Genomic DNA, 1,138,921 nt, shown 5'->3' on the forward strand with positions numbered 1-1,138,921 from the left:
TCGCATGACTGAACGTCTATAAAATCTGCTTCGAGTTTTTTTTTTTTCTTTTTCTTTCTTTCTTTCATTTATTATTGCTTTGACTTAGGAGCTCAACCATTCTTCTCTTAAAGGCAGCCATCCCATGAAAGCAATAAATGTTGCATTTTGCCTTCAATTTTATTTCTTATACAAATTTGTTTCAGTAATTACCGACAAGGCGTATCGTGTTTCTGCATGTGTTAAACGTGCACAGAATCGTTTCCAGTGAGCTCACACATAACGTGGATTCACCTCTACTAATGCAAGATAAAAAATGTGATGCTTAGGAAATGGAGGCCGTAGCCTGCTGAACTGCCAAGTCAGGGGGGGTCTTACCCAGCCCAAGGGTTTTTAAAGGTTCCGAAGTTCGATCTGAAAAGACACCTTGTGAGGAGGAAGATGTTCTACTTTGTTGGCAAAGGCCCTGCCAAGAGGGTTCTTTCCCAGCCTCACCCTGCTGTGTTCTCCCTGGATGAGAGCATTCAGAGCACTCTCCCCTGCTTACCATAGTTGGCTGAGCCCCATAGAAGTCAAGCCCTGAGATAACCGGCGAAGATATGACAACAAGTGGACATATTTCCCAAGGACGGGGGTTTCATAAATGCAGGAAGGTTAGCACAACCACTGGTGTGAGGGGAAGTCAGAGGACGTGATCATAGTTCATGGGAACCAGCAATGCAGGATGGGCCACATTCAATTTAGTTTCCTTTGCAGGCTTAAAATAGAGCCATTGTAAATTATGTCAGTCTTTCTCAAATCATGAAAATGATTGTTAAAAATGTCTCAGAATACACAATGTGCATTGTTGTGTGGCTTTGATGTGTGAATGATGAGAGCGTATGATATAATGCAAATTAAATAATGGTAGAGCAGTCACAGGCCTTTTTCCCCAAGGGGGGAGGGGATGAAGGTAAAGTTGCTGGTTGAGGGAGAGGCTGTTTTATTTTGCTTCGGTGCCTACGACTTAGAATTGTGGAAGTGGGCTGAAATTTGAAGGGGGCTCCTGTTACGATTCGTGCTTAAGACTCTATAATTTTTAAGATTCTGTTAGGGTCGTGTGTGGGTGGGAAATCCGTGCGTGCTGGAATTTGGACTTTCCTATAACTATTTAAATACACAAATATGATGCAAAGCACTATGCAGTGGGGAGGACAAACTATTTAAATATATTTATATATGATCTATTTGTGCTGCCTCAAGACATTTGTCAGGTTGGATGCCTTGCTTTGGAATCTAGTGAAATGGGGATTTCTGTGTTTGGAGCGCCCAGATTGGTACCTCCAACGACTTTTCCTGGCTTCCTAATTGAAATTCTGGGTAAAACCAATTGTGATACTTGCTAAATTCAGAAGCAATTGCCATAAAGCCTGAGATTCTTTTTTGTTGTTTGCACACAGGTGAGGTCTGCCATAAATCCTATACTCAGTTTTCAAACCTTTGTCGTCATAAGCGCATGCATGCTGATTGCAGAACCCAAATCAAGTGCAAAGACTGTGGACAAATGTTCAGCACTACGTCTTCCTTAAATAAACACAGGAGGTTTTGTGAGGGCAAGAACCATTTTGCGGCAGGTGGATTTTTTGGCCAAGGCATTTCACTTCCTGGAACCCCCGCTATGGATAAAACGTCCATGGTTAATATGAGTCATGCCAACCCGGGCCTTGCTGACTATTTTGGTGCCAATAGGCATCCTGCTGGTCTTACCTTTCCAACAGCTCCTGGATTTTCTTTTAGCTTCCCTGGTCTGTTTCCTTCCGGCTTGTACCACAGGCCTCCTTTGATACCTGCTAGTTCTCCTGTTAAAGGACTATCAAGTACTGAACAGACAAACAAAAGTCAAAGTCCCCTCATGACACATCCTCAGATACTGCCAGCTACACAGGATATTTTGAAGGCACTATCTAAACACCCACCTGTAGGAGACAATAAGCCAGTGGAGCTCCAGCCCGAGAGGTCCTCTGAAGAGAGGCCCCTTGAGAAAATCAGTGACCAGTCAGAGAGTAGTGACCTTGATGATGTCAGTACGCCAAGTGGCAGTGACCTGGAAACAACCTCGGGCTCTGATCTGGAAAGTGACATTGAAAGTGATAAAGAGAAATTTAAAGAAAATGGTAAAATGTTCAAAGACAAAGTAAGCCCTCTTCAGAATCTGGCTTCAATACATAATAAGAAAGAATACAGCAATCATTCCATTTTCTCACCATCTTTAGAGGAGCAAACTGCGGTGTCAGGAGCTGTGAATGATTCTATAAAGGCTATTGCTTCTATTGCTGAAAAATACTTTGGTTCAACAGGACTGGTGGGGCTGCAAGACAAAAAAGTTGGAGCTTTACCTTACCCTTCCATGTTTCCCCTCCCATTTTTTCCAGCATTCTCTCAATCAATGTACCCATTTCCTGATAGAGACTTGAGATCGTTACCTTTGAAAATGGAGCCCCAATCACCAAGTGAAGTAAAGAAACTGCAGAAGGGAAGCTCTGAGTCTCCCTTTGATCTCACCACTAAGCGAAAGGACGAGAAGCCCTTGACTCCAGGACCCTCCAAGCCTCCAGCAACACCTGCCACAAGCCAAGACCAGCCCCTCGATCTAAGCATGGGCAGTAGGAGTAGAGCCAGTGGGACAAAGCTGGCCGAGCCCCGTAAAAACCACGTGTTTGGGGAAAAGAAAGGAACCAACATTGACCCAAGACCAGCATCGGATGGTTCCTTGCAGCACGCTAGACCCACTCCTTTCTTTATGGACCCTATTTACAGGTAAGGGTGGATAGGAGACGGTTACACGCGGACGTGTGTACGGAGGGCAGGTTTTACATCAGGAAGCTTTGGCTTTTAACAAAGTGTTTTTGTGATGATTAGAAGGCAGAGAGTAAAGTTGTTTGATCTAGTGAATTCATTCTTTATTCAGGAGGTCAGCTCGTTAGGTTTGGACTTATTTTTGGATGTCTCTGAATTTGGGGTTTTGGATGAGGCCCACAGAGTCCTTTCCCTTGACAATAACTGTATTTTTAAACACATTTTTTAAGTGGAAAATATGGGAAAGCCATATTTAAAGCAAGTTGTCAAGTGGCAGAAGAATGAGGCTCCTGAAGGATTAATGCAAGTATGTGTGGGTACTTAAACGGGTCAGGAGATTTGGAATGAGATGGGACATAGAGCAGCGGGAGTTTTCTCTTTGTTAACCTACCAAGACGTCCTTAGTAAGTACCGTTCATATTCAGTTTCTAAATAAATCTCCCTGGAGCCCAAAGTGAATGAAATATTAGTCGCAAAAATGTCTTGTATATAATGTGAATGGTTGGTTGTGAAAAACATGTCTCTGTTGATACCTTCATCCTCCAGTTTTCTTTGACGCACCCAAAAATTTTAGGGAGGGAAACATATATGCTTAATAAAAAGCCTCTTAGGCAGTATTCAGTAAAGCTCCCTTGACATTCAGAATGATTTAGTTTTGAAATGCCAGCTTTCTTTAAAAGTATGAATAACAGTAATTGTGCTTATCATGTTTTTCAAACATTACCAAGCCTTTTCAGATTTACTTTCTCACTCAAGTCTTGAGCATTGTCAAGAAGTAATGGAAGGCCTGGATCATTGTTGGACTTGTTTAAGATGAGACTATTTTCATATTTTTGCCCGATTCTCTCTTATAGACAGACAATTTTGGGCTAGTCTTTTATTCAACAATACTTACTGATTCCTATTACTTAATAGGAATAAGAGCTGCAAACCCTTCTCACTGAAAACGACTTTTCTGCCTCAAATTATCTATAATACATTAACTAAGAAATAGTGCCGGTATGTGGAGGGCTAACCTGACGTGAAGGAGATTGGAAAGGACAATGCAAAAATATCTCAGAACCATTGGTACCATGCTTGGGTGCTCCCCCCCCACCCCCAATTATTATGCCATGATTCCTGTGGTAGTCCCAATAAGAGAAAGGAAAACAGAACTTCCATATTTTGTGAGTGGGTTGCAGTCACATGTTGCCAAAAAGGGTGTATTTCCAACTCCGTGATCCACCTCAGCCCTTTGTGAAGATGATTCCTTAGACTTTCTTTCTTAGGCCCTCCGGGCAGCAATGGGCTTCCAGTTCCTCCACACACCCATTACTCCTAACCGTCCTCTTGCTTAGTGGAGACTCAGTCTCCTCTCTGCTATTTCAATCTGAATTAAGGCCTTAGGCCTGTCATTTTACCAAAGTCATGAAAGACCTGAACACCAGTTTTTGTGGAAAGGCTGAGTTGAAATCTCAGCTTTCCCGTGTCTCAGAATTTTTTTAAAAAAATCCATAAAATGGGCATAAGAGGACCTATTTCAATAACTGAGAGAGTGTTTGCAAAACAGAGCATATATAAAATTTCAAGAAGTGGTAGCTGTTTTTTATTAATTTTGATTCTATTTTTAAAAGCATACTTACTGCACAGTCCTTAAAAGAAAATTACCAACAGTTGGTAAAAAAAAATAATAATAATAATTTCATCCACAATCTCATTTCTTGTACTCTTAATGGAAAATAGAATGACAAACATTTCTAAAACGAAAGGGATATGCAGATAAGTTTTAGACATCTCTGCTCCTCTTCCTTTTTCCTCCACCCCCTTTGGCCTGCCCTGTTCATCAGCAGTGGCATCCGAAAGAAGACGCCTATATCTCAAAAAGTAGACAGCAGGGTGCACAGTATGCTTAGAAACACTCCTGCTGGCATTGGCAAGTATGGGAGAAATATAATGAATACCCAGGGGAGCGCTTTCTTGGTAGAAAAATGACTTTAACTTTCAAACTGAACTCTGTCCTCGTGATTTCAAAATCATCCAGCCTTCTTGTCCCCGTTTGAAATGGAAAGGTACAAATGTGTGACCAACGCCTCTGGTTTCATGACTCTTCATTTTTTATATTTCCTCACTATTGTTATTACTGGTCATTCAATAGGATTTTGTCATTATAAATAGGACCTTCTTTCTTTGAGTGCCTACAAGTGCCATGAGTATTCTTCAAGAACTGAACAGATGTCTTTATATTTTTATTAGTGTGCTTCCTAGAAACCTACCGTTTGCTTTATTGTTAGCTGTTTTAAATGTCAGTAATTACACAGTGATTGATATATGAGACTGATTCATCTCCAAAAACTAATTTTAACCTTTCAGAGTAGAGAAAAGAAAACTAACTGACCCACTTGAAGCTTTAAAAGAGAAATACTTGAGACCTTCTCCAGGATTCTTATTTCACCCACAAGTAAGTATTTTGAATTTGAGACTTCAAGCTTGTAAACTAACTTGTTGATCCTGAAAAGCAGGTGCAATGAAATGAAAGAAATCTTGAGAACATTAGGATTTCCTATGACGCTGGTGTGGAAGGACACAGGAAATTCTAGCAGAATTCAAACCCAAACTCTTTAAAGAAAAAGAAATTAATGTATGTGTAAAAACAACATGTTTTGGGTGTTAAATTGTTGTCTGCGGTTAACTGCTTATTGAGCCAAAGTGTATTTTGGAGTGAGCAAAATTCAGTTAAGAAAATAAATATTGAAGTTGTCCTTTGTGTTTAAAAATGACTGCTGGTGAGAGGTAGATCATACTGTGACTCGTCCCAAACTCATGAAGGGCCTTCAAGTTCCTTTAGTGCTTAGATAAAAAACAGGAAATGAGTCTACCTGACAAGTTGTTACCATAGAGGGTGAAGGAATTTATCTAGAGACCATTGGGCATTCCAGCGAAGTTCTGTAATTGCACAAGAATTTACCACAATACACAGAGCCGTTTGCTGAATGGAGCTGTGTCCATTTATCAAAATATATACAGTTTCCCATTGCAGGGAGAATGCAGAGTGGTGCCATCTAATGGGTTCATCCCTATGGCCTTACATATTGGGTTATTTTTAAGAACGGTGTTTACATATCAGTCAACATGCAGAGAATTGTATTGAAAGACCAAATATACAAACATCCTAAATGTGTTTTTTTACCTGATATTTTGTTTTTTATTTCTGATTTTTTTTTTTTAAAGGATGTAAGCTCTGGTCTTTATAGATGGCAAGCAAATTTTTTCTGAAAATGCTTAAAATCAGTGAACTAATTGATTCTGTTTCAATATATTCAAACTAAAAGTTATGCTCCTCTAATAAAATTGGTGGAATTTTATGCAGTCTTAAAGGAAGTTATGAGGTAATTAAATTATCTGGGGATATGATTCTCCCTGCCCCTCTGCTCCTTCTTCAAACTTTTCAAGTACTTCCTCAAAGTCCTGAACAACAGAGTATGAGAGTGGAGAGGTACATCTTCCAGTTAGATGGAGAAATCGATCATTGCTCAAAAATTCTATTTCAAAGTGAGAAAATATATGATTTGGTATTAAAAGGGTTAGAAATGTTCCAGTTAGTATGCATTTTATATAGAAAGGCTAAGGAATGATATTATTTACATAATTACTTTATGGAAAAGAAAAGTTATAAAATAGGTAAATGTTTATCAGGTACTTACAATTTTACATTTAGGTTGATTCAAATTGCACTTTTAGGCCTCATGGGCTAATAAAGCTGAACATAACATGCATTTTGTGTCAGATATTGTACAACAGATGTATCTTTCTTGATAGCTTACTTTCTAATTATAAGAAACTACTCATGGGGATGCTATAGTTATATACGTTTAGTTATTTAGTTACAGTAATCAAATTCTCTCCATATTCTATTACCTTTAAAATCTGGCAACTAATCACTTCTAAATTAAGTGCCATGGGTACATGGTATCACGGAGGGAAAAAGAGATTGAGATTCAGGATCCCTGAGTGACTCAGTCTACCTGGCTCTTAGTTCCTTATCTGTAAGATGAAAGAGTTGGCTGTAAGGTCCCTATTGTTTCTGAAATTCAAAGATAAAAAAAAAAAAAGAAATTCAAAGATTTCTAGCTTAGCCAAAGTAAAGTTTTGCTGGTTCATAAGATGGGCAATCTATTGTCTACCAATAGCACCACATGTGCATTCAAGTATTATAGTATGTAAAAAAAAAAAAGTGTTCTAGTATGTACTTACTTTTAATAAAATAATAGAAGAAAATCTATTATCTCTTGGTATTTCCAAAGCGAATGAAGGATCACAAAAGGTGAGGCATCTGGACAGTGCTTGGGGCATCTGGACAGCCCTTGCCTTGCAAACATGCCTGCAGGAGCGCAGTGGCAGTGTATGCCTCCTTCCCACGCCAGACTGTCGTGTCTTGGTGGAAAGGACTGCCTACTGCTGCTATTAGAACAGGACCCAAGAGGGATAATCAAAATATTTAGCACCTTGTACATCATGAATACGGACCGATCGGAATGCACTCCTGACGTTCTGAAGCAGGATCTTGAAAGTCCTCGCAGCACCAGTTGTTAAAGCTGTAGTTGCTGGCTGGTGGCTCTCTGAAGGGTCTTTTGAGATGTGGCCAGGTTGGTAAGAGGACAGTTCAAGGTTCTTGGAGCAGAGGCTATTTGCCAGCTACTGCAGAAAGATTGTATCGTTTTTATAACCACCGTGGCTGTTTTTTGTGTGTAATGGCTGTATATCACTGGGGTACAGATGAAATAACAGCTGTCACCTGGGATAAGCTTGGGCCACCGAATTTTCCTCAAGCCTTCAGACCAGAGTCTGTTCTCTCAGAAAATCTGCCTCAGATATCCTAAAGTTTCAGCAGAATTCTTGTTCTTTCTAGCACTCAATCAGTTTCATTGTAGCCTCAAGATCCACTTTCCCATAAAGAAACACAAACAGAGACAAGCTGTGAGGATTTGGGGCCAGAAATAAGGTGCTTTAGGACTGGTTTTACTGCTTATTAGCAAAAATGCTTAGGTTTTGAGCAAAACAGTTCATCTCTCTGTGCCTTCTCTCTGCATGCTGGGAATACCCCGTCCAGCCTTACCTGCATAGCTGTGAGGGTTCACGTACAATACGTGGTATGACCCCTTGGGCTTGGCAAGTGGAAGAACCTAAATGAAGAAGAGCTTTCATTGTTGTTGAATGCAGAAATACTCCATTTCGAATGTGAAGGAATGTCAGTAAAATACTCTCACGCCATCCCCTGAGCCCAGTTTCTTTGGCGGAACTACACCTGTATCTAGAAGTACTTGGAAAGATGCTCACTGTGTTCTTGGCACTGCCTCATTGACCAGCAGTAAGGGTGGCACAGAGCCGGAGGCCGAAATGGAAGCCCTTGCCTCTGCTCCAGGGCTTGCCATGATTTTGTAGCTAAACAAATGCTTGGATAAGACCATTCATTATTTCATTTTGCATTTAAAGTACACTGGAGCAAATCATATGGTCCCTCTGGGGCTTCTGAATCTTTGTCTTCCAAATGGGAATGATACTTTCCCTATGTATTTCTGAGTTATAATAATAATATCATCACCATAGAAAGGAAACCACATATTCTTACTGCTTTAGGGAAAACATAGATATAGGTATAGAAAGTCTTGGTAGTGGTCTTCTCTAGGCAAGCTTGATTTTAGAATTTGTGTGTGTCTTTGTATTTCTACTCAGTATGTTCCTTCCCAGGGCACAGTTCCTAACTAATGAAAGGTGAAAACCTCAATAGATACTTAGATATTTATTGATTTTTTAAAAATTATTTATTTATTCATGACACACACACACACACAGAGAGAGAGGCAGAGACACAGGCAGAGGGAGAAGCAGGCTCCATGTGGGGAGCCTGATGTGGGACTTGATCCCAGGTCTGCAGGATCAGGCCCTGGGCTGAAGGCAGGCGCTAAACCGCTGAGCCACCCAGGCTGCCCATATTTATTGAATTTTATTGGAAGATTATTAGGCCATCTCGCTGCCTCTTGGAAAAATATTGTGTGTTTTTAGAATCTTGTCAAAAATATCTAGAAGATATAGGAACACATACAAAATTAAAAGACAATTGCTGTGTGTTTTTTTTTATTTATTATTCTCATGATCTAAATTCCTCACTTAATTCAATTTTTTAAAGAAGTATGCTTTCTGTGTCAGGCCATGAGAGGACTATTTAGATTTCTATTTTTCTTTTATAAGTAAGTTAGTTTAATATAAGGTAGAGATAAGTATTATAGAGGTTCTTTCTTGATAGATTGAAAATTGTTTGTAGAGTCTTGGTTAGATTACAATTTTGAAAAGGAATGATAGCCACAAGGAGGTGAGACGCAGGGAATGGTGTTCTGTGATCTCTAGAATGTCCATTTCATTGGGTACTTTGCATTTTAGGTCCTTGGCATTTACATTGATGGCTCATTTGAGCTGCCCTAGAAATCATTTGGCAATTGTGCTGTCGTAAAACTGGCTTTTCCTCCTTGGTTTGATTTTCCTATACTCTAAATATATTTTGGGTGGCTAATACATTTTATTTCCAGATGTTTGGCTTGTACACATCTGCAAAAAGACTCTGTTTTACCTCTGTTTCTGTCCTTTATTCATTCATTTTTATTTTCTTCTTTTTAAAGTGTCTGACTATCCTGTTAGTATATCCCAAAAAACTGAGAAAAAGTTAGTCTTTTTCCAAGTTATCATTTATATATATCGATGTAAAAATCAGTTAAGTCTTTTGTCCTTCATCTTCTATTTTGCTTTCGACAAAGTGTTTCTTCTTGTTAGCTTTCCTCCACAATGAATCTTTTATCCTTAAAAACTGTGTATCTTCCTTATTAAAGATACCATCACTTATAAGGGCAAGAAATAACCCATGTAACCAAGCAAAATGATAATTTTAAGGATACGACATTTGTGCTTCCTGGAAGAGTTCACCTCCCAACTCACTGAAATTTTCCCCAGTGATTCTCGTCATAAGCCGACATAGGTAGCTATACGTTTGTAGTTGTTTTCATTAATGTCCTTCTTGTTCTGACCACTAATGGTCTGAATCCCATGCTAATAAAAGTCAAGCAGCGCATTTCCAAGTACATTACTTTTTTTCTTACCCAGTGATTTACGTTTGAGTAAATATCTTCTTCGTTATTAATGTTATACAAATGCAAGAGGCTAGACTTTTTTTTTCAGGAAATTACTGAAGTTGTATCTATTAAAGTTTAGGACTCTCTTATTTTGCAGTGAGTAAAAACAAATAAGGAAGTATCTACTTCGCTCTTTAAGATTTGGTAGTAGGTAATGTTTAGCTTTCTTGGAAAAAAAAGAACATTCTGGTTTATAACCTTGATTCTAAAATTTAATTTAGGTAAATGGAGGAAATCCAGCAGTGTTATAAAAACATTTAATTTTCATTTCCAAAGCCTTTACTCAAGGTACAGTTACATGATAAGCAAAAATGACAAAGTCTGTATAAATGTTAATTTCTCAAAGGATAGATTGCAATAAAGATACTGATACAGAAGTAATTTTTTGTTTTTGTTTCAATTTTGCTCCCAGTTCCAACTGCCTGATCAGAGAACTTGGGTAAGTTTCCTACTTATATTTTTGACTAAAATAATGTAGCATTAAAAGGAAAACAACTTATATTATAAAATGCTGTACAGACATGAAGAATTCTGAGCCGCCTTCCATTAAATGACACGGCTTCAGCAGATCGTTTTCCAGCTTTGTCAAGTTGCAAAATACTTTCCGTTTTAATTGGGCATTTAGTGTGCTATAAATTGTTTACAGAAAGAAGTTTATTTTATAAATTTGACCCATTCCATGTAATTATACCTTGATGTAGAACTCTTTCGCGGCACTTGGGAGCATGTTTGTTAAAAGAGCCTTCGAAATGGGTCACTAAGTGGAAACAACCATTATTTGGGGGAGCCTGTATCAGCATGTTAAAGATGCTTTTGATAAGGCCTTCAAAAGGTTAAAACCTGAACTTACATGTAGACACAAGCTGACATTGGAATTCACATCCGTATATCCCAGGGCAGAACTTAGTTCTGGCTATTTGGAGTAATAAGACTAAATGTTTAAAAATCCATATCTAACCAGTGAATGAATCTTTCAGCCTTGGGTCTCACTTCCTCAACTTTCAGTTCTTATTTCCAGATACAGTCAGTTGTCAGGTAATAATACCGGGAGACAGCTCTATTTTTTGCTCAAGACACAGAGAATACTGCTTATTTTGTTTTCACTCTCAAAGAAAACTTTAGGTCGATGGGAATCCATATAAATAACATGTATTATAAAATTGACTCTAATTATATATACTTTTACTCTTTCATTCTCTTCTTTACCCAGGATTATTCTGATTCTGAGATACGGGTAAAATCTTGGAATGCAGTTCAATTCTTTTTGTCACTGTATAATTAGATATAAATTATGTTACGTTGGAGCACTGTAGCACTTACTGTTTCCTCTGACATTAGATTTTCCTTACCAGAAATTCCTCCGTTTTCTTTCTTCCGTGGAGTATGTGATGAATTGTGATTTTTCTCATTTTGATAGACGTTTAAGGATTAAGTTCATTTATTTCAAAAGTATAAGGGAAGAGAGGGAGAGAGAGAGACTTCCTTAGACAAAGTTGTGCAGTTGATGGAGTTGTGCTTTGATTACCCTGGCTTGTGTTTCTAGTGATATTTCTAGTGTTCCTCCCTGAGTATCATGCCTCCGGGTCCTCCTCCCTTCCAAGGTGGAAATATCATTTGACAGTACCTATGTGGCTGGCTGCTTCTTTCATAAGGCGCTGTCCCCTACATATATGTCCAATGGTTCTACCAGTTTACAAAACCAAGTCAGATTTTAGGTTTGACTCCCTTTCCTTGTATCAGATGATACAAGGGTACAGCAGTTGCCATTGCAATGTTTTGGAAACACTTCCATTCCCTGAATCATAGGGCTTTCAGAGCTATGACTTCTATTCGTATTATAAAACACAGATATTAGTGGGAGCTACTAAAATACTAAAGTTTATCATTTTTAGTGGTAAACACATTCTAAGGGATTGGATAATCATAACTGCTGAATGTGATACATGGAATGAGATGGCCGTAAACCATGAATACTTACTTCTCCCCCAAAAGGCCATGATTTTGAGATTTCTCAAGATTATCAAGTGAATAAATATAGAAAACTACCAAATCTACAAACTTTCCCATCATAAGTTATTTATGAGAAGTTAGTTGTTTTATGATAAAGGCATGTGTAATCTAATTTGTAAAACATTAGGTCACATAATTCATGGTGCCATTGGACATATCATTTCATATAATCAGATTGTCACTTTAATGGTTTTAATGAGAAACTTCTTCATGTCATCAATTATTGGCTGCCAGATAATAAATGTTAAGCTAAGTGCTTAGGACCCAGTTGATGATATCTTGCCTGCTGAAATGTTTTTAAAAATACTAACTCTATTTGACTAGAGAGATAGCTGCATTTTTTGGTAGGATCTAGGGAATTCTGTCTAAATATTAGTTTGCGTCAGTATCAAGTTAATAGCCTCTTGGGGACTGTAAGGGGTACAATGACTTCCTCTTCCAGACATCTGGCTGCAGATACCATCAACAACTATTATATATATAAATAAAAATTACTGTTCCATAGGAAAAAAAAAACCTGTCATTTACTGATCAGAGATTAGCCTGTGACATTAATAGGACACAGGGCAATGCATTTCTAAAATATATGATCTAATTTTTCCTCCTTTATTTTCCCCATTCTCAGCAAATTTCTTTTTTTTTTTTTTTATAGCAGTACACATTGCCCTCCTCATTGGGTTTTTCATAATTGAAGTATATATGTAGCTAGATTCTGTTCCATTTATCCCAATTCGTGTTGATTTTTAAAATACCAAGCCAGACTTTAAAATGAATGTCAAAACTTGCTGCTTCTCCTGTAAAATGCCTGTCATTTCAGGAACAGCATCCTATGAGTCAGCCCAGAGAGTGAGAAAGTTAGGGTTTTGACCCAGGCACTAGATGAAGCTCATCTTAATCCAACACCTTCACCGAAAATAGAGACAACAGACTGTTGTTGGTCACAGAACTGCTAACCCACCCAACTGGCAGATGTCGGAGCCACTTCTGTCTGTCCTAATGGGGACACTTACTCTTTTCAACTGAGGTCAAGTGCGATGAGAGCAAATCTTTTGAAGATGAAAGGGAGGGTTCAGTGGTGGCTTTTATGTTCAGTGGTTGCCAGCTGGACAGAGAGTACTGCACGTGTGTGTGTATGTGTGTGTGGTGTTAATAGCTACCCTCGGCTCACTTCCCATCTTCCTTCTCTCCCTTTCCCTCACTCCTGTTTAATCCTCTTTTCCTTTGACACTGGAAGCCAAAGGTGGGGGTGGCTATTAATAGAAGCATTCGGGTCACCCCTATTCTTTTGCCTATTATCTTTTTTTTTTTTTTTTGCCTATTATCCTTAAGAGTGTCAGCGTTTAGTTATCAAGCCCATCATGTATTTTCTTGTTTCTTGATGGTTTCCCCAGATCGGAGTAGTTTGCGGTAATGTAATCGCGGCAATCTTTCTTCAAAAGGAGGTATTAGCTACTACTAAAGCAAGACACATTTCTCAACAGCCAATTGCTCTTAAATAACTTGAAGGACTTGCAGTTTATATGTGCTAGAGATGAAAGGCGAGAATAAGAGTCATGAGTAAGCTATTTTCCATATAAAAGGCAAAGTGTTTCTATAAGATATATCGCCGCAGGAATCTGAGTGTGTCAGCAGGGCGGACACTCCAATGATTTAAAACCGCTAGATAATGAAACTTTACTCAAATATTAAATGTACATAAATAAAACATTAATAATCATCACCCATGCACTTACTATTCTTCCCAATAAATGTATGCGATCATGACCCTGACCCTTGCTTGTTTCTGCTAATCAGCTTGAAGGCCAGAGGTCATTTTTCACTCAGACAATTTATTCCGCGGAGGGTGGAATATCGAAATGATTTTCTGCAGGAAACAATTAGAAGGAATAAATGCAAATAAAATAGTATCATAAAATATTTCTGGATTGATTTTTAATAAATAAAACCCAAAGGAAGATGAAAATGCTAATGCTCCAGCTAGAGGGGGATAATGACCGTATTCTGCAGGGACAGAGTTTCCGCCAACCTCTCTGAGCAGCATCATCATTCCATATCTCTGCCCTGTGATCAGTATGTGTCAAAATCCTTCATAGTGACAAATGTGCTGTCCACTTGCATCTGTGGAGAATGTTTTAGCAGCTGAGTGATTATGAATCAAACCCCTGAGCTTCGAGCCCCTACTGCCTCCCAATGCGTTCACATTTGTCGTCTGACAAGTAAATGTATCTTGACTTTCCTCTGAGATTTTTTTGCACCATGTTTGATGAAAGACATTTGGCAAATTGGCAGTGGTACCCTGTACGTTGCAATTTGTAGCTAGCATTAGGAGTCTGGGCATGAAACGAGAGGGCAGGCTCCAGGCTCTTATGTTCAGTGTTCCCATAAAGGGAAAAGGAGAGCGCTAACTATAACATGAATAGTCATTTGAAGAATCGGGCATTTCCCTTCGTAAGAACCGAATCGTCGACAGGCCACCCTGTTAAGATTTTGCTTCACCGTAAGGAGTCAGTGGCATTCTGTTCGGCTGCCTGGCCACGGAATAGAACTTTCCTGAATTTCCCTTTTGAGTGGGAAGTGTTGCCTTTTATTTCTAACCTGAGCTCGTAAAATTAGGCCTTCAATTCGGTCCTGCCTTCTCATCAGTGAGAGAATCATCATCCTCTTGGGTTAAACAGTTGTTCAAATGTGCAGTTGTTACCATTCTTGTCCTTGCGTGGAGTCTCCCGGTCTAAACCCCAACACCCACCCACCCCCGCCCCAGCTCTTCGAGAAACACACAGAGTGCATATAGAGTGCAAACACCTTTTTAACGGCTTTCTGAGCTCTCCAGTGGCAGAGTGCCTGAGAACCAAATAAATAATGGGTGAGTTGATTTAACAGGATGGCCTGAGAGTTTGCTTTTCTACTTAAAAATTCAGTAGTAAGCAGCTTCCAAATAAAATACGAGCACTAAGGAAACTTAACATTTTGGGAGGGTTGAAGGAAAGGAGAGTCCTTCTCGCTGAGGACAGTAAGGGTCAAGCTGCCTTTCAAAGTGGATGCCATCCTCCTCCGATCGGGATCGTCAGACACATGGGCAGGTGGACAGAAACTTGAAGATTGAAAGCAACATAAATTAGGTTGTTTGAAGGGAAGAATTAGGCGGGGTAGTTTTGGAAGATTATTTCTCCGAGAGTGCGGTTACCCTAACTACTGTCCTTATAGAGCCCGTGCCAAGTTGTATTACGTGAAGTCATGATGATATATCATGAACTGCCTTTCAACTCAGTCTTTGTCCAGGAAAAAAAATGAATATTTCATCAAAATTCCTTGTATATGGTACCATTTAAGATTGTCGCACATCCAGATATTAGGTTAACCTAGTCTTAGGCAAAACACCTCCTAGACATTCATTTTTTTCATTCTGCTCCCCACCCCCCCACACACACATTTGGCTTAAACTCTAACTTTGGAACACTTGATGTGTTTCATGCTGTGAGTTCCTTTTGTGGGATGCCACGCTTCCTATGGTTTTTACTACCTAGGCAAGGTATGCAGGACCTTCCCCTGTGGTGTCCAGTTTATTCTTAATGTTCATAATGTAGCACTAATGTTGTCTCTTAATTGAATAACAACAATCCAAGTTGGTTTTATTTTCGCCCCATGTATTTCATTGCTCGGATGTATATCAGATTATGATAAAATGGCCTAACCAAGTTCTTATGAAGAAGTTCACCCAGCATTTTACAAGCATGGTTCTACCCTCGTTGTTTCCTAAATCGACGAGTCCTTTTGTTGTCTAATATTGGGACACTACCACCTTTTCCTATAGTCCACTGCATTCAGCAGAGTCCATGCTTCCCTTTTCTTAAGGATTTCTTGGTTTGCTAGAGATTAGTACAGAAGAAAAGAAGTCAGACTGGTCCTTCATGGTCTTGTGCTCTTGCCTTCCAGATGTCAGCTATTGAAAACATGGCAGAGAAGCTAGAGAGCTTCAGTGCCCTGAAACCAGAGGCCAGTGAACTTCTGCAGTCCGTTCCCTCCATGTTCAACTTCAGAGCGCCTCCCAACACCCTGCCGGAGAACCTTCTGCGGAAAGGGAAAGAACGCTACACCTGCAGGTGACTGTGGAGCGCCGTATGGCCGCCTGTCCAAAAATCCCCCCTCTGATTTCAAATGGCCCTGCTGTTTATTTTGGAAATTATTCCCAATTGGATGATTAATAGTGACCCTGATAGATCTCAAGCACTTCAAAGTACTCTTTATTTAGGGAGATATAGAAGTAGTGGTTTTAAAAAATTATTACTAAATGAGAATTTTAGCGCAGGCCATTTGGTTGTGATAAATGAGGTTGGAAACAGGCCAAATACTTGTTTCACTTTGATATTTATGAATTTTCTTTCACAGTTAATTATTTTCATCCGAAGGTATAATACTACTGTCTTCAAGCATACATTTATTAATTGTCATGGCATTGAAGAATAAGGCCATTAACAAAGGACGAATAAGGTCGATAAGTGGAGAAAGCTAGTTAATAAGTTTCTTGTTACCCATCAGTATTACAGCAAAGCCTGGGGTTTTTTTTTTCTGTTTTTTTTTTTCTTTTAAATAAAATTGTGCTTATGATTTCTGAATTGTCTTCAGAAATTTGTGGCATCTGACTCAGGCATATCAATTTATCTGCTCTTTGGAAAATGTGTCACTTTCTTTCCAGAAAAGCTTTTATAGGAACATACCTTGATGGATGAGGTCTTCGGATCTTGTCTGATCTGATACCGCTCAATGTACAGAGTTGTCACTGTGGCTAACATGTAAAATGAGTTGAAACATTTGAAATCTGTTTACATCAACCCAGAGTCACGGACTCTTGTCATTTTTTTATCCCCTTGTCTGGTTCAGTTTTGCGACTCTAAAGATACAGAGTTAATAAAAGAGGCGCACGGGGGTCATCAAAACTAAAGTCTGTTTTCATAAACTGCTTGCTTATGCGTGAGCAAATTCAACCAAATCTCATAACACAGCCTTTTTTCGTGGAGTTATTTATATCTGTAGAATGGCTTTGTTGCAAATGTTAAATACCAAAGACATGTGAGTTCCATGCAAGATTAATTAAATCAGGAATAAAGCATCTGGCTTCTACGCGGCTTGAGTGAAATAAAGTCGATTGTGCTGACTTTCTCTTATAAACATCTTTCATAACAGATACTGTGGCAAGATTTTTCCAAGGTCCGCGAACCTAACACGGCACTTGAGAACCCACACAGGAGAGCAGCCTTACAGGTTTGACAATGATTTTTACTACATATCTTGGTTAATATTATAGTAGTTAGAGTGGATGTATTGCCACAATTTTAAAGGAGGCTACTTTTGTGCATGTCTGAGATGTCTGTCCTTTCGATTTTGAGTCAAAGAGTTGACTAATGGCTAAGATAAAAATTAGAAGAGTTCTAATTTCTGAAATCAGGGCTTCTGACTGTTTAATTGTCTAGCAGGATCTAGGCTATAATAAGCATTTGAGAAATGTTAGCCACTTTAAAAATTAATATTATTATTACTATTATTTGAGAGAGAGAGAGAGAGGTGGGAAGGGGCAGAGGAAGAGGGAGAGAAAATCTTAAGCAGGCTCCATGCCCAGGACGCAGAGCCTGATGGAGGGCTCGATCCCACGACCCTGAGATCATGGTCTGAGCTGAAATCAAGAGTCGGATGCTCGACTGACTGAGCCACCCAGGCGCCTTCATTTTAAAAAGTATCTGAAAAATTATTTTAGTGCCATCTCTCTCTTCTCAATAATTGGTGCTATATTAATTGACAATATCATAACATCACAGCCTCTCTTTCTCAAGTCTTAAGTCTCTGCTAGGAGTTGACAAGCCGTCTATAACTTTGTTTCCCCAGTATAGCTAAGTCATTGTCCCCAGATTCCATTAAGAGGTTTAAGGAATAAACCTTAAACCCCGAGAGGAAGAAGACGATGTGGAGCTAGGGGTAGAAGAGATGAAATAGAATATATTGTAGGAAGAGGAACAATTCTGCCAACAATTTCTAAACTACCTCTTCACTTATGTTGTTAAATGTCAAGATTGGCCACGTGACACATGAGATGTGTGTCTAACTTTAATATATTATTGTTTGTTAAAGAATGAAAGTTATCAACATTCTCTTCAATTTTAAAATATAATCTACATTGTTTTATGTGCACTGCTTTGCACATAGTGTTAGGTGCTCATAAATATTTTTTAAAAGAATAAATGCTATTTATCTTAAGCCATATCGTAATTTCACTCTGCTTTGAAACTCTTATGCATTGCATATGTGTAAAATTATTTTTGTCTGCACGCTCACTTTTCCTATTAAAATAAATGATTTCTTAGGTTTCAAAGACTTTTCTTTACATATAAGACGAAGAAAATGGGCAGACCGATGAATGCTCATTTGAAGAGAATTGAAATTTTAAGAGAAAACTAGAGGGACTTAAGCTCAGAAAATAATAATGTGTTTTCTTAAATTCTTTGCTTTCCTACATGTTTTATAAATCACTAATCATAAGTGATACTTCTACCTTATATGTAATAGAATGGACTTGACATAAGTCTCAGAGAGATATAAAAATGGAAGCTGTTGGTGATTTGCCTTTTTGAGAAAATTTCAGATCCCAGGAATTTTGCTTAAGTGGAAGAAAGATTTCAACACTTAACATTTTATTATAGCCAGGGATCTGATATGCCACTCTACCATGCTCATTTTACTCTGAGCTTGAATCCATGGTTTTATTCTACCCCATAAATGGTATGTGTATTTTTAAAAACTCAAGCCAGGATGTTGGCATAGCCAGAGATCTTAAACAATTATTTGTCTAGCTCCTCTGTTTTACAAGTGAAGAAATTCAGATGCACAGATGTTAATTGCCTTCTGTAAAGCCTGGTATTAAAAGATCCAGAATTAAAACCCAGACTTGGGGCTCCCATGTCAGTTTTTATCTCACACCATGATCTCAAAGACTCCCATGACCCCTGTGTTTACATCCAAATTCTTGATAGGGTATTGCTCATGATTATGTTATGTATTCATTTTAAGAATTTTTGAAAGTTAGACTCGTAACTACCTACTGATTTATTGGAGCAGAATGGAATGATTTCTTTATTTAAGAGCACTCAAAGCTTTTGGCCAGGATATTAGCGGAGGAAAGATACAAAATAATAGATGCTTATTGTCTAGAATGTTCTTATTTGCCGATTTTATTTATATTAGAGTAGATGATGCCTATTAGATTCGGAAAAGCCCCTTTGCATACAAGCAGAAAGTTGGAAGCATGTCAAAGACAAAAAATCTTTCTAATTCATGTTGTATGAATGCTGTGAGTGAAAAATGTTTGGTGGCAGTATAAGTTTTCTCCAGCAGTGTTTTCTAGGTGGTTCTGCTCGATACAACACGATAGTGCTAATTGTATCATTATCCTCATTGTAGTGGGCCTTGGGAGTCAACAGTTATTACAGAGAAGGTCATGACTCAATATACATTTTTTTCGAAAGCAGAGGCTAAAATATTACAACGACTATGAATGTGGGGTTTCACACGTTTTTCAATTAATATTATAAGTGAGGAAAGTTGAGGAACCTCATCATGCGAGGGCAGTTTTTTAAGGGGGAAAAATTAAATCAGGCCTTGAGTCGGTTTATTGATACTATGCCAAAGTAACTAGTTTAACAGATTTATTTTCCCCACTGAACCAACTAGACTTCTGGCATCACGTGGAGACAGCCGTAGAAACCCAAACACTTCGAGTGGAATGGGGTGATTTTTGATGTAGAGCACTTGAACCACTGAGTCTACATTCAGAAGTGGGAGGAGAAGGACCCTTCACATATGGAAGAATAAGCTAAAGATTGTCTGGCTGCTAAGTTAGAAATTTTCACTTAAAAGTTGTCTAGAGAAAGGTTTTTTTTTTTTTTTTTTTTTTTTTTTTTTTTTTTTTTTAAGCAACACACATACCAAAAAGTCACACAAACAAATAACGAAAGCAGTCTTGTCTTTAGAATGCGAAAGGAGGATAACCCCATGGACTACCCCACTTTTCTTCTTTATCCATAAGAGCTGGGAAGTAAGGGATATGGTGGAGGGAGTTACATTTTTATTTATGATTAAATGAGAACTTCAAAATAACTTATGATATATATTTTTTTAATCACATGGAAGGCAGAAACAATTAGCCAACCAATAATAAGTGTTTTCCTGGAAAACAGACCTGGTTCAGAAATGCCATGAACTCTGTAAGAACAGAAATGGAAAACTGGCGGCGGGGGGGGATTGGAAAAGCAGAGATTAATGAAGACCTTTATTTTATTCCAAAAGGAGAATTTGGTGCCACTCTTACTTTCTTTTTCTTTCTTTTTTTCTTTACATTTTATTTATTTATTTGAGAAAGAGAGTGCGAGATTGTGGGGGGGGGGGCATGGAGAGAGAGCAGGAGCAGAAGGAGAGGGAGAAGCAGACTGCCTGCTGAGCAAAAAGCCTTACTTTCTTTTTTTAACCATTTAAAGATGGGGGTGCCTGAGTGCCTAAGTCAGTTAAGTTTCTGATTTTTGGTTTCGGCTCCGGTGGGGATTTCAGGGTCCAGGGATTGAGCCCTGCAGCCTCTGTGCTCAGTGGAGAGTCTGCTTCTCTCTTTCTCCCTCTCCCCTTACCCCTCCCCATATGCACTCTCTCTCTTAAATCAATCAATCGTTTAAAAAAATACAGTTTAAAGGTTATCAGAGTAAAGGCTCTGGGGGCTTGTAATCACTACAGATTATGAAAATCACTGTCTTTGGTTTGTCATAAACTACTCACTTTGCCTCAGTTTTAAAAAGTCTGGAGTTTACTGCTCTTTTTGAGAAAATAATGGAAGTTCCTGTAGGATTTTCAATTGAGAAAGTGAATTTTCTAACAAACTGTTTAATCAGACTCTGAAATTTTGAAATTAAAAATGATCTTTTTACTTTATTTGAAGAATATGTGAATTTGTTTCATGTTTGTTTACAAAGGACTTATTGGTATTATCCTAAGCAGAAGATAAAACATGCTAGTATTTATTAATGTCATTGATTTTGTGAGCTTTATCTAAAACATGAAAACTAAATGGCGCTAATAAATTTGGGAGCAACCAAATTGCCAGTATTTTATTATGGCTTTTCCTAAAGTCATGAAAAATCTTTAAAGCAAAAGGAATTGGAATTGAAATCTTGACTGTGCAAATAATGTTCTTGCCTAGGCCTTTTCTCTAAAATGTTTTATGGGTGACAATTTTGGATATCTGGCTGACTAGTCTTGAGAAATATCTTTTGATTTGCTTGCAAATATTTTCTCTGTTTATTTTTCAGATGCAAATACTGTGACAGATCGTTTAGCATCTCTTCCAACTTGCAGAGGCATGTTCGTAACATCCACAATAAGGAGAAGCCCTTTAAGTGTCACTTATGTGATAGGTGTTTTGGTCAACAAACCAACTTAGACAGACACCTAAAGAAACATGAGAATGGGAACATGTCTGGTAGGTAATCAATTGTGTTATGAGAAGATGGCTTAATTTTCTTACTTTAAAAGATAATTGTGAATAATACTGCATATCAAGTATACTTTTTAAAAAAGAGATAATTGTGATCTTTCTTCTCTCCTTCTACTTTGAGACCAGAGACAGATCCTAAAATTTACAACATGTTTCCCTTGAGATTATAGGGTGATGTGACTGCTGAATAATATACAACTCAGGACCTTATTTGGATTGTTTTCACATTCTCCTGGATTCATCTCGATGGGTAATCTCAAACAAAGAGAACCATAACGCAATCTCATAGGAAACTTATGAATCAGGATTTCCTAAATTGCAGGGAACAATCTTTCCACCTATACAGAATGGGGCTTCCGGGCATGGCAGGATTTCTCCAAAGTGGCAGCCCCAAAATACCATGCTCCAAATATTAACTTAGAAACCATGGCTGCTTTTGCAGAAGTCCTGCAGTTCAGAGAACAACCCCAGGGTAACTTTTCAAAGATTAGTGATAGAAGATTGTTGACATGATCAGAGCAACCCATAGCGAATGATAGTGGTGTGTCGTTCAGGTCACAGATTCTGATGTAGAATTAAGTTAAAAGTGGCAAAAAAAAACACAAAACAACACTAGCCTTGTTCTCATTCAGACCTGCCAGCACATAGTTAGCAGAAGAAATGGTAGTTTTTCTTGCCTTCGCTTCTAAGAGTTAGATAATAAATCATTAATTAATATTTACCAATTGATGTATGTGTTTGGAGCCACCCTGTGCAGCCATGATTTGCTTCTACAGAATCTCGAAAATGACTTGGAGGCAAGGGAGGGAGCAAGCATGGGATTCAGGGAAAGAGATTTCAAAAACACTAAAAAGTTGAAGCTGTACAAAGTAGTTGTTTTTACCTAAGAAAGTTATTTTATTATAAATCTTACCTCCCGCATACAGAGCCATATTGCTTACGATCTTGAGCAGCTATGACATAGAACTATATATACTGTTCATTTCCCTCTAAGCCAAAATTCAAATGATTGTGGTCTAAAGATACCAGATTTTAGAGACAGAAATTTAATTCAATGTACAAAATTGGCCACAATTTCCAATCACATGCACCCTTACAGCATGTTCCCCTAATTTTTCTAATCAAAAGTATTTTGGGTTTTTTTTCTGTTTTTTTAAAGATGTATTTATTTATTCCAGAGAGAGAGAGAGAGAGAGAGAGAACATGAGTGTGCACATGTGGGAGGGGAGTGGGGGTAGAGGGAGAGGGAGAGAAAATCTCAAGCAGTCTCCTCGCTGAGCAAGGAGCCAGTTGTGAGGTTTGATCCCAGGACCCCAAGATCATGACCTGAGATGAAATCAAGTTGGCTGCTTAACCAACTGAACCACCTAGGTGCCCCTAATCAAAAGTATTCTGGAAAATAATTGAGTTAAAAATGTAACATGTCCAAGTTCAATACTTACTTGTTGACCCATTATAACTTTATTCAACTGAGAAGTGTTCTCACCTCTCATCTTCATCATCTAGACCATTAGGATGAACCGTTAGACTGTAGATATCTTGTGGGAAAGATAAATGGCTCAAATCAAATGGTGTAAATTTGACCACATCTAAGGGGTTGATAGTTGTTTAAATTTATAAAAACCTTAACAGTCATCCTTTGATGAGGTATTTTGATTCTAATTTTACAGGTAAGGAAGCTGAAGATCATCCTATAATCGACAGATCCCATATTGTCCTCTTAATGCTGGCCCAGCTCAGACTCTGGGCTGGTGTGTTGAGTCTACTCAACGCCTCACCCATCAAACCAGAATACGGAATTTTTGGCGTGTGTTCACAGTCTTTATTTGGGAACGTGCTTTAGCACAGAAGCAATAAATACATGCTGACTGCAGCCAGGACTGAGTATACGGTTTCTTCTGGCAGCATCTATTTAAGGCTTCTTTATAATTGGCCTCACCTTGCTTCCTTGTTATATGAATGAAAATATTCTCATGTCACAGTGGGAATGGGAGGAACCTGTGGGGGCAACATCTTTGGGAGACCGTACCTCATGATGTCAATGGTATGAAATATTCCCCAGGAGACTTTCATTAGCAAGTATGTGGTAATCTGGGAAGACTTTGGCCTCCTAAAGTTACCATTAATAACATTCAGAAGAGCCTGTTTTAGGAAACAACGCCGATCCAATGAGGGAGAAACAAGGTTCAAAGTAAGTTGAACACCACGAGTAGTCTTTTCACCAAGGGCTCTCTCCCCTCAGGTACAGCAACATCATCGCCTCACTCCGAACTGGAAAGTACAGGCGCAATTCTCGATGACAAGGAAGATGCTTACTTCACAGAAATCCGTAATTTCATTGGGAATAGCAACCACAGCAGCCAGTCTCCCAGGAACACAGAGGAGAGGTAAAGCTGAGTTTTTCCTTTTTTTTTTTTTTTTTAAATTCTCTGATTTCTGAAATCAGTATGTTCCAGATAGATTTGCTGTGCTCACTTTTGTGACACTAAGGTGACCCCTGCCACCGATGGCTGGCATTTCTTTAGTGCAGACTAAATCCTAAATGCTCTCCTAAGCACTTTACACATATGAGTTAATTTAATGATCATAACAGCCCCACGAGGTGGTGACTATTACTATATGATTTTATCAGGGGAGGAATGGAGATATCGAAGGTTAAATATCTTGCCAGAGGTCATGCCAGCAATTAATAAATGGGATTTGACCTGGGCCATCTGGTTCCAAAACCCAGACTCTTACCACTGTTCTGTTCTGCTTCTCTTGATAACTAATTAGAATATTGTATCAAAACTTGCCAAGCAGAGGGAAAGCCAGCACAGGGATTCAGTTGATTCAGTAGTGGTTACAGTCACACCTCATGTGTTTATGACGGGTAGCCTGTGACTCCAAGTACCTGTGGGGGGATCTATATCCATATCTACATCTACATCTACACACTTGTGTATGTATATATACATACCTATATATAAAATGCCTATTGAATGTCATTTAAGTATCTTTTTTACCTAAAAAGCAGTTGAGACTTCTTGATTCAATTCTGTCGCTACCTATATACTCTCAAGTGGATATTCATTAAATTCTGACATATTTGTTTCAATGGGTGTGATCCTCCTTGTTTTTAGTGACCCGGTGCCCTGGCCACCTCTTGTCAACATCAACATCAAGCATATATGGGGCTTAATTCATAAAGAAAAACTTTTAATGCTGCTGCTAATAATAATTAACACTTATCTGGTATTTACATTTTATGCGATGTTAAATGAAACATTATTTTACCAAAAATACCAGATCTCATTTTTCTTGTTTCTAATTAGGTATCTGATGTTGAGAACTGAATTTTTTTTAACATACCTACCCTACTCAATTAGGATGTTGCGTAGCCGATTGTAGTATCACGTGAAGTTAGTGAAGGCTCCATTACGTTTCATCACACGGGTACTATTGTTAATGTCCTCTATTTTTTCATGCTCTTAGAAGTCAAGTAATTGTTTTAGGTAGTTTTTAAAGTAAGCCAAGCTTCAAATAAGCATAATTTCCCCAGATAACAAAATTATATGGCCACGTCTGTTCTTCAATGTATATAGAAGTGTATTTAGGGGGAAAAGGAGAGAAGATCTCCTAGTTATTACATGACCCTTCCTGGGTTCTAGGAAGTCTGCTAAGAGCTATGACTTTGTGCAGTTGGATATGTCTTCCTCTCTGCTTGCCCATTTGTGTGTGTGTGTGCATATGTGTGTGTGTAAAAGAGAGAGAACGGAGGATGAAAGATGAGCAGATGATCAGAAGTACAAAGTACTAGGAACAAGGAAGCGAGTCACGATCTTACATTTTGATAATGATATTTACACGATACAAATAAGAAATGTTGAGCAAAAACCACCATTTGGGTTCTGAGATGCCTTTTCAGATTTTCTAGTACTTACTTGGAGATTTGTGAGCCTGCATGTAGCTGCGACATCTGGCTTCAACATGTCCAAACAGCACAGAAGTAAGAAGATTGAGTCATTTAACTCCCCCCTCAACTCCTATCGAGGCTACTTTTGATGAATAATTTATCCTCCATAAATTGCCACATTTGAAAGCATAATTAACAAATAGGTTTTCTTAATCATGTTGGCTTTGTTACTTTTGGTTTTCATCCATGCATTCTTTTGTTCTTCTACTTTTTCTTTCACTTTTAAAAAATAACAGTTTCAATCCATTCAAGCTAGCAAGTTGGCAGTGTATCTGGAAACTAATAATTTATGTCTGTGCAAAACATGTTTTCATCATTTTTTGATAAAAGTGGTTAAGAGACTGGCTGTGTAAAAAGATTAATAATGATAGTATGACTTTTTTTTAAAATACGACTGTTTTTAAGATTTTTGCTATGTGCATCTGTGACACCCAACATTGTTTTGTTTATTTATTTGCCTTGGGAAATCTGAATATTAAATTATACTCATTTTTTTTTTTACATGGGAAAGGGATGAGGTACATTGCTGATACCCCATTATGCTGATCTCGCATAATCTGAGAAATAGTTCCATTAAATGTGAATAGCATACGTTTCTGTAGCAATAACTTAAATTTCAACAAGCTTTCTGAACTTGGGGAAGTGCCTTAATTTCCCAGGTCATATATCCTTAAAAAGAGGGGGTTAGGAGGAGATACTCTAGTCCAATGCATTTGTAATCAAGTTGGAACTAAGTTAATTTTGACTTTTAAATATTATAATGAAACTTAAATTCAATTTTTACATTCCTTTTTTCAAAAAAAATATTTTATTTATTTATTTTAGAGAGGGCACAAGCATGGGGAGGGAGGGGGGCAATCAGACTCTGTGCTGAGTGTGGAACCCTACGTGGGGCTTGATCTCACAACCCTGAGATCGTGACCTGAGCCAAAACCAAGAGTCAGGTGCTTGCCTTACTGAGCCACCCAGGCTCCCCTCAATTTATACATTCTTTATGTTTATTTTAAAACCTAAGAAATTTGTCCTACTTTTCTCAATGCTCTCAAATGTGTTAAATTGGGACTTCTGTGTAACTAAACTCTTTTTTTTAAGTATATAATTAAACTTTTGAAATGCATAATACTATCTTTGGAACCCCCAACTAGAGTATTACAAGTGACTTTTAAAATATTTAAAATATAATAAATATTCTTCTGTATCACATCAGACATGCATGCTAAGTAAGCTTCGAAAGATATTTGCCCAATTGCATTTTTAGATAACTACCCACCTCAATGTTCTTCTGGGAAACAGAGAACTTTTTTTTATATTCAGACCCTTAAGGATAATTTGAAGACAGTACAAATAAGTGAGCTCTCAATCACTTCCAAGTTTGAACAGGATGTCTAAGTGGCATATACCACAAATGTCACCTAGAAATATCAAATACCGGTAGGTCCCTGGGAGCTATCTTAACATTTTCGTTGAAACTTAGATTCACTTTAGGCATGTGTGTTGAGGTTTTTGTCAGTGTTGTTCAGGGATATGAATTTTCCAAAAACCTATTATTTTAAATGGTGGGCACTTCTATGATAATTAGGTAGCATTATGTAGAGAAAACACATGTATGCCTTTTATATTATATATAATGATATCATTTATCAGGCAAAGGTCTGATAAGAAATAGGAGCCTGAGACTGTTTTTCCGGTTGTGCCAGAAGCTCCATTTATCCTCTGAATAATCACCCAATTATTTTTTTTCTTTATTTTCTCATTTGTGAGGTTACATTATTTTCCCATGGCTGCCATAGGCATAAACAATAAAATTGTGTTATAAGAGTGCTGAAACTCTAAACTGTTGTTGGGAAGACATGATAAGAGAACAAACTGCACGTTTAAAAATGAAACCAATCATTGGGCCTGTTTCTTTTTTTATGCTTTTGAAAGAATGAACGGCAGTCATTTTAAGGATGAGAAGACTTTGGTGACCGGTCAGAACTCAGATTTGCTGGATGATGAAGAAGTAGAAGATGAAGTGTTGTTAGATGAGGACGATGACGACAACGATATTACTGGAAAAACAGGAAAAGAACCAGTGACGAGCAATTTACATGAAGGAAACCCTGAGGATGACTATGAGGAAGCCAGTGCCCTGGAGATGAGTCGCAAAACGTCCCCAGTGAGGTGAGTGCCTGGGATGACATCAGTACACAAGCAGGAGTAGATACATATATGGGTGTAATTCCATTAAGGCAGTATTTCAGGATGTAGGAGTTGATGAGTAATTAGCCATAAACAGTAAATTTGAATTAGCAAGGCATATTTAGTGGATGAATCCTGAATAGGTGAAAACAAGGTAGCCATCAACATAATCCACAAGAATACAAATGTGTCGGTGTTTGTGGAACCCTGATTGACCTGAGATGGGAAGTTTAAATGAAAATCAGTTGAGTACCCAGACATTTATTTAGACTCTACCTGTAAAACCCAAAGGAAAATAGAGATTTCGACATTATCTATTTCATTCAAAAATCTGGTGTGTTATCAGCCAAATATTATTGAGATAAATTTCATTAAATTTGGTATATATGTAATCTCTATAGGTAGGTTTTTAAATGGAAAAAACTAACCAAATAGTTACGTTCATAGGAATATTTTCATATGGATAGTGGATGCTCACTGAATATTATTATCATAACTGGCTTTATTTTAAATGGAAATTACAAACCTACAAATTGCGTCTCCACAGCATTGCTGACTCCACATCATTGACTTTAACTCTGCATCTTATATATACAATTGCTTTCGTTATGAAAAATCTTAAAACAAGTATGTTTCTAAGATCTAATATTTGCGGACACTTTAAAGAACCCAATAACTGATGCATGCTTCTTTTTAACTGCAACTATAATATGAAGTTTGACAGCTGTATCGATTCCGATGAAAAGTGATTTGGTTGGATAACAAACTGAAGAAGGAAAAAAAAAACCCTCTGTGCTTTCCCATTGGTTCATTTTAGGTATAAAGAGGAAGAATATAAAACTGGACTTTCTGCTCTAGATCATATAAGGCACTTCACAGATAGCCTCAAAATGAGGAAACTGGAAGATAATCAATATACTGAAGCTGAGCTGTCTTCTTTTAGTGCTTCCCATGTGCCGGAGGAACTTAAACAGCCGTTACACAGAAAGTCCAAATCACAGGTACATATTTTCCTGCAGCACAGCATCACGGTGACAGTGTGCCTCCGACGCCAAAAGGCAGAGAGAGTCTACCTTGTCAATATTCTAGAATCCGAACAGGTTCAGATGCTTTACTCAAAACGTTCATACCTTGACCGAATCCCACGTGGTTAACCAATACAGTAATGAACATGGATGCACTCTGCACAGAAGCTTCCATGACAAAACTCCTCCTCCAGTAACCTTTCCTTTATTTTGTAATTCTCTTACTTCTGCAGAGATAGTCCATACTGTTTGCACCTATTTCTGTATTAGTTCAGAATGATTTTCTAATTGCTTTGCATCTGAAATTTTTGTCAACCAAATATTGACAAATTATCTGTCAATGTTTTCAGACTGCTGGAAAGGGAATCCTGCCCTCTGTTTTTTGTTTTGTTTTGTTTTGTTTGGTCCCTCACTGTACGTAGTTGATTAACAAGTCATCTGATTCTAACATTCAGGAGCAAACTGAGGATCAGAGATGAAACGAGTTGCCAAAAGTCTACAGCAACTTACCAACAGATCTGGAAATGAAACATATTAAGTTTTAATTGAATGAATGAATGAATGAACGAATGAATGGTACTCAAGTTCCTTGGGCTCTACGGCATTCTGTGGAGATGAAAATAAATCCACTTAAGATCCCTAAATGCCAATTAAGAGAGCCTCAGTTCTTTTATCGTAAAATAAAGGAAGTCGGTATTTTCCACTGATGTCCACACTCAACCAGATTGTTCGTTTCATTCAGGCCAATTACAAAAAAATAAATAAATAAAAAGAGGAAGAATGGAAACTTTCTGTTATTACCATATTTTTTGGTCACGTTGGCCCAATTGTTTGATCTTGAGCCCATTTTGGAGGTAGCCTGACATATCAAACCATGTGACTCCATTGGCTTGTACATTTGGAAATGATTTCCTATTTGGCTGAGATGTTTTGGGCTACTCTTAGCAGCAAATGTGGTCGTCTCTCAACTAAGGTGGGAAAAGCATTGTGCCAGTGGGATAATACAGATTTTTAAATATCAGTCAATTCAGTAAAACTCTTAAGATACCCTCTTGGTAATAGGTAAAATGAATGTTCTTTGTGAGTTGAAGTAAGAAGCAGCCAGCCTCAGCACTGGAGTTGCCAGCTACGTGAACTTGAGAACATCATTTCATGGCTGTGGGTATTGTAGAGTGGGGTGACTGGAGGACATATCTAAGATCCCTTCCTACAGTATGAATCAATGGGGTTAAAAATTAATTGTTCAGTTTCTAACATTAAAAGTAAACTCACCATCATAGACATCTCGTTTTTACCTGGACATAACCATTAGAGGTAGCTAGTTTTTTTTTTTTTTTTTTTGAGCCTTTGGTATCCCATTCTTTCTTCCTAATTTATCCGAGAGATCTTTGGGGATCCAGGCTTTCTTTGCTTTTTTTTTTTTTTTTAATTTTTTTAATTATTCCACCAAAATGCTTATAAGACACACTACCTAAAAATTCCTGAAATTGTCAGCAGTGATTGAAAGCAGAAGGGTCAGAGAACCTAGAGATAATAGACGTGATATATTTCAGTACCGGCCTTGTGACAGCAAGTCCCATCAGAAGAAATACTAGCGTTTTGCACTCCTAACTCATATTTTTCATGTTACTTGATCACGTTATATATATCAGTTTAACAAATGGTCAGGCCTTTTGGCAAACTGACTTTATTTCATGAGACTTTTCATTCATTCATTCATTCAGTTGTTCTTAACTGCCAGTCCCATGTGCAGGGCACTGATCTTGGTGAATGCAAATGTTTATTCTGATTACCAAAAAGCAAGCATTCTGTATTTACCATTTTCTAGAATCTGCATAGGGACAGATGATTCACTCAAAACACTCACATATTTCCTCTGTGATTTTTATATTGAATCCAAGATAGTTGAACGATACAACAGCGGCTGCATTCTGCATAGAATCCTCTTTGAAAAACCCTATCCTAAAAATTAATTTCACGCTAATAGGTACTATTTATGTCTGGCAACCTATGTTAGTGCCTGTAATCCCTCATAGCCCTTGGAGGCAAGTTTTCGTTGTTATGATCACCATTTGATATAAGGAAAGTGCCCTTGAAAGGCTAAGCAACTTGCCCAAGGTCACTAATTGAAGGTCACAGGTTTGAAGGCAGGAGTCCAAAATTTTCTGTGTATTCTTTTTCGTTTTTTTAATACTGGAATGGATTCTGTTAAAACCCTTTCAGAACATTCTTTATCGTGATCTCCACAAGTGGGTACATAATAAAAATAAAGTTCAATGCTCACCTCACTCCTATTTGAAACTCCTCAGAGAACAAGGACTGTGTGTTGTCTATCATTGATTCCCTAGGACCTAGCACAGGGCCTGGCGTAGAGTAGATGCTTAAGAAATATTTGTTATATGTCTGTTGAGATTTCGTAGAGGTCCAGAAGGCAAATTGCATACATAAAAGTCAAATGTGTACATTTAGAGCAATGACCCAGCAAATCAGAATCAGCCCACAAGGGCAGATTTTCTAACTGAATGCCATGATTACGGAAGAAACCACAGATTGGCCACATGTCTCAGCATGACTCTCAGAGATGAAATTCTGCTTAACAACAGAGGCATTTTGTCTTTGTTTACAGACAGTGGAATGTCTTTGGCAGGACTTTAATGATTCCACTTCAGCAGCATTTTGACAAGCAAGTTTAGCAATGGATGAGACCAACAATAGCAAATCAACAGTGAAAAGTTCACTCACAAGTCAAGACCAAACATTTTATTTGAATATTTTACTTGGCAGCAAAGGAGGGATTCTCTGAACAGTTATTTTGAATTGACATGATAATAGGGAAGAAAGAGCACTTCTTCATAGAGCACCGCCATGCCCCTTCTGTTTGGCAGACACTGGAGTACAAGTTGGTTAGAACATTGTTGGGTCTTGTGTTTTGTTTTATTTTTTGGTAGGGCTCACTTGCTCTACCTTAGCTTTCAGGGTCTTTGGGTGTCTGCCTTGAATATTTCGAATGCGGAGGGAAACCAGAGAAAGGACATTGGATTACAAGCTGGGCACCAAATCAATAGTTGTACCTCAGCCCCCTCCACTATCGAGTCGAGTGACTGGGCAAGGGGTGTCACCTTCGGTGCTCTAATATGAAGTGCACGAGTCAGTGGGACTGTGGCCTCTACTAGACCCCAGTGCCATCAAGGCAGGTCTATATCCTCTCCATATTTCCAGTTTCAGTCGTGAGCATGCGATAATGTTTTTGGAGAATTGAACAAGTGCATGAACAGTGGATGGAAGAGCGTATTCATGCTTGGGCAAGGGGGTGACTCGTGTTTCTCAGTGGAGGCCCTGTTGACATCTTTGGTAGGACAGTCATTTTTTTCCCCCTGTAGAACATGTACCTTTGTAGGCCCTAGACACTGAAGGCCAGCAATAGCATCACATCATTACAACGACCAAAAAGTGCCCCACGCTTTTCCAAACACATCCGTGAGGGACGCTCCTACTCCGAGTCCCTTCTCCTCCCTAACATTCACCAACAGCACAGTAGCCTTCAAATGAAAAGTGATGTTTTCCAGCGCCACTTACTGAGTCTCTCCTTTTTACCCCAGGCATATGCTATGATGTTGTCACTGTCCGACAAGGAGTCCCTCCATTCTACGTCCCACAGTTCTTCCAACGTGTGGCACAGTATGGCAAGGGCTGCAGCGGAATCCAGTGCCATCCAGTCCATAAGCCACGTATGACATTACCAAGGTCGACCAGAGTGGGACCAAGTCCAGTAGTAGCATGGCTCTTTCATCTAGGACTATTTAAAAGACTGCTGAGCAGAATGCCTTAGAAACCTGAAGGGTCACCCATGGAAAGTCTGGTGACCTTAAACTGAATGCTTAAAAAAAAAAGAAAAAAAAAAGAAAAAAGAAAAAAAGAAAAAAGAAAAAGAAAGGAAAAGAAAGAAAGAAAAAAAAGAAACTATTTATTCTCGATATTTTGTTTTGCACAGCAAAGGCAGCTGCTGACTTCTGGAAGGTCAATGCGACTTCACGTGCGATTCGGTGAGAATGAGCAACTTGCCGGGCAGGAGGCGCCCCTGGGTTGGCCCTGCCCTGGGCTGTGGGGGGCGCGAGGGCTATGGGGAGGGCGGCATTGACACGAACGAACACTCCATAGAAACTGAATTCTTTTTTTGTCCAGGATCACCTGACACATGATTGGGAACAGTTGCTTTTAATTAGAGATTTAATTTTTTTTTCTCTTTGTTAAAGTTTTATGTAATTTAACCCTTTGAAGATGGAAGTAGTTGGATGAAATGCACACTCGATTGATTATTATAGAAACTGATAACAGGGAGTACTTGTTCCCCATTAACTTTTGCCTTCTTAAGTACATTGTTTAAACCTAGGGAAAAAGGGTATGTGTATATTGTAAACTATGGATGTTCCAGCGCTCAAAGAGGTTAAGTCAGTGAAGTAACCTGTTCATCACCAGTACCGCTGTACCACTACACTAATAAAATGTTTGCCAAATCCTTGTAATAACATCTTAATTTTAGACAATCATGTCACTGTTTTTTAATGTTTAATTTTTTTTGTGTGTTGCGTGTATCATGTATTTATTTGTTGGCAAACTATTGTTTGTTGATTACAATAGCACTGTTCCAGTCAGCCACTACTTTCCGACGTCTGAGGCACACCCCTTTCTGAATTGCAAGGACCAAGGTGACTCGACCTGTGTATGGGAGTGCCACATGGTGTTTGGCTTTTCTTAACATTCCTTTTTTGTTGTTGTTTTGTTTTCCTTCTTAATGAGCTAAATACGAATAGATGCAACTTAGTTTTTGTAATACTGAAATCGATTCAATTGTATAAACGATTATAATTTCTTTCATTGAAAGCATGATTCTTCTGATTAAAAACTGTACCCCATATTTTATGCTGGTCGTCTGCAAGCTTGTGCGATGTTATGTTCATGTTAATCCTATTTGTAAAATGAAGTGTTCCAGACCTTATGTTAAAAGAGAGGTAAATAACAGACTGTATTCAGTTATTTTGCCCTTTATTGAAGAACCAGATTTGTTCTTTTTTTTTTCCTTTTTGTTTGTTTGTTTGTAATCTCATTTTGAAATAATCGGCAAGTTGAGGTACTTTCTTCAAATGCTTTGTACAATATAAACTGTTATGCCTTTCAGTGCATTACTATGGGAGGAGCAACTAAAAAATAAAGACTTACAAAAATGGTTATTTTTCTCACTGTGTGATATTTTCTTCTTGTGCAATTTTAGTTCCTCTTAGGGATCCAATGATTTAAAGATATGATGTCTGGGGCTCTGATGCCCTGGTAGATACATGGAATGTAAAACATGTGTGTACATTGTTTTTGAGATGACATAAGGATAGACCCTGACCCACAGGGAGTTGGGATAGCTCTGACTCATTCTTCTGAACTTTCTCCGTGTGGTGCAAAGTCAGGGCTCATATGCAACACTGCAGGGTCCTGGGTCTTGCTCCATGTCCACAGCATCCATTTGAGTTAGGAATGGAGCAACCTACCATTTTTCTACTCAGTTTTACACAGTACATCCTAAAGGTTGTTCTGATTTTAATTTTTGTTTTTAATTCCACAAATGCTGTTAACTGATTCATAGAACAAAGCAAAACAAAAACCCTTTAACTTTTCTATATTCTTTCTACGTCTTTGTCCACATGCCGAATATCAGTTTTTACAGTTATAAGCAGAGTGTAGACATATTGTTGTGTTTTCTTTCTTTACTGTGACCAAAAATAAAGGCTTATTGTTACAAATTCTTCAAATTAATAATTTAGCAGTTGCCCCATATTCCATCAGGTTTGGTGTACTATAATTTCTTCAACTATTTCAAATTTGTTGAAAACTTAAGCTTTCTGATATCCACTAATATAAGCAATGGAATTTTAATTTTGATGCACAGAATTGTTTCTGTGTGTTCATATATGTACATACAGGGTTGAAATGTGAGGAGGGGTATTTCCATATGGTAAATTCTCTGGTTAGGAAGTAATTATGAATTTTTTTTTTTGCTCCTTAAATATGATGTCAATTGTTTTAGAATATGAGAATTCCATTTTGGCTGAGTATAGAGGTTCTAACAAGGCTTGAAGAATAAATAAGTATGACATGTAGAAATAGGTCCAAACTAATTTCTCCATTCATTTACTCATTCGTAGCCACACTGCCAGATGCAAAGAGAATCTCCTCACATTCTTTCTAAATAAATGTCAGTAGTATAGGAATTAAATATATACAGTATAAATGTTGATTTTTTAAATAGAAAGTATATACAAGAAAAAACATTCAGGAAATCTAAGCTATAAATGTGGTCTATAAAGAGGGAGAAGAATCTAGTAATGGGGACGTAAGGAAAGTGGAGATCTGGAACATACTGTGCATTTTTCTTTCTTTTAAAGAATATACCTATAAATTTTGAAGCAGTTTGAAACCTCTTAATGCCACTAAATTCTTGTTAGGCTTTGAGCACGACATTTCAGTTGTTTGCTAATACTTAGTCCCTCCAAATTCCAAAAAGGCTTTCAAGCCCTACATTTCTACTGTTTTTTCCATTCGTTTCGCCAGCAGTCCTCCACCACGTGCCCCTATGGGGACTGGTGAGATACTGTGGAGACAGTATTGGATTTGGAAACCCCAAGGCCTGGGTTTGAGTTCTGGCTCCACTGCTCCACTGGCTCTGAGGTCTCAGGCAAATCACATAGCTCTCAAAATCTCATCTATGAAACCAGGATAATAATATTTGCTTCTGCTGCTACTGCACTGGGTTTCTGTGAATGTCAAAAATCAAAACACGTTTTTGGAAATATTTGGTAAAAGTTCTGCACATGCAAATCATTTTATAATTTTCCTAGTTGTGATTAAGGACACATATGCATATATCTATACATATCCACATACATATGTGTGTCTGCAGACCCACAAACACAAACACTATGCTAACAGAAAAACTTTAGGATGTAACAAATCTACTCTAGATTATAGAGAAGTAGACAGGGACGTTTTCTAGAAAAAGTAATGAGATATTTCTTAATAAATATGCATCTTTGAAAAATAAAGCTCAGTCCTTTGAAAACATGAGCTATTCAGTATACTAGTTGAGAGCTCTCAAAAAATTTAAGGACAGTTAAAGCATATTCAAAGAGCAGTCATATTCATATTTTTATTTTCAGATAATGTCCACCAACCAATCTTATTTCTGTACAGAATAAACGAGTTATCCGTCTTTTAACTGCCTGTTCTGTCAAGGTCTTGCTGGGAATGTGCACATCCATGACCTCAGTTGGCCATCACCGTGGGCCTGAAGTAGGCAGCATTTCTCCTGTTTCACAGATGAGGAAACTGGAGCTTGGAGAGTTTAAGGACCTCACTCAGAGTGAACCAGCTGGGAACTGGCTGGCTGAGATTCCAAGGGTGTCTGGCTCCTTGGCCTACTCTCAGTCAAGGGCCTCAGACCTCTTGATTTAGGCTCAGCTAACGAAAATCCAAAAAGGAATGTTCCAAATCAAAGAAATGTGCCCACAGAGAGTAACGCTGTCAGAGATGCAAATGTGCCCGGGAGACATTTAGGCGTCAGAGTGTTGGCTGTAAAGAGTTTGAAAGGTGAGTGCCAAGCACTGCGTTCCAAGCTTTTTCTATTCAGGTTATCTCAAGTCAGAACCAGCAATACCAGTGCTTTTTTTGAACGGTCCTAAATGCTTCCTTAATGAGAGAAGAGCCTTAGTAATCTTGTTTGCAAATTCGTAGCAGGTGGCTTGAGTTTCCTCCTTACCCTTTTGGAAAAAAAATGATTTACCCCAAACCTACATTTTGCAATTATTAACATGGAATGAATTAAGCCCTTTCTAAAATGGTTAGCAGACTCATCATGAGAGAAAGCAAATGTAGAAGCAAGTGTTGTTAAGAAGTTTGGAGAGCCAAAAAAAAAAAGAGGAAGAAGAAAAGAAGAAGAAGAAGAAGAAGAAGAAGAAGAAGAAGAAGAAGAAGAAGAAATAGAAGAAGTTTGGAGAACCAGCCAGCTCTTACCCAAGAGATTTAGGCTGAGATTAAATTGTCTATTACATTTCCCAGAACCCATTTCTGATTATAAGAGACTGTCCTTGGTGCAACATATATTTAGAAAAAGGATGCAGGATGGCTACTACCAAAAAAAAAAAAAATTAGAAAATAACAAAGGCTGGTGAGAGGGTGGAGAAATTAGAACCCTTGTGCACTGCTGGTAGGAATGTGAATTGGTGTGGGCACTATGAAAAACAGTATGGAGAGTCCTCAAACAATTAAAAATAGAACTGCCTATGATCCAGCAATCCCACTTCTGGTCAGATACCCAAAAGGAGTTCAAAGCAGGGTCTCAAAGAGATATTTGTACACTCATGTTCACAACAGCCAGAGTGGAGACAACCCAGTGTCTATCAATGGACTAATAAACAATATGTGGTATATAGATACAATGGAATATTATTCAGTCTTTAAAAAGGAGATTCTGATATGTGCTTATCATATGGATAAATCTTGAGGATATCATGCTAAGTAAAATAGCCATAAAAGACAAATCCTGTATGATTCCACTCAAATGAAGCACCTAGAATTATCAAATTTATAGAGATAGAAAGCAGAATGGCGATTGCCAGTGGCTGGGGACAGGAAGGAATGGGGAGTTGTTTAATTGATACAGAGTTTCAGTTCTGCAAGATAAAAAGAGGTTCAGAGTTTCGTTATATGACAGTGTGAATGCACTTACCACTGCTGAATTGCACCGTTAAAAGGGTTAAGAAAATATATTTTATATAAGGTGTTTCTTACTATCATTACAAATAAAATAAAATCCTGCTCTACCTACAAGTTTCTTTAAGCTGAAAGAATCTGTTTAACTCAAGCAGAGAAGCAAATTACCAGGGAGAGAGAAAGCTGGGGAATCAGGCCTAGGACATAATCCAGAACGAGTCAGTGAGGCACCTCTTAGGCTGTTATCACCAAGATGAATCAACTACCACTATATTCAGTCTTTCTTGTCACTCTGTGTCCAGGTTAAATTTCTAGGGATAGGCCATGAAATTGGCCCTACTCGAAACCCTACTTGATCAGAGCACCATTAAATGCATCTAAAGGTATGGGGCACAAAAGGCCAGTTCCCATGTAACTAAATTGAGAGACCCCTCACAAATAAGTGGGAATGAATGAAGGATTTCAAAAACAATTAATCTTCATACCACTTGATGATAAGAAAACTAACCAATATGTAAGGAACAATATTTTCAGGGATGGACACAGGATTTGGTAACCTTAAGCGTCATCAGAGGGATAACTCGACAGCATGTACAAAATTAGGACTACTCCAGAAAATTGAAGGATGTACAATCCTCACAGGAATAATTGTTCCAGAAAATTCTTCACGTGAAGATTATTGTTGTTGTTGTGTGTGTGTGTGTGTGTATGTGTGTGTTTAATGCTTCAATCATGACTCCTGTTGACAGTTTTACCAAGATTGCCAATAAAATTGTAGCCAAGTAGCCATGGGTTAACCAGAATGAAAGCAGACTGATTCATAAAAGGATTTGCAAACTTCTATGGGATGCATGCAATAATCGCAGTCAGTAAGAACCCGAAGTGTTTGAATCAAAAGCACTTAGTAAATCAATGTCTAGAAAGGAAATCAGAAACCATTCTAAATGTTTAAAGCAGAGAGGGATTTAAGGCAAATGGTTGCGTTAAAATGCACTAGAAGCTCTGAAAGAGCAAAAGGAAGAATAGAATGCAAACCAGAGACCGGGATGTGGCCTGCGCCTCTCCCCTCTTCTCCCCCAGAGTCATGGGAGCATAGCTAATGATGCCGGTGCAGCTCATAATGCGCCTCCACTGTGGTTGCTGAAACCTCTGGTGCTGCCACTTAGGGAGTCAGCCTTCCTGCTGTTTCTCACTTCCCGCCAGTGCCTTCCACCACACCTCAATAGAAGCCAGCTGAGGAATGAGCTTTACCAGCATCCGGGCCCCAGTAAAACAGAGGGACAGTGGGGATGGTGCTACCAACAGACCATATCTGATATAGGACCAGCTAAACTGGACATACGTACTAGATTAGTGGAGAAATCCTCCGCTAGCTTCCCATTGGTCTTAGAATGGCTATCAACATACCAACATGGCCTCCAGGACCCTCCAAGACCCACCTACCTCTTTGTGCCTACCTCTCTACTCTGGCCCCACTTGCCTGCCTCAAACATGCCAAATGACTCTCAGTCACCAAATTCAACTTCACTTTTAAGGATTTCACACATGGCAGTCTGTAAACTTGGAACACTCCTCTCTTGTCTCTCAATGGGGAACCACCCCACAAATGCATTCTTAGTTGATTAATTTACTCTTCAGATTTTAACTTACCTGTTACTTCTTCAGAGGAACTTTTCCTGAAACCTCCTACTCTCCTCTGTCTATTAATGTAAATGAGCAGTCCTGTGGTAGTCTCCCACCAAACCAATTATTACATGTTTCATGCACCTGTTACAGTTTGTAACTATATTCATAGCCATGAATAATTTAAGATCTCTCTTCCTAAAATCTTAAGATCCATGAATGTACTATGTCTGCTTTGATCAGTGCTATACCTCCAGTGACAAGCACGGAGTACGGCACAATGTGACTACTCTATACATTTTTTTTTCTACATACATTTTATTAAATTAATGGACAAATAAATGAGTTGACTGAAAGGATGCATATCACACCAATGTCAGCGGTTACCTCTAAAATGGAAGTTGAAAAACTAATTTTTTATACTATGTGGTTTTATTTTAATGCTTTCAATAAGAACGCATTTTTCTGTTTAAAAAAAAAAAACATCTTTTTTGAATATACCTCTTGATTAGGAGACTCCCAATTCTAAGAATTCATCCTGAAAAGCTAGTTAGCTTTACACACTCATATTTGTATACATGAATGTTCATTAAAACGTCAATAATCAAAAGTTATTATCAGCATAGAAGTCAAACAAAAGAGACATGTGGAGGTCAACTGCTGTGTTTGCATGCCCATGGGTAAGAACCTGGACAGAAAGTCCTCACATATGAAATGAACAATCAAGTTATGGTTGGCTGAAACATTTTACTAGTTGGTAGAATTATGCATGAATTTTATTTGTCTTCTGTCTTTTTCTTATTTCCATTTTTACATTATCTAAAAATGAATGTGGTACTTTTTTAAATAGGAGAAGCATTATTATAAAAGCAAGCAAAAAACTTTCTTGCAAATTAAGTAAATAATACAAAGAGAACAAAAAAGAGGTCTTATCCAAGAGAGTGACGTGGGAGAGTTGATTGAGGTCAACCTGCCCAAGATACAAGTGACAACAGGAAGATCTACAAAGAGTAATGATGGTTTTATCCAAGGTCCAAGGTCACACAGCTGGTTGGAAGTCCAAACCCACTGCTTTCTGGAACACTACGGTGTGAACCATCATCTCAGGAGGAGTAGGGTATGAACACAGTGGGGTAAAATCCTGGTGTTTGACAGGGAGCTTGGGCCGAGGGTTTTTATAATGAGTTCAAGTGTTAGATTACCTCCAAATATGTTCAATTCGATACCATGCCCCTGGACCCTATTTGAACTTGTTTTTAACGTGATAACAACAACAAAAAAATATCTTGAAGGTAATAAAGTTACAATACACACTAAAATTAAAGTTACAGTACCTGTTTCCCATATATTGATTTATGTTTATTTCATTTCAATTTGAGACTCTAACTACTCATCGGAAATCGGGCTCCTCGAACTAAGTGAATGGTGATGAGCCCATATAGGCAAGAAAGGAGTGGTCAAAGGCATCTTGTGTCAAAATCATGCTCCAGTTTGACATCTTAGAAGACAAAATTGACTTTTAATATTTTCTCTACATTATTGCTCTGCAGGATAACATTTTGGCTTCTTCCAGGAGCATCTTTAAATCAGAGTAAATAAATTGGAAGAACAAAGAATCAGAGATTTCCCCAAAGAAGCAAAGTTAACAAGGCTAGCAGGAGGCCAGCTAGTGTCGTGACCTTGTCAAAAAATATCTCCTCACCTCCACCATTAAAGTCATCTTGGTCTATATAGTCACATTCTTTTCACGTGAGGTAAGATTTTTCTAGAAGCAAGGACATATTAAGTGATTTCGGTCAGTATCATTGTGAATTAGTGAATCGATCCTTTTCTCTGTGGTAGCAAGGGGTGGGGATATTTTCCAAAGAGGTGGGAGTGGGGTGAAAACAGAAGGTAAGGGGACAGATTGGAGGCCCTTTCTGAATGGAGAGCCAGGGTCAGCTGAATCAGAGAGGGTGCAGCAGTCTGAGCATTCTGTTTACCTGGGAGGGGAGAAGGTGCCAGAAGGGCAAGTGGAGAGTGCAGGCTTTTTTGTTTTGCTTTGCTTTGTCAAGGACCAATTCTTGCATCAAAATTCACTTGCTAAAAACAAAAGTTGTGAACTAGGGTCTTCCATTGGACAGATTAGAAAGAAAATAACAGAAGAATAAATTGGGAACCTCAATGAAGAATTTTTGATAAATAATTTATTGTGATAGCAGAAATATTCAATTAGCTCTCTGTTAACTTCTTTTGAACAATAACAACAAAAAATATGGACAAAGACTTGTAGGGGCACCTGAGTGGCTCATTTTGATAAGTGTCTGTATTCAGCTCAGGTCATGATCCCAGGGTCCTGGGATCCAGCCCCAGGTCAGGCTTCCTGCTCAGTTGTTAACTGGGGAGTCTACTTCTCCCTCCATTTTGCTGCTCCCCCTGTTTGTGCTTTCTTGTGTGGCTCTCTCTGTCAAATAAAAAAAATAGTCTTTTTTTTTTTAAGGATAAAAACTTGCATTATTTAACTCTGAATTTCTTCAAAATGGTCTTTTTGGAAAAGCATCCCCCTGTTAGTATTACTAATTTAGTGCCCATCGTTATATAAAAATGGGTGACATTTTCCTTATTGCTCTTTTGTGTACTTGAAATCCATACTTTTCCTCTTTGCATTCTTTCAGTAAGTCCAATACATTTTGCAGAATTAACTAAAAAGTAGTTTCTAGCTCTATTCATTTTCTCCTAGAATGCCATCTAAAGATATAAAAAAATTAAAGAATAATTAGGGAAAATGGGATTTTTTTCTATTAATGTTTTAATATTCAGAAAAGATTCAGAACTATCTCCTAGGCTTGATTGGCTACCACAGGTTTTGCAAAGGCAACAGCAACGCCGAGAGAAAAGTAGAGCCAAAAAGATGGGAAATCTTAGCATTTTTGCCACAAACTAGCTGTGTGATCTCATGGAAGAACAGTGGTTCCCAAATTTTAACCATTATCACTACTTTTTCACTATATCTCTATACCATCAGTATCGTTAAACTTAGCATTTTTCCATCTTGATTCATTTTTTTTCTTTTAAGAGGACATGTCAATAGAAAGCTACTCTCCATAAATACCACTTAACCATAAAAATAAGCACAACGAAAACCTATAATATTCTTAGATTTTAACAAGTTACTTGCTGTTGACATATTGCTTCTGGAGCATACTGAAAAGCATACATTTCTTTTTAAAAAATATTTATTTATTTATTCATGAGAGACACAGACTGAGAGAGAGAAAGGCAGAGACATAGGCAGAGGGAGAAGCGGGCTCCTCGCACCGAGCCCGATGAGAGACTTGATCCCAGGAACCCGGGATCACGCCCTGAGCCAAAGGCAGGTACCCAACCGCTGAGCCACCCAGGGGTCCTGAAAACCCACACTTCTGCTAGAGATGTCCACATAACTAGTTCCATCTAATGAATGGAGAGAGAGGTATACATAGCACTTCTGGGCCAAATAATTTAACAACAGTACTTTCTATTTTCTTCCTCTGATGTGGCAAAGAAGAAAGCTGTAGGATTTACCACCTGCAGCAATAAGATAGTAGAGCCTCAGCCCTGGTTCTTCAGAAATAGTGGCACAGACCTGCTTCCATTCTGAACACTACTACATCCAGTAAGGTACGAACTTAGATTAAGAACTGTACTTTGGGGGATCCCTGGGTGGCGCAGCGGTTTGGCGCCTGCCTTTGGCCCAGGGTGCGATCCTGGAGACCCAGGATCGAATCCCACGTCTGGCTCCCGGTGCATGGAGCCTGCTTCTCCCTCTGCCTGTGTCTCAGCCTCTCTCTCTCTCTGTGTGACTATCATAAAATAAAATAAAAAAAAAAAGAACTATACTTTGGGGACACCTGGGTGGCTCAGTGTTGAGGGTCTGCCTTTGACTCATGATCCCAGGGTCCTGGGGTGGAGTCCTGCATCAGGGTCCCCACAGGGAGTCTGCTTCTCTCCCTCTGATTATGTCTCTGCCTCTCTGTGTCTCTCATGAATAAATAAACAACATCTGTAAAATATATTGATTAGCTCAGACATTGAGACTCCAGTTGTCTTAACCTATTTTGATTAAGACAACACTGTGGCCTGCCTAAGACTGTGGTGTCTTTGTCTACTTGCTCTTTATTAAAAAGAAGGAATATTTGGAATTATGAAAGATGATAGAGAAATATGAGCTTTACTTTGAGACTTTATTCTTGAGAATAATAAAAAATTTAAGAATAATTAAAATAAGAACGATTTTCTTTCATCTACTTCAAATCTATCCCTATGCCTTGAAATACACTGGGCAAAATATGCTCTCATTGATCCTTATTTCCCTGATCGGAGAAATAATGGAAAATAATGTTACATGACATCATACAACGTAGCACACAGATATTTTGAACAGCAAGTATTTATTTTGCGCTGTTCTAGGCTCTGGGGGACATAGGAAACAGAACATATCTTGGCTGAGGCAAGCCTCCGAGCTTATGACATTCATGTAGAGACCTGAATGGTGGAGAAAAGTCCTCCATGAAGGAATGATCGAGGTGAGCTGAGTAGCAGTTTAGAAGGAGCATGTGTAAAAATCTTCAGACACCCTGATATGAGAGCAAAAGAATGGAACTGAGGAAACCAGATAAACTAGGGAAAAGAAGTGAAGAAGTGTCTCAGTTGGATTATGTTTTAGAGGGAGAGTCAAAAAAACTTACTGATGGTTTGGCCTATGGAGTTTTTTGAATAGTATCTAAAATAATAATTATCATTTATTAAATTCTTAGTATATATTTAGCACTAGGATAATGCTTTTATTTCTTTTAACCATCACAGTAATCTTATGCATGAGAGAGACAGTATTATCATTGCCACTTTATCACCTGGGAAACTGAAGCTAAAGAGGTTAAGAAATTTACCCCGGATTAACCATTAAGTTCAAAAAAGAGCTGGGAACCCACCCAGGTATATCTGACCCCAAAGGCTGTGAAGTCTATCACTTTTCATTCTGACGACAAGGGATGCTATTTCACTTTTCCACCGAATAACCAGCAATTACATTTTCTATATCAACTGAATCCTGTTCTTTGTGTTTTGAATATTTGGAATTTGCTCATGAAGACAGCCTAAGATATCCATGTGCTTAGGATTTTGCCTGTGTAAACAGAATACTTTGCAGAGGAATGCAAGGGTTGAGGGTTGCATGAACAGCCCAGCTATGCAGAGTAGGATGGATGCCACTTAACTTTGAACAATTACTCACATATGTCTTGAGCATGAAAACTATTTGTTGGTTTCCTACAATTATCCATGGAACAGTGCAAGGTTCTGGGTCACTTCATGGTAGGTGGTTGCTTTCCAAACAAAGTCATTTCTGTGTGTACATGGGTTTGTGTGAGCACGAGGGGGCAGGGAGGGAACGAAGAGGGGCAAATGAAAAAATAGATGGATTAGAAGTTCACTAGTGGCATGTGGCACCATCAAAGTTGGCTTTACAGTTAATTGCAGCAAAATGTGTTGTAGTAAGAGGAAGTGCAGCACAAAATGGTCTGAACCAGACACATATAGATAAGGATTGTAGCTCTGTTATGAGCTAATGCGTTACTATGGAGGGGGATATAGTAGTTATTACATAGCAGGGGAAAGGAGAGCAAATATTTGATGCATATGAAGAGTTTGGTACATAACCCATGTTCAAGTAACAGTAAATGGTCCTATATTGAGTTTCACTGCAATCTCTCCTGGTTTTTTTTCTTTTTAATTTTTGGTTTTTTATTCATCTTTTTGCATAGACTGTATCTGCTCGTGGTAAAAACTCAAAAGTTATAAAAGAAATTATAATAAAATATAAATTTTCTTTCTTCTCTTGTATCCAAGAGAAAACAATGGTTCCCCTTCACAAATGAATCCTGTTATAAGATTCTTAATTATCTTTTCAGAAGACATGCATATTACTCCTTTTAGTTCTCCCACAAACGGTAGCACACTACATACTCCTGGATCTTTGAAATTTACTTTACCTTAGAGATTGTTGCATACAAGTTCAAATAGAGTTCTCTTCTTTCTTTTCTCCTTTTCCCTTCCTCTTTGTCTTCTCCTTTTTCAAGTATGGAATATCCCATTTTATCATAATTTGATCAACCAGTTTATTTGAATAAACATGTAGGGGTGTATCAAATATTTCACTGTCGAGAACTTAAATGAATATCCTGGTAAAAAGTCACAAAATGGCACGGTCAAAAAGTATGAGCATTAGATTCATCTCTAAAGTGTTGTCATCAGTTTATATTCTCATCATTGTTGATGAGATACCAAAACAACAAATAATACAATATTTTGATCTTTACCAATCTAAGATGATAAAATTTGTTTGTTTAAAAATTATTAATTTTTCTTTTTATGTAAAGTATGTTTAGTTATTGATTCCTTTCTTTTGTCTAGGTTTTTATTGAATTATTGGTTTTGTTTTCTAAGAAGCTCTTTAATTAAATCAATAGCCTTTTACTTGAGATATTAATCATAATTTTAACATCATTTGGGATCTTCTGTTTCATCTTGCAGAGATTATTTCTGCAGTGAAATTCGTTGATGTTTTCTTTTTTCTTTTTTGATTTGCTCATATGTAGATAGAAATTCCCATTCTAATTATTTTTAAATTTTTTTTGTTCCATCCAGATTCCTTTTGTTATAAGGGATAACATAGGGACTCAATTTAGTTTTCCCAACACCGTTTAACAATGATTGACCTTTTTACAACTGACTTCAAATGCTATCTTTTCATATAGTAGATTTCTATATGAATTTGGTTTATTTGGGGGCTTTTACTCTTTCCAGTAATCAATTGAGAAGCCATTAACATGCTATTTTAATCAATATGGCTTTTTAATAAATTTTATGGTAGGGTCAGAGTTATTTTGTACAATCGTGTGAGTTGCATATGGCTCATTTTCAGAATCATTTTTTACGTAAACTATAGGGTTAGTGAAGGTACCTTACCTCTCACTTGCAGGAATTGTTCAGGGCATAGCCAACACAACTAATGAGCCAATCCCATGCAATTTTTTTAACTTTTTCAGAATTTTCCAGCCATTACTGATTGCTTTTTTCTTTTTTTGAGGAATTTTAGAATCAGCTTTTAGAATTTCAATAATTCTTATTGGCCTTTTTTTTTTTTTTAAACTGGGACTCATTCAATTCACAAATTAATTTAGAATTGACGTCTATCTTACACCATGTCACAAATTAAAATCAAATCTAGGTGAATTGTATATCTAAAAGTAAAAGCTAAACAACAAAACTTGACATAACATATAGTTGGGATATCTTCATGACTTTAATGTAAAGAAATTTTCTTAAGTGGGATGCAGGGTTCTAACTGAAAGGGTAACTGGTTAGAATATTTTGTGCTCAGAATATATAATGCACCAATAATCTAATCAATAAGAAAAGGGATGGACAACCTCAATAGAAAAATAAGCAAGAGAGTTAATTATACACTTCACAAAAGATGGTATTTGAATATTCAATGGCCTCAAAAATCAAGGAATACAAATTAAAGCTTTAATGAGATAAACTAAAATTTAAAAGACTAACTTTATTAGGGGTTGATAAAACCTGGAGCAATGATAAGTTTCACATGTTACTAATGGGAGCACAAGTTGGTACAACCATTTTAGAAAATTGTTTAGGGATGCCTGGGTGGCTCAGTGGTTGAGCATCTGCTTTCAGCCCAGGGCATGATCCTGGAGACCCGGGATCCAGTCCCACATCGGGCTCCCTGAATGGAGGCTGCTTCTCCCTCTGTTTGTGTCTCTGCCTCTCTTTCTCTGTGTCTCTCATGAATAAAAATAAAAATAAAAATAATAATAATAATAAAATAAAAAATAAAAAAAGAGAATCATTTAAACATTATCTATGAAAACGGAGTACAAATATTTCCTGCTTTTTGAAAGTTCAGGTTAGGCCACTTTGCTTTTTCAAAATACCTACATTAGTACCTATTTCTGCTAACTAAAAGAAATCCAGAAAGGATTTTCCGGTTTTACAAAAAAGGTGAAAATTGAATAATGCTCATTGTTTGTTTTGCAGCGAGCCCTTATAGAGGCAGCACACACCTCCAGAAGTGAGAGTGGCACCAGCAAGCTCCTTCCTTAGGAATTACACTCAGCATCTCAGCATCAAGCTGCCATAGCTTTGCACTGTGTGAGCCTCTTGCTTTATCTTGATTTATTTTGTGCATTTGTTACCAAGAGGTGTCCTAAAGTATCAGAAAAACCTAAAAGCCTTTTTGAGTCTGCGAATGTTAAAAAAATTTCCAGTACAATTAATGGTAATTGCTTTTTTGTTGTACTTCATTTCAGCTTACAAAAAGTTTTATAGGAATGCTCTACCTTCAGATAACAGGGGCAACCAGTATATGCTGTTCCTCATGAGTCAGCTACTAGACAGAAATATGTACACATATGTATCATAATTCATGTACGAATGTGTTCACAGCGGCATTATTCATAATAGTCCAAACTGTAAACAATCCAAGTATCTATTAGCAGTAGAATAGATAAATAGACCAATGACTGTGGTATTTGTAGATAGGTAAATACTATTTAGTGTTTAAAATTAATGACTGCAGCCACACGGGATAACGCATGAATTTCATAAAATATAATTTTAAGAAAAAGAAGCTGGATGCAGGGCACCTAGGTGGCTCAGTTCATTAAACATCAGACTCTCGATCTGGGCTCAGATCATGATCTTAAGGTCCTGGGATGGAGCCCCACAGTAGGCTCCCCACTCAGCAGGGAGTCTGCTTGTCTCTCCCTCCCTCTGCTCATCCCCCCCACTCATGCTTTTACCTTTCTCTCTCTTTCTTTTCATAAATAATTAACCTTATAAAAAAAGAAGCTGGATGCAAGAGAACACTTACTGTATTATTTGATTTATGTAAGTTAAAAAAAATGGGCACTACTGTTTATTGATAGTAGGAATGAGACTGGTGGTCGCTTTTGTACAGGAGGGAAGGATTCATGACATGGGAAGTGGAAAAAGTGACTTCTGGGTGCTAATATGTTCTATTTCTTGACCTGGGTGATGGTTACAGGGGTGCAATCACTGTATGATGATTCCCTGAGCTAACACTTATGATACATGTCATTTTCTATTTGTGCATTAAAATACACATATATATGGGGCACCCAGGTAGCTTCAGTCGTTTCAGTGTCTGCTTTTGGCTTGGGTTGTGTCCTCAGGGTCCTGGGATCCAGCCCCACATTGGGATCCCTGCTCAGCAGGGCAGCCTACTTCTCCCTCTTCTTCTGCCCCCTTTTCTGTTCATACTCTCTCTCTCTCTCTCTCTCTCTCTCTCAGTGAGTAAAGTCTTTAAAAAAATTTAAAAGTAGATATATATGTATTCATATATACACATATAGTTAGGTTTTTACCTTAATCTGCTTATTATGAATTATTATTAACTTTTAAAAGTCAAATTACTTTATATATCTTATAATAAATATTTTTTAAAAATCCACTGGCCTCCTGACTGTCTTTTTATGTTTTCACATGCACATCATTTTAACTCCTTTAGGTGTTTAAATACTCATTTATATTATTTGTAAAGAATATAAACTATATTATATAAACTATAATTTATAAACTATAGTTCATAAACTATAACTAGTTTAAGTTTTAGATGCTTTTCTCAGATTCCTGCTATGGAAAATAAGAATTTAGCTTTCCCATATAACCTCTCCATACTTTTTCTTCCTATCTTCCCAACATAGGTTTATGACAATTACTAGATACCTCAAAACTAAGGGCTGAAAAATTATGATAATGAGTATATTTTATATATGCCTATATCAATATTACTCATAGCTGATCCATGCATTACATTTTATTTTTATTAACTCTTTTTTTTTTTCCTGGAGTTCATGCTTACCCTAAGGTCTCTAAATTCTCTTCTAAACTTTTAAAATCTGTTCTGAGAGTTCTTACTACTGATTTTTTTTTCTAATTAAACATATACATTTTATACATTCCCTCTGAACTTGTTTTTCGTATTTATTAAATTCTGAATCATTTAACTATTGTCATTATATTGAAGACTCCTCAACTGGTTATAGTAGTGTACAAACTCCACTCATTATTGTTCTCTCTAAAACTTCCTTCCATGATGTTTCCTCTATATTTTGGTTTACTGAATCATCTTATAGAGCATCCTTCCTCTCCCCCCAGCTGCCTCGTGGAACCCAAGGCTGTCAGTTCCTCCTCACTATGTTCTCTTGTATCTGATCCAGCACCTTGGTGCTCCTTTTGTCTTGCTGACTCTACATTGTTCTAGTCCTTTTTGTCTCTGGTCACTTAGCTGGATGATCAAGTAGACTTCTGTCTGATTTCCCTGGCTCCAGTCTGTCCACACTCCCATCAGGCCTTCATCAGTAAGTTTATTTTTTCAAATCACATGTCTGATCTGATCATATATTTTAAAGACATTTACAATGTCATGTAAAAAAAAACAAAATAAAATATGAGATATAATGGGGGAAATTTTTGTGATATCACGTTAAAGTGAAATGTCAAAAACAGAAGTGCGTATATATAAGTTGTAATGAAAATTTTATAAAAGCATATACATTGGAAGAAAACACATCCAAATGTTAATTGTATATATAAGGCCTGGAGGGATTTGTGCATCCCCCAACCTGCATTGAGGAAAAATACTCAGTAGCATGAAATTATCTATAGGCAGAGGCACAAAACTCCACCCCAGGAAGTCTCAAGGTGCTTCATAGACACCAACATGAAGCCTACAGGGTGTGTAGTTCAGTGAGGCAGACAATGGAGGGAAACACATTCATGACAAAAGAGACAGCAGTTTAAGAGTCCAGAGCCATGAGAAAGAATGCCGGGTTCAGGGAATTGTGAAGAACTGTTTGGATAGGGAGCTGGAAGCAGCTGGGGAGGAAGTAGCAGATGAGGCTGGAGGAGTTAGATGATCCAAATCCCTAAAGCTTTGTGAAGACTTTGGATTTATCCTGTAGGTCATCATGAGGAGCCACTGAAGAGTTTAGCAGTGCCAGAATGTGACCTGATTTAGAATCCAGAAAGCTCTTCCTAGGAGAAAAGACTGCAGTGGTCAAAACTAGAAATTCATGAAACAATTAGTTCAATCGTTCTCAAGCTCTTGTAATTGTTATACATAGTAAAGGAACAAAAAACGAACAGCAAAAAAACAAAAACACACCCCCCCGGAAACAAATAAAATCAATCAAACAAAACTTAAATCAATCAAACAAAACTTAAATTGTAAATCAAGTGTAATACTCTGATTCATAGTGTATATATATATATATATATATATATATATATATATATATATTGGTCTTTGTCTCCATTTCTGGCACAGAGCTCCTAAAACCCTTGGAATGTCCTAAGTGATGAGAATGAGAAAGTCTTTTTGTTATATTAGTGAGGAGACTTTAGGAAGCACCTAAAGGTGGGGCCTGGTTGCCCATGGGGCCAACTACGTGATTAGAGGGTTGGACTTTGTGGTTCTACCCCCTGACTTCTGGGGAGGGGAGAGAGGCTGGAGGTTGAAGCAATTACCAATGGCCAATGATTTAATCAGTCGTGTGTATGTAATGAAGTCTCCATAAGAATCCCAAAGGACGAGGTCTGGGGAGCTTCTGGGTTGGTGAACATGTGGATGGATATTCGTGGAGAGTAGTTAGCTTGGAGAGGGCATAGAAGCTCCGTGTCCTTTCCCGGTACTTAGCCCCACACATCGTTTTCATCTGGCGGTTCCTAAGTTATATCCCTTTGTAATAAACCAGTGATCCTAAAAAGTAAAATGTTTCTCTGAGTTCTGTGTGCCGATCTAGCAAATTGATTAAACCTGAGGAGGGAAGGTCCCTGAAACCTATGATCTATAGCCACTTTGTCAGAAACACAAGTCCCAGCCTGGACTTGTGATTGGCATCTGAAGTGGGGATGGGGACAGTCTTGTGGGACTGAGACCTTAACCTATGGGATTTGATGCTATGTTAGGGTAGGTAGTGTCAGGATGGAGTTGAATTGTAAGACACCCAGCTAGGGTTAGAAAATTGCTTGGATGTGTGGGAAAACTTCCCCTCACCCCAAAACACAGAGTGGAATTAAGTATTGTACTAGGTAGTGCATATAACCTATATATCTGTACATATGAATGCGCAAATACACAAGTATAAATGAATCAAAGTTTCAATAAACAGAACTTATTTCATGTACTTTATCCTGATATTTTCTTTTTTTAATTATTTTTTAAAAGATTTTATTTATTCAGGAGAGACAGAGAGAGAGAGAGAGAGAGAGAGGAGAGAGAGAGAGAGGCAGAGACACAGGCAGAGGGAGAAGCAGGTTGCATGCAGGGAGCCTGACCTGGGACTCAATCTTGGGACCTCAGGATCACGCTCTGGGCTGAAGGCAGACGCTAAATTGCTGATCCACCCAGGGATCCCTATCCTGATATTTTCTATTCTGTTTTATTTTATTCATTTTTTAAAGAGTTCTGGCCCTGATCCAGTACAATAATTTGATAACCACTAATAGGTCTCATTATAGAGCATGATAACTATTGAACTTGGGGGGGGCGTATTATAATAATCTATGGGGGAAAGGTGAATATGTGTCAAAAGCTAAATATATCCTGAGAACTGTCTGTAAGAATGGAGAAAAGGGACTGTAGGCAATTGGGATTTAAAAAGCAGTGTCAATAGTAGTTGGTGAAGGATTAGATATGACACATAAAGAAAAGAATATTCATGAATAATTCTATATTTTTGTTTGAAAAACTAGGTAGATGGTAATGCCATTTGTAGAAGTAAGGAATGTAATAGGAGACAAGTGTGTGGGGGTGAAGAGTGAATAATTAGTTCAATGTTGGCCATTTTGAGTCTAGGGTGCAAGTGAGACATTTAGATGATACTGCCAATGCAAAGAATTGTCTGGACACAGGAAAATGGGTGTAGGCTGCGATACGGGAAAAAGGTTGAATGAGAAGAAATTTAAGTTTAAGGACAGAATTCTGCGAAATATTACCATTTAGATGAGTGATGACAGACTAGATACCCAAGAAAGACAGCTAAGAAAGGGCAGAGACAAAGGGGAAATACAAGGAGATGGTTGTGGGATGCTGAGGAAGGAGAATCTGGAGGAGGGATTGGCCAATAGCATCAAATGGAAAGAACTGGAAAAGGATCACTGATGACTAACAATAAGTGTTGTAAGAGAGTCGTAGTTATAGGAAGCCAGTTTACGGTAGCTTGAGGCGGGCCACACTAGCAGGGCCCAGGCAAGAGTATCAATGGAGGCAAACATCCATACGTCTTTCTCTGCCAACCTTCACTCCGTGGCCACCCCTTGGCCCTTGGGGTGTGCCACTAGTAGTATGGGCTGCTCTCTAGAGCGCTGACTGGAGAAGCACCCCCACCCACCCCCGTACACACACACACACACACACACACACACACACACACACAAACAACAGGTGAGCAAAAGCATATTTATAGGCTCGGGGAGAGAAACTAACCTTGGGGAAGCAACTGAGAGCTTGAAAAGAGGGTGAGCAACTGACAGATCAAGTCCCTGTAGGAGATAATAGGGGTCAGGATGCAGCACACAGCTGGGACAGGAAGAGGCCTTGGACTCTACAGGAAGGGAGGGAAATTCTGGATACAGGTTTATTTATAGGTGAGAAGGAGTTTGATCCCACTCACACTTTGTGCTTTCATTTTCTCTGGGAACGGGGAAAGAGAGAGTGTGGTTAGGGTTGAGGGGAGATGAGGAGAGCAACCCTGATGAATAAATATAGTTGCTTTTCTAGAAAACTCTCCATTGCAGGGGCAGGGAAGGGTGCTCAGAGATGAGCGAAAGACCACCAAGTGGCCGGCAGGGCCAAAAAGAATTTGGAATAAAAGGATTCCAGGTTGCTACAAATTGCATGACTGTGGGATTTTTCTTGGCCGTGACGGAACAGGACACATAATGTTCACTACAAGGTACATTCAGGATCCTGCTCAAAGGAGGTTTGGTGAAAATTTAGTGGGTAATTACACGATTATTTTTGAGATTTTTCCCTTAATATCAAGTCACAGAAAATGGAAACGGAAAGGATCTCCTTCCTCTCCCCTGGCAAGACGACTTGTTATAAGGGACTCCAAGAATGCATGCCTCATTTCCAAAGTCCAGGGTGAGGGAGCGATCTCCACTTCCCTTAGGAATTATTTCATAGCCTAACAGTTATTGTAGCCAGGAAGCTTATTTTTTCTCTTCCTGATATTTAGTCCAAATTATATTCTTCTTAATTTCAACCTATTATTGTTAGTCATTTCCTCATGGTTAACTTAAGAATCTCTATCCCTTCCTGGTATTTGCACCTTCCAAATATTATGTCGACTTATCACCTGACCTGGTGATAACTGTTTAAAAATATACATTTTTGGCTTATATATAGGATGATGGTTTTACATCCTATAAACACACCGTACATGGATGTCTAGGGACTTGAGAAAATACACTTTTGTGTGAGTGAAAATATGTAGGCCATATATACCTGATATATGTAATTACAATCTTCATAATCATTCATTTTAGATTTGCCAACTTGCACATGTGGAAATGTTCAATTTGTAATGTGATTATAACACAAAAACAAAGCATGTTTGATACCTGTGGCTTGGTCGTTTCATGGTAAGTGCAGAAAATTTGAAAAACCATGTTACATTTCATATTCCCGGCCAAGTCAAACTCTGAAAGTAGCTCTATAATTCTTGGGGAATCTCTTTAAGCAGACTTGTGTCAAGGCCAATTAGAATCCAAACAGCCTTTTTCTAATTGGGGTGAGGTATGCAGCTGAATAAGTCTGTCATTAAGCAAACCCCTTATAAAGGTTACAACTCCAAGGCAAACCTCAGCCTCAGGGCTGAATAAACACAGGAGGGTAGGAGTGCAGCATTCCACGACTGGCACCTTCACCCCATGAACCCCGGAGAGGGGGGGTTTGGATTTTTCTCTATGCCAAAGCCATATACTTCTCCCTCCACCCTCTATCTTTTCTCATGCCTGGCAAAGATATAACAGAATGCAAATGCAAACTTTCCATGAGCTTTTGCTTGATCAAGAAGCCATATTGGTTTTTCTTTTGGGGATAAGAATTGGGAATGCTATAGAACTGGTTCAATTTGGGGTAAGTCCATGTCTGCTGTGACATTTTTGGCTTATCCCAGTTTGAACTCTTCTTTTTCATACTTCTCTTCTCCTACATCTCCTCCAGTCCCCAAGCTCCAGCCAGCACTTACTATTGCCCTTCATGGAATATTATACATGCAAGTCCTCTTCTTTCTATTATCTATCTATCTATCATCTATCTATCTATCTATCATCTATCTATCATCATATATCACCTTTGTTCATGCTATTGCCTCTGATAGCAATACTCAGCCATTCACATATCTCACAGGCTTAGAAGTTTGTTGTTCTGGTTCAAAGCCTGACTCCATCAGCTATAGACTGTGTGATATTGGGTAAGATATTTAACTTACCTAAGTCTTACTCTCCTCAATTATACTAGGTTTATTTTAATATTAACCTTACAGTTTTTGTAAGCATGGGAAAGATTAAATTATTATATACTAAGTGACTAAGAATAAGAATAAGAATAAGAATAAGAATAAGAATAAGAATACTTAATCCTGTGTCATAGGTTGGGGTCTCTGAGAAAGAGAATTGAAAAAACGATTTGTATGCAGGAAATTTATTGGAAAGTGAAGTTTATTAGGAAATGTTCTAGGAATCAATACCTTTGGGAGTGAAGGAGGTAGGATTAGTGGCAAGGAAATGTTGAACTGTGACGCAATAATGACAAGGATTTCAGCCCCTTTTCTGTAGAGCTTTGGAGTTGGGATGACTGTGAGAGTTGTTCCAAATTGTGGCAAGAAGGATGGTCCTTTATATTCAGTATCAGCTAGTCATTGGACAAGGGCTGATTCTATGAAGAGAACATGGTCTTGGATAAGGAGGCTCCATTCAGCTGAGAGCAATTTCCAATAGAAGAAGGACTGGATAATTAGTACTGAAGTGGGAAAATATGTACAGCCCATCACAGCATCCATAGAGACCAGTGTTGGCATTGCTCAGATCTGGGAGTAGCTCCTTCCTGATTCTGATGGGCATGTTTTCCTGGAGAAACTTAAAAGAAGAATGTCAGCAGGATGAACTACAGCTGCTCCTGCTCCATCTGGTATTGAGGCAGCACTGATATTCATCCTCTCCCACCTCTATCACGTCTTTAAGTTCCCTTAGCTAGTACATATGCTATCCTGGGTGACTTACCTTGTGGGAATGACCTGGACTCTCATCTCTCAGGCCTCATCTCAGAGGTCCTATCTCACGGTCACCATGCCTTTCCCAGTCTCTGCTGTTTAACTTCTTTTAGCATCAAAGTTGGCAAGGAATTAACAAGAGACACCCAGGTAGATTACATGAGCACCAAACATAATCTTCTCTGCCCTTTTTGTGTGATGGCAACCCTCTCTTCCTGATAATCAGGGCTAATTATCCCTGATAGCATAGTCCTCTCTTTTCTTACTATTGGTCTCTTGATATGACAAGGCCAAAATGATGGGGCGCCAGCAGTTCCCTAATAAAAAGCACTTTCCTGTGGGAATCAGGGCCTTTAAACTTACAGGTATGGAAAGCACAAATTCCCCAATTTACTTGTTATCATGGTAGTGGGGCCATTCCTATTTCTACTCCTTGCAAACTCAGGAATTCTATGTATTGAAGACAGAACACCATATAATAATCATTGACTTAGGCTAAATAGTGCATGAATGAGGATGGTGTTCCATCCTCCAAGTGCCGATCTCCAAGCTCACCCTTTCATTACTCTTTCATCATTCTATAAGGCCAGCCAGGTGGTGCAGTATATGATATGACCAGTGTATTCCATGGTCATATGGCCAGTGCCATACTTCCTTTGCTGTAGAGTGTCCCTTAGTCCAATGTGATGTATAGGATCCTGTGTTAGTGATGAAACTCTGCATACCCTCAGCTAATGGTGCTGGTGGAGGCTTTCAACCCAAAAGGCAAATCCACACGTAGATTATTTGTTGATTTGACTCAAGATGAATTGCTGCCCCCTTCACTGTAGAAAAGATCCATTATTATCAACTTCCCACCAAAATTGTTCCCCTTGAAACATGGTGCCATATAAAGGACTTACGTTGGTCTCCACTGAGGGCAGTTTGGATGTTCGGCAGTGGCAGTGGCTAGGTCAGCTTCAGTAAAGGAGAGCTCTTGTTTTTGGTTCTGTGTAGAACCTCCATTTTTCCCAACAGCTAGTCCATTCATGCATCTATTGTGCAAGAACTGGCGTTGCTAATGATAGGAAGGTTGATGTCAACTGACTGAATCATTCTTTCTACTTTGTTGTTTAGGACTCCTACTGTGGCAAGTGTCTTCCAAGATATTATGTGATACAAAGATCTTCATACTTCATGACTGTTCATGTTAATTCATCTCTGTTCCTTTTTCCTACAACTTCCTGTTCCTGACTTGCCAAACTTTCTCTGTCAGGTGCCAGAATAACCAATCAATTCGTTTATAAGGCTGTCCAAGCATGATTATTTACATTTTCATACAAAGTGAGTGATCTGGTGACCAAAGTCACCAGGTCCACTGCCCAGAGCTTTTCTCATTAGGAGAATTTCCTGTTACCACTCTTTTTTAGTACTACTCATTAGTGAAGCAGTAGTATAATTGTAATTCATTTTCAGCATACAGAAACAGCTTGAACCAATCCATCCGTGAACCTACCAGAACAATTTTCCTCCTCCCTCATTGGGTTGTAGGGTACCTCCCTCCTCTTACCATGTGATCTCAGGTAAGAGCTAAGTATATACATAGGCATGTACACATGCTTAATACCATGGGGGGTGGAGGTCTGGCTGTGTGCTTATGTAGTTTTCTTGTGCCCTTTGGTTTATGTCATTACAACCCTAAATGTATCAGTTCCATATTATAATAAATTGATGCCAGACCCATCTAAACTTATGACTTGATAAGTCTAGAAGAGCCAGTTTTTAGTAGACAGTTCTGATCGCCTGTCAATTTATGTACCATGGCCAGGTATCTACTATGGCCTAATAGCAAGCCAGGAGTTAATATCCAAGAGGTACAAAATTCTCATTTGCAAAATGGCATTGCTTTACATCAGAACCCCAAGGACCTGCACTGTGATATTCCCACTGGTGTTTGCCATAAAATTCATATAGCATTTCTACCCTCCACAGACACCTCTCTCTCATAGGGTCTACAGTATCACGTGGCCCAACAGGCAAGGCCACTTGGATTGTGACTTCTATGGAACCATTACCTATTCTTGATTTATTCAAAGTGATCAAACTTTTATGTATCCTGGTATTTGAATTAGAGTAGTGTTTCAAATGTAGAGTATGCTACCTCCATAACCCAAAGAGGCCTACAATGCTATTTGGGTTCCTTCTTACTGGTGGGAGGTATGAGATGCAGTAATTTGTCCTTTACATTGGATAGAAAGTTCTGATGTGTCCCAGAGTGCTGCATCTCAAAACCCTTTTTTTTCCTTTTTTTAAGATTTACTTATTTATTTGAGAGAGAAAGAGAGAGAGAGAGAGAGAGAGAGAGAGAGAGAGAGAGAGAGAGAGATTGAGAACAGGGGGAAGGACAGAGGAGAAGGGGAGGGAAAGAGAATCTTAAGCAGACTCCCAGGCTAGCATGGACTCTGATGTGGGGCTCGATCTCAGGAGCCTGAGATCATGACCTGCACTGAAATCAAGAGTCAGACACTTAGCCATCTGAGCCACCCAGGCACTTCTCAAAATCTTCACTAATACAGCAGATCTCTAAATCTTCATTAGGTTTATCTCCAACCTGGAATGCATGTGGTTTATCAAGATGTCCACTGTATTTACCACTTCTTAATCATTCTGTCTAATTCACATGACATCATCAGTATGTTGGACCAATGTGATTTTCTTTGGAATATCTATATGGTTGAGGTCCTTTGGGCAACTTCTTTGATGGGAGTGGGAGAGTTAACATAGCCCCAAGGATAAGACTGTACATATATACTATCTCTGTCTCAAGTGAATGTGAACTGATCCTGATCTTCCTTTCTGATAAGATTAGAAAAGAATGCATTTACCTGACCAGGGGCTGTATTCAGTACACCTACAGCTTTATTAATCTGTACTAGAAAAAATAGCATATATGGCATGGCAACTACAAGTGTGGCTACTACTTAGTTGAGTTTCTAATAGTCCATTGTCATCCTCCAGGATCTGTGCCCAGTTTATGAACCTGAGCCTACACCATTCATTTAGAAAAGGTGAAAAAAGGGGATCCCTGGGTGGCTTTGCGGTTTGGCACCTGCATTTGGCCCAGGGCGCAATCCTGGAGTCCCGGGATCGAGTCCCAGGTTGGGCTTCTGGCATGGAGCCTGCTTCTCCCTCTGCCTGTGTCTCTGACTCTCTCTCTCTATCATAAATAAATAAATAAATCTTTAAAAAAAAGAAAAGAAAACATTTCAACAACCGTTCAATATGCTCTCAGTTGCTCAACAACCTTGGCGCTCATTGTAATAATTATTCCCACCTTGCTTCTGTTATACTTTTGACTCCTATCATCCCCACAGTTATCAGGGAGCACAGTTCTATAGAAGTATCTATGTGATCAACATGACCTATAGAGGACCGCGTCTACTAAGCTCCTCAGCAGTGCTGGTTCCCCTCTGACCTGTGCCAGCCTCATCATCTTAGGAAATAGTGTCCTCTGGCCTTCCCACGAAATAGCATGCCCATTTCTCCTGGCCATTTTTATTCCTTCTTCCTTGTCTGCCATAATAGCCTGGTAAATGTACCTCACTTAGCGGGCCATCCCTAGCAACAAATTTCCAATAGCTATCTTCATGGAATACAATTTCCATTTCCCAGGGTTGTGTGCCAGGGTTTTAAGTCCTGTTTAATGGTAGAATGTTGCTATATTAATAAACTTTGGCTTATCCAAGTTTGTATTTCACCTTCCTCATCTAGCATCCTCAGGACCCTGTCTTGGGTACATGCTGAGTACATGTTGGTTAGGCCCTACCATGCCTTTAAAATATTCTCTTCCCTCCCTTTGCATACTCCAGCTCTCTGGATTATTATCTCTGGATTATCCAACATTATCTCTGGATAATGTTGAGGTTCAACATTAGTTGTTGGCTTAGAGGACATAGCAGAAGGTTGATCCTGAGAGAGGATGGGATGTCCCTACAAGGTAGACACCTTCGCATCATTTTCAGGCAAGGGAAAATTATTAGACTTGAATATGGGGGGTTCAAGATGATGTGGAGATTTAAGGTGCATTCATTCATCAACCCTGACATCCCTATCCCAAGTCTTAGCATCACACTGCTTCCCAACAAGGGTCCTGACCTTGGTAATGCAGACCTGCCGTGTTTAAAAATGGAATCTTTTTGGGAGCTTTGTTATTCTTATTATTAAGTTCTAGGCCTGATCCTCACCTTTCCTGTCTTCTGGCTGCAGGAGCCAACAATCTCTTTATATGTTTCTAGGAAGACCCATTTATTTCCACACTTAGTTTCTAAGTGGTGAATGATCCTGGTGAGTCTTTTCTTTCTTTTCTTTATTGCATCCATTGCTTATAACAATAGCCATACCATTCGATAGTTCTTCATAATTACTTTTTTTTCTCAGTACCTCTCAAATACCTTTTGTTATATTGCTTTCTATCCTTATCTGTACTAGTTATATAGTACAACAAATTATCTAACACAAAATTACTCTCCACATTTAGTGACTTAAAATAGCAATAAACATTTACTATCTCCCACAGTTTCTTTGAGTCTTGAAATCAGGAATGGCTTGGCTTGTTGGTCTCCGGCTTAGGGTTGTCATGAGGTTGAGTTGCATGTCAGCCAGGCCTGCACTCAGGTGAAAGTTTGACTGGAGCTATAATATTCACTTTTACGTGGCTGGGAAATTATTGCTAGCTGTTGGGGTTAGGCTGAAAGGCCTCTCTAGAGAACTGCTTGGGTATCCTCAGATATGGCAGCAGACTTTCCTCAGGAAGAGTGGGTTTGAGATACAAGGTGGAAGCTTCAATGCATTAGTAATCTAGCCTCAGAAGTCATACACCATCACTACAGCAATGTTCTATTAGGCATATTGGTCACCTTGACTCAATGTGAGAGGGAATTGCATAAGGGCATGGATATCAGAAGCTGAGGATCACTGGGGGCCATCTTAGAGGCTGCCTATCACAACACCTTATTTAAGTTTATTAAGAATGGATATTTTAGCAGTTGTACCCTTACTGCAAGTCAGGGCTCATTGATGTTTTTATCATCCTTGATGAGGTCTCAAGGTCAATTGGACAGCAGTGATCTAGCATCAAATTTCTATTTTTGAACCCAGATGGAAGATAAACAGGTAATGTCTGCCTATCATCTCCTTCTCTCTCTCTTCCTCCAGAATTTGAGTACTTTCACCACTTCTTTTACTCTTGTCAAAGCTACCATGATATCCTGAAATAGTCCCCAAGTGGCCTCCTGATCTGAATTCCACTACCTCTCCATGCTTCTCTCTGAACATGCTTCTCTTGACTCACTCCTCTCTAGCATAAATGTCACCTTAACAGACAAGCCATCTCTGTCCATCTCATCCTAAATATCACCTCCTAGCACTCTCTATCTCCTTATTATAAGAGGAAACCTCTTTTCTCTATATTTTCTCTTATAGCACTTGTCTCCATCTAACATTTATTAAACATGACATGCCTTTATTAAACATGACATGCCTTTATGTGCTATATGTTCATCTTCCACACTAGATTAAAGGTGGGGTTTCTTTCAGACTCTTCCTCTCCTCGGTCCCCAAAACGGTGCCTGGTGTACAGTGAGCACCCCAAACATATTTTTCAAATAAATGAATGAATGGATTACTGGCAACTTCTTAGTGTTATCAGCTATTGCATTGATGACCTTTGTTAGACATATTTGCAGGTTCTGATTGAACCGATGTGAGAAGCCATAGGACTCTATTCTGCTCAGAACTGTCTTTTCTTGAGTTAAATTTGGCTTGAATTTTAAGACAAAAGGCAACATTCTGTTTTCTAAGTGGCCTGATTTCCTTTTGCATTAACATCCATTTTGGAACACTTATTGTGCTGTGACCTTTGCTCTTGCAGAGTCTATTGTTCGGCTTGCACCAACATAGAATCCCTTGGAATAAAACAAAAGAGATTAAAAGGGATATCATATCACCCCCATTTTCCATGGTTTCTTTTCAACTTTTGGCATCTAGATTCTCACGTATTCCCCAGACCAATCTGATGTGGGGATTGTCAGGCACCTTGTTCTCTCCATGATCTCCCTGCCACCCAGCCTTGTTGTTCCTAGGTTTATACCCTGGTTGTTAGAGGAAATGAAGCGAGGCAAGGTCACCAAAATTGACTTATTCCTTGTAAATTTCTTTGGTAGAATTATTCAGTGTGTGATACATGAGAATCTTAGATTTCCTGTTGCTTTGAAATGTTTAAGTTATCCAACTTCAAATAATATTTACCTATTTAGACATAAATCTCTGTAGTGGCAAATCTACAAAGAAGTAATATCAACTTGTGCTTCAGCTTTGATCCAAAGTCTTATTCTTGTGTTTTATGGAACATCTAGGATTTTCTATAAGAGATTAGTGGCTAGGAGCGAAAACACTATTATCTTATAGGTCAACTTCAGAAAAAAAAATTTTTCCCCAAGCCAAACTGTATCCAGCTTTATTAAAGATATTTTTCATAAATGATCGTGGTATTTCAGACAGAACATGGGCAGACAATCATTAGTAATATGTAACAATTTTCAAACTCCCTTCTTCACTGAACTACCAAAATCAGAAAGCCACTCTAAACCCCAATGAAGTCTCCACGCAATGCTCTGAACAGGGCAAGTTTAGAGGGGTGGTTGACAGTTCACATTTAGCATGTGGTTTAACAACTTTTCACAAGCCGACCCTAACTTTCAGGAAATGAAATGAAACTGGAAGAATTACCAATCTAAAGATCCACAAGCTAAAAAAGAAACTTTTGAGGGATGCCATCTCCATGGTGTCATACTGCAAAGTCCAGATTGCCTGAAATGCTGGAAGGCACTTTGTGGGGGTCAGATCCCAAAAGGTTTCTGGATTTAAGGGAGTGTAGTCTATGCTGAGGGCAGAGAGGGAGAAGAGGACATAAAAAATGAATTTTAGTTTTTCTACACTACAAAGCATCTGTGCCAAGGTGGCTAATGTGTGTCAACATCCAAGAGTCCCTCCTTCTGAGAACTAAGAGAAAGTTTCTTAAAATTAGAAGGAAAAGGTGTTTTTTCCCCATTATCAGTCCAACTTCGGGGGGATTCTATTAGTGGTAAATGCCTTTCCCCCAAAACAAAATTGAAGTGTTCTGTGTGCTAACAACATAGCCATTGTACATTCATCTACTGGAACCAATTAAAAAAACTGAAAGCAAAATAAAATCTTTAACAAATCGAAGTAGGTTACTTACATATTATTTTTTCAATGAGACCTTCTCTGATAACAGTCTTTGAAACTATGCTCAACCCACTCTGAACTCCCAATCGTCCTTTAAAAAAGTAAAACATAATTCTGCATTTTTATAAAACTGGATAAAAAGCAGTAGTTCAAGCCACACAGTCACCCGAAATACACAGTTATCAAAAATGCACACACTTCTCTTGGCATCTCCAGCCCCTTCAGGTTTTCTGTGTCTGGTCTGTTTGGCATCTCCATTTTCTGCAGTTATTCCCCTCCTGGCCAGCATCAGCTTTCCCCTTTATCCCTTTGGGCACCTTCTCTCCCTTCTTTGCAGGGGCCTTTTTAGGATTGGGCTCTGGCTTTGGAGGGGCAGGTGTCACAGATAACCTTGCAGATTTTCTCTATGGCACATCCTTCACCTTGTCTGTGGAATCCTTCATGTCAGCCTTTCTCTTGGGCATAGTGGCTGCAGCTGGCAGGACTAAGGCGTTGGACTCTGTGATGACGTGGTGTGAGTTTCGGTCGGTCATTCTTGTCTCTTCTTCACACTGTTCCAACTTCAGAACTTTTGAAATTTTACAAAATTTGGCCAAGTCTGGGTAAACACTTCAGTGTTTTCATTCTTTTTCTGTTTTTGTGTATTTATATTACTAGAATGTAAACTTCATGAACATAACCCACATAAAATTTTTATTGCTTTTCTTGTCGGAGAAGAAATAAGCTAACACTTTTAAAAATATGCTTTTGATTTTAGGACTTTGCACAAAGTATTTTGCTTTCCCTAATCATGGTCATAGATTTTAAGAAGTGTGAAGTTTTCATCTCTGAAAATGTAAGGCAATTAGAACTTCACATTTTCAGAATGCCTGGTATTAGATCTAGGCTTACCGTTAATTCATACCCTCCTCACGTGTTTATTGAGTTATAGTCAATGTCATGCCTTGACAGTATTAGCAGGTGTCCTTATTGGTCTTATGCTCTGAGGTCCTCACTGATCTTATTTTCTGAGCCAGACACGGAACTAGTGAATTCAACCAAGTTGAATGTTACAAAAAGAGCAGTAACAGTGTGTCATGGGGCAAACATTCAACAGAGTGACCACCGTGAAGACATAATATTTAATTTAAAATGTGAAGGCTGAATTGAAGTTATCTAGCCTAAGGGTGGTAGAACAAAGTATTCCTGGTATAGGAAGTAGCAAGTTCAAAAGTCTTGAGGGGATAGAGAACTTGGTATATTTCCATTTTTTTTAAAGTAAACTCTATGACTGGCACGCTGGGAGCAAGTAGCAAAGTAGTAGATGATGAAGTCAGAGAGATTAACAAGACCCAGACTATACGTAAACGCTTGAAGACTATTTGATTTTGAACTTAGAGCCTGATAAGTCTTGCTTTAAGTAAGGAACGACATGATCAGAATTGGTTGGAAAAGTGGCTCTAGCTGCAAGGGAGAAAATGGGGTTAATATGACCTTGGGAGACAACTTAGGACACATTTGAAATATTTCAGGTGAGAGACAATGGTGACTTGGACTAGGGTGGCATGAATAGTCTCTGAAACAATGGGTTATTTGGAAGATAGAATTGCCAGGACCTGTTGATGGATTGGATTTGGGCGTTGAAAGAGATAGTGTCGTCACGAATGGCTGAAGGGCTAAATGGTGGGCATGCATAGTAAGATGAGAACACGAGGCTGGATAAAGGGGAGTGTGGTCAGTCATCTACTCTCTGTGATCCAAGAATTCACACAATTTCCCTCCCAAATCTGCTTCTTATGCTGAAATTTAAAAGCAGAAAACCTAGAAGTTAGAAAGATTTTACAGGTAATCTTCCCAAGGTATATATGTGCAGGGGGATGATTATCCAGTCTCTGTTTCACTGCTAGCAAGAAATCATGTTCTAGAAATACTGCTGCTTATCCATCCTCCCTTCTAAAAGAATTTACTTCACTCAGCATAATACCCTCCAGTTCCATCCACGTTGAAGCAAATGGTGGGTATTTGTCGTTTCTAATTGCTGAAATATCAGGAAGGGAGACAGAACATAAAGACTCCTAACTCTGGGAAACGATCTAGGGGTGGTGGAAGGGGAGGAGGGCGGGTGTTGGAGGGGAATGGGTGACGGGCACTGAGGCGGACACTTGACGGGATGAGCACTGGGTGTTTTTCTGTATGTTGGTAAATTGAACACCAATAAAAATTAATTAAAAAAAAAAAAAAAGAATTTACTAGCCTGTCCCAGCACTTGGCTAAAAACCTTGACTATACTGGTAACCAGTAGAACCAACCCACTTAGCACAACCATTTGAATTAGGTTTGAAAAAACTGGGTTCAAGAGGCTCCAACAAAACTCTTGTTGGAAGAATTTGAACTATAAGGCCCAGAAATGACAGAGATACTGTTGGATCCTGAAACACTAAGGGAACCTTGAGATGTTCATAGAGCGGTCGCTGCAGCAAGCCAGGGCTGCATGCAAGTTGAAATGAAGGAGAAACCAGAAATTTCAAGGATCAATGCATTCTTCACTGAGAAGAAGGTGGTGAATTTAAAGAGACTGTGTGCGGTTCTGGAAAGAAAGAAATGGAGAGAGGAGATACCTGACACTGTTTTGGTTTCCAGGAAGACTAGTTGCACTGACTGCAGTTGAGTTCTATCAGCATCTCCTTATTCTCTTTTTCTTCCAAGAATCGCACTTTTTAACAAATATGCTAGGGTGGGATTTTGTTCATTGCAACCATCTGATGCCGGTCTTTGATAGTCTCACAGAGAAGAGTGTTCTCATTTTTAACAGATCCAGTGTAAACAATTTTTTTCCTATACATTGAGCTGTATCTTTCTTCCTGCAGCTTCTGGCGTCCCCAGAAACCATGCTGAGCAGTCTAATTCCTCTACTGTACCCCTGTCCACTGAAGAGGGGGTGCCTCCCCTCCAAGTCTTCTCATCACAAAACGTCCACAGTTATTCTAAGTGTTCCTGACACTATTTGACTTTCGGGCCTCTCCCCTATTCCGTCATGCTCATCTGAACACCTTATGATTTGCCAATCCTTTTTAGAACAAGGAGCCCAGAACTGCCCAGAACACTTCATGAATGATTCGACAAGCTCAGAGCAGCGTAAGGCTATAGCCATCCATCGCAACTTTGCAGTTAACTAAATCCCTTTTTGGAAAATTTCTGGATTTGAGTTTTGGTTTTGTTTGTTTGTTTGTTGTGTTGTGTTGTGGTTTAGCAAAAGTGAGTCTCTAGAAAAAATACAACGAGAAGATAATTCCTTTGGGTTAAGACATTGTTGATTGGTAAAATAAAAGTACCCTTGTATGTCGCATGGCAGGTAATGACATTTAGTTGTCAGCAGCTACTCAAACCTTAGCTTTTGTCTTTCCAGTGGGTCAGCTGATACCTCCCTATCAAAATGAAATGTTATACGCTTGGAGAGAGGAAAGAGGATTCCCGAGCCAGAATCCATGCTGCCATTCATGGAAGTTGGAGGGGAACTAAGCCGCTCAGTTGCTGCAAGCCCCCCATCCGACTGGCTGACTTTGCAAGAGGGATGATATGAGGAAGGACAGTAAAGGAGAGGTAGAAAGATAAAAAAAAAAAAATAAAAAATAAATAAAAACAAAAACAAAACAATTCAGTTGAGGGTAGCAGTTCACTGCTGCCAAGGCACTGTCCACGGTTACTTTGAGATAGCCAGCTGCCGTCTTGAGATTAGTCCAGGGACTGGAGAGGAGAGGGAAGGCAATGTCTGTACTTCTGGTCATGCCTGGCTGCCATTAATTAAAGATTTTTTTCTAAAAATTTTAAAGATCTTTAAAATTCCTGTGGTCGTGTGTAGATCTGTTGGTCTCTGCAGCCAGGCCTCACTAACTGCTACTACGCAGCCCCCCTCAGTACTTCAGATCGTGACACTTTAATATCAGATCCCCACAGCTCCTTATGAAGGAGAGTCAATGACTGACTGTTAAAATACATTTTCTTTTTGAGTGTGTGGGAAACTAAGAGGCAAAGTGAGAAGGCTTTTTTTTTTTTTCCATAGTTATAGATGACTGCAGGGGCAGAGCCAGAAATAGACACCCCTTTTTCATACATAGTTCAATTTCCAGCCAGGCCGAGCCCTGCCAATTGCAAACTGATCCGGTGTGTGCTGGCAATCCAGCCGCATGCAGTAAGTGATCATGTGCCACGCTCTCTGCAGAGACGCATGAGCCTCCGCATCTGGCCAAGGTGGCCTCTGCTAGTAGACTGGCTGCTGGACCGTGGCTGGAGCTAAAGGAAATCCAGGGTTTCTCCCTATCTTTCTGGGTCAACTTGCCTTGGGGGGTGGGGGGGGTGGCACCAGTGCTCTGTTACTAGAAGAAATGGAAGTGCACCTTCTCAGGTCTGTCCTAAACCTTCTCACGTCTTAGAGACACTCTCTGGAGCTGTAGGTTTCATAAGGTTACAATGCTTAATCTCAGTAGGGTTATCAGTCCTGTCATGTATTATAAACCCTCCAATCAAGGCAGTGGGAAACAGTGCTTCTATTTAATACCCGGAGAAATGGTGGAAGTCAGCGATTGATACCAACACAATGATGGGAAAAAGTGTCCAGAGGTGCTACTCACATAATCTCATTTTACAGCATCTTGAAAATTCAATAGAAAGGACTCCACTAACAATACCATTACACACTACTGATTATTGTTCTCAAATGTTCCTAAAGCCCTAAAAGCATAACTTAACAATAAAAATGCTCTATAAATACATCCCAACAATGTACGCAACTGTATTTTTTTCCTTTGAAAACAAAAGCACGAGTGTTAGTCACAAGTCATATAATTTTACTTTAGTAATTTCTCAGCTAAAAGTGCATTATCATTTTCTAAACATTATAAAATCACAAATGAAGGAGCTATTGCTTGACATCGGAAAGTATTTCCAAACAATTTAGAAAAGGTGGAGAATATTGCACATGGGGTGATTTGCCTACTTAATATGTGATCTTTCTTGGGAGACATTTTGTTTGTCACGAGCTCTATGTTTTTTTGCAAACGCATTGGGGGAAAAAGCAAAACGTCCTTGCAAAAAGCATTTATAATTTTCAAATTTCCTGCTTCAATGTGTCAATAATTCTTGGTTTTATCTTTTGCCATTAAAGCTTTTGGAATAAGTATATTTTTCAAATGAGTTAAAATTGTAGGAAGTTACTACTGTATCCTGTCCAAGAAACAAAAAAACAAAACAAACAAAAAGTTGAGAGCCATACATGCAAAATATGCTTCAGCCCTTGAAAAAAAATTTCAAACTGGTTTAGAAAAATATATTTTATGCTTCCTGTTTGTGCTCACACCATGGAACGAGGAGGGGATACATACCAGTCCATGTTACTAAGAAAAAAATACTATTTCCCCCCCAAAATCATATTATTTCACCTCATGATGGAAAGAACTAATTTATTTTTTACAAATAAATGTTTTTTACTTAGCAAGTCAAAATTAAATTACTAAATTAAATTACTAAACTATCTAACAATGCTAATTTTTTAGTTTAAGTTTCAATTTCAAATTACTTTAATACTATTGATAATACCAAACTATTAAGTGAGGAACATTCTTAAAATGATTTTTAAAACAACTGGGGAAGTCCATGTCCTTTTAAATAATTCATATTTATATCAATACTCATTTTCAGAGTATCATGGAATTCCTTAAAATTTGCTGACTTAAAAATATAATGCAAATTAAAATTTAATAGCAATTTAAAAATAAAATGTACATATTTAATTTTTAATAAGTGTTCATATATTTTATGTTATTACATATTATTCTGTGTCATTGAGAAATCTGGTGTGTTATTAAAATGTGTCTAGAATATTTTTTCAAAGCTGATCAGGAAAGCTTTCTAAAACATGTTTCCTGCTAAGAATCTGAAATACTACCACCTTACATTTTATTCAAATACTTTTGAAAATGATTATTTTCGGCTATCTTCCTAGATGGTGATTTTACATATTTCAGTCAGATTTGTTTGCAGTTTTCATAAACAGCATTTATTGGAGAACGCAAGAAGCATCAGAAGAGAAGTTTTAACTCCCTCAAACACAGTAAAATGATCAAACATTTGGAATAGAAGTAAATTGTAAAAATGTGTCTTAACTGAGACGCTTTGCCCTAAGGAACCAAGCCTTTGTGTTTGATGGTTCTTCCATAAACCTGAGTTTATTTTAAAGAATTGATCCTTTTAATGTTAGAAAGTTGATGGGGAGAGAATTCCACTCACAAGTTTTTCCACTAGACACTATAAAATTCCATCACAGCCCCTCGCGTTTTTGGCCTCGGCAGGTGAACCCCACAGCTGAATATTGCCAGATCTTATTTTGAAAAATTGTGTTGTGTCTACAGGATGCAAATCATCTCATGAAAATTCAAGTCAAATGGAAAGCCTGCTTTGGTCCTGGGTGCTCCACTGGAGTTGAACAGTGAGAAGACCAAAACTCCAACGGGACATGAAGAAATTTATGGAAAGAAAAGACTAAGAAAAGTAAGGAGAGGAGGAGAGACAAGAATAACAAGAGAAAGCAAAGAGAGCTAGGTTTGATCTGGAAAGACAGATTCCGTGACATGCTGCTTCATGCCTTTCCACGCAAATGGTGTTGCCTTCCCCATAGCTGGTCTACAACCTATAATATACTCTATGTGATTACCCTTGTTGGGAATATTTGATGGTTGGTCAATTTTTCAGTTTCTCATTTTTTCTCTAGCTAGAAAGCAATGTTTTAATGCTTTTCTCTTTGCTAAAGAAATTAAGACTGTCACATATCAATAAAGAATGCTTTTCTAAACCAGGTGTTTGTACATTTAAAAAAAGATACTAGAGTAAAACTTTTATTAACCTGAAAAATATGGGGGGGGGGCAGACTTTTTAGAGAGCTGGATCATCCTTGATGACTCTTAATTATGTAAAAGCTGGACATTTTTGTTTACACCTGAAATTCTTACAATGCAACATTATTCTGTACTCTTTATTTATATTTACAGACACTATACCTACCTAAACTCTTATTTTATATTGGTTTACATTAAAACTCAAATGAACTATGTATTCACTTTACTATAAGTTAATGTGAAAAGTAAAAGCAATAAGGAACTCTATATCAATAGGAGGCTTATGTGAAATTCCGTCTTGTATGTGCTTTATCTTTCTCAGGACAATGGTTCAAAATCAGCATTACAACCAGCAGGAGAAGAGGAGAATTACAAACTAAGGAGTTCTAAATAATTCATGGATGTGCATGGAAATAATGTTTCAAAACTCAAGTCAGAAGCAGCTGCAGGGGGAAATTTTTTTTTTTTTTTTTTTAAGTCACAGTCAACAACAGTCATATTATTTCAGGTTAGCTCACACCATTGTGTGCCTTTACAATGCAACATTTGTACGTTTCCATTGGTTTGGGAAAGAAAATTTAGAAGACTCAAAACACACAAACAGCAAATATAAAGAATCCTTTCTAGTTCTCCCAGACAGTATGACTCAGTAGTAAGAAACACCATTCTGCTTGCAAAATCTACTCTAAAACATGATTCTATATTTTCAAAAGTAAATCCAAACCTTGGCCAAATCGTTTAGGCGAGTAAGGCCCCCTTTCACAAAATAAATATAAAAATAAGACAAGTTATTGTTCCTGTTTCTTCCCCATTGTTTATTTCACAAATGCCCCTTATCTTGACATAGGTTTAAGATAAGGGTCATTGGAGACACTTGACAATAACAGAAAAACCACTCATTATCCAGGTAGGTCATTCACAATTCTAAGATTGAACAATGATGTGGAAGCAAATTATTTATTTTGCATAATATCGAAATCAGAAGTGTGAATGTAGCAATGGAAAAAGGAAAGTAATCAAAACTATTTGAGGATAAACATTGAAGTAAAACAGGATATTCTTTTAGATCTCACTTGGAAAGAAGACAACTGATAACCATATAAGTGGAACCATTCATCCTCAATTTATTTAGATTGGTTTTGCTCCAGCCCCCTTTTCATGGCAAGAACTCATGTTCTAGCTCCCTGGACTCACATAAAGATAATATTTATAAACATATTTACTGGATCGAGGTATAAAGGAATCTAAATTACCCTAATATCTCAAATAAAACAATAGGTCATAGTGACCTAAATGCTTTATGGAAATAATGTCTGTGATATTCTAGATGAAGCAATACATTCTTGAAAGTAACTTTTAAGTTAATATTTTAAGATTATTTTTGCTAAATACTGTTATTAAGTGAAGATGATGTTGACCCTGTAATTAATTGGGGTAAAACAAACATTGTCCATCCTTAACTTTCAGGAAAGAACTAGTTTCTTTTCTCACATAATGAAAAATTTCAGGTTTGTTTGTTAATCTCTCTTCGACAGTGTATGTTTGACCCTTTTGAAATCATGAGGTTACAAACAGCATATTTTGAGGTTTTTAAGAGATCTTGAACAGATTAGGATAATTTATCTTGTTGAATGCTAACATGAATTATAATATTTTAAGTAGTGGTTATTCCTAATCAAGATTTCTTTAAATTTCCAATGAAGATTTAGCTAGATTGCAAATAAGCAGAGTCAGAACTCTTTAAGTACACACCTGAAGTTGCAATTTTCCTTTTCCTTTTTTTTTTTTCTTTTTAAGAGTCACAGGTATTGTTTCCTGCTTTTACTTGTTATCAGTTCTGATACCCCAAAAGTATCCCCATGCAGTTGATTCAAATCGAAGCCAAACATTTCATGCGGTCTGTGACTTCGATTAATCAGCTCTCCCATAAAATTACAATTTAAAAACAATGCCAACTGCCGCCCTTCACATTGTAGTTCACAGACAAAAGCCATAATGTAACATGACTTGGCAATAGAAGCATGGTGAGTTGGGGGAGGTGGATTTGATCCCGACTTCATTTGTATTTTGACCATCTTGTTATCGACTGGCTCTGTGTTTTCTAGCCTATTATTAGCTAATACGTGCACGACACCAATGAGCCACCTGCACCTCCTTCTTTCCTTTTTTACCATGTCTGGGTTTTCTGACCTTTGTATTTCTCAGTCCTGGGGGTTCTCTCTCAGCTCCATCTCTGGCAGTTTATGGGGAGAGTGTGCCGCGAATGAGATCTACAGAAGCTGCCCTGCGCGTTTATTATCACATGAAAAACTCACTTCCATTTGCACAAGGGCCAGGAAGATCCAGGAGGTTTCATCTCCTCCACTAGCTTTCATCTCTCTGCAGCAGCTGTCTGGTGAGCTCTGTGGTGAGATCTCATGCAGGATCTGAGAGAAAGTGTGCTCTGATCAAACTGGAGATGTCAACTCTTGAGTGCAAAAGTGAAAAGTCTGCCTTCCAGACATAGGCGCAAAGATCGGCGAATGACCAGCTACGCTCTGCCAAAAATCAGAAAATGATTTTGAGTTATGTATATGTTAATTTCCATGTATCTCTGGCTTGGTCTGAGAAAAGTAAACATGTAAAAATAGACTATGCATAAAAATACATATATAAATAAAAAATGAATGTTAATTTTTCTGTTAGCACTTTTTAGAAATTGGCTGACAGTGGGTGATAACTTTAGATTGGACTCCACTAACTGCAGCGAGCAGTGTTTTGAGGCTTTTGCAGACAGAAGAGCAGGGACATAAAAAAAATGGTTATTTGGTCAAATATTTGGTTTTAAAAAGAATCATTTATTGGTCTAAAACAAATGTGAAAACATTCAAGGAAATAGTTACATATTCAGAAAACTAGTTATGATTGGGGCGCTTGATTCAGTGAGACTGGAGACTTTTTCAGCTTTGATTTTCTTTCTGGTTAGGCTTCAAGGAGGGGGAACTAGAGCTACTTCCACATTCTCAGAAGTAGACTTACCTATTTTCTGCCCCCGAAGATCTAAGAAATCATTCAATTATTCTGATTATATTTAGTGGTTAGTAAGATTTCTTTCTACTCCAGGTCTTAAACTGTTGTGTGTCTTTTTAGTTGGAGCTTTAGCTCATGAGCATCCATTATAGTTATTTCCTGCCCCCCCCCCCCGCCCCATTTCTATTTTCTAATTGTGTTCATGAAGCAAAAGAAGGGAAGGCCCTTTTTGCCCCTAAAGAAAGCTGTAAATTTTGAAGTCTGTTTTTATAAATTCTCTCACATGTATCCAGTCACTATTTCTCATCAATAGCATATGTACAGATACAACAGCCCACAAATGTGTCTGATTATTGGGCCATCAATTTCACTCTTACCAAATAAAATAGTTTGACTTTATTATTTACATGATTCTTAAAATATGTAGGCCACTGACCACACAAATAAACATGTGCTTTTGGATCAGTAGAAAGCCTGGTGTTTATGAACAGCGTTCTTTGTATTTTTAACAATATCTGGCACATATAAGCAAAACTCTTTACTGAAACATGGAGCCTGGATATTTGTGTGCTTCGTGATCTATGCTGGGCAGGGGCCCCAACCTCTGCTCTGTAGCAGACCAGAGTACGAAAATCTGTTATTGCAGTTTGACATTTTCTTTGCATGATTAGGTCAGTTGGTAAGTCTCCACTTTGCAGTTCTTAGAAGCCCAGATTTCCTGTTACCATGCAATGTGGTTCTGATTACAGCCGTACTGAAGCCCAGACGTAGTACCTGTGTTCTGCAAGCACTTCCACCTCTCATTTTCCATGTTAACATGAGCAACTTATTGACCCTATCCTCTTCTTTGCCTGCAACGGTTGGGGAGATTGAGAACCCAAGGGGTCGTAGTGAGAAAACAGAAGGCCGAGTGTTACCCACATTCCAGGTTGTGGTACAGTGCTCCTGAGCTGGAGAAGAGAACCGTAAGGAACTCAAAGCAAAAGTGTTTTTCTCGTGGAGAGCCATGGCTCATCTGTTTTGTGCTTTAATTCTGACTGTCACCACAAGTTCAGCTGGTGAGGCAGCATGAATGATCTTCCAAAGGAACACCTTCATCGACCGTGCAAGCCTCCAGTCCTACCCAATATTGCATGAGGAATCTGGTCCATGGCACTTTCTCTGCTCACCTGACTCACACAGCTTCTTGCATAAGCTTGCATAAGCTTGTAAGCTGATGTAGACAGCCTCGGAACTCACCTCCTGCCTTTCACTCTCGCTCCCCTACCTCCCCTTGCTCACAGTTGCCTGAATTTTCTTTCAAAAACGAATGCATTTAAATAAGATTGCTCCTCTCCTCTGCCAGGGTCCTCCACCGACTTCTCGCTGCACTCTGATCAGCTTTCACACTCTCCTCTGTGACTTCAAAAGCCTGACATGATCTGGGCTGTGCCATTTTCCTGACCTCAATTCTTACCACTGTCCTTTTTTGCACACTGCATTCTATGCAACAATGGCTCTCTCCCTAATTCTGCCTTGAAGCTTTTGAACAGGCTGTTCCTTCTTCTCAAAAAAGGCTTTCCCTGCCTCATCACACTACTGACTCCTCATTCAGCCCTTAGATCTCAGCTGACCCATCATGTCACTTAGACGACTCTTCCTGGGCCTCTGATCTACAGAATTCTTTGAGGGAGTCTCCCTCCACCATCTATTTTATTTCTTGGACAGCCCTCACTACACTTTAATATTATCTAGTTGCTTCATTGACTTACTAGTTTACTTTTTGTCTTCTTATAGAGGAACCATGTGCTTCCTGGAGAAAAGGGACTTGATCTTATTTTCTGTGGGCTGGTTGCTTGGTGCGGCAAAGCCACACAATACCCTTGTTGTTGGGTGGATGGATGAAAGACCAATCACTGAGTTTATCTAAGTCCACTCACCAGAAAAGGCTCGGGACTGGTTTCAGAGTCTTAATCTACCACAACTAACTTGGAGCACATTAGTTTTCATTCCCTTGTTTCTACACTTGTCTTGATTCTCGCCAGGGTCTTACATTCATTTAGTTTCCGTCACTCTTATTCATTTAGTTTCTAGTAGCACCCAACACAGGCTAGGGATTTTATGATTGTTAGTAGAACTGCAATCTGACATTTTATTTTAACCAAGATGAGCAACCTCATATTGCCATGTAACTTCTTAACTCTGTTAAAAAAAAAAAAAAGAAAAAAAAAGTCATTTTCTAAACATAAAGAGAGTAAAATTAGTAACAACGTTCTCCCTGTTTTAATGTCAACACTGTACACTTCCAGGATTCCTGAAATGTGAAGGGTAAGCAAGCTGAAAGATAAAAATAATACTTGGAGCTTTTATAGGAACATCTTTCAGAGAGGTTTTGCATATTACTGTATCTGTTTACATGGAATTTCTTTAAGGAAGTGTTCTTGCATCTCCTTTTTGAGACAGGATTAATGTTAGGTGACTCACCAGAAGCCCTGGTGAGCCAGTAGTAAAGGAAGTACCTGTGTTTCTAATCTCCCCCCTCCCCCCCCACCCCTCCCTGCTCTACCTTCCTGCCCCTTTGCTGTTTGAATGTTTTTGCTATTTGATTCCCTTTGGCTTTTTTTTTTTTTTTTTTGGTTCAAATTTACTTTCTCGTTTTCAACGCATTATTTAAAAGCATCCACAAACAAAAGCAAGCCCTGGGAATGGAAAGAGAGTGGTATTTGGGGAATAGGAAAGAAAGGGGATGGGGAGAGACTGTGATAAGAATCAGGAAATCTCAGAACTTCAAGAAACCTCTTCACCAATCAGAGCAAAGGCCAGGCCAGGGCGAGGCAATTCCTTTTCAAAGGCAGCCGGAAGGAAGACCGGAAATGACCAGTGCATATACTCATCATTTATGGCAATGCCTTGCTTCTGAACCATTCCATGAGCCACACCCCTGAAGATATTTAAAAGCTCTGGCTATCAAACACAATTTGATTGGCTGCTAAAGACTTATTTTGAGACGTGATGGATAAAACAGAGGCACTTAACTTCCTTTTCTGCTTTTACATCTCCATGACACATCTTTTTCCCTTTTTCTAGGAAGGATAAAATGCACTTTTAAGGGGAGGTGGAGTCATAGCAGACCAACAAGGGTGGCAACGACGCCTGTTCTGATTTCACCAATGAAAACCATAAAGTACAACTAGTGGGCAATTACTCAGAGCGATTTAGGCCACTGGTGGTAAGCTGGGGGAGGACTCCCCCCCACACCCCCACACCCCTGCCCCCAGCTGCTTTGCCTTGCTCCCACTACCACAGCCCAACTCTCAGTTCCAAGTATAGGCAGGGAGAAAATGACAAAGCCTTGAAATGTTAATTTTCAAAGGCATCTTGTGGATTTTTTTTCTTTTCATCTGGAAAGGTTCAGGAAACACTGTGAAGAAATAAACATGCAATTGGGGAAAAGGGCTTCTTCCATGCTAAGAAAAAAAAGAAAAAGAAAAAGAAAAAGAAAAAGAAAAAGAAAAAGAAAAAGAAAAAGAAAAAGAAAAAGAAAAAGAAAAAGGAAGAATAAAAAGATGCCGTACTGTGGGGCTTAGAGAGCGCAGGGGTTTATTTACTCCCCTAATTCCTCTACACCATTCAGGACAGTGCACTGAGCCTCGGTGAGCCTGTTTCCATCTTTTGAGAATAATATTTATTTTGAAGTTTGTTTTGAGGTCTGATCTAGTACTAGGTTCATAGGAGACAGTCAATAGCTGATAATTTCAAAAATCATGGAGGCCATTTGAACAGGGTCAAAAACAAAGAATTGCTAGTAGCTTAGAGTAGGAGACACAGTATTCTTCTCCAGGTCTGCTGTAACGGGAAAGCTACCACTACATAGGAGACCTTCAACTGTACAGAGGCCACATTCAGAAAACGAGAAACAAAAAACCCTTTTAAAAGATATCTCATTGTATTAATTGTAGGTTAAATATGTGTCTGAAAAATCAATAATGAGAATATGAATTTGCGTATCTTAGGATATCCAGAAAAAATGATTTGGATGTCAGGTTACTGGCTTGTTCATGGGAAAAAGGGATAAGAAGGATCTCTCTCTAAAAGCAAGGTTATTTATGTTATGAAGTCAATCATTGGAATGCTTTTTATTTTTTTTTAAACTTTCACCCACTTATATTAGCAACATACAGACACAACCTGCATATACTCTGGTAGCTTGTTATTATGTATTTTTCTTTCCTATTATTAAGGTAACGTAGATAACCTAGATCACGTTTTCTTACACTGTTTTCACTGCAACTTGCTATGTGAAGAGTAAACTTCAAACTTCTTACAAATTCACTAAAACAACCTCCAAGTTTTTCTAAGGATTTTTTTTTTTTTTTTTTTTTGCCAATAATAGTAGCTTTTGGTATTTTGTCTTTTACTGATTTATAAGTAACGTGTGTTCATAGATTAAAAGCAAACAGACACACAGGCAGACTCTATAAGAAAGTTCTATAGAAGTAAGGAAACATCAGCTATGAGCCCATTACTCAGAGATAATTGCTTTCTGGTGCTTATCATCCAGACATTGTGTAGTCGTTCCCAGTTTGTTCCGAAATGAAATCATGCTATGATGTTTCAATCTCATTTTAATTTAAAATACACCACAGACTTTCAACACCAGTAATCGTTCATTTTTATTTGTATTATATTTAATGATTTACATAATAGTCCATTTGTATGGATATACTCGAATTTATTAAAACAATTTTCCTTTTGAAACAATTTAAGTTTTCTTTCTTTCTTTTTTTTTTTTTTTACTATTAAAACCTATAATTGTATTGTCTGTTTTCATAGGATTAATTCCTAATAGTGAAATTTCTAGGTCAAAGGAAATTCATATTTCAAAAAATTTTTTGGTATATATTTTCAAACTGCCCTCATGAGAGTTGTTCCTAGTGTTTGGAAGTGGCTTCTCTCTCTTGTGAACACTGGACATTATAATTCTTTTTAATCTGTGCTTATCTAGTAATAGAAAAGTACCCCACTTTAATTTTCATTTCTTTACTGTTAAGCATGAACAACTTTTTCATATGTTTATTGGGTGAGATTCTGCTTCTGTGAATTGCCTATTCATGCCCTTTGTCTATCTTTCCACTGGCCATTCATCTTTTTTTCAGCCTGATTCTTCGTAATGTCTTACATATTGGGGCTATTGCTGGTCATTTTTTAAATTAATGATTTTTAAATTCATTTTAACAGCTCACAGCATCTGGAATCTCAAGTAAAAAATGGCACAAGTTTGTATGGGGAAAGAAGGGTGGGGGCACATCAAGAAATAGGATGGGCCTTAGGGAGAGATCCAGGGTATCCAAAATATTATTTGAAATACTAGCTAAATTGCAACATGAGAGAGTTGGATTGCACACAAAAATATATTTCCTAATAGTTAACATTTTAAAGTGTTGGCCAGATTCTAGAGCAGGATGTCAAGATCTTCCTTCGTGGGACTTTGCAAGTGGGTTTCACACCTTTTTGTCTGGCTTGCATAATGCAAAAGGATGGGCCAGATGACTGCTCAAGATGTGCCTTTGTCCAAAGTACTTATTTTCTTTTATTTTTCAGATATAAACTTGAGATTCGTAAATGCCTTAATCCCAGGCTCTTTTTAGTTATCTTACCAATGCTATGTATACTGTCCTTCCTAAGAAATGAGAGATTCTGAGCCATATTTCCAAACTTGAGAACACATAAAACTAGCTCTGTGTTTCACTTCTTCCTAATACATAAAGAATGACTATGAGTCATCTTCCTAAGCTTTAATTTCTTACTGCTCTCTTGTGGCCATTCAAATGAACTGTCCAGATTTTTTTTTTTCTTAACAGATCCTATAATGTTAATAATTTTTTTTTAATCAAGCACAATCATCAAATTTTGTCTGTGTAACAAATGCAGAGTCTCTGACACTTGAATATCGAGGTCACAGAATAATTCTTCGTTTTATTACTGACTACTTGCTGAGATGGGGTTACAGAATAGGAAAGGCCTGCAAATTCCTTCTTTTTATTTCAGTGAAAGCAACCGCATTGTGATTCATCTATGAAGTCATCAAAAGGCTACAGATTGAAATAGTTCTGGCCATTCTGAAAGTAAAATAATGCAATTCCCAGCTCCTTCCCTTACCGTGGCTTGGGAATATTGGGAGGTTCTAAGTTCAGTCATTATAATATAAAACAGTCTTTTTGTGGGAACAAATAATTCACAGCTGGCTGAACACTGGAGCACAGGTAAGACACAGCTAAGCATGAACATTATTCCGTTACACTTTGGCCATGTGATACTGCACGTGGGTAGACAGGGTCCAGAAATGGCAGCATCAGCAGGCTTCAGGAGACAAGATGAATCAAACTGGCTTAGTAGCCCAGACCAGAGCATCGTCAGCAAGTTATGATGTTGTCCACTCCATTCGTCTCCCATTCCTATGACCACATCTATTCAAACATGGCAGGTTTCAAGTGAGATCAGTAGCTACTCTGCCATAATTAGCATATATATATATATATATATATATATATATATAGGCATACCTCATTTTATTGCACTTCACAAATACCGTGTTTTTGTGTGTTTGTTTGTTTTACAAATTGAAGGTTTGTGTCAATCTTAGATCTGACTAATCTTTGGGCAGTATTCCCCACCCCCCCTCCCCACAGCATTTGCTTACCTTGTGTCTCTGTCACATTTTGGTGATTTTCCAATGTTTCTGACTTTTCCATTATTATTATATTTGTTCTGGTGATCCGCGATCAGTGATCTTTAATGCTATGATTATAATTGTTTTGGGGTGCCATGAACTAGGCTGGTACAAGATAGCAGACTCAATCTGTAATGCTGTGTGTGTTCCAACTGCTCCACCAACTGGCCGTTCCCCCATTTCTCTCCTTCTGCTCCACCTCCCTACTCCCTGAGACACAACCATATTGAAATTGGATCAGCTAATAACCCTACAATGGTCTCTAAGCATTCAAGTGAAAGGAAAAGTCACAAGTCTCTCCCTTTAAGTCAAAAACTACAAATGATTGTGCTCAGTGAGGAAGGCATGTCGAAAGCTGAGATTGGCTGAAAGCTAGGCCCTTGCACCAAACAGCCAAGCTGTGAGTAGAAAGGAAAAGTTCTTAAAGGAAATTACATAGTGGAGACACAAATGACGAGAAAACAAAACAGCCTTATCGCTGAGATGGAGAGAGGCTGAGTGGTCTGGACAGAAGATCCAACCAGCCACAACATTGTTTTTAAGTCAAAGCCTGATTCAGAGCAAGGCTTTAACTCCCTTCAATTCTGTGAAGGCTGAGAGAGGGGAGGAAGCTGCAGAAGAAAAGGTGGAAACTGACAGAAATTGGTGCAGGAGGTTGAAGGGAAGAAGCCATCTCCGTAACAGACAAGTGCAAGGAGAAGCAGCAGGTGCTGATGTAGAAGCTTCAGCAAGTGATCCAGAAGGTCTCACTCACATAATTCATGAAGGTGGTCACACTAAACAACTTTTCAGTGTAGATGAAACAGCCTTATATTGAAGGAGATGCCATCTATAGCTTTCATAGGTAGAAAGAAGTCAAAGCCTGGCTTCAACGCTTCAAAGGACAGGCTGCCTCTCTTACTAGGAGCTAGTGCAGCTGGGGACTTTCAGTGGAAGCCACTGCACATTGACCATTCTGGAAATCATGGGGCGCTTCATGCTAAGTCAACTCTGCCTATATTCTATAAGTGCAACTGTAAAGCCTGAATGACAGCACGTCTCTTTACAACATGATTTACTGAATATTTTAAGCCTGCTGTTGACACCTACTGCTCAGAAAAAAAGGTTCCTTTCAAAATATTACCACTCACTAACAATGCACCTGTTCATCTAAGTGCTCTGATGGAGAGGTACAATGAGATTAATCTTGTTTTTATGCCTGCTAATACAATATCCATTCTATAGCCTATGTATCAAGGATTAATTTTGACTGTCAGCACTTTTAAAGAAATACATTTCATAAGACTATAGCTGTCATTGATAGGGATACCTCTGATGGATCTGAAGGAAGTAAACTGAAAATCTAGAAAGGATTCGCCATTCTAGATGCCATTAAAACTTTTGTGATTTATGGAAAGGTCAAAATACAAACATGGACAGTTTAGAAGAAGTTGATTCTTTTTTTTAGGATTTATTTATTTATTTGAAAGAGAGAAAGAGAGAGAGAGAGAGAGAGAATATCAGGAGAGGGCTAGAGGGAGAGAATCTTCAAGCAGACTCCCCCTGAGCACAGAGCCCAATGTGGGACTCAAACTCATAACCCTGAGATCATGACCTAAGCCAAAATCAAGAGTCAGGTGCTTAACCAAATGAGCCACCCAGGTGCCTCATGGGAGAAGTTGACTAACCCTCATGGATGACTTTGAGGGGCTCAAGACTTCTGTGGAGGAAGTTACTGCAGATATGCTGAAAATAGCTAGAGAGAGTTAGAAGTGGAAGCCTGAAGATGTGACCGAATTGTTGCGATCTCATGATAAAACCTGAAAGGATGAGAAACTGCTTCTTGTAGATGAGCAAAGAAAGCAGTTTCTTGAGACAGAAGCTACTCTTGGTGAAGATGCTGTGAAGATTGTAGAAATGAGAGTCAACTATTTAGAATATTACATACACTTATTTGATAAAGCAGTGGCAGGGTTTGTTTGAGAAGATTGACTTTCATTTCGAAAGTTCTACTATGGATAAAATGCTATCAAATAGCATCACATGTTGCAGAGAAATTGTACACGAAAGAAAGAGTCAATTGATTTGGCAAACTTCATTGTTGTTTTATCTTAGGAAATGGCCAGAGCCCTGCCAGCTTTCAGCAACCACCACCCTGACCAGTTGTCTGCAATCAACAAAGCAAAACGCTCCACCAGCAAAAAGAATATGACTCACTGAAAACTTAGATGATAGAATTTTTTTTAACAATAAAGTGTTTTTAAATTAAGGTATGTCCACTGTTTTTAGACTTAATGCTATTATATAATTAATAGATAGTTTAAACATAACTTAATGTATAGTTTAAATGTAACTTTTTTATGTACTAGGAAACCAAAAAAATTCATTTGACTCATTTTATCACAATATCTGCTTTATTGTGGTGGTCTGGAATTAAACTTCCAGTGTTTCTGAGGTATATCTGTATTCATGTGGCTAATTCTTCTGTAAATTGAGGTCCATGCTATTCCAGACGTGATGCTATAGAAACAGAGATGGACTCAGAGCATCCAGAGCTAGTGACTTCAACCAGTGTATACTGGAGCAGCATCTCCATGACAGGTGCTAGGAATACAAACAGTAACCACCTTCCCCAAAGACATAGTCTCCTAGTTTGCAGTTTACTGTAATGAAACATGTAATCCATGAAAGAATGTAAAACTACAAGCACAGTAAATTATACAAAGCAAAGAAATATGGACAGTTTATCTGGTCAGGAGGATTAGAAGAGGTTTCTTTGGGAGTGTGATGATACAACCAAGATGTCAAGATGAATAAGAACTAATGAGGCAAAGAGGAGAGAAAAGGCAGAAGGACCAGTGTGTGCAAAGGTCCTGCAGTGAGGAGGAGGAAAAGAAAATGTTAATGAAATGAAATAATAGGCAATGACTTGGCAGTAAGAAAGCAAGAGGAAAAGTGAAATGATTTAAAGCTGTTGGGGTATGATTTTGTGGACTCAGTGAAGGCGTAAGTTTGTCTTTATTACAAAAGTTTAAGAAAGACATCAAGATGCCCTAGGTAGATAATGTTAGGATTTCCTAGTCTTTGAAAACATTCTTGATGAGCAGAGAGTGGAGAGACAGGGATCAGAGAGATGAGAAGACAGCACGTTGAAAGCTATTGCCATAGTCCAGGTGGGAGATAACAGGGGTATTGATGGGCTGTGAGGAATACCTGCATCAGAGGATATGGGAGGTATGATCTTCAAGGCTTAGTAATGAATTGGCTATTAGAGGTGAGGGTGACAGAAGTCTTCTGGATCATTCCTTGGAGTCTAGCTTCAACAACACACTGACTCCTGGTTATATTTATTAATAACAGAATGCCAGAAGGTGACCAACTAGGGGAGAAACACTGAGTTTAGGTCTTGTGTGAGATATACAAGCAGAGATGGTGGGAAGGTGGGTGGATATGTCAATTGACAATCCATTGGGGCATCTGTCATGAAAATACATATTTGAGTGAACTTGGTATCTAATGTGTGAATTTGATGAGATTTCTGAGGATAGAAAACTAATAAAAAGGATGGATAGGGTAAGTGAAACCTGAAGAACTTAAACATCTATTTGTTAAGTTAAAAAATAAAAGAGAGACTCTGCATAGACAAGTGAGAAAAATTATTGGAAGGCATTGAGTAAAATCATGGGAACATGGTGCCACAGAGATCAAAGGAAGATTAGGACTAATGAAGAAAACAAATGGTTAATGTACCAAACAGCTTAGGTAACAATAAACAATAACAGCTAACATCTGCTGCCTTTCAGATGTGTCAGACATTTTCTCCAGGTTTTGCAGATATTAACTCCTTGAGGCCTTACACCTGTACTATGATGTAGATACTATTATTATCCCCATTTTATGGAGGAAGAAAGTGAAGCACAGAGAGGTGAAGTCTCTTGCTTGAGATCACACAACTAGTAAATAGTCGAAGTTAGTAGTCACACCAGGGTTCCCTACTTTGTTTGCCATTATGCCGTTGTGCTTTTCCACACATCGACGATAGAGAAAAGGTGTCTTTGACTTGTGATGTGAAGGTCAATCATGACCTTACTGCAAACTGTTTGACTGGAATGATAGGTCAAGGCCAAGAGCCACACCGCCATGGATTGTAGAGTCAGGCCAGGAAATGCAACATGGGTGTTGCATTTAGATACAGCTAGACAAGCAGCTATTGAGAAGCATGGCTCTGAGAAATATACTTTGAATCAGTCTCCAGATAGAAGCATGCCAGTGGGACTCTTATGAGGCCGGTCAATGTTGGAAGACTCCAAAGACTAGGAGTCATCTCTATCTGGGTATGAAGCAGGTGTTCTGAAATGTACAGCCTCTTAGTTCTATTTTACAATGAGACAGAAATCCCTGGGTTACTCTGATATTACATTTCTGAAGTTAAAAATTATTTTTTTGCAGGGTGCCTGGGTAGTGCAGTAGGTTCAGCATCTAACCCTTTGTTTCCGCTCAGGTTGTGATCTCAGGGTGGTGGGATGGAGCCTCCCAATGGGCTCCATGCTCTGAGGAATCTGCTCATGGATTCCCTTCTGCTTATGGTCTCTTTCTCTCAAATAAATAAATAAATAAATCTTAAAAAAAAAAACACCTATTTTATTCATCTTATTATTAATCTTATTCCCAAACTCCCGCACTTATTATGCTTTATATGTAGCAGAGAGAAATGGGGGCCTGGGGATAGTCACCCTGGAGTCAGGGAACGCTCCCTTGTTCTCTACTGGCTGTGACTTTAGACAAACCCAAGTCTCTTGGTTCTTTAGCTGTAAAAGAGGAAAAAACAGCCCCCTCTCAGTATTGTCGGTAAGGTTAAGAATAAAAATACTTTGTGAATGACACAATTCTATACAAATGTTAGGAGCTACTATGACAAACTGTTATTGAAAAGGGGGAGGAAGGAGAGAAGCAGAGAGTGACCCCGGCTTGAGAGTTTCACCATACTAGAGGGCATCTAAGCCTACCAAAGACTGTGGGCACATGGTAGATGGCAATAAATAGTTGTTGGTGAATTAATTGATTTTTCCACTTGAGAAGGGCTGGAAACAACAGCATGCATCCACTGGGGTCAGAGAAAGATCACCCTGACCCTTGCCTGAACACCATTCATGTGGGCACCATGGCAAATAGGCAGGGGGTGAGGGAATGTCAGGCTAGCGGTGGTGATAGAATAGGCACTTAACATAAATATTTGTTGATTGATTGATTGAACCGGGCATATCATCAACATTGCAGCACAAAATGTTTCGACAAGTGATCTTATGAGACTTTATAGGAATAAGCTTGCCAGCATTACGGCAGGCAGACATTTCCTGAGCAGTCACACTGCAGCGCCCCCGATGAATTGCCCACCAGTGCCAATTAAATGTAGTTGTAGTTAAACCTTCAGGGTGGTGGAAAATGATCTTTAGGACAGCTTGGGATTCACTGGGGAGTAGCCAGTTCTACAACGCCGTAGTTTCACACGTAATTTGAGCAAAAGGTGAAGGAACATGAGAAAAGTTGATTGATGTCTTCAAGGACTAGAGATGCTTCATGGAGGGCAAGTCTGAGGCTTAAGTTTTTAGAAACAATGAGACTCACAGCTCTTTCAGACATCACACAAGGTCCTCTGAAGTTTTTCTTCAAGCGTACATAACTTGTTAACATATTTTTTTAAAGCATTAACTTTTCAAATGAACAAAACAAGTAAGAGCAACAAGAACAATGACCAACACAGCAAATGAACCAAAGGGAAGAGGATTGCAATTAAGAAAGCGTCTGTGTCTGTGTTTGGGTCTGCAGGACCTGATCGTGTTAGTGCGTAACTACTGAGAATGCTCCTCATCAAATCTTTAGAGGAGTCAGTCCACACACTTATCAGTCCACACACTTTTGCGTCCTAGAACAGGACCAGATTTCCCTGACCGTGTCCCAGATGTTTCCAAGTGTAAAACCACAGGGATGTCTGGCAGGATCAGGAGCTAGAATAGGTCAAGGTAAACCATGAGGCTTCTGTGGAGCTGCTGGTAGAGGGACCTTGAAGGAAGGATATTTCTTTTTACCCTTTCCCTTAGATACACACATGCTGTGTTGGCAGGGGCCCTTGAGATAGTTGCTTTTTGGAGCCTAGTGTCTCACTTTGTGCAGACTCCACTTTGCAATGGGACTTTTTCTCTTAGGACATAAATTGTCCACTAAATTAACTTAAGTCTAGAGACCTGAAATTAAAAGTTAGATATAGCAACATTACACCAGTTGAATGTAAGACTAAACGTCGTTTGAAATATAACTGTAATTAGTTTTAGAAATAAAATTTTAAAAGCCTAGTATGTTACGGATACGTGGACAGACAAGCCCCTAAATGCCTTTGCCAAAAATCTATCACTATACCTGGGGGGGGGGGGGAGGCATGAAGACAACATCCATATCTCTTCTTGTAGGTAACTGATGCTTACCTGGAACTTTTATGTGCTGGAAGCCACTGGTGGAATTGCTGTTTCATCCTAACTGGAGCTGTTAAATACAGCCCCTTGGGACGCACAGGCTTTCAGAAAAACAACTCCATCCTTCTCTTCTAACAACATCACCCTTTGCTTTGCTCAGTCCTGAGATTTTTCTCTTAGGCTACAGTCTCCCTTTTGCCCCCAGCTAGCTTAGCAGTGTTAAATTTGACTCACTCTTGACTAACTCCTACCTGGTGATTCCACATTCTCTGTATAAATGCGCCCTTCTTTACCTGAAAGGGAAAACCACCTCTACATCCATTTTTAAAACCAGGTAACTAGATGATTGATCACATGCATAACCAACTCTTAATGTCAGCTCTGACATAGACTGTGTCATTTCTTTTCCACTTAAAACAAAAAACAAAAACATAAGAAAATGGGGCACCTAGGTGGCTCAGATGGTTAAGCCTTTGCCTTCGGCTCAGGTCCTGGGATCGAGCTCCCTGCTCAGTGGGGAGTCTGCTTCTCCTTCTCCCTCTGCCTCTCCCCCTGCCCATGCTCTTTCTCCCAAAGGATTAAGTAAAATCTTTTAAAATTAAAAAAAAAATCCAAAAAACAAAAAATCATCAGAATGAAAAATGAAATGATAAGAAAACGGAAAGAATGATGTTATAATCCAGATGGCACTGAGTTTGCTTTAATTAACAAACAAAAACACTAGTAAGCAATGGTATTTTATTATCACTAATCACTGGGGACACACACTTTGCAATCTATTGCCACCATAGCTGAGTCCAGTTTCCTAGGACAGGTGCTCAAGAGGGAGGTTTGAATTAGAATGAAAAGTCAGACCAGCTGATAGGCTAGTGTCTCTGTGCTCACCACCTCCTTGTGTCTCTCACCTAGTAAACCTCAAGGAGCCAGACTGAGGGGCAAAAGCAAGAACTCTATCTATGTGGGCTGTGCAAGAAGGAAGAATCAGTCAAGGGAGGGTAACAAGAATTCAGGCAGACTGACATTTTCATGCCTGAAAATGTAGCCTGGCATCATTAATTTTAGTTCATTACTCTTAAAGTGTTATTAAATTATTTTTCTAAAGAAAAATGTGCTTTAGTGAATAACTTTAATCTATTCACCCTAATTATAGTTGTACCAAGAACTCTGAATTGCCACTAAACGCTTTAGTAGTACTTTTACTCTCATTCCAAACTATGCATATATACAAATATTAAATGAATATTTAATAGTACATTCTAAACTGTACCCAAATTCTACAGATGCAATAGTGAGCAGAGTGGTTTCTGTCATCACAGAGCTGACATTTTTTAATGAGGAAATAGATGATGTAAAAAGCAATTATAACAAAGTTTTGTAAGTGTAATAGAGGGTAAATTCCAGGTGCTAAAGGGGCAAATAGCAGAAGGCACCTAATCCCATCAGCAAGAGAGGGTCCCATGACTCCCGGGAAGACATTATAAAGGGTCAGAGGGTAAGGAAGAGAGTTTCAATCAAATAGGATGCCATATGCAAAGCTTCAAGACACAGGAGAGATGATGCATGCAAGGAACCAAAAGAGATGATGTGTGCCTGGAGTCAAAAATTCAGCATGGGAAGTGGCAAGATTAAGTAAAAATCCAAGATGTAAGACTTCTAAGCCATGCTAGGAATTTGGATTTTTCTCTAATGTCGATGGGAAGCAGGTGAAAACTTACACATGTGGTAAGAGTAAATCTATATTTTAGATCACTTGGACTTCACGTGGAGAATGCAGGAATTCCATGCTATCCACATTCTCATGAGTGGAGCTCTCTGGTGTGAGACTCAGATAAATTTTTAGATAAATTTCCACTCTCCAAACTTTTGCTAATCACTGTACCAGACAGAGTCAGATAACCGAATGTCATTCCTATCTAAGCTCTTGCTGTCTAGACTTAAGAATCAAATCCATTCAGAAAATAAAGAATATTTGTAAATTTAAATGGGATGATAATGGAGGCTGGAGACATAATAAAGGTAGTAAAAGGGAAGTGACCTGAGGATAGAGATATTTAAAAAGCATCACTAATCCATGGGATTAGATTTGATATGGGGGGACATCAAGAGGGATAAAGGCAGAATGAAGGATGATAAACAACTATACTATGGTGATAAATATCACAGTGTTTCTCCAGCTATGATAGGAAACAAGAAAGAAGGAGTGGTTTTCACTGAAATGGAGTTTGGGGATCATGAGATGTGGAATATTATAAATTCTGTTTGGAACCTACTGAATCTAAGATGTAAGAAGGAATATGATGTGGAACTGGCCAGTAAACAGTTAGATGTTTGAGTCCGAAGCTAAGCAAAGGCATCTGAAGACACAGAATTTTTAGTTATTGGCTTAGAGGGTGGTGGAGACTTCTAGTTGTCTACTAAAATCCATCCTCCCACCCCCTGTTTTCTCTGATGTTATGCACAACTAGAATCCACATTTCCCAGCTGTCACCAGGGAGCTGTGTGGTCATTTGACTACTTTCTTACCAGTGGGATGTGAACAGATGCAATGTATGCAACTTCAGGCCATTTGTTTAAAGAATAGTCTCTGGCCCTGACCTTTCTGAAGACCTGAAGCTTAACAAACACCTAGCTTCAAATAGCAGACAATGGCTATACAGATGGGGTAGGGATGCAAAGCAGCAGAATAAGAGAAGCTGGGTCTCTAAGTGATCACGCAGAGCAAAGCTGCTGCCATCCTGGACCTTGTCCATCTTGACTCTTAGGAGAGAGAGATAAATCTAATTTTTTAGGCCACTCTTTTTCAGCCCCCCCAGTAGCTTAGCCTTTACCTTAAAGGATAGAGATGGGAATCCTGTGAGAGTATAGATATACCAGGGAAAAGTGTAGAGTAAGAAAAGAAACACTCTATGATAGAACCTTACAGAACACCAACATTGAAAAAGTAGATAGACTTCAATCCTGAAAAGGAGGGTGATCAAGTGTAACATAATACAGGAGGACGTCAATGGGGTCTATCTCTTCATAAAAGCTTGAGAAAGAATGTTTCAAAAAGGAGAGTGGTCACTAGTGTCAAGTGACACCAACAGGTCAACAAAATAAAACCATGGGGTAGAATTTGGGGATTTACTGTCAAGGAGGCCACTGATGACCTCAGTGAGAACAGATTCAGAGGAGTAGTGGTATGAATAGATGGCAGAGAGATGAGGGAATGGGGATTATAAATGCTGGCAGGATTTTAAAGAAATCTGGTGTGTCAAGAAGCAGAGGAATGGAGCCATAATTAGAGATGGAAGTGGGATCAGCAACTAATTGCTAATATTTTCTGAGTTCTTAGGAGGGGTCAGGTAGTATGCTAATCTTTACACATACTTTCCCATTCAATTTTCACAACAACCCTGTTAAACTGATCTATTTACTGAACACCAAGGCTGCAAAATGTCAAATAACTGCCTGAGACCCCACTAAGTTTTGGAGCACCCTTCATCGCCCTGTGCTACAACTGCTGGTAAAGTGGCTCTGAGATCTTACATGTTTGTGTGTGTGTGTGTGTGTATGTGTGTGTGTGTGCATGACACTTGGAATCTTCCTGCTTTAAGTATTCTTGCTGACTGCAAGCTGAATTTTAAAGTTAAGCCCAACAAAATGGTTAAAACCAAGGCAAATCAAATCATTTGCTCCGCCCCAATGAAAGCCAGAACATTTCTACTTGCTTCAGTCTCTGAGTCCTGGCCGATTAAAGAGTATGCTCTCAGACATCCTGCATTGATAATGATCAACATGATTTGTTAGTCACAACATGAATTTAGAGTTGGTTAAGGGGTTTATTTGAAAGTGCTCACCCTGGATGCCAACATTAGTAAGCTTGCTTGTTTGTTTAAAATAAGTACCAAGGGATCTAAAAAAAAAGAGCTAGGAAAACATACAAAAAGGGATTTCTTGGAAGTGGTGAGGGCCCCCTTGCTGTTGGCAAGATCATGAATTTATTATGGAATTTGCAGTTATGTGATTTCTTCCAACTTTTGGTCAGCCACCGAGGTGAATATGATGGGAAGGGCGGTGGTTGGAGTTTTCTAGGCTTGGGCTTCTGCCAGTAGATGATGGAACAACAATGAGCAAAGAATTTAGGATGTTAAAAACGGAGGAGTTGAAATGATGGGTCATGGGATTTAAGCTGTGTAGGAAAGGATATGGGAGAGCTGATCAAGAGAGGGTTAAGGGCTTTGAATGTAAGCTTCATGACAGGAGACATCTTTGACTTCTCACTTTACTCCAGGAAATCTAATGTCTAGAACAATATAAGGTACCAAGAGGGCTCTCATCACTATTTCTTAAGTGGCTGAACAATGAGACTAAAGACGAAAGTATCAGAAATAATTAAGCAACAGTCAGAAAATAAGAGTTCTGGGTCAAATAATTAAATATGGTCCAAATTTTCAATTTAGGAGCTAGAGTAGCTTCAGGTAAAGATTAAGGCTCCAGCTTTACAATGTGGTGATGGGCACCTGAGGGCACTGCACAGGAAAGGAAGTCACTGGAGGTGAGGCCAACATGCAGAGAGCTCAGGGTTTCTTTGGGTTGAACACACGTCTTTCCAGGCACTCAGAATGATAACAGAACCCTTGGAAAGGAAGAGAATTGCAAGCCCGGGTGCCAAGGCAATCAGTAAGCGAGAGGGAATGATTAGAAGGTCTGCAGGCAACACACTGCGAAAAACAGAGTGGTATACAAGTCAAAGATGAAAATTCCAGCTAGCTTCACTTAATAATAATAATGGTTAATGTGTTCCATTCACCTGGCAAGTGGCTGACAATGGATACTTTATAGTTCGATTTACCTGTTTTTATGGTCTAAAATGAAATATTGATTGCCCGTCTGGAAAATTATTTCATTCTGTGCCATATGACATGAGTCCTGCTTTTTTTTTCTCATATGCCAAAGTTGGATGAATCGATAAAGGCAAACTTATTTGACGGCGATGATCTATCAATCAATAAAGAAGCCTCAAGCCAGTTTATCAACATGGATATTGTCTAGTCTTTGAGGTTTTGATATTTGTCTAATGTGCTCACAAATTCTTATAATTCATTATTCTTTCTAGATAAGAATTTCTGTTTATTCTTTGCACTCGTTGCCACGGCATGCATGATTTCTTTGCAACGACATACATGTCAAATATCTTGTGTTGGTCATTTTATTTTTTACTCTTGTATATTGTTTACTTGTTGATGGAGTTTGAAATTAACTTGGCTTAAATTTGACAATGATAATATTCCCTTTTATATGATTAATTCTATTTTAACAAGATGCTAAATATTTTGCTGCATGTCTTTCAAGTCAAATTTATCTCAGTTTTTAAATAATGTCCAGAAACAAATAAAGATCATGGATTTCTTTGTTTTCCTATCTGGAAGAGAAAATGGAAAATTGAGGCTATCACACCAAGAACTTAGGCTATTTCATTCAAAAGTGTGTTTTTTTTTTTTCATCTGTGTTACCTGTGTATTTAATTCTCCTTTACTTTCACAGAGTGTATGGACCAGAAATTAAAGACAAAGTTTCTAATACTTTGGTTAGAGAATGGGTAGAAATGTTCTAGCATTTGTGATGTGTAGAATGTTTCGGAGCCAAAAAAGTATTAACAAAATTCTTTACCTTGATTCCCAGGAACAAGAATTTAAGAACGGAATCCAACCAATGGGTAGACCATTTCAGAGAGTGTTTTCATGCTCAACTCTTGATTCCCCTGTCTTTGTGAAGCTGAAAGTCACCAGACACTATTTGAAAGCTTGTTCCACTATTCTCGATATTCTTTTCTTCTCATTATTTCAACTATGCTAGTCAAATGAGTTTCCATGGCCCTGTCCTCAAAAGTTGTACAGGGCATGATGGCTTGTTTTGCTTGGCAAAATTCTCTAGAACGTGATTCATTGTCTGCAGGTGATTCATGGTTAGGAAATTAATTCTGAACTCTGCCAGTGATTGCGGTTGATTAAAGTCCAGAAGTCCCTGCCGTCTATTCACTAGCACTCTTTGTCAACTGGAATATTTCTATAATAAAAAGGGCCGAAAGTAGATGTGCTTGATGCATGGAATTTACATGCGTGTTTGCATCTTTTGAAAGAGCTACTCAAGCCTACACAATTTTAACACTTGGCATGAAAATCATTCTAAAAGTGTCTGACTGAATGAATCACATTTTACAAATAAATATCTGTCAAATGGTGCAATTACTTCAGATCCAGTCATTAAGCAATAAAATAAAGCAGTAAATAGGATACATCTGCTGCAAAGTGCTATAGAAATGCGAGTTTCCTTCTCAAGTTACTTGTCTTTTAATATTTTAGCCTAATTGGTGGAATGATTCACTAGAAACATCAACCATTCAATGTAATCATGGCACCAAAAAAGGAGGGGGGAAGAAAGGCTTTCTAAACCAGTCAATAGGACAAGAAAAAAAACACCCACTTACTTGAGCACAGAAAGCAAAAGAAGGGGATGGGACCTAAAGCATTCCTGCTATGTGCCATTACGGGGAGTGTTGTGAGGCGAAGGACCACACATCCTTTGAGAAGCAATAACAGCGTGTGAGGTGCCATCTCGTTACCTTCTGTATCAAAACAGCTGTGTACATGCAAAGAGAGCAAATCTAGGGAGATTGCTATCTTTGTAAGTCAACTGAAATGCAAGTGTTTGGTTTTTCTTAAACGAAGAAAGTAAATAAATAAGCAGGGGAGATAATTAGCTTCATAATTCTCTACCGCTCTGGTGTTCAGTGGTACAGCGTTCACATTCAAAGTCAACGCCCAGCAATGCATTAGGTAGTTATAATTATGATCTACTGACATATGGAAGGACATCATAAAATATTAGGCTTTCTTTCTCCAGTCGTTGCCCTTTCTTAGTGAATAATTATAAAAGGGACAAAAAAATAGGAAACCTCTGAAAATTCAGTTTGGTGAAATCTTTAAACTGTTTGTTGGGATTAGATTATGAAGAGTAAGTTTCCGTTGTAACTTCAGAAAAAATAAACAGAAGAAATTAAAATTCACACCTAATGCTATCATTCAGATAACTAATGTTAGGGCCTAAGCATCTTGGGCCTTTCCTACATTTTTCATTGTATATTACTATGCCCAGACCTAAAGAGAGTGTCTTTATTTCCATTCTCTCCCTTGTACCTCTGTCACTACCACAAAAAGAACATGCTCGGGCTAGCCCACTGTACTAAAAGGATGAGAAACATGTGGAGCAGAGCGGTTCCAGCCAATCTACAAGCCTACAGTGGTGCACAAATGCAGGAGTGATAATTAATGACTGGCTTGTTTTGGGTGATTTGTTATGCAGCGATAACTAACAGGTGCAATATGCATATTATAATGTCCATGAGTATATATACACAAACATAAGTGTGTATAAATAACATATATTTAGGCAAATCAAAACTATAATGTCCTTTAGTTTGTTGTGTTTTTTTTCTTTTTTAATAAATATATGTCCACCCTTATCTCAAGTACCTGTGAAATTCCTGAAAGCAGATACTGCTATATACCAGTGATGCGCCAGGATCTGGCCCTATTGTTAAGAACTAAACAAGTATGCAGAGACTAAATGAAAAAATTCAGTATCATCAGGACACCTGGGTGGCTCAGCGTTTGAGTGCCTGCCTTCAGCTCAGGGTGTGACCCCGGGGTCCTGGGATCGAGTTCCGCATCGGGCTCCCCTCATGGAGCCTGCTTCTCCCTCTGCCTGTGTCTCTGCTTCTCTCTGTGTGTGTCTCGCATGAATAAATAAATAAAATCTTTAAAAAAATGTTCAGTATCATCATTTTAATGGCTGCATTTTATTCCATTGTATACAGGCAAATATCATGGTATTTCCAACCGGTACTCTATTTTAATTTTTGTTAAAACTCTTTTATAGACATACAGTTTAGAGCACATTTGTTCTTTCTTTTCTCAGGAAAAATTCCTAGAAGTAGAATTTGGGGGGCAAATATGTAGAAAGGACAGCTGTTTAAACAAAAAAAATTAATCAGCATCTTAGCAATCATAATTTGGCAAAATGTTTTTTTTTCTTTTTCATCTAACTTACTTGATTCATAATGTGGCCCTTCTAGTAAAGTGAGACAAAAAGCAGTCTCAGATTGTGTGTGGTGCAAGGAAAATTTAAAAGTGGGCATCTTTTCCCCTTTAAAAAAAATAAAAACGTTGTAACCACTTCCTATAATCTATGATTTTCTCTTTTCTGCTTTTGAGGCTTCCTTTCATGTCTGGTCAAAAAAGGTTTATGTAAGTTCTACTGTGTGTGGGGTAGTGGGGTAGCTTCACCCACCAATCTCTTCTTTAAAGGTGCTGCTCCTGGGGACACCTGGGTGGCTCAGTGGTTGAGCATCTGCCTTTGGCTCAGGGTGGGACCCTGGGATCCTGGGATGGAGTCCTGCATCGGTCTCCCCACAGGGAGCCTGCTTTTCTCCCTCTGCCTGTGTCTCTGCCTCTCTCTCTGTGTCTCTCAGGAATAAATAATTAAAACCTTAAAAAAAAAAAAAGAGGTTAAAAATTCCAAGGATAGAACTTGTCACAGGCAGGAGAGTGGCCACCTTACGTGCTCATTGTCTAGCTTGAGAAGACCTTTCAGTTTGGACAGGTTTTAGAGCAAAACCCAGAAGGTTGATGAGAGGGACAGAGAACTTACTAGCAGCCGGAAGAGAGGGTCGGGGCACCCTCTCTATTGTGGAGAGACTTACACCCACATCATTGTACTGAACATAGCCTTTCAAATGGGCCCTAATTATGTCTGAACCTCTTCCTTCCTCATCTCTAGGGATCATTCTACAATGCAGACTTCACAGTGAACAAAGGCACTTGCTCTCGCACTTTCTGTGTAGCACCTATTCAGAGTATAAAAGGCTTGTCAATCCATGGTAATGTTATTCCTATATTTTGCTAAGCACTATATTTATGATAAAACATAAATGATGGTAGGCTGACAGATTTGTTTTTAGCACAGACACTAGATTTTTAACTAGTAAAATCGGCTGACGATTTGTTTTAATTGATGTGTATTTCTGTGGCTTAAAAAACTGTTGTTGGTTGTTTTCTAAATGCCACTAATTTCTATTTTAATGCTGATATTATTTTCAGTTCAGGGCTGTAGCTGAGGAAATATAATCAGAAGAATTTAATTCTATCTTGAAATAGGTATGCAGTTTATAAGGTTCAGAACGGGGGGAAAAAAAGAAGGGGTAGGTTTCTTTTAGTTTCAAATAACTGTGATTTTGGTTCATTCCTGATATGAGATTTGTCTTGGGCTAACTTGAATGTAACCCCTTTTAACAGGGTTGAAACATTTTCTCCCGATCAGAATTTGGTTCTGCACTAACAATAGAAGCTGAAAGGATTTCTAACCATGCCGTACCCCCAACACACACCTACAAAGAAGTCCATGCCTTGTCACTCTTGTATGAAGTTGTGTTCCTTGTAAGCAGTCTAATTCAAACCAAAATTACAGTTGGAAGTACTGTGCTCCAGTAAAGATTTTCCCATTTATCCACAAACTTCAATTTAATAATAAAAAAAAGCCACCGGATTTTGAACAAATTAGAAGGGGAAAATGAAAAATAATACTCTCTATTTATGTTGGAAAGATTGGAGACATGATTCAGAGCCTACCCTCATCCCCTCCCCCACAAAAAAGACCAGGTTTATATATACATTCAAAATTATATGAATAATTGAGCAATTATTCGGATATTTGGCTGATATATTCAGACATATTACATAAAAGTGTTTTGGTATTTTTGGGTTTGAATCATTGAGGTAATTGAACACCAATTCACTATTTCATTTTGCCTCTGTGAGTGTAGTAGTACCTTAATTGTAGTCTAATTTACAGGGTTTCTGTTCTTCCATGGACACTTTAAGAATACTAGATTTCAAATCAAGAGACCTGGGCTTGATTCTCTTTCAGCCATATTAGCCTGGTGAACTTGGACAAGCACTTTCCCTCATTGGGTCTGTTTCTTGATCTAGAACAAGACTACACTGCATACCCTACATATTTCATGAAGTTGAGAAAAGGCTAAATAACATCATAGGAAGAACCGTCATTTCTTGGTTATATGTGATTTATCACATTTCATTTTCACAGTAATCACAATGGGTAGAAGAATTAATTGATGTTTAGAGAAATTAGAAACTTTGCAAAGTCATATAGCCAGGACTGCACAAAGCCCCAGACTCAAACCCCAGACTTGGATTCTAATGCACTTGTTATATGGTCTCTCTAATGAGACAAACTCCTGCACATACACGAAGGATTATTTTTTGTATGATCCTGGTAAGTGCAGTGAACCAAGCAACCTACAGTGGGTTGGGCAAACTTCTATACTGGTGGGTTTTTAAAATTTATATATTTTTCACCTTTCTTCAGCAATGATTCTAGGACACTTGAACAAATGGCTCTTAATGGTGTCGCTGTTGGGGCCGTAGCCATATGTTCATGAAGGACATGTGAAACCTGTTAGCTTTGGCACCATCATCAATAATAACTTTGCCATTTCCTCGGCTTGGGAATCAATCCCTGGGGTTGGATTTGCTAACACCAGCATGAGGTCCCTTATCTAATCAGAGCTAGACCTAGCCATATTTCAGTGCATTTGACAAGGAATGATGTAATGGTCTTAGTTGAAAATGAGATATGCATTTGACATTTGAATGTCACACAGTAATATGATTGTCAACTGAATTGCCAATAATAGGTTTAGTAAAAGCAAGCTTTAAAATAGGGTAATGGTTTTACTCTAGAGCTTTTTTCTCCCGGTCACCGTTACGTACCCACACACATGTATATATGTGTTGACACACTTATATACTCACTTATCTATGCAATAATAATGATATGCCTGTGAAAACAACCAGGTTGTGTCTGCTTTAAATGTGGAGAAGTTACTATTTTTCCACATCCAAGATTTTCCCACATACTGATGAAAAAATAAGAAATCTTCCTGTTTGGATTCCAGTGGTGAGAATTTCCCCATATGTTCACCATCTCTTTACCCTTTAGATATTCCGAAGGCAACAAAATAGTACATTCCATCCTCTGTAAATTTCCACCAAGTTTTCTCATCACAGATAAGGATTTTAGGTTAGTTAACCAGAATCCTGTACAAAATGTAGGCACAATAGGCTAAAGGTTATTTGCATAGCTCAAAAAGAAGAAATATTTGCAACTAACGCAGAGAATATTTGACCTTCTAGAAATAATAGATAAGGTATAGTATATAGCACAATTCCATGAAATATAGAAATGCTACATATAGGCTAATTTTACATTAAACTATTGCTAGGAAAACTGCAAACAGAGGTCAATCTTTGACAGATCTAAAAATACAACCATGTGGATCAAATTTTCCAGTCACAGCTTCATCTCTGCAGATTTTCTTTCATTTGTAAAAATCTTGCTGTTTCTGCAGAGGAACTGATTAGACTGTCCACTTTAGTGCTGAGCAATGTATTTCTGAAAATGAGCTTCAGCCTGCAACAATGCAGTCTATTTGCTGTGTGTTTTTTAATCTATCCAAGACCAGCTTTTTAGGCCTTAACATTTCAGATTTGACAATTTGCCTTCGGCATAAACTTTCAGTGGCAGCAACTTGAATTTTCACATAAATGGTATTCCAGTTAAGAACTATATCTATATAGCCATGTCATTGGAACACACACTTTTAAGCCTCTTCTAATGATTAACATACATTTCCATGCATTGCTCTCACTGAATTTTGGCTTGTGCCTCAGTAAAAGTGAATAATATTACCCACTTTCACCTCAACTCGTACAGTAATGCTTTAAAACAACTGAGCTAGAAGAAGATGAAACAGATCTTGGAATATTTTACAAAAATCCCTTAGAGAAACTCATTTTATCAAAAATGCAGTTTTCCATTAGGACCTCAATCACACACGAAGTGACTTTGTTTTTCTACGTTTTGTATTGCCAGTTTAGCAATTTAATGCACTAGTTATGCTAAGACACTGTTGGAAAAAGGCTTTGATTAAAATATATGTTTTGTCCCCTATCATTAAACAATGAAATGTCTGAAATAAGTATATTTTCTAGATCATTGAGGCTTATTCCATTAATTGCCTAATTTTTCTGTTAATAATTTGTGCATGTTTTGGTAGAATTTTCCTCAAAAACTTCTAATTCAATGGAGGCCAAATGTATTAGATGCTTATTGTGATGTCTCCCTGGCTTATAATTTCCAAGTCTGGGCGTGGTCCTAATATACAGGTTGGTCATTCAGAGACCATTTTGATTCTATTTGAACTCCTTCTCAAGGACGCAACTGATTGGCTCACTGTTCAACACTTGAGCTAAACTAAGTAATTGGGGTCCTTATTCATGATTTTCACATAGGACTAAGACAAGACAGTCCATGGAATTTAGAGTGATGGTAGTAGTTGCAGGAAGTAATGCCAAGGTACTGCTGGCAGGCAGGTCATCCACAGCGTAGAGAAAGCCAGTCTTCAGTAGGAGAAGATGACTCTGAGGAAAGCCACAGTAAATAGAAGATGGAAAGAAAGATTCCTGGGCAAGACCAGTCATTTTGTCCACTTGTCTCTGAGGCTCAGCTCTACCTCTGTCCTTCATGAGGCTGGAAAAGTAGCCTTTGGATAAACTTCTTTTATTGTCTAAGCTAGTTCCATTTGAATTTCTGTCATTTGAAACCAAACAATCCTGATACCATTATCACATATCTGTATTGTCCGCAGCTGATTCCGGCAAACTTCTGAACCATCACAGAATACATCAAAGGATTTTTATGTGAACCTCAATCAATGTAATTTTCTGAAGCAACAGGAGCAGTTTACATGAAATTTTTCCTGAAAAAATGGTAATGGCATTGATCTTAGACATAGCATATTGAATACACCTCCATATTTTTTTTCCTTTTTTTTAATTTTAATTTTAATTTTTTATTTTTTATTTTTCCTTCCTTTTTTTTTCTTTTAAAACATTTACTTATTTATTTGGGAGAGGGGCAGAGGGAAGAGGGCAGAGGATTTCAAGCAGACTCCCCAGTGAGCTCAGAGCCCCACTCAGGACTTCATCCCATGACCTTGAGATCATGATCTGAGCCGAAATCAAGAGTTGGATGCTTAACTGTCTGAGCCACCAGGTGCCCCTACACCTCCAGATTTTCTTGATGTTGTGGAGCTTGCATACTCAAATGAACTTCAGTTGCTGTACTCTTCTAATTCAGTGACATATTCAAGAGCTTTTTGAAATAGGAGACGTTGTTTGTAGGCACACTAACCGGCCCCAGACAGCTGTGCTTTGTAAGGTATTCAATCTGATTTACAGAAAGTCTCTGTCATTCCTTCTCTGACTTATTGTTGGCTCTCATTTCCTGCTGTTAGAGAGAGGTGGTTTGAGAAACAACACAGCCATTGGAAGAGGGATCTAGGTTGGACAGAATGTGTACTCTTGCTTTCTAGCTGTTTGACCTTGGGTGGTTTCTTTCAATGTCTGACCTTATCTCTTTTCTTACAAAAGGAGAGATTGGCTTAATAGTAACTTTTTTCCTAAAGAATAAATCAGATAATATATATAAAACAATATCAAGAATTCTATAAATGTTAGGTCATTTCTGGCAACCACTTCCCCCCACTTCTAACTTACTACTTCTAAACTGTTCTGAGCTAGGAAAACAAATCGGAAGATATGGAACCTGAAGGTGTTTGATTGTGATTAAAGGTGACTCAGTTTTTAAAATCACTTTGAAGATTAAAGTTTATCAATTAAGAACCACTAAATATATTGAGTACTCTCTATAAAGTCCCCATCACATGCTTAGACAAATGCTTCCACAGCAAAGTATACCTATTTGTTCATTCTACCCTTGGACAGCTATGATTATTAGATAGTTTTACTCACATGGAGATCATTGCAGACTAGAATTGGTTCTACCTAACAAGCCACTCAGGTGGAGGTGTCTGTATTTCTTTATTTTTTTTTTAAGATTTTATTTATTTATTCATGAGAGACACAGAGAGAGAGAGAGAGAAGCAGAGACACAGGCAGAGGGAGAAGCAGGCTCCATGCAGGGAGCCCGATGTGGGACTCAATCCGGGACCCCAGGATTAGGCCGTGGGCTGAAGGCGGCGCTAAACTGCTGAGCCACCGGGCTGCCCAGGTGTCTGTATTTCTACATAATGATTATTCAAACATTTGAAGGATACTGTCTTATCCTCAAACCTTTAATGTAGATTAGAAATGTCTACTTCTCTTCCTTTGTCTTTTTTAAAGCATCTTCTCAGAATTACTCAGGTTATCACTTTTGAACTAATGCTCAGAATATGTTATCTGGGTCATTTGGAATAGAATCCTATTTCTCTCAGAGCAAGCCCCAGATTTCATTTTTGATAACTAAGTAGATAGCTCTCACACAGAGAGATATTTGTATTCTGAATGAGATCATTATTAATGAACCTAAGCTACAGCCTGGTGTGCATCCCATGGATCAGTTAGGAAATTTTGTTGACTATCAATCAAAACTTGATCTCTTTTAATTTTTCCACAAATACATATGTACACACCGATTACAAAATCCCTTATCTTATCCCATATTTGTACTTTTATGTGATTTTCCAAAATTACCACATGGTTTTGTCATCTCAGTTATAAGTGCTATTAGTATGAGCTGGACTTACTTCAGACGTGTAGGATGTGATGTGTTCTTATAATCGTTACTATCATTTTGATCTATGCTAATCTATTCAATTCTTGTTCTACATATTTCAGTCTGCAAAAATGTTTACTTGCAGAGAACTTCTTTTTCTATGTCATTTATAAAAATTGCTCCAAGTAAAGATCCAATATTTTCTTGATTGCTTTTATTTCAATATCACTGAAAACTAAAAAACTAGATTTGATATCTTTTCTGTGTGTGTTTGTGTGTGTGTATTTGCATTAAAGGTCGAGTCATTTAGGCCTTTAACCTGAATGACCAGTGTGAGGTTTTAAGCCAACTATAAAAGATTAGAGGGAACACTCTCCACAAAAGTCCACCCTCAGTTTTGATAATTTGCTAGAAGGATCTCAGGACTCACTGAAAGTGATTATATTTCTAATAATGATTTATTACACGGAGAGGATATAGATTTAAAATCAACCAAGGGAAGGAGGGCATAGGATGCTAAACATGGAGCTTCCATTGTCTTCTTACTGTGGACTCAGAGATGCATTACTTTCCTAGCATTCATGTTTGGCAATATACATGAATTGATGACATATGGAATATTTCTAGCCAGGGAATCTCACTAGACATCTGCCAGGATCTTGATCTTGGACTTTCCATACTCCAGAACTGTGAGGAATAAATGTTTGTTGTTTAAGTTATCCAGTATATGGCGTTCTGTTATAGTAGCCCAAGCCGACTAATATATTCGTTTTTCCCTATAGAATATGATATATAATAGCTAATCAATAAATATTTTTGGCATAAATAGATTAATGTAGACAGAAAACTTCCCTTTGTTACTAGGATCTTACTATTTTTTACATTGAATTTGCCTTATGTGCCTTTATCATTACTTCGAAGTTCAGAGCTCATTTCACATAAACTAGATTTCCATCTTCTCCTGTGAAATCAGAATCCCAGACAGAGTCCTGACTGGCAACAATTATTGAAACTGATGAGTAGCCATCCCTTTCAGACTGGACAATACCTCCAAGTTCATCATATGATATTTTCTGCTTTCTATTCACTTTGTGGTGGTCATTCTTCCCGATAAGCACAGGTTAGTGATACCCTTCTATGACAAGCGATTCTGGCCTATTTTCAGGTTTCAGAGATAGCCTCACTGGAGTAATAACCAATCATAATCCATGTAGAATAACAAAATGGGAAAAGGAAATGCATTTTTAAAAAGACATAAAATTGTGCTTAAGAATGAACTCAATAATATATTGACAGCATCAACATAAATGTAAAATTTTATTGAGAAACTGGGTTAGGTTGATTTTGTATAAATATATGTCATACTCCTGAATGCAAATATTATAAGGTAGTGAATCTCCACAACTAATGTACAAATTTAAAACAATTTCAATACAATGGGTCCTAAAACTCCTATGGAAGAATAAATAAGTGAAAAGCAGCAACAAAAAAAGTTATGAAAGAATGAATATCGAAAAGAGCTTTCAAAATTAGATATCATCTTTTTAAAGCTATAATAATGACACCCTGGCATGATACTAATATAAGGACAGATGAATTGATGGAAGGAAGTAGAAAACTGAGAAAATGATCCAACACACACTCAACACTTTACTTAACTATGTCTGGTCAGTGAATATCATATGATGAAAAGTGAAATTCAAGCCATATTTGAATGAACATAAATGTACTGCTTTGCATATATAAGTCAAATAAGAAGGATGAATAAGTAGCCCAAGATTACCAGAGAGAACATGTGCTTCCTATGATAAAAAAAAAAATCCATTTTACTCAATAGGGAAGAATGATTTAATCAATGGGAAGGAGGAATGGCATAATTTGTTGATTAGTTAGAAAATATACACTTTTATGTCTACTTCACAATATTTATTTAAAAACTGCAGATGGAATAAAGTGTTAAAATAATACAGCTTAAACTCATAAAATCAGTAAAAATGTACAGATGAAAATCTGATTTCTTGGTAGAAATGAAAAATAGACAACCAAATTAGAAATGTTAATGAATTCAAAAGCATAAACTTGAAAAACTATTCTCATAAAATAAATAAAAAAACAAAGGTGAACCAGTAAAAGTAATTGAAAAATAAAGTAAAAATGAAGAGCAACTGTTCTTATTTATGTGGTACATTATAAGAGGAAAATTGTTAAAAGAAAATACCAAGCAATTCACTAGACAAGTTATAAACAGTATAAGAAAATCTACATCACAAAATATCAAAGAAATACATATTGAAATATTAATTTAAAAAGACATTTCACATGCAACACTGGCAAAGATAAAAAATGATAATAATCAGTATTGGCAAGGGTGGTGGGAAATGAGGACAGTCATAAATTGTTTTTAGAAATGTAAGATAACATAGCTTTTTAGAGGGTAATATGGATGTGATATAACAAAAGCCTTACAAATATTCACACATTTGAGCCAGCAAGTTCACTTGTAGGAATGTATTCTAAGAAAACAATTTGAGATATTGAAAAAGATTTATGCTCATTTTGTTCTTTGCAGCATTGTTTATGCTGCCATAAAAATATTCAGCAATAGAAGTATGGTTAAATAAATTACGGTCAGTGAACAAATTCAATATAACCATGAGAAAGTGAGTTGAACAAGTAGAGTATAACCAAAGTTTCATAAATAAATACATACTGTTGACCCCTGAAAAACACAGAGGTTAGGGGTGCCGACCCCTGTATGGTCCAAAACCCACGTGTAACTTTTCACTCCCTAAAAACTGAATCTCTAATAGCTCACTGATGACTGGAAGCCTTATTGATAACATAAACAGTTAATTTACACGTTTCACATGTTATATGTATTATACACTATGCTCTTACACTAAAGTAAACCAGAGAAAAGCAAAGGGTTTTAAGAAAATCATAAGGAAGAGAAAATACAAGAACCATGACAAACTATATAATGGCATAAAGAAAGATACTATTTTGTGTTATACTCCAATAAATCACGAACTTTGACCATCCCCATCTGGCTACTCCTTAAAATAAACCTTCTTCAATGTCACTAAACACTCTCAGAATCTACTAAAATGCACCAGCCGAGGTTGAGTACATAATATTTCCAACAATGACCATGCATTTTATCAGGGAGAAGACGGATTCTCAATCTGCGGGCTTTTGCCTTGAACACAAGAAAATTTTTACATAAATACCCACTTCTTTTTAAACAGAAGACACATATTGCATGCAAACTGAGACCTCCCTCTCACCTTGTAAGAGGAAAAAGTGATGGACAGACAGGTGCAGATCAATGATGGAGTATCTTGAGCGCTGTCTGGTGCAACTGCACTTATTACGGGCACTTATTAATGCCGCATGTTCACAAGTTTTAGGAAATTAAAGAATGAGTTAGAAATGAAGGGGATTACTACAATGAAAGGGCATCCAATGATGCTTTAAAGTGACCCTTAAGGGAATCCCTGGGTGGCTCAGCCGTTTAGTGCCTGCCTTTGGCCCAGGGTGTGATCCTGGAATCCTGGGATCGAGTCCCACATCAGGCTCCCTGCATGGAGCCTGCTTCTCGCTCTGCCTGTGTCTCTGCCTCTCTCTCCTCTGTGTCTTTCATGAATAAATAAATAAAATCTTTAAAAAAAATAAAAGAAGGAAACTTGTTGTAAATCCTGAATTAAAAAAAGATTTAAAAAATAAAATAAAATAAAAAAGTGACCCTGAAAAATGGCTGCCTCTCCATAGGGAGTATTTGAACCATGTGCTCAATAGCGAAGCACATGACTCAGCATTTAATTAAAAAACTAATGTGATTAATCTGAATGTTTTTTGATAGCAAGAGGAGAAAGCGAAGTCACTTAACTTGTTTAACCCTTATTAGTTGAGTGTTTTCTATGTGAAATGCATCATGGCAGTTTCTGGAGGTCTGGTGAGGAGGTGAGGAAGATGGAAAGTTCTTTGCCCTCGTGGAGCTTGTAGTCTAGAAGGGGGTATAGGTTGAAAGATTCCAAAAAATTTCTCTGTGGTAACTGCTTGGACTGAGGTTCTGGGTGCCATGGAAACACAAGACAAGTCAAATGGTGGCCAGAGGAGGTGATGTCTAAGCTGAAGAACTGCAGGATGAGTAAGAAGCAAATAGATTGGGGAGGTTCAGACAGAGGGGCATGGGGATTGAGGACAGGCTGAAATGTCCACCGTTCCCAGAGGTGGACAGAAACATGCCACACTACTGTGAGAACTGAGGACAATTCTCTGGCGGAGGCAGAGTTAGGATTGTAGGGTAAGCAGGGCAGGTGATTGCTGGCCTTATACACCCATGTAAAGCGATTAGGACTTACTCCTGTCGGCAGTGTGGGGCTGCTGGAAGAGCAAGTGACAGGTCAGATCTGGAATTAGATTACGGTGGGGGGCAGAGGCACAGCTGGTAGGCTGTTGCTGTCCTCCCAGAGGGACACCATGAGGCCTACAGGCCGTGGAGGCAGAGCAGATGCAGAGAACCAGAAAGATTTCAGAGGTAAAAAACACCATACCAGGTTAACCTTGGATTGCTGAGGAAATAACACTGACTCAAAGAAAAAAAAAAATCCAGGGTTCTGGCTTTGGCATGCAGAGGTGAGTCAGAAAACAAAACAAAACAAAACAAAATAAAAACATAATACATGGGGACAGCTATGATGATGTGAGATCGGATGAATTGAATTTGAAGACCTCGTACGATATCCACAGGGAAAAAAAAAAAAAAAAAGACATTACAAAAGACAGTTGAAGACCTCTGAAGACAGAGGTTATAAAAAAACAAAAGAAAATTGAAGGTCATATAATTTCTTAATAAACAACCTTTTCTTCTTCACTCCTCAGTACATGTGTTATAAACAAGAGAGCCTAAAGAAATGTTCCCTTAATTGGCTTTGTTGGGGCATAATTTACATACAATAAAGTTCACCAAATTCGAGTGTACAATTTGATGACTTTGGCACGTGTACACAGTTGTGTAGCCAGCACCGCAACCCTGACACAGAACATGTCCATCACTCTCGAAAGTTCCCACACAACCTTTTGTTCTCACATTGCCCCCAGCCCAGCCCAACTTACCACTGATCTGCTCTGTGTCACTCGGTTTTTTGTCTTTTATAGAATTCATATAAGTGATATCATACAATAAGTATTTGGTTTATTTCAATTTACTTTTGAAATTTGTCCACATTGTCATGGGTATCAGAAGTTTATTCCTTGTTATTCCTGGGTAGTATTCCACGGTATGGATATACCAGAGGATGGGCATTTGGATTGTTTCCAGTTTTTTACTATTACACATAAGATTGCTATGAATTTTTGAGAACAAGCCTTTCTGTAAACATGTTTTCATTGCTTTTGGCTAAATATGTAAGAGCAGGATTACTGGGTTGTATGGTAAATGCGTTTTAACTTAATAGGAAACTGCCAAATTGTTTTCCATTATCAATTGTGCATTTCCCATTCCCATCAGCAATGGATGAATGTTCTAGTCGGTCCACATATTCCTGACACATGCCTTTACGTTTTAGCACATTCTACTATGTGATATATCACTTTGATTTTCATTTGAATTTCTCTAATAATTAATAATCGTAAGCTACTTTTTGTGTACTTTTTAGCCATTTGTAAACTTCTTTTGGCAAAGTTTCTATTCAAACCTTTTGCCAATTTTATTCATCTTTCCTAAGTCTCCTCGTGGGGTTGTAAGAATTTTTATATATTTTCAATATAGAATATATATTGAAATATTTTTATTTTAAAAACTCTGCAGATATTTTCACCCATTCTGTGGCTTGCCTTTTCATTTTCTGAACAGTATCTTTTAAAGTGCAGTTATATTTTATTTTGATCTAATCAAAATAAATTCACCTTATTCATTTTTCTGTAATGGCTTATACTTGTGTTCCATCCAAGAAGTATTTGCTTTACCCAAGATCACAAATATTTTCTGTCTTGTTTTCATGTTAATTTTTATAGTTTTACTTTTTAACAGGTAAGGCTATTATCCATTTTAAGCAAATGTTTCTGTATAGTGTAAAGTAGAGGTCCGGGTTTATTTATTTATTTTTTCCCATGTGCCTATCTAATTTTTATAGCACAATTTGTTTAAAATACTATCCTTTTTCCAATTGAGTTACCATAACGCCTTTGTCAAAAATCAATGGACCAGGTGTACATGTATCCATTTCTGGACTTTATTTGTCTATCATTGCTCCAATTCTCGACAACTGTAGCTTCTTAATAAACCTTGGTACAGGTAATATAAGTCTTTAAACTTGACCACTCTTGTTTGCTCTAAATCCTTTGATGTTCCATATATATTTTGAAACCAGCTTATAAATTTCCAGCAAAGAAAAATGTGCTTCTGTGATGTTACTTGGGATTCAATTATACTTATATTTCAATTTGTGATAATTGCTATCTTAACCCTGTTCAGTCTTCTGATCGATAAGCATGGTACGTAGCTCCAGTTTTTTTTTTTTTTTTTTGGCTCTTAATTTCTCTCAGGAGTATTTTGTAGATTTCAGTGCACATATTTTCATTATTTTGGTTAATATATCCCTACACTTTTTATTATTTGAAAATATTGTACATGACATGCCTTTTAAATTTTCATTTATAAATATTTATTGTTCATAAAATGTGATATGTTTTCATATGTTGAACTTAATTCCCTGAAGCTTGCTAAACTCGCTTATTAGTTTTAATAGCATTTTTGCAGCTTCTTTAAGGTTGACTCCGTAGACTACTTTAAACTATTTTTTTCTATTGCCCTACTGCATTGGCTAGAGTCTGCAATGCAACAATGAATAAAATGAACAGAGAGGAAATATTTGCCTTGTTTTCAATATTTGTCTGATAAAAGCAATAGGTTGTTTCCTTTTATCAGGTTGAGGAAGTTGTTTTCTAGTTTCAGTTTCCTGAGAGTTTTTATTATAAATAACTCTTGAATTTTACCAAACATAAAAACATCTTAATAAACATTTTTCTGTATTAAGTCGATCACATGGGTTTTCTTTTGTATCCTATAAATATGATGAATCACTTTGATTGACTTTAAAAAAATATGATGAATCACTTTGATTGACTTTAAAAAAAACATTTGCATTGTTTAATTAAAACCCAGATGGTCACAATCTATTATATTTTGTATATATTCCTGAATTTTACTTGCTAAAATTTTGTTAGGATGTTCATGAGGCTTAGTGGTCTGTAATTTTCATATTGTCTATGTCTGTTTTGATACCAGGTTGATATTGGCAAAATAAGGTGAGAAGTACTTCCTCCTCTTCAATTTTCTGGAAGAGTTTTTATAAAATATATCATCTTTCTTCTTTATATTTTTGGTAGAATTTACCAGTAACATTATCTGATGCTGTAGTTTTATTTTGTTTCCTTTTTTGAAGGAAGGTTTTTAACTATGTTTTCAATTTAACAAATGTAGAGCTATTCAGGTTATCTGTTCTTCTTCAGTGACCTTTTTATTTTTATATTTTTAATAATAAATTTATTTTTTATTGGTGTTCAATTTGCCAACATACAGAATAAAACCCAGTGCTCATCCCATCAAGTGCCCCCCTCAGTGCCCCTCACCTATTCACCCCCACCCCCCGCCCTCCTCCCCTTCCACTACCCCTAGTTAGTTTCCCAGAGTTAGGAGTCTTCATGGTCTGTCTCCCTTTCTGATATTTCCTACCTATTTCTTCTCCCTTCCCTTCTATTCCCTTTCATTATTATTTATATTCCCCAAATTAATGAGACCATATAATGTTTGTCCTTCTCCGATTGACTTATTTCACTCAGCATAATACCCTCCAGTTCCATCCACGTCGAAGCAAATGGTGGGTATTTGTCATTTCTAATGGCTGAGGAATATTCCATTGTATACATAAACCACATCTTCTTTATCCATCATCTTTCGATGGACACCAAGGCTCCTTCCACAGTTTGGCTATTGTGGACATTGCTGCTAGAAACATCGGGGTGCAGGTGTCCCGACGTTTCATTGCATCTGAATCTTTGGGGTAAATCCCCAACAGTGCAATTGCTGGGTCGTAGGGCAGGTCTACTTTTAACTCTTTGAGGAACCTCCACATAGTTTTCCAGAGTGGCTGCACCAGTTCACATTCCCACCAACAGTGTAAGAGGGTTCCCTTTTCTCCGCATCCTCTCCAACATTTGTGGTTTCCTGCCTTGTTAATTTTCCCCATTCTCACTGCTGTGAGGTGGGATCTCATTGTGGTTTGGATTTGTATTTCCCTGATGGCAAGTGATGCGGAGCATTTTCTCATGTGCGTGTTGGCCATGTCCATGTCTTCCTCTGTGAGATTTCTCTTCATGTCTTTTGCCCATTTCATGATTGGATTGTTTGTTTCTTTGGTGTTGAATTTAATAAGTTCTTCATAGATCTGGGAAACTAGCCCTTTATCTGATACATCATTTGCAAATATCTTCTCCCATTCTGCAGGTTGTCTTTTAGTTTTGTTGACTGTATCCTTTGCTGTGCAAAAGCTTCTTATCTTGATGAAGTCCCAATAGTTCATTTTTTTGCTTTTGTTTCTTTTGCCTTCGTGGATGTATCTTGCAAGAAGTTACTGTGGCCGAGTTCAAAAAGGGTGTTGCCTGTGTTCTCCTCTAGGATTTTGATGGAATCTTGTCTCACATTTAGATCTTTCATCCATTTTGAGTTTATCTTTGTGTATGGTGCAAGAGAATGGTCTAGTTTCATTCTTCTGCATGTGGATATCCAATTTTCCGAGCACAATTTGCATTTTAAAGGAATTTTCTTCTTTTTAAAGATTTATTTATTTATTTGATATATATATATATATATATATATATATATAGAGAGAGAGAGAGAGAGAGAGAGAGAGAGAGAGAGAGAGGGAGAGAGAATCTGAAGCTGACTCCACACCGAGCACAGAGCCCGATGCAGGGCTTGATTTCACTACCGCAAGATCCTGGCCTGAGCTGAAACCCAGAGTCGGATATTGAACTGACTGAGCCACCCAGGCTCCCCTAAAGGAATTTATTTCATCAAAGTTCTAAAATTTATTGGCACAAAGTTGTTCCTATGTTTCACATGTCAGTAGAGTCTATCATGATGTCCTTCCTCCCTGTCATTTCTGACACTGCTCATTTGTGTATTTTCTTTTTTCTGATTAGTATGGCAAGAAGTTTGCCAATTGTATTTTTGTTTTCAAAGACATAAATTTTAGTTTTATTTATTTCTCTATTCTTCTTTCTGCTCTTTCACTGATTTTGGCTCTTATCTTCACCAGACTTTTCTTCATTTTTACTTTGTCTGAATTTTCTCTTCTGTATTCAGTTTCTTAAAGTGCAAGCACAGATCATTGTTTATAGATCTTTATTTTTTTGGAAGCATTTAGAATGGTAAATTTTCCTCTAAGTAGTGCTCCATGTAAAATGAGCCACTTGGTAGTGGTATTCAAGTCTATGACACTACTAAATTTTGTCCACTTTTTCTATGAATTACTTCGAAAGAGTGTTGAATTCCCCCCAACCACAGCAATAAATTTATTATTTATCCTGTCACGCTTTTTCCCTCAGTTACTATTTCATGTATTTTGAAGGTTTGTTATTAGGTACATACACATTTAGGAGGGTGTTTTGTCTTGTTTTTGTTTTTGTCCTCTTGATGAATTGGTCCTTTTAGTAGTAATTTTCCTTATTCTGAGGTCGATTTTGTTTGATATTATATGGTCAGTTCAGATTTTTTTTTAATTTGTGTTTTCATGGTCCATCTTTTCTCATCTTTTTACTTTTAATATTGCTGTATTTGTATTTTTGATGGTTAATTTTCTGAACCAACTTGATGGAATCACAGGGTGCCCAGATATTTGGTTAAACATTAGTCCGAGTGTATCTGTGAGGATGTTTCTGGATGAGAGTAACATTTGAATTGGTACACTGAATAAAGCAGATTGTCCTCCTCAATATGGGTAGGCCTCATCGGATCAATTGGAAATGTAAACAGAGTGAAAAAGGAGAAGAAAGGAAAAATTAACTTTTCTCTGCCTGTTTTTGAGCTGGGACTTAGTTTTCTCCTGCACTTGAACTGGATATTGTACTATCAGTTCTGAGTCTCAAGCTTCAGACTTGGATTAAAATTCTATGACCATCACTCCTTGGTCTCCAGCTACCAGATGGCAGACTGAGACTTCTAAGCCTTCATAATCATGTGAGCCAATTCTATCTATGTCTATATCTATATCTACATCTTTATCTGTATCTATCTATATCTACATCTATATCATCTATATCTATATCTGTATGTGTAGAGATCTATTTTATATACATATGGATATATAATATTTATTTGTGTATGCTTATATATGTTCCATTGGTCTGTTTCCCTGCATTAATCTTGATTAATGCAATAAACTGAATTTCTTGTAGATAGGATATAGTTAGGTTTTGCTTTTTAATGCAATTTAAACCTCTCTCTCGCTATCTTTTTTTTTTTTTTTTTTTTGGCAATGAATTTTCTGTTTCCTTGTCTGAAAATATATTTTAGCTAGTAAGAAAGTTGATAATTTCCTTCTTTCTTTCCAGCCCCTTCCTTCCTTCTCTTAAAAAATTTGCTTCATTATCTTCTGGCTTGCATAGTTTCTGACAAAAATTTTGAAAATATTTCTATATTTGTTCCTCAATATATGCCGTACCGCGCACCTTTAAACCACTTTTAAAACTTTATCACTGTTTTTTTTCTTTAGTAATTTGATTGTGATGTGACTTAGCATGCTTTTATTAATGTTTATTTTGTTCAATATTCTTTATACTTCTTATAAGGGTGGGAAGATTATTTAGATCAAATTTCAAAAAAATAGCATTATTTCTTCAAATATTTTTCTTAGTCCTCTCTTTCACCTGTCTCAGATCCAATTACATTTTTATTAGATTGCTTAGTATTGTCTCATATGTCACTGATGCTTTCATCGTATTTTTCAATCTTTTTTGTCCTATATGCATTTTGGATAGTTTCAACTGATATGTCTTAATAGTTTCTACCCCTTCAATAATTTTTTTCAATGGTCTGTTGCTCTATTTTTTTCTGTAGTGACTAAGAGGCTGCCAATTTGACCCAAATAATTTTTGATTTAATGTTCATTTTTCATCCTCAGAAATGGTCTTTTTCATATCCTTAATTTTTCTTTTCATCATACTCATGTGTTTTTCTAACTCCATGAACATATGGAGCATATTTATAACCATTTCAAATGCTTTTCTGGTAATTCCCTTATCTCTGTCATTTCTGGACTATTTTTTTGATTGATTTTCTCCCTGTTAGAAGTGATATTTTCCTGCTTATTTGCATGTCTAGTAGATTTTTTTTTTTAATGGATGCCAGACATCTGCTAAACAATCCGTCTATTGTTGCTAGCTGGATTATATTGTATTCCTGTAAATAGTGTTGGGTTTTGTTTTAAGTTACTTGGAATCAGTTAAATCATTCTGAGACTTGCTTTTAGATTTTGCTAGAATGGAAGCAGAGGAGCCTTTGATCGAGGGCTAATTCACCCCCACCACCAATGCGTGGCCTTTTTGGGGATTCTACAGTATTATTGTAACATAATGCCTTTCCATCCTGCCTAGTGGGAACACTTAACTACTCTCAGACTGGTGGGAGTATCAGGAATTGTTCTCCCTACTACTTTCTGGTGGCTCTTTCTCTGAACTTCGATCTATCGTCTTCTCCCAACTTGCACTGATTAGTACTTAACCAAAAACTGAAGGTTGCCTCTGCAGATCCTTGGAGCCCTCTCTGTGTGCAGCTCCCTCCTTTCTGGCATTCCAGCCCTAAATTCTAGATGCCTTGGCCTTCTGGAACTGTTTTCCCAGTTTCCTCAACTTGTGCTTTTGGATTTTTCCTCCCTGATTTGCAGCCTGAAAATTGCCTCCAGGCATTAGGCTGGTATGATGGCATGGTTCACTTTGATTCCCTTTTCTGGTTCACTTTGATTCCCTTTTCTCAGAGATTATAGTCCTGTGGTTGTGCTGCCTGTTTTTCAATATCTGGAGAAAAAAACATATGTATATATATATTTTTTTTTCTCCAGACATATATAAAACACACACACACACATATATATATTATATATAATCCAGACATATAACACACACACACACACACACATATATATATTATATAATCCACTTGATGAGTGGATTATAATTTAGGATCTAACGTGACAGGGGAAGTGCTTTGTAATCTGTGAAGCTCTATGCAATTGACAATGTTGAGGGATGCGGTAGGGATGGGGTGGTGAGAATGTTGTTGATTGCTTCAGTTCCATAACTGTTCAAATAATAAAACTATGTTTCAGAAAGATTTAACTTCAAAAAAATCCTGTGAATAATAATAATAACACATACTCTGGGTCTTGTATGTAAGCAAACATCCTTATCCAAGCTGGTTTTAAGCAACGAGAGGATGTATTTGCTCGTTAACTATGAAGGCCAAGTGGCCAGCCAAGCCCAGCTAAACAGAGTTCCAACGCTGTCAGTGTTCTCTCTCTCTCTTTATGTCTCTGGCTCTCTTGCCTCTGCTGCTCTGCTTCCTTCTCAGACTTTCTCCAGGTGGCAGCAAGATGATTGTTGACAATTCCACCTCATATTCCAACAGCTTGGCAAAATGCGTAGACAGAATGAGTCTTTCAACAATTGCTCTGGCAGAAAATTTCTGAGTCTTATTTGGGTGATTTTCCCATTTCTGAACCAATCATTGTAACCAGGAAAAAGTGATATTCTAATTGGCCAGATCTCTGAAATCAGGGACATTTTATTAGATAATGGGGATTCAAAGCTCAGTAGGATATGATCTTTGATCTTCCAGTTAATAAAGTATTTACAGGACACGATGAGTCACAAAGGAAGTTATGGCTAGTTCTACTCAATAATCAGAATACCATAATGTTTTCTGCTTTGGTATCTTTTTTTTTAAGATTTTATTTATTCATGAGAGACAGAGAGAGAGGCAGAAACATAGGCAGAGGGAGAAGCAGGAGCCTAATGTGGAACTTGATTCCAGGACCTGGGAGTCACGCCCTGAGTCAAAGGCAGATGCTCAACCGCTGAGCCACCCAGGTGTCCCACGGTATTTTCTTTAGTATCCTTGCTTATGTTATGCTACTTTGTCATATGGATAATAAGAAAACAGGCAACAGGTAAGCAAACAAGCTTTGACAAAACAATTCTTATAGCAACAGAAAAAACACCAAATCACTACACTCCATAAATTACATGACTATAAAGGAAAAGCAAAAGTAGCATTAGCTCATCTCTGTCTCCTCACTTCACATATAGCATGCTTTAGTGATGCTTTTTGAATACTCCCTGATGTTATTTTTGTTCATGTCATTTCTCCCATACTCCACAGTTAAGTACTGGAAAGCAGAAGACTGTGCCTTTTTATCTTTGGACTCTCATAAGTCATGACATAACACCTCATCCATATTAGGAGCTCAACGAATTATTTGCTGAATGAATGAATGAGCAGATAGCTAATTATATAAGGTATGTGACGTATCATTCTAAATGCTTTACATGTATTTACTCGTGGCATCCTCCTAGCAATCCTATGAGATAGATTCTACTTATACCTCATTTTACAAATGAGGAAATTAATACCTAGAGGGCTTGTTACTTACCTAAGAACTTGTAGGTAAGAATGAGACTTCAAACCCAGGCAACCTGGTTTCAGACTGCTCCAGCTGCTGTCTTATTTTATTAAAAAACAAACTTATTGAAATGCTTTATTAATGAATAAGAGTCAAAAGAGAAAAAAATGAACGTTGTACATCTGAACAGCAACAGCAATTGGTCACCTGTGACAGAAACAGGAAGATTACAGTTAGCTTAAGAGTGTTATCCATTAACTGGATGAGTCAAGTGATGATGCAAGGGAAAACTTGCAACGGTGGGCTAAAGCAGTCATCTGAGTGGTTGTTAGTGTTGCACAAGGGCTGAGAAATGATTCCCTTTTGTTCTTAGGAAAGCATGTAGAAATAAACAACAGTAAGTGACAGTCTGTTTCAACTCTTGATGATGCAAAGAAACCACATTCTGAATTCAGTAGACAGCAAATCACTTGACTCATACAATAAAGCTTAATAAGCCTGGTTATCGTAGAGGAACCTCGAGGCTTTAACAATAATAGCAATAAGAACATCATCAGCATGAGCACGGGACCACCGTTAGAGCCACCTGGGACTACCACTTGCCACTGTATTTGGAGTTATTTCTTATTGCTTCTGTCTTTGATCTATGATTATTGCTTTGATCTTAACTTCTACAACTGACTAGGTTACGTCATATCTAGCCAGTAATCATGGATGGCGCCAGGAAAAATTGCAATATGAATAGTTTCTCTGTGCTTCTTTAATCTCTTTTTCTTTGAGGATTGTCTTAGTGTACTCTTGCCTCAAAATAACTGAAACCCAGACTTAAACTAGTTGAAACAATAGTAAAATAATTTTACTCATGTTCGAGGAAGGTTAGAGTTAGGACAATCTTCTGAGCTGCCAGTTAGCTCACAATGTTATCGGAGATCTAGTTTGTTTTTATCTCTCTGCTCAGATAGACATGATGTTTCTCTCAGGCCGACTTCCTCTTGGTCACAGAATGGCTGCCAGTGGCCATTGCCATCTTTATTCATACAGAATGGGTGAAAGACTCTGGCTACCTGTGACAACATCTTGAGAAATAAAGAGAATATAGTATGTGGAAATAAATGACTGTATAGGCCACAAAGTCCTTGATTCAATAATGAACACAATGATAGTTAAATTCATGAACCATAAGTTGCAAAGTTACCCAACGAAAAACTTTAGTGAAGGAGCTTCTGACATAAGATTTTCAGAAAATGCAAAGCACTGGATCAGGCATATGGGGGTAGGGAGAGATAATATTAGGAAAAAATTTATAGACCTGTTGCCATAAAATTTAAATTTTAACTATAGTTAATCTGTGGATAGTTATAAAAAATGTTTTGGCCTATTTTGAGTGAATGAGTAGAGTTTTCCTATGATAGTCAAGGTTCATTTTAAAGTAATCTTCTAACTAATGATTTGAATCATTGAGACATTAGTCAAAATGTTGTTCAAATTTGTGACAGAGAATTGTGTTTGTTCCCTTAATGCAGCAAACTCGTTGATATTTGAGGTTAATTTTGCTCACCGATGTTGTGACACATGAATGATACCACACTACTCCTCACAGCAAATCAGTAGGTAAGGTTTGAACATTTTCTTATTGAGTCAGGAACTTATTTTGAAAGCATTTCTCTTCATGTAATGGAATGCACAACTAACAATTAAAATAAATGACTCCAACAGATGAGTTTAAAAACACATTGCAAAATCTTGTTTTTCCATATCTAGAAATCTTCAGCACATCTCTTCTCACAGATCATTAGCTGCACATCCACATGCACACACAAGGCACACGATTTTATTAGTATGCGATAAAAAATTGTTGTTTTTCCTATCCGATATTATCTTTGGTTTCCAAAACCTTGGACTGAATGAGATTGCTTTTACTTCTTGGAGTTTTATTAAATGTTAAAGATCACATAAAAAAGAAGAGTTGCAACATTCAGGGACCTTACCATCTATTTCAGAAATAGGTGAGTAGTTGATAAAATTGTAAAACTGGGAATAGTCAATCCCACGTTCCGTGCCGAGACATTAAGTGCCATAGGGAGCACTCCCATAAAGGAGTTGTGCTCAATGCAATCTAGTGTCTCATTGTCTCTGAAATTCTCTCCAGCCCAGGAGTTTCATTCACTAAATGTCCAAAAATGCAAATAATGACTCGTTTATGTGGCATTTGCATCTGGATTCATAAAAAAAAAAAAGAGAGAGAGAGAGACTTTTAAAATTGTGTGTTGAATGTCTAATCAGAGTTAATGTAAAATAGCGATGATTGGATCAAAATCTAAACAGTGGAGGGAGACATTCTAGCAACTTACTGTAAAGACACTGGGCATCAGTGAGAATTATGGGTTTTATAAAGTAAACATAAAATATATAAAATCTAAATGTAAAATACATAAAAATATTTGATATTCCAAATTCTTTATAATTCTGATTCTACATTAGTTTATGTGTGTGCTGTCATTATTTTTAGGAAATAAATTCATACTTCCAGAAGGGAAAAATCCGTTAGCTGAGAGAGTCATATGCAAAACTGTCCATTGATGGTATCAGCTCCTCCTGAAGATGAATAAGAGCATAGTCTTTGCTCTCAGAAGTTTATAATCTAACGAGGGAGAAAACAACGAGGCAGCTGAAGTCACAGAAAATAGTAAAAGGCAAATCACATCTTTATGTGAAAAATTTTACTAATTCCAACATATATATATATACATATATATATATGTATATATATATATTAAATCTAATGTAATTCTTCCATGATTTGTTTTACTTGCTTAATTATAGACATAGGCTACACCAGGATATTCTTGAGCCTGGGGAGTATTTGATTTAATAGCTATTTTCTAATATTTATTTCCTCTCATGAGTCTCAAAATTAATCCCACACCTAGGAGTTAGGGAAACTTTAGAAGGATTTCTATTGAAACTTCAGAGGAAATTCTTCAGAGGATTTTATACGCACTTGGCTCTTAGGATCCTCTTGGCCCAATCCTTACTCCTACCATGAGCAAAGGTCAAATAGAACTATTGTAAACTTTTCATTAGAGCTTGTCCTGTCTTTGACATTTTATTTATTTATGTTTAAAAATTTATTTATTTTAGAGAGAGTGTGAGCAGGGGGAGGGGTAGAGGGAGGGGACAAGAGAAACTGCAGCAGGTTCCACGCTGAGCTCAGAGCCTCACCTGGGGCTTGGTCTCAACCACCCTGAAAGCAGGATCTGAGCTGAAACCAAGAGTCAAGCACTTAGCCAACTGTACCACCCAGGGGCCCCTCTCTTTGACATTTTAAATGTTGCTATGAAGAGGTCTGGATAGAAATTCTGAAAAAAAAATATCTATCCTAGACCCTGCTGCAGTCCCCCTGAAACCTTGAGTTGGCTTATAAACCAAAGGAAAGGAGAAAAAGAAAAATAAGGGAAGTAAGCAAGCATGAAGCGAGCAAGTGCTTTGGAAGGTGAAAAGGTCTATTTTTTTTTTTTTTTTTTTGAAAAGGTCTATTTTTTAAATTTGCTTTTAAGATGAGGGAAAGAAAGGAAAAGTCTTTGGCTCTCCTGTCCAGATCCCACCAAGCAGGGGAGCTCATGGTGGTGGCGTGGTGGCGGGGACTGTACAGGACTCTGAGCGCTCCATCCTGTGCTCTAACCACTGCACTGACATTTCCTGCTTAGTTTTCAGAAATACATTTTATCGATCCTACACTTGCTTGATATATAAAACAAATTTCATAAACTTAAGACCCATATAAAAATAAAATATGATTTATCAGTCAGAAGAATTTCCTGACCCAGGATGCATGGCATTACCTTAGGAACATACCCCAAACCACAGCATTTCTCTAATGGTGTCTTTTAAAAATTCCTGACCTCCCACCACTTCTGCTCTCACAGATTTTTCCTGTTTTAGCAGTACTCTCATCCCATCAAACAGCTTTCAGTGGCGTTATTTATTTGGGTAAAAATAACAGGAGTGGAGATGAGGGACCCATCAATTCCAACATAGACAGAAAAAATGACTGAAATTATCTGGCTGTGGAGTTACTTTCTTTTTCACTTCATAAAACATCCCCAACATTCATCATATATCAACTTTCTGAGTGCATTTCAACGTGGCCACCATGTTTGTCAGTTCAAAGAACTTGCACAGCCTTGTCTGTTTGTCTGAAGCTGCTGATGGTGCCTTCGGTTTCACTCCTGGTCTTCTGGCTCCCCAACAAGAAGCAGGCCTTCCCCATAAGTTCCCACACCCGTCTCTGGCTGCCCATTCCCTGGTTCCTCAAGCCAGAGCCCTGGGAAAGAGCTGCTCAGTGGGAAAGGGGTGGGGGCCCCTTTTGGATACCCTGGTACTGGTACTTCCAGCCTGGTATGAGCATCTTCCAAGGAGAAATCTGAACAAGATAGACAGCTGGACAGAATGGGTAAAGCACTGGTCTGGGAGTGACCCCAGGGGTCTGAGCAATTACTTAGCGTCTCTGACTCTCCATCCTTTCCCCTTATGAAAAGCAACAACAATGGCACACAAGCCCTCATTCTCACCCTGTTTACTTCACTGATAAGGTAGGATGCGTGACTGAATCTCATGTGTGGCAAAATCTTTTTAAACTCTCCAAGACATCACACATCATCGGCTCTCATTAACACGGATATTCTGAACACGGTTAAATGGGCTGCTGGGGAGGTAGCCTCCCTGAGTTCAGCTACATGGTTCCCTTCCTTCCCCACATCCTACCCACTGCCAACCACCTGCAAAGGCAGCGTATGATGTGGGTGGGTATCTACGACAGGAAGGCTGTTACCTACTCCCCCACAACACAGTTCCTAATTAAAACAAAATCCCATCTGTTAACATTTCCCTCTTTCTTCCTCCTTTCATCCGTGGGGGTTATTGTGATAGTTGGGATCCCGGTGGTGTAAAAAGAGTCATCCCAAGGTGTTTCTCTAGAAGGAAAAGAATCAAGACATCTGTGTATGACGCACTAAGGTAGTCATTGGCAACCTCCCTTCCATTTCCGGGTTGGCTCATTGTTTACCTAATTGCCAGTAATAATATTTCATTGTGTAAAGAATGTTGGCACCCGGGGCCCAGGTTGCAGTTTATTGATGGCTCAGAGTTTATGAATTGATGCCCTCAGCAGGTTGCTGCCCTGATGAATGGCAATTACTGTGGCTCCCACAGAGGCAATTGTAGTCAGAGCATTTACTCCTTTCAAATAATTGCCCCTGAGAAGTTGAACAGGTAATTGTAACATCTGAAAACCATGCTTTTGGCTCCGAATCAAAGAGTATTAATCTCCATAACAGAGGTGTTTTGGAATGACCCAAAAGAGTTGTTAAAGAATGGTCTCCAGAGTGTTTAATTTTAAGATGAATTGGAGAAACCTTAGCAAGACCCCCCCCAACCTTCCGAGCGAAAATTAAAATGTTGTAAAGACACCCAGATTGTCGTTAGGGGTGCCCACCTTTTTGAAGTTATGATACTCTGTGGTGATTGGTTGATTTTGGACTTTATGCCTACCATTACTCCTCCTTAAAATTCTTTAAAGCACCTTGCTCCAGCCAGGCTAACCTGCCCATTAACCCCTGAAATGTCGTGTTCACTCTCACCCTAAAATATTTGATTATACCACTCTTTAATGCCATTCAATAAATGTGCACCATAAAAAAATGGCAAAAGGTAAAATTATATGAAATACCATTTAATTGTATACTATGATTTAGGTGGATTTAATTAATTACTAAAGGCCCTTTAATGCAGAGCACTAAAATCTTAAAATCATGCATATGTCTTCTTAAGAATCCAAAGGTTACCTTCTACTCTAGTTATTTCTTTAGGGTTTCTACTCTGTTTATTTTGGTGCCATGGGAGAAATGGGAAATAGCCACATATTACAGTTTATTTGTTTAAACTTCAGTTTGGGGGGAACTATTGCACACATGGGAAAGAAATACGAAGATACTAATCCATGATGTTTTGATGGAGGGAGGGGAAGAAAAGAGCATCAAGGAAGAATGTTAAGTGTAGAGTCACACCTACAGCTTGGAAACTTTTGTGTGAAATAAAGGTCAGAAATCTTTGAGAGATGACGGTGGAGGAAAGGAAGGAAATAAGAAAAGGAAAAAAAAATCCAAAATATACAACGGTATAGAAAAATCATAAGCTAGTTTTTAATTCTGGAATACTTGATGTTTAAACGTTTATTCTTCTCAAATTTGTTGGCAGTAAACCCAGTGCGCCGAAAACAGCCAGGTATCTCTCCTTCAAGGCAATCTGCCCATCGTTATTCAAAGTGCCAGAGGTTTAAAAAGTGTCTTAGCATCATCATATTTCAGACTGGTAAGTAATGCCAAAAGGAATGATTAGAAGACTTCAGATTAAATTATGAGTTGGTTCTGAAACATGAAACAATTAGAATAAAAGCTATAAAAAAGTGATTAGGGAAGTACATATGGGATAAAATTATGAACATGGGTAAAGTCATATATGAAGTAATTCTATAAACACGCACACACACGTGAATGCACGACTAGAAGGAGCTAAAGGATACCAACATGAAGATAAACTTATCCATACAACCAGAGACATAAATTTCCTTAATCTTGATTTACCTTAAGGTTTAATACTCAAGAGTTTCCATCTTACATAATCATGACCTTGTTCTGCTAATTAGATTATTGGAACTGAGAGTTTTATAGGCTTATAGAACAAGACATGAATTTTAGAGACCATGTATTCCAGACGCCTGCCTTGAGGCAGATAAATATCTGAACCAAGGATGACAAATAGGTTTTAACTTAGAAACTAATTCCAATCCATTTGTGGTTGACTGGCTAGAGCAATGCATTGAGGTGAATTCTGAGGCTGAGTTTAGCTCCAAGCGGAGGAGTACTGAGTCTGATTGATCATGTAGAGTCTAAATTGCTCAAGTCCAGGAATAAGAGTCCAGACACATATTGGGATGGAGGCTGGCCTTTACTGCTATGCATTTGCCCTTCACAGTCTAAACTATGGAGGTAAGAAGAAGGTAGCATACAGTGTAAATACTCAGGACATATTCTGGGGCGTAGTTACATACTACAGAAATATTTCACCTGCATTTTCTTTTGCCAAAATTGTCCTTCACATTTTAGGGGATTTTTAAAATTGGCTTCTATATCTTGAGGAAATCTAAAAGATTTCATGTCATAAGCTTCTTGCCCTTCATTCCTTAAGGTTTGGGAGGTCAAAACAAAGAGGAAGTGCAGAAAATGAGAGACACTGGGAATGGTGGGCGTAGTCAATGGCTATCCTTTACTTCAAGCTCTTGTCATTCAGATGACTGCAGTCACTTAAGGCCTCCACCTGGTTCATGACTTTTTCCATAGCTGATTCTACCTAAAGCTTGGTTAAGCCTTGCAACCACAGATGGTAAGTATAGTCATTTATCCTGACTGCAGACTATTTGTACCTAATGGTCACATAGCATAATTAAAAATTGTTCATACTAAAGGTGTGTCCAGTTCATTTGCAGTTGGCTTTACATGATCCCAACAACCTCTGTTGTTTCCAGTCCCTTTTTCATAGAGGCTCATCTCTTTGGCATGATTTTCTACTACAATTTAAAGCAATCAAAGAACATTGAAGTGCTTTGGTGAGTCTACCGACCCTGAACTATTCTCTTTCTCTTCCAGTGGCCTGTTCATTCTTTCCCTGTGTCCTCTCTTTGTTCTTTACCTTCCACCTTCACTCTAATGCTTCTGTTCATAAATTCAGCAAACATTCAGTGATAATTACTTTTAATTAGTTAAAGTACCAGACCCTGCAGTGGACATGTTTTTATACTTTCTTTTGGTTCTTCACAGCACTCAAAAGAATTCAATATTACTGTCCTTATTGTATCTTTGAGGAAATTGACAATCAGAGATATCAAGTAATTATTCACTATCACATGGTGAGGGGATACCCAGATTGAGACTGGAGTTCAACAATCCTCTTTTCTGCGATCCTCTTTCACTTACAAATCACTGCTTACTACTGTGACATCGAGGGGCACCTGGGTGGCTCAGTGGTTGAGCGTCTGCCTTTGGCTCAGGGTGTGATCTGCGGGTCCTGGGATCGAGTCCTGCATCAGGTTCTCCGCAGAGAGCCTGCTTCTCCCTCTGCCTATGTCTCTACCTCTCTCTCTCTCTCTGTCTCTCATGAATAAATAGATAAAAACTTAAAAAAATATATTGAGACATCTACAATGGCACACAAGACATTATCCAAAATTTTATGGAACTTAAAAAATTAGAAAAACATCTAGTTCATTATCTAGTTGTTTCATGTCCCATATCTATCCAATCATATATATCCATCCTGTTCCTTATTACCAGCACCAATAGCCTGGTCCTGCCCTTATCATCTCATGGTTGGGATAAAAGTCTCTTCACTAACACCCTAAACTGTGTTGTATTCTTTCTTTTATGTAATCTGCCTGCAGATGTTTTTTTCTGCTCAAAAACCTGGAGGGCTGTTTTACCTAGTTTGTCAAGAATCACTTAGGTGGGTACAATAGCAACTATGTGATTAATTACACATATTATTGATTTGTTTATATGCTATCCATTCATTTGGTAAGTAATCCTTGAGAATGAAGCCCATATTGGGCTCTGTCAAAGATATAAAGGAGAATCATTGTTGGTAAAAATGCTGTTGGAGAAATGAGAAGAACTTAGTACTAGACACAAAGAGCTGCAATGCAGAACCAAACATAGTCCTGAAATAAGAAAGGTGGAGATTAAGAGTTTCTGAAGGAAAACAACTGGATCAATCAGAAATCGTGAAGAAAAGAGGTAGCATCTGAAGTAGACCTGAGGGGAATATGTTTCTGGCTTGTGGAAATGATACAAGAGGCTGAGAACACATTGTTAAGGCACAGCCATTGGAGCCATGGGGGGTGTTGGGGATGCTATGCAAGCCATGTGCTGCGAGTTGCTGGGGCATAGACTACCTTCTGCTCTGACTCCTGAGTCACAGTGGGTGGATGCTGGTGCTGCTCTTTGTCTTTGTAATACTCTTCCATCTACTCGATTCTGGCTTAGTTTCGGGGGTTCCCTCAAAAATTCTCTCTCCCTCTCTCTCTCTCTTTCTCTCTCTCTCTCATTAGACCACACCTAAGGTCTTTCCACACTCTGAAGAGTTTGGCCTCATCAATGTTGCTATCATTTCTGTGTGCCAATTGTCTAACGGAATCGGATTATAGTCTCTCCAAGGTCAGAAATCCATTCTTTCTAATCTCACACAAAACAGAGCCTAGGGCTGTGCACACAGCAGGCAGTCGGTAAACACTGGATGATTTATTGAATCTTTAGTTATAAATAAATGAAACTGTCCACAGATAATATGGTTAGAAAATGTTAAATGAATGTTTCAGATTTATCCCAAATTGTTAGCCATGGAAAAAACTAAACATCAATTTAAGAAAAGAGATGACCTTTCTTAAAAAGTGCTGGGTACACCCTATTTCTGTTAGAGATATTTCTCCAATCAAAAACACTCATGTTGGACACATATTGTGGTATGTATTTAGCTTTGAAGATCTATCTTAAGAAAGTAGTGGGGGGAAAAACCCTCAGTCATTTCAGTTTTAAAGCAACATTTTCGATTTTATGTTGAAATGATTCATACCTCATTACCTACTTAGACTGAGTAATATGCTTTCTAACCAGAATTATTTCCATAAATATAAAGAAGTCTATTTCATCTTTCCCCATTAAAATTCAACTTCTTTTATTAGTGCAGAATTATCACCAGATTAAAATTTAGAATCTAAAACGGCTGATAATTTACACACATTCTTTTATTGAAATCTGCCTATGGGATCACCTTGGCAGAATTAAACTCAACCAGTTAAAAGAATAACTTCTGTGAGAACTGCCAGAAAAGATGAGAACCCAAATTATATACACACAACATGGACATGGAGTGTCCAAGCTGACCCAGCAACTGAAAAGTTTCATGATTCCTGCTGAGAAAATTAAATGAAGAGCACTGTGTTCCTTCTCTGATTTATGCTTAGTCTGATATTGATTGTTGCCACCTCCTAAGAATGTGTGTAACTCGCCCAGAGAATAATTACCTCTGCTCCCCATCCTAGCAATCTGCTAAATCTTTTCTCATGTGAGAGAAAGTTTTACCAACTACATATTTAATTTTCAGTTTCTCCTACTGTTATTTATAGTTGCATGCATATTTTTGTCCTCCCAATTCAACTGTGACTTCTTTTATGGCAAAAGCCGACATTTTTCTTTGTATGCCTATTCGCTCTGTCACAGTGTTTTGAACAAGGTTTATTAGTTTTTGTAGAAACGGTAGAGGATGAAATATAACAACTTAACTTATTTTTTAAAATGTATTTCTAGTAAAAGTGACAATTGTTTTCTTGTGGGTTTTTTTGTTTGTTTGTTTGGTATAATTACCAACTAAGTCAAATATCTCAAACCATTGTCTATCTAGAAATGTGGCCCAGGACAAGATCAAACCATCGTACATGGCACAAATTCTAGCTCATACTAAAAGTGCCTATTACAGAACACACACTGTTCAGTTGTTGAGCATACACATCCAGCTGTTGGATGTATGCCTGGATCCAAAATGCTCAGTGAGTTGGAAATTATTTGTTGTGTTTGAAGAATACTGCCTTTGGTTAAATAAGTTGGGTTTTATCTCTTGAGAACTCTACACGTATACTCTAAATTTTTTGGTAGATTGCTGTTCCCATGGCGTAACGACATGGATCAGATTAGAAGTGTGATACCCCTTCAGCGTTCCCCCCAAAACACAGTTAACCTTGAGCTAAAGCAATCTTGCTGAATCATTGATTGAAGTTCTTGGCACTGTTCTTTTATACCTTCGCTTTGACCTTGCAATTTTGTGGAAACTCCTTCTGCCCTCAAACTCTATTCTAAGACACTCATATTAATAAGAATATGTATTTTTCTCACACAGGCTGGTTGCCACATTTAGTCAAAATTAATTAAATAGACACACGCACAAAATCACAGGTAGTCTAAGGTGGCTTAAAATATGCGAGATGATACTAAACATATGTACATACAATTCAAGTTTTCTTTTATTTATTTATTTATTTATTTATTTATTTATTTATTTATTTATGATAGTCACAGAGAGAGAGAGAGAGAGAGAGAGAGAGGCAGAGACATAGGCAGAGGGAGAAGCAGGCTCCGTGCACCGGGAGCCCAATGTGGGATTCGATCCTGGGTCTCCAGGATCGCGCCCTGGGCCAAAGGCAGGAGCCAAACCACTGCGCCACCAAGGGATCCCCACAATTCAAGTTTTCATCACAAACTTAGTGCCAAATAAAGCACATCTCTGTGAGAAACACTTCTTAGATGTTCTAACAAAAGAGTATGTTTTACATATAGAATTATGAACTTTATGGGGACAACTCATTATAGAAATGATAGAAGAGTTGGATATTAAAGAAGAAGGATTTTTTTTTTCCAGGAGAGAGGGGTAGTTTAGGTATAGGGATGTGCATGAGCAAAACCAGTGAACGTTCAGAGTAAAAACTTAGAAGGATTCTATTAATTACGTTGTATAAACTATGGCCTAAAAGTTGAGGGAAGACAATGGTGAATAAAAAGTGTTCACCACCATTATAATCTGTAGGAAAAGCGATTTAAATAACTCAGTTATAAAAATTAAAAATGGTGTAAGTGCGCGGTCTCTATACAGGGTGAAAATATTGTGGGACTGTAGAGAAAGGAGAGAACAGGGTAGTAACCCAAGAAGTGTTCTCAGATAAGATAGAATCTGAGCTAACACTTGAAGGAAGAGTAAGAATGTGAGAGGTCAAACCAGGGGAAATTCCAGGGCATTTCTGGGAGAGGAGAGAGGGAGAGTGAACTGAAGCACACAGAGAACGTTCGCAGACCATCGCAGATGCCAGTGAGACAGGAGAGTGGGGCTTTTTGGTGGCAAGGTAGGGATGGAAGGGGCAATGTCAGTGAAAGCTGGAAGGGTGGTTTGAAGCTGAGTGGCAGAAATGTTTGAGTCCTGGATTGAGGACCTTTGTCACTGGGATGAGACGAGAATGTCATGATTTGGTGTGTGTCTTGAGTTCAACAAAACCAAACTTCGAGAAATTTGGGGGTCATCCATGATGAGTGATTAACTGTCATTGTAGGCAGGAGATAGCAAATGATTGTGTTCAATGTGAGGAGACATGGCTGAAGCTGGAGGGCAGGAAAGCCTTTCACACAGGGAGAGGGAAGGAGTAGAGAAATGGGAGATTAAGAAAGCACTGCAGGGAGACAGGAAAGAGTATCTTGCACACAAAATTTTCATTCTTTGAAAATATATATTCAGACACATTGCCAGGGAATTTGGAGCACTTTGGCCTGCTGGACTTCAGCAAAGACCTGGAATACATGCTAAGCAGCTCTTTGAAATGTTGAGATGATATAGGATCCTCTACTCCCCTCTTCTTTATCTTCTCCTTCACCATGTCATCATCCAACCCAAAGTTCTTTATTCTATGAATCTATGATGTCACCCTCTACAACCTTTCCATACATAATTTTGTAACAAACCATAAAGGATAATTCTGTACAATAGCTGTTCAAGGATGTCTGAGTGGCCTGTCCTTGTCAATATGAAGGACAGGAAATGACTAGAATGGTATTCCCAGTAGTACTAAAAGAAATTTCTTTTAGATCCACAAAATGTATTGATCTAAAATCTATTCTTTAGGGTACTTTGATATCAAGCTAGTAATTTATAACCCTATTATGTTAAATCTTTTGTAGACATTTGCCCGTTTATTGACATATTTTAAAATTTTTCTTAGTATTAAAATTTTTTTTCTTATTGTATGATTTACCATTTTGATTCCCAACATTGGTAATTAGTGCCTCCCCTGGCTGATCAGTGTTGCTTTATTGTTACTAACTCTTATTACTACTTTTAAAAATAATTTTTGCTTCTGTTGAATTTCGCTGTTGCATCTTTTGTTTCTATTTCATAAATTCCTGCTCTTATATTTCTTCTACTTTCTATGGTCTTTCTTTCTTTCTTTCTTTCTTTCTTTCTTTCTTTCTTTCTTTCTTTCTTTTTCTTTCTTTCTTTCTTTCTCTTTCTTTTTTCTTTCTTATCTCTTTTTGAGATGACATTTAGAAGTAAATTTTTCAACTTTTCTTCTTTTCTAATATATGTAATTGAGGGTATGTATTTTTTTCAAAGCAGGACTTTAGCTGTTGCATTTCACAAGTTTTCTGATATTTATAGTGTTGCTACACTTTGAAAATACCATTCCTTTGGCTTCTGACCTTCATCATTGGTTATCTGTTATTTTTACTAACTTGTAAGGAATATGTCTATTTTCTTTGGATTACCTTAAGATACTCTCTTTGTTTTGTTTTGAACTTTGTGATGGTCCTATGTGTTGTTGTTTCCATATTTATTGTGTTTGGAGTTCATAGCACTTTTGACTCTACTGAATGACATTTTTGTTAGGATTTAGAAAATTCTTTTTTTCTTCTTTTTCAGGACTCCAGCTACAATTGTGGTAATTTCCTCCCTCTTTGTTCTCTACCATGTCTTAAATGTCTTTTAGGTCATTTTCTGTTTCTGTTTCTTTGTATTATTGTTGTTCTTTTATATCTTTATTTGGCAGGGGGCAGGGTGGAGAGGAGAAAGAAGGACAAGCAGAGCCTGACATGGGGCTCGATCTCACGATCCTGATCCCACAAATCAGGGCTTAACTTATTGAGCCACCCAAGTGCCCCTCTGTTTTTTTTTTTTTTTTCTCAATTCTTTTTTTTCTCTACATGCTTTAGTCTGGATATAATTTTATCTTTCATTTCTTTCTTTTTTAAAAAAGATTTTTTTTTTTTGAGAGAGAGAGATAGAGAGTACAAGAGCCCACAAGCAAGAGGAAGGGGCCAAGGGAAAGAGAGGGAGAAGCAAGCTCGCCATTCAGCCAGGAGCTCAATGCAAGGCAGATCCTAGGACCCTGGGATCATGACCTGAGCCGAAGGCAGATGCTTAACTGACTGAGCTACCCAGATGCCCCTAATTTTCTTTTTCTGATCTGTCTTCCTTTTTTTTTAAATAAAGATTTTATTTATTTATTCATGAGAGACACAGAGAGAGAGAGAGAGGCAGAGACACAGGCAGAGGGAGAAGCAGGCTCCATGCAGGGAGCCCAACATGGGACTCGATCCTGGGTCTCCAGGATCACATCCTGGGCTGAAGGCGACACTAAACCGCTGAGCCACCCAAGCTGCCCTGATCTGTCTTCCAGCTCAGTAGTCCCCATCTCAGCTCTGTCAAGTTAGATATTAATTTGATCTATTGTGTTTCTAATTGCAATTATTGTATTTTTCACTTCTAGAATTTATAATTTATCTTTTTTTAATAATTTATCATTTTTGGCTTTCAATTCTATGCTGAAATTCTTACTATATAATTGTTTGAATATATTAATTGGTTATTTTAAGGTTTGTGCTTGATAACTACTATTGTCTGGACTTTTTTCAACTTTGTTCCTCTTGCCTTTTTTTTTTTTCCCTCCTTATTTTTGGGTCATATGATCTTGTAGGCAGTTAAGATAAGGACAAGCCATTTTAACCCTATTAGATGAGTAGTCATGCTAAGGCCCATCTAATTCCAACTTACCCCTACACCTAAAGTGTGGCCCTCTGGGGTGCCCCAACTGACAGTCAGAGGTCTTTTCTAGGACTCCTTGTTGGTAAGCCCTAAACTTCGATTTTTGCTATCCAATCTTTCCAGTCTATTCAGCCTCTCCATCTCTTAGCTTCTTGTGATCAGTATACAGTAAGAAAAAATCATCCAGGACATTGGACTCATCTTTTTACCTCTCTGCATTTTTGGGGGGAACTTCTTTCATCTTGGAAATAATTTTCAATTTTATTATCCTTACTGCCTTAATAGCTATCCAATTCCTAAACATAAAAATGTATCTATCATATCTATCATCCATAATTTATCTACCTAATAGAGATAGAAAGATATATTTGTATGTCTATGTGTGTCTGTGTGTTGTCCAGTTTTTATTTTGTTTGGTTTTTCTTTTCCTTTTTTTTTTTTTTTTTTTTTTTTTTGGTGGGAGGATTCATCTACGGTAGCTCAGTATTACCAGACTATTAAAGTGCCTGATATAAACTCCTAAATATTCAATTTGTTCAATTAAAATAATTTTGTAAAAATAATTTGCCGGAGGTTCTGACATCCAATGTTAACCTTGAAACTCTATCATAGAATTGGTTGCTCAAAACAGAAATCAAAAAGAAGGTAAGAGAGAAAAGAAGAAGATGAAGAATTCTGCAAGAGAAAGTAGAGGCAGAGAAAGAAAGGAGAAAAAGAGGAAATACCATGGCAGAGATGAGTCAGATCATTCCAGGTCTCCAGATCAGTTTCATTCTGAGGCTACCTTTGTTTGTTTGTTGTTTCATTTTGTTTACGTTATATCTCTTTTTTGTCCCTGTCACTTCTTGTCACTTCAATCAACCCATCTGGTAAGTTCATGGCCAACCCAGTCACTGGATGCAACCCACGGTGCTTCATTTAGACTCTTTGTTGGCCTGTAGATCTAGGGCATATATTACCAGCACTTCTTGTACTTACTCCAGCTGGAAATGGGGAGTGAATGCTCTCCTTTTTCCCTCCTCCACCTCTGACCCTCCTTTAGGCCTTTCTTGGTGTTCCTGGCCATCTGCCTGACATCCAGAGTTGCCTGCATTCTGACAAGACAGAGTGGCTCACCTAGCTTCAGAACAACATCAGAAGTGCCAACACAAAGTAGACCAGATACACTATCCAAAATACCCCTCCGTGGTTATTCCAAACCAGGACGAAGCCAGGAGTTGTTCCAAAAATATATCACTATATTTTGGCCTGAGTGTCACTTCCCCACTTGGCAAGCTAGGGCTAGAGAAATTGGAACAGAGATTTCCTGTTAGCCTGTCTTATATTCTCTCCTTTCAGATATACATCTTTTACTTGTCCCATCTCTAGTATGACACAGTTGCCTCAGCTTTTACAATTATTTATAGCGTATCAGAAAGGAGCAGAAGCTCTACATTTTGTCTTTGATCTGCCCCAGAAGAATTTCAGCCAAACTGTTCCCTTCACACTAAACAGATGTTATTCAGTGAATAAATGATCAGCTCAATGAATATTCACTGTATATTTGTACTTTCATATCGTGGTTCACAGAACTCCCTCACTATATGTATTTTCTCTTTTTCTTGGCTTGGTGCAATTGTCCCCATCCTTTGGGGTCACCTCAAATCCCAAATCTCAGAGTGTCCGATCCCTATCCCAGTCTGCTCAATGTTTTTTTGTCAATCAACTATTAAAGCAGTTAATTTTTTGTTACTCATTGTGGTCAATCAAAAAACTTCCTTTAATGAGTACCAAACCATTTTATTGTAAAGATACCTTGCCTCTAGAAATAGATGGGAAGTTCCTTTGGAGCAGGAAAACAGCCTCCTCTTTTAATCCCTGTGTTGGGCTCCTGCCTGTAATTTACAAAGGATTATCCTCTATTTAAGATTGTCTTTCTTATCCTCAAAACCACAGTAGGGCAGAAAAGTAGCCTTATTTCAGTTTTCAAAGCGATCAAAAATTGAAGTACGGGAGCGTAGGTGATTTCTTCAAGGCCATATCCTTGATAAATGAAGAAGCCAGACTAGAACTAAATATTCTTACTTCAAAGCCAGTGACCCTTCCACTACAGCATATTCTTTTCCACTTTTTAAAACCCCTTTAAGCGTCCGATAAAGTCTTTCATGAGCTGTAAGGGCTCCATGAAGAATGAGTGGATAAATGAATAGATAGATGGTCTTTTCAACTCACCATTCAAACACCTAGTTAGAAATATGCCTAGTTGATATTTGCTTCAGAGTAAAAGAAGGAGTCTTCTGAGAGGATGGATGACATATATAAAGACAAGAGCATTAATTGTTGAGTGCGTAGATCAACATATGAGCATGGATCATTGTAAGAAATAACTAGCAACAACTAAAAGTCTCAGTGCAAACGATGGATTCCACTGTGTCATGTCAATATTTCTAAGTTTTGAATCAGACTGTTCACAGACTTGGGTAAATGGGCTCATTTACAAACGATCACCTTCTGCTCTTGTGCCTTAATTTACCCTTAACTTATTTGGATACACTCGTGGGCTGTGCCTTGTGCATGGGCACACTTGTCGACATCCAGAAAGCATCCAGATGACACAGTCACACTGATGGCATGATCAACTTCCCTGACCCAGCTCTCTGAGGGATGCTTTGAGGCATTTTGAGTAAGTTCATACTGCATGAAAAGAAGAAAAGTTGTTTTTGCAGCCTGAGACCAGATCTTCCAGGAACTGGCTTCTCCAGTTCCTGGAAGGTTTTGAAAATGTCAGACTATCTGTACATTGCCTTTCTGAGGGGTTGGTAGGGATTGCAAAGTATTATCACTGCCACTAATTTACTTTTCTGACAAAGAAAGGTTGTACTTAAAAATGTGGAAAAAGAGAAAGAAATCCTAATGATAGGTTCTTGAACATTATCAGCATTACTGTAAATTAGCTTTTGTGCTAGAACAGCCTATTTGGTGCCAGGAACAATTCTAAAGCTTTACAATACAAAACGGTGAGGTTTTAACACAATGCGGTCTAGACAGAACTTGTGCGACAATACAATCAAATCATTACTGTAAAGTTAAAAAAAAATAAAAGATGCAAAATTGCTTTTAATTATTTCTTGGTGCCAGATCCCACCCCTCTAAACGAAGCTATTTTTCACTGTTATTTCTTCTGTCCCAGAAGATTTTTTTTTTTTCAAGTAACTACCCTGGCCACAGGCAGTGATTTAAAATACTAGGGTTGAGGCTACAGTTTTACTTGTGCCCAAATTCAGATTGGCCATCAACTTTTCAGCTCAACTCTGCCATTGCCAGTTCTTCAATATACCTGTGTTGGGGAATTTAGACCCACAACGCTGCCAAGACCAGGGCCAATTGTTTCATAAGTTGGCAGGCTGGAGCTCTGCTGCAAGTCAGGACAGTGTCCTAGCAACCAAGTGACTCACCTCTTAAATTATCTCATTATTCTCTTACCCTAAATTGGGAGAAAGCTCATAATTTCCTTCCAATATATTTTCCTGCCACAGTGTAGTTTCTCTTTTAATTATATGCAGGAAAGAGGTTTTCATTGTGGTGGTGGCTTTCTTTTCCTTACCATTCAGGGCCTTTTAAAATAGAATACATTCTTCAATGAGTATATGTGTATATACACATATACATACACACACACATACACATATAAATTAAAATTTCATCTGTTGCTTCCTTTAATCTCTATTTTTTTTTAAATATACATTTTTTTTTTGTTGTTGGTTTAGGACCAGTTCCAACTTCCAATCCCCAATTTAGATTACATGCTCTGAAACTAACTCCAAACATTTACTGAGTTTGAAGGTCACAGTGCTATTGATTGATTTCTACTTATAATGTATGTTGTCCTAACATGAGTTGTGCTTTTTTCTATAACTTTGGGCTAAGTCCAAAAATGCAAGGATCAAAGCATCTGGACTTGTTGCTTTCATGTTTGGCATATAAAGGGGCTGGCAGTCACCAATGTGGTCTTGGCTGGGCCCTACTTGTTTTCATTCTCTGATGTGAAACAGTTGGGAATCACAGACCCTCCAACAACTAGAGTGGACTCAATAAAAATTGGCTTAATAATCTGCCAAGCATTTGGAAGTGCCAGTCTCCACAGTTTTTCAGCAGTTATTGGCCATGACATGTTTCTTTCTCTTTTTTTTAAGGAAAGAATTTGCTGTGAAATTAGTTTTGAGATCAACATTTGAAATAGGTAAACTATTCATCTCAGTAAACTGACTTTATCATCTTTGATCTCATTTAGTTCATTATTTTACATGTTCTATTTTTCTGATGTGATGGTTTCTTTTATCCGTTTGTCTGTTTCTCATGAAAATCAAACATGGAATACAACAAATCACGGCGAGGGCTTAAACATTTGACCATTCTATCGAAAGTCCACTAATTTAAGAAAGTTATCTAGTCATTTTAAACTTTCCAGTTATTTAGATATAAAACATCCCTTATTAAATAATTGAAATTTGACTCCAGTAAAAAAAATATTGAACATATTTATAAAGCACTATCAAAATGCCAACATTTATTTTGATTAGAGCGAGGAATTTTCCAAGTGGATTTTTACCTCCATTAAACTCCAGGGCAACGCTATTCTTTGCATTGAATTTTATTGCTATGAATATATTTCAAAAGGTGGAATTGTTAGCCAAGGCTTGTAAATATTTTCATTATTTACAAATTTCATTTGTTTTCAAACTCATCATCCATTTTTACCTTTCTTTACTGCCCTGCTTTCCACCAAAAAAAAAAAAAAAATGTACTTAACATACATTTGCTACAGATTATTAAGATATTCCAAAAGAAGGCTGTGCCAGGATAAATTTACTAGCATTGGAGATGAGGGGGAAAGGAGCAAAATTGGGAGGGTACATTAATATTTTTGCAGCTAAATTAGAGTCCTAATTTGAATTTGAACTTCTTAAGACATTGCAATCAGAAAAAAAGGAAGCAATAATAAGTTTAAAAATTAGAAAAGAAAAAATATTATGATTATTTGTTAATCATGTGTGTACTTTAAAAGTTTAAGAAAATGAATTCAACAGCTTCATAAGGAATAAATGCATTTGTTAAACTTGTTGAAGAAATGTTAATATTCTGAAATCATGCTGACGGATAAAACGGCATGTTAAAAAAGACAATGCACACTCTTTTCACAATGATAAATTATAGCAACTCAGAATGAATATAGAAGAATAAATTAACAGGATGCATAAGATCCATAAGAAAAAATCATACGATGCTACTGAGGAAACAAAATAAGATTTAAATAAATGGAAATGTTTATAATATTTTCAAATAGAGAGAGACAGCATCTTGAAGATTGTTCCTTAATTAATCTATATGTTTAATGTTAAATTCATAAGAAAATAATATTTTCTGGAAGCAGACATGCTGTGTCTAAAGTTCATGTAGAAAAATAAACAAGCAAGAGGAGGAGGAACCATTCTGTAAAATGAAAATAACGAGGGACGACGCCCAATGTTAAACCACATTATAATGCTATAATAATTAAAACAGTGTGATGCTGGCACATGACTAGACAGGTTGATTAATGGAATAGACCTAAAAGGCCAAAAATAGACTCAGATATGGATATGCATTTGGTATATAAAGGTGGCATTGCAAATTAGTAAGGAGAAAGGGTTTATTCAATAACTATGTTGCAACAATTGAGTAAAGACCGGGCAGAAAATGAAGTTGAATCCCTACCTCACATGCTACATCCAAATGAATTCCTAAATGCATCAAGCACTTAAGTCTGGGCAGCTCGGGTGGCTCAGTGGTTTAGCACCGCCTTTAGCCCAGGGCCTGATCCTGGAGACCCGGGATCAAGTCACACATCGGGCTCCCTGCATGGAGCCTGCTTCCCCCTCTGCCTGTGTCTCTGCCTCTCTCTCTCAATCTCTCTCTCTCTCTCTCTGTCTGTCTCTTTCTCTCTGTCTCTCATGAATATATAAATAAAATCTAAAAAAGAACCCCACTTAAATCCATAGGAGAATGTTTTTATAATCAGAGTGGAGAAGGGACTTTTCAAGTCAAATGTGACTCTAGAGGCCACTAAAAAAAAAAAAAAAAAAAAAGACAAACTCAACTTCACAAGTGGAAAAGAATTCTGCATAGATTAAATTTTAAAAAAAGTAAAATACAGAAAAGCTAGGAATCCATAAATTATATAAAAATAAAGGAATTGTGGGGCATCTGGGTAGCTCAGCCAGTTAAGCATTGGACTCTTGATCTCAACTCAGACCATGATCTCAGGGTTATGAGATCCAGCTCCTACAAGTCCTGTGACAGCCTGTTTTTTTTTTTCCTTCTCCCTCCGTCCTCCATGCACTCATTATCTCTCTCTCTTAAGTAAGTAAATATTAAATAAATAAATAAATAAATAAATAAATCATTTTTTTCTCACCTATGAGTATTCCTTTGAATAATTAGGAAAAAATGAACGCAATGAAAGTGAAGCAAATAATGTCAGACACTGTGGGTAAGGAGAAAATAAATGGCTATTTAACAAATAAAAAAATTTCCAACCTTATTTACAATGACAGAATTTTAAATTAAAACTATATGGGGATAAGCCTTTTACTTTTCAGTCTGAAAAACAAAATCTCAAAGCTTGATATGTCTTAATAAGAATGTAGCAAAACCTGCTTTTTCATGAATTGATGTCAATAAACTGGAACAATTTCTGTGGCAAGCAATTTGACAATACCCAAACTTGTATAGCCCTTTGACCAAGCAATTCTGCTTCTAAGAATTCATTGCACAGATATGCATGTTCATGCACAGAATGACATTACCTCACTAGTTACTGCAGAACTGTCTTTTATCAGAGCATTAAAACAACCTAACTGGACTTTAGTGGGAGGCAAGAAATAAATTATACCATATCCACAAAGTAGAAGATTATGTTGCTGTTAAAAGGATGTAGTATAAATTAGGAGTTTTACTTTTCTCACACAGAAGCTGTCTAGTGCTATCGCACTGACACCATTTATGCCAGCAAAGATCCAGGCTGCTGCTTTCTTTCTTTCAATTTTCACTGTGTGACTTACCACTTACTTATTACAGATGGTTGTCCATTTTCTTACATCTTAGTGATATTGTAGACAGAAAGAAGTGGAATTGTGTAATCTGTAAGGTTCCAAAAAACATTCCTAGAAGCCCGATGAGCTTCTGCTTCCCTCTCATTGGCCAGAGCTGTATTGAATAGCTGCTCAAATCACAAGGCATCTTGGAAATATTGTGTTTTAGCTGGGCATATATTTACCCAGAACAGATGAGCTTCCATTATATGGAAGGAGAGATTGTCGGGGATTGGGCAGAAGTGTGTGTGTCTGTGTGTGCACTTGTGTGCACACATGGATGTGTCCACATGTGCATGCACCCGCCCTTGTGCACCACATGTATGCAGTGGATATGTATGAGGAGAAATAAGAAACAGGTGGTTTTAGCTTCCTCTTAGGAGGAAAATAAAAAAATAGGTATCAGTAGAAATCCCTTTGGTTGTATAATCTTCTATAATTTTTGAATTTTGTACTTCAGACATATATTTTTTTCTTCTCTTATCCACTTCATTTTGCAGCCTCTTCTTTCTGATATTTTAGTTTTTACAAATTTAACCTAAACATTTTATGACTATGTGAATAATAAATTCTTACTATCAGAGATTAGGAAAGGAGATAAAGGATAAAGAAGGAAAAGATAACTCCAATAACTCCAACCTCCAAAAACTATGGTTAACATTCTCATATCTTTAGTCTCTTCTCTAGGAGATATTTGTTCATGTATGGAGATTATATTACATGAATAATTTCATTTCCTAATTTTTCCTTAATGACATATAATAAACATTTTCTAGTGGCCACCAAACACTTTTATATATATATATAAATTTATTTTTTATTGGTGTTCAATTTGCCAACATATAGTTATTTATTACAAAAATATTTTAATGAAAAATGGTACCTCCTTTTAAAATGCTTTTCAATAAAACTCTTCAAAATTTCAAATTTATATAATTTTTTTTTAGATTTTATTTATTCATGAGAGACACACAGAGAGAGCCAGAGACACACAGGTAGAGGGAAAGCTGGCTCCCTGCGGGGAGCCCGATGTGGGTCTGATCCCCCGACCCAGGATCCAGGATCAAACCCTGAGCCAAAGGCAGACACTCAACTGCTGAGCCACCCAGGAGCCCCTAAATTCACATAACATCTTAATCAAATGCTTTAATATTAAAAGTGTAATACTACCATATAATTTGCACCATTATAAAAATCTATTAACCTCTTCATGGACAGAAGGATTTGGGGTAAAACTTTAGTTCTGTGGGCAGTATGGCTCAGAGGAAATTAGTGGCAATTTCTCTAGCTTCTATTTTCTCATGTACAACATGGAGATAGGGTTTTTGTTGGAACATTAAACTAGATAACGTATGTAATACATCTAGCATAGTACCAGGTGGGGTAAGTGTTTCATAAATGGAACCTACTATTTCTATGATTATCGTAATAATTACTATTCCTGAGAATATTCATATGAGGCTGTGTATTTTCTCTCTAAATAGTGTTAAAAGAAATGATGATATAAGATTGGCCAGCTTAGAAATAGTACAATAACAAAACTATCCTAAGGAACAATAGCTTATCTTATGTCTTAACCAAAATCTGAGAGCATCATAGTTTCTATGAATTTTATATCATATGATATGAGTATTTAAGTCACTGTAAAATGGATATATCCTCTATGTTGAACATTATTAATATTAGATTCTAGACACTGCATTCAAACAACTAGTCTTAAATACATTTCTACCATTTAAAAGGAAATTGAAGTTTCTGATTCAACTACAAATATGTAGACCTTAACTTTCATTGGCAATTTGTTGCAAAACCGACTTTCCAAAAAGTCAGGATGTGTTGAAATATAGAATTTAGTAGGCCCAAAGTTTAAATACCATTATCAGAATATGTCCCACAACTCAAATGCAAAAGATTATGATTGAAGAAACCCTTCATATTGTTAAAATTTTATACATAAAAGACTAACACCATTTATTAAGCAGTTGGCTCTCTTTTGCAATCTATTTCCCACAAAAGAAACAAAGATTTTTCTGTCTCCTGAAAAGACATTTTTATCTATAAATGTGAGAGAGGAAAATCAACTGAACAAGTAGGTACCTGGTGACCAGGGAAGCTCAAACACTTTTGTCATCTCAGCAGCTGCACACTACACTCATCATATCTGTTCTTTTGGGGTGGGAGGGAAGATGAAACATTCCATGTCCTGGTTCTTAAAGGTGGCTTGCAAATAGTGAAAACTTTTTAAAGTTAAACATTTGAAAGCCAGGGGTCAAATCTACCGTTATAGTGTGCCCCGTTCAATATTTAGCACAGTTGACTATTTTAGGATCTTACTGTTTCTCTTTTTTAATTAAATATATATTGAACTCGAAGAATGTCTAATATTGATTTAATTCTGCAAATGTATGAGGTTTCAGAAATCTTTGTAAATCAACCATATATTCGAAATTCCCACTTCCTTTGGGAATTGGAAATAGCATTTCTAATACATAAGCAAAGGCAACTGAAAGAAAGACATTTGATTTACCCCAAGGCTCTTGAAATGTTAGTGTCACAGCTTTAAAAAGTAACAGAATTTTAGTCAGTTGTTTAGAAAGGTTGTCTTTAACTCTTGGCCAAAATATGCAAGTCTTGCAGTTTTCCAAACCATTAACTGTATCAGCAACACAGATACATGGGGAGGAATGCTGAAACCACAAGGGGTTGAATATGTTTCTTTGTGCTCCCTTACCCGGTGTCCTTCCCTAGCATGGCTGTGTCTTCCACATTTCAGTTTTTAAGATGTTCCTTCCCTTAGCTTCCCCCCTCCTCATTCCAAAGCCACGCTGGGGAGGGCTCTGAAGAGGGGAGGGACTGTGGTAACTACAGTGTGCCCCAAGCCATAGGAAAGAAGCAGCTAAATAATGATCATTGTGAGCTTTCTATCTTTGCATACTAATACTGATGTGTATTGTTGGGTTTTTTTTTAAAAGATTTTATTTATTTATTCATGAGAGATGCAAAGAGAGAGGAAGAGACAGGCAGAGGGAGAAGCAGGATCCCTGGATCCCTCCAGGGAGTCCGATGCAGGACTCCATCCTAGAACCCTGGGATTAGGACCTGAGTTGAAGGCAGATGCTAGGCCGCTGAGCAACCCAGGTGCCCCAATACTGCTGTTTCTATAGTAAACATTGTGGCATTCCTTTCAGATTCTTCTAGTAGGTAAATTTTAGGATAGGAAGCATTTCTTTCATCATTTCTTCAAAGCACCAGCAAACTTTTAGGTTTTCACAATTTGCACATATAATCCTTGAAACGAAGAGAGGTACCTCAGTGAGAGAACATATGTGAGAAAGAGGGAGGGGGCCGGGGAGGGAAAAGGGAAGAAAACAATGTTAGGTTATACAACTCTTGTATCCTTAAAGACAGCTTGGAGACATGGGAACCATATGTGAATTTTTAGCTAATAAAATAAAATGCCAAAATGTGGTGGCTAAAGCTATTGCACCCAAAATGTAATTGGACATATGCTCATTTACTTGCTTATAATCAAAACATTTAAAAAAAACTGTTTTAAACTCAGGCTAGGTGTAAGTATTGGACTAACTTGATTTATGTAATTATCTCACATGGAAAGAATGCATTTGTGCCATGGTGTTATTATTCCATTAAGAAAAGTAAACAATGTATAAGCTGGAAGAGATAATACTCAAGCAAAACCAAAAAGTTCCTATTGCCTATGTTGAAAAGAGGAAAAGAACTTATTAATTTCACACTGCAACTATTTTCCAGTGAACATGTTATTTGGCTGGTGTGCTTGCTGTAGATTTATCATGTTCACGCAAATGAATGTCAGTCTGTTTAGGTAATCAATGCAAATTTCATTTCGTTAGTCAAAAATAACAACTTTTACAAGTCTGGTGAAATTGCCAGAATGTCAGGCTTTGGTTGCTAAACTCAGTTTATGTATGGCACGGATCTAAATTTCTCATATGAATTCATTCAAGAATACCAAAATAGGTTTGGGTTTCCCTTTTCCAAAGGCCCTTTTTGGTTGGTCAATTCCATTTATTCACTTATTTGTTGGTTGATTAGTTAGTTGGTATATGAAGCACTTAGAAAAAAGCAGTTATTAAAAAAAAAGATACAATCCTGAAATAGGTTATATACATAGACATTAATTAGGGATTAAATATGGTAGAAAAAGCAAGATAAAAATCAGATTTTTAAAAAGTTAAACAATTACCAGAGATAATAAGAAATTTGACTCAATAATGAAGAACTATTTACATGTTTTTATTATCTCAGAAAACATTTAAGTAGGAACTTTAAAGGAGACCAGATGACAGAATTAAATGGAGAAAGTTAAAACTCAAATTTCCTTCCTCAAAACAAGGCAAAGTAAGAAACTAAACAAAGACTTATGAAATATGTACAGATGTTTGCAAAGCAACTTTTCAGCCCATTTAAGAACATAATCCGACCTGAGAAATGGTGGTGGGACTTGACAGTCCACCGTGCCCACATGCTTCTATCATGTCATGTCATGAAACATCTAAATATATGGTTGGCCAAGAATTCACAAACTATTTATAATCAATAACTTCTTGAGCACTTATCCTATATTTATGATACAAAGAATTATTACAGGGTGAAGTTTGTCAGCAAAATATTTCGGAGACGGTAAGTTGGAAGGTAGATTGATGAGAGGCCAGTGGTGAGGAGGACATGTCCAGGATGTGTGACTGTGGAAGCACAATCGTAAGGCTAGAGAAACAATGCAGATCTAGAAAGAGGAGCATCAGGAGGCTAGAGACAGACGTGCATGTTTGAAGGCAATGGTGGGACGCCTGGGTGGCTCAGCGGTTGAGCATCTGCCTTCGGCTCAGGGCATGATCCCACAGTTCTGGAATCGAGTCCCGCATTGGGCTCCCTGCTTCTCCCTCTGCCTATGTCTCTGCCTGCCTCTCTCTCTCTGTGTCTTTCATGAATAAATAAATAAAATCTTAAAAAAAAACAATGGTGAAAATCGAGAACGTTTTAAGGTGTTAAAAAGAAAAAAAAAAAGAAATTCTATTGAATTGAAATCCTAAAATAAAGTTAGTACTTTAAATTCTGTATTGAATTTTAAATTGTATCACATTTGTGTTGAATTTTAAAATCAATACAGAAGCTTTTAAATACATTTCTCATCATACAGCTGGCTAGACATGAGGAATAAGCAGCAGGGGGTTTATAGAAAGAAGACATGTAGACTGACTGTGAGGGCATGTATTGGTTTGTGTCAGGTGTAGTGGAAGAAGGGACTCTGTGCTCTATCGTGCAGCCATTGAATTAGAATTGTGTCCTCATGGCATCTAGAGCACAGAAACTCAACTGCTGAAGAGTCAACTGGTGGACTGGAAAAAATATGGATCAAAATAACTTAGGAAAAAAGAATCACAAGATCATATCAATGTAGAGCAAAGCTGAAGACAACAGAATAAGAATGAAAATGAAAAGTAAGTTTATTTATTTATTTATTTTTTTTTTGAAAAGTAAGTTTATTTAAAATACCCTTTCTATAAAACAAAATCATGTCCTTAGGAACAGAGGGGGAAAGATCCTTATTCAATATTGGAACCAGCCTTGGATTATCTGTATCATCTCTGAATTTAAAATGAAAAAGGGAGTAGGTCTTCCTAAATCAACAACCAGTGACCAGTGTGTCAACTCTAAAGCTCCAACAAGAAATCCTCAAAGCATGTTCGGTGTTTTTAAGCCAAGTTTACTGATTGTTGTTCAAACTTCCAAAAACAAGCCTTGAATATAAATGACATATATTGAAATATATAAATAACATATATAAGTATATATTGAATTCTTCCATTTACTAAATGTTAATTATATGGCAGGTCAATATGTCAGGTGACCTAATTATATCATACTAGTTAAGAATATGAATTTTCTGGTCACATTACCTACATAAAAATTCTAACTTTGTCATCAGTAACTTTGGTACCTTCGGCCAGGTGTCCTTTCTCTCAGTCCCCTCATCTTTAGAATCCAAATAATAATATTTGCTTCATACCTCAAAGGACTGTGGTTAAAATCAGTTGGAATATTACAAGCACGATGCTTAGAATACTGGCCAACATATAATAAGCACTCAATAAGCAATACATGCTAATCCTCACAATGCTACAAAGTCATGAAAATTGAAGCTCATAGATTTTAAGAATTTTGTGCAAGTTCATCCATCTAGTTAGTGGCCAGGCTGGGATTTTAACCCAGATGCGTCTGACTAGCCGGTCTTCACAGTGCTTCATTAGTTCGTATTCACAAGCTGGACCTCTGTCTTACCCTGCAATTGGCCTACCAGGTGTTGGGACACAGAAATGGGTGAGCCTCACAGAGCTCCATTTCCCCCACCCCCCGGGGCACAAAGACTGTCAAACATTCCTTACTCTCCCCTGACCTCTGCAGAATTCAGTGAACCTAATCTACAGATCCAAAAACTCAACTCATTAAAAAAAAAAAAAAAAAAAGAGAGAGAATGAAAAAAAAAGTTCAAATTTCTTCAGAAAACCCAGAATGGCTCTTCAGTTTGTTTGTTTGCTTAGGCTCATGTAACCTCCCAAGGAAAACATTTCAGATTTTGGAGAGAAGTTGATTTTTGGTGCTAAGAAAAAAATGACATGATAACTGGACAGAGCTGGCTCCAGAGAGGGCAACAGCGTATAAAATCATGAGACACTTCAACCATCCTGTTAAGGTTAGAAAAATCCATTACCAAGTTGTAGAAGGAAAACAACTTGCGGAAATATCATCGAGGGCCGACCGTTTCCAATCACTGGTACTCCATTCATTATATGCTTGAGTGGTTCCAGGAACAACAGAAGACCGTGCACTGTTACAATGCCAAGGACAAGAAAGGCAACTCAGCCTGTCGGGCTGACTTCCCCTCACAGCAATCCGAACATTTCAGGCTTCGCTTCCCTTGCCCAGATGAGTTAGTCACTAGGGAAGTGAAGCCATGGCCAAGGACTCCTTTCTCAGAGAAGACTCACTGCTCTCTTGTGAACTGTCGCCTGGTTGCACATTCTTCAGGCCTAGCACACACAGGCTCTGTTTGGAAGGCACTAGAATGATATGGCAATCCATCTTCATTCTGTCTTCCCTTGGTTCTTTAAGAGCTTACAGCAGGGGACCACTATCTTCATACAGTACCACTAATTCTTATACTACCCCCTCCAAAACTGTCGCCCTGTTTAGATAAGGAAACAGACACTCACGATATTAAGCTTAAAGGAGCAATTGCCAGCCAGCAAAAGAAATGGGGCTTGTACCCAGGTCTGTAGAGTTCTAAAACCCATGACCTTCCACACAGCAGTTTAGCATGGTTCGGTAGGATGAAAAATGCAGAGTCCATAGTAGAGTGTAGGAAAAAATAAATAAAAATTTTATTGGAGCAAATCTCAAAAATTGGTGCCGTTGAAAAAGTGGAAAATTTCCGTGAGGAGAGCGTCTGGGTAAGACAGAAAAAAGAAAGAAAGAAAGAAAGTTTGTCTAGTAAATATTTTATCACAAAAGAATGGGTGGGCCAAGGCAAGATAGAATTTCGGCTTGCCTGGGGGGTCCCATATATTAGCTCTAAGCAGACAAATGGTCAACAGCCAGGATGAATAAAGTATGCAGCCGTAATGAAGCATTATTTTTAAATTCCTATTTGACATGCTGATTCGTTTGTATTCAATTCAGACTTTCAGACTGAAATAGTCATTTTTGCTGGGCTTAAGCACACACATCCCAGACTTACTTTGTAAATTTAGTGATTTGTTTATGAGTTAAATTTATGGTGGGACCTTAAACTTGGTGGAGAATCTTTAAATATTAAGTCTGGGTACTGTTTTGAAGTGAAGGCCCTGATATTAAGACTATATTATTTCTAGGTACCCAAACCACACATCCAAAAATAAGAAAGCTAGTTGCATAATCTTGAAATGGCATTATTTGATTCACATATTTGGCAATGATTGCTTAAATATGTGAGAGACTTTTGTAAAAAGAGTTAGCAACTGGAGTTTATCACATAGGGGTGCCTTAAAAGCTCGCCCCCTACAGTGTAGCCCAGAGCTTGTATTAGATGGCTCTGTACTCTGTGTGTGTGGGTGTGTGTGTTTGTTTTTATTTTTTCGGAGAGAGAGATGGGGAGGGGCAGAAGGAGAGAGAGAGAGACTCTTAAGCAGGCTCCATAACCAGCATGGAGCTCCACTCGGGAGCTTGATCTCACAACCCCAAGTTGGCCTTTTAACCCACAGAGTCCCCCGGGGCGCCCCTAGATGCTTATATTCTTATCACTGGTTCCAGATTGAACCGTGGTTAATTTGTCCCTTAGCATTTTTGTTCTCTAAGAAAATATTGTAACTTAGAATAATAAATTTGGCTTTATTGATTCACTTTCTATTTTCCACTCTTTGTAGGGTTTTGTCCTAGTATCTCCAGCTCAAGAAAGAATAAATTTATGCAGGGCTTGAGTTAGGGAACAGCTGGTATTGAAAATGTTTCTCTTCTTTAAGCCCTCTCCCTTTCTTATCCAAACAGAGAAAAGACAGATCTGTTTTTTCCTACTCAAAAGGAGTGGAGTGAAATCCAAGTCCTCCAAAAAAGAGACGGAATGCTGTTCTACCTCACTACTCACTCTTACTCCAAACTTTAACTTTTGGACTCACATCATTTTTAGAATGTTAAGCCATTTTTCAAAGACATTAGACTCCCAAGAGGTAGGTGAGGATTAGTTCCAATTTAAGCAAAATTTAGACACATGGATTTTAAAAAACAAAACAAAACAAACAAGCTGGATGCTCCTTTTGTCTTCCTTTTTAGACCACGAAGTTACGACATTGAAAACAAACCAGAGTGTTCACAGCATCGCAAACTGCACTCCTTCCACCCTCCAGTCTTTCGAAAGGAGGTTTGGGAAGACATGAGCTGTTGAGAAGTTGCCAGTTAAGAAGTCAGTTTGGAAGCCACTTTAAACCAAAGTTGCGTAATCAGAACTGTTGGTCTTAAGTATGTGTTTGAGTAATGTATTAAATGGCATTAACATGGACAGTAAAACTCTTGCATTATTTTCTTCCCTGGAGGCATATAATGCAAAACTTCATTGACTGGAGCCAGTTTGGTAAATGGGGCAGAAAATGCCTGTAGAACTGATGTAATGTTACAAAGAAAGCGGAGCATAAGATGGCATATAAACTCCTAATGGTATTGTTTCCTAGATTCTCCTTGTGCAGCAAAGTGAGTATCGTTGCTGCTTTTAGGGGAATAGCCCGATTACAGTTAAGGCACCAATGTATACGCTGCCTGGCACACATATGACTATGGGGCACAGATTAGAATTCATTTCATCGAGCTTTAATTTCATGTTCAGCCCCTTAAAAGTTCCATATCTTTTAAATATGCTGCCAGCAACCTGTTATCTGGTATAATGAAAAGCAGTGTAACCACTCACCAAATAAAATCCCATATAAAATCTAAACCTCAGTTTCACTTTTCAGGCACTGGTTTCATTGCTTCTTCCACCCACCCCTTTCTCTCTGCCAGAGCCTCTAATGAGCAGCAACTCTGGCCAAACCCTGCCAAGTGTGAGCAGGTGGGTTTGATGGGATGTGAAATGTAGTTTGCCTCTAACAAGACTACCATTCGCTGGCAAGACCACATGGATATTAGGCAGAGAGCGAGAAAAATCTAAGCAGATGTTTACCAATAAGAATGAAAATGAAGCATACCGTTCAATAATACTGCATTTGAATAGTGCTCCTTATACGTCACAGCACATTTAAAGAAATATCTCTGCTAGGATTTCTTTTGTACTTGTTAAGCGTAAAATAAGTCGATTTCTAGAGAGAGGAACACAGTTCTTTTCATCTTCACAAAGCCCAGAATAGCAGAAGATGTTTGGATGACATAACCATCCATTCATCCTTTCATTCATTATTTTCAAAAAAAAAAAAAAAAACAACTGAGAAATTCCAAAATAATTATTTCTACTTATTTGGTAGACAAACCAGTGACCATAACTGTGAGGTTTATGGAACAAAAACAAGATTATTTATCGTTACTTTGATTTGACTATCAAGTAATTTTCTAACAGAAAGACCTAATATTTTCATAGCTAATACCATATATGTTTGGTTTAAATTATGCTCTATATATGTTATGAGAAGAAAGAAATATGCTAAAGGAACTCAAGGCTGAATGTGAGAATCAAAACAGATGACGTGATATGGAAAGCATTTTGAAAGTGGTGAAACATTTCACAGACTTACAAGCTTATTATTATCTTTAGAGGTGAGATGGCGTAGGGGAGAGAGTGGACAGAGGGGGAAGTCAGGTACAAAAACTTTGCGACTAGCCAGTGTGTGGAGCTGTGCAGGGCATTTACCCTCTTAAAGACTTAGTTTCTGGTTATTTAAAAATTCCCTGTAATAACTGCCCCGTCCATCCACCACCCAAGCTTCTTGCGAGAGTCAAATGGATTTGAAATCACTCTTTTGAACTGCAGAGCACAATAAGTAATTTAGAAATTTGTGAAATGTGTTCTTGATTATAGTCACTATTGAGGAGAACTACAGCACAATTTCAGAAATAAGGAAATTTCGGGAGCCCATTTTATACAAATGCAGGAAATCAAATACTTTAGAAGCTTTCGTTTATAAATGTGGTCTGTATTAATAAGAGACTATCCAAAAAAAAAGAGAGACTATCCAATTAAAGCCTTTGGACCTAGAAGTATAAACACAAATACAGTTCACAGATTTCTTAATTGACTTGCTATATTGAAAATAGCCACATCATTTTTTTTAACTTACACTTTTCCTTTTAATACAAAAGAATGTGTAACGTATACATTACAAAGTGATATAAAATACAATAAGAAATATGTTATTAAGCCCAAGAATGTGCCCAACAATGATGAGCCTACAAACAAGGATGGAAGTAAGAATGTGTATATGAAATGGAGTCATGGTAAAAATAGGGGAGATTCTTATAAGGGTTTAACTGAAAAGAATTAATACTACACAAGCGACGACTAAGACTTCCCATATCTTCTCTATCTGCAGTTCACCCTTAAACAACATGGGCTTCAACTGTGTGGGTCTCCTTTTATGAGGGTTTTTTATAGTACAGTACTGCAAATATACTTACTTTCTCTCCCTTATGATTTCTTAATAATGTTTTCTTTATTCTGGACTATTTTACTGTTAGAATACAGTACATATCGCATAGAACCTACCAAATATGTGGTAATGGACTGTTCATGCTATCAATAAGGCTTCTGGTCGCTGGTGGGCTATTAGTAGTTAAGTGTTGGAGTCAAAAGTTCCACGCAGATTTTCAGCTGGATCAGCACCCCTCACCCCCACATTGTTCACAGGTCAACTACCTTGTGTTGTCAAATTCTTAGTTTCTGCAATTGAGCGGGTACAACGATGGCTATCACATTTCATCTTAATTTTCATTTCTCTTATTACTACTGAGATTGAACTACTTTTCATAACTTTGCTTACTAAAAAAATCTTTCTTTTTGTGAAACTTCTGTTCATATTATTGCCCAGTTTCCTGTAGAGTAATAGTATTGTTGACTTAGGAGGTTTCTTTTTAATATCGGAGGCAATCATACTCTTCTGTTGGTCATAAGTATTGCAAATATCTTCTCAGAGCTTGTGACTTGTATTTTTGTATTTTCATTTTCTTTCGAGGCACAGAAATTGTTAACGGAATCATAGTCATCAATCTTTTCTTCGTGGTTAGTGCTTTTATGCATTATTTAAGAAAGTCTTCTTTACCCTGATTTCAGGGTGATCTCTCCTATATTATTTTGAAAAATGCTTACAGTTTTATATTTCATATGGAAATCTTTAAATCATTAGCTTTAATATGATGAGAGGAGGGCCCTAATTTAATTTTTTAATATAAATTGACTTTTTAAAGCTACGTTTATCAAATAGCCTTTCATTTCCCCAGTGATGTGCTATGCTATATTTATCAAGGTTTCTTCTGTGCCTGTTCTTTTATTCTGTCCTGTGGTCAATCTGTGTATCCACTGTGCCAATACCGCACTTTCTTATTTATTAAGGCTTTATCTTAATATTTAATATCCAGTAGGACAAATCACCCCTCTTTATTCTTCCTCATGAATAACTTAGCTAATGTTGGCTCTTTTCTCTTCTCTGCAAATATTAGAATCTGATTTAAAAATCCTACATAAAACTTAGAATTTTAATCAGAATAGCATTAAAGCTATAGATCAGTTTGGAGACGTTTGATATCTCTATAACATTGACTATATCTAACTAGAAAGTATCTCTCCATTAATTTAGGTGTTGGTTAAATTATTTGAATAAAGTTTTAAAATATTATTACATTATGTCTTGCACATCTTTTGTTTGATTTCCCCCGAGAGATTATAGCTTTTACTACTTTTACAAATGGCGTTTAAAATTTTTTTCTGAGTTTTGTTGCTACTCTAAAAATATTGATTACTGTATATTAATTTAATATTCTGTTAACTTGGTATGTATAGTCATATTATATTCAACAACTCATGTTAGATTCTTTTGTTGTTGTTTCTTCCTTTTGGTGTCTTTAATGTTTTTTTATTTTCTTAGAGGACCATCAGGGATGGTTGAGGCTTGCCTCTAGCCTAATATAAATGTAATAAATGTAAATTTTTGTAAATACCATAATTGTGCTTAAGAGGAATGCATATGTTATAATTTAGGGTATAATCTCTACTATATCAAATTTATCAAAACTTTCACATAAATATATATATTGTATCTGATCAATCAATCAATCAGGTCTCTTAAAATAAATAAAATAAAATAAAATAATATCTTTTGCTATCAGCCTTTTTAAATCTTTATGCATTAGGGGTGTCTCATAAATTCTATATAGCTTTATTTCCTTAATTCTATTGGAATTATTTGGCCTTTGACAAATTATAACTATTGACATATTAGTTAATATAAATTTTTATTTTTATATTCAGATTTTCTATCCTTTTTTCTCCTGTCTTGTCTTTTATTTTTTTATTTATTTTTTTTCTGTCTTGTCTTTTAAAAATTGATTGGTAGAAGTAGAAATTTCTATTATTGTTTTCTGTTTTTCTTGCCCAGCTTTGGACTTTGCAATTTTTTTGACAGATTTTACTTAACAAAATCTAAAGTTAAACAATGTGTTAATTCCCACTCTTCAACCAGAAACATCTTGAATAATGTGTCTTAACCAGGTCTAGTTAGTCTGTAGTCCATATAATTTCTTTAGAGACATTTATCTAGGTCTCACACAAACCAATAACACATGCTATATCATTTATTTTGAAGAATAAATGAGGAGTATTATGGCCTGAATGTTTATGCTCCCCCCCAAATTCGTATGTTTAAATCCTAATCCCCAATGTGATGGTGTTAGGAAGTGTGGACTTTGGGAGGTGATTAGGTCATGCAGGTGCAGCCCTCATGAATGGGTCTAATGCTCTTTAAAAAGGACCCTAGAGAGCCCTCTTGCCCTTGTCTGCACTGTGAGGATATTGAGGGAAGAGGGCCATCTATGATCCATGAAGCAAGATCTCACCTGGTACTGGACACCCTTATCTTGGACTTGCCAATCTCTAGAGTTGCAAGAAATAAATGTTTTTTTGTTTTGTTTTGTTTTGTTTTAGCCACCCAGTTTATAGTAGTTTGCTGTGGCAGCCTGGACAGACTAAACCTAGAAGTGAAAACATGGTGTTTGCTTGAACTAGGATCCTTGGCATATTATAGTATAGATCTGGAGATTTTAAAATAAGGGTTCAGATTCTGGTTTGACACTTGTTATTTGACTTTGAACAAATTCCTTGCAGCCTCTAAGTCTAAGTTGTTTCTGTTAAGTATGGTGGGAGCAATATTATCTACTATGCAGTGTTAATTTATTTGTTCACTTACTAATTGGTAAATATTTATTTGAACTAATATATGACTGATCTTGTACTAAATATTGAGTATGTTGTGATAAACAGAATGCACTTATTTCTTGCTCTCATAAAATGTCTAGCCTTGGAAATACAGAGTTAGAGGATCATACAGATAACTGAGACAAATTCTCAGAGTAAATTGATATGCAATAACAGGCTGTTTCATGATATTGTATATAAAATGTATGGAATTTTAGTGAGCATGCAGTAAGCATGATAGCGTTTTTATGAGCAATAATTTTCCATATCCTTGAAGTGACTAACTTATAATTAATATGATAATACATAAAAATCCTAAACTATGTGTTATAGGCAGTATATTTCTCTTTTTTTAAGATTTTATTTATTTATTTATTTATTTATTTATTTATTTATTTGAGAGAGAGAATGTGTGCATGTGTGGGGGCAGGACAAGCAAACTCTGCACTGAGTGCAGAGCCTGGGTGCAGGGCTCAATTCCATGATACTGAGATCATGACCTGAGCCAAAACCAAGAGTTGGACACTTGACTGACTGAGCCATCCAGGTACCCCAAAGCATTATATTTTTCTTAATGTTGTAAAAAAGCATTGAGATTTGAATAACAATCTGTTTTTTCAAAAGTAGAAATCAGTGCATGATGATATTAGTCAAATAAACTTTCACTAATATATTTTTATCATTTCCATCAACAGTATAGAATTGTATTCTCTACCTTTTCTGAAGGAGCATTTTCATGTCTAAACTCTATTCATAGTTTGCAGAATTTATTATATTGTTTTTTAAAAAGATTTATTTATTTATTTGAGAAAGAAAGAGAGCCCAAGGGGGAGGGGTTGAGGGAGAGACAAAGAGAATCTTAAGCAGACTCCTGCTGGAGCCTGATGTAGCGTTCAATCTCACAACCCTGAGATCACAACCTAAGCTGAAACCAAGAGTCTCGCCAACTGCACCATGTAGGTACTCCTGTTTTATTGTTTTTCAATTGAGCATTGCCATTTGTTCATTAAATCATTCAGTAAATATATATTATTAGACGTTTAGTATGTATCACATATGTGTTATGTTAGAAGTCATGTGATAATTTGTGGTGGAATTTGAGAACTGAGCAGTTAGGAGGTAAAGGTAGCCCAGAAAAAAGGAATATGATATATTTTATGCAATTTATCAGATTGAGTCATGCTACTTTGTTTTGTTTTTATTAAAACAGAATAGAAATAAATTAATTCATGTATTCATCACACATTTATCAAGTGTCTGCTATGTGTTAATATTGCCCAAGGTTCTGGAAATACAAAAATTAGTAAGATACATTCCCTGTTCTGTTAACTGTTAATTGGGAATTATTGATGGGTGTAACCCAGTGTGATTTAGAAGATAAATATAATCCGGTAGGATATTTAGGATACTTTATTACAAAGATCCTAAAATACTTTTCAGACCAGGAGAAATGTGTCTCAACACAATGCACACTGTTTTATTCTGACTTTTTTTTTCCTCCTGTAAAAACCAGTCTAAAATGATGTGTTAAAACCATGTGACAGAAACTTGTCTTTGCAAGGGACTTGAGAAATATGCATTATGCTTATGACTTGAAAAAAGAAATAAAGAATATTTTAAAATATGATACTTCTTGGTACATTCAGTATTTTGTATCCAATTCAACCAGTACAACCTCGAATTTATCTATGGTTTTAGTTCACACATTTTAAAGAAATAAACCAACAGTTTTTCAGGGCAAGGGAAAGAACTCTCTGTACATATCAACTAGGTATTAGAGCTTTAAAGTATTAGGAGCCAAATCCAGCCTAGTCATGGCTTTATTTTTCAGGAATTAAAATTCACTGGAATATTTGACACTCAGCATGTATCAAGTCCATCCCTTAAAATGAAAATGATTGGCTGACCAACTAATAATTGGATGGGCCTAACAGTACAAATAATGACTGAGAAGACTGAAGAGGCCAATCCGAAAGGGTAGACATTCAACTTACAATTATTTCTTGAGTTCTCTGCTCTGCATATATGTAATGAAAGTTTTGCTACCTTGTGTTTGTTTTGGATCTAGCCATATATGAGTTGTGGTTCTTTATGGAATCAGACAATTAACATAATAGCCTTAAAAAGCTTTTAAATTAGGAAATTAGAGGATTGATAATGCAATGACTGTAAGATATTTTGACGTTTTAATTTCTATTTTCATTAAAACTACCTACATTTTTGTCTTGGTTATTCTATTTTTTTTTCACTAAAGATGGGAAGTTTTACAGAGTCAAGGAGACCTAAACCTCTTGTGGCAGTTTTATTTTCCTTTTAAATGAAGTATTCATTATGGCTAGAATTGGTGGCTATGTAAATATAATACTTTTACTTCTTATTAAAGTAGGGTACATCAGGAAAGACTCAACAGTTCTGTTTTTTTGTTCTTGTTTTTCCCCCCAAATGCTATTTGAAAACTCCAGGATAGTCAGAGTCTAGATAAAGGGATTTAGTGAAATAGATTTCAAATTGAGCCCCCAATAATTTTTTCTAACGTTAAGCACCCTTCCTCATGCCAAAGTAACACTAACAACAATAAAACAAGTTTTAATTAAAATGTTAATAGCAAAAGACTGCAGATTCCTGAGACCTGGGTGTGAGAAATGTAAGAATACAAATCTGAACATATGAGAGTTTCTAGATGATACCTTAAAGATTTGGAATAGTCTTTCACCTTAGAATGAAAGATGTGACTGAGACTTACTATTTTCACCAAACTGTCCATTTTTCTTTCCTAGCCAGGCAGACTACATTTCCCAGCCTTCCTTGCAATGTTATGTGGATAGAACGAATGTGAGCCATTTCTGGAATTGGCCTGTATACTCTTCCTGCCAATAAACCTTCACTCTGCCTCTACATTGTTCCTCTCCATGTGAGGGCTGAATCTTGAGAACTTTAAGTACCCAGAGGGGGGCAGAGCCACACAAGAGCAAAGCCACAAGAGAGAAGTTTTTCTTTGAAGGAATGCCAGACATTTTTTTTTTAATTTTCTGATATATTCTTTAATCGAAATGAGAAATAATAAGAAATAATAAGAAAATCAACAACATAATTTTTAAAAAGTGGACAAAATATTTGAAGAAATAGTAAGAAACAATAAGAAAATCAACAACCTAATAAAAAAGTGGGGAACATATTTGAAGCAGATACAACAAAGAAGATATACAGGTGGCAAATAAGAACATAAAAAGGTGCTCCACATCGTTTGTCTTTAGAGAAATGCAAATTGAAATAATAAGATACTAGTCACATCTATTAGAATGGCTACAATTAAAAAGATTTCACAAACCAATGTTGACAGGGATTTAAATCAACTACAACTCTCACACACTGCAAGTAGGTACACAAAATAGTACAACCACTTCAGGAAACAATTTGGCAGTTTCCTAAAAAGTTAAACATATAACTACCATGCAATCAGCAATTCCACTCTAGGTATTTTGTCAAGAGAAATTACAGTATATGTGCACATAAAGATTTATACATAAATATTCATAAAGCTTTATTTACAATAGTCCAAAACTGAAATAACTCAAATGTTCATTAACAGGTAAATGGATAAATAAATTGTGACATATCCATACAATGGAATACTGAAATAAGCAACAATATTGGTTGAAAATCTAAATCAACCCAGAACATTGCATTATGCTGTTGTATACCTAAGAATAAACTTTTATTATATTAAGCCCTAACATTTGGAATTGGTAGTTAGCTTATCATGACTAATTTGAAAAGATTCCAAGAATGAGAAGCAGAAAGGCTTCCATCAACATTCTAGAATCCGTATCATTTATGGATGTTAAGCATGGATTGAAAGGCTATAAAAATAGGTATCTGCCCTAGTTAATGTCAGAATTGAATCATCACTAGAGTGAGAATTCTTCCAATAACTTTTTTTTAAAAATGGGAATATTCAGGGAGAGAAAATGTGCTTTCACTAGGCCATTTTCCTACATAATAGGAAAAATGGGAGTAACTTCAGAGAAAAGTATGATGTTTGAGAAAGGAAGAATACTGAAGAAGCAGGAAAAAGGTAATAAAAGCCAGGGAATGGCAAACACATCTTCTTCACTTATTCTGTTCAGGGAAATGGTGTCAAAGGTAATGGAAAACATATGATCTTTCTAGTGTTCTTGGCTCCATGAATAATGGAAAATGGTTTTGGGTGATGGCATCATTTCTAACAAAGTGGATTATGTCACTTGATTACTGAAAATCTCTTGTATTTCTTTTGTGATATTTTTATTCTGACTTATTTTGCATTCATTTTTACAGTAAGGTATTATGTAGGGACCCTAAGATATAAAAGTGAAAAAACAGTCTCTCACTTCATGGAGCTTGCAGTCTGCTTATGGAGAGGGAATCACACACATAAATTAGCTAGATATTTAGGTATATAAATGTAGCAATGTAATTATAACAACATAAAAGAACATAAAGGGTGCTCTGAGTGCTATATTGAAGGATGCAGAGTCACAGGTAGGAGAGAGAAGGCCTCTGTGATAATGCAAATTTTCAGTCTGAAAAAATAGTGGATTAGGCAGATGAAACAGGAGAAAGAGAGGTGAATTTAGGTGAGTGGAGAAAGGAGACAGACAACACTCAAAGAAAGGAACCAACACATGTACAAGTGTACCAAACCTCTGAGATGGGAAAGAGCATGCTCTACTCAAGAAACAGAGAAGGACAAAGAGAATATAGGGTGAATTAGGAAGAGAGGGCAAGACATGAAGGCAGGAAGGAGTTGGATCACCCAAAGCATTGTACGCCCTTCAAAGATTTTGAATTTATTGTGACAGCAATGGGAGATCACTGAAGACTTTTAAGGGGGGAACTGCATGAATTGTCACGGCTTTTACAAGACCACCTGTCTATGGTGGAGAATGCATTTGAGGGGAAAGTGTAGAATAAGGAAGATTTCTTTAGGAGTTATGTCTGACGTCTAGGCAAGTACTGAGGGTGATTTATACCAGGATGATGGCAAGGGAGACAGAGAAAAGTCTGCAAAGTCAAGATGATATATTTAGGAAGTGAAACCAATAGGAATGATCAAATGTGAACATTAAAGGAGAAGGAGTAGAGAAGGCTGACTGTCAGAATTCAGATTTTAGCCACTCATGGTTATTATTATTATTATTATTAATTATTATATTTGCATTTCTTGTATTCTTTATTCTCCCAGGTAAGCTTCAAGATAAGAATACTTTTTCCTTTAATGTTAACTTTTTAGCACCTAGTCTAATAATGCAAATACAATAGAAGCTTAGGATGTTGAAAGAATCAACGAATGAATGTATATATGCCTAAATAACTGAATGCATAGCATTTTGAATATTTAGTTCATAAACTACAAACTGAAGTTTCTAAAAGTGATTTCAATCTTTGAGATATTAATTTATATCTTTTATCTCTGTATTATTCTCTTTTTCTCCTCTTCATTCAAATAGACACCAAGGCTCTACATTACATCATGCAATAGACATTTGAGCAGGTGAATTATTTAGTAAATTCTAAATCTTTTTTTTTTTTTTTTTTAGTAAATTCTAAATCTAAACACAGAGGCACTGAGGTTGAGTTCTGAAGAGGCCATGCAGGTGGGGGCTGTGGACTTCTTAGCTATACCCTGTGAATTGTTTTCTCAATGACTGCACTTCCCAACCAACATTTTAGAAACTTTATCACATCCCTAGGGACAGAAAAATCACTCAAAATCCTGTGGGTAAATTAGCATTCCACCTGGTGTAATGGAAAATAAAATAACTTTTTCTAAACTCGGGTTTTTGGCCTGACACTCATATCTTTAATATACACTTTGTGACTGAGACGGTGATAGTTAATTATATTTGTCAACTTGGCTGGAGATGGTGCCCAGATATGTGGTCAAACATTATTCTTGATGTTTCCGTGAATGTGTTTTTGGATGAGATTTACATTAAATTGGCAGACTGATAAGCAGATTGCCCTCCATAATGTAGGCAGGCCACATTGAGTTGAAGGCCTATATAGGACAAACAAGAACAAAAAACAAAACAAAACAAAAAAAACCCCTGACCTCTTGTGAGCAAGAGGGAATTCTTCAACAGATAGCCTTCAGAGCCAAACTACTACAACATTGGCTGTGTTCTGGGTCTCCAGCCTGATGGACTTTGGACTTGATCAGCAGTATGAGTTCTTCCCTGCATCTCCAGACTGCTGGCCCACTCCATAGTGGTAGACTTGCTGGCCTCCATAATCATATTTGCTAATTCCTTAAAACAATATATTTCATATATATACATATTTATATGAACACACATATATATGAAAAAATACACACTGAAATATTATTACCAGTGAGCCATAATACAAAGCTACAACCCTCATAAATTTAGTCATTCTCTATGAACAAGAAAGTTAAATTAGAAATAACTAACAGAAAAATAAATAGACAAACTCCAAATATTTGTAAAATAAACAACCACTTCTTTATATCCTATGACTCAAAAATAAGCCATAACGATTACCTTTAAATAAATGAACATGAAAAAAGGTATATCAGGGATCCCTGGGTGGCGCAGCGGTTTGGCGCCTGCCTTTGGCCCAGGGCGCGATCCTGGAGGCCTGGGATCAAATCCCACGTCGGGCTCCCGGTGCATGGAACCTGCTTCTCCCTCTGCCTGTGTCTCTGCCTCTCTCTCTCTCTCTCCCTGTGTGACTATCATAAATTAAAAAAAAAAAAAAGGTGTATCAAAATTTGTGAGGTGTAGCTAAAACTGCCATTAGAGGAAAAACTATAGTCTCAAAAGCTCCTGTAAAGAGAAGAAAAAGTTTCAAAATCAATTATCTGAGTATCTACCTTGAAAAATATAAATAAAAGAAGAGAAAAGTAAACTTAAATTAAGCAGAAGGAAGGAAATAATACACATAATAGCAGATTATGAAATATAAAGAAATATAAAACAGATAAATATATAATAGCAATTAGACCAAAAGCTAGATTTTTTTTAAAAATCATGATAAATATTTTAAATAATTGATAGATCTTTAGCTAGAATGATCAAAGAAAAAGGGATACACAAATTACTAACATATGGAATTCAACAGATGACATCATTATACATATCAAAAGGATAATAAATATTACAAATAACTTCATGGTAATAAATTTGACAACTTCAGTAAAACGGACAACTTCTTTTAAGATTTATTACCAAAACTGACTGAAAATGTAGAAAATCTTAACAGTTCTATATTCATTAAAGAAATCGAATTTGTTATTAAAAACCTTTAGGTTTTTAGGGCAGCCCCCGTGGCTTAGCGGTTTAGCGCCGCCTTCAGCCCAGGGTATGATCCTGGGGACCCCGGATCGAGTCCCACGTCGGCTCCCTGCATGGAGCCTGCTTCTCCCTCTGCCTTTCTCTCTCTCTCTCTCTCTCTCTCTCTAATAAATAACATCTTTTAAAAAATTAAATAAAAACCTTTCCTAAAGTAAACTCTGAACCCAGATAGTTTCCCTAGTAAATTTATGCTCAAAACAAGACTTTTCAAGAAAACTGCAGACCAGTACCCTCACAAACATCAACACAAAAATGTTTGACAAAATTTTAGCAAATCAAATCTAATAATTTAAAAATGGCTAACATCATGTAATATAAATTTGTAATATAAATTTGGTTTACCATTTAAAAAGCAATCAATGTAAATCGCTGTACCAACAGAATAAAAAAGAAAAACCATAAGATCATCAAAACAGATGCAAAGAGAGGTGGGTGGGGGAATGAGCTACATGCGTGATGAGTATTAAGGAGGGCACTTTTGATGAGCACTTGCTATAACATGTAAATGATGAATTAATTATACTCCTGAAACTAATATTACACTATATGCTAATCCACTATATGCTAACTAACTAGAATTTAAATTAAAACTTAGGGAAAAAAAACAGATGCAGAAAGGGGCACCTGGCTGGCTTAGAAAAGCATGCAACTCTTGATCTCAGGGTCATGAGTCTGAACCCCATGTTGGGTATATAAATTATTAAAACAAACAAACAAAACAAAACCAATTGCAAAAACCCCCACAAAACCTTTGACAAAATTCCATACCCATTAATTATTAAAACCACCAAAATTAAGAATTGATAGCAACTTCCTCGACTTGATATAGGGCATCTAAGAAAAATCTATGCCTATCAACATACTTATTGATAAAAGACTGAAATGTTTCCACCTAATATTGAGAACTATCACTATTCAACATTGTACAAAAATGTCCAGCCAGTTAAGGGAGGGGGGAAAAAAGACAAGTTACAAAAATTAGAAATTTATAAATCTGTTTTTTTGTGGCATATTCATAAACCTAGAAGTTCATAAGGAACCCAAAAATTGTTGTTAGATCTAATAAGAGGGGTTAGAAATGAAATACAATATTAAGATGATAAAAAATTAATTATATTTCTATATTCATGCAAAAACAAAATGGAAATTGAAATTAAATGGTGTTTACAATACGATTGAAACTACAAAGTATTTAGGGGTAAATTTAATAAAATATGGGTAAAATACTTTGTACTCTAGAAAATATAAAACATTTTTTAAGAAAATAAAGACCTAAAAAATAAAGCAATTACACCATGGTTTAGTTGGAAGACTCATTATTATTCAAATTGATACAGATTCAACACGATCTAAATCAATATTCTGGTGGGCTTTTAAAAAAAGAAATTGACAATCTAGTTCTAAAATCCATCTGAAAAGTCAAAAGACGTAGCATTGCCAAAGGAAAGAAAAGAAATGTTAGAGAGCTTACACTATCTGACTTCAAGGCTTACTTATTATAAAACCACAACACCAAGACATAGTATATTGTTGTAAAAAATAGTAAGTTCAATGGGACAAAATAGATTCTAGATATAGACGTATGCATAGATGACCAATTGAATTTGAAAAAAGACGCCAAAGTTATTTAATGGGGAAAGGCTGGTGTTTTCAACATACAGTGCCAGAAGACTGGACATCTCCATGGAAAACAAAAACAAAACCATTAATCTCATCCCTTAACTAAGCCACATGTAAAAATTGTCCCTAAATGACAATACATTTAAATATAAAAGCTAATATAAAAATTTCTAGGAGAAAATTTTTGTGACCTTGGAGAAAGCAAAGCTCTCTTAAATAAAACACAAAGAGTACAAATAATACAAAGTTGGTAAATTCGACATCATCAACATTAAAAATTGCTCTTCGAAAGTCACTATTAAAAAAATGAATCGACAAGCATGGGCTGGCAGAAAATCTTCACCGTATATATCTGAGAAAGACTCATTGTACAATGCAATAATATGAAAATAAGTCCAATTAAGGTGGTAAAAACTTGAGCAGATATTTTACCAAAGATATAGAAATGGCAATAAGTTCATGGAAAAAATGCTCAAGCTGGGTATATATTCATATGCAAAAGAATACTTAAGCCACAAGGAGATAATATCAAACATCCAATCAAATGGCTAAATGAAGACAATGCCAGGCATTGGTGAGGGTGTGGATATGGGGATCCTGGGATCTCATATGGTGCTGATGGGAATGTAAAATTGTGCAACCCATTGGAAAATATTTATAAACAAAGGGTTGTAGAAGGGGAGATGCAAGGGGGAATAGGATAACTAGGTGATTGGCACTAAGGAGGGCACATGACGAGGTGAGCACTGGGTGTTCTACTATATGCTGGCAAATTGAATTTAAATAAAATAAAGCATTGAAAAAAAGTTTCTTGCAAAGTTAAATATATACTTACTATATGACTCAGCACAAGCATACCTAGTCATTTCCCTAAGAGAAGCAAAAACATATGTCACATGAAGACCTGCCATAACGACATCATTCTATAACCGGAAATCAAGTGTCCAACAGGTGATTGTAGTCTGTACAAAGCAATACTATATAACAATAAGGAATACATTCTTGATATGTGCAATAATGTGGCTAACTCTGAAAAACATTTTGCTAAGCAAATGACACCAGAAACATAGAGTTCATACTATATGATTCATTTTATATGAAATTTTAATTCATAATGGTAGAAATTGGGTCAGTGGTTGCCTAGGTCTGGGAGTATGTCATGATTCACTGAGAGGGCACAAGACAATATTTGGGATGATAGGAATGTTCCAAATCTTTATTAAGGCAGTGATTACACAGGTGTATATACCTTTAGGGACAGTTACATATAGATATATACCCTTAAATTGGTGTCTTTTATTGTATGTACATTATACTTCAATGAAGCTGATTTTTGAAGTAGCTCTCAGTTTAAAAGAAAGATATATGCACAAATAGTACACTAAATGATCAGATGTTGGATTGTCCCTAAGATCATAAAGGGGTTACTCATTATAAATTTCAGCAGCTATGTCATTTGAATCCCTGGTTTTAAAATTATTCTTTTTGGAGGCACCTGGGTGGTTCAGTGGTTGAGCCTCTGCCTTTGGCTTAGGTCATGATCCTGGGGTCCTGGGATCGAGTCCCACATCAGGGTCCCCACAGGGAGCCTGCTTTTCCCTCTGCTTATGTCTCTGCCTCTCCTTGTGTGTCTCTCATGAATAAATAAATAAAATCTTTAAAAAAATAAAATTATTCCCTTCAAAATTTAGGTTTAAAAAAGCACAAGACCCATGAACCCAGGCTTCAGACTTAGCCCTGTCTGTGGACTCAAGCTCTAGACCCACTCCTGTGCCAGGTTGGTCCCCATGAACCTGGGGTGCAGGCCCACCCTTGTAGACTCAGGTTTCAGGTTGGTCTAGGCTCCAGACCCACACACCAGCCTGCCCCAGTGGACACTGATGACAAATTAGTCCCCATGGACTCAGACACCAGACTTGCCTGCCCACTTGTTCACGGGCTCTGGAAGTAGGTCTGCCTACCTTACCCTACTAAAGCCAGTCTATAACAATTAGAAAAGGTGACTATTTTTCAAATACACCAATTTCAATGCAAGGTAACAAAAATCACAAATAATCAGAGTTACATAGCATTATCCAAGGAACCAAATAATAACTGACTCTTAAGAAAAGGAGATCTGTGAACTGCTGCAAAAGAATTCACTATAGTTATCTTAAGGAAGCTCAAGAGAACACGGATAGACAAATGACATCAGGAAATAATACATGAAGAGAAATGAGAAGTTCAACAAAGATATAAAAATAATGAAAGCAATGAAACAAATTCTGGAGCTGAAAAATGCAGTGATGGCAATGAAAAAAAAATAGCAAATTTCAACAGAAGACATCAAGGAGAGGAAAGAATAAGTGAGCTCAAAGACAGATTGCTTGTAATTACCAAGTTGATAAGATAAACAAACTGACAAACCTTTAGCTAACTTAAGAAAAAAGACAAGATATACATACATATATATATATATATATATATATATATATATAATTATTGATGAAAGAGAAGACATTCCATTTATACCACAGAAACAAAGGATCATGTAAGATTTTGTGTCAACAAATTAACATTTCTCTAAAGAAGACGTACAAATGGAAAACAAGTATATGAAAAGTGCTCATGTCACTAATCATCAGGCAAATGCAAATCAAAACCACAAGGAAATATTACCTGCTAGAATGGCTATTAAAAACAATAACAAAAAAAAAAAACCAATAACAACAACAAAAAACTAAAGATCAACGAGTGCTGGTGAAATGTAGAGAAATGGGAACCTTGGTACATTGTCCATGGGAATGTAAATTGATACAGCCTTCATGGAAAATAGCACTGAGGTTCTTTAAGAAATTAAAAATAGAAGTGACATATGATCCAGCAACCCCACCTCTGGGGATTATTTATCCAAAAGAACTGAAGTCTTTATCTTGCAGAGGTATCGGTACTCTCACATACAGGTATTACTCACAATAGTCAAGATATAGAAATGAAATGTCCATTGATGGATGAATGGCTAAAGAAAATGTGGTATATTAAGACAGAGTAGAATATTTTTCAGCCTTAAAAAAAAAGAAGCAAATCTTGCCACTTGTGACCTCATGAATGAATCTGGAAGACATTTTGCTAAATGAAATAAGCCGGACAAAGGAAGACAAATATTGAATAATCTCATTTATGTATATGATTTTAAATAGTCACACTCATAGAAGCAAACAGTATAATGGTGATTTCTAGGGACTATGGGGAGGGGCAAATGAGGGGATGGTCAGAGTTTTAGTGATATAAGGCAAAAAATTCTGAAGGTTTATTACACAACGCAGGGCCTATAGGTGCTGTACTGTATATTTATCTTAGTCTGTTCAGGCTGCTGGATCAAAACTCCACAGACTGAGTAAGTCACAAACAGCAGAAACGTCCTTCTTTCAGTTCTGGAGGCTGGGAAGTTCAAGATCGAGCTGTGAGCATGGCTGCATTCCGCTGAGGACCAGAATCTTCCTGATTCACAAGGGGAGTGGAAGGGCTTCCTGCTACATCCTCACATCTCACAGGAGGGAAACCGCCAGGGAGAAATGTGGGATCTCTTTCATAAGAGCAGGAATCCTCTTGATGGGGGCTCCACCCTCATGACCTCATCACCTCCCAAAGGCCCAGCTCCTAATACCATCCCTTTAGGCATTAGGATTTCAGCATATGGATTCGAGGGGAGACACAAACATTCAGATCCTATCAATACCTAAAATTTCCTAAGAAGATAAATCTTGCATTAAGTGGTTTTATTTTGTTTTGTTTTTACCATACCACAGAAAATGGTATTTATAATGATACAGAGGCTGGGGGGAACCAGGAGTGATGGATACGTCTATCTACGGCCTTGATGGTGGGGATGGTTTGTGCTTACATTCCTAAACTTATCGAGTTGTGTACGTTAAATATGTAACGTCTGCTTAGAATTTTCTCTCTCCTCCTCCCTTTGACCCTCCCTGTTCCCCTCACACTCTCTCTCAAAAGAAAAAGAAAAAAAATGACAACCATGGGCCAGTTATTTTGATAAGATCATAGTGACAGAAACTACTAGTCTTTACTCAGCTTGGGATCTCTCTTCCCTCTCACCTAAGTCTTTTGACACGTGAAGGGAAGATGGCAGATGACATCCACATGAGAAATAGGCCTGAGAACATCACACCGTCTTCTAAGATCCTTACATTACGGTGGTAGGTACCTGCACTGGGTTCTTTGGAGTCAGGAACAGAATACAAAACAGAGATCTCCACTCACCCAGGAATTATGTGCCAATTGACCTCATTCTCCAAACTGGTTCTTGTGGCCTTGTTTTTCTCTTCTCCAGATGTGGGTGACATCACCAGACCCTTGTTTTGGTTAGTAAAATGCACTATCAGCTCTTACTTCTCCCACAGTCATATTTACGAGAATTTAGGGAAATTTAAAAAAAAAAAGATATTCATCAAGAGAAGGTCAGCAATGTTATTTCTGATGACTTGCACAGCCCTTGCATTAGCCTGCAGACCGGAAGTATGCGGAGACTCAAGAGCACAGAGTTGACTCCAGCAGTTTGCAAATTAGGCAAATTAGGTTTTTGACTCCAGCAGTTTGCAAATTAGGCAAATTAGGTTTTTGCCTCAGTTTCTGAGCTTATTGGCTGTGTGATCTTTTGAAGCCTGCCCCATCTTTCTGGTGACAGTTCTAATATCTGCCTTCTAGTATTTTCTGAGGATTCAAATAAATACAAAATGTGAAGCACTGACTATAGTTCCCCGTACACTGTTCAATATATAGTAGTTTTGATTATCATGATAATCAAATTCTTATTAGGAATGAGGACCCCTGACCTCTACTGCCCATGGACAGCTACAGCCATGGACAATTCTTAACCTTTATGTCTCAGTTTTCTCCTCTCTAAATTGGAGAATAATGTCTCCCTATCTGATGGGATCATTAAAAGGATAAAGTGTGAAAGAACTGTCATTATTGCAGTGGTTGACGCGGAATGTGCCCAATTATCCTGTTTGTTTTAGGAAGAAGACTGAGAGTCAGAAAAAAGTAAAAATTTTAAATAACCTCTTTTTTTTTTTTTTTAATTGGGTGAGAGAACATTTTGGAGAAGAGACTGTAATTGCATAACCGGATGGAAAAGTTGTTTAGGACAAAGAAGGTGAGAAACAGGATTCTAATAAAATCAGAATTTAAAATCATGGATTATCATTAAAGTATGAACAGTATCGAACTCCAGGAAACTATTTCTTAAGACTGCTAGGAAGTGAAACTCAGCTTGGTTTTTTTGGCCTACTTGAACACACGCACACACACACACACACACACACACACACACCATGTGCCACAACGTGTGTGTGTGTGTCTGTGTGTCTCAATTCCATGTGATTAAGCAGCCTTGTTTCTGTCATTTCCAACATGCCACCGCTTCCCAGAACTTGGGAGGGCTCTGAGGAATAGGGATCCCCGATTCTCAAGTGTTCCTCCTTGCATAACTCTGGTTTTTGAAGAGGTGCGCCAGAGGTGAAGTGCACACTGTGTCATTTCCAGGATTTACGGGGAACTAAAATGCTTGAGTCAGAAGTTGCCAAGTACACATTTCATTTTGATTTAAAAGACAGTTAGTGCCTAAAATTGAAAAGAACGCAAGCGATTATTAATGAAAATAGGCAACAGGAACCAAGAGTTGAGAAGCAAGCCCACTTTTACATGCAGCTGATGATGCTGACTTGCAATGAGGTGGCTAAAGCAGGCTCCTGAGAAAATGAGAATCAACTTTCTGAACTGACAGCGTTCTGTGACTGAGCTGGGTCTTCTTTGACGGTGAAGAGGCAAATGGGGCATTTCTACACGTTGCTGGAAAGATCATTTTCTCTAGCTGTACCATAAAGTTCTGTTCATACTCCGGACTTCAATGCCACAATAACTTGGCAAGAAGCTACAATGGCTCACAAATGGATGCTTATAGAGGCATTTAAATTGTCCAGGCTTCGTTGCAGCTTGTACAAAAAGAAGGGGTGCATGGTTACTGTAAATGTGGGCCTTTCCATTGAATGGTGATATATAAGACTGATGACTAATAAACATACCCTACATGGGAAACATTTGAGTGATGACATCTTTTTTCTTTCACCCTTTTAACTAGCCACAATGGCTGGGATTTTACTTAAGAAATATATGGGAAACAGACTAAGCCCCAAGGCAGATCACCCTGGCAGCTGTAGAAAGAGCAGGCTCTACTTTCCCATGTATGTTATCTGCATTTTTCTATCATTTTAACATCCGCAGGGAGGTCGGCTTGGTCCTGTGCATGATGCACATTGAATGCCTGAGTCTGGCAGACAAATGCAGCTTCCTGCCATGAGGGAAAAGAGAGAGGAGCTCTTCGGTTGTGGCCCTGAAGCCCCTGCCAGCAGCCCCATCCAGGCCGTCTGGGTTTTCGGACAAATGTACTCACAAAGGTTCCCAGTAATCTTGGCCACAGATCATTGTTAGGCCACCCTTATTCCTGTGTCCCCGACAAGGAAGATGCTGGTATTTCCTTGATCCTCAGGAGATTCATGACAATCAAATGACAAGATAATTGTGATCTTGCAAAACATAAGGAAAAATGCAAAACATCAAGCTATTGGTTAATGCCACTGTGAAACAAAGTAAGGAGTTCTTTATACCTTCTCCATGTGATTTGTTACGTTCAGTTACCTCATTTTGCCTACAGATATATTTCTGGTTGCAAAATGAGCCTGGTTTGCCGGTAGACTCTATCGTATCACTAAGCATGTGTCTACCCTTTGGTCTACTCTGCTTTCTCCTATGTTTCTGAGATTTTCCAAGATTTTTCTAAAGTAGTACATGTAGAATTGTCCCATTGTTTTTTATTGAGACATAATTTACACACAATATTGCATTAGTTTCAGTTGCACGATATAATGATGTGATATATGGTACATTGCAGAGTAATTACCCAAACAAGTGTAGTTAATATTCATCACCTCACATAGCTACAAATTTATATTTTCTTATGATAAGTACCTTTAAGATCTACTTTCTTGAAAAAAAAAAAAGATCTACTTTCTTGACAACTTTCAAATATATAGAACAATATTGTTAACTATGGTCACCATGCTGTAGGAGTTACTAATCTTATGGCTGGAAGTTTGCACCTTTGACTACTTTTCCCATTTTCCTCACCCACCACCCCCCGCCTCTAGCAACCACCAATCTGTTTTCTGTTTCTAGGAGTTTCATTTTTAAGATTACATATGTAAATGAGGTCATACAATATTTGCCTTTCTCTTTGTGCCTTATTTCACTTAGTATAATGTCTTCAAAGTCAATCCATGTCGTAAAAGGATTTCTTTTTTTTTTTTTTTAAGAGAGACTGAGAGCGCACACACATTAGCAGGGGGGGATGGGCAGAGGGAGAGAAAGTGTTAAGCAGGCTTCACACTCAGCAGGAAGCCCCACATCGTGCTAATTCTGATGACCCTGAGCTCATGACCTGAGTTGAAATCAAGAGTCAGATGCTTAACTGGCTAAGCCACCCAGGTGACCCAGGATTTCCTTTTTATAGTTCAATAGTATCCCATCACATATATATGTGATACATGTGTGTATGTGTATAAATAGATATATGTAAAGCATATATATGTATATGTGTGTATATATATATTTTATATATGTGTGTATATATATATTTAATTCATCCATCAACAGACACTTAGGTTGTTTTCATGTCTTGGCTATCATAAATAGTGCTGCAATGAGACGAAGGTACAGATATTTCTTCAAAATAGTGATTTCATTTCCATCAGATATATACCCAGAAATGGAATTCTGAATCATGTTATTTTTAATAATTTGAGGGACTCTATAATGGTTTCCATAGTGTCTGCATCAGTTTGCATTCCCATCAACCACATGGGTTCCATTTTCTCCACATCCTTGTCAACCTTTTATATCTCTTGTCATATTGATGACAGCCATTCTAACAAGTGTGAGGTGATATTTCATTGTGGTTTGGATTGAGTTTTCCTGATGATCAGTGATATTGAGTACCTTTTCATTTACCTTTTGGCTATTTGTATGTCTTCTTTGGAAAAAATGTTGAGTTCCTCTGCCTATTCTTTTTTTAAAGATTTTATTTATTCATGAGAGACACAGAAAGAAAGGCAGAGGGAAAAGCAGGCTCCCCGCAGGGAGCCCAACGTGGGACTCGATCCTGGGTCTCCAGGATCACACCCTGGGCCAAAGGCAGGCGCCAAACCACTGAGCCACCCGGCTGTCCCTCCTCTGCCTATTTTTTTTTTTTTAATTTTTATTTATTTATGGTAGTCACACACACACACAGAGAGAGAGAGAGAGAGAGAGAGGGAGGGAGGGAGGCAGAGACACAGGCAGAGGGAGAAGCAGGCTCCATGCACCGGGAGCCTGACGTGGGATTCGATCCCGGGTCTCCAGGATCGTGCCCTGGGCCAAAGGCAGGCGCCAAACCGCTGCGCCACCCAGGGATCCCTCCTCTGCCTATTTTTTAATCGGACTTTTTTGTTTGTTTTCTACAGGGTTGTAAGAGATTTTTATATTTTGGATATTAACCCCTTATCCATATATGATTTGCAAATATTTTTTTCCCACTATGTAAATTGCCTTTTCATTTTGTAGATAGTTTTCTTTACTGTGCAAGAATTTTCTAGTTTGATATATTTAGACTTTTTTATTTTTGCTTTTGCTGCCTTTGCTTTTAGGGTCAAATCTAAAAAATCATTACCAAGACCTATGTCAAAAAAGTTTCCTGGGGATCCCTGGGTGGCTCAGCGGTTTGGCGCCTGCCTTCAGCCCAGGCCGTGATCCTGGTAGTCCCGGGATGGAGTCCCGCGTCGGGCTCCCTGCATGGAGCCTGCTTTTCCCTCTGCCTGTGTCTCTGTCTCTCTATCATGAATAAATGAATAAATAAAAATTTTTAAAAATTTCCTTCCTTTGTTTTATTCTAAGAATTCTACAGTTTCAGGTCTTACATTCAAATCTGTAATCCATTTTGAGTTGATTTTTGTCTATGGGGTCAGATTGGAGTCCAGTTTCATTCTTTTGCATGCGGCTTTTCAGTTTTCTTGACACCATTTATTAAAGAGACTGCCCTTTATTATGTATTCTTAGCTTCTTTGTCATAAATTAATTGCTTGTGTACATGTAGGCTTGTTTTCGGGCTCTCTATTCTGTTCTATTGATATTTGTGTTTGCTTTTTAAGCCAATACGATACTGTTTTATTACTATAGCTTTGAAAGATATTTGAAATCAGGAAGTGTGGTGCCTTCAGCTTTGCTCCTTTTTTCCTCAAGAATGCTTTGGTTATTCAAAGGTCTTTTATAGTTCCAGACAATTTTTGGATTGTTTGTTCTATTTCTGTGAAAAAAATGTCATTGGAATTTTGATAGGGATTGCATTGAATCGGTAGATTGCTGTGTATAATATGTACATTTTAACAATATTAATTGTTCTAACCCATGTGCTTACAGTATCTTTTCATTTATTTGTGTCTTCTTCAATTTCTTTCATCAATGCTTTATAGATTTCAATATATAGATCTTTTCACCTCCTTAGTGAAATTTATTCTTGAGTATTTTTTCCTCTTTGATGTAGTTATAGATTGTTTTCTTAATCTTTGTTTCTTCCCCCTTAATCTTTGTTTCTGATAGTTCATTGTTAATGTATAGAATCACAACTAATTTTTGTGTATTCATTTTGTATTCAGTAACCTTAATGAATTCATTTATTAGTTCTAACAATTTGGAGGGGGGAAAGGGGAGGAGATTTTTCTATAGAAAATTACATAACTTGCTTACTCCTATTTCCTTCCATTCTTGAATCTAAGTTAGATGAATCTAAGCACACAGACAAATTATTCCAATTTTCTGGATTCTTTCTGCATCTTGCTTTTCTACTACTAGAATCCATTTTAGAATAAAGAAGAGCATATATCTATGTAAAATCTGGTCTTTCTAGGACCACGTTATTATTAGGGAAAGGGAGGGAAATATTTCTTTGCTCAGATATTCAGTCCTCTTATATCACCATGAATATAAATAAAATATGCCCAGACGTCTAGAGTCTCTCAAACTCTCGGGGCCTTATTATTTTACTTTCATTATAGACTATTCAAGGTAATCCCAGGGTCAGTCTTCTGAGAACTGAATGGAAGATGTTGAGATCTGCAAGACCCAACATGACTAGCAAGTCATTTTTAGGACTAAGTGCTAATTCCGCAGTCAAGTCAAAGAATAATGCTGCCCCTTCAGTCCTTCCTTTTATCACATTTGTTGCTAAGGGAAACACGTGTTTAGAATCAAGATTGCATGTCTAAGATATCTAGGATGATGTAGAAAAAGAAATTATAAAGTCATAAAGTTAAAAGCTCTTGCTCCCTACTCTCCACTCCCCATCTCCATCCTGCCCAACTACATAAACATTAAAATACTATCTAGACATACTTCATGGTGAGCCTTAAGAAGGTATGTTTCTATTGGCAACCAACTTCCTTAAACATCACTGCACACCGATCAGGAAAAAAAAGACCAGGATTGATGAAAACACAAAGGTAAGATTTGTTCTAGATGATTTATTCTTCTGTAATTTCTTCCAAGAGCCCCCAACCCTCAACACACAGACACACATACAGACACACACACATACCCCTTTTTCCCTTAAATAAATAATGAGCGTTGGAAGTCCTTTAACCTTTTTTTTTTTTTTCTTATAGACATCATTCTACAGGAAAATAGAGACCAGTGTATTCGGTAAGTTTATATAAGTTCTGAGAAAGGAGTCACTCTGGTGGAGTTTCAACCCTCACTGCACCAAGTTTCTTTATGGTGAGTATGACAAAGGGCAGGCTGTGCTGCAAAACTGCCAGCCGTCTCTGTGTTCAAAAACCTTCTCTCACTCTTCTTGATTTGACATGAAATATTAAACACCAGTTACCAGCAAAAAGTTATTGAACACAGATGTCCACTATCACTTTCAAATTGCTAAAGTCAATTTGGGTTTATATATTTTCTTTGCTTTAGCATTCGCATGCAACACAAATGTTCTGTGACAGTAATGATTTCACAATATACCCTTTCAATTAGGGAAGCACATCGTATATGTGTTTTCATTTTTAAAATGCCTATGTTTTTCATTCAAAGGCTCTGTGTCCCCACTAAAAATGGGACCTCGGATCGAAAAATAAACAAAAAGAAAGAGCTCCACCTACTGATTCATTTTAAAAACTTTTTTTCTGCTCTCCTGTTGAATTGAAAATGCTCTTGGCACAACGGGGATTTTGTGTTTGTAGCTCAAACTGGTTAAAAAAAAAAAAAAAAGATACGGGAGTTGCCCCCACGGAAAGGAATAAACTAGAAAGGAACTCTGTCTCTGGAACTGAAAGAGCCTCCTACCCCCACATTTTCTGTGCCCCTCAGAAGCCCTAATTAATAAGTCTGCTTCAGGTTTAGTGGTCCCCAGGGATATGGGCTAACTGTGGCATTCCCTTTTCCTGGATTTAACAGAATCCCGACGGGTCACACATTTTGCTCCACTACAATAATTGTATTCATGTCATTGACTGTTTTTTTCCTTCTGAAGGACTTGGTGGGCCCTCTTTGAAAGGATTTACAGGGCCCCGTCTCCCACGGGTGAAACTGGAATTGTTTAGCACCTACCATACTACTCCCCTGGCTCAACCACTAGACTCAAGTGATTTCAAAGAGGAAGTGAAGAAAAACATCCACTGGGAACCTGAGGGTAATTTAAGGAGGCCAAGAGTAATTACTTGAGGAGGAACTGCTGTGCCAGCCTCCTGGGGGCAAGGGTTGAGAGAGGCAGCTGGAACGGTGGCTCTCTGTGATGTTTGCCAACTCTCACCCTGTTACCTCTGTCGCTGAGAAGCTTCCAGAACCATTTTTAATTCCTGCCTTGGAGCTTCTTTTGAGAAGGGTATGTTCCCATGAGTCTCCCATTCGTGTGCCAACTCAAGCAGCTTCCTGGGGACACAAACAGATATGACTTATTGGGGGAATATCCTGGCTGCTTTGAAGGGTCATAATGTTCTGGGTTTTAGGTACCCACTGCTTCCAGCTTGGACCGTGCTTCCTGTACTACAGAATTTCTCTTAAGATGAATAAACACCGACTGTATTCATCTCATATATTCGAGCAGTGGCTATAGAAAATATTACCAATGGGTAACAAGATGATATCTGGAAGCACACAATGGAGTAATTTAGATTAAAGTCTCCTACCTTTGAATCTGTCTGTTCAGTCATGCATTCCTATAGACATGATTAACTAACCATAAGACCCAGGAATTCAAAGTCTGAATAGAAAATGTCTATTCTTCCCCCAAATGAATCACACATCACCTATCACTGCAGAGTTGCCAAACTCTATGGTTTTCTTGTCAAACATAAATTCAATAGCTGACCACAGCAAGGGACAGAAATTTCTTATAAATCAAATGACTACATACATTAGAGGGAGATGCAGGGGACCCACTGCCACATTTCAGTCAATCAAAAATATATGTAATGAGTGTCTACTGTGGTCAAGGTACTGTGCTTGGTGTTGTGCGGGTATTTAATGAAATATAACCTGGCCCTAACCCTCAAGCAAGGAAACACCTACCTTACATTGCTGCTCTGAGGATTGTATGCAATTACCTAATACAGTGCCTGGCACATAGTGGGTAATAGGTAAATGGTCACTAATATCATTCCTAATAATATAATATTTAGGTAATATTTAATACATAAGTGGAAGAGATGTCACATGATGGCATGGTTATCAAATGGTTGATTCAGATGCTAATTGTGCTGAGATCAACAGAAAGGGGACTTCTAGAGTCTAAAGTGGGGAAGATAGTTTCACACAGATGATTTGAGCCCTAATGGTAATTTACCATTTTTGGAAGCTCATTCATGTCCAGGCAGTGGACATCATTGATTACAATTGACAATTTTATCTTTTTTTTTTTTTTTTTTACTTTCACAATGAAATGATGTATATATAATCACCCTCATTTTACAGGTGAGGAAATGAGGTTCTGGGAGGCTAAGTAACAAACTTCATGTCACAAAAGCCTGACGCTAATGCTTACAGTTTCTCTACTTACTCAAATGGTGGCTGTCAGAGAATTACAGACTGTTGGAGCTGGAAGGAAATGTAGAAACCATTCTGCCCTAATTGCTCACCTGGCAGATAAAGAAGCAGAGGTCCAGAGAAGAAAAGTGATTCACACAAGTTCACACACCTAACCAGTGACATTGCTGAAATTAGAAACTGAGGCTCTGATTCCAACTTGGTGTCATTTCCATTATTTTTTCCAAGTATTTTTCAATATTTATCCTAAGTCAATAGCACGTTTTATATACAAATATAAAAAAAATTATCCTAAGAGAAATCTTTGGTCTCCAAGTCAACTTTACAAACCTCCCTCTCTGCTGAGTAGGTACTTAATGATTTCCTGTTACTGAGAAATCACGCTTCACCTCACATTCTACACTACCCCATTCCACACACACACGCATGCACACACACACACACCCTCAAAATACACATACTCTGTTTTTATTCAGAAGAAATAATGCAGGCTGAGTTTATATGCACACTTGAGGCTTCTATTATTATTATTTTTATTATTTTTATTTTAGAGAAAGCATGAGAGGGAGGGAGAGGCAGAGGAGAGGGAGAGAGAGAATCCCAATCAGACTCCATGTTCAGCGAGACACAGGGCTCAATCTCCTGACCCTGAGATCATGACCTGAGCCGAAACCATTAGATGGACTCTAAGCCGACTGAGCCACCCTGGCACCCCTTGAGGCTCCTTCTTAAGCCCAGCCTTAATTGAACCATTCTGTCCTCAAACTCATCTTTCAGCAGGACTTGGAGCTAGTCTGTTTCCTGGGAACTGTATCATGTAGGACAAATATGGCAAATATCTACTAATTATAGGTGCTATGGTCTAAATATCTATGTTCCCCACCCCAAATTTGTGTTAAAATCCTAATGTCCAATGTCATGGTATTAGAAGGTGGGGCCTTTGGGAGGTAATTAGATCATGAGGATGGAAGTGTCTGGAATGGAATTTGTGCTGTACAAAAGAGGCTCCACAAAGCTCCATAGCCCCTTTCAGCACATGATGACACATGTGCTATGACCCAGAAAGAGGGTCCTCACCAGAAGGCAACCATACTGGTGCCTTGATTTTGGTCTTCCCAGCCTCCATAAAGAACTGTGAGTGATAAGTTACTGTTGTTATAAGTTAGTCTGTCATGTTATAGCAGGCTGGATGGAGTGAGAAAATAGATATTAATAATTGATTACAGGATACTTTCTTTTTTGGTTCATGGGGTGGTTCCAAGATTGATCACACTGCCTATCAATCAGAGTGTTAGTGCTATCCCTGATTGCAGGTTCGTCTTGGTCTGATATGATCATGCTGCTTTGTATCCCTCTTTTATTTTCTGTTACAGTGCTCTACTGATTTCTAGAGTTGACCCAAACATCAAATCAAAAGAAACATATGACACTGCAGTAAGCAGACTCTTTTAATATTGGTAAATACAACAAAAACTCATAATTGCTCTTTCACTTCACTAATTCAATTCTTTTTTTTTTCTTTTTTGAGAGTTCAGTTGTTTATCATAAAGTGAATACTTGTGTAACTGTCACCAGGACCATGAAATAAAATACTGTCAGTGCCTGGGAGACCCCCTTGTGCACCCTCTTTCAATCATTCCCTCTCTCACACAATTACCAATACTTTGAAGGTCCTGATACTAATTTCCTTCTTTTTCTTGATACTACCAAAATATGCATTGTTAAGAACTCTGGTTTGTGCTATTTTTAAACTTCATTTAAATTGAATCATACACAGTGTGTATATATAAATATAAAAATTATGTATTCCTTTATATATAATACACACATGCATATGTTACAAGTATGTATACATGTGTATGTATAATATATAAAGGAATAAATGATTTGTAATATATTATTAACTAATAATACATTATTAATACAATTTTTTTTTCCTAGCCTCTTTTACTCAACATTACATCCATTCATTCATGGTTATGCCACAGGTTATTTAGCCATATCGTTGAACGACATTTTATCCAGTCTTGACTATGGTAATAATGAACATCATGCTATGAACACTCTTGTACATGTCTTCTGGGACATATGTTCTTCATTATCTTGAGTATATATCAAAGAGCAAAATTACAGGACCATAAAATATGGTAACTCTAGTAGATATATTTTTCCAAGGTAGTTGTAGTACCATCCAATACTTGTATGTGAGAATTCCCTTTGCCCCCTAATATTTATTATTATTATTATCATCATTTAAAATCTAACCATTCTTTAGTTTTAATTTGTGTTTTCCTAACTACTAATGAAGTTGAATATCTTTTCATATATCCCATATGTGATGGATACTTGCTATCATTGTGTGTGTACATGTAGTGACTTTTCAGTTCTCTTGTCCTTTTTTTTCCTATTAGGATGTCTGCTTCTTCCTTATTTTTGTGAGAGTTCTTTATATAATCTGGAAAAAAGGTCTTTACTAGTAATAAGTGTTGAAAGCATCTTTTCCTCTTGATTTTTTAAACTGTCTTAATGGTATATTTTGATGAATAGAAAAGTTCAATTTTAATATATAACCTCCATTTATCAATATTTTCCTTATGTTAGTACTTTTCCTTCTTATTTAAGAAACGTTCACCTATAGGGGCACCTTGGCGGCTCAGTCATTTGGGTGTCGGACTCTTGGTTTTGTCTTGGGTCGTGGTCTCAGGGTCGTGGGATCAAGCCCTGCATTAGGAGGCACTTAAGGATTTTCTCTCTCCCTCTCCCTCTCCTTCTCCTCCTCTGTATGCTTGCTTGCTCTCTCTCTCTAAAAGAAAAAAAAGAAATTTTCACCTATTACATATTATAAATTTATTCTCCTATATTATCTTCTACATGTTTTATTTTACTACCTTTTACATTTAAATCTATAATATATATGGAATTCATCGATGTTTATATATAATGTGAAGGAAGGCTAAGTTACTTTTGTTTTTTTCTATACATATAGCCAATTTTACAATATCATTTGCTAAGACCATATTCCCCACCTGGTGTACATCACATGTCCATATATACACCAGTCTGTTGACGAGCTCTTGATCCTATCCATTCGATCTACTTACATCTTTATAAACTAATACCATGCTTTCTTGATTACTGTAGCTTTGTAAGTTTGACATACAGTAGAGCAATAACCAGCATTTATGGTCATTTACAGAGCAGATGACTGTAGAAAATGCACAAAAGGAACATTAGAAGAAAGTTGAAATTTAGTAGATGCTTGAGCATCCAGAGCTTAGTCCTTGGACCACTTCTCTTTTCTGCCTCCTCTTACTAAGTCATCCCATGTAGTCTCATGGTTTCCAATACCTGTATGCTAATGGATCAAAACTCTCTGCCTCCAGCCTGCACTTTCTCCCTAAATTCTGAATCTAACTTTCCAACATCCTACTTAACACTTCCACTTGAAACTATAATCGCATCTCAAATTTAACATGCCCAACGCTGACCTCCTGACATCTGCCTCTCCACATTAAAGTTGTGGCTCCTTCTGTTGTCATTCTCATCTCAGTTAAATAATAATTCAATTCCTTCATACATGTTGACAATGTTTTGTCTTCTCTCTCTTTCTCACTTGTGACATCCATTGCATGAGGAAATTCACTTCATCCTTCATGAAATTATATCCAAAATTAATAACTTCTTCCCACTCCACTCTTGACATCCTAGACACCATCTTCCCTTTCCCCGATTGTTGCAATAGTCCCAGTCCCTCAGCCTCTCTGCTTCTGCCCCTAGTTCTCTGTAATTTATCTTCTACCCAGAAAGCATAGTTATTTTCTTATTATTCCCCTTTTCAAAAGCAGTTCAATAGATTTCCACATTACTCAATGTAAAAACCAAAATACTATGTTGAACAACCACCTAGGTGATCTGGATCCCTGATATCTCTCAGATTTCATCTTTTATTATTTTTCCCTTCATTCTCTTTGTTCCAGTTACCTTGATCTGAAACATGCCAGGCATGCCCTCTCTTTAATGCTTTCACATGAACTATTCTCTCTGCCTGGAATATTATTGGTTGTCTCATTGCACATAGCCACATACTTGAATTTCTCATTTCTTTTAGTTCTTCACTTTTAGATTGCCAGTGGAGAGTTACCTTCTCAGTGAGATCATCCCTGGACATCTTATCTAAAATTTCACAGTCTGACATCATTTCATGTTGTCTTCCCATACTTTTTTTTTTCTTAGCCCTTAGAATGATTTAATATGCTCTCTAAAATAATGCATTTTACTTACTTATATTGCTTAATGTGTGTCTCTTTGAAGCCATGTGATTCAAAGCCCAACTGGAGGAATTAGCCTTAAAAACGAATAATAGCAACATAGCTGTTATAACAGGTTAGGGAGATAGGATAAGTGCCCACATTAGTGGAGTCCATAATCTACTTCATTGATGGTGCTCCTGACTACCTGCATATTGTTGCCAAAAGGCTTGACTAGGCAGATTTTTTGGAACTATGTTTTGAAAATTTCTATATGATTGATCAGTTTTGTGTTTTACAATAATAATTGAACACTTTGTCTATTGAACATGGTTGGAAATAGGGCACATGGAGAAGTGGAATGGGACCAAGAAGAGAGAAATATGCATATCCAAATTCAATGTATTTGTATTTATTTGAGCTTAAAAATTCTTGTCAGTTTAAGAAGTAGCTGGACGTTATGTCTGTAGTTTAGCTGTGATTTTGTCAACTCAAATCCTTTGGCCCTTTGAAAGGATCAGTAGTTAGTTAACTCCAGGATCACTTGCAGTAAATAGCAGTTACAGGCTTATAAGAAAATATAAATACTATCCAAATGCTTCCACTTTCATATAGTCACACAATAAGTGAAGTGATTTCCTAGATGAACAGACATTTAGATTTCAAAGACTATATTTGTTATGAGTTAAATTGCATCCCTCCAAAGAATCTTCAAAGTACCCGGTACGTATGAACATGACTTTATTTGAAAACGGAGTCTTGGCAGATGAGCAACATTCGTTGGGGTTATTGGGGTAGACCCTAATTCAATATGACTAGTTCCTTTATAAAATGGAAATCTGAGCAGAAGCAGACACACACACACACAGGGAAAACCATGTGAAGATAATGACAGAGATCAGGGTGTTGCTTCTACAAGCCAAGGAATGTCAAAGATTGCCAGCCGACCACCAGAGTCTAGGCAAGATGATTGGGACAGATTTTTTTTCCTCATAGCCCTCAGAAAGAGCCAACCTTGCTGGCCTCTTGATCTCAGACTTCAATCTACCAGAACTGTGAGACAATGTTTTTGTTTAAGCCACAGTTTGTGATACTTCATTATGTCATCCCTAGGAAACTAAGACAGTCCTATTCTTTTAAAAACAACTATCATCAAGACAGTGTGGTACTGGCACAAAAACAGACACATAGATCGATGGAACAGAATAGAGAACCCAGAAGTGGACCCTGAACTTTATGGTCAACTAATATTCGATAAAGGAGGAAAGACTATCCCCTGGAAGAAAGACAGTCTCTTCAATCAATGGTGCTGGGAAAATTGGACATCCACATGCAGAAGAATGAAACTGGACCACTCTCTTGCACCATACACAAAGATAAACTCAAAATGGATGAAAGATCTAAATGTGAGACAAGATTCCATCAAAATCCTAGAGGAGAACACAGGCAACACCCTTTTTGAACTTGGCCACAGTAACTTCTTGCAAGATACATCCACAAAGGCAAAAGAAACAAAAGCAAAAATGAACTATTGGGACTTCATCAAGATAAGAAGCTTTTGCACAGCAAAGGATACAGTCAACAAAACTAAAAGACAACCTACAGAATGGGAGAAGATATTTGCAAATGACATATCAGATAAAGGGCTAGTTTCCAAGATCTATAAAGAACTTATTAAACTCAACACCAAAGAAACAAACAATCCAATCATGAAATGGGCAAAAGACATGAAGAGAAATCTCACAGAGGAAGACATGGACATGGCCAACATGCACATGAGAAAATGCTCTGCATCACTTGCCATCAGGGAAATACAAATCCAAACCACAATTAGATCCCACCTCACAGCAGTGAGAATGGGGAAAATTAACAAGGCAGGAAACCACAAATGTTGGAGAGGATGCGGAGAAAAGGGAACCCTCTTACACTGTTGGTGGGAATGTGAACTGGTGCAGCCACTCTGGAAACCTGTGTGGAGGTTCCTCAAAGAGTTAAAAGTAGATCTGCCCTACGACCCAGCAGTTGCACTGTTGGGGATTTACCCCAAAGACTCAGATGCAATGAAACGCCGGGACACCTGCACCCCGATGTTTCTAGCAGCAATGTCCACAATAGCCAGACTGTGGAAGGAGCCTCGGTGTCCATCGAAAGATGATGGATAAAGAAGATGTGGTCTATGTATCCAATGGAATATTACTCAGCCATTAGAAACGACAAATACCCACCATTTGCGTCAACATGGATGGAACTGGAGGGTATTATGCTGAGTGCAGTAAGTCAATCGGAAAAGGACAGTGTATGTTCTCATTCATTTGGGGAATATAAATAATAGTGAAAGGGAATGTAAGGGAAGGGAGATGAAATGTGTGGGAAAAATCAGGAAGGGAGACAGAACATAAAGACTCCTAACTCTGGGAAACGAACTAGGGGTGGTGGAAGGGGAGGAGGGCGGGGGGTGGGGGGGAATGGGTGACGGGCACTGAGGGGGACACTTGACGGGATGAGCACTGGGTGTTTTTCTGTATGTTGGTAAATTGAACACCATTAAAAATTAATTTATAAAAAAAAAAACAAAAACAAAGTGTCCTGAAAAAAAATAAAATAAATAAAAACAACTAGCGTATAAATAAGATTCAACTTGTGACCACAAGAATTTAAATCTAGTAAGATTTCTAAGGCTGATAAGTCATTTTAATAAACTTTCCAATTTAGAACAATTTTAGACTTAAAAATTATTATTGATTAAAGTGTACACTTTTACTCAGATTTCCTTAGTTTTTACCTAGTGTCCCATCCCATCCAGGATACCATGTGACATTTAGTTGTCATGTTTCCTTATGCTTCTTTTGCTTGTGACAATCTCTGAGTTTCCTTGATTTTGACGACTGTGATCATTTTTTAGGAAGACCGGTCAGTGTTTTGTGAAACATCCCTCTATTGGCATTTGGCTGATGTTCTCCTCATGATTAGACCAGGATGGCAAGTTTTGGGAAAGATTAAAGAAGTAAGGTATTGTTTTCATCACATCATACCACCAACATGACATCACTGCTGATGTTAACCTTGATCATCTAGCTGAAGTGGTATTTATAAGATTTCTCTGTAAAGTTTTTTTTTTTACCCCCCCCCCCTCCGCCCGCCACACACACACGATATCTTTGGAAAGAATTCACTATGCACAACCAATACTTAAGTAATGGGGAGTAATGTTCCACCTCCTTTGGGGCAGAGTTTCTGCATAAATTATTTGGATTATTTTTATTTATTTATTTATTTTTTGCAAAGGAGAGTTGTCTCTTTCTTCTCTCCAGTCTGTGTTGTAATTATCTGGGACAGGTATTTCAATACCCTGCACATAGAAGGTAACTTAAAATTTTTACTATATAATTTATCTTAAAAACAAAGCAAAACAGTATTAGCACATTATCTATAACAAAGCAAGGATCCTGGTCCAGATAAATAGAAATAATAATATATACTTTTTAAAGGTTTCCTCTAATCATATGGTCTTAATTTTTCTCCATTAAAGCATGTATTCTCAATTACCAAGAGCATGAAAATTTGTTCCCAATTACAAAGAAAATTTATTATTGGATCACAAGATGTTTTAACTTCTTCCATTGTCACATGGAGGAATTTATGCCCTTGTTTATGATACTGACCCAATACTGCCCTTTCTTCACGTTTATCTTCCTCCTGAGGTGGAATACAGGATAGAAAAGGAGAAAGCTGTGAGTTTCCCCAAAACAGCAGACTTTTTCACTAACCATAGAGTGTACCTAAGTCCAGACATTCCAGATTTTGCATTTCAAAATATGGAGATCCACTCTTCATCTCCTTTTTCAGATAAAACTAATAAAGTGATGTTATGGAAAAACTCATGCTTCAAGGACCCCAGTAGAGTATACCTAACGCATTAATGTTATTAATTCAGCAAATATTTATGGAAGGCTGGCCTTAAGCAAGGCACTATCTTTGGTTGTGAGGAGAGAGCAATGAGAACATATAGTTAGGTCTCTGTTTTGATGTAGTTTTAAACGTGAGGGAGAAGACCAGCGTTGAGTAAGAATTAAAAGTTTGCTAGGTCACATGAAGAAATTCAGGATACTGTGAAGGTATAAAGCATGATCAGTTAATGGGTGATGGACTAGTTAATTTATTGCAGAAAAACAGAAGGTTTCTTTGAGAAAATTATATTTGAGCTCATTTCGGCAGCATGCATAGGAGTCAGGTAAGCATTGGGAGTCAAGTTGGGGATGATTATCACATTAAGTGAGATAGTCCTACTTTGTGAGAGCGTTAGGTTTCTCCTAATGCTTTACCAGAGACAAAGAAACTTTAGAAAAGATCTCAAAAAAGGCTCACCCTAGAGTTCAGAATATTTTTGGAAAGCCAGTTGAAAACTCCTTACCCTGGACATTTATTATAAATAGTTAGGGACAACTCATCCTGGTGTCTTCTCTCCAAAAAACTCCATGGAAATAGCAACAGTACAATAATACATCCATAATAATGATTTACAATAGCCAGGCTCTTCTCATGCAAATGGTAAAATTGTGCGGTTGTCAGGAAGTTCGCTACAAAGGCAGAAAAAAATCTGAGGCAGCAGTTTCCCCAAATGTGGTGACAGCCTAGTCATAAAAGAATATACTACCTTATTGTTATGAATATATTAATCATTCCAGTGGTTTACTGTGAATATTTTTTACCGTTTACAAGAAAACATCTGTTAGAACTAGATGAATGATTAGCTGCAAAGTATATAGCAATTTTATTTTTAAGGATTGCTTTCTAAAGTACTCCCATTTCACCGTTCACTTCATTCAGGTGCATGTATAAAGATATAGGAGGTCATTTCCAGAATTTTCTGGGTCAGTAGAAGCAAATTCTTGAAGAGGCTCATAAGATAAAGCTTTTGCTTCTCTCAGAATTTGAGTACTTCTTTGAGATCACTCCATCCCACTTTCAAAGAGTTCTATCCCCACTCCCTGGCCACTTTCTAGGACTATCTTCAAGGTTAATGTTTAAGTGTTAATTAAGCCTAGCCATCTCTTAAGAGATAACTAAGTAAACAGGCTAGCCTTGATAACAAGGTTTCTAAGACTGGACATAAAGGAATGTTAATGCATCTTTCATAATGGAAGCAATATGTTTATAATCTTAGACTTAAAGTAACTATGGTTACAAAGCCTTGTGCTGCCTCACCTTTACTTCATTCCTTTCACTGCGGATCCACCTCTGTCATCAGGGGAGAGTCTCCTTGGCTAATGGCACTCAGTTTGTCACCATGAGAATACAAAGATTAAATACCTTCTGAATAGAGAGCACAATTTTTTTTTTTATCTGCTTCAGAAGCGTCTTTTCAAAAAGGAAGACTTGGTCAACAAAGAAAGAAGTGTTCTCAGTTTAAACCAACTCTCAAAATAAAAAACATTGGCTTTCTATTGTACCTGAAGTGCTTTGTTATCAATGATTACCTAGCAAGTACAACGTCTTTAAACCCATAGTCCTGATGTTGACTAAGTGCTTCAAAAAAGAATTTCTGAAGATACTTAGGGTGAAAGGGTCAAAAAAAGAAGATATTATCAGGATATAATTTAGAATACTGGATTTAGGATGAATTGCTACAGACATCTTCTCAAAGAGCGTTAAGGAAATAGGAAATTGCTCAGACCATAACATTAGAAACAAAGCATTAAAAACAAAATGTATATATAATCTATTTTATAAAACAATACAAAATGTATAAAGATGAAAGGAAGTACATGAAAACATAAATGGTGGTTATTTCAGGGGTTAGATTATAGGTGATTTGCCTCAATAAATATATATTCTTTAAATAATCATGAGAGAAATAGTAAGTTTTACATAGTAATCTATTTTAAACAACTACAGCTTTGGCAATTATGAAAAATACTCACTTAATTTGAGACACTTTCAGAAGAGATTGGCAAATGATATCAGGAGCTGGGAAAGCACTGACAATTTTCCACCTGGAGAAAAAAGGAGTAATGAAACATGAAGACTGGCTCTAACCATTTGTAAGGCTCCTCAGGTAGAGGAGTATCAAGACTAGAAGTTTTATGGAGTCAGCACTTGTCTTAATTTAAGAAAGACCTTTCTAGCAATCAGAGAAGCAATTGATATTCAAAAAGAAGTTGGATGGATATCAGACATACAGTTATAGCATTGATGTTGAGTGAGGACTAAGACTACGGGATTCTTAAAGTCCTTTCAACACTTGGAGTCAATTACTTTAAACATTGCTAACATATTTGCCCAACACTCTAGGGGTCAGAAGTCTTAGTTTTTCTTTTCCTCTTTTCTTCTCCCTACCTCACTCTCACTTTCCTTCCATATTGACAAAAAATGCTGGATTGTCCAAGGACTCACTGGGGCAAATTGCCCTTGGAAACAATGCTAAAGGAACAGTCAATTTCTTGTGATAACACTTCTGATTTTAATAGACTCAGAAATTACATAATATAGTGACTTGTCTAATTTACCACGATGTATCAATAATGTACCATAAATAGTAGGGTGGAGTTTCCTTGTCTTGGGGTTTGCAGGGCTTAAGAAAAATCACAAAGGATAAGATGGGCTCAGATTTCTACAACTCATCTCATTTATACATGACCCATATTATCCATTCTTATCTCCACTTCATCAATTTCCATACCATCTTACTCAAATATGGCCCAAGGGATTCTGTGACCAAGCTTACCAGACATATCAGTCTCCTATTCAGGCTGTCCCTTGTGCAATCCCTAATGAGTGTGACATCCTCACCTCTCTTTGGCTTTAGCTTGGCAGGAAATATTTTTGTAATATCATTCTTTTAGGAACCAAACAGTATTAGAAATTTTGTTCCAAATACCAATAGCCATTTTTCTGCTAGTAAAAATAGCAGAATATATATATTTAGAATCCTGGGCAATTTAGATATTTAGGAAACTTATTCAACTCAAAGGCATAAATACTAGAGGATTGATTTAGCCCTTTGGATGTGTTTCCTTGATATATAATAAAAGTGTGATTTTTTTTTTTTACTTTTACTCTGGAATATAAAGATATGCCATAGAATGGAAAACTGTAATTCTTAATTATCTATTTTCTGAGAAAACCTCTAGTTTCAAATATATTGTGTTCAACTTTCCATGGCCACTTCCCATATCTTGATTTTTTATTTGGGAAGTACTGTCCTATACAAGACAGTATTTATAAGAGACTGCAGACTCGCTCTCTACAAGTGTATAAGGGCAAATGCAGACTTTCTCTCTACAAGAGTAACTACCAGAAGAGCTATTGCAGGAGTATTAGGAGAACTAATATACGCACCTCTTAGTCCAGATTTCTGCACTAGGTTAGAATGTGTTGTTATTATTATTGTCAATGGTATTGCTATTAAGAGATTTAGACTAAACAGTCCAGGTTCCACTTAAATTTAATGAGAATCTATATGGTGCAGGTATTGCACTCCATTTTTTTTTAATCTTCTTGGTAGCTTTGAATCTTCACTTCACTTTGTCCTCTGTTCAGATGAAGGATGGCCTAGATGGGTGAAGTGTATTAAGAAAGACACTTGGGATGAGCACTGGGTATTATCTAAATAATGAATCACGAAATTCTCTTCCTGAAACCAATATTACACTATATGTTAACTAACTAGAATTTAAATAAAAACATGAAACCAAAATAAATAAATAAATAAATAAATAAATAAATAAATAAATAAAAAATAAAATTCATTACTAGGATAAAATAAACAAATAATATAAAATATTAGGTATTTTGCTTGAATCACACAGCTATTCCCTCTTGGGACAGACATGTTAAACCACTGTCTAAGATACTCAGTTGGTACAGGACACACATGACATTCAAAGTCATGTTTCTGCAAAATTCTCCATCCTGCTGTGAAGAAGAATGTTTTGAAATATTAAGAAACATATCTCAATAGTGATAAGTTCCCAAACCTCTGATTGTTTATGATGTATTGGCCTTTACATGATGTACCTCATCATTAATCATTATCAGTAGAGGTCCTTCCTTTGTTAACCATTAAATCCTATGAATGAATTATATTTCAAGTAATTCTATTAGTAAAAAAGGGAACAAAAACATTGATAAAATGGAAGTCCAGAAATGGAGACAGAAAATATTGGCCAAGAAAGAAGAAAGAACAGGTGTTTGCCCTTATCCCACACTTCTTCAGACTAGAATATGGAGGAGCAACACTCTTGTTTTTGTGGAAATGTGCTAAAGAAAACAGAAAAATCTAGCCAAGTTGTGCAGTGAATCTCATGAATATATAGAGAAGTGTTTACATGTCTTGAATTGAGAATGGAATTCTAGTCCCCTTAGACTGTGAGCCAGATTTTAGAAGGCCAGTATAAGCCCACTTGCATTGTCTAATCATTCTCTCTTCTGGGAACATTCTAATTTAGCTAAAACCAGGATTTGGACTTGGCCTAGCTATAAATTAAAAGAATACTACATGGCTATGCAGTTCTGCTCAAGAGTTTATTTGCTCTTACATTAAAAAATAACTCAAGTCACTCTCAATGGATTCATTAAAAATCTGATTTCTCCACTTTATAGCTATTTTGCCTGGCAGATGGGATCTGGTTTTTTCCTTATGCTGCATTTTTTTGAACTAAGTATATATGGTGGGATAGCAGTATACTCTCCCGCCAACAAAAAAGCCACATGCATATTTCAATAAAATCACATTATTTGGCATCTACTGTCCACATATGTTCATTTGGCTATTGCTAGTCCAAGCCAATTATAGCCACAAGGGAAATGAGTGTTTGAAATTTAAACAAGGAGCTCTAAATTTTGTAAGAGAGAAGAGGCCTCCTGACAGGTAGATCAGTCTCTAATTCATTTTTAATGCTGTTGACAATTCCATAAATCATTGTTTCTCTCCATTATGTGCCAGCTTCTGTGCTGTGGAAGTTGGAAAAGAAAACTTCTCTATCCTTTTGGGTGGGGGTTTGGGCAAGGTAAAACTCTTTGAATGATCTTTTACGGATGAATAATTCATTGAGTAGAGAATAAAAGGGATTTCAAACAGAGGGAATGGTATGGAGGTGTGGTAAGTTCAGGGGTAAGGAATTCTTCGATGTGGCTAGAAGGCATATGGTGGAATGGATGTAGAAACGTAAGTGAGAAAGGTATGGTAGAGATGATGGATTGCCTAGTGCAAAGAGCCATCATCAAAAGTTTTTAAATGAAGAATGTAAGCTCTATCCCTGTGAGTCCTGAAAAAAGAGTATTATATTCCCACAAACGTGAAAAGAAAACCTAATGTCCTTGTCACAGCAAAGAATGTCTGTAACAAATGTCTGAAGTTAGGTGGACAGATAAATGGGGGCAAAAGTCACCTGGAAATACTGTTGCAAGCAAAGAACCAAAGAATCCAATATCTTAGATTACTCAAAGACTTTTTTTTAATTGTGATTTTTAAGAATCTGATTGAGAACCCGGGGAGAACAAGCTACAGGTGAAATTTGTGTAAATATTTTTTGTATAAAGTCAAGGTCAGGGACACCTGGGTGGCTCAGGAATTGAGCGTCTGCTTTTGGCTTAGGGCATGATCCCGGGCTCTTGGGATTGAGTCCCACAATGGGCTCCCTGCAGGGAGCCTGCTTTCCCTCTGCTTGTGTCTCTGCCTCTCTCTCTGTGTCTCTCATGAATAAATAAATAAAATCTTTAAAAAAAAGTCAAGGTCACCCAGAGATACCACTTGTTTATTAATTTGTTATGTACATGTCAAAAAAAGAATACACACATGCATTTTGATACAGCAAAATAATGGTGGTTGAAAATGTGACTGATTCCATGTGTCCAAATCAGCATCTGGAAAATGAATGCAACCTTATTTGAATTTACTAAATTTTAATTACTTCTAACATTTTCAGAGATAGATTTTCAGTCTATATGGTAGTATTTTAGAATGCTTGCATAGCATAGTCCAGAGCTTGGCCCCCAGAATCAGGCAAACCTGAACTCTGTCCCACTTAGGAGCCATAGGACCTCTGCAAGTTATCTGATTGCTTTAGGTATCAACTTTTTCAACTGTTAAAAAGAAAAATCAGATGCAAACTCATATCTACCAAGTAATTATTTTGACGATTAATTAAATTGTTTGAAAAGTGCTTATTACAATGTCTGGTGTATATTAAGAAAGTGATAAATGTCATTAACCAATTATATAATTATTTTCATTACTCAAAGATAAACGCACACAATCAGTTTGAGAAAAAACATCTGTTAAAAATACTTTATCTACACACTGAGCCAGTTGATTCAGTGCATTTTGCGTGATTAAATAATGATGTAAAGGATAATAACATATATATAATACTTTAGTGTCTAAGAAGTATTCCCTCATGAACAAATAATTTGGCACCAATCCTGTGAGTTACAAAAGATAAAATATTCTTATTGCTTACAAAGAAGAAAAAAAAAGAAATCAGGATGAAACAACTAAGAGAAAAATACCTATAAATGCAAGAACTGACAAAGCAAAAAAAAAAAAAAAAAAGAGAGAGAGAGAGAGAGAGAGAGAGAAAGGAAAGCCTTTGAAAAGATTAAGTTGTCACAGTAAATACTTACGAATAATCAGAGTGGAAAAGATATCATATCAACCAGTGAACTGACGTTGTCAAATCGAATGATGGGGAGCTAACAAATATCAGACATATTTAACCTTTTATTTTTTTATAACTAGCTACTGATTTCTCAAGTTTAAACAATTCATTCCAAAAGTAATATTTCAGTTACGCTTATGACTCTTCACATACATCATCACAAAATATCATAAAAACATTTATTTAAAATAAGCATGATTTTTATGATACATAAGTTGGTTTAAAAAAGTACATGATTGAATATAGTTTTAGGTTCCCTATTTTTTAAAAGTTACACATTTAGAGACTGAAATACAGCCACCATATTTACCTATTATTTAAATTATTGATCCATAAGTTATAATATAGACCTTCAAGTGACAGTTCTCAAACTCTATGATCATGTGGTGAAAGCATAAAGAAGGGTTCCATCATTTAGTTGAATATGGCCAGTCATTTCCAAGTTTTCACATTTGATTGGATTTTCTTTTTAACATTTTGATCACTAAAAATTCTCTTTTAAAAAATTGATGTTCAAGAATTTTTGGCTCTGACAAAGTGAATGTCCAAGTTTCATAAAATATGTATTGATAGAATTTCTTGGAAAGGTGATTGTGCCTAAATTGAACAGTTAATAAATTTTTGTGGTTATATATTCATGTTTAAGATTTTTGTTTTATGTACCTATAATAGAGTTATGGTTTTCTAAGCAGTATTGATTCCAACTCATGTAATATGATTAAATAATGCAATAATTCAAATTCTACTTTGAATAGTATGATACTCAGTTGTTCTGCTTCCTGGTCAAAGTTGGTTTGCAAAAGTTCCATTGCTTTAGAAGTACATACATATTCAGATCATTTTTATTGAATTATTTAAATTTCTCTGAATTCCTGAGTAAGTAAATACAAGGCAGTATACTTGGTTAGTTAAATTTTTACAGAAGAGATGCATTGGTATCTCTGGGGTTTCTATCCCGATTGTCTCGCACCATGGGGGAGAAAACGTTAATGCAACTTTTCCTTATGGGTACAAGTGTGTGTATTAACCAAAAATATTTCTTAGAAGTTTCTTTGACATGTATAAGATTAACTTAAATGAAGTATTCATGTATATGTGGCTTAAATCTAGGAATTATACTTATCGTTCATTACAGAGATTGGTACCAATGACAAAATAAGATAACTTAAAATTTGTAGACTAAACAGCCTTTCAAAATATAAAATTTGAATAATATATGCTGAAGAAGATATAAAAACCTTTAAAATTCATATTATTTTTCTTGAAGTGCAGTGAAATCATTAGTACCTCTGATTGGCTTCAATTCCTTATATGTGTATTTAACTATTGCTCCCAGATAAAATGTGAATAACCAAAAAAAGGAAGACACTGCAAGTTTGGAAGTTCTGTGATACTACAGTGAAGATTCAAAGGGATCTGTCAAGCAAAGTTCACTGACCCTTCCAGCCAAAAGAATTTCTCACATGTCTCAGAAAAGGCAACCATCAGAAAGCAAAAGATGAAAAACAAAACAAAGACTTTCTTTGAGCCTCAGTTTCCTTGCCTGTAAAACTAAAAGACTAGAGGAGCTTTAAGCTATTTTCCAATTCTGTCCTTCTATGATTCCAAGTAATGAAAGATCCTCTACTCTGTTTTAGTGTTGCTGCCTTGTTTTGGTTGCTTTTCTGTAACATAGGTAGGTAATGGCATCTCCAAGTATGAATAGAGGGTTATTTTATTTAGCCTGATCCCATGTGACCTGATTCATACTACTATTTATTAGTTTTAAAATTTATATATATGTATATATATATATGTATTTTGACATACATATATATATATATATACATACATATATATATATATATATCAAAGTCACGTAGTACTGGAGGTTTTTGTTAGTGAGAAAGATGATTTTTCTGAATATTACACTGTGTACATTCATTTGTAATAATCTGGGATTTTAAGTAGAATTTTAACCAAAAATGTCTTAAATATGTAATCCAAAAGGAAATTTTCCATAACCTTTTACCAACAATATAAATAGGTCTGTGTGTATGTGTATATCCGTGTGTGTGTGCATGTAGAACTGGAGATAATTTATGTTAAGCACTTAATAAATGATATAAGGATCATTAGCAAATAATACTTAGATCATAATAACTCTAGTATTATTAGAATTTACACACTTCAATTATGACATGACAACAACTCATGTAACCATTTAGTAATTCTCAAAAAGAAATTATATTCATTCCAGTGCACTACTAAACATTCTCTTTGGAATTTTTAAATCATTTAAATAATCCCCAGGGGTTATTCAAAATATGGTATGTAAAACTACTATAAAATGCCCAGATGTTAGTAAAACTTTGGTCTTTTATTTTCTAATACATATTCCTATAAAAATTTTATAATATTTCATTTAAAAAATACAATTTATTTCACATCTTCCTAATTGTCCTTAATGTTTAAAAAAGTATTTACTCAATTTCTCATATTAATCAGACAAGCAAGAAAGGAAGACCTCTGTAAAAGAGCTTTATCAACATTTTACTTTGCATTTCCAAAGCTCCATTTTGAGAAATATTTGTTGGCTCACAGAAAATCCATGGGAAACTATAAAGTAATATAGGCCTTGCTCAGAATTCTCTCAGGCAATTACTAGAAACACCATAAAAATGTGTGATCAGGGTATCTAGACCAAGGATGTTTCTAAGGGATCTCTCGATTATATATTTATTCCCATTTTTCATAAATGGTCTTCTTTGGAACACTAGTTTTTCAAAACACTCCTGAAGAAAGGAATTCCTAGTTAAACAATTTGGAATTCTTTGCATAATCTTTCTACTGAAATCTCACAAGTCATGACAAGATATTAGAATTCCTAACAAGTATTGTATTAGAGTCTACTATTTATTTCTGTTTAAGAAATTAGACACCTAGAATTTCTTAGCTGATGGGGCTGTTTTTCACTCTAACATGCCAGCAGTTCTCTCTCTTGCCCCCTTTCTCCTTGCTAAATGCTATGAATCTGCATCCCATGGAACACTCACTGGGACATGCTGCTGGCGGCCTCAAGGCTTTGGGAGCCTTTCCACCATCGCTTTGGTACTATGACCACCTCAAGGCCAGAGTGCAGTCCAGGGAGCAGGTATAGAAAAAGGGTACAAAATCTCAGAAATTCATGAGGGTTGTTCAAAATGGAATTACAAGTTTGATTAATATTTCATCGAGCCAAATGAATTTGCTGACTGTGTCATTTTTTTTCTTCAGTATGTTTAGAAATACAATATAGTGGATGAGCTACAACTGTGATAGACATCATGAAAAATGATTGGTCTTCTTGTCACGGGATCTCTCAGAAACGTATGATTGCTTATTTATTTATTTATTTATTTATATTTATTTATTTTTATTTATTTATTTAGTATGATTGTTTAAATGCGAAAAATGCCTTAACTTCAGAATGCCCTGCAAATAAGAAGAAACTTACAAGAAGTATACTTTGAAATAATCAAAATGTTTACAGAATATGAAGATTTTCCTAAGGACAGGCAGTACATGAGTTAAGTCATTTAAGGAGACCAACAGCTTGCACTGAGAACACTACAGGTTACTCAGTTGGCATCAGTGACGTCTTCCTATGTTAAAAGAAATAATCCTTGATGATTCTAGCAAAGCAATGTGAATGTACTTAATGCCACTGAAGCTTAAAAATCATATAGACGGTAAATTTTACACTGTATGTCTTTTGCCAAGCTACAAAAATAAATAAATTAATTAATTAATTAATCAATCAATCTTGTTTTAAGGCACCACTAAAGTAGCAAGATATTTTTTTAATACTCGAGAGAATTACTTGCTTTGTAATAAAATCCTATCCTTAAAAACATCTAAAGCCCTCCTCTATCCCTGGTAAACACTCTCTTGACCAAAAGAGAAGGCAGTGGTGGATGCTGAACAGATCCAACAGCTGTCAGAATAAAAGAAATACTCTTTTCTTCCTCCTACTTCCACTACCGAAATTCCCATGCCATTACAGTTGCAAACACAGATTTGAAAGTAGACTTCCATTTTACATGGTAAAAAATAATACAGTGTTCTAAAAATGTAAAATGGTATTTTACAAGTTTTTTAAAAAAATATTTCATTTCCTGTAGTGGCATTAAGAGTAAAACCTACCGTGTAGATTTCAAGGTTAGGTGGGATACATTTGACTTATCAAAGTGTGTATTAATATAGAAGAATTAACCAATTTGTGAGAAATAGACTTAGCAAAGGATTAGTGAACTATAAAAGGATTGATGAACTATAAAACTCATTGCAAAGCTAAGAATGTTGAAAAACCATTGCTCGTGTTGGCTCATGTCATCTACTAGACTATAAGTTTATGAAGACAGGGAACACATCCATCTTGTTCACCACAGGGTTTTTTTTTTTCATGCCTTTAACAGTATCTAGTGTTGTAGACACTTAATAAATATTTTTGAGGGAATTAGGAAGTTCAAGATAGAGTTAAAATACAGAAAGTTGCTTTTTAGGCAATGGTTAAAAAGTGACACTAATGAAAGTACTTCTCAGTTAATAAATGATTCAAAACATCACCAATTGAGCATTTAGATATCTAATACATCACAAGTTCATTATTCATGTTAATCCTTTGCTACCATATCCATCCAAATCCTACATATGGAATTTTATTCACAAACCAATACTCTACATTTCAAGAGACCAATATTGTCAACACTTAAGCACTTAATATTCAATTTTTTACATGAATCTTTTTGTCTGAAGGACTTTTGCTGAATTTTTCTCATGAAGTCCGGGCAATAAGATTGTACTCCATAGATATCCTTATGTCCTTTTTTAAAAAAGAGATTTTATTTATTTGAGAGAGAGAGAGTGAGCAATAGAGAGAGCATGAGTAACAGAGAGAGTATGAGTGAGGGGTGGGGGGCAGGAGAGGGAGAACAGATTCCCCTGCTGATCAGGGAGTCCTCTTGGATCCCAGGACCCTGGGATCATGACCTGAGCTAAAGGCAGCTGCTTAGTCAACTAAGCCACCCAGGAGTCCCTAACCTTAGGTCCTTTTTAAGTGGATGCATTATTATTAAACTTTCTCTGTATTTGAAAGATATCCAATGGGAGAATATTAATTAAAATGTTGATATTCATTATTTAATTTAATTGATATCCTTTGAAATTCGAGCTATTTATACATAAACATTAAAATGACAAATCATCAAATGATGTTTCATGTAATCTTGATAAAGATTTAGAGATTGAAAGAGTATGTATTTGGAAGATTGTAAAAAAAAATAGGTATCTACTGCTTTTAAATGTATTTCCTGGACATTAATCATTGGATTTTGTGTTTTTTTATTTAGAAAAAGTAAAATAAAAGCAGGAAAAAAAGAACATAGTCTCCAAATGATTAGCTAAAACGGTCAAAACTTTGGAATCACTTTGAAATCTATTTTAAAAGCTCAGCTACTTTGATTTTTTTTCTATTATAGAAACATGAAAAGTTATTTCAACTGAATGGCATACATAACTCCTACAGTGTAGACAGTTGCTATTATTTGTTCACTTCATCAAAATGCTTTTTTAAATTCTTGCTACATCTGTATTACCAGGTCCTGGAGAAACCAAGGTGAAAGAGGCCCAGGAGAAGCCAAACCCTCTTTGCTATTTCTAACAAAGGAAATGCCATTCTTGCCACTAACTCTTGGAATGATTTCCAAGTTCTCTAAAAATAATTTAACCTGTGTCAAATAGCTGTCTCATCTGGAAAACTCAATAAATGAGTGTAGAAGTTAGAAAGAGTAGGGGAGGGAGTTAGGTGTTAAACTGAAATGGTATATCCATTTGAGATTGAGGCATGTGAGATTGAAACTCCAAATTAGCCAGCACGCTTCCATACATCTGCTCACTTTTCTTTAAACTTGAGCTATATTATTGCAGAAAAGCATAATAATCCCCACTCTGATCTTGCATTTCAAGGGAAAGAGCCTGAGCCATTACAGTGCAAGCACTTTTATGAAAGGGTATTATGGGTGGATGAATTTCTTTTAGAGTCAGTACTTCTGCATTCAAAGGGCAGATTATACAGGGAGGAAAAATGACAACAGTAATATAATCATTTCTTCCCAATGACAATGACTCTAATTTGACTGTGGACTTTAGCTTAAAGAAGGTATGCCTAGTAAATCATGCTTTATTTTAAACAGTAGTTAAATTCTTTAAAATTTTGTGCAAATTATTTCTTGGAAGCCAAATCACCCTTCACTGTACATGAATAGCCTTTTTTTAGGTAGAAAGCTCAAGTAAATCCTTATAAAAGTAAAAAATAAAGCCTTATTTATTTATTCAGAAATGTGGGTCAATATATGTTATTTTCTTAATTTGAAGCATTCTAACATGGCAATTATTAAAAATGAATTTTAAAATTCAGCTATCTGATTTTCTAAATCTAAAACGGAATTTTCTTGCTATTAAATTATTTAAGATAAACATTTATTAAATATTGGTCCACAGATGAAATTGCATTGCTTGTAGTGATTTTCATACATCTGTCAGCATCCTCAAGTAGAAGGACTGGACAATATTTTGGAGGGATGACTTACCCTATGACTATTAACTTTCACAGGGTACAGCTTGAATCAAGATTCTTCAAGGTGGCCAAAGGTAAAAAGGAAATGTTTCAGAGTTTAAACATTTCTCTATTTTCTTTTTTTGATATGAAAGACAACTTGAAACATTGTTGTAAAGAAATGAGGCTACAGTCATTTGCATTTGTTCCTGTTGACTGTTTTAAGGAGGAAAGTGAAATTCAATTTGTCTAACGGGTCATGTGATGGTGCAAGTACAGGCACATGCTTTGACTTTGCTTGCCCATTCTCCTAATTTGTTTTAGACCTTGGGGTGGGAAAAGGGGTGAAAGAAGATAATATATGGACCGCCTGACATTTGCCAAGAACTGTGCTTAACATTTACACATGGCTTCTCATTTATAAAAAGTTAAGCAACATATAAGGAAACAAATTTAATCAAAAGAAATCTTACTTTTTTTTCCCCCTGCCAAATCTAGATTTCTTGTCTGTCTTAATAGGAAATAATATCTCTAGTAAGGAAGAGAAACATAGTTTCTTGATTCTTTTCTTTGTAATCACTGTTTTTTTAAGTATCAAAATAAAGGGAGTCCAGCAGTGGATGGCAGCCCAAGAGAGAATAATGCTTTAATATGTCTTATTCTCTTTGCAGGTCCGATGGGGAAGCTAAGAGAAGCTTTAAAAAAAATCAAGGAAAATGAGCAAGTACTCAGAATACTCATAGTTTTCAACTGATTTGTTATAGTTTAAATGAATTTAAATAAAAACATAAAACTTTAATTTTAAATACTGCAGGTAGAGAAAAAAGGTAAGATCATCACGGCTCTTTTAAGATTAAATCTTAAAAAGTTACTTATCAAATCCTTCATGTAATTTAAAAATATCAAATTTGGCATGGCTGCCTATTATAGATAAGCCATATATCCGTTAAATGCACTGAGATATAGGAAACATTAAGATGAGAAACCATACTGAATTGATAATGCCAAGAATTTTGTATAAATCCTTCAATCAATTCTATCCTAAATAAGTTTTGGGTTAAAAGCTACTCTAGGAGTACCTGAGTGGTGCAGTTAGTTGGGCAGCAGACCAGACTCCTGGCTTTGGCTCCAGTGGTGATCTCAGGGTACTGATCTCAGGATCATGAGATGGAGCCCCATGTGGGGCTCCATGCTCAGAATGGAGTCTGCTTAAGAGTGTCTCTGCCCTTCCCCTCTTTCTCATACTCTCTCTCTAAAATAAATAAATAAATCTTTGGGAAAAAGCTACTCTAGGCATTATGCATAAGTCAAATATCTAGTTATGCAATTTTAATATTTTCTATTTTTATCTCAGTAAAGCATGGATAACAGGAATAACATTTCCAATCAAGAAAAGTGTTGTTTCTAATGTGAATTAACCAGCAGTTTGAAATTTTATTTTATTACTTTTATTTATTTTTCATTTTTTAAGATGTTATTTGTTTATTCATGAGAGATACACACAGAGAGAGAGGCAGAGACATAGGTAGAGGGAGAAGCAGGCTCCCTGTGGGGAGCCCAATATGGGACTCAATTCCAGAACTCTGGGATCACGACCTGAGCCAAAGGCAGATGTTCAACCGCTGAGCCACCCAGGCATCTCACCAACAGCTTGAAGTTTTAGATATTCACTAATTACTTGAAGTCAAGAAATACAATAATATTTATCATTGGATCTTCCTTGGACTTATCACAGGGCTCATGTTTACAAATGGCTGTAGAGCCAAACTGAACTGAATGAGCAATCTGGGTGAAGATTACCAATGTCGATTAAAAACATGATTCCCAGCAGGCCCTACTATTTGGGAATTCTGTGTGTCCCAAAGCTGGCTAGGAACTTGTCTTGATCCCTTCCACTCACTTTTTTCCTGTCTGCTGACCAGTGATGGGGAGAACACCACTAAACATTTTGATGATTCATTATAAGTGTGCACGTCATATTTTTACACTGATTTTTATGTGGCTAAAGTCTTAATAGTCTCCCACACCAAAAATCATGTTTGAAATTCAATACATTAGCAATCTGAAGCAGACTTAGCTGTGAAGCAGGATACTGAGAATAAATAGATGAAATTCTAGACATTTCTAAAGAGGATCCAGCTACTTAATAGCCACTGAGGTCTTCAGTGAATAGGTGTGAATATCTCAGTGCAGTCCAACCTGAACTGAAAAGCAGTTCTTACTTCCAAATTTAAATACCGCCTGTGCATATAAAAAAAGAGAGAGAGAGTTTTATTTATTAGTCCAAAATGTTACTATGATTGGGATCTTGGAAAAACATTCCCTATTTCTTGGGCATGTTCTTCAGCAAAAGGCAGTTGGGAAGGGTAGAGAGAAAGGAACTTATACTTGGAAGCCATAAAGTTGAGACGTCCTGTTTTTCACCTCACAACAGGCGAAGTTGGGCTGAAGATAGTTGAGTAAGTACATTTCTCTGCCAAAGTTAAGATGATGAACCATGGGTGAACCCTGGCAAAATTCTATTCACCCACTGAAAAGCTGTATTTGGTTGTTCAGGATCGTCCAAATCATTTTCCTCACAGGTTGGGCCCATTCTCTTCCAGGGGCAAGTGCAGCTCCCATCACAAGGGGTACGGTGAACTCTGTGGATACAGTGGCACTTGGGAGCACCGTCAGGTCCAAACTGGCCTGACCTGCATCCTGGGAGGGAAAAAATAAAAATAAAGGCAATTCCAATATGCTTTTTATCACACAGTCTTTTTACTACTGTTTCTTGGAACTGAATAGGATAATGATAGACTTGTAAAGAATTCTGGTTAACCATGTGGTATCTTTTTCCCATGCTAGAATGTTATATAATAAAAGTAAGGACTTTAATGGAAAACAGGAGGAAACTGGGAGTGTCAAGGAAGGTAGTGACAAAATTGAAAAGAGGAGAAGGTAGGACAGCAACGTACAGTTTTAAAGTGCCTTCTCAGAATTAGATTATTCAATAGAGCTTATAGCGGTGGCATTCTGAGGGAGCCAGGGAAAATGGATTAGTTGTCTTGAGGTCAGAACAAGGCAACACTCACTCAGAATACACAATATATGAAATTTGTCTTTAAGTTGAAAACACAATTATTTGAGCTTATGTTGTTGAAAATGAAATAGCTTTAAATTCAACTCTTTCATCTCTTAAAATATGTCAAAAGGACCATAGATCCCCTGTGTACCCAACTCCGCAAAATCCTGCTATGTGTAGTAAAGGGATATAACTATCTTTAAATCGAATTCCATTGTGCTTGCAACGAGTAGAGAAATAAAGGGAAAGGATTAAAAAGTGTTAGCTTCATCAAAATAACTAAACATGGACTAAAAGGAGTGCCACAAGCATCACACCCCAGTCTGGGTGCTTGGTGTTAGTCTGATATCCGACAAAGAATTAGCAGAGAATTAACACATTATGTGAGTTGAGGGAGAAAGCCCCACCTAGCCCAGCCTGTGGAAACAGAAAATAGGTTCATATTTCCTAGTCACTCAGGCAAGATGAAAATTAACTCAATTTACCAATATTTAAGGACTAGAGAAATTTAACTTGCAATAATAAAGTTGCCTGGCTCTATGTGGTTTATAATTGGGGTCCTAATACATTATTTCAGTTGGTCCTAACATTTACTTGTGAGGTAGGCAAGGCTATGAGGCAAGCTCTCTCATTTAGAGGCAGATAAACCAAGGTTTGGGATAGCTTGAGAAACCTTCTTAAATGTTATATCCCAGGTAAATGGTAGGACTGGATTTCTAAGTTCTCATCTATTGCTCATTACTCATTCTGCACTATTGTGTACAAAGACAAGGTATCAAGTGTATGTGTGTGTGTATATATATGTGTGTGTGTGTATGTATATCTATATACATATATATATGAAAATGAAAATAAGAAATTAGAAAGCTGGGGCACCTGGGTGGCCCAGTCTGTTAAGCCGCCGGATTCGTGGTTTCCACTCAGGTCATGATCTCAGGATCATGAAATTGAGCCCTGAGTTTGTCTCCGTGCTCAGCAGGGAGTCTGCTTGAGATTCTCCTCCCTTTCCCCTCTCCTGCCCCCATAGCTTCTCCCCCTGCTCCATGTGCTCTCTCTAAAATAAATAAATAAATAAATAAATAAATAAATAAATAAATAAATAAATAAATAAATCTTTAAAGAAATAATAAAAATAAAAATAAATTAGAAAGCTGGAAAAGAGAAAAAAGAAAGATGGAAAAGTGGAAAAATTAGAAAAATTATAAATGTGTGTAATATATAATACACACATATAATTATAAATATGAAGATACAGGTATGACAGCAAATTCTAAGTCTGCGGGCAAAATTCTGTTAAACATTTCTTTATTAAAAAAAAAAAAAAAAAACATTTCTTTATTGCCTCAAAATTCTCTTTGCTGGGTTTATCACGAGCAGTTGGATTTTTTTCCCTCTCTTGGACAATGAAGATAGGTTAAGAGGTGGTTTACCTTTCTTGTCTCAATGAATTAATGAGTTAGACTTTAACTGTGGTGTAAATGGAGACTTGGAAATCAATTTTGCAATTAGTTACTTTTACAGAGCAATTCAACTCCTTCCTAAAGGTACAACGGGTAGGTAAAGGAGCCTTGGAGGAGAATGCAAATGCTGCTCTGAAATGAATCTCTTCTTTAAAACTTCAAACTTTATAAAATAATTTTTAAAAATCTGTGTCATTTCAAATTTAAACTAACATACCTACTTCTGCCCAGTGTGTGGGAGGATTACTTGGTTTGGTGGTAAGACTTAGTGCTCTTGTTTGAAAAGGAGTTATGAATCAGGATCTCTCCTGCGCGGTTCAGAATCTGATTTTAATTTATAAAAATACCACATTTTCATGTTAATAATGATGTGTATTTAAGACATCTGTTTGAATGTCTGCAAATGTTAATTTACCAAGAGGGTGGGGAAATAATCCAATAAAAAGCTGTTACATTCTTTTATGAATTAACATTATGGCTGTTTAATAGGGCCTTTACCAGAGTTCAAATTAAAAGGAGGTCTTTTATCTTTATAGTGCCTGCATAGACACAGCTGCTCACAGTTAATATCACAGATGAACTGTGCCTAATTGAAAATAAAAATGCAAATAAAAGACCCTGTAGTACATCTGTGGAGGCTGTGTGTACCCCCAAAGAGCCCATGACAAGAGGGGCCTTGAGGTGACCACTGAGAATGGACACATTAATACGCATGATCTATTGTCACGTGGTAATTTATTTGGGGGATGAAAGAGCCTATGTGATGCAAGAATTTAGTCCAAAAAAAGTCCAGAGAAGTGAGCCTTTAATTTCCAGCTTCTCCATCAGTTCTCTTGGTTTAGTGCCTAGTTTTAGGCCACTGCTGAGTGCTGTCCAAGAGAATTTTCTGCAAAGGCAAAAATGCTCTATACTGGACTATGAAACACAGTAGCCACTAGCTCTGTGTGGCCACTGAGCACTTGAAATGTAATGCCTGACTGAGGTGAGTGTTATTTTATATTTTTCAAGAGTTTATTCATTTATTCATGAGAAACATAGAGAGAGGCAGAGACACAGGCAGAAGGAGAAGCAGACTCCCCGCTGAGCAGGGGAGCAGGATCAGGACCCAAGCCAAAGGGTGGTGCTCAACCACTGAGTCACCCAGGTGCCCCCCCTTGGGCAAGTTCTTAATCTTTTTGTGCTTTAGTTCTTTCATCTATAACATGGAAATGGTGAGAACTGTAAAGCATAAATTAAAGTGCCCAGCATATATATGCATTCAATAAACACTAGTGATTTTCTTCAGTATTTAGATGAAACCACAAATGCTACAAGCATTCTTCCTTTACGGAGCATTTCATTGGTGACATGGGTACTGTGGCTTCACCAAGATGTCATGTAGATGTTTATTCTGACATATTTAGTTTAGGTATGACAAGGTTCAGGTACTTTCATCTACCATGACTCCATGAAGAATGTTGAGAAGCCAGGATTCCTTCATCAAAAATTTGCTAAAGACTATCATATGCTAGACCTTGTCCTAAAAGGCAAATAAAAGACTAATAAACACTGATTCAGTTCACAAACTTATGGTACCGTGAAACACAAGGATTAGATATTTAAATGAAGAAGCTTTGCAAAAAAAAAAGCAGTGTCCAGATCCATTAGCTCCTGAGTTGAAAGATTCCATAAGGTTCCAAGTCAGTCTATACCCCCTGACCTTATTGTACAGGTCTGTGAAAAGGGAAGAAAAATGGCTAGTAAGGCTAGAACACTCTTGATGAGCTACTGAAAGTTCCTTATTCTGGCCTATGTATCAATATTCACACATACAGTATCGTCCACTAATAGCATCACCCAAAATCTGCAACCAGACTGCCTGGGCTCAAATCTTGGTTCTGCCACTTATTACCTTTCTGTGCTTCAGATTCTTCATCTGTCAAATAGGAATAAACAGCAACAACCTCATACAGTGATGGTAAGAATTAAACAAATACAAGCAAAGTGTTTAAGATGGAGCCAGGCATTTTAAAAAAGTAGCTTTGCTTGCTATTTCTCAGAAGCAAGGTGGGGGTGAGGGAGACGGTGCTGGGTAAGAAGCACTCTCCTATAGCCTGGGAAGTTACTGTGGTTTTCTCAGCTATATTGAAATTCCAAATTACATAATCATAGATTAGTGCTGGAAATGATCTTAGCAATACACAGCTTCAACTCTTCTTTTTGGCTGTGAGGAAAGTAAATTCTAAGATTAAACACTCTACTTTGGGTCATAATCTGGGGCAGGGTCAGTCCTTCAGGGTTATCATGAAATGAATAAAACCTTTTCATATAGTAAGCATCCATGAAGTCAAATAGCAAGAGATGAGTCAATTCAATATACTTTTTCCCCTTCTTAAGACAGTCCCCGAAGAGTTAGCACTTTACATTCTAGGTCATTCTTCCTGCGGGTGGAAAGGGAAATAAAGGATAAATCTCAATTTACAAAGATAAGTGGGAGCTTGTTCCCAAGAACATTATCTGGATTGTACTCTAATTGTCTTAATTTTAATTATTTCTCTGAATATGTTTTATGATTGGAGTGTTTAACTGCATCACTCTGAGGTACTTACAACGTGCTCTCTCTTGGTTGTGGTGCTGGTTTGGGGAGCCTGTGATATAATACCTACATACTCCAATTAATCATGCTAAGGCAAAGTGCCAAGCAGTGGTGGGGCAATGTTCTCAGTACGGAAATGTCTATATATCTCTGTGTAACCCATGAATCAGGGACGTCATGAGGTGCCTTGGTTCATACCAGTATCACATCTGGCTCCGGTTTTCCCAGAACCATGCTCCAGCTACTAGGTGGCAGGATCTTTCTCGTTCACAGTTACAAAGTTGATGGCAATTGTCTCCTAAACATTCCAGGGGAACACTCTACCAAGGGAAGAGAAATGCTGAAAATTTAACCCTTTGAGCTTTCATTGATGCACCTAAATTGATATTTAAGATACAATTTCCTCAAGTAGCAAAGTGGGATGGTAAAATTATATTGGTTGGTCAGAAGAAGAGAGGGAAGTTTTGGAATTCTCAGAAAGAAGCTGTATTGTATATGTGATTTCACATCAGGTCTTAAAATGGATTTATTTTGACAATGGTTTATATCTGTTAGAATGTGTGCAAGGTTTTGAAGATAGGAATTTTAAGGAAGGAGACTGAGTCCACCGGCTGTGTATTTTAATATTTTCCTTATAATGAAAAAAAATATTTTCCTTAAAATGTTATTTATTTTGTATCTCTTCAGAAGACTGAAAGCTTCATGTTTTATATTCCCAGATTTTAATGCAGAAACAGGCACATAACAAGTGCGCATTATCAAATCACTAAATAATAAATGAATAAAGGATGGATAAGAAATATCATATGTAAGACTCTAGTGATGTGAGGATATGATATGGGACTAATATATGAATCTTTTTTAAAGGCAATAATTATAGTTCACATAAAGTCAAATTATTACTATCATATCATCATCATGGTTGTAACCATATGGATAAGAGTGTACATAATAAGTGATAAATTGGACTTATAGTTGTCTACTGAGAACTATGTAGTTTGGCACTGTTTTTGGATTAGGTTGACCAGTCTTTTAGGATTTTACAATATTTCATACCAAACTGAGTAGCCCGAATTTCCACCTCTTATCCCTTCATCCACATTCATGGCTGCCTCTACTTTCTTGTGATAAATGCCTAATTCCCATCTTTAAATGGTTTTTCATAAAGCCCTTGTATTTATTTCAATACCATTGAATACAGTACAGCCTTTTAAAAACATTTAAGAACATATTTTTCATTCAGAGGGAGGTTCTCTGTCCATTGAAGACTAGCAGCTTAGTCTGCTTTGAGATATTAACCAATTTCATTTATGGGAGGCAAAATATTTTGATGAATCAGCAGCAAAATCAGAAACAACTACTATATCAACACAGGATGATTTCCTGTCTCTTTAATGTCCAAGTCAGAAGTTTAGGTGATTATTCCATGTTTTCAATTTGAGTTTACATTTTTGCCCTCAGAATGAAAGATCTCACAGTCATGCAGAATTCCCACATGCCTAAAAATGCCCCGGCCATACCTTTTTCACACTGGCTGCCATGGAAACCTGCTGGGCAAATGCACTGTCCACCTGCTACATCACAACTGGCTCCATTTTGCTGTCACGGATGTGAGCACAATTCAAGCCATAAAATCCAGAAAGGCATGCTAGAAAATGGAAATGTCAAAAGTGTATTTTGGTTTTAAGAGTAAGTAAAGGGAAAATTAAAGGACCTGCTCTAAGTCATTTTTTTTTCCCCAGGACCAAAGAAGGAGATGAGAAAAAAGAATTGGAAAATAAGAAAAGGTTATTAGGACATGAATATTGACATTATTTTAGTTATATAGGTAAATGAATATATGAAATGCCATTCTCTATAAGTAGTCTAGAAAAAACCATAAGAAATTGTAAAACATCTTCAAGTAGATAAAATTTACTTGCTATGAGGTGCTATATTCCTACAAAGACTTCATCAAAGCCCTCTAATACCCTAAGTACCAAAATGATGTTTTCAAACTTCAGATTCAGGCTAAATTCAGTGAGAATGTTTTTTCAATTAAATTAAGTAAATAAGAGTATCTGTGGAGGGTGATTCATATAGCTCTTGATAGTTGAAGTCCTGGAAATGTATGAATGTATGACAAAGGTGAGTAGGAGAAAAGCAGGGGAGGAAAAGAAGAGGGAGAAAGGGAATAAATGAGAATATGGTGTATATATAATATATAGTAGGTTAGCATATTATGAGGAAGTTAAGTTTTAAAGTCAGTGAAATTTAATATTTGGAAAATTTCCTTAGATGGACCAAAAAGTACAATATAGAATTTTTTTAAGAAGTCCAGTATAACCTGTTTCTCTTCCAGAGTTGGAGATGATCAATATTTTTGTGGTGGAACATCCGAAGAAGTACTTGGTTTACATTTAGAGACTATGTAATCCAAGCAAATGCATTTCCTTAAAGGCTAAAATTGTCATCTGCCCAGAGAGCTGCTCTGAGAGAAGATTTGGCCTGAGAGAGGTGTGTGAGAGCTAAGCGTGACTGCAGAGAAAAGATTGCCATTTCCTATCTTGAGTTTTCTTAAAGGCTAGGCTTACCACTCAAGAATGGGAAGGGGATGAAATTCCCTCACCCCTCAATTATCCATATTCCATCTCCCTCCCTCCCTCCTTCCTTTCTAGAGCTCTCTCTCCTCTTTCTTTCTATCTCTGTGTCCTCCACCCCTCTTCTAGAGTTGGTTTTGCCTAGACTCCATGTGTATGACACTTGTCCGGTGTGCACGAAATTATTCAGCATTAGGAAAAACTTATAATCAGGAAGAAGAAAAAGAAGGTAAAACCAGAAAGGGAGGGACGCCTGGGTGGCTCAGTGGTTAAATGTCTGTCTTGGGCTCACATGATCCTGGAGTCCCAGGATTGAGTCCCATATTGGGCTCCCTGCATGGAGCCTGCTTCTCCCTCTCTATCTCTGTGTCTTTCATGAATAAGTAAATAAAATTTAAAAAAGAGAGATAAGGAAATTTTATATAATATATATTTTCCATTTTTTGATAGCATGATAACTCTTTAAAAACATAAATAACAGGGACACCTGGGTGGCTCAGTGGCTGAGCATCTGCCTTCAACTCAGGGCATGATCCTGGAGTATCGGGATCAAGTCCCACATCGGGCTCCCTGCATGGAACCTGCTTCTCCCTCTGCCTATGTCTCTGCCTCTCTCTGTGTGTGTGTCTCTCATAAATTAATTAATTAATTAATTAATAAGATCCAGTGTAGGGTTTCTTCTGTTTGTTCTTATATAATCAATACTGAAAACACAGAAAAAATCAACTATTCTTTTTTTTTAATATCTTATTTAAATTCAAGTTAGTTAGCCTATAGTGCATTATTAGTTCCAGGGGTAGAATTTAGTGATTCATCAGTTGTATACAACACCCAGTGCTCATTATATCAAGTGCCCTCCTTAATGCCCATAATCCAGTTACCCCATCCCCCCCCCCCCCCCCACTCACCTCCACTCTCACAACTCTCAGTTTGTTCTCTTTGGTTAAGAATCTCCTTTGGATTGTCTTCCTCTCTGTTTTTATCTTATTTTATTTTTCCTTCCCTTCCCGTCGGTTCATCAATTTTGTTTCTTAAATTCCACATATGAGTGAAATCACATGGTACTTGTCTTTTTTTAACTGGCTTATTTCACTTAGCATAATACCCTTAGTTCCATCCACGTCGTCGCAAATGGCAAGAGTTCATTCTTTTTGGATGAGTAATATTCTATTATATGCATATATGTGTGTGTGTATATATATTATATATATATATTATCACATCCTCTTTACCCCTTCATCTGTCAGTGGACATCTGGAATTTTTCCCTATTTTGGCTACTGTGGACATTGCTACTGTAAACATTGGGGTGCATGTGCCCCTTTGAATCATTATTTTTGTATTCTTTAGGTAAATACCTAGTGGTGAAATTGCTGGGTCATAGGGTAGCTCTATTTTTAGCTTTTTGAGGAACTTCCATACTGTTCTCCACAGTGGCTGCACCAGTTTGCATTCCCACCAACAGTGTAAGAGGGTCCCCCTTTCTTTGCATCCTCACCAACATCTATTGTTTTTGAGTTAATTTTAGCCATTCTGACCAGTGTGAGGTGGTATCTCCTTGTAATTTTGATTTGTAAATTTTGATTTGTAAATTTCCCTGATGATGAGTGTGATGTCAAATATTTTTTCATATGTGTGTTAGCCATTTGCATACCTTCTTTGGAGAAATGTCTGTTTATATCTTCTACCCATTTCTTGACTGAATTTTTTGGTTTTTGGGTGATAAGTTTCGGCTTGATAAGTTCTTTATAGATCTGGATACTAGCTCTTTATCTTATATGTCATTTGCAAATACCTTCCCCCATTCCATAGACTGCCTTTTAGTTTTGTTGATTCTTTCCTTTGCTGTACAGATGCTTTATGTTGATGAAGTCTCAGTAGTTCATTTTTGCTTTTGCTCCCTTTGCCTCAGGTGATGTGTGTAGTAAAAAGTTGCTACAGCTGAGGTCAAAGAGGTTGCTGCCTGTGTTCTCCTCTAGGATTCTGATGGATTCCTGTCTCACATTTAGGTCTTTCATTTATTTTGAATTTATTTTTATGTGTGGCATAAGAAAGTGGTCCAGCTCAATTCTTCTGCATGTTGCTGTCCAGTTTTCCCAACATCACTTGTTGAAGAGATTGTCTTTATTCCATTGGATATTCTTTCTTGTTTTGTCAAAGATTAGTTGACTATATACTTGAGGGTCCATTTCTGGGTTCTCTATTCTATTTCACTGATCTGTATGTGTCTGTTTGTGTGCCAGTACCACACTATCTTGATGAGTATAGCTTTATAATACAGCTTGAAATCTGGAATTGTGATGCCTCCAGGTTTGTTTTTTCCAAACATTACTTTGGCTATCCAGGGTCTTTTCTGGTTCCAAATTTCAGAATTGTTTGTTCCAGCTCTTTGAAAAATGCTGGCATTATTTTGATAGGGATTGCATTGAATGTGTGGATTGCTTTGGGTAATATAGATATTTTAACAATATTTGTTCTTCCAGTCCATGAGCATGGAATATTTTTCCATTTATTTGTGTCTTCCTCAGTTTCTCTCATAAGTGTTCTATAGCTTTCAGAGTACAGATCTTTTACCTCTTTGCTTAGGTTTATTCCTAGGTACCTTTTGGGGTTTGGTGCTATTGTAAATGGAATCAATTCCTTGATTTCTCTTTCTGCTGCTTCATTATTGGTATATAGAAATGCAACAAGCTCCTGTGCATGGATTTGATATCCTGTGATTGTGCTGAAACCCTCTATAAGTCCTAGCAATATTTTGGTGGAGTCTCTTGAGTTTTTTACATAGAATATCATGTTGTCTGTGAAGAGTGGAAGTTTGACTTCTTTCCTGATCTGGATACCTTTTATTTCATTTTGTTGTCTGACTGCTGAGGCTAGGACTTCTAGTACTATGTTGAACAACAGTGGTGAGACTGGACATCCCTGTCTTGCTCCTGACTCTGAGGAAAAGCTCTCAGTTTTCCACATTGAGGATGATATTAGCTATGTGTCTTTTTCATATGACCTTTACGATGCTGAAGTATGTTCCTTCTATCCCTACTTTCCTGAGGATTTTTATCAATAAAGAATGCTGTATTTTGTCAAATGCTTTTTCTGCATCCATTATGATCATATGTTCTTATCCTTTCTTTTATTAATGTAGTGTATCACATTGATTGACTTCTGGATGTTGAACCATCTTTGCAGGTCAGGAATAAATCCCATTTGGTTATGGTGAATAATCTTTTTAATACTGTACTGTTAGATCTGATTAGCTAGTATCTTGTTGAGAAGTTTTGCATCCATGTTCATCAGAGATATTGGTTTATAATTCTCCCTTTTAATGGGGTCTTTGTCTGGTTTTAAGATATTGGTTTATAATTCTCCTTTTGAGTGGGGTCTTTGTCTGGTTTTAGGATTAAGGTAATGCTGGCCTCATAGAATGAGTTTGGAAGTTTTCCTTCCAAAATCAACTATCTTTTATTTTCTTTATTTTAATTATATATAAAACTGGGCCCATAAATATTGCTTTGCTCAAATTTTAAAGTTCTCTAAATAATACTATTATTCTCCCAGCCTCTCTGGCTTAGAGCTTTAGAGCCATCTTTCATTCCTTCATTTTCCTCATCTCTATGTCCAAATCAATTGCCTAATACAGTCAATTGTTCTTCCAAAATAATCTTCTGCTCATTCATTTCCATTTTTATCCCAGTCTACATTTTTAAAATCCTAGACTATCATTAAACCTTCTCACATAGACACTACTATTTTTTGACTATTTGACACTAATGACTACTACTATTGACACTGATGACTATTTTTTTCCCAATACTCAATAAATGTACCCACTTTATATATTTGTTTCACTAAAGTGATGTCTCTTGTCTGTTGGTAATCTTGGTAATCTTCCTCAATAACCCACTGCATGCAGGATGAAATAAATGTATGGGCCTGAAATAGATAATTTTTCCTCTCTTGTACTCTTACTCCAATTGTGAAAACAAAACAAACAAATAAACAAAAACTACAAGATGTTTGGTTTCATACTTTCTGAGCCAAGAAACCACAGAGTAATTGGCAAGAATTCTAAACTTCAAAAAGTTAATAAGATTTATTCCTATGAAATATCTTTGCCAGAGCCTAAAAACAAGTTGGAAGACATGGGAACAATTTTAAACATTAATATTATTTCAGAAGCTTAAAAAATTCTTTACTTCTAAATAATTAATATTTAGAATATTTGTCAAGCTTTTGCCATATGCCTTAGTGCTAAGTATTTACATGTATCTTCTTATTTAGTCCTGATGATTATCTTTTAGGGATAATCTTTTATTCCTCATTCTACATTCGTTGACACTGAAACTTACAGAAGTTAATAGTTTACACATCTTTTATATGACAGATTTAGGCCTATAACTAACTCCAGAGCCTAAACTCATCTTAACTTGGGGCACTTGATGGGATGAGCACTGGGTGTTACACTATATGTTGGCAAATTGAACTCCAATAAAAAGAAATTTAAAAAAAATAAATAAGCTCATCTTAATTTGTTAACTTGTCCATTAGGAATCCTTGATGTATAAAACAAATTATTGTGTAATTCTCCCTTTTCTTCATTTTAAATTAAAATATTGAGTCCAAATAAAGAAGTGATATAAATATGTTTAAGGAGAACTTGAAAGCAGATTTTTCAGAGTTCAGCCTAGATTAACATGAAATAAGAAGATTCCTTGTCTATATTTTACCTACAGGCAGCCAGAGGAAGGAGAATAACTTTGTTCAAAACATCTGGCAGCTGACTCCCCTGCCTGTGTTTACTCCAGATGATCATGGAACCATAGAATTGTTGTTTTTGGACAAGAGTTACAAAAAGAATGAACAAGTTCAATCACTGATTATGTGACGTTCGTCAGCATTTAGAATGGAAATTAGAGCTATGACATCCATTTTAAGAATATACATTATATAATTAACAGTTTACCTAATTTTATATTGTGAATGTATTATTTTATGATTTAAAGCAGTTTTTAAAGCTTAAAATTTGTCAACAGTATAACATGCCCACTCATTATCTCTGTTTACCATGTTCACAGTTCCTTCCGTGGTAACCTTAGAGGCACTCACAGTTTCCACAAAACCTATTGCAAACTCCACTGTTTTGGCATAAGCAATTAAAATGGCAGCGTGAGCCATAATAACCAGGATAACATTCTGGAAAAGAAACTACTAAAGCATTAGTTCTGGTTAAGACAACTGAATTTGTTGTAATGAGTTCAAAGACAGAAACAAACAGTGGAGTTGATAAAAAAAAAATAAAATAAAAGCAGATGAATCATTAACTAACTTAATCAAGACAAAAGCATAAATACACACTTTTTAAAAATGTGGAATAGCCATCAAAAAGAATAAATACAAAACTTATAGTACAAATAAATACAAAAACCCAAATGAAATCGAAAAGTTATAGAAGACAACTTACCAGAATTGTTCCTATTTGAGGTAGAAAACTTAGATAAGCTAATTATATGTAAAATAATAAAGAAAATAAAAAGATAGTTTCTGAATTAAAACGACAGCAACAAAAATCCCATCCGTCCTAGGTTTCACATGGAATTCTATAAACTTTTGTAGATGAGATTATCACCTTACTGTATACGCTATTCCAGAGCATTGAAAGGAAGAGAAATTTCAAACACATTTTATTGAGCATAACATTCAATTCCCAAACCTGGCAAAATACATAAAAAACTAGAGTTAATTTTACCTATGAATATTGATGCCAAGTTTGTAGAAAATATAAGTACACAAACCAACAACAGCATATTATAAAGTAATATATCATGACTATCATAAAAAGTAGTATTTATTCCAAGAATGTAAGTTCATTCAACATAGAAATTCATTAATAAATTCATCATATTTATCAGCCTAAAAAGAAAAGTCATATTATTATTCCATAAATGCAGAAAATATACTTGAAAAACAAATTCACTAGGTGCCTGGGTGGCACAATTGGTTAAATGTTGACTCTTGGTTTTGGCGGGTCATGATCTGAAAACACGTAACACATCCTGAAGTGGCAGATGTGTAAGTGAGGAGGCTATCTTCTCTATTCCACCCAGTTGAGTGTCCGGAAATCTTCAGCCCCCGGCTAGTATCTGAGAGAAGAGTCACTCACCTGAACCCAGTTAATCCTCAGAATCATGAGAGAATAATAAATAGTTTTAAGTCTCTAAGCTTTGGGATGGTTTCTTAAACATAGATAGATAACCAACCAGGTGGCAAACATACTATAGGCATAGTAAAAAGACAAAAGACAAATTTTCCCAAATTAAGGTGAATGATTCACAACAAACAGTTAATGTCTCATATAGATATGTATATCTGTATATACGCAGAACTTCTAATATTAGAGAAGAAAAGGCAACAACCCTATAAAAAAATAAGCTAAGGTTATGAACAATTTATAGGAAAAAATGTAAAAGATCCCGATCCATTAGGGAAGATGATAAGAATTTTCATAATAATAAAAATGGAATTAAAACTCCATTGATATGACATTTCTCACCAAAATTTTGGTTACATATTATTTTGATAAATCCGTGAAGAATAAAGCCATGAAGAAACAGGCATTCTGTAATTGCTCATCAGTAAGCAAAATGGTAAACCTCACAGGGAGAATTTTATAATACGTTGCAAAATTATATTTGTATTTACCCAATGACTCAGCAACTCTCGCATATGTTTGAAATGTTCCATATTAACAGTTTAAATGATAGAATCAAAAGTTAAAATATCCCATATTCCAAAATGCCAGAGAATTATCCAACTTGGAATTTAAAAAAAAACTAATATGAACATGATGGTTCTATTTTTAAAGTACTGCTGTTATTCTGATTTAGTAATCCCAAATATCACAAAATTGGTAAGAGTGGTTTTCCATGTGGGGCGCCTGGTGGCTCAGTCAGTTAAGCATTTGACTCTTGATTTCAGCTCAGGTCTTGATCTCAGGGTCATGAGTTTAAGCCTGGCATGGAGTCTACTTTAAAAAAAAAAAAGAAAGAAAAAGAAAAAAGCTATTTTCCACGATTAGAGAAAATATCCATGTTAAAAAAAATTCCCTAAAAAATAATCTTCAATGTTAGATTTAGAAGGGCTGTCATTTCAAAGTGTCTTTAACCTCAATTCCAGATGGGAAAACCATATCATGGAGAGACTATGATGTTCCAAAGGCACAGAGCATTGTATTAGGAATGCAGGAGTCAGCATATGGATCTATCCCCTCTCACTGCAAGGTGCTATCTTCCATGCCACGCTGCTAAATCTCCTGATGTTAGTTGAAAAGCACATGCATGTCACTTATGAATTTAAAAAAATTCATGGTGGTACATGATTAATTTTTTCTTAATGAAGTGAAGATGGGAGACCTCAGTTCCCAGAGTCCTCGTCTTTGTCCCTTGCAGCTGGACCCACTCTTAATGTGAAGTGGCTCTGTCTGGGCCCGCATCCTCCACTCTGCCAAACTCAATGCCTCAGGGGTGGTTGAGGGTCTTCGGTAGCATGCCAAGAAACTCAAGCTTCAGCAAATCTGCCATCCACAAAGGTTTCAGGCTTCAACAGAGCTGGAGGGGTAATGGGGTTTAGGTCTCACAAGAGCTCTTTCACAAAAATTAATACTATTTCAGGGGTTTAAAAGATTTTCACGTGGTATTCTGGTAACAAGGTAACAAAATCAATATTAACATAACATTTGTTTTATTGGATATGGAGTCATAATTATAAACATCTTGCATGAACTTATTGGAAAATAGACTCTTCGCAGGTCTCTACTATATTTTATCAACCAATGGTAGTATGTCCTAGATTTTTGCTGAATAAAAGAAGATGATAATCGTCTTAACTTTTTCACAATAATTTCCTGTCCATCCAAGACCACAGGTACTGCTTCCATCCACAGGACTGCAAGGTCCACCATTTTCACAGGTACATTTTAGCTCACAATTTGGGCTACACGTTGTTTGGGAACATCCTACAGTAGGAAAAAAAAACATATATATACCATACGTATACACATATATATACCAAACTGAATAAATGTCACATGAATATTTTTCTCTGTTTCAGATCATCGTAAGTATATAGCAAAAGCATAAGAAAATGTTCAAATTAAAGCAACTACTCAGATGTTACCTTAAGGTAGTAAGGACAATTGGTTCATTCATGTTTTCAATCACAATACACACTTTTATTGTGCTTATAACTACATGCTTGGTATCCTTTGGGAACTTGAGATGCCCTATCAAACAAGCAGAGGTCAATCCCAGATTGGCATAGGAGATTTTATATATTTGAACTCATAATTGATGAAGACAGACAAATAGTTTATTCCTTAATGTCTTTGTGCTGAAATCTGAAAATCACTTTAGCCTACAGTGGTGGGTGACACACACAAAAAGCACTGTGAGGAGGAGGTAAGATACAAGTGAGAAAAGCCAAGCAGACATAAAAAAAAAAAAGATGGCGCCTTCATCATCAGGGGAAAAAGACTGAATGGAAAGTGCCCCCAGTAGGAGAATAAACTCTACTTACATTTAGTTGCTTTTGCCATGAGGAATATGGGTCCAATATAGCCAGCCAATATGATTTTTTTTTTCAGGAAAACTCAAAATCCATACTTTATATGAAATTATTTAATCTTTGAAAGTTGGCAACTAATTAAAATTGTTTTACAGCACTGTGGAAGCCAAAACTGTATCAGCCAATTCAAACACATTTGTGGCTAGATTTGGCCAAAGGCCTGTCATTTATACTTTCCAGTTTATAGTATTTTTACATAATGATATTTTCCACATGAATTATCTCATTTAATGCTTACAAATACCCCTCTGATGTGGGTAACAGTATTCTTATTTACACTTGAGAAAACTGAAGTCTAGCAACTTAATTCTTTCTCAGGCTTAAGTAGCCAGGAAAGATAAAAACTGGGATTCCAAGCTAGGACTTCTGACTTCTCATCAACCATTCTTTCTATTCCAGCTAGTGGGAGAGACATTAGAGATTTTTTTATTTGCCCAAAGACATTGTTTAATACATAACAGAGTTCATACTTGAATTTAATCTGTATGACACTTTCTTTTCTGCCTCTACTTGACTTAACTTTAGCATCAAATAAAAGAAAGGTTTCAATTCTGTTTATTTAAAAGACAGTTACAACTGTATAATTAATGATGGAATCACCACTTGATTTAAAATATCAACCCACCAAAATTTAAATAAAATAATGAAATAAAATAAAATAATTTCAACCCGTATGCCTCTCTGGAGCCCCGCATCATGCTGTGTTTTTTCTCTTAACATTGGTTTTATTCCCTTTTAACATACACATAGCTCACTTATTAGTTATGTTCATTGTTCACTCTCTTCTCCACTAGAAAGCAAGTTGCAGGGCTGATATATATTTTATCCATATGTTCCATATGTTTAAAATGAGCATTGGCATTAAATAAATACTTTTGAATTGAGTGGATAAATGACTGAATATATCCAGAAATAGCCCATGCATAGTAAAGCATATATGTGTGTATCTCTCATCCTTTAACCCTTGTCTAACCCAAAAGGTTAATATAGACATGTAATATTGTGAATTTTCCTTCTTCTATAAATAATATTTCCCAAATTCTTCTGAATTAGTACACATCATAGACCTGCCACATTGTTTTTTATCAGGTGCATAGGATTTATTGCATATAAAAAGATTTATTTTACCACATCACTATTGGTGGGCAAATAGGTTGTTTAAAATATTTTGCTACTATGAGCAACACTGTAATGAATATCTTTGTGGAAGTCTTTATTCATATATACCATTGTATCTGTGGGGTAAGTCACCAGAAGACTTTGAAATAAAATAATTTTAATTAGTGACAGTATCAAATTTCCTTACAAAGAGATTTGTAAATGTAATAAGGATTACCAATGTGCCATTTTCTTTAGACAAAATAGTATATTATAAAAATCTAAAGATCTAATTAATCTAATTACATGCAACTTTAATTTGGATTTCTTACATTATGAATGATGCTTATCATCTTTTCATAAGATCTTTTGGTGTCATAGATTCTTTACTTACTAATGCATAAGAACACTTAGCTAATTAAAAAAAAAGTCATTTTTTTCCTTTTCTTCCATTTTTAAAATTCTGTGATACTTTGTATGTCTTTTATGCCTTGAATTTTTTTTATTTCTTTTAAGTCAACAGCATGGATTTTTTTTCTTTTATGGGCTCTGAATTTTTAACAAGATTTATAATATAGGTTTCCAAAACAACTTTTAAAAATATTAATTCCCAGAGTTTTTGTCATTATCTCTAAGTACTTTATACACTTGTAGTAATTTTGGTGAACCAAATTACTTCTATAAGAGTTACTTTTGTCTAGGTTGCTGGTCATTTGACTCAACATAACTTACTAATTAATTCATATTTTCCCTATGTTTTACTTTAGTCATTCCTCATTTTTACCTTAAATTTTTTTTCACTTATTTCATCACTCTTTATTTACTAACATAAGTATTTTGGAATATAAATTTTCCTCTATGTCCTGACGTGGCTTTACATAATGGGATATGAATGTCCTTACTGCTGCTTTTAAATTTCTAAAATACAGTTTTGTTTGCCTTTTTTGAGTCATTGATTATTTAAGAAGGAGATTTCAAAATGCCCATGTAGTATAGGGTTGTGGGATTTTTCCCTAGTAGGGAGTCAGTTTTGTTATTAGTTCCTGTTTTACTGCTTTATGATCACAGAGTGCCATAGATCATACACTTTGGAATTGATTTGCTTTCTTTTAAAATTTTTGTGAATATTTCATGAATATTTAAAAAGATAAAAAAATTTTAGGGAACAGATATAGATAATTATAGAACAGATATAGATAAAAAAAAATTTTATAGATAAAAAAATTTTAGGGAACAGATATAGATAATTATAGAACAGATATAGATAATTATAATTAGATATACTTTACTAATTATGTTCAAACTTCCATAGACTTATTTTTTTCCTGCATGTGTGTATGTAGTTTTATGTGTATGAGTTAACATAAATGAATTGTGTTCTATTGATAAGCTCTTGCTATTTCTCCTTGTATAGCTTATGGCTTTTGCTTTATGAATTTTAATGCTGTGTTATTGGTTTTATACATATTTGTGACACTTCAATCCTCATTGTCAGTTTTATTCTCTATTATTATAACTGCCCTTCCCATTAGTTGCTTGTTGCCATAAAATTTAACATTGTTTGATTTGGTATTATGACTACTGTTTATTTTTCTCACATGTGTTTTGTGTGGTTGTAACCCATTTCTTACTTTCACTTTATTTTGGAGTCTTTTTTTCTAAGCTAATATAGGTGCTATTTCTCTCTTAGTGCTTCCAAGAATTTCTTCTTTAGTTTTTAGAAGTTTAATGTTGATATGTCTTTTGCAGATTTCTTTAAGTTTATCCTGTTTGTCATTCACACAGTTTCTTAACGCTATAGGTTTATTTTCTTTTTGTCATTTTTAGAATGTTTTCAATCATTACTTCTTTAAATATTTTTCAGCCCTATTCTTTTTCTCCTCCACTCTGGGATTTGGATGACAAAAGAAATCTTTTTTAATAGTTCCACAGGTCCTTGAGATGCTCTCTCTCTCTGTCTGTCTTTTTTGTCATTTCTTTTCTTTTCCCTGTCTATTGTTTAGGTTGGGTAATTTTCTACTGTTTTATATTCAAATTTACTGATCTGCCCCTCTGTCCTCTCCATTCTGCTATTAATCCCATTCATTGAGTTGTGTTTTGTGTGGCTTTTTTTTTTCTTTTGACTATTACATTTTCCAATTCTCAAGTTTCTATTTGGTTCTTTTTTCTGCTTCTGATTCTTTGTTTTATTCTTATTCTATTTGTTTAAAATTTGTTTCATATATGGCCATAGTTGCTCATTGAAGCATTTTTATTTACAAAGGCTTATTTAAATTCTGATCTGATAATTTCATAATCAGTATTATCTGAATGTTAGTGTCTGTTGATTATTTTCTTATTCAGGTTGAAAGTTTCCTGGTTGTTGGTATGATGAATAACTTTTTAATGAAATGGGGATATTTTGAATATTATGATAGGAAATTCTGTATTTGCAAGGAAAGAGGTTCATCAGATAGCATTCACCACATATCCTGTAAGTGAAGGGGGGATAAATGTGCCTCATTCCTGCTGTGGCAGTGTTAAGGGTCAGGCTTTCCATGGGACCTCTCCCAGCACCTATCTGACAGAGGAGTAGAAGTGCCTCTTATGGCTCCCCACTCTCACCTCCACTGAGTGGCCTCATTGCTGTTTGATGGTTGTGAAAGTCCTGACTGTCCACTGGACCTCCTGTGACAGTCCCCTAGAATGAAACAGTGGTGTCTCTATACTGCTTGATGGGGGTAGAAGTTCACAGTCTCCACATAGTTTCCACTGACATTGCTAGGGCAGGGGATACATTCCAATCGGCCAGGGATGAAAGTCGCAGCACTTTCTCTCACACCATCCTGGTGCAGGTCAGGGGTACCTTATATATCCCTGTGGAGTCTGAAGGGCAGGCTCCTCACTTGGCCTTTGCTAGTGAGGTTGGAGTCAAGGATGCAGTTTTATTCTTTAGTGTTTGACTGGAGAATTTACCAGTTGTTGTCTAAGAGTTCTCTTTCTTGCTTGGCCACCCTTTAACTTACCTTTTGTTTAGAGAAACCAGGCATATCTTGGACTTTTTTTTTTCTTTTTTTCTTTTTTTTGTCTGTACCCATTGGCCTCCTAGGTTGCAGGTTCTCCACCACACAGCCCAGGATATATGAGTCAAAAAATGGAAACCTAAGGAAAGCCCCATTCCTGTTCCCTAGGTATCTGAAGTCCCTATAGAGTCTGCCTTGTTCTCTCCACATCAGAGATTCTTACGTTTGTTTTCAATATAGTGACTAGAATTTTTACTATTTAGAGGGAGAAATGTGGAAAAGTGAGTATATTCCATCTTTCTCTAAGTTAAGTCTTATAGATATAATTCTATAGAGATGCCTAGGGGGCTTAGTGATTGGGTGTCTGTCTTTGGCTCAGGGCATGATCTCAGTCCTGGGATGGAGTACCCCACAGAGCTCCCTGTGAGAAAACTGTTTCTGTCTATCTCTCTGCCGAGCTCTGTGTCTTTCATGAATAAATAAAATATTTTTTAAAAAGATATAATTTTATATAACTAAGGGACTCTTCTTTAGACAGTGAACATATTATTATATAACAATTAATTTCTTTATTTAGCATATATTGGCTCAGCAGCATGAGTGGTAATGGAATGAATATGTTTCTCCTTTTTCCTAATTTTTCTCATTCCTCTCCTCTACCTGATTTTAGTTGGCTGTTTTTATTTTTAAATTCTCAGCTCCAGCATTTTAAATTCCAGCATTTACCTTTATGCACTTAAACATGGTTATTGAGTTGTCATATTTAAACAAAATGTTTTGTCACAGATCTGTCCCTCCTTTTCTTCAATTTCTAATGAAGAAATACACTTTTCCTCTTCCATCTTCTTTCCTTCCACTTATGCCCATTTTGCTAAACTATCAAAATTGTTATAATATTAAATATGTGTATACTTATTATATCATGTGACCTTAATTCCCATATTTATTTTAAACTTAGCTCTAATAAAAATAGACTTAATACTCACTGATACTCTTTTTACCAGAGATTTTCCATTTATTACTTGGTTGCTCAAATTTATCTTCTACATTTTCTTCAAAAATATTTTATGGCTACATATCCTCAGTAACTTTTTATTATTAAAAATAGCTATTTATTTTCAGTCATACTATACTTGAATAATAGTTTAACTGTGTATAAAACACTTGAGTCAAATTTTTCTCAAGAACTTCATAGGCATTGATTAACCACATGCTAGCAATGGTTGTGATTATTGCTGTGAGCCATGAGCCAGACTGATTTTTTCCCCTCTCTATATATGAGATCTCACACTTTTTTTTTCTTTTATTCCTAGTGGAGTTTCCCCTTGCTTATGATCAATCTTAACTACAGTTTCCAGGGATAGAATGTATTCAATCTGTGCATCAGATCTTCTTTCATTTCAGAGGAAAAAAATCTTAAATATTTTATTTGAATATTTTCTTTTCCATTTATATATTTGCCTATTTGTATATTTGTTTCCACTTTCCTCAAGCTTCTTCTCCATTTACCTGGCTGTCACAGAAGCAGATTCAATCCTCCTATTACCTGTGTTCAATATGGTCCTCATTTATATGATGTGAGGTTTAATTTTCATTTCCACTTCTTTCTGAGCTCTGCCAGCTTACTTTTTCATTTCCCTTTGTTGTCTTTTCATTTATTCCATGAACCTTTGTATCTCTGCATTGCACTCACAATTTGTAGAGAACACTTTTTCATTATGTCCATTGAATTCTTGGAAGAAATTCTGGTTAATATTTCCATGTGCTCCATAGCAAAATTTTTCTGCTCTACGTCCATCTGCTTTTTGTTTTCTTACTCCTTTTCTCCTTTACCCTTCTTATAGAATTTGCACTAAAAGAGTAGCCAAAACTTTGAATGGTTTCATATATTGTTTCCAAAATGAGAGCAGGTTTTTTTTTTTTTTTTTTTTTGGTTTTTTTTTTTTGCATCAGGTTTTTGTTTTCACTTTCATCTTCTTGTATCAGGTTAGTTTTGTGTGAACCAGGTATTTTGGAGAAGGTAGTATGGATCTGAGGCTAGAAGAATTATTTCAGCTAGTTAGGAACCTCCTGGGCCCAGAGTAAAACTCCATGTGACACAAAGTTGTGGTCTGTGTGTTTCTGTGTAGGCTTAGCTTCCTTTAGCTGCAAGGCTACTTATTGCCTATAAATTCCCCTCTATAATAGTGTAGGGTTGAAAAGATGATAGGTCTGTGCTCTGCCTGGTTTTACCCCATTTTTCCTGCAGCTTTGTGATGTCCAGAAGGGTTTAAGGTAGCTCCTGCAGGATGCTCATGCAACCAACCCTTCTTCTTTTTTTTTTTTTTTTTTTTTACCAACCCTTCTTTTCTCTAACAAAAGGTCATTGGTTTTGTCTCTGTGTGTGCTATGGAGAGTGGCTTTCTGCATTTCATTTCACTGAACTTGAGAGTTCTTCTATTATGATTATTATTGTGATAATAATATGATTTAGAGCAAGAAAGTTTTGTAGTTTTAAACAAAGATCATGTTTTGCTTTCTGTCTCCCATTTTTCTTGCAGCTTTCAATGGGCTTCTGAAAGTTGAAGAAAACATAAAACTTTTCAGTTATTAGAATTAGACATCCCTAACACAAAATTTTAGGCAGTTTTACAAAAGTTAACTAAACTTATTTCAAAATTTGCTCCTAGTCAAAAGTATACATAAATTCTTCTTTGTTTTTGTTTTCAATTCTTGTTTACCCTCCAGTAGGCTATTTCCTATATGGCTCTATGAAAGTGTGTACTTTCATGTTATTAAATCCACATTTAAGAAGAAAGTGTTTTAAACAATGCCCATTTAATTATATTCCCTGGCACCAAATCGGCTTTCACAGTGTAGTTTAGTTAGTGCCTGGACGGACAAGGTGACCCTGCAGTCATTGTTACCTTGCTGACGCCTGGCTCCCATTTGGCCAGGTGGACATTGGCACCCTCCAGTCACCAGGTCACACTGTCCTGAGCCACAGGAACACTGCTGGACACAGTCTTGCCCATAGTGATCCACGGGACAAACTGCAGGAAAGAGCAAAACAAAACCAGATTTTTCTTATTAAAACGTTTTGCCAGTCAAGACTTTAAAAACCTTGTAAATACACGACCCTTTCTTTTAATCAAATAGGTTTCCTTGTCTTGCCTTCAGTTTGGTTTTCAACTTAAAAGGTTACTTTGAAAAAACAAAACAAAAAAAGGAACTGTTCAAATTGTTGCTTACTTAGTGCAATTTTGGTTGACATCAGGAATTCCAACCAAATATCTAGTGTCAAACACTTACATATATGATATAAATGACTCTTACAAACTCAGTGTTGCTTTACCACATGGCTGCCTCAGCAAATTGTGTGTGTGTGTGTGTGTGTGTGTGTATGCGTGCATGCATGTGTGTGCAATAATCTTGAATATGTTTCCTCTTAAAGTCCACTCTGGAATTTCAGCTTACACCTCCATGTATCAACGTAGAATCTATTATGCTCAGATCTCCAAATATCATTTATGTATTTGTTAATTTATTCGTAAGTTTATTTTTTATTTCTTAAAATCAACAGATTTGTTAAATTATCTTTTTAAATTATTACATTAATTAATATAAATTAAAATTTAATTTATTAATACATTAACACATTTATTACCTTGCCTCATTGCAACTTTATTCCACAAATTCATTGAGATGCTTACCAAAATACAGATAACCCTCAAAGATAAAATAAATATCTGTAAGAATCCAGTGAAGGAAAAAATATAGTTATAACATAAAAAATATCATAATTCTTTGAACTTGTGAGAGGTAGACTGCAAATTGGCTCTGACCTACCTAGCTGTCAAAGCAAAGAAAGAAAAGTACTCAAGTATAAGATCACAGCCTTCTGAAGACAAAAATACTCCTAATATTCAGGGAAATCAAAACTCTTGAAGATGCTTTGGCTTGAGGAAATTAAGAAATTTCTCTCAATGATTTCTTTGAGGAACAAAGGGGCCAGTTAGAACCTTCCTTAGGAGATGTTTATGGGTTGGCTTTAACTCAAAGACAACTTGGCTGGTGAGACCTCAGAGGCAGTATCCACTATGTTTCAATTTTCCACTACATGGAGCCAGGACTTTGTCTTGCTTGTCTTTTATCTTCAGAACATCAGGGTACTGAGGCAGGGTAATTAAAATTATTCTTATACAAAGAAGACAGAGCAACTATCTGCCTGGGCAAAATAAGCATTTGGATATCTTTAGCGCATAACAACAATGATCACAAACTTCGTTATCATTCTCCAAATGAAGTAATCTCAAGTTTGCAATTACAGCACTTCTTTCATTAAAGATCTATTGACAGTTTCTTTCACTCTTTTAGTTCTAAAGTATAAAATGCAGAATAGTGCACAAAAGCATAAATGCGCAGCTCAATGAAACATCACAAGTTAACATCCTCAACAGCAAATAGGTTGAAGAACGCAATATTGCCAGAACTGCCTCCCCATCATGCACTCGCCCATGCATTGTTTATCTACCCTCTCTAAAAATCATTATAATCTTGCAAACTGTCCAAATATTGAGGAAATGGCAAATCTGATAAGATCAAAATGTATTTGCTAAGGATATCCCTATAGAGCCTAGGATAGTGCATTTTTCAGGGATCTTTAATTTACATCTGGTCCCTTAAACTTTATGTCAATAGTTGTCTTAACGATGGGTAGTTAAGTCTTTACATTTTAGGGAACTGGTTACTTTTTGGTAAATAGGGGAACTACTTAATTCTGAGTTGGGGACCGCTGAGGGCAAATGAAATTGTGGAGCTTTACCCAATGAGTTTGACACTGGGTACACAGGCATTGCCAGTCCACTGTTATCTTATGGAACAGATTTTCTAATCCTGACTTGAGTCTAGCATTGCTGGGATATGAGATGTTATGACCAAAGGGTTCTCTTTGGCTGCCTTCACTGCTTCAGCTCTCAAACTCCTGATGTAAGTACTCCTCCGCCTAGAATGTAGGTCAGTTGGTGCTTGCTGTTACCGCAGTAAATTATTAAGTAATAATTGCAACAACACTTACTCTGTAAGTGCAGTTCTTAAGAACTCTACTTTAGCATATCCACTTTGTAAGTGGTAGACTGACTTACTTTGACTGCAGTCGGCCCCAGTGAAGCCAGGAGGGCAGTAACAGATGCCAATCACGGTGTCACAGCTGCTGCCATTAAGGCACTTACACATCCTTTGGCAATTTAGACCCTAAGTACCATTGGGCATCCTATTGAAGAAGAACAAAACCATATGTGATACTGTTACTCAAAGCTATCACTGTTTAAATTCATGCTCATAGACATGTGGCTAACTCAACATTCCAAATAGTTCTTTGGTATTTTCAATCAACTTCAAGCTAGTGTGGTGATTCAAGGCATGGACTTATCTGAAGAGATGAGATGATATAGATAGATGCCTTGGTAATAAAGATGGGGGCATAATGTTCTTGATGCTGCTCATTAATAAGACACAGGAAACTTTGAGTTTCCTTGGAGATCCGCCCAAGTGTTACAGTTTGTTTGGAATGATCTGGGTTTTAATACAAGTATAAACTCAAAATGGCATGAAGCATAAAGAAAGCATCTTCATTTTCAGTTAGTTTCCCACTTTCCTGCTTTCACCTCCATGGACGTATGGCCTACCATGATGACACCTGTGTAACAGATAGATAAATTTCCAGAATTCAAGACAAAGGGAAGTGAAACAGGACAAAGAGTAAGCTGAAGACCATCTGTGCAATGATCGAAAGACTGGGGATGTTTATTCAGGAGAAAATAGAGCTAAGAAGACAGAAATGTCTTCAGACATGAAAAGGCAGTCTTGTGGAAAAGAAGAAAGGCAGATTTTATCTCAATAAGGAAATACTTTTGAAAGAGCTGCCCAAGATTGGAATAAGCTTTTGTTTTCAGGAGACATGGCTATTCATCTCTGTAGGAGTTCAAACAGAGACAGGATAAGTATACAGTAGAGAAAATATAGAGGATATTCAAGTACTTGATTAACTTTGAAGCACTTCCATCTGTGATACTCTCCTATTCTATGAAATGTCTGGTACTTCCAAGTCTTAAATTATAAAAGTTTGAGTTTCAAGAGACCTTATGTCCATCTGGTTCAATTCTTATTTTAAAATGGTAAAGTCGAGGCCTACAGAATGAAGTGACTTGGAACATAGATTGCACAAAATTCTGTCACCTGTTAAACATCCTTATCCTTGCCACATATTTAAATATGAGGCTATAGAAAATTTTGAATAGGCTGTGATTTGAAACCTATATTTTTCACATATTAATGTTGTAGCTTTAACTCTTTTCTTTGAACTTCTGATTCTTAATTACCAATGAGGATAATAACAAAATCATGGTCCTGTTGTGGTGACTAGAATGAATAAGTATATCGCCAAACTTAGCTCCCGTGTCAGTGGTGGCCATTATTTTCATTAATGATGGCAGTATCATTGCAAGGGCTATGTAGCAAAACTCTTTCCCTGCCTGCTTGATCTGAGTCAAAGTGTTTGGTATTTGCCTCAGGTCTTTCCTCTGGGAATATCTTTTCATTTGGAAGCATCACTCTAAAAGTGACCAAACTAGACCCAATGGTACTTATTTCCTTCCTTTTATCTTGTGTTTTTATGTAAGAATCAGATAGTAAAGGAACATTTTTTAAAAGAGTATTTCACATGTAACATGTTTTTTTTTTAAGATTTTATTTATTTATTCATGAGACACAGAGAGAGGCAGAGACACAGGCAGAGGGTGAAGCAGGCTCCATGTGGGGATCCCAAAGTGGGACTCGATCCTGGACCCCAGGGATCACAACCTGAGGCAAAGGCAGAGGCTCAACCACTGAGCCACCCATGTATCCTCACATGTAGCATGTTTTAGTGGTAGCAGCAAAGAATGGATTTTATTGAGATTCAGATTGTTATCCCCATATATGTCCTGTCCTAAATCCTAGAGTGCTCACCTTGAGTCTCAAATCCAAAGAGTGGCTTCTTCTTTCTTCCTTTTTCTTCCAGTTTTAGAATAAAATTCTTCAAAATGGAGATGGAAAGCAAACCACTATAGTTATTCATACCGAAGGTTATTCCTGTGCTCTAGCTGTTGTATTTCTCTATGAAAAATGATAGCTTCACTTTACAGTGTCTTCTCTCATTCCCTCCTCCCAAGGAATGTCAGTTCCCATAGCTCATCATCTCTTCTTTGGTATATAACATTCATTAGTTCTCCTAAGAACTTTTACCCTCACAAAAAATTCAACAGAGCATAACTGAAAACAAGATTAGTGATTAAAAAGTCCTCATATCCTCCTCTCCTATTCACCAAAATATAAAATGTCTTTATGTCCATTTGGGTCAGACTTTTGGAATGCAAATTTTTATAGTTTTTTTTTTTTTTAGTTTTTTTAATCAATTCTATGTGTGATGCTTCAGAAGAATGTTTGGTTGATATTAGAGAAAATGCACATTAAGCAAGCTGAAAGTATGGAATCTGAAACAATGAAGTCTCGTGTGTACTGCTGGGATGTTGCTTCCCAAACGAAGGTTAAATTGCAATTTGATTGGTATGGAAAACTCTGTAGTCACATTGCTGTGAAATGAAAGCTGGTATGAATTTCTGTGAAAGTAAGGAAAAGAGAAACACCTGATAATATGAAATTCATGTACTTAGTGAGGAAAATGCCAAACTGTAGATGTAATCAGGATATAAAAGATTTATCAACTCAGTTTAAAGGGGAAAAAAGTTTACCTGTAATTATTTGATAAATTTAAATAACTGATAAATATTTCTATTATATTTATCAAATATGTAAATATAGGCAAATATGCCTATATTTTGAGATCACTTTCATATGAGTTGAAGTTACTTGGGAGACATAATTTCCATCTGACATATACTCATTTTGCCAACTATCTTAATGGTGGTTTTGTGTTTGATAGAATCCTCTTTTATTGTTCCTTCTTCACACACAGAAAACAAAAATCACCTGAGTGTCAGCCTTCAACTTAATTATCCTTTTGAAATTGGGACACTGAATCTTGATGGAATTTACCTACTAATGAGTATGCCATCTGTTGAAAGACAATGTGTGTATAATCTCTTAGCTTTGAAATTCATTAAGTTTATATCAAGATTACAGTATGTGTTTACAAAAGTGCCAGTAACTTTTTTCCCAAGTACAAGTTATTTACTGACAATTCCACTTTCTCTTATAATTCTGTAGCGATGTGAAGGTTTGACTTCTGGGATCATGCAAACATCCTTTGCTCAAACATTCACTGTATTTCACAAGGGAACACAGGCCCGGGACATAATGATTCCATTTGATTTGTTTGAGTGAAATTCGGTCTCCCTCCCTCATTTCCTAAAGTTTCATTTTGATCATTACTTGGCCTTTGCACTATCCTTTACACTGATTTCTCCTGGGAAACTTTGTTTTTCTGGCAAGGGATATTTAGATATTTCCCATCAAGCGATGCCAACTTTATCCCATCCGTGCACCATCCCTTCTCCTTGAAAGAGACTGATTGGAAGAAGCTGGGATATGAATACAGAGTTTTGATGGTTTAAATATTAAAGGTGACTCTATACTGTGATGATGTAAACATTTGGTAGTTTCATTAGAAACTTAGAACTAGCAAGGTTGTGACTATATATGGAGATGCTTAGCTAACAAACAAATAAAAAACATCAATGTGTTTTCCACAGTCTTTTCCCAGTATTTGACCAGGTTACTCACAAATACTAGCTACAGTCACACAGTTTTGCTTTATTCTTCAAAAGAGATGCTAAGATTTGGTCTGTCTGAATTCTTATTGCTACAAGCAATACAGGCAAGCTTCTACTGATGTTTTGATGTCTTCCTCCTGGCACAGGTGTGCTATTCTACGGCCCATGCTTCTCAAAACATTCTATATTAAGGGTGTTCTTATGAAAACTGTCAAAAGAACGGCCCATGATTTTTAGAGGACTCCAATGCCTTAAATGCTCTCAAAGAGAGTTATTATATATAGTGGGTATTACAGTTTGGAGAAATAAAATATTTCCAGGGTATGGAGTTACTTTGCAATTTCTCATTGGTCATAAAATACATAGCATGATGAGTTTCTATCCACGGAGCAGTTTTTTCCCCCCACATGCCATCCACAGGCTGAGACCAACCTGCCCATTATAAATTACAGACAAGTGGTGAGATCCTCCTACAAGGTTGTCTCCTTCCTCTGACCTCTGCTGAGAGAAAAATCTTGATTCTCCACTCCAAACTCGAGAACATGAAAGCCCAGTTGTTTTTGGCTGCTGAAACTTTTGCTTTTGAGCCAGCTACACCTTTTATGGATATTTTCTTGAACCCTTTTTCGTAGTTCTGTAATTACGGTGGATGTTGCCAAGGAAACTTTGCAGCAACTCCCAACCACGTGTTGCCTGGAGCTAAGCCCATCTGACTAGTCAGGGAGCGGTTCTCAGACTCAGCCTTGATTTTACAAGGTGGAGCTCCCCTCCTTAGACCAAGGTAGCTTGCCTTCGGTTGTGGAAGTACCACCAGATCTACGTAACTTGTTTTTTTGTTTGTTTGTTTGCTTGTTTCATATTAAAGATTTACTTATTTATTTATTTATTTATTTATTTATTTATTTGAGAGAGAGGGCATGTGCACATAAGAGGGGGGAGAGAGAGAGAGAGAGAGAGAGAGAGAGAGAGAGAGAGAGAGAATCTCAAGCAGACACCCGTTGAAGGTAGAGCCCCACTTGGGGCTTGAACTTATGACCCTGAGATCATGACCAGAGCCAAAATCAAGAGGTGGATGCTTAACTGACTGAGCTGCCCTCTATGTAACTTGCTTTTATTTTATTAAGATAAAATATCCTTGATAGCAAGAGGAAATTCTTCCTGAGAAATGTGACAGAACTGAAAGTGAGGAAATAACTTTCTTCCATTACAAGGGTGTTTGAAATTCACCATAACCAAAAATATAATTGAAATTTTATGAATTTTATATTTTAATTCTTCAGTTTAAAGCTTGTATACCCACAGCGGTTATGGGTTCCAGACAGAATACTAATTGAAACCACTTTCATACCTGCTTAATTGTGTTTTTGGCTGATAATATTTAAAATTAGGGCAAAGTGAGAAGCAATATTCAAAATAAATATTCTATGGCTTGTAGAAAATGAAAATCCATAGCTTGACCGTACGTCTATGTTTTATAGGTGGAAGGAAAATCCCAAAATCATCCATATACTTGCAGCATTAAGAGAGGAAAGTAGAAGGTAGTCTGCTACAGGAGCAACTAGGGAGAAAAGAGGAGCAGTGGCCAAGTTGGGGGAAAAAATGAAACTGAGGCCAGATCATTTTATTTTGAAACCTATAAAAAGTACATTATAAATAATTACAAGCTTAAAAATTAAGTAGCTGACTGAACATTTTAACATGCTCCTTGGGACATTTTATCATGTGTTCCCCTATAACCATTTTCAATGTAAAAATGTCCTAACAAATCAATATAAGGTGTTTGGTCTAGGGACTATCCTTTTTTATTACATAGCAGTGAGCCAACTGGCATTTTGTCCTTTAAGCAAGTTACTGTTTTCATTCCAGAATAACAATTTGTTTAATTTGATTGTTCCTAAGCAGATCCTGGAACTAACTTACTTTCTGAATCACTTTAAATACGTTCCCATCTGTTGTATATTGATTGATAACAATCAGTTCATATTATCTTCCTTCCTTCTTTCTTTCTCTTTCTCTATTCCTTGTCTTTTTCTTGGGGATATTTGGGCTAGAAAAGGCAACACAGGAGAAAGCGTTACACAAGAAAGCATATGGTTTTCAACCATTCCAATAAACATTCTCACAGTCAGGACTTGCTATAAATTAGAACCTTGAATTAACATTTGCCCTTTAGCATTCTGACTGATGACCCACCCTACCGGTGTCTCTTCGATAAATTACAACAAAAGCACAGAACACACTTCCAGAGATGACAGCGGTTTCCATGGCAGCCGGGCAGACAGGTACATCTCCCTGTGACTGGGTGACACTCTTCATTCTCAGCTGAACACTGACATACCTGTTTACAGTCCTTCCCATATGTGCCTGGTGGACAAACTAAGGGAAAGAGGAAATGTAAACCCAATGAATTAAATTTGTCTGTGTAAATATAGCTCTAAAAGTGAAAGCAGGGAAAAATTTATTAAATAAGACCATTGCCTACAGAAGTGCGCTGCCCTTTGGGATTTAGGTTTCATTAAATTTACTTGGGGATTACTTCACTGTTTGATTTTGTTTTGTTCAGTCAATTTGTGACCGACTGTCAAGGGCCGGCTGCAATTTTCTTGTCACTGAAGAAAATCATAGGGTGATGTCAGGTAAAATCAACTAAAATAATAGTATAATTCATGAGGGACCACATATCTGGATAAAGATATTTTTTTCTGGTGCAGCCGGTTTAAATTCTCAAGGTTGTTTCTCTCTGCACATTAGCATGTACTGTATTTGTGTCACTTGTCAGCTACTCTGCTAGGTTGTGCTGTTTTCTTTTTAAGGCCGAGCAGTAAAAGCTTTCCCTCCAACTTCTAAATAATATCATTCCATTTTGTTAAGAAAATAAAAAGGTTTCTGGGTATTTTTCAGCTTACAAAACGGAGTCAAATAGACATGTTAAGTTTCATGGTTGTGTCTGACAATAATTCAAACAAATTCAGTAAAAAGCGAAGTCCAACAATTCAGTTATTATATGTCCTGTCGACCTAAAATTGAATAATAATTTCTGGATCAACCTTTTTATTTATCACCCGAAGGGTTTGGCATCACGGAAGAACGAACCTGTTTGAGAAGGTTCTTCTCCCACTGGAGAAATTATTGACTGTTTTGTTCTCTGTGCCCCTGTTTTTTTGGCTGTCCTGTGTGCCTGTGGTGTCACTTGTTTGCTTAGCTTCCATTGTCTTTAAGTTCATCTTCCAGTTTTCTGTAAGTAAAAATAACAGGAATGGTAATAATTCTAACTTTAAGGGCTATTAGTGGCTTGCTTAGAATTAAGGACAGAGACTAATGAATTAATCAAAAAGAGGGTGTTTTTTTCTTCGTTTCTTCCTTTTTGACTGGGATATGTACAAATCAGAGAGCGGTAGGTGGACTCTGACTCAGCCTCTGAACAACTATTTAAATAGTCTGTTGTTGGGCTAGACATTCTTTTACCTAAGATTCACCGATTGTTCAAATATATATCAATAAAGCATTTATCTGGTATGCCAGAAAGCACATCTGGCTTTACTACCTGAAAAGTTTATTAACTTTGTTTGTTAATAAGTGGCTAAGCGAGAAGAACTGATCATGGCATTTCAGACATGACTGAGCATGCATGTTTGTGTACTCTTCCTTCCTTCACCGTGTTCGTCAGTACACACATGAGGGCATCACTCACATTCCACGGTGACGTGATGGAAGGGGGCTCCCTAATGGAAGTTTTTTCACATGGAAGGCTGACAAATAATCAGAAAAATCAAAATATGTTTCACCAGAGGCTTCCAATAACTTTAGAACCAAGAGCTGCAGTTATTACAAACTCTTCCCATCCCCAAGAAGACCTGTTTTTACCATCATGACTATGTGACGATCTGCAAGCATCCATTGAAGGGGGTGTGGTCTAGAGGAAATGGTGTGAGCTTTGAGTCAGGTTGGCCCAGAAATGTCAGTGACCTGATCTCTGGCTTTAACAAATTATAAAAGCTCTAAGAACCTCAGTTTCTTCTTCTGTACAATGGAATTAATAAATCCTATCTCACAGATTGTTGTAAGGAGTAGTTTAGTGGACATAGTAACATACGAGAATTTCATAGTGCCTCCATAAAATTTGTTTCATTTCCATTGAAACTTTTATATATAAAATCAGAATCAATTATTCAATGGAAGTGGTATATTTGGGCAAACGCTATGGATAGTTACATTCAGAATAATGAATGTATGAAACTTATAAACTTATGAAAAGGATATCTAATATTTAGAGATCATCTTCACATGTGTCTGCTATGAGGAAAAATTATTTTTTAAAGAAAATAATTTAAAACCATGAAAATCACATGCCATGAAGTTTCTGAAACACATATAGCTAAAATTTATCCAGATTCTCACTAATTGTTCAATGTTTTGAGGCTTCATAAACCATTCACAAATGCTAATCACTTCTCCATCCCAAGAGTTCAGGCACATCCTTACCTTTGATTCTTGAACTTCAGAGGAGTCAAAATCACAGAATATATAAATTATCTTCCTGTGCAAAACTGACCCCTTAAAGTTTTTAAAGTCAGTTCTCAAATGGATGTTTAAATGTCATTGAAAGAATTTAATATTTCTATTGCAAAGTAATAAAATGAAGATGGAAATAAAAGCAAGAAAAAGTATTCTAAATGTTACTTAAAAGAATTTCTGAGACATATTGTTGTATTTCTTAGATTACATACTCATTGTGAAAAACATCTATCAATTGTCACCTGTGAAAAAAATATGATTTTTGACTAAGACTTCAGAGAAAATCGAAATTCATAAAGCCTGCCTCGTATCCTCTGAAACAGAATGTGGGGTGCTAGTTTATTGCCTCATGTTCCCAGATGGACTACATTATGGAGCATACTTTCAACCCATCTTACAAGATGAGCAGAATTCTGGAATATTTTCTTTTTTTTTTTTTTTTTTTTTTTTTTTTTGAATTCTGGAATATTTTCATTCAACAAGAAATATTTTCTGGATACCTACTAGGTGCCAGTTCACAACAGTGAGCAAAACTAAACATCATTCTTCTACCTATAAAGCTTGCAATAGTGGAGAGATAATTACAATAAAATAACCATCAAATAAACATATACTTTAGAAATATAAGAGTGCAGGGTGCTGTGAGAGACCATAACATCAGGGACTCCAATTTAGACTGACAGGCATGGAATGGAGGGTGTTTAGTTCCAGATGTTCTCTTTGAAGAGATCACTAACTGAGATCTGAAACACTAGAGAATATATGTAGTGGGAGAAGGAGAGGGAAAGGGAGGGAAGAAAGAGTAAGGAGCAGTAAAATGTCCAGAGGGAAAGATCCAGGTACATATGAGATGCTGACACTATTCCTGAATGGGATGTTGGCAACAGTATGCAGGTATGTTAGACAATGGTCAGGTGTGTCTTATTTTAAGCATTTCTGTATTAGTTCCTGATGGCTTCTGTAACAATCACAGATTTAGTGGTTCAAAACAATAGAAACTTATCTCACAGTTCTGGAGATCAGAAGTCTAAAATCAAGGTGTTGACAGAGCTGAGTTATTTTGGAGACTTGGTGGGTGGGGGCATCTATTTCCCTGTCTTATCTGGCTTCAGAAGATACCTACATTCCTTGGCTTGTGGCCCTTTCTTCCATCGTCCAAGCCAGCAGCCTTGCTTCTTTTTTTCTCAGATTGGCTATCTCCCTCTTACAAGAACCTTTATGATTGTATTGAACCCACCTACCTAATCTGGGAAAATCTCTCTATCTCAAAATCTTTAATTTAATCACTTCTGCAAAGTCTCTTTTGCCATGTAAGATAACACATCCACAGATTCTAAATTTAGAACATGGACATCTTTGAGAGGATATTATTCAATTTACCAAAATCTCTGAATTCCCAAATGAATTGGGTGGCTTCTGATTTATTCCTTAGATACCATGGTGTCATAGAGGGTCATGTTTTCAACAAAACCTGATGCACAGTTCTTTCTAGAAATCAATACAAATATTGTATTTTAAAAACTATGTAAAATTTATATGAGGAAACTATCAACATATATATATATAATATATATGTTAATATACGTATAATTAATAGATCCAAAGGACAGCTTCTGATTTGAGATTCTTTGGAAAAAATCAGGACCCAGAAGTAACCTGGGAAGCAGTCTGATTACCCAGAGACATGAAACAGGAAGAAGAGACTTCTTAAGAGCTGAAACTCAGAAATGAAGGACTAACTGTAGAACACAGTTCTACAACCCAAGTTGTGGTTTGACTTACTAGTTAGAAAAATCAGCCTGGAAAATTTTATGTTGAAAATTTCTTGTTTATCTTGTTTACTAATTAGCCATCTGGAGCACTGGAAGAACTGGTCAAACCGGTTGGGAAGTTCCCTTACCCTACTTTTTCCTAGCTGAAATTATTCTGGGTGACCAAATGACCACAAAGCTTCTGCACAGTGGTTTCTACAGGAATTTAAGCTGATTCCCCATATTAAAGCTCCATATCAAACTTTACTGTTTGAATTAACCAGTGAATATACTAAAGAATGAGAATGGATCAACAGTGACTATTTTTTGGTTAGATAGAATTTATATTACTTTAATCACGAAGATATAAACTGAATTTGGATAAACACCCAAAGGATTTTGGAAAGGGGAAAAATTGTATTTTTGATTTTTTGGTTTCTCAGGCATTTGATTGATTTTTATTAAAACTTCTGGAGTCGGGCAGCCCTGGTGGCTTAGCGGTTTAGCACCGATTGCAGTCCAGGGTGTGATCCTGGAGACCCGGGATCGAGTCCCAGGTCCGGCTCCCTGCGTGGAGCCTGCTTCTCCCTCTGCCTGTGTCTCTGCCTCTCTCTCTCTCTCTCTCTCTCTCTGAATAAATAAATAAAATCTTAAAAAAACAACAACAACAACTTCTGGAGTCAGCTTTGCTAAGATTCAGGTTGAGACAAAGTCAATTACAGAGACAAGATGGTTAGCTCTGATGACCTCATTAACACTACACCTCGCATAGTTTTACTACAGGGCAAACTTTCTAATAGTACTTTTTGCTTCAAAGAAATAAAAACCTCTTCAAGGTGACTTCTGAAAGGTGATTTGTATCTTTACTATCCCTGCTAAATTTACAGATAAAATGAGATATCAACCGGAGAATTTAATGAATTTGTCTTTATTTAATTGTCCTACCTACTACCTTCTGTAAATAATCATTTTCTGTGAGCAGTATACCTGGCTGGCAAACATTTTATGAGATGGCATATCGAATTCAAGCCATACATATAAGAAAATGCAATGAGTTGACTTTTTGTTTGGAAATTTGTGACTGTCTTAGCATTTGACATGATGCAGAGTAACTTCTTGTAGGAAGACTCTGTGGAGCCTGGCAAATAGATACATTGTGCAGTCCCAAGATCATAGTCTCTCCACAGTGACAGTTACAAACTCCAAGGCCATCTACACCAGCACAGTGTCCTTGACAAGCTAAATAAGCATAAGCAGAAAAGTGTTTTATACTGTCAAAACGAGCATCCACCATCCCACTAGTCGAGAAAAAATAAAAAGCCTATGGCTCTCATGATGGGCAGAGAGGTGTATTCAAATTTCATCTAATACTTTGCTTCTCACAAATTGGGATTGACCTTCCATGGCTTATGACAGCATATTTTGCTCAGGTCTTTATCAAAGGCCTGGTGATAGATCAGCTGTCACCCACCCGTTCCTCAGAATGTCTTTGTATTAAACTAATGGTCCAGCAGAGCAGCCAGCCTGACAGGCAGGTTATTTATTTGCAATCTGGTAAAAGAACTGACAACTTCATTGTTTTAATTGTTCATTTTTCATGGGTTGATGCATTAGCTCACCCGAATCTTTGTGCCTTAGTCAGAGAATAAATATATGGGAGTCAGGGGATCAGAATGACTGGGTCCATCTTAAAGTTCAAGAAGCCGAGGATAGTCTTGGTGATGGCTGTGATTACCAGTGTCCCACAAGCATTTGGGTTTTTTTTTTTTTTCAGTCTTATCTCTGTTTTGCATCTCTTTCCTCTCTTTCAGGAAGACCTATGATGTCAGCTACTGATCTGATTGTTTCTTGAAACAATGTTCCTTGTTCTCACAGACTGTTAAAGGAGAAAGACTGGAGTGAGTCTAGAGTCTCTATGTCTCAATCAGAGTCGGGGGTGCCAGACAGAGGCCCCCAGACCTCAGCTATCAAGATGCCAAGAAGAGATACAGCTCAAGTCAGAGGCTCTCAGAATCACCAGGAAGTTTTTTGCTAAATAAACATGGCCTGGCCTCATTCTACAAGATTTGATTCTAATTCAGAGACTCTGGTGAGGACTAAGTATATATATTTCTAAACTCCTAGGATGCTGGCAGAGAAGCATTAAAGTAGAATTTAGATCGATGCCCTCAATTTATAGATAAGGTATCTGATAGATTGAATCACTTGCCCAAGGTCACAGCTATTTAGTAGCAGGGCTGAAACTAGAACCCATAGGTCCCCACCCTCAGATCAATGCCCTTTTCATTTTCTGCATCACATATCATTTTCCAGGAGCTATTTGAGACACACGTTGAGGAAGTCCTACCAAGAGCCAATTGCTAATGTGTCAGGGTACAATATGGAGGTGATCATTGGCACTAAAGGCTCAACTGAAATGCTGATCTTTAGAGAGCACAGGGCATTTCCACAGCCCAATAATAAGCATGAAGGGGATTCCTATTAGGGTACTGGGTCCCAAATTATATTATTACTTTACTATTCTTTCTTCACATTAACATTGAGAGTGCCTATAGGGCAGAGACAATGTTTGATTATTTTCAAGTGCCTCACATCTCACATAAACCAAGAACACAGAAGCTAGTCTATTATAAATGCTCGATGAAGGAAAGAACGAAAGAAAGAAAGAAGAAAGAAAAAAAGAAAGAAAGAAAGACAAGCTTCTCTAGCCCAATATACATAACTGTATGAAAGGCTGATCCTACACAAAAGAGAACACTGGATCCCTATATGGCATGTTTATATGTTCTCTTCCTTGTTAAAAAAGATATTCAACATTTATAATTATTTACAGGGTTCTGTGCTTGGTACTGGTGATATAAAATTGAACAAGACTAGTATCTGTTTGCGAGAACCCACAGACTAATTTAGGAAGACGTGACAAATTGATAGACAATAATCTGACAAATGCTACAAACATGTTTAAAAAAAGTTAAAGAATATTAAAGAAAATAGCTAACCCTATCACGAGGGAACTGGTGTCTCCTCAGAGAGGTGGCATTAGAACTGGGCTTAAAAGAATGAGTAGAAATTGCTTAGTCAGAAAGAAGAAAGTTAATGAATAAAGTCTTTTATTGAAAGTGATAGATATCTTTGCTTCATGGCTAGAGGGCAGGGTTTAGGAACAAGTACGATGTCAAAGAATTGTTGGCCCTTAAAAATGAAGTGTTTTCTATATTACATTGAAAGCTTAATCTGGTGCTCCTAGATGACCACAGAAGCACCATGATCAGACTGTTGACAATGTGCATGTGGGACTGGAGGATGGGAGTCGGACTGGGGGCTATCACAGGCATCCTAATGAGACAACAAGAGCCTGAATTTGAGATCTGAAAAGGGATGGAGATAAGGAAATATAGCATGATATATATATTTGTATATATATATATATATATATATATATATATATATATATATATATTTTTTTTTTTTTTAGGTAGATTAGATAGTACTGGCTGACAGATTGTTTAAGAGACCAGAGGTAAGGCTCTTTCGGTTCCTAGACATTTCTTTCATTGTTTGTTGTTTGTTTTTACCATTTAGTGTCTCTTTTCCAGAATGGTCTAGTATTCTCACATTTCAATTACAGAAGGGGTTAAAAATATGACACAGACTTTAGAAGGCCATAGCAAATAAGCAAATCTGAATCAGCATGCAGCCATTCTTAGAGTTTTGAAACCAGGCCTTTTCAGCTTATCTTGGCAATAACAGCACTGGCTGGAAAGGGCAGGCTGCCAGGACAGTGGCATCACAAGAACTATAGAATGTGGATACTCTGGGGGCTCCAGATTGGAAAGCAGCATGACCCTGTGGGTCAGAAAAGAGAGATGCTCCCAAGACACTGGGGCTGAGATAGGTTCTGGAAGTGAGTTCCACATGATTCATTTCTTTCAGGCTTGCTTTCTGAGTATATGCTCATATGGAGCACACTCCGTAAGGAAATATTCAGTGTTTCAGTGCTGAAGTCAAAGTGACGATGTTTCTTGTCAGAATGGACACCTTATATACCATTAGCAGTCTGGTATCGCGCTAGGACATTAACGATGACTACTGCCCTTTTGTGGAACTTGGTAGTTGCCATCTACTGGATGTGTGGATAGTATTCATAAATAGTTAGCAACAACATTTCCTCTTCATCAGTGCTCCAGATAAAAGCCAAACAATAAATCATAATTCTAGAACTTGAACATTTCAATTCAATGCTGATTATTGAAGAATTAAATCTATTCTGAAAACCAAGAGTTAGTTTATTCATATCTGCTTTTCAATTCTCTCATGTGTTCTGTTCAGCTGCTAAAAGGTGATAATAAATAGCACAGTAATATTATGGATTGTTGTGAGGAGGCTCTAAATGCTAGTAGATGTTCCGAATGCAGGAACTCAAGTTGAGGGAGAGAAAGAAGTTTGTAGACATAGGAGAGGATAAGAATGACCAGATAGCAAATACAAAAAATGAGTGTCTTGGAAGCCTGAGGAATGAGTCATGGTGAAGGAGCTGACATTTTCTAAGTTCCTGAAATGTGTCAGACCTCTTCTAAGCCCTCTCTACTGTATCATTGCCTTGATAGCTTTAACAACCCTGTGAGGGAACAACTATTATTATTTTCATTTTATAGAAGAAACTAAGAAAGTTAATGCGATGTCATTCACCTAAAGCTCTCATAGCCAGAGTCAGTACTGATAACTCAATTTTCTTAAACATGACATTATTCTTCTTCCCAGGAGTTACTACATTAACAGAGGAATATGAGCATATAGTACTGGTTTATGGATCCTTACAGAAGGACCTTTGACCTATTTTCTCACCTCATTTCACAAAATCAGGACAATACAGTGAGAAAAAATCTGGACTAAGCAGTTATCAATTCCTACCCATATTACTCTGGGAAAGTCACCTCCTCTCTGAGGGCCATATTGAATTTTGTCATTTCCATAACTCTACTAAGTTTTAAATTTCAAATACTTTTTATTATGAAAGTGATCAGTAAAACATCTCGAATGATGGAAATCTGTACACTCTACATTAGCATCATGTATAATATGTTGGTTATGCTGTATTTAAAACCACAGTAAATTATAAGTAAGATTAGACTGTATAATTTTCTGTGCCTGTATGAAGTGATTAGATACTAAGTCTGAGATGCTATGTCACCAATTTCCACTTTTCTCAAGATCCATAGAATTTAAAGGAGAAGAGTGGTACACAGAAAGAGGAACACCCATGTTCAAACTACTGAGTTAGTGGATTGCATAAATCATACATAATGTAAGAATTCTCCTTTGTAACGGTAAAGAGAGGTATCAGTATTATCCACTTAGGACTCACAGATTGGATGATGAGCAATATGGTGATTAGACAAAGAGGGGGCACTTACATAGTAAGCTAGAAACCCAGAAAGACAAAATTCTTGACTGTTCATGCTTCTGCTCAAGTGTGTTGATACTCTCTTAAATGCATATACAAGATAAGGTTTAAAGAATCCAGGGGCAGCATAATTAATCATAATTATTTCTTTTTTTTTTTTTTTTTCAGATTTGCTACCAGAAGAGAGGCAATGCTTTCTGATGATTATCTTAGAGTGTTAATTTTGGGCACCGACGTAAAATGAATCCGTAATGAAATTTTTCTTCATATCAACATTAAGGTCAATGAACAACAACAAATGATATTCAAATATAGTAATGAAACTTCTGCATCAGTGATCAGCTCAAACCCTGGCCTGACAAACAGATGTCTATTTGGCATCCTGAATATTAGTCCCCTTTTATCACTATAGAAAAATATGAAGCATCAAAATAGAAACACGAGGGAAGCAGTTAATATTATTTTGGACGATACAATAAAATGAAATAACTGTAGTAGAGTAACTAGATTCTTGTCAGTTCAAATCATAAAACCGTTGCTTTTAGGTCATGGCTTGTGAAAACAAATTCCTTTTCTTAAGACCAATATTTCAAAGACAGATACAAATATTCACTCATAAACATCTCCCAACATCTTCATCCACTCAATTTGCAGTCTTAATTCAATGCTTACAATGTGGCAGCCACTGAGTTTACTTAGAAAAAACTCAAAGTTGATCAGATCTCAGCATTTTCTCTATTTCAAAGTCATCACTCTGTCTGAATTCCTCAAGAATAAGAACAAAAAGATGTTTGAAGAAAATTGGCCCCTAACTTTTATGAATTGTTCATCTCAACTTCAACTATGTTAACTGCCAACTCTCCAAAACAAACTCCAATTCAATTAGTAATAAAATATTGCAACTCTCCATGAAGCTCTTTCTCTTCCTAATGGCAGTTTGCTTGGTCCAAAGTAAAGGACCGAAATGAACTACTTCATTGTAGCACTCTCTCCTTACATATTGTCCTGAATAAGTCACATTCCTTCTTAATAATCTGAAAGCATTTTCATTTGTGCCCTGGGAATGACTAGAAGAGCTTTTAATATTATTAAGTCTAGATCAAATCAATCCAGTCTAAATAGGGCAGGGGACTAATGCTTCTTTAACCACCCCTCCTTCTGACCAATTACTCACAACTATATTGGTGGCCTTGTTAGAAAATCCTTGACATCTATGATCAGAGGTTCCAGGCACAGGCCACTTTCATACATTTTGCTGACAACCTTTGAACCAAGCTGCCAAGTGAAAGCTTACCATGGTCTTAAAATCCCAACTGGTGATTCATTGTTTGCAAACAGAGAGACAGATTACCATTGTTAACTTGACCGTAGCCTCTAACTCCGAGTCAAAAATGCTTGAAAACATGGGCATCTTAACTAGAGCAAGACATAAATCAAATTACCTTCAACACCACAAAGAAATGAATGGTTGGCATCTTAGGAACTGTAAAGTGCAGTGAGTTTTCCTTGGAAGATGAAGTCGAGACGGATGACAAAGGATCCCATTACTTAATTGAGTCTAATAAAATATGGAGGAACAAACTTTGCCATGGTTTCAAATAGTCTGATGAATAAATAGAATAATTCCAAGAGCTTGCTAACTGCACAGTTCCTGGGAGTGAAGTTTTTCTGAGATTATGAGCAAGACAACAAAAGGGCACTAGCCAGTAGTAACATGGATAATGCTGTCTTAATTTCCTTGCCGCCACAGAATCCAATGAGTAGATTATATTGTTTTAATGGGTTTACTTGCAAGCTTTAGGGCGAAGCAAAAGTAGAGAGAGGGAGTAAAAAGGCTGCTACAGGGAGACAAGGGGAAAGAATTTGTTCCCGACAAGACAAACAATTTTGGTAAGTGAAGGAGGTGTAGTGAGGTTAGGCAAGAGCTAAGGCCAGGCCAAACGGATCATCAAGTAAGAATTTTATGAGCATGTTAAATCTCATCATGTCACAAGTTAGACTGCAATTTTATTAAATGTCGGCTGAACTGAGTTGAGGCAGTGTGTGTCCACAACCGAGGAAAAGGAAGACTTGGAAGTTCAAATCATAACAGATCATTATTGTTTTTGGTATATGACACCAGCTCAATTTTTTCCAGTGAGTTCTAGCTAGAAACTAGAGGTAACAACTAACGTGCATATCTAATTTTTAAAAAGGCTTATAAGATCCAGTTTTGAAAAACAGACTGTGTTAAAATTAAACGTTGAAAGGTCTAGTATTAATGAGTTAACACTGATCCTTATATTTTAGAAGGTTAAATTTATTATTTACTTTCCGCTTCGGATCTGGGAGGGGAGAAGCTTCTCTAACAGTCCAGAAATGTGTGACAATCAATATTTTTGCTCTCGATATTTCCCTAAAAATGCTGATTTTGCAAAACAAAATCTCTCTGGGAATCGTTCTAGACCAAAAAGCACTTTTCTACACAAACAGCAAATAAGTTCTTTGAGGATTCTACCCAGAATGCTCTGGAATTCAGTGTTTCCAAGAAAAGATGATACATCCCAGAAACGCTAGAGACATTTCTTCTTTTAATAGTTTGCCAAAGCGTAAGCTCTTGTGAAATCTGACGGTTTTCAACATTGGCACGAGCTAGTTATTTAGAAACATATAAGCATTTGTTTGGGTCTCTGGAGAATGCAACTTAATAGAAAGTGGCATACATGTGCCCCTGTGGACGCTAACAGCATGTGTATGCACCCAAGAGTACTGGCAGGACACATACTCGCCGAAGGATACAAATGCATTCATGCACCTCTTGCCGTGACCTCATCAACCTGCTGTCAAAAGTGCTGGTTGAAACATGAAAATTCAATAACTCACCTGGTTATTTTGCCTACGCTAACTGGTCTGATTTTTTTTTCCTTTTGAATTAATTGAGCTGATCAGCTGTGTTTGTGTTTTGGAATTGGGTTGATATCATCTTCAAGGATTAGAAATGTGTAGCTTCTTTCCCACCATAACAATTTAAAGATAACATTTGGAAAATAGACACTGTCACAATTCAACACTAAGTGGAAGAAACACTCACATTTGGGTATATGTTCATTGGCTGGAATTTTATTCATTTTAAACTGTAGGAATCTATTTAAAAAAAGAAAGAAAGAAAGAAAGAAGAAACACAAAGGTTAAAGATCAAAAGGTCCAAGTGCAATGCCCCAGTGGGGATGGGGTATATAGGGTGGAATTGGGGTATGGAATAGAATTGCTCTGTTTACCTCAATAGTTGCCTTTGGCTCCAACCCAGTCAGAGAGGCATCAGGATGTCCGTGAGATGGACTGACAGTGTAACACATCTAGTGGCAATTCGACCCCAGAAAGTCCATGTGGACAAGCAGAAAATGACAAATAACAAATCGACATCCCTCCCTCCCTCTCTCCCTTTTTTTTTCTTTCTTTCTCTCTTTCCCACATAGCTCCTGTTTCTCTGTACTGCTCCAGTGCCTGGTAAATGAACCAACTCTGTTTCTAGGCATCTGGACATAAACTTTTCTCCACTGGAAAACTTTTTAATATTTAAAAAAAATTTCCCCCAATTATATTCAAAAGGGTTTGACCCTCTGTCAAAGTATGCCTTACCTTTCTAATACAGAGCATGGAAAATTTTATGCACAATGTCTGTTATGGAAAATATACAACAATTTCAAAATATTCAGGCCAAAGGTTATTATGCACAACTGATAAGAAATTGCTACACACCTGGAATTGTATAATCCAAAATCACATGTTCAACACAGAAAGTTACAGCACAAGGCAGAAATAAATTCAAGTTTATCTACACAAATCTCTTTCCTTTCTGGTTTGTATAAATGCATTTTTATTAAATTATTATTTCTTAAAATAACATTCTCACTCAGGAATTCATCACATATACTTAACTCATTTTTCACACACACAAAAAACCATATCCATGTATATAGCTAACTCATTTTTCCTGATTCATATGTATTTTTCTTTACTAGCAATGTCACATTTTTCACGTTTATAAGTTGGCAGCTAATAATAACAATTCTGACTCACTTCACCAACTTTATTTCAAATATATTAGTTAATAACTAAAAGTAGAATACATAAGACAACCTAAAAATTTAGAGACTTCAAAATAAGAAATTATAGAGATACAGAAGTCACCTGATTATTCTCCAGTTGGAGTAGGGAACAGAAGGAGGGAGCTGTTTCCTCAATCAGTATCGGCTAGAGTCCAACACAATCCCATCCCCAGGAAAGCTGAAATGTGGATTTAAAAACATTCTATTCTAAAGCTTGAAGTATGGCTAACCAAAACCAAACCACACACACACACACACACACACAGAGAGAAAAATAGAGCAAACCACTAAATTGAAAGAAATAGTGATCCTCCTAGTACATCTAATGGTTCCTTGCCATTTTATTTTTCTACATCTGAAATTTCACATTTACAGAGCCAGAGATGCTCCATATAAGTAGGCAGAGAAACCACCTATAAAATAGCGTATGCTTGAAAATATATCTCCCGCCCACTATTCCCTAAATTATCCCCTTGAGAGAAATTCTCCTTTGAGTCTCTGAATGTTCTCTATTTATATGCACTCTCCACACCCTGGAAGACATATTCAACCAACATTGAAGCGCGCAGACTATCTCCCTTCCTGTGTAGATTACTGGGACAAAGCTAAACACAGCTAGGTGGAGGGTAGAAGGAGGAAAGAAGCATTCAGATGGGGAAAATATGGCAGGGGGAGGGGAAGGGAAGTAGACAAGCCTTGCCTGCTTCGCAATTTTCCAAGGTGGGCTTGTCCTTTGATGGGATATTTTTGGGTCCTGGAGGATATATGTGGCTATCACCAAAAGAACCAGTTTTCTGTTGGCGGAAAATGAACAAAACTGGTACAACAAACTAGCCAACTTTTGTTACAATTATTTTCAATCTGATACTTGGGTGTATATTTAACCCAGTAATAAAAATATTTTGTTAGGGAAAAAAATACTTGACATTTCAATTCTGGGCATTTTGTTCTTTGCTAAAAATTGAGAGGAAAGGGAGGGTGTTGTAGTTGAGAATGAGAGAAAAGAATGGGCAAATTGTGATAGATAGTCTCTAAGGAAAAGGGAGAGAAGCAGGCTGAGGAGGTGAAGTAAAATTCAGATAAGAAACTTCAACATTCCTCACTGAAGCTCTTTAACCTGAAGACCGTGACAGTGATGAAGCAGCAAGAATACTGTTCAAAGACTCATTCCCATCTCTTCATTCTCATCTATCATGTCTGCTCACTTCATCTTATAGAATTCTGTAACAAAATTTTTTCAAATGATATAAAAGTAATAGGGGAAAATTTGAAATATTTATTTAGATCACTAGCTTACGGTTTATGGAAACCAATGATTTTTTTTTTTTAACTATTAACAACTGGTTCTCCTGCTTCCATCTTCTGATAAAAATCTGTATTAGCAATTTTCAAGAGTTTATGTTTTTCAATTTTCAATTTCGTTCACTGGTTGAGGTTATCATAGACCTAAAACATTTTTAAAACTACTGCTGAGGTATTATTTTTCCTTTGACAGATTGACAAGACTGTAAGGTCTTACATACCCAGTGTTTGCCAGCGTCAGGGCTAAAAGGCTCCCTCACACATAGTGTAATTCTAAATCAGTGCCGGTTCTGTTGTGGTTGTGGTAGTAGTGGTGGTTTTTGGAGACAGACATCACTTGCAACATCTAGGTTTTAAATAAACAAGCCCTGCAATGATATTGCTGGGGGATTTAACTTACAGAGAAACTCTCACATCTGTGCAAAGAAAAAAAAAATGCAAGAAGGTTCACCACAGTCTTTTTAAAATAGAAAAATAATAAAAACAACCTAAAAGTCCATTTTAGGGGATTTAGTAACCAAATCATTCTAGCGGTTTACAAAAGAGTATTCTAAAGCTGTACGGAAAAGTCAGATATGTATGAACTGATAGGGAAGGATGACTACAGTCCATAGTTTAGTAAATAAACAAGTAAGCAAGACACAAAAATAAGATTTGGCGCAAACATATTTCTGTAAAAACAAAACAAAACAAAACCCTGAAGAGGATTGTTGGAAGGGGAAAACCGGCAATGAAGCTTTTTTCACTCTACACACCTCTGTACCATTATTTTAAAAAATATATATTTCTATTTTTCATATATTTATTATATATCTAAGATGTATAAAACAACAGATTTGAGAGTAAAATAATAACGATGTAGCATTTACTTTTTTTTTCTTTTCTTTTCTTTCTTTCTTTTTTTTTTTTTTTTTTGAGGCCTGGCCCAAACCCACTCCTGGAAAGAAGGAGCTACGGCCCTCTAGTGGAGAATTGCAACAATGCAGTTCTCTTAACCCTACTCCATCCCGCATTTTAAGGAAATCTCAACATCTAAATTCATTTATGGGTAGAACCAACTACAATTTTATATCAGGAAATATCACAAAACATACACAGTTCAATGCCCTTGAATTTAAGTCCTACATTAAAAATTCTGGAAACATCCTCTGATAAAATTTTAATCTATGATGCATTTTCTGTGTGCAGCACAGCACAGTACTCAGTTGCATTTCAGGGGCCCAGTCTGAGTGTGTCTGTTTGCTGAGAAAGTACATTTGCTAACCTGCACACTTCAGTCATAGGAAGGGCTGACTTCTGATAGTTGCAGAAGCTTGTTGCTGATTAAAAACCAATCCTTGCTCATGCCAATCTCTATGCTAGGATCCAAGTTGGCGACTGTCACCTCAAAACTGAATCACTGGATGTGAATAATAAAGGCACTTACTTTCATGGGCTAATCTCAAACATTTCTAACAAGAGAAACTATTTCAAAAGTATATATGGCTGTGTCAACCGCCCAATCCCCTCGGTCCAGTTGAAGGCGTGCAGAGTTTCCTGTCAACCTGCGCTCTGAAGCAGAACAGTCTCCAACCCGACCACTGGGCTTGCTCCACATTAAGGATCGGCTACCTTGGAAATGTACCGTCTCTCAGTGTAAAACTCCCCAAAGGGCAATTCAAATCACATTTAGAATTTCCTATTTACATTGCAACAGCCATGGCAGGAGTTTGAATGTCACAGTACAAATCTGGCACCAAATTCTGAGTGTGTTCAGCAGATTCGGTTTCCAAATTCACTTCACATGAGCATGTTTTCATCAAGTGCAAGGGGGAGGGAGTGTTGTGGGATAAGTTCATGTCTGAACTTCGGATCTTAACTCTTTATCGTCTTGAACAAGTAAACTAGTGTTTTTGCTCTTGTGAAGAAAGAATTGACCAGACTACTTCACATTGTAACCTTGTCTTTTAAGTGCTTGTGCAGGAATGCTATCAAGCAAGGACAGGCCACTATTATTTCCAGTGAAATCTCCCACGTGACAAAGGGAAAAACTAGGTTAGAACAGCCTAACCAGTAGAGGCAATTCCTGAAGAGGCAAAACTTTCTCCTAGACAAGCAATGAAGGTGGCTGATTAGTTTTCTTCCCCAAGCTGTGTCCCTGTGGTGGGGAAATGTATCAGGACACCATTTTTGTCTTCAAGTTTCTTTCTTTCCTTTTTTTTTTTTTTTATAGATGAATGTATAGGGGTAGATTTTTTTCAAAATAAATCATCGGATGTAGTTTTAAACTTTGTTTTGTGTACTTTGTTTTGCATCTCTTTGGTTGTTACAAAAAGCGATCTGCAAGGAGAAAATGTTTATTCCAACTGGACACAGCCACACACGTGCATACCGTCTTGATCTCCAGACCCCAAGTCTACCCAACTGGGGCGAACTTGAAAGAGCTCTTCCAGACCGAGCTGGATGGTCAACCTGGCAGTGGGCAGGACTGCTTCACATCACTGTTGTAACTGGGTTGTTGAATTCGCATCCACCCAAGGTTCCCTAAGTTCAGCCATGAATATTTATTCGCTATAAATGATGATATAATATATATATATATATATAAATGATGATATACTTAGTAAACGTATTACAATCTAATGTTGAAATGATTTCTTCTAACCTGTCTATCTTGAAGTTAGTTTAAAACTGAAGTGTACTTAAAGGCAATGTGTATTATCATACACTACTAGGCTCAGGGGAAAAAAAAAACTCATTATTTGGTCTTGACGTAGTTATGTAAAAAAATAGCACAGGCATCCCTTGGCTGAGGCTGCCTTTGAAAATTCCTGGATTGGAGACCTAAATGGCTCCCTTAATTTGCAAACTGATAGAACTCATTTGGGGCTGGGACTCCGGTGGTACTGGCACAGGAGGCACAGGGATTCACAAACACACTTGAAGAGAAGAGACCTCTCACTCTACGGAGGGTTCTTAGGTAGAAGAAAATAAGATGTTTGTTACTCACAGTCCGCCAGGGTCGAAATTTTTCCCCTTTCAAAATTTTAACTCTGTTAGAACACTTTGAACCAGTCACGTACTCTGGGTTTTGATAATACATTAGCATATCCTATTAGCATTTTAAATTGAAACTACACTTGCCTCAAGGACAAGGATAAATCTTTCTAGAGACCCAGAATTCAATGCATAAATTTTGCTTCATTTCAAGTGCCAAAACAAACAGGAAAAGAGAAGAAACGGCTCTTGTTATAAGCCAGCTTCAAAGATAGAAGCTGGGTACTTTGGAAGTCATATAAATTAAAATAATTATTACTTCTTGTAAAATCTTAGCGTGGCTTCATGTGTTATTCAGTGCCATCTTGTTTTAAGCCTCATTGCCATCTAGTTAAGGGCAATTGTCGGGCTGCCCTACTGTACACAGTGGGCTCCATAGGGTAATGAAGCAAGAGGGGACAAGGAATTGGATGGATTTGGCTTCCATTTTAGCTCTGCAAAATGAAGGTGACAATTCTTTCTGTACATTGTGCTGCCAGGTATTAGAGATAATGTTTAAACCACAGCTGGCCCAGGGCCTGGCATGGACTTGGCAACAGCAGCGGTGAGCAGCTTTCCTCCCAGTGGCAAGATGCTAAGCTAAGGGATAGAGGTCAAAGGCAACAGCCCAGAGCTGCCAGGAGAAACATATAAAACTCACAGAACTCACCCTGCTTATTCAAGTCCTAAACCTTCGTTGTTCATTCAAGCACAAGGAGTAATCCATTTCAGTGTTTCTCAGTCTTAGCTGATCTATAATCAGATTGTTCCCACAGGAAGGAGGGATTTAGCCACATTGCTCTTTATGTAGGGACTATAGCATGTAAGCATTGGAGAATTTATTGTAAATGGTCCTTTTATAGATCACACAGCAGATCATGTCACTCCTCTGTGCGAAGTCCTTTAGTGGCTCCCTCATTTCATTCAGCTAAAAGCCAACATCTTACAATGGCCCACAAGGACCTATGTAACAACCCTCTGCTTTTCCGATTTCATCTCTGTAGCTCTTCCGGTCTGGCTCTCCACTGGGTCTGGATCCACTGGCCTCTCACTGCTCCCGAACTCTCACTTGGACTCCAATCTTGCTCCTCCAGGAGATCCACTTTGACCACTTCTTACTGCTACCAACTGTTTTGTCTAGCCTGCATTCCCGATTCCATTGACTTTACCTCTTCTACTTTGCCTTTTTTGCCCAACAGTACTTATCACCTATCATACTACAGATGATACTTCTTTTGAGGTTTATTAACAGTTTTCTTTCACTAGAATGTAAGCTCTAAGAGGGCTGTGCTCTTTGGCAGTCCTTGGGTACATCCCAGGGTTCCCCATCAGTGCCTGGCCCACAGAAAAATGGGCAAAGGACATTAATCAACAATTCATGGGGGAATGCACTTGAAGAGACAAGGTATAGAAAGATGCAAAACCTCACTAGTAATCAGGGAGAGGCAAATAAAAATATTATTTCCTTTGAAAACCTGACATAAGCTAGACAACAAAGTTATGCAACTGTAACTCTCACATAACTGGCACACCTACTTCGGACAGCAATTGGGCATTATTAAACAAAGTTGAAGATGCAGTGCCCTATGCCCCAGCAAACCCACAACTGGTACAAACCCTACATAAACCCTGCCATAGGTACATAAGGCCACGGGCACAGAGATGTGTTTTGAAACACTGCTGGTAACGCTCAACAATTGAAAATAGCTTATGGGACTCTTGTTAGAAAAGTGGAGAACAAAGCTTCCACACGTTCACGCAGCAGGGGCCTTGTGAACACTCAGAAGACCCAGTCGACATCTACCAATACAAACTAACTTCCAAAACAACAGTTGAGGGAAAAGTCAGGTTGTAGGTTGAAATGTCCACCATGCGGTTATCTGTTGATCCAAGGCTGAACTTGACAAACTGTTACTGTCGCTAGCTGATACATGACTAACTCCTTCACTGTATGATGCTCTACACTTTGTGAAGCTCTTTCCTCCCTCAGTGTGGGACATTCCCGCTCACCCTATTTCTCAACTCTGCTCCGAGTTTGGATGAAGTTCTTGATTCCACCCCATTCACAAAGAATAGCAAGTTGTGTCTGAACTGTTTCTACCTTGGTGTCACATAAACAGGCTGGCTTGCGTTGACTATAGGGAGGGCTGCCCTAAAATCTCCAAAAGTTGCACACAATGTTCACATTAAATAATCTAGGTCATTAGAGTTCAACCATGACTTTTCTCAAGGGCTGTTTTCATAGACTTTATCTTGTTCCATGTGACATATCTCCAGCAATAGACCATTTTAGTTGTTATTTGCAGATACGGCTCTCAATTTTGGAGGAAATAGAACCATACTGTGGTTCCCAAATGCGACATTATCAGAAAGAGAATGAGATTTTTAGATATGATCTAAATATGTGAAGCTTTAAGTATAAAAACAGTTAACGCATACACTTTCTAAAATGCCAACAACTTGATTTGTTATTTGAAACAGGGCAAAACAACATATAGTTTTTAAATGCTCATTAAGACCCCTTAGTTTTCCTTTCAAAACATTCTGATTTTTTGTTAAACATCTTACTTAGGATGGAAATGACCAAGAAGCTCCCTGACTCCCAGAATAAGTTCTTCTCTTTTTAAATGAGAACATGTCCCTTTTATAGTAAATGTTGACAAAATGAGGTTAAGTTGGGTCCTAGACAAAAAAGATAAGAAGCAGCACTGTGGGGGCATCCCCAGTGGCTCAGTGCTTTAGCGCCACCTTCACTCCAGGGTGGATCCTGGAGACCCGGGATCAAGTCCCATGTCAGGCTCCTTGCAGGGAGCCTGCTTCTCCCTCTCTGTGTGTCTCTCATGAATAAATAAATAAAATCTTAAAAAAAAAAAAAAAGCAGCAGCACTGTGTGTATTCTTCATCTAAATGCCTCCCCTCACTGTAACTCCTGGTTAACAATGATTCTCATCTGACTTTCTCTACATTAGTTGTTAGCTGGGTTGGTTTCAGGGGTTATTAACTGAAGTTCACAAGTTAATAGTTAATCTCAGTGGTTTCATGACCTTTTTGGAGTTATGAACAAAAATGAATGTGCACCTATGTTTTTCTAGGGAGTCTTTCCATAGCTTGTGATAGATCCTGTAAGATGTTGAATATCCCCTCAATTTAAAAAAAGTGATTAAAAACTAAAAAAAAAAATGTTTTGCAAATTGGGTCATTGTTTTCAGCTGGGGTTTTTACAGAGTGCAGAACAGAATAATTCCTTGGGTCGGCCTCTGAGAGGTTCTCATTCAACCAAACTGTGGAAAGATTCAGGAATCTGCATTTTTAAAAGGTACTTCAAAAGATCTTGATGACACTGATTCAAAAGACACTAATCCACAGAATAAAATTAAGAGTTTTTAGTGTTGCCTTCATGGTCTTTGTCCCTAACTAATCTTCCTAGTCTTATTTTATCCATTAGTCCTACTGCCCTATAAAGCACAGATCATTCTTCCACTCATTTACTCCTGCATTCAAAGAATAGCTATCAGATTCATTATAGAGACCCTGTGCTGTACTTCAAAGATGCAGTGGTTGACAAATACGACCAGCTTTTCTTTACATTTTATCTCCTCCTCATTCACCAGGTAAGTGCCTATTAATCCTGCAAAATCCAGGTCAAATACTACTTGTGCAAACATTCTAGATCCTTTGAGACAGATGTCTTGTTTTTTGCTCAATGGATTCACAGCACTTTTTTTCAAACTTTAATTATACTTCCGTGCAATTATTTTTTCTGGTTCCTGTTTTCTGTGCTTCTGGTCAGGAACCTTGTAAGAATCTTAAACATATCCATCAGGCTTTCTTCTGTTCCAGTGCAAAATTCCCAATAATATTTCTGAATGGATGAGAAAAATATCACGTTTTCTTTCCTACCGAGAGTATATACATTTCAGTATGATACTCTTGAAACCCAAAAATCCCTAAGAAGAAAAGGTAAAGTATTCCTGTGGTCAGAATCCTAAACACAATGGTATGCTATGGGGAAACATACTTTGGTTAGGGAATCTTCATTAAACCTGCCAACATATCTGAAGAACTAGCCCCTCAAAAGAGGCTCTTATTGCACAGAAGGGTGGGGATACATCTACGCATTGGCCCCTGTGACTAGAATGGTCTTCAGCTCAGAGTGAGCATTGTTATCCTACCCACCCCCCACCCCCGCTCCGCCAGAACTAGTTGTCCTATCAGACAATGTTAAAGATATCATCACCAGGGGAGACACTGGAATTTTATTAGATTTGGAAAGCAACCACAAGGAAAAACCAAGAGTCCATCTAAAGTTGGTTTATCCTCAATGTCTTTGAGAAAATCTATCAGTTGTAAGAAAATAAGGGAGCATTTTCTGAGTCTTGGATGCAGTGACAACAGTGAGGGTCAAGCCAGAGAGAGGATACCTGGTAAAGAAAACTCACGTGGGGGACATCTGGAACAATAGTTGATCTTCTATTAATTCAGGAGCTATCTTTAAGCACTCCTTTCAGAGCCAGGAATTTTAAAAAAATATCATTAAAACATGATTTGGGTTCCAAATTCATGCCTGAATATATTTGTAAGCTTGATATTTTTGAAGTATTTTTTATGTTCTTAAGAAAAAGCCACACTACAAGTAATTTGTATCTCCTCAGTACTTTTATTCTATGTATGTTGTGACATTTGTAAGATTTAAAAATGTTGTGAAAGCATACTTCACATTAGTAGAAATATCATATATTTTCTTCTTAAAGTGTGGCACTTCAAGTGATGTACTTTTTGAATTCAGGCATCTTTTAAATTCTTGATCCCTATTCAGTTTGAAGCACTTCATTCCTGAATAGAGGATTTCCCCTCATGTGTTGAGATACGGATGTCCAAGCCTTGTATATACATATTTATACGTATAGAGATAAAAACGCACAGATGGAAATTACTTAAGTACAAGACATGTGCATGTGTGGAAGTTGCCATCCACAATTTTCCTTAACAGGTAGGTATGTTTTGATTTTTTAAATTAAACATGCATTTACAATGACACCCATGCTTAAAAATTGGAACATTTCATTAAAAAAAAACAACCTGATTTCTGGGATTTTCTTAAAAATGGTAAGTCCTGGCAGCTGGGGGTCAACCTTCTTGCTTGGACACAGTCAGTGGCATTGGAAAGCAGCTTGGTGGCCGACTTCCGTGACAGGGCAGGGAATCTTCCTACCATCCCAATATTCCCTAACATTTTTGGATCCTGAAGGATTTTCACATTTTTAACTTCTCTTCTTAAAACTGTATATTTAATACCAGAAAAAGTGTCTATATATCTAATATCCATTCATATCAGACTGCTGTTCCAGTATGCTCCAAAAATCCCAAAAGGCTGAAAGATTTATTCTTGATTGACTATAGCATTTTCCTTCAGGTGGAGTTAAGGAGGAAAGAAAGCGTTGACACAGCAGATGATGGGAATGGGAACCCTCACAGCTGTTCTGCTCCTTCCTTCCCAGGGGCATCTCCAGGGTACTGAGCAACCATATACATGGGAAGTCCTGGGACATTGCTCTTGCATCTTTCTTTGGAATTTTTTTCCAGCAACAAGGAGCAGGTGATGCTAAATTTAGCTCAATTAGGAAAATATGTGTTAATCTACCTCAAGACAGGTATGACTGTCTGTAACATCTGTTCCCAAGCTTTAGCAAGCATCAAAACCACCTGAAGGGCTTATTAAAACGCAGCATTCCAGGCCCCAGGGTTTCTGACTTAGTACGCGGGATGGAGCCAAAGATTTTGCATTTCTAACAAGTTCCCCAGGGATGTTGATGCTACTGGTGTGGGGACCTCAGTTTTAGATCCACTTGCCTATAGATACATAGAGAGAATTTTTCAGATTCCTCTGAACACTTGTAAATGCCAGATTTATGCAGAAAAGGTCAGTGAAGGTAGCACCTCCTAGCAAACATCTGGATGACATTCACTAGGCAGAGGCTGAAGCCTTCATAAATCATCCAGAATTCTTAGGATCATACCTATACCACTGACCAGCTCTATGTTTTCATTCCCCTGCCCTACCATCTACGGTAATCCACAGACTAGCTATGGCATTGTAACTAAGGATCAATGAATGAGAAAAGCAGAGATAATCATTAGTTTCTTATCATTTTCCTTTTTGTCAGAGGACCATTTCTTTTGATACATGTATTTTTTTTAATCGAAAGGAATCCTTAAAACCACATGGTGGCAGTGTAATCACATGAGTGACACTTGTCATGGTGCTGGAGTTGGGTTTCTGAACCCATTACACATCAAGAGATAATTCGGAAAGCCAAGCAAGCATCTGCGGTTTTGGCTTAACAATCATTGGCCCATAAAGTGTAAATGACAAGTTGTAGTCAGATACCTCTACAGAAAGCCTCCGTCGGAGCTTTCAATATTTTTACAATGCCTCAGACAGAATGCATCTTTCCCCTCTGCCGTTTCATAGTGTGAAAACAACTTCACAAGAACAAGCAACAGATCATTTCATGCATGAGCTATGTAACAAATTCAATCCAAAATAACTCCGGCTTCAGTTTAGCAAATTACTGGGTGATAGTAAATTTGCTTCTAGACTTTAATCATTTTTGAAAAGTGAATTTGTTTCTTCTCTTGCATTGCTTAATTTTAGATATACAACCAAGTAAAATTGAACTTTCCTAAATTTGCTTACTACAGTATCTACCTGGACCTTCTCATTTTATAGTGAGACTTCAACAGGAGAGGAAGTCTTTGGTGCATTTCGATTGATTGGCTGATTGACTATTAATCTTACTTTATAATAACTTACTTTATCGATATAACTAATAGAATATGAGGAGTGCTGGATTCTTAGGATAACAGGGTTCTGTCAAAGTGAAAGACATATTTCTCTAGTCTGCTCCCTGTCCTGAAACAAAATATTCTGAACTATCAGCAGAAATGGCAGGTTCCTGGTGGTGGCGGAGTGAGGGGTGTGGGAATGACTTAGTATTAAATATCACAAATGCTTCCTTACGTGCATCTTGATATGATGCTTCTGGTCCCCTGAGCAATGGGAACAGTCAAGTTAGAGCATTGCCAATATGATGATAGATAGGGGTCAGCAGAAGGGAACAAAGAACTTAGAAACTGCCCACGCAACACGAGGTAGAGTTCCAGTTTGCTGACAAAATATGCCTTTGCCAACAATGATAGGGCCTAAAACCATCAGCAACCAGATTGGAGCGGGAAAGGAGGAAACATCAGTGTTTCTACAAACCATCCATCCCTATCCATCCTCCTGAATATGTTAGGACTTCTCACACCACCACAGACATCCTGATTCTGGTTTTAGCGGCTGACCTCACATTCTGTATCAAAGAATACCCTCTGGGCATTCTAAATCAGACAAAAATACTCTCAGGGAAGTACACTGTGATGGAGATTGCCCCAAATTCAGGGATCTGAAGGGAAAGGTGTGCTAACCCAGAGAAAGACAAAATGATCTTCCCAAATGCAGACTACAGAAGTCATTAAAATGTTATTTTGAGGATGTAGCTATTGCTCTAATGTGGGTAACATGCGCTGCACTTTATTGCCACGCGTGTTAGGTGGAATGGGAGCTCAGAGAGCCCGCCAGCACTGCAGAGCTTCACAGTACAGCAACAGCGTCTACAGTTTCAGAGGTTACAACTCCCCGGGTCCTCGTTGCGATTGATGGGCTGCACACGGTGTTCAGAATTTCTTATTTGGCCCACATCATTTGAGTTTTTAACCTGCTCTCCTAGTCGAGCCACTCCATACTCAGCCAGCTTCTTTCATATGGTGTCCAAGTTTTAGTCTATTCCAGAATCTCAAGATTGAGTATTTCAAGGACAGGTTTTTTAAGATTTAGAAAAATTACACTCCACAACACAGTTTCATGCATACATTCAGCCATATACGGAGCCGTGCCTGTAGGTATGAGGTCGGTATTATTATACCCACTTTGGATATAAAGAAACCGAAGCTTAAGAGAGGTCAAGTAATAGTTCATTTTTCTGTCTTTGTTTCCCCTGCCTTCGGAGAGGTGTCTAATAAGAAGTTGCTGCAGACGAGGTCAAAGAGGTTTCTGCAAGTGTTCTCTTCTGGGATTTTGATGGATTCCTGTCTCGCATTTAGGTCTTTCATCCATTTTGAGTCTATTTTTGTGGATGGTGTGAGGAAATGGCCGAGTTTTATTTTTCTGCTTGTGGCTGTCCAGTTTTCCATTTGTTGAAGAGACTGTCTTTTTTTCCATTGGATATTCTTTCTGGCTTTGTTGAAGATTAGTTTACCATAGAGTTGAGGGTCCATTTCTGGGTTCTTTATTCTGTCCCATTGTTCTATGTGTCTGTTTTTGTTCCAATACCATACTGTCTTGATGATTACAGCTTTGTAATAGAGTTTAAAGTCCAAAATTGTGATGCCATTGGCCTTGGTTTTCTTTTTCAACATTCCTTTGGCTATTTGGAGTCTTTTCTGGTTCCATGCAAATTTTAGGATTATTTGTTCCAACTCTGTGAAATAAGTTGATGGTATTTTGATAGGATTGCATTGAATGTATAGACTGCTCTAGATAGCATAGACATTTTAACAATATTTGTTCTACGAATCTCTGAGCATGGAATGTTTTTCCATTTCTTTGTATCTTCCTCAATTTTTTTCATGAGTGTTCTATAGTTGAAAATAGAGTTACCCTACAACCCAGCAATTGCACTACTGGGTATTTACCCCAAAGATACAAATGTAGTGATCCAAAAGAGCATCTGCTCCCCAATGTTTATAGCAGCAATGTCCACAATAGCCAAACTATGGAAAGAGCCCAGATGTCCATCAACAGATGACATAACCATATATATGTATATATGGTTATGTCATCTAAAATATATATTTACACACACATAATGGAATACTACTCAGCCACCAAAAAAATGAAATCTTGCCATTTGCAACAATGTGGATGGAACTAGAGGATATTATACTAAGTGAAATTAGTTAGAGAAAGACAATTATATGATTTAATTCATATACGGATTTTAGGAAATACAACAGAGGATCATAGGGGAAGAGAGGAAAAAATAAAACAAGTCAAAATTGGAGAGAGAGAGACAAGCCATAAGAGACTCTTAATCATAGGAAACAAACTGAGGGTCATTGAAGGGGAGGGGATTGGGGGATAGGGTAGCTGGGTAATGGACATTAAGGAGGGCATGTGATATAAGGAGCACCAGGTATTGTATAAGATTGACATTAACAAGCTTGGTAGGACTCAATCATTATCCTTCTTATCTTCCGAACAATTATTTCTTCTTTCCTACATACTCCTTCCATATGAAGACTATAGAGGCAACAAAACTATTATTTTTGTCCGAGTATGGATTACAGGCAGTTTACAAAAAGTAGATTCTTTTTCCATGTAAATGCTATTTTTTAAAATACTGACACACACATTAGGACTTAAAGAATATTCCATATAATATTTATATGCATAATATGTACTAGCAATATGATGTTGGACAGTTATAATTTTATCAAAGTGCAATTACAAGGATTACTATATTAGCTATAATTCTTTTTGACAATTCAATCAAGCTTCAAAATTTTAAAAGAAGTTTATTAAGTTGCCTCATTGATTTTTTTCATTATTTATACTCTGACTATTAAAAAAAAAAGTTTTAAAATAACTTACAAAAAAGAGAGAGCCATAAAATGGAATCATTAAAGTAAGAATGAAAGAATAAGAAGTGGGGATCCCTGGGTGGCCCAGTGGTTTAGCAACTGCCTTCGGCCCAGGGTATGATCCTGGAGTCCCAGGATCGAGTCCCACATCAGGCTCCCTGCATGGAGCCTGCTTCTCCCTCTGCCTGTGTCTCTGTCTCTCTGTCTCTCTCTGTCTCTCTGTGTCTCTCATGAATAAATAAAATCTTTTAAAAAAATAAAGAATAAGAAGTATGTCATAAAAGGGACATGAAATTTGTGCCCAAAACCTTGGGTTAAAGAAAATAACTGTAAATAGACATGCTTTATTCATGAGTTTCCAGATAGCTAAAGCAAAAACAAATGAACGAATATAGTTTCCTAACTGATAAAAAAGAATACTAAGTTTTTTTGAAAAGACACTAATTTTTGTACTATTAAACTTAAAACGTTTTGACTTGTGTATGTGGTGTGAGGTAGGAGTAGAGATCCCTTTTTTCCCCTCTATGATTATTCAGGAGATCCAATGTCATGATCATTGCATGTTCACTGTACTGTAGGGTGATTGTTGTCATTTATCAATTGACTCTGTATGAAAGGGTCACTTTTCTGAACTTTTTATTATATTCCATTGGGCTACTCATCCATATTGAACCAATACTATATATTATCTTACTATAACTTTTATGTAGTAATTAAAGTTCTCCAGCTCTATTCTTATTCTTCAAGATTGTCTTGGCCCTTCTTAGATCTTTACTTTTCCAAATGTATTTTATAGTCAGCTTGTCAATTAAAAAAAAAAAAAGCAGAGATTTTGATTTTGATTGAGTTGGTATTATAAATCTGCCAATCCATGGCCATGGTATATGCCTTCATTACTTAGCTTTTTAAATTGCTTTCAATAATATTTTATAGGGTTTTTTTTAAAGATTTTATTTATTTACTCATGAGAGACACAGAGATAGAGAGGCAGAGACACAGGCAGAGGGAGAAGCAGGTCCTATGCAGGGATCCTGATGTGGGACTTGATCCCAGGACTCCAGGATCACGCCCCGGGCCAAAGGCAGGCGCCAAACCACCAAGCCACCCAGGGATCCCCAATAATATTTTATAGTTTTAAGTTAGAAACATTATACATCTTAATGTATAACTTATTTTTGATATTTGATATTCTCTAATCCACATGGTATCTTTTAAAAAATTGTTTTAAAAATTGATATTTGTTTCTGGTATATACAAATGCAATTATTCTGGTCATTGATGTAGTATCCAGTGACCTTGCTAAAGTTACCTATTTGTTCTAACAGGTAGGTAAATTCTTTTGTTTTCTAGACACACAATCAAGTTATCTAGGAACAATGGCAGTTTTGTATCTTTGCTTTCTGGAAGTCTTCTTCTTGAATTATTACGCTAGATAGGACTTAAACTGCTATATTGTAAAGAAGTGATAGCAGTGTCCTTATCATGTTTTGTCAATCTCAAGAGGGTAGTTTTCGCATTTTACCACAAAGTATGATGTTTGCTGTATTCATATTTTCATATTTTTAAAAACCAGATTTTTGAAATAGGTAATTCCTTTCTGCATTTGCTAAGAGTATATGTGTGTTTTATTATAATGAATGTCAAATTAATGATGTAACTTTCTGCATATAATAACAAGATCATATAATTCTGTTCTATTTTTCCCGAATACTATAGTCCATCCGCTACACTGATTTTCAATTGTATCTTTACTTTTGAATTCCTGTTATGAACCTCCTTGGGCAAGATATATTATCATCTATATATATATATATATATATATAAACATATATATAGGATATGTATAATATATATACAGATCCTAGATTTAAATGTGAAAGATAACATAATAAAGCTTTTAGGAAAAAACATAAGCAAATTTATACATGAGCTTGAGTAAGCAGAGTTCAGAAAAATAAAGAATGACAAATTAAACCATATAAAATTAAGAACCTCTGTTCACTGAAAAACATTGTTAAAGGAGTGCAACTGTATGCCACAATGTGGGAGAAGATATTTATAATACATATAAGCCTACCAAGGACCATATCCAGAATATGGAAAGAACTTCTATGGGCCAAAAATAAAAAGCAGGCAACCCACTTCAAAATTGGGCATAGTACTAGAATAAAGATTCACAAAAGAGAAAATCTGAATGATGATAAATATATGAAAAAGGAATAAATATCATTAATGATCAGAGGAGTGCAAATTAAAACCATAATGAGGTACCATTATACACAACGATGGAATGACTAAAATGGAATGCGCAGTATCAGGCATTTTCAAGGATGGAGCGACTCAAATATTACAAAAGTACAGATTATTATAAGCACTTTGTAAAACTCTTTGGTACCACCTTACTCAAGATAAAGGTCCATATAAGATGCCGGAATTCCACCACTAGGTGCATACTTACGAGAAGTGCACAGTATCCTTACAAAATATATGAAGGAATGCTCAGAGAGGCACTATTCACATTAGCCACAAGTTGATGACTCCTCCAGTGGCCGCTGGGGTAGCCAGCCTGTCGGATCCCTGATAGTCCCACCCTCTTGTAGGCTCTTCTCACGCTATAACAGGGCTGTGTGGCCAATAGACTATGGCAGAAGTGGTGGCATGTGGCTTCTGGGATTCCTCATCAAAGACTGGAGTTTCTCAGGCTCTCTCCACCCCTCCCATCCCCTCCTCTCACTGCCTCCTCCTCTCCTTCTCACTTCCTCTCCTTCTTCCCCCTCGTTACTCCGCTCCTTTCACCTCCCCCCTTCTCTTTCTCCTGACTGTTTTGGGGAAGCCAGCTGCCATATCAAGAGGAATACTATGAAGAGAGGTGTGGTGAGGAACTGAAGCCTTCTGCCAACAGACACATAAGTGAACTTGGAAGCAGTTTGCTTCAGTCAAATCTTCAGAGACTGAGCCTGGCTGGCAGTTTAAACACCATCTCATGAGAGTCCCTGAGCCAGAGATGCCAGTGAAGTTGCTCCCAGGTTTCTGAACCTCAGAAACCATGGGAGATAATGTTTGTTGTTTTAAGGTGCAAAACTGTTACGAATTTGAGGTAATTTGTTATGCACCAATAGGTAACTAATACATCTATCAATAAGAGAATGGAACATTGTAGAATAATCATAAAATGAAATACTAAACAGCAATGCGAATGAACAAACTACAACTATGTGCAACATTATAGATGGATCTTGAAAATATATTTAGTAAAAGAAACCAGATGCTAAAAAGTACATATATTATAATTTCATTTGCATAAAGATCAAAAGCTGACAAAACAAATCTATGGTGATAGAAGCCAAGATAGTGGTTACTCTTCTATGAGGCATGAAGGGGCTTCTAAGAATATCAATAATGCTCTACTTCTTGGTCTGAGTATCATTGACATGGATGTGTTCATTTTGAAAATTTCTCATTCTGAACACTTTTCTAAATGTATGTTGTAATTAAACAGTTTAGTTAGATTAAGAGGAAATGTATCATGATTTCAGTGTGAGGGTCTCTGAACAATATAATGAACTATTTTTTGATGACAGTTTCTTAAAAGTACAGAATCACTTTACATGTTGTCATTTCTGATACTGATTCTTGATAAAAACCAAGCACAAAATAGTGAATCACCGTACCATGAAGATGATTCTCTAGGGAATTAAATTAATACGGTCCTGGTATATAGTTTTCTAATAATCAAATTTAATTTTGAGATAAGCTTAGCAGTGTTTCTCAAACTTTAATATGCAGAGGAAATACCTAGGGGATTGACTTAAAATGGAAATGCACTGCCTCTACTCCCAGAGAGTCTGATTCAGCAGGATCGACAAAGGGCCATGAATTTGTATTTTTAACAAATATTCCAGTGCAACACTTTACAAAATACTGAAATAAAATTGTACACTTGTTTTTTTTTTGTTTTTTGTTTTTTTTGCAAACCTCGGCACATACTTGCATTTCAGAATTCCAAACAGAAACCAGTTTAACTGCGAATACACATGGTATTTGGTGGCTATAAAAGAAAAAAATTCTTCAAAATGGGGGAAGACAAAAATTAACGCTTGAATATAAGAACTCATATTTTTAAATGCCTTTGGAGAGTAAAAATGATATGAATTTAAAAGAATCACATATAGTCTACTGATTCTAATCTATAACTTCTGTTGCATGAGAGAGGTGATATCTATAAAACATATGCATCTGTTGTACAATTAAATGTCACTATAATGTGAACATCACCCCTGCTCAAAACGTACACACTTAAGTTGCACTCCAAGTGGCCAATTCTGAATCTTTAATTAACAGACACAAGTTGGAGACCCCAGAAACTTCAGTAAGATCACAGTGCTTTCTTAGAAGTTTATCTGTCCTATGTCATGTCCCTCATTACAGTTCGAAAATCTTTACTTGGCTGTGGAAATGACTCTGGCACGGAAAGCATGTGACTCTGACTTAGGGGGACGAATAAGCAATAGCTCTCAAAGGACAAATATCCAAGTAACCTGTTTTCATGCAAATATACTCATAACAAACAAAGTAAGGCAAAAGGAATCCTGAAGACATAAGATATGTAGGCAGAATTATTTATAAACTGTATTATTCTGAAACTGCCCAAGAGGCATCAGCAAGTCTTTAAAGGTCCCTTATGATCACTGTTATAAGTACTGCTGGAAATAACATACAGCAGTAATAAACCATGGGAAGCTACAGAAGCAGGCATACCATTTACTTTACCAAATGGGGTTTATTTTTCCTCTGTAGTCTCCTCTTAATAATATGAGCCCCAAAGTGAGATCTGTGTCTAGATTTACGAAGTCAGTGAAAATGGGGGAGGTCCCAGGTCCTTGTCGTATGCCAGCAACTCTGTAATCATGCAACAGCTTGCTGGGCAGGGGATGTGGCTACCTGCGTTCTGTCCATTAGCTAGGCTTGTTGCTGCTCATTAAATTCTTAATGCGGATGACAACAGTACAACCGATGGAGGGTTATAAATGCAGCTACCTCGGGTGCAAAATTATGGGCCAGACGTTGAGGTCCCTATTGCTAAGGCTATGGATTTTTCTATTAGAACTACCACATGAAGGGATGTATCAACTTGCTTATTAACATCTTTGCCTTCTATAGAGTAACTGTTTGGCCCCGGTGAGGCCGGTAACATCTCCTTCTCTGTTCAGTAACCTTTAGAATAATGGGTAATCGAGGTAATGCCTCAGAGTGCCAAAGAATGACAAGGAAGCTAGCAAGCATGGTGGCAGAAGGGGACTAGGGAATAGGTATGTATATATACAGACATACATCTACACACATATGCACATGTACATCCTTATTTACACGCATGCATTTATATGCACACATATATACATGTATATCCATACATACACACATATATACACACATATATAAGAAAGAAAAAAAAATGAAGAAACCCTTTCAGAACAGGCTATTTTAAAAATCAAGTCTCCCTTAAATAGAGAAATCATGTCAATATCCAACCGATGTAGAAATGTAGTAACTAGTGCAAAACGGCAATATGGAACAACTTAGTTATGATTCGCAAATGCTAACTTCACTGAGGGCTATAGATAATTCAAAGTCTGACATCTCGGGGACCCCTCGGTGGCTCAGTGGTTTAGTGCCTGCCTTCAGCCCAGGGTGTGATCCTGGAGTCCCGGGATCGAGTCCCACATCAGGCTCCCTGCATGGAGGCTCCTTCTTCCTCTGCCTGTGTCTCTGCCTCTCTCCCTCTCTGTGTCTCTCATGAATAAATAAACAAAATCTTTAAAAAACAAAACAAAACAAAACAAAGTATGACATCTCAAATTTGGCATATACCATGAGTAAAGGAGTTGGTACAATCCAGTACATGAGGGGCTATTAATATCGCAACTCGGAATCTGAGAAAGCAGTTGCTATTGATTAATTGCAAAAATGTCTCCAATTCTTCGCCCAGCCTTGTACCCCTGCCCTTTGCAATGTGACGTTCAGCATCTCCCTTCAACTAGTGGAGTTCATTGCTCTACCCCTTGCAGTTCGGCTGGCCTTGTGATTTGCTTTGGCCAGTGGACTGCAAAGGTGATGGTGCACCAGCTCGGAGCTTAGTCCTAGGCCATCTTGAACCAGCCAGCCATAGGTGACCCGCCAACTGACCACAGACACTGGAGAGCCCAGCTAAGTCTGGCCCAGACCAGAACAACTGCCCCGTCTACCCATGGACTCATGAGAGACAATAGTTACTGTTTTGTGTCGTTAAATTTGAAGACAACGTGCAACACAGCAATAGCTACACAATCTTGGCTGACATTATGGTGAATAAGTTACTGCTCTAAATAAAAGATTTTTTTTCACATTCCTTCCAGTTGTAGATTACAGCCATTATTATCATTTTCACTATGTCAGGTGAGGTGCAGTTCTCAGTACTTCATACAATCGAGTCCCATGTCGGGCTCCCTCATGGAGCCTGCTTCTCCCTCTGCCTGTGTGTGTCTCTCTCTCTGTGTCTCTCATGAACAAATAATTAAAATCTTAAAAAGAAAGAAAGAAAGAAAGAAAGAAAGAAAGAAAGAAAGAAAGAAAGAAAGAAAGGTAGTTCAAAGCATCAGCACCATTACAGGAAAGTGGTGGGAGTATTAAAAGTGATCCAAACATGGGGTGATGGGATCCAGATGAAAAGTGAGGTACATCTTGAATAGCCAAACTCTCTAGTAACCTTTCTATCCTCATTTGGCACTTTGAACTGAAATCAACCTCAAACGCTCAAGATGAGACGCATTTAGAAAAATGGCTAGTATCTTTAAATCATCATGAACAGGCATCAACTGGGACATTGGACCTAGAATTATCTTTTGTACATGAGCAAAGACAAGCATCCTAAAATTCTTTCTTCCTAAAAACCAAAACCTAATTGCTGAGCAGATTTTCAGCAAACCTGAAAACAACCTAGTATCTACTCCATTACATTATTTGAATTCAGACGATAAAAGAACCTATATACTTTTAAACATGGTCTCTCTAAAAACACTGGTGATCACAACATATTGGTGATCATAACATATTCTACAACTTGGAAGAGACTGTAAAATAATACCAAGACAAAAATATCTATTCCCTTGAACCCTGCAGAACTACTGTTTTGGCCTCCGGGTGGCTTCCAACATGAAATCCTCTTCATGGAGACAGAGGCAACAGTGGGGGAAGTCGCACTTCTTACTACTTTTAACCACAGTCACATGTGTTTCCATGGCCCTGTCCGCAAATACCAGCAACAGTAGTTGCAAAGAAACACAAAATTTAAATGAGAGTGAATTTCACACTTGAGGCAACAGGCGGCTTTACATTTGGATATGACATTCAGAGCTATGTTAAAATACTACTTTGCATACAGATTATTGAATGCTTTGTCTTGGAAACCAATTTGTGTTCTGTATGCCAGGACCAAGGGAGAACTGGCGATGCTGACTGCCAGAGTCCTTCATTTAAGTTACAGAATTCCAAGAAGAAATATAATTTCCCCCAAAGCATTTTTTTTAGAAAGGAAACCAGTAAACCTCTGAGGATTGAGTTACACCACCTACGATCAGAGTATTTTATCCTTTGAAAGACACAGAAACTATCATTTTCCCCAAATTGGTAATGAAATAACTATAGAAATTCGCACATTCATCCTAAATAACAGAGCACAATTCACCAGATTATCTTTTTTTAAAAAAAACTTAAAGTTCTTGAAAAGCGACGTCTGAATATTTACAAAAATTAATTGCTGTAATAAGAGTTACCGATTATTGAGGATCTATCACATGAAAACCTGTATAGCTGTTTTTATATAGTAACCTCACAACAATCTCTCAACAGAGATATTATTGTTATTCCAATTTGAAACATAAGGAAAATGAAGTCTAATTCACCGGAGGTCCCATTAGAAATACATTACTGATTTAAATAAACGGTTTTGAATTAAAACAGTTTAATGCTCTTTTTGTTTCCTTTTGTATTTATCATCATTCATATATTGCTGGTTCTATGAACATCAAAATCTGAATCATTTAAGAACCAAAGAGACTCCTCTAGACCTTTCTACCATTTCTCTTCTTTCTTTTCTATGACCTCACAGTTCTCAAAATCCCTCTATTCTTCATTTACATAACTGATTTTTTTTTAAAAAATCTATCTTCTTATTTCTAAGCTCTTACTGAGCTTAATTTTATAGTCATGCTCCATGAAAACAACATATAGATTTTGGATAGGGAAGACTTCATAACTCACATGCCCCTCACTGGTCCTCCAGTTCGTCAATTCTGTTACCCAAGGTTCAGGAGGTAACTTGCCTTCTTTGAGGACATCCGTCTGTACCAAACTTCTTTACCAGCATGTATAGTGCCATCCTCTTCTCATTCAAACACTGTGAGAGACATTTGAGTTCACGTTTATGTATATGTGTTTTCATAAATAAGAACTTAAGGTTAGTGAAGATGGCAGTGGTCTTACACTATGTGTTCTTTTCATAGCAGATACATTTTAATTCAGATGACTAAAAACCACTCAAACTCTTTGACCTCAAAGCTGACATGTAATTAATCTTTAATGAGTTATTAACATTCTTTGCAAAGTTTTATAAGGCCTTGCTAGGGATTAATAAAATTATTAAAATTTGAAAAATTAGCCCCGAACAGATGAGTGGGATATTTTACTATCTTGTCAGGTGGATAACGTACTTGAATACTAAGTGTGTGGGAATGTGCCACTTTATAAAGGATGACTTTTACAAACATTTGCATGGCACTCTTAAACTATTCATCATCTGATGCATAGTCTTTTTATATGTTTTCAACCGAATTGTCCTACTTTTCATTTAAAACATTTAAAACAGAAGAGTGAAAAAAGTGCATGAAATCCAAGAGAGCACAATATTAGGACTGCTCCATTAAATACCATGAAGAACACATAATTCAAGATTGATGGCAATAAAAATTTAAGAGACTAAATACAATTGGAGTTGGCTTCTTTACCATTTCAACAGCGCTGTGATATTGAAGTGGACATTATTGTTTCTTTTTGGAGAATTTTCCAAGTTTGAACAAGATAACAGATATGAAAAATGTTTTGTAAAGCATAAAAAATCAAACAGTTTTCAATCACGATATGACTACTAGAGGTGTAAATCAGACTACTTGAAAAACATCGTTAAAATTATAGACCTTCCTCATAGAAATGCAAACTCCTAAGTCTACCCTATATGGGGTAGGGTAGTTGGCACTATTGTTTCATATTCTCTCAAATTTGAATTAAAATTTAGCAACATACAGTGAAATCTACAATAAAAATACTCCAGATTCTAGAATATAATGAACTACAATTCCCTGGTAATAGCTAACACACATTACCCTTGTGGGAATACATAGGCAATTTCAATGGTATTACAGAACTTCTTCCTTAAGATTTGAAAAGTTTCAGATTCAGCTTCCAAAACACATTAATTATGTGGACTCTCACTAAGGTAGACATCCAGGAAGTCTGAGCTCTTGGCTGTTGTGCTAAAGTGAGGCACATTAAGTGGTGTGCAGGCTTCCTTCTCTTCCTTCTCTATATTCAGACAATTGATTAATGATGGCACAAGAACACAGTTAGTAAGATCGACTGTATCTTAAAATAGCAGAAGGATTCTTTTCCCCCAGTTTCTTGGGCCTGTCATTTTTACTATAGAAAAAAAGCAAATACAGATATCTCAGACTGAGATTCACCACTGTCTCTAAAGCCAGCAGGCAGTTATTTATTCCAATTTGGAAATAACTATTATGATCAATCAGGTATTTAAAATTGAGCCACTTCAGACTGTTGGAAAATTGATTAATACATATATTTCATTTGACTTTCCTTTCATATTCTATCTCCTTTGGGGCCCAAGAGATAGTCACAGACACTCCTTTAGTGTGGTCCTAGGAACTAGACCATTGGACAACTACAAATACAGTTAAGTATGGTTGTGCTGTCATTTGCAAACTGTCCTTAACATTGGAGATGTTAAAATATAAAGAGAACTGTAACTTAGAATACATGATATAAATATGGCATATGTGGACATATGTGTGAGAGAGAGAGGAGGAAGAAAAAGATAAATTAAAACTTGACAATAGAAAATTTCAATGAGCTAAAAAAGTTACTTCTCAAAGTTATCAGCACAATGATTTAAATACATGCTTTGCAAGTCTTATGTGAAAGCAAATTTCCAGGTATTTGTGTCATTTCAACATTAATAACTCTCATGGATCCTGAATCCTTTCTATCATGATTGCATTGGATCTGACTTTCTAGAGTGAGAGGGATTGAGAATGAATATGATTCATCAACAGGGATAATGCATCTTGGAGAGACAAAGAAAATTTTAAGCATTCTGTTGACAGAGGAGGGGAGAAAAAGCAGGTTGAACCATTTTGTTCCCTCCATTGTCAAGCCTTCTGTGTGAATAGTCTACAGGTGCTATCATGTGTGTGTGTGTGTTTTAATTACCAAATCTTAAGTCACAAATCCTTTGTTTTTCTTTCCTTCCTCCCCCTCTCCCCTTTTTAGGCAGTATATGAGAGTGACTATCTTTTCTTCTTGGAAGTCATCCTTTTTCTGAAATTGTCTTTAAGTTCTCCTATTTCCTTATCACCTTTTTCCACCTTTCTAAAGCAGGAGTAACAAACACAGGTCCCTGAAGCCCAGGCAGGAAATATATAGGAGTAAATAGACGGAGTCTCAGCAGGTGAACACCAGGGAGTGGTAGGGACCACGCCCAACTGGAAAGTGCCTGCCCCACCCAGAGAGGTAGACGCTAACTAAATGTAGCTATTTGTGCCCACACAGGAATATGGTCCCAGTGTTCCCACATCTGATTTTTAAAAATATTGAATCATATGGTAAAAGGAATTTGCTTGCCACTCAAAACACATCTGCAAGTCAAATTTAGCTCTAGGGCTGCCAGTTGTAACATCTGCTCTAAGCAAATCTTGATCTCATTCACTGGCTTCCCCTTCTGTATATTCCTCTAAATGTAGGGTATTTATTGAGTTCTGCTCATAGTTTCCATAGCTTTTGTCTTTAGTGTCTTTTTCTTAGTTCTCTCTTCCAATCAGTCTCCACATTGATGGTTCTCACACCTGTACTCCTGCTTCTGATCTTTCCTTTGAGTTCTTAGGATCTGATTTCCCAATAAATGATTATTTATGCATATTCTGCTCAGCACATCTCAAACTGTATATACTGAATCATTGTCAAGCTCGGTCATCTTACATTTTCCACATCTGTTTACTGAAACATGTGATATATAATATATATTTAAAAATTTGTATTATTTAATAACTATGTTATTTTTGTTTATTAGTGTATATATTGTAAATATATTTTACATATATGTATATATAAATACATATATAAAATACATATAAATATAAAATAAATATATTTTATGTATTTGTATATACAAATACATATATTATACATACAAATACATGTGTATATGTATTTTTGAAAGCTAGCATCACCTAGTGCTTAAGATCAGTCACTGGAGTCAAACTACTTAGGCTCTTATCCTCACTTACTATGTGGCCTTGGGCAAATTACTTTACCTCTCTGTGCCTCTCTTTCCCCATCCAGAGATGGGGATAAAAAAAGTACCTATCTCACAAGGTTATAGTGAGGATTGAAAAATTGACTAGATAGCAGGATACAAAATAGAATTTTTTAAATTGTCCCAATTTGCAGAACAGACTTCAATGTGTAGTAGGCAATTTATTCAGGTTTCACTAAGGGAGTGTTAGTGTAGTTTTATGATTCTTAGCCTTTAGGTTACATTGAGGGCATATAACAAGTGCTATGGATTAATCTTTAAAGACTGGTAGAGATTTTCTTTATTAGCCTGTAACTCACTGAATATAGCCATGTGCTAAATGCCCTTCCAAAGGTGTAATATGTATTAGCCTATTAAATACTCTTAAGAATATGATAAGTCTTTTATTAATTCAATTCTAAGGATGAGGAAACTAAGGTAAGTAAATACATATCTAAAGCAACAAGAGCCGAAGTGGAGAAGCATAGGAGGTCAGGTGGTCTTCCCTGCATGGTACAGCATGTTTGGAGTCGTCAAAGAATCGTTGCTTTCCTTGTCCGCTCTCCATGGAATGCTTTCTCTTTACCTTACGCCCAGTGTAGAGATCTGAGAGAGAACACTCCAGGAGCTTGAGATGTGCCTTCTGGAAAGGGGTGGGCGGGGGCTCATGAACTGGTATCAGACTCATATCTGAAGATAAGAGACCAGAGAGCAGCATTGCCACCAAAGGCAAATTGCAGGAGCACCTTTCCCACAGACTAGCTGCCCACACCATAGAGGGCATCTTGAAGAGTGATCCACCAAGAAAAGGGTGGAAGATGAGAACAGGGTCAGGACAGAGTGAAAAGCTCTACCCTTTCTCTCATGCCCATTTCTAAGCTTGAGTCAGGTCTGAGCTAGCAAGGGAACAAGTTTAAATTGGTCTGAGCTAGCAAGGGAACAAGTTTAAATTGGATTGGGAATTGAAGTTTTGATAAGAGAACTATACATTTAATTGGGTTACGCAGTAAAAACTGAGAGTGACTCGAAAAGTCTTGGGATCTTTCTGGGACCTCATCTAAGAGCAAGAGCAAAGAGAAATGAAATCACAGAGAGGCTGAGCAGAGCACGACTGCAATGATGTTCTACACGTCATGGCTGAGACCACATTCAGCTAATCCTCAAAAACTTTTAGACACTTCCTATTTATTTTCAAAAGAAGGACTGAATCCCCTAATGTGTCATCTGGGGCTTTTCATCCTCTAACCCTATTCTATCCCCTTTACCTTTATCTCCCATCACAACCAAACTAAATCCAGTCATACTCCATTCCACACATTGCTCTGCCTGGCATAAACTTCGTATCAGCCAATTATTCAGATTTTTACTCACCCTTTAGGATTTGGCCAATATCTTCCCTCTTTCATAAAGGCTCAAGGATTTCCCTTAGTGAGATTAATCACTTCTTCTCACACATCTATTATCTCATCCTCTCTTGAATATATAATTAAAATTAGTAGTTTATACAACTCTCTCATCCACTAAATTGTAAATGAATTCCATGAGGGCAGGAAGACATCTTATTTTTGTCTAGTATCCTATACAGCACTTAGCAAATGAGGCATGTATATAGGAAGTACAACAAACAATAACACAATTAAAACATAATGCGTATTACGGCCTGAGACCTTTCCCATTTTCAGAGCATTTGCAAAATTCTCAGGATGTCTACAGACCTTATGCAGATCTTTGTAAGATTTTTGCTTCAAAAAGAAACAATGATATCCAGACACACTGGTATCAAAAAACAAATTAGAAAAGAACTCATTCCACATGTCCGACTGCTCCTTATATTTAAATATTAAACAATTACAGTAGTGGAATGAATACATGTCAGATAAGTAAAAATAAATATTCAACCATAAGTAGATGAAAATTCCAGAATACAGTGGACCATGAGCTCAACTAACAATGCACAAAGGCTGTGTGTGTGTGTGTGTGTGTGTGTGTGAATGAAAGCTATGTGTATTGGAAGTGTGTGTTGGAAGGTACAACTTCTGGAGGACTCACTTTGTAGAAATAAGAATTTATTTTGTATGTTGCCAGATATTCAACTCCAGGCTTGAGAAGCAAGCCACAAATGTAATCATGGATTACCGTAGGCAGCTAGCCAGCTATATTTACCAACACACAAGGAGAATTTTAAACAGTTAGATTGGACAGTCCTATGAAAACAAAAAGGACGGAGACCGCTTAGCATCTGCAGAAAGCAAAGGCAATTCCTCGGGTCATTATTTATGTTAGATGATGAACAGGACTTATTATAGGCAGCTTCTGACTTACAGCATCTGTCATCAGGCTGGGTCCAGTTGGACAGGCAGGTACCCTGGCGAGTATCAAGGTCCCACGGAGAACTATCATTACTGATGTGGTGCAGCAGGCGGCTTGGGCTGTAGAAATAGGTCGGACAAGCTGCATGCAGACACACAAAAGCATTCTCTCTCCATCGTTAAATTGAGCGTAAACTGGCATGGCATTTGACATTTCAACGATGCTTTTAGCTATGGCACTCAGTCTTTTTGAACCTACAGGTGTGGGGCCAAAAAGAGAACACTCTAGTCAAACTTCTTGACTATCTAGAAATTTAGTTGGCTTGGAAATTAAATATTGGATACAATGTTTAAGATCAATAGCTAGTGTCTCATTTTGTCAATATGTATTGTTGGTATGGACTTCACTGATAATCTAGTCCTCGATTACTAATTACTTGGTCTCAGACAAGTTCCCTAATTCTTCTAGATTCAGCTTCCTCCTTCATTAAAAAAAAAACGGGATAGTAATAGTACTAATCCATTTGGTTGTTCTGAGGATTAAATGAGTGAATTGATGAAAAACATGTAGCACAGTGAACATAGAGTGGGCACTCAATTAGCATGAACTTTGAGTAATATATTTTCACTATATTGCATACGCCTATATTTACCACATAGTGCTGTTATTTACCACACATTGACTTATATATTATTATATAAATATTTTGTATTACATATCATTGTTTAGTTAAACTCCTTCCTTTCATATAAGGAAACTAAGAGCCAGAGTTATTTATTCACTCTCTTAAGGTGGCTCTGCTATATTTAAAAGAAAAGATTGCATACATTAAAAGTACGTACAGAAAAAAATAATTCTAACATCTTGAGAGGAAGCTAAAGAATTATAAAAACTTCATTGTCTGGGGTTGTTAGTCTTCTAATCTTTCAAAAACGCTTCTTCTGCAAAGTACTTTCACAAATGGAATAAAGACCAATGAAGCTATGGTGCTGGGCATGTAGCTAAAGCTTCCCTTCTCTCCTTTTGTCACTTTGATTGTAAAAGGCCTAACAATTCAATCCAGGTTAGTGTAGGCTACTGGATATTTTTTCAGTACCATTAACTTTGTGTTTTTCTTTCTTTCTTTCTTTCTTTCTTTCTTTCTTTCTTTCTTTCTTTCTTTCTTTCTTTCTTTCTTCTTTCTTTCCTTCTTTCATCTTTCATTTTTTCACTTGATGGGTATGAAACTTTAATCCCAAACTTCTTTCCTAAGTTATCAAGAATGTACTTTAATTCAATCTAGCAAATCTTTAATCAGTATTTCTTAAATATCAAGAGCTAAGGAATTTTAAAAAAAAATGTTATTTTAATTGTGTGCAAACAATTATCATACCATATGATGGGTGATGCTATGGAAGGAAGGGATTTAGTATTTCTGTTTGTTTGTTTTTATTTACACATACCAGAAAATGAAAATCCCTGAAAAATTTTAACAGGCAATAAAAATGAGGGAGAAAAAAATTCATTAGTGGGAAGAGTAATGAATAACAGAACTACATTTTAAAAGTATGTGATGCTTGGGGGAATAAGTATGCAGGATTATGTGTAGGAATTGCCAAAATGGTGCTAGGGACAGGTTGATGATGGTCATTTAGGCCCAAAGCTCTTGAAGGGATTTCCATTCCATCATGGAAGGCATCAGCAGGTCACTGAGGTTTATAACATAATAACAGGATTAATTATGAAGATCTAACTGAGATATTGTAGAAACTGATAAGAAGAGGGGAAAGCGCAGCTCTTGGGTGCCCTTCAGCGGATATGTGCTAAAAATGACAGCCAATTTGAATATTAACTCTTTGAAAACAGGGGAAGATAAATCTAAAGACCAGATTTGCCACTCCTTGATTTCATGCCTTTGTATGACTGCATGGCAACTCCCTTCCAGTCCCACAGACAATGGGGAGATGAACGCACGGGTAATGACATACCCATCAGTCCTCAACCGCGTCCCTATCTTAAAACTGAATTTGCACAATAGCTTTTTGAAAGGCCTGTCACTGCTTCAGTGTAGACTCTTTGTCGCACTTCTCTGTGGGAGCTGACATTTTGCTGATACTTCATCAGGCTGGACTGCCTGCTGAGAACAAGATTGGTAAGGGATATGCATCTCACTGCTGGAAAGGATGGGAGATGTATTATTTAAATACAATTTATTTTACAGCAACTTTAAAAATCAGATTTAAGATTGCTTCAGAGAGGTTAGAAGCATATCATTGCATCTCACCTCTTCATGTCTGGGGAGGCTTAAGACTTTTAATTGTTCTAATAGTTTTTTGTTTCTTTTGTTTTATATATACTCTTTTTTTTTTCCTTAGATAACTGTCTTCATGTTCACAATACTGCATCATAAAGGAAATGCCAGCCCTGATTTGTGGTAGGTGTGTTAGAGGAAGTTGGAAAATAGCTTAGAGGTTCTGTAAGGGAACACATGGTTCCTCTAGATGTGAGTCAATACTCCAACTACATAAATTTGAGAGAAAAAAAACTGAGGAGGCTGTGTCTACACATAAAGCATTGCGATAGCTTTTGTTTGTTCTTAAAATCTTTAATCAGTTTAGCCAAACAATTAATTTTTGCTTTAAAAATAAAATAGGCTTGGCTAAATAGTGAATTTTTTTGTTTGTTTGTTTTTCTGACTGGATCTATTTGTCAGTTAATTTAATCCAACCAAAAAGGTCAAACTAGTTATCTGTTTAGAAACAGCAAAGTAAAATGGGCATCTGAGAAGTAATCATTTCTTAATATCAAAAGGGTAAATACAGGTTAAGAAATCATTCAGTGTGTTTAAAATAAAATTGTCTGCCAGCCAGTGGTATGCTGGAGTTGTTACTACCAGCTTGGGGAAACCAACTGTTAAATTTTCAGGAATTTTGCAAGCCAGTTGACATCACACTGGTTGCTTGAGATCACCACTGTGGGAGTCTTACGCTGTAGAAAACAGCCAACACTACAAGCCAGGGGCTTTGTATTTCAGAGAACCAGTTGTTAAACATTTACCAGATTACCGCTCCAGAAGGTTCCCACCTGTATTCAATATGGTTTTCATAATGTTTAATGGTGTTTAATTATCATTTCATGATGATTAATCATTTCATGATATTTGATCGTATGACATTTAAAGTGTTTACGCTGGAGTTCGTATCTTCCTTCTAGTGTCTTTTCCCCTATTATTTCTAATGTTCTCTGCTTCATCAGTGAAGGGGCCAATGGTGTAAACGCTCATGAAGAACATAGTAGAATTCAGAGAAGTCATAACAAAATGACAGAAGGATAGAAAATAGGATTGCTGAAGAAAGGGAAATGAGAGTTGTGAGGAAACATTATTTGTTCTTATCTTTTTTTAAGAAAAAGAGTTTTAGTGCTGCTGTCAAGCTATGCTCAATATCTATGTCACATGAAATAGGAGAAAACAGCCTCAAATTAAAAGAGCCACAAGTTTAATTAATGGAAGGAAAAATATATCTTTACTGTCGTGGACACAGTGAAGGCCACCAGACAACTCTTAGAGAACAGATAACCATCTTACTCAGGTACTTAGTCAATGGTTGGTGTTTTCCCCCAGTTGTTAAGGGGGAACCTGGTGAAGAGTAAATAGGGGTAAGACAGAGGAGGAAAAAGTCACCCACAGCCCCCCCATCTAGAGATGGTCACTGCTATTCTCTCTGCTATAATTGCCCATAGACATACATGGGTATGCGTTCTTACAAATTTGGGTCATTCTGTATGTACATCATGTAATGTCAATTTAGTGTCAATTCTCCTGACATTACACATTCTTCTAAAACATGAATCTTAATGGCCTCAGAATAGGCCACTCAGTTAAAAAAGTTTATCTCCTTCTGGTGAATATTTAGGTTGTTCCCATTTGGTACTGGGATAAACAAGAAACTGGGACCTCTTCTCAGATTATTGATAAAAGCCCTGGTATATAAGGCTAACCTTCGCTGAAACGGTACATTCTTATCAAGGGTATAAGAGGATCTGTCAAGCCAAGCTACCACCCCCTCACACCCCAAACACTGCTTAGGAAATAGGGAAAACTACAACCTACCATAATGCAGATAGTTTTCTAGCACAGTGAAATAGACCCTTAAAAAAAAAAAGAATTATTGTCCCCAAGCATTTGTATTTATAACTACCAAAAATTGTAATTTATATAAAGCCAAAATCTTTAGAAATAGCTTTTTGGTCTCTCCTGCCTTGAAAACACACTACCTTGTATAGCTTCTAAGTATTTTTACAGTTCATTATGCAAAGTAACTAGATTTTAAAATTCTGTAAGCACCATAACAAGATATTTAGAAGAAAATGTTGTATGCATTTTTTCAAACACAAACCCCTTTTTAAATGCCACACACATTTCTTTGTGGAGCATGCGTGAAGCATTTTTAATAAGTCCTATCCTTTGGTTCCACTCATTTTTCTAAATATCTTATTATGGTAATTATATAATTTTTGTTTGTGTCTGTGTGTATAAAATCAGATAATAACATATAACACTAACATTGAACTGGACGAGGAATTGGTGAATATTTTTGTCTATTCAATTCAACACATCATCTCATTTGTCAGGTTGCCAATACATTTCAATACTATTACTAATCACCAAAAATGTCTCTGAACTATCATGCTATATTCTTATGGGGTTTGAAATCCTACAATAGAAGAGTCATAACATAACCATCAAAATTAATATTTTAAAGAATGAGTAGTTTATCTGTCTCTTCCTTTGTTTTTAAATAGTCTATTTATATCATCTGACAATTGGAACAGTGTAAACTTTATCACTAACTGCTTAATAATTATTCCATTAAAGTTGAGTTAGACAAGAGAAAATGTCACTTCGCTGTGGAAATAGCTAGTAACTACCTTTTGAATATGTAAATTCTTACCTTTAAGGTCTTTTTTTTTTTTTTTAAGCAAAAATGTAAGTTAGGGATAGCCAACTGCTGCTCCAGCACACTTTTATGCTGCTTGAGATGCTTGTCAACAGTACCAGAATGACAGTCCTAAAATAAAAATTATCTAGTTATATCCAGAAAAATCGTCAGGCAAAGACCTTAGCCTATCGCTCTTGCTTGAAGGTTATCTGTAGGGGTAGTAATGCATTTCCCCAAAATGATGAGATGATTAGCTCAGTGCTAAATACTATCCTGTTGTTATGTTTTATGTTTACATGTAAGTTTCTGGTTTTATTTGCTTGTTGGTTTATGGAAAGTCCTAAGCCCTGAAAACCAATTCAGATCATTGTTTACACCTTATAAAATCATAGGCAATCACAAGCAACAGACTCTTGCTAACCTCAGATACATTTGTAATAATAATATTAAAAAAAAAAAAAAACTGGCTGGATCATCCAGTCCACGACTCCCTTCCAGTTCTGAAACTGTTCCAATGTACTAAAGTGGAGAAGGTCACCCAGGCAGGGTTAACAGGGGCCATGTAAGGACCACAAACAGAAAGGCCAATATTTCCACCAGCTCTTCGAAGCAGGTTCAGTTTAATCACTTTTTAAGAGTCTATAATCTGCTCCCATTTTGACAAGAATGAGAAATACAGCCTAGTAGATCCGGAAAGTGCCTTCCAGTGTAACTTGAAACAGTGCAGTATGGTAGATTTGCTCCAAGGATGGCTCCAACCACATCTCCCACATTGCAGGTCTCTTGCACTGAGATTTTGCTACTTCACTCATCATAAGGTAGAATTTTTCTCCTCCCCTTGGGTCTGGCTGGCCTTATGACATGCTTTAACCTATAGAATTTGGCAGAAGCAGTGACATGTGGCTTCTGAAGCTCAGCTTTCGGACATGTTATAGCTTCTGCTTTTGAACTTTTAGGGTGTTGCTTCTAGGATTGTCGTCTTGAGACTGCCATGCCGCGAGAAAGTTCAAGCTGACCTTGTGGAAATGCTGTGTGTAGGAAAGGTAGGTTGAGAAGGCCAGTCAAGCCAAGTTCCCAGATGATCTACTCGCTAGCTGAAAGCATGAGAACCATCTTATCAACCCACAGGATCAAAATAAATAATAAATCATTGTTGTAAGCCACAAAGCACTGGGGTGGTTTGTTATACCACAATAGATAATTAAAATACACCCTAACATATTATCTCACAGAGCAGTTAGAGAAAAAAAAAAGGAGCATTTGTAAAGCTAACAGCTTTACTGACTTTTTTGGTATCCTGTCTAAGTTAATGACTTACGTGTGGTACAGGCTTTTCCTGTGTAACCAGGAGGACAATTGAAGTTTCCAGTTCTTTTGTTGCACTGACTTTCATTCTCACAGGGTCCACAGGAGAGCTGGCACTCCAGTCCCCAGAGGCCAGCAGAGCAGGCTTGCGAAATAGAAATAAAAATAAAGACAAAGAAAGGAGTTAAGACTTATAATGAATCGCAAGATGCTCCCTGATTTCTTCTGTCACATAAGAGGGTTGGAAAAGTGTGCGTGCGTGCGTGTGTGTGCTATGCGAGTGTATCTGTGTATGACTGAGCTGCAAGGAAAGCCACATTCGTGTAGCCTCCATGGATTTATGGCACTTCCAAAAATATTCCCTGAAGAAATCAACATGATGCCAAATCTTGTCACTTTGGAAACACAGAGACAGAGGTGGCTTTTTGCTGAAAATGTGTTTTTTTCAGACAGTAACAATGGAAGCAATTTTGATATATATCTTTGGAGGCAGTTGCACAGAACAAAACCTAAAAATGAGATGTAATTTGTAAAGGAAACTTGGGAGGTGTAGTTCTCGGGAAGTTGTCCCCAAATGATTGCCTGAATCCTGTCCCAGGCTTTGCTTCTTTTGTAAGCCAGAATAATCACCCCAGAGGTTTATAATTTGTGTACTTTATAAAAGTGTGCAATGCATAACGTGAGTGAAGAGGAACATGTGCTGCTTTGTTGAATGCCCTTTGAGCTGGAAAGGATGGCAGATGCAGCGGGGCCCCGTCGCAGGCTCAGTTAGAGCTTCCTGTGTTTGGACTACCATTGAAGCTGCTGGAGTTAGAAACCTGGTGGAAAGTATCCTTTTAATACAAGGAAAACCTGGGAACTTTCCTAAATATATGACAATTGTGGAAAGTTGCATCAGTCCAAGTTGGGCTGTGAAGTATCTTCTCCGCCTGGGAAGAATCTCTGAATAACAGAATTATGACATTTTCTGGGATGTTCATACCATTCCTGGTTATTATCAATTGATCATGACTCTGTGCCAAGCACTTTACATAAATTAGCTCCCATTTCCATAAGTACGGCCATGTGATAGAAGCAACTTCATCTCCTTTTTACATAAGAAACTGAAGCTCTGAGAGGTAAAGTGACTTACTTTGGGTCATCCAGCTCTTAGGTAGCAAAATTAGGACTTGAACCCAGATCTTCTGGCCTTTGAAACTGAAACTCAGCCACCACACACAATTTGTGCTACAATACTAGGTGCTTAGTATCTCTCAAGTCAATTAACTTGATTTTAGAGACCACCAGAGTTCACAATTTGAAGTGCATCCAAAGTGGAACTATAGTAACAAAAATCTGTCGTCCTCATGATGCCATAAGGGTTGACTAGGCCTCTTTTGATGGACTCAGTGGGCTCTCTGGACCAGAGACCTCCACATTTAGAGATCTGCCTACAGTTAAGGTCCAAAATACCACAGGCTACAAACTAATCAAAATAAGGCAAAGACACTGGCTGTCTTTTTCTCGCTTTCTCTTTTTTTTGCTATTTCACAGATTCACATAGAAACTAGCTCTTCTACTCTTAGAAGTCATTGCTGATAGGCTAAATAAAGCCTGGTGCTGATTGTGGAGAGGACTGTTCATTAGTGTCATTGAAACAATTTGCAGTCTTTAATTAACTATTCATCGGCAATCTAGACACAGGTCTAGAGTTAAGATTTTTAAAGATATGTCTGGCTCTAGGAGCACTTGGGCTACTTCACTCTTTTAAAAAAGATAAAGAAAAACAACAGGCCTGATTTTCATCATGCACAACTCTTCGAGAGCTCTTTTTGCCTTGATTTCAACTGCCAATCATGGCGATCCCATTCACCCGCTCCAGTCTGATTCATAATTTCATTTTGTGGTTAGACAAAAATATCAGAATTGGACAAAGTTATCTGATTGAAAAATAATATGTTTTCCAGAGATTATGGTGACCTCTCTATTTTGCTAATTTACATATACTTTCAACTCATTTTCCTTCACAGTGGGAATCTCAGAAGCATTTTCCAATATAGTATATTCAGCAGCTGCTTAAAGAAAATGTTATCAGAATAAATTAAATCTACCCAGGTGTGTATGTATGGCATTGTATCCTCATGCGTTGATTTCTAGGGCATGACTTCTTTAGAGAATTATTGAAGAAGGGGCTGACTCTAGGTAGGTCTAAATATCAGTTAAGACAGGGGGAGGTTTAGAGATTGCCATGGGACCTACTCTTATATGATGTTAAACACAAATGTGTTTCATTCATTTGTGTTATGTCAGGCTTCTGTTTCCCTAAATTCTTTTCTTCTTTGCCTAGAAAGTCACAATCCAGCAACAGAAATAGTCCTTTCTCCACAGAATCTAGATGGACATACTGCTGCTCAGGAAGAAAAGGCAATAATATCAGACATAATAATAACTGGAAAATGTTATAATAATAAAAAGAATAGTATGTTAGAAGATGACCTTGGAAAAAAAATTTTAAAGTTCAAGGAGTTTTGCAATTTGCAAGTTTAAGTAAGGCAGGACTGACAAGATTCAGTGAAAACATAACATAAAACTTTGTGAAAAAATGAGAGAGCCATGTAGATAGATACCTAGGGAGGAGCATTCCATGAGTCCACAAACCAGAGACAGGTACTACTAACATCTAAGAATACACTTTTCCCAAATTCATATGCATGCACACACTTACATATCTATATATTATTTATAATCGGAATTCTGCTCTATATAAACTTTTATATTTATGGATTTGTTAACAATTTTTCTACAATACTTACAAATTTGAAAAAAGAAGGGCACCTTGAAAAGAAGCCACCTGGGTGGCTCAGTCAGTTAAGTATCTGCCTTTGGCTCAGGTCACGATCCCTGGGTCCAGGGACGGAGCCCCACTCAGCGAGGGGCCTGCTTCTCCCTCTCCCTCTGGTACCCCTCCTGCCTGTACTCTCTCTCTCTCTCAAATAAGTAAATGAATACAATCTTTAAAAAGATATTTGAAAAAGGATGACACTGATAACTCTGTTTAAATTTTCCAAAACTTCATGGTTAGAATCTTTGATTTGTATTTGTTTGAACGCTTTGTCTTCAGGTATAAAGAAAACAGTTCTCTAACTCTGGAAGCTACCAGTACTCTTGGTTGATTACTTCAGCTCAAAGAAGTGACTGGCCGGCTTTAATTTTCTTAAGATCAGACTCTCTTGCAATTTGATCTTTCTTCTTTTGCTCAAGCTGGCCAGGGGATGGCTAACAGCAGAAGCTGAGAAGACAAGGTTAAATAACTTCATTTCCGCGTGTCTCAGTTTCCTCGCCTGCAAATAGGGGATTAATAAAGCTTACCCGTCTCCTGAGGACACTGGTGGGTTAACTAATTAATGATCATATGGTGCCGAACAAAGGCTGAGCATTGTTATTAGAGAAGAAAGAAAATTTATCATCAGATTGTACCTTTCTGGCATCCGTTGCCTTGGTAACCAGATTTGCAGGTGCAAGTGCCATTTTTGGCACTGCATTCCAGGGTGTTCTCCTCCACACACTGACATTCTGAAGAGCAGCCAGCTCCATAGACCCCCTTGGGACAGTCTGCAAGCAGATTGAGGCAAACGGGTCACCTGAAAACCATGCTTTGTTTCTTTTACATTGTCAGTGTACAGGCATGTAGTTCTGCAGGGCCTGATTATGGGGAAAACAAGGGGATCATCCTGACTGCCAAAAAAAAAAAAAAAAAAAAAGAAAGAGAAAGAAAAAGAAAAAGAAAAAGAAAAAGAAATGTCTTTCAAATCAGGCAATTCATTTGCTTTTTGGCAACTGGATGTGAACAGTGAAGCCTGAACTACTTAAAAGGCTTTGGTGCTTCTGGGAGAGAAATTGCTTCTCAACGTGCTCCATTGGTGCCTATAGTTAATATTCTCCAGGGACTGTTAAGACCTGCCAGGCCCTATACTCATCGTGTTACAGCAAGGAGATGATGGACAAGCACTGATGTAAAGGCTCACCATTGTTTTCTTTCCCTTTCATTATATGGTAATCCGAACTAATTTTACATCATGTAGATTACACACAACTTGCAACATGACAGCAACATTTTCTTGGCTACATTTTTGGCAAATGGTGCTTGCCTTCCCTTCAATACTTTCCCCATGCTGTTGAGTCTTAGGGGGGGTGGGGGTCAGCACAGGAATTCTAATTTGAAGAAGTTCCACCTTTGCATTTAGGAAAACATACCCTCAGTTCTGTCTTTGCGGAGTTATATCCAGTAATTTGATTCCCTTTCCCAAACCACTGACATGTTCTTTCCTCCCTCATTACAAATGTCCAAGGGACTTATCAAGATCCTTCAAGTAACCTCCGAGCTCAAGGTAATTGCATTCTATGTCTGTAGAGCCTTTGTTGTCAAAAGCTACTCGGAGAAAACAAAATAAGCCACTTGACTTTCTACTGGATGGAGAATTATTAGCATCTGCTAATATCTGCTATTATTAGCAGAGATAATTTAAAGTAGTGGTTACAATGCCACCGTGTAGGGGGATCCTTGCCCCAGTGACCAGGGACGGTTCCCTTGAAGCAGAACAAATTTATTAACAGGACCTCTTTTCATGTGAATATGTTCCCATTTGGATGATAAATTATGTGATCTTCTCTCAAACTTCCTGTGGCCTCTGAGTCCTTTCCCAGACAAACGAAGCCCCAGGTCTCTCTCTGTCTCTCTTTCTCTCTCAGAGCTTTGGTCTTCCTTGATAGGCCTCCCCTTGTTCATCGCACAGCACTAACTTCCCTGGATTGGCTTCTGTGCTTTACTCTTCTGGGTTCAGCACATAGAATAGTGGTTTAAGGAACAGCCCAGACATAATAGAATGCTTAAATGTGACAACTGGGTATATTAAGAAGATATAACTGTGAAAATAAGCAGAGGGAAAAAAGGACATCTGGAAGAAGTAACATCTTTTGGCAGTCCAATGTCTACTCAGGGTTCATTATGCGCTGAAATGTGCCCTCTCAGATTCATATGTTGGAGTCCTTTCACTCAGCACCTCAGAATGTGACCTTACTTGGAAAGAGGGTCACTGCCAGTGTGATTAGTTAAAATGAGGTCAGGATGGAGTGAGATTGGGTCTCTAATCTGATATGACTGGCATCTTCATAAATAGGTGAAATTTGGGCATGGAGAGACTCACATTGGGAAAACACCCTGCGAAGATGAGACTTAAATGACCACAAGCCAAGGAACTCTGGGAGGCTTGGAGAGGCCCGGAACTGATCCTTCCCTAGCCGCTTCAGAGGGATCATGCCAGCCAACACCTCGATGCCAGACTTACTAGCTCCAGAACTGTGAGGCAATACATTGCTGCTGTTGAAGGCACTCAGTTTTTGGTAATTTATTACAAGTCTAGAGAATATGGGGTTGCAAATTCTAGCTTCCAAGTGCCAGGTAAGAGGCGTTAATAAATGAAGCCTTGAGTCTGAGCAATAAGAATTCTGAAGAACTGGAATGTGTATTTTTTTTAAAGGTGGTCACATTCAAAGTGGTAACCACCATCACCTTTGCCATCATCTACTCTTTGGGTTTTTGACCAGATGAACTATGATTTAAATGGTTTTGCCAAAACATCTGATATTACTTATAAGATATTCAAAACTTATTATTAAAAATGGGGCGTGTCTTGTTACCCTAGATGAATAATAATAGAATGCTATTTTTGTTTCTTGGTGAGTTTTCTTCTCCTGGCGTATTCTAGGAGGTATATGACATTCTGGAACACACCATCTATACCTGCATTGTTCACATTTACCCACGCCTTTCCCCCTCCCTTTCTGTTTTGCTTATGCAATCCTAACCTTTCTTCATGACCCAGGTTCAGTTTTCTACGATGCCTTCCCTGACTCTCTTATTAGAGTATTCAGTTTACTCTCTGTTTTCAAGGGGCATGCCTTTTATAAAGCAGATAAGATCGATGGACATTCAGTTAAAAATACGAGATAAGATTCCAAAAGGTCTCTGTTATTAAAAAGCAGGTCATGGTATTACTGAGGTTCACTGAGGAAGGATTTCCAGAGGAGGGCATGTGAAACAGGCAGAGGAACAGGGCAGAGATTTCTTAGGCTCACAGGTACTTGTACACAGCTTCAAGATGGGGTGGTGGGCATCTGGCACTGATTCACTAGGAGAAATCCTAAAAGTTTCTGACGGGCTGAAGTATTTATTGGTGATTGCATTTTCTTGCAACTTTTGCAAAATGTGATTGATGGTCAAAATGCAAAATGAATAGCCGTTTTAGAAATCCTGGGGAATGATATTGCTTTGCATTAGAACACAGAAATAAAAGAAAGTAGCTCTGGGCCTTTGATATTCAATTCTCCTAAAGTGTCAAATGTCCATTTGAAGGTGCCCGTGAAATCCTCTTGAGGTAAATAACAAGAAAAAAAAAAGTGATTCAGAAATAGTTTTCTTTCATTCATCAAAATCTAGATTCTATAATGTCAGGAGGCTAAACAAAGACTAGAACGTAAACCATCATATATATGATAGGACTATATAAAATGCTAGGTTTTTACCCTCTTCCTCTAACATATTTTTGGTACTTTTTTAGCCTTCTTGCTTCATGTAGAGGGCAAATTATTGCCCATGACTTACTCAGGTGACAAAACCTCCCACTGCGCACTGAGCCACACATACAAGCACCACAGACCCTGTGGCGATGGCCATTGTCAGTGTAGTTACACTTCCTTTTGCATTTCTTCCCAAAGAATCCTTTTGGGGGCTCCTGGAGGGTCAGAAGGACTCACAAAGCAAATATTAATCCACATGCAAAAACGTGCAAGAGCTGTTGCTATATGAAATAAGGAGACTGTAACAGGTAAGATGTGTCCAATGTAATTGGACTGAAGCTAGGGAGACTTTTTTTTAAAAAAGCACAGATATGGTTCCCTACCCTCTGTTTAAAATTCTACAATGACTTGCCATTGTGCTGTCAGATCAGAAACTCCGATCTTAACAAGACCTATGGGCCCCTGTACCAGCTGACTTCTGTTGTATTAACGTCTCCCCGGTTGTTTGCTCCACCAGCTGACCTTCTGCACGTTCCTCTGGTAAACCTCACTCTTTCTCACTTGAGAGTCTGGTAACAGGAGGCCCTCTCGGTGTGGGCCCTCTTCCTTCACTCATCCCATGTCACATCTCCTCATTTTTCCATCTTCAGCTTAACTTCAGCTTAAATGTTACTTCTCCAGAAGTTGCTCCCTGGCTCATGCAGTCTGTTTTTTCCTCCCAGTCTGACCTCCAAGCACATATTAATACATTAATATTTAAGTCTTAATACCTACCAACATCTGTAACCTATGTCTGCTCTGAATATGACTGTAAGTTCCACATGGAAAGACCAGAATCTTCTTTATTTTCCAACTTTTTTTTTTTTGCTACTGTATCATAATACCTAGCATACACGCTGCCTTACTACTTCATATATATCTTTTGAATAAGTGAATAAACATTGTTCAGGGGCATAAATAACTGGAATGCTAACAGGAGTCTTTCTACATCTCTCAGAAAGGGAAGTAAACTTGATTTCCATATCTCCAGTTCTGTGATCTGTGAGAATCTAATAAACTCCCCAGGATTTCTAGCAGTCTCCAAAGACTCTTCTCCGCATTGACTGCATTCAGCTCTTGGGCTTGTACAAGCAGTTTCTTTTTTGTGCTTTATCTGCTCATGCTGAAAATATGGCCTCTTCACTGGTTTCTATGTAAAATCCACACACAGCACTCATAGGCATTTTGTGAGATTTTTATCCCTCATTTCTCCTGTCTTTTTCTCTCTATATCATCTCTTTTGCTTCTCAGATCTTTCTTTTCCTCCCTAGTTTGCCCAAAGAGCCCTATTTTTTTCTTCCTTTTATTATGCAGAGCAAATAAATTCTAACTCCTATGTCCAAACCTATATACACAAACTCAACTTTTTGCTTAGCAGAAGAAAAAGCCTTTCTCTGTATCAAGATTTATCCTGCTTAGATATATGTGGTATCAGTCAAAGCAACTGTACGTTTGTATCCATAGACACCACATTTTTTCTTCTTCAGAAAAGGCTATCTTGAAAAATACAGATGTAATTTTCATTTGAAGATTTTATTTATTTGTTTATTTGAGGGAGAGAATGAGAGTGGAGGGAGGCGTAGAGGGAGAGAATCCTCAAGCAGACTCTCCACTGAGTGGGGAGCCAGACAAGGGACTCAATCTCATGACCCATAAGATCATGACCTGAGCCAGAACCAAGAATTGACCAAGAGTTGACACTCAACTGACTGAGCCACCCAGGTGCCCTTAGATGTAATTTTCACTTATTTTATTTCTTATTAGAAGCTTCAAGAAGTTAAGGAGCTATGTCATGTGACTAGCACCAGCTGCCTTCTATAAACAGTAGGTTTTCCCAGGAACTCTTGGAGGGGGAAGTACTGGCACTGTCCAGAGGATCATGGGTGCATCCATTCTGACAATCACAGATGCTGCTAGATACTTTCCCATGCGTCTCTGGAGAAAAAGCTATGAAGAAAGTGGAGAAGGTGAACAGGCAGTGTAATATACTTGCGATACAATTGGAGAAAGAAATTTTTGTCTTTCTATCAGAACGCTATAGGGAATTAAAAATCTCTGTGGGTTGCAGACCCATAAAGAGTCACAGGCATACTTCTAGCTTGGATGGCATAATCATTCCTGGGGGGAATTACAAATGCAGCTAGTTAAAATGATGGTCACTGAAGAACCAAGGTCCTTATGAAATGAACAATCAAGATTCACCTGCAAAATTACCTTGTTCCTTAAACTCTAACACTCACATTTTCACAGCTACCTAGATATCTTTGTTGTGTAACTGTCATTAACCTTAATGAGAAAAAAATGGCACCTTCTATTTTGAAAAATGGGAAGAAAATATAGGAAAAAAATGCCATGTATTTTTAACTGGGAATGAATGCAGCTAAGACTGGCTTGAAGGTCCCAAGGTATTTTGCATTGTCAAAGATTGATGAAGTCAAGCAAACAACTGTTTTCTTTGATTTGTTGGGTTTTTAGGAAGTGTATAGTATTCCATTAAAAAAATAAATTGGGGAAAATGCAACTTAAGCAAATACAGCTGTTGAGATGATTTAAGTAACCATTTTAATTGATATTTTATCATAATTGGCTAAATATTATAAAATTGTACTTTATCACCTTCTCTATCTACCTACCCACACCATTCCAGATACTAACATGGAAACTTGGCTTCTTATTGACTTTTTTCTTTTCTTTTGAGCCTGAATATACTATGCAATGGAGAAAGAAAGGAAAGAGAAAAACAAAAGGGGATAGGAAAGAGAAACTGGGAACATGGTTGAAACCTACCTTGTTGATTTATATGTAGTAAGTTTTTTTGAATTCTTACAGCAAGATTTTCCAAAGCTAAGGAAGAAATTATCCTATCTTTATTTCAACAAATTCATCTTCAATATTTCTATATTAATTGTGTATCAGAGAGGTTTTATTCTGATGTATTTGAGATAGATTTTTAGTTTCATTTCCCATGCTGCCATGTTAGAAATCAAGGGTTTAGAAGATACATATTTACCAATGAAATGGATTTAAGGGAAGTATTTACTTCCTAATAGTCATCAAACCACATTTATTTGATCCTAATTGCATAGAGCTGAGTGCATCAAGTTGCAGGTCAATATAGCTGGGTGTCTCAATGCCAACTTTTATTCATTTGTCCATTCATGTACTGGGTGCCTTCCCTTTGGAGAAACATGGATAGGATCTGATAAATGAACTCTGAGTCTAGTAGAGGAGATAGAATAGGAGATAGCTAACTCTAATTCAATGTAGAGAGAGAGACAGTGACTTGCAGTCCACCAAAAATAGCTGTGGCTAGACTAGGGTCATCAAATAAAGCTTCATGCAAAAAAAAGATAAAAGAAAAAAAAAAGCTTCATGCAACAAGCAGCAATAGACAAAGACAGCAGTTCAGCAAAAGACACAAAGCTGAAAGTGCAAAGCATTAAATAGTGAGTGGTTTAGTTTGCTGGAAATAAGTTGAGCAAAAAGCTATGATTAGGAAAAAAGAAAATGATTTATGAGGGCCTGATTGTAGATGCTTGCCAGAACTATATTAGAAGTGTGTGCTTATGTATCAGGAAATGGGTCACCCTTAAAGTATTTTGAGCAGCATAGGAACATGATCAGAGGGATGCTTAAGGAAGATCCTCGACACTCTAACTAGTAGTTTTGGGTAAACTACTTCACTGTGTTCTGACTCAAGTTTTGCATCTATCTTGTCATCTTTCTTCCCATATGCGAGGGGTTCAAAAGAAAATCTGCTCATATCATCTTTCCAGCTAATCACAAAAACGAAGGAAAGAAAACCCTCTTGTTAAAAAAATTTATAAGGGAAATTTTAAACACAAAGAGGAACCAGTCCATATATTTTGATTTCAGTACTTGGCAATTTTCTCTCCTACAAGTACCTCCATTTAAAATGCAAAGGAAAAGATGTATTCAAGGTATCACTTTTCAAATCTTTGATATTTTTCTCCTGAGAGACATAAGAAACTTAAAAGTGTCATTGGCTTACATTAACACATTTTTGTAAAGAAAAGGAAAAGAAAAAAAAAACACAGACAAAATGAAGCAGTCAAGTACTTCCATTAATTGCACTTTGTAACACAAACCCTTTTTTTCTTCATTGGGAATAGCTTGCCAGGGCCTAATGATTTATTTAAATGGAGGGATTTTTATAGGCCTAGAATATTAGGATCCTTTATTAATTTTTATGTTCCGAAGATATACAAGATACAGCACATCAAGTTGCCCAGGTAACACAAAATCTCCCCTTTTAATCACATGTTCAGTTTAAAACCTCAGCATTTCATAAGCATTCTTTATGCACAGCAAATAAATTAGCTTCTCATCATATCAATTGTTTACCTTGTTAAAACGTTTTAGGGAGAGCACACATATAAGAGAACTCATCACAGTACTTTACTAGTAGTAAAGGAGAGCTCATTAGCCTTTTACCAATTCTCCAGAGTATGACTTACTGTGCTGCAAAGATTATCTCCCCAGTCATCTGGGCAAGAGCACTCACTCCTTCCTTCCAGGCATCTGCCTCCTTTCCTATGGTCCTCACAGCTCACACTGCTATTGTGTCTGAAGGTGTGATCTTCACCCACTGAATGATGATACCATCTTAGTTGGTTCATACCATTTATATCACTGGAAATGGAAATGAGACGCTTCATTCCTCAAAAAACAAAAAAAAAAAAGAAAAGAAAAAAGATCCTTGGGCATATTTCCTAAGCACTTACAGACAAAGAGAATAGCAAAGCAATAGCAATAATATATTTTAAAACAGAGCTTGGACTATAGACCCTAACCACTATTTAGGAGAGTAAAAGAGTAAAAGAGAGTAAAAAGGTAAAGAGAAATTACCGTTGATTCCTGAACACAAAAAGAATCAATGCTTCTGGCACTTTGGTGCTCTTCCTTTCAGGCTGGCTGGCTGGCTTGTTTGTTTGTTTATTTATTTATTTATTTATTTATTTATTTATTTAACTTATTTATTTGAAAGAGAGAGAGAGAGTGAGAGAGAGAGAGCATGAACAGCAGGGAGGGGCAGAGGGAGATGGAGAAGCAGCCTCTTGGCTGACCAGGTAGCCCTACATGGCGCCAGATTATGACCTGAGCTGAAGGCAGATGCTTAAGAACTGAGCCACCCAGGTGCCCCTGTGCCCCTCTTCTGGGCTTTTTTAAATGCAAAGCTGTTGTTTTCTCTTCAAAGAGAAAACATTTAATATTGACATTTAATATGCATGCAGACAAGTGCATAAAACTCAAGCGTACACTTCATACTTTTTTCTCCACGATGTAAATAACCCCTTGTAAATGCCATCCAGGTCAAGATACAGGTTGTTACCGGCATCGCAAAAACTCAAAGGTGATTTGATGATTTCTTGATCATTAGCTTCACAAATTGAGTGCTATCCAGATTTCTGTCACCACAGATTATATTTTTCTTACTTATGAACTTCATATAAAAGAACTTTATATAAAGCATGCAGTCTTCAGGATCAAATCCCACATCGGGCTCCCGGTGCATGGAGCCTGCTTCTCCCTCTGCCTGTATCTCTGCCTCTCTCTCTCTCTCTCTCTCTGTGACTATCATAAATAAATAAAAATTTAAAAAATTTTAAAAAAATAAAAAAAAAGGCATGCAGTCTTTGATATCAAATTTCTTTCTTTCAGTAGAATGTTCGTGGAACTTACCCATATTGTTTGCATGCTAGTTTATTTCTTAATGGCTGTGTAGTTTTCTATTGCATAAATGTACCATAATGTGATTTTCCATTCTATTCCTCAGGGAAATTACTTTAATTTGAATAAGGATGGAGAGACTTGATTTCAGTTGTTTTAAGGAACATTCCATTTTAAGTTTTGTTCCTGTTTCTAGGTCAGATCTTTCAGACTTCCTTTTTTTTTTTTTTTTTTAATTAACTTTTATTGGTGTTCAATTTAACAACATACAGAAAAACACCCAGTGCTCATCCCGTCAAGTGTCCACCTCAGTGCCCGTCACCCATTCCCCTCCAACACCCGCCCTCCTCCCCTTCCACCATGGAAAGCCTGTCCTGTTTAGCCAGGTCTCTATTCTGTTTCTCTTCTGACTTTTGAGTGGCCAAAGAATCAGGAGTTTAATTAAGAAACAATAAAACATTTCCATTTTTATACAGACACATTTTTTGGTATTATTCTTATGGACTGACTGACCATAGCATTAAAATATTTCTGCCATTTTAACCAACTCTTCCTAGAGCAATCATCCAGCTTCGATAGTGTTAAAATGCCATGAATAGAGGGAGAACAAAAAGAGCAGCTCTGTTTTACAAAGAAAAGAAAAAAAGAGGCAGCAGACTGGCTGCAAACTGTTACTTTTGAAAGAGGGTATGCTAATTTATTTTGATCAGAAGTGATTTGATGCTTCAGTTCTGTTGCGTGGATGTTTAAGAGAAACTGCTCACATTTTTAAAGATATTTTTCTTGGTCCACTTTAGCATAATGAACAATTGCTTCTTGGCATTTTAAAATGTAGAAAGAATCTAGATTTTAAGGCTATTTGAGGTAAATTTCAACTATATAATAATGACTTCTAGTGGAGTTTTAATAGAAGAACCACAAGGTCCTAATCCAATCCTTCTCCCTGTTATGCTAATCTAAGGAGAGCTTCCAGCTCTATTTCACCATATGCACTTCCACAGTCCCCCCTCCAACTTGCACCCCCACCCCTACCCATACCTACATGGAAACCTTTATTGTGCAAAAGGAAGAAAAATAAAGGACGGTGAATTTGATAGGAAGCAGTGAAGAACTAATTTTGGTCCCACTTTTCTTGCTAACATATCAAAACATCCGATGGCATTAAATATTAATAATGAAATTACCTTTAAGAGAATTTATGTGCATTGCCTAAAAATAAAGAGGTGGGTATAATGAAATAAAATTCTCTTACTCACTAATTTTGCTCAAAGCAGTCAGTTCTCCTCAAATATGTGTTTCCTCCTCATCATCATCTTCTTCATCTTCGTGCGCGGGAGGCACAGAGATAGTGGCATCATGAAGCAGTTGAGGTGGGCTCTTGAATCGAAGACCTGGACACCTTACAACTTCTAATTCTCCCGCTCTTCCTCCAGCTTGCCATCATCTAAGGCTAAGGCCAAGCAGAAAAAGGCCTGGATTCAACACGATAGTTAAAAGAAGGAAAAACTGAGCAGTGGTTGATGAGAGAAATGAGAGAGTTTGAACCAGACAGCCGAGGCAGGGGGCGACTGGAAGGTGCAACTCTTTGAGAAGGCCCTTTCAAAAAGTCTTTTGTAAATGCAGGTGAGAAGCAGCAAGCATGAAGTTGAAGCCACAGCAGCAGACTGAACCAAAGGAAAAGGAAGAGCTCAGTCTGTGAAGACAGAATGGGGGAGGGCAGGTTGAGGTAAGGGACATGTGGTCTCTGTTGCTCTCCAAGAACAAAATAAGGGTTGAAGTAGTTTAGAAGAAATACAATAACATTCTTCACAGGGACTTACAGATGCAAGTTTTCCCATCACTTCCAATTCTGCAGCCTTCTTCTTCTGCAGCCTTCTGTGGGGACAGTCTTATGTCCCCAAAGAATTAATACACAGCTGGTCATAGACTATACTGACATCCAGACAGACTCTCCTCTGTGTCTAGGACAATTTAAATAATGTCTGCTTTTAGGTGTGGAGAGATAAAATAGACATTATGACCTCATGGGCATAATTCTTCTCCCCTTGTCACCTCTATCAGGCTATATACCAAGGGTTTGCCATATAGAAGGCAGAGTCCCTGAATTCTTCCTCAAGTATACCCTGCCAGTTACTTTTCCTCCACTCATTTCCAAGTTTACTGTAGTTCATCTACATAGACAAGTTCTTCCTGAAATCTTGATCACACGATTTTGATGAAGAATTTACAACTTAAAAGAAATTCAATGGTCTGAGTGCACCACTTTGTAGAATGTTCATCACTCTTGAATTATTCAGTATCTATGGTGAAGCATTACTCCATGTGTAATTCCGTACAAGGCTTGTGGAAAATTTTAGAAATGAAAGAGCCCCAGCCTTGGTCTCATTGGGCTTAACTGATGGCGTATATGTCCACATCTGAGCCCAGACCCTGGTCAGTGTGTTTATGATACTAAAAGTTCATTTATAAAGCTGAGTATCTAAGTTTTGCTTCAGATTTTGGATACCTTTTCCATTTGGATGTGTGTACCCAAGTATGTACATTCACGCCATACAATCATCTCTTGGCTCACTCTACTTAAAAGCAGATGGTACATGAAATTCAATTTTTTTTTGGCCCTGCTAATTGGATGGAATGTGGCAAATGGTAATATACTCTACTGTGTTTAGAATATATAGATATAGTTTTGCATTCTTTGCTATTATCTACATTGCAAGGCTGGGAAGCTTGGCTATCTGTATGAAGAAACATATCTATCATCCTCAACAGAGTGCAGTAATTTATTTCTTTAAGCAAAGAAACACTATTCTCTCTGAGGCATTAAAGCCTTCATACATGATTTTACCATTATTGAAATAGACATCAATTCTCTAATCTTTGCTTTTATTTTAAAAAAACCCATGGTTCAAGATAATGATAATATTGATCCGAAATGAAAATTTAGGTATATTTAAGATAAACTTTAAGAAATAAATTACAGCAATGACTTATATGAGCCATTCGTAATAGTATAAAAAAGGGTGAATTAATCCTACTCACCTAAATTTCCTATGATATTTAAATATATATACATATTTAGAAAGCACCTGAAAGGTAACTGAATCAATTTTAACAAATAAGTTAGAAGATTATGGGATGCCTGGGGGGTTCATTGGTTGAGCATCTGCCTTTGGCTCAGGTCGTGGTCCCAGGGTCTTGAGTTCGAGTCCCACATCGGGCTCTGAACAGGGAGCCTCATTCTCCCTCTGCCTATGTCTCTGCCTCTCTCTGTGTGTCTCTCATGAATAAATAAATAAATAATCTTAAAAAAATAAGTTAGAAGATTGTAAAATGACTCATCTTAAAGCTTGGATTAGCTAGATTAATGTCAGGTATGTAAAGGGTTCAGTACAGATTTGGACTGTGGCGCATGAACTGGGAATCCTTTTGCTACAACTCCCTAATTAAAATGACTTTCAGTAACCATGTCTAATTCCAGTCAAGCTTGCCATGAGTGATTCCTATGGCAGTGTGCTACGGCCTACTCAAATCTCTTACTTGCCCGTATATATATTAAATTAGGTAAAAGGGATTATGAGCCAATGAATATTATAATAATAATAACTACTTTCAGCGGAGTGATTTCTTGATGTCAATCACAGTACTAGGCCCTTTACATTTATTACTTTACCTAATTTATCCACTGATCCTATTACTGTCTTCACTTTACTGATGAGGACCTGAGGTTCAGGGCAGTTAGGGTCGTCCCAGTTCATATAGTAGTAAATGGTAGAACCACGTACAAATCCAAGTTCCTAGAGTGTCAAAATGTTCCCTTTCTTCCCCCAACACTTGGCCTCAGAGGTTCCTTCTGCCTTGATTCCCCCATCACATAATGGTTTCGTGTTAGATCTCAGGAATTTACTATCACATCCACCACCATCAGGACTGATAGAGCCTTCCTGTTACCTTCATAGCTTCCTAAACAGTCGACGACGACGCAGAGTTGGGCACAGCAGCGTTCTCCACTCTCACATTCATCAAGGTCTGAAGGGGAAAAGGACATTTCTGTTATTTAAGGGACAGGAATTGAACCAACCTAGGGAAGTATCGAAAAGCCTCACTTCTAAGTCACAACTGTTCTACAAATCATTTTCTGTTTCTAGGGCTACGCTGTACATACATCAGAGAAACTAGAGAAACTATAACACAAAAAGAATGAGGCCCGCATTTGGGTTTATGTTTCTTGCCTGCTTCTTCTTATGCTTGTTATTTATTTTTAAAGTATGTAAATAATCTCCAAATGCATTTATAAGCACAGGAAAGGAGTTATCTGCTATTTTCCCAGTTTAAACAGCAATCTGACTGAGTCAACAGAGAGCCTGAAGAACAATGACAACAACAAAAACAGCTTGAGAAGAGCCAAAAAAATTCCATTTAGTGAGTGTTTCATAGCTGCAAAGCGGAGGTAGTCTTAGCTTCCATAAGGTGTTTACTCTTCTAGAACTTCAGATGAAAGAGCATTCCCCAAGCAAAAGGATTCCACGTGACTGGCAAGAGATGTGGTAACCACAATTCAGAGAGGGTAGAAAGTCACTGTAAATGTTAGGTTTTAAATGGCAATATTTCAGGGCATTTGCTTGAACTTTTTGATGTTGCTTTGACTGGATGGATGAGGGGGGTCTAGGGGCTTTGATCACCACCGGTGACACCATTACCCTGGCAGGACTATCAGATAAACAGTTTTCTAAGTGATAGTCTTTAAGTCTCCTTCGACACACTATCTAGAATTCTATAATTTTGAATGTTGCTTCCTAAGACAGAATGGCCTGGAGGAAAATAAACATGCACTGGAAGATGTCAAATTGGAACCTTTCCGCTACATGATATCTGGCCTGAGTTTTGAGGTGATCATTTCTAGCATAATTGGCTGAGGAGTAGCATCAGACTCTTCACCCACTATTTCCTTAGGCTAGACACCTGGGGATTGTGTGGTCAGGGTTTTTGGCTATTTGCCCTTGGTTCAGTTTGACCCCCTCTGTTTGTTGAGCTGTTAAGTTGGGTGGCCTGCAGTGCTGACTTTACTAAATTTCACTGTTCTGTAACTACACGAGCAGCCACAGATATAAAAGGTCAGTGTCTCAATTAACCTTAGAAAGGGTACTAATGTAAGAAATGCAGATAAGAAAAAAGAGAGAAAAAATGCAATCAATCAGCCAAGGTGAAGGGTCACCATAAAATATCTAAATGAGGGTCATTTGGACACAAAACACTCTTCTGCCTGCCAAATGTCATAAGTAGTGCTGCTCACAAAATTCTACATGATATTTTTGCCTTTTTAATATTAAACCCTTCTTTGTCCTTTGGATTAAAGAGCATGAATATAGGAGACCAAAACTTTTTTTAAAAAACTCAGTTTCATTTCATCTAAAACACTATCCTTTAGGTTTTTTGTTTTTTTTTTAATTTTAAGATTTTTTTTTAAGGTCTTCTCAGATACCACCAGAACCTTTAAACATACAGGTCTCAGGATTCCCTGTTCTCAATTAGCTAGAAGCAGAGCTGCATCACATAATTAGAATATTAGTTCCTTAGTTTATCATTTTATGATCCATTTGGATTCTTCTTCTATTATCATTCCTCTGGGGCTAGTTCTAGCTTGTCTAATCCATAACTTCCTCAATCTGGAACTCACCTGAAACCCTATCCTTTCTACCTTATAAGCCTTTCTTAAAATGCCCTGTCTCCCCAATTTTTGCATCATATGTTTCCCAAATTCCTTGATTTTTTTTTTCTGATCTTATTTGGTGAGATTTGCTTGCTTATTTTTCCCTTTTAACTTTCCTCACTCTATTTTTTCCTACATAGGCCAATATGCCAAATATTGCAATGTTACAGAGAAATTCACCTGCACATAAAAATTTAGCCTTAATAAAAAACGGAACATTAATTGTAACTAGGCAAAACAATTTGACATTTTAACTCTAATTTCAGAGAAGCATCAAAAGTAAATAGCAAAATTACTTGAGCTTCTGTATCTGTTCCCCATATGTAACCACTGAACAGAGCTCCAAAAGTTATAAATAAAAAATATTTTCTAGGGGCGCCTGGTGACTCAGTTGGTGAAGTGGCCAGGTCATGATTTTGGCTCAGATCCTGATATCAGGATTGTGGAATCAAGCCTTCCATCAGGCGAACAATGAGTGCTCAGGGGGGAGTCTGCTTGAGATTCTCTCCCTCTCCCTCTGCCCCTGCCCCTGCCCCTGCTTATTTGCTTTCTCTGAAATAAATAAATAAATCTTAAAAATATTTTCTAATATTTAAAAATTGTTAAAATGTAGGGACTTTATTGTTGATCAGATACTCACATTTTAGACAGTTGTCTTTCAAATTATATTAACACATCTCTAGGTTTTAACCCTAATAAAATTTGCACTTGGGTAAGACTAAACATTTGCAGATTGGATGACTGATTTTCACATCTATTTGTATATTCAAATATATTTTAAAAAGCTAATCTTAGAATAAGCTAAAAAAATTATTTAGTTTCCTTTATGCATGAATGTTTTTACAAAGCATACATGGCCTTAATCTGCTCTCAGGCAAGTAAGCGAAGTATGCAGATGAACACTCCGAACAAATCATTGCCTTTAGTGAATATTTGGACTTAAGGAATGAGTATTATTTATTGTTGGAAATGAAATAAATTTGAGCCATAAACAATTTAACATCATGTTGACTGCTAAAATATCATAAATATGCACTTTTCCACATTTTGACCCTGGCAGATGTTATTTATTTATTTATTTTTTGTCTAGCCATAAATAATAGCTTTGCTGAATTGTACTTTTCAAAGAATAAGGAAAGACACCAGATTGTAAGTTGCAGAGGTTTAGCAAAATTCCAGTTTCTCTTATCCAATAATCAAAATGGGAAGATAGGTAGGAAGAAAGGAAGGCAGGGAAGGAGGGAAGAAAGAAGGAAGCCCTTTACATTTTTCAGAGATAAAAACATTAACAAGATAGAAACATATAAACTTATTTTTCATTACATAAAAAGTGGCAAGAGAAACAACCGGTTTCATTAATATAATCACTGTAACTGGGAAAAATGCACAAAGCAATGTTGGATCAAGAAATAACATGTAATGAGATTGTTTTGGTTAAATAATTTATGAAACCAGAATACTTCAAAATCTCTAAGTTCACTCTGTCACATTGTAGTGCCAAAATAAAAAATCCCAAATACTTAGACCTCTGAAATTCACCTCTTCTTTTATTATACTTCAATTTGTCTCTAATCCTATTGACTAGTATTAAGTAGTCAAAATTGTTTTTTTTTTAAGATTGTATTTATTTATTCATGAGAGACACAGAGAGAGAGAGAGAGAGAGAGAGAGAGAGAGGCAGAGACGTAGGCAGAGGGAGAAGCAGGCTCCCATAGGGAGCATGATGAGGAACTTGATCCCAAGATCCCGGGATCACGACCTAAGCCAAAGGCAGACTAACACTGAGCCACCCAGGTGCCCCAGTCAAAGATTTTTTCAGTAATCATATTATGATTTTTAAGAAAGGTGACATAAAGTATCACAAAAGAATCGTATCAGAATTTCTGAATAATGACAAATTGCTTTAGAGGCTTATAGATTCGCAGAACCAAAGTACATAGTAAAACAGTTTGATGCTCACTATCCCTGTTTGTAGGGATATTCTAGATTAAACACTTCATACAGAGCAGTGTCAGGGTGGAGTTCATTCTTAGATTCCCATTTGATAAAAGTTCTAATAATATGTTGAAAATGTTATCCATTAAGAATGGGTTTGAGCTGGGATTTCCAAAGAATAATATCTTTTAAAGTTTTCTTTTGGAATGTAGTTATTTGCCATACCAAAGTTGAACACTCACCCAAATCATTACCAAGTTAAACATCAATGCACATGGTTTAGTTTCTGCTTGAGGTAAAGTAAGGTACATGTGCTGTTTGAATTTCAAATGACATTAAATGGTTAGGTAGGCTATGCAATATTTTCTTAACATAAAACTATTAAGTCCACATATTTTGTTAAAATGTTTTAAGTCTCCTTTAATTTCAAAGTAACCATCTAAACATAATGATGTCTTCTGCCAAGTAATCTTTCTTTTGCATTTGCCCAGTAGCCAGAGATACTATTCAATTTAATTCTCCTTGCAGTTTGAGAGACATGGCTCATATTTACAGCTATAAGTATGTATTAGAGAGGAAAGGGCTAAATGAATCCTGGTCAAATTCTGAAGATGACATTTACCATACATTACCTATGCATGTTTTTTCATCTGAATCAAGCTGATGTCTCTGGTTGCAGGAACAATGGCCACCCCCTGCCCCAAGTACACGTTCACAGTAATGGGAACAACTACAATTGTTCTCTTCACAGCAATTGACAATTTCCAATTCAAATCCTTTCCAAAACAAGTGAAAGAGAGTTATTAGCATAACAACAGAGAAACCTGAATATATGTCAATAATGGGTACACTCTCTGTTAGAAGGATGACAAATTTCATTGGAAATTTATCAACACTCTACACATATAAAAGTAAAAGTCTGCCGGCAATTAGGCATTGTAAATGTCTATACCATATCAAAATACTAATAAACCTATGAATAATGTTAAATTGGTAAAGTGATGCAGAAAAGTAATGAATCCACCAGTGATTATTAACATTCTTCTTAAAAGACAGTTACCTCTGGGAATTCATAGTATTTTCAGGATATAAAAAAATATGCATATTGAATCAAATGATCAGAACGCAAATAGGTCGTTTGCCAATTAACACATCTGTTCTCAAGCTAATGGTATGTTATTATCTGTCCTTTTTAGAGGCTATAAGTACATGAAAATACTTTTAAAAATAGCTTTAGAACAAAAGCATGAACACAAAAGCAATGAATGAGCTGATCATATGTGACTAGTATCATGTTGCTGTGCTAATCAGTTTTGATGTATATGAGTGTCACTTATTACATAAACATACTATTACTTCGAAAAACAATTTGCTGATCCCAGTACATGCTACTAGTTGGAAGTATTTTGGGGGGACATCGGTCTCAGCATATGGATATTAATTGTCCTGAGTACACAGGCATTATAATCCATCATTTCCTAATGAGGAAATGAGAAATAAATAATGATTTGAATCACTGTTAAAATATAGAATTTGGGGAGTGCCTGGGTGGCTCAGTTGGTTAAATGTCCAACTCTTGATTTCGACTTAGGTCACAATCTCAGGCTCATGAGATTGAGCACCAGCACTGGGCTCTGCGCTTAGCAGGGAGTCTGCTTGTCCCTCTCCCTCTGTTCTTCCCTCTGGTCTCTCTCTCTCTCTCATAAATAAACAAATTATTTTTAAAATATGGAATTTGGGTACTCTGCTATTTTCACCATTGGCCACTGTTCTTCTTCATTTGTATTGTCTGGGCACACTTCTTCTTAATGAAGAGTATCTACACTGGTTCATTTCTTTCCATTCTTAGTTCCGGAAAGAACAGGACAAGGGTACTTGGGATTGTGGCATCCTTTAAAGGCCTATATTATCATTCAAACTGCCTAGATCTCTGCTATAGTTCCTGTACAGTTATAGCATAGATCCTCTCTGATCCCCAGCCTCTAGTTGAAGGTAGGCAGCCGCCTTATGTGCTCCCAGAGCATGCAGGGCACAACCCTGTGTTCATCCCTCTAGCCACCATCATCTTGCATTACTCAGCACACAACAGATGTTCAAAAATAGGTTTTAAGTGATTGAATAAACAAAAGGAAGGATTATGCTAATCAATTTGTTACTGAAAATAAGAACCCCTTTGGGTTTAGAAACAGCTACTTTAGCACTGAGGAATTAGAAAGCTAAAGCAAAAAAAAAAAAAAAAAGCTAAAGCAAAGATTGAAATAATGAAGAACACTGATATATTTTTTACAATACACTAGCATATACTCTTTAGGGAGATGTATTTTAAATTTTGGCTCCTATTCTTGTTATTTCCTGTGGACAATGAAGTTCTAAGACTGCTGGTGGTAATTTAATTTAAATATAAATTGCATTGCTGTGATCTTATTAAAAAATGCATGGGACTAAAACAAGTGCATACTTAGATCTATAACTGCCCACTAGAAGTAAGCTGAGATTTTGTGTTCTTGATACAGGTATAAATAATTCTCAACCATCTTACTTTAAAAAAATATATACTCTAAAAAAACTTTAAAAAATGATCTTTGTAGTTTCTCACAGGTAGCAATAATCATTACTTACTCAACATATTAAATATACATTAAATATATATAGAATTTAAGTTCGACTATATATTGCTTGGTAATTTGGAGGAAGTCTTAACCATGCTGGATCTGGACTCTTCCAATTTCTAATCACAAAATGCTAATGGTTCATGTATAGCACTCTAGGAAAATTTAATGTTTATGCTATACAGTGTTTGGAGAGCCTCTGAGGAGAAATTATATAAATACAAAATATTGTTTTCCTAGGGAAAAGGTAAAATAATATTTTCCTAAAGTATACTTTTATCTGAAAGACACATAACTCATTCTTAAAAATTACCATGTTCTGAAAACACTTACTCCACCTACAGGTTTTGAAAAAACTCAAAACACCAGTTTTCACCAAGAAAGTTTAGTGTGTCAGTTAGTAAATATTGAGGTCTAGTGAGAGCTGCACAAAGAACTTAGCCAAATATTCACATAAGGGAAATAAATGTAAAAATACACTTCTACTAAATGTATTCTACTCTAGGGCAAATTTCCTTCCTAAATAAATTCTACAGAAAGCTTGTACCTCATAAGTCATTAGCAATAATAGCCCCCTCTGTCATGATAACTGAAAACGCACCGTCAGATTGCAAGAGATTTTATTTCAGACACTTGTAAAATATACTCCTCTCTTAAACCTCTGGCTACATTAAAAATCAAAATATTAATAAGAAAGAAAAACCCATCCACATTTCTCTCTGCTTGAAAGGACTCCTCAGGGCACTGAAAGAAAGATTCACTTCAGAAGTTGTATCCTAATTAGTAGTTAATTCTTCTCTCCTGTCTTATTTAGTTTGCTCTTTAAAAGACAAATATCACCATAGTAAAATTGCCTTGTCTTTAAGCGATAAAAACATACCATCAGACTTCAAGGCTACACTAGCCACCCAAGCATTAAAGAAACAGCATTTTGTGCAATGGAGGAGAATGAAGAATTTAGTGACCCTAAGAATGTCTCTTCATGAGAAAGCTTACAGAAGAACACACAATTGTTTATTTATCATGATCATTATTCTTCTTCCTTGATTAAATTGTTAAGTAGATATAGACATATTCAAGTACAGGAGAAAGTTAAAAGGACTGTATATTTGGAACCTAAGGACCCCAGTTCAAGTCCTAGTGCTGGCACTTAATTAATTTTGTGTTATTGAGTTTTTGTCCAATACTGAATTGATAGTTTCCTAAGATGTGGAGAACTGGGAAGAGCATCTTTGAAACTGAAACTGGAAATCAGCAGTTCTGTTTTGGGCCTGCTAAGTTTGTAATGTCTACCAGTCAAGCAAGTGGAGATGTTGAGTACATACTCTGATATATTCACATGAAGTTAAAGGAAGAAGAGAAATGAAATGTAAATTGGACATTGAAAGAAGGGGCAGAGATTGAGAGGAAAACCACAAAAATATGAAAACATGAATGAGAAAGAAAGCATTTCAAGAAAAAACAGGGATTAGTCCATTGTGTGGAATGCTGATGAGAGGTCAAGTAGGATAAAACCAGAGATATCAACAAGCATGGAAGTTATGGGTGATCATGGTTGGGTAGAGATGGAGATCTGATTAGTCAGGGATGATAAGAGAGTGCAAGATGAGGAGGGAACATTGGCTAAGAGATGAAAAATTTTAATGTGAAGTGGTTCAGATTGAAGCTTAGGAGGGAGTGGGGTCATAGGAGGGTACTTTAAAGATAAGAGATACTGTACCAAGTTGACATGCTGAGAATGATCTGTTAGGTAACTGCAATAGCAAAAATATTGACAGAATAAGAGAGAATGGAATATGAAGTATAGTAGAGAAGATGGCCTTTGGTAGTCCTAGGACTACTTCCTTTATATGAACATGAGTGAAATCTTTTTCATAAGATTCTATGGGGTATTTTTGGTCAATTGTTAACTTAACTGATAGTTTGCATCCACTTGCTTGATGACGTAAGAAACAAGCTAAGAATAAAGGCAAAAAAGGGGATAATATAAAAATTTGGAAGAGAAAGAGAAGATGTCAGTATTCATTTTTGATGAGGATGGAAATAGACATATTCTGATAGTGTAGATTGGTCCAGTCATGCTGTATAATCATTTGAGATCTGTGATCCTGAATTTAAAGTAAAACTAGTTAACAGAGTTCTGCTGTGAGCACAACAAAATTTATCTGCTAAGGCATAAATATGAAGTAGGGAAAGAAGAGAAGAAGTCACTGGGAGAAAGGTAGGGTCTAAAGATGAAAGAAAATGTATTGTTGATTATATCATGACTACATAAGAAGAGGAGATGGAGAAATCAGCCAAAGAAATAAGAAAAAAAAAATTCTGTCATTTGAAAACAAAGGGAAGAAGAAGAGGATGCATGTATTTGGGAAATACCGAAGTTGAGAAAATGGAATTTATATTAGGCATTTTTAAGCTTAGTAAAGCAGGAAATGTATTATTTATCTACAGGTTAAGTAGTGGATCAGTGGAGAAGACCTGCAAAAAAAAATAGCTGTAACAGTTATTAATAACAGCTAAAGTTTTAGCATATTTAACATTTTAATATATTCATAATAAGATATATTAAATTGCCTAACTGAGCCTAGGTGAGGAAAGGCTGAGCTTAGATGAGATGGATCTTTTTTTTTTCAGGGAAGAGAAGAAGTAAAGGGGTAGGGGAATGAGTCAGTGAAGGAGAATACAGTGAGAAGCAACTGCTTAAAGAGGCATGATGGAAATGAGCAGAAATGGGAAAGGGAGGGGAAGGTGACATGAAACATACACATTAGAGTATCTGATGTGTCAGGTATGGTAACCTCAAAACTCATTGAGTTTTACATTGGAGTTATTAGTGTTCAATAAATATTGCATAGCAGAGGTGATGAAAGTAGGAAGACTCTTTACAAAGCAGAGCTTTACGTCCAAAAGAGCCCCAAGTCACAAGCCCTGAGACAGTCCTTGCTCTCTGCACTGTGGGTCATTATGCCAGCCATTGTCTATTGACTCTGGTCTCTTGTTTCCTCAAACTACAATGAGGGTGTTAGACTTCTAACATCCCACTCTTCATTGGGTGATGGGCATTAAGGAGGGCACTTGGTGGGATGAGCGTTGAGCATTATGCTATATGTTGGCAAATTGAATTTAAATAAAATATTGAAAAAATAAAATAAAATCCCACTCTCACTCCACCCCAGTGGAAAACAATTTTAGGAGCTTCTGCTTTGGCAAGTTATTCAGTATGGTTCTTTTGTTTAGTACTCTTGTTTAATATTTGTAAAATGCTACACGTTTCCTGGGCTGCTTTTGCTGCCATTTATTGCAACACTGTTTTCCATCAGCTCCCAGTTCAAAGCCAGGATGGCAGGCACAGATGAAAGATTCCATTGTATTTGAACAGTGATGGCTGCGGTGAGCCAGCCCTTCAGCATGTTTATTCATATTTGCAGAAAGAGTTATATAGCAGCTATGTCTTCAGAGCTCAAGTTGAGATTTATCTGTAAACTATAAAAATGAGCTAAAGCATTCCCTTCTTCTCAACCCTAGACATCAAACATAACAGTAAAATACCACATTGGCACCATATTTGCAAATAAACCAACTGCTAATGATATTAACTCAAGTAAAGGGGTAGGGGAATGAGTCAGTCATTTTCATAATTAATCCAAATTGGTCTAATGCTCTTAAAGACTTCTATCCATGGGAACCTACCAGTATTTATTAATTGGGAGCAAATAAAGAAAATAACTAAAAATTATACTTTATCTCTCCACTAATAATACAGGTAGAAGTCATTGTAATTTGTCTTTAGGAATCTATAGCACATTCTTTTTAAAAAAAAAGATTTATTTATTTATTTGAGAGAGAGTGTGTGCACATGTGTACATACATGGGGGGAGGGACAGAGGGAGAGAAGCTTCAAGTAGACTCCCCTTGGCCAAGGAGCCACTTGTTGGCTTGATCCCATGACCCATGAGATCACCAGAGCCAAAATCAAGAGTTGGACATTTCACCAATTGAGCCATCCAGGATGTATCTTATATTCTTAACCAAAAATGATATCTCCCTGATTTAAGGTAGACAGGACATGTGGACAAGGCAGGTTGGGGGCCCCCCTGTGTAGCAATCCATGGTGTGTTCTACCTGAATGCCATGGGGCAGTGCAATTTGCACAAGGATGCCCCCTCTTTCTTCTGACACCAAGAGCCAGTTCCATTCAGTATAACATCATTCCATAGCTCAAGTAGTCCCTGCTCCTTCTCTTCACGTTGATAGGTCTCAACATTTTCCTAACTACTGCTTCCTCCTGTACTGTCCTGCATGTCACCTCCACATCTATCACTTATCTATCATCTATCTATCTATCTATATATCTATCTATCTATCTATCTATCTTTGTCAATTCTCCACAAATATTTAATAAGATCCTATTCTGTGCCAGAAAAGTTAGGCAAATGCTGTGCAAACAGAGGACCAAAGCAGAAATGTTCTCTGTCAGAAAAGCACATTAACACAATCAACAGAAAATTATATCTTAGTTTTGGTTTAAAGAAAAAAAATAAACGGGAATTTTTATATCTAATCCATTTTCAATTTCTCAAAGTGTTTATCCATCCCATAAGCCAGGAAATATTTTGGTATTTTCATAATTAATCCAAATAAACTGTTTCTCGTTTCATGAAAATGTCATGATAAAAATGAAGGATTCTGTGATTTCTCTGAAGTTAATAAAACAAAGACTGTCCCACAGGAATGATTTCATTTATTAGTTCTGGTTATGCAGTAATTTGTCACTTTCATCTTCAAATTGAAGTATGTCTGTTTTGCTATTTCTAGGAAACAGAAATATGTAACCTTGTATTTATAGTTTCTTTCTTTTTGGTTTTAATTATTTCTAACTTCTGAGAACACTCATTTGCACACACTTGCGTTTCAAAGGTTATCCTCCACATTCTGCAGCCTATAATAAAAAACTCCCTGTGTAGTTATGGAAGATTTTAAATATTAATTCTGGAATTCACTTCATAATGAGAAACAAAAAACAAAAGGCATTAATTCTGAAATTATACCAGACTATTTTTTGTAACTAAAAATTTCCCTGAGTTTTTATAGTTTCACAAACATACCTTTCAGAATGATCAAAAGAGAATATAAATGTTCTTTTTAAAGCATAAATGAAAACGCCTTTCTCCTAGCTGTTCTGACTATTCAAAACTGAATTACCACAAAATTTCAAACAATTACACAATTAAGCCATCAGCTTCAACCTCCTACCTCCACAGGCCTTTTTGTCTTCAGACAGCTGATCCCCTGGGCGACAGACACACCTGGCCACACCATTCTCACTCTGACAGATGTGGGCATATCCATTCCCACCTGTGCAGGGGTCCATCTCTGAAAGTAATTAAGCAGTGGTAGTTTATAATTCATTAACTTCAGAAAGATATACAAAGTGGAAGGGGGGGGGGAGGTAAAGAGGGCACTGGGGCCATGGGGATTCTCATATAAAGATGGTAAGGAAAGGCTGAAAAGGCTTTTCCCACTTTCAGATGGAACTATTTCCAACAAAAAGTTTCCCATTTTGTGATATGAACTCCAAAATATAAACGAATATAAACATGGAGCAGAGCCAAAAAAGAATTGGCTTAATTCACTCTTCTCAAAAGCATGCCCTCAGCCCTCTGGTACCCAAAGTTTAACAGACTCAGCTTGAACTCTATCATACACCTTTGCATTTTCCCCTTCTCTCTCAACCCTTTCCACTTCTTTGGGCATCAGAATCATTCTCAGAGGTAAAACCTCCCCTGGGTCACTTTTCCCTTTAGATAAACAACCACAGTGTGAGCAGAAGGCAGGCTGAAGCAACATGGAAGAGTCTTAGCCATAGCTGTTGTGGAGATGGAGTTTAGTTCAGATCTTCCAGGCTGTAATGAACCACTGTAAAGCCTACAGTATAATGTTGAAGAGAAGAGAAGTGGCACACATCCTTGTCTTGTCCCTGATCTTAGGGGGAAAGCCTTCAGTATTCACTATTACCAGTAATGTTAGCTATGGGTTTTTCATAGGTTCCCTTTATCAGGTTGAGGAAGTTGTCCTCAAACATTTCTAGTTTCTTGAGTTCTTGTATCATGAAAGGATGCTTGATTTTGTCAGGTGTTGTTGGTTTTCTTCCTACACCTATTGAGACGACCATGTAATTTTTGTACATTATTCTGTTGATATGGTATATAGCATTAATTGATTTTCAGAAGTTGAACCAACCTTGTTTTCCTGAGATAAATCTTAAATGACTATAGTGTATAATCCTTCTATATGTTGTTGGATTTGGCTCCCTAATATTTTGTTTAGGATTTTTACATCTACATTCATAAAATATATTTGTCTATGGTTTTCTTTCCTGTGATACTGCTGTCTGGTATCAGGGTGATTCTGATTTCATTGAATGAATTGGGAAGTGTTCTCTTCTCTTTTCTATTTTTAAAGAATTTGTTTGAAAAATAGAATAATTCTTTTAAGTTTAAATAAATTCTTTTTGGTATAATTCACCATTGAAACCATCGGGCCTGAGCTTTTTCTTTTTTGGGAAGTTGCAAAATTACTAATTTTATCTCTTTACTTATTATATATCTAACTGGATTTTCCATTTTTTCAGAATCCAATTCCAATAGTAATTGTCATTCTTGGAATTTTTTCATTTCATCTAAGTTATCTAATTTGTTGTGATAAGTTGTTCCTCGTATTACCTTTTCTTTTCCCTCTTTTTCAAAAAATTTCCTAAAGTTTGTAGTGATGTTCACTCTCACTTTTGATCCTAGTCATTTGAGTTATCTCTCTTTTTTCCTTTGCCAATCTAATAGTTTGTCAACTGTATTGATTGTTTAAGAAAAAAACAACTGTTGGTCTTATTAATTTTCTTTCTTGTTTCTCTATCCTCTACTTCACTAATTTCTATCCTAATCTTTACCTTCCTTCTTTTTTACCCTTCCATGTTCCTTTTCTCCTTATGTTACTTCTTCCCAGTATGAGCTTTCTAAGAAACTCTTACATTTGAGTCTGCAGATTCAATATGCCCCTTAACTTCACACAAAAGAAAATTTGATGGACATTTTTGGTTTTGTTTTCTTTATTGCATCTGTATGTTTTGTCCCAGGTCAAGAGATTTACACAGCTATGTTTATATCAGAAACTTAATTTATTTAATCTATATCCCCTACTACCAATTCTCAGGACAATGGGATATATAACTCCTCCTCTGGACTTTGGAAAGTGAAGGGTCCCTAACACCAGATGCAAAATTACAATGATCGTTGATGTTCTTCTCATTGACCACTGTCTCTGAGAACCTATATTCTAAATGTACTTTAATTATCTATTCTCTAATGCCATCTTGATGCCCAAGTTTCCAAATACGAGGGTTTACTCCTCAAGAAGATGGCTAGATATAACCTCCCTACAGCAAGTCGCACTACTGTCAAAAGTCCCTTTTGTTTTGGGGACTGATTATAACTGTTGTCTTAACCCATTTGAATTAGGCAAGGAAGAACTAAAAAATAAACCTTCTATAATGCAGCATTTGGTAAAACAGATTTTATTCTCAGCTGCAGGACATAGAAGGACATTTAAAAGTAGCATGTGGGACACAAGTAATATTCTCAGTCAAATGTCTAATGCTTCTTCTGTGTAGAGTTAAAAGGCAGTATCCTTTATATGTAGCACTTAAATGGCACCTGTTCAAATTTGGCTCGTGATCTTGAAAGAGTAACAATGATTGGGCTTACCTTCTACCAAAGCAACTAGAAAACTAGAGTAAAAAAAAAAAAAATGAAACAACTGTTTGCAGATAATGGACAACAAACAGCACAAAAATGGGAACCCGAGTGAAGAGAAACAAAAGTAAGCTAAATTACTGTTTTGAGTTCTGCTGGAGACCATTTCTGGGTTACAGTACACAAGGAGAAATCAAAAGAGAGCTCAGTGATCCTGCTAAATTAAAGAGACAAATCAGAGCTCATGATTATCAAGGAAATTAGAATATGTGGAGTGCTAGAAGGGGCAGGGGGAGGTGGAGAGGAGAGTGTTATGGAAAGAGAGGGGAGATAGAGAGAATCACTCCAGAAATCTGTATGCCAATCCTCCTGAATCTCTGATTAAATATTATTGCATATATACATAGGGTAAGTCTCCCTGAGGCCAGGTAAGAACAAAGAAGAATTAGGGAAGCTCTAAGCCAAACAATTCCCAAAGCACACAGGGCCAGGAATCACTTCTTAGCAGCTGGACTGTGAAAGTATTGTTGAACATATGGGGATTTCATTAAATATCCCTAAAGGGCTATGACTCAGTAGTAGGACTAATTTAACCCCAGAGTAAAGTGTATTCTAGATTTACCCTAACAAAGTTTCAAAACAGCACTTGACAGGATCAAGTAACTTAACTTGGCACCCAGAAAGAAAGCACAATACTTTCTAAAGGGGACCGAAGCTAGCATTCAACAATATAAAATAAATAATGTCCAACATCCCATAAAAAGTTAATAAGCATGTGAAAATGTAATCAAATGTGACCCATATTGAAGAGAAAATTTATTTCAAAACAGACTTAAAAATAATAGAGATAATGAAATCAATAGATAAGGACATTAAAATAGCACCATAAATAAATCTAATATGCCTGATGGTTTAAAGACTAATGTGCATTTAGTGAAGATAAAAATAAAAGATCTAAAAAACTACCAAATGGAACTTCTAGAGAAGAAGGATATAAGATCTGAAATGGAAAGTTCACTAAATAGTATTATCAGCAGATTACATAATTAGAAAATTATTGAACTAAAAACCTAGCAGTATAAATTATCCAAAATGAAGAACAGAGAGAGAAAAAAAGGACTAGCAATTTAAGTAAAGAAAGTCTGATGACCAGTAGAGCAATATTAAGTGATATCAAATAATTCAGATTTTAGAAGGAGATTCTCTAGTCAAATGATTAGAAAAAGACAGCCTAACAAGACAGAAAACTTTCAGAAAATTACTGTCTCGCTATGGTCAGACATCATAGAAAAAAATGTAACCCTAACCCCTACCTATGACACCAAAGAATGGAGGAGCCTAGGCTTTCCCCCTCAATAGGCTGTAATGAGCTGTTATTTCATCTTCCCACTGAGGTGATGTCAGCGGAGGCTTATCAGAGAGTCATGACTTCCACTACCAACCAATGATAATGAGGCAACCCCACTATGATGTCCATGAACGCCATGTGGGAAGAGTAAAAAGGCACACCTATACCTCTGCCAATCTGTACCAATGGAGAGCTAGATCTCCCATCCTGCACAAAGTAAGGAGGCATGCACCTCTCACTTTTGAGTCATTGGAAGCCAGGTGGTAATAAATTGGGACTTCTTCTTGCACTGAATAGTAAAAGGTATTTCCCCCCACCCCCTTTCCCTTTCCAAAGTAGTGTCAAAGGAAAGCATCTAAAATATAATGTTTACATAAGATCCAGAGTCTAATAACACAATATACAAAATGTCCAGGTTTCAGTAGAAAATTACTCATTATACCAGCAACTAGGAAGATCTCAAATGGATTGAAAAACTGGATCAATAAATGCCAACACCAAGATTCTAGAGATGTTAGAATTATCTAAGATTTTAAACCAGCCATCATAAAATTGCTTTAATGAACAATTACAAACAAGCAAATGAAATAATAGAGTCTCAGCAAAGAAATAGAAAATATAAAAAAGAACCAAATGGAAATTTGAGAACTAAAGAACACAATAACTGAAAATCTCAATAGAGGGGTGCCTGAGTGGCTCATTTGTTTAAGCATCTGCCTTCATCTCAGGTCATGTTCTCAGAATCCTGTGATCAAGCCCGATGTCTGGCTCCCTGCTCAGCAGGGAGTCTGCTTCTTCCTCTCCCTCTGCCCCACCCCCCATGGTAGTGCTTCCTCTCCCTCTCAATAAATAAATAAAATCTTCAAAAAAGAAAGAAAGAAAGGAAAGAAAGAAGAAAGAAAGAAGAAAGAAAAGAAAGAAAGAAAGAAAGAAAGAAAGAAAGAAAGAAAGAAAGATCTCAATAGATAGACTAAAAAATGGAATGGGGAGGAGAAAGAATCCATAAATTGGAAGATAGAACAATAGAAATTACCCAGCTGAACAACAGAAAAAAATAGACCAGAAGAAAATTAAAACAAAACAAAATTTTTAAAAAGAGAGAAATAAGAAAAGAATGGAGCTTTAGAGATATACAGAAATATAACAAAGGTATAATATTGTGTCAATGTCAATGTCTTAGAGGATAGAAAAAATACAGTGAGACTGAAAATGTGTTCAAAGAAATAAAGCTGAAAATTTCCCAAATTTGACAAAAGACATAACTCTATAGACCCAAGAAGCCGAGTAAAACCCAAGCAAATTAAATCCAAAGAAATCCACACCAAGACATATTTTAGTCAAATTTCTGAAAAGTTAAGACAAAAGAAAAATCTTTAAGGCAATGAGAGAGAAATGACACTTTACTTGTAGAAGAAAGTGTAATAGATATTTCATCAGAAATCACAGAGAATGGGAGGAAGTGACATTTTTCAGCTAATGAAAGAAAACAACCCAGAATCATATATGCAGCAAAATTACTCTTTAGAAATGAAAGGGAAACTGAGACATTCTCATACAAAGAAAAACTAAGAGAATTTACTACTCTAGAATAATGTCTAAAGGAAGTTTCTGAAATAGAAATGATTAAAAACCAATTGTAAAACATCAGAATGAAAGACAGAAAGAAAGAGCAAAAATAAGGGGAAAAAATCCAATAAACTTTCCTTCCCCTCTTGAGTCTTCTAACTAACACTTTATGGCTAAAGCAGAAAGTATCATTTGTCTAATGTGGTTCTAAATGAACATAGAAAAAATATTTAAACAATCATATGTAAGTGGAAAAAAGTAAGATGAAAGTAATTTAAGTGTTCTACACTTCACTTGAACTGGTAAAATGATGCCACCAGTAGGTAAGTTAGTTATACAGAATGTAATACCTGGGAGGAACTAGTTAACAAGTAAAAAGCTATGTAAAGAGAGCCACTCAAAACCTATGAATACAACAAAATAGGGGCACCTGGGTGGTTCAGTCAATTAGACATCTGCCTTTGGCTCAGGTCATGATCTCAGGGTCTTGGGATTGAGTCTCAAGGTGGGCTTCCTGCTCAGTGAGGAGTCGGCTTCTCTCTCTCCCCATGTCTTCCCCCCATCACCTCCTTCATGGTCTCTCTCACATGCACTCTCTTTCAAATAAATAAATAAAATATTTTTAAAAATTTGGGTCAAAGTTTAAACAGTGCTGAGACAGATTTATAGTACAAAACATATCTAAAAAGATAATCGGAGATTATCTAAAAGATAATCTAAGATCTGACTCCAAGAGTTTAGAATAAGAAGAGTAAAATAGACCCAACACAAGTAGAATAATAAAATAATGATAAGAGCAGAAAGCAATGAAATTGAAAACAGAAAAAAAATAGAAATTATTATTGAAGCAAAGAGCTGGTTCATAGCATAGATCAATAAAATTGACAACAAAAAGACTGATAAAGAAAATAAGAAAAAGAGAAAAAAATTACCAGTATCAGAAATGAAACAGGATGTTACTATATATCCTGATAACATCAAAAGTAGAGTAAGGAACAACTACAAACAACTCTGCAAAACATATATTGGTAACTTAGATAAAATAAATGAATTTCTCAAATAAAATATAAACAACCAAAAAAGAAATATAAACAACCACAAGATATTTATATGAATAGAAAACTTGTATAGCCCTATAACAATGAAAAAATAAGAATTTATAATTTAAACATTCCCCAAAGAGAAATCTCCATGCTCAAATGATTTCACTGAGTAATTGTAAATGTTTAAGGAAAGATTAACACTGATTCTAAAATTTCTTTCAGAAAATAGAAAAAGGGAGACTTTCAAATTCATTTTATGAAGATAATATTATCCTGATACCAAAGCCAGGCAAAGACAGTATCAATAAAAAAGAAGGAAGGGAAGAAGGAAGGAAGGAAGGAAGGAAGGAAGGAAGGAAGGAAGGAAGGAAGGAAGGAAATAGTATAGACCAATATCACTCATCAATAAAGATGCAAAAATCTTTTACAGAATAGTAGCAAATTGAATCGTGTAATGTATATAAAACAATTGTGCAACATGACCAGGTAGGGCTTATTGTAGCATGCAAGGCTGGTTCAACATTACAAAAAAATCAAATAATGTAATTCTCCATATTTATAGAAGAAAGAAGAAAATTCACATGATCATATCAATCAATACAGAAAAAAAACATTTGACATAATTCAACACATATTTATGATTAAAGAAATAGGATTAGTGGGAATCTCCTCAACTTGATAAAGAGCATATACAAGAAACCTAAAACTAACATTGTACTTAATGACAAAAAAAAATTTCTTTTGCTTTAAGTTTGAAAGCAAGGCAAGGATGTTTGTTCTCATCACTCTATGCAACAGTTCTAACTAGTGCAATCAGGAAAGGAAAGGAAATAAAATTATTATAGATCAGAGAGGAAAAATCAAAACTTTTTCTATTTGCATATAGCATCATTCTCTAAAAATCCTATGGAATGTACAAACTCTTAGAACTAAAAAGTTGAGTTCAGCAAGTTTGCAGGACATAGGATAAGTATATAAAAATAAGTTATATATATTATTAATAAACACATGGGCAGTGAAAATAAAACATCAGTAACATCTATGATCACCCAAAAAATAAAACATTATGTGTCAATCTAACAAACATCTACAGGACTTGTATGTTGAAATATACAGAACACTGATGAAAGGAATAAAAAACATATGGTGAGATGTACTGCCTTATGAATTGGAAGACTCACGAAATAAAAATGCCACTTTCCCAAAATTGATATACAAGATTAATGCAATTCTTATCAAAATTCCAGCAAAATCTTCTGTATATATAGACAATTTTTTCCAAAAAATACGGAAAGCAAAGGAAGTACAATAGCTAAAACAATCACAAAAAAGAAGAATGAGGTGAAATCAACGTCTGTATTTGATCTCAAGAGTAATTGAGGCTATTTGGTAGTGGTTGAAAGACACATGCATAAATGGGTGGAATAGAATGAAAAACCCAGAAACAGATCCACACAAATATGCCCACTTGATTTTTGAGGAAGATGAAAATGTAATTCAACAAACAAAAATAGCCCTTCAACAAAAGCATAGGCAACCAAATGGACCTTGACCTAAATCTCACATCTTGAGGCACCTGGGTGGCTCAGTCATTTAAGCTCAGGACTCTTGATTTTGACTCAGGTCATGATCTCAGAGTCATAAGACTGAGCCCTGAATCAGGCTCCCCCCTCAGCGGGAAGTCTGCTTGAAATTCTCTCTCTCTCCTTCTCCTTCTGCTTTCCCCCCCCCCCCATCTGCTCATGTGTTCTTTCTCTCATAAATACATACATACATAAAATATTTAAATATCTTACAGAAAAATTAAGTAAAACTGGATTACAGACTTAAGTGTAAAACATAAAACTATCTCTAAAAAACTTTTAGAAAAATTAACTTTTATTAATAACGCCTAAAAACAGAAACAATCCAGATGGAAATGCTTAAGGAAACTGGTGTATCCATGTCTTGGAATACTATGAACTATTGTTACATGCAAGAACTTGGATGAATCTCCATAGAACTATATTGAGTAAAGAAAGTCAATCTATAATGGTCACATACTCTTTGTCTTTTTTACGTAACATTCCTAAAATGTCAAAAAGCTAGAAAGGGAGAATATATTAGCAATTTCCTGGGGTTAAGAAGCAGATGGGCATGGAAGGAAAGGGTGGCTATTAATAAGGAATATGAGGGATCCTTGTGGTGATGAAAATGTTCTGTATTTTCACTATATCAATAACAATATCCTCATTGTGATATTGTATCATAGTTTTCCAAGATGTCACCATTGTAGGAAACTAGATATGGGTACATGATATCACTTCCTATTATCTTTTAAAATTGTATATGAATCTAAAATTATCTCAGAAGAATAAAGGGCTAAAAGGTAAAAAGTAAACACTCCCCCCAAAAACAAAACAAAACAAAATCTGTTAATGAATGAGTATTTTGGCTGAATTGCAATCCCTTCTTATAAAAGACAAGAATACAGAATTGACTTTACTCATATAACTTGCATTCAGTAAACATTATTTAGGAAAAAAAGAGAAACACCTGAGAGCCTTGATTGTTGAAGAAGCCTTGGACCCCATCAGGCACCAAGTCTAAATGGGAACTGATAGTTACCAACATAAAGCTGCCACATCAAAATGATTCTTGGCTGTAGGGCTCTCTCCACTCTGGAGGTTATGTAGATGGTTTGGAATGAGCTGAGCTCCAAAGGGCTGGAGGGTCTGGTTGCCCAGGCCTGGAACTGGAACAGGGCAACTGAAGGGAGAGACCAGATCTCTCTCTCTCTCTCTCTCTCTCTCTCTCTCTCTCTCTCACACACACACACACACACACACACACACACACAGAGTTTAATGAAAGAAAGCAAAGCAATATGAAAACAAAATGAACAGTTTCAGTGACCACTAGGAAAATATGGAAAATAATATATTGGGACATCTGGGTGATTCAGCGGTTGAGCATCTGCCATTGGCTCAGGGCCTGATCCCAGATTCCTGGGATCGAGTCCCACATCAGGCTCCTTGCATGGAGCCTGCTTCTCCTCCCTCTGCCTGCATCTCAGACTCTCTTTCTGTGTCTCTCATGAATAAATAAATAAAATCTTAAATATATATATATACATATATATATATATGTATATATATATATAACTGGAATCTCAGAAGAAAATAAAGAATAGCAAAAAGAAAAAAAAAACTTTGAAAAAATAGTGAGCAAACATCTGTGAAATGAGATCTAGACAAGACCCATATACCCAAGAGTCTCAATGAACCAAAGCAGGATAACTACAAAAAAAAAAAAAAAAAAAGAAGAAGAAGAAGAAGAAGAATATCCATAACACATTATGGTCAAATTGATGATAATCAATGATAAAGAGAAAATATTAACAGAACCAAGGACAAAGAAAAGTATTTTACATATAGAAGAAAAGATAAAAAATAACTCCATCTACCTTGTTGCAAACCATGCAAGACAGAAGACAACGGAACATTTTTAAAATGCTGAGGGAAAATAAAAACAAACCAAAGAAAAAAATAGAAGTACATATCCAAAATGGATATGACATAAATGGAGAAGACATAAAGACATTTTCAGAAAAAAATGAGTAAGCTGAAAGTATTCGTCACTACAGATCAAAACTCAAGAAATGCTGAAAGAAGTCATTCGGGTAGAAGGTAAATGACAGCAAATGGAAATGTGAACCTATACAATGGAATAAAGAAAGCAAGGCATTGTACATGTGTGGAAAAAAATAAAAGATATTTTTTGCCATTTAAAAATATATCTAATATATATCTGTAGAGGTTAAAGCAAACGTAGTAGCAATGTATTTGGTATTTTTTACATATGACAATTCTACAAAGAAATGGAACATAAAGAAATGCAAGTATATCGTGTTAGGGTTCTAACCTTAAACATCAAGCAGTAAATAACATTTCCAAGGGAGTCTGTGATAAGTTAATAATAAAAATTGTAACTTCTAGAATAACAGTTATTTTTAAGGAGGTATAACTAGTAAAGCAGTATCAGAGATAAAATGATATAAAAATCCTTAATTAACCAAGGAGAAATCAGAAAAGAGGAAACAGAAATAAAGACTAAGTGAGACAAAGAGAAAACAAATAGCATTCTCATAGATCAAAACCCATATTGAAAATTACCGTAAATATAAATTCTCTAAAAATCCATATGACAAGATAAGGACTGGGGTGCCTGGTAGCTCAATCAGTTAAGTGTTTGACTCTTGATTTTGGCTCAGGTCATGAACTCAGCATATTTAGATCAAGCCCTGCATCAGGTTCCACACTACAAAGAGTCTGCTTGAGTTTCTCTCGCTCCCTTTCCCTCTGCTCCTCCTCCTGCTCTTTCTCTTTCTAAAATAAATAAATAATGTTTTAACAACAACATCATAAAAAGGATTTTCAGAGTTGGAAAAAAACAAGACACAACTATATGTTATCTACAATAAACACACTTTATAAAGACCAAAATATATATTTTAAAGGGGTAAAATATATATACTATGATAATACTAACAAAAATCTTTGAGTGGCTATATTAATTTTGCACCAAGTGATTTCAGACAAAGTAGATTAGAATGAAAAGGGGCATTTCATACTAATCCGGTGATCAGTTTTTCAAGAAAACACAAAACCATTTTAAATGTGTATGTATCTAATGGCAGAGCCTCAAAATAAATAAGCATAAGTTGATATAACTGAAAGAAGTAGACACACCCACACATAGAGTTGGAGATTTCAATATTTCTCTACCAATAATTGATAAGATAGGCGATAGAATAGTAATAGGCCTGTACGCATGAATTAACAACTATCAAATAACTTAAATTGACATTTATAACAATTTCAGCCAATAACTGCAGACTATACATTTTTTGAGTATACATAGAACATTTAATAAGATAAAATATCCTGAGCCAAACCAAGTCTCAATAAATAAAAGATGATTGCAGATATACAGAGTATATTTTCTAATCAAAATGGAATTAAATTAGAATATAAATGTATCAGAATGTTTAGAATGTTTAGAAATTTAATAATACAATTATTATTTATTTAGAAATTTACAGAATTTCTAAATTCTATAAATGAATTCTATTCTAAATGAATAGAAATTTAATAATACAATAAAATACAATTTTATTATCCATGACTCAAATGGTTTAAAAATATTTTTAAGTGAATGTAAACATTATTATTATGTGTAGGGGAAAACTAAGGCAGTCTTAGAGAAATATATAGCTTTAAGTACTTATATGAGAAAGAAAGTAGGTCTAAGAGTTTAGAACTAAAACATAGAAGATCCATTTAACCTAAAATAAGTAAAGGAAAAAATAATAGAGTGAAACTAGTGAAATAAACAATAAACAATAGAGACAATCAATAAAATGAAAAGTTGACTTAAAAAAAAAGATTTTATTTATTTATTCATGAGAGACACACAGAGAGAGGCAGAAACACAGGCAGAGGGAGAAGCAGGCTCCCTGTGGGAGGCCCAATGCAGGACTCGATCCCAGGACCCCCAGATCATGACCTGAGCTAAAGGCAGACACTCAACTGCTAAGCTACCCAGGTGCCCCTGAAAAGTTTATTTTTAAAGGTCAATCTACTTGACAAACCTTTATTTATTTTTTTTAAATGCTTTTTTATTTTTTATTTTATTTTTTTTAAATTTTTATTTATTTATGATAGTCACAGAGAGAGAGAGAGAGGCAGAGACACAGGCAGAGGTTGAAGCAGGCTCCATGCACCGGGAGCCTGATGTGGGATTCGATCCCGGGTCTCCAGGATCGCGCCCTGGGCCAAAGGCAAGCGCCAAACCACTGCGCCACCCAGGAATCCCTTGACAAACCTTTAGATTAAGAAAGAATAAATGGATGACATAATAGGATATTATGATTAATTTTTGCAAATATATTTAAGTTTATATAAAATGGGCAAACACCTCAAATGGCACACATCAATATATCAAAACTGACTCAAGAAGTGATGGAAAGCTTAAATAGCCTGGCAATATTGAAAATTACATAGATAAATAAAAAATTTTCCTAAAGAAAATTCTAGGTCAAGATGGCTTCACTGGCGAATTGTCTTCAATGTTTAAATAAGAAATTATAGCAATTCTATACAAACTCTTGAAGAAAGTAGACAGGAGGGGATATTTCTCAACCCACTTTACAAAGCCAGAATTAATCTGTACTAGACAAAAACTACAAAGAATAAAATGATAGAAAAATAACCCTAATTTAAGAGAGATTCAGGAATCCCACATAACCCATTGACTAATAATTCCAAGTTTTAACAAGAGGATAGAACACTTAGACTCCTCACGTGTGGAAATATAAAGGTGCATAACTCTGGAAGACAATTTGCCAATATTTTTTAAGGTTAAATATGATCTTACCATATGGTGCAACAACTCTACACTTGGGTATTCAGTTTGTAAGAAACTACTATTCCACAATAAAAATGATTGTGCTGCTAATATACAAAAACATGGATAATTTCAAATTCATTATACTAAACTTTAAAAGAATACAGACATAAATAATTACATACTGAGTTATTCATTTTCTATAACACTCTAGAGAACATAAACCTAAACTATGCTGCCAGAAAGCAGATCATTGGTTGCTAGGACTGTAGATAGAGTAATTTTAAAAATAGGGTAATTGGGAAAGGAATAAAGGAAACTTTTGGGGAGATGGAAATAGTCATATCTTTATTGTGGTAGTAGTTACATGTACATTTAAATGTGTAATATTAAAGTTGGTACATTTTATTGAATATAAATTATACCTCTAAAATACTGAGTTAAAAAAGATAAATAACAATAACAAAAATGGAGAACTGTTTTGTTGATTGGTTGTGGTTTATATTAAAGACAAGTGGGCAGCCCGGGTTGCTCAGTGGTTTAGCGCTGCCTTCAGCCCAGGGTGTGATCCTGGAGACCCGGGATCGAGTCCCACGTCAGGCTCCCTGCATGGAGCCAGCTTCTGTCTCTGCCTCTCTCTCTCTCTCTCTCTCTGTCTCTCATGAATAAATAAATAAAATCTTAAACAAAATAATAAAATAAAGACAAGTAAAATGATATGACTACTCCAGTCTTTGTGTATGTTCCAATGAAGTGTTGAGCTCCATTCATAGCAACTACTAGATATTTATTCATCTGTCCTAAGCCATCCAAACATATATGCTAAACAAATGAATGTTAATGTTCTAAAGGACAGTGTGAAAAAATAACACTCTTTCTTTCATAAGAAAGCAGTGGTTATAACCTCACTTATATCTTGCTCTCCTTGCCCAGAAGATACTCATTGTCCTAACTACCTGATTGACCAAGACTTTTTCTTTTTCTAAGATTCAGTCCTATATACTACCTTCTCCATGAAATCTTTACCAGTGATCGCAATGACACCTTTCATTATTAAAGTAGACAGTTTTTTTTTTCAAACTGGGTTCCCTACTATTAGTGGTTTTGGGGGTGAAAGATCTTATAAAAGTTTCCAACACCAAATAAGCTTGTGAATGTTTATTCAGCAATTAAACAAACAATACATTAGCAAACAAAGCTGTTTTCCATTGAATTTCTCAGAGCTTTTAATATGCTATAATAGATTATGGTCATCCAAAACAGGGTATTTAAATTTGTCATGCTTGTTTGACCATGGCATTCTTTTTATTGTAAATAAATGTTTCATAGAACAAATATGAGAAATAATGGATGATGCCTTACATTCAGTTCTTATAATATCCTATCTTAAACTTTAAAAGATAAATAACACGACACATTTTATTTCTTTGAATATTTTACAATTCCTTGGAGGCAGGGATCTGACTCATATAACTTGATAGAACCATCTGTATATAATCTATATAGAAGGTGCTTCATAAACTGTATTTTGATGGAAAGACTATATAACTATTGGAATTTGGTTTCAACTATTGGTCTGTCAGTTGTTAATACATCACATGTTACCTTGAATGGCACTCAATAGATCCACGGTGGTAGACTTTTTATGCATAATAGTGAATAAGGCCATGTTCTTGCCCTCCCAGAACATTCATTCTAGTAGATGAGACAGTCAGCTTATGAATAAATAAAAAAATTCATCACAGATTACTGGGAGTGCTGTGAAGAAAATAAGATCATGTAAAAGACAGTAGCTGAGGGGGAGAGCCTGATTGGAAAAGAGAACTTGGGGCAGATGTCTTGAGACACTGAGATACAAAAGACCTAGCATATACAGTGAACAATATGGAAACTTCTTTGTCTGTACACGTAAAACATTGTGGTCCATGGTAAGGCTTTTGAAACTTAAACTCAATAGTAAGACACTGAATATTTTGAGTGGATAAATGGTAGGGTCAAAAGCAAAATCCCCGGGTCTCCTGATTCTTTGTTCAATAATCCTTTCCTCTTTATTAAAGATTATTAAAATATGTGCATTTTGCTTAAAAATCCTTCAAAATGGTAGCCTTGAAGCCACCGAGGATAAAATCTTTCACTGACTTTGCAATCTTAAATCCCTCAGTATTTTGCGTGCATATGCACAGTTAAGACATTTCAAATTCAAAAGAAATTGATGTTTCTTTTTCACTTCCTATGTAACTTGGAGAAGAACATAAATAAGAAGATAATTTAGATGGATGAGTTGGCATGAATTTCACTCAATACATTAGTTTAGCAGCAGTTTAAAATAATACATAGTAATTTATCTTGAACATCTCAAACTCTGGCTGAAAATCATTCTAAGAACTTGATTATTAGTCACAATTTTAGAAGATGCTTAAGTGAAAAGAATATTTGATGTACTCCCAATACAATTTAAAACCTTACTTAGGTTTTAACAAATATGAGATAAAAATATGATTTAAAATTCAGAACTTTGCTGATTATATTTACCTCTAGTGAGACTCTGTCATATGTTTCTATTTTCTAAAAGATGTATTGAATAAATAGCCAGAGATATATTCTTGACTTATTGGCAAAATTAAACACATACTTACCTTCAAACTATATGAGACAATTTATACATTTGAATTCAAGAACAATCTCTTTTCAAATCTGTACAAATGTACACCGAGGTAGCTATGTGTCATTTTATTATAACCAGCGACACAAATTTCAAGCTTAAGCCCAGAATTATTTCCTCCATTGGAAATGATGTATTATACTTCCTCAGGTTTTCCAGTGACCAGTCTTTTGATAGTTAAAGGCAGATTAACGATGTCATGGAAAACGTATGGGTAGTTTTGTCTTTAGCATGACTACCTCCACGGATAACCATGTAACACTTTCTCGAAATCATTTTCCCCAAAATAGGGACCCCTAGGTGGCTCAGCAGTTGAGTGTCCGCCTTTGGCTCAGGGCGTGTTCCCAGTTCAGGGATCGAGTCCCACATTGGGCTCCCTGCATGGAGCCTGCTTCTCCCTCTGCCTGTGTCTCTGCCTCTCTCTGTGTCTCTCATGAATAAATAAATAAAATCTTTAAAAAAATCATTTTCCCAAAAATATATGTTGGTAATCTCCATGTACCTCCCTTTTGGCCCCCAGGCATTTGCTAAAGTTATTCATTAGGTAGAGTCCCTTGATCTTACCTCCACCTAGATTCTCACTTCTTGACTTTCTTTCTTTCTTTTTTTTTTTTAAGAGATTTCATTTATTTATTTATTTATTTATTTATTTATTTATTTATTTATTTATGAGAGAGAGAGAGAGAGAGAGAGAGAGAGGCAGAGACACAGGCAGAGGGAGAAGCAGGCTCCATGCAGAGAGCCTGATGTGGGACTCCATCCCGGGTCTCCAGGATCACGCTCTGGGCTGAAGGCGGTGCTAAACCGCTCAGCCAGCCACCTGGGTTGCCCTTGACTTTCAAAGATACTTGAAAGATAGTGATTTTCCTTGGTAGATTGATATACCCATGTTTTACAAAGCACTCATGTTGCTAAACAATGCACGTCTTCATATATGAGGGTTAGTGGCATTTTACCAGGAAACACATTCTGATCCAAGAAATATGTCCCTAATAAAAAAATTACTTGGATATATGGCAATAAAAAAATATCCACTCTAAAATCCCAATAGCTTCCTTAATTGTTGATATTTAAAATATAATAGGCTAATTGTTCAGTAATCCTATAATGTAGAAGATGTCTGGGACCTTGACACTTTCCTTCTCCGGGCTCATTTCTACTCTTCTTCCAAAATTTAGCTTAGGTGTTATCAACTCTTAAAAGCTCTCTCTGAACCTGTTTAGGCTGGCTTATGTGTTATTCACTGGGCTTCCTGCAAATATTATGCTCATTTTTACCACTATGTTGCTATACTCCTTATTTATTTATGTGCAACCCCTACTAGACCATGAGCTTCTTGAGGGCAAGGAACTGTTTCTGTACCAAAGAATCCTTAATTTCCAAATCCAGTGCCTGATATGTAATAGGAACTTAAAAAAATATCCCTTGCATCAAAGAAATGAATGACAAAGTAACATCTGAGAGGATGGTGAGGAAGATAAGCAGATTTTCCATCTGGTAAAATACCAAACGGCTATCCCAAGCCTGGAAGAAATAAAGTAAAAGTGAGATAAAACAATCATTTGGTACATGATTTTTAAAAAGAGGCAGAAAATCCCCCCAAACCTTTAGATTTTCTTTTCAAGTTTTGCTCATTACTAATCTTATTCATTTCATACACTCACTCTAACTGTTGAAGTCCCTCAGAGAGTCAAGACTTATTTCTAGCACAGCATTATGGATCCCTTTCATCTAAGTCCTAGATAAAATTCAAGAAATCTATTTAGTTCATGGAGAGAAGTACGACTGCCGTTGGAAATTTCACGTGCTTAATAAACTGCATGTGCACTTGAAAGGCTAATCCAAACCAACTAGAGTTAGGGTCATTATGAGGCTTGCAAGGGCACTCTGACATGAAATGCTCACTACGAATCTAACTGAGATTCATAATTGACAGCATCTCGGTTTATGGGACAGTAAGATTGTATTCATCAAAGTACAATATAAGACTTTGTATTGACTGAATGAAGAAACTAGCCACATCTTCCTACGCTGCTATAGTTTAGTCTAGCTGTCAATTTGGCAGTTCCTGGGTTGCAAATTGTGGATGCTATTGCTTAACATTCATGTCTGGTTCACATCCCAGCAGTGGCAGTTCACCATCTACAATCATGTTTCCTAACTGCAGTCCAGCCCAGCTGGAGACCCAATTTCCTGCACAATTGCAGCCAGCTCTGACAAGAGGTCTGGTAGTCAAATGCCACATTCTCTGAGGTACTTGGAGGCTATCTGCTTTGTGAAGTATTAATAGATGCCACAAGAATACCCATGGAATGAGAAACTAAACATTTTTTAAGTTAAGTATATTATTTAAAAATTCTATTCCTCTGAATTGCTATAATAATTATTGTCTAGAATATTCATGTTGACATTTAATATGGTAAACTTTAAAAAATGGCATAGAGAAAAGATCAAAAAGACAGGAATTTGTAACCTGATGCTGCCAAGGCCAGGAGCTCTGTGATCTTGGAACAATCACTTGACTTCTAGGAGCCTTAAGTCCCTTATCTGTAAAACAAGCATAATAACAACGATTTCATGGGACTGTTGTAAATATGAAACTAAGTAATGTGTGCAAAGCAACTAATATAGTATCGAATATCATAGGCACTCAGTAAATGTTAGGCATTACTAGTGTGAATATAGTAAAAAGAGAAATTAAAATGGATGGAAGACTAATAAGCTAAAAATCAGAAAGAGATATTTTAGAATTTAAGATATTTGAAGTAAAACAATTGTGAGTGGTATGAAAAGCCAGAGTACACTCAGGCTTATGCATAGCTAAACCTGATTGGAATTGGAAAAATAAGAAAACTTTAATGTAGGGAGTTAAAATAATCAAGATGAAAACTAAAGTCAGCAAAGATTTACTACATTCCTACTATGTGTAAGATACTGGGACAAAATTAAATAAGATATACCCAGTGCCCTTAAGGGACTTACTCCATGGGGGGAGATGAACAAGTATGTACATATGGGAAAAGATATAGAGGGAAAGGATCACATATTAGAAAAAGAATCAGAACCAGGAAAGAATAGGGTCTCAAAATCCAAGAAAGACTTCCCAGAAGAAATTCAAGGTCAAGGGCAAATTGGGTCAATATCTGAAGAGTTTGAGAGTCAACACAAAGGGCTGGCTGCTTTTTCTTTTCTTTTCTTTTTTTTGAGTGCTTCCTTTGTGCTAAGCATAGTTTCAGGCATTTCTCTCTTATATGTTCAATACATCATTCAAGTAAGATAAGAAGTGTTAAATGGTAGCAAGGAACAAGGAGATAAATTTGGAAGAGATGACTCTGAGCTACATTTGGAAATACTTAACAAATAATAATAATTTATTATGGATAAACAATTACTAAAATTATAAATAGTGTTTATATAGTGCTTAGTATGTTCCAGGCACTGTTGTAAGTGCTTCATACACATCCATGCACTTAATCTTCACAACAATTCAATCAGGTAGGTACAATTTAAATATTCGTCTTATAGATAAGGAAACTGAGGCAGGGTATATAAAGACCCAGAGCTAAAAAGTGACAGAACTTGGATTTGTGGAAAAAGAGGGCTTCAAACCCAGGGAGTTGGATTCAGAACCTGTTTCTTAACTCTTACACTATACCTCTTTCACGATAGCTATAGTGATGGGATGCTTACAAAGGTGGATTATAAAGGGTGGTGTACCCAGATAAAGAGACAATTGGAATTAGACAACAATTATGAATACACAGAACAGAAGGGCTAAGGGGATTTTTGTTCTTGGAACGTGGGGGAAGGTGAGGAAAATTTTGAGAGTGTACAGAAATTGATCTCTAAAACTCAGTAAGCAAGCACTCAGTGGTTAGGCAGCAAGGTGAGGTCCAAGAAGGTTGCCCTGGATGGAAGATTTGCAGTTTGGGTGCAGGATATGGTGCCATTGATAATTCTGAATTCCAGTCCTGATGATGTCAAGAAGTAGCTTCGGAACCCTGCAATTGAAAATGCATCTGTCTGTGCTTTAGGGTTCTAGCAATATTTTGCGAGTCAGGTAACTTACTCGGCTCTTTACATGCATTATTTATTTAATCTTTATTCACAACCTTATGACATATGTATGAGTATTATGTCCAAATCACAGATGAGGAACAGCAGTGAGTTTAACGACTGCTCATCATCACAGTAAATGGGGAAGCTGGAACTCTAACCCAAATCGATCTGAACCCAGAGTCCTTTATACTACTGGGTTGTATTGCTTCTGTAATAACCTGGCATTACCTATGAGAAAAAACAGGTTTGAGAATTTTGAACTCAATCCACAATGATGGTGCAGAGATATAGAAAGGCAGGAGATTAAGGACCATGGCAGCGGTAACAGTTGAGGATCAGTTATTTGAAACTAAATATGTGTGTAGCACCAACCCCAATGACCCAGTGCAGTGCTTGCTGGGGAAAACTCATTCCCAGTGTAGCGAGCAACTTTTTAAACAAGGGCAACTTGTTGGGTGGGTGGTGGAGGTGAGGGGTGTAAAGGAATAATTTGGAGAGAATTCAAATAACATTGGATCATTTCAAGTGAGAAAAGCAACGAAAAAGGATCTTCACTGCCTGGCCCTTCCTAAACGTGGAAATTATTTCACAAGAGTTTTCCTTTTAATGGTGCAGGAGGAATGTTGGCATACTAGTTTACAACTAAGGATACTGAATTTTTCAAGGGAAGTCAAATTTTCAAGTATATATACAGATGCCAGGACTTTTATTCTAGTTTTTGGTTTGGAAAATGTTAAAATACAAAAAGCTCAAATTGTTTCCAAAGTGCTACTGTAGCTTAATATCTGCCATCAATTATCTCCATGTATAAAGGCATTTCCAGACATACCAATATTGAGAACAGGCACACTTGGAAATTCTATTAAAGTGATGGTAGATATAACCCCTTAAAGTATCTGCAAAAGGTAAATAGGTCAACAAAGACCATTTGATCTTCATCTCCCAATATGTCATTTATTCAGCTTCTAGATGATCTCTGTAATTATCAAAGATTCAAGCAAATAGTTCATTAAATCAAATATCACAAAAATAGGAAACACAGGACAATTTTCATGTCTGGTCTAATCAGTCTTCAAGTCATTACTGAATGATCATGACATATGCAAGGTACTTGCATCTTAAAGATTTTGTCAAATATGAATTCATATGTCTCAGACTTCTAAATATTTTGGACTTCTAAAATATTTCATATCACTGAGTTAAAAACAGGATAGTTAGGCTCATTTCCCACAAGATACACAGTGGTGATATGATTTGCTAGAAATCAAAAGGATTTGAATTTAGTGTTCTATTGTTTCTAGTTTTTAGTTTAAACTTGCATAACAATTTGATGCCATAAATTGTGCAAATAACCTTTGGGCCCTCACCATTTTAATCAGTGAAATTTATCTTAAGGAAATTATCATGTATGGGAGCAAACATATAAATATTCTCCTGCAAGAATATTCATCATAATTTTCTTCAAAATAGTTAAAAAGCACAAATCTAATTATCCAACAAATTGGAATAATGTAATTATAAAGAAACAATGGTATGCTATGCATTATATGGTCAGCTCAAAAAATCTTGGGTCCCAGAGTTCCAGTCCCTATGGTCAAATCCTGTTTCTGCTACTTCCATACTACAGATCTTGGGTCAATTACTCAGCCTGTACTGTGCTCCTTTTCCTCCTTTGTAAAATAAGGATGGTAACAGTGTCTACTTTATATGATTGCTGCGAACTTAAATGAGATGATGCACATGAATTACTTTCCACAGGTAACTAACACAAAGGTTATTCTAAATAAATATAAGCTATCATCATAGTGCAGTCCTTAAAAATCATACAGTAGAAAATTAGATGATGGCATTAAATGTTTTTTAAATATTTTAACAAAGTAAATTGTATAATAAAAGGTATCTGTAATCCTATTTTATAAAAGTGTGTTTATGTGAATAAAATACTTGAAAAGATCTACAACAATATGTTAAGAATTGTTACTTCTCTGTGGTGGTATGGATGGGTTTCGACTGTTTTTTTTTCTTATTTTATTACCCATTCCCAAATTTCCTTTGATGAACATACACTGCTTTTATAAGAGAAAGTGTAAAGCCATAACAATAAAATAAATTGCCTGGCATATATTGATCTATGACAAAGTTAAAAGGACCTCAGCAGAAGTTGCTGCTATCAGTCTGTCAATAGTTCCTGAGGCAAGAGATACTAATGACACCAAAAAGACCACAGGGAGAGTAGAAGTGTGGAGGGGGACTCAGTGTATCCAATATAAGGTAAGAGCATTTGAGGCTGATGACAGGAGGACCAGAAAGTCAATGTCTCCTGGAAAACACAAAAGGTGCAATTTCAACATTAAGATCACTACCACTGAAATACAAAATAATTGTTTCTAATGATCTGGAATAGAGTGATATTACATGGAGTTAAATACCTAAGGCCCCGATTCAATTTACTAACTTCTTTGTGCTTTCTTTGGAATTATTTTTATTTTCAATTCAATTTTAGATGTCATTTCAGGGTCTGGGCAGGTCCGCTACCATGGTGAAAGGCAGGGGACACAATACTGGAAGAATGTCTTAGTGAAGGCACTGCCAATCCAGAACCTGTTGCTTCATGAGCCATATTCCTTAGCGTTTCTGTACTAGTTTGTGTGGTGGTTACGATCATTGTTTGTCTCTGTCCCTTGACTCTTTGGTCTGCTTCACTGCTGTACTTCCAGTGTCTCTGTCAGTTCCTGGCCCAAAGCAGGCATTCACTAAATAGTCACTGAATGAAGGAACAAATGGATGAGTTTAAACAAAGTTATTTAGTCTCTCTGAGACTCAGTCTTTTTCCATTAGTACATTTAGGATTACTAGTCTCAAATCTTTTAAGGGCACCATAGCCCATTTTAAGCAAAATCTTACATAAAATCCTGATATACTCAATGCTTCAAAGAGGAGTTTCTCTGTATTAGCAGATGAAAATCCTGGAAGAGTTCCACACCTGTCTCCTCCTCTTCACACACATATGCACACACATGTGCGCGTGTGTGCATACGCACACAGTATCTTCCTTGAATTGCATTCTTCAAACTCATCAACATCTGAAACTCAGGTAAGTTTCTGGGAACATTTAATTTGGAAGCTACTGAGTCTAGATCTTTCAATAAAGACAGTTCAGCTATTGTTTTTACTCTCCAACCTTTCAACAAATTAGCACAAACTGATGTTCTAACTTTTGGAAAACTCAGCCCATTAGCCCATTTCTGGTACACTTTGGTTTACAACACCAGAAATGCAAGTGTATTTTTTGAAGATCTCTCAGGTACATCATGGAGATGAGGTGTTCTTTGAGCTCTCTCCCTGTTTAACCTGCAATGGATCTACCATACAGATAGTCCCCTCACCCACCGCCCCCCCGGGCCCCATCATCTTACTCAGCAGTCCAATAACCTCCTTATTAACTTGCCTGTTGTCATAGTATTTCTATAATTCCTGCCTTAAAAAAGAAAACCCTGAAAATACCTTCTCTTTATGTTTAATCTCATCACATTCTCTAGTACCTTCCTCAACTCAGCTATAACTCCTGTTGTTTCATTGCTGAAACTTATCTAATCATATCTGAATTATTACAACAGATTTCTTAATCATCAAAGTGATTTTCCCAACGTATCAACTTTATTATTTATTTCCAAACTAACAACAGATATAGACTCTACTTTTTTTTCTACATCAATGCTAAACTCAACCTGACTTCCAAGACTTCCTAGAATTTGGTTCCTCCACTCTCCCTATCAAAACTTTACATTTACAATGACAATTTGATAGAATTATTTTTGTTAATTCATATGCAAAATAAATACGACTGACAATATCCTGTGTTGGTGGGTATGAAGAACTGAGTGTCTTTTATACTTATAGAAATGTAAACTGGTTCGTTTTCTTGAAGGCAGATGAGTAAATTGTTTCAAAAGCCTAAAAAAAACTGTACATATTTTACACTCTGTTTCACATTTAGAAATGTATCCTAAAGAAATGATATAAATATCCAGAGATTATGTGCCAGGACATTAATCGAAGTTTCCATTTATCAGGGACTTGTCAAAAAAAAAGTATGGTAATTGTGATATTGGATATAACAAGAAATATATATTTAGTCTTCATCCTCTAGCTCTTGGAAAAAGGACTTTTAAAAGCCTTAGAATTTTCTGAGTGATAGAGATGAGAGAAGCATCTTTTGTTATTCATAATAATCCCCTTTCAATCACACCTGAGTTAATGCTAATGAAGTTCCTCCTGGTGATCCCTAGATAGCTTCAGAATGGGAGTTGGTTGCCAGAGGGACCAATCATGTGATCAGAGGCTTGGAACTCCTTCACCGTTAACACCCCTACCCCTGTACTCAAGGGAAGGGAGCAGAGAATAGTTGAAGACTGTTAATCCTCAATGGCCAAGAATCTAATCCATCATGCTTATATAATAGAACTTCTATACAATCCCTAAAAATTATGGGGTTTGGAGAGATTCAGTTGGTGAACACAGTGAGGTGTTGGGAGGGTGGCATTCTCTTAGAGTGCATGGAAACTCTGTGCCCCTTGTTCCCAGTACCCTGCCGTAAACATCTCTTCCATTTGGCTGTTACAGAGTTATATCCTTTATAATAAGCCGGTGTGTAGTAAGTAAAGTGTCTTCTTCAGTTATGTGAGCCATTCAAGCAAATTATTAAACTTGAGGAGAGGATTATAGGAAATCTCAATTTATAGCCAGTTGGCCAGATGTATAGGAGGCCTGGGACTTGTAATTGGCATTGAAAATAGAGGCAGTCTTTTGGGACTGAGTCGGTAAATCTGTGGGGTCTCTGCTAATGCCAGATAGTTAATGTTACAATTGAATTGACTTGTGGGACATGCACTTGATGTCTGAAGAGAATTAAATAATTACATAGGTGTGGAAAATCCACATATTTAGTGTCAGAAGTGTTGTGAGTAAAAAAGCTCATAGAAATTCATACAATGGAACACTATATATACACAAAGTATTAGGAGAAACCTGTACTTTTTTTTTTTTTTGGATAGTCACAGAGAGAGAGAGGCAGAGACACAGGCAGAGGGAGAAGCAGGCTCCATGCACCGGGAGCCCGACGTGGGACTCGATCCCGGGTCTCCAGGATCACGCGCACCCTGGGCCAAAGGCAGGCGCCAAACCGCTGCGCCACCCAGGGATCCCGAAACCTGTACTTTTATCCTTTAGAAGTAGAGGTTTCATGTATTTGAAGTTTATCATTAAGTCTTTTCGTATTTTAAAATTTGTATTTTGGTGAATGTGAAATATTTCAGAGTAAAATTCTATTTGGAGACAAAACATAAAGGAAAATATATACCACAAATGAAAATATTTCAAAATGGCAAGAACTATGTAAAAAAATAATAGATTGCAATACACATTAACTTCTTTTTTTTTTTACACATTAACTTCTAAGGGGCTTACTAATAACAACAATCTATAACAAGCTCCTATACATCAACAGAAAGATACATGCCCATACAAAAATGACAAAATGGCATAAAGAAGCAATGTAGTATAAAATGTGTTCAAAAGGCCAAGACACACATACACAAATTTCAGCCTCACGTATAAAAAATAACTAGTAAACAGGAACGATAATCAGATACTGTTGGACATATCAAATGGTGAGGCTGAGAAGAAACAGTACTCTTGATAGTCCTAGTAGAATGAAATACAGTTTCATGATTCTAGTTTGGCTACATATCAAAGCCTTATAATTGACTGCATAATTACATTTTCAAGAATTTAGCCTACAGAAATAATTGAGGATGTTTGTAAAAACCAAAGATTGTTCACTACAGCATTATTTTGAAAAAAAATAAAAGAGTAAACAATTTTGCTATTTGATAGTAGGAAAATGAGTAAGGATATTTTGCTATATTCATTGAATGAGATATTATGCAGCTATTGGACATTATGTAGTAGATTTATCTTAACTGACACCAAAAAATACATTTCATAAGCTATTGAGTAATTTAAATAAGGAAAAAAAGAAATAGGTTAGGTTACAAAACCATACAATCTATATGATGCCAGACTTGATAAAAGCAAAACAAAACAAAAAAAGGACATATATTTTCTAGAAGAATCAATAATATAAGAAAAGTGAAACCAGTAACTACTATTGTTGAGGCTGTGGGATTAAAAATGGAATTTATTTTTTTCTTTTTCACCCACTTGCATTTTATAGTTCATCTTCAAATATTTATCATTTGTTTAATAAAGAAAACGGAAAATGCAGAACAATGGTAGAACATGAAAGGGAGTTAGAAGTATGTACTTCAAACAATAGTTGAATGAAGGGATGCATGTGTTGAAGTTACTTAGAATAGCTATAGGGAGGTTTGTGTTGCATGTTTGTGTCTGGGAAAGGGGAGTAAGGGCCCTGAAGGGCCGTGTGGCTGACACTAGTGACTTTCTTGTTCTTGGGCTCTGGTGGCCATGTGTCAGCCCCAGGGAACCGTAAACCTAACATGCAAATACTGTTCTTTTCATTCTAGCTCTCCTCATCTGTCTTTCTTCCTGCTTGGAGATGTCTGCAGTTTCTTGTTTTCAGTTAATGGAGAAAATCTCAGGCCAAGGTGATAAGGAGAAACTGAGGCACAATGAAAGGTGAAGTCAGTAATAGACAATACAGAAAACACTTGAGATCTAGAGAAAAGAGAAACCTGCTCCCTGCTTTCCTTACTTTGGTTTATTCTACCCCAGTAATGAAGAGATAAAATGCCCATTTCATAAAATACTGGAATTGCTTTGCTGCTGAAAAAGTCAAGCCTTACACACATCCCTGTAAAGCCAGTGTTTTTGTGTGTAGACTGGAGGCCAGTTGGTGGGGCCTCTCCCGGCAAGTTTTTCCCTCTGTTACCAGATAGTGGTTTAACACCTTTAGAGTTGGTGTCCCTTATGTATCTTTAGCCATGATTTTTTTCCATACCCCTTTTATGATGCCAAACTGCTTGGTAAAAAAGCACTTCTGATCTCTGAGACCTAATTAAAAAAAAAATCACATCCTTTTTGATTTGTCTCTACTGCTTTGGACAGTGACACATTGTCAGCAAAATCACAGCCCGTGTGAACACTGCAATGTCTTTCTGACTGACATGATTTTTGGTAGGTAGTTTGGGTTAAAAATGCAAGTAAATCACAAATCATGCCATTGGGCTTAACATTAAAGTCAACTCCTTTGCACATGCACAATTATGTGATGTTGGACTTTTTTTTTTTTTTTAAGATTTTTTTTTTAATTTATTTATTCTTGAGAGATAGAAGGAGAGACAGAGCCAGAGACACAGGCAGAGGGAGAAGCAGGCTCCATGCACCGGGAGCCCGATGTGGGATTCGATCCCGGGTCTCCAGGATCGTGCCCTGGGCCAAAGGCAGGCGCCAAACTGCTGCGCCACCCAGGGATCCCGTGATGTTGGACTTTTATTAAAAATAGGACAAATCAATGTGATTAAATCAATGAAACCTTAACCCTCTGGAAACAGAAGTAAATATGATCTAAATAATCCCAATAGCTTTTGGTTGAAAAATATGTGTTAATAGCAAAGTCCTAAATATTCACTTGAAATAGAGTAAATTAAACCATGCTGAGATAGTCTAAGTCAGACGTTGGACAAAGTCCCCACTTCCCTGCCGATTTTTTCAGCATTCCATGATCTCCTTTTAGGAAAAGAGGTGCTGCTACCAAACTTCAGCTTATAGGTGAACTAGTCTTTCAACTGCATTTAGAATGAAAACCTTCCAGGGGGAGAAAAATCACTCTCATGAGCAGTGCCAAACAAAAAGGAAATGATCCACAGATGTTTGTTGAACAAATGAAGAAAAGTCTTCCCATCTTTTGTTGGATTAGGATTAGATGGATGTACACAGAGAATCTGCTTATGTCAATATAGAATTTAATTAAGCAGAGTAATTGCTAATGTCAATAGTTGCTGGTAGGCAGCTTTTCTTTGGGACTACTGGAATTTTTTTTACTAAATGTATTATGATATCAGAGGAAAATGACTCTGCCCCTGATTTCATCCCACAGTTTTGGGGGAAGTTTGTCTACACCTTATAATACATCAGCTAAGTTCATCCACATATTTCTAAATGCAAGAAAACTTAACATATTAATAATCTTCTTCCTCTTGCTTCTTTCTAAAATTGCCAGTTGTTACTATTTCTTTGCTGGCAACTGTGGACCTTATAGGTGATGGACCTTCACGAGGAAAAGACCATGACCTTGCACTTGTAAATTCAGACCCACCTTCACTGAGGCACAGCAAAATGTCATCTGCTGCTCTCCAATGAGTACACTGAGTGATTTCCCCAAAATAACCCACAACTCAAAACATGTAGAGTTACCCAGAGAAAGCATGTGCAACTTCAGTTGCAAAGGACACTGTTCTTTGTCATTTGTGTTAAAATGCTACTTTTTCCTTTCAGAGGAAAAAGTCTTTGCCTTACCCTACCACCTTGGAGTACTAAACTGAACTCCAATTGCCCACTTGTTTTTTGCTCAGGCAAGTAAATCCTAGGGTACATGAAATGTTGCCATTCTTTAGCATAACTTTAAGTAGCCTAAGAAATGTCCCTAATCCAGGAGCTCCTAGAATATGAAGGGAGTTCATGTCTTTGATAGAGAAGGTTGGGGGATGTAGGAGTTGTGATACAGTACGAAGATCCCAAGGGAAGTCCATATGGAGAGATTTGTTGCCAGGTTGGATATAGGGTGAGGAGGACACCAGAAAGGGAAAACAAAACAATACAAAATATTGTGAAGTCAGAAAAAGAAAAAAAAATACCTGAAAGAGGTAACTTGGGAAAAAAGAGCTTTACCCATCTGGTGAGTGAGCAAGTCATGGTCCCAGAATTGCATTTTCACAGAAGCAAGCACACTGTTTACATTTAGATTATGTGCTAGACATTAATAAGAATATGAAAGTTTTAAAGGATAGATTTATCTACGTTTTACTTAGCACTGAAAAAATGTATTGCCTGTATTAAAGAAGATACTTATCATTTGGGGAGTAGAATTAGGGACGAATGAAAACTATGGGAGCCTCCTCTTGCCACCCCCACTGAATGAGTTGAGGTTAGCATGCCAAGACTTTTCAGAGTATTTTAATTAATTAAATAAAAAAATGAGAGATGTGCTTTTTATTAAAAAAAAAAAAGAACACCACTACTATGAGCATATATAGATTTTTTTGAGTCTATAAACTGTTTCTTGTTGATGCACAGTAACAAAATGCACAGTGGAGAATAAAAGTGTTCACCCCTCCTGCTTTGTGCATTTAGGCATTTTCCAGAAATCTTTGTTCGGGGTTTCTTATAAACTCAATGGGACACTTAACATCACTTAAAATTCTTGAATTCCGTCACAGCTCATCACCATGAATCATATTGCTACAGCTGGCTGCCCTCCCTTAAAAGAGAGTGAATAGGAACCTAGAGCTGTAAACGGTTCCTGAGAAAAAAAGGCAACAGCTGTTTATGGAAAGGAACATGTGAAGTAGATTATAGGGATAAAAAACCGATTGTTTCAAACACACAATCTTGCAAAATGGTACACAGTGCTGGAAAAAGTTTTATTGCTCTCAACACGTTCCTTTGTAGCAGGTAATATGTGCTCACTGTGACTTCTCCCTCAGTGCTTGCTGTCTCATTTCAGCTGGTGGTGTGGAAGGCACCAGGGCTTACAGTGTTCATCAGTGATCTGAACACACTCCAGCTCATAGCCCCCATTGTTAACAGAGCAAGAGCTGACAGCTTGAATGCTAGAAAAGGCAAGAAACAAAATAAAACAGATGTCAAAAAATCCAGTGCTTGTTTGAACATAACTAGCGTGCTGAGGAATCAATTGCTAACGGAAATCTATTTCTGGCTATTTCTTACCTACCCCTGAGGGTCTCTGGCTAATATATTTTGATATTATCCCCTTCCCCAAAAGAAAACTAGCACATATATATTAGTCCCCAAATCAAGACAAAAACCATACAGTCATTATCTACGAGATTCTTATTCTAATAAGATGTTTCTTCCTTAGTGACACTGCTTCTCGCATTTGGAGGACAATATCCTTTCAGGGAGTCAGATTAATGAGAAGAAAATTTCCAGCTGTTGCTACAAATCATAGTACATACATGCTCATCCTAGATATGAAAATGCCCTCTGCAAAGAAAGAGCCTTTATACTGCTTTATTGTGAATGATTTTTAATGATAAAAATAAGCCACTGATTTTATCTTTACCCAGATCATAGTAGGGTGTCCTGCACACAGTGGTCATTTAACAAATTTTGCTAAATAATTAATTATTCAAGCATGTGGCAGCTGAAAAACTATGTTGGGAATTGGGGATAAGTGGAAAGCAGTCACATTTCTAAAGCCAGTTCTGAAGTAGAGAAGATAATAGAGCACTGTTCAAGGAAACGAACTGGCACTTTTCTCCTTTCATCTATGTTGACCCCATGAGCTCCACCAAGAAGTAGCCATGGCTGCCAGTCCTTCCTCCTGTCACACCAATCCCTGGCATCGTGTGTGTGGGGGTTCAGCCAACTTTGGGGACGTTAAACCTGTGCCGTTGCAAAATGGCCCCATACTTCATTATCACTATTCTGAAACTCTCAATACTTTTTAAGCAACATACCCTATGTATTCATTGTTTTACTTATTCCTGCAAATTACATAGCTGGTCCTTCACTCAGTTACATGTGTAGAATGAATAGAAATAGATAAATAGATACACAAAAGGAAGGCTACCTAGCTTTTTCATTCTGAGTTCCCAAATTTTCAACTATGTTCAGAGGTCTTCAAATGTATAACTTCCCTGAAAGTAAATCTAACCTAGATATTTAAAGCCTCATCAATGACATCTCTTTAGGGAAAAGAAAAAGAAAAAAAAAAAAAAAGGAAAGGAAAATGCATATTTTTATGTCATTATAGTGTAATCTAATCTACATTTTTTCATATCCTCCTACCTCATTGTGAGGTATTCTAAACACAATTTGTAGTGTAGAATAATCAAGAACCAAGGAGTTGACACAGAAGGGAAGTGATGATCTTATTCACTCGACCCTCAATAAATATTTATGTTGTTTCATGTACTGAAGCCTGAAATAGAAAATTTAAGGAATTTAAAAAGAAACACGCAGCTCAATAATTGTTTTCAAAAATTGAGTGTAACAAAATGAAGAAAAAAGAAGAGTATGACACTTCCAAACTGAATTTAAACATTTGTTAAGTGGTAAAATGCATAGACTGATGGTCAAAAGTAAATAAATATCGAAGTGTTCATATAGGTAAGAGAGGTGTAAAAATTATGTATCTAGGTTAACCATGATAACCTACTCCTGCATCGATCATCTGTGCATCCTGGTGGGTAAGCTCAACTGAGAGGTAAGCCATTCTATAAAACTATAAAAACTTAGGCAATGTAAGTGTAAGAAGGTTGATTGATGAAAGGAATATTGTATAGACAAACCTGGTATAAAAGAAGTTAATATACTTAATATGTTACATAGAAATCTTAAATTCATTGAAGATGTAAAGGATCACTCAGGAATGGTGCTGGGATAATTGTTGAATTGTCTGGAAAATATACATAATTTAAGTCTATACCATACACCAAAATAAATTCCAAGTAAATTAAGCATTTAAATCTAACAAAATAAACTTTAAAGCTACTAGATCAAATTATCTGTATTTCTCTATAAGCTGGATAAAACACTCTTAAAAATCATATGGAAGAAAGAAATGTAAAAGAGAGAGATACATATATTATGCTATATAAAATTTAAACGTGGATATATTGAAAAACAAATATTGAAAAATTGGAATTATTTGCAAAGTATGCAACAGAAAAAAAACAAATCAATGAAATGTTATCTACCTAGAAAAACAGAAGAAACATGCAAGCAATTCAAAAGGAAGGAATGCATAGTTAACAGACATATCAAATAATACAAATTATAGCAATCATGAGGAGATGTCATTTAAACTGCTGTAATGGGTGCCTTAGTGTGGTTCCCAGATTCCATTTGGGAACTGAAATACTCATTCCTTCAGCTGCTGGGAGTGTTAGCAACTGGCAGATTTCAGCTGAGTCCCTCTCTAGAAGTGTCAAAAACTGAAGAGAGCCACTTTGCCCAAGGTCACATACCCTACTCCAGAGAAGCCTGCATCTATAAATTGGTCCAGTTCCAGAATAATAAAGTCCCCCTGCCTTGTGCAAAAATGAGGTCAATATGAAAAGCTATTCTAGTTCTGATATTCCCACAGAAATGGCCGAGACAACTGCATCTCAATGCAACCCATCCATCTGCCCAATTGTCTTTCCCTCACCTCTCATTGTGTTGTTCCCAAGAGCACTCTTCAATAAATGTCATCCACGCACACGTCAGAGTCTGTTTCCCAGGAAGCCATACCCATGACAGTTGGTAATGGAAGTAGAGCAAAAAAACCTAGAACTGTAATGAGAAGAAAGGTGCTGAGTCCCAGTTTCAAGCCTCAAGACCAGCTGCAGTGACAAGGACTGTACTTCATTTCATTGACTTTGCTCTTGCAAATTTTCCTGAGAAACAATCAGAATCCTGGAGGAGGAGTAGTTCCTACTAATTATTATACAAAGCAAGTAGATCTGAGTGGTACAAAGCATGGACTGCAGTAACAGTCCTGGCACACTGCCCAATTTTTCCGTTCAGAGCCACACTAACTCAACGGCTGGCCATGCTGGCTGTGTACTGCTCATGGCCAAGCTGTTCTCCAAAAGAGCTGCCCTCAGCTGAAGAGAAACCTCTTCATCCAAGGTCATGCCCCATCCACTGCAGTGCGCACATTGTTAAAGGGTATTAAGTCCCAGATCTCTTGCCTGAAGACTGGATAATTTTGAAGGAACTTCTCACCTCTCTAAAGATTGGTAAACCCTTGTTGAAATTGCATTGCACTTCAATTTTCTTATCCGTCTTATTCTGCTTAAGGTTAAGCTTAACCCCTCACTTGTGTTGTTCTTAAACAAAAATCTAAAAGGCTGTTTTTTAGGGGAACCCAACCTATGATACCTATCATATTGGAAAAAAGTAATAAAAGATAATGTAAAAGTTTTGCTGCATAAAGAAAAAGGACAGGATTTCTCCAAATACCGCTGAGAGAAATTTTAACTGATACCTCCTAGAGGATAAGTTGATAGTAAACATAATTTTTGATGTAGTTGTTCTATGTACATTAATTTATTCTAAGGAAATAATTCCAGAGATATTCATAGGCTTGACTATAAATATGCTCATCAGTGACTGGTTCACCATAGTAGAAGACAGAAAACACAAAATGGCCACTAACAGGTAAATCGTTAAAGGAATTATTTATCATAAAACTCAGTATCAGTTCTTTTCTTAAATATATAATGGCATAGACATCTATTAAAATTTTAAAAAAGAACTTCTAAAAATCATAGAAACTTTGATTTTGTTTCTTTTAGAAACGACAAAGAAGTGTACAATAACTCACAGCCAAGCCTCCCAACTTTGTCATTTTCCCTCCTTGTGGGAACAATATGGGTTGGGCAGACTAAGAACACTGTCTCCTCAAGACTGGTGTGCCTCTCTTAAGCAAATGCTTTCTTATCTACAGTAAAGATAGAGAAGTCTGTATTATCCTTAATGTTCCTCTTTAAAAGTTGATAGCCATGCTTTCTTAGTTGTTCTCTTCAGAATTTCCTCTTTAGTGCATTTAGGCACTTCTAAAAATCTATACATTTCTACATAACACCTTGGAAATAATTATCTACTACTGTCCCAAAGTTTAAAAATATAATAAATGAATAGTACCATAGGCCCTTAATTTATTGTCCTCATTACAACTATATAGGGTCAGACATTCTTCTTTTGAACAGTAGCTTGGATGTCCCTGCTTATTAGAAAACTTCTGTGGTTCATAGGCCCTCTGTGGAGAATTTCTTCTACACTAGCTCTGGGATGCTGGGAAGAAGCCAACCATCAGGTACCATTGTTAGAATGAGGAAGTACAAAGTACTGGAATCCTTTGATGAGTCTTTCCCTTGGAGTCCCCTGCTTCCCACTCCATTCAATTCAAAGAACTGAAGTACAGTCTCATCTGCTAAGAAAGAAGGGCAGGGAGTCCTAGTTCACAAGCTCTCAAAAACATTTAGATGATTTATTGATGACAGATAGATAATAGATAGATGGATATAGTGAAAGTTCTAGAAGTACATAGGCTCTCTATTACCACTGTCTCTAGTTGTGGTCTAAGGACCTGTCCGGGCCTCAGTACCCACATTCCCACCTAGTACAAAGACATCATTAAAACTGTTTAATTCTGGGTGGTCTTGGTGATGATTTTTTACTTTCTTCAACACCTCGACATTTAATAGTGAAGCTTGCAAATTCCAAAGATAAAGAGAAGATCCTTAAAGCAGCAAGAGACAAGAAATCCCTGACTTTTATGGGGAGGAATATTAGGGTAACAGCAGACCTCCCCACAGAGACCTGGCAGGCCAGAAAGGGCTGGCAGGATATATTCAGGGTCCTAAATGAGAAGAACATGCAACCAAGAATACTTTATCCAGCAAGGCTCTCATTCAAAATGGAAGGAGAGATAAAGAGCTTCCAAGACAGGCAGGAACTGAAAGAATATGTGACCTCCAAACCAGTTCTGCAATAAATTTTAAGGGGGACTCTTAAAATTCCCCTTTAAGAAGAAGTTCAGTGGAACAATCCACAAAAACAAGGACTGAATAGATATGATGACACTAAACTCATATCTATCAATAGTAACTCTGAACGTGAACGGGCTTAATGACCCCATCAAAAGGCGCAGGGTGTCAGACTGGATAAAAAAGCAGGACCCATCTATTTGCTGTCTACAAGAGACTCATTTTAGACAGAAGGACACCTACAACCTGAAAATAAAAGGTTGGAGAACCATTTACTATTCAAATGGTCCTCAAAAGAAAGCAGGGATAGGCATCCTTATATCAGATAAACTAAAATTTACCCCGAAGACTGTAGTGAGAGATGAAGAGGGACACTATCTCATACTTAAAGGATCTATCCAACAAGAGGACCTAACAATCCTCAATATATATGCCCCGAATGTGGGACTGCCAAATATTTAAACCAATTAATAACCAAACTGAAGAAATACTTAGATAATAATACACTTATACTTGGTGACTTCAATCTAGCTCTTTCTACCGTCGATAGGTCTTCTAAGCACAACATCTCCAAAGAAACGAGAGCTTTAAATGATACACTGGACCAGATGGATTTCACAGATATCTACAGAACTTTACATCCAAACTCAACTGAATACACATTCTTCTCAAGTGCACATGGAACTTTCTCCAGAATAGACCACATACTGGGTCACAAATCGGGTCTGAACCAATACCAAAAGATTGGGATCGTCCCCTGCATATTCTCAGACCATAATGCCTTGAAATTAGAACTAAATCACAACAAGAAGTTTGGAAGGACCTCAAACACGTGGAGGTTAAGGACCATCCTGCTAAAAGATGAAAGGGTCAACCAGGAAATTAAGGAAGAATTAAAAAGATTCATGGAAACTAATGAGAATGAAAATACAACCATTCAAAATCTTTGGGATGCAGCAAAAGCAGTCCTGAGGGGGGAATACATGGCAATACAAGCATCCATTCAAAAACTGGAAAGAACTCAAATACAAAAGCTCACCTTACACATAAAGGAGCTAAAGAAAAAACAGCAGATGGACCCTACGCCAGGCAGAAGAAGAGAGTTAATTAAAATTCAAGCAGAACTCAATGAAATCGAGACCAGAAGAACTGTGGAACAGATCACAGAACCAGGAGTTGGTTCTTTGAAAGAATTAATAAGATAGATAAACCATTAGCCAACCTTATTAAAAAGAAGAGAGAGAAGACTCAAATTAATAAAATCATGAATGAGAAAGGAGAGATCACTACCAACACCAAGGAAATACAAACGGTCTTAAAAACATATTATGAACAGCTATACGCCAATAAATTAGGCAATCTAGAAGAAATGGACGCATTCCTGGAAAGCCACACACTACCAAAACTGGAACAGGAAGAAATAGAAAACCTGAACAGGCCAATAACCAGGGAGGAAATTGAAGCAGTCATCAAAAACCTCCCAAGACACAAGAGTCCAGGGCCAGATGGCTTCCCAGGGGAATTCTATCAAACGTTTAAAGAAGAAACCATACCTATTCTACTAAAGCTGTTTGGAAAGATAGAAAGAGATGGAGTACTTCCAAATTCGTTCTATGAGGCCAGCATCACCTTAATTCCAAAACCAGACAAAGACCCCACCAAAAAGGAGAATTACAGACCAATATCCCTGATGAACATGGATGCAAAAATTCTCAACAAGATACTAGCCAATAGGATCCAACAACACAGTAAGAAAATTATTCACCATGACCAAGTAGGATTTATCCCCGGGACACAAGGCTGGTTCAACACTCGTAAAACCATCAATGTGATTCATCATATCAGCAAGAGAAAAACCAAGAACCATATGATCCTCTTATTAGATGCAGAGAAAGCATTTGACAAAATACAGCATCCATTCCTGATCAAAACTCTTCAGAGCATAGGGATGGAGGGAACATTAAAAGCCATCTACGAAAAGCCCACAGCAAATATCATTCTCAATGGGGAAGCACTGGGAGCCTTTCCCCTAAGATCAGGAACAAGACAGGGATGTCCACTCTCACCACTGCTGTTCAACATAGTACTGGAAGTCCTCGCCTCAGCAATCAGACAACAAAAAGACATTAAAGGCATTCAAATTGGCAAAGAAGTCAAACTCTCCCTCTTCGCCGATGACATGATACTCTACATAGAAAACCCAAAAGCCTCCACCCCAAGATTGCTAGAACTCATACAGCAATTTGGTAGCGTGGCAGGATACAAAATCAATGCCCAGAAATCAATGGCATTTCTATACACTAACAATGAGACTGAGAAAGAGAAATTAAGGAGTCAATCCCATTTACAATTGCACCCAAAAGCATAAGATACCTAGGAATAAACCTAACCAAAGAGGTAAAGGATCTATACCCTAAAAACTACAGAACACTTCTGAAAGAAATTGAGGAAGACACAAAGAGATGGAAAAATATTCCATGCTCATGGATTGGCAGAATTAATATTGTGAAAATGTCAATGCTACCCAGGGCAATTTACACGTTTAATGCAATCCCTATCAAAATACCATGGACTTTCTTCAGAGAGTTAGAACAAATTATTTTAAGATTTGTGTGGAATCAGAAAAGACCCCGAATAGCCAGGGGAATTTTAAAAAAGAAAACCATAGCTGGGGGCATCACAATGCCAGGTTTCAGGTTGTACTACGAAGCTGTGATCATCAAGACAGTGTGGGACTGGCACAAAAACAGACACATAGATCAATGGAACAGAAGAGAGAACCCAGAAGTGGACCCTGAACTTTATGGTCAACTAATATTCGATAAAGGAGGAAAGAGTATCCATTGGAAGAAAGACAGTCTCTTCAATAAATGGTGCTGGGAAAATTGGACATCCACATGCAGAAGACTGAAACTAGACCACTCTCTTTCACCATACACAAAGATAAACTCAAAATGGATGAGAGATCTAAATGTGAGACAAGAGTCCATCAAAATCCTAGAGGAGAACACAGGCAACACCCTTTTTGAACTCGGCCACAGTAACTTCTTGCAAGATACATCCACAAAGGCAAAAGAAACAAAAGCAAAAATGAACTATTGGGACTTCATCAAGATAAGAAGCTTTTGCACAGCAAAGGATACAGTCAACAAAACTAAAAGACAACCTACAGAATGGGAGAAGATATTTGCAAATGACATATCAGATAAAGGGCTAGTTTCCAAAATCTATAAAGAACTTATTAAACTCAACACCAAAGAAACAAACAATCCAATCATGAAATGGGCAAAAGACATGAAGAGAAATCTCACAGAGGAAGACATGGACATGGCCAACACGCACATGAGAAAATGCTCCGCATCACTTGCCATCAGGGAAATACATATCAAAACCACAATGAGATCCCACCTCACACCAGTGAGAATGGGGAAAATTAACAAGGCAGGAAACCACAAATGTTGGAGAGGATGCGGAGAAAAGGGAACCCTCTTACACTGTTGGTGGGAATGTGAACTGGTGCAGCCACTCTGGAAAACTGTGTGGAGGTTCCTCAAAGAGTTAAAAATAGACCTGCCCTACGACCCAGCAATTGCACTGTTGGGGATTTACCCCAAAGATTCAGATGCAATGAAACGCCGGGACACCTGCACCCCGATGTTTCTAGCAGCAATGGCCACAATAGCCAAACTGTGGAAGGAGCCTCGGTGTCCATCGAAAGATGATGGATAAAGAAGATGTGGTTTATGTATACAATGGAATATTCCTCAGCCATTAGAAACGACAAATACCCACCATTTACTTCAACGTGGATGGAACTGGAGGGTATAATGCTGAGTGAAGTAAGTCAATTGGAGAAGGACAAACAGTGTATGTTCTCATTCATTTGGGGAATATAAATAATAGTGAAAGGGAATACAAGGGAAGGGAGAAGAAATGTGTGGGAAATATCAGGAAGGGAGACAGAACATAAAGACCCTTAACTCTGGGAAATGAACTAGGGGTGGTGGAAGGGGAGGAGGGGGGCTGGGGGTGAATGGGTGACGGTCACTGAGGGGGACACTTGATGGGATGAGCACTGGGTGTTATTCTGTATGTTGGTAAATTGAATACCAATAAAAATTAATTTATTAAAAAAAATTTTCATGCCAGGAAGGGTAAGACAGGAAATGTTACATAGTGGTAAGAGAAAACATTTTGATAATAGGTATCAAGAACTTTTGAAAAATATGCTTTTTTAACTTCTTTTATACTTTAATTCTCCTGCTTGAAATCTCACCTAGAAAATGATAAAATATCTAGATAACGTATGCAAATAAATATGAACATCAGAATTACTTAGAAGAGAAAAAGACTCATGATATAGATGTTTATTTATATATATCAAAAACACGTATCATGTTTATTTACATATATAGATTTGCCCCAGTTAAAGGGCACTTTATAAATAGTTTTAGATGAATACATATTGAGATGTAGGAGTGTGTGTATATGTGTGCTACTCTATGAACATATCATAAAAAGCATCGTCTCAATTATGAAGAGAAAAAAAATCATGTAAATAAAAGGCTGGAATGAAAGAAGCCCAAATGTTAGCATGGTTGCTTCTGAGTGGTATGTTGTTGTTGTCTATTCTCTCCTATTTATGCTTTTTTGCACTTCCACTTTTTTTTTTTTTTTTTTTTAAGCCTAAGGATTGTCATCCTTAGGAAATCAGGGAGGAAAAAAAAAAAGTAAAAGAACAAACAATAAAAAAAAATAAAACCCTGAGCTTTCCATACAACCTTTCATTAAGTGTGTATTATAAAACTAAGTAAGGTATTATATGGTAATTAGCTCAATAGAATATTATTCAAAATATCTGGATTTTAATCCTTGCTCTGACAATTTCTAGCAGCATGACTTGGGTCTCTCTTATTTACTGATTGTTTGATAGTAGGAGATTTATTTAATTCCTCCAAGCTTCAGTTTTCACATCTTTAAAAAGATTATAATGAGTATTTCACAGGATTGTTGGAGGGATTAAATAAATTTAAAAGGGAAAGCACCAAGCAATGTTCCTGGCACCCTCTAGGGGTTCCATTAATGTTTGTTGAAGGTAAAACAGCTGGGTGGTTCCATCATTGAAAATCACATTTTTTAAAAGTGTAGAAACAGCCTTACTTCACAGTTCTGGGTCACAATCCCCTACCCAGACAAAAGAATATCCTAAAAATATCTGAGCCTCTGGAAACTAATCAACTCAACAGAGCAATGGCAGTGGAAATATCAGTCCTGGCTTCAAATCCTTTTTCTCTTTTTTTTCAATTTTCTCTTATTCTTTATCTTCTTTAAACTTTTGTTGTTGTTGTTTGCTTGCTTGAATTGTAGACTTATTCAGCCTGAATTCTCTCCTCAGGAATTGTCTTATCTTTTGTGTATTAATCAACGGTGAGCTTTCACTCATTCCGCATTTGAAGTGGTGTCATCCTATGTATTAGATTCATATGAGAAAATTTTTTCTCTTCAAAAAGGAGGAACAAGGAAATAAAATAAAAAAAAAAGGAGGGACATCTGTATTCATTTCTGGACATTTTAGACATGGCAGTTCCAAAGGACTGCGGAGCAGAAATTAATCCCACTGCCTGTGGAGTTCTGAGGACAAGCAGGGCAGCGGCTCTCATTTAGAATCCTCCTTTGCCATCTATTAAGGAGTGAGCATGGTAGAGCTGGCCATGGGGGAGGCTTTTTGATTCTCAATTCCTCTGAACATTGTCAGTGTTTAATCAATAGCTAGTCCGGGCGTCATTAAACATGTGCTCTCAGTTCAAGGTCCTCTGATCGGAATGGCTGTGGGAACTGCTCAGTTTTGCTGTCAAGTGCAAAAAAGGGTGCCTATATTCAGGTTAGCCTACTTAAAAGAGATACAATTTTAAACCATATTGCATTAAATGAAACCTGTTTTAATGGGTCACGTGGAATATCAATTATTCTTGATCTCGTAATTTGTGCTTCCAATGCAGGATATGTCCTTACTGAATTTGAGACTCTGCACTGACTAATTTATGCTTTCTACGAGGAGAAGGGTTAGAAAATGTGTCAGTCACTGGGATAGGGTGGGGGAGCCTATTCTTCTACCTCTTAAATTTTGTAGTTTGATGATGCCATGCAAGTTAAATAACTGTGTAACAAAGCAGGATGGTCTGTTTGAACATTGAGAGCAGGGCTGGAGAGGCCTAATACACAATGTTTTGTTTCTAGTTTTAATCCATTATTCTGGTTTGTATGGGATATGGCACTTAGGGAAGCCATCGCTAGTTTCATGGAAATACAAGAGATGAAATAGTGTAGTTCTTACACCACCGGGTCTCATAAAAGTTATAATGAGAAATGAGGAAGCTTATTAAATCTTTTTTTTTTTTTTTTTTGAAATAAGGCCAGGTTGAGACGAGACGGTTTTTAAGTTTAAAGAATTTTAAAAATGTGAGTTGTAGGAATCAGGGCATTCTCCCCAGACAAAAGAGGACTAATTAATCGGCTTGGTATAAAAACAAATTTGCATTTTTTCCCCTGAATCCAAGAGAAATATTGAAATCTTGAACATTTTTCCAATATACAATATAGAAAATGCTAGAGGCAGAAAATCAATCAAACCATTCCATTGCAATTATTAAAAGTTTGAGTCATATACTATATTCACTTCTAAAATAAATTAATGTGGGCACTGAGATTATGGCAGAGCAGAACAGGCAAAGGCACTTTTCTTGCTATTGGTTTATAATCTATGAATCTCATTTGGTAGCGACCAGCATGATGAAGGCTCCTAGTAAATATGAAACCATACAATATAAAACCTTCAAATCAAATTTTAAACGATGTCAAACTAGAATAAGTCTTGGAACTCTTTTCTTTTTACTCCTACAAGTCGTTGGGTTGTTATTAAACAATAAAGCAAAATGTTAGAATTTGATGCAAACACTCATGCACTTGTAATGTATATTCAAACGATTATATATTGATTTTGACACAACTAATTTTCCAAACTGTGAAAAAAAATCATACTACAAAATTTTATTTGGTCTATGTGATATTATTTTTTGTAAAATAAAATTCACATGGCTGAGCATACATGGGAAAAAGGACTGCAGCTTCCTGGGATTCAGTCTCTTGACTGTCATAACCCAAAGTGACAGGATTTCTCACCAGTCCAGCCTTGAGGCAATAATCTCTTGACAGGTTCTCTCTGATTCTACATATGCCTAACCCATTTTCCAGGAAACACGATGATGGGAACCCTTTACATTTTAATTGGTGTGTTTTCCTTCCTTAAAGAGCTTTAACAATAAAAACCAAATGTCTTACTTTTAAGCAGAAATGTTTATTTTAACACAGCTGGATTTAATTGATCAGCTGTGCCCAAAGGGGATATCATGGATCTATCCCTGATGTAAACTGAGTAGCCCTTCTCAAGTTGCTTAGCCTTTCTACACCTTTGGGGATTTTTTCCCTCACGTTGCTAAAATAGTCATACTAGCACCCACCTCGCAAGATTTTATGAGGCTTAAATGAAACAGTGAATAGAGAGTGCTTAACACCGTGCCCTGATAGATAACAAGCACTCCATAAATATGAGTCGCTGTTATCATTTAACAACGTGCCCACGTTCACACTGCTAGTTGGTGCAAAGCTGGGATTCTAACTTAGAGCTTTTAGGTGCCAAAGCTTATGATCTTTCTGCTGTGCACTCTGTGTATCAGATGTCTTAAGGGAGATTTGGATGAATGTTGGCTCCCATTCAGTTCACAGTCAGATCCCCCAACACAGTCCTGTAGTGCAGAATTTCTACATTGTCAATTGAAGTGAGAGCCATAAGATTTAGCTACCAGACACTGGGGAGGCAAGGTTGACATTCTGTTGTGAAAGCTTAAGAGTCTGACTTGTATTCCTGCCCAGACAGAAGGCCAACCCACAGCAGCCCGGATCATCCAGTGTGGGTATCTACACAGTGAGCCAATTTTTCATTTTCCAAGAAAGAATGCAGAGAATCTTCCTAAGTTCCCAAACTTGGGATGAAATGAGACTCTAAACTACCGTATCACATAGCATGGAAAAGAGAAGTTAGGAAAGATTATGATGGCAGATGTACTCAAGTGTCTACTTGTCTCCTCCTTCAAAAACTGTAAAGCAGCTTCAGTAGACTTCGTCATGATGTTTACTGATTTCAGAGAAGTTATCTATGGAGCTGTAAACCCCAGTCTGTCATTCCAAAGCTATAATATTAACCTTTGAATCCCAGTTTCAGTATCTTTAAAATGACAATATCAATTATCTTCCTAATAAGGTTGTTGTGAGGATTGGAGATAATGTTTTTAAAATCATAGTAACTATTATTACTAATGGTCACAATCAAAATTAAACTACCTACATTCTAGAGTTTGAATCTCTGGATCAATTAATATGTCTGAGAACAGAATACTTGGACTGTGCTTGTCCAGCTTCATGTGACACATCAACACAGAGGACAGAAGCCTGAGGAGACCCGCCTTTCTCTGGGAATGCTCCAATCCAGCAGTCTTAAGCCTACAGAGGTAGGAGACATTTGGTTTTGATTTTTAGGCTCAGGGGTTACATTATTTTTTTTATGACTACTGAAGAGATGTTCCTTGAAGTTTTCAAGGTCAGAGTTCAAACTCCTTTTCTGCCTACCTCCCTACCTGTGGCCCCAACTTTAATCTTAACTTGCACCCAGACTTGAGGATGTCATTTCCACTTTGCCTTCAGGGTTCCAATTCTCAGGATGGCTATGTATCCCTATGATTTAATATTCACCCTGAACTTCCAGATAGTGACCCCAGCCCTGTCACAGGTTTTGTGTCTGACTTCTTACCTTATCACTGATTGGAAATGACACTTTGGGTTCTTCCTATAGCTCTCCCCTCGATTCCTATTAGTAACCATATTCACGATACATCCTGGCTCTGTGAAGTGGCTGCTCAGCATTAGGCTCTAGGCTCTGTGAAACTCTAGGTAGTCTTCCCACACTCCTGGTATGGAGGCCAGTCTTTGTCTTCCTCGAACAACCACTGTCGACCTCAAGCCTAGGCTCTGACAGTGAGACCTGGCATTGCTGAGAACCAATATCCCAACCAATCATCTGAATGGCAGGTTCATATCTTTGCTACATCTAGCGTTTAAAATATTGCCTATGATGTCTTTTCAAAGATCTAGGTAATAAATCCAGGCTTGAACTTAGTTTTATATTCACTTTTATATTCCATCTACTTCCGAAGAGAATTTGAGGCAATGTACAGTCTATAATAGATCTATACATCTATAATAGATCCACTAAAGCTAAGGGTAAAAGGAGGAGGGGAGATATAAAAATAACCATTGCAGCAAAACAAGGACCGTGTTATGAAATGGGGTAGAGGTAGCTAAATTAGGAATATAGGTTAAATAGAGTCCCTTCAATTAAGCCTTTAACTTAGTGCTGGGTTTCCTAGGAGCCAAAGCCATGCATTTATGTAATTCTTATCTATAAAGAGAAGCAGATCATAAAAACCCAAAATGCTCCTACTTCTAAACATAGCATAATTTATTGCAAGGATCTTTATATTTTAAATGCTGAATGAATATAGTCATTTAATAAAATTAAACACATTTCAGTCATGTGCTAGGTATTGAGAATACAAAAAAGATTAAAGCCTAGTGGGGGAGGTAGACAAGAAGAGAAACCTTTATAATCCATTGTGAGAGGTTCTATGCTAGAGATGTGCCTTTGGCTCTATGTGGTGGTAAAATATAATATTTCAGAGTGCTATCCTGCCCCAGTTTTTAAGTCATGGCTAAAAACTCTCATTTTCCATTCACAGATGCTTTGCTAAGCCCCCACCCCAAATACTTCCTTTATCAGACACACAAACCCAATAGCTAGAGGTCCCCAGGACCTCTTAACACCCAGAATCTCCCCTTCCTCTTTGTGCTTGTGAAATCATTCAAAATACCCAATCCCACGAAGACAGTGAGTTTAACCTAACCCCACCCCACTTGCCATGAACAAGCCACCTCTTATAGTTCCAGCTTGCTGTTATCCTGTCTTGGGTGTAACTCATGAAGTACTGAGTGGACCCTTCTCTCATTTGAAGCTATAAGTAACCAAGTGTTCTTTCTTTCACCTGAGTGTCTTTATGTTGTCTCTCACCATTTTTTTTTTTTTTATTTATTTATGATAGTCACAGAGAGAGAGAGAGAGAGGCAGAGACACAGGCAGAGGGAGAAGCGGGCTCCATGCACCGGCAGCCCGACGTGGGATTCGATCCGGGGTCTCCAGGATTGCGCCCTGGGCCAAAGGCAGGCGCCAAACCGCTGCGCCACCCAGGGATCCCTCTCTCACCATTAATAGAATCTTAGGGGAAGAGAAGAAACACTGAATGGGAAGAAATCAGAAATGGAGACAAACAATGAGAGACTCTAACCTATAGGAAACAAACTGAAGGTTGCTGGAGGGGAGGTGGGTGGGGGAATTGGGTAACTGGGTGATGAGCACTAAGGAGGGCTGGAGATGTGATAAGCACTGGGTATTATATGCAACTGATGAATTACCGAACTCTACATCTGAAACTGATGAAGTACTATATGTTTGTTGGCTAATTGAAGTTAAATAGAAATTAAAAAAAATTTTTAAAAGAATCTTTAAAATCTTAAAAAACGGTGACAATTTTGGTTTATAAGTATGGGAAGAGATACAGAAAGTCTTTCCAGAAGAGATGATTCTAAATTTTGTCTTAAAAGACAAGCAGGAGTTAGGTGAAGAGGGGTGGGGAGGAGAGAATACAAGGAGAGACGAGAAAATGTGGACTTTCAGTCAAACCCAGGAATAAGAATATGCAGAAGTAGGGAGTGTCTGACAGATGGGACACTAAAAAAAAGGTGTAGGGATGTGGAAACTTCCAGTACACTTGAGGAACTGCAAATGTTCCATGTCTCTGAGCCTGGAGTATGAAGTATGGAGTATAAATATGTCAGGTGAGACAGAAGTTAACAAAGACTAAGATTGTGAATCATCTTGTAAGCCATAGTAAGAATTCTGAATTAATTCTAAAAGCTACTTAGAGACAGTAAAGAGTTTTAAAGATGATAGAATAATTTCTTATATTACATTTCCAACAGATGTCTTGGCAATAGTTTAGATAAGATTGAATGGGGAAAGTAGGGAGGATGATACACCATTTAAGAGGAAATTTCAATAAACTTTTCTGTAAGAGATTATTAGGACTGACTGGAAATAGTCATGTTGGAGACAGCTCTTTGGGAAAATATTATGGAGAGATTGCCTACTAGTCTTATGGAGAACTAGATGTGTGGAATTAGAAGATAAGCCATGAGCACCACCAGTGTACTAGGTTGGCCTGGAGAATGGGTGGCCTCAAAGGAGAATACTCTAGAAGGGCAGAAAGGAAGATATATTTAGCTTTAGGCTCACTAAGGTTGAAACGCTGGGGACATCCTTAATGAAGGCCTCACACAGTAGCTGGATCTATAGATCATGAGAACAAAGAAAGTGATCTGACTTAGCAATACCGACTTGGACATCATTCACTTCTAGCTAATTGTAGTACATAAAGCTATGCAAGTGGAAAAGAACACGGGAGAAAGTAGAGAAAGGACCAATGTCAGAACTCTGAAGATTAACAGAATTTTCAAAGTTGGGCAGAGGGAAAAGACTATATGAAAGAGGTTTAAAATCACAGAGGGCGCCTGGGTGGCTCAGTGGTTGAGCATCTGCCTTTGGCTCAGATCGTGATCCCAGGGTCCTAGGATCAAGTCCTGCATTGGGCTCCCCATGGGGAGCCTGCTTCTCCCTCTGGCTATGTCTCTGCATCTCTCTCTGTCTCTCATGAATCAACCAATCAATCAACCAATCATCACAGAGATGGAAGAGAACCAAGACAATGTTGTGTCCTACAAACCAAGGAGGAGAATGACAGGAAGGAAAGACGAGTCATTACTTTCAAGACATTAAGCAAAATAACTGACAAGTATTCCTTGAACCTAAGAATGGGTAATTCATGGATAAGCCTGGGAAAGCTAGTTGTAGGGAGGATTCTGGTGTTAAGATGAAGAGAAAGAAGTTGGTGATAGGGGAGAAAGAAAGACGTGATATTAGGAACAAAGTTCTAAGGAGAAGGCAGGTTAGGATTAGCCTGAAATAATAGCAGGACACTTTTTCTCTGAGCGAAGAGCAAAGCAGACACAGTGGCGAGTTAATTCCATAGTTGCTAGATGGAAGGGAAAGCTATAAGGTCCCTTAGCTGAGAATTTCAGTTTTCTCTGCAAAATAAAAGACATATATTCAGTAATATATTTTGAAATCATTGAATTAAAAAATGTCTCTATGATTGTTATTAGAGAATGCACACCCTGAAACCATGCATCTCTTTTCTTGTCAGCAGCTAGAAAACTATACTGGAATACTAGATTTGGATTTGAGTTTTATGCTCATATCTGGTAGTTGCAAGCACTTAATTCTTCTGCTTCTTTTAGATGGAAGCAGTACTATTTTGTTTAATGTCTTTTTGTACTTGGTGCCCCGTAAAAATGCATAAGTTGCCTTGAAGCTTGTTGTCCCCAGTGCTTTTGGAACCAGGGAGATATAAATTGCCAACCTAGTGATAAATGAGAATGGGAAATTTTACCGTATGGTGAAAATATAGTCGTGAATATTGCTCTAAACCGCCAAAGGCATTAAACATTTTTTTAAAAAAAAGCAAAATAGATGGTAAAAGAATCACTGAATATACATTTACCAAAAATCCAGCAACAAAGATGTTCAATGAAAGATATCTGATCACTAAAATGAGTTTATAACTACAGCATCATACCCTCCATAATTCTTTGTAGTCCAATGACAAGTATGAAACTAATGTTAGCAATGTTCGCTAACCTTTGTTGAGTGCTTGCTCTGTTTCAGGTGCTGCACTCAGGATTTCACCTGTCCTGTACCTTTCCCTCACCGCCCCCTACATATGGAGAAACAGTTATTGAGCAGCTAAGTGACTACCTCAAAGTCACACAGCTTGTATATGGGATGACTACTTATGTCATCAAATTACATTGAAAGGGGTAATGTTTTCCCAAGATATACTGTTTTCAGATTAGCCTAATTTTTTTTCACAATCCTAAATCCTATGCTGTGTTTTCATAAATGAATAATTTAAAGCTAGACTCTTGTACTTCTGGTTACATAAAATCCAAAATCTCTCATTCCCAGTATCTCTGTGCACTGGACAGGTACCCTGATGGTGAGAAGATAACGTAAAAGTACATACTTAATCATCATAAGTTATTGATTGAAGCTACTATTTATTGAGCATCCACTCTGTGTGTGCCAGGTACTGTTTTAATCTCTTCATATTTGCATTCATCCTAGACAGTAGGGTATTCTATAATGCACATGGAAATTATTTAGGAAACACAAGAAAACAAGATTATGTATCTTTATTTGATACAATATATATTATAAAAACCTAACTTGCAAAAATATTTAACAAATGTGACTAGAAAAAAATCTTAGAGATTTTTTTCTGAAGGAAGACACATAAGATTATTCTGAAGGAAGATAGTTTCCATACAGAGAGAAGAAAGGAAAGGCACGTGGCAGTGTGAAGGCCTCTGTGCTAACATTTCACTGTCTTGTTCTGTTTTGTTTTAACCTTGGACACAGAAGGTAGAGTTCACCATTATGCTCAGTTCAAGGAAAATTCTCATCACCCCTAGTCCTTGGAGGGACCTCCTTGTTTGATGTGCGCACTTTTAACCCTAGAGTTCATTGTCAACTTCTTCCAGTCCCCCTGGGCCACCATTCTAGGGTGTTAAATGCATTCCTTTTTATAAGATTTGTGTCCTCGTACAATGTATAATATTGATTTTCGTGAATTATTATCCTGGTTTTATTAGGTACAGACACAGTTAGAGAGAGAGAGAGAGAGAGATGATACAGACCCTGAAGATCAGAGAGACTAAGAAACTGGGCCAAGATCACACAACCCTATGTGATTCAGTAGAATTTAGTCTAGTCTGCCGCTGTCTAAAATTGTCAGTCTTACCTTCCCAAGTCTTCAAACTGTGGAGAAAAACTGTAGAAAAAAGGGAAAGTTTCTAAATGCATTCCAAAACCCAAGTGGTTGGAAAGTTTTTGAATTGGGTTAATAATCAACAACATGGATGAAAACTTGGAAAGTTCCCCATTTTTTCACAAGGCTATGGAATGGGGATTGAGGAGGACAGAGGGGAAATGTTCCTTAACTTCAATTTTGGGGGCTTAACATTTATCATCTACCACACAAAAGTGATTAATATTGCGAGGGCGAGGAATCTGCTCATGACTGAGAGATACCATCAATCTGACAAACTAAACAATTTTTTTAACCTGACATATCCCTTCTCAAGACATCAGCTGTCATCTGAAATGAATTCTGTTTCTAATTTGTCTTCATAAATAATGCAACTAATTGAAAGGTAGTTACAATGAAAGTCTTCAACCTCTTTCATCTCCAATTTTAGGGCAATCTCTTTGCATTCCCTGGAAAGAACCTTCTACTCCTTCTCTCAGATAAAACTTAGACATCCCTGATCAGAACACTAAGATCAAAACAAAAGAATCCATTGTGCAAAGACCACCACATCTAATGGTTTTTGTAATTTTTTTCCTAAGTTTAGCATTAACTTAAAATGTGAAACTCCTAAAAATCTGATGTAAGAAAATGTATTCAAGCTCAAAGTTTTACGAAGGGTATCTTTATTTAATCCAATTTCCAGGTTGTTCTTCCCTCCTCTTCTCGCCACCTAACTTCTGCTTTATTTGAATTAAAATATGACCTCTTACTCTGTCACACACTTATTCACATGGAAAAAAAATCTTTGGTTTGCAGTTTTCCCGTTACCTTTCTTCTGCCTTTTTGTTCCCCTCTCATTTAGTGAGAGTACAAAGGGGCCATTGAACAAAAACAAATTCTGACCAGTCCCAGCAACTGGAAATGAAGAATTCTTGTATTAAAAACTAAAATAATTAAAATGTTGTCGATCTGAGGTTTTTGTGTGCAGACATCAATGATTCCATTTGTTTATTCGTGAGCACAGATGTTAATAAACCTATGTGCTGAAGGCATGAAAGCGAGGTAAGAGAACTATGCAAGCATTAAAACTTCCAATCATTTAATTATTTCACCCCTCTGGAAAGGCCGATTTCAACAAATATATCAGGGGAAGGACATGATTATGAATGCAGATTTGAGCTGAGTGTGTTTCACCAGGTTGCTATTAAAAATGGAAATTTATGAAAGATTTTGTGAGGTATATCAAATTATAGCTAAAACCTTACAACTTACTTAAAATGCAAATTATACAGCTAAATAGAGAAGATTTGGGTAATATAAATTATTTTGGTATCTAGCCCCTGGCTGTTAAAAAATATCCACTGGTGATAGAAGGAGTTTAGTCTACATTATCATTACTACTTATATTTAGTAATATTTACTAAAGTCTGCCTCTCAACAATGAGAAAATCACTAATTAAAAGCTACTGAAGGATAATATATTCTGTAATAGATAATATACCAGCAAAGGTCCAAAAACTAGAAATACTGCAATGCATTTGAGTTTTTCCCCAACAAGAAAATCCATCTGGGTAAAGTCCTTCGATTTTTAAATATTCTGTTATAATAATAGCTAACATTTAAATAATACTTGCCAGGTATTTTGCAGGTATTGACTTATGTCTAAAAGTAAAAGAGGCTGCAGCCCTGGTGGCTCAGCGGTTTAGCGCCACCTTCAGCCCAGGGCCTGATCCTGGAGACGTGGGATCAAGTCCCACGTTGGGCTCCCTGCGTGGAGCCTGCTTCTCCCTCTGTGTCTCTGCCTCTCTCTCTCTCTCTGTATCTCTCATGAATAAATAAAATCTTTAAAAAATAATAAAATAAAAGTAAAAGAGGAGAATGAAGATAAACCAGAGAAGGGATGTATAAAGAACACCAATGAGTATATTAGTCTCTCAGGTGCCATTACAAATAGCACCATGTGGTTTAAGCAATAGAATTTAATTTGAGAGTCCAAGGCCTATGTTCCAGAAGGGTTCAGTTCCTGGTGAGAGCTCTCTTCTTGGCTTCAGATGGCCACCTTCTAGCTTAGTCTCATATGGAGGGAAGAGAGGGCAAACTATTTCTAAGATAGGAGATTGGGCTAGATTATTTCTTAGATTCTTCTCAGATAAAATTATTAAAAATGGTGTTTTCACAAAAGCAATGATATATCTTTTATTCAAAAAAAAACATTGAAGAAACACGCTCATTTTTATTACACTGGATAGACAATTCCTACCCTGTTTTTATGCTTGGACTTTCTAAAGTCTGAGTTCTTCAAATACTTTTTAAAAATTATTTATTTATTTATTTATTTATTTATTTATTTATAATTTAAGAGAGAACATGAGGAGGGAGGAGGAGCAGAGGGAGGGGGAGAAGCCGACTCCTACTGAGGGAGCCTGATGTGGGGCTCAATCCCAGGAATCGGGATCATGACCTGAGCTGAAGGCAGATGCTTAACCAACTGAGTCACCCAGGTATCCTCTTCAAACACTTTTTAAGTAAAATTAGAGCTCTATAGAGTAATTACTATATATAGTTCAGAGGAGTTCTTAAAAATATATGTTAGTAGATGATTTTTTTATGAATTAGTAACTTTAGAAACTCCATAAAATTAAAACACTTTAGAGATGCAGTAACTTTAAGGCCACTTTGTCCAAGTTTACACATAAGGAAATGAGGGTGCAGAGAAATTACATGATCTGTAGAAGTCCACATGCCAATTTCGATTTCCACTGTGCCCCCGTCCCTAATCCATAGGCAGAGTTAGTGGTGGGCTGGTAAGAACATCAACACATCTATCTGGTGATTGCTACAAAAGATGACTGCTAAAAGTTTCCATTTTTTAAGTTTTTGGTTTCCAAACAAAGGAAAATTTAAAAGTGTATGAATTGCTTGATAATATCTGTGTTAATGGAGACTCTGAAGAGCAAATCAAATCTGGCAAGAATTCCGATTTAGTCTGATTTCCCATGCTGTGTCTGTGCCCTTCCCCCATCAGGCATAGCTAGTCTCACTTATTGTGGTCCTTTACCCATGTAAGACATCTCAGACTGGCTTTTCTGATGCTGTCACTCAGGAGAGGTCACAGCGGGCCAGGAACTCAAGGACAAGGAGCCAGGCCTCTGGCTTGGAATCTTATCACAAAGGAGGCTGTAAGGAGAAACAGTCACTGACCAGCTTTGCTTTAGACTATAAGAGAGTAACATGAGACAGTGCCATGGCACAACAGTGAGATCCTCCCATAGGTACACCTTCTTAAGAAGTGCCATCATAAGGGCAAGAGGACACGTAGATATTTTGAGGTGCCGCAGACACCTTAGGAATCTGATGAAAAAAACAAGCTCTAGCCCCCAGAAAAAAAGATATGCATTCCAAAAATTTACAGACAAATTCAAAAGCTCAAACTGAAGTCCAATGGGGTTAAATTCCTCAGTTTTAGGGGGATCACATTTTATTAGTGGTCCAAGCGACCTTTTAAAAGGAACCAAGTAGCCCATACACTCATACTTCTGGCAGAGGCTGACTAGTAACTGCTGGCCATATATCACCACAAGTATACAATCCCTAGAGAGGGGGCCCTTTAAAAAAATGAAATCATCTGAAACTCTGTAAATGTGTAGGGGTGCAAGGAGTTTTCTTTACGTGTAACTGTGATTAAGAAAAAATGCAAAGAGCACCAGAGGCCATAATTCAAAAAGTCATACTAGCTTAGGCCTATGACTGATGGGCAGAATGGGGCAGAGGAAGAGGGAAAACAAAAAGAGGGAGGAAGGGAGAAATGGAGGCAATTAATCCCACATACTCCAAAGTAGTGGAATCACAAAATTCCATAACTCTGTCTTCTCTTTCATGACTTTACCATGAGTCGTGATGAATTCTTCTCTACTACAGCTCTGCGGTACACATCAACCACCATTTTCTGTCCCCTGCCAGTTAAAATATCCCAAAGGGAAAGGGGGCTGATTTAATTTTCTTGTTTTTAAAAATATCTGACCCTTCCCACAATATAACTGAAAATACAAACCAATAGGAAATTTAGTTCTCTACAGCTAACATTTTTTTTCAAGATAAATAAGCAAATAGTTCTTATCCTCAACCTCACATTACTAGTCTTTGAACACAAGTGCTTAAATTCTTCTTGAGGTCATTTTAACAAGAATGTTATAATTGTGTCAACTGACATTAAGACCCTTCAGTGTATTATGTGAGACAGGCATCAGAATTTCCACAAAGATTAAGTGCTGGTCTGAGTCTAGTACATTCTGTAGAGTAACATCGAAGGGGTTAATGCTTTAAAAAGATTACAGCCATGAAATCCATATTTCTCATTAGCTAAATCTGTAAAACAAATCTATATATATCTATGTATCTCTATCTATCTATATATATATATACTGAAATTCTGCTTGAGAAGATTGGCATAAGGAACTGTAAATAAGCTATTACCATGGTGTCCATGTATCTGCACAGTAGGACTTGACTTTTAAGGGACATAAATAGAAAAGATAAACCATAATATCCTGATCCAGCTCCACTTTTGACCTGAAGTCATTACAACAAAAAATTAGAAAATTCAAGGGCATTGGTGGTGAGCAATAAGGAAAGCACTTAATGTTTTTACTCAGAAATATCCATTAAGTACCAGAACTTAGAAAATTATATAATTTCTAAATATAATTTCTATATACCTGTGTATATAATGTATTTGGTTATTAAAGTGCTTATTTGGCCTTATCATACAGACTAGATATCATAGGTTTATATAAATCACTACTTTGCAAAATATTTTTATGTCGGATATAAAAATTCACCAGTTCAATCTTTACTGATCAATACCTCATCTGCATGTATCAATAATCCCACTGCTCCTAAATATTTTGTGACTGAGAGAAGTTAGAGCAGAAGTTTAAGGATGTTACCCTGAAGGCCTCACAGGTTGGGGATGTGGATGAGAAAGGGATTCCTGTTGCTAAAACCAGTAATTCTGCAAAAAGAAGGGGTTATTTGGATTACATAAATATGCATGTGCTGCTGTCCCACCACTTGTGCCTGCTGTAGATATAATCATGATGCTATTGAGTTCCCTGGTTGCTCAGGGATAACTTCTTTTTTTTTTTTTAAGATTTTATTTATTTATTCATGAGAGACACAGAGAGAATGAGAGAGACACAGGCAGAGGGAGAAGCAGGCTCCATGCAGGGAGCTCAATGTAGGACTGGATCCTGGGCCTCCAGGATCACACCCTGGGCTGAAGGTGGCTCTAAACCGCTGAGCCACCCTGGCTGCCCTCGGGGATGACTTCCGTCTAAATTTTCACTCACTTTGGCAAAGTCCTTCTTTTTTGCTCGTAGGACTCATTTTCTCATATCAAAATCAGATCTACAACCAGGACATCTGTACCTGTTTCCCTTGGTCTTCTCTCAATTTCCTATAAGGCATGTCCAGAAAAAGAAAGAGGGAGTACAGGTTATGAAACTAGCTGAAATTGGCTGATTCCTATTTCAAGTTTCATAATTACAGAATACTTACAAAATAGTAATAATTTTGAGTAAATGGACTAGTGAACAAGCCCTTTATAAGTCAAACCAGCAATTAAATTGTTCTGAACAAGATGCTACTTTTTTAATATAATAAATACTTTTAATGTAAAAGAGACCTTGAAATGAAATTGGAATGTGCATAATTCCATCTGGGGATCATCATTCAATTGATCATCATTCAATTAAAAAAACACACACACACTTTTAGGGCAGCTCCAGTGGCTCAGTGGTTTAGCGCCACCTTCAGCCCAGGGTGTGATCCTGGACCCGGGATGGAGTCCCACGTTGGGATCCCTGCATGGAGCCTGCTTCTCCCTCTGCCTGTGTCTCTGCCTCTCTCTCTCTCTCTCTCTCTGTCTGTGTGTCTCTCATGAAAAAGTAAGTAAAATCTTAAAAAAAAAAAAAAACACTTTTATGTAAGTTACTTTAGTTAAAAAAACAAAAAAGAGCATGTATAAATCATACGAAGAGCACAGTGTTTTTAAAGTTTATTCTGTTTTTTTCTTTGCACAAACTTATTTTAGAAAATCTATAAAATTCAGAAATATACAAAGAGGATTTAAAATAATATTACCCAAGCACTCAAAACTGGTATCTAAGAACACATTGATGTACGACAAATTATAGTAACCTCGTATTTCATGTGTGTAGTTTTAACTACTCTTGAGTGACCCTAAGACCCTTGACCTATATACTCTGCTGTAATTTTTGCCATTGTAATCACGAGCCCAGTTCTGAGTCTGATCTGAAGCGAGGGAACATTGCAGCTAGTGATCCTAACAGTCCGCATCCTCTCTTCCTTGTGGCCCTGTGCTGTAACTTGCGTACTGGCAATAAGTAACAGATGCATACTTCACTGCATACGGCAGAAATGATATCCTATGGAAATATTCACTCATTTGGGGATTCAAATTTTGCTCGTGCATGTTAATTTCTATATTTCCCACCCCATCTTTTTTGTCCTTTGTCTTTTGATAGCAATATATATATTTTATTCTAAGAGACAGATTTGTACTTGAAAACCATCAGTTTCTATAGGGATTTTTACAACAGAAAAAAACCTCTCCTTCCTGCTCCTACGTGGGCAGGTCGATTTTCATTGAAAATGGCTTCAAGCTGGTTCTAATATTTACTCACTTATGCAGGTGCATTCATCAGCATGGAGTCTGTATCCCGTATCACACTCACAGTGGAAGGTGCCCAGAGTGTTAATACAGCACTGCTGGCAGCCTCCATTCACCACCACACATTCATCGACATCTAGAGGAGAAAGACAGATGGCCAGGATTACAATGTCATTCCAATGTCAGCTTCGGAGAAGCGGCACAATATTTCTTTGATACACAGTATGTGTTATATTGCACAAAGGCACTGTCTCTGTTGCCACAAATCTTTGCTTGTTTGATCCATTTTGCTCCACAGTGTAAACAAGAAAATGTAGATAGAAACTTTATTGAGCTTTTTAAAGCCCCGCAACGATGAGCATAGGGATTGTCTCACAGTTTTCTATTCTTCACATACTAGTTAATTAGACAGATCTGAGATACAGATATTTCCTTGGGGAAGGGAAACCGGAGGGGAGAATTTCAATGAGCTACTCTATCTGGAGCAACACACGCTGGTAGATAAACACCTATTATTGGTCTGATGCTGCCGAATAAAGCCAATAATGGAGTTAAGACCTTGAATCTCCTTCTCGTGTGCTATGGTGGATGGACATCAAGGCAAAGAGATAAATTCAAATAGAACCATGGTTTGGAGCTCTTAAAAGTACATCAATACATTTGCTCCATTGATTCAAGCTCCTTCCTTTTCACTCAGGGTTCCGTTTTTCCGAAATACTGAACATGTTTATGTGAAGTTTAACTGTAGAGAAAATGAAAAGGATTAAGACTCATGGTCACCTTTGTCTTACGATCAGTCAAGGCCATGATAAATTCATGTAATATTAGCCATTCTCTAGGAAAGGAAAATAAATTCATCTCCCAGAATCTCAAGTTCCATACACCCTATGTAAATCCATACTAACGTATCTAAAATCATGGGGAGAAGACACCAAAAGAAGCAGGGAAAACTTTTCAGGTAATCCATGAATAAAGGGCTTCTAACTTTTCTTGTTTTGGAGAATTTCTTTTTACTTGGAATCTATGTCTTTTGGCAAGTGTCAAAGTGAAAATCAGGCAGAGGTGGAGATTTAACGTGAGAAAGTATGTGTCTCAGGGAGAAAATGTCCCTGACCTCCCGTGTCCTCCATCCCTGATATTCTGTCAAAGAAGTCTGGGTCTGAATATTTGTCACTAAAATGTGTTATCATGATAGACAATTAGCTTTACATCAAGTGAGATTAATTTTACAGGGCAAGATGCTTATGTGAGAAGGCGTCAGCATTGACAAGGAACACTATGTCAGTGCCTCATCGTAGGACTTTTTCATACTAAAACGTTCTGATCTACAATGAATGCTTTTAACTGTAGTATAAACTACAGACCTTGACTTGCAGGAAAAAAAAAAAAGTTTTCTTTCATTTGGCATTTCTCTGTATGTGTGTGTGTATGTGTGTGAGTGTGTGTGAGAGAGAAAGAAAAAAAATCCATATTTTGTATAATCTAGTATTTTCCTTCTAAATTTAAATATCCTGCTATAATTTCTGATATTTTTAAAGGAATCTTATTTTGGAGATAAGAACTACTAACTTTTCAAAATATTGGAATTTTTATTAAATTGTGAGTCTATGATAAACAACCTGTAAGTCTTTTTCATATAAACTAATGTTGATTCAGAATTCTCCACTTGTTATTTGTACTTTACACAAGGCTTTAACATCTCTGCCTGCTAAATATTTATCTTTCTAGCTTTAGGATAGGGTTGAGATATAATTTTGAATTTTATTTCTGTCACCTCCTGAATTAGATAGATATCCTTCCCAGGTCCTTCACTTCCGATGTACAAGTAAAACCCTTAATTCCCAACAATGTGTTTTATATGATAAAAGCATAAAAAATTCTATGAAAGTTATTACGATATACAATATATATGTACTAAATACATAGAAATATCTTAAAGGGCACAAATAAAAATGATTACTTCTGAGGACAGATGAAAGGCATCTAGATGCAGTGGAGTGCAGGATGTGTGTGTGGGAGGGTGTTCGACAAAAGAGATTTTATCATCTCCAGTGCTCTAATTTTGTATAAGAAAAAGTTATTCTCGTGTTACTTGTGTAATAAAATGTAATTTCTTTCTTTTTAATTAAACTATAGTTGTCACAAAATGTTACACTAGTTTCAGGTGCACAACATACTGAATGGAAAAATCTGTATGTTGTGTCACGCTCACCACAGGGTACCGACCACCTATCACCATTATTAGTGCTATTCCAATACCCTTGATTATATTCCCCATGCTGTACCTCTTATTCCTGTATCTTATTCATCCCGAAACTAGAAACCAGTATCTTCTACTCCACTCTACCCATTTTGTCCATCTCCCCACTGTCCACTCCTCTGGCAACTACCAATTTGTTCTCTATATTTATGGGTCTGTTTCTGCTTTTTGCTTGTTTATTTGTCCATTTGTTTTGTTTTTTAGATTCCACATGTCAGTGAAATCATAGGGCATTTGTCTTTCTCTGTTTGATTTATTTCATCTAGTGTACAAAAGTAGTTTTAAAGAAGTACAATATGACTACTTCCCTTTGCCCCTCCTCATCAAGCTTCATTAATTTTCTGACAGAAGACACCAAATTAATATAAAAAAGAACAATCATTGGGTTTATTCCAAGGACAAGAATGGACATCAATTTTGAGAGTGAGTCCTCTTTCTGTATGTTTTCATGTGTTCATATTCTAAATGTGCCCTGGAGCTATAACTGAAGTACTATAAGTTATTAGACACACACACACACACACACACACACACGCACGCACACGCACGTGCACGCGCAACCAAACTGCCACTGGACTTTGAGATAAAAATCTTGGGGGAAATATCTTTTGTTGTTGTTGTTGTTGTTTGGAAAATATCTTAGTGTTGAAACTTAGTAGCCTGTCACTTTGCTCTCTGAAACTATATTTGCTCATCTATAAAAGGGGATAATAATGATTATCGTATGTACTATGCTATGATTTTTTTCCTTCCCTATTCATGCACAAAATTTTGAAAAAGATTGCTAATGATTGAGAGTACATATAGAAATTAAACCACAGACAATTTTCTTCCACAAAATAGGGGAGTTAACAATGTAAGACTATAAAGCAAGAGTGTAAGATAGAAACAGGAAGGAACATGGGAATTCAGAGGAAAAAAAAAAACATTTGGGGCTAGAGAGATAAGGGTAAACACTGAGCAGTAAGTGGATGGAGAAGAGGGTGAGTAATCCAAAGGTGCAGTGGTTTGAATGTGCACAGTGTCTGAGGTTCGGCATTCCAGCATTCAGATCTGTCAGGCTGAAGAGTAAGATTGACAAAAGAAAGTAAAGTTGAAAAACAAACCTAAAACTCCTTTTAATTAATTTGGCAAAGTGTTCCTCTTCTTGATTTACAATACAATACACTTCTAGGCAGGCTGAGACATAATAGTCTGTGTTCACACAGGAGCTAAGCAAACTTATTAACAGTTAAAAAAATCAATCATTTATAGAGTGGTACCAAATAGAAAGTAATTGGTTTGACTTCCTTTTTCTTTTATGCCTTCTCAGAATACATTGAATTTACTGATTGTTTGGTCATTGTTTAACTAATAGTTCTCATGCCTGGCAGCATGTCAGAACAGAAGTATTTAAAAATACTCATACCCTGGTTCTGCCCTTAAAGAGTATCATTTAATTGGTCTAGGGTGAGACCTGGGAATAAAACATTTTAAAAGCACCCTAAGTGATCTTAATGTGTAGCCAGAGTTGAGATTCCCCTGATGTAGTTAATGCTTTAAGCACCTAGGATCTTGTTAAAATGCAAATGCTAATTCAATAGATTTGGAGGTGAGGGGCTGAGATGCTGTATTTCTATCTAGATCCAAGGCAATCCTGATGCTGCTGGCCTGTGGACTGTACTCTGAGAAGCACAAGTGTAGACAGACCTCTGTTCAACTATAAATGTCACATGGATCACAAATGTCATGATCCAGTTCAACTTCTCAGTTGTTTGACCAAAGTAGACCAATTCAGCTCAAGTGGACAAATCAATACTCTGGTCAAAATTATATATACTTTTCTATTTGTCTATATATATTCTGTAATATATATTTATATATTTTCACATGTTCTATATTTTTATTTTAATGATTTATATTTTAATTATCTACCAAAAACCTCTGAAAATAAGCCACCAATATTTCCCACAATATTTATTCAATAATAGTTAATAATTTCAAGACTATTTTGGCATCATTTGTTATGAGAAATTACTTGCTTCTCTAAAACATGAAGGGCACTTTAGTTCTTTTCTGATGGAATATCTCTGATATAGGATAAAACCGGGTTAAATTGCCATGATACTAGACACTCATGCTGAAGCTGTCACAAGTGATTTTCTTTTCCATCAAGATTCTGCCCAACAGAGTTAAAAACCAGAAATGTCAATATTACATTAAAATGTTATTATCAAGTATACTTCATGTGAAGAAACTATTTCTCCAAAAATTCTCTGAGATATATCTTCATGTTAGATGCTTAAAGAAAGCCCTGCCCTTAGAATTGGAGCTCTGAGACACTGCTGGGAATAATGATAAAGTGATTAGAATTTTTTCAGCATTATTTCTGTGATATGGACCAAGGATTTCATGATTGTTATACTATAAAAGAATGTCAAAAAGAATCAACTATGTCTGGTATTTTTCCTTTTAATGTCCTTTCTCTAAATATTTCTGCTGTATTTATTCCCAAAACTATTTCCCCAGATGGTCACAGAATATAATAGCTTAAAAGAATTCACATTATTATCAAATATATTTTGCACATAAAAGCTCCCTGAGACAACAATGATCCACTTTTGTTTCCTTTTTTTCCCACTTTTGTTTCCAAACAACCAAAACTGTTTCATATTATTTTTTAGAGTGTACAACCAGAATAAGATAAATTATTCTTCCATTTCCCTTTTAATATATTATTCCAAGAAACCTGTTGATTGGAAATGGGTGTTCCAGTTGCTTTACAATGGGGATTACATTGTAGAAGTGTTAGGTTGGAGGAAATATTAAGGGGTGAAGATCTCACTAGATATTCCATGTGGCTTTATTTTCACTCTGTTCTACCATAGAACTTTCACTCTAATATAGTATATCAAAACTTCTAACTTTTCACTTGTAATTCTGTAGTGACTGGTTGAATGAACTCCTTAAGGTCAAATATTCTGTTGTATTAAGCTTTTCTGGCATAGTGTCAATATTCCATAAATGTTGTATGAATGAATGAATGAATGAATGAATGAGTGAATGAGTGACTTGGGAGTCATGCACAGCATTAGTCTTTTTGTCTACCCACATTCATTCATAGGATTTCTTAGAATTGGACTCTGATTGCACTTGTCTCTCTTTACCTTACAGTAGGATGCTTGATATTTGTTTTGACCATTAACAAGTAGATTTTAAAATCCAGGGCACAGAATAATTTCTAAGTTTGCAAGTGAATAAATTTGAACCGTGCCTGAGGTGAATATTTACTGATTGTCTATTAGGGGTTTCATCCATTTTTATCTGTACTCAAACAAGATAATCCCAGGTTTTCCTTTGTGGAATTTTATCTCTTCCAATTTAGAAAAGGCATACAGTTTATATGAGACTGATGAACACAACTCCTCTCTCAAATCCAAGGTAGACTCTACTTGACATTATCTTACCTCCATTTGCCATAGTAATTGAACAAGTTTATCTCCTCATTCGCATATGGCTTTCTCAGGAATGAATGAATTTGTTCAGATGTGATCTAGTCATCATGAAGCTCAACGTGTGGGTTGGGAATTCTGGGACATAGAGGTCTTCTTGTTCTGGAAATTATAATGTGTGGGTGTGAGCTATTTTGTTCCCATGAATGAAACTACATTAAAGATAAAGCCAACAAGCAGAACAGAACTATGGTTCTTCACAGAGAACCATAGTTCAATTCTGACTGAACCATGCCTGAAGTCTTCCCTACCTCTAGACTTCTCAGTTAATTGATCGAATAACCCCCTTTTACTGTTGAAGCATTTTGAGTTGAGTTATAAACAATTCTATTGTTTATAAACAAAATCATCCTGATATATGTATACTGTAAAGATGGTGTGCAAGACTCAGTATACCATTATCAAAAAGATTTCTTGTCCTCTAATCAGTAAAATGTTTTAATCTATATTTTATCAAGGGTCAGGAAAAGTCATGTAGCTTTCCATTATAGTTTACTGGAATGATTATACTCTATCAAGATTCTAATAAATTTGGGGGTTTATCACAATTTTGGTAATGGTTTCCTTATAATCCCCCCTTGAGTGATCCTTCCCAAGTTTTTCTCCCACACCTTGGCGTCTACTTTCTCCATGTTCCTTTCTAGGTAGATACCTCTGGTAGCTTGATGCTCGGTTGGTAGGAAATAAGTACATGCTGCATGCTGCTAACTTTGTGGATACTAGTGTTTTCCTACCTTCTGCCTTTTTAAAATAAATAAGTAAATAAATAAATAAATGTTACCAGCTTTCTAGCTGAGACATTCACCCAGCAGCAGAAATGGCCTTTCTTAGCAAGAAACCATATAGTTCACAAAGAGGCAAACAGGATGGTGATATGTACTTTTAAAAGAATTATAGTATTAGGAAGGAACAAAGCTCAAAAGACTTGTTACCTTGTGCTGAGGATAGGACGATATATGTTTTATAGAAAATGTAAGTCATTTGGTCTTATAAAGTAAGGATTAAAGCAAATAAAACAAAACAAAACAAAACAAAAACAATGGTGCTAGAGATGTGGCTGGGGCCTGGTCATGGAGGGTCTTTTCTGCCATACTAAGGACCATTACTTTATAGACAATGGGCATCAGCAGAGTGAAGAACAGATTAGATAAGTGGGAGACTGAAGGCAGAAAAGCCAAGGAATAACTATCACCAAACTCCAGATGAAAGATGATAAGGACTTTATCTAAGTAGGAGTGTAAATAGAGAGATGTGGGCAGATATAAAGGATGTTAAAGATTAAAAAAAAAAAACATGAGTTGGTTATTAAGTAGATATTATGGAGAAGAAAGAATCAAGGTCAACTGCCTTGAGCAATTGGATAGATGGTTGTGGCATTCACTGAAATAGCAAAAGAGGAAGAATAGTTGATAGACTAGTTCAGTTTTGAACATAAATGACTTGATGGGCAAGAGAGATGGGAAGTTGGGAATACCTAGCAGGCAACTGAGTGTGTGGACCAAAATCAGGAGAGAAATATTGGCTGACTTTTCAGCTACCATCTATCTACTTGGACAAATGTAAAAATCAGGAGTCATCCTTGGTACCTTCTTCTCCTTCACCCATTTCCAATCTAGTAACCATATATTGTATCAGACTTATCTCCTAAAACATCTCAAATCTGTCCACTTCTCATCTCCACTGGCATCACTCCAATCCAAACTGTACAGATGATTATGATAGCATACTAAAGCTCCCTCCACATCCACATTGGGGCCACCTATATCTTTATGCTATATCACAGTGATGTTTAAAAAAAAAAAGATAAAGTCACCTACTCTCTCACCCATGTCATAGTTCTGTACCCTCCAATCACTTCCCATTGCTCTTAGAATTATATCAAACAATAACATGGTCTGAAGGTCCCTGCATCACACTCTCTGATCTTTGCCTCATTCTCTAATTCCATCTTGCTATTCTTTTTCTCTGAGTTTCAGCATCTCTAATCTTCTTTAACTTTCTTGAAGACTACTTCTTCTGATTTCCTCCTCCCCTCCTTTACCTAATATCTGTGCATCCTACAGATGTCCACCCAAACACCACTACCTTAAAGAAGCCTGTATTTCTCCTTCAGTGTAGGTTGGATTTATGTGTTATACTTTCTTAGGACTGTTTTTCTTTTGGAGCCACTAAGTCATCTATAGTTGTAGATTCATGTGTGTGATTATTTGATATCTGTGTTTGTTCCTCATTAGTGACTACGTCCGTGAAAGCAGAAACACTGACAAGTTTTACTCACAATAGTAACCCATGTTTGACAGATAAAATATGCTTTATAAATATCTGTTAAATATGTAAATGAATGAGGTACAGTGTATTGGGCATTTCCACATAGATAGTAATTCCAGCCACAGGAGTAGATGAGAGCACTAAGCAAAATCATGTAGATAGAAAAGACAAAAGGACTCTAATAGAGAACCCTAAAGAATATCAACATTTAAGGCAAGCTGTTGTAGAACATACAAAGCTAACCACAAAGGCCATACAGAGAAGTAGGAGGGAAATGGAGAGTCTGGCTACATGGAAACCAAGGAAGGGGGGTGGGTTTAAGAAGGGAATGTGTCAACACACAGATGTCAAGTCGGAAGTGCCATGGCCCATTGGATTTAGCAAGAAGAATTTTACTGATGACATTGAGGAGGAGGAGGATGTTAATAATAATAATCTACCTGACAATCACTGAACACTTACTATTTGCCATGTACTGCTCTAAACTCTTTACATATATTAACAGACTTAGTACTCAAAATACCCTGTGAGGTAGATACTGTTATACCCCTACCTACAGGGGAGGAAGCTGAGACATAGGAAACTTTCAATGGAGTGGCTGATACGTATCCCAGATTACAGTGGGTTGGGTTGAAGAAGAAATGGGAAACAAAGAAAGGGAGAAAGTACGTTAAAAGATGTATTGCAACTGGGATCCCTGGATGGCGCAGCGGTTTGGCGCCTGCCTTTGGCCCAGGGCGCGATCCTGGAGACCCCGGATCAAATCCCATGTCGGGCTCCCAGTGCATGGAGCCTGCTTCTCCCTCTGCCTATGTCTCTGCCTCTCTCTCTCACTGTGTGCCTATCATAAATAAATAAAATTTAAAAAAAAAGATGTATTGCAATAAATGTTACTATTAAGGAGAGGAGCACGTAGTTGGACAGGAGTGTGTGGTAGAAGCAGAGGGTGTTTAAGTTGGAAGAGACTTGCAGTAGCTTAAATACTGATAGGAAGGGGCCAATAAAGAGGGATGTGTTAAAGATGTAATAGAGGAAATTCTGATATTATTGAGAATCTCAAATCACATTAGTGCATTCCAAGAGAAGGTATATGCTGGGAGAAAACATCCACCATGGTTATTGAGCATCCCTATAATATCCATTCCATGCCTGATGACTGTCTTCACCCAAAACATTTTTTCAGAGCTGTGTTTACACAGAGAGTTAAGTTAACGTCTCTCCTGAGAAAATGAGCAGGCTTGTTTCCCCTGACTATAAAAGTGGTGGACATCCCCAAGCTCAGCATTTCCTTTGTATAATGCAATCAATTGCATGTACAAGGATTCATAACAATCCTTGGTGTCACTGCTGTGGGATATGGGGGGACACAAGTTGACACAAATGGAGCTTTGGCTACTGCTTTTGCCAGAAGTAACAAAGTCATTTGTTTCTGACCCAGAAGCCTCATGTCTTCTGTCAGCATCCAGTAAAAGGCTAACTTGTTAGTGTAAAAGTAGGGTAAAATCCCAGATCCTGCACAGTTCTTGATAGTATATAGAACAGAAATCACACACATCATCTCTGTTACTCTGGGTTAGAGAAAGCAAACATGTTTCAAAGCGGAAAAACCTGAGAAGCGACAGAGGATGTTCCTGTCTTCTTACTCTTTCCGCTATGCTGCTGAATGCTTGTAGTCTTGAAACTATTAGTAAAATGTGATGCTTGGAGGACCTCTCTGCCAGAGCCAGATCTGACAATCTGATCTTTTGTTTTAGCTCAGAAGGGATAAAAGAAAAGATGTCATGCTAGGGTGCCTTTATGTGATTTTAAAGAACACTGAGCATTCAAATACCCAATTCAAGGAACCAAAATCTTACTATATTGTTAGCTCCTTGAGGGCAAAATTAATATGTCTCACTGTGCTTCCAGTACCTATGTCAGTGCCTGGCCCATAGCATATGCACAATAAATATTGTTGAAAAATAAAGGAGGGATAAATAAGTAGTAGATAGCTGAATTTGCAGAGGAAGAGGGCTTAGCAAAAGAGACTGAGAGAGAAGAGAGAGAAAAAGTGGGAAGGAGCAGGGCAGTGCCCCTAAGGAGTAGTCTTTTAAAAAGTAAATGGGGGATGCCTGGATGGCTCAGTGGTTTAGCGCCTGCCTTTGACCCACGGCGCGGTCCTTGAGTCCTGGGATTGAGTCCCACGTCAGGCTCCCGGCATGGAGCCTGCTTCCCTCCTCTTGTGTCTCTGCCTCTCTCTCTCTCTCTCTCTCTCTCTGTCTGTGTGTGTCTATCATAAATAAATAAATAAATCTTAAAATAAAAAAAATTAAAAAATAAAAAGTAAATGAACAACAATATCACTGTTGCTGCAAATCCAATAAAACGGGGACCGAAAATAGTCTAGTAGATTTGCAAATTATAAGATCTTTCTGTTATAGTGCAGAATGTGGATAGCAAGTCAGCCTTCTGGGGTATCTATTTCTTTAAAAATTTTCCAAGCTCAGAACAACCTATTCTTTGTTATTGAAAACAGAGATGCCAAGGTCACGCTTTCATGGATCTATTATATTGCTGCCTCATCTATAACATGACCCAATATCATCCCTGAGGACCATGGTGTGACGAGGCTCTAGTCTATTTTAATACAGTGTTGTCACCACAGTCTGTGTGTGTGAAGGAGCAGCAAGCAATGACAATAAAGCATGTACACTGAGCTTGCTACAAACACCAATTTAACATATACTTAGTGGGATACGAAATTATTTTCGTACTTCATAGGGTTAGTATCAATGGAAAAGAAAGTAAAACTGAACCCCAACAAAAACTCATGCGGTTGGTTGTGCCTAGCTAATTTTCTCTACGTTCAATTCAACTCACAGTCCAAACATATTGATTCTTTTCCAGTTTTTAAGGAAGGCCCAAACTCTCAGTGGGCTGAGAGCTAAGGATGTTATTTCCAGGGTGGATAAGGCTTCACCCTGAGCATTAGGTTAGAAAAACAGAAACCTTGAGTCAAGCTCATAATTCGTTTCTTAGAAGAATGAATGATACAGTCTCCAGGGATTTTGATCTTTCTGACGGTGACTGGGTCTGCTTCCCCTTTTCTCTCTAGGTCTAACATACCCTAGCACGTAGATGGGGTTTAGTTTTCCCTAAGCAAATGGTGAATAAAGACACATCTAGAGAGGTAGAAAAGGGGCCATAGGAAATTGGGGAACCAACATAGGGTTTGGAAATCAAAGCACGTAATGATAATAGTTGGCTAACTTCTTGCTTGGTGGGAGATAACTGTGTTGATGCAGAAATTATTCAAAGAGCTTTTTGATGAATATCCTTGAATACGTAACTCTAAGGGTCTCAAATGGGAGATGAGCAAGTGGAGCTCTGTATACTCTAGAGGTCACCGCTTGAAAGGTATATCTTTTCCCAGGTGTTGGGATTCAGGAGAGAAAACACAGTGGGGTGCTGTTTGGAGAAAGAGAAAGTGGGGGGAGGGAATGCGTGAGAGTGAGCAAGTTGAATGAGGGAGAGTCTCCAGGCCCAAATCTTCTCTTCCCCATTGACTATCAATGGGAACTCTCTTCTGGGAAAGAACATGTGAGGCTAGCATTCTCAACTCAGGATGGCTTGTGATTGGATTTATGCCCACTTACCAGGTTCAACGAAAGAGTAAGATCTCTTATGGAAGTGAGGGAGGGAGAGACACAAGTTGTAACAGCAGGCAAAGAAATTGAGAGTGTGGGTGATACGGGGCCTTGGACAGCTCTTGGTCTCTGGGCAGCTGGGGAAATAAGATGAGATCTAGAAGCTGGGAATTAAGACTCAGAAAAACAACAACAATAACAAAGCCCAAGAAGCTCAGAAACCAACCTCTCTCTCCCTTCCATTACAGCTACTCCCTTTAGTTGACTTTCTCTCCACATCTCTACCTAAGGGGTCAGATGAGCTAAAATAAACTGGCTGTTTTATAACTTTCGGAAACCCTACTACAATTTATACCATGCATAGAACTTTGATGGAAACCAGAATAATGATGATTTGATGCAATGACTCTGGAGAGCTCCAGTAATGATTTTATCTGCACAAAATATTTCCCGCCTCTCTTTTTCCTGATTACAGAGCTCCTCTCTTATTTTTTTTTTTTTAAATTTTTATTTATTTATGATAGTCACAGAGAGAGAGAGAGAGAGGCAGAGACACAGGCAGAGGGAGAAACAGGCTTCATGCACCGGGAGCCTGACGTGGGATTCGATCCCGGATCTCCAGGATCGCGCCCTGGGTCAAAGGCAGGCGCCAAACCGCTGCGCCACCCAGGGATCCCTTTCCTGATTACAGAGCTCCTCTCTTATAAGCTGCCCCACAATCACCACCAAACTATTGGGTGGGCATGGGACCCTGGCTGAGACAACCTGAGAGCTCCATCGCCCTGGCCACAATGATTAGATCAAGGAAGGTGATCGAAGCCAGATGAAAAGCACATGACACAAGCCAGATAAAATAACATCTTACCAAGGACTTTTGCCCAAGGTACCTGGGAAGAAGCACTACCTCTCCTGTATGGTGCTTGAAATTGCACTTATTTATATTATAAAGCTTGAGTTTGTTTTACATTTTTGTGAAAACGTTAAATTGTGTGCCACTTCTACTCTCACCTCTATTTCTTTCCTAGTAAAAATTTTTATTGAAATGCTAAAAATAATTGATTTATCCAATTGTAGAATTAGAAAAGACCTCGAAAGACAAACGAGTCTAAGCTCTTACATATTGTAGGAGTCCCCTCTTCAACATTTGTAACAAATGGCTATTCAGACTCTGACTAAACACGTTCATCTATAGAGAGCTCACTGTATTATCCTTTTTTATGTCTTTCTCCTCCTCCTATGTCTCCTCCTCCCTTTTGTCCTTTTGTGTTTATGTGGCCTTACCATATTATAAAACATTTGGAAGGACAAATAATTATATTTTTTCCATCAGAGAAAGTAATTTTAAAACAAGGAACATATCATAAACAAAATAGTACAAATAAAATAAGGCAACATTTTGGTACCTTATTTGTTTAGTAAAATTGGTACATTTCCTTAATTTTCACTTTATTACTTTTAAGAATAAACATTGTATGTTTGTTTATATCATACTCTTTTTTTGAACAAATTATTTGCTTAACTTTTTTTCCCATTATGACACTACATTCTCCTGTTCTTTTTCTACACCTTTCCTTGTTGATATTTCACAAAACAGGTACTATTTATCATTAAGTATCACACTGAAAACAGAATCTTTCTTTTTTTTAGTTTTTTTCTCTTTGCCAACAGTTTCAACCAAACTTCAAAGAAAGATAAATTTCATTTAAAGCACACCTCTAGCCTATCCAAGATTTAAGCATTTAATTAGAAATCCATTAAAATAATTGTATTCCCTTTTAATGTAGTCACTTAACCTGTAGTTAAATGTGACTTCCATTATTATAAAATAGCTCATATATAATCTGATATTATATTGCTTAAAATTATCTCAGAAACATTAGCACTTGTAGATTAAGTACAAATGTCCTGAATTCACACCCTGAAGTTACCGTTCGCAAAAACTGGTGCACTGATTATATTTAAGAGCCTAACTGAAGCAAAACAATATATCCTTCCTCATTTCTTTTGTTAACCACAGCCAAATAAACTAAAACTGAGAGAATATAATTTACGAATCTTTCCTTTTTAAAATAAAGAATCTAAAAACCTCCAACTTCTCAGCATTTATTTCTTAGAGAATTGTCTGTTGATGACTTAATATATTGGTATACATAGCAGAGCAAATGAGTAAAATTAGACATAAAAATATACATTTATATGACCCATGACTGGCCTTCATTTCTAATCCAAATCATTGAAACTCTTTTTTGTTTTTTGATGGCTTCAACACTATAAGACCTAGACTATTTCCCAACCTGACTCCAGTCTTCCATTTGTTTATTAGGCCATTGCTCTTGATACTTCCTTCTCCTCTTCTGTGGCTCCAGGCCCTCATCTAACAATTCCTCATTCACTAGAGACTTCCTGTACCTCTCTCCACCCAATCAGGATATTACGTTGTCTCTGCTGGCTCTCCAGAACCTCCCCCCGATCCCATCCCATATCTACCATGCCAGTTTTGAATAACACATGTCATCCATCAGAGCCAACTTATGTGTTAGGCATAGTGCCTATTACCCTCCAAGACCCATATAAATGTTTTAGTATCTTACCTTTTAGGTTAAAGAGAATATTTTAATATATGATATTAATATATTCAACTTTAAGTCAATGCAGTCATAAAATATACTTATTTTTTAGTAGACAAAAGATCCCAATAATGCAAACATGCTTTGGTTCCGTGAAAATCATAATGTTGCCCTGCCATCCACTTACCCTGCTTTACTCCCGAAGACATCAAATAAGGGTAGCATTACTGAAAGAATTCTCACAACCCATTCAGCACATGTTGCTTCTTTATTTTTATATCACACACACACATGCACGCGTATGTACACATACACACCACACACACTCAGAGGCAGCTTCATGGGTATGTGACCAAGACAATGGCAAAGGTCCGCAGCTCAGAAAGGCTCTGTGTTTAGAGTTTAGTGCTCTGTGTTCACCATCATGAAATATTGAATAATTTTATCTCAGGACTTGTGTTTTGTAGTGAAGTCAGGTGGGACAGTGCAGCATGAACCAGGAACTTGGAGCCTCAGCTCACTCACATCCTTCCTTCTGTAACCACCTCCTTTTCTCTTCGGATGGCTCTTCCAGGCTGCCTAGCACACTTTTCTGTACATTATGCCTGTACCCAGTTACAGCTCCAGGTCTCTCTCCCGCCCCCACCCCTCTGTGGGGGCCTGAACATGGGTTGGGAGAGGATCAGGGGAAGGTGAAAGTCTCTGTGGCATCTCAGCAAGTCATAGCAGCAGCTGGCCTCACCCCAGATAGCATCGACAGCCCATCCAAAGGGTGACTTTGCAGAGGTTAGCTTCCCACCCAGCTCTGATTCAGTACTGAGTGAGTCTAAGCACAGAAAATCCTTAGGGTTCATCCATCCATCGTGTGTAGGGGTGTGAGCTGGTGGGAAGGAGACAGGCTTTCCTGCCACCAGCCAGAACACTATGTCAACGCTCAGGCTTGCAAACGCTGAGCTGCAAGGCAGGACTACTGGTCATCTATGAGTATCTGCAGTTCCCCTAGGATCCCCATGCCCAGGAAGCACAATAGCAAATAAAAAACAAAACAAAACAAAACACCATGACAGGATGAGAAAAATAAGCTTTATATTTTAGTACTTATAACAATACCTTTTCCTGTTTTTTGAACAAAGACCACATATTTTCATTTTTGCACCTGGCCCTGAGAATAATGTAGGTCTCCCTGTACACGTATCTTGGGTTCTAAGAGCTTCTTCCCTTTGATCTTATTGTGAACCTTGAGCTAGGTGATGAGAGTTCCTTTGACTTCCCTCTTCATATCACAAAATATCTCCTATTTCCATCCCTTTGTCTTCCAATGGATTCTAAAGTTAATTTCTCTACACATGCTTTCAGTCTGATTTCATTCCCAACCTTCAGGCTTCATGACATCAGTAACTCTTTTCAGCTTAACTTTTCCTCTCTCCTTTGCCATTGGTTATTTTTCCCTGTGTTTGCCACCCCCCTCTGTCTGCCATTCCACCATTCTTCAACTCCAAAACCCAGGGGTCTTTGCTTCTTGGCCATCTACTCTTCTTGCAGTTCAGCCTCCCCTCTTGGTTCCCTCTCCTACCTTGGACTCCCTGTCCTGGTATTCTAAATTCTAATCATTCTCTCACATGTCCCTAAGAACTCCTTCCCAGCCCTGGGCATTTTTTATGCTCTATCTGATTGCTCACTGAATGAGAATTAACAGAATGACCAACAGAGATCCTAACATATTTATTTGAGTTTGGAATACTCCATTTTCTGGGCCCACAAGTAGTGGGTACTTTTGAGGGTGGATACTGGGACTCTCCACTGGAATCAACCTTGTCTTTTTCCTAAAAGATTTCTTTGATGTACTCTTTCCCTTGAGGGGAAATCCTTCAGGAATTTCAAAATCAATGAGGCAACTCAAATGCAGATATTTTAGACTGAGATATGAAATGTTCATATAAATTGGATGCACTGGCAAGAACTGTGCTTGTGCTGTGCCATCTAAAAATTATCCCTTAAAAAAATTAACCCCTGATGTAGGGGAGTTTTATGAACTAATATCTGAACATTACTGGTTATTTTCTGGAAGCTACTTGATAATGGTAATTTCCAAAATTTCCAGCATGGCCCTAATACTTACAGGATGGAATGCAACCTCCTGACATGTGAGTCCAGGTCAGCTCTTCTGTAGCTGCAGCACGCCTTTCTAGACTTTCATCTCATTACATTGCTTTATGTATTCAAGGCCCTAACCCATCTTGTGTCACTCAGTATTGCAGAGGATGTTTGCTAGCTCTGTGCTAACTCCTGGCTAGCTTGCCAGCTCCTGGCTCTTTGTGATCCCTGAACTAGGAGTGATCTCTTCATTTCCCACAGGCTCAAACTACCATGCTCCAGATCCTAGCTGAAATTCTTCATTCATAAATATTTCCTTGGTTCCTACAACTGGAAATGATTTAGTTCCCTGGAAAACTACAATATTTTTTTCTGTCTTTTTCTCTTCTGAACATACCTTGCCTTAGAAAATGCCCAGGACTGGGAAGAAGTACTTAGGGACAAGAGAGAGAATCATTAAAGTGCCAGGACAGTCAGTGCAATGTAGGAGAGAGAACTGGGAGGGAGAGATTGTCAATATTATTGACATCCACAGAAAGGTCTAAAGTGCTAGGGACATGACATGCTGTTTTCTTTGGCTACTAGGCAATCCCAGGTAACCTTTGACTAGAATCCTTCTGTACTCTCCATTAAAATATAAGCTCATTAAGGGTAGAAAACATGGATACTTTTTTATAGTTATCATTTGCATTAATCAATTATAAAGTAATTTAGCATTCATTGAAGTCCTGTGAAGTCAATGAAAAATACATTATTGGCACTACCCGAGGTGTGTGTAGAAACTGAAGCTGAAACAGGTTAAGTAATTTGGCCAAGGCCTGAGAATAACTAAATGGCAAAGCTAGGGCTTAAACCCACAGGTTCTGATGCTAAATCTAGTGTTCCTTCTCCTTCATACGATACTGCCTACAGTCATCATTATATGGTTTAAATACATATGACCCCTGGCACTTAGCATAATATCTTGGGCATAGTAGATAGCCAAGAGAGAATTATTAATTAAATAAATGAATGATAACATACATAAATATAAATTAAAATACTCAGGAGAAACAAGATACTTTGCTTAACATTAAAAGAGATCCAATAAAACAATTCGCTTATCAAAAAAACAAATCTTCAATAAAAAAGAGTCAGTAATGCCAAGAATATAGTTGACCAATGTTAGAGACATTCCACTAAGCGTCATAGAATAGACTTAGATTGAAGCCATTCATTTTAGAGAGCGGATCTGATTTGAAAAGAGAGAACTCTGTTAGCACCTGATGTGACAGTGTAAGGAAAATACATTTTCAAGTTTATCATTTAAGAGTTTCTGACTGCAGGCAAATAAGACATAGATGAGGTTCTCAATGAGAATTGAACAAGAAAGAGAAATTTGTCGGGGCTGAAGTGCTTTAGTAAAGAAAACATGTGTTCTGGCCCCTATGCTCTTTCTTCCACTAGTGTTCTGAACGTGATTTTGTGGATTCACAAAGGGAGCACAAATGAAAGAGATGGAAAGGAAAGTACAGGCTAGTAACATTCAAAGGGAAGCAAAAGCTGTCTGGATTCAGGCTGATAACACTGAATTTGTCTAGGGACGGATTCTCTTGAAATTCGCACTTGATGCTCAAGAGGCTGTACCAAGAATTATCAGCTATAAGAAGGCACTCTAATTTAGCTTATGAAGCAGTTATTGCTCTGGTTGAATGGACATTGATTAGAAATTGGAAGAATGTGCTGTAGTAGGTCAGGTTTTTATAATGCATGTCTCAAAAATGGAAAGTTTAACCCCAAATATAAACTTTGCTTGGAAGTAGACTTTAATTTAGAGTATTGCACCTATTTACGAAGAACCTGGCATTTGCTATTACATGTTACATAATGTTGTACAGGAACTTACATTCTCAAAAAAGAAAAAAGCACAGAAGAGGCTGCTCCAGAAAAAAAAGAAACATATGGAAGAGAAGGATTCAAAAGTAGCTTTAAAGTATAATAGATCTATCTTACAATTAATATCCTGGTCTTAAAATATATCTGAACAAGAATAAAATATTTGAAATGTAAAATTGAAGCATCAAAAAAATCAAGATAAAAAGATTCACCTGGATCTTTTTTTTTAATCACCTGGATCTTGAGGAAATAAATAAAATAATTCAAAATGATCCACCTATTTAATAAAATAATATATGATAATTAATATTTTATTTATAAAAATAATTTATTATAAAATAATAAATCAAAGATATCTTCAAAGAACACCTATTTACATAGTTCAAACTGGTTAAGTAAAATTGGTAAGTCAACCTTATAGGAATACTATGCAACAGTTTTATTTTTTTTAATATTTTATTTATTTATTCATGAGAGATACAGAGAGAGAGAGAAAGCAAGAGAGAGACAGAGACACAGGCAGAGGGAGAAGCAGGCTCCATGCAGGGAGCCCAACATGGGACTCGATCCCAGGTCTCCAGGATCAGGCCCTGGGCCAAGGTGGCACTAAACCACTGAGCCACCAGGGCTGCCCTATGCAACAGTTTTAAAATAATGTATTATTTAAACGTGTGGGCATAAAAATATGTCTGTCATAATGGTAAGTGAGGGAGAAAGTTCCAGAAAATCATGGGCAATATGGATGTTTACATATAATACTTAGATATGCATATACATTTACGCAAATCTTTAGGATCTATGAATGTATACACAGATTTTTTTATGCATATGCATATGTCTGTTTTTAATAAATGCTTATAAGAAGACCATTAAGGATACACACAGACAGTGGTTAAATCTAAAGGAAAGAGTAAGCACAAAGGGTAGGAAGAATTACTGAAGACCGAATTTCACTATCTCTTGATTATTTATACATTTTATAATGAGATGAATCACTTTTGTATTTTTTAAATTACATGCATTATGTCTCCAAAACTGGTAACTGAAATCCCCATCGGTACCTGGCTTCTAATCTCTATTCATCAAAGAAGGAACATCTCTCATTTTCTACATACGCTATCATGCCTACGACTATGCCTTTCCTAGGGTTTCTTTTAATTTCTTCACTAACTTAAGCTAGATCACAAGCAAGATCTATTGCTCGCATTTCAAAATCTGAATTTAAGGAAAAGAGCATCAATATTTGCCACACATTTAAGATTTTTCAAAATTTTGATACAATCAGAGAACAAATGCTCTTTTTTCTAGGTTTAATGTATTCCCAAATAGCTGCTACAAACACATGGTAGAGTAAGCTACATCTGATCGTGATAAAACATATTACTTGGGGGGGGGGGGAGTAAGTGACTCTTTACTACTTTATTAAGGTTTTAGCCAGAATTCTACATAAAGCAAAAAGGCCAGAAAATGTAATTCAGAACTGATTACTGTTCCTTCAGTTTGTCTTTTACATCTGAATTACATTTGATAGTTGGCTAGCTGAACATTCTTTTAGCTATTCCACAGACAATAATTACCCTTCCTTCTATTCTGAATCTTTTATGCAAACCATATGGCACATTTAGAAATTCTGCAGGCTTTAATTAAAAGTGTCCATTCAAATTAAACAAGGTCAAAAGAGAAACTATATTAAGATCTACTAAATATTTGGGAGGGGGGAACAACACCTACAGAACAACATAACAGAAGCATTGTCAGTTAAATCTATCTGCAATCTTCATGCTGATTTTTCATACACAAAAGCTCGGAAAACAAAGCATAACACTGGTTGGTCTTCTAAATACGCAAAGAAAGCTAAAATGTCAGGGAGGCAAAGAGGTAGGAGAAGAAAGCAGCATCTGCTCCACGATTTTGTGAGCCAGGGCTGTGAGTGTGCCTTAGCTCAAAACAGCTTGACGTAGAGTCAGTGCACATGTCCAACTCTGCTCGTGAGCCACGAGTGTGGTGGACACTCTGCTAGGTCTCCCAGATCTTCCTTCAGGAGTGAAGGACTTAGACCCCAGGTGCCAGGAGTGCTGCCAGTAGATGCCTTCAGCTGTCACCCCTGTTCAGAAGGGTGCCTCAGCTGAAGACAGCCTCTTAATCCAATGATGTGTCCCCTCCTTGGGCCAGCCCAATCCAATGACTGGTGTGTGCAGAGTACAGAGGCCCAGCCCTAGCCCCAAGTCAGCAGAATCAAAGGGCCATCTCAGCCTCAGATCTTCCCAAGAGATCCACTGGAGTTTTACATAACTGTCTCAGCCCACTTTCTTCCTTTTCCCTCCCATTCTTGCCACAGTTGTAAATCTTAATAAAATTCATGCACATTCATCTCCCTGTGAGTCTGTTTTCTGGGAACCTATCTGGTGACAGTTTATGGAAAAATCAGGCTAGAAATCAAAATTGAAACAGAATAATTCACAAGAAAAAAAACTTTCAAAAAAATCTGGTAAAAATGTTCATGTTGGAAGTAATTTTTATTTTCATGTTTCTGTGAGCATTTAATATATTTTCAAACATGTATCATATTTCTGTGAAACATTTTATTCCAATTTTTAAGAAGGAGTTTATTGGGGGAAAAATACCGAGTTTCCTTTGTAAGGTTCTCATGAGGTGAAAGCAAAATATATTTAAAATAAAGAGAGATGGAAATATAATAAAAAAACCTTGATATCTATTGAGTGAAAAATTATATACATTTGAAAATGAGTGGCAAGGTCATTAAGGTGGGAGCCTGCATTCAAGAACCTGAACAAAACCCCATAAAGCATTATAATTGAAGAAGATAAAACAGAGCAAAAAAGTGACAAAGTCTTAACCAAAAGATACATAAAACAGTATCTAGAAAAGATTATTATTTTAGAGAATTATTTTATTTATTTGTAAGAGACAGAGAGCATGTGAAAGAGCATGAGCTGTCACCTCCCTGGGAGGGACAGGGAGAGAAGGAGAAGAGACTCCCCACGGAGCAGAGAGCCTGATGATGATGATGATGATGATGATGATGATGATGGTGATGATGATGAGGGGCTCGAACCCAGGACCCCTGGATCGTGACCTGAGCCAAAGACAGGCACTTAACCTAACTGACTGAGCCACCTAGGCACCCCTAGAAAGGATTATTTTTAATAGACATAAGTAATATTGAAAACTGTAGATTTTAAAAAAATTTGAACATAATAGTAACAATTTCTGGTTAACTCAATCAATGAAAGATAGTTATTAGTAGTAATACTGTGTGAGGTTATGTGGAAGACACAAACCATTAATACTTATAGCCTCCATTGTCAAGATACTTAAAATGCAGCTTAGTAAAACTTCCCCAAGAAAAGCCTTTTCTTGAAGAGGGTATTCAAAAATATTATAAACTGTGAATGCACATTTAACTAGAGATGTAATTCTTATAGCGGAATGGGAAGTCACATAAGGGAAAGATACTTTTTCCCAATTTCATCTATTTATTAATTTACATTCCAAAGAGAAATGAGTTCTATTGTTTTCTTTATTACAATCACCATGATTTTGAATTACCACAAATACCTGGTAATTGTTTTATGTAAATCACCCATTAGAAAAGTTTAACTTTAATTGTAATCAACTCTGAACATAATACTCTCAAGATTGTCTCAAAAATTACTGAAATAAGAATAATAACATTTGCTAAAAGTATAAAAATTATAGAATAAGGATATTAAAGATTTATTTTTAAAATATATTATTTAAAAGAAAGTTTAAACATTTGGTGCCATTTTTCCCCTATTAAAAATCTAATGATAGGGCTTAACAAACTTAATTCTTCAGAAATATATTTGAGCCCAGAACAATACTTTAGAATACTTTTAAATATTCTTACATCAGAATGTATGTCTACTATTCTCATGAATATTTTCACAGAAATTTAATGCACATCTTTCCAATTTAAATCACACATTATCAAAATGTCATCTTGAAAGCAATATGCTGAATCTTTTTATTACCAATTTTTGGAAGCTTTTCTTTCAATTAGAAGCAACTTGCATATTAAAAAGCTATTGTTTATATCCTCATACCAAACTCACAATGTTCAAGACCTTAAATATAACTCTTTCTCAATTACTATGGGGGAAAAAGGAGTAATAAACCAATTGCTCTTAAAAACATTTCTAAACATAAAAAGGGAGAAGCAAATTGTTGGGAATTCAGTGAATACAGTTTAGCATGCTCATTAGCATCTTATACAAGCCTCTTAGAAGACTTTATTAAAAACCCTGGCAACAACTCTGAGGATGGAGATGTCATTTCCAGAAATGTTAAGGGACAACAGAAAGGGTTAATTTCCTTTCCTTCTCCTCCTTCCCACCTCTCCCATAAAATGAGAGGCAAAGACAACTCTAGCTGATAAATTTTGGGGTGATTTCTAGGTAACAAAATTGTCTTTCTGGTGTTGCTGGGGATACTCATTCTAAAATTTACTTACTCTTAAAACATGTCAGTCAACGAGCTCAATGAGAGAAGAGACTTGGATTCCAGGATGAAATCTAAAGGATTTAGATTTCATGAGAAATTATTGTGAAGAAACCATTTACTATTTTGTATACTTAAGCAGCCTTCATAAACATGTATATTTTGATAATGAAAGAAAAATTAATAATCCAAAAATTTATTTAATGCATATGTCATTACGTATCAACCAGGATTAGTATCCTTATCAAGGGTGACATAGTACAACCTTCTCTTCAAAAAGAAAAGTAAAAAATCAGAATCTTAAAACCTAGAGCTTTACACAATCTCTTGATCTAAAGAAATAGGGCCCTGCTCTGTACTTACTCAAGCTTATCTCATGCATAAACATTAAAAAATATTGTTATGGGGATCCCTGGGTGGCGCAGCGGTTTGGCGCCTGCCTTTGGCCCGGGGCGCGATCCTGGAGACCCGGGATCGAGTCCCACGTCGGGCTCCCGGTGCATGGAGCCTGCTTCTCCCTCTGCCTGTGTCTCTGCCTCTCTCTCTGTGACTATCATAAATAAAAAAGTTTAAAAAATAAAAAAATAAAAAAAATAAAAAATATTGTTATGATTATAAAAGTAATGCACTATCATTGCTGACAAGGTGGACATTATAGAGGAGCATTTTTTAAAAGGAAATTATATATCCCATAAAACCACTATTGGGAGAGAATATGGTAGCATTTTGGTGTATTTCTTTCTAGTTACACATGTCTAATCTTTATCTGAACTTTTATCTTTATGAATTTCTTTCCCAAACTTCATATCCCTATCTATATCCATGTGTACTTCAATATCTGCTTTATTTATTTTTCAATTTCTCTATACATATATGTATATATCAGGCAGTAGGTGAACCTCAAGTCATTCTCCCATTTCTTTGGATCTTTGTTCAAGGCATTCTTGCAGGAAAATTTCTCCCTCATTTCTTCCCCCAAGAATGGGGGAAAAAACACAAAAAAGTAAAGTTCTCCATCTCATGCCAATCATCTGTACCTGAACCTGGCACAGCCACATAACAAGCTTATTAGTTTCTCAAGTCTCTTTCAATCCTGTGATTCTAGTTATCTACTACATTTTCTTTTCTTTTTTCTTTTTATTATTTATTATTATTTTTAATAATAAATTTATTTTTTATTGGTGTTCAATTTGCCAACATACAGAATAACACCCAGTGCTCATCCTGCCAAGTGCCCCCCTCAGTGCCCGCCAACCAGTCACCCCCACGCCCCGCCCTCCTCTCCTTCCACCACCCCTAGTTCAAATCATGTTGCAAATATGTATGTGTTTTCTGCTTTTTTTTTCACTGAATATTGCATCATAAACATTTCTTAGGTTGAAAATATATTTTCAAAATTACTGCTCAATATTCCAATATGTTCTTTATATTCCTAACGAACTTTATTATCTACAAGTCCACAGCTAACTAAGAGGAACAAATCAGAAATCAGAGGGACATTTAGTAAAAGTGAAGAAGAGGTAGTAAAACTATAAAAAGCAGACCCAATACTTCTAGAAAGTGCCAGGTTACATTGTTTTGTAACAGTAGATATATGTGTGTATAAGTTACATTCATGGAGAGGTAAAGTTAACGTCAATCCATGCACTGCTATAGAATCAGAGGAGGGTGTTTTTCATTTGTGTTAGATATTTTATTCCACAAGAGACAATGCATGTCAGTTTTTACTTGCTTCACTAAACCAAATATAATCTGCATTGATCTCTATTAGGTAAGAAATTCTTTCTCAGTCCTTTTGTTGGAGAAAGCGGGTTCTCCTGGGGGCCGTTCCAGTTCTGGGAACTGGCCCTGCTCTTTGGTTCCCAGCAGCCACTCCTGTGCAGGGCGCTCAGGGGCCCTCTGTAGGCTGCATCCCTGCAACCCATGTGCCAGGCTTGGGAAGGAAGTGGGCTCGTTTGTTACGACCCAGAGCCTTTGCACATTAGAGGCCACATTACCGTGGCTCTGACATGTTCCTGGACATAATGCCGTCGTGGGGCATGATGCTGCTCTCATGAGAGACACCAACATGTCCATCTTCTCCCCAGGTGCCCAGCAACTCCTCCCCACTTCCTCCTCAGGCTGTTTCCACCTCTTCTCCCTTTTCAACATTGTCCTCAATCCTTTCCACACCCTGGAGTCCAATAAACTTCTCTTCACGTATGTAGACTTACGTATGTAGACCTGCAGCACGGCAACCACTTTAGGAAGCAGGTGGGCCCAAAACTCAGGGAAGGGGGTGCCTAAATACAGGTAGGGGAGAGCAGATGAGATGAAGGATCGAGGGTGGGGGAGCTGCCCTTTCTTACTTTCTGGACCCCTGAGGCCCTGGCAACAGAAATGCATTGTCATCACTATTGCAATGGATTGTTTTTATTTCCAATAATTTGAGTTTTGAAAAGTTTCCATTTAATTAAAAAGATTTTGTACATAAACATAAAAGTGCCTCTAAAAAAAAAAGTGCCTCTAGAAGCCTTGCTTATTCCAAATGACTAATTACTGGAGATACTGAGCTTATGCTGCTATCACTGCAGAACTTTTATAAACAGAAGTACGTTCATTAACTGGTTGCTTTATCCAAAATACATCCCAATCACTCAGGATAGAAATCAAAGACCACAAAAAATTGGCTAATATTCCTTAAGTCACTCAGCACACTACCATTTGCATGTTGCCAAAGATTTAATAAAAAATTCATAGAAGACTTGATTACACTGACAATTCTGATTATTTTGGGCCTTTCTTTATGAATCCAGATAAAATAATGCTCATAGAACTAGCCTACTTTTTACTACGCTTTACAATACTTTCAAATGCAGCCTGGTGTGTTATAAGTGTTCCTAGAATGCAAATTAGCTGATACGACATTGACAAATAAGGGAATTAGGTCAATTCAATGCATTGGTTCAGATTCTAATTTTTCTAGCATATTATTATTTTTTCTATTTTTTTTTGTCTCACCCCTTACCAGCAGCTAAATGTATACTATACAAATACACAAGGTGTTGCAAATTATGGAACTAAAAGCAATGCCCACTCACTCCATATTCTTCCTCTTAGCTTGAATTGGCCACATGCTTGTTCTTTTTTTTTTTTTTTTTTAAGATTTTATTTATTTATTTGAGAGAGAGACAGAGAGAGCCCAAGCAGGGGAAGAGGGACAAGCAGGGAATCCAACATAGGGCTTGATCCCAGGACCCTGAGATCAGGACCTGAGCCAAAGTCAGATGCTTAACTGAATGAGCCAGCCAAGAGCCTCACGCATGCTTGTTCTTGGGGGATATGCACTTGTACTTTGGTTCTCTAATTCAAAAGCTTCAACCTTTCCTTACTCTCTTTCTACCAATCTATATTCTTTTTTTGCTTTCTCTGTCTCCCTTTCTCTCTCACACACACATACTTTTTAAAGTAGGGTCCTATATTTATTATAGTATTTCTTTTTCATGATTTTAATTTGTTTTTTGAACCACAGCAATATTTTTCGTAGCATGGTTGTTTTAGAAGGAGCTTTGGTTATAAAGTTGCATTTGTTTTTAGTAGTATGCCCTTCATATTTTTATAGTTGTATTACTTGTAGAGCTGTGATGTTTTTTAAGAATTCACTTTACCGCAGAAAGACCTATAAAGTATGCTTTCTGATTTTCTTAATAAACTTATAAGGGAGGTAGAGTATTTTTTTACAGATGAAGAAACAGAGGCTTAAATCATCCATCCTTTAGCAAATGGCAAGTGATGTAGACTGGAGACTGGAGTCCTGATCTGCTTATTTCAATTCTGGTGCTCTGGACACAATACCACACTCAATATCTTTTTAATTTTTTTAAATATTTACTTGAGAAAGAGAGAGAGAGAGAGAGAGAGGGAGGGAGAATGCACAAGCAGGGGAAGGTGCAGAAGGAGAGATCTAAACTCCCCACTCAACAGGGAGCCTAATGTGGGACTTGATCCCAAGACCCCAAGATCATGACCTGCCTGAGCCAAAGGCAGAAACTTAACCAAATGAGTCACCCAGACACACTTCCAACATTTTAAATAATTATCTGCATAAATTACTTTATTAATCATGATCTGCTTTATAATGTGGCTGCTCTCGTTGCTTTAGATTAGCATTTCAGGCTTTGGCGCTTCTTTGTTTTATGTGTTCATGACTTGTCTGTCTACCTACTCTTATTTCTGACTCCCTGAAAGTCTAGAATACTCTCTCCTCTCCACTTCCTATCCTCATCCTGTCAGAGTAAAAAAACAGTGAATCAGGTACACTGTTCAGACCTTGAAATCTTAAGAAGAATGCTCCAATTCACAAGCGAACACTCCATCACTGCACACTGGACCTGGTGTCTCCATAGCCTGATGTTTGCTGGAAATAAATTACAGATCTCCCCACCCAAAAGAAAACAGACCTGGTTAAAGAGGGCTTGTGAGTTATCAGATCATCTTGTTACCCTCCATAGAGCTACATAAAATGAATCATTACAGATTTATTCACAGCTATGCAGTATGCTTTACTGAACACCTCTCATGAATCAAGCACATTTTTTAAGAAAGATTTTATTTATTTATTTTAGAAAGAGTGCACATGAGCCAGAAACAGAGGAGGGAGAGGGAGAGGGAAGGAATCTTATGTAGACTCTGCTCTGCGTGTGGAGCCCCCTGAGGGGCTCCATTGACAACCCTAAGATCATGACCTGAGCTGAAAACTAAGTCTGACGCTTAACAGACGGAGCCACCCATGAGCCTGAATCAAGCACATTTTTACACACGGGAACACAAACAAACATGACATAGCCCTCTGCTCTCTAGTACAAAGCAAAAAGACCCTATATGAAATTCTACTGGAAAGACAGAGTTTAGGGCAGTGGGTCTCAACCTTTATGGTATTCAAATTACCTGGAGGATTTGTTAAAACAGATTGCTGGGTCCTTACGGGTGGCACCTGAGATTTTGCATCTCCAACAACCTCTGGGATGATGCTGAGGCTAGCTGCTGGTTACTTAAGCTCAAGAAGCTTTTGTTATGTGTAAAATTGGAGCCTAATACCAGTGCCTCACTTGTAGGATTGTCTCGAGGATTAAAGTAGTTGACTGCATTGAGCCTGGTACATAGTGAGAAGCCAAGAAGTATTAGCTTCCAATATTATTTTTATTATTTTTATTATTATTAAGGGGTTTCAGGAGGGTTTTTCCAGATTCTCTCTCTCCCCTACCTCAGAATGTCTGAAATCCCTTTAAACAAAGACAAGGTGATAAAAATTAAATAAAAATCTCCATGATAATTTACTTCTAGTAATACTGGGAATTAAGTTAGTGATATCATATCCTTCCCTGATTCTGCTTCTAAAGAGGTAGAGACCACTGGGTCTCTAAAAGGTGTTGATAAAAGTGAAAGAATTATGTCAAGAGAATATAGAAGCAACAGCAACAAAAGAGCTTGAAGTAAAAAAAGAAAACTTAGGCATTCTCCTGAGGTCTGTCCTATCCCCACTTAACAGGCAGAATTTCCTTCCAACAAATAGAGTTCCATCTACATTCTATTTGTATCTGTAAAGCCCATTATTATTATAATAGCAAAATCACTAAAGAAGAAAATGTTAGAGTCTTTTTTTCAGTTGAAGGTCTGCTGTTTCAAAATTCAAGCTGCATCCAGTTCTGTTACATGACAGGCCCCCTGAACATTCCCTCAGCAGGGCATGACACATGTTGAAAATAAGGTTATTGAGTAAGAAATACAGAAAATAATGATTGATCTCCTATAGAAAACAGCTGCTTCTTGTTAGCAGCTAAACAAATGTCCTCTTTCCGGGTTTTGCAGAAGTCTTAATTCTATATGGAAGTAAAAAAAAAAAAAATGCCAACGAAGGCATATGCAGTCTAAAAGGAATATAGCAAATTATTTTTATTAAGATAATTTCTTTGAAATTTCAAATACATAAAAGTCTTAGAGTAACAATTAATTCCTAAAAAAGTGATGCCTTCCCAAGGTCAGTGAAAATAATGACATTTTTTACAGATGGGCTCCTTCAGTACAAATAGGACAATGTAGGGGAAAAAAGCTAAGTCCCAAAAGACTTGAATAGTAGGCAACAAAAGCAAATTAATATAGTACCTGTGTGATGTTATTCTTTGGTTTGGTTTCTTTCTTTTTTTTTCTTTTTAAAGATTTCATTTATTTAGAGAAAGAGAATGAGTGGGAATGGGGAGAGGGACAGAGGAAGAGACTCTCAAGCAGGCTCCCTGATGAGCAAGGAGCCCGATGTGGGGCTCTCAATATCTTGACCCCAAGATCATGACCTGAGCTAAAACCAAGAGTCAGACTCTCAACCGACTGGGCCACCCAGGTGCCCCAGGTTTGGTTTCATGTTAAAGATGTGATGATCTATTTAAGTTTATGAAGAATACAGTTTCTTTGGGTTATAATTCCTAGATGAGATTTAATTATTGTTCCAAAGGGGGGGATGCAGGGTCAGGTTTCTGCAAACCTCTGGTCACAACATTTTCACCAATCTATCAATATATAATGTTGTTTTGAGTATGTTCATATTTAAAACACCGTATTTAATATAGACATATATATGGATAATTTTAAATCACACAATCACTAGCAGAAAACACAGATATATGAAAAACATGGCATTGCATAGACTGCAAAAAGAGCATTAGTTTCGAGTATGAAAGCTAAAACAGGAAGGCAGAGTGTTGCTTTGACCCCTAGGGCTAACATGTGCATTGGGTGACTCAAATTTTTAGCTGCTCTGTGCACGTCCAAAAATGACTATGAAAGCGCTGTGAGTATCGATTTGGGGGTTAAAAATAAATTTTAGTGAGTAGGTGAATTCACAGATAATGAAGATTGACTGTATATTCTTCACCATTTTGAAGATCTTGCTCCATTTTCTTTCTAGACTCTACTATGACAAATCATCTGTCATTTTAGGTAATCTGTCTTTTTTATCTTGTTGCTTTTAAAATTTTCTCCTTACCCTTGATGTTCTGAAGCTTCACTATAATGTAAATTAAATTGTATATCTTTCTCTAATTCTGGAAAAACATTTTTTAGTCATCATCTCTTCAAATATTACTTCTCCATAATTTCTCCCATATTTCTGGGACTTCTAGCATACATATTTTGGACCTTCTCATTATAAGATATAGATATGTATATATATATTTATGTCTCTCTGTGTGTCTGTGTGTATAGATACATATGTCTTAACTCTTCTTTCATATTTTTCATCTCATCATATCATTTACTCATGCGCAAAATGAAATCTTTAGCACTTTCAATTCTTAAGCTAAATCTATGACTATATTCACAATTTCTATGAGTTTTATTTTATGGCTTCCTTTTTTGGATTCACATCTGCCAGTTTTGGTTTCACTATTTTCTTTTAGTATTCCTTTCTTTTTGAGGATCTTGAACATACTTATTTAAAAGCCATTTGTAACTGGTATATTATTAGTTTGCTGATGAAACTGTATTCATCTTCTAATTGTTACTTTTTTTTAAGCTTTTTCCCTACCTCTGACTCTTTTCTGTGTGCTTTAGAACTGTAGTTGGCAACTTCAGTTAGCATGAAAGCATTTCACTTTCTCTGCCATCTCTCTGAACTCGTTCTTCTCCATATCTCAGCTTTGTGGTCACCTGCACCGAGACTGTCCAGAACAAGTATTGCATTTTGCATTAGGACACATGTGTTCCTGGAATGCGGCGATCACAGACAATCTCTGAACAAGCAGGTGCCTTGGCCTAGTTTTGTCTCCTCTTCACCATCTGAGGCAAGCAGCTCGAGTCAAGCCTCCTTTCAAAGGTGGCAAAATTTTTTCCCTGCCCTTGGTTTTTGGCCATCAGTTTGGCCTTGATACCCTACTGTTAAGGGTTGAGTTGTGTCTCCCTAAAATTTATTTGTTGAAGTCCCAGCTCTCAGTACCTCAGAATGTCATCTTTTTTGGGAACAGAGTCATTTCAGATGTAATTAGTCAAGCTAAAGTGAAGTCACACCAGAGTAGGATGGGCATCTAATCCACTTTGGGATCTTTAGAAAAAGAGTGCCATGTGAAGACAAAGACACTCATACAGGGAAAATCATTGATGGTGAAGGCAGAGATGGACATGATGCTTCCATAAGCCAACAAACACCAGATATTGCCAGCCAAGTATGACAAGTTAGGAGGCAGATCCTTCCCTGGAACCTTCAGAGGGAGCACTGCCCTGCTGACACCTTGCTTTCAGACTGCTAGCCATCAAAACTGTGACACAATACACTTCTGTTGTTGAAACCCCCAATTTGTGGTACTTTGTTAGGACAGCCCTCGCAAACAGATACATTCTCGATTGGGTTCTTTTAGTCTCTACCTCCGACTCCTGGTGCTTGCCTGTTTCCAGAATTGGAATTCAAAAGGTCTGACTTCAGCTTCAGCTAACTCCACCCACACCTGCTTACAACTCTGTGATTCTGCTTCTTTTTGTTAAAATGAAAAGTTTGCCTTTAAAATTTTTTATTTTTACTCTTAAAGATTCTATTTATTGATTCATGAGACACACAGAGAAAGAGGCAGAGACATAGGCAGAGAGAGAAGCTCTCCATGTAGAGAGCTCAATGTGGGACTCGATTCTAGGACTCCAGGATCATGCCCCAGGCCGAAGGCAGACACTCAACCGCTGAACCACCTGGGGATCCCAAATTTCAATTTTTTTTAGTTGAGTTATTCTTACTTAATTTAAAAAAAGCATATCTCATTTACCACTACCAAATCTCTGGAAAGGATGAAGGAGTTAAATATGGGAATTCACCAATCTTTTCTGAAAATCTCCGTTTTTCAAAATATTCTGTACGAAATATATATATATATATTCCATATATATTTCCAAATATATATATATATAAATATATATATATAAATATATACACACACACACACATATATATATATATATATATGGAAAGGACATTTTTAGAAAAAAAGGAATATAATAATGTATATTCTGATCCACAGTTTTAAGAATATTTTACATAAAGGACAGTGACTGGGTGGCTCAGTGGGTTGAGTGTCAGACTCTTGGTTTTGGTTCAGGTCTTGATCTCAGGATGGTGAGATCAAGCCTGCTTAAGATTATCTCCCTCCCTTTCCTTTGGGAGTCTGCCCCTCCCCACCACTTGCATGCACACAGGTTCGCTCTCTCTGTCTCTCTCTCTCTCTCTCAAAAAAAGAAAATATTATACAAAGGAAAAAAATTACATAGGAGAGAAAGTGAAGAAACAAAGGAAAGAAGGTACTATTCTTCCCCAGAGCACAGACCAAGATTCCTCTATATATAGATTCAAAGGAGCAAGTAAGATTTAAAAAAATCAGTTTTCAAAATATATGGTAATTTCTGTTTGCCTTTGATTAATATTAATATTCTTCTGATCTATATTGTTCTAGATATAATGGTCCCCTTAATTCCTCTAGTGTGCGGCTTTTGCACGTATGTCTGTTTATAAAAAAACTACATGGCATTAAAACAGGTCCCCCAAGGAATGGGTGTGGGCGGTGCCAAACTTCTCAGGTCTTCTTGGAAGCTGGGCATGATGACATAGTTTGCTACACAGGGACTAACATCCATATGCATTTGTGCTATTTTCACTTATGAACAGCTTGGGAAAGATTCATTAATAAAACTTTTCAATGATTCCAGATTCAGAGTGTCTGCAAACATCAGCCATGACCCAGAAACAAAGCAAAGCAGCCTACAAAATTTTAAATAGACTTGGACTTAGTTTGGAATGTGCATTTAAAAATGCCCAGTAAACCTAGGATCTAGGTCATATGTTAAAAAAATAGACAATAATTACATAAAGAAAATGCAATGGAATCACCTCTAACTAAATTCTTATCAAATTTTTATTGTTTGTATTAAAGGAAGCATTTCTGGGATATTAGCTAATACATTTTCAACGTAAATTCTTCATTAGAGGGACTATAAATATCTTTGCAGGATATATATGGAGGCAGGTGGCATTGTAGGAAGAGTGTTAGATTTGGAGGAAAAAAAAAACAACAAACAAAAAGGCTAGTTCCACCATTTACTGATCACAAGCAAATCTTTTAATCTTTCTAAGCCCCATTTTCCTCACAACTGGAAATAGGAATAATGACACCTTCTACTTAAATAGTGTTATGTAAATTACAAAGTGTTATTCAATAACAAATGTTAATTTATATTACTATAAAATTTAGGAGGAAAAACAACTGACAACAAAAATGAAATTTGCCATAGACTAATGATCTCCTTGAAAAGTAAAGACACACCATAGTGTTGTTATTTCAACTCATGAAAGGGTATAAACGTGCCTAGTCAGAATGTCTGGGAGACTCAGGTGAGCTTGGCTCAGAGAAGCTGGTTTCCTGATCTTTCTGATTCATGTTCTGACCCTCAGCATGGCAGATTCAGAGGTTTGAATGTATTGGTTCACATAGAGGGCCTGAGAGACCAAGGGCATATCAGTTCAAATGTATACCTATTTATGGATATATTAGTAGTTTTAAAATCTGGACTGTTCTTCACAATGAATTGTGTGCCTGGGGAGTAGATCTACTCATGAAACCAAATGATAGATGAGAAGCTGGCCTTGTCAATCTGACCCATGAAAATCACATGCCTTTAACACTTTGTGCCCTCAAGCTCAATAATCTCAGTGAATTGTCATCCTCTACTACACATTATTTCTCCATTTTTGAGCAAGATGGGGGAATAAAGCAGGCTCTTCCTTGGGCAGAGTCGGAAACACTAATTTAGCCAACATGTATTTTTTAGGATCCAGTGGTATCCTGGGCCCTGGATAGACATAAAGATGTATGGAAAGGAGGCTGTACTCAAGAAGCTTACAGTCTAATAGACAAAGATGTGAACCACTGACTATAATAAAGACGGAGTGAAGTGAGTGAATTTTGTGTGAGTGTGCTGTGAGTGGGGAAAAAGGAAGGGGAAAGAGGCTAACATTTTTGGATGCTTAGATTGGCAGGATAGGAGGCATTCCCGCATATCATCCCATCCAGTTTCACCCTCCCAACAATTCTGTGAGATAGAAATGTAATCCACACACCAACTACAGTCACCTTGTTCTCAAAATTCTAGAGAAGATCGGCTCCAATACTCTTTTTGTTGCAACTGGCCCTCAGTTGACAGGGTCAGTGGATAACCTAGGAAATTATAGGCTCATTCACAAAAGGCTTTGAAGTCTTGCTATAGGGCTTAGAGAGAGTAGTATGAATGTCCTTATTACATGGTGTTTACTGCATGTTATAAATCATAATGTTTATTTTACAGAATGTAATTTTTTAACATTTTATATAAAGTTATAACTGTAACACTTTATTTTTTAATTTTTTTAACTATAAAACTTTAATTATTTAAGTACCCCTTTACCCTTTATTCCCTAAAGTGTCCTAGTTTGGGTAATAAATATAATGATTATCTTACTGCAACTCCAACACTCATCTGGACCAGTGTCCTTGGGCAGCCATCTACAGTTACACTCTTAGAATCATTGCATCTAGTCTTAAAGTCCCATCCAGCCATAGGCCAAAAGTTTTCTCCCTTGATGTTTAAGTGGAGTAAACAATTGCTAGCTGGTACACCAAACTTCAGCCAGGGTCAGAAGAGCTTTCCATCCTTAACCAGACTGAGAAACTCCCAGAGGCCACCTGGAAGGCTTAACCCACTATCACATTAACCTCACTGTAAAAAGGTAGGGTTTTATGCCAATAAATCTCCAAAATTATTTTTTATTATGATCATATTTCAGATTGCCTACTTGCCAGAGAGGAAGAAAATATGGATTATATTTTCTAAACCAAATTTTGGTACACATTAATCAAAATCACCTTATGTTTAAATATATTTATATAATGAATGTTAATAAAATAAATATATATTTAGTAATGTCCTTAATAAATTGCCTTTGTTAAAAACAATAAGCTCATTAAGTCAAGACATTCTTAGAAAATTTGTATTATGTCGCCATCTATACGTATATATAAAAAAATAGTGCCTGAAGTCAGTGGTTCCAAATTATGACTTGTTTGATGGATTCTCCTAAATGATCCTGAATTATCCTTCTGTCTTTAGAAAAAGAATAACAAACTAGAGATAAAAATAAATCTTCAAATCATCCTGAAAAGGTGTTATTAACCTAAAATGGAGTATTTCTGACTCCCTTAATATTGCAAGTAGCTATTTGAAATTAGCATTAATCGAGCAACACAAATAAATAAATGAATAAAATATTGCAGATTTGTTCATAGGAAATATTGTGAACACAGGCACCTGAGTGGCTTAGCTAGTTAATCAGCTGACTTTTGGTTTCTGCTCAGGTCATGATCTGGTGTGGGCTCCAGCCGGTGTCGGGCTCTACACTCAGAGTGGATTCTCTCTCTCCCTCACCCTCTCCCTCCAGCTCATGATCTCTTTCTCTCTAATAAATAAATATATTTTTTTTTAAAAAAAGAAAGAAAATACTGTGAGTTATGAGCAAAGTATAATCTGAAAAGACTAGGTGCTACTTGCCATATAAAGATACTGTATTAGCTCCTGTTTGAAATATAACAGGTACCAAAATAACCCAGCAGTAATATCCAAAAAGAAGGCAGATACATCAAGGTGTAAAACAGGTCTTATAATTATTACCCTTCATAGTAGAGGAGAGGAGAGTAGAGGCAGAGGAGCACACTGCTTTCTATGAGTAAAATAAGTGATTCTTCCAAAAACACTAGATTGTCTCTGCAGGACAGGAAAAACTGTCATATCCGGAATTGTACCCAGGAGCCTAGAATGTTAATTTATCTCATTTTGTCCTCTTTGACTCATGCAGGATTAGGTACTCATCAGGGATGAAACAATGAGGACAGCCAATGAAAGCCAGAGGAGAAATGACTTCAAATATTATATGTTTGTAACTTTGCCCTACATATGGTCTAATGGTCTTTGGGAATTTACAATAATTTTGGATAAGTGATCGGAATTCTAAAATAAATAGATTAAAGAGTTTGACATATGAGATTTAAAGACTAATAAAAATGAAAAAGAATACATTATTAATGTTCATTCCAATTCTATAATTCCAAATCTCACTGCCTGATCCAGAATGGCTTTAATGGCTCAATTGACATTTTAAGATCTGAGTATGCTGCCAAATTAAATGCAAAAGTATACAAAAATGGTTTCTGATGTCTAAATTGTACAATAAAGAATAAATATTGGGGCACGTGGGTGGCTCAGTGGTTGAGTGTCTGCCTTCGGCTCAGGTCATGATCCCAGGGTCTTGGGATTGAGCCCCATATCAGACTCCCCTCAGGGAGCCTGCTTCTCCCTCTGCCTCTGTCTCTGCCTCTCACTCTCTCTGTGTCTTTCATGAATACATTTAAAAAAAATTAAAAATCTAAAAAAATAAAAGAATAAATATTGACTGAAATTCCACTAATACAGGTAGTGGAGAAGGATGAGTATTAGCAAGTGCATGAAATCCCTTTCTGCTTTTGTTATTGCCACTAAGTCACCTATAAGAGCTAGTAGTCTAATAACCATGGCTTGGTTCATTGTAGTTAATGGTAAGCAAAAATTTGCTTATGTGTTTTAAATTTAATAGGTTTATATTCTATCAATTTTCTTGGATTGAATATTTTTACTGGATGTAGTAGTTTAAGGAAATTGAGTAATGCCATTTTGAAAATGTTTTGTTTTGGGGTGCCTAGGGGGCTCAGTCAGTGAAGCATCTGCCTTCAGCTCAGGCCATGATCTCAAGGTCCTGGGATTGAGTACCACATCTGGCTCCCTGCTCAGTGGGGAGCCTGCTTGTCTTTCTTCCTCTGTGCACTCTCTCTCTCAATAAAATAAATCTATTTTAAAAAAGAAAATGTTTTGTCTTTATTTAAAAATACTACATACTTGGATATATATATATTGAAGAGAATACAGAGAATAGTACAGAGAAGTAACAATTGAAAGTAAGTGTCCCTTTTTGGCTGCTGTCTTCTCTCCTTCCAGTATCCGACCATATTCTTAATAAAATTGGCAGTAAATTCAGAAATTCATTAAGATCTTTTCAGTATCAGTTCTAACACACACACACTTGCACACAAACACGCAAAAATTAATACAGTGAGAACATTTTTTCATCACAACAAAAGTAACTCATTCTTTTTGATGATTAGCTCAATCTTAATTTGCTAGCATCTTTTATTAAAGCAAGAACATCTAGGAAGGTAAATACTGTTATAAACAGGTCTGAAGCCCGAAGGCCTATCCTCCCTAGATAGGGGAGTCAATAAAAAAGACAATTATAGGTAAGACAATTACATGCAATTATATTTGCTCATTGTTTGTCCTTTCTGTAAACATTAGGAGGGGCAGGGATTTTTGTTTCATAAAGTGTAGTCAACTGAGCAAACCTTGTATGAGCATGGTGCCATTTGTAATACATTTATGTTTTAACAAGCTGAGGGATATTTTTATTTTAATCAACTATTTCTTCTCATGCAGAATCACTCAGAAATGTTGGCATTTTCAATGAGCTACCTCTTAGAGGAAATAAACAAGTTTGTACTTTGAAAATAAGAACAAATGCAATTTTATTTGTTAAATTACTCTAAATAGCAATCTAACTGGATTTTTGAATAATTGAGCTTCCTGTCCCTTCAGCTAGTCTGTTAATATTAAACAACCCTACTAACATTTTGCAGATAATCATGCCTAAAGTAGTGCTTCAAATAGGGCTGTTAATGAGAATGCCGGCAGATCTGAGCTCCTTGCAAAATCTATTATGGATTGTTTTAAAACTTTATTAAGGGTATATCAGACGGGTCCATAAAATACAGGGATGTTTCAATACCGAATGTGACTTTTATTAGTCCTCTCATGAAAAACGGCATCAGTTTGATCCGAGATGGCAATAAAAAATATATAGCCTCTTCTAGGGAACTCCATTTCCCAGATCTTGAGATTTGTGATTAGTAGGCAAGGAATTTATATCATACAGCAGGCAAGGTAATGGACAAAGTAAGATTTACCTTACGAAACATTTCCATTGAAAGTCAAATTTCTACAGCCTGGCAGATGTGGTATCTCCTAATATTTCTTGTAAGCACATTCAAGAATTATATATACACTCTTTTGTCATGCTTAAGAGGAAGAATGCGATGATCCATTTACAGAATAGTTAATAGTTAAGTTTGCTCAAAAATTCTAGAAAATGTTTGGGAGTTTCACGCCTATCCTTACAACACCTGAAAAAAAAAAAAAGGAAAGTAATGTCATATTCTAATTTAAAATACGTTCAATTCAAACAAATTTAAATTTTTCTCTCCCCTTCTAGAAAATAATTATAAATTCTGTGTATTATGACAAGGATTCCTACCTAAGCAGTTCGGTTTTATACTGGGTATGTCCCTCTGACGTTTATAACACCTCTTCTTCCATCCTATTTCAGCTTAAAAGTACATTATTTTTTTCAAAGAAAACTGTTCTCTGTTTCAGAAGAATATCATAGTTGTTTTAAGTCTATTTTTAAGACATAAGTAAATGTGAACACACAAACTCAGACATTAGAAGTCGATCATGTTTTCCAGGAAAAAGTATCTGTAAGCCTATGAGCTAATTTTTCTATTAAATTTTGATACAAAATTGGTGTTGTGTTGTGTCTTGCAAGTAGTTCTTTTATATTTAAGAAGTACAATGTTTCATTACAGCCTTACTAAATTCTATCTCTTCCTACTACTCTATTTTTTAGCCATTCATCCCTTCATCAAACATTCATTGGACATGCCAGGCCCAGTGCACAGCATCAGTCATGGCTACTCGAGAATTAAGACAGGGTTCTTCTTACCTCCAAGGCTTTTCTAGTCTGATGGAAGACACAGACAATTTAACAAATAGATACAATATGCCATGTGAGAAATAAGGAGACTAAGTGTTCACTCGATTCTTGGAAAAATGGAGTCCAGGCAAGTTCAAAGAGAAGATGAGCATGGGCTCAGCATATTTCCTGAGTATAAGCCCCACCTCTAGTTTGCCAGTAAGCCATTTTTCATCATTCTGTCTTTTCCCATTTCAGTGATAACACTATATAATTATTTGGGAGCTTATTGGCAGTAAATTTCTCTACTGCTTGACCACATCTTTTTTTAAGTCAGACTTTGGCTTATGGAATATGATACTTCCTGGCAGTTGAAGTTATAGTTATTAATGGCTTTAGAAGAAGGAGAAATTACATTTCTACCACTCTTACATTTAGGGCTATCCCAATATCTTGTGTTTCTTTCTGTAGTAGGATATCCTTTGAAGATTACGCTTCTGGTTAAGTCTTACTCCCTTGTCTAGGCTCTAGGTTCAATGGGATTTAGGAAGATTCCAACATACCATCAATTTCATTTCACAGTATAAAATATTTTTTGCATTAGCAAACACTTTTAATATTTACATATCCTTTCCAGTAACACATGCTAATTTGATCCTTAAAGTTCCCATGAGTTTGGAAGGGCAGATGTTATTATTGCCACTGTAGATATGAGAAAGCTGAGACCCTGCAGGTATAGTGGCAGAGCCTAGAGCCTTTGTGTATTTTTCCTCCTCCTCATGATTCTTTTCATTTACCTGCCCCAAATTAAATTACTTTTGGGATTGATCACTATTCCAGAAACAGGGTCTGAAAACTCCGGACAATTTTTGAAAATATCCATAGGAAGTAATATTCCTTGCTGTGAAAGAAAAGTTTTAGTACTATTTAGTTTTTAATTATACATATATTTTACATACATGCTAATATTTGATCCCTGTTTCTAAATGTTCAGTCACAAAATCATAGCATGTTAATTCTTATTTCTGATTTTAATCAAAATTTTTTTTGTTGTTGAGTAGCAGCATTATTTTCAGCTGAATAACCATTGAAATATCTAGCCTAATGGCAGTGTGTCTTGGTATGTGTGTGTGTGTGTGTGTGTGTGTGTGTGTGTGGTTTGAGATTACAAAATATAATAATAGTTTTAATAGCAATGTACCAGGAGATCGATTATAGTTATAGTAGGTAGGATAACAGTGGGTTAGAAAATTATTTCCTCCTAATAAATCAATTAGGAAAGAGTAAGTCTAGTGAGTGAGTGAGTCTATGTGAGTAGGAAGTTGTCAAATTTTTTTTTTTCCTCCAGAGAGTTGGGTAGAAATTAACCAAATCTAGTTAGTGACAACAATTTATTCAAAGATAATCCACAACCCAGTATCCCAATTGATTTGGGGATATTTGATTAAGATAAAGTAAAATGAGGTAAATGATAGTCTTGATAGCTAATCATCAAAACTGTTAAAGACAGAAAAGTGATAGTGTTGTAGGGTAGCTCTTTATATTAATAACAGTTGACTATAACCTCTCCATCTTTTTTTTTAAAGATTTTATTTATATTAAGAGAGAGTGTGTGAGAGAGAGCATGAGCAGGGGAAGGGGGAGAGGCAGAGGGGAAGGAGACTCCCCACTGAACAGAGAGCCCAAGATGGGGCTCAATCCAGGAATCCTGTGATCGTGACCTAAGCCAAAGGCAGATGCTTAACTGACTGAGCCATCCAGGCACCCTTAACCTTTCTGTCTTTAACCTTCCAGCAGTTATTCACAAGCAAGGCTGAGATCTGGGAAATACCAGCCAGCTGCCTCTGGAGACTTTTCTCAGATTGATATTGCTGAGATGTATTTCCCTCAATCCAAGGACAGGTCTCATCTCTTCATTTCTATATTCTTAGTGCAGGTGAATATATAAAAGCAGAAAATGACATAATGCTGTACTCTACAGTTTATGCAGCAAAGTCATGACTAGCCACATCAAAACCACAGTTGTTCGTCAACATGAAAACTGCACGTTGTAATTAAAAACTAAACCAAACCAAACAACAACCAAAAACCTCAGGGGTGAATAAACATCAATGTTTTTTCTTCTCTCAGAGGTCTGTAGGTTGGCTCAGGCTGCAATAAGCTCTATACGTCTTTCTGGGACTCAGATGAAAGAGTAGCCTCTGTCTGCGACTTGCTTTCTTCATGGAAGAGGGCAGAGATGCTGAACTATACATTCACATTTAACACTTCTCAGCTTTGGGTCCAGAAATGGCAAGATCAGCAAGGAGATCACCACTGCTGACTGTGGACAAATCTAATAAATTTGACCTGTGTTTTATCTCAACACTTATGTAGCAGAGGAGAATGCCCCAATACCCCTTTTGAAATATCCTATAGCCTTTGTGTTCTTGCTGAATGCTATGGGTTCCATGTTTTCCATATCCTCCTCCAAGTCCAGGTGGATTGCAGTTATTTGTGATTATGAAATAAAAAATAAAACAGCGAAAAAAACCTTAAAAATAAAGCTTCTGTTCAGAACTCAAATGCAATTGTCCCAAGCAAGTTAATGACCAAGTTGGCAATGGATAGGGGAAATACCATCTTTAGGGGAGTCCCCAAGTCTATATGACTAAGGATGTGTATTTATAATCCCTTCATTAGGTGGGATGAGTATAACTGGGAATTGTGCTGATTGTTGATTTATTATTCCTAGTTTCAAATTCACTTTTTTGCTGAGTAGAAATGGATCTGGGTCTTTTAATTACTTTCCCTTTTCTTGCCAATAGAGAGTACTGGAGAAACATTGTAGAATGAGGGGTTTCTCCTCCTGTTCCAGCATGCCCTAAGGCGACCTCTCCAAAACCTGGCTGTTGTGGCACAAAAGTCTTCTCCAGCATGTGTTCTTGCAATGCATAGGCTTTCTTACTAACCAGCTTTGCTAATGCAGGCTGCTTGTCTGGCATTACATGGGTGGCTTCTCTAGCATTAGGTTGCTGCCTTTGTGCACGGGTATTCCAGTGCCAACTCCTACAGTGCAGATCCTGGCTCCTGCCATGACTGGTGGTCAGCAATACCCAATAACCAGCACTCCCTTTGGGCAATATTACAGTGAAGAGATACCTCTCCCTAAATAGTTTTCTTCAGTACTCTAAAGAGCAGATTTCTGGTAAGTTCCAGAGGTCATATTTAGCAAGTTTTGGTGCAGTGGCAACACAGTGGCCGCTCTGCCATCCAGTGAACCATGACCACACTCTCTCCAACAATGTCTGGATCTCAGTCCTGAGGATCCTCTCTTTGGGTTTCCAGTTCAGCTATGGGGTAGTAACTGTAATCCTGTATTCTTCAGAGTTCCCTGAATTCCTTACTGTTCAATTCCTATTTCCTTCAACCTCCTTTTGTAGTTAACACTTCTTTGCATGCAACTTTCTATGTTCAAATCACTGTATATTTCTCTCTCTCCTAATTGGACCCAGGCTGATACAGGAACCATACTGTAATCTCTCATAGAAATCTAATACATGGATTTAGTTAAACGAAACTTATTGTTCAATGGGATAAGTTAATTTATTCATTAGGCACATAGAACTGAGATTCTCAGAATTTGCTGAGAGTTTGCTGAGAATAAAGAGTTACCTCTGTTTATTTTTACTCCAAGTGATTTTGTGTTGACTTTCAGAAGACAATTTTTTAAGACATTTAATATTTTTCTCGTTCCAACTTCTTGAGCTTTGCCCTCACTAGAATCCTCACTTTGCCAATATCATATACATATTAGAAATAAACTATGAAAAGCAACTTTTGAAAAGGCATCATCCCCTTAAAACAATAATTGCTAACTTTCATTTCTGATATGTTTATTAATCAATGTGCCTACTCAGTGAATTATGTGAGTGTATGGGGAATATATCTAGGAAACACAAAGACAAAATTTTTGCTTAATATATGTGTTAAACTAAGAACCATATATGCCTTTATAATTTAGAATTTCTTTCCTAAGAATCAGCACATAAAATGCAAATATTTTTACTGGGCAAAAGGAACTTAACTTACGTTTTTTATTAATATTGTATATAATTTTTACAGAAATGTTTGTTGAGACTGCAGCTATTCCTCTCAATTTAAAAGTGAGCAATTCAAAGAGTTACTTGAGGAAGTATATAGTGTTTTATTTTCTGGTCTAAAATCTCCTCTAGACTAACTGCTGAAGTGAATAATGTACGGCAATAAGTTCAACATGGAAGTACTGATTATAAGGTAGGTAACATTTTGCTGGAACTGTAGAAACTTTCATTTTTTGAGAGACACAGAAATAAGACCTATATGAAAAACAAGGGCTATACCTAAAAGGCAGGTAGATTCTATGGCCTTTCTAATGTCTGATGCAGTCTTTTTTTTTTTTTTTTTAAGATATTTATTTATTTATTTATTTATTTATTTATTTATTTATTCATGAGAGACAGAGAGAGAGGCAGAGATATAGGCAGAGGGAGAAGCAGGGTCCCTGCGGGGAGCCGGATGTGGGACTCGATCCCAGGACCCTAGGATCACGACCTGAGCCGAAGGCAAACGTTCAACCACTGAGCCACCCAGGTGTCCCTATCTGATGCAGTTTATTTTTTATTTATTTATTTTTTTTATGATAGTCACACACACAGAGAGAGAGAGAGAGAGAGAGAGAGAGAGAGAGAGGCAGGCAGAAACACAGGCAGAGGGAGAAGCAGGCTCCATGCACCGGGAGCCTGACGTGGGATTCGATCCCGGGTCTCCAGGATCGCGCCCTGGGCCAAAGGCAGGCGCTAAACCGCTGCGCCACCCAGGGATCCCCCCTCTGATGCAGTTTAATTGCAGCTTATGTTTTGCTCTTTTTCCATCCTCCGATTAGATATGATCTCTTATCTTACAAGATACCTTAGCTTCTCTGTGTAGCCCCAGGACTAGTGAAGAAAGACTGTGGGGTTCAGGGAAGAAGTCTTTATGCCTCATTAACCTCTAGACTTTTCTTCCTCACCTCTTTCATAGATTTACAGCTTTTGGATTGCATTTGAAGTGGTAGGTTTATGCTTTGTGAATTATGGAATTTACAACTTATGAGATTCTCCATTCCAAATGTCCCATTTTACAGATAAGAAAATTGAGGCCCAGAGAAGGGACGGAGTATGTTCTAAGTTCCCAGTAGGTGGATCTAAAATAATCAATCACTGAAGTAAGCAATCTCCCAGTGTCTATGTTGATGATCTTCATACTGTCGGAGCTCCTGTGGGCAACAAGGGCCACTCTGTACTGATATCAGGGAGTACCACTTGTAAAAATAAAGATTTAAATTGCTATAGATGAAGAAAGAATGCTGGCCAGGGGAGTGTCTGCATGTTGTGTGTGTTACGCTGACAACGTGTAGCTCCTAGAGATCCATATTGCTACCTAATTTAAGAACTATCACCCATATTTGTCATATTCCTCCTGATATAAACAAGAGAATATAATTAACACTCTGGGATTCTGAGTTTATCTGTGTGTTTTAAGCAAAATTTCTTTTCTTTTTTTTTTAAGCAAACGTTCTTTTTTGTTTGTTTGCTAACTTGCTTGTATATAAAGAGTCTTTAAAAGAAAAACTGTCATTGCTCACTTCTATTTGCAAACCATCTGGCAATTCCATTTTCCAATGACATCCAATGAAGAAAAAAGAGTAAAAACAGAAGCAAGAACAAACGTAAAGATAGGTCATCTCATCAAATAGAGAACTTATTTACAAGCAGATTTGAGCAGTGCTAAATATTGTGCCCTAACAGCATAATTAATAATAACATTCGGGGGAAGTTTTTATCTTTAATCTTACTTCTCATTAATTTGAAATTGAGTTAACTTATGACTTAATGTTGAAAAATAGAAATCAGCACAAAAAGAGCCTAGGTCTATAATGAAGATAATAAGCAGGCTCTACCAGATGTTACCAGATGGTAACATCAAAACCTATGGCACGGTCACACACAAGAATCAAGTACTGATTTTCAAATGAGAAATGATGAAAAATGGACTAGAATTTTCTTATAATGGTAGATATTTTTATATAAATATTCTAATACATCCAGTTGGAATCTGATCTCTCTGTTCACTCCTTTTTCTATCATATTATATCTGGCATTTCTGCTATCCATAATTTATTCTATTACTTATCATCTTATTTACAAAGACTTTGGTATTTCTTCTTTCCCTGAATCCAGGGTGTCATTACAACTTACTGGTCTTATACCCTTATACTTCTTATGGATGCCAATAGCTGGACAATCTCAATGGTCTCCCTGATATTTTCGTGTCATCCTACATGTCATTGCCAGAACAACTTTCAGAAATGACATTTTCATCCTATCATTGCTCTACTCAAATATCTCTCATTGAAAACCACGCTCTTGCCCATGTTCCCATGGAGTTTATCTCTTGAGTTGAAGCCATCTCAGTTCAACCCAAACAAATCATTCATATGTTCCTGGAATATACTCATTCTTATTCAATAGGTCTTCTACCTTCAGAACATGCAATTAAACCATTTCTCAAAATGCATTCTATAAAGCAAACACTAAATCCTTGAGTTGTAAATATTTTACTTTTGAAGATTTCCAAATATGTTTTCCCAATATGTTTGGGAGACCTGAGTTAAACAAAGTTAAATGATTCCTCTTTTGCTTGGTTTTCATCAAGAGAGTTTTGATATACAGTGGTCCTTGAAATTATTTGACTGTGGAATACTCTTCATGAAGCCAATTGCTTAATGTATATCTATCCATATGCATACTCATTTAAGTAGCCATACTTCTAAATCTGATTTTATTTATTTTAATTAAAAGCTCAAGAAAAATTAAATATAAGTTCAATCCAAGAATTTCACTCCTAGATATCTACCCAAGAGAAATGAAAATATGTCCACACAAAAATTTGCACTTGGATGTTTATAGCAATATTATTCATAATAACTCAAAGATGGAGACGGCCCAAATGCCCAACAACTGACAAATGGATAAACAAATGTGGTATCCATAAAACAGAATATTATTCAGCCTTAAAAAGGAAGAAAATTTTGACACAAGCATATATAATATGTATAAACCTTGAAAACATTATGCTAAGTGAAAGAAGCCAGTCACAAAAGGCCACATATTGTATTATTTCTTTCACATTAAGTCCAAAATAGAGAAACAGAGACACAGAGTAAATTTCTGGTTGCTTAGGTCCAGAGGGAAATGGGGGAGTTAAAAAGATGACATCAAAGGGTACAGGTTTTCTTTTTGAGATGATAAAAAATATTCTAAAATCCATTGTGGTAATAACTACATGTTTCTGTAAATATATTAAAAACAATTGAATTGTATATTTTAAAAGGACAAGTAGAATACTATGTGAAGTATATCACAATAAGAGTGTTTTTTTAAAAAGTTCTAAAAAATGTCCAGAATAGCAGATCATATCACACCATTTTATAAATCTTTACTGTGGCAATGTTTCAATAAGCAAGGGCTTAATAATTATCTGACAAATGAACTGAAAAAAAAAGAAGTCTAACAAAAGCCTTTCTACTCAGTGTGGTCTATGGACACAGCATCACATCCTCTGGGAGCCTGTTAGGAATGCAGATTCTCAGGCTGATCCCATACCTGCTGAATTGGAATTTACATTTTAACAGGATCCAAGATGATTCATATGCACATAGAAGTTTGAGAAACACTGAACTGTAGTATCTTCTAATTGTTAAAAACACTAAGTTTTTATATAGCCATTTTGCTTTCTCATGCCTTAGGGCTTTTAATAGGGATTAGATCAATTCACTTTTAATAAGGACACCATCTAATGAATTACAATTAACCTAATTTTCTCAGCTGCAGTTTTAATGTTTCCCAGTGCTCAGCCAAGCCTCCAAAATGTGATGATTATTTAAAATATAAGAAATTATATAAAATAAACAACTTGTTCAGATCTTTTAGACTCTTGAATTCTACAGGCATATCATCTTTATAATCATTGACTTAAATGAAAAAGCTAACCATTAACTTGCTTAAAGATACAGAACAAATTATTTTAAACCAGCTTCTTTTCTTTTCTTTTTTCTTTTCTTTTCTTTTCTTTTCTTTTCTTTTCTTTTCTTTTCTCTTCTTTTCTTATTTATTCATGAGAGACAGAAAGAGAGGCAGAGACATAGGCAGATGGAAAAGCAGGGTCCCTGCGGGAAGCCTGATGTAGGACTAGATTCCAGGACCCCAGGATCCTAACCAGAGCCAAAGGCAGATGCTCAACCACTGAACCACCCAGGCATTCCCCATCTTGTTTTCTTATCAATTAAAGGTAGTTTATAACCACCCTTTTTTCTTACTATACTATTGTCAACATTTTTTGATGAATTACTAGGAGGCATCCTAGTCATTTTGGTCATCCTCAAAAAATAAATATAAATATACATAAAATAGAGAAAAATTTTTGTTGTTGTTTGCAGAGCTACACCCAGGAAGTTGTGCCATTGCTGGGGATGCTGTAAGCCTTAAGGGCCACACTTCCGTAACTTGTCAGACTTAGAGAACTTTATAACTGAGAAATATACATTAAATTACAGTATAAAATACACATATAGAATGCATTTCTGTCAAGGATTATCCTTGTTTCTCTTCCTTTCTGCCCCTGATCTCATGCTCACACTAACAGGGAAACCTGAAGCATCTTGGTTTTGCTCTTTCCATCCCCACCCTGAAATGGGGGTCAATAGGACCCAGTGATAAACTCAGACCAACCAGAGCTAACTCCTTTCCCTGACAAACAAGCTGCTGAGAAGTGAAGGCTCCTCCATTCAGCTTTGTCAGGTAGTCTATTCCTGGAGTGCTATCAAAGGGTTTTCAAAAAACGCTACTTCTTTTCTCAGTTTGCAAGATAGGCTATAAATAAAAATTAATTTATGATCAAGTACCCTGAGTATTTTGATAACAATCACAGAAGCCCACACTTTTATATAAGGCCAGAGGCCAAACATCCCCCTTGATAAAAAGAGAACAACACTGTTTAGAAAAATTGTTTGGATAAGATTCTTTAAATATCTCTTTCCTACATATGTAGAATGGTGAAATATATGAAAGTTTATGTTTGTAATAGCATGACACAGTTTACATATTTACTGTTCTTAGGAATATACTATTCCCAATGAGACGCTTGTATAGAAAATGTAACATAAAAATAAAAATAAACATACATACTCTCATGTATTTGATTTTACTGACAACGCACGTAGGATATGTGCAAATATATCCACAATAAATAAAACGAATGATATTCTTTTATGTTGCTATTAATTGTATCCAAGGAAGTGCTGATTTAGCCTATTAAAAAATTAAAAACTAGAATGATTAACAATAACTGAAACTTAACTTGAATTCATGAACTAAGACATACAGTTTTGGTTTTTTTTTTATGACTTTAATTCTTTCTCTGAAATGTTGTATGGAAGGGGTTCTGGACTTCAGAAGGTTACTAAGAAAATAGACACATGAAAGCCAAGAGCAAAATAACAAGCCAATTTTAACTGGCTTATTCCTGATTAAAATTACACATATATATTCAGAGTCCCTCTTAATAAGTGCTTATTGAAAGATGAAAAGTCTCCCTTACTTAGAAATTGATAAAGGTATTTATTATACCAAAAGGAAATTTTAAATCAATTATCCATTACTATTTTTTATAATAGTAATAGGAAATAATATGAGTATTGCAAGTATAGGAAGTAACCACTTACATTTCATAAGTCCAAAAGCATCACTCTTTACAATATAGGATCATACTGATCCTTTGAAAAAAATATATATTTCCAAAGGAAATATTTATATTTATATATATATTTATATTTATATATATGATATTTATTTATTTATTTATTTATTTATTTATATATAGAGGGGGGACACAAATCTGAGGTGATTCAGGGCAGGGTGCTTCAGTTGGGGAATTTTTTTTAGAAAAAAATGAAAAACAATATAATATTTTTAAAAGATCAGCTTATTTTTGAATGACTGAGGAAACTCAAAGTAATCGCAAATTAAACTAAAAGATTTTATTCTTCAGAACATTAAACTTGAGGGGATGGTCCAAAATGGTGATATAAGAAGACTGAACTCGCCTCCTCCATGGATTCACTGATCCATACCTACGTATAGAATCATTCCTCTGGAAAAAGAACTAAAGGCAGACTGAGCGGCTTTTGTACACGAAGGATGGAGGGACCTCACAGAGAACAGCAGGAGAGATGGAGCCGGTACTGAAAGGAACCCCACCCCTAACACTGAAAGCTGCCCTGGGGAGAGAGGGTACTGAGGGGCAGTGAAAGATTTATCTGCCTTGAGACACAGATAAAAGCTGAAGTTTAAAAGGGCAGCCAGACTATAAAGGAGCTAACCCTCCACCAAAGAGTGGAGGGTCAGAGGCACTGGGCACTGGCTACTAGCATGGTTTATACTCTTGCTCCACCTTGATAGTACAGATAGGAGCAGGCTCTGGGCACCCTGGCTATCCTCCACTTCAAGAAGTCCCAGACCCCTAGCCCACATCAGCCCTAGATAACCTGTAGCATAGGACAAAAAGCCCAGGTTTAGAGGAACAACTAGAATATAAAGGAGACAGTCCCAAAGCTCTGCCAAAAGGTGAGGGAGCAGTGGCACACTTTCTGGACACAGAGGGGCAGGCAAGCACCATTGTTTATGTTTCCCCCTCCACCTTGACAAAATAGATGAGAACAGGGTAGAGTGCCTTGGCCAGCATGCTGCCTCAGTGAACCCCAGGACCCTAGTCCATACCAGCCCCATCTGTCCCCTCAAGGGGACCATATAAAGCAGCCCCAGCATTCCACACACTAGGCTATCCCTGGACAGTGCTCACTCAAGACAGTTGAAGCCATCTCATCAAGGTGACCCAGGTACAAAGAATCCCAGGATACTCCATGCCCATATCTTCTTCAGCTTGAGATGATTGTCTATGGCACCCAATGTGCAGTGAATCTACTTAGATTATAGTTGTCCTGCCATAGTCATCTCTGTGCAGAATGCCCTGAAAATCCCAGCCTATGCCCACATCAGCTAAAGCTGTTCCACTAGAGTCCCTCCACATGTTCCACCCTGGGTGCCCTGGCTCATGCCTACTTTAGCTCCAGCTATCCAACCAGAGTGGCCCCAGTGTGAAGTGCCCCAAAACCCCCAGCTCATACTCACTACAGTTCTAGCTAGCCAGCCAAAGCTTCCAGGCACATGGGATGTTCCTATACAACTCCATTCCTTCAAGTCTAGAAGTAGCTGTTTGACCTAATTCACAGAAACAAGCACAGAAAGTCAAATAAAATGATGAGACAGGGGTATATTCTCCAAACAAAAGAACGACACAAAACTTCAGAAAAAGAACTAAATGAAATGGAAATAAACAACTAACGTGATAAAGAATTCAAAGTAATGATCATAAAGATGCTCACTGGACATGGGAAAAGAATGAATGAACTCAGTGAAAACTTTAACAAAGAAATAGAAAAAAAAAGAAGAAAGAAAGAAAGAAAGAAAGAAAGAAAGAAAGAAAGAAAGAAAGAAAGAAAGAAAGAAAGAAAAGAGAGCCACTAAAAGTTGAATAATTCAGTAACTGAAATGAACTCTACACTAATTCAGCAATTCAACAACAGATTAAAATGCAGAAGAACAGATCAGTGATGGGGAAGATAGTGTAACGAGAAGCACCTAAACTGAACTGCAAAGAGGAAAAAAAAATTAAATGAAGATGGGTTAAGGGATCTCTAGGACAGTATCAAGCATACTAACATTTAGATCATAGAGGTCTCAGAAGAAGAACGGAGAGAGAAAGAGTCAGAAAACTAATATGAAGAAATAATAGCTAAAAGTGTCCCTAATCTGTGGAAGAAAACAGACATCCAGATACAGGTCCAGGAGTCACAGAGTTCCAAATTAGATGAACCCAAGAAGGTCTGCACCAAGACATACAATAATTCAAATATCAAAGATCAAAGATAAAGAGAGAATCTTAAGAGCAGCAAGAGAGAAATAATTAATTATTTATAAAGGAAACTCCAACAAGCTAACAGCTGATTTTTCAGCAGAAACTTTCCAGGCCACAAGAAAGTAGCATAATATATTCAAAGGGCTGAAAGGAAAAAAAAAAAACTACATTAAGAATACTCCCCTGGTAACATTCATGGGGGGCCCAAGTTCTTCTGATTGAGGCTCGAAGGAAAAAGAAAAAAGATACTCTACCCAGGAAGGTTGTCATTTAAGATTGTGGAGAAGAACACAGGATAATCCAGTAATTCCACTAAATACCCAAAGAAAATGAAAACACTAATTTAAAAAGATATATGCACCCCTATGTTTATTGCAGCATTATTTACAATAGCCAACATATGGAAATATGAGTGTCCATTGCTAGATAAATGAATGGACACAGACACACAGACACACAGACACACATAGAGAGAGTACTGAACTCTAAAAAAGAATGAGATTTTATCATTTGCAACAACATGGATGGACCTAGGGTACCGGTATTATGGTAGGTAAAATAAATCAGACAGAGAAAGACAAATACTATATCATTTCACTTATATGTGGAATTAGTTATATTCTAAACAAGTGAACAAACAAATAACCAAAAAAAAAAAAAAAAAACAGAAACAGAATTACAAATATACAGAACAGACTGCAAACTGGTGGTTGCCACATGGGAGGGAGCAGGAGGATGGGTGAAATAAGTGAAGGGGTTTAAGAGGTACAAACTTCCAGTTATAAAATAAACAAATCATTGCGGTGAAAAGTAGTACTGCATAGGGAAGAGAGTCAATAGTATTGCAATGACATGGTGTGGTGACAGCAACTATACTTACTGTGGCGAGCGTAGTAAACTATTGAGAATTGCTGAATTATTAGGTTGTACACCCAAAACTAATATAACATTGTTGACATTGTATATCTATTATGCTTCAATTAAAACAAAGAATAGTAAAATTATGTTTCTTATCTTGATATAAGGCAAAATTTAAGAGCCCTGATTCAAACTTTAGGAAGAAGGTCCGTTGCTGCCCACCATTCTCAGACACTGCCACACGGCAATTTTCCCTGATCAGCTGCTTCTGTTTCATTGTTTTTGCAAGTGACTGGAGCTACTGAAAATAGGAGGTTTGTAGTTGGTTAATTTTTGTCCTGGCCTACTACTAACACAAGGCCCCTGGGAGAGACGTCTCACTTGTCAGCCACAGATTTCTGGGATCTCTTTTCTCAAGTCTTTTTCTTTTGTCACTGCCTATTGAAGATTGCTTCAATAAATCTGTGTGTACCTAATGAAATCTGGAAAGTGAGCCAACTCATCTTGGAGAATTGGTATCATTTACAGTCTCTTCTGGTTTGCCTCACTACCAAATATGCTTTTGACTGTAAGTATTAGCAGAAAGCTGAGGTGTTGAAATGATCCCTGAATTATTAGAGGAGAAATGATGGGCTTCATTTAAAAGATTAACTTAAAAAGAGATAAAGTGGATTTCCCCTTTCATAGTAAAGTTTCAGATTTGATTTATATGTGTGGTTCTCTCTCTAGTCTAAAAGACACAGACACTTAAGAATACCCTTAGACTTTCTACAAAAGAGGATTGTGGGTGTGGCAGTGTCAGCTTTGCTATTAAAATCTTAGATGTTTTCCAATGTCAAACAAAAGAGAAGACTGACAACAGTACACTGATTAGGAATTTTTAAAGAAACTAAAGAAATGGAAGAAGAGTTGTTCAGTCCCAGGACTGACTGATTAGTGCCTATCCCTGTTCCTCACAGCCTATTAATTCAATGGTGGGTTATCTCTTTGTCTGGTTAATTCCCATAGCACTTACTTGCCCCTGCCTTGTATTTACTCCTGCTATCTTATACTGTAGCTGTTTGTTCATCCATCTTAAATCTTTTATTGAACTGGAAGCTCCTTGGAGAGAGACAGATAACCTTACACATATTTTTATCTTTAGCAACATATGACATCAGAAAAATTTAAAAATGAGGAAAGAAGGAAAATTTCTTGAGTATTATGCATTAGGAAAATGCAAGGTGTTAGTATATAAAAAGGTACAATAACAGATTTATGTTCCCTGCCTTACTCTTGCTTTAATTGAGATCTAATCCAAAATAAGCAGTTGTGAATAAAATGTCAGCTTTAATTTTCTAATAGTTGAAACTGGAGAAGATTTAGGGGTGTAGCAACAGTGGGCGTCCTAAAAACATATGCAGAATTAGGAAAATGCTCTCACTTGGTTATAGGTATAGCTGAAAAACCTCACTCTTTCCCATGTGGGGATCTGCCCTTGTTAAAACATTATTATGAGAGAGGACACCAAAATGAGCACTTTCTGCAGGCATTTGCAGATCTTTAAGAGGAGATAGGAAGGTGGGCTAAACTCCAGGGTTTCTTTCCCCAATATTCTGGAAAGAAGATGGTGAGGAGGAGGCAGGGAGATGTCAGGATTGTTAGACTAACAAACACCTCTCTCTTACGGTCATGAAGTAAGGGGAAAGGAGGTCTTTTCACCATTAAATTGTTTTCATATAACATCTCATTTAATCTCTCAACCTATATCAGGTTAGGGATGGTAATTCTGGTTCTATAAATGAAGAAGGGAAAGTCCATAAATATTAAGTAGCTTGCTGTGTGCTCTTTATCCAACATGGTCCACTGTGGATGGGTCACATACATGTTTGGTGAATGGATGGATGGTTGGATGGATGAAAAGGAAGAAACTTGGCATACATTTACACATCAATGATGATAAATATCAAGAATTTTGATTCAAGCTTTCAAACATAATGAAGTCCATACTGTAGATATGTCTTGATAAATTAAAAAAAATGATAGCTTTTTTTTTTTTAGTTTAGGAGAAAAGATTCTATGGGAATTTCATCAAACTGTTCTCCATTTATATCCTCCCAATAGACTGTCAACTCCTGAAAGTCAGGGAAATCCTACTACTACCATTACATCTTCCCTGACACCAGCAGAAGTTCAGGAGGCCCTATATAAATGACTATTAAAAGAAGCAATGCACAGAAGTAGATAAATCCTTAGTAATTTCTTCAAGTGAATTTTATGAACTCAAAACCAAATACATATGCATTTATGTATGTGGGTGGATAGATGGATGGATGAATAGATGGATGACATATGGATAGCTAGCTACATAATATTTTTTTTTTCTTAAAGTGCCAACAGCCTCTGGTATTGGGTGTACATTTTTATCAAGTCGAAAAGGGGCACAGTAGTATGCTATAAGTGTGGGAAGAATTATTGTTAGGGAGGATTCTGATTAGCTAAGTCTTTCTGAACTAAGAAGACAATAAAATCAGAAGGCTTAAATTTAAACTTAAACAGAAGGAATATAGATGACCTGTAAGGAAGGCTTTCCTGATAGCAAGGGTTTTAAACAGACAGTGGAAAAGATTTGCAGAACCTCCTCCTTTGGAGATCTCTGATATCAGGATAAACTGCCAGCTGGCTTAGATACAGGGCTGCTTGGAGGCAAAGAGCTGGCCTGCATGAACTCTCAAAGCATATAATAAAATTACTTGAACTTTCCTTATCACAAAAGAATTTTATATCTAGGATTCATAGTGATACCGAAACCCTATGACAGAAGAAACCGTAATTTGTAGTACTCTGTCCAGTCTTCTTGAATTATGCAACATAGTGCTGAGCACACAGACATTGCCCAGTGAATGTTTACCGACCAGATTGATCAGCAGAATGGTAGGTGGGAAAAGAACTGGATTATTTTTACCTCTTACCTCTATAAATTGTCTGAAACTTGGAGGAAATCTGTCAGTTTCTCCAGGGCTTCATTTACCCCCTCTGTAGATCATGGCCTCTGTGAGTTGAAGGTCTCTGGGACCCTTGGAGCACAGTTGACTCCATGGTTGTGATTAACCTGATCTGTATCTACTTCATGTTGCCTATCGATATCATAGCAGGGAAAAAAGAAAGCTTGGCTTCTAGTGTCACTTTGTCCACCAATTAGCATATTCAGCTGGCTCAAATCATTTAATTTCCCTGGGATTCCATCTATATAATTTTTAGTCAAAAATTCTATAATTCCATGACAATGTCCTACCGAGTTACATTCTCTGTTTATTCATATTATCGTTTCTAATGTTTTTCAGGGGAAAAAAAGGATTAAAATATTATTCAGATTACTTTTAAATATTTTTAATAATTTGCTTAAACAATATACTTTTATGTCCATTTATTTCTCCCGAATGTAGGATTTATCTCAAATGTCCAACCAATGTTTATTATCAGTTCACTTATTAAAAGTACAGTAATGTTAGTTACTATTTCACTTAGAAAGAAAAAAAAAAAAAAACTTTGACTCCATGGGACTACTATGCTCAGAGAGTCACATTAGTAATAATGCTGCACCAATAATTTAGAAAAGCCACATAGAGAAACTTCAGAAAGTTCAAACTAAGCTAAAAAGACTTTGATTTGCCCTCTAGGAGTAAAAATGTGATTTACTTTTTCAAATGAAACAGACTTGTTATCAGCAAATATTTACACAAAGACCTGCTGATAACCAAATGGTTTAACTAGCCTGACTTTAAGTGACAAACCCAGCATGATTAGAATCTGTAGATAAGGAAATGAATAAAGGTATACTGATTTTATGCTGTATGCATTTATATTTGAATGCATGGGTATTCATCTGCTCATTCATTGATTCAATAAACATTTATGGAATTCTGCTAGGTACTAGACACCTGTTACCTGGGGATAAGAAAGTGGGAAGACATGATAAGACATGGCCCTGTCCCAGAAGATATTCCCAAACTAAGAGACAGGACAGATGTGTAAATAAGTGCAGTGCTCTGTGAGAAGTACTATACTAGAAGTACATACAACATGAAAGGAAAGACAGTGTAACTGAAGGCTCAGGAATAAGAAATAATAGATTTAGACTCCCCAGCAAGAACCTCAGGTGTTGGAATCAGGCACACAATGTAGCTATGTGTGAAACAGTAAAGGAAAAGGATACAGTTGTAAACATAAGTGTATAAGAGAAAGAAACTTACAGATTTGAGAAAAATAAGGCTTTTAAAACTGTAAGGTTAAATTATTGACATCTGAAACTCCGTCAACTAGTTGAGCATGTGCAGTAAAGAGAGAAAAGAAAAAAGAACAGAGAAGAGCAGCCTGGGATATAGAATAGCAGGTCTAACAAATATATAATCAAAGTAACAGAAGAAGGGGATCTTTACCAGTATCCTGGCCTCTGCCCACTAGATGCCAACAGTACCCCTAGGCTCAATTGTGAAATTTATGTCTTCAGACATTGCCAAATGTCTCTGAGGGACAAAATCACTCCAGTTGAGAACCACTACCATAAAAAACAGATGAAAAACACAAATTACTGGCCTATTTCACTCATGGCTATGAAAGTAAAAATCCTAAACAAAATAACTGCAAATTGGATGTAGTAAATAAAATATTAAATTCAGTTGAATTTTTTTCCTGAAATGCAGAGATGGTTACATATGAAAATCTATAAATATTATAATCCACATTGACAGATTAAAGGCAATCTTTATATGCCCTTTCAAAAAATATATACATATATGCATCCTGTACATATACTTATATACCTGAGTACACTATATACCACAGTGTCCACTAGTAGGTGGTTCTCTCCCCTCTTTATTTTTCTTTTTAATTTACACCTTATAAAACCTATCTGCAGTGTGAATTAGAAATAGTGCTTTAAGTTCAGCACTATGTCTGAGAAAGGGGATACCACGTAACTGAGCTAATCAGAAACCTTCTTCACAAGTTTTTAGCTTTTCAGAGAAAAGGTTAAAAAGTAAGATTAGCTAACAAGGCCATTTACAAATATTTCATTTCCATTGAAAAGTAGACTCTAGGTTTATTTAATAGTACAACGAATGTCTACTAAAATGTTGATCTGTATTTTAAAAGGCAATTCAAATGAGTTACATTCCATTTATATTAATGCAAAAAGAAGTCTTTTCAAATGACTGTTTAATTCCATATCTGTAACATTCAATACAATGGGTTTTGAAACCAACCGACCTTTACTGTTAGTATCCAGTAAATAAATATGAATGACTCATTAGTGCAATCACATGAATTGAAATGCTCATTTGCAGTGGCTTTAGAATGCACCCAATTTCAAAATGACCTCTATTATTTTTTATTTAATTATGTATATAAGCAAATCTGTATGTTCAACAATCAAGCAAGACGGTTCTCTAGCATCACCATGTCTACCAGTCATTTAAGGAAATGAGCAGGCAAAGAGTGTCAGAAGTATGAGAAGTAGGAGGCTGTGAGGCGGTTCTGTGGTGCATGCTCCACTTTGTAGCAATCCCCCCCAAGCCCCCCCCCACCAATGCTTCATCTCTGTAAATAGGAAGTCAGTGTTAGCCCAAGGTCACACTCTTGATTCTCACAAATTCTGACCTTGCTCTTACTCTGTGCAAAAGGACATCGGTTATGTGAAACCACAGAAATCACTTCTCTAAACGTTCTGATGATTATATGAAGAGTTATTAACTTCAATTAAATGTGAGATAATTGCATGTAAATGAATTAGTGGGTACAAAGTTTATCATGACTTATTAGCCTAATAGTTATTATAAACATAATAGCGATTATTATACCTACCAATGGCTAATTGCTGTGCAGGGCACTTCAGATATATCTATAATAAGGATGATGGTGATAACAATAGTCAGCCAAAAGAAACAAAGAGATCGCTGCCTACCAGGGAAGGGAAGGTCATGACAAAGAATATTCACATCATGTAGACCATGCTGTCTTCAGCGGTCACTGTCCCACTTTTCATTTGGACACCATGGGGTCCTTGAGTCCTCCTGTTCTCTGATATTGAATCAATAGCAAGTACACCACTGACAGATAATCTCATCAGCGTATAAAGATTATCTCCCTTGAATGAAAGGAGCCTGTGTAAATGTAGGGCTTGCCTGTATTAATTTATACTCTTCCTGGCAGAGGGTGAAGCCTGTCTCAGGAAGGCCCAGATGCAGTGGGCTTTGAGTATCTGCAGGCTTACCTGGGGCCCTTCCTGTTGCTTACTGCCACAACTTGCCAGAAGGGACTGCTTCCTGAGGGTCTGATAAATCCGCTAACCTACTCACATCTACAACTTGTCTTACCTTGGCAGTCCCAATCAAACCCACAGCCCCAGCCCCAGTTGTCCTCAGCTGGATGTCTTTTGTTTATTTTGTTTTCTCCTACCCACTTATTCACGTATGTCCCATTAGGAACAGACATTGTCAGAGGTAAAAAAAAAAAAAAAAATAGCATGATTGTAAGGTCAATGGGCAAACATAGAATAAATACATTTCTAAGTGATCTAAAAAAATGCTCCAGCATTTTAGTAATATGAATAGACGGGGGGGAGGAATCAGAAGGAACAGTAATAAGACATTGTACAGGGTTCCTTTTAATTTGGATATCTCCTTCTTAGAGAAAAGAGAGCAGTCTCTGGCCCCCATGACATTCCCAGTATGGGCAATAACTGAGTTCCTAGATGAGACTAAAATTCTGAATACCCACTATATGCCACCCACTATGCTAAATGCTTTAGGCACATTATCTTATCGAATTCCATGGCAACTTTTGTGATTTTAGAAAGTACCATTATCCCAAATATTATAGATGAGGATCGAGTCTTACCAAGGCTAAATAACATCTGCAGGGTTATCTAAATTATTAAGTGAGAGAGCTGAGATTCAAATTCAGGTCTCTGAACCCAGTGCATTTAACCGCATGTGATAATACCTTAGAACACCATTCTGTAAGGTTTTGGTTTCTGTTTCAATCTTTGCTTCTAATCAGTAAACTCCTTCAGGGCAGAATTTATTTCTCATTAATTTTTATATCCACAGAACGTGGAATAATGCCTGCTACAGAGCAGGAACTCAACGATTGTCAAATGAACCAAATGATGAATTCATAAATAAAGGAAGGCAGGAATTAATTTTAAAAGGAGACAGTAAATTGGAGTTTGTGAAAAAAAGCTAATTCTGCACCAAGAATACTGATCCTGTGCTTAGTTTCGTGCCCCTCCATCTCCACTGTAGCAACATATGAGTATTTTATGATAAGCACCATTTTTACTTTAGAATTAAATGAAATGCTTTCGAAAATGTGTACTTTACCCAGGGATTTAAATGAACGATTGAAATTCCATAATCAGAACATGACACAACCAAACCAGCGTATAATCATATGTTTCCTATAATAAGCTACTTGAAGTGTTCTTAGGGTTACAATTTTGTAATCTAGACATGAGAGGAAGATCTGTGCTCTTGACAACGTTCAACACAGGCAGTTCAACTGGCTATGGATAAAAGGCAAACCCCCTCTTTTGCATTACATCGATGCTCTCTCTTTCCTTATCTGTAAGCAGACAGTCCTAAACGTTACCTTCACATCCTCTGCCATCTTCCTCCAGCTTCTGGCCAGCTTGACACTTGCAGTAATAACTGCCAATTGCATTACAGCATTGGTTCTGACAGCCACCGTTGTCAGTGGTACATTCATTTATATCTGCAATTGAACATTTAAATAGAATTAGCCTCCTATAACTCGACACATAAAAAGACTTCAGTGGCTCTCCTAAAAATGCACCATCGCAGAATGGCATTATTCTTTGACCTCAGATTAAATGAGATAACACTATAATATCTTATTTTAATTAGAGCTGGTGCATTCCAATTTCGATGCAAAGGAAAAGGTAGGTCACAGCCTTTGGTAATTGAGATATTTTTGAGCAGTGTCCTAAGGAGATGTTTAGTCTTCTGGAATTGAAGACTTATAGTACAGGTCCAGAAATTCCATATCCCAACACCTCTGTAGGTTTGATAGTGGTGTGCTCTGCTCAAAAGAGGCAGCTCTGCTGCATGTTCACTAGCTGACATCATAAATCTTTGCCTCGTGAGAGGCAGCAATGACTGTAGCTGGAGGAGATGGAGGGTAGAAAGGGCAGAGAAGGAGTGAGGAGGAGCAGGGAAGAATGAGAGAGAGACAGTGAGAGAGAAGGAGAATGTGTTAGAAAGAGCAGAAGAAGCTGGCAAAGTGGAAGCACAGGAACAAGAGGGGCTAAATCATCCTGATTGTGGAACCCTGAGAGCAGAGAACTGATCCCAAAGCTAAAGAACTGACAGGCACTAGCTTTGGACCCCCTGGGATCGAGTCCTGCATGGAGCTCCCTGCACGGAGACCTCTTCTCCCTCTGCCTGTGTCTCTGCCTCTGTATGTGTGTGTCTCATGAATAAATAAATAAAATCTTAAAAAAAAAAGAGAGAAAAAAAAAGAACTGACAGATGGAGTGAGCTGTGGTACATCCTGACTGGATGTGACTGCTTCAGTCTGAGGCATGGCCTGTACAGGTGTTGAGACTGCTTCTGTTTCCTTTTAGTTGACTTTTCATTGAAATGTGCCATATACACCGAAAAGCACAGGAATCCTAGGTATGCAGTTTGGCGAGTTTTTCAGATAGGGAACCTACCAGGGCCACCACAATGAAGAGAACGTTGTAGCACCCAAGAACCACCCGGCCTGGCTGAAGGTTAACAGCTGGCCTGATGTTTAATCACTACAGGTTGCAGGTCTTGTCTTTCTGAAACTATTTAAGCAGAATCACACTGTATTTGGGAGCGGGCATCTGGCTTCTCTGGTTCAGCACTCTTAGGAGATACACCCGTGTTCCTGCATGTGCTTCCAGTTGGTTCACTCGTTCCTGCATATTGTCCAATTCCATTAATACACCACAATTTTAATTGACTTGTTTCATAGCTGACAAGAGATTGGATATTTTCTTATTTGAGGGTTATTATAAAGAAGGTTATAAACTTTCCCACGCGTGGCTTCACCAAACTCACATGTGCGTTTCTGTTGGGTAAGGTTTCTAGGCCTGGAATTGCTAGGTCAAGAGGTATGACATGCTTTGCTTTAGAAGTTATAGCCAAATAGTCTTCTAAAGAAGTTCTTCTAATTTACACTCCCACCAATGGTATATTAGACACCAGATGCTACTCATGCATCCCTGCCAACATTTGGGATAGTCTCTTTTGTTTCATTTTTACTCTTCTGGAGAGTGCATAATATTATTATATTATAATTTTTAGGTTGCATTTTCCTGATGATTAATTAGGTTAAGCACCTGTTATTGGCTATTTAGATAACATCTTATTGAAGTGCCTGTTCAAATATTTGGTCCATATGTGTCCAGTTCTTAAAATACTGGTTCTCTTCCTGGTGACTACAATAGAATGTTATAGAGCAGGGCTGGTGAAGATCGTCTTTGTCTTGCTTCTGAACGTACATAGTTTTTTAACATTTCACTGTCAAGTATGATGTTGGAGGTTTTTTTTTTTTTTTTAAATATAGATTAGTTTTATCAGATTAAGAAATGTTTTTTCGGGATCCCTGGGTGGCGCAGCGGTTTAACGCCTGCCTTTGGCCCAGGGCACGATCCTGGAGACCCGGGATCGAATCCCACGTCGGGCTCCCAGGGCATGGAGCCTGCTTCTCCCTCTGCCTATGCCTCTGCCTCTCTCTCTCTCTCTGTGATGACTATCATAAATAAATAAAAATTAAAAAAAAATTAAAAAAAAAAAAAAGAAATGTTCTTTCTGCCCCTAGTCTCCTTAGGACTTGTATCATAAATAAGTATTAAGTTTTATTTACTAATTTTTCTGAATCTATAAAGATAACTATATGATTTTTCTTGTTATTCCTGCTAATATGATGAATAAAGCTGATTGATTTTTGTATCCCTGAAGTAGAGGTGGTCAAGATACAGTGCCTTTCATAGATTTCCGTGGATTCAGTTAACAAGTGGGAAGAGTTTTTCTTCTTTTTCTCTTCTCTGAAATTATCTGTATAAGAGTGTTGTCATTTCTTTTTTTTTTAATTTTTTTTATTTTTTTTAGTGTTGTCATTTCTTAGTTAAATGTTTGGAAGAGTTCATTTGTGATGTCATCTGGGCCTTGGATTATGGTTGTGTATGTGTGTGTGTGTTTGTGTGTGAATGTGCACAAAGTTTTTAATTACAGATTCAATTTCTTCAGTAAATATAAGAATATTCAGATTTTTATTTAAACATGTAGATAAATTACATGTTTCAAGGAATTTGTCCGTATCATATAAGCGTTCAAATACATTGCTGTTAAGTTGTTCACAATATTTTCACACTATTTTTTTAATGTTTGTCCAATTTGAAGTGAGGTCCCCTTGCCTATTCCTGAAATAAATGTGTGTCTTCTCTTTAATTTTTGATCAGCTTTGATATCTATTATCTATCTATCTTCACCTTTTCCAAGAACAAAGAGTTGGCTTCATTGATTTTTCAGTATTCCATATTTTTCCATTTAATTACTTTAGCACTGTGATCTCTATCGTCTTCCTCCTACTTCCTTTAGATTTCTTTCACTGCTCTGCTTCTAAGTGGTGGAGATAGAAATTGACTCATCGATTTTTAAACTTTCTTCTTTTAAGATATTTCTGGTTATCTATGAATGTGTAACCAACCACTCCCAGAGTCATTTAAAAAGGCAATTGATTGTGGCTCAGTTAATTAAGTGTCTGATTCTTGGTCTCAGCTCAGGTCTCAATCTCATAGTCATGAGTCTGGGCTCTGCATTGGGCATGGAGCTTACTTTAAAAAAAAAAAAAAAAGGAGGGGGGCAATTTATTGTTATCTTTCACATTTCTGGGAATCAAAGAATCAGTTTGATGGTCCTCATTTGGGATTCCAACTATGGTAGCAGTCAAGTGGCATCCAGGGTTAAGCTTGCATAAGGCTTTTTAACTCACATGTTGGGACTGGGGCTGAGATGGTTCGAATATTTGGGTGGTTGTCTGGGCATCGATCTCTGTCTCCACGTGCCTAACTTCTACTTTCTCACTGCGTGGTCATCTCAGGGTGGAGACACTTTACAAGGTGCTTATCATTCCCCAGAGAGACACTCTAAGAGATCCAAACAGAAGCTACAAAGCTCCTTATGACACAGCCTTTGAAGTACACAGTACCAAACCTTAGATGTCTTTTGGTTAAAACAGTCACAGGCCAGTTGAGATTCTATGATGCGGAGAAAGAAATTCCATCCCACAATGTGGGAATTTCAGTGTCCAGGAAAGGAAGAAATTGACAGGAGCCTTCTTGGAGAAAGCATCTCACACTATTAGAAATTTTCCTAAAAATAAAGTATTAGCTTCATTCCACAGGTTTTCTTGTGTTAAAATGTGTTGTCAAAATATTTCCTAATCCACATTACCCTTCCTTGGGTTATTTTTGAGGTGTAATTTGAAGGTTTTTCAAACACTTGAGGCATTTCCAATCATCTTGTTATTGTGAAATGCTATATTAATTCCACTGTGGACACAGTATAACTTACATGACTTCAGTTCTTCAAAATTTGTTAAGGCTTGTTTTATATTCCAGCACATGGTCATTTTTGGTTAAAAAAAAAAAAAAAAACTATGTTTACTGGAAAATAGGATGTATTCTGAATTCTCAGGTGCTATGTTTTCTGTATGTATATACCATATATATATATATATATATATATATATATATATATATATAACACGTATATATGTATTTTATATGCATATATTTCAAATATGTATAAATATGTATATTTAATTAGTGTTTGCTAATCATGTTTTTCATATCATTATATCCTGAAGGTTTTTTTTTTATATGCTTGATGTATCAGTTAGTGAAAGTGGCATAGTACAATCTCCCCATGTGATTTTACATTTGTCCTTTTATGACTACACATTGTGTTTTATATATTTTGAAGCTCTATTGTAAGTGACATACAAATTTAGAATTGCCATATCTTCCTAGAAATTAATCTTTGTTGTTGTAAAATGTTCCTCTTTAATTTTTTTTAAAGACTTTATTTATTTATTCACAAGAGACACAGAGAGGGTCAGAGACACAGGCAGAGGGAGAAGCAGGCTCCTCACAGGGAGCCCAATGTGGTACTCGATCCCAGGACCCCGGGATCATGCCCTGAGCCCAAGGCAGACGCTCAACCACTGAGCCACCCAAGTGTCCCTTTTCCTCTTTAGATCCAGCTATACTTCTTTCATTAAAGTTGAGGTTTAATGATATTAGTATAGCTTTATCAATTTTCTTTTGGTTTGTATTTGTATGACATTTTATGTTCTAAACCTTACTTTTAACCTTTTTTATATTCATATATTCAAGAAATTCTATCCATATATTTATATCTATCTATATGTTATTTTAAATATTCCAGTATCTTTAAGCTGTTATATTATATCTTTGACTTTTAATGTAATTACTGATAAATTTGGATTAAAGTTCTCATTTTACTATTTTTTCTAAATTTCATTATATTTTATGTTACTTTTGGTCTCTACTATTTGTCCTTTCAAATTTATTATTTTACTGTTCTATTTGCACTCTCTATTAGATTGTCAGTTCTATATCCCTTATTATTCTTTGAGTGCTCTAGATATTAAAACATCTATTATTAAATTCTAATATAAATTAGTACTTTAACCACTTCCCCAGCAATGCTAGAAACTTACATTTTAACTCCACTTATACTTTTCCTTCTTTTATGTTGTTATTGTGCTTTTTAATTTCAGATCCTTAGATCCCATAAGACTTATTATTATTTTATATAGTCAGTAATAACTTACACATCCACATACTTACCTTTTCTGTTATTTATTACTGCTTCCTGCACTTCTGTGCTTCTCTCTGGAATAATGTTCCCTCTGCCTGAAAATCGCTTTTAGCATTTCTTTTCATATGGATCTTCTGGCTACAATGTTTTTTTTTTTGTTTTTTTTTTACAGATCTTGTTTGTCAAGAAATGATAGTCTGTCACCTTAATTTTTAAATAAACTTTAAAAAATTTAGAACAGTTTTATATTTTGTAGAAAAAAATTGCAAAGATAATACAGAGCTTCAGTATTCCCCATATATTCCATATTTCACTATTATTAAATCTTACATTAGTATGGTATATTTTAATAATAATAAACCAATATTGATACATTATTATTAATTAAAATCCATTTTTTGGTTTCCTTAGTTTTTACTGAATTCCCTTTTTGGGTCCCAGGATCCCATCCAGGTTATCGTATTACATTTAGTTATCAGGTAGGTTAGGTTCCTTTGGGCTGTGACAGTGTCTACTACTTTCCTTGCTTTTAGGGACCTTGACATTTTTGAGGGGTACTAGTCAGGTATTTTATAGAATGTCTTTCAATTTGGATTTTTATGATGTTTTTCTTATTATTAGACTGGAATTATGTGTCTTGAGGAGGGATCTCACAGAGGTAAAGTGCCATTTTCATGATATCATATCAAAGATATATACTATCAGCATGACTTAGGACTGCTGATGTCAACTTTGATCCCGAGGTTGACATGTTTGACAGGTTTCTCCACTATAAGGTTATTCTTGCTTATCCCTTTTTCCATATTTTATTCTTTGGAATGAAGTCTTTATTTATAGCCCACACTTAAGGAGCAGGAAATTATGGTTTCCCTTTTTTTTTTTAATTTTTTTTTTTTTATGATAGACATAGAGAGAGAGAGGCAGAGACACAGGCGAAGGGAGAAGCAGGCTCCATGCACCAGGAGCCCGATGTGGGATTCGATCCCAGGTCTCCAGGATCGCGCCCTGGGCCAAAGGCAGGCGCCAAACCTCTGCGCCACCCAGGGATCCCTGGTTTCCCTTTTTTGAGGATGAAGTATCTATGTATATTATTTGGATCTCTTCTGCACAGATTTGTCTATTCTTCTCCATTTATTACTTCTTTTTTGAAGTAAAATTTTTGAAGAAAATTTTCAATGGAATTGAATTCTAGGTTGGAAGTTGTTTTAAGCATTTCAAAAGTGATATTTCATTGTCCTTTAAATTTCCCTTTGAATATAATATGACTTTCTGTCTGCTTTTAAGATTTTCTCATTGTCCTTTTTTGTCATATGTTTTACTACGATATGCTTTTGTGTGTTTCATTTTGTACTTTCCCTCTTTGGAGTTTGTAGTGCATCTCAATTTTGTAGTTTCATGACTTCGAGTTTCAGAGAAATTGTATCTACCACTATCTCTTCGAATATTGTTTCTACCCTATTTTCTTTTTTCTTCCTAGTACTGTATAGCACAATATGTAAGACCTACATGTCATTTGTCTCATGCTTTTTTTGGTTTTGTTTTGTTGTATCATATTTTTTCTTTCTTTACTTCCATCTAGATATATTGCACTAGATATATTTGTTTTCTAGATTATCAATTTGATACACAGCTATTTATAATATACCATTAATTCCATCTATTTCATTTTCTGTTAAAGTTTTCTTTTTTGTTTCTACTATTTACAGTTGATTATTTTTCTAAATTCTTCTTCTCAGGTGAAACTTTCTATCTTTTCATCAATTTTCTCATTTTTATAAATCTATTCTTCTTAGATTTGCTTTATGATATTGAAGCTGGACCTTATGAATATCTCTACCTTGCCTGATGGTGCAATATTAAGTCTTCTTTGTTGAGGCTTGGAGGAATGCCGTAAGAGGAAGGGGCTCATCACTTGGATGGTAGTGCTTTCTGTTTTGCAGGTGCGTACAGGAGCTGCCTCCTTGTCAGTGGGCTGCCTCTGTGTCAGTGGGAAGCTTCTTCACCAGGAAGCAGCTACCCTACCAGTGGCAACTGAGAGACCTAGTGGTACATACCCTTCAGCAAGTCTCACCAGTACCCCAGCAGACAGCTTCTCAGTGAATCTCACTGCTAATCCCAGCAACAGGCTCCTACCCACCATCCCTGCCAGCAACACCTCTGCAAAGTTTTATGCCATCCTGTGGGTCATAGTCACATCCTCACCAAGATCTGGATTTCAACCTGCTAGGTGGGCGGCAGGGGGAGAATGCTTCCAAGTCTGTTCCTTTCTTGTACTCTCCTTTCAGACCTAGATATGTGGCTGCTCCCTACCATCTGCTGCTATTTCTATATTCTTCAGCATTCTCTTTTTCCCTCTGAGTACTTTATCTTCAGTTCCTAATTAATAATCTATATTATTTTCCCCAAATCAAATCTTTGCTGTAGTTTCTGTCTTTTATTAGACTTTGACTGATATATCTTCTCTTCAGTATCTTGATCTCTCAAACTTTGACTTCCATGATAGCTTTGAATTCCAATTTATATCTCCTTAGCCCTGCATACCTTTTCTCCTTATTAGCATTCACCTTCTTCTCACCTTTTCAGCTTGTCCCTTTATGTTACTCATGAATGAACCCCTCAAGGGGTAAACTCACCTCACTTACTTTCCTAGGTGCCATGTTATACTCTGATGTCTTCAGATGAGTGATTTTTTTTTTATATTATATGAAACTTTTTAAGCTGTTCCCAGTTAGAGAGTTGGTCTGTTACAATTTACACTATCATAGCCAATAAAAGAACTCCTGTTCATACTATTTCTTCATTTTCCTTAGTTTTCTTTAAATTAGCCCAAAGAAAGCTCCATTTAATTGAGCCATTGTAAACTTGTTAATTTTCCTTAATATTTTGACTCATCAACAAGCCAGGTATTCAGGACTAATAATCATGAAATGATAGAGTCTTGTATTCTTTGTCAATTAATAGGTCCTGAGCTTTGTGCTGTAGGATACCACAGAGGGGAAAACCAATGAAGGTTGACTTCCTAAGAAATATTAGAGTATAAGTTTACATACCAGTTTGGATATTATTCTCTGAGAGCTTAGTTTGCTGAAAAGAGGATATATATTGGAATAGATCACATATCAAGAGTCTTCTAATTCTACTCTTAAGAATTTATCCAAAAATATATTCCAAAAGAATATGATTGTGTTAGACACCTTTCCATACATAATGTCATGAAAAGGCCATTATAAACTGATGAAGTGGGCAGCCCGGGTGACTCAGCGGTTTAGTGCCACCTTCAGCCCAGGGCCTAATCCTGGAGACCTGGGATCGAGTCCCACGTCAGGCTCCCTGCATGGAGCCTGCTTCTCCCCCTGCCTGTGTCTCTGCCTCTCTCTCTATGTCTCTCATGAATAAATAAATAAAATCATTAAAAAAATAAAAAAAATAAACTGATGAAGTTATACAAAATTGTGCTTATTCAAAAAAAGTATGGTCATTAAAAAGAAAACTGAAGGTGATATAGGTATTAAGCAAACATTTATAACAATTTAAATATTCACCAATACGGGAATATCAATGTACATTAAATATATCACTCCAATGCAGTCATTACAAGTTATAATTATGAGGGTCACAAAACATGGAAAACTGTTATGTTGAAATAGATTAAAAATATTTCTTTTATTTTTTTATTTTTTTATTTTTTTTTTGATTAAAAATATTTCTATATTTCAGTTACAAATATTAAATCTATACTTTCTTATGGAGAAATCTTGGAAAAAAATAAAAATTAAATATTTTAACATATAACAATGGTGGAATTATGTCTTTTAAAGTTTTAGCTTTTGTCATAATATTGCCGATGCCATCATTCTTTTAAAAAAATAGTTCTGAGATTTCTAATAGGTAAGAAAGAACAAAGAATAAAACAATGGTTTATATAATTTTCAGGTGACTGTTCGAATGAAAATATTTGTTTTTTAGGAAGGATGTATTTTTGCTGGCATTAAATTTGTTACATGAGTTTTGAACATACAGGTCATTAGATAAAACAATGACAAAGTCTTCAACAGAATTTTTCAAAAAGAGTCAAAATTTTATTTTATTTATCAATTTTTGACTAATACTGACCTTCACTAAAAGGTAAGCCCTAGTGTAAAACGTATCATAACAAAATTACCTCACTGGAAAGTCAAATCGATATGATCCAGTCAAATTGCCTCTGCTTGGTTTTACCTGAAATAAATACAGAATTCAAAAACAAATAATTTTTACTTTTGGACCAAACAAATACTTTCTATATGTTTTCCAGGTCACTACTCTTTTCCACAATCTATTCCTGACTGAGTAATCTAATTTACTTATTGCATTTGACTGGCTCTAAAGACATCCGACTTTACTCTTCCTGATAAGAAAGATTTGGTTTCATATTATTAGGGATTCACAGACTTCTCTCAAGGAAGTCCTGCTCAGGGGTAGAGAGGAGGAGGAATGAAAAGGGGAGTACCCTAGCATGTTGTCTCTAATCAATAAGTGAAAAATTGCTTTAGTCTATTTTACATATTAGGTAACTCTGAACTTAAAATTTGTTTGAATAAAGTGATGGTTTTTACTACTAAAAATATTTGAAAATTCCTTCCCTAAACTGTTACATCTGGTTATGGGGCAGTTAGAGGCAAGGCCTATTACTCCTAAAAAATCTGAACAAGTATGTATCGGTGAGATAATATGAGAGAAAACTGTCAATTAAGATACTCAGTTTAAATTCCTGAAATATTAAAATAATGAATATCATATGAAAGAATCCCTTTCCACATAGGTCTACTTAACTTAAGCCTAGTAATAGATTCATGCTATTAACAAATGCCAGACAAAATTTAGCTCTTTCAAAAACTCATAATCAAACTGATAAGATGGGATTTTTACATTGGCAGGAGATAAAAAAAATAAAAGACAATTAGATATTTTATTGGTCAAAATGACTAGTGTACAAAATTGATATAGGGATGCCTGAGTGACTCAGTGGTTGAGCATCTGCCTTTGACTCGGGGCATGATCCTGGAATCCCAGGATCGAGTTCCACATCAGACTTCCTGCATGGAGCCTGTTTCTCCCTCTGCCTATGTCTCTGCCTCTCTCTGTGTCTCTCATGAATAAATAAATAGAAATCTTAAAAAAAAAAAAAGAAACAACCTTATTTTTTTTTTTAAAAAAGGACTTAAAATCTCTTTCTTCTATTCAGGAAGAATTTTAGTAGCACACAAAATAGCAAGATATATTTTACAAATATACTTTATACTTTTGACTCTAAACTAATACCAGTAGTAAAAGCATAAAAGAAAAGGCTGATAGACTTCCCCACATAAACTTTAAAATCTCCCATTTAAAGTGGCCAAAATTAAAAGACAAATAAGAACTGAAAAATAAAACATTGACACATACAGAGCAAAGGGTAGAAATCTATACTATATTAAAAAATTAATATATATCAAAGGGAAAAGGATAACTCTCCCAAACAGAAATTTGGTCTAATAAAATGAAATAAATTGAAATCAGAAATAAAAATATCTAATAAATGTCAAATGTTGTTAAGCTTAATTGTCAAGCAAAAAAACTAAAACTGAAATAAAATTAATACTATTCTTTCCCTATTAGATTTACTAAGATTAAAGTCAATGCTAATGTGTGTAGGGGTTGTTAAGGTATGGCAAAAGGAATATAGCATACTTTGCTAGCGAGAGCACAAACTGGGAAATACTTCCTGATTCAAGTGTCAGCAAAAATTGGACAGTGGTTAATATGCTCATATTATCCAAAACAATCTACAGATTTCATGCACTCCCTAACAAAATACCAATAGCATTTTTATAGAACTAGAACAAATAATCCTAAAATGTATATGGAAGCACCAAGATCCCAGATAGCCAAAGTAATCTTGAGAAAGAAGAAAAAAGCTGGAGGTATCACAATCCCAGATTTCAAGATATATTACGAAGTTATAGTAATCAAAACAGTCTGATACTGGCAAAGAAAAAAAAAAAAAAACAGACACATAGATCAATGGAAAAGGATAAAGAGCCCAAGAATTAAACCCATCTTATATGGTCAATTAAACTTCAACAAAGGAGGCAAAAATACACAATGAGAAGACAGTCTTCAATAAATAGTGTTAGGAAAACTGGACAGCTACATGCAAAAGAATGAAACTAGGCAACTTTCTTACATCATACACAAAAATAAATTCAAAATGGATTAAAGACCTAAATGTGAGACATGAAGCCATAAACTTCTAAAAGAAAACATAAGCAGTAAGCTCTTTGACATCAGACTTAGCAATGCTTTTCTAGATATGTCTACTCAGGGAAGGGAAATGCAAACAAACTATTGAGACTACACCAAAATAAAATGTTTTTTGCACAGTGAAGGAGACTTAACAGAATGAAAAGACAACATACCGAATGGGAGAAGGTATCTGTAAATGATATATCAAACAAGGGGTTAATACCCATAATATATAAAGAATTTACACAATTCAACATAAAAAAAACTGATACTAATTCCACTAGAAAGAATGAGGAGATGACCGGAATAGACATTTTTCCAAAGAAGATATACAGATGGCCAACAGACACATGAAAAGATGCTCAACATCCCTAATCACCAGGGAAATGCAAATAAAAACCACAATGAGATATCACCTCATATTAGTTAGAATGGCTAGAATAAAAAAAAAATAACAAGTATTGATGAGGATGTGGAGAAAAAGGAACTCTCATACAATGTTGTTGGAAATATAAATGGTGCAGCTACTATGGAAAACAGTATGGAGGTTCCTCAAAAAATTAAATATAGAAATACTATATGATCCAATAATTCCACTCCTGGATATTTACCTAAAGAAAACAAAAACATCAATTTGAAAAGGTATACACATGCCTATGTTTATTGCAGAATTATTTATAATAGCCGACATATGGAAGTAAACTCAAGTGATAATGAAGATGTGGCATATTACATATACAATGGAAAGTTAACCATAAAAAGGAATGAGATATTGCCATATGTGACAGCATGGATGGACTGAGAGGGCATTTTGTTACATGAAATAAGTCAGACAGAAAAAGATATACACCATATGATTTCACATATGTGTGGAATCATAAAAACAAAACAAACAAACAAAAAAACAAAAGCAGAAAAAGACCCATAGATGCAGAGAACAAACTAGTGGTTGCCAGAGGGGAAAAGGATGGAGAGATGTGCAAAATAGGTCAAGGGAAGAGAGAGGTATGGGCTTTCAAATACGGAGTAAGTCAGTCCCAGGAATAAATGGTACAGCATAGGGAATATAGTCAGTGGTATTGTAATAGCATTATATGGTGACAGGTGATACTCGTGGTGAGCACAGCATAACATACAGACTTGTCAAATCACTATGTTGTACACCTAAAAGTGATATAAGTGATATAATATTGTGTCTTAAGAAAGACATCTTTAAAATCAGAATATATATATATATATATATATATAAATATATATCAGAATAAAATCAGAATATATATATATATATATACTTTACCGCTCAGTAATTCTACTTCAAGAATATATCCAAGGGAAATTACAATTGTCCATAATGATTTATGTATTTTTTTTTTAATCAGATGAGGGCAGCCCAGGTGGCTCAGCAGTTTAGTGTCGCCTTTGGTCTGGGGTGTGATCTTGGAGACCAGGGATCAAGTCCTACATCAGGCTCTGCACGGAGCCTGCTTCTCCCTCTGCCTGTGTCTCTGCCTTTCTCTCTGTGTCTCTCATGAATAAATAAATAAATTATTTAAAAAAAATAAAAATCAGATGAGGAAAAATGGAAGCTGAATTTCATATAGTAAAATTTTAAGTAAATTGTAATATTTCAAACATAGGACTACTATACAAGAATTAACATCACATTCCAGGGAAATATTTATTCACTTCTTCAAATGTCACAACACATTAAGGATGTGTATATATAATGGTAACCCCATACATATCTCCTTATTTTTGTATCTTATGTATCAATATATCTTATTAGAAAAAAAATGCAAGAATATATTTAAATATGCTAAACAAACCTATCTCTCAATGAAGTGAATGATTTTTTTTGTTTTGTTGCCCTATATTTGCCTGTTTCCTAACTTCTTTGTAATAAGTATACTTTGAGAAAAATAGTACAATACACGCAAAAAAATTAAATTTAAGGCTAAAATGTTTCTTGTACTTTTTTTTTAATATATATACTCTGCCACGGTGCAGATTTATATCACTTTTAGTGTAGTACTTGAATTTTAGAATATATAGTGTCTTTTTTTAATAAAGATTTTGCTTTTTAAAATGCTTTGTGAGGAGCTTAAAAGCTACTCAATGACATATAGAATGTTGGCATTTTACTCAGTTCATTTTTCATGGCCAAGGCTGTACCATCTAATCACTGGGATGCTCCACACTTGAGAAAGCAGCAATGCGTGCCAATGTTTTTGGTCTCTGGGGGCATCTTCACATTCAAATGATAAGGACAGCAGCATTCTAGAAGACCCACAGTGGAAGTTATATGAGAGACCATGTGTTCTCATGAAAATTTGATCCATGCTTATGTACTGAAGATTTGATAAAAGGAAAGGATATTACACATTTTATACCAAGAACCTCCTGCTAGGTCTAAAGTAGAAACCCTTTAAGGACAGCTAAAATGCAACAGAGGCAGGCCACCTCCCTGGACACAAACTTCCAAATAGAGTAGCTCCTATTTGGCTTAAGTCTTGATTTGCCAAAGTACAAATGAATAAAAGAGTAAAACCCTTCATGAAATGTTTGTTGCTAACTTCATAGTTCTTAATTTAGTCATCTGTACACTAAAAAAGAAAGTAATTACTTTATAAGGCTTCTGTGGGAATCAAATTAAATAATATATTTAAAATACTTAGCACAGTTTCTAACATATAGTTCTATAAACAGTCGCTATATTATTATTATTATTATTATTATTATTTGCTAAGCGTTAGCTATTATTATCACATGTTTGAGAACTCAAACCTGGTTCACAGAAGGCATTTAATTGACTTTCTTGTTTAATTTATATTAACATGAATTCAGCTTTAATATGAATGGAATAAATTTATAGTAACATATATCATATTTCTTGCACAACAGAGAAAGCTCAAAAATGATTTTGTTTTTCCCTGATAGTACTGCTTTCATGCAACCCTGCTGTATTTATATATATTCTGAGACTTTTAAGAAAATTGGCTGAATAATTCCACCAAAGGATAGACTTCATTACTAGTACTTCTCCATTGGTTGGTTACATATTGACATTAATAAATATAAAATATAAACAAGCATTTCCACTTCTGTTGTTTTCTACTTTTATCTTAAAAGTAAATAATAAAACATGGTACACATATGATGACCTCAGGTGCTCAAAAAATGAAAATATAAAGTTATTGTTATCAACTGAAAATCAGTGTATATGAGTAAAAAATTTGAAAGTCATTGGCTTTGAAGATGGTTCTGAAAACCAAGTCAATACTTAGGATTTTAAATTGCAGTTTTATAAGATACTCACTGCATGATAGATTTCAGGCTGTTTCATGTGTCCAATGTCATTCAAGGTTGCAAATAAATTTGGCCTTTCAAAAGCAAGATGAATGACAAAAATTCTCTGACATATAGCAAGTCTTCCAGGTTAGGCATGACAAAAGTTCAATGATATCATCAAGGCTATCAATCCATCTGTAATGACATACTGCAGTCTCTTCAAGAATTAAATATGATGTTTGCAAGAGCAGTGTTGCATTTCTGGTTGTAGGACAAAATAAAACAGAACAGCAAACACATAAAATTAGCTACACTAATAGGCTGCTAATTTCTATCTTTAAACAAAATTTGTGAATTTGGACACCTTATACTTGATTGTTCTCTTAAAACATTCTTCTATTCTAAAAATCATGTGATCCATTTAGCCTGTTTTTATGCAGTCTTAGTAACAGCTTACACTGCTTTCAGGACAAAGCAAATACTAAACAGAGGTGGCCACGGTGCTGAGTAAAGAGGCATAATTAGAAATGTTTTATTTTACTCACATCTTTCTCTAAACCAAATACTTGGTCCAATTTAGTGTAGGTATTTTTGTTTTTAAAGAAGTGTGTGTTTGCTTTGTGAAAATAACCCAAAAAGTGCACACACATCTTATGTATTATACTGATTTTCAAATCAATAGGCTTCATGAAGTGAATGACCTAAGCTTCTTATTGCAATTAGCTTTTACAGCAAATCAGTCGACTTTTCTGTAGTTCCCAAGCTTAATGTAATTCTCTATAGGTTAAGGTAAGATATGACAGTAATCAATGTCTTTGAGAAGTCCATACATGCCCCATATATAATTAGGAAATGCATTCAAACAACATTCTGGATTTTTAATTTGAGACTACAGAATTACTCATGAGGGATAATTTTAATAATATATTTATTTTGAAGAATTTACATAATGACAGAAGAATAACTTCTGTACATGGTTTTAATTCTAGGATTTTGCTTAAATTGGTGCATGTACTTTCATTTCAAGGCTTGGGCAATCCATTCAACTTCTAGTCACTAGAGAACAAACTCTGAACCTCAAAACAAAAATCTTGACCTTAATGAGTCTCCTGAGATCCAATCACGTTCTTTCTCATGCTATTCATCATTGGTTATGGAAAGAAAGAAAGGAGGCAATGTGGCAATGTGCTAGACTATTGGAGAAAGTATTAGAGATCATTCTTTATGAACCAATAACTTCATTCTTTTACATGGCCACTGTACAAGGCAGAAAACAAGTATAAGGCAATAAAATATTAGAGTTCAGAGAATCTGTTTGACTCCTGGTTCTACCATTATGCAATTCACTTCACATTTGTGAGTCTCTTCTTACTCATGTGAAAAGGAATCTAATGATACTTCATAGAAATATTGAGAAGTAAAACTATGATAATACCTATGAAAATGCCATGTAGGGCAGCCTGAGTGGCTGAGCAGTTTAGCGCCACCTTCAGCCCAGGGCCTGGTCCTGGAGACCCGGGATCAAGTCCCACATCAGGCTCCCTGCATGGAGCCTGCTTCTCCCTCTGCCTGTGTCTCTGCCTCTCTCTCTTTCTCTCTGTGTGTATCTCTCATGAATAAATAAATAAAATCTTAAGAAAATAAAAAGAAAGAAAATGCCATGTAAACTTTGAAACCCACTGAAAAGGCTCTCTCTGGTACTAAATACCGATGCTTTACTTTTTCTTTCATATTTCCATTAAATGACTTTAAAAAAATATTCAACAGAAATTTATCTGACAAAGGGAATTGTGGGAAAATACAAGTTACATTTTAATAGGAAAAAAACTTTTATTAAATAATGGCTACTTAAAATAAATGAAACCAGAGATAACTGGAAAAAAAGCCATTATATTATAGTACACTCATTTAATACAGCCTATGTTTCTAGAGATATATTCATTTTTTTAAGAACTTTTCAAAAGGCCAAAATATTGAAACTAAAATTATGTTGACTTTAAGTATGTCATAGTAATTTGCAGTAAATCAGTGAAGTTAGATAATAACTCTAAAATTATCACCTCCTTACCATAGCCCTTATCTGTTCATAATTAAGAATTGTTTGAAATATGTTGGGAATATTTATAGAGCTAATTAAGGGTTTATTTATTTATTGGGGGGGGACAGTCAGAGGGAGAGGGAAAAGAATCTCAAGCAGACTCCTCAGAGGGTGGAGTCTGACACAGGGCTCGATCTTATGACCCTGAGATCATTACTTGAGCCAAAATCAAGTCAGACACTTAACTGACCGAGCCACCAAAGTGCCCCTATAGAGCTATTTTTAACCACAATCTTTCATTAAAACTAGTAATTGCATTCTAACTATAGTGATATGGTTAAGACTATGGTGTCTGGACAGAATCTGAATATCAGATCTTTAGCTTACTCTTTATTCTTCAATTTCCTCATCTTTAAAAAGAAGGGAAGGGAATAGCTATAGACCTGCATCATTGGTTCATTGTGAAGATTAAATTATTACATGTGAAATGAATGGAAACATTTAGTTACATGGTACTGTTATTACTATTATCATTATTTCTCAAATGTTAGTTACAAGTGAAATTTGTTCTCTTTTGTTTCTTTTTTCCCCCTTTTTTCTAATTCATAGCAAGGTAGCCTCCAAATGCAATTACTTTGATTTCAAAGTCTCCGCAATTTACATATTACTTTTACGAAGGAGCCGCAAAAAATAGCTCCATGTGTGATATGGTGGAAGGTTGCAAGTTTATACGATGCAGTCTTGCTGAATTATCAGCTCTTATCCATACAGACAAAAAGTCACAGACAAGTCTACAACACAACTAACAAAAACTAACTGGCTCTTTCGGTCTATATTTCCCTTAAGTTATAACAACACAAATCAGTCATGATTAATAATTATAATTACCAATTACATATTCTTTCACATAATTAGCATTTTTAGGTTTGCCTCATATTCTCACATTTGTGAACTTCACAAATCAGGGAGGTAGAGAAAGCCGTATTATTAATAAGATTAGAATTTAACTTTCTGAATTGAGGTAGCCATGGTTGAGAAACTTCTATCCCAGAAGAGCATTAAATCACATGAACCTCTGTATCCTGAAGTAAAATGTGATATCCTAAATCTATCTTTTAGCTGGATTCTCAAATCCTCCTTCATCCATGCATCACTATAGGACAATGATAGGAACAGATGTCACATTAGTGCTAATAGTGGTTTTTTTTTGCATATAACATTGATCTACTCTCCAATGTGTCAAGAAGATAAATTTTAAATGTAGCTATTTATTTATCTGTGAAGAGCAGCCCCACCATGACCTAGAAAAAATGACAAGTCCAAGATATAAGTGCTGATAATTTCCAGATTACAAACTCAACTATTGATTTATGTTTTAGAAATAAGAAAAATGAAGCTCTAAGAAAATAAGTTATTGCTTCTTTAAATAACTTTATTGAGATATATTTGCTGGTAAAAATTGCATGTATTTAAAGTATACAACTTGATGTTTATAAATATATATAGTCTTACTATATATATGTGTCTCTCTATATACACATATATGGTGTAAAGATACAACTTGATGTTTATAAATACATATAGTCTTACTATATGTGTGTTTCTTACTGTATATATGATGCAAAGATCACCACAATTAATTTAAATAAGTTACCTATCACTTCTACGCAATTACTACTATGCATGTGTATGTGTGTGTGTGTGGTGATAAGATTTAGATTTAATATATAAGAAACTGGTACAACTCAATAGCAAAGAAAAAAAACTCAATTTTTTAAAATGGGCAAAAGTCCTAAATAGACATTTTTCAAAAAAGACATACAATGGCCAATAGGTTGTAAATGTGTTCTCAATACCACTGATCATTAGGAAAAATGAAAATCAAAACCACAATGAGATATCATTCATACTTGTTAGAATGAAAATTATGGAAAAGACAAAAGATAACAAGTGTTGAAGGGGATGTGGAGAAAAGGGAACCCTTGTACACTGTTGAGGGAAATGTAAATTAGTATAGCCACTACGAAAATAGTATTAAGTTCCCAAAAATATTAATAATAGAAATACCATGCAACCTAGTAGTTCTACTTCTGGGTATACATCTAAGAGAAATGAAATCTGAATCTCAAAAAGGTATCTATAGTCCCATGTTCATTGCAACATTAGTCACTACAGCCAAGACATTGATATAACCTAAATGTTCATCAATCAACAGACAGATAAAAAGTACGTGTTATATATACACACTGAGATATTATTCAGCCTTAAAAAAAAAAAGAAGGAAATTCTCTCATTTACAACAACATGGATGAAACTGGAGGGCATTATATTAAATGAAATAGCCAGGCACACACACACACACACACACACACACAAACCCCCAAATACTGCATTATCTCATTTTTATGTGGAATCTAAAATAATCAAACTCACGAGAGAGTAGAATAGCGGTTGGTTGGCAGGAGAAGAAGGGGGAGTGGGGAAATGAGATGTTGCTCAAAGAGTACAATTTCAGTTGTAGAAGATGAGTGGGTTCTAGAGATCTAATGCATAGCATGGTGATGATAGGTAACAATACTGTATTGTATTCATTCACTAAGGAAATATTTATGGATGTCTTCTTTATGTTGGGCCCAGAGAATCCAGGGGATCGAACCCATTATTAGGGTATTAATACTACTATTAGTCTTAGTATTTTAAGGTAAACCTCCATTCCCATGCTAAACTAGCTTACTGCCTAGTGTGGGAGATACAATTCAACAAGTCACTATAAATTAACTAAAGACAAGACTGAAATTCAAACTCACTAAAATCAAGCTTTCTGACTCCAAAATAGTTTCAGTCTACTCCACTCCACGCTGCCTACTAAGAATATTGCCTCATTAAAATATTCATCATCTAATTCACCATCTGAACTGCCATGTCTTTGTAACATAGAAGTCATTACCCAATCACTGATCAACCACCTTTTACAATTATGATAGTTGATGTGTTTATGATCCGATTAAACATTCTCTGTTCTCTCATTCCATTTTCAAGCACACACACACAAAAAAAGCTCACTATGTGAAAACAGTTCTTGACCCCTAGAGTATTGATTTGAAGGAGAGATTTTGCACCACAGTCATGTGACACGGAGGTTTTACTTAAAGCATTTACTTACAATGTCCATGAATCTTCTCCAGCTTTATTTTCTGGCATAGAAAAGCAAAAGCGACTCTGGAGTCAGAATGGGTTCAGATTCTAGCTCACTACTTGTTAGCTGTGTGACTGCTACTGACAGTATTGCTATGTATCAAATCAAGTCCAAAGTTTGGTAGCTTGAAAACAACTATCCTTGTGTTGTCTCATAGTTTCAGTGGAGCAGGAATTTGGGAGAGGTGTCATTAGGCAGTCCTGGCTCCTGAGTGGAGCTATAAAGGCCAAAAGGGACTTGAGCTGCTAGGGGTTGGTCAGGCACCTCTCTCTCTTCCTGGGATGGGCTCTCATGAGAGCTAGTTTGGGCTTCCTCAAGGCAAGATACCCTCAAGGTATGACTGAGAACATGGCAGCTCAGGACTTCAGTACAAGTGTTCCGGTGATCCAGGCAGATGTTGTGTCTTATTTCCTAACCTAGCCTTGAAGTCACTCAGTGTTACTTTGGCTACGTTCTGATGGTTTTATGCAAGTTCCAAACCCAACCAGACTCGAGCAAAGGAATTAGACTTCTCCTCTTAAGGTGGGAATGGCAAGGTTTAAGAAAGCATACGGAAAGAATGATATTGCTATGGCCATCTTTAGAAAATAAAATGTGCCACAGTGACTTTGAACAAGTCAGCTAACTTTTCTGTGTCTGTTTCCTTACCTTTAAAATGGTTATATGTGTCACTTCATTGGGTTCTTGAGACTTGAAGGAGCTAATATATTTTAAGTGCTTACATTTAAAGGAGCTAATACATTTTAAGTGGTTAGAGTGCCTAGCACAGAGAATGTCATTCCCTAAATTTATTTTTTAAATTTAATTTCAATTAATTTTATTTACATTTTATTAGTATCTTCAAGTCTCAGCACAAATATGACCTCTATTGTGGAGCCTTTCCTAACACTCTCACTGACTTTTCATTCTTTTTTCCAGCTTAGCAAGGCTTCGAAGTTACCTCTTTTCTAATATGTCACTTCATATTTTATTGTAATTATATGTTCACGGGCCTAGATCCTCCAGTGTACTGTGAGAGGGAAATAAATGGCCGCTCAGTAACACAGATTTGTTTTTTAGGGAAGGACTCAGTCCGAAGCCCAGGTACAAACAATAGCAACAGAAATGTAGATGAAGGAAGATGGTGAAAACAAGCTAGGATAATACAAAATATAAAGATGGCATGTAGTGGATAGTGAATGACTTCCACTTAGGTTTACTCTTCTGTCAAATTCTGAAAGGTTACCATTGTCCTAAGAAGGGGTTGCAAGAGATGCAGGATTTCCAGATGAAAACAGAGCAGTGAGTATAAAGCTTTGGCCTCCAAGTAACATCTAGAAAGTAGATTAAATTTATTGTAATAGGCTAGCTAAAATTTAACTAGCATTCCTATCTTTGGAATTTAGCATTTACACTGTCTGCAATTAAAAACATTTACTGAAAGAAAACTGCATTTGAGAATGAACCTAAGCTTTAAAATTGTGAATGATGGAAATCCACAGCAGTCTATTCCTTTTATCAGAGAAAGCAACATTAATGGCCACCTACTACAACAACAAAAAAATAACCATCCCCAGTATCATACAGAAATCCACAGAATCTATAGTAACAAACAAAGACTGACAATTCCTTTCACCAACAGGAAGGTATCTATAGATCTCAGGAGATTCCTTTAAAATTATAAGCAAGTTTTGGTTTTTCACACCAAGAGCAATCATTGAAATTCAATAAAAAAAAAAAAAAGAAAATCATAGCACATGAAAATTTCAAAAAGCTATTTGAGAATAACACAGCTCTAGAAAGATTATTATTTTTTTGCTCCAGAGTCTACAGATGTTTAAAAATGTATTTTTCAAATCGAACCCTAGGAACATCAGATCTCAGAAACAACAGACGAAGAAATTCTAATTAGCTGTGATGAACGTTGATTATAGAGCACGGATATAACAATGATTACAAAAGGGAAAAAAAGGTGATGCATCAGCCCCACGTATCAAGTATGGTTGTGTAATTAGAGAAATTTAATCACAGCAGGCATATGTGATGTATTTGTATTTGTGCTATTTTGTGGATTCACAGGTGGAACTTCCACAGAAAATACAAAAGGAAGAAAAGAATTCCTATTTTATAAGCTTTACCTCTAAACCATTTACTTCATGAAGGTCTATTTTTTTTTTTGTTCTTTTTGTACTTCTTCCTCACACCCCACAGAAAATCCGTTTCTCTCTCAGCAAAATACTCAGTACTGTTACCTTATTGGGTTGTTCTTTGCAGAATGTCTTCAGCTCATCAGGATTAATAGAAGATATGCATATGCTCACAGGGAAAAAAAAAACAGGCCCTGTTTTATCTAAAACATTTGGTTTTAAAGATATGGTCCTTCATCTGAGTTTCTGAAGGGAAGAGAATATAACCCCTGTGGCTAGAGATGAGGCCACGAACAGTACTAGTGCTCTCAGTTCTGTGAACCAGCCTGAGCTTAGCTGGTTCATGAATAAGTCCCAACATATAAGAAATCACTTGGCCAGCTGACCTCTCACAGAAGATTCAGTAACCTGTTAGAAGGTCACAAGGTTTATCTTTTTTTTTTTTCACAAGGTTTATCTTGAACAAGAGTCTGTCTTGCAGCTTGTTGTTGTTTTTTTATTTCCTGATTAAGTGATGGATGAGAAGAAGTCACCCAGGCAGTACAGAACCAAAACCAAAACAAGGCAAAACAAAACCCTCACAGGAACCTCAGCTGGCCTGCATTATTCCCAGCAAAAGATTTCTGCTTTGCACTGATTACTCATAAAGCCTTTTCCCCAAGCAAATCTTTTTTTTTTTATTTCACTAATGTTGTTCTATAATTAGGGGTTTCTGCTGATATTAGGAGCAAACATGAAAAAGCTGTTCTTGCAATACATTTGTAAAAGGTATCTGAGTTATCATTGGTGAGGCTGGATTAAACTATACAGTTTATCATTATGACAGTGTATCTGCGTTTGCCCTGGAAACTCCACTTATGTATAGCAGTTCCCCTTTTACCATGGGGGATATGCTGCAAGGCCCCCAGTGGATACCTGAAACCATGGATAGTAACAAACCCTATACTAGGTATACTATGTTTTTCCTATACATACTTACTTCTGATAAAGTTTAATTTATGAATTTAGCACAGTAAGAGAATGAAAATAATAACTAATAATAAAGTAGAGCAATTATAACAAGATACTCCAATAAAAGGTATGTGACTATGGTCTCTCCTTCTGTCTCTGTCTCAAAATATCTTACTGTGCTGTACTCATCTTTGCCTGATATGAGATGATAAAATGCCTACACGATGAGATGAAGTGAGGGGAATGACATAGGCACTGCAACATAGTGTTAGGTTACTCCTGAACTTCCGATAATATGTCAGAAGAAGGATCACCTGCTTCCTAACCAAAGTTGACTGTGGGTAAATGAAACTAAGGAAAGCAAAACCGTAGATAAGAGAGACCAGACTACTATATAATAAAATAGAGAAACAGCAGAATCATTAGAAGTTTACACACACACACACACACACACACACACCTTACACATTAATACTTTGTGTAGCTTCTTTAACATTTGTACATGATTTTTCTAGACTCAACCCGATCTAATACAAAGACATTCCCCTGTATGACAATCTTGCTTAAGATATTCAGGAATCCATCATTCTGCAGTTTAAACTATAGAAAAGTTTCTCTTTGATAGAAGATGGATTTTTGTACAAACACATTGTAAAAATGGGAAGAAAACATATCCCATTTTCACTTGCATCTAATAAAGATCTCTTTACATCAAAACAGATATCCCAATTCCTTTTCATGACTTATTCATAAAAGAAATTAGATGTCATCTCTCTCCCCTGAAAATGCACACGTAAACCACACCTACTTGATTAAACTTTGGAACATGACGTGGGTGTTCAAATGCCTGTTGGGACAAGGAAATCGTCCCAATACGTGAGTGAAGCAGTCACTGGTTGTAAATGACTTGTTTTTACTGTATAAGCAGTGGACAAAGGTAAGATTGTTGACAAGGTGAGAGCAGGCCTAAGTGTTGGATCTTTAGCTATATTAACAGAAACTATGAATTTCATAGGAAATCTCTCAATCTTTAAATGTTGACACAATTTATATGGGCCAAACAAAGAATTCTTTGGGCTGATTGGACCTACCAGCTACTAGTTTGCAAACTGTCTTGTACTCTGACTGCTGAAAGGATTAGCAAGTGGAGGGTGAGCCTCTGTGGCAGGCCGTGGCCAGATGATGGTAGAATGGAACCAGAAAGTCAGAAATCCACACCCAATGGCCTCATAAGAAAATCTGCTTGGGCTGTGGCATACTTCAACTAAAGCAAGCCAAATCAGTAACTTGAGCGAGCCAAGGGTAGGCTCTTGGGGAGACGAGAATTACCCGGAAAAAGGTGTCAAGGAAAGCTGACGGTTACAGGAAACATTGGTCCGTTGAGGAGGCCCCAAGAAAACCAGCTCACCACAGACAACTAGATATCAAGTATTAATCACAGAGGGAGAAACAATAAATTTCCATGAACAGTATTAAGAATGAACAAACTCGAGCACTGTTTACACCAAAGTGAAGATTTTCAGGCCACTTGTTTTGACTTCTTAAAATCATGCATACACCCGGATGGGCCCCAGAAAAAGGGTGTGATGGGACATAAACCTATGTGAAGAATTTAACTGTCACAGCAAATGCATATTTTGTTAGCTGATAAATTAGCACAGGTACAAACAAGGTTTATAATTTTTTTAAGGTTTATAATTTAGAGTTGACATAAATTACTGTGCAGTAACATGGCAACTGAAATGTGTAAGAAACTTCTTTGATAATCTACAATTACCCACTTTACTGATATCCTCTGGACGTTTAAATATGAGGATGAGAATTAAAACACTGTTTTATCTCGATGTCTTCCAGCAGCTATGGGAACATGGCATATATACAGGGGAGATGGCACAAAGCCTTCTAGCCCACCCGTAGAACCAACCATTAAATGTGAAGAACAGTTTTTCAATCACTTGAGAGCTTTTCTTGACCAAATTTCACTGCCTTGACAGTCTGAGAGGGCTGAAGAGGACTGCTTAATGAGGGAGGGATGCTCAAAAGCAGGTTGAGCATGAGGTCACCGGAACGATGGGTTGGGCAGATCTATTCTACTTAGAAGACAAGCAAGGGCAAAAATAACACCATGGACATCTCCAAGGTAAGAGAAAATGAAACTGTTTTCTGAAAGAACCTGCTATTTAGAGAGTGAAGAACAAGTGAGTACTTGGATTGGGAAGCAAGGTCAAGCTAATAAAAGCAGTAAGTAGAAATTGTCACTCTGCCTAAAAAAATAGCAACCTGATTTCAAACCAAATTAAGGGTAAATTCCAGTGCTACGGTGCAAAGCCTGAACTATAAAGGAAGGAAGAAGAAAGAAAATCAGATCCCCCATGGCTCTTCTTAAGCTAGCTTTAGTTCTCTTCCACAGAAACAGCATAATATGGTTTTAAGAATAAATGGTATTCAAAGTATTGTTTGCAAAAAGATTCATACTTTCTTTACCATAATCCTGGCAGGCTGTTATGATCTAGATATAGGCACACCTCATTTTATTGCTCTTCACTTTATTGCATTTGCAGATACTGAATTTTTTTTTTTTTTTTTTTACAAATTGAAGGTTTGTGGCAACCCTGCATGGAGCAAGCCTACTGGAGTCATTTTTTCCAACAGCATTTCCTCACTTTGTGTCTCTGTGTCACATTTCAGTAATTCTCACAACATTTCAGTTTTTCACTGTTATTAGATTTTTTTATGGTGATCTATGATCAGTGATCTTTGGTATCACTATTTTAACTGTTTTAAGGTGCCATGAACCATGCTCATATAAGATAGTGAGCTTAATCAATAAATATCATGTGTGTTTTCACAGCTACAGTGACCGGCCAATCCTCATCTCTCTCCCTCTGTTCAAACCTCCCTATTCCCTACAATACAATATTGGAATTAGGCCAATGAACAACCCTAAATGGCCTCTAAGTGTTCAAGTGAAAGAAAGAGTTGCATGTCTCTTTTTATTTAATTTTATTTATTTATTTATTTATTTATTTATTTATTTATTTATCTTCCATTTCTTTATTTTAGAGAGAAAGAGAGAGAAAGCACAAGCCAGGGGAGAGGCAGATGGAGAGGGAGAAGAAGAGCATGGAGTCTGATGCAGAGCTTGATCGCAGGACCCATGAGATCACAAACCTGAGCTGAAACTAAGAGTCGGATGCTTAACCAACTGAGCCACTGAGGTGCCCCATATGTCTTACTTTAAATCAAAAGCTAGAAATGACTGAACTTAGGGAGGAAGGCATATTGAAAGCTGAGATGGCCTGAAAGCTATGCTTCTCACACCAGTTATCCAAGTTGTGAATGCAAAGGGAAAGTTCTTGAGGGAAATGAAAAGTGCTACTCCAGTGAACACACAAGTGATAAAAAGCAAAACAGCCTTTTTGCTGATAGAAAGTTGGAGTGGTATAGACAAAAGATCAAACCACCTGCTACATTAAGCCAAAACCTAATCCAGAGCAAGGTGTTAACTCTTTTAATTCTATAAAGGTTGAAAGAGGTGAGGGCAGTGCAGAAGAAAAGCTAGAATAAGTTGGTTCATGAAGTTTAAGGAAAGAAGCCATCTCCATAACAAAATCCAAGGTGAAGCAGCAAGTGCTGACGTAGAAACCTCAGCCAATTATCCAGAAGATCTAGCTAAGCTATGAAGGTAAGTACACTAAATGACATTTTGTTTAAGATTTATTTATTTTAGAGAGAGAGAGAGAGAGCGAGAGAGCATGTGAGAGCAGGAGTGGGGGGGGGGGGGTTGGGACAGGAGAAGCAGATTCCCCACCAAGGAGGGGGCCCAACTAGTGCTCCATCTCGGGACATATGGATCATGACCGAAACTGGAGGCGGACTCTTAACCGCTTGATCAAGTGAGCCACTCAGGCATCCTAAACAGTTTTTCAATGATATGAAATAATCTTCTATTGGAAGGAGATGCCATCAAGGACTATCATAGCTGAAAAAAAAAAAAAAAAGTCAGTACCTGGTTTCAAAGCTTCCAAAGACAGGCTGCCTCTCTTGTTAGGGGCTAATGCAGTTGATGACTTTAAGTTGAAGCCAATGCTCATAACCATCCTGAAAATCCTAAGGCCCTTAAGAATTATGCTAAATCTACTCTGCCTGTGTTCTATAAATGGAGCAAGAAAGCCTGGATTACAGTATCTCCATTTACAGCATGGTTTACTGAATATTTTAAGCCCACTGTTGAGACCTGCTGCTCAGGAGAAAAAGAAAAGATTACTTTCAAAATATTATTGCTCATTGACAATGGACCTGGTGACCAAAGAACTCTGATGGAGATGTACGACAAGTTTGATGATGTTATCATGCCTACTAATACAATATCCATTCTGCAGCCCATGGATCAAGGATTAATTACAACTTTCAAGTATTCTTTTCTAAGAAATGTATTTCATAAGACCATAGCTGCCATAGACAGTGACTCCCCTGATGGATCTGGGCAAAGGAAATTGAATACATTTTGGGAAGGATTCACCATTCAAGATGCCATTATGAACATTCGTGATTCATGGGAATAAGTCAAAATATCAGAATGAACAGGAATTTGGAAGAAGTAGATTCCAACATTCACGGATGACTTTGAGGGGTTCAAGATTTCACTAGAGGAAGTAGCTGCACATGTGTTAAAAATAGCAAGAGAACTAAAATTAGAAGCAGAACCTGAAGATGGAACTGAACTGCTGCAATCTCATGGTACAACTTGAATAAATGAGGTGCTTCTTCTTATGGATGAGCAAATAAAATGATTTCTTGGGATGAAATCTACCCCTGATAAAGATGCCATGAAGACTTTTGAAATGACAACAAAGGACTTAGAATATTACATAAACTTAATTGATAAAGCAGCAGTTTAAGAGCATCGCCTCCAATTTTGAAAGAAGTTCTACTGCGGGTAAATTGGTATCAAACAGCATCTCCTGCTAAAGAGAAATGACTCGTAAAAGGATGAGTCAATCAATGTGACAAACTTTATTGTTGTTTTATATTAGTAAATTGCCACAGCTACCCCACTCTTCAGCAACTGCCATCCTGACCAGTCAGCAGCCATCAACACTAAGGCAAGACCCTCCACTAGCATAAAGATTATGACTTGCTAAAAGCTCAGATGATGATTAACATTTTTGAGCAATAACATATTTTTAATTAAGCAATAACATAATTTTAATATACACTGTTTTTTAGACATAATGCTATTTCACACTTCATATACTACTGTATAGTGCCAACCTAACTTTTATATGTGCTGGGAAACCAAAAAAAAATCATGTGACTTGCATTTATTGCAATATTTACTTAATTGCAATGGTCTGGAACCAAACCTGCAATATCTGCAAAGTATGCCTGTATTCCAAAGGAAAACAAAATGAAGTTTGGTGAAGTCCCCACAAGTCACACGTAGCTGGTAGAAGAAAAGTCAGGATTAAAGCCCACTAGGTTTTCAGACACTCAGTGCAGTGGCATTTTAATAGCACTCAGATTTTTGTGCTCTCTCTCTCATACATATTCTTTCATATATATATATATATACTTTTTAATCTTCATCAGGATTTTTCTGATTTTTCTGATCCTGCCATCTGTGGTCAATTGACCCCCACTCAGTCTTAAGCACCTCCCACAGTATCATCTGATCCTGTTATTGCAAGGTGCCGTTATAACAAACTGTTAAGAGACTCGCTGGTGTGTTTTCCCAAAAGTACAGGGCAGAAGCAGAGACAACAGGAACAACAGCAATGAGAATAAATTCTCAAAAAGAGGAAATTAAAAAATGTCCTCCTACCACAGCAATGGGACTGGAAAAACGTTGGTGTGGTGGGGACTGAAGGGGGATAAGAGTATAGACCCTAGAGCCGAAAACCAGAAAAAAATAAAGGCTAAAATATTTATATTTGAGAAAAATAACAGTGAGTTTCAGAGAAAGGGAGAAAAACATATATATGATAAGAATTTCCAATTACTGTATTCATATGTCTAAAGGAGCAGCAGGAAGAAGCAGCAATTTGGCAAATGCATCTTTTGTGTGTGTGTGTTTTTTTAAGATCTTATTTATTTATTCATGAGGGACACACACACACACATACAGAGAGAGAGAGAAAGAGAGAGAGAAGACACAGGCAGAGGGAGAAGCAGGCTCCATGCAGGGAGCCCGATGTGGGATTCGACCCCGGGACTCCCAGGATCACACCCTGGGCCGAAGGCAGGCGCCAAACTGCTGAGCCACCCAGGGATCCCCCACACCTTTTGTGTTTAAACATCAACTTTGCTTTGTGATATAGATACTTGTCTTTCAAGTATTATATTTTCCAGAACTAGAAAAGACCAGGAAAGTAACCTCTCTAAGCTGTTTATGAGCGAAATTCCATTTTGATTTTTCAAATGGAAAAGAATTTCAAAAAGAGTAAAGATCTGTGATAGAGGGAAAAAGAGATACTGTGCTTAGTTTATTTTAAGGACCAGAGTCTTTCGAAAACATAATCAACTTGAATTTAGCATATTATAGACTAAATTTAAACGATCTCTAATAAAAAGAATATCGGACCTACAGTACACACACACACACACACACATGCACACACACATACACACACCATGGCGCTAATGACTAGGGGATAGACTTGCTTTTCTGAAGCAAGAGAAAACACCTCCCACCTTTTACCTGTAGCCTCATCTCCCAAATGACAGGGCTGCTATTGATTATGATCCACTGTCTGGTGTCTAAAAGTTAAATCCAAGTAATTACCGCTAGGGGTCTAAGAGTTGTGTTTGTGTGAAGGGATGGAGGTAGATGGAGATAATCATCCGACAACTTCTTATTCTTTAAACCACCGGTCAACCTGTATGTCTTTGAAGCTAAGCATCTAAAGCTTATTAATTGCAGAGAAACTCTTGGTATAAAAAACCAGCTACTGATATGTAAACAAATTAGTTCACTTTTGTGTATGCAAAGAAATTACCTGTATCCTTCCCTCCCTTCTCCCTTCGCCCCAATTCCCAACAGCCATTAATACTATGAATTCTCCTCCTGCTGGGGACAACTATGGCCATAAAACTTGATGCATGAGGGCAGCCCGGGTGGCTCAGTGGCTTAGCGCCACCTTCAGTCCCAGGTGTGGTCCTGGAGACCCGGGATTGAGTCCCACGTCAGGCTCCCTGCATGGAATGGGGCCTGCTTCTCCCTCTGCCTGTGTCTGTGCCTCTCTCTCTCTCTCTCTCTCTGTGTCTTTCATGAATAAATAAATAAAATTTAATAAAACTTGATGCATGAAAATATTAATGAACTTTCTATTTTCCCTTCATTTTTTTTCCAGTTTCTTTCTGCCTTTAGAAAGGGAAATCGAAGGATCTCCCGGTTCACTTCTCTTAACAACCTTGTAAAACACCCCTCACTTGGAAAAGTAGACTCCTTCACAGATTTATCATCAGGAAATAAAAATATTTGCTCAATTGCCAAATATAAGATATGCCTACACATTTAATAATGAACTCCCCAGTCTTGGGGGCTGCTTGGTGGAGGAATTGACATTTTAGGATCTCTACTCTCTGCTATTCGAATTCCTCCCTAAGGTTACCAATTTCACTGCTAACACCCTCATGTTCTTTGTGTATTAATCTTGTATTGCAGTGAATTGCTCACAGGCTTTCAAAAAATTAGAAAAAAACGTTGCTTCTTCCTCTGGCTACTTTTTCATTTTTCTCCATTCCCTGCCTCAGCCTTCGTTCCCTATACCATTTACATCTTCAGAAACAACTTTTTCAAATTCTCTTTAAGCTGAGAGCTGTTTCCATAATTTTCTGAAAAATACAGTCTTAAAGTCACCAAACCTCTTTATTTTAAGCCCAGTGGCTTTTTTCCACTATAATTTGCCTTGGGCCGTATCTGATAAAAAAGGAAGTTTCTGAGTGGGTGCCACGTTCTCCACATCATACAATACCATCTCTCTGTCTCCATTTCTTCAGTCTGTAGTGCCCATTTTATTTGTTGGTTTCCAGACTAATTGTCCTTAAAGTATATTTGCATATTTTCATTTTTTTGCTCTGATACTGTCAATAGAGCCCCCTGCCCATTACTGCATCAGATCTAAACTCCCTTTGCTTGTCTCCTAGGGTCCTCCATCAGTTTGTACACACAGAAATTATTTGTTGAGAGCCAACCTTAAGGAAGATTAACCTGGCAGTTTGTATGTTGTAGCTGTTCCCCACGAAGAATGAACATATATAGGATATAAAAAGGAGGTAAGATCCCTCATTTGATTTCAGTTGTATTCATATTTAATCTCAAATTTCAGGTTATGACACATTAGAATTTTAGGCCTTATAAAAGAAAGTAAATTGCTCGGAAGGGGAAAAAAGGCGTGTGATAGTTGAGGGGTTCATAATCTCATTCTGATGAAATTATTTATTACAGTTTTCCCCAGTTGCCTTATTTTTAGGAATGCATTGATGGCTATCAATGATCAGATGCAAAGGCTCCAAGCTACTCATACATAAGTCTATGATTATCACATATAATGTAGGGAAATGGTTACCATTATGAACTCAATTTATTTGTTAATACTTCATTAGTTTCATGTTAATATTTCTTTCTTGAAGCTTAACCCACAGAGAATTTCATTACCACTACTATTCAGGTGTCAAATCTCTTTCTAAAACAAAACAAAGGAAAATCTTTTATAAAAGTGAATCCTTAGTTTTGCAGACAAAAGAAACTGTGAAAAAGAAGATTAAATCTTCATCAGTTTAACTCACAAAGCAAATGCATAGGGAAATCGCATTATTCACCATTTAAATTGCCTAATTAGTCTTGGGAGTTTTTTTTTTTTTTAAGTCTGTCCAAGGTAAAGGAATTCTACATCCAGTTATAATAATGCTAAATTTCTAAATAGTAGATTTAGGTAAATCTTCCATTGAAAGAAATAAATCACTTCTGTGCTGAGGAAACTCTATTAAGATACCATCTGAAAGATCTATGGAGCTCTGAAGTGGAATACATACATTTTTAAAAGGATAAACATAAAGGAAAATGTCTGTCATGCTTTACAGCGAATATATCCACCCACATGTTCGAGAGCTCCCTGATTTATTCTCAAGTAACAACCTTGACTCTTTAAACATTGTTTATGATGGTCAAATGAGAACATACACAGAGTTTGAATACAAGCTATCTGCTAGTAGGCTTCCTTTTGAGAATAAAACATTCTTAAAGCACCATTTACTTTCACAAACAGCATATGCTCACCATGTGGCACCATTCTTGTTAACACCAAAGTAGCAATTTGAGCTTAACAGCTTATAATAATAATAGTATGTGATGTCAAGTCCTCGGAGTCTCAGATGTCAAAGGTGATCATGAACATAAATGCAAATTCCCAAAATCTTCTCTGCTGGGAAAAAAAGAGCCTTGCCAAGGCCAAAGAATCCAGTAGAAATACAAATGCTTGGTCTCCAGCTTCAAATAAGCTCAGAAATTGTCTTCACAATTTCACTGCATCACCTTCATCTGGTTTTAATGCATACGCATGTCTAGTGAATTAGTTCCCCTTGGGGGAAAATTTTGTTGTTTCAAGAGCTTGAGATTTTCAATGAAGTGCCAATGATCTGATACAAATTGTTGAAAGTTTTATATTACAACTGTTCCCTTTTATATGAGCCGACTGTTTACTTTTTGTGCACCTTCAAACCTTCTAGCATTTCAGAATAATGTTTAAAATATGGCATTATTAAGAAACTTCAAGATTACAGCTGTGAAAACAGACCTATGTCATTATAATCAGTGAGAAAGTCCCTTAACTGGGATTTCAGAATATAAAAGGAGCCCATGCAGAGAATTGGCAGGGTAAAAACCAAAGAGAGAAAAGAGAAAAAGAAAGAAGGGAAAAATCCATCAAGCAAAGAAAGGGGGTGTTTCCATTCTTGACAAGCCCATTTGAAAAAATAAAAGTAATTCAGTATTTGAGTAGAAGACTTACTTTATGGGGGAGGGATGTGTAGTTACTTACTGCACTGGCTTGAATAATCACTTCATATATTACTCTATTAAAGCACTTAATCTTTTCCATTTTAAATGGATATTTATCTATCTGCTTTTTCTACTGACTGTGAGCTCTTCAAGGACCAGAACCATCTTGTATATGTTCTACAAACTAGGGCCTCGTGTATTGCAGATATTCAATATTTTTGGTTAAATAAATGATCATACAGACTAGAATGGTATAGAAAACACATTTTTGCTCAGATTTACATGTAAAGGTAGGAAAATAATGAATAAAGAAAAAAAATCCATATTAGTGTTGTATTAAGGGAAAGAGACATTCAATATCCATTCATATGCTGTGGTAAGATGATCACAAAGAATGAGCAAATTATGTAACCCTCATTTGGGGAGTCCCCACCTCTCAGGTGGGGGAATAGGCTGCAGTCCAACAGTGTGTGTGTTTTCCCTTGGACACGGAATTCCCTGGGTTGCAGGAACACAAAAGGTAGAAGATAGTAGAGGATCCACATGATTCAGTTTTTAAAAATGGTGTCCTGATAAGTGAGGCTAGTGAGACACACAAAGGTCCTTCTCAAAGAGATTTCAGAGAAATCAAATTGGGTGAGAGGGAAGAAATTCCACACAGGGGTTCCGGTGGACTGATGAATTGTAGAAAGTGGTATCCTATCTCAGCCAGGCCCCAGGCACTGCCTCTCAAGTCTTTTGCTGTCTTATTTGTCAAACGTTCCAGTCCTCCTCAAAGTCTACAAACAATGTCTATACTCTTACTTTCTTCCCTCTCTTCCATCCTAAAACAAGGCCCTGCCTCTAGGGGAGCCTGAGAGGCTCAGCTGGTCAAGCATGTGCCTTTGGCTCAGGTTATGATCTCAGGGTCCTGGGATCAAGCCCCATGTCAGGCTCCCTGCTCAGTGGGTGTCTGTTTGTCCTTCTCCCTCTGCCCCTTGTGGTCTCTCTCTTTCAAGTAAATAAATAAAATATTTTATTAAAAAATGCCCTCCCTTTAGTCTGTTCCCACTAAAACACTGTCACTACCTTTCCTTTCTTTTTAATGCAAATTTCTTTATCTCCACTTCCACACCAGCCTTTTCCTTCCTACCCCCTGGAATCTAGCTTCCAGCTCCATTACTCTGTAGATGCTGCTTTCACTAAGGTCGCCAATGACCTCTTTAATTGCCAAATCTATAAACACCTTAGCTTTCACTGTACAGAATGTTTCTGTTGCATTTGATACCTTTGATCCCTCCTTTGATCATTATACAAAAAAAACCTGAGAATAATAAGTTAGTGATGAGAATTAATGTAAGTAAAGTACTTAGCACAGCTTTTTTGCACATAGTGTGGGCTCTAAAAATGTTTGCTAATATTATCACATTATTATTTTTCTTAGTTGCCTTTGTGATTCCACTTTCTCTCTCTCCTTTTAAAGGAATGTGTCCCTCACCCAATGCCCTCATTATCTACACTGTATAATCTTACTGGTCTTTTGATTTCAACAGCTATTGTGTTGTGACTGTCACATCCATATCTCCAGCCCAGTGCTCTACTAAAGCTTTATATGTATATATCTAACTTCCTGATGCAGATTCCTATCTCAGTTGGCAATATGTTCTATAGAGGACAGTTGAGGGTAGGGGTGAAATCACCCCCAGTTGAGAACTGGTAGTTAACTTACATGTGGTCATTTGCATCTTTCCTCAGGTGACTGTAAACTTCCTGAAAGCCAGCACAATGGCGATTCATCCCTGTGTCCCTCAGACATAGCACAGAGCCTCACATATACTGAAGCCAAATATCTAACTTCCCAAATTCTCAATTTAGAAGATCTTATTTTAATGAGGAATCGTATTTACACACCCCTCCCAAACAGTCCTGTACAAACTATTATATTTAGTCCTGACTTCTTTAAAAAGGAAGCATCTGGAATATTTTAAAAATGAGAAAAATACATTGTTAAGTGGATAGTGACTAAAATTTTGAGATAAGAGCATACTGTTAAATTTAGAAATCATATGAAACTTTTTTTTTCAGAGAAGTTTTGAATAATAATACTCTATTAAAAGACTGATTTCCTGGGTTTTTTAAAATAACCCAAAGAAATAGGAACTTCTAAAAATTTCACAGCCAACCTAAATCTAAGACATGAAAAACATAATAAAGTACTGGGGTTTCTATGTTTGAAGCCATCACGTCTATGGCTCCATGTCAATTTATAATGGTAAATGTGCCACAGAAACAAATTTGTCATGGGAATTTTCACAGCAATAAATATCACAGTCTGGTGGCAGTAGATGGAGTTATGGATCACACCCTCACAAGTCTTAGGCCTAGTTTGGGGAATGTGACATGTGTAATGCACATTAGTTGAGACTTTCAGATCTTTTCATGCTTCAAAAACCAGACCAGATTGGCTGAATTGCAGAATATATTTGCTGCAACACAGTAAATTGTCCCCTTAAGCCACACCCCAGCTGATTGTGGGAGACAAATTAGCTGAAATCAGATCTTCAAAACAATGTGATACACTGGGAATGAGGATCAATCTTAAAATAATTTCAATTCAAAAATTATGTTTTCCATTGCTTGAAGGTATGGAACTATTTAAATGGAATATGATTTACTGATAACATCATCAATTAAAAGGTAAAGTAGTAGAACTTCAGGTTCCACAAGTGGTATCAACCTTGAACTTAAAATCTTTATAATTGTGCCTCTTATAACGCTTTTCTTATGCTTCCTTTTCTTGACTATTCCTCCCCTACTCTCTCTCTCCCCACCCCTACGAAAACAAAACAAAACAAAACTTGGTCACCTTGCCTTTTTCATTTTATAAACTTCCTTTTCCTTCTTTTGAATTTTTAATTTAGCAAATATCTGTATTCTAGACAACAGCCCATACACCTCAGGTGGGCCCTAAAAGAGTCAATAATCATCTTATCCTTAAGGAATTAATAATCTATTATTAAAAAACACAAGTTCAAAATGATCAAAAAACCAGATAAAATGTGAGGGTACTATAGAAAGGGAAAATGAAGTGCCATAGAGGTGATATATTACAAGCAGAAATTGGGTTGGGATATCGTCAGGAAAACATCAAGTCAACTATTTTTTAATGTACATGAAAGCATAAAACACAGTGCATGACTCATGGTAGGCATTCAACAAACATTTATCTTCTTCCCTCCTATAGAGGTGTTATAGGCTGAATTGAGATCCCTCTAAATTCGTATGTTGAAATTTTAACCCCCAATACCTCAAACCCATACTTAGAGGTAGGGCCTTTGTAGAGGTAATGAAGGTAAAATGAGGTCATATGGGTGTTCTATTCCAATATGATTGATGTCTTTGTAAGAAGAGATCAGGACACAGACACACAGAGGAAAGGCCACGTGAAGACACAGGGATAAGATAACCACCTACGAGCCAAGAAGAGAAGCCCTCAGAAGAAACCAACCTGCCAACAGCTTCATCTTGGACTGCTAGCCTCCAGAACTGTGAAAAATTGAATTTCTGCTATATAAGTCACCCAGTTTTTTTGTTACAGCAAACTAATATAAGTGTCAGTGAATACAGGAGTAAGAGGATCCCTTTAATCTGTATTTTTAAGGAGCTGACGCTTGGGAATTTGATTAGTTAGTCAATAGGAAGTCAAACAAGGTTTGTGAGCTGAAAATGTCCTGAAGACCTGAGTTTAGATAAAAAGATTTGGCTTTTGTGTTTGGATTGTGATAGTAGGGGAGACAAATTTGAAAGATAAGTTTGGGGAGCATTGGTCACTGGATCAGCCCAAGTACAAAATAACTGGGATCTGAATATTTTGATACAGAAAATGGAATTGAAGTAAAGTTTATTTAACTTAGCAACTGATTATATATTGGAAAGCCAGGGAATAAGAAAGCTCAATGGTACCCCGTGTTTACATGGTAGAGGTATTAAAAACAAAGATAATAGTATAATTTTTGTAAAGTTAAGAACATGACTGTTCTGTAAATACAGAATGAATATGTTAAAGATTTTATTCAACATATTAATTTATGAAGAAAAAAAAAACAGTAACACACACACACACTCCTAACAAGGGCAATCACGAGTGCTGAAATCAATTTGCTAATAAATGTCAAATTGGTTAGTCTTATAAAGGGCAACAAAATTATTTTGGTCATCGTTTCCATAGTGCAGCAATCAAATATCCGTCCCTGGGACAAAATTCCTTTGTACTACGGGGTAGAGGATCGCTTACATGACTATCAGTTCTTTAAGTCTTAACTTCTTTATGACTTAACTTCTGTGCCTTCAGAGCTGTAAAATAACCTAGCCAACAGAAAGTCAATCAAAGGTACGGACTCCTATAGAATCATCTAGTCCCCAGAGAGTCCCCTTAAACAATGCCCAGCACTCCACTGAGAGGAAAGATACCCTGTAATCTCTTTTGCCCATTTCCAAGTCTTGAGCTATTTTTTTTTTCTGACGGTAAATACAGGAGAAGCGATTTTTCATTTTAGATATGTTAAATATGCAGTGCCAAAGAAACACTCTGGGGAGAAAGTCCAGCAGGCAATCAGAAATGTGTGGCTACATATCCGTAAAGGACCAGGTTTGAATAAATTTGTCAGTTCTGCTTGATTTTTCTACATACCTCATCAGTGAGCTCATTGAATTGGGACACAACCACAGGCTGGAATTGGAGGCAACTGCTAAGACTCCATTCCTTCCCTCCTCTGTGCTTGTTAATAACCTACTTTCCTGTGATCCTTTGTGTCTAACAAGCTTAAAAGTCATGGTTCTGTGTTCTTGACCTAGCTTCTCTTTTTTTCACCCTTTGATCCCTGGTATTTATTTTTTCTTTCTGGTATCTGGACCTCAGCTTTTCTCTTCTGCTAGGCAGGACCTCTGAACCCAGTTTTCAGCTGATGCGGAATTGCTTGCTCCATTCTAGACTTAACAAGAAAGAACTCAATTCTCATCTTTGTAATTTGGCTGGTGCTCTGGTGATCCTTGCCCAAAAAGAGGGACTAGAGAAGTAGATGTGAGTCACCTGCACGAAGACGACATTTTGCATATAAATGTCAAGATTTCCAATTTTTCCTCTGGCCTTTAACTTCTGTGGTTCACTGACAGTCTCCTTCTCTTTACTCTCTTTGCCATGTGTTTTATAAATAGCTCTGGTAACCTCTAAGTAAAACAAGTGTTCATTCATTAACTCATTAATTCTTTCACTGATTCATTCGTTTGTCAAAAATTACTAAATTTCTCATATGTGTTAAACACTATGCTAGGTGCCAGAAGATATATAGATAAATAAAATATACCCTTGCCTTCTAAAAACTTAGCCACCGAGGGCTATAAAGGAATGAATTTTTGACCTTTTCAAGTACATTCCACATCTGCAACATGTCCACTTAGAAGCCCTGCACATAAAGGAGCCATCTGTCAAAACAGAGTAGGCTGTAACCCTGAATGGCTGGAAGTCTGAGCTGAACCCCAAGGAGTTCTCCTTATAGCATATCCAGCTCTCTCCCTAAGGAGTCTGATAATGCCATAATGGAGCTAACTTCTTTCTAATCATAAATATCATCCCCCAGTGTTACCTCAAAGATCTCAATTTTCACAAAGAAGTAAAGTGGTGGATTAACTGATTTTTCCAATTATGTGATTGTTTTTGTAATACACTTAATGTTACATTCAAAGGAAAATATCAATAGCTTCTATTTCTCAGAAATTTGGCTTAATTACTAGTCATCTAAAATTCTCAATCCAAATCTCTTATTTATCTAATAATTTAGAAGAATCTTTAACAGAATACATTTATCCTAATTTTATCGAATTTATTTGATCAAAGATGTGTTAAACAATATCACCAAACTAACCAGGAAATTAGTATGAGATGAGAAAAGCACGGATGATTCTTCATACTTGATTTAGGTTAATTAAAAGAATATAAATTTCTTTTTAATGGAGATAATTGATGTGTTTCAATTAATATGAAGAATTGAAAGCCACATCCCTTCATGGAGAGAGAAGATTCTGTGGCTGGAGAAGCTGTATATAATTTAAATTTCATAAACAATAGATCATAATCAAGTTCTCTAAATCTTCAAAGGGACTAGGGATAACCAGCAGCTCCTTCCTGGCAGACTTTTGTTTCTTTCAAAAGTCCTTCCGATTCAAATGTCTTGAGGACCAAATGAAACTCCAGAGAACCAGGTGGTAGCTATGTTTGAAGTATCTGTGCTTCATCTGAGGCAGTGAGAGTAATGGTAGACTAGGGTCCACTGGTGTGTTCCCCCACCATCCTACCTCCCCTCTTCCCAAAAAGATGCAACTACAAATAAAGTACAAACAGGGAAATAAATACATAGATATTCATATAGATAGGTATCTCCCATATATAACTGGGATATATGTATAGTATGTTGCCTTTGGTTGTTGTACATTTTGTGATAGGCCGACAAATGATTTTGGAAAAAACTTTCTTTTTCAAATCAGCATGGTAAGAAAATAACAATAGCCAAATAATACCACCACTGAAACAAACAGACAAAAACCTTGTTCCGTAATCATATCTGATGAAGAATGCTTTCGAGAATAAACTTTAAAGAGGATAAAAAAATCCAAAGGGCCATATTTATTTTGAACAATGCCTTTCTGCCTCTTTTGCTATAGATATATATTTAACCCACAGATAATTACTTATTTATTTTTTTATTTATATTTAACCCACAGATAATTACTTATTATCATCATGGACATAACAACATATAAAACCCCATGTTTCCAGAATTTTATTTTTAAATTATCTTCAAGTAATCAAGATGTATGTATGTCATTCTATCCTTTAGCCACACAAAGACCTAGTAGGTAGCTTTGAAACATATATGCATATCGTAGAGGGGTACATTTTCAAAATTTACCAAGGTCATTAATACACCAAATGTAAATGGTCTCCCATTTATCAAATGCCCTGGAGAAATCAGGAGATAATTGAAATGATAGATGAAGAGATGAAACTCTAGGCTAATGGGCTGTATATCAATGAATCAATGTCAAATTTATGAAAGGTTTTGGAGAATGATTCCTATTCTTTGCTTATTTCTGAAGTTTTAAACCTCATGAAGGTAAACTGTAGGAGGATCAAAAAGTGAATTAAAACGAGACTCTATCAATCGATCAGAAACATTTCTGCTATAATTTTTCTCATGGAAGTTTGCATATTCCTATCCTAAGTTCAGCAGAACTTACCACTATCTCTGCTTTTGAATTGTATTACCTTCCTTTTTCTTTCTGTGAAATCCTCAGTTCATAAATGATCTCACCCAACGATCAATTCTACTTCTTTCCCCTGACAAACTTATAGGAAACTTCTATAAGGGAGGAAAAAAAGATAAGTATGCTGAATAAAGATTTAAAAGTAAAAGATATTTTCAATTTGGTTAAAAAATAAGAATGCTTTCTTGACAAAAAGAAGTCATTAAAATGAGTTTAATGTGATGTGTTCAGTGGGGAGTCTGCTTGAGGATTCTCTCCCTCTCCCCCCTGTCCCTCCACCTGTTCTCTCTCTCTCTCTCTCTCTCTCTCAAATAAATAAATCTTTTAAAAAATGAGTTTTGGGTGACTCAAACTTCTCAAAGAGAAAATTTATTTTCTAGAGCAAGTTATTTAAAGTGAAGTCAGACATGGGTCTGTGGAAAACAAATGGTACACTCAAAAACAGACTTTCTCTGCTCCCAAAAGTGACAAAAAATCAGCAATCCAAATCCTGGATGAGGGGAGACATGTTAAAATACAAATGTAAAATCCTACCATTAATGAGTTTAAGGAATGACAAACATGTTTTCCCAAGGCAAGTGGTTTTTTATTTATTGAACAAATACATACTTTGCTACCTTTAATTCATAATTTAAAAGCTGCCTGTGTTGAGTCATGTTTCCTGCAATTCAGGCCCAGATGTTGGGGCTCACTGGAACTGTCAGGGTTGCTCAGTGAGTCAGAGAAGCACTGAAGGTGGCTGTGGGCACAGGTGATCAGCATCAGAGGAGGGGTTCACGGGAGAAGACCTCCAATTCCAGCACAGGGTCAGTACCTTGACAGTTGTTTCTGTCAGAAGCCACATGGGAAATGATCTTGCTGATGATTGCACCAGGCCAATGATAATTGCCCCTCTTAGGGCCTGAGCTGGGAAGCATGACCAACCAAGGTCAGCCAAAAGAACAAAACCCTTGAACTGAAAGGGAAGGGATGGCAGGCAATGTCTGGAAGAAATCTCTTCGAATTGAAAATGTTTGAATTCTAAGCTCTTTTAGAATCTGAAATTCTCGACACGAACTCCCCAAATAAATGCCCTGAAAGAACTTTAGCTGCTGATATGTACACTGATTAAGATATTTGCTGTGTGTATTTCCATACCGGTTGGAAAGTAATCTCTGCCCTAAGGTCTCTGAGTGCCCCCACCCACTGTCTGCTCCCTTGGCCTCCCCTGGACCTTGTAGACTTCTCCTAGTTCAGATAATAAATTATTAAAGTCTAGCAGCAGGGGGCTTTGAGGAACCTGGCAGCTCTGGTATCTGCTTTGAACTTGTGGATGTCCTGTGCCATATAAGTTACAAAATAATTTTAAGTATCACCTTGCATATATCCCACACTTAAAATGAAGTAGTATGAATTCTATTGGTTTTCTTATCCCATCTTCATCACAACCACCTTTCCTTTCATACCAGTCTTCCATGCACCTCACACAAAAGTAAACTTCCCCACCCCACCCCCGCCACCATCACCTGTACCTACGATGTTAACAAAAGAGAATATTAATATCACTATCTGGTACTGAATTCAAAGCTTCAATTATTGTCCCCAATTCCAATGGCCCTCTCTGAGATTGGCACAGCATGAAATAAAGGAAAAATGAGATGTGACTATAAAGTGATGAAACTGATTTTCACATGTGGCCTCTGGGATTTCCTTGATTACTTTTTAGTCATGCCTTATATTAGTCAGTAGGTAAAGCTAGCCTTCTGAGCAGGAAGATTTCTTACATGGCCCAAATAAAATATGCATTCTCTTCCTCACGCTCACTAGGGTTCTTTACATAGGAAAAATGTAGTGCTTATAGAGAACTCCAGAGCCTAATTAGGCTTTTTTTGCACCATTAATCTGCTCTTTTAAACTATTTTGCTCTAAGAGCAGGACACAGAATTTTATCTGGCATAATAGAATACTATCAATGTCCCTAATGGTCAGCCAACCAATTAATGACCAAAATAGCAAAGCTATACTCAGTACACAGTTTTTATGAGGATAGAATTTTCAAAGGCTGCCAAATGAAGTAGCTGAGTGGCTTGGTCTTGTCACCACTAATCTCTCACGTGACTCTTCAGACGTAAGAACGAGGCAAAAGCAGCAAAGAAAGAATTCTGCATAAATAGTTCAAGACCGACATCTACCCTGGGGTTTTCTTTATTGGGATGAACCTCTTCCTTTACTTCTGCAGAGCTTAGAAATTGATGGCATGATGTTGGGGTATGTCTGAGAGGATGCTTCCTGAAATTTTATCACTGAACTTTGTTAATGGCACAGCCAAAGAAAAACAAGAGTAGTATTTAATGCCAGAGTTTTGTTTTCCTCTCTGAACAAAAACCTAGCATCCTAAGAAAGTGAAATATGCTGTGTTTATGCTGTTAAGTCAACCTCCTCAAAATAATTTCAGCTCATATCAATTGTCTATTTATAGTTTAAAAAAAAATCAGAGAAAGTCAAAGAAAGAACCAGTGCAGATAGCTGCTCATTTCTCCTGTTGATGCATACACGTAATATATCCACATGGAGATAGCCAGGTAATCTTCATTAGTGTCATGTCAGTTTTTTGCAAGCATTTTCCCCTCTGCTTTATAGACAAAGAAAATAATATGCACATTGTTTTACCAATGTGAGATCACATTGTACATTCTCTTTTATAAAATATGTGGTTTAATTAACTTAATGATATTCCATGAATATTTTCCAGGTTATCACCATTCCATAATATTTTAAAACTATATTATGATTTACATAAAGAGTTTCCTATTAATGGGGCTCAGTTTATTTCTATGTTTTCAACATTATCAGTAATATTTCTATCAACATTCTTCTAGCTAAATATTGGTGCATATTCATGCTTACAATATGACTCCTTAATGTTGCTGAAAACAGTCAGACACAATTGAGGCTAACCTGTCATTTGTATGCTGGTCTAAAAGTTCTGTCTTCAAAGGAAATAATGCAAGTATAGTCTGCACTTGATACTTTAATAGTGATTTCAGTGTTCTGTCCTCAGAGAGCTATTTCAAAGTGCCTGAAATGTGTGTACCTCGCATTAGAAATGAGTATCACAATATTTTGCATTTTTAAAAAAGTGTCTTGATTTTTAAAATTTAAATTTAAAGCAATGTTTTCAACCAGAGATAGTTGTATCTTCTGTAAAATCTGAATCATAGATTGAGCATAACAAATCACAGGGGAATGGCACATTATTCAATAATTTGTGTTTGAATAAATGATAAGCAATCTTGGGGAAAATCCATTTAGAGCCTCACCTCACACCATTTACCAAAACAGATCCAAGTGGATTAGAGTTAAATGTTTTTTAAAACAAGCTAGGGAAAAGCTGGAATTCATTAAATCTCTGAAGAGAGGGAGTTTTTACAATCAGAAGTTAGAAAAATCACAAAGACAATAATCAATGAATTTGTGCTCACAAAATTTTTTAAACCTTTGCATGTTATAAGCATTGATGAAATGAAAGAACAAAGTGTAATGTTTGAAAATATATCAAAATAACAGATCACCATCTTCACTAAAGAAAACACAATGATGAGGAGAAATCACTAAATAGATAAATCCTATAGAGGCAATTCACAACAGTGGGCAATTCCACATTTTAACAAACATTTTTGAAACACCATCCTCACTAAAAACCAAACAAAGCAAATGAATACAATAATAATATAGACTGTTTTAACCTATAAAAGATGACAATTTAAAATATAAGATAAGGTACACTGGGAGCATGTTTACTTTTTCAGATATTGTTGGTAGAAATACATATGGCTATCTACACTGCTGGAAAAGACTATGTCAGTATGAATCAAACACTTTAAAAAATATGGAATAATAACATAAATGACCAATAATATTTTATAAATTTGAATACATTTATGTTGAATGAGGTTTCAAAAACTCATACATGCAAGTATTTAAATATATGCCACATACATGCTAGTATATAAATATAAAATCACATTAAGTGAAAATAATATCTATTCCCATAATTGGCTACCATAGTGTACCTGGCGTGTATAATTCAGGCAATAAATATTTGTTGGATGAGTGACATACAGACATATTTTAGTAATGTGTAGGATCAAAACAAACAAACAAACAAACAAACAAACAAAAAAACAAGGAGGCCAGAATGAAATGCACCAAAATGCTAAAGCATTTGTATTAGTATGGTGAGATTATGGGTGATTATTTTTCATATCCCTAATGTCCTTATGCTCCTTTTTATTTTAAATGAAACTGATTTTTAAAAGCAAAATTATCATTCAATAAACATATGTCTTTGTCTCTGTCCTATCACAGTTTAAACACTTTCAATTTGTTCTATTTAACTGTGTGGTTTATTCTAATCCTGAGACCATTCCTTATAAAAGTATAGGGAAGGCAGGCTGCTTTAGAATATAGTTCTACTTGTTCAGTAAATAAATCTCATATCTTATTTGGGAGGTAGGAAAAAAAATTCTGGAAAGAATTCTTGGGGGAGGAGGAATGTTTGAGAGATGGCTAGCATTTTTAAATTTCCACAATATTTTTATATTAGTTTTACCTAAATGCAATTACCTGGAATACTTAGCATGTAGGCTTAAGAACAGCCACATCAAAGCCTAGAGATACACATAGATCAATGTTCTGGGATCACTAACAGATTTGCTAGAGTTTATAGTTTGTGCAGCATATTTGGTGGAAATCCAGATAAAGTATGACAAGCACATGCAAAACCACTGCAAATGTGCTCATTCCCACATGAGGAAGGGAACTGTATGAGCTCAAACAGATCCATTTGCTAGTGCCCTCACCTTCTCTCTGAGCTTGGCTTCGTGTTGCTCCTTGGAAGTCTCTCTTCCATTCCCAGCCCTTTCCTCGCACTGCCTTTAGAACATAATTGATTTCTATTTTTATTCCTTTGATACTCTTCTCTCTGCCATGTAACTGGTGGTTAATCTGAACTGATGTGTCAATAAGTCTCCCCTTTCACATAACAAGAACATTTTAACAAAGGCCTTCTGGGGATAAAGCCTAACTCAAGAAGGACAAAGGGATTTTTATGAGTCAGCTCCAATGAATTGAATGTGGCTTCCTAGCCATTGTGGTGAGACAAGATCTGATACCATTTCTGGTCTCAGAAGTAAAAATTACCCTGAATAATAAGTTTGCCATTAGCGTAAGATGGGTCAATGATGGCACCTATATAGTGTTTGCCATTTCAGATTATCCTAAAAGTAAGGCAACTATTTCAGACAATTGGAAGGGAAGCAATTTGCCACACCCAACACTTTACATCATGCATGTGACTGGCAGTGGACTAGTAACACACAGCAGCCACCAAACAGGTATGAAGTGGATGTATACTTATAGAAGATAAGAAAAACAAGCAATCCCAGATATTCACAATCCTTCACAATAGGTCAGTGGTCCCTACACATCCATCTCTAGACTGGTGATGATCTACGACCATGTTTTTTGTGCTGATTTGCACCAGAATTTTTTAAAGGGAAAAATGTATGGTGTCTTTCTCACAAAGTTTAGCTCTTCCTCAGCTTAAAAATTTTAACTCCAAGATTGTATTATTCCTTTTGGGGGCACTAAAATGATCTTATGTATGAAATGATAGTAATCACAGGTAGATTTTTCGCCCTAACACCTCCACTATGTTAATTTCCCCATTAAAAAGTAAAACAAGTGGAGATTCACAAAATCTAAAAGTCTTGGAAACTCTCTTCTACTTAGTAAACGATTTTAGATGGTCTAAGTTTGCTTCTTTATATAATGTTACATTTTCAACTATGCATACACAGAAAATAAATATCTTTGCCATCTCCTTGTTAGAAAAAAAATACTCAACATAGTTTCCTTCTTCTCAGTGACCAAGGATAAGCTCTTTATTTATTGTACTCTACTGTAACAATAAGGAACTTCTCATTTATATTTTAAATGAACCCAGGCTACCCCATGACTTGAGTACTTCTATAAGGATTGTTTTAATATTTCTTTATCCTGCAGTTTTGATTTACCAATTATGAGTGTTCCCTGTTGGCTGCTTCTTCACCTAGCAACAGTTCTGGTAAGAAGTGGGCAACGCACTTGAGGAGTGAGAGCAAAAGTTTATAACCTTGAGTGTTTAACCTCTGAGACATCTAATTTAGCTGGAGAAAAATGTTGGTGATGATTTTTTGGTTTAAGTAGTGTCCTAGAGGGATCCCTGGGTGGCGCAGTGGTTTGGCGCCTGCCTTTGGCCCAGGGAGCGATCCTGGGGACCCGGGATCGAGTCCCACATCGGGCTCCTGGTGCATGGAGCCTGCTTCTCCCTCTGCCTGTGTCTCTGCCTCTCTCTCTCTCTCTGACTATGATAAATAAATTAAAAAAAAAAAAAAGTAGTGTCCTAGAGAGGTATGTGGCAGTTACTGGAGACAAGGACACTCAACACCAATGCCTAATCCCTGCCTTGTTTTTTTCTTCTATAGATACCTGGAAGCTTTCTGCAGCTGGTGGTGGCCATATGACTGAGTGGCAGCTTATAGGATGTAAACAGGAGTCTGGCCAGGATTTCTGGAGGCATTCCCTAACACAAGTACTGACCATCCTACTTTGTGAGTCATCTGTTAGACTGGAATGTAGATGAGGTACTTGGAGGTGCAAAAGTTATCCTAAAACCATGGATGAAAATATGAAATGAGAGCGAACATTCTGCAGATGCAGATGTGGGAAAGTTAAGAATCTGGGTACTTGGAGGCATTCTTGACCTACTACCAGTCTTGCAAGCCTTCCCCTAGATTACTTGTAATGGAAGACAAACCACTAAATAATTGTTTAAGTTTCTCTTAGTTATCTGCACTTGAGCATATTCTATACCATGGCTGGGTATCATTTACCTGATTTCTCTAGAGGTAAATATGATTAAATTTGTTTGACCCTTAAAATATTCCACAAGGAGATTTCAGAATTATAAAGTACACTCAAGGTCACTGAAAAATTGCTGAATAGAGTTTTATATGAGCAAAGTAAAAATGTATATCCAAAGCACATTACTAAGTCACCTCAGTTTTCACTTGAAGAGAAGTGTCTACATAAGCAAATATTCCCAAGACCACAAGCCAAGAGAGCTTTGTTTAACTACAAAATTATTCAATCCTGTTCTTCTCTTTCAAAACTCAAATTAATAAACAATTTTTTGATGTCAAATTGAATGTGGACGTATTTTGAAAATTTTGTTTCTGGTGCATCTTTAAATGACAAGTCATATACTATGGGGAAAAATTGTCAAAAAGTATCAGAAACTCAGAAGCACTTGTTCAGCATTCAAGAGTGTGAAGAGTTTAAGCAAGTTCCAGAAAGCTTCACAATGGATTTAATAACTAACAATTTGGTGCAAATTGAAATCAAATGTGTTCCACCTACAGGATGTTTATCATTGATTTTCCCTCCTTCCATTTCAATAATAATGATGTTAAAAATTCCGTGTGAAATACCTTTAAACACTAAAGCGCTTATTTGGGGGATTAAAAAAAATCTCATGTAAATTAAATAACATAGAAATGTTTGCATCAGCTTCTCTTCATTTTGCATTTTATTATCTGATCACTCACAGCGCAAAAAGGAGAATGCTGAGGTCCATGTATTTAGTCTGCACAAATGTTTGAAGCTTTATACTAAAGCCTCCCCATTAATCAGTGTAGGCCTGAGTAGGAGTATCCTTGGCTGGTTGAAGAAATTCCCTAACACCTTACAGTTAGGCTGCCTGCACTGGGTGAAAAGGACAGGCATTGTTTATCATTAGAAAAATTAACAAATCTTGCCCATTCAGAAGTCAAAGTTTGAATACAAAAGGAGGGTAATTGCCTCCAGTTTTCTCTTACTGAGCAAAAATATCTTTGAAGTACTATCATAAATACTAGCTAACCACATTGTTTTAAAGAATCAGAAAAAAAAAAGGAAAATCATGCATAAACCTACCAGCTAAAAACACAACAAAACACCTAAGTACTCTTAGCATTTCTTGCATTTTCCTTGAGAAATTTTCCTTTGCTTCTTTTGTAATTTATAAAATCATTCTGTATATATAGTTTTGCATTTTCCTTTTTATTGATTTCTCTTAAGAATTTTCATATTATTAGTCTTTATAATCATAACTTCAATGGCTATAATTCACATTTAATATAGTATAATTTTGGGACGCCTGGGTGGCTCAGTGGTTGAGCATCTGCCTTCGGCTCGGGGTGTGATCCTGGAGTCACAGAATCAAGTCCCACATTGGGCTCCTTGCGTGCAGCCTGCTTCTCTCTCTGCCTGTGTCTCTGACTCTCTTTCTGTCTGTCATGAATAAATAAATAAAATCTTAAAAAAATATATAGTATAATTTTATTACTTACTTTGAGGCATTTAAGTTGTTTCTAGTACTATAATGTGTTGTTTAAAAATGTTACACTAAAAATAAGTCATATATCATATTCTCCATTTTTGATTCTTTCTTTAGGATATATTTTCCAAAGTGGAATTTCTGGGTCAAAAGGTATGAACACTTTGATGGCTCTTTATATATACTGGCAATGGTTTTTAAGAAGGTTGCCATAATTACTCTATCAGAAATATATAGAAAATACTAAGAATTTAGACTAGCAAAGGGAATATGACATTTTGTACCTAAGCAAGTGGAAATTACTCAAATGTCTATTTCTTCAATAGCATTTTTTTTTCCATAGAGCATTCCTAGAAATACTTGTCTGCGTTGTTGCTTTCTGAAAAAGGTTTTGGTTAAATATTAGAAAAGAGCAGTCTCATTAATCTGTCTCATAAATACCCTTTACATAGTAGTATATTTAATCTTCTGTGATATCCTGCTAGAAATACAACTGTTAATTTTGTTTAATAACATTTCTCAAGCACAACTCCCACTGAGTGCCCACACCTTTTTGTAGCACCTTTTCTCATTTGACTTAGAAACATACTCTAACAAACTTGCATTAAGAAAAAAAAAATGAGGCACACATCCCATGCAGTTGTTTAAAAGACACACAAAATCCTCCTAAAATCTGAATCCATTCTAAAAAATCCCTGCTACAAAATGATGGCAGGAATAGCCAAAAGCAGCTTTAAAAATGCCTAGACATTAGCAGATCTGGATTAACCCAAACCTTGTCTGTGTGGCCCCAAGGTTTCAGGTGTATTTGGGGAGGGCTAGAAACAGAAAAATTTATCTTTAACCAGTTGAGTATATCCTCACAAAAAGAAGTCTTTTTTCCTCTTCCTTTTCTTTCAGGTGTATTTAAACCACTTCTGATTTCTCTGATTCTTTTTTTTGCAATGAAGCTTCTGCTGTGTTACAAATAAGAACATAACTATAGGAAAAAGAGAAGCCCTAGGGTAACGGCAACTTTTGGTAAAATATTTCACATGAGTCACTTGGCACTGGATGAGATCATAGTGAATGGTATCACTTGTTATTAATAGTAGTGTCTATATTAGTTCCTGGCTAATAAAAGGATTATACAATTTTTCCAAAATATAAATTGGCAGTTAATTAGAATTTTCTTTCCGTTTGATACTGCCCCATTAACAACAGATAAGTACCATCTTCAGGTAGTTATTTTCAATCACTTGTTAACAACATTAACTGGCACAGATACTTAATAATAGTTTGACAAGTGAATAAGCTACATGGAATGAAGATAAACAGATCAAGTCCTAGGCCATTAAGAGCAGAAAACAGAAAATGTCAATAGGAACAAAACCGAGAAAAAAATAGAAGAATAAACTAGAATTCAAACTGAATAAATTAAACAAATGTCATCCACAAGTTCGATAACTTGCTCTATGTAAGAACCTGAGTCTCTGATATGTGAAATAACATTCAAAGATAAAATGAAGGTTTAGTGGACTATCAGAGAGACACAGTCAAAAAAGATTGTTTTGAAATGTAAAACTGAGAAGTTTCATTAAAGTTTTCAACTTTATCTATATCCCTCTCTAATAAATTACCTGGTTGATAAAGGAATATGGAACTTAGTTAAAGTAGTTTTAGTAGCAATATTAGTTATCTATTTAAATGTGGACTCAAAAGCCAAAAAGACATACATTCCTATAATTTATAAACTTTCGGGCTTTGAGAAAAAAATGTTTAGTTTTCTTTAGTGTGGGGAAGAACAAAATTACCTTCCCTTCAAGGCTCTTCTGGCTGGACTAAGAATTAAATCAACATGAGAGGGATTAACAGGAAAAAAATCCAATTTAATGTACAAGGAATCCAGACAGATATGGTAATTCCAAAGATAGGAAAAACGAAGTATATGTGTCACTCTGAACTAAGGAGAAGGTGATAGGGATCTATGACTTCAAAGGGAAGAAATGCAATTCATAGAAAGATGAAAAAGACTAAATATTTGGTACATAAATGTTTGCTAGGTCATTCAGAAACAGTGGGACATAGCATAGAGAGGCCTTTGATCAAATAGGCCTTGCTGGGTTCCTATCTATCTACTTTACCTAGTTCATATTATACTGTAGTTATCTAAGGTCATAGCTCTCCTCCTGGAGCAGGTCCTCTATCTAAACTCTTTAAGGCAGTTGCGTGTCTGGGGGGTGTTATGTCAAAGTTTCTTCTAGGACCTTTCGGTCTTTGATTTTTTTTCAGCTTGCATAATCTGTATGCCAAAATAACCCATGTTGGAGTGGCCTGACCTTGGCCCCTATACTAGCTTCTTCCTGCATAAGATATCACTTAGTGTGGGTGAGTAAATAAAATCATGCATAGGAAGTATTTATGCAATGCCTAGCATATAGCAAATAATCAATAAATATCAACTATTATTAAAATATTATGAATTTTATTTGGAAACACAAATAACAAAATACAAGAATAATTTTGGGTTGAGACCCAGACTAAAGTAATAGCTATATAAAAGAGCTACTAAACTTCATTTTGGGCTGAGGTCCAGAGAGACTGAGTGTCTTTCTGAATTGGCAGAAACCAAGAATTTTAATTCCTAATTGGGAGTCTCTTGACATGACTCAGCAGTCCTATGCCTCGGAGAGTCATAACTGTGTTAGACTTGCCTTCTAATTTCATCAATGTTAACTTTGATTCATACTTAAAATGGCAAGGCTGGATGGACAATACATAGTAAGATCTTTAAGGAACTCACTCCTACAGGAATAAAGGGATATTTCCCAATTTTCTCACACCAGACTTAAACTGAGAAGGGACTACCAAATAATGTCAAAGGAAAAATCAGTATAATGAACTAATAGGGAAAGTACCAGAGAAATAGCAGTGTCTCACTGAGAAGACTTCTAAAAGTTTTCATTTTTGTTAGGGAAACTTGTCAGAGAACAAAAGCTGAAGCAGATTTCAGTCTGTATTAGATATTTTTCCTCATGGGTATTTACCCCCATGTTTCAAAATTAAAAGGAAGGAATCAAGGCCAGATTTTAAAATTTCTGAATCATTGAATGTAACTTCCCAAACAATATAGTATCAGATCTCCTTTCCTCCACATGAATGTTGGGATAAAAGAGGTAAAACAATCTGTTTCAAGGATATCAGTTCCAGGGATGAGGGAGCAATGAAAAGCTGGTTCTACCCCAAACCAACAAAGTTCTGGGATAAGCACTATAAAACATGTGTGTCCTATTTCGTAATAGGACACACAGTTGGCCAGATGCCAAGCTGATGTTACATTTCTGTCATAAATTTGATAACCTGGGGTCCAAACCTACTGTCTCTTCCACCTTACAAAAACAGAATGGAAAGAACAAGGAGTGATATAGGAGATGCCATTTGCATCATAATCAACCACCTTCCTCCATAGCACTCAGATACTTGAGAGGAGATCTGGGGCCAGGAGTGCAGGAATGAGGAGCCAATGATTGGAACCTTCTCAATCTTATCTTTTTTGCCCATAAATCTAATAAATATCGTTTAAAAAATATCTGCTCTTCATGCATATTTAATGGAATTAAACCACATGTGTGGGCTGGGAAAACTGTAATAGACTGTAATCTTTGAAATTACCCACATAAGTCATTCTGCATCACTTGTTCTTAATGGGAATTCCCAAGATGTCATTAAAAATGAGTTTCACATATAAGACTCATAGGTGGAGAGTGATAAATCAGATACGCAGTACCTAAACAGGGATGTTCTTACTGAGCCACAGCAGAGGGGAATGTAACATTAAGAGAATCTCTAAAGTTAAGACTATACTTAGTAGCCTTGGCCTCAAATAAATGGATCTGTGTATCCGTGACAAGTTGATCGGAGGCTTTCTTATTGCCCTGGAATTGATAACTAGCCCCCAAACTAAGTCCAAATAGATATTTAGTATCCTGTGTTCTAAAAAGAATTGCCAACAATTGAGACTTCTTAAGAGGTCATCACATTAGCTTTGCTACCCAATGGCTCCCAATCTTGATAAGCAGAAGGCTGAGGATAGGAAGAGTAGCTTGCATTTCTACCACTTTGTACAGCAGTGACGTGATTGCTGAGAGACAAAAAAATAGCATCTTGGTTCTATGGTCAATGCCCTCCCACAAGAGTGGCCTGCCTATTGAGGAGACTCCAGCTATGGGGTTCACCAGTTGACAGGAAATAGGGGAATTGTGAAACAGTACCAAAGATGTCAAGCAGGAGCCAGAATCTATATCAGGGAACTATGCTTTGGGAAAATCCCACAGCAACCTCTACCAAGACCACATATATGTGCCCCATGAGAAAGCCAGGAAGGGGTTCTTGATATAGTTCCTGCATTTCTAGCTACTACCTATGGTGTCAATCTCCTCTACGTGGCAACAGCCACAAGTCTGGCTTTCTTATGGAAATCCTTGCCTTCTTCCCAAGAACCCAGATGTTTGTCTAGATACCAGGAGAGTTAGAACCTAAGAGAAGATTGAAAGAGACCTTGTGTTCTTCTTTAAAGCAGTTCCCTGAAATCTAAATAGAGAAAAGTGAAGTGATACAGTTAGAATTTTAGAAAATACTGGATTGAGTTTTCAATAATCAAACATGACTGGAAAATAGGGATGCCTGGGTAGCTCAGTGGTTGAGCTCAGGGTGTGATCCCGAGGTCCGGGATCAAGTCCCACATCAGGCTCCTTGCAGGGAGCTTGCTTCTCCCTCTGGTCTCTGCCTCTCTTTCTGTGTCTCTCATGAATAAATAAATAAAATCCTTAAAAAAATGACTGGAAAAAATGGAATTTGACTGAGGTAATATTAGAGCTAACATTTGTTATTGTGTATTAGGCTCTGTGACTTCAATAGAGTAGTTCAATGAATTTTCACAATTCCTTTGAAGTAATATAATCACTCCCATTTTATAGATGTGAAAATTGATGCATTAAAAATTAAGTAACTGTCCCAAAGTCACACAGCTAGCAAATACTGGAGCCAGGCAGTTCAAGTCCTCAGCATTAATCACCACAGTCATCTACCTGCCCAAATTAAGAGGCTCGAAGGGAGACATAAAAGTGTGCACGAAGGAGAAGACTGGAGAACAAAACCATTTCTATATTACTCTACTGAACTCGGCTGCTCAATAAACCGGTGACATATTCATATGAGAGGTTTAATAAATATTTAATAAAATTTGTTCATTATGAAGGGACTAGGGACCATCCATCCTATTATTTTCAGATATTCTTATATTTCTAGACAGAAAACATCATCACTAGCCCTATACTTTGCATTCTATCAACTGAAAATAATATAAAGAAAAATAAATACAGGTACATTTCTTATTTAACTTAAAGTTCTATAATTTTCAGAAAGGCATTTAGCTCATTTATCTAATTTTGTGATGGAAAGCCTGTGTTCATTGCTGATTAAGATATGGATGCTTGACTTGGGAAGAAATGGTCCAGTTTCTTTGTCAAAATGGAAAGAAATTTTGTTAAAAGGTACATATTTCGAGCATCTCCTATATGTAAAATCAGTTACAGTGATTGCTTCTCCAGCTATTTGATAATAATGGGTGAGGTTTCCTAAAAAGTCCCTTTAAGACTTTTTAAAAGTCTCTTTAAGACTGATTTGTAGAATTTTGTCCAAACCCCCAAAACTCCATAAAGACCTAGTCTTTGGAAATAATATTCTCATCGACTTCACAGATTATGACAGACAATCTATTGCACTTAGCTAAAATGGGTAAAGATTTAATTGCCTGTTCTTTCCTTTAATGACTCTCTCTGAGCCCCTGTTTGTGGGCTATATTTAGAATCTCCTATTGCAGATGCTTTTTTTATGGTCATAATCTAAAAATAAATAGATGTAAAACCTAAGGCTTCTCCGTGTCATGTTATTTGTTTCCCCTCCTTGTTAACTGGGGAGCCTGTACTTCCTTTTGCCTTGTTCTTGTTTCAAATGTGTTATGAAAGGCTTCTTCCTTCTCCTTGGTGACCTGCTCTAATTGGAACTCATTTTGTGTCCTGGCCTCTCTGACCGCCCCGCAGGCTTCTGCTGTTCCCTAACTCTCGTCCTTCCAGATCTGCCTTTGTTCTATTCAGCAGATAATTGCTTTTTGCATTTCAGATCTTAAAAACAGACTATGCTTTACAGATGGCAGCCTCCTATGGTTTTCTTATCTTTCTTTTCATCTGCATGGTTATCTCTAGGCTTTGCCTTTAATATGGTCGTATTTTTACTTTTAAAGAAATTCCCAGAACTCTTTCAGACCACTTTTCCTCTGAGTGTCCACAGGATATTCCCCTCAAATATGCTAAGCTCAAACGTGTGTCTGTTTTATCCTTCTCTGAATCTGCTCCTCTGTTTCTTCTCCTTCCTTAGTGTGCCGTCATTTCCCCACTACAAGTGACTGAAAAGGTAACTCAGAACTATAATTACTCTACTTGCCACGTATTGAATTACTGGTGTGCTTGTAGCCTCTTCCACTGAAAACCAAAACTGTATCTTCAAGCAAATATTGTTCCCATTGTGATGAGTGTAAGAAAATAAAACTAGAGCTATATAATTCAGAACACTCTTTCCCAATGACTGCATTTTCTAAAATCTGGTTATTTTCTTTCATCAAGGTCCTTTTATAGGAAGAGTCTCTGTTTTTTTTTTTTAAACTCCAGTTCAGCTAATAATTTTATTTTTATTTACATATTTACAAGGAGCTTTAGGCTCACCCAGCACTTTCAGAGCAGTAAAGAGAATCAAAATCAAAACATGGTCTTTGCCCCAAGAGCTTACAATCTATTTTCACTTTTCCAGTATTTTCCAGAACTGTCCTAAATGAGTCTTTTAGGAGAGAGTTTGAATATACAATAGTAATTGCAATATCTCCAGAACCCAGACAACTCAGAAATAAATTTATTTTATCCCAGACATAGCTATCAGGGTTGTGAATATGTAAATAGGTCCCAGCCTTTCACACCTGAATGAATGGATTATATCCTGCAGAAACCTGCTTGGTTTGAGAGATTTAATTAAGACAGAAATGCAAGAGTTTTCTTGGGACAAACAGGATTACAGCATTTCATAGATAATATGAAAAATTTTATAAACATGTCACAGTCACAAAACTTAACATTAGTTGGTTGGATATTCTTTCTGTACTTCTGGGTGAATCTGAATTCAGCAATGAGCAAAAATCATGATTGAAAAATTTTATAAACATGTCACAGTCACAAAACTTAACATTAGTTGGTTGGATATTCTTTCTGTACTTCTGGGTGAATCTGAATTCAGCAATAAGCAAAAATCATGATAGCGATGAAATTCTTTGGCAGAGGGGAATGATAGCGTGCAAACCAGGACTCTTCCAGCAAACAAGCAAACTGGAAAACTAAGATTACATACCCAGTATTTACTACCAGAAACTTCAGTGAAGCCACTCAGAGTTAAAAATGTCTCCAAAGATGAGGCACCTGGGTGGCTTAGTCAGTTGAGTGCCCGACTCTTGGTTTTGGCTGAATTCCTGATCTCTCTGCTCAGCAGAATCTGCTTGAGACTCTCTCCTTCTGCTACCCCCACCCAAATAAATAAATAATCTTAAAAAAAAAAAACTTCAACTATGACTGCCTATATACATATACATTAAAACTAAGGGAAATAAGAATTATAATCTTCTTGAGGGCAAGGAACATTTCCTATCTTGGTGGGCACTGGGTTTTAGTCACTGTTGGCACCTCATCCTCTTGCCTTCTATGTGATTTTCACATTATATGTGAGTTAGAGCGTGCACCGCTTGCCTGGCCTGTGTGCTTCCAGATTTCCCTGTTATTCCCTAGCATAAAATTCGTGCTGCCCTCGGGTACTGCAATTACATCTCTGTCTTTACCACAAGACCATGAATTCTTTGATGGTGTCTTTGATCCCTGTATCCCAAGAGCTTTGCCCAGAGCCTGACACAAAATAGGTTTTTCAATAAATGCTGGTTGATTGAATAAATGAATTAAGGGATGGATAGATAGATGGAATTAATTGAACTGAACTAATCATAAATGGTAATTTTATGTTCTAAACTTAATCACTGTTCACTTTAACTCTCTCAGGAAATCTATTCATGTTCCTCATTTCTTTTCTCCCTAAATACACAGACATCAATTGAATGATTTTAAAGGGTGCCGTACTGATTAGGAATCCTACTTTTGCTCCCGAAATAGGCATTTTAAAAAGTCCTTCTGTGTCTGTATCACCAAATATTTCATTGCATAGTGTGAGTCACTGTTATGCCACTCAAGATTAAAAATAAATGGGCAACTTTGTTATTTGGTTCCATAGTAGTTATTCAGATAGGCTTTAATATCATTATATTATATATGAACATTTTATATACATAAGCTTTTCATCTTTTAAAAGAGAACCATCTTTCAAAACACTCTGGATTAATCTAAAGTATTTCAGAGATTAAAAGGAGAATTATTTAATTCCATTTTGCATGTGGAGAATGTTATTTCTGTTTGTATGAATAGTAAGTACATTAAAGGCATTTTTCTATGCCCCCATGCCAGGTATTGTGTGAGATGCGGGAGATAGAAGGTGATGAGAACAAAGGAAGGGTTAATCTCTAACCTCATGGATCTCGGGTCTCACAAATCCAGTGATTCTGGATGGCTAGATGATGTTCTGGAGATCTCGCAGTCAGGGGTACAAACTGTTCCCCACTTTCTGCGTCTCCCTGCTCACCGGTGTTTGGTGTGCGGTTCCATGAGCCCTATACTGTCTGTAAGCCACCATCTCTAGCTTACTGCCTTCTGCCACACATCAAGTTTTACATAAAAGGGAAAATTAAGCTCTCATTCAACAAATAATTATTGAGTAACTGTTAAGGTAAAATGCAGAGTGCTAGAGGCATAATACAGTTTTTCATCAGTCTTTTAATATCTTCCTGTCAAGCTACAGGATGGGAAGCTGAGCGAGGGGAATCAGGAAATAGGAGCTTGTCAAGAAGAACACAATTGAAGTCAGAAACCAGAATCAACTATTAAAAACAATTAAATCAGAATTTTTTATATTACAAGGAAAATCATTCATGCTTTGCCTTCCCTTAAAAGAATAATCACAATGAAAACATAAATCTATGGTAAGAGAGATAGATGGTGAAAGAAAGACATGCTTTCATTTTTTTTCCCCTCGAAGCATACATCTGAATTTAATTGTGCAAAGTCAATGGTGTCAAGAAAGTAGCAAGTGAGTTTTGTTTGCAAAATTCCAATTTGCAAATGGAATCAATTACGGTAACACAAAGGCATTTATTGGCTAATCTTCTAGATAACTGAATCATAGTTTAATCTCAAAAATGTGTATCCATTTTCTCACCAAGCAATACATGCTGTCTTTTTCTTAAATATAGGGCACAATGTCCTTTTGGTTATTAAAGAAGTAAGCTACTGTCCGGGAACGAGAATTTCCTGTCCTCTCAAGGTCCTTCTAGCTGGACTAAGAATCAAACTGACATGAGACATATTAACAGGAGAAAATAAAATTTAATTTTGTATGTACACGGAATCCACACAGACATGGTAATTCCAAAGGCAGTCAAGCAAAATGAGGTATATGTGGGGGTAGGGTCTGGGACTTTGAAAGGAAGGAATGACTTCTCAGGGCAATAAGAAGAACAGATGTTTAGTAATTAGTTGTTCCCCCTGCCATACAGATGGGTCACTCACATAAAATGTATCTCTGAAAGTCACCATTATTCTGGGAAATTTAGATCCTTCTGTGAAGTTAATGGAGGGGTAAAAAGTTTCTCTTGATCCTGCAGCGTCTTGATTCCCTTCAGCTTAAAACAATCTTAATACCCTCGGCTCCTACAGTTCAGATGTGTTCTTGTTGTTTTGCAAAAGGCAATTCACCAAAAATCTTAAGGAATAAAGCAGTGACCTATAGCAAAGTATCATATTTTAACACTAGACCCAGTTGCCATAACAGCAAAATGTATCTTGCTTTAAATCATAGATTATCAGGGATTCTTTCTCATCTAATGACCTAAAACACGATCCACAACTCTCCTTGGTCCTTCTATGGGAAATGCAGCTGAAACGAAACCAGTCACTGACTTCCTTTTATTCAGTTCCTGAAACTTTGAAAAAAGGTCAGATTTGGGGAGGGTCTACTTTATCTTTAAACGGAGTGTATATAAAGTGTGAACAAATTTTAAAAAGAGCTTCATTTGAAACTTTCAAACTGGAAGAAGAGAGGGCTCACAGATTTAGTGATGGCATAGCAGCTTTCACTGTGAGGTTCCTGGCATGGGTTCTGCCTAAATCAGCAGTTATCAGAATTGCTACCAACCAAAAAAAAAATAATCTCCCACATTGCTGAATTATCAGTACAATGAGCAATCTCAGTGGCAACAAGAGTCAACATGGGCCCAAAGAATTAATCTTTCAGATGGTTTTTTCTCTGTAACATTTATTGATGGGAGAATAATAATAATAACAAAAGGATGCTGTCCATCAGTAATGACTAGTTAAATCTAATATTTCTATTTCTGGGGGCACCTGGGTAGCTCAATGGTTGAGCGCCTGCCTTCAACTCAGATTGTGATCCAGGGTCCAGGGATCGAGTCCCGCATCAGGCTCCCCGCATGGAGCCTGCTTCTCCCTCTGCCGGTGTCTCTGCCTCTCTGTCTCTCTATGTCTCTCATAAAATAAATAAGTAAGTAAGTAAGTAAATAAATAAATAAATCTTTTTAAAAAATAATACTTTTATTTCTGACTCAAATTCAGTCAACTAAGTGCGGTCATTTATCTAATTCTCATGTAACTAATAGAGGTGTTGTTCTACAGGTAAATTAGACAAGAAACTTGAGATACACACCGATACTAAAGTGTGGAAAGTTGTCAGGACAATAAATACAAATAAGTAACATTTTTAAGAAAAAAAAAAACTGCATAAAAGTTTGGGGTGAGAAAAGTTACTTCCAGCTAAGGAGCTCAAATAAAAATATAAAAGTCAGGTTGGGCCTTCAAAGACTTACAGAACTGCACTATTTGTAGATGGAAATAACGAAGGATAAAGGGGGTACTTATAGGCAACGTTACTATATGGCTTCTACGTGTTTATGCAGCAGGACAAAAATGATAAATGTTTACATCTCCTCAGTCTGCTACCACTTCACTGTCTTCGCCCCTTATCAGCTTCTTCCCCCTTCCACCCCAACCTCTAAATAGGATTGCCCAACTGGAAGATACTGAGTTAACAGACAAAAAAAGAAAAGGAAGACAATTAAAAATAAAGTCCAGGAATACTAGGAGGAGAGAAGCACTTTCTTTAGAAGACTTGAAAAGGGAGCAGTGCCCTACGGAGGCAGTGGGTAACAGGCATTTGTTCCCACAACAGTCACATAACATTTTACTTTCCTTTACAGAGTATGATGTTGAAGCTCCAAGAAGTGAGTAACCAACCTTGTTTAGGTTGAAGGGGTCAGAATATACCACTCTAAAATTTACCACTTTGGCAGAAGCATTATTTTCAGCTAAAAGAAACTGAAAAACACCAGACTCAAAGAAATCTCTCTTCTCTACTAACCCCCCCATTTACCTATACCATAGATAATTCTAGACCCTTCTCAGCCCAGAGATGGCACTAAAGGATATCTATAACAAACCTTATTAGATAACCCTTATCTTCCACTAGTTTCCTCAAAAATTTACCTTCCCACGGTTTGCCTCCCATAAAACCTCTTTCCTTTATCTTGTTACTTTTCCACAAATATGCCATTCTTTGTTAAAATAGTATACGAGCCTCGAGTTCTCTCCACTTCTTTGCATCTTCACTATTTTTCTATGGAAGCCTCCGTATGCATGTGTAATAAACCATTTTCCCTGTTAAACCATTTCTTTTGTCACTTTAACTTGCATTCCCTAGTACTGAATATAACAAGGTAGAAGAAAAAGTACTTTTTCCTTCCCTACGAGGTCAAGCAGAGGGGAAGCACCAGGATCCAAGAAGAGACTGAACTGATTCCAAACCTGGGATCTTCTCTACACTAAATATCTTCTGCCCTTTGCTTGAGCAGGAAGGTATGTGGTGTGTGTTGTGGCTGGGCCTTGAGGTAAAGAGTAGAGCAGAAATATGACTGAGAGGGGTCAATAGCAGAGGGTCAGAATTTTAGTAGAAATACTAGAGGGGATCCCTGGGTGGCGCAGCGGTTTGGCGCCTGCCTTTGGCCCAGGGCGCAATCCTGGAGACCCGAGATCGAATCCCACATCGGGCTCCCGGTGCATGGAGCCTGCTTCTCCCTCTGCCTGTGTCTCTGCCTCTCTCTCTCTCTCTCTCTCTCTGTGACTATCATAAATAAATAATAAAAAAAAATTAAAAAAAAAAAAAGAAATACTAGAAGTGTTCCTAGGTATGAAGGAAGTGACTTTTCTTCCTCCAGCTTCCTTAGGCAGGAAGAGAATTAGATCCCCAAAACTTAGCAGCAGAAAATGGTAGGCAAAGAGGTGATTTTTAGTTACATAATGGAAAACCAAAGGAAGATTTCTGGAATTAAAATAGCTATACACCTTTTGGATTTATGCTTCAAAGCTGTGAATAAACACCCTCTGGTGTGCCATCCTGGGCTCCACTGTCATTAATTCCCAGATACAGACACGACCTCCACATGCCCTGGCGCCACCCTGCTGCCTGCAGAGGTCCCAAGGCAACTGATCTGGGGCTTGTTTTTTCAGTTACAAAATGGGAGAATAGCATCTACCTAATGTTGAACCAGAAGTACAATAGACACATTCGTGCCTAAATGAAGCCTTCTCTTTAATAGAATCAGGAGAATCAGGGGAGGGGTGGGGGTGTAAGAAGACACTGGAAAAAAAGAAAACTCAAGAGACCCATTACTGCAACTGTCTGAAGCACTTTGTAAAAGGTATAATTACCCCTAGAATATTTTTTTTAATATTTATAGGAACTTTAAAACTTATCTCTCAGCAATCAGGAGAGTAGCCTTTCAGTGAAACTGCCTCATTTCCATCTCAACAATTATTGTCTCTCTGAGAATAAAAAGGGGAGAAGAAAACATTGGGGCACGTTTTGATTGTGTTTATTTCTTCTACCGTTACCTGTCATCTTCAAGCTCACATCTTGTAATTTAATGACTTAACTTTGCTTATGCCAAAGGCTCCGTGTACCTTTTATTTAAGCTGAAACTTTGGTGCTTAAAAAGAGACCTAAGCAAAGCATTTAACAGACTATTCCTGAGAGAGCTTAGAATTAAATTGTTAAATGTTCTACTATAATGAAATTTTGTATAATCAGCAGGGAAGTAGCTGTTGGCCATTTATCAGTTTTCCTAGCTGCGTTTTTTTTTTTTTTTAATGCACGGAAAGCATAATTAGAAACCTCCACAGGTGGAAAATCTTATATAATAATAGTACATTTTATCGGAATGGTGCTCTTTAACTCACAAATTTTAGAGCATTTTACAGCAATGATCTATTAGCAATAATAACTGTCACATCTTTAAATATTTTAATATAGAACTGTATGTAGAAGAAAGGAAGCAGTTACAAAATTCACTAGACTCAGGTAGGGAATCTTGTACCTATGATCTCAACTACTTTTAAATATGTGCAAATTGGTTAACATTTAGATCACGTGTGTTAGAAGGTATCCAAGGATGGAAAAATGTACACTGGATAAAGTAACGAGAATAAGTAAAGCTAATTTACATTTTCTTTTTTTTTTCTTTAAAGATTTTATTTATTTATTTTATCTTAGAGAGGAAAAGAGTGCATGTGCAAGAGGGGAAAGGGGAGAGAGCCTCGAGCAGACTCCCAGCTGAGGACAGAGCCCCACTCAGAGCTTGATCTCACGACCCTGAGATCATGACCTGAGCTGAAACCAAAAGTTGGACACTCAATTGACTGAGCTACCCAGGCACCCCAACTACTTGATTTTCAAAGCGTTTTTCTTTTCTTTTTCAAGTTTTACAAATAAATATGTTTTACAAATAAATAAATAAGTGTTACAAATACCCTTTAATCCTCACTACAGCTCTCTATTTTCGAGATGTGGCAACTCAGGAAGACAAGAGCTTTTCTTGAGACCCTTCATCTGATGACCGTCACTCATAATGAGATTCCCTCACACTGGGGCTTCTCCACAGAAATGTCGGTGATGGAGCAGATCATCTCAGCTTTCTGATTCAGTTTCCCCATCTGAAAAGTGATGTAATGCCTCCAGAAAACTAATTCACCTTCACCCATAGCTATAAAAGCTCTACAGAGTTGTCCAAATTCTACTCTAATCAGGAGGAAAGGAACCTAAGTTGCAACTTACAAAGAATCTGTGCTTTGTGAGAAAAATGAATTATGACTTTTATACAAAGTCTTATCACCTTATAGAATACTGAGGCCTCTGAAGACAGATAGCTGAGGCTTGTTAAATTAATTACACAAGGAGTCCATTAGACTGAGGCGGCTCTCATGCTGTGGAGGCCTGTGTAAGCAAACCTAAATCCAAATCTACAAAGCTCTCAAGGTTACAAAACCAAAACACTAAGGACAACCAACCAAACACAAACAGCCAACTAGGCTTTAAGATATAGCCAGTCAAATAATTTCCTTTCTTTCTCTATAAGTCTTTCCCCTGGATCCAGTGGAGGGTTCCTAACCACTTTTGGTTCGGCACTGCCCTAATTTATTCATTTTTTGCTCAACTAAGCCTTAATGTTTTTAATATACCTCAATTTATCTGTTAACAGGCTCTTGCTTCTCTTTTTCTTCCTTCCACTTCCCAACCCCTCCTTCTCCTTGTTACCTTTTTATTCACAAGACAACAAAAGAAACTTGGGTGTTTAGGGGTGTCATTATTTGTATGTTAGAGTGGTATTTTTTATGATGAGTTGTGTCCTACTAATGGCATATGAAAATAATTTGATGAGCCCTATCAACATTTTAAAAATAAAAGAGATACAAAAGAAAATATCGGAAGGCAGCCTATTAAGAAGAATTAACCAAATTTGTGAGAAATGACTAAGAAAGTTGGGCATTGTTGTCTTTCAACATCACACAGGTACATTTTTTAATAGACTCAACCACTCATTATATAGGGGAATAAACTTTGACTTCGCTATTCATGGAAGGTACTGGATTTAGTGAAAGTACATGCAAACATAAATTTTCATACGGTAGATATACAAATAATCTCTGTCCAGTAGAAAATAAAGCCTTCCAGGTTGTGACTGGTTGTCCTGCAGCACCTTAACCTGTTTTATAGCTAACTTATCAATCTTAATATCTCTATTAAATTCCCTATGAATACCCAGATCCTCAATGATCTTTGAACCAATCTTAATATCTCACCGGTTCCCTCAATAATTAATGAGCTGAATGAAATCTTTGACATGTGTTCATTTTATTTTTGTATGAAAATCGTGTTTTTAACTTTAAAAAAGATTACACTTTGACAATCCCACGTCACGTGGATAAGTATTGCTTATAAAACTTTGGTTTTAATAATAGTATATAAATGAATATAAGCCACATTGTAAATTACATTTCTTATTATAGACCTTGCTCAAAAGAGTTTGAAGCCTCTGAATGAGAAAATTTATCTCATGACCTCTTGTTATTCCTTCTATTTCTCCAATTCAAATGATCCTACTTTATTGCTTCTCCTTGTTTTTAAGCTTAAGCTTCAAATAACAAATATTTTGTCATGTTTCCCTAAGAATTACCTTCAAGAAACCCAAATCCTAGGAGTAATTTTTAAAGTAACTGAAGTGTTAGATGATTGATAGCAAATCTCTTCCTGGGGAGGATAGTCCCCTGGGGTGTGAATTGGTGGTTAGGCCTGCAGCAGCAGACTGTCAATTGCTGAAAAGAAGCGCTGCTTCGTGGCCAGACGATTTGCCGGAAGAGACTTGGAAAATGTCAGAAAAAGGGTAAAAGCACAGAGATTACAAGCCCAAAGTAAATACAGTGGTGGCATGAGGCATTTATTGACTTAGCACAAAATATCATGTGGCATTTTACAATAACAGCAAGATAACTACTACATGGGAATTCGATTCATAAATAACTGAAATCCCAGTAATAAAGACAGTGAAATCAGGGAACAACTGGGCTATATTAAAGCCACAGCGAGAGGCCTGGCTCAGAATTTTCTCATTCAGACTTGGGTTCCATCTGCCTGTTGGCATCATTTTAACTTTGGCTTCTACATAAAGCCTTCCTTGTGGCTTCTCCACTGGGAACAGTTTCTCTTCTTTGATTCTCAACCAAAACAAGGAGGATGCAAAAGGGTGGTGAGATTTTTATTGGAAACTGTGTGGTTTTTTTCCAGCTATAATTTATTTTGGGAGTCTGCAATGATAGAAATTACATTGTTCTAAGGAAGGGGAAAAAATAATAACGAAGTGAATTGTAACTGGTAACACGGTAGGTGCTTTAGAATTCTCTGTGGTCTGCGTCAGAATAGCATTGTTTTTGCGTGCAGGCATCTAACAGTTCAATTGAAATTTGTTGTTTTTGTTCAGGAAGTCCTTATTCATCTTTTTTTTCATGCACCAGCACAGAGGCCTGTACCTGCACTAGGGCAACTTCCAAACCTGATAATCTGGCAGTGAACAAATTGGACAGATATTATTTGTGAACTTCTTCAGTGACATGATTCATTCATGTTATCAGATACCAAGGTATGGCCACATACCTTGAGAGAAAGGCCACATACCTTATTGAGAAAGAAATCGTGATATGTTACATAAATTCCACTCCATTGAACTATGTGTTACTTTTGGTGTACTGTAGTAGACATGATATTCAACTATATCTGTGCTCTAGCCTTTGTTTTGCCAACTAGGCATATGACCTTTCACTGGTCAAGTAAACTCACTTCAATCTCCTCAATTCAGATATGAGACAGTATAAATTTCATGATGAGATAAACAATAATGAAAAATAAGTGAAATAATATAACTGAATGTTTTACAGATTATAACATGCTGAAAAAATGAAACATTTTAACACATATCTTTTAAAACATGTATATACTCAATAGGTTTTAATTAATTTGTGACTTATAATATTTAACTTCAAGATTATAAGTGATGTCCATCAAAAAGTTACTGGCACAACAACAGAAAATTTAAGCAAAATTCCTGGTCTCTCATGATTCATTAAAAATTGAACTACTATTTAAGTGTTGTTAAAGGTCTCAAGGACAGATATAATAAAATGCACATCTAATCAAGTAAAAAAAAAACAACTATATATGATTCCTCCAAATCAAACATTCTTAAGGGGAGAAAACTGATAAACCTACTGGCAAAATGGGGTCTCTGATGGAACTGAGAGTTTTTGCAGTTTTTGCAGGTCAAAAAAAACCCTGAGATTATATGAGAGATGGCTGAGGAACATTTTAGTGCACAGACTTTAACATAATATCTTTCATTATATAAAAAAAAAAATCCTGAGAAATTACACATTATATCCAATTTATTACCTAATGGCTTGGAGAAGAGACATGGACAGTTAGCATTCTGACAAGCCACTCCTTAACTATGGAAACAACCAATATAATGGGATTAATGCTCTCAGGTGGTAAGCAGTGGCTTGGAAATTTATAACTTACAGAAACAACCAATTTTCTACTTCTCTGAAGACAGAGCTCCCATTAGGTCAACAAAGCATGACTTCTACAGATGCCCCACAACCACACTGTGATCAGATGGCATCTGCCACACACTGATTTATGTATAGAAGAACACTTTAATATAGACACAAGGATATTCTAGGGTGCCTAGAAAATATGGAATTTGGTAGAGTTGCCCAGTTCCTGCTCTCTGGGTTTGCCAGAGATTTATTGTAGTTTCCAGAACAGTGAATAACCTCACTTCATCAAGCTTCAAAATGAGCAAGTGATGGCGTTTCAAAAGCCAAGAAAATATATACATTAATACCTCTCCACACGATTGTTTGATCTAGGCTGGGTTGAAGTGCTCAGAAGAAAAAAAAGGATTTATAACAAAGTCCTAAAGAAATTAACATTGTAAATATTCCTTTAAAAATGTTTGTGGTGCTTAAAAGAAATTTGACCTCCTTGGCTGTGGTCCTTTGAAAAAAAATTAAACAGGTTTTATTTGTTTCTTAAAGCAGAACAGACTCTCAGAAAAAAAATTATTTTTTATTCTTGTTGTTTGTACAGATAAGTGCCAAAACCATGTTTCTTTAAAGGTATTTCATTATAATTAATGATGTTTACATGACTGTGGATAAAGCTCACAACACGCAACAACTTTATGATGTGGACACTACAGCTATGTCTATTTTTTAGATGTCAAAAGTAAAAATCCTGAAAGGTGTGACAAATTTCCTTATGATCAGTTAGCTTGTAAATATTAGAAGCAACATTCCAGTTTAAATTTCATTCAAAAATAAATGAGCTTTCATTCAGAAAAGACTTTTGTGCATATTAATCTGAATTACTGAAGATGCACTATACTTAACTTGGATAATATTTCAGGGATACATAATGAAGGGCACATAAACTTGCAAATTTTAAAGTATTTTTTAACCTTTCCTCAGAGACAGAATGTGCATGTTTCCCCGGCAAACATATTTGAAAACAGCACACAGCAAGCCTGATTATTGACACTAGTGAACAAAAAGAGTTCCTACAATTATGCAAGAATGTATTAGTGGCCAGATGTGCCTAAAAGAAAACCTTAATTCAATGACAATCAGTTTTTTCCGACTTCTTCATCTCTGAAAGTATGAGAAAGGTCTTTCTTGTTTCATTATTCCCCTTCTACAATAACCAGAAAAGATATCAATTATTTTTGCTGGACAGGCTGTCACTGCCCCTAGTAAGTAAATACGTTTTTAGAAGGTTTCATCTGAAAGGAAGTAAAATATATGTCACTTTCCTAATCAGCTGTCAGGCATCTTTTATTCTAACATGAGTTCAGAGAGAAAGATAGAATTGCCATTTTAGAAAAGTGATGGAAACTTTGGGTGTTTTCTGAGAAAATTATTCCAGAAGAGATGGTTTTCAAATGTGGCAATTGGGGCAAAGTATTTTTTCCTTTCCCAAAGAAGAGTGAAGGGAAATGAGAAGATTTAAACGGAGTGTCTAATTTTACTCTACGTTGTTGATAAAAATGGTAAGTGGTAAATCATTAAGCATGTGTGATTTGGTGAATAAATTAGGGAGGACCAAGAGGTCTTAATAAAGGGCTCTCATAGAATTAATAATTGCGTGGATAATCATTGTAAATTTATGGTTCTGGGTCTGAACAAAGTTTCATTCAGAAAAGGTGGGGCTGGGACAGACTGTTGAGGGCCTTTTATGCCCTGCTAACTTGAAGAATAAACAGGCAGATAAATTTTGCTCTTTTTTACATTTTTAAGAATGAAAGATGAACATGTTTCTAAAAGAATACAGAAACCCAGGGACCACCCAAGGAAACAGAATAAACACAGAAACTCATTGAATTGTTTCTTTTGATCAATCTTATTAACAGAGGACTTAAAATGAAAGCTGACAAGAAAAATATTAACAAATAGTGCTTCATGTGCCTACCACATTTGGCTCTTCATCCCATATTTAACAGGAAAATTCAGCATTTTTTGGCTCATTCTGGCTAATTTAACACACAAAACAACAACTAAACACAAAGATAAGAAGAAAAGCAGTAAGTATGAAGTTATAAGCAATTTTGCTACTCTCTGGTTCCCATTCACGCTTGATTTGCCAACAAAACAAAACTCAAAGTTTATTACCATCCTAGCTTCTTTCCATTCTTTCGGTAACTTCCACTATTTTAATAGGATAGTGAATTTTTATACTGATCAATGACAAGATTATGCTTCTGAAACTGCAGAATGTTTGTTCCCTCTCTGATCTGAATCCTTTCATGGCATTGAAGTGGGTTATAGCTCCTCAGGAAAGTGGGTTAGGACAAATGCAATTATTTTAGTTTGACATATTTATTTCTAAAACTAGAAATACTTTTTTTTCCTTGCTATGTCAGTTTGGTTTTCCTAGATTTACCCAGTTTAATCATTGATTCTATTCTATTCTTGACAGTCACAGCTGTCAAAAATACTCTTAAAATTGTCAATCTTTGGTCAAGATGACAATCTCAATATTAACGAGAAAAGCTAAACTATATTTTTTAATGGAAGGAGGAAATCATGAATAGTCTGTGATTATGTTGTAAAAATATTTAAAGGACATTCTATTCTTAGTGGAATCCATCGAGAAAAGGACAATACCAAGATACATGACAACTAGGGAAAAAAATCTTTTTTTTTTTTTAAGAAAAATAAGCCCTTTCTATGCTCCAAAGAGCTAATATGACACGTATACACTCTTACACATAAACCCCCTAATGCATTAACGTCTTAACGGAGATTAAAAGGAAAATTAGAGTAAAGTACTTTGATGAATACAACTCGCAGGGATATTAATGAAGCTGCTTAAAAAAAAAATAAAGACTTTGTCTTTATGGACATTTTACCTAGTTTGGCTTTTTAACTGACTATAGAAATCAAATAAGGATTAAAAGAAAGGGGATTGACAATCCTCTGGCAGATTTAAAATATTATCTATCTTGCTATTTTCAGGAAACCAATGATAATAGTTAATTGTTCAGCTTAGCATACTGGTCCACAGTGCAGCTTGCCACTGGGACATAAATAATCAGTGGTTTATAATTTCATGTTTCCAATTATGCTAGGATGCTGACATTTCTGGAGACTTCCAATTTCATGGTTTTTCTGTGAAGACAACAATGACCCTACGGCTGAACACAAAACATAACAAGCACTAAGGGAAAGTAACACCACAATAGATTCTGCTACTAACCTTGCACATTCAAAGTGAACAAATACCTTTTTATTTTAATCAGCATGTTGGTGAGAAAGCTGGTTTTGAGTTTCATTTGCATTTTCTAAGCTGACACCAAGCAGCACTAATGGCAAATTGATGATTCTGTGTAATGGAGACTGCCTATAATTATTTTTTAATCAGTAAATAACATTTAACAGCATTTTCTAACCCGATAAAAGATCTTCCGTTGGTTGAGGAAGTCTTCACAGGCAAGCTCCCTGAAAGAGAGCACTTAGCAACAGCAAATCAAATGCAGCCCTTCAATGAAGTTGTTAGACACACAACATCAGCAACTGCTGCCATATCGAGGGCTTGTTAAAAATCGATTCATTCTAGTGATCAAAGCTGAAAAATCGTTCCACAGCCTGCTTCATATCAATAGACAATTTGTGCAGTACATCACACACACAAAAATAAAGTCTAGTAACAGTGGAGAACATCAGAAATCTGGCTTCCAAAACAATATTTAAAATGGATTTCTGTCAGACTATAAAGGATGAGCTTAAAGAGAGCACAGTGTCAAATAGAAAGGTTGAGCTTTTTAACATAATAAAAAATAATCAATGAAATTTCTTTTCTGGGTTCAATATGCAAAAAAAAAAAAAAGTGAAGTCTGTTTTTTTCAGAATGGAAACACAACATAGACCTTGACATGGAGCTTCTTTATTTTTAAAAATTTCTTATCAAGCAATACATTGCTTCCAATCTTCAGATATCTTAATATAGTGACTATGTGTACTTGTATGTGGATGTGTGCTCACATATACACAGAATACTACTGACATTAAGAAACATCATGGCTGACACGTTTCATTCTTTTTTTTTTTTTTTTAATCAAACAAAGTTCCATATTTTGGAGCTACCTAAACATAGTTACAGAATAAACAGACAAATTATTTTCCACAATATGGAAGGGAGAAGTATGTCAGGTGTCCAAGTCTATTATCTTAATGCTATAAGGTAAAAGTTTCTTCTACATTTATGTGGAAAAGATTCCCTAGTTATTACTGTAAAAGCCTCAGCTAAAATTAAATCACACTATAGCTATTCCAATAAGAATTGAGCAATCAGTCATAATTACAGCCAAAATAAATGAATTGGAAAATAGCTGATTTAAAGAGGTCATACATAGTCTGAGTTTTAATTTGAAATTAATAACAGCATGAGTTGTGCCTCCTAATAATTCCTTATTAAAAATGAATAAAGGCAGTGCCTGAAAGTAAATGTTTCTTATTTCATCATTTCATTCTCCTGATCACTGGAAGGAGTTTGAAGAAGATGGGGGATGTGGTTATGGCCCTTGGTGACCCCTCTCCTGTCACAGGATAAGAGAAATTGTGTGAGCAGATAATGTAATAGCAAGAGGCAGAGAAATCCCAATTTAGTAACATTGGTCTGTTTATTCAGTTACCTCTTCCTCCCAGGAGTTCTCATCTACATCTCGGCATTTTCTACAGTCCCCATCATTTCAAAGCCTGGATATAAGGAGGTATGACAGTTGGGAACACTTCAGGAGAGTCTGTCCTTTGGAGAACCCATGTTCTCCTCCAAAGCCAGAGACATCTGTGCCCTCCACCCTTGCAAGGTATTATCTTTGCGCTAAAATGTACCTCCTGGTACAGCACTGTCTATGCCTTGAGCTGTTATAGTTGCTGCATAATGATGCATCATTGCCTTTTATTTATTGTATTTTCCAAAATAGGAATGAATCCCAATCATAATTAACTCTCCCTTCTAAAGCTCCACATTTCATATGCCTTATGATTAGACACTCAAAACATGATTCTTGGAATCATGTGCCACATATTAATCTTAGATTGGATGTATCATAGAAACTACTCTCTAATGAATATTTTTCAAACCTCTGATTAGTTTATGTACATATCATAGAAGCCACACTTTGATGAACATTTTTCAAACCCCTGATTAGTTTAAAAATAATTAGCATCTACTCTATAAAATATTAACCAGAATATGTGTTATAAGATTTCTTTTTCAGTTTGGGCAATTAGTTACTTCTAAATTATAATATTTCCTTTTTAACACTTACTGGGTTGCATTTTCTATTCTATTTGTTTAAGCCTCTAACTCCACCTCAGTGCCATGAGCAAATGGAAGACAGAAGCTGTACCTATTGGTCTTCACAGCATGGGTACCCAGGGTGGAGTTTACATAAAATAGGCTGTCAGTAATTATCTGTTGAGCTGATGAATAACTTTCCCTGCTCCCCCAGATGTTCACAGTGAAAAAATAAAAGCCTATAATTCTTGTGTGGTTCATCCTAATTTCCCCCTCTCCTCTCGATGCTTTCTAGCCATCTATGAACAACCCTTGTCTCACTATGCCCACCACCACTAGGCACATTTCTTTTGGAACATTCCAGTGACATTATTGGCCTCTTACTCCAATTTATCAATAATTCCCATTCTCCACTTATATTCTCAAGGCTGCAACATAGTGTACCCCTACATGTGTTTATCTCCTTTCTGTTCAGAAATGACACTGAAATCATTGGAAATAAATAATAATAATAATAATAAATAATAATAATAATACCTAACATACACACACACACACACACAAAAGAATGAAGAAGGGGACATCTCTGCATGAGTGCTCTCATTACAATGAGTAGATAGAGAACACTTAAAAAAGGAGTAGAAGTCAAAACCTGAAGTGATCACAAAAGGAGAAAAGACCAGACAGAAACGGGAGTTGCCAGACAAAAGATTTGGGACTTGTAGTATCGGATAGGGGCTAATAAACAGAGGATTAACCAGAAGATTGCCAACAGAACTGTAGACTCCCAAGCCCACTACACATAGAACAGCAGAGAGACACAGAGAGAAAGAGAAAGTTGTGCAAGAAGAGGCAGAAGACAGATGGTAAAGTCTTAGAGATCACCTGGCATATCTCCGTCACTTATAAATGGCCTTCTGGAAATTAATTAACTCACATACCAAGTCAGCAAGAGTGTAAAACACTGGCCTTAACTCTAGCAGGTTTTCCACTATATCACCTGAGTTTCCAGTTCATACATCCACCTAGTCTTCACACCCTGACATTTTTCTGAAAAATGAGTTTTACAGTCTCCTTACTATAGGAACAATTCTTGTGAGATAAGAAAGACATGATTTCCCACTTTTCTGAAGTTTTTTTTAAATAAGCATAGTCCACAAAACCAGTTTCAAAAGGTCCTTTTAGAACTTTTAAGAAGTAAGGAATACTGCTACTTACTGGGTTAAGTAATGTTTTTAAAGGAACACATCAGTTTTCTAGATATTGGCCAATATCTATACTGTATGCCGGTATCTATACTGTAAAGTATACCTGACAGGTTGTTTGGGACAATGTGGTAACCTCCTCAGTTTCTTCAGATAAGCTGAGAAGCATACTACCTACCTGAGAGCATAATTGAAGACTAATGGTGAAAACCCACATACAATATTTAAATGCCTCCTTAATATATAGTGGACTCTTAAAATGTTATTTTTTCTGTTTCCAAATGAATGTGTATTACTTTATAGTATTCTGGGGTGCCTTATATGGAAAGCTTGTTTGATAGATTAAGATTCACTTTATTAGTTTTTTTTTTTCTTTAAAAGACCATGGATCTTTATCTTAATTTTATTAGCATGATATCGTGGATAGAAGCAAAACATGTTAAATCTTAAAGAAATGTTTTACGTTATCTAGTACAACTGTCCCCACTTACACACAGAAATATTCCCCAAGGTGTAAAGTGACTTATCTAACATCATGCAGTCAATGAGGGGCAGAGATAGGACTTGAATCCACTCTTTTCAATTCAAATACAGAGCTTGACATTATTTTAATTAATTTAGCTAGGTTTCATTTAATTAAAATGCTCAAGGTTCCTTCCAGTATTAAAATTGGAGGATTTGAACAGAAGATAAGGAACATTTTCTGAGCAACTACCAAGTAGCAGGTGCTGTGCTGTGACTCAGAAGAGAATTTTACTCTTGAATAAGAATGTTGATCCTATTGCTAAGACCGATATAGAGACATAATCATAAATTATACCATATATTCTGTGGGAAATGGTCTATTTTTAAATCCATCTAAATCACAACATTAAAATAATAATCAGGAAAACAATATGGCAACATGAAAAATGCTGATAGTGTAATATTAAATGAAAAACCAGACTATAAAATTGCATCTCTTCCATAACTACAACTTGAAGTACTAGCCTAAGAGTTTCTTTGATCTCTTCATCCTTATCACCTTCATCTCTGTGTGTCTCTGGCTCAACTAAGAAGCACATGTTGAATTAAATCACATTAAGAAGGGGAAAAAAAAACCCATGAAGCTAGTACTTCTTAAAAGCCTGAACTAATATACAAAAATGATAATGGTTGCTGTTGGGTTATCAACTAGATTATGAATAAACTTTCCATTGTTTTCAACTTTTCACTAAATTAGGGGTATAAGAGAAGACTGTCCTTGATTTCTGAACCCTCAGTTCAATTCACTGAAGTGTTATAAAGATTAAGGTATGATGCTTTCAACTCCATATTTCCATATAGAGAATAGGTCAGTTTTCCTTAACTTCCCAACTGCAGAGGAAATTTAGTCAGAAGTGGAGAGAATCTATGCTTTACTAATATGCACTTCTTTCCTATCCTGCATTATTATGCATCAGCTTCTATTTCTTTTTCAAGTATCAAAAGTGTCAATCAGGAAAAGATACAGTCAGCTGAGAAAAATGTTGTCCTGTAGAAAATGGAAAGAAGCATTCATTAAAATGGTCACAGTGGCAGATAATACATGTTTTAACATTTCTTTACCATTTATTTCAAAAGATAAAAAAAAATCAAATGTAAGAAAGCAGCCATAGAATGAAAGAAAGGGATAAGAAATGTGAAAGGCAGAGCTCTAGACCAGCTCGCCATGTCTACTTCCTCTAGGTATGTTCAGAAAATATAAATCAAGTGTTTATTTAAACACACACACACACCCCAAATTTGAATTGCATGGAAAATCTTTGCACTGTTGAGAAAAATTACCCAAAACTTGGAAAGAAAACAAGAAAAATTACTTGGTTCCTTTCAGGGTCATTCTGAAGTCCTAAGAGGACTGCACAGATTATTCAATTCTCTAGAGCAGTTTCTCAATTGGAACATCATTGGGATTTTGAGCTGGATGACCCTTTCTTGGGAGCATAAAAGGAGGCAAGGAAGTTGTCCTGCGCATTGTAAGATGTTTAGCAGTATTCCTGGACTCTACATGCCAGATGCTAGTAGCACCCTCCAGGTTGCCAGGATCAAAATATCCCCAGCCTTTGCCAAATATCTGTTGGAGCAAAATCACCTGGATTCCCAAGAAGTACAAGAAATACTGCTCTTGGGAAATTTACCATTGTTTCATATAGTATTTACTTTTGTTAAGGCCAAGAGTTGGTCAAATTACTTTTGTAGTTTTTCTTTTTTTTAATATATATAGTAGAGGTACAAATGATTTTTCTCTGGTAGAAGAGATATACTCAAAGGTTATGATTTTATTGCCCTATTGGACATTCATCAGTATTTTCTATAAATTCAGCAAACTTCACATAATTCCCAATCAACTAAATAGTCTCTCTTCCTTTAAGGCTCTTTGAATCAACTCTACCTCCTAAGAGTTCTCTCATTAATGAGTTAAATAAACCATGATGTATCCTTATTTGGTACTTGCATGAAAGTCAGGTTTTTAAAAATTTTTAATGATACTTTGACAACAGGTCCTTTTAAAAGAAATATGCGTATCATCATTTCCCTTAATAAACCACTTTCATAAGCCACAATTACCTATGGGTTCCTGACTGCTATACTAACAACTGTAAATTTTTTCACTTAATGAATGATAAGAATTATATATTTGTAGATAAAGAATCTATGTAAGTTCTATTTAATTAACATTAAAAAATAAAATTACTTAATAATACAATTACTGTCCCTATGGAGGAAGACCACAGTAAAAGCAGCAACCAGTAGACAAAACAAGCTTTGTTTCAGCTAACAGAACAAATTAGAACACTTAACACAGTTACCATACAATTTTAAAAAGTAACCACTACTAACTCCACCACCAAGCAGCACACATACAAACTATCAGCAAACTATCAGTTTGCTGATGTAGACATGCATGAATGCTGGTACAGACATATGGGTCCCTGGCTAGATTCTTCCTGAAGCTGTAACAAAACAGCCATGGTTGTAGGGATGTGGAATGAAAGGGATTAGATTCAGCAATGAGACCCTGCAAGTCTCACAGTTTTAAAACTGGAAGTGAAGGAATGGATTGCTTTTTATAGTAATGTGTGACTATTACGTCTAATGCTCTCCAGAACTTGCTAAATTCCTCTAAAAAAGACAACAGGCCCCTCTGGCTTAGGTGAAGAATCTGGCTGGCAATGTATAGCACAGTTTAATTTTTCTTTTCCAGGTATTTATTTTCCAGTTATCTTTACTTACAATAAATGATACTGGTTTTCCATTTTCCTTGTAATAAATTTAAATTTAAACAAAATAACATGATAGTACAGATAGTAGAATGATATGGCAAAACTTATGAATGCGTTAAGTAACTAAAGTTTGAGGAACACTCAGAGAAAAAGGATATTTAAAACAGGTCTTGCTTTATAATTGACCTCAAGCTTTCTTTTTAGTGAATTATTAAAAACAATCCTCTCTGGACCGCAGTCTTATAGGCACAGTAGTGTGGAAAGACCAATGGTTTGAGGGTGAGGAAAACCTTCCATTCATATTCTGGACATGTCATTACCTGGTTATGAAATCCTAAGTGGGTGAAACCACTGGACAACAACTTTATCATGTCCAAAATTCAGAACACTTGATTTCTAAGGATCTTTTAGACTTTAAAGTGCAGAAATTGGCTACTATGGTTACAGTGATTCACCCTCTTTTACACTCCTATTTTGCATAATAGAGTTTAGCACTGATTGATTTTTAATTATTTCATGCCTGCTAGTTTTATCTTTCCAGCAATACTTTAAGATGGTTGAAAAGAGGAATTACATCAAATTGTCTTTTTGTAATTTAAGGAGTAGTTTATGCAATACTGGCCAAAGTCAATTACTCTGTGGTCATTGTTTGGTAATTGGCTAGCTGTTACCATTCAGCAAAAATCTGATGAGTGTTTTTCTTAAAAATAAAGTGACATCCATAGAAATAGCGTATAAATTGGAAAATAGTTTTGGTTCACTATTTTGTAGACTGTTTATCATATAAGTACATAATGACAAATTAAAATTGTTCCAAAATATATAAACTTAGGCTACTAATCAAAATCTACCATATTCATAAGAAAACTAAAAAAAGGTGCATTGGTGAAATCTTAACCTAAAATAAATTGTCTAAATGACATATTCTAGAACTGTGCTGTCCAATAAAGTGTTATTAAGGACCTATAGCTATATAAATGAAGAAAAAAAAAGCTCCTCAATTGTCCTAGCCATATTTAAATATCCCATGACTATTGGCTACCATATTAGACCTAAAATATGGTAGGTCACTTCCATCACTGGAGAAAAATCTATTGGACAGTACTTCTCTAGATCATCCAAGAGAGGTTCTTTAATTGAGAAGACAGTTAAAAGGGAGCTGAGTTGCTCCAACTCATTTCTCAACCAAGAAAAAGCCTGAGCAAAGAATTTGCTCTAAGTATCAGAGTCTAACAAAATGGAGATGTGTCCTTTATTAATTTTGCATATTTATAGATTAAATTATCATAAGTGAGACAAAGGAATACCATTTATAAATAGAAAATGTATTACAAGCATGAAAATCAAGTAAGGCAATACAGAAGAAGTCTTCATTGGAAACAAATTTCATATTTCTCTAAGTAAGCCTACCAAAATCCATGGCCAGGAGGTATATAATATATACTTAACAGAACTTGCTTTTCTAGCTTAAATTTTTATGCCAAGGATCCAGGTCTTCAGAATTCTGGTTGAAAAAATAAAAAGCAATTTTGAAAGGGTTTCTATAGCTTAACAGATGACAACGCATATCCACACTACTATGTGCTCCCCTCCAAGCAAAATTAAATTAAATTTAAAAGTATAGGATAAAAAAGAAATCACACAAACACACATACATATATATGAATATATTGATTGGAATATATATATTTATTCCATATATATCTATGATATCTATATCTATAATTATATATCCATTCATATATATCCCAATCTTTTACACAGAAAAAAAAATGCAATTCTAGCAAATCACTAAATCAGTATATTTGGCCCTAATCAGCTGTGAGTGGGGCTCGGTATGTGAAAAAAATGTGGTTAGAAAAAGAGTGGGTAGATGCCAAAATATAAATGAGGACCCCAGTCAAAGCTGTTCTCTTGCCCTTGCATCTCTGTCCACCTCTGTTCACTCCCAAGGAGCTAGTCCAGGATCATGGGCAAACTGACCACCACAGTTGAAGTGGTGTGGGGAGAAGAGGTATGTGCTTAAGGAGGAAGAAGTTTCGTATTTGTACAATGTTTTAAAAATCATTGACAGGTGTCAAATCATTATGTGTCAACTGGTTCCTGTTATTTAAAAAAAATAAAAAATAAAAAAATAAAAAAATAAAAGGTTCTAAAAAATTCTATTGGACCAGAAATGTAAAACAATTATGAATTTATCTCTGTTTCTTATTCGTCTCTCTCTTTAATAAAACAAAGCCGCCCTGAAGTTTTTGTTCTCTGAAAGGCCTGTATAAACATGTGTGGCATCCTCTCATCTCAAAACTGTAGATATTCTCGCAGCCTCTGAAACCAAGTATGGGTCGCCTTCCCGCTGTGCACCAGGTCTCACCCACACTTGATTTCATGGGCCAGGAGAGCACATCTGGAACTTCTTACAGAGCTCTCTGAAGTCAGGAAAATCAGCAGAAGAAGGTAAAGGAATAAAGCAAGAGAAGATACAACAAAATCATTGGATAAGTAACATTTTACAAAACAGCTGGTATAAATGGCTCAGAGGAAGATATTTCTGGTACAATTTTCCATTCAGATTATCTGTACTATCTCCAAAATAATTTGTAGTGACAAGTAAACATCCAACAACTCTTGATTTATTTTATATATATTTCTTTATTGCCTATTTCCTATCATTTGGGAAATCCAACTACACAGTTTCATTCAACATACTTTATACCAATCATTCCAAACTTAAATGTCTAACTTTCTCCATCACCAAGTTGTATTTACAAGGCCTGCATTTTAATATAGTCTATCTAATGTTGGCATACATTTGCATGTGCTACCAAAAGAGAAAAGATATAAAAACACAATCTAAGGTATATTGCCAAAATATAAGTCCACCGAATCTCTTCAAACTACCTTAAGCTTCACCTGACAAATCTGATTTTAGAAAATGTAGAGCTTTCCAAAAATCATACCATGTAATTTTAAGAAACTCTAAAGACTCAAGTAATTTTTATTATTTTAGGATATTATACATATGTATCACAAACTTTCAATATTAAAAGGAAAACAGAAACTAAGTTACAGAGAAAAAGCATGCTGATATGACTTATTTCCAAATTAGCAAAATACAATTATGGTTTACCACAGATAACCAAATAAAATAAAATCATAGATGTGAAACACAGTTGAGCTAAAGGATACCTTAGAAACAAACCCCATAATCCAATTCCAATCCCAATTATTTAGAGACAGCAGAGCAGGATTTATCGGCCTTCATTTTAATCTGAATTTGGAAATGGGATACCAGAGGTTGCTGAAATCAGTGGCCTGTGTCAGTCCAATGTGCCCAAGCTTCATGCTTTATGTTCCTTCCAAAAAAAGGACAAGCTAAGGACATTTCATGCTTGATCCTGACAATGGTCCAGAAACCCCCTCACTACATTCCCTCTCTGCTCCTACGCAGTTCCATTTCTACCCGATTCTCTGCTCCAGCTTCAGTTCATCATCAGCCTTACACCAACATTTAAACCTAGGGATTGTACTTTGTATCTTACCTTGATCTTCAGTGTCCTCTAAAAACTTAGTTTTGTGGTTGATTCTTTGGCTTTACCTTTCTGGCATCTTGAGACAGAAAGATCCATCTTGCCTGGGCCTCTCACCTCCACTCTAAGCACCAGGACCACCACCCCTCTACCCCCAACACACCATGATCTCAGACTCTGTTATAGACATCATACCCCGAAGTGACAAGTAAACATCCAACAACAACAACTCTTGATTTATTATATATATATATATATATATATATATATATATATATATATATATATATTTCTTTACTATTTCTAGTTCTTTACAAGGTCATTGGACTTTACTTCTCAAAACACTATGCTTTAATTCCACCTGGCATTTCACTAACACTGACTTCTTTGTAGAAAGTTTCATGTCAAGGTAGCATTTGCTCAAAGGGCACAGGCCACATAACAGGGTCATTGCGCAGACTATCACTCATACAGGATGTGGGGTGAGAGAGTGGAACTAATGACACAGGAGATGAAAAGGGACTCACCAATGAGTAATTAAAATAAAATGAGCCTCTCAAGAAGAGGGAGAAGGGAGATGAAAAATTAAGGAGCTCCTAGAAGTCCATTATCACCAGAGAACAAGGAAGAGGGAGGGTCTGGGGAGAGATGAAGAAACTGGTGGAAGATTAGGATTGCAGAGGCCACACTGGGACAGGCCATGAACACAATGCCAGAGAGTGTGGGTGTTTTACCAGAAGTGGTAAGATACTAGCGACTAGTTAGAAAGTAGCAGCAATGTCCAGGTGAAAAAAGAACCTGAATTTTGATTTGTAGCAGTGAAAAAATGTTGAACATCGACAGAGGCTGAAAACTGGGTGTTGGGATGGAGGAAGAATGCATGATAATACCCGGGTTTCTAGCTCATCTGAACATGGGGTTGCGATGCCATTGACTGAGAGCAATAGAGAAAACACAAAGTGGTTTAAAGAATGCAGGCAATGAGCTTGATTAACAATATGGTAAATTGGAAATAACAGATTTGAAAACACTGGCTTTTAAAACCCGAGTAATGGGATCCCTGGGTGGCTCAGTGGTTTAGGGCCTGCCTCTGGCCCAGGGCGTGATCCTGGAGACCCGGGATCGAATCCCACGTCGGGCTCCCGGTGCATGGAGCCTGCTTCTCTCTCTGCCTCTCTCTCTCTCTGTGTGTGACTATCATAAATAAATAAAAAATAAAACCCGAGTAATAGTCAAAACTAACCCAAGGACATGTAACGACAGAGTGATGACTGGAGGACAGAAAAACAGGTACTTCAAATGTAATGTAATGAGAAAGTAAAGGGGAAAAAAATCAAAAGAAAGAACATGCTAACTTTTGCACAGGCCACAGGAAGTCATTTTATCATACTAGAGATACTTTAGCACAAAGCATTTTTATTGTGTTAGCAGATCTCAGTTTTTAACTGTTTTTGATGTTGACATAGATGACATTTACCTTTCTGTAATCTTGAAAGTAAACTTCCACTTAGTTTATAGCAAGATTGAAACGATTTCCAACCATACACATACAGGCCCATAACTGAAATAAACATTGCAATATGGTTTTATATTGATTTCTTTGTAGTATAATTAACTTGAGGACCTCTAGTAATCATTTGCTTTCCTTTACGCTAAAGTTTAGTGTAAAAATTGCTTTTCCCATATTCACTCAATAGGATTCCTCCATGAAATCAATTAGGGAAATAAAATAAATTTGTAGAGCTCATTTATGCACACACATCACAGAAAAGAAGATTCTTTCTCGTTCTTGTTTACTCATCATCTATACTTCAGGACATAGCACTTTGTCCATAAGCAGAGTGAAGTTTCAGTATAATTCTTGAAAAATATAACAACTGGCAGATCTCACCTTGCCGGGGGCTCTATCCTCCCCACTTCATTGCTATTCACAGTACTGCACGGATTACATGCAGATAAGTCTCATCAGTTTCTGCATTATGCTTTGGACTCCTAACATTATTTCCAGGAAAGTCTGATACATACCTTTTTAAGAACAGGTGACCATCACACAAAGAAACAAAACTTTAATATACCACCCTCCCATACACACATACACATAAAAGACACCACAGGAAGCTGATTGTATGTGAAAAGTAATCATTCACATAATCTTTATTAAGCACAGCACACACCTCACCTAAAAGGACTTGGAATCCTTAACCTAAAAAGGCCTTTTGCTGCAGATTACTTTAGATTTAGCTTTAGGATCAAAGGGATAATTTTATTTTATTTTATTTTTAATCCTTGGCCTTAACTTTGAGTTGTTTTTTTTTTTCTAGTTGGAATTTTTCATTTCAATGCTGATTTTTTTAAGAAAATCCTGGACACGCGCATTGAAGCAAATAGTCTCAACATACAGAGAAGGCTTCATTGAACCGCGTTTCTGGATCTTCTGGAATAAATCAACTTTTATAACTAACGCCAAAGATCTCATGTCATCTTAAATCTTTGAATACCTGTATGTATTCTTTACTCCACCAGTAATTACTTTTTAAGGAAAAAAAAAGAGAAAAAGAAATATTACCTATTTGATGGCTTCACCCAGTCTGAGACATTAATCTTTTGCTTCAGATACAGTATTAGATTACTCTCCCCATTCGCAATCGAGTCTTGAGTTGGGATGACACTGTTGAGCCATCGCGACACTGTTTTTAATCAGCTACTTTTGAAGGTCAACAAATAAATAGTTCGATTATTTCAAGTATTTTGTGAGTAGCTCAGATGCAAACACTTATTCTGTTAGCTATGGAAAATATTAGTGAGAAAGGAGCTTTGCTAGTAACAAGCAAAATTGCAACAGCATCATTATACCAGCTACATTTCTATCCATCCCAGATTACTCTAGAGCCTTGTAAATTCCCCAACTATAGTGGCTAAGAATTCTCTCCTATATAAAACCCTGCAACTGGACAAATGGTTTGCATACTATTTGCAAATATGTTTTTCCATTTCCTGGGGGTAATATATTTAAGAATTATTAAAAAGAAGGTAGCATAGTCCCTAGTTCCTTTGAAAAGCCTCACCAACTTTTAAACAATGTACTTTCAACTCTAGCTATAAGTGAGTTAAGAATAATCCCACTGGGGAAAGTGAGTACAAATTACAAATCTCTAGTTATGAATTTTGTTCTTTTAAACAGAGAACATAAAAAAGCAACTGATATATGAAAATCCTTTTACCATTATTTTATCTCTAGCCATTCTATTATCAGAGTTTCAATTACTTATATTAGCTCAAAATAATGTCCTCTCACTGATGCTATTTTGCCCTCTATAAATATATTAAAAAATTAGTAGCCCCATCAGAAAATTAGGACACTTCCTCTCCTATCCAATCAAATAGGAAGGTTAATAATTTTTCCACCTTGAGGCACTGCCAATTTATCAGCTCTGGCTGGAGGCCCCTGCCCAAACCCAACCTTTCTATACTATATCCCCAAACCTCATTATTTCAAACCATTCCTCAAATCTCTAACCCTTAAAGCAGTGAGTGGTCCTAAATCCTGGCTGCACATTAGACTCTCCTGGGAAGCTTTTACAAAATATGGATACCTGGAAATTCTGATGTAATTGGGCTGGGATAGGACTTAAGCATCAACATTTTTATAAGTTCCCCAGGTGATCTAAGGTGCAGACAGGTTGAGAGTACCACTGCCCCAAAGCAATCGCCTAGTAGCCCCATCATCCATTTTTACTGCCTATTTCCCAAACTGTATATCTAACCACTTTCCCTTCACAAACACATAGAATGAGAGATCCAAGCATTCTGGTTTCCAATGCACTTCTATCAAGTAATTTGAACAACCTCACAGCATTTTCTATATACCAACAGAAGAGAACTTCTGTATTTTCTATTTTCGAATAACATATTTAAAAACAAGTGAAAAAAAAACAATAGAAAACAAATATCTATTATACATGCCCTCAAATAGTCAAGTATTTTGTTTTTCCAAACCAAATTTCCACAATTTCCATGCCTACTATTTCCCACAATTATTCATCATTAATTAAGAAACACACACACACACAGAAAAACCCACCTTGCTTGGTTAAAAATAAAAGGTGGGGATCATGCACTTTAGAGATGTGAGGAAGGTCAATACAGTAGTGTCCCCTAACGAGAAATGCTCTACCCTATAACTATATCCTTTGCAATGTGACTTTACAATCTGCCCATTGAGATGTGAACTTTTTCTACCCCCCTTAAAAATGGGCTGATTAAAAAAAAAAAAAGGCTGGTGTTGTGATTTGCTATTATCAAAGAGAATGTGATGGAAGAGCCATTGTATGACTTCTAAGGCTAAGCCTTAAGAGAAATGCAGCTTCTGTTTTTCCCTTTTGGAATGCTTCCACTATCATCTGAAGAAACCTATCTAGCCTAATAGCAAATAAGAGGCAGTATAGAGGAGGGTGCCACAGTCAACAGGCAGCATCAACTGCCAGGCTTGTGAGTGAGATTCTTTTGGATCCTTGCAGCCTTGGTTGAGCTGTCAAACTTCTACAACTGCTATGAGTGAGCCTAGGCAGGATCATTGGCAAGATGTGCAAGAGAACCCACCGGTTGAGCAGAGAACCAAACTGCAGAATCATTAACAAATAAATGGCTGTGGTTTCAAGCTACTAAGCCCTGGTGTGGTTCGTCATGTACCAAAAGAGAACTGATATGGATGTTTATGTAATATTCAAAGAATCGATGACTACTGTGCTTGTTTTCATACACCTCTGTTGTATGCAATTTGTAAGTAGCACATTTTTGGGTTTTTTTAGTAGCACATTTTTGAAGTCTCATTTTGAAACACTCTTCATAAAGCATTTTTTCAGTTCAATCTCTCCCCATTAAGCTTCATGAATACCACACATTTGAACATGTGATTCTCATGTTCTTCCATGATTACTTGTAAGAAAATAAACAACTACCATAGTCATCTCTAAAAAAGTCAGTAAACAAATTAGCCTGAAGTTCCCCTGTAATTACTAATATAATTCACTTCATTTTCACTTAGAGAACAAGGTATAAAAAAAAAATTCCAGGAGGGTTTAAAACAAAATTGTTCTGTTGCTGAACCTGAGGATATTTCCAAGCTTGGCTACCTCCAATAACTTTTACAAACCGTTTCACCTAATGGAAAAAAATCTCCTCACAAACATTCCTACAAAAAAGAGTGGTAACTGGAATATTTTGCAAATATTCCATCAGAATCTTCCTTCAGCATGGACCTAGGCTATGGTTGAATGGAGGCTTTGTGGCTTTCTTTTCCTATTTTGGTTTTATATATATACGTATATATTTTTGTAGGGATTTGGGGAGTAACTTTCTGTATTCATTTCCTATTGATGCTATAACGAAATTAACAAAATACACCTAAACATCACAAATTTATCTCTTACACTCCTAGAGCCCACAAGTCTGAAATCAATTTCCCTGAGTCAAAGTGAAGGTGTTGGAAGAGCCATGTTCCCTCTGGAAACTCTATGAGAGAATCCTCACCTGGCCCTTTCCAGCTTCTAGAGCTGCACTCCTTGCTTTTCTTAGTTCATGGGACCTTCTTCATCTTCAAAGCCAACAGTACAGCATCTCCAGTCTGTCTTTGCTCTTATCATCACATCACCTTCTCCTATTTTGTGGTCTCCTCTCCCTCTGTTTCCCCCTTTAAGTACACTTGTGCTTACATCATTGGGCTCACCTGGGTAACTCCAGGTAGTCTTCCCATCTCCAGATCTTTAATTACATCTGTGAAGTCCCTTCTGCCACATATTCATGGGGTCTGGAAAATTGGAATGTGAGTGTAGTAGGCATTACTTACGCTATCACTATCTTTGATTCTGTCTGTTTGCTACGGGGGTCAGGATTCTTCAAGTAATTTCTGTGTTGAATTAGCTTAATTAAGGAAAAGTAATGAAAACCCTTAGTTTACTCACCCCACATGGTAGAGAGTAAACTTTCCACTTAAACCAAGTGACAATTAAGTCATCACTGAAGCTTATCTAAAGTCAAAATGTGACTAGTTAAAAAGAATGATTAGTTAAAAAGTCATTTAGGTGAACTGTTATTTTTCCAGCCACTTAATCTACTTAAAAATATGACTGTTAAAAAAAAAAAAAAAGATTGTCATCATTTGCTTGCCAAATTCAATAAGAACTTCAGCTGGAATGGTTGCTTCAGAGAATGCTCGGTAAATATTGCTTTTTGTTTCAATTTCAACACAAACACAAGTCAGTAGTTTCCTGTTTAACTTTAACTATCACTTTTTAAATGTATTCTTACCTAACACAGTTTCATTTTATTAGCAGCATAAAAACAATCTCACACAATAATTTTTCCACTGACAATGTTGCCTACTTGAAAGCATCATAAACTTATAAGCACAGATTTATAATTCATACATTATTTAAAAAGAAGATATCCTTAATACATTTTATCTGCAAAAGAAAGTAATATATTTCCATTGAAAATTATGTTAGCAGAGAATGATCCAAGCATGTATGCAGAAGTATTCTAACCATATAACTAGATTACAATATTTACATGTATGCAATCTCATTGACTCAGAGAATAAGTAATAAACTACTTCTAATCTCTGATAAAGGGAATATTTCATAAAGTAAATCAGATAAAGAAAACAAAGCATTAAATGCAAATACTTGTGAGAATGATAGGAAATCAGATGTGCATTAAAATGTCTTATTATAGAATAGATAAGATAAACTTAACATAATCTAAAGTACATTCAAAAGCAACAGTGTGAAAATTAACTGTTCACATTTTAAGGTATCTCTCAGACTGTTTATTTTTCAGGTAATGGAAATAAACAATAAATGGTTGTAGTGGTTTTAAGAGTACAGATTTAGGAAAGTTAATATCCAAAGTCAAAATATATTAACCAAAGGTCAGAACTAATAAATATAAATTAATAGCAGTTACTATACAATATATTTAGCATTTTTTTAAAAGGCAATATTAGTTTCTTCTTACTAGTGAGAGAAGAAACTCAGTCTTTATCCTATTCTCTCCGCAAATTTTACTAAAATCAAAGAGCTCAGCTGTAAACACAGAAGTGCAAAGAAAATAGGACCTGGGACATCAGCAGACAATATATGGCAGTCAATTCTGCAAGGAGGAACATGGATGGACACAGGGTACTGTGTTAGCCAGAGAAATTTCACTGCCTGGGGAGAGGAAGGCTATTTGCCAGTCAGATGAAAACCACACACAGATGCACAATTTCTGCTAGGCTTGGGGAATTAGTTACCAGGACCTAGGAAGTCCAGGGTACAGGAGGATTATTTTTAAGTACATAGAAGAAAATTCAGACTCTCAGATCCTATTTTTCACTCATTAATTGCCCTTTTTCCACCTTCACTGAAAATTGGAAGTTGACTTACTAAAAAGATTCAGGGACACTAGCCAGGGGTGGGGGTGAACTACTATACTGAAAACAGCTTAAATATACTTGTCCCTATGGAATGAGAGCAGAGGATTCTTTTCTGGGGAAACTAAATGGCCCAAGAAAAAAGAACTAGAGATTCTGACTGACATTTGTGTGTCATCAAAAAAAAAAAAAAAAAAGAAAAAAAAATGCTGGTCTCTGTCCCTGTCCATTTACCCAAAGATAGCTTCCTTCATGCACAAACATATGGAGTTTCCCATCAGTCTTTTCTGTACTGTTTGGTACCAAGATCAGGACCAAAAACAACACAAAAACCTTGGAGGAAACAGACAAGACAAGAAGAAACTAAAGTCTGTGTGTGTGTGTGTGTGTGCATGCACATATTTGGTACATGTATCCTCAGACATAAAAGAAGGAAAGATGTGTAGATATTGCACCTATGTAATTTGATCAGTAAACCATACAAAAGCATTTAGAAATAGGAAAGGACTCTTAGAAATTAAAAGATTGTCCAATAAAAAAATCCAATATAAAGGTTGAAGAAATATCTCAAAGCATATAAATAGGGGCAGCCCCAGTGGCCCAGCGGTTTGGCGCTGCCTGCAGCCTGGGGTGTGATCCTGGAGACCCGGGATCGAGTCCCACATCGGGATCCCTGCATGGAGCCCGCTTCTCCCTCTGCCTGTGTCTCTGCCTCTCTCTCTCTCTCTCTCTGTGTCTATGAATAAATAAATAAAATCTTTTAAAAAAGTATATAAATAAAACAATAGAAAATAGGATACCAAAAACTTACATATAGTAGAGAATCAATCCAGAAGATCAACATCTGATTAATGGCAGTTCCAGAAAGAGAAAAGAGACAATACAGAGGGTCAGAATCATCCAAGAAAATAGAATACAATTTTCCAGTACTGAAGGCATGCATTTCTGTATTAAAAGAGTCAGCCAAGTGCAGAGCACAAATGAATGAAAAAAAGGCCCACATCAGGAAACAATATTGTAAAACTTCAGAACACCAGGTAGAAAGAAAAAAATTAGAAAAGCCTTTAAAAATAACCAATCAGATACAATAGAGGTATTAGGCTTCTCAAACCAGAAGCTAGATGAGAATAGAATGCAGCATTGCTTTTAAAATTGTGAGGCGCAACTGTTTTCAACCTAGTATTCTTTAAGCATGATCAATTACCTGTGGTGGTATAAGAAAGCTTTTTTTTGAGAAAGCGAGGATTTTAAGGAATTTACCCCTCAATCAGTCTTTCTGGATAGTTACTAAGAAGTGTTCTCACAAGAAATAATTAGGAGATTCAGAAAATAGGGAACCTAATATAAGGAAAAAACAGAAACAATTTCCAGAGCAGTGATGAAGAGAAATCCCAAGCATCAACTGCGACAAAGTCAAGGGAAAGCAGCCCCACTAGAACAGTGGCTGGAAGGCCTCAGAAGAACTGTCTTTAAAGAGAAAATAGGACTGTTAGATTTCTTGCTGATTTGGCCTTACTGAAGAGGGCCTATAAATTTTCTCTGAAAGTTTGTGCTAAATTAGTGTTAGTTACAAAGGAAAATAAACAAACAAGAAAAATGAAGCAATTACTGGCTCCACCCAAAAATATTGCTTTAATAACAACATGTAACATAAGTTTTGGAGGGTGGAAGAGAGAAAAATGTATATAAGATGAGGTGGAGTTAGATATGAAGTAAGAAAAAAAAAAAGATACAAAGTAAGAGAGCTCAATTCTCATTTTGTATAGTAGAAAGATGGACCATAATTGGAATAGGAATATCAGAAAACAGTGATAAGGTCATATTATTTAGAAATATAGAAATACATGGGAAGAAACAGCTGTGAAAGAGTTGAAATTAGGTCCAATCTAAGGAACTGAGACCAAGGAATGGGAGTGGTGAGTCAGCAGATAGCTTGTTAAAACAGGAATCTTAGACCTTGTATTAGTCTGACTTTTAAAACTGTGAACAGGTACAACTTTCATAAAATACAAATACATTTTTACAGAAAGTTAACATCTAATGAAAACCCTATAATCCATTAATGACCAGCTCTTTTCAATGCTTGTATTGAAGAGAGTAATCCAAACATGTTTCGACATTGTATACCAAATGTCACTTGATTCATTTGATTTCTAGCATTTTCAGGACTGCAATTGTAATTTGCAGTAGCTTCAAGATGGCTCTAAGATAATTCCAAAGCTTTCAGCATAAATTGGCCCGCTTAAACACTGTGCATAAATTTTCTCAGGCTCAAGCTGACCAAATGGCAGTCAAAATGAAACACAGACAGGATGTTAATATTGTCTGATTGCTCAGTGAGCACGGGATAAAACAAGACAAAGTACAACTACTACTCTTATCCTTAGAAGGAACAGTTTCCTTTTGGGATAATTATGTTGTCAAAATGTATTAATTCAAATGCAGAAACAAATGCATCTATTATGTGCCAGGTATGGTGCTAGGGAAATAGGTTATACAAAGATACATAAGATGCAGACATTTCATTCATGAAGTTTAAAATCAAGGAAATTAAAACACTAGAAGTTCTCTTAACTGACCTCCACTTATGTGACCTGTCATACTAACCCTCCCTAGCCATTTTCCTCCTTTAAACACAATGACTGATGTCCATGACATACTGAACACTCAAACTAGTGACTGCTCTTTCACCATTAGCTTCTTAGCCTACCAACTGAGTTGTATGCCTATTTGGGGGAGGAAAAAATTTCTTCTAACCTTTTAGGTTTGGCAGGTAGGCCTGCGAAATAAACCGGCAGAAAATGGATTAACAAGAGAAAAACATACAGAATTTATTAATGTGTATATTGAGCATATACATGGGAAAACTCAGTGATGAGTAACTCAAAGAAGTGGTTATAACTTGGGCTTATGTAGCATCTTAACAAAGAACAATAATTTTTTACATAAGTGACAGGATGAAGGAAAAGGAGCTTAGACTTTAAGGGTGACCAATCACAGGAAATAAATATACGGGAACATTAATGGTAGGTAAAGGCTAGTTAGTAAGATTCTCAGTGGCATCTTTTTTCACCGATTAAGTTCTTATCTACTTCTTGGCATGGGAAATGGAGGAGAGAACATCTTCACTACGAGAATTTATGTTTTTCTTTTAGAACATATTTTAAATTATATAAATTGATTACATATTATTAAAAAATGCAATTTGAAAATTAAATTTAATAAAATTAAAGTTTTAGGGAGCCTTGCTAAAGGTGAAAAGTTGAAAAAATGCTGTTCAATTAGATATGGGGGAAAAAAGTCATAAAAACACAGAAGGATTTTTCACTTAACTTTATAAACATCTTTACACATTTGCTTCTTTTTCAAGAAAATGAAACTGGATAAGGAGAGGGTACAAAATAGATGAAGTTTATACTAAAAATACAACACAAAACATCCCAGAGAGGGCCCGCATTCAAAGAAAAAGCCTCAATTCTTCATTCAAAGATGAATCATCAGAAGTATATTTATATGTCTTAGCTTTAAATAAACACTTAAAGTTGTACGTATCATTAACCTTAGTTGTATGTATTGACTTTCCATACTCTAGCCATTGGTCCATTAACCAGCCAACTACAGTTCTGATCTTATTGAATAAGAGAGCTTCTCTGTTTGCAGAAGTCACTTGGATCCTGAGAGGATGTGTTTATAACAGATTTCCTTGGAGTGGTGATGCATATACTGTTCTAGTCATATTCTTTCACCTTATGTCCCCAGTTGTGTTCAGTAAAACTAATTGATAAGGTGCATCTGCAAGGTGGCTGGCAATGATTAGCAAAAACAAATAAACAAAAACACAAAAAAACAACAAACCAAAAACTGACCCAATTTTAAGGATTTTACATAAGATCGCATCCATTTGAAAACTATTTTCTAAAGCACTGAGCTGAGTATTAACATAGGAAAAAGTAAATTCTATCAAAGAAAAAATATGCAGATTATCAAGAAAAGGAACATAAAATAGAATTGAATACTAGAACATCAGGTTAGAATGATCTTTGTCATATAACCTATTCAATTCATTAAGGCTAGAGATACACCCAAAACTGGAAAAAAGGGAGAACACAGTTCTAAGTGCCCATGGCAATAGTGAATGTTTTCTTATGGCAATAGAAAATATGTCGCCTCACATCTTTACCTATTAGGTCAAAGGCTTTGATTTTGGCCATCATGGGGAGAGGTTTCCAAGCTATAGCATTTTCCATGTGACAACTTAGATTTCCTTGAAATGATTCAAAATAAAAAATTAAAAATAAATATGGTAGACAACTTATATTTTACTTCCTTTGATTCTTATTTATGTTTAGTTAAATTAGACTATATTAACTCAAATAACTCTTATTAACTATATTTAGGGAATGTCAAAATCCAGCCCTGCAACATAAAACAAAGATCCTTCAATTTTATGGAATATATCTCAGAAATCCCAGTTATATTCTTATTTTCTATCAATTTTCATTAAAAATCAAAGGCATTGCCCCACATGGTAGATTCATACTAGATTGGCTTAAGATATTGTATAAATTCTGAATTGAACTTGAAGTGTTATGACAATTGTCATAGAAGAATATGTTTGGCCTCACAAGAGTTGGAACACTGGCCTCACAGTTTACTTCACTTTCCGCATATGGTTTCACCAGCATCTGAAAATTCCCCTTCCTCATCAGTCATTCCTCTCTTCTGGGAGATCTATGCCTTTCTCCATGCTACTCTACATTCCAGATTTTGCTCTCTACTTTTGTCCTCCTAAGAGTTGGCTAATAGAGCTAACCTGTAATATCACAATTTCCCCACTGTGGGGTTACATGAAATAATACTCTCTAAATATTCTTAAATTTGAAATGATGAGTTACATAAAAGAGGGTTTCCTTTCAATTCTGTAAATATTGTATTCTGCGTATTGGATTAGAACATAGGGTATGCAACCTTACTCTTTTCAAAAAAGAGAAATTTATATTCATATCCTGTAACCTAGGTTATTAACTAGTATGGTGTTTTATAAAATTGCATCCTTCTAAAAAATTAAATATAGAAAAATTAACAAAATCATAAAACCTCAGACTGTATGGACATTTAAAAATCATCTGTTCTGGGACACCTGGGTGGCTCAGGGGTTGGGCTCCTGCCTTCGGCTCAGGTTGTGATCCTGGGATCCGGGATCGAGTCCCACGTCGGGCTCCCTGAAAGGAGCCTGCTTCTCCTTCTGCCTATGTCTCTGCTTCTCTTTCTGAGTCTGTGTCTCTCATGAATAAATAAATATTTTTTTTTAAAAAAATCATCTGTTTCTATCACTCATGCTTGAACCCTCTTTACAATTCTCTGACCAAGAAGTTGTTCACTGGTTTCAACATTTCCCAGAAGTAAGGAATTTTACCTTCTAACGCAGCCCTATTTCATTTTTAGAAAAAACCATTACAAAATTATTGTGAGAGAAGATACAAGTCTCCCTATTCTTTTGATCCTTAATCCAGATAAGGCAAGCCTCTGTAATTCAGAGCCAACCCTTCCTCTCTCTCTTCCATGGTCCTAGCCATTTACTGAAAGAAACAATGAAACCTCAAGTCATGCTCCCAAAATCTTCAGTTTCCTGCCTATATCTTTAGAAATACCAAATATATATTCTTAGAGTTTTCACATATTAAGTGCCATTAGCCTCACTACCTAAATGGGCATTTCATCAAATTCTACCTCATATCTTTACCTATTTTCCTGTGCATGGAATTATCATGAGCCAGTTTTGTTCTGAGAACACTTGCATCTATGTTTCTCACTCAAAAGAGAAATCTCTAATTACAACCAGTTACTAGTTTGAGAAGAAGAAACAAGATGTCACAAAGACACGTTTTTGAATCCTCAAGCATGTCACTAATAATTTAGCAGTTGGTTTTTCACCAAGAGATGTAAAAGCAAACAAATAAGCAAATCTAACGTTCTTTACCATGCAATCAATACAGATGGTTACCAGGGTAAGTGATTACTAATAAAGTTGGTTCTACTAATGGAAAACAATCTGACAAACTGAAATGGATGGCAGTAAAAAACAAGAATTAGATTGTTTTAATAGATAGGATTTTCTCTTCTTCATCAACATAAAAGTAAAAACTGTCAAGATTTTTACGTCAAAAATTAAGTCCAAAATATCATGATCTTACCAAACATGAGCATTTAATTTTAGTGGACTCATGTTCACTTAAATAAGGGACAATGAAGTTGTTTTCTAAGGAAAAGTCTGTCACTTTTATGATCCCATAAAATTAATATTTTTGTAAATGCTCTCTTTAAACTGTGAAATACTTATAGTATTCCATTATTGCTATTAATTTCTCTCAAAATAAATCTCTCTGTATTTCTGAGATACTTTGTTTTACATCTAGAATCAGTCTGCATTTAGATTTTCCATCGTAGAAAAATTCAAAATGAATTTGTTTATTGAAGGTTCAAGGTACAGTAACTTGTTCTCCAGATTTTATATAGGTTCTGTCATGGTTAATTTGCTTCAGGCTTTTTGTATTATTTTGTTTTGCTGATTTGGCTTTGTTTTCTAGTCCCTACCCCTTCAGAATGCACTCTCTTCTGTCCTTTGTGGATCGATCTACAGAAACGTGCTACCTAGCAACTGCTCAGGTTTTCTATCTGCCGTTTGCACAAGTTGTTGAAGCAAAGCATGTAGAGGCTGGAAATTTGATGGAAAAAAATATATTTTTCCTTCTCTCATTCCTAAATAAAGAGAAGAGGTATTCAGCCTGAAGTACTCCGAGTAACTACATAAAGTAGAGCCACATACACACACACACACAAATCCCTCACTATGAGAAGAGTGATAAAATCTTTGTGATGGAGTTATCCATCATCTATGCTGCAGACGTGTCAGTGGCCTAGAGAGCAAGCAGCCATGTGTCCAATCATAGTCATGAAGAGGACCTGGACCTTTTTCCAGAACCAAATAAACTCATGTTAATTTATCAGCAAAGTCTTCGGTCATTCCTTAGTAACTCTATTTTGTTCTACGTGAACTTTTCCTTCTCTGAAATGAAATAGTATAACATGGTTGCATTTTCCAATTGGAGTTGAACATAAAAACCAAATATTATTTTTAAAAAAAACTTCAAATTTCTGAGATTGCAGAAAGTTGTTACCTAAAAGTGTTTCCATATCTTTGAATAATTTATAAAAATTATTTCCATACCTGAGTGGATATGACATTTTCAGCTTTACAGTTAAGAGCACAACTCAACAGCCCCTTTTATGAGGCTTTATGAAAAATGAATATGCAGATATGGTTCTGCTTTCACATAAGATGTAGGGAGGAGAATCTACTTCAAATTATATGCATAATATGCTTATGATGGGTAGCACATAGAGAAAAAAAACAACACATTAGTCTATTAGCATATAAACCAAGCTATTAGAAATAAGTGACAAAATCTGCACTACAGAAGCGAACAGTATAGCTTAATGTCCCAAGATGAGCTTTGCATTCATACAGACCTCCATTAGAATTCCATTCCTGCCTCACAGTAGTATGATAAATTTAGACAAGTCACCCAACCTCCCTGAAACTCAGTTTTCCCATTGTGAACTGGGGATAATAGTGTATACTTTATCAAGTTATTATGGAGACTAAATGACATCACTCTATTCATTCAAATTTCTTTTTTTTATAATAAATTTATTTTTTACTGGTGTTCAATTTACCAACATACAGAATAACACCCAGTGCTCATCCTGTCAAGTGCCCCTCTCAGTGCCCGTCACCCATTCACCCCCACCCCCCGCCCTCCTCCCCTTCCACCACCCCTAGTTCGTTTCCCAGAGTTAGGAGTCTTTATGTTCTGTCTCCCTTTCTGGTATTTCCCACACATTTCTTCTCCCTTCCCTTATATTCCCTTTCACTATTATTTATATTCCCCAAATGAATGAGAACATATAATGTTTGTCCTTCTCCGACTGACTTACTTCACTCAGCGTACTACCCTCCAGTTCCATCCACGTTGAAGCAAATGATGGGTATTCTATTCATTCAAATTTCATTAAGTTAGTCTATATTATGACATATGTCAGGCAGTATTCTAGGTACTAGGGATACAGTAATGAATCAAAGACAGACCATTGAGGTGGTGACATTTGTCCTGAGACAATGAAGGATAAAATGGAACCATCCAAGCAAAGAACACTCTAGGCTGAGAAGCCGGCAAGTGTAGAAGGAGTCTGACAAGATAGAGTAATGGAAAGGAGGCCAGGGTGGCTAGCAGACAACAGAGAGTGAGGAAGACAAGTTTCGGGAGACAGGTGGGGTAAAACCTATAGGACCTTGTTGTTGCTTGGTCATAGTTTACTAGGACCTGTAAGTTTATAGGCACATAGAAAGTTTAATATCTTTCAGGTATGAAATTAATAATATTTTAAAAATCAGAGCCATCTGATTTATTTTTCTCAGTCATCTTTTCTCTCTCCAGGGCTGAGACTGTTCGGCCCATATCAATTCCACCTAAATCTGTAGGACCAGTTTTGAAATCAAACAAGAAATGTAAAACACTATAGAACAAGGAATATCAAGATGAGTTAACACTTCACTAGGCTATAGTTTCCAACCACGGGGTCCAGAATTCCCCCCAAATGTCTAGGTGGGACCAGTCATACTTCATAAGTGCTGACCCTATGAGTAGACAAGACCAGCCACATTGTTGCTAGATAAGATATACCCCCACCAGAAGAAACAAAACTATACAGCTGGAGAGGAGCAGGACTGGGGTAGAGAGTATCTAAAAGACTGAACACTTTCCTAAAAGATACTGAGTCATCCAAAATAAATCATTAAACCTGAAAGCATCAGTGATGCTCTAACTTGACAAATTAAAGTTTGTTGCCTAGCCATGAAGGGGTTCAGAACATGCTACCCCAAAATACATCACTCTGGCATAAAGATTACTTTGTGCTGAAGGCAATTTAGAAGAACAAAACACAGGGTAAGGTTTTTGCAGGCTCTCTCTCCCACCCCACTCTCCCGCCACATATGCCTGAAAGCAGATTGTAAATACATGCATTCCACTTGTGAAGGTGTTCCTCATTCACTTCACACACCAGAAAGGAGATAACAACATCACTGGAGACAAAATGATGTCAAGAGTGTCTACACCAACAGATCTTGCTAACTGGTCCATACCTACAATTAGTTTTGCCATATATTTACCTTCCTACAGTTTGCAACCTCTAGAAACTCAAAAGACCTTCTCTTTTGTCCTGACACTTCTCTACAAATTTATTGTTCTTCTATTAAGATGCTATATGAGCCCAAAGTTTTGTTTGTTTGTTTAGGATTTTATTTATTTGAGAGAGATATATATATTAATTAATTATATATATATATATATATATATATATATATATATATATATCAAGAGAGAGAGAGAGAGAGCATGACTACGGGGAGGGGTAGTAGGAGAGGGGGAGGCAGAAATAGACTCCCCATTGAGCAGGCATGCCCCAGTGTGGGGCTCGATCCCAGGACCCTAGGATCATGACCTGAGCCAAAGACAAATGTATATGCCCAAGTTTTAGCCACCTCTTTGAGTTATTCATCACTAAATTCTGTGTATGCCCAATGTACATGTTAATGAACTCAATGTTTCTTCAATATCTTTTGTCAGTCTAATTTGCAGGGGCCTGGGCAATGAATTAAGATGGACAGAGGGGAGAAAGTCAAGTTCTTCCTTCCTTACACCCATCTTCCTTATGTTCAGTTCAATGAGAGCTTATTAATTCTTAAAAATAAAGTCAGGGGACGCTTGGGTGGCTCCGTGGTCGAGCATCTTCCCTTGGCTCCGGGCTTGATCCCGGGGTCCTGGGATTGAGTTCGCACTGGGCTCCCTGCTTCTACTTCTGCCTATGTCTCTCGCTCTCTCTAGCTCTCATGAATAAATAAATCTTTTTAAAAAATAAAATAAAATCAGAAACAATTCTATATATATCTGCTACTAATTACTTTATAATACATATGTAAGACTTCAAGTCATTTCAATCTATGTATTTATTATATAACACAATGAAAATTCAGATATGTGTACTTATACAGAATTCTTCTTGAAAATCTAAAACCAAAAAAGGCAGAAAATATTCACAAGGTACTTTAAGCAGATGATTTGCATTAAGAATTTTCAGCCAAATTTTAATTCCAGTTGTTTGTAATAAAAACACCTCAAAATCCCGAAGTTTAAAAACAACAAAAGAAACTGATGGCTTAATTGTAAATGTTCCAGATATGTAAATTTAATATATAAAAATGGAGTAAAAGAGTTTTCAAAGAATAAAATATTTATTTCAGTTGATTTCTCTAACCAATCCAATACATCCTTTCCTCTTTCATCTGTAATGTTAATATTATAATTGTTTCAGTTATGATTTTTCATTTTTATAGCTTCTTTTCTCTGAAGTAATCCTTTTCTGGGAGAGGAAAGATAACCTAATAGATTTTTCTATTTTTAATTTCATGCGTTCTGTGAATTTTTAATGCTAATGCGTTAAAGAATCCCTCTTATTTAAATAAGATATTTGATAAAAAGTATTTCAGATAATCTTTCCACTAAATCTTTAACAGCAAAGCTTAAAAAAAAGTTATTACCATATGCTCTTTAATGCCTAAAGCAAAGATCTAGTATGGAATTGAGAATCATAATGAGGTCAATCTCAATTCCATCAATGTTATGTTCTATTAAAATCAAATCCAATCACATTCTTCATTTCAACCCAGCATGGCTTGGCTTTGAGGTATGTTCAGAAATGCACTTAAATTAGAAGAGAAACATTAACATTTTATCACATGAATACCACTAATGGCTCCAAAGATTAGCAGTAACACATTCTGGAGACATCCTCCACTGAAAATGTACTTTTAATAATATTCCCACACACTTAACTGTAGCCTTGGGAGGTGTGGTTTCAACTAGCAAAGTTCAGGAGCTCTTGATTAAAGAAGAAGAAGAAGAAGAAGAAGAAGAAGAAGAAGAAGAAGAAGAAGAAGAAGAAGGAGGAGGAGGAGGAGGAGGAGGAGGAGGAGGAGGAGGAGGAGGAGGAGGGAAAGAAAGAAGAAAGAAAGAAAGAAAGAAAGAAAGAAAGAAAGAAAGAAAGAAAGAAAGAAAGAAAGAAAAGAAAGAAAGAAAGAAAGAAAGAAAGAAAGAAAGAAAGAAAGAGAAAGAAGAAGGGAAGGAAGGAAGGAAGGAAGGAAAAAAGAAAGAAAGAAAGAAGAAAGAAAGAGAGAAAGAAAGAAAGAAAGAAAGAAAGAAGAAAGAAAGAAAGAAAGAAGAAAATCAATGAAAACCCTTTAATCAGAAACTGAGTCCATTTGCCATTTCACTAGAAAATGATTCTTAATTTATATAATGTCCAATTAAGTAAAATAAAGTATTGCAATTCTCTGGTGAATATTTGATTAGTTATAATTATTATTTTTTTTTATTTTTAGAAGGACTTTTTGGAGGGTGAGAGGAGGATTTTAGATTTTCTCTGCTGCTTTGGTAGGAAATGGTACAAATTCATCCCAATCCTGCCACTCTTCTCTATTTTTTATCTGTGTAGACATATAGCCCATAGGCTTAAAACATTCACTATTACAATCTTAATTTGACGTCTAAAGAAAGCTGGTCCCAACATAAACAGTCTCAGAGTTAACCCTATTCCATATGCCAACAATATGTGCATCACTGAGAACAAGGAAATATGATGGATAGACCGTAGCTTACAGCAGGAATGTATTCTTTAATACTTTATTTCCTTTGAATGAATTCAATTTCTCGAGTGCCTTAATCATAACCAGCACTGTTCTAGATATGTCCGATATAAAAGCCATGGCCTCATGGAGATAGTAATATATATCTAAAGACCAAAAATGTATGGAATTAAAGACCTTTTAAGCTGTAAATTCTCTTAAAGGTCATGAAGAAAGAGTCATTTTACATTTGTAGGAACTAAAGCCCAGAAAGTTTAAGTGCCTTTGCACACACCACAAAGCTAATTAATAGTCTGCTGGGACTAGACTCCAGAAGCCTGACTTTTAGCCATTGCTCATCCTGAATATGAACTGAGAGAAAAGCTGCAGGGAGTGGATGTTATATGTGGACATCTATGCTGTAAAAACTCAAAGTGTGGAAAAGACTCAGGGAATAGCCATCTTTTCTCTCTGAATTTCAATTACTGCTGAAATCACCTGCTCCTGGAGTCTTAATCCCTAATAATTTAAGATGAGCAAATGTGCAATATTCTAAAGTATGTCGAAGTAGGGATTCCATTTATGCACATGAAGGAAACCAAAATATATCACCTCAAGATCTGTTTCCTTGACATAAAAATTATTTTGAACTGAAGACAATTAGGAGGTAGTAAATGCATGAAAATCTCTTTCCACCTTCCCTGTGTCATACCTAAAGGCAGGATATAAATTCTCCTTTTATGGGGCACTTGGGTGGCTCAGTGGTTGATCCACTGCCTTTGGCTCAGGTCTTGATCCTGGAGAGTCCCAAATCGAGTCCCACATTGGGATCCCCGCAGGGACCCTGCTTCTCTTTCTGCCTATGTCTCGCGTGTGTCTCATGAATGAATAAATAAAATCTTAAAAAATAAAAATAAATTCTCCTTTTACTGGAGACAGGCTCTTATCAACCCAGAGATGGCATCAGAGGAATTTGTGGACACACTTAACTCCATTAGTATCCTCTCATATATTTACCTTCCTACAGTCTGCCACCTTTGAAAGGCTAAAATCCCTCTTTTTTATCCTGTCATTTCTCCACAGATTTATTGTTCTTCACAAGTTTAAAAAGGCCCTCACCAACGTTAAGCTCCCTAGAATTGTGAGCTAAAACGTGAGCACATCAAACTAGACCCTTCAGAAATATGTAATGCCACAGTTTCCATTGAAGCTTGGGCTGTCTGGGCATCAATTCTGAGACCTTTTTAGGAATGTTTTCTCAGAGGAATCATAGCAGTTGGTGATCACCCATTGGCCATAGAGCTCCATGTCTGCTTTATGCTCAGGAAGCAAGTCAAAGTATGGGAAAGGGAAGATAGTAGAGGGAAAGTAAGAAAGCCAGCATTAGGGAACTTTAAAGATGGAATGAATTATAGGTGTGAATGCCTACTTTTGTTATCAGCAAAAAATTTTTATTTTATTTATTTTAATTTTTTTTTATTTTAAGAAGGCTCCATGCCTACCACGGAGTCCAACATGGGGCTTGAACTCCTGACCCTGAGATTAAGACCTGAGTTGAAATCGAGAACCAGATGCTTAACTGACTGAGCCACTCAGACCCCCCATCAACAAGTCAAAAAAAATTTTTTTTTCAAACCATTAGTTCCTTCCTTTGAAGGTTATTCTGTAATGTTTAAAAATATAACATATGGAACCTAGCACAATGAAAATTTTTCTGAAACTATCATTTTTAAGAGCTCTACAGAATAAATTAGATTTATTTATTTTTATTGGTACACAAATACTGTACTAAATCTATTGCCAACCAGTTCTTTATTCTAAATTCAAGTATCAGTTATGTAAATATATTCTTAACTATTTGGTCAGTAACTATGAAAAATGGTTTAAATATGCCTAGATGACTTTACAATTGAGGATAATGAGGAGAGCTGTGGATCTTCATTTGAAAAAATGGGGAAAGGCAAATGAGAGGACTTCTCTGATTCCCTTATCCCTATGAAGTCTTAAAACATATATATTTCAGAAATCAAAAGGGAGGCAGAGGGAAGGAAGGTGGGAGGGACAAAGACTCACAGAGAAAGAGAGATAAAATAGACCCCTAGAACCTGGAACACAGGGTCAGCAATTCCAAGTGATTCAATCAGAACACCTTAAATTTTGGGATGGTGGCTGGAGGGGCCATAACTTCATAATTGAAACAGAGCACAGCACATTTAAAACCATTTTATTAAAACAATGGATGGAGATAGTAAAATATTTACTATGGGAAGGGAATCAGTAGATGGAAATTCTTAAATATAGTAAATTTTTAAATGAATTTTAATTCATTAATATGATGCATATTAGTGTGCTTCCTTAAAATTGCTTTAATTTAATATTCATAAAATATTTATGTAAAAGCATTCAGTGGATTACTCCTTACCTCTGTCCCCTAATCCTCTATTTTCTCATTAAATCTCAAATAATTCAAACTCTAAGTTGCTTACTCAAGAGTTTTTCAGAACCCTAATCATTATGACAAATATATCTCACATATTTTCTGCTTTGTAATTTATCATTATTGCCTTTGTTAAATTGTTTCTGAAATCCAACCATTCTACTAAATCTTCTCTGATGTATTAAAAGATTATGATTTTCCCACCCCAATTAAGAAATTTCCAAGACTCACTCTTCACATGCCATTACCTGAAAGACACTCATTTGTTTTATCCTTATCGAGCAGAACTTTTATAAATCATGTTGATATTTCATAGAGTCTCCATATATTTTGGAAAGCCACCATATTTTTTGTCTTATTCAGGATGTTTTATTTTAATTTAATCAGATTGACAATGTCCAAGTTACTGCCACAAAACTTATAGCACTCAACACCTCATTTTAATACCAATAAATAGTTTTCTAGCCATTAATGTGAGGCGGCCATAGATTCAATGCTCTGTATTATTTCCCTAGTAGTCTGTTTTTAGTCCAATGCATCTTATAGTAGACGGAACCTTGCAAGACCAAATGTAAAATCCTGCAAGACCAAATGTAAAATCACTTGTAAAGGACTTTGTGAATTTCAATGCTTCCAAAGATTGGTGCCTTGCCATTACCCATGCCCTCTAACCTAGACTTTTACAATCTAAGAAAAGAGCTTATAGGGCAAGATCAAAGGAATGTGTAATCTTTAATGATAAATTTTTAACAAACTATATATAAAACGAATCATGTAAGATTAATTTACAAATAATTATTTTCAGTTGCCAAAGGATGAAGATCTATTCAAGAGTATGTAAGCAACTGATGAGAATTAAAATATAAATTAAAGGACAGGAAAAGGAAAAAATAATCCCTACCATGTTTTCTTAATCTCCCAATGCCTGTACCACAGTAGAAAATGACAGGAATGCATGCATATATACACCCACCCCAGATCACACACTTCCATATCCTTTTCATATTGATTAAATGCCCCCTGAACTAATTTTGTGACATAGTACGTTTGAGATGGAAGATGGAATAGAACCCTTCAATGTAGTAAGCTACACTCTGCTGGAATCTTAGATAACACCTGAATCTTCTGAGAGCCACAAAGTTTTGCAAATTACATTGATTTCTTTGATTGATGTAAATTGCAAATGACTCCGTTATTGTGTCAGGCAACTCTCAGATGGTTCCTGCTGACTCTGCGATGACTCACTACATGGTCCAAAGAACTGTAAGGAACACATCAAATCTTTAACCTCAAGCAATAGAGCTCAATCTGCCTTGTTTTAAATTAAACACCCCCTAAGTAATTGTGCTCAAGAATTGAAAAGTTTTTGCTTCCTTAAACAGCAAGAGCATGAACTAATAGCATTGCCTTTTATAATTTTGAGAATAAAAACCATTTGGGGGACCTGAGAAGAAAGGTAGCCTTCAAGGTGTAGGCCTCAAAGCAAGGAATGAAAACATAAAAGGTGTTATGGTCTGCTTTAGACATCTTAGAATAGAGAATAATGGTCTCAGCTCCTGTCCCCATTCCTCCTGTGATCAGAGCTCCATTTGCAGTTAATGGCAACTCCTTCTATAGGAGGTCTTTTAGAGGATGTGTGGATTCTGAACAGAATCAGAGAACTGAAAAGTGTCACTGAATGTAGCCTGTGGGCTGCTCACCACTTGCAGATTCATAGACAAAGGAGAAAAAAGAAGCGATACAATCAGCAGGTATTCCAAGGAGCAAGCAGGCCTGAGATGGTATCCAAGTGGCACATTGCAACACAAAAAGACACAATCCTCATGCAATGAGGTTTAAATCCTGGCTCCGTTGCTTACTAACCACAGGAACTTGAGAATGTCTTTAGGTCTCTCTGAATCTGACTTTTTTCACCTCACAAAGGACAATGCTAACTCCTACATTGCATGGCTACTGTGATTGTCACGTGAGGTAAAGTCCGTAAGAACTGAGGACAGCATGAGGCTTCTAGAAAGTGCTCAATAAATGGTAAGTGTAAGGTAACAATGGTGGTGATGGTAATGAAAAGGATGCTGGCATGTGATGGCCACTATTATAAAGACTACTCATAATCTATCCAGTGTGTCATGCTGTTTCTTGCCCTGGAGCTTTTATATACCCCATTTGTTCCCTTCTATTTGCTTCACCAACATAACACCTCATCCTTCTGAGAAATTAGCCAAAGCATTAATGCCTCCAGGGAGAGGCATGACCTGAGTCCATCTGATTTGGATGTCCCTCTTCTACTCTTTACATCAACCACAGGAAAGCGTAGATGGCTCAGCGAAAGCCGCTTCAGGAAGGCAAGTACTACAATGGGATTTAGAGATGATTGGGTTTCTATATGATCCAGAACTGTGATAAGGGATGAGGACAGATGACTAAATGAGACATGATTACAGGCCACAGAAATGCTCCCAGTCTAGACTTAGAGCTACACCAAAATTGTAGCAAAGGCTATAAACAGAAAGTATGTATAAAATTCTGTGAGAACACAGGAAGAGGACATTAATAAATTGTAGGAAGACAGAAGGAGAAGTTTTCTGGAACATTTCAGTTATAAAATAACATCTGAGTTAGACCTTAAAGGGTGAGTACAAAGAGTTCCCTGAAACGATCTTACCACAACAGCTTGCCTTCATATTTATACAGGCCAACCATCTCCAAGGAGTATCAGGGTCACAGACAGCTCTCACTGAAGTAGCGATAGATTATTCCACTTATAAGCAAATAATGGACAAAGAAATAGAGGGGAGTAGCTTATATTTAGCCTTTCATTTGTTCCAAGGGTGATTTTTAATCAAAGCAAGTCTCGATGATGTGAGCACAGAGGCAATTTGGGGCGCTAATACCAGCTCAGGTGGTAGTCAGGTTACATTTGCTTCTCAGTGCTGGAATTGCTGGGTGGTTAAATGAATTGATGATTGCAAATTGCTTTGAAAATACACAATGCTGAATAAACACCATGAATTACTGTTGTTCAATATACTCAGGAGACAAACTCGTCTCCAAACAGAAGGTCTCAAAAAGATGGACTACATTTAAAGACATTTAGGAGATTTTTTTCCACAACAATGACAAATTTTTTAGCTAAATTTATTCTAAAGCCATCATAATGCCTAAGGATAATCTTTTTAAAATGCCATTATAACAGAATAAATCTGAAATTGCTCATAAATGCTACTTACAAGAAACTAGCAGAAAAAAATGCATTAAACTAAAACAGTTTTGCCATCTAGCTTAAAAATAAATTATAAGACAAAGCCTCTCCTGGGAATGGTAGCTGTAATGGCCAAGAGCAAATAAAAAGAAACAAATTAAAACTAACCCATATAAACATATAGAGCGGGCACTTTTAAAAAGATGTTGGAGGAAACTACTAGAAGAAACTCATATTTGATTCAAATAATCATTCTTTCCTTATTTCAAATGGTTTCAGCAAGGCTGTACATCCCACCAACTCTATCCAACATTTGCAAAAGATTAAATAAAAGTGAGATTAGTCATATAATAATGGTAATACTGATATTACCTTACAATACTATTATACTTTCCAGTTTATACAGTAAATTTAAGTATCTAATTTTTTAATAAGATTTATTGATTTGTTTGAGAAAGAGAGAGAGTGTGAGCAGGAGGAGGGGCAGAGGGAGACAGAATCTCAAGCAGACTCCATGCTGAGCTTGAGCTAGGTGTAGAGTTCCACTCTTGACTAGGAGATCATGACCTGAGCTGAAACCGAGAGTCTGGACACTCAACCAACTGTGCCATTCAGGTGCCCAAACTATCTAATTTAATACTCAACATGCTGTGAAGTGCATAAGACGGGTGCTATCTTTATTTTTGGAGGGGTAGCTATTTTGTCTTTTTTTTCAAAAATTTCAAACAAGCAATTTGGGCAAAGAGATTATGTGATTAGAAAGGTTGGAATCCCAGAGCTGAAAGGTGTCAGAATCTAGATTCTTCTCATTTCTAGACTAGTGACCTAATGATACTATTTTCCAAACACTGAGTAGATCTTTTAAACATTTTTATCCAAATAACAGAGGGAGTTTTGTGGAAAGCTTTGAAAGAAAATGGAAAAAATAATTTCTTCTAATATCACAATAGAATTAATATTTATGGTACTTAACTACTAAATCAATAAAATAATTTTAAGAAAAATGTATTTCTATAATAAAATGGAGAAGTAACAATGAATTAGACAAACCTTTCTCAAACTGTATCCCTTAGAACACTCATTCCATAAGATTCCAGGAAGCTGCATGAAAAACATTGTACTGTAAAATATATTTCAGGGGGATCCCTGGGTGGCGCAGCGGTTTGGCGCCTGCCTTTGGCCCAGGGCGCGATCCTGGAGACCCGGGATCGAATCCCACATCAGGCTCCCGGTGCATGGAGCCTGCTTCTCCCTCCGCCTGTGTCTCTGCCTCTCTCTCTCTCTCTCTCTCTCTCTGTGTGACTATCATAAATAAATAAAAATATAAATAAATAAATAAATAAATAAATAAAATATATATATATATATATTTCAGAAACACTGCTTAGTAGGTCTTTTCTTTTTAACTCGCAATCTATATAACATGCAAAAAACTCTGAGAATATCTGAAGCCAGAAACATGTCTAATGGCCTCCAAAATTCACATATTCTATTTCTGTGATTCTTAAACTAGGGTATACATTTACCTGAGTCAAGGATAGACTATCATATAACAGAAATACCCAAAACTACAAAATAAGTATGATATATGGAATGACACTATTGTTATTTTACTAGTGAATAAAAGGATGTAAAGCATTATTTTTAAATTAAAACAACCGAAAGACTGTTGCTCCAAAGCAGTTTTGCTGATGAAGGCTGCTCCTCCTCACATCCATACATCTGGGAGTAAGAGTCTACCTCCCTCTGCAATGAAGATTATTTCCATGGAAATGTTTGAGAAGGAATGGTATCTGAAACCTGGAAAGAATTGGCATGTCCAACAGTCAAGGCAACTTGAGCACCTCATCAGATCTGGATTTATCAGTTAAAAATAAAAAGAAAGAGATCAAGAGAAAAAGAAGCCTAAAGTAACACACCGTTAAAGAAAGCTTGTTTGCCAACTGATCTTCCACGGAGCCACATATTTTGTTGTCATTGTGAATGCAAACTGTAGTCTTAGTTACTCGGATTTAAACAAGCTCAGGTATGAATCTTTACATCTGTTTTAGGGTAAGTGTTCAATTCTGTCAACTAGGAACTTGCAGAGAGTCTGTTAGAGATCAATTAGCAACAACATTAAGAAGTTTTCAAAAAAAAAAAGTTTTCATAATTTCTAAGTGAGCTGAGAAGAAGTTTTCACAATTCCTAAGTAACTAAATATTTAGAGCCACGGATCCTGTTGTTTCTTGAATATATATAGCTTTGTATTATAAGTTTCAGGGGGAGTGATAATTTATTTCTCCAGTTTGGAAGTTCTAAGACTGGGGGTTATTTTGAGCTAATAACACATAGAAAGAAAAAGAAATGCAATTATAATGCAGTAAACTGAAGTCCAGAGACCTGAACCCTGGTTCCTGTTTAGCCTTAAACTAGCTGTCATTTAATTTGCTCAGCTTGTATAGCTAACACATGGCAATATTTGCTGAGATGATCATACAGTTCATTCCCAAAGGCAGGCAACACACACACACACACACTCACTCACACACTCACACACACCCCAAATCTAACATCATAATGGAGAGCATAGTAAAAAGACTCATTCCCTAGGATTTGGATTTTTCCAAAATGTGACTCTTACAGTATGAAGCGATATTTCACACACAGTAGGCACTCATTAGCCAATTAATTGAACTGATATGGTAAGGGAGGGACAAATATTTTTAAAAGAGGCACCAAATCAAAAAGGCGAAAGAAATGGTAGCTGGCAGGCATGAAAAGAAGGGTAATAAAGCAGCAATGTAAATAGAGATTAGAAACAAAATGAAGTGAGGCCTGCTAATTACTGATAAGGAAACAGAAAGAACACTGAGAAATTGTGAGTGAATCTGCAGCGTGAAATTTCACACACAAACAATAGAACCTTAAGGACTTCAATCACTCTAAAAGTGATCCTTTAACATTAGTAAAAACATAAACGTAAAAACTAGAAGAGGAAGGAAAGTAATTCTTGTTTTAAGAAACTTAAAAAAGTTCCATCAGAGGAAGAAGACAGGAGGTTTACTTATCTATAGATTATTTCACTTTTACTAGATATGGGAGTTTTTCTTTTCTTCTTTTTTCTTTTTTTCCTCTTTCTTTTCCTTTCTTCTTTTTCTCTACTTATTTTTTTTAAAGTTCTAGTAAACCAGTTTTTTAAAAGAATATAAAAGATTTTTAAGTGTTATAGTCCCAACTGACTAGCTTCTACATCTATTTTAATAAGCGGAAAATAATTAATTTGGGGCAAATTCAGGGATAAATACACCAAAGTTGAATCCATAATTCATTTACTTTACAAAATAATTTACATGATAGGATAGGGAAATTAATAATGTCAGGATTTCAATATTATATTGATTCAAAATCCAATGGATCAGTAAGTACCTTATTGTCAGAGTTTAGGCCAATTCATAGGAGTTCAGGCAACTGCAAAGTTAGAAGGAGTATAGTTCCCAGACTGCCCCCACTTCTGACAGTAATTGCAAGGATATTTGGGATATTCCAAAACTACTCTCTTCCTTGATAATTCCCAAAAAGGACTCACAGAACTCACTGAAAGCAGCTGTATCCATGGTTACAGTTTATCACAGCAAAAGGATACAGATGAATATCAGTCAAGGGACGAAGCACAAAGAGTTCAGTCAGGAAAGTGGCAAACACGGAGTTTCCATCATCCTCAGTAGATGCTACCTTCCTGGCCTCATGGGACAATGCACACAGAATGCTGCCAACAAGGGCAGCTCACCTGGTACTCCAGTGTTCAGAGTTTTTATTGGGGCACCATTATATGGTATGATTGATTCATTGCCCACATGGTTGGTTTCTATCACCTGGTTGAGTGGTACCATATGATTCAAAGTCCCCATCCTAAATTGCCTTTCTTACCTCCTAATTATGACCAAACAATGAGTAATAGATATAAAGGTACTTCAAAAGATCACAATTGCATTACAAACTAATTACTAGCTTTTTTCCCATGTTTTTTCTTAAAAAATTGGAAAGTCCTACCAAAAAAAAAGCACCATGCTGTAATATAATTAAATCATGCTTTAATATTCAGAAATTCTTTTAAATCTATTATTCATGGAAAATTGACAGTTTTGCAATTAATTATTATGTTACGTATTAATAAGTAAAATCTCAATGAAATGCATTACAATATGACATGAACTAATAAAAGCTATTTTTATATCTTGTACAATATCTTGAAGGTCCAAAGATAAAGCAACAATCGTACTATGTAGGACATAATGAATTCAGAGTCTATGACCCATTCTCTTTAATGCCCCCAAGAGATTACCTTTGGCTATATTTGCCCTATGTATTAGCTCTGGAAACTGCTAATTTGTGGGCACAAAGAGGTTGATCTTACTTGAGAAGAGGTGATTTGAAAACACAGGAGATGTTTCTTTCTTTTTTTTGTTTACCCACATTCATCCAGTTTTTTAAAAAATTAAAATTTAGCTGCAAAAAATAATAGGACAGCACATTACTTTGAAAATGTACTTAAAGGGGATTTAAAAATATTATAACTTCAAGTTTTCAAATTATGCATAGAAATCTTTTTTCTCTGGTTAATAGCATTTTATTAAAACTAGCAACTTGGTATGTTCTTTCATTTCTTTAACATGCAAAGAAACCTATTAGATGTCACAGGAATATAACAGCTTAAAGAATATCTATAAATTTAGAAAAACCATAGGATGATCTATAAAGGTGGAGTTGTAGAGAGGGCATATATGTTTGCCTGGGTAAGAAATATAAAGGAAATAAAAGTGGCATGGAACGAAGGACTCTCACTAGACTAGTAAATGTGTAATTGCACCTTTAGATGTGTGGAGTCTAAAGTAGCACACGGAAAGATGAGGGCTAAAGTGAAAAAGCTTTTTGAAGCCTTTATCCACTCATTGTTCCCATCATGAAAGCAACACCAATTCTGAAAGTCCACCCTTTCTTGTTCAAAAAATGAATGGAAGGCCTCAGCTCCATTCTAGAATTTGAATATTCAGTCAAACAACAAAGACCAAAATTTTGCCCATTAATAATAATTATGTAGAACCGTAGGGCTTCCCTGGGTTCTGCTATTTCTAAAATTAAGTTTTCAATTTCCCCCCTCAATTTTCTGGGCAACCCCCATAATCTTTCAACAAATTCCAGTGTACTTTCACTTTTAGGTTAGAAGTGGTTTCTGATTCCTACAGTCAAAGAGCCCTAACTAAAAGAAGTCCTGTGACCAAGAATAGTAAATAGCTATGGTGCAGATACCTTTGGTCAAGATGATCAATGCAATTTTTTTGTGTGTTCTTGAGGAGAAGCTCAGTTCTGTAAGAAATCCAAAAAGTGTATGAAGACATGGTTTCTCTCTCTCTCCAGTAAGCTTTAAATATAGCTAGGGACAGAGAAATCACACATGGGATATGGTTACAGAACTAGGAATAACTAAGTTACTAAGAAAAAATTAGGCCCAATTTTCTGTGCAACGACAGTTCTAGAGAGGGAAAGACTGGAAGAGAACTAAATCTCAGAGACTTTCTGGAGGAAGATCACGATTGAGCACAAACTAGAATCTAAATCAATGGCCCCTGTTATTAGGAGTAGGAGTAAATGAATTTCAGTGAAGAAAAATACTTAGTGCAAACACTTAAACAAGAGCTATCACATCCTTCAACGAATGGCTTTGGTGGGATATAATTAAATAAAGAGTCTGGCTCCTCATTGGTAAAATGCATGTTCGTAATGCAGTTGGCAGTGTTCAGGTTCACTAAAAAAAAGGTGCACGCACATAAGCAATTTTACCTCGGCCAACACCAGATAGACTTTGTCCAAAGGGCTCTGCTCAGTCTTCAGAAGGTGGATGAGCTAGAAGCTCACATGAAAGAGTAACAGGATAGACCCACAGGGGTAAGAAGATGGAAAAGAGGAACAAGAGAAGAGTGAAAGAAAGGGGTTGTTAAGTGTAAGGAAAGAAGATTACAGGAGACAACACTTCAGAACAGATTTCAAGTATTTCAGCAGCCAGGCTTGTCATCAATGCAAAAGACAAAGTAAGAAATAATGACAAATGAAAACAACCCATGTTTTTGTACAACATAAAGTCTTAGATTTTGAAAGTAAGTCAAGCTTTTTAACCTGCCAAGGAGTTTTGTTTGTTTGCTTTAAGGGACCCATCAGACATAAATTTCTATGAGTCTGAGATTTGATGTATGGCTTGACTTAGGGATGAACTACTCCCTGGGGATAGCTGTTCTACAAAGGCCAAGAACATGGCAGGAAATCTAGTGAGACTGAGAACATTTTACTTACCAGCGTTCATATTACATATGGTTCAGAAGATATATATTGATAAGTAGGGTGACTATATAATTTATGATTCAACTTGGGACTCTTTTGAGAATCCTAAGGGGAAGGTTATTAATAATTACGTTAGAACAGGACACAGACCAAATACATATGTAGTCACTTATTCAAAATCTCTCAGGTAGGGAGAGGGAGTAACGCCCAGAAAGCATTTCCCTTAAGAGTAACAGTAGTTTAGCCAGGTTATCTATTTAGCTGAGTTTTATTCAGGTCTTTGGCCAGAGTGCATTGCTTAGGACCAACCACCAGAGAGGAAAGGCCCATTTTTTGAAATATGTTGATCACATATTTCAAGAGTATAGATTTGAAAAGGCATTAAAATTTATTAATCTGCATTTACAATATCAAAAATGTATATTGAATAGTAAGAAGAGGTTCTGGAAAGGCAACACACTATTTTCTCTAAATTTCCCATCTGGACAACTACGTTTTCTTTCTCTTCACAAATATTTCCTCTTGAAATCCTTCCCCAAATTTGTCCTCATCATAATTTTGTCAGACATGCCATGCCTTCATTTCGTTTTACCTCCCAGACCCTGAAATTACTGAAGAAAGCCCCTTACGTATTCATGGCTACACCAAGCAAGGTAGAGCCTCCTGGAGCCTGTGTGACATTAACCAAAAAACATCTGATCCATCTATGGCTCAAACAGTGAGCTGGGCTAGATGTGGGAATTGAGGGCTGAATCATCCAGTTTTATTCGTTAGCTGCTGGTAGCACCAGGTCGTTTCCAAATCACGACTGGAATTGCTCTTCCTATATTTAGCCAGAGACAAAGACGTTGTGCATGGAGACATGTAATTTGGCCCATAGCCATAGGCCCCAACGGTCAATGTGACAGCAAAAGAAATCTCTGAGGCAAAGATTTAAAACTCTGCTTGCCTCTAAAGCAAGGAAGTGATCACCTTGTGGGAAGGGATCAAGGTATGATGAAATATACGTTTCTCATCTCTCCCCTACGGTGAGAGAGGCAAATGAGTAATAATGGGTGCACATCTCTGATAGGGTGGCCACTACCTGAGAAGGCAGCAAACTGATATGCTCTGGAGCCTGAAGAAAGTACATGGTAAGGAGACCTCATTTGCCTGGAGCCTTTGATTTCACTAACAGTTCTGTAGAAAATCCAAGTCAGGAATGACAGAGGTCGGGTTGCTGGCTCGTACCCTCCCTTGGTGACAGCTCCAGGCAATTTTACCATCCAGCTGTTCTGTTTTTCAAAATGAAAGTAATTGGAATTGAACTACAGAGCTTTGCTAAAACCTTAGCAATTAACAGTGCAATTTCCCAAATTGCACTGTAATGGAAAAGTGTCCATCAATCAACCCAGTGAAATAACACATTTTCTCACCAGATGTGAGATTTAATATCTTCATAACTCCCTGGATTTACCACTTATGAATTGTCAGCCTTGCCTCGAGCTCTGAGAATTAATGGACTACATCCCTGCTATGCAAGGATGGTTTACAGTTGTAAAATATCCCTACCTTCATTTTAGATATATTTACCAAAATGTTCTTCTTTAAGATGTAATCAGAAAACATGCTAGATGGGAAAATTTCATTTCTATTTACTAGGTTATATATTATCATTGTCTAGATAAATATAGTTTCCGGAGTCTCAGCACAGCACACTCTTATAACAGGAACAGCCAGTTTATCACTGGCAGTGAACAATAAATAACAGCGCAAAGATGCAGTGGCTTTGTTTTAAACTTTAGGATATCCTCTACGGTTTTCTGGAAAGAGAACCAAAAATATTCTAAGTTTCTAATTCTGTATATATGTACGGGTCCTGCTCTTCATCCTGGACTAAGAAGATAACTCAAAGAATCCGCATGTGTTCGTGGTGTCACTATGGTTATCAGGCACTTCGATTCTCATTTCAGCTTTCACTCCGATCCCAAACACCTGCGCCTTGGCCATGATGAAGCTGCCTCCTGAAAACAGCCTGGGTAGACTCCTAAGATGCCTGAATCTCCAACTCTCCAGGTTTGGAAACTTATTCTTACTTCCCCCCGACAGGGGCAAATGCCCTAACAGGCCTCTCATGGGCTGAAGTCATTGAATAAATTATTCTTCTCCTACGGTGTTGTTTCGGTGCAGTAATATGTGCAGGATGTCAAGTAGGCAAAGAGGATGAGTGGGAGATGCTATCGGAGATTAAAGCATGGGGGGCTGTGGTAGCCCTTGGGGGAGGTTCTTCAGATGTCGGAGGTTGTCTTCACGTCACAAAGGAAATGTGTTGTCAGACATTGGGGTCATCTGCATGATTATAGTTTTTTCAGGGCAGAAAAAAGTCACAGAACTCCAGCATCTTAAGGGAATTTAGAGACCATCTATTTCAGTTCCTAATTTCATAGACTCATAAAATGACTCAATGAAAACTGTTAATCACAACATCGTAACGGATACCACTCACTTGGCAAAACATGTTATACCACATAATCTGTCGTTCATTCCCAATTGAAAACACTTAATTCTCTTTGACCATATTAGTTCATTTTAGAAGTTAAGATTTTCTTTCTTTTTTTTTTTTTTTTGGTTTTTTGGTTTTTTGGCAAAAGGAAACATTAGAGGTCATGTAGGGATCACCTTGCCTAAATAATAAAAAAGTCTGACATATCTCTGTATGTTATTCTGTCAGAGATTAAAATCACAAAGCAATAATCACATAGTAAGAAACAATTCAAAATCCACAAAAAACAGACCAGTGAAATACAACTGAGACTGGTAAAATCAATTTAAATGATTATTATAAGAATCCCCAAAAATAGAAAAACAAATTGCTAGTTAATAAATGATATTGATCTGATGCAATATTAGTATAGAAAATTTACCTTTCTTGTATCACACAATGTATTAAGTCCAGATAAGTCAGAATTAAATATTTCATTGAAAACTAGATAGGGGAGGGGAAGAGTCTCTTTCTAGCTATGGAGAAGAGATAAACTCCTGATATGAAAGAAATGGAGAATATTAGGATCTTCTCAGAGGCAAGATGGATGAGCACATTATGTAAACCTAAGTCCTCTGAACTGTACCATGTGAAGGAAGAAGACAGCATAATGAGACCATGCATGAAATATACCTAATGAAAACATATTGTCATATATCTGTGTGTATGTGCATATACATCTGTATACACACGTTTGTGATGGTGTAAAGTATTAACGTGCCATTGACACCAGTGTCCAGACTTCCCCTCATAAATAAAGTAGATAAACTCTCACAGGAAGAAAGAAAGGACTAGTGGAAGTGGGGAGGGAGGAGGTAGGCAACACAGCTCTACGAACATCTAAAAATGATGACTAAAGTAATGCTACGGTATCACTGCTCACCTACTAACATGGCAAATGAAACAGAAAATGATAAAGCTCAATGTGAGGCTTTGAGGAATTAGAATATAGACCTTAGAGGTCTCCACCTGGAAGCCCGTCCACAGGCAGGAGCAAGCTAGCAGCAACTTTCCCCCAACACACACACACACACACACACACACACACACACACACACACACACATATTCAAACACTTTAAAGTTCTTGCTAATGTGTAAAAGTTGTGAAATTTCATATAAATCCTGGATTTCCAGAGTCTCTATAGAAAAATGAACAAAACTGGAAGTCCTATGCTGGCAGTGCAACTGTTATTTCCTGTAAGGTAACACCTAGGCAGAGCTGAGCAGGGCCGCTGTTCCCGCTAGATGGTCCCCAACCAGGTGAGCTGTCCCCACCCCCACCCCCCACACTCTGCTGTCAAATGTCTGGGCAGCTGCCATCACTTTTCTATCATGAGAGGGGAGAGGGGAGCTTCTCTAGCTCACTTAGGATCTGAGTTTGAGATTTATGATTTACACCTTGCCAAAGTCGCTAAAAAGTTGCTCTCTCTAAAAAGCGATCTTGAAATTTTAAGCAAGAGTTTAAAATCTATTAATATCCCTTGATATTAATACCCTTGATATAATCATTTTACTTTGGGGTCTTTATTTCTTTTTTTCTTTAAAGATTTATTTATTTATTTATTTATGAGAGAGAGAGAGAGAGAGAGAAAGAGAGAGAGAGAGAGAGAGGCAGAGACACAGGAGGAGGGAGAAGCAGGCTTCATGCCCGGAGCCTGATGTGGGACTCGATCCCGGGACTCCAGGATCACGCCCTGGGCCAAAGGCAGGCGCCAAACCGCTGAGCCACCCAGGGATTCCCTGGGGACTTTATTTCAAAGAAAGCAGCATGCATCTCTCAAACACCCCTCCCTGCCTTTCCCAAAAAGAAACAGCAAATGCTCACTCACAGTGGCAAAAAATGGAAAAATCTAAATGTCCTTACAGTATATGAATGGCTAAATAAACTAAGGCATAGCAACTAGAGAAGCTTTCAGGTACTACTACAAATGAAAGGAGACTAGGTGCCTAATTTGATGAAAATGTGAAAAAGGTAATTATTGAGAAAAATGATCAATCAGGTAATACCAAGTAGCTAAAGGTCTCGGGCTTTATACTGATAGAGAGGAGAAGAGAATGTGGAAGGGTGCTGACTGAGTTCAACACGTAAGAGATATCTTTCACATAAAGGTATTTGCAGTCATAATAAACACTCCAAAAGGGGATACCTGTGCAGTTCCTCAAGTCCTTTAGAGGATTGAGTCGTACAACTAGGACACGCAGTTATGACCACTTGCTTGTTGCAGACCTCTCACTCAGAGTCCACGTGGCCCCTTTTGTAGGTTGTTCACTGTGTCCACACCCTGAGGATCACGTACTTCTTCTGATATATCAAACTGAATCTCTCCTGAGTTCATTGAAAAAACTTTTTTTCAATGACCTGAAAATTTGAAAGGATGGAACAACTGACCTACACTCATATAAAAACATTACTTACGTTTGAGGCCAGTAGTCAAATTCTAAATATTCTATGCCCTTACAAGGCAGTGAGGCAGGGATGTGCAATGGTTAAAGGTCTCTAGGTCTAGGCTTTTTTTTTTTTTTAACCCTTTTTTTTTTTAAGAGAGATTTTTAAATTTTAATTGATTATTCATGAGAGGCACAGAAAGACAGGCAGAGACATAGGCAGAGGGAGAAGCAGACTCCTCGTGGGGAGCCCGATGTGGGACTTGATTTCAGAACCCCAGGATCATGCCCTGAGCTGAAGGCAGATGCTGGTCCACTGACCCAGCATCTGGTTATCAGTCATCGTACCTGTCTGTAAAAAGGGGGATAACAATTTTGGTCTCATTAGGAATGTGGGGAGTGTAAAATGAGCCAGTAAGTGTGAAATACGAAGTGCTTAGTTTAGTGTCCAGTTTTAACAAGTTATTACAGCAATCGTGATTATTTTTATTAAAATACTATGTGTTAGTTTTGCTTTCCTATGAAAAGTCTTAATATAAATCTTAGTTTTCTCTCTGCAATAGTCTTTTTCTCTTCTTAGGACGCTCTTAGAATTTTTCTTCCTCCTTCTTTCCAAGTGTGACTTTTGCTATGGGAGGCAAGCATTCTGTACTGTTAGCTTCTAACACAGAGTTGGTATCCTAAAAAGTGAGGTAAAGATTCCAAAATAAGAGTTGTTATGCCCAAGGCATGACAAATTTTACTATTTGTCTTATAGAAACCTTAAGCTTCTCTGAAGTCTACAAAAAAAATCTAGAAACCGAAGACTATATGAGAATAAGTGTTTCTTAGGAGATCATTATCACCACATTAAGAAATCAAGTAAGCTGTAATTTTGTCCTCATGCACTCCACACCTTCCCTCTTGAAAGAAAACCAGTAGACAGGAAATATAATCTGATACAAATGCTAAAGATGTAAGCGTGAAATTGTCAATTAAATTCTATTTATTTACTTATTATGTTTATTTACTGGTTCCTCATCAAAATCTGTTTTTAATGAAGCAGTCTAACATTTTTTTTTCCTCTAATGCTTTAATAGGTAACATGTGTTTCTTTGCATTTGATCTTAAAAATCTTATAATGAATCAGCTTTCTTTTTCTGTTTTAAAATGAAATAATTATACAGACTCCAATTGAAACTAACATAAACTGACAAGAATATATTTGTGACATCCACATCATTAAATCAGTAAGGAGTCCCTTACTCTTTGGAGGCAAACATGCTTCTGACTCATGTCCAAATAAAATTATCATAGGTATTTTCTTTCAGGGGTGCCTTGGTGGCTCCACCAGTTAAGCCTTCCACTCAGGTCATGATCCCAGGGTCCTGGGATTGAGCCCTGCACAGGGCTCCCTGCTGGGCGGGGAGCCTGGTTCTCCCTTTCCTTCTGCCTGCCGCTCCCCTGCTTGTGCCCTCTCTCAAGTAAATAAATAAAATCTTTAAAAAAAGACATTTTCTTTCAAATGGAAAGATACATCCACTTAAAATTGAAAGTGATGATAAAAACAAAATGAAGGGACATTCTGATTCTTTTTAGTCTTCATTTGTGACTTTAAACGTTTCCACTCCACAGAGGTTTCAGTGGAAATCTGTTAGAAGATTCATCTGAGGGCATCTGGTTGGGTCGGTCAGTTAAGCATCCGCCTTCAGCTCAGGTCACAATTCCAGGGTCCTGGGATGGACTCCTCAGACTGGCTCCTTGCTCAGTGGGGAACCTGCTTCTCCTTCTGTCCCTCCTCCCTGCTCATGCTCTCTCTCTGTCTCTCTCACTGTCTTTCTCTCTCAAATAAATAAATAAAATCTTAAAAAAGAAGAAGGTTCATATGAGTTTGTTACATTTAGGAGTGGGAGTGGGGGTAAGTATGTCCTCTTAAGACTTAATAGTGTATTCACATCCAAACAGAGCCTTAAAGATAAAATTATACTACTAAAAGAAAGAAATATGATTATATGTTTTTTAAAAAAACTTCAAACAATCTATATTTGATACACAATCCAACAATATATTTGTTCTGTGATTGTGTAATTAAACAATGACAATTTATATTTGTCAATTAAAAAAAAAAAGGAGGGAGAAGGAGTGCCATCTTGTGGAGAGACCTACCATACCCAAGCAATCTCTGCCCTAAGCTCTTTTGTTTTTTTTTTTCCCAAACAAAACCAGGACTTCCTTTTACCTTCATGTACCTTGCTTTTTTTTCTTAGTAGAAAGGAAATACATTATTTTTCCAATGGAAAGAATACTATAGGTTGGAATATGCATGGAAAAATCACTTCTGCAGTCTGGACAATGTTAAGAAAGAAGTCCTGGCTGGGATGCTGGAACATTCAGAAGAATGTACAGACGTTTTACTACTGTGTATGCAATTACCAAAGCAGAAATATTCACTCAAAAAAGGGCAGATTCTAATGGTGACAAAATAACTATGTGTGTGACAGTCTGGATCCCTCTCGAATCTCATCAGCCCTGTCATGTTAAAGAAATTGAGACAGTTTATTAGATTCAGCATTTCCAAATTTCATAACCATGGGCTCATCATACCAATGCATTTATTAAAAATTACCCACTCATTTATTTTGTTAGATTTATTTAATCTGACGCTTTCATTACAAAGGAGGTTCTTTTCAGTATATTTTTAAGGATAACTGCTAAATAATATAGGAATAATAATCATCACTATGTGAATTATACTAGTAATAATCCTGGTGATGATGATAATAATAGCAACAATAATTTATTGAATATAGCATGACAGTGACTTTAGATATGTTTTAGAAACCTTTCCTAACATGCTGCTAGGTAAGTACCACATTATTTTACGTTTAAGAAGTTGTCTCATAAGATTTAAGCAAATTGGCCAAGATCACAGAGCTAGTCGTAGCACAGTTGGGATTTGAATCAAAGATCACAACTTTTCTTGACACCAAGTTTACTCTTAGGTCTGAAATTTTTGAGACTTTGGAAGTAACTGCAGTCATAAACATAACCATCTTGAAAAATAAAAGCCTTCCAAAGTATGGCCTTAAATCCCATTTTAATTATTCTGGACATGCACCATTTTTCCAACATCCCAGCCAGGACTAGAATTATGAAAATCACTGCATGCTCCACTGAAAAAGTTTCATTAGCATAGAATGCAATCTAGCTGTTCCTTGGTGGGGGACAAAAATTATCCTCAATTGTAAAAGCTTGTTAACTAGAGATCGCTTTTCAGTTGGACTATCCCTATTCAACATTAGATAAATGCTAATTAACTATGAGCCATGAAATGATTCAATACTAACCTGCACCCCAAAGCAGTATTTTCCAGGTTTCAAGTTCTGTACCTGATTATGAAACTTTCTTCTTTGTTCAGAATAGGAATATTTCTTCCATAAATACAAATATATTGTAACTAAAATTTCAATAATGTAAATTTAAAAAGTACTCTATATAATTCTAATTCTTTTGCCTTTGCTAGAAGTATATATGAAACTTTGTTTTTTGTTGTTATTGTTGACATGGTATCTTTTTTTTTTTGGTCCCAATTATCTGCCTTTGTAATTTTTAATAATAAGACACATATTTAAGTGATTAGCATAGGCACTTATTAAAATTACAAATACTATTCATATTCATACTAAGCATTTTTCTGATGTTTCTTTACATTAAAGCAAGACAAATCTCATCTGGAAAACACACACACACACACACACACACACACAACTAGATCTCAGGAAAATGTTCATCTAAAAATAAAGAAGCTCGTGGGCTTTTTCCACCTGCCTCAAGGTGTGGATACTAATAAAGGCAAATTAGATAACACGTTTTTCTTTATGCATACTCCTTTTATTTTTATTGTTTTAGTTTCTGATCAATTAAATGATTAACTCAGGGATGTCTCTGGACTTCATTTTTCTCATCTGATTAGAATAATGATCTTTTAAATTTTAGAGCAATGGTTTTCAACTTGTGAGTTTTAGACCACTGGCAATAAGTGGAATGATTGTAGAGTCTGGAAATTCTTTTGTGTAAATAAGCTTGAATTCTTTTTTATATTGGTTGCATGACAGGCCATACATTCTCATACATATACAAGGATAAATACATTGTTTACCAAATGTCTATGTTGTTGCTTTTGACTAATACAATGAAAATTCATTTGACAGTTTATTAGCCTCATTATTATTCTGTATATTCTCAGTGACCAAGATTAAACATATAACTATCATAGATTGGGTCATGTTGGGAAATATTGTCCAGAGGTGACATTTTCCTTGGTGATTGTCATCTCAGTGTCACTCAGAACAAAGAGATGCATGAAGCTGCCCAAGCATAGTTTGGTAAGGAGAAAAGATAATGAAAAAGAATGCAATGTATCAACAACTAGCAATGGCCCTTACCTGGTTCACTACTTTTGTCTTTCCTCTTCTAAAATAACCTCAAGGTCTGTCCAGATCAAAGATCACAATTGAACAGCTAATGGAATGTAGCAGTCTTCATGGGTAAAAATGTCCAAGAGTTGAGTAGCCCTATATATTTTTTCTGTTGTTTTTACACAACGCTCCAAACTAATCTTTGGAAAATTTTCCTAAAGAAGAAAAGAAAAACTTCACTACCCTCAGCCTCCTTCTTCTTCAATCTTTTTTTTTGAAATCATGGGCTTTGGCTTATTTTTACCCATTATTCAGGAAATGGTCAATGAGAAAGCACAGGAGGGACCAGAAAAGCCACTATTTGATTTGGGGCGGAAAGGCAGAGTTATGTAGCCTGGCGTCCTTCGCACTGAAGTGCAGAGACCACTGAGCCTTCCTGCTAACATGTGCAAGTTCAAAAAGAATAATTTCAATGTAAAAGTTCAGTTGGTCGCTCTGTAGTGAAATAAATTATTTCAGCTGCTACATTTTTGAAGTTACTCTATCAGAATTTTAAATCCTTTTCCATACATCCCCTAAGGGCGTGTGAGCTGAACCAAGCCTCTTTTCTGTTTTATGATTTCTAGGCTGACGGGAGTTCACAGAAAAAATAACTTCCGAACATCAATCAAGCCCTGTCCGTCTGCTCTTTTATTCGACATGCTTCCTTTTCATTGTAATAATATACTCTTTTTTACATTTAAAACATGAGACATTCAATACAAATCACTCGTTAAGAAGAACTTTATACGAAATGTAAAACTTGTCAAATGTAGGAAAATAAATAGAAATCATGGAGGAAAAAATGAAAGCAGTATATAGATTCGGTGGAATTATTTTCTTGTACTTAAAGTGAGTACAGTTCTACAGGCATTTGAATGCTTTTGTAGTCTTATTTTAAACAAAAGTATAGAGTGCTTTTAAACAAAGTGAAAGGAGGAGGGGCATATTACCAAAGAAAATGGTCCGGCACAAAAATGTATGCTACGAAAGATTTATTAATACCAAAGTACTAAAAATCTTTAATTCTTAAGGTTTTTCTAAGTGTTTCAAGTAATTGCTTGGCCTGATCCTGAAAGGAAGTCCAAAGTGAAGTGGTTACTTCTTGAAGCATAGTGTTTATCCAATTGCAGGTTACAACATCGTAGCAGGTTGTGAAACCACTTTAGTGACTTTGGTTAATGAAATTGAATAGAGTAGAACGCATCAGAAAATGTAGGCCGGCATTGCACATAACAAAGTTAAGGCTTTTTTTAAAATTAAAAATGTATATGTACTAGCAATATAAAATGTATTATTTACTGTGTACTAGGCCAAAATTAGTGACAAAATAATACCTACAATTTATCTCTCTGTGCTCAGAGGATCATGGTTTGCAAGTTGTTTTGGAGTTCTTCTATAAAAATATAATTACAATATAATTAATTACAAATTCTGCATAGTGTAGGTCACTTAATCCAAAGAAAATATGCAAAACCCAATTTGTTTGAGAAATAATCAAGAAACATGACAATTTTGATTCTAGCTAATATATCTCTGGTAATTAAAAATATAAACCAGTGTTGCCAACATATTTAATTAAGATCATGCTCAATATGAAAAGGGCAACAAGCATCTTTGGAGAACCACAAGCACACTTCCAATATCTGTACATTCTGAACACTAGTTATTGGTTTCCATTAAAGCCAAGATTCTTATACTATCTGTAGAGGGAGCTAGTTAACAATCAACAGAACACCTAATATTTCCCATCATATATGTATTTTTAAGCACTTTAATTTTTGTCAAAATATTTGGTTTAATGATGATGATGATAATGCGATATGCAACAAAATTAATGATAGCTGCATTTCTTTGGGTAACCCACTATATGAGAAGGCACTATAACTTTATCTTATTTAATTTTCAGAACAATCCTATGAGGTAGATTTATGGCTTCCATTTTATAAGAAACACAAAGTTCTGAAAGGTTTAATAATTAGTGAAATGTCTCAGTATTTAGACTGAAAAGCCAATGTTTCCATTACCTCTCAGGAGAATGAGACACAAAACATTCAAAAGAATGAATTTGAACCTGTACCTCATGCTATATACAAAAATTAACTCAAAGTGAATTAAAGAACTAGGGACGCCTGGGTGGTTCAATGGCTCAATGTCTGCCTTTGGCTCAGGGCATGATCCCAGGGTCCTGGTATCGAGTCCCACATTGGGGTCCTGCATGGAGCGTGCTTCTTCTCCCTCTGCGTATGTCTCTGCCTCTCTCTGTGTCTCTCATGAATGAATAAATAAAAATCGTTTAAAATTTCTTTTTAATTTTAAAAAAAGAACTAAAGATAGATCAAACTATAAAACTCTTAAAGGTGGGGTGTCTGGGTGATTCAGTTGGTTAAGCGTCCAACTCTTGATTTTGGCTCAGGTTCTGATCTCAGGGTCCTGAGATCAAGCCCCATTTTGGGCTCCACACTCATCAAGGAGTCTGATTGGGATTCCCTCTCTCCCTCTCCCTTTGTCCCCTCCCTCCATACACTTGCGCACACTCTCTCTCTCTCATAAATAAATAAAATCCTAAAAAAAAAAAAAACGCCCTCTTAGAGGGTATTATAGACATAAATCTTTATGACCTTGGACTAAGCAATGGTTCTTTCAACCTGACACCAGAAACACAAGCCACCAAAGGAAAAAAATAGAAAAATTAGACCTCATCACAAGTAAAAACTTTTGCGTATTAAAGGACGCTATAAAGAAAGTGAAAAGCCAATGGGAGAAATATTTCCAAATCACATTTCTGATAAGGGTCTAGTATCCAGAATATATAAAGAATACTTAACAATAAAAAGACAACCCAATTGAAAAATGGGCAAAAATGGAACCCTGGGAGGCTCAGAGGTTGAGCATCTGCCTTTGGCTCAGAGTGTGATCCTGGGATCCGGGACGGAGTTCCGCATCAGGATCCCTGCATGGAGCCTACTTCTCCCTAGCCTATGTCTCTGCCTCTCTCTCTCTCTCTCTCTCTCTCTCTCTCTCTCTCTCTCTCTGTGTGTCTCATGTATAAATAAATAAATCTTTTAAAAAAAAGAAAAAAATGGGCAAAAAATGTGAATAGATATTTCTCCAAGTACGATATACTAATGGCCAGTAAGCACATGAAAAGATGCTCAACCTCATTAGCCATTAAGGAACTGTAAATCAAAAGTATCAAGAGATATCACTCATACCACTGTGATGGCTATACACTTTTTTTTAAGTGGAAAAAGGTTTTGAGGAAGGTGTGGAGATTTAGGTACTTCCATACATTGCTAATGGAAATGCAAAGTGGTGCGGCTACTGTGGAAAATCAGCTCCTTAAAAAGTTCAGAGTTATCATATGACCCAGCATTTCCACAACTAGGCATCTTCCCAAGAGAAATCAAAACATATGTTCTCGAAATATCGTACACAAATGTTCATGGCAGCATTATTCTTAGTAGCCAAAAAGTAGAAACAACTCAAATGACTATCAACTGATGAGTAAATAAAATCTCCATTAACAAATTAATCAATAAACAAAATGTGGTATACTTGAACAAAAGAATGTTATTCAGCCATACAAGGGAATGAAGTACTGATATGAGTTAAAATATAAATAAACGTTGAAAACATTATGCTAAGTGAAAGAAGCCAGAGAGAAAAAGGCTACGTATTATATGATTCCATTTATATGAAATGTCAAGGACAGGTAAATCGATAGAGACAGAGAGTAGACCCGTGGTTGCAAGGAGCTGAAGGGAGGCAAGAGTAGAGAGTGACAGAGGATGGGTATGGAGTTTCTTTTTAGAAAATATTCTGGAACTAGATGGTGGTAATAGTTATTACACAATTCTTTGAATATACTAGGAATCACTGATTTGTATACTTCAAAATGGTCAGTTTTATAGTATGTAAATTATACCTCAGGAAAGAAAGCAAACATAGATTGGGAGGGCAGGTTGGGTTCAGGAAATGTATCTTGGAAGGGAAAATAGTTTGAACATAAGGCTTTGTTTCCACTCAGTTATTCCACAAACATTTATTGAGCACCTGCTGTGTGCCAGGCATTTTGATAGTCCCTAGAGATATGGAGAAGACCTAATTATTATAGAACTCTGGTACTTTTGGAGAGACTGTAAGATTATTTTTTTAAAAAAAAAGCAAATTGCCTGGATAACAAAGATAATTTAAAGAACATGATAAGAAAGTTGCAGAGGTGAATGATATCTCCTCTCTAATTTTGGTTAGAGTTAGTGAGACCAGTAGATTAAAATGATATAAAAGCATTAGTATAGTGGAATTATAATTTTTCTTTCTAAATGTTAGTTGTCATATAATATGCCAAGTGTACAGTTTAAAAACATTGAAACAAACCTGTATTGATGTCTTTTTCTGAAGCAACCCTCCCATACATTCACTTCACTTCATTGTGACTTGACTTGTTCCTTCCTTCATATTGAGTGCCACTGCTCAGAGCAGAATGGAATCAAGGTCTGAGTGTCCTTGACTTTTCTACTTCCTCTCCATACATTTCGTGGAATGATTACTGGCTCTTAGGGCACTAAGCAGGTAACATGAAAAACACCAGCATAGAAATATGAGTATATATATTTGAAACCTAAGTCATTTTCTTTAGTAGTCAATTATGAATATTTGTTTCTGGCTTTCTCAGACTGACATTTTCCCATTCTTTCTTAAAGGATGCTTTCTAGAGAGTGAATATAGGGTTATTTCTGGTTGCATGGTCACGAGAACACTATATTATGTTATCAGCATTTAGTTATGCAAAATCGATTTAAAAGAATCTGTTTTAGCTGCTCAGCAATTTCTCCTGATAATAAGAACTAAAGTCACTACTGTTTTACAGATGAGAGAGTGGGTCTCCCCTCAACCCACAGATTCTCTGTTGAAATGCATCTACGAAGCAGTTCACAAAAAGGTTATTCGATTTCATGTAAAAATGTTATAATGCGAAATATTTTTAGAAGACGGTTCTTATTCCCTGAGTCATATCCTAAAATCCTCTAAATTATCACCACCACTACCACCACCACCACAACCACCACCATTATCATCTCCTTGAGAGAATATCTATACCTATCTATAAAGACTTATGCAATGTTAACCAACAATGAAGGAGGCCATGAAGCTACATATGACGAAAAGCCAGTGGTTGCATTACACTCCTAGTAAAACTAACAGCAGCAGAAAAATAAAAACCTAGGCTGAAACCTAGCTTGAATTGCCTCTGTGGTTAGCATAACATCCTTGTGGTCTCTAGACCACTAAAAGCCAGAATACTTTAAAAAGAAAATTCATATCAGACATAAGCAACTGCCAGATATGTAAGATTGCTTTGCTAATACAACTAATTTTGTTTTTGTTCCTCTTCTAAAATGCTGAGATTTAGCTACATCCATCAATTGAGATGAATATGATTGCAGCTTTTGTCCTTGCAGTACAACAAAGCAAGAAGGAAATAGATTTCTATCATTCTTTTTCTCTGGGGTTGGTATATAGTGTTTCATCATCATCATAAGAAAGAATATTAAAATAGAGGTTGTAAAAGCATCAGAACGTGTAAGTCCATGGTCAGCTTTACTCTTGGCTTTGCTAGAGAACTTAGGCCATGCAAAGCTGGCCCTTTCTCATATACAGAATGGACTAAGTATAATCAATCCCTTGCAAATTTATTAGGAATATTTCATCAGAAAAATTATGTAAAAACATGTTATAAAATAGAAAACAAATACATGCTAACTGATTATAGTAAGTATGCCACTTAAGGAGAAACAAATCATTTTCATGTTTTATCCTTTTAATTGCAGAATTTATATTAGATGAGGGCAGGGATTTCTCTCTCTCAGGTTTTCATTGCTATATCACCTTGAATAATTCCTGGCACAGAATAGGAACTCAGTAAGTTTGCTGGTGCAATAAATGAATGAATATGTAATGTGTATGTTACTTTCTCTTCCTTTTTTTCCTAAAACATATATATCTAATACAAAAGCATATTTTATTTCTGCTCCCTATACAGAATAAAGCATAAATGTCGTTTAATTTAATCAATTGCATGAAAGCAATACAAGAACACATTTTCAGAATAGAAAGGAGAAGTTCAATACTGTGTATAAATCAGTACTGACTGATCATGTTACATTAACAAGAAAGGAGACTTTGAGATATTTCTAGTGATTTCTCTTGATTTATGTATTAGAGTTGATTTTGTACCTCAAATCAGCAGGTAAGGAGGGACAAAACTTAGTAATATCTGGAATCTCTAAATCTATACCTCATCGCTCAAAATATGTGCACTGATTTTTTTTGATGGCTCACTGGAATCACACAAGAGAAACATAACCATGGTCACCTAACTTAAAAAAAAAAAATTCTCTAGAAAAGGGGACTTCAGTGAAGGAATTAGAATAGCAGACACCTTTCCTGTGAAAGGAAAGCATCTGCATTTAAAAACAAAATTTGAAAATACACTGGATATCCCCCTGTGCCAACCACGTTTCAAAAGAGTTTTTTCACATGGCCACATTTAAAAATTGCATTAGACAGTCATTCTATTTCTGTTTTATATAGGAGATGACAGAGGCAATTAACTTGCCAAAAATCCTGTAACTGGAAAGCACTGGAGGCAGACCTGAATCCGGGATTCTGGCTCTACCTCCCATGTCCTTCCCTCTGCATCTCTCCTGCCTATTTACCCACGGAGGAAGAGAATCAGAACAAATCACCAAGTCACATTCACCATGGAGATTCTTCTATAGACAGGCAAGTTAGGAAGCTTGGATGGACATCATAAATTCTACTGGCCAATAAGAATCCTTGTTGGCTGATTTTAAAGCCATTAGCCAGCTGGATGGGAAAAAAAAATATGGTGTATAAACTTGCTCTAGGGACATGGATCGATGGTCAGTAGCCACAGGGGACTCTGAGAGTGCAATCTGGTATGAGGCTTCTCAAATTGCTCATGGCCTGGCATGTACTCACCTTGTTCCCAGGACACAAAATTGTCCAGTTGTCAGGAAAAAGGGAGTTACTAAAAACATAAGCAAGTAAGTTAAAATTAGGTGCTATAAGAAATCTAGAACAGCTGCAGACCCCACTTTTTGGTAACTGAATAATAGAGCTCAATAGTTTCAGCCAGGAATTAGGAGGCAAGCTGGGCATGTATCCATGTACTCACAAGGTATATATGAACATACTTAATTAGCTTATAATTGTTAGAGAGAGAGAAGAGGAGAGGCATGGAAGGCATTAATACAAGAACTAGAAAAGGAATCCATGGACAGGGACAGTGACATCACCTGGGAAGCAAGAAATACTCTGTGAGCAACACAGTGAATGAGAAGAGATGTGAGAAAGGCTTGTGTCACTGTTCATGATGGTGAATTTAACCCTCAGTGTTGGAGTTGGGGAATGGCGTAAGAAGAAGAACAAAAAAAGAGAGAGAGAGAGAGAGAAGAAAGGAAAGAAAAAAAAGAAAAGAAGTAAAAGAGAGTAACTTAAGCCTCCATAGGAACTCCTTCAAGATCCAGAAATCGTTATCTCTGTTTCCATGGTGGAGATATGTGGATGTTCCTGGACTTCCAAGACCTAATCAGTTCTTACAAATTCCTCTAGTGGCAGTCAGTTAGCTCCTGCTGTGAAGTCTTGTACTTTCTCTTGTTCCCTCAAAGATGCTGTGTCTAAGGAGGAAGAATATGCGGCAATAAAAAAGGAGCTGGCCAGACTAGAGTTTAGATCCTGGCATCTGCATCTAGAGCTCACATTTCTGTATGATCCAAGGCACTTCCTTGAGCCTCAGAATCTTCCTTGTTAAAATGGTGTTGGTACATATACCTCTGAGGGTTATGAATACTGAGAAATGTTTGACGCAATATCTTCTTCTACAAAGTACATGTTCCATACAGGGTAGCAATAAAATCACCTCAGCCCCATTATTATTAGCTCTGAGTAGCTTTCCATCTTGGCTTCATTTTTAGGTCTACATAGAGGAGAAAGGTTATATAATACCAATAACCTGGCACCAGGTTCCAGACTGGTGGAAATCTGTAGAGATGGAGCCCAGGCAGGTTTTATTATAAAGTCTCCCAGGTGCTCTAATATTCACTTCTTGTTGAGAACTACTACTGCTCCATTTTGAGTCGACTCTTGTTCCTACAACAGTTCTGACTCCCTCTGGAATGACCTGCCTTTACAACCAAAAGGGACATCACTTCTGTACTCAGAGGAGGATTTAACATGAAGTTTCTGAAATGTAAGCTTGAAGCCCCCTCACTTCCATGAGCCCCTTCCAAGACCTTAAAACTAATTCCATATTCATAATTTTGTATAATTTTTATTAAGTGTGTTCTCCTGCATTGGCTTAGTTTCAGGCTGTATGCAACCCAAATCCCTGAAACTCTGCTCAATTTCCCTTGATGTAAATAATGAGCCTCAAATGCTTAGCTTGTGCCTGGACCGAATGTGCTATACAAACTTGGCATTGATTGCACTATTTGTTGATTTTCCCTTAATATTTGAAGTGTTGACATTACCTTGAATTGCCATTAACTCTTATTGAGTCCTTTGTCTTGTAAAGTTCACTTTTCTAAACTTTTTGTTTTTAGGCTACCAAACGGTCCAGCTAGAGAAACTGTATCAACCACCAGCTAAGGGCTAACCTGGCTACGCTATACTTGTAGACATGCACCCTCACTGGTGGCTTGGGAGAATGAGGAGGACATTTCTAACAAACTGACTATAATTCTGGGTCTTTGCCCAGAACTCAAGAGTAAAAATTAACATTTCCTAAAAGTAACGCTGCTCAGTGACTTCCAATATAGTATGCTATCTCCCCAATGGAAATAATCATAATTTTTATAAGTAATTTTCTTTGTCTATCCAGAATCAGAAATTGTTCTATTTCTCTCAAACTCCTATTCCCCAGAAAGCTTAGTTATTTTGTTGTCCATTTTCTGAAAGAAATTTCTACCCCAAAATAATTGTATGAACTACTCATAAATGCTGTTTTAAGAGGCATTGTTCTTACTATTCTTTTATATTTGGGGCTTATCTCTATAAAGTAGTATGTTTTTCAGTATGATCCTCTGAGGGAAAAAAATAAAACCTCATCACCTAAATTATTCTGTTATTTCAAAGGCTGACAGTTCAATTCTCTGTAGAAAGATGTAGGGTCAAGATGCATGAGCAGAAGTAGCAGATTCCAACCCAGTGTAATTTGGTGAGGACAGAGGGGAAAAGGGGCTGCAAATCATTCCACTAGCTTCTACAGGGACAAACATGTCTGCTGATATTTTTTTTCAATGAAACATATATCCATTGAATGAGGGCATTATTCTACATTAAAAGCAAAAATTAATAGGCAGAAAGCAGGGAATCTAAGGAATGGGACCCAGAATGGGAAAGACTGAAAGGGAGAAAAGCTTAGGAATGGTATGAAAGCAGGCCTTGGGTGTCCTAGTAGAGAGAGCCTTGGTAAAGCAAGGAAACATCATACTAAATGGTGGTTGGGCATGGTGTGACCACAAATATTTTCTTTTCTTTTCTCTTTGGAACAGAAACATACTTTGAGGGGGTTGTTAAGAAATAGGCAGCGATTTCAAAAGCACAAAACTTTATTTTTATTATTTTTTAAAAAGATTTTATTTATTTATTCATGAGAGACAGAAAGAGAGAGGCAGAGACACAGGCAGAGGGAGACGCAGGCAGGCAGAGGGAGACGCAGGCTCCTTGTAAGGAGCCTGATGTGGGACTCAATCCCAGGACCCTGGGATCACGCCCTGAGCCAAAGGCAGATGCTCAACCACTGGCCACTCAGGTGTCCTATAAAAGCACAAAACTTTAAAAGTAGACTTTTTTTAAGGTAATTTCCCAAATGTCATTTTAAGCAGATGTCTGTTTTGTTTTGTTTTAACTAAATCATTATTTTGGATTTAAATTATTGACACCATGTTAATCTAGACAGTAAATACTTGTTATTTCATAAAGAAATCTTATCATTTGGCAACAAGAAAATCAGAGCTACACTTTGAAATAAAAAATGAAAAGATTTACCAATTCAAGTTAATTTATCATTTCTCCTCCAGTATACATATTTTTGAAAAATTATTTCATGTTTTTAATATTTTGGTTTCCCTTGTTACCTTTCTTTGGCTTTTCTTAGTTAAGAGTGGCGCTTTTTTTTTCTTTGACTTAAAATTTTTCAGTATCTGAGGAGCCACTAAATGTCCGAGATGGCATCTGATCATCTGTGTTTAACAAGAATGGGGCTGCATCTTTAGGAAATGGCATTCTGAATTTTGCTGAGTCTTGCTGAAATTTGCTAGGTTATTTAATTGGCACACAAATGTTTTCATCTACCTAAAAAGACCTAATTGACAGAGTTGCAGCATTAGCTAAGTGAAAATAAGACTATTTTTTGCAAAATTTCCTTTTGTAGCTCTTTGCTCTTTATCACCAGGTGACAAAATTATGCACTTACGTGGGGAAGTAGTTTAAATACGGTGCCAGCTGTGGCATATGACTGCCTCGGGCAGTTAGGAATGTTTCCACTGACATCTCTGAGAGAGAAAATCATCACTCAATCTAACTATAAAAGCTACATAGAGACAAAAATCAATCATTCTAAAATAGCAAAGAAAAATATCATGTATCATAAATATACAATGGCAGCTATACATTAATAATAGATATTTATTTCTTAGACCTATAAAATATTATGTCTCCAAAGAGTAGTAATATAATATGTGTACATATGATAAGTATAAATGTTAACCAATAACAAACATTCTAATACTTGGGTGTAAAATAATTATTAAATTAAAAAACAGACTTATATTTTAAACCCTTTCGCAGATGAGAATAACAGATTTGGAGGCATACAAAGTTAATGCTTAAATGCATATCATTACAAAACACTATATGTGAGTTTGCATTTTAATAAGATCACTGAACACTCAGAAATGTTTTACAAATTGGCTCCAGTCCACAAATCTTTAAAATTGACGGTCATATTTGCCTTTACCCTATGCACCCAAGTACCATTTCAACTTTTCAGGTGTTTTCTCCCATTTTTCTCGAGAGGATACAGATTTCAGATTACTGCAAAGTTAGGCTGGCTTTAAACTAAACTCCCATTACTATCACCTTGTAAATCAGACCTCAGCTCTCAAAAAAATATATTAAAACTTAAGTAAAAATTACTAAGTTCAAAATCTGTACTTCCTCAATATCAATTTCAGTGAGGCCCTATCACCCATTTTCCTTTTTTGCATTGGGTGAAGTGGAATTTAAATCCTCAAGTTATTTTCTGTAATTTAAGAATATTAAAAACACAAATAAACAGAACCACTAAATGCTCATAATCTCAAGAAAAGCAATCACACTGCACAGTAAAAAGTCATCCTTAGAAAATCAACATCAAGGGACAAGAGAAATACATGAATGTATACACACAAGCGTATATAAATACAGGCACAGATTTGTGGGTGGTAGAAATTTGGGGCAGGTACCTTTTTTCCCTTCTATTTATCACAAAACCCAGGCTTGCTTTCCAGCCATCAGTTATTAGGTAAACAAGCAACAACAATAAAAACAGGACAGATGATTATTTCCAGTCAGAGTTGATCTTCTTTCCTACTTTTTCAGAGTTACGCAGAAAGGGACAAAACCCATGCCTGAGAAACTATAACATCAGAACGATCTGCTCTCATGATGACAGACTATGTTCTAGAACAGGGATTTTTGTCAAGCATGATAAAATCTGCTCATAAAAGCACTTCTGTGGGCAGGTTGTATCCCCCTTGTGATCTTTACACAAAGCTGAAAGAAGAAAATGAGTTGAGGATGTAGAGGTACAGGATCATTCTATGTGAGTTTTATGGCCCTAAGAATAGATACTTTATAACCTACCTTACATGGGCTCTGAAAGGGGTGCTCACCCCTTATTTATGGGGAAGAAGAAGGCAAGTTGAAAACTCTCTTTTGTGAGGAAGAAATATTTTCTTGGTTTCAGTAACGTCACAATATAACTAATAGTGAAAATATTCCCACTAAATTTAGAAACTTCTCTTAAAAGAAAGTCATATTAAACATAAGTGGACATGTCCATAGTTTTCAATGATTAGAAATAGTTACTTCTGGAAAAAAAAGAAAAAAAAATACTTCCTTCTGCTGAGAAACAATAGAAATGCATCAGTCTGACTGAAGGAACTACACTTACTATGGTTAGTGTCTCTTGCTCTTTATGATTAGTGTCAGGCGCTCTTACAGGTTGCTATGATTACATATTTTCTTACCTATTAAATGTGGTTAATTGGTGATAACCTGGAAATGTTTCCCTTCAATCTTCTCCCAGAAGATATGCATATGAATAGTTTGAGTATCCCTTGATCTGCATTTCCAACACATCAGCCTCTTTAGTCCTCCCAGCAATGTTACTTCTTTGACAACCCCCTATGAGGCTGTTAGTGCCTCATAGTTCCTGGCAGGAAACCCAGCAAGAACATTTGCACCTTCTTGTCACCAAACCTGCCAGTCTCTCTGCATCTGTACCCACTTTCTTGACCTTCCTCCTGTGGAAGACACATTCTGCCCCTACTCAGATGGCTATACCCCTCACTTGAGCTCTTGTTCTCGCCCCAATTTACCTCCAGGGACATCATTTTAGCAATTATCCCCTATCATTCCTGCATTAATATTTCTTTTCTTTCGGCTGGAGTATTTCCACCAGCATGCAAATTGCTCTAAGATCTCTTCTTCAGGAAGCCTATTTCTAGTTTTCTCATCCTTCTCTATCGACCACTGCCCTCCTCTGCTCCACTTTCTCAGATGACCTATCACAAGAGTGGTCTACTGGCATATGCCTTTCAATGCCTGCTGTTTACTCTTCTGCAATCTGGTTTCAATTTCCTCTCCTCCACTGAGCCTGCTTTTACCATCCCCAACTGTGACTTGCATATTACCAGCCTAAATTATTCAATTAGGAGCCAATACTTTTTAACAGTCTTCTTTTCATTCGAACATTTTCTTCCAGTTGGTTTCTGTGACTGTGCACTCTTCTGATTTTCCTTCTAGATTCACTACCTAATGAAAAGGTACTCTTAGATGTACCTACATCTTGGGGGAAAAGGTACATATGGTCTTTGCTGAACTCTGCTCTTCTAGGTGTCTATTTCTTCTTTTATTTATTGGATGCCATAGAGCACCATAGCATTAACTAAGACCTATCCATTGAAGATGCCTATATTTATAACTTCAACTTGAACTTCTCTCCTTCGTCTCCAAAGTCCAATAGGATCCTTGACATCTCCACAAGAGAATGTTTGGGTTCTGTTTATAAAACGTTTTTTTTTTTCCCCACAGCCTCCATTTCTTATTGTACTCTCTACACTGCTACTCAAGTTAAAAATTGGGGAGTGACCTTTTCTTTCACCTCCAGATCTGAGCTATCAGCAATACTCATTGGATTTACCTCTGAAATGTATTTTAAAGCATTCATCTCGATCCCCCTACTACTACCCTGGACTGAGTCACAATTGTGTTTCTGCCAACTGCCAGGTCCTCCTAAATAGCCTCCTCCTGCTTTATCCATTTCCCCTTGGAAATCCATTCTTCATGCCAGCCAAAATGACCTTTGGAAAACAGAATTAGAACAGGTTACTCAGCTGCTTAGATTTTTAAGAGGCTTTTCAGTGCTCTTGGAATAACCAAGTTCTTTCTGTGGGTTCCAGACACTTACAGTCTACTTGTCTGACTTCATTTCCTGGCATCCCCTTGTTACAGAGCTTCGGCTTGTTTCTTGGCTATGCCAAGCTTGTTCCCACAACAGGCAGTCAAGTTTTCTTTTCTTCTGGCCCCGGAAGATCTCCCACATCTCTCATGGTGGGGCATCTTACTGTGCAGTTCTCAACCTGCCTACCCCCTCCCCAGAGAGGCCTCCTGTGTCTGTCCTGTGGTGTGCTGCACTCCCCTTTACCCCTAGCACTCCTCACTCATTACGCTACCTTTTTTATTTTTATATATTAACCATTATCTGAAATGATCCTATTTAAATAGTTACTAACTAGTTTCTCATCTTTTTTCCCTTAACAAGGCTGTGAAAGCTTCATGAGAAGCTCAGGGACCTTTTCTGCCACGTTCAGAACTGTGTCCTCTCACACCTTAGGACACTCCCTGCCAGCTTGTAGGTACGCGCACACGCGTGCCTGCACACACACACACACACACACACACACACACAAATACAGTTGAATAAGTGATCAAATAGGGATGTTTTGCATAGTGGGTGTCCAAAGGGATATGCTCTGTGTCACGACATCCATACAGTGTGGCCAGAATCATCTGAAATATTCTTGTTGTTGTTACCTTATACAGATGCTCAATGAAGTATCTGAGGATAAACATTTCTAAAGTGATACAAACCTGACATTGGTATGTTGTTTCTCTTGTGGTTCCCAATATTTATCCCTCTGTTTCTCAGGAAACGTTTTAGTGATGGGAAGGAGAACCATAATGGTTGTAAAATGTTCCAATATAATTGTGGTTTATGTGTATTTTGATTTATATTAACCCTATCTTAGTAAACTGTACCACTTACCATTTAACTGATTAAGCCAGAAATGGGGAAAATCTTCTTGACCTCTCCTCCTCACTCACTCCAGCATCACTGAACCCATCACCAAGTTTGTTGATTCTACCTTCAAATATATTCTGAAAATATATGCATATTTATTGTTACTATCGTATCAACCACAAGTTTCATTTTCCTTGAGTCACTGCGATGTGCTGATCTTTATTCATATTCTTATTAACCCATTCTCCATACAGCAGTAACAGTAGTTCCAATGGAACTGGAACATTAGTTCCACTGACACTCAGTTACTTCAATAACTCAAGCTTTTTGCCAATCCAGGGCCTTTACTCATGATACTTTATCTGTCTAAAAACCCCTTCCCCTCCATTTTCATTTCGTTGTGGCTTTCTCACTGTAGTAGATGCTTTAGTGTGCTGCTTAGATTCCTCTTTAGAACTGAGGTGCTTATTCCCATGCCACGGGGAATGTCAGTGACAAAGGGCTCTCAGCTGAGTTCCTAACCAGGCATTATCCCTGTTTCAGAAAAGCAACCTTGTCAGAAATCATGCTCTTTCTGAAAGAACAGTCCAAACCCAATGCCTAGTAAAGTATCTGTGTGCTGGTAGTGGGAGGATGTTGTATAAATGCCATGCCAGGCCCTTTTTCTTCAACACAGGGACAACTCAAGTGCTTCCCATCAGATGGTCTAAGAGCCTTTCAACTCTATTATATTTCAACCTCTGCCCAGTTTTGCTTCCCTTAGCTTTCTTCATGTCATCTTTATGTCAATCAATCCCTTGATCTCAAATTGTACAGTCTATTTCCTAGGAACCCAATCTATGACAACATCTTTTCAAAAAGCTCTTTCTTAATACCTATAACCAAAGTTAAATACCTCTCACTCATCCTACTATATCCATACACACCATTATTTTCTCTCACAGTATCCTGTTCTTTTCTTTCATAAACCCTTAACTCAATTTAATTAATTAATTAATTAATTAATTAATTAAGATTTTATTTATTTGTTTATTTGGGGGGGGGGGCGGGCAGAGGGAGAGAGACAAGAAGACTCCCTACCAACTTGGAGCCTGATGTGGAACTTGATACCATGACACCAAGATCATATCCTGAGCCGAAACCAAGAGTCAGATGCCCAACCAACTGAGCTACCCAGAGGCCCCCTAATCTCAATATATAATTCTGCATACTAAAAGCCCCATAAGGGCAAGAAGCATCTCTATTACAGTGCTTTGTATATGTGGTTATTGAATTTAAAAACTGCACCCTTTTTCAATAGTAGCTATTAAGGCATCAACATAACATCCTGTGTTGTACTGGTCTCAGATCTCCAGACTACTCAAAGATGCCAAGGGATCGTTGTCACGATTGAGCAGAGGATTATCATAGCTGTAACAATTCTAACCCAAACAGAACACTATGAAGTCTAGCTTCTCTGTCACAAACTAATCAATTTATCAAAGATATTTCTTATTTTCATAAATTCAGCAAATATTTAAGACAATTAAAAATGTAAAGGTTCATAAGGAAATGCCTCCCAATGACGGAATGCACTTCATTTTTAAAAATCCAATCTCTTCAAAGTTTCAGGCACCAAAATACAGGTGAATCTGGCCTCTCACCCTTCAGAATATAGACCATACAGTCTCAGGGAGAGGATAAAATAGTTACCTTTCAGTTTCTTAAAATTATAGAAGGAAATAATAACAGAAAGAATCTCATACTCATGAGAGAAATCAAGTACAGATACTTAGCATATGTCCTTTCAGATATCAGTCACAAAGGTAATATTCTTGCTGAGCAAAGTGATTTTATTCTGACCTTGATCCAAGCCTTAAATCTAGCCCAAAGCTACTGATGAATTATATTTGAAAAGTTTTCCAAGGTAATTATTATGAAAAGTCCATTTTAAGAGTCATCTTAAAGAACAATATCATACTAGGATAATAACTTGATTTTTTCCTTCTTTAAAGAATTCCACAGAGTAAAGGGCATTGGGTCTACTTTTTATAATTATCATATAATCACTGGAACTATGAATAGTATCCTCTATTCAAGTGTCTCAAATGCCTTATCCTCATTAAGTTTAATCAATTGAAATTTTTAGGCCTTGACCCTAAACTCAAAATATGCTTCCAATATTTGTAAGTGAATATGTGTGTGTGTGTGTGTGTGTGCATAGTGGATTTAGTAGATTTTGTATAAGTCATACATATTTGGGAAAAGAACATGGCGAAGGGAAATTTTCACTCACGGTAACTTCTAAATAATGATGACAATTTAAGCAATTAGAATCTGAACTCACAAAAAATATGAACTCACACAATTGGAGAACATCAATGATTGAACAGACATAAGCTATTCTCAAATAAAAATAAATGAAATTCAGAATATGAGAATGAAAAAGGCTTAACATTGTTTCTTGCTTAACAAAGCCCACTAGAATGGGACCATTAGTTTCCATTTTTTTTCCTTTGGAAACAATATACTTCAAAGAATCCTAGACAAATTAGTGCTCTTAGTTTAGATATGTTCCCCAGTGGTGAGAAAAATAATTGTTTAATAGTAATTTTTCACAAAATCCACTAATCATTTGTTCATGAAAAAGAATAAAAATTAAAACTTTGTATTTTAGAAGAAGATAAGAGTTAAATAAAACTCAAGTGATCATTTCATTTAGCACTATATTAACTTATAATTTTTTACTACCTTAAGTGTATATTAATAAAATATTTAAAACGTATATTTGTGTTTTGTGCAAAACACAAAAAGTACATCCCTTACTCTCAAGGAGCACAGCCCATTTATAGCATGATCTACTAAATCAAAAATGCTTCAGAGTTGTGGACTAGAAACACATAAGTTCCCTTTAGTGCATTTTAGATCCCGTGGCCCATGTTTTTTATGGATCATAACATATATATAATAGTATCTACAGAGAAACAAATCTGGGAGAATATATGTTAAAATGTTAACAGGGATTATTATCACAGACTCAAACTTTCTATTGCATCTCCAAAGAATTCATGTTTTTTTATAGTAAGCTAATAAATTAGTCTTGCAAGCAGAGAAAAATAATCAAGGAAAGTGTTCATTGAAATGGACAATCAGAAGTGTTCAGGTAATCTCTGGGCAAGTAATTTGGGGGAATCTATCTGTTAGTATTTGGTATAGAGTGAAAATGTCTTTTCTTTTTTTAAAATAGAATAGGTGTTTAATTTCACAATGGCTGAATTAAAATTTTATTAAGATCTCATTTTCACCAAAGATACATTTATCTGAAGAAAAACTTTCCAACCAAAAGGAAAATCCTTAAATCACAAGAAAACATTGCCAAAGTCAAAGAGCATATGTGAAGTATATATTCTCTAGCCAAGCTGCAACTTATCCAAGCTATGTTCTTTGCTATAGTCATATCACAGATGAAAAATTTGAGATGTAAAAATGTCCTCTAGTTTCCTATTTCTTCTGAAATAAAATCAGAAGTGCCCTGCTAACCCTATCCTATATCATTAGAAGTAGCAACAAACCAAGTTAAAAACTGATAAATTTAGAAGTGACTATTACTATTATTATCTTAAGAAGAATCAACGCTTTATTAAAAAGTATGGGATTCAAACTGAGAAAGATGAGCATTTCCCTTAAAGGTATAATTTGTTTGACTAAGACCATAATTAGTGACAAATTTTTAGGGACATATATTTTGTATCATGCAAAGCATATTATTTATCACTTTTATATTAAAAAATGGAAAACCTATTTCTACTCTATTTTCTGATATTAGCTGTTATAAGGGAAACTATAATAAAAGCTTCCATCACCAGTAGTGGATTTGTGGTGCTGGAGAAGATAGTTCGAAAACATTTGAAATATTCCTTCATTTATTCACTCATTCATTTAACATTCATTAAATAGTAATTGAACTCCTTACATATATTCTAGTCATTGCAATTGGTTATGGGCAGATAAAAACTACCAGGATCTCAGCTTTACAGATGTAAGTCAAGCTTTATGACAAAATAGCCTCAAGAGTGAATAACAATCCACCAAGTCAGAAGAGAAGTAATTGCAGCAGAAGGCAAAGGCAAGGAATCATGAAACAGCAACTCTCCGACAAGGAACTGCAAGGATTTAGGTTGAACCATAGAACACTGCAATTTTGCAACTAAAAAAGGTAGAATATCCACACTTTCCAGATTCGTTTTCCTACTTAGGAGTGACTCAATGTAATGTACACCAAATGTACACCTGAGGGAAAGAGGCAGAAGAAGGAGCTGGAGACACAAGCAACATTTATGTTGAGACATGTTTGGCATGCTTAGGAATTTAAACTAAGCCTTCTTTATCAGTGATTCCCAGACTTTGAGAGCACAGCAATTATTGGGGCAGGCTGCTAAAATCCAGATTCTAATTGAGTAGGTATGGTGTGGGGCCTGAGATTCTGCATTCCTAACAAGCCCCCCAACGATGTCCACACTGTCAGTCCTAGGAGCAACAAGACTTGTCCATTGAGCAACAAGACTCTAGGGGAGTGGGTCTCAAAATTTCTTGTGAATAAGAATCTCCTTTGAAACCTGTTGAAATGAAGATCTGTGGGCAGTTTACTGATCTCATAAGATCTGGAGTTAAGTCCAAGAACGACATGTTTTTTGTGAGTACTTCAAGTGATATTGAAGGAGGTGGTCCTTCACCAGGGGACACACTGAAAAGTAGAGAGTAGGAAGGTGCTCATTCTTTCATTGTAAAAAGCCAAAGGATGTCAAGATAAAAGAAGGGTGAAGAATATTGATTGTTTATTTAAAAAGAATAACAACAAAAAGGTAAGGAAAGGACCACATGGAAGTATACAAGAAAAGCTTCAATTAGTCAAACTCTCCCTCTTTGCAGATGACATGATACTGTACCTAGAAAACCCAAAGGACTCCACCCCAAGATTGCTAGAACTCATACAGCAATTCAGCAGTGTGGCAGGATACAAAATCAATGCCCAGAAATCAGTGGCATTTCTATACACTAACAATGAGACTGAAGAAAGAAAAATTAAGGAGTCATCCCATTTACGATTGCACCCAAAAGCATAAGATACTTAGGAATAAACCTAACCAAAGAGGTAAAGGATCTATACCCTAAAAACTACAGAACACTTCTTAAAGAAATTGATGAAGACACAAAGAGATGGAAAAATATTCCATGCTCATTTAATGTAATCCCTATCAAAATACCATGGACTTTCTTCAGAGAGTTGGAACAAATAATCTTAAGATTTGTGTGGAATCAGAAAAGACCCCAAATAGCCAGGGGAATACTGAAAAAGAAAACCAGAGCCGGGAACATCACAATGACAGATTTCAAGTTGTACTAGAAAGCTGTGATCATCAAGACAGTGTGGTACTCGCAAAAAACAGACACATATATGAATGGAACAGAATAGAGAATCCAGAAATGGTCCCTCAACTCTATAGTCAACTAATATTCGACAAAGCAAGAAAGACTATCCACTGGAAAAAGGACAGTCTCTTCAATAAATGGTGTTGGGACAATTGGACATCCACATGCAGAAGAATGAAACTAGACCATTCTTTTACACCAGACAAAAAGATAAACTCAAAATGGATCAAAGATCTAAATGTGAGACAAGAATCCATCAAAATCCTAGAGGAGAACACAGGCAACACCCTTTTTGAACTTGGCCACAGCAACTTCTTGCAAGTCACATCTATGAAGGCAAGGGAAACAAAAGCAAAAATGAACTATTGGGACTTAAGATAAAAAGCTTCTGCACAGCAAAAGGAACAGTCAACAAAACTAAGAGACAACCTACAGAATGGGAGAAGATATCTGCAAATGACCTAACAGATAAAGGGCTAGTATCCAAGATCTATAAAGAACTTACTAAAGTCAACAGCAAAGAAACAAACAATCCAGTCATAAAATGGGAAAAAGACATGAACAGAAATCTCACAGAGGAAGACATGGACATGGCCAACAAGTATATGAGAAAATGCTCCGCATCACTTGCCATCAGGGAAATACAAATCAAAACCACAATGAGATCCCACCTCACACCAGTGAGAATGGTGAACATTAACAAGACAGGAAACAACTGTTGGAGAGGATGTGGAGACAGGGGAACCCTCTTGCACTGTTGGTGGGAATGTGAACTAGAGCAGCCACTCTGGAAAACTGTGTGGAAGTTCCTCAAAGAGGTAAAAGTAAATCTGCCCTACAACCCAGCAATTGCACTGCTGGGGATTTACCCCAAAGATACAGATGCAGTGAAATGCCGAGACACCTGCACCCCGATGTTTCTAGCAGCAATGTCCACAATAGCCCGACTGTGGAAGGAGCCTCGGTGTCCATCGAAAGATGATGGATAAAGAAGATGTGGTCTATGTATACAATGGAATATTCCTCAGCCATTAGAAATGACGAATACCCACCATTTGCTTCAATGTGGGTGGAGCTGGAGGGTATTATGCTGAGTGAAGCAAGTCAATCAGAGAAGGACAAACATTATATGGTCTCATTCATTCGGGGAATATAAAAAATAGAGAAAGAGAATAAAGGGGAAAGGAGAGAAAATGAGTGGGAAGTATCAGTGAGGGAAACAGAACACGAGAGACTCCTAACTCTGGGAAACGAACAAGGGGTAGTGCAAGGGGAGGTGGGCGGGGGGTTGGGGTGACTGGGTGATGAGCACTGAGGGGGGCACTTGATGGGATGAGCACTGGGTGTTATGCTATATGTTGGCAAACTGAACTCAAATAAAAAAATACAAAACTAAAGTAAAAAAAAAAAAAAAAGAAAGAAAGAAAAGAAAAACGAAAAGCTTCTATCAGGAAGAAAAGTGTTGGGCAGCCCAGGTGGCTCAGCGGTTTAGCACCGCCTTCAGCCCAGGGTGTGATCCTGGAGACCCGGATGGAGTCCCACATTGGGCTCCCGCATGGAGCCTACTTCTCCCTCTGCCTGTGTCTCTGCCTCTCTCTCTCTCTCTCTCTCTCTCATGAATAAATAAATAAGATCTTAAAAAAGAAAAAAAAGGCTCAAATGTTAATGAGAGCTCAACTGTATCAGTAGCTGAACTGTATCTGTAACTCTGACCACTTGGAGTGCAGATAATTTCATGATTCTCGCCAAAGGCAGAATCTTTGGGCCTAGTAATCTATTCCAAAAATTCTGCTACTAATTATAGCTCATAGTTCTTGGAAAGAATATATGGCATAAGTGTAAATTTACCTAGGATAAAACGAATGCACAGATGTTTCTGTAGCCTGCTTTTAGTGCTGCTGAGTATGCTCTCACCAAAAAGAAACTCCTTAGAGTCTCATAAAATATCTATATTTTCTGTGTACCATACACTCAGTTTAGGGTTGCCTAAATGGGTTTAGGTTGCTCAGTGGGCATTATAAATACGCTGAATGAGAAAACTTTATGTTACTGTTTTCTATCTTTTGTTGAACATTCACAACATCAAAAAAAAAAAAATACCATTGTGGTTCTACAAACTGAACTTAAATGTGTTCCTCCACAAGGTTTCAGGACATCACCATGCCCAGGGAAGACCTAAAGCCAGGCAGGTGTGGAAGAACACTTGTTGCCATATAAACCTGGTAGCTGAGTTGCATCAGGTTGGACAAAGAATTAATGAGGTCTTTTAATTGAGGTATCAGATAGATACCAAGAGGTAGTATCAACGTAAAGTTTGATAAAATCTAGGCTTTTCAGTGTTCTGTTTTGTTCACATGTGTGGATATAAAACTAGAGAGTTGGATTGACTGGCCTTCCAAATCCTAGGTTTTATACATTGCTTTTATTGAATTGGGGCTAGGAAAGAAAATGCAGCAGAATTAGAAGGTTTTGTCATTTAATTTATCATTTCTCATTTTTAAAAATCAGCAATGTACTTTTATCATCACAGCATTTTAAAAAATGAATAGAATTTTTACAACCAGAGTTAAGAATCATGGGTTAGTAACTCTTAAAAGCCTAGCTTGGGAACTCAAAAACCAATGGGGAACAATCTACACCTTGGGCTATCTCCTTATTTTTGTTTTTTGGGTTTTTTTTTTAATATTACAATTCTGCCTAAAACGATTTTAAAAGGTTCATGACCTCTGCAGCAGATTGTATTTCCAAAGATAACTGCAACAATTTTTACATCCCACATGCTCTTCTCAAATGTGAACTTGACACTCCACCAACAAGAAGAGGAGTCTAACTTTTTCTCTTCTTTTTTCTGGGTTGGCCTTAGTGATTTGCTTGACAAACTGAAGACATTAGAAGCAATGCATTGGGATTTCTGAGGCTAGGTCACAGGCAGCTTTGTGGGTTCTCCATTTGCCAAGCCAAATGGAGAAGCTTGTGTAGGGGCTCTGGTTGACAGCCCTGGCCCACAACCAGCATTAATCTCTCCCCCTATTCCCCTTTCACCCTCTAACCTTTTGAAAAGCTATAAAGATCAGAATCTCACTTATAGTCAGTGAAATCAGAAACTCTGAGTGAAGGCCCCAAGCATCAGTGTTTATAAAATAATTTCCAGGGGGATGACTGGGTGGCTCAACAGTTGGGCATCTGCCTTCAGCCCAGGGCATGATCCTGGAAACCCCAGATCAAGTACTGCATCAGGCTCCCTGCATGGAGCCTGCTTCTCCCTCTGCCTATGTCTCTGCCTCTCTCTCTCTGTCTCTCTCATGCATAAATAAATAAAATCTTTAAATAATAATAATAATAATAATTTCCAGGTAATTGAAATCTGCAGCCAGGGCTAGAACCACTGACTTGTAGCATGAACATCCCTCAGATGGAAATAACCAATCTCCGTATACTCCCTCTAGACCTATAAACCTGAAAAATAATAAGCAGATATTAGAAAATTGTATACACAAGTGCCCCATTATTATAATAAACTTGAAGATAGGGCTTAAGTAATATTCCTCGAATCATGTATTTTTGTTTTACTTGTCTAATTAATAAACCTATTATGTGCATAAATTTAATAGTATATAATAGTAGGAATTCCAAAAAGATAATACTTCTTCCATGAGATTGTTCATTAGTGCGTAATCTAGTAAAGAGAAATACTTGTGAATAAATATTCAAAAAATTAAGCAAAAATACAGTAATTGTAGTAAGTAGTTCACAAAAGGGTTATCATTCAAGGAAAGACTCAAGGGCATGCAACCAGGGCAATTGCAAATGGCTTTAATGCTCTGTGGTTGCCATCCTGAAATTCTTAATCATTTTATCATTTGAGCTTGTGTTTTATTAAGTGAAATCCAATAGGCCAATGGATCACAAGCTTGGAGCCCCAATCACACAGTGTCCTGCAAACCACTGGATAAGTTTTTACCTTTTCCTCCAAGACCAGCTCCCACCCTACTATGGGCTTTTGCTGCTCTCTGCCAGGGGCAGGGATGACAGGGTTGCTGATAGGGAACCTGTGTGTAGGCACAAGGAGGCAAGTCAGGTATGCCCCAGCATTCAGGTGGACTGCCGGCCTCACAATGCACTCAGCAGTCCACCTGATGGGAATCTCTTGCCAACCCTTGTCCACCCCCTAGTCCAGGTATAGTGCTAGAGGATGCAGTCCCTTGGGAGTCACCTGTCCACAAAACTGTGGAAAAGGAACACTGACTTCCTCACTCTTAGGTGAGGCCTTGCCCCTCCCCTTTACTTTTGCACTTAGCTCCGCAAATAATGTATTATCTTTGCTTCTGAAAAAGTGATGCTTACATCAACACTCTGAAAAATTACTAAATCACAAACTCAGGCAAGTCTATCTACAGCATTTTGTTTCAATTACGTATGTGTGATGTGTTAGGTAATAGCATAAAATTGGACTAATCACTCAATCACATTTCTCAACACAGATGACAAAACAAAACTGATGTGCATTAATTGGATGGCAGACAAGTGATGAGAAAGTACAAGACAGGCAGGAGAAAGATGAAACAAGAAATAATTTCTCCTATTTGGAATTAGAAATTCCCCAACTTTTTCAACTGGGAATTTGACCTTTGTCTTTTTTGTAAACTGGAATAAATCAACAAAGAAACAAATCTCAGGCAAGAATAGGTTGAAAAGTTGGGGTAATGGTTTTAAAATATCTTAAATAACCCCCAAGTCATAATAAAGGAATCTTCTGATTTAAAATCTGTTATTAGAGTATTCAAATTCAGCATCTAATTCCTGGTTTTAAGAATATTCATCGCGTGACAAATGACTCAATCACATGAAGATTCCCAAGATCAGCATTCACCTTTATCAAAGGTCAGTAAAGAGTTTGATCTAACAACCAGAGTGAGGTTGATCTTTGCTAAGACATAGTGTGCTAAATATTTGGAATTCTTTATGTGATTTACCCTGAGATGAAATTTAGTGTTACAGAACTCTATCTCTGGAAACATTTCAAGAGTTTTTGTGACTCGAAGATACTCATTACAAGACAGTTTCACTCACCGGGCCAGTGTTATATTAAGGTTTCAGCTTACCAAAATATTTCATTAACATCATATCACAAAAGTGTGGGATTGGATGATTTTTTTTTCCAGTTCTCTTGACAAGTTCCCACTTATAAAATGGTTGCCATTTCTGGTATTAATTTGGAAAGGAAAATAGAGCAGAAAAAAATTAAGAAACATAAGTTGCATGTTTCTCAGCCTCACAGCCAATAAACTGTCTCTAAAACAGACTGGCAGACATTCTGAAGTGCTAGTAAAACAGCACTTCCCACAGGCAGGGGAACATGAGAAGCCACACAAAGAATGCTGAAACACTTCGAAGAGGAGAAGCCATTTATTGCTCTTCTCACTCTCTCACTCTTCAATGTGAACAGCAAGTAAAGAAAGATAAGTGCCTTTTGAGACACATTTCCTAACGTGTAACAGAAAACTATCAGTCCCTAAGCAAAGAGATGGCTGCCCTTGTCTTTGATTAATTAGGTTATGAGTCCTGAGAGGATCAACCTGTATATTCAAGGACTGCTCAGGACGCAGAAGAGAGGATAGAAAAAGTTCAGAGAAATAAGATTCTAAAAACAAAGAGACTCAAAGGTCCTCTTCTTATCCTCATATCAAATATCAGAATAAGAAAGACAGAAAACTGAAAAGAGTTTCCAAGATTATTATCTTCTCCATCCAGGGCCACTGAGATCATGTCCTTTAACCTGCATAATTGCTCTTGATAAGAACTGGGCCCAGAATAGTAAAGGTCTTTACAAATATTTTATCGATGTCAACTCTAGCAGCAGAAAGGATGCCATAACTTCAAAAAGAACATGCTACTTTTAATCAGCTAGAGTGCCTCTACCCCATTCCCAGTTTTCCTGTCTTGGAAGTGTAATGTTTGAGAACATAGCATGGGATTTCTAGTCTGCTTTTACCACATTTTAACTGGATGGCTTTGGACAAGGTGTCACATTTTGTGAAATTGAAACCACCAGTGAGTGTAAGATAAACTAGTATTTTATGTGCCACTCAGAAAAAGAAAACAAAACTGCCAGTTACCATTATAACATACACTGATAGTAAGACCTGAACCAATTCGGAAGATGTGAAAAATGTGTGCTGTGGTCTGAATGTTTGTGTCCCTCCCCAAATTCATATGTTCAAAACCTAATGCCCAAGGTGCTATAATTAGGAGATGGGACCTTTGTGAGGCAATTAGGGCATGAGGCCGAACGGGATTAGTGCCCTTATAGGCCCAGCAAAGCTCTATAGCCTCTCTACCATGTGAGGACACAGTGAGAAAGTAGAAGGAAATCTGTAAGCCAAAAGAGGGCCTTCATCAGAACCTGACCCTACTGGTACCTTGATCTTGGAATTCTAGCCTCTAGAACTATTAGAAATAAGTGTTTGTGGTTTACAAGCCATCTAGTCTGTGGTATTTTGTGATGGCAACCCAAATGGACCAAGACACACGGATTTCAAAATGGACGAAACATGAGCCTCAGTGCCTCTAAGCCACATCATCTTACCTATCTCTACCTTATTACGTGGCTAGAGGCTGATTTACATTCTTGAGAATTTAATTAGATGAAGTGGGCTGCACAGCAGCTAATGTTTCATAACCTTCCAATCAGGTTTCACTATTGTTGTTGTTGTTTTTAATTGAATATACTTGAGCCAAGTGTCTTAAAGAATCTATCCAATATGTGAGGTAGGATCATTGCACTTTGACCACAGTAGACTAGTAAACAATCTTATGAAAACTTCTACTACAAATCCAGTGAGCTTACACAATCTTCTTGAGAAAAGCAGGGTTGCAGAATTACCAGAATGCGGTGCCACCAACAGAATCACCAGAAATGTTTCTGACCACTTCTTGGCTCTCCCACAGGGTCCTCTATTTTAAAAAATGCAGCCAGCTGGGCCCCTCTCAACTAGGAGACCTGAGATGATCATAGCCAAAGGTAGCATGACTGCAGGTCATGATTAATATTGATCCTTTCTTTCTTGTGTGGTACAATTGTTCTCTGTGCTCATTACATGAAATTCTTCTCTTTCTACTTGTATATAGGGTGAAAAGGGAGTATTGGGGAGGGATTGAAAATGCATGTGCTTTTATAAAAAGTTCTTAAAATTTTTGACTAGCAGTCAAATTAAATCAGCTAAGTGAATCTATATACAGGTACAAAAGACAGATTCAGTGTTATTTTCCTGTGAGTGAAACACGAGAGGCTCAATGTCTTTGAAATGTACTTGTAAGAAACGTGATTGGCATCAGCTGTGAGGACAGAGTGACCAATATAGAAATAATGAGAAGGGGAGGCCTGAAGGCAGAAACACCATGAAGAGTATGATGAGTATGTGCATGACTGAAGATCAATATGCTCAGAAGATGATGGAATGGGTTTCAATGAGGGAAAAGAATGATTCAGAGAGCTCAAGTGTGTGCAGGAAGACCAAGAGGACTGGTAACCTGACACCTGCCAACATTGATGCAAATGACGTGGGAGACAAGTGGAGGTCCTGTCCCTTATACATTGGCTGCTTTTCAGTACAAGATAAAGCAGGCTATGGGTATGAATGAATAAATGTGTTATTTTCAGAGCCAAAGCCTTTGAATCTTCAACTTCAAACACATGAGTCAATTCTGCTAAAATTAGTTCTAATGGGATGGCAGATTTGTCTAATGCCTCGTGTGCATCCACAATAATCAAGCCCTAGAAATAATGGTTAAGCATACCATCTCTTCTACAATTTAAAAATCCAAAATAATCTGCACTAGACCTGAACTATACCCATAGTAACATCACTATTACACATTTTCTTATTGCCAAAGGAATTTGGCCTTATTGAGAGGAAAGGCTAGAGCTGATTTCTTTACTTTTGAGATTATTAGAGGTGTGAACATCCCTTGTTCCAGCAACGGGGTGGAAGACTTGCTTGGAAAAGCTTCTTGACTAGTCAAGTGCCCAACTAATTTTATGAGATGCCTGTATTTCCTCCTTTGATTTTATTATCACATGTCCCCTAAATACACATTACACCACTTAAAAATTATTTTGATAAAACAAGCATAAACCTTTAGGAATTTTATGTCTTTACCCTTTCCCAACATATTTGTATCTAGAAGATCTAGACCCCCCAAATCATCATGTAATAAAATTTCAAGATTTCTGTGAAAGTAATTAATACTTTAAGAAATCAAAAACTTCCCATAATAATTTTAAGCACTTCATGATGGAAATAGCAGATTAAACAACATATTTACAATCTTTAGGCATGTTCTCCTGATGCTGCATGGATTGACCCTAAGTTTCAATTCTAAACATTTCAGGGAAGAGCTGTTTTAATTGTATAAAACTTATACTGTGCAAAATGGAAAATTATTGGTTTCTACTGGGAAGATATGAGCTATTCTTTTACCAAATATACATGGTCCCTGACTCTACAGAACTTAACATCTAGAACCTGTTGCAGACAAGTACACATACAAATTAAATACAGTAAAATAAATCCTGCGATAGGGGACATTATTATGGGAGGTGACATATTAAAGTGGCACCCCACTTAAGAGTAGTAGTTTAAGGAAGTCTACTTAGAGGAAGTACTGAGTAACTGAGGCTTGAATTAATCCTAGGACAAAGAATATGAGGCTTCCAAAGCACCTCCTTTGGTCTTCAGGTTTCCCAGATATTCATGGTACCAAATCTCTCCACTTTCTTCTTAACCTGAGGAAGTGCCCTCAAAATGTCAACCAGTATTCTATATTTAACTATTCCTAGTGTCTTATTCATCATTCTTTTGGTTAAAAGTAACAGAATCACTTCAACCTAGTTAAAGCAAAGAAGGGAATGTCTGGAAAAAATATGAGATAATCATTGAAATCTAAGGAAGGGGGAAAACAAGAAGGAGCTCAAAGAAGGAATAGGAAAACAGCAGACATGTAGGCAAGTTCTGCCTCTTTCTCTCCCTCCCTCCTCTCTGCTCCCACTTTGATTCTGTTTCTCTTGCTTCTTCTCTCTCCCCTGTCTCTTGATGGATTCCCACTGCTATGATGTACATGTACACGGCTGAGTAGTACCTTCCGAGCCTGTGTTCATATGTTGTCATTTCATAACACCCATTTCTCAGGCTCAACAACACATGTCTTCGAAAATAGATTCTGATTGGCCTTACTTGTATGAGGTGCTCATTTCCTCTCTGAAAATCCGTTGTGGCCAACAGGGTGAGGTCATGGAGAAGAGGAGGGTCTCCTGGGCTCATCCTGAAGGTAGGATGACCACATCTCACACAAAGAAGCTGATGCCATAGACACGTCAAAAGTGTCTACCATACCTACCTCTTCAGGAACATTACTCCCTACTCTTCTCTTGGCCCTTTTCTGTCTTGTAATCACTTCAAGACTAACACATCTAGAAATTCACCACCTCACTCTTACCAGGCATTTCATTTCTGCCTCAAAATCCATTGCAAACTCTTTTGAACAAGTGTTCTTTGTCTTGCTTTCTCAACTTCTGAATCAGTCCAACAATTCTCACACTACAAAAAAAAAAAAAAAACAGGCTGTATTTGTTATCATGGGATCCTTTCTTTTCCTATTCTAAAACTCCCCCCTCTCTTGGCTGTTGAGACATTGCGTTAAAATGGTTCTGCTCTTCCTTCTCCTACTCTCTCACCTTTTAGCTCTTTTCCCTTGGGGAATAAAATGCATCTAATCCAATGGTTTTAATTACTCAAATCTATATAGCTCAGCCATTGATTCCATTGTCCTCCTAGCCCGCATGCTTCAAATCTTGTCATTACCTTTATCTCATTAGCTCCTCACTGCCAGTCATTCACCATACCCTGCTGATCCTTTCTTTGCAATGTCTTTACATTTTTTTCAACCCACACTGAGCACCCTAGTATAGGTTTCTCATTACAGCACACCTGGATAACTAGAATAGTCATTTTTCTAGTCTTCATGCTTTCATTTCTGTCATGGTAACTCTCAAAAATAACTTCCTTAGCCAATATTATATCAACCTGTTTCTCTGGTCCAAGAAACTAAGACAATTATTGCATCTCAAAATAAAGCCAAACTCTAAAGAAAGATTTGAAAGCTGTATATTAACTGGAACACTGCGCCATATAATATATCCTCAGTCTGGTCCCTCCTACTCCAGCAAGACCAGCTTCTTTTTTTTTTTTTTCCTGTTCATAATACTGACAGTCATGTTCCAGCTCATCATATCTTTTTAATCCCCTTTCCCAACTAGCTCCATCACATTTTTTTTAAAGACCTATCTTGCTTCAATCTTCAATGACCATTCCCTAAGCCCCTACATAGGGTCCTTATACTATGTTGTTGATATTGCTTTACAGATGTTCTTGAATGTTTACTTCCTTGATTAGATTGAAAGACTAGGAGTAAAAGAGACACAGTGATTTGCATGGGGTCAGGCATACAACAGACCAGTGGTTGTAAACAGGCAGCCTACTGGTCAAAATAGACTGAGATGCTATGTATCTCATTGGGTTTACATACACACACACACACACACACACACACACAACATATATATAGCTATTTTAAACATTTAAATATCTAGATATTTCATCTAAAACACAGGTTTCCACCTTCTTTTAAAACTGGGAATACATTCCAAATAGGCAGAACAATCCCCTTCCCTCCAAAATCCATGCCATAATCTTTAGAACCTATGAATATGTTATATTACATGGCAAGCAGGAATGAAGGTTCCTAATAAGAGATTATTATATACCATATGATTCCTAATAAACCGACATTAAAAGAGATTATCACAGATTATCCAGCTGGGCTCAAGACAATCACAAGAGTCCTTTAATTGCGGGAAAAAGGAAACAAAAGAACTAGTGTCAGAGTGATACAAGGTGGACTGCTGACTTTAGAGATTGAAGGGGCCAGGAGCCAAGGAATGCAGATGGCATCTAGAAGAGGAAAAATGTAAGGAAATGGATTTTTCCCTTAGAGCCTTCAGAAGAAAGGCACCTGTGCCAACACCCTGGCTTTAACTTAATGAGACCTTCAGATTTCTCACCTCTAGGACTGTAAGATAATATATTTATGTTGGTTTATGTTGGTTTAAGTCACCAAGTTTGTAGTAATTTATCAGAACAATAGGAAACTAATACACATACACACATCAGGTCTCTGTTGCTAAAACGCAACAAACCCTGGGAAGTAAGTGGTAACTGTACACTTCCCAGTTCACTATGGTTACTGCCTCTTCCTACCGTCATCATAATAAGCATTTGACTTCATGACTCCTAAACAGCATTCAATAACTGGATGGCTAAAAGAAATATTAACGCCATTAGGTCTAATATTAAAAGCTGCAGTTTTGGGGGGGTGTGGTTGTTTTATTTTCTGGTTTTTGTTATTGTTAAATAAAAGGTAGTGGGAAAATGTGCTGACATGGTTGAATAAGAATTCTAGAATATTATATCTTCGAAATACAGCCCCTAGAATTGAAGTTTAAGGGCTGGCTGTAGCTTTATGTGATAATATTATTGCTGAGTAGAAATATCTTGATGGAGTACAGCAGGATTTCAGTAGGGCTGAATAATTTGATTAAAGCACAATGTGCGAGCATTGAACACTATGGCAAATTTCAGAGAGAATTTCCAAGGCCTCGTAAACTTGAAACTGAAAGAAAAGTTGAGCATCACCACAGTTATCCACAGACAATCGAGCTAATTAAGCATGTGTTCTTCATCCTGTTATTTAAGAACATCTGATAGCAAGTGTTCTGCAAAATGAACAACTCCATATGTCCAATACTATCCATTTCTATGTGCTTTACAAGTCTGAAGAGATATTACACAGCGTGATTTTTCCAGACCAAATTCAGATGTTTAAAGCTTTTAATAATCATAGAATTGCTTTGTTTTATAGAGTAGTCTGAAAGCCTTAGAGCACATTTTTGTGGTGGTTGGTGAAATGATTATTTCAGCATTATTGTGACTTGAAAACAGGTAAACAGAAAATCTAGGCTGCAATGAATGATTTTAAACTAAACGGACTAAAAGGAGTAGGACTGAAAGCCTGTAAGATTCTACTTTTATAAGCTGAATTAAATTTTCGGACCAATGTGACCTCATAAGAAGACCTCACCTCCAGGTCTTAGTCAAGTAGATGTACCACGAGAGACATAGCGAAGTCTCGGTGCTGTCCTATCACCGATCTGGATAGACTCAGGTAACAATCACCCTTCAAACTGTTCTGGATTGTTTAAAGGCAAATTGTATGTTAGAGAAAACTGTTTTATACAAACACTTCAGAATATGTAATTTTATATCATTATTTTAGCACTTCCTTTCCCGTACAATGATCATTCTTTTGAAAAGAGTTTTTTTTTTTTTTTTTCAATTTTTTTTTCCTGAGGTAAAGATTATGGAAGTTAATAGATGTCATAATGACGAAACTCCAACCTAATTTCCCTATTCAGTAATTCAGCCTTAATTGCCATAGATTTGTTATTCTACTTCTGAATCTTTTCCTTAGAATGGCTGCCAATCAAGCCAACCTACTGAATATGAAGTTTCTAGGATGGGAACCCAACTTGTTCCTCAGCTAAAAGAATCTCTGTACTTGTGAACTTATCAAAGTCAAATCTGAACCCAAACAAATGATAGAAATTTGAAAACTCACTGTTCCACGGCCGTTTGGCACTATATTGAATAAATTAGCCCAAGACCTGTTCATGGAGTTCTGTAAAAAAAAAATAACTGCTTGAGTTTTTCTCCCCACTGTGAATTCATTCTCTAAAATGGCCACTTTTGAAGCCATTAGCTTTTTCAATAATTAAATTTGAATCACCAAGGGAGACTCCAAATTCAAGTATAGAGCTAATACTCATTGAGTCACTGCTATTTGGCAAGCATTTTCCTAGGCACTTTAAATATGCTTTTTAGTTAACAACTTTAATAGTTATTTTTTATTATTTTCCCCAATTTTCAGATTACCAAACCAAGGTGCAAAGAGGTCGCACAGCCAAATGAGGTGAGTGGAAAGCCATTTCAAATTCTTGTTTTTTTCCATTGCCACAAATGCAATGCCCACAGACTATCCAATTTTATATAGACAGTGCGGTGAAGCCTCTCAGCCAGTACCCCCAGAATTTGCTGTTAGTTCATGAAATGTTTCATATTATAAATATTTTGCATTACACATATTTTTTCAACTTTTTATTTAAAGTCTAGTTCATTAGCATACAATATAATAATGGTTTTAAGAATAGAATTCAGTGATTCATCACTTACATACAACACCCAGTGCTCAACATGACAATCGTCCTCCTTAATTCCTATCACCACCTAGCTGATCCCCGACCCACCTACCTCAATGAATCCTCAGTTTGTTCTCTAACTTTAGAAGTCTCTTATGGTTTGTTTCCCTCTCCCTCTCTTTTATTTCCCCCTCCCATATGTTCATCTGTATTGTTTCTTAAGTTCCACATATGAGTGAAATCATATGGTATTATCTTTCCCTATTTTGCTTAGCATAATACACGTTAGCTCCAATCAAGTCATTGCAAATGGCAAGATTTCAGTTTTCGATGGCTGAGTAATATTCCATTGTTTACAATGTTTACTATATATATATATACCACCTCTTCTTTATTCATCAGTTGATAGACATTTGGGCTCTCTCCATAGTTTAGGTATTATTGATAATGCTGCTATGAACATCCAGGTGCACATACCCTTTTGAATATGTATTTTTATATCTTTTGGGTAAATACTTAGTAGTGCAATTGCTCGGTTTTAGGATAGTTCTATTTTTAACTTTTTTGAAGAACCTCCATACCGTTCCCATCAATAGTGTAAGAACATTCTCCTTTCTCTGTATCCTAATATCTGTTGTTTCCTATGTTGTTAATTATATCCATTCTGACAGGTGTGAGGTTTTGATTTGTATTTCCCTGATGATAAGTGGTGTTGAGCAACTTTTTATGTGTCTGTTAGCTACCAGAATGTCTTCTTTAGAAAAGTGTCTATTCATGTCTGCTGCCCATTTCTTAATTGGGTTATTTGCATTTTGGGTGTTGAGTTTTATACATTCTTTATAGATTTTGGAGACTAACCCTTTATCTGACATGTCATTTGTAAATATCTTCTCCCATTCTGCAGATTGCCTTTTAGTTTTGTTGTTTCCTTTGCTGTGCAGAAGCGTTTTATCTTGATGAAGTCCCAATAGTTCATTTTTGTTTTTGTTTCCCTTGCCTCTGAAGACATGTTTAGTAAGAAGTTCCTATGGCCAAGGTCAAAGAGGTTGCTGCCTGTGTTCCCCTCTAGGATTTTGATGGTTTCCTATCTCACACTTAAGTCTTTCATCTATTTTGAATTCATGTTTGTGTAAGAAAGTGGTGCAGTTCCATTCTTCTACATAGTGCTGTCTGGTTTCTCCAACACCGTTTGTTGAAGACACTTTTTTTCCATCGTTTATTCTTTCCTACTTTGTCGAAGGTTACTTGGCCATATAGCTGTGGACCCATTTTTTTTTTTTAGTTTTCTATTCTGTTCTATTGATCTATGTATCTGTTTTTGTGCCAGTACCATACTGTCTTGATGACCACAGCTTTATAATACAGCTTTAAGTCCAGAATTGTGATGCGACCAGCTTTGCTTTTCTTCCTAAGATTGCTTGGGCTATTTAGGGTCTTTTGTGGTTCCATAAAATTTTAGGATTGTTTGTTCCAGCTTCGTGAAAAATTGAAAAATGCTGGTGATATTTTGATAGGGATTGCATTGAATATGTAGATAGCTTTGAGAGGCATAGACATTTTAACAATATTTGTTCTTCCAATCTATGAGGATGGAATGTTTTTCCATTGCTTTGTATCCTCTTCAATTTCTTTCATAAGTGTTCTTTAGTTTTCAGAGTACAGATCTTTTACCTCTTTGGTTAGGTTTATTCCTAGGTGTCTTATGGTTTTTGGTGCCATTGTAAATGCAATCGATTCCTTCATTTCTCTTTCTGCTCCTTCATTATCGGTGTAAAGAATGCAAGATTTCTGTACATTGATTTTATATCCTGAGACTTTGCTTAATTCATGTATTAGTTCTATCAAGTTTTTGGTGGAGTTTTTGGGGTTCTCTACATAGACTATCATGACTGTAGAGGAAAAAACTTTCAGTTTTTCCCCATTGAGGATGATATTAGCTGTGGGTCTTTTGTATATGACCCTTATGATGTTGAGGTATGTACCATCTATCCCTACTTTATTGAGAATTTTTATCAAGAATGAATGCTGTATTTTGTCGAATGCTTTTTCTGAATTTAATGAGAGGATCATATGGTTCTTATCCTTTCTTTTATTAATGTGGTGTATAATATTGACTGATTTGTGAATATGGAATCACCCCTGCAGCCCAGGAGTAAATCCCACTTGATCATGGTGAATAATCTTAATGTACTGTTGGATTTGATTTGCTAGTACCTTGTTGAGAATTTCTGCATCCATGTTCATCAGGGATATTGGCATGTAATTCTCATTTTAGTGGGGTCTTTGGTTTTGGAATCAAGATAATGCTGGCCACAAAGAAGGAGTTTGGAAGTTTTCCTTCCATTTGTATATTTTTAAACAGTTTCAGAATAATGGGTATTAACTCTTCTTTAAATATCTGGTGGAATTACCCTGGGAAGCTATATGGCCCTGAACTTTTGTTTGTTGGGAGATTTTTGATTACTTATTCAATGTCTTTGCTGGTAGTTTGTTGGTTTATAGGAATTTTTCCACTTCTCCAGATTGCCCAATTTGTTGGCATATAATTTTTCATGTCTCTTATGATAATTTGTATTTGTTTATTGGTTGTGATCTCTCCTCTCTCACTCATGATTTTATTTATTTGGGACTTTCTCTTTTCTTTTTGATAAGTCTAGCTAGGGGATTATCAATTTTATTAATTCTTTCAAATAATCAATTCTTCGTTTTGTTGATCCATTCTGTGTCTTTTCTTGTTGTTTCTATTTTATCATTTATTTCTGCTCTGATATTTATTATTTACCTTCTGCTGGCTATAGGTTTTATTTGCTGTTCCCTTTCTAGCTCCTTTGGGTATAAGATTAGTTTATGCATTTGAGACTTTTCTTTCTTCTTGAGGTTGGCCTGTATTGCAATATACTTCCCTCTTAGACTGCCTTTGCTGTATCCCAAAGGTTTTGGACTGTCATGTTTTGATTTTCATTTGTTTCCATTTCTTCTTTAATTTCCTGGTTAACCCATTCATTCTTTAGTAGGATGTTCTTTAACCTCCATGTATTTCTGGTCTTTCCAAAATTTTTCTTCTGGTTGAATTTAAGTTTCAGAGCATTTCATCTGAAAATACGCATGATATGATCTCAATCTTTTTGTACTTGTTGAAGGCTGATTTGAGACACAGTATGTGATCTATTCCAGAGAATGTTCCATGTGCATCAAAAAGAATGTGTATTCTGCTGCTTTAGGATGAAATGTTCTGAATATACCTGTTAAGTCCATCTGGTCTAGCGTGTCACTAGAAGCCATTGTTTCTTTATTGATTGTTCCCTTAGATGATTATCCATTGCTATAAGGGATTAAAGTCCCGCTACTATTATTATCTTATTATCAATGAGTTTCTTTGTTTATTATTAATTGATTTTTATATTTGGGTGCTCCCAAGTTGGGAGTATAAATATTACAATTGTTAGATCTTCTTGAGGGACAGACCACATAATTATGCTATAATGCCCTTCTTCATCTCATTAGAGTCTTTGTTTTAAAATCTAGTTTGTCTGTTATAAGTATGATGACTCTGGCTTTCTTTTGATGTCCATTAGCAATACTAGATTGTTCTCCATCTCCTCACTTTCAATATGCAGGTACCTTTAAGTCTAAAATGAGTCTGTGGTAGGCAGCATATACATGGGTGTTTTATTTAATCTATTCTGATACCCTATGTCTTTTGATTGGGGTAATTAGTCTATTTATATTCAGAGTGAGTATAGAAAGATATGAATTTAGTGCCATAGTGTTACCTGTTGGTGTTTCTGGCAATATTTTCTGGTCTTTTCTACTCTGTTGCTTTTGGTCTTTTCCTCCTCCTCTCAGAGTCTCCCTTAATATTTCTTACAGGACTGGTTTAGTGGTCAGGAGCTCCTTCAGTTTTTGTCTAAGAAACTTTTTATCTCCTTCGATTCTGAATGACAGACAGCCTTGCTGGATAAAGTATTCTTGACTGCATATTTTTCCCATTCATCCCATTAAATATATCCTGCCATTCTCTCTGGCCTGCCAGATTTCTGTGGACAGATGTGCTGTGAACATCATCTGTCTTCCCTTGGAGGGTAAGGGCTTTTTTCCCCCCCTCTTGCTGCTTTCAGGATTCTGTGTATATTTTTGTGAATTTGGCTGTGATATGCCTTAGCATTGCCTGGCTTTTATTGGGAGGGAATTTTTATGTTATTCCCTTAATTTTAATGGGAGTTCTCCGTGATTCTTGGATTTTGATGTCTGTGTCCTTCCCCAGAGTAAGAACTTTTTCAGCTATAATTTGCTCAAATAAACCTTCTGCCCCCTTTTCTTTGTCTTCATCTTCTGGGATTCCTATGATACGAATGTTATTACATTTTAATAAGTTGCTGAATTCTTAGTCTACTAAGTGATCCATAACCTTTCTTTCCCTCTTCTTTTCAGCTAAGTCTACTTTTGTGATCTATAACCTTTCTTTCCCTCTTCTTTTCAGCTTCATTATTTTCCATAATTTTATCTTCTGCATCATTGATTCCTTCCTCTGCCTTGTCCATCCTCATCATTATATCATCCAATAGGGTTTGCATCTCAGTTATAGCATTTTTAATTTCAGCCTGACTAGATTTTAGTTCTTTTAGCTCTGTGGTAAGGGATTTTCTAGTGTCTTCTATGCTTATCTCAAGCCCAGCTAGTATCCTTCTAATTGTTATTTTAAATTCTACTTCAGACATCTTACTTATATCTGTATTGAATAAATCCATGGCTGCTAGTTCTACTTCCTACTCTTTCTTTAGGGATGAATTCCTCTATCGTGTCATTTTGTCCAGGAAAAAAAGAAACAAACAAACAAACAAACTAGATCTTGGGTGTGTTTTGGTCTGCCGGTTAAAATAAGCTAGATCCAAAAATTAAAATAATAATAATAATCAATAATAATAAATATATTAAAAATTTTAAAAGAAACAAAAAAAAATATTTTTAAAATAGAAAAATAAAAAATAAAAAGGAAGCTAGATCCTACTTCCTCTAGAGCTGAGGCTTTGCAGCACTCTGTAATCAGTAAGCCTGGTGCTAGGGAGGTGTTTGGGGAAGAGGCCTGTTGCTCTAATCCTCAGGCCGACTTGCCCTAGTGGAGATGGGCCTGCAGGGCACAGGGGGACAGGGCTTTGTGTAAGCACCTCTGGCCTCCACGAGGTGGAGCTGTTTTGCTCGCTGAAGACTCTCACAGCTGATGTGATGGGCTAAGATTTCCTGCCCTCTACTCTTCAGGAAGCCCTCACAGAAGAGCAAACAATCACCTCTCTTGTGTCCCTGGCTTCTGTCAAATCCCTGCCTTCACCCTTCCTGTGTCAGAGTTTATCTCTGGTGTGCGACTGGGTTTCAAAACTCCAAATTTTAGCAACTCCCACCACAAGGACCTGCACTGATCCTCTGGGGGAGGGTCTTCCCACCCTCTTGCCATTTGCCCACCAGTGCCCGGAAAGCGGTGGCAGGACTGGGCAGTGGTTCAGAGTTTATATCAAGGCAGAGCAGGTACCCAACTCACTGCCCTCAGCTGGAGTCACTGCTCCTATGCTCTTATGCAGCATGTTCTTGTGACCCAGGGGTTCCTCAGACCATGCTGTCCACTTCAGGTCTCTGTCCCCCCTCCCCACCTGAGCACCTTTAAGCCAGGCATGACCCCGGCCGAGGTAGGCTTCAAGAATGAGAACTGCAGATTTTGTGCTCTACTGCTTATAATTCCTTGTGGTAATCTCTGTAAGCAGGCTCCCTCCCCTCTGCAGCCTTATCTTATCTTCTCCAGATCTACTCTCCACACCTCCTACCTCCTAGAAGGTGGTCATTTTTCTACCTGTAGACTTGCAGGTTCTTTTTTCTCTTGGTCTTCTGGTTGATTTCTTGGATATTCAGAATGACTTGATAATTATCTAGATGTGTTCAAGGGAGGAGACAAGCTTAGGGTCCCCCTATTCGTCCACCATCTTAACTCCTCTCTTGTATTACACATATTTTTTAAAATATTTTATTTATTTATTAATGAAAGACAGAGAGAGAGAGAGACAGAGACACAGGCAGAGGGAGAAGCAGGCTCCATGCAGGGAGCCCGACACGGGACTTGATCCGGGGACTCCAGGATCATGCCCTGGGCCGAAGGCAGGTGCTAAACCACTGAGCCACCCAGGGATCCCTTGTATTACACATATTTTAAAACACAGTTTTATGCACAGTAATACTGTCATTTATTACCTCTAAATAATTACCACCTGATTCCATTTTCAGGCTAAGAAGCTATTGTGGATTCAATTAATTCTTAAGCCTTTACACATTGATGAGGTCTCTACGTTTCTTTTACAATTACATGTTCTTGGTTCTTATATTTCTTCTTTAATATGGTTTATTTGCAGAGGCTTTTGGAAGGCTCAATTCTTGAACAATGTAATACAGTTAAGTAATTAATTAGGAATGTCCTGAAATAAGCCTTTTAATTTCTTTTTGTTTACAAGCCTTTTAATTTCTTTTTTGTTCTTTAGACATGCACATACTCTTTATAAAAATTATTTATTTATAATTTTCTTATAACTTTATTAAAATGCATTATAACTTGTAGTTATTAAATGTAATAAGAACAAATAAGAAAATTTTAGATCCCATAATAAAAAAAATACTGTTAATATTATTTGTGTATTTGTGGCCTCCTTTCTTTCACATAGAAAAATATTTTCCTTAAAACAAAAAGTATGGTATAGTTTTCTTTTTGATTTAATTTATCAACAATAATTTTCCATGTAATTAAATCATTTTAGATCATCGTATTAATACCTATTTAGTATTCTACTGTTTAAATAGGGCATAATTCGATGAACCTGCTATTGCTGAAGATCCAAGGTGGTTACCAACTTTTTGCTATTATAAAATGGAATTGCTAGGTAAAAGCATATCCTTCCCATATATGACTCACTCCCAGCAGCTCTCATGATAAAAATTAACGTCCTCTGCTGTAACAAAGACTTGTCACTGTATTTATTTAAGATGTTTGTCAATGTAATCATCTAAGCAGTAGATCATTTATTTAATTCACTTGTGCCACATATTCTCCTCTTCCTAACTCATACTGCTGTCTCCCACCTATGCCTCCAAGCAGCAAAAGTGATTTGCAGTGAATCACTACAAAAATACATTTTATCAGCCCTTCACAGTCTTCAGAGTAGAGTGATAATGGGCCTCACAGGCCTGCTGACTCAATGAGGTGGATGGATTAAAAGAAGAAAAAAAAAGCACTTAGAAAAACAGATACTTTTGAGGGAAAGGACGCAAATATGGCTAAGTGCACACCATGCAGCCAGCTCATTCTCCTTTCTTTTACTGAACGGTGCTTTTACTGAATGGACAAAGAGGGCACAGGGTTCATAAATAGACTCTCTAACAGCACTTTCCAAGCACTTCAATTCAATTATCATGAATTAACTTTAAAAACAGCATTAACTTTTCAGCATATACAATGTGCCCAAGAAAAACAACTTACTTAGAAGTCTATTCTGTATTATTAAATTTTTCTCCCTCTTACTTGAAACCAGCAAGTTGCCTTCAAGAAATGTTTCTGGCCGCTGAAGGGATGTTACTTATTTAAAAATGGGGCCTAAGACTCTCTGGTTTGAAATGGCTGCTGGATTAGACAGCACAGATTACTAAGAGAAAAGTACGGTCCATTTCTAGTCACAAATGTAGATAAAGAAATGTGTTTATACTCAGAAGTGTGTTTCTACAAAAATGTAGAAAAAAAAAATCAATTCCCTGGCCACTGCACCTGGATGCTCTTGGTCCTCAGGTCTACAGATGGAAATCTTAATAGCTCACCTGAAGACGATCAGTGACTGATTATAACCCACAATTATAATGCGACAATTTTACTTTGTATATTTCTAGAGCCAGAAAAATTACACATTTCATTCACAGACCCTCTGCTTGTGTGTACTTCAGAAAAAAGATTTGTAATTAAATTGCCAATTCTTCAATTAGAGAAAATCATATCAGAATCAATTGAGAGGCTTTTTTTTTTTTTCAAATTATTCATCTCTGTGGTTCCCACTACTTCACTTAGACATCCTCGTACCACTCGAGAAACTGCTGGCACGTGCCTCAGTTACTAATATGACAGGAAGTCTGCGGTAGTAAGACGGACAAGGAGGTCTATCGCAGTTTCATAGAAAAGGAACTGAATTGTTTCATGGGTCATTCCAGCCAGATTCTAGAAAAAGGCCAGGCCAATAAATACCTCCTGAACACTTGATACATGCCAGGCATTAGGCCGGATAATTTTATTTCATTAATTCCTCACAACGATCTTGTGGTGATATCATTAAGTTTAATGATATCAAAATGATATCATTTTAAAAATGAGGGAAGAGGACAAGATTTGGCAACATTTCTAAGGATAAATGGTTAACACATGGCAAGATGACCCGGAACAAAAGTCTTCTTATTCTGAAATCAAGTATGGGTTTTGTACTACAGAGTACACACTTCTATGTGCCATATACTTATATCTATTAGGGGTGTCTCCCCAACACAAGGGTAAATTACTACTTTATAATGTCACAGTTTTCTATATCCCTTACTACCAGCAACCAGAACATTTATTATTACACCTCCTCACAATGAAAGAAAAATCTCATATTGTTGGTATTTTAGATAATATCAGAATGATACTATAATCTTTTTCCTGATATTTAGAAGATATCTGATTCGTTCTATAAAAGCATCAGCAAATTCTATGCAACCTCTCCTTTTAGGTGGCAATCCAGCTGCAGATGTGATCTCATATGTTTTTAATTGATTCTTATTAACTTTATTTTTATCAGGTGACAATTTTTAACTGCGCCCGTAATTTCTATGGCCGTATCTACGGTGCTCAAACATATTAAAATTTTTAAGGAAGCTCTAATGCAAAAATTCTCTTTAATCTTGTGCCCTACTCTTTTCTACTGGAAAATGCATATTTTTAACCCAAACAAAACAAAACAAAAAACTCTTATCTAACACTTGTCCTTTTTGCAATCAAGAAGAAAATTGCAAAAGTTAGGAAAGACAACGTGAGAAATAAAAATCCAATCTCTGTACTAGACCAAAATGCTTCCGCAACATTCAGGCAACAACTGCAGGATTTTATAAATAGCAACAGTGTAAATTAATCAGTATATGCAATTCACTATTTAAAGTCTGCCATAAAGTTTAGCAAAAGACAAAATTAATTTATCAGCCACCTTTATTTTATTCATTTTGGTAATTTATCACATGCCAGTCAAGACAAAGTGATCCTATACATCATATTTGAAACCCTTTACTAGCATTCACTAGATTTTTTAGATTCCGATGAATAGGACAAGTTAGAAGCTCTTTATCTTTTAAAATGAAAGACTTTCCCTCAGAAGTACATCTTAATAAAGCAGAGATTTTTTTATTATAATTATTATTACTAAGAACACCTCTCAGTAGTCCTGGGGAAACATCTGCCCCTTCTAATGAGTAGGACAGGACTCATCTATTTTATCTGCTACCATGTGAATCCCTGAGCTCAGTAAAATGAACACAGGAAACTTTTAATCCTTGTAACAAATGAAAGGTCACGGGTAAAGTCTGCTATATTTTGATACTGCCGTTCAAGGCAAAAACTATGTAAAGCAAGAAAAATACGCATCTATTCTAATGAACTCAATGATTATAGTTGCATCCTGAAAACTATTTTAATTTACTACTGAATTTTACTAAACTCTTTCAAAATGCACCCAAGGTTGAGTAGAAACACAACATATAGTCTTAGATTCAAAGAATTTCTGCTCTTTAGCATTTATTGGGTTTACTGACAGCCTTACCCACTGGTTTTCAGACATGCTCCCACTTGTCTATCCCCAGGTTTGGGCACAGCATCGTTCAAACTGGGCTTCTCACCTTCCACCTTTGATTTAGCAACAAAAACAACAAAAATTCATAATTTTTTTCTACATCTTCAGAGTATAGTATCTTGGATCTAGAAATTCTCTATTTAGTCTGCTATTTTGCACTCAATGTTTGTATATATGTTTGAGGCACAGACCAACCAACACACTCTATTAGCTTGCCTTCTTGGAGAGGAGAGTCCTCAGTTGCAACAGTGAGACATGAGGAAAATCAGATATGGAGGATAAGGAAAGATTCCCCTTCACTTGCAGTCAGGTCAATACTTAATATCATTAAGTGCTACCCTCTTGGATCCTCCTAAGTAAAAACTTCTGCAACATTCACCCCACGGTTTATAATTTACTAAGAGTGCATATCATGCCAACACCTTGCTGCTCTCATTGAATAGGTTAAATGGTCTTGGGTGGCAGGAAGCGTATTCTATTCACCTTGGAATCATAGTTCTTATTGGCTTGAATCTAATTTACAATTATTTGCCAGCTATTTTCTTATTAAAAATTAATGGGGGGGGGGGGATCCGTGGGTGGCTCAGTGGTTTAGTGCCTGCCTTTGACCCAGGGCATGATCCTGGAGTCCCAGGATCGAGTCCCACATCAGGCTCCCTACATGGAGCCTGCTTCTCCCTCAGCCTGTGTCTCTGCCTCTCTCTCTCTCTCTCTCTCTCTCTCTCTCTGTGTGTCTCTTATGAATAAATAAAATCTTAAAAAAAATTAATAGGAAAAATTCATGGTTTTCACCCAGTGACCAAGCTTGTAGGAAGATGACATCTGGCCAATTGTTTTACTATCCGGAAACATTGAGAAAAGTTTGAATAGGGCAAAAAGGCAGCTGGATGTGCTATTCAGTGCACCTTTCTTAGCTACTTTGCCTTTCATTGTCTTAGAGGTATTTTATAATCCCGTAAACTGTAGGAAACTGAAAATAATGCAAATCATTCCTATCTATAGAAATGCAAATGAATGGAGTCTCATGAAATGTGATTCATTTTTGCCTTGTGGATAGAGCAGTTTTGCCTCTACCTGTACATTCATTTCAGCTTTCCTTATTGCTCATAGGGATGTTTCTTTGAAATTTCCTTTGAACTAGATGTAACATCTTACTAATTTTCCCATTAATTAATGAGTCAAATAAAATCTCTATGTTCATTTTATATTTACATGAGAGCTGTGATTTTATCTTTTTTGTAAATCATCTTTCAATAACACCTTCTTTTTTTTTTTTTTTTTTTTTCTAGCCAGATCATGCAAGTTCCAAACTTAGTAAGTGGTTTTGGAGACTTTACTCACTTCTTCAGGGAATAGTGAATATATTTTCTGACCTGAAGTTCTTAAATTGTACCTGAATATAATTATTTGATATATACTAAGAAAGCAAATATATAAAATAACAGAAAAAAGTATCCTTTAAAATTTATCCTTTATGTTACAAATGACAGCCTAGGAATCAGTGTTTTAAAGTCACAACAACAAATTGGAGAGGAACAGCTTCTATTCCTACTCATGTCTGTTGGAAGGACATTTTCCAGATCATCTTTCCCAATCTATTTAAACACTAAGCAGACCTGTACATTGTTTTCTTATTTCCCTTCTCTAAATTAAGACATAGACTTTAAGATTTTGTTTTAGAAATTGATCTTGGTGAGGAAAACAAGAATTATTCAGTGTTCAGTACCAATGATCTAGCTGTGAAAATCTGTATACTGAAAAAGAATCTGGAAGATAAAGAATGAATCTATTTTTTTTAAGAGATCTTCTCCTGTATGACAAAATGTTAATCATCAGATTCCCAAACCATTCTCCATACAATTATCTTGACCATGAAATCCTGGCAAATTTCCAAAAGAGGAAATTAATACTCTGCTCACCATTGCTTGAAGGATACTCTCTTTGGAGCATTTGAAGCGATAGAGCTCATGTATATAGGTATAAGACACTCATGTAGTTCCTCCCTCAGGTCCAGTTTTGCCACACTGGAAATAAACCCATCATTGGGAATTGTTTATGGAACAAAGCATGGAACATACTTTGCAATTTTATAAAACACTCAGAGCACAGAAAAGGTGCTGCACAAAACTTTTTCCAGCTTGCTTCATTAAGCCAATAAACCATAATGGTCCTTTAGGAAATATCAAACTTTATTGAACGTAGCCAATGAGATTGAAGACAAGAGGGGTTTATAAAAAATGTGTCCAAAGTACTGGCATATTTTCATACTAAAAAAAAAAAAGCCTATAAAAAGTTTTCAAATTTGTATAAAGATTCTAGCACAGACATATACATATTGTACCACAGATCTGGTTGTTTCTATATTTTATTACTTATTTTCATCAAAAAGAGTTTTTGAAGGTCTTTTTACTTGGTTCCTAGACAATGAAAACACCACAATTAACTTTTACACTAATGAACTGTTTCAACAAATATTTGTGAATGGCCTAGGGAACCATAATTAAAAAATAAATTTGATGAATAATTACACTTTTCAGAAGCCAGTTATTAAAGCCAAATGGTAGAGTTACCTGTTTCATTTTAGCAAGGTATATTAGAGTAAAAATATGAAAAACAGTAACCCTGAAGGAAAAAATTGTTAATCATAAAACATTAGGTGTATAATTTCATTTCTACACAGAGTTCCTAAGCAAAAAAAAAAAAGAAAGTTCCCTTTCACTATGAGGTGGGAAAGGAGTCTCATTACCTTCTGCTATCTGTTTTAGATGGACAATCTTTTTGAACAGCTTAGAGTCATGAGGCATTTCAAAGAAGATGACCTCATTATCCAAAACGTAGAGGAGGCGATAATGACTCAAGAGATGAATGTAACGAACTTCATTTTCTGGGATTATCAACTTTAATTAACAGAAATTATCCAGCAGAAAGATAGCTACCTAATGCCTAAGAATGTACCTACAAAAAAAAAAAAAAACAGTGAATTCACTCCTTTTGCTGTCTATGTATAGATAATCATAAAATGAAGACAGGGATTATAGTTTTTGGCCTAATATATTTATTCTGTAAGAAATGGACTTGTCTTCAGCTAATTAACATAGGCAAATTCAATATACTATTACAAAAATTATGTGAATTTTAGTAGAAACAATTTCAATTTAATCTGTTTGCCATTTGCTTGATGGAAAAAAAATAAACAATTAACCTGTTCAAGAATAATTAAAGGAAAACTCTATTCCTATTTTAAGAGATGGCCCTTGCCAGAATTCAGAAGCTGTATTTGATGCTCCATACCCTTACTTGATATAAGGTTTTGTTTTGTTTTCTGATCTATAAAGACTGGCATCAAAGAGCATAGGGGATTTAGAGTAAGAAGAAGACATAAAATTACTATTCCTTCCTTGATCTAATAGTTTTCCTGATAATTACCAGTAAGAGGGCACTGTCACTTTGTTCTTATAACAAAGAAAACCATTTATAAAGGTCAGTAAAAGGATGGATAAGTTTCATACTGAAAAAGAAAGTGAGAAAGTAAAATTAAGAAGTGATTTAAAAGTTGACATTTCAACTGATAGAAGGAGCTAAGAGTCCAAGGGCAACAGTTCTATGTGAGTTGTTTTAAAATACCTCAAACAAATCAGAAGATCATGCTGTTTTAAGTATAATTCTAACCATTGTTTTCAGGGCATTTATGAAAAAGATATTTCATTGTAGATAGAGGATACACATTTGAATTGAATCTCAGTATCGAAAGCTACATGGTTTGTATATATTTTGCAATATAACCCAAAGAAACATTACATGAAAAGGAAAGAAAGAAAGAAAGAAAGAAAGAAAGAAAGAAAGAAAGAAAGAAAGAAAGAAAGAAAGAATTAAAATAAAATGCCTCCAAAGAGTCCTATTTTGGTCAAGAAAAGGGGGATGATAAAGGTTTCCCCACAAAATATATGTTAAGAAATCATGCTTTTAAAAGTATTAATGGTTTCTGTAAAATTTAATGAAATTATCTACTCCAAACTAATTTTTTTACAAAGGCAATTAAATCAACAATGTTTTCAGTCCTACAGAGTGAATATTTATCACATTACTTGGAGATATTATTTTAATTCACAGAAATCCTATGAAACTATATGATTGACCTCTTGGCATTTCCAATCAGAAGATTCCATTCACAAACTCAATTCATTTAATTATTTTGCACTTAAAATTGAATTAAAGTTTCTTGCCTACTTCCACCACAGTAAAGGGAATTGAGTCTGAAATTAACTCAACTTGAATTCTGCTGGCATATAAAATTAATTGGTTCAAAAATTAGTGCTGAGATGGTTACTGAAACCCATGATATGAAATGCTATCACAATTGATAATATAATGATATAATGATCTCATTAATGCCTAAAATTTTTGATGACCCTAGAGTCCATACCATAGAATTATCCCTAGTTTCATATTTTAAAAACAGTTTATTTGGTAGTTCAATAACTAACCCCATTTGGATAAAGCTTTCCCCCACCATCAAAACAGAACCCCCACCTACCTTCCTACCCACTCACCCACACCCACACCCACATACACACACAAATGAGTTAAAATAATGTTGTTAATAATGTTTTGATTTAATTGAAGGGGGGATGAGATTTTACCTTTTTGGTACTTTTTAGAAGCTTTGATCTCTTTTCCTGCTAGAAATTCTGACGGCAATCCTCAAAGACATAATTGTCACCACACTAATAGAAGCATTTTCTTTAGAATAAGAAATTTTCATTTAAATTAAAACTCTAAGTCAGTGGTATTCCAGCCATTAATAAGCTAGCTAGGCAAACAACTATTACTCATTACAGTAAATGAAAGTAAACTCCAATGTAAGTTTCTTAAAATTATTTTTTAATAATATATATTCAATACAGTGAATTTGGAAAATATATAAAATTATTTAAAAATATACTCTCATTTCTCAGAGAAAATCACTCTTCACAAATGACCACTGAAGACTCTAATTTAATGATTTTACTTTCAATACTATTATTTTGGGGATTATAAGTAGTTTCTGAATTCTAGAGTAGAAAAGTGAATTTTCCCTTAAGGGAAATTTCCTTCTTCAAGGAGCCACTTTGCAAAACTTTTAGCTAATGAGGCATTTGGTTGGTACCCTTCCACTGTTATCAGGATACTCGAGGCACTGAGTCTTCTTTACACTTATAAATCGGTTCTATTGGCAAGATTGTATCATTATATCTGAATTTATATATTTTCATTATCAATCATTCTCAATCAGGATATTCAGGGGAAATTGGACTTGAGATAGAAAAGTCTTCCTCCTCTCTCTATGGCTGCTATGCATTAAAGACAGAGACTCTAGATATGGAGCCATCTGGAAATTCCTGTTTCTGGAAGTTGAGATAGTACATGGAGACCTTCTAAGAAGGCTAGATATAAGGTACATTTAGGTTATAAGTGGTATGAGCTACCACAGACAGAAGCAAATCCATGTTCTACTCCTCTTATTCCAGTGCCTTTAGTAAAGTCTAGAATGATTGTGCTGTGGGGTTCTAAGAAGAGAAGAGCCCCACTTCAAGACTAAGGCAGCAGTGTTGGCCACAATCACCAAGATGAAAAAAATTAAGTCCCTGTAACATGGAGAACTCACAAAGTCCATCAGCAGCAAGGTCAAGGCATGAAGCCCAGAACAAAGGCTAGAAAAGGGCATGTTATCAGGCATGGACAGATCCATGAGAAACTCTCAAAGATAACTGAAGGACTTGTAAGGAGCTTCTTTTCTTATAGATTGGCTGATGTATAGAAATGACATAGAATCATATTTTAGGGTCCCAGGTACTTCCACCTTTGAAGATTTCTTTTTAATTTTATTTATTCATGAGAGACACAGAGGGAGAGGCAAAGCCTTAGACAGAAGGACAAGCAAGGTCCTTGAGGGGAGCCTGATGCAGGACTCGATGCTAGGACCATGGGATCACGACCCAAGCCAAAGGCAGATGCTCAGCCACTGAACCATCCAGGTGCCTGCTATTTCCACTTTTGTGTTCTGCTTTTGCTTTAAATTTAACACCATAATATGAACATCTGTATATGTAACTGAATTGTCACTGGATATGTAATTTTATTGGTTGCATAATATTCCCCTGTGTGAATACTACAAATTAATCATTTCCCCTTAGTGAGGGCTTAAGTTATTATTTTCCAGTTCAATAATTTAGCTACACATATCTTTATAAACAAATATTTTTCTGTATCTCTGATAATTTTCTTATCTGAATCACAATTTCCAACTCTGTCTAAGGGGAATATTTCAAGTCTATACCTAAGCTAGGAAACACTGATACCCAAGGAGAGGCTGTCCACAGAGGGTCTGAAGGGGAAACTCAGGAGTCAAAACAAATCACTCTCTCAGAGCTTAAGGCAGTATCTTCTTTCTCTTCCTTGTTTCTAGTCTGTTTCAATGTCCTGATTTTCTCTGCAGAGCCACTTCATTTGCTCCCTTATAAGTCCTGTTCCCCCAAAACTCAGTTTTTAAGTTATTCCAGACTCCTCATACCATCTCAGCCCTCATATTAAACCCAAGTTTCTTCTTCCTCAACTTAACTGGGATAGTTTTTATATTATTTTTTCAAATCGCACACTAAAGTATACAGTTGGCACAGTACTGGTTTTCTATGGCATCACCTCCAGTCCAATTATCTGTGGGCAGAGAGTGGCACAGTCTTGTGTTTCATAAAGCACTTCGTACCAGTTACTCTGACTCATTCTGGTTTTGCTAAAAGGCAAAATTGGGTATCAATTGAAATTGTGTAGAATGTTGATAATAGTCTGTCTTTGGATATAAAGACTAGTATTTCTCTATTTGTTTAAATCTATGAAAGAAATCTACAAATACTTGCTGGAAGATATGTATTACATATTTTATATTGGGGCATTTTTTTTTCTCATTAAGTGATATCACCATCTAATTGCTTAGGTGGAAAACATGAGTTATCTGGTTTCCTCTTTGATTCTTCACATCTCACTACCAATCCATTATTCTGACCTGTCTGTTGTCCTCCAAAATATATCCCAATTAAACCATTTTCACACTCTTTACTCTGATCATTTTACCACAAGCCACCATTATTTCTCACCTGAACTACTGCAATGACCTCCTAATTGGTTTCCTTTTTTCTCTAACCTCCATTCCCCACAATCAAATAGGGCAGCCAACATGAGCCTTTTAAAGTATAAAACAGGTCAAGACACACTCCTGCTTAACATCATCAAAAATCATCCCATCAAAAATCAGAATTCTCCAAATTGAAGCTAAGGAAGGAATTCTGGTACTCTAGCCTTGCTATGAGTTGTGAAGCGCCAGAGCTGTCCAGTATAGGACACTTGCCTTGAGAGAAGAGATCTCTCAGTCAAAGAGGAAGGGATAAGAAGATGGGACAGAATTCTGGTATCACTTTATTATCATTATCCCTGATGTTCCTGATGCCAGATGCACCTTCTCCGTCACATCATTTGATTACACAGGCTAATCCAATCTTCTTTTCTGCCGGAGCTATTCTAAATTGGATTTCTCTCACTTGCATGGAATCTCAACACTTCTCATCAACATGTCATACTCTGGGATGAATGTTAAAATCAGATAAGTACACTCTCTTCCTTATCTTTTCTTGGGTAAAATCTAACAGGTATTCATTTTACTTTAAACATAATCAAATCCCTTTTGGATAATACATATAAGTAAAACATCCAGATATTATATGCATTTCTAGTTCTGGTTCTTATTCCAAGATCAGGCCCAGCACTGTTCATGCTTCTGGGACCTATTGACCAGGTGGCATTAAGTGTAGTAGCAGCAATAAAAGTAGTCAAGAAATGAGAGCATAAACTACTGGTTCTCCAGGACTGGCAGTGGGTCAATTAATAGTATACTGACAATAATGGCGGAAGTCGGGGTGGGGGGGGTGGCGCAAAACCTAGAACTGGACAAAGGAAGAGAGAAGAACTAACAGGTTTGGAGCTGTAGAACTAGGCTGGAATTGAGGCAGGCAACAAAAAGGTTTAGAACCGGAAGCATAGAGCTCAGGAAGCTGATCAGAGGAAGCAGGTCTAGATGGAGACACAGTAAACGGAAAGGGTAACAATATGCACATTATTAAGAAATATCATTCTTAATATGGTTTTAGGCATTCAGAGGCATATCCAACAGATTTTGTCTTATAAATATTAGGAGTATTAAATACTAAAATTTAAGCACTGTTAATAAGAGTCCCAGTTCTGGACTTTTAGAATTAGGATGGCTCGAGTGAGGCAAAACAGCCTGGATTGTAATTATTGTGTCCTTTGATGTTGCATTCATAGATTAATTCTATGAGGCTGTTCATCTGATTCTTGGGTTTAAATGACAACAAAAAGAATTTAAGCTAATGATGAAAAAATCTTTTTTGACAGTTCGAGTTATTAAACACCGAAATAAGTTATAAAAGAGATTATTGAATCATTTTCTCTCAAAGCCTAAAAGAAAGCATAGATTCCCATCTCACTGGGTGACTTAATAAAGCAGCTTTTATTGGAGGCAGATGGAGGACTGAATAACTGCCAAATTCCTTCAAATTTGATGATTCAAAGCCTATACAATTTGAAAAAGACTTTGAATTGTGTGATAGAGTTCTTCATAGGCACCAGAAGTCTACATATGAAAGCAACTCTAGAGTACTGGTGCTCATCACTTCTGTACTTTCATTTCTAACTCAAAACTCTATTTGTGGTGGAAAGATATAAGGAAGCAGGAAGGAACAGAGGAAGAAGAAATAAAAGAATATTTATTATGTTTTCAGTATTTACCTATTTGGAGCTATATAGAATCAGAATTAGAAGTATCTCATGAGCAAAAAATTATAAATATGATATAGGCTTCTATAATTCAGCCTGTGGCATAGGCTCATCGCATTCTTCTACATAAAACACTGTCATCATGGCACAATTTTAGTTTGAATCAAATAATAAGCAACACTTTTGTCATATTGGGAGACAGAGGAAGAACTGCCTATGTAAATGCCAAAAATTTTAAAATATCTCCATCTGACATTACAACATGGATACTTAATGGTTTCAGGTTCAATGCCAGAAGCTGGCTTGACTAAAATCAACAAACTACTCAAAAAGATTATTCAAAAATAAGTTTAAGTAGTCTTTTAATAATGAGCTGCTTGCTGTAAATGTTTACCTAAAATATTTACAAGAATTTCCTGTGTTCTTTTAAAACAGAAATTGAACAAATGATTTTATGAGTTTGTGAAGAATATTAGATTTTTCTAACATCTTTTTTCTCCTCAGACCTAGCTTCTTTTTTTGTATACACTAAGTGCTTAGAAAATTTATTCTTAAAGGCCTCACATCTATAAGTGTACTTTTGATTTTATCAATCTAGTGATTGGGTGGGAGAAGATAAAATCTAAGTTTAATTAACACCAATGAAGAGAACACTTGAAAAGTGTGGATTATTTTGAGACTTAAATATTAAGTTGCGCCACAGAAACAATATAAATACAAAGGTAAAAATTGGAAGAAAGGAAGATTTCTAAGAAAAATGATTTCAGGTTCTCATTAAAGCTACCCAAAGAATTATAAAAGATACACTTTTTGAAAAAAAGAGAGAAGGAAGGGAGGAAGGGAAGAAGGGAAGAAGAAAGAAAGAAAGAAAGAAAGAAAGAAAGAAAGAAAGAAAGAAAGAAAAGAAAAGAAAAGAAAAGAAAAGAAAAAGAAAGAAAGAAGAAAAAGAAAAAAAAGAAAAAAAGGAAAAAAGAAAGAAAGAAAGAGAAAGAAGAAAAGAAAAGAAAGAAAAGAAAAGAAAAGAAAAGAAAAGAAAAGAAAAGAAAAGAAAAGAAAAGAAAAAAAAGAAAAGAAAGATAATTCATCTTGCATCACTGAAGTTTTTGGCCCAAAAATATGTAATTTGTTTAGCAACTTTAATATACAGTGTCACGGAAGATGACTCCTTGGAAGCAAACAAATGACTTGTAAATCTTAAGTACACCAAGCTGCCTGTGAACATGCAACTGTAGTGACAATACATAAAGCCCCACAGAGTAAATGGTGCATCACTCTGATTCAGTGCTTGCTGTCGTTTTCACAAAGATACATATACAACCAAAGGCAATGTATAAGTGATTCGAGAAGGATACCGAAGAGATGCTGAGCAAATATACACAACTATATAAATCCACTCTCCTCCGTAGATAATTTAGAGGCAGAAATAAACCATGTTATTATAACGCAATATAGCTACTCTTGGTACCATAAAGACAATAAACATCAAAAAGACACTTTGAATGGCTCTGTGAAGTCATAATGGAAATGACTTTCATATGGAAAATGCTCAAGCACTGTTTTCAAAGATTAATTCACTTGAAATTGATTTGTTTAAAACCATTTCCAACTTCTACATCCTCACATGCTTGGTTCTTGGTCATTAAGCAATGAACCCTTTTGATGTTAGACCACATAATCACATTAGTAAAAACTGAAATGTACAGCAAAGAATTTTATTAAAAAAGTATAACTGCCAAAGGAAGATGGAAATTAAAAGCATTTCTATCCAATCACTGAAAATTGTATTCTCTGTAATTTCCTGGGTTAAAGTGCCCACAACTACAATACGTCTGTACCATTTAAAAAATAAAGCAAAGAGCATTCTATTACCACTGGCTACTAATACACACAGAAGTGTATTGTTAAGTAATAGAAATTGGTTGCTATGGATAAAGTTGATTTAGCTAATTCAGGAATATTATCTCAGAATTGTAGCAGTGGCCAAGAGCAGGATTGCAGGTCAGCCTGTGTTTTGCTACTTCCTCATGGTGTGTCTTCTGAGAAAAGTTACATAGAGCTTTGTAAGCCTCAGTTTTTTCATTGTAAACATAGGAAATAAAATATGTTGTTTAAAGATACAAACTTGGAACCGGTAGGCAAATAAGTCCTGGAGATCTAATGCACTGCACAGTGATTTTAGACAATAGTGTATTATAAACTTCAAAGCTGGTAAGAGACTAGATCTTACTTGTGCCCACCACAAAAGAAGAAATGATCAACATAGGAAAAGTAACAATCTCACTGGTCTTTTCATAAATGAAATAGAGAATAACTAAAATGTAAAACTGCAAAAAGAACTTTATAGGTTTTTTTTTCTTTCAGTTATTCAATCATCTAGAAGCAAAGCTGTTAGAGAAAGTGGGGAGAGTTAAGGAGGGAGAAAAGAAGAAAAAAACCTAAAGTGGGGAAAGAAATATTAACAAGAATCTGTGCATTCCCCACATCAGGTATCCATATATTATCACATTCAACCCTTGGAACAATTTGGTGGGATGTTCATTTCATGCATAAAGAGTCTCAAAGAAAGGTACCTGGGATTTTTAACCCGTGCCCCCCTTTTCCATCTCATAATGCTTCCAGGAAAGAAACTATAAATATGTAATACTAACAGTAACAATAAGGAATTTTTGAAGTTCGTAAGATTTACATTTAAACCAGAGACCAAACCATCTCCTAATTTGGTCATAATTCTAATCAACATTAAAGGTTTTGTCTTAATAACTAACTTTCAGTTAAGATCGTAAAGAGAAGTTCAAATTGTGGCCCCAGCATTCCAGCAAGAAATGATGCTTAACAACAATGAAAGAAAGGTTGGAAAAGTATACTAGAACAGTTTTCCATAAAGTGGGTCTATAGATTACATGCTAGATTCTTAGAGTGACTGACAGGGCAGATTTGCCAAAAAGTCAGCTCACTTTAAGCCTCTGGGAAACTTACTGTGACATCATACCTACGGTTATACTTTTGAGTTCGGGTTATTTCTTTCATTAAGACCCCTCTCAAAATTGTCTTAGGTCCTATAACACTTAGATTTCTACCCACCCCCCTCTTTCTGCCTATCCAATTGCAGATTCCTGGGTCCCATGTAGACTTATTAAAACCGAATCTCTGGGAATGGAGCCTAAAATGTCTTTATTTTTCATTGTAGACCCGAGGTGATTTTATATGAACATTACATTTTTGAGAATCAATGTCCTAGAGATATAATATGAATTGCAAAATACTGAACATTATGTTTATTCATTTCATTACTAACTCTCCATTATTCACATTACAGCAGTGTAAATAAGCCCGAAACCTATCCTCATTTATATATCATTATTTGTGCTGATACTTATTTTTGAACATGAACTTGTTTGTTGTAGTGATTTTAATTGTTCCCTGCCTCCAAAGACAGGACAACCCAGAATCTGGGAATGTGACCTTTGGAGAAAGAATCTTTGTAGATGTAATTAATTAAGATAAGGAACTCAAAAGGAGATCATCCTAAAGTACCAATGCCAGCCCTAAATCCAGTAACAAGTGTCCTATAAGAGATAGATGAGAAGACATGAACAGAGAAGAGGGAAAAGCCATGTGAAGATGACACAGGCAGAGACTGAAATAAGCCACACAGAATATTGAGAGCCACCAGAAGCTGGAAGAGGCAAGGAATGATTCTCCCAAGAGGAGTATGGCCCTAATAACCCCTTGATATCAGACTTCAGACCTTCAGAAGTCTAGGATAAATTCTTGTTGTTTTAGGCCACCAATTTTATAGAAATTCATTCTGACAAATTCAGTTTCTAATTCATCCGTGCATTCCAATGTTTAACATAATATGCCATTATATTATGAAAACCTTGGCTCTTCCTCTTGAATTATTTTCTGTTTAGCTTGGCTGAACTAGCTTTTCCTTGTCAGATGCCTGCTTCCTACAGACAGATCTTTCCCACTAGCAAGGTCAATCTGGAAACAGTCTGCTATTTGATGTACCTCTAAAAGGAACTTAACTTCTAGGCCATATACATAAGCACCAGATCCTTAACTTTCCTTTCAATGTTACCCACCAATGATGGGGGATCCCTCTAACTGGCTCTTCTTTTGGATCCTTGGCACCTGGCAACTCAGTTATATTCTTTGGGGAGACTGTAGTCAGATCCTGAATCCCTGCGGATGTTGTGGTGACCTTTGAGTTCAGTGCTTTCACTTAACTTCTATCAGCTCTTTGACTCTGTGTCCAGTAACCTCCTTTACTGTCTGCCTCAAATTTCTCTACTTACATCATAGATTTCAATACTTTTGGCTTACTTTTAAAGACCTGAAAAAGGTCTTTAACATTCTGAGGGAAAATATCGAGGAGCTTAAAATGCCCTAACCCACCAAATTAGCATTCAAAGTAGAAGAAAATCAAGATGATTTTGAAAGCAATCAAGTATTATTTGAAAGGCTACCTTGAGAATTCACTTCAATAAATGAAAAACTCATCCAGGAAAAAGAAATGTTGACTATAAGAAAAGAGGATAAAGAAAGGCATCATAAATGTGGTCATTAATTCTAAAGAGGTCTATGAAACTTTTGGCATAAATTTTAAAGATATACAAGAAAGTGGAGGCATAATACAAAGGAATTATAAGGTACAATATAGGAAATATAGTCAATGGTATTGTAATGGCATTATATGGTGACATATGGTAGCCACAATTGTGGTGAGCACAGCATAACATAGAATTGTCAAATCATTATGTTGTATACCTGATACTAATGTAACATTGTGTGTCAGCTATACTTTAATAAAAAACTATTTTTTAGAAGAGAATTATTAACCTCTTGGCGAAATTGCAGATGGTAACAATAAAACACAGGAGGTATACAGGTATAAATATTGATTAGCATTAGATGCTAAACAAAAAAATAGTTTAAATATGCGTTTAACTTTTTAAGGGTAAACATTTAAGAGTAAAAATATCACTGTGATCTGAGAGTGATCTAGATGATCTAGACCTCATGAATGAGAAACATTCCCTCTAGCAACCCATTCAGTTAATCCAAAGCTACCAAAACATGTTTTCTGTCAATGTGCAAAACAGTCAAATGCATTTCTGAGGTCATCCATATCATTTTTCCTATTTTTCAATCTGATTAGAAAGATACTACTACTTAATCAGATCACCTAATCTAATCTTTACTTTCTCTAATCATTAATAAGCCGTTTATATGACCTCAACTCATTTTTCTTCAGTTTACTTTAGCCATGAGACATAGTAACATTTTTTCTCCAACGTTGGGCAAATGCTCCACAGCGATTCTCAATCCCCCTACCTGTTTCCACTGCAAACCAGCTCTGGCTAACAGACATCTTGCTTCATGGCCAGAATTAGTTCCTCCTTCCTGTGATGACCATGTCATCTACCTTTACCCTGATTTCTGCATATTCTCAACTCACACCTCAAATCCTCAATATCATTGTTACTACTTGCTATCCCTATTACTACTTCCTGAGGCATTGGGAAGGTGAGATGAGGAGGAACATGAGGAGAGTTAAAACAGTTTCTTGAAAATTCTTGTGGTAGAAGGACCTTGAACAATCTGAATTCTTCCAGTCAAAAGTATCAGAAATCACCTCTGTATTAAAATATGGAACTCCTTTTGATCCTTTTATGGCCATAATATTTGCACTATTAGTTGTTAAAATAGATAAACAGAAAAATTTACTTCATTGAGGTCATTCCTAATTCTATCAAACCAAATGAGTTTATTACTGTACATATATGTATCTCAAGCATAATTATGTGATTTTTTTCAAGAATCATCAAGTACAAGTAAAAATTTTAACACTGTCCAAGTCAAATATTACCAATATCTTAAAGATGTAGAACATTTTACTAAGTTGTGAAAAATGTTGAATCATCCTCTTCTTTTAGTTTGCTAATAATAAAGTAATTATCTTGTGGTAGATAATTTAATTAGTGCTTACTGCTTCCATATCTAGCACTGCTATTCGCTGAATTATATGAAGAAACTATAAAATTAATGCCACAAAAAAAGAAAGGCCACTAGGCTATATTAGAAAAATATTTTAAATATATCTGTATTTTAATTTTTAAATCAAATCTAAATTAGTTTTGCAAGGATGCACAAATAAAAGTTAATGCTGTTGGTGATATTTTATTATGGATAGGCTATTCAAGAAAATGTCAGCTCTATGTTATTTTTCCGGTTGAAGATGACATTTATGGCAGTTTCATTCATTCATCCAGCAAACATTTACTGAATGACTTACTGAATGTGTTAGAGATACACTAGGCCAGTGGATTCCAAAGCCTTTTAGCAATGAAACCATTACCACAAATCATTATGTAACACAAATAAAATTGGAGCTAAAATCAAGACAGCCAGCCCCCAGCAGAGTGTTCGTAGAAACTCTAAAGCTCTGAAGAACACAGTTTAAAAAACAATGAATTTGCCATATAAGGACAAAAAGGATCCAGTCTCAGCTTTTCAGGACACATCTATTAAAGAATAACAATAATATTAATATAATCCACTAAGTTACTCATTTATTTATTCAACAAATGCACTTAAGTACCTACTATAAGTCAAACATTGTTTTAGTTCTGAAGACATGGCAGTAAACAAAACAAAGCCATGACATTTATATTGCAGCAAATGGGGCCAAAAACAAGCAAACAAATGAATAATACAGTAAGCAATAACAACTGTGATGAAGAAAATTAAAGAGAAATAAAGTGAGGGGGTTTCATCTTAGATAAATTGTTAAGTGACCTTTGAATAACAGCTTGTATGGAACCATTTGGAGGTTAGTGGGAAGAACATTCCAGGTAGAGAAGCAATGCTTCTGAGGCAGGAGTTTAGATGTCAAGGTCAAGGAAGGGCAGGGATGTCAATGAGGGTAGAGTGATAGAGTGAAAGAAACCGGAGCCAACAGTTGGGTCATAAAAAATAGTAAAGGCATCAATAAGTACTGATACCCCTCACCTTCCAAATTCACTCTCTCTCTGAAATCACGTCTGAATATATCTAAATTGAAAAGCAGAAAAGGTAACCATAGTTTACGTTTATGTATAATGGGAACCCATTAGAATGTTGAGAGCAGGAAAGTCACATGACCTGATGTACCACTTTCTGTAATTATCTCAGCTAATGCTCTAAATGATCCTAAGTAGCCATATTTTATAGATGTAGATAAGGGGAAGAGTAATTTGCCAAGAGACATATTAAGAGTTAGACTAAGGGTTCAAACCCAAAGTCCAACCTCTGAACCCCTCTGTAACCCAAAGGGGTACAACTTAACTGTTAAACATACTATGCTAACTATAAATACACTGTTCACTGGAGGAAATAGGGCTCATTTGCCCTTGAGATTTCAGGTAGAAATACTTCCTAAAGCAGTTGACATTTTATGTTGTCAGCCATAGAGGAAGAGTAGGGATTCTTTAGGAAAACAAAGAAGAAAAAGGCATTTTGAGTAGAGAATGCAGTATGAATAAAATCATGGAAATATGAGACAGCATGATGCATTTAGAATTATATCATTAAAAAAAAAAAGAATTACATCATTATTTGGGACACCCAGGTGGCTTAGTCAGTTGAATGTCTGACTCTTGGTTTTGGCTCAGGTCATGATACCAGGGTCCTAAGACTGAGCCCCAACTTGGGCTCACTGCTCAGCACAGAGTCTGCTTGTCCCTCTCTCTCCTCTTCTGTGCCTTCTCCCACTGGCACACATACGCATGCTCTTGCTTCCTCTCTCTCTCTTTCTGTCTTAAATAAATAAATAAATAAAAATTGTATAGAATTATATCATTATTCTGTGTGGCCTGAGAATGAGTTCTAAAGCAGGGTCATGGAGAGAAATGAAACAAGAACAGGCTAGCCCAGGAGGGCATATCATGCTATGACATGGTATTTTGGATTAACTGCAAGAAATGGAAGCCACTGAGGAGTTTCAAGAGAAGGAGTATTATGAACAGGTAAATATTTTTGGAAAGATACCTCTGATCTGACCATAGTGCAGATGGTTTGATGGGGGTGAGGTACTGTTGCAGGAAGAAATAGCATTGAGGGTTATTGCCATACGTCACATTAATGAGGGACCAGGGCTAGCTGACGACAAGGCACAGCTGAGGATCCCTGCCCAGGGTGGGATATGTGTGACATTCCTCAGGAAGTTTCCACTTATCTTAAAATCAGTGCCTTGCTAGAAGGAAAAAACAATTTTTAACTTGATAAAGGCAAAGCCTCCAGTATCTTCTAGGTCCACCTTAGCATACAAAAATCCTTTTGAAATCTCCCTTTTCCTTACCTCCTGAAACTCCGCAAGTATATAATTAGCCACTCCTCACAGGCCTGGGGCAGCCACTCTTCCTGCCCATGGGTCCTGCCCAGAGGTCCTGTCCCCGGCTTTAATAAAAACACTATTTTGCACCAAAGACGTCTCAAGAATTCTTTCTTGGTCCTCAGCTCCAGACTTCACCTATATTCCAAAACTTCATCAATATGAGAAGTAAAGAGGATCTGAGTGTACGCAGTAGGAGATGGAGACATGCCATATAATGAAAAGGGCTTGATTACCAACTGGCTATTGTTAGAGATAAGAAGAAAGTAAGAGTAGGGACACCTGGGTGCTACAGTCGGTTAAGCATCTGACTCTTGGTTTCAGCTCAGGTCATGATCTCAGGGTCATGAGATCAAGCCTCGCTTCAGACTCCCTGTTCAGTGCAGAGTCTGCTTAACATTCCCTTGCCCTCTCTCTGCCCCTCCTATTCATGCTCTCTCTCTTTCAAATAAATAAATGTTTTTTTAAAAAAGTTTAAAAGAAAAAGAAAGTAGAATGACTCTAGGCAGGCCACTTAATCACTTTGTGCCTCAATTTCTCATTTATAAAATGGGAATAATAATAGTACTTACCTCACAGTGTTGTATAAAGATTAAATTAATAACAACAACTATTTTTGAGTGGCCACCATGTGTTAGACTACAACAGGTACATATATTATCTTGGTAGTATCAATACCCAAGATAAGAACCAGAGAAGTGAATTTGCAAGGGAAGGGAGAGGATAAGCTTCATTTCTCTGGGGAACCTGGAGAGCCCTGTGAAGATCTTCAGTAGGATAATACATGGATCAGGGTGACACCTGGCTGGAGATTCAAAGCCATGAGATTGAAACCCAGTGGACTACCATCACTTTGGTATGGGCATAAGAAGCTGACAAGGAATGGTCAGAAAAGTAGAAGGAATACAAGGACAGAAGGACGTCCCAGAAACTAAGACAGCAGGGACTTTTGAGTAAAAGAAAGTGTCCACAGTGAAAATACCAGAGACAGTCCTCTAAAGAGACCTGCTGAAAAGAGGTGAAAACATAATTTGGGACACGCTGAAGAACAAACAGCAGCTGAAGAAGTAAAGGCAGAAGTTGTAAATGAGTCTTGTAAAGAAGATGCCTGGGAGGGAAAAAGAACAGGGTAAGTATCTAAAGTGAGTCATAGGGTTGAGGAAGAGTTTTGTAAAATTCAAAGGACTTCAGCTTGTTACAGGCACTAGGGAATGAGAAGCGCTCCTATTCTTACAGGCAGTGGGGCATGAGCCAGGGGATGGAATAAAAAGTTCAGGAGAGAGAGAGAGAGACATTTGTTATGTGATCTAGGTCCTTGAGGAGAAGGTAAATGCTGGAATCAAGAAGAAAGATGGCAGGAGAGTGTTGGAAGGAAGAAGAGATACATTTCCTGAGACTGGGGGTAACTTAGAAAAGCCACAAACACTACCCATAATGTTTACTTCCCCAGAGAAAATCCTGAACTTGTGCTTGTTGTATAACTCGCTATGTTGAGATAACACGTGTTGGTTATGATGTGAGCTAACGAAAGGCAGATGAAATAGAACAGGCTTTGGAGACAGACATGAAATCATATGTGGTCCTTCCCACTGGCTTGCTTGTATAGTTACATGAGCCTCAGTTTCTTCGTTCATAAAATGGAGATTCTATTTATCTTGTGGGTTGTTGTGTCAGTTACTGACAACGTAAGAGAGTGTCTAGACTAACATATGGTGGGCACTCCATAAATAAATGGTGTTTAATATTACTTTAACCATCACAACAACCCCATGAGCTAAGGACACATGGGGGAACTGAAGGGACCTACCTGGGGTCATTCACTCATTTAGCTAAGCAATGTTTCTCAACTTTTTTTTTTCAGTGTCACCCACTTAAAAAGCCCATTTAGACAATTTTTCCATGATTGGCCACCCCATGCCTATGAAATTTTAACATCACAGATATACTGTGTGTCCCTTTACTGAGGAGAATGGACTTTTGGAGGGCCACAACCCATAATAATATCAATAGTTTTTGCCCACCAAGAATCATTTTTTTCCCTTATTGCTATATTACTCCCTTTGAGAAAGCATGGTGTAGAGCTATCCATTTTAAACACTGTGCCATTTATTTTAATCAATCTATAGACTAAAGTAGGATTTCTCAATCTCAACACTACTGATTTTTTGGATTCAATAATTCTTTTTTGTGTTGGGTTTGGCCTGCATGCTGTAGGCTATGGAACAGCATCTCTAGCCTCCACCTTAGAGGCCAGTAGCCCTCCCTCCAGTCATGGCAACAAAAATGTCTCTAGACATGGCCAAATGTCCCTTTTTGGGGATAAGGGGAAGAAATTTTCCTTAATTCAGAGTTCCTGGGTTTAAAAAGTGGGCATAAGGGAATTAAGCTACTTTTCCAAGGACACAGGAAGAATAAGAAACTCTCCTCTATAAACTAGTCATTTTTCCATGGCCCAAAAATGTCTTCAAAAAGAACACTATACAGTTTATGATTTACCTTAGCAAATTGTTTTCTAAAAAGCTAATGATCTTCAGTTTTATAATTCAGTACAAACTAATCATGTCTTTTTCTCCCATAAATTGTGTTCTGAATATCTGACCTGGATTTTATTTAAAAGGTTCTGTAACAATAAATAATATTGACTGTCTTTACCACAGCCCTCCATCCATGTCTTTAAAGTCTATGTAAAATTTCCCAGATTTAGTCTAAATATACAAAAAGCACACATTAGACTCACAGAGAGCAAATATGGAAAAACAATGAGAATTTACAGTAGATACAACATGTAAAAAAACAAATCGAGTAAGAGTTAATGATTACTCTTTGCTGTGAATTATGTTGTAGATACTTATGTTTTTTAATTGCACATAGCTCTGCAGGTAGCTTTTATTTTGTCCATTTCACAGATGGAAATCAGTTCAGAAGTGATCCCTGGGTGGCGCAGTGGTTTGGCGCCTGCCTTTGGCCCAGGGCGCGATCCTGGAGACCCGGGATCGAATCCCACATCAGGCTCCCGGTGCATGGAGCCTGCTTCTCCCTCCGCCTGTGTCTCTGCCTCTCTCTCTCTCTCTGTGACTATCATAAATAAATAAAAAATTAAAAAAAAAAAACATTAAAAAAAATAAAAAAAAAAAAAAAAGAAGTGCTAAATAAATTGCCTATGACTTGTCACACAACCAGTGGCAGGATCTTAATTAAGTTCACCCTTATCCAAATTTTTCGCCCTTATCACCAAAATTTCTGCTCAGTCCACGCAAGGCTTTCAGATTTAGTTTCCTCTTAAATAAAAATCTTTTCCATCACTCTAATAAATTCCACAGAAGATGATGGAAAATAATTTCATCTTACTGATAAAGAGGGACGTTTTGAAAAGCTTAGGCTTCCTTTCAACATGAGAAATGCCATGTTATTGATGCTTTGGTTAGATCAGTCTTAGGGTTTTTTTTTTTAATTATTTTTTATTGGTGTTCAATTTGCCAACATATAGAATAACACCCAGTGCTCATCCCATCAAGTGCCCCCCTCAGTACCCGTCACCCAGTCACCCCCACCCCGCGCCCACCTCCCTTTCTACCACCCCTTGTTCGTTTCCCAGAGTTAGAGGAGTCTCTCATGTTCCGTCTCCTTTTCTGATATTTCCCACTCATTTTTAGATTAGTCTTATGTTAAAGCTACTAAAACAAACCAACCTTACGTGCAGCAACAAGAAATCCAGGACAGTTTTTATTTTTGTTTTTGTTTTTCCCTATCACTTTTAATGTTTTAATACTAAAGCAAAACAGGGAATGAGTCTTCTGTATAAGTTTACAGGTTCAAAGAACCCTCAAAACCAGAACTATGATGCAGATTTTATTTAAGCAATAAACAAAGAAGCACTGCAGCCAATATGTACCCAGGCTTGCCAGCATTTTAAGGCCATCCCCAGCTCTTCAACAATGAGCAGTGTGAAATTGACCAATAACCTCCTCTTCTGGAACCTCAAAAGAAAGAAACAGATTTTAGCAGACTGCCAAACTCAAAGGCCTTCAGAGGCTAGGTGAAGCCTGATGAAAACTGGCAAGTCACAGATTTTTAAGATATTCGTATATAATATTTCCTTTAAACAGAATGAGGTAGAGTTGAAGGTTTGGATCTTTGGGTTAAACTTGGCAAAAAAAAAAATCTCTGGATTAGTTATATAGATCTCTTTCAAGTCTGGCATCCTATAATTTGGGACTTTTGCCCTTAAGATGCTTATGTTTTAACTACACAGGTACCATCTTAAAAACATGTTAAATTAGATTTAAGGTAAAATACACATACAAGTTTGAATCATATGATATTAACTATTTTCTTTTTTATTCATGAGACACACAGAGAGAGAGGCAGAGACATAGGCAGAGGGAGAAGCAGGCTCCCTGTGGGGAGACTGATGTGGGGCTCCATCCCAGGATCCCAGGATCACACCCTGGGCCAAAGGCAGATGCTCAACCACTGAGCCACCCGGGTGCCCCTGATATTAACTATTTAATCTAAAGCCTTTCTGCTCAGAATATTGTGGTTCCTGGAATCAAAAGGCTTGTTAGAAATATCCCATCCCCAAACTACTAAACCAGAATCTACATTGTAACAAGATCCCCAGATGATTAAAATACACAATAAATCTTGAGAAACCAAGTCAAAAATTGTGTTGCCCCAAGGTTGGATCATGTACAACAGAATCACCCTAGTTGGATACTTAATATCCAGATACCTGGGCCTACTTCAGACTCATTGAATGAGAATCTCTGAAAATGGAGCCAGGAATCATCATTACTAATCAGCAGCCCAGGTGATGCTCATACATAATAAAAGCTGAGAACCACCATGGCTCGCTCACCATGATTCAAAGAGCTGAGAGCTAGACCTTGGTGAGTTAGAGCAAAAGAGACAGATAAGGCTATGAGTTTTAAAACAGAATACTGAATTTAGAATATTGCTTTCAAAGTTCAAGAGAACTATGGCAAATTAGAGCTAATTATCAACAACAAGCAATTAAGCACAGGTTAGCTACAGGGGAAGACAGTTGGCTGGATCACTTGGATGCAGTTTTTCCCAGAAGTTAACAAAAAAGGACTCCCAGGGGAGCTATAAAAGGCAGTTTTTCAACACAAGACCTGGAAGATAGGGCCACTGAGGGAACCTTCCAGTGACCAGAGCTATATTTATCTCCCTGCCTAAGGCACTCACCAATTATGTGCACTGTAAATGTAAGTTGGCCTCTCTGCTAGAAAGGAAGGCACAAGGGTCGAGGAATGCTTCTCTATGCCCTGGCTTATTAGAAAGGAACAAATCCTTAGAAAAAGTGAGCAACAACCCACCAACAAAGTAAGAAAGAAAAAGATCCTAAGAAGGTGGTATGGAAGTAAAACTGGTGTCAAAATTCTGGAGAGCAGAGGAATATGACAAAGAGATAAAAGAAAGGGGAATTCTGCATGCTTATTACCGTGTGATCCATGAACCAACGCATCGGCTTCCTCTGGGAGCTTTGTAGGAATGCAGACTCTTAGGCTCCCATAATTCCCTAGGAAGGAATCTTAACAAGATCCCCAGGTGATTTGTTTTCACACTAAGATTGGGAAGCACTGACCCACATCAGTGGTTCTTAAAATTGGCTATACATTAAAATCACCTGAGAGGCTTTTTAAACTTCAGGTGCCCAAAATTCTGTACTCCAGAATCGCTGGGAATGGATCCCAGGCTTCAGCAATTTTATTAAAGTTCTCTATGTGTGGCCAAGGTTGAAGACCACTGCTTTATATCCTTGGAGTTTTGAAGTTACGTTATAGACATTGGCCTTTATCAAAGAAGGTAGCCACTGACCTTTTGATTAAGCTATAGCATTTTGTAATGCCACATAACTTCAAGGTGCTAGCGGATGAACAGAATTCTGGGTGACGATTTAGTAAATTGCTGCTAAATACAGGAAAGACACCATACATACTTGACAGCTAATAGAGAGATTTGCTCTCTTTCTGCCCAAATGCATGTAACCCATCAGATGCTCATCAATTTAGGTAATCCTCTGAGAATAAAGGGAAAAGCCTAAAGAAAACTAAAATGCTCCTCCAATGGCTTAAATATTTGTGAGAACAAGTGGTATTTGCATCTCTTCTTCCAGTTAAAGGTCATGACATTATAAGAGAACTGAGGATTTGAGGTGTGAGTGTGTTTTAATAATCAGATAATCTGAGTCTAAGGTGAAGGGTCTTTGTTCAAATCCACAACACACATGTTTTTTCTATTTGTGCAATATACATACACTGGTATTTTCACATGCTGAAAACATCTTTTAAATAAGTGAATTCTTATGGTATATTCAGTATCTTTAGTAAAAGCAAGTTAAAATTCAAAGACATAAGATTATAAAATAGACATTCAATAAGATCTTTTAAACTGAAGTGTAGAAGAGAAGTGATAAAATATTGAAATAAAACTGTACAATGGGGCAGGCTAGGTGGCTTAACAGTTTAGCACAGCCTTCAGCTGAGCGCGGGATCCTGGAGACCCGGGATGGAGTCCCACGTTGGGCTCCCAGCATGGAGCCTGCTTCTCCCTCTGCCTGTGTCTCTGCCTCTCTCTCTCTCTCTGTCTCTCAAGAATAAATAAATAAAATCTTAAAAAAAAATCTTAAAAAAAAACTGTACGATGATTTTATGGAGAGAAACTTGTGTAGGCTAAAAAGAACAATGTGGGGAGGAACTTATCGATTCTCAGGCACAAATAACTGGAAAGGCTGACAAGTAGGACCCTAAAAACTGGAAACAGGAGAATGAAAACATACAGAATGTGAATAACCAATGAAATTAAGTTGAAAACACAAGGCATTAGTAAAACTCTCCTTTGTTTCTCCAGCACACTGGAGAGGACTCATGACTCAACAGAACAATAAAAAATAGAAGCACCTTGTACAACATGCTGTGTGACATGTAGAAGATTCGTACTGAAATCTGCAAACCTGAGTGTAGAGCATGGAGGCAGCACATGGGTAAGAATGAGAGAAACAGAGGATACCTTAGTACATAAAGATTGGGCTAGAATCAATCATTTATTACACTATTCAACAAATATTTATTGAATAACTATTTATCAGACACCACACTCTGCAACGAGGCTACAGACAGTTGAAGGATGGAGCACCAAGAGTTTGTGTCAATAGTATTTTCCTAATAGTGAAAAAGAAAATTAACTCAGATATGATGCCAGGTAGAAAAAGCCTTCAACTAGCTAGATGCTCTCATCCAACCAAGAGTAGATCTGATAAATGCTTTCCTTGCCTAGCCTGACAACTTAATTTCTCAGGAAGTTGAAAAAGCATGAAGTATCTCTCTCAACATCATTCTGATGCAATGGGTGGTTAAGGAAATAGTTGAGACCTTGGGATAAAATGATCACACCATCGTACAGGATTTAAGTAGTGTATCACACCTATGACACTTAATAGCTCCAAAATTCAGGAAAGTAAAGTTCTAAGATCTCAGAGGAAAACTAAGGAAAAGTTGTAAAAAGAGAGATTCAGGATTTTCTAGACTATATCCTAAGTACTACAATAATGGGTGTGTTCCTATCAAGAGATTATGTGCACTTCACAGAACTAGTAAAGATGTGTATCGCAAGAAATTCAACATAGATCAAAATGCTGAAATTAGGAAACTAAATTTGATGGAGACAAAGAAGTACCTAGCAAAAATAGCACATAGGATATTGCAGATGATAATAAATACGTGGAAAAAATAACAAGAAAAAAATGCTTGCTTAGGGATTCTCTATATTGTGGCCAAATTGCCCTTAATATGCGAAGATGATGTAATTATCTTATTGTGATATAATTTAAAATATGTTTATTTTATCTTCTTCTCTAGTTGCTGGCATATAGCTTCTAGATCGCTGGTAACTTCCTGTAGGGGTGAGAGGAGTGCCTCTTGTTATTCATAATAAGCTCCTTTCACCTATAGCAGAGTTAATGCTACTAGGTGACTCTTGGAGATGGGGAGATTGCCAGAGAAACCAACCACACTGTTAGAGGGATGGAACTTTTAGCCCCCTCTCCAAGACCTCAGGAGAGGGGAGAGGAAATGGAGATTGAGTTCACTCACCAATGGCCAATGATTTCATCAATCTTGACTACATAATGGAACCTATATAAAAAACTCTAAACACTGGGATCCTGGGTGGTGCAGCGGTTTGGCGCCTGCCTTTGGCCCAGGACGCGATCCTGGAGACCTGGGATCGAATCCCACGTCGGACTCCCGGTGCATGGAGCCTGCTTCTCCCTCTGCCTATGTCTCTGCCATTCTCTCTCTCTCTCTCTGTATGACTATCATAAATAAATTAAAAATTTAAAAAAAAAAACTCTAAACATAGGGGTTCAAAGAGCTTCCAGGTTGATAAAAATATGTAGCACTGGCAGGATGGTGTTCCCCCCTAGGGTATTGAAGTTCTGCACCCTTCCCCATACATCTTATCAAGTGCATCTCTTCTCTTTGGGTGTTCGTGGGTTGTGTTCTTTGTAATAAACTGGTAATTGTAAGTAAAGCACTTTTCTGAGTTTTGTGAGCTATTCTAGTAAACTATAAAACCCAAAAAAATAAAAATTTAAATTTAGATTTAAAAAATCCAAGAATGGGATCTTGGAATTCCCAAATTATAACAGGTCAGGGAGAAGTACAGGATTTGAGACTGCATCAGAAGTGAGGAGCAGCCTTGTGAAATCGAGCCTAAATTAATCTGGGAGGTCTGTACTAACTCCAGATAGTGCCAGAGGTAACTTGTAGGGTACCTAATTAGTATTCAGAGAGTTAGTGAATTAGTTCATTAGAGGAAAAGTCCCACACATGTGGTGTCAGAAGGGTTGTGGATATAGAAAGAGTTTTTCTTTTTGGTATTGTACATGATAAAAATTCTTAAAGGACTCACCATCCCCAAATCCTCTCTCCTCCAGAAACTATGGATACGTATATTTCCCTGAATATGCTGTAATTTCAATTCTACTCTCTTAGCAAAAGAAAATTAGAACCTATCACATTTCACTAGATGTACTTTCATCCAAATGATAATAACCTTGTTTTAAGGAAAGTATTTTTAGCTATCCATACTTTGATTAACCTACACAAGAGCCAATCTGCTTTTTTATTTTCCAATAGGCTTTTATATGCACTTTAGAAAATATTTTGGGAAATGGTTATACTTAAAAGTTACCATAAGAGATGGATGAAACTTGGCATTTTAAATTCAGTACAATTGAAATACAAAAATAGATTGACCTTATATTAACTTCTAAAAGTAGACTAGGCAATGAGCTTTTACAGCTTTCATTTGAAGGGAATAACACATTGAGTTGTCATTCCTCAAACTTATCCACTCAGCTGTTCATGGCCATTCATATGATTTGGCAATACATAGTGAGCCAACTAAATTTTAATATACTTTAAAGTATGACACTTCATATTCAGAGTAAAATAGCATATTTCATCTCAGTTTAATAGTAAAAGGTTAAAAATATATGTATTTGTTCTCTGCAATATGTTAAGGTCTTCCCACTGAAATGGTAAGTGAAATATCAAATTTTAGACTTTTTTTTTTTTTTTTAATTTTTTTTTTTTTTAATTTTATTTATTTATGATAGTCATACAGAGAGGAAGAGAGAGGCAGAGACACAGGCAGAGGGAGAAGCAGGTTCCATGTGCCGGGAGCCTGATGTGGGATTCGATCCCGGGTCTCCAGGATCGCGCCCTGGGCCAAAGGCAGGCGCCAAACCGCTGCGCCACCCAGGGATCCCCAAATTTTAGACTTTTTAAGCCAATTTCAAATATGTAGATCATTTAGAATTTATCACCCTCTGATATGAAATGGTAAATGGTATTTTGTTATAAGAGTGTCCAGAGCCATTTGGAAAATCCTTTCATCTTACTTCTAACCATGCACTCAAAAAATCCCAAAAATGATTTATCTAAACTTCAAAAACATCAGGTTGACCAATTTTTGTTTTAAACAAAACTCACATTGAGTTTATTTACATTAATCATTGTTTTTGTCTGACAGGTAAATATTAAGTAACTGCAATTCTTTCCCTATCACTGTCAAGAATAAAATGCATAATATAGGGGGAGAAAATTCTCTCTTTATCCTTCTAGGCTCTTTTGGCTGGTCTACTAATTAAATTGACATATGACAGATTAACAGGAGAAAAACAAAGCTAATTACATACCTATAGAAGCCCCATAAAATGGGAGACCCACAGGCAGTCAGGCAATTGAGGCTTCTATGCTACCCTGAACTAAGAAGGGGTCTGAGACATCAAAGGGAAGGAAGACTGTTCACAGGAAAATGGGAAGAACAAATGTTTGGTAAGTAAATGTTTGCCATGTCATACAGAGATAATGAGACAGTGAGAGAAATTTGATCTCCAGGCCCTTCTGATCTTTTCTCTAATATACCACCACCTAGCCTATTTTCTTGGAGTTACCTCTGGTGATAGCTCTCTTCCTAAACCAGGACTTCCATCTAAATTTTTTTAGGCAGGTGAGAGGGAGATAAAAATTATTCCCGAGTCTTTGGGGCCTTGATTGAGTTGAGCTCAAAGCAATCTACATGCCAAAATAGCACATTTAGGGGGGGCTTTTTCTGAACCCCTTCAATATGAATATAAATGAATTCTCCTAGAGAAAATAAGATCCTCAAAAATATGTAAAATAGCAGGTAGAAAAAAAACATGACATCATATGCATAGATTATTTTTAAATTCCATGTGGATTATTGTACTTCTCAAATCTGAACTACCATGAACTCTTGTTTGCAACAAATCATGCATATTAAACAATAATCTTTAAACCTAAACCCAAGTAAAACTTTAAAAGATGTTTTAAGAACAAATTAATCCACATGTACCTCATCTTTAGATTAATTTATACTGATAGTAGATAATTTAAAGGGACAAATTTAAAAAAAATGACATGGACTTTTTTCAGATTAAAGAAATATTAAGCTAGAAACAGTCTTTTGGCTTCCAAAAAAAAAAAAAAAAACACACATCCATGCACACGCTATTCCATTCTTCTTCAAACCTGGGCTTTTTTTTTTCTTTTTTTAAATCATTTATTTTTCTACTTTCTATAGATATGCCTACAAATACTTGCCTCTTAAACCCTATATAAGAAAAAGACCCATGCCAGAACAATTAAGGATGGTGATATTACCTAATCAGAATGACTGAGGGGAGTTAGTAAATGAGATACTTGCCAGATAACTTATACCAACAAGACACTTGCTATTTAGCTTTAACCAACCGTTCTAGTAGAGATTGGAGAGTAATAGCAAATCCTCTGATTTAAAAAAATTCCAGTTTTTATGTGAATTCTTCTGAATTTTAAATGCTTGCAACTAAAGGAGTCACGGGGTCTTCACCTTCTGGCCAAATGGTAGGAGTATATACCGCCTGGTTCTTTTGTGGCTAGATCGGGGCCATGTGACCAGTTCTGCTCAGAGATTTGTAAGCCAGATTTTAATTATGGGTGTATGACCTTCCAAAGCTCTTTCCTTTCTGCTGTAGCAATTAATAATATCCCAGATAGTGGCTGCTTTATCAAGGCAGGTCCACAGTGAAGGCAATTCAGTGCAATTGTCCTCGCGTGATGTATGTGCTACATGAGTGAGAGATAAAATTTTGTTACTTTAAACTACTGAGATGTGTGTGTGTGTGTGTGTGTGTGTGTGTGTGATTGTGATAGCTATAAAAAGCTTATGCTGGCTGATACAGCTACTAACCCAATTAAAAACACAAGTAGGGTAGTATGTGGACTAACAGAAATCTACACACCAGTGTGGGCCAGGATTCACCAAAGGACCATCAATTTTCAGTCTAAAACACACTGAATGATGGGCACCTGGGTGGCTCATTGGTTGAGCATCTGCCTAAGGCTCATGCGTGATCCCAGGGTCCTGGGATTGAGTCCCACATCAGGCTCCCTGCATGGAGCCTGCTTCTCCCTCTGCCTATGTCTCTGCCTCTCTCTGTGCCTCTCATGAATAAATAAAATCTTTTTTTTTTTTAATTGTAGGGCAGCCCCCGTGGCTCAGTGGTTTAGCGCTGCCTTCAGCCCGGGGTGTGATCCTAGAGACCCAGGATCGAGTCCCACGTCAGGTTCTCTGCATGGAGCCTGCTTCTCCCTCTGCCTGTCTGTCTGTCTGTCTCTCTCTCTCTCTGTCATGAATAAATAAATAAAATCTTTTTTAAAAATTGTAAAACACACTGAATGTGCTTAATAAGAGAATGCATGTGATTTGGGTTCAATAACCAAAAAATCTTAGATCACTTCCTAGAATATATGACCCTGGCATTAACTACAGAAGAAAGAAGGGAAAGAGGAAGGGAAAGAAGACAGAAGTAAGGGCATGCGGGGTGGAGGAAGAAGAGGAAAACAACAAAAGATGGAATGACAAGTAGGCAAAATAAAAAACTGATTAAGGGGATCCCTGGGTGGCGCAGTGGTTTAGCGCCTGCCTTTGGCCCAGGGCGTGATCCTGGAGACCCAGGATCGAATCCCACGTCGAGCTCCCTGCATGGAGCCTGCTTCTCCCTCTGCCTATGTCTCTGCCTCTCTCTCTCTCTCTCTCTGTGTGACTATCATGAATAAATAAATAAAATCTTAAAAAAAAAAAAAACTGATTAAGGCAATTAGTATTCTAAAACAGCCAAGTCCCTTTAGAAGCCCCGCTGGGCACCCACATGACTTTCTAGAACTCCCCTTCCCACATGTACCTAGAGACTTTCCAAAGTCTTCTTGCTCATCTGTAGCCTGAGTTTTAAACCTTTCCACCCCTCCTTTCCTCCACTAAATTTCTACATCTCAGTTTCCCTCTAGGAAGACCAGTCAACTCTTTAAAGGACTTTTACATTGTTTAGAGAATTTACGGCTATTTAAATATATTGTGCCTGTTTCACCATAGTATTTTCATCTTTCAAACACAGCCCATGTATATAAACTCTCAGCTAGGAGAGGTAGAACATAGCTTAGCAGAGTCAGCCTACCTGAGTTCTAATACCTACAGTGTGTAGCACTGGGAAAGCAATATTTTGCCACTTTGCCTCCTTTTTCTCACCTGCAAATTAATGATAATAAGAGTATCTATCTCACAGAGTTTTCTTAAGTATTTAGAACAGTGCCTGACATATAGTAAGTGCCATATAAAAGTGTGTCACATAACTGAGCAGACAAATAAGTAAATACATTGGGAATATTGGACTTCAGATTACTGTGAAATATTAGCTGGGAAAAGGGAGGAATGGAATCACTTTCAACGTCCTTCAAGCCCATGGTTTACTACTTACATACCTGATAATCAGCTTATTCGTTGTTTTTAATAAGAGTCAGAGTTAAAAAAACAAAACAAAAAAAAGTCAGAGTTGTTGTTTCATCTCAATGAATATTCCTACATCAAAGTTTGAACCATTGGCGGTAAGAACTAACTCATTTTCATTCTGATACAACAAACAGGAAGTGGTATTTAACAATAACACATAAAAAGAGAAGAAAACATACTCAGGAGCTAAACAAAATATCTCTTGCTATTGTCAATATCCTGGAAAAGATCTTATCCAGCTCTCTGGGAGCCTCGCTTCATTGCTTAAACCCCAGAGCAAAGGAAAACCATGTCATTTCAATAAGTCTTTGCTCTTAACTTAGAAGATGATTTGGTCTTTCAGTTTATTTCCTTTTATATAGCCAAGCATAAAATTTAAGGGATGCCTTCCATCAAAAGACTACTTTCTCATAAAACATCTTTCCCAGTGTGTTCTGTATTCACATGTTACGCCATAAAAGTCAAGTACCTGTTGACTCTTTCTGTACCCTGAGTTGTACTTACAGACTCCCACTTGACAATCACCAACAAAACAGAAGAAGCTGCAGCCCCTCACCCTTCCTCAACCCCCACTGCTTTGCGGTGTGCGTGGTGATGTTCTCCCACTGTGATAACGGATAAGGGGTGGTTCACAGGCCTATGCAATCAATCTGTGGTTCTGAATCCTTACTTCTCTCCTAACATAACTCTCCTTCCAGCAGAGGATGGGGAGATGTACAAACAGAACTTAGAGGCATGTTTGATTTCTTCAACAGACTTGGAAAACAGATTCTGTTTGATTTTTCTCAGTTTAAGACTCTCCGGGTGGCAATCTCAAGAAACATATTTACGAGTAATGAAGGAAACAATTCTGAAACAACCTGTGGAAATTTTCAGAATTGAGAATTAATTCAGATGTTCAAAAACGAAACCTCTGAAGCAAAGTAAAAACCAGCCATTCAGCGTATTACATTTAATGCAGATATCTCCCGTACCCATCTGTGAATCTCATTTATCTCCTGGAATAAACAAAGTCTCATTATGAAAGTTACTCTTTTATATCTTTTGCTTTCATTTTCCCCAGACTTGGCCTTATTGGCAATGTCTGAGAGAGCCGGTAGGCTTGAAAACTTATCTTTGTTCAAAATTGTGTATTTAAAACTGAAAACAATTCTGTGGAGTAACTACAACTAATCCTTACAATAATTATCTCTCTTTGCTTTATGAAATAGATTTCCAATCTTTGTCTGAAATCTTTACAAATGTCTTTAAACCATAAACTTAAAAAAATAAATAAATAAACCATAAACTTCCCAGGGATACAGCTTTTTTTGATAATGAACATTAAATTACACAATCACCAATGTAATCATTTATTTCATCTATTTGGAACACTGTATGAAATGTAAAAAAGCTAAAAAAGATTTTAAGGTTTTTCCTATACTTTTTCATATTAGCCAATACCTAAACACAAAGAACTATAAAGCTGCCAATCAAAATTCAAATGATCAAAAAATTTTGAAATATTTTGTTAAATTAACTGGCTAGTAATATGTTTTTGGAACTAGATGTCAGCTATATTTTTCGTACGATATTTCACATTTTACATGAATATAAGCAAGAGCTTCTTCTGCCTTTAATGCATTCACTCTTTCATTCAACATTCAACAGGACAGCCCTATTAATTCTTCCTCCAAACTGCAAATACATTCATTTTAATGAGAGAATTCGAAAGCCCCATGGGAAATACTGAAATAAAAGCCATTTTCCTTACAACAGAAGCAGATGTTTAAAAAAGTGATTCTCAGAACTATGTGTGGAGAAAGACATATGCAGGGGTTGAATTCCTATATCACTCTACTCTCTTTTCTTTTTAAAGTTGTAACTAGTAAATTCAACTGTTTAAAGGAAGACACAAAGAAACCTACACAGAAAGCTTATAAAAAATATTTGGACTTTTGACCATAAAGCAATAGCCATTAATAAGGGCAAATGTTTCACTTTCCATTATATCCATGTGCAAAGAGAATCACCTGCAGGGCTGCATAGAATAATACGGTCACAGCGTGAAGACCAGGTACACATGGCACCCTCATAGGTCATAGAATGATTTCAGGTCTTGTGGCCTTTGGAGATCATTCTAAGCAGCCATCCTTGCCAAATCTGAGGTAAAACAGCAAGAGTATCCATGAGAACCGGAAAGAAAAGCAAAGCTAGCAGCTGGCAGGAAAGCAGGTGTAAGAAAAGGCTGTCAGAATTAGAGTACTACCAGTAATGCATATCAAGTACTTAATATTGTCACTAGCTCCAGGCCTGGAAGAAGTTGGGTCAGATGAAACACAGGCAGGGAACCTGCAACATATAAGATCTGAGGATTCTTGGAATATTTGCAGATACAGAATTCATGCATTCACTCAATATATTATTCAGGAACCTACTATTGTACAGAGTGCTGAGATGACAAAGATAAAACAGATGTGGTCTTATACCTCAAAGAACTAACAGTGAACTAAGAAAGTCAGGCTAATAAAGGGACACTTAAAATATAGCTTAGTAATATCTGTGATGAAAGAAAGTATAAGATGCTTTGAGAAGCAAACCAATTCAAACTGAGATTATAGACAATTCTTCCCAAAGGCCCAAGATGTCTTGAAGAACAAAAGAGATATTACTTTTTATAATACATTTCTATTTGTCTGTCCCACAAAGAACTGTAGAATTCAGTTTTATCACAAAGGTGCTTAGAGACAGGACAGTCTAGAGGAAACTGATGTGACGCCGTGAAAGTGAAAATACCCACAAGCTCATCTGGAGTCCTCTACAGAATTTGGTTTCTGGACACAGGACAGAAATAATTAAAGAAGAAGCTCAAGAGATTATGAGGGTCTATGAAATGTTTGGGGCACCAAGCCCTGGAGTTTGCTTTTTTATTCTGCAGACTGTGGGGAAACATTGAGAGGCTTTAGGCAGCAGAGTGATATGATTAGATGTGTGCTTCAGAGCAACTCTGCTGGCAGCCTTCGGAAGAACAGATGGAGGAAGAAGGGGATGATCTGCACAGTGATAAGTTAAGAGGTTACTGCTTGGAGAAGACTTGAGAGATTAAAGCAAAGTGATGACAGTGAGCACGGAATGAGGGGACAGATTCATGATGCTTAGGAGGCTGAATCAATAGGGTTTGGTGATGGATTATATAAGGGAAAGAATGAGCCTCGTATGGCTATTGGATTTCTTATTAGGATGTGTCATTCACCCACTTAGAATATACAAGAGGAGGAGCACAGTGGCAGGGAGAAGAATAAAAGATTGATTTAGAAGTCCCTGTGGGGTGTTCAAAAAGAACTCGTATTGGGCATTTGGATATATAGATTTAGAGTCCAGAGAAGCAGTCCAGGCTAGGGATATGCATTTGGGTTCTATTCTAACCACTGGATTTGCATGAAGACAAAAAGGAGAATATGAGTACAAGAAGAGCAGAGGGCCTAAGATGGAGCCAAGCAAACAAGGACGTTTGAGGGCAGATGCTTTGGTTTCCATGCCTGGTTTAGGGATATCATGAAGCCAGCCCCAGGCTCAGAAGGGCATGAAAAGGATAAACATAGTTACCATGTGATCCAACTATTGCACTCCTCCTAGAAATATACTCAAAAGTAATTTAAAAATGGTCACACAAAAATTGCATGTTCTTAGTAACATTATTCATGATAGCCAAAACGTCAAAATACCCCCAATGTCCAGAACTAATGAAAAGATAAATAAAACGTGGTGCCTCTGTACAATGAAATGTTAAAGAAATGAAGTACGGATGCATGCAACAAGAGGGATGAACTTAAAAACATTATGCTAAGTGAACGAAGCCAGCCAGTTATTATATGATTCCATGTATATGAAATGTCCACAGGAGGCAAACAGAATTAGGAAGTTTTTTGGTTGCCTGGGTGGGGAGATGGAAGGAATGAGGGAACCTACAGCGTTTCTCTCTGAGGTGATGAAAACTTTCCAGAATTGATTGTGGTAATGGCTGCATGATTCTATGATTGCACTAAAGGTCACAGAAAAGTATACTTTAAATGAGCGAATTTAAACGAGGTTGATATGTGAATTATACCAAAATAAATCTGCTAAAAGATGATATGAAAGGACACTTGAAGGTATAGATAAGATAAATGCAAGTACAAAGGTTTAAAACTTATTAAAAATCTCTCTGAAGTTTTATCTAAAGAAAAGTAATCGTCCACCCATGGCAACAGGCACTAGAAGACTTTGGTGATAGGTAAATATCTGGGCAGAGGAACAAAAAAGTCTAGTCAGTCCAACAAAGATTCGTCACCTGTTTGGTGAAAGCAACATCCAAAGAATGAGCAGGGATGCTACTTGGAGGTGCATATTAATCAAGTAATATTTTCAAACAATTTAGGCTATTTCACATGCAAATATAAAATATTTCAGAGGGTGATCTTTGCATTTTTGCATATGTGACCTTACCATAGAGAAAATCCACACTGGAAGACTATTAATTGTTCAAACTCCCCTCTGGCCCCAGGTCCCCCATTTCCTTCAGCACAGTAAGGGTTGCTGTAAGAAATGAAGAAAATGGGCTACAATTTCCAAATAAGCATAGTTTACAAATTTACTTCTCAAAATTTCCGTAAGGAAAATTATAAAGCACTTAACAGGTAACGACCTGAAAACACTGTTCTTTCCTTTTTCATTCCAACAAGGCAGTATCTTTGACTCTTCCGGTTGCTTCTCCCTAAAGGGCCTTGCTCCTCATATCTTCATAACTTTACTCATGATCTCCACCCTTACACCTGGGCTCTCTCTCCCTCAATATTCTACACTTCTTTTGGAGCCAATAATGGCATCATTCCTATCTGAGGCTTGAGCCCACAACAATTTCTCCCTTTACCAAACTCCTAGTGCACTTACCGGTGGGATCTCACAACTTGGTTTCTCTAACTTATGTGTGTTTTTTATCCTCACAGCCAGGACCTACGTGACTCAATATCAGACAAGATGATTCTCTATGTTCTCTCTCTATGATGTCTAGCATGCTTCTGCAAAAGTAACAGATTCTTATTAAATGTCTAATTATGGCACGAAGCAAAATAATTTTTAAAGAACTATTAATGTCCTAAAATTATTTCCTACTTATGTTAAAAATAATTCACTACAAGACAAATACCATATGATTTCATGTGTGTGGAATTTAAGAAACAAAACAAAGAAGGAAAGGGACAAAGAGAGACAGAGGCAAACCAAGAAACAGACTCTTAATTTTAGAGAACTAATGGTTAGTAGAGGGGAGGTGGGGGGGTGGGGGGGTGGATGCATAGGTGATGGGGATTAAGGAGTGCACTTGTGACGAGCACTGGGTGTTGTATGGAAGTACTGAATCACTAAATTCTACACTTGAAACTAATATTACATTGTATGTTAACTAACTGGAATTTAAATAAAAACTTGGATGAAAAAAATATTAAAACATTAAAATCACTTACTGATCTATCAAAATCAAAGTTGCTGAACACTTGCTGTGTGCAGAGATTCTGTGGAGTTCTATACATATGTTATCTAAAATTATTCTCTTAACAGTCCTCTAAGACAGTTACTCTTACCATCTTCACTTTGCAGATAAAAAAACTGATGTTTTGTGTGTTTACATAATTTGTTCAATTTCAGGAGGATTTCTGCATAGTAAATGCAATAAATTTGTTAGAACATTTGTTCCTTTACCTTCTAATATTGGCCAAAAGACTTCTAATCAAATACCCAAAGATAAAATCACTCAGAGGCAGGAAGATCTGTGTTTAAATCCTAAACTCTCAGAATCACAGTTTACTCAAATATACAATGAAGCTAATAATACCTGATTCACAGGGGCATGAAAAATTAATATATTCAAAAGCTTCCAGCCGCAGGAGGAAAATAATATTATTTCATTCTCTATCTACTTGAATCATAAATGCTTCCAGGAGTTTACCATTATTTTTGGAAGGGAACATATCAGTAATTCCAGATGTGCTAAGGCAATTTTCAGGGTATTAGTACAGATCTATATTTACTACAATCTTAGGATGTTAAGCTTTTCTTCAAAGAGATGATAAAGGCATCCTAATTATGCCATCTTGTTCTAATTAAAGGCCAAGGTGAGAATTTTACCAGTCACATTACATGTCACTCCTGATTTGTTCCTAAATACAGAGTATTTCTCAATTTATCCAGCAAGTAACTTCAAAATAGGAACTTGAAAATGACACCCAAGGTAAAGTAGAAGTTTCTGTGCGCATGCATGTGTCTGTAGGGGTGGAAAGAAGGATGAAGGAACAAAGATGTTAATCTAGAACAATTCTTCAAGGCATACCCCTTTGGCACTGAATTCTTGCTTGAGAAATCGTCTTCAGTATCTAAATTCTTTATTCATTTATTCTCCTTTGGGAAGAAAATCATGTGAACTGCCCTAACTATAATGTATAAAGTCTGAACAATGATGATCTTTTCAGAATATAATTAGACTTGTAGAGCAATGGCAATAAAATGCACTCACCTGGGTGTGTAACCAGCCTGCTTCAGAGATCATTGTATTTGAGCAAGGTGCTCTGGTTGAAATCTAGCAGAAAACCTGGTATCTCCTAAGAAGGACCTGGAAACAGTACCGTGGCTGATAGAGGGAAACTCCCTGTACGTATGCTTGCCTCGTTTTTCCAGGGCTCTGGCCAATCCTGCTGATAGATTACCTGATAGAAACCTCATGATTAAGTGAGGTTTTTTTTTACTGTAGGTTCAACCAATATTTATTGATTGACCACCACATGACTGTATTAAGCAGGATTCTCCAGGGAAACTAAACCAACAGGATATACGTATGGGAAGAGATTTATTATGCAGAATTGGTTCACATAATTACAAACACTGCAAAGTCCCATGATGTGCCGCCTGTAAGCTGGAGACCCAGGAAAGCTGGTGGCATAATGCTAGCCCAAGACTGAAGGCTTAGGAACCAAGGAGCTAGTTGATGGTATAAACTCCAGCCCAAGGGCAGGAGAAGATCAATGACACAGATCAGCCGGCAGGCAGGAAACAAAACGGGCAAAATTCTTCCTTTTCCTGACTTTTTGCTCTATTTAGACACTCAAAAGATTGGATGAGGACTACCCACGTTATTGACTCTTGAACAACATGAGGGTAAGGGGCACTGACCCATCCTCCACGCAGAAATGTGCATACATGGGGATTTACCCCAAAGATTCAGATGCAGTGAAACGCCGGGACACCTGCACCCCGATGTTTCTAGCAGCAATGTCCACAATAGCCAAACTGTGGAAGGAGCCTCGGTGTTCATTGAAAGATGATGGATCAAGAAGCTGTGGTCTACATATACAATGGGATATTCCTCAGCCATTAGAAACGACAAATACCCACCATTTGCTTCAAGGTGGATGGAACTGGAGGGTATTATGCTGAGTGAAATAAGTCAATTGGAGAAGGACAAACATTATATGGTCTCATTCATTTGGGGAATACAAAAATTAGTGAAAGGGAATAAAGGGAAAGGAGAGGAAATGAGTGAAAATACCAGTGAGGGTGACAAAACATGAGAGACTCCTAACTCTGGGAAATGAACAAGGGGTAGTGGAAAGGGGAGGTGGGGGGGTTGGGGTGACTGGGTGACGGGCACTGGGGGGGGCACTTGGCGGGATGAGCACGGGGTATTATGCTATATGTGAGCAAATTGAACTCCAATAAAAAAATTTTTTAAGAAATGCACATATAACATTTAACTGCCCCAAAACTTAACCACTAATAGCCTAAGGTCAGGAGCCTTACAGATAACACATTTAGTCATTTAACATGTATTTGGTATCTTCTATGTATTATATACTGTATTCTTACTATAAAGTAAGCTAGAGAAAAGAAAATATTATTAAGAAAATCATAAGGAAGAGAAAATTTACATTTACACTACTGCATTTATATTTTTTAAAAACCCACATATAAATGGAACTTCACAGTCCATATTCGTGTTGTTCAAGGGTCAAGTGTACTATCCGTCTACAGATTCAAACGATAATCTCATCCAGAAACATCCCCACAGACACATCCAGAAATAATGTTTAATCTGGGCAACTCTTGGGCCAATCAAGTTGACACATAAAATTAACTACTACAATGACAGCACCGTGGGCACACGTCAGTGCATAAGAAAGAATTAGCTTGCCTCCTAATGCTTAGAGTGTAGTTGAGAAAATAGATAGTTGATTACCATGTAATTTGTCATCCAAATTGGGACACTTTTTAAAATGATAAAAGATTCTATTAATAATGAAGGTGGGGCCAAACTGTCTGGGACAAAGTAGAATCAACATTCACGTATTTACCCTTTTAGATAAAGAAAGAGGTATAAAAACTTTATTCAAAACGTGACAAGAGGAGGATGCAATCCTGAAAATAGTTGTTTTTTTCTTTATATGGGTCTTTTGAAGCTTTGTTCCTCTACTACTTCATACTACTCTATGAAATTTTGGCAGATCCTGTAGCTTCTCCTGTCCTCTTTGGTCACCGGAACAGTTTGTTTCAGTACTTTGAATGTGTCATATTTAAAACTCCAACTTCATTTCCCTTAACAGCGGTTCTCAACCAGGGGAAAGTGTGAAAGAAGAGAGATATTTTGTTTTCCAGGAATAAGTGGTAATTTGGAGACATTTTTAACTATCTCAACTAGAAAGAGGGGATCCTACTGGCACCTAGTGAGTCAATGCCAGGGCTGATGCTCAGCGTTCTACAGTGACAGGACAGGTCCCCACAACTACAAATCACCTGTGCCCAAATCTCAGTGGTGCCAAGGTTAGGAAACACTGCCCTAGGACATGCGCTGCTCTATCCAACTGGGAGCTTACTTTGGGCTTGGGAATCTTTATTTTTTTAAAAAGATTTTATTTATTTATTCATAAGAGACACGGAGAGAGAGAGAGAGAGGGAGGGAGAGAGAGAGAGAGGCACAGACACAGGCAGAAGAAGAAGCAGGCTCCATGCAGGGAGCCCAATGTGGGACTCGATCCCGGGTCTCCAGGATCATGCCCTGGGCCTAAGGCAGGTGCTGAGCCCCCCAGGGACCGCAGGCCTGGAAATCTCTAAAAGCAGTGGAGGGATGTTAACATCCTTCCTTCTCATTTAGTTTCAATTCCTTCTAGTGGTTTCCAGTCCTCAGATTTGGGCCCAGGAGAATTAGGGATCAGGGATCAGGGGTATATTCTTACATCTGTTAGAGTTAGATTTCATCTAGAACTTTTCTCTTTGGGATGTAGTGAACGCACAATTTCTGGGAGTGTCCGCATGGGTATTGTTGTTTTAGACAATGTGGGGATGGTTAGCAGCAGGCAATGCCTCTCAAGGTCTAAAGATTAGGAAGTGTTGGTCACGTTTAGTAAAGGGGAAGTCCTTGATGACCTCAGCTGGGACTATATCGAGGGTGAGAGTTGCAAGCAGAAGCCAGATTAAAGAAGGAGCAGGAGATGAAACATAGGGACAGTGATTCCACAAAATCATTTTTCTAGACATTTGGTTCAAGAACACAGAAGAGAGAGAAGAGCATGCAGGACTGGTCTTAAAAGGAAAGAGATTTGAACAAGTTTACATGGAAAATGTCAGAGAAACAGGAACTAGGCTAAGGGGACAGAGATTGAGAGAGAGAGAGAGAGAATGAGAATTTTGATAAAGCACAGTCCTGGAACAAATAGGAACAGAAAGGGACAGTATCCAAGCACGTGTGTCCAGTGGGCCAGAGGATAGTAGGTCTCTTTTATCACTTATAATGACCTTGATTAGAACTGGTCTGATTCTGTTTTATTTATACCTTTCAGTCCGGTCATTCCCGGACTTAAGCCAATGAGACAGCTGCCTACATGATAATCTGGGAGGAAAATGGCCTGAAATTTTTGTCAGTAAAATAACTCTTTGGTTTTTCCAGGCTTTGCCTCCTGAAGGCTCTCTATTAAAATGTAAATAAGTTACCTGAGAAGTCATCATCCGCAAATCCATTAATATATTTGGAAGGATTCGTTTATCAGTTGTTCAGGACAAGTTCACCGTGAGAGCACTGAGAGTGAGTGTGTACACATAAGTACATGCCCCAATTTTCATGAGAGAGGGTGTTATTACAGAACAGAAAAAGGAAACAGAGTCTGGAACACAAAACACTGTCTAAGAGGATCGTGTCGGGAACAATATGATACTAAGAACCTGAAAGGAGAGAGCATAAAGGCATCTTCAGAGATACCTGCAGCATCAAACCCAATAGAAGAAGGAAATGCAAAAGTCCTGAGATTACCAGCTTCCATGACTGCACAATTGGGCTCACGTTCCCTGGTAACAAGATTGGCACAGGGCAAGGCTGGCTTCTTCCATCAGGATTTTCCCTACACCATCAAGACATTTGACTGGCTGACTGAGCGGAGACCACTCCCAGGCTACCATCAATCCCTCCCTGGCCCTGCTCTGGGCCTTAGACACTCGAACATTTAAACCTGAAGACCAAATACTCCCACCAAACCTCGGTCTCCAACCCCTGCTACCCTGTTGCTGTAACACCACCTGCCCCCTCCTCTCCTTCAATACATGGGGAGCATGTGTTGCTCCTACATGTGTCAGGGGTAGGAGCTTCTTTATACTACAGATTCTTATGCCCCCGCATTTCTGGTACTTTGGATCTAGTAAAACTGAGATGGGGCCAAGTGTCCACTCAGGCTGCTGTAACAAAATACCATAAGCTGGTTGGCTTAAACAGCATGAATTTATTTCTCACAGTTCTGAAGACTGGGAAATCCAAGATCAAGGTGCCAGATGATTCAGTTCCTGGTGACAGCTCTCTTTCCGGCTGCCAGATGGCCCTCTTCTTTCTGTGTCCTCCCTCACATGGCCTTTCCTTGGCACAAAGGGAAACAGAGATCTCTCTTTCTCTTCATATAAGGTCAACGGATTCTATCAGATTAGGACCCCACTCCTATGATCCCACTTAAAAATAATTACCATCCTATCTTCAAATACAGGCATAGTGAGACTAAAGGCTTCAAAATATGAAAGGGGAGGGGAGCTGTGGACACAACTGAGCCCAGAGCATGGAGGAAATCCCCATTTTCAGCCAGCATCCTAGGTGAGGCAGAGGCAGACAGTCCAGCATCCCACCTTTACAATATATTTTCATGCATCCTTCCTAAAAGGAACGCAAACCAAACTGTTAACAGGTCGCAGTTCTAAAATACATCACATAACACCATAAACATAATTGCAACCGTACCTCAGTGCTGCTATGAATATTACACGTCACGGCGTGCAAGCCCTCAGACAGATGAGGAAACGGAAGCCCATGACACTGAGTAATTGGAAAATGTTTTCCTTGAGTAGGATATTCAGATAACCTTTGAGAGGCACTGAGATGTGGCAGCATCTTTAAAAAGCTACTAAATAAAATAAACATACTTCCAAACATTTACTTAAAAGAAACATTACAGCAGCAGAGACCGTTGCTAATTAAATGCAAATAGTTGGTTAATGTGTACAGCAATTATCTCTTACTCCACAAATTATGTATGGAATATTGCATGCATCATTTCCTTCTTGAACGAAAACAAATTCTCTTCAATCCACGAATTATCCAACACAAATGGTCCAAACCTGTTGTCAGTGGGCTAAAAGCCAGCTGACGTGCCGCCACCTTCGCCACACACCGTCCACCTTCGTTACTCTGCATGGGGTGCTTGAATGTTATCACAAATGTTTGTGTCACCCACTAAACAATGTCATCATGTATTTCTTCTTCTCTCCAAATGTATTACCTGGCACAAGAATGGGTCTTCTGTTGTTTTTTTTTTTTCCAGGAGAGACCAAATGGTACCTTGGTAACCTCCAAAACTAAGGAGGATTGCAGGTTGGGATGTTGTTCGCAATTAAGCAGCCCAGCGGTGACTGCCTGCAATGAGTAATGAAAGGCATTGCTAGACACTTAATTGCCTCCATAATGTGAAATCCAAAAACTTCCAGGAAGAAGTATATTTCTATGCAAAGAAAACGTGTGTTCATATATATATATTGAAATATCCGTCTAGTTTAAACTGAGCCAAAGAGCCACTGAAGAGACTTTCTGGGGTGGCGGGGAAATCTTTCTGACTCTGAGGATTCTTGGAGAAGAAAGAAAACTTTTAATTGAGGGGTGCTAGGGATAGACCATTGAAATAAAACAATTTACCATTAGCCATGAGGCCATGTTTCTTAAAATGTAATACCTGCACCATCTTTATTAGAAATAACTAGGGATAGGATGCTTTTGAAAAATACAGATTCCAGGCCCTTCACTGAATTCTAAAATCTCTGAGATCAGGGCCAGGACTGAGCATTTTCTAACCAGCTCTCCAACTGATTCTTTCCTTTTTTTTAATTTTATATATTTGTTCATGAGAGGCACAGAGAGAGAAGCAGAGACACAGGCAGAGGGAGAAACAGGCTGTGGAGAGCCCAATGTGGGGCTCAATCCCGGTATCCTGGGATCACGATCTGAGCCACAGGCAGCGGCTCAACCACTGAGCCACCCAGGCTTCCCATCTCCAACTAATTCTGACTCAACTGATAGGGAAATGAAAGGAATATACATTATTTTAATCTTACTCCATCATGTCATCCATGATTCTCCAGCTCAAGCAAAACCTGAGATAAGTCAATGAAACACGTGAATTCTAGCAAAAATAAAAATAATTTCTAAACTTAGACCCTCCATCTACCACACCACTTACACCCTTAGTCCCAGATGCCTCTTAAGCACATGGTGATCTTTTAAACCATCAAATGATTATCAAAGTCAAATCCTTGACCACTATTAGGCTCTCCAAAATGGACTGAAAATCAACCCAGCAAACTTGTCCTCAAAGAAGACAGTCAGTCTCTCTGTCTCTCTGCTTCTGTGGTCTCTCTCTCTCCCCTCTTTCATTCACAGAGGAGAATTTACCATCAGCCATAAGACCTACGGAGCCCAGTTCCATCAGTTTACAGGTACTGGTACCAGGACTTCACTTGTACCATCTACTAGTATGACTAGAAGTAAGATTATAAGTGAGTAGTAACAAACTATTTTTCAGAAGCTTAGAGCCTAGAAGAGAAGACAGCAGGGTAATAACTCACTCTAATACAGTGTGGCAAGTACTGGGTAAGACCCATCTGCTTGTCTTCCTCTGGGACATCTCAGCCTGTGGACCTCAGGGGTCTTCTGGAAAGACAGATTTAAGAAGACTTAGGATCTGAGCCTCTGGCTGTAGGAGTCTCTGTAGCCTAGCTGCTTTTCAACATTCAATACCTGGTTACATTATAAAGCTCCTATTTATTGCACAACACACATATTTCTATTTCACCTACACTAAGAAACTTTTTTTTTTTTTACATTTTAGTATTTCTGAAATTAGTTTGTATCTTACAACTGTTTGGCCCTTTCAAGCACCTGTAAATTGCTCTGTCACTACTTCCCCAGTTCTCCCCTGTGATATTAGAGCTGTTGCTTTTTTTCATCCTTCCCTTTCCAAACCAATCTTGAGAACCCCTGACCTGTAAACTTGGGAGTTTTATGCCAAGCAAACATGTTGTAGGACCATGTAGATTTCTTTGCACCACTGCATGTCTATGATTTATGCCAACTCAGGTGGTTGCAACCATTACAGACTCTTCTTTGTTTCAAGTTGGGTAGGATAGAGCTAGAAAAGTCACCTAGCAGTGAGAGGCCCTTTAAAGAACTCTTTCAGTACATTCAAAGCAGAGTGATAACAAAGCCTTAGTTTATTTGGTGTATTTTTCTTTCTTAGTGATATCTAAGATAATGGCATGTCCTACATTTAATGGCATGTTAGTTCTGATAAAATATAAGGGCTAGGGACAAACTTTATAAATGCAAAGTTTATAAATGCAAACCAGTGGGATGGGAGGAGCATAAGATCTGTAGCCTTCTTTTTTTTTTTTTTTCCTAAGGTATCGAGTGTTCTTTTTCTTTTAAAAAGCTGTTATTTATTTATTCATGAGAGACACACAGAGAGAGGCAGAGATATAGGGAGGGGGAGAAGCAGGCTCCCTGAGGGGAGCCTGACACAGGACTGAATCCCAGGACCCTCGGATCATGACCTGAGCCGAAGGCAGACACTCAGCCAGTGAGCCACCCAGGTGCCTTCTGTAGCCTTCTGCAGTGGGCTATGGCACACATATACAGAAAAGTTTAAGATTCTTAAATTAATTTTCTTAATTTTATCCCTGCTGGTATAGTACCTGAAAGCTCCAGCAGAAGCTATTGCCACTTCTTACCTAGAGACTGACCTCAATTTCATTTCTGGGGGATTGTCTCCACAGCCATGAACCTAATCATGCTGCTTCTATGTTCATCAATGCAGCCCACATGGAAAAGGGAACCCTCTGTTTCCAACAGTGTAGCAGCTCTTCCAGTAGGTTCTCCAAAGGCTGCCAGTGTTGATGCTGTCTTTTTTTCAATTGTCTCTCTTGATAAAACTGGACACATCTCTACAGAGTTAGGCTGGAGGACGTTTTAAGAGGCATACCATCCAGGGTCACAAAAAAATGTCTCACAACTCTGAAAACTGATACTCTTTCTTTTAAGAGAATTTTTTAAAGATTTTATTTATTTATTTATGAGAGACACACAGAGAGAGGCAGAGACATTAGGAGAGGGAGAAGCAGGCTCCCTGTGGGGAGCCTGATGCGGGACTCAATCCCAGGACTCTGGGATCACACCCTGAGCCAGAGGCAGATGCTCAACTGCTGAGCCACCCAGGCGTCCCTACCTGATGTGCTTTTTAAGATAAAAGTCTGGCATCTATTTTATTCCAGGATGAGCTCCTTGCCTATTTTCAAAACTCCCACAAAGAATCTTACAGCCAGAGGGTCAGATCCTAAGTCTTCTTAAATCTGTCTCCCCAGAAGACCCCTGAGATCCACAGGCTGAGATGCCTCCTTAAACAAGTATCCCAGAGGAAGACAAGCAGATGGGTCTTACCCAGTACTTGCCACACTGTATTAGAGTGAGTTATTACCCGGCCGTCTTCTCTTCTAAGCTGTAAGCTTCTGAAAAATAATTTGTTACTACTCATTTACAATCTTCTTAGTCATACTAGTAGATGGTACAAGTGAAGTCCTGGTACCAGTACCCTGATGACTATAAATTTCATCTACTAAACATATTAATGGATGGTTACAGTTATGGATCACTAAAGGATAGAATATTAGAGTTAGAAGTCATATTAAGGATAGTTTGGTACATTAATCTTATGGAACAGATCAGGAGACTACATTCTCAAAGGTAGGCAACTTTCTCACAATCACAGAGCTAATAAGTGACAGAGTCTTGAAGACACAGAATGAGCCTACTCTTGAGGGTTATTCAGCTCTTTTCACTATAAAACACTATGGTCTGCTACATTATCATTCACAATTTTAATAAGATACACCTATCATTGAGAGTATTAAATCAATACCTATAATACTCTTCACCCTGTGGTAATGATGGATCAGTAACTAAAAGATCCCGGAATTTTCTTGCTCAGATCATCAGACGTAAATAATGAAGTTAACTCTTTATAAACCTTTTGTTTTTGCTCATCACTATTATAAACAAAGCAAATACATAAATTTTTCAAAGTAGGTTTTGGTCAAAGCAAGAAACAGGGTTGCCTGGGTGGCTCAGTCAGGTAAGTGTCTGCCTTCTGCTCGCTCAGGGGTCATGATTCCAAGGTCCTGGGATCAGAGTCCTGCATGGGGCTCGCTACCCAGTGGAGAGCCTCCTTCTCCCTCCCCCTGCTCGTGCTCTCCCTCTCTCTCAAATAAATAAGTAGAATCATAAAAAAAAAAAAGGCAGGAAACAGGATACACAAAACAAGAGTGAAGTTAAAATTTATCTCTGCTATCCCATGTCTCCTAAGTAGAAAATTGCAATTACTAACTCCAGCACTTGCAGCCAGAGGGAAACTGACAAAGAAGGAGATGATAACACCCAGGTTCCATCCACTGTAACAGATCCTATTTGGTTTTTCAATGGGATGCGGTGGCAGTAATTCTGGAATGCCAACACTAAGTACAAGATTTTGCAATAAACGTTTATAGATCCTCCGTATCAACTTCTAAATATTATTGCCATCACTTTACTGTAATTGCAGATAGTAAAAGTACAAGCAGTGATAGCTACAATTTTCAATCATGGCACAATTCAGAAAAAAAGGAATCCTTCACTACATACAAGAACATTTCCTCCCAGAGATTCCATCTAGCAAAGAAGTAAAACAAAACTGCTGACAGTTACCTGTTCTATAACTGGTTGCTACTCACATAGTAGGAAACCTTCAGAATGTAACTCTGCTGTCTCTGCCCCATATTCACCTGCTTCTTCCTCAAGGCACCAGGCGAATTTATGTGACAGTAAGTCTTGATTTGGGAAGGGTCGGGTCGGAAGGCAGAGCATCGTGGTGCTAATACTAAGTCCTCGCCTTTTCTCACACTGTATAAGACCCTGGTTTCTTTGCAAAATAAAATGTGCAAAGGCATATCAGGATCATTCATTTCAGCTTCATTACTGGCAATTGATCACACTGCCCAAAGGAAATCAGTCCATTTGTTTTTCATGAGCCAGACTGGACAGAGGTCGCTATTCACATCTCTCCTCTCTAATGAACTAATTATCAAAACAATAGGCACTTAATGAAAAGCATGGCCAAGGAAACATGTTTGTCCTCATTCTTTTGAACTTTCAAACTGTACAGAGATATGGGACTCAGACAATTTTCTCTGCTAATCCTTGTTAAACAAAACTTCGCTTCTACCTTCATCCTAAATTTTCCTCCAAAAATTGATCAAAAAATTGTTGATCTCACTCTTCCCAATACAACAGATGCTCATGCCAGACATTAAAGGAAGTGTCCACCCCCTCAAAAATGTTCTAAGAGAGCCTCACTCTAATTGGTTTGCATGCCTTGCAAAGAAAACGCCAGCACATGTATAAACAGACTGACAGGTTGTCTGATTCCACTGTGACTCTTACAAGTCCCCGCGTTCTGAGAGCTTCCAGAACATCCTCAGGCAATGCTCATTAGCAAAACACAGCTGATACCTCTCCAAAGGTAATTGGTTGGGGGTAGGGTGACAGAAAAGGGGTATATCCTTTTTCTCCCTGGATCCAAAAGTCCAAAGACTAAAAAATCCTATATTATACCTCAACACTAAAATACCAAAAACCATTTTTTAAAAATAGGAAACACTTCTCTTCACAAGAATAATTTGGCTATCTAGTTCATATCCCTACAGCTGAAATTTCAGATCTCATTTCCTGCCTTGAGCCACGTGAAAGATAAGGGCAACACATATTGGCACTATCCAAGGCACTGACTACAGATATTAACCCATAGTCAGTGATGACCTTTTCTGACAGATTTTAATATACTGACTTCTTACAGACTTTACACAGTCTTAATATACTATCTATTACCCTATCCCCAAAAGGTTGTGATTCATTTAGTTACAACCACTTTAAAATGAATCCAGTATATATTGCAATATGTTCAGAAGTGGCTTATGGCACCAGGGAGTATATAATTATTCCCTCCCAGCTACTCAGTTTTGCTGACAGAGGATAATAATTGTGTATACCTACACCCTACATAACCCTAGGGAGCCTTTCAAAGCAACAAATTTTGAAAAAAAAAATTAATGAAAAATTTTCTGAAAATGGCAGCAGCCACAACCAAGAGCAGAACACTTAAAATACAATTTAAATTTTGTTGGGAGGGATGGGGGGATGAGGTAAATAAAAAGGAAATGTACATGTTTACATATACACATATACATATATGTGAAATTAAAAGGATAATTTCACATGCAGTGGTTCTGTGGATTTCTATGACCATTTCTAAAGAAAAAATTATTTCTCTTCATAAGAATACATTAAAGATCATAAAATTGCATCTAGAGAGAGATGGTATGTATTAGACTGTTATTTACTTAGCTCACCCTCCCACACTGTGACTTCCAAGGTTACAAACAAGTCCACAGAAATGTCAAGAAACAGGCTAGAAACCTGTACCACAAGTCCCTGGAGATAAGCAGTAGACTCATCATTCATAGCTGTGACTTCTCACTCTGGCTCTCCTTGCTAGGAAGCTTTGATAAACACTTAACTCTTGTGTCTCCCAGCTTCTTATTTTAGAAATAAGTTTCCCCCATTTCAGTTAATCTCAAATAATAATCAATTAAAAAATAATCTAAGCCGTGACATGAAGATCATTGGGACAAGTCATCTAAGAGCACTAGACTTAGAGGGAGCTCCCGGAGCCCTCTAGAAGATGTGACCATACAGAAAAAGAAAAGAAAAGAGGAGGTTCCCTCTACAAATAAAAAGCAATCACAAAGGACAAATAAAGATGAATAAAATATGACAACACAAAAATGAATTCGGTCTATACACTCCCCATGCAATAAGCCAGTACTGACAAGATCCAAACCCCTCTACTTATCATCATTCGTATACATTGTTATACACATTGGTGCCACAGCATTGTCCATAAGAGCTGTGCCTTGGAAAATGCTTAATATCACTTTCTTCCTTCTGCAATGCTCCTTCCAGTGACCAAATGGGAGAGGGCCAGAACAGAAGGACTTGAAGGAAAAGCCATAATCTGAATACACTCATCCCAAATGCAAGATAAAATGCCACTGACTGAAGTAAAGTGAAGCTGGTGGAAATACTTCAAGTTATTGGAGAAAACATGATCTGGAGTTATCCTATCACTGGCCCAGATAAAATAAACTTATTTTATTATCCCTAATTGCCTTTATTTTCTCTGGACTCTGCAAGGTCTCAATAACTATTTCCTCTTTTTATTACATGGCTCTTCTCTGTTACTATTTTTATATTTGTGTGCTTAGGTATCTGTTGGAATAAGGCAAGACATAAAATCAGAGAGTAATTTATCACCTTGAGTTAAGGAATTTAACAAATATAAAATAAGTAGGTAAGTATCAAATAAACTGACTCTGAGTATACTTACAGCACAATGAGTGCAACAAAAAAAAGTTTTGTGCCTCCTAGTGGACGATGCAAATGACAAAATATGATACACTAGTCACAATTCACAAGTACCATTTCATTAGAGAAGACAAATTTTACCCAGGATATTTTATGATAAATGTATCATGTGGGACAGCCCCAGTGGCTCAGCGGTTTAGTGCTGCCTTCTGCCTAGGGCGTGATCCTGGAGACCTGGAATCGAGTCCCACATCCGGCTCCCTGCAAGGAGCCTGCTTCTCCCTCTGCCTGTGCTTCTCCCTCTCTCTCTCTCTCTCTCTCTCTCTCTCTCTCTGTGTGTGTGTGTGTGTGTCTTTCGTGATTAAATAAATAAAATCTTTAAAAAAATGTATCATGTGGATCTTTATGTAAGGATGGCCAAAAATAATAATGGTCAAGGTCTTCTAATAGGCTAATAAAGGCTGCAGAAACCTTCTTCAAATGGACATATTGCAATTTCTCAGTGAAGACAAATGCATTATGTTAGAGCACAGAGTAAAATCACTAAAAGTCCAAACATACAGCTCTCTGGAGGTCTGACTTTACCCAGACTTGAGGATCCACAAAACATGGGTATTTGGCACCTCTACATCCACATCAGGAATAATTCAGATATGGTACAGATGCTCTACAGGGAACTGTCTATGAGGAAAGGTGACCAGGCTTCCTAAAGTGAGAATAAAGGTTGCCAGTAGATCTCTCCATGGAAGTTTGTCAGATGGAGAAATCCAAGATCAAGGGGCCAGAAGGATAGATGAAACAGTCAGGGTCAAGAAATTATCAACTGGGAAGGGTCCAGGCAAGCAAAGGTTAATACTGAGAAGCAAGCAAATACGTCAGGATAAAAGTAGGAGAAAGAGACCAAAGAAGTGATACAAGTGATGAGGAGGCAATGCTCATTAGCAAACCACATTTTCCTGAGAAAATTTACTTTATTTAGGTTCCATAGAACCTCTCTGGACTGACAATTAAATAAAACAAAGTGGGCAGCCCAGGTGGCTCAGCGGTTTAGCGCCTCCTTCAGTCCAGGGTGTGACCCTGGAGTCCTGGGATCCTCAGGCTCCCTGCATGGAGCTTGCTTCTCCCTCTGCCTGTGTCTCTGCCTCTCTCTCTCTCTCTCTCTCTCTCTCTCTCTCTCTCTCGCTCTGTGTGTGTGTGTGTGTGTATGTGTGTGTGTCTCTCATGAATAAATAAATAAATAAATAAATAAATAAATAAATAAATAAAGCATCTAAACTTTTTTTGGTAAAAATATGAAGAACAGACAATTAGAGACTAAAATCCCAGGGAGTGAATGCTTGAAACACACAGGTAAGTCTCTACCAAAGTAACATATCTTTTTCTATAGAGATCAGAAATGCAAATGGTGAAGATGACATTTTCTTTTGAAAACTAGCTTACACTCCTACGCCAAAAGTGTGAGACTACCCAGAAGGCATTTGGAACATCATGATGGTGTTCAAAATCAGTGTCACAAAACTTCTACACCAGTTTCCCCATATGACCTCTCAGAGGTCAATCAGATTCATGGAGTGTGGTCTCCATGAGGGCCTGGCAAGTGGGGTAAGTGGGACCTTTCCATGTGTCTCTGTTTTAAGACAACCTGTACCATGAGGATGGAGCCCTTTTTTCCAATTATGGCAAATATTACATAAAGGTTGCCAGAGCTCTGGGCCAAAAAGGAGAACGGAACCAGAGTCCAGGCGGAGAAAGGGGGTGGCAAGAAGATAGCAAGTGATCCACCTGGAATGGATAAGATACAGGGGGCAGTCCCAGAAGAGCCAGCAGTAGCTGCAGCACTGCCTGATTCATGGCTTGGGAAAGAAGCCAAACTGATGGGTATCATATTTGGTGTATTCTCATATGAAAACTGAAACCATAACAAGGGGGAGTTATTACAAAACGCTGGACACTGAACAGTCACAATGAACGCCATATAGGAATTTTGAAATTTCAATACTGATTGTTAATATTGCATGAGATGCATTATAATAGTGATTAGTAGCAAATTACAGGAGCCACTGAACAATACCTGTTCTACTTGTAACTTACAATAGCAATGTTAACAGCAATTGTGGTAACAATATGTGCACTAAGAACTGAGAACATCCAAATGCAGAAGAGACAAAGAAATGAAAAGATTGTTTTTAGAGTGTCTGAAGGCCTGAATAGGCACAGGTGTGATAGCTCAAAGTCAACTCTGAAGAGAGAATGGCTGATAACTGCTTGGGATGTCACGGATATTTCAGAAATGTGTGCAAGATTCCTCAAAACTCTACTTACAAATAGACTCTATCATTACACAGAACCTGCTGGATGTCAGCTTGATGAAAGTGATAATCAAGCAGGAAATTATTTAAGATTAAATATTGGCAAAGATCTGGAAAAAGCCAGTGGCATTCAAGGACTGAACGTGGAAATGGGACGAAGAGCTTTGGAGCAATCAGATATTAGTTCAAATTCTGCCCTTGCACTTGACGGGATGAGCACTGGGTGTTATTCTGTATGTTGGTAAATTGAACACCAATAAAAAATAAATTTATTATAAAAAAAAAAATTCTGCCTTTGCCCTTCAGTAGCATGTAGCTTTGGGCAAGTCACTTAACATTTTATAGTGATAATAATTTAACAAGAATCACATTGTGGAAATACTGAACATTCCTTTGACATTTTTAAAAATTATTGAGGAATCCAGAGTTTCTATGTGGATTATAGCTATCAGTATTCATCATATCAGAACTTTGGACTGAGAATTTAAAAAGCTATTTAGTCATTAATTTATTTAAATATAACAATAATAAATCCATTACATGTTTCAGTACATTTTTAATGAAAAATAACTAAATTGTTCAAAAAATAGAATGTCATATTTCATATTTTTGTACATATCTTTCATTTCTGACTTAAAAGAAGACAGTTCAATTGTTTCATTTGTCTCTGCATTCAATCTGTCACGACAACTTGTTTTGGTGGAAGTATATAATGAAAATCCAGCTACTCATAGATATGCCATAAAGAGAGGAATATTTTAATAGCCTTTTTAGATAACTATGGATACTGTTCTTTGACACTACACCAAAAGTTGACGAATGGTAGTTCCTTAAAGATTAGTTGCAATGGGTATCCCTGGGTGGCTCAGCGGTCTGGCGCCTGCCTTCAGCGCAGGGCGTGATCCTGTAATCCTGGGATCCAGTCCTGCATCAGGCTCCTTGCATGGAGCCTGCTTCTCCCTCTGCCTGTGTCTCTATCTCTGTCTGTCTCTCTCTCTCCTGAATAAGTGAATAAAATCTTTAAAAAAAAAGAAAAAGTTTAGTTGCAGTGAATAATCTGAAGCCAGTTCAGTGAACTCTTTTGTATCCTATACTGCAGTCCATTGGTCTACCTTGCCCTTCAAATGGAGCATTTACCAATCCAGAAGTGCTTTTTGCAAACACTCAATTTTATCACACAGATTAAAAAAATTGTGTATTCAAATTATGATTTAATCGAGTTAGTAGTTTTATAGTTTCATCAGACATTCTTAAATAAAAAAGGCAAACTTTTTTTTTCTTTTACTCTAAGTGTATAATGGCAATGAAGAACACAAAAACTATGAATACAGAGCCATTGCCTTATTTGTGCTAAGACATATCTTACTCATTTTTGCTTTGTACAACCAGGGCAATTGCCACCACAGTGAAAAAGGCAAATACTAAGCCTTGGTATTATTACAGAAAAAAATTTCCCTTCACAAAATGCCATAAAATATCTTGAGAACACTCAAGGGGTCAACTGACAACATTTTGAGATGTCCCTTTTTAATTCAGAAAAAAACAAAACCTGGAACAAACATGGGGGGAAAATCTGATCACATATTCTATGCTAAATACTATTTTTTAAAAACAGTACTATTACTCCTATCTTCAAAGCACTTACAGTCAGGTTGTGCCAGGGAAACAGATACAAAGAGAATTGTAAAATGATGTATGATAAGTGCTGTCACATTATAGAGAAGTATTGATAGAGGTAAAGAATGAAGGTAGGCCTCTCCTCTCAAGGATCAAGCACATAAAAATGTAAAATATCTTTAAAATATTTTAAATAATTTATGAATATAAAGTAACACAGAAAGCAGACTCTTTGCTGAGCAGAAAGCCTGACTCAGGGCTCGATCCCAGGACCCTGAGATCATGACCTGAGCTAAAGGCAGACGTTAAACCAACCGAGCCACCCAGGTGCTCCTAAAAAAATATTTTTTAACACTACAAAATAAAGGATAATAAGTAGGATCCCACTCAGATTTAACTGCTGCTAGTAGTTTGACATATTGGATTCTTCTATCATTGTATAAATATACACAATTCTTTATTTATAGCTCTGTGATTATCTTACATATATGCAGATTTGTATGCAGTTTTTAACTTAACATAATATCTCAAAGAGTTTTCAAATAATTTGAACGAACCTCAGACTCATGACTTTTAATGATATTATGGCATGCTATTGGGTGGGTAAATCAAAACTCACATAAATTATCTTGCTCTATGACATTTTTGATATTATGCAGTATTCTTATAATTCCACATAAACTTAAGTCTGTTTCTGCATGTCCACTCATATCCCTCAGGATTTGTTCACTGAAATGGAATCACTGTGTAAAGGGTAAGAAGAGTTTAAAGGTTCTTGCCATAAAAAAGCCAAATTTATTTCAAGGAATGTTATGCTTGTTCGGTTTAAGACACAGACCAAACAGGTGCCTTCCTTCCCTCTCTCACAAGTTCCTATTGAAAATACAGACAAGATATTTTTGAAAGAAAGAAGCCATAACATTTTTGAAAATGGAAGAAAGAGTACCAACATACTGCATATATTTGGAGAATTCCTGAAACATAAAAATCAGATGTAATCTGATTATAGAATAATACAGGGCAGAGAAAACCACAGTGTGAAACAGTAGTGATTCACAGGATTCTTCCCAAGGGAGCTCTGTAGACACTTCAAGTTCAAAGCCAGTGACTACAATGACAGAGGGAGCCAGGATACATAATATGAGTAGATTAATTAAAGTACTATATTTAGAATGGCTGGACCAGACAAATAGCCATTCCACTGCAGATAGAGGCTAGTGACTTTTTCCCTCAGGATTAACCCCAGGGGTGTTTTTCTGTATGTTGGTAAATTGAACACCAATAAAAATTAATTTATTTAAAAAAAAAGGATTAACCCCAGGGATAGTGGAAGGGGAGGTGGGCGGGGGGTTGGGGTGACTGAGTGATGGGCACGGGGAGGGGGGGCACTTGGCGGGATAAGCACCGTGTGTTATGCTATATGTTGGCAAACTGAACTCCAATAAAATATTTTTTTAAAAAAAATGATTAACCCCAAGGAACTTTCCTCCTCAGAAAATGGCTCATCATCTTCCAAGGAAGATCTCCACATATGGGTGTGAAAGTCGGAGCGAAGGGTTGCCTGGGTGGCTCAGTCGCTTAAGCTTCTGCCTTGGGCTCAGGTCATGATCCCGGGGTCCTGGGATTGAGCCCTGCATTGAGCATCTTGCTCCTTGCTCAGCGAGGAACCTACTTCTCCTGCTCCCTCTGACTGCTGCTCCCCTTGTTTGTGCTTTCTCTCTGTGTGTGTCATATAAATAAATAAAAATCTTAGAAAATTTAAAAAAAAAGGCTGAGAGAAGAAAAAAAAGAATAGGATTTAAGGTAATGATAAGCCTCTACAATATATGGCAAGAAACAATATGCTGACTCAGAAATGAAATTCATTAAAATTCTTTACTCCCTAAGTGAGATCCCTACCTGGCAATGAAAAGTATCATGGGACAGTAAGCTCAGTGCAGCAATACCATTGTGCGGTGCCTCCTACCAACAAACTGTATCCTTTAGAGTTAGAAAGTAAAATCTCATGCAACAGATGTTGGGAAAACAGAACTATAAAACTATATGAATATTCCAAGCAAGATAGATATTCTAATTAAACTAGTCCTTTATTCTTAAATACACAAAGTCAAACAAAGACCATCAGATATTGGAAGAATACAGAAAGGATGAAAATAAGGAATCAAAACAAAGAAATACAAAAACAAACCTGGGAGAAAACAGAGTCCAGTCAGGGGATGGGGGTGAATAGTTTTCCAAAAATATTCTTAGTATCTTCAGAGAGAGCCAAGAAGGATATTATATCCATAAATCATGAAGAGCCTTCTACAAATGGGAGCAGCAATTCATGAACAGAAAGGGAAAGATTTGGAAATTCTTTAACAAAACTAATTAATTATAGGCTAACTCAGTGGCTTTTAAACTCTTTTGACAAATAAATATATTTAACATTATGATACATTGTGTGTGTGTATATAAGTACGAAGTTTCACCAAATAACTCCCCATTTAACCATATAATTTCAGTGACAATTCTATGTATTTTTTAGAAAGGACTCATGGACCCAAAGGACCCACATTACGACCCAGAGTTTGAAAATAGTTGGTTTAATGATAAAATAACTGAAAACCAACGGGGGTTGGTCTGTAGGATGAATGTAAGGAAGTCTCATGAAGGATGAAAAGCAAAATAACAAAGAAGTGGAGAGTGAGGATAAAAAGTTAATAGTCACAAATGAAAATCCAAGAAACACAACATCCAGGTAGAAAAGAAATGAATCAATGAAAAACAGAAAAGAAATAATAATAAAACAGAAAGACATGTTTTTGTTTGTTTGTTTGTTTAAAGACGTATTTATTTATTGTAGAGGAAGAGAGAGCACAAGCAGGAGGGGCAGAGGGAGAGGGAGGGAGAATCTCAAGGAGACTCCACACTGGGCCTCCAACTGGGGGCTTGATCCCACCATCCTGATCATGATCATGACCTGAGCTGAAACCAAGTCTGATGCTTAACTGACATCACTCAGGCACCCCAAGAAATGTGTCTTTGAATGGGAATAGCTCTACTATGACTGAGCAAGATTAACAATATTTTAAAAAACAGACACACACCTGTTGATTTCAGACTCCTTGTTGATTTCAGAATTCCAAAGAAAGAAAAGATCCTAAAAGCTTCCAGACTGAGTAAACCAATGATATATACAAAGCAACAAGAATCAATATTATACTTGACATCACACTCGGCATTAATCAACAGTTTCTCTTCAGCAATAAGGTATGCAAGAACACAGAAAAAGCAAAAATTTTCAAGACTTGAAGGAAAATTATATTAAATTTAAAATTTCATACCCTGACAAATTAGTGGAAAAGGGAAATACGGGAAAAATAAAATTAATTTTTACAGATTCAAGCAAACAGAAAGCTTTCCACTGAAAACATTTTACATACACATAGTACGTGTGCTTCTGGGTGTGTATATATATGTATGTATGTATATATGTGCGTGTGTGTGTGTAGCTATTTATATATGCCAGATCATGCATCAAAACCAAAAAATTCCAAGAAAGATGATAACAAAGGTACAAGAAAATGGGCAGCTGGAGGAAGAAAAAACAGAAAGTGGCAAGAAAATAGGAAAGAATTGGAAGAATCAATGACAGCTTGATGTCTGGAAAAGTATCCTTTGAAGAACAAAATTTTGGAGACAAAGAATGTAACTTCTTTTCCTATGGGTCAATTACACTATAAACTTACAGTGATATATATACACATACACAGAATGTATACAGATCATAACATTTTCAGTAATACTGCTTTGTTTTTAGGTTTTAGAATCCACAGGCAAAGCACAAAATAAATATTCTTACATAAGATCATTTAAATATTATAAAACTTGACTATATAATAACAATGTAGAAAATTTTACAAATCAGAGGATGAAAAAGAAGGGGAATGTAATGAAGACTACTAGCTCTTTTTCTGGATTGTGATAAATAATATTAAACATATGTCATAAAACAAGAAACCCAGGAGAGTTGAAAAATAAGAGCTTACAAAGATTGGCAGGAAGTTCAGGTCTTTTAAACCCCTCATTTTTCATAAGGGAAGTTGATAAATACTGTCTAAAGCTGATAAACAAAGATATGAGTTTTTTAAGATTTTAACAGTCATCACCAAAAAACCTAAAAGTGCTGATAACAATGATTGTCTCTATTGATTGGGACTGTCAGGATGAAGGGTAGAGATCTATATATACGTTTTCCCCTTCTACAGTGTTCGTTTTTTTTTAACCATATGGAAGCATGTGTGTGTTTAGACATATATTCATATACACATTTTTTTTATAAAAAAGGAAAGATCTTACCATTTTACCCTATCTTTCTTGAACTGTTATTTAAATAGGCATTTTTGCTTAACCCAATATGAGAAAAATGTTTTCAATTTCATTTAAATAATTTCAAACATCTGTAATTGCCTTTTGGATTTTATTTGTGAAATGTTTATTTTTGCCATTGGTCCATAGCATTTTTTCCTTGCTTTTATTTTATTTCGTTTCACTTCAAATCCAGTTAGTTAATATACAACATTATATTAGTCTCATGTATACAATTTAGTGATTCAACACTTCCATACATCACCTGGTGTTTATCATGAGAAGCACACTCCTTAATCCCCATCACATGTTTCATCCATACCCCCAATTCCCCCCCGGTAACCATCTGTTTTCTATAGTTAAAAGTTTGTTTCTTGGTTTATCTCATCTCTCCCTCTCTCTTTTTTCTTTTGCTCATTTGTTTTGTTTCTTTCTTTTTAAGATTATATTCATTTATTGAGAGGGAGTGTGTGTGTGTGTGTGTGTGTGAGCAAGAAGAGGGGCAGAGAGAGAGAGAGAGAGGGAGAGTGAGAATCTCAAGAAGACTCCCGCTAAGCATGGAGCCCAATGCAGGACTGGATTTTACAACCCCGAGATCATGACCTGAGCTGAAACCAAAAGGTGGATGCTCAACCAACTCAGCCATACAGGTGCCCCTGTCTTGTCTCTTAAATTCCACATATGATTGAATGGCAGCTGACTGGTGCAATTCATTAAGCATCTGACTCTTGATGTCAGCTCAGGTCATGATCTCAGGGTTTTGATCGAACCCCACATTGGGCTCCATGCTGAGTTTGGATCCCACTTAGGATTCTTGCACTCTCTCTCTCTCTCTCTCTCTCTCTCCCCCTCCTCTGCTACTCCTCCTCCCTCTTCTCTCCCTCTCTTAAAAAAATTCCACACGTGAGTGAAATCATACAATATTTGTCTTTCTCTGACTGATTTAGCTTATCATAATACTCTCTAGCTCTATCCTTATTGTTGCAAATGGCAAGATTTCATTCTTTTTTAGAGTTGAATAATATTCCACTGTATATATGTACCACTCCTTTATCCAATCATCTATTGATGGATACTTGAGCTGCTTCTATAATTTGTCTATTGTAAATAATGCTGTAATAAACATAGGGAGGCATGCATCCCTTTGAATTCATGTTTTTGCATTTTGGTGTTAAATACCCAGTAATGTGTATACTGGAAAATAGGGTAGTTCAATTTTTAACTTTTGAGGAACTTCCATATTGTTTTCCAGAGTGGCTACAACAGTTTGCCTTGCACTCTCACCAACAACATAACATTTTATTTTATTGATTTTTAAATTAAGATAAACTTTTGCCTGCCTTGTTTTCTTATATATTCTATTTCCTCATTTATTTATTTTTTTAACAATTTTTATTTATTTATCTATTCATGAGAGACACACAGAGAGAGAGAGAGAGAGGCAGAGACACAGGCAGAGGGAGAAGCAGGCTCCATGCAGGGAGCCTGATGTGGGACTCGATCCCGGGTCTCCAGGATCACGCCCTGGGCTGAAAGGCGGTGCTAAACCCCTGAGCTACCCGGGCTGCCCATATTTCTTCATTTATCTTTTAATATTATTTCTAGGGTATCTTTTGACATTACAAAAGGTTTTTTTGTGTGTTTTTTTTTTTTATTTATTTATGATAGTCACAGAGAGAGAGAGAGGCAGAGACACAGGCAGAGGGAGAAGCAAGCTCCATGCACCGGGAGCCCGACGTGGGATTCGATCCCGGGTCTCCAGGATCGTGCCCTGGGCCAAAGGCAGGCGCCAAACCGCTGCGCCACCCAGGGATCCCTACAAAAGTTTTTTAAGTATACTTCACTTTTGCTCTTCTGTGTATAGTTTTCAGACACCCTATACTTTCATACATTGTATATTGATATCCTTAAAATACCTTTCCTATACCTGAATCTATATTTTATACATTAGGCAATAAAGAATAATTGTGAGCCATTTCATGCATGACAAGGTACCTGACAAGGTACCCAGAGTGGCAGAGCAGGACAGGGAAGATATGACTCTGGTGGTGACATTATATATGGACAGAATTTCTTCTGGACAGATCCTTAGGTGTGTATTGAGGAGGGGGGTTTCACATAAGATCACTGATCATATCCAAGATACTTAATTTCCTCATCCCTCTCTTCATGTCTTTCTTTTCTTCATTTTCATTGTGAGAAGGCACCATGAGGTGGCATGCGAAGATGAAGAATAAAGATGAAATACACAGGAGGATATGGAAATGCTGGGGCAGGAGGTAGGGTGAAGACCACAGAATACCCTGTCAACCCAACCTGAGATCCAGAAAGCCCATCCTCTCTCTACCTGCTCCAGGAACCTAGCCAGTCCTGGCACAGAAGTTTAAAAACTGAGGTTTATCTGGTCTCAGCCTGTGGAGATATGAGGGGACAGTCATGAACAGGAAGAGATTTTTGTCCTGACTTTCTCAATCCTAGAGGAAAACAAGAATGATGAGGAGACAAAAGGCAGCTGCCAAAGAATTCTAAGGCTAGGAAAAGATCTTACGAGGCCTCTACATTTCCCTGATCCAAGAAAGACAGTGAGCAGAAACCATATTTGCAACTATATTATTTTTTTAAAAACTTTTTGAGAGGCCACTCCTCCCAAAAGAATTGGTCTAACTGGTCTACTTTGGGACATTTAAATTTCAAATACATTTTAAAAGAATATTATCTAGTAGCCTAGGAAAAATCTCATTACCTCTGAAATAATTTTCCTATTAGGAAGTTCTTCTAAAACCTGGGATAATAAGTTAAATATTCATGTATATGCTCTTCCTAATTTTTTAAGTCTTTTTAATTATTTACCTAGTTATTTTAAAGTTTTCTGTTTAATCCTAGTGATATTCATTTTGATGTATTTTATACGAATATGTAATCATTTTGATTTATCATCATATAATCAATTTTTGCAACATCATTTGTTGAACAATTTACATTTTCCTTGTTCTTTTGTGTTAATCAAAGTTCTAACTTACTGCTGTATTTATGGGAATGGCCCTTTATTAGTTATAATAGCACTCAAAGGCTTTATTCAGAGGACACACAAACTCACACACCCCTTCAATGGATCAAGCTATCTAGAAGCCAAATAATTTATCAGAATTTCGTTTGGCAGAAATGAAATCAGAATGAAAGATGATAAATGCTTTTAAGGATACTCCATCCTATGTCTTACGAAAGATGATAAAATAACCTTACAACATAAGCACAACACACCTTCATAGCGACTGAAATTATTTTGTCTCAGAGCCAATGTCTGTCTCCTCATTATAGTTTTTGTCTCTTGATAAATTTCCTTAATTTTAGATATCAGTGCTATCCTTACAATATTCTATGGGGACTATGTATATTCTGTTAATTCTGTTAGATTAGACAATACCCATTTGATCAAGAGACACTTTAATGAGCATTCTTATCAATTTAGTGTATCCTCTTGGGATTTATAGGCATATAATTACATTACATTCAAATAACGGTTTTAATTTTATTTTCAAAATTTATAATTTTGTCTTTATTTCAGGTTATATTCCATTGACGACAACTTCTAGAACATTTAAATTAAAATAATAGTGAGTAACTTCAGCTTGCCTCACCTATACCCATTGGGAAAAAAAAACCACTAGAATTTTATTCTTCTAACTTAACACTTTTATTATAAATTTACTCACATTTTTAAAAGTTAGTAATGGGTGTTAATTTTTGCAGCATCATGAGATTAGTGATGTGCCATTATGTTAATAAAGTTGCTACTGTTAGACCACCTTTGCTTCTGAAAGTAACTTTCCAGGTTAAAATAATTTTATCAAAATGTGGTGAATGATTCTCTGGATGAATCGATGCCTTTTTTTCTTTGCCAAAGAAACAAAACAAAAATAAAAAACCTGTAACAGTGGCAGTAGCATGCTGTGTGTGTGTGCTTGCGCGTGTGTGTGTGTGTGTGTGTGTGTACACGTGCGTGTGTGGTGTTTTTATCTCAGTGTTGGGTTTCAGGAAAAATCCAAGAGGTTATTTCAGGACTAGGTCAGCAAGTCAACTCTGTCATGATTCTCTTTTCATCTCTCTCTCCTCCACCATCTTTAACAACAGCCAAAGGCTTTGTTTTTCACACTTGACCTTAAATTTGCAAAATGGTTGCTGCTATTCTTGCTAACACCAACAAACCTTCCTCTTCTATCTGATCCTTATATTAGGACACCAATTCAACTTTTCTCAGATGTTCTTCAGGAGAGTTTCTTTTTAGTTCCATTGGCCAGATCCAGGTCAATCAGCAGGACACACCCTGTAAGGAAGGCTGGGAAAGTGAACTACTGCCAAAAAGAAACATAATTGTCATTCTTATGGTTAGAACAATCATGATTAATCACCATGGACTCAGAAGATTAAGGCACAAAGAAAATAAAAATTCTATTAGCAAAGAAAGAGATGGAATGGAGATAGTTCAAGGATAAAATTAGTAATATGGCTGCCACCAAATCTGTATTTTCATTTATGAGTCAGATGCATAGACTTTTTATACTAAATTTATCATATTCAGTAATCAAAATTAATGCTTGTTTCCTAAAATGGGATGTTCAGTATTCTAAATTCCCCATGCTCTGCAATGGAATGCACAGTATGTCTTCAGAACTCATCTAACTTTATAAACTTTAATGGAGGGAATAATCTGAATTTTATTTACTATTTTGCTAGGATTATTGGTCTATTTAATTTTGATTTCTGCTGGAATTAATTTTGATACTTGATGTATTTTCAGAAATATTTCCTTTGTATTTTCAAGTATAAGACCTTGGAGTCTAACATGATATTATTAAAACAAATTAATACATCATCTATAGTATCTGTATCCTCTATAATTTTCAACATTGGTTTTATCTATTTTATCCTTATTAATTATATTTTTAGTAGAACAAATTCTTTAAAGTAATTTAAAAAAAACAAGTTTTTCAATGTATTTTTTAAATAACCTAATGAAGTCTGCCTTTAATTTTATTATTTTCATCTAATTTCTTTAGGCTTGTATTTTTTTTTCTAAATTTGTGATTTAAATTCTTACTTAATTTGTACTATTACAAATAGTTTGCACTATTACAAATAGTTAACAGTTCCTGTTAAATCATGAAAGGACTTAAAGTTAAGAGTTTTTTCTTACATTCTGTTTTAGCTACACAGCTTAGCTTAAATTAGTTCTGACCCAGTTTCTTACTTAAAGTATAGCTTTCTAGTATTAGAGAATTATTTTTTTCTCTAGTCCATTTGTCATCCTTAACACTCATTCAGTTAATATTTATGTTATCAAAGAATGTACTTTGTACATTTGTAAATTTATAAATCAGTGTTTCTCAATTATTGAAAAGAATATAGTCTTTGAACAAAGTTCAATTTTAGGTATATTAGGTAGTCTGATTAATTTATTGTACTGTGTTTATTTTATTTAATTGCTTATTGGCTGAATAGAATATTCAATTCTTCTAAAAATAATCAATTTTTAATTTTGTCATTGATTTTTGTCAATTTTGCTTGTACTTCTAACAATGGTTACCACATTTATTTTTCTGTTACAGCTTTATCAAGGTTATAATTTTTCTTTAAATCAAAGAAAAAATAAATTCTTCCTGTGAAATAAATTTGCTGAAATTTAGCTATTTCTGTTCTCTTTCTATTTGCATTTGTCTGCATATTACCCTAACCATTGATTCTTTTTACAATTCTCTGTCTTTGGATAAATAAAAAATAGTCACACTTTAGATTTTAGCCAAATGTGAAAGTATTAATATATTAACTGAGGAGTTCAGTGTATTTATTTTTATTGCCAGAGCTATTATATTTGGTCTTCCATTATATAGTTTTATGCTGTTTTAAAATGCTTACTCTGATATTTACTTTGATATTATATTCTCCAGTAACTTACATTCTCCAGGAGGTGCAGAATAGTCTAACTCCACCACTAGTTACCTTTAAATATTTAAGCTATAGATCTGAAATTAGCAAAAACCAAAGACAGAGCATAGCCATTGACAACTCACTTCACAAGATAAAGAATTAATAATACTCTGACCTCTCTTTATCTTGTGCTCTCTTATTTTCAGATCTTAGCTAATATTATCTGTAGGTTTAATCTATTTTCAATTAAATTATTATGTTTCTATTTCCATAGCACTTTAAGAATTACTTAACTTTTCTATTGAATTTTATTATCAAATTTAAAACAACCATTGTTATTTAGATTTAAGCCTTTAACTAATTAAACTTAACTCAAATTTATTTCCATTTTTTAAACAAAGATTTCCTCATTTTTAATGTCTCAATTTTAATGCCTCTCAATTGGTAAAAATACTTCTTAAAGAGATTAAAATTTTTTTAAGATTTTATCCATTTATTCATGAAAGACACAGAGAGAGGCGAGGCAGAGACACAGGCAGAGGGAGAAGTAGGCTCTCTACAGGGAGCCTGATGTGGGACTGGATCCCAAGATCCTGGGATCACAACCTGAACCAAAGGGTCACTCGGCCATCCAGGTGCCTCGAGATTAAATTTTTCAAAGCAGTTTTTTAATTGATCTTTTCAATTCAAAATCTTTATTAGTGAATAGCTGAATAATACGTATCTTCTCAACATTTTCGTGAATTGAAATGAATCCTATCCAAGGTAACATGTTTATTTTTTCACTTTACCAATTATCACAAATTGTCCCCACATCCTGGCAATACATTGATTGTGAATCTTGGCTTTTAATGTTATGAGTTGGCCTTTTCCCCCCTCAGTGTCCTAATGGGAATTTTAGCGGGAATTCAGAGACTGTCATTTTAACCTCAACATTTGAATATTTGACAATTTGGTCCTATTGCTGAACATTGACTTTTTTCTTTTGAAAATAAGTCTCAGAAAAAAAAAGAAGTAATACAGAAAGCAAATAATACCAAGAGAAGAATCAAAGCTTAGAATCTGGATGGCAGTTTCAACTATTTAATACTAAGAGTAGCATGTGTAGGGGGTGTGAAAGTGGTGACTACAAGTAGAAAGGACACTGGTAAAATTACCAGTTTGTTGGCTTGGAAAAATGTTTAATTTATACCAGATAGAACCAATTAATGTTTCTAAACAAAAAGCCCATTTCCAAATCTCACCCACTCTGTCCAAATTCCAAGTCCCATTCCTTCAAAGCTCTCGATAGTGAGTGCAATCCTAAAAACATGTACAACTCTCTCTAACCTCATTTCAAAAATTAACTCAAACTCACATGGTCACTAATAGAAACTCAATGTCCTTGTCTTCTGGTCTGATAGAGCCTAAGCTTGCTGGTTGCCAGAGTCTATTTAATATATTTTCCTAAGCAGTGTGGATAATGAGATAAGATATTCAGGGGAATTAAAATGTTAATTATGTGTACAGCTTGGTAAATATGCTCAGTGATTTGAACTGATTCACTATACGAGCCTAAATTATTATTGCAACAGTAAATGTCAACCATTCATGATACATATGATATATACCTTCATCACAAAATATTGATGACCAAATTCAACCATGTTCTTTCCAAAAATTAACAACTGCTATTAAATTATTCTCAGGTTGCTCTTAAATAATTCCAGAAGAGTTCTGACACTGTAAGCATTCCCCCAAAATACTTATAGTCAGTTTCTCTGCTATCAAAAACACTTCAGAGAAATTTCAAAAAATATAACATTTCAGCTTCGTGAATCATATAGCTATTAAGTGGTAAAGATAAAACATGATACCCAAGCCTGTGTTCTTTCTGTTCTGATTTTGACTACTTATATAAAAAAGTATTGAGTATTAACTATATTTTATCCACATAATCATATTCACTTCTTTCTTACAACCCTCTTAGGTAGGCTTATTTTTCCCATTTTGCAGAGAGGAAATTGAGGCTTAGGAAATTTTAAATGTATTGTATTGTATCAGAAACTCACAAAAGAATGACAATGCGTATCACTCCACATCACTATACCTGTGACTTGCCCAGACAGTTAGCATGAATTCTGACTTGAAATAACCTTTAAAGAACAGCACTATTGTTTGGAAATTTGGGGGTAGAAAAATCAAGTCCGAATTCTTATTTCAGAAAGCAGAAAAAAACAAAGAGAGCTCTCTTGGTCAGAGGGACCAGGCCAAGATGGGCACAAAGAGATGAGTATGTGTATTATTCTGCTGTGGCTCTCTCGTTTGGCTGTCAGGGTAGGACTCAGTAGCACATCAGCACTTCCCACTTTTATAAGTACTGTAAATCACTCCTCTCTGTATGGCTATGTTCTCAGCTGCCCTCAGCATTTTGGGAAGTGGAAGGTCCCAATGAGCCAGTTACCATTTCGCTCAGGGCTAAGTATATGCTCTTTATAGCCCTATCTGCTTGTCCACTGCTTGTGATGTGTGCCTATTTTGTCATGTGAAACACAAATAACTCCCATGATTCAATTAAAGAGCAACCCCTAAAATAGAAGATAGGATTAAATCCATACCATTATGGAGAAATGGTATAGTAAGAAATGGCTACACTTTTACTGGGTATGAGGGAAAATAACAATGCTAACCTACCTAAGCATATAAAATATGTATATTTCAGTTTCTCTAAATACACATATTTCTAAGTTATACCTTTTTAGTTTAATTTAAAATGCATATCTGCATTGGGTGTTATACTATATGTTGGCAAATCAAACTTATTTTTTTAATATTTTATTTATTTTTTCATGAGAGACACACAGAGAGAGAGAGAGGCAGAGACACAGACAGAGGAGAAGCAGGCTCCATGCAGGGAGCCTGATGTGGGACTCGATCCCCCGACTCCAGGATCACGCCCTGGCCAAAGGCAGGTGCCAAATCGCTGAGCCACTGAGGGATCCCCGGCAAATCAAAGTTAAATAAAAACAAAATGCATATCTGGAATGCCAATTCTTCAATTTGTACACATAATTACTTTCTGAGTCATATATTTTGTTTCTGGTTAATCGTATATGAGGTCAGAATTACGCACACATCTGTTTGATCACCAAATGTGATTTCAGCTAACCTGGTTGGGTTACTTAGAATCCCTTCCATTGTCACTGACTGCACAGGGTCATCATTATTCTGTCAAAAATTCTGTTCTCTACATTTACTAATTTCATATTATATTCAGTCTCATTGCTCAATAGGTCACAATCTCCACCAACACTGGGATCTCATGTAAAAAATGCTGAATAATCCATGACATTGCCACCAGTTTTGTACAGAGGCAGCAGCTATACAGCTGTTGTACATATTTTATGAACAACACCTCTTTTTTTTTAATTTAAATTCAATTTGCCAACATAGAGTATAACACTCAATGCTCATCCCATTAAGGGGCCTCCTTAGCACCACCTCTATCTTAAACCCTTCAGTGATGACAGCACTTTAAGGGAATAAGCAATTAATTAAATACCAAACATCTGGGCTTATCTGACACATAAGTTTCCTGATTTTGTGGCATTGAGTCAGTGTCTTGGCCTCTCAGTTCTTTGCTAGCAGTGAAAAAAAATTATAAAACAGTCCTTGCCTACCCTACGGAGTCACTGTGGTGATCAGAAGAGACTATGTGAAGCATATTGTAAAGATACACACAGAACATTATTTATAGTACTCAAAAATGGAAACCAATCTAAATATCCAATAAAAGGTGAATGGTGTACTAAATGCTAATACATTCATATGATAGATTATGTTTCTTAAGAGACTTTAATTAAATTGAATAAATGTTACATAATATTATGTTTAAAGGATACAATATCATCTAAATATGCAAAAAATATATTTTTTTAGAATCCTGAAAGAAAATACACCATAGTGTTAACAGTAGCTATCACTGGATAGTCAGATGGTAGTTAACAAATAATAATTTTCTGAATTAAGCTGGAAAAATAAAAAATAAAAAAAAATAGGGCAGCCCGGTGACTCAGCGGTTTAGCGCCGGCCTTCAGCCCAGGGTGTGATCCTGGAAACCCAGGATTGAGTCCCATGTCAGGCTCCATGGGGGAGCCTGCTCCTCCCTCTGCCTGTGTCTCTGCCTCTCTCTCTCTCTCTCTCTCAATAATAAATAAATAAGATTTTTTTTAAAAATTAATTAATTAATTAATTAAATAAAAGTCCCATGCAACAGAAAAAATGTCAATTTTAATTATTTTACTATTCAAGAAACTAATATACATTTCTATAATTACAAAAATAGTTAAAATATATGCAACATACTCTGTACATCAAAAGTACACCAAAATATGTGATAGTTAATAAAGTTACTTGAATAAAGATAAAAGTAAATAAAGAAAGTCTATTCTCTGCAGTTTGTTTCATTTCCAAATATAAGTTCAAGTTTCCTAACAATCTTAGTGAGATGATTCAAATATTACGATTTGAGATATCAAAATTTTAATACATATCAAGCATAAGGTAAGTATAATATTAATTTACTTCATTTAATTTACTCAGATGTTAGCATATAATTCTGCTGATAAAATAAGAGTTCAAAATGATACTATCTAAACATAAATCTATTTAAGTGTGATGGTCAAGATTATTTAGTTAGCACTATTTGCTAGCATTTTATTTTGTTAACGAAAATATTAAATGCTCCAAAGAAATCATTCGTGAATAATCAGTATTAAAGTTTTAAAAATAAGACTCAGAGTAAAAATTAGCAATAAATCAGGATTATGTAATTACTCCAAACAATTTAAAGTTCAGAGCTACAAAATTTTATTTCTGCAGAAGATATATATCAAATATTTTGGTTCAACATGTGAATAATTTAAAAACTAATTAAAATTAAGAGAATGCTGCAACTTAATTTATTTCCAATATTTATTCAAGGAGCTCTTACTTATAATGGGAATCAGAAGAGCCAAAATTGTGAGAGGTAATTCCTGACCTCATTTTAAAAATTTGACCCCAGTATTCATATAATTACAGTCTAATTTTTCTAGAATAAATATTTAAAATGTCATAGCTTCATCCTGAAACTATCAATTTATATTCTATTAAGTAACCAAACAGTGAGTGTGTGTGTGTGTGTGTGTGTGTGTGTATGTACATATTTGGTTTATTTTTTTTATTATGAATAAAAAGAAACATGCTTCAAGTGCCCTCTTCCATTAGTGAAGTTGAGATCGAAAGTAGTTTGAATAACTCTAAGATACATATTTTTTTATTTCTCTTTACCATTAAGGAATATGAGCCTCGTCCAAAGTCATAAATCCAGTAAATGACAGTCTGTCTGCCATCAAGGCCAACACACTTCCAACTACATCACACAAATATTGAAATTACTGCAAAAAATATGAAATAATCATCCTCAGAATAACCCATAAAAAATTCCCTATGGAATAATAAAGGAATAAATCAACAATTAAAACCTTAGTAAGCATTCTAACATAAGTTTATTCATATTTTAATGTCGCTAGAGTTGAGATTCATCTTAAAATTGATAAAGCATTTAGCAATCTAGGACATCTTAAAACAGTACTTCTTAAGCTATCTGCAGTGAAGAACTAATGCTTGCTTGTTTCTTTGTTTACCCTTAATTCTTTTATAGCTCTACTCTGTTCAGTGAGAGTCCACTCATCACACATGTGGGTGTGTGAGAAAGGCAAACTGCTATTAGCACTTCTAAATGCTTCTCTAAAATTCTTTTAATGCATGCTGTAACAGTTTGTGAACCACATTTTCAGTAGCACTGGGTTAGAGTCAATTAAATAGTGTAATAACCAAAGTTTACTACATATCATTTAGAATCCTTTTTAATCAATATTTTATTATATATAATTTTGAATATGAATAATCAATATATTTTCTTAAATTAGGATGAGTTGTAAAACTGACTATTTCACTTTCTTTGCCAGAAATAAATTAAATGGTTAAAGGCAGGGATCGAGAAGAAAGAGAGATATTGGATAATCCACCTATTTGAGACATGATTTATGAATGATCAAGAATGAGTTCTGCCCGTCAAATTAAAGATTTCTTGCTTCCAAGTAGCCATTTAGGATCTCCTATCAGCTATTCTGGGTTACTTTGGTCCTTGAGCTATTTTGTCACTGGTGGAACACTTGCTCTTCTTCTGTAGTAAACCTTGCGTGAGAATGACTTGGCCACTTATTAAAAATAAACTGTAACTGAGATTTGCTTCTTCATGATAAAAATGAGTAACTTATGGCATAAAAAATAAAACATGCCCTACCTATCTCACTCTGTGCTAAACAACGTCATAAAAAAATTAAATATCTTGCAAGCAAAGGTAAAAAATATGATAAATAGGTTAGGAAATGTATTTAGGAAATGAGGAAGGAAGTGCATGAATACCATAAGCACCAGTGAAAACAAAAATCTAGCTTTTAAGATCCTCTGCTTAAATTATTATTTCATTATCATGTATTTTTATTATGGCAACCTCTTAAAAATATGTGTTTTTAAGATTCCTTTGTAGAAGGAGACTCTCAAAATACTAGATAGGTTCTCTTCATTGAAATGGTTCAGGACTCAGAAACTGATATAAATGGAGATTTAATGCTTTCTCATAGGAAATCCTGTTTACTGCTGTATCCCTGGGTACTCGCTAGATATTCAATCCACATGTGTTGACTTCTGGATGACAAAGAGAAGTTCCTTCAAAGAAGGAAAAGAGTACACTATCTCTGATTGCTCCATTTTTCTATGTGTGACTAACACAAACCATAAGGAGAGAATTTACCTTTTCCAGTCCAAGTGGGGTCAACAGGAAAGAACAGATGAAAATCCAACCCAGGCAACCTGGTCAAAACAAAGGTGGGTTACCCTATAACATGTCTTTTTCCACATTAGGCTTCAAGGCTGAATAATAAATTCTTCTACCCGTTAGAAAAGACATACACTGGTTGGCCTGACCGGCTAGTGGGAATCCCAGCTATGTCTACAACATAGTATAACTCACAGCTAGGAAAGTGCTCTGGAGGCTCATTATTTAATTAAGAGTAGGAATTACAAGAGCACTAAATGCAATGAAGCAACACAATTTGCAAGGGCTCCGAATTTATGGTTTTCATTAATTAACATAAAGTAGTGTAGGCAAGCGAAATCAAGTGATCTGCTCAGCTATTAGAATTTTGAGAGTTAATTAATATAACAGTACAGATCATTGAACTTAGAAATTATGAGTAACATATAGAATTTTAAAGAGTATCATGATGTTTTATAATTATAAGATACTCCTCTGTTCCTTCAAATTGTATTCTTTTGAAGCTTGGTTCCTTAACTCAATTCAAGATCAGATATTGCTAAATCCATATGAAGGGAAAACATTTAGAAAATTTGTGAATTCATTTCTACCAACTCTTCTAATAAGTGATTTGCTTATTTACTTAATCAGCTGTGATGATTACAGGCCATTAGTGGCCATTAATAAATAAAGCTATTTGCATTTAACAAATATATTTGAATTTCAGACTTAAATTTCTCACTAGGGGAAAAAAAATAAAACAAATGCTCCTATGACCACAGCTTAAAATGCAATGGAGCAAATTTATCATTTCTCCTTTGAAATCGTAAACTTGAGAGGGATTGGAAGCTCTATAAATTGCCACCACTGCCATCCTATACATTCTGCATACCCTGCCCTTCTCATTGTGCTTCTTAATTTAAGAGCTCTAGAGTATTGAGAACTATTGTTCTTCTTCATTTGACTGCAGAGCTGTGTAAATAAAAGTAGAGTCTTGCCATTTCTATGGAATTTAACTTGTTAAAAATAGACATGCCTTGTAACACGAATAGCATTTTCCATGATGTCTTTATAGATTCCTATTACATCTTAGTACATTTTAAATTACAAGGGAAAATCTTGCACTTACAGTCAGGACATCAATGTGCTAGAAACATTTTCTGTATAGAAGCACAGATTTGCATATTTTTTTCACAATTATAGTAGCTATCATCCACTGAGTACTGAAAATGTGTCAGATGCCTTATTATTGTTTTATATAGATTATCTCATTATTACTGAAAAGAATCTTGAAAGATAGGTCCTCATTTTATAAAGAAGGAAACCATTACGGGCTGATGTTTATCCCACTCCCAAATTCTTACATTGAAGTCCTAACACTCAATACCTTAGAATGTGACTGTTTTAGAGACAGGACTTTTGAGCAGGTAATTAAGCTAAGATGAGGCTACAAGGGTGGATCTGAATCCAAAACAACCAGCACTGTCCCTACAAAAGGAAGAAATTGGCACACACAGAACATGCAGACAAAAGAGCAACTACATGAGGACACAGTGAGAGGCTGGCTGCCTACAAGCCAAGGAGAGAAGCCTCAGAAGAAATGAAACCTCTCATTCTCTTAAATAAATAAATAAATAAATAAATAAATAAATAAATAAAATAAAATAAAGATTTTAAAATTTTTAAAACGGTGTGTGTGGGGGGGTGATTCCTGTGTGGCTCAGTCGGTTAATCGTCTGCCATCAGCTCAGGTCCTGGGATGGAGCCCCACATTGGGCTCCCTGCTCATCATGGAGTCTGCTTCTCTCTCTCTCCCTCTGTGTGCTCTCTTTCTCTCTGCCTCTTTCTCTCAAATAAATAAATATAATCTTCTAAAAAATTTTAAAAAGAAGAAACTTTTAAACCTACTGACACCTTGATTTTGGACTTTCAGCTTCCAGAACTGTGAGACAATAATTTTTTTGTTGTTTAAGCCACCCAATCTGTGGTGGTTTGTTATGGCAGCTCCAGCAAACTAATACAGAAACAATGACGTTTAAATAAAAAAAAAAAAAAAAAAAAAAGGAAAGACTATTATGTTGATCTAGTAACTCAATTCTTACAGCTAAGAATTTCCCTTAACCTGGTCTACCAACATTACTAACTTGTAAAAAACCTAGGAAATAGCTGAGAAAAGCGTAAATACATTCCCTTCTCAAAAAACAAGCTCTTCCACCACTCCAGTAATTTTCGCTCCAGAGGAGGGTGTTAGAAGGAGTTGTCAAGAGATAACTTGCACAAAAACAGAATATAAAACACATAAATATGATTTGATTTTGAATAAAGCACAGGTGAAGCTCAGGAACCCTTCACACCCCACCAACAGGGCCATTCCTTTGACACTCCCCACACTGATCCTCTCATTGGTGGCAGTTAAGGAGGGACCCAGTAGGGAAGTCACTGTGGGGTACGGTGCTGTTGCAGCCCTAAGGAGGCTTATCTCATTCCCAGATCTGGGTTTTCAAATATTCAAGATTTTTTTTCAAATATTCAAGATTTTTTGTAACAATTTATATTTTCTAAAAAATCAATAACCAGGGCAGCCCTGGTGGCCCAGCGGTTTAGGGCTGCCTGCAGCCCGGGGTGTGATCTTGGAGACCGGGGATCGAGTCCCACATCAGGCTCCCTGCATGGAGCCTGCTTCTCCCTCTGCCTGTGTCTCTGCCTCTCTCTGTGTGTCCATCACGAATAAATAAATAAAATCTTTAAAAAAAATCAATAGCCATATACAGAGAAACTTATCAATATACCCCAGAACTTTCTAAGAGTGAGAACTTTGCAAAGTCATAATATACTCTTACGAAGGGGTAGGTTTCCTATTCAAGCAGAGCTGGGATGACAAAGCACCTGGCAAAGCTGTTGTTGAGGACATTAAGGTCTCATCTACACCTGGGATTAAAAATCGAATTTGCAGAGTTTTTCGGTGTTACAGAGTCACTTCCAAAGATGAAAAAGGATTCACCAGAGAGTATGGCTGCTTGGTACTAAGCAATATTGATTACCCATTTTACTTACAGCTGAAACTGTCTGTTTGGAAAGATACTCCCTAAGAGCTGGCAAATGACAGCGGAGAGCCCTCACAATTAGCATTTTTAATAGAATTATTGAGCTATAATTGATAAACAGAATAAACCACACATATTTAAATAAACCACACGTATTTAATACATGCATTTCATAAATTTTGACATATATAAATGTTCAGGGTACCACCATCAAAATCAACATACCGAATATATTTATTACCCCGAAAGTTTCCCAGAGCCCCTTGGTAATTTCTCCCTCTACGCCCTGCTCCACCATTACCATTCCTCAAGCCTCACCAAGCAAAAACCAATCTACTTTCTGTGACTAACATTTATTTACATTTCCTATAATTCTATATGATGAAATCAGGCAGTATGTATGCAGTATCCCTTTTTTGTCTGGCTTCTCTCAGTCAGCATAATTATTTTGCAATTCATCCCTGTTATGTGCAGCAATAGTTCTCTCCTTTGTATTGCTGAGTAGCATTACACTGTATGAATACATTGTAGTTTTTTAGGCACTCATCTGTTAATGAAATTCAGGGCTTTTTACAGTTATGGCTTTGAACATTAATGTACAAATCTTTGTATGAACTTACGCTTTCATTTCTCTTGAGTCAGTGACCAGGAGAATGGCTGGGCGACGTGATAGGTGTATGTTTAAATTTTTAAGAAACTGCCAAATTGTTTGCAAAGCGGTACAATTCTACATTTCCATCATCAGCATATGGAAGTTCCAGATCCCCCAAATTCTTGCCAACATTGTCACTCTTCTTTTTTGTTGACATTCTAGTAGGTGTGTAGTGATCTTTCTTTGTGATTCTAATTTGCATTTCTTGAATGACATTATGTCGAACATATTTTTATGTGCTTATTTGCCATCTGTATATATCCTTTCATGACGTGTATGTTTAAATGTCTTGCCAATTTTTAAAGTTAGGTTGATTTCTCATTGTTGATTTTGGAGAGTCCTTTATATATTCAGGATACATATCCTTTATCAGATGTATGTTTGTAAAAATAGCATCCCATTTTGTGACTTAACTTTTCATTCTCCTAACAGTATCTTTTCCACATCAACACGAAGTTTTTAATTTTGATATAGTCTAATTTATCAATTTGGGTTCTTTTAAAGATTTTGTTTATTTATTCATTCATTCATTCATTCATTCAAGACACAGAGGCAGAGACAGGCAGAGGGAGAAGTAGGCTCCCCACAGGGAGCCTGATGTGGACCCGATCCAGCACTTTGGGACCACACTCTGAGCCTAAGGCAGACACTCAACTACTGAGCCATCCAGGCATCCCTATCAATTTGTTTTTTTAAGAGTTGCACTTCTGGTGTCATATCTAACAAACTTCTACCTCACCCAACATCGCAAAGATTTTCATCTGTGCTTCCTTTAAGAAATTTTACAATTTTTGTTTTACACATAGGTCTATAATCCATTTGATTTTTTTCTTTTTTGTCCTTTTGTGTTGCATGGATATCCAAGTTCTAGCAATGTTTGTTGAGAAAGAGAGAAGGAGGGAAGGAAGGAAGGAAGGAAGGAAGGAAGGAAGGAAGGAAGGAAGGAAGGAGGGAGGGAGGGAGGGAAGGAGGGAGGGAGGGAGGGGGAGGGAAAAGACAAAAGTATCCCTTATCCACTGAATTGGGTTTGCAGCTTTGTAGAAAATCAGCTGCCTATGAATAGGCCTATTTCTGAACTGTCTTTATGTTCCACTGATATATTAGTCTCTCTTTGTTTCAATACCATACCGTTTTGATTATTATACATTGAGAGTAGGCCTTAATATTGGGCTATGTTAGTTTTCCAACTTGTCTTCCACTGCAAAGCTTCATATGACTTTAGAAATAGTCAATTTACACACACACACACACACACACACACACACACACATTCTGCTGGGATTTTTTTTTAAGATTTTATATATTTATCTTAGAGAGAGAGAGAGAGAGAGAGAGAGAGAGAACATGCTCTGTAAGGGAGTGGGAGAGGGAAAAAGAATCTGAAGCAGACTCGACACTGAGCATGGAGCCTGATGCAGGGCTCAATCCCAAGACAGCTAGATCATGACCTGAGCCAAAACCAAGAGTCAGACACTTAATTCACTGAGCCACCCAGGTGCCTCTCTGCTGGGATTTTTATTGGGATTTCATTGAATCCATTAATCAGCTTGGAGAGATTTGACTTCTTAGCACTGCTGCATCTTCTGACTCATGAACTAAGCCTATCCTTCCCTTTGTTTAGATGTTTTTAAATTCTTGTCAAGAAGGTTTGTAATTTTCAGTGTATAATTCTTTCACATCTTTTGTCAGATTAATCTTAAAGTATTTAATATTTTTCATCCAATTGTATAGGTTTTATTTTGTTAGTTTAATTATATGCTTCATTGTGAATATACATATTTAATTTTTAAAAGTCTCATACCCTGCAAGCTTGCTAAACTCACTTTCCTTGTCAATTCTCTGAGCTTCAGTTCCTCATCTATAACATGGGCCAAATAATATCCCTGAGAACTACAGTTACTAATGATTTAATGTAAGCTAACCTCTTTCCAGTCAACCAGCAGTGGCATGATCTGCAAATTGATGCACAAGTGGACTGGCTCTGATGGTTGCTGGTTTTTGTTTTTTTTGTTTTTGTTTTTGTCATTTTAAGCTAAACTCACTTTTTAGTTCTAGTACCTTTTTCATAAATTTTATCAAATTTTCTACATAGACAATAAGGCCATCTGCACATAAAGATGGTTTTACTTTTTTCCCAATCAAGATAACTTTTATTTCTTTTCCTTGACTGATTTTACCAGCTAGACCTTCTATACAATGTCAAATGGAAGTTGTGAAAGAGAACATTCTTCTCTTAGTCTTCGTCTTTCTGGGAAAATACTTAGTTTTTTCACCATTAATTATGATGTTAGCTGTCATTTTTTGTAGATGCCATTTATTAGAATAAGGAGTTTCTCTTCTAGTCTCACTTTGTTCAAAGTTTTATCAAAAGGAACACTGGATTTGTCTAACATTTATTATATCTCTATTGAAATGATCATATATTTTCTTTTTTATTTTTTCAATATAGTGAACTACATTAGTTTACAATCCTGGGATAAGCCCCAGTTGGTCATTATGTATAATATTCTTTATATATTGTTGTTATATATTATTTAGAATTTAAAATTTTTACATCAATACTCCTTTATGTTTTTTAGCTTTTTTTCTTGCAATGTCTTTGTCTTATTTTGGTATCAAGATAATGCCAGTCCCAAAGGATGAGCTGGGCAATATTCTTTCGAATTTTATGGAAGAGCTTGTGAGAGTTAGCATTATTTCCCCCTTAAATGCTTGAATTTACCAGTGAATTCACCAGTGAAGCTTTGTGGACATAGAGTTTTCTTTTTTGGAGGTTTTGAACTACAAATGTGATTTCTTTATAAAGGGCTCTTAAGCTTATTGATTTCTTCTTGAATGAGTTTCATGTCTTTAAGTGAATATGTCCATTGCATCTAAGTTGTTGAATGTATTGCATAAAGTTATTTATAATACTCCCTTACTGTCCTTGTAATATGTGTAGAATCTACACTGATGTCACCTCTCTTATTTCAGATACTGGTAATTATGTCTTCACTCTTTTTTCTTATCAGCCTTGCTAGAAGTCTATCAATATTATTGATTTTTCTCAATGAATCCGTTTTTTGCTTCATTGATTTTCTCTGCTTTTTTATGTTTTCTATTTCATTGATTCTCTCTCTGATTTTTAGTATTTCTTTTTCCTGCTCACTTTGGGTTTAGTCTATACTTCTTTTTTAGTTTCTTAATTTGGGAGCTAAAGTCATTGGAGATCTTTCTTCATTTCCAGTACTGGCACTTAGTGCTAAAATTTTCTCCCTAAGAACTGCTTTAGCAGCATCTTGCAAGTTCTGGTTAAGCTGTATTTCCATTTGCATTCAATTCAAACTACTTTTTATTGCCTCCTTTGATCTATGGATTATTTAAGAGTATGTTATAATTGGTTTTCAAACATTTGGAGGATTTCCCAAATATCTATTACTGATTTTACATTAATTTCCTCTGTGATCAGGTAACATGTTTGTCTGATTTGAATCCTCTTACATGTATTAAGAATTGTTTTATGGCCCAAATTTGATGTGTTTTGTTCACTGTTCTGAGCTACTTGAAAAGTTGTTATTTAATGACAGCTTGATTCTTTCAGGTCTTGCTTTTATGATTTATTAGATAGTTCAGAGCACTGCTTAGTCTAGGGTTAATTATCCCTCATTACTGAGTATTTTATTCAATGATCTATTAATTATGACTTTTTCAGTGTGGCTGGTAGGAACAGACATTTTACCCTGTGAGCATCAGACACTGTTCTTTCTAATCCTTTCAGGTGGTTCTTTTCCCCATGAAATTGGTCATTCGTACTCTGACTGGAGGGGGTGCCCTCTGAAGATGTTCAGCATTCTCTCCCTGTGTAGTAGACTGCTAAGTCTCTCTGGATACTCAGCTCTATCTTCTCAATGTAATGAGTCTGACAGGCTCTGCCTGGGTTCCTCCTCCCAGTGCAATGGCCTTGAAATTCTCAGGGCTATAAACTGGGTGGTCATAGGCAACACTTCATTTATGCTCCGTCACTCAGATTAAAGTCTTACAGGGCCTGATGCCCTGTGTCTTGAAAGCCGTCGTTTCATATATCTTACCTATTTTTAGGGTACTATCTCAGGTAGGACCCTAAATCCTTGCTACTCTATCTTAAACTGGAAGTCTCCCCAATTAACATTTTAAAATAGTTTAAAATTCACTTACCCTTTAAAAGAGTACTTATAATATAGTGTTACTTACTGTATGAATAGCAACAGTGGGTTTTTCATTTTAAATAGAGAAAATCTAGTAAGAAGGTGCTACTTTAAGCTTGAGGCATTGCAGTGTTAGAAAAGCAGCAAGCTGAAACAGAATCAGTACTAGGTTTTACTATTAAGAAGTAATTCCTGAAGCAATTAACAACTTAAACTCAGTCTTGTCAACTGACAAGGTTGGAGATGATCTATAATCTGTCTTGTACAAAATTCAAAAACTTTATACTTCTGGGAAGATCGGGACTAGGAGAAAGGTGTAGAAAATGTTAGACATGGGATGAACTAAGAGATAAAAGTATCTGGAAGAATGGAAGAGAACGTGAGAAGTGGAAAAGGTGTCTAGAGAAGAAAGTAGCAGGGCACAGGATACACAATTATACCTACTGCCTGTGCGCATTATTAAAACTCATCTCCTTGCTGCTTTTGTCATAGTTACAGGTTGTCAAAACCAATGTTAGGACATCGGTGATGTTTGGAAGTTTGCAAATACCACCTTCCAGAGCTGTCTAATCTCCCTGACATGTTCAATCCACACCTCATTACTGAACCTCTTCTTCTTCAGTACAATGTCAAGTCATCTGTTTGGTCACAGAGGAAAAATGAAAGGATTTCTTAAAAAGAGAAATATATAAAGCTATAACTTTGTATATAGAGAAAAGAGGGTATAATCGATTGATCATTTAACTTTCCATACATTTATTCTAACCTTCTTTGTTACTATGTAAGTACAATGCAATATTTGTGGAAATTCTCACACATAAACATAAGCCTTGTTTCTTTTTACTGATAGGCTCTTGGATTATCAAGATTTGATATATTTTTAAAAGTTATATAACTGCACATTTACTGAAAAAGCATTGTTTAGGGTAATATTCATTTTGTTTTTCAATATCCTTTCCATCTAGAAAAACAAAATTATCTTAGAACTTAGAAAAAGTCAATCTTTCTTACAAATATAAATATTTCTTTTTCATTAGATAATACATAACCCACTATGTTGAATGCTTTCTCTTTGTTGCTGGAAGCTAAGAATCAGAATAATAGTTAATGGAGGAAACTACATGGCATGTGTGCCACCCCACCTGCTCCTCTTCCAGCCATCATTAATCAAGCATGACAGCCTTCCCCAGCTGAACCCACTTGGGCTCAGAATCTTTCTCAATATTATATTCTAGGTATCCACGACCAATTGAGCAATATCTACACATGATATGAAATGGCTTCAACCAGCTTAGATGATAATTACCTTCACTACCCCTCCTGAATATAATTTCTTAAATCTGTCCTATGTCTATTTGATAGATTTACTGACATATGTGTTATAACTATAACCAAAATATTTTTTGAAATTCAAGGATCCCATAGTTCTGTGAATGCCAGAGATTTTGAGTATACTTGTGAATGTACAAGAAGTCCCTGAAGATAATTAGTATTTACACACACACACACACACACACAAATAACTGGCAGCAAATTCAAATAAAATCAGGTTCACAAACTTATACTTCTTTACACTAAAAATTATTAAAATAAGTTTACATTTTAAAAACATATGTCATTGTAATTGCAATAGTACTTAGAGTGAACAATGACTACATCCAGTGTGCCAAGAGTAAGAGAGCCATGTTGTTTTTTTCCAATAAAGTAAATCGTTAAAAATATACAATCCTATTCTGGTCTGCACGGTTGTGATCTGAGGACTGGTGCTAGCTCACAGACTACTTCTCCTGGTCTACGACAAGATATGAGCATAACTGAGAATAGATGTTTGGGAATTTTACCACAATTGCCTCCATTTTTATTGCATTTTATAAAAGTATCCATCTACGATGTTTGAAAAAAAAAATGCTTCTTCACCACAGGAAGTTTGAAAAACAATGACATTCCTTGTGATACTTACAGCACGATTATAACAAAGATCATATTGGGTAAAAGCATTTGAGGAATTCCCTGACTTTGGGGAAACGATCAAACCTTTCCGTGACTACAATGTGTCATTTATAATACAGGGATCATAATAGCATCTTTCTCATAGGATTATTATGGGGATAAAATAAAATCATCCCCAAGGGCCAGAGCCTACCAGTGGTCATCTGAACATGTAGCCTGCAAAAACGAATACTACACCTCCTCACCATCTACCCTTAGTGAAGCTACATGTGGCCAAGAAACAAGTACTCATAAAAAATAAATTTACCAAAAAAAAAGAAGAAGAAGCAGCAGCAAGTACTCAATGGTGGCATGTAAGCAAAGATGGCATGTGCAACCTTCAGGCTGGACTCTTAAAGGAGGGAGAATGATGACTGGGAGAAATGCGCATAGAGAATGAAACTGTTGCATTGTGCCAATGAGGCAAACACTGTAGGGAAAGAGAACAGCATGAAGGAGCTGGGCCTCAAGAATTCTGTTGAGCAAATTTATCAGTTCGTGTTTTAGCATTAAAGAAAAATAAGCTCTGGTTTATCTGCACTTCCATTATTATGACCTTTTGCCACAAGTGTAGCCAAATCAATAGCCTCATTGAGACTACACATGAAGCAGTTGGAATAGCACTTGGCATATGGTATACCTTAATAATTGATAACTATTACTATTATTAATCTTTGACATTTTTAAAATGTCACTTTATAGAACCATCTATGATCATCTGTGATACTTTTTCTTTTCTTCAAATAACTGGCATAGCTCTTCCAGACCCTAGTTTGTTGATAATTTTAACAGTGATTCAAATAGTTCCCTAGCACTGCTTTTGTAGTCTTCATGAAAGCCCAGGTATTTTGAACAATGACTATCTTCATTTAGAAATGATGAAATTATTGGCATTTTGCCACTCAACATAGCCACATATAACAATATGAAATATACTGATCAGAAAAAAATCAGTTGATGGGATGGGATGGAATAAGAAAAGACATCTCCAAGAAGGGATATCTGAGTGGCGATACATTTTATATAAGTGGTTGGTTAATTAAGGAAAGGTTCATAATATGACCTCTCGTTTTTTTCATTAACTAGTATAGTTCTGTAAAAAGAATATTCTTTTCATCAACTATTTGTTTATCCTAAGGTATAGTTAGTTTAAGAAAAACAGGACAAATTCTTCTTCTATTTCTCTACTTGCCAGTTTTCAAAATTCTATTTAATGATGGGAAATTCAAACAAGATAAAAGTACAGAGGCTTATATCTTGGGTTTCTAACATCACCTAGAATCCTCAATAACATATAACTTTTTATGACAAGGCTTTTTTTTTATTCTGGTGGCAATTAAGTTCCAGAGCACAAATGATGAATTCAAAACTGATAGTGATACATATCAACCTGAGCAGGTCCTTCTTACCAGCGAGCTAAAGAAAAGAAAACAGGCTCTCAGCTCAGATTTTCTAAAAACATTTTCCCACCACAGTGACTCCTTTGTTATCCCTAAGTCATTTTTCTCTAAAGAGAAAATGAAAGAGTCTAATTCACTCCTATAGTTCCTATGACATCTGCCTCCACAGTAGGAGTTCCTCTCCATGAGAAACTACCTCAGTCTATTTCAAAATGCCTTTATGAAGGCTGGAATACAACTCAACAGTCATCATGCTCTTTTAAAATATAAGCTAGATCATGTCATTTCTCTACTCTCATCTCTTCAGTGACTTCCCTTCTCACTCAGAGTAAGAGCTAAAATTCTTATAATGACCTACAAGGTCTCCACACCATGCCCACCATCATTTCACTGATCTTATACCCTTTTATTCATGCCCTGTTCCCTCTGGTCTATACATACAATCCTGTGCTGTTCCTGACATCAAACACATCACTGCCACTGAGGCTTGCACTGGCTGTTCCTTTTTCCTAGAATGCTCTCCCACCACATAGCTGTGTGGCTTGCTCTCTTACCTTCTTTGGGTATTTTTGTTTTTGTTTTATCAAATTCCATCTTCTCAGTGATACCTTTTCTGACTACCATCATCCAAACTACAAACTTTCACCTACTCTCACCCATATTCCTATTGTATTGTTCTCTATAGCACTTACTACTGACTGACACGCAACAAATTTTGCCAATCTATTATTATTGGTCTCTCCGGTACTAGGATATGGGCACCATTAGGATCTATATCATCGGCACCTAGAACAGCACTTGGCACATCAAAAATATCTCATTACACTGACTGATTGAATGCACTGTTTTAACTTCTCACAAGACTGGCCACGACACAACCTCAGCAACTCTGTTCAGTTTCTGAATTAAAATAATTAGATATAAGACATGATGATACATAATTAAGCATTGGCACTAACTCAAAAAGTGGCCTCAAAAGCAAGACAACATGGAAAATGTGAAGGAATGAATTTTCAGAAAGAAATGAGAAAGAAAAAAAATTAGTTCATTTGTAACATTGTTTGTCTGTCTTCAATTTCAATTTTAGACAGCATTTTCCAAATAGAGATTTTCCTAATCTTCCTCAGCACCTGAATTATGACAGAAAAATAAATGCAAAAAAAAAACAAACAAGAAAAATCCTATCTAAATAAAGGATAGTTTAGAAGATTAATTATTGTTAAGAAAAAAATAAAACAACTCCTCATGTCTCTGACACTCCTACTTTCAGTAACCTCATATATTTAAACAAAGTCACACAGTGTAAGGCCCACAAAGAACTCCTCAGCTCTGAGCTTAGAGAAAACTGCTCATCAAGGAACATTTTTCTCTTAAGACAGTGTTCTTCAAAGTGATTTCTGTAGAATCTTGAGATATTTATAGATGATATCAAAGAAGTGTTCTGGTGTCAAGAACTACTTTAAACAAGATTCTTTCTTTACCTTTGAACTTCTTGGAGTCTTTAATACATATAGCAAAACAGTAAAAATTTGCAAAGGAAATACACAGTAGGCAGCATTTCCTAAACGACTTTTGACCATGAATAGCACAACCACCACACTTATCATCACCCACCATTTTTCTCTGAGGGCATCCATGGCCAGATACACTTTGAGAAACCGAGGATCCTTACACCAGCCTACGGACTTAGAACTGTGTGTAAAAATCAAGAACTAATTTAGCAAACTTAGGTTGCTTGAGTTTTTTTCTCCTGAAAACTTCTGATCCTTCTTAGAGTATAACATATATTTAGACATAGAAACAAAAAGAGAAATATATATATATATATATATATATATATATACATATATTTCCCTCCCTCTCTCTGTGAGAGCTATATAAATATATATATATTTATGTATAAATATATATATATATATTTATATTTGTATATGTATAAAGAGAGAGCTGATGACTATAAGACAATATAGCCAGTAAGAACATCAGTTTCATCAGTTACTTTGTTTGAGGGGCAAGATTAGTCCAGAACATTTCAATGGCCCTTTGAAATATCATGACATTATGCTAAGCTCAAATTGTTTACACCATAGATAAAGGTTGTATTTTGTTCAGAATATGCAGTATAAAAAGATGTATTATTTTCATCCGGTTTCTATGACAAATGTGCCACAACCTGGTGGGCTTATAACAACAAAAATGTATTCTTCTATTGTTCTGAAGGCTGGAGGTCCAAAATCAAGATATCAGCGAGGTCGGTTCCTTCTGGAGGCTCTAAGGGAGAATCTATTCCATACTTCCATATCTAGCTTCTGATGATGGCTGGCAACTCTTGGCATTCCTTGGCTTTTAGATGCATCACTCAATCTCTGTCTTCACATAGCATTGTCTTTTCTGTGTGCCTATGCCCAAATTTCCCTTTTCTTATAAGGATGCCCATTATAGTGGTTCACCATAAACTAGTATGACCTCATCTGAAATTAATTATATCTGCACAGATCCTATGTCTAAAGAAAGTCATATTCACAGCTTCTGATGAACATGGATTTCAGAGAAACACTATTTAACCTATACAGCAGGTAACACACAAGGCATGCATTTTAGAATTATTTTCACTAAAATTATTATCTTTTGTAACATAAAATATTTTTGGTTAAAAAATGATTTAAAAGCAAATAAATGCACTAGGGAAGCTTATTTTTAAGTATTTTAATAAAGGAAAGGCTTCTATAATAATGTGGAAAATTATCCATGAAATTGTTTTGAATGTTTTGATTCCCTGTAAAAATATTCTCAAAGAAGTCACATGTGTGATAGCAAACACTTACCAATGGAAGGATAAAAGAAAACCTAATCTTGAAAGTAAACATTGTTCCATCTCTATGGGTGATCCTTTGGAAAAAAATTGCATTTTATATTCTATGCAATCTCAGAGATCTGGCACCTAAAGGCTCACCAACACAGAATGAAACAGTCTGATTTTCATCTCACTCAGAGTAACACAAAAAATGAAAGTAGCATAACCTCTTCTCTTAGCTACCACTGACATTATATTCAGTAATTTTACTCTGGATGTTCACATATCTTTTTATTTTTTTCCCCTTGAGCTATTATTAATTCTATTGCTGAATGAAATGTAAAAAGAAACTCAAATATAGGAAGACTGAAAAACTTAGTTAACCCATGTTCACTCGCTTAGTAAATAAGATGGTGTATTTAATGCTGTTCTGATGATCTTTTGGTTTCAATAAACTGCCCAACTTCACCCCAAAAAGATCACTTATTTCTTGGAAATCTTTTTAAAAATTAAATGAAAACCACTGGGAGAGATCTAAACAAAAATGAAATATCTGTAATTTGTAAAAAGAAAAAGATCACCACAGGATGAATCAGAGGTGTAATCTCATTTAAATTAAAGACTTTGACTTCTTATTAAAATGAAATTGTGAGTTCAGGTATAAATATTCACTCCTGTGTCAAATACATAGTAATGAGAGAAACACACATATCAGGATATTTATAATTTTATGTTATGTAATATATATATATATATATATATATATATATATATATATATATACTATTTGAAACGATAAAACTGGACTCAAGAGCAAGATAAACATCTTGGAACAGAAACACAAACAGTAACAGTAGCCTACTAGAATCCTGGATCACAAAAGAAATTTCAAAGTGAGAATAGGAGTAACAGGAGCCCAAAGTGTTCCACTTGTGTCAGGGGACTGGGTCAGAGACTATAAAACAAGAGACTGACTTTCGCTTCCCTGACTTATGAAAGGAGCCTCAACAAAATGGTGACCACTGCCCAGGCTGAGACTCTATCAAGCTGCAGTCAGAACAATGAGGAGGAGCCAACACTTCTCTCTCTGACCCTGGATCTTATCATTCTCTAATTCAGAAAGAAGATGTATAACATACCAATATCCCTGCAGGACTAGAGATCCAATATGCCAATATGTGACCTACTTCTGAACTAACTCAACTACAAGAAATTATAATCATTTATAAAACAAGAACAGATGGCAAGGATGAATAAAGAATGATAAATTCTGTTTTAAAAAAAAAAGTAGCTACAAAAAAAAAAAAAGTAGCTACTAAAATGAAACCAGCTCACTAATCCTGAGCTGAACATAGTTAAAGGAGTAATTATTCACCTGAAAGACTGTACTGAATTAATAAATGAGTGAAAACTACGAAAGATAACTTTATATGACATGCAATAGATTGAGAGGCTCCATAGTCTGTTCAAGATAGAATAGGCTACATTTCAGTAACAAACAGCTCCCAAATCTTAGTGGCTTAATAAAAGTTTATCATTTATCAAGGCCCTCTTCCATAATGCTGAAGCAGGAGGCAAGACAGCCCAGAGAGTTGCACAACGGCTTTTCCCTACGTCAGCTTAGAAGTAATACCAATCACTTATGCTTGCATTTTATTGCCCATAATTAGTTACATAGTTCTGTTGAACTGCAAGAAGCAAAAAGGTATAGTCACTCATTTGCCCTTGACAAAGTAAATATTAAAATACTGGTAACCACCAGAAGTCAAACTGTGCTCCCATACATTGCAAATAGAAGTTCCAAAGCAACATGTTGAGAGATTAATGAAGAAGCAATATTCAAATGAAAATAATTATAATCATGCTTGAGAAACTTCAAGAATTAATGAAAATGTACTCTCAGAAAGTGAAAACTGGGGATCCCTGGGTGGGGCAGCGGTTTGGCGCCTGCCTTTGGCCCAGGGCGCGATCTTGGAGACCCGGGATCGAATCCCACGTCGAGCTCCCGGTGCATGGAGCCTGCTTCTCCCTCTGCCTATGTCTCTGCCTCTCTCTCTCTCTCTGTGTGACTATCATTAATTAATTAATTAATTAATTAATTAATTTTAAAAAACCTCAAAAAAAAAAAAAAGAAAGTGAAAACTGGGAGAAAATGAAATAAATAAAATAAACTCATAAATCCATCCTAATGAAACCAGAACATATTAAAGAGAATATTTTAAAAGCCTCCTAAGACACAAGAGAAATATCTTTAGATAAGTGACAATTAGACTGACAGTATATATCTCAACAGCTACAACAGCAGCTAGAGTATTTCAAAATACTGAGAGTAACTATCAGTCTAAACTTACATATCCAGCTAAACTAACCTTTAACAGTGAAAGTAAAACAGATTCTTTTAGACTGTAAAAGCTAAGAAAGTTTACCACCAATAGACCCTTCCTTCAAGAATTATTAAAGACATATTTCAGGGAGAAGAAAGGCATAGAAAGAAGGAATAGATTGTATAAAAGAATGACAAAGGTAATTATAAAATTTGTTGATAATTCTAATTAAACATTGAGTGTAGAAAATTAAACTTGGAACAGTAAAAAAGGTAAATAGAACTAAAATCCATACATCAGGAAGATAGTAGGAAAAGACAGTGGGGCTAGATCAGGGAAAAGAGTTGCTTGTCTTGTTCTGGAAAAAGAAATACTAAATAAATTTAAATTTTTCTAGAAAAGTTATAAATATGCATATTGAAAAGGTTTTTATGTATTAATATTCCCCCCAAATCTTGTTATTGAGTTTCTTTTAAAAAAAAAGAAACTAGTCCTTTAATAGAACCAGATAGATAATCCTTTTCTTTCTTTTTTTTTTAAGATTTATTTATTTATGAGAGAGAGAGAGAGAGAGAGAGAGAGAGGCAGAGACACAGGCAGAGGGGGAAGCAGGCTCCATGCAGGGAGCCCAATGTGGGATTCGTTCCCAGGTCTCCGGGATCACGCCCTGGGCTGAAGGAAGTGCTAAACCGCTGAGCCACCTGGGCTGCCCTGTTATTGAGTTTCTAGAACAACAACGACAGCAAACAAAAACAGAAACAAAATGTGATCACTGTAATAGTTCCCTTTCTGTTTAATCAATATGATATGTCTAAGGACAAGTTTGACTAAGTGAAAAAAGTATCTAATGCTAGGTGCTTAAAAATTAAAAGTGAAGACTACTCTTAATAACAATATTTATAAAGTTGGTCCAGGTGGTCCACAAAGTAATGATAATACTGCATGGTGAGTTCAAAGGGAGGAGAACAGCATTCAGTCATGGACATCACATAATGTACATGGTTATCTGACTGAGACTAGAAGGACAATGAAGATATACGGCAGGAGGTTGGGTGAGGGGAAAAGTAGAGGCACCAGTCAAGGCAATAGTGTACAAGGATGAGGCTGGAGAAGCAGTCCACCCTGGACACAGGCAGTTAGAGATTACAATGCCTGTGGATACTCTAAAAACATTAATCAGTGAGATCAAGTTTTTAATTGTAAATTAAAAACACTCAGTGATAAAATACCTGAAAAAATATCTTGTTGGTCTAGTTTCTAAATAATGACAGTTACTGTTGAGTTTGAATAATATATGTAAGTTTCAGAATCACATACTTTTGTCCTTTATATTTTTCATAAATATTGGATTCCACATAGAATTTCAGAGAACTTACAGCATGCAACTAAATGCCACTTACACAGCTGATCCCTAATAGTTAAGAACTATACTGCATCAATTCAAGTATAAATATACAATAGTTCAGAATCATTTGAGGCTCCTTCAAGTGGAATTCATGTCTTTAACATATGTAATACTAAGTGTTTCTGTGTTAACCAGTATACTCAAAATATATAATAGTAGCATAGTCTTTGTAAAGAAGAAACAGAGAGCTTGAGTTACTTTAATTCTGGCATTCTATGCAACTACATGGAATTTTTATTTGTGTTAAAAATTTAAAGCAGTTAAAGAGTATAAACTATAAAGGTAAATATCTTCATAATACTTGTATTAAAACTTCAAGTTAAATGTATTCAATGTAATTGTTCAAAACTAAACAGCAAATCAAAAAAATAATTATATTACTGATATTGCATGATTATTACTGAAAATAATCTTGTCTTACAGAAGACAGGGTGTAAAAAAAATATTGATCTACACTGAGTGTCAACTATGCAAGATATGCCCACTATGAAGACAGGAAATCATAGTGATAGGTAGTATAGCCAGTTATATTTACCTCAAATAGTTTCAAGGCCAAGGCTTTATAATTCAAAATTCTATTTCATAATTTATGTATGTACAACAGAAAACAAAATAATAAAAGTTCCACATTTACTCTTTCTGTGATCTTTATAAATTTATAAAGAACCACAGTTTCTCCAAACAATGAGTAAACAGAGTTACAATGAAGATTTTTAATGAGATCCCTCAGGATCACTCAGTAATGGTAATCAAATAGGAAGTTACATAAAGTCAGGAACACCTGGGCCTTCACTGGGAAGCAGCTGGAATTTTCTCCGATGTCCCCCTTTCCTAATTCTACTAACCTCTCCTCATTTAAGCCTATGTTGCACTAATGCAGTAACTCACTACCTGTTCTCTTCCTTCATCACTTCGCTGTCCTGGCCATGCACAACATCAGCATTTATTTCCTCCCCTGAGGAAGAATAGAGAAGGAAGACCCATGACTTGGGGGAGACAGGCATTCACTTGCCTACGAGCCAGAAGAAATGCACTCCTTCCTGCAATCCACAGAACCAGGACCTCATAATGCGATCACAAAAGAGTTTTATAAGCAGCCAAATTATACTGGCCTGGGTACCTACTGTCCCCCCACAGTGGATGATTGGCCACAAACCAAAAGAGCCAAGCTTTCTCATGCTTTGGGCTCCCACAGGTGATCTAACCAACAGTACCTGTCCCTTTACTTTCTTGTGCTTAAATCTGACTTGCTCCTCAAAGCCCTAATTCATACATTTCCTTCATAAAGTTTTCCCAATTTAGCTAGTCATAATGAATCGCTCCTCCTCCTTCATTCCCAGTCTGTTGCTTACCAGCTAAATGTGTTTGTGCTAATTAGCCTCTCCAAGCCTCAGATTTGTAAACTATAAAACTGATGTAACAGTGATATCAATCTCACAGAATCATGAGAGTATAATGGGAGGAGGTGACAGCGCTTTTAAAACTATACAACATAAATATTCCACTTCTTCTACCTCTCTGCTGGGACCTGCATCTTAGGCTTCCCAGCCTCCAGAACTGTGGGAAATAAATGTTTGTTGCTTAAGTCATCCAATAAATGACATTTTTGTTACAGCAACCCAAGAAGACTATGAAACCCTCCTAATACTGACTTGCAGGTAAGTTATTCCCTGTATCCCCCAAGGCATGGTTATACCTCTCTATATCCCTTTTTTCCTAGACCTTGCCCCTATACCAGTACTATGTGTGGCCCAGGAGAACAAATAAGTTTTCTAAAGAGAAATGAAATGATTCCTTAAATACCAGCCTTCTCAAAATCCAATTACTTGATAGTGCCCTAATAAATTAAAAACTACCCTTCTTAAATTCAAAGTCTTTTGTCTTAATATCTCTCACTTGTTCTCTCTCTTAACCATAAGCTTAAGAAGCACAAAGGCCAAAGCTAGGAAGCAGCTTCCTAAAATAATAAAAAATAAATATGAGACTGCCAGTCAAAAATATTCCCAAATCTACCTGTTTGACTTGTTTGTGAAATACTACTAACTCTTTGGTTTGGTTTTTCTGAACTTTAGGGCTAAACTTAATATTGCAGTTTTATATTTGATTTTGTCTGCGTTCTATAAATTTTGAGTACAGATTGAGAACAAAATGTTAGTAATAATAACCATTCATTATCATGGGAACAGAAAGTAAAATCCAGAAAGAAAACTGCCTGTCCACAAAATGAAAATTCAGTCCAGATTCTGAAATTAACAACTTGTCTCAATGCGCGACCAGGATGGTGAACGGAATCGAGTCAGAGAGTACAAGAGCTCCTCCTCCTTTGAAGTTAAACAAAGCATTTAAATTCATGCATGACCACCAACTTGCTATGTGACCTTGAGCAAGCTGCTTAATTTCCCCAAGTCCCAATTCCTCCTTAACAAACAAAAAAAAAAAAAAATGAGATAATAAGAACCTCAAAACCTGGTATAATCATTAAGTAATATAATTCTAACACTTAGAACTATATCTAACATAAGAGATGTGCTAAGTAAATGATTATCATTATCACTGATAATTCTAAACAATTTTGAAAAATCATTCTTTTGCTTTCCACTTTTGTGACAAAAAACAGTTATTTTACCTTAGAAGGCAATTCTCTTTTTTTTTACGTTTGCAATTGAAGAATAATATATAAACAGAAAAGTACAGAATACAATATCAATATACAGCCTGATAAATTGGAATGAATCGTGTAACCATCACCCAGATCAAGAAAAGAGAACATTACTGGCATCTCAAAAGCCCCCCACTTTGCCCCACTTCCAGGTATTACTACCTAGGGTAACCATTAATCTAATTTCTTGGACCACACAATAGTTTCGCCTGTGTTTGATCGTTATTTTTTTTTAGTTATTTAAATGGAACCATATTGTGTATGGTTCTTTTATTCAATACTGTTTCCAAATTCACCTATATGGTTGTGTGTAAACAGATACATTTTAATGTGATATTTTCAATTACATATTCATAAAACTTCATGTTTCAAATCACAACTCTCTGGAAATACAGTTATAGCTCTATATAATTACCCTTACCTATTTGGTTAATACATAACAAATACAGTCCAATCAAATATGTACTAGCATTCTTTGGCTTTCACTTTATTGAAAAAACCACTCTGTGGTACCATCTCTTGCTGATTCTAATATTTAGTAGCATGTACACTGCGACCCATCTAAGGAAAGATGGAAGCTCATGAAACAGGAGAATACCACAAGGAAATCCATATGAACAGTAATTACTATTCAAGTACATCTGAACTGTCATGAACAATAAGACCTTTGGGTTTTGTTCTGCTTGGCATATCAAGTACCTCCAGTGTCACCAGTTCCAAATCTGACTCTGACATGGGACAGAGGAGACAGGTGACAGATGGGCAAAATTTAGCATGCAGCTTGGATGATCTTTGGGATAGAAGTCTTGTTATCTCTAACTTGCTGCCAAGTCCTGTGTGTTGCTTTATAACAGACACCACTGGGAAACTCTGTAGCTTCAGCCAAAAACAGACTTGAAAGAACCAGATTTCCTCACTGTTGGTATTTGTAACACCTCACCTACACCAGGCTCTGCTGCAATAATGAAATAGCCACCAGTGTTTATCTAGATATGAAAAATGTATTTTGACACATCAGACTGGATTTTTTGAAGACAGGACAGTGGCTTATGAGATGTAGAATTAACCATTTCTAAAGCAATTATACAGTCTACTGAGGTATTTCAAACTCACTAGTCTTTGTGCCAAGTCTTGGTCCAAATAAATATTTTATTAAAATCAGTTTTAAGGGACTATAAAGTATAGACAATTGAAGCTGAACACCTAAAATGTGTCCTCTGTTATTTGTTGATCACTGTATCTGCTCTCCATCATGGTAACTGTGCCCACCTCGCTTTTGACAATTGAGTGTCACCACTTGGTTCCTGCCATCCCAGGATCCAATTATTCCCATAATATTTAGGTTTTCCAATTGAGTGGCTGTGGTTCTCACTGTAAGATCTGGCCTACAGAGGAGAGTGATCATGAAGCTCTTCAAAGATCCTGGGGATCCCTCCACAAATTCATTTCCCACAGTAGTAACAAGTGCTCTATCTTCTGGAACCTCCCTGTGCAGGTGAGTGGGTCTTAAATGACAAATCCACACTAACATTTCAATCCCCCTAAGCATTTGGATCCCCTCCTCTACATTAAACCAAGGGAAGTCAGGCATTTCCAATTTGTTCATAGTGAGCCATCTTTCAGTACAACCAACCAAACTGTTAGAGCCCCTTCTAATTCCCCAAACTACAACATTAAATGCAAAATCTTTGCTTAGTGAGATCATATCAATACACTTGGCCTGATCCAATTTTATGTTTCTTCCATCATTATTCCACATCTTTAGCATGAATTCCCATCCATGTTTCCTGAATTTCTGCCTGCATAAATTAGAAAACTCTAATTTACTGTAGTTTCCTTCCCATAGGTCATACTTTTACTTCATTTTTAAAGGCCTGCTGGGACTTGAGTCTAGTTTTAAGTGTAGAAACAAAGAAGAGTGGTAGGAGTGTGTCCTGAGGAGAATCAGCATTGCCTTGAATGGCAACTGCTTCAGGGATGCCAGTGTAGTTTCTTTGGACAAAACAGGGTTAATCCCTTCAGTCAGGGGTGGAGAGATTTAGACTATTGGGAATAAAGAAGCAGCTACCACTGGGGGTGAGGAGGCTGCTTCCACTAGGAAAGAAGAGTCATCAGAATTTAGGCACTCAATGTTCCCAGCTTAATCAGAGTCTTCCCACACATCCTCATCCTAACTTACAGGATCCCATTCTTTCCAATCAATGTCCTCACATTAATAGTAGACACCCCTTGAGGCTGAGAGGTCAACTTGCATTATAATTTGGCCAACCACAGCATGAGATTCTGAGTTTCAGCAATTTCAGCCCTGCAGCTAGCTAGAAGAGATAAGGTTTTCCTTCAAGGCACACATAGAAGCTCTTGGGTCATTTAAGCAGCTGGCGCTTGAGCTGGGAATTTGAATCCCTGAGCTCATCCTTTTCTTTCACCACTTTGTCCAGAGACATTAGGAGCAGCCAACCAATGTCATTATATTGCTTAGTCTTCCAAAAATGTTAAAGCTATCATATACAAAATCACTTGGCTCCTTGTTTCTTATAAATGGTTGATTTGAATTATTCAGTGCTGATATTTTATATATCTCTATACACAGTTCATACCATGGACTATCCATGCTCTCTGTACTACCTGAAATAGTCATTAGTGCCTTTTAATCTAATCAAATTAGAGAGCCAATTCCAGGAACAATAACCAATTCAGAAGATTTATCCTTAAAATTCTGCTCCTCTAGAACAATCTTCGTACCTGAATCTATATTCATCAAGGTTCTCCAAAGAAACAGAACTAACAGGAGATAGATGATAGATAGATAGATAGATAGATAGATAGATAGATAGATAGATAATAGATAGATAGATAGATAGATAGATAGATACAGATTTTTTTAAGAGGATTATAGAAATTGGCTCATGTAATTATGGAGGCCTGGAAGTTCCACTATTTGCCCTCTAAATTGGTGGTATAATTCAGTTCAAGTCCAAAGGCCAGAAAACCAGAGAAGCCAAGAGTGTAAGCTCCATTCGGACTCCAAAGACACAAGAATGGGGAGGTAGGGAACTGATGGTATAAGCTCTGATCCAAATCTGAAGGCCCAAGACCCAGGAGTACTGATGTTCTCCAAAGGCAGGGAAAGATGGATGTCCCAGTTCAACAGAAAGCTGAACTTCCCTCTGCCCCCACATTCAGGCCCTCAACAGGATGATGCCCACCAACACATGTGAGGGAGATCTTTATTCAGTTAACTAATGCAAGTGCTAATCTCTTCCAGAAACAATTTCAAGGACAGACGTAGAGCTTATGTTTTTCTATCAACTATCTGGGCATCCATTAGCCCAAACTGACACATACAATTAACCATCACACATAGTATCAATCATGTTTCAACACCAATATTTTATGTGTATTTTACTATATGTCAGCCCAGCATTTTATGAATATTTTTATGAATAATGCATTACAGTATTATATGAATAAGTCACTATATGCCAAACCAGTATTTTATAGATAGTTCATATTTCAAAGGACCCTCGAATTATCTCCAGCATACCAGTTTCTCTCCAGATCCCTAAGGGCCAGCTCAGATAAAGAATGAATCTTTAAAATGTCTCTAGAGCCTGCTGCAATTCTACCCCACATCCTGAAGGCAGTTCAAAAGGTCCCTGAAGTTAACTCAGAGTACTGTGGCAACCAGCCAGTCAAAGCTGTCCTGTGATGCTGGTAACTCCCAGCACCCTCCAGAGATGGCTGGATTGACATGAATCCACTACCTGCTAGAATAATCTAATTATGCCTAAAGGTTTCCACTGAAAAGGCTCTACTCCAGGTCCCTGTCACTTTCCCTGTGGGTGAAGTCAGCTATCCAGTGACTTTCAAATTCTCTCTGCAGGTGGCTTTGTAACACATGAAGAAGTTCCTGAAATGTCAATCCTAAGGGACAAGTGTTCGTGTCACCGAAGCAATACATCATAACCTCTGCACTTTCTGGATTTTTCAAACAAAAGCCAAAAGCTCTGAAGGCCACAATGAAATTATTCTTGCTACCCAAGAGCTGTTATTTCCAAAGAGAAATATATGTATGTTGGAGAGTTATAAGGACGAATTTGTACTATAGCAGCTCCTGCAAAGCCTGTCCTATGAATAAAAGCCTTCAGTTTCTAAAGCCTGAAAATCTGGTAACATTCAGAACATATGGATATTCATTTAAATAGGGAAAAAAGTGAAAGTGTGACATTTCTTTTAACCCACAATTTTACAGCTGGAAGAAATCTTTTCTACTCTTAGATGGCATAATGTGAAAATCCAAACAACCAAGCTTAAGTTGTAAATTCACCACTTTTCTTCTACTACCAAATTCCAAGATTTATTAAACATCTCCTCTCATACTGCTCTGGGCTTTATGAGCAAACCAGATTTGACCTTTAAAATGGTAGAAGCATCTGGATTATTTCAACTGATTTTCCTACTAGCAGTTTCTTTAGTTCCTTGTTATTTTTTTACTTTCTATCTAAACCCACACACAAAATATGGAGGACAAAATGCTGAAGGATATATGCATTTCTAATTTTTAATACTTTAAGATATGTTTAATTAAAAACACCTGGCACCCAAGTGTTGGTACATTGCTAGATTTCAAATTGCTCCTTCATATTTACTGTTGAAGTGACTTCACTAGTCTTGATTTCAATTCATATTTCCTAATTTCTATCCTTCTCAAAATTTTTTTCTTACCCCTGCAGCTGTTCTGAGAGCATATAACTCCATTTTGGCCCAAACAGATCATTAAGATCAAAGATACATAAAAGGAAACATGACTTTTGCCCAATGTTATAACTCTTAATGATACACGTTTAGGGTCTTTTATCTCAATATCTCAAAGGGAATGTTCTTAATAAGATTCCATAATCATAACAGGTCCAGTGGAATGCAAAAGAGCCAGAGTGCTGTTACTCAGAGTCATAAGGCCATCATTAACTCAGAAAGATGGGATAACATTATAACACTGGGGCAAAAGTACTCCTCTGGAGCAAACATTTACTGGATACTAAAAATTGGTCTGTAATTCTCAGTCATCTCCTTTTTTCCTAGTTCCACATTTTCTGAAAATAAAATAGGGAAACTAATGCTAACTACCTCACTTAGTACTTGAAATTCTTGCTGTGGGTAAGTCGAAAATGTGATTGTATCACATGTTTTGTGAAATCATCATAATGTAACATGGGCATGAATTTGTATCACTGTAAGAAACGGAAGACTATAGAATTATAGAAAAATACCAATGAATAGGCAAATCTGGATTTTGGTCCCTACTCAACCATTTATTAATGTTGCCTTGAGTAAGACTTTTTCCCTAGTGTATAAAGGACAAATTATCTTGTGGAATCCTTTTCATCCATTCATCTAATCAATCATTTGTTCATCCATTCAGCAAACATGTGTTAGGGTTGTTGTGTTCAGTATTATGCTGAGTAATGAGGATGCCAGATATAAGATGGCTCTTCTGTGCTCTAATCCTCTGCCACTAAAGCATGTCAGAATGCTGCTCTTGACAAAAACATGACTGGAATGAGCAGAAAACACATTTATTTTGTTATCATTACCAAGTTCACTCACTTTTCTTGTAAAATGAGGACAAACATATTTTTTTAAAGATTTCATTCATTTATTTGAGAGAGAGTGAGCAAGAGAGCACAAGCAAGGGGAGAAGCAGAGGGAGAGGGACAAGCAGACTCCCTGCTGAGCAGGAAGCCCAATGTAGGGCTCCGTTCCAGGACCCTGAGATCATGACTTGAGCCAAAGGCAGCCACTTAAGCACCTGAGCCATCCAGGCACCCCAGGACAAACACATTTTATTTAATTTAAGAATATTCAGGGATACTTTTCCAGATAGGTAAATTACCTATATTTACACTGCCTGAATAACAAGGAGTAATACTTATTTTAAACTTACTATATTGGGGATCCCTGGGTGGTGCAGCGGTTTGGCGCCTGCCTTTGACCCAGGGCGTGATCCTGGAGACCTGGGATCAAATCCCACGTCGGGCTCCCGGTGCATGGAGCCTGCTTCTCCCTCTGCCTGTGTCTCTGCCTCTCTCTCTCTCTCTCTCTCTCTGTGTGACTATCATAAATAAATAAAAATTTATTAAAAAAAATAAATAAACTTACTATATTCTGAACACATCTGTTTAAGAGCCTTACATGCATTATCTCATTTAATCTTCCTAACACTTTATAAAGTAGGTAGTATTTGTATCCCTATTTTATGGATTGATTACTCCATGGAGATAAATTCAAAGAGATTTGGTAGCTTATCCAAATGGTAAATATTTGTACGTGGGCCCATCTGACTCTAAAGCTTAGTTTCTTTAATTTGGACATAAAATAATTTCAAACTTCCTGCATTTCTCAGCAAATCCTGCTTCAGTCAGTATTCAAGGCATAGATTTAAAAGGCACAGAATTGCAGAAATGGAAGATATTTTAGAAACCATCCAATCTGACCTATTCATTTACAGTTAAAATGTAGGTCTTGAAATTAAGGGTAAAAATACATATTGAATGAAAAGCTAAAAGAAGTAAGGAAAAAAGCTGAACAGGGAAAAGGAAGTGAGGAATCTTGAATTATTCATCTTTGTAATCCTAGTACTTAATACAATCATTGGCAACTAGGGAAAATTCAATATACGTTTGGTCAACTGGATTATATTGCATGTTATAGACTTTTTAAACTAGAGTTTTCCAAAGGTCAAGAGAGGGATGCTCTACTTTCATTTGTTTAAAGCTCACGGTACCTTAAAAATGAAGAAATGATAAAACTGTGATATATTTTAAATGTTTATTCCTGTTAGCTAGCTGATCTCTGTAATTATCCCTATAATTCCATTTGTATATAAGGCCTAAAGGATGAGTTTTAGCCAGTGTGTGACAATGAAATACTATGAGATAATATCTCATGTAAGCCTTACCACAACCTTACTGTCTTGATGTATCATTATCCCCAATTAGACAACAAAGACTTTAGGCAACTCCTACCCTGTTTACACATTTGAAAGTGATGCAAAATTTTATAGTCTATCCCCTTAGATTTTCAAAAGTCCAAAAGAGTGCTTATATAAGATTTTTTTTAATTAGCAAACACAAAACACACTAATTTCAGAGACATTAAATCATTAAATTGTCATTATAGTAAGCCATTGAAATTTGAAGTAAAAGTTAAAACAAAAATTTTCTCCCCTGGAGAGTTCTGAAGTTCACTGATTCTAATAAACACATTTAGAGACATTGTAAGGATCATCCTTTTAAAATATACTTAATAGAAATAGTACTCAGCTATCTGGATGCTTAGAGGTTCCTCATGTGTTGATTACCCAGATGCATGTTAGATTTTGCAGGAATTAGATTTGATATTATCTCCTTATTATGCAAAACCATGGAAAACATTTAATTAAAACTTAATTAAAATCTCCATGATGCTTCAACCCCATGGAGTCCATTTTTCAACAGCAAGCAGCAAAGAAAGCCTTCAGGACAAACTGTTTTTGAAATATGGTGTATAAGAGCTCACTTTTCTCAGTACTTTCTAACAGATCTTGAATCTTCACGTTTCTTTTTACTTGCATCAGTCTATAGAGTGACAGATATGTACGAAAACTAGTAATCATCAATAATAAATAAACATATAGGTTTAGATCAATTACTGACATTTAATTTCTTCTAGAGTTTCACACATAATTTCAAAATACATAAACAAATCATACAGTATTATGTCTGTCACATATTGGACACCTAATATCTATTTAATAAAATTAGTAAATATTAGATAGGTATCAATTAAAAACCCTTAAGACTCTCATACAATTTTATCCTAAACTATTGCAAAATATGTGAACCATTAGTTGTCATTGTGATTGAATAATTTTGTGTATACAGAAATACTTTTTATAATAGGATACGTGATAGTAAGAACTAGTCTCTATGGAATACTCGAATGTGGCATTATTCTCTAACTTACAAGGGGACAGTCCATTTTTCTCATGTAGTTTTAACTTACATCATAAAACACAAGTTATAACAAAAGCACTCTTACTTGGCAATAAAAAGGAATGAACTGCCAACAGCATACATCATACATGCAACATCACAGATGAACCTCAGAAAATATTTTGCTGTAGGAAAGAAGCCAGGCACAGTAGACGGCACACTTTATGATGTCATTTATAAGAAGTCCTGGAACAGCATAATTAAGCTACAGTGAAGGAGATCAGAAGAGTGGTTACCTGGGTTGTGGTGGGTGGTCAATTCAGGGACTGATGGAAAGGAGCAGGAAAAACCCTATGATGATGAGACTGTTCTGTATTTTGATAGGCGTAACACAGGTGTGTGCAATTTTTAAAACTCACTGAACTGCGTACTTACGATGTGTGCATTTTACTGTGTGTAGATTATACTTCAGGCTTTAAAAAGTAAATAAGTATATGTGCCAGACGTAATTGATCTTAAGAAGATTATGATGTTGCTATATAGCTCAGAAATTTTGGAACTCTTCCTTTGGAGCTGTAGTCAGTGGCTACAACACATTTCCTGGATATCAATGGCAGCAAATCTCCTAAGGGTGAAATTAACTTTCCGAAATATCCAGCATCATTCAGGGTCAAGTCAGTTTATTTTAGTGATAATGCCAGAAAGGAACACTTTTGCTTGTCATGCTGGAGTGGTAAGTAACTAAATGAGCCTGATTTTTTTTTTCACAAACTGCTTTCTCTCACACAAACACAAATATAAACATAAATACAGCCTACTGTTATGGTAGGTTCAATTTAAGGATTCTGAAAACTTTTTGTTTAAATGCGGAATCCCTGAAATAAGTGGCAAAGCCTCCCTAATTTACTTCTTTTAAAGGAAGCAACTTTAATCACATGAGGAAAGGATGGTAGAGTAAAACTGCTCTGATAAGTTAATTATATCTATTTTGTGATACATTAGACTGAAAAAGAAATGTTTCATATTTTTTCAAAGTTAATTATATCTATTTTGTGATACATTAGACTGAAAAATATTTCATATTTTTTTCATTAATGATGTCTGAAAGACACAGACATTTTCAGATGAAATTTTATTTTATTTTTTTTAAGATTTTATTTATTCATGAGATACAGAGAGAGAGGCAGAGACACAGGCAGAGGGAGAAGCGGGCTCATTGCAGGGAGCCAGATGGGGGACTCCATCCAGGAACCCAAGATCACACCCTGAGCAAAAGGCAGACACTCAACCGTTGAGCCACACAGGCATCCCTCAGATGAAATTTTAATTTGCAATTTCATTCAGTTTAATCCCTACTAACAAGGAAGGTCTTCTCTATTAGATTTTATTTACCCTCTAATATGCAGAACACTGTGATCACATTTGCTCCCCAGTTACTCCTCACCCACAAGACTGTAACAGGATAGAATAAATCTTTGACTCATCACATGGGATAGTAAGAAGTCTCTACTATCATGCCTTCTTTTATTCCATTATTGGAATGAACAGCATAGATTCTCATAATACACCACACATGTTAAGACAATAAAAGAAGAAAGTGACAGAATGATCATAGCTCACCCCTGGAAAAGGACTAGGTATTTAAACTTAACAAGTTTTTACACAATGAAAAATTCTTTAGCTAAGTAGATCTATGAAACTTGAATTTATTGTCTTATGATAGTTTTTTTGGATGAAAAGAAAAAGCATACCAGTTGAAAAAGTTAGTTTTGTGCAATAAGCAATATAGTTGAAGTTCTAGGCTTTTTAGAGGTGTAATAAAACCCAAGAGAGGGTTATAATTTCTCTATCTTAAATATTAAAAGTTTGAAATAGACATCCTCCAAAGTTCCTGACAATGCTGTCATAATATTTTTCTATAAAACTATTCAATATAGATGAAAGAGTAACCCAAAATTGACTAAAGTTGCTTCAATTACTGCCCTAAGTTACTGACACACAATGTGACAATATAAATATAGATGCACAATCTTTATTCTCCCTTCACAAAATCATAGTGTTCTCCATGGGTTACTCAACAGAATGGGTAAATGTATTGTGGGCTTTCAGAAGAACTTAAGGATAACTCTGTTAAGTGAAATATTATATCTTTTATTTAAATTTTACATACCATTTCATAATCATTAAATACACTACTAATGGTTTTATTAGATGTTAACCAATCATATTCCCTGGAACACTGGGCTTTTCAGAAATTAGCAAAATGGTTTTAAAAATCTATGCCTGGGACGCCTGGGTGGCTCAGTGGTTGAGCATCTGCCTTCAGCCCAGGGCGTGATCCTGGAGACCTGGGATCGAGTCCCACGTCGGGCTCCCTGCATGGAGCCTGCTTCTCCCTCTGCCTGTGTCTCTGCCTCTCTCTCTGTGTCTCTCACAAATAAATAAATAAAATCTTTAAAAATATAAAAATAAATAAATAAAAATAAAAATCTATACCTGATAATACAAAAGAACCAAGTACTGATATAAAAATCAGAATTCTGAATCGTTGGTCTGATTCTGTCCAATCTTATTCCAATTTTATTTTCAAATATTGTTCTACATTACACACTGTTCATCTCCCAGTACCTACAGATTATCCTGTTTACATTTCCAAAGAAAGCCATCTCACAAAGATGAAAATTTATACTATTTTTAAAACCTTTCAGGGAGAGTCCACAAACTGCCTTAATAATTCATTCGACACTGTAACCACTCTCATTGTCAGGAAATTATATTTCATGTCAAACATAAATTATTTCACCCAACCACCTCCTCTTGGTGGAGTTAAACAATCCCAGTCTGCTTTTCTTATGAGCCATCTTTTCTAATATCTCCTGTATTAGTATCTTATTTTAATCTTTAATCTCTTTAAGATTTTTAAGCCTCTCTTAAGACCAGACTCCATATTCTAATGAGTACCTAGCCCAGGGGTTGGCAAACTACAACCCATAGGCCAAATTTGCCTTTTTTGTAAATATAGTTCTATTGGAACGCAGCCATGATCAGTTATTTATATATTTATGTATTGTCTAAAGTAGCTTATATGCTTGCAACAGAGACTGTGTGGCCTACAAAGTTAAAAATACTCTCTGGCCCTTTACTGAAAAATTTGCTGACCTAGTCAATGAAGTCATCTAAAATGCACAATCACTTCAGGTTTTGTCTTACTTGTGAACAATCAGGGCCTGAGAAGCTTTTTCATACTCTTTCCAATTTTTCCAGAAATCTCACTCTGACTTGGAATATAGTAAGCCCCATGTAACATAACATCCTAAAATACTGATGGATAGCAAATACTTAAGAGTATAATGCAAGATGTGCAATACAAGTTGGTGATAATTTTCCAACATCCACTCTGTGCAGAGAAGCCCCTTTCTGTAAAAAGTGTTAAGTCTTCCTCTATAATCAGGGCACACATAGAGTTTCAGCATTCCCTCAATAAAGGCACACAGAGGCCTACCTTCCTGACATCGTGTCACCTCCCTATGACCCATTCTCCTCTCCAGCTAAAGAATATGTTGTATATATCTGAGGACATGATCTCAAAGGCTTCCAGGGGCAGGAAAATCATATAAATGAGTGGAGCAATCTGGTATGAGACTATAGGATATGGTGACGACTGTGGAGAGTCTCACTGCATACATCTATCCAAACACATTAGCACTGATCTGCTCCAAATGATTGCTGTGCTATTATTTGGGCCCAGAGTAGACATTTTTGCATATTTTTTCAAGGTAAATTGAAAATCAAGATCCAGATTTATTAATACACTGTGAGGGCCAACTCTACAATGGCCAAAAAACCTGACCTGTGTTCACCTAGAGCGCGAAAGTCTTTAAGAAGTACTTTTTGATTGAGATACACTTAGTGAGGAAACTTGAACTTAATTAAAACCCTTATCTTATAAAAGAGAAACTGAAGCTTAGGAAGATTAAGTTACTTGGTTTAAGATTGCACTGAGTATAGATAGTCTAGGGTTGTAATTCTACTTCTAACATACCACTCTACAAACACTTCTTAATTTAGAGGAATTCTTTTTTTTTTTAAGATTTTATTTATTTATTCATGAGAATACACAGAGAGGAGAGAGAGAGAGGCACAGACACAGGCAGAAGGAGAAGCAGGCTCCATGCAGGGAGCCTGATGTGGGACTCGATCCCAGGTCTCCAGGATCAGGCCCTGGGCTGAAGGCAGCGCTAAACCGTTGAGCCACCTGGGCTGCCCATTAATTTAGAGGAATTCAAAGGACCCACTAAGAGTCTGATAAAAGCTATGGACCCTATGAGAGAAAAATGCACATAAGATATAAACTCACAAAAAGTTGGCTTATCATTTAAAGGATTTCATAAACTCATGAAGATTAAACTTGCATATGCGTAGGGAGTCATGGACACCAGGTTTAATATATTTTGAATTTTCCTTATGAAGAACTCACAATCCTCCAATTATATTATATAAAAAAAATCACTGAAGCCTTTATAATATTCTAGATAGATTTCTTTACTTCTTTCACCCATTTATGTAACCATTATGTCACCTCATTATAAAAGAGCAAGTTTTCCAGACAGAACAAGTTCACAAACTCCTAACAGTAGTTATATAACATTATTTGTTTTAATTTAAAATAATTAGAACTTAGGATGCCTGGATGGCTCAGTCGGTTAAGCATCAGACTCTTGATTTTGGCTTAAGTCCTGATTTCAGGGTCCTGGGATCAAGCACCACATCGAGTCCTGCATTTATTTTCCAAAGCATCGCACTAACCAGCCCTCTCTCGGTAAAAAGAGTACCTCTCTATCATCCTTAGAACACCTCAGACACAAGGCCATTATTACTCACTCGATCCTGTGAACCTTTTGAAGATGGACAGTAACTTATTAAGAACCACCTTGAGAAAAATGATCAAAGTTAACATTATTAGCCATAGAAACTGACCTCATGTGCTTTCTGAAATAGTGCACTGAAAACACATCATTTTTGTTATCCTTTTGCCAAAAGCACAAAACCTAAACCCATTCATAAGAAAATTAATCAAACTCAAAATAAGGGACATTCTGAAAAATATTCAAAAATATCACTATCTTAAAAAAAAACTCTTTGAGATTAATGAAGAATACTTCCATATTACAAAGACCAAAGAGACATGAGAGCAAAATACAACACAGGCTCTAAGATTTATTTTTGCTATAAAGGACATTTGGACAATTGGTGAATTTTAAATGGGGTCTATAGATTACAATATTATGTCTATGTTAACCTCCTGATTTTGAATAATTATCCTATGATTATGTAAAAGAAATGTATTTGTTCTTCAGAAATAAACACTAAAGCATTTAGAGACATTAGACCTACAATGGACTCTAAATAACTATTAAATAAGATACATAAATATTTATGTGTGTGTATATGCACATACATCTGCCTGTTTTAATCAATGGTCACCTTTGATCCCAACCTGACTTGAAATAAGAAAAACATATAAAGACCTTTTGGTTTACCCTAGCTCCCTTTTGTTAGTAATTTAGGAGCAGTGGGTAAGGAAAAAAATAGAGCAGTTCCAGGATAATTCAGAACAATTTTGAGTCTACAGTATTACAGATAATCCTGAGTTACTACAGGTAGACAGTACATTGGCCTGTATCTAACCTTCTTTCTTTTCCATCCAAATCCACAACTCCTTTTCCACAAGAGAAAAAGTGTATACACACACACACACACACACACACACATGGATAGCTATAGATATATGAATAGTCAACCAATTTGGAAAAGGAAGAACCCTTAACCCTCACCATACTAGTCACTTGAAAAAAAGCAAAGCAACAAACAATCAAATAGCAAGAGTAACATATATTGGCCACTTTGATAGCATTCAATCTTCCCCCAAGCCCCATTTACTATGAACACCGTGATCTCTCTTTGAGGCAAATTATCCATTTGGTTTAGTCTAGGCAGTAGGGCCTGCATTGTAACTGTGGCTCCCTACTAAGGAGTAGAAGACGACAGAGTTTTCCATTACCCACTCCCTGAGAGTCTATCGGGTACTTGCTTCTGGCAGCTTGAATCGTGAGTAAAGAAGAATTTCTAGAAGCCAAATTCCTTGCAACAAACCAGACTTTTGATACCAACTATAGTTCCTGCTTCCCCTAGAGGTCCCTGGTTGCTGCCAATTTACCCTCCCAGACCTTCTACCTCCCCATCAATTAGCATGTCCCTCTCCTCCCCTACTAGCCTTCCAATGAAATCCTTTTAGTCTTAAAATAATCAGCCTGTTTCTGTTGCTTGGAACCAAAAATCCTGACAAAAAGTTATTAGAATTCCTAAAATCTCAATTTAAAATAAGTTACTGTTAGCTCTACTAATAGGAACCCAATAGGGGTCTGTTTACATGTGAGCAAATCTCTCTGGGGCACTTGCAAGTGTGGAGAGAAGATTGGCTTCACATTTGGGCATGGCCTCTCTGGCTATTTAGAGATAGGCTTCCATACAGATTAATTCCTATAAGAGGCAATTAAAGCTAAATTCTTTTGATGTGCTGGAAATTGAGATAAAGATGAAAAACTACCCAACTCTCACTACGTTCGCTAGAACATTTTAATTGAACATGTGGCTGTTTCCAGAGACTGTCCACCTGGTAGAGGCTCTCTTTACCTGGAAAAGTGCAGTCACTGTTGGCAACCCACATACTATCTCTAAAATACCACCCTCCAACACTTCTCCAAAAATAAAATTTCTTCCCCTAGGGGCTATTTTTCTGCCACTAAGAAAAGTCTTTGTTTTCACAAAGCAAGTGGATTTCACTTAGTCAATTTTTCTTTATAACTGTAGAATGAAAAGTAATTGAAAATACTGTTAATTAAAGGAAAGTTACCATTTGCCCTTTAGCTACAAATAATATCAAAGCACATTCAGAGATAACAAGTGCAGTAATAACTAGCCTGTTGTGATGGTAAAACAGGAACATCACATCAGTGGTACAAAGTTCCTAAAACTGTGTTAAGGGTTCCAAAGGCATTTATTTTACACAGGTCACATATGCCCTTGTTCATGCTCAGATGTGCAAATGCAGCTGTGTTTGCAACTTTGATCCAAACTTATTTAAGGTATAAACCTTTCCAGGGTGCTGCTTCATGATACATTGTAAGAAAAATCATTTTCTATACCCATCTATCAATTTGAGAAGTTCACAATTTTTGAGAAGAATTTATACCACAGTGATTTTTTTGCCCCTCAAAATACTAATCTGAGTAAGTCAAACCCTGTGTAATCTTTTAATGATTCACCACTGCCCACAGGATAAATCCAGGTATCCTGGCAAAATACACAGGTCCCTTGATAATATGCTTGCTATAAACCTTCAAATGTTGTTCTCCTACCATTTCCTTTCTTGTGTTCCTTCAGTTATTCATCCCCCAAATCTTCACACTGCTCTCTCACTTATTGGTGTCTTTGCAAACTCTTCATGCTCCCTAAATGCCTCTTGTTTCTCTTTATCTCTTCAGGGTCTACTCTGAGTCAAGACCTAATTCTAGGTCAAATGGTCCTGGGAGCACAGAGGAGAATCAAGTTAAATGATAGAAATGAAAAATCTACCCACAATAATCAGGAAATGAGTGAGTAATTTTTATTTATCATACGCTATATGACAAGCACTGTTCCAGGCTGGAACTATGATACTGAACATTATCAACAAAAATCCCTGCCTTCAGAAAACTGGCATTCTCAGAAACAATGACAGAAAATATAAAATAAGTAAACTGTAAAAGTCTGCTAGACAGTGGTAAGCATCAGAGAGGAAAACAACAAACTAAGCAGGGTAAGAAGGATGGAGAGAGTGCCAGGGAAACAGCTGTAGTTTTAAAGATGGTGAAGACGCTTTCATGGGAAGGAGACGTTAGATGGGGGAGCCCATCAGGAACATATGTATCTAGCAGAGGAATATCTAGAAGGTATCTAAGAGTGATAGAGGTAAAGCAAGGGTCACAGCAAACACCCGAGGCAGGAAAATACCCAGCATATGTGAGGAACAACAATGAGGTCACTGTGTTGGAAAGGGAAGAGGGAAGAGAAGTCAGAGGAGATGAATTCAGACAGACAACAGGATGGCAGGGGCACACCACGCAGATTCTTCTATCTGGTGGGGGCAGTGGGAAGCCACTGCAGCATATGATCAAAGGAGTAGCTCGCTCTGTCTATGCTTTCACCAGGATTGCTCTGGCTGCTTTGTAGGAAGAGAAAAGAGAGCAAAGGTGAAAGCAGGGAGCCAGTTAAGGAGGCCACTACAATAATCAAAGCAAAAGATGACGGTGGTTTGGATGAGGGTAATAGCGGTAGAGGTGGTGAAAAGTGATAGGTTCTGGACATGATTTGAACATAGACTCAAAAGAATTTTTTGAAAGATTAAGCATGGGATATAAAGGAAAGAAAGAAGTCAAGGATGACATCCAGATGTTTGGCCTGAGCAACTGGAAGTTGTTATCATCAAGGAAGAGGAAACCCCTGGTAATAGTAAGTTCGGAGGAAGATGAGGAGCTCAGTTTGGACATGTCCAGTCCTCTTTAAAAAAAAAAAAGGCAAAAACAAAAACAAACCAGAAATAGGGGAAATGGCTATTGAAAACTATTTCAGTTTTTAAAACATTCCAGCCTAAGAAAATGCTAAACACCACTCGTTCCCTATCATCAAAGAGGTTATCACATGTGTAAGCTCTATCATTCCCACTGTATTATGAGGAGGCAAACTTCGTACAGTTAGAATGATTCAAGAATAAAATTAAGGGCTAGTGCTAAGGTTTAAAAAGCTCTAAGTTGGATATCAAAACATATACCACAAACATGCTTTAGGGATGTCTGGGAGGTAAAGACACTCCACTTATATACATGAAAAGCAAAGTTTCAGATTTTTTTTTAAAGTCATCAATATTCTATTAGAAAGAAAAAAGAGTATATTAGAAAATAGGACCCAAATCTGCTCACAAAAACCTTTTTGGACCAATCTAACATAAAATCATTGAGTAATATGATGCACGTGGGGTAAAGAAGGGAAGCAGAGGCCCTTTTCCAGAATACACTGTAGCTTAGGTAAGAATATTAGAAATCGGATTTAAATACCTGCACATTTTATATTTGTTTTCTGCCCCACTTGGGGCAGATTTTTCACTTGGATTCAAAATGGACTCCTTGAATTACAGACCAATATCCCTGATGAACATGGATGCAAAAATTCTCAACAAGATACTAGCCAATAGGATCCAACAACACATTAAGAAAATTATTCACCATGACCAAGTAGGATTTATCCCCGGGACACAAGGCTGGTTCAACACTCGTAAAACAATCAATGTGATTCATCATATCAGCAAGAGAAAAACCAAGAATCATATGATCCTCTCATTAGAAGCAGAGAAAGCATTTGACAAAATACAGCATCCATTCCTGATCAAAACCCTTCAGAGTGTTGGGATAGAGGGAACATTCCTCACATCTTAAAAGCCATCTACGAAAAGCCCACAGCAAATATCATTCTCAATGGGGAAGCACTGGGAGCCTTTCCCCTAAGATCAGGAACAAGACAGGGATATGTCCACTCTCACCACTGCTATTCAACATAGTATTGGAAGTCCTAGCCTCAGCAATCAGACAACAAAAAGACATTAAAGGCATTCAAATTGGCAAAGAAGAAGTCAAACTCTCCCTCTTCGCCGATGACATGATACTCTACATAGAAAACCCAAAAGCCTCCACCCCAAGATTGCTAGAACTCATACAGCAATTTGGTAACGTGGCAGGATACAAAATCAATGCCCAGAAATCAATGGCATTTCTATACACTGAGACTGAAGAAAGAGAAATTAAGGAGTCAATCCCATTTACAATTGCACCCAAAAGCATAAGATACCTAGGAATAAACCTAACCAAAGAGGTAAAGGATCTATACCCTAAAAACTACAGAACACTTCTGAAGGAAATTGAGGAAGACACAAAGAGATGGAAAAATATTCCATGCTCATGGATTGGCAGAATTAATATTGTGAAAATGTCAATGTTACCCAGGGCAATTTACACGTTTAATGCAATCCCTATCAAAATACCATGGACTTTCTTCAGAGAGTTAGAACAAATTATTTCAAGATTTGTGTAGAATCAGAAAAGACCCTGAATAGCCAGGGGAATTTTAAAAAAGAAAACCATAGCTGGGGGCATCACAATGCCAGATTTCAGGTTGTACTACAAAGCTGTGGTCATCAAGACAGTGTGGTACTGGCACAAAAACAGACACATGGATCAATGGAACAGAATAGAGAACCCAGAAGTGGACCCTGAACTTTATGGTCAACTAATATTCAATAACGGAGGAAAGACTATCCATTGGAAGAAAGACAGTCTCTTCAATAAATGGTGCTGGGAAAATTGGACATCCACATGCAGAAGAATGAAACTGGACCCCTCTGTTTCACCATACACAAAGATAAACTCAAAATGGATGAGAGATCTAAATGTGAGACAAGAGTCCATCAAAATCCTAGAGGAGAACACAGGCCACAGTAACTTCTTGCAAGATACATCCACAAAGGCAAAAGAAACAAAAGCAAAAATGAACTATTGGGACTTCATCAAGATAAGAAGCTTTTGCACAGCAAAGGATACAGTCAACAAAACTCAAAGACAACCTACAGAATGGGAGAAGATATTTGCAAACGGCATATCAGATAAAGGGCTAGTTTCCAAAATCTATAAAGAACTTATTAAACTCAACACCAAAGAAACAAACAATCCAATCATGAAATGGGCAAAAGACATGAAGAGAAATCTCACAGAGGAAGACATGGACATGGCCAACATGCACATGAGAAAATGCTCTGCATCACTTGCCATCAGGGAAATACAAATCAAAACCACAATGAGATCCCACCTCACACCAGTGAGAATGGGGAAAATTAACAAGGCAGGAAACAACAAATGTTGGAGAGGATGCGGAGAAAAGGGAACCCTCTTACACTGTTGGTGGGAATGTGAACTGGTGCAGCCACTCTGGAAAACTGTGTGGAGGTTCCTCAAAGAGTTAAAAATAGACCTGCCCTACGACCCAGCAATTGCACTGTTGGGGATTTATCCCAAAGATTCAGATGCAATGAAACACCGGGACACCTGCACCCCGATGTTTCTAGCAGCAATGTCCACAATAGGCAAACTGTGGAAGGAGCCTCGGTGTCCATCGAAAGATGATGGATAAAGAAGATGTGGTTTATGTATACAATGGAATATTCCTCAGCAATTAGAAACGACAAATACCCACCATTTGCTTCAACATGGATGGAACTGGAGGGTATTATGCTGAGTGCAGTAAGTCAATCAGAGAAGGACAAACAGTGTATGTTCTCATTCATTTGGGGAATATAAATAATAGTGAAAGGGAATATAAAGGAAGGGAGAAGAAATGTGTGGGAAATATCAGAAAGGGAGACAGAACATAAAGATTCCTAACTCTGGGAAACGAACTAGGGGTGGTGGAAGGGGAGGAGGGCGGGGGCTGGGGGGGAATGGGTGACGGGCACTGAGGGGGACACTTGACGGGATGAGCACTGGGTGTTTTTCTGTATGTTGGTAAATTGAACACCAATAAAAATTAATTTATTAAAAAAAAAACAAAACAAAAACAAAATGGACTCCTTGGACAAACTCATTCTATTTGACCAATGAGCAACAAAGCTGTCCTCACCTGAAGAGCCAGACAATTACTTATATAAAAAGCTCCCTGTCATTTCTCAAAATGGCAAGTTATCATATATATAGTATTTTCTGCTTTTTTCATACATCTAGGTCTTTTGAGGTTTTTCAAGCCTTTAAGGACATTTTATGATTAGACATTTAAATTAAAAAATAGTTACACATAAAAATTTTATGGAGGATAAATTGAAACTACATGCCAATGCAGACACAGTGCCCTACCTTTTAAATGCTGCCAATCCCAGTCCAGCCAATCATATAAAGGGTGGAAACTGCATTATATCAGTAGTGATCCGTTTTTACTAAAATTTGACCTTATAAAGCTTTGAATTTCCATGTATTTTACTGTACAGATTAAATCATTGGTAAACTGACTATTTCTTTATTATTTTCATCTTCCTAACCCATTTTACCAACAAATTTCAGAGTCGGAGACCTATTGGGAAGAAGAAAATGGCTAAGCACATAAAAATACCCTGTTTTGAATCAACTTAAAGTAGGGATACAAATGTGCTGCTTCAATTGAAATGAACTGTTGACATTTCCTTCTCATCAACCAATACACACACACACACACGCACACACACACAAACACACACGAAAGCATATGTACTTCTCTGCAGAGTGAATGGATCAAGAAGCATATAGGGAGGGCTTCATATGCATCTACTGAAACTCTACCACAACCAATAAAAAATTAAAATATAGTGCCCCTCCCCCAGGACTGGAAAGCAGAATTAAGGCTGGAGACACACCATTGTTAATACAAGGAATAAAGCACAAAGCCAGGTATGAGGTAGGTTCCTTTTTAATAGAAAGTGACATTTCCTATAACCTCTGGACCGTAAGTCTACATGTGTGACACAGATAATTTCTTCAGAAATTGAGAATACCAAATTTGTGTGGGATAGCAGTAAATTGAGGTCAAAAATGAGGGTTCCTGTTTGTCTCTGAATCTTTTCTGCAATGTTCCAAATATATTTTCATGCATTGGCCCATAGTTGGATATTAATAAGATTTTTTGACAATTATGTGTAAAAGATGCAAAAGCAGCACCCATAGTCTGACGGATGAATATTGTCCTTTCAAACTGTGTCAGCTTCCCTAAGCTTGGAAACAGCACAAGATTACTGTGAAGGAAAACAGATTCAGGTCAGCAACCCTGAATATAAAAGCTCCACTTGCAATATATTTGTAATAGTGAGAAAAGCAATTGCCCATGAATTCTTGGTGAACCAAAAGCAATTAGATTTACAAAAAAAGGAAACTGTTAGAAATAAGTTTTCCATAAAGAGAAAAAAACAAAAGCAAAAACAAAAAACAGCACAGACACCATTCCCATTACTAAAGTACATCACAACTGATAGCGTTTGTATCAGAATATTCCAAACTTGTTAAAAATAAATGGCATCATTTTCATTCAAGGTGACTAAGAAATAAAGTTGGTGTTTTCAACTTTGTTGATACTGTGACTGGGGCCTGTAGGAATGCATTTAAGAGGTGAATTCAAAGTCTGTCAGACAAGGTAGGGTTTAAATCTCTCCACAAAATGAAATCTAATACTGTTCCTTTAATGCAAGCTGGGAAGGAGAGTGTGAGTAACAGTTTAATCAACCCCCAACAGCTAAATGGATAGATGAGAGTAGACAGGAGAAGCAGGGCTGCCTGGCATAGAGAAGTGCAAGAAGAAAAAAGCCTGAGTAATATGGTTCAGAGAGTGCTTTTCTTCTAGGCTTACAAAACACCTCAAATGACTTCCCTAATTAATCTCTAGAAAATTTTATGAAGGGTTGGCTGGGGTGAGAAGAGTTACCTCCTATTATATATAAGAATATAGGTAGTGAATCCCAGTCTGCTCAAGGTCATACAGGTGAGAAAGCCAAAAACAGAACTCAGATTTCTGGGTTCTGTCTCCGGTACCCAAACACCACCAGATTCATGAGCTCCTATGGTCTTCTTTATTCTTCAGGTGGAAGTTATGAGATGAGTGGAGATGAAAAATATAATAAAAAAGTAAAATCATTCAGATGGGGTCTAAGAGGGCTTTTTCTTTTGAATCATATTTTTAAAAACAGAGAGATCTTTTTATTTCAATTATTCTTTTGACTCAGTAGTTAACACAGTGCAGGACAAATTCCCTAACAATTGTGAACTTCAATCTGGTAACTCGAAACTACATGCAAAGGGAGCTCTGATTCAGTCAGCTAATGTTATCACGCTTTAAAAAAAAAAAATGTATTTATTGAATCACACAAAGAAATTAAGAAAATGATTACCAATTATCTTGGCAAGGATTCCTTAATTAATTGCCAGCACTAATACCATGTTATCTTCTGCATATTAAAACAATGCGACTTCTATTAAAAACTATTCATTAAAGATTCATTCATTCCTTATTGCATCCCGCTGTTTCATATCTTATGTAGCTAAAGGGCTGCTTCCCAGAATATGAGGTACTGCTGTGCAGAGAAGCAACAGCAACTATAGAATTTATGTTGAGATGTTACACTTCTGAATGTTCCATCTAAATATCATAAGGATGCTACCTATAAAAGTGAATAGAACTAATATATAGAGGTCTAGTGTTTGTGTGTGTGTGTGTCTGTGTGTGTGTGTGAATCCACAAGCATTTAAACTCTAAAATGTTAGATTAAAAGCATTTTAAAAATTTTAAAGACTATAAAATGTTAATATTTCCTGCAAGTATTCCACTCTCTTGGGAATACTAAGCACAAGAACTGTCCTTCTTAGGGAAGAGTAGTAAACTGACACCACCAATGGCTTGTTAAACTAAGAGGTTATAGCTTCCAAAAGTAACTTGCCTATATTCCTCTCATGCATTTATAGCAGTAGTTCTCAAAAAGAGAGGCAATTTTGCTTCCCAGGACACTTGGCAAATATTTGGAGACTTTTTTTTAAGATTTATTTATTTATTTATTTTAGAAAGAGAAAAAGAGAGAGCACAAGCAGGGAGAGGGACAGAGGGAGAAGGAAAAAGATAATCCCAAACAGACTCCCCACTGAGTGCAAAACCAATAGAGCTGAATCCCAAGGCCCAAGAGATCATGACCTGAGCTGTAACCAAGAGTTGGCTGCTCAACAAACTGAGCCATCCAGGCACCCCAAATATTTGAAGATGATTTAAGTCTTACCAACTGGGGAAAGGGGCTACAAGCACAAGCACTCAGTGCAAGGAAGCCAGGCTATCCTATAATGCTAAAATTGACCCCCAAAAATGTCAATTTTGCCACTGTTAAGAAACACTGATTTAGAGAGAAAATAGTAGATTTCTGCTACCAGTAGCCATTGTTCTTGGCTAGCTCAGTCATAGCTGTGAAAGAATTTAAGTTGGTACTTAGGTAATGCTACTAAGAAAATTAGAACCTAGGGATTCTTTTCTACATTTCTCCCCATAAATATGCCGAATAAGGAATGGAGTAATTAGCTAACTAAGAATTTCTATAATTGCCATTAATGCCCCTCACCATCAACCTCTCCCCCAACACACCCCTTCATGCTAAGAATGGCTAATATTTTATTAAGTTAAAAAGAACAAGATCCTATGTCTCTGACATATTTGAATCGAAGCCAAGGAGACAAAACCAAACCTTAGTCTGCAACCTCCCTTGGGAAATCTTTGTTCATTTTAATACTTGTTCAGTCAGCTGTCTGCCTGAATGACAAGGTTTTTATCTCTAATGTGAGTGGCTTTGAAGGCTACTTGCATTATCCATTCCTCAGCAATTGCTGCTGAAACCACAACGTTGCAAACTGATAATTAAATCCAGCTGCCTCTACTATGAATTCAATCATATCAACATTAGCAGCAATCTTGGTGGTTGTTGGTGGGTTTCTTTTTCAATTTCTAGACAACATAATTAACTTCACTAGCCTTCTTACATTAAACAAAACTCAGAGCTAAAGAATACTATGAATTAAACTACTATAAATACTATTTGTGCAAAGGAATGCAGTTAGATCATCAGGATTCTGAAATGGTTCCAATGCATTGCTTATTTGGGTCTAGCCATTTGACCCAATACACATTAATATTATGTTTTACCTATCGGTGTAGTTTCAGATTTCAATTACAAAAGCTCATGTTAACCGACAATTTACTACTCATGAAATATTAACTCTAGTACATGTAAACAAGACATAGTTCACAATGCAAAAAAGCCAACTTGTCAAACACTGAAATATACCCACTAAAACAATATCAAAGTCCTTTTATATTATTTGAACTAGTAATGTAAAAGAAATGTTTTAATTAACTTTAATCTGTCACATATAAGAGAACACCATGAAAAAACATATGCCAAAAATCGGACAACCTGGAAGAAATGGATAAATTCCTAGAAATATATAATTGTCCAAAACCAAAACAGGAAGAAATAGAAAATCTGAATAGACCAATAACTAGCAATAAAATTGAAACAGTAATCAAAAACTCCCAACAAACAGAAGTCCAGGATGGAACCAGATGGATTCAGAGGTAAATTATACCAAACATTTAAAGAAGAGTTAATAATTATTCTCCTCAAACTATTCCAGAAAATAGAAGAGGAAGAAAAGCTTCCAAATACATCCTATGAGGCCAAAGTTATCCTAACACCAAAAACAAAAAGATGGCACAAAAAAAAGAATAGTCTAATATCCCTGAAGAACGTAAATACAAAATCTTCAACAAAATTTTAGCAATCCACATTCAACACTACATCAAAAGGATCTTTCGAAAAAAAAAAAAAAAAAAAAAAAAAAAAAACAAAAGGATCTTTCGCCATGATCGAGTGAGATTTAGTGCAACAATGCAAAAATGGCTCAATATTTGCAAACCAGTCAACACGATACACTACATCAAAAATCAAAGGATGAAAATCATAGGATTATCTCCATAGATACAGAAAAAACGTCTGACAAAATTCAACATCTATTCATGATAAAAAAAACTCTCAACAAAGTGGGTTTAGAAGGAACACACCTCAACACAATACAGGCCATCTACAAAAAGCAACGACTAACATCACAGTCAATGATGAAAAACTGAGAGCATTTCCTTTAAGATCAGAAACAAGACAAAGGATGGCTGCTCTTGCCACTTTTATTCAACATGGTACTGGAAGTATTTGCCACATCAGTCAGAGAAAGCAATAAAATGTATCCAAATTAGTAAAGAAGAATTAAACTGTCACTATTAGCAGATGGCATCATCCTACATAGAAAACCCTAAAGACTCCACCAAAAACTCTTAGAAGTAATAAATGAATTCAGTAAAGTTGCAGGATGCAAAATTACTTCATAGAAATCAGTCCTGTTTCTATACGCTAATAAAAGTAGCAGAAAGATAACTTTTAAAAAATCTTACTTATAATTGTACCAAAAAGAATAAAATACCTAGATATAAACTTAACCAAGAAAGTAAAAGACCTGTATTCTGAAAACTATAAAACATTGAACAAAAAAAATTCAAGATGACACAAATGAATGTATATTCCATGCTCATGGATCAGAAGAATTAATATTGTTAAAATGTCCATACAATCTAAAATGTCCAAGAAATCTACAGATTCAATACAATCCTGACTAATAGCATTTTTCACAGTACTCGAAAAAATGATGCCAAAATTTGAAGACCCCAATTTGACAAAGCAATACTGAGAAAGAACAAACCTGGAGCTACCACAATCCCAGATTTCAAAATACACTACAAAGCTGTAGTAATCAAGATGGTCTGGTACTGACACAAGTTGACATAGATCAACAGAACAGAATAGAGAGCTCAGAAATAAACCCACCCTTATATGGTCAATTAATCTACCACAAAGGAAGCAGATATATACAATGAGGGAAAAACAGCCTCTTTAATAAATGGTGCTTTGAAAACTAGACAGCCACATGCAAAAGAATGAAACTGGACCATTTTCTAACACCATACCTGAAAATAATGTCAGAATGGACTAAAGATCTGAATGTGAGACATGAAACCATATAACACCTAGAAGAAAGCATAGGCAGTCATTTCTTTGACATTCACTTTTGCAACATTTTTCTAGATTTAGCTCTTCAGGCAAGGGAAACAAAAGTAAAATTAAACTGTTGGAACCACATCAAAAAAAAAGGCTTTTTCACAGCAAAAGAAAGTGTCAACAAAGGAAAAGGCAACCTACCGAACGGAAGAAGACATTTGCAAATAATATATCCAATATGGGGTTAATATATCCAAAATATATAAAGAACTTAAATAATTCAACAGCAAAAAAACAAGCAATCCAATTTAAAACATCTATGAGGATCTGAATAGAATTTTTCCAAAGAAGACACACAGATGGCCAACAGACACGAGAAGGTGCTCAACGTCACTAATCATCAGGGAAATACAAATCAAAACTACATGAGATATCACATTATTCCTGTCAGAATGGCTAAAATAAAAAGGACAAGACCTAACAAGTATTGGTGAGGGTGTAGAGAGAAAAAAAAAAAAAAATATATATATATATATATATAAAGATCTTGTCATTTGTGACAACATGGATGGACCTAGAGGGCATTATGCTAAGTAATTCAGAGAAAGACAAATACCATATAATTTGACTGATATGTGGAATCTAAAAAACAAAACAGGAATAAACAAAAAGCAGAAACAGACCCGTAACAGACCCACAAATAGAGAGAACAAACTGATAGTTGTGGGAGGAGGTGTGGTGGAAGAATGGGCAAAAATGGGTGAAGGGGAGTGCGAGATACAGGCTTCCAGTTATGGAATGAATAAGTCGTGAGAATAAAAGGCATCGCATAAGGAATACAGTCAGTGATATTGTAATAATATTGTATGGTGACTGATGGTAGCTACACTTATGAGCATAGCAAAATGTACAGACTTGTCAAAACACTATGTTGCACATATGAAATTAATGTAACTATGTGGGTCAACTATACCTCAATTTTTAAAAAAGAATATATAGCAGCTAATTATACAGCACAAACCAGATATTTATCACCATGTCGGCACTAAGCTGTGTCTTAAATTATATTAATGTAACCTATGAGAAAGGAATAAAGAACAAAATTAATAAAAAAAAATCTGTCACAGTTCAAATATTTTAAACCAACCTATTTTAAAATAATGATGGTATCATAGGAGTACTAAGCCCAAAATGCACTTGAATATAAGCCGTGTAATTAGCATTTGACATTATTAGCAAGAAAGAATATTTTTCTGTACTGAGTAACATGTTTACTTGCACAAGTGCAACAACAGTCGTTTTCTGTTTACAGACTTTTTAAAAACGAATAAAAAGACAAATAACTATTACTATAACCTTATTATAAATAGAGTTAACTCAACAGTCAGTGGATGCATTACTATGCTATTACTATTGTAACAAATTACCACAAATTTAGTGGCTTAACAAAACACAGATTACCATTTTCTAGTTCTGAAGATAAGAAATACTGCACAGGTCTCACTGGGCTAAACTCGAGTTTTCAGCAGGGCAGGGCAGGGTTCTTTCTGGAGGTTCTAGAGAAGAATGTGTTCACTTGCTTTTTCCAACTTGTAGAGGCCACCTGCATCCCTTGGCCAGCGGTCCTCTACCCCCATCTTCAAAGGGAGCAGCATAAACTTTCCATATTTTTCTCTCTGACCATAGCTGGGAAAAGTTCTCTACTTTTAAAGATTTGTGTCCTTAGATCACATCCACCTTGATAATCCAGGATAGTCTCCCCATTTCCAAGTCCTTAACTTTCATCATAGCCACACGGTACCTTCTGCCTTGTAAGGAAGCATATTCACAGGTCCCAGAGATTAGGACACACACATCTTTCAGGGGCCATTACACAGTCTACCACAGTGACTATTTATTAAATTTTCACATCAAACAAGTTACCGAAACCAAGGGTACAAGACTCTCAATATAGGAATATTTACCTTTAATAATTCAAAATTATTTTTTTCCTTTAATCACATTTTAGGAAAGAAAGAAAAAAGTATCTTTTTTTGGAAACACTGACAATGACATGATACTGAAAGCAGTAACAGCATAACTGAAAACAACTTAAACATCATAGAAGAAAGTGACAGAAAGAAACTGTAATGGAGGGGATCCCTGGGTGGCTCAGTGGTTAGTGCCTGCCTTTGGCCCAGCGCGTGATCCTGGAGTCCCGGGATCGAGTCCCACACTGGGCTCCCTGCATGGAGCCTGCTTCTCCCTCTGCCTGTGTCTCTGCCTCTCTCTTTCTCTGTGTCTTTCATGAATAAATAAATAAAAATTTTAAAAGAAAGAAACTGTAATGGACCTGTTTGATCTGGAGTCCACAGGACTGTCTGCTTCACATTTTTCTGCCATCATAGGTGTTGTGAGTCCTGAGGATGTAGCGGCATAAACAGAATGTCACCATATTCAGAATGCTTGGTGATGAACTTCACATCCAGTAATCATTCTCCTACCTACTTGAGAATATCCTATGGCTTTATAATCTAATTTTCATCCTTCTTGATCCCATGAAATGTATGTAGTTTTTTTACTATGTGTACAACATCAAGGTCGGTTGGAATGATGCTTTCTTTAGGTACCATTTGGTGGGTGGGGCCTTTGTCTGGCCTGCCTATTCTGACGGTGTAGAAACTGAAACACAAGTACCAGGTTTTGATCTAACAGTTAATACATTTCTTTTTAGCAATACCCCAAAAAGGTTTATAAAGTCAAGAAGAGACTAACTGAAGATGACAAAATCAGCACTAGGCAATGGAGACCTGCAGTTCACTTAAATGGATTATACACCCACAGAAATTAAGAATTATGCAAATATAAACTTTGATGGGGCTCATTCATTCAGCAAATATTCATTGAGTGGGTCTTCCTATGTGAGAAGAACTATTCTAGGCACTGGGGTATTAGCCTAGATACCCCAGTGAACGAAAGAGCGAAAAATTCTATTCTTAAAGTTTCCCTTCTGGTGAGATAAACAGTCAATAAGCAAGATATACAGTACATTAGACAGTGTTAAATGCTAAAAAAAAATAATAAAGTTGAGTAGAGGCAGGATGCCTGAGCAGTGAGCAGTGACGGGGTGAAATTTCGAACAAGAAAGCCCAGGGCAAGCCTCGCAGAGAAAGTCAGTGTTCAGTATGGACTGACCTTACCTCACTAAGCAGGACTAGCTCAGGGAACCACTTTTTCCCACGATCTGCTCTGATTCCTATTCTCCTATTGACATTTTAGTCAGGTGTCACCTCCTGATGGTCTTCGGAATCCCATATTGGAACAAATCCCATATTCATCTTGGCTTGTTCGTGTCAAGGTGATCTGTATCATCAATTCCTGATACTTCTCTTTCCATACTAATAGTTTTCCAAAGCTTAGTCTTTAAAGTCCACTGTGTCTCAGTAACTTTGGCTATTTCTATAACTATTTACCAGAACACAGTTACATACAAGTGAAGGCATTTAAAAGAGCCACACTCTTCTCCATTGCATGCACTTTCAAAATAATCTTTTAAATCTCTCTTTTTGGCAAGGGGAGAATTGTGTTTTAACAGCATTATGCATGGCGTGTTCACTCTAAATCACAGGAGTAGCCACCATTTCTGAATGGCAACACATGAAATATAGTTGGTGCTCTGTAAATATTTATTGACTATGTAACCTCTCCTGTATCATACAACATGCAGCATAATCCTCATTTCAACCTTACAAGGTGGCACTTACAGTCCTTATTTTATATGCAATAAACCAGGCTGGGAAAGACTGAATCATCTTCCTGAGATTACACAGCTAATAAGCATAAAGGCAGGAGCTCTGCAAAACTTGGGTCCCCTTCCCCAACAAGGTACATCTGGAGCTGGTGGCTTCATCCACTCCCTATTCCCCAACTCCCCACTCTGGCAAAAGATTATCATGGTACTTCTCCTAATTTGGTCAGAGCAGCTAAGGGATAAATCATGCCCTCTTGCCTTCCTGGGTGTTTTTTTATAACCTGATAATCTATACTACATTTGGATTTGAAAAAGACACCTCATTAAGATTAAAAGTAAAGTGGATATTTTTCAGAATTCTTTGAAAATGAACCATTCTAAGTTTAAAAAAAAATATTTCTAAGTAGCTAACCTATTAAATATGTTTTAATAGAAATACTTTAAAACATACCATGAATCTTATATATAAGACATTGAGTGTACATTGGATAATATCTTTACTACTCAGGACCATCATTGGGTCATTAATTACTCACTGTGTTCAGTATGTGCTTGTGAATAGAGATGAACATATAGTGTGTCCTATGAAGATAACAGGCCTATAAAAAGTCCACTCAATCAGGACACGCGATGACTCACCTGTCCCTTTCATATAAAGGCAAAGGAAAATGTACCTGGCAGTCAGACATTGCAGCAGAGCTACCTTTCTGCCAAATAAGTGATGATGGCAACGAAGATGATGATGATGCTGACATGGACCATGGCAATGACCATATAATGATGATGATGATGATGGTAGCATTTGTTGGGTGCTTGTTACATGTCAAAACCAGTATCTAGTCATTTATATAAATTTTCTCATTTAATCATTCAATTTTATCAGGTAAGAACTGTTTCTCTTTTCCTATTTTACAGATAAAGAAACTAAGTTACAGAGAGAGCAAATAACTCTTCTCAAGTCACCAAGAAACCTGCAGAACTCATTAAAGACTCATACAATCTAATGCCAGGACACTGTTTTAACCACTACACTCTACTGTCTCAAACTGAAGAATAAAGCAATCTTTATATGGTCACCTTCCAGAAAGTAATTATTTTATTCACTGTTGCTATCTTTAAAAAAAAAAAGATTTTATTTATTTATTCATGAGAGACAGACGGAGGAGGGGGGTGGTGGGCAGAGGGAGAAACAGGCCCCATGCAGGGAGCCCAATGTGGGACTCAATCCCGGGACTCCAGGATCATGCCCTGGACCCAAGGCAGTCGCTAAACCACTGAGCCACCTAGGGATCCCCCATTCACTGTTGCTTTCTGTTCATCATCAATCAGAGCAGCAAAGAACATCAGCTAATGTTGATTAGCTAATGAAGCCAATCAAAGACAAGCCGTCTGGGGCTCATACTCACCTGGAGAGACATACAGCGTAGTGGTGAAGAGTCTGGACTCTGGAGCCAGACCACCTTTGAATCTAGGCTTTTCTTCTTACTAGCTGTGTGACTTAGGGCAAGTTACATAACTATTCCATGCTTTAGCTTTAAGAAGTGATAATGAGTATTTAGTTCATTGAGACATTGCAAGGATTAAATAAATAGTTTACATGTAAAGTGCTCTAAATAGTGTCTGGAAAATATTAAGAGCTCAAGAAACAAGCTATTAGTGTCTCATCTACACTAATGATGACAAAAGCAGCAGCCCGGGTGGCTCAATGGTTTAGCGCCACCTTCAGCCCAGGGCCTGATCCTGGAGACCCAGAATCGAGTCCCACGTCGGGCTCCCTGCATGGAGCCTGCTCTCTCTCTCTCTCTGTCTGTCATAAATAAATAAATAAATAAATAAATAAATAAATAAATAAATAAATAAATAAATAAAAACTATCCTCGCAATATTATTACACAAATTTTTTATTTTATTTATTTTTTAAAAGATTTTATTTATTTATTCATGAGAAAGAGAAAGAGAGAGAGAGAGAGGCAGAGACACAGGCAGAGGGAGAAGCAGGCTCCATGCAGGGAGCCCGACGTGGGACTCGATCCCAGGTCTCCAGGATCACGCCCCAGACCAAAGGTGGTGCTAAACCTCTGAGCCACCCGGGCTGCCTGGGATAGTTTTCTTCATCAAATTTGGGAACTGGAAAATCCATCATAACAGAAGGAAATCAGAACACACTTTACAGGGATTCCAGGAAACTTATACTTGAAGTCAAGCAACCTGAGATCAAGGCTTAATTAAGTGACCCTTAATGTCACTTAATCATAATCATCTCTCAGATGTGCCAGAAGATGCTGAAATCTTCCATGGGTTTGCCCTTGCATCTTGGGGCACATATGCCTTATGTAGAAACTAGTAAATGACTTACAATGTTCAGCAAATGAGTGTTGCCTCTGCTGATTAGTCTGTTCTCAGCATTTTGTATTAACACGCCCATTGTTCAGAATAGTTAATGAAATATATATATTCTAGACCATTTTATTTTGGTGCTAAACTTGGACTTCAACTATCTATAATAACTTTACCAAAATTAGTTATATAATCTTTGAGTTGTTATACAAAATACAATAAAGATAATCGCAAATAAACCATGACATTTTCAGTATCAAGTGTATACACTGTGAGGAAAGCAAAGGCATGGAAGACATAATCTCAGGCTTAAAGAGTTTATATCTAGTTGAAAGACCAAGACTCAGACCACAAACAGATTACTGACCACAGAAGGGGGAAAAGCCAAGTAACTGACAGATTTACAAATGCTGTAAGACTGAAGAGGAAAGAAAAATAAAAGTGAGTTGGTGAAATCAAAATGGATTTTGTATAAAAATTGGGACTAAGGCCTGAAAAATTCACAACCTGTAAACTTGGACTCATTCTCTAACCCTAAAATGAAATTTCCTTTCAATGCAATAACTCCTGTTGAGAGTGCCTTTGTGGAATTTTGTGTTCAGAAGGATTCTGAAGGGTAATGTGGAATCATTGATGAGAAAGAATTCTACAATTGGTATTAACATCTACAGGGAAGCAGAATGGAGGAGAACCCACCTCCATCCTTTTTGACCAGCTCTGCTTCCTACTCTTCTGTTGTTCCTTTGGAGCTACTAGCTACTGAACTCTCTCCCTCTGCTCTTCCTCTTTTCTCATCTTCTCTCATTTTTCTCAGTTTTTCTAGAAAATCAACAAAGTTTTTTTTTTCTTTTCTTTTTTTTTTCTGTTAGTAAACCAACTAAACACCATATCCCATTCAATCCTCAAGCTTCAGATGTTCTCAGCTATCTCTAGCAACCAGTCCCTCACCCCTGGTTTTGCAATTTGAGAACCCAAATGTTTATCACTGTGATCATTGGCATATCAACTACTTAGGTTTACATGATGAAAAGAGCATAAAGGTTGCAAATTCTGACACAACAAACCACCCAAGCTAATGTTGGCTTCACCCAGATCCATAGAACCCGTAGAATGTGAGAGCAGGAAGAGACCTTAGAAATGTTTAATTTTGGGGATACCTGGGTGGCTCAGAGGTTTAGCGCCTGCCTTCAGCCCAGAGTGGGATCCTGGAGTCCTAGGACTGAGTCCCGCATAGGGCTCCCTGCATGGAGCCTGCTTCTCCCTCTGCCTGTGTCTCTGCCTCTGTGTGTGTGTGTGTGTGTGTGTGTGTGTGTGTGTGTGTGTCTCATGAATAAATATATAAAATCTTAAAAAAATAAATGTTTAATTTCTTCTTTATTTGAAGGAGGATGACAATGTCCAGGAAATCAAGTCACTTTCCCAAGGAAAACACAAAGATTTTATAATGGAAACAGGGCTAGAACATAGAACTTCTAAACCCATAACCTTTTGAATGTATTGCTCAAATTCCCTGTTGATACCCTGTCAAAAAAAAATTATCTACAAGATATGCCACCTCGCTGGTCTATTCAATCTGCATTTCTTTTTCCTGCTCTTTCATACACTCTGCTTAACAGCTTCTAGTAGGCTCTTGAAATGCATTTGTATTTTTATCAGCACTCATCTCTGTATGCATCTTAGACCCCTAACACATTTTCATCCAAGCACTGCATGTTATATGTGTCTACTTCTTGGCTTCTCAATACCTGGCATGAACCACATTATACTAATGGTCAAATAATTATTTACTAAAGCCCATACGATCTGCAACAATGCAGTAGGGTAAGCCTATTTTCTGAGGTCTATAAAACTGAGGTATTAATGTTCTGTATACCTGATGGTTAGTGTTTTCATGAATTCATACAGATGCTTCAAAGTTGTGTTTGTTGCATCTAGTTAATGCTGGCATTTGTTGGAGATCTGTAAAAACAACGATAGGCACCATTTATTGGGTACTTACTATCTGCCAGGTACTGAAGTAGGTACTCCCCATCCATTATCTTACTCATTCATAATCATCTCACTAACCCGGAATCTAGACGTTATTGCCTCCATTTTACAGATTGGAACAAAGTAGAAGCAACTCAAAAAGTGTGAAATCCCCTGGAGTGCTTTTGATTTTGGGGTTTTTTTTTTAAGATTTTTATTTATTCATGAGAGACACACAGAGAGAGGCAGAGATACGGGCAGAGGGAGAAGCAAGCTCCCTATGGGAAGCCCAATGTGGGACTCGATCCCAGGATCCCAGGATCATGACCTGAGCCAAAGCCAGAAGCTCAACTGCTGAGCCACCCAGGCACCCCTCCCTTGGACTGCTTTTTATAAGTCACAGATTTCCTAGACTCATTCAAATGAAATCACATTATAAATATGCCCTTCATTGTTTATTTCGTGCACATCCTACCATGTTCAGATTCACAGATTAAAAAATACCATCTCCCTCCTTTGAAAAATATATTTTTTCAGGGCTACCTGTTGAGATACAAAGGATGCAACTGCCAAGCAGTTCGGGCAGATCTCTCAGAAAAGGGGTCTGATTTTCATGTCCTCAGTCCTCTTGTGACCAAATAAGCCCAACAAATTGCAGGGCACCCTCAGTGATGCTAAAGACTTCTCTTTAGCTGGAACGCACTGACCCAGACCATGGTTGAACCTGTGACCCATCACTTCATTAGTACTGGCTTCTAACTGTTCTGTCCCAGACAAATTTACATAATGACAAGGCTGCAGAATACATACTTTAAAAGCCTTCAAAGAAAACAGTTTACTCTCTATAAATATCAGTTTTCACACCTCAAAACCATTTCCTAGACCCTTTATTCCAAATAGAAATTGCTTGAAAAATGAATACAGGACATTTAAGTGGTTCTTGTTGAGGCTTGCAATGGGATGTTTATGCCTATTTATAAACTTCTGTCATCAGAAATCTGGGTGCCACTATGGTATCTCACTCAGTCTGTCTGTTCCGTTTTGATGAGAAGAAAAATGCAAACTACTCTCTTCTCTGCTCCCCTTTTCACAAGGTTAGCTAGCACTTTGAGCCAGTAGCAATTGAAAGCTAGTAGCTAGAAAGTAATTTACTTCTTTGAGTCTCACTCTTCAGAGCCAGTACAATCTGAGCACATTTTTGCACCAAAGACATTAAGGGAGAATTCCTTTTCAAGTGGTTATTCTTGAATTCATTTACTTTTGACACACACAATGAAATCCCAATTCTCCTGCAGGCTGCAGTGCCTTTGTTTGCTATTTTGTGCAGTCTATCTCCCTGCATCTTTGAATGAACAGCTGCAGAATTTCAGAAACTTGTGAGTGCTTCCTCAAGATGGACTATTACCACCAGAACTTAGCCAGCTAATGATTTTTCAATCACCATTTTGCTGTTTCCTTTCTCAAAAGAGTGAAAGTGACAGAAGTTCCTCATTTTTAAACAGATTCCACAAAGCATCTGAATGGGTGGCAAGTGTACTTTCAAGTCACAAAACTATTTCTGATGAATGGCACTAACTATGATTTATAATGTGGTAAAAACCTGAAACAGCTCTTCAAATCTATAGATGACATTCCTGTTGGCTAGGGATCATTTTAAAAGCCAAAGGCAAGAGAAAAGGTGAATTTGCATTGCCCAGTTTAACTATGGGATCTCTACCAAGATGAATGACAAGAGCTCTGTGGAATGAGAAACACAGCCATGTCAACCACAAACAACAAACATGAATTCACAGAAGCATCACGTCTAAGCAAAATAATAATGCTAGGATGAGATCGTGGACTCTTTGAGTACCATCACCCATGTGCACACTGATTTTGAACAATTTATTTAATTGCTCCTTGCCTCCATCTCCTCATCTCTAAAATAGGGATGATCGTAAAATGCTTCTTTCATAGAACTGCTTGAGGGGTGCATGTGCTAAAAAATATCTCATGATGTCTCTCCCATTTTGATTAGGAGAAAAACGCAAACTACTATAGGCTTTTCTAAAAGACTTATACTTATTGTATGGCACATAGTAAATGCCAAATATATTTTAATTCCTATATATGAAATTGGAGGTCACCCAGAGGTTTAAATTAAAGTGAACTATAGCAGTGGATTGGCTCTATTATATCCAATCTTGTGCTTATGCCTAGTACCCGTCCATTTCAATACAGAAAATATAAAGCCACTCAGCATGGTTAATCAATCCTCTTGCAACTGCGACCAGCCTGGAGAAATACCTTTGAAGAACTACAAAAAAATTGGCAGACTTTTTCCCCCTCTTATCTTTGACTTTTTCAAATAAATCTCTTTTGGTGCTTCCTTTTCATTTCAAATGTTTTACCTTCAAAATATGTCTGTTTCCTTCTTGTTCTCAAATACAAAATGTATTTGCAGTACTGGATAAGTCATGTTTTATGATAAAGCATATGAAGAGCTAGATGTCTGCTGTTTAAACTGGTATCTTTAGAAAATTTGAATAATTATAATCTCAGTCTTCAACATTCACATCTTAACCTGAAAAATGTCAGAAAATACAACAATAATGTCATTATGTCATAGGAATTTATAAAAATGCTTTACAGAAATTTGGTACAGATTTAAACTGCTGGCAGGAGCAGCAAGTGTTTTATGCTTATACTTCTTTGAGGAAAAGCCTCCTAGATGGGCAGAACCAAAGATAAAAGGTGCCACTAGGACAGTCTAAGAAGAGATGCTTTCCAAAAATTTATGCCCACAGATATGGACATGCACATTCAATACAGGCAGGCATTTGTGAGCAACTATCAAGCAGGGGCATCTGGTAGATCAATCCCCCCCAACCCTAGTCAGGCTAGCACAGGAAATGAAAATGTCTCCCCAAATACCAGTGTGCCAGAAGACATAACGAGAAAGGCAGATCTAGACTATGAAACCACAACATCAAAGGCAAATTTATACTAAGAAGATTAGATAGGCAGATTTGCATCCAACTAGCTTCAGTCTGAAATAAGCCAATGTGGAAAAAGATTTCATTTTCAAATGTCCATTACAATTTCATTTAAGTACTAAGATCACCTCTAGAGAAATACAAAAGAACCATAAGCCACAAATGCATATTTTTCTCTTTTAACCCAACAGTTTCACTCTGAAATCAGTAAAGAAAAATAAGGCAGGCGTCTGAGATTCTCACTCTCATACACTCAATAAAGAAATATACATTAAGTTCCCACTGTGGGAGAAGCATCATCCAGAATTATTTCATAATCCACTAGATATACATTTTAAAATTTAGTTATATTCTGCATAAATGTTTACAGGTCAAAGGGAGATCAGACTTAAAAAAAAAAAAAGATTCTGGCTTGAAACTGTCCATTACAACTGCTGTCAACCTGCAAGAGTTGTGAAAATGGATTCTCAGCTCAATGCATAGTAACTTTATAACTGCTAGGAGTTAGGAATTAGGCAGGAGAAGCAGGTCAAGAGTGTGAGACTGCTAACCCAGGGGAGTCGTACTTGAGACAGCCATAGGAAGGCTTCTGCAATCCTCCGAGTTACTGAAGCCAAGCACATGGTGTCAAAAAAGGCTGTCTCTCCCTGTGAGGGGGGGAAAAAAACTTGCAGAGTAGACAAAGACACAAGAGAATGAAATTGGAAGTCTTCCGATGGCAAATTATTAATACCTTCTCTTTGAGAAATTGCAAGCAGGCAGAAAAAGGTCTAACCTGAAGAGAAGGATCAAAGATGAAAATAAAAGCTTTGATGCCCAAGTTGCTCTGCAGCCCCAAAGCACTGCGGAGCCAGGAGCGCAGCCAGGAAGATTGTTAACTCCAAAAAAAGTATGGAATGAATTGGTTCCTTAATCCCTGGGAGGATACAGGAGTGGGATTAGGTAGTGATTAGCTGCTTCTGAAACTGAGTGATGCCATTTAATTTGGATTAGGCGTTTATATTTCTTTAGATTTGGCTCTCAAGTTTTTACATCTCTAAAAACATATATGCCAATGCTGGTGATTAGTTGATGTGAATGTTTTATTTGAATAGAAATTTATTTCTCAAAAGAACATTATTGATTGGGTCACGTGGTATAAAGTGAGCCACAGCTACCCATCCTGGGGAAAGCTCAGCTGGGGCAGATCAGACAGTCACAGCCTTGCTGTGCCGTTCCTCCCGAGACGAGGACCCAAACTGCTGGCATAATGACTCAGAGAAAAAGAAACTGCCTTTTAAGTCTAATTTTGCAGCCTCAAACGCACAGCCACACGGCAAGTTTCTGATCACTCCGTTAATTTACTCATCCAATACACACCTTTAAAGCTGAGTTTGTTTCAGGCCCCTGGCTGGGAGCCAGATACAAAGATGCTAAAGTTCCATCCTGGCTTCAAAACTGCCACCTAGAGATCACAGAACCTGAGACTTTGAAGTGATCTTGGGGATGGTGTTCCCTCCACTAGTCAGTGTAGCTTTGCAGTCTCCTTTACGCCAACCATACCACGTGGTCACTCATAATCTAGTTCTGTATCTTCAGCAAGAGGAAACTTTCTAGTTCCCTGGCTAAAAGTTATTCCCTTTTTCGTTAAAAAAAAAAAGTTAAAAAAAAAGATAGAGCTGGGCTCAAAGTCATGCCACTAGATAAATTAACAACAAACCAAGGGAAGAAATAATCGTTTTAATAAAGCCTCTAGAATTGGATTTCCTGCATTTTCCAAGTTGGAACTTGGAAAATGACATACATGCATTCTCTTTGTTAATGATCAGATATCAAAAGATTGTCTTTAATGTGAAGGCCTGTTTAGAATCACAATATTGAGTCTCACCTACAGATTCCCAGATGGTTCCCACAGGTCACATTTCATAACCGAGATAAGCTAAAGCCAGAAGAAGTATGATGTAGTTTAAAGCCACAAAGAAATCTCCTGAAAGTCTATTTTCTGTCTGACCTTAACTTCTTCTAGGACTCAACAGGGCCAGGGTAATAAATCCTATATTTCTACACAACAGGGTAGGGAAGTCAGAAAATACCTTTTTAAACAAATAAGGAATATTTTTACTATTATAACAGTAGACCTTTGGATATGATGGGGACCACCCTTCTTGATTTTTGAAATGTTGTATGGTTGCTGTTGTTGCCATTATTTTTCTTGAACATAGTCTTCACTATCCCATTATAGTAAAATACAAATGATCCAGAATAGTTGAAGACAGTTCTCATTCTCTTAACAATTTGATTACCTTAAGGTCACATACAGTTTAGAAGGATTTCAAAATATTTGAAAAGGCAATGAGACATTTATTACCAGCTTATGCCAAACAAATACTGTTTAAAGCTTCAGAGGGCACTTAACCATTTCTCTTAACCACCAAGAAAATTTCTTAGCCATTTGGAGCATTTCACTTTTGTGGTCAAAAGATCTGGTACAAAAAAAAAAAAAAAAAGACCTGTACAAACATCTGCTACAATGATTTGTTGAATTAACGAATAAATGAATGGATATATGTACTCAAGGATGAGTGACAAATATATATAGCAACTCCCACAGAGTTGCAGCACTACCTTTAAGTACCATCATGCCAGTGACTTCATTAAACTTCATTTTTTTCAGTTCAAAAATATCAACTATCATTTCCTATTTATTAAACTATGAGTCTTGTTCAGCTTTAATTTCTTTATTATCTAACTAACTTTTCTTATTTGTTAATTGGCTATGAAAGAGGCTTCTTCACCCTAAAGTATATTTGCCCTAATGTATTTATAAAATTTTAATCTCTGCTTGTAATGAACATTTTTTTCAAGTGACACTTGTACAAAACACGTTTCCTTCTTTAACTGTGCCTGAGTCATAAAGTGGGACTATCTAAATGAGAAAAAAAACTTGAAGAAGGAAAAAAGACTTTGAATCACATTTTTCAAGATATACTCAATCTATTAACTTTTATATTTCCTGCAATAGCACATTAGTCTTAATTTCCATTTCCTCCAGTATTAATAGGATTTGTTTCCTTTCAATTTTAATATACATCTTGCTCACTCCTTACTTTTTATCTTTTTGCAATGTGGCTTTCTCTACAGGTGCCATCAGCATTTATACATAATTCTTTAAATTAGTAGGGAAGTTACCACTGAGATTGTCTAACATTAAGACTTTCTCTAACCCACTGCTAACTATACATTTATATAGTCCAGGTATTTGAGCTTTTCATTGTACTTTTTTTGTTTCTAGTTAAGTGGAAATTATCACAACTGATGTCTTATCTGAATATTTCCTTCTTGTATATGTAACTCAAGGCCAGCAACCACATGCTTTCTCCATTCTGTGAGGGGTCTTCTGTCCACAGTGAACATTTACTCACATTAGAACTAAAACAAAAAACAGTATTTCTCTACTAAACTCCAAGTAAATGGAAAAGTAGCCACAACAACTTGTACGTAGACTCCAGGGGAAAAATAGTTTTAGTTTTCTCTTTAGGTATTCCTGACACGCTTTCAACCAGCTGTAATATATTCTTGCTTAATTCACAGATTTATTTTGACCTTTCTCCAAGGTCAGATGTAACATAAGCATCTCAACATTGCAGCAATTGCAGTATCCTAGAGAAGATTATTTGTGATAAATGAAAGCTACGCAGGGGTCACTAGAACTCACAACAGAACAAAACATATCATCATCTCTTCTGTCAAAATGGAAAACATAGCCTTTATTTGAGTTACATGACTAAATCTCCAGTTGTTAAATATTCTTTAGCATTTGTCTTTAAAATCATTACAATATCTTCAACAAATAGTCATTCAAAATACAGGAAGTCTCGTAAAACTTGAGGTCTCTTGTACTTTATCCTCCTACTCCCCCACATTTCCCAGTCCCCAGCATTGTTCAGAACTAACCGATAATAAAATGTTATTTTTACACTTGCCTTCTGTGGCTTGCCATCTGATTCAATAAATGAGTGAGTTAAGCCATTACTTTCAACCCACTTAGGCAATGCAGACACTACTGTTCTTCAGCAACGGTGAGGAAAGCCCTCATCCAGTACCATCCTGCACAACTGGGCAGCCCCAGAATGCTACTTAATTCTCTTTGTGCCCCACACTCACTAGGAAGCAGAACAAAGATTCAAAGTACTTTATTTCTGAAGGAGAAAAAAAGCAAGAAGAGACTTTTCCTCTAACAGAGTTTAGCCAGCTAAGAAGTTATAGGGAACAACCCCCACAAAAGGTTACCCTCACTTGACACCAATTGCAAGTTCAGGGGGTTCCTAAAACCACCCTCATGTGCAACGATTTGTTAGAAGGACTCACAATCATCACTAAAAGCTATTGCATTAAAATCATCCAAGGAAAGAAGTGCATAGGGCAGAGTTGGAAAGTACCACTAGCAGAGCCTCCATTGTCCTCTGTGAAATCACAGCATGTTACTCCCCTGGCATCACCATGTGCATAGACTGCTGCCAATCAGAGAAGCTCAGCTGAGTCCCATGTGTAGAGTTTTTATTGAGACTCCATTACATAGACACGATTGATTGATTGATTGCCCATTTAGTTGATTTCAATCCCCAGTTTCCAGCCCCTTTAGTAATGACCCAAAGCCCCTACCAATGTTGTTAGTCTTTCTGGTGTGGCGAGAACTCCAACCAAAGACTATCCAAGTGTGTCCGCCCTCACCTTAAGTCATACAGTTGGACTATGCAATGATGCAAAGCCCCTAACAGATATGATTGTTACGAGGGCTGAGAGATTACCTTCTAGAAGCTGAGGTCAAAGGGCAGAACTCTTTTTACATAAGGTCAAATTCTTTGTGCATCTTTCTCATTAGCTTTTGATTTGGAGCATTTATCTCAATGGTAAGCATATTCATTAAGGTTGTAACTATGCCCTTAGGCATTCTGAAGGGCAAGGGATATTTATTTAATAAACTAGAGATTAAGAAAGCTAATTTATAGTGGAAATGCCTGCAGGTGAGAGAAGGGAGGGTAGTGGTTATAAAACGAAGCCAGGTTAGAAGCAGACCTTGGCATTATGAGTTTGAACAAACATAACAAGAGTTCTTTCCCTCACTGGCAATAATGAAGGAGTGAACTGCCAAAAACCACTACTACCTGCCTGGAAGGCAACAGACACAACTAGTTCTGCACCTCTGGGTGCAAAGAGCATGAACACATTTGGAGGGGTTCCTCAGAGCTCCCGCTACAAGACTTTCCCATCTGCTGACTGCCAGGACTGTGTCATCATTTAGGTTAAGCATTGTGTTGTCACTGCTAAAAAACAAATATGTTAAACCAGTAGTATCCATGAATAGTTTGATGTTGTTTGCTGGGAAAAGTAATGGAACTAAATTCTGATGGATGAAAATGAGGAAAGGAAAAAAATATGAATTATGAAAATTGCATTGGGCAGTTGAGAAATGCCCCTGAATGGAGAGAGATGAGAAGGAATTACCCAAACCCACTCTGCCTCCTCCCGTTCTCAGCTCCTCAAAAAAGGGGCCTCCAAGGGCCCATGGCAAGCCCTGCTTACCCCCCAGGTAGCTGGGCAACAACACCATAAAACACTAGAGCAAAGACCTGGGTTGAAATCCTGGTTCAGCTACTAACAAGCTGTGACTTGGACACATCAAACTTTCTAAGTCTCCGTCACCTCAATTCTAATTTGGGATTAATGTGAACCCCCTCACAGAGTGGGTGTGAGGCTTAAATGAGATAACATATGGGAAAGCACCTTGTTAAATGTGTTTTTTTAACTGCTATATAAATAAGTTATTATTAGTTGAGCAGATTGGAAAAATAGCTTTAGCTTTTTGATTTCCAATTTTGAGATTATATGTGTGTGTGTGTGTGTGTGTGTGTATAACTGCATTCGACAAAATAATACTACTTAAAATATTATTTTAAAAAATACTTCAAGGGATCCCTGAGTGGTGCAGCGGTTTAGCGCCTGCCTTTGGCCCAGGGCGCGATCCTGGAGACCCGGGATCGAATCCCACGTCGGGCTCCCGGAGCATGGAGCCTGCTTCTCCCTCTGCCTGTGTCTCTGCCTCTCTCTCTCTCTGTGTGTGTGACTATCATAAATAAATTTAAAAAATTAAAATAAAATAAAATAAAATAAAAAAATAAAAAATACTTCAAGATAGCCCCAGGAAAAGCAGGAAAAGGGTTATATAGTCGTGGGTCAGGAATACATAGGAATCTAGATTCTCTTCTGGGAGAATCACAATATACCTTAGCACATTGAAGGCTCTGGAGAGTCCTACAAGAATGAACCCAATATAAGGCTATTTGATATGGAATTTTCCAAACTGTTTGAAACACAGAAACTTCCTTTCCTCTAACACTTCTTCAAATCCAATGGAAACAGTGATTCAGAAAATAAATTTTGAGAAAACCAGCTGTTTTTCATAGCATCTCAGGGGTGGTAGGCTCCTTTAAGATGAAGCTGAACATCTCTTTACCAGCTACTAGCTGCCAGAAACTCACTGAAGTGGATGGTGAACACAGACTTCATACCTTTTATGAGAAGTGTATGGCCATAGAAGTTGCAGCTAATGCTCTGGGTGAAGAATGGAAGGTTTATGTGGTTCAAATCAGTGATGGTGATGACAAACAAGGCTTCCCCATGAAGCAGGGTGTCCACCTGCTGCTGAGTAAGGGGCATTCCAGTTACAGACCAAGGAGGACTGAACAAAGAAGGTGCAAATCTGTTCAGGGTTGTAGGGTGGATACCAACCTCAGTATTCCCAACTTGGTCATTGTAAAACAAAAGGGGGGGGTGGCGAGGGCAGAAGAATATTCTAGACTCACTGATACGACTGTGCCTTGTGTCCCAGGACCAAAAGAAAATAGAATCTGCAAACTTTTTAATCTCTCTAAAGAAGATGTGATCTGCCAGTATGTTATGAGAAAGGCCTTAAACAAAGAAGGTAAGAAACCCAGAACCAAAGCACCCAAGATTCAGCATCCTGTTACTCAGCATGACCTCCAACATAAATGTTGGCATATTGCTCTGAAGAAACAATGTACTATGAAAAACATGGAAGAGGCTGCAGAATATGCTAAACTTTTGGCCAAGAGAATGAAGGAGGCCAAAGAAACACACCAGCAACCGATTGCCAAGAGTCAGAGGTTGTCCTCTCTGACAGCCTCTACCTCTAAGTCTGAATCCAGTCAAAAATTAGATTGTCTAAGAGTAACAAATAAATACAATCAGACACCAAATCTCAAAAAACACATTTTTTGAGTAATACAGTAAAGCAGATTCTTAATGTTTAAAAAAAAAATATGATATTAAAGCATCATGTTTTGCACATCCAGCTTTTTACTATGCTTGACCAGTAAGGAAGAAGATGCTCCATGCAGACGCTTCTGTTGAGAACAAGGTCTGAATCTGTCCAGTTTAATCTGCACCTTTGATAACACTCAGTCTCTCAATTCTCTTGATGATCACTACTCTCCTCCCTTTGTTTTATCTAGAATTTGATTTTCTGTTTGGTGCTGTCTTCTCAGGTCTTCTATTTTGTCTCCTTCAGGAAATGCACCCTTAAATCGCCATCAAAAAAGCCTGTGATCATTTCACCAGCTACCAGTACTGTCTTGTCTGGAGAACACCCCTGAGGGAGCAGGCCCTCCAGGGGCTTCCTCCTGTCTTCTATCCCTACCTTCCACATACATACTGACCAGACTGCCCTGAGATCAAGAATCCCGGAGAGAAGTTTCATTTTTCTTTAGAAAACATAAAACATCCTAATCACTTAAGGGAATTTTAATAATTGACTATCATACCAGTAGTTTCTAACACTGACCAGCCTAAACTCAAGCAGAGCAGAGTGGGATGCTCCATTCCATCTAAAGCCACTACTAACAGACTTTTATTATCAATTGAGGAATTTATGTTTTCAAAAATAACTAAGCAATAAAGTTGCACTACCCAATCCAAGTGATACATACCCATGGTCTCTGTTGACAGTGATGTTGATAGGGCATTTCTAGTTCACTATACCTAAATATAAATAAGCCTGAGTAAAATCTCACAAGACACACACACACACACATGCATCATATACTTCAAATTCAAATGGCAAGCAAAAACTCATCTATACTATTCTTCAAAAACAGTGAACCATATTCTGCAGTAGAGCATGTTAACATTTTTATCCAGGATTTCTTTTTTCAAACTATGTTCATCAGGTTCCATAAGAGAAAATAGGACTTGAACTTGTAATTTAAAAAGAAACAAAAGGAGAAGTTTTACATCTTACCTTGTGCCTGCTAGAATAAATTAGTCTCATGTTTTTAAAAAATTAATTAGTTAAAGAAACAAACCACTTATGGCAGCAAGAAATGAAAAAGAAGAAATGAGTGCATACAAGATTTGGCCATTTCAATGATACAACATTTTCTTTTCCTTTGAGTTTTCAGCCTCTTTCCACTATCTTGTAGCTGTCTCTTTACTTTTTTGTCTTTTAAGTATAATTAACATACAAAATTATACTAGTTTAAGGTGTACAACATTGATTCAAGAATTCTATGTATGGGCATCCCTGGTGGCTCAGCGGTTTAGCACCGCCTTCAGCCCAGGGTGTGATCCTGGAGTCCAGGGATTGGGTCCCATGTCAGGCTCCCTGCATGGAGCCTGCTTCTCCCTCTGCCTGTGTCTGTTCCTCTCTCTCTCTCTCTGTGTGTGTGTCTTTCATGAATAAATAAAACCTTAAAAAAAAGAATTCTATTACTCAATGCTCACCATGATAAGTATAGTCACCATCTGTCACCATAAAACGTTATTACAGTATTATTGATTATATTCCCTATATTGTACTTTTCATCTCCATGATTTATTTTATAACTAGAAGTCAGTACCTCTTAATCCCCTTCATTTAGTTCACCCATTCCCATACCCGCCTTCCTTTTGGCAGCCACCAGTTTGTCTCTGTATTTGAGTGTCTGGTTTTTTGTTTTGTTTTGTTTTGTTCTTTATATTCTACATCTAAGTTAAATTTCATGGTATTTGTCTGTCTCTGATTTATTTCACTTAGCCCTCTAGGTCTATCCATGCTGTTGAAAATGGCAAGATCTCATTATTTTTATGGTTGAATAATATTCCATTGTATACATATACCACTCTTCTTTATTCATTCATCTATCAATGGACACTTGGGCTGCTTCCATATCTTGACTGTTGGAAATAATGCTGCAATATACATTCAGGTGCACACATCTTTTGACTTAGTGTTTTTGTTTTTTAGCTAAATATCGAATAGTGGAATTACCAGATTATTTCTATTTTTCATTTTTTAGGGAAGCTTCACACTGTTTTCCACAGTGGCTGCACAAAATTACATTCCCACCAACAATGCACAAAGGTTCCGTTTTCCCCACATCTTTGCCAACACTACTATTTCTTGTATTTTTATAGTAGCCATTCTGACTTGTACAAGGTCATATTTCATTGTGGTTTTGATTTGCATTTCCCTGATGGGTGATGTTGAGCAACTCTTCTATTGGCCATCTGTATATCTTCTTTGGAAAAGTGCCTATTCAGATCCTCTGCCCCTTTTTTAATCAGATTGTTTGGCTTTTGACATTTAGTTATAGAAGTTCTTCATATATTTTTTATATTTTCCATTTACTGGATATATGATTTGCTAATATCTTCTCCCATTCATCAGGTTGCCTTTTAGTCTTGTTGATTATTTCCCTCACTGTGCAGAAGCCTTTTATTTTGAAGTAGTCCCAATAGTTTATTTTTGCTTTTGTTTCCCTTGCCTCAGGAGACATATCCAAAAAATATGCTGCTAATGGCAATGTCCAAGAGATTACTGCCTATGTCTTCTTTTAGGGGTTTTAAGGTTTCAGGGCTCATATTTAGATATTTAAATCATCTTAAGTTTATTTTTGTGTATGGCATAAGAAAGTGGTCTAGTTTCATTCTTCTGTGTCTAGCTGTCCAGTTCTCCTACTGTATGTTGAAGAGACTGTCTTTTCCCCATTGTATTCTTGTCTCCTTTGTCATAGATTAAGTGACCATATATGAGTATGGGTATATCTCTGAGCTCTCTACCCTGTTCCATTGATGCGCGTCTATTGTTGTGCCAATATCAGACTATTTTTATTCCTATAACTCCATAGTATATCTTGAAATCTGGAATTGAGATATCTACACGTAGCTATACCTTTAAGACACACTTTGCCTATGAAATGCCCCTCTTAAAATCTTCAGTGGCATTACATATCTGAGGATTTGCAATCCAAATTACTTAGCTTGGCAATAATGGGTGGCATGGCATTAATCTACAGTTGTATTTGCCACAATTACTAAGTCCAACTCCCCATCATGACCTCATTTCTGCATCCCTTTTAGTGTGTTTTTGAGAATACTGTTCATCATATTATAATGATTTGTTTTCTTGTCTCCATAACTGGAATATAAACTTTTTGATAGTGGAGATACATATTTCTTACACAGGTCAGAAACACTCAATACATACGCACATTTAATGAGCAAAGTCTTAATTGAAGAGACTCATTAAGCTCATACTTTTTGTAGGAAGATTGTTTTCTCAGTATCCTGACCAGGCTTAAACACTAAAAAGATTAAGTCCCTTTTAGAAATAGGACATCAACTACTTTTTTCATAAATAAAAAAGTACATACACTTTAAAGAAACAGCACGCACAGTTGTTGAAAAGACAAACTGGAGAACTGGAATGCCTGAGTCCACACCCTGGCCCCATCAGTTACTACATGCATCTCAGCTAAGTTACTTAACCTTCCTTTACCTACAGAGGTGTCATCTCTAATAGGGGACTATTCATGGCACTTACCTTATAGGATTGTTGTATTAAATGAGCCCACATGCATAAAACTCTTAGCATGAATCATATAAGCCTCAAGAGCGTTAGGTCATTCTGCTCTAAGGTTGTCATATTCACAATATCAGGCAATTCTCATGCAGCCTTTTTAAAATTGCATCTTACGTTTACTAACATTGGCCATGCAAGGCATACCAGCAAGAGTGTACTCATAAAAGCACTTTTAAAGCTGCTGTTTTCAAATCAGTGCCAGGGCAGTAAATTTTCTGCATGGATTCTAAAGAGTAGAAAACCCTTTTAGTCGGCTCACAAGAAGATGTCAGACAGTTAATGCTTTACTTTCCTCATAAATGGTCTACCCATCCCCCCACTGCACTTGTCCCAATCCCTGTCAATATGGCCCTATCTTTCTGCCAAATTATGTAAAGCAGAAGAAACTCTGCTTAACCTTAACACAAACCTGCTAGAACCTTTTTGAGGGCTTAAGGCTCTAATTCAATGCATCTTTATGTGGCAAACAAAAGGACACTGGATTTTACACGGTCAGCTCATGTCAAGAACACATATCAATTTATCTCCATAATATAACCTGTTCCATTTCATAGGATTGCCTAACAATGCTCATTTATGACTGCAGATTAATAAGTGTGTTCAATTAATGATTTTGCATTTTTTCCAAATTAAATCTCCTTCCCACACTAATTTTATAATTCAATTAAAATAAGCCATTAAGTTTTCTTAGCATGATTTGCTTTTTATAAACCTCCTGCCATTTTTTTTCTCCATTGTCATTGTTTTACTAGGCCTACTGCTGAAATGAAGCTGTGGTTAAAAAGGAAATGTTTTCTAAACTTCCTATATTACTTTGCCAGAGCTGCTGTAACAAAGTACCACAGACTTTGAGGCTTAAGGCTCGGAATTTTATTGTCTCACAGTTCTGGAAGCTAGAAGTCTGAGATGAATTGTCAGCAGGGCTGCTTCCTTTGGGGGGCTGTAAGGAAAACTTCTAGTAGTTTGCTATCAGTCCTCGGCTTTCCTTTGCTTGTGGATGCATCGGCCTGAACATCTTCCCGTGATGCTCTCTTAAGTGCATGCCTCTGTGCCCAAATTTCAGCCTCTCTTTTTAAAAATATTTTATTTGGGGCAGCCTGGGTGGCTCAGCGGTTTAGTGCCACCTTCGGTCCAGGGTGCGATCCTGGAGACCCGGGATCGAGTCCCGCGTCGGGCTCCCTGCATGGAGTCTGCTTCTCTCTCTGCCTATGTCTGTGTGTGTCTCTCTCTCTGTGTCTCTCATAAATAAATAAATAAAATCTTTAAAAAAATAAAAATATTTTATTTGCTTATTTGACAGAGAGAGAGAGCACAAGCAGGGGGAGCAGCAGGCACAAGCAGAGGGAGAAGGAGAAGCAGACTTCCGGCCAAGCAGCGAGCCTAATGCTGGGCTCCATCCCAGGACTCCAGGATCCTGACGTGAGTCAAAGGCAGATGCTTAACTGACTGAGCCACCCAGGTGCCCTCAAGTTTCCCCTTTTTATAAAGACATCAGTCATATTGGATTAGGGGACTGCCCTACCCCAGTATCTTAACTAATTACATCTGCAAAATCCATATTTCCACATAAAGTCACATTCTGAACTACAATGCAACATATGAATGGGCAGGGGGACCTATGCCAACCTATGCTACTTCCCAGATTCAAAATGCTTTTATAGACAAATCACTTTGAAAATCCTTTGGTCCAACCACCTATTCACATAGAACAGATATATCATGCAGAGAGCTCACTGGACTCCTTGAGAAACCTACTGATTGACTCTAAATCATACCTGTGATCCAATACTTAGGGTTTGCTCAGATTTCCCACAGGATAGGAAGCAAAGTAACAAGAGGAGCCTTTTCTGCTTTACTTCGTGCACTTTCTCTAAAGATTCTCAGAGAATCTGGGCACCTGGGTGGCTCAGTTGGTTAAACATCTGACTCTTGATATCAGCTCAGGTCATGATCTCAGGGTTGTGAGATCAAGCCCCTAGTCATGCTCTGCACTGGGCATGGAGCCTGCTTAAGAATGTTTCTCTCCCTCTCCCTCTGCCCCTTCTCCTTCCTTCTCAAAAAAAAAAAAAAAAACTCAGAGAATTTGCAGTCCAAAGGAAGTAATGCTTGGACAACGTTTTCCAAATTACAGATCACATGCATTATCACATATGACTCTCACAAGTAATAACCTAGAAGACAGGCAATTATGTCAAGTATTTTTATAAGGGGACCATGAGTTGAAGGTTAAGCTTCCAGGTTCTGAAGATAGAACACATGGATATGGATCCCATATCTCCTGCTTCCTGGTTGTTTGACCTTGGACAAGTCTGTATCTCTTTGTCAGGTACAAAAATGGGGCAAATAAGAGCACTCACTTCATAGACTTGTAAGGATTAATAATTTAATCCACATAATTTGTTCAGAATGGTGTCTGGTACATGAAAGGGGTTAAAAATGTGAGATGTCATTTTACAAATGATAATATTAAAGCTCAGGGACATAAAATGACTTCTTCAAGATAAGAAGTCAGTAATGAAAACCAACCTCAACTCCAGAACTTCTGCAGGCTCTCCATGTCTCCAAATAGGATTCCAGCATCTTTAAAGTGCATAAACATCACACTTGGAAGTAATGGAGACATTGGGGACTCTGACATAGGAGTAGAGAAACACTGAATACTGTTGTAAGCTCAAGAAATCCCAAATGCTCAGGGCACCTGGGTGCCTCAGTCAGGTAAGCATCTGACTTGATTTTGGCTCAGGTCATGATCTCTGGGTCATGGGGATCCAGCCCCACATTGGGCTGGGTGCTCAGCAGGGAGTCTGTTTGAGATTCTCTCTCTTCCTCTCCCTCAGCCCCTCCCCCCAGCACTCACTGTCTCTCTCTCTCTCTCTTTCTCTCTCTCTCCCTCTCTCTTTCAAGCAAAAATAAATAAATCTTTAAAAAAAAGAAAAGAAAAGAAATGCTAACTGCCTGCTCAGATGCTAAATTTAGGGAAGGCAAAGTCCCTGCAGAGCCCCATCAATTAGCAACTTGTGCAGCCAGTTCCAAAACAGCTGGTTTGGCTGCACCAAGAAAAGCTAAGGAATTGCTGCCCTGGCTCTAAACAAGGCCCTTTTTTTTTTTTTCTTTTTGCCATATCCTGCACACATCTCTTATTGCAGCCAAGAAAACTACCATTATTATAATTATAATTATAATTTATTATTATCATTATTATTATTATTATTATTATTATATTATTATTTCTTGAATTTGCTGTGCTTTTCATATGTCCAGGAAATATTTTATATCCTATGTCCCAATTTCATATTCATGTTCTGTTTATCTTTAAGAATGAGTTGTATTTTGTATTTTTAACTCTTCTGAAATAGCTTCTCTGATTGCCTGGCATGATATAGATGGACCTGCCCCTGTTTTGTTCTAGGATAGAATCATACTGTTTCATAGCCCTTGTGAGCTACATTATAATCCCTGATTTCCTGGTCTCTCTATTCCCCACCACACTAAGGATACCATATTTGTTTTGGTAGCTGCGGTATCTTGCACAGAGCATGGTATATAAATATTTACTAACTAGAAGATTGACTAGAAGAATTAATTAATTCATTAATTAATATATGAATAAAAGAGACAAGAAGACCTCAGAGTCTTAGCATCCAACCATTAGGCACATTATGATTCAACTTGACTTCTGACCAGAGACAAGGAAGACAGAATAAATGAGGAGAAAAGGTGTGACTTTGTGTGTGTTATTAATCAGTTAATGAAGCTCCAAGTTGTTCCGTCTGGACCCATAGAATTAAAAAAGAGAGAAAACTCCACCACCATCTATCTAGCCTGATTTGCATGTGTTCAAATCTTCAAAGTATTCCCTTTGATTCCTTTAATCAATAACTATTTTAGAAAGCTCTTCATTACTTCCTAATTGTCCAAATTCATTTTCTTCATTTTTCCTTATTAGAGGCAGATTTTTCAAATGAGTTAAGTACATCAGCAATTTTAGAATCATTATTAACTTCAAGCATTTCTCTCAGTTATTAGCATGTCCCTTCTCTCTCCAGGACTAGATTATTTTCTCCATTTTTAATAGGCCATCTGGTTCATTTTCTAGACTTTTTCCCTCAAACATCTCTAATTAAGTTAACATTACTCTATCCTAAGCCCAATCCATCCAATCCCAGAAACTTTAATTTTTCATATCTCTGGTTTTGAATGAAGATGCAAGTGATTCCCTATTTTGTTAACATGTCAAAAAAATAAGTAAATAATTAGCATTTATCTAGATTTTAATCCATCCCAACCAAATAAGTTGGTAAAGTCATTACCATGGCCCGCAAAAATTTTACAAATAATTTAAATGAAATTTTGATACTTAAGTACATTAAAATAAAAAATACACATATTTGTTGACCCTAACAATTCTACTTCTGAAAATCTGTACCACAGAAATAAAGTACCATATTATTGTGTCAAAAACTTGGAAACAATATGAATGGTCATTAAAAAATGGTTGGTTGAAAATGTACAGTACCTCTATACTATTTATACAGCTGTTTGTATATGAATACGTGAGCACACGTATTCATAATAGATAGATAATAGAAAGATAGAAAAGAGGATTCAGCAGGTTGTTACTGGGGAGGAGAAAAGAAGGTGGAAGAGAAGAGGGAGAAGAAAGGAGAAAGTTTTTTTTAAAAAAAGGGGGGGCATTCATAGCAAACAATATATAGGATATAATCTCATTTATGTAAAATTGCATATATGTGTATTACTATTAATAAATAAACATAAAAGAATGACCTGAGGGCAATAGGACTACATTTTTACTTTATTGTATATATGATAATGTTTTATAATTTCATGTTTTTCAAAATTTGAATTAATTTTTTATCATTTGAATTATTGTTTGTATAATTTGAAAACATTAAAGTTATTTTCATTGTGATATAGAAAAACTAGTGTCAATCACATCAAAGATCATGTACTCAACCATCAGAACACAAGTCCAGCTGAGTAAGAGATAGGTTATAGGCAGTACCACCACACTATATTCAACCCACTTGATAGGGTATATGTCCTCACAATTACATTCCTTTTAAAAAGCATTCTTTGCTGATTTTCATGTTTAATCCACTAAAGACCTAGTTAATGTCATTCCTTCTTAATTGGAGTCTCCCCTTGTTTACCCAAATGTTTGATTTCCTAGGAAGTTTTCAAAATCCATCTCCATGAAATCCTTTTAAATCTACATACTTTATGATATCTCATGTTGCTGGATACATGTGATACCATGTAGGAGATGTCAGAACTCCTACTTTAGGTTGTATATCCCTCAGAGTTCATTATTTTTCTTTTTAAATTCAACACAGCGGATCTACAGTGAGAGAAGAAATGTGTCAAAATCTAAAGATAAACACATAGGGACAATAATGCCAAAAAATTGAAATGCAGGCTTTGCAAAGGTATTTTTTATGGTTGGTCTCTCATAACTTCCGGAACTTTTTTAGCATTCCAACAAACCTGTGGGGGAAAAAATCCACTGACTCTGCCTACATTTAAGATAATCCAGTATTCTCATCAACTCAAAATTGAAAAATAAAAAAATCTAACTTGAATTTCAGAAAGCATTTTAATTACTTTAGTATATAAAAGTTAAGAGATTAAAATAATCAAAATATCCAAGTACTAATGTAGAAAACAAGGAATAAATTAACCCAGGTGTAATTTCTAGGTCATTATCATTACCATATGTCTCTTTAATTACCTTTCTCCTCAGGGACATGGTGTTTTATAAGATTTGTTCTGCCGAAACAAATGAATTAATAAAGTAATAATGAATTATTTTTTAAATTCTTAATGAATCAATGACATGTGCAATTAGCCCATCACAGCTATTGATCAAGATGAGGAAACCAGTGTTACAGATGTTGTTAAAACAACTTATTTAAAGGAAAATAACTTGTTATCATGGATCAATGTATAATTTCTATTAGCTTCTGAAAAACAATGAGAACAGTTAAAAATATACACTGGAGCCCTAAAAGTACAGCAACCCTTGTTTCAGAATCTAATGTTCCATAGTAAAAGAATAAATTGTGGTTGAAAATCAGTTTTTGTTAATTCACAGATTTGTTTTAAAAAAACAAAAAGAAAAAAAAAAAAAAAAGACAAAGAAAACCAAACAGCCCAGAAAAGAGTCTCAGGATTAATTTGCAAGAATAGCTTCGAGGTGACCCATGAAAAACGTGAGCCTTAACCTTATGCCAAGAGCAGAGGAGATAAATGGGCACCAGTGATGAGCTCTCAGCAACTTCCAATTTCATTTACAAAGATTCAAGTACAGATAAGAGAAGGCAAAGGCATCAACAAAAGATAATGACTACAATATTTTTGTTAGCTTTTTACACCTATTTCTTTCACTTCCGTAAGATAGGTTTTATTTTGTTGTTTTTTTTTTTCTTCCCTGGAAAGATAAATGCAGATGCATTCACATTCTCTGGAGACTAGAATCAGATGATCAAGTCAAAACTAATCCTTTGGAAAGCACCCGATCTCATGGCAGATGCAGTAAAAGATAAATCACTGGCCATTTGGAAAATTTGCTGTACAAGAAATATTTCAAACGCACATGTCCAAAACTGACAGCTGATAGAGCTCCAACCTTGAAAATTAGGTTACCAAGTTTTGATACTTTGAGAATTAAGCAAGTGTTGGGTTTTTCATTTTGTTTGTTCTCAATAAAGGGCACAAAAGTAGTAAATATCACATCACATGGAAGTGTGTTAATCCCCACTTTGTTCATCCACAAACCACAGATACCTCACAGAAAAATACTATGCCAGCACTTTCAAACCATTGCTCTGTTAAAGATTTAGTATCTGAGGTCAGAATGAGGTTTTCTTATTAAGCTGCCATTTCCTTTACAAAACAGACTATTTTGTACTTACTGCTACCCTTTGAACTCTTATAGTGAATAATTAAAACTAAACTGCAAAGCATATTTTGTGATGCTGAGCACACTGTAGGTTGTAGGTTTTTGCTTAGTGGCTCATTTTAAATGCTCACCAGTCCCTGGAGGGATAACCCTGCCATTAGTCTGAATCGACAAAATTGGCTGGCCCTAAAAGCAAAGCAGACAGCTCCAAATCATAACAAAATAGTCTTGTTGGCTACTCACCATATTGACAGTGGGGGCCTTGAAAACCCTCTGAACACTGGCTCTGCTGGCCTCACGGTCTGAGCACCTCCTTCCATTGAAACATGTTCCCACCGCCTAAATGAGGGTAGACAAGGAGGGTAAGAGAACAAACTGCAGTTGAAGGAGAAAACGAAAATACTCATTAGCACATTGCTAATGTAAATGCAATCTAGAAATTCCCACCAGCCCCTCCAAGACAAGACGACACCATGTTTTCATCGTTAAGGCCTTGCTGTTTAAAGCCCTGTAGAACTCTGTATGTAGTAGCATCCACATCACCTAGAAGTTTGCACAAATGCAGGATCTCGGACTCTCCCCCAGACCTACTGAATCAGAGTCCACGTTTTAACTGGATACGATTCGTATTCACTTTCAAGTCTGAATAGCGCTAGTCTAAAAAATGCCATAGAGAAGATGATCATGTGGCCAAAACAATCTAAAAGTCAAGTGAGAAATACTCATACTTACCAGAGGCAAAGGAGTGTGACAGGTGTCATCAACAATATAAAGCATTCATCTCACAGTCATTAATTTCCAGGAGTTTATAGCATAGTTGAGATGACATTGTGGGCAGATGTTTTCACTGAGCTTAAACCAGCCAGCTGCAGTGGCCTCACAGAGCATGCAAATACACCTGACCCTTGGTGCACCACTCAACACTAAGCCTGCTTAACATGGGACGCCTGCGGCAACTTCACTAAGATATTTCAAGAGCAGAGAGCACAGTGGGGAAGGAAGCAGGATGCCTGCAAACTCCCCAGGGTATAGGATAGCAGGAGAGATGAATGGTTGTGCTGTGGTGCTGCATTGATTGCAACACACTGAAGCATTTTAAGTGACTTTGCAATAACCATAAACACATAGGGAAAGGAGTAAGGAGTAGCTAAACAGAGCCATTTCTCCTGGCATGAATGAACTATATAATGTCACTGGGGTGGCTGCTTGAGTGCTGTCAAACATACTCCAAAGGTTCTGGAATATCCTCACTCGAGGTTTGTAAAAGGACTGCATACCTCATCTTAAAAAGTAAACTGCCTCCAGAGTTCTGCAATTAATCATGACAAGCACAAGTTGAGAAATCCCATTTAGATTTAGTACAGTGATTTCCCTCTAGACTTTTGAATCAACTGTGGATTACAAATTTGATGATATGGGAAGGGGCAAACAGAAAAGGGAGATAAAAGTCAAGGTGTAACCTGTCTGGCTTTAAATAAACTGTCTTTTAAATAAAGAGACAGAATATAAAGCAACAGTTCTACGGGCTTTGAGCTCTGACCTATCATTAGGAATGCTTAACAGAAAAGCTTTTTGTGCATTTTTTGCATATGTCAAATATGAATTTTCAGTCCAAAGAGTTGCTCTGAATCTGTGGTGATTCTAAAGAAGCCTAAAACTTGACAGGCATGATATGACTGAAGCCCAAAACAGGGGAACCATTACTTCTAGTGGCAGGCTTAGACAGGAAGAATGATAACTTACAGCATAGGCAGCCAGGTTCATTGTCCCACTGGCTCCAACCAGGGCAGCACTTGTAGACGGGCTGTTGTTCCATGCAGTACGCTTGTCTGTAGGTGGTGTAGTACTGGATCCTACAAAATACAAGAATCTAGATCAGTAATGCTTCCTCTGAAGGCAAAGCTGTTATCTTAAGACCACTGAACCATTTTTCCCTCCAATCCAAATCCTGCCATTTATTTATATTATACACAAATACATCGTTTATATTATACATGTGCGTGTGCGTGCGCACAGACACACATGCCCCCACATACACATCACTCACTACATATACAACCGAGATTATACAACTAAGATTCAAAATAGGTATAGGTTAATGAAAATTAAGAAGGATCACCATGTCCTATGGTATAAGCTATCCAAAGGGTCACTCAAGCTATCAAGAATGAAATCCAAAATTATGAAGAGAATAATGAAATCCTGAAGGAAAATAAGGTACAGGTTTTCAATTGAACAGGGAAGGCCCCTCATATGTTGGCCCCACTATAGCATGCTTTATTAGCAGTGCTGGCATCACCCATAAGGGGGTGATAATTGGTTCTTGGGTGGGAGGGGTGAAAAATATCATAGCTAATGCAATTGGTTTGGGCCCTATACACAATACACAATACACAAACAGATAAAAGTATACCTGTGGTTATAAAACTTCACAGGGGAAGGGAACAATTGCTAAAATAACATATTATATATACATATAATATATAATATACATAAGAGGGTTTACAAAAGCCCCTTAAGGCATCAACAATGAGCACAGAGTTGAAAACATTACACTCTTCAGTACTTAATGGTCAAAAATACCAAATATCTCTAAACTAATTTTCTTCCCATCAAATCTATGTCATATATATTCTTTATCCCCAAAGTATTGACATATTTTCTTCCCTTCACATACCTCTCCTAATATTCCAGCCCAAGTGATCATTATTCAAGGCCAAGGCCCAGCCCTACTCGCTTCAATCTTCCTTTCCCCACCACACCAGTATCTTTCTCCTCACTCAAAAATGGAACTTATTGGACATGCCATTTTTCATGACACAACGATTCACCATGTTGAAGTGTAACCTCATATTTTTGTATATGTATGTCTACAATAGGGATAGAAGTACAGGTTTGCATACATATATACAACAAAAGGGATATTAGTTTGGCAAAGATGCCAAACCTCTCTGAACACCGCCTACCTCCAAACCCAGTGTCATAGTATTTGCTGAAAAAAAAATATATATATACATAAAACTACTAAGCTTTTGAGAATAAAAATATGAAACATGTTTTACTTGTTTGTGTTCGTTTTCCCAAGTGTGAATGTCTATGTGGTAGCAAATTTTCCTTGGTTCAATCTAATATCAACAATGATTAAAACCCATGGGGGAAGAACAGAAAATCTAAATGAAAAGCCATTTTCAAAAGCAAGCACTCTAAAGAACAAACATATTGAGCACCTACTGTGTACCAAGCGTGGTGCCATATATACTAAATATGTTTGCAGTTAATCTTCATAGTTCCATGCATGGTATTATTTTTCTAATTTTACAGACTAAGGCACAAAGAAATATAAGAACTCTGCTTAGGGCCAAACTGCTAGTAAGAACCAGGGAAAGTTTTCTGATTTAAACTTAAAAGTTCTTGAGTGCAGACTAAAAAAAAAAAGACTATCTATCTGAAGGTTAAATACACACACACACATAAAATGTATGTGTACATATTCACAATTATAAATGATTTAGTCTTATAATATTTTATTTAGTCCTATATTACCAGTGTTCTGCTATTTCTATCCAATGACAAATCCAGTTATTTATAAATGTCCCCAACTTTTCCTGACCATAGTAATAATAATAATGATAATTTCATAAAACCATATTTTTTAATTTTAAATATCCAGAACTCAGACCCAGTTGACTCATTTACATAAATGAGTCATAAACTTAATCCATGAGCAACTATTTGGATTAAGAGGTACTCAGATGTTTGGTAAAACTATTATAACGTTTTGAGTAAAAAAGTCCATATGAAGGCTTCACTCAGAAAGCACTGTACTGGCTTTTTTTTTCTCTTCTTCCAGCCTGCCGAGTTAATCCTAATTCAAAGGCCATAATAAAGTTAAAGAAGCTCTAGGTTTCAAAGTGTTACAAGAGAACCAAGGGCAGGTCAGAGAGTGGTTCACAACCCGAGATGCCCTGGATCCAACTCGGGCTAAATTTAGCAAACCAACACAATATTCCTTGTTTCTCTGTCTTCTGATCTTCAGCTTTCAACAGTCTATCATGCTATGAGGTAAAATTAGTGGCATCTAACCCAAAATAACTCACACATAAATGAGGCCCCAACTAAAGTAATAATATATCCCATCTCTGAAGGAAAGTATATAATAACTCTGGAAGTTCCTGGAGGGTCTGTCTTAGGCTCATTTAATTATATAACTATCTTCTAAAACTTACTAGATGAAAACTTTAGATGCAACGGGGCCTTTGGTTTTGAATTTTAGTAATCAAAAGGCAATAAGTGGAAGCACCCTTGCCTTCTTTCATGACCCATTTATCACCTGAGGCCAGCACAGCCCTGCCTCCAGATCTGACAGTCTGCATGGACACCTGCACACACAGGTGTGGGAGTTCCACAGCATTCAGTTGCTGTTCTTCACAAATATTTGGCCTTGGGCGGGGGCGGGGGGGGGCAAGGGGGAGGAGTAATGATGTGATAAAAGTAGATTGTCTCTTCCTGTTTTATACATGAATCATTTATTCCCCCATTTTCCACAAAAGCTGGTGCTGACTTACATAAATATATTTTAAAAAGAGAAAAAAAATAGTCAATATAAAAAAAAATTCAGGCTCGGGAAAAAAGAATAATCAGAATAAACTTTAAAAACAAGGAGACAAAAAAAAAAACAAGGAGACATTTTGAAGATAAATATAAATGTCATAAGCTACCTCGTGCTTAGAAAAACTGAGCTGTGAATTAAGTTCTGAGCTCTTGGGTAGCTAAAATTAAAAAAAGAAGTAACTGCACGATTCTTAACATCCATGAAAAAAAAAGCCGTCCGATTTATCAAAAGAAGTTAAATGTTTCCTGGAAATTATTTCTGAACGATATTTTCCATTGGCATGTGTAGTGCAATCTCATTCATAATGCTTGTTTAAGCACAAATGTTTTTGAACTGGCAGCATCATATTAATATTCCCTCAGAAAGCTTATAGAAATTTACAGGCTTTAAAACATTAATTTTTAAATGTGTGGAGCTAGATAACATTGACAGCCTGGAATATCGGAGTTAAAATTTTTCTTCCTTTTTAAAGATGTTATTTATTTATTTATTTGAGAGAAAGGAGAGAGAGCACACACATGTGGGAGTGCATGGAGGGAGACAGGAGGGAGTGGGAGAGAATCTTTAAAAGACTTCCTACAGCACAGAGCCCAGCTCAGGGCTCAATCTCACAATCCTGAAATCATGACCTGAGCCCAAACCAAGGGCTGGTCACTTAACTGATTAAGCCATCCAGACACCCCTAAAATATGTTTTTTAATTTGAGGAATACTTAGTAATGAATGATTTACTAGTCCATATCGACTGTTTTACATATGAAAACAATACCAACCATAAAGGCCAGCTGGCCCAACTACACTCTTACTTCTCATACATTCAAAGTCACCTGAATTCCATGCACAGACCTCACTGGGGTCAGACTTTGATGTTCTTGTCTTCAGAAAACTCACCACCTACCTAAATCTGCATACTCATAATCTGCTGAAAATCGAAATGATTTTCTGATTCAGGAGTTCTAGTCAGCCCCTAGCTAATGCCCCAAACCTTTCCAGCAGCACAATAATGATACTGATAAGAGCATCGACAGTACTGCCCACACTGGAACCAGCTACCCACCCTGTACAGCTGTGTTCTCTTTCTGAGGGTCACTTCCTTCCATGGCTCTGACCAAATTTCACCATCTGACTTCACTTATAGCAATTCTTACTTCCAGAGATCTTTCTGAAAGGGGACTGTTTGGATGACTAACTTCGCCTAAATTGAACAAAATTCCCATTGATCTTTATTTATGAGCTTGCATAGCTCATTTTAATGCTTTAAGTAGATACTGAAATAAAGCAATAAATATATAAACTGCACATAAGTTGGGCATCCATAATGTCATCAAGAAAAGGGTAGTAGAAAGATACAGATGCAATGAAATGCCGGGACACCTGCACCCCGATGTTTATAGCAGCAATGTCCACAATAGCCAAACTGTGGAAGGAGCTTCGGTGTCCATCGAAAGATGATGGATAAAGAAGATGTGGTCTACGTATACAATGGAATATTCCTCAGTCATTAGAAATGACAAATACACACCATTTGCTTCAACGTGGATGGAACTGGAGGGTATTATGCTGAGTGAAATAAGTCAATCGGAGAAGGACAAACATTATATGGTCTCATTCATTTGGGGAATATAAAAAATAGTGACAGGGAATAAAGGGCTTTCCCCTTTAGAAAAAATGAGTGGGAAAATGAGAAAAAAATGAGTGGGAAATATCAGAAAGGGAGACAGAACATGAAAGACTCCTAACTCTGGGAAACGAACTAGGGGTGGGGGAAGGGGAGGTGGGCAGGGGGTGGGGGTAGCTGGGTGACGGGTACTGAGGGGGGCACTTGATGGGATGAGCACTGGGTGTTATTCTATATACTGGCAAATTGAACACCAATAAAAAATAAATTTACAAAAAAAAATAAAAGAATTGGGTAGTGGGCCTAAAGAAAAGAAAACCTTACCTTTCAAAAATTCCATATCAGATTCTTTGCCTATACCTACATCTTTATGTGGGCTTTCCATAGTTCCCAACCAGCTCCAGTTAGAATGAGCTCACCATGCCTTTGTTTTTTTCATAGTTTGAAACCTTATACCTTACCCAGCCTTGAACTTCATTTTGTAACCTACCCTTCATCTATTATCCAGCCAGCCACCCACTCATCCACCCATCCACCCATCCATCCATCCATCCATCCATCCAACAGACTGTCATCTACATGTACCAGAAGCATTTCTCCACATGAGGATTTGAGTATCAGCAGCTTTTTGGGGGAGATGCAGAAAACACTGGTAAGGGAGTAGTGAAGTCAGACAGGGGAAAAGAGTTAGCCAATTAAAAAAATGCATTATGAAGCCAGCCACTACTTCAGATAACCACCAGTGCCCCAAATGAGTGAGGGAGCCTGGGCATTATATATACACTATAGTATATATATATATATATAATATACACTATAGTATATATATATATATATAATATATACTAATTCCTATCAGTGATGGTTGAAGGCTACTTCCTCTCTAACATTTTAGGAGGAAGCACAGGTAGCAAAATTGGCTTCTAGAAGTCAAAGTAGGTCTCCAGGCAAAGAAATGCAAATGCTGGCAGTTGAAAACCTGCCAAGTGTGCAGTCATAAAGGAGAGGGGACATGGGTGCTGCACTGACGGTTCCAGCTGCAGGTACAAAAGGAAAGTCCATATATTCACTTTGCATTGACGATCCAAATAGAGAAGAGAAAGTAAAAGCACCTAAATAAATACAAAATATGAACTGCTAAGACGGAAGCAGAGACCTGAAACACAGAGGGGGAAGCTTACTAACATCCGTTAAATAGGAAAAACCTCATGAGGAGGTGACATTGTGATCTGAAAAGGTGAAGAGAAGCCAGTCATAGAAGAGCCCCCAGGTGCCATTCAGACAGAAGAAACGGAATGAGCAGAGGCTCTAAAATGTGAAAAGGTTTGGCTTCCAGAGGGTCTGAAAGAAGGCCAAATCGGCTCAAATGATGAGATGCTTGGTAAGGTAGACAGGGCCTTTCAGGCTGAAAAGTTTTGATTTCTTTTCTCAGGGCCCTGGAAGCCACAAAACATTTTTAGAATTCTGATTTCTAGCCTCCTTTCTCAGAGCCAGGATCTGTGCTGCCAACTGCAGCTCCCCTTCTTGACAATGACTTAGGCTGTATCTGCTCCCGGGAACACAAGTGACAGCCTAGCCCAATCCAACCAGCCCCAAATCCCCCAAATTCCCAGAGGAGTCAAACCACCCCCCGCCCCCCACCCCGCCAGGGTTTTCCTGATTCCTACAAAGAAGTCCTCCAGGGAAATCTGTACTTTCAGAGAAAACCAAAGCCAGCAGCACTAATGAACACAGAAAACGTTTTATGCATCACAAGGAAATCGCATTCGACTAAATAAAGTTTCCAGGGAACTACCTGTAATCCAGATTGCCACCAAGTAATTTTTCTGCTCACATCTCAAGAAATATTAATGTGACTTCAGAGATTCACATTATACTCCCATACCACATAGTTAATAAGCAGGATAGTTTTGATTAGGGAGTTTTTATTTCAGTTTAACTCATTCTGGGGACTGTTTTGGTAAAGCAGTATCATTCTTGATTCCGAAGCACATGTGGCTAAGTCAAGTCAGCCATTTGGTTATCCTGCAGGTGTCCTAAGTATATTCCACTTTTAAAAGAATTAATCTCCTTTCTTAATTATGAAAGCTATAGATGTTAATAGTAAAAAAAAAAAAAAGCCTCAACAATGGATAAATACAGAAAGTCAAAATTGCCCCCAAGATGCTCCCAGATTAAATATGCTAACAGCCTGATGTCTTCATACACGATACTTTTTAGGGACATACAAACATATTTGCATAAATGGGATTATATCTACTTACTATTGTTTAAATTGTGCGACAAGTATTTTTTTAAGCTAGCAAACAACATGGTATGATTTTTTTTCATTTTCAAAAATACAGAATTACTTTAACTTGTTTTTTTCCAGAATATGGACTTATCAGAAGAATTTATCGGAATTAATTTACCGAACATCGTATTGATAGGCATTTGTTTGTAATAATTTGTAACTATAAATAACTCATATCAACTCCCTTATGTAAACAACTGAATTAGATTTTTTTTCTTCTTAGATTTTATGAAATATTAGTTTCCCCTGCATCCTCCTAGCTCAGATTTTCTTTCTTTCTTTTTTTTTTTTAGCCTTTCTCCTATATGTGTTATGCTTTCTCAAGTATCAGGTTATCAGCCTTTTTATTTTGAGGCATGAGGCACCAGAAGTTCATTGGAAGCTATGAATGATAGGAAGAGCTTATAATGGGTAGGCTCACCGTAAAATGATTAGGAGTAAATCTTTTTCTTTTTTTTTTTTTTGAGAAGCTCTTAGATGTCAATGCATGAAAATCTATTTTCTAGATCTAATTTCTAGAGCCATTGTTCTAGAGCCATTGTTCTTCCAGAAAAGTATCCCAATCTCCTGCCTGGGGAAGCGAACAATGGTGGCTGAGTGGGAGATGAGCAGAGCTATCTGTCCAGCCCTCAGACATGGGGGAAGGGGCCTAGAGATTTCAACAACTTTACCTACAGTCTTACATACAACCCTCTGCACCCCATCCGACACATCTCCCCTGTGCATTCGTTGCCTTCACTCTAAATGCTAAACATTGAACCTCTAGAAGGGTTGAATGCGAAGGGGCCAACAACCAGATACAATGGTATAAAGATTACAACAAAGTGAAAATATCTAAGCTACAAAGACAGAAAGAAATCTTATCTGAACTTCCCCTGTGTGACTCAAGCAGAAATTTAAGAGTCATCTGCTACCACTATCCCCTCCCACAAATACCACTCCAGGGAGTCTCCCTTCAGTCAGGGAGACTGAGCTTGGGCACTGGGACATTTCAAAGCAAACTGATGCAAATAAACCTCATCAGAACCGTCCATCTTTTTAAGCCCTAACCCTTCAGCCTTTATTAAGCTGATATAAAAACTCTTACCCCTCTCTGATCAGAGAGCTACTCCCTACAGAATACTCCTGCATGTATGAGTAATAAATTTTTCTATTAATCTTTCTGTTGTCGGTTAATTTGCAGGCCCTCAAACACATGACCTAAGTTGGTAGAAGAAAATATTTTCCTCCCAACAGTCTCTGCAGCAAGGATGGGATGGCTCTTGGGATCTCTGACCAAGCTGGCCAAAGTAAGCTTTCTTACGAGTCAGATCCCAGGTCTCTGCTTCAGGTCCAGTTGGGTAAAAGTCACCTCTTGTCTTATCAAAAAAGGAATTTTTCAAAGTTTAGTTTTGCAGTAGAAAACATTTTGGTTAGAACTAATCTATTTCTCTGGGTATTGTGACCCTTGGTTTGGATCTCCCACGATAGCCACTGCGTTCTGTTTGTCACTGTCTTTTGTGCTACTGTTTTGTGTCATGCTGTCTATAAATGTTGCTTTTCGTAACAGGGAGAATCATAGGATCGAACAAAGGCATAGGTCTCATAAGCCTGTTATTCAAGCCAGCCTCCCACAGACCGGCGACTTAATGGTTCTTGCCAGACTAATGTCTGCCTGGGACAAACTGAGTTGGTCACCAATGAAAGCAGATGAGTTTCCCCTTCAGTCTAACTTTTGTGTGTGGAGACTTGGCTTGGAACCAGAGAGAATACTCTCTCTGATTTTCGGCCTGCCAGCAGGTATAGATTGTCAGTTCTGTGCTCAGAGGTGGCCAGCCATTAGGTTGGGGCCTGCGGTAGGAGGTGCACAAGCAAATCTCTCTGCACCAAGAGATGGTGCCATTGCCATCTCTTAGGAAGGCCATCTAGGTCTAAATCCTAAAGGATCTCAGCCCATAATGACCCTTGTCATGTCTTACCCCACTGTCCTTGTAGTGCTGATACTTCTTATCTCAGTTTTGCCCTGCTGGTATCACAGAAGAGCAGCTCTGTAACTAGAAGTGTCTCACTTTTGTGGGAGAGTTTGAACTAAGCATTCTTTCTGCCAATGGCAACTTCTGCCAACGGAAATGGTTTCCATCTTTTCAGCTATAGCTGGTAGTGATTTTGGATTATGGGAGTTGCACCTTATGCACTCTCTTCAGAGATGTCTATTGCATTCATTAGACTAAGCCATAAAACAGCCTACTGGTGTGAGTCACATTTGGAATGGGGGTACCTATGCAGATCCTAAACACCAATGGCTAAATGATGGATTCTTTGACTTAGAAAAACTTTTCATATTTAAAAGACTTTTCGAGAGCTTTCATCCTGAACAAATGTGCTATTGATTCCTATAAGAAGACCTAACTGAAACGAACATAAAAAGTATCATGGCTTAGCCTAAAATACTCCCTTTACAAAATTAAAAAACAGAAATCACTCAAGCTTTAGGTCCCACACCCCATCAGAGGTTCCAAAGGACCCCCAAAAGCAACCAGCTGAGACTGATAAGGGGGAGAGAGGCACTGATTGAAACAGACTAGTATTTTATCCACTCAGATAAATTTGGAGATACCCAGATGGCCATATGATGACTCCAATCCTTCACCCAAATTTTAGACTACAGCCTCCATAAGATATACCAGGGCAAAAGAAAACTCTTTTAAAAAATCTTCTCTGTAAATATTGGTGGAAAACTTTTGCTCTCATACTAAATATATAACAACTTGTTCCATCTGTCAAAAACACAATTAGGATAAAAATGCAAAGTGGGGCAAAGACAAGAACCAACTCTTACATAAACTAGTGAATTCTCCATTGCCATGTATGCCTAACTGATGGCTAAATTTGAGAAGGAAAGCCGTAAGAGTCTTATTTGCATCTGTGTCTATGTTTGTTGGTTATATTTTTTCCTACCTCCAGAGGTATTAAAAAATCAATTTATAAAATCCCTTAAAAGAGCTCTATTCTAACTTGCTTAGGGAAAAAAAAGCTTTAATAAAAATTAAATACCCCTAAATCTCCCAGAAGTAAAGGAACTAACCCAAACATTTTTCAGATGTGTGTGATTTGGTAAATAAGACTAATATAATATTATCTTTGGTTTAATAAAAATGCTTATGTCTTCTGATTTATCAACATTAAGTATAACACAAGCATAAATTTTATCTTACCTAGGTCAACTAGTCAAATGAACTAATATTGTATCTACTAAATATTTAAAATTACAAAAATAATGAATTTTAATTGAGTCATTATTTTTAAAACTCTATTTCAATAAAAACAACATTTTCTAATGTCTGCCTAAAGATAGTTTTTATCATCTTTTTGCTAAAGATGCTAAGTAATAGATATTCATTAAATAGATACATTATTTCTAAGATCAAATGCTGACACATTCATTACTAAGCATAAGTAAAGGTATATATACTTTGGCTCCTTATTTCTAAATGGTACAGAGAGGTTAAAAATATAGTCTGTAAATAAACAATCTTTTTGCCACAGTGAGAAATTATTCTATAAAGAAGTGTTATAGTTATAAATTTTGCTAATCTGCTACAAAATGCTGGTATATGACATACAATTCATAATCATCTACTTCCAGATTTCTCTGTAAGAGTCTTCTCTGTTACTCATCCAGGCTATTATGTCTTCCCAAAGTTTTTCCTCTGTGTGTACACAGAGAGAGGTTTCTGGTATCTCTTTTTTTTTTTTTAAGATTTTATTTATTTATTCCTGAGAGACAGACTCAAGAGGCAGAGACATAGGCAGAGGGAGAAGCAGGCTCCCTGCAGGGAGCCCAGACACCAGGTTCATGCCCTGAGCGAAAGGCAGACATTCAACCACTGAGCCACCCAAGCATCCCTCTCTTCCTCTTCTTAAAAGGATTTTGTTCTATAATATTAGGGTCTAACCTTTATAACCCCCTTTAACCCGAATAACCTCCTTTATGCCCCTATCTCCAAATACATTCACACTGAGAGTTAGGATTTCCACATATGCATTTGAGGGAGTTCCACATCATTTTTAATGCTAAAAATAAATTATTTAAAAATTAGATGAAAATACTATAAATAATAATGATGAAGGGAAATGACTTTACATTAAAAGTATGCAAGGAATTTAAGTTGTGTTATTGCTAAAGGAAAAATAAGAAAAAAAAAAGAAAGAAAAAAAAAGAAAAATAAGAGTAATTTTGTCCTAAAGTAAAATGACGGGTTGTTTCACAATGAAAAAGAAGAAAAGAATAGGATAAACCTGATTGGCTCAGGTTGGATGGGTTTATTTATAAGGTTGTTGGTTTTGGTGAGGTTTTGTTTTGTTTTGTTTTAAATGAGCTGTGTAGTATTAATAGTACCTGAATGCAAAATTAGAGTCTGGTTTTCTCCTTCTATTAAAACAACTTTTTGGGGGCTCTTGGTCTGCTCTTGGTAAGGGGTTATTTTATCTAAGGTCTTTCTTTACCTTTTAAGTAAAAAAAAAAAAAAAAAAGATTCTGTGTCATAGCAGGATAAGTTCCCGTGTTGTCTAAATCATGTTCTTGACTATTTAAGAGAACTGAGTCTTCTCACAACTGAAAAAGCTAAGCTCTTTTTTACAATCATGTCACTTCCTATAATTACCTTTACAATCTTTCATTGTCACACTGTTGAATAGATAACTAAGTATTTTTTTTCATACTGACCTGTGATCCTACCTAATCAAGTGTTCAAACCTTTTGACATTTTGACACCTTTGATACATATTTTGCCTCCTCAAAATCAAATCCTAAATAAAATCTTGATCTTGAGCTGACTTTGAAATTTCTGAGAGCATCCCTGGAAAATCTCAAATGATTTTTTTTTCTTTCACCTTGTAAAAAGAGAGATGCTAAAAATTAATTAGATACATTGAATTGCATGAAAAGCATTGTCACAAAAGAAGAGATGCTTAACCTTCCCTAGGTTCTACTTTACAGGTAAATATTATTAATACAAGTACTCAGAAATTGTATGAAGTTCCTCAAACAACCTGCCAGTGCTCTCTGAGCTGTCCATGATACGTCCTGGTACTTTTGACTGATACTAGAAAACAACAGTACGTGTTCTTAGTCGTACCTCCAGTTTTTATTTTTTGAATATTGCATGTCACAGGGAAAAATAAAATGCCTTCATCAGCTGTATCACTTTTATAATGAACTCTCATCAGATCTTTGACCACAGCTCTTCTAAGTCTCTTGTCAGCCACAGTCATTGTTTTATGCTGATGCTTCCTGCAGGCGCTGGGAATCAGCTACAGGCCAGAGTGCTCATCTTCAATGAAAAGGAATTTTCTCAAAGACCCATGAAAAAGGACTATGCCAGGTACTTTAGGGTACAGGCTTCTAACTGCATTGCTCAAATAACTTCGAGATCATACGTTAAACTAAGTCAGGATTTCCGAAACTCTAGCGGAGAAGCTGACAGATTCATGAAACCGCTAATCCAAGATCAAGGAGAACAAGAATTAATTACGGGAGACTGAATGAACTGATAAAGGATGATTATGGCTTTTGTTTGGAATATTGCTGCAGGACTAAAAGAACCCCTTTCTCTTTTCTCTTAAGCTCTCTACAATTTACAAAAATTTTGTAAACTAGACAAACAGAATGAAACACTTAAAACATTGATCTTTTTTTCCCTGCCTGACCCCTCCAGTATTTAAAAACGCTCATTAGGTATTCTTGTTCTTGTGGCAACATAGTTATTTGCGTAAATTCGATAAGAATCTGTTCCCCTTGTTACAGGACATAATCGGAAACGTTGGATATGTAACCAAGGCTTCGGCTGGAATGTCATGTTTTTAAATGATGCGTAAGGCACATCCGATCAAACAGTTTAAAGGAACTAAGGCTGACTTTATGGAGCCAATGCTTACAAAGCCCTCTTGGGAGAACTAGCCTGGTATCTGGCATTTAGGGTTCCCAGCCTTAGAAGTGAATAAGAAAGGTCACTTCTTGGCCTAGGAATCAGGATATTTGGGGGACCTTGAGAACAGAGAAATCCACTTAAATCGATACTGAAGGTAAAAGGTTTCTGGCTTGGCTTCCTAGCCGGAGAGGCTTTTAAAGTCCAATCTGAGACTCCTTATAAGAATTTCAACAAAGAAAATTTTTAAAAGGCCTATCTATGTAGTCAATTACTATCCTAGCAGCACTTACACAAAAAATCAGGCCAAATGTAATGTGAGCAGACTTATTTTATAAACAAGACCAATCTTACTTTATTTTTTATTCAAATGGATATTATTATGGAGAAATATGTTATATTTCAATGGACAGCTACATGTCACTTATGCAGATTTATCAGAGTCTAGTCCTGATCACTGTCTGAGGTTTTACTGTCTATCTGCCATCTTACACATTTTGTCAGTCCTTACCAAATTCTCAATTCTTCTAGTTTCCTTCAATATCTGGCTACGTCCCTCTAAGTTAACATTTCCAGTTTTTCTCCCACCCTTCTGATTGGACCCCACTGTGAACTAAAACCTGACTAACCCAGACAACTCTAGGTTGTCTTGTCGCCACCCCTTCCACCGAGATCTCAAGAAGCTCTTCAAGCTGAAGCTGAATGACTTGATGTAAACTTCAAAGAATTCATCACCACAACAGATCATATATGGGCAACCTTTGTGCCTGGAACTACTGCTGTATGGACTGCTCAGGAAATTCACTGGAACACTTTCATTTTTTCATGCTCTGCCCCAGAAATAACCATGACAATAGGATGTCTATGCCATCACCAGAGACACTCAGCCTTCAAACCAGGAAACCTATTGGACTGACGCTGACATCCTCACTCCACCATCTAAAAATACTTCAAACCTAATGTTTAAAATCTTCTCGACTGGCTGCAGTATAGACTCAGAAACCAGGTTTAGAGTCTGCTCCAACCATTAATGGAATGGTATAAAGATTACTTCAAGGTAAAAATATCTGAGCTAAACATCCAACAACAACAACAACAAAAAGAATCTTTTGTAAACTTTTCCTATATGATTAAAGAGAGATTGGTGAGAGTCATCTGTGTCAAATCCCAGCTCCTCCACTCCAGAGAGATCTCTAGTCAGGGATGCAACTGACCTTGAGCATTGACAATTCCAAAAAACTGTGCAAAAGAACATCATCAGAATCTTTCATGCTTTCAAGCCTTAAATGCCTCCTCTCTCTTAATAAGCTGGTATATAAACCTACCCCCAGATGTTTGGTGTGCTGCTCCCTTTAGAGTACTCCTGCGCGTATGAACAGTGAACTTTAATCTGAATGTTGTCAGTTAATTTGCAGGTCCCCAAACAAATCTAAGTTGACAAAGGACAAGTTTCTCCTCCCATCACATGAAAGAGCTGAGTATTTCTGATTTGCAATTAAATTATACAGATGTCAACGACTATCATCTGGAAAATAGTGAATCCTCAAACTCTATAAATATAACAATATCATTTAGGATATGGAAAATCTTGTGCAATTGGGTTTAAAAGTTTTGTGTACCTGTATACTCAATAATATGTATTCTTTGTTAACGGAACATAGGCAAATGCATGTGTATGTACACACACACACAACACATTTAAGCCTGTGCATTTTGTTGATCAAATCTCTATACCTACTACATGTTTTTCTCTGGTTTTGGATCATAAAAGATGTACTGAAACCTCCCATTAGTTATCTTGGACATTACTATTTACAACTGTAACTATTTAGTTCTTTATTTTGATGCTATATTGTTAAGAGTTTATAAGTTGATGATTATTGTATATACTTGGTGTATTATTTCTCTTTTTATCATCATGTAGTGTGTCTCCTAACCCATGCTAATGTGTTTTGATTTTTGTTTTACCTTAAAATATTTTTTCTGATTTTAACATTTTTAGAACTACTTTCATTTGGTTAGCATTTTCTTACTCATATCTTGTTCTGTTCTTTTATATCTACATTCTTTATATATACATTCTTTTATATCTACAGCTGCATTGTTTAAAAAGCTAATTCGCCAGTTTCTGTTTTTTTAATAGGTAAAGTAAATATAGTTACATACATTTTCATTACAAGTATGACTGTACTTGTTTTTCCCATCTCACTTTGTGGCTTCTAATACCAGTCATTTGTATTTATTCCTTTCCACTCTTTCTTGTCAGGTGGATGGAAATGTTTTCTATATTTTCTGTTCTCTGTGTTATATCTGGCCTAGTTCTAAAGTATATTTCCTAGATTTTAATGGTTACCTTCACATTAGCAGGTACTTCTTGGAAGTACTTATGAGTCCCCTGATGTTTTGAAGTATAAATGAGTGCCTGATTCTGGTCCACAGATGCATGAACCAAAGTTAAGAGGCTCTGCTGGAAGAAAGTAGGGCTTGTAGAGCCAAGCTGTAGTAAGCCTCCACCTTCTCAGTTCTCCACAAATTTAGGAGAGTTACTTTGGCTTCATCGAGATGAGAAGAGAGGAAGAAGTCAGGCTTCATGTGACTACTAGGTCAAGTGATGACATATCCAAGCAAAGAAACAGTTAGGCATGTGTACCATTGGGAAGACCCAAAGGCAACCCATGCAGCCTCTCTGTATGATGATCCTCAGAGACAGGCTGGGTTGAAGATGAATTCTTTCCACAAGAACACAGGGCACACCACCTAAAATGGCACCAACTTCAGACAGGACCAAGCCAAATTTAAGTAACATTAGGCACTGCCTCCATCACTATAAGAATGTTAAGAGTCCCCCACCCTTTCTCCTTACCCTTCCCAACCCCAGAAGGGCTGGGGTTATTAAGGAAATGGGAGAACAAGCTGTCTCAGAGCTAGACCAAGCCTCTAAATGATCTCCAAATGCTTCCAGGCCCAGAGCCCAGCAAGCCCAAACTGTACTTCAACTCCCCGCTGGTTGGCATCTCTATACCTCACTGGTCCACCCAGGGGTTCAATTTTCAAATTTCATATAATACTGTTTTTTTTATTAGAGTATTTTAAAAAATATTTTACCTAGCTTTGATAGATACTTTGACCAGAGGGACCTCAAAATATGAACTTATAATACCATGTTGACCAGAAGCTGGTCTTCTTTTTATAAACTCTTAAATATGATCTTTTTTCCTTTACTTTCTTCTAAAACATTAGTGCTTCCAACCTAATTCAATGACTGGCACAAGAAGGTATTCAGTAAGAAGAACCTAAATGAATGAATGCATGACTTTGCTTAAAAAGGGCTCCAGTAATCACAATAACACAAATGAATTAACACATATGACACATTTAGAATAGTGTCTGAAACATGATAAATGTTTAGGAAATACTAGCTATATATTTTTTAAGCTCATAAAGTCTGAGACTAGATTTCTCAAAGAAAAATTATTTATACAATGTAACTTCAACATCACTGCCAATTTGTAATGCAGTGAGACAAATGAAAGTAGATAACGTGTCATTTTTTTAAAATCAGAATTTAATATGACACTTCCTAATGAAAACACTAATTAAAATTAATAAAAGGCACCATACTGCTGCTGTTACCATCTGACCCTCTATCCCCCTAGGTATAGATAAGCCTGTGCTCTCCGATGTTAGGACATAATTTGAGAACAAGTACCAACTCTCATGTTCCTTAAGCTGTTAGTATAACGTTCTAGAATCAACAAACAAAAGTGTGGTGCACTGAAGGGCATCATAAGTTATTGAGAATTTAGAGAGAAATCAAAATGAGGGGTTAAAAATGAATCCACCCTTATGTTCCAAAAGTTTATTACTATCTGTCACTTTTCTCTTTGTTTTAATGTACTAGATCCCACTACAGCTGCAAATTAATTTTCTCCGCTCCCTAAATGAATTACACGTAACTATTTCTAAAAATGACTACAGACATGAAAGTCATTCTCACTTAATAACTAACTATTAATCTCATATTTCTTGATGTCACTTTAGTATGAAATGCAAACGAAAAATTATGCTAAACATTGCAAATTTATGGCAAACACCAGCCCTTGATTTATATTATTATAGATGGTTTATCACCAGAAGCAATCTAAACAAAACTCCATCAGATAGATGTTACAATTTGTATTTATTTCTCCAAGCACTAAATGGTTCTTCAATTTCAGAGCGATCATTAATTTCTTATAAATGCAAATCTTTATTTCTTATTTTAATCTACAATGATTTCTCTAAGTCTTCAGAAGATTAGCTTTTACATAAAATATTCAAATAGCAATTATAAATGATACTTTGTTTTCCCTGGGCAATCTATTAGCTTTTATGCATAAACTATTTAAAAGAAATGGGTGGTCTATATTGATCAGGGATATAATGAGCTAATAATGTAGTCCTCCTTCCTTTTAAATGATCCCCTCACAACTCCAACCAAATCATTAAGAGAAACCTTTTCCATGTTTGTGGCTATCTTAAAATTGTTTTGCCTATCTCATTAATCCTCTACTTTTATTATATTTTCTTTCAGAATCTCTGGGAAGACCTGGGCCACCGCATTGACCTCAATCAAGAGAAAGCCACAACTATTTATTCTTCACTTATTTTTTACTGCCATCTCATCTCATCTCATCTCATCTCATCTCATCTCTCTCATCTCATCCCAGAAACACTCAAGAATCTTCACCTGATCACATATACTCAAGAGAGAAAGAGGCAAACAGCTCTGACCACACTGACCATGCCCCAGGGTCAGACTGCATGTGTTCTACTACAGTCCATCCTCAGCCAAACCTGGCCTCCCACACCAAAGCTCTACTAAAATCATTTTGACTTGAGGATTTCACTAGTGCAAATTCTCCACAATTCAAAACTTCCCAGCCCTGTCTCCTCTAAAAAAAATTAGAAGGTAGAATAGATTCTTCAGAATTCCAATGTAACCAGTCTTGCATTCTTTTGTCTGATCTATGCAACTGACATCTTCCTTGGCCTAAGACATTCATCACCATTTTGTCTTCATTGCTCATCTCTTTAGCTTATGATAAGCAGCCCCTTATGAATACATTATTGATTCAACACAGAAAAATATTGGTTGATTTAGATCCTGTATTTCCTTTACAAAAAAAAAAAAAAAAACGTTAGTACTAATATACATTCAATATCAAGCCCTAGATAGTGACATCAATTGCACAAAAATAATGGAAATCATACTGCTTTAAAGATACTGTAATGAAGAATTCGTGAGTCCATTCCACAACATTTCCTTGAGCAACAACAATGTTTCAGCAATTGTGTCAGAGACCTGGAATACATTTAGAAGTGAAAAGTCCTTGAGGCTAATGAAATTTAACCTTCAGGGCCCCCTCACTTCCATGGGTCACTTCTAGCCCTAGAAGAAGTCAAATAATATTTTCATATTAGCATATATTTTTATAAAATTTGCAACTAGAAGATACATTTGTACTCTTGAAGAAGGCTCCCCAGATTTTGTAAATCTCAGCTACATAAAAACTGCGATTTCTGCTTGATGTCCAAGGAAAAGTTGCACAACTATTTCATATGCAAGGTGTTACATGGAGTATTAATTTACTAACTAGAAGACATAAATGGCACCAAAATGCATCTCAGTAAATCTAATATAAAGGCTTACTCAAAAGAGGCGTGCTAAGTTAAAGTCACTTCTGTTTGTCATGTCTGGGTCCAATAAATTTCCTTCCAGTAACTTGGAGGCCTTCTGTTAAATCTTTCTTGTATAGGTTAAAGAAGTTCAGCCTTCTTTCATCAAAGATAATTGGCCTTACTATTCAACATCCTTTTGTTTATCAAAATTAAATTAAGGTCAGTATTAGGGTCCTAAAGCAATATATTACTTAGACTGGGGACACGAGGTAGGAGGAAATAGAGAAGACTAATAATGATCTTTAATTACTATATGATGCCATCTTTCCAAGGTCAGAAAGGCATCTTTGTTACCTTACAACAAAGATGAGGTAAGTTTCAGGTAAAGGTTTTATAAGAGATGGTTTTTTCCACTGAAAAGTTATTTGAGTGATGAGGAAAGTTGTTATCTCCCTCCCTGAAACCACTTAAACACAGCAGATTCTCTAATCTTCCACAGAATCATGGCTATTCCTTTAAAAAAAAAAAAAAGTTTTTTTTTTTCTTATTTATTTGACAGAGAAAAAGAGAGAAAGCACAAGCATGGGGAATAGCAGGCAGAGGAAGAGAGAGAAACCCAGATGCGTGGCTCAATCCCAGAACCCTGGAATCTCGACCCAAGCAGAAGGCAGACGGGCAACCAACTGAGCCACCCAGGCACGCCCCCTTTTTTTAAGAAGAATCATGGCTATTCCACATGAGAATTCAACCTGCAGTAGGTTTTTGTTTTCAAATTTACATTTTAAAAAGTAATAATTGTTTTACATAGTAAGGGAATCTCCTAAATCAGTGGTTCTCAAAGTGTGGTCTCTGGAACAAGCAGCAGCAGCAATGCTTGGGACTTCCTAGAAATGCAAATTCTTGGGCCCCATCTAGATGTACTGAATCAGAAACTGGAGATGGAGCCCAGCAATCTGTGTTTTAACCTGCCCCCCCCCCCCAGGGGATTCTTCTACATGCTACAGTTTGAGAGCCATACCCTAAAGATCTACTGAAGATAAACCCAGTCAATAGCTATGGTCTATAAGAGAACTAGGCAACTTCTATAACTTTTAAATTTTTATTTTACTCTAAAAAGATCAAAAGCCTAGATCTGGTTTTGTCTAAGTGGCACACTCACAATGTTGTACAATTTGCAATCTTGAAATAAACATTTTATTGACACATGCACAGAAAAAAATCTGCAGTTGTAGATCAAAGGCCCCAGGGATTATCCAACTGTGACAAGGATCTGACCATCTCAGGAGCCTGTCAAATATGAAAGGTGGAGAACTATTGCTCAATGAGCCTATCGTTTCCGAGTTTCAGGAAATACTGCTACAATCTTGAACCCACCTCTAAAGATCACTGGAGGAATAATAAAATTGGCAATTTCTCACATCAAGTTCCCAGTGTGCTGGATTATAAAATGAGATAAAATGTTGAATTAAGAAGAAAGCACTATGTCAAAAGGACTGTTCCAAAGAAAGTACATTGTAGAAACAGCAGGAAAAAAATGACAGTTGTGTATTTTGCTCAAATTCAAAACACAAGTTTTGAGCAGGAGATGCTCCACATAATAGAAGTCATGTGCAAAATGCAGCTTTTGATAAAAGGCTCTAGTAGGTATAGATAGTAGGTAACTACAATGTACAATCATTCAACAATCATCCGTTAGGACCCACTCACTATTCAACTCTCACAACTGGACAAACAGCATGACTCTACCACTAATTCCAAGATTTATATTAATGTCTTTATAAGCCTGTCTCTCTATATATTGTTTCCTGGGCACAATGACCATTTCTATTAGTCTTTATATCCTCAGTATTCTGCACAGTATCTGACAACACATGGTGGGTGCATAATAAATACACACTAAATCAAAGAGTATTACCATCAGCTATCCAACATAGAAGGACGTGGATTCCCTAAGCCACCATGGCCCTTGGGACATTGCATGGCATCTCTAGTCAGTTTAGATAATAAGGACCCCACTCAAACAAGGCGCTAAGGGTTCTCCTGAACTAAGGGTGGTTCTTGGGCTCCAAAGAAATAATCAATAAGGGCAATAATCAGTTATGGGTGGTTAGGAGAGGGAGCCTTTAACCTGCCCCTACAATTTCTATCAGATCCCCAAAACTATCCCAAAGAAATATAGACATGCAAAAATTCTAGTATGAAGACCTTGTCTCCCTTTCCAAACATGCTGCCATCCTACCCCTTCATACATAAAAGCTCTGGGCCACGCAGCCTGGCATAAATAGATTCAGGCCCCCAGGAAAGAGCAAAGAGTGCTAAGGGTAAAAGTTTTGTGTCTGTCTAATGGTGCTCTTGGAATGTTTTCTCTCCTCCTGCCTGTTTTTGGCCCAGTGGTCCATCACCTTCAGGTCACATCAAGTCCTAATTTGTCACTTTGCTTTAATATGGATCCCAGGATATGTGTCAATTAAGTGTTTCCTTTTTTTTTTTTTTTTTTTTTTTTTGACCCTGTCCAGTCAGCCTTCCCAGAACCTCTGTAGCAGCCAGCTGCCATGATCCATTCCCAGCCTGAGCAACTGCTCCCACAGTCGGCCCTGCCAGGCACAGAGCAGAAGTTCCTCCGGCACCCCTCGCTGGCCTTCCACGCTCTGGACAATAAAAGAGCAAGGCCTTGGCATGGACTATACAGCCAGGTTCAAAGACGGGCCTCTTCTCTAGGGCCACCTCAGACTACTGTGAAATAAAAATTATAAACTGGGCACACTAAAAACTATCCAACCAAATCCAGAAAACACGATCCCAACTAAATACATGTAATGCTTATATTATAGAAAAGTATAACAAAGACTAAGAGAACCTGGAACCAAACACTAAGAGAAGTTTTCTCTGGTTTGTAACATTATGTCTTTTTGGTTTGTTTGTTTATACTCATTTTATCTATTTTACAGACTTCCTATGGTGAGAGTGCACACTTACATAATTTTTAAAATTATCATTTTTTTGAAAATGCATGGAAGGGCTGAGTTTCGATTTTAGTCTTTAATTAAATAAGTATGAGTCAGACTGGCTGTGGAAGATTTTTATCTGTTTTAAAATGATTAAAAACAAAAAAAAATAGAAAAAAAGTTGATATGATAGAAATATCTTTTTCAAAAATAGCCATCCCAATTACTTAACAGTGTATGTGGTTTCTCTAGCTGCATATGTATTTTTTTTAATATACTTGCATTGTTATCTTCCCTCTAAGAAGTTCAGAGTTGCTCAGTAATAACTGACCCAGTCACTGTAATATTTGAGACACTGGCAAGAATTGACTGCTGAAAATCAAATTTGTTCCAAATACACAACCCTCAGTCTTAGATTATTTTTTACAGTCTCTCCCACATAAGTTTTTCTTTCTTCTTCCCAAACTGAATCACTAAAGGCTTATGGAAGAGGTAGGAGAAGAGGGTGCAGAAGAGAAGCAAAGCTTACTAAGCATCTAGTATGATCTAGCACTGTGCTAAGTACTTAGATACACGAGCACAGTACTACTAGGAGGATTTAGAACACAGGTTTACTGTCTATTAAAGGAATACTCCCCAAACAGCTAGCTCTTCTACACTTCTATTCTCCTATTCTTCAGGGTAGATTTTTTTTTTACAAGGTGTGACGGACTATGCCCAATGTTTTAGAAATACCAACAGGAAAAAAGGGAAGGATGGGAGGAGGAAGAGACAGAGGAGACGGATAGAGACAGCAAGAGAGGAGGGAGAAAAAATAAAAGAGAGACACCCATGATCCTTCATATATATCAATAGTTATATACATCAAGTAAAGCTATGGATGCATTTGTTATTCTGTTCAGTTTTTTTTTTTTTAAGATTTTATTTATTTATTCATGAGAGACACAGAGAGAGAAGCAGAGACATAGGCAGAGGGAGAAGCAGGCTCCCTGCAAGGAACCCGATGCAGGGCTTGATCCCGGGATCAGGACCTGAGCCAAAGGCAGACGCTCAACCGCTGAGCCATCCAGGTGTCCCTCTGTTCATTTTTTTTTTTGAACAAGGGTCAGAGAATGAAGACAGTCTACTCAAAGGCTAATTTCAAAGTATAAATTTCAAGAGTGGCCACTGCTCTTTTGTAGAGCAACTGCTAAGCAGAAAAAATACTGGTACCGTAATTTATTTCCTTATGAAACCTTCTTCTACAATTCCTAGCCACAGTGATCACTTCCTTTTCTGAATTCCTATTTCGCTTAGGGCCTAACTTGCGTTGCTCAGAAGCCAATTACATATTATTTCTGGCTTTTCTTGCTTTTTATTATTTCCCCATATTTTAATGTTCCCTTTCCTACAACAATACATAGTCATTGAGGTCATGGCTACATCTTAGTATCTTCCATCATGTCCACTTCCTGGATATCAACGCAGATACTCAATAAATTGTAATGGAAGCCCCAGACTTATTATTGCCCCTCCGGAATGTTCCATGGCATGTTCCTCCTCCCACTGCCACCACAGGTGTAACACTAGGGCTCTGTCAGTGGTTTGGATACCAGTCTGTCTGTTCATGATGCTTAAATACCTTAAGGGCAGAGCCAGTACCTTACTCATCTCCACAGCCCCCTCTAGGCTTCACAGTGCACCCGGCACATCAATAGGTACTGGATTTATATTGATTGGCTCAAATAGATTAAGGATGGAATTCTAATGTATCCCCAACTCAGCTACACACAAGCAGGGTCTTCTAAGGACCAAGGGGATTGAAGAGATCCAACTCCTTTCATGGGATTTTTAAAACATTGATCACAGGCTTTAAAAAGCCACATGGTTTTGTAGAAAAAGCACAAATGCTAGGGTCAAATGGCTCTAGGTGACATCAGAGCAGCCAACACTTTTTTTAAGGGATTTTCACTTCAAATGTTCACCTGCGCACCAAAAGTCCCTTCTCAGTCTTTAAGTTTGTAATTACCCAAGCAACACATGAATTAAGGATTTAAACAACATAAAAGATTCCTGAAAAAACGTGAAAAAAATCATTTGCTTTTCCTTCCTCCTGTGCAGCTACCTCAAATAACCACCATCAGCCATCTAGTGTGCTCAGTTCTGGTTCTCTTCATCAGCACTTACACATGTGTGAGGGTGTGTACAGATAGATGGATAGATAGGTAGATGGATCCACACTTATTCTTTTCTATTTTTTACATAACTAGGCCCATATTATACACATATTGCTTTTTTTACCTCATTCAATATTTAACTTAATTATATTTACCTCATTCAATATTTAACATCAATTTATATATATAAATGTATATTTATATCTGTAGAGCAACTGCTAAGCAGAAAAAAATACTGGTAACGTAATTTATTTCCTTACAAAACCTTCTTCTACAATTCCTAGAAGAACTGCACTTTAACAGCATCAACACTTTGTAGTTATGTGCTTTTGAGAAGGACATAAACGCTCTGGGCAGCAGATTAAATTGGAAATGGTATCTGCTTCAAACAGGTGGACAAAGATTAAATAAAATAATACACGCAAATCACCTAAATAATTGGTACCAAATAAAATGTCACCATTGTTGTTGTTGTTGTTATTACTTTTGAACCACAGAAATTACACTGGCAAATCCCTAGCTTCCTCTGGAGGAAGATCCTTACCGGGATTTTAGGAAATCAACAGTAGAATAAGAACTATGGTATCCTCAATGTCGTAATTCACCGTTTGCAGGAGGACTTCATTCCCTCATTTGCAAAACACAGGAAGTCCCTGGGACTCCAAGGGAACTTGGATTTGTTCCTACTGCCTCTGTTCCCGTAGGGTTATAGAAGTGTTAGGGTGAGGAGAAATATCTCCCTCCTAATTGCCTTCCAGGGAGCGAGCAGTATGAGTTCACCTTTTCATTAACCAGAGCCAAATATACAAAGACCTCACAGCAGTAGCAGCCTGACATTAAATTGTGACAAAAACAATACCCACTGGCAACTCGACTACAGCTGTTCTTCCTTCCACATCTGCCTTCCTGTTACAACAAGGTGTGCACTGCATGCCTATCAACTCTGTATTTAAGAGGGCACCTCAATACATACATTTTAAATCAGACCTGAATTGCTGATCAAAACTGTTTGAAGTTTTCCAGATGCAAGTACATTTATCCACAGCACTTCTAAAGATAAGGGGAAGAAAAGACCAAAGCCTGTCAAAGTTAACTAGATTCATACAAAAAGCTTAACAGTCCTATGCAATGTTTTTATTCTATTACATATAAATGTACAATAATTCTGTGAACACTAGGTTTAATTGCTCATAATATTTTAATTAAGGCCATGCTTTGTATAAATATCAACTCATCATTTGCTGTGACTACAGTCCTATTTAAATGATGAAGTCAATTTGACAGTACATTCATGAAAAAGAGAGCCTTTTAAGAGTTTTGCTCTTATGTGGTCTAGAATACTAATGGAGGTTAATTGTCAAAACAAGCCTGGTAAGACTTCAGAATTATCTTCACATTTTAGTGATCGAACAACATAACCACATTTTTATGTGACCTGCTGACCTAATATCATGAATAACATAATGGCTATTGTTAACTCTCTACGTCTGCTCCCTGAAAACCAGAGAGCTCCTTTTTAATATTTACATTTTGTGGCTGCCCTTTCAACAGACACCCTTTAACTACTGTATTTGCGATTCAGATGATCAGATAATTAGATGTAAGATTAGATGCGCCAGAAGAGATGGCTGCCTCAATTAATCTTACAGTCTGTGCCTCTGCAAATCACTACTTGGTGTGTAACAGAAAATATCAAATTAAGTTTTCAGAGGCAGGGAAATCTCAAGTCTGCAGTCATTTTAATTCCATCTGAGGCAAGGATATAATTTATTACTGTATTCAGAATTCATGTTCTCTTTTTCCAAAACACCAATTTTAATTAGAGAACAGAGACCCAAAAGAGTAGAAATAGAGGGGAAAAAAATGCCTTCTAGTGTCCACAGGGATCCCTATCTACTCCTTCTCTAGGCAATACCTGTCTCAAGCCCATGGCTGCCACGAGTGAACACCAAAAGATTAGATACAGGGAGTCTTTTCCTATTAAGTGGCCCTCACCAGCCTTCGAAAGAGCAGTGAGGCATCTCCCATCTGGCAAATACCCTGACTGCTTTTCCTCCCTTTGCTACTGGTTTTCATATTCAAATTTCACAAACCAATATGTCTTCCAAAATGATCTAGTAGTTCGTCTCATCAAAGACAAGAAGATGCAAAAAAATCTTTATTGCCAACTATATGTACTTTTTTATAAATAGAATAGAATTTTTAACAGAATAGAAAGAGGACATAAAAATAGTCCTAGAAACTAGAAAACAGATGGCAACAAAAGATACCGGTATTTATCCATGGATCCTATTAAGAGAAAAGTGCAAAATAACCAGCCCATTTTGGATTCTTTAAAGAGTTTTGAATAAAGTGAATTCTTACAGCTTCTACTGAAGTCACAGAGCCTTTAAAGATAGAGGGTGGTTAGGTGGTGTTTAAGTATCTAAGTTCATAACTCCCAGATGTGAAATCCAATGCTTGAATCCTATGCTGAGAAGTTACTATGACAAATCTTTTTTTTTCCTTTTTTTTTTTTTTTTACCATGACAAATCTGACCCTAAAGTCATCTGAAGGCTTCACTTCATCTGCCAATGCCATATTTGAAAGTTGGGCTAAATTAATTTAAAAAGTCACTCCATTCATTCAACAAATATTTATGAAATACAGAAAAGCTTTCAAAAAGAAGCATCTGCAAAGTAATTCCTAGGGGAAAGAAATCTCCATAAATAACAAGAGGGCAGGAATAGCTTGTCATAAACTTATTTAATATTCCTCTGATCTCTGAATATGAGGGTGACAACACATGGGGACCTGCTAACATCTTCAAGGATACCTGAGAAATCCGCTAATAGCAAACTGGAGCCAGAACTGAGGATCTTGACCCCATTTATTACCTGATGCACAACTAAAACACAGTACACTTTGTGTATTTGTTTCTAAGTTTAGCTTCCGCAGGACAGAGATTCCAACCCATCATTTTTCTCTTCTGCATTCACACAGTAGTTATATTATCTATAACTGTGTGCTGATTATTTCCTAAGTATGGCTAGATCCTATTCCCCAAACTGGACAGTGCGCACCTAAAGGGCAGGAGGGTGTCTCCTGGATGTTTTTTTCCCCTTCCTTACTTCACGTTGCACAGAGTCAGGCACAAAGCAGAGGTTCTATGTGGACGATGGAAGGAAGGCTGGGAAGGAAGAAAGAAAAGCAGCCAGAAGTGAAGCAAGTTTTGGTGCCAAGCTTATCGATATACTTTCCTTCTCTCTAGTTTTTATCAATGGCCTCAGTATTCTACGCACCATCCTATAGTCTTCGGTTCTGACTTCTCCCTATCCAGGTCTGTCTCCACAAATTCTTCCTCATGACTCCACCACTTTTGCTTCCTCAGCCTCTCACCAAGCACAGCAGCCACTTCTCCTGCATAAGCGACTGCAGCATCTGCCCACCTTGCCTTCTTGTCTTAACTCTTCCCTCATGGTTATCACCTAACTCTGTTGGTGCTCTTGCCTCCTTCAAAGTCTTCAATGGCTTTTAGAAAACACCATACATTACACATAGAGTTTGTACGTACTACCACCCGCTGTCCTCTGTGCTGTCCCTGGCCTCCACATCCCCATCCTGCTCCATCTCCCCTTAAAGGCTCAGCCCAAAGGCCAGGCCTCCAGGAAAGCCTTGTACATTCTCATCATGTCCAAAGCTCTCTGCCTTTATAGAAATGCCCTGCACTTCTCAGATGGCCTTTATGGTATCTGTCACTGCCAAATCGACCTGAGGATATTGCAAGCGTCTCGTAAAAAGTGCCACCATGTCTCGTTAAACTTTGTATCCCGTGCCTTTTCCACAGTAGTTGCTTAGTAAACATTTGTTTAATGATACCCATATGCCTTCAGAACCTTGTATCCATACACTCGGCACCAACAGTCTCAGTGATGATGAGGGAATCATAATTTAAGAATTGACTCTAGAAAACAACTGATTTTAAGCCTTCTATCTTTAAGGACAAAAATATCTCGGCCAGTTAAGAATTTATCAATATTTAGTACTCTCCTAAAATAGTTAAGTCAAAATACTTTAAATACAAAAGATATTTACATGTTATACATATTTTCCAGCCACCCAACCAAAACGTTTTGACGAACACCAACTCTTTTCTATAAACCCAGCAAGCCAGTGTCCTAATTCCCCTCCCTTCTTTATCCTTTTTCCACAGTGTGTTTGCTCGTGTATACAGTTCCTTTGGTGCCTCTTTTATATTTTGATGTGCATTGGCACCTCCACTCTTCAGCTGCCCCCAAGATGATTTTTTTTTTTTTTTTTTTTTTTGCCTAGGAGTGATTATTTGCTGTCCCTCTTACTTTCTAACAAGTCCTACAAATTCTTTATAGCCACGGCTTGTCTACTTCTTTCACATAACCTTTGCCGGCAGCTCTCTAAAGACTTGTACTATAATATATTCCGAGGCCAGGTATGCTCACAGCTCTTCCACCCTACTTTGAGGCCTGCATTGCCTCTCCTGTAACTCTTTCTCTACCAGAGTATAATTCCTTATACCCAACCTAAATTTCTCACACTGCAGTTTTCTCTCCTTTTTCTAACCTTAGTGCATGTGGAGTACAATAATTTTCCTCTGTATAATTAGGGGGAATTATAGACCCCCAGTTCAAGGGCTGTCCCAAGAAACTCTTGATATTACTTTGCTTTGCTCTTGAACAATATTGCCATTTATATTATTTATCCAGTCAAAACATAGAGTACGTCAAAATTTGTCTCTGCCAATGACATCCTATTTCTTTTATCCTGTCTGCACAGTTATCTTGTATGAGCTGATGGCTCCTATTTCGAAAGTCTATGAAGGATTGAAAGAGTCAGCTGTAAGCTTGGTGAATTGTGGTTGCTAATCCAACTTCCACACACTACGGTAGTGTGGCCAACTCACCTTAAGATATGCATGATTTTAATGGAGAAATCCAAAAGAGCTTATTAGCTTAGAGGATTTACATGTTTTAGTAGCACACTCAAAGTGTTCGATTAATACTGTGTTCTTATATTATATACCAACCAAGCCCTAATAGAGAGTTCACTCACCTGAGTCTAAAGGCTCTGTCCCACACAACCCTAGACACGATATAAGCCTCATGGAGAGAAGGTGAGAGGACGCACTCAGAGAAGTCCGTGAAAAGAACTCTGGAGGTTCTCTAACCATATCTAGAAGCTTTCTTGTTTTATGTGCCTCGGACGTAACATGGCTATTTACGGATTCTTTCAGAATGGTGGACTATCCAATTCTCTTCCTTCAATTGGAGGAATAAAACAAAGCTACCTAGAACTGAATTTTTCTAGGCAGATTATTTAGAATTGAGTGAGAAGAAACTTGGCAGATGGCACCCATAACTTAAAAAACAAATAATAATCATTAATGGGCAGTTGAAGATCTGCTTAGAGCTCCTGTAATCCATTAGAGTGTAGTGCATGTTTCATTCACTTCCTGAGTCTTGATCACAGTAGCCCCCTGAGGATGAGCTCCTGTAAATTGTCTGTCCATCTTTTCAATAAAGAACAATGCCAAACAGGCTCAAGCTCCTGAAAAATAACCTGATTTATCTTCTGCAACTAAGCAAAGAGAACACTCTCAACTTAATGTTGCTCTCATACATTAGACTGCCCACTTACTCTGTTTGGAAGGTTCATGAAAGTTAGAAGCCCTGATATTCTGACCATCATGTCACATACTCCACCCGACTGGCACTTAAGTCTAAAGTACCAGCTGAAAACTTCCTTAGAAGCCTAATTCCGCTTCATTTTTCAACCTGCTTGAACACGTAAGAAACTTCTGCACATTTCTGTATTTTCATAACCAACCCCAGTAACACTGCTTGTCATTTTGTAAAAATACTGAGATAAAAATAAAAGATTTTATGATTTATCCGAAGTTAATAAAGCAAAGTTTATCTCAGTAATTATTTTCTACTCATAAGTAATAATTGCCACATAGCAATTTATGAGGTATATCTGTCTGGGGGAATGTATACACACACATACATACACACACATGCATGCATACATACACACATTTCTTTTTTCCATTTTAGGCACTGGAAATATATAGATGTTATGTTTTTAAAAAGTCAACTTTTCAGGGAAATCTAATATATTACTAGAGATATTTTTAGGTGCTATACTTTAAAAGATGGACAAGTTAGAAAGAGAAAGAATGAAAGAAAAAGAAAAAGAAAGAAAGAAAGAAAGAAAGAAAACTTAAATTACACACACATATATCAAGAGCCCCTAAAATGTGACTCAGTAATTCTACTTCTGGGAATTTATTCTTTTTTTTTAAGATTTTATTTATTTATTCATGAGAGACACAGAGAGGGGGGGGGGGCAGAGACACAGGCAGAGGGAGAAGCAGGCTCCATGCAGGAAGCCTGACGTGGGACTCGATCCTAGGTCTCCAGGATCACACCCTGGGCTGCAGGCAGCGCTAAACCGCTGCACCACCGGGGCTGCCCTGGGAATTTATTCTTAAGAAATTATGAGAATTCCACTTAAAAATTGAGATACAAAAAAAATTAAGGTACAAAGATGTTTATAGTATTTTACAATGCTAAAAAAAAAGAAATAAGTCAAAATACCAATGATAGGGAAACACTGATAAGTTATAGTACAACTACAGATAAAATACTCTACAACTCTAAAAGAGCATATTTTTAAATAATATTTCACATGGGGAAATGTTTATGATTAAAGTCAAGTAAAAGCAACAGATACAAAGCAATGATTAAATAAGATCTTGACTTTCTTAAAAAGAATCCAAGAAAGATATATGTTCTTATGCATGAAGATTCTATATGCAAAGTCAAATATTAACAATGGTAATCTCTAGGAAGTAGGTTTATAAGTGATTTATATTTTATTATTTATATTTTTAGATATTCAAACTGGTCATTAGTGAATGTGTTTTGTTTTCTTAATTTTAATCAACAATTTTTCCATCTCCCTAACCCTTCACACACCAGGATTTCTTTATCTATTTCTACCCAGGCTTTGGGAGATGATACATGAAGTTTGCCCAAGAGAATTTCTTTCACTTTTGCTTGTTGCCCTGTAATTAACCATTTCCATACTCAAAGTTGTCCCGGTTTATATAATAAATCAATGCTGACCCTATCTTAACTAAAATTGTAGGATTAGAGATATAAAAGCTGGAGGAGGGATAAAACACTCTCTAAAATATGACCAATCTTCTGTCTAAAGATATGCGGAAGCTCTATTTTAAGAACAGAGAAGGGATTGAGAAAGAAGCCTGATCTCTACTTACCTATATTTTGCCATTTCAGAACAGATTAGAGACCACTTTTATCCACTTCGAATTGTCTTGAATTTTAAGGTCAGGAACCAGGTGTGACCTCAGGTGCATGATATCAGTACAGCCACCTAATTATTGATACTCTTAAAAACTTCCATTTTTATACACCAAAAGAAAGAAGGTCATCAAAGCAGAACAAAGACAATTCACTCCTGAACAACACAGGTTTGAACTGCATGAGTCCACTTACATGTGGATTTTTTTTTATAAATATGGTATAGACATGTATTTTCTCCTCCTTATGATTTTTTTAACATTTTCTTTTCTCTAGCTTACTGTATCATAAGAATGCAGTACATAACATACATAACTTACAAAATATGTGTCAATCAACTGTTTATGTTATCGGCAAGGCTTCTAGTCAACAGTAGGCTATCAGTAGTGAAGTTTTCTGAAAATCAAGTTATATATGGATTTTTCCCTGTGGGTGGGAGGTAAGGGGAAGAGGTGCCCCTAACCCCTACATTGTTCAAGTTCAACTGTAATCTCTACTGGTGTGTGGAGAAAGGCTGTGTTTTAGTATCCTAAGTTTATAGTAAATAATCGGCTAAATTGGATGCATTCACCATTTCCAAACAAATTTTAAAAATAATTATTTTCCTGTATGCTAAAACATGATTTTATTTTCATTTTCCTAGATTGGTCTAAGAACCTAGAACCCTAGATTGGTCTAGGAATATATAATGTGTTCTGTTTTCTATCCAAAGTAAAAAATAATAGATTATGGATTAATATTAATTACTCTGAAACTAAAATCAGTATCTTTGGAACTCTTTCTTCCATTTGCCCATTTCCACATTCTTTCCAGGTGGTACACTGTGCAACTAATTCACTCAACTAGAAAGCTCTTCTTAAAATCAATCAATCCACAAGAGTTTATTGTGGATTTTATATTGCCATGATGAGTAATTAGACCAAAATCAGTATGACCATGCAAAATAGTAGTTTTTCAAAAATTTAAGCAAAATAATTTATTGCTTGTCATATAGTCCTTTGCAGAGCCTCAATGTATAAAAAATAAGTAAGGCTGAACCGCTTAATCTTACCCCTCAAGTCTTTCCCTTCCCTCCCCACTCTCACTCAACCAAGTGCCCCAAGGTACCTCTAATGAACTCAGAGCTTCATGACTCAGTATAGGAACATACTATAATTTTCCTCTTAGGAAGCTGACTTCACTAGCTTCCTAACTGATTTCTAAAGCATACTGGTCCTGTTCAAAAAACACCCAACTAAACATATTCCTACCTCTCTGTTCTTTTTTTGAACTAGAACCCACTATCCAGCTCCTCTCAAACTCTGGCTGGAAGAAGTGACTTTAAAGAACATTGTTGAAGGGTATAATAGGCAATCTCTAAATCATACTTTGGATCAAATGAGACCACATGAAGTTTACATACACAGACCAAATTAGCTTAGTTTTTCTAAGAGTGCCTTTGCTGAACTGACTCTTAATCACCTTTAGATTTTTTTTTTCTTAAGACTGCTTTTAAAAAGAGCATTTGCTTCAAAAAATACTATTGAAGCAATTGCCTATGAAATCAGTGTTCATTATTTATGGTCTCATATGATAAATCTCTTTTAAAAATCAGTACTAGGAACCCTTGAGAAACCTATTTACTTACTTCTTTTGGATAATAACAGAAACAAAATTGATCATATCTCCTTTGTCATCTTGGCTACCAAGCACCTCAGAGCTAAGTCTGTGGTTCAGTGGTAACGTACATGTTAGACCTTAAGTCTCACACTTGAGTTTTGTTGCACCATAGCACCAACTTCAACTTTTACATACAATTTATTTCTTTCATTATAAGTATTCTAATTGTAAACTCCTTCAAATTCCTGATGGAATAATAATTGTTCATGAGCCATTAACTAACACTGTAATTGTACTAGTACAAATCTGTAAACTCAGCTAACAGTATTATAATTAAGTCAATACTGCCCCATCATGCCCACATTATCATTAGCTTTTGTTGGATGCCTTCTGAAAATATTTCTGGGCAGCCCAGGTGGCTCAGCGGTTTAGCACCGCCTTCAGCCCAGGCTGTGGTCCTGGAGACGGGGGATCAAGTCCCACGTCAGGCTCCCTGCATGGAGCCTGCTTCTCCCTCTGCCTGTGTCTCTGTCTCTCTGTCTCTGTCTCTGTCTCTCTCTCTCTCTCATGAATAAATAAATAAATAAAAAATCTTTTAAAAAATACTTATTTCTTGCCTGTCTTCATAAATATCTCCAAGCTTTTAGAAAGATTACCAAAAATGGTTCTATCATAACATACACAGCATTTCAGTAATCCGTAATGTCATTATTCTAGGATTGAAAACCTCACTGGGGCTTTCTTACTACCCCCTGACATCTTGAGATTTAATTCCCTCTCAACTATTGTTCTATCCTTCACAGTCTGAAGATTATTTTCCTCTTTTAATGGTAAATCTAATCATCATCATTTAGTGCATACTATATATCAGGCACTATTCTAAGTATCTAAGAATGTATAATACCTCACTAAATTCTCAAAACTAGTATCACCCATTCTTACAGATGAGAACATTGTGGCCAAATGAAGTTCAGTATCTTACCCAGGCTCCTGCAGTAATAAGTGGCAAAGCCACAATTTGACCCCAGGTGGTCTAACTCCAAGGTCCCTGCTCTTAACCACTATTCTATATTGCTTCTGTGAAACAGCCTATAAAATAAGAAGCTTGAATTCTGCTGCAAGAGATTAAGTAAAATATTAATAAGAAAGTTATAATAGCATGACTTATATTTTAAAAGGATACCAGGTAAAGTTTTGAAAACAATTTTAATGGCTTCCTAAATAAGACAGTATTTCATTTTCTTGAGCTATTTAAGTGTGAGGCTGCCTGAAGATAAGAATGGGGAAGACATTGTAAAGGTTCCTTCCTGCTCAGTCACTCTAATTTTTACAATTTCGAGTCAAAAGAGTTTTATGCAAATGATGGTCAATTCCCACACCTCTGTTTCTTCAACTCTAGCCCTTTGTAATTGTTGGAAATAAGTAAGTATGGTTACTATAACAGATTATAAAATATTATTATTATTCAGACATCATTTTGTGCAAGGGCAGGGGTGGCAATATAAGGCAATAAAATGGAGGAGGGACATTCTCAAGAGATAAAACTCTTTTGAACATATTTTCTGCAACCAGAGAAAATACACCAGCACCCAAAGGAATATGGGAAACTTTACACTACATTTAAACACAAGCACATTTTCTACTTCTTAATTTAAAAAAGGAAAGGACAGCATTAAAATGCGCATACAAATAAACAGGCCATTTATTTACTTCTACTAATTAACATCTCTTGAGATCTCCAGGGTCTCTTAACATCTCTAGGGCCTCTCACAAAGGATGTTCTCATGGCACGAGAACCAGCGATTCAAAAACTTGCTGAGTCCAGAGGGAGAAATGTCAGAGAAGAAAAGACACCCTAAAAACAAACATGTTAATTAAAAACATGAGATAAACACCAGCATCTTCCACCTTTACCCACTACCCCTGGGAGGCCAGGGAAAATAGTCTTCCTGCTTTAAACTTTTAAAGGGCCAAATTAGTATGAATTCTCCAGAAACAGTTAACATTTGCTCCATACACTCATTACCCTCAAGAAACACAACTCCTAAAATCAGAGCTAAAGAGCAGGAATAGAAATTTCCAATTGCTCAGATTTAAAATACATGAGACCCAAAGGGGCTCTGAAGTTCCCTTGGCTATTTCCAGGGGTCTCAACCAAAAAGAAATAAACTGAGACAGCTGGGATATCCAAGAGGGAATGTCAAAGTTGGGAGAAGACCAGTCAGGAACAGGAGGGGGAGACTGGGTGATTTGATTTTGCACCAAAACACAGTGTAGTTAGAAATAGGATTCTTGCTGCCTGAAAATTGAAAGTGATGGGGCTTAAAATGCACTACCCCCATATATGGCATATTGGCATCTGAATATTTCAAGCTAAAAGAGTTAGAGAAAACAAGAGAAGCAGGAAGGTCTCTCTGACCTGACCCCCCACCTTCCCTTCTCCCCTGAAGCAGCCCTTAAGATCATCACATGAAGGTGCCCTTCCTTTGCCCAGAGAAAAGGAGAATCTTTATCTCCTAGATGCAGGAAACCAAGAAGGATGGGCACACATGGTCCTTAACCAAGTTTCTCCCAATTTATTACATTTACCTCATACTCTTTGTCCTACCATATCTTCCCATAAATATCTACTTTTTATCAAACCCAGCATAAAAACTCAGCTCTAAGCATTTCTCTGGGACTTCTCTTCCTTATGAAAGTCCTTAAATCACATAAAACTGATAATAAATCAATGTGTGTGCTTTTCTCCTGGTTATTTTTGTCAGTCTAATTTTCAGGCCCAGCCAAGGACCCTAAGAGAGTGGAAGAAACCTTTTCCTCCCCCACAAAAGTATGGGGAAGGAGAAGAGAAGAGGAAAAGAAGAGAAAGGAAAGGGAAAAATTAATGAAGAACTATAGGGGCAGGATGAAGGTGGAAAGAAAATCAAAGTTGAACAAATTAACTGAAAGAAAACCCATTTTTATGGATACCATTCTGGATTTTTCCTTAATTTCCCTTATAATCTATAAGTGTGTTTTAAATGCAAAAGCAGTATTACAAGTTTAGCAAAATGTTAAAGGCACAGCTTTGGAGGCAAACAACCCTGCGACCTGGTCCGCTCAGGCCGAGCAGCCATGTGAACAGAACAAGCTACTTCACTGCACTGAGCTTTGGTTTTCTCATCTGTGGCACATTGATTATAAGAGTTATCAAATGATTATTATTTCTCCACAAATCTACTCTTAATGCATATTTAAAACCAAATACAACAGTAAGCTACCTACAATTTTAACTGCATAACATTATTTTTCACCTTGCATCATATCCAAGCAGTTTCCATGCTGTTGAGGCTTCCTGACTTTCAATGTCTACAACAATTCCGTCCAGTGCTTGCATCACATTCCTATACTGCTGCCCTCAGTTTCTCTTTTTTGGAAACAAGGCAGTTACGAATACCATCCTGCTGATGGTATTTCTTCCTATTTTGGATGATTCCTTTACATGTGAGGAGCTTCCCTATAGAGGATTGCCGACACCATAAAGGGCCTGAACATTGCTCTTGTCTTTTAACACCAGAAGTAGAAATCTAGTTCTGCACTCACCAATGAAGAGCGTGTGTGGTTACTCCAGTAGTACTAATTACCAGTATCTGTAGCCAGTGTTTCAGATTATGTAATTTTGTCATCTTTACAGAGGCTCTTGTGCTCCTCAAAGATCATCTTGAGTGAATTCCAGATTCTAGATCAATAGTTAATTCATGAACCTTTCCAGCACTCTCACCCTTGCTTCCCAGATAAACACACTTGCACATACACAGCATGGATGGAGTTTCTCTAGAGAGCGATTTTCAGCCCCCATCTGCAATCACTAGGCTGTCCAATCAATATGAAATGAAAAATCGCAGCCCAGCGTATTCAGCCAAAATTCAACTATGAGAAGTTTGTCCGTGGCAGTTTGTATATTATTTAATCGAGACCTTTATGACAACTTTTTCCATTGTGGTTTGTGATAAATGCGATCAATCGGCAAATATACACAGATCGATCATCTAACTACTTTGAATTGTCTGTAAACTTGGTTGAAGTGCAAAGAAAAATAAGAACTATAATCAATATAATTGGTAATGCTGGAGGGAAATCAGACTTGGATGTTTTGAGTATACAGGTGTGAAACATGACTTCCTGTCTATTCTCTGCTGTCCCTGGAGGCCTGCTATATTAACTTTAAATCAAAAGTTCACTTGATATTTTTAAGGAAACTGTCATTTTTCATATTAATATATGTTACTTCATATTACTAATATTTATCTGCAAAGACTACATCTATTTCCTGTCATCTCTAAATCTCATACTAATAGCTTCTGGGGCAAATAACATTAGAACTGTGTTATCCTGGGTTTAACCACAAACCTTTGAAAGGTCATGATATGCAAGACAGAATTCATAAATAAATAAATAAACCTTTTCTAAATTCATAAAATAGTTGTGCTTATCTGGATTTTGCTGGAGATTATCTCTTCTAAAGCACTTCTAGTCACTCAGTGAGACAGAGGTATAGTACAATCTTAAAAATGGAAGAAGAGAACAAAATATAAAATGTGGCTCAACATATTTTAGAATCTTATCAAATCATCTACCAAAGCATCTTGGAACAGGAAAAACAAAGATATGAAACAAATAATATGCAACTATTTCAGTAGATAATGTGAATGGAGGACATAAGTCAGAGTCCTACATATTCTTAATGACACAAAAATCTGATATTCTGAAAAGAACGTGGTACACTGGAAGATTTGTGTAACTTGATCAAGTTCACTGTTAACTTCTCCAAAGGTTCCTCATCTGTAAAATGGGATTATAACTCTCTAGCTCGCTGAGTTTTGTGATAATTAATGTTTGTGAAAGCACTTGGGTAATTATAATCTATGGATTCTAATTATGAATCCTTTTCTTTTTTCTTTTTTTTACTTCCTTCACATGTAATCAGTATTTCCACTTTAGAAACCATTTTTTTTTTCCTGACTCTTGTTACTGTTCGGTTCTGCATGGATGGTTCATAAATATCAGACAATTTTTCTTTGTCCCCAACTCCTGCAATGTTAGCTGGAGACTTAAAAGAGACTAGATTGAATTGTGGATTTTTTCCTATAGATTTGCTTTCCTGGTCAGCCCCGGTGGCTCAGCAGTTTAGTGCTGCCTTCAGCCTGGGGTGTGATCCTGGAGACCTGGGATCGAGTCCCATGTCGGGCCCCCTGCATGGAGCCTGCTTCTCCCTCTGTGTGTCTCTGCCTCTCACTCTCTCTCTCTCTCTGAATAAATAAAATCTTAAAAAAAAAAAAAAAAAGATTTGTTTTCCTCATTTTCAGGGACACTGAACACAGAAACATAAGATAAAAACACCTTAAGTTGTTACCCCATCTGATGGAGTATTTAAATAAACATACATTTATTCAAACATCCACATTTCCATAACCTCTTCTCTCTTAAAGGTTATAGGCCTTTAAGCTAAAATCTCCTAAAATCACACATTGTCACCTACATCCAGGACTTCCAGCAAAGAAGCAAACAGGCATTGGTAGTGATCAACACGCCTCTCCATAATGAGACAAATTGGCATCTATTATAGCTGGGGCTTTAGAACCATACTGAGCCAGTCTGAACATTCTAACCTGCAGGTGGTAGTAGGATCTTGGAAATTTAGGTTTCCTCACTGAAGCTGGGTTTCCTCATTAGAAAATCAAGAAAGGAATGGTGCCTGGCGTACGATTGATTCTGTGTAAACAGCTGTACTTTTCTCCCAAGGCCACCTGAGCTCACCTCCGCCAAAGCACTCACCACCAAATACTCTAACCACCTGACTCCTCCCTCCACTTACTCATCTTCGTATCCTAGTGCCTGGTGTTAGGTGCCATTGTTTGGAGATTAATACGTCATCAACACTTGAATAGGAATGGAATAGCTTTTTTCAAAAGAAATAGATACCGCTGTGGAGAATATGCAAAGCAATGGAGCAATATAATTAATGTTAATGTGACAACATGAAACTCATTTATTTATTCAACAATTTATTCAACAACAGTATTTATTAGCAACTACTGCCTGCTAGGTACTTTTCCAAATGCGGGGCATACAGCAATAAACAAAATGGACAAAATGCCCTACCTTAATGGAGTCTACATCCTAATGCAGGAAATGGATAATAAATAAATGACATCAGCAAAATATGTAATATATGAGATCATTGTAAGTGGTATGGAAAACACGGAATAAGAACGGGGGAGAAGAAAGGTCAAGATCTTGGAAAGCTTCACGGAGAAAATGACATTTGAGCAAAGACCTGATGAGGGAGGGAGCGGTATGTATGTCTAGGGGAAAAACATCCTAGGCAGAAAGAATACCCCCCGAAGCCATGGGGCAAAATTCCTTGCAAGAGTGTGTAGAGTAGGGTAAACATGTTAGAGAGTTCAGAGAAATAGGCTGTGGGAGCGGGTGGGTGCTTGATCACATAAGGCTTGGTGGGCCACAGTAAAGACACTGGCTTTTCTCTCAGTGAGGTGGGAGTCAAGAAAAGGTTTTGAGCACAGAATTAACACTATCTGACTTATATTTTAACAGATTCACTCCAGGGACACGGTGGAAAAAAAGGGCAAGGATATAAATAGGGCGTCCAGTTGGGAGGCTACATTAATAGCTCAGCTAGGATATGATAATGGTTTGGACTAGGGTAACTACAGTGAAGGTGGCAAGTAGATGTCAAAGTCTAGGTACATTTCGAAAGTAGAGCTCACAGGTTTGGATCTAATGTGCAAACTAGAGAGGAGTCTACGCACTTTGAAAGGCAAAGAATGAGTTTAATGAACAATGAGTTATACAGGGTTCTGAAATTAAAATGCAGGTGGCAACTTCCGAGGAATGAAGAATGACTACTGGCTAGGACCTAAATGGGCAAAACATAGCAATCACTTTTGAAAAATAACCTTTTGCCCACAGCTTAAAAAAAAAAAAAAAAAAACATGGAAGTATAAAGTGGAGGGTATATTCAATAGTGTGATGTCCCCACTTCCCTGAGGCTGGATGTTAAGAAGATATTCATACTTAGATGAAGAACAAGTATCAAAGGTGCTGAGGAGTGAAGGAGTCAAAGAATCAGGGTGTGAAGGGGACAACTGGAAGAGGGGATGATCCCAATCAATCAAAGAAATGGAAATCCAGAGTTCCCTATGGTTGCTGGACACAATACCCTGCGGTAGTAAGGGCAGGAAAAAACAATAAGCAAATGCAAAATGTCCTCATCCTTGGAAGGAAACCAATGACAGGACTTTGGAAGCAAAAAGGATCTTATATTGTTTTTAAGAGAATCTCAGGGAAGCTGGTGTCCATACCTATTCGCCCGCTCCACCAACCCTAAACCCCAGCATACAGCATTCCAGAGTGGGAGATGAAAAGCAAAATTGCGTGTAATCAAATCTTCAAAAGTCCTCATAAGGTGACATACACACACACACACACACACACAGTGTATCTCTCCATTTATATATGGAGAAAAAAAGCAAAAGCAAGAGAGACACAGAGAACCTACTTATTCTGTGACCATGGGAAAACAGTTAACTTCTCATTAAAAGAAGAAGAAAAAAAAAAGTAAACTTTGAAAAGAGCTATAATCACATCAAAGGAACCCCCCTCTTCCCCAGCATTTTTGTTGCTTTGTGTCTAGGGGAATGAGATAGTGAAGACAGGCTTTTAAATGTGAATGAATGAGTGAAACGTGACATCACACACTCACAACTCAAAAACAAAACAAAACAAAACAAAAATCAAGTTTCCTTTATTTAATGACAGTAGATGAAAAAGACTATATTCCTTCCTTTCCCAAATGGAAGAAACACACACACACACACACACACACAGTGTTGTAATCCCCAGGGCCTAAAATATACTAATTTTCAAAATTTGATAACCCAGTTCCCATAGCAACCATAAATCAGTTGTTTGAAGGACACATAGGGAGGATATTCTGGCTGGAAACAACATTCTTTGACCACTGAGAAAAATGAAACCAGAGCCAAATCATAGTAACCCAAGATAGGCTTGTTTTAAAGGTCCCAAGCTTCTTCTCTCCGGCAGTATTAACGCTGAAGCAGACAGGACAGCCGCAGGCCCAGGAACCCTTGGATTCCGCGGGGAGAGCAGCAGGCGGGAGGCGCCCCCCGCCGCGCCCCCGATTGCCTATGGATCAGGCTGCGCCCAGCCTCAGCAGAGAGCCCGCACCAGGCCTTGGCTGTGCTCTTCCGGGCAACCCCATTTCCTAACGTCCAGCGCGTTGCATTTTCACGGAATCTTTCATCTCTTTCAGAATTTCAGAATTCAAACGTGTATCCACAGAACTGCATTTCCGCGCACTTCTCTTGAAATTTGTTGCCAGAAGCCTTTCAGGTAAGATTCAAGTCTCCCCTGATTTGCTGGGGGGCTACTCTACTAAGGCATGCGAATGCCTCTTGCTATGTGACCTTAAGCAGAATAGGGGAAACGTGGAGCATCTGTTAGTATTCACAAACTGGTAATAAAATTTAATAGACTAAATCAGCTCTAAAGCTGCTAGAAAAACAGCCTCTATGACTTAGCAGGTATCCTTTGGCCAGCCACAAGCACCACTCTGGAGTTCCTTCTGTGTAAGCCTAAAATGTACCCAATTAATTGGATTGAAAAGAGCATTTATCCAAGGAAACTTAGAGTTCGATCTACTTTTTGTAAACACTCCCTTCTAACTAACAGCCCTTGACACAAAAGCATTGAGTTCTCTCTTAGGTGCTGTGTACCTTTTGGTGTCTCCTTCATTGACTTCCCCGCTCCTGTCCTCTAAAATTTCTCCCTTTGGTTGATGGAGGGAGCTAGGTGGGGGCTGAGCTCAATGGGTGATGGGCATTCAGGAGGGCACCTGTTATGCTGAGCCCTGGGTGTTCTATGTAAGTGGTGAACCACTAAATTCTATTCTAAATTCTACTCCAATATTACACTATATGTTGACTAACTAGAATTTAAATGAAAATTTGGGGGGGGGAGAAAAATGACCTGATACATAAATATAAAAAATGTATGAATAAAACAGATTAGAGATTTTTAAAAAGTTAAAAGTAAAATTTCTCCCTTTGGGGGCACCTAGCTGGCTGGGTCGGTGGAGCATGCAACTGTTGATCTCGGGGTTGTAGGTTCCAGCCCCACTTGGGGTATAGAAATTACTTAACAAGGTAAAAATCTTTAAATAAATAAATAAATAAATAAAATGTCTTCCTTTGTAAATTCAGTTTATTTTCATCACTTTATGGAGATCCTTCTCAAATGAGTACCCTTCCAGGACCTTCCAAGGAATTGTTTAGTCCAGCAGCTGTTCTTTAGCAAATGGGTCTCTTCTTCCTCCCACTCATTCCTCCATTTCTGTTTCCAGGCCAGTGGTCTCAACAACTGGCAACTTCCCAAAGGACTGTCCTGATTCTAGTTCCTCTCCTGCCCTCCCTGTATCCAAATCCATCTTATTTATGGGCCTCAGATCAGAGTTGTTTCCCTCATATCCCATTTTCATCCCCACCTAGTTGGAGGGACAGCACTCTCCATATTCCGGCCTAAGCAAACCTCTTTCAGGTCCTGGAAAGCACCAGACTCATGACTCTACAGCCCCCTCACATGCTGTTTCCTCTACTTAGAAAATTCTTCTGCCCTGTTTCCTGCACCTGGCTACGGCCAACCTATCTATCTTCCAGCTACGTCTTACCATCACTTCCCCCAGGAAGAGGCCCTGACCTCCCTGCAGAGTTGTGGACCTCTACTCGCCCGATGGAAGTATGACTGTTGAACTGCTGGTCTTTCTCTCTGAAACGAAAGTTCTTTTGGGCAGGCACCTTTCCTCTCCCAACTCCATGGTAATTCCAGCCTAGAGCATATTGTCTGGTAGGTGCTCAAGGAATATTTTTGAGTGAATGAAACAAATATGTTTTCTGTTATCTTACTTCCGTGTTCTTTCCAATACTCTGCTCTCTCTATGAAAGAACGGACTCAAATAAGAGGTGATATCAACAGCCACACAGGGAATAGCTTGGTTGGCGTCACAGCAGAGTAGGCAACTGTGTAGGGGGTTCGCCTCACTCAGGAGGCTCGCGGACTCCGGTCTGATCTGCTGAAGACACTGAAACGTCCCCACATACTTCAGGCCAACACCATGCCTGGCCTCTCACCCAGGGGTCCTGCCATCCCTAACTCAGACCAATATTCTCAGGAGAGTGGACTGGCCACAGGAGGCAATGTCGCTCCCAGAGCCTCACGTCACACTCAGCCAGAGTACAGGATGGAAGAGTCGTGGCCACCTCCCTTTATCCACAGCCTTGAGAGTTCACTCAGCTCCTGGCTCAGTGCCACACACAGAATATCCTGAGGGAAATGTGATGAATAAATGAGGAGCTCTTTTTTTGTAATTTATTTATTCATGATAGACAGAGAGAGAGAGAGAGAGAGAGAGAGACAGAGGGAGAGGCAGGCGCCACGCCCGGAGCCCGACGCGGGACTCGATCCCGGGACTCCAGGATCACGCCCTGGGCCAAAGGCAGGTGCTGAACCGCTGAGCCACGCAGGGATCCCCTAGGAGCTCTTTTAATTCAAAGCTCAGCTGTCTGCCCTGCACTAGCTAGTCTTCCCGCACTAACATAAAATGCTTCAGATTCACCCTTTCTTCACAACAACCACAAACACTCCCTCCAACTGACCTCTCCCTCCAACCATCATCCTAACTCCGATTTCAACCAAGCTATCAAAGTAGTTTCCACCTGCTTACTCCACCTTAACCTGATGGTCATCCCTCAGACCACTGGATGAGGATCAGAGTCCCACCCCACCAATGCCACCAGCAAAGTCTTATAAAAACAACAACAACAACAACAACAACAAAAGGACACTTCCCAGCACTTACTCGGCTTGTCTTTCCTATAATGTTTAATACAACTCACTTTCCTTCTGGCACACTTTAATTCTTACGACTCCTCTCATAGACTTCTCCTCTACCCTTTTGACAACACCTATTCTGCATTCTTCACTGTAAAAAAAAAAAAGTGAAATTTGTTTGGCCAAATCTCCTTTAAGCGTTATAATATTATAGTAAAGCTAAATCCATTCCATTTTTACTAAGAACCAGTCCTATTATGTATACTTTAATATATTAACTCATTTTATGATTCACAATCTGTCTACAACTCAAATAAATATCATCTTTATAGTATGGGTGAGAAAACTGAGGGACAGAGAGAATAAGTAACTTGCCCCAGTACCTGAGAGAACTAGGATTTGAACCTAAACAGCAGAGCCCACACCCTTACTACTAGTCTGTGCTCATCCTTTAAAGGGTGGTAGTCCTCAAGGAGCTCTCTGAATCTACAATTACTACCTGCATGATCCTACCCTTCCCTGGTTTCATACTTATACTCCCAGACAACCCCAATCTGTTGTACTAGTCCACAGCTCAAGATCTCTCAGCGCAAGATCCACACATCCAACTGCCAGCAAACACATCCAAACAAACACCTCACCTTTGACCTTCCCTAGCAGTGTGCTTGATTTAGAGCATTCTTCACTTGCAGAAGACATCACCTAGCACGCAGTCTCCTAGCCTGAAGATAATGATGCCATCCTTTGCCACCCACTGCCTCGCCTCCCACACCTCCCAATCAGCAAGTTCATCAGTTTAACAACTTCGTCTCCAACACCTTAGTTCAGATGCTGATCGTTCCTGAGCACAACTTTCAGCCTCTTCACACAGCTGCCAGAGTGATTTCTCAAAACCACAGCTGCTCTCGTATCTCCACTGATGATATTTCCAATGGCTCCTCATCCCTTCAGGATAAAATTCCAACTCCTGAGCACAGCGCACAATACCTTCCTGATAGGTCATGGCTACTTTTTCAAGTAGCTTTCTGTCCTAACCTCTAGTCCTCGAATCTGTATACATGTGGTCCCTCATCTTGAAACATACTCCATCACCCTTCACCCCCTTGCCACTCCCCTATCGTCTTTGGCTCACTTTCAGTCTGTTTCTCCACTCAAGTGACTATGTCCAAAATAGCCTTTCCTGCCCAATAGCCCCCTACATCCACTTGTCCCCTGTTACCCACCATACCCACCATAGAATCACCTTCTTATTTGATTTCTTATCATTAAACTGGACTTCTCTGAATACAGAGGGCACACCTTAGACCTCCTTGTATTAAATAAGCATTTAACACAGGACTCACAAGAAGTAGGTGCTCAATAAATCTTTGTCAGATGAAATAGCAAATGGAAACACAGCTTTTAGAAGCTGGTTTTGCCCCTCCTTCTGAATTAAGTAGGCAGATGGAGACAAAGCTAACTGCATTTGAAGTGAAAGAAGCAGATGGCTTTAAATCACATCAACTCCAGCCAGGGAATGTATACTCTTTTCCTTTCAAAACATCCTTAAATTATCACTTTCATTATTGATCCCTTCTTCTTTACAAAAAAGATAAAATAAAAAGAAAGAAAAACAGGTCACTTTAACATGTTTAAATAGAGGACTAATGACAGCTCTACGGAGTGAAGATAACTGAAGTAGAATATCTCCTCACTGATACAAGCATCATTAAGAAAGAAATTGATTCACATAACATAATTTTCTAGGTAAATATGTATTTGTCCTTAAAGCACCAAATAAAGGGGTGTTTTTAATCGTTTCTGGAAGAGAATCATTCTCAAATATACACGTCTCTACTTTTAGAATCAAAGAATATTTCAAAATACATTCGTATCATAGTAAGTAAATATGATTTTTAAAAGTAAGCATAGTCCCATTTTGTTAAAACAGAAACATATATATTCACATTTATATTTACATTTGTGTTTATATTATTTAGCTCTTCCAAAATGTTAACAGTGGGTATCTCTGGTTGTGAAATTATGACAGATTTTTATTTTGTTGTTTCATCTGTATATTCTAATCTTTTCACAATAAAATGCATAAATTATATAACAGAAATAGAAATTTGCAAACAAAATAGTACTATATTGAATTTAAGATTTTGTTGACAAGATAAATTATCACAATCAAGTTCCATATTCACCCATTGGTACAATATTTGGAAGCTCTTAAAGTTAACAAGAGCCTTAACAAACTAATTCAAAATCTAATGCTTTTAGAATTCTTGAGCGTATAGTCTAGATTTTTCAGGCCTTCTCATTTAATCTACAGCCATACTTCGTTTTGCTGTCAATTCCTGCTTCTAGAAGTTTCCTTTTCCTCTTTTCAAATATGTTATTTGTAAATTTGCTAAAGTCATTTGAAAAGCAGAGTGATTTCTTTCTTGAGACCCTGAAGTGTAAAGTCTGAGCTTTTTTGAACACAGACTTTGTGGCATCTGTTTGCACTTTGTATTTACTATAATAGTTAAGAGTATGTTTAGGCTTTGGAATGTACTTCGACTTCTAGCTTCACAGCAACTAGATATGAGACCCTGGACAAACTACTCAACTTTTCTGAGCCTCAGTTTTCTCATCTACAAGAAGGGAGACCAATAACAACTGTATATATGTTTGTTATGAACACAAATAAGAATGAGGTAAAGTGCTCCACAGAGAGTTGAAAACAATAGCAAGTACTTGTGTTTAGGTACGTTATTTATTTTACTATTATTAGTGTTAGGTATATTATTTATGCTACTATTATTGTTCACTTCCTAATTCTCAATTATTTTCCAGGTATATAAGCTTCCAGATTGAGCTCTAGGGAAGCAAAATATTTCTATGTATAAGCAACTGGTTACAGAAATGAGTCACCTAAAAGCCAAATCAGGCTACTCTCATCCTGAGAAGTAGGAAAAGAGGTGTTAAACCTGTTAAAGAGTTAGCAATTTACAGTACATATAATGTACAGTAAATAAAACACAAGACTAACTGAATCACTAACTTCAAATCTGAAGAAGCCATATTTATGGCAACTTGTTCTTCAAAATGCTTATGTCAGTTGCTTCAGAGGTCACAAGACTGGAGCTCATGTGATAAGGTTAGCTCTCCCCCCCTGTTCTGGAATGCTTCCAGAGCCTTTAAACAGAGGATATTGACTTCATATATATTTTTTTGACCATCGCTGGAATAAATAATAGCAACCTAGATATAGAATACATGTTGACAAACCTTTACTAAAATACAAATGAACCAAAAAGGTTCTTATTAGAAATGAAGTTTGGTGGCCTCAATAATGGTCTTACAAAGTTGTTGTCAGGAAGCTCTGGTCAGTTATAAATTTTTTTTTTTTTTTTTAATTTTTATTTTATTTATGATAGTCATACAGAGAGAAAGAGAGAGAGGCAGAGACACAGGCAGAGGGAGAAACAGGCTCCATGCACCGGGAGCCCGACGTGGGATTCGATCCCGGGTCTCCAGGATCGCGCCCTGGGCCAAAGGCAGGCGCCAAACCGCTGCGCCACCCAGGGATCCCATCTGGTCAGTTATATATTACAGGTCAGAAAACTATTTCTAAAGCAAATAAAATTGTTTCAACCATTTTTCTAAGAAAAATAGTAATAGACGTACATTACAGAGAAGTTGGCAAAAACTAAGACTATAGATGAGAGAATAAAACTTACCCATAATTCACCACCAAGAGATAAACACTATTAAAACATTTTGATGTATTTTCCTCCTTTTGTGCTTATTATCTTTATACTTATACATTTATATATAAAATCATGCTGTTATAGGCATTTGTATCCTGCTTCTTTTTTGACTTATTATAATGTAAGCATTTTATAGAGCATTAAAATTCTTTGTAAACATCGTTTTTAATAGCTGCATAAATGCTCCATTGTAAAGATATGCCATAATTTACCTAAGTGTTTCCTCATTGTTGGACATTTAGACTATCCCCCCCCCCTTTTTTTTTTTTTTGCTAACACAGAAATTTTAAAGATGATTTTCAAGAGAAAACAAGTTTTATCTCGTAGGCAAATGAAGTACACAATGAAACAGACAGTGATGCTATGTTAGTGTAATAGATTCACTGCTAGCCTCAGGTTCAATCAGAATAGGCATTTATCTTTCCTTCAAGCAATAATTCATTTTAATTCAAACTTTCCATTCCTAGCTGCTTTCTCACAAATATGTTTTCCATCTCACACAATTGCAAAGAGTCAGCCATAAAGCTCACTTTTTGACAGGTGGCATTTAATTTGTCTGTAGGTCAAAAGCCCTACTATCTCTTGTTGCCACGCTGAACAGAAGCAGGAAGCCTCACTTAACAATCCTGCCCATGTGTAATCCTCCTCCTTTGTGAGAATATTTACCTCCTCTTCAAGCTCAATTCTTGGCTCCTCTGTCAAATGTAAAAGTGTCTTCCTTGGGCTTCTGGGTACTTCAGAATTAACTTTTCTTCCCAGGCCCTTAGGCTCCCTTGAAATGTGTGTCTCCATGGGGATCAGAACTCCATATCAAGAGACTCCATCCCACCTTTAGAGGATCCCTATTTCCTTTACAATAGGCCTCTTTCCTGCTATACTATAAAGTCACGCCAGAAATCTAAATGCCCCACCTATGCCTCCAGATGAAGAGCTTAAACCTTGAGATAATTGAAGTAGTCACAGCAAGAAGCAAAGCCTTGGGGAGGCCATTAATAATGCAACATGTGGTCATGCAGATTGCAGGTACAAAAGAGAATATTATAAGCATATTTAATACGAAATACAAGAACTACAGCAGAGTGAGTTAGGAATTTCAGTTGATTCTCCTGAGAAACTAATCACTTACCAGTCTAAACAGCTACAGATTGATCACAAATGCAATCTAAAAAATATAACAACTTGTTGGGGTCAAAATGCAGATTTCACAAAACAAAATAAAATGTATGAAAAATAGGAAAGTTTGTGAATCAGAAGAGAGCAAAAGACTTCAAAGTCGACTTCTATTAATATTGAATCTGGTACTGGGGTATCTAACAGACTGATCCTAACCAGACCACCTTACCCTTCAAAAGACTATATACCTTCAGGAATTAAACATCATAAAAAGTATGAAGACCAAAGAAGTTTTATCCTTCCTGCACAGAGAATGGAATGGGAATGAATAAAATATCTAAACTGTAGAAAATGCGCTTTTCTTCCTTTATCACTATTCCTAAATAATGTTTTTTCAATATTGGAAGCACAGTACAATCGCACAACTGAACACAATTGGTGTTCAGATGAAATAATACAGAAAGCCCTTGCCATGTTGCCTGGCATGAAGTTCCTGTTCAATGGATGTCAACTGATTCTTTTCTTCTATAAAGAAGAAATGGGGTTAAGAGGATAACAACAGAACTTGTTTCATGTATTACCCTAGTGACTCATCTAGTGCATATTTCCTGATTATTAGGATGGGAAGTTATATGTACATATATTTTTGACAGGGTATGTCATAAAATGGTGGGATTTAAGATCTTAAAAAATCCACTTAATGATACAGCTTTTTTTTTTTTTTTTTTTTTTTTTTTGGCAGGGGCATGGAGGACACAAGAAGCTAAATCTTCCTTACTTTACACCAGCCAACATCCAGAGTTTAAACAAACAAAAATTGGTAGGCACTCCGTTGCTTAAAAACAAAATTTGCCTTATTAAAAAAGAAATCCATACAAATAAGCAAACTTTTAGAAGTTTAAATAACCCTTTGAAATTCAGTATGTTCTTCAAATATCATATTTGCAAATACAGGTTTGAAGTATTTGAATGCCGAGGGGCCAAATTGTTTTAGAGTTCAGAATTTTTCACATTTTAGAAAGGCAATATGATGCATATATGCCCAGAACTGTCTCAAGAGTCACATCCTAATCAAATACATGAATATTTCTTCAGGGAAACTTAAGGATTTTCATACTGAATAAAATAAATAAAGTCCATAATTAGACTCCTGTCTGCTCTGTGAGTTATGCCACCAAATTAGCCTGTGACAAATAACAGCAACAGAACAGTACCTGCCACTGTTTAGAGATTTTTTTTAATTTCAGACTTATGAATAAGGAATTATGAAACTTTTTTTTGATATGAACACACACTATCAGGTAAACCTGTCTACTGTGTAAATTTAAGAAGGATAAATAATTAGGTGATAAAAAGGACAGGTTATATGCTGATATCATCTAGACAAAACACCGCCTCGAATAGAAAGAACTTTTATGAAAATTACAAGACAAAAAAGAATTGGTGAAACCAAAGTATTCACCCCTTAAAACAAAAGGGTTTCAAGAGCCTCTAGTATAGAGCTGGCCTGTAAAAGCACTGTTTTGGCATAAGATGCCTTCAGACCTATTCTGATCATTATTTCCTGCCACTAACCAAAATCTGTCTATGACTCTAAAGCCACACTTTGGCGGAGGCAAAGAGAAAAGAGAGTACTTGGAAGTCGAACACACGGGGAGGGCAAAGCCCAGCAAAGGCCCTTCCAGAAACTGACAACCACACAAATATAGTTCACCTCACTCTTCAAGTTTATAAATATACAGAAATCACATGGTAAAAAGAATAAGTGAACACATGCTCCCAGTTATTACTGTTTTTGTATAACCTACATCCTATTACGACTGCCAAATCTCAGGATTAAGAATAGATCCTTAACACCCCAAATACCAATTTATAGTAACATGATCTTGAGAATTCCTGGCTTTTGTAAGGTTTTTGAGTCATTTTGATGTTCGTCTTTACCTTTTTCCAATCTCAAGTTTTCCCACAGAAAACTAAATATTTTCTGTCTACCAGCAAATGGGAGGGTTTATTATCAACCAGAAATATTCTTTAGATTAAAAGGATCCTTTAACTGTATTTTATCAGAGAGAGCTTAGCAGAGACGAGAGCCAAACAGAAAACTGTTGTATTGGGAAGAAAGTTCCCTACATTTAAGGGCTGAATGTTAAATAATTGTATCTAACAAGTCACATTAGGAACATATTTTAAGGCTGGTGGATCCTTGAAGCATATGTATCTTCTGAAACATATACCAAAGTTTTAACAAATGAGAAACTAGAGATCACAGAGGTTACTCCCAGCTAATTTTTGGCACAAACAGAACAAGAACTCCCAATAGTTGGAAATAATTTAAGTTTGGATATATTTTTTATTGGGGGCAGGAGTACAAGATAGGGGGCAAACAAACATGGGTTGAAAGCAAGTTATCGGTGTCTAGTTTTATTTCAACAATTATTGGCTTCATACTTTGACCTCAATGAGAGTAAAAACTAGCTGTAAAGAATTAACACAACTAAATAAATGTCGGCAGAAAATGTTCAACAGGACCTTGGGAGACCCTAAGATTCAGATGACGGAAAAGAGGGGGAGAGTTTTCAGGGGAGATTGAAATGAGACGATGCAACAATATACCTGGGAGGACACTTAGCTGCTACAAAGAATCTCCCAACTGTTCCCTGAGCCAAAAATATATTTAGAGGCTTTACAAGCATCACTGGGTCATTAGCCTATGGACTCCCTGGTCCCTTAAATTTTAATGAACCTGAGCCCTTTAAAGGTGGCACCGAGATCAACTTGAGCTGTGAAACAATTAAAATGTTAATGGGGTTTCTACTGTAAATAGATTTATGAAAGAAGGAGAATGCTGACTGAGTTGTTTCCTGGCCCCGACTTGTTACTGTCGATTGAATTCAAGCAAGATGTGCTTTACAAGAGATGTAGACATACCTTTTAATGGCTGCTACCCACTGTGTTTCCTATTTCAAAATTCATTTCAGTATTGCATATAACATGCCTAAAGCCCAATACAAACACTATTCTGTTATCACATAATTGGCCAGTGTGTATTGCTGTGTCTTGAGTTTCTACTTGTTTTATTTTACATGTGGTATACCAGTGCATTGAAAGGAAACTCATGTTCATTTTTGCTCATCCCAATTCAGAGAGAGTTCAAAAGTTCAAAAGATAAGAAGTGGTTCTCAGCATGAGTAAACCGTGAAATGCATTGGAAAATAAATTTTTGATGTCAAGATACATTCCCAGTTTATTCATGCTGAGAATAGTATTTTTTTTTTAATCTTTTGGAGTTTATAAGCTGGGATAGCCAAAATTTAAATTCCACCCTAAATAATGAAGCTGTACAATTTACTATTATTTTATTGTCACATACTTTTAACTATAAACAAAAGCCTTTCCGCTATAACAAAAATTTGGAAGTACTGCAAATGAACATTAGTACTCTGAGCTCTGCAAAGGAAAACCATTCAGAATTAGATTGCCTTTCTCCTGGTCACTACACTAAACCATAAAAATAGTTTTCTTAATAATTCAGAAAACCAAAAATGTAAATCTCCTGGTGTTCCCTCTTCCTTCAAGAGCCAAATCCACGAAAGTCCAGAATCACTGTCAATTCTTAATTAACCGTGTCGGTGAGAAGAAACTTTAAACACCACTGAAAACTGTCCACTGAAGACTGACCAAAAAAACACTTCCCAAATCAAAAGTTGACAAGCCACATCATTTATACCCAAGGACCTGACTTACAAAAAGCTGATTGGAAAATGCTTTTACTAATTCTGAACACGTCCCCATCATTATCATATGGTTATCAAATAGATTTCTTTAAAGAAACTAGAGATCTCCAGATACCTAAGTCAAACACAAATGTCAGTTAAGATTGCTGAGACTGACAGACATGCAATTAATTCTATCTGAGGGACCTAGAATTAATTGTGAAATAGATGACTTTTGTGCTGGGTCTTAGAGATTAGCCTGGAAGAAAAGAAGGAGGCAGAAAGTTCACTGAGAACAAAGGTCACATGGCAGGAATGTGTGGAGTGCATTTGGGGACCCTGGGATGTCTCCTGGTGAAGTAGAGCTGCAGGTGCATGGACGCAAGGGTGGCAATACCAGTTAAGGGTAGTGAATAACATTTCCGGAAGGTGCTGTCCCCTTCCAACAGCCTCCAAGGCCTTGCCATACTGTGCTCTATTCCTGCAATGAATGTTCTTCTGCTCCCAATCCTCACTTTCAAATGCCACCATGTTCATGAAGCTTTTCATGATTCCTTGTCATGAATTTGGCTTATTACTTTTTAATTATAGTAATATTTTGGTCTAAGTCCTTTACAACGCTTAATTATCCACAACAAAGAAGTACTTGACCATAAGCTCCTCGGAAGTGGAGGCTTTATTTTACCCATCTTTACACTCCCTGTAGAAAACGCCTTGATGATTGTGAACTGATCTTAAATTGTGGCCCATCTGTGATCAACTCTGCTGGAGTAGTGCTGTCCCCTGTCCTTTCTGGCCATTAGAATAATGAGGCTGAGGATGATGGCAGATACATAGTAAATATCTAGTCATGCAAAAATGCAGACTGCCAATACACGTAGCCACTCTATAGACATCTCCACTTCTTGTCACTGTCACTTCTTGTCATTAAGAGTGATACCTGCTAGAGTTAACTTCTCAACTAGAACAAGGTTCTTTCATCAGGTAGATCTAGATAACTCTAAGTCAATTTTTTTTCAGTAATGACATCTTTCTACTTGCCAAGTTCCTGTTTAACTTTCGGGAAGCCTTCCATAGCATCTACCCCCCCCCTCTCTCTCTCTCTCCTCTCAGGCAGTTTCTTAATCTCTTCCATGGGTCCTTCTTTATCTGTTCTCCTCTCATTAAAATTTGACAGGTTTCCCGGCAACCCCGGTGGCTCAGTGATTTAGTGCCACCTGCAGCCCGGAGTGTGATACTGGAGACCGGGGATCGAGTCCCACGTCGGGCTCCCTGCATGGAGCCTGCTTCTTCCTCTGCCTGTGTCTCTGCCCTTCTCTCTCTGAATAAATAATTTTTAAAAATAATAAGAAAAATAAAATTCGACAGGTTTCCTTCTTCATAAGCTTGTCTCCTCACTTTTATACATACTTGTGTTTTTCTGCTTCAGCATCCAAGTGTAGTTCTAACCCAGAAGGCTCTTCTGGCCTCAGACCCTTGCACGGAGCTTCTCCAGAACATCTCCATCTGAGGTTCCACAAGCCCATAGGGCTTACATGGTCACTGCTGAACTCACCCTCCTTCTGCGTGTCTGATTTTCTCCATTACCCAGCCACCCTAGAGTCTTCTGTCCCCTTGACTTCCACTCATTCATCAGCTCTTCTTGCGATTAATCTTTCAAATCTGTCCCTTCTTTTTATCACCACCAGTATTTCCTTTGTTGAATAGTCTCATGTTACTTCTCCGTCTACTATTGAAAGAACCCTCTGGCCAGGATCCCTGCCTCTGGCTCCTTCCCTCTTCAGCCCATTCCTCATTCAAAAACACAAATATGATGAGGTTACTTCCCTGCTCTCAATCAGTCACTTCCTGGCTCCTCGCTACTACAATGCAAAGTCCAAAATTCTCATCTTGATACGAAAGACCCTTCCTGAGCTATCCCTTCTCAGCTCCCCTAAGCTCATCTACTACTGAGACCCGCTTTCATATTCTTTCCTCTGGATATATCATTAAGGAAATGGCTTATGATTTTCCTAAAAGAGAGATGGGGCTTCCTTCTGGCATATGCTCTTCTCATCAACGGGAACCCACCACCGCCATCACCACCCTTACCAACTATCTAACCTCTACCTAAAGAATCTGCTTAAGAAAATTAAAATCCTGAAAACTGACACTGAGGACCTAGATTCTTTCTTCCCTCAAGCTAAGTTACTTCTCCCATCTCGGCCAAGCTTGTTTTTTTGTTTATTTATTTATTTATGTAAGTAGGTAGGTAGGTAAGAAGGTAGGTTCTAGTCTGTCTTGTGGTTTCCCTACGAGGTGCTCAAAGATCTATCTTCTCTGCATCCCCAAAGCCAAGCAAAGTACTTGAGACTGAATAAGCATTTGTTGAATGGAAGTAACAAGAAAAGAATCCAGCTACATGTTAAGCAACTGGGTTAGTGATTTGATTTCAGCTTCAGTAGAAAAAAAGACACATATTCGGGATTTAAATATATCCCTTGGATCGGCTCACTAAACCTATGTGTACATCTAGTTCCAGAGTCTTCCTACCTATGGAAAAAGAATGGGAAAATCAAGGGCTGGATTCGACAAAGGAGAACAAAACTAGATGCCTTAGCAAAGCCCACGCACTGAAACTGGGAAGGAAAACGTTAGGAGAGATGGGAGACAATTCTTCAAGGTCTCTTGCATTTCTACATATCTTGTGAAGCTTAGATGGCTTTTGTTCTGGAAGGATGTTTGTATAGCAAATAGCCTTGGAAGATTTAGAGTGTCTCCTGCCAGAGCTGAGCAAAGAGTTGTTTAATGAGCAGGATAATAAAGATGATGTCTCCCTCTAAGGGCAAAAATTGGCCAGGTTTGCTAATAGTCCCCTTATAAGACTAGACATTTTTTTAAGGCCTAGATTCTGCAGCTGTGACATAAATTCCACTGTGTGCACAGTATGCATTGGGGTCATTCTTCATTATCCCTGTGGAATTTGGGAGAAGGGGAAGTAGAAGCAAGGGAAACCAATTCAAACACGAAGCCCATGCTACCTGTTATGACGTGACTAATAAAGTCCTTTGTCTTTGACCCAGGGGTCTCACGTCTTCCTTTAGCAGCTATGAACTGTGGCACACTACCTTGTTACCTTGTAGGTGGAGTAAAATCTTAACTAACTACATAAACTCCCCTGAGCTTCACACTCTCTTCTATGCTATTTCTCCAGAAAACCTTAACTTCCCTTGAATCTCAATTTCCTTTTCATGAAATGTGGTTACTAATATTACCTTCCAGTAGGGCTGTTGTGAGGATTAAAGGAGTTAAAAAATGTAAAGTACTTAAATTGTTCCTGGCATATAAGAAGTTCTATTTAATAATAATATTCTGATGCTTTGAATTTTATTTCATGGATAATCAAAGTTTTATGGAAGGAAATGATACACCTTAGTAGGTTTTTGCTTGGGAAACCAACTCTGATGAAAATTAAATCATATTTATAAAAAAAATAAGGAGCAAGAGAATATAAAAGAGAACACCAACCAAGAGACAACTATAATAGTCTCAGGGTAAAAACAGTATAGCTGGGCTTGAGTGTTGGCAAGAAGAAAGAGAACTAATTCAAGAGATGTTTCATTGCTTGTGTTTATAGGATTTGTCAATTGATGGGAATATAAATATTAACTTATAGTTATCCAGTCAACACATACAAAGGCCTTTTCACAATCCTCTCACCTAAAGCTCATCACATAAGTACAAAGTAAACTGGGAGAAAGGTGACAGATAAAAGATTTCAAACATGAAGGAAGGGGAAGATGAGCAATATTCCCAAGGAGGAGAAAATGCGAGGGAGGCAATGAAGACTAAAGATGATTTATGGATATTTTGAGTCTGAAGCCAATGGAGGTGGTAAACCTATAGCTGAAAATGCAAGTCTGTGATTCCAAAGAGACTGGAGCTACATGTATAGATCTGAGTCTCATCAGAATAGAGGATCTGATAAGAGCCAGTGCAAAGAAAGAGATAAATCAGGTAAAGAGTAAAAAATGGGGAGAGGAATGAAGATAGAAGGTAAAAGAGTACAGGGGCCAACCGAGGAGAACCACAGGTGATACCAATGTACAAATGAAAAAGCATAAGTGAGGAAGTAGAGAAGTAGGAAATAGAAATAGCCAGTAATATCATATACTACAGAAAAATGAGAGTAGGGTGAGTTTTGAAAAGAAGGCAGTCTCTGAGAAGAAATTTTGGCAGAGGAAGCCAGACTGCAGTGGGTTAACTGATCAACAATAAGAAAGAAGCAGCATCAAGAGCTGTTCTTGAGAAACTGAAGATGAAAGAGAGAAGCAAGGTCAAGACGGATCTGCAAACAGATACAGACATATGATAAACACGAAATAGAGAAATAGAGACGTAGAAAGGGACACTTGGATACATTGAGAAGAAAAGGGAAAAGCAAACAGAAAAGAAAGCGTTGGCAATGAAATAGAGAAATGATAGAAAAAGAATTTAAGAATGGGATCTGGAACGTACAGGGAAGGTATCTTGAAAAAAGAAACATATTCCTATGAGACATAGAAGAAAGAAGCAAAAATATAGGAAAAATACATTTTGAGACCAACAACAGGGAGCCTGACAAAATTCATAGAACATAATGTCAACTTCATCAGCAAAAGGGTAGAACGAAGTTGACTGCTAAAACTCCAAGGCAGAGCTGAGGTTTTGGTCTGCTTGGAGAAGTAAGAGAAAGACTTAGCTACTGTTGAATATAGGTAAGCAGATTCAGACCAAAGTAGGAGGACCAGGGAGGCTGGTAAAGTGAGAGCCAAGGAACGAGGGGTCAAGGGCTGAGGGACCACCATGGAGAACAGCGATTAGGGACAGAGCTCTCGAGTGAGACGGAATGGGTCCAAGGCCCATCCCACCATTTCGCAGCTATGAAACTTCAGGCAAGTTACTTAACCTCTCTCTACCTCAATTCCTCACCTGAAAAGTGGAGATGATAGTTATCTACATCATGATGGCTGTTAGGACTTGATACATTAATAAATAGAAAATGCTGAAAATAATGCCTTGTCCACAGAGAGTACACACAGACTTCTCTGGTACACTTTATGCTCATTTGGCCTGGCTGATCTCACAAGAAAGAAAAATATTTTTGGACTAATTTACAGTAATGAGTAAGTGACAGACCACAGGCCATGCTTAAGTTCTTTGTAAATTTTAAAAGTGAACTGTTAATAGCCCCAGACAACTCTAGTCAGCTCAATTTCGGACGTGATCATGAGAAAATTAAAAAAATAAATATATAAACCAGAACCAAAACAAAATAAAGCAAATTCCATTATGTTGTGCTACATAGATGACTTTGTCAATTCCCCTTCATGATTTTGGATTATTATAGCTTCCTGCCTTTGTCTACTTCTAAATTTAGTGATTTCTCAAAAATCTAAATCTCTGCACTCTGACCACAAGTTTCTTTTTTTTTTTTTAAAGATTTTATTTATTTATTATTGAGAGATAGAGAGAGGCAGAGACACAGGCAGAGGGAGAAGCAGGCCCCATGCAGGGAGCCCGACGTGGGACTTGATCCCGAGTCCCCAGGATCATACCCTGGGCCCAAGGCAGGCACCAAACCGCTGAGCCACCGGGGCTGCCCGGACCACAAGTTTCTGTATCAACTACAGAAGCCTGAGGTAAAATATAGTTCCCCATAGGTGTGTTGGGGGTGGGAGGAAGATGGATAAACAGTATCACAGAAGGCATATTTTGGATTCGTGTGTCAAACTGCCCACGTCAGATACTGGTGTTAGGAAATGATCACAGGATGCCCTAAACAATTTAGGAGACTGCTGAGTCACAAAGTGGCCACACCTTTTTGAAATTTCCCCCAAATGCCAGAGGAATCCAAGTATCTCTAGTTCCAGGAGCTTAAGCTACTGGATCTGCCCTTATGCACTTCTGCTTGCTTGATACCTACAACACTTCCAAGTTCACTACTTTTAATCACGTTGCATACAATAATTATGCAAGTGTTTACAAGACAGCATCACAAAGGATAAATTTTAATAGAGTGTCTTACCGCCAGTCATTTTCCTTTGATGTCTCAAAGATCTGGAGTAGAGTTTATTTCCTCCTATTTAATCCTTTAGAAAACATTTGCAGAGTCCCATTAACATAAGTAAACTCTTCAATATCCCTTTATCAAAATGCCATCACCAGACAACTCTCCAATTCATAATGCACTTGCCAAGGATTTCTCCATTCCACAATTCCCAGTTTAAGCCCTGCCCATCATTTAATACTTAAACACCAGACAGCCATGCGAGAGCAGCATTTCTTATGAAAAGTCTCAGTGAGGAAAGAAATCAGATCTTCTTTGTGAGGACCTATCTTACCCATTTTTTGACACTTAACACCCCAGGCCCTCTCCATACCCAGCACCAAAGTACCAATGGAACCTTGTACCTTTTACAACAATAAAAACAGTCCCACTTTGGGGGGGGGGGGGGGGGGCGTTAAAGTTTCTCAATACTCATGAGCCCCACTCCTGCTGAAAACCCCTGGCAGATTTTTGAAAAAAAATCAAAAAAAGTTGTTTTTGAAAAACAACTTCAAAAAAATTCAGATACTGGGCCTGGGTGTTCTGAAACGGAGCATATCTACTAAGAACTCCAACGCTGGAATTCAAACTACCTTGACCCAAATCTTGTGAATTTTCGGAGTGTGAATTTAACCTGTGTCTCTTTCTTCATCGTAAAATGGAGGTGACAATAGTGCCTACCTTGTAGGACTATTTCCAGAATAAAGTGAAATCATACATGTAAAGTACCTGAAAAAAATTGTCAGACATTTAAATAAGAATTCAAACAGATTAATTATAACCTGTGATTCTCAACGTTTCTTTACATGGTAGGTCCTTAGGGACCTCTCTGTGGAATACCGACTTTATAAACCTGCCCATCTTTACTTCTCCAAGGTTTCCTACATATGATAATACAAGGTCATCAAACAGTTCAGATATCCTTAGAGTTGGGGCATCCACTTGTCATACATCTTTTGTTCCAATAACAAAGTTTCCTTTGGAAATGAGCTCACTTGTGGAAGCATGTACCATAAATACAATGCATTAAGTTTAGGCTGGCCATTATTTAGCTGCACAATCATTTCCCCTTTTCAGCTGCCACCCCAGCTCCAAAATCTGCTCAAGTACAAGATCAGCTACATAAAAGTTTTGCCTGTGTTAATGACCTATAAGTGCCAGTCAGTAAGATGATGCATTCTCATTAGTGGTCCTCTCCTCATTAGAAGCCTGTTCTCACTGATAATGGACCTCAGAGGTCAATAAAAAAATCTCAGGAAGATTTCTCCTTAATTTAATAGATGGACAGGTACATGGAAGCCATGTGCTATACACGACTGCCTTCCACATGCCCGTAACAATCGCAAAGGCCTCTGCAGAACCCTACTTCTAAATCCCAACATGGTTCCTCCTGAAGAAACCCCCAACTCTAATACCAGGGAAGACTAAAGTACAAATTTGATCGGTCTTTCCCATCTAGATTTCAGAAGATACTAAGTCAGCAGAGTAATCTCAAAAATCCACAGAAAGAGCATCTCTATCAAACACCCCAAAATTCATCTTGGTTTTAATATCTTATCTCATGTCACCTACTAAATAAATGAGCTTCAATAGCAGTGTCCTTTAAAAAAAAAAAAAATGCAATGTCATCCTTCCAGCCTCTTCCACAAAAGTGTCAATATTGAAACATGGGGTAAAACATAAAACAGTTAAGCAATGTAAAAAGTCACATAGCATTTCTATTGTTTCTCAGGCCCTACAAAGGGATTGCTCGGTCTCCTGTCACACGGATGACTCTGCGGCTACCTAATATGCTAACCTGGAACTTTAATAGCGGCACTTTAAAGGGAAAAGCAAAGCTAGCTGGCAAGCTTGTCACCTAGAAAGCAGTCCCCAAGAAGGGAGGCCTTGTGGAGTCACAAGGTATCCAAGGAAAGATGTGTTTTCTGGGATACCCTGGAGAGGCCAAGCCTAAATCAACCTTCTCTTCAAAATAAACAAGACCCGTTTCATCCACGCAGGAGGAATCACCTCCCCAGAAACTCCTTGCACTTCTGCCCAATACGTATCTACAAACTAGAAAACAAGGTGCTCAGCTAAGCCACCCACACCTTGCCCATGTCTCGAGATTCACAGTCAGGGACATCTGCAGTAACCAGGTAGCAAATTTAACCTCAAGTGAGAAGGAAGACACAAGGGAATGCAAAGGGAACCCCCACCCCACCCCACCCCCCGCGCCAAAATCGGATTTTTCTTACACGAGACCGTAAAGCCCCCAGAAAAACCGAGAGGTTGGCTCTATGCCCTTATCTACATCATTTTGCTCTTGCAAAATAGTCCCGTTAAGGGAAATCACAGATGAAGCAAAGCAGCAGCGGAGCAGCAAAGATGGCAAAACGTTCAAAATACCCCGGGGTCCGTGCAAGACGGCTCCAGGGCGGGGGCGGCGCGGGTCGGTCCGGCTGCGCCCTCCCCCTCCCCCCCCCCTCCGGGCGCCCGGGCGATGCTCCCCGCGGCGCTGCACGATTCCGCGGGAACTTCTCCAGCCGCAGAAGCCTCCGGGGCCGGGCGGCGAGCAAGGCCTGCGGGTGCCCGCGCCCCGCCCCCCCCCCCCCCCCCCCGCCTCTCCGCGAACCTGTGGCACCGCGCTCCTCCCGCCTCACACCCGCTTCTCCAAAGATACAAGAAAAAATGTACACGAAGTCGCTGGTCTCCGAAAGAACGTGTCGAAAACTGGCTGCTCGGCAGGATTTCGTCGAAACCGCGTCCCAAAGTGGAAAGTTGTCCTGAGCCAATTACTCGGGAATTAACTGAAAGCGCACGCACGCGCGCACCGCCGAGGCCGGGGGGGGGGGGGGGGGGCACCCGCCGGGAGGTGCGAGGCGCGGGCGGACCCCCAGCCCCTGCCCCCTCCCTCCCTCCCTCCGTCCTTCCCTCCATCCCCCTCCTCCCTCCGGCCGTCCTTCCCCGAGGGCGCATCCCGCACCCGGTGGCCCGCAGCCCCGGCCCCCCTCCCTCCGACTCCTCCCTCCCCTCCCGCCCCTCCCCTCCCCCCCCTCCATCCCTCTGTCCCTCTGTCCCCACCGTCCCCTCCCTCCCCTCCCCTCCCTCTCCTCCATCCCTCCGTCCCTCCGTCCCCTCCATCCCTCCGTCCCTCCGTCCCCTCCATCCCTCTGTCCCTCGCTCCCGTCCCTCCGTCCGTCCCTCCCCTCCCCTCCATCCCTCTGTCCCTCCGTCCCCTCCATCCCTCTATCCCTCCGTCCCCTCCCCTCCCTCTCCTCCATCCCTCCGTCCCTCCCTCCCCTCCATCCCTCTGTCCCTCCGTCCCCTCTATCCCTCCGTCCGTCCCCTCCCCTCCATCCCTCTGTCCCTCGCTCCCGTCCCTCCGTCCGTCCCTCCCGTCCCTCCGTCCGTCCCTCCCCTCCCTCCCCTCCCCTCCATCCCTCTGTCCCCCCGTCCCCTCCATCCCTCCGTCCCTCCCTCCCCTCCATCCCTCTGTCCCTCGCTCCTGTCCCTCCGTCCCTCCGTCCGTCCCTCCGTCCCTCCCCTCCCGCCCCTCCGTCCCTCCGTCCCTCCGTCCGTCCGTCCCCGAGGGAGCGGGCCGGGGCCGGGCGGGGCGGGGCGGGGCGGCGGCGCGGGGCCCCGGCTCCCCCTCCGCGTCCCGGCCGCGGCGCCACTCACCGGCCGAGCGGAGCTGCAGGGCTGCGGGCGGCGGCTCGGGGACCCCGGCGGCGCGCCCCGCGCACAAGTTGGGCTCGCGGGGCAGAAGTTGGCGCGCGGGGCCGGCGGGGCGCGGGGCGCCGAGGGGCGGGCGGCGGCGAGCGCGGGAGCGGGAGGGGAGCGGGAGGGGAGCGGCGTCCGAGCCCCCGAGCCCCCGAGGCGCCGCGGCCGCCGAGCTGCGCCCCTGCTCCGCCGGGAGCCCCGGAGCCCGGCGAGCCGCGCGGCCCCGCAGCCCCCGCAGCCTCGGTGCCATGGAAACGCGCTCGCCGCCCGCCCGCCCCGGCCCCTGCCGAGCGCTTAAAGCGACAGCCGCGCCGCCAGCGCCCGCCGGGCCCGCCGCGGGGACCCCCGCCCCGCCCCCGCCCCGCCCCCGCCCCCGAGCCGCGGCGGGGGCTGCATGCCCGGGGGCCGACACCCAGGGGGCGAGCCCCGCGCCCCCCCGCCCCCGCGCCCCCGCCCGCCCCCCCCCGCGCCGACCAGGCCCCGCGGCTCCCGGCGCCCGACCTGCTCCCGACCTGCCCCCGCCCAGCCCGCCGCGGCGCCTCCTCCCCGGCTCCGCCTGCTCCCGCCGGGCCCGGGGACCGGGGCTCCGCTCCTCACCCGACAGCCCGGACCCGCCGCACCGCGCTCCTTGCTCCCAGGGGGTGACCCCCCCCCCCGTTCCTTGGGGCCGGAGGTGCCGGGAGGAGCCGGCCCCTCACTCACCCCCCCCCGGACGCCCCGCGCGCTCCGCGGCCGCTGGGCCTGCGCCCGAGGCCCCAAGCTCCGGAGTCGGCCTCGCGGACGTCCGAGCCGGCGGCGCCTCGTGCCCCCCGACGTGGGCAGCCCGGCCCCTGTAGGACGCCGCTCGCTCTGCAGCCGGACAACTTTTTTTTTTTTTCCTCCCGTCCCTAAACTTACCAAAGTGGCTCTCCAAGGACTCATCCATAGTCCGATACTGAAAGTGGTGACGTCTGATTTCCTCAGTCCTAGGAGCCCTAAAACGATCCCCCAAACGGTCTTTTGGGCTCCCTTTTGCCCTTCACATTTGAATTAACCATCTGGCCTCGTTTCAGTATTCTGAGCCTTTGTTCTCTCTTTTCTTTCTGCTTTTTCTGCAACTAAAGAAGCAATTGGGCATTTGAAGGAGGGACTGAGGAGCAAACTTGTGGAGTTTCTCTGAAAAAATGAGGGTGAGATGGAGCCATCCCACTGCTGAAATATTTACCCTTCTACCATGCTGCCTTCCTTGATTCATACCCACCTGCAGTGTCTCCTATTGCTCTCACACAGAGCTACATATTTGGGGTTTTTTACTGAGGCCTAACAAAGTGAAAAATCATAAATGTAAGACAGAACAAGATACGATCTCTTTCAACAAATGTCTTTAAGAACAGAATTTTAGTCATTTGCATGGAAATCCTTCTTGGAAATTCCTTACTTCATCAAAGAGGGATTCGTTCTTCGTTTTCTGAACACCAGTTATACATGAACCAGGCCTTCTCCAGCCCCAGAGGGAGTGGACTTGGGGACAGTGCTGATATCCCTCGTAGAGTTACATCGTCACTTGGCTAACTTTTAACCAGTTCTGATAATGCCAGGCCTCGTCTGTGTTGCTAAAACACACTGATAATTTTTGAATCTATTGTTAGCTCCTATAATTTCCTCTAAATCTCTTTGCCACCCTTGTTAACAAGTGACAAAGTGCAGTACTTAATTTCACTTCCCCTTCTTTTTTTCCTCTCCCTCTTCTGGTAAGGTGCTAATAAACAGTAAAATGACCAAAGGCAGGCAGGGAACTGTGTGGGGAAAGGAAAAAAAAAAAAAAAAAAGGAAACTGGATAATTCACAATTATGGTGGCTCCTGAACTAAGTGTAAAGACTGTAGAAGGTGGGGCCGTTCCTCTCTCCTTCTGGGTTTGAGCATCGGTGAAAAGATTAATCCTCTCCATTGATTCAATTTCTAGTTTATCTTGTGCATGAAACCTAAAGACTCTAGGTTATCTCAATACAGTTTGATCTTAATTGTTTCAATGAAAATTTATAGCGCACCTAAAGATGACAGTATCGATTAAACTGTACCCTGAAATTTCCCAGGACTCCATAAGCCTTTCTTTGCTTCTGGACTGGCTTTAACTCTGCAGGGCTCTATCTGAAACTAATCTCATTCCTTCCTGGAGTGTGAAAAGTTTCTACTCATTTTCTTCCTTTGTAATACAGAAACCCTTGCATAAATAATAGACCACCTTTATTACAAGGCTAAATTTTGTATCAGCCACAGCTGAAACTCAGAACTATTTTAAGAACTGAAGAATGATGGGGAAATGCTGGAACATGTGTAGAGTATCTGATTGCATGGTCAGCTTAGGCACATGAGAAGTGAACCAGTAAATTGAAAATCACCAATTAGGAGAATTTCCTTTTAAATGTACATCAGTTTAAAGACATGTTTATTATAGATGAAGATTTTTAAGCACTTTGTAACAGGCTAAATATGATTAATGTATAGTTTCTGACGCGAGGTTGATTTCAGATTATTCTAGCACGGATAATAATATGAACACAATGTCATTTAAGCAATTATCATTAAATAAAGCATACTCTTCCAGCGTTAGGATTTAAAATTTTGCCATGACCTAGGAAACTCTAATTTTAATTCAGCTCTCCTTTTGCAGTCTATTCATACAATTTAAGAATACCTGGTGATTTGGTTTGATTGGTTGCTTATGCTTTATCTCTAAAACAGGGGAATATCAGGAAACCTGTTAGTTACAGGCTTATATATTAAAAGAGCAACACCACTTGGTGGCTTGGGGATGCTATGAGCACATAAAGTGAAGCCAGATACAGGCAAAACAATTCACTCGGCCCTTATTGCCTAAAGTGCAAGAAATTTTAAAATTAGCAAAGCAAAAGAATGAGCCAAATACACAAAGGGACAATTTTTTTTTTAAATCAAGAGAAAAGTTTTGTGTTGATGGCATCCCTTGCTCAGACATAAATTTCATGGGGGGTGGAAATAGAAACATCATGAATTGCGTTTTATTCTTTGTGAATGATTTTCTTTTTACACTGTCAACCTGGACAAGCTCTTAAAAATGGATTTGATCTAGCAGACAAATGTTCTCTCTGAGAGGAGTCCAAAAGATTTGGGGGGACCTCCACTGGGAATGCCACATGCCACCCCACTCTCTCCAGACCTGCATCAAAGGAGTAATAAATCTAACCAGCTTTTCCCTTGTTAGGAGGAGGCGGGGTAAGCCAATTTCATGCTTTATGTATGCTGGTTGTAAAAAGGAATGCTTACCTAAAAAGAAATAGATTCTGACCAGATGTTCTCAAAATCTTCCTCAGCTGCTGCTTGAAGCTTTACAGTCACCGCATACTTTATCTTCTCGTCTATCTCCTTCTAATTGAGAAATTGTTGATCCATGCAGTTCGACAGGCAGGCTGCTGCAAAAGCCTTCCTGCCAAAGCTTTTCAGCCCTGCTCTCCTTTTGCACACAAAAACTTCCAGTGTCTGTATAGGGACAGGAAAAGAGAGCAGGCCACTTCATTCGGCAGGTGTTGTGGGTTGAAAGAGGAGGAGGTCAAAAAGTAATTCTTCAAAGGACAGCTTCTGTCACCTGAAAGTGTAATAAATTGCCATTATAGAAATGCCTACAAGCACTAATGAGCCATGTACATTGAAATCTTGATGTCAGGCAAAATAGAATGAAATTCACCCAGGAACCAACTGGGATTGTCACACCAAGATGTGAATAATCGTTCTCACTTTGGTTTCATCTGCTACTAAATTTTGTCCCTATAAACCAATAGTTCTCTCTCTTTTTAAGGAAAATGATAAATTCAACATAAAATTCCTAGGATATCTGTCTAGTGATTTACACGTAATTTCTCAGTGCTGTGCTACCCACCAACCATAAAGACTTGGCCAATAAGATGTAAGATAAAATTACCAACATCAGAATTGTGTATTTTTATGAGAACATACTTAGAAGATTAGCCCAGATATACGTTGACTTGTACTTTTTGGAAACTACACCTTGCACAGCTAATTCTTTTGTGTATGTGTGTGTGTGATTAAAATAAAATATGCGGGGATCCCTGGGTGGCGCAGCGGTTCAGCGCCTGCCTTTGGCCCAGGGCGTGATCCTGGAGACCCGGGATGGAATCCCACATCGGGCTCCCGGTGCATGGAGCCTGCTTCTCCCTCTGTTTCTCCCTCTGCCTGTGTCTCTGCCTCTCTCTCTCTCTCTCTGTGACTATCATAAATAAATAATAATAAAAAATAAAATAAATAAAAAAATAAAATAAAATAAAATATGCAACATTAATATTAGCATCTTAATCATTTTAGACAATTCAGTAGTGTTATATATACTCACATTGTTGTGCAACAGATCTTTCATGTAGCAGAACTGAAACTCTATTCCTACTAAACACTAATTCTTCCTCCTGTTCTCTATCTAGACCTTCACAAATACCTCTCTATTTTCTGTTTCTATGATTTTGATTAGTTAGATTCCTCATAAGTAGAATCACTGGCTTATTTTGCTTAGCATAAAGTCCTCAGGGTTCATCTATGTTGTAGCATAGGATTTCCTTCTTTTTAAGGCTATGTAATATTCCATTGTATTATACACATTTTGTTTATCCATTCATCTGTTGATAGATATTTGGATTGCTTCCTCCTTTTGCCTATTGTGCACAACGTTGCAATGAACCCGGATGTACATGTATCTCTTTGAGATCCTGCTATGAATTCTTTTGGATATGTACTCAGAAATGAGATTGCTGGATCATATGGTAATTCCATTTTTTTTTTTTAAATTTTCAGAGGAATCTCCCTACTGATTTCCATAAGGGCTGTACCATTTTATATTCCTATCAGCAGTGCACAAAAGTTCCATTGTCTCTTCATCCTTCCCAACACTTCATATTTTCTGTTCTCTGTTCTTATTTTCTGTATATTTTCTGTTCTTGGCCATTCTAATGGGTGTTAGACATCTCATTGTGATTTTAATTGAATGTCTCTTGTAAGTTGAGATGTTGAGCATCTTTTCATATATTTGCTGGCCATCTGTATATCTTCTTTATTTTTTTTAAAGATTTTATTTATTCATGAGACACACACACACAGAGAGAGAGAGAGACAGACAGAGAGAGAGAGAGGCAGAGACACAGGCAGAGGAAGAAGCAGACTCCATGCAGGGAGCCTGACGTGGGACTCGATCCCAGGTCTCCAGGATCAGGCCCTGGGCTGAAGGCAGCGCTAAACCGCTGAGCCACCTGGGCTGCTCCTATATATCTTCTTTAGAGAATTATCCATCCTTTGCCCATATTTTTGATTGAGTTATTTGTTGTTTTTTGTTGTTTTATTTTGTTTTTTGGTGTAGAAATTCCTTATATATTGTAGATATTAACCCCTTATCAAATACATGATTTGCAAATATTTTTTCCCATTCCATAGGTTCTCTTTCAGTCTGTTGATTGTTTCCTTTGATACCCAGGAGTTCTTGAGTTCTATGTAATTATTTTGTCTATTTTTGTCTCTTTTGTCTATTTTTATTTTTGTTGCCTTTGTTTTGCAGTCTTATTTTAGGGCTTATGTTTAGGTCTTCCATCTACTTTGAATTAATTTTTACATATGGTATAAGGTAAGGGTATAACTTTAATTGTTTGCATGTGGATATACAGTTATACCACCACCATTTCTTGAAGAAACTGTCCTTTCTCCATTGTATAGTCATGGCACCCTTGTCAAAATTATTTGGCCATATATACAAGGTTTATTTCTGTGCCCTCTATTCTATTCATCTGTATATTCATCCTTTTGCCAGCACCACATAATCTTTTTTTTTTTAAGTTTTTATTTATTTATTCATGAGAGAGAGAGAGGCAGAGACACAGGCAGAGAGAGAAGCAGGCTCCCTGCAGGATCCCTTAAAGCTAATTTTCGTATGCATAGATGCTCCTTATTGTTATTTGAGTAAGGCACAATTTTTCTACATCTTTTCTGTCGGAGGAAAAAAATGAACACCAAAATATCTCCCCTGGCAACTCTTATTCTGAATTCCTATTTTTTTGTGTGTCTAAATGCCTTGAGTAACAGATCAAATCCAAACAGTCATTATCAACGTCATTCATATCCAGGAAAGATCAAAAACAGTCCTTGAGAGTAGAGTTTTTTGTTCCTTTTCCAACCCAATATGGTTAAGGCAGAAGAAGATTTCACAAAAGTGGGTAAGTGAACAAAATAGTAGCTGATGAAACTCTGTAAATAAGGAAAAATATCTACCTAAGGAAAAGTGATCAAACCCAATATAGTCTCAAGCCTATCTGTCTCAACTCCATGTAAGAAGATGTGAAGCATTGTCAGCTGTTATCTGGAAGGTTAAGCCCAAATTGTGGCTAAGGCCCCAAATCAGCAGCCTAAAGCCACTATACTTAGAAACTCATTATTCTATACTTACACACAAACATAGTGCACATTTGCACCTGGAATACTTTTTATAGTTTTGGCTGTGTGTTTTATGTGGCATATGAGTAGGCATGATTACTATGTAGCTATGGAGTATCAGTATCCGAAGTCCCATCAGTATATTATCCAAAAAGTGAACAACCCACAGAGTGGGAGAAAATATTTGTAAATCATACATCTGAGAAGGGACTAGTATCCAGCATATATAAAGCTTACAGTTCAACAGTAAAAAGAAATAAAGGGGGAAGTAATTAGAATAGACCTTTCTCCAAGAAGATACATAAATAGCCAATAAGCACATGAAAAGATGCTAAGTATCTTTAGTCACTAGAGAATTGCAACCTGAAACCACAACGGGATCCACTTCCCACCTCCTAGGATGGTTATAATCAAAGAGACTCTAACAAGTGTTGACAGTGGTGGGGAGAAATTATAACTCTCATACATTGCTGGTGGGAATGGAAAACAGTGCAGCCACTTTGGAAAATGATTGGCAGCTCTTCCAAATGCTGGATGACCATATGACCCAGCACTTCTACTGCGAGACAACAGAAGACATACATCCACACAAAAGCTTGTACAAGAATATTCATAAAAGCATTATTTATAAGAGCCCAAAAGTGGAAACTATCCACTTGATACATTGATATAAATAACTATCAATTGATAAATACACAAGCAAAATATGGTATATCCATAAAATATATTATCCACCCATAAAAAGGAATGAAGTACTGACACATGCTACAACATAGATGAACTCTAAAAACTACATGCCAAGTGAAAGAAGTCACACAAAAGAGGCCACCTATTGTTTTAGGATTCCTCTTAAGTAAAAGGTACAGAGCAGAGAAATCTATAGAGATAGAAAGTAAATTAGTGGCTACCAGGAGCTAAGAGAGAGGGGAAGTAGGGTATGGAGTTTCTTTCTGAGGTAATAAAATTACCTCTTTTTGAGGTAATAAAAATGTTCTGGGTTAAGTAGTGGTGATAGTTGTACAACATTTTGAAGATCCTAAAAGGCACTGAATTATATACTTTAAAAGGATGAATTTTCTGACATGTGTATTATATCCCTTTTTTTTTAAGTTGAGTTTATAGACCAGTGCCAAACTGCAGTGTTTTCATATCACTCCTTGACAAGATGAGAAGTCTATGCCACAATGGAAGCAGACTACATCGCTAAGCACTCTGCTTAGCTCAGATGACATTTTTTTTTTCATGGCAAGACTTGCTCAATGAAGTAAGCAGCCCATTGATTCTCCTTCAGAGGTAAGCTCCTTATCATCTGTAGGACCAGGTAATGAGGAGTTCACAGATCAGCTGCTTTAGGCAAAGCTGCTGTAATCTGCATGCCTGACTTGGTAACGTGACACACCGATAAATGAATTAAGACATTCGCAATTTCAGAGAGAAACCATTCCAAACTTATGTCTTACATTTTATTGTACATGGTAACATAACTTCAATTTAGTTCATCATGCCTCTATATATCTTGCAGTGGGTCAGGTAATAGAAGTTAAGGAGGAGGAGGGCAAGAGGAAGAGCTGGAGGAGGAGGAGGAGGAGGAGGAGGAGGAGAAGTGGAGAAGAAAGGAAAGTGGAGGAAAAGGGAAAAGGAGCTGAAATAATAACACACAGGTGCTACATGTCTAAACAATTTATTCTGGGAGTTAAATATATGACTTGTCCAAGGTGATGAGTGTAACAAGAGAAATAGGAATAAAATAAAGAGTAGGAAGAAGTTATTTGAGGCAGAATGTTTTGTATGTGGTCAGAAAAATCTAGAATATGCATATGAGGTGTGTCATAAAGGATGAGTAGGTGTTTAACAGGCACATATCTTAGAATATGGAGGAATAGAACCAGAGTTAATTAAACTAACTAAGGCCATACTGTAAACCAGTGCATGTCAAGGTGTGGTTCCCGAACCAGCAGCATCAGCATTGCCTGGGAACTTGTTAGAAATAATTCTTAGGCTAATACCTTTAAATAAGGAATCATATAGTCTGGAGGTGAGGCACTGCAATCTGTTTTAACAAGCCCCTTGAGTGATTATTTTTAAAGATTTCATTTGTTTATTCATGAGAGACACACAGAGAGAGGCAGAGACACAGGCAGAGGGAGAAGCAGGCTCCATGCAGGGAGCCTGATGTCGGACTCGATCCCGGGTCTCCAGGATCATGCCCTGAGTTGAAGGCAGCGCTAAACCGCTGAGCCCCCCGGCTGCCCAAGTGATTCTGATACACGTTAAAGTTTGAAAACCACTATTTTAGGTAAATACAGAAAATAGTTTTAAAATATATATACTGAGTCTTGGGGAAAAAAGCCAAGAGAGTGTTCTAGTTTAACAGTCTTTTACCTCTTCTCGCTCAGAAAGCCTCACTAAATGAAGAATAAAGAAATGTTTTAAGATATTTTCCACCAAGACGAGTGGGAGAGGAGACAACAACTAGCCAACTATCTCCAGAAGAGTTGGGAAAGTAGAAACCTGATGAATCCTTTCTTAATTGCCTTGGTAGAGAAAAGTCATAAATGTCACAAGCCAGGTGACTGCAGAAGGCAATGCCCAGAAGAGAAGTGAGCCACTTCCCCAGAAAGAATGCAAAGGAACTTGATACTTGAAGGCACCTGGAAGGAGTAGGTGATGTGTGAGCCTAAAATGAGGAATCTGGTTCTGAAGTATAGAGAGTAGTTGACTCTCTGATGTTACCTTCCCCTCACCTGTCCCTCAAGAGACAGGGGATGTATTTCCTGGAGAAACTGAACTGCAAGTGTCTATCCGTGACACAGTGCCGAACAGGGGCGAGGCAAAGAGCGCACGAACGTTAAGTAAAAGTCCACGAGATGAACAGGTGGTCCTTCATGGCCCTTGTCACCTGTAGTCCCCAGAAAACCTGTATTCAAGTGTATATCATGCACCATGTGGAGGTTGGAAGATTGTCCCCTGGAAAGCGCAATGGCAAAGCCAGTGATTGATAACCTTCCAGTGAAGTCTACCACTTATATACTCCTACCTACAAAAACAGAGCTTTATTTCAATAATATTTATATGTTTGTGCTTTAACATAATCAGCTGAGAATTACCAGATGCAAAGAGAGCTTCCAGTATGTAGAGAGCTATAGGAAAAGAGCAGATAAAAGGAAACTTAAGAAAAAAAAAAAAAGGAAAAAAATGTCCCCTCCCCCTGAAATTATACTTATTAACTTCAGAAGGAGACTATTTGACATTCGCATACACCAAAAAATGTTTTGCTATAAAAAAGAAAAACTCAGAAAGATGAGAAATTGTTCTTTACAATGATTTTCAATTGCAATACAGTTGACATACAATATTAGTTTCAGGTGTACAACATAGTGATTTGCCAATTATAACATTATGAAATGTTTTCAACCTAGAATTCCATGCTCAATCAAACTATCAATCTAGTATAAAAGAAAGACAATTTCAGACATAAAAATACTCAAAAAAATGGACCCACTCCTCTACCATTTCTTAGGAAACTATTAGAGGAAATATCTCAGCAAAATGAGGACATGAGACAAAGAGAATCTCGAGGAAGTTGGCAAAGGAATTTTTTTAAAAGATTTTTTATTTATTTGAGAGAAAGCACGTAAGAGTGGAGGGAGAGGGAGAGAGAGAGAGAGAGATCCCAAGCAGACTCCCCACTGAGCATGGAGCCTGACACAGGACTCAGTCTAAGGACCCTTAGCCCATGACCTGAACCAAAATCAAGAGTCAGACGTTTAACTGACTTGAGCCATCTCGGCACCCCAACAAAGGGAATTTTTACAACCTAAGCTGTGAGCCAGAACTAAAAAAGCATCCTACCAGCTGGGGATAAGCACGGGGAATAAGGTGAAAATCTCTGGAAAATGAAAGGGAAGGGTCATTTAACATGTTTGGGGGATATAGCAATTATTTCTAGGTATTAGAGCATTTGGGAAGAAAATTAACTACCAACAAATGAGAAAAAAATACACAAGAAAATGATTAACTATAAAACAACAAACAACAACAAAAACCAAAGCTCAAATGAGAAAGGAAATATCTTAAGACATTATTTGGTGTAGCTGCAAACAATATGCTACGTATCAAATAACATAAATATTCATGCATATTTGTGATAAACTACTGAGAGCAGAAAGGAAGGTTGTGGAAATAGGGGCTTAACAGATGCCAAATGAAAAGGAAGTCGGGGTACCTGGGTGACTCAGTTAAGCATTTGCCTTCAGCTCAGGTCATGATCTCAGGGTCCTCCAATGGAGCCCTGGGTGGGGCTCCCTGCTAAGTGGGGAGTCTGCTTCTCCCTCTGCCCTGCCCCCTCCTACTGTGCATGTGAGCTCGCTCTCTCACTCTCTCTCTAATAGATAAATAAAATCTTTAAAATAAATAAAAATAAAAAGGAAGTCAATAAACACAGCTTGATAAGACAAATTAAGAAATAACAGAATCGGGGCACCTGGGAGGCTTAGTCGGTTAAGCATCCAGCTCTTGACTTCAGCTCAGGTCATGATCTCAGGGTCATGGGATCGAGCTTCTTGTTCAATGGGGAGTCTGCTTGAGATTCTCTGCCTCTGCCCCTCCCGCCCTAAAATAAATAAACCTTTAAAAAAATAAAAGAAAGAAAGAAAGAACAGAATAGGCTAGTCTATCAGATGGTGGTATATGTACGGAAAAAGAAAAGAATGTCCTAGGATGGAAAGAAAGGAGAGGCAGGCTTTTCTGAAGAGTATCTGAACTCTCAGGAGGAGCCAGTCATGCTAAATCTGGAGGACCAATCCTCCAGGCAAAAGTAATAGCAAGAGTTAAGATTTTGAGGTAATGCTAAACTTGGTGTGTTCTAGAAAGGCAAGAAGACCAGTAAGCATTGGGCAAAGTCAGCATATGGGAACAGTAGAAGAGACATAGCCAAATGAGAGAAAACCATTTGCACTTCAAAAGTGTGCTGTATCTAAGAAGATTATGTGGTTCAAAGAAAAACGAAGCAATACCACATCTGTTTATTTTATTTCATGGATTTATCCTGCCCTGCACAATTCTATCCTGCCTTCTTCACCACTTTAGTACCATCAACCACTAACACCACAGGGCCCAGTACTGTAGTAAACAGAGAAAAGTTCTTCTGGCTACCATATCTGGGTCTTTTGCATGTCTGGGATTTAGTCTATTACCACATAAATCATGCCCCCTCTGTTTCTCTCTCCTCTGCTCCATTTTGGATTTCTCCATGTGATCATCATCCCAGTTTCCTATTCACATTTTCAATAGTAGTAACCTACGAGATTTCACATTTTCTGAAAATACAAGAGTCTTGTGTGGAAATTATAATTAGGCTGGCTGGGCAATGTTCTATTATTAGTAAGAATTGTGATTTTTAGAGTTGTGGGTTAATTGCTAATAACTGTATGCAGTGTTTTCCCTCAAGATGTTTTCTATTACAGTAATTAACTGAGCAGCTGGGAGAGCAGACATTAACCATTTGTCTTCACAGTAGCCCTCACTGGGGACTCTCCCCAAACCTTCGCACATGGCTTTATTTGCTGTTTGATGGGTAATGTAAGACAGAGGCATAAAAGATACGGGGTGTTTGCACTTTGGAATGGATATCCAATTTAAAATGATTTTTTTTTCTTGTCGAAAGGATTCTTTCTCACACATGTGATGAATAGATGATGAGAAATGTAGAACGCCTTTTAGATATATGGACTTATTTGACTAGTTTTTATGTGCATGTTTCTCTTAGTATCTTCACATAATGAAATTTTGTCGCAGTGATTGTGTCAGAAGCCCGAGCTACCCTGAAGACACCACTGGTTTATCTGTTTACAAATTAGATTGGACCAGTAAAAGCTGGCCGGTACTGAAAAAATCTGTTCAGTAAAACTTTGGGAGCCACTGCCTGGTAGCTCTATTCCTTTTCATGATACCTGAATTCCCATTTGGTCATTAACTCAGCTCTGGCCCTTGATTTTAGTATCCTGAACCTCCCTCTGGGACGCTTGGTGCTTGCTCGTAAGGTTTTCTACTCACTGTCTCACGTGGCCCCTCTCTCAAGACTATATGCGAAATCAGATATTTTGACCCCAGATTCTCCTAACCGACTCTGCTGTTGCCTGGACTCCACTCCATCTCTGCCAAGTTCTGTTCTACAGCATGCCTTTTGTTAGTGCAAAGGCGTTCGTCTTCTTTTTTTAAACAGAGAACATTTTATTTAACATATTTTTTAAAACAAAATGTCTCAAACCACAAGTCGAGACTAAGTACATTTTTTTTTTATTAAAAAAGCTAGGCTTTGGGGAAATTTTTAGGTACATAAGAATTCTTTATCTTCCCTCTTGTTGAATAAAATAATAAGTTCACTACTGTTCAGATCTCCTTGCTTTTTTTTTTTTTTTTTGCCCTGCCTTTCCAGAGGTGAGAATTTTCTTTCTTCTTAAAATTACTCCCTTTTCTTTAAATCCAGAAAAGCTCTGGATTTGTCAGAGTGTGTGGTTGTGAGAACCTCAATGGGAAGAATGCTATCTGATTTCAATTTATGCCACAGAAGCTACACAAACGAGAGCACTCCAGGCCCTCTGGTGAATGAGGCAGACCACAGCTCTCCTTCCCCCTCCGATAAGATACAAGACCCTGACCCACTCTGCCTTGGTTAGCGGTAGATGGCTCAGCATGGCTCACTGGGGCCAGCCCCTTAGTGTCACTGCTCAAAAGGGAGACTCACCCATTAGAGATCATGCTCCCGAGTCTAAACTCTGCAAGTCTCAAAGGTCTCCCTTGTATTTTGAAGAGTATAATTTATCAAGGGTTTGAAGGCAAACAAGGCTATGGTGTACTGTAAAGAAAACTTTTCATTCAAAAATTTCTATTATGGAAATCCCACTGGGAGCCTGGACCATTAACTGGAAGAGGTCAACAAGACACAAGAGCCTGGTGTAGATGCATTCAAGAAGACAAGCCTCAAAGCAGTTGGAGGTAAGGCATCAGGCAGAGAAGTGTTAGCCTGTGATCCTCAGGGTCAATGAAAGCTTCCAGAAAGAGCAAGGCCATAACCAGGATGCCCTCATGGGAGAGAAGTTGCTCTAACCACTTGGCTGTGGACAAAGAAGCCCTGAGTTATCCTGCCTCTTCCTCTAGAAAACCTTGACTCCATGGGTTCATTCTCACTGTATAGCATTCAAATCTAAATGATGCTATCTGCTTAATTTTTTATAAACAGTGCCTTGCAGGGAAATGCTTTAATGAATCCTTTTTGATTTACTGGTTGGTTGAACCAATTTTGAAAAAGCCCTGCAAAGCATGAATTAAAATAAAAATTGAGTTTAGAAAATATCAGCTTGCATATTCCAAAGGAGATAAGCTCTTCTTAACTTGCCCTCACAATTCTCCCTTACAGAAAACCCTTCTCAATATACTCCTGGCAATAACTAGCAGGGGAAGGCTATGCAAAAATAATATCTATATTTCCTGTCCACTTAAAATGGATTTCGCAGAGAAAATCCGAGTTGATCATTTCAAATTAGTATCCAAGTATTTTGATTTAACTGTCCCCTTCTCCCATCCAAATTTATTTTGAGCTCCTTAAGCTGGGAAACATGTTTTATACTTATTTATATTATTCAAGTGACCCAATTGTATTGGGTGAGGTCTGTTGAATGATTGAAGTGTCTTAGTTTAAACTAAGGTTTTGGGACACCTGGGTGGCTCAGTGGTTGAGCTTTTGCCTTTGGCTCAGGGCATGATCTTGAGGTCCTGGGATCAAGTCTTGCATTGGGCTCCCCGCTAGGGGCCTGCTTCTCCCTCTGCTTATGTTTCTTCCTCTCTCTGTGTGTGTCTCATGAATAAATAAAATATCTTTTTAAAAAAATAAGAAAAAGTAACTAAAGTTTCTTTTAAGGCCAACCTAGAACACTTTGGAACAAAAGAGCTGACTTGGATTGTCATTATGACCTCAGTTAACAGAGGGGAAGCAAAGGGAAGCATAGATAACAGCAGTGCTTCTTTGGCTAAAATACAAACACTACACTACTTCAGAAATAAGAACCAAGGACAAAAGTCTTGGCATTTTGGTGAGTCCTTCATAAGCAAGAAAACACATGAGGTTTTGGTATAATCCAAGAGCCATTCTATCAGTGCTTTAAAGAGGGTAGAAATTAAGCTATATTAAAGCTTGTCTTGGCCCAATTATGGAGTGAAAGTGAGGCATCCATGGAATGGTTCCAAGATAGGTTTCAAATCAGTTTGAATCCAGCTATTTGGTCCTTATTAGGACTTGAGGGGACAGCCAAGAATTACATTTAATTCATTATCTTGTTCTGAAAGCACTACAGTGGCTGCTACACAAATTGAAAGCAGCATTTACACAAGCTAATACCCATGGTATCTTTCCAATTTATCTTTTGGGCATTATCACCTCCCATTGCACCTCCTTGAAAGTTGGACATGCAGCCTGAATTCTTATTTTGTAGGATGATAGCTATTCACCCCGAAGAGAACATTGAAGAAAATGGCCCCACATTAAAGTGTTAAGAATGCTACCTCAAATACATTTTAGAAGATTTGAAAATAGCTACAGTCTTATGGCAGAAATTGTGCTATATATAAACTTGCCTTTTAGGCAGCCCATTCTTTCTGGATTGAAGCTGCAGTATTATTATTGACTTAATTCATTGCTGTTGGACTCATGTCTAGCAATCTGCTGTAGATTCACAATAGAATTACTGCCCTCCTTTGTGACACATTCAAGACCACTGATGTTATTTGTTCATTTATTTGTCATTGTTCTTCAAAAGTGAGAAAATTTAAGGAGCACGTTTATCTTTGTGATGTGAAAGTAAATATAACCTGTTGAAATTCAAGATAGGGATACATTCCTTTAGGAAACTGGTAGGAGTGATACAGGAAGTAATGTTGCCCACATATAGAGTGATTTCTAACAGTTCATTGATCTGACTGTTTAGTGTCGCCTTTGAGTTGTGCATTAACAAAACCCTGCACAGCTATTAAATTGACAGCATAATCCTAGAGTGTTTTATGTAACGAGACACTAGCAATAGAGAATACAGTATGAACTCCCAGATATCAGGCAATGGCACTCCAAGCCAACTTGTATTAATGCTTTATATTGATGTAAAACCTTTCTTCCAAAAAGTAAAAAGCACTTTCTTGAAATTGTCTTATTGGGTTTTGTAACAACTCAGCAATGCACAGTGTCTGAGACCACAATGTGTTGGGCTGAGATAATACCAGTTTCCCGATTCCTAATCTAGTATTTCAAATGTTTAATCATTAGTCATCCTTCCAGTTTCCAAAAATGCCAAAAATTATTCATTCTGTACAAGGCTTGAAAAAGGTTATATTTCAGAGAAGTTTCTTTTAGAGTCTCTAAACCATTAAGTAAAAGTTTAAAAATCAATTGTATAAGAATTCAAGTGACTTTCTTTTAGCTAAGGATTTAAGTCTATTATTTCATCCTTTTATAGAAGAATAAAGTGAATGTTAAGAAAAGATCAATAAAATAGATATTTTCCAGTAACTACACAAAATATTCCGAAAGTTAAGCATAATCATTACTAATTCAAAATGGTTGACTACTCTTTTAACTGTAAAAACGTTCACCAATCTTTTAAAAAGCTAAGGATTAGCCATCTTAGGAAATGTTTAGGATCATTTTGATACAGATATCAAATGGATGAATAGTTTCTTTCTTTTGGAGGGTAATTTTGGTTTACTTTCTTATAAGCACTTACCAGGCTCCAGTGCCTAAATTACAAAATTTTCCTCCAGATGTACAGAATGCGCCCAGAAGTGAACACTAAAAAATAAAACTATACAGATGCTTTTGGTGGTCCAAAAGCAAGGTATACAAACAAATCAAGGCTCTCACCACTAATGTACCTTCCTGCTTTATTAAGTTTAATACAGTGACTTAAGGCCTAGCTCAATATAGTGCCTTTTTCTGTTCTTTCAGAACACATCTTCTCTTACTTCTCTCTTAATCAGTTGGCCTTTGAAGATATTTCTATCAATGGGGAGGAAAAATCCCTTCCTAAAGCTAGCAACTGATAGTAGCTCATTGAAATTTCATAAGAAGGAGCACTGAGCATGTTCATTTTCCTTCAGTTTTGCTAAGATGCATGATAGATTTACCAACACCTGCTGTTACGATTTTGTTTGCCCTTTGAATTAAAATATAGCAAAAGAAAAAATGTACACATTTCATTTAGGTTGAAACGACCTTACGCCTGCAAAACCATGTGCCATCTTTGCCTTTTCTAGATTCCATATACTTTCTCTTTCATTTAGAGCAACAGTGTGTTTGGTTAATAACCTTACTGTTTTCTGCTGTTAAGGGAACTGAAGTGCCATTAACACATATTAAAGTACCATTGATTCCATTAGTGCCGACAAGCACTAAATCCCAATTTCTTTTTAAATAAGCATTAAAACAAATGCAGATGTCCTTTATTAACAAGTAACATGCTGAGCAACCCTTATTGCAATAGTTTAATATATGAGAGCTATCTTAAGGACCAAGTTAGAATCTTAAGGAGCCGAAATGCTAGAACGTGGGTACAATGAAGGACAAGTGAAGGAATAAATATGAATTTTCTATATGCAAAGGCCGTTATCTGAAGGGTCATGTTTCATGTCCCTTATTAGAATCATGATCACTTTTCACCTTTATATGTCTTTGCATTTGTATAACACACATAATGCCATACCAGTGAAGAGACACAAGCTGTAGATTTATAATAAAGCAATTTATCGGGGCACTTGGATGGCTCAGTCAGTTAAGTTTCTGCCTTCAGGCTCAGGTCATGATCCCTGGCGGTTGCGCTTCCTGCTGGGCAGGGAGCCTGCTTGTCCCTCTTCTCCCAGCTAATGCTTTCTCTTGCTCTCACTCTCTCTCTCTCTTCCTGTTTCTCTCTCATATCTCTCTCAGATAAATAAATAAAATCTTTTTTTAAAAAACAAAGCAGTTTCTGAATGAGGAACTAAAGCTCAGAAATGGACATGGCTTAAGTAGGCTCCTACTCTGTGATTTCTAGATGTGGTCCTTATGATTAGATGTTCCCATAAAATAGTAAAATACTTTCAATTGTGAAGCAATCTCAAGGGAAAATATTTATGTGCCTCGGCATTGGGCCTTCTTAAAATATATGACCATTTTAATACCAATAGAACTTAGAAGATTTCAGCATAGACCTTAGAGTCAAATTTGCAGCAAAAACAAAATGGTTTCTCTTTTAGTATTAATCTCATCTCTAAGCACTATTTTATTTCTTTACCCTTTCCCTCCTTGTATTTCATCTCTTCTTTACTTATTTCTGATAGGATTATGCTAGTTGTATGTATTCCTCGAACTCTGCTTCTATTACTTTTCAAATAAAGATATAGACAAAAGAGAGAAATTGGCTTGTTTTTGTTTGTTTGCTACTGCATTTGCAGAATCAAGAAGAGTGCCTGAAATAGAGAAGACGCTCAATATTTGTTGAATAAATGAAAAAATGGTAGATGATAGATAAGTAGATAGAAATTGATGGATGAGAGATAGATAGATAGATAGATAGATAGATAGATAGATAGATAGATAATACTGGTAGGAAACTAAGAAGAAAGGAAAGAAGGCATGGAGGAAAGAAAGGCATTATTAGGCAAATGTACAGGCTCACAACTGTGGAGAATTTTACTCTACCTACTTAAAGAGTTTGACAGAGTGGACAATAGTTAGAAGCCCTAGAACACCAAACTATATAATCTAATAAGTAGCCTTCCACAGTTCCATGGATGCTAACAAATGACACAAGACTCTTCAGAGACAAAGTGCTTTCTTACTTTCACAACAAAAGCAATAGCAGGAGCATCAACATATTTGTTGTGCCAGTTCCCTGAGCTTTAGGTTCCACAGGGCGATAAGTAGAGCCAGATAGAACCTGAACATGGAACAGAGGGTGCCATAGGAAAGGAACCACAAGCTTAAGGACTCTGCTACTTTTATAGCAAGCACTTTTATATGCTCGGGAGAGAGAGCAGATGTGTCATAGGACCTGTGATTCATTACCCTGCTTTCCAGGATTGCCACTTCAAGGATTTCCAGTCCAGGAAAAATGAGTAAAAAGAGCAAAAATTTAATAGAGGATAAATTTGCTTTAGTACGTAGTTTCAGGGATTAAACTGGTGAGCTACGATGTATGAGTAAGAGATAAGCTGATGATGTGCCATGGGAGCTTAGAAGACATACTGAGAGGTGACTGGCCAAATAGAAGAATAATAGCAGAAAGTTATCAGCTCATTCATCGCATGAAATACACTGAGACAACCTGGAGTCCATAGCAACATCCCCACCCTAAAACAGCATGTATCATGGATGGTCGACACATACACAGGCATGTATAGGAGTCATTGGAGTGTCATACGTTGCGACCAGAGGTATTAGGCTGGAGTTACAGGGGGTAGAGGGAGTGGCTGAGTGTAGAACTGATAGGCTACTTCACTGAGAAACACTGGAGCTTAGGCTGAGTGTATGTGGTTGCCCAAAGGAAGTTTCCCATTGCAAGAGGATGGGGGAGTAGGGGTAAAGGCTTGGCATCTATATTCACAATGTAATGTCCTCTAACCAAACATCTTGGATGGCTCATGTGGGTGTCCTGTAGGAGGTTCTCTGCTAAACCCATCCCTGAACTCTCGCTGCAAGCCATCAAGGTTGTCACGATCTGTCTCTCTTCTTTGAAAACCTTCAAAATATTTTTAGTATATTTGCTTTAGGAAAAAGTGTGGTGCATTATGTTTGGTTTTTACATGCAGCTACTTTCTCAAGGATTTTGTTGTAGTTGGACAGCAGGGAGGTCGGAAACAGAGGGGCACTAATGACATTTAAAAAGAACATCTTTTTATCTTTTGGGGTTTTATAGCAGCTTTGGTTACTTGTTTATCTCCTGAAATTATAGCTTCTTTTTTATATAGAAATCTTAATTTCAATTCCCTGCAATATCAAAAAGCAAAACAGAAACCATACTCCTTCAGAGGAGCAATAAGCAGCAGGCTAAATGAACTCTGCATACTTCCTTGATGTTTTAGTGGTCTGTAGTTAGTTAATAAGTTGTTATTCATTTTAAGAAAAAAAAATGACTACAACAGAAATTCAGGTGGAATAACCAAAAAGGAAAAAAAAAAATGCTACAAGTCTCTCAGATTTGTTTTCCTGCAGAGTTATTTCCAGGTCTAGGATGTTTCTGTCAGTGCATTTTTTCTATGGAGATACATGTGTCATTCTCATAATTTTGTACATATAGGGCGACATCCTAAATGAGTTTTAAGGGTCTCCTCTAGACTGGGCCTTCTGTTCAATGCTGCCACCAGTTTATTAGAAAAGCATGAACTGAGTAGTTGTTTTGGTTTGAGTCTCAAGATAAAATAATTACGAGTCTCCAAGACATTCCACAGATACAATTTGATAAATATGTCCATATTTGTTTACAGTATGTTAGATGACTTTGTTCATATACCGAAAAAAAATAAATCTGATACTAAGAATTCCAAAAAGAGGCAAAGAAGCTAAATATCAGAACCATGAAATAAGATTTCTTAACTCATAAGTATGCTTTTATCTTGAATCTCACTCAAAAGAGCCTTGAACATGTTAACATTGTCCCAGTCATAGATAATTCTATCTGGCATTGCTTTACTACTCATCCAAAAGCCACAAGGTCTTGAAATACCTTAATTTGCTTAAGTTTCAGAGCATCTTCTTTCAAGTCTTCCTCCAATTGAATATCTTAAAGTGGAATGTCTTGTACAATAGGGTGAACACCTTCAAAAAAAAAACCGCATTGCATAAGAAAGGAGTAAACATTGCAAATATTTCCCATTTGTATTTTTCGTTAAGAATTGTTAAATAACAAGTTTGGACAATAATTGTAATAAACTACATTCAAGGCCATCCATACTTGTTCAAAGGCAAAAAACTTCTGTAAGAAGGAAAAAAAAAAAAAAAACATCTAATTTTCTTATGCACTGGTTAGAGGCCAGAGTGGCAAAAATTTGCATGGGAAAGTCTTTCTTTTTTTTGCCCGGGACAGAGAGAAGTAGATGAATCTGCCTATACATAAGATAGAGAAGTTGATCTCAAGTGACCTTGGAGGACCATGTAAGACTCTAGAGAAAACACATACGTATTAGAGAAGATGGCTGTGACATAATTTGTTCTTTTAATTTCATATTTGAGGAGACTGGCTCACATTTATGATCAAGCTTTACCCACCAGTATCTGTCACCTTAATCTGCAAAGAAATTTGCAAGTTGCAATCACAGAAATTGCTATGTCTTGGGTCTACCTCTCTAAGATAATTTCAAGGTCTCTCTCCCTTTCCTAAATTGTCAATATTGGAAGGGATCCAAGGTTTTGATGAGAGTAAAATTTGAAAAGAGAGACTCTTACTTGGGCCAAAGAACATTCGGTTTAAAATAGCTCATCTAACAGGTATCAGTATTGCATTTAGCACATCTGAATCTCCACAAGGTGACTCATATCCACCTGAAAGAATCAGATTGTAAGTTTTGTCGCAATACGTTAGAAATAGGCCTTTCTAAGTCTCAAAAGCTCACTTGTCTTCAGACAGAGTTAAAGAAATCTCAGCTTTAAGGGATAGCCCTGCAAATGCAGAGGACATTGAATACTGTCACACAAGAGGTGACGGAGGAAGATGCAGAAGGCAAGAGAAATGAAAGATAACTAATCGTTTAATTCTCTTTACAGTTTTTCTAAGAGTGGAGCCTGCTTCCATTCCTTGTCATTTTTACCTAGAGACTCAGTACTAAACAACTAATGAAAGATCATATCAGGAATGTTTTCTCCCTAGGAGATGAACCAAAGCTGGCTATTAAGCTTTAACTATAAAAGATTCTAAAGGAAGCTAATATCAGCATCAGCACTCTGTGGTGACCAAGACAAACAAAATTATTCTAAGGGCAAAAAGAAATACGAACCTTGCTGCATAAAGTGGGCAGTGCATCTCTGTGGCCACCGCTATAATTAGTTTACACAGGCATGCATTCTAATTGATTAGCAATATAAAGCCTAATTTAATGGCATACATATCCGGATGCTAATCAAGCTTGCTGATACATGTCTCAAGCATTATCAGCATGAAGAGAGATATTTTGCCAAATGTACAAGGGTGAGGAAATAGGGCTGTTGTAAACTCAGGGTAAGAGAGTTGGAAAGGCATCTGCATCTGGCCTCTTGCTAGCCTCATACCTCCTTTGCCACATTTTTGCAAATGTGATGCCCCTACCCTACTCGTCCATGGTGCCTTGCACAAAGTAGGCACTCACCTTCGTGCAGTTGAATGTAATGGTGAATAGAATGGAGTCAGAACTAAAAATTAGGAATCTCTGATTTCTTAACCTACCTTTTGCCAGCAGATTTGTGAGTTTTGAAAAACCCAGCTAACTTCTTTACCTCTTAGTTGTCTCATCTGTGTAATAACAGGTTGGACTCTATAAGCCCTGAGGGCCTCTCTTACCCTAAACTGTGATGAGCTATCCTTAGGAAAGATACCCGTTCAAGTGCACCTCTGCTGTACTTTCTCCAAGCTTCCATGCCATGTGAATTTTTCCTTCCTTCCTCTCTCTCTTCCATGTGTTTTTTGATGGAGTTGATTCCCCTTCTTGTTCCCGGGGTTAGCATATGGTCAGCCCTGGCCAATCCAGGCTTCAAATTCCTCCAGCCATTGTCATGTGTTCCAGTCAAAGCCAATAGATACAGTGATACTTAGGACTGTTGGGACAATTCTTGGGATGTAAAGAGACAGGAACTGCTAGAATTAGATTATAAAGCCAACAGGCAGAAGGCTGAGCAAACAAAAAGGGAGAAACTAAGTATTGACAGCACCATTTGATCCCCTGACTCAAACTTCACCCAAAGCCAAAACAACTTGTAAACTTTTCTATTATGTCAACCCATGAGTTTCTTTTACACTTATGTCTGCTATAGGTGAATTTCTGGTCAGTAGAAATGGAAAAAGTGCTTACCAGTAATACTTATGCGTGCCCTATAGAGTCTTCCTAACCCTTTGTAATCCATGAATATTTGGCAATAACAGAATGGACTAAATGGACACCTGTCCCATTCATCTGTCACTACAAAAAACAAGGTCTCTATTAATGGGAAGAGAAGTCTGCCTCAAGTGTGTGTTTTACTAATGAAAGTAAGCTTTTAATCCCTATCTCTAACTAAGGAAGATAAAGCTCATATGATGAATCTTTCTCCAATAGGCTTGGTCTCCAACCCCCTGATAGGTTTCCAAAGACCACAAAGAACAGTTCAACAATGGCTGACTTAAGGGAAAGACTCCACTATTTATTGTGTATTTTTGGTATTCTGTGCAGTTATTGAAATCTATATCTGCATGTTATTTCATGTTTCCTTACTAATGTCCTTCTCTGTCCTCTCTTTCAGACATGTTTTAGCATATTTTTCATTTGATTCCCAGGTGTATCCTCTACCATTCTTCACCTTATACCATGTTCTATGTGGTTGGCACTTATGGTCTTATGACCCATGAAATTCCTTGCTTTCTAGCTTCAGGTTGGGTTTGCCCAATGAGAGCCACTGAGATATGGGCAGGTAGGATGGAGGGAAAGATACCTCTTGCCCCAACCCTCTCCCTGTCTCATTGCTTTGAGTTATACACAGAGACCACATTCTCAGAGCCCAGTTTTCACAATGCTTTCTCTAGTAAAGGGGTTCTCAACATTAACACCACTGACATCTTGGGCCAGATAGAACACTTTGTTGCCTGCATCTGTTTAGCAGCATCCCTGGCCTCTATCCACTAGATGCCAATGGCATCCCCTCAGTCATGACAATCCAAAATGTTTCCAGATGTTGCCAAATGTCCCCCAGGAGAAAAAAATGCCCTCCCTTCACTCACCCCTACCATCAAGAACAACTGAAAGCTACTCTTCTCAGGTTTTATTAACAGTTCCCTTCCTTTGCCCCTTCAGGCCTAGAAGTAATAACATACCCCTCACTGCTAACACTACAGTAGGTCTGTCTCTATTCTGGTTCCTTTGCTTTTGTAAACAGCTCTTTTACTAAAATTGTCCTCAGTTGTCTCGGTTCAGTGTGTTATGTGTTTGCTATTGGGACACTAATGGATATTCTTCCCCGATCCTACCAAACTATTTACTGTCCACCTCTTAAAACCTGCTTACTTTCTTTGCATCTTTGTACAAGTTCTGCTTAGAAGAGAAATAGAGGCGGCATTGATTGCAAGCTTACCACATGTCAAATATGGTGAATGTGGCTTACATAATTGTAAATATTAATGATTGGCTGTCTCATCACCATCCATTTTCTCTTTTCTAAAAGCACTTTAATTTGGGTTCAAGTATCCACCCCTCCTAGACATAACCCACGTGCTTCAGGCAGAGCTGACCCTACTGCTAGCTTCAGATTGTTTGAGGGTTGTTAGGACTCAACCATTCTAAGAATAATCCATTAAGCCTTCAGTGATAAGCATTAATTAAGACTTTGGCTCACAAATAAGCATGTGCCACAATTTGGCCACATGAGACCTGAAGAGCAATTTGATGGCACTTCTGGGAGCAATATTTCCTCACACCAGAGAGTTGCCTATAATGGCCTCTTTTTCTCTGAATTTTCCTTATGCATTATAAGGTCTAGAACTCTTGCAACCATCTCAATAGTGGTATGAGGAAGAAGTCATCACAGGCAGGAAGGTAAAATTAGAGAATTACAAAGAAATGAGGCCATCGATTCAATCCTACCTGACCGTTGCCAATCTTCTGGACTTTCTCAATTATGTTATCCAGTATATTTGTTCATTTTGAAGGGACTTTGGGTTAGGATTTCTGATGCTTGTAGCTAAAATCTTCCTATCACTCTAAGAGTGAGATGTATGTGTCTGACGCTGACAAGAATTCTCAGCTGAGAGATGTTAAGCAACTTGTTTAAAGAGACCAAACTAGGAAGTGTTCGAGCTGGACTAGATCTGCTGGATCACATGGTCTTTCTATTCCACACCTCTCTATTTGACCCAGCCATCTTAAATTATTCAGCTTCCAGTGCTCACACAGAAAAGACACAATTAGGTAAGTTTTGATGAGGGGGAGGGGGAGCAGTTATATAATCCAGGAATCTGCAGTAGTTTCCATGAGTTTAAAGGACAACTAAACTAAATATAGAGTTGTCCTCCCCTGGTGACTTGGCCCTTTGAGGCACTTGTTGATTCTGCAGGGCTCTCTGTGTCTTATCTACCATCTCCACCTCATTGCCTTAGAACAGGCCAATGGCTCTCAACCTTGTGCTTCCCTGTGGGGGCCTAGAGAACATCTACATTTTTTCGGTGTCACATGGAACTTTGCATAATTATGTCTTGCTTCCACTTTTATTCCATCCCTATATTTCAGTGGGAGGCCAGTGTACAGATCTTTTAGATTTCTTCTCAAAATGACTACCACTCTCCCAGATGCCCTCTTGGGTTTCCAACACAGAGAAAGGAAGGTATGTAATCATGTCTGACCAGTTGCCTTGCCTCATTTCTTAGCCTTTCCTCCTCACTCCCACATGGAGTGGAAGGGCAGGATTTACACTTCCTTTTGTTTGTGTATTCACATCTCTGACTTTGACCTCTTCCTGGGACCCTAGAGTGGATTGGGTATGGAGAGAAAAGCTACTTTTCTGAACATATTTCTCATGAAGCATTACAGAAATAATTCTCCCATCCCATTACAAATGTCAGCACATTGACCGTATGGAATTGTTTTGAGAATAAAATGAGATTGGATAAAAGCTGTTGATAAAATGGAAATTACAATAAAAAGTAAGATGTCATAGTATTATTTCCTTTATTAGTCACAAAGGAAAGAATCCATGTAGCCCCATATTTCAATTGCAATATACATCTGTACTGAAAACAACTTATGGAATTAAAAGATGCCAACTGTGTACTACTACAGTATGGAGCAAGAAACCAATCAATAAATTATATTAGTAGATTCTTAGTAAGTCTTTGACTCATGAAGTAGCATTTTAGAGTGAGACAATCTTACAGATTTTTAGTCAATGGTTCTCTGCCTTTGCTGTACAACAGAATCATCTGGGGAGGACAGAACTAATGCAGATGCCCTGGGCCTACGTTCAAATCCACTACATTAGATTAAATGTTCCTTCTTGAGAAGAATGACATTACATGAAAAAAAAAGTGAAAGAAGCTAAAAATTGTTAATGTAAAATTTTTGGTATTAAAAGTTAGAGCCCTTCTGGAAAATCAGGACTTCCACATGGATAGGTTAACTAATGTAAAAACCTGAGATCACTTGCCCAGCTGGCAATCTTATTTTCAGGGCCAAGGAAATCAGAAGTGATTCTATTTAGACCGTTTCATTTTTTGATGTGAAACACGAAGACTTTGCCAGATTTGTCCAAAGTTGTCCTCCAGAGCCCACATTTTAAGTGCCCTGAACTCCAGGAGAATTCTCAAAGACAGCAATCGTGTCTCCCCCAAATTCCCTGCCCCGTGACTCTGGCATTTCAGTATCAGTATACACTTCTCTGCCCTTCACTCAAATGAAAGCACGACTTCAGAGAAATGTGAAGTAGTTCCAGTTCCTCCTCACACTTCAATTGGCCTAAAACACCAGCTGATCAGAAACACAGATGCCTAAGATAGAAATAGTCCTGTCTTCCTGGCTCCCAGGGCCAGAAGACAAATGGGTGGGGGCCAGAGCCGCGAGGGAGGTGCTGCTGGAGCCAGCCTCCTAGCAGCAAAGTGAATCACCGCTGCCATTCAAAACGTGTCCAAAAGAAACCAGGGTTTAGGGGGAGAGGAAGCAGGTTTTTTTATCCCGCGACTCCGTAGAGATGGTGGTGACAGCAGCTGTGCTTCCTCCCTTAGAAAGTCATTTTAGCGTTAGATTTTCCCTAAGGAGGAAGCAGATGGAGAGAAGCTTGACTTACACATATGTGACTGCTGCTGGCTTTCCTACTGCTGCTACTGACCCTGGATTATACGGAGAAACAGGGCTTTGGAGGGGGGGCGGGGATCAGTATTTAAGGGGCTCTTTTTGGACCTGCAGATCTAAAAGCCCCAAGAGTGCATCAGTACTAAGGGGTTAACTGTGTGCTCTTTGAAATTCTAAAGTTGTGGCAATAGGCTATCATTTTATGTAAGATGATGATGTCTCCTGATTCCCTAGTAAACAAGAACAGCACAGACAGCTGTGACGGGCGAGATGACCATGAGGGTGAACAGCACAGAGTTCCTGGCCACAGAGTGGTTGTAGTCGAGCCCTCTAGCAGCACGATAAATTAAATCATAGGCTATGTTCCAGCATAGTAACCAACATATTTCCTTTTTGCAGACACAGTACTTCTCACCCTCATGTCATCCTACAGAGAAGCACTGGGCGTATTACTTAGGAAAGCGACATAATTGGGTGAAAAAAGCAAAGAAGAAAAAAGTCTTTCTTCTTCCTGACTTTGCTTCCAAAGATTTAAGCCTAGAGGACACAGTGAACTCCTATAATGGATAAAACATTTGCTTCCTTTCTGAAGATGCAGAGACAGATTCTCTTTTTCTGAAGCAGGGAGGAGAGATGAAAGGGGAAAGGATGAGCGCAGAGAGTTTAATGAGAAAAAGAAGAGAACACCAACTCCATGAAAGCCACGTAAACTGAAAAGTATTCTCAGCGAAAGACAACCATGACATTGTTCAGGCATCCAAGAGATGAATGGGGGCTGACTTTACATCCTCAAACTACCAGGCCTGCAAAATACTGCATGCTCCTGAGATCACACTAGTAGTTCCTGCCACTGGCACCTGCATCTGTGAAGGGCCTCCCTTCACAGGCAACCAGCACTTTGTCAAGTGGATACCCAGCATTTGACATCTGTCCCAACCCAGAGACTTTGCTTTCACCCTTTGATGTGCCTCACATAGACACCCCTTTGCTATATCCCGAAGAATGAGATGGGCACTGGTACCTAGCAGGGTGATAATGGGCCATAAAAAGTCTTCACATCTGTTGTTTAGCAATCCTTAGGAGGACAAAACAAAACTTGGTCAAAATTCTCCCTGAGCAAGGAGACTAGTAAATATATCCCATAGAAATGTTAGAGAAGAATGATATAAGCACAAGTAGAGTAGAATGGGAATGGGGGCGGGGATGTCATTCATGTTCCTGGGACAAAAGAAGTAACTGCTTCTTTGAGGAAATGACACTGAACTCTAGTCTAGGATGACAGGAGGCTTCCACATGGGGAGTGCAGCAAGGAAACCATGGTATCAAACTGGAAGGAGCCACGATGTCCTTCGACAGATGAATGGATAAAGAAGATGTGGTATGTTACTCAGCCATCAGAAAGGATGAATACCTATCATTTACATCAATGTGGATGGAACTGGAGGGTATTGCTGAGTAAATTAAGTCAACTGGAGAAAGACAATTATCATATGGTTTCACTCATATGTGGAATATAAGAAATAGAGAAAGGGACCTTGAGGGAAGGGGGGAAACTGAGTGGGGAAAAATTAGAGAGGAAGACAAACTGTGACTCTGGGAAACAAACAAAGGGTTGCAAAAGGGGAGCTGGGTGGGGATAAAGGGTGACTGGGTGACCAGCATTAAGGAGGGCACATGATAAGATGAGCATTGGGTGTTATATTAGATGTTGGCAAATTGAATTTAGATAAATTTTTTTTTTTTAAAAAAAGGCATGGCATCCAGAGAAGTAGAAGAACCAGAGAGTTGTATGACATAAAATTCAAAGAGGGAATATAGGAGTAGTCACATCAAAAGAAATCAGAAATTCTCTCTAGGAATTTGATGGACAGTAAAAAGTGATTTTTAGATTTTGCCATTGAATTTAGCCATAGGAGAACATAGGTCAGAGCACTGCCAGTGGACAGTAGTACTGGAAGATGGATTGTGCCATACTGAAGAGTGGACTAGAGGAGAGGGAGTGAGAGAAAGTGAGCCATCCACATGGAGAGCTACGGTTCTTAAAGTGTAGACCAGCAGCATTAGCATGACCTGGGAATTTGTTAGAAATGCAAATTCTCACACATACACACGTATTCCCCAGCCATCAGTCTGGGTTTTCATGAGCCCTCCAAATGACTCTGTTGCTTGCTAGAGTTTGAGAACTATTGGTTCTTGTGATGAACTTGAAGTTTATTTAATTATAATGAGGAGGAATTTATATTACATTTACTCATGAATATGGGGAGTGATTACATTAAAAGTATCTTGGTAACCAGTGAAATATCTATTAATGATTTCTGATAATGATTAAGGAAGCTTATGCAATAAGCAAGATTAATGATATATAAACCCAGAAAATTCCTAAAAACAGGTGACTGAGGAGTTGAGAAGCCCATCCCAAATCCAGGCAAGGTGACTCAGGGGAATTTCGAGATTGCAGACTTATAATTTGTTTGGTTCAGCTTACTCAATTTTGCCTTTTCTAGAAACAAAATGTGACTGTATATGCCAAGACTTCTAGGCAGAGTGAAGGGGCAGGGAGAGTGTGGGAAGCTGGGAATACTGGCAGGAAGGTGAAGGGGAGGCAGCAGTCAGGAATGGGGAGGGAGAAAGTAAGTGGTGATGAAGCCAAACTAGCAAGGGCTGGAACAAAGACAGAGCAGCTGAAAACTCTAATTGGTGTCAGGAGGAGTCTCACGTTGTGATCTCAGGCCAGGTCACAAGTGTAAAGAACCTGAGCCAACTGAAATCTCTTCTGGGCAACGGGGCTAGCTGTAGCATCACATTCTCAGTGCCCAAGACCCAAGAGTGACCTGCCCAAATGGCTCCAACTTCAAAAATCTATATGGTTCTCCCTGGGGTCTCACCCCCTTAGGACAGGCAGAGGAATGGCCAATGAGTGAGTGACTGTTGGTGGGATGGACTGAACGCTGTGTCGGCAGAAGTCTTTCCCAACATGGATGTGAGACCCTTAACAAGTAAGGGAAAGAATCAGGGATGAAGACCATAGGATAGAGGCTGAGAGCCATGAAGCTGATTCCTTCCCACAAGGAAAGTGAAAAATTCTAATCCTGTACTGGCCCTCTAGGTCATAATGAAGGTATATCTGTCAAAGTAGGAAGACAGGACATGTTTTAATTAATGATATGTTAATTAGTCATTTATAAACACTTAGGTGGAATGTGGGCCTTGGTTTGTACTCTTGCCCTAGGCTCCATACAAGTTAGAGGTGAGCCTGCTAATACTAGGAATGGTTTAGTCATAAATATTCCGGTCATGATAATAAATATTGTCTAAGTTAGTATAGTGGCCTTCTTATTTATAAACAAATTTGTGATGGTTTTCCTGATTGTAAACCACTTCCTCATCATGCAATCTCATGAGTTCCCTAGTCCTGTGTCCTTGAGAACTAGATCCAAACCATAGGGACCATATGAAGACAATGGCACCCACCCGATTTGCCTCAGTGCTATGTGGCATCTTGGACAATATTGATCTTGTCTCTAAGGAGGGTGAGAAAGAATAGCAGAAAAGAAGGATAAGCTAAAGGAGAGCTGAAGCCAGACATAAAGAACTCTTCTTTCTAATACATAAAAAGGAAAAATGTCAGCTATTACTCAGTCTCATTTCAAAGGTTTAGTATTAATGGCAAAAAAGCAAAAGTTCTGATGCATCAATTTGGAAAAAGCTGTTATCAAGTACTAAGTGTCCCTTAAGTGAAATTATGGAAAATTGGAATAGAAATTCAATATATTGCGCAAATAGAAAATTATGTAGGAGGCATAAAAGAAACGTGTTGGAATCTACCTAGGCTCTAAAAATTAAGAATATCCTACTGAAACCATTTCTTTACTACTTACCAGAGACCACTCAAAGTGACTACAGCTGACAATCTATGTGGGAACCGTGGTGTCTTTAAGGCCAACTGCATATGAAATTGCCCCAGGGCCTGAGACTGGTGGTAATGCAGATCTTGACAACTCTCACAATCAGAGGCAGATAATCTGCCCTATTCTCCTCTGGGGACTCTCCAAGCTGAGATTGTTTTTTTGTTTTTTTTTTTTTTTTAATGGGAATTGTTTATTATAAAGATAGACAATTTTAATACTTTTCAAAGCTGAAAGGAAGCAATCTGAAGTTGTAACATGTCAGAATAATATGTTGGTCTCTGGCACACACACAGCTTGAAAACACAATTTTTCCACTTGAGCTAAAAATCACAAGGAATATTTTAGACCATGGCTCAGTTTTTTATGGATAAATATTCAAGCACGAGTAGCCACAGACTGAAGGAATACCATCCATACTTGTCAACTCTAATTTTTAGAGAGATCCCAAATATCATCTACTCCACCCTGTGCCAGTTTCATCCGAGAGAGTAAGTAGAAGGTAGGGAAGAAGAGACGTAACAAATAGAAGAGGGGGCGGGTGGGAAGTACAGACAATATGGTGACACTAATAATATCTCCCACTTGGCTATAACACTTCCCTATTTAAAGGATTTTTACATAATTCTGTTATTTGCTTGTTACAGGCAGCCCACGAGGTTGGTGTTACTTCATTGATTTTGCTGGTGGAAAAAATCTGGGCCCAGGGACACATCACTTGTCCAAGATCAGCCAGAACAGCTGTATGAAGATTAGGCCAGAATCAATGAAATAATTCCCATCCTACAGTCATAACATTAATGATGATGATATTTAACATACTTTGATAGACTGCTAGATATTGGGCATTATAACACTGAATCTTCCAAACCAGTGGATGGGAATTGTCATTGGCTCAGCTTCACAGACGCAGGGATGAAGGCATAGCAACTTGGCTACGCCACCCAGGTAGCAAAGAGTCAAGGAGCCAGAACTGGGGGCTGGAACTTGCCTTTGCTCTTCATCCTCACAGTCCCATATGCAGTGTAGACAGGTAAAACTCCTCTGCCCGTCTTGATTTTTCAAACATGATGGAGGAACAAAATGGTTACATTTTTCTATTCCTTCACTTCAGTATTCTTTCGTGCTTCGTTCTACACAAGTCAACTTCAAATCCTTAAAAAAAAAAAAAAAAGGTTTCTTGATGTATTTGGGCCAAGCACCAACCTCTTTATGTCCCCAACTAAGATTTCCAACCATGCTTCCATTGGTCTAAGTTTCCATCCAATATATTTTCTCTATCCCCTGAGCAATTAAATGCGGGATCTTTCAAAAAATGCAGTCTTCTATTCCACTCTAGACACACTCTGAGTGTGGGATCAAGTCTACCAGTTACCTACCAGTATCTAGCCTCTCCTTCTTCTAAAAAAAAAAAAAAAAACAAAAAAAAAACAGAACATTGGTTTTGTGCCCCACTCAAATACTCTATTTGCAAGCATTCTCAGAGTAGGGGCGGTCATCAGGCCGAGATCTGACTAACAAGATGTATGTAAGGTGACTGGGACTAATTGGGAGAGTTTTGCTTTCCTGATAAGGAGAAACACTACTCTTTCTCCTTGTAGATTTCTTTTTCTTCCACCCGCAGTTCTCAGGGAGGGCCAGAGATCAAACATGTGGGATTCATGAGGTGACCATGTGGGTAAGTCAAGGGCCAAAATGGAGGAGCAGACTGGGAAAGCACCTAGACTTTGATGTCACCAAGAGCCGCTGCAATGGTCCTGGGTGACTGAACCCCAGTCTGTTCTCTGTGAAAGAAAAAGGAAGCCTTATTTGGATAATTGACTATGATTTGCTTTATGTGGGTGAAAACAATCTTATCTGACACAGTGCGCTAATGCCGACATAATAGTGTAACCACACTGGTACAAAAACAAGAAAAGCAAATCTCATAGCAACAAAATCAACAGCAATTATATCAGAAGAGTACACACTGTGGTTTCAAAGGTGTGAGTTTATGCTCCAAAAATGAGAAATCAAAGCTGGTTCCTACGGGCTTGCGGGGGGGAAAAAAAAGAGACATTTATTGACAAGAGATACAATCAATAGAGAAAACAAAGAGACGTTAAATGAAAACACAAGTGTAAAAAGTGATGTACAATGTACAACAAACATGTTTATTTTACTCATGTGAAATTTTTCTACACATGTTTAACCCTACATACCACTAAAGCAAAAATCAATAGACTAAATTATCTGGCCAGAATTCTGTAAAGGCAAAATTATGAATTTCAGAAATGCTTTCACTGGTGTCCCTAATTTCTTGCTACTTCTCTACCAATTTCTAATAGTCTCAGCCCCAAACCTCATGACTTTTTTTTTTTTTTTTTTTACGATTTCTGTATTTATTTGAGAGAGAGTCATATGCACAAGGGGGGTAGGGCACAGATGGAGAGACTCTCAAGCAGAAGCTCCATGAGCCTGGAGCCTGTCACGGGGCTCGATCCCACGAGCCATGAGATGGTAACCTGAGCCAAAATCACAAGCCGGGGATCCCTGGGTGGCGCAGCGGTTCGGCGCCTGCCTTTGGCCCAGGGCACGATCCTGGAGACTCGGGATCGAGTCCCACATCGGGCTCCCGGTGCATGGAGCCTGCTTCTCCCTCTGCCTGTGTCTCTGCCTCTCTCTCTCTGTGACTATCATAAATAAATAAAAATTAATTAAAAAAACAAAAAACGAAAACAAAATCGCAAGCCGGAGGCTTACCCGACTGAGCCACCCAGGCACCCATCATGACTTCTAACTTAGTGCCTTTTATGTTTGCCCTGTCAGGCAAGGACAGCACTCAAAACTCATCTTTCAGAGCTGCCCCATTTTTCAAAACCCCAGGACCCTGCACTTTGCTAGAAAGGGCATGGATGTGCCAAAGTACCCTAATGGCTTAATTGGAAAATACGCCCTTCTCCCTACTTACATAAAGTATCCATGAACACTTAACACCTGCTTCTGGTGGGTCATCAGGACACAGCTAATCACAGGGGTTTCCGACACCCTGACACCCCCATGAGCCTTCCAGCCCCCCTTATATGACCCTCTGTAGGGATCTGCTTATTCTTATTTGCAGGGCCTGCCCTGTCTCCAGAGGAACAGGCCATCACACAGATGATAGCTTGGCAAAACAGCAGTCATCACTGACCCCTGTGCCATAGACTCCTTCGGCGTACCCCAAAGGTGCCCTTTCCTGAACCTTCCCTAGTGAGCTCTGCATGGTTCTCTAGGCACTGTGTGACTCTAACACTACCTTGCTTTGTATTTTTAGCATCTGGTCTCAAGCCTGGAAACTCAGCGGCTTCTATCATTCAACGCACCATTTTCCTTCACTAACTTTTGCATCGTGTTATTACACTTGTTTGCGGAGTCCCTTAGGATATCTGGATTAAAACGGCTATGAGAGAAACTTTCATTTCTATTTAATTGAGAGTTACTGGTCAGACAAGTGTTCTATGTAATTGTTCACACGGGATGCTGAAACAGTCTGTACTGCGTTTTCCCAAACCTAAGCAGATCTGTATGATTTTCTTTAACTTTGATATGCCTGTCTTTTCCTTTATTTTTTTAAATATATTTTTTTAAAATTTTTCTTTATTTATGATAGTCACACACACACACACAGAGAGAGAGAGAGAGAGAGAGAGAGAAAGAGGCAGAGACACAGGCAGAGGGAGAAGCAGGCTCCATGCACCGGGAGCCCGACGTGGGATTCGATCCTGGGTCTCCAGGATCGCGCCCTGGGCCAAAGGCAGGCGTCAAACCGCTGCGCCACCCAGGGATCCCCGATATGCCTGTCTTTTCCAAACCAACTCTGAACTAAGTGACCTCACCAGTCCAGTGAGAAGCTCTAACTGGGAAGAGAGTGTTTGCTCTTGAGGTCTTTTTGTGACTTCAGGCTTTTGCAGTTGATTAGTAGTCGAGAAATTTGAGCACTCTTTTAAAGTCTCTAAAGGATGGATGCTTTTTTAAAATCGAATAATTCTAATTCCATATGGTTCTTAATGACTTTTTACAACAGCAGCTATTGTATCCATTGTTCCCACTTGCTCCTCACTTTAGAGAATGAAATTCAGCATTTGCTCAAACGAAGTAGCCGACGAACAATTACACGTAATGTGTATTTTGTCTTTTTCTGTCTCACAGCATATTGAAGTTATGGATTCAGAAGGAATCTCTTTGCAAATGTGGACAGCAGACTGCACTCTGTCTTTTCATGCTGTCATATTCCTTTGTTGATATCTCTGTTTTAAGATGAGTTTGCCCCATGCATCACCAATTGTCTTTTGTTTTCACGCTGCAGGGAAGACTGGGCTAATCCATATGTCACTATGAAGCTTCAGGCCTCTCTGTTTGACAGGTAGCGAGCCTGACAGCAATCTATTGAAAATGCATTTTAGACAGCAATCTATTGAAAATGCATTTTAGACTATCATTTTTCCAGTCTAATTTACTCTTAATAAAATGACTTTGAAGACAAGGGGTCCACTCTGTGTTGGTTTGCTTCTTGCAGATAATTGCATTTTGAGAAAGGCACATTGACAGTTTTCACAAATACAGAAATGATGAAATTCCCTTGGGAATAAAATAAGATAGCTTCACAATAAATAGCATCTTTTAGCCTAAGTGATCCCAAAGCACTTTGGGACCTGTGGACATTCAGATGACTCCTCGGGGTAGGGAAACAGTCAAACACTCATCCAAGATCTAGAGTGAGACACATGTTTTTCTGTGCAGTGGGAAAAACATGCACCCACACCCCCCGTGCACCCACACCTTTGTCAAACAACGGATATTTATGTACTTTGTGTATATGTATGTGCGTGTTACAATCGGTGGCAAAATTTTACAAAAGAGTACACATATAAAATATTATCAAAGTACCTACCTAACACTAGTAACATTAAATCTATTTTTAGCACGACTTCCTTTTTAAAATTCACTTCATGATGTTCACTTATTCATTTCTCCCCCTTCTAAGAAAGAATAAAAATAATAAAAAAATTAATACCTATTGCCCCTTTATCCATTTTCAGTCACCCTAGCAAAATCATTCCTTACTTAGTACCCCCATCTCCAAATCTGAAAAAAAAAAGAAAAAAAACTGCTTATAGCTACTTCCTCACATGAAACTTTGTCAAATGGATACTTGATTGCCCAATAAAAAACTTTCATTTATAAAGCGTGGGGGTGTTTTCTAAGCCCTTGAAATAATAATAAAAAAATAATAAATAATAATAATAAAATAAAAAACCCTCAAAGTTTCTTAAACCGCACATATCATCAGTAACAGAACTGTTAATGATGTTGCTTTAAGAAACAACTATCCTGCACTCAGAACATGATACGAGATGGTATATTCTAACTTTATTGTCTTCATAATTTAGACGGCTACCCATACTATTTTTGCTACATCAATGATAACTAAATTTTTGAAATTGAAGAAAAATGACACTAACATTTTAAAATAGGAGAAAATGGTTTTACTCTTCTGTTTAGGATGCCACCGGATGCATAGATTGGTTTTCACTTTTCTCAATTGTTATTTTGATAGGAGGGAGGTATTTCGTTTCTATTCTTCGAGATGCTTGGTTCTGTAACAAGTGGAGCTCCAGCGCTCATGAAAGAACAGGGAAGCAAGCACCGAGTGCCAATGACAGGGTCCCTGGGAATGTGATGTCCATCACAGCCTGTTGTTGGCCACAATAGAAAGAGGAAAAACTCAAAAATAAGGATCTTTTCCTGAGAAGGTCTCATTCTCTCTTTCCCTCTCCTGAGAGAATTGAGAGAATCCAACGCCAAATATTTCAAGAAGTTGGAGTGGGAATTTTAAATTCTGTTGAACTTGCACGTAGAGTCATCATCTGAGCATTTATTTCTCCACGGTCTGGGTTCTTTTCCTGGAAGGTGTGGAGAGGGCCTCTTACTTGGAATGTAATGTTTTGGTGCCATCTGGTGGATAATCGTCAGTTTAGCAACTTCACTTAAGAACCTAAAGAAATGTTTCTGAGGAAAGGGAATATAAAAAATAGTGAAAGGGAATAAAGGGGAAAGGAGAAAAAATAAGTGGAAATATCAGAAAGGGAGACAGAACATGAAAGACTCCTAAATCTGGGAAACAAACTAGGGGTGGTGGAAAGGGAGGTAGGTGGGGGTGGGGGTGACTGGGTGGCAGGCACTGAGGTGGGCACTTGACAGGATGAGCACTGGGTGTTATTCTGTATGTTGACAAATTGAACACCAATAAAAAAATAAATTTATTAAAAAATAATAAATTTTAATACAAAAAATAAAATAAAATAAAATAAAATAAAATAAAATAAAATAAAATAAAATAAATAAAAGGAGGAAAGGGCAAGAAGGAAGGGCCGCAGAAGGGCACAGGAGGGAAGAAGGAAGAAATAAATGGTCAGTCTCCGCAAGTCATCACTGAGTGCCCACATCTGCAAATCTCAAAGAATAACTCCTTTTTTTAAATAAATTTATTTTTTATTGGTGTTCAATTTGCCAACATATAAAATAACACCCAGTGCTCATCCCATCAAGTGCCCCCCTCAGTGCCTGTCACCCAGTCACCCCCACCCCCTGCCCACATCCCCTTCCACCCCCCCGCCAGTTCGTTTCCCAGAGTTAGGAGTCTCTCATGTTCTGTCTCCCTTTTTGATATTTCCCACTCATTTTTTCTCCTGAAAGAATAACTCCTGATAGCTACTTCCTCACGTGAAGTTTTGCCAGATGGATACTTGATCGCCCAGGAAAAACTGTTACTTTATAAAGTGCGGGGTGAGTTTTTTAAAAGTCATTGAAATAATGCTTGGGGGGGAACCCCAAAACTCCAATTTTTAAAACTGCACATATCATCAGCACCATGAGTGTTCATTAGGCGTGGGGTCAAGGGCATATCCAGGGAAGGGCACCAGGCAGGAGCCCTTGATGCTCAGTCTGCGAAGACTGAGTTACCTCAAGTGACAAGGACTGAACCGTGAGTGGGAAGATCAGAGGTGGTGTTGGCAGGAACTGAGCTGAAAAGTCAAAGCTAGAACTTCATTACCAAAGATCTCTGAGGTCTCAAAGGTGCCTTCACTCAAAATTCATGCTCTTCCCTGCCACTCTCAACCTAATCCTTAAAAAAATAAAAACAAAACAGAAACCTATTTCTAGTTTCCCCTTTTCAGTGACGGCAAAACCATCCAGGTCAGCTTGATGCCACCCCCGTATTTCATCCCACAAGTTGTGTTGACTTCACCCCCTGTGTATCTCTTGAACCTGGTCTCTTCCTCGTTGCCACCTCCCGGTTCAAGCAACTACTCTTTCACCTGGTTGACTACCTCTTCACCCTTCCACCTCCTTTCACTTCTCTCACTTGCAATCTACTCTCAGTTCTGTATTTTCAAAATGCAAATTGATCATGATTCCGCCCCCGCTGAAAATACTATTATCAGGACTTTCCCTTTAGGGTAAAGATCAAATTCTAACCTGAACTGCAAGACTCTATGTGACCAGACTCCCACTGTACCATCTTACTCTGCACGCTGTCTCCCTTACTCTGCAGGTGTGTCTCCCACACACACCGAGTGGTGTACTCAGCTCTGACCACTCAGGCTTTCTTTACTGCCCATTCTTCTTCCTACCACAGGACCTTTGCATATACTACTCCTGCCACTTGGGCACTCCTCTCTTCCGGCCTCATCTAGTTAACTCCTATGTTTCAGAACTCAGTTCTAGGTCACTGATTCGCCCCTGGCTTTTCCAATCAAAGCCCTTCATGTTAAGCTCTAGGAGCTCCAAATTCCTCTTATTGGATAAAAATCATACCTGTAATTTTACTCTTAGAAATTACTTGAATATCTATCTCCACCATTAGAATATAATTCCCAGGAAGGCAAAGACTGCATATATTTTGCTTTACCGTTGTATACCCTGGGACTAACACGGTCTCTGGGTTAACATATATGCGATAAAGGAAGAAAGAAGGGAGGGAGGAAGGAAAGGAAGAGGAATGGCTGGAAATTATAAATGTGATTACTATCATAAAAAAAACTAAAGGTTTTTCTAAGATTTAAGTATGTAATTAATTTTTTTTTTCTTTAGCAGGCCATCCTGACCCTTCTTTATGATCCAGTATGTATTGTGTGTGTGAATGCCCTCCTGTGGTCCCTAACTACTAAGAGTCCTGGGTAATGTAGTAGTTAGTCATGGTGCTGCTCAGATCAGACAGCCAGAGGTCCGAGCCCAGCTGGGAGATCTGAGGCAACTACCTCCACCTCACTGTGGCCCATTTCCTTACGCCTAAGAGGAAGATAATAATAGTACTTGCCTCACAGAGTTGAGAAGAAATCGGGTCTCTTTGGGCTCAAATGAAGCATTCAGTAAACCCGTCACCAATACTAGCTTTTATCATCCCCCATAATTGAACTGTGCTGTGACACATTGTCACCCATGGACATCAGCTCTAGACGCGTTACACTTGCTTCTGCTTCCTCCCCTTCCCCCTCCTGGCTATCTGGGCCTATCCTGGCAAAACTCTCCTCATCCTCAAAGGCCTAATTCAAATGCTGCTCCTTTCAGGAAGTCTCCTATGCCCCTTTCATAAAAATCCACATATATTTAGTTAAGGTATCCTGTGTTGGCCCATTCACACTTTGTAAACTCACACGTGGCACTTACGACAGATCCATGGGGAAAACACCACAAATTGTGAAACTTTTATTTGAAAAATCCTTAAGTGTACCTATAATACAAGATGCCTAGTTTGGAACTAGATAAATATGCCATTTTTCTATAGTTCTTTTAAGCTATTATTTCCAACTCTAGTAATAATGCTTCACCTGTATCAACATGGGACTATTTGAAAACCTACCTTTAGAGGATTGTCTGGGGGAAGTAATAGGACAGCAAGAAGTACAGTCCGCGCTGTGGGCCACCAGAAGAAAAAAGAAAAAAGAAACCAAGGACAGTGAGAGGACGTAGCTGGTGGAGGACAGTGTGTTGCCTGCATCTCTAGAAGATTTTCTCAGTGGAGCCCGCTAAGAGACCTATGAAAATGGCCAAGAAACAGTCCATATATAGCTGCCTGCAGGCCCAATGGGCACAATGCCATCTTACAGTGGGACCAAATGACAGTTTTCCTTTCCCCTTCCCATCCTCCAGATGACAGAGGAGAAGATCCAATTTCAAATCAAATTTGGAGTTTTTATTTCTATATGGGATCAGACCATTTTCAGAATTGAAATAGTATTTGAGGGCAGCCCGGGTGGCTCAGTGGTTTAGCGCCACCTTCGGTCTAGGGTGTGATCCTGGAGACCCGGGGTCGAGTCCCGCGTCAGGCTCCCTGCATGGAGCCTGCTTCTCCCTCTGCCTGTGTCTCTGCCTCTCTCACTCTCTCTCTCTCTCTCTCTCTCTCTCTCTCTGTGTCTCTCATGAATAAATAAATAAAATCTTTAGAAAAAATAGGAAAAAAAAGAAATAGTATTTGAATAACTGAAAAACTTCTTAATTTCTAAAATGAAGCAGAGAATTCATTGAGCAACCTCTATTTTTAACCAGCAGGCAATCAAGGACTTGCCTGTCAAATAAATTTGAAAAGGACAATGGGAGATTAAAATAAAGATGATTTCTGAGTATATCTCGAGTCCTGCTCGTTTAATGTACCAGATATACACTAATATTTACCTTAATTCTCACAATACTGTGAGGTAGGCCTAGTATTATTATGCATCATTTCCATTTTAAAGATGAGGAAACTGAGGGGCACCTGGCTGGCTCAGTTGGTTAAGCTATAATCCGATGCTTGTTTCTTTTTTATTTTTTTATAAATTTATTTTTTATTGGTGTTCAATTTGCCAACATATAGAATAACACCCAGTGCTCATCCCGTCAAGTGCCCACCCCAGGGCCCGTCACCCAGTCACCCCCACCCCCCGTCCACCTCCCCTTCCACCACCCCTAGTTCGTTTCCCAGAGTTAGGAGTCTCTCATGTTCTGTCCCAATGCTTGTTTCAACTCAGGTCATGATCTTAGGGGTGTGAGAGCAAGTCCCATGTTGGGCTCTGTGTTCAGCAAGGAGTCTGCTTGGGATTCTCTCTCCCTCTCCCTCTGCCCCTCTCACTCATTCTTTCTCTCTTTCTCTTAAATAATTAAAAAAAAAAAAAAAAGATGAGGAAACTGATACATTGAGAGTTTATATAAGTTTCCTCAATACCTGAAACCAGGTTAGGTTAAACTACTCCGCTGTAAGTAGTTGAACTTACAATAATAATATTATTGTATACAATCACATTAAGCATTTTAAGTTAATTTTTTATACCCATGGTTTCTTCTCTTTCCTTAACATGGGATTCCACACCAAAAAGTCATTTTATTGGTTGGCTGAAATTTTTGGAGTCTTCCCCGGAAATCCCAAAGCCTGAGATCCCTCCTCCATTGAAAACCATGAAGCTGCTTTTCCCTTCTCAATCCAAAGTAGGGCTGCCATGGGGCTCTGGCTAAAGATCTCTATTTCTATGGAAGTCACAAAGTTATATATCTCTCTGAGTCTAGGAAAATTAATTTTTAGTCTTGGAGAACCTATCTCTTTGTCTAATTCTCTTCTCCCAAGAGGGCTGGGGCTGGAATTTCTTTGTATTAAAAAAGCTGGATTTCCAGTTTCCCTTTAAAAAATTGGAAGTCTGGCCTTTCTGGGCTCACATCCCACAGAACAAAAGCTGGGACAGTGCAACAGCTGCCTTCTTTATCCAAACCACATGCCCTCCAGCTCACCACAGACCCTTCCAGCTCACTCCTCCCATCATTTTATCTGCCAGACCCTTCTAAGCGTTTGGATTTGTTACCCTTGGCTTAGGCTTTTGGAAACAAAATCCAGGAAGGTTTGCTGTGACTTCTTCTTTGGAAAGTGTCATAATCCTCCCTGGAAGGGATGAAGCAAAACAAACTACCTTTCTGGATGACAGGAGGCAAAAATTCAGGGTGAGGAGGGAAAAAAAAATCCCTCAAAATTTGGTTTACTACTTCTCCCCAGTGAAGAAAGTTCATTTCCATTCTTGTACACCTGAATTGGTTATCTGAAATGCACACCTGCTCCCACTGAGATAGAAGGGCTCTATTCAACATTCCGCAACGAACAAAGTGGGCCTTCAATAAATATTTACTGAATCAAGTTGTTCTGCTGTTCCCGAGTAGATTAGCACAAAAATATTAAAGATCAGCATCCATGCCTACACACAAACAAGGATTTGTTCTAGGAATTTTAATTGTATTCTAGATTCACACGCACTAACAAACTTGCCAACTGTTGTCCTTTGGAGTTGCAAAGCATACAAGTGAAAACGACATCTATGATTGCTGGCGAAGTAACTAGTTCTCTGGACCCTAGAACATTATTTAAAAAGAAGTCTTTAGAAAGCTGTCACTTTATCCCAGATGTGCCATCCGTATGGGATCAAATCTAGACAAAGTCACAAAGGATTCTGAAAAGGGACCTGCATAAATTCAGTAACCTGGGATTTCCTCTGGGTATCAATGCTCCTGACTTGTCAGTAAAAGGAGCGTCCAGGCTCTTTGGCTAAATTTTCCAAGTCATTCGATGTATGTATATCTGGACCCACGAAAGAGAAAAGGATAGCAGGGAAGTGTCGAAAACAAGAGCACTCTATAAAATGAAGATGTTTGAAAGGATTCGTTGCCCTCACAGTTAATTATAGGCTGCTTATCCAAGAATTCTCTCTACTGCTGGCTTTCGCTACTAGTGCAGCTCAGCAAAAGCAACCTACTGCCAGCTTTCCAAACCACCTTCCTTCTTCCTTTTTTACTTTTTCCACAGGACAAAATACTTCAAGGATTGAATCATAGCTGGCTTATAAGAACAAATACGGGAGTCTTTATATTTTCAGATCGCACTTGCTGTGTGGAAGCCCAGATCCCTTACCAGACATAGAAGTCGTAACTGGCTCGTCAGCTGGACTCAGCAAATACAATGCTATCTACCCAGTGATTAGCCAGCAATTGCTAAATATTTTGCATGTGTTTTAAATATTGTCTCATCAATTCTTAACTCATGTTTAATAAAGGTGGGATCAAAGCTCAAAAACGTGAAGTGACTCGTTCCAAGTCACACAGTCATTGAACGGAGTTAAAAGCATCTCATCGGCTTTTAACTTCTAGTTCAATTCAGAAGGTGTCCCTAAACCCAAGACCTTGCTGGTGTCTTTAAAACACTCTAGGGAGGCCTAGAGATAGGTAACGGCATTAAGGCTTTTGAACAACAGATAGGAAGATGCTTTGTTCTGGTGTTTGCTCGACGGATGAAATGAAATTTGAAATGTAAGATCCTGGGACGCCCGGGTGGCTCAGTGGTTGAGTGTCTGCCTTCGGCTCAGGGTGTGGTCCTGGGATCCAGGATCAAGTCCCTCATCAGGCTCCCCTTGGGGAGCCTGCTTCTCCCTCTGCCTGTGTGTCTGCCTCTCTCTGTGTGTCTCTCATGAATAAATAAGTAAATCTTTAATAAAAATATAAGATCCTGAGGATTCATCACACACACACACACACACACACACACACACACACACACACACACAAATACTTTGACCCATTAGGCTCAAGCCACAGCCTTGGCTGTGGCTGTGTTGTGGAGGGCTGGAAGTGCACACAGGCCTTTTTGTCAAATCGTCGTAAAGTACTTAATTAGCATCACCTAATCACACATGACAACCCTTTGAGACAGATTTCATTATTGGTCACATTTTACAGGTAAAGAAGCTAGGAATTAGATTAGTGACATCACTTATAGGAAACACACAGCCTGGGTAGCGCGGTGGCTCAGCGGTTTAGCACCTGCCTTTGGGCCAGGGCCTGATCCTGGAGGCCTGGGATCGGGTCCTGCATCCAGCTCCCTGCCTGGAGCCTGCTTCTCCCTCTGCCTGTCTGTCTGTCTCTCTCTCTCTCCCCCCATGTGTCTCTGATAAGTAAATAAATAAAATCTTAAAACACACACACAGCCTAAGGGATTGTACAGCCCTGGGTTCAAATTGAATTTCGACTTTTCTGGCCCAAAGACGAACTCCCTCCAAAAAGGATGTGTCCTTCTCCATACCCCATTCCTCGCGCTCAGCCCCATATCACTACTGAAATCCCACCATCCAGAATTAGTTTCTGTGGGGAGGGGGACTGCTGACCCAGCATCCTCGTTCCCACCCGCATTAGAGCCCTGAGATGGGGGCCAGGGCCCCGCCTTCCAAACTGAAGAGTTGCCCGTGGGACCCGTGGGACCTGTGCCACCTGCCGAACTGAGGAAAGAAAAGCGCCTGAGAGGCCGAGGACGGAGGGAAGCGGGCACAGGCCGCCCCGGCTCCCACCGGGTGTTCCAAGCCCCGAGCCCCGGGGCCCTGGGCGGGCGACACCCCCAGTCCTAAGGGAACCGCCGGGGTCGCCTGCACTGGGGCCGCTTGCACCAGGTGCTCTACTTTCAAACACAGGTTTTAAGAACTTGGGCCTTCCGGGCGCCGGGGAGAGCCCAGCGCGCTGTGGAGGCCTCGGCACGCTGCCCCCCCCCCCACCCGGGCTGTGGCCACCCGCCACCTGCAAAGGCAGCGCCCCCCCCCCGCCTACCCCCAGCCCGCTCACCTACCCCCCACCTACCCATACCCACCCTACTCACCTACCCCCACCCTGCTCACCTACCCCCACCCACCCTGGTCACCTACTCCCAGCCCACTCACCTACCCCCCCACCCCCACCCACCCTGCTCACCTGCCCCCAACCCCCTCACCTACCCCAGCCCGCTCACCTACCCCCCCACCTACCCACACGCACCCTACTCACCTACCCCACCCACCTACCCCCACCCACCCGCTCACCTACCCCCACCCCACTCACCTACCCCCCCACCCCGCTCACCTGCCCCCAGCCGCTCCCCTCCCCCCACCATCACATGCAAATCTTTGCATCGCATCATGTGGTCGCCGAGACCCACCTCCGGACGTAGTGCCCCGCTGAAGACCACGACCAAGTCTTCAGAGGTGTTACCCACCGCGGACAGGTGTGGGGATCCGGGCCCAGGTGGAGACCGCGCTGGGGCTCGGGCCGCCGAAGCCACAGGTGCAGCCCCCCCGCCCCTCCCCCCCCTCCCCCCGCTGCGGGCGCCGTCACCCCGCGCGGCCCAGACCTGGCCCTGCGGGGAGCGGGGGGCGGGGGGCGCGGTTCGGGTCAGGACCGAGGAGCTGCCCCGCGGTCCCTGCTGGGCCCCGCCGCCCGCGGGCCTGGGTCGCCCCCAGGGCCCCGCCGTCTCGCGGCTCCCGAGTCCTTACGGGGCTTATTCGGGAGTTTATCTGAGAGGGAGACGCGGAGGGAGGCCCCGCGGAGCCGCGAGCCGTGCAGGGTCCGTCCAGGCCCCCGGGGCCCCTGCACCCCCCTAGGGCCCCTGCACCCCCCCCCCCCCGCGGAGCCGCGAGCCTGTGCAGGGTCCGTCCAGGGCCCCAGGGCCCCTGCACCCCCCTAGGGCCCCTGCACCCCCCCCCCCCCCCGCGGAGCCGCGAGCCTGTGCAGGGTCCGTCCAGGGCCCCAGGGCCCCTGCACCCCCCCAGGGCCCCTGCACCTCCCCCGTGGAGCCGCGAGCCTGTGCAGGGTCCGTCCAGGCCCCCAGGGCCCCTGCACACCCCCAGGGCCCCTGCACCCCCCCCCCCGGGGCCCCTGCACCCCCCCCCCGTGGAGCCGCGAGCCTGTGCAGGGTCCGTCCAGGGCCCCAGGGCCCCTGCATCCCCCCAGGGCCCCTGCACCTCCCCCGCGGAGCCGCGAGCCTGTGCAGGGTCCGTCCAGGGCCCCAGGGCCCCTGCACCTCCCCCGCGGAGCCGCGAGCCTGTGCAGGGTCCGTCCAGGGCCCCAGGGCCCCTGCACCCCCCCCCCCCCACCCCGGGGCCCCTGCACCTCCCCCGCGGAGCCGCGAGCCCTGCAGGGTCTGTCCAGGCCCCCAGGGCCCCTGCACCCGCCCCCCCGCGGAACCGCGAGCCGGTGCAGGGTCCGTCCAGGCCCGGGCTGAGCCCCCGTGGCCCCTGCACCCTCCCAGCCCCACGCGCCTTGTAGCTGAAGGGCCTCCCGTCCCAAGTCGGCCCAGACATACCCCTTGGTAAAACCAAACTGGGGAAGGTAGTTTTATTTTTATAAAAATAAAAAAATGTGGGCAGTCCGGGTGGTCCAGTAGTTATCGCCGCCTTCAGCCCAGGGCGTGACCCTGGAGTCCCTGCGTGGAGCCTGCTTCTCCCTCTGCCTGGGTCTCTGCCTCTCTCTCTCTCTCTCTCTCTCTCTCTCTGTCGCTCATGAGTAAATAAATACAATCTTGAATGAATGAGTTAATGAATGAATGAATGAATGAGTGAATGAAGAAACCTGAGGCTTGAGGCTTGCCTCTGCCCCGTTCCAAGTGGGTCAAGTTGGCCAGATCTGTCCCTGCTGCTGGAACCCGTGCTTAGTGGTCAGGCTTTTTAAGGTCAGGAGCTGTGGTCAACAGTCTTAGGAGAGCACATGGCCCCATGACACCTAAGGGGAGTAAGCTGGCCCTACCTTAAGGCCGACTCATAAAAGGAGAATTTCACTAAAATTTAATTGATGAGAACTCACCCACTTTTTCGATGTTCTCCCCTATAGCTCCCCAATCTTATCTCTCTCGCGTCTCTGCCAGTTGTCATCTCTGCCAGTTGTCATCGCCAAAGTGAACACCAGTGAGCAGAAGCTTCTGTGGCTTTTCAGAGCCTCATCTCTCCAAACTCCACAGTACATAAAGTTATCGAAAACAAAACAAAGTTGAGAAAAAAAACAAAACAATAGCCTACAACCAACCTTAGATCTTTTTAAGTTATTTAATTTTTATATAAGATGTAGGAAACTTAGTTCCCTACAAGGGCCATAAAATGATGCAGCTAAGCAAAGTATAGAATATAATATTATATATTATAATTCTAAAGAATTAGTAAAGAGCATAGAACAGCTTGGGATTTAGAATCAGCTGACCCCGGGTTGAACCCTGTTTAACCATTTTCAGGATGTATAATCTTGGGTAAATTAGTATCTCCAAACTTACACAGTTTGTGCGTCTGTATGAACCCACCACTCAAGTATCCTGATGACTAAAGTGTTAATGTCCATCAAATGCTTTTTATACATCCTGCCATAGAGTGAGCACTCAGTAGATGGTGTCCCATATTTTTTTTTTTTTTAAGATTTTATTTATTTATTCTTGAGAGATAGAAGGAGAGACAGAGCCAGAGACACAGGCAGAGGGAGAAGCAGGCTCCATGCACCGGGAGCCCGACGTGGGATTCGATCCCGGGTCTCCAGGATCACGCACGCCCTGGACCAAAGGCAGGCGCCAAACCGCTGCGCCACCCAGGGATCCCGGTGTCCCATATTCCTAAGAAAAGTAAGTCAAATGACAAACAGCAATATTTCTCCTATCCCACCCACAGTTATGTATCTTTATCCACTTACCAGGAAGAATTATGGAATATTCATCATAGTCTCATTTCTCCATAATGTCTTCTTATGAGACCTTGGGTAATAAAATGATTCACCTGAAAAAAATGAGAACATATGAAGAAAATTATCCTAGCAATGTGATCTGACCTTTCTCAATTTCATCATCTGTAAAAAGGAGCAAGAACACCTATCAGTGTTTATCAGCAGATAAACTTACTTCATTATGTGAAAATACTCCCTAAATTACATGATGCAGGGACACCTGGGGGGTTCACTGTGTTAAGAGTCTGACTCTTGATTTTGGTTCGGGTCATAATATCAGGGTGATGAGATCAAGCCCTGTGTGGGGCTCCTCGCTGGATGTGGAACCTGCTTAAGGTTCTCTTTCTTCTTCCTCTGCCCCTCCCTCTTACTTACACTCTCCCCCCACCAAATACATAAATAAATCTTTTTTAAAAATTACATGATATTTGGGGCACCTGGGTGGTTCAGTGTTTGAGCGTCTGCCTTTGGTTGAGGTTGTGATGCTGGGGTCCTGGGATCGAGTCCCACATCGGGCTCCCCACAGGGAGCCTGCTTCTCCCTCTGCCTCTTTCTGTGTGTCTCTCATGAATAAACAAGTAAAATCTTTTTTTAAAAATTACATGATATTTTTATTTCTTATTTGGGACAGAAGGGATGGATTGAAGATATAAGAAGCAGTTTTAACTAAAGAACACTGAATAGCTGCCTCATCAAAAAGTGGCACTTTCTAATTTTATCCCCCTTATTACTCAAGGTCAACCTACACCACTTTTTTTTTTTAACTTATCACTGGCAATGACAAATTATGAGATTAAAAATATATTAACTACTGGGAAAGAAGAAACTATTATCATTACAGTGTCTCCTATCTTTATCATTTGGCTTCCTAGGTAAGTTTGATGAAGAGAAAAAATCACCTAAACCACCATATGATCTTACCTGCCAGACCCTATATTTAGCATTCCGGAACAGACCGACCAAAATCCTTCCTTCAAAAGAGACTGAAGTATATACTACAATTAATATTTTAAATGGATTTTGCTTAGCTTTTTATATTGATGGAAAGACTTCTATCTGCAGGTATTTTACTAGCATTGATTTGAAATTATATTTTATGTAGAGATGCCTGGGCGGCTCAGTGGTTGAGCATCTGCCTTTGGCTCAGGTTGCGATCCTGGGGTCCTGGGATCGAGTCCTGCATGAGGCTCACCACAGGGAGCCTGCTGCTCCCTCTGCCTATGTCTCGCCTCTCTCTGTGTCTCTCAGGAATAAATAAAATCTTTTTAAAATTTTTATTTAAGTATGCTTTGTATATATATTGAAACCCAGCAAAGTGAGCATTTCTACAGACAAATGAACTTTTATCCTATGTTTTTACCAAAAAAAAACCCCACAAAAAACAAAAACCCTATGCTTCCTTCCAAAAAGGCTATTTTGATTTCGTACGTAGAACTCACATGGTTTCCCTGAGTAGGTCTTGGGTAGGACTTGCTTTGCCAGGCTGATGAGACTATTATAGCCTGTACGTAAGACTTGAATATTTATATATCACAGTTTATTTATTGAAGTGGGTGAAATATTTTTAACTCCCACTCTGCTTTATAGAGGGAACAATTTCCCTTTCCATTAGCATGGAAATTTAAAGGTATGATGATTTAAAAATAGCAGAGCAGTGAAAAGAGTAAGTTCTAGGGTCAGACTGCCTGGGTCTGTGGCAGACTCTGCTTGTGGTGGCTGTGTGACTTCAGGCAAGATTTTTAATGACTGTGCCTCAGTCTTCTCATCTTTAAACCCTGCGGCATGTATGGGCAAACTCGTGCAATGCTGCCGATTTAATCCTTAAGCTGAGTGATTAAAAATAAAGTATGTAAAGGACAATAACGAGGCCCAGCAGAAGAATTTATATATGTGCATAAACTCTTGGTACAACCAATCTGACATATTCTTCCCTTCTAGTAAAAAGGTAATACTTTATTCAACTTGGCTCAAGGTAGGCTTTTCAGTTGGTGTCTAAATTTAGTCCTAGAGTTCTTTTTTTCCTGGTGGTTTCAGGAACATTCATACTCCATGAAATATGAGCATTTATATATTGTCTTCTGGGTGCCCTTCACTACCCGGGTTTATGTTTTACATTTCACCTATAATTCTTCCTTCAAGGTGATAATGGTCTAGCCCAGAGGTAGGTAAACTCCTACCAAATTGAGCTCACCACCAGTTTTTTATATGGCCTCTGAGCTGAGAATGGTTTTGATTAAATGGGTAGAAATATCTAAAGAAGAATTATATTTTGTGACATGCGAAAATGATGTGAAATTAAAATTTCAGTATCCATTTAAAAACGTGTTACTGGAACACAGCCATACTCATCCACTTACATATTGTCTATTTTCTTGGCTACCTTTGTGCTACCACAGCAGAGTTGAATAATTAGTATAGAAATCATATGGCCCACAAAGCCTAAAGTATTTAGTATCTAGCCCTTTAAGAAAATGTTTTTGACCCCCCCCCCCCCCCCCCCCCCCCGTCCAGCCTAAATCTGTCCCAGAAAGAATGGAAGTTGGCACACTAACAGGATTATAGGCAAAGTTCTATTAAGCAGAGGACAAGCTGGTGTTTATCTGATGACTATAGAATAATCTTCTGCTTCAAGACAAGAGAGAAAAAGAAGAAGAAAGACCAGTTATTTGCCGACTAAGAAACTCCACGTTAGGATTGCTCATCATAAGAACTTTTCCGAATTTTCTATAGTGATAGATGGATCCTAATTATATTAAATGGGTTATTCCATTATGATATTACACAGAAAATGAGTCAGAAATTCAGGCAGTTGAGACCAAACACAGGCCCACCCCACATCCCAGGCAGTTGGTGACATGTTAAATACCCACCAGGTTCCCAGCTCTTCTGGGAAAGTGATGTAAAGCATTTTCCCCCAGGAGGAACTGCCACATTTGGTGCCTCAACATTCATCTCTTCACTTCCTGCTCTGTTGCAGGCATTTCGGTCAGTTCTGAGGACACAGGGATGATCAGGAAAGCACTCTCCGTGCTCTCACGGAATCTAAGATGCAATGCAGGTGACAAACAATAAGCAAATGAATAAAGGAAGAAATGCGGAAAAGTGCTCTAAAAAAGCAAAATATAAAAAACCATGATTCCACTCTTATGAAGTATTTAGAGCAGTCAGATTCACAAAGACAGAAAGAGAATGGTGGTTGCTAGGAATTGAGGAGAGGTGGGAAGAGTATGTCATTACTTAGTGGCTACAGAGTATAAATTTCAGCAAATGGAAAGAGTTCTGGAGGTGAATGGTGGTGATGGGTACACGATAAGAATGTACTTGATGCCACTGAACTGTAACTTAAAAGTGGCTAACATGGCAAATGTCATGCTATTTGTATTTTACCATGATGTTTTAAATTGGGGGAAAAAACAGTAGAAAGTAAAGAAATGGTTCTAAAAGTTTCCCTAAAGAGGAGAAAAAAAACCAAAAAACAAAAGACAAGTCACCCACAAAAAAAAAAAAAAAAGGAAAAAGAAAGAATATTCAATTTCTAATCAGGAACTGGACACTAGATAATAGGGAAGAAAAGTGTATTCAAAATTCTGTGCTGAAATTATCTTCAACTTAGCCTTCTATACTCAGACACATTAATTACCTGTGAAATTGTAAAACTCATTTTCAGAAAAACACACACAAATTCACAGGTATAGTCATGGTAGCTGTCTAAGTGGGCAGATGTTCATGTTAATGTATTTGCAGTTTTTAAAAAAAAATCAGAATACATAAAAAGATATATATGGTAAAACTCCCCCTCCAATGCTCACTCCCATATTCTCAAATTGTTCTTACTGCTTATTTCCAGAAGTTACCACTGCTGTTAGACTCTCACGTAACTTTCAGAGTATCACTCTGCATACATAAGCAAATTTGAATATGGATTCTTTCTCTTCCCATCCTTTAAAAGATTTAAGTGGGGTCATTAGGTAAGTAAGGCATGAGTAGTAGGAAGACAGCCACGTGTAGACCCAGGAGGAAAATGTTCCAAGGAGAGGAAAGAGAGACCAGAGGCTTCAAGGCAGGAACTGGTGTCATGTGTTTAAGGATCAGAAGTAAAGTCAAAGCAAGGAAGAATGTCAAAGTGAGGCTCAAAGTGAAGGTCAAAGGAAAATCAGGCTGCATGAAGGAAAGTGTGGCAGGAAAACAAGGCAGAAAGGAAGGGAAAGGCCAGGGACCTCGCCTAGAATAATAGTTGATAGCTGGCCAACCCTAACTCATTGAGAAATCGCCTGCCACTGTCGCCATCCCTATCTATCACCAAAGGACCATTATGATAATTTGACATCAAAAGAAAAAAAAAAAAAGGATTCCATGGGCCCCCACCTGTTCCAGGAAATGGTCAGCTGTGGTACAGCCTCACCCCTTAACACTGAACAATTCACCTCTTTTGAGATGTCCCCAGATGGCTCACCTGCCCTTGAGGCCAACCAAAGAATGCGGAGTATTCCTAAAGTTCAAATAGAAAGTCTCCCCTACTTCCAAAAAATCCCACCAGAATAGAATGTTTGTCAATTAGAGACTGTTTCCTCTTTTTTTGCCATAAACTAACTGTACTTTCTGCCACCTTAGAACTCATGCTAAACAAAAGTGATGACAGCTGGGTTCCCTTGTCCAGTTTAGGAAGAAGCAGACTTTGCTCATTTATCTCTGACACAGTTTGGTCTTCGACATCATGAGACGTTTACACCTTTGGCCTAAGTAGGGGATCCTACCTTTCCCCAGCTCCTGAAATGGAGAGGGAAGAGAGGGGGGGAGAAATCAGCAGATTCTTATTTATTTATTATTTTATTTTTGTATTCTCTATGCTTCTTAAAGTCTGTTATCCTTCAGTACTAAATCCAAATACTTATTTCATTTTACCCCCAAATTTGACTCAGAGGAGTTCGTTTTTTTCCCCAACTGATCTCTATTTTGCACAATACATGCATAGACATAAACTCATGAAACTTTCCAAGTTTTATTAAAAAGGTATTAAAACTATCTTTGATGTAGTTCCCATAAAGCAATATTATGACTCAGGGTGCATTTTTAGAGAAATTACGATGAATTCTTTTAAAATTCTAATTATAGTTTAAATAACTTAATTGCTATTCAATATCAACACATCATACATCCAATTCAATATACTTCTTGAAAATATTGCAAAGGATTAAAATAAATTATCGTGTATACTGTGTAATTTCACCTTAATTATGTATTTCTGTGATTGGTTTTCAGTTTCACTATTTCTGTTTTCTTTGTAAATCATCTTTCTTCTCCACGGTATTTCTTGCTTGATAAAGGGATAATGTCAAAAAGATGAGATTCTAAGTTTTTTAAATGTTTCTATTTTAAAAGTAGATTTAGAAAAATTTAAAGCAGCAGAAAGTGGATAAAATGGGTGAAGTTTGTCTCTGTCCCCTTGAATTCTACACCCATGAAGTAATTAAAATATGAAATGTGTGTATGAGTGTGTGCACATGCATGTGTGTTAAAAAAAAAGTCAAGAATGGGACTCTGTGAAGAGTTTCAGCCAACTACAAAACTAGAGGACACATAGTCCACACAAGACTGCTCTCACTTCTGACACCAACCTTAAGTTTGTGGGTATCCCAAAGCCACCTTCAGATTTGAAAATTTTCTAGGACTTAGAGCTCACTGAAAGCCATTATACTCAGTTTATTTCAGGGCGAGGATACAAATGAAAATCACCCAATGGAAGAAGCACATAGGGGGGAGTCTGGGGAAGTACCAGATGCAGAGCTCCCATTGCCCTCCCCCTAGAGTGTCAGGTCACTTTACTTTCCTGGCATCAAGGTGTGACAATATACATGGAGTATTGCCAACAAGGGAAATTCACCCAAGCCTCAGTGTTCAAAGTTTTTACTGGAGTTCTATCATGTAGGTATGATGGATAGGCTCCTTGCCCACATGGTTGAGCTCAGCCTCCAGGTTGCCTGACACAGCATGACCCTAAGTAACGTTGCTGGGTTGTCTGATGTGGCCAGCTCCTGGGCACAGCCAGCCTCCACCACACATCGTATTGTTAGACCATCTGGTGAACGAAGGTTCAGGAAAACAAAGGCACTCCTTTCTGACCTGTCATTCCAAAGGCTTAGTGATTACCCCCCAAGAAGCCAAAGTTAAAGGCCAGAATTTGTGGGGGAGGAGGCAAGGTTAAATTCTTTACGACATAGGCCTCTAAGTGTAAAACAAGTAGAGTATGAGCAACCAGGCTTATTTTTTCTTTCAGCTGATTTCAGACATTATTCCATTATATATACAGTATTATATATATATATGTAATATTTTATAATATTATATATTTTAGAAGAGGAAACAGTAATTGCCTTTTTTTGCCATCATAGAATAGTAGGGGCAGTGGGAGAAATGGGATACTATTCATTTTAGGCTTTTGCTGTTTGTCTTTTTTTTTTTTTTCCTTTCTGTCCACTTGGCTTCCTCCAATCCACTGCAGTTAGTTTTCATTACTAAAATGTCACTCTGAGTTAGGGATCGCCTAGACAATGTCCATGGAGGTAGATAAAGGAGTAAATCTCCCATTTGAGGTTGGCTCAACATTGGTATACTTTGTTCGCGTATTACACATAAAAAAATATACATTTTTTCCAGAAAGGAAATCTGTTTCCTTACTTCTCCACTGAACCCCCCTTTTTTTTCTTGAAAGGGGTAGATCTTTCAGCAAATCTTTTCTTTTTCTTCTTTTGTGGCACATGCAGAGAAATAGTTCTCTGCTATAATAAAATTTACAGCTGGGGTGAGTAGAAACTTGTCCCTGACTCTTACTCTAAGGTGTAAGTCAACAATAGAACCTGGTGATGGTGGTCCTTAAAACACATCTTCTCATCTAAAGGAGTAGTGTCCACTCAGCTCTAGCTAATGGTTACATGGTGAGTATAAGAAAAAGGTAGAAAACCTGAAATAACTCCATTCATTCATTCATTCGTTTGTGTGAAAGTCACACAGCATAAAATTAACCATTTTCAGGTGAAAAATTCAGTAGCATTTTAGTATATTCACAATGTTGTGCAATCACCACCTCTATCTGGTTCCAAAAATTTTCAATCGTTCCAAAATAAAACCTTGTGCCCATTACACAGCTCTCTATTCCCCCTTCCTTCTAGCAACTGGCAGTCACCCATCTACACTCTATTTCTGTGGATTTACCTATTCTGGGTAGTTTCTACGAATGGAATTATACAATATGTGATCTTTTGTATCTGGCTTCTGAAATAACTCCATTTTAAATATGGTATCAATGCTAAAAAACAATAAACAACAATATTGGGTTAGATAAACGTGTCAGGGTGGGTATGGCCCGCCCGTCACTAGTTAATAGGCTCTATTCTGATGTGAAAAGAGAGAAGAGGCCATAGATAGAAGTTTGATTAAAAGAAGGGGCCTTTCAAGATGTTTTCTAGGAAGACAAGGAATTGAACTTGGTCATCAAATTCATAAACCCAGTCAAGGACATAGAATCCTGTGGAGAGAGCCTGTTAGAATCATGGTTTTGACAGGAAAACTAAGCCCGATGTTCTAGAAAATCCTAGAAAGTAGAGAATAGAGAAAAGAACTTCAAAGGTGGAAATCAAGTAGTCTGTAGACCTAAAAAACACAGAGGATTTAAAAAAAGAAAAAGAAAGAAAGATATAGGGTAAAATAGAATGATGTGAGAGATGATGCCAATTGGAACTCAGCTTGAAGCTCAATACTTAATGTTTTCGTCTCAGATTCTTCCCTAAGAAAATTAGTAGAATTACTCATTGTGCTGGATTGTTGTTAGAATTGTAGATATTATTTCTATAATACCTGGCACAACATAAAAATGGTTAACTATGAATTATTATAATAATGAGATTGGTATCGACAGTTATTTTTTTGTTTTCAACAGAGTTTAAGTCAATACTCCTAGGATAGACATTTGCTTTCTGGACTGCCTTTCTACTCCCTGCTGGGTGCAGGTGGGACACCATAAAGTGGCATGGCACATCCTCAAGGGGTTTAGTAGACCCTCAAGAAGAAGAGAAGAAGGAGAACACTTCTCTCCTTCTCCCTCAGAAGGAGAGAAGTGTTCTTACAAACATCTGTGAAGCACTTTACCACTAGTTGAGAGGAATGGTCATGGCTTTTAAATTAAATCTAAATAATTTTACTCATTGGAAAGGATGACAGATGGACAGTGTGACCCCCTGTAATCCCTTTTCGTTGTGGAAATGGCAGTTAGTGGAGGGATTAAGCCTGTCAGTGTCACACTGCCAACTGGACAGATCTCAAATTGAGAAGGACAACTTCTGTGTCAGACTAAGTAGGTCAAATTTTTGTACCTTTTCCATAAAGTCCTCTGCCAAGAGTGAAAATTCAGGGGCACTTGTTGATTTGACAGAGTTTAGATTTCACTTTTTCAAATATCTTTAATAATCATCTAAAAATTTAAGACCAACAGAGAATTATACCAACACCTCCATAATACAAACAGTGTTTTTGGTCTACTTAAAATGAATTTTGCATCATAAAGAAAGATTTAAACATATGACTCCAAGTCTTAGCTGTTATATAATCTTAAATAATCTCCATGTTTTTGAAAAGGAACGTGCCTTGTTTAATGTGAAATGGGGAAAGGGCCATCTTTTACTCCTTAAAATTCTATTTTCTGATTAGCTCTGTGTACATTAATGATAAAAATCTAACATCGTTTCCAGAAATTAAATGTCTCTCTATTTAAATAATTGACTTGAATTAGTTAAGGGGAAAAAAAAAATCTGATTTTTAGAACACAATATACCAAAGGGAAAAACAATCAAGTCTGAAAGTGTTATTTCTCTTATTAAGTCTTTTCCTTAGGGTTTTCAGTGCGCCTTGACTTGCATGGAAGTAGGTGTAATGTTGACAAGAAGGATGTGATACCTACAGAACAGTTCTGGACTCGGTTCCCTTAAGCAGGGAACTTGAGTTGAGCTAGTTTCTATTAGATCTTGAGTGTCAAGAAATTAATAAGGGTATTGATTCCACAGGTGTAGGAACAAAATTGTGGGGAGTGAGGTCCTAGTTTCTGATTGATTGCTTGATTAGGCAATGATTTAGCAGGGGAGCAGGAGGCAGGAATCATTTAAACCAATATTTCCAGAATTATAGCACTTATTAAACAGATGAATTAAGGTCACCTATATATGATATATTAATATTTTTAATTACCTTTTTATGACAAGTGATACTGACCTTCTACTTATATTGATGACATGCACTTTCGTTTTAGATTTATCTGACCAAATGGAAAAAGTTTTAATTAAAAAACAAAATGGTAAAGCTTTATGAAACATGCCAAACATTGCAAAGGTTGTGTATGAAGGACCGGTTTGTGAAACATTCATTTCAATTAAGAAGGCAGGTAGTTTTTTAAATTGAAGTACATCTAACCCTGTGAGGTCCTAGGCATGTGAATTGACATTCTAAACCTGTCAGAACCACTGGATTTGGCGGGGAGGGGTGTCTGGATTTTAATTTTTATCTTTGTGCATCTAAATTCTTAAGTTCCTATAAAATAGTCTGACTGATAATAAACAGAAAAAGATATCATCTCTCCAATGTCTAGAATGAAAATGAATAAATAGAAAGAATCAAAAATCATCAGTCCAAGTGTGACAACTTTAAATATTAGCTAGAAACAGATATAATGAGTCAGCAACCCATGCGAAATACAGACGTCTTGGTATTTGCTTGACACACATTTACACCTTACAAATTGAGAATTACATCTACAGTAATACAAAATCAATTCCCAATTAAAAGCGAGGTTTAATTCTATTTAATTATATTAGTCTTCTTTCGAAAATAAATTCACATGATGGTTTCAGACACAAACAACACAATACCATTTTTTTAATGCAATTAAGCACGTTGGCATAAAGGAAAGACATCATGGGTATCATGGTATATAGTCTGCAGGCCGCGTGGTCCATGCTGGCAGTAGACTGCAAAGTTGTGGATAAGCTTCCTAACAGCCAAAATAAACACAAATGTGTAATTAGTTACAACGGGGGTGACAAACTATGGCCCTTGGGCCAAATCCCATCTGCCACCTGGTTTTGTAAATAGTTTCACTGGCACACAGCCACGCTCATTTGTTTCTATATTGTCTATAGCTGTTTGTCCATGATGGGGGAAGGATTGAGAGGGCTGCAACAGAGACAGTATAACCCGTAAGAAAAAGTTTGCCAAGTCCTGAGTTACAACATCACAGCAATTAAAAGATTTTCAAAACTCTACTGGCTTGGTGAGTTTTTTATTTTTTATTTATTTTTTTTAAAGATTTTATTTATTTATTTATTCATGAGAGACAGAGAGAGAGAATGAGGCAGAGACACAGGCAGAGGGAGAAGCAGGCCCCATGCAGGGAGCCTGATGTGGGACTAGATCCCAGGACTCCAGGATCACGCCGTGGGCCAAGGGCGGGCAGGCGCTAAACTGCTGAGCCACCCAGGGATCCCCTCGGTGAGTTTTTTAAAAACACAACCATTTTTAGTTATTAAAAGGCATTGATATTAACATGTTTATCTTTCTCAAAATGGATGTGATATTTTTGCATAAAATTTGTTCCTATATTTCCATATAACAGATTAGCCGCGTTAAGCTGCGTTGCCAACTTTAGCTAGCTAAAGCTCATCTCTTGTATAAATTAAGTACTACATACTCATACTCCCTAAAATATGAGTCTAAAAAGGAACTGCCAGCAAGGCCCAGATCTAAAATAAATCCATTACCTAACAGCCATCTTTTTACACAAGGATTTGTAAACACCGTCCTCTACCATTTACGGTGCATCACATTAATCATTAACTTCAAAGGAAAAGCAATCTCTCGATAAAGAACATTTCCTTCTGCTCAGTCTTTAAGTCCAGATCAGCAGCAACTATCATGTAATGGATTTAGGACAATGCACCGTAAGCAAAGGATGAGAATGTCAATAAAGTTTCTTTAAAAACCTTTCCAACTGCTTGGACTTCAGAGAAGGCAGCGAATGAAAGCAAAGGGAGCCAATCCCAGCTGTGACTATGTGAAGAGTGTCCATTCCCAGGTTTGACTCCTAGGAGCCTAAATTTGAGGCTGACTTTACTATCGGGCCATACTTGCTTGATCCAAGAGTGGACCGGGATGGGTTGGCTATCAGATTCAGGCTCCAGAGAATTGGGAATACCCTGGAATGTTGGTTCTCAGACTCACAAATGGAACCCCCAGGAAAAGGAGGCTTGAGCTGTGCTGCTGAGTGAAAAACCAGAGCTGCCCCGATTCCTGCCTCACTGAAACCTCGTTGTCCAGAACTTCCTTAGCTCCTGTGAATTCTCCATCTTTTCCTAATTTCTATTGGTTGTATCCAAAGGAACTTAATAACTTGTCCAGATGGTATCTTTTCAAACACTTAAGGATAGTTATTGTAGCCCTCTAAACTTTCTTTCTCCACATGAAGGGTATTTATTTTATTAATTCTTTCCTCAAAATAATTTTACTGGGGAAGAAGAATCCCAGCTATCTAAACAGATACATTTTTTAAAAATATAATCTAATCCTAACCTCTAACCTCAGCCTCTCCAAATTCTTGCGTCAAGAATTGAACGCAGTGCTCAGGCATGGTATGATCAGCACAGAGTAAGACAGTACTATCACCTCCCCTATTGTAAGTACTATATTTCTTCTTCTCCTCTAGGATCTTGATGGATTCCTATCTCACATTTACATCTTTCATTTGAATTTATTTCTGTGTATGGTATAAGAAAAGCGGTCCAGTTTAATTCTTCTGCATGTTACTGTCCAGTTTGCCCAACACCATTTGTTGAAGAGACTGTCTTTTTTTTTTCCATTGGGTATTCTTGCTTGCTTTGTCAAAGATTAATTGCCCACAGAGTTGGTGGGTTTATTTCTAGGTTTTCTATTCTGTTCCATTGATTCATGTGTCTATTTTTGTGCAGGTACCATAGTGTCTGGAAAACAATATGGATGTTCTTCACAAAGTTAAAAATAGAAATACCACACAATCCAACAATTGCACTACTAGGTATTTACCCAGAGGATACAAAAATACTGATTCAAAGGAATACATACACCTTGATGCTTATAGCAGCATTATCAACAATAGCCAAATTATGGGAAAAGCCCAAATGTCCATCAATTAATGAGTAGATAAAGAAGCTATAGTATACATACATCTAGATATATAGATACATACATACATACTTACAATGGAATTTTAGCCATAAAAAGAATGAAATCTTGCAATTTGCAATGACATGGATGGAGCTACAGAGTCCTAGGCTAAGCTACATAAGGCAGTTGGAGAAATGCAAATACTATGTGATTTCACTTACATGTGGAATTTAAGAAACAAAACAAATTAACATAGGAGAGAAAAAAAAACAATAGACAAACCAAGAAACTCTTAGCTCTTAATTATAGAGAATAAACTGTTGGTTACCAGGGGAGAAATGGGGGGGGGGGGGGGGGATAAATAGGTGATGGGTATTAAGAAGGGCACTTGTGATGAGCACTAGGTGTTGTATGTGGGTGATGAATCACTCAATTTAACATATGAAGCAAGTGTTGTGCTGTATGTTAACCAATTGGAATTTAAATAAAAACTTGAATAAAAAAAGGTTGATATCTTTATTTTAATCAGCACCCATGGGTGCATTAAATCCACTTTATTGAATCCAGTAATATTGAAATATTATTTACTCTGCATTTCTAAACTTTTCCATAAGAATGAAATAAGTCTTTTCCAAATCCTTGTTCAAGTCCACTTACATTGTGCCTACAATTTTCCCCTGATAGAACAGTCAAATTACTCTGTCAAAAAAGTTGTATAACCTTTCCAGAAAACAATTCAGAAGTACATGCCAAGGCTCACAAAAATGCTCTTATTTCAACCATCTCATAAAATTTCCCTTCAGAAATATGTGCCAAGGAAATAATTCAGCTTTTGTACATAAGTCTTTTTTTCTAGATTTTAGATTCTTTTATAATATTTCTATTTTTGTATTCTGTGTTATTTAGAAAGGTAAAACAGCAAGCATAGTAAAAGCAGAATTACAAGTCATGTTGCAGCACATAATGAATTGCTACACAGACTTTTAAATATTGATTTTGAAAATATACATTGACATGGGCAAAATGCTCATAACACAAGTGAAAGGTAAAGATGCAAATGCATAAAGTTTGATCTAATTTCTAATGTATATTTAATATGTATAAATGATGTGTATTATGTACATACCCTAAATAACTAGACTTTCCTATGTTTCATTAGTCTGTAGCTCTAATGAATATATATATATTCATATACATTTTTTACTGGGTTATCCAACCTCCTGTAAAGCTGTCCTCAAGTATTTCCAAAATACTAAAAGTATTTCCAAAATATATATCTATATATTTCTGAATTCAAGTAATTTAAATATATTTCTGAAATAAACAGTTGACCCTTGAGCAACACAGGTTTGAACTGCTCAGGTCCACTAAGCATGTGGATTTGTTTTCAATAAATACTGCATAGTACTGTAAATATATTTTCTTTTCCTTATGATTTTCTTAATAACATTTTCTTTATTATAAGAATACAGTTTATAATACATTTAACATACAAAAGACGTGTTAATTGACTTTATATCATCAGTAAGGCTTCTGGTTAACAGTGGACTATCAGTAGTTAAGTTTTAGGGGAGTCAAAAGTTATATATGGATTTTCAACTATGCAAAGAGTACCTTTAACCTCTACATTGTCCAAGGGTCATCTGTATATTCAAGTACTTATACATATTCAGGAAATTCAACTATTTCTGAAATATATATATATATATATAGTGTATTATATATAGTGTATTATATATATAGTGTATTATATATATATAGTGTATTATATATATATAGTGTATTATCTAGCCCCCTGCAAAACTTTCCACAAGTATTTCTGAAAGTTGTATGGAGTACACAGGAATATGCTACTTTTACCACCATGCTACTACATTCACTATGTTTTCTCTAGGGCTGCCCTACTAAGCATTGCAGACTTCTGCCAGAAACTGCCACCACTACCTTTCATCAGACACTATTCTCAAGTGACTACACAATGCTCAAAACAGAAAAAGAAAGAAAGCTTGCAAGCTTCCAACAGCTCCAATGGATAATAAGTTCTAATTCCCTAAAGTAGTCTAGAGCCTGTTTTCAGATATTATTTTCATGATGGTTTGTTGATTGTCTGGAACCTATAGTTCAAGCTACTGAAAGCCCTAGCAAATCACTAACTCTCAAAAATGCTTTGAACTCTCAGACATTTGTTATAGGGCATGGCAGCAAGATTATGACCTCTATTTTCTTAGGATTTCTGCTTACCACCTATTTGGACACTGACCATCTTACATATTTTATGGCATCATTCAAGGAGCAACACTGAGGTTATATCACCAAGATGTTTAATCAAATGCTGGCAAGATACTGCTAATATAATTATATTATCTATTTAAACGTATTCTTCCCATTAATTCACAACACTAATATTTTCTCCATGAACTACTGGGAGGTAGCAGGAGTCATTAAGATTTCTTAGAGCATCTTTTAAATTTTGGTAGAGCCCCAATAGGCATGATGAATAACATCTTGACTATTTCTGTCTTAGCCAGTAGGATATAAAATATTATTCTGCTGTTGTATAGGTTGTGCACTGCTTGACAAAAGATAGCGTGACATCTAAGGGAGTGCCATTTATATCCTAGTCACTAGATTTGTGTAACATGTTTCATTATAAATATTAATTACAAGTTGAAATTATTATACCTTGTTTTAGAAAGTAGAATGCCTCATGTAAGGGAGTGACTTTGTCTAATTTACAAAAAGACATCGTGTGAACTTCTAGCAGCCCTAGGACTAACCACGGTCACTTATAAATTCAACTTTGAAATGCCCTAGCAAATACTTCGATAACTAAGAGAGGGTGTGTTGATATAGAATGATGTCACTAACTGAGAAAGAGAGGGGACTGAAGAAAAGGATAAGTTATACTTCACAATTGGAAATATGAGACTGGAACTCAGAAAAAAAATAGGGGTTGAAATTCTAGAGGGGTGAATTTGTGAGAGTAAATGAGACCAATAAAATAGATGATGTACATGTGAACAAAAATACAAAAATATACTTGGAAATAAAGAAATCAATAACCTAGCCCCAAAGAGGCAGAAGGAGGGGAAATGTAGTCAGAAACACAAATAGAAGATGGTCAAAGTATTAGGAGGACAGAAGAAATAAGATCATGGAAACACCAACAAAAAAAAATTCTTACAAGGAATAGACAATCCATACTGTCAAGAGGAAAGACAGGTCAAGGAGAATGAGGATTGAAAAGAGTAGATTCTATGGAGGAATTGGTGTGGGAATTAAATTGCAATGAGTTGCAGAGGGAATGGAAAGTGAATATCTAATAATAATAAATATAGATTGGATTCTTAAGAAATCTGGTTTTGAATCAAGAGAGACTATTGTTGCAAATGCAAGTTTTCATAGGGAAAAAAGTGCTACAGTAGAAGTCAGCCTCCAGCACTTATTTAGTCCATTAATGAAATGCTGAAAGTGCAGATTTAGAATTAATGCTAGAGGAGAGAGATGCTGTTGCAACTCTTGCAATAAAATAAAACAAAAAATAATATATGTTAATAACCAATTACTTTTTATGTGTCTTGAACGCTGGTCACTTGGGAAGAGAGGTTTTATTTAAGGATTTTGAGTTGGCAGATAGTTTATATAAAAACTCTGATATGAACTTCCAGCAACTTCTAAGGCCTTAAGTTTATTTTTTCATTGTGTTTAATTTCACTTCTCAACAAATGACTGTGCTTTACTTTGATTTATCTCCGTCACTGGCATTAGTCCATAGTTTCCAGCTTTATTTGGAGTTGTTTAGGTATTTATGGGTATGAAAGGAGAGGAGAAAAAAAGATGTGGTAGTGAAAATGTATATAAAGAAGACAGCTCAAGGTTGGTGTAGAGAAAAGTTTCTGTGATTCAAAGACATTTATTTTTTTTAAGTACCTGTATAGCCAAGGTGATCACATCTTGAAACAGTCTATGTTCTAATTTTTACTTAAAAGTAAAATGGCAGAAAAAGTAAATGGTGAAAGAGTAAGTTGCAAAGGGTCAACAGTGAAGGAAGAGTGAGAAGAAAAAGGTCAGCATTCAACTGACCAAGAAGTTAAATTCATTTTTCAGAATAGATGAGTCTCGTAAGCTCTTATCTTGCTGCTGCAATAAAATACTTCAACTGCCCAGTGGGTAAAATGAAAGGTGATAAAGGCTAGTCACCCACATTGTCATGGAGAGAAAAGTCAACCGTCAAGGGGAACTTCTTCTTGGATCTTAATGGTTTCCCAGCCACAGGAAAACCAGACTTATTTAAAGACAAAATTGAGTGTGGTAGTATTTGGAAGACCATAAATATGAGGCATTACAAAGAAAAAGAAAAAAAGAAAAGCTGACCAAAGCAAATTGCTTAATGTCTACAAATACTGTACTATTGTAAGGGTCTCAACCTCAAAGAATTTAATGGGCCTGAAAATGTTAACACTAATGATTGCTACAAAACATAATAGGAAATATTAAGGTAACAATTAAAAGAATCTTCCTTATTACCCCTACCTCTCTCCTCCCATGATCCCCCCCAAACCCTCTAGGCTCAGATTCCTTCACAGAGGCATTCTACCTAATATTTAAGGAATAGATAAAACTAGTTCTGTACAAACTCTCAGAATATAAGGTAGGAGGAAATACTTAACTCATTTTATAAGGCCAGAATTATCCTAATCTTAAAACCAAACACACAGATGATAAGAATAGAAAATTACACACCAATGAAAATAGATGTAAAAATCTTTAACAAAATATTAGCAAATAAAAATCACCAATATATAAAAAAGATAATATAGTTTGACAGCTGGCATCTATCCCAGGAATGTACAATATTAACAAACCTAAAAAGATCAGGTGATCATCCTAATAGATACAGAAAAAGCATTGTTAAAAATGTAAACCTAGGGGATCCCTGGGTGGCTCAGTGTGTTTAGCGCCGCCTTCAGCCCAGGGCGTGGTCCTGGAGATCCGGGATGGAGCTCCCTGCATGGAGCCTGCTTCTCCCTCTGCCTGTGTCTCTGCCTCTCTGTGTGTGTGTGTGTGTGTCTCTCATGAATAAATAAATAAAATCTTAAAAAAAAAAAAGAATCTTCACCAAAGTAAAAAGCAAAGGGAAATTTCTTTATTTAACATAATATTCAATGGTGGAAAATTGTATATATATATACAACTGATTTTTGACAAATATTTGGAGGCAACTCAATAGATAAGGAAAAATCTCCAACAAATGGTGCTGGAACAACTGGATAGCCATATGCAAAAAAATGAACCTTGATCGCTACCTCACAGCATATACAAAAATGATTGTGAAATATATCATGAACTAAAATATAAGAGCTAAAACTATCAAATTTCTAAAAGAAAACATAAGAAAAAATCCGTGTAGCATTGGTTTAGGCAAAGATTTCCTACTTAAGATTCAAAAAGCACAAACCATAAAAGACAAAAAATCTATAATTTGAACTTCATCAAAAGTTTTAAAAATGTCTGCTTTTTATTTATTTTTTAAATATTTTAAAAATATTTTATTTACTTACTCATGAGAAACACAGAGAGGTGTCTCAAATGTTTGCTTTTTAAAAGACACTGGTGAGGGGATGCCTGAGTGGCTCAGTGGTTGAGCGTCTGCCTTTGGCTCCAGGCATGATCCCAGAGCTCTGGGATCGAGTCTTGCATCTGGCTCCCTGCTAGGAGCCTGCTTCTCCTGTGCCTATGTCTCTGCCTCTCTCTCTGTAGTTCTCATGAACAGATAAATGAAATCTTTAAAAAGAAGAAAAAGAAGAAGAAGACGATGACAACGACAACACTGGTGGGTGGCTGTGTGGCTCAGTCAGTTAGGCATCTGACCCTTGGTTTCAGCTCAGGTCATGATCTCAGGATCATGAGATGGAGCCCTGCTTCGGGCCAGTGCAGAGTCTGTTTAAGATTCTCTCTTTCTCCCTCTGCCCCTCTCCCACTCTCTCTCTCTTAAATAAATAAATAAATAAATAAATAAATAAATAAATAAATAAATAAAATATTTTAAAAATAAAAATAAAAAGACACTTGTACGCTTCTTGTCCAGACAAGATGACATAGACTCATTTCTCACTGCTCCTCAACCATATACACTACAACTATAAACACTGAAATAATACAAGAGGCAACCAAAGGAGAAACCTGGAAGATAGTAAGGGAAACTAGTTTGAGATCATAGTACTGGAGAATGACACAGGGAAAGGACATCTCACCTCTCTTCCTACCCAACAGAAGAAGGTAATCAAGATCTGGTGTTTCCCAACTCCTAACCTAGCAATGGGAGGCAGCCCAGGTAAGCCTATTCCAAACCTGGATTGAAATGAAGTATGGATGAGCCTGGCACCATTGGAGAGGAGGTTAGATCTCAGAGCCTTATTCACAATAATTGGCCAAGGAAGCACTTTTCCTCCCCTCCAGGCCTGAGACTTCCCTCCTACAACTCGGTAAGTCAGAGTAGCAGGGAGCTTCAGCAAGAAGGATCTGCCACAACAAACTGTCCAAGCCTGGAAGCCTCTTTGCCTTGCAGCCCTGAGATGCTCTCTTCCCACCAGGAGACACCAGCCTGCCCAGCCTGGGGAAACACTTTTACCCCCTCAGCACCAGCAGAGACCAGTGGGAGCCCCAGATAAACAGAAAGAACAAAATAACACCACAGAGTGCCTGAAACTTGAATTGTCATTGGAACCACAGTCCACAAAAGTAGCCTGTGACCTGGATTCTAAACTAAAGCCTGCTGAAAGAAAAATCTCAAAGGAAATTTAAAAAATACGGAGAGTTGAATGAAAATACAACATATCAAAAATGTAGAATGAGGCTAATGCAATGCTGAGAGGAAAATTTATTCCACTCAATGTTTACCTTAAAAATAGGAAAAGGTCTCAAGTTAATCATCTGAGTTCTTACCTAAACAAACTAGAAAAATGAAAGCAAAATAAAGGCAAAAAGATGGAAATATTAAAGCATGACTAGAAATCAATAGAATTGGTAAAAGGAAATGGGTAGAGAAAACTCAACGAAATAAAGCCTAGTTCTTTTAAAAAATTCAATAAAATTGATAAACTTCTAGCAAGTCTGACAAGAATCAAAGGAGAGAATACAAATCACAGTCTCCATCTAAAGAATGAAACAAGCATATCCATGACAGGTCTTAAAGCTATTACAAAGCATAATAAGGGAATACTGCAAGCAACTCCTCTATTCAAATATTCATATATTCATTAAAAGAAATGGACCAATTTTTCAAAACTCACAAACTACCAAAACTTAACCTAGATGAAATAGCTTAATTTATTTTTTAATTATTAAGTTAATGTATTAGTAATTAACAGACTCTCAAGAAAAAAAAATCCCCAGGCTCAGATACTTTTACTAGAGAATCCTACTAAACATTTAAAGAATTTTTTTTTTCATTTAAAGAATTAATGCCAATTTTACACAGTTTCTTCCTGAACAGAGAACAGGAAACATTTCCCAGCCTATTTTATGGGGTCGATATTACCCTGATACCAAAACCAGACAAAGAGAGTACAAAAAAAGAAAACTACTATGAACTTCAATGAAAAAGAAATCCTCACCAAAAAAATCAGCAAACCCAAATAGAGCAATGTATGAAAAAGAATCATACACCATGACTAAATGAAATTTATTTCAGATATTCAAGCCTGGTTCAATATTCAAATTTCAATAGATGAAATTCATACCAATAGTAAGTATCCTCAGTTACTATCCTTCCTTAATCATCAAATTATAGATAAAGGAGAATTGTCTCAACCTGATTAAAAGCATCTACAAAAAATCTACAGTGAGGGGCACCTTGGTGGCTCAGTCAGTTGAGCTTCGTTCTCTTGATTTCAGCTCAGGTCATGATCTCACCATCATGAGATCAAGTCCCATGTCGGGCTCCGCACTGGGTGGGAAGTCGGCTTGAGATTCTCTCTCCCTCTCTGAAAATTGCAAAATGCTGATGACAGAAGTCAAAGACCTAAATAAATAATATCCTGTGATCATGAATTGGAAATCTCAATATAGGTATAGTTTCAGTTCTCCTCAAATTGATCTATAGATCTCATGCGATTCCTATTAAGATACTAGCACATTTTTCTGTAGACGTAGACAAGCTTATTCTAAAACTTATAAGGTGCCCTGGAAGGATAACCTTTTCAACAATTAAGCATCCATAGGCAAAAGAAAAAAAAAAAAAAACTCAAACTGAGCCACATAACTATACAAAAATTAACTCAAAATGGATCATTGATTTAAATGTAAAACATAAAACTATAAAACCTCTAGAAAATAGGGTCAAAATGGATCATTGATTTATTTTATTTTTTTAATTTTTATTTATTTATGATAGTCACAGAGAGAGAGAGAGGCAGAGACAACATAGGCAGAGGGAGAAGCAGGCTCCATGCACCGGGAGCCCGACGTGGGATTCGATCCCGGGTCGTGCCCTGGGCCAAAGGCAGGCACCAAACCTCTGCGCCACCCAGGGATCCCTGGATCATTGATTTAAATGTAAAACATAAAACTATAAAACTTCTAGAAAATAGGGATGCCTTGGGTGGCTCAGTCGGTTAAGTGTCTGCCTTTGGCTCAAGTCATGATCCCAAAGTTGTGGGATCGAGTCCCACATTGGGCTCCCTGCTCCCGAGGGAGCCTGCTTCTCCCTCTGCCTGCCATCCCCCCTGCTTGTGCTCTCTCTCTCTCTCTCTCTCTCTCTCTCTGACAAATAAATAAATAAAATCTTTTAAAAAATCTTTTAGAAAATGAAGAGAAAATCTTTGGGCTCTAGCATGAGGCAAAGAGTTCTTAGGCTTGACATCAAGAACATAATCCATAAGAGGAAAAATCCATAAATTAAACCTCAACAAAACTAAAAACTTTTGCTTTCTGAAAGACTGTGTGAAGAGAGAGAAAAGACAAGCTACACCACAAGAAAAACCTTTTGCCCATCGCTTATCTCACAAGTGCCTGGTATCTAGAATTCATAAAAAAAAAACTACAAAACTTAGCAATGAATCAATAACCCAACTAGGAAATGAGCAAATGGCATGAACAGACATTTTATTGAAGAGAACGTACAGATGACAATTAACACCCAAAAAGGTGTTCAACATCACTAGGTCCCGGGAAAGTGCCAATTAAAACTCTGATATCACTATGCACCCAGCAGGATGACAGAAATAAAACACAGCGACAAAACCCCAGGCTGGTGAGAACGTGGGGGGAGCGCATCACCCCTGCGCTGCTGGCAAGAATGTAAAGTGGTGGTGCCCCCGTCCTGCAGGGCAGCTTGACAGTTTCCTATAAGGCGAAACATGCAGTCACCGTATGACTCAGCAATTACGCTGTTGGCGTTTATCCTAAAGAAATGAAAACTGTATCAACACAAAAATCTGCACACGAATGTTCATATCAGCTTTACTCCTTTTCTTTTTTTAAGATCTCATTTATTTATTCATGAGAGACACAGAGAGAGAGGCAGAGACTCGGGCAGAGGGAGAAGGAGGTTCCCTGCAGGGAGCCTGATGCAAGACTTGATCCTGGGACCCCAGGGTCACGCCCTGGGCTGAAGGCAGACGCTCAACCCCTGAGCCACCCAGGTGGCCCCATATCAGCTTTACTCCTAATCACCACAAACTGAAAACAACTCAGGTGTCCTTCAATGAGTGACTGGTTCAAGTAACTACAGTACAAGCATATTGTGTAAAAAAACCTCAGCATTTAAAAGAAGCAAAACTATTGATACACAACAATCTTTAGAGAATTATGATGAGTGAAAAAAAAATCTCAAAAGTTTCCCTACTGTATCAGAAGGGGAGACAGAACATGAGAGACTCCTAACTCTGGGAAACGAACTAGGGGTGGGGGAAAGGGAGGAGGGCGGGGGGTGGGGGTGACTGGGTGGTGGGCACTGAGGGGGGCACCTGATGGGATGAGCACTGGGTGTTATTCTGTATGTTGACAAACTGAACACCAATAAAAAATAAATTTATTAAAAAAAAGAGTTTCCCTACTGTATGGATCTATTTATGTAACGTTTGAAATGACAAACTTTAATGATTGTCTGGGGCCAGGCGGGGTGGGTAAGGGCGGGGGTGTCCGTGGATATGGTTTTAAAAGAGCCACACCTGGAGTCTCTGCGGTGGCCGCAGTGCTCTGACTGGTGGTGGATACCCAAGCTAGACACATGTAGAGCTGAACATTACAGAGTCAAGCCACACACACACACACACACACACACACACACACACAGAGAGATAGGTACAAAAAATAAAAATAAAAGAAAGGAGAAAAGGGTGAGGAGACAGATTTCAAGTTCTAGTTTGGGATAAAGTTTGGAGTAGGGCCATCTCTGCAGGTTAAACAAGAAAGAGAGAGAAAATGCTGCAGAAGGAAAACAGAAAAGCAAGTCACGGAGAGTGAGAGGATATTTATGAAGCATGTATGTGATGAGACGTATCTAAAATAAATCTCAAAGTATGATTTAATAATGGGCAACAATAAACTCTGTAATATATATTTTAAAGCTTTCTGTTTAAAACTGCCTGGATTTCGGACCAAAACATCAGAAAACGGCTATGAGAGATGCTAGAGACTGAAATAGTCTTCTGATTGCAATGCACTTACACAAATTCTCTAGCATAACAGATAAGATCTTTTACCACCTGGCCTCAGTTTACCCCGTTGGTCCTACCTGCCTTTGCTGTCCAACACGCGGACCGTGATTTAGCCTCACAGGGATATTTGAACATAAGCAGCCCTTCCGTGCTTCTAGAACATGGGGCAGAAGAAGCCCCAGGGACATCTGGAGACTCTGAGGTCAAAGGGACCGGTGACTCAGTTCCTAGGTAAAACCCAGGGAAGCATCAAGACACCGGCACGGACGTGAAGGTTCCATGTGCCTAATCACACAGCGCAGTTGAGAGCCTTCTAGAAGCAGCAGAAGGTCTGGGAAGGCAATGGACTGGCTGAGACAGAGGCAGACGTGGAGAAACCCTGAGAGGGGAACGAGAGCAGATTCAGCGATGACCTGTGGGCCGAGGCCAAAGGGCAGACAGAAACCAGGGCAGGTCAGCACAGAGCCCTGCCCGGGGACACCTGTCACCAGCTAACGGCCAGCCCTCAGGCCTAACCAGGCACGAGTGTAGGGGCGCTCAAGGGGCTGAGATGACTCTGCATCACCGAACAAAGTGGAGGGTTTGTGACCTGGATTCTAAACTGGATTCTGGGTTTTTAAAGATTTTATTTATTTACTCCTGAGAGACACACAGAGAGAGGCAGAGACACAGGCAGAGGGAGAAGCAGGCTCCATGCAGGGAGCCCATGGGGGACTCGATCCCAGGACCCGGGGGTCACCACCTGAGCCCCAGGCAGATGCTCAACCACTGAGCCCCCCAGGCGTCCCCAGAATGGAGGCTTAATCTAGACATTAATCATGTTACAGGAAAGCAAGCTTAGAATTCTTGGTTATTAGCTGTGTAGACTCAACTACAAATAATTCCTATAACTTAGAGCTTCCTAACGTTCTCAGTGCACAGCAAGTCCTCCATGGGTGTTTACTGTGAGAATGAATAAAAGGCATAATAATGATTTTAAGCCATCCCCCAGTTCTGAAATCCTGGCATTTATTTTGTTTTTTGTTTTTTGTTTTTTGTTTTTCAAAAACCTCCAGGTCCCCACCAGGTGGCGTCCAGCATCTGGAATTCTTCACTTCCCGGGTTGCTCCCGGATTTTTCTCCCCTGTGATCCGTGCTTCCTTGTTCACAGTTGGCAGAGATGTTTCCGACTATTTCACTAGAGACTTAAACTTGCTCTTCTCATGCAAAACTGCTGGGCTTTCCCCTCCAATCTTTCCCAGCTTGCTTCTGCAACTGCAGAGGGGAAAAAAAAGAAAGAAACAAAGAAAGAAAGAAAGAAAGAAAGAAAGAAAGAAAGAAAGAAAGAAAGAAAGAAAGAACTATCTAGTTGCAGCTCACCTAAGCACCAGAGCAGCTGCTGAGAACAGGTCCATGGCACTTTCTCGAACATGTTCTTCGGACACAGACTTTAGGGCATTGTCCTCCCTTCTGCATACGTCTGTCGGGCCCATCTCAGTTTTGTGCTCTCCGCCCCCATTACTTCGTGAGAAGTAACATTCTATTTTGACTTAAATACGTATTTTAAAGCTTTCTGTTTAAAACTGTTGGCATTCCGGACAAAAACATCAGAAAACAGCTACGAGAGATGCTAGAGCAGCTTAGAAAACCTTCCTTGGGAAACAAAGCTTCTCAAAAAAAAAAAAAATGACTTAAATTTTTTGAACATTGAAAAATATCCCTCTCTGAGAAATAAAACAAAGACGATCTCAGTTACTTGAAGGTGAGTAAGTCAGGGACTTGAAGATGAGGAGAGGATCCTGGAAAGAGGAGAGCGAGAGACCTGAGCCTGCACAGGTTTCTTTCCTGGCCTCTCCTTGGGAGACACTAAATGGTTGTTCGTGAACCTCGTGGACTGTCACTGTTCCTGGGGCTCCTGGGCTCTTTCTAGGCATCATCCCAGGCAGATCAATCACCCCAGATTCCAGTACCTGCAGGCTGTTCCTGGGTGACTGCCAGTCATCCTTCTAGAATAGCTCTTACTCACCAGCTACAGACAACCGACTGCCCACCTCCACCTCCCGGGGAACTAAAATTCCCCAAGCCCAGCGCTGGACCCTGCCACTACCACCACTGCCCCCTTGTCCTTGGTGGACAACGACACCGCCACCCACTCAAGACAGGGACATGGGAATTCATCGCCAATGGGCCTTCTCCCTGCCTCCTACCTAATCGGTCACCTGGTCCTGGCATGGGGATCTACTCTGCAGTTCCCACTCCCATCCTTTCCACTCGAGTCCTAATATCCTCGTCTTGGTTTAAGCCCTGGTCTCTTCTACTCTGAGTAATGCTGCAAGCTCTAAACGCACTTCCCTGCCTCACCACCCTCCACTCCTCACCCACGGCCTCCAGACTGGTCCCAACACAGGTGTGATGGTGCAACCAGCTCCTAGAAGTCCAAACTCCTCCTTCCGGAGTCAGCCCTCACCTCCTGTAACATCACCCACCCCTCCTCCTGACCTGGACCCTGCATTCCAATCTTCTGAACTACTGACGTCCACCAAGGGGCCCCCTTCCTCCATGCCCCACGCTTTAATTAGTGCTCAGGCTGCATCCCCTCTCCACGATGTCCTTTATCTCCTCCCTCCTTCATCTAGAAAACTCCTTATCATTCTCCGAGACCCAGATCATCCCCCCAGTTGACCATTCTTTTCTCTGTCCTGTGTTGGTACCTTGTATATAAACCAATCCGAGTGTCATTGTCCTCTCATGCCAACACTATGAGCTCCCTGACAGCTCCTTATTTTTGTGTTTAGTGACGAGCACGGTGCCTGGCCCTACTCAGGGCTCTGAATACCTTGAACAGTGAATAAATGAAGAGGCAGGATATTAAAGATCAAAATTTACTGACTGCTTAATGAGACAAGCACTTTGCGAAACCTTTGGAAGCTTTATCTCATCGAATTCAACAGTCCAACAGTCCAAGGTTCTGTAATTACTCTGTTTGGCAGCTGATAAATTTCAGGAAGTTAAGAAATACATGCAAAATCGATACATGCAAATTAAGGGCTCAATTCCTTGCTTAGTTTGCCTCGCCAGAACTGAATCTCTTCACTCAGACCTATGCTGCTTCTCCAAGAACCCGAATAGAAGGAAATACTATTCTGACACCCAAAACAATTTTTTTTTTAAGAGGAAGGTCATGGCTTCTGTAAGCTAACCACTTGAGAGCTTGACCCTGATTCTAGAAAAAAGGCAAGAGTGACTTTTAAGCCTGGCTTGTGAACATTTAGTGAGGGGAGTCTCACTAATACCCTCGGGCATTGCCAGGAAGCAGCATGGTTTCTCTAGAAATAGGCAATTCCCAACCAGCTTCCTTCTGCTCTGGGAGGCAGGATTCCTTGAACCTAAATCTAGGGAAGTAGAGTAGGTGCGTGAGGATGTGTGTGACTCACCCCCATCCTCCCCAGCCCTGCCCCATGGCACAGCAGCCATGCCACTTTGGATGTTGAAGCCAACTTTAGGGGTGTGTACTGTCTAAACTAGACGAAACTAGTGTTTCTCCAAGTACTGGTCTATAGGATTATCCGCATGCTTGATAAAAATTAGTTTCTTGGGGCGCGCCTGGCTGGCTCAGTTGGAGGAGCATGTGACTGTTGATCTCAGGGTCATGAGTTCAAGCCCCATGTTGGGTGCAGACATTGCTTAAGTAAATAAAACTAAAAAAAAAAACTAATTTCTTATTTCAGTGCTTAGAGATTCTGAGTCAGTAAGTCCAGGTGCCCAGGAATCTTCTCCCAGAGGAACTGACAAAGGTAGGCGAGAACTACACTTCAGAACCAATCGTGAGAACACAACCCCTTGCTGGGACCCTCAGTTTAAGCCAATCAGAATCTGGTTTTATCCTGGAAATGGTTCCTGGTCTAGGCCTAAGTGCTAGGGTGACTCACTTCCGTGTTTGCTCCAGATTTTCTTGGTGTTGGTGCTGCAAGCCCACATCCCAGGACACTCCTCACTCCCAAGCAACTCGGGATTATTGGTCACTTCAGAGGTGATCTAGGAGGTTGTCCAACTGGAAAAATACTCTTCTACTCACACTTTCTTCCCTTCTCACCCTCCTCTGGGCACAGACAAGGCAGCATGTTGTCCCCCACTGCTGTTGGCAGCCATCTGACAACCGCAAGGGAAGCTGGCCCGGGGACAACACACGGGAGAAGCTAGAACAAACTACAAACAGCAGAACAGAGTCGCAGGCCTGGTGGTACATGCCCGAGGCCCTCCCTACCTCTGTGCGCTAATGAAGGTCCTTATTGTTTATTCCTGGTTGATTTAGAGTCCACCCTTGCGTGCAAAAACATTCTAACCAGTGCAGTTTGGCAAATCGAGGTGTTCGGAAGCACTATGACAAAGTCGCTTTCAGACAAAATGAAGATGTGGGCTGAGAAACAGGATAGCAGGGCAAATCCGTCACTTTCGAATGTGCCTAAGTTCTTCCGGGTTCTGTTTTACCGGAAGTTATGGGGGAAAACGTATGAAAACCTGAAGGAATATGTCAAATATTCTATGAAAGCTGGCATAAGGACCTAAAGGTAACAAGATGAAATTTAATACCAATAAATGTAAAGCCCTACATCTAGGCCCAAAACAGTCATTACTTTCACAAGTGCAAGATGGCGGAAACATGGCTTAAGAGCCGCACGTGTGAAAGATTTAAGGATTTTGGTTGACTGTAAACTCAATACAAGCCGACGGTGTGATGTGGTTGCCAAAAATGCTAATGCTGTTGTAGGCTGCCTTACTAGAAGTGTAACAAAGATCTCCCTCAGGCCACACCAGCCATAATAACCTTTTACAAAACAGGATTTTTCTACTTTTATAACCACCTGTGTTCTCCTGTTTAGCCCATGGAAATTGTAGACGACCTCCCCCACCATCTCTTTCTGAGAATCTTTTGGAATCTTATTGTGAGCCTGTCCCTCTACTTTCTTTTAGAAACTATTTCCACCATGGATGAAGCTAGCTGGCTGGCTGCTTTTTCACATTTTCATACTCAAGCTACTAAATAAAGACTAAAGAAAATAAATGATAGCACTACAAAGTCACCACTGTTACCTCCAGCTAGAGCCCTCCATACTATTCAACAGCCTTTCATTATCCCAAGACAGGGCTCTGTCCTCTTGCTCATTACCTTTCCCTCCTTTTCTTGAGGCCCACACCTCCCTTCTCTCTGTGGACCTAACCTCTTTCTTCATGAAAATATAATCTGAATTAACATAGAGCCTTCATCTCTCTCAGGACCCCGGCTACCTGATTTTCTGGACATCCCCATGGGGTTTCCATCCCAAACTGAGAGATATTGAGACCTGTGGAAGCCAACAAGCATCTCCAACTGGGCATCCTTGGAGGACTTCCATGTTTTTCATGAATCCCTTTGGTTCCAATACCTCTGTCATTGCAGAATAAACAACCAAAGTGCCAGGGTCCTCTAGGTTACAGGCACAGCTGTGTTCCAACCAAACTGTTACCTGGTGCCAGCTAGTGCCTTCCTATCTCAAGAAAAACTGATCCTTCAGCTTTTGCTGGTGGAATCCCTTCAGAGAGGCTGGAAGTTAATGTATCTTCTCTTTTTTACCATCCCACCTTCATTGTCACTGATCCCACACTCACCTTGGGCGACCAAAACCTTCTTCATCATTTCACCAAATGATAGAGCTTTCCCAGAAACTGGCTTATATAACTGATCATGTCACAGGGTCTATTTCTCAAATTTATGCATCATGCCTAGGAATGCCTCCGCCCCTAGCCGCAAACACAACTTAGGCCCAAGGTGAATCTCTTCCACCTGGAAAACTAGGAGCTAATGAATAAGAAGTCAAATTCCTGGCCAAGCACATCTGAGCCTCTCCTCCCTGCTCTTCCAACTCCTCAGGAGGCGTCTCTCCCTGTCTTCACCACTGTTCTGTGCCTGACACCTCCTACCTGTTCAGAGCCCATTTCTCTCCAGAACCTTCATCCTCTTGGGGGATAGGGAGGGATTTTTCTCTTTGTGCATATATGCATACTCGAGTCTTGCCAATGCCCCTAAGAAATAATAGAACAAGATTTTGTTTTTAAATTTCTTGACCCAGTGGCATAAACTAATAAAAATGTGCCCTGGAGTAGAATCTAATGTAAATCCTCCTCCATAAATAAGCTCATATCTCTCTTTTTCCTTTGAGTATTAAAAGTAGAATTGGCTATGCAACAGCAATCTTTTTTTTTTTTTAAGGGTTTGATGTGAGGAGTATAGTAAAGTGAACAGAGATAGAAGCCAACCGCATATTTTCCATCTTCTCCTCATCCTTCTACAGTATTGGAGTGGGGTTACAAAAGACAAGAATATAGGGTCTTCCAGCCTAAGTGCTCTCGGACTGCAGCACGGGGTGGGCTCTCAACTGGCCAAGATTGGCCAGCCCTTTCTGTCTGTTCCAGGGGGGCTCAGCATGGACAGAACCTTGTCCTCTTTCATTCCAGCTCCTGGGCCTCCCCAGCAGGCCCCCAATCCACAGCTGCTCTACTGTCAGTTGGTTTTGCCAATGTTGCCACGGTGCGGCCCTCATCAGCTTCCCAATGCCCTCACCTCTTCTCTCCTCAGCCAATTTCACATTCCACCCCCTGGCCTGTTCCATGGGAATCTCCATCACTGAGGTTCCCCAATGACCACATTGTTGCAAATTCAATTAACATTCTCCAAGCCCTTTCTTAGTTGAATTCTCTACAATATCTGTTGCTGGGTTTTATTGGTCTTCTCTTGAACGTTTTCTTCCTTACTTCCCATGAAATCACTGGGTTTAGTCACTCTTTCTGCCCCCAGGCCATTTAGTCTCAGTGTCCCTAGTCGTCATCTCTTATTTCCTCAAGTATTAGTGTTCCCCAAGACTCTGGTCTTTTCCCTTTCCTCTTCTATCTTTGTCCCACTTTTGAGTGTTTCAACTCCCCTCCATGATCTCAATTAGCCCCTACAGATTGCCAACTTCCAAAGCCATACCTTTAGTGCCCATCTCTCTTCTGAGGTCCTAACCCAGCCCCGTACCCCAAATAAACATTGAATATCCAGTAAGAGACTTCAAACCCAACATGATAAAAATTGAACTCCAAATAACACTCACCCACCCCAACTCTAGGCCTTCTTCCCCTGTGATCTTTATCTCTGTTAATGATACTATATTCACATACCTGAGGGCATCTGGAACTTCTCCCTTTCCCTTACTGACCCCCATTGCTTCTATGGGTTAAAACCCTATGCCTTCTCTAAAGGCCCAGTGTCTACTGATCTAGTTCAGGTTTTTATTATTGTCTGGATGGTGGCAACACCCCCCCCCCAAAGGGTCTCCTTCACCTCAGTCTAGTGTCCCACTCCCTTCCTACTGCCTGTCTATTCCCCTATTTCCAGATAACTGTTTTTTCTAATGATATGATAATCTCATCTCCTTGCTTAAGATTCTTCAGTAGTGCCTTCTCACAGACTTCAAGACAAATGCCAAATTCCTTACCATGAACTATAAGGCCATTATTATCTGCTCCTGCTTTGCTTTCTAGGCTCTTTACCAGTACCCTCCAACTCAGTCCTCAGGCTATAACTACAGGAGTTATAGCCTCAGTCTCATGAGAATATTCTGCAGCAGGAAAGAATATATATATATATATATATATATATATATATATATATATATATATAGCAGAGAACAAAGCCTTCCTTCCCTTAAAAACCATCAGTTTAATTCCAAACATCATTGTTCATTGTGTGGTCCCTAAAGGCAGTGGAGGGATTTTTGTTCATATTTTTATCTCTAATGTTTAGCATGGTGCCTGGCCTATTGCAATGTTTCATAAATGCCATGGAAGCCAAAACCAAACAAAGGGGGATAGAAATGAGAGAAAATACAAGGAAATGGTGCAAGAGAAAGAAAGAAAAAAGAAAAAGAAACTGAGAGAAAATAAAAAAAAAAAGAAAGGAAAGGAAGAGGGGAGGGAGAACGACAGTGGGAGCAGAGGAAAGGAAGGAAGAAAGGAAGGAAGGAAGGAAGGAAGGAAGGAAGGAAGGAAGGAAGGAAGGGCTGTCTTTAATTGCACTATTTTATACTGTTTCAAACCACATTCTGCTCTTGGCCTGTCTCTGTCTGTCTTACAAAAACATGCGGCACCCAAAACTTACCACATAATTTTTTAATTAAAAAAAAAAAACTAATAAAAGAATTTTTGTTTGAGAAATAGAATATTTGTCCTAAAGCATCAAAGAATCTTGTTGGAAAGCAAGCATCTAAGCATCTGCAGGCAGCTGAGGATTTTTTGAAGAAAAGGAGAAATGTTAGGAATTGAACAGAATTATTAACTTTGTGTCTCATTAATGTTTAATCCTAGGTATATCTTAAGAAAACAGAAGAGAGAATATTAAAGTTCCCCTGTCCTTTAATTGAATATTCTAAGTATCCTAGACTCTCGACTTAGATAAAATCAGGAGCCTGGAGTAATAACTGTCCCAAGATTAAATAACATTAAATCCCTTTCTTCCTGTTTTCTAATCTATGCTGACACCGGGCTCTAACCCTTTCCCTTTGTCTTAAGTGCTATCCCTCTCTCCCAGCAAATATATGAGACCTATCCTGGATAATGTCCCCATGGGGTGAGGCTGGTCATGGGGGAGGGCATTTGTGCTAAGGTAGCTAAGAAAAATCCCCCCACTGCTAAAAACACTGTCATAAGATGCCACAGCTCATACAAAGATCAGAGGGACTGCCCAGGACAAATTCACAAATCCAAGGTGAAAAGCCTTGGAATCAAGATAAAGTGTACTCTCTCTTCCAATAGCAGTCATATAATTTGGGAGCTCATGAACTGATGTTAAGAGGAAAAATATTACATTTTTAACCTTTAAAGCCTTGGCCAGAAATGCATACTTTTGAGGGATTTGATTTGCTGCATTGCCTATCTCTAGTCAATGAGGAAGAAATAGAGTGATGAAATGTCATGAACGGCTGCGTGTACTGGTGTGGTGGAAGGAGGCTTCCGGTTGCCAGTGACTGAGCCAGTGACTGGAGTCAGGAGAGGAAGGGTTGGCAGGAGCCAGGGTATCTTCCCTGGATGGACAGGATTTTGGACTTGACTCTGTACAGGCAACTTGAAAGCATTCATTGGGGATCCCTGGGTGGCCCAGTGGTTTAGCGCCGCCTTCATGCCCAGGGTGTGATCCTGGAGTCCCGGGATCGAGTCCCACACAGGGTTCCCTGCATGGAGCCTGCTTCTCTGCCTGTGTCTCTGCCTCTGTGTGTGTGTGTGTGTGTGTGTCTCTCATGAATAAATAAATAAAATCTTAAAAAAAAAAAAAAAAGAAACCATTCATTGAACGGGTTAAGCTCAATAGTGAAACAGATCTGGTTTTAGGAAGGGGACATGGGCAGCAGATAGAATAAAGACCGGGAGGGAGAACAGTTGGGATGTTTTGGCAAAAATCCAGAGTAGATATTCTAGAGTCCAAATTCAGGCAGCAGGAAGGAACAGTTTGGTGGTGAAAAGATCAACGAGAGAAAGGGAAAAACTAGATAAGAGGAATGGTAATGGTAGTGGGAGATCTTTCTTCCCTAACTCCAACCAGGTGGTCTAATTTCACTTAGCTTCCCCAAAACCTAACAAGCTTACAGGGTAGGACTTCTTTTACGGGCTCTACAGATCCAGCCATTTAAAGCAGAGCTTCTTACCAGTGTCATCTGTCAGCATCACCTACGGAGCTTTCTAGCATTTAATGCTTCCCGGGTACTGCGCCACGCTCTTCTCGTTGCCAATTCTGTTGGGTACTCTTGGTCAACAAAATTACTGCTTTGAGATGAAACCACACTGTCAAGCACACGCTCCAGACATTAAAAAAGATAAACTTTCCTTAACTCTTCAAAGGCCTCGCTAAACCACGCATTTTTAAAATGTCCAACATAAAAATGAGCAGCATATTTTCCTGTTCAAATATTTGAAATGTACTCCTTGTTTTATGGCTATTTATAGTGTCCCACTGACTGCTTATGACATGTTTTCTTGGGGATATAATTAAAAGGAGAATTTGCAAAGAATAATGAAAAACATAAACTTGTCAGATGAATAAAACGATTTCAGATAAAATAGCGTACTGGTTCCGTCACCCTCCCCTCTGACGTCCATCAGAATTACAGCTGGTAGATGCTGAACACTCACCTTCTGGAGTCTGTCTCCCAAATTCTTAGTAAAATTAGAGAAGGAGCTGGAAACTGAATTGCATTTAGCTTCCTCAGGTACTAATGTGAGTAGCCCATAGGCCATGCTTTGGGAAACCTTCTTTTGTACTCGGGTTACTAGCGCCTCCAGCCAAATGTTTCTGACCTCTGTGTCGTCGACATCGATTTTTCATTCCCTCCTCCTTGAACCCAGCTGTCCTAATCCATTTGGAAATCATGCTCATCAAAACTGCAAAGGAAAACCTTTTGATGTTTTATTTATTTTGGGGAGAAAATTGTGACCTCAAATACCATGGGTAGGGCTACAGAAAATTAATTATGACCTCAAATACCGTGAGTAGGGCTGCAGACTATTAGACGCCAGGAGGCCCCTCTCTCAGGCTGCTATGTAGCTAACTTCCCTGACTGTGGGCTGGCTCTGGCCCCGGCATGGAGGGATTTGCACGAAGAGCCCTCCATGCTCACGGAGGTTACAAGAATATGGCATTTATCATCAGATTCAGTTCAGGTTCTAACAGATAACAAGGTTAAGATTAATGCAAAGAGTGGCTCTCAAGTCTGGAGCAGAAAGCTAGGTCAGGAACCAGAAGAAACAGTAAGAAGATACAGACAAGACGGAAACCAGGTAGGCACATGAGAGCTAGACTGGTGTTAAGTGGACACTAGGGTCACCTGCAGAATTTAACAGCAACAACAGCAACAACGACAAAATAATAATACTAGTACCCAGGTGCCAGGTGCACTACATCAGTAACTCCGGAAGTGGACCCAAGGATAGGTAGTCTCAAAGTGCTCCAGGTGATTCTATGTGAAGCCAACGTTGAGATCCACTCCTCCAAATACCTCCTTTCTCTGAATAGCCTGTTGCCCTGACTGATGACATTCATTGGCCCAACTGCAAATGAAAAGGCTCAAATTCCACTACCTTTGGTCAGGACTTACTGGTCTTTCAAGACACAGCTCCAATATCATGCTTGTAATGATGTCTTTCCTGATCCCCACTCCAATCTCGTTCTTCCTGTGTGCTGATAGCCTGCGTAGATATGGTGTCATCACGGCACCTGTTAACTCTATGCACTTACCTGTCTCCTTCACTGGATCCCCAAGGGCATGACTCATATGGTTTCATATCCTGGTCCCACTTGGCATATTGTCTGGAAGGTAACAGACCCTCAATAAAAGTTTATTGAATTCTTAAGAACCCAGTAAATACTTATTTATTCTTAAATACATATTTAACCACTATGTAGCTCATTTTCTTTCTTTTTTTTTTAAAAAGATTTATTTATTTATTTATTTATCTATTTATTTATGATAGACATAGAGAGAGAGAGGCAGAGACACAGGAGGAGGGAAAAGCAGGCTCCACGCTGGGAGCCCGATGTGGGACTCGATCCCGGGACTCCAGGATCGCGCCCTGGGCCAAAGGCAGGCACCAAACCGCTGATTCACCCAGGGATCCGTATGTAGCTCATTTTCAACATCTATTAAGTAAAAAATCAGGGCACCTGGATGGCTCAGTCGGTTAAGTGTCTGCCTTCGGTTCAGGTCATGATCTCAGGGTCCTGGGAGGGAGCCCCCCACCTTGGTCTCCCTACTCAGTGGAGAGTCTGCTTCTCCTTTTCCCTCTGCTGCTTCCTCTGCTTGTGTTCTCTTTCCGTCAAATAAATAAATAAAATCCAAAAAGAAAAAAAGAAAGATTGAACTGTGTTGTCTCTAAATCTTAATCCCTTTGAGATCTAAAACTCAGTGATTTTTTTCTCTTTGTATCACATAAAATATATACATATGATTCCAGAAATAACGCATTAGGCTTGGACTCCTTTGCATCTCCCAAACTTTCATATGTACTCTATCTGCCTAGCATCTTGGTAAAATGCAAATTATAATTGGACAGGTCTGTGGTGAGGCCTGAGGTTCTGTACTTCGACTAAGCTCTCAAGTTGTTGTATCTGGTGAGCGATGACACTTTGGGTAGCATAATTTTAGGGGATAGAGGCAGATCCTAGTCTTCCCTGAGTTCCCATCATACATTATAAGGCAGAGAAGATAATCCTTAGCACCAGACTGCCTGGGTCAGATCCTGGCCCTGACACTCCCATTAAGACCATGAGTCATCCTAACATATTTGTGCCTCAACTTCTTCATCAGTAGCAGAGGGATAACAATAGAGTTTTTTGGTGAAATTAGTGAGTTAATTCATGTGCAGTCCCTACAATGGTGCCTCACATGTAATAAGCCAATACATATTAACACTATATATATACATTATATATATATAATATTAATATATATATATTAAGAAGAACTGAAAACTTCTTTTCAGTTAATTAGTTTCAGAAGGGATCAGTTCTATTTGTCAGAAGCACTGATTTTTCTTTTTTTTCAATCTTGAAAACAGTAAAGAGAAGATATTTTTTCTTCCTTTGAAAAGCAAATACTAGATCCATAGGCAAAGAAAAGATCAAAAGAGAGAAAAAAATTCAGCTCGCCACTCTTCAGTCCCATCATTCTCTGCTTTCTCATCCCTGCCCCATTGCAACATTGAAAATACAGAATGTTACCATGTCAGAAAAAGTGACTTGCAAGGATTAAAACCCACTTCTGGCCAGAAGATACAAATGGACACTCGGTACAGCGTAACTCTCAGCACAAAATCACACTATTCTTTTAATAATAAGGTTCAAAGCTTATTTCCTGATGCTAAGATAGCAGTTCTTCAGCAAGACAATTGGGTTTTCAAAGAGGAGTGTCAAAGTTTTGGGGAGTCGTCAGAATGCAAGAAGGAATCGCCCCAACCTGAAACACTCTCAGAGCAAGCACAGGGCTCAGTTCGAAAGAAGAAGGAAGAGAAGCATCAGAGAGTAGAAGAAAACAACAACAACAAAAAACAAACAGGCAAACAGAAAATCTGACATTATTAGGAGCCTTGTGTTACCTTAAATAGGAGAAGGAGAGGGGCGCCTGGCTGCATCAGTCCGAAGAGCGTGCAACTCTTGATCTCAGGGTCGTGATTTCGAGCCCCGCGATGGGTGTAGAGAATTACCTAAACAAATAAATATTTATAAAAAGAAAGGGAAAAGGGGATAAGGAAAAAAAAAGAGGTTCAAAAGCAATCATTATTGAGTCCTTACTATGTGCCAATGGCTTCAAATATATTCAAGTTGTAAACATCCTGAAACACTCTCTGCGGAAGGCATGTTGAAGCTCACTTTACAGTTGAGGAACCTGAGGGGAGGGTCGTCCTTGTCTGACTCTGATTTGGCAGAGCTGGGATCCGAATCTGCTGCCAGTGTACATTCTGTTACCAGTTAGTCCCGTCTCCTGAAACAGACTTCGGAAGAGCCTCCAGATCTGAGCTTTCTCAAGTTAAAATCAAGCTTAAGGTCACATAATAACTAACAAGCCAGGGCAAAGCGAAGCAGGAATGAATATATAAAACAGCTGAAATTGTGCCAAAGACACATTCCCCCTCTTAGTTTTATGGAGAGGGTAAGTCCTGGGACGTGACCAAGGTAGTCGACCTCCTTACCTGCCAGCCTTGTAGGCTTGATGCCAGCCAGGTGTGCAATGTCCCTTCTTTTGTTTTAAGGCATGTTTGGAGAAGAATGTCTGCCTTGCAGAGCAATTCAAGGTGAAAACTCAACCAATAGCTTGAATTCCGCCCCTGGCTTCATCCTGTACTAGAACAGAGGTTGCTGGAGTTGCCAATACTGCTCTCATGAGGGTAAATTCCATCGGGCCACTGAGCTCCTGTTAGGTGAAGGAGGTTCACCCAGTGGGAAAAATGAATCCAGGGCCTTGAAAGATGGTTGATGTAACACTCAGAGTTTAGTGAATCTAAAGTTGGATCTATTTACTTACTCATGTCTGAGCAGAACAGAATAGAACCCCTGGCCTGTGGGTTTAATCTCTATCTCTTTAGGCCATGAGACCCTTTGCATATCCCGACTTATGCAATTCACTGATTACATTTCCTACTTTTAATGTTGAACCTAACACGTTCCTCTTGGTTTGGCTACAAGGAAGAAAAAGAACTTTACCCCTGATTAAAATTTTCAGAAAATCTAGTTTTCACACTTGGAAAAGTCCAATTATTTCTTATTCAGTTAGAAGTCCCTGTGTTAGAAGAAAGAAAATCACTGATAATGATACTCTTAAGAGAACCAAATAACTCAACAGTGTCTCATCATTTGGGGTTTTCCTAAACAGAAAACTATTGAAACCTTTTTATTTTAACTTTATGCTTTCCACAGTATATATGAATAGAATAAAAGGAAAACATAGTCCTATTCGTTAATTAGTATGTTAGGAATTTTCAAAATGCTGTGAAGAAGTACTTAAAATGGAAAATGACTGCAAATTCCAAGGTATTTTTTTTAACATGACCTAAGAATAAGGTATTTTTGATAATCAGATTATTGTCTATACTGTATATGAATTAAATACTTCTGAAGAATTAGAATTTTCTGAACACTGAGGTGACTTAGAAAATGTGATTTAATCTTTCTTTGGTGATCAGAAGATATTTTAAAACTTTTTTAAAAAGATTTTTTATTTATTTCTCTGAGAGAGAGAGAGATAGAAAACAGGAGCAGAGGAGAGGAATAGAGGGTGAGGGAGAAGCAGATTTTCTGCTAAGCGGGGATCCTGACCCAGAGCTCTATCCCAGGACCCTGAGATCATGACCCAAGCTGAGGGCAGACGCTTAACTGACAGCCATCCAGGAGCCCCAGTATTCTAAAATTTTATGCATTTTCAAGGTCACCGAAATAAACACCAATTAACACAATTTAACTTGTTACTTCCAAAACACAAGCGTCATTATTAAGAGAAATGCGAAGTTAATAGAGTGACCAATAAACCGTATTTCACTGTAACCCATAATGTTTTGGAAGATATGTCCACTGTGTGTGTTTTTATTAAAGTATATTATTGAGAAATAACTATGTTAATGGTTGCGAACCTCCACACTCTACAGCTAATTAAAATGCAATTGTGTAGGATTTTTTTTGTCGCCTGCATATGGTCATTACAAAAGTGGCCAAATCTGGCATGACAAACATTGCCTCACTGAAATCCCATGTGACATGAAGAGCCAAACAAGAGCAGTGTCTCAAGTATACAAAAGCAAATCTGAGAATTTAATATTTTCTCATACATGGATTCTCAATCTAAGTAGAGGTAACTTCCCATTCAACATAAAATTGGTAAAGAATCGTCCAACTGTTCTATATAAGCTGGAAACAAAAAACAAACTTAAAACTATTTGAAGTCATCATGAGTCTTGAGAGAAATGTGTTTCTGCAGTATCACAAAAGAAAGCTCAACTTTCTCATTTAGGGGTTTGGAGGATTTATTTGGGAACATTAAGCTATACTGACTAGAAAGTGCAGTTATGTTTTAAGTGGAGCACATTAATGCAATCAGTAGCATTCATCAAGTGCATTAAACATCCACCAGAAAAAAAAAAATCCACCAGGCTTTAAAACAGAAATATTGACTAGAACATGTGCATTCATCACGTTCATAATAAAAACAGACATATTCTTAACATTTCTGTCATAGAGAAATTTCTAAAATGTTAAGTTCCTTAATGCTAAAAAAAATAATCAGATGGAAAACTGATTGGAAGGTGAAGAATAATAAGGACAGAATGGATCAAAATGGACCAAGGGGAAAAACTCACAAAACCCCCACAGCTTTTGGTGCACCTGGCTGGCTCAGTCAGTAAAGCATGCGACTCTTGATCTCAGAGTTCTGAGTTCCAGCCCCACATTGGGGATAGAGATTATTAAAAAGCAAAACAAAACACAAAAAACACAGCTTTTTAAGTATAGAACAATGATGACAGAAATCAGAATTGCCACAGAATCAAGGAAGGAGGGACGCCTGGGTGGCTCAGCGTTTTAGAGTCTGCCTTCAGCCCAGGGTGTGATCCTGGAGACCCGGGATCGAGTCCCACGTCGGGCTCCCTGCATGGAGCCTGCTTCTCCCCCTGCCTGTGTCTCTGCCTCTCTGTGTCTCTCATGAATAAATAAATAAATAAAATCTTTAAAAAAAAAAAAAGAATCATGGAAGGACTTCATGAAACTGGATCTGGGAAGAAGTTCTGTAACTGTGCTTTTAGCAAGTCTTCATAACTTATTTGTGTACTAGTTATTGATCAATTATCCCTTTTGTCATATAAGCTATGTATTTCTACCTGGGTTTCCCGAAGCCCACCTTCAAAATATACCTTTGTTAAAATACGTTTATAACCTCAAAAAATCCTTGAAGAATATAATAATGTGTGTATAATCCACCTGAAGAGATGTATTGGTTAATCAAAAGTTAAAACATAGAATGTTACCATTTTTCTTTTTTTTTTCTGCTCTTCATTTTATTTTCACATAGCTAATTCATTCACATAGTATGAAATTCAGAAGCTAATAATATTTTACAAACTTTTATCTATTATTGAGAGACATGACTATGCCCCAAGCAAGTCCTAAAAATAGCAAGCATCCTTCAATATCATGTCTTGTCTCCTCCATATCTTGTTATAATATTTCAGTCTCTAGTTTTTACTCTGTGTGTATAACTTTGATATTCGGAGGCATAATTTCAACCAATATGCAGAATGTCATTATGACATGCTTTACAAACTCTGTAGCACTTAAATTTATATTTATAGACTTTTACCATCTCTATTCTAACGTGTCATCCCTTTTAGGCACCAAATGACTACTAAAGCAGGTTGCTTTTCCCTCTCATTTGGAGACCATGGGTAAGGAGTGTAACACGAATAGGTAGGTGGTGGTTTATAGGAAAAGGTGTGAGAATATTGAGGAACATGCCCAGTTTTAAAATTCTTATGCTAAAAAAATGTATGCCTTTAAAATTTTATAACCAGAAACAGTACCCTGAAGAAACAAATTAAAGACAAATTTAGAAAGCACCTAATTGAGCATGTCGTCTAAGCCCACCTTGTTATAGGTGAGGAGATTTAGGCCCGGAGAAATGAAGCAGCTTGCTCAGTTTCACAGACTTATGAATCCAAGATCTGAGACTGGAACCTAGTTTCTGGACTCCCAGTCCTGATCTCATTTTGCCGTCCAAATCACTTCCTTTCATGCACTTTGCCTTGGAATGACCTACAAAGATGGTCTATTTTCAAGTTATGAATAGACAGAGGTTCCCTTGTAGCTTTGTGAGAAGAAATGAATTGGTTAATGAAGGAATTAGATAAATTCGTGGATGATATAATAACTTCCCAAAGAAATTAGAGATGTTTGCAGGCTATCATCAAATTTGCCACCCAGTTACCGGCCCTCTCTACTCTGTTAAATTGGAGCTCTCTTGGGGATGGCCATACCTTACATTAGGATTCATGCATGTTTACTATATTTTTCCCTATAGATGTTCAAATTTCCCTCTCCTGCCCTTTTGTTGACCTTCATCCCGGCTTATACTTCCAACTGCCCATGGGTAACCTCCATTTGAATGTCCTGCAAGTACCTCAAATCCAACTTGTTTAAAGTGATTTTTTTTTCTCCCTTATAAAAGGTCTCCTAACTTCCTTGCTTCTTTTGTCCTTCCAATAAATCAGGTTCAAAACCTTGGAGTCTTCTTTTATTCTTTTTTTAATCAATTAATTAATTAATTAATTTTTGTTATTTTTATTATTTTTTTATTTTTAGAGAGAGGCTGCAAGAGCCAGTAGCAGGAGAGGGGCAGAGGAAGAGAGAGGGAATCTTAAGCAGGACCCATGTTCTGTGCAGAGCCTAACATGGGATTCAATTCCATGACCTTGAAGCCATGACCTGAGCCAAAATCAAGGGTTGGATGCTTAACCAACTGAGCCACCCAGGCACCCTCTTTGATTCTTTATCTACATTTCCAAAACATATTTCAAACCTAACCTTTATAGGCCTTCTCCATAAGTTATCTTTATCTCATTGTCCTCTTTTTTTCTCCCAGCCCAGTTGTCTAATACTTTTCTCCCAGCCCGTTTAATACTTTGACTATTATATAAAACTCTGAAATTGTTGTCTTCCACTTTTTACCCCCACCCTTGGTTAATAGACCCATTCACATTACCTCCAGGTGCACCTTTGTGTACAATACTTTCAATTGCTTGATATTCTCTTACTCAAACCCTTCAAATTCCCTCACTCTACATCCAAAGCGTTTAATCTGGCATTGAAGGCCATGCATATCCCAGTGGTTTCATCTTCCATGTAACCTTTGAGCCTTTTTTTTTAAAGATTTATTTATTTATTTATGATAGACATAGAGAGAGAGAGAGAGAGAGAGAGAGGCAGAGACACAGGAGGAAGGAGAAACAGGCTCCACACCGGGTGCCCGACACGGGACTCGATCCCGGGATTCCAGGATCGTGCCCTGGGCCAAAGGCAGGCGCCAAACCGCTGAGCCACCCAGGGATCCCCAACCTTTGAGCTTTTTGAGGCCTGCTCCATACCACATAGCTAATATTTAATAACAGTGAACCTACAAGACACTTAGTCCTGAACCACTTTATCTGACCCATCCCAGCTGATTCACTCTGGCCTGCTGTGGTCCTTACAGCACTTGCCCTTGCAATTAAATTTCCCTAGAACTGATACTTTTTGCCATTCCTGTTCTTTCAACTCTCCAACCACCTCTCCTCAAGTTTTTGGCTTTGACTGCTAAATTTAGCCACACAAGATAAACATTCTTCGTTATCCTGGAGCAACAATCTAGCCACTGTACTGTCACATTCTTTCTCTCCTATCTACTCTTGACTTTGTCCTGTCTACTCACAAACTTTACACACAACTACTTCTAGTAGCCATGAGCCCTCACTCCTGGATGTGTAGGCAATGCGATGCCCCCTATGTTGGCTTAAACATCTCTAGTTTTGGTTTTAGTTAACACAGGCTGGGAATGTCCTCCCTAACTCTCTTCATTGAGCACATTTTTTTTTCACTTCAGTGCCCATCAAAATTACCTGAATATTACCCATAAAGAATACTTTCTTTGAAATATACAACCGCTTCAAATAGAAATAGGATGTGTGTCACAAATATAAACCATGTATCTAATTTAAAAATTGTAGTAGCCAGGGTTGCCTGGGTGGCTCAGTCCGTTGAGTGCCCAAGTCTTGACTTCAGCTTAGGTCTTGATCTCAGAGTCATGAGTTCAAGCCCCACACTGGGCTTTATGCTGGAGCCTACCTAAAAAAGAAAAAAAAAATGTAGTAGCCATATTATAAAAGTAAAAAAGAAATAGTTGAAATGAATTTTAGATTTTCTTTTATCCAAAATACCACTTAAACATGAAATATTAAAATGATTAATGAGATGTTTCTATATTCCTTTTGTTTTCATTCTAAGCCTTTGAAATCAACCGTGTATTTTATAGGCCCAACGTATCCCAGGTCAGACTAGCCACACTTCTAATGCTCAAGAGCAACACATGACGAGAGGCCACAATAATGGGTACCACCAGCTTATCACCTTTATTGATTTGTTCAGTATTTGGCATATGCTGGCTTGAAAAATTAACCATATTTCATGAGTAGATAACTAGGTTGTCAGTTCCTGAGGTATGCGAATAGCCACTCCTGGAAGGGTTTGAATACAAGAGTAAGTACTCGGGGCTAGAACACAAAGACTCTGACAGTAAACAAGCAGCATGCACAGAGGTTATTACAATATAGCATTCTCAGGGTTAAAGTAGAAATGGAAGCATGATACTCCATGGCCCTATACAGCCCCCCTGCATTTCCCAGGTCTGCCCCCATTAAGTTGCAACCAAGGAAGAAATTCAGGTAGTAGCCAAATAATTCCAAAGGGAGTAATGATAAATAGGGTAAGTACAAAGAAGAAGGGTATTAGGGAGCTCATCACTGGGAAAAACTCACCAGCTCACAAATGAAATGTAAAATGAGACCTGAGGCCCAGGTGGTGTAGACACAGCTGCTGCGGGTAGCATCCTTGATGTCTCCAATGCACAGCACCTGGCTTCTCGGGGGTGGAGCTGGTACAGATGGTGGTGGACGGTGTGAAGCTGCTCATCGAGATGGAGCAGCGGCTGGAGCAGGGCAAGGCCACTGATGACCTCGTGCCTGCCCAGAAGTGAGGCCCGAGCCCGTACCTGCCACCACCACCAGCCCTGCAGCTTCCTAACTCATGACCTGGGCAGTGCCCACCGTGCACCCCTCTGATGTTCGCCACTTGTTGGCTGAGCCCTTAGCCTCGCTGGAGAGACTTCTGGTGGCCTCAGCAGAGTTTATTTTTGTGATGGCTAAGACGGTGCTGATGCTGAAATAAGCTAAGGTTTCGGCCTGAAAAGAAAAGAGGAAAGGGATATAGGACAAGAGGAAATAGGAGAGAGAAGAGTGTTCTAGGCAAAAAGAACAGCCTGTGCAAAGGCCCTCTGGCAGGAGTAACCGGAGAAAGGGCCTTGAGAAATCCCTTAGGAGCCTAAAGTCTGAGCACGTCGCCTGCACAACACACAGGGCTTTATTTAGAACCTGAAGAAATAAAAAGCAGTAAAGATGTACCCTTGTGTCTATCAGGGAATTCCTGAGAATGACCACAGTTAGGGGCTGAGGTTTGACCCAGCACCCGGATCCTGCTAAATGAGTTTTCTGGAGGTCTTATATTCTTTTCCATCTCATAATCTTTGGGAGATGTGACAGAGGTAAAAGCTTCTTCATTCTCTCCCTAAAATAAGGTTTCATGAGCTGACATCTGAGGGGGAATGAGGTCGGCCCCACTTGATTCATGTCTGAGAAGTCAGAGGTGCCATAGCAACATCTTCAATCATGAGCCATCCCTCGATTACTTGCCTTGATACTAAGATTTAAAAAAAAAAAAAAAAAAAAAAACCCTGAAGGGCAGCTAGTTCTATATCTCAGAAATCCACCTCCTAAATATGAATAGGAAGCTTAAAAATATAATGAAAGACAAATAAAGCAGCTATAGCAAAGTCTTAAGTTTTTCAAACTTCTAAGTAATTCAATGTGACCAAAAAAGTCACGGAAATGCTGCTACAGTTGCCTATTTTTAACTTGCGTCTCCTATGCTCCCCCAAATCAATGGAAAAATCTCTGACAGCTACACAGTGGGGTCACAGCAGAAAGCAGTTTCTATTTTTGAATTCCTGCTTTCAATTATGTAGACACACTTTGGAATTTTTCCTCCACGATTTAAATATTGGTTGCTGCCCCGTTACTTTGCCAGCGTCGCATGATTTTCATCGAGCGTGGCTGTATCTAAGAGGGAAAGGGCACCGACTTTGTAAAGCAAATCATCATAGCAGCATGGCTCAAGTCTTGCTAGTTGTTTTTCTGGCTGTCTGAAGAATTCTACAGATGTTAGAAACTGAATCATTATGGCATCAAAGTTCCCAGGAAAATGCTCTGTTTATGATGCCAAGTCAATAAGATGCAGCGAGTTAATGCTGATTCCCAAAGCAGGGAATCAATGGAATATTTTAAAGTCACATATTTAATTCCTTGTTCAGTTGTATTGTGAGTTTATCAAAATATTGCATAATCACTCAATCAGCCTACTATTCTGGGTCCAGAGCTCCTGGGACACTCTCCAGCACATTCTTCTCTCCCATCAAGACAGTTTATTACTAATAGGTTATGTAACCTATCAGCCTAAGTGATTACTGAAACAAATGTCTTCTTCATAGAATCTTAAATCTGGCAATATTTAACTAAAAAAAAAAAAACAAAAAAAACTTCCTTTCCTTAATAAAGACCATAGTCCAGCCGTAGCCAGCCACAAGCCCAATACAGTTAACAATGACAATAGTGACAAACATATATTGCACATGATTCAAGACCCTGCTACTCAAAAGACTTTCTCTCGTTCTTTTTTATCAATAAGATTTCATTTTTTTGGTTTGTTCATTTGTTTTTGGCTTGACAATGAGCCTAAAGGTACATACCTTCTTAGACCCTCTTGCATTTGGGGGGAGACCATGTGACCTGGTGCTAGACAATAGAATATATAGGCTGTAATTCTTGGTATGGCTTCTAGGAAAGCCATTGTTTTCCCGAGTGCTGGAAAGAAAGAGAAAGAAAGAAAGAAAAGGAGGGAGAAAGGGAGGGAAGGAAGGAAGGAAGGAAGGAAGGAAGGAAGGAAGGAAGGAGAGAAAGAAGGGAGGGAGGGAGGGAGGGAAGGAAGGAAGAGGGAAGAAGAAAGGAGGGAGAGAAGGAAGGGTGAGAGGAAGGGAAGAAGGGAGGGAGGGGCCCTGGTTGGTTCAGTCAGTGGAGCATATATGACTCTTGATCTCCTGGTTGTGGTTTCAAGCACCATATTGGGTGCAGAGATTATTTTAAAAAGAAAAATCGAAAAGAAAAGAAAAGGAAGGGAAGGGAAGGAAAAAGAAAGGAAAAGGAAAGGAAAGGAAAAAAAGAAAAGAAAAAAGAAAAGAAAAGGAAAGAAAAGAAAGAAAAGAAAAAGAAAAGAAAAGAAAAACAAAAGAAAAGAAAGAAAAAGAAAGAGCAAATGAACTTTCCCTTCCTGCCTGCAGTCCAGACATGGTGGCTGGTGGTGAAGCAACCATTGTGCAACATTGAGATGAAAACCTCCTAATTGCAGAAGGTGGAGAAGGAAACAAGATAATCTGTGGCCTTCATGATTCCTTTTGAGCAGCTGTGCCTCCTCCTCCCAGATTTCTTATTATGTGAGAAAAAGAAACTCTCTGTGTTCAAGGGAGAGTCCAGGCTTTATGACATGGGGCCGAAAGAGATCCTAACTGATCAAACACCCTGCGGGGTGTGTGGGGCCAGGGCCACTGCACCACACTAGCCCAGGGAGTGTCATTTCCTTGTATCCTGTACAACCACGTGGTCCCAGAGCTGCCAGGCAGTAAGCAAGTTCTGAGGATCCAAGAATTAGTGAAATACGGTTTCTGCCGATCAGGAGCTTAAAACCTAACGAGACAAATTTGTAAAGGGAGAGTTACAGCGTAATGTTATCTGGGACGTCAGGGTTTCATAAAGAATGTGCCTTAGAATAACACTCAAGTTAGAAAATGATTTGCTGTCTTAGAAGCTCAGGAAACTTACTCTACCTCCAAATGCACTCTGGCACGTTAAAGACTCCAAGGAGCCTTGTAACTAGAAGGCTACTAACTTTCTCTGACCCACTGTTTCTTAAAACTAATAATTAAACCCTTTTTTTCTCCCTAGCCAGTATCTCTTAATATCCTTCAGACTAACGTTCAAAAAATACACTTGAGGAAATGCTGTAGCAAATGATTTAACAAAGCTATAACCTTAGTACTATGGCAAGTGTTAACCCGTGGAAATAAATCAGCCATACTTAAATTATTTATATATGAGTCTCTTTAAAAAAAAAATCTGTGTGGGTTGAATTAGGTCCCCCTAAAAGATACGTGGATGTCCTAATAATAAAAGCTGTGCGTGTGCCCTCATTTGGAAGCAGGGTCTTCGTAGATGTAATTAAGATGTAAATTAAGACAAGGTCATACTAGATTAGGGTGAACGAAATCACTGGTGTCCTGATAAGATGAACAAAGGAGATATATGGATGCAAAAAGCAGAAAGCCAAGTAAAGACAGAGGTAGAGATGGGAGGGACACAGCTCCGAAGGAAAGAATGCCAGGGATTGCCAGCCACCACCATGAGCAAGGAGAGGCCCATAGGACAGGTTCTCCCCTGAGCCTCCAGGAAAGAATCAACCCTGCAAACACCATGATTTTTGACTTATAGCCTCCAGAACTCTGGGAGAAAAAAAAAATCTGTTTTTTTAAGCCTCCTAGTTTGTGGCACTTTATTACCTCAACCCAAGGGAATGAGTACACCATCATACTTCCTATTTGGCTTCCATCGACTCTGTTTGTACTCAAAATTTTTCTTAGTACTTTGTCTCCAGCCTAGCAGCTGTGGGATGGAAAGGAAGGGCTCCAAGTCCAGAAGAGCTAAAGCCCTGGCTCAGCCTATTTTTAACTCTTTAAATTTAGACAAGTCATTCAGATGTCCTGAGTCCCAATTCTCAACTCTAAGGACAGAAATTTGTATTCATTCATCAATTCATCTATTTGACAAGGACTGATTGGCCAATAACTGTGTGCCAAGCACTGTGCAAGGCACACGGATAGATATTACATAAGCCATTACTAAATCCTGCAAAGGAAAGGCAGGATTGACCTATAAGCTACTTGACCCTATAAGCTACTGTAGGAGGTGGTGGTGAGAATTTTATGAGAAGTATGTGAATGTCCCTTACGATCTGTACCTTACAATACAAACAAAGGTATTATTTCAAATAGGATCAGATGGATTGATGAGAAGGAATGTCCCTGTTCCCTCTGGTCAAACTGGTAAATATTAGGTAAAAATAAACAAATAAAAACTCTTGGTAGGGTTTCAGAGGAGGGGTAGGAAAAATTTTTTCAGGATCATTAGAGGGAATAGGAAGCCCTAAGAGGTTTATAAATTTATTCATCACTTCATTCAAAAGCAGACCTGGTCATGATCCTCTCAGAGTTTAGCCCAAAATCACCTATCATGTATTGTAATTAAGTGAGATGATTGATTGATAATTGTTCCTTTTTTTCTCCAAAGGTGATAAAATAAACAATTGTGTTAACTCATTAACTGGTTCACTTAAGAAATATCAGTATTAAGTATCACTTAAGAAATATCAGTATTTTGGGGCTTGGGTGGCCCAGTCGGTTAAGCAACCCATTTGATTCGGGTCAGGTCATGGTCTCAGGGTCCTGGGATCCAGCCCTGCATAGGGTTCCACACTCAGTATGGAGTCTCTTCGCGCCTCTCCTTCTGTTCCTCCTCCTGCACTCTCTCTCTCAAATACATACATTAAATCTTAAAAAAAAAAAATCAGTATACCAATAACAGGAAGGGAAAATAGCTATTGGTATTGCATTGTCAAAATGTATCCTAGAATAAAAGAATAAATTGTCTTCATTATGTCTGAAGACATGCAGCTGAATATTTGAAAGTTCAAGCTCCTAGTACCTGCATGATGAAGGTACAAAAAAATCTTCCTCCGTAAACTTGTCGGGGATCATCAGCTGACGTCTTTGGAGCCACCTAGCCATTTGAAAGACCCCTTCCTTGGTGTTCAGAAGACTTGACTTTTTCCAATCTCATAAAGTAAGCAGCCATGAGTTTTCCATGCAAGGATTAAGTACTTTCCTATAAAACTTTATGAAGTGACATAGAGCCCTCTTCTTTCAGAAACCAATTCATGGACTCTATGTGGAACCAGTCTATATTGAAATTCCCAGCACAAAATTATTCTCTAAATAGACTACACCGGAGTGCAGAAAGAGTCAGAGATGCAACTCTGCATACGTGCAAGGAGCAGCTCGGCCTCCTGGCCCAACCCGGATTTCCCCAGTCTCAGGGCTTACTTTTTCTTCCGAAAAGTTAAGAAAAAAAAGGACACAAGAATAAATACAGAAATAATGATAATATGTGTTTGTATAAATAAACACACAAAAGCATATATTCTTGCCTATTTCAAAAAAGGGTTTGGGGCTGCTTTTAAAAATATTGCTTATAAGAAAAGAATTCTGTTATTACAGGGCTTATAGGCCTATACTTAATAAAACTTATACTTAATAAATAAAACTTAATGATACCCAATAAAACCTATAGGTTTTACTGTCACATATTAAGGTTTTAATATCACAACTAGCATTTCTCATGGTATAAATTTCATTTAAAAGAAAAACACCTTAAATTGGATTTCTTAAGTCCATTCAAGATTCAAAGAAAAGTAATCATAGCTCCAAATCTTGCCAGGAGTAATTTGAAAAAACAAAAACAAAAACAAAAACAAAAAACAGAAAACAAACAAACAAAAAAAACCCTACCTCATCAGCAAAAGGAGATGTGTTTCATGGACACCGAGGGAATTCTGGCAAAGTTCATGTTTAACAAGCATCCAAAAATGATAAGGAAAATATAGTGGCATGAGCAATATTTGAGTTCTAGCTACCTAAGCCATGTCAATTATATTCATTAATTGTCCTACGATCATCCATGCTTCCAAAGCTTTCCTACTGTCATACCCTGATCACTAGATCCTTTTCTTGAACATCTTCATGGCAACTCTCATAGGGTTGACTAGTCCAGCTGAAATTAAAGTGGACGAATGTGGTTTGAATATGGGAAAGACAGAATTGAACAATAAATCAGTTTGAGGGCCAATACATTCTACTTAGAGATGGAGCGATATGTAGGAGAATATGGACATTTAGAGAAATGATGAGGAATCACAACAGGATCTAGAATGATCTAGAGACACACACACATATTATCCAGCTAAGAAGATACGTAAACATGATATCCAATTATTTACTTCAAAACGTCAATTTCAATGATAAAATGTTAGTGTTGAAAACAGCAGGGAAGATTACCGCATTTTTCTCATATTTTACAGTCATCTTGGTCATTTTGGGATGCTATCATCAATGGTTTGCAGACGGCCATCTTCCGTGTCCTCATGTGGCAGAGAGAGAGAGAGGGCTCTCAGGTTCTTCCTCTTCTAAGGTCACTAGTGCTCTAAGAGTAGGGCCCCCACTCCTATAACCTCGTTTAGCCTCCTCTCAGGCCCTACCTCCAAACACAGCCATGGGGGGTGGGTCACGGGAAGGGCTTCACCATAGAGAATTTGGGGGACACAGACATTCAGTTCATAACCACAGGTGTGTAACCAAGGACAGGAGAGGCCAAGTTGCTTGTTCAAGGTCATGGAGTGTGCAGAGTTGGTGAGAGATGGGCAAGCCCAAAGCTGAAGAGCCCGTGGTTAGGACAAGAGCCGGCCGTGGGTGAGCTTGGAGAGGAAACTGACTTGGGAAGACTGAATTCCTGGAGACAGTCCTCCCCTCCCTCTCCCTTTCCTCCTCCCCCTGTGGCCCAGGTGCCCGTCACCCTGCCTGTCATCACCCTGAGGTGCTCTTAGGGATCGCCCAAGGGTTCACGTTTGCCTTTTACTGGCAACCAGCGCATCAGCTACGAGCAAATCTTCACTCACCTGTGTACATCCAGCAATTACAAAGACCCCCTCATTTTATTTCTTGATTGCCTGATGAGAACCAAGACTTTTCCTTCACTTCCCCCCTCCCCTTGGACATCAAAATTCCACATTCTTCAACAGGAAACATAATTGAAAATGTAGATGAGCAAACTAAGTTTTTGATTTAAATGCCACCATGAAGGCTCTACCCATCCACTACCCTTTTTTTTTTTTTTAAGTGAGTACTTTTTGAATTTCCTATTATCCATATAATAAAATACAGGCACAGGGCCGGCTTGTGCTGTGGCCCCCCTGGCCTGTGAGGTGTCCCGTCTTCTTTTTCTCCTGAGGCTCGGGCTTTGAAGAGAACAAAGTAGTTCTGGAGTTTTCCCTTCCTTCCCCAGAGTCGTTATTATCTGAAGAGCAAAGAAAATAAGGCCGAATGTTGCTTCGCCGCAGCACGCCTCGATCTTGCGTGCCTGTTTCATCTTGTGGTAGTGGGAGCGTTGTTCCCAGCCGTGGGGAGAATAGGTCCTACCTGGAGTGCTTAGGCAAAGACTAATTTATTAATACTCACACAGAGGAGTCCAGAGGAACAAAAAGAAGTAAACAAAAGGAAGAAGCCCTTTAGGCACAGTGAGCAACAATAAAGCCACATTCCCTGTAAGGGCGGCCCAGAGAAACAATCTTCTCCTGGGCACCTGGGTGGCTCAGTGGTTGGGCATCTGCCTTTGGCTCAGGGCGTGATCCCGGGGTCCTGGGATCAAATCCCACATCAGGATCCCCGCAGGGAGCCTGCTTCTCTCTCTGCCTATGTCTCTGCCTCGTTCTGTGTCTCTCATGAGTAAACAAATAAAATCTTAAAAAGAAAGAAAGAAAAGAAACAGCCTTCCCCCTCAAGCCCCCCTGCTTCTAAAATTTCACACCTTCTACTGCTCCCCACCACCCCAGTTCCGGGTTATTCCAGGGTGAACTAGCCTGCCTCTGGTCACTCACACAGAAGACTAGGATCCGGAGCATAGCATATGTCATTTGCTAACTGAAATCAAATAACACGGCTCCCTGATGATGATCAAATGTGAAACTGGTTGAGATTTTCCGCTTGCAGGATAAATTCAGTAGAAAAATGCCTATCTGGTGGTTTGTATCTGGTCACCTGCCAAGGAGCTATTTTTTTTTTTTCTTTCAGATATCAGACAATTATTCTTTCCACAGAGAATGTTTTAGTTGGACATATTTTAAGTGGAAATCTTTTGAAAATGCATAACGAGTTTTTATGACTCTACCAGTAGGGTAAACACAACGTGATTTAATTCATTACCAATCTCAAAAGTATGAGAGCGCAGTGTGGTCTTTGGGATTAGGACATTTCTTCACCGAAGAGGCACACGGCCTCTCCTAAATGCCTTGTGGCGAGCCAGGCAGCTGCCAGGTGGGAAGGACTTGTGAGTTGAAGGCCAGTGGTCGTCAGATATTTGGCATCAGGACCTTTACCTGGGGCCCCGACATGACTGTTCTCAGAAGTTCTGGGAAAGAGTCCTATTTAACTCCTCCAGAGCAAAGAATTGGCACTCGACTGTAGCTACACCCAGAATTACAGATGGGGCTCTCTCGTGATTCTGTGGGAAGTTTGCTTCTTTACTTGGCTTGCACTGCACAGTATGTCATTTTCTGCCCACAACTTGGTGAAAGAGAACTTCTCTGAGCTCCTCTCCAAGCATGTGTGTGCAATGCGAAGACAGCCTTGTGTAACTAGATAAAGGACAAAGGAATGGGATGATCTATTCTTCAAGGATACCTTGAGCAATACAACCCAAAGAATGTTCTCTATCTTCAAGTCTATGCCTATTTCAAGTAAATGTAATCATCACCACTCTTGAATTAAGTGGGTCATAGAAAGGCTCTAAAGATGTTTTAAAGTACCGAAAAAATAATTTAAACTCAGTCAGAGTAATGATTGTTGTATAATTCGGGCAAAGAGTTGATCTTTGAAGAATACAGATACTATGAATAATTAAAATATCTGGAAGAGACATACTAATTAAAACTTGTCCGTGTGCTTGGAGACAGTGTGCTAGAAATACGTTTTGTTGCTAGATGCTGATAATGATATTTGAGAAACCGTTGTGAACAAAGAGATCTGCAAAGCTTACCATTCATGCTATCAAAGCCTCCTTTCCTGACTTTCTGCATTGGAGACGGACTTCGTGTTTCTTTTTTGAATACTTGGTGTATTTTACAATACTTTGAGCCTGTTCAAAATCCGGTCATGGCTCCCTTTTTCCTGTTGAAGCTCATATTCATTGTCTCAGCATTTTTAAATTTGTCCACTCCTTGACCCCAATTTGTCTTTCCAATTTAGTTTCTAACCCTCGCTATACAAACCTATACTCTCACGTTATTAGACATTTCATCATTCTTTAAGAAAGCCTTGCAGTGATCTTGGGCCATTTCTAATGCCATCTTCTCTGTGAAGCCTCTGTGATCCTTCCAAATAAGAGATTGGTCCTTTATCTGAACTTCTGTAGTCCTTTGTACTTCCCATGTGGCATCCGTCACATACGGTGTTGTATTGTTATCTGTATCCATCTTATCTCTCCTACTATATTGTAAAGTACCTTAAAGGCAGAACAGGAGTTAATTTCTTATAGGAGTGTCACTCACAGCACCTAACATGGTGCTTTACATATACACAATAATCAGATGATACTACATGTATATGCAGCAGGTCACTTTCAGTGGCAAAATAACAGAAACCTAATTCACACTGGGTTAGTTTCTAAAAGGGGAATGTATTGACTCCTATAAATGGCCAATCCAGGGATGCAGCTGACTTCAAGTATAAAAGGATTGAGGGGCTCAAAGAATGTCATTACTGTTATCTCTCCTCAACTCTCTGCTTTTTCTATATCTCTTTGTCTTCATTTTTCAAGGAGATATTTTCCACGTGGTTTTCGAGAAAGGCACATACAACCTCGGGTCACATACCCCAGGGAAGAGAACTATTGGCTCTTCCTGGGTTTCATAAAGTTACACCAGATAAAGCATGAAAGCATCGTTTCCTAATGGAACTCAAAGACAAATGATAAGAAAGCACGCTGGACAGGAGAAAAAAAAAACCCACTATAAAATTACACTAAAAAATTACAAATCAACTTGCAAAGAATATACAGACTAGCATAAGGGCTAGCCTTACCATTTTTAAATTTTAGTGAAAATATCAAGTCAACAAGCACATAGTATATAACTGTGTATATACTATATACTATACTGTGTATGTTCATTGCTCAATGAACGCAAATGATATAAAAGCCAAACTCAACCATTGAGGAAATCCAGTCTGGCTAGTGGTTAAAAAATATCTGATGCATGACAAATAAGTGAATATAAGACATCATATTAACCAAGTGTTAAAATAGCAGCGCAAATGATAACTTTAGTAATAACTCGGAGGGCCACCAGGGTGGCTCATTCGATTAAGCATCCGACTCTGGTTTCAGCTCAGGTCATGATATTGGGGTTGTGAGATTGAGCCCCGTGAGGGCTCCACACTGAGCATTGAGTCTGCTTCAAGATTCTCTCTCTCCCTCTGATTCTCACTCTCCCCCATTCATGCACCCACTCTCTGTCTCTCTAGAAAGAGAACAAATCAAATAAATAAAATCTTAATAATAAAAATAACAACTCAGGAAAGACAGGATGATTGTGGAATAGAGTAATCTTTGAAGGTTTTACAGATTGTGAAAACTGTTTTGTTCAACGAAAAATGGATTGTCTTTGAATTGTTGGAAGAGGGTGGGAAGAAATTAGGGTGGAAGGAAAGAAAATTAAATGGTCTGGAGGTAGACAATCTATTTATAGAGACATAATTGTAGACAACACCTCACTTATAATGGATAATTCATGTCTAGAATGAGGTAAAAATGGTTATACTTAAGTCAACTTAAAGCAGATTTTAAATACTGGGTCTCTAAGTTTGAATTTTATCTAGTTCTAATTTCCACTATATGTAGGTTGAAAAAATAATTGAAAGGGAAATCAAACTGCAGGTCAGGATAAAATTAGGTTCAATTCCATAAAGTTGGAATAATATTCAACTGTGAAATAGGGGCCAACATCTCCATTTATGCAGGTTGTGCCCTAGACCAATGACATTGCAGCCTCTTGAGGTTGTGCAGTGCACAACCCTTATAACACTGGCTATTAAAAAGAAACCCACAAACCCGAGGTGAAGTCATTTGCCCCCCGGACTGTGAACGAGGACTTAATTGCAATTTCAACTTCTCTAGGAGTAGAATTTTAAACCAGTCAATTTAGAATTTTGTGGTCAGCACCAATGAGGTAATCCGCTACATGGGCCCTCTCTATCCCCCAAAGGAAGATGAGGTAATCCACCTAGTAAATCCCCTTGCCCTTCTCTGTAAGGGAAGGTGACCTTGCCTGGAACAACCCTTTCTTTTCTTTTGCTAATAACTTCTTGCCCCACCCTCCTTCCTATAAAAACCTTCAAATTTGTACAATTCCTCAGAGTAACTCCACTTGCTAGATGGAATGACTCCTGATACATGAATCAATTAATAAAGTCAATTAGATCTTCAAATTGACTCTTTTTTTTTTTTTTTTTTAACATGGCCCATCTGGATGACTTTCAAGAAACAAAGAACACATCAGACATTGGTAGAACATAGGTAGGTGTTAAGTAGAACTTGAAGAGAAGGTTGAAAACTGGGGACTAGATTATGGAGTGCCTCAAATTCCAGGCTAAGCAATATAGAGTTTGTTCTGTGTTTAATGCAAGGGAGAGATTAGGGAAGCCATTGAAGGATTTTGAATAGAATAGTGAAGTTGCAATCAGTGTTTTAAGTGAATGAAATTTAGGCTACAAATTGAAGAGCAGAAATTAGCAAATAGTGAACAATTAAAAGATCATTAGAGTAGGGCAGAGAAAGTGGACCGTATGCAAAGGAGAGATTTGGGAGTTTGGTTTGGCTTTGGCTTGGTATTGGTTTTTAAGGAAAAAGAAGGAAAGGCAACTTGACGGGATGAGCACTGGGTGTTTTTCTGTATGTTGGTAAATTGAACACCAATAAAAATTAATTAAAAAAAAATTAAAAAAAAAAAAGGAAAGGCAAGAAAGAGGGATTTTATGAATCTCTTATAAAAGAAATATGTGCCCTGGGACTTATTATTGTTATTATTGTTGTTGTTGTTGTTGTTGTTGTTATTTAGGTAAAGAATAAAAGACAAAAATTACATTTCTTAAAAAAATTACATTTCTTTCAGATCACTCACTCTGGATGAGGTTACTTCTGACTTTTCCTGCTGGCAGCTGTATAGCTTTTTACAGTAATTTCAAATACACTTCTTGAAATAATGAAATTAAACAATGTCCTGAGCTTACATAAAAAATCACGTCTAACATATAGAAATTGCGATGCATTGCCGATGACAGAGAGCAGTGTAATATTCTAATGACAACACCCCCTTTATTTACTTGGACTAGAAAAGCATAAATGGGCAGTGACACCAGCGGGACAAAATCAGACTTTTCATGTGCTTTGGATTCCATTCTTTTCTGGATCCCATTCTTCAAGGACCTTATTCCCTATCTCTGCTTTTCCCATCACCGAGTTTCCCTTCAGCATTTTAGAAAAACATTCCTTAACCATCCTGGGTCATCTCACTTTCCATCAGTCCAGGCTGCTAGTAGAGCAAGTGTACACTTCATGTCTCTGCCTCCTTTGCACTCGGTCACTTCTCAGTCCATCCCACTTCCGCAACTTTTCTCCCTGAAGATAACACAAACTTCCTATTTGTGATTTCTATCGGGTAGTTTTCAGTATTTACCATCTTTGACCTCTCTACAGTGGATAATAGTTTTCCTTTCCTTCATTCTTGAATCTCCTGACTTAGATTTCTGGTTTCATTCTGTCTGAAATATGTTGCCTGTCTGCCTTGGACTTGTTCTTGTCCTTTCATGTTAATAATCCTCCAGGGTTCCATCCTTCACACTCTACTCTTTCTCGGTATACACATTTTATCTGGGGAAGTTCATTCATTCCTTCTAAAGCTTATATACTGATGGCTGTCAGGTCTACATCTCCAATCCAGACCGAAAGCCATATGGCTACAATTGGATGTTCCAAAGATGTTCCACAAAACAGGTCCAGCACTGAACTTCTTACCAGTACCTCAGGTCCATTCTTCCTTCCATATTCTCTTTCGATTTTATGGAACCACCACTCAGGCAAGGAACTATGACAGAACATAGAGGTGTCCTTGATTCTTCTCCAACCTGTATGTGACAGTTAATTTTATGTGTCAACATGACTGGGCCACAGGGTATGTAGATATTTGACTAAACATTTCTGGTTGTGTCTGTGAGGGTGTTTCTGGATGAGGTTAACATCTAACTTGGTGGACTTAATAAAACAGATTGCCCTCCCCATATCTAATCCATGAAAGGCCTAAATAGAATAAAAGGCTGAGTAAGAAAGAATTCTTAAAAAAAAAAAAGAATTCTTACACTTCAGGTCTTCAAGCTGAAACCTCAGTCTTCTACCTTGGACTCAAACTCAGCTTGAGACGTACATCAACTTCTCTCCTGGTTCTCAGGCCTTTGGCCTCAGACTAGAAATTTACCATCAGCTCTTCTGGGTCTTGAGCTTGCTGACTGCAGATCTCGAACTTCTCAGTCTCCCTAATCGCATGAGACAATTCTTTGTAGTACATCTCTTAATATAGAAAAATATACAAATATACTTTTGGTTTCACTTCTCTGGAGAACCCTGACTGGTTCAGATTTTGGTACCAACAGTGGATCTAGAGGACCACAATTTTAAGGATGAGTTTCCCCAATTAGTTCAGAGGTTTCCAACATTGGCTCTCTAATCTCATTAGATTGAAAGATGGAAACGACCCTATTTCCAGTAGTGAAGAGAGTACTGATAGTCCCTGGCAAGATCTAGCAACAGAGATATGCAAGATATCTTCATTAGATATGCTAATCAACAACTCGTAAGAAGTAAAGAGCTTGGTAACTGCATATATGATAATTTCAGACATTTTTGGAAATCCAGAGAATTTAATGAGGTTGGTTGGTTGCTCCTCATGTTGCTGGACAAAGTGATAAAAGAAAAGATGAGATCGGGGATATGAAATCTCAGTTCAAGTGTCACATAAATGACCTAAACATTTTTGTGTGTGCCCTAAAGGAGACCCTTATCTCCTGTAGCCTCAGGGCTGAGATTGTTGAAAACCAAACACAGAATTTCATCCTGCTGTGGTTGAATTACCACACTAGCTGAACTCCCAGCTCTACAGGGTGTCTACTATCCAAATGATGGCATTGTTTGGCAAAGAATAGAATCTTGTCAATTGGAATGGGGACCTGTTGGAATTGCCTGATGAGGCTGGGGACATTGAACCTCTAAATTCTGGCTAGTTTTCTTTCTTGGTGGAAGTGGTCTCCTTACCCCCAGTAGTATTGGCCTCTTCAACTCCCCCTTAATCCCCGTTGGAGGGATTTAACTCTGCATTGCCTGAGGAAACTCTAACACTATGTAGTACAAAACTGATTCTCCTTAGGACCCAACTCTACTGCCCCTCTTTGCTTCTGGGCCTACACCTAGACTCAAATTCCAGAAGGTTCCTAAGGATGAGGTTCAAAATGTGACCTATGAGGTGGTGTGCTACACTTTTTAAACAAGGAAGTGACTTTTCTAACTTATACAGGCTAAAATGTGGAAAATATGTATGGGAATGGATACTGAGGGCATGGGGTAATGATGGAAGAAGCAAAGTTGGATCAGGTCGTTATTATCAATATGGGGTTAACTAAGCAGAGATCTGGATTTAACCTTGGAGCTCAGGGAGTTGGAAAAGGTTTCTAACAGTTTTGGTTGATGGGATGGAACCTGGACCAGAAGGTGGCCTACTATGAGCAAACTAGAAACACTTGACCTGCTTTGCTTAAATGCAGAGGAAGAGATTTAAATGCTTAGGAAGTTTGGAATGTAGATTTGTCAAATTAGTGGATTTGACACTCTTCTCTGTAGGCCAGTCCTTACAGTGGGGACTATAGGCACTGAATCAGGAAACCGAAATGCAATCAGAGTAATTGGATCCTGGGTAGTAAGGGCCAAGTGGTAGCACTCAACCACCAAAGGCAAGGTGGGCCTGGTTACCATAATGGATAGCACTTAAGCAGCAATCAGAATGGTCTGACTTGCACAAAACCATGGCATTGGCTGGTCGATCATGGTGTTCCAAGAAGTGAGATAGATAGGAAGCCTGCTAAACTCTTACTTGATCTATCACAACAGAAATGTTTCAGGTCAAGTGGACAGAAGTCTAAGCTAAATCATAAAAAATAGAGTCATGGCTTCTCAACCAATCCCTGGACTTGACTGGTTTTTAGACCCAGAACCCCTTGAAGAGAGAAGACACTGAGTCCCCTTGAGACAGAGCCCCTGTACACTGCCAAAAACTGATAATCTTCCCAAGCCTTCACCCAAAGGACATACAGCTCTGCAATGAGGAAAGAAAATAATGAAAACTTTTAGCACTACTGAACACTGGCTCTGAACCGACATACTAATTCTAGAAGCCCCGAAATATCACTGTGATCCACCATTGGAAGAAGGGCTTATGGACGTCAGGTAGTCTGGGGATTTTGGCTCAGGTCCCTCTCACAGTGGGCCTGCAGGTCCTTGAACCCATCCTGTGGCTATTTTTCCAGTTCTGGGATGCATAATTGGAATAGATATAATTATAGCAGGTGGACTCCCTGTATTGGCTTCTTGACCTGTGGAGGGAGAACTATTATGGTGGGAAGGGCCAAGTGGGAGCCCCTGGAACTGCCTCTAACTAGGAAAATAGTGAAACAAAGCAAAATTGTGTTCATGAAGGGACTGCAGAGATTTGTGCCAATACCGAGGACTTAAAGGACGCAGGCATGGCAATCCCATGACAATCCCATTCAACTCACCTACTTGGTCTCTGTTAGAGACGGATAGGTATGGAGCATAGTGGTAGATTTTGTAAGCTTTACCCAGGTGGTAACTTACTGTAGCTGCTATACCAACTATGGGTTCAAATTGCTTGAGCAAATTAACACATCCCCTGATATCAGATATATGACTATTGATTTGGCAGATGCTTTTTCTCCCCACCTGTTAGCAGAAACCAGCAGAAGCTACCCATCATGCACTGGATGTTATCTGACCCACCAACAGCACCCCACAACAAAAAGAAAGGTGTGTGGGGTGGCGTAAATGCACTGAGACTCATTTAGATCTCAGAATGTGGTCCATACTGGTAAATGGTCCATAAGCACTTAAAAAGGATGTGATTCTGTTGTCGAGTGGAATGTTCTATAAATGTCAATTAGGTCTTGTTAGTCGATAACATTGTTCTGGTCTTTTAAATCCTTACAGATTTTCTAGCTATTCCTTTTATCAAGTCCCAGAAGAAAAGAGTTGAAGGCTCCAACTGTAGTTGTGGACTGGTCTATTTCTATTACTTTTTGCTTCATGCATTTAGAAGGCCTAGCACTAGGCACATAATCATTCAGGATTATTCGGTCGTCTTGATAAATGGACTCCTTTATCATTCTGAAATGATCAACTTTATTCTTTTTTTGTTTTAACTTTCTTCTTGATCATATTTTTCTCGAAAATCTACTTTCTCTAAAAAAATTAAAAAGCAAAATAAAATCTACTTTCTCTATTATTAATGTAGCCACCCCATCTTTATTTTGATTAGCATCCTCATGGTTTATTTTTTCCCTTTTTTGGATTTTTAACACTTTTTATTTCGAAGTAATTTTAGACCTACAGAAAAATTGCACAAATTGTCGCGTACCTTTTACCAACTTTCCTTAACACAAAATGTCTCTTTAGTCTCCTGGGGTTGTCTTCTGTTGGGGCGATGGCCATGCTCCATTGGGCTCCTCCTTCTCTGTATGGCAGCCTTCTCGTCAGGCAGTAGTTAGAGCCGTCATTCTTAGGTTGACCTCTTTTGTTTCCTCTCTTTCTAGGATCACTCTTGCCCATGTCTTCTGTCTGAACCACTGTGTCATATATTTTGTTCATTTTTTACTTATTTCAGGCTGCGGTGCAAATCTGGATCCCTTATGCAGTATTTTCTACCTTGTTTTTATTTTTTTTTCGTAATTTAGCGTTCATCATATCTTGGGGTACTCTTTACAAATACCCCTCTTTTAGCAGATATGTTTAGCAGATATGTCAGCGCCGCATGCATATCTGGGGGGAACTTTTGCCATTTTCCTGCATCTAAGCTTCTAGTGTGATTTCACTCCTGTGGTAGCCAGTATCTGGGACTCGGGTTGCTGTGGCCACTTTGCTGTTTGCACAGAGGATGGGGAAATATCTGGGACTTTATACCCCTAAACCAAACCCTTAGTTAATGAATCCTTGGAGCAGAAATACAGATATGCCAGCTCTCTTGCTCCTTATGGGATCAACTCTGAGGTATGATCTACACTTTTGCCAGAGCTCTTCTGAGTGAGCAAAAGTTACTTTGGGACCGCTCATTTGCCATCCCTTCCTGCTATCCAGATTTTTCATGGGAATTCTTCCTAATAACCTTCTACATGAAAGTTTTATTCAGGGTCCTTTTCTGAGGATTCTAAGCTAAACAGCTAGTTTTAATGTCTAATATTTCTATTAGAGAATCTGGACCCAATTCCAACATGGGGTTGTGTTCCTCTCACCCACAACGCCAATGAATTCTTGCACACCAGCAGGCAGTCGGCGAATTCAACTCAAGTCTGATCCTATCTACCTGGAGAGAGCATCAGATTCCACAGGTTGAAGGACTCAGCTCTACAAGACTGCACACCCACTCCTAACCCCTTTGGACACTTGTCTCAAGCCCCAGGCTGTTACTTATGCTTCTGACCAACCTATTACAAATTGGAGGTTCCAACAACCTCCCCTTTAAATTGGATGACTTTGCTAGAGCAGCTCACAGAACTCAGGAAAACACCTGTTTACCAGTTTATTAAAGGATATGATAAAAGATGCAAATCAACAGCTAAAGGAAGAGATCCGTAGGGCAGGGAGCTTCCATGCCCGTTCTAGGCACGTCACTCTCCACAGAGCTTCACCTGTTCACCAACCAGGAAGCTCTCTGAAATAAAGGACCAAAAAGCTGTGTTCTTACGTTTTTCCTGGCAGCTTCCTTTACAAAGTCATAATTGTCAAAGTCATTGCTCATAGCCCGATTTAATCTCCAGCCCCTCTCCCTGACACTGGGGGATGGGACTGAGTTTCAGTCCTTTATTCACATGTTTGGTCCTCCTGGCAACTAGTCCTTGACCTTGACCTTGGGTGGGGTCCAAAAGTCACCTTCATTCTTAACAAGACATCTATTTCACCTTTATGGCTCTGAAGCATTTTCAGGGACTGCGGATGGAGACCAAATATATCTGAGAAATGTATTTTGGTCATCTGAATGATCAAATGTATATTTCTTATAAATTATTGTATCACAATATTCTATTCTTTATATATCATTTATACTATAGTTTATTTAACTATTTCCCAATAGTTCAGCATTTAGGTTGTTTCTACTTTTTTTTTTATAATAACAGATTTTGTGATAATTATCTGTTTTGTTGTTGTTTTAAGCTTATTTATTTAAGTAATCTCTATGCCCAACATGGGGCTTAAACCCACAACCCTGAGGTCCGAGTTGCATACTCTACCATCTGAGCCAGCCAGGCACTCCTTGTGATAATTATCTTTGCATGTAAAAATGTATTCTTGAGTTCTAGACTACTTTCTATGGTTAGATTCCTAGAAGACAGATTATTGAAAAAAAGGTATGAATATTTTATGGTCCTTGATCTGAATCGCCATTTTGCCTTCCAGAAAATGTATCAATTCACAGCTTCCTTTGCAGCATATTTTTGTTTGAAATATTTTTGACCACATGAAGCTAATCTTAAACTTTAAAAACAAAATCTTGCTTTTTTTTTTTTAGTTATGAGATTATTAGTATTGTTTTCATTTCTTTGATTACTGAGATTGAATACTTTCTCACATATTTACTGTCTGTTTACCTGTTTACGGACTGTTTATGGACTATTATATGCTTATGAACTTTGCAATTTTTTAATTATCTTAGTGTTTTAACAATATGTATACAATTATATGAAGTTGAATCTATGTAATTTATGCAATCTATTTAATCTATGCAAATAATATTCTGTAAATGTCTGCTTTTTAACCTTTTTAGTATTGTTTGAGATGCAACAATTTTGAATTTCAAGTAATCCAATGTATTTAATTATTTTCATTTCTGATTTCTTGTAACACTTCCCTACTTAGAAATTGCACTAATTTTAAAATCAGATAAACTTTATTCTATATTTTTCCCCAGAATTTTTTCTTTTCTATCTCTTTCATTTATCCTGTAAATTCCCTTGTTATTTCTTTTGATTTTCACCAGAGAATAGAAATAGATTCCATTGTATGCTAAGTTTATTCGCTCACTCCATTAAAATGTGTTCAGTGTTTACTAGATACTAGGCATAGTGCTGTACACTGTTGGCACGGGCTGATGTTGAGAGGGACACTGAAGTCACATCTGAGGTTGATACAGGCTGGCTAGGTCCGAGGACCTACAGGGGTCCCACTGGACAAGCCAAGAGGATCCTTGACTTCAGGTGCAGGACAGAAATCAAATGTGAGCTGAGAGGAAGTGAGAACAGAGTTTATCATAGATTCAGAGAGAGAGTATAGATACAGACAGAGCATCTGGGAACCTCAGAAAGGAAGAAAGAGTGAATTTTGACTTTGTGTGGGGCCTGGGGTTTTTATTGAGAATTGTGGTCCACTGTAGTGTCTTCTCAGGATCCAGGAACAAAGACAAGTGTTTAGGTGCTCTTCATAATAGTCACTTATGCCCCGGAGCCAAGGGTCCTGATGAGTCAGTGGTCTTAGAAAACTTTCATGAAGACCCCACCTAGTCACAACTTAGGTGTTATTTATTGTGCTGGAAGACTCCAAAAAATCATTACCTTCTTGACCTTTACGAAGAGGACAGACACCATCTGTTTTATAAGGCTTATATAAGGTGGGGGTGTAGGTCCCAGCAAGAATAGAAGCAGGAAAAGGAGCAAAAAACCAGTTTTTCATGGTTTTGCTTTTACTTTAGTTTCTCTGTCCCAAAGTCACGCAGTGACAGCTGACTTAATTCATTACTGATGGTGGAAGAGAGAGAGGGAAGACGTGGAAAATGGTCTCCCAGGGCTGGGTATTTTACACTCCTTTTTCATGGTGTGACATCAACTCACTCCTTATGGAAAAACAGATCTTATGATCAGGGATATGTTCAACAAGGTTAAAACCAGCAAATGACTGGAAAGCATCATAATCCTGAAGAGAATAGATTTTCATGAGTTATTGAAAATATCCACCTTTTTTTTCCCCTTTCCATCTAATTCCTTAAAAGTAGTAATATATAACAAATTATTTTTTGTAAGTATTTTAACAGGATTACAATAATATTATTTATACAATTTCACATTCTCCTGTTTACATTTAATGTTATGAAACATTTGTAAATGTCATAAACTGCTTAGTAAACATATATAACAGTTGTACATAAAAGGTTTTAAATGGACCAATTATTGTTATTCAAAGCAGAGTTTGTTTTTTTTCTTAAATAAATACATACTGTTTTACAGATTCTCTATTTGGGATATTATCATACGATTGTGCCCATTTTGGGGGGACATTCACATTTAATCAGAGTAAATTAACACAAGTACATACCACCTGAGGCCCTCAAACAAATTTCTTTTTCAATTAGCCAGGTAATCTTTTCAATTTTCTTCCTCTTAGTGACTCTGAAGACCATTCCATAATTTATTGAGCCTCTAAAATGAAAAATGAACTATAATAGGGCATTGCCTTAAGAAATAACGTTCCATACATTCCAATATATTTAATGTGGCATTTCAAATCTTTGACCTACCCCTCTCTACTAGCTCCTTGAAAAAATTCTTGTGTGTACGAACCCAAAAACAAAAGCCCCCATAGCAAACTTTGTCTCAACCCCATTGTTTCCTCAAGCTCCACCCAATCTATCTTCCTTTGCGGGCAAACTATCAAAAGCAGAGTGCACCCTACCACTCCTCTTCCCTTATTTATCTGTCACCCATTTATCCCCAACCCACTGTCATCTTCTACCCCAACCCACCCCACAACAGTTCCATCCTCCTTGTAGGCTTCATCTCAACTTCCTCTTGGTAGTTCTACCAACAATGCTCAAGGTTCTCTTCTTAATACCACTGGTGGCCCTATTATTTCTCTCACATACCTTTTCTTGATCACCGATTCCTCCTTTTACCTCACTAGTCACCTCAATGTATGGGAGAAGCCCTAGACTCCACTTCACCAACTCACTGGATGATGGGAGGCTTTCCACTCTGTTAGTTGGTCTCTCCCCTGTGCACTTCTGGGCTGAAGACTCCTGGCACATCCCTTAATCTCTGCCTGGCTTGTCTGTCTACTGAACTGAATGCCTCCTACAGACTAGTGGTTTGTTCTAAAAGCTGTTTATGCAATTCTACTTGCTATTTTAATTATGTAATTTAATCAACTGTTACATAAACTAATGAAATATGAGAGTGAAAAAATAAAAGAGTTGTTTCTATGAAAATTAAGATGAGTGATTTGGAAAAGCTCCATGGTGGCTGGTATCTGAAAGAAAAATTGCAGTCAGGTTAGATGAAAAACAAAACCAAGATAAAAACCTCCTTCAAATCTAGACATATTTACATTGAATGACCTTACCAAACAAACACCCTGAAGGTCTTGCCCCACTCAGCGAAGCCGAAACTGGAATCTGAACGATGTTGTTTGGCTTAAGAGACTAAGCAGAGCTCCAACCAACAACAGGCCCGCACACAGAGCAAAGGCCTTGTCCTTCATCAAAAGAGAATAAAAATGAAGTAACGTTTATATGTTTTAAGGAGTCTGGGCATCGCTTTCCTTTTTCCCAGCTTGAGCTCACTCTACTGATTAACCTATCCCATTGTCTTGTCCAACAGGCCTCCTTCTCTAGAACTATCATGATTACATCATGAGGCCTCTTGCTCTCTTGCTCTGATCTCTCCTTGGGTTATTTAATTCCAACCAGAACTTCAATTTAGCCATTTCTTAAAGAAATATTTAATTAGTTAATTTATTTGAGAGAGTGAGAGAGAGAGAGAGAGAGAGAGAGAGAGCAAGAACAGGGGGAGAAGCAGACACCCCGCTGAGTGGGGAACCCAATGGGTGCTTGATACCAGGACCCTGGGATCATGACCTGAACCGAAGGCAGATGCTTTACCGACTGAGCCACCCAGGTACCCCTGATTTACCCTTTAAATCAGGGATCCCTGGGTGGCGCAGCGGTTTAGCACCTGCCTTTGGCCTAGGGCGCGATCCTGGAGACCCAGGATCGAATCCCACGTCGGGCTTCCCGTGCATGGAGCCTGCTTCTCCCTCTGCCTATGTCTCTGCCTCTCTCTCTCACTGTGTGCCTATCATAAATAAATAAAAATAAAAAAATAAAGTTGTTTAAATCAACAAGGGCCATACTCGTAAACTGTTCACAGAAAGGGTCTGTGGTTCATTCAGCATTATATCCTCCACCTCCCACTTCCCTCCCCGCATCGTGCCTTGCACACAATAACTACTTAAGAGAATTGTTGAGATAAAGCATAATGAAAACATTAGTCTGTAAATTATAACCCAAGAATTAGAAATCTGGCTTGAATAGCAGATTACAAGGAAAGTCCTTTGTTTTAAGGTCATAATTCATTCCTTCTCGACTATGAAAGAAGCTCAGTTAATAATTGTGATTGGAAAATTATCATTTTAAACTGGGTAGCTAATGTCTTTTGTTTTTGTTTTTAATCAACTGTAGTTTTTCCACAAGTGTACAAATTTAGGTTGACAACAAGTATCACTACAACATTCAATTTTATCTAAATGAAGTCTAAAGTTTATCTTCTTTCTTGGAAATGATGGGTTTATTCTCCCTGAAGCTAGGCAGCACAGATATGATCATCCCTCCCATTTTACAGTTGAGAGAATTAAGGTCCTAACAGTGACTGACCTTGTATCTCTGACTTCAGAGATAGTTTGTAACTTTCTTGGGATTTGTAACCTGGCAGTAGGCATCTTGAGTCACCTTTTGTTCCTGAGCCCCTTTACAACTAGGCAGGAGAATCAGGAAGTAAGTAGCAAAAAGTGAAACTCATTAACCCATAATTATGACTCATCTGCCCACCAGCCTGTCTAGGATTATGCCATTAGAGCTCAGTCCTTTGGCTTAATGTATTTTCTCACGAAATTCTTGAGAGCAATAAGGTAATCCATCCTTTAATATCGTCCTACTTGCTTTCCTTTGAGTGATTACATGAAGGACAGGAATAGGTGTTTTGAGGAAAATTATTTTAGATTCGTCCTTTGTCTTCAAGAAGGGAAGGACAATGTATGCGGGTGGGTGGCAGGGAGTGGAGGACACAGTAGTAGACAAAGATCCTGGGAAATGGGACGCCTAGTTGGCTCAGTGGTTGAGTACCTGCCTTTGGCTCTGGGAGTGATCCTGGAGTCCCGAGATCAAGTCCCATATCGGGCTCCCTACAGGGACCTGCGTCTCCCTCTGCCTGTGTCTCTGCCTCTCTCTCTCTCTGTGTCTCTCATGAATAAATAAATAAAATCTTAAAAAAAAAAAAAAAAAGATCCTGGGAAACAACAGGGGATTACTAGGATGTTGGGTGCCAGGATGCGGAGTTGCACTACAGAACAGAATGAGAAGGAGCAGAGTGAGGAAAGATAACGTGTTTTTATTTCACAATTTTAACATGAGCTGAACTTAATGCTGAGGTAACTTGACTCTCATAATCTTTTTTTTTTTAAGTTTGCTCTTCTTTATTTTTAAGTAAAACCATTGATTGTCCTTTTGTTTTGACTCAAAATATTCCTGAAACTAGAGCATAACACATATTTATGGAGCAGAATAGGATTTCCGTTCGGAAAAGTTCTGGAATTGAATGTTGAATTTCTGACCCAGAATTTAGCATTGGATACATCATAAATATGATCAGCCATGTCTCATGACAACTAAGAAATTGCTACACGTACCTACCACATGACGCTAAATTTTAAAACCAATTCTATAAAATGGTCATGGATAAACCAAGCATGTCTTTTATGCAAAGGAATCCAACAACCTATACATTTGTGCGGGGGGGCGGGGGGGCATTAAAAATGTAATGTTTCATTTGGCTATTGATCTTCCCACAGTCTGTCTGTCTGAAGTCTCGGAGTTGCCAAAGACAGTGAACTGGTGAAAAGTGGCCTGAAAGAGCCAATGGAAGATGTGGGAAATCCTCTTCACTGGAGTCTCACATACGGTCTTTTTCCATTTATTCTAACATTCTGTGAAACTCTTTTCTAAAAGTGACATGTAGCAATGATAAGTATTAAGCAACACAGATAAATAATTTCTTGTGCCACCACCTTAGAATTTGGAAGTGTTTACGGTATGCAAAGTTGTGCTACTTTAGAAGGACGTTAAAGACCTTTGAAATGGTAGGTCTTGTTTAGCTACACACCTGCACATTTAGGGCCTCCTAAGTGATTTTCATAACTCTGTTAATCTGCTACCAATTACTACCAGGTCATTAGCAACATTTTGTGGAAAAGGAGTTTCAAAACATCTCTCACAGAGTCCTCAAAAAAGCATAAAACCTTGAATGTAGCTCCCTTTATCTCTCAGAACAGAGTGGCCCTAAAGTGGCAAGCAGGAAGCCTGTGTGTTAATTAGGTGATAGCAAATGGTAAAGTGGTAAAGAGACAGAGATGGGGAGCATAGATTCCTACAGAGGAAAAAGGATAGTTGATTCCAGCAATATTTACATGAAAAGGCCAAAGCTGTGCTTTATTAATACTGAAACGCCATTTACAATTTTATTTTTTTATCGAGATATAATTGACATACAACACTGGATTAGTTTTTTTTTTTCATGGATTAGTTTCAAGTGTATGACATAATGATTCAAAATAAATACTGCAAAATGATCACCACAATAATTCTAGGTAACATCCATTACCACACAGGTTTAATAAAAGATTTTATTATTATTTTATTATTTATTATTTTATTTTTAAGATTTTATTTGTTCACGAGAGACATAGAGAGAGAAGCAGAGACAGAGGCAGAGGGAGAAGCAGGCTCCCTGCAGGGAGCCCGACGTGGGACTCGATCCCAGGACCCGGGGATCATGACCTATGCCAAAGGGAGACCTCAACCACTGAGCCACCCAGACGTCCCCATTACTACAGTTATAAAGTTTTTCTAAAAAATTATTTAACATTCATCACCTTTTCTTAGATGTTGATGTCTCTTGCAAACTATTGAATTCAATTTATAGTAAAGAGATTTAACTGAAAAATTCCACACACAATGGAAACTGCTTAACTCTAGGAGGGATCATCTATTTTCACAAATTATATACAGGCTGTATCCCCCGACTATATTTTTCTCACCTTCCCCTATTTTGAAAATGAACACATTTTATTAAAATGACAAATTTAATAAAACTGGAAAGAATGCTAAGGTTCCCAAAAGTTACCTTAGTCCTTCTCAAATGTTAGACTTTGAATCTTTAAGTTAATTTCTTCCTGCCTCAGAAATAAAACATTAAACTGGTGAAATACCTCAGGATATATTATTTTTAAATTACATCTATATATATTGCTAAATATATGACATATGGAAATATAATTATATAATACTATTTTAAAAATGATAAATAAAAATAAAATAGAACTAACAATGGACCTCGCAAGACCAGTAGAAATAGCTCATCTATTACAAGTTCTACCCAAAGGCAATGTTATGTAAATTCAATTTATAGGCCCTGGATAGCTTCCCCAATGTTGGCCTCTCAAAAGCTTTATACTGATATTTTTAAGAAACTAGCAGCATACTTCACCTTGGAAAGTAATTTTATAAAGACACTGCCATTAGTGATTTTATGTACTTCTACTTACCCTTCCTGAATTTGAAATAATGGATAAGTCCAGGTAATAATTTTTGTTCTCTTTCAAATTTTATGACTAAAATATTGAGTTGTGTTTTATGGCCTACATTTATTATATTCTGTAGTCAGCCAGCAGCTTTAGGCAAAGAATACTTTTGGAGTCTGAAATCAGATGCAAAGGAATCAGAGGTTTAAACAGAGTAATCGTGTATTCCAGAAGCATAAGAATTTTCCAAAGATTCTGAAATGCAACTAAATACTGCACACTACGTAACATAGGAGTAATAATTTCCCAATCCTCTGTACAATTTCTTTCTTCCTTCCTTTCTCTTTTTCCTTTGTCTTTCTTTCCCCACCCTCCCTTCCTTTCCTTCCTTCTTTTTTCAGTTAATTTTCTCCTCTAGTATTGGGCCAGGATGGTTGCTATAAAACTTCCATTTCCTCCAGAGTGGTTCTGCTAGTATTTTTGGAGAGTTTATTTAGCAGATTGTACACTGATGACGTTAGGGACTTTTTTTAGTTATGAGGAATTTTAACAAGAGTGCAGGAATTATCCAGTCTGGATTTCTAAGAGTAAAACTGAAAGAGGGAAATTTAAACAGTGGTAGACTGCATCACAAGTAAGGCTATAGACGATCTATACGACAGAACCAAATCTTAAAACTTCCTTAAATCATCCTTTTTTTTTTTTTTTAAAGATTTTATTTATTTATTCATGAAAGACACACACTCACACAGAGGCAGAGACACAGGCAGAGGGAGAAGCAGGCTCCATGCAGGGGACCCGATGCAGGACTTGATCCCAGGACTCCAGGATCACGCCCTGGGCTGAAGGCAGGCACTAAACCCCTGAGCCACCCAGGGATCCCCTAAATCATTCTCTTTTTAAGCCAGGTTCTCATTTTAACAGGCCAGATACAGTTTGTTAATGTCACTTGTTTAAAAAGAGTAAGAACTTGGCTTCCATTAGGAGAAAGAGATAAAATCAGCAGGACTGTCACCTGGATCTAAGCCTGCTGAACTCCTAACTTTCTGCACGTTGTAGGTCCTAGAGCTATCACAGACAGTCCCTTCAAGAAACCTTCATTTCTTTACCGAAACGTAAAGCTAATACTTAACCTGGGTGTGATACGTGAGAGAGCATATTTATAAACGAAAGCATTTTGCACAACAGGATATGGTTATATAATCATTGTTGTATTGTGCGTTATTACGTATTAGGGAAAAGCACACGCCAGGCCAACCAAGTTTTCCTGGCAGTACAAATGTCATAGGCTAGCTAGGAGGTAATGAGGTTTATCTTATGGTTGGGGCATTCTCTAATTTCAGAGTCTCCCTAAAAAAGTTCTACCCCAGGGACCATCCTTAAGTCTAACTTGGCCACGCAGGTCCACCCTCACTGTCCCTTATTGACGGCGATAACTGAAACCTGGTTAGAGCCTCCTAAAAGCCCTGCGGAGGGAACAAGTCCCAAGGCGCCACCGAGCCATTTGAGAAAACAATTTACCTTCTTCCAAGTCAGCTCAAGAGCAGAAACAGAATCATCACCCACATCCACATCCACGCCGGCCTCCCCTGCACCCCCCCCCCCCTCCCAGGGGCGCCTGCAAGAACCAAAGCGCGGTTTTCTTAGACTTTGATTTTCTTTGAAGAGGTTTGTGGTTATCGCGTCTTACTTTGCCTTGCGTAGGGGACCCCTCCCTGTGTGATCTAGCAACGTTACTCCTGTGTTCTCGCCACCAAGCAGCCAAGGTAGGCAACACTGATTTTGGAGATTAGTTTTCTAAGTTCTTCTGTTAGGAGCCCCCCGCCCCCGGGGGATGGGTGTGTGGGGGGATATGAGATCACTTCGTTCCCCGGCCAGAGGAAGCTGCTGGCCCCACGGTCTCCCCAGCCCCGCGGGCAGCCGAGCGGCAGCCAGCGCTTAGCTGCCTCAGTCTCCCGATTCGCGCCCGCCGCGGGCAAGGACGCCCGGGGAGCCCGGGAGGGCGCGGGCGGCTGCTCCCACCGCCCCCCTCCCCCTCCCCCCTGCACGCACTGCCCGGTCCCCACCGGCGTCGCGGACCCACCCGCGCACGTGCGCTCCCCGCACCTCTCCCAGCCGCAGGCCGGGCCCGGCGCCCCGACCTCGCCGCGTGACCCCCCCTCCCCCCTGCGCGCCCTGCCCGTCCCCATGGGGGTCCCGGAGGGCGCCTGCACCCCGCGCACGTGCGCCCCCCGCACCTCTCCCAGCCGCAGGCCGGCCCGGCGCTCGGACCTCCCCACGTGCTCCTCCCCTGCACGCCCTGCCCCGTCCCCAAGGGGGTCCCTGCACCCCGCGCACGTGCGCCCCCCGTACTTCGCCGCCGCAGGCCGGCCCGGGCGCCCCGACCTCCCCACGTGCCCCTCCCCTGCACGCCCTGCCCCGTCCCCATGAGGGTCCCGGCACCCCTCCGCCGCAGGCCGGCCCCGGCCCCGGGCGCCCCGACCTCCCCGCGTGCCCCCCTCCCCCCTGCACGCCCTGCCCCGTCCCCAAGGGGGTCCCTGCACCCCGCGCACTGCGCCCCCCGCACCTCTCCGCCGCAGGCCGGCCCCGGCCCCGGGCGCCCCGACCTCCCCGCACGCCCGCAGCCCCCCGCGCCCCTCGCGGCCCCCGCGGACGGAGGGGAGGCGCGGCGCCGGGGCGGACGGACAAGGCGGGCGTCCAATGGGGCCCGAAGGGAGGGCGCGGCGGCTCGGGCGGGCCCAATGAGCGGGAGCCCGAGGGGGACTTCCTCCCGGAGTCCCGGCGGCCGGGCTGGCGGGGCCGCGGGTGACACGTAAGTTGGGCGGGAGGCGGCGGCCGCCTCGGCCCCGGCCCCCGCCCCGCCCATCGCCCGCCGCCCGCCGCCCGGCCCGGGGCCCTTTGTTGGGCGCGCGCCCCCTCCTCTGGGTGGCGGCAGAGCCGCGCGGTGGGAGCGGCCGGGGCGGGACTCGGAGCGCCGCCGGGGGCAGCCGAGCCAAAAAGTGGGGAGGAGGAGGAGGAAAAGGGGAAAAAAAAAAAAAAAAAAAAAACCCAAGCTTACGGGGCAGGCGGCGCCTGGGGACCGGCGCGGCCGCGGCCCGCTCGGAAGTATGCGGAGGGCGGACCCCCGCGCCCCCCCCCGCGCCCCCGCCCGCGCCCCCGGCCCCGCCCGCAGCCCGCCCCGCGGAAGTTTGGCGGCCGCGGCCCGGGCGGCGTGGACGGGTGTGCGCTCCCCCCGGGCCCCGCTTTGTGTGTCGCGTCCCCTCCCCATGCCGCGTCCGGCCGCCTCCCCCTCCTCCCCCTCCTCCTCCCCCTCCCCCTCCCCCTCCTCCTCCTCCGGCGGCTGCTGAGACGCTCGCTCGGGGCGCAGCGGGGGCAGGGGCGGCGGCGGGCGGCCGCGGGGCGGCGGCGGGACTATGGGGAACGGGATGTGCTCCCGCAAGCAGAAGCGGATCTTCCAGACGCTGCTGCTGCTCACCGTGGGCTTCGGCTTCCTCTACGGCGCGATGCTCTACTACGAGCTGCAGACGCAGCTGCGCAAAGCCGAGGCGGTGGCGCTCAAGTACCAGCAGCACCAGGAGTCCCTGTCCGCCCAGCTGCAAGGTACGGCGGCGGGGCCCCGGGGCCGCGGAGGTGACACCGGCGCCTCCCACCGCCCGGGCCGCGGCCTGCGAGGTCGGTCCCGCCGGGGGGGCCCGTCCTGCCGCGTCCGCCTGCGCGGCCCGGGGGTGCGCTCTGCCCCCGGCTCGGCGCGGAGCTCGAGAAACGGGGGTGCTCGGCAGGGATGCCCCCAGCCGTGCTTTTTTTTTTTTTTTTCCTTTTTTTTTTTAAAAGTGAGATTTAGCCAGGACCTAGCTGCCCAAACTAACGGCCCAGGCGCACGGAGCCTGGCGCTGCCAGTTCGCGTTAACTTAATAGGGTGGCGGTAGGGGTGCTGGGGAGTCGGAGAAGGGCTCCCGCGACGACCGGTTCACCGTCCTGCAGGTTTGCTTTGGGGGCTGGAGGGGGTGGGGGTGCGGGTGCAGAGTTTCTCTTCCTGGAGTAACTTTTCGTTTGTCACAGACGTAGGGGCGTGTGTGCGTGTTTTCCAGGGAGCCTGCAGAAGTCCAAGGGGAGAAACAAGTCTTTTTTTTTTTTTTCATTTGATGGGATGCAATGAACCCAACTTGAGCAAGCCCCTGGGGAAGATGCAAAGTTCCCATCCTTCTGTTCTAGAATCTCCTTGAGTGTAAATTTCGGAGACCTCAATGATGCTTGGACTGCAGAGCAAGCCCCATGTGGTCTTAGCAGCGCAGTCATCCTATACACGGATTTTTTGAAAGCTTGTACTTGTGTCTGGTTTTCAACACTCAGGCGCCCCCCCCACCCCACCCCGCAACCACAAACATAATGACAGAAAGCTGTGAGTCGTGAAATGTTGACAGTCTTTGCTGATAATGCAAATAAAGCGTATTTCCTATTACTGGGAAGAGACGAGCTGGATGGATGTTGGTGTCCGTGAATGCGTGTACAAATAGAAAACAGATGCCTTGTCGTTGCTTCGGCTGTTTTGAGTGTTTTCTAGTAAAAAAAAAAAAAAAAGTTTTTTTTTTAAAATGAGAGAAAATGACATGCGGCTGATTTGCTTGGTCTTATTTTTCTCTTCCCAAGTTAGAAGAAAGGGGAGTATTTTTAGCTTACTGAAGCTGCACAGCCACAGGCAGTGAAAATATGTGGAGCTGGGTTTGGTTCAAAAGGAAAACCTGTTTTGATACAGACTTAGGGGAAAAAATTTTTTTTTCTTTAAGCTTGTCGAAATTTACCCATGACTTCTTGTTGGGATAGGGAATCTGGATATTTATGTATTATTTACTTAGAAGACATGAGTGGTTTCCCTGTGAAGTTCAGAGCAGTTAGACAAAGGGAAAAATTTGCCTTCTGCTACTACAAGGGCAAGACTGGATTTTTACCCGTGTGGCTGGAAGGGGTGTGTGTGGTGGATTATAGGAGGTCCGTGCTTTGGTGTCTTGGTTTAGGTGACCCATGCAAATAGCCACCGTCAAGTTCACCGTCAAGTTCATACATCCTCAGCACTGCACAGTGCCTGACACTCACCAGGGCATCAATATATATTTGTTCAGTCAACAAACGGTTACCTGAACAGTGAAAATTAATTGATGTGAAAATTAATCTTACGCACTTTTGTCTGCTTCCTCAGGCTTTTTCCCCTGTCTCTGCTTTTTGAAAAAACAAAAACAAAATAACAACAAAATATTTGGCCCAAGTAGAGCATTTCCTCAGCAGACAATGCTGGAACTGATTGATGAGGCCCTGATTTTCTGAGTCATGGCCTGTATTTGCAGTATGTCATTTTGAAAATCAATCTCAATTTCTTTTCTCCTTTTATTTGCCTTCTTTTTGGTGGTGGTAAGTGGTAATACGAGGCCATTAAAATACACAACATTTGTTTTGTAGCAGGAGAGGAAAAGAAAATGTAGCTAGTTTGAGTGGCCTTAAAGTCTGTTTCTTAATGTATTTTGCCATTTCCTCTTGAATTTTGGTGCTGCAACAATATGGTCATGCATGAAGAGTGGTTCCCTAAGCAGGCTACAGTTTCTTCTTTCTTTCTTTCTTTTTTTTTTTTTCTAATGGATTCACGATTGACTCCTTTAGCTTTTATTTTGGATTTCACATCTGCAGGCCATTTAATGAAGATTTTCTGATGGCATGCAGCCTTTGCTTCCCTCTTCCAATGACAAATGACATTTGCCTTAGCAGTGCTGTGTTGTACCACCTGCATAGATTTGTTTTGAGGGCATTAGGCTCTCCATTCTTAGGACTTGTTTAGTTAAGTGAGATCTCTTGACCTGGCTTGGATTAAGATCAGAGTTAATTATGAGTGGCCCTCTTCAAAATATATATATGTGTGTGTGTGTGTGTGTGTGTGTGTGTGTGTGTATCTATGACTCTTGAAATGTTTTAAGTAGTTTAGCCCTTTCATCTGAAGGTATACATTTGTTAAGTGAGCATATTTAGGTCATCTTCAGTTTAAGAATGGGTTGTACTCCAGAAATTATTTTGAAAGTAGGTTATGTCTGACTCCAAATGCATTTTGCAGTAAGGACCCGATCCATAAATAGGAGACGGTGAGGGGTAACCTGGGGAAAGCTCCAAGGCTAGGCAACCCTTTCCCCAGTAAAAACAAACGTCTGTGTCTGCCAGCCAGGATATCTACTTATCTAGCTCCCACTTCTACTGCACATTAATTATCCTGAGCCAGTGGGGGCAGAGGTTACATCTTGGTGGCAGAGGCAGTAGTTAACAACCTTTGACCGGCACAATGTTTACTTAACCTCTTAAATTTTTTAAAAACTGCTTTCAGGTGGGCCATGCCCCAGTCTCTGTGTCCATACGCGGTGGTTCTTAGCGCTGACTGCCCATTAGAATCCCGCCGGCAGCTCCCAAACCAGTGAAGTCACAACCTGTGGGTGATGGTGTCCTCCCCAGGTGATTGCAATATGCGGCCAAGGTTGAGAACTACAGCCCCGTCACCCTAAAAGCGAAGCCCTTTCGCACATTTACTTGCTTGGCTGCAAAGACATCTGAGGGGTTTGTTGTTGTTGCTTTTACCCCGAGCGTGTGATTCAAATTCTAGTCCTGCAACTTTCTGCGTGAACTTGGCCCTCATTTTTTCTTAATTTATACAACGGAGATTAGAGTGACCTATTTCATAGGGTTAACGTGAAGATAAAACGATGAATTCCTAATAAGCTCCCAGCGCGTACCTGGCACATAGTAGATACCTCTCATGAAAGGTGACCTGTTGTTATCATCAGGGTCCCAGTTTGAGGTCAGATAATATTTCATGTCTTTCTCTTCCCAGATTTGTCATGGGTGTAAGTTTTGAACTTCACAAGATTTGTTTTCCTAATCAGCTTTGGTTGATTAGGTTGGTTGTACCCGATTGAACATCAAAGGAAACAGGTGGACGACACAGACCCGAGTACTTTCCTCTGAAGAAGGGACCTTCACTGACAATTTAAACTTAAAAAATTAAAGTAGGGTTACCGATTAACTCTGATCTGTATCAGATCAGATAAGAGAAGGGTGTAACCCCTAGTGGTAGGCAATAACCTTGTGCAATAGGATCTGGAATCGAGATAGAACTGTTTATATTTTTTTAAAACTAGGGGCAAATAACCCCTCATTCCGGAAGCACCGTATCACAGTATTGCAGTGCTGTTGGTCTTCCCAGTGATGGCCAGAAACCATTAAGAAAAGGTTTATATTATGTTTCCCGTGCTCCTGTTCCAGAGAAGGGTATTACAGGTATTTGAAGTAAAAAAAAAAAAAAAAGTGGGCAGTGGGGTGGCTCAGTTGATTAAGCATCTGCCTTGGGCTCATGATCCTGGGATCGAGCCCCATACGGAGCTCCCTGCTCAGTGGAGAGTCTGCTGCTCTCTCTGCGCCTCCCCTTGCCCTTGAGCGTACGTACACGTGCTCTGTCAAATAAATAAGATCTTTAAAAAAAAAAGTAAAAACCATTTGGTGCTTCTGAGGTTCCTACTGTGACTTAAGTTAGTTGTCCCTTGCATTGTGTTCCCCTAACACAGGATGGCACGCTGGCCTGAGCATGACCATACACATTGGAACTGGTGACTTCTTTGTTTTCAGCCTACCCTGAATCTGCTTTAAAAAGAATAAAAGTCCCCTTCAGCTCAGGGCTCGGCTTTCTTTATTCCTTCATCCCCAGTGCCTGGTGCCTGGCATCTGGTAGGCCCTCCGGAGAGTGTAGGTCTATACCCGTGTGGTATTTCCATCTGCGTAGGAATGTGCTTACACACGTACGGTGGGCAGTGAAGTGTGGTGGATACAGGCTGAGGAGTCAGAGCACTTGGGTTTCAGGTCTCGCTGTCTTATTTTTTATCAGCTGTGTGATCTTGGACAAGTTACTTCTCTGTGATCCACTTTCATCATGTGTAACAATCAGAATAATAATGCTTCTAATAGGTTGTCCTGAGGACCCATCGCGTTAGCTGGCGTACAATGCTTAGGGGTGTAAGCTTACATTTTGGACTGTTTGGACTTGATGTACAACTGGGTGGCTCCCCGGACACAGTGATTTTAAGACCCACGAGTGTGGGCTGTCTGAGGGTAGGTACACTCACTTTCAAGTGCAAAGTTAGGCTTTATACACATCGACTAGATACTGTCCATTGGATGAACACTTTCATTTAAAAAATAGAACAGAAGTAAATGCTCTTTAAGTTCAGTAGTTTTTATTTATATGTAAAACCCTACCTTAAAAGACATTCCCTGAATAATAACGAAAGCTTCTAGGTACTTAGTGAAAATCTGACTCCATTAAGCCTTCTGTTAAATATATATGATTTGCACGTATTTATATGGTTCCACACACTGTGTCTGCCTTAGTCATCCTGTAAATTGGAACAGGCCCATATCAGTTGACCACGTAAGAGAATTTCATTATTTGTGAGCCTTCGGTTTAAGCCCCAGGTAAATTAGAAGCCTTACCTTGACTTCATCCTCTTCTGCCTCTCCAAGGACAGTGTCTTTTTTTTTCCCCCCCCCCCAAGGACAGTGTCTTATAGGGCTGGGGCACAAGACAGGTTTCTGCCACCTAAGGGACGAGTGACTTGGAGTTGGGGAACTGATATGCAACAGATTTGAGAGAGACTAGAAGGGAGAGAAAGAGAACGGGGGACTGCTACTAGTTGCTGACTTTTCAAAAGCATCAAGGAATATTTTCTGCTCACACGTTTGTGTTGAAAAAGAGAGAAACAGGGACTAGTGAAGGGCGATTGGCTTTGGCATCAAGTACTGTTTGAACACAGCTCTGGTGCTCCCAGGCAGAGACCTTGAACAGGCATGTAACACCTCTGGACTTGGGTTTCTTCAGGTCAAATTGGGGACAACACTGTCTGTTTTGCACACTTGTGTAGATTATAAATAATACCTCCAAAATGACTAGCACGGATCCTGGAGCGCACCACTACTGCACTTAGTAGGTGGCCAAGACCTCTGTTTGCTGCATGGGCATTGGGCTGCTTTTTATTTTGCTCACTGTTTACTGCATCTAAGCAGGGATTGGTGTTATTAGTTATGGCCTAATTGTGGCTCTTTTCAGAGCTAAGCGCCCAACTTGGCTGAAACTTTTATTTGATTTAAGACACCCTCACTCTTTTCTATTGTATTAACGCTTCTTTGGGGGAAAGAAAAGGCCTGAGTACACTTTACGTGGTAGCGACTTAGAGTTGCTGCTTTTCCATTTTGACCAGTAAGTGTTTTTATTTATCGTTGAGGACAAAATGTTTTTGCTACTTTTGCCAGTCAGTGCTTTGTGGATTTTGTAGCTTTGAAGTAAAAGTTGTATAAAATATAACTTTATTATAAAAGAAAACTGGCAAAGTGTGTTTTCCTTTCAAGCCACTGTTATTTAAAGTGAATGTGTTTTGATAGACTTTTGAAAATTTATTTGAAGAAATTAAATGATTTTAAATACGTAACATTTGTTGAGTCTGCCAAGTTCAGGTGCTGTGCTAAGCGCATTAATGCATTTTCTCTTTTAACAGTGACAAGAGCACGCTAATGTGAGTGAGCTATCTGAGGCTCAGAGGGGTTAATTAACTTGCTAGTGTCAAGGTCAAATCTAATGAAACTGAGTTTAGAACCGTAATGCAACTACCCGGCCCTGTTCTTTCCACAGTGCTCCATTGCCCTCAAAATTATTTTAGTGTGTCTCAGGAGAACATTGATGGTTTTGAGAAAGTAGGTTAGGTGGGTTGTATGAAGAGTCAAGATAACATTCAGAATCAGAAGTAATAGTAGTGATTATTTGATGCAGCATTTCCAAAGTGTAGGACATTTACTGCTATTACAAAAGGTAATTTTGGTTGATACGGAGTTGATTTTAGGTGGTGTGCAGATGCTGTATTAAATAATGCTGAATCATATAATAAAAACCTTAAGCCCTTTTGAATTCTCTTTTGGTGTTTTCTTGACAAGTCAAGGCGAAACTCTCAGTTTGTTGCTCGAATCTCTTTCCTAGATTTAGTTACTCATTTGTTTTTCTCAAAGAGAGATGAATAAGGGCAGCCAACAGTTTGATAGCTAGAATTTAATAATTGATTGTTGTTTTATTGCATTTAAAATTTACGGTCACTATCCATTAATGCCATGTCAGTCATGTTTTTCATTTACAAGATAGTGGTGTACAGGTTGCTTTGGTTTGATATTTTTTTTTTTTTTTTTTTTTTTAGAAGTCTATGTTAGGGGAAAAAGTGAAATCTGGCAACCTGTGTAGGTTTTGCATGCATAAAGTAAGAACTGGTGTTTGAGTACCTGCATGTCTGGGTGCAGGAATGCATTAACTGATTGAATCCGATACAGATGTTGAATTTGACAGTCAAAGAAACAGTCCTGAAGCAGATGAATCATGTATTGTGTATCTCAAGCCCACATATCCTGACTTCTAGTACAACATAGTGTTCCTCTGCTGTGCTCTGCTGTCCCTTGAGACCAGCACCCTCTTCTTAATTCCAGCAGAAATGGGTGTTGCTATTTTTAAACAATGCTGTGTATTTCTGAATGGCATATTTGTGTTCTTTGTTTTTATTGGCCAGCGAGTGCTTATTCAGAGGACATGCCAGTCATCACCCTTCACTAATAAACCTCACTAAATAGGCTCATGGCCTGGAGGGATGTGGGCATGAAATAAATTGCCCTTTGAAACAGTATGACATTTTAAAAAATATTGCCTTAACTATTTTTCATATATAAAATGTCACAAATATGATAGATTGTGAATGGAAAAGTAAAAGATGGGCTGTCATTCTGAAAGATAAGGCATCATAGCACATTTGAATGACACTATTTCCTTTTCGTTGAGAGCGAGTTTAAGAAAAATATATAATCATTTCAGGAGAGTGGAACATTTTATTTCCTATTTCACATATCATTTAAACCCCTTCTTTAAGACCCCTTCTTTAAGGGGAATTTTTGTTATAAACAGCAACAAAAAATGCAAATCAAGATGTTTAAGAGAGCTTTTGCATGCCTTGTATGATCTCAACAATAGCTCTGATGCTTTATAATAGATATTCTAAACATTAAAGTTGGGCAGCTGCTAATTACTTTTTCACTTAACCTGGTTAGTGTAGAATAGTTCATTAAGTTTTACGTCAGTGAGATTAAATCTGTAATCTTTCCACCTATTAACACATGTTGATTCTTAAAAGGATTTTATATCCTTTTTTAAAGGTTTGATGCTATAAAACCTGTTAATTTGCACTGATGTCAAGCATCACTCTCATTAGAAGATGAAAAATAACTTGTCTTTACTATGTAGGTGAGCATCAGCTCTAAATCCAGAGGTCATCATGTTTCATCTGGCTGTGGGTGAGGCTCCTTGAGTACAGTTCCTCATCATCCGTATATTTGTGAAACTAAAAAGGCAAGATATCTGACCTCAGTACAGCCAACATACAGCAAAGAGACAGGCCTAAGATACCTACGTCTTCTTGTTCAAAAAAGGGTAAGATGCATGGTATGTAGGGGCCACTGGTCCATAGCAGTTCTGAAATCCAACAAGGCAGACGTTCTTTGACTAGGATTTCAGAGCTGGAGATAATTCTCCCTGGCTCTTGATTGTACTCCTTGGGTGATTGGCTCCACCCTCTGACTCATCTTTCCTTTTTCATGAAAGGTAGCATGTGTTTTGCAGCTGGGTTTTCTCAGCCTGCTTCCTGCCAGTAGAATTTGGGGGATGAATGGCTTTTCACTTATACAATCTCTGTTCCTTTCTTTCTAAACTAGCAGAGTTTCTGCTGATAAAATCTCAAAACTTTTGTCAGTCTCCTGTGAAACATGTTGGGGTTTATCTATTAGACAAAAACCACACCCACATATTTCTTGGAGGGAAATCCATCTCTACCTGGGGCTTCTGCTGAGACAAGGGATACTCAGTGCTCTTTCACTTTCCAAAGGCCTGTTGACAGGATCTCTGTGTCATACCCTTAAACTTTTAGGAGACACGTTGGTCCCACAGAATAGCTCTTTAAGAGGCCACATTTCTGGGGCACCTGGGTGGCTCAGTCGGTTAAGCCTCCAACTCTTGATTTCAGCTCAGGTCATGATCTCAGGGTCCTGATATTGAGCCCCACGTCAGGCTCCATGTTGGGCATGCAGCCTGCTTGGGATTCTCTTTCTCCTTCTCCCTCTGCCCCTCCCCCCTGCTTGCACATGTGCCCGTGCATGCACGCTCTCTCTCCCAAAAAAGAAAAAAAGAGCCACATTTCTAAGGTCTTAGCAAGGAGCCACATCCTCTGTCTCATCTTTAGGCCATGTTTTCTCTGACAGTTCCCTGAAATTGATGTTTCTTAATTGAAATTAAGAAACTGTTTCTTAATTTCAGCATCGTTTGCTATCCAGAAACGCTGCGAATTTTCAAAACTGTCAAGTCCTGGCTCCTTTTTGTTTAATAGTCCTTCCCTCAATTTACCTTCTCAGAGTTTACTATAATCAGCAAGAAGAAACCGGGTAGCATCTTCAGCACTTTGCTGGGAAATCTTCTCAGCTAAATTACCCAGTTCATTCAGCACATTTTTTACTTCGCATAGAACTCCAAGTGACTGCAGGTCATGTAACTCTATGAAAAACGTGGGTATTGTTAAACCCCTGCCACTACATAATTTCCAGTTTCCAATAAAATTTTCCTCATTTTCATGCATGCCCTTCCTAGCAATCTCTTCAAAGTCCAAAATTCTGTCAACAGTATACACATTTGTTTGAAGCACTTTGCATGTTGACTCACACTCTTCTTAGGGTCCATTACTTACACAGTTTGAAAGCTGTTCACCTTTCACATTTTTGTGATGGCTACACCCTACTCCAAAATCTCTATTGGTTATCCTGTTGCATAGCAAATTATCCCCAAGCTGAATTGGTGTAGAACAACAGACGTGATTTCACAGTTACTGTGGGAAAGGATTCTGGTTTTAGCTGGGTGATTTTTTTTTTTTCCCCAAGATCTCTCATGGTGTTGCAATCAAGCTACTGACCAGGATTGTAGTGATCTCAAAACTTGCCTGGGATTGAATGATCTTCAGACTTCACTAATGTGGTTGTTGGCAGGCCTCAGAAGATCTGCTTTTAATCTCATTCATCTGGGCCTTTCCCTAGGACTTCCTACAGTTCCACCCTGGGACTTAAAAAAAAAAAAAAAAAAAAAAAAAAAAAGCTGGTATCTCTCAGGGCAAGAGATCCAAGGGAGACCTAAAGAGAGAGTGTGCAAGAATCTAAGATGAAAGTGAAAGTATTTTAATAACCTCAGTCTTGAAAGTGATAACCCATCACATCTGCCATGTTCTGTTCATTAGAATTGAATCACTAAGTTCAGTCCATGCTCAAGGGAAGGTGTTTGTGAGGACGTGAATAACAGAAGGTGGGGGTCATTGGGGTCATCTTAGTAGCTGCCTGCCACCAAGTGGAGGTGATAATGTCATTATTGTCATTGTTGGCAGTATCATTACTAAGGTCATCACACACTGACGTTCGTTGAGCACTAGCTCTATAGCAGGTACTGTTCTAAATGATTTTCTTGGGTAATCCAACATAATACTTTTGTAAAGCTGCATTACTACGTATTTTAATGTGATTTATTATTTAATTTAAAGCAAATTAGCAACAAGTGCCATTTGAAATCATGGCAGTTGGGAGAGAAATTATCTGGTATTTAAACCATTTGACCTGTGAGGGCTGAAATGAAAAGAGTTCCAGGTAACTCTGAAATATAAACCCAACCACCACACCAACAAGGGGATTCCCACAGTGGAAAGTATCATGTCCTTGAGGAGTTTCAGAATCTGTTGACAATATGTGAAAAGCTCTCATTCATACAATTGACTGTATTTCTTTGGCAAGTCCATAGGAAGGCAGTGCAACGTATTTGTTCATATAATATTTTTACTTCTGATTATTCCTTCTGATTTTATAGACTGCTGTCCTTGATGAAGATCGTGTTAGAAGATAAATTTTGGGAGGATGGGTTTTTTGCTGGTTTTAGAAAGATAATATTCTTTCTTTGTATCGAGGATATTTAATTACGTGCCTGGTGATTTCAACTTGTTCTTTGGTCTCTACTTTGAAAATCAAGTTTAAAAGTTTGCAATGTAAGAGGATTCTTTCATACTATTAATAAAAATAGATCATAAGAGCATATTACGAACAAATCACTAAATATTTTCTAAACAATTATTAGTCCAAATTCATGGTTTGACCTCCCCCTTCTTAACATACTGTAGTAATTAGAAATACGAGATAAATATTTCCCAGGACCCTGAGATCAATACCTGAGCTGTGATCAAGGGTCGGTTGCTTAACCAACGGAGCCACCCAAGCACCTCAAATATTTCTATTTTCCATTTAACTTTGTTATACCTTCCTAAATGTAGTGCCATAAGAGATAGAATTGGGACATGGATAGCAAATATCTTGTCAAAATGTGTTTGAGGCCATATTCCATTCAAGAATGAAGAGGTCTCTTCTTTGTCAATGAAAAGTTGCTGTTGAATTTCCGCAGCATCGGTGATTCTCTTCCTGCCCCACTGCTACCTATGTGGGCGCCAGATTGCTGCCGTGGTACTTGCTCATACTTGGGTCACTGTGGCCATCTCTTCCTTTGTGATTTTCACATTCATCCAATTAAGTCCCTTGTGATATGTGGTCATTGTTACAGGATTTCTGTTCCTTTAGTGCCCGAAGTGCCTGGTCATGCCACTGTGAGTAATGAAGAGGTAGACCAGAGAGAGTGATGGACACCAAAGCCAAGTTTATTGAGTTTACTGAGTGATAGTACAAAGCTTCTGAAGAGGGTGGGGACCAAAGAAGGTTGCCATCAGAGTTTCTAAGTCTAGGGGCTTTTATGGGCTTGTTGATGGGCTGTTTTAATCTGATTAAGTCTCCATGAACCTGTCACCCAATCGGGTTTTTGTCATCCATCTATCACATGCGAAAGGATGGAGGGCTCCTTCCAGGGTAGGATAAAATCCTTTTAAGGGTGGTTTCCTCTTAGAGAGGGAGTTGCCGGGTGTGTGTGTGTGTGTGTGTGTGTGTGTGTGTGTGTGTGTGGAACTTGTCCCTCCCTGCCTTTCTTCCAACTAACCTTCATCAGTCTTTGTTCATAGTCCCCAAAACCACAATGTGACCTATTCTCTACATGTTCTACGATGTACTGTTAACATGTGCAGTGTGGTTCTGAGGGAGACTTAGAGGTTGCATACTGGTTTTTTTCCTTTTATCTTTTGCTCCATTGGTTGATTGGTATCCATTTGGATTAAGGTAGGGGATGCACTCCGTTGTTAAACTGTCCAAGGAAGCAGTAGCTACTAACCCATTTAGCTAGAATGATCCTTCTGGGAGTGCATACCCCAAGAAGTCTTCATCAGAGGATCCCATGGTAGCAATACTTTGAGTAGAGGCTGAGCCTTTAAAGAAATACTACTTTGTTTTATTGTTGGCCTCCAGCTGTTCTCAAAACTGCCTCCTACGCAGCAACAACTCATTCCTAAGGCCACATTGTGTGTCTCATCTGTGACCTTCTCTTCTTTAAGGGTGGCATTTTCAATTTGGGGTCCATGGGGGTCCATGAACTTCCTGAAGATATATGTCAGTTCCTTATACGTGCCTTTTTCCAAGACAGAAGCCTTAGCTTTTATCAGATCCTCAAAGCAGCAGTGACCTAAAAAAGGTTATGCTTTAGGGCACATTCCTTCCTCTGAGGTCTTTTTAAGTCCATCTTGGAATTTGACCTCCTTTGGTCCTACCCCATGAATCCTCTAGAAAGTGGCTGAATTTGTAATGGGGTAGTCTGTGCTCACTGCTATTTCCCAAAAACCCTAACCTACCCCACCTTTCTCAAATTTGAGATTCCTGAATAGGGACTTAAATGGCACTTCATAAACTACATTCCTAGAATCCACTAGTAATTGCTTAGTAAATAATAAAAAAATGCCTTGTAATTACATGAGGAATTTATACCTTCCAAATTTACATTCATGATATCATTTGGTCCTGGAAGCAGGATATAGAGAAAAGCTATGCTTTTCATTTCATCAAAAGCTTAGCATTTCATATGGAGAAATGCTAAATTATTACCATTTTAAATTTGAGGAAGCAGAAGTCACACAGCAAGACGGCGACACACTTGGGATTAATGTTCAGATTCCTTGACTCTTAACTCAGGGCTCTTAGTTATCCAAGGTTTCCAAGGTCTCCTCACCCTGGAAACCAAAACGAGGCCTTAACAATATTCACAGAACAGAGTTTTTGACTTTCTCTCTTCAGAGGGAACTCTGTCCCTTTTAGATTCTAAGAAATTAAGAATATCCCCAGATGGTGACTCACCTGGACTTGAGGTGTCTACCTGCCACTGTAACCGAACCAATGAGCATTTGTCCACCTGCTACAGAGCAAACTGCTATGAACTGACATGGGGTTTTTGCAGTGAAGAAAGATAGGCTGTTTATTGGGGCGGCAACACCCAGGGCATTGGGGAGCTAATGCTCAAAAGCCTGGAACTCACTGATTGCTTGCATGTGAGGGATTTTAAGGACAAAATTGGAGACAGAGGTCTTCTGGGAGGTGGATGCTATTGATTGGAGGCCCATGAGGTCATGCTAGGAGATGTGACTTAACTTATGGCACCACTTCATCTGGTCCCCCCAATGCCATCTCAAGAGACTTGAAAGTTGAGAAGTATCTTTGTTCTAGATGTGAGAGTTTTCAATAGTGCTGATTAATTTCTTGTCCTACAGGTTCCTTTGAATGATAAGCAAGCATTCCTGTGCCTTGAGCCTAGGCCCGTATGTTCCTTGGTTGTCAGGTTCTTCCCAGGGATGATGTGACCTCTAGGGTTCATTCTTATATCTGAACTCTTAAGGTCCAGCCTCACCCCCCACCCCCATCTTTTTGTCCACACAAGGTACCAATAGCTGCTCAAACTGCTACTTCCCTGCTTCACCTCTGCAGCTTCTCATGGTCAGAGACAAGTTTACCTTTTTCCGTTTTGAGATCTTACATGTCCTGGAGGATCTAAGCAGGCATCACAGGGACTGGGTCCCAGGGCAAGAAGAGTGATTATTCACTGTGATAAACTTGGCTTCATTATCCTTTCCATCTGTCCCTGGCATATTGCCAATGATTTAAATTTGTAGTCTTAGGCTGTCGCTTATCATCATCATCATCATCATCATCATCATAAATCTTTTTTTTTTTAGACTCCTCTACGTTCTGGGGTATAGACAGAGCTTAAGCTTACACTGGGATCCTGCTGACTTTGACCAGAGGCTGTCACCTCCTGAAAGCATCTGTAGCTTCACCTTGACTTCACAGGAGGGCTTTGAATCTCACCATTCAGCCGATTCTCCAGCTGTGCTTTTTAGCTTCCAGATGTAGATGTCACGTCACTCCTAAATAAATCATAGATTGGTAGAGCAGGGAAGAATGTTTATAGAACCCAGGTTGCAAAGAGTAGCATATGGATATGTTTTGGTTTGGCCCACACCGTGCTCTGAAAAATTTCACGGTAGTTGTCTACATGGAAAAAGAAAGATATTTCATGTAAACATCCAGATTTCTGACTTTATTTGAAAAGTCCAAAGATTCCTTGACACTGGTCTACATTCCTGCATGGTGAATGACCCACATTTTTTTTTTTCATTTGTTTCTATTGAAGTTTGATTTGGGGATTGGCCCACATATTGATTGGAGCATGTGGGCTTCAGTTGGCAGAGATTCTCACTGGGAATTCGGTATCTCGAATAATAACTTCTTTAGTTTATCGATGAAGAAAGTGAAACTTCAAGAGATGGAATGACCTGACAACTGTACTTTCCTATATGGTAGCCCCTGGTCATGTGTGGCAGAAGCATTAAAATGCAGCTGGTAAAAAAATAAATAAATAAAAAATAAAAATAAATAAATAAAATAAAATGCAGCTGGTGTGACTAAGGAACTGAATTCCACATTTTAACTAATTTAAATTTAAAAGTTAAAACCAAAGCATTGTTGGGGAGCCTGGGGGCGGGGGGCTCAGTCGGTTAAGCACTGGGCTCCTGATTTCTGCTCAGGTCATGATCTCAGGGTGGTGAATGGAGCCCTGAGTCAGGCTCTGTGCTCAGCAGGGAGTGTGCTTGAGATTCTCTTGCCTCTGCCCCTTCCCGTGCTCATGCTCACTTACTTTCTTTCTCTAAATGAGTAAGTAAGATTTTTAAAAAGTCATAAAACAGAAGCGTTGTGAAATATTTTTCTGGAAACGACTTTATTATTTTGGTGGCACTACATTTCAGTGAAGTGCTATGTTGCATTAAATATTATGGTATATTACAGTGCACATAAATACTTCTTTTTAAAATATGGTGACTAGAAATTTAAAAATTACAGATGTGACTCACAGTGTGTTTCTGTTGGACAGTGGACAGTTGGACAGTGCTGATTTGACTGAGTTCACATAGATTGCTCGTGGCAGGTCTGGAATTTGTCAGTAGATATCCACCGTTCTAGCCCTATTTTTTCTCCTTTACTAAAGTAGTATCCTTTTTTTTTCCTTCTAATTCTCAAAATCTTTTTCATTTCCTACAGAAATGTGTTTTTCATCATTTTTACATGGTACATGATACAGAAGTTATTTTATGTGAAGGAAAATTCAGCTCTATATCATCAACAATTTTATAATAAAGCTAATCCTAAAGATAATAAAATTAATATTCATGACACATAAAGACTATTTTTAATTATTTTCTATTGTTAGTGACACTGACCATTCAACTTTTTTCTGAATTATTGTGTTAGAAAAGGTTTTTTTTTTTTTTTTTTAATGAGAACAATGTTTAATACATTCAAAATAACATTGTATTTGATTTTGGCACAGATGTATATTAAAATGTAGTCTAAAATTAGTTACCTACTGTAACATTAAAATTAGCCAAAATTACTTGTAGACCTATTATATTGAGTTCTCATATTCAGCATGGTAAGAAAGAATGAAATACTCTGCACCTAGAACATTGGGCTTGTGGATTGCTCAATCAAACCTAACACTTTTTTTTTTTTTTTTTTTACATTTTAGTTATTGAACTATGAAGTGTCACTTATATACATAAAAGTGCGCATACTGTAAGCATACAGCTTCAGGAACGTTCACAAGCATGCCTGTGTAACCAGCAACCAGATCAAGACACAGGACAGTATCAGCAGCCCCTAGTTTTGTTGAGCCCCTTTCAAGTCACTAACTGCCCCTCCCTCTGTGGATAATCCCCATGGATTAATTTGCCTGTTCTTGTACCATAAGTGAAACCAAACAATATGTTCTCTTGTGTCTGGCTTCTTTTGTTTAATGTTATTTGGGAGCTTCATCCAAGCTGTTACTTGTAGTTACAGATTGTTCATTTCTGTTACTATGCCATTAGAATTTATTCATTCTTCTGTTGATGGACAGTTGGGTAATACCAATTCCTGCTGCTGTGAAGGCTCTGGTTCTTTTGCCTTTTTAGGACTAGCAGCTTCTTGATGTGCTTGATGACTATTTTGAGTTAGATAATGCCACTTAAGGACAATTTTGAGTGCATTTGCAAAATCATGATTATTGCCCCTCTACTAGTGCTAATTTAATATTCTTAGGATCCTGTCTTCAAGTGCTGGCCTATTATCGGTACAGACTTTAAAATATGACCCAAGTAAGAGCAACTATAATTTAGTGTTCGAGACACAAGCAGTGGTATCATTGTTCAGCCAAGTATAAGCTGACCATAAGACTGCCTGGATATGAATTGGCATTATCTATTCTCATGTTAACCATCATTCATGCTCATTTTGGTACATTTTTTTTCCCATTTGTGTTGTGTAAAGGGGTCATTTAGAAGTAATTTATTTAAAAAGTAGAAATTACAGCATGCCCAATTACTGCCTTTTGCTAAATTAATTTCCTGAAACATACTGGCAGTCCCACTAGTTAGGAAACACTGCCTCTCACTGCAAAGGGCCAAAGTATAACTGAGCACTCTGGAAGAATGGTATGCAGTTAGCTCAGATACCTGGTGGGTAGTTGAACTAGCCTTAGGATTCCTCTAAGCTAAAATTTTATGATTTTTAAATTCTAAGATGATAGGTTAAGTGAATAATAATGAGAATAAGAATTACCTATAGTGACTCCTACTTACCACCTTTTAGTACATAGTTTTCACAGTATAGCTTTGCCTTACTATATATAAATGACAGAAAGGGCAATGACATTCTTGGAATTGATCCATGAAAATCTCATTAATGTTACTTTTGTAACATAACTGAACTTCTGTTAGATTATACTTTATCTTCATTCAAATTATGACAGAAAAAATTAATAAAATATCTGTGTAAAGAAAAATCTACCCCACTTTCTAAAACAATAGATTTCTAAATCATGTAGGAACATAAAAAGATATCCTCCTAACTCAAGAATTAACAAATGATTCCCTTCTAGTTTCAGGCAGGCCCTGATACTATTAGTACTCATAAGTAATAAAATTGCACATATTAAAACTTTCTTGGAAACTTTTGCTAATTTGTACTGGCTTCTCCTCCCAACACAAGTTAGTTCACACTTGTGAGGTTTTGATGGGAAGCTTCTCAGAAATTGCTCAAACGAAGCGAAACAAAGCAAAAACAGACAAAAGTTCTAGAGTATATCAGACATTCAGGGAAGCGCTTTATGTTCAGTTCACTTGGAAGACTGGTAAATTGTAGAAACCTCTGAGATTACAAAATTATAACTTGGATGTGTTAAAATATTGTTTCTTCAGTATATTATAGTTTATTTCTGGGAATTATACTTTAGTTCTAGAACAGATGTCTTTGTATGACAATTTTTAAAAATTCCTGTATTTGAAAAATATGTGACTTTCTGAAATGGAAGGTAGCTGAAGAAAATGACTATTAGTTTGGATAGGTAGATCAAGGAGGTGTGGTTCCATGCAACTAATGTTACACGAGTCACCATATAAAGATACCGAGAGTCAGTACACTAGTTTTTGTTTTGTGTGGATTTCAAAATCTCAGTGACTTACAATAACAAACATATTCATGTTCAAGTTCTGCAATTTGGCTGTGGTTTGGCCATTGGGGACTGGGCTTGGCTGGGCCCGACATGCCTGAACCTAGGCCTGGGCAACAGGTTTTTGGTTCGTTTCAAGTAGACTCTGAATGCCTCCTTTCTACAACCTGTGCTGAAAATATTCCATCTACCTGGGGGTTCCCTTCTCAGTGGATTACAAGAGCACAAGAGAGTGAGTGTTAACCCACAATGCCTCTCAAAGCCCGGGCTTGGAGCTGGTGCGCTGTTATTTTTGTGCAATTCCCATTGGCCAAACATGTTACCTGGTCAGTCCCAACATTAGTGGGTTGGGGCGCAGGACATCCTCTCCCTGTAGCAGTGAGCAGTGGGGTGTGGTTATAGTGCAGTAATACGGGATGAAGGATGTAGCGTAATGGTTCCATCTACACCATAAGTTTCAAAATTGGTACAATGTGAGATAAAGGAAGAAAGCTGCTTTTATTTGAAGAATCATTTTGTGGTGATTTGATACAAACTTTTCAGAAGAGTAACATTAAATAGCATATTGTTAGTTATTTTTGTGTATCTCTTGGACAGGTTTCTTAAGTTTATAATGAACAAGCACTTCCCATCAATTCTAAAAATGCAATAAGTAAATATGTTCTTTTAAGCAGCAGACTTTTCCTGAAGCACTTACTGGCCACAGGCTTTCTTGGGGGACATAAATTTGATTATACAGGTGCTGCCATCAAGAGAGAGAATGTAAATGAAGCATCCAGTAAAGCTAAAGCCTTTTCTGTTAGATATTTTTATCGCTCTGCTCTTTCACTGACAAAGTAGAACTTCTCTACCAAAGCATTTCAACATTTAATATAATGATTTTAGCAGCAAAAGCAGATGTAATAAAACATAGAATTATTTTTATATGCTAATTTATGTGGATTAAAAAAAAAAGCAATTTAGAACATGGACCTGTGAATAGAATTTAGGATTTTAAGTTTTTGTGCACTTCTTATGAACATATATAGTACTTAAAAATTTTTTTTGCATATTTACTGAGATTCTTTTGTGAAAACAAAATTAAATGAAAAAACTATGCAATTAGTATTTATTTAAAAGGTCTAGCACCTACTGTGGTAACTACATAGGTTTATACCCAAAGCCTTGGGGGAAAATAAACTATGGAAAATTCATACACACAGATGTTCTTTTGGTCAGTTTGTTTGTCTTTCTGTTTTTTAAAGAACTTACCTGATTTTAAACATTTCTTTTAAAAAGTTTCACATTTATGGGGCACCCAGGTGGCTAAAGTAGGTTAAGTATGTGACTCTTGATTTTGACTCAGATCATATCTCAGGGTCGTGAGATCAAGCCTGGAGCCTTGTGTGGAGCCCCCTGGGGAGCCCTGTATCAGGCTCTATGCTGCTTAAGATTCTCTTTCTCTCCTGCTCTTCCCCTCCCTGCCCCTCCCCACTCTGCTGGCTCTCTCAATTTCTCTTAAAAAAAAAAAAAAGTTGCTCATTATTTCCATTTAATGTGAGATTGTGTGTGTATATGATCGTATATATGTGTGTGTAGTTACTTATTATATTGACATTCTTCAATAAGCTAATCCCAAGAGCTATTTCTTTAAATAGCAGTGTCTTTAGAGTTTTTATTTTTCAAGCTTGATTTTTTTTTTTATTTATTTCAGCTTTAAGAACATCAGAATTCTGTAGTAAAAAAGGGAAGCTGAAAGCTGGTCCCTAGGTTTACAAATATGGTCTTGATTTGGAAATGGATATTTCCTGTGAGATGTCCTGACATGCTTTTTGTGCACGTAGAAGAAGCAGTAAGAGAGGCAAGGTTTTTTTTTTCCGACAAGTTCATTAATGTACTTTTTGTGAACATTGCCTGCTCAGAAAATTTGCAGAGTAGGAACATGTAGATTCTTGTTAAGCTTTAATAAGTGAAGGTCTAAAGCTCTGTGAAACCAGTGAGAAGTCTGCATGTTACTAGCGTAAGTATTCTCTAACCTAAAGGAATACTTCTCATCATTACTTTGTTCCTTTGGAAATACGTTGATGTGGAAGGAAAATCTGGCTTTATTTTTGGTCTTCCTCGTCTCTATTTTATTTTATTTTTTTTAACCTCACTAGTTGATTGCCTAAACCTAAACAACCTTTTTTTTTTTTTTTTAACAGTCTGATTGGCACCAATCAGAATAGATGCTGAAAAGAACATTTTTATTGTCTGCTTAATTCTTTTTTTTTTTTTTAAGATTTTATGTATTTATTCATGAGAGACACACACACAGAGAGAGAGAGAGAGAGAGAGAGAGAGAGAGAGAGAGGCAGACACAGGCAGAGGGAGAAGCAGGCTCCATGCAGGGAGCCCAATGTGGGACTCGATCCCGGGACTCCAGGATCAGGCCCTGGGCCGAAGGCTGTGCTAAACCGCTGAGCCACCCGGGCTGCCCTGCTTATTAATTCTTTTATAAGGGAAAAATCTTTATTTCCATTCCTCATTGAATTTTAACTACAAAAGGTTAGTTTTTAACTACCTCACCTAAAACTATTTCTTGAATTTTAAGTTCTATTCAAGTAGGTCATATCTCATTTCCCTTCTTTCTAGGGCTGTTCTGGTTTTACCCGGGTGCCTCAGAAACCTATTGCGTGGTGTTATCTACATGGATACGTTTTTGATATAGTTGTGTTGATTGTACGTTTCAGAATACATATTCCAAATTTTGGGGTGTCTGGGTGGCTCAGTCGGTTGAGCATCCGACTCTTGGTTTCAGCTCAGGTCATGATCTTGGTGATGGTGGGATCCATCCCCGAGTTGGGCTCTGTGCACAGTGCGGAGTCTGCTGCAGATTCTTTCTCCCTCTCTCTTTGCCCCTCCCTGCTCTTGCTCTCTCTCAAATAATTTAGAAGCTTATTCATGTAAAGGAGAGGGAGGGGCAGAGGGAGAGGGAAAGAATGTCAAGCAGAGTCCCCACTAAGCACAGAGCCCTGGCAGGACCCGATCCTGTGACCCTGAGATCACTACCTGAGCCAAAACCAAGAGTCAGACACAATCAACTGGGCCACCCAGGTGACCCAAAACATCTGTTTCTTTTAAGTTGAATTTTTCTCCTCCCCCACTTTTTTTTGAATGAAAAAAATGACTGAATAAAATATTTTAAATTAATAAATAAAATCTCTCTCTCTTTATATATAAAACTACTTCTTGGATTTTGAGTTATATTTCAAGTAGACTAACATCCTAGGCTGACCACATCTCTTGACTGGACTAATTGTAGTAGGCCTCCACCTGGTTTTCTTGCCTCCACCCTTACCTCCCACATGGTGGTCCAGTAGTTTACAAAGGTTATTCTTTGTGAAATATAAATTGGGTAATGTTATCTTCTATTTCTCTCTGAAGGAAAATTCGCCTCCTCTTTTACTTTTCTTTTCTTTTACTTTTATTTTACTTTACTAACAAGATTCCAGCCACATGGGCCTTCTAGCTATTTTAAGTGACACTGCAAGCACACATTCTAATTCTTAAGAGTCTTTATACTTGCTGCTTTCTGTCTGGAATATTCTTCTCTGAGATCTAGCCTTCACTAGCTCCTCTTTATTCAGGCCTTGGCTCAATTTGTACTACTAGAAGGGTAGCTGTGTTACCTATTGCTGTATAACAAATTACCTGCAAATTTAGCATCTTCAAGCAACAAGTATGTACACATTAACCATTTCACACTGTTCATGAATCTGGGAGCAGTTTTGCTGAATGGTTCTGGCTCAGCATCTCTCATGAGCCTGTAACCAAGTGCTGGCTGGGCTTCAGTCATCTAAAATTCATCGAGGGGAGGGTCTGCTTCCAAGTTCATTTACATGGTTGTTGGTAGGCTTCAGTTCCTCACTGTGGAATACCCTCCGTATGGGATTCCATAGATTGCCTGCATGACCTCGTGACCTGGTAGCTGGCATCCCACAGGGTGAGGGATCTAAGAGAGGAAGAGCCCAACATGGAAGGCGGAGACTTTCATAAACTAATCTTGGAAGTGAAATAACATCTCTTGTGCTGGATGCGATTAGTCACACAGACCAACCTACTACAGTGTTAGAAGGGAGTACATAGGGTTAGAGCACCAGGAGGTGGGATCACAGGGAATAATCTGAAAGGCTGGCAACTACTGTAGCCCTGCCTCCCATTGAGATTTCACTGGTTACTTTCAAGAAGCCTGTACCTTTCATATATATATATATATATATATTTTTTTTTTAACCTCTGAACAATCTCTAGACTTTGTAACTACATCTATTCCTTGATATAGGGTCATACCCCACATAAGCAGAAAAATGGTAATAGTTCTTCTAAGTACTGTATTCCATTATCCTCTATGATTTTCTTTTTTCTTTTCTTTTCTTCCTTTTCTTTCTTTTCTTTTCTCTTTTTTCTTTTCTTTTCTTTTCTTTTTTTCTTTTCTTTTCTTTTTTTCTTTTCTTTCTTTCTTCTTTCTTTCTTTCTTTCTTTCTTTCTTCTTTCTTTCTTTCTTTCTTTCTTTCTTTCTTTCTTTCTTTCTTTCTTTCTTTCTTTCTTTCTTTCTTTCTTTCTTCAGATTTTATTTGAGAGAGAAAGAGAACATGAACATGAGCTAGGGTAGGGGACGCAGAGGGAGAGGGAGAAGCTGACTCTCCACTGAGCAGGGAGCCTGACACACGCTTCAATCCTAGGACTTCAGAATCATGACCTGAGCTGAAGGCAGACACTTAACCGACTGAGCCACCCAGGTGCCTCACTCCATGATTTTCTTATTTGTGCTGATGACTCGCTGAAATGTTGTATCTCAAAGTTATCTGTCTTCCTCTGTGAGATTATATAGGACCTTGAGTTCAGGAAACTGGTATTTCATGTCCACTGTTTTAATCCTTGAGCTTACAACAATGCCTGAAATGTAATAGTTATTTGATAAATGAAAAGTGGGTTTGCCTTTTCAAGCCCTAGAAGTTTTTTTTTTTTTTTTTTTTAAGATTTATTTATTCATTAGAGAGCAAGGGCCACCCCAGTCAGGGGTGGGGCCAAGGGACAAGCAGATTCTCTGCTGAGCAGGGAGCCTGAAACGGGGCTCTATCCTAGGACCCTGAGATCATGACCTGAGCCCAAGGCAGGTGCTTAACCTACTGAGCCACCCGGTCGCCCCCGAAGGCCTAGAAGTTTTATGGTGACCATTCTGTAAGAAACTTTCTATGTGCCTCCTTATATTCTAAAATTGAGTATATTGTGCATAAATCTCATTAGTTTAATATTCGCTGAGTTTACCTTATGTAGGAGGCACCGTGCTAGATAGTCTGAAGTTACACACACAGGTAAGACACGGTCCCTGCCCCCACAAGAGAAGGGCAGATGCAGTGTGGGTCACATGGCAACAGGTAAACTAGAAGAGAGGGGAGTACAGGGCCAGGGGAACGATGGCCCTTGGAGGAGGCTGCACAGTGGGGTGCCCTCTAGATGTCTTAGAGTCAGTACAGTGATTTTGTGCTGTAATACTGTGTTCCTCTTAGCACGCTCAGAATGTAAGAAGGAAAGAAACCGTATGTTCTAAACAACAAAATCAGGAAATAGAATTAAATAGAAATGGTGGATTAGTTATATATTTTTTTAAAAATCGCCTTGCTGAAATGACTAAAAACGTATGGAATTGTGTTTTATTATTATACGTGGGCATATGTGGAGCAGTGTACCAGTCCATCAAATAGCTCCAGGTCAATGTATTGTCGGAATTAGTTCTCGGAGTAGTGATGATTTTTATAGGGTTCTTCTTTCTTCTTAGCTTATTCACTGTAGCCCCTCTGCCTCCCTCGTCTTCAGGTTGCTTCACCTAATTGCTGTGGACTTAAAAGCCCAATACCCAAGCTTGAAAGAATTATATGTAAGAAGAATAAAGAAGGCTCTTAAAAATTTGCTTTTCAAGTAATGAAGTTTTCGGGGAGGTTTTGTTTTTAGTTTAACCATTTGTGGCCCATTTTTACATCTTTCTAGTACTCACCTATTTGAGTACCCCCCTTTGATAGACAGGAGGTTATTTTACCTTGGGTTTCCCATTAAACTTTCTGTCTCACGCAGCATCATCAAAGTTGGCTTTAAAGTCAGACCGACACATAGGTCCGCCACATTTTAGTTTTACATCCTTAAATAAGTGCTGGATCCTTCTGAGTCGTGTAAGAAAAAGAAGAAAAGTCAGATCTTCCTCACGGTGAGAGTTTGAAGAGTAAATGAATACGGCAAGGCCCTAGAATGTCACCTGGCCATCTGCTCCCTGCTTTCCTCCTTTGCTGGTTATTCCCCACCAGGTTGAAGGGGCTTCACACGACATCACCTAGTGCCTAGTGCCAGCATCACCCATACGGCGTGAGCACTTTGAAGGGATGTCCCAGTGTATCTCTGGCAGTGGAGGGCTGGGCCAGGAAGGAAGCCCAGTACTGCAGGTCACCTCTGTTGGCAGCGTAACTCAGGGAGTGATCCAACGTTGAGTTTCACTGAAGAGTGGTACCAAGGACGTGACCCTAGAGAAAACCCAGTCCCCAAGACTGGCCATAAAAGTGAACATGCTCTTTAGGTATCCACCAGAGATTTGATACCTGCTATGTGGTATTTCACTCCCTCCCTGGGATTTACAGCAGTGGAACTCAGAGGCATCTCAGCTTTTGAGAAGAATTAAGGACGTGGGGGTTTCATGGGAGGATGAATCACTCACTGTACACACTCCAAGTTAACTCAGGAACTTCCAGAGCAAGGAATTTTTTAATTAGAGTAAGTTCTGGGGCATCCTTGTAATTACTTACATTTTTCTACTCCCTCACATGTTTTCTCAGTTTACCCACCCTTGTGACTCATTCAGGAGCAAAATCAGTGAAATCAGCAGTCTCTTCTAGTCGTCGAGCAAAAGTGGGTCATCTCCTTGGCCTACTGGATCGTCTGGTGTGTCCCAGAGAATCTCATTTCAACTGGGCCGCCTCTTGCTTCCATGTTTCCTTGCTTTCTCCTTAGACTGGCTTCCACTGACCATCAAGAACTTCTCACCATGGCCAGCTTCTTCACTTCAGGGTGTTCTTGCCTAGTGTTGCACTTTTTTTTTTTTTTTTTAAATTTTTATTTATTTATGATAGTCACACAGAGAGACAGAGACAGGCAGAGACATAGGCAGAGGGAGAAGCAGGCTCCATGCACCGGGAGCCTGATGTGGGATTCGATCCCGGGTCTCCAGGATCGCGCCCTGGGCCAAAGGCAAGCGCCAAACCACTGCGCCACCCAGGGATCCCAGTGTTGCACTTTTTGTATTCATTTACCTCCATGCCCTGAGAAAACTGCTGAGATTCACCCTTTTTCTTGTTTCAAAGGACCTCTTATGTGCCACACACTGAATTAGGTCCCTGTACCTACATTATGGATTAGAGGAATGAGGTTCAAAATGGTTATGTGTCCAGAATGACAAAGGTAATTGGTGATGGGAATTTGAATGCAAATCTGCTGATTCCAAATGCAGTTTTACTTTGGACTTAGCACAACCCCCGTTTCCTCCAGACCAATGCTGAGAAACACTGATGATGTGAGCTCTAAAGTTTTATTAGGTCATGCTTGGGTCTGTGCCACTGGCCATCACCTCTTCTCTAGCTCGGGTGTCTGCTGCAAGCAGCATGTGGCAGATGTGCAGGGGCCCGGCCTATAGGATGGAAGGAAAGATAGACTCACCATCGATTAAAAAAAAAATAGAAAAAGGGGTGCCTGGGTGGCTCAGTAGTTGAGCATCTGGTCATGGGTTCTGGGGTCCTGGGATTGAGCCCCACATCGGGCTCCCTCAGGGAGTCTGCTTCTCCCTCTGCCTGTCTCTGCCTCTCACTCTGTGTCTCTCATGAATAAATAGATAAAATCTTAAAAAAAAGATTGGTCTTAAAAAATTGCTTAGGTTTAGCAATTCAGAATAGAAAACCTTCATTCCCTAAGAAGAGTAAATTTTCTAAATGTAAAGACGTTGAGGGAACTTCTTGATTTCAGTTTATTCAGGATATGGATTTAGTCTTTAATCAGAAAAGTAAAAAGGTGCTACCTTATTACATTGAGGCAGCATTCGCTTTCAGGTTTAAAAGCTATATGCCTTTGTCTAGATTGGTCCAGAAATTGTTTCTTCTCATTCTTTTTTTTTTTTTTTCTTAAATAACCTTAATGAAAATGAAGGTGGTTTCTGTGAGTTGAAAAATAGTTATGGATTAATTGTATTATTGGAGGATAATATTAAAAATAGTTCATTTTGCGTTTCATAATGTGATTTTAGAGTTTACATTAGAATCTGCATTTGATGACGTTTGAAGACCCCATCGGAAACTTTAATGAAGCCACAGTGTTGAACACCCAACTCAGGAAGATGAGGAAACTATACGCTTTCCCAAAATTTGGAGTGAATGTAGACCTGGGTTCCAATTTGGACTCTATAACTAAAGACTTGGATGACCTTTGGCAGGTTACCTAGCACTTGGCCTGTTTCATTGCTATTCAGTAATAGGGACTACACTGCTTTTTTTCTGGAGCTAGCAGTCTGATGAAAGCATCTGTCTTATGCCTAGACATACTGCAAAAGTCCAGCATTTTGATTAGTTGATAAATTATAATTACTAGAAAAACAAAGTATTTGCCTTACCCATGATGAGTTGGTAGAGGCAGAGGCTTCGTAGTTCAAAATTTGCTACATTATATCAAAGGTTTTATGTAGCACCAACTTGAAAAGTGAAAACAGAGATGGCCTAAAGCTGTAATGACACCCTTTTAAGATTCCCATTAAGACATGATGCTTTTAACAGGCATTTTTAAGTTTTCTCAGGAAGCATATTTTGGAATGATTTTGAAAGGCTGCTGTTTCAATCGCTAATTCATTTTACTCAGAGACTTTGAACATCAAAGCAGCAAAACTCAATTAAGTGAAATAGGAAATGGAATATTCTGGTGAATTTCGTTGTCAATGTTAAATAGAAAACTTATTACATTCTCCACCCATATGGTTTCTGGTCTCTGTATTTGAAGCATTCTGTTCAATTTGAGTTCATATTGAAAGGTCTATGTCAAGTTTGTTTGTTTGTTTTTCTAGAAAAAAGAAGGGAAATCAATGAAAGGAGAGCCTTTTTGTTTCAAGTTATAGAAAAGCATTCCAAACTATCCTGATTGCTTTACTTAATTGGTACAAATGATCATCATTGGAAACATCAATTTCCAACGTAGATTAGATATAAAGAAGATTCAATTTAAATGAGCGTAGCCATGAACTGACTTAATCAATGGATTTTGATCTTTCCCTTTTTTCTAGAACTTGAGTCCAGAAGAAAAAAAATCCACTTAGTTATGGCAAAATGAGCATCAACACAATTAATTGATAGAATATGGACTTGAAAGAGTAGTTTATGTTTGTGTGGAAATTTGGAAAGTAAAGAAAATTTTTAAGAGGCAAAAGGAAAAAGTAATTGATAATCTCAATAACCAGAGCAATCTCGTAAAACTTCAGTGTTTAGTCTTTATTTACAGAATCAAAAGCAAATGGATGTGCAGTTCTTCTTTTTTTAACCTGATTAAGTTCGTGTTTTGCTTTATGTGTTCTTATTTCTATTTTAAGTTTTGGAGAAATTATAAGAAAAAATGGACGAAAAGAGCAGAAATAAAGCTTTCCTTTATGCTTAAAAAAAATATTTGTCCTTAACATTGCTGTATCTTAATTGGCATACAGAAAAAGATAAATTATTTTTAAAAGTTTTTTGTTCTGGGATGCCTAGATGACGCAGTTGGTTAAGTGCCCACCTCTTGGTTTCAGCTCAGGGTCCTGAGATCAAGTCCCGCGTGGGCTCCGCCCTCAGCACAAGGCTGCTTCGGATTCTCTCTCCCTCTCCCTCTGCCCCTCCTGCTCTGCTCTCTCTTTCTCAAATAAATAAAAAAATCTAACCCCCCCCCCATGTTTTTGTTCTATAAGAAGTTGATATGTAAATAGTAAATCACATATCCCTTTCAGAATTCAGGGGGAAAATGCTCTAACAAATAGGACAGTTCAGAAGCCAGATTTTGAGAGATTTTTTTTTTCTGCCTTATTTTTTTTACTCAATGTTGAATGAACAGTTTCATTACAGTAATTTTTTGTTGGTTTACTTTCAAGTGTTTTGGATGACAGCAGGGAATTTAAGCCTCACGGAAAAATGCATCCATAAGTTATCAATATGTCTTAACATAGACTAATTCCTGATCATTGACTTTGTGAGGAAAATTTTGTGGAAGTTATCCTAATTCTATATGGCAGTATTATCAGGTATTTTCATCAGATAGATATCATACAGAGTGATATTTTATAAACTCATTTAGATTTGGAGTAGAAATTTAGCTCATAGCATCCTTTATTTCTTAGCTCTATAGTTAAAGAATTACAAAATTATTTTTATATATCCCTGGTGAAATAGCAGGCCAGAAAATATTGACATGCCCTGCAAGATTTCATCTGTGTTCTTTTCAGATTCATGGAACTCTAGAGACAAGATGATGGAAATACTCATTTTCTGTACCTCATATAAATATCATGTACATTTCCATATTGATAATGTAAATTGTCCTTTCTGCCTTAAAAGGCTTTTTTTTTTTTTTTTTTTGGTGAGCCCTGGCCTTTTTCTTATTTCTTGAATGGCTGCATTATATCTCTAGTGTAGTTAGTCTGGGGATGATTTACTGAATATTGTCAGTACACTGGCCACTCCGTTTAAGATCAGAGGTGGTTTTGTTTTGGTTTTGATTTTGCTGTGTCACGTGTGTGTCTGTGCGTTTGGTAGCCTTGGAGGAAAAGCTGATAACTATTTAATTCTATTTTTTTTTGTTTGCCTACACATACTACTAATTATGTATTTGCTTAGATAACAACTCAATGTGTGTATTCCTAGGTTCATTGCGTTGGATCAAGGACTAGAATTCTTAATTGGTAAATTTGTGGTGCCGAAGGGATTGGCTACTTGTAGTTTTTATACCACCACTGAGTAGGTAATAAAGTAGGCACACAATTATCTTCACTGAAAGTAGTGCTCAGAAGTGGATTCTTTAAAATGTCAAACAAAAAATTTACCGAGTGTGTTCTCAAGATTCTAAAGCAGAGACGAGAGAACCAAGCATGAATATTAACTAAAAATTGTCCTAATTTTTCTATGGTAATTCGTACTCAGTGGTAATTACAATTTTTTTTCTTTTATCTGTATACTTCTATTCACACAGCTTTATTGGGGGGGGGGGGAGCTATGTTGTATCAACAATTTTAAGGTAAATTTAAATAGTCTCTTTTCTTTCTCCCGGCCTCTTGAATGACGCTCACAAAATTGCCATAGTAAGTGGATTCCTTTTCTAATGAAGTAACTCTTAAGGAATCCTGAATAATGGAACAAGACCATACTAAATCACCAAAAAGTTCAATGCCTTTTAAGTAAATGCATTTTTAAATGCTACAAAATGTAAGATGAACCAATGGCTAAAGAAAGGTCACTGTATCTTCTAATGAATAGATGGAAGTAATTTCTAATTAGCACCTTGTTCCCTCACAAATTACACATGAATTGGTTGTAAAAGCTCTTTGTATATAAACTGTAAAGACTATAAAAACATAATTTATTATGATTGCGATGAAAGTAGGTTTCAAATGAATCCTTGATTGAATGGACACTTACCTACAAATATTTTTAACCTCTTAGAGACAGGTTTATTTACAAGATTATAAAGAATAGAACTGAGATCTTTAGTGAAATAACTTTGCTCTTCCTGAGAAATTCTGATTTACACTTTGTCAATGGAGAAATAACATAAAAATCAGAGGCGATGTGTCTCGTATGCTAATGGATCTTATTTTAAGGGCTATGGTTATAATTAGTTTTGTTCTCTGCTGCTTGAAAAAACTATGCAGTACAATAATAAATGTCAGTTACTTAGGTCCAAATTACTATAAATATTGAATTGGTTGAATCTGGAACTAGTGGGGTTATTCTATGCCTGAACTTCCTGTTTTCACCTACCTCCCAATTACTTGCAGCTGTCAAAATAATTTTAATCATTTTCAGATACTTTGCAAGAGAAAAGGGCCTTAAGCCCTTCAGCCAAAAAGGTGTTACCCCTTCTCATCTCCCTTTATTGCCCTGCTGGGTCCCTGTGTTGTAGTCAGGCCAGCATGCTTTCTGTACATCACCGTTATGCTCTAAGATCTTAAACATTTATCCAGGTCATGCCACAGTTCTGATTCTGTGCCCTTGCCTGCTAAACCACATCAGAGCATCAGAATTTTAGATGTAGGAGAGGCTTTTAGTAATCAGTTGGTAAGCCCTCTCACTTTACAAATGATGAAATATATGGCATTAAATAAATACTTATCAGATTAAAAATTAAGCCCAAATCTCTGGACGTCTAGCCTTTGGCCCCTTCCACCATCACATGTTGCCTGCAGATACATGCAACTAGGCATGAGCAGAAATCTGCTTCCTCCAAAGGAACACCTAGCACTTGCATCTCTCATCTCTGTGTCCAGGCTGTCCACCAGGTATGCCTGATTATGTCCCAATGTGCATAAGAATTATGGGAATTTAAAAAGTTGGTATGGGGAGAGCAAATTGAAACATATATTAGGCAGAGGAAAACTGAGCAAGCACACTTCGCAGATCCATTTGCGATTAGGGTAGCAGTTATATTTTATGTACTTTGCTGCTTTTACTACTCATTCAGTGTCAAAAAAGGTTAACATGTTGTATTTCTCAGAGCCAAACCTATAGAAAAGGAGAACCCCACTATAGGACAACCTTAAGGATGGCAAAGGGTCTTAGCTTGTATGAAAGTTTTCAACTTTTGAAAATCATGGGAGATAAATCTGAAATAATATTCTTCTGTCAAAAGCTTTTTCCTTAAAAAAAAAAAAAATCAGGGGATCCCTGGGTGGCTCAGCGGTTTGGTGCCTGCCTTTGACCCAGGGCGCAATCCTGGAGTCCTGGGATCAAGTCCCGTGTCGGGCTCCTGGCATGGAGCCTGCTTCTCCCTCTGCCTGTGTCTCTGCCTCTCTCTCTCTCTCTCTCTCTGTCTATCATAAATAAATAAATCTTAAAAAAAAAAAATCAGAGCCTTTCTCAGCATTCTGCTAAACTCTGAGTCCTTTCATTCTTAAATATCATATATTGAAAATACACAATACCAATTTGAAATGATTTATGTACTGTCAGTGTCCCCACTCTTCTCCTAGTAATTACTGCAGATATGCATGGTTAGAATTTTAGCAATAACCACTCAACTGTCCAACTACATTTTATTGCTGAAGAAACAGACTTAGGTGAAGTGTCTCGATCGTGAACACAGAACTGGTTAGTGTCAGGCAGCATGGAACTCAGGAAACTTGGCTCAGGCTACTGTTATTTTCCCTAAATTATTTGAAAAATCCTTTTAAAACTATCTCTTGTCTCCATCTGATTCTATTTGTCAGCCTGTCTCTTTTTTCTTGCTTTTCTCTTTCAGGAGAATTCATCTCAGTCCTATTTAAGTTATTTTCAATGGATTTAATCTGAATTCAAACTATGGAATGAGTTTGAAAAGAAAAATCGGAAGTCTGACTCTAATTAGAATGCTGATACCATCAAAGATTTCTTTTCTTTTCTTTTCTTTTTTTCTTTCAGCATCCAGTCATACTCCTTTCTACAGATCAGGACTATTTATTGATTTTTCTGTGTTTTCAAAAGTCCCCGTGTACTTTGTTAATTTAAACAATATAGATATATCATCTCTGCCTTTGATAGAGAAGCTTTAGAGGTTGCCAAAGAATTCCCAGGCTTCTTTTGGTGCAGGTCAGCTGTATCAAATTTAAAGTATCTAAAAATGAGACTCTTGGAAATCTACCTTGACACGTAATCATTAAAGCTTTACGTACATGCATTTTACAGAACAGTTGATGTGAAGAGTACATTATTAACATTACGTGCAACCTTTGATCCTGGCATTCATTTGTCTGCCTTAGTTCGGTCACTTGATAAACATTCAGCAGGTGCCCACTTTGTACCAGACCAAGGCTAGTGTGCAAACAGCAAGGAGACCAACTTTCTCAGGAGGAATCCACGTGCAGGAGGAGTGGCAAGTCTGTATATAAAAAGATAAGACTGTGGGTAGAGCTGTGCCTTGGGCCTCCAGGGATCACGGTGAAGGCAGATGCTGATCTTGAGGGTTGGGTGTCATGTCACCTGTGACCTTCCTTACAGGACCCAGACCAGCGTAATGGAAGTATCGCAAGGGCTACTCACCAGAATATGTCCCCGCAAAACCCTCTGTATCCTTCTTGCATCGTATGATCATCAGAAATCTCTCACTGCCCCACTCGAGTCCACAGCTCCTCGTAAGCACCATGCCCTTTCCTAAAGGATGAAGAAAGGATAACACCTTCATTTGAAATTGAGGGTCTCACCCAGTGAGGCCAGCCTAGTGGCTGAAGGACTCTTCTTACATCGGGTGCAGGGATCAGTGACTAAGCTGTCACCCCCTGCCGCATCTGGTGGTGCCCGACATCTCAGTGCAGAAGATATTCCTGTTTGGAGTCACATGTGTTCTTCTGAGACCACTAGGAAAATATTCATTTTCTGTAGCAGGAGGTATAAAGAAATATACTTAAGTATATTTTTATCCCAAAGGAAAGCTTGAAAATGAATGGCCAAAAGTGAAAAGAGAATTCAGGCTATCATTAAGAATTGCAGCGAAACTGGTGAAGTAGCTTTTAGACAGTCAGTGCTGATTTTGTTCCCACAGTCTGTCTCTGTCTCTGTCTCTGTCTCTGTCTCTGTCTCTGTCTCTGTCTCTCTTTTTGTAAGTTCCCACAGTTGTAACCATAAGCAGTCAGGCAGGTTGGTGGTGGTGGACAGAGAGCTATGTCAGGAGGAGTAAGAGTGGCTGTGGGGAATAGGCTGAGGTCTGCCCCGGAGGGGTCCTTGTGTTGGCTTAGGCCTGTAAGAGATGGTGGCCCTTCCCAGCAAGGACCTTCCAGCTGCCAGCAACGTGAGTGCTGGTTAGATTACTATTCATTCATTCATTCATTCATTCATTCATGAGAGACAAAGAGGGACAGAGACACAGGCAGAGGGAGAAGCAGACTCCCTGCGGGGAGCCCCACACGGGACTCGATCCCAGGACCCTGGGGTCACGCCCTGAGCCGAGGCCAGATGCTCAACCACTGAGCCACCTGGGCTTCCCTCTTGGATTACTTTTTAAGGTCCTCTGTGCCATCTGGACATCCCTATCAAACTTAAACATGTCCACTGTGGGACACATGGTTTGCCTCGCCCCAGGCCTCCTTGATCCTGGATCCGTCTTGCACACGGTAGCCTCAGTCAAAAATATTTGCACCATCCCTGGATCCACTCTCATGGTGCACTTTGAATCCATCACTCAGGCATTTTGATTTGATTTTCTTAAATATATTTTGCTTCTGGGCATTCCTCTCCCTCTGTCAGTGATGATTGCATACCCTTGGATATTATAAGGCAAGGTTCCCTTCATTCTGCAAAATTACCCCTCAGAAAAAGAGGGAGTCTTGTTGTATTGGAGTCAGCACAAAGCCTCTGCTATTTCTGGGTGCTTTCCCAACTGCTTTATTTTAAACAGCAGAGCACTGTGTGAGGAAGACACATTAGCCCAAAATGACCTCGTTTGATGTGGTTAGATATTTATGGAAGGCACCTGACCAATTTTTTTTTTTGAGAACGAAATAACACTTAGAATGGTGTATTTATTCCCAGGAATGTGTCCTCCTCCGGTTGCAAATGCAAAATGTTTTTATAAACAAGCCTCTTTACCACGAGCCCCCGCCAAAAGCACCCCAGTACACTCGAGTCAACAATACAGAAAGCATGAATATTCACCTACAGGACGACTGAAACCACTGGCCCTCCTTGCTTTTTTTTTTTTTTATTGGAGTTTAATTTGCCAACATCTAGCATAACACCCAGTGCTCATCCTGCCAAGTGCCCCCCTCAGTACCCGTCACCCAGTCACCCCCACCCACCTCCCTTTCCACTACCCCTTGTTCATTTCCCAGAGTTAGGGGTCTCTCCTGTTTTGTCAACCTCATTGATATTTTCACTCATTTTCTCTCCTTTCCCTTTATTCCCTTTCACTATTATTTATATTCCCCAAATGAATGAGACCATATAATGTTTGTCCTTCTCCAACTGACTTACTTCACTCAGCATCATACCCTCCAGTTCCATCCATGTTGAAGCAGATGGTGGGTATTTGTCATTTCTGATGGCTGAGGAATATTCCATTGTATACATAGACCACAGCTTCTTTATCCATCATCTGTCGATGGACACCGAGGCTCCTTCCACAGTTTGGCTATTGTGGACATTGCTGCTAGAAACATCGGGGTGCAGGTGTCCCGGCGTTTCACTGCATCTGTATCTTTGGGGTAAATCCCCAGCAGTGCAATTGCTGGGTCGTAGGGCAGGTCTATTTTTAACTCTTCGAGGAACCTCCACACAGTTTTCCAGAGTGACTGCACCAGTTCCCATTACCACCAACAGTGCAGGAGGGTTCCCCTTTCTCCACATCCTCTCCAACATGTGTTGTTTCCTGCCTTGTTCATTTTCCCCGTTCTCACTGGGGTGAGGAGGGATCTCCTTGCTTTTACAGATGTGTGCAGCTTAGGACGGTTCTGGCGGTGGCAGCAGACAGAGCGTCCCCAGATGTTGCCTCTCAGGGGAGACGGGGATGCTTCAGGAACCCCCGAAGACTAAAATTCTAAATTCTAAAACCCGCCTGAAGAGTTTGAATCATGGTGTTGGGAGAGATGTGGATGGGGGGCGGGAGGGGGACACATCTAGCTGTGTTTTCCATTTCACTATTCCTGTCACTGAACAAACACCCTTCACCTTTCACCTAAACCAGTACACAGTCAGCAAAGTGGAGGAAGCTTTAAGTAGAGAACTCAGTGGATTTGCACAAAGCCGGCGTCTCCGGCACCCAGAAAGGCTGTCTCGCGCTCTCCCAGGCCCTGCGCGCCTCCCTCCTGTCTCCTGTCACCGCCGTCAGCTCTCACCTGGCTTTGAGCTGCTTGTGAGTAGCCTGACTTAGGAAGCACCGCCCTGCCGTCTGGCTTCTTTCCTTTCCTGTGTGGAACTCGCCTGTTCTCACAGTCCGCTCCTTCGCCCCGCTGGGTGACGCCAACAGGTTCCTGAACAACCGCGCCTCCTCATTCTCCTGTGACCCATGATCCTGTTGTTTTACAGCTTGGGACTATTATGAATAGTGCTGTTCTTAAGACCCTCCTATGTGTGGTAAATGGTAAATAAATTAAAATATTGGGTTGGGTGCATGCCGAGGCGTGGGATTCATTGGCCACGAGGTCTGCATCCATCAGCCCTGGCGGACACCGCCAGGCAGTTTTCTGAAGTGGTTGTACTGACTCCATCCGTCAGCGACGTCATGCCAACCTTTGGTATTGTCTGTCTTTGAGAGTTTTCACCATTTTGTTGGGAGGATAGTGGTATTACCTGATTTTAATTTGATTTCCCTGATGATTAAGTTAGTTGGCCACTTTTTCGTACCTTTAAGAGTCGGTTTGTATTTTTTTTTCACCTCCTACTCCTTTCCACTGCTCTAAAATGTTGTATATTCCAGGTGGTAAAATAATCAGCTTTTTAAAAATTATTATTATTGGATTGTCCTATTTGCATAACTGGAGATCATCTTCTATTCGGGCAATATGAAATTTTAATCTTCATACTATTTTGTTCCAGGTTATTGCAATGACATCCTAACTGATGAATCCATCAACCTCTATGCTCTCTTGGACTCTCTATCTTCTGCACCACCCATAAACTTATTTTCTGGCAACCTTGCAGGCCTGATCAAGTCCATCGCAGCCCTGTCTCACCCATTCTCTCCCCACGCGGCCGCCTACTTTCCTATCATCCCTATGCTAAACAATGTTTCCAGAATTCCCCTGTGAGGGCAGCCCCAGTGGCTTGGCGGTTTAGTGCCACCTTCAGCCCAGGCTGTGATCCTGGAGATCCTGGATCGAGTCCCTTGTCGGGCTCCCTGCATGGAGCCTGCTTCTCCCTCTGTCCGTGTCTCTTCCTCTCTCTGTGTTTCTCATGAAGAAATCAATAAATCTTTAAACAAACAAAAAAAGAACTCCCCTGTGAAAGCACACAGCAGGGGAGGCAGGTGGTGCACACTTGCTGAATATTCCAATTATCAGGCATGATAATTCCCTGGAAATTCTGATTCAGTAGATGCAGGTTGGGCCCCAGGAATCTGTGCTATTAACAAGGTTATTCTTACTCAGTTTGAAGAATACCATAAACAGATTTCTTGTTTTTGCCTCAGTGCTCTTGCACATTCTGTCTCCACTGTCTGTATCTTTCTGCGTTCTTTCCTCCATTGTCATCTTTCAACATCCGCACCAGATGTTACCTGTAGGAGTCTAATTGACTCCTGTAGGCTGAGTGAATCACTCCGTAATCAATAAATTGCTTATCCCATAAATCTTCCTCACAGACCTCTTGCACTAGTGGGTTGCCCATCTCAGCTGATGGCATGCACTGGTGTTAGCCTCAGTATAAACGCAGAACCTGCCACAGCCTGCACATCGGTCCTATTCCACCATCACCTCATGCCTAGATTATTGCAGAAGCCTGCTAATAACCTCTTTCCCTGCTGGCATCTTGCACCTATGCGGTCAGAGCGATCATTATTTTAAGATTTAAATCATCTGAACCCTGTACTCCTGCTCAAACTCTCCAGAGGATTTTGGAGTAAAAGCTAGAGTCTTCTTCACTAGGTCCTATGAGGCCCATCCCACCCTGTCCCCTTCCCCACTTTTGCCCTTTGATCTTCCAGCTACTCAGCTACAGTGGTTTTTCTACATTTCTTAGAACGTCCCGAAGTATGCGTGCCCTGTAGAGTTTTTGCGTTGCCCATTCCTTCTCTCCGGAACATTTTCCCCTATGTGTCTGTAGTAGTAACTCTTGCACTTTTTTCAAATCTTGGCTCAGATGTCTTCTCCTCAGTGAGTCCTGCCTTGACTACCCGATTGAGAGATGTGACCCATCCTTCCTTCCCATACCTCTAGTCCCTTTACCCTGCTCTCCCTGCCCTCCACCCCATGACACTCATTAGTTCCGAATCATTTATATATCTCCCAGAATATGAACTCCCCGGAGACATTTTTAAATTTTTTTTTTTTTTTTACTGTTGTGCTCATAACGTATGCCCAAGGATATCAGGACCAGTGCCTGGCACATAGTAAGTGTTCACTGAATACTTGTTTGATTTGTTCACTGAAGTATTCAGGATGCGTTAGAGATGTAACCTTAAATAATATCTCTGTAGAAGCCAGAATTTTAGGAAAACTTCTCCAAGCTATATTGTATATTTTCACATCTTGAAATGAAATGTGATATTGGGAGTTTGGATGAAGCTGGGGTTGCTTGTGTGCTGCTGGGTTGATTTGAAGAAGTGTGTTATAGGCCGGCTCAGCCTACCGCTCTTGGGGCTATTCTTTGGGATACAGGCTTATGCAAAGTTAAAAACCTCTCCGGGTAGATACCTGAGTGTTTGTTCCCTCCTTGCTGGGGTTAGTGGTACTGTCCTCAGAGACAGGTTCCCATGAATAAATCAGATCACCTAGGAAAATGAAATGTCTTATGGTTGGTTCAAGCACATCAATTTTGAAAAGTATATGCATAAATGCATAGTCCTATTATAAAACCAATGTGCTTTTGCATATTTTAGCTCATCTAAAGGGCATTCTACATCCTTGCGTCAATTGGGGGTGACCAGAAGCCTCTTCCCCTCTTTCTCTTTCTCTCCTGCATTGTGTCCTGAAACACTATGATGCTGTCCTGCTAATATCTGACTGCTAAATAAGAATATTACTGTACAGGGCCTATTTATAGACATCTAATTTTAGAATAATTTTGCTTCTATTACCGTAAGTTTTTAAGTTCCCCATATATATGCAAATATATGTATATATTTTTAATATATATGCACATATATTATATATACATATATATATATATATATATATATATATAAAATTTTTGCTTTGTAAGGTGTAGCATTTTCATGGGGCAGGAGGATATTTTTCCTCTCAGCTTGCAAAGAGGTTCTGTTTAAAAATCTGTTGGCTCAGCAGATACATTATGTCCGCTCACGTAACCTTTGGTGATTGCTAATTGTCTTCTTACTGTTTTACCTGACTTTACCTCTCCTCACAGCCCAAATTTATTGATTATAAGCTTTTTATAAGAGTCAATCCTACACTTTTGTGTTTTTCAAGATGCCTGGAAGGAACACTGCCGGGCTGTAATAGAATAGCTCTAAGCAGCTAAGAGAAGATTCCTTTCATGAGGAGTCAGTAGATTTCATCTAATAATAAGAATGATGATTAGTAGCTCACCACTTGAAAGAAGACTCCTCTATGAAGAAATATATCTTAAGTCAGCTAATGTAATACTTATTTGAAAAAGCCAAATCTCAGAGAGTGTCATGAGGGAAAGCCTGGGTATAGTTTTATCCAAAATAAAAAAGGCAGTTAAGCACCATTCAAATCATGGTTAAAATTTCCATTTAAATGACTTCATAAACTGTATGCATTAGCAAACATAAAAATAGACACTTGTGTGAGCTATTATTGGAACGTTATTGTGCAGCAAAACAAAACAAAAACAAAAACAAAAAAACTTTAATTGCTATGCAGTAGAAAAATACCTAATCAGACTGTCCTTTTTTCTCTCAGCATCCTGAAAGCATCTGTATTCCAGAGCTGGGAGTTAACTAATGCTAATCTTATGAGCCTGCACGTCAACAGATAAATTTATATTTAATCTCTTTTTCTGTTACCTCTCTCTTCTCTGCAATAGTCGAGTACTAATGAGCCAACAAATGTGGAAATTTAGCTTAAAAGTGCCCAGCCATAAAGGATGGCAGGCAAATGAGCAAAAGTATGAAATATCTTCTAAATGCACCCATTCATTTAACAGCTATTGAATACCACCAGATATTAGGAACTAGAGTACTGGGACTGAAGTAGTAATAAAGGTTTGGGATATTGAAGAGGAGGATTAAGGAGCTAGCCAATCCCAGCCTTCAAGGCACCTATAGTTTATTCATTCATTCATTCATTCATTCATTTATTCATTCATTATCTATCGAATGTCGACAATCCAGCGTACCAGGGGTACAGGAGGGAAATAAGGCAAACCACATATTCTTGCCCTGACAAAACTTATATTCTAGTGGGATAGAAAAGCAATAAATAAGACAAATAACACACACACACACACATATATATGTGTGTGTGTTAATATATATATATAAATATATATATTAAAAAATATATATACAAAAGCAATAAATAAGACAACATACACACACATATATGTGTATGTGTTTATATATATATATATATATTTTTTTTTTTTTTTCCTTTGGTAGGGTGTTATGCCCTAAGGAGAAAAATAAAGTAGGAATGGAGACTACAAGTGTTGAGAGTAGGGAGCAGGTTGCAATTGCCCGGGAAAGGACTTGGGGAGAAGTTATCTTTTTAGTAAAGGTCCGCAAGAAATAAGGGGGTCTGTTGTGCAGGTGCCTGGAGAGGGAGCAGTGGCGGCAGCAGGAAGAGGTGGTGCAAGGTGCTGGGGGGAGAGGGTGCCTGGGCTGTTCGAGGAAGGGCAGGCTGCAGCGGGACCAACAGCCTGGCGAAGCCTTGCGAGGCTGTTGGGTGTCACTCGGAGCATGATGGGAAGCCACTGCAAGGTTCTGCGCCCCGGGCCTGGAATGTGAATATGTAATTTAGTAAAGGGAGCTAACTGCAGGGAAAGGTTAATTAATAATTGAATTCAACCATAAATTGTCAAGCTGACTGGAAAGGTTAAACTGTGCTGGAAGATGTAAAACTAGGATGGGCGAGAAGTCCAACCTGGGCCTAACTTCTGAGGAGTTACCTGTGAGAGGTCGTAGCGACCTTCTGAAGATGGTGCAGGAGTCGGGGAGACACCATGGAAAGAGCCGGGCTGAGACTCTGACCACTGACGATAGCCACAGGGTGTCCCTTGTCTACTCCCAGGGGCCGGAGGGGGGGATCCAGTGAGATCTTCAAAATGTCACCACCACTTTGTTCTTTTGCTTCCTTGTTGTATGTGCGTTGTTTTCCGAGATCTCTGTTCTTCCTCAGACTCCTTAGGAGGTAGAATTATGAAGGAAGGAAGGAAAGGGAATTGGAAAACTCTGTCTTTGTGTTAATTCCTGAGTCATTGTTCTACAGAAGAGGGGGCGACTGTCCTCCATCCCACATCTGGTGGCTGAGAACCACCACCGGAAACCGTTCTAAAGGCTGTAATCAATATCTGCTATTCTAGGCCTAAAAACAAAGACAAAACAAATCTTCAAAAGTATTATGTTCTGGGAACTAAGGTGATTTCAGTTTATCTTCCTCTTTGTCATCCCTCTTGCCTCCTACTTGAAGATCTTCAACCACCAGGGCGCCTGGGTGGCTCAGTCGGTTAAGTGGCTGATTCTTGATTTCGTGATCAAGCTGATCGTGATCTCAGGGTCATGAGATCAAGCTTCAGGTCTGGCTCTGTAGTCAGCACAGCAACTTCTTGAATCTCCCTCTCTCTTTCCCTGTGCTCCTCCCCCTGCCTTCTCTCTGTCTCTCTCTAAAATAAATAAAATCTTTAAAAGAAAAACCCGAAAAACAAACCTTCAACCAAATTTTCAAAAGCACAGATTTGTTCATTTTCATTTTTATCAGCTCTAAAGCGATAAAGATACTTGGAATTCTTAATATTTTCACAAGCTGAATTGTGTGACTTTCATACAATTGTTTTTTTTTTTTTTTATAAAGATAAAACCTTACGTTATTGTCAGGACAGAAAGCAAAATTTTATGATCTGTTGCTTCTGCCAAAGAAACATTGCCCTCTCTTGGCTTAAGGTGTTAAAACACTTAGCAGTGTTTTATGTCTAATTTTGGAGTGTTGCTTTCAAATTCTGAATTGGAGCAGTTCGCCCTGAAATGTCATGGATTTGTGTTTTGCCCATAGTGGATGTATACAGCTAATTTCTCTTGTGGCTTTCAGAGCAAGTCAGAGTTGAGATGGAAAATTGCTGTAGGAAGCTGGCATGATTTTAAACTCTTGAAGGAGGAGTAAAACCTCTTTCCGTTCTCCACTGCATGGAAAATATTAAACTCCCTTGCAGGACGCAGGGGAGATGATGAGTATTATGCATTTTCATCTCTTTCTCATGAGTTCTTGTGATTCAAATCCTACCCCCATTGCACTGTTAATTCTGCATTAAAAATCCTGAATGCAAAAAAAAAAAAAATCCTGAATGCCCAGATTGAATCATTATGTACCTTTCTCGTTGTAGAGGTTCTAGCGGTATTAGTTCATCTTGACTGATGCCCTTGACTTCAGAGTATAAATAGAAAAATAGAGATAGGTGACAAGGATTGATTAGCGATCCTCCTCCTAAGTGAAACAGTAAACCTCTCTAGATAAATCACTAGCTCCAAAGCCGGGAGAATGCATGTTAAAAGAATTAAGGGCAGTGTGGGTGTGTGTGTGTGTGCATTTTATTATTTTTTTTAAAGGCTTCTGAAGTTTGGAGCCGTTTGATTTTTTTTTTTTTAAGGGAAAGATTCCTTTTAAGTAAAAGGGAACTGAGATTAATATTTTATTGCCTTTCTGAGTCCCCCCTCCCTCTATGCCTAATCATATATCTATATCTGTAATTACTTTATTACTATTAGAATTTAACTGTAGGGTTGAAAGGGCTCAGGGAATCCTCTGATTGCTTCCCTGGCAATCTTAAGCCCCACAGGGAGGAAAGCAAGTATCTTGAGGTGCCCCAGCATTTCCTCTGTGCCAGCTCATGTTCTGCGCACTTGGCGTAAGTGACCCACTCACGTAACCCCGATGACACCTGCTCACGGGTGGATGCTCCCCTTATTCACCCACAGCAGGTGAGGAAGCCGAAGCGCAAGGAAGTTCAGCAGCTTGCCCCAGGAGGCACGGATCCGGGGTTTGAATCCTGCTCTCAACCATTAGGCTGCTGCCTGCCTCTTTCCCTCACCCATTCTTTCTAGAATTTGCAATCCCGAGGGTAAATTTTCACTGACCCATTCCCCTTCCCTTATAGATCTTTTAAGGCTCCCCTTGTCATGGTTTTCCCTTCTTGGAACTCGGGGAAGGAACCCCACTTCTCCCCGCCTCTCGCCTCCTCCTCAGCCTGCAACCATTGCTGCATTCTTTTTTTTTTTTTTTGCTATTTTAAAAAAATTGTTTACATTTATTCTATTTACTTATTTTTGTTATTTGCCCATTTCTGCACTCTTAAGTTACTTTACGTTGGGGTTAGAAGCCAGTGCCATGTAATAAGGGCTTGGCCAGTTCTGAGTTGGATAATATCAATAGTACAATCACCTCCTGGTGTGTACATACATCCTCTATTCCTGTTTATCACATCTTTTTTTTTTTTTTTTACAGTCTTTGCAAAACCACATTCTTCATGCCTTAGATCTTGCTATTGATGAGCGATGCCATTTTATTCATCCTTGACTAGCTCAGGTGTCTCACGGCCTTTGAATTTTGACTGTGATCCATGAGCACGTCCTGGCTTCGTGGACGTTGTGTAGCATCTGTTTAGGGTATTTATAAAAGTTTGTAACGGAGTGTCCTAGGATTCTCTGGCTCTTGAGACAACGCTGCTATTAGGATGGGGAATGTGTAAATTCCCACTGAGTGTAAAACTATCGAGAGACGGTTGTGTGACTCAGTATGATAAATGGGCACTTTGGGCCAGCTGTTGGCACATCACCTACCTGACTGCGACCCGGGGAAGAGGCCGAGGGAGTGGAGCACAGCCTCCCACCCTCTCACCCCATCCCCTAGACTCCCTCTCTGCCTGCTGCAATCCAGTGGGCCCTCCACTCTCCCGGGAGATGAAATAACTCTGCTTCCCAGGGCAAAGACCATCGTTACCCACTTACCAAGTCCCATACAAGACTCCTTTGCCACAGCAAGTTTGCAAAGTGATTGCCAGTGGTTGCTGCAGTAGAGGATTGTGCAGGATTGTGATTCGTAAGTGCAGCTTTCCCCCGCCGTTACTTCCCCTCTATTCCACAGTAAGGTCTGCTACTTGGGAGTCTGAGGTGGTGAGCCGTCCTCTCGAATTTGTCTTGTTGGCTCTGCTGCTGTCTTTTAAAAGCATGGATGATTCTTTTTTTTTTTTTTTTAAGATTTTATTTATTTATTCAGGAGAGACACAGAGAGAGAGGCAGAGGGAGAAGCAGGCTCCATGCAAGGAGCCCAATGCGGGACTCGATCCCAGGACCCCGGGGTCACGACCTGAGCTGAAGGCCAATGCTCAGCCACTGAGCCACCCAGGAGTCCCCTCACGGGTGTTTCTAGTCTGGAATTGTTTCCCTCTAGTGGTCCTGACCTCCTTGGCAGCCCCCCAACCTCACGACCTCCCCACACCCTCTGCCACTGCAGTTCCATTGGAAAAAGACCTTGACAGTTCTTCCTGTTGTTTCCTTTGGAAGTGGTGCACACGCTTGCTGAAATCATCTACCCCATATCCAGCTAGTGCACCGCAGCTCCAGTGTACCGGGCACGTTTGTGTTCCCACGACTCTCTACCCAGACCTGGGAACTTTGGCCAGTGGATTAGAGGAGAGGCAGGATATTTCCTTCCCACTGGGGAGCTCAGGTGTGCCTGGGGCGTCCTGTTCTTGCCTCTGGGATGTCATGATAGCACCGTCACGGACTTGTTCCCCTGTAAATGTTTCCCACCTGATTGAAATTCTCAAAGTCCATGAGCCTGCTTGGCTTGGCTTAGTGAGGTTCTGTAGCGCTAATCTTTTCTTCCCTTGCCTTGTTCCAAACATCATTCCAGATGGTACTGTTAGTACCCATTCAAGGAACTTCTTGGTTTTAGTAGGGTTTGGACACTGGCAGATGGACTTATCTGCCATAGAGACTTATTTGGGGGAAAAAATGTGATTTCTCAACAATGGACTTACAAGCAAGCTTAGAGTACAGCTAGGTTGTGGTAGTGGTAGAGGGACCCCTGAGAATGGAAGGTTTCTCTGGGATGACAAGATGAGACATGCAGGGTAGGGAGAAGCCCGAGGACCCAGGAGATGGCAGGCATGCTGGGAGGAGGACAGCAGTGGCTGGCAACTGGCAGCTGTGACACTGGGGAAAGGGCAGGAGGGACAGGGCGTCCCTTCAAGCAACAAGGAGTTAGAGCAGGCGTGGGGGTGGGTGGGTGGAGTTGCTGTGACCTCGGCGCTTTGGGATGGCCAGTAGTGTCAGGCAGTTGTATGTGTTGTATCTGGCGAGTCAGCGATGGGTGATTCAGTTGTGTCTTAGGGTAGCCAAGGGAAGCCAGACGCTGGTAGATGAACCAAATGACAGGTTTGGCTTAGTTTGGCATGGGATTGAGGTCATATGTGACCATAATGCTGCACAAACAGAGGATTCAAAGCAAACACCAGAAATTCAGTTTTTGCCATTCCCCCCCCTCACCCTTCTTGGCCTGTACAAACCACTCTGTGAGGTTGGGTTTTCAGTCCCGGAATGAAATCTTAGCACAGACCTGGATGCTTCTTGACATCTCAGATTAAAAAAAAAAAAAGTATTAATAACTTGTATCCACAAACACAGTCTCGGCCTAGTAAGTATTATGTCTGGTTTAGTCCATCTGCATACATTTTATTATAGAAATAAAATAGCCATTTAATTATTTTATTCGTTCCAAAGTAAAGCTTTTCCCACTCCTCCAGCTCTTGTTTGCTGTAGATGTGAAGGCCGAGGTGGGGAAGAGAGTTCTGCTGAGCTTCTCGTCCCTGTTTTCCCTCTAGGACATCCAGACTACCTCTCTCTTCCCCGGGCATCGCTGGCTCTTCAGAGTAGACAGGGCAGGTGGGGACAGGCCAAGTCCAGGGGCGTCTTCCAGCCTGACCTCACTTTGCTGTTGGCTTCCTGCAGATGTGAAGCTGACGTCTGTAGGTTCTCCGTAGGGTCCCTCCCCTCTTGGCTTCTGTGGCTCCCTCACTGTGTTTTCCTTGATGTAGGGGAGATACAAGGTCTCTTTCATGCCAGTGGGGGTGCGGCCTTCGTTCAGGTTCAGATCCCGTGGACTTGGCAGCACTTAGGGGGTAGCTAGGTGGAAAAGCCCTGGATCCTCTAGCAAACTAAGGGAGGTGGGAGCTAGAAATAGAGCTGTGGGGCTAGCCGCCGTGCACATGGTGGGAGAGGACCAGACAGTGGACACATTGGCCCAGGAGAAGACGTGGAGCCTCGTATTCGACAGATGCTCGTATTTGAGAAGCAGGAGAAGGAGCTGGAAAAAGAAGGTGGAAGGAAGCCTCTTTCAGAGTATTGTTTTCAAAGGTGCAGATTGTGCAAAAGTCAGCTCAGAATTAGGTCTTTTGTGGCTTTTTTTTTTAAAACCCAGAACGTGGAACTTAAACATGTATACATTTTTATTTCAATTGTGAAGACCCCAAAGTGTTTTCCTCCCGCGTTTGGAAAATTTGATGTTACCTTTACTTTAGAGTTTCTAATTCTTTGCCGACAAATTTTAACTTTTTTCTTTCAGTTGTGTATGAACACAGATCAAGATTAGAGAAATCCTTGCAAAAGGAAAGACTTGAACATAAAAAAGCAAAGGAAGGTAAATATAAAATGCAGTTTGTGTTCTGTGTTTTTATCATACTCCTCTTCGAAACATCACGTGCTTGCTTTACTATTTCTTTGGTGTTGTTAAGAACTTTCTCAGATCAGCCCTGAGTCAGTTTTATAAGTAGACAGAGAAGGTCAAGCGATATGTTACGCATTGAACAATACGGTAATTCCTGCTTAAGATTGGACTCTGAATCTTTCATTCGCTGCCACCTTGAGGCAGTTCATAGTATTGGTTACACATAATATATCAGAAATAAACCGCTTTAACTCTGAATATTACACACATATGTCACTCATCCCCGAAAATTCTGGCCATAGATGTCCGAGAAGTAACAGCATGTGTTGCCCGGAATATGACACATTTTATACATTCATACACATACACATACACAGGCATACAGACATTTATCTATGTTTACAACTTAATACATTGATCACATCTTATGGTGTCTCTTTTGTTTTTCTCTGCAGGGTGTCTCTTAAGTTACACACTTGTTTTTATCTTGTGAAGGCTTTTGTTGGCACAGCTGATTGGTTCAATTTGGAAAATTAGCATCTAGCACAGGCATTGGGCAACCCATTGACTTTTAACACAATTTTTCTATAAAGCATAGGCTCTATACAGCTCGTGATTGGAAATCATCCACATTCTTCGTTTGATTTATTTGCTCGTGTATTGTGAAATCCTGTGAGGAAATATAAGTTAGGTATTTTGTCTCATTACGTTGGCGTGGGATGGAGGGAGGGAGTGTGGGAGGGCAGGATGGGTTAGGATGTTTTACTGACCCTCGGTTTAAGCCTGTATGAAGAAGAGGAGTTTAGCATCATTAAGATGCTTTGATAGGATTTGGATTTTCCTTGTCTTTAAATGCAGAGTGATTTTATAGAGCCATCTAGTGGATAATAAAGCCTTAAGAGCATTAGAGATGGTTTCTGTGGCTTGATTTCTCTTTTCAAGTCCTGAATGATTTTAGCATGCCATCTAGTGGACAGCAGTAAATCATCTCTGTCTTCAGATGCGCCTCATTTTTTTTTTTTCTCCTTAATTTCAAGGAGAGTTAATCACAGAGTGCACGTTAAGAATTTACTTCTAACTAATTGGCTATAATGTATACATTATTTATTCAAGATGTACAGCTTTAAAATAAAGCTGAAAATTATATAATAGTTTTTTTTCCTACTCTTTCTAAAGCATTGAGAGGCAAAACAAAGTAGGCTACCAAGCCGATTGTTTTTAAACCTAAAATATTTTCCACAAGTGTGAACAAAATGTGCTTTTATTCTTTTAGATGTTTAAAAATTCCATAATGAGTTAATTACACCCCATTTTCTCCATTTTTTTTATTTTCTAGATTTTCTTGTTTATAAGTTAGAAGCACAAGAAACACTAAATAAAGGAAGGGTAAGTTGGGGGTTTTTTCTTAATTATTTTATGAAACTTAAAGAGAGGGAAATAATAGTGGCAAAATCTTTTACTATGTTGATCATAGGACTATAGGGCTGGAGTGTGTGTGTGTGTGTGTGTGTGTGTGTGTGTAATTTATTTATTTATTTTTTGCTGCTAAAAGAATCCCACAACATTACTGTCACTTGCACAGTCCAAATTAACTGGACCAAAGCAACTTTTTCTCTTACTCTAAGAAAATCATATAAACATTAGTTGGATGAACCATTGGCATCTTGGGGGTATTAAAATCGAGAAGAGTCCATTCCTTGCATAGCTGGGAGGCTGTCCGCTTTCAACTCTTACTTGCTTTTAAAAGCCCCAACTAAAACTGTGTGCTTTCTGTTGTGCATTTCGTAACACAGTTTCCTGTCAAGTAAAAGAGTAAAGCAATAAAATAAAGCGATGGAGCAAAATTGTAGTTCATTTTAGGAATTGTAAAAAAAAATGGGGGAAAAAACCCAACTCTAAAGGGTTGAGGGTGTCCTTGGGCTGGAGGTGGGATAGAGCGGGGGGCGTAGCAGACAATGGAAATGTGTGGGGTCCATGTGTAACCGTGTTCTGCTGGGACACAGACAAACCCACCGGATGGAACATGGCCCAGACTCAAGTTTCAGTCCTGGCTCTACTTCTAAAGGAAATGCTCGCCCTCCGCTTATTGCTTATCCTTTCTCAGTTTCTTCAGTCTGTGAAATAGATTCTCATTTGGGGAGAGTGATAGATGGAGAATGCCGTACCCCCTGAAGCTCCGGGAAGGAAAGCGCCTTCTCTCTCCCCTTTCTTAAGCCTTGCAAAGCCTGTGAGGCCTGGCCTGGCCTTCGCTGGTTCATCGCCACAGCCCCCTGGAGCCCCTGGCACGGGGTGTTAGCCGCGCGCAGTGACTGTGTCTCGGGACAAGTGCCTTGTGCCTCTGAGCCCTGGTTCTTCGCAACTTGAGAGGGGACATAAATCATTTCCAGGGCCCTGCCAAGCTGCTCGTTTGTGAAGCCATGCCTTGCTTTTTCTTTAACTAAAGTTAGCAAACTTCCAGGAATGTTAAAACTTCATTCCTGCCATTAAATAAAGAGCCGGCCCTAGAGACGTCCTGGTTCAAGCAGGACATTCATCATAGCTTCTATGAGTGAAATAAGTGGAATTCTTCTGTTAAGTGCTTTAAGCTAGTTTAGCAAGAGAGCCAGAATCGTTATCATCGTGTTAACTATTTTCTTTTCAATTTGCAGCAAGATTCCAATAGTAGATACAGTGCATTGAACGTGCAGCATCAGATGTTGAAAGTGAGTCATTTAACGTTGTTCCTCCTGAATGAATGAAAGAATTAACTGAGTAACTTAAGTGATCAGGGAAAGCTTTTACAGAAGATTGATTTGTGTGGTAACGTGGAACATTAAAGTCACATTTGCAGTAAACACGATGTAGAATTGTGACGTGTCCCCTCCTCTAATCACCCCAGTTACAAAAATCACGGTCAGCTTATTAATACGTTTTCTTGTAAATCAGTCTGTCTGGTCACCTCATTTAAAATTTTATTCTTCTCTTTATCCTTTAAGGCTTTTTTTGTTTGTGTCTGCTTGTTTCATGTCTCACAGTGGTCTTCCTTAGACGTTTCTGTGATCCCTGGAACACCAGAGGCAGCAGACAATGAAACGCCTCCTTCATGTTACCGATACTTAATGTGTCCTTTCACCTACCCCAGGAACACAATTTATATTTAAAGATTCTCCTTCCTTGGTTCTGGGGTAAAACTCATTATTGTGTGTCAAGAAGACTTAGAAGGAGAGAGAGTGAGTGGAGGGGAGAGATTCATTATTTCTGTCAAGCTAGAAGAGAGGAGTGGATGCCATCCAGTGTTCTGCACAGCGGGGAAACCATGCCCTGATCTCTAGGCCTCCAGCCCCCCTTCCTCCTCCGCCTCACTTTTGGTTTGGCGTTGTCTTTCCTCCCATATCAGGAGAGCAAGTGCTTTTTACTGAAGCCAGAACCTTTCCTACTATCCAGAAAGCTGTGTGTGGATTAAGGCACACTGCCCTTTCACATTTAAGCATTTGGAGACCGTGGGATTTATCTAGACTGTGATCACAGCATGGTGTTCTGACCAGAAATAGGGCAAATAATCATTCTATAAACAATGTATTATTTCCCCCAAAGGGAAGGAAATCTGTTTTTTTTTCTTTTTCTTTTTCTTTAAACTGGGTTACCCAGAGGGCTGAGAATTAAAGAAGGGAAATAAAAAATGTTGCTGGGAAAACATTAGATTGAAAGAGGAAGTCTGGAATATCCATAGAAGTATAGTTTTTCCATTAGCTTTACCCTGTCTCCACAGCAGTGTGAGTCCGGGGAGTTGCCCCGGATCCTTCCCCTCCCCTTCTCTCCTTGCTGACTTCTAACTTCTTGTTGTCTTTACCCACGTTGAAAATTGAGGAGAAGATTATTTTTGGCCCGGATCCCCAACACTTGATTTGAAATGTGAGGGAAATGGAGGGGGAACTGCCCAAATTAACAGCAAGCCTGAGGAAGACAAAGCCTCCCGCTTCATCTGTTGGGGGGGGGCGGGGAGATTGAGGCGCTGTCAGCTGGGGTGTCATTTCGAGAATGTGCATCTCTGCTCAGGTTCTCATCTTCGCAGAGTCAACACGAAGAGCTGAAGAAGCAGCACAGCGACTTGGAGGAAGAGCACCGCAGACAAGGAGAAGACTTCAGTAGGACATTTAATGACCATAAGCAGAAATACCTGCAGCTACAGCAGGAGAAAGAACAAGAACTTTCTAAGCTAAAAGGTATTTGCAAGTCTGATTAGCTAGTTTACATGGAAATAACTACTCCTGTAATGTTTCAGTAAAGCCATAGAATTTTGGTTTTTGTGGGTTTTTTTGCATGGTGATTGGTTCACATTTATCATGTGGCTATTTATAGGCACGTACTTCTTTGTAACATGTCACATTTACCCTTATCTCTTTGGGTTTGTTTAGAGAAACAGGATAGAGTACTTGGTGTTTCTCGATGGGGCACACTGGCCACATCGGGCAAGACCATTTTTATGTGTGCTGTAGGATATTTAGTATCTCTGACCTCTACCCACAAAATGCCATCAATGCTTCACATTCAGTGCAATGATCAAAATTGCCCCGTGCATTTCCTAGTCTCCAAGGGGCCAAGAAATCTACCTGTTGATCGCTAGTGGTAGCTTGGAAAAGCTCAGGATCTAGAGTCAGACTGCCCTGGCGAGACTTGGCCTCTTCAATTACTGGTTCTACGACCATGGGCAAGTTGTATGATCACCACGGGCCTCATCGTCATCATCTGTCAAACTGGGATATTCAAAAGTTACCAACCTCGCAGGGTTGTATGTAAAGCACCTAGGACAGTTTCTGATACATGATCACTGTCAGCATGAGGTATTTTCTTGGTATTCTGAAACAAATGTATCACTCTGAGTGTATGTAAAGTCTGGAAAAAAGGGAAATCTTCTGCAATCAGTTATCCAGGTGCTTAATAAGTTTGAAGTGTGACAGTTGGTTTAAAAAGTCACATGGTGCTCGTGAAAACAATGGTGAAATCCAAGGAACGTCTGTGGTCCAGTTAGTTATACTGTGCCAAACTCTATTTTTATTTTATATAAGATACCATCATAGAGGGAAGGAATCTGAGTGATAGGTTGATAGGTACTTTGGACCTCTCTATACTTTTTTTTTTTTTGCATTGTTATGTCTATAAGTATTTCAAAATAATAAGTTATAACAAAAAGGCACATGAGAGTTAAGTAGCCATTGAGGCAGATTGCAGAGGGTTAACATGGTCCTGAGAGATCTGGGCCAGGTGTCAGCCGATAATACCCACGAGCTATAGACACGCAGGACACGCAGGGGCGTCGGTTGGCTTGGTGGTGGTATGGGCACATGGTGGAGATCATGAAGATAACAGAGAAAAGTCCTCACAAAGGTAATATAAAGCGTGTCTTCTTATGTCTACTCGGTATTATTTTCTTTGAAACAAAGGGCATTTAGAGTAAAATTTTAACAAATTATATGTAGAAGTTATAAATCAGAACCGTGGAAAAGAGGAGGACACCTGTACGTGAGTTCTGCGTACTAAGAGAATTTAAGCCTCGTAACCTGGCCTAAATTTCCTGGCAGCCAGGACAGAAAGGGAAATGCAGTAAGTTATGGGCCTCTTATCAGAAAGAGAGTGTACCTACCTGTGGGTGGGGTAAGGGAGGGAGAAACAGAGAGAGAGAGAGAGAGAAGGGGGGAGAGAGAACAGTATTCCCAGTATCAGTTAGTTTTTGGGAGAATTCTCTGAGAGGCCTTAAACAATAGGGTGTGACAATGCCTTTGATGGCACTTTTATGAGCAGTTCCTCCATCAGCACTTCCGTTCAATTATGATCCTTTGATAAAAGCTGCGGACAGTAAGTTAAAGCATATTGTGATGGAGGCAGGTCGGTAGTGGCAACTCAGGCGTATAATCCAGGTAGTCTCTGGTAAAGTTCATTGTGATGCCAGGAGAGAGTTTAGACTCCCTAGGGAGATGAGCCAGTAGCCTATAAGCTTAGATAATTATTCTTTTCCTTCCCTGTTATAATAATAGCTGACACTCAGCTAATGTTTACCATGTGCCAGGACCAGGTGAAACTCTTCGTGTGGTTATTTTATTTAATTCTCATAACAACCTGTAAGCTGGGCATTGTGTTTAGCCTAATTTAACAGATGAGGAAATTGAAACCTTCATAAAGTTAAAGAATTTACTCAAGGGCAATACATTTAAGGCACAGAAGCAACCACCTTTGAGTTTATGATGGAAAACTCCTTTAGAAGCTAACAGTTTGGGTATTGAGTGCACCTGTGTGTGGGTGTGTGTGTCTGTGTGTGTCCTAAAGCCTCATCCAGCCAACAGCACGCTGACAGTCCCCATGGTATTCCCCCTTGATTCCCAGTGGTATTTTGACCTTCGAGTCGAAACCTTTCCTACCTGTTCTTGATCTCTCCCCTACACCCAGTCAGCAATCCAGAGCTCAGGGGTGAGGCAGGGACCCTAAGGGAGTAAAAGTGGGCAGAAAATATGGTAAGAGATGGTGGTGGAAACTTTTCTCAGTGCTGAGTGCCACGCTGGAGGATTAGGATTTTGTCTGCAGGGGGTGACATCCACTCAGGGATTGTTTGCTCAGCACAGTGTAGACTCAGACCTCCTGTCCCATCCCCCTTCACTTTCGGAGGTGTCTCCCATTGCAAAATGAATTAGAATGTTCCCTGCCACCATTCAACCTCTGCTGAGTATTGTCACGTGAGAATTGGCCTCGTGTTGCCAGATCTTAGTAGACCCAGATCCTTGATTTCTAAATGGTTCAAATGTGGAACACTCTGCATAGGCCAACACTGCAAGACTGCAAGGGCCAAAAAAAAAAAAAAAAAAAGTTGGATTCAGCCCTGGGGCTGCCAGTTTATAACATCCAGTGTCCAGAAACAGCAAAAGTGAGAAAATCACCAAGAGGGTAAGAGAAGTAGGCCTGGCGTCTTTACGTCACTGAGGCTGTTCCTTGAGCAGTGGGCTTGAGATGGGAGAGATTATAGGACTTCCCTTGGACAGCTATAGTCTCACATTGTTGCCCTGGAAAAAACTGTCCTGTCGCTGTTGGAGGGGGATTTTGCATCAGGCAGGAAGTCAGTAGTAAGAGAAAGAAAATATACTTAGAATTTTTAAACAGGTAAGTGGGGTTTCTCTCTGTTTCTTCATTTCTTGAGTTGCCTTTGTAATTGAAATACGTTTTGGGGTCTGTGGAGATTATTGGTTCTGTGAGAAAAAGGATTTGTACTCTTTGATAACTTTCTTTTTAATTTGTGGAGAGACTCAAATCTTATAGCGTCCATGCCCTTTACACTTTGTTCCTGAGGACCTGCTTATTGACAGAAATCCTTCATTTTCAACTCCTGACTAATTAGAAATCCTTAACTTCCACACTGTGTAGCTTCCTTAAAAGTATTTAAATTCCCGAACCAGATTGTATTGGAATATCAAGCTGAATCCATGCCACATCCCAAAGTGATACAGTTGTCGTTGATTCGGCATCAGAGTTCAAAACAAATCCTAAAAATAGTTGTGTGAAGTTTTAGATATGAAAATAATGGGATCCAAAGCCAAAAAAAAAAAAAAAATCCTAAGGCTTTATGCATGATTTTTTTTTTTTTCCGCAAATAGAAACCGTGTACAATTTGAGAGAAGAAAACAGACAACTAAGGAAAGCGCACCAAGACATGCACACACAGCTTCAAGACGTCAAGGTAAAACAAGACGGAGCGTTTGACTGCTTGGCATTGGCCTGCTTTACTCTGTAGAATGGCTTGACCAGTCAGCCCCTAAGTGACCTGCGTTACAAATCCACACTGTTATTCTGGGCTTTGCATAAACTAGAATGTGCCCAGTACTTTGACCACTGCTGCCCTGTAAGCTAAAAGATGGTCTGAAAAATCCAAACGTTTTCATGAGTAGCGAAACGATTCTTTGGCTAGGTGGTTGCCTTGTAATAAGCATTTTATCTGCCAAGGCTTATTAATAATGAAATATTCATTCCTTTGGTTTTGACCTCATGGTAAAGGATTGTGATACTTAGGTGTAGCGCATTCTAGGTTTCGGCATGCTACATTACTATCGTCCTCTCTCTCCGACGATTTCTTAAACGTAGCAAGTGTCACCAGAACAGCAGACAAGCAGACAAGCAAGCTGCCTTTGGGTGTTCGTACCACTGTCAGCAGCGGAAGAAGAATCTGTCTGGGAATGCTAAATCTCAACATGTAACATTCTTTTTTGTGTAGCAACAGCATAAGAATTTACTCTCGGAGCATGAACAGCTTGTAGTGACTTTGGAAGACCACAAGAGTGCACTAGCGGCTGCACAGGTTAGAAGGGTAGCAGCCTCTGTGGGTTCTTGTCACAATCTGCTTAACATTTCCGAATTCCTTTATGCATGTGGTCTCTGACAAGCCAATCTTGAGTGAGTTCCTTCGGACACACGGCTCTCCTGATCCTGAGGATCATGCATGCTTTCGAAATTCAATCAAGAGAATATGAAATCAGCCTTTGATGAGGTTTTGCACCGGTAGTGTGGTACCTGTGACCACTTCTGCCCTACACGCAATGGGCTAATGCTTGTTTAAATCCCAGAGATGGTCCCATCTGTATGGTCTTTTGCCACTCTCTGACCTGTGGTGACTCTTCTTCTAGGATCTACAGGATTTTATGATGCTAGCTCCCAACTACATGACTGTCAGACTTTTTCTTCCATTCCCCCCTCCTTTGCTCCCATATTCCAGCCTACGCATGCTCCTTTTACGACCAGCCTTAGGTGTTCTTGGCCAAATTATGGAAAATAAGAGACCTCATGTCAATGGAGAAGGAAAAACAGGAGTCATAAATTCTGTTTGTTCAAAGCCTAGAATAGCCCCTGGCACAGAGCAGGCCCTCCGTGCTTATGCACTGAATGTGCAAGCGCACGAATACGGGTGTCGGAGAGCTTATGAAAGCAATACCATACTGTGTTTTACAGCTTTCTAGGAGATGCAAGTAAATAGGAATGGCTAGCTTAGCCACTGGGTTTGTACTTTTCTTCTGTGGAAAGAATTAAGAGGAAAACCAACTATCTGTCCTTAATCAGGAGACCATGTATTATTTTTTGTCTTTATAAAATTATGAAAAGCATAACATGCTGGGCCCTGACCCATCTCACAGGCTGTAGCATCTTGTGTTTGTGGGACTTGTTTTCAAGGTAGTCATTGGATATAATATTTCCCTATGAAGCTATAGCTGAGTGGTATTATTTTACACGTGTACAAATTAAATGGACTTTAGGAGATTGTTTCACTTAAAACCTTCTTTATACAATTTTTACCGAGTATTACTTTATTTGAGGCTGTTTTTCATGCAAACATTGTGACAAACCGATTTGAATATTCTGTGTGCTGTGATGGCCACAAATATCAGACTAAGCAACAGCCCAATTTTTAAATGTAGCCGAGTGGGGGAAAGCAAGTACAAAATAGAATTTGAGTTTATAGTGTGTCTGGGATCATCATAAGAACTTTTCATACAGGATTTTATTTAATGTTCGCAGTCTACTTTGTAACATTGTGCCCTTTTTTATAACCAAATGCAAGGAAGTCAAAGGGAAAATAGCTGGCCTAAGATCAGCGACCAGAACTGAGGTTAGAGCTTAGGTCCTCTTGACATCACGGTCACGGGTAACTCATAAGCTGGTGTTTTTGGAGACTTCCCTGCATCACAGTTAGCTGGGCCTTGTCCCAGACCTACCGAGTCATAGTTCCTAGGATGGGGGCCCCAGAGATTGCATTTTTAACACGATCCTTCATGATTCTCAATGCACACTAATGTTTGAGAGCTGCGGCATAACTGCTTTCAAATATGTATCTCGGAGGAGGAGAAAGAAGAAATATTTACTAAAAGTATCACTATGTGGACAGATGTCTTTTTTTTAAGATTGCCTTTGACCTCCAAAGTTGGTATGCAAGTTTTTCGATAGATCTCTGGGATAAGGGCCACTCACTGTTAGCCATGTGGCATTCCTTTGTACGAATTATAAGGAAGCGCTCCCCTGAGACAGATTTCATAAGAAAACTTCTTCACCTTTGTGTGAGTTGGAAAAAGAATTAAAAAAGGCCCCTCTTCGTCAGGGTGGAAGAGCACTCGCTATGCCAGGGTGCACGGCTGGGGCAGCGGGAGCGCCAGCTGGATTCCAGCCTCCACTCAGCTGCTCTGTTGTGCGCACTGTCTGGGAAACTTGTCCAGAAAAGAGTTCTGTGGTTTTTGTGTGTGTCTATGTAGGTGTGTGTTTACACACACAGAATCTCTGTTTTAGGACAACAGTGTTGGTGCATATGATGAGCTAAGTATGAGCAGTGTCTATTGATTTTCTTAGTTAAGGTATTTGATTTTTTTCCCCAGCCTTTCTAGCTCCTCGTATGAAAAATATTGTGCACGCACACACACATACACACTGCACCACATATACACAGATACGCCCGTATGAGTATATTGTATTTAATACTTACATGAGTACCTTTATCACCTTAGAAGAGGGAAGGTTCACAATGAGGGATAAAAATCTAGGCTCATTTCATGCCTACGCTGTTGCCTCCCTAAATCTGCAGAGCACAATACCAGAAGCCTTCTGGAGAGGGAGGGACCCTATTTGAGCACAGGTTGATGGAGGGGGTGGGGAGTAAGGGGGTGGCCTGACCGATTTATGTATATATTTACTTATTTTAAACTTCGGATTCCTTTTCACTGAAAAACATTACTCAGACCAATTTGGTAAAAGATATCTGCGCTTGTATTTATATAATTGTGTGAATTTTTAAACAGATTTTTTTTTAATGCTATAACACTGGTTGCAAACTGCCTTGTGAATAATGGTATTTATACCACAAAGTTATTTATAAGAATTCTGACTGTTTAACATAGCATGAGAAACTAACATCTGTCTTAGATATTTTTTCTCTGTTCCCTTGATGTCTAATTCTCATTTGCATGTGCTTAAAAATGGGTAAGCATGTCCAAGTAAGAATAGCTAATGCATGGAAATAATCTGCATATTTTTCCTAATTTGTATGTAGGTAAAATATCTTAGCCTAGGCTTCCAGTGAACCCTAATGTCCATCCATGAACGATCATGTCTCTTTCCCTCCTCACATTGTACAATTGGCATCCGATTGTGCAATGTATGCACAGACGCAAGTTGCAGAGTATAAACAGTTGAAAGATACTCTGAATCGGATTCCAAGCCTTCGAAAGCCAGAACAAGCAGAGCAGCCGAATGTGACCCAGGTGACACATTCTCCACAAGGCGACAACACAGCCAGGGAGAACACAGCCGGAGAGCCACGGGAGGTAAGAGGCGCCAACTGCTCTTCCACGGTCGGGTCACTTCCCCGTCATGCTGTCACCAGGTGAACGGCTCTATATATTGCCACCTCTTCCTGTGCAACAGTGGTTCTCAAATTTGCACGTATATCGGAGCCCCCAGCAGAGCTGTTTTAACGCAGATAGTTGGGCCCTAGCCCAGAATTTCCAGTTCAGTTATTTTGGGATGAGGCCTGACGATTTGCATTTGTGACTGATTCAGCTGGTCTGGGGAGGACGCTTTGAGAACTGCTATAGTGTTTTCTGGGAAGGACTTTACTGGCTTTGTTTATTCAGGTGGGTTTATTGGTTTGAAGGAGCTGTTGTGTCTGAAGCTTTTTTTAAACCTCTTTTTGTTGTTGTTCTTGTCGTTTGGCTTTTTGGGGGGGTGGAGTGAGAAGACTGAATGATCATGAGGGTGTTGACAGCCCACTCAAGTGTTGAAGTTGCTGATACAGTTGAACTTGATGCAGTGCTAGGTCCACACAGAACAAGCCAAGCGTTGTATTTAAGAGGTCTTTATAAAGCTATCAAAGGTATGAGTGCTAGTCTGTTAATCCACCTTTTTTTTTTTTTTTTAATTTCTGCTTTTCATAAAAATTGAGGCTTGCCGAAGACTATCTTATAAGAGGGACATCCAAAGTAGGGTCATCCTTATCTTTAATTCTCACATATTGTTGTTTTAATCACATGCATAATAAAAATGGCAAATATGACTATGTGTCTCCCCGAGGAAGTTGTTTTTAACAGTGAATGTTTGAGAGCTGTGTCCTGAGTTACCATCTTATGGGAATCATTCAGTTGCTGTGAGAGGACCTCATGGAAGCCTTCATTCCTTTACAGACGGGGCCTTCTGTGTCCTTCTGGACCCTTGTTTGCTACTATTAAGAAGATATGACCAGATCCCTGGCCTGGGAATTGGTTCTGTTCTCTCTCCTGGTCTCACTACCAGTTTACTGGATTAATTTATCTTTTAATGCCTCAGACCTTCAGTTTTTTCATCTGGGAGGTGGGGTTGGTAGTTCTCTGCTGTCACCTTTCTCATGGGAATGGCTTGGAGATAATTGGCACGTATCTGAAAGCACTTAGGGCCCCTTAGAGAAATATTTTGTATAAAGCCAGGACAGTATTAGGTCAAACGTGCCAGGTATGTGAGGATATTGGTAAGACATATCTCCAGAAGTTGTCCTCAGATGTCTGAGAGAGGGCTTTCTTCCTCCATTCATTTCACTCATTCATTCATTCATTCATTCATTCAATCAATCCAGTTTCTCAGTTATAGTTCTGCTAATTTAAGAAGAGGACTTCACATTTATTTCAATTTGGAAGAACAGTCTGACCAAAGAAGATTGGACGAGGGGAGGAGTGATATATTTTCTTATGATATTGTATCATCTCTTCTTTGCCCCTCTTTTCTAAGTAATGAAGATCACGTGGAAATCTCTGAAACTTTAAATCCAGGAAAATCCATTTAAATCAACCAATTTTAGAAGAAGAGTTCTCTGTAAAAAGATATGCTTTTTTTATGTTGACTTTTCTGTGTTAGCAATACAAAATACAAAATATTTCCTCTGATTTACGAGGAAATGCTATTTAGTACATAAAAAAATATTTTCTTATATTTGGTTTAATGAGCACTATTTGCAGCTACCGTGGGCATCTATTAGTAATGGCATTCTTTTTTTCTTTTTATTAGTTAATAAAAAATAAACCCAGTTCATCTTCAACTTGATCTTGTCCTTCTCTTTTCAAATTATAATTTTTTTTAAAGTTTTATTCATTTAAGTAATCTTTACACACCTCCATGGGGCTCGAACTCACAACCCTGAGGTCAGGAGTCGCACCCTCTTCCAATGAGCCAGCCAGGTGTCCCACTTTTTCAAATCCTTATTGAAAACAGAATTTACATTGAAGTAGGTGACATAGACACTGCATTACTTGAAGGCTGAGGGATTTTTTTCCCTTTTGTTTTAAAGGAGAAACAGGAGTTAGATTGCTTTTGAGGGAAGGGTCTGCTGAGATGTGGTCAGGTGCAGACTTTACTTTTGAGCTACTTAACCGTATTGTTTCTGAGATGAAATTTTGCTTATGTTCTCTCTCTTTTATAAGTGAGATTACATAGTGAGAAGCGTTAAGTGACTCCACTGCAGCCATACTTTTCAGTGAGGGCTCTGCTCTCTACTTCTGGACGCCAGGGCTTTGCTTATGTTGTAACCCCATAGAGATTATGTCACTGTTTTCGAAATGGAAGAATGTCATTTCCAGTGATGTGCTTGGCCTAGGTGTCTCGAAATAGTGATGCGTGGCAGACACATGAAACAGTTCCCAGGAGAACAGAAGAATCAAAACTTTACCCTCCCACCCAGAAGGAGGCAGACTTTCAGGCTCCAGCAGATCTGAACCAGCACGACGCGGAACCCCGAGAACCCGAGGAGCGGCAGGTGGAAGAGGAGCACAGAAAGGCCCTGGAAGAGGAAGCGATGGAGCAGGTTGGGCAGGCTGAGCATCTGGAGGAGGAACATGATCCATCTCCAGAGGAGCAGGATCGGGAATGGAAGGAACAGCATCGGGAATGGAAGGAACAGCATGAAACCAGAGAAGAAGCCAACCTTCTAGGGGGTCACGCTCCGGCTGAGGTAAGAGGTCATCCACTTCCTGTCCACCAGGATGATGTTTTGTCGGCTGGGATAGGGAACGTGGCTTTGCTTGTAAGCACTGAAAAAGCCTCCCCATATCTGACAGTCTCCCAAATAAAATTTGAGGGACTTCACTAAACGTTGAATGCACATGCTTAAGCTTTCTATTGTAATGTTCGTGGCTTAGCTGCTCACATGGCTCAGGAAGATGCCCGGTGGGAGGAGAAGGCTCCTGTTGGTGTGTGTATTTTCTTTGCGAGCAGCACATCACAAGGGAGCATCACGCTCCCTTCCTTGAGCAGTAGGAGGAGGCATGAGCGCCTGACTGGGCACTTCCCAGAATGTGCTCAAGTCCCACGGGCATCTTGAGGCCGAGAAGGGTCTCATTTTCTAGACTCAAAAGCCTCCCTCTCCCTGTTCATTTACTATCAAATGGTAGGTTGGCTTTTGCACATTCATCTTCAAGGTGGTTATTAAGTTGTCAAAAGGCTGATCTTAGAATCACTTAAGAATGCCCCACTGGGTGAGTATGTTTAACCAGTCCCTGCTCCGGCTCCCCCTACAGAGCCTGCCCTCTCACAGAAGTAAGGCTTTTTCCCTTTAGAAAATCCATTTTTATGAGACATCATACTTTAAAAGAACTTGAAGCAACACTGAACGCAGAGGGCTGTCTCTCTTCTGCTGTCTCTAAGCCGATACCTAGCAGTGGGCTACTTGGCCTTTCCATAGATGCTGATCACCTTTTATTTATGACTCTGAAGCTTTGTGTGGCCTCAGACTCTAAGACTTCAAGCTGGTTGAGGCTCTGGGCTGAGTAGATGCAAAGGCCTCTGTTGTACTTCCACATTGTTGCGCACTTCGCATGGAGAAGCCTCTCCCAGCCTTGTGTCCCTCATAGCTTTCTTCAAAAGTAATTCCCCCGTCGGTTTGATTTCCCTCACCCCTGCACCTTCTTTCCTTTGGTGAAAATTGCTTGTGCTTGTGTTGGTTGGGAGAGACGGTGGGCAGGAGAGGGTGGTGAGTAGCCCAGTGGGGAGCAGAGTTTAAGGATTCCTGCATCAGTTCTTCCTTTCATTGGAAGGTACTTTGTTCTCATGCATTCTCTTTTTCTTTGAAGACTTTTTCTTTTTTTTTTTAAGATTTTATTTATTCATGAGACACAGAGAGAGAGAGAGAGAGAGAGAGAGACACACAGGCAGAGGGTGAAGCAGGCTCCATGCAGGGAGCCCGATGTGGGACTCGATCCAGGACCCCAGGATCACGCCTTGAGCTGAAGGCAGATGCTCAAGTGCTAAGCCACCCACCACTCTGGCGTCCTGAAGAATTTGGTCTTTGTCTCTCCACAAATATCTGAAATTGGCTTTCTTTTTTTCTTTTCTTTTCTTTTCCTTTTATCTTTTCTTCTTTCATTTTTCATTTTTCTTTTCTCTTTTATCTTTTTTCTTTTCTTCTTTCTTGGCTCAGGGTAGCCTGAGCTTGGTTTTGCACTCCTAGTATTAATTGGCATCCTTGCATCTTCAGCTCTTCCTGGAAACACTGCCCCAGTTAACGTGAGGTCCCCCAGCGCCCGCTTACAGCAGAGCCTTGCGAACATAACACTTAATTACGGTCCAAAACGGCGTTCTTCGGCTGTGTCCCCTTCCTCGTGGGAGGGAGCACACCGAACACCTGCCGGGGCGCCGGCCACTCCGGGCGATCGAGGGTGGGAGGCAGGCGCCCGGGGCCTTTGCATCTACTCACCTGACTCCAGGGGTTCGCTCCGCCGGCCCTGCCTCCTGAGCCTGTCGTGAGAAACGAGGAGGAGGCGCCCCAGAGGTCCCGATGCCTTGCTCAGCTCCAGCTCGTTGTCCCCCAGGTGCGTCCTTCGGCCGGGCCGGCCACCAGACTCCGACCGGCGTCCGAGGAGCAGCTGGAGCAGCGGCCGAGGGAGCAGCAGGAGGCCGGGCGCCAGCAGAGGCTGCAGGGCCACGCGTGGAGGCAGCGGCAGCAGCAGCTCCTGGCCGGGGCGGCCCGGCAGAGGCAGGCGGGCCCCGAGGACGGGCGGCCGCGGCCCCCCGAGCAGCTCCGGTAGCCTCCTGGCCACGACGTGGCGGCCAGCCCCGCCCCGTGTCCTTCTTACTTATTTTTAATTTCTGAAGATCTTATTAATAGAGAGACAGAGTGAGCGGGAGAGGGGACACAGGAGGGACAGGGGAGGGGGAGAAGCGGACTCTGCACGCAGACTCCGCCCTGAGCTGGGAGCCCAACACGGGGGACTCGAACCCGGGACCCTGGGATCATGATCTGAGCCCCACCCTTCCCGGCACACACCCCCTGCCTTGATCCCATCAGCAGATGGCAGTAGCTTTGTGTGTGTGTTACCTGTGAGCCTGAGGGGCTCCCCTGGCTGGGGCAGGACGACAACTTGAAAGTTAAACGTCCAGATGTTTAATTTTTAAAATAAATGTTTCTTAAACATTTTTAAATAAATGCCCCCCCCCCCCCCCGATTAAAAATGTTAGGTCTCTAAGCTTAGTGTAGCTCTCAAAATTACCTAGCAGGTTTGGTGATGACTGTATTTTACTCCATCACTTCAAAGGTGTCTTCTCTCTTTCAAGGCATCCTTTGAAATCGTATCTGGAATCCTTACGAAGCCTGATAGCAAAAGGTGTAAAAAAAAAAAAAAAGAAAAAAAAATCTGACTCTTTAAGAAAACGTGGAAAAATGCGTTTATTACTACCTTTAAATATAACTGACTTATGGCCAGTCGTGCTACTTAATTTGTCACTGGACTGATAATGTTCGTGCCGTTACAGGCAGCAAGCTCGCTACAATGCCATGGATCATGATATCGTCCAGGGCGCGGAGGACCAGGGCATCCAAGAAGAGGAAGGAGGTGGTGAGACTTCTTAGATGATGCATATGTTAATTGGATGACTTGGTAATACAGATTATCAACTCAGTGCCGTGGGCACGTGTGAGTACACACAAGGGAGGCCTGTGTGCTGCGTGTCTTTTTTTGTTGTCGGTGTTAGGCGTTTGCCAGTCCTCCGGCACGGTGCTCGTTGGTGGCCCAGACTATTCGAGATCATGTATTTCCTTCTTGATGTTTTTCCTGTCGTTTAGGCTTTTTGTATACGGAACTGTTATTTCTGACACATTATCCCCGGGCTGCTGTACTCTGGGAAATGGCTCCATTTTCACCTTACCTTGAAAGCCTTTGGATCATTGCCTTTAAAAGTTTTTCAAATTAAGGCAATAGTAGCTTTCGCTGGTGGTGAGCGGCTCCTGTGTAATTTATCAAATATCACTTGCTGGGTAACAACTAGAAAGTAGCCTCTCTGGCAACTCGAACACTCAGACAGGTATCCTTTTTTTTAAAAAAGCCTAAAAGAAGGTGATTACCCAAACTCTCTGCATAGCCTCTTCTGATATTTTATAGCCCTTATAGTCAAGAAATCATTTTCCTTATGTCCCCCTGTACAGCACTTTAAGCTTTTTTGTTCCATTATCAGTAAGACGAGAGAACAGTTTGCTCTCTTATTTATTTAATGAATCCCTTGGTGCACTTGAAACCTGATGGTAAGCTACCTTGCATCCCTATTTTCTGTAAGCTAAATACTCTCTATATACTTAACCTTTCCTCTCACAACTTACTTAAAAAGTTGTTTGTTCTTCGCTTTGTACGCTCTTACCTAAATTTCCTTTATGGAAATTACGTTTTGCTTTAAGCAGCAAGTAAATGTGTGTGCGAGATGCATCTGTGTGGTGGCCGCCGTCATCGTTGCCATGTCGGACCACACAGGATGGGCTAGATTGGCTTTGAGGTCCACAGATGGGGTTGTTCTTTCTTTCGTCTCCTGAGACGTTACCATCTTCTTCTGGTACCCTGCTGCTTCCTCTCATGGTACCCCAAATCAGCTGATAATAGCAGCAGCGTCCAGTGGCCTGGGCTTTCCTGTAGTGAGGAAGTTCTGGTTATCGTTTTTTTGCATCACAAGGAGGGGGGGATGCAGCTGCCCTCATAAATATTTGTTTTAGAAGGTAAGCATGGCATCGCTTACCCACGCTATCTCCTGAGACACACAGTCTGGGGAAGGGAACATAGTTTTATTCAGAAAAGCTGAGATGTATGCCTTGCAGTGAACTAGCCTCTCTGGAGGAGAGATTGGGTGAAGTGGTCTGGAGGAAAGCCCACTGGGGGCTTTTCTGGGAGTGAAGGGGCACAGTCCCGTCCGGTTCACCTGCACTGATGTCAGTCCCTTCGATTTGCTAGCCTATGAGAGGGACAACCATCACCAAGATGAAGCAGAGGACGACCCAGAGAATGGACGTGAGCCTCAAGATCACGGGCCCCACGAAGCCGATCCGGAGTCTGAGGCAGATGTAAGTGTCCCCTCTCTTGGTCACCACACTTGGAAGCCCCCAAGGCGGGAAGGAAACTCGAAGGTTTGCCCGACACCAAGCCTCTGGCTCCAGCTCCAGCTGCAGATGTGTCTGTTATGTCAACGCAGAAGGAAGGTGGCTTGTGTGATGGCATAAGCAGTGTCGCTAACTGTAAACCGAGGGTGCTTGTGTGAGGAGACCGGCCCAGAAGTTGTTCTGGGAAAACGTAGGAGGAGTTTCCCTCTGCCAACTTCTATATTAGTAAAAGTAAGACTGAGAAAAGCAATATTGAGAGGCTCAAAATATGCAGTCATTCTGAAAGATTAGAAAAAAAAAAAGAGCAAGTGTGGGAGTTAGAGAACCGGAGGAAGGAAGCTGACCATTAGGGGCCCATTGACCAGCGCGCTGGAGCACTGTGTGTGTCCTGTGACTGTCATCTCCCAGCAGGCAGGGACCATTTTAATTAATAACATCGGTAAGGACGTGTAGCTTGAGAAATGGAAAAAAAAAAAAAAAAAAAAAACACAAAACTGCTCAGGTACCATGGGGCTGTAGAAGAATTAGAATATAAGTTGGTAGAGACCTACTAACGGGGAATGTTTTTTGTGTTTCCTGGGAGAGGACCCCAACCAGGCAAGCAAGTGTCCAGTGAGTGTGTTCTCGTGCATGTGTGTCGATGCGTTTTACAACTTATTGTCCTCTTGTGCTAGTTAGTCAACCACTGTGCTTGTGAAATTCAGTCGATGCTGTCATATGGGTCTTGTTTGTATGGAAAGAGGGATCCGTATGGCTCCGTGACAGTCATTGGGAAAGCTTCCTGATAGCCACCTCAAAGTCCCCGGGTGACTTTTCTACGTGTGCGAGGCTGTGGCAAAGCACAGTCCTTCTGTGGTCACTGGAGCCGCGCTTGTGACAGTTCGCTCAGGAAAGAGCAGGTGCTCCAGAGAGCAGGACACAGCTAGAGACTGTGACAGGGCGAGAGTCTGTAGTCACAGCGACAGGGGAGCAGGTGTGCCTGCCTGAGAGGGATGGAGGGGCAGCAAAAGGACGCCTGTTCCAGGCACCGGCCTCTGGGGCCTGCCGTGTACCTTGGCTACTTGACTATAACCCTTGACTCTCCCGTCAGCAGTTGACAGGCTCTGGAGGACACACTGGTGGCCTTCCTCCCATTCCTTCTTTTAATTAGAAAGTGTTAGTCTAATTGTCTCTCTGTCTCATCTATTTTCAATTTTTTTATATAATTAAAAAAAATTTTGTCTGGCTTCACTGAGTTATAACTGGTTGTCCGTTTGATTTGGATGGAACAACCTTGCCTATTCAACTTTATTTATTACTTGGTTAGGGTTGGACCCGGTGTGTACGTTTTGTGGGCCCTTGCAAAAGCTTTGGGTACTTTTCTTCCTGAAGAGAATGTGTTACGTTTTTCCCGTGCTTTCACACGAACTATCGATAATGCACAAAAAGAAATCTTTACAACAAGAGATTGTGGAGTAATTGGCGTCATGTGAAGGTGATGATTTGTCACTCTATATTCCCGAGAAGAGTGTCATCTGCACTTGCATGAAGTGTACAACCGGGGGGTGTGCGCACAATAAGTCGGCGAGACCGTGCGCTGAGCTCTTGACCACGTTCAAGGCTCCGAGGTGAATTGGATTGGAGCAGAATCGTGTTGTCCGGAGAGCACCGACGGAGACCAAATCTTACTCTGCGCCCTCCTCTCTGGGCAGCATTTGCCACTTCGGTTAAGTGTCCTGTTGGTGACCCTGGAGTGATCAAGAAGCTCCCGCAAGCGTTACCGTTTCTGCCCAGCTCGGGCTTTAAAATCTGAATCTTTATGAGGACACGCATTATTCTGAAAGGTGCTCTGGGAGTTTGAGTGGAGGAAAATAGAGAAGATTCTCAGCTTGATACCGTGAAGGGCATTTGTGGAACAGCAAACCCGAGAGCTGCTGTGCGGGAGGGCGGGAGGGGGAGAGGTTTTTCAAGATACGTTGCTGAAGACTGGGTTAGCTCGTTTGTGTGCGTGTGTGTGTGTGTGTGTGTGTGTGTGTGTTTGTTTTTTCCCTCCTGTCCCTGGCTGCTGCAGTGTCTCTCTTTCATGGTAGTGTGTGTTGTACAGAAATGTGTTCCGTGCTAGAAACTGAGTGCTTGCATTTGGCTTAGCCCCTTGTCTCCTGCACAGCCGCTTCCTTGGGTCCTTTCTGGCAGGGCCTCCTTGCTCTTTGCCTACTGTCCTCCCACTTAACACGTGAAACATTGCTTGTGCCTGTATCAAAATCAACAGACTCACGAAAGGAGTTACAGTTTGCCCATCTCCATCCCTCATCTTAATGATTTCTCCTACTTAGTCTTTTAGCTTTTATTAATTTATTAATTAATTTATTAATTAATTTATAATTCTCCCGTTGTCTGTTTGTCATGCTCACGTTTCTCGTGATCGAATTTGGGGGACCGTTTTGGAATCGCTTGCAGACAGCAGACACGGTTTGTTCTGATTCCGTCAGCCTCTGACAAATAAAGCCGAGGTTTTCTCTTCTAACGGTGGGATGTGTACTTGCGAGTCTTGGCAGGGATAGATCTGAATGGTCTGGTGAAGGACGATTTCATTTTCCGCCAGTGTGTGGTCTTTCCAGTGACATTAAATTTGATCCTGGATGTCGAAGTAGTGGTTGCTTTTTATTAAAATTTTGCAGAGGGCAGCTGTAGAGGATATAAACCCAGCAGATGACCCCAATAATCAAGGCGAAGATGAATTTGAGGAAGCTGAGCAAGTGAGAGAAGAAAATTTGCCAGATGAAAATGAAGAGCCAAAGCAAAGCCGTCAAAAGCAAGAGAACGGAGAAATGGAGGAGCATTTAGTGGTAAGCAGATGCTACTACGGAGGGTTTAAATCCGGGCATCTGAGTAGTAACTGCTTGGTGGATGCAGGGTTAGTCCGAACACACACTGACGGAAGGTTTGCCTCTTTGGTTGGTTTTTGAGCCATGGTGTGAAATGCTAGGCCCACACTCAGAGAGAGAGGGTGACACACCTCCTAGGTTTTGTGTTGGGAAGGATTAGTCATCATTTCCTGGCCACCGATGCATCAAAAGTACATTTTTTTATGGCAGCAAGCCTGCCCTCTCTTTGAGCGTATTGCAGAACTCATCTCCAGTGTTCAGTAACCTGAGCTTCCCCTTTTTGTTTCAACAGATGGCAGGAAACCCAGACCAGCAGGAGGATAATGTTGATGAGCAGTACCAGGAAGAGGGAGAAGAGGAGGTAGGGAGGCCAAACGCAGTCCCCTGATCAGGCTGCTTGGTGCATCGCACTCACCTTAAGTGGCGGCATTGCTTTGACACGCCTCTGTAGACACCTGCAGAAAAACATAGGCAGGATGAGAAAAGGGTGCTTTCAAGAGGAAATGGACCGTGGAAGTAGAGACATTTGGTTAGGAGGTAACAAAAACAGGGCCATAGACTCCTTCCTTCTGGTGCTCACTAGAAATTTTGAACTAAGAGAGATATTCGGCCTTCTAGGAATGGTAGACTTAGGTCTGTGTGATCTTTGTAAGAATATTTTCTCCTGTTTCTATTCCTCATAAAAGAGAGAAGAGCAAAAAAAAAAAAAAAAAAAGAGAGAGAGAGAGAGAGAAGAGCAAAGCTTTGCCTATTGTGGGGGGGGTCTGGTGTAACTCCTGTAACTTGCTCTGTAGACATTGCTGTAGTTCCCTCTCACAGGGGTGCCCCACAGTGTCCATCAGGGTACACTTGGCACCCTCCAAAAAAATTGTTAGAGTCTCTACATTTTGCTGCTTCCCTCCTAAGAATTTCATGTCATGAAATTTAACAATATAGAAAGGGAAAAATATGTAAGGAGCTCAGTTGAATAAAATGCATTTGGGTGGAATTTCTTTTTTTTTTTTTTTGTTTTGTTTTGTTTTGTTTTGTTTTTTTGGAATTTCTTTTTTTTTTAAAGATTTTATTTAATGTATGTTATTAGAGACAGCGCATGAGCATGGAGTGGGGAGAAGGAGCAGAGGGAGAAGGAGCGAGAATCTCAAGCAGACTCCATGCTGAGCACAGAGCCTGACACAGGCCTCAGTCTCACGACCCTGAGATCAGGATCTGAGCCGCAATCCAGAGTCAGCTGCTTTAATTGACTGTGCCACCTAGGCGCCCCATGGGTGGAATTTCTTAAATTTCATTTTGGTTTCCTTTCCATTGGAAACTTCTGGCAGATTATTGTTAGTTAGTTTTATAGAGCACCTATTGGGGTGGCACATCTGTGCAAGCGATGGATGGGTGCAGTTGGTTGTGGCTGGTGAGTCACAGTGCTCTACTCTACGGATCACCGAAGCTCCGTACCTGGGGACCTGCTATGAAAGAGGCCAACGCCCCATGTTTCGTCTCTCTCCAGCCCAGTAAATGGTCCACTAAATTCAAACTCTAGTTCAGAGGGGTTTCTCAGCCAGGCTTCTTGCCTTTGTGGGGCTTTGGCCCGAAGGGGAACTGCATGAATAGATGGACCAGTGGCAGCCTAGACCAATCCCCCCACCACCCCTGGGGATCCCGCTCAGAATACATGCGCCACTACACTTGTGTGCACAGTTCCCCCGACCAGCCCTGCTTTTTTATTTTTGCCGTATTTGTTGTCCACTTCGCAGACCTAATGCTAAAATTTGCACTTCTCCTGGAAAAATAGAAAAGGATGGTGCTCTTTACAGCCATTGGCGACACATAGCTCTAGTCACATGCACTCTAACTGGTTTGGACTTTCTGTTCTTTCTCTGTTCTCATCCTACTGTTCATCCCAATCAAGAGCCTGAGCTATGTTGTCACAAGAGAGAGTTAGAAAAACTAGCAGTCTTGAATATTAAGACATTTGGCAAGAAAAAGGTATTTGTCTGGACTTCTCTTGTAACAGGATGTCTGGACAAATATTATTCTGTTTCATTGGGTCAGATGCCAGGGATCTGGGAGGGATTAAAAGAGAGGAGGTTCACCTTGGCTTCTTTTTAAAAATGCAGAAGGGTAAACATAAAATTTTAATCAGTATTTACTGGTTACTTTTTTACCTTCATATGATGTCAATTAAGGTGAAGAGAGCACTCCTGTACCCGAGAGGGATCAAGGATAGGGGAAAAAAGAGACACAAGGGGTAGAGAGTGGTGACAGGTCGACATGAGGACCACTGCTCTTTGTCCCTCATGTGGGCTGAACCCACCAGAACCCTTTACTCTCCCTGCACCGGGCCCCAGATCCTGCTTCTCCTTCTCTGGTTCCCTGCTCTGAATTCCTGTCTGGCGTCTCAGCCTCACTTTCTGACCCTCTCTTGCTCTTGTATAGGCTCGAGGTTGTGCACCCTCCCATGTAGGGGTGCTCTCAGCCTGCCTTTCCCCTCCCTGGGGGACTCCCCTCCCCATCCCCAGAGGCCCTGGCACAGGCTGTGTTGCCTTCCTCAGGCAGTTCCTGAGATGGTCAGCTGTTGGATCTTCCCACCTTTTCCCATTATTCTCGGTTCTTCCCTGGAAAAGGGAGAAAAGTGGTTCCCAAATACCATTTAAGGACTAGCAATAGAGATGCAGTTCTCACCAGACTGCAGCAAAATGAGAAAGAGAGGAAGGCAATATGTGCAAACCCATTTCATGTTGTTTGTAAGTGATGCGCGTGAGACATTTGTGGGATGCTCTGAAGACCATGCACCACCATGTCATATGCGTCCTTATCTTAACGGAGCCTCAGAGTCTTCTAGCTGCCCCAGCAGACCACAGGGAGGTACGGTCCCCCTCCCGTCCATCCCGTGTCACCTGCCTTCCATCAGCTTTTGCTCCTAGGGAGGGAGTGCATCTTGCCAGGGCCCTCCCTGCTCAGAGGTATAGCCTATCACGCTTGTGACTTGAGCTCAGAGAATGGGACCCAAGTCGAGTGTGCCATTTGGAAATTTGCACTATCCCCACCTTTTTTTTTTTTTTTTTTTTTTTTTTAATCTTGGTGCCATAGCATTACCCTTCTAAGACAGAAAAATGATGGTTATGAACAAGCGTTCGTGGCTTCTTGTTTGGGAGAATTCATGTGGAGATCCCATCCCCATGTTGCTTACTTTCTAGACTTTTTATCTGCTCATGAGTAAACAAGACAAATTATGGCATTTCCAAAAAGAGTTATGGGTGCTTAAAAGTGATTGAAATGCTCAAAAATATATATACGCTACATGACCACTTGAAAACCCTGAGTGCTCATTTTCTCCAAATATAATTGGAAATAGGTCCATCTGAACACTCGTGGGAGAGCGCCCACAAGGTTATTTGGTACATTCAGTGGCACTGGGAGCCTGGGGGTGCCCACGGCACAGAGCCGGCCAGGCAGCGCACATGTGACCCGTGACCCCTGACTCAGCCAGCAGTGGTGTCCCTCACGAGAGCCACTGGTGCTGATGGCCTTTCCTTTGTCACATTCCATCCCCGTATTTAGACCCCAGCATTCTGGACTGCTTCAAGTTCAGCCTTCTGGTCCGTGGTGTCTCATCCTGTGGCATCTTTGATGTGTAACGCCAAAGCCCATTTTGGCCTCAGTAGATCTGTCTTATTTTGACAGTTAAACTTTGCTGCATCATATAGGGACCATTTCTAAAATGCCCCAGACACTAGATTTCAGCGAATTCAAAATGAGTAATGAGGAGTAGTGTTGGAAATCTTTGACAAGATGTTTGCATCAGCTTTATCAAGATGCTAAAGAGGGTCGAATGTGGAAGACCTAATTGGTGTGTCTCCATTAGAAAGGAGTAACCTTTGGCTTCTCTTTTTAAGTCTAAGTATCTTTGAAAATTAGAAGTGCCGTATCATTTTGTTCCTTTTCAGTAATGCCTTGTGAGATGAATTTGCATTACTTTTGTCCCAAACATGAAGAATACATCTTGTATTTATCAATAAATTTGAAAATCACAAAATCTTTATTTGTGGGTTCTCTCTAAAGAGTAACTTACAGACGGCTTCTTACCTCAGATTCTATTGACAGCTGGTAAACAACCCAAATTTTCTATAAATAGATCTCCAGGGAAGAAAAGAAGGAATTTATGCAAGGGTGTTCATCTCTAGCCAGAGACTTCTTTTTTTTTTTTTTTTAATTTTTATTTATTTATGATAGTCACAGAGGGAGAGAGAGGCGCAGAGACACAGGCAGAGGGAGAAGCAGGCTCCATGCACCGGGAGCCCGACGTGGGATTCGATCCCGGGTCTCCAGGATCGTGCCCTGGGCCAAAGGCAGGCGCCAAACCGCTGCACCACCCAGGGATCCCTAGCCAGAGACTTCTTAATCCCCTAGTCATTGTCACTCAAGCTAGTAGCTCTCACTATTTGCTGTGGCTAAGAGTCACCTTGGAGAGTGTGTGTGAAAGGCACAAATTCCTGGCTCAGACCTTACCGTTGGGGATTTTGATCTTACCTGTGGAGGAACCTAGGAATTAGAGTTCCAGGAACACACTGTTTGGAGAAGCATTTCTCGGACAGGTGGCCACAGGTAGACTCAGGGGAGTCTGAATCTCCTGAAACTTCTGTGTAAAATGATGTGTATCTGTGCCTATTTACATACATCTGCATTTCTTCCCAAAGTCATAAAAGGGCCCATGACCCCCCGCCCTCCCTCCCCCCCCACAGAAACTTAAAAAGCACTGGTTTTATCAAACCTTTTTATTTTACAGATGAGGAATTTGAGCCTCAGAGAGGTTAGCTAAGTTTTTGGAGCTCACACAGCTTGTTATTGTTGGAGCCATGATTGGACCCCCCCCCCCCCACGTCTGATTTTAGAGGCCACCGTACTTTAGTATAACAAGCACAGTAACTAAATAATTGATACGGCAAGTTCTTTGTAGAAGTTAGTGAATGCAGAAGGAATGGTGAAATTAGAGAGTCACCATTTCTGTAACCCCTAATTAAAACAAGTGACTTAGGAGCCAGTCATCAATGGATGATATCACTAGGTGAATGGAGGTCAGGGAATTTTATCATGGAGCATCCAGATGAGGCAGTTGCCTTCTGAGTGCGCTGTCCAACTTCAGCCTCACGAAAAATGGGACGAGTGTCATGTGCCTTTTGGTGTGATGAAAAAATAAATTGGCAGCATCACCTTTGAAAAATTCTTGCTTTGCAAATTGAATCTGAATTCATGTAAGTCTTTAACTTCCTTTTGTAAGAAATGTGAGGTCTGGAGGAATGAGTTAAGTCATAACTTTAAAGAAGCTGGTGAATCCAGAGTGTGGGTCATTCTATAGCAAAACAAGTCAATAGCATTAAGGCAAAAATGCCTTCCATCAGCATTTGCTCCTAGAGAGGGAGTGCATCTTGCCAGGGCGGAACTGATGTTAGGCATGGCCTTTGTTTGGATAATGATTAGGCCAAACCAGCTGTCAATAGACATTTTGAAGATAATCAGGAAAATGCTAAGTAGGAGCTAGACTTTAGATGGTACCATGGGATTATTTATCAGGTGACAATGGCATTACGATTATATAAGAAAACTCCCTTGTTTTTAGAGAGACACGCTGAGGTGGGTAGGGGTGAAATTACAGGACGTCCAGATGCCCAAGCTGTGGGCAGACATCCACAGGCTGTCAGTGCCACTGAACGTAGCCAAATAACCTTGTACGCGCTCTCCCATGAGTGTTCAGATCGACCTATTTCCAATGATAGTTGGAGAAAATGAGCACTCAGGGCTTTCAAGCAGTCACTTAATATATATATATTTTTGAGCGTTTCAGTCACTTTTAAGCACCCATAACTCTTTTTGGCAATGCCAAATTTTTAAATAGTAGGTCATCAAAAACATAAAGAATACTGATTGATAGGTCATGCGGGAGTGGCAACGTTGAGCTAACTTTTGAGCCTTGTGCATGGCTGTAAGGAGTTCAGTGAATTACTTACTTTGCTTGTGCTTACTTGCAAATTTTCCTAATAGAAACAAGTGACCTTATTTTTATACAGCCAGCATTTGGGAGCCAAGGTCTGTCTGTCTCTTAAGCTCCGCCACCGGGACGTGTGAATACAAAGAATGCCCCGTGCCTCTGTCCCCAGAATGTATTTATTGGATGCCATTGTAGTTCAGTGGCTGTGAGTCTGGCCGACACTGGGCCGTTTAGAAGAGGTTGGGAAAAGCTGGGTTCTGTCTAGGGGGTCTTTGAAGGGTCATCGTTGTCAGTTTGTAAGAAGCAAGGCTCCTGCCAAAGCTTGTGCAGTGGGTTGTGCTTCATTCCTGTCACACCTGGGCTGGACACCTTGAGGCAGCCCCTAATTTGTTTTTTTTGCATTGTAACACCTGCGTGCTTTCCTTCCCTTGCCCATTTCTGGGATTTTTAACACTCCTCCCCCACCAACCAAATTTGGTAATTCTCTGTGTTGTTCAGGAAGACCTACTCTTATACCCCTGTCGTAGGACAGGTTAGGTTTTCTTGTAGTCCCAGGACTCCACATGACACTTAATGGATGGGCAGCAATTTTTTGAAATTCAAGTGACTCCAGTCTTTTGGCATACATATGGTTTTCAAAATAGTTAAGCTAGAAAATATTTTACCTTGTATTTTTGTGGAATGTAACCATTAAATAGAGATTAGTCTGCAAAAATATTCGGACGCTTTCCTTGACCTGTGTTTTGAAAAAAATAATTGGGACCCATGACAGATACATAATAGTAATGGCTAAAATAGAAATAGTGCACTTAAAACTACTTAAAACAGTAATAGCACACATAAAGGAAAACTACTTAAAACTACTTCTACTTAGGCAGCCCGGGTGACTCAGTGGTTTAGGGCGCTCTTCAGCCCAGGGCATGATCCTGGAGACCCCGGATCGAGTCCCACGTTGGGCTCCCTGCATGGAGCCTGCTTCTCCCTCTGCCTGTGTTTCTGCCTCTCTCTCTCTCTCTCTGTCATGAATAAATAAATAAAATATTTTAAAAAAGAACTACTTCTACTTAAGTAGAAAACTACTTAGAACAATGAAGAGATGTAGGGATTTGGGGCAGTTTAGTAACTATTTCAAGAAGAAATTGAAATGCTTGTGTTCTGGGTTCTAGATATTGTTAGCCAGAGAACTTTATTCTTAATTATAGGATTAGATGTACACCTTTTTTTTTTTTTTTTACTACATCATGTGCATGTAATAAGGGTGTCTGTTTTCTGTGCCTTTAACAGAGCAGATACTTTTTGTGTTCATTCACTTATTCATTCATTGCCTCATGCATTCATCAATATTTATTAAGCAGCTGCAGTGTGCCAGGTATGCATCTAGGCATGGAAGACAGTTGAGTGTAAGAGAGATGGTTCTTTCCTTCCTAGAACTCACATTCTATCAGAGCCTTGAGACTTCTAGAGTTCCTCCATTTGGAAAAGGGGAGTTTTTAATTTTATAAGCTGAATTTTTTCAGATGCTATACTTGCAGGATTAACACTTATTCAAAGAAATGAGAAATTCAGACACGTAAGTCCTAGGCTCTAAATCAGTGGCAGTGATTTTTTGTAGGGGGTGTATTACACATCTCTCCATAGCTAATAGACAAGTCAGGTCTCTGATTCAAAAATACTTGTATTTTTTCAAGCTTATTTTTAGTTTCTGCTACTTATTTTTTTAGGATTCTGTTTGTTTATTTGAGAGAAAGAGTGAGAAAGAGAGTGCATGCACAAGCGGAAAGGAGGGGCAGAGGGAGGGAGAAGCAGACTCCTGGCTGAGCAGGGAACCCACATGGGGCTGGATCCCAGGACCCTGGGATAATGACCTCAGCGGAAGGCAGACGGGCACTCAACCAGCTGAGCCACCCAGACTCCTCATTTCTGCTACTTTTAATGAACATTTTAGAAATCAAAATATGTTCTTGCATAAGAACGTATTATCATATGTTCATATCATAATATATTAAATGATAAAAAGGGTCACCTAGTATCTCTGGTTTCTTTCAGGTTCAGGAAGATTTGACGGAAGAGAAAAAAAGGGAATTGGAGCATAATGCTGAAGAGACCTATGGGGAAAATGAGGAAAACGTACGTACAGGACAGAGATGTCCACCGCGTGCTTGTGCATGTGTAGGAGATACATGTGGCCAGTTGGGTAGATACCAGTGGGTACGTCTCACCTGCTAGCGGTTTAACAGGCCAACCTAGAATTAGGAAAACTGTGACAGTATGAGGATTAGGAAAGACTAGCACTGCTGCGTATCTGAACGTTTTTCTGCACTCATTTCCTTTCTCTACAAATGAATAACTTCACTTTTTTTTAAAAAAGGAATTATTTATATCACCCACTCTATGCCCTATCTCTTTGTTTTTTCTTTTATCTTTAAGGCTGATGAAAAAAACAATGATGGCGAAGAACAAGAAGTTCGAGATGACAACCGTCCCAAAGGCCGAGAGGAACCCTATGAGGAGGAGGAGGAGGAAGAAGAAGATGGGGTTGGGGCTGCAGAGAAATCACAGCGAAGAGCGGAAATGTAGCAGTGCCCCACCTTGTGGACGGTGCTCAGCCAACGGATTCTTTTCAAGCTGCTCAGAAACAAATCTGCCTACTGAAACTCTAGGATATTTAATTACAAAAATTAAAGATTTAGACTTTTTTTTAACTTTTGTATTAGAAATGCTCATACATTTATATGAATATATTTTGATAACCTAGGTTTAGAGCTTCTTTTATATTTAAGCTAAACACAAAGGAGAAGAAAAACAATAAAGCAAACCTTAGCCTTTGAATCTCATTTTCATAGATTATGTGATGTTGGAAGGGGCACCGATTTTGTATATTTCAGCTTGTTCCTTTTCTATCTTCTAGTTTCCAGGTGTTCGGTTGTTAGCCTTGAAGAAAATACAGGATTTCAAATAGGGAATATTGCAAAGCGCTGTGTAGCCTTTAAGGAGAATGGTCAGTTTATTAACTGCTGCCTTTCTGAGGTTCTTGCGTATAGTTCTGATGGAATCTTCGTCCCTCTGTCTGTCTCTGGAATAAGATCCACGTGCAGACCGACGTACAACGGGAAGGGCATTTTGATTATACAGACGTTGTTTTTCAGACTCTTCATATCAATTAGAAAAATGTTTGGCTTTACCTCAAATCACAGCCGTTCTGGAAAGGAATTGGATTTTAAAAGGAGATGGTACCTAAACTCGCGCCACAGTGTTCTGGACTTTGATATTCCGGTATTCAAACAAGATCGGACACAGCAGTGTATTAACCTTCTTGAAGGACTGACACCTTGTTTAGTAACTAATTTAGTGTGTGTGGGGGTGGTATTGTCTTCGGGAGCACACCCATTCAGTTCGATTCTTCTGAAATCATCTAGTGATATCCTTGTTTCAGTATCTAGTTCTCTACAGTAATATATGTATTTCCCCATCAGCTCTGTTCCTCATTATGTAATCGCTTTGATGACAAGTATGAATATGAAGGCATTCCAGATGATACAATTGAATAGGATTATTTTTTGAAAACTATACAGTGAAGTACCCATGATGATATATATGATAGACCCTCATGATTTTTCTGTTTGCTGGGACCCGGGCCTGTGTGATGCCCATGGATGGCATTTTAATGACTACAAAAGTCCCCTAAAATTAAAAAAAAAAAAAAATCAAAAATTTATTTTGAGATCAAGACATATTTGTCTTTTTACATAAAGATTTTTAAATATCTAGAATTAGGTTATATAATTCATATGTGTGTGGTCTTTATAGTAATACACTCAAATTAGTAAAGACAAATTTAATTTCTACCATTGTATGAATGTAATGTTATTTTTTAATAACCACACTCATGTATGGTTTTGATTATCCCGGTGGAGTGATTGTGTATGTATGCATAGGAATGTTTTGTTCAAATGTATTTTGGATTTTCAATAATCATGAATCAAATTTTACCTTTATGTATAAAAACCCTTTATGTAATGTAAAATGTATAATATTGTACATAATATTCAGAATACAATTATTTTGGTAAATTAGTTTGTATTTTTAATGTCCCAGTTGCAGTATTTAATTATTTGAACCACCTTGAAACTTGGTAATCGTCAATAAAGCTATAAAAAGCAAGTGGTAAATCTTTTAAAGTCCTTGATTTCTTATTAGTTTCTGATCTTATTCTTCAGTTGTTTTTCATAAAGAGAAACATTTTAGGAGGCACCAGTCTATATGAATGAATTATAAAATGCCCTCCCCAACCTTTTCCTACTTTCCTTATCTAATTGGAGTGGTACTTTATTTTCCCCCCTTTCCTAAAGAAAAAGCTAAGAATTGTTATTTGTGCTAGTTCTTGGGGAAGAAATGATAATCAGGTACAAAAATGTAAGAGACTATCATGTGAGCACACACAAAACAAAAAACTATTAAATCCTCCCTTGGAAAGCAACCATCACAAGCCATTCTACTCTGTATGACACCAAGTTATAGTCCCATTCTAGCTAGTGTTTGGAAGAAAACTAATCAGAGTTGAGCTACATTAATGAGATGAGCAGAAACAAAATGTCACTTGTATTTATCTTGCCAATTAATCTGTGACTTTTGGTGCAGCCGATAAATCAAAGGATTTGGTCCCAATGACATAATCAGAAGGGGGAGGAAAGGGCACATTTATTAGGGATGAGTACAATGGAACACAAAAAAGCTATGTTAGTACAATGTAATGACAAGATATTTCTAAGAGTGATTTTAAAAGATCCTGGAGTAAGAGTATCTTCTGAGCCACAGGTAATTCACAGCAACTCACTTTCATAAAGGAAAATTATTGACATCGAATGCCTTCATGATGCAGGAGGTGTGCAAACAGGATCCACTGTATACCTACGGCGATCCTTTAAGGTTGATGGAATCCCCCATCTCACAGCTGAAGAATTTTGCCCTCCTGGAGCATTTGGCATTGCTTAGCTGCTTTGAGTTCTTTGTTTTGTTTTTATTCCTACGTTGTGGTGCATCCACGCTATGGCATGTTGCACAACCGTTAACCAAAAAATAGGTCAATTTGTATTGAATTCTCTTCTGTCTTCTATTGGACTGTCTCTTCCTAGTTTTCTGCTTACCATCTTGGCTACTTTTTCCTCAAGCCCCCCCCCCCCCAAGATTTTGTGCTTCTATCTGCCCTTAAATATTAGTGTCCTTCAGCTTTTGTCCTGGAGGTCTTTCCTCTACAGCCCTCTCCCCAACCATGTCTAAGACCCATGTTTCCTAATCCATTTCTTTAGTCTGGCTTTTGAAGACCTGTTCCACTTCAGATTTATAATTTTTAAAGCTGAATTTGTCTTTTTTCCCTGCCTAAAACCTACTTCTAGGTTCAGCATCTCAGTTCACTAAGTTTCCCAAAACAGACACAAAGCTTGTCCTGGATTCTGTCTTCACTCCCTACAGATGCTACCAAGATTTCTTTAAATTTGACCTTTTTTTTTTTTTTTTTTTCCATCTTTACTATCCTGGTTCTGGCTGCTGTTACCTTTTTTACTTGGACTATTACAACAGTCCCTTAACCTCTCTCATTTGCTCTTTCCCACCAATCCCTAAAATCTGTGCAGTGTGATTTTTCTAAAGATAACATTAACACTCCCCCATTATAAAGTTATTTAATAAGTTGCTATTCCACATAAGAAAAATTACAAACTCTTAAATATAACTTACATAATCGTGATCTGGCCCCATCTTAGCTCTTCAACCTTGTTATTTTCATTCTAATACTGAATCATAATAAGTCTGGTTCCTCTTTGTGAAATACATTCCTCTCTTAATGTCTTGTAACCCACCTTAACCAATGCCAAAGCTTGTTAATGCAGGATAGCTGGTGTCCATGTTCTCAGTCGTGTGGAGAAAATAATCTACAGAAGTAGAGAACAAACTTAACCCACAAAGACAAGCAAAAATCACCGGCAGAGGTAAGACCTGTGGCATTTTTTCAGTCTTTATATCTTAACCATCCTTGATGCCAGCTGAGTCTACCCATGGGTTGATAAATAAGCAAATCCTACTTTTTCATTTGAGCTAGTTGAAAATGGATTTGTCACTTGCCGTCTGAATATTCCTGACTAATACTTAATATTCAGTTCCTTTAAATCATGCTTTCCTGTATCATGGTAAATGTACTATGTACTCTCTGCAGAAAGACTGTTTAATCCTTTTTCACTCTCTTCTTTGCCTAACTCATTAAGTTAGGTTTCTCCTTAGATACCATTTCCTTTGGGAAGGGTATACCTCCCACTCAACCCCTACCCCAGTCTAGGTTGCATACCCTTTCTATGTCCTTCTAGAACATCCTATATTTCATAGTGCAGTACTCACCACAGTATATAAAAACAGCCTATAAATTTACCTATACTCCTCTTGACATATGTTCTGTTAGGATGGAGACTTTCTCACTTACTGTTGCAACCCAAATACTGATACCTTCAATAAATATTTATGAGATGAATATTTTAGAGTTCTCATCTAAGAATATCAACTATTTCAAGATCATACAATGAATAAGTGGCAGAGCTAGGGTTCCTTCCCAAGAGATTCTGATTCCAATGTTAATTCCAAATGAAGCCAGGGTTGAATGGATCACTATCCAGTGTCACGGTCTGAGTTTCATATATTAAGAAGGTGTGCTTTAAATTCTGCAAAAACAAATCTAGTGGGAGTCAAAAATTTGATAAAGGAGCAAAGTCTCAGTCATAGGCTCTTAAAGAGGAACCAAGAAATTGGAATTATTTGACCAAAGAAAGGTATATGGTCAAAAGAAGATGTAACATTGTATGTTCCTCTTCGAAGCATCAACTGTAGCATGAAGAATAAAGAATTTCTTGAGAAACACATTGGTGGAGTTATGAAATCTAGAGAGGTTTTAAAAATTAGAATCCATTAATCAATTAAGACTTAAAAAGCCCCCCCCCTGCCCTCAAGCCAAGGAATAGATGAAATATTCTCTTAGAATGTCCCTGGGTCTTGTGACTGACTGCTGTGGGAGGGCCAGTTTTTATGGTGGAGTAGGCCATGTTTCATCCACTGATTGGCCTTTCATCTGCATACCATTCCCCTTCAGCTCTTCATTTGAAGAAAGGCCTAATCCTATAACCACAGACTTGGTCCCCAAACCAATCGTTGTGCTCCATCTGGGGTTTCTATGAGGCTTGATAAAAGAAATGCTCTCTGGCTGCTCTGATGATGGCAGGAAATGTACATCTGGAGCTTCCAGGAGTCATACTCCTCATGACAGGGAGAACACCTAGTTGCAACAGGAAGAAATGAAGCTAATACAGAATGAGGGGCAGGATTGGGATATAAGGGAGGAAGAAGGAAAGTGGGAAAGGGTGAGAGACAGAATGATCAAGAGGATGGTATTCAGATTCCCAGGTTCTGACTTCCTTTGATTTCCCTCTGTCTTTATTCCTTAGGCAAATTGGAGGTTCTTTTCAAACACATACAACCTAAAGAACACTGATTACTTCATATATATATATATATACATATATATATATATGCTTTTTTTTTAAATAGTACTCTGTACTAGTTTAATTTCTTCCTGCTGCAACTGGATATTATCCATGTCATAAGAAGTATGACTTCTGGAAACTCCAAATGTGCATTATATAGATAGAAGATAGATGATAGATGATGATAGATAGATAGATAGATAGATAGATAGATAGATGATAGATGATAGGTAGATACAGAGAAGAACAAGATTAGGATGAGAGGAAATACTTGGCATTAACTTTTCGTCATATTGCCCTAAAGGTAGCAAGTTTTAATAAATAATGACATGTTTTTTTGCCAATCCCTTGATCTTCTTGTTTTTGCTTGGATCTGTCTTTAAGGCCCAGAGAATCTGTGTTGAAAGCTTTGGGATTATTTTAATGAAGTCAAGAATACTCATATATTCTTCTTCTTTAGTCTACACCAAAGATTGGCAAACTTTTTCTCTAAAGGGCCAGATAGTGAATCTTTTAGTCCTTGTGGAGCATAGAGCCCCTACCACTGTACTGTAAAGATAGCCAAAAACAATGCATAAAGGAATCGGTATGGCTGTATTCCAATAAAATTTTCCATAAACAGAAAGCATGCTAGATTTGGCCTGCGGGTTGTAGACACCTGTTATATATGATCTGAATGCTTGCCGTAAAAATGATTATTTCAATAGAAAATAGAGCATTTTGAGATCTTCAGGTATCACAAGCCCTTCTGTTTCTTTCCTATAATCCCTTCTATTTTAAGTTGGCAAGCACTCAACATTATCTCAGCTGCTGCATTTGTACACTATTTTAAGTAATTGGAAATGAAATACTTTTGTCCTTCACCATCTTGGCCGACCTTGTTCTTACCATTCCCTATATGTTACTAATGGAGCTTGAAATTAAATGTCATTTCTGTTTGTCTGTTAAGACATACACAGAATTCTGTATAAGGTACATGCCTTTTAAAGAACTGATCCATTGGAAAACATGGGTTTGAGCAAGATGAGATGACTTCTTTTGGTCTGTGTGTTCTTTCTCCTTTTAAGACTTAAAAAATGGGAAGCAATTACCAAAACTGCCCATTAATACATTAATGATAATCCGATTTGTGATCTGCACTCCAAATGCTTTTTTCAGGTTCTGTAGGTGTTCTGATTCCTGTTAAGTTTATGCATCCTGGTGGAATTAGACTTTTTTTTTCCCCCATAAAGGCAACTTGAACACCTTTACATTCCCTTAGCCCTGGCCAATTACCTCCTGTGGTGGTTTTAAGGTTTTTCCACAAAATCTTTAATAGCCATCCCTTTAATAAGTAGAATCTAGTTTCCATTCCCTTGAGTATGGGTTAGACTTAGTCACTGGCTTTTAACAAATAAAATTGAAGGGAAGTGATGGTGTGTGACTCAGATTAGATCACAAAGACAATGCAGCATCTTCTATGTTCTCTCTTGGAAGCCAGCTACAAGCCTTATGTTGAGACTTACATTTGTGTGGCAAGAAATTGAGGCCTCTGGCTAGCCAACGGCCAGTGAGAAACTGAGGCCTCCTGTCCACAGCCACCTGAGTGAGTTTGGAGCAGAGCTTCCAGCACTAGTCTAGCCATCAGACTACGAGTTGAATGCAACCTCATTGGAAACCCTGAACCAGAACGACCCAGACAAGTCATTCCCAGATTCCTGGACCACACAAACTGAGATAATAAATGTTTATTCTTTTAGGTTGTGGAGTAATTGGTTACACAGCAGTAGATAACCAATACATCTTCTAAGGAGTGTTTATAACTCAAAGTAGAGACGCCAGTGGTGAAGAGGATACACAGCTGCCTGGTAAACCTGGGTGTCGAGCCAGTTGCTTTGCTGGAAGCCACATCTAGATGCAAGGGTGACAGAAGGTGAAGTTCAACTTACTGAGTTAAATAAATTGAACCCGATTTATTTGTTCAAAGTATTAGATTATTTGGGGGCAGATATTAGTAGCCTCTGACACAGTGTTACTCAACTTGGATTCACACCTGAAGAATTTCTGAACGAGGAATACCTGGGCTCCGCTTCCAGGCACTCTGGATGACCAGCACTGGGGTGTAGTCTGGGCTTCAGGGTTTATTTTAAATCCTCAGGTGTTTCTAAAGTGCAGCTAAGATTTAGATTAAGTTAAAAGAAGGAAAGAGTAATGTTCCTGCCCCAACATCTCCCTACCAGATGGTAAATTACAATTTAAATTCTGGGATTTCTAGATAAGGCTTGGCAAGAGAAATGCTCTCTGGCTCCTCTGATGATTAAAACAAGTCTCAGACCAATTCAGCAAAGCAAATATTTATAGGTAACCAGAACAGACATTAAGCTTTCCTGAAGTCTTCATCAAGGCCCAGATCCCCGTCGTTTAGGCCTTCTAGACAGGCAAAAGGTGTGAAAGAGTTGCTCAGGACCAATCCTATAATATCCCAGGCACAGGATGGAGCTAAATTTCTGGCCAGATCCTGTGCCTGATAAGCTTAAGAGGCCCATGTCTTCCTGCAATGGGCGCTAGGTTTACCAGGTGCACGGACACCTTGGGCTGGGAGGAGGGGTCAGTACCTGTACAGCTCACCCACCTATTTTGAATACAATTCATTCATTTCTAGAATGAAAAAAAAAAAGTGTCTTTAATACCCATGGTACTAACAAAACAATGCTGCTTTAAGTGAAGAGAGTAAAAGATCTTGTGGTAGTGGTCTCTGGAGTATGAGACCACCAGTTTCCCAGCCCTGGATGCATATTAGAGCCACCAGAGAAACTTTTTTAAAAGAGCCGTGTCCTGACCCTGGTCTAATTAAACCAGAAACTCTGAGGGCAGAGCCTGGACATTGGTCTTTTTATTTTATTTTATTTTTTTTTAAGATTTTATTTATTTATTCATGAGAGACAGAGAGAGAGAGAGGCAGAGAAACAGGCAGAGGGAGGAGCAGGCTCCATGCAGGGAGCCTGATGTGGGACTCGATCCCGGGTCTCCAGGATCATGCCCTGGGCTGAAGGCAGGTGCTAAACGGCTGAGCCACCCAGGCCGCCCTCATTATTTTATTTATTTTATTTTATTTTATTTTATTTTATTTTATTTTATTTTATTTTATTTTATTTTATTATTATTATTTTATTTTATTTTATTATTTTATTTTATTTTATTTATTTTATTATCTTTTTAAAATAAAATGTTTTTTTTAAATAAAATTTTTTAATTTTTAATTTTTTATTTCATTTATTTATTTGAGAGAGAGTGAGGGAGAGAGAGAGCATAAGGCAGGGAGGAGCAGAGGGAAAGGGGGAAGCAGGCTACCCACTAAGCAGGGAGCCCTATTGGAGGCTTGATCCCAGGACCCTGGGATTATGACCTGAACTGAAGACAGATGCTTAACTAACTGAGCCACCCAGGTGCCCAACATTGTTTTTTTAAAAAAACCTCTCAATGAGTCATGATCACCAGGGGGTAGGGTGGCAGGGAGGCGTGATCCTAAGGGGTTGGACACTAAATGGAGCAGTTTTGGGTGGAGAAACTCTTCTGGATTCTGTGAGTGTTACACGAATCTACAGACGTATGAGCACTCTCAGAACTGTACCACAAGGGGGACACCTGGGTGGCTCAGCAGTTTAGCTCCTGCCTTAGGCCCAGGGCATGATCCTGGAGTCCCAGGATCGAGTCCTGCATGGGGCTCCCTGCATGGAGCCTGCTTGTCTCTCTGCCTCTCTCTTTCTCTCTCTCTGTCTCTCATGAATAAATAAAGAAAGAACTGTACAACAAAAGAGAAGGTCGAACTTATTACATAATTTTAAAAATAAAATGTAACTATTAAATTCTTTTTAAAAGCCTCCGCTGATTCTAACGTACAGCCAGCAGTGGGAGGCCACTGGGTTGGATTCCTTCAAGAGATGAGCCACCATCTTCGGAACATGTTTCCATATGGAACATGTTTCCATAGTTGGGGCACCAGCAGCGGGAACTGCCTACGTTAACATGCCGCCCCTGCCCCCCATGTGCACGTATCCATGTATATGAGCACACCCTACTATCTATGCTGAAGTAGTCTGAAGTAAATCAAAAAAATAAATTAATTAAATAAAATAAATTTAAAAAAATAAAGTAAATCAAAAATACTCTAACAGTGAGATATAGCTGCCTTTTCCCCATTCACACTGGGGAATGTCACAACATCGCAGTGGAGAATTGCATGAGTCACTAGTTCTATTAATCTCTGCTCTTGGAGAAAACATTCATAATGCAATTGCTTTGCCTCAAAAAACACTGTTTCTCAAGCCCATAAACTGTGTTTTTTTTTTTTATAGAATAACAAAGAATCCCAAAAGGAGAGGAGTGTGGCAGTTTAATTAGTTTCTGAGTAAAATCACAGGAAGAAATAAACACATCTCATATCACAAAACAGGGTGCAGAGAATATGTGTTTATATCAATGACATAAAAGTTTCAAGAAACAGCTCATGCCTTTTCTGTTTTATTCTATTTCATGGCAGGATTAGTCATGACTCGGTATCTCGATATCAGGAGGCACGAATGGTGAGAAAAATCACAGTGAAAATAGTCTGGGCCGCTATAGCCGTGTGTCTGTGCATCTTCCTGCCCCCTGGCTCTATCATTCTCAGGCTTTCTCAAGTTGGGCAAGTTTCTCCACCTTTGTGTGCCTCCACCTGCTTACTCATAAAATGGGAACAACTGCAACAGCCTGTGGGCTGTGGTTGGGAACCCCTGAATCCTTATCTGAAGCACTCAATTCCCAAGTTCCTCTTCCCTCCCTTATATTTAAGACTCACTCAGAGAGAGCCCCATGCAAGCCCTAAATTGTTTCTTAGCTTAGAGGCCACAAGACTAAACCTAACCTTATGGTCATTTTTTTTTTTTATGTTGAAAGTCAAGTTTTGTTTGTTTGGTCTTTTATATTATTTATCACGTTTATTTTAATTCCAGTGGCGTTAACATAAGGTGCTGTATTCATCTCAGGTGCACAACATAGTGATTCAACAATTCTGTACGTGACTCGCCACTCATGGTGATAAATGTACTCTTAATCCCCTATTTCAACACCCCCCCCCCCATCAGTGTGTTCTCTACAGTTAAGAGTCTATATGAGACTATAGGAGTCTATAAGAGTTTTATGGTTTGTCTCTTTTTCTCTTTGTTTTGTTTAACTTGTACACACAAGTCAAATCATACGGTATTTGTCTTTCTTGGACTGTAGTGTGGTTTTCTTTCTTTTTAAGATTAGAGAGAGAGGGGAAAAGAGAAAGAGAGAGAAAGCAGGGGGCAGGGGGGAGCAGAGGGAGAGAGAGAATGTCAAGCAGACTCCCCGCCCAGCCCAGGGCCCAACACTGGGCTCCATCCCACGACCCTGAGATCATGACCTGAGAAGAAACCAAGAGGCCGACGCTTAACCGAGACACCCAGGTCCCCCGATTGTTTTCCTTTAATGGTGGTGTGTGCTAACTAGGTCTCATATGAAATATTCCAGTATCTTAAAAACAGTATATGTAGTTTAATGCCCAATGATTCAGGACAGTCTAGGCTGGAGGCGGGAAAGGGGTCAGGCAACTGTTCTGGCCACAGAGGACCGAGTCGTTTTGAGACAGACTGATCAGCCCCAGCACACCCTCCCTTTAAAGAACCAGAGAAGTCTCTCTGCTGTGGATTTGCTGGTGGCAGCAGGTAGTGTCCGAGGGGCAGGGGGCGGTCATCCCGGCTGAGGAGCGTGTGCTGAGCAGCCCAGAGAAGGGGAGGCCGCACCAGCCCCACTGAGCCCTCGGCTGCCTCCGGGCCCTGGGGGAGCTGGGGGACCTGGGGGACCTGGGGAACCTGGGGGAGCTGGGGGAGCTGGGGGATCTGGGGGAGCTGGGGGAGCTGGGGGCCCTGGGGGAGCTGGGGGAGCTGGGGGCCCTGGGGGACCTGGGGGAGCTGGGGAACCTGGGGGAGCTGGGGGAGCTGGGGGCCCTGGGGGACCTGGGGGACCTGGGGAACCTGGGGGACCTGGGGAACCTGGGGGAGCTGGGGGAGCTGGGGGGGCTGGGGGACCTAGCCCGCCCGGGGGTGGCCTCAGAGGCCACGGACTTAAGAGGCCTTCCCCAAACCTCAGCAGCTGGAAACATCTGCTCCACGGACGGAAATACAAATCATGCAGGATGCGAACTAGTACCACGGGGTGAGATGAGCCAAGGCAGCTGCCTTCAGGGCTCAGCCTCCGTTTCTGGTATTTGGGGCAGAGGCGGGGCAGGGGCAGGGGTAGGGCAGGGGCAGGGACAGGGCAGGGACAGGGCAGGGGCAGGGAGGGGCAGGGTGGGGCAGGGGCAGATGCTTAACCGCTTAACCGTCTGGGTCCTAGACAGCGTCCCCACTGACTGTGAAATGCAGACCCGTTTAGGATAGGCCTAGCCGTTAGCTGGTCAATCACTTCTATGACGACTTCAAGAGACCACATTAATTTTACGTGTATCTGAGAACCTGATATCAGCATATGATCTGGTTTAATGAGGAGGTGGCTCAGCAACCTCATCTGTATGGAGAATTGATGAATTAAGAGGTAATACAGTATTGTGTATATTCCCTAACCCACAATTTGAGGGGAAATCACTCAATTATTAAACTGCCTCCCTAATACTTTTCTTCCACTTAGAAATTATAATTATGCCTTTACCTTACATATGAAAAATTAATGAACTTTTACTTTTCAATGGCTAGGATAAAGATCTAGTTACCAACTTCATCTCATAGTCCTCTCTTGTGTCTTTCTGTTATTTCCCTAGGGTTAGAGCTCCGGTCTATCTTTATAGGTGATGCCAACAGCAAGTAAGCTTTTCTGGTGACTCAAACACACTCAAGTCCCAAATGTAAAATTTGAAAAAAATTCCAACTGTAAATATTACTTTTGTGCCAACTGAAAATCATACATTTTTCCCTGTTGCTTGGAAATGTACTTAGCCTCTTCAGTAGTATTTCTTAGAAAGTGAAGAAATAGCTAAAATAATAAAAAGTAGTATTCTAGGTTCCTATTAATATTATCATTATTTTTAAGTATATTTGAGTTGTGTTTTCAGGATTTAATGTACTTATCAAGTGATATCAGAAGCAAAGTCTAAATGAATCATTTTTCTTTGTCCTTCTTATTCCAAACTGAAAATATTCCTGGAGTAAAAAGGGAGGACATGGGTGAGCAAATAAAACAAATGGTTCAAGTGCTTTTGTATAATCACAAATGGCTTTGTGCAGTTAGAACTGACTTTAGCAATTTTTTCTTTTGTGAACTTAGTCAAATAATTTGCCAAATCCATTATTCAACAATTTAACATTTATTTAATAAATGGATTAACTGGAGCTTTTGAGATTATTTCCAAAGCCATTGTATATTTTTATGAACAACCAAGAAGGAAAGGTCATCATTTCGTAAAGATAACGGGAGGAGGCCTGACTTGTCTTTCACTAAAAGTTCTATCCAATTAATTGTACAATATGAGAAACCTAAAGCATTATCTTTCAGGCAGGAAAGAAATGGTCTATTGTTAATGGAGAAACTATGGTATTAGTTTCACATCACCATATGGCATCAAATAATTAACCGGCAGAGATTAAGTTTATTCAGAAGCTTAAATAAGCGATTTACACTGCTTTGGAAAGTGATTATTAGATAAATGAAGATCATATATGTTTACAATAGAAAAGAGTGATATTATAAAAAATAGTTTTTCTGGTTAATGTCAACATAATTGAGGTGTCAGCAAATTTCTTCTTTTTTTTTTTTTAAAGATTTTATTTATTTATTCATGAGAGACATAGAGAGAGAGAGAGAGAGAGAGAGAGGCAGAGACACAGGCAGAGGGAGAAGCAGGCTCCATGCAGGGAGCCTGATGTGGGACTCGATCCCGGGTCTCCAGGATCACACCCTGGGCTGAAGTTGGCACTAAACCGCTGGGCCACCGGGGCTGCCCAAGGTGTCAGCATATTTCTACCTAACAATGAACACATCACAAAACTTGGCATTAGTGTCTCCATTAGCTTCTGGGGCTGCCATAACAAATTAGCACACGCTGGGTGCCTTAGAACCATGGAAATGTATTTTCTCACAGTTGTAGAGGCTAGAAGTCCAAAGTCAACGTGTCTGCAAGGTTCGTTCCTTCCGTTCTGAGGGAGGTTTGGAGGGAGAGTTTGTTCCAGGCCTCCCTCCTGGCCTCTGGTGCTTGCCAGAAATCCTTGGTGCTCCTTAGCTTGCAGCTGTAGCACCTTCCTATGTGTCTCTGGCATCACATGGTATTTTCCCTGTAAGTCTCTATGTTGTCACATCAGCTGCTTATAAAGGCATGTGCTGTTGGATTGGAGGCCCAGTCTAGTCTAGTACGATTTGTCACTTCTGCAAAGACCCTATTTCCAAATAAGGTCATGTTCTGAGGATCTGTATAGATAGGGATTTTGAGGAACAGTCCAGTAGAATGTCTTAACCATTGGAAAGAAACAATGAAGAGTTTAAGAAAGTGGCTCAGAATATATTTTGGGTATTCATATGCTTAAACCAACAGTCAAACAATTGTATTTGGGAGGTATGTTATTAAATTTTATCAGACTAAAGAATTAGGAAATAACTATTAATACTATATGCAGAAAATGTTGGCATAGTCTCCATACATATTATAAGAAAGAATCAATAAATATTTATTGAACATTTCCTATGCCCCAGGCACATCTTTGTAGAATATTGGTCTTTCATTTATCTGAACATTACTATTGATTAAAATATTCATTATATCCACTCTTGATTGCTCGTAATACATAAAGTAGGGCATGAATGTTGGAAAAAGGAAAACAAGAAAGACCTAGCACTTTTCCTCAAAAGCTTTCAAATAAAGGCCTACTTACTCTATTGTAAAGAAAGGTGCAGTTTGGTAAGTGAGGGTACGACAGGTTGCTACCTACTGGGCAGGTAGTCATGGGCCGGTTAATAAACCTTTCTGTATTACACTTTATCTGTAAATAGGGATGGTGATATGTGTATCTATCTCAGAAGATTGTTGGGAGGATTGAATGAGTATATGCATGAGAAGTGTTCAGAGCCATGCACGAATGCAGGAAGCTGTTTATAGGTGTTAGTTACTATTACAAAAGGGAAAAAAAAAAGCTGGTGCATTATCAACATTTAAGGATGATATGGGAGTATTGTGTAACATCTTTTTGGGACCCAAATATTCTCCATAAAATGGTTTCCAGAAAACATTGGGTAACCTGATGGTTATAAATTATTTATTTGAGACACCAATTCATTATTGGCAGGAATCATTTGTGTTTTAAGTAATGAGTGCATACTTTTTCCTTGGATAATATAATGATTTATTCTGGAGTTGAGCTTGCTGTTAAAAGCCAATCAGGTGGAAAACTTAAAACACTCGAAGAATTTGAATTCTACTGGTGTGTTTTTGGTATATGCGGGTTTGAATGTTTCCTGCTGACATGTCCTGGGACAATGGTTGTGACAGAAGTCTGTACTTGTCTTCTTTCACCCAATAAAAAGAAACATTGGCCCAAGCAAAATAGGATCATCATCTTGAGCGGACCCTTGTCATGGGTTTCTGTCTCCAAAGAAGAATCTCTTCTGCCACTGTTTACCTCTCAGACTAACTACTTCCTGGGATGTGTATTGACATAGGCAGAAACATACCACCCTAGAGTAGTTAAATTACTCTGATTCTGATGTTTCCTTCCCCCCGGCCCAGCTAAGGCTAGTAGTGAAATTGAATGGAGCTTGGGTGACCCCACAAAGCTTATATGAGTGCAGTTCTATCATTGACTATTAGGCAGTGCCATTCATTCATTCATTCATTCATTCATTCATTCATTCACCAGCCATACTCAAGGGCATTTATGGGTAGGAAATAGTGGAGGAAGTGAATTTAGGTGCTTAAGATAGGGACATGCAAAATCTATAGATTGCAGCTGTAATCCACCTGGTGTGTTCATTAAGGTACAACTGGGTGGAGAAATCTGTGCTGGACCGGCTTCCACAACTCCCTGGAGGATGGCAAACCAGAGGTTCCATAGCTACAATTTTGCAACATCCATAACCTGAAAAAGAGGCCGTTGCATCCTTCTCCTATATACTTAAATGGGTCTTCAGTTTCTTCTATTATGCCTACTTCCTGCAAGTGATTTTTATGGTCCTTAAGAAGAGAAGGATAAGAATAAATTTTTACAAAATTAAACTAATGCCAGATACGAGTCTTAAGTATTAATTAGGAAAGCTGTAAAATATCATTTCCTTGGAGACTGATAAATGTTCTAGGTTAAACGGATTCCATGGTAAAGTAAGTTTGAGAAATAGGTTAGACTAAAATGGTTAGGGTAACCATATAATTTATTGTATAATTTATTGTATTGTTTATTGTATCTTAGCCAAGCTAAGATACTTTTGAGACAGAAAGGGAGCACTGTTGATAACTGTGCCAGAACAAAGGCATAAAGTGGGATTGTACTGGGCAAAAATTGATATATGGTCACCCGACTTATTGTACATCATATTAGAACCTTTAGAATAATAGTAAACGTTTGCTTAGAAAGAAAATAATGTAGAGTATTTAAAAAAATAGATATATGGAACATGTTGAGGGTCTGGGTGAAATAGCATTTGTGAAATGTCAGTTTTAATTGTGTACTTAGGAACAGTGGTTTCTGCATCCCCATCCTCATTTCAAATTTTAAAAGAAACTACATAAAAACCAAAGGGAATTACCATCTCTATATAAATTTAAATGTCTATGGATGATGTTAAATTCTTTAATGAGGACTTTAATTGTGCAGTATAAATCCTTGGGATTAAAGGTTTCTAAGGATGGCTGATATCCTATTAACTTTTTAATAATGTTATAATACCCCAGGAGGAAATTAGGTCTGTCCCTAAAGAGCATTAGAACAGTCTGCCTATTTTGCCTACATTTTTATCATGGTGACTTTTGATTCTAAGAGTCTTTTACGATTGTTTCAGGAAAATGCTTTATTGTGAGTCCCATTTATTTGTGGGCATCCGATCATTTAAGAGCAGATTTCCTTGTTGCTGAAACTATCCCTCTTATAATCCTGGCAAATATTTCCAACTTTATGAAATGATAATGAGAGTTTAATGGCTTTCTTTACCTTCCAGGAAAAATGGTTTCTAGCGCATTAGAGATACAGGACTTTGCTTTCTCTGGAAAGAAAAAAACCAAAATTGACCCTAGTTCTCAAGATTTAATTCACCAGTGGTTAATTGGATATTATTCTCAGCATGTTTCAATCTGTTTTCAAGGAGCTCTAAACCCACTGATTAAAAACTAGCAAGATGAGGAAAGAGCAGAGAATCGTGGCCTGAAGCATGAAGAAAGTAGGACACTGTCGTTCAAAAGAAAATTAAGTCTTTCAAATAATGGAACAGCATGAAGAGACAGACTTGTGCTGTTAGCTATACCTAGAACACTGGCTTGAACCGAGGTAGGCAAAGGAAGGCCACCAGGGGGGTGAGAGGCAGGTGCATGGGAAAAGTTAGAGGTTGCTGGGGGAGAGTAACAGGTACAGGGAAAACTCAGCCTGCCTTGGATTAACGGCTGGGACATTGCAGGCACTCCACAAAAAGGTCAATATTCGGTGAGTATTTGTTGAGTGAACGAAAGACTCCCAGTAATCAGATCTTCCCTCAGTGTTTTGCTAATGTTAACACATTGACTAGGAAATGCTGTTTGAATGTAGAGATAAAATGATGGTTTAGAACAGCTCTTCTGATTTTCTTAAGATCCCGAAACAGAGGAGAAGATAAAATTTACATTCCCTCCCTTTTCCCTTGAGCAAAGTATTAAGATTCAGATTCTTTGCAAGTTTAGAAATGATAATATTTGCTCTATCTTCCTCACCTGTTTGTTTGAGGATCAAATGAGATAGTTGTAAGAATGTATTATGAAAGCATATTAGGTTTTTACTCGGAGGGAATATCAATGATTTCCCTTAGAAAGCCTTTTCTCATCCAGCAAGTGATCAAGTCTTTGCACACAGAGGAGATGCAACGTGGAGACGCATGGTTGCCACATGCGTATATGCTATTAATGGAGCGGCATGAGTCAGTGATTCTGAACTTTTCAGTATGCATTAGATTCACCTGGACAGCTTTTACAGCATACCTGTGTCTATGTCTTGCTCCAAGAAATCCTGATTTAATTAGTCTGAACAGAGCCCAGGAACTGGTATGTTTCCAAAGCTCCCTAGATAATTCTGTATGGAGGCAGAGTTGAGAATTACCGTTTTAGACCAAAGCTGGGGGTGGGGAGAGAGAGAGAAAGGAGAGGGAAATAGAACCTATTGTTTCTCCTGTATGAATTCAGCAAATATTTACTGAATATCTATTATGTAATAGACATTGTTCCAGGCACGGGGCACATATTAGGATTAACATAGACAAAATCTCTACCTTCTTCTTGAGTTTTATATTCTAGTTGGGAAAGGCAGACAATAAATACCTATTTCATTGATTCTAAGGCATCTATTTTCCATAATTTAAAATCTCTAGAATTATTATGTAACTCATAGTGGATACATAAGAAAGCATGGCAACATAATAGTTATTAGGCAGTTTAGTGGTAAATAGAGCAATGGCACTTACCATTTTGGAGATCTGAGTTTTAATGGAATATAATAATAAAATTTTAGATAGAGTCAAGGGAGATGAACTTCTCTATAATCAACAAAACATCATCCTTTAATCCAAAAGTTGAAAATCTTAATTAACATAATCTTAATTAACAAAGCAATCATTAATAAACTATCAACCTAAATAAACACCGTGATCCCTTCAGCAAGGGTTTCATTTCCCTGGATCAGCACCATAATGCTTTCAGGAATTTTAAATATTTTACTGAACGAATCCTGTGAACTTTTTCAGTGTATGTTATCAGTTTTGAGACTCAATTATCCATGAGTTTCTCCACATCTTGAGAAGTGAGGCATTGACTACGTCTTGTTTCAACTATCCTTTAAAGGATGTTTGTATAGCAAACAGCCTTGGAAGAAAGAGGTAGTATTCCTCTCCAAAGCAAAGGGCAGGCATGCTTACTGTAAAGTGTAATAAAGATAATGTGTCCCTCTAAAACAAGGAATAATTATCTTATTTTCCACTGTAAAATATTCCAGTTCCCTAAGCTCAGGGTTCCTCTCCTGTAGACATCCCGCTGCATGTTCAGGCTTCATATTACCCTTTTTGCATTCCCTTTTGGGAAATGGGGCTTAGGAAACCAGCACAAAAGATGCTTATGCTCTAGCTACCACTACTATTGTGATGAATAATAAACCATTCTGCGTCTCTGATCAAGAAATGTTATGCCATCAATGGACATTCATGAAATTGTGGTTGGCTGACTGGTTAGCATGCAGGGATGATAAATTTCAGACTGTTCCTAATTCTTATCAATTAGTATTCAAATAGGCTTTTTGAATTTCGATAATTTAGGATATGGAGATGATTAATAGAATACAGTGTCCTAAGGGGCAAGGCAGCCAACATAAATACTGCTAAACGTACGTAGTCAAAAGAAACCACAGCTAGGAGACTGAGGGCAGTTTCCCCAATGAAAAGTTATAATCTCTGGCCTGACTTCTAGAGATGAGCCAGTTTTCAAACCCAGAATGCACTTAGTGAAATGAAGGTTGGGTTCCCAGGAAAAAGGGCACTGAAAGACGTGTGGTAGCAATTCCCCAGTATTGCCCCAAAGGGACCCACAAAGAAGCAACATACAATCCCCCTGTTGCAGTTGGGCTAGTTGGGAGTCAGATAATAAATGGAATCTTGGCCCAGGTCCTACTCATAATAGTCCATAAACCACTGGTGGTCATTTTTCCATTCTGAAATGAATAATTATAACAGGTGTACCCAGCAGTTGAAAGAACCCCCATATTGATTGCCTGGTCTGTGGGATAAGAGTGGTCACAAGGGAGAGGCCAGTTGGAGCTCCCCTATCCCCTGCCAAAATAGTAAATCACAATTATTTTATGTTTCATGGGGGAATGGCAGGGATTATTTCTGCCTTTAAACTAAAGATGCAGAATTGATGGTCCCCATCATGTTCTATTTAAACCAGAAAAATCCTGAAGGATGGGAGTAAATTGTGCCAGATGTGTGATGTCTTTGCCAAAACAGGATACCTGGATTAAGGTATGTAACATGCAGCCTTTGATATGGTGAATTCATCCTTTTCTAATCCTTTAGGAAGAGAGTCAGAAATGGTTCGCCTTCACTTGGGATGGACAAGAGTATACATTTGTGATCTTGTTCCAGATCTTTGTTAAATTTTCTCTTCTCTCACAATATAGTCAAAAGGACCTGGGCTGTTGAGATAATCTTCAGGACATCACATTGGTTCCTTATAACAATTATATGTTACATTGACCAGGCATGCAAGAATTGGCAGATACATCAAAGACCAGAAAGGGAGGAAATAAAACCTTTTAGGTCCTCAACAGTGTAGGTTATAAGACTTCCATGCTCTGGGGCACATTGGGATATCCCCTCAGAAATAAGGAACCAATTGTTGTACCTCCCACCTTTTAGAAAGAACACAGTGCCTGGTAGGCCATTTCAGGGCTAAAGACAGTAGATTCCAGAGTTGGAAAATGATTCTAACTTAACTACCGAGTGATATAAAGGCAGGGAACATTGAAGCTGGCAGAGGAAATACTTCAAGAAGGGAAGGCAAGGGAGGGGAGGAGAGAGAGGAAAAGGAAGGAGAGGGTGTGGGGGGTAGGTGACAGACCCGAAGGAGGAGAGGATCTTACACTTAGATGTTTCTCACAATGTAGTTTTTTCTCTCAAAGTGTCCAAGCACTCTCTTCCTCATCATGACTTTGCCAAGGCTATCCTTTTACAAATTAAAATAGGCAAGGTCAGTCTAATACGGACACGTGACAACATTTCCAAAGAGATGAGCTGCTTGGCCCTCAGACATAAATAATCCATCCAATTTAAATATGGCTGGGAGTAGGAAAGAAGAATTAGAAGAGTTTTAAGTAGATTTTTATGGCTGTATCACAGAATTATTTCTCACAATACCATTCTTATTATGTTATTTTCATAATTATTATGAAAAATTAAAAATAGCTTAAGTGCTAAGGAAAAGAGAATAGCCAAATAGATTGCTGCATATTCAGACCTTGGGTGGGATACCATGTAGTAATTAACAATAGTGTTTAAGAAAAATGCTCATGAAAGAAAATGCTCATGTTATAATAAATCTATATCCATATATATCACACCATGTAGACAGAAGGTATGTAATAAATCATTATCAGTAGGAGCAGCATCAACATATTCATAACAATAAAAAAGAAAAATATCAACCATTTATTTATTCTACAAATAGTTTATTGAGAGTAACTGTCAATATAATATCCATGAAAGCAGGGATTTTTTTTTTCTTTCCATATTCCCAGAACCTAGAACACTGCTTGGTCCATTTTTAGGAGCTCAATAAGTATCTATTAAGTGATTTTTTTTTTGAAAATTTATGATGGTATACGACATAGTTTCAATTATTTATAATCTCTTTAAAATACTTTGTCATGGGGCTCCTGGGGGCTCAGCTGGTTAAGCATCAGACTCTTGACTTTAGCTCAGGTCACAATCTCAGGGTCATGGGATCAGGCCCTATGTCTGCTCTACACTGGGCATGGAGTCTGCTTAAATTTCTCTCTCTCCCCTTCCCCTCCCTGCTCGCTCGCTTTCCTGTTCTCTCTCTTGCTCTAAATGACAAAAGACTTTGTCATGGACAGCGAGATATAAATGTGTATATATCAGTTTTTATGTATAACCCATAGACATTTGGTCAACAATTCAAGGATTCTAATACACATTTCAGAGGTGATTGGTAATATTTGAAAGACATTGATCCACACTCCAGGAGTATCTACACCAGGGTTTCAGATGAGATCTCTATGTGATTTTTTTTAAATAGGGTTTGCTATTTAGCATAAGGGATGCTGGAGGTACTTTCTCATTGGTGGAAGGAGTGATGTTCCAACTATGTTGATCAGATAGAAATACTTTATAGACACATGCAAATTTGCCTGAATGGTGTGTTGAAACTTTCTTCAAATTTTTATTTGAATTTTCACTAACATACAGTGCAATATTGGCTTCAGGAGTGGAATTCAATGATTCATCACTTAATGAGCACCCAGTGCTCATTATCACAAGTGTTCTCCTTAATCCCCATCATCCATCTAGTGCATCCCCCACCACCTCCCCTTCAGCAACCCTCAGTTTGTTCTCTCTAAGAGTCTCTTATAGTTTGTTTCCTTCACTATTTCCACACCCCCCCTTCCCATATACTCATCTGTTTTGTTTCGGGCTGACTTATTTCACTTAGCATAATACACTCTAGGTCCATCCGCATTGCTAATGGCAAGACTTCATTCCTTTTGATGGCTAAGTAGTAATCCATTGTGTATCTATACCACATCTTCTTTATCCAGTCATCAGTCAATGGACATCTGGGCTCTTTTCATAGTTTGGCTACTGTAGATAATGCTGTCATAAACATCAGAGTGCACGTACCCCTCCAAATCTGTATTTTTGTATCCTTTGGGTAAATACCTAGTAGTGCAATTGCCTGGTCCTAGGGTAGTTCTATATTTTAACTTGTTAAGGAACCTCCATACTGTTTTCCAGAGTGGCTGCACTAGTTTGCCTTCCCTGAACAGTGTACTGATTCTTGAGAGCTCAGATTTAGATTTCATTATCTATTCTTTTTTTTTTAAAGAATTTATTTATTCATGAGAGAGAGAGAGGCAGAGATGCAGGCAGAGGGAGAAGCAGGCTCCATGCAGGGAGCCCAATGCGGGCCTCGATCCCAGGACTCCAGGATCACGCCCTGGGCCAAAGGCAGGTGCTAAACTGCTGAGCCATCCAAGGGTCCCCCTCATTATCTATTCTAATTAGAAAGATCTCTGCTCTCCACCTTAGAATAGGGTGAGTATCTCTGTCTTAGAATGACACTTGCACGAAGATTGCTGAAGTTTCCTGGAGATAGAGAACTGGTGGTCCTGCAAGTCATGGAATGTTTGCGTGTCTCGCAGATATCACTGAGCCTTGCTCTCATCCTTACAGATCCCTGATGACCAGGTAGCCAGAGAGGAGTCTTGATTACTGTAGGTCACCAGTATTCACCATCAAGAACCTGACAATTGTGAGGATACACATTCAGTTGGGTTAGATCACAGCAGACAAATGTCAGCATCATCCCCATTTTATAGATGAGGAAGCTAAGGCTTAGAAAAATAAGTGATTTGTCAAGGTGATTAAGACTTGTCAGAGGGAGAGGTGAGATGGAAATTGGAGTATCATTCGAACATCCCTTTCCTTGTACTTAAAGTCGATGGGAAAAAGATAGCAAATTATGTTCTTACCAAGGGAGAAAAGGAACACCAAGCCAAAAGTTATGCATTAAAAAAAAAAGCCTAGGGATCCCTGGGTGGCGCAGCGGTTTGGCGCCTGCCTTTGGCCCAGGGCGCAATCCTGGAGACCCGGGTTGAGTCCCACGTCGGGCTCCCGCTGCATGGAGCCTGCCTCCCTCTGCCTGTGTCTCTGCCTCTCTCTCGTTCTCTCTCTGTGTGACTATCATAAATAAATAAAAATTAAAAAAAAAAAAGAAGCCTAAAAGAAATTTTAGCAAAAATGTTACTAATAGCCAGTGGGATAATGGACAATTGTTTTCTTTCTACCTTTCTATAGTATATAAAATTTTTGCAGCGTTTTCACATTTATGAAGAGAAAGAAAACCTAAGCTTTGTTTGATTTCTTTTCAAAACATTTTTGGCTGAAGAAACTGTTCTATCCATGTTTCTTCAAAATAGAATATGTAGAGATAAAAATATATTTATAGGCCAAATAAAGTTCTTGTGTCATAGGCCTAAAATATATTTATGCTGTTGACAGAATTTTTGAAATACACAGAATCCTCGCCAATGTATTACTTTTTCTATTAGTAGAGTATTTTTTAATTTTCAATAATTCATTTCTTAAAAGCAGAATATTGGTTTTATTGACTAAAATATAGTGTTGCTCATTATTTTAGAGTCACATCAGAAGAAATGTTGAAAAGGAGTAGAACTAAATCAAACCTCTATGTTTTGCTTTAAATTTTCTTGTGCATTGTTTATGTGAATATAATAATAAAATGCATTGCAAATCTTGCTAAGGATACCCTGGATGAAAAGAGGTTATATTTATGTTTCCTGTTGTTAATAATGGGAGACCTGTAGTATGTTTCGCTAATATGCGGGTTGGGTTTTTTAAGCTGATAAATTTGAACATTACAAATATGTACATAATTGACACCACAGATGAATAACTCCAATATGGTGACAATCATTACCCAAAATTTTCATTAGAGCAATTGTTCACTAAGTTTTGTATTGTTACTTTTCAATGTGCAAGATATTTTGAAATGCAGGCTTTAAATACACTAAGAACAAAAAGGGAAGCCAACATGATAGTGGGATTTTTTTTTCTGTAAAGGAAGTCGGGTGGATGGGATGGCAACCTTTGATCTCTGACTCTTCTCTCTCCAATTATTTGTGTTCATCATTGTTTTGGTTTACACATGTGCTTGAACCACATTTTTGCATTATTTTGATTAACTTCAGTAAACATACTACCTACTGGTTGAGACGTGTTCTGATTTTGCTAACAATTACTAGAGTTGTATGAGGTTCTTACATAGTGGACTATTTCTATTTCTTTTATACAAAAGTAAATTAATACATTGATTTTGTCATTAATGTAAAATGTTAATGGGTGTATGAAGGCCTCTTTTTTTGGTGGTGATGGTTATAAAATATAAAACAGCTCGTCTGAGACTGGTAGAGAAGTGACTAGAACTGCCGTTTAGCACTGCCAGGGAAGAAGACTTCAGCTTCAGTAGTGGTCCAGCTGACTGGTGGGGAGCGTTGCACTAACCTAGATGGGTCACTAAAGTCTCCACCATAACTTAGATTCTAAAGATTTTAAAGCCACTTGCTCTACAATGTGGGAATATAAACCAGGGAAAGGACAGTCTTTGGCTTATTAGGGTAAAAAATGTGTACTGGACATGAGTTATGCTAGATAACTTCTCACTGTTTCACTGTAGTGCTCCCTTCCTAAAGCTCTTCCATATAAGGCAAACATTATCTGTTAATATTGTCATCCAACACTTGGGGATCTATTAAAATGCTGCATAATACCTATCCAGCCTAAAAAAAAGCAAACCAAAAAATAAAATAAAATAAATTTTATGCTATAAATGAAAGATGGGCTCATTTTTGCTTCAACATAGAAGAAAGTCACTAATCTTTTCCATATACACGTAACTGATTAGTTTTTGAACAGACAGGAACAATGGACTTTTTTTTCTGTTTTACGCAAGTTGGAAGAACTTTCAAATTATAACTCGTTTGTACCTTGGGTTCTCTGTTAGTGAAACTAACAGTATTTTTAAAAATGTTATAAGTTCCTTTAGTTTGTTTTTAGATAGCTTGTGTGAGTGTGTGCACTGAATTATTTGTTTCAAATGAAAATCTCCAGCTCCCTGGGCATTTCTTAGACTCCATTGTGTCACCATTAGTTTTTGTACGGATTTCTTTTCTGAGTAGATTGCCAATTCCTTGAGGAGAGATTCTGTTCTTGTTTTTTGTTTTTGTTTTTGTTTTTGTTTTTGTTTTTGTGTGTGTGCCTTGATCCTCCCTAATGCCAGTGACAGTTCTATAGATAGCTGGACTGCAACACACGGACTAAATGGAATTGAAGTTACACATTTATAAAGAAAGTAAGAAAGAGAATGGGGAGGAGGAAGAGGAAGAAGAGGAGCAGAGGAAGGAAGTGGAAGAGAAGAAAGAAGTGGAAGAGGAGGAGAGAAAGGAGGAGGGAGAGCGAGAGAGCAAAAGGAATTGGGAGGGAGAGAAAAGCTGGAGAGAGGCAGAGAAAAACAACCAAGGTATTTAATAGGGAGGAAATGCCCTCTTAGCAAAACTCAAAGGACCCGGGATTATTTTGCATGCTAGAGAAATAAACTTGCTTTAGGCTGCACATGTACAAAAAATAAAATAAAGTCAGCTTCCAATGTAGCAGGCAAAATGGAGCTGAGACCATAAAAAATGTCTTGGCCAGAAAAATAAAATGATAGCACCAAATAGGTAAAATGGCAGGGATCTCTGTGCTCTTGACTTCCATTAGCATTTAGGGGAAAAAATTAAACCAGACACAAGAAAGAGTACCTCCAATATGGGAAGAGGAAAGAACAAAGGAGGAGTCCTAGAGGGGAGGCAATGAAAATGAGACCTGAAGAATATTATAGCTTTGGGCCCTCAAAGGAGAAAGAGGAGAAAGTCTGGAAGGCAGAGGGCTCAGCATGAGCAAAGGCACAGGAAGCGGCGGCGCTGATGGAAGGGTGTTGCATCGGGAGCAGCTGATACGCAGGGTAGCCAGGAGCTGAACCCAGGTCTGGATTTGAACCTAGGTCAGTTAGACAAATGTCTCTTCTCTTCTGGAACTTCAACTCTTACTCTTAAATGCTCAAGGCTCCTTCAAAGCTTTGAGATATATTCCCTGAGTCCTGTAGCATCAGAATGTAAGGGGGGTGACTAGCGATTTCCCTGGATGGCATTTCAAAACTGAGAGAAAGGGCAGAGTGGGGAAGTTGGGGGGTTAGAAACTCCCAGGGTTGTCAGTGTTTTTAGAGAGCATCTGGTTTTCCTCTTTTCTTTGCAAGCATTGCCATTAAGGCTCAGAGAGGTTAGGCAACTTGGACAAAACAAATAGCCGGCTAGAGTCAGAGCTGAGCCCAGGCCCCGGTGAGCTGCCCTGTGCTTCAAGGGGTCCTTCCTCAGGGTGATGTCATGGGAGAAGCCCAGGTTGTAGAAGGCAGACGCAGCTGGATTCAAGCCATTACTCCTTCCTATGGGAACCAGGGAATTTCATGGAGCTACTATCAGCTATTTAAAAGTGAGGATAAACATGTTTGTTTCATGGGTTTGTTTTAGTGATAAAATACTATCCTACAAAGGTTAAGGTTAAGAACATAAAAAAAGTTCTGAAACACTCTATGCCTTGACACCTGCTGCAGAACCAATGTTTGCGCTATAGACTGAGTGTTCCCATCCCGCCCCCACCTCCCCCAACCACCCTGGGGGTTCATAGATAAAACATAGCCATTGTGAACCAGAGAGTGGGCTCTCCTCCAACACCAAATCTGCCAGTGCATCGACCTTGGACTTTCCGGCCTCTGAAACTTTGAGAAATAAATTTATGTCGTTTGTAAGCCACCCAGTCTACGATTTTCTATTATAGCTGCCCAGGCAGATGAAGACAGCTCAGATTCCCCCTCAGATTCAGTTCACGTGGAGGCCTAATCCCCAGTGTGGTTCGGAAATGAGACCTTGGGAGATGTTAGGTCATAAGGATGGAGCCCTCATGAATGGAATTGGTGCCCTTGTAAGAAGAGACCAGAGTGATAGCTAGCTCTCTTTCTCTCCCTGCCATGTTGAGGATGTACTGAGAAGAAGCCAAGTGCAAACCAGAAAGAAGGCTCTTACCAGGAACTAGATTGGCACCTTGGTCTTCGATTTTCCAGGATCTAGAACTATGACAAATAGATGCTTGTTATTAAGGGCACCCAGTTTGTCGTAGCTGCTGGAACTGGAAATACCCTCATATCTGATGGGAGGATAACAGTACCTACTCATAGGATTTTTGTAAGGATTAAACTGGTCAGTCCCTCAAAAAGAAATGGGTAGGAAATATCAGAAAGGGAGACAGAACATGGAAGACTCCTAACTCTGGGAAAAGAACTAGGGGTGGTGGAAGGGGAGGAGGGCAGGGGGTGGGGTGACTGGGTGGCGGGCTCTGAGGGGGGCACTTGACGGGATGAGCACTGGGTGTTATTCTGTATGTTGGCAAATTGAACACCAATAAAAAATAAATTTATTATTAAAATTTAAAAAAAGAAAAAAATTAGTTAATCCATGGAAGTGTTTAGGACAGTGCCTAACACATAGTTATTGCTCAGTAGATAGACGTTATCATCATCATCATCATCATCAATCATCATCATTGGAGCAGAATCTAGGGTTTGAATACTCCTTCCAATGCTTCTTATCTACGTGACCTTGGTGAACTTCTCTGAACCTCAATCTCCTCACCTGTGAAATGAAAACAATAGTACCTGCTTAAGAGAATAACTGTGATGATAACCAAACAAACAGTAGTAAAGAGCTCAGAGCAGGCTTCGTGTACACCCAGCACTCCACAAAACTGCCAGCTCCTTTTAGCTGAGAACCCCCAAAAGATTGCTTTGTGCTTCTCATTTTATATCCAAGTGATATAATTTTATGGACTCTACAAAAACTATAGAATCACAGTTTAGAACGAGTCTTAATGTAAATCTTGAAATAAGCCAAGGAGAAACACTTAACACCCAAAGGTCTGAGTAAAAAATGCTGCATATCCCAACTATTGACCTTATGTGGAGAGTTGGCACTTTTAGTATATGTGGTGCCGAAGCGAGCACGGGAGATGGCATTTTTAAAACTTTAAACTGATATATTTAAATGCTAGTTACCAGTAATTGCTTATTCTGAGGAACTAATAATTGCTTCTCTGTGCCCTGAGGCTCTTGTTTCATTAAAACTGAAGCAATTGTAGCTTCTGGGGAGGGAAGGTATTTCAAAGAACAAATAAGTAATTGCTCAACTTGGAGCAATTTCTAAAATATAATTATATAGTCTTTGTGTACATATTTTTAGGGGAAAAGATTTATTTTTAAAATTGTATTCTTTAGTTAAAAATTTATTTTTAGGGGTGGCTGGGTAGCTCAGTTGGTTAAGCATCTGCCTTCAGCTCAGGTCATGATCGGGTCATCCATCATCGGTCTCTCTGCTCAGCGGGGAGCCTGCTTCTCCCTCTTCCTCTGTCCCTCCCCCTCTACTCATGCTCTTTCATTTTCTTCCTCTCAAATAAATAAAATCCTTAACAAGTAAAAATATTTATAGGTATTTATAGATTTTACAGTCACATGGTTCAGAATTCAAGAAGTATAAAAGGATATCTGGTGAGAATTCTCCCTTGCTCTTCTGAGCTTTATTTATCCACTGCTTTTCTGCACAATCCGTATTACTGATGTTTAGCTTAACCTTCCAGATACATCTTGGAGATCTTACAGATTAGCACATAAAGAGCCACTTCATTATATTTGATGTCTTCATAATAGCCCATTGTATGAATTTACCATAATTTTTATTTAACCAGTTTCATGTTGATGGACATGTAGGGTTCTAATCTTTCACTATTACAAATTATCCCACATGAATAATCTCATTAAAAGGCCATTCTATGAGAGCATGATCATATCTGCAGTATAAATTCCTTTTTCTTTTTTTGCAGTATAAATTCCTAAATGTAAAATTGCTATTCGAGGCCATGTGTATTTAAAAGTTGCTAAATATTGCCAAATTATCCTCTATACTGTTGGTACTAAATTACATTCCAACTGGAAATGTATGAAAATTCTTCAATCTAGACATCTTAAGGTTCTAATATGAGACACCAGATTTTTGGCTTCCCCAACTTGAGTTGAAATTCCAGAAAGGGAAGGGGGTGGAGACAATGGAATTATCACTCCACCTGAATATCTAGTTTGATGTGAGTAGTCACCAGAGAGTTCCCAGTCTGACATGGCTCTGAATTCCACATGCCACGGTGGCCACAGCTTAGCAAGGGCAGGGAGAGGTTCCCAGGACTGTGGGTCTGATGGCAGCTTTGAGAAGCCCCTTCATACCAGTGGAGCACGGAAGAAATACCTGAGAGTTTCTGGGGTACACATAAGGCATGGAAATGCTGAGGAGAGCAGTGGAAGAGAAGAGGACTAGGTTTGGGACCAGAAGCCACGGAGAGCAGAGATCTTATAATCTATGGTGATGGCCAGGACTGCTGTTAGCAGTAACAAGAGACGCCCAAGAGACCAGATGGGACCTGATGGATAACTATGTCGAGTGTCTTCTGGGCCAAGCAATGGGGACAGAGAACATAGCAGGAGGAAACACCAGCCAAAGACCAAATAAGACCAGTACCCATCACCCCCCTAATGACAGGGTAGTATTTAAACTTGAATTCCACCTGGGTGTAGGGCAAGGACCCCATACTCTGTGTCTTCACCTCCTCATCTCGGATATTTCTTTCTTGATTTCCCTGATGCCTTTACCTTGGAACTCTTATTTCACTGGTTCCTTGGGTAGTGCTCTTCTAGTTGCAGACTGTAACATCTACCCCCATTAATTTAAACATAAAGAGATGAATATTATTGGGAGACTCGTGGGAACTCCAGGGTCCTGGGAACAAGGCTAAGATATAAAACCAGCAGCTCACAAAACTCAGTAGAAACCACAGTCACCACTGCTCACCACTCAGATTCCATGATGCTGGGGAAGGGATGCTAGCAATCTGGCCACAGCTATCCCAGAAGCCCCAGAAACTGCTGTCACCATGCCCACCTGTTTGAAAAAGACTTCTTGTAATAAGCAGTTCCCCTCATTGCTCACTGTCACATCACAAATGCACAAAGACTTGGAACCAGACCATACATGGAGCCCTGGTCAGAAGAAGACCTGGAAAATCCTTTGTTAGGATTCCTGGTCCACAGGACAAGAAGAAAAGGAAGACAGATGTCAGGATGGGTGTGCATCAACCAAACCCGAGCACCGGCCTCACCCCACATTTCCACTGTGACCTTATGCTGAAGAGTTCCAGGTATCTATGTACCTACGCCTCGGGCCTGCATTTTCAGCTTCCTGGTAGGCAGAGAAAATGACTTGCCCACAGTGTTTAAGCAAAACGTCTTTTGAAATAACAATTTTTGTGGTTATTCTTTCTCCTAAACCTAGACTTGCCCTCTTATATTGTGCAATTTTAGATGAGGTCTCTGGAAACATGTTTCCACCCCCCACCTCCGTTTCTGAGTTTTTATTTGGAACAGGTCTCCCTGAGGTGTAATCCTTCTGCTGATTGCCAACAGCATGGTTATCCTGTCAGCTGGAAATGAGTGGAAGGACGAACAATTGTTTTTTAAAGACAAGACATAGCAACGTACTAAAATGCAAGGTGATTGAGCATAGGGTGCTCTCCTCCCCTACTAAATATAGTCTTAATTGTGGTTTTTCTGCAGAGGAGCATTTACAGCCCGGAGGTCCCTTGATAACACCCACGACCACTGTTCCCACTGGTCTGACCACTTCTTAGAGTATCCTATTCCCAGTCCCTGTCCGCTAGTCATTTCCTGGGTTACCATGGAGCTTTGCTGCTGCTTCTGGTTTTTTTTTTTTTTCCTTCCCTTTCTCTTCATTCACACATATTCCAAGATTTCTTCTATCCAATGTTTGCTGTTACTCTGTTTTACTGCTAAGACAAGAGTATCTCTGTGTGTGTGTATGTCTGTGTGTGTGTGTGTGTCTTACAACCACAGACGTTTATTTCTCATCGCGACATATATCCCATATTGGTTGGTGGAGGCATCTGTGCCACTTAGTCACTCTGGGACCCAGGCTTTGAACTTTGCCAGGGCAGGGAGACAACGAGAGGGCCATGCCGTTTGTGGATGGTGCAAAGAGTCTGTGTTGGGATGTTTGGGCGAATATCTGGGGAGTAGCACTATTTATGCCTCGGATCATTTCAGATGGACGGAGCAGATGGCCTTCCTGGTAATGTCCTTCAGCCCCATCCTCCTTCCTTTCACACATGGGTGGGAGCAGAGAATCAGGGACCCAGAGGGGACGAGGGCACAGCATTGACCCAAGCGTCACCCCTCCAGGCCCCTGCCCACTTGTTCGCTGGCTCCTTCTCCTTTGTCATTTTTATCTCATTAGTCTGCTGCAGCACATCGTTTGGCTGTGACCTTTACGTTGAAGAGTTCCAAATATATACATGTGTATCTCAGATCTGCATTATCAACTTCCTGCCCCTAAACTCCTGGTGGTTCAGCTGCTCCAAATTAGTTTTTTTTTTTTTAATACATTTTTTTGTGTGTGTGTAGAAAGGAGGAAGGGAACACACATTGCAGTAAAAGGAATCCTGTGAGGTACACGTGTAGAGGGAGCTTTGTCCAGTGTGGCTGGAACATAGATTTCTAGTCAGTGAGCCCAAGAGCATGATTCTGAGAACCAACAGCGAGGATATTAATTTAAACAAACATGGAGGTGCCTTTGGGTGGAAGAAATGCAACAGCTTATACAAGGCGGAGGGAATGCATATCTTTATCTCCTTTTTCATTTTCTTTTTTTCCCCCTACCCACCCCCCCCTTTTCCTTTTAACTGATACACACTCCCCAAGCAACAAATATGGTTGACCTAGAGGCTGGGGGTTGGGGGGCACAGCCTGAAAGCTCGTGGTGGTTGGGAAATGTTGACTTTCTCCTCTTTGCATTTCATCTTCTTTCTACTTAAAGAAAATTGTGTGTATCTTTTCTTTGGTTTCCTGCCTGTAGCTTTTGAAAAGCTTATTCTCTCAACTCCATTGGCATTTTGCCTGCTTGAGGTCTCCGAGAGAAAGAATACTTCCTGAAATGCAGTTCTCTCTCACGCTTTTGTTTTTCTTGGCCAGCATCTGCTTCAGTCTTGACTATTTAGTAAACTTTGTGAAGAATTGTTCAAGGCTTTTGGGCATTAGGAATGGCACATTAATTATTTCATTTTCAAGAAACAAGTGCTTTAAAAAAGTGGAACATGAGTGATTTTAACTTCTCATTATTCTTTTGAAGCTTCTCTAGAAAATGCCCTTTTTTCCTTAGGCACAGAAACTCGTTGTTTAAAGCTACAAGGGTGAATGATTTTATTTTCACTATGGGATTGCTCCTGCAAAAACCAGATATTGATTCTTTTGTTAGATGTACAGTAAAGTCATTTTTAAAAACTTGTTCCTTCTTTTTCTTTAAAGATGAGACTTTTAAATGCATGTTCCAGCTCTTTCTGATAAATCACTGCCTAACTTTAGTTCTCTACATCATTTCATACTTCTTTTCTGTGTGTGGCAATAATGTGATAGAAAAGGAATTTGGAGAAATGAATACATAAAAGATTGTGTCAAATCTTATGATTTTTCCCTTAAGAGTTTGAGGGAAGCCATTTTGCACAAAGCACTCCTAGGGAGAATAAAGAATTTGCAGAAGAGATTTTTAGTCAAAGAAGGCTTTTCACATAATGAAACAGTAGCATCCTGTATCTTGTATTTATTGAGGAATGATAGGAAACAGTATTTCTCTCTAACAGAGAACAACAACTTTAGATTGACTATATGATAAGGTGGTTGTGCATTTAATTATACATGTTTATTTTATTTGCCACTGGTAGGAGTACAGATGGTAATATTTATGGAACATGACTTGGCATTCTCCATCAAAATTTAAAATACACATGCTTTTAGATGCAACAATTGCACTTTTAGGAAACTGTTCAGCAGATACATTTGCACATGTGGTAAATGACCAATGTATAAGCTGACCACTAAGTCAACCAAGTTGGAAAACGATGTACATGCTCAAATGTTGGATTAAATAAAACTTGTAGCACATCTGTAGAACGGATTACCTTGTGTTAAAAAAAACGACTGGGGAGGCACTGCAAAGTGATCCCCAAGGTAGTTTGTTAAGTGAAAAACCAAGGGGCAGAACAGCACTATGACATGCTACTATTTGTCTCCCAAAGGGAGAAATAAGTAAATATATACTTTTGTTACATATAATATACCACTGACATGTGCCCAAATGTATATTTGTAAAGACATTCAATAATCCTAAATAACGTTAGCTGCAAGTAGGGAGCAAAATTAGGCTAGGGTGGGAGGCGAACGTTCACCAGCGGTGTTTTGGTGAATGTTCAACAACTCGGTAGGGGTGGAGGAGGGACGGGATTTGTAGTATTTGCAAATTTCCATGGTATAAATATGCCCAACACGTCCTCTTTTGAGATACCAATGTGGTGTCAGTGAACACAGAGTTGGGAAGAGATGTGTACAATGGCCCCTGTGAGCCAGAGAGAGCAATCTCTAGCACAACCCTGCCTTTCAATATTTTCCACGTTGCAGCAATTGCATTTTGAACTATATGAACTTACTCAAAACATAAGAAATCAAAAAAGTAGGTAAAATTTAAAAATCTAAGTGTTCTTGCTGAACCATTTGTTATCCAGTAACCAGATATTTTAAACAGCAGAACCAAGGCTTTGTAATAGCAAAAACGAGAATAATGGACCTAAGAAAAATTATGTATCTTTTCACCAGGTTTCAAATATCACTATTAGTGCTGAAATAAAAAGTAAATTGGAGCAGAACTTCAGAAAGATTGCGAGATTTCTGGTTTTACAGTATTTAGCATTATCTTTAATAAATGACTTCAGTATTCATCAGTGTTTGACATGTAAACAATCTCTGAGCAAATGGAGAGAATTTTCTTAGTAGAAAAACCAGTAAGAAGCTCTTTCCTGCAAACTTTCTATTCCATATCTAGGCCTGAAGGTTGACGCTTCCTGATACTTGGTTACAGTTTCCCCTTTCCAAAGTTATTTTTTTTTTTTTCCAAAGTTATTAATTCTCAGTCCCACAAGCAGGGGAGAAATGGATTTAGAGGGCATCTCCTGCTCCCCACCGTAACCAACTCCTCTCCAACCCATATATTATAAGTGCTCTTCACTAGCTTAAGGGTACAAGTATGATCATGACTTTTTTTAGTGAAATTATCTGAACCCCTCCTATAATAGACTTTGCAAGGCTTTATTATCCCCTTCTGTTCCCCAAATGAATCAGGAACACCAAAGGCTTACTTGATCAAGGAAGCTAGCCTTGCTTCCCAATGTCTCAAGGAGACACAACACAGAAACTGAGTGATCCAGTTGGCCCCAGTCTGGGGATGCCATTGTTTCTGCTGTTGCCCCACTGTGCTAAAACAAGTTAAAGCTAACAGTGTGGTGGTTCCTCAAGAAGTTAAAAATAGAGCTACCCAGGACCCAGCAACTGCACTACTGGGTATTTACCTTAAAGATACAGATGTAGTGAAACATGGGGGCACCTGCACCCCAGTGTTCCTAGTAGCAATGTCCACAATAGCCAAACTGTGGAAGAAGCCACGATGTCCTTCAATGGATGAATGGATAGAGAAGAGGTGTTATATATACACAATGGGATATTTCTCAACCATCAGAAAGCATGAATATCTACCATTTACATCAATGTGGGTGGAGCTGGAGGGTATTATGTTGAATGAAAATACGTCAATCAGAGAAGGACAATTATATGGTCTCATATGTAGAGTATAAGAAATAGTGAAAGGACCATAAAGGAAGGGGGAAAACTGAGTGAGGAAAAATTAAAGAAGACAAACCATGAAAGACTCCTAATTCTGGGAAACAAACAAAGGGTTGCAGAAGGGAAGGTGAGTGGGGAGGGATGGGGTAACTAGATGATGGGCATTAAGGAAGGCATGTGATAAGATGAGCTTTGAGTGTTATATGTTGGCAAATTGAATTTAAATTAAAAGTGAAACAAAAAAACAAAAAACCCTAATTCTACACGATATAATATATCCTCATTCACTCTTGCAGCAATGCTTATGTTAATGAGATCCATACCTACCCCAGAGTTGGATCATTTTGGGGCTTCCAAGATCACAGCTCTTGCATTTACATCTTGTGGTAGAGTCTGCTGGTGTCTCACATACCCTTTGCAAGGCTGTTGTACCCATCCCACATTCCACAGCTCTTAGGAGTTTTTGACTGCTAAGAGCTCACAACTGTCACTTTCTCTAAACACTGAGCTTGGAGATCAGGAGGGAGCATGTTGTCTGGGAGGTAATGCTGTGCCTTCTGACCCTGGGGTAACCCACAGCTATTCACTGACTAACGCTACAATAAGAAGGCCAGTCCCCTAACCTCAAGATGGACTACCTCTGAAGCTAGCACAAAGCCTACAATGCAGCTGAGATTCAATAAAAATATATTGATGAATGAATAAATAAGGAGCTACTTGAATATACGCTGCAGTATACAAAAAAGCAAATGTTTAATGAAGACAATGTATGAATATTTTCCCTTGGTTTCTAAGTTGCAAATCATGGTAAGAAAGATCTTCCCTTTGAGAGCTCAACAAAAGATTGTGTTCATGTTTTTTTCAAGTACTTTTTAAGATTTCTTTTTTTTTTTAATGATCAATGCACACTTGAGTTTTTCACTTTTGTGGCTAACTCGGATCATTATACTACCATAGCTTTATATTTAAGCCGTTGTGTCCTCCAAATTTGAAGCCATAGCTTCTTTTCCAGTTTAAACAAAAAGGAGACCTAATTACTTTAGGGTGCTTGCGGGTTGCAACATGATTAGAACTGAAATAGTAGGGCAGCCTGGGTGGCTCAGTGGTTTAGCGCCGCCTTCAGCCCAGGGTGTGATCCTGGAGTCCCAGGATTGAGTCCCACATCCGGCTCTCTGCATAGAGCCTGCTTCTCCCTCTGCCTCTGTGTCTATCATGAATAAATAAACAAAATCTTAAAAAAAAAAAAAACTGAAATAGTATATTCATGAGATAATGGAAATATGTTTGGAGAAGTGCAGAAAACAGGTCAGACAAATAAGTATTGCTATAAATAAGTACATACAATAGGCAACCCCCAAAGCGTACTGATTTTGGAAGTCAAGCCATCAGCCATCTAATGTGTTTGGCAAGAAGACAAGAGGCTGAAGCCAGCTGACCATTGTAAAGAACAGATGGTTGTCCTCAGGTGACAAAATATGTAACATGAGCCATAGCAGATAATCATCAATAGGTTGAAAAGATCTTAATGACCTAAAATTTATCTCAATTTAACCCGCCTTAAGGAAAAGGACATCCGTCTCCCCAGCCTCCTCAGGCAGTTTATTGTGATGGATAAGCATGTGAAGATCAAATATTGACCTGAGCTTTATTGACAAGGTGGAAGAGGGCTGCAGGGCAGAAGGTGCCAGACTTTCTCTGTTCGTGGGGCCCCTTAATGTCTCTGGTTCTTTCTCTTTTCTTTTTTTTTTTTTTTTTTAATTTATTTATTTATGATAGTCACAGAGAGAAAGAGAGAGAGGCAGAGACAAAGGCAGAGGGAGAAGCAGGCTCCATGCACCGGGAGCCCGATGTGGGATTCGATCCCGGGTCTCCAGGATCACGCCCTGGGCCAAAGGCAGGCGCTAAACCACTGCGCCACCCAGGGATCCCTCTTTTTCCTTTTCCACAGAGTTCTTAGGACAGAAGAAATACTGGACAGTTCAGTGTATTACGTAATCATATCCAAATGATTTCCTAAGTGTTTATGTCCTAGCAACTCAGTAGCCATTTGAAGAAATAATACACGTAAAATTGAAATTAAAAAAAGATAGTATCATTCCTGAAACTGGGCACCCCTGCCTTCACTTCCTGTTCCACATAAATTTGGTGTGCGGTACTTGCTTTTTATCACAGCAACTGTGGAAAACCCAGGTTCTAAAAGATCCATCCATCAAAGGAATGTTACGGGGTCTGAAAATTAACTCAGACTTGTAATTCATGAGCCATCTGATAGACACTAAAGACCAGTGTGTTTCCCTCAAAAATATAGACTCTCCACAGCTCCCCATAATTTTCGGCCTTACCTTGAGGTGGTTTGGCACTCATTTGGGGAGCTGTGCCTTAGGGCGTTTGGAGGTAAACAGACATCAGAACAGGATCAGTGAACAGAAGAACATCTAGGAGATCATCTCTTTGGATGACCAACACTGAGCAAAACTAAGATTCATTGAGTTGATGAGAGGCCTCATAATTTGTTTGCGGTTACACATCAACATGAATTTGCCGAACTCTCTGTCTAAGGAATAGAATTAGTTTTTAAAGATAAAACAATAACCTCTTATCTTGAGATCCCATCAGAATTCTTGAGTAAAATAAGGTCAACCTGTTACTACTTTGGTGGGCATAATCCAGGAGCCATGTATGTCGGACAAGGTGTGATTTGTTTTCCTCTCGGAGTACACTAAGCTGTTCTGGCATTTTGTTAAAGGACACAGTGTCAGAGCTATTATCTATGAGAGGGGCCAGGAAATGACTCTGTGTCTAATCACTACCAAGCCTGGAGATATTTTATTAGATGAATGAAATATTAGTCTCCTCCATCATCTTAATTGTGTTCCAAATTAGATCCCGAAATTAAATCCTTATCTCCTGTCTTTTATTGCTTAACTTACTTTTTTTAATTTTAATTTTTTTTTTTACTGCTATGACAACATATTCTTGTGTGTTATAATTTATCAAATGTCTGCTGTAATCACTAGGTAAAACAACAAGCTACTTCTAGCTCCTAGGACAATTATGAAAAATACTCCTTTCCCTTCCCCCATGCTCTGCAGAATTTACGTGATTCTAGAATGTGTCATATGTGAAAGGAAGAAGAAAAGGAAAAGATCACTTTTAAATAAAAAGATTTATTTTTTTCTAGTGTCTATTTCATCCTATGCACTTTAGAAACCTTGATGAATTTAGAACTTAACAAAAAAGTTTTGAAGTATATAGAACAGTCTCTTTTTTACTGGTGAGGAAAATCCTCTTCAGAACTACTAAGTGCTTGAATGGGAATTCAAACACCAATATCCATGGGGTTTTGTTTGCTTGTTTGGTTGGTTTGTTGGTTTGGGTTGAGTTTTGTTTATTTGTTTACCATATACTATCTTTAGGACACTTCGACAGAGCAACCTGGTAATTACAGTCTTACATCTGATCTATGTCCCTCTATCCTAGTATCACAAGCCAAGTTTGAGCCAAGTCAGGGTTAGGACCACAGGTTGGGAATGTCCCATTCCCAACCCATGTGAACAAATCATCTATGCTGTGCCCCCTTAGATTCCAGAGTTGAGATCACGAGGGTATTAACACTTAGAACCTTCACCAAAGAATCCAAAGAAACACGAGCTCAAGGAAGATCAAGTTTCATGTAGGCAGAGGCCTTAGAAAACATTTATTTCCATTCCAGGATATTATAGTCAAGACAGTAAGGACCAGGGTAGTTAAACCACTGTCTCAAATTAGTAAGGAGTTGGCTTTAGAACCAAGTCACCAAACACCAAGTCTTTTATTTTATGTCACCAAGTCTTGTTTCTATCATGGGTCTTTCCCTACTTTCTTTCTTTCTTTCTTTCTTTCTTTCTTTCTTTCTTTCTTTCTTTCTTTCTTTTCTTTCCTTTCTTTTTCTTACACAACACAATATTACATGTTCATTATAGAAAAACTTTATAATATAGGTATATAGTAAGTAAAAAAATAGAATTATACAAAATATTTCCACTCAAGATAATCACGTCTGTTAAGGCTTCTTTCTATGCATGTATATTCATATATATTTTTAAAATATAATTCCATCATGGTGCCTAGTAATCATTTTTTTGGCCTAGTAACCACTTTTAACCTGATATTTTTTAATTATCTTTTTATATAAATAAGTTTATCTGTATCATAATTTTTTATATCATGGCATAGTGTGTGATGTTTAGGCTCTTTAATTTGTTTCTGTATTTCCATAAACCTCTCATTATATAAAAGATACAGATATCTTTCTACCTATCTGTTTGTCTACCTATCTATCACTGATTTATCAAGATATATTCCTAGAAATACAATTCCAATAACAAAGCATGTGTATTAGAGTTCTCCACAGAAATGGAACCAATAGGATGCACATAGATAGAGAAATAAATCTATTCTACAAAATTGGCCCACAAGATTATGGAGACTGAGAAGTCTCTAGATCAGTAAAGTGATTCAGCAAGCTGGAGACCCAGAAGAGCCAATGATGTAGTTCCAGTCAAAAGGCCGTAGGTTTGAAACATAAGAAGAGTCTGTGTTTCATTTCAAATCCAAAGACAAGAAAAAGCTGATGCCTTACTTTAAAGACAGTGAGACAGGAGAAATTCTGTCCTACAGGGGGAGGGTCAGCCTGTCTGTTCTATTCAAAGCTTCAGCTGACTGGATGAGCATCACCTTCACCCCCAGCCTCCCTTAGAAAGAACAATCTGCTTTGCTCAGTGTACCAATTTAAATGCTAATCTCATCCCAAAACGTCTTCATAGACACATCCAGAAGAATGTTTAACCAAACATTGGGATATCCTGTAGCCCATTAGGTTGACACATGAAATTAATCATCACGTAGAACAATTTTAAAATTTTTGATTCTTATTGCCAAGCTGGCCTCTGAAAATTCTGTCCCAATTCAGAAGGCACACGCCAGCAGTGGAGTCCACCCTGTCCTCCATCCTTGCCACACTAGTCGTCATTCTTTCAAAATCTTTGGCTGTATACGGTTGGTCTTTATTATTCATGAACTCTGCATTTGTGAATTTGCTTACTCATTAAACTTTATTCATAATCTCAAAGTCAAACAACACTTTCCTGGTCATTTGTGGACATGTGCAGAGTAGTGAAAAACTGTTCCCAGTTGAGGTCAAGCAAGGCAACACAGTGTGTCCTTGTTTCAACACTCAAGTATCTTTTTCATGGTCATTTTAGTGCCACAATTTTTGCATTTGGGGGCTTGTTTTGGTGATTTAGCTGTTCAAATGGCCTCCAAGCACTATGCTAAGATGTTATCTCCTTTTTAAATTTTTATTTATTTTTTATTTTATTTTTTGTTTTTTCTGTGTGTGTATGGAAGGAAATGGTGATGTGCCTTCCGGAGAAACTACCTGGGTTAGATTAATTTCATTCAGGGATGAGTTACAGTGTTATTGGCTGTGAGTTCAATGCTAATGAAACAATATGGTTTATCCAGAAAAAGGAAAAGAAAGTTCACTGCTTCTATGTAAGGCTGCTTGGAAAGTGCTAAAGAACATCTGCAGCTTATGAGGAAGTTATGAAAAGAATGGAAAGGAGGCTAAATATGGAGATTCATGAGATGATGACTGATTAAAAAGCAACAACAATAATAATGCATGGTTGATAGCATTGTCGAAGAAATTTATGTGCATGTTCCCAGGGTGAGGATCATAGTAAACCCTTTTAAGCTAGTGTTTTATCATACAGAAATACTCCATATAATTAAACAAATATTACATACACTTAAAGTCATAAATTTCTCAGTTGAAGAAAACTTGTGATCAAAAGCTTTCTGGAATCTAATCTTACATTTCCCCTTGGACCAATGGCTCGGTATTCACTAATTCAGTGTTCACAGCTACTTTACCAACTGAGAACCATCATTTCCTCTTATCTTAATTTACATATCTTTTATTATAATTGAAATCGGACTTTTGATATTCAATAACCATACTTATCCTTTGTCAAGAGGCAGTATAATGTAGTACTTAAGAATGTGTTTACTGTCTGAAAGACATTCTGACTTCATGCTCAGCACCAAGACATCTGTGTTCTAAAATGTTTTCTTCCATTCATATGTGAATTTCCTCATATTGCTTCTACTTTCTGAACTTTTCTTTTCACTTATAGAAATGAGGGCATATAGTTTCCAATTCTAAGATTTTTGGCTTTATAATCTGTAAAATGAGGGTGTTATATCCTACATCAATTCTAAATTTATCACCATAATGTACATTTTGGGAATCAGTGACTATTATAATCTTTTACTGGAGGCAGAGTATAACTGGTGGGATGGTCTCTTGAGATGTCTACGTTCTGTGATTCCGTCTTGAAAGGCTAATGTGCCTGAAGAATTTTAAAGTAATACTCTTCTTGGGAGTTGTTACATATATAATTTTGGACCTTGGGGCTGGTCTAATTTCCTGGCATTATGTTGACTCAGCTTAGTCAATGAAACCTGGATTCTTATTTCATCAAACAATAATTCCAATTCTTATTCTGTATTATTATAACATGGTTATCTATTTTGTTCTTTATGTCTTCATTTGTCTCCAGTTGCACATAGAGACAAATCAACCCTGGAGACAAATCAACATGTTCGCTTCTTGATATACTTGACTATGACATAATTGCTGCTAATAAGTGAAGAAATTTATGATAATTTTTGCTAAATAAAAACACATTTTTTCTTTAGCAAAACACATACAGTCACCAAAACACATACTTACAATGCTCAAATTCCAACTACAGTAAATCTTCAGTGCATAGTATGTAGAAAAGGTAAAGGTAACACTAGAAAGCCATTTTTGTAACAGAATTTGTAGCTTTTCTCTAAGATGTGGAAGTTTTTACTTTGTCCTCTATACCTATCCATATGACCAAATGTTTCACAGCTGCTTGTTCTCACTTACTTTCTTATAATCAGGCCTAGAATCTCTACTCACATCTCTGTATAAACTGTGCTCTGATATATCTAGTAAATTCCCAGAAGTTTCCAATCTAGAATTATAATATCTTAGAATTTTTTTCTAATTTTTTTTGGAATTACCAATGATGCTTGCATTTAAATGGTTAGATATTAATGATGGGAAGCATATGCTCTAGGAAAGGAATTGATTTATCTTTGTGTAGCAAACACTTGTCATTTTTAGCTGTTTGGTATCTTTTATGTAAATTCTCTATTTCTTGATAATGTCCCATACCCTGAGTTTTGGGTCTCTAAAGGAGAATCCAGAAACTTCACTTCTCCAGATTGCTTTGGCCAGGGGCCAAAAGCACGAATTCAAATTTTGTCATTCACAGTCTGTAAAACTGATCTGAAAGTAAGTAACCTCAGTAGGTAACATCCATTCTTCTGGAATGGGTGGTAGCTGGAATGTATAGTATTTGGCTTTACAAATGTCTTTAATGGGCCAAATCTCTGCATTTGGTGGATACACAGCTTCTCCCCTGTTTTACTAACCCATCTAATGAAACCACGAGTTCCCCAGTATCCTTAACAAATTTTTTCTCTACTTAAGATTAATTAGAATGCATTTTGTTATTTGCCTATTTAAAACATTCAAATATTAATTTAAAATATTCAAAGATTTTGGGGTGCCTGGGTGGAAGCATCTGATTCTTGGTTTTGACTCAAATCATGATCTCAGGGTTGTGAGATCAAGCTCCACAGCAGACTTCACGTTGGATCTGGAGCCTGCTCAAGATTCTCTCCCCCTCCCTCTGCCCCTCCTCCCTCAACTGTGTGTGTGTGTGTGTGTGTGTGTGTGTGTGTGTGTCTACGTCTGTCTGTGTCTGTTTGCAAGGATGTTCATGCTCTAAAAAAAATTCAAAGATTTTTATCAAATACCATAACAAAGGTTTTAAGAGTGAAAGAGTCATAATAAATATGACTTTTCTACCTTTCTTCCTTCCTAGTTCCGTTACCCAGACATACTCACTTTCAACAACTTTAGTTGATTTGTCTGATATTTCCCCTCTTCCACATATATAAATTATACATATATATAAATTTTTATCATATTTAGATATTACCTGTTGATTGTATATTTCTCTTTTATGCTCACTGCTCTTCCCTTCCTCTATCTTCCCAATATTTTTGCAAAACATTTGCTTAAATCACTGGTCACTATTTACTGTGTAGGTGTTGTTTATTAATAAATGAGGTAGTATGGCATTATCATATTATACCTTTTTTCAGTCTCTTCCTTAGAGTTCTTTGCTTTGCTCCTACCTTGTTTCATTTTATTTTGAATATACCTTTATCAACATACCTCTGTTGGATCACTCAAATACTCATTACGATCTTTTCAAATGTTCAAATAAATCTGATCATTTGTAGACTTTTTACCTGTCTGCCTGTTTCAGTCTGTACTGGTTGCTTTCTAGACTACGGCCTGGTTGTCCTGGTGGGTCTCCACTCTGTGGCTGTCTTGTTTTGAATGCTCTAGTTTAGGCACCAGTCTACTGCTTTCTAGTCTTACCACCACATTTTACCAAGCACATCCTACAGTAGATTCCTGAAAATGGACACATGGGACTCAGAGTCCCTGCACTCTTGTACACTCTGTATTTACTCCTCACGCATCATTTGAGTATAATCTTGAATATTTTTCCCATAGCATTTTTCTATGGGCAGCACTTCTCTTTTTACTGAGAAATAATCTTCTATTGTGTGTTAATTCATTTGACACAAACTCATTATTAACTCATGGCCATTACTAAAGTGAGCATAACTGGCATATGCATTTTTAGGTGGGCATTTTCATAATTGAAAATATTTTGCTGTCACTAAAAGAAACTAAGTACCCTGCAGTGTGAAATTTGTGAAATATGTGTCATTAAAATAGCATGAACAATGTACACTTACCACTCTTTGGTTATCATCTTCAAGACCCAAGAACATTTGGTGAACTGTAAAGAATAACTGGACTTATGATTTGATATCTGTTGCCAGCTGGAAAAATTAGAACTCTGCTTTGCATATTATCATTTCTAACACTATCAGATAAGTGCTGAGATTCACAGGTGTATGATGATTCTTTGTGCTATTGTTTGTTGCCAGAAATCCCAGCTTCTCCCATTAATACAAAGACCTTTTGAAATGAAAGCCCAAAACCATAAACTTTAAGATTTTAATATTAAGATAAAAATGATATAACTTTTTATATATAACTTTTTATATCATTTTATCTTAATATTAAATGATATAAATGATATAAAGATGATATAAAAAGTGTTAAGTAAAATATACAGGTAGTTTCTATGGAAGTCAGCTTAGATCCTCTAGAAAATTCTGGGCCAACCTATAAAAGCATCTCTTTGAAAAATAGCAATCCTGAAGTCTCTAAATATTTCATTTTTAGATAATACATCACATCAGTATTCCAATATATCCTTATGTAGTATTGTACACACAGGAGGCACTCAATAAATAATAGTATGTGGAATAAATGAATGAGAGATGTAGTAAGTGTTTAAATAAGAAAAGTCAGAATTGTTTTTTGTTTGTTTTTTGCAGTGGAATCATGTGATTATATAAATTCTGCCTTCATGATAAATTAGGAAGTTTCATTATCTAAAAATTTCACTTTCATGCTCGTTCTGGCAATACGTATACTAAATTGGACCAACACAGAGAAGATTGGCATGGCCCTGTGCAAGGATGACATGTAAAAATTTCACTTTCTCTTCCTCCGTTTTCTTCTCAACATTGTACTCGGGCACTGAATTCTATGTCTTGTCATCATCTCTGCCACTTGGTTGTGAACTTTAGGAGAATTAGGTCTGTGATTAATTTACCTTTGTCTTTACCTCAGCAACTACTGTTTTACTTTGCACCCAGAGGGAGTTCAATCAGTGTCTGTAGAGATAACTTATGAAGTGACTCTTTGATTGACTATCCACCAAATTCAACAATATGATAGTACCTTTCTAATGAAGGAATAAGACATGGGACTTACATGGAAAAGCATATTAAAGTAAGCAATGGGACGATAACATACAGACAGCCTGGATAAATAGGAGGACACATCTTTAAAGAAATTTATCTAAAAATTGCACAATAATTTAATGACTTTATGATCTTCGGAAGACACCTTTAAATAATACAAGGAGAAAATGGACTTTAACCAATAAGGGGCTTTATTAGTGCCCTGATCTTGTTAGGATTAAAATAATACTTTGATAATAGCAAATTAAAGAATTTAATTTCACAAAAACCTTTTAAAAGAAACAGGCCTTTTGAGGCCTACTCATGCAAATACTTAGAAAGAGGGGTACCTGGATAGCTCAGTCTGTTAAGCATCTGCCTTCAGTTCAGGTCATGATCTTAGGGTCCTGGGATCGAGCCTGGAGTTGGGCTCCTTGCTCAGCGGAGAGTCTGCTTCTCTCTTCCTCTGCCCCTACTCCCGCTCATGTGCACATGCACGTGTGCTCTCTCCCTCTCTTTCTCAAATAAATAAATAAAACCTCTTTAAAAAAAAAGTTGGAAAGAGAACTTTTTCTTCATGACTAGAGAAACGATGAAAAAATGAATAAAAGAATCAGAGTAAAAATAAATATGTTAATTTGAGGGAAGAGTTAAGTCTTGGAATTTAATTGGGAAACCCACTTGAGATTTTCCAGTTCTTTCATGATCTTATTGTGTTCACTCATTTAATGAGTAATAGCTGTTTATCATTTCTTACAGTAACACTGAAATGAAGCATCATAAAGTTCACCTCTAGAGTGAATGCTGACTCAGATTGCCATGTTTCCTTGCTTTCCTCTTTCTCTGAATCTCCTTGGCTGCTATGTGAAATGAAGATTCCTTGAGAGCAGGGCTTGCTTACTTTGCAGAAGTCTAAAATCATGCCGCTGCACACGTGGCATTTAGAAGTATTCTTTAATGTTGATTAAAGGGTTTTTTTTCCTATTCATTACAGATTTTCTATTTGATTACTTACAACTTGCTATTACATAAATCAGAAGTCCGGTGCTTATGAAATTTCATTAGCTTCTGAACTATTTAAGAGACAGTGAATGTTGTCCTTGGATCAAATTAGTCAGAAGACAGAGGTGATGATGGAGAGTCCAGTCCCATTACAGTTACCATTTGTTTTCCCTTCACAAAGGGAATCTACATCCCTGACACAAACCTCTCCCTGTGTCTATTTCTATTTAGATGAGATTCAGGCATATGCGACTGGTTCAGTTCAATCTGTCAGAAGATCTGAGTAAGAAGCTCTAGTATCATGAATCCAGGTCAATAGTATAATTTTTGTAGAAGGACAACCCTTTACCAAAGTCATGGTCACACTTATTGAGCAATAAGGTCAAGTTTAAACCTGAATAACTCCTTTTTTAGTCTACTGGATGCTTAGAAACATTCCAAACCTGGAAACGAATATGTATTTTGTATACTCTGAAAACTTTAATATGTTTTTTTCCTCTCTGGACTTTAAAGTAAAAAGGCTAATGGGGAGGCAAATATGTTTATTTATTAATAACTCATCATTAATCAAAAATCATTTATTATTAAAAGCATTTCTCTTCATGCTACTCTGGGCAAATTATAAGGCAACATCAACTTTGGAAAATTAGTTAAGTCTTTCTAATTTCTCTGCTCCAGTAAGCATGTTGTAAGGCTTCTATTTGGTAGTAAATCATTGATAGACATTGAAATAACAATTTTTTAAAATTAGTACTGGAATAATTTAAACAAGTGAAAAAAAGTACTTTAGTCCAAATGATTTCTGTTATGTTCAAATTTTCAGCCGTTAAATTATGTTTCTAGGACTGTAGAGAAAATAAAAACTAATTTTCTTTTTAATCATGGCTTCTCCTGATTAAGATAATTAATGTTGGTTATACGAAATTGGAAATGCAAAAAGTTACAAAGAATAAAAGTAAATGGCCAACTCATATCTTGTATTAAGAATTTAATTTCATATAACATTTTTGGAGGATGGTTTGGCGATACTATTTTTAAAAGCACATAATCTATAACCTAGCAATAACCTCCTAGGTGTTTAAGAAATAACTGCTTTAGTAAGGGAAGATACATCCCTCGAGACAGCCTTGAAATATTTCTCTTAATAGCAAAGAACACAATCAAAAGAAGTTCATTTTAAGAGTATAGCAAAACATTACCACATTATTTAAAACTTGATTCATTCAACTAGTATTTGTTAACAACCTGCATGTGGTAGGAGTAACCTAACTGCTTGGATATGGCAGTAAACGAAAAACTCTTTATCCAATGAAGCTTCTCTATGCAAGAAAATAGACAATAAACATAATAAAGGAGTAAATTATGTAGCATGTTGGGAGGTGAGCGGTATTATGCAATACAATAAAAAGAATGATGTAGATATATGTGTACAGAGCTGAAAATATGTCCACAGTGTATCTGTAAGAAAAAAATAAAAATAAGTTTTGTACATATATATCAGGACTTTTTATAAAAACTACATATGTGAATATATGTGTAAATATTCATAAATGTGTCTTCATAAACTTAGGATTACATCTACAAAGTCATGTTTCAAATTGTTAATATGACATAACTCCAGTGTGAGATGTGGGAGGAGAGAAGACACATCAATGTATATACACATTGTGGTAGATTGATAGGTGCTTTCTTTTTTCTTTTTATATATATATTATTTTTAGTATTTTTCAAATTAAAATTATTTTTTTGCTACTCAGGTAAAATGATTTTAACCTTTTGATGGGCTTCTTTTCAGTATTTATTTAAATCTCTGATAACAAGGACAGCCCCAATGGCCCAGCGGTTTAGCGCCGCCTTCAGCCCAGGGCGTGATTCTGGAGACCCAGGACTGAATCCCACCTCGGGCTCCCTGCATGGAGCCTGCTTCTCCCTCTGCCTGTGTCTCTGCCTCTCTCTCTCTCTCTCTCTCTCTCTCTCTGTGTGTGTGTGTGTTTCTCATGAATAAATAAATAAAATCTTTAAAAAAAAATCTCTGATAACAATGAAATAATCCATGGTTCTTCTAATTTCGAGAACTCAGTACCATTTAGTATTGAAGTAAAGCTACAGACCCTCTTGCAAGAAGCCTGCACACACACCCAAAGGGGATTTCAGTGATTAATTATCTAAAGCATATCTGGTTTAGAACTGCTGCTATGAAGTAAAGAGACTAATTTTCTTTTGAAAAACAGATCAAACCTTTTGACTTTATGTTACAGTAATGTCATTTAAAAGAATGATATTTAATAACAAAAAGTATGCAGATCAAATTTGTATTTTTTTCTTTTAAGATTTTATTTTTTTATTTGAGAGAGAGAGAGATAGCAAGAGAGAGAGAGAGAGCACAAGCAGGGGAGAGGAAGAAGTAGGTTCCCTGCTGAGCCGGGAGCCCAACGACGACGACGTAGGGCTCTATCCAGGGACCTGGGGATCATGACCTGAGCCGAAGGCAGACGCTTACCCATTGAGCCACTCAGGTGCTCCTATATTTATTTTTCTATATTTGGAATTATACTCTCAATTATCTATTTATGCCTAACAAGCTTACTAAGTCTTAACTAAATATATTAAAATAGTTCTCAACTAATTTTGGGTGCTTTAATGTGGAAAGTTACCTGTCCCCCCCTACCGCACACAGCCCCGTATATGAAGATGTGCCCTACATCATTATTCAGATATCAGGATTAAGTCTGCCTCTGATTTATTGTTATGCTACTCTGTTCAACTAGCAATGTATTTTGAATGTGATGTGCTAATAAATAATCAAGATACAAATTAAATGTATATAGAACAACCCTGTACGTCAGCATACTTTTTAATGATAAGCTAAGGTGTTTTGCAAAAAATCAAGGATAAACCTTCTTTCCAAACATTAGTAATGTTTCCAGAATGATTAAAGTAAGAACGTTGCTAGGATTCAAAATTTAAAAGCAATATGAAATGATTTCAGTTAGAATAGATTTCTGTCTAAGGTAGGGAGAGTTGAATGAGAGTTTAAATAAATTTTAAACGTAATTTTCTTAGCTAGAAATGTCAGCTATCAAAAGTTGTTTATCAGCGTCAGGTATTTAATGACTGTTGATTAATGATTTTCTCAAAATTATGTCTTGATTTTAGAAACAGTCTTATAGCTTAGTGACATTTTCACTTTGCTGGGAAAGTATATACCAATTTCATTTCTCTATCATGTTCATGTTTTGAAGTTAATTGCAGATCCATGGATCTACTTGACGTTCTCTATTGCTCTGATCATTCAACAGTGCGACTTCTTTTAATCCTAGAGATCTTAAAATACTGGTACACTTTTACATTTGATCCAGGAGTGAATGTAGCCTTTCCTCGGTGGTAAGGAGAATTAATCCATGGCAATCTTGGTGATATTATGAAACACAAACGAAAATTATGAAGTGTTTGAGGCAGAGCTAGCTTAATGCTATATAGGTTAGCAATTTTTCTGCTTCACTGCTTCACTTATTCATCTTTAGATAAATACCACCTGGGAACAAGTGCTGTTTCACGTCCCATATGCACAGGTGCACATTACATTGCATCAGTTGATTTTAGAGTCTGGGTGTCAGCCATGCTGACTATGAGCCCATAGCTGGGATTAGGTGACACAAAACTATTCAGTCCATCTTGCAAGTGTGACTTGATTCAGGTGGTTTGGCTTGTTTGTTTCATGAACACCGTCTTGCCTCTGTACGTTGGCAGGAGTATTTCAGTTTTACAGTTAACATATAAAATTTTAAATGCCATATTCAGGGAACATTTATAAGAATGTTCCCTGCTGTCTCCATCATTTTCCACCCATCGTCAAAACTTGACAGGTAGCCTTGTGATGAATACTCTAAAGGACCAAGAAAGTTATCTTTCACTAAGATATGTTACCATTGGGATAAATCAGATCTTGACTAAAAGCCAAACCCTTAATTCTGAGTGATATTAAGAATATTACTCATGTCCTGGGTGTGCCAAAATGTCTTGGTTGGCATATTAATGAATAAATTAAGTTTATTGTGGGTTTACTGGAGGAGATTCTGATTTTTTTTTGAGATTTTGCTTTATCCGATCTCAATAACAATGTAAAAAGAAATTATGAGAACTCATCTAAACTAAGCATGTACTATATGAAAGACTGCTAAATATTTTATATGATTATTTTATCTGGTAAGGATTCACCTTGTTATGAGGCAGATAGTGCTATTATTCTCATTTTATTTTTTAAGATTTTATATATTTACTTGAGAGAGAGAGAGAGAGAGAGAGCAAGAGCACATTAGTGGGGGAGAGGGGCAGAGGGAGAAGGAGAAGCAGGTTCTCTGCTCAGACCCAGGACCCTGGGATCATGACCTGAGCCGAAGGTAGACATTTGTTAGAGCCACTCAGGCGCTCTATTTTCATTTTATATATGAGGAAATAGATACTCTGTGTTATTCATTTTCTTTTGCTTTGTAACATATCATCACAACTTAGCAGCTCAAGGCAACACCTACTTATTAGCTCACAGTTCTCTAGGGCAGAGTCCTGGCATGGCATGACTTGGTTCTCTGCTCAGGATCTCACGGTGCCAGAATCAAGGTGTCCACTGGGCTGCTTTCCCATCTAGAGCCTCTGAAGAAGAATCGACTTCCAACCTCATTCAGGCTGTTGGTAGATTCTCATTCCTTGAGACTATAGAACTGAGATTCCAGTCTCCTTGCTGGAGGTCAGCTGGGGGTTACTCTCAGCTCCCAGAAGCCCCCTACATTTTTTGCCACTTGGCTCCCTATATCTTTAAAGCAGGCAACATGAATATCTCCTGTCAAATCTCTGTCTCCTTTGTCTTTGACGCTAGAGACAGATTTAAAAGGTGTTTCGGTCAGGTCTATCTTTTTTTTTTTTTTAGGTCTATCTTTCTTAAAGTCAACTATACCTTATGACATAATCTAGTCAGGGAGGGACCGTCCTGTCATATTCACTGTTCACACTCACACTAAGGAGGAGGGCATTGTACAAGGGTTGAGTCCTTGCAGGTGATCTTAGAACTCTGCACAACTAATTTACCTACACAGCAGAGCTGAAAACTGGCCAACTCTAGAGCTTTGCCATAGAGACCCGTATATTGAGTTTAAAGAGACAGATTAGTGGGAAACGTCTGGCCATTATATTATTGAATGGTACCTCTTGGAATTCTGGGGCCATCCTGACTAGACCATGTCATCTCTTACTTCATTCTAAACCCATATCTGTTTCATGACCTTTAAATGTTATCACCATGATACATGCGTTTAATTTAAAAAGTCAGGGGACACCATAAAGCTTACTTTTATTTTTTATTTTGGAACAAATTTAACTTACAGAAAAGCTACAAAATTTAGAAATTCCATGTACTTACCATCCAGGTTCCCTAATTGTTCATATTCTATCACATTTGCCTTATTAGTATCTCTATGTGTATATTATTTATTAATAGCTTTATAGAGATACAATACACCATAAAATTTGCCTGTTAAAAGTGTACAATTCAAGAGGGGGGAGAGGCAGGGGGGAAAGTAGACAATTTAGTTATTTTTACAGAGTTGTGCAATCATCATTCTAATTTTAAAACACTTCCATTATCCCCCAAAGAAACTTTGTGTCCATTATCAATCATTTATCTCCTCCTACCACTTAGCCCAAGCCAACCACTGATCTACTTTTTATCTCTACAGAGTTGCCAGTTCTGGCCATTTCATATAGACAGAAAGTGCTACTGCTGAGTAATTTATCGTGGTATTGGTCCAGGGGTGAAATTATACCCAAAGTTGCTAAAGTCTCATTTAAAAATAAATATAAAATTTAAAAATAAAGTATTTTTAAAAATAAAGTATTTATTTAAAATAAAGTATTTTATTTAAAATATTAATTATTTATTTAAAATAAAGTAAAATAAAGTATCATTTAAAAATAAAGTATTAAGTTTATAAAGCATTCTTTCTAAATCCTTTAAAATATAATTTCTGGGACATCTGGATTCCTATAGTTGATATATTAGTAATTTATTGTCCCAACTTCAACAAATTTTTAAAGATCTTCAGAGTTTTAACAAATTTATTTGCTTATTTATTTTTTAAAACTTTGTTTTCCTTGGGATTCAATAGACTTTATTGTTCTTAGGTATAACCTGAATAATGACAATTTCCTTTTTTACTGTTTCTTTAAATATACAACATGCAACAATTCTGTATTTTAAATATTTAACCAAAACAAGCTTATAGCCAAAAATAAAATAAAATAAAATAAAATAAAATAAAATAAAAGAACATGTACATAAAAAAAAAAACAAGCTTATAACAAAATGTGTGGCTTTTGGTGACTGGTTTCTTTTAATTAAGCAAAAAGTTTCTGAGTTTATCCATGTAGCACCTATCCATACTTAATTCCTTTTTATGGCCAAATAATATTCCATTTTATAGATGTACTGCATTTTATCCATTTTTCAGTTGATAAACGTTTGGGTTGTTTTGCTTTTAAGCTACTATGAATGATGCTGCTGTGAACATGTATATACAAGTTTTATGTGGGCATAAGTATTTATTTTGCGGAGTAGATACCTAGAATTGGGATTTCTGGGTCATATGGTCACTCCATCTTTAACATTTTGAGAAACTGACAATCTGTTTTCTAAAGTAGCTGTACTATTTACCTTTCCATTGAGCAACGTATGAGCATTCTAATTGCTCCACATGTTTATCAACATTTACTATTGCCTATCTTTTTAATTGTAGTTTTCTTAGAGCATGTGAAATATTATTTCATTGTGGTTTATTTGCATTTCCCTAATGACTAAAGATAATGAGCATTAAGAACATTTCATGTTCTTATTGGCAATTTATTTATCTTTGTAGCATTGCTTATTCAGATCATTTCCCCCATTTTTAAATTGTGTTGTCTTTGAGCTGTAAGTTATTTGTATATTCAAGAGTTCTTTATGTATCACTGGTGTCCTTTGAAGCACACCATTTAAAATTTTGATGAAGTTCCAGTTTATCTATTTTATGTTCTTAGTGACTTGGGCTTTAAGTATCATATCTAGGAAAACATTACCCAATTCAAAGTCATATTTGCACTTTCAAAGAGTATTAAAGTTTAGTTCTTACATTTAGGTTTGGATTTTTGGGTTAACTTTTAACATGTGAGGTAGAAGTCCAACTGTATTCTTTTGCTTGTCAGTATCTGGTTGTCCAAGCACTATATGTCAAAAGATGATTTTTTTTCCCCATTAAATTGCTTGACATCCTGTTGAAAATCAATTGCCCATAAATGTTTGGGTTTATTTCTGGATTCTAAATTCTATTCCATTGATCTTTATGTCTCTCTTTATGTCAGTACCACACATTCTTAATTACTGCAATTTTGTAGTGAGCATGAAATTGGCAAACATTCATCTCCCAACTTTATTCTTCTTTTTCAAGATTGTGTTGGCTACTCTGAGTCTCTTGTATTCCATGTTTTTTAAGATCACTTTGTCATTAAAAAAAAAAAACCTTCCAATTGGGATTTTGATTACATTGAACCTGTGGATCAATTTGGAAAGTTTTGCCATCTTAACATGAAGTCTTTCCATTCAGGAACAGAGATGCCTTTCCGTTTATTTAAGTGCTTTTCAATTCTTTTCAACAACATTTTATGATTTTCAGTGTATAGGTCTTGTACTTCTTTTGTTACTTTTATTATTAAGTATTATTCTTTTTGATGCTATTATAAATGAAATTGCATTTAGGTTCATTTTCAGATTGTTCAAAGCTAGTGCATAGAAATGCAATTGACTTCTGTAGGTTGGTCTTGTGAACTATAACCTTGCTGAATTCATTCATTACTACTACTCTCATGTAGAGTATTTTCTACATGAAAGATGATTTCATCTGCAAATAGAAGTAGTTTTGCTTTTTACTTTCTATCTGAAAGGTCTATTTTACCTGGCTAGAAACTTCTAATAATGCTTTTATATAAAACATTTTTCTTCTGCTTCAAGATTCAATCCAAGATTGTGGTCTGTGTATACCAATAATAGTTCAATAGACACCTCGAGTCTGGTAGTTTTCCTTAGTGTTTTCAAGTCTTTTGTGACCTTGATATTTTTGAAGAGTACAGGCTAGTCATTTGCTAGAATTCTTCAACATTAGTTTGTCTGATGTTTTCTCATGATCAGATCCAGGGAGTGACTTTTGGTGGGAAATCCACAGAAACGGTTCTGTGCACTCAGTGAATGAGGCATGTAATGTTGTTTTGCCCCATTACTCATGATAACCTCTAATGTTTTGGTAGAGTTATATCTACTCAGTTTATCCACTCTAAAGTTTGTCAATAAGTGTGTGTGTGTGTGTGTGTGTGTGTGTGTGCGCGCGCGCACGCGTAGGTATATATACATATATATCTCCTGTTATTCAACAAACTCATCCACTTGGCTTATCATCCATTGATGATTCATTCCTGAATCAGTTATTATGATAATTGCTAAATACCAATTCTTTTCTTTATTTTTCCTTCCAAGTGTGTTATTAGGCCTTCTACTTTATATTTATTTACTCATTCATTCATTCACTCATTCATTTTTATTTAAATTCACTTTGCTAACTAATAGTATAACACTCAGTGCTCATCTCATCACATGCCTTCCTTAGTGCCCATCACCTACTTACCCCATCCCCTCATCCATCTCCCTTCCTGCAGCCCTTTGTTTCCCAGAGTTAGGGGTCTCTCATGATTTGTCTTCCTTTCTAATTTTTCCCCACTCAGTTTCCCCCTCTTCCCTTATGGTCTCTTTCACTATTTCTTATAGTCCACATATGAGTGAGACCATATGATAATTGTTTTTCTCCGATTGACTTATTTCACTCAGCACAGTACCCTCCAGTTCCATCCACAATAATGTAAATGGTAGGTATTCATCATTTATGATGGCTGAGTAATATTCCATTGTATATAGAGACCCCATCTTCTTTATCCGTTCATCTGTCGAAGGACATCATGGCGCCTTCCACAGTTTGGCTATTGTGGACGTTGCTGCTAGGAACACTGGGGTATTGTTTCACTCCATTTGTATGTGTCCCATTGTTTCACTCCATTTGTATCTTTGGGGTAAATACCCAGTAGTGCAATTGCTGGGTCATAGGGTAGCTCTATTTTTAACTTCTTGAGGAAACTCCACACTGTTTTCTAGAGTGGCTACATCAGCTTGCATTCCCACCAACAATGCAAGAGGGTTCCCCTTTCTCCACATTCTCCCTGACATTTGTTGTTTTCTGTCTTGTTAATTTTAGCCATTCTCACTGGTGTAAAGTGGTATCTAATTTTGGTTTTGATTTATATTTCCCTGATGACAAGTGATATGGAGCATTTATTCACATGCCTGCTGGCCATGTGTTCTTTGGAGAAATGTCCTTTCATGTCTTCTGCCCATTTCTTGACTGAAGTTTATTTTTGGGTGTTGAGTTTGACAAGTTCTTTATAGATCTTGGATACTAGCCTTTTATCTGATATGTCACTTACAAATATCTTCTCCCATTATGTAGATTGCCTTTTAGTTTTGCCCACTGTTTGCTTTGCTGTGCAGAAGCTTTTTATCCTGATGAAGTCCCAATAGTTCATTATTGCTTTTGTTTCCCTTGCATTTATTGCTGTGCCTTGCAAGAAATTGCTGTGGCTGAGTTCAAAAAGGTTGCTGTCTATGTTCTCCTCTAGAATTTTGATGGATTCTTGAATCACATTTAGATCTTTCAATCATTTTGAGTTTATCTTAGTGTATGATATAAAAGAATGGTCCAGTTTCATTCTTCTGCACGTGGCTGTCCAATTTTCTCAACACCATTTGCTTAATATACTATCTTTTTTACATTGGATATCCTTTCCTGCTTTGTCAAAGATTAGTTGACCATACAGTTGAGGTATGGCTTTCCTTCTCCACTTTAAAAAAAACACTCATTTTTGTATAAATATGGAATTATGAATTCCTTTTTCACTCAGTAAGTTGCAATTATTACTGACCTTATTGATTTTTATGCTAAAATTATTTAACTTTTGGCTAATTGGAGCCCCTTCAGGCTAGCTGCTGTGCCCTTTTCATAGTTTCCTTCAGCCATTTTATTGTAACAAGATATTCTAGGCTTGTCTTGTACTTTTTCTGTTTAAGCCCCGGAATCAGCCATTTCTCCAAGGAGTGCTGAATGTTTTTTGTTTTTTTTTTAATTTACTAAGAATTAAGAATATTATTTAGAAACAAAGATCTAAGTACTAGATGTTCTCATTGCCACTGAGGTATTATTACTTCTGAGCCTCTCAGAGGGCAGAGGTAGGAAAGATATCTTCAAACATACACACATACACATATACTTGCATCTATACCTGTTTCCATATGTGATTTTTAAAAATGAGCTTACACTAATATGTCCAAGTATAATCCTACATTACAGGCTTCATTTAATATTTGTCTGTATCTTTCCATATTTGGACCTTGTTGCTGACCTGAGACTCCTGAAAAAAAAAAAGATAAAAGATCACCAATAAATATTTTTAAGAGAATAAAAAGAGGGTGGGGGAAGAAGAAGTAAGAAAAGGGAAGGAGAAGAGGAAGAGTCCATAAGGGCTTTGATGAGAATCTGTACAACTGCCAGGCCATGCGATTCACAATGTCTCCAAAGACAATGACTTTCAACCCTTTCAGCTGTTTCTTCTGATATTTAACTTCATGCTAATACTCTTTATTCTTGATTGAAAATAAGAATTAGATATCAACTGTAGTCTTCCCACTGTAGGGGACTGTTGCTTTTTTATACCACTGATAAACTAAACTTTACTTGAGCAATTGGTTCTTCTGAGGGTCTTTTTGGATGTCAACAGATGACATTGAGAGCTATGATTTCTGATATTGCTCCTGTTTCAAATTAATTCCCACATTTTATTGCCACTTGCTTTCCAGAGGAGTTATATGTGGTCAACACTTGCAAAGCAAAAGATACAATTTTTGTAGAAAAGTTTATTGAAAAGATGACTTGATGACAAATTGTATCTTAAAGAGGGATGGATAAGACACTCTGAAATAAGTTTGACTGAAACTAAACATTAGTCAAGTCTACTCAAAATATTTCTGGGTGAAATGTAAGCTGGATATTCAGAGAAATAACAATTGCACAGAAGTAATTAAAGAACCACCCATAAGAAATTTTATAGAATAATGTCAACAAAGAGCTATACTAATAAAAAGCACTACTAATACTGCAAATTTTAAGTATAATTTCCCGTTGGAAAAAAAATTTTAGTACATTTTCCCTGGTGTATTCTTCTATTTCTCCTAATCATTGACTTCCTAACTAGTAAATATTAGTAAAGGGTAAAGCCTCTGAAATGTAAAAATTTTGAAATGACATTTTTCCTTTTTTATATATTTCAAGACAACTGAATACAAAGCTCAATATTGTGTCAGTGTAACTGAACCAATGTGAGGTTGCTTTCCTGGTGAGTCACAGAAACTGCACCAGGTGGTTGTGGCTTAAAGAGCAATTTATTTGTAGCAAATAAGGAGATCTTGGGAAATGGCTTCCAAAGCCATAAGAGGGTAAATGGGTACCTTTAGTTTAGGGTTAGGATGAATATTTAGATAAGGAAGCCTTGTCATCATATGTAGAGGTGGACATAAAGTCCCTCACATGCCTTAAGGAAACATGGGTTAGATACATTGTATGTTATGTAAATCAGGCTGATGTTCCTCCTTGGGCGAAGATTTTAGCATCATAATGAGGTAAAGGTAATTGTAGATCATTCCAGAGGTCACTCTGTGGTCCATCTGTACAGGTGCTGGTCAAAAGGTTTTAGTTCAAAAGATCCGGATGGTCTGTGCCACCAGGAGGCTTTGGAGGGCAGTGGCCATCACCTGAGGGGTGGTTTCAGGTTTCATTTGCCTGAGCTCAGAGGTGAGCCAGAAAGAATTGCTTCAGGAAAAATGTGAGACAAACGTTAGTGAGTACAAGCAGGTGGGCAGCAAAGGTCGGTCTCGGGGTCAAGCTGGTGTCAACAGCGCCTGCATTGCAACATGGCTCTGTTGTTCCTAAACACAAACATATATTTATGATCGTATTTAAAATCTGATGCCAACCAAGAGCAAATAGTGTTGGTTGGCTTCAGCTGGAGTTAATATAGAGCAAAATTACATGTGCAGGTTGTTCTGTGCATATCAAAAGGAGAGAGATAATAGCACTGTGTCCTCTTTCACTTGGGCCTTTCTTAGTAAGAAGAACACAGGAAACTGTGTGGAGGTTGATTTTCAAAACATCTTCCCAGAGCATTAACTAAACCACAAAATTGCACTCTTTCTTTCTAACCATAGCCGTGTTGTAATGGCGACATTCATCATTCATTATTACTGACACCCAGGGACCATGAGAAATTCAGCAAAACCTTTTTTTAAAACCTCAATTTACAGTCCCTGGTGGGGTGACCTTGGACAAGTGAATCAAGTTATTTTTTCAGCAGTTACCTCGGTGGCTGTACGTGAAGAATATTTCCCTTGCAGGTTGTTATGAAGATTAGGAAAAATGTTTTACAACCGTGTCTAGCTTGCAATAAATGGTAGTTGTTGATAATCTATTCAACACGGAAACAGAGCAAAAGAAAATTAAGTATACAGGCACACACGAAGTAGGAAGGGCGAACTCATTTGCAGTGAAGAATTTGAGAAATGTGTTCTAGGCCCGGAAGAATTGGGTTAACTTATCACAAGTGGAGCGTTTGTAACCGAAAGGTGAGAGGAAGATTTCAGAGGCTTGCTCAAGCCAGAGAGGAGGCAGGCATGTCACGCTTTTTTCTACATCTTTTGTTAGGAGATTCTGTGCTGGAAACTCTGCAAATCAGATTTTGTGCAGTGTGACAGAAAAGGAGATATGAAGTTTAAAACTTTTTGCTTGGTCCTTCAATACTTTCAGAGGCCTTTAAATATTGCCCTTGACATATTTGTATGGATGGTTGAAAGAAGATAAAGCAAATTCTAGGAATGCAATTTCAAAATTTTAGTCACATAGGACACATAGGAGAAATTTTGCAAAGGAATTGTTTCAGATGGGGCAGCCCGGGTGGCTCAGCAGTTTAGTGCCTGCCTTCAGCCCAGGACATGATCTTGGAGACCCGGGATCGAGTCCCACATTGGGCTCCCTGCATGGAGCCTGCTTCTCCCTCTGCCTGTGTCTTTGCCTCTGTGTGTGTCTCTCATGAATAAATAAATAAAATCTTTTTTAAAAGAAAGAATTGTTTCAGATCAAGAACTTTCTAGAATTAAAGTTCTCTAATGGAACCAACTTGTTGGATCTTTTATGACTCACAAGATTCAATTTGCTACTGAGATGGCAAGACATTGAATGTAGTTGTCTTAAAAACTCAGGGAAGGCAAACAAGTCCGTTATTGATTTGTTCAAGGAGGTGGTAGTTCAGATTCAAACTGATTATGTGTGTAGTTGGGATGCCAGTTTGATCCGCAGCTGTGTGCACTGCTGGAGCTGAAACATGACTGGGCATGTCTGGAGGACGAGTGGCACTGGTTCAACAGAAATCTATATGAGAAATGAAGCCCCTTTTAAGAGAAAGTCATCCTAAAGGAAAGCAGAGTCAAGGCATGGGGTAGGTCCATTGGCAAGGACTCTGTCACCCAAGAGGCAATTTTGCATGTAGCATGGTTGATTTTAGATTTTCAACTCCCTCCAAACCTCCCTCCAATTTCCTGGGATTCACGTTTAGGGGACTATAAATCTTCTATTTTTTAAAAAATCACAAATTCGTTTCTCTTAACAGCTACTGGAGTTACTGGAGTATAAATAGCCCTTTTTGTCTATCCATGTGTCACAGTGTAACACCAAAGAGTAATAGAGGTGGGGGGTGTCCCGAAACCCCATCCACCCACCTCCATTTCTGCATGAACTGTAGACTGTCTTCCCTGAGCTGAAGACTCCAGGGAGCCAAGATCCCTTTGGCCACTTAAGGGTTCTAGACAGTGGTGGGGTGCCTGTGAGGGTCGTAGTGACAATCATCAAGAGCTGAGTCAGCTGTGAGCCTCGGATGTTCTCAGATGGGAGGCACCTTCACTTGGCTACATGGAAGAAAAACAGGCCCAAGAGGGAAGAAAGGAAGAAAGTGGCTGACGTTCAGTCATTCAATAAGCAATTGTTATTATTGACTAATTGACTAAATCCCTAGAATATTTGGATGCCAGGCCGTGGAACAGAGTTGCAAGAGCCTGGCAGTCCTCAGGAGCCAGTGGAAAGTCAGTGCCCTGTGGAATATGGAATGTACTTCTTCTTTTTTAAAGATTTTATTTATTTGAGAGAGAGAGAGAAAGTGAGAGATAGAGCACATGAGCTGGAGGGGGAGGGGGCAGAGGGAGAAGCAGACTCCTTGCTGAGGGGGGAGCCTGATAGAGGGCTCATCCCAGGACCCCAGGATCATGACTTGAGCCAAAGGTAGATGCTTAACTAAGCCACCCAGTCGCCCCTGGAATATACTTCTTAATGTCAACTCCATAGATGGATTTTTGTCTAATTACTGCTGTATCTCAAGAGCCTACACTGGGAACCAGTGCATAATAGGAGCTAAAAAATATTTGTCATATTTGTTGGATGATTATAATCTCCTTTACCATCCTGGGCAGTCTGTCCAGTAAAACATGGCGTAATTGTTAATTTTGTGTCAACTTGACTGAGCCATGGAGGGGCCAAATATTTGGTTAAACATTTTTCTGAGTGTGTTTGTGTTTCTGGTTGAGATTAACACTTGAATCAGCAGACTGAGTAAAGCAAGTTGCCTTCCTCCACATGGATGGGCCTCATCCAACCCATCGGAGACCTAAATAGGACAAAAAAGGCTGAGTGGGAGAGAATTTACTTTCTGCCTGATGGTCTTCAAGCTGGGACATTGGTCGTCTGCCTTTGGACTTGGACTCAGACTGAACTATACCACTGGCTCTCCTGGGACTTCAGTTTGCCAACTGCAGACTGTGGGATTCTCAGCCTCCATAATCACATGAGCCAATTCATTATAATAAATCTCTTTATATAGAGAGAGACTGGTTTGTTTCTCTGAAGAAACCAGACTAATACAGATGGATTATATGTAGATTATGCTCATAGCTACTATTGAGAAGCCTCATTTCCTATTGCACAATTCTCTGAAGCCAAACAGAATCAAAAAAATATAATGTCATTTGAAGGAAATAAACAGTTTCAGAAGAGATTCATAGGTTTCAATGATTATGAGCTACACTTTGAGATACGGTGACTGCGCTAGCTGACAAGCTTCGAGTTGTATTTAGCGTCGCTCTGCTGCGAGTGGACAGAAATCCTATCCACCCAGAAAATGCATTAGTATCTCTGAAGCTTGGGCAACACTTCCCTCTAGGGGAGAGTATTTTCTTCCATGACATTGATGAGAGCAAAAGGGAGAGGTATTTATATCTTCAGTGGTGATGAAGTCCCTGGGTCAAAACTGAGATGTAGGGAAGTGACTCACCAGGATGGCGACAGAGGTGGTAACTGACATTGTTCCTCCCCTCACACACACAAGCTATTCGAGAAAAAGATTCATGGATTGAATTCTAGAATGCCAAAGTGAGGCTGCATTAGAAGGGTAAGAGCAGCGCCCCCGCCTCCCCAGGCAGTAGTGTGAAAAGATCTCCCTTAGGCCTGTGGTTCCTCTAGCGAGAAAAAAGAACCCACAGGGGGAAGACAGCCAGTCCACCACCACTCATCGTAAGTTCTTGTTAGAAGCACCGACTCTGATCTTGCACCACGAGGACTGCAGGGCAAGCGGTATGGCTCAGCCACTGGGACTCTGTGATGGAGAATGGGGAAGGCCTTGCAACAACCAGAACAGGGATCTTGGCCAACCAAGTTCATACCTGCAGGATCCAAGTAGTAATCCTGAGCAGCAGTTTTGCTCATCTGCACAACCACGTGGGGGGAGCATTCTGACCAGGGAACGTGTTGGGTTCTGGGCTGTCCTTTGGTGTTTTATTTGTCTCCTTAGACATCAGTCTCGGAGGTACTACATGGTATGTTTACTTAGTTTATTTTCTACAGGACTAAAATGGAAGCTCCGCGGGGTACAGTAGTTACTGTCTCTTGTGTTTCTAACTACAACCACAGCACCTAAAACAGTTCCTGATACACAGAAGGAACTCAGTATACTTTTGAGGGATAAACAAGTAATTGAATACTATGAAGATGTGTCTAGGAGTAGGATATACTGAAATTGCTTGTCACAAAGCCAATAGCACTGAAAAGCTTTTATAAGTCTCCTGAATATGAAACGTATTTGCTAGCAGTTATTCTATAGAAATTGGTGCAGTAGGTATTAATTTGCTCTTCATTTCTCTAAGGCACATTTCCATTGTGCACTTCTGTTTGGTTCAAATGGTAGGAAACCCAGTGTCATTCATCACTGGGCCTCCTTCTCCTTTGCCAGGGTTGTGTAAAGATCCTGGAATCTAATGAAATCCAGAAAATTTGGCAAGAGCCCTTTGGTTTCTTTCCACCGGGATGATGACTGATATACTTGCCCGTTGCTTTGGAGGCAATCTGCTCTGTGGCATCTCTGCCAACGTTTGACAAAGAGACTTTACCAAGCTTAGAGCCTTGATGTCTTGGATATAGGCTCCCTAGTTCACTATGGCAGCACGCCCTCTGTGGTTTTGCTAATATCCATGGTTGCTGCAGGGGAGTGAGGCATGAGCTCCTAATTCTCACAAAACCTTCAAATATCTTCCCCTTTGAAATCTAGGGGGCTAATATTCTCCCAAGGGCTGCTACCACTGTGTTTTCTCTCCCCTTTAAAGAGTCGGGTGTGATCTCTATTTAAAAGCCTTTAAAAAGGTAATGTTGGTTTCCCTCATGCAAGGTGGGAAAAAGATGCCAAAACAGTCAGATTTTCTATTAAAAAATATTTTGTCAGAAAGGATTTTCCTAGTTTTGCTGAAGGAAATGTCTAAGGTGAGGTTAGCAGCTTTGCTAAGGGCTGGCTGAAAATTACAACGGGATACGCTTGTTGAAATTAAAGAGAACATCAAGGTTTGAATAATGACAATGGTTAACCATATCTGATTCATGTAAAGTTTTTTGAGAAAATATATAACGGGAGGCAATAATACAGATTACAGATTTAAAATATGTATTTCTCTCAATCTTTCTATTTAGTTGGATAGATATTATATTAAGATTCAAAGGGCGCTCTGCATTCTGTGCCAGTGTGCAAACTATTGGTTACTGGCTCACAACAATATAATATTGAAGAAAGTACAGAAAGTTGAAGTATTTAGAAACCACTGTAGTAATTGGCATACCATCGTATCCAAGCTCATTCGTGATCAGACAATTCATCTTGTTTAATAGGATATAAGTCAGTTCAAATGCTGTTGAACACAGGTGTTGACTTGCTTGCGGTTTAATTGTATACTGGTTTTGTGTAATATTTTCCAATTAGTTTGTCAGTTATAACTCAACTGTATAAAAATCTGAGAGCAGGTAACCATTAAATATTTACAGCTTATTTTTAGTTATTTTATTTTTAATTCTGAATTCTTAGATTTACGTTTAAGTTTACAACGTAACATTGTTAGCTGTGTTTGATAAGTAAAATTTACATTATTCATATTTAATCCTAATTTACAGATGGACTTTTTCTAAGCCTAGCACACTAGATTTTTTTTTGTCAAGATAAAAGATATTCTTTTTCTGAATGTGATGCTAAAATATTAAGTCTTACCAAGGAAGGAAGACCAAAAGAACCCATACTAGTTTTAATTGGAAAAAATGAGGCTTCATGTATTTGGAGTTTAGTTCTGTGGTCACTATTGATGGAGTAGTGCTGAAACCTCAATGTGTTACTTGTGAAATCTACTGGCCCTAATGAAGTAACAAAATTAGAAAAACTTAAGCAGGATTTGAACTTATAGCATAAAGAAATATGTTCAAATCTAAAAAAAAAATATTTGAAGGAAAACATACTGAAATAAGAACCTGACAGTGGTACATGTTCACTATTTCATACATAAAAAATATATTTCACATATAAACATTAGTGCTTTACGGCTTACCTATAATGCAACACTCTATACAATTGCTGAGGCTGAAGCAAAAGACTATATTGAAGATTTTTGCTTGGAAATATTGGGTCGCTCTGCCACACAAAGGGAAATCGAAATACTTTCCAGTGACACCACAGCCTGACATATTCACGAATGGGAGAATGCTATGGAAAACCCAAGTCAGAACCAATAAAACTAGCAAAGTATTTTCCGCTAATAATAGATATTGCTAAGAGGGCAATTCTTTTATATTTATATATTTGAACGTGATGGTGATTATTCTGTTAGCAGATGTGATTCAGAACTGAAATTTAATTTAGGAATAAATTCTGATGGCATAGTTGTAATGACAGGAAAATAATCTGGAGCTTTTGCCAGTTTTGGAATGGAATTTACTGCTTCCAACCCTAATAAATGTAGCCTCAGGGGGAAAAAAAAGGTGAGCTGAGCTGACCAGGAGACTAAGTAGTAAAAGCTGTAAGTTATGTAAATGCAAACATGTTAAATTCAGGATTATTCCCTTTATTACATGAGAAAGAGGAAGCGAATCACAAACAACAGCTATACATGGTGACAGATGGTTATTGAGGGGGAAGGTTCTGGCCCGATGCTTGAGTTATGGAACAAAGTCTTAATGTTTCTGCAGTGTAAGAAACCAGTTTTGTCTTGAGTTTTTAAAGATCTTTAATAAGCTGCCAGGCTTGCTTCCTTGTCTTCTGAGTTGCTTTTTATAAAAACCAACTATTTCCGTGATATTTAATTTTTCCATGCAAGGAAGGAATGGCAACTGTTTTCTAATGGAAAATGAGATCAGAGGCCAAAATGGACACGAGAAGCTTGCAGGAGTAGTTTCTATAGATTTTTATGGCATGTCTCATAACTGAACAATTTTCTGTGAAGTAGGTGATGATCTTGAAGAAGCAATCAACTAAATAAAATTTCCATAGGTTATTTTTAGAGTCAAAAACAAGGAACGGGGCATCTTTGTTTTAGGATATGGATATACTATTACTATTAATAATTACTATTATTCTATTCACCTTGACTTTTTTTTTCTTACATGGCTCCCTCCTGTTTAATTTCTAGAAAGATTAGATAGCATAATTTAAAAAAAAATATGTCATTTAGTATTTTTCTTCGCTAAAAGCATTCCTCATTTGACATTCTTTCTTTTTATTTTTTTGGCAAACCCAATTTTTTTTTTCCAATTCTGCTATATATGCCTAATCCTTGATGTTGATGGTGTTGGTGGTAGTGATGCTGAGGATTCTGCTGCAGGTGACTATAATTTAAATATCTACAGTGTGAGTCTCTTTTGTTCTCCTGGAATAGCAGGTTGTAATCCAGGTGTACCATTGGACTTTCACTCACCAACAGTGCAAGTTTAGTCTCTTGAGATACGTTGGTAGAACCATAAAAGCTTTTAATATGGAATCTTAGTGGAGGAAGATGTTCTGGCAAAAACTATAGTTAGGTATTGCACTGCCCCAAATACCACTTTTTTAAAAAAGATTTATTTATTTATGATAGACATAGAGAGAGAGACAGAGAGAGGCAGAGACACAGGCAGAGGGAGAAGCAGGCTCCATGCCGGGAGCCCGACGTGGGACTCAATCCTGGAACTCCAGGATCACGCCCCGGGCCAAAGGCAGGCGCCAAACTGCTGAGCCACCCAGGGATCCCCCCAAATACCACTTTATACGTTTCTCATCCTCCAGCTTGAGATCTGCAGTTAAAAAAAGTCTGATTTGTTTGCTCATTTAACAAATCCTTATGAGCCTATGAAGGTTTATACCGACACTGAACATCATTCTCTCTATTTCTCACTTTGCTAAAAAAGGAACAGTCACCCTATTCTGATGATTAGTGCAGATATATGGTGTCAGCTCCGAGCTTAATAGTCTGTATTGGAGCAGAAGCTGATATTTAGAGGTTTTGAAACCATAATTCTAATTTTTTGTTCCATCCTGTAGATTAGAGAATAAGGTATGTCCCCCACATTTCATTTTGGCTCATCCCTTGTCTCTCGTCTCCCTCTAGGCACCTGTCACCTTCATCTCTCCAGATACTGCACTTTTGTAGGTTTAAAAGACTTCTGCTGTTGAGACTCCAGTGGGGAATGGTGGTGTCCGGGCTTTATAAATACATGGGTGAGGAGGATAAATGTCCGGTGGAGGCCCCAGGGGAAAGTAATCTTGCCTTCTACGCAGCATATGACTAGTTTCCTACTAGGCCTCTTGTGAGGTCCCCTCTGATTGATGAAAACACACCCTGGGCTCCTGGAGACCCTGTATAAGTGGGACACGGGTGAAGCTGTGAGATTGCAAGTGATGTAGTGAGCCCACGGGTTTGGCCATCACAGGGCCTGCGATGGAGCCAGCGACACTCAGTAGCTGAGGAGCTCGGGGAAGTCACTCTAACCTCTTTGAATTTCAGTTTCCTGAACCATAGAATGGGAATGATATTACTCCAGAGGCAAGTTATGAAGATCCCATGCAATAATCCAGGAAAGGTTTAACATCACATATACAAGCATACTGCTTCATAGTAATAAATATTCTACAGTCCACTCAGGGGTTCACTCTACAGTTTATCCCTAAGGCAGCTGCATCAATCAGTACCTCTCAATGAGAAACAGCCTTTTTTGAACTTTGTACAATTTTCTAGATTTCTCTTGACATTTTAAAAGTCTTTTTGAATCTCTCTTTTTTGTTTTTTTTTGTTTTTTGGTGTGTGTGTGTGTGTGTGTGTGTGTGTGTGTGTGTTTTGGTTTGTTTGTTTGTTTTTGGTTCTCCAGAGAGAATCATTTCAAATTTAATTTGAGTGCTCTTCAGTGCTTTCCTCTGCTCGGAATTTGCTCTTGCTGTGAGGCTAGTTGCATATGCACACAGCTCCAGGCTGCCTGGGGTTCAGATTTTACTCGGGTCTCCCCACCTTGGCCTTGATCCTCACCTGACCTCTGGTACCCCCTTGGGAATCTGCTTTCTCCTCCATCTCCCCACCGTGGATCTAATTTACCTCTTTCTCTCCAGTTGGTTAGATAATACTATACTTTTCACTTTCTTCTGTCAGGGAAGAGGGAGAAGGTCTCCCCGTAGAGGAGTACAGGTTTCTACTGGAGAGTTCTCATAGACTTCCCGGAGTCCCACCCTCCAGCTATTCCCTCCTCACTTCTGGTCTGCTGCAGTTTTCCCTGGCACAGACTGCACCCCTGAAGCTATCATGACAGGATTCTTGCTCATTTACAAAGATTTTTCTTTCAGAGCACCCCCCCCACTCCCTTCTGTCTAGCACTCTTGTCCCTCATACCATCGAGATGCACCTTGTCTTCTATGAGCCTCTCGAGCAGTATGCAAATCAGAGGTTGTGCCTGGATACCGGTGGGTGGACTGAAAAATTCCTTATGTCAAAGTACCAGAACCTCACCTAAGATCCTCATTCACTTTAAATAATTTAAGTGCAAATAACAGACCTATTTAGAAAATAAACATTACATAGGCAGTTTTAGAATATGCATCTCCTCAAAAAAACCAAACCAAAACCAAAACAAAACAACTCTTTAGTATTAATACAAGTCCTGATGGATTGACCCTGTTATTATTATAAAATGTAATTTCTGTCTCTAGCAGCTTTTGTCCTAGTATCTATTTTTTTCTTATATAGTCACATCAGCTCTCTTTTGTTTACTGCTTTCCTATTACATCTTTTTCTGTGCTTTTATTTTCCACCTATTTGTGTCTTTGCATCTAAAATGGGTTCCATCTCGACACAGGTAGTTGGATTCTTTTTAAAAAAATTATCTGCCTTTTGACCAAAGTGTTTATTTATTTTTAAAAATTTTATTTATTTATTCATGAGAGACACAGAGAGAGAGGCAGAGACACAGACAGTGAGAGAAGCAGGCTCCATGCAAGGAGCCTGATGTGGGACTTGATCCCGGGCCTCCAGGATCACACCCTGGGCCAAAGGCAGGCACTAAACCGCTGAGCCACCCAAGGATCCCTGACCAAAGTGTTTAATTCATGATAATTAATGTGTTCACTGAGAAGATAGAATAGTGAGATGTGTCTAGGCAACATCTCCTGTTCATCCAATTGACACAAAACAAAACAAAACAAAACAAAACAAAACAAAACAAAAAACTGCTATCATCCCTAACTTTACATGCAGACCCATCCAATGAGAAAATAAAATATGTCATAAAATATTTCCATTACTAAATAGCTTGCCCTTAGCAATTTCTTTTTTAAACACTTAAAATTTTTATTCTATCTAGTTGACATTGGAGTCTCATGTACTCTTTCCCAAATTAATGTCTTCTCAATAATTTCATCTGAATCTTCACTTGATAGCTTCTTTCTTATTTAAATAAAAGAATCTTAAAAGGAAGCCTCATATCTATGGAGATAGAAATGCCTCTGCCATTTATATAACATATCTTAAATAGAGTGAGAATCAAACATTGCTATTAAATACTAGCTAAATCCTATTGTCTGCCTCAGACTTTGAGCCTGCAATTTACTATCTCTTTCTTAAAATACATTAGCAAGTATTAACAATGTGATAAAGATATCCCAGCCCTAGGCTGGAATTTTTTTTTTCTTGACTTAAAGGAGAGAAATAAAACATTTAAAAAGGAGAAAACTTCTACCCCTGTGATTTGGTGTTATTTAAAGTAACCACTTGAAATTCCTTGTACACAGTCCACGTTTTGCAAAAATGCTTACTGGTAAGAGCCGGCCAGGCACTGCTTACATGTTTAGCCACATGCTCTCGACATAGAAAATATTTGAGGCTTAGCTCATTGAACTTTGAGCAACTGAACTTTGCTCATTGAAGCTGAGCAACTGAGGATGTAGAGTAGCATACAGTGGTGCTTTTAAATTGACGTTGGTGCCTAAACAGCTCCACAGAATACAACAGAGGAAGACCCTTGTATTGAAAGGCGCTGGATTTTGTATTGAAAGGAGCACTGGTTTCTTTGAGTTGCTATATATGACTTCAAAGCAAAGATAGAAACATTATTTGTGTGACTGTACCCACTATTCTTTTGTTACTATCATCACTCACTGAACAAAGTCACCCCTTTAGTCCTCACAGGGATGAATTCACAGAATGTTAGCGTTGGTTCAGGGAAGACCTTGAAACTCCATGTTTTTCCCAGGAGCAAGCTGAACCCGGATAGGGGAGAGTCATCCTTTGGGGATCTTCTAGCTGGCTTAGAGCAAAACCATGCCGTCGAGCACAGTCCCATGCCTTTCCCTTACACCAGCAATTTCTACCCCTGGTCATGCGCCTTAGAACACGCAAAGAGGTTAGCAATAACCAGTGACCTCTGAACCTCACCTAGATCGATTAAATCAGAATCTCTGGTGGGGTGGGGGCGGAGGGAGTTAGGACACTGATAATTTTGAAAAGCTCCCATGCAATTCCAATGTGAAGCCAGGGCTGAGAACCTCATTTTATGCCACTCTCTTGCGGAAGAACAGTATTGGCAAATATTAGTTGATGAATTAAAATTTTCTTTTTTTTTTTTAAGATTTTATTTATTTATTTGTGAGAGACAGCGAGAGAGAGAGGCAGAGACATAGGCAGAGGGAGAAGCAGGCTCCATGCAGACAGTTCAATGTGGGACTTAATCCTAGGACCCTGGAGCTGAAGGCAGGTGCTCAACCACTGAGCCACCCAGGTGTCCTCGCCCCCCAATTTTTTTTTCATGCTTCATTTTCCTTTTGTTCCTGAAGTATAGATGATGAAGCACCTATTGCTTTACGGTGGGGAGTTAGAAAACCAAGGACGGGGACGCCTGGGTGGCTTTGCAGTTGAGCGTCTGCCTTCGGCCCAGGGCGTGATCCTGGAGTCCTGGGATCGAGTCCCACACCAGGCTTCCTGCATGGAGCCTGCTTCTCTCTCTGTCTGTGTCTCTGTCTCTCTCTTTGTGTCTCTCATGAGTAAATAAATAAAATCTTTAAAAAAAAGAAAACCAAGGACTGAAAAGTCATGTTAAGCTTTGATTTTTAAGATAAACTTCAGTAAGTGTATAGCAGAAAGGATAGTTTTGAAAGCTAGACTTTTAATGGCAAGGACTAGACATTTGAGAGAGAAAAGGTTTTCCTGAGTTCCAATATCTTCAAGTATCCAGAGTCAGATAGAATCAGGCCTGGAGCATAAGAAGTGAAACACAAAAGAGGAAGGATTAAGGATATGTTGAAAGAGTCCTTTCCAACTATACAGAAATGAGGGTAAAAACCACAAAGATGATCACTTTTGGGGGGTAAAAGTGGGAGGGTGAAAATGGGGGACTGCTGGGAGAGAGGGGTCAGAGAGAACTGGAAGCAAATAAGAAATGCACATCTTAGGTTGATTACCTGGTATCAGTCAGGGTTCTCCAGGGAAATAGAGCAAATAAGATGTGTGTGTGTGTGTGTGTGTGTGTGTGTGTGTGTGTGTGTGTGTGTGTATTTATTTATTATTAAGAAATTGGCTCACACAATTATGGAGGCTGGCAAGTCCAAAATCTGCAGAGAGCCAGAGAAGAGCCAATGTTATAGTTTCAGGCCGAGAACTGTCTGTTTGCAGAATTTCGGTAGCTGAGTGGGTAGAGGGGTGGGTGGGTGGGGAGGTGAAGGAGGGGTGGCCTTTTGTCCCATGTAGTCCTTCAACAGATTGAAAGAGGCTCACCTCAGTGTGGATAGCAATCTGGTTTACTCAGAGCCTACTGATTTAAATGTTAATTCCATCCAAAACAAAAAACTTCCCAGAAACATCCAGCATAATGTGTGACCCACTATCTGGGCATCGTGGCCCAGTTAAGTTGACACATAAAATTAACCATTGCACCAGCCATACACTCAATTATGCTTATATGATACCTATCTCCTGTCTCCTTTCTGCTCTGTCCCATTCAAAACTCAAGAAAGAGGAATGTCTGCTGCCTGATGGATTTGAGGGCCCAAATGCAAAAGGAATCCAGGAGACAATTCAGTAGACTGGAGGGCCAGACAGGTATGAGGAACCTTACATCCCAAAGCCTTACTTACTACTAGAATTACATTTTAAAAAAAGAATGACGTAGAAGTTATGTATTTGATAGCATGGGATCTAAACATGCTAGCACAGGGTCTTGAGTGCTGTGGCTGCTAAATAAAGGTTAGCTGCCCTGGAAACATTATAAAGTATCGGATTCATATCTGGTGACTAGTTTGCTGTTCCAACTCTTAAATCAGAACTAGATTACAGGTACTCTTGTCTAGACCAGGGGGCTGTGGACTGTTACGTATGAGAAGAACCAGGGGTAGGGATGTGTAGAAACCTTCCCCAAAAGTTTAAAGTATTGGAAAAACAATCATGATAAAACTCATTTGCTTTTTATAAACTTATTTCCTTTCATCAGTAGGCCATTTTCTATGTTTATCCATAATAATTTGCTGAGAGAAAAAGACACAAAGCCTTTTTAAAATGTGTTTTAGACAGATAATGGTTTTAAAAGCAGGGAAAATATATCTAGTCATTGAACAGGTATGGGCTTGCAAAAGGGAAATAAATGAACCTTTTAAAGCACAATTTTTCATCAAAATGAGCTTTACTTTTAAAAAATGATGGCAATACACCCTGTGGATACTTAATATAAATTCATTTGAAAGGCATCCTAGATCTTGTTACCCAGTGATCAATTGCTTTGTCTTTATTTTTATTTTCGAAAGCCAAAGAGAGAAGCCATAATTCTTCTGTATAATATAGACCAATATTAGCTATTTGCTTGAATTTCACAGCTCTGCGTTAGAATAAATTATATATTCATATTTGTTTCTTACTTTTTAAAAATATTTGTTCCTAGTTTTATTCCTTCCTTTTTGCAACTAACTTTTGCTCCGTAATTAGCTTTCTGTGTTATATAATATGCAGAGGGAATATCATTAACTAATTCTGACCATATTTGGAATAGATTGAGAATCCGTATGAGTGGGATCCATAGAACTTAATCAAGATATTGTTTTAACTGTTTATAGCAGATTTTTTATGTAGGTGAAATTCAGCTTAATGTTAAATATGAAATCTATCAGTATATTTGTAGGTATGTATGCAAGCAGCATGTACTCTAATACTGAAAATAAAGTGAGACTGGCACGCTATTTAAATGGCACTTTGGCCATGGGACTCAAGAATTCCAGAATCCTGCCTCTGAGTAAAACCTCCTATAATTTTCTGGAAGGAGATTAATGACACTGACTAAGCAAAATAACATTTTTATTACAAATTAGGTCTCTGCCCCCCAAGCCATTGACAAAGTCTAACAAATTATACTGGGATCTAGTAGAACTTACACCCAAGCTAGATACATGTATAGGCACCATCCTACTGAGTCCAGATTTTATATTTAGAAGTGATGGCTCCTATAAAGCAAAAAGCTACTCCTGCCAGCTCAGGGAAACATGGAAACAAGCAGAAAAGAGCATTTGCTTCACTGTTGTAGCACTGAGTTGGCCTGTACTTCTTGACATGCCTACCTTCCACACCTGGGTGAAGTCTGCTGAGTGAGGGAGTGCAAAGTGTGTGTGTGTGTGTGTGTGTGTGTGTGTGTGTGTGTAGGGGAGAGGAAAAGAGAGAGAAAGGGAGGGAGATGATGGGAGAGAAGGGGAGAGGAAGGGGAAGGAAAGGGGAACGGAAAGGTGAGAGATGAGGAGAGAAGCAGGTGCCTTTACTACTTTCCAAGTGTGGAAGGAAGATAATAAGAAAAAGAAACCAAAGCCTCCCGGAAAGCACCACCCATAGAAAACCTAGGTCCAAGCAGTTTAGCTCTCCCTCCTTGGGTGGACGGACAGGGGGAGCAGAACTGCTGGCCTGAGGTCTGACTGGTCAGAGAAATGAGTAAGGGAATAGATGGGAAAAAACCCAGAGCAACCCCAAAGCTAACAACTTCCCTGTCCCTCCATGAGGGAAGTTCATGTCTCAGTGAGACTTCTGGTTTCCACAAGATATTTTTTTTCCAGCCCTGTAACATTATTTCTTTAGACTCATGAGCTGCAATTTTAAAAAAGCTTTTCTAACCATAGAGATTTAACCTAAAGGAAGATATACTCATTTTTCACTCATTCTCTCAATATTCACTGATGTTCAGTTTTTGAGGGGTATAAAGAAGAATTAAGATGACTCCTGCCCTTGAAGGAACTTGTATTTTAGACATTGTCAAAAATAACTAGAATATAAAGTGAAAAGTACCTTAAAATGTTTATAGTTCAGAGAATTTGCAGGAAAAAAACTTAGCAACATATTTCACTTTGAATTTTGTAAAGTAATATAGTAAGTTTTGGAGTGACCTTTTAGAAACTCCAAACAGAACTCAGAATACTTCTTTTGAAGAGGAAAAAAAAATCAACTAAGCAAATACACACCTGCGTGATTCCAGTACTGATGCATCTGCTCCCAAGCTCTAAAACTAATTAGAAACTTGTTTCATATCTGCAATTAGCCTTTAAAAAGATGGGCATCCATTAACACAGTTTGGTAGTATAATGACAAGCAATTAGTGAAAAATTGTTCTATCCTGGAAAGAAATAATAATTGGAGGTGGATGATTTCTAAAGGAATTAAAACATAACATATTTTTTTAACTTGCTAACTTGATTTTTAAAATCTGGTACAAGGATTCTGTTTAGGAATCTTCCTCTTTGGATGTGTGTAGCACCTGAAGAAAATCGTCCTTTTTCTCACTTTCTAGTTACCTTTGCCCTACTCTTCCTCTGTCCTCCTCATCCCACAAATCCTACATTTCCACTGTAATAGAAAAGAGGATGTGAGGGTACTTTCAAGAACCTGGAAGTTGAGAAAAATTCCCTACAAGATGGAATTAATTATACTTATTTGAGAGATTTAAACAATTGGTTGGAAGCTGCAGAAGAAGGCAGATACCATCAGTTCAATATAAGGAAGACCTTCATACAGATCAGGATGGGCCAAACATAATTTTCTCAAATGTTTATAATTATTCAATTTTACCAAATGTGAACTGGAAAATCCTTTACTGGATGTTGAAGAGTTGGTATGGGCATTCACTGGGGTCTGGTGAGGAGGTGGACTTGTTGATGTGTATGGTTTCTTCATGCCCTGAATGTGCTTCTCTCATTCTGCTCATTTTCTTAACATTTTCTCATTTCTTAACTCTACTCATTTTCTTACTCATTGAGGATTTTCTTAACAATGCTTATCTGCATTGTGGCCTCTGTCAGAAAGTTGTCCTAGCTACACAGTTTAGTCCCTGCCACTGTTTTGAACTGAGCCATACAGATAACCATGAGCCTGCACACACATGCCGTTCAGGAAAAGAATGAAACTGAGACACAAAATTAGATGGAAGATGCTAAGTGGCATTAGGTCATTCCTTTTATGCCTATCGCCTCCAGGGTATTGGAGGAGAACTGACTATTTCAGAAGGATGGATGTATCTAGAAGTTTTAGAATGGGAACTTGGGGGGATCCCTGGGTGGCTCAGCAGTTTGGTGCTTGCCTTTGGCCCAGGGTGTGATCCTGGAGACCCGGGATCGAGTCCCATGTCAGGCTCCCGGCATGGAGTCTGCTTCTCCCTCCTCCTGTGTCTCTGCCTCTCTCTCTCTCTCTCTCTCTATGTCTATCATAAATAAATAAATAAATAAATAAATAAATAAATAAATGATAAATCTTAAAAAAAAAAAAGAATGAGAACTTGGTGTGGTTCTGTTCAGTTAAATAGAATATGGCTAGAAGTCCGCCATCTTTGTGCCTATACACAAAATTCCCACAAATATAGCTCTGGTGCTGATAATAATCCCTGTATATTTCTCAATACAGTGTTTCCCAAGACGTATATATGCTTAGGCCATGGGAGAAAGTAACCCGGGTCTCTAGATATTATAGAAGTTGCAAGGAAGTATTACACAGGTCAAATGAGCAGATTTATTTGAAATCGCATCAATACCATTGTTGGACATGTCACTGTGATGGTTTCTAAAGCTGCTGTCACTATAGTGAGTGATAAACTCAATTTTAGTTTAATGTTATTCAGGACATTGACCTCCCTCCAATCAATTCCTCTCTGGCATAGATAGGCATCACCAACACATCACGGGATAAATGTCAGTCCTTAAATGTAAGGAGATGTATTGGGAAAGTCTAGGCTATCGTACAGCATCAAATAGAATCACAGAGGTTGATAACATAGTTCCACTTTCTCTTGCTATGCATCCCTTAGGATGACTGTTGCTTTGCCCCAAATTGTATTTACCACAGAGCCTAGGCTGAAGGAGCAGTCTCTATCTGGAAATTTGTCTGCCAGTATGGCACAAAAAAAGAAAATGTGACAAAGCACAAACTGGTTCTCAAAATTTCTGCCTGCAAGTGACCTGTATCAGACTCACTTATATTTCACTGGTCAAGTTGCTTGACACATCTGGATTCAAAGAGTAGAGAAATATACGCCTCATCTAGGTCTAGGGGACAATGGATATTGTTTAAAAGTAAAGCAATCAACCACACGACGACATTTAGAGCAGGAGTCAGCAAACTATAGCCTGCAACACATTTTTGTAAATAAAGCTTTATTAGGGCACAACCACACTCATTCATTACATATGATGAATGGCTGCTTTCGCACTATAATGGCAAAGTTCAGAGGTTATGACAGAGACCATATGACCAACGAAGCCTAAAATATTTATTCTCTAGTTCTTTACAGAAGATGTTTTCCTGCCTTGATTTAGAAAAGCAGAAGGATAGATGCATAAACATCTAAAATGCAATGTATCCTCTTTCTTATTTCATGATTACAGCCCTTTCTGGGGAAACAGGCAAAGTATACATTTAAATAATTTTTTTTTTTTAAATTTTTATTTATTTATGATGGTCACAGAGAGAGAGAGAGAGAGAGGCAGAGACACAGGCAGAGGGAGAAGCAGGCTCCCTGCAGGGAGCCCGACGTGGGATTCGATCCCGGGTCTCCAGGATCGCGCCCTGGGCCAAAGGCAGGCGCCAAACTGCTGCGCCACCCAGGGATCCCAAAGTATACATTTAAATAAAAATCAAGTGGAGGCATTATTAAGAAAATGTGCCCTAAGACCAATATTTTTTTTAAGTACTTTGGAACTGCAGAAAAAACATCTGATTGAAAAGATGAGAGAGGATTTTTGGAGGAAATAGTGTTTGGAATAAACAATGAAAAGAAGAAAGATTTTCTTATGGTTACCTTCCAGGGAAAAATATTGCAGAAGGAAGGAAAGATTTCAAAAAGGAAGGTTTAAGCTATGCTCAAGGAATGGTGAATACTTGATTACGGCAAAATGCTGGTATTTAGGTTGAATTATGAGAAAAGGTGCTGTCCCTGGAAACACAAATACAATCTTTTTTAAAATCAGAACTGTATTATTAGAAGATGCAGCAAGGCTGTTGAAAGTGTTCAGGCTTTGAACCTTGCCTTTGCCATGTAACAGTTGTGTGACCTTCCTGTGTCACCTTAACTGAACAATTTCCTCTTTAAGCCTCAGATATCCTTACTAATGACATGAGAACAGTTGGACCCTCATAGTTTGAGGATTTATTTATTTATTTATTTATTTATTTATTTTATTTTATTTTATTTTTTTAGTTTGAGGATTTAAATAATGAATGTACAGTGTCTGTCCTGTGCCTGATACATAGTAGATGCTCAAAAACTACAGCTATTACTATTACTCTTCTTAAGCCATTGTCAATCCACTTTGACTCTTACAGCCTGGCCCGTTCCTAACTGATATATACTTTCTGGTCTTTGTGCCTCTTTTCTCTCTCTCTCTCTCTCTCTCTTTCTGTTTTTATAGAGAGATTAAGAGAGAGAGCAAGCATGTGTGTGCAGGGTATGGGGAGGGGCAGAGGAAGAGGGAGAGAATCTTATGCAGACTCCTTGCTGAGCCCAGAGCCTGATGCAGGGCTGGATCCCATAATCCATTAGATCATGACCTGAGTTGAAATCAGGAGTCAGACGCCTAACCGACTGAGCCACCCAGGTGCCCCTGTGCTCCTTTTCATGTCATGCTGCCTGACTGATAACATCTGTCTCAAATTATCTTCCTACTATAAAGTCCTCAAAGTGGCTTCCAATAACTTAAAATTAAACCTCTTCCTCCACATCCTCTCATATTTATATTTATATAAATATTTATAACATATTTCATTGTAGTTTTGGTCTTTGTGTGTGTTGTCTACTTTAGTCATTCATAAGATTCTCAAGGGAAGGAACTGTCTCTTGGTTTTGTTAGAATCTTTGTTATGTAACGTTATAAGCAGTTTTTATTCATGGCAGAATGATCCAGAAAATATTTTATTTCATGCTAGGAAGGATCTAATTGATGAACCATCTCGGGAAAGTTTTAGCTCTGCAACTAAGTTGATCTTTATAAATAAGGAAAAATATAAGGTCAGCAATAGATATAATTAATGACCTTTCTCAAAATTTGGAAAGCAATGAAATTGAATTGTACTCTTTTTCTTTAATGTATAGGGAAGGCAGCTTTAAAATCACATTTGTGAAATTTTCTGAACATAAAGAAGCTGTACCATTATTGTTTATTTTCTAAATATTTAACAAATGGTCTAGGAGCTTCCTAAATTTCTGCTGTATCAAAGTTACTCATGATTGACAGAATGTTTAAAATGAAGAATCCAGGGCATCTGGGTGGCTCGGTGGTTGAGTGTCTGCCTTTGGGTTCAGTCGTGATCCCAGGGTTTTGGGATCAGTCCTGCATCAGGCTCCCCAGAGGGAGCCTGCTTCTCCCTCTGCCTATATCTCTGCCTCTCTCTGTGTCTCTCATGAATAAACAAATAAATAATCTTTAAGCAAAACAACGAAATAAAATGAAGAATCCAATGCATGTGGCTTAAGATCACATAATTGTCCCTCTTTCTTTTGATAGGTTCAGATATTTAAAGCAGTACTTTCACAGTAAGAGACTCACAGCCTCAATGCTGGACAGATGAGTCCTGGAGTATGGAGAAAAACTGAGAGCCTTTATGCATGTTAAATTTTTATGCCATCACTTAAAGATCTCTCTTTTTAATGTTTAAGTATACATTGTTATTTTCCTAGTATTTTAAATATAAGATTTCTAAATAGAAATATGTGTATGCTCAAAATTTATTTACTGATGGGGTATAGAATTTAAAAAAAAACTGGAGATCACTAGTTTAAAGGAAACCAATATATAAATATATATAATATATATGGTAAGCAACAATATTTAGCTATGCATCTCCTGTATTTGTTTGCTTTTAGAGAACGGTGATTGCTTGCTTTCTACATAGATTGCATTAGGACACAATACATATTTTTGAAAAAATATTGGTTTCTGGTGGCGAAGAATCTTCTGGTAGCTTCAGGATTCCATCCAGCATTTTTAAGTTTGGCAAACAGGAAAACACTCTAAAGCGAAAGTTAAAAAATAAATAAATAAATAAAAAATAACCATACTGAACAAAAGCAATGTCTTTCACTACTCTCTTAATGAATGAGTGGACTTGGCCTATTGTTATAAGAAAGACGAGTGACCATCATTTTGCTTCTGCTTTTTTTTTTTTTGTAATCTTTGTAGCAGGGTTATAATAAAATACTATTTATGTTCATTGAGCTGATCACTCTGCTGTAGCTTGCCCTTTCAGGGAGCTATTCTATAGTCCTGCAGATCGTAAGTATAGATCAGAGAAGTGGGACTGCGTACAATCTGTTTTTATAGGGGAAGTTCAGTTTTTACAAAGTTCTATAATAGAAAAAAAAAATGAAGGAACTTAGCCAACCAACCATGAGAGAAAGAATGACATCATGATATATATGCACATTATAAAGGTAAAAGTTTTTTAAAAAGGAAAAAAACATGTTGTTTAATGACAGTTAAGGAAGAATTCAGGCTGTGAGGTATGAGAAGGGGTGGGATATTCTTGTGCTGAAGTATTTTCTCTTGACAGAGAGCATTTTTGAAAATCACATTTCAAATTTACACAGTTACGTCCAGGTTCAGGAAGGCGTCCTGCACATCAACCCTGTTAAACAATAATCAAATACCTAGCAGTCTTATAAAGCAGTGTTTCCTTTCAAGTGGACAGCTTTCCTAGATCTGGGAGTTCTGTGGGCTCATTGGAGAAGACACATGGCTCTGGGATTTGCCCCAGATGGAAGATACTGAAACCTGTCAGTAGACATGCCATGTCAACCAATGGTGGTGTTGACCTCCTTAGATGCTCTCATTGGCCACAGAATTTTCTCAACACTAAATGCTTCCTGCACTTTTTCTTATTTAATTCTCACACCAATACTGTCCGGTTGGTTTTTATCCCCCATTTTAAGTCACTTATCCAAGATCATAAAGCCTGTAGGTGACAGTGCAAAGATAAAAATCTAAGTCTTCCGGCCCTAATGTTCAGACTTAGCTGACAGGAAACCCTAGCTGCTACTTCTTTTCAAAAAGTCAGACTGTGGTGAACTCAGATCACATGGACTTCCAAAGAATAGTAAAAGAGTTTGCCTGTGGGTGTCCCAGGAAATGGGGCTGCCTTCTACCTACTGGGACTTACACTATGAGCTTTATCAGTAATTTTTTTTCTCTTTTGAACTGTGCTTTCTTCTTATTGGAGGATCTGAAACAAAGGAGGAAGGGAAAGACAGTCACAATTCTAGGTGACAATGATCAAGAAAATCTTATCCTTAAAGAATTCTGATCATGATGTCGAGAGACCCAGGGACAGGATGAATGCTGTTATGATCCTCAAAGTGTGGATTTTGGCTAGGCGACTGAACACAAACTTGGGTGAACTTGGGATTTCAGTTTAGTTCCTCAGCAGAAGTAGATACTCAAATCCTTTCCTCATACTGTGAAATGACCACATCTTTTTGTTTAAAGTAACCCTGTAATTTTAAACTTCTGTTTAAAGTAACCAAGTCAATACAACCTGGCTTTTTATAGCTTGAATGCCAGGCTGTATCCACCTTGGACTCAATCCAATAGAGTTACTGTTAGAAAATAGAAGAACCTCATTATATCCCTCATTCTCACATAACTCTATACCACATCATAAATTTTGAAGACAGATTTATAGTGAGACCTCAGGGCATATCAGATTTCAGACAGTTAATCTTAATTCTATTGTTGTAAGGCATCCTCTGAAGGGAGGCAAGTAACTGATTTGGGATCAAAATAAAATCCCACTTATAAATTAACAAAACTAAAATGTAATACTAATAAATTGTCTTTATGACTGGAAATGTGCCTTTTTTATGAATGAGGTTGAAATGTCCAGCTAAACCTCCTCTGACTGAAGGAAATATAATTTTAAACCTCAAAATGTTATTATGGTTAAATATTAGTTCAATTTTAAAGCAACTGTGCTGCTAGTTTTCACTTACGTAAAAGCAATTTGAGAATTTATGATCACAAAACATGAATTTTGCCTGAAGTCTACAGTCATGAGGGAGACAATGGCAGTAATAAGATTTATGTAGGAGCAACAGAGATTAGGATTTTTATTTCGACAATTTTTTGTTGTACATCAGGGGTCGAAGAGGCTAATATTACATAGGCCTCAGGAATATGGTTGTTGTAATGGGAAAATGGCAGTTTGAGAAAGGAAAGTAGTGAGAAATATGTCTTTTATGGAAGTTGAATGTAGATGAAGGACGTAATCATAGACAGGATATGCACCTAGAGATGATCTAAGCCTTTGTATGACTGATTCAAACTGAGATGTGAGTTGATTTGTTATCTGGGGGCAAATACAAGTTCTAGAACTCAGTAGCTTGTTTTTACCCTTCAAATTCCCACTAGTGGTGCTGGGAATTAGCTAGGGAGAAATACATAGGCATAGAATTTTCTGCATACTCCAAGGTGTACATTGCATTATTATCATGAGGAATGTTCCAGTAGTGACAATGGAATAAAATGGTTTATTCCTCACATGTTTTCAAGGACTTTCAACCACTGGGGTAGATTGAATCAATTACTTCTTTGTATCCTCCTAATGGTGCACTTGTGGCCCAAAGGAGTGAAAATAAAACCAGAAAATAGGAATGTCTGGATGACTCCGTTGGAAATGCATCTGACCCTCAATTTCAGCTCAGTTCATGATCTCAGGGTCATGAGATGGGGCTCTGCACCGGGCTCTGTGCTGGGCGTGGAGCCTGCTTGGGATTTTCTCTCTTTTTCTCTCCTCCTCCCCTGCTCACCTTTGCTCTCTCTCAAAACAAACAAACAAACAAACAAACAGAGAATAAACAATTTATAAAACTCTCATATGGACCACATAGGACTTGAAAGGCTAAAATGAAGCATCTTAAAAAAAATAAAAATAAAAAAATAAAATGAAGCATCTTTTATTTGTCAAATCACACTATGAGAGAAGCCTAAAATTTTAAAGCAATCATAAATTAACTGAGAGGAGTGTACTAAAGATTTTTTTTTTAAAGATCAGTTTAAAATTCTTTAGGTGAGATCAGAAGCATGATATGTTCGAAATGTAGTAGATATGACAAATATTTGCCAAGCGAATTTAAGCTTGAGGGAAAAGCTATTCAGAGTATAACATTCAATGAAGAACATCCACCAAGATGTTTGGGGCCTTACCGTTTCCGGTAATTTTGGTGAAACTCACAAGGGTTCCTCTTGAGCGTAAGGGATTCCAGTGGAGTGCTCCATAAACTGGAGAGCCCGATCAGAGACTCAATGTGGTTTTCAGCCAAGGACAAATGCTGTATCTGAGGTATCTTTGGCAATTGTTTGAAAGATGTGAGATGGTTTTTGTTCATATTTAACACTCTGCATCTGAATAAAAAATACAAACACCTTGTCAATTGTCTCCTGAAGAGGATGGTTAACTACCAAATCTTGCATAGGACTAGACCATACCCCCTCATCTAGACCATAACCCCTCAAAAGAGTGACAGTGATGTTTTCTACAACTGTGGTTTTTCAGAGAAGAGAAATAATTGTATGAAAATATTAAGAGAAAATAAGCAGGATCTATGAAACTGTAAGTTTGTTGACTACAGAAATCTGCTTTTTTTTCCAGTGTAGACACTCGGTACCTGGCATGATGGTCCGTGGTGGATTCTCAGTATGTCTCAAATGAAAGGGTGAATGGCTGCATAGAATCTCAGAAATATTGTTGTTCACACAGACACATAACAACTTGTGAAACAAGTATTGCCTCCAAGTAGTGAGATCAGTTACCTATTTTCTATTTTTTCATACTTAAATTCTATATTGAAAAAATAGCACTTTAAATCAGGAAAAAAAAAAAAAGCCTTTTATACATAAAAGTAAACTAAAAGGTATCCTTAGGAGGAGAAATGTGTGTTGCACACCTAGGTTGAATACATTTTCCTGACATATCATGCTTCTCAATATTTTTGCCTTAAAGCTGTAATTGTATAAGGCCATGCAAATAGAGGAAATCATTCAAATCTAGGTGTCAGTGGACACCTTGCCTCAAGGAAAAATTCCTTTATGTATAAGTTGGGATTTCATACCATGAGAGAAATGCAGAGAACTTATTTATGGCCTTGTATCCCACAAAGACACTTAGTAAATAATGATTGCTAATGGTAAAAACGATATTAAATAGGGAGTTTCCACATAATGGTATTAGAAAAATTTCATTTGAACTCCCCCACCCCAATTGAATTGCAATTTTTCACATCTATTCTTTTCATTTCCTCATTTGCTTCCACCGTCTCTCCATATGGATATTTTACAGTCCTCATCATACATCTGGTAACTTTGGGTTTTTACTCTTTTCCAGGTTACAACATAATCTTTTTAGGAGCACTAGCACCATGACGATTTCTAAATGAAAACCCAGCCTTGGCAGTTCCTGTCTCTCTGCCCCTCTCTCTGTCCTTCTATGAAATCTGCCCTTGTCTGCCAGTCATTCTCTCATTTTCCATGTACATCCCTCTCAGGCTCTGAGATTTACTCTATGACAGATCCCCAGTCAGCAGGATGTTAGGGGTGAAGAGCAGCAACCCAAGTGTGGTGTTCCCTCTACAGCACAAGGAAGGAGGCTGGGAATATACAATACATCAACTTCTTTTTTCTCCCTTGATACATTGATTTGGTGGTTGTAAAAATTCGGATTGCAATTACATAATTTGATATCATATATATCCTATTTCTAAAGAAAGAAAAGCCAAAAGAAAACATCTAGAGAACACGAAGCCTGGGGCAAGTGTTTTCTTTAATGATTGTGGGGTTTTTCTCTCTCTCTCTTTCTTACATAAGATAGCAAAGATTTGGAGGTTTATTGATCTGGATCAGATCAAGTACAGATACTCCAAGTAAATGATCTCCTAGTTCAGTATTTCTAAAGTATGCTTTGTGGTTATTAAACATTTGTTTGTTGTATGTGTATTTATATGTATTAAAAATATAATTAATGTATCACTTTTACAACCCTCCAAAGAGCCTGGCAAAAACAAAACAAAACAAAAAAAATGGCAACAACAAACAGAAAAAAAAAAAAAAACCTGAATAAATCAGCATCAACTGCCAGTGATTTTTATTTATAGTAGGGATATTAAGTTTCTTTTGAGAATTTTTCTTCAGGTACTTTAAAATTTGTTATTTAAAAAGAATGTAGTAGGGGTGCCTGGCTGGCTCAGTTGCTAGAGCATGTGACTCTTAATCTAGGGGGTTGTGAGTTCAAGGCCCATGTTGAGTCTAGAGATTACTCAGAACATAAGTAAGACCAAATGCTATGCAAGTCTATCTAAAGTTTCAAAGGGACTTTGGGAATGCCTGAAGACATCCAGGCACATTTCAAATTCTGACATTTCCTCCATCTCCTGTTTCCCTCCCCTGTGCGGCTCTGATGGTCTTTTTGTGGCCCTGTCTCAGTCCATCTCCAGCTCAGAGATGTATCTTAACGAGTTCTAGGATTTACCCTTCCTTCTTGTGGCTGCTTGATTTCCTTCATCCCCTATTTCCCTTCACCCCACTTATTCATTGTACCTGGTGAAGCACACAGCAGCTCTCTACAAAAAAAAGAGTTCTTAAGCAATCTGGAGCAAAAAAGGCAAATTATTTTTAACGTCAGGAGTTTAGGATCCTTGGAAGACCAAAGAGTCCATATCTTTTAAAAAACTTTTAGTTTGTTTCTGTCACAATTCTGATTGGCCACCCTCACCCTTCATTAGAATAGGGCCCTGAAACCAAAGCTCTTGTCAACTACCTGTAGGGTCTCTCCTCATAGGTGCTCAAAAAATATGGATGACTCACTAAAAATTTCTATGTTACAACAGTAGCATTTACATAATGTAATTGCATTTCCAGTGTGCAATACAAGGGATATGGCAGGCTTTTCTGCTGATATGATCCTATGATTACAAATTACTCCTCTAAAAATTGATGATAATATTAATTTGGAAAGGAATAGATATTTAGTAAAGATTTACTTATTTATTTGAGAGAGAGAGCAGGGATAGGGGAGAGAGAAAGAGAAAGAGAGAGAGAATCTTAAGCAGATTCCATGCTGGAGCTGCATGTGGGGCTCAATCTTATCACCCTGAGATCATGACCTGAGCTGAAATCAAGAGTCAGACACTTAACCACCTAAGTCACCCAGACACCCCTAAAGTGTGGCATTTTGATGTAGAAATTTCCCTTTTTGCCTTGCCCAGGTATCATGTAGCACTATTGCCTTTAAGACCTAACCATATGGCCACAGTAGGTACAGACGATAGTCACATATGCCCAAATAGCAAATATTTGACTTTAACTTAGTAACTAGACATGCTAAAGAGCAGGTACCTTGGCAATCTTATGGCACTTAAGTCCACCAGTGAATTATCCACTAACCAGAGGGTTTCGACTCGAATTAGTCTTCTAAGAATCCTGTGAAAATTTGCAACTTGATAAGGGTCCCCCAAATCCTGAAATGAAAGGTTCAAATTCTGAAGGGAAAAATAAATTAAAAAAAAAAAAAGAAAAAAAGAAAATTCTTTGTCAACCTTTAAAAATAGTTATTAATTTAAAATATGTTAATATGTTATGTAAGCCAATAGTTTTCACCTTTTTTTGGCGTGCCCTCTAAAACTTTCACACATCCAAACACAATTATGAGGCAGAGATTCGTTCTCAAGGTAGGGTTGGTGAAGATCCTGACTGATCCTGATTAGAATTACATACAAGGCTAGAGGTAGGGAAGGCAGGATCCTGAAACTGATTCTGAAATTTTCTAGGGGTAAAGAGTGGAAGGAATAAAATTCTGTTTTAGAATTACTCGTTTGAATGATTATCTTTAGCCTCCTTGGAAATACTCAGAAATCACATTTAAAAATAAGACTTCATCTCCCATGCTAACTTGTCTTTGGCATATTATGTAAATTATTGTTGCCCCCCCCCCAATTTTATCCTTAAAGGAAGTAAAAATGACACCTAAAAAATAATAAAAAGATTTCAAAGTAAGATACAATCATTCAAAAGATGGAAGCTATTATTTTGTTTTAAGGTAGCTAGGGATACAAACATAAAAACGACTTTACCATATTTAACAGATATGGATACTTTATTTTTGCTTTTAATATCAGGCAGCTTTGATATAAAGAAAACTAAAGCCACATTTAGTGGTAACATTGCCCTTGTAAGCTCTATTCCTAAAAGTCAACTTATTTTATTGCCACAATGTTGCCATCAGTTTTTGCCAATATAATTAATGAATAAAATGGCAACCCTTTTTAAAAAGTTTGAATCAAAATAATTTGCTATTTTAAAGAAATGCAAATATATCTTTAAAAAGCATCATTAAGGTCTTAATATTTTTAGAGATTAAACTTAAACTTCGATTCTTTAAGTTCCATTTTTCCAAAGCTATAAAAGGTCTTAGTTTTGAAATAAAACTTAAGAAATGACAAGAGATCATATCTAGAAATGACAAGAGATCATATCTATCTCTATATTGAATGTCACCTCCTCAGAGAGGCTTTTTTTGGACCACTGTGTTCCAATTACATTTTCTATGATAGTTAGAATTTATTTAGCCATTCTCTCAGAGTGCAGTTATCTCAAGGCCAATTAAATTTTCTATAATTTATTAGGAAGGCTACACTGGCCTTTACAATATATCCATAGTTTAAATGGCAGCTATTAAGAAAGAATGCATATGTACACTGAAATGATTACCTCTAAAGATAGTTCTGGGAGTGGAGGTCAAAGTTTCAGATATATCGTTTAAATTTTTTAAACAAATAGGTATATGGTTTAATTTTTAAGAGTAGAATGTATCCATCCATTATATATGAGAATTTTACATTATTTTTAAAAAGAAAAGAAAGCAGGGAAACAATATTCTATTTTTATATCTCCTGCTCCCAAGATGTATAACCTCTGGCAAATCATTTCTTTGGGACTTCCCTTTCCTTTTTGAAAGGAAGGGGTTTAGACCAGACCCTCCCTGAAGCTCCTTCCCACCTCCTAATTCCATCATCCTATAACCTATAAGGTCAGTCTGGGAAGCAGAAGAGCCATCAAGAGGCCCCAGTGAGCAGGATTTAAACTCAGTCTTATTTCTGGAAGACTTCTTAAATTCTTCACATACAATCTGATTACTCCAAAAAAAAAAAAAACAAAAACACAAAAACAAAAACAAAAACCCAAACATACAGGCATCCCGCTCTGTTGCAAGGAAGTTGATTTGCTCTTTCATTGCTGCCAACACATCCTTCCCAGTTACACCTGCAATTCTCTGCCTAACATGATTCCATCCAGCAGGAATTAGGGGCTTGAGGAATTGCAGCCCCATCGCTCTGTGTGCTTGGGCTGACCAATCGCAGAGATTCTTTCAATGCTAGGAGCTCCATCAGCTGGGTCATTTCCAGCACCAACAAATCACAGCTCCTATTTTTCACTGGTAACAAGTTTTATTTGTTCCTGGATAGTTCTGTTCAGACCAGCCTGGCTGCTCCAGCTGATCAAAATTTTAGCCTTAATGGGTCATTCAAGGGATTCCAGATTGCATCATTAACTCCTTGACAAGGACTATTGCCCAGCATTTGACACTTACTATTATCAAAAAGGAACAATTTCAGTCTCAAGTCTTTTAAACTTTTCCAAAGTTCAGCAATGTTAGGATAAGATACAGGTTAGAAAATAAGCAACATGTCATGATGAAGAAGAGGTGAACAGAAGATGGAGAAGCCCAAACCACTAGGTTTGGAGAAAACAAGGAGTTTTGATATTTATGCTGGCAATTGCCCTTAGAAAGAGGGGCGGGGAGGTGTCATAACTAAATCATTGCAAAAAAGTGACTTTTTCCCGTCTTTTAAGCTCTCACCGTGCAGTCCTCCCAGTTTTCTTGTAGCCATGTTTCCCATTTGTTTTTTTCAAGGACTCTTTTCTGAGCAGGCCAGGTACACTCCTCCTGTCTGAAGAGCAACTCTTCTGTGGAGGGTCCTGGGCAAAAATCACAAGGTGAGATATTGGAAGTAGGTTTAGGGCACCAGGACTGACATCTTTGCTGGATATTTGACCAGTTGTCTTAAACTTCTACTCAATAAACAGGATTGAGGAAAACATGAGGTGGCCCATATTATGCCTCAACAGTGTGAGCAGTAAATAAGTTAATTTTTAACCCTACATAAATGTTTCAAGCACATATAGGTTAAAAAAAATCAGCAATAGAGTGATGTTAGTCTTCATATATTTTTCTCTTTGGGGATATCACTTGTGACTTTCCTTCGGTCTCTCAACTCAATTAGCCACTTGATTCCATCACTTTTTCCCTTGAGAATCTCTCCCTCTCCTTTTCAATGTCTAGATCCTCATATCTTCCTACTTGAACTACAAGTATTTCTCCTGGATCACCTCATTTGCAATCTCCTCTCCTTTGATATAAATGATACCCATGGCCAGCCAGTTTTCCTAAAACACAGCTCTTACCACACTCACGTGTTTAAATTTCTCACTGCCTACCGATTAGAGAGAGAAAATCCCCACTTGTCAAGCAAGGTTTTCCACAATCTTATCTCACTCTCCATTTCCAAACTCATTTCCCACTATTTCCCAACCCTGCTGGCCTCCAAATCAGGCTTGCACAAGATTTCCATGATTAGGGAAAGGATATCCTGTTTCCAGTCTGAGGTTGGGTGCTAGGTGATTGTGTGACTCCAGATGACTAATTTTAATTTTCTGAGCTTTAGTTTTCCATGTCTGCAAAGATATAAGGAAGACTAGAATCAAGGGCCCAACATGAGCTGAATATGATGAGAAATTATGTTTGTTTGAAGTTCATAATGCCTTATAAAAATGCCGATTTCCAATTTCACTGGAATTTATTTCTCTCTTAGAAAGTACAGCTCTATTGTGATACCCAGGCAAACTTTGGTCTGTTGATTTAACTAGGCCCATGACACGCATCCTAAACTCAGTGATTTCAATCCCCTCCCAACTCCAACATCACGTGTTTCTATGAGTCCTACCAGATACTATTTGTGCCCACTCCCCCTACTCCATTTTTCTGGAGTGTGTCATTCTTAGTTCAGAGGTGAAAAGAAAGAGTTATACTAAAGAAGAGGTTACTAAAGGCATCAGGAACAAACTTTGCTTTTGCGACAGTCTTGTCTGGACTCTGATGGGAGATAATGAGTCCATCGGTGAAGGATTTATGGAAGGCAATAAAAGAGTCCAATGTTTCATTATTTTGACACAAATATCAGTTATTTCCTCAGATGCAGGTGGAAGCCAAGTTGCAACCTGAACTTTCAGGCATTTCTCTCATAATGAACTGTGCTGTTGCCACCCAGGAAATCACGTAACCCTGAAGTACTCCAACCAGTTTACAAATAAAATATCCTTGTGTGAAGAAATCTTCTTCTTCATTGAATAGGCTGATTGGAATTAAAAGCCATAGAACTGGAAAAATTGGACAGTCATCTAATTGTCTGGGTAGACCCTGGGCTCTATCATCTTTAATATGACCACTCCCAAATTTGATGGCTTGCGTTGTGCAATAGATAGCCCAGAGTTATTAAACTCTGCCCTTTATTGTTTGTTGAAGTCCTATCGATCTTCTACTCTTTCAATTATTTTTTTTTTAAAGCAGCTTTCAAAGATTTCTTTGAAGTTGGAAGCCAAAGGTTACTTCCACTGTGAGGAGTTACATTAAATTGGATTCTTTCTTTTTAAAACTCAGACATGGTTGATAATTGAAGATCTATCTTAGCGATTGAGAACTACAGTCTGGAATATCTGACAGCCCTGGAATGTTGGATTTCACCTGCTATCTCTGAATTTGTTCTTTGTCCCCTCACTGGATTTGTAACTCAGCAGCAGTGACTGAATTAACTCGCTGAGGGATTTTCAAACAGAAGCATCTATAGTTTAAAAGAATTCTGCCAACAGTTGGCTCTTTTGCTTCATTTAATTGGGAGGAGTTAAGTCAGTCTTGATCTGGCCATCAGAGCCTTGGGAAATTGCTGTTTGTCACACGCCAGATAACCTTTCTTCTCTTAAGAACTCTTCCCAGGCATACAAACAGGGCAACTGAGATGACTGGAGTAGTTTTGATGGGTGTTTCTAAGCTGGAAGGAGGGTAATTATTATTAGAATGCTTTTGTGAGGCACTTGCTCTCCATCTCACACATGCACACACAAAATTTAAACAAAATAAAGGGCAACAAACAAGGGACATCTATTTTCTTCATGGTTCGAGGTGATAGGATTTTCCCTATGCTTTCCATCCCCTAGATCATGCTCCATTCCTTTTACAACTAGTCACTTGCGAGAGATTGGGTGATGTTAATGGTCTATGGAAGGAAAATGTGCCGTATCTCTGCAGAGCGATGATGTCCTCTGCATGAATGGCCACTGTGGTCCTTATGTGGAATTGGTTTTGTTGACTGATGACCTCAGCACATGATCTGGTGCTTAAATCAGGGAAGGAGGTAGGCCATTGGTCTCTCTTTACACATACTTGTTTTCTGTTTGCTCCTACATTTTATTCCCGTCATCCCCCAACGTCTTCAGTTTGGCAGTTCTCTCTAAACCCATGCTCAGAATACAATTTCCTTTTGCCTCATTGTAGCACAGTCATCAACCACCACACATGCCCATACACACACACACACAAATGCCAGCACCCTTAATTGTGTTAGTCTTTCCACTTTCTATTCACGTTTCTTCCCTCCAAACATCCTAAACTGGTGTTCTCATGGGATGCCCCTCAGATCATCTGCAACAGGATTTCCTGATAATTTTACAAATGCATATTCTGAGGCCCCATTTCATCCTAATTACATCAGATTCTTTGAGCGTCAGGCCTGGAAAAGTGCATTTCCCATAAGCCTCTGGGCAATCTGCTCCCACACTAAAGTTTAAGAACCAGTGACCTCTGCCCACATTGGTTCCCAGTGTAGCCATCTCTTCCTCTTTGCCTGTGGACTTCTTACGCATGTGACACACGCAGTCTCTACTTCCTTTGGTGTCCTTTCTGCCTTGTTCCCCCATAATTTCTGGCTCTTGGGAAAATATACTCTCTCAGGTCCCCATGAGACAACTTGAGTTTACCTGTAGTAGTACTACCTACTAATATTTTCGAAATAGGAGTCAGTGCTTAGCTGCAAACAGAGCTGACGTGTTTTACTCGACATTTCAGAAAATGATGCTATTTTAAATCTTCCTTTGTCAACTGAGTTTGAGTGAAACAAGGAAGGCATTGTGTGGTAGGGTAATGCCACCGAGAGAGAGGGAAATGAGCAGGCAACTATATATAAAGCAACTTTTTTGAAATTAATATTACAATTGTATAATATACAGTATCCCTGCAAGTCTGTAAATACAGATAGAAGATAGCCAAGGTATTTGATGTTTTATAAAGATTAAATACTCACTGCAGCTGGAATTATGTCTCATATTATTTTATCAGCTTTCAGAATATGCAAAAGAGATATGAGAAATGTATGATTCCTGTTCTTTTTTTTTAAGATTTTATTTATTTATTCATGAGAGACACAGAGAAAGAGAGGCAGAGACACAGGCAGAGGGAGAAGCAGGCTCTATGCAGGGGTCCTGATTTGGGACTCAATCCTGGGACTCCAGGATCATGCCCTGGGCTCAAGGCAGTGCTAAACCGCTGAGCCACCCGGGCTGCCCTGATTCCTGTTCTTATGTAATGTAGAATCTATTGAAAGGTACTTAAAAAATCAAACATTATATATATTAGGGGCTACAGATCACAAGTCTTCACACTGTCACACTAACGCACTTGTAAAATCTGATAGAATGAAAAGGAATAGTAAAACATTGGTGTATTCTACCAAACTTAAAACGCTTAATGAAAATATGAAATGAAACTATCTGGTCTATTTAGACTCCCATTTGGTGTTTTAAGAAGCAATGGTAGAATTAAGTCAGGTTGAAATTATTCATCGAAGTGACAGTGTCATTCATGTTCATAAAATATTGTAAATAAACTAAAATTCTAACAAAGATCATTGGTTAAATATATTTAATAATATCCATATGATGGAGAGATATGCAACCTTTAAAAACCGCACGCATCCTGGGTAATGTTTAATAGCATGGAAAAATGCTCATGTTAACAAGATAAGTGGAAAAACTCAAGAACTAAAATCATTCGTACAATTTCATAAAGAAGTATATGTGTATACTTTTCAGAATAGACTAAATGGAAATAAAAGTCATGGTGGTTATGTCTGGAGAGTTGAATTATAGGTTCCTTTTTGTTTATTTTTTCTGGTATTTAATGCTGAACATCTATTATTTATATTATCAGATAGTGAATGTGCTTTAAAGAGGCTTCTTCACGAACTATATCAATAATTCTATAGTCTTGAAATAGGAAATTTTTCTATCTCCAAGTAGTATCGTCCCTGCCACCCAAGTAATGTCTTTAATCCACAAATGAAATCTACTGAGAGCATGTACACTAATACACACACTTGTTCTTTACCTTCTCTTACTCTTGGGCAACGCAGTTGACTTCCTCGAATGTCCTGTTCTACCTCGTGCCAAGTGAGGTACTTAAATGAGTCTGATGGAAGCTTGAAAATAAGAGAAGAGAAACAGCATCTGGAAATATGTGACTCAGTTACTGTTATGTGTAAAAGTAATACAAATCGTCAAACATTCAGCCAAGTTGAATTCCCAGTACCTAACAGTGTCCTCATAGAAGTCTGTTTAGTTCGTTCTAAACTATGTATTCTTATTCAACTTGGCATCTCCAACACCTGGAAATGATTTATATTTGATGGTAAATGATGACAGAAATATGTATGTGTACCCGTTCGTGAATCCACTTTGCGCCACCTCTGATAAACCATCTTTTAATATTTACCGAATATATATTAGGGACTGCAGATCACAATCCTTCATACTGCCGCCTAGGAAACATATAAAATCTGATAGGATGTAAAGGAATAGTAAAACATTGGTTTGTTCTACCAAATGCAAAATGCCTAGTAAAAATACAAAATGAAACCATCTGGTTGATTTAGATTGAGAAATCTCATTCCATTTTCCATTTTATAACGGTTCTAATTGTTGCAGGTTCTTTGTTATACGGGTTCCCCAGCCTCTTTAACTTGTTCCGGTGGTGAAAGTTCTTCCTTTTGAGGCTACGCAGAAGGCACGTGAGATTGCTATGCTAAGTGTTCATAACAGTTGTCATCGTCTTCCTAAGTCACACAATTATTGCTCAAGGATCATGGTTTACATATTATTAACTATCCAAGATGAACATATGATTCTCCTTGGGAAGAGTTCCAGTTTATTGACATTCCTCTTCAAATGCAGCCAGTATTGAATGAAATATTTCAGGTGGTCCTCTTCCTTGTTCTGGACAGTGTATCACTGACCAGAATATGTGCCAAAATCATATTTGGGACAGTTTTATATTGTTTACTATCATTGAGGTTGTAGTCAATCAAAATTCCCTGTATATTATAGAGCTTATGATGGTTTCAAGGTTAACACAAACAAAAGGCATATTACTCGGAAAAGAACCTTATGTTAAATACACCACAGATTCAATCTTCTGTTAGCCATCGTCATACACATAAACAAACCCAGAATATTTGATATAAAAAAATGTCATTACAGTATTTGGAAGAACTGCTTTCATCTCAGAGCAGCACTTCATATAGCTTCTGTTTCGCTTGAGCTGTAAATTTGTGTGACTAATACTAACATAAAAAACATTTCCACCACTGAATAAGCTTATGGGGCTCTGGATTAAACTAAGTTAAGCATTTCTCTCTGCTACAGGACTCCGCAGAGCCTTTATATGCTAATATACATTGTGAGTCTATATTCACAAAGTATTCCCCTGGACTTTTAAATCACAGAACCTTTTATTCTTGGAGTGGGACGTGGGTCTCAGGTATTTTTGTGAAGTGGAATTTGGAACATGCTGACTCAAAATAAGTTGAAAAGAGGTGGCTTTGTAATAATCATTTATTTTTGATTTTTGGTCTTCATTACTTTACTCACTGAATGACCATGGTGGTTCCAGTAAACATCTCAGTGTCTTTACTTAAAGAATAGAACTAATAACAAAAGCTCTCTACTTTATTAATAACAATATGAAAAAGCTAATTAATACTTGAGCAATTCTATGAGAAAATCTGAGGATTTGCTAACATGCTTCCAAGGAATTCACTCATTCTTCAGAAATATTCTTTAAAAAACCAAGAAGCACAAATCTTGCATTTTTGAGAATGTGGTCCCTGGACTGTTCTTGGTTGTTCAGCTCACATGCTTACGGAAGCTTTTTTCCTTCCAATGTGCTTTTAGATTTTTTTTTTTTTTGTCTTACTTCTATCATAGAATAAGACTTAGAAGTTAAATTCCCTGAAGTTGCCATACCCTATTGCCTTTTTGTGCTGTTTCATGATGACCTTACCAGGAAAAAAAAAAAAAAAGAATCTAAGCTAAAGCTGTATTTGAAAAGAAAGTTTCCATTTTTGTTTAAAGATTTTATTTATTTATTTATTTGAGAGAGAGCAAGAGAGCACAAGCAGAGGGAGGAGTGGGTGAGAGGGAGAAGCAGGCTCCCTGCATAGCAGGAAACCCTACATGGGGCTCCATCTTAGGGTCCTGGGATCATGACCTGAACCAAAGGCAGACACTTAACCAGCTGAGCCATCCAGGTGCCCCAAAAGTTTCCATTTTTCAACTGACATCTAATTTTGTACAAAACCCTGTTTGCTTTTTAAAGGAGTTACGTGGTTGATTTTGCAATTTCTGACCTCATAGGAGAATGAGCCATTGCATTTCTTTGTTTATATTTATGTAATGCGGTCAATATGCTGCAGTTGAGTGACTGTTCCTCCTCCCTAAAGGAATAGTGAATATCTGTGTCTTACCTTTTCCTTTTTCTTTTTTAATCCTGATGGACCAAGTGATTAATTCATTGGATCTATAAATATTTTCAAAGTTGGTATCTTTCATTTCATTTCATTTCATTTCATTTCATTTCATTTCATTATTTCATTTCATTTCATTTCATTCATTTATTCAAAAATATATACTGTACCCTGCTGTGTATCAGGCACCAGGGATATAAAGTTAAATAAAATATGGTATTTGTACTTGAAAAACTCATTTTCTATAATTTGGGAGGCAAATATTTGAGTAACTCATCTCGATCCAATGGGATAGGTGGAACAATTATAAAGGAAAGGAAGGAAACACATATGGTTCCCGTGAAATGGGTTAGGGAAGAGTCTTGGAAATGGTGAGTTCGGAAGGAGAAAATTTTATCTTGTGGACAAAGGACATTCCAGAAAGAAGGGAGAGAAACCTTAGACTAGAGACAGAATTTGAACTCAGCAGGGGAGAGGAAGTGATGCCATTTCTGTTTTTGTGGTCACTCCCTTTTGTGTTCATCTCCACTTTTGTCTTCCTTCCTCCTCTCTAGCTTCTTTCCGTCCCCTCTCTGAGTTGGGACTCAGAGTATCAACCTTTCATGCCTCCCCAGTTACAAGGGTAGATTTAAGTTTATACACTTAACAAAAAAAAAGGTTCATTATAAGATAAAGGACATTTCATAAGCTTAGCATTAGGTAAAGAGCTAATTAAGAATAGTTACCAGAAAAAAAAAATATTTACCAGGGATGATATTCCAGAATCCAAACGTGGATGGAGTGTTCTGTTCCTTGACAGCGCTGACCAAGCGTGTGACTCATTTGGGTCAGAGTAGTAGGACGAACTAGACGGACAAATCTGACTGCTAGTGTTTCGACCCGAGGAGCTGAGGGAAAGAAAATGCTCAAAGTGCGTGTGGATCTCTTTTAAAATCTTTATGTGTAAATTCCTTTATATAGAGCAGCAATAGCAACACATTAGAAGGACCACCTTTTCCATTTAGAAGATAAATGATACCTCAGAAATTGACCTAGATCTCAGCAGGACTTTGACATCTTGTCACAGTCCTCAGCACATTTTTATGGCTAATAGTCACTTATGGCAAATTCTCCCCAAAGGTCAGGGGGTCTGCGTGGACTGCATGTTTTAGAAATGTGAATCGAGTGGTACCCACAACTGCATGTCTGTGTGGTACCATATGAATGAGGAGGTCAGCCCTCATGTTGGGACATGATTCTTCCTGGAGCTAGGGCAGCAGATCTCTCCAGGCCAGCATCCGCATCCTTAAACTCTCTCTTGGTTTCCCCATTGTTTCTGGCCCTTACGTTTTCCCTGAAATTTCCCCCCAACCTCTTCCATTTCTACAAATTGGTGGCAAATAAATTAAAAAGTCAGGTTCTTCAATCAGTTTTACTCACTTTGAAAGACTATTCAACCGTTTCTCTTAGCAACGGTCCAGCGCTTTCTGTAGGCCTGCTTTTATACCGCTGAGCTATAAAACGCCTTTTCTGCTCTCCTGTAGTCATTCTCTGGTTTATTTTTCATTGTTTTTCTTGCACTTTTCCATACCTCTTCAGGAGTGGTTACAAGTTTCCCTTCCTGTAATTGGTGCTGTACATTATTTCGAGCCAGTTTTAAAATAATGTCTAAATATGCTTTTTTTCATGTTAAGTAAAACTAGACATCATATGTCTTTATTTCTGGCCTCTTTTTACTCTTGATAGATAATTCCTCAGGCTCCAAAAATCTTAAGAGACAACCTTCTATGTTTTATGGCACAATTATTATGCCTCTGCAGCAATTTTGCTTAAAAGAAACCACATGTCTCCTGTATATAAGTGTGCCTTCATAAAGTACAATATAGAAATGTCTTTTATTTTTCATGTATTAACTGGGCTGGCACAGGAGAAGAGCATAACCACTACATCATATTCCAAAAATAGCATTACTGTGTCATTGAAAAAAAAAAACTGTGCCCTCTTATCAAAGAGAAAATTATTCCTCCATCCATAACTCAATAACAAATCAAGAACTTGGTCTTAATTATGTGAAAAAGTCAGAAAAGGTATATCTCTCATATCTTTCCCGCTGGAACAATTCATTGATCGTCAGATGCTGTTTCTTGAAATTCCCAAAGTGTGTCTTGCCACTGAGACAAATTAATAAACATTAGAAGAATAATAGCAAATTGTGTGATATTTATTATTCCTGAGGCAGGTATGTTCCATGATCAATAACTGGAGTTTTGGCCAATAGCCAGAAAGAGTTGGGAGAAAATAGCATGATATACGAGATGAACAGAGATCTGACTTTGTTGGCTTTTTTGTCTTTATTAAAATATGCTAGCTTTTTCTGCCAAAATGAAATCAGGAAACTAGGATAATGGGTGTGGCTAAGCCTTTGTCAGTGACTGTTATCTTCTTACTCTAAACTCCAGTGAAGGTTACACGGTGATAATAAAATAAGCTAGAGATCTCTCTCTCTCTCTCTCTCTCTCTCTTTTAAAATTTGCAGTAGGAGAAATGGTCATAGTTTGTCATACAGTCTCTCCACAGAAGGCACAGGGGAAAAAAATAAAGCCACATAATTAATAATAATAATAATTTTTTAAGGAGTTGACAAGGGAAATCCAGTTGATTGGGGTTTTACTATACTTTTCTTGTGTCATGCTACAGACCACAGGTGCTCTTTCAAGGTGAAATGAAGTTTAAAAGTAACTGAAAATTATCTCATCATCTTAGTTCACCTTAGATGATTTTGGGATTTAAACTTGGAGACCTCTTTATGCCATAATTAAAACTTGGTAACACAAGTAAATAAACTGCTAACATCCCCAATCTCTCTCTCTTTCTCTTTCTTTTCTTTTCCTTCCACTTCAGTGAACTGAAGTATGGTCAAGAGTTTCATCTATGGGCAGGTTATCTGAGAAGATTCTAACCAATAGATGACTAGTCGATGGTCTTTCAGCATGAAATCTCTCCTTAGGCTCACAAGTACAATTTCTGTCCCTCACACCCTCATGTTGTTCTGTGCAGCACACCAGGGTGCAGCATCCGAAGGGCCCTGTGCTGGAATATCACAGTAGAAACCACAGGGGCATTCTCTAAGTCTTCTTTGTTCTGTTACTTCTGTCCCCAATTTCAAATACAGTTTTTCTTTGGTCTGCTTTTTAGGGAGAAATCTCAGCAAAATAAGATAATTTCTGAATCTGTAGTTTAAAAAAGAAAGAAAAGGGGGCATCTTTCAGGTTATGCCACTAACTCAGATGTCTGCTTCATCTCCAGCTGTCTTGATGCACACATCACTGAAGTCACGACCTACCAGTCCTAGGAATCTGAGCAACAGATACTGCAGGTACCTCCGCAAGGCACTTGGCATCTCTAATGGACAGTTCCTTTTCTTTAATATTCGGAAGATGATGTAGACTCTGATGGGGTTTTTTTGTTTGTTGTGTAACATCACTGCTGTGATGACAACTACCACTGCCACCCAGGGATGCAATGATTTTGCAGTTAACATTTATTAAGCACTTTCAAGGGGTACCTGGTGGCTCAGTCGCTTGAGCATCAGACTCTTGGTTTCTGCTCAGGCCATGATCTCAAGGTCATGAGATCAATCACTGAGTTGGGCTCTGCATTCAGCGGGAATCTGCTTGGGACTCTCTCTCCCTCCCTCTCCTCCTCAAATAAATAAATAAATAAATAAATAAAATCCTTAAAAAAGAAAGCACGTGCTATATGCTGGGCATGGTAGCAAGAGCTTTCTTTACGTGGATTAATTCACTTAGGCATCACAGTCACCAAATAAAGTGGTGATTATTTTGATGAATATTAGCATTTTGCTTATATTTTGATAACACAATCAACATTATTATTTTATAGATGAAGAAGTTGAGGTATAGGGAGGTGGCATAACTTGTCCAAGACACGTTAGTAAATGACCGAGTGCTCTTAGCCACTGGGATTCAGTTTAGATTCATACAAGCTATTGTGATTCTTGAAATAACTGTAAAGCTCTATCATTATTAGGGTGCAGTTGTTATGAAGGAAAATCATTAATACTGATTTTCTCTTTCCGGTTGCTCCACTTAACTACATGTAAATAATTGCACTAGTTAATAGAACATGTAAATCTGAGCAGCTATTATTTACTGAAAACAAAAGTTCAGCCTTGAGTAGTAGAACCTATGGGGACGCCATTCCAGATAACATCAAGCTGTTCTTAAAACTCTCTCCTATCTCCCCTCCACAAAAGAAAATAAAACCAGACACATGCAGTTTAGTTGGTATATTGGTTTACTCATTTTTAATCTTTCTGCCTGCAGTGAACAAACAGTTATCATAAATTACAAATCTAAACCTTTATGAAAGAGAAATTAATTTTATTAATGCCCCAATATAAAGCTGCCATGGAGAAGGTGCCACGGTTAAAACTGTATAGCATTTGTCAGCAGTGATTTATAGTGTCTTTAAAATAGATGGCACTATCAGAATTGGCCATCTATTCTTGGTTTTAAAAAGTGTAGAATGGCCAACAAGAAGGAATCAGGTGAGCTGAGTCTGCTGGATAAAAAGCAACAATGATGTAACTTATCAATTCATGAGCACCTTTCATCAGAAGATTGCAGCGTCCTTTACAGTCACGAATTTACACACCTCATAAATCGTCGGCCACAGTGGGCGCTATCTGTTTAATTAAAGTGTCAAGTTGGTGATTATGGGACTTTGTAAGGGGAGTGAAGGAGGGAGTGGCGGATGGTCTAATTTCGGAGGAGAAGCTGAAGCTCTCGAGCCGAAAGACTGTTGGACACCCATCCTACAAAAGGCCAGGGGACTCCTTTCAGACACTTAGGGATGTCAGAATTGCATTTGTATGACTCAGTTTCAAAGCATTCCATTATGCTCATTGCTGCATCGTGAAAACTTTGTATTTGGGAAGGAAGGAAAGCACCTCAGTCTTATTTTTAAGTTAGCCAAGGTCACTTTTCCCCAATCTTCAAATTCCCCCTCCCTCTCTCCACAAAATATTAGGTTCTAAAATCTTATGAGATCTTGCTAAGACCAGGCACTTCTGAAGCAAATGCTAGAAAAAAATTCCCATGGACTCTAGAGCATTAATTCTGGATGAAAGGAGATCTTATTCTAATTAATCTAGCCTTTCTTATTTCTTTGGCCATTCTTTATTTTTATTTTTAAATTTTTTTTTTGAATACAGAATCCCTGTGCTCTCTCTGTCTGTATTTTACTCATTTGTAATATGGGAATGATTGTACATATCTATGTAGTAGAGATGATAACGAGATAATAGAAATACTCTGAATGGAGCGCTCATAAAGTCAGGAGGAAATCTGATATTATAACGTGTTCATTTCTGAAATGGCAGGTCAAGTATACCAGGTCTTTAAATTTCTGATGGCTCTAAATGAAGCTCCTGAAACTAAACTCATTAACCGAGTAAACAATCATATACCAATAAAATGGTGGAAAATTTTTCCCTTCTTTTCTTCTAGGTTCTTTGGCTGGTCTTATAGTTAATTTGACATAAGACAGATTAAGAGGGCTCCCGGTGCATGGAGCCTGCTTCTCCCTCTGCCTGTGTCTCTGCCTCTCTCTCTCTCTCTCTCTCTGTGACTATCATAAATAAATAAAAATTAAAAAAATTTTTTTAAAAAGACAGATTAAGAGGAGAAAAACAATTTAATTTCATATGTACAGTTGCCCGTGAAAATATGAAACTCAAAGTGACCAAATTAGACTAAGAAATAGCAAATTTTTGAAGAATTGACAAGTCAAAGAAGTTTGGGCTTGGAGTAGTAAATATTTGTTTATACACCCTCCTTGGCCCTAACTTCCCAGTCTCTGGTGATTACAATGCCTTCCACCCTCCTGCTACAGGGAAGATACCTTCATGTGGGAGATTTATTTCCTGCTTTCAGGAAGACAAAGGAGGATCAGAGTGTCCTTCTTACACCAGCTGTTTCTTAACAAATTTTATTCAAAATAATCATTATCCCAAAGCAGCATATTTTGGGTGGTATATTTTTCTCCCCTTCAGCATTGTTCCCCCAAAAATGTGTTTTACAGATATTCCAGAAGCATTTCAGGACCCACAACCTGGAATATTAACTGATTTTAACAAATTATTTAGATTATTGATTCTAAAACCATATAACAATACATTTTGAAAAAAGCACAACTAGAGTTATTTCTCTTCTTCTGTCTGAATAAGTGAGATTTAAAATTTATGTGAACTTAGTGTCTTTGAATTTTGCGGTTTTATACAGGATGCATTTTCATCCTGTTCTTCAGCTCCGTGAATATTCTTATAAACACAAATAGGCTCCCAAATTAAGGTACAACAAAGGCAAAAGAACAAATATCTACCAAACTTCTCCAGAGGGAAAGCTTATAAACCTCAATAACCAGTAGTGGGTTCACTGACACTTATGGAAGCATAGATATAGTAAAATGCCAGAGCAATGAAGAGAAAGAGATTGAGAATCTCTTGTATCCCCTCTACAAGATGATATTTAGAAATTTTGAGAACTTTATTGTAGCCACACATGTAGCTGCTACTTAGAAGGTTTTCAATGCTTGAAGAATGTTTTACTACACCATGTGCTGCTATAATAGAGAATTCAACACATACAACCCTACAGGAGAGAAGAATAGAGACACTACAGGATAATAAGGGATTGAGGTAGATCTTGTGACCAGGGATAAAACTATAAAAACCTAAATGAAAATGACTGTATATGAGGAAGGTAGGTGAATAATTCTCTTGTTTCATGATGTGCAGAAATGTGATTGAACAAACACTAGCACTGAGGATTTTTTGCTTTTGCTTTCCCTCTCTCAGCCTACCTTCCTTCCTTCCTTCTTCCTTCCAAATTTAAAGATTAAAATTTGAATTGTAGTTTGGGCATCACTAGTTACACTGTGTCTAAAATTATTCTAAAGATATTTACTCATGTAAAAATAGTAATGCTGATCATAAATACCATGTAATCTAGAGCTCACAAATCTCTGATAGTGTGTATCAAAGGGTGTTAGCAAGTGGGGGGAAATAAAGTATATATGTCTTCACAGAACTTCTTACCCATTTATGAACTATTTCATATGTCCATTTCTCCAAATTATGACACAGTTTTTAACATTAAAATCAACAACATCGAGGCATTGTTTGAGATATCCACAGCTTGCTGGCCAAAATGGAACTTTGGTAAGGGAACTGCTTCAGTCTATAAACCCCACACCTAAACATGATTCCTCCCTTAGCTGTAGGCAGTAAATGGAAGCTATCAATAAATTCCACACACTCATATGAAACCACAATGTACATAATCCTGAAAATTAAAGGCGCAAATGTCATTTTTTGAAAGATGAAAGCCAAATAACACACCAACATAAAGACAAAAAAAATTCAGGGTGCCTGGGTGGCTCAGTGGTTGAGCCTCTGCCATTGGCTCTGGTGATGGTCTTGGGGTCCTGGGATCAAGTCCCATATCAGGCTCCCTGTGGAGAGCCTGCTTCTCCCTCTGCCTATGTCTCTGCTCTCTCTCTATGTCTCTCATGAATAAATAAATAATATATATATTTTTAAATAGACAAAAAAAATTCAAGAACTTGCAAACCCTCTAATTGTATGTTATCTAATAATTGGAATGTTTTGAGAAACACTCATGAAAAGCTATAAAATTTAAAAGTGAGGAAACAAGGATTGGGTTTTGGCCTCTTATTCTGATTTTGAGCTTTATTGAGCTAGTAAAAGTCCTGTTTTTGTCATAGTAACTTCATTTAAACTTAGTTTATAGATATTAACTAATATTAACTAATGACTAACAAATGTTAACTAGCAGCTGTCTACTTTTGATTTTCTTGCCTTTCTCCTAAATTCACACATGCTCTCCCAAAGAGCCCTGGGTGCCTATAGACATACCATTGCTAATACAGTTATGGCCACTTCTCTCTCTGTCACAGTGATCAATTGAATTGCATTTGTAACTAGTTGCATGGTCGTAGGAGAGAGGGTGACAGTGAAGTTTGCTTCTCTCTCAAAGCAATCATCATCAGTAATACAGGTTGCATGACTTTTTATTTTCAAATGAAATTTAATCCAGGAACCCTATCTAGGTTTGTTTTCTCTCAAGTAATGTCTAAGGTTACTTTTAGCATTTCATTTTTCTTACCTTTCGGACATGTCTGGCTGGTACAGAAAGTTCCTGTGGCCTTCATAAAGCTATTTTTCCAAAGACATTTTTCATCATGTTCCTAGGAGGGATATGAGAGCTGTCCACCAAGAATCAGCTGCCTCTTTTGGGGGTCTTCCATATATTCACTGTGACCAAGGAAACAAGCTGTTACCTAGCAACCTGGCCTTTTAGAAGGTATTGTTACCAACCTCTTAGAGCTCATCAAAGGGATTCTTGTGCTACTGGAGCAGGATAACAGTGAGCATTGTTTCCAGGGAGTTGTCTACACTGTGGTATAACGGAACCTGGACGACGGAAACAATGACAGCAGAGGGTACAAACCTCTATGGATCCCTGAAAACTTGGCTGTCTTCAGTTCCATTATTTCTTGAATTGTTTGTATCTGGCTTGGGTTTAGCCGAAGTGGTATGTGTGCAAAATATCCCTCCGTATTTGGTTTCTTGCTTCTCTTCTGTAGTTTCAGAACTAGCAGAAGGCGCAAAAGGGAAGTTAGCTAACTCCTGCTTGAACCTTGCTCAGATAAAAATTCCTTTGAATCGAAGACACGGAATTTTGCCTTGTGAAGCACACAAGAGAATAATAGATTTTTATTTCAAAGCAAATGTTTGTGATTTGTCTCAGAAAAAGGAGACAATATTACATGATATCGCAAATCCATTGATTGGTCCAACAAGTTTGTTTAGAGCGCCTTCTACGTGTAGTAGAGAGCACTGGGAATTTTTAACTTCATGAGCTGATAAAAGTTCTCTGAACCTGTAGCTAGCATGTCTCCTGTCCCCCCAAAGAGAAAAATGTTAGCTGTATTTTTGAAGACTGAGAATTTGATGTTGGCCAAAAGCACAGTAAACACTTCCAGAGTCTTTCCTGCTTCAGAGAACAAGACATTTAGGAAATGATTTTATTCAAAACTTTGTTTCAAAAGAAGATATTTGGCATGTCTTGGAAAAAGCATCAGGTTTACCTTTTCATTCCCTTTTTTCATGCAGCAGTAACCCATCCATAGACTGTAAATGTTTCCGTAATCTTATGAATGTGTTTCGCATCAAAAGAGCGAAAACATATTCTCCACATTAAGTTTCTGTTAGAACTTCAATTTTACATTCCAAATGCTTTAGGCTCAAACCTAACATAACAACCTTCCAAGTTAAAATATATATATATAATTTAACATATTGGATGAAGATCCAGAAATTATTTTGTTTCTATCCAAGCTAGTATAGTTTTTAAGGAACTATCAAATGTCTAAAATATTACATCTCAATTTTCTGCATTTTTTTTCCATGAGAGGGTGCCTTTTCTAAGCATCTCTGGAATTTCCCCAAATCCAAACATTATAGACCAATATTATCCAAAAATGAATTAAGATAAGTAAATCACAACTGGTCTTAATTTATCTTTTTAGCTTTATAGCCCATAACGATTACTCTGTTCTTCCACTGCCCCAGGCAAAAACTATGTAATACTCCAATGGTTCATTTCTGACTGTCAGAATCCCTGAATCCTTTCTCTCCCCAGTATCCCAGATGATTCTCATACCATCTCTTCTCTCTTCTACCTCATGATTTCAGACCCATTCTTATTCTCACTGGAACAATCACAAAAGAATTTCCACCAGGTACTATCACCCATTTATCCACTAATTCATATTTACCTGCCCATTTGTTCTGCTTTCCTTACACTACCAGTTATAATTTATTAGGGCTTCTGTCTTCCTTCATGAACTGTTCCCTATCCTTTCATCTTTACTGAAGGCCATTGATCCAGACACTCTTCTTCTATATTACTAAATTGTCCTCTCTACTAAATAATTTCCACAAAGATACAAACTTTATATAAAATATATAAATATAAATTTTTACCATATGAAAAAAAAACAAAAAAACATTCTTTGGCCCACTTCTCCCTTCAGCTTCCATTCCATTGCTTTCCATCCATCACAGCATGTGGGAAAATGCTTCCTGTATCCAGTTCTCCTCTTGGTCTCTCCTGAGCTCATTTGAGTAAGCTTTTCACTCCACTACTGCACTGAAACTACATTTGGCAAGGTCACAAAGGTCTTCCACGTAGAGAAATTCAATGTTTCAAATGCAGTGGATGGATCAAGGGAATGAGGACTAGGAGCTGGCCATTGAATTGCACTCTCTTCTCTGGAGCACTCTCTTCATTTGGCTTTTAGGACTTCAGACTCCACCAGTTTTCTTTCTATTTTATAATCTTCTTTGCTGTTCCCTAATCCTCCCCCCACCAATCTCTTGACATCAGCGTGCCCAGAGCTAGTCCTAAAACCATTTCTCTCTTAACTCACTCCATTAATGATCTTATCCAGTCTCATGGCTTTAAAAACCATCTATATGCTAATGAGTCCAAAATTTATAACTCTATCCTAGGCCCCTCTCTCTGTCCTGAATCCCAGGCTCATATATTCACCTGCCTACTTGAACTTCCTCCTGGATATTTTATAGTCATCTCAACCTTAGCATTCCAAAAATAAACTTTAAAATCTCCCATTTTAATCAGCCCCTTTCAGATCCTCCATTTATTCAAACCCAAAATCATGGAATCATCCTCAGCTTCTCTGTTTTCCTCCAACATCACACCCAATCCCAGATGAAATCCTATAAGCTCTACCTTCAAAATGTATCTAGAATCTGACTACTTTTTCACCCATTCCACAGTTACCAGCCTGATAGAGACACCATATTTCTAAGCAGTATTATTACAACAGACCCTTTACTGGTGTTTTGCTTCAGGCCATACCTCCCTACATTCTATTCTTAAACACAGCACCTGGAGTCGCTCTGTTAATGTACAAGTCATGCTTCTCAAAATACTTCAATGGTTGCCCATTTCACAAAGAAGCTACACTGGCACCTATGTATCCGATTTTAAAGAAGAAAAAAAAGTGGTATTTCAAAATTGAAATTGGTTTTGATATGTCCCCCAAATAAGGTTTAAACCGAACTAAAATTCTTTGACAACTCCAAGTTGTTTATGTCAGTTAAGGACAGCTAAACGGTTGGTACGTGCTGTTAGAAAACTTAAAGCACAGTAGTTTCCCTGTCTGTACAGTTCACTACTTGATTTTTTTCGTGCCAAACACAGTGACCAGAATATCATAAACATGAAATAAATATTTTTTAAATGAATGAGGGGAAGTATAGGCTCTAGAGTCATCCTGCTGACAAAATAGAGACAGTTCACAGCTGAGAGGTGGTCATTAAGCTGGAGAGTACTTCACAGTGTAACTGTGGGGAAATGTTTGTGTGTTTTTACATATGCATTGCTTACGGAAAATATTTCAAGAGGCTTCTTTCAATAGCAAATCACTTTTGCTCATAACAAATCGACCCAGCTTTAAAAGAAGTGCATATTTTTCAATAATAGAATGAAGAATAGCTGATGGGGAAACCAGGCAAAATCTGAAAAAAAAATTCCATGGCATGTTTTTCATGTAGACATGGATCCTGTCTCACATTCTATTGTTTGGGGAAAAAATACTCCTGTAAAAAGCTTTCATTTTCTTCCTCTAGGATGAAATTGAAGACAAATTAAGGTTTTGTCTTATCTTTTTCCTGTGGGGTAGAACAGTTATGGGCTCGGTCTAACAGTTTTGACTACCTGGCCTAGGCCTGACATTATTAACAGATACTCAACAGCTGAATGAAACCAATGAATTAGAAGTGCTTTGAGAGATTAGAGGTAAAAACGTGTTTTACCCTAGAAAAGTCAAAGAAAATTAGGCAAACCAAGGACTTTAGCAGCACACGCTAAAAAGCAGACAAAGGGAGGTCTAAACGTTTGTTTGTTTGTTTGTTTGTTTGTTTGTTTGTTTGAGGGTCAGGACTTCCTAGAAGGCTGAGAGCTCTAAACTTCAGTTGGAAGAAATTGTTTTTAGGCAATATAACTGACAGAAAATAGGGGATGGGTCAAGTTCCTGTCATTTTAGATCTTCTTAAGAAAATCCTTGCTTAATATGGAATCTTCAAACATAATTATATAAACATATATATTCACATCTGTATGGTTATATATGTATATATAAAATATAGATTGTTTTTCATCTAAAATTTAACTTATTTGAGTAGCTTCTATTACAAAGTCATATTGTAAAATAGTAGTTTCTAATTTGAGTATTTTATAAATATGCAAGCAAATTTCAAATTCTTTAACTGACATTGAATTGACAATTTTTTTACTTTTCAAATAAAGTAATAAAAACAACAACAAAAATACTATATGCTTTCATCATTATTTCTAAAATGAAAGGATATGTTAGGTAACCCAGATTAAAAAAAAACAGTATTTAAAAAAAATATTCCTTTAAATTAGCAAAATATTTCCTTATAAAACTCTACTATGTTTTTGGTTTTTTTCCTCATTTGCCTTTGGCTTAGCTGACACTAATTTGTGGGCCAGTCTCTGGGTCTTTGGGAGTCACTCTCTGAAATCCATTTTATTTATTTATTTATTTATTTATTTATTTTTTTAAATTTTTTTTTTTAATTTTTATTTATTTATGATAGTCACAGAGAGATAGAGAGAGAGGCAGAGACACAGGCAGAGGGAGAAGCAGGCTCCATGCACCGGGAGCCCGACGTGGGATTCGATCCCGGGTCTCCAGGATCGCGCCCTGGGCCAAAGGCAGGCGCCAAACCGCTGCGCCACCCAGGGATCCCTGAAATCCATTTTAAAGAAGGAAACAGGCTGCTCAAGTGTGTGCACAACAGAGTACAAACATCCTATTTATTTAGCAGATTTATCATCCCGAAACTCACAGCGGGCCATAGGGCATGTCATACTAATATAACTCATGTGTTCTGGTATGATAACATCGTGTGTACATGAGGGATTTATATGAAGTATGAAGAAGAGTTTCTTGCTTTCAGATAATTAATGGGATGAGTTAACAGCTCAACTCTGGAGAAAAATATGAGTACCGAGTGGTTCTGATAAAAGGTGCAAGAGATCAAACTAAATGATATTTGTGGTTGCCCCAAATCTGACGTTATAATGCTGATTTTTGGAATATTAAAATTTTTCTCACATAGATATTATCTTTTTTAGGGTAACACAAGTTAACTCATGAATTCTAAAGATTTTTCTCTCTACAGTGTAAATGGCACCTAGCCAAATACCAATGAAAATTCACATTTTTGAATTTTCTTTTGCAAAAAACAATATGATATATGCCAAGATTTCTGCTTCATTTTGCCAGAGACTGTTAAAATTATTCACGCTTCCTAGTCATAATATGTTGCTTCCTTAGGTGAAAGGAGATTAATAAATGTTCAACATTTAATGAAGCCACTGTATACTCTACACTTCTTTTACTGCATTCCAGTTTTTATCTCCATATTTTGGTTAATATACTAATGTTGGCATATATCACATCAACTTTCAAAAACAACTTGTTCCTAGAAAGTTTTAAAGCTTTTGTTACTTTCCTCATTGAAATATCAGTTAACTTGTTTTTGTTACTTTCTTGTTTGAAACCAGTTAATTATCAGTAGAATCATTAGGTGCTTATTGACAATCCTTAATAATAAGACTCCAATTCTGACTTTATTGTGTTGGATGCCTTTTAGACTGCTACCTTGCTTTATGTTTTAATGTGAGATATCTAGTCTGGTTCTAGAAATAACTCTAAAAGCATCAAGGAATTTCACTGACTCTGAAATCATTTTAATTAACTGAAACTACCACGTAGCTTAGCACCTCTGAGAGAAGCGATTAAAAAGAATTATTATGACAAATACCAAATAAAAATCAAATTATAGTTATATTTTAAATAATCTATTCTTGTTTCATTAAGGAACAGGATTCATTGTTCAATACTATGCTTTCCAATGGCAAAATTTGATAGCATAATATGGTGAATCAGGCAAAAATGTTGAATGGTCATTGCTTATTAAATCACAGGATAAATAAATTTTTATGAAGAGCTTTCATCTAAACTTATTTTTCAGATTGGCTAAAAATTCTATCATAGTTCATTAAAAGGCATTTTAGCTCCTACTCTGTATGCTTGGCACTGTGCTAGGTAACAGAAATACAAAGTAAACAAGTTAGATTTCTTTAAGAAAGAAAATTATGTAGTGAAGGTAAAAGAAGTAGTAAGAAGTAGCAGGGAAAGTGCTGCAATAAAAGCAACTGTGGAATACTATGGAATCACTTAGAAGGGTCACTTAATGCTTTAGGGTAGAGGTGTGTTAGAAAGGCTTTCTGGAGGAACTGGCATCCAGCCTGATGGAGTTAAAGCAAAAGACAGGTAGCCTGATGGAGTTAAAGCAAAGAAAAGGAGAGGAATGCTTCTGGAAAAGGGACAGCATGAGCAGAAGCCTGGCGGTGAGAGAGCACTGTGGTTTGGGCATCACTGGTATTTGAGTATGGCTAAGGTTTAAATGGTAAAAAAGATTAAAAAGTGAGATGATGAAGTTTCTATCAGAAATGAACAGAACCAGCAAGTAAAAAATCAGTAAAAACAATCAACTGGATGTAATGGACATCTGTAAACTATTCATCTAACAACAGAATGACATTCTTCTCAAGCTCACATGGAACATACACCAAAGATAGACCACATTCTGGACCATAAAACACACCTTAACAAATTCAAAAAAATAGAAGTCATACAATATCTGTTCTCAGACCACAGTAGAATTAAACTAGAAATCAATAACAGAAAGATAGCTGGAGAATTCTGAGATACTCAGAAATTAACACACTTTTAAATTGTACATGGGTCGAAAGAGAAAATTAAAAATTTTTTTGAACTAAATGAAAAAGAAAATACAACTTATTGAGATTTGTAGGATACAGCAAAAGCAGTGCTTCTGGGGGAAATTTATAACATTGAGTGCATATATTAAAAAAGAAGAAAAATCCAAAAATCAATCATCTAATTTCCATCTTAAGGAAGTAGAAAAAGAAGAGAAAAATTATCCGAAGTAAGTAGAAGAAAAGAAACAATCAAAATTAGAGCAGAAATCAATGATATTGAAAACAGGAAATCAAGAAAGTCAATAAAGCTAAAAGCTGGTTCTTTAAAAAGATCAACAAAATCAAAAATCTCTATCCAAGCTGAGAAAAAGAAGAGAGGAAACAAATTACTAATATCAGAAATTAAAGAAGGAACATCACTACAGATTCCATGGACATTAAAAGGTTAATTAAAATAATAAGTACTATGAACAACCGTAGGCCCTCAAATTCGATAGCCTAGATGAAGTGGACCAATTCTTTGAAAGACACAATCTGCCAAAAGTCAAAAAGAAATAGATCCGGGACACCTGGGTGGCTCAGCGGTTTAGCGCCGCCTTCAGCCCAGGGTGTGATCCTGGAGACCCGGGATCAAGTCCCATGTCAGGCTCCATGCATGGAACCTGCTTCTCCCTCTGCATATGTCTCTGACTCTCTCTGTCTCTGTGTCTCTCTGTGTCTCATGAATAAATGAATAAAAAAATCTTAAAAAAAAAAAAAGAAGAAATAGATCCCCTCCAAAAAAGAAGAAATAGACCATTTGCATAAGCCAAAATCTATTATTAAAGAAATTTAATCAATAATAGTCCTCCAAGGAAGAAAATACTAGATTCAGGTGGCTTCACTGGTGAATCCTACCACACATTTTAGGAAAAAACAAAACATGCTAATTCTCTACAGTCTTTTTCAGAAGCCAGACACATGGGAAATGCTTCCTAATTTATTCTGTGAAGTCAGCCTTGCCACACCAAAGAAATGAAAACTATAGACACTACCTGTCACAAACATAGATGCAAAAAGTCTCATCAAAATACTGTTGACCCTTGAGGAATATAGGATCTGGAGTGCTGACCACCCCACATGCCCTGCATAGTTGAAAACTCACATATAACTTTTGACCCCCCAGAAATTTAACTGTTTATAGCTTACTATCAACCAGAAGCCTTGCGGATAATATAAACAACTGGTTAACCCAAATTTTGTACCTTTTATGTATTATATACTGTATTCTTATAATAAAGTAAGCTAAAGAAAAGAAAATCATAAGAGAAAAATATTTACAGTACTGTACTATATTTGTTGAAACAAATCCATGAATAAGTAGACCTATGTTGTTCAAACCCATGCTGTTCTAGTGTTAACTGTATTAGCAAATTTAATCCAACAAAGAAATGTATTAAAAAGAATTATATACTACAATAAGTGGAATTTATCCCAGATAGGCAAAGCCACTTCAATATTAAAAAATCAATTAAAGTAATATTTCACAGCTACAGGACAAAGGATAAAAATCACATAGTCAAATCAATTGATACAGAAAAAACATTTGACAAAATCTAACACCATTCATGATTAAACAAATGCTCAGTAAACTACAAAAAAGACAGTGAAATATTTCTTCTGGCTATAACTTAAATCTTAAAATCAGTTTAAATAGTATTATACTTTTATGGCAAGTTTAGTATACTATTATAGCAAGTTGTATATTTAGGTATATTTTCAATTTAAGACATTTGATCTTCAACTTTTTCAGCAAAATAAATATATATAGGCAATGATTAGATTTTTTAGTCAGGTTTATTGAGACATAATTTGTACGGGATATCTTCATATTTTTTGGCTGTTTGGTTCTATGAATTTGAAAAACATACATAGTCGTCATGTGATCACTACCATACCCTAGGGGAAAGCAGTTCTATTATTCCCCAAATTTCCCTTGTGTACCATTCTAGTTGATCCCTATCCCAACCTCCATTGATGGCAACTATGAATTTGTCTTTTTTCCCTATAGTTTTCCATTTTCCAGAATACCATGAAAATATAATTATACAGTATATAGATTTGAACCTTAATTCTTTCTTTTAGTATAATGCATTTGAGGTTTACTGATATTGCTATATGTGGCAGCAATTGTTCCTTTTCATCTCTGAGTAATAGTCCATAAGCAAATGGGTATTTAAGTCATTACATAGACCCATGGGTGGGATTATTCACTTCTTAGGTCAAAGTGGGCTTTTAGGTTCATTTTATTTCATTGCCAGGAGTTTTGAAAATTGTCTCTGTAATCTTTGCCAATACTTCTTAAAGTTAACATTTATGAGTAACATTAAGCATGTATACAAAACAAAAGACCACATTAAATTAAAGGTTAGAGGGAGATGGTTTTTCAGACAAATAATTGGATTAAGGAGGGTTGTGGGAGACTGGCCAGATAGTAGGGAAGAAGGTTTCAGGGAATGGATGGCACTTTTAAAGGTCAGTCTGAAGGTTACTGGGAGGATCTACTCCATTATCAGGGTCACAAGGGCAAACCTGGTAGGTATTGTGGAAAATAAGGATCATGCCAGCGTTCAAAGGTTAATTATATAAAAAAAAAAAAATCATGATTCACATACAGATTTTAAAAGGATCATATGTCAAGTATTTTTAACTTATCAATGATGAAATTGGTAAGATGCTCTAATTACTTCAAAGGGAAATTAAAAAAAAAGATATTTATAAATTGGGGATATTAACATGAACATGCAAATAGAGGCACAACTAGCTTCTTCCATAGTGATTAAGGGAAGTCAGTTGGATTTCTATAGAACAGAATTTACATGCCATTTTATAGGCAAAAATCATTCTGCTTTGTGGGAATTGTTTACAATTTACAGGGTTGCAAAATTAGAATCAGATGACACAGAAAGGTATGGCCTACAAAGGCCAGGCAGAGTACTGCCCACTGGATAAATCTGGCCCACAGCTACTTTTTATAGTCTGTAGCTAGGAATGGCTTTTATATTTTTAAAGGGCTGTAAAAGAAAAAAGGCAAAAAACCCAACAGCAACAAAGCAGAATAAACAGCAGAATATATGTGGCCCTTATAGGAGAAGTCTGCTGTTCTCATTTGTTGACCCTTCCTCTAGTGTAGAGGTCAACAAAAGGTGCCAATCAGGTGGCTGCCTGATTTTTGTAAGGTATTACTGAAATGAACCCCTGTGCATTTTTTTATATGCCATCTACTTTGTGCTACAATGAAAGAATTAAGTCGTTGTGATAGAGGAAACACAAAAATATTGACTTTATGGCCCTTGATAGGAAGAGTTGGGGAAACACAGATTTATTCCTCTTGTGAAGATCTTTATTTTGTCCTGCTTCCATGTTTTCCTCTGATTCTTTTGCTGGATTTATCTCACTTTTTCCTTCCTGCCATCCACGATTCTTTCCCATATGTTTCCCCTCTTTAACTCTTTCTTTCGTCTTTAAATAGCCATATGGTGAGACTAAACTACAATATTTTTGAAATAATTTATTGAATGAATTTTTAGATTCCTTCTTGAATCTTTAGGAAAACAAGGTCTTCTTCAGTCTCACTACCTCCAATGCCCAAAGTGTCTAAATTCATTGGAAATTATTTTTCACTGTGTTGTAAATATGCGCCTGTGGTTCGGGAGGCAGTTAATCACTATACCCTCAGGGCCAGAGAAGGAATATTTGTTTACATCTCAGTCAGTGAGAACTGGGAGAGTGACTCCGTATAATCTTCTTTGAATAGCTCTTTACTCCCACTGGTAGGTGGATAAAGCCGAGGGTGGAAGTTGGGAATCACTACTCAAAGTGTAACATCAGCACTTATCCCTGGATGGCTCAGCAGTTTAGAGCCTGCCTTCTGCCCAGGGTGTGATCCTGGGGCCTTGGGGTTGAGTCCTGCCTCAGGGTCCCTGTGTGAGGCCTGCTTCTCCCTCTGCCTGTATCTCTGTCTCTCTCTCTCTCTGTGTCTCATGAATAAATAAAATATTTTTTAAAAATAAATAAACATAAATGTATAAATGTAATTGATATATAGTATATCATAAATATAAAGCATTAGCATTCTTAAAACCACAATTCCCAAGCAGTGAAGAAATTTACAAGGAAATGTTTTCTGACACCCTTCCATCTGCTGATGCTCTTATGCCTTCCTCATTTCTTCCCATTCTTAGGTGTTTTATCTTTGTACCCCGGTACATGTCTTACGTGTCATTTTTCTCAGGATACTGTCCTTTATCCTCTTCTCTTTCCGTAGTCTCTGCCTGAGTTTTCTCATCTACTCCTTTTATTATAACTACCAGATGATTCCCAGTCTGTATCTCTAACTGTGAAATATAACTATAGCTATGCGTGCATAACTTCTATTAAATTGCTATCTAGAATGCAGTGTCATTGCGTCAAACCCAACATCGCATCTCCCAGTCCACCCCATATATTCTTATTTCTATATTCTTCCTTATCAAGCATAAACTTGAGAAACAACCCACACTCCTTTAACCCCATTTTCAACCACTCTTAAGTTTTTGATGTTGCAGAGAAGTACACTGATATTTGCAACTCACATTGAAGTGAATAAAAAAAAAAAAGGGCAGATGGATGAATGAAGGAATAAATAGAGGGGATGGTGAGATGGGAGTTCACTGTAAAAAAAAAATAAAAGCAACCCTTAAACTTTTTGTATGTTTCATTTTTTTTCACTAAAAATGTTAGAAAAGAAATTCCTTCAACTTGCTCTCCAAATATCTTTAGTCACTGCCATTACTTTGACCTAGGCCCTCATCATCTCTCATATAAACTGCTATAGTGGTCCATTTGGTACTCTTGACATGATGTTTGTCCCTGCTGGATACTCTGAAGGAAAAATTTCCCAAAATATTGCTACTCAAAGTGTGATCCACAGACCAGTAAGTAGCTTGCATATCACCTGGGAACTTGGAAATGCAAGCCCTCACCAGACATACTGAATCTGAATTCAAAGTTAAGAAGATTCCCAACTAATTTTTATGAACTTTGACATATGAGAAGCACAGCTCTATATGACATCTATATCCTATATTATTCCCTTGCCTGAAATCCTTTTGTGACTCTCCATTGCTCATAGGGTTATGTCTAAGATCTTTTAGCATGGTACCCAAAGGTCTCTGTGACTTGGCTAATGCCTACCTCTAAAGCCTCATCCCTTACTGCTACCCTTATTCCTTCTCCACCCCCCAGTGACATACCTAACTACCATGCTTGCCTATTTTGAACATTTTGAATATTTTCAAGGCATGTGTGTCTTGTCTCTTTCTGTTTCCCCTTTCCCCCAGACTCCCCAGACTTTAATGCTTTGTCTAATTTGATCTTTATGCCTTTCAAGATAATTTAGTCTACATTGCTCCCTTAATATTTTATGTCTATCTTTGTTATATTCCTGTATTGTAATTTTTTTGAAATAAGAATGTAGTGATTAGTTTCCCCACTAGGCTGGGAGCCTCAGAAAGCAGAAAATACATCTTGTTCATGATTATATTCCCAAGTCTTAGCATAATTCTTGTGACAGATGTCAACTACTTAACAAGTGTTTATTGAACTTAACCCAAAAAGAAATGACCATTGCTGAAGTGTATAATTCAATATAGGCTGGTGGTTCAGGAAGACATTGCTATAAGATGAGCAAACAAGTAAAATGACTATTCCTATAACTATATTCATTTAGCTATATCCAGCAACTTACTACCTTGAGTTCTTATATCTACATTTCAGCTCTCTGAATTTATTCATAATAAAACAGCTACATCATTAAGTGTGGGTATTCTGAATTACAAATATAAAATACATGAAAATTTACTGAGCATATATATTTCCTGAGCGTCTATTAGAACAGGGCTAGTCTTAGTGAGATATAACATTGCCTTTGTTGCATTTAGAGAGACCTAAGTCCCTGTTTTCCAAAAGTTATAACAATTATATTTTATCACTTTTTATGCATGACAGATGAAAGTACAATGGCATATTTATCAACAAACGTAATGAAATGTCATTTAGCTGTTCATTGGCAATCGTCATTGTCAACAAAGCATAACTGAATTGACGTTTGCCTATAAGATTATTACAGTTAAAGAGAATTAAATATTTTGCTTATGTACCTTTCTGCTAGGGTAAATCAGAGTTGAAAGCAAAAGAACAAAAAGATAAAAAATTCTTGCAATTTAAGCCTTACTGTCATTTACGGCCCAATAAAAACAGTTTTTAGGCATATTAGGTAAATAAGAAGATATGTATTTTATTTTTTATTGGATTTTTTATTTTATTTAAATTCAGTTAATTAACATATAGTGTATTATTAGTTTCAGAGATAAGAGTTCAGTGATTCATCAGTCTTATTTAATACCCAGTGCTTATTATATCATGTGCCCTCCTTAATGTCCATCACCCATATACCTCATCCCTCCATGCCTCTCCTCTAGGGGTTTGATGGATTCCTGTCTCATATTTAGGTCTTTTATCCACTTTGAGTTTATTTGGTGTATGGTGTAAGAAAATGGTCCAGTTTCTTTCTCCTGCGTGTAGTTGTCCAATTTTCCCAACACCATTTGTTGAAGAGACTATCTTTGGTTTTTTTTTTTGTTGTTGTTTTTTGTTTGTTTGTTTGTCTGTTTTGCCTCATTGGGTATTCATTTCCACTTTGTTGAAGATTATTTAACCATAGAGTTGAGGTTCCCTTTCTGGGTTCTCTATTCTGTCCTATTGATCTATGTGTCTATCTTTATGCCAGTACCATACTCTTTTGATGATTACTGGTTTGTAATACAGCTTGAAGTCCACGATTGTGATGCCACCAGCTTTGGTTTTCTTTTTCAACATTCCTTTGGCTATTATGGGTCTTTTCTGGTTCCAAACAAATTTTAAGATTATTTGTTCCAGCTCTGTGAAAAAAGTTGATGGTACTTTGATAGAGAGTACATTGAATGTATAGATTGCTCTAGATAGCATAGACATTTTAACAGTATTTGTTCTTCCAATCTATGAACATAGTACATTTTTCTGTTTCTTTGGGTGTTCCTCAATTACTTTCATGAGTGTTCTATATATAGTTTTCTGAGTACAGATCCTTCACTTCCTTGATTAGGTTTTTTACTAGGTATCTCATGGTTTTTGGTGCAATTGTGCATGGGATTGATGCCTTAATTTCTCTTTCCCTGACTCATTGCTAGTGTATAAAAATGCAACTGATTTTTGTGCATCAATTTTATATCCTGCCATGTTGCCAAATTGCTGTATGAGTTCTAACAATTTTGGGGTGGAGTCTTTAGGGCTTTCCACATAGAGTATTATTCATGTGACCTGTGAAGAGTGAGAGTTTGACTTCTTTGCCAATTTGGATGCCTTTTATTTCTTTTTATTGTCTGAATGCTGAGGCTAGGACTTCTAGTACAATGTTGAGTAACAGTGGTGATAGTAGACAACCCTGTCATGTTCCTGACCTTTTGGGAAAAGCTCTCAATTATTCTTCATTGAGAATGATATTTGCTGTAGGCTTTTTGTATATGGCTTTTATGGTATTGAGGTATGTTTCCTCTAGTACAGAAAGGATGCTATACTAGATGCTTTTCTGCATCTGTCAAGAGGATCATATGGTTCTTGTCCTTTCTTTTATCAATGTAGTGTATCACATTGATTGATTTGTGGATGTTGAACCAATTTTGCAGCCTGGGAATAAATCCCACTTGGTCATGGTGAATAATCTTTTTAATGGATTGTTGGGTCCTACTGGCTAGTATCTTGGTGAGAATTTTGGCATCCACATTCATCAGGAATATTGGTCTGTAATTCTCCTTTTTGGTGGGGTCTTTGTCTAGTTTTGGGATCAAGGTAATGCTGGCCTCATGGAACAAGCTTGGAAGTTCTCCCTCCATTTCTATTTTTTGAAACAGCTTCCAAAGAATAGATATTATTTCTTCTTTAAAGTTTTGGTAGAATTCCTCTGGGAAGCCATCTGGCCCTGGCCTCTTGTTCAATGGAAGATTTTTGATGACTACTTCAATTTCCTTGCTGGTTATGAGTCTGTTCAGGTTTTCTATTTCTTCATTTTTCAGTTTTAGTAGTTTATATGTTTCTAGGAATGCATCTATTTCTTCCAGATTGCCTAATTTTTTAGCGTATAGTTGCTCATAATTTGTTGTTATAATCGTCTGTGTTTCTTTGGTGTTGGTTGTGATCTCTCCTCTTTAATTTGTGATTTTATATATTTGGGTCCTTTCTCTTTTCTTTTTGATAAGTCTGGCCAGGGGTTTATTGATCTTATCTTTCAAAGAACCAGCCCCTAGTTTTGTTTATCTGATTTATTATTCTTTTAGTTTCTATTGTATTGATTTCTGCCCTAATTGTTATTAATTCTCTTCTCCTGCTGAGTTTATTTGCTGTTCTTTCTCCAGCTCCTTAAAATGTAAGGTTCGATTGTGTATTTGAGACCTTTCTTGTTTCTTGTGAAAGGCTTGTATTGCTATATACTTCCCTTGTAGGACCACTTTTGATACATCTCAATGGTTTTGAACAGTTGTGTTTTCATTTTCATTTGTTACCATGAATTGTTTAAATTCTTCTTTAATTTTCTGGTTGACCCATTCATTCTTTAGTAGGTTGCTTTTTACCTCATATATTTGAGGTAATCCATGATTTCCAAATTTCCTCTTGTGATTGAGTTCATGTTTCAAAGTATGGTGGCCTGAAAACATGCAGGGAATGATCCCAGTTTTTGGTACCAGTTGAGACCTGATTTGTGACCTAGTATGTGATCTATTCTGGAGAATGTTTCATGTGCACTTCTGAAGAATGTATATTCTGTTGCTTTAAGATAAAATATTCTGAATATGTCTGTGAAGTCCATCCGGTCCAACTTAAAGTCTTTGTTGATTTTCTGCTTAGATTATCTGTCCATTGTAGTGAGTGTGGTGTTAAAGTCCCCTGCTAATATTGTATTATTATCAATGTGTTTCTTTAATTTTGTTATCAGTTGGCTTATATAATTGGCTGCTCCCATGTTAGTGCATAAATATTTACAGTTGTTAAGTCTTCTTGTTGGATAGAACCTTTAATTATGATATAGTGTCCTTCCTTATCTCTTATTATAGTCTTTGGTTCAAAATCTAATTTGTCTGGTATAAGGATTGCCACCCAGCTTTCTTTTGATGTCCATTAGCATGATAAATGATTTTCCACTCCCTTCCTTTCAACCTGGAGGTGTCTTAGGGTCTAAAATTAATCTCTTGCAGACAGTATATCAATGCATCTTGCTTTTCAATCCAATTGTTACCCTGTGTCTTTTGATTGGGGCATTTAGTCCATTTACATTCAGAGTAACTATTTGAAGATATGAATTTAGTGCCATTGTATTACCTGTAAAGTCACTGTTTCTGTATTTGGTCTCTGCTCCTTTCTGGTCTGTGTTACTTTTGGGTTCTCCCTTAAAGGGATCCCCTTTAATATTTCTTGCAAGCCTGGTTTAATGATCACAGATTCTTTTAGTTTCTCTTTGTCATGGAAGCTTTTTATCTCTCCTTCCATTTTGAATGGCATCCAAGTTGGATAAAGTATTCTTGGCCTCATGTTTTTCTCACTTAGAACCCTGAATATATTCATGCCAGTCCTTTCTGGCTTGCCAGATCTTTGTGGATAGGTCTGCTGCCAGTCTAATGTTTCAACCTTTTTAATTTACAGACCTCTTGTCCCAAGTTGCCTTCAGGATTTTCTTTGTCTCTAAGATTTGCAAGCTTCACTAATATATATTGAGATGCTGACCGATTTTTATTGATTTTGAGGGGGGTTCTCTGTGCCTCCTGCACTTGGATGCCTGTTTCCTTCCCCAGAGAAGGGAAGTTCTCCACTATAATTTGCTCCAGTATACCTTCTGCCCCCACCCTTTCCTCTTCTTCTGAGACCCCAGTTATTCTAATATTGTATCACTTTATGGTATCACTTTATCTCTTGAGTTCTTCCATAGTGATCCAGTAGTTGCTTATCTCTCTTTTTCTCAGCTTCTTTATTCTCCGTCATTTTGTCCTCTATATTACTGATTCTCTCTTCTGCCTCTTTTATCCTAGCAGTTAGATCCTCCATTTTTTATTGCAACTCATTAATAGCTTTTTTTTATTTTGACTTGATTAGATTTTATTTCTTTTATTTCACCATAAAGTGATTCTCTGGTGTCTTCTATGCTTTTTTTGAGCCCAGCTAGTATCTTTATAATCGTTATTCTGAACTCCAGTTCCTGCATCTTACTTATATCCATACTGATTAAGTCTGTGGCTGTCAGTACTGCCTCTTGTTCTTTTATGAGGTCAGTTTTTCCATCTTGTCATTCTGTCCAGAGGAGAACAGATGAATGGGAAAACAATGGCAACAGTAACCCCAGAGAAATATACACTAATCAGATCAGAAGAGACTCAAAACCAAATATAAAATAAAATAAAAAATATAAAATAAATAAAATATAAAATAAAATAAAAATTTTAAATAAAAAAAAGAATATAATCAGACAGGTGAACAGAACAGAGCAATACACTGAATCTTGTGTTTATTTTGGTCTATTTGTTAGGAAACTAGATCCTAAAATGGTAAAGAAAGAAAAACTTATTTGAGTACAAAAATAAAATGAAATACAGCAAAAGGATAGAATGTAACTATAAAAATGAAAATTAAAAGACAAAAAACAAAAAAGAAAGAATATAAACAGACTAGACAGGTGAGCAGAACAGAGCAATAAACCATGTCCTGGGTGTATTTTGGTCTTTTTGTTGGAAGAAACGACATCCCAAAATTGTAAAGAAGGTAAAAAAAAAAAAAAAAAAAAAAAAAAATATATATATATATATATATATATATATATACACACACACACACACACACAAATAAAATTAAACATAAAAAGATAGAATATAACCGTAAAGATGAAAATTTAAAAAGACTAAAAAAGAGAGGAATATACTCAGACAAATGAAGATAACAGAGCAATACATGAAATTCTGGATGTATTTTGGTCTATTTGTTAGAAGAAACTACATCCCCAAATTGTAAAGAAAGAAAAACATACACAAATAAGATTAAATACAATGAAAGGATAGACCTATAAAAATGAAAATGAAAAATTTTGTAAAAGGGTTGATAAAATAGAAATTGATTGAAAAGGAAAAAGGAAAAAAAAAGAAAACTGAAAGACTAAGGAATCATGAGAAAACCATGAATTCTATATACTATTTTCCCCTAGTGCTGTAGTTTTGCAGTTCTCTAGGATCCTCAAACTTGGTCTTAGCCAGTTGTTCTTGGTGAGCTTCTGGGGGAGAGGCCTGCTGCGCTGATTCTCAGGTGTCTTTGCCTGGGGTGGGGCTGGTTGGGGGGTGGATTGCACTGCCCTTGCCAGGGGTCCAGGCTAAGTAAGAGGCTCTAGATTGCTCTATGTGGCTTGTGTTCACCAAAAGCTTTCCATGCCGCTTTAGAGGATGAGAGTTTGAGTTTCTGTACCCTGTGGACTCCTCTGGTCCACTCCCATGCCACTCCCCCCAGGAGAAGAAGGGGTGCTCTCCCTGGTTCTGGACTTGCTGGGGCCCTGCTCAGAGAATGGCCACACTGACTGTGCCACGGTTCACAGTGTATGGCAGCCCCGAGCTGAGAGTCCACTCCTGGGCTCCCTGACCCCAGCGGGCTTCCCGGGTGCCTTGGAACTGTGTTGTAGGCAGTCAGTCAGCCCCATTCTTTCTGTGACCCCGGGGATTCTGAGACACACTATCCCACCTAGGGTTCTGACCCTCGCTTTGCCATCTGAGCACCTTTCAGGCCAGGTAGTCTCTCCAGAGCAGACCTCTAAAACTTGGGACTTTGTGCTGGGCTGCTTATCTCTCTCTGGCAGCTGGCTGACATGCTCCTTCCCCCCATGGTCTATCTTCCCATATACTGCCTTGGATTCACATCTTACCTCCTACCTTGCAGAATAGAAAACCTATGCTTTTCTACTTGTAGAGTTGCAGCTATTCTTTTCTTGAAGCTTCGACTGAGTTCAGAGGTGTTCACAATGATTTAATAGCCATCGAGCTGAACTCCTAGGATCAGATGAAACAGGTCTCCTAGTCCTCTGCCATTTTTGGCAAGATCCCTAGGTATGTATTTTAAAATCAAAATATCAGTATGTTGGCAGAATTTATCTAACTTTATTTTTTCAATGATTTTTTAAATTTATCTATCTATTTATTTATTTTGAGAGAGAGCGTGTGCACATGCGCAGGGGGAGGGGCAGAAGCAGAAGGAGAGAGAGAGAATCTCCAGCAGACTGCCCCCGAGTGTGGAGCTCACTTTGAGGCTCCATCTCACAACCTGCAGATCGTGACCTGAACTGAAATGAAGAGTTAGATGCTTCCCCAACTGAGCCATCCAGGCACCCCAGAATTTGTCTCACTTTAAGATACCATTTTAGATGCTGATCACACAGAACTAAATAAATATTTTTTTATGTAGAACTAATAAACTAATAAACTGAGAAATGGTGATTCTTCCTTCCAACCTCCTTCCTTTCATTCTCCCTTCCACAATATCTATTCAGCGATTATATCGCACAAAATATGGTGCTAGGCTAGTTTCCACAGATAGGAAGATAAAGAGCATCCCTTGATTCATTCCACAGATATTCAGCATCTTTTATGTGCCAGGCACTGTCTCAAGCCTTGCAGATACAGCAGTTAATGGATGGGGCTCCTGTGCTTGTCGAGTTTATATTCTAATGGTGAGACAGACAAGTGAACAAATGGGTGAGGAGTACAATTACAGACAGGGGCTCTGAAAAACATAAAGCAGGGTATTGGTACAGAGTATGCAAGCTCAGGGAGCACATAAATGATGCTATTTTAGGTAGAAGAGCCAGGGAAGTCCTCTCTGAGAACACAACATTTGAATAAAGAATGGAAAGATCTGAAAAAGTGAGCAATTTAGAGGTTGAGTAGGGGGAGAGGTAATCCAGGCAGGAGAAACACCAACTATGGAGACTAAGACTGAGCTTGGGAAGTTTTTGACAAAAAAGGGCAGGATATTTGGAATGCAGAGTACCAGGCTGCATGTCATAGGACAATAGGTCAGGAGGACAGGCATCTCAGATAATTTAATGAGTTTGGATTTTATTCAAAATGTGCTGGGAAGCCATCACAGAGATTTAGACAGTGAAAATTAGTGAAATGATTTTCGCTCCAACTGCTGAGGGGAGAAAGAAACATAAAGAAACAGATGGAAGAAAGGAGTTAGGTTATGAGGCCATTATAGGAAATAACACAGCGCCTTGCACCCAGAAGGGCCATACTTGGCTGCTCAGCAGCCACCAATTCTTCATAATTTTATCTTTGAACTTATATGTTCCATAAAGTGAAGTCTGGTGGGACAATAGAGCATGCAAGCTGAGGGAGAAGACAGTGAGATATGTATGTCCACCATCCCTTAACAGCCCATTCATATTGATGATGCCACACGAGCACAGAAGTCCTGTGGACCCACAATGCTTGGGTGTTCAGTAAGACTCAAGTACAAGTAAGCATCTGATACCAACAACAGAGCTGCTGCTGGTGTTGGTGCCAAAAGACTCAAGATGCCATGGTTTCTTTCACACCAGAATGTGCTTTTAGAGCTGAAAGAAGGCAACAGTGATTTAAGAATCATGAATAATCAAGGAACCCTATCATATCCTTTTTTACTTATGTTATTTCCCCTATATTAGCCAGCCGCTTCCACTGAAAACGACACAGAAGGAAAGGGAGAGACAGAGCTACCCATAGATGCTTTTCCTTTTAATCCTTCCTCACCTATCTCTAAGCCATAGGTAGAGAATATTGATAGACTATGTGAGGATCAAGAAGCAAAATAAAAACAGTTATGTTAGTTTTGTGCAACATTTCCACTGTTCTGGGAAGAATGAAATATATATACACATGCATGAGCTCGTGTGTAATGAATATGACTTAAAACACCCTTATATTTTCATTTAAATCTGGCATTGCAGGATATGAAGATGAGCGGTAAAATTCATGCTGATGATTCTAATTTTAAAATTTTTCTTTACTCATGAACAACATTGCAAGCAAATAAAAAACTCCATGACAAGCTCAGAGGTAGACAGTGAAGGAAAGGGAAAAGCTTTATAATTTAGCACCTTATGGACATTTAGTTTTTGAACAAGGGAACCCACAATTTCATCTTGCTTTGGACAAATTATGTAGCTGACTGTCAGGAGAATATGATGTCCTGGAAGCCAAATGAAGAAAGTATGTCTAGAAGGAGGGAGGGGTCTGTCAACTGTGTCTAATGCTGCTGAGAACTGAGCAAGATGAGGACAGAAAATTGATCATTGCCTTTGGCATGGAGACTAATTAAAGCGAATTCTCTCAGTTCAGATGGTGAAGTTTAGGATATGATGGTTTAATAATAGAACAATAAGCAGAGGGATCCCTGGGTGGCTCAGTGGTTTAGTGCCTGACTTCGGCCCAGGTTGTGATCCTGAAGTCCTGGGATCGAGTCCCACATCAGGCTCCCTGCATGGAGCCTGCTTCTCCCTCTGCCTGTATCTCTGCCTCTCTCTCTCTCTCTCTCTCTCTCTCTCTCATGAATAAATAAATAAAATCTTTTAAAAAAAAGAACAATAAGCAGAGATGCCTATATACTCATTCTTACCTGTGATGTTTGCATTTAAGTATATTAGTTTTATTTATTCTAATTATATTTCAAAAATAAATTAGTATTTGCTCAATGATAAAATGGACTCACCCTAGAACTGAAATAATTTTAGAAATATAAATTATGTACTTTTCATATCTTCTGTTGAAGATTTTCATACCTTTTTTTTCCTGTTATTACTTTTCACCTTTACTTCGAAGATGCCTACACTAAAAGGGAGTGAGATATTATTAGATCAATTTTGACACTAAAAAATAGTTTTTAAATAAACATCTATGTCTCCTACTTTGTTAGTATCATAGAAAAGTAGACTGGATATGATGACAAAACTTTGCCCTCTCAATATTATTTCTGTAGAAATAAGTTTTCTAGTTCAGTGCAAAATAGCTTAAGTCAGCCACTAGATGGCAGATGTTACCAGAGGCAACAAATCCTTTCATGGAAGGAAACTGGTTATTTTTCAGAAATGATTTTCAGAAAAAATAAAATTCTATTGATCCATCCTCTCCATCTTCCCTGTTCTTAAAGAACTCATTATGTGGGCCTGATTTATGTGATAGTTTTCCTTGCATAGAGATGAAAGGAGTAAAGCTTGTCCCTATACAGGTATCCCCCGCTTTCCAAAAGTTCATGTTATACAGCTTTACTTTTATAAAAACTCCTACATTAGCACCTGTTTTTGCTAACTGAAAGAAATCCAAAGATTTTCACTTTTAAGAAAAAAAAACATGTTCTCATACTTTTTATACCGTTCCAGCTTATGAAAGTTTTCATAGGAATGCTCCACTTTTGGATAACAGGGAAAATGTGTCTAGGATGGATGATTCTGAAAGCAATTTTGGAATCTTATAAACTCCATGAAATATAAAGGAGAATCACAAAACTGGGTAACAAATTGCATTTAGATGACTAGAAGATGAATGGCAATGCACTGGGAGATTTTCAAGCAAAGCCAAGTGGATAACCTGATTGATCTCGTATCTTGTGTCTTACAAAGAAGGACATGACGTAAAGATCACAACACAAAGCTAATATATTTACTGCTATGTTAAAGTAATTGTATCACATTAAAAATACTTTGATATAGTGTTAGCTCATTTGATCGCTATGCTAGTTATTTATTCTATATATGGCAGCTCTACTCGCAAAGGGTAGTAAGAAGGAAGAAACTTAAGCTGGTAGAAGAATGTTCTAAAGTGTTTAATGTTGCCCCTCAAATATAAAGATTGAATTTCAGAATCTACTGAAGATTGTGATTCTAATTAAACAAAATCCTTTTGTGGAGTTACATGTCACTTGTGTGTTGACTGATGTCTTGAAATACATTTGATTTTTATAAGTTTATGATTTTCTTAAGTTAATAAACTGATCGTTCCTTAAGATAAAAGGATTTCTTCTCTGTTGATAATATTGTGGATAGTTCATTTCATTAAGATAGCTGTGGATAGCCTGCAATTTTTTCACACCAGATAGCTTTTTTTGGTGTTTTTTGGGGGGGCTGGGTAGGAGGGGTTTTTTGGTGAATATTAAAAGAAGAGGAATTGATGAACATGATGGGAAATTTTGGAATTTAAAAATAAATAATTGAGGTCAGAAAATAAGCCATACTTCCTACTGGAGTCTCTAAGATCCCTGAGACTCTCTCCCCACTGTTTCCATGATCTATTCTCTCCTTGCTTTTCCTCCTCTTTCTGCCTGCCTCTTCTCAGTCTCTTCCCTGTTCCTCTTCTGCCTATTCTCTAATTCTTTTGCTCTCAGCCTTTTCTTATCATTCCTCACTATGGTTTTGTACACTCTTGAACTTTTAATTCATCCCTCCTGTTTCAACCACAGTGAAAACACTGGTTCCCTCCAAATCCTGGAAGTCAGCATCACATAGAGGTTATATTTAGGTTCTGGCATTAGGCTGCCTGGGTTGAAATGCTGGTTTGACCATTTAATGTTTAGATGATTTTGATAAATTGCAAAGTTCATTGTTTTCTGTCCTGGAATTTGAGGATAATAATAATAATCCTAATATCCTGTTAGGTTAGAATGAAACAATTTGTGGGGTACCTGGGTGGCTCAGTCAGTTAAGTGTCTGACTTTGGCTCAGGTCATGACCTCAGGGTCCTGGAATCGAGCCCCACATAGACTTCTACATTGGGCTTAACGCTCAGTAGGGAGTCTGCTTGTCCCTCTCACTCTGCCCCTTTCCCCACTCCTGCTCACTTGCTTTCTTTCTCTCTCTCTCCCTCAAATAAATAAAATCTTTTTAAAAAATGAAGAAATGCACGTAATGCACTTAGCACAGTGTCTGGCAAAAATTAAGGAACTAATAAACATTTTATCCAGGGCTTTTTTTCTTAAAAAAATAGACCCCCTGGATGTCTCCATTCATGTATCTTACAGAAACCTTAAGATGATTTATCCAAATCTTACAAATCAATATCTTACTCATCCCCTAAATCAGTTCTCTTTCTTAAAGTCCTTATTTAACTTAGCAGCAGCAATATTAGCTAATTTTACCTCTCTAATCTCTCACATTTACTCAGTCTCTATATCCTGTTGACTCATCTGGCAAATAATCACCTAGGTTTATTTCCTCTGGTTAATTTCTATTCATTTACTTCTTTTTAATTCTTTCACTCATTGAAAAAATATATTGTCAACTGTAATGGGATCTAAAGACATGCCCATGAACAAGACAGATGGTAGAGAGTACTAGGGAAGGCTGACATGAAAGAGAGAAATTATAAGTAACTCCTATCTTAGTTTGTCTCATCAGTAATTCCTCACCTAGATTTTTACTAAGATCCTTCAATCTCTCTACATTCTGCAACAGCTGTCAAAATTTGCCAGATGTTTCTCTTTAAAACACAAATCTAAATCTCAAAATATTATCCAAGATAATCCAACAGCACAGTTTTTTTTAAAATGTATATGACCCAGTTGGTTTTATTTTTTAGAGACTTTATTTATCTATCCATGAGAGACAGAGAAAGAGAGGCAAAGACATGGGTAGAGGGAGAAGCAGGCTCCCTGCAGGGACCCTGATGCAGGACTGGATCCCAGGACCCCAGGACATGACCTGAGCCAAAGCGAGACACTCAATCACTGAGCCACCCAGGTACCCTGATCCAGTTGTTTTATTTGAAGATTGTAAGGGTGGTCCAATATTAATAAATCTATCATTGTAATTCATTATATTAATGACCTAAGAAGAAAAATCATGTGATTGTCTCTATATATATAGTAGATAAGCAAGAGAAAATGTAGCACCAATTCATACTAAAAATACTCAGTAAACTTTCTTAGCATTTTACAATGCATTTATCTTATCCCCAAACCTGGGAAAACTATAATTCAGTGTTTAATATTTAATGTTGTAATGTTTTTCCTCTAAAGTCAAGGACAAAGATATCTATTATATCCATAACATTATAGGAAATGAAGAGGTAAAACTGTATTTATGAAGAGAAGATGTCATTATATATCTGGATTTTCAAAAGAATCCATAAAAGAATATAGCAATCCATAAGAGAATTTAGTAAAGTAGAAAATTATTAAATAAGGATATAAATATCAATAGTATTTATATATATATATAGATACATACATATATATGTACATATACACATGTGTATAAACAAAAACAATGTATAATTGAACTTAGGACCACATTTACTACAAAAAAAATGAGAAAAGAGAAGAAAATACTTGACATAAACTTTGATAAAAGATGTTCAGTATTTATAGAAGCAAAAGTGTAAATTGCTTTTGAAAGAACTAGATCCTAATAAATAGAAAGACCCATAAATTCTGTGAAACAAAGAGAGGGGCCAACATCATATAGTTATCAGTTCTTCCAAACTTAAGGGCCAGGAGAATAAGCCAGATCAGATTTTTTTTTAAGGTACTACTATAAAGTCTCTATGATTCAAAGAGCTTGATATTAGCACATGAGGAGGCAGATGGACTAATGGAAAAAATAGAAAATCCAGAAATAGAGGCAATTTCATAAGGACATTTAATATACAATATAGGTAGCATCTCAAATCACTGGGAAAAAGATGAACTTTTAAACATGTTGCCGTTGTGATTACTGGATAGCCATATGGAGAAAAATTAAATTGGATCTATTTCTTACACCATGAGCCAGGATAAATTCCCAACAGATCAGATATTTAAATCAAGGGTAGGAAAAAGAAAGATGCATGTATTTGAGAAAGCACTTGTGAATTCCTAAATATGACTCAAAATCTAGAGGCAATGAAAGATAAGATTGATAAATCTCATTACATAAAAATTAAAAAATTTTTCACAGTAAAAATATGCTATAAGGAAAGTAAAAAAAAATGCAAATGATAGCCTAAGAAAAAAATTTTTGCAAAGTATACCAAAGAAGGTATACTGATGCATAATACAAAGGTCTCCCTAAGGCATAAAGAGCTTCTAAAAATTAATCTAAAAAGGGTCATAAAACTGATCAGAAAATTCATAGAAAAAGAAATGCAAATTTCTTTTGACTGTATGAAAAGCTGCCCAACCTCACCACACAATAAAAATGATAATTATTGACTGGGTCCTGGGTACATGGATGCTTGTTATATACCTGTGTACAAGAATCTGATCATGTCACTCATCTGGGCGAGCACCCCAGATGGCTTCTCATATCTTATTGGATAAAGTCCTAACTCCTTAGCAGGGCATTTAAGACTTTTCTAGAATCAGAGTTCTGCTAATTGTATAGCCTAATCCCTCCACAATATTGTGCTCCACAATATTGTGCTGTGATCACATCACATCGGTTTTATTATTCCCCAAACCAGGCATGTATTTTTCATGTCCATGCCCTTGCAACATGCCATTTCCTCTGGCCATAGTGCACTTTTCTGTTCTCTGCTTCGCAAAATCCAGCCGTCCTTCAAGATACCCTGAAAGCTCAAGATTGGACTTTCCTTCGGAGCACTGTCCTTACCCCTTTGAGTTCCCAAGATGTTTTCTACAGGTGTCTGTTGAAGCCCTTGTGCAGTATGTGTGCCTCTGCTGTGAAGATAAGGCACTTTCTTGCCCCAGAGACCCTGTTTAGCACAATGCCTGGCCTCCAAAGACCTGTAATACGTTGTAGAATAATATGATTATAATTTTTAAGCATTTATCAAAGAGACTTCAACCGTTCCTATAAATCTTCTTTTAGGACAAATATCAAGGGGAATAGAAGCAGGGAAATAGATGCTTGCAGATTTTGTTTACTGAGCACCCTGAGTTTTGGCTATTAGTCAGGACTCTTTTAGTTAAGGGACAAAGATTCGATTTGAACCAGCTCTGCAAATAGACAGTTCACTTGCTCCCCGTATCAAACCTTAGAAAGTAAATTTGGCTTCAGAGACTATGGATTTCTCTGTCTCCGTCTGTCTGACATTCTCCCCCGCACATACACATACACACACAGATGCACACGTTTGCACACGTACATGCTGCTGCCTAACTCTGATGATTGTTGCCTTCATCATCTTAAGCCTGTGATCCCCATGAGGCAGGAACCAGTAGCAGGTAGCTCTGGGCTTAGACTCTTGTAGCCTTGCAACTAGCAAGGAACATGCTATTTCCTGCCTCCAGTTAGAAAAATTCTATGCAAGTAGTCCAGTTGGCCTGAGTCCCACGTGTATGCCCACACTAATATCTGGACTAAAAAGGTGGAGGATGTGATTGACCCCAGTCTGGCACCGTGCCCCAGCCTGGGTGGTAGTACAGTGTGATTGGCAGACCTCATCAGGACCATGTTTGGAATGTGAGAGAACCAGCTCCCCAGGACAAAGATCTGGTCTGGGCCTACAAAGGAATAACTCTACGCCACGTATGTGAAGGAAAAAAACCAAGATCAACTATTGGAAGGGATGTTATGTAATTCTTATGATGAAAACTTTCTTATTCTTGATAAATATTGTAACTCAAATGCTTGATAAAAATATACAGAGAGGCGCCTGGGTGGCTCATCGGTTAAGCGCCTGAGGGCAGCTCAAGTCATGATCTCAGGGCGCTGGGATGAGATGATCCTCTCTGTGCTCAATGGGGAATCTTCTCCCTCTCCCTCTGTCCCTCCCCTTGCTCATGCTCTCTCTCAAATAAATAAAATCTGAAAAAAAAATATATCAATTGAAAGAAACAGCTGATTAAGAATCTTCTTTGGACACTTTCATCTTTTCTTTTTTCTCCTTTCTGATTATTGTTAAAAATAAGGATACATCTAAAGAGTCAAATTTCCTAACCTAAACTTTCTAAGTTTGATACATTTCATTCTTTATCAACCATATTCTCTTTGTTCTTTCTTTCACTGGGCCTATTTCTCCTAAAACCAAGTTTAGTATTCAAACAAAAGGAAAGAAATGGAAGAGGAAAAAAAAATGTTCTTATTTATGAGTAAGTTACTGCTCAAAGATGTTTTCAGAGTAGGAAAAAAATGGAGCAAGCAATTCCATGATATTCACTCTTCGCCAACTTTTCACCAACACCTGGGATGCTATTTATATCACAATGTTCAGTATTAGGAAATTGGGCCTGCTGGGCAGGATTACCACCCATCTCTGGGAATAACTCTGGGAACTGCAGTTGGGAAGCATCACCATGAGATGTTATCCTGCTGGCATGGTAGCCCTAACAAACAGCTTTCTCTTGGACGTATTGGATCCACATACATTGGAGAGCTCATTGTGTGCAAAGAACTGTCCTAGGAACAGTGGGTGGACGAGAGAGTGCTCAAGACGTTAGCCCCCTGTAGAAAGAAAAGTGTGCAAAACTACTGGGGAAGATTTAGAAATAAGCAACATTTCTTAAGCAAATTAAATTTTTTAGAGATATATTTATTTTGCTTATCTGTATTTTCTGCTTTGTTTCTCACAGTCAACATATATTCCAAGGATAATAAAACAAAATGAAATGAAAAGTTATTGCAAAATATAGGAGGGCACTCTTCACTTGGCAGCAAATAGGTGCAAATCCCATTTGTGCCAGTCACCAGCTGTGTGAATTTGGGCAAATTGATTAATTTCTCTAAACTTTGGTTTCTCGGCCAGGAAAATGGAGCTAATAAATTTACCTATCCAATCAGGTTGAGGGTATTAAATAAAATAAAATGTAATAAAGTGGTTAACACTATGCCTGGAATATAGAAGATGCACAAAACAGATTATGCTCATTATTCTTATTATTAACATGAAAGAAAATCTCATTTGAGGGTTGGGCAAACATTCAATCCAAGAACAAGTGGTACCTAACCCAGTTCATTCTTTCCCAATATTTGCTTAATTATGAATTCTTTAAACTCTTCTGACTGAACACTCCCAGAAGTGAGAAGTGGAGTCTGCGGGGCTTTGGCTGCTATTGCCTCCTGTTTACGTCAAGCAGCAGGAGCTGGCTAGGACTTCAGCCCTGTTTCTTGAGAGCCTTAGAACTGAGGGAAACTTGCCATCACGCGAGCCCAACCTTGGGATGAGTGCGGTCTGCACATTTTCCTCTAATTGAATCTCAAGAGGGGAATAAAATTGTGACTTTTCTCTTTCTCCTTGTTTCTATAACTTTACATTCCAAAGGTATTTGGGGGCAGAAGTGGTAAATAGTGACAGCCTCTTATTTGCCTCTTCTCTGTTCTTTCTTCCACCCCACCCTTCTGCTCCCCCCCTCCCCATTCTGGATGGGCTCTTAGTGTTTCTTCCACATGAGGAAGTTAGTTGCCGACTCTCCTTCTACAGCTGTCCCCAAAGTTTGCTCACTGCCAAACTGGGTTTTCTTTTGAGAACTTCATTTCTTTCGCTTGACTAAAATTTATTTAAACAACAGCAAAAATACACTTTGTTTTATCTACCTTTGAGGGTCTCTGTTCAGACAGTCAGACCTCTTGGCTTAAGTTTATTTCCTTCTGAGTCACTTAATTTAAAGTTTTAAAGGATATACTTTGTATACCTCCTTGTCTATGCATCCTCATATCCTTGTAGAGAAATGCAACTGAAAAAAATAACATCACAATTTTCATTAACAGAATTCTTGGAAAACACAGTTGATGGTGTTCTAAATATGGTAGCTGCCACTACTGGTGCTTCTATTCATGAACATTTGCTATGTGTCAGGCAGTGTACAGGCATCATATATGAACAGCCTATGAGTTGTTATGATCTTCTTTCCCATTTTATAGCTGAAGACTCTATTCTATGGCTTAGAGCACTAAGGCTGACTACTTGGGCCAAGACCATAGACTAGAGAAGACTATTCTATAGAGAAGACTCTATTCTATGGCTTAGAGTACTATGGCTGACTACTTGGGCCAAGACCATAGACTAGAGAAGACTATTCTATAGAGAAGACTCTATTCTATGGCTTAAAGTACTATGGCTGACTACTTGGACCAAGACCACGCAGCCAGTGAGTGATGGAGTCTGGAACATTCTAATTAAATTGTGAAGCGTAACAGATTTTATGATTTACTCATATCAGATAGGAGTAAAACCACTGAATTAAATATTTCCAATGTGTACTGAAGTCCATTCACAAAAGTATGAATTTGTCCCTAAAACTTTTTTTGCGTTAGATGAGCAACTTCTTTATTAAGATGATTTATAATGAACTAAAGTATGGTATCCTTCAAGCATAATCTATGTTACCTACCATTCCAACTTTGTGATTTTTCTCAAATCGCATTCTAGCATTCTAGCCCTGAGAATTTAGAGTATGTCTACTTCAGTGTTTTTCCAACAATGTCCTGAGATGGTCCAGTCCATCAGAGACTGTCTTTGAGGAAGGGGTGGTGTTATCTGGCACACGTGGCATTGTCTGACTGCATAATTACTTGACCCTTCCAAAATAATAATGTAGAGATTATTTTAAACTGTGACTGTTCTGTAACTGGTTGGTGAGTAAACAGTTCAGCAAATTTGTTGAAGCATCCACCAAACTGACAACCTAAATGCTTAAATTTTCAAACAGTTTTAGTGGTAGCACAACTTTGGTTATATGACTTGCCAAAGGAAGGAAAATATGTAACTGTTCATGAGATTTATGTCCATATGTCCAGGATGTACAAACGCCATGGATTTTTCTCAGGTACTCCCAATTTCAAATATTCAGTTTTGCTTTTTTCAAGGTCTGTTGAAATGTCTCCCAAGTAGATATTTTAGTATATAGAATTTTCTATGTACATCATTGTATATAGAAAAATAAAAACTGGATTAAGGTAGTAAACATTATGAAATTAACTAGTCACAAAAGATGATACAACACAAAAGATGGAGAATCACAAACCAGGGGCTATCTGGCTGCATTAAAAAATTATGATTATTCATGAGAATGCCTGAATGTGTAGCATATATGAGGCACAACTCATTATGAATGTGATACTTTTCCAGTCATAAAGTTTTGTAAAACCATGACAATAAAAAAGGCAATATAATTGGGGTTGCAAAGAAAACTGAGGCAGTCCAAGTTGTATGATGGGATAATTATTATGTCCATTATGGGCAATTACTTTGTCTATGGTCAGAAGAAGTTTGAATTATATTGGAAGGGATGTAGTTAGAATATCATATATTATGCCCAAGCAGAAATCAGTTTTCATCTATTTATGCAATGAATACTGTACATATGAATAGTTACAGAACTACTAGGGGTAGTAGTTGGCATATGAGTGGTAGGGATTGACTGTCTGGGTTCCAATCCTGGTTCTGCCACTTACTAGCATCTAAATGTGGGCAATTCACTTCACTCACTTTTTTTTTTATATATATGTAATTTTATTTATTCATGAAAGACACACAAAGAGAGGCAGACACAGGCAGAGGGAGAAGCAAGCTCCATGCAGGGAGCCTGACATGGGACTCGATCCCAGGACTCCAGGATCACGCCCTGTGCCGAAGGCAGATGCTCAACCGCTGAGCCACCCAGGCGTCCCTCACTTCATTTTTCTATTCCTTATTTAACTCATCTGTAAAATGGGAAAAATAATCAATCCTGGATCATATCATTGACTAAAGGATTAAAGGATTAAAATAGCACCGGGTACATTTAGTAATACAAATACTGATTGAGTGCCTCTCCCAAGCACTGTTCTTCATTCTAGGGACATCAAGGTGAGCAAGACAGAGAGGGCCCTGGTCCCAGTCTATAATTACATTCCAGCGCAGGAGAAAGACAACCAGAAAACACACATCATAAATAAATCAGATAATTGAAGATTATGATAAAGTGCTAAGAAAACAACAAGAATCTTTTTTTTTTTTTTGAAAATGATCAAACAGCATACCTTGAGAATGACAGTTCTGTTTTACTGTAGGTAATATAAGCACCCATACAAATATATGCGACTGACCGTTGGCTTTTGGTGCTCCTTCACAAAAGAACCATTGAAATTCTAGGTATATCCAACTAATATATTGACCTCTGTTCACCACAGGCTGGGCTCCTCTTCCTTCCCATGTTCTCCAAATTCTATTACAACTTCTCTCTATAGACACTGCATTTATCTTCAGGGCTGTGACCTTCCTACCCCTTGGCCCACTCTGTGCGTTGCCACACACTAACTGCTGAGAAGGCTGCAGAGTCCTGCTAAGGGAGCTTTGCTTCACTCCCAACCTGTTTTATAAAACATGCCTGGGGGTAGAGCTTTTACTGACAGGACAGGTCTTTTCTCTGTGCTTGCACGGTGCTACAGCTCTTACACCCTCTCTCTCTCTCTCTCTGCTGTTGTATTGCATTTCTCTTGCCACCTTCCTCTGGGTCTTTGCCCGCTGTCTTCTGTGCTGCCACGATGGGTTATTTAGCTTAGTTCATCTGGAAGAAAGGCTTTTTTATTGGGGTTTGAAATGAAAGGGATGTGGGAAACAAAGGCAGAAGAAAAATTATTACATTTCCTTACTACTCACAGCCCACTGGCAGGTCCTTGAAACAGGCAGAGTGACATTCCCCTAGGGACTCAACTGCCTGGATATTGACACTTTGCTAAGGGCAAAAGGCAGTCTTAGTCCGACCCCCAGGATCCAGTAAGTCTCCTTTAGCATATAAAAGTTCCTTTGGAAACTTCCCTTTTCTCTATCCCCAGCCCTATCCCCAGATACATGTCGGCAATCATCACCCAAGTATAGGACCCACCATGTACATCTGAGGGGTCTCATTGAGTAAGGGACCGGTGGGGCTAGGTAGGAAGGGATAGGTAGGGGGCTGTGTGATCAGGCTCACAGAAATCCCAGAAATGCAGAGGTGTAAGGAAACCAGAGATAAGGGAACAAACCAGACCACCCCACCCTGCGCATCGGAAGTGGGGTCTTTTAATGGCAGTCCCATTGTAACCAGACCCCAAGGAAGAAATAAGCCTATTAAAGATGTTATCAGCAGTCCTTACTCAAACCAAGACATAAGAATGATAAAGCCACAAGCTCCTTGGTCAATTCTAAATTAAAAAAAAAAAAAACTGTCAATTGGAGGCCCACGTTGGCAACCCTGGGGGACCCCTCTCCCTCCCGAGAACTTTTTCTGTATCCTTGCTTAATAAAACTCTATCGCTTTCCTCACTCTCCTTTGTCCATGAGATTCATTCTTGGACTCCATGAGACAAGAACCTCTCTCTCCTGCTTCAGAAGCAGATTTCCTTCATTGAACAGAAATGAGAATGCCATGACACTTCACATGAAACATCATTCCCCTCTCCTTAGCTGTCTCCTTAGCATGTCTCCGGAGGTTATTGCTGAACACTTTTGTGCTCCTGATGATCTAGACAACAATAAAATATAGTGCAGTTGCTGGCACAAAGTGGGGGCAAAAGATCATATCATAATGTCTATCGTTGGAAAAATAACTCTTTGTTAGATCACGGATGCTGGATTTGGGGTTGAAAATGGAGTAGAAGTCTCTGATACTGAAATATCGTTATGTACGTAGCACTGTTAAGAAGCACCGTCTGCAAAAATAATTTCTAAGTATTTGTCTACAATCTACGATGAATTGTAAAGACTGGGTTAGGGAAAACAGAAGTAAATTTGAAAGCTCTATTTTCCATGTCAACAGTCACTGAAGTATTTTAAACAAGCAGAAAACATTCGGGAATTTGCTCTCTCTGGGCATCACCCTCTCAAGAGGACAGTTGATCACGTCTTCCTTTTCAGTGTAAACTAAACCTTTTAGTGAGGAGTATTTTTTGAAGTCTGTTTTTCCAATTTTAATGAATTTTATAAGACCATTGTCTGTGAGATTGCAGCATAAGAACTGTGTCTCAAAAGGCAGTCCCGAGGACCGAGCTGTCTATGCAGAAATCTTTGAAGACTCAAGCTTCATCGCCCAGCAAATAAAATATTTTTCGATTACTTATAACAAAGTAATGCAAATCACATCTTCAAATTATGATAATAACTTAGCCAGGATTTATTTCTCCGCTGTGCTGTGAGCATGTTAGGGGTATTATTTTATTCTCTCGGTCCCTACGAGCTAAATACTAGCATCCTATGAGTTCTTGTGATGTTTGTTAACATAAAGCATGGAAAGGCATCACCAACAAAATCCTTAGCCATTATGCTCGCCATTCGCATCGTACAGATGTCTAAAAGCATACACTTTAGGGGGAAAAAATGCAAACTGGATGAACGATTCTATAAAGAAGAGATTTCCTTGTATTCGAATTCTCTTCAATGTCAAGTGATTCAAAGTCTAAAACCGTCTCCTCACTTTGTGAGGACGTGATTTAGTGGGGCAGGTATTTGTCATTTGGAGAAGAGAGAATACTGTGGCTGCTTATTGTGTTTGAATGAATAGTTGCTATGAAAACATCTTTATTGACAACCACCAGTCTGCTATAATGTATTCTTATTCATTTTGGATGGGTTGTGTTTGTTCCACTTCAAAGATAGATGATGCATTATATGGTCCGTGCCTGCACTGACAAGGGGCTTTTCAGCTCTGGCTGGAAAGTGAGAAGCCACTGGCTGATGGGACCAACGAGAATGAGGCCAAAAACACAGTTGCAACTTTAAAAAATATGTGTTTTGAACCAAGGCTCAAGAATATCTTTATTTTTCATTAGGGATTCACATCTTAAGTTAGATTTGTTGCTCTTTTCCCCCTATGGCTCCTTGTCTCCATCCTCACTGAAATAATGGCAGAGGGATGAAAGAATGCATGTCAGAAAGGCAAAGAAACTTGAGAAGAGTCAGTGATTACTGTAGTTTTCCAGAGAAAATAATAATAACAAAATGTAGGCTTAGGGGAAAAAAGGTTCTTGAAATGTTTAAATAAATCTTTTTAACCCAGAATAAGTAATTAGCAATTGCTTGTAGCTGTCTTTATTAAAATATTTTTGTTTTTATGAATTCAAAACTTCTTAAATCCCACATTTTTAAAACTTCACCATAATTGAGCATCATTTGCTTTACACTTGACTATATTCAAGAATCATTTAGGAAAGTATTATTCGGATGATTTGTTAAAGTTTAAGCTGGGTAGATGAATTCAACATCTAGTTGTTACAAGCACCGTACATATTTCTGCCCTCTAGTGACATGAAATCCTTTATCAAATCTCCTTGTCCTGATTCCTAAAATGATACATGTGAGTAATTCTATGCTGTACAATCACCGCAGACTAGAACTCAGAACACAGCTTTGTCATTTACTAACTTCTGCTCTTAAGGACAGAGGAAGGGTGAGAGCCTTCCCATCCAAAGCTTGGCTACTACCTCATTCAGTTCCTTCAAACGTCCAAATGACCAACAACCGTCTCCTGACCTCAGGGAAGAAGTGGGCTCGTGACACCCTGGGAGGGGTTGTGAACTCCAGTTGAGGAGAGGAGACTTTTTGCTATGAAACAAGAAGGGGGAGGAGGACTTTATATTCATAAATCAGCAAACTTCAAAAATGCTATTTGAAACAAATGTTGAGAGCATACATTTGAAAGAGGTTCCTTTTTTGGGCGGGGAGGGAGTCCAGTGAACTATTAAAGATCTATCTTTTTTTTTTAAGGTTTTATTTATTCATGAGAGACACGGGGAGAGAGAGGCAGAGACACAGGCAGAGGGAGAAGCAGGCTCCATGCAGGAAGCCTGATGTGGGACTCAATCCTGGGACTCCAGGATCACGCCCTGGGCCAAGGCCGAGCTCAACCGCTGAGCCACCAGGCGTCCCAAGGATCTATCATGTTCTTGAGAGCCTAGCACTTCTCTAACCATCAGGCTTTATGAAGCATTTTTTCCATTTAATATTCGGTGTCTTCTTAATATTAACTTATCTAAAGCTGAAGATTTTGTGTTTAATCAATAAAGTTGAAAAAAGTTTGTTTTTTTTTAAATAAGATATTTAGTTTATTAATAATCTCAAAAATAAAACATTTCTTACATTTCCTTAGACAAATCTATTTGTTTTTTTAGGTTTTTTTTTAATAATAAATTTATTTTTTATTCGTGTTCAATTTGCCAACATCCAGAATAACACCCAGTGCTCATCCCGCCACCCAGTCACCCCCACCCCCTGCCCTCCTCCCCTTCCACCACCACTGGTTCGTTTCCCAGAGTTAGGAGTCTTTATGTTCTGTCTCCCTTCCTGATATTTCCCACACCTTTCTTCTCCCTTCCCTTATATTCCCTTTTACTATTATTTATATTCCCTAAATGAATGAGACCATATGTTTGTCCTTCTCCGATTGACTTACTTCACTCAGCATAATACCCTCCAGTTCCATCCACGTTGAAGCAAATGGTGAGTATTTGTCGTTTCTAATGGCTGAGTAATATTCCATTGTATACATAGACCACAGCTTCTTTATCCATCATCTTTCGGTGGACACCGAGGCTCCTTCCACAGTTTGGCTATTGTGGCCATTGCTGATAGAAACATCGGGGTGCAAGTGTCCCGGCGTTTCATTGCATCTGTATCTTTGGGGTAAATCCCCAGCAGTGCAATTGCTGGGTCGTAGGGCAGGTCTACTTTTAACTCTTTGAGGAACCTCCACACAGTTTCCAGAGTGGCTGCACCAGTTCACATTCCCACCAACAGTGTAAGAGGGTTCCCCTTTCTCCGCATCCTCTCCAACATTTGTGGTTTCCTGCCTTGTTAATTTTCCCCATTCTCACTGGTGTGAGGTGGGATCTCATTGTGGTTTGGATTTGTATTTCCCTGATGGCAAGTGATGCAGAGCATTTTCTCATGTGTGTGTTGGCCATGTCCATGTCTTCCTCTGTGAGATTTCTCTTCATGTCTTTTGCCCATTTCATGATTGGATTAGCAAAAGAAACAAAAGCAAAAATGAACTATTGGGACTTCATCAAGATAAGAAGCTTTTGCACAGCAAAGGATACAGTCAACAAAACTAAAAGACAACCTACAGAATGGGAGAAGATATTTGCAAATGACGTATCAGATAAAGGACTAGTTTCCAAGATCTATAAAGAACTTATTAAACTCAAGACCAAAGAAACAAACAATCCAATCATGAAATGGTTTTTTTTAGGGTTTTATTTAAATTCCATTTAGTTAACATACGGCATAATATTAGTTTCAGGTGCGCAATATAGTGATTCAACATTTCCATACAACACCCAGTGCTCATCACAAGTGCCCTTCTTCTTCTTCTTTTCTTTTTAGATTTTATTTATTTATTCATGAGAGACACAGAGAGAAAGAGAGAGAGAGAGAGAGAGAGAGCAAGGCAAAGACACAGGCAAAGGGAGAAGCAAGCTCCATGCAGGGAACCAGATGTGGGACTCAATCCTGGGTCTCCAGGATCACGCCCTGGACTGAAGGGAGGTGCTAAACAGCTGAGCCACCTGGGTTGCCCCACAAGTGCCCTTCTTAATCCCTATCACCTATGTCGACCATCCCCCCCCGCCCCCTCTGGTGACCATCAGTTTGTTCTCTATAGTTAAGAGTCTGTTTCTTGATTTGCCTCTTTCTTTTTTTTCCCCCAGGCTCATTTTTTATCATTTCTTAAGTTTCACAGATGAGTGAAATCATATGGTATTTCTCTTTCTCTGACTTATTTTGCCTAGTGTAATATTCTCCATCCATGTTGTTGCAAAATGGTGAAATCTCATTTTTTTGCTTTGTTCTGTTTTTTAGAGATAGGGAGATGGGCAGAGGGAGAGGGAGAGAGAATCTTAAGCAGGCTCCACACCAGTGTGAAGCCTGAAGCAGGGCGTAATCTCATGACCCTGAGATCATGACCTGAGCCAAAATCAAAAGTTGGATGCTCAACCAACCAATTGAGCCACCCAGGCAGCCCAAAATTTCATTTTTCGGCTAAAAGTCATATATATATATATAAAATTATATATGTATACCACATCTTCTTTATCCATTCACCAGTTGATAAACATTTGGGCTTTCTATAATTTAGTTATTGTAGATAATGCTGCCATAAACATTGGGTCACATGTATCCCTCTGAATTAGTATTTTTATATATTTTTTAAAGATTTTATTTATTTATTCATGACAGACAGAAAGAGAGAGAGAGAGAGAGAGAGGCAGAGGGAGAAGCAGGCTCCATGCAGGGAGCCTGACGTGGGATTCAATCCCAGGTCTCCAGGATCACACCCCAGGCTGAAGGCGGCGCTAAACCGCTGGGCCACTGGGGCTGCCCAGTTGTTTTATATTCTTTGAGCAAATACCTAGTAGTGCAATTGTTGGATCCTAGGGTGGTTCTATTTTTAACTTTTTGAGAAACCTCCACACTGTTTTCTAGAGTGGCTGTACCAGTTTGCATTCCCACCAACAGTGCAGGAGGGTTCCCCTTTCTTCACCATCCTCACCAACAACATTCTGAGAGGTGTGAGGTAATATTGTAGTTTCATTTGTATTTCCCTCCCAATGAGTGGCGTTGAGTATCTTTTCGTGTGTCTGTTAGCTGCCTGGAAGTCTTCTTTGGAAAAATGCCTATTCATGTCTTCTGCCCATTTTTTAAAATTGCTTTTTGTTTTTGGAGTATTGAGTTTTAGAAGTTCTTTGTAGATACTAACCCTTTATCAGGTATGTCATTTGCAAATGTCTTCTCCCATTCTGTAGGTTTCCTTTAAGTTTGGTTGTTTTCCTTTGCTGCACAGAAGCCTTTTATTTTGATGAATTCCCAATAGTTTATTTTTGCTTTTGTTTCCTTTGCCTCAGGAGCTGTATCTACTAAAAAGTTGCAATGGCAGATGTCAAAGAGATTACCATCTGTGTTCTCCTCTACCATTTTGGTGGTTTCCTGTCTCACATTTACACATTCCATGTCTTTCATCCATTTTAAATTTATTTTTGTGTATGGTGTAAGAAAGTTGTCCAGTTTCGTTCTTTTACATATTGTTATCCAGTTTTCCCAATACTATTTGTTGAAGAGCCTTTTTTCCCATTGAATATTCTTTCCTGCTTAGTCAAAGATTAATTGATCATGTAGTTTTGGGTTCATTTCTGAGTTTTCTATTCTGTTCTATTGATCTATGCATCTATTTTTGTACCAGTACCATACTGTCTTGGCCACTATAGCTTTGTAATATATCTTCAGGTCTGAAATGATTATCTCTCCAGCTTTGCTTTTCTTTTTTCAAGATTCCTTTGGATATTCAGGGTCTTTTGTGGTTCCATATAAATTTTAGGATTATTTCTTTTAGATTTTTGAAAAATGCTGATTGTATTTTAATAGGGATTGAATTGAAAGTGTAGTTTGCTTTGTATGGTATAGACATTTCAACAATGTTTTTTCTTTCATTCCATGAGCATGGACTGTTTTTCCATACGTTTGTGTCATCTTCAATTTCTTTCATCAAAGTTTTATACTTTAAAAAAAAAAAGTTTTACACTTTTCAGAGTACAGGTCTTTTACCTCTTTGGTTAGATTAATTCCTGGGTTTCTTATGGCTTTTGGTGCCATTGTAAATGGGGTTGATTCCTTGATTCCTTTTTTTTTTTTTTGCTTCTTTGTTATTAAGTGTATAGAAATGCAACAGATTTCTGTACATTTATTTTATATCCTGCAACTTTTGCTGAATTCATGTATCAGTTCTAGCAATTTTTTGGTGGTGTCTTTTGGGTTATCTATATAGACTACCATGTAACTTGCAGATGGTGAAAGTTTGACTTCTTCCTTGCTGATTTGCATGCCTTTTATTTCGTTTTTTGTTTAATCACTGAGACTAGAACTTCCAGTACTGTGTTAAGTGATAGTGGTGAGAGTGGACATCCCTGTCTTGCTCCTGACCTTAGAGGAAATGCTTTCAGTTTTTCCCATTGAGGATGATATTAGCTGTGGGTTTTTCATAAATGGCCTCTATGATGTTGATGTATGTTCCCTCTCCCTACTTTGTTGAGAGTCTTTATCAAGAATGGATGCTGTACTTTGTCAAATGCTTTTTCTGCATCTATCAAGAGGATCATATGGTTTTTATCCTCTCTTATTTATGTAGTGTATCATTTGATTGATTTGCAAATATTTACATACTTACTATTAATGAAGAAATGGTAAGTATACCATTTCTTATTTACACACCTTTAGCACTGCTAGAATCTATTCATCTTTTTATTCTTCCTAGCAAATCTGTAGAAATCTGGGAAAATAAAAGGAGAAGACAGGAAAAATGTCTGCAAAGTTGCTACAGTCCATCTGTAGGACTGAGCTCATGCCTTACATCAAATTTCAGCTTATATATTTAATTTATTCTGGGGAAGTTCTTCAACCTCTTCTGCAAAATTCAATTTTAATTTATATTTGTCCACATCCTTTCATATGTGATTTGGACAGATGCAGGCTATTGAGTATAATGAAAGCAAATTTCTCAGTGCTTCCCTTGAGCTATTTTATAGTCCTGCTTTAACAAGCAGGAGATAGTCAAGAAATAATGATTCAGCTATTTCTTAAAGATTTCACAAATCTACATTCAATAAAGAAAATGTGAATTCCTGGAAGGTATAGTATTTGTGAAATATTTAATATCAACCCCTATGGCGGGCTTGGACAAATGCACATCCAAGTCTCATAGGATTTCATGTTGCAGAATCTGCTAGTTTGCTAAATTCCCAAATGGGATTTGAGCATCACCATGTGAGTCACAGGTCACTTTAGCAGGAAAGAGAATCAAAATATTTTGCAGTAAAGTTTAACTGTTGGCTAAACTGGCAGCAATGTTTTATTTTTTCAGTTTGGAAGAGCAATGAAGGGAAAGCCTTGGTGCATAAAATCCTGCTTATCTCGCTATCTGGATTATGAATGTGAAAGGATATTACTAAGCCCAAAAGCATAAAAAGGCAATATGATGTTCCATCTTTAATTTATTTACTTAATGAATCATAGTGATGGATATCCTAATGTCGAATCATGAGATGCTATGGATTTTAAAATACAAAGATAAAATAAGTGGATAAGATGCTATGACTGGAATATATTTAAATTTTAAGTACTTATTCCTAAACAGAAGCAAAAGCTGTCTCAGAAAAGTTAGCCAGGATATGAAACGTTAAAAATACAAAACTTTTGACGCAAAACCCAAATATCAGCTGTTGGCAAGGATGGAGAGTTTTCTCAGGATGAAGGGATAGGGACAGGTGGGAATGTTTCCTCTCCAAAGGGGTAGGAGGGAATAAGGGGGGACAGGAGGTGATGACAAATTAAGTATCGTGGTGGCTACATTGACTTATTTTTCTGTATTGATCAAAATGCATAGATCATAATTTTATTAGAATAGTAAGTGTTTAAGAGAATCATAAAATAATAATTTAAAAGTGAGACAAGAGAAGAAAAACAAGGAATAGCAAAAAGCTTACTATGATAAGCAAGAACATAGGGACAGGTAAAAATAGAAAAACTAACAAATAGTGAATATTATAAATGATGAGAATAAAACCAAAATACTAGTCTTCACAATAAATTCAAATGAACTACATTTCCCTGTCATATAACACTATCAAATTGGATTACAAAATATATACAATGTGTATTGTCTATAAGAAACCCACCTGAAATAAAATGAAGATAAAGACTGAAAAGGATGTGCAGAATCATAAAGGCAAATGCAAATAAAAAAAGTAAGAAGGACTAACAATATCGCTATATCAGATAAAGCAAAGCATTCAAAAAATGCATTAAATGAGACAAAGGGCTTATTATATCATGATAAAAGCTGTAGTCCAAAATGAGGTTAATATTTTTTATTCATCAGACACACAGCATCAAAATATATAAAACAGAATCCTCTGGAACAATAAAGATAATTTAATCACGTAAAGACATAGTGCATTAAAAATAAGATCAGCAGACTTTTCAAATATTTACAAACATATATATATATATATTTAAAACATTTGTATTAGATGGAGAATGTGCATTATTTTTTTACATTCTCAGAGCATATACAATTGTGAATTATATACTTCATCTCACAGCCACAGAGACCGTATTTTCCAGTCAATCCAATAAAATAGAAGTCAACAACAAAATCATGAATAAATAGCCAAAAGTACTCTTCTAAATAATTACTAAGCCAGATAGCAATAGGATGGCTATTAATGGCAAATTAAACAATTTTATGAGCATTTCACTTCAAAATCTATGGGATTTTGGCCTTGGATTTATTTTTTATATCAACAAAGAAAACCCAAAGCTTACCAGTTAAGAAATGCAACTTAAGGAGAAGACCAAATTCTAAGAGCTGAACTATTTTAAGTTTCCAGCTTACCTAGTATATTTAAGGTCATACGACACAGAATTCATGAGGAGGTCTGGAAACAATTCAAGCTGTTTTTCATAATTTCCCTGTCACGGGCAGGAGCGTGAATCAGGCTGCTCTCATCCTGTTGGGTTCAGGGGCAGAGTCCAAGCTAGGAACACAGAGGAGGCATCTCAGTCAAGCATGGGAACCATTAGGACAACACCCCACATTGGCTGCTTCTCAACCACTAGCAGCCTCAGCCTCCTCCCTGGTTCTCCTCGAGACTTCCTAACCTGCAAACCTTGTAGATAGGTAGACAAGAATCTGGGAGGAGAAGGCTCACCCCAAGGTGGAACTTCAGGTGAACCGAGAAAGGCCAGATGCCTCAGGGACTTGGGCATCAAATCATTTAGGTAGAGCTCCACGCACTTTTGTTCCTGGGGGTCATCTACTCACTGAGAACTGGATGCACACTCAGGGGTCTGGATGGTTCTCAGCAGGCTGATGGTGCTGGGGCTATGGGTAGCTGCAGGGAAGATACGGGAGCAGTGGTACAGGTGATTCCTTGCCCAAGCTCATACTGGGAGCCAGCCAGACCTTCAATCCAGCCCCACTCTCCTGGCAGAATTGAGCCTTGCTCTCCATATGCATGCAGAGGGTCACCTTCTGATTTGTACAATGGTGTTGAGGGCCAAGAACATCAAGGATGGTCAAAGACTGCACTACAGGTCAGAGGCTGCGACCTTTCTGGGCCCAAAGAGGAATCTGGAAAGTCATGCAGATGAGGCAATGGTGAACTGAAACAGTGGTCTGGCTCCAGTTTTCCACACTGAGATGGGGATGGGAGGAAAAGACTCAATGTCTTCAGGAAAGTCTGGGAGGCCATAAGAACAAGGGGTAGCATTTCCTCCTGTGCCCCCTTGCTCTCCTGGAATGAAGACACAGTCTGTTAGGTCACAGTGCCTTGTGGGCAGGGAGGAAGTTGACTTCCACTGTCTGAGCTGTGGTCCTGGAAGCCCTGAGCCTCTGGCCACAGCAGCAATAGGGTTCCTCCCTCCTTGTGCATCACACGCATCAAATATGGCCTGAGCAAGTGCTGGGTATCTACCAACAGGGCAGAGCCCTAGGTCAGGCCTGGAGCTTACCATCACCTCAGAGGCTGTGCAAGCCCCGCCCAGTGCCCCCTTCCACTAGTTTAAACCAGCTCTGAGGTGGGATAGAGGTTTCCCATCCCTTTGAAACCCAACAGATTCAGTGTACCTTTCAGGACTCAGTGGTAATCCAGAAGCTTGCTACTTGGTTTCAAGTCCTGGAGTGTCAGCATCCCCTGGAAGACAAGACCTGTGGGTGCTCGGATTTGAGAAGCAATGCCCTACCAGACCATTTCCTCCCTGCCAATGTTTGAGTCAGGCCAAGGAGAGCTATGAAATTGTTTTAAAGCTGAGATCTTTGAGTGGTGTGTGGTTGCTAGATCTTTTTCTCTGATTTACTTCCTGAAAAAGTCTTTAATGCTGGCTCTGTATGCATGAGTGAGAATCATTGCTGGCATACATGGCTTGTTTCTCCACCCCCTACCCCGGAGTCTGGAGTCTGACTCTCACTTTGTAGTCCTCAAGATTCTCTGGGGGCTCTGCTATTTAAAGAATGTAATGTGAGTGCTCCTCGGTTTGGACAGTGAAGGGCTTGCTCCTGATGAGTTTATCCTTTTCAAAGCCCTGAACTAGTTTAGTTTTCATCTTAGAAATTGTCCTGGCATCATATTTTAAATTCATTAGGAAGCACCACCTTCTGCTCCATACTTGTGTTTCCTATGAGATGACGACCTGTCAGATATTCTATGTGTCCTCTTTCTTCTTCCAAAGGAAATAACCCTTTGTAAGCAAGCCAAGATCTACTGGTTTCTTGGCTCTGAAGAAGTGACATTTTTGTTGTTGTTGTCTTATGTTGCTATGTTTGATTTAGACACAGTCTATCTTATTTGTATGAATGATTTCAACAATAATAGCATATACTTTCATCATCATTTTGTTTATAATGAAGTATAGATTGGTAAATAGTCTATTCGTCATAAGCAATATCTCTAAATACCCGTCATATATACATGTTCCCAGAGGCAATCTTTTAAAAGAATGTGAAAGGTGTCTTTTTAAATATGGCATTTTTTTTTAATTCCCTGGGGCATTCAGCTTTCTCACCATGATACTGAAGAAGTGAGTAGGGCATTCTGTTTAACCAGCTGTGGTCTCATCTCTGGAAAGTTACAAAAGTGGAAAACATGGCCTCTTTCCAAGGATGTTACAGTCTAGAGTAACATCCACAAAATAGAGGAAACTAAATATTATATGATGACTGTACTTTGAAGCTTGAAGGTCCAAGAAGACAAAACCCATTGCTTGCTATAGGAGTCTAAGGACACTACACATAGCATGTGTGACTTCACATTTCACATAGACAAAGTCAGGCTTTTCAGTGCATCTGAACCCAGAAATAAAGAAGATATCAACCAACACTTGTGTGCAAATAAACTACAAAATGTCTTTTTCCAGCATTCCTGATTTCAACCATCTTCTCCCTTTTCCAGCTTAAATTTGTCAGGAGGATCTCCTATTCATGACAAATACACTGGTTAGAGACCAAGGTCCGAGTCATGGGGCTGGGAATAGAGAGAACCTATAGGACACACATCACACATGGAGAATGAGGAAAGTTGAGGTGAGAATTTTAATAGCACAATAGATCTGATGATCAATGTAATCCACATCCATTGCAAAAAAAAAAAAAAAGAAAAGAAAATATGGAAAAGTAATAAAGAAGCATTTTGATTCTAATATATTAATCAGACATCATTGCTATAGGCAATTAGGATTATAATTTACCAGAATTGTGCGTGTGTGTGTGTGTGCGCGCATTTATACCCAAATACAATCCCATGTGTTAGCATTCTGCTGTAAATCTTGGGACTGACCAGGGAGGTTAGAGCAGAGGGATAAAGAAGCTACAGTTCAATCAGTCTCTTTGGGTTGAAATTGCTTTGTCTTGCATCGATTTTTCAGTGCTATCATTTTGATATATGGTATGAAAAGTTACCCTCTTTAGCACCATTCAGTATTCGTTTATGTTGTCTACCCCGTTCTGATGTGAGGTTTGACAAAATGCGTGCTGAACAGAATGAAAATGACTCCCTTAGGGTTACCTCATGGTTCTTGATTCAGTAAGCAAATGGAAATTGAGAGTTACTCAGTTATTTCTTAAAAGGCTTCAAATGCCTATATCTGCTTCAATATGAGAAAAATGTCAGGTCCTGCAAGATGTAATTCTGAAGTAATTAATATAAACCTTTTCACTGGGCTTATACATCTCTTAATCCCAAATCACCTATGTATTGCAGAATGAGACTGCTTGACTGAGAGTTTATGTCTTAAAGACATGATTTTAGACTCTGTTCAAAAGTGAAATTTGTGCCAGATATGGGTCTTGATTTATAGAGTGGGAGATATGAAGAGTATGGGATATACCAATGAGTTTCATGATGATTATAAATTTCAGGAAAGAGCAAAGGCAACTTGCCTACATGCCTCCCTAAGGAATCCCAATCACTTTCAGATTCTCTCGAGCACCATGTTCACCAGAGAAACCTCCGCACTGAGTCCTTAGCCTAGACTGGAGACCCTTTCACAATACTTTCATGAGAGTATGCACATCTCTATCACTTCCCCTAGCTCCATTTTTTCCTCATATCTCTCTTTTTAGGCTCTGAGTGGAGAGCAGGTAATATGACACTCATTTTTGCGTGTCTGTGAAATAGCATCTGGTAGAGAAAACAATTTAACAAATGCTCTTGGAATGTATGAAATCAAAAGAAGTTCAGAGAGGTGACTGGAAGGTATCATTTTGATTTTCAGATACCAACTTCTTTAAGAAACGGAAATTTCAGAAAGCAGTTATAATATAGAGTAGAATTAAGAAGATAATCTAGGGGTTCAGAATGTTGTGATATTGTGGTATTGAAAGGTAGATCCATCCTTTCATTTGCAAATGGGATGCCTTGATTTTCATCACTCAGCAAAGGTTGATTGGTGGTTTAAGAGATAATAGACTTAATTATTCATTTAATTAAATTAATTTAATTTAATTTTAATTTTAATTTTTTAATTTTAATTTTTAAAGCTGTGATACGAAATTCAAAGAAAAATTTTAGAAATTAGCCTTTATTTAAAGAAGACAGTCCAGTGGCTCAGGTGTTGATAGTCTGCCTTTGGCTTAGGGCATGACTCCGTAGTCCCAGGATTGAGTTCTGCATTGGGCTCCCTGCATGGAGCCTGCTTCTCCCTCTGTCTATGTCTCTGCTTCTCTCTGTGTCTCTCAGGAATAAATAAATAAAATCTTTAAAAATAAATAAATAAATAAATAAATAAATAAATAAATAAATAAATAAATAAAAAACAGTCCACCTGGAACAACATTTCTCTTAAAAATTTTAAAACAAGTGATTTTCTAAATAATTGAATGGTCTCTAATTATTAAGGAGTTGTCTCTCCCAATCTCCTGTTTGTCTCCTACATCACTTTTCCTCTCTACCACCTTTTAAGCTAACCTTTTAAGACACAGATATATTTGTAATAGGCATTTAAGACAGTGTGAAGCAGTTTGACTGTGGGAGGCTTTCCGGAGAAGGGAGAAAGTCATATTATTTGAAGAGGTCAAAGGGAACTCATAATACGGACATATATGATATATAGGCAGATAATAACATCTTAGCCTGAGAAACATTTCAGAACAATTCTGGAAGAGTACAGGTTAATATATCTGAATATAAAATGGAATGGTTCCAGTTTACAATATAATTTCTATCATCTTAATCAGATCTATAAGGACATGATTTTACTGCACTTTTTAAAATATTTTTTAAAGATTTTATTTATTTATTCACGATAGACATAGAGAGAGAGAGAGGCAGAGACACAGGCAGAGGGAGGAGCAGTCTCCATGCACCAGGAGCCCGACATGGGATTCAATCCCGGGTCTCCAGGATCGCGCCCTGGGCCCAAGGCAGGCACCAAACCGGTGAGCCACCCAGGGATCCCCTTTACTGCATTTTTATGCTCAAGTTTTTCATAAGCTTTCCTCTTAAGAACCCTTTAGGTATGGGTTGCTTTCTCAGTATTATTTTTAGCCTTATCATCTTCATTTTCAAATTGAAACCTGATTTTCTTGAGATTTATTTGAATTACAATATCCTATTATAGAACATAGGAGGAAAAATGTTGTAGAGTTATAAGAGACCTTGTTGAATAAAAAGACAAGTACATATCACAGTTTCGTGAAAAGAACAAGCTTTGTATCAAATAATCTTGATGATTGCCCTAACTCTACCACATACCTTGTGGATTTTCTATTAAGTGGGAATGAATTAAAAAAAAAAAAAACTAGTTGATTATATTAAGTGTTTTAAATATTTTGATTGAGTACCTATTGAGTTAAATATTCCAATAAAATGTGCATTCCATTAAAGCAGGATTTTTTATGTTTTTCAGAGCCTGGAAACAATGCCTGGAGCATAATAGGTGCTCTATAAAATCTTGTAAAATCAATGAGTTTAAAAAATTAGTTGCTTGAAGGAATAAAACATTTTTAGCATTAAAAATGTGCTGAATATAATTCAATTTCAAATAAACTGGAATCAGTGTTATAGCTTCCATATATCCTGATATTATTAAAATGTTTTGATTTTGAGGTGCCAGAAAGTCATTTTGGAGGTTCTGGTTTTATGAGTTGATGGAAATGGAGTTTATTGGGCTTTAACTTCTGCTTTAAATTTTTTTCAGACACAGAGAGCCTACTATATATTTGTTCAAATTTAGGCTTCATATTAATGTAAGTGAGACTGTTCTCCTTGTGATTCATGGGAGAAGACCAAGAAATATGATTTCATTATAGGTAGCAAAATTTTGGCAGCGAACTATCAAATAAATTCACTTGTGAATCTATCCAGCCACCCATCTATTCATAATGATTCTGTAGTGGAAGCTTGGCACAATGGATAAACTAGGAAGTGTATGGTATAGAGTGATTCAATAAAGTCTTCCTGTTCAATATTTATTATGCACCCCCAGTGTACTAAGCAACACACAGAATACAGATTAGATCACAGTTCTCACCTTCAAAAGTAAAACATAAGCACCTCATAAAGTCTCTGTGAAATGAGGCAACTTGCCAAACCAACAACAAAAAATAAATAAGTTTAAAAGGTAATGACTGCAGTTTTACTCTTGATTCTTGACTCATTCTTACTCAGTCTGAAGAAATAAATCTGAAACAGCAGATGGGGCATATCCAGCCCATGTTCAGATACCAGGCCATTGAAAGTAGACCTATCCATCTGCGAAGGGTGACACTGAGCTGCCTTTGTGGAAGAAAAGCTTGATTTGTGTTTTAAGAGACAACAAATTCCATCGATTTTTTTTAAAGTTGTGGTACAAAGTTTACAGAAAAGTTTTTCTGAAAATTTATCTCTATCTAATTAGGCAGTGACTTACAAAAAAAAAATAGTCCTTTCAGATATTTTAAAACAACAGAGTTTATAAATAATTGTTTAGTAAGTAAGGACACACTAGGAGGTGGTATTTTTAAGCCTGTGGAAAAAGAAGGAGACTTGCATTAGGTATCTTCCCTTCCACTCAATTGTCTAAACCACAAATACATGTATAATAGGAAGTTGGATTTATTCTATGCACATTGTAAGGAACCATTGTTAGCTTTTGTCACAAGATAATCTATAATAACATAACTAACTTTGTTTAAAATGGGTTCTGGGCACTTGAAATGAGTCTAGACCAAATTGAGATATTCTGTAATTATAAAGTAAATACTAGATTTTGAAGACAGTATGAAGAAAGGAATGAAAATTATCTCTTCAATAATTTTTTATTGATCACATGTTGAAATATATTTTGGTTATATTGGTTTGAAGTATACTATAAAATTCAATTATTTCGTTTTATCTCTTTTAATATGGTTACTAGAAAAATTTAGAATTGCATATGTGTTGGGCAGCCCGGGTGGCTCAGGGGTTAAGCACGCCCTCTGGCCCAGGGCGTGATCCTGGAGACCCAGGATTGAGTCCCATGTTGCGGGCTCCCTGCATGGAGCCTGCTTCTCCCTCTGCCTGTGTCTCTGCCTCTCTCTCTCTGTGTCTAATGAATAAATAAATAAAATCTTAAAAAAAAAAAGAATTGCATATGTGGCTTGCATTATATTCCTGTTGGGAACCAGTGGTAAATGTTGAGTGAAACTTTTCCTATTGTCCTGAAATTGGCTTCTTGGACTCATAGATAAGGACAAGAAGTGCTAATTACCCTAACTTTCAAAGAGAACAGCCAGAAACAGCTAAATTACCCTCTAAACTAAAAAGTGGGAGAATTATTCCTCCTGCAGTCTCAAATTCAACCAAACAATGACTCCCAAGAACAATGCTTATAGACAGAAGCTTTCCCACCTCCTTCCTATGTCCACATTCCATCCACCCCTACCAGTCAAGTAATGAGGCTTAGAGGTTAAAGGTTAGGAATAAGATCTTGAGGGTCCTTGAGAGAGATGGAGCAATGAATTTTATTTTTATTCCTGGTTGGAGGCTTGATTGGATACCTGGAAACCACTCTAGTGGAGCATCAGAATGCAGTAAAGAACATGGTGAATCATTGGGAATGTTTGATTGGTATACCCTGAAGGTAACTCTTGAACTGGAACATGGAGGCTGCTCTCTCTTTCTAGACTAGAAATGTATGAAAACAAGAAGCTTACCTAGCAAGTTTGCTTAGCCAAAAGGACTATTTTATAATTTGCCTGTGAAGAAAACTCAAAGGGAGGGAGGAGGATCATCATCCCCAAGTCCTGTGGCTCTTGGAAAGAACAAAAGAGGACCATTTTATTTCTCATGGCTTCCTGTGAAAAGGCATGGAGGTTAGAGGAGGGAGTAGAAACTATAGGGTTGTCCAGACATGCTGGCCAAAAGAGGGGGCATTCCTCCTCACCAAAAAGCTTACACTCCCTCTTTTCATTTTTCCCAGTGCTGCTTGTATGTGATTGTGGGAAAGGGGGTGATGGTCAAGGGAGGTCAAGATAAAGTCTGTTGCCTGAAAAATTGACTGTTCTTTTTATAATATGATACAGTACTTTGCACTCGTCTTCACCTATGTGCCCTATTTCCAAGCACTTAACTCTAGTTCCAACATGCTACTACATACTCACTTGTGTCATTGCCCTACTCAAATGCTATTAATGGTTTCCCATTGTCTCTAAGACAAAAATCCTAATTCCTTAAAAGATCAAAGTTAGGGCGTTTGGTCTTTGCCTCCCTTTCTAGACTCTCTTATCAGTTAACCTCGATCTCTCTGTGCTTTAGTCCAGTAGAACAAACTGGAACTACTTACCTTTACTTGAAATCATGTTTTCAGTCATTCAACAAATATATATCGATTACCTCATGCATCAATCACTCTTCTAGGCATTAAACATATAATAGGTAAATCAGACATTCTTCCTCCTAATGCAGAGCTTGTAGTCTAATGACACCTATCTTGGTAAATTCTGTCCCTATTTTTTGAACATGCTTCTTTCCCTCTTCCACCACAGATTAAATATGACCTTCACTGTGAAGCCTTTCTTCAGATAGGGTATATGCTATCTGGCTTTGTACTTTGTATTTATTGTTTGTTGGAATTTTGTCTCTGTTACTTGATTTTCTCCCCACCGAGTCCGAGTCATTGAAGGAGCTGTGTTCTAGCTATCTTTATATTTCAACATCTGGCACTTTATGGCTACTTAAAAAAAAAAATGTATGCTGAAATGCGTCAACCTTATTGTCTTTTATTTAATTCTGTCTTTCCTTCTTACTTTTGTATTTTTCAGGAGTTATGTAACATCCAGAGACTTCACAAGCCAAGTTTAGTTCAGAACAGTTACACAATCAAAATATGCTTTAAAGAAGTCTATTCCAAGCAGCATTGGTTGAACGATTTAACATATTTCTTTCTGTATCTAAACAGTGAAGTCATTCCTGTCTTTTGGGTAAAAAGTAAAGTACATAACTCCCCCAAATTATTCTCAAAATTAAGGATAAACAGCTGCTATCGTTTTGAAAATACAAAACTATTTTGACCATCAGAGGCTCATTTCAATGCATACAAAAATAGAGCTATATATAGCTAACACAGACTTGCATGTTGCTAAGTTATAATCACTGAGTCACTGATTAAGGAGTGGCTTACATCTGGGACTTTTCTTGAAAACAAGATTTTTCACCATCAAAATGGTTATTTTCCTTTCTTCAGTATTTGATAAAAACTAAAGCAATACAAGGTTCCAAATGGCAAATCTGTGACGCTTTCAAAATTGGCCATTAAATTTTATTGATTTACTCAGTACGTAGGACTAAAAAAGAAAATAAGAAGTTATAAGTTGATTAGAGCCCTAGACAATCTCAGAATTAATAAGACACAGAAACATCACAACAAACCTAAGCATCTGAAAGTCTCATCAAAAGAGTGAGGGTCAAAAAAAAAAAAAAAGAGTGAGGGTCTCAGCCTCCATAGCACTTGGCATGGTATGCGGGTAGTAGAAGCAGCAGGTAGGATGGGACTGCAAGGAACAAATCATGCAATAAGGTAGCAGTAATCTGTATATAAAATCTAATGAGTACTAACCGAATGGTGGCCAAGCCAGGAGATGACAGCATGGATGGATGATGACATAAGATCAATTATTTGTACATACCCCGATGCCTCTGCTCTGTGCACGCCCCCTGGTTCTCAGCTGCAACTCTACAAAAATGTCAGGAAATGAATCCTGAAATGAATGGGATTTATTTTTACCACCTAGTGCAATGGGCTTGAAGTATAAATCAAGTTGACTTACAGGAAAAAAAATTACATTTCATATATACTTGGGTTTAGGAGCTGTTATGCAAATATATTGCACTATATTTCTGTGCATCTGTATGTATTTCTGAAGGACGTATTTCTAGAAGTGAAATGCTGGCTCAAAATTTATGTGTCTTTCACATTTTGGTAGGTATTACCAAATTGTCCTTTGAAATTATATATACTGTTATTTTTCTCCTGACGATGTGTAGAAATGTCCTTTGTCTGATGCCTTTGCCAATACTTATCAATAGCTTCTAAAGATTCATTTACCTAAAATATCTCCTTTAGTTTATTCTCACAGAAATATCTCTTTTGGTTTATTTCCAGAAAGACTTTGCCCAGAGATAATTGCATTTAGCTCGATTCCATTCAAACCCAATGTCATTAATTCATTTTTATCATCTATTTCCTTTGCTTTGAGGACATGTGGAATAGAGGTGGAGGACAAGAGACTAACATTCATTAAGTGGTTACTTTGAACCGGGCACTTTACAAATAGGATTTTTCATCCTAATAACATTATTTCAGTGGTTCTCCAGGTGTGATCTCTAGACAAGCAGCATCAGCATAACCTGGGACCTTTGTCAGAAATGGAAATTCTCAGGCTCTTCACTAGACTGACTGAATCAGAAACTCAGTGGGAAGCCCAGCACTCTGTTTTTCTTTTTCTTTTTATAAACTTTCCAGGTAATTCTAATGTACCCTGGAACTTGAGAACCACCACATATAACCTATCTCATAGATGAGAAACTGAGCAAGGTCATCAGCTATATAATGCTGGCCTGGCTTCAGAGTCAGAACAATGTTTTTTTCTTGTGTGGAGGTACATTTTTATAGGTTAAAGTGTAAGACATGCTTTGGGGGAAACAATATGGTAAAACATGATAATACAGAACTTTGAGAAAACTAAGCAGAAGGAAAAGGCTGTAGATAACCATTATGGTCAGGCAGATACTGATAGAGAGCACCAGGGCTCAAAACTAGGAGAGAGAGAGACAGACTTTGCCAATATATCAGTTGGGACTGAAATTGACCTTGGGTTGGCGATTCCTTTTATCCTCACAAATATGCCAGAAATCTGGAGAAGAGGTAATATGCAGGGTATAAGCCCCTGATTAATGGGTTAGAATCATTGTAGTGCTGATAATGTAGCAAAAGACAGGGGCAAAGTTGGAAGAAGACAGATTTATCTTGTGCTAGAATTAGGGCATCTTTGTCAGAGATGATTATTAGTTACTGAAATGTTTTTAGGTTTTTGTTTTCTTAAGAAGGAGAAATACTGCAGGTTTTGTGGTAAAAAGGTTGGGTCACAGAAGTAAATGGGAAATAGAGGGTAAAGGGCTTTCATTTTGGCAGAGGAGAGAGTTTACTGTAATTCATTGTTAAGGAGAAGTTCTATGAGATGCAGACTTTCACTCACTTGCTTTGCTTGCTCACACAGAAATCAAAGTCAGGCTGTATATAGGGAGTAACTGGCCACTGTTCATTTGGCTGAAGAATGTAACCTTGGAAATGGGGCCTCATGGATGCATCCCTAAATTCAAGAGCCCTTTGAGGCTAGAGGCAGGGTAAAGCCAACTTTGACTTCTTATGATATACCTGAGTGCAAAGGTGGATTTTTCTTTTTCTTTCAAATCATAAAACAACTAGAAAAGGAATTGACCAACTTAGAGTAAAGTAGTTTGGGTGGTAGGGTGTAATGCAGTGGTTCTCATACTTTAGGAGCAACAGAGTCA

The 1,138,921-nt window shown here is 37.8% G+C and overlaps 5 protein-coding genes, 3 long non-coding RNA genes and 1 pseudogene across 62 annotated transcripts in view; 5 read left to right on the forward strand and 4 right to left on the reverse strand.

Annotated features, from left to right (window-relative positions):
- Nucleotides 1-33,893, forward strand: part of MECOM (MDS1 and EVI1 complex locus) — a 553,599-nt gene extending 519,706 nt beyond the window's left edge. For 8 of the 22 annotated variants that reach the window (XM_026007720.2, XM_026007721.2, XM_026007724.2 and 5 more), the window contains 10 exons: nt 1,419-2,775; nt 5,164-5,251; nt 10,384-10,410; nt 15,915-16,081; nt 17,163-17,240; nt 21,320-21,489; nt 23,747-23,891; nt 27,386-27,622; nt 28,458-28,641; nt 32,265-33,893. In XM_026007720.2, the coding sequence (XP_025863505.2) occupies nt 1,419-2,775; nt 5,164-5,251; nt 10,384-10,410; nt 15,915-16,081; nt 17,163-17,240; nt 21,320-21,489; nt 23,747-23,891; nt 27,386-27,622; nt 28,458-28,641; nt 32,265-32,399 (2,588 nt within the window). In that variant the 3' untranslated portion in view covers nt 32,400-33,893. The remainder of the gene's footprint in view (nt 1-1,418; nt 2,776-5,163; nt 5,252-10,383; nt 10,411-15,914; nt 16,082-17,162; nt 17,241-21,319; nt 21,490-23,746; nt 23,892-27,385; nt 27,623-28,457; nt 28,642-32,264) is intronic. The other 14 variants (XM_026007722.2, XM_026007723.2, XM_072752265.1 and 11 more) reach the window with 6 other exon arrangements.
- A 174,796-nt stretch (nt 33,894-208,689) lies between these two features.
- On the reverse strand, nt 208,690-313,559 carry LOC112926656 (thrombomodulin-like). Of its 21 annotated transcripts, XM_072752288.1 has the most exons (21): nt 311,250-313,553; nt 302,194-302,313; nt 294,964-295,107; nt 290,638-290,715; nt 287,942-288,139; nt 285,477-285,679; nt 277,861-277,995; nt 274,418-274,549; nt 273,112-273,228; nt 268,193-268,434; nt 262,549-262,684; nt 241,776-241,900; nt 240,335-240,430; nt 239,422-239,499; nt 239,235-239,287; nt 226,415-226,541; nt 222,732-222,798; nt 220,868-220,995; nt 218,651-218,776; nt 217,254-218,298; nt 208,690-211,036 (listed from the first exon to the last, which is right to left on the reverse strand). In XM_072752288.1, the coding sequence occupies exons 1-5, from the start codon at nt 311,266-311,268 to the stop codon at nt 288,099-288,101; spliced, it is 402 nt and encodes a 133-aa protein (XP_072608389.1). In that variant the 5' UTR covers nt 311,269-313,553; the 3' UTR covers nt 208,690-211,036; nt 217,254-218,298; nt 218,651-218,776; nt 220,868-220,995; nt 222,732-222,798; nt 226,415-226,541; nt 239,235-239,287; nt 239,422-239,499; nt 240,335-240,430; nt 241,776-241,900; nt 262,549-262,684; nt 268,193-268,434; nt 273,112-273,228; nt 274,418-274,549; nt 277,861-277,995; nt 285,477-285,679; nt 287,942-288,098. The 21 variants fall into 21 exon arrangements, with proteins under 21 accessions (XP_072608389.1, XP_072608392.1, XP_072608380.1 ...); XM_072752291.1 differs by lacking the exon at nt 311,250-313,553 and having other exon boundaries at nt 285,524-285,679; nt 287,946-288,139; nt 302,194-311,239; XM_072752279.1 differs by lacking the exon at nt 311,250-313,553 and having other exon boundaries at nt 302,194-311,227.
- A 2,613-nt stretch (nt 313,560-316,172) lies between these two features.
- On the reverse strand, nt 316,173-789,541 carry LOC112926655 (uncharacterized). The gene is made up of 11 exons (XM_072751264.1): nt 789,319-789,541; nt 788,575-789,006; nt 726,990-727,099; nt 725,490-725,585; nt 504,210-504,242; nt 425,687-425,742; nt 416,279-416,401; nt 357,244-357,366; nt 355,888-355,994; nt 334,124-334,248; nt 316,173-320,238 (listed from the first exon to the last, which is right to left on the reverse strand). Exons 1-7 carry the CDS (start codon nt 789,539-789,541, stop codon nt 416,392-416,394), a joined length of 960 nt encoding a protein of 319 aa, XP_072607365.1. The 3' UTR covers nt 316,173-320,238; nt 334,124-334,248; nt 355,888-355,994; nt 357,244-357,366; nt 416,279-416,391.
- Nucleotides 713,902-714,708, forward strand: LOC112926689 (small ribosomal subunit protein eS6-like). The gene has a single exon (XM_072751529.1). It carries the CDS (start codon nt 713,902-713,904, stop codon nt 714,706-714,708), a length of 807 nt encoding a protein of 268 aa, XP_072607630.1.
- LOC140598210 (uncharacterized) lies at nt 769,104-778,162 on the forward strand. The gene is made up of 2 exons (XR_012000379.1): nt 769,104-769,300; nt 775,877-778,162. It is a non-coding gene; the product is annotated as an uncharacterized lncRNA (long non-coding RNA).
- A 66,638-nt stretch (nt 789,542-856,179) lies between the features above and the next one.
- Nucleotides 856,180-871,977, reverse strand: LOC112926654 (uncharacterized). Of its 8 annotated transcripts, none has more exons than XR_012000384.1 (7): nt 871,672-871,977; nt 871,476-871,583; nt 869,620-869,691; nt 868,518-868,766; nt 868,034-868,151; nt 859,405-866,152; nt 856,180-857,084 (listed from the first exon to the last, which is right to left on the reverse strand). It is a non-coding gene; the product is annotated as an uncharacterized lncRNA (long non-coding RNA). The 8 variants fall into 8 exon arrangements; XR_012000383.1 differs by lacking the exon at nt 856,180-857,084 and having other exon boundaries at nt 859,330-859,595; nt 859,701-866,152; XR_012000381.1 differs by lacking the exon at nt 856,180-857,084 and having other exon boundaries at nt 859,330-866,265; nt 871,672-871,971.
- Nucleotides 871,978-907,893: 35,916 nt separating this feature from the next.
- Nucleotides 907,894-984,811, forward strand: GOLIM4 (golgi integral membrane protein 4). Of its 6 annotated transcripts, none has more exons than XM_026007715.2 (16): nt 907,896-908,195; nt 953,333-953,407; nt 954,771-954,820; nt 956,083-956,136; nt 957,486-957,636; nt 961,051-961,133; nt 961,665-961,748; nt 964,594-964,752; nt 967,047-967,400; nt 969,256-969,467; nt 970,196-970,278; nt 971,656-971,765; nt 974,459-974,626; nt 974,958-975,026; nt 982,689-982,769; nt 983,070-984,811. In XM_026007715.2, exons 1-16 carry the CDS (start codon nt 908,009-908,011, stop codon nt 983,217-983,219), a joined length of 2,070 nt encoding a protein of 689 aa, XP_025863500.1. In that variant the 5' UTR covers nt 907,896-908,008; the 3' UTR covers nt 983,220-984,811. The 6 variants fall into 6 exon arrangements, with proteins under 6 accessions (XP_072608394.1, XP_025863500.1, XP_025863501.1 ...); XM_026007716.2 differs by having other exon boundaries at nt 970,196-970,275; XM_072752294.1 differs by lacking the exon at nt 907,896-908,195 and adding an exon at nt 908,392-908,576.
- A 42,354-nt stretch (nt 984,812-1,027,165) lies between these two features.
- Nucleotides 1,027,166-1,027,263, forward strand: LOC112926701 (U6 spliceosomal RNA; annotated as a pseudogene).
- Nucleotides 1,027,264-1,126,840: 99,577 nt separating this feature from the next.
- On the reverse strand, nt 1,126,841-1,137,092 carry LOC112926633 (uncharacterized). 2 transcript variants are annotated; one of them, XR_003236380.2, is made up of 3 exons: nt 1,137,037-1,137,092; nt 1,128,526-1,128,592; nt 1,126,841-1,128,193 (listed from the first exon to the last, which is right to left on the reverse strand). It is a non-coding gene; the product is annotated as an uncharacterized lncRNA (long non-coding RNA). The 2 variants fall into 2 exon arrangements; XR_003236381.2 differs by lacking the exon at nt 1,137,037-1,137,092 and adding an exon at nt 1,136,967-1,137,022.
- Nucleotides 1,137,093-1,138,921: the final 1,829 nt, after the last annotated feature.

Source organism: Vulpes vulpes, chromosome 3 (assembly GCF_048418805.1).
Source record: "Vulpes vulpes isolate BD-2025 chromosome 3, VulVul3, whole genome shotgun sequence".
In the NCBI taxonomy this organism is placed as follows: domain Eukaryota; kingdom Metazoa; phylum Chordata; class Mammalia; order Carnivora; family Canidae; genus Vulpes; species Vulpes vulpes.

Excerpts from the sequence above, each read along its gene's own strand:
- LOC112926656 (XM_072752286.1), bottom strand. The coding sequence starts at position 285,677 with ATGAAGCGTCTCATTTCCATTTCCAGTGATATAAATGGTATGAACCAA. Across the intron at positions 277,996-285,476 it reads GAGATAATCTTTGCAGCACA|ACTGTCCCAAGGGGGTCTAT; the intron begins GTAAGTCATACT and ends ATCTGCTTGCAG. Across the intron at positions 274,550-277,860 it reads AGGCAACGGATGCCAGAAAG|CCTGCTCTGCTGGCCTCTGG; the intron begins GTACAATCTGAT and ends CTATTTCGCAAG.
- LOC112926689 (XM_072751529.1), top strand. The coding sequence starts at position 713,902 with ATGAAGCTGAACATCTCTTTACCAGCTACTAGCTGCCAGAAACTCACT.
- LOC112926655 (XM_072751264.1), bottom strand. The coding sequence starts at position 789,541 with ATGGATGAGTCCTTGGAGAGCCACTTTGGTAAGTTTAGGGACGGGAGG. Across the intron at positions 789,007-789,318 it reads CGCGGGGCGTCCGGGGGGGG|CCCCCGCCGCGGCTCGGGGG; the intron begins GTGAGTGAGGGG and ends CCGGGCATGCAG. Across the intron at positions 725,586-726,989 it reads TGAACCTGGCTGCCTATGCT|GCGGTGGGAACATGTTTCAA; the intron begins GTAAGTTATCAT and ends ACCCTCATTTAG.
- GOLIM4 (XM_026007715.2), top strand. The coding sequence starts at position 908,009 with ATGGGGAACGGGATGTGCTCCCGCAAGCAGAAGCGGATCTTCCAGACG. Across the intron at positions 954,821-956,082 it reads AAACACTAAATAAAGGAAGG|CAAGATTCCAATAGTAGATA; the intron begins GTAAGTTGGGGG and ends TTCAATTTGCAG. Across the intron at positions 967,401-969,255 it reads GGGGTCACGCTCCGGCTGAG|GTGCGTCCTTCGGCCGGGCC; the intron begins GTAAGAGGTCAT and ends GTTGTCCCCCAG.